The sequence below is a fragment of the Mesoplodon bidens genome, assembly GCF_964165515.1.
Source record: "Mesoplodon bidens genome assembly, chromosome: 14".
NCBI classification, from domain to species: domain Eukaryota; kingdom Metazoa; phylum Chordata; class Mammalia; order Artiodactyla; family Ziphiidae; genus Mesoplodon; species Mesoplodon bidens.
This window is the reverse complement of record NC_138170.1, coordinates 65,307,570-66,429,598: the sequence shown is the minus strand read 5'-3', so window position 1 is coordinate 66,429,598 and position 1,122,029 is coordinate 65,307,570. Positions and strand designations below refer to the sequence as shown.

Genomic DNA, 1,122,029 nt, shown 5'->3' with positions numbered 1-1,122,029 from the left:
CAATTCATGAACATGGAATGTCTTTCCATTTACTTAGGTTTCCCTTAATTTCTATCAACAATGTTTTTACTTTTCAGAGTACCAGTCTTGAACTTCTTTTGCTAAATTTATTCCCAAGTATTTTACTCTTTCTGGTGCTATTTCAAATGGAATAGTTTTCTTAATTTAATTTTCAGATTGTCCATTGATAGTATGTAGAAATACAATTGATTTTTTTGTATATTGATTTAGTATCTGATGACCTTGCTACATTCATTTATTGGTTTTAGAATTTTTTTGTGAATCCCCTGAGATTTTCTCTATGTCATCTGTGAATAGATACTTTTACTCCTTCCTTTCCAATTTGCATGCCATCATTATTATTATTATTAACATCTTTATTGCACTAGCTAGAACCTCCAGTAAAATATTGAGTAGAATTGATGAGAATGGACAGTATTGATTTGTTCTCAATCTCAGGAGAAAAGCATTCAGTCTTTCATTATTAAGTAGGAAGTGAGTTGTGGGTTTTTTTTGTAGTTTTCCTGTATGAAGTTGAGGATGTTCCTTTCTATGCCTAGTTTAAAAAAATTTTTTTTTAAAATCATGAGTGGGTGTTGGATTTTGCTAAATTATTTTTCTGTATCTTTTGAGATTATCATGTGTTTTTAATCCTTCATTCTAGTAATATGGGATATTAGATTTATTCATTTTTGAATGCTAAGCCTAGTATTCCTGGGATAAATTCCATGTGATCATGGTATATAATCTTTTTTATATATTACTGGACTTGATTTGCTAATCTTTTGTTAAGGATAGATAGGATCTTTAATAATTCCTATTATCTTTAGGACTAATAGGAATTAGCTAAGTTAAATTGTTAGTTAGCAGGTTGGATGAAGGGTTGGCATTGGGGCCTAAGAGAGGATTGGAAGAGCATAAATTATGGGCATGAGTAAGAGAGCAGAAGCCAGAACAAAGGTGGTAGGGCAGGAAACCAGGATCAGATCAGAGCCTGGGGTGTGATGTTTGAGGCAGTCTACAGTGAGTGAGTGATGATGCTGGGGAGATTGACAGAGACCAGGTTATAGATTGTTCTGTAGTCCATATATATTGAGCAGCATAGAATTTCTTCCATAATTGTCAGCAAGCTTGTGAAGATTTTTGTTTTTGTTTTGTAAAGTAATCAAGTTTTTTTAAAATATTTATTTTTATTTATTTGGTTGCACCAGGTCTTAGTTGTGGCAGGCGGGCTCCTTAGTTGCAGCTCGCCAGCTCCTTAGTTGTGGCATGCATGTGGGATCTAGTTCCCTGACCAGGGATCAAACCTGGGCCCCCTGCAGTGGGAGCACGGAGTCTTAACCACTGTGCCACCAGGGAAGTCCCTGAAGGGTTTTAAGTAGAGAGGTAGAATGGTCAGATTTATGATTTGCAAAGATCATAAAAATGTAGCAGCCTGGAGAAAGGGAGTCCAAATAAAGCAGTGGTGGCAGTTCGGGTGAGAGATATAAGGCTCAAACAGGAACAGAGGTGGTAGAATTGGATGGAAATGAGGAAATTGAATGTGGAATTACTTCAGAGATAAAAAAGACTGCTGATTGATCAGATGTGGGTATGGTTTGGGTGGAAGTAAGATGTGGGGTTGGGTAATAATCAGGGTTGATTCCTTGCTTTTTACAGTGGCTAACTGGGTGGCTGGTGGTATCACCAACTGAGGCAAAGGATAGAAAAGAATCAGCACAATTAGATTCAGCTGCACGTGCCATAACCCAAAATGTAGTAGTTTAAACAAGAGGGAAGTTTGTTTTCTGTTGTATAAAAGAAGTCCTGAGGATTTGGTCCAGGACATATATAATGCTTCAGGGTCCCTAGGTTCTGCTATCTTTCTGCTCTGCCATTCTTAGCATGTTATTTTCTCCTCAAAGTCCAACACGGATGCTTCAGCTTTGGCCATTTCAGTTCCAGGGTTTAAGAAGAAAGAAGCAATGGAGAATAGCATACCCTCTCACTTTAAGAATATTTTGTTCTGGCCCATAGTCATATGGCCTACCATTGTTGCAAAGAAGGCTGGAGAATGCAGTCTTTATTCTGGAAAGACATATGCACAGATAAAGAAGTAGTGCTGTAAGGAACCCTGATGTTAGAGAGTGGGACGTGAGGAAGATCCATGAGAAATGAATAAGAAGAGCAGCCAGAGAAGAGAAAGCCAGGAGGGTGTGACGTCATGGAAGACAAGCATGCTAATGACAAGTCAAGTAAGATGTAGACTTAGAATGGACACATATGGTAGCAATGTGGTGCTTGCTTGTGGCCTTGAGAAGAGTTTTGGTGTAGTGGTGGGTGGGGCTGAAAGTCCCATTGCAGGAGAGAAATTGAGAAAATTAGACTACTCTTTTTTCTTTTAGTTTTTTAAAGGAAAGAAAAGATTGGGACAGTAATTGGAGGGGGAAGAGGGGTCAAGGGAATTCTGTTTTTTAAGAAGAGAAAAATAACTATGTTTATACGTTGAGGAGAAGGATTAAGTTGAGAAGTACAAATTGACACAGACTTTCTGGAATAATATCCTTGAATAATATCCTTGAGAAGGATTAAGTTGAGAAGTAAAAATTGACACTGATAGAGGAAAGACTTTTTGGAATAATATCCTTGAACGGGCAAGAGAAGCTGGGATCTAGAACTTATGTGGAAGGGTGGCCTTTGCTAAGATCACGGAAAGTTCATCCATAGTACCTGGAGAGATGGAGCACAAGTGGGTAGATTCTGTGGTATTGGGAGCTTGTGAAAGTGCTCTATTTTCTCATGAAATCATAAGCAAAATCATCCACTGAGAGTGAGGATGGAGGAGGAGGAGGTTTGGGGTAATAGGACAGTCTGTCGTAATGTCTAGGACAGTGGAAGAGTGAATGGATTAGGGAACAACTGTTCGATAATCTGTTAGCATCGACTTGCCATGTGAAGTTTGTGATCACGAATTCAAAGTAGATGAGAGTCCTAATAAAGTGGCTGTGGCTATCTCTAATCATGTTCAGCTGCTTGTGGGTGGAGAGTTAGATTTTACCAGGCTTGTGTTTTGTTTTGTTTTTCTGGCAGTGCTGCGTGGCTTGCAGGATCTTAGTTCCCTGACCAGGGGTCAAACCTGGGCCCCCTTCAGTGGAAGCTCGGACCCCTAACCACTGGACCACCAGGGAGTTCCCCAGGCTTGTGGTTTTACCAAGACTATTTTGTGGGAAGGAGGCAAGGGAGTTGAGGGTTGTAATGACAGAGTTTAGGATAAATTAAGAGGGAAGTGCAGCCATTGGGGAGTAGGGATGAAGGCTGGTGAAAAGACTGTAGGATCAAATGAATTGATGGTCCGGTAGGGTAGAAGGGCTGGCTGGATGCTGAGAGCTAGAGGGAGTGAGCTGGAAAGATAGGAGTTGGCGGTTACAGAGTGGTGTGTAGAAATTGAGATTATGGAAGAGGTGCAGTTATTGGATGGCAAGGTCTGCAACATGACCATGGGAGTGAGTGGCTGGTGTAGCATAGAGGTTACTGAACGGGAGGAGGTCAAGGAATTGATATGCTTGGGTATTGGAGGGTCATCTATATAAACCCTACATACTCTCATTGGATCAGGTTGCCGTGCTCAGAGATGACTTGGGTTAGAAATCAAGCTCTTCCTCCATTGCCTGGCTCTATATGTCAATTTTCTTTTTGGAAAGATGTAGATGTTGTTAGTTTCTATATCCTAGGGCTGTTGTGAGGACTAAATGAATTAATACACATAAAGCACCTAGAACAGTGCCTGACATATAGTAAGTGCAAAATAAGCTTTTATTTTTATTTGTATATTTATGACTAACAAATCCATAACTCTAGGTCAGATCTATCTTCACACAGACTCATGCGTGTTTTTTTTTTTTAATATTGAGTTGTTTATTTACTTTTGGCTGTGTTGGGTCTTTGTTGAGACTCTGTGTTTGTGGCACGCAGGCTTAGTTATCCTGTGGCACACGGGATCTTAGCTCCCTGACCAGGGATCGAACCCACGTCCCCTGTGTTGAAAGGTGGATTCTTAACCGCTGGACCATCAGGGAAGTCCCTCATGCATGTTCTTTTATAACAAAAATCCTAGAAATAGTTGTTTATACTTTTCTGCCCTTTCTCACCTCCATTTTCCCCTCTACTCTCTAAAATGAGTTTTTCCCCCTACCTCTCTGCTAAAAATGCTTTTGAAAAGTCACCAATGATGTTGATCTTGCCAAGTTCACTGATTAATTCTCAGTCTTCATCTTACAGCATTTGACATGGCTTTGATTATGTCTTGCTTCTGAAATCGTTATAAAAATTTTGGTTTTCCAGTGCATCTCATTCTCCTGGGCTTTCATCACTATTATCCCTTCTTAATCTCCTTTGCTGGGTCCTCTTCCTATTCCTGATAGATTGGCACATTTTTGAGGCTAAGTTTTTTTATCTATTTATACTTACACCCAAGCTGATCTAACCATACAGTTTCAAATAGCATCTGTGTGCTAATGCATACAAAATTTATATCTGTGATCTACTCATATATCTGACTTCCTACTGAACAACTCTATTTGGATGTCTACTGAACATCTCAAACTTAACTGTCCAAAACAGAACAGTTGGTTTCCACTCCACCCAGACCCGTTTCCCCAATTCAGCTAATGGTATCACCGTTCACTTATTCTCTCGGGCCTTAGAGTCATCCTTCACTCATGTCTTTTCCTCATCCTTCACAATCAATCCATTTAGCAAGTCCTGTTGGCTCCAACTTCAGATTAAATCTGGATTTGGACCACTTCTCACCACCTCTGCCACGTCATTCGAGTCCAACCCACCATCCTCCTTCTCTCTTGTGTCTTTGCTTTCATTCTTGCCCCTCTACAGTCTCCATCCAGCATCCAGGAGGCCTTTAAAAATGTAGATCAGTTTATGTCTTTCCAAATAACATAAACTGCAAATTTTACCATGGCTTTCCCTACTTGTGAAAGACTCAAGAGTCTCCCATGGCCCTGAGTGTAGTGTTTTTTGGCTTTCCTGCTGGTCAGTAAGCTGTGTGGGGGCTGAACAGTACCTGGCATTTCTTGAATCAGAATGCATAGATTTGGTGAAATGTTACGGAGACCTTAAAACAACTGTCTATTTGGTGCAGTAACGTGGGATAAATCTTGACGAAAGAAGAGGGAATAGCCTCTCCCACTGTTACTTTAACACTGTTATGATTGAATAAATTGTTGTTATGTGAACACATGATTACAGCCTGTAAGTGGATAAGGAAAAATGGAAACAGTTGTCACAATCACGGAATTATAAGTGAACATTTCTTTCAAACATTTAGTTCAATCATGTTACTTAAATTAAAAAAAAAAACCCAAACCTTTTTCTTTCTTTCTTTCTTTCTTTTTTAAAGGAAGGAGTCTTGTCAAGCCCCTCCACACGTCCCCAGAACAAGTTAGTACTGAGCCCACCGGGCCACCGTCCACAGGTAGGCCGTCCAACGCTCGCTTGCGTCGCGAAGAGCCACTCCCTCTGCTCCTTGCACTCCCTCCGCCCCACTTCCTCCCTCCAGGCCCCGCCCCGTACCGGTGCGCCTGCGCACGGGCGAACACGTGGCTGCCGCGGAGCCAGAGCAGCAATGGCGGCGGGTGGCGGAGGTGTTGCGGACTCCTTTTCCCCCGCGGGGGTCCCCTGCGCCTTCTCCCCGCAAAGCCAGGCCTATTTCGCTTTAGCGTCTACCGACGGTCACCTGAGAGTGTGGGAGACAGCCAACAACCGGCTGCACCAGGAGTACGTGCCTTCCGCGCACCTTAGCGGTACCTGCACCTGCCTGGCCTGGGCGCCAGCGCGGCTGCAGGCCAAGGTAAAGCGAGCTGGATGGCGCGGGGCGGGTGGCCGCTCAGGCTCAGCCTCAGCGCTTCGCGGCCCGGCGGCGCGCGGTCCGGCATCGCGCGTGGCCCTCCGAGGCCCGGGGCGAGGAGGCACAGCGCGATGGAGGCGCGCGCTGGGCCCACACCGTCAGCCCCGTGCGTGGCCTGTCCTGAGGGCAACGAGGGAGGGTGCGGCCGGATCCGACGGGCAGCGGACCGGAGCCCTCCTGGCGGGCTCCATGCGGTCTGGGCCCAGCCGTCGCGGGGGCCGCCATGTTCGCCGAGGCCCCGGGTCCCCCAGGGGCGGCTTCCTGCTACCAGGCCTGGCTCTCCTGCTTGCGCTTTTCAGAGCTCTGGCTTTTGACAGAGCACCCACCTTGGGGCTGTATTGTTCTTCTCCGACCCCTACCCAGCTCATCGGCCTTGCGCTGGGCAGTTAGAATGAACAAGTCTATTTCTTTGCTTCCGGACACCCCCCTCCACCCCCCACCCTTGGGGGCCGGCTCACCACGTGTTCTCTTCCACGTTCAGGATGTGACTATTCGAAAGTGTTGACTTTTCCCAGGCTCGTTTCCATTCTAAGCCATCTGAACCTTCTTGCTTTTAAAGTTTTAACATCTGCTCGGCTCCCCCTTTATACATCCTCTTTTCCCCAAGTCTGAAGTCTGCATTAGGATATGGAGGTAAAGTGAAGTTGTAGTTTAACTTAACGAACAGTCCAGGTGGAGTTTCTCTTACACGGGGCAGTGCTGAGTTAGGGAAGGCTTTTCACTCTTAGGGACTCAATGAAAGATGTCATTCACTGTGGAGTCACTTGGCTACATCTGCACTAATTCACACGCACGTGGGAACTGTGTTTATAAGGTAGCCAACCCGAATCAGTGCATTGTGATTTGGAAGCATCAGGTATTGAGTTGTGTTGTATTTAGCTGACACTGTGTGTAAACCTTAAAAAGTTAGTGTTTAAACACATACACACAAAAGAAGAAAAAAGTGTTTAGTATAGATCTTAACTCCACCTGACTATCCTAGGGAACTTTCTGCTAACTTTTTAGGTTGAAAGTAGGGATACATCTAACTTGTTATACTTTGGATGAGTATGTTTAGGTGTTTTTCAGATCTTAAGCTAGATTTTCATAGTTTCTGGATGAAGTGACTCCTGTTGATCATTAAAGAGACCATATCAGGGCCCTTAAGTCAAGCACAAAACTAGGACTTGAAAAAAAATCAGTTGTCATTAAGATGACGGCACTTTGCATATTTCTCCTTTTCAAATTTCTGTGTTTGTATTTTAACAGTCTTGTAAAGTGTTAATAATTCTAATGGTGAGAGGAAATGTGGAGCAGTGGTTAGATGCATGGACCCAAACTATACTTCCTAGCTTTGAACCCAGGCTTGACTTCATCATAGAATTGTGCCTCTAAATGGGAATAATAGTACTCACCTCATAGAGTGGTTGTGAAGGTTAACATACTTAATGATGCATAAAGCATTTAGAGTAGTTCTTGGTATGTAAGTGCTGCAAGTGTTAATTGTTGTTATTACCTCTTATTTGCATGGTTAGTCCTGCAAGGTAGATAAAGACTAACTTTTTGCTTTGTTCGTGAAGAAGAAACTGAGGCTTTGGAAAACTAAGCAACTTGCAAAAAAAAAAAAAAATGGAAGCAGGACTAGAATGCAGGTATTTAGAGCCCAACTCTCTATTATCTGGAACAAATCATTCCTATTAGGCTGGCAGATATTTGTCACCCACTTGATTTTCTCTTGACTTACAATCATATTGTATGTGTCAGGAGTAAAACTTTTGCCTGGTCTTAAATTTCCTGTTAAAAGTCAGTTTTGGATTATTTATAGCAGCCTGATACAATAGAAAAAGACCTAGATTTGGTTTCATACCCAGGACTCAAACTTGTTTTGTCACATTGAGCAAGTCACTTTACTTTTGGAGGCCTCCTTGAAAAAGAGTTGGGCTACACTTAAAAAAAAAGTTCTTACAGGTTTCAGTGTCCTTTTACTTGTATGCTCTCACTTTAGTCACCTGACTCTGTGAAATGCCCTATAATTGTTAGATTTTTAAAAACTGAGAATCAGAACTAAGAACGTTTAAATGACTTCACCAAAGCCTTATTAACCAATGAAGTAACTGTGGCCACTAGAGTCAAAGTACTTTGACTCCTGGTCCAGTGCTCTTACTGTAACCTTAGATCTTGAGTCACAGAATTGAGAGTTGGGAAGATGTGATTTTTAAAGATAGCGGTTGCTACAAATCACTCTTCATTTTCTACCTTTGCTGCCAGGTCCCTGGGTTATGATCCTTGCCACTTAAGTTTTAAGATGCTCTCTTAAGCCCTTATTTTACATGTAAATCAGTTTGTAGGAGTATTCTGCATCTGGTTCAGTAACTGGCAGTTTGCCACCCAAGGACAAAGTTTGGTGACATTACTCTTATCAGTGGAGAAAAATGAGTTGGTGCTGGGTTTCTTGGGTAACAGGAGCTAAAGCAGTGGTTCATAAATTTTTAGAAAAATTAGATTGCTCCTTGTTCTTGGTCACAAAATGATTATAATTCTTTGCATTTATGTCACAATAGTTTTTAGAAGGTTTTTGTATATATTAATAGCTGAGCATTTTATTTGGGTGATGGAGCCTGGGGGGAAGAGGACCTCAGATGATGAGAAAAGTGCAAGGAGATGGATTGATGGACTATGTATGCACGGATGCTGTTTTTAGAGTTCCTCAGGTTTATGTGTGTAAACTGAAGCTGACATGTTAAATGATATGCCAGAGGCACACAGTAAGTGGCTGAGCTACCCAGGAACTGACCCTGCTATTTCATTGCTTCTTTAAGATCCAAACTTTTCAATTTTTCCTTCTCTAACTGCTGTGGAGCCCTGAAGAAACAGACTGGCTACCACAATAAATGCATTTATGTTACTTTGCTGTCACTGCAGTTAAAATGACCCCATATAGCTTAGTGCTTATTAAAGGAAGCACATGGCATTTCAGGCATTGGACAGGGCAAGCACAGTAGCATTAAGGATGTTTCTAGGAAAAATCTGAGCATCCCCAGTCCTAACCCTTAGGGACGCAGCACAATCCAGTTGTGTTCCTGTATAATGCTCTGTCTTAAGATCTCTCCAGTGTTTAAACTTCAGAAGGCTATGGTTTGCCTAATAAATCTTATTGGCAGAAATAGAAGTTCCTGTGTATTAGAATTTGTTTTTGATGTAAATACTGTATGTAATTATATGTAAAATGCACACATTTTGTTCATTGTTACCCATGAAACTTAGACATTTGCCAGAGTAAGTGACAGTAAGATAGGCCGAGAAATGGCATAGGAGACTAATTGCAGAGTGAAACTTGAAACTTTGCCATAATTTTCAGTGACTAGAGGTCAGTATTTTTCAAAAATAGGTTTTGAACCTAGTGGATTGTGAAATATATTCAGTGGGTTGTGACAGCAATACAAAGATGAAGTAGACAATATTAGAGTGTATTTTGCATGGTAAAGGGTAAGTTTTTTGGTGAAATTTGTTTCGGCTACATACACATGTTTTTATGAGTGTGTGTATTGGCTTTCCACGTAAACTCTTTTCTTACTCTGGGATCTTAGTCTAAAGAGTCAGGGCTTAATTGATCAAAATCAGACTTCTCATCACCTGGATGTGCTTTTTCTCTCTGTCTTCACTTCATTTGTACTATGCCTTGCTTTTATAAATCATGCACATTTAGACTCACTCAGCCTTCTGATTGCCTTCTAGATCAAATACTGCTTTCTTGAGACTGCTCTTGGCATTTATTGCTTAGCTTGGTCAGCCCTTCACATTGGAAAAGACTCTTTAGTCTACGTAATAGACCAAATCCTTTTGGTCTTCGTTCCAGGTATTTTCTGGAACTCAGATTTTCTTTTTTTCTTTCTTTTTTTCGGTCACGCCACAAGGCTTGTGGGATTTTTGTCCCCTGACCAGGGATTGAACCTGGGCCCCTGCAGTGAAAGTGCCAGGGTCCTAACCACTTGACCTCCAGGGAATTCCCTGGAACTCAGATTTTCTGATCACAGATATATGAACTAAATTTTTAGCCTACCCTTTCCATTACTTTATATATTTACACATGTAATTAATGTGCACATGACATGAAACAAAGCAGTATGACTAAGACATTAAAGAAGAAATACAGACAGTTCAGATATACCGTGTCTGTAATGCAGAGCAGAGCATGACTTATGTCATAGAGAAAGAAGAGGTGTTTGTGGAGAGATCATATTTGAGGTGGACCTTGAAGCAAGGATCGATTTTTAACCAAATTGATAATTGAGACGGATAGAAAAAGGCCCCTCCCAAAAGAGGAAAAAGCAAATGGGAACGTATTCGTGATTAGGGAGTGCAGTGTAAGGATGGAATTGGAAATAAGACTGGAAAAGGTGGTTTGGAGGCAAATTGTGGATGCTTTTGAATGCCAAACAGGTTGTGTGTGTGTGTGTGTGTGTGTGTGTGTGTGTGTGTGTGTGTGTGTGTGTGTGTGTGTGTGTGTGTGTGTGTGTGTGTGTGTGTGTGTGTGTGTGTGTGTGTGTGTGTGTGTGTGTGTGTGTGAGAGAGAGAGAGAGAGAGAGAGAGAGAGAGAGAGAGAGAGAGAGAGAGAGAGAGAGAGAGAGAGAGAGAGAGAGAGACGCGGGCCTCCCACTGCTGTGGCCTCTCCCGTTGCGGAGCACAGGCTCCGGACGCGCAGGCCCAGCGGCCATGGCTCACGGGCCCAACCGCTCCGCGGCATGTGGGATCCTCCGGGACTGGGGCACGAACCCTCGTCCCCGGCATTGGCAGGCGGACTCTCAACCACTACACCACCAGGGAAGCCCTACCAAACAGTTTTTTTGATGTACTCTTCTCTGGGGAGTCATTGAAATTTTTGATCACAGAAATAACAGGTTCTGATAGAAAATGCCAACAAAAGTCTGTCATAATCTATAATCATCAGTACCACTAAACTCTTGGTTTCAGAAATATTTAGTAATGGGGTAATAGTTAAAATACTAGATTTCACTAAAATGCACATTGGTTATATAAACTTCTTATCTGGTTGATGTCTTACTTTTTTGGACATGCACATCCTGCTGAATGGGAAGTTATTTTTAAAAGGATCATCCAACTCGGAGAAAACATACATGAGTCATTAGTTCTTTGAGGTTAATTAATTGGATTATTTAGGTTTAGACCAGTGATCCTCAAAATTGGGCATAGATTCTGTGATACTCCTACCACTAGCCTCTGCTTGCTTCTCCTAAAAATAGAGGTTTTGCTGATAGGGAAATCAGGGCTTTGAATATGTTAACGTTTAATTTCTAAAATTTCTTTGTGCTTTTTAATGCAAATTCACATCTGCAGAAAAACATACATATTTGGACCAGCCTATGTTTCATACGTTAGAAACCTCATTGTAGATATAATTTTAATTTGATTTGGGGAAAACCAAGAATAGAAGAAATACTCTCTAGAATCTTTCAGAGGAGAGTTTTCTGATGAGGTAGTAGTAGGTTGGTATAATTTCCTCTGTTGTCCTTGTCTGAAATAGGTGTTTGTGTCCATAAGCTTATGCAGAAACCACATTTGCCCTCTGGAATCATTCAGAGGTGGCTTTAGAAATTCATGTAACTGAAGGTGGGGCCTAGGACACTTCCTGACTAAGAATGTTACTGAGGGGACCATCAGACGTTTTTATACTTCGGCTATTAATTGTGACTTCTCTTTTGAGTTTATTAATGTAGATACATTTCTCAGGACTTGCAAAATGTTCACTTTTTCTGTATTTAAAGTTATCTTATTTTTTGTTAAATCTTTTAACTTTTTGTTGACTTAGAGCGTCCAATGAATCAAATTCTTCAAAAGTAACATCTCTAGAGGATAACTAAGAGAAAATAAAAGGAAAATGCCTTATAAATCTGCTCCTTGATTTTCTTTATGCCCTGGTAACATCGTAGTTTTCATTAGTGGTTTTCTGGGTTGGGCAGATTTTATGTATCCTGGGCTGCTTTTTTGTGCTGTGGAGCAAAGATCTTCCACTATGGAGAAAATGTTCTCTTTTCTGTAATATTGGTCTCTTTTACACTAAAAGAATGGATTTCTCAGAACTTCTTTATGCTAAAACATAGGCTAGCAAGCTTTAATTTTAAAAAATTATAAACATATGGAAGAAAAGTTCCAAAATTATAAATTATTATTCAGCATTATAAACTCTAAAGTAGTACTCTATAGTTGTGATCAATTGGTTGTCTTTCTGACGGATAGACAGGAGCTGTTCGTTTCATTTTTTGAATTAAATCAAAGAAGTCTTGGTCTGTTTGACACTAGATTGAAACTTGTGCCTCTTAAGTCATTAGAATCACGAAGACAACATGGAACTTTCATACTGACCCTTAAAGAGTCATTGGAGCAACTTCTCTAGTGTGTGCTTTGCACTGCTGTACGAGTTACAACCATTTTTTGACTCTTAAGTGAGGTAATTGTATGTTTATAACTATAAAAACATTTGAGTCCCTTTTCCTGAAAATGAAGCCAGAATGCAAGGGAAGCTTTTGGGGGAGGGGGAAAGCATTGGCTGCTTGTGTATGGATCTGTAATCTCTTTGCGTTGGAGTGGAGGCTTCACTTTGACCTGTTGGGAATGGTTGGTTTCCGAGAAGTGGAAGCAGCATTGAGGCTGTTTGGACCTGTTAAGAGTAGAATACTACCAAGAGCATACTCAGTTATCCTATTTGCCTTCCTTTCAGAGAGGTAGGAGATGGGGACAGAGTATTATGAGTTCTTTCCATTGGAGTAATTATTTTCCAAGTAGTGAGAAAGAAATAATCTGAGAGCAAATCACATCTCCACTTTAAAAAAAAAATATTTCTTAGAAGCAGTCACATTCATTTGTGGGCTAGTGGGCATTTGCATTTATGCATTAATGATGTTTCAGTGTTTGAAATAATAAAGTAAAAAATTGTTTTTTCTCTTTTTTCCAGGAAGGTCCACAGAGGAAAAAAAGGAAATCAGAAGCTATAGGGACAAGTAACCAGGTTGATTTGTTGGCTCTTGGTACAGCAGTTGGTAGTATTTTATTATACAGTACAGTAAAAGGAGAATTACACAGTAAATTGATAGTAAGTATGTGTGTGTGTGTGTGTGTGTGTGTGTGTATTTTATATAAAAGAGAGATGACGGGAAACTGATTAGAGATTTATTAAAAACTAAGCAGCTTAGGATATGCTATAGGATCTGCAGTATGGGAGCATTTTTCTGCCCTTTCCATATTTAAAATTTTGAACCGTAATATTTGTTAAAGCTGTGATAGGTAACTTAGTCATTATTATAAGTCAGGATATGAAGAGTGTGAAGAACTATTGACTAGGCTTAAAATAAGAAAGGGTAGAAAGAATTCTGAGTATCACAGACAGCAGCTGCAGAAGGAGCGCACCACCTCCAGGGCTAGGGAACGAGGGAGGTGGTGGAATTGTTGCTGAAACTCAGACCTTTGAGAAGCAGGTATTGCTCTCTGTGCTGATGTCTTTTGCGGGAGAGTGGCCCCATAGACTTGCGGTCCAGACCTCTGAGGAGGGGGTTTTAGCTGACGGCTGGTGTCTCTCAAGGCAACTGATGAGACTGTCTCTCCAGGTGTTGAAAAAACTGCATATTGGGTTCAGCTGCTGCCAAAAGGATTGCCGCTGCTGGGGTGAAGAAATGTTGGGGTGATGCAAACTGGGAGACAGGAAGGAACACCTCCATTGTTCCTCCTCCAGACTTGTCTCCCTCCTGCACCCTTATTGGGGGAGCCTACTAACGATCCAGCTGGCAAAGCAGAAATGGGATTTGCAGAGTCCCAGCCCCAGCATCCAGAGCAGAGAAGTGAGGGCTTGGTGCTGCAAGACAGTAACTTAACTGGCATAATGTATTTCAGACAGTGTCTACTACAGTATGTTTTTGGTGTTCACTTAACTCCTATCTGTATATAGGAATGCTTTCTGTATATATGAATAAAGAATGTTTTTTCTTTTAAGTAACATCTATCCATAGACAATTTGGAACTACCTGAAGTTGAAAAGGGAAAACAATTATACCTAAGTTTATCACCGAGAGATCCTCTTTTGATAGATTGCATATTTCTTTGCTTTATGCATATGTTCAAAAAATACAGTTGGGTTCTGTCTGTTCATCTATTTTGTATTCTGATATTTTCCATTAAATTACAACATGAGTAGTTTTCATATTTGTCGAGAACTAGTTAAACATTTTTAGTGACTGCATAAAATCCTGTAAATGGGGTAGTCCATTGGTGGTTTAACTGTTACTGACCATTTAGATGGTTTCCGATTTTTTTGTGATAAAACTCTTTTCTTCTTACACGGGTTCCCAGAATTACTAACCTGTAATTAATGAGTCAAAGGTATGAGTGTTAAGCCTTTTTATACATAGTATAACAATTTTCTGAAAGTTTTCCTGATTTGTACTTGTGTCAGCAGTGGAAGGACGGTACGTGTATTTCAGTAGTGTTTTTGCCATCATTGATTATTCCATTAAAACAGCAGTAAGGCTAACAAAAAACCCCAGCTAATTTGATAGGTGAAAATTTTTATCTGATTTTTAAATCTGCATTTAAAAATATATCACTTGTTGGGACTTACGTGGTGGGGCAGTGGTTAAGAATCCACCTGCCAATGCAGGGGACACGGCTTCGAGCCCTGGTCCAGGAAGATCCCATGTGCCGCAGAGCAACTAAGCCTGTGCACCGCAACTACTGAGCCTGCGCTCTGGAGCCTGTGAGCCACAACTACTGAGCCCGCATGCCACAACTACTGAAGCCCACGTGCCTAGAGCCCGTGCTCTGCAACAAGAGAAGCCACCGCAATGAGAAGCCCGCACACAGCAACGAAGAGTAGCCCCCGCTCGCTGCAACTAGAGAAAGCCCGCGCACAGCAATGAAGACCTAACGCAGCCAAAAATAAATAAATAAATAAATTTAAAAATAAAAATAAAAGGGCTTCCCTGGTGGCGCAGTGGTTGAGAGTCCGCCTGCCGATGCAGGGGACACGGGTTCGTGCCCCGGTCCGGGAAGATCCCACATGCCGCGGAGCGGCTGGGCCCGTGAGCCATGGCCGCTGAGCCTGTGCGTCTGGAGCCTGTGCTCCGTAACGGGAGAGGCCACAACAGTGAGAGGCCCGTGTACCACAAAAAAATAAAAAAATAAAAATAAAAATACATCACTTGTTTTTATATTAAAGATTATAAAAATAATATACAACTGAAAAAAATTTAAAGCATTCAGAGGTATATGTAAAGGAAATCTCCCTTTATTCCTCCTTCCTCCGAGTTGAGTGGGGTCCTCATGTGGGCTTTTACCCCACTATAGTTTGGGTCTCATCCTTTGATTTGGTCAGTTTTCTGTGGTCAGTAGGTACCTAGTATCTGGTGCACTGTGATAGCTACTTTACTCAGTTACTCTGGCTGCAGACATGATGCTGATGGAGCCTAGAACTCCTTTTTAGATCAGTTTGATACCTCCCAGGATTATATATAAATCTTTAACAGGGAATGAGTTTATTAGAAAGGAACCAAGAGGGTCAGGGCAAGGAGTGTTGGGATGATGTGGTGAGGTAGAAAGGGCCCAGGCTTTGGAACTAGTGTATCCTGAGGTTGAATCCTGCTAGTTATATGATCAAGGATAAGTAGTATAACTTCTCATCTCTTCAGTATTATATAACCTACGTTGCATGACTTTGAGATTTAGACATAATTATATATTGAAAGTGCCTAGTATAGTGCCTGGCGTGTAATTGGTATTGGGTAAATGTTTGTTGAATGAGTAACTAATGGATGAGTGGACACTTGCTAGATGGCTTTCCAAAAAGGTACGCTAGCCCCTAGCAACGTATGATAGTGCCCTGTAATCTTACCAGGGTGGATATAATCTAAACAAATTGGTAGATGAACAGACTGAAAATGTTACTTTGTTTTGCTTAGTATCTCCTGAATTACTATTAAAAATTTTCTTACTGAATTCTTTCTATGGAATTTATCTGTTCATACCCTTTGTTCAGTTCTTTGTGTGTGTGGCTATAATGTAGGACTTAGTTCTTTGAGTAGATAGCTGATAGGAAGGAGGGAAGTAACTGAACTTAGTAGTTAAAAATATTTTTCTCTTGGATTTCCCTGGTGGCGCAGTGGTTAAGAATCCGCCTGCCAATGCAGGGGACACGGGTTCGAGCGCTAGTCCGCGAAGATCCCACGTGCCACGGAGCAGCTAAGCCCGTGTGCCACAACTACGGAAACTGTGTTCTAGAGCCTGCGAGCCACAACTACTGAAAGCCCACTCTCCTAGATCCCATGCTCCGCAACAAGAGAAGCTACCGCAATGAGAAGCCCGCGCTCCGCAACGGAGAGCAGACCCTGCTCACCGCAACTAGAGAAAGCCTGCGCACGGCAACAAAGACCCAACGCAGCTAAAAAATAAATAAATTTATTTTTAAAAATTTTTCTTTTGAGGTGGGAGCAATCTGTATGATAGAGGTAGTGATTTTGAGTTTTAACTTTTATGCTTAGATATGTACACAGTGGTGACTCATTGTATGTATATTTAATGTGAATTCAGATGGAAAGAATGAAAACAATAATTGCTCACAGTGTAGGTGATTTAGCACCTTAATTCTGCTGAATGAGCTTGTCCTGGAATGTGTGTGAGACGGGAGACTTGAATTTGCTCTTTCCCAGTTGATGTCTCCATTCCTGTGTGCCTCTGAGTGAGCGAGCATCTTGCTGTGCTGAGTATGTTTAAAGTTTCATTCATATGGTATGAGCTGCAACACAAGGAAACATTTAGTGTTTCCCTGAAGGAACATTGATTTTTAAAGTTGAGAGATTTGGTATAAAGGGATTTTCAAGGATAGTTTTAACTAGACATGATTTTAAACCCTTTAAGATTTGACTTTATTAGTTCACTCAAGTGTCCCAAACTTTTTGCCACTGTACATGAAGCATTTTATCATGCTTAGTGCTGGCATTCCTGTCAAAAGCAGGTGGCATTTAGGACTAGTGTCCTTTGACTTATGATGTAGAAGTATGTTTTTCCAGCAGAGGAGAAGGGAAAGTTAACATTTGATAAAGTTATAGAAGATTTATCTCATTTTTGATATTGGAAATGGATAGATGCATTTTAGTTAGGTTAATGGGTAGGCTTTTTTAGTTAGGTTAAGGCCTAACATTTTAGTTAAGTGTTTAGTAATGATTCTAGGGTGCATATTGTCATATCAGATGAGCTTTATTTTTATTTTAATTTTTTTTAAATCTGCAGAGTGGTGGACATGACAACAAAGTCAATTGCATACAGTGGCATCAAGACAATGGCTGTTTGTATAGTTGTTCAGATGATAAACATATTGTGGAATGGAACACACAGACGTGCAAAGTAAAGTGGTGAGTAACATTGATGGTTCTGGGGTAACTTGGTTACTGTTTGGGAATGCATTAGAGTTTGACAAATCTTGATGTAAGTAAAGTTTGATATTGGACACAGTGGGGAATGTAGACACTAGTAAGGTTATAGACTGTTCTCAAGGAACATTTAATCAAATTGGACATGGAAGATGTTAACACATAAAAGTTAGATAATGGTACAAGAGTAAAATAACTGCACAAGAGATGCCATGAGGTAGCAAGTAATTACTGGTCAGATGATTAGGATAGTGTTGGGAAGGCCTGGTGGAAGAGAAGGGTTTTCACCTGGGTCTTCTAGGAGAGGTAAGATTTGGAAAGAAGAGGGTGGGAGGATCCTCTTGAGGGTGGGGAAAGGAAGGTGGGGTGGGGATGTGGTAGGAACAAAGGCTAGGAGAAAGGGAAGTTAAAGATTTGCTTGGAACCCAGTAGAGGAATTTAGAGGAGGCCCATATTAGGGAATAATGGTTGGTGGAGGATATGAGCCAAAGTATCTTATAAGAGAGTCTGGCCTTAAGTGTCATAGATAAAAATCTCAGACAACTCTTCTAGTTCAAGCACCTAATCCTGTGATTGACTGCATAGTAGATGCTCAGTGAATGTGGGCAGTTGAATGCGGTTGAACTTACGTGGATGAGGACCCTAAGGAGGATAATGATGCCCATGGTCTTACAGCTAATAAGTGGCAGGGGAGTTCTAATCTTGCTGTCTTGAGTTCTGGCACAGTGGTTTTCTACTGTAGTCAGACTTCTTTTGTGGAGTTTTAGATTCTGTTTGGTAAGCATGAGACACTGAAGGTCAATGTCTTGGGAACAGAGTAACCAAAATAATGCTTTAGGAAGAAAATTTGCCAGCACTGTGTAAAATATATGGGAAGGAGCTAGTGCAGAGGCAGAGGAGCTAGATCCTGGGTGGTGGTTTTAATAGTCCGGGCGTAGGATGGTAAGAGTGGGAAGAATGGAAAAGGTACCAACCAAGAAGAATCTTGGGTAGGATTGGGGGAGGGGGTGCTATTGAGTGAAGAAAGGAGTTAAATAAAATGTAACTAAGTTTTCAGCTTTCTGAACTTACTAGGTGTCTAGTGGTGCAGTTAATAGAAACTCAGAAGAGGGAAGTGGTTTTAGAGTTTTTAAGCAAATTGAGTTTGAAATAACACATGAAAGGCAAGACCCAGCAGAAGGGGTGGTGATAGAGGCTTAGAATTTTAAGGAGGGTTTGGGGCTGGAGGTGCAGAGAATAATCATTTGCCTAGAGGTTCAGTAAGTGCATTCCATTTACCTGCGGTGGTAGTTTCCATACTCACAGTTGTAAAGAGACGCCTGTGGAGATTCTCATCCACTAGGTCAAGGGTGGGGCCCATGCAGCTGTACTTTCTAAATGCTGTCTGGATGAGAGTTCACCAAGCCACATCCTTCACATACGGACTAATAATGTTCAAGGCACCGTTCAACATATACACAGTATTGTATTTGTAACACTGCGAGGTGGTCTCCATCCCTGTTTTATAGTTAAGAAATAGGTTGAATCACAGCATGAGCTTTCATCCAAACTGTGCTGTCTCATATAATATTTTGTTTCCACTTTCATTCTTGGCATTCTTACGCTATAGGTAACTGATTTTATTTTCCATTTTAGGTATTATCTGTTGATTTCCTACTATGGAAGATGAGGATTTAGCTCTTAGCCTCTACCTTTTTCTGTCCCCATTTTCCCGATGTTGTAATGTCACACTTTGATTAAGTAGTATTCTTTGTTCACATTATGCCTACTTAAATATTGTTACAGATGAGACTTGGACTGTACTGTTTATATTATCTTTTGGCACAAAATTTTGCTTTTCTTGGGGTTTATAATTGCTTTATTGTTCATTTGCTTAGTTTTGTATATACCTCATTAGTTCAGTCTCATTCCTGCAGTAGTGTAAATCTCATTTATTTTCAGACACATCAGTTAATCAATCAGTTATTTAATCTTTGGAGGCGTCCCTCCAGTTTCATTTATTTCTTGGAGGACTTCTCTGCCTTCTTCCAGTGATAATCCTGAGATTTCCTTTCATCATCTTGAAAATTCTCTTGTCAGATGGAGCCTCTGTTTCCTGGATCCCATTTTTCTCTTTGTTGGTTTATTCCTTTTTTTTGGTGACACACAAATTGGTAGCTTCCTGGAAGACAAGCAAAATCTCAATAAATTTACCATCCATGTCTTCCAGTGTCTTTATTCTATCCTCACAGTTGATTGATAATTTGAAGATACAGACTTTTGGGTTGGAAATAATTCCCCTCAGGATTTTTTTTAAATTAATTATTTATTTATTTTTGGCTGCGTTGGGTCTTTGTTGCCACGTGCAGACTTTCTCTAGTTGGCAGCGAGCAGGGGGTTACTCTTCGTTGCGGTGCACAGGCTTCTCATTGCAGTGGCTTCTCTTGTTGTGGAGCACGGGCTTCAGGCGCTTGGGCTTCAGTAGTTGTGGCTCGCAGGCTCTAGAGCACAGGCTCAGTAGTTGTGGCGCATGGGCTTAGTTGCTGCTCTGCATGTGGGATCTTCCCGGACCAGAGCTCGAACCCATGTCCCCTGCATCGGCAGGGGGATTCTTAACCACTGCGCCACCAGGGCAGCCCTCCCCTCAGGATTTTGAAGCATTGGTTCGTTGGTTTTTTGGCTTTGTTCATTATTTTTATAATTTAAAATATCCTGTGCTTTTCTTTCTTCGGTCAGTGAATTATGTTGGCACTTGAGGGACCATTTAGCCTGGGAATTCATGTTCTGCCTTCTTCTCATACTGTGTATTTGATAATTCCTTCTCTTTTCTTTGATTTTTCTCTTATACTACATACTGTTATTTAGGTGTTATATCTCCTGGACTAATCCTTTTGGTTTCTTACCTTATTTTCATTTTCTCTTTTGTCTTTTTCTTCTGTTATCTGGGAAATTGCTTCAATTTCACCTTCTAAATCTTGTATTGAATTTTTAAGTTTCTCTAATTAAATTTTTAACTTCTGGGAGCTATTTTTCATTCTTTGAGTATTTCTTTTTTGTTGCCTCATGCTTCTGTCATGTGTATAATATTTTCTAACTCTCTGAAGATATTATAGGATTTAAACTTTTTTACTTTTCGTCATCTCCCTCTTGAGAATGTGTTTTGATTTTTGTTTGATTTTGGTTTCTTTCATGTTAAAGGCATTCTTCAAGTGACTGGAGATCCTTGGCTGCCTGTTGGTTTTCGAAAATGAAACATTGAAAAGCTGATTGGAAAGCCATTGTGGATGTGTGGCTCTGTTGCTGGGCTTCATTTGTAGAGTGATTGGGAGGCCTTCAGTATCAGGATGTGTAGGTCATTCCTCTGGAACCTGTCACATTTCCCAGAGAGGAATCTTCTGATCTAGTGCTTTTCAAGCTTTAATGTGCACATATGTTATGTGTGTTTACAGATCTGATTTAGTAGGTCTAGGTTGGGGCTTGGGAATTCTAACAAGTTCCCAGTTTCTGCTGATGGAGGAGGGTTACACAAGTAACAGGGGACAGGGGTGTGGTGGTGTTGGCTCTGTGCTGGCCTTTTCAGTGCTCAGTGGTGAAATAGATTGAGGAAGCTTGTCAGGATGGTGATCATGTCTTTTTTTTAAAAGTGTGTCAATTCAGTGAGTAGATGCTGAATAAGGAATACAGGTGAGTGTTGAAGCTTGGGGAATTGGTGAGAAATTGTCAAGAATGTTAGGAACCAATGAGGGTAAAGGAAAAGTTCTCATACATTATTGTTGCATTTCCTTGATTATTGGTGAGGTTGGGTGTTTTCATGTTTATTGACCAGTTGTATTTCTTCTATGAATTGCTTATTTATATATCCTTTGTCTATTTTTTTTTTTTTTCTTTTTTTTTTTTTTTGCGGTATGCGGGCCTCTCACTCTTGTGGCCTCTCCCGTTGCGGAGCACAGGCTCCGGACGCGCAGGCCCAGCGGCCATGGCTCACGGGCCCAGCCGCTCCGCGGCATATGGGATCCTCCCAGACCGGGGCACGAACCCGTATCCCCTGCATCGGCAGGCGGACTCTCAACCACTGCGCCACCAGGGAGGCCCCCTTTGTCTATTTTTATTTTGAGTTTTTTTTTAAACTCAAGGAGTTTCTTGAATATAAAGAGCTATTTATGTATTCTGAGTATTAATTCTTTGCCTATATATTTTTTTCTTTTTTTTAATAGATCTTTATTGGAGTATAATTACTTCACAATACTGTGTTAGCTTCTGTTGCACAACAAAGTGAATCAGCCGTATACGTACACACGTCCCCATATCCCCTCCCTCTTGAGCCTCCCTCCCATCCTCCCTATCTCACTCCTCTAGGTCATCACAAAGCACCTAGCCGATCTCCCTGTGCTATGCGGCTGCTTCCCACCAGCCAACTCTTTTACATTCGGTCGTGTATGTGTGTCGATGCTACTCTCACTTCGCCCCGGCTTCCCCCTCCCCCCACCCCATGTCCTCAAGTCCATTTTCTGTGTCTATCTATCTATTCCTTCCCTGCAACTAGGTTCATCAGTACAACTTTTTTTTAGATTCCATATATATGCATTAGCATACGGTATTTGTTTTTCTCTTTCTGACTTACTTCACTCTGTATGAGAGACTCTAGGTCCATCCACCTCACTACAGATAACTCAATTTGGTTTCTTTTTATGGCTGAGTCTTTACCCATTCATCTGTCGATGGACATTTAGGTTGGTTCCATGTCCTGGCTATGGTAAATAGTGCTGCAGTGAACATTGTGGTACACGTCTCTTTTTGAATTTGGTTTTCTCAGGGTATATGCCCAGTAGTGGGATTGCTGGGTCATATGGTAGTTCTATTTTTAGTTTTTTAAGAAACCTCCATAGTGTTTTCCATAATGGTTGTATCAGTTTACATCCCCACCAACAGTGCAGGAGGGTTCCCTTTTCACCACACCCTTTCCAGCATTTATTGTTTCTAGATTTTTTGATAATGTCCATTCTGGCTAGCATGAGGTGATACCTCATTGTAGTTTTGATTTGCACTTCTCTAATAATTAGTGATGTTGAGAATCTTTTCATGTGCCTCTTGGCCATCTGTATGTCTTCCTTGGTGAAATGTCTATTTAGGTCTTCTGCCCATTTTTTAACTGGACTGTTTGTTTTTTTGATTTTGAGCTCCATGAGCTGTTTGTATATTTTGGATATTAATCCCTTGTCCGTTGTTTCATTTGCAAATATTTTCTCCATTCTGAGCGTTGTCTTTTTGTCTTGTTCATGGTTTCCTTTGCTGTGCAAAAGCTTTTAAGTTTAATTTAAAGTCCCATTTGTTTATTTTTGTTTTTATTTCCATTACCCTAGGAGATTGGTCAAAAAAGAACTTGCTGTGGCTCACTTCAGCGTGTTTTTCCTATGTTTTCCTCTAATAGTTTTATAGTGTCTGGTATTACATTTAAGTCTTTAATCCATTTGGAGTTTATTTTTGTGTATTGTGTTAGGTAGTGTTCTAATTTCATTCTTTTACATGAAGCTGTCTAGTTTTCCCAGCACCGCTTATTGAAGAGGCTGTCTTTTCTCCATTGTGTGTTCTTACCTCCTTCGTTGTAAATTAGGTGCCCATATGTGCATGGTTTTATCTCTAGGCATTCCGTCTTGTACCATTGATCTATATTTCTGTTTTTGTGTCAGTACCATACTGTTTTGATTACTGTAGCTTTGTGGTGTAGTTTGAAGTTGGGTAGGCTCATTCCTCCAACTCCATTTTTCTTTCTCAAGATTGCTTTGGCTATTCATTGTCTTTTGTGTTTCCATACAAATTGTAAAATTTTTTGTTTTAATTCTGTGAAGAATGCCATTGGTAGTTTGATAGGGATTTGCACTGAATCTGTAGATTGCTTTAGGTAGTATAGTCATTTTCACAGTATTGATTCTTCAAATCCAAGGACATGGTATATTTCTCCATCTGTTTATGTCATCTTTGATTTCTTTCGTCAGTGTTTTATAGTTTTCTGAGTACAAGTTTTTCGCCTCCTTAGGCAGGTTTATTCCTCAGTATTTTATTATTTTTGTTGCAGTGGTAAATGGGAGTGTTACCTTACTTTCTCTTCCTGGTATTTTGTTGTTGGTTTAGAGGAATGCAAGAGATTTCTGTGCATTTATTTTGTATCCTGCCACCTTACCAAATTCATTGATTAGTTATAGTTCTAGTAGTTTTCTGGTGCCATCTTTAGGACTTTCTATGTATAGTATCATGTCATTGGCAAACAGTGACAGTTTTACTTCTTTTCCAATTTGTATTCCTTTTATTTCTTTTTCTTCTCTGATTGCCATGGCTAGGCAATGGCATGCCAAAACTATGTTGAATAAGAGTGGCGAGAGTGGACATCCTTGTCTTGTTCCTGATCTTAGTGGTCGCTTTCAGTTTTTCACCATTGACTGTGATGCTTTCTGTGGGTTTGTCTTATGTGGCCTTTATTATATTGAGGTAGGTTCCTCTATGCCCATTTTCTGGAGAGTTTATCATAAATCGGTGTTGAATTTTGTCAGAAGCTTTTTCTGCATCTATTGAGATGACCATATGGTTTTTATTCTTTAATTTGTTAATGTGGTGTATCACATTGATTGATTTGCGTGTATTGACGAATCCTTTCATCCCTGGGATAAATCCCACTTGATCATGGTGTATGATCCTTTTTTAATGTGCTGTTGGATTCTCTTTGCTAGTATTGTGTTCAGGATTTTTGCATCTATGTTCATCGGTGATACTGGTCTGTAGTTTTCTTTTTTTGTAGTATCTTTGTCTGGTTTTGGTATCAGGATGATGGTGGCCTCATAGAATGAGTTTGGGAGTGTTGCTTCCTCTGCAGTTTTTTGGAAGTGTTTGAGAAGGATGGGTGTTAGCTCTTCTGTAAATGTTTGATAGAATTCACCTGTGAAGCCATTTGATCCTGGACTTTTGTTTGTTGGAAGATTTTTAATTACGCTTCAATTTCATTACTTGTGATAGGTCTGTGTAGATGTTCTAATTCTTCCTGGTTCAGTCTTGGAAAATTGCACCTTTCCAAGAATTTGTCCATTTCTTCATGGTTGTCCGTTTTATTGGCATATAGTTGTTTGTAGTAGTCTCTTATAATCCTTTGTATTTCTGCAGTACAGTTGTGATTTTTCCTTTTTCATTTCTAATTTTATTGATTTGCATCTTCTCCCTTTTTTTCTTGATGAGTCTGGCTAAGGGTTTGTCAATTTTGTTTATCTTCTCATAGAACCAGGTTTTAGTTTTATTGATCTTTGCTATTGTTTTCTTTGATTCTATTTCATTTATTTCTGCCCTGATCTTTATGATTTCTTTCCTTCTACTGACTTTAGGTTTTCTTTGTTTTTCTTTCTCTAGTTGTTTTAAGTGTGGGGTTAGATTATTTGAGATTTTTCTTGTTTCTTGAGGTGAGATTGTATTGCTATAACCTTCCCTCTTAGAACTGCTTTTGCTGTGCCCCATAGGTTTTGCGTCGTCGTGTTTTCGTTGTTATTTGTTTCCATGTTTTTTTTTTTTATTTCTGATTTGATTTCTTCAGTGATCTCTTGGTTATTTAGTAGCGCACTGTTTAGCCTCCATGTATTTGTGTTGTTTACAGTTATTTTCCTGTAATTGATTTCCAGTCTCATAGCATTGTGGTCAGAAAAGATACTGTATATGATTTCAATTTTCTTAAATTTTCTGAGGCTTGATTTGTGACCCAAGATGTGATCTATCCTGGAGAATGTTCCATGTGCACATGAGAAGAAAGTGTATTCTGCCACTTTTGGGTGGAATGTTTTATAAATATCAATTGGATCTATCTGGTTCATTGTGTCATTTAAAGCATGTGTTTCCTTATGTATTTTCTGTTTGGATGATCTGTCCATTGGTGTAAGTGGGGTGTTAAAGTCCCCTACTGTTACTTGTTACTGTCAGTTTCTCCTTTCATGGTTGTTAGCATTTGCCTTATATACTGAGGTGCCCCTATATGTTGGGTGCATAAACATTTATAACTGTTATATCTTCTTCTTGGATTGATCCTTTGATCATTATGTAGTGTCCCTTCTTATCTTTTTAACAGTCTTTATTTTAGAGTCTATTTTATCTGATATGAGTATTGCTACTCCAGCTTTCTTTTGATTTCCATTTGCATGGAATATCTTTTTTCATCCCTTCACTTTCAGTCTGTATGTGTCCCTTGGTCTGAAGTGGGTCTCTTGTAGACAGCATATATATGGGTCTTGTTTTGTATCCATTCAGCCAGTCTGTGTCTTTTGGTTGGGGCATTTAATCCATTTACATTCAAGGTTATTATCGATACGTATGTTCCTATTACCATTTTCTTAATTGTTTTGCATTTGTTTTTGTGGGTCTTCTTCTCCTGTGTTTCCTGCTTAGAGAACTTTCTTTAGCGTTTGTTGTAAAGCTGCTTTGGTGGTGCTGAATTCTTTTACCTTTTGCTTGTCTGAAAAGCTCTTGACTTCTCCATTGAATCTGAATGAGATCCTTGCTGGGTAGAGTAATCTTAGCTGTAGGATTTTCTCTTTCATCACTTTAAGTATTTCCTGCCACTCCTTTGTGGCCTGCAGCGATTCCACTGAAAAATCAGCTGATAACCTTATGGGGATTCCTTTGTATGTTATTTTTTGTTTTTCCCTTGGTGCTTTTAATATTTTATTCTTTGAATTTAATTTTGTTAGTTTGATTACTGTGTGTCTTGGTTTGTTTTTCCTAGGGTTTATCCTGTATGGGACTCCCTGTGCTTCCTGGACTTGGGTGACTATTTCCTTTCCCATGCTAGGGAAGTTTTCCACTATAATCTCTTCAAATAATTTCTCAGACCCTTTCTTTTTCTCTTCTTCTTCTGGGACCCCTATAATTCGAATGTTGGTGAGTTTAGTGTTGTCCCAGAGGTCTCTGAAATTGTCTTCAGTTCTTTCATTCTCTTTTCTTTATTCTGCTCCTCGACAGTTATTTCTACCATTTTGTCTTCCAGCTCACTTATTCGTTCTTCTGCCTCGGTTATTCTGTTATTGATTCCTTCTAGTGTAGTCTTCATTTCAGCTATTATATTGTTCATCTCTGTTTGTTTGTGTTTTAGTTTTCTAGATCTTTGTTATAAACATTTCTTGTATTTTCTCTGTCTGTGCCTCCATTCTGTTTCTGAGATTCCAGGTCATCTTTACTATCATTACTCTGAACGCTTTCCCAGGTAGCTTGCTTATTTCCTCTTCATTTATTTGGTCTTGTAGGTTTTTACTTGCTCCTTCATCTGTGACTTTTTTTTTTTTTTTTTTTTTATGAGTGGGATTGTGTTCCTGTCTTACTGGTTGTTGGGCCTGAGGTTTCCAACTCTGGGGTTTGTAGGCTATTGGGTAGAGCTGGGTCTTGATGTTGAGATGAGGAGCTCTATGAGACTTCACTCCAATGAATATTCCCTGGGGTCTGAGGTTCTCTGTTAGTCCAGTGGTTAAGATTTGGAGCTCCCACCGCAGGAACTTCGGCCTGACCCCAGGCTCGTGAACGAAGATTCTGCAAGCTGCCTGGGGTGGCAAAAAGCAAAAAAAGGGAACAATAACAAAGTTAAAAATAAAATTAGACTAGGAAACTAACAGTTATGTTAGAAAGAATATAAAAGATGAATCAACAACCAGAAGGGACATCAATACCATGGTAGTAAAAAGAAGGAGGAGGGAAAAAGAAAGGGGTGGGAGGAAGGCCTTGGCTGTGGAGGGCGGGGCCTAAGCAAGGGCAGGGTTTGGGTGCTGGGTGGGGCCAATACTCAGGTCCCACTGGGCTGAAAAAGGCCCTGGGAGCTATGGGGGTTGGGGCTTGGCCTCAGAGGGCAGGGGACCTCATCTGCCAGCCCAGCAGGCCTCCTGGGCTCAAGTGGGCAGGACACACGCCCTCCTCTCCTCTCCTGCTCTTCTGGTCTGGGAAGGCCCCTCCCACCTGCCTCTCCTGTTCTCCCCTCAGCCTCCTTCCTATGCCCCCAAGGACCCAGGAGACCTAGAGGGGGCTTTGGAGGTGGGAGTACCAGCCTGGGAGCTCAGCAGATTCCTCTGCCCGAGTGGGCCAGGCGATCGCCTTCCGCTCCTCTCTGGCTCTTCCCCGAGAGTCCCTCCCCCCTGCCTCTTGCTCCCCCCGGCCTCAGGGGTGCCGATCCTCTCTGGCCTCCACTTCTCCCCCACCCAGTCCCACTGCGTCCTACCGGTTCACCTTGGGGTTCCTCCCTTCTCCTTGGGTGTTAGAGTCCCCCACCAGCGGCCAGCAGGCACCCTAGTTGTGGGGAGAAGCTAACTCCATGTCTTCCCACACAGCCATCTTGACTCCTCCTCCACACTTAACTCTTTGCCTGTATATTTTTGATTTTTTTCTCCTAGCCTTTTGCTTTTAATTTTATGACTTATTTTGTGGTACAGAGTTTTATTTAATTAAACTTGATTATTTTTTTCCTATGTGACTCTTTGTTTGTAATTGCTTTGGAAGGCTTTTCCTAACCCCATGATTATAAAAACTTTCTCGTAAGTATTTTTTTAATACTTATTTTTAATCAGTTAGTTTTGGTTTAATTTATTAAGTTTAGTGTGTATGTAATATAAGACAGGAATCTAATTTTGTTTTTCCAAATGAGTAATTTGACATATTCCAGTGTGACTGGCAGAGCAATATGTTTTCTTCCACTTTAGAAGTAACTTTTTTTCGTAAGAAGATTGCTCCTGTTACTTCTGTTTGTTGTTTCTTTTTTTAAAATTAATTTATTTTTGGCTACATTGGTTCTTTGTTGCTGCACATGGGCTTTCTCTAGTTGCAGCGAGCAGGGGATAGTCTTCGTTGCGGTGCCTGGCTTCTCACTGTGGTGGCTTCTCGTTGTATAGCATGGGCTCTAGGCACATGGGCTTCAGTAGTTGTGGCTCAGAGGCTCTAGAGCGCAGGCTCAGTAGTTGTGGTGCACAGGCTTAGTTGCTTCATGGCATGTGGGATCTTCCTGGACCAGGGCTTGAACCCGTGTCCCCTGAATTGGTAGGCGGATTCTTAACCACTGTGCCACCAGGGAAGCCCTGCTACTGTTACTTCTTGATTTTATAAGTGAGTAGCCAAGCCAGGCTACTTGTTGCTTATAAATAGCATTAACGTATGCAACAGTCTGCAAAGACTCTTGCTGTTAATCATATTTGTGGTATTAGAAAGGGATCATTATACCTAATTTACTTTATCAGCTAGGGGCATGTATTTGTGGATTTGGGGTAGAAATAATCTTTTTGTACTGTAGGTTGAGAGATCGTTTGTGTTACTAAGTAAATTAAATTCTCAACCTTCCAGAGAATGCAGGAACTATGGAGGGGATAGGATGGGTTTGTAGAGGTCCAGCCAGCATGGTAGTTTCCTGGGCATTAACAGGATCACCTCATGGATCACTGGAAACACAACTACCCATTTTACATTCTTATAACTCTTATTAACCCATTTCTTGGAACCTCTTAAGATTCTCTGTCCTATTGGGGCGGCATTACCTTGGTGATATGTGCAAGGTTGGTTACCTGAGTCAAGATGTTAGGGAATGCAGTTTGGCATAGAACCTTGAGTGGTATTTTTTTTTTTTTCTCTCCAGTTGTGGAAAGCTGGGGCTACTCTTTGTTGTGGTGCATGGGCTTGTCATTGCGGTGGCTTCTCTTATTGTAGAGCATGGGCTCTAGGCGCGCGGGCTTCAGTAGTTGTGGCGCATGGGCTTAGTTGCTCCGTGGCATGTGGGATCTTCCTGGACCAGGGCTCGAACCCATGTCCCTCGCATTGGCACGCGGATTCGTAACCACTGCGCCACCAGGGAAGCCCCTTTAGTGGTATTTTTAATGCCTAGTTTGCCTTTTGTTTTCTTTTTGCTTTGAGTAAAGTTTCCTCCCCATTCATTGAGATGTTTTTATTTCTCTTCACATTACAGCAAATGGAAAGGTGATAATAGCAGCGTCAGTTCCCTGTGTATCAGCCCAGATGGAAAGATGTTGCTTTCAGCTGGTCGAACAATCAAACTATGGGTTTTGGAGACCAAAGAAGTCTACAGAGTGAGTGAATCAAATTAGTTGTAAGCATAACAGTTGTCTAGAGTAAGTATGGAGAAAGGCAGAAGTCTGAGCCAAAGAATATTGTTTTAAGAATACAGATGTGTTATTTTCAAGCATATGAAATAGTACAATTAATAGACAAAAGTAGTCCTCCAAATCTGTTAAATAGATGAGACATGTCCTTTTTGCATGCATTGGAAGAATGAATGTGAATGGAAAATGAAATGAGTGGAATTTGAATTAAGTATCTTACTCTCTTCAATAATAATATAATTATATAATAACGATAGTAATTTTTTATTTCTAGCTTGCATCCAGCATTTGGTATATTACTGTATTTAGCTGTGGAGATTTAGAATCACATTTTGCGTGTGCTCAGGGGTTACTGAACTTTTGGTGCTGTGATGATGCCTCAAAATTGTGGTTTCGACTCACTGAGAGTAACATGAAGACCTACAATTCCTTGGCTGTGTCTGAGCACCCAGGCACCCCTTTTAAAATGGATAGAATGAAGTGAATCTTTAACACACATATGGAAGAAGTAAAGATTGTGGGGTAGGCTCACGGGAGTTGGAAGGGACAGCTTTAATGTTCAGGTTTTTTTGGATGGAGTTTTTTAAAGTGAGAGGAATATAGCACAAATAACCTTAGTAGTCTGGAGCTCTGATTTCAGATATGTATCATGTATATTGTTTATGATACATATGAACTCTTAATTTTTGTTACTGCTTTACATCCTCTCCTAAATGAGATTTAACTTTCTCTAGCACTTCACGGGACATGCAACGCCGGTTTCATCACTTATGTTCACTACTATCAGACCTCCTAATGAGAGCCAACCCTTTGATGGAATTACAGGTCTTTATTTCTTATCTGGAGCAGTACATGACCGGTTACTTAATGTCTGGTATGTAGTCTTTTGGATTTTGGGAGGTAACATTGCCTTGAAAGAATCGGTCATAGCTTATATGGTTAATGTAAATGATGAATATGAGATTTGCTTTATTGTATTTAATGTTAGATTTATTTTATATTGACTTGTAATGAGGAATTGAGCCTGTCTAAAAATCAGATCTTTATGAGAAAAATTTAAGAGCATTACATAATAGAACTTCCTCCATGCTTGTTTAGAGATACAATGGGCTGAATATTTTTGTGACTGGGCAATTTAAAAACCTTTAAAAAAATTTTTTTAGGAAAATCTCTGATTTTGTTGAAAGACATGACTATCTGGGTTAGTGCAGTAATGCCTATTTGATGGTTTACTGAGGACATTAAATTCCTTGGTTGTGTCTGAGAATTCCCAGTAGCCTTTCCTTGCAGTGGTTGCTGTCACTAATTCCCTTTGAAGCTACTTTTGAAAGTAAAAATCAATTTGGTATTGAAGAGCCATCAAAAAGTTTTTAAATTTAAGAAATAATAAGAAATTTCTTGGATTTTATAACGTCATCTAATGGTGAAATTAACTTTTTTTCTTTTACCTGATGTTCATGGACAGAATACAGAGAGATTTTAAAAATAGAAGTAGTTTCTTATCCTAATGATCAGTTAGTTGAGCATGCTCTTGACCATATAAAGTTACTGTAAATTTATACCAAATAATACTCAGAAATGAGACTCATCAAATATGTATTTCTTAAAGTAGTCGTGTGGGGAAGGGTTCATGTCAGTCTGGAGGTGGACCTCTGTTCACCTTATTTTGGTTCTAGAGGGTTTATCCCTAACATAAGAAATTAGTACTCTTAATTTTCTTCTAGACACAAAAATACTGAAAGACTGTTTACTGGTAAATGTATAAAGTCTCACTAGTTAATAAAAAGAAACTGATCTTGAATCATGTTTGTAAGTCACGCTTGTTACTCTGTTACTCAGTCTTTATTTTAATTTTTTAAATTTGTGCCCAGATTTTTTAAACAGCTTCACTGAGGTATAATTGACATAATAAATGGTACGTACTTAAAGCAAAAGCATAATTAAGTTTTTACATATGTATACGAATGTGAGATTATTACCACAGTCAAAACAGTGGCCACCTGCATTGCTCCCAAGAGTTTCCTCGTATCCCTTTGTAATCCCCCTCCCCACCTCAGTCTACAGGCTTGTTGACATGTTTGGGATATTACAGATAAAGTTGTTAAGGACACTTGTGTACAAGTCTTTGTACAGACTTATGATTCATTTCTCTTGGGTAACTACCTAGGAGTATAATGGCTGCATCTTACGATAGGTGTATATCTAACTTTTTTAAAAACTGCCAAATTTTTTCCAGAGTGGTTGTACCATTTTACATTCCCACCAGCTATGCGTAAGAGTGCTGATTCCTTCACATCTTCACCAACACTTTATGGTCATTTAATTTCAGCCATTCTGATAAGTGTGTAGTGGTATCTCAGTGTGGTTTTAAGTTGCATTTTCCTAATGACTGTTGATGTTGAGAATCTTTTAAGTACTTATTTGCTATCTGGATATGTTCCTTGACAAAGTGTGTGTTCAAATATTTTGACCTGGACTTCCCTGGTGGCGTGGCGGTTGGGAGTCCGACTGCTGATGCAGGGGACGTGGGTTCGTGCCCCGGTCCGGGAGGATCTCACATGCCGCAGAGTGGCTGGGCCCGTGAGCCATGGCCGCTGAGCCTGCGCGTCTGGAGCCTGTGCTCCGCAACAGGAGAGGCCACAGCGGGGAGAGGCCCGTGTACCGCCAAAAAAAAAAAAAAAAAAATTGGCCTATTTTCTGCTGGGTTGTTTGTATTCTCACTGAGTTTTGAGAGTTCTTTGTATATTCTGAATATAAATCAATTATTAGGTATATGCTTTACAAATATTTTCTCCTAGTCTGTGGCTTGTCTTTTTTTGAAACGAAGCAGTTTTTAATTTTGATGAAGTACAGATCATGTTTTGAAGTCTTTGTTTAACGCAAGGTCACAAAAGTGTTCTGGAAGTTTTTTAGTTTTAGGTCTTGTGTTTATTTGGTTCTGTGATCTGTTTTGAGTTAATTTGTGTATATGGTTCAAGGAACGGATTGGGGTTCTTGGGTTTGTTTTTTTGTTTTTTGGATATCCAGTGGTCCCAGTACTATCTCCAGTGAATTGGTGCCGCATATATACACGTTGAGTCAGTTGCCTGGTATTTGCAGTAGTCATGTTGTATGAAGTCCTCAGGAGCACTGATTCAGCGATACTGAACTCTTACTCCTTGGAGAAACACCAGGGTTTGGTTTCTGCAAGCCTCTGGTTACAACATTTTTGTCATCTAATTAATACATAACCTTGTTTTATGTGTATTTCTGTTTAAAGATACCATAGTTTATTTATATACATACACACACACACACATAGCTGATTAACTTACGTCAGAACAGAGTTTATCGAACTTAAACATTTTCTCCATAAGCATATCACAGCCTTTTTACTCTTAGGGACACTAGACCGCACTTCAGAATTATACTTGGGGGCCATTTTAAATAGTGAAATCACCAACCAAAAGCATAAAAGCAAAAATGTGGCACTAAATAGGCTGTAAAAAGAATACTTAGTATGAAAGCTGAAATAAAAAGGCAGAGCATAGCCTTGTTAAACCTCATGAGCATTGGGCTGCTCATATGCTTCACTGCTCTATGTATACCTGTTAAAGACCATGAAATCACCACAAATAGTGATTTTGGGGTCTACAAATAAATTTTAGCAAGTAGGCAAATTCTCAAAGAATCAACCAGTAGTGAGGATCATTTATCTATCTATCTATTTATCTGTATTTCTGGGCTCTGTTTTCTCAGTATTGCTATGATGTTAATTCTCCTCAAATTAATCTATAGATTCAATGTGAATCCAGTCAAAATCCCAGCAATCTGATTTTAAAATTCAAGTGGAAATGCAAAGCACATAGAATAGCTAAAATGACTTTGAAAAAGAAGTTGGGAAACTCACTTCAAAACTTGGAAAGCTGCAGTGATCAAGACAGTTGGCATTGCCATCAAGATAGACAAATAGGTTAATGGAAAAGAACGTTGCTCATTGCTTAAATCTGCCACAAATGCATTAATGCTTTCTCTTTTGCCATGTAACCATGTCACATGGTAGTGACACAAATGCTTCCCTTATTTTGATCTTTAATTACCTTATTGAGCTTTCAAAAGATGGAAATGCTGTTGGGAGCTGATTGCTGTAACTCCCTTTAGGTGTTTGCTTTTTTTTTTTTTAATGTCTTATTATCTAATCATTGGTTTTGTTATCTAGGCAGGTCCGGTCAGAAAACAAAGAGAAGAATGCAGTGATGTCTTTTACAGTTACAGACGAACCTGTCTATATTGACTTGACTTTGTCAGAAAATAAAGAAGAGGTAAGTGGCTTGTTTCTTTGAGAATTTGTTTTTGGACTTCACAAATACTATTTTTTAAAATCAGGGTTTTGATGATTGGATGATTCAGGAAAGAGAGAGAACAAAATAAAAATCTTAGACTATTCAAAGTAATCATTGGATTCTGTATTGAGTGCTCATGAGGGGAGAGGACAGGGTGCAGTGGCGTTTTCATGTGGGCCTGCCGGTTTGTTCCCTGTTGTCAGTCAATGCACTTGGTTGTTGACTTAGCTCCTCTGACTTCCATGGTGCGTTCTCATGGACTGTGCTGTCTTCTTAGCCTAAACTTTTATTTATAGGCTTGACCAACAACTACTTGAATTGTTATTTTGGTGGCAGTGATTATTTTTAAATTCAAGAGTTGAACATCCTTACTGTTTTGATTTATCTCTTGTTATTTGAAGGGTGGAGAGGGTAGTTGAATTTTCGTAAGTAATTATTAGAGTAGACTGAAGTATATTACCTGTTAATGTTACATTTTTCTTTTAGCCTGTCAAGTTAGCTGTTGTTTGCAGAGATGGTCAAGTTCATCTTTTTGAACACATATTAAATGGGTAAGTAAGAAGTTTCTCAAGTCAGAAATTTATTTTCCTTCCCTGACTTGCTACATATTTATACTCCCACCTGAATATTCTTTGCTTTATATTACTTTTCATTTAGATTGTTCTGAAAGCCTTCTTAATTCTTTGTCCGTATGACTACATACATTCCCAGTGAGAACTCAAGTTTTATTTTAAAAGAAATTGGTTCAGTAGGAAAGCTTTGCTTGTGAACTTCGGTGAAGCCTTAATTTCTAACTTTGATAGTGTCACACATTTGTGGACCAGTGAATGCTTGTGTTTTGTTGGACAGAGGGGAGTTGCTGATATGATGTGTAGTAGTCATAGACCAGGGGTCGGTAAATTATGGCCTGCAGGCCACATCCAGTAGAGACCATATGTGCCCCACCCTGCCCCCCAAACAAAAATATTTACTATCTGGCCCTTTATAGAAAAGTTTGCCAACTCTTGCGTGTGCTATAAACATGGTCTGAGACTCAGTCATGTGCATAATTATGTTAAACTTTAAAATGGTTTCAGCTTTTTATTGTCAGTTGGTACCCTTCCTTTTACAATTCTAGTATAGGGATTATGAAAGTAATATACACTTATTTTAAAACACTCAGAATGCATAGACAATTGATTATAAAACTCAAGTCTCCCTCCATTGAGTTCTACTCCCTAGAGGTAACTTAACATTTTGATGTGTAGCACTTGAGGCCTTTATTTATATAGTCATATGTATGCATGGAATGTATAATTGAGGGCCCAGAAGTGGTGGGCCATGCTAAGGGCTTGGGCATTTCTCCTTGGGCAGTAGTAAGCTGTTGAAGGATTTTAAACTGAGGGTTGATGGGGTTTGACCTAAGTTTTAAGACATTAAGTTTTAAGTCGTTCTATCTGATGTGAAGAGAATAGACCACAGAAGGGTAAAGGCCAAAGCAGAGGCCAAAAATCCTGGATAGAGATGGTTTTGGAGTTGGGAAACTAGGAAGAGTGAGTTGGAAAGATAGTGGGGTGCTTACAGTTGGGATTATGGAGGGTGTGTACTTAGTGGTGATAAGATGTCTGTGGTGTGAGGAGCGTGTGGCTGTGGTACAGGGAAGGACAAGGTTGCTGGAGGTAGAAGGCTAAAGGAACTGAGAGGGCAGGGTGTCAGAAGGATCATCAGACTGCGTGCTGTATATGGGAATCACTAAGGAAGGAATTCCTCAGCGGAATTGTTGGACAGAGTGACAGCCACTCACATCTTGAAGAAATGCCGAGTGACCCAGAGGCCATTGGATGACGGCAGGAGGGGAATGTAGCTGGTAGCTGGTGATGGCAATTTCAAAGGTTTTAGAGGTGGTGGAGGGAGAGACTACTTGTCTTGAAGTGTTAGTGAAGAACAGGAAGCGTACATGAATCACTGCCGAGGGTCTTGGCACTGAGGGTGTGGGGAGGGCTGCCGAGGCGAGCAAGGTGAGGAGAGCTCTTAGAGGAGGAGTTGAGCATCTAATTTTGTTTATATTTTGCTGATCATTTTGCTCCTGGAACTGTGATGCAGAGGTCATGGTGAGGATTCAGGGGTTCGAAGCAATTAGAGATGGGGCTGATCAGGGTAGGGCAAGAACAGAGCCATTTGGGGCTGAAGCTCAGGGTGGTGAGAGAGCCCTTGGGAGCCTGGGGCCTTTTGTAGGGGTTGACACAGTGGGATAGAAGAGCAGGTGTGCAGGGCAGGTTTTGGTGGTGAGGTCTTGAGTGTTGGCAGGGTGGGGATAAATGAAGTCTTGATAGGAACACTAGTGCTCTGGGACACTGGTCACTCCCGATGATGTGGAGGCTGGGGGAGGGTCACATTTCATGACAACAACTTCAAAGAATTAGTGTGAGATGCTATTTCACATTTCTAATCTCATTTTTTTCCATTTCCAGATACTGCAAAAAGCCTTTGACTTCAAACTGCACAATTCAGATAGCAACGCCTGGGAAAGGCAAGAAATCAACACCAAAACCCGTCCCTATTCTAGCAGCTGGTTTTTGCTCCGACAAAATGTCATTGTTGCTTGTATATGGCACTTGGTTTCAGCCCACCATTGAGCGAGTGGTACGTAGCTGCCCCTCTGGAGTAAAGCAGTGCAGCATCAACATGTCTGTGGAGGAGAATGATTTTAAAATGATATATTGGTCTGCTTATCGGAATACTTAAGAAGATGTCATATGTTTCCCCTTAACTGGAGGACTTTTCAGTGGATGGTTTATTTTAACTTGGGAGAACTCTGTATATAGTTGGTCCTTGAACAACACAGTTTTGAACTGTGTGGGTCCACTTATGCATGGATTTTTTCCGATAGTAAATACTACAGTATTTCACCACCCAAGGCTGTTGAATCCACAGATGCGGAACTATGGATACGTTATAACTATGAACAAGTTATAAGTGGATTTTTGACTACACAGAGGGTCGGCGCCCCTAACCCCTGCATCGTTCAAGGGTCAACTATGTAATTTTACTTAACCCAGTATATCCAAAATACCGTTTTAATGTTTAGTATAAAACATTATTTGAGATATTTTACCCCCCTTCTTCCTTTATTTGGTATTACATCTTTAAAATCTGGTGTATATTGTTCACTTACAAGCCCATCTCAGTTTGGACTAGCCACATTTCAAGTGCTCAGGAGCCACAGGTATGGGTGAAGTTTGTCCAGTTACCCAAAAGATAAATCTTAATAAGAGATCCCGTAGTAATAGCACACATTGAATATTCTAAGTGGAAATGTAATGGGTGGGGCAGTGGTTTAGGTTTTTTGATTACAGAAGTTTCTTTGGAGACTTTTGGTGAGTTATTATGAGCATGTCCAATAGGTGAGACTATGAGAGGAATATCTCTTGCTTAAGCAATCTCTTGTTGAGTCTATTTAAAAATACTTCTTACTTTAAAAAAATGTAATACATGGTTATGGTGTGATAAAAAAGGGAGAGAAGTGTTAAACTGTAAACATACGTCTCCTTACCATACGTGGATCCCATAACCTCACTCTCCAGATGCAGCCTGTTTCCTGTGTGCTTTGTGTCTTTCCAGATATTGATTAGGTGGGTATAGAGAATTACCTATAACTTTAAAGCCTTGTAGGTTCATATGTACTTTGCTGCATCTCACTTCCCCTCCTGTTAAATACCATATCAGGACATAGAGATTCTCCTTAGAGCATTTTATTAATCAGCATTGCTTGTCTTTGACTAGCTTATGGAAGGATAGCAGTAGGAAACTTAGGGTAGGACCAATCTTTTTTAGGATAGATTATAAGGTGATGAGCTAATAATGTTTTCTTTAAAATCTGTTACATTTTAAATGCCAGTCTTTTAGAGCTGTGTATGTGAAAGATTGGAGCAGTACATAACTGAAGAAAGTAAACATATGCCTGGTATGTTCAGAGTTTACCCATTTTCCTCATATGGCATCAATCTGAATGGTGATCAGTCTGAGTTACCAGGAGTTTTCTGTGGAAGCCTTCTATACTTTTTTGTATTTTTATAAAAATGCATTTCTTTTTCACTTTATTCTTATTCCCAATTACTTTGTTTGACACTTTTTTTTTTCCCTTCCACCCCCTTTCCCTCTTTAAAATTCTATTCCCAGGCTTTAAATTCCAAAGAACCTCATATGTGTTTAGTAAGAGATACTTCAATCTGCTGGGCCCCAAAAGTAGAAACAGCTATAACAAAGGTGAGTGCATTGCATATTAGAAGTAAAGAAAGAAGATATTTGAGTGAATTGAATTGTTACGTAATACTATGTTTAAACTCTTAATATCCTCTTTATGATCTTGTCTTAACAAATTTTGTGGGATTAAGTTGTAGATATTAAGACTGTAAAACTTTTTTCATTTCTGTGCTCTTGATTTGTTGAACGAATGAGTGAATAGGTGACTAGAAGTTGAAGACCTTGGTTTTATTTAATTCTTCCTCCTCCACCCCACCCCCAGTGCAGGATCACTGAGTAAATATCAATATCAAATTTATCAAATTATTTCATCAATTTCTATACTTAAAGGGGCAAAACTTTGTTGAGAGGAATGCTGTATTTCAGGGTGGAATAAAACCTAAATCCATGATGGGGCTGGAATTAAATACCAGATATAAGAACATTATTGTCATGCTTTATTTTAAATATAATGTGGCATCTACATGGAGACATCATGTGTTTGGCAGTCTAATGAAAAAAAGGAAAGCCAAGACATGCTATGATGACATTCATATGGTTTCGCTTCTGGCTGAGTTTCAGAGATGACACCTTTCTCTTGGCTGTCTGAGCATTTCTGGCAAAGATCAATTATTGGAGGTAGTCATAAAATGTATAGCTTCACTCTTTAACGTTTTATTTATTTATTTATTTATGGTTGCTTTGGGTTTTTGTTGCTGCGCGTGGGCTTTCTCTAGTTACGTCGAGCGGGGGCTACTCTTCGTTGCGGTGCACGGGCTTCTCATTGCGGTGGCTTCCCTTGTTGCGGAGCACGGGCTTCAGTAGTTGTGGCACGTGGGCTCAGTAGTTGTGGCTTGTGGGCTCTAGAGCTCAGGCTCAGTAGTTGTGGCACATGGGCTTAGTTTCTCTGCAGCATGTGGGATCTTCCCGGACCAGGGATCGAACCCCTATCCCCTGAATTTTTAAGTCAGTGTGTCATTGTGTGATCTGTAGATTTTGTTTTTCTTGGTTCTTACTCTTACATGTTGCAGGCTTTAAAACCATGAATGTTCAGATTATACTTAAATGCCAGTATTCAATTAAAATATATCTTTAATTCATATCCTCTTGAGTTAGCTACATTAAGTTTTTCAGTAGGAAAACCTTTTAAAAGCTGTTAATTTTCTCATTGGGGATAAATCTTGCAAGGAGTAAGACAATTTCCTTTGTCACACCCCTACTATTCCTGTTTAACAGGTGAGAACACCACTGATGAATTCTGAAGCAAAAGTTCTGGTGCCTGGGATACCTGGTCATCATGCAGCTATCAAGCCGGCTCCTCCACAGACTGAGGAAATAGAGAGCAAGAGGAAATTAGGGGAAAAAGAGGTAATACATTCATTCTGACCATTTTTGAGTTTGAAATTCAAGATTACTTGGGAGATTCTAAGAATTATATTGGATGGAGCCAAAGTTGAAACTTCAGAAAATGGAGAGGACAAAACTCTTATTAACTAAAGAGGGTGCTCTTCTGGCCATTTGTTCACTGTTAGCTGGATAAGGTAGATCAAGCCAGGACTTGCTGTGATGATTTTCATTGGGTTTCGCATGTTGCTGAGTTCCAGTGATGCCTTGTCTCTTGGCTGTCTGAGCATTCCTGGCTGGTTTAACGCTAGTTAGTCTTTAAAAGTGATCATCAGTATAACCTCTTACAGTGCTTATAAATTTCATTTTTTCTCAACTCTTAAAACCCTCTTGTGATTACTGTACTTGTCTGTGAAAAATCCTCTTTTTTGTCTTCCATTCACTTGTCACTCTTGTCTAAATAATCTAGAAGTTTAACTGTTTTATCATTAGAGAAAGAGTGTTTCTTTACCTGATTTTAAACGTCTTGCTTTATTGGGGGTGGGGGGTTGGGGAATAACATTGCTGTTCTTAAAAATTGTTTCTCAATAACATGATATCTGATTTAAAAATAAGGTGCCAACTTCCTCTAGTTTGGCCTAGATCCTACCCTTTAATTTTTTCCTACCTTTTTAATGTTTTTCATAAAATATAACCCAAACAGGAGGCTTTACCAAAGCCTCTGTTTGCTTTGGTAGTAATAGAACATTCTTTTTTTTTTTTTTTTTTTTGCGGTACGCAGGCCTCTCACTGTTGTGGCCTCTCCCGTTGCGGAGCACAGGCTCCGGAAGCGCAGGCTCAGCGGCCATGGCTCACGGGCCCAGCTGCTCCACGGCATGTGGGATCTTCCCGGTCTGGGGCACGAACCCGTGTCCCCTGCATCGGCAGGTGGACTCTCAACCACTGCGCCACCAGGGAAGCCCAGAACATTCATATTTTGATTGAGCTACCAAGGGGCTGGTAGAACGTAGTTGTTAGATTTACTTTCATAAGGGATTATTTATGTACAAGTGAGTTTTTATATAGCAAACAGAGAAAAATAGGAAGACATCTTATAAATTTTGGGGGGAACATAACTGTCTTTATGCTCTCTGGATAATATTTGTTAGCAAAAGATCTGAGGTTGATGGCAAGGAATAATTACAGAAGGGAAGGCTTTTGTGATTATAGGTCTTATCTTGTGCTTTAGTAATCAGTTGCCAGGTCCTTGTCTTTTTTGAATCTTCATATAAAGGAGATTTTATGAATTACATTTTCAAATCACGGTTTTCAGTTGTTTTTTTCACTAGAGTCTGGAAACTTGGATTGCAGATACTACACTTGTCTACGACATTGGCTTTATGGTAATGAGATTCTGCTGGAATGAGGAAGAGCGTATTTGTGTTTTTCAGTGTTGAGGTGTGAATCAGTCAGTGGTTTTTGTCTTCTGAGACATAAGCACAAAGTAATTTGACCAAACTGCCTTAGGTGTTGTTGTCTCATATAACATTAACTGGTCATTTCTGTTCTGTAGGTTAGCATTGAAGAACGCCTGGGAGCACTGGATATAGATGCGAAAAAAGAAAAGGACACCCTTCCACAGACAAACAGTTTTCCAGTTCTTCTCACACAGGGTTTAGAAAGTAATGATTTTGAAATGCTAAATGTAAGTATTACAGCAGTTTTTAAATGAATTAAGGTGGTTAATTTTTCTTAGAAAGTGATTGACAGCACATTTACAGAGTGAATAGTCATGTTATGTAGCTGTCTTGAATTTAATGTTTGTGAGTTTCGTCAAATATATAGCACTTGGTGGCACTATACAGACAGTCACCAACCTACAAAGGGATTGTATTAAATTATTTTGAACCTGGAATGCATTTTCTCATAGAAATATTGTTGTGAATTGTTACTAGGTTCTTAGGCTTTAGTTCACAAAAGCCTTTATAAACACTGTGTAGCTGAATTATAATACTCAGCATTCTAGATCACAATTTATATTTTTTTCTGTAGGAAAATGCGTTCCTGAGTTTTTACTCTGGATTCCAGAAACTTATTTCCCCCTGGCCGTGAGAGGGGGCGGTGAGGTGGAACCTTGGCAATGGATAGGAGGTTTGGGGGAAAAATTCAAGAGGGTTGGGGGTATGTAAAAGGGAGGCACTTAGGATTTCTGTGTTTGTAAGTTGGTGACTGCTTGTATGATGTTGCTTCATTTAGTCCTCTTAAATTCCAGAATTTGAAAGTGGTCTGTAGAGAAAATTTAAGTGTAAAAAATTGGACTTAAGCACTGCCTGATCAGATTAAAGCAGTTTGTATTTGCTAAGTGCATTTATTCCTAGTGACTCTTAGTGATATTATGGTGCCGCTTAGTATAGATGTGACTTTAATATGCAACCTATGGATAAAGTCTCTCTGACTTGTATTTTGATCTAAATGGGAATATCTTATATTTGTGTTTAAGGGGATTTTGCAAAACAGGAGGGGGGAAACCAGGCATATCTAAAAACCTAAACTTACTTTTAAAATAGTTTGTGAGTGTATGTATTTTGGGAGGTCAATTTTAGTTTAACATGGCATAGAAACCTAGGTGAGGATTTGGTGAGAAATAAGCTATAGAAAACAATTGACAATGTTTTTAAAATATAACTTACCTGCCATCATTGCTTACTTAACTGTGCTTTGAAAACTTCTTCAGTAGTACAAGTGAATCAGTTATTGTTTTGTTTCTAAGAAACATTTCAAAACATTTAATAGTACAGTGGGCCACGGTGAACCCATCACCCAGTTTCAAAAATTATCAGCACTAGCCAATCTATCTATTATTGTTTTATCTATTTGCTCACCCCCTACCCAGGTTATAGTGAAGCAAATTTCAGACCTATTATTTATTTCATCCACAAATATATCCCTGTCTAACTGTAACAATAGCAATTCCTTTAAAAAACGTAACCACAATTCATTATCACACCTAAAAAGGTGAACAGTGATTCCTTAAAATCATCAAATATCCAGTTAGTATTTATCTCTCGCTGATTGTCTTGTAAAGTTTTTTTTCTTTGCTTTCTTCAAAACTGGATCCCAACGAGGTCCACACTATTTGGTGGATTTGCCTTTTCTGTCTTTTGAAATTTGGGGAAGTTAGGTTATTTGCTCTAAAGAGATTTCACATTCTGGATTTTGCCTCCTGCAAATCCATTTTACTGGGTCATTTAACCCAACAAGTATCATTTAATAGAATTCTCGTCTATCATATTCCTGTACAATGGTAGTTGGATCTAGAAGCTTGAAGAGATTCAGATTAGAATCATCTGGCACTTCAGATGTCACAGTGTGTACTTTTGTCAGGTGTCATAGAGTTGTTGGGAGAGTAAAGGAAATGATGTTTGTGAAAGCACTTCTTAAATTGTAAAGAATTGTACGTGTAAGACCTTTCCATTATTAAGGATTTTGAGGTGATACGTTGTACTGTTTAAGTAGAAGTCAATAACCTTTAAAAAAAAAAAGAAAGAAAGAAAAACTGGAATATAGGAGTATTCCCATACTGTATTACCTGGGATATCATGCATTCTAAAGAGAAAGAGGCAAGTAAAAAAAAAAATCAAATATTTTTTCCCTTGGAAAGTGTGTTCCTCATTTCCAAAGGTACCTTCTGAGGATATGTGAAATATAGTAGGAGGTCGTTAAAAATAGGAATGAAAGGGGACTTCCCTAGTGGTCCAGTGGGTAAGACTCCGCACTCCCAATACAGGGGACCCGGATTCGATCCTTGGTCAGGGAACTAGATCCCACGTGCATGCTACAACTAAGGAGTCCGCATGCCGCAACTAAAAGATCCCGCAACTAAGACCCAGCGCAGCCAAAATAAATATTAAAAAAAAAAAAGAAAGAAGAAAGTGAGCAGTGTCAGGTATGCAACGTAGGACCAAAGGTGAGGTTAAAAATCCCTACTGTAGAACACTTGACATTAAAGTTTATGGCTTTTTAGGAAAGTGGCAATTTGACCTAAAAAAATAGTCTATAGCTTATGCAAAAAAGATATGCTTAGTCATTTGTGTAATTCATGGCACCCATAGGAGTTAGATATTTTAAAATATTTTTAAATTTTTATTTAAATTAAGTATTTCTTAAAAGTTCCCGTTTACAGTAGTACTAAAAAATGCCTAGGATAAATCTACAAAAGATGTTTCTACCTCTACGTTGAAAATTACAAAAATTGGGAGAAATTAACCAAGACCTATGTTCATGGTTGGAAGATTCAATATTGTTAAGATGAGCAGTTCCCCCCAAATTATTGTATGTATCCAATACATTCCCAATTAAATTCCAGCAGCTACCTTTTAGAAATTCAAAGGACATGAAATAACCAAAGTAATTATAAAATGAAGAGCAAAACTGGAGAACTTACCCTACCTGATTTCAAGAAAAAGCTGTAGTAATCAAGATAGTTTGGTATTAGTGAAAACATAAATATAGATTAAGGAACCAAAATAGTCCAGAAATAGACCACACGCAATTGGTTTTCAGTAAAGGTACTTCTAAGTTGAGTCAATTGGAAAAGCAAAGTCTTTTCAGCAGTTGCAGTTGAATCAGTTGAATATCTATATGGAAAAAAATGCATCTCAACTCTTTGCTCACATCTTACACAAGTCTACACAAAAATAGGTCACAGACATAAATGTATAAACCAACCCTCAAAACTTCTAGAAGAAAATAGGAGAAAATGTTACGCAGATTTGCACAGAAAAAGCCTTCTTAGGTTCATCACAAAAAGCATGAAACACTTAAAGAAAAATTGGTCATTTGGATTTAATAAAAATTAAAAACTTTTATCTTGAAATGACACTGTTAGGAGAATGAAAAGGCAGGCCACAGGCTGGGGAAAAAAAACCAACTTATATATCAAAGGATTTATATCCAGAATTGATAAAGAACTCTTAACTCAGTAGTGAGACTCAACTCAAATAAAAAACAATTGGTAAATGCGTGAACACATATTTCATAAAAGAATTCCAGTGGCCAGTGAATGCATGTAAAGGTATTATACATCATCAATCATCACAAATGCAAATTAAAACCACAGTGAGATAACACTACCTACCCATTATAGATTGATTAAGACAGTAACATCTATTGGGGAGGATGTGGAGTAACTGGAACTCTCATATCTTGCTGGGGGGAATGTAAAATGGTACGCCTACTTTGGAGAACAGTTTGGCCATTTCTTAAAAGTGAAGGACACATCTACCATAAGATCCTGCTATTCTACTCTTAGGTGTTTACCAAGAGAATTGAAAACAAATGTTCATACAAAGACTTGTACACTAATGGTCATGGCAGCCTTATTTTTAATAGCCCCAAACTGGAAAGAACCCTGAACACGTGAAGGGATAAATTGTTATCTAGCAATGTAAAGAATGTATATTGCTTCATCAACAACATGAATGAATCTCAAACTTATGCTGTGAGAAAGAAGCCAGACAAAAAAGTACATACAGTTTGATTTCATTTATAGAAAAATTCTAGAAAATGCAAACCAACATGTAGTTCAGTGGTTGCCTGAGGACAGTGGGGTGGAAGGGAAGGATAGAATGTAAAGGGTCCAAGGAGACTTGAGGGTGATAGAATGTTTATTATAGTGTTTGTTTGTTTTGGGTTTTTTTGTTTTGTTTTTGCGGTACACGGGCCTCTCACTGTTGTGGCCTCTCCCGTTGCGGAGCACAGGCTCCGGACGCTCAGGCTCAGTGGCCATGGCTCACGGGCCTAGCCGCTCCGCGGCCCGTGGGATCTTCCCAGACCGGGGCACGAACCTGTGTCCCCTGCATCGGCAGGCGGACTCTCAACCACTGCGCCACCAGGGAAGCCCTATAGTGTTTGTTTCGTGGGTAAATATGTATGTCAAACTGATCAAATAGTACACTTTAAATGTGCACTGTTATGTTTCAGTTATAATACAGTAAATTTTTTTTAAAAAAATCCCATCTTCAGTATCATCATCTTGCTACTTATAGCTGTGGTTTATAGTCTTGGCAGAAGTTAATAATGCTAACTCCTCTATTCATTATCATTTTGCTTGGTTTGGGATAACTTATTTTTTTTGCGTATTTTTAATTTGAAAATTGTTATCATAGAACCTCTATCTTTAGTGAGCATAAGGATTATCTGAGAGCTTGTTAAATTTTTCTGTCCTGCAGTTTGGAATAACTTCTAAATAGCTAGGCCATACATAACCATTATTTGCCTATGACAGTTCTGGTTTACACCTCTTAACTTGGTGTAATTACTAATAGTGACTTCTTTCATTCACAGAAGTGTCCCAGTTTGGACAACAAATTATCTGACCACTTAACATTTAGAGCACTAGAGGATTTCACAAACCACGTATTTTTCAAATCTTCAGCCCTACATTATGTTTCTTAAACAAGCTTTTGGTATAAATAATGTGCAGCAGCAAGTTCAAGACTGTATTCCTTGACCTAAAGTGCTACTATTCTACTTGGCCATTTAAGACAGTGAAGCCTGGTAGTTTGGTGAACATGCTGTGAAAACTGAGTACCTTAACAAAAAGAGATGCAGACATAGAAAACGGACGTGTGGACACGGGGGGAAGGGGGAGTGGGATGAATTGGGAGATTGGGATTGACATATACCCACTACCATGTGTAAAATTGATAGTGGGAACCTGCTGTATAGCACAGGGAGCTCAGCTCAGTGCTCTGTGATGACCTAGAGGGGTGGGAGGGAGGTCAAAGACGGAGGGAATATATGTATACCTATAGCTGATTCACTTCCCTTGTACAGCAGAAACTAACACAACACTATAAAGCAACTGTACTTCACTTTAAAAAAAAATATTTGTAGACTAGTTCAGACAATGTTCCCTGTAACTTTTACATCGTTGGAACTTTGTGATAACTGATTTATAACAAAGACTTATCGAGGGATGTTTAGTATCATCAGACACCTTGTGAATTATTGTTTAAGTCCTCAACATACTTTGCTTTGAATCTTGTGTTCTGATTATTTGAAAATGACAATATTAGGACAGTCCATCCGTCAGTTCCCCAGTGATTATGTATAAAAATACATAATCTTTCTTTTGCATAATAAACTTTGTAATTATGTCAGTGATAGTTTTTAAATAGTACTTGATGATAGATTTAAGAAGGGTTTGGTGTAAAGATATTTTTACAAGCAAATAAAATCCATAGGGAATTTGGAAAGGGTATGTTAAGACCATTTAAAGTAGGTTGAAAATGAACTTTCCATGTTTTTGCCCTGTAATACCTCTACTGTTCATATCCTGAACACGATCTTTATAGCAACAACAGCCAAAACATAGCATGTACCAACCATTAGGGAAGTTCCTCTCGTAGTAAACCCTTTTGAAAGATAAATATTTAAAAGTATTAAAGAGGAAGGGGGTATCTGGATTTGGAAACCTGAAAGGACTCATTTCCCACCCTCTCCTATAGATGAAGCATCTGGGTGGGGTTTTGAGAAATAGAAAGGCCTGCCAGAATTTGGACTAATCTGCTCTATCTCCTTTTCTATCCATACAATGTGGGGTGGAGACTGTGTTTCACCCTTAAGGTTTTTGACTCAAGCACTCATTATATGATCTTTTTTTTTTTTTTTTTTTTTTTTTTCTTTTTGCGGTATGCGGGCCTCTCACTGTCGTGGCCTCTCCCGTTGCGGAGCACAGGCTCCGGACGCGCAGGCCCAGCGGCCATGGCTCACGGGCCCAGCCGCTCCGCGGCATATGGGATCCTCCCAGACCGGGGCACGAACCCGTATCCCCTGCATCCGCAGGCGGACTCTCAACCACTGCGCCACCAGGGAGGCCCTATATGATCTTTTGATTGGCTTAAAATTTTGTCAAAAACATTCAAAAGGTATGTTTCCTAGTAAGTGATTTTAGTGTGTTTCGCTCACTCTTGTGTTGATATGACAAGAGTCATAAAACAGAGGTTTGAGAACTTCTCTAAAGTGGTGTATATACCTGTATTTAAATGTCTAGAGGTGTTCTTTTCTGTTTTATATCAAAAATTAGCTTATAAGAATTTAGAATTTGTGGAGCAGAAACTGGTTTAATAGAGTAAATGTCCTGATACTTGAACACTGTACTTGTCTGATAGCCAGAAGACATAATATAACATTCTCCATTTAGTCCCAACCTTTATTTGCTACAGTTCAGTATTGCTTGGTTTTTAAGATGATCTTTAGTGACAGTATTCCCTGTAGTGTCCTTAGTTTCTGAGTATGCTTATTTACATTTGTTTTTTCTCTCACAGAAAGTACTTCAAACTAGGAACTTAAACCTAATAAAGAGAACTGTGCTAAGGATGCCCCTGCATGCTGTCATTCCGTTGTTGCAAGAGGTAACTGAGTACGCTTCTCATGTTAAGGTCCTAATGCTATGACTCAAAGACAAAATCCAGTATTCAGAGAAATGGACTTGCAGTATGTAAGCAACCAGGGTATTTAGAGTCGATGATAGATGATCACTAGATCTACTCAGACAAAATTGGCCTAACCTAGATTTTTCTCTATGTATTTAAAAAATTGAGATATAATTTACATACCTTTAAGGTGTACAGTTCAGTGTTTTATAATATATTACAGATTGTGCAATTGCCACATCAAAAAGAAATCCTGTACCCATTAATCACTCCCCCTTTGTCCTTACCCCCCAGTTTCTGGCAACCACTAATCTCTTTTCTGTCTTTGTGTCTGTTCTGGACATTCATTCATATAAATCCTAGCCTAGATTTTTATCAGATAATTATTTTTATTTTGGGAATGTACTCCTAGATTATGTTAAATTGGTTGAACATTTAGGAGTTAGGAAATTTAAGAATAATGATTTCCTAATACAGTCATTCTTTTCCTTTGTTCTTATGGATGTGTTATCATGGGAATTCATGGAGATTGGCTGCCTCTGAAGTACTGTTGCTAATACTGTTTTTCTCCTCAGCTTACAAAGAGATTACAAGGACATCCTAATAGGTAAGATGTTTAGGCGACTTAAATTGCTTTGATTTTATAAATATTTTAAATGTGATTGTTTAAAAACTGCAGTGTCTGGCAGCATGAGATTACATAGTAGGTAGCCTCCAATTCTAACTAGTAAAACTCAAAGTGTCAGATATTGCTCTCTGCACTTGTTTTAAATTGAATGATTCTTATTTCTCAGATTGTATTATAGTTTTTCCCTTCCTTCAGAAAATTTGAGGTTTTTCAGCTTTATTATATCAGGTCATTTAATGGATTGGTCTTATTTAATAATTTAGGCCTAATCACGATGTGTAAAACTGGTCATTTGTAGAACTTGCTCAGCCTCTGGTAGTTGCTTAAGATACTACAAGGAAAGATTTTATATAACTAAATTTTGTGGGTCTTTTTTGCTAATTTGATGATTAAATATTTATATAGGGTGTTGATATCTCAAAGATCTCAGTTTGTACTATAGTATTATCAGAGTCTATAATACAGTTTTTCTTTTCTAAATATTTTTTCGTGATAGGCTCCATTAGCCTTTGGAGCTCACAGAGGAAATCTAAAGATTTCATTAATCAGGCCCGGCTTACATTTTTGGTCTATATTTGTCTTTTAATGTTGGTGTGGAAATCTTTTGCTGTTTGTACCTGATGATGAGCAGATGATGGGCTCAGATATGAGTATACAATGCAAAGTCAGCTGAGCTAAAACGCAAAGTCAGCTGAGCCCAGTTTACTGCCTTGGTATCAGCTAATTACAAAGTAAAGCATAGGTTTCATATCTGGAATTGAATTATTTTAGAGGAAGGGATTTTTGTCCTGTTATCTACTCCATCCTACTACCCCCTCCCTTCCTCAAAAGATGAGTATATTACACAGACCTCAAATAGACCCAGTGAAAGAATGAACGACTGTCATATTCACAGTGGTTTATTTATTAGAGTCATTTTCTAGATCTTTATAACTCTGTTGTATTTAATTTTGAATTTGTGAATATTAGTTGATTTGTTTTTTTTTTTCCAGTGCTGTTATAATGGTTCAGTGGCTAAAATGTGTGTTAACGATCCATGCATCCTACTTATCCACAGTAAGTCTTTTCAGCTGTAGTTGCTGAACAGTTTGGCTTTGGTAAGGATTATCAACTGATGGCTTAAAACCATTTTCTCTCCATCTACCCTTTAAGCATCAGCTGCTGCTTTTAAAGAATTTGTTTTTTCCCCAGGTGCAATGTCATGTTGTCATCATTGTTACCTTTTATAAACTGGCCCTTTTTTGGCCCAGATTTTTAAAGTAATTATATATTCTGTAGAGAAGCTTGAAAAATACAGAAGGGAGAAAAGTTACATACTAGCCTTCAGGTGTTTTTCTATCTACATAACCTGTTTAGCAAAATTACCTTTACATTGTATGTATCTCTCCCGTCCTCTTCTAAAAGCTTAGTAGCTTTTTGAAGTTTATATCTATGCTAACATGTCTGTATCACCTTGTGATAAAAATGAAGTGAGTATCTTAATACCTGACGTTTTGCTGGGGCTACTGTCAGCCCCTGATTACCTATACAGAGGGAAGGGAGGGAGCATAGAATCATAAAGCAACACCAAAAAAACACCAGTTTTATATGTCACAATATGAGCTGGGTTATTGCACATCATCAATTTAATTACAGTTTAAGCTAGAAATAAAATTATGCAGTTGACTCGTTCTTTTATTTGGTTATCTAGGACCTTACAATAGGTTTTCTTGAAAGATTTTAGTGGATAGTTGAACATTTTTAATTACTCCTTAAACTATAGCTGTTCCCTTCTTAACAGTTTCATCCAGTTCTTGCCTGATCACTGTCCCTGTTCTGTGTCTCAGGGTCCTTTTCCTTCAGTAGTTTGAGATAGGAAAAACCATTGGTTAACCTGTTTTGAGTTCGGCAGTTCGTTCTTTGTATGTCTGTGGAGATCTCTGTCAGGATGTTAAAATGCGGGGAAGAGATAGGAAACAGGAAGAATGCATATTGGGTTTCCCTGCTTACAGAAATCTTGGGAGTTGGATTGGGGGCAGTGTCTGAGTGGCGTGGTGATGGGCATGGAAAGATTACCACAAGCATAGGACGACGCTCATTTTGTGACCTCAGTGAATTGCTTAGAAGCAAAAAGAGCCCTAGGAGGACTTGTAGTGAAATCCCTTCTGGAACCAACCCCTAAGTTATAACTACTGGAGCAGTAGTCGTATAACATTCTAGGTCAGGGCAAAATAGACCATGGAAGTATGGTACAGGGTGGACTCCAGCCTAAAACAGTTTTCTCTCCTCAGGAAACAGTGCTTTCCCCCCACCTTTCCTTCATTTCTTCCTTCCTTATCAGATATCTTTAAGTACCTTCTCTAAGTCAAGGACTGTGCTAGGCATGGGGGCTTTAGTAATGTACAGACACTCTCATTTTTACTGTTTAAAGTTTAACATTTGAATGAAACACTCTTATTTACTCTCGTGTCAGAGATAGGAGGGCAAGTAAAGGCTAACTAAAGGGCAAAGAGTGGGGTCCCTTTTTCTGAAGCTCTGGAGGGACAAAGAAAATAATTTCCTGCTTTAATTTCTGAAGTATAACTCAGAGGGTTAATTAACAGGAAGTATGTTTGAAATACCATAAGGTCAGCTTTGTATTCTGTCACTTTGTCCTGCTGGTCTCTGGAAGCTGTGAAAAGCTTCCTCTAGCTGCTGGGACCTAATGGAGGTAGATAGTGTGATATCATCAGAGAGGAAGTTTCAGAGTGAAGCCCCTTTTCCCCCAGAGGTATGTGCTTGGGGTTACTCTTTAGTTAGTGTCTCCTTTATATTGATGTTCTCTGAAATAATATGATCAACACAAAGAAGTCCCACCCTGCAGTTTGTCTCTCCTTGCAGTTTCTCCTTCTGACCTTGCATGATTATTTTTTTTTAATGTATTATTTTTTTGCTGTTAGGACAGTAAAGGCCTCTGAAAATTTGAGATGTTGCTAGGCTGTGTAACAAGCAGCCACTGCCACTGGAAGTGCAAGCATTTGCTGGGGGCTGAATACTCAGGCATATCTGAGCATGATTTATATATTTGTTATCCATGTTTTATTATAATAGTATCAAAGTATCAGTTTTTTTGTTGCTGTTGTTCCTTAGTTGCCTGACCTAGTACCCCAGCTGGGGACACTGTACCAGTTAATGGAAAGCAGAGTAAAAACTTTTCAGAAACTCTCCCACCTTCACGGAAAGCTCATCCTTCTAATCACACAGGTGAGTAAATCAGATTGTTTTGTGCTAAACTTTTGAATGTGATAAGAATGGAGAGAGGAATAAGGGTTGTTTACCTGAATGTTGAAAGCACCCTGTTTCAGCAGAAAATTGGTGAATCAGGACCTAGGCTTTGACTAGGAAATGTTATGTATTTGACAGTAAGTAAACTTAGTTCTGCCAGTGGCAGCTTTAACTCGGAGGTTCTCACCGTCATATTTCAGGTGTTAATACAGTTAGAGTGGTTGTGGTGCTATGAACGAGTCACGGTATTTCTACAGCTTTTTGTCGCAGAAAGAAATTGGATTACCTTAGAAGCATTTTCAGCTTTTACGGAGTAATTCTTTCTTGTATTGGACGAATATGCCTTTTGCCCTGTATTTGATCTACATCGTATTAAGGTCATCCATTATAGTGGTTGAGGATGAGTTTACTGTTGGGGAAGGTTGTGATACTTGAGATAAACTTACACTCTACTTCACAATAGCACTTGATTATCTTTCAGGTTACAGCATCAGAAAAAACGAAGGGACCGACTTGTCCTGCACAGAAGGCAAAGTTGGTGTATGAAGAAGGTAAAGCCTGGGGCATAGGCTAAACATTTAGTTTTTCACATTGACTCAGTTCTGTGACTTTGTAAAAACGTCAGTGTGAGAAGATCATGCTTTGACACACACCTTCCCTAATAAAACGGGCAAGCTTGTGGCAAAACTGGCAAAAATGTGATCAAATAAAAAAAAGTGAAGGCACAAATATAATACAGAAACAAAAAAGGGCATTAGGTATGGAAGAGATTTGAAGAACACTATGAACAAACTATGCCAATACAAAAAACCTAGATTGGTGTAAGGTAATTTCTTGGGAAACTTTAATGACCAAAATTGACTTAAAAATAAAAAGAAATAGAAACCTAGAACAAGCTAATAGCTTTAAGTTGATTTAATCTAAACCTTTCCCCGTAGGGTACCAGACACAGGTTTTGTAAGTGACTTTTATCAATCTTTAGGGAACAAGTCATTTTTGTCACGTACAATTTAGACATTTTATGAGTCAAAACCGGACAAGTATAGTCAAGAAAATAACATCTCAGGCCATCCTCAAATATCCTAAGTAGCAGATTGATTACAGAAGTGCTTAAGTAAAATAATATGTCATTACCAAGTAGAATTTATTTAAAGATCGTAAGATGATTTAGCATCAAGAAGTCTGTTAATGTAGTTATTACCATGTTAACAGGTTATCATGAACACTGTCTTTTATTTTAATAGATATAGAAAAATAATTCAATGAAATTCCATCTTTGTACATCTCATTATTTGGTAATCTAGTCACACCATTGAAATATTCAGATAGCAAGTTTACTGTATACCAAGATCTAGCAAAAAGGAATCGGTAGCATTATTATGTCCCAATAATGTATTGTATGTCCATAAAGTCCCGGTTAGAAATGTCTTAGGAAAAAAGATCTCATTCACAGCAGCAACCCAAACTATGAAGTACCTAGAAATACCTCTAAAAAATGAAACAAAACCTTTATAGAGAAAGCTATAAAATATAACTGAAGAACATAAAAGCATTCCTGAATTAATTATACTTTTTGTGATTGTTTTCCCCCTGGTTTTATTGAGATATAATTGACATATAACATTGTGCTCGTTTTAGGGGGGTACAACATAATGATCCTATGTGTATATATTGTGAAATGATCATCACAATGTTTAGTTAACATCCATCACCACATGGTTATAAATCTTTTGTTCCTGTGATGAGAGCTTTTAAGATTGACTCTCTTAGCAGCTCTCAAATAAACGTTACAGTATTGGTAACTGTGGTCACCATGGTGTGCATTATCTACCCAGGGCTGACTTACCTTATAATTGGAAGTTTGTGTCTTTTGACCTTCACCCATTTCCTCCACCCCTATCTGACACCTCTGGCAACCACCAGTCTGTTCCCTGTATTCTATATGTGAGTGAGATCATACAGTATTAACCTTTTTCTATCTGACTTATTTCACTTAGCACAAGGCCATCAAGGTCCATCCATGTTGTTGCAAAGGACAGGAGTTCCTATTATTGCATGGCTGAATAATAATCCATTTTGTGTGTGTGTGTGTGTGTGTATCACATTTTCTTTATCCATTCTTCCATCAGTGGACATTTGGGTGGTTTCCCTGTCCTGACTATTGTAAATAATGCTGCCGCGAACATGGGAGTGCAGTTATATCTGAGATCCTGATTTCGTTTCCTTTGGTATATATTTAGAAGTGGACTTGGTGGATCATATGGCAGTTCTATTTTTAATTTCTTGGGGAGTCTTCATACTGTTTTCCATGGTGGCTGAACCAGTTTACATTCCCATCAGCAGTGCACAGGGGTTCCTTTTCTCCACATCCTCAGCTTAGTTTTTTTTTTTTAATTATTTTTTTAATTGAAGTATAGTTAATGTACAGTGACTTAGTGTTTTAGATGGGATTTTGTTAGGGTTTTGATACTTTGTCCTGCTCAATGAGATCTTGATGGAGAAGTATAATACATGTACTTTTATGCAGATAAGAATATAAACAATGTTCCTTCTTAGATGGATGATAGCTGAATATATTTCTAAAAATAAATTCAGGAATCTGATTCTGTTTAGCTTTCTGAGCTATGTCCTCTGCTTTGATCACAAAATTAAAGCTTGTTTCCCCCTCCTTACAGAATCTTCTGAAGAGGAGTCTGATGATGAAATAGCAGAGAAGGATTCTGATGTGAGTAATTTGTTTCCTGGTACATAAATCTGCCTTATATCTTTGTACCCTGTAAGAACGAGGCCTTCATTCATGCTTTCCTTGCTTAATATTTCTACCAGGATAATTGGGATGAAGATGAGGAAGAGAAAGGAGGTGAAAAAGATGAGGATGTTGATGAAGAGGAAGAAGAGGATGCTGAAGAAAAAGATGAAGAAAATGGTGAGGACAGAGATGTGGCGAGTGAAAAGGAATTAAATGGAGATTCTGATTTAGATCCTGAAAATGAAAGTGAAGAAGAATGAACAGAGAAGAACAAGTCAAATGAACTATGTAAACTGGCTCACCTTACCCACTGCTGCCGAGTTCTCCTATGGAGGGTTGTCTCTGTGACAGATGCCAAGGACCGCTGCACATTTCCAAATTCCTGATGGTGGCTCCCATGCCACTTTGCTGTCTTGAGCACCCCAGACTTAACTGTGTAAATAAGAGTTTCATTCAAATGTTAATAAACTTTACACAGCAAATAGATACATTTTCTGCAGTGTACTGACATGAGTGTCCAATATATGGTATATTTTTATAATGTAATATCCCGATATGATTGATTATGCCAAGAATTGATGTAAGTGAAGATAAAGACATTTCCCATGTAAGGGTTCAAGAACTGGACTTTTGTGAAGGAGTCAGCTCTTATCTCAGGTTGGTATCTTTCATCACATCCTGGTATGAAGCAGCACTAGTGAAAAAATTTTAATTTGGTACATTTTCATAAAATATGAAGGGATAAACTAAAAACTGGAGTAAAAATGATTGTGACTAAAAAAAATAAAATCACCAGTATCCCTAGCTTCTCTATTGACTGTGGTAATCTGATTTGAGTCAGATTGAATATTTGGAGTGCTTCCCCAAAAACAACCACTTATTTTTTAAGCTGTCATGTGAAGTATTTTTTTAAAACACAGAAAAATTATGATAATTAAAAAACTAAAGAATTAGCCATATTAAGGATTTTTCTTGACTGCAAGTTGCCTGTAAAGAATCATCAGTGTATAGATTTAGAAGTGCTCATTACCTGCAACTTTTTAAAAGATTCAGTTACAGCTGCTTTTGAAGAGGTTTTCATTTTTATTTAAATTACTAATGGATCAAAGAACAGTTGTTTATTTTTCCTCTTTGGTTTTAGATATTAATGATAACCTTGGAATTTTTTTCCAAAGAAAATATTTTTATAATTCCGTAATTTAATGTGTTCCTTTTCATTACCCACTCTTGGCAGTGTTAGGGTATGTTTACCTTAAAATAAATCTGACTCAAGATTTTTTATGTATGTATAAAGAAGTATTTTGGTGTGCTACAAAAGCCTTTTCAAATTATCAGTAATTTTTTGTTTTGTTTTTAAAGAATGAGCCAGTATTTGCTTAGTGCTCTCTAGGGAACATGCAGATGGAAGCTCAACTGTAAGAAAGGGCTGGGGAGATGGGTTTATTTTTCCCACCTGTGAATATGTAAAACATAAAACCATTATCTCCGAGGGACTTACGATATCGGTGGCAGACAGATTTCTGTGCTCAACTAATAGAGCTGGAGCCATATAGAGCATCTTGGGAAAGTTAGGGTCAGCTACTGGTGTAATGTATAGTTATATTTGTCTATAAATGGAGCTGTTTATGGCAATTTAATACCATTCTCTTTGTAAAGTGAATAAATATTCATCTTTACCCAGTGCTTGTCTTGTGGTATATGTAGGGGAACACAGCCACAGGTTTGTGCTTGTGGTGTGAAGGTTTTAAAAAAATCATCTTACTCCACTAGCATTAATGGGTAAATGTTTTCAAGGCCTTTTGGATAATCTAGCATTTGTAACAAAGTGAAGGAACCAAGAACTTTGTTAGGAGCTAGTGGTTGTTTCTTGACCCGCCTGGCAGGGCCGCGCTCCCACCACCTGAGGTTGCGGTGGCAGTCACAAGGGTGCATGTGCCCATGGCTCAGGCCGTGTCCTGTGGCCTGGGTCAGAATTACCCTGCACCTGGCTCTACCTAGAGAACGGTAGTATTTGCTTACTGTTTCTTGTTTTAGACAAATCCAGAGTTAAATTACAAACTTGTTACAAAGACTTTTCTAGTTTCAGGGTATTCAACTCCTAATCCAGACAACAAAGTTTTGAGTATGTGGTGGTGTCTTTTTTTGAGGTTAATTTTTCTTCCTAGTTTTTTTATTTTTAATAATTAACCCTCTGTTCATGATCAAATCAAGGATCACATATTATATTTGGTTGTCATTGCTTTGTTAATCCAGAATATTCCCCATTCCCCCTTGTATGTGTGTTTCATGATTTTGATATTTAAGTAAGCCAACATAAATTAAGCTGTGTTACAGAATGTCCTACAGTCCAGGTTTGTTGGATTGCTTCCTTATGATTAGATTCTCATTTTAATGTTTTTGGCAAGAATACTAAATAGGTGGTGATATTTGAGGTTAATTTGTAAAAGTAAATTCTTTTTGGGCATAGATGAGTATATTAGTATGTTTTGATGTAAGTAGATATTGAGGCTTCAGGTTTGGGATTTTTGAAGTCTTAGTGCAGAGGTATGTTTGAGGGTCAGAAATGGGATCTAGGGACTTCCCTGGTGGTACAGTGGTAAAGAATCCACCTTCCAATGCAGAGGACCCAAGTTTGATCCCGTGTCCGGGAACTAGGTTCCCATAAGCTGTGGGGCCACTGAGCCAATGTGTCACAACTACTGAGCTTGTGCTCCTCAACGAGAGAGCCTGCATGCTTCAAACTACAGAGCCCACGCACCCTGGAGCCTGTGCGCCACAACTAGAAAAGAGAAAACCTGCACACAGCAATGAAGAGCCTGCATGACGCAACGAAAGATCCTGCATGCTGCAACCAAGACCCCATGCAGCCAAAATAAATAAATAAAAAGAAAGAATAGAAATGAAAAAAAAGGGATCTAGGTAGTGAGATAATTTGGGTACATTGATGTTATATATGTAAGGCTGTTAAAATTTTTGTGGAGGTAAATTCTCAATGTCCATTGATGTAACATTTATTGATTGCCTACTCTCTCAGGGATTAGTCAGTTGCTTGGTACATATACATCACTGAGTAACAGTGAATGACAGTGAATAACTGATTAATAAGGAGCTGACATTCTATCAGAAGTAGGTAATAAGCTGTACAAGGTATATGGAGTAAATGAATTCTGTATAGTATGTTAGAAGATGGTGACTTCCGGGGGTAAAAGAGTAAGGGTGTTGGGATTAGGGAGTGCAGTTGCAGAATTAAATATGTGATCAGGGTAGGGCTTATTGAGAAGATGAGATTTGAGCATAGACTAGGTGGAGGTGAAGAAGTTAGCTAAGTGGGTATCTGTGGAAGAGTGTTCTAGGCAGAGGAAATGGCATGAGCAGAGGCCAGCACATGTGTGATGTGTTGAAACCATGAGAGGAGACCAGTGTGACTGGAACGGAGTGAGAGGTAATGGGGACTTAGGCCCGGGTGGTAGTAATGGACTCGGTGATAGTTGGTTAGTTTCGGGGATTGTTTCTAGTTTAGAGCAAGCTGGGTTTCCGAGAGGTGTGAGGAAAAGGGGGGAGTCGGGTATGACTTGCTGGAGCACCAGGATGAAGCTGTGGGTGGAGCAGCTTTGGGGAGGGAGATCAGGAATTGGATTGTGGACATACTAAGTTACAGATATCTGTTAGGAATGCAAGTCCATACCCAGTTGATTGGAGGGGTGAGTTTGGATGGAGGGTCAGTAAAGCCACAAGACTGGGTGAGCTTCTCCAGGGAGTGACTGTGCATAGGAAGAGCACCCAGCGTCGGAGGAGAGGAGAAACCCCAACGGACACGAAGGGGGAAGGTGAGGTAGGGGAAATGGAGGTTTACTTACTCTACCATCTTCTTTTTTTTTTTCTTTTTTTGCGTTACACGGGCTTCTCACTGTTGTGGCCTCTCCCATCACGGAGCACAGGCTCCGGACGCACAGGCTCAGCGGCCATGGCTCACGGGCCCAGCCGCTCCGCGGCATGTGGGATCTTCCCGGACCGGGGCACGAGCCTGTGTCCCCCGCACCGGCAGGCGGACTCCCAACCACTGCGCCACCAGGGAAGCCCTACCATTTTCTTTTAATTCTCGACATCCTTCAGCTGTAGTTTCTTTCAGCTGTAATTGGTATTACTGGTGGATCCTTCCAGGCAGCAGTGGCTTTTGTGATGCCCTTCATGTGACTGCTTGTTGGTCCTTTCTTGGAAGGCTACTCAGGCATAAAATTTGTTCTCTTAATGCAGTAGTGTTGTGGTGCCTTTGTGGCACCTAGGCACTGTCCCTCATCATGTGTCCAAGCTGTACACTGGATCACAAAGCCGGCGCAGCGAGAGACCACAGCGGTGTAAACGGACGAGCAGGCAACATTCGAACAGGAACACCGTAAGGAAGAAAGCAGAGGGTAGGTGGCGCTCTCTCTTTTGTACAGTGCTGGCTGACTTGGTGTGAGAAAATGGAATTGTACTTGTCAGCACTATAATGGATATTCATATACGTGTGGGTAATTTTATGAAAATAGTTCTGAGAACAGGGTGTTTATAAATCGCACTTTAGCAGGTGACGGGTGTCAAATGGAAAATCCAAAAGTTGAAAGTTACCACTTAAAAATTACCTGGCATATTCTTTCCAGGTAATAGTGGCTTAAAGACCAAGGAAATATTATTCTTTTTGGACGCTAAAGTTTAAAAAGTATTTCCTAATGGAAATAAGTATGTAGGAAAACATGTTGTTACAGCCTTGGCTTTGTCCTTGTACTTTATTTTGTTCTAGTTTGAAAGAGGGGAAGGGATGTGGTTGTCTGGCAGTGTAGTCGCTGAAATCCGAGACAACTTGGCTGCCTCAGCTGACCCTGTGCGGGCATGAGGGTCCAGAACTGGGCCACTACTTCCACAGGTTCAGAAACGTAATTTTGTCCTTGTCCCTAGACTTGATGTATCAATAGTTTCATACAGTCAGAACATCAGCCAGGCTTCCAAGAGAAATTGGTATTTAAATGGTGCATTTATTAATAGAAATACACTACACCTCTCCAGTGGAGCAGTGTTCATGTTGGGTGGTGACATGTCTCCTTTTGCACAGGAAAGTCACACAGTAAAAACCAGTTTTATAACTGGAAGATTATCTTTGCACCAGAGTGTGGAATTGGAATAGAGACATGAATTGGATGGTTAGTGGACAGTGTGTAGTCGGTACTAAAGGGGTTGGAATTCTTGGCTTCCTTGCGTGTTGCTCTGACCCTTCTCCTTTTATTTTATTTTTATTTATTTATATTTATTCATTTTTTGTGGCACATGGAATCTTTTAGTTGCGGCACGCATGTGGGATCTAGTTCCCCGACCAGGGATAGAACCCGGGCCCCCTGCATTGGGAGCGCGGAGTCTTACCCACTGGACCACCAAGGAAGTCCCCTGACCCTTCTTTTAACAGGACCGTTACTGTGGGTGGAATGTCGGTGTTTGGGTCTCCTCAGGCACCCACTTAGGACTGCCAGTTAGGGTGCATTCTAATGATTCAGGGACCATGAGTACCACCAAATATGGTTACACCTAAGAAACAAACTTGCTATTTTCTGCCAAACTTTGACTTCGTTAATTATCCCCAACCTGGCAAAATCTGCACTCCCCAACCCCCAATTTTTTTTTATTATTATGGTAAAATATACATATCATTTTAACCATTTTTAAGTGCATAGGTCTTTGGCACTAAGTACATTTCCATGGTTGTTCAACTGGCAAAATCTCTTAATTGGTGATTTTGGTGGAAGGATCAGGTTCAGGAAATGAAAGAGCGAATATGAATACAATCAGTCTGTTGTGGAGACACCAAAGTTAGGGCCGAAAGCTCCAATTCTGGGTCCAAACTAAAACATGGCAGGGATAAATCTGCTTAATTTCTTTCTTTGGTGTGTGACAGGAGAGTAACGACAATGCTGTTTGTGGCAAGGATGCTGTGAGAACCGAATGGAGCAGTGTCTGTGGGACACTGAACACGAAAGCTCAGTTCGTGTTAGGCATTTTCCAGTATGGGAGAGGGGGAGGGGCGCAAGTTCTAAGGGAAATTCCTTTCTTTTTTTTTTTTTTTTTTTTTTTTTTGCGGTACGCGGGCCTCTCACTGTTGCGGCCTCTCCCGTTGTGGAGCACAGGCTCCGGATACGCAGGCTCAGCGGCCATGGCTCACGGGCCCAGCCGCTCCGCGGCACGTGGGATCTTCCCGGACCGGGGCACGAACCCGTGTCCCCTGCATCGGCAGGCGGACTCTCAACCACTGCGCCACCAGGGAAGCCCGGGAAATTCCTTTCTGTCTCTGACATTTTTTAGAAATTCAGACAGAGCCTTATGGGTAAGCACAGTCCCCCTTTTCCACAGGTGAAAAAGTGAACTGAAGTCTTTTTTCTGTAACGCATTTTAAAAATCTGTTGTTTTACAAGCAATGACATTCATTGAGTATATTTTGGAACATATCAAAAAGCATAAAGGAGGAGAATAAAACGTTAAGAGAGGTTAACCATTTGTAACGTTATGGTGTATCTCCTTTTAATATTTTTCTCTTTGCATGAGTGCATACACATTTTTCTTATGAAATTGGAATCATATATTAATATATTAATATTATTCTTTGTCACATAAAATATTGTTAAATATCCCTTGAAATAAGGATGCTTGTGGTTCTTAGTATTCTACCTTATTGAACTTACTCTCCTATTATAATTTGTTATAAGGAGTGCTACGGTGAAATTCTTACCTTTTGTATTTTTCTTTAAATGTATCCTTATGAGATATTCCCATGAGTAGTGTTACTTAATTAAATACATGAATATTCTCTTCAGACTAAAGAAATTTGCCAAAACCCTTTTCCAGAAAGGTTGTGTTGATTTTCAACCCTACAAAATAGTGCTTTTCCACCTCATCGTGAACCTCAGGTCACCTGCATTTTTTGTTGCCACTTGTATTTCTTAAGAGTATTGTGGGTTCAGGTTCTTGTCCATGCTTAAAGGGATTGTCTTATTTACCTGTAAGGGCTTTTTATATATTAAAGATACTCACCTCTTGCCAAAGAGATGGCACAAATATTTTTTCCCAATTTGCCTTTTATCATACTATTTTCCTTTATAGTTTTCTTATTTTTAAGCTTAAAAAATTTCCCCCTAGGAAGACAATTCTTGTATAATATTTTGTTCTAGTCATTTTATGTTGTTATTTTTCTTATATTTACCTCTATAGTAACTGGTTGTGATGTATCAGTGCATTGTGAAATAAAGTAGGTTGCAACCACCATTTTTCAAAGTAGAAAAGGTAATTATAGAAAAGATTGGTGCATTGCATGTAGTTAAGGGTAACTGTTTTAGAGGTTGCAATGTAACATGTGTTTCTGTGGGTAAGACATTTGAAAGCTGCTGCTCTCATCCATATGGAATTATTTTTGGTATAGCTGTGAGATGAGGCTCTAATCTAGAATTCCCCTGCACACACCAGTTTTTTCCACACTGTTGAATACTGTTTACTGTGGACTGAATTTGTGTCTCCCTAAAATTCGTATGTTGAAACCCTAATCCCCAATGTGATGTTATTGGAGATGGTGCTTTCGGGAAGTAATTAAGTCATGAGAGGGGAGCCTTCATGATGGGATTGGTGCCCTCATAAGTAGAGGACAAGAGAGCTTGCTTCCTTTCTGCCGTATGAGGATATGGTGAGAGGACTGCCATTCGCAAACAGGAAGCAGGTTCTCACCAGGTACCTTGGTCTTGGACTTCTCAGCCTTTAGAACTGAGAAATGAATGTTTGTTGTCTAAGCCACCCAGCCTATGGTAGTTTGTTATAGCAGCCTGAACAGACTAAGACCCTCTTTTCCTATCCCATAGACTTGTGCTTTCTTTGTCATATGGTAGGTCTGTTTCAGTGATGTCCATTCTATTCTATTGATCTCTCTTCTTGTGCTTTGTAAGTCATTTTGTTGTTGTTGGTAACTTTATACCTCTTGGAAATATTTTCCTAAATATTTTTTGCCTTTTCATTCTTCCATATTATTGAAATAGTAAAGATTCTTTGGTTGTAAGAAACAAAAACTTACTAGATGCAGCTTAAGCAAAACAAATGTAGTATTACAGTTTCAGAGAATCTGTGTACACAAGCGGAAACAGCTGGGGAAGAACTCTAGGGCCTTTGTGTGGTCCCTTAGTTGCTGCCCTCTGCTGCCCTCTATTGCCTCAAAGTTCTCTCTGTCTGCCTTACAGTCCAAGTCTAGGATGTTATAATCCAGCCACTTGCTGATTCTCAGGAGAGCTGGATATTCTCTGCCTCCCCAGATCCCCTCTCCACCTTTCTCTGTCTGCTCTTCGTCCTAGGTGGTTGAGTTTTACAAACCGCATCAGCCCAGCTCCCTTTCCTGGCTTCTGGGAGGCATCAGCCAAGTGGGTGGTACTGGCAAGTGATGGGAGGGTGGGAGGAGAGGAGGTCTGAGTATTTATTCCCCCGGGTGAGCCCTTTGCCCACCACCTCTGATCCCTTTCTCTCCCCACTTGCAATGGTTTATATGCAGAGGTAACCACTGTTATTTTAGATTCTGGATCTCTCCAAACCTTTCTCTATGCATTTGCATACCTACAGATGTGCTCTTAGGAAATAAGTAGTTTCTTTGTTCCCACATAAATGGTATCTGTATGTAGCATTCTGCAACTTGAATTTTGCTTTTTATTACTCAATATATCTTAGAGGGCTTTCCAAGTTAGTAATATAGAACTATTTCATTCTTTTAAACTGCATCAGGATCAGCTGGCAGGCTGGTGAAAGCACAGATTGCTAGGTCCCACCCTGGAGTTTTTAAGTCAGTGGGGTGGGGAGGGGCAGGGAATGTGCATTTCTAACAAATTCCCAGGTGACATTGATGCTGCTGTTCTGTGAACCTACTCCCTTTTGAGAACCCCTGCAGTGGTTTTAGGCTGTTGAGCCATGCCCTGATAGACACTGAGGTTGTTTCCAATTTCTCAGAAAAATAAAGAAGGTGGCAGTGACCTTGTCTGTACTTCTGGTGCACGTGTACCAGGATCTTCCTAGGGTGGGTATCGAGAAGGGGAATTCTAGGTCACAGGGTATGTGTACTTTAAATTTTAGTAATTACTGTCAAATTGCCTATCAGTGGGCTATAGCAGGTTACAGATGAACTTCTAAATAATTTTCTCCCAAGTTAAAAATAAATCTGATGGGAATTTTGACTGGGCTTGAGATAAACCAACAGATTAAGAGAATTGTTTTCATCATGGAATATTATAACATTAAAATTTGCTTTGCTCATTTGAAAAGTAAAAAATTTACTTTTCTCATTGGATAGGCGTATAATATGATTATTATTTTTTAAGAATTGGGAAATGGTGGCTCCTGCTTCGACCTCCTTAGGTTGGGATAATTACCTTGGGAGTAATGATCTAGTTGCTCCTTTAAGAGTCTGTGAGCATCCCAGCCTCGGCAAAGTACATAAGATTCTTATACATCATATTTACCGGGCTGTTACCTCATGAATGAATGGTTTTGTGTGTTAATTCAGCAGGATAGGGGAAGCACTGGGGTCTGTATCGGTGGGAATCTTTTCATGGGGAAGGAATTTTTTCCCCTCTCTTCTCCCACACCTGGATTCTCAGTGTTTTGCATACAGTTGATTGCATTTGACACACAGCATTGGGATGTCCCTGGGATTAGGGCTGTGACAAGTATAATGCAGGAATGGGGATGAGTAGGAGGATACAGTTAAGCAACTAATTAGAATACAAGGTAGAATGAAGTGTCATTTACTTTCGCAGGTGAAGTGCCGTGGAAGCCAGGAGAAAGGAGAGACTGATCTACTCGTAGCCAGGGATCAGAATTGAGGACTTGAGGACAGTGACCCAAGCCTTGAGCGAGGGCCTTCTAGGAAGCGAGAACGATTACAGTGAGTGCAAATAGATGTGTAACAGGCGTGTTCTAAAAACCTGTAACTCAAACACGTACAGGGGAGGTCCTTGATTCAGTGAAGTGGCAAGTTTTTCTCAGGTGTCCCCAGACGGCCCTTTCTCCCTCACTAGACATGCTGTGTCTGGAGCTCAGAGCACATGTGTGTTGCTTCTCGTTCTTACTCGAATTTGCTGAGTTTAGCGGGTACACTTAGCACCGGGGCACTGTCGTCACATTTTTCTCCCATCCTCACCAGATTGCCTTGTTTACTTTCTCAGGTTAGAAGGACGACGTCAATGTGAAAAACGACCATTAGATGCCAGCCTTGCTTTGTGCAAATTTTTTCTTATCGCGGACAAGGCATTTTGAGGAAAAGCTGCTAGTTGTGACCTCTTCCTGTGTAAATTCCCATGATGGGTGGGGGGTTTGTTTTCTGAACCCCACCCCTGGGCTTGGCCCAGAGAAACCTTGAGATGCTTCCAGCTCTCTTTCTTTTCTGGTGACCAGGTCCCAAAAGAGAACCTTGAATGTCTCTAGCCCAGCAACATGCATCATGAGAGGGACAGAAAATGAATCCCAGTTTAGAGGAGATCGGGTCTCTAGGCTGTGGGCTGGCACCTCCAGAGACACTGTTTTGGGCAGTACCCATGAAGCAGGCAACTGGTCTATCTCCATCCCTCCTGGACCCACCACACCCCACACTGGACTACAAGCACCAGTCTGACAAAATGCCTGGCCGACAGGGAAGCAGCAGCAGCAGCTCTTAGTCTCTTAAGAGTCCCTGAGTATAGGAAGCTAGAACCCACGTTTCCCTGCATTTCAAAAGTGAAGTAAATAACAATAAGGCCAGAATCAGAGAAAAATCATAGTACTGTTCACCAACTACATTAATTTTCCCAGTAGACTTTGTCCATGAAAACCATGGTTTTACATTATGTCAATGACAGTGTGGAGGCAGAATTTTTTTTTCACTTAACTTCTTTTCCCACCTTATGAAGATTTCCAGTATACAGAAGTTAAAAGTAGTATGATTATCTCTATGCACACCACTTAGGTTAAGCCGTTGTTAATATTTTGCTTCATCTACATTTGTGTGCATGTTTTTTCTTGCTGATCTTTTAGAAAGTAAATTGGAGATGTCATGACAACTTTACTCCTAAATACTTCAGTGTGAATTTTCTAAAAATTATGACCTCTAACACAATCACAATACCATATTACACCAAAAAATTCAAACAGTAATTCCCTAATATCATCTAATATCTAGTTCATATTCAATTTTTCCCAATTGTCCCCCAAATATCTTATTTTTAAAATTAATTAATTTGGGGCTGTATTGGGTCTTCGTTGCTGCTCGTGGGTTTTCTCTACTTGCGGTGAACGGGGGCTACTCTTCGTTGCGGTGCACGGGCTTCTCATTGCGGTGGCTTCTCTTGTTGCGGAGCACGGGCTCTAGGCACATGGGCTTCAGTAGTTGTGGCATGCGGGCTCAGTAGTTGTGGCTCGCAGGCTCTAGAGTGCAGGCTCAGTAGTTGTGGCGCACAGGCTTAGTTGCTCCACAGCATGTGGGATCTTCCCGGACCAGGTACTGAACCTGTGTCCCCTGCATTGGCAGGCAGATTCTTAACCACTGCGCCACCAGAGAAGTCTCTCCCCAAATGTGTTTTATAGTTGGCTTTTCTCAAACCAGGATACAGTCAGGGTGCACCCATTGGATTTGGTTGTTGAGTCTTCTTTAGTTATTCTTGCTCTAAGACCCCCTCTTCCCCTCTCCCACCCTTAGTTTTTTCTACGGCATTGATATATTGAAGAGACCAGGCTAGTTGTCTTGTAGAATGAGCCACATGTTGGATTTGATTGTTTCCCTATTGTGGGTTTAACTCATTTCTTTCTCCCTGTATTTTCTATAATCTGGATGTTAAATCTCAGTATTATCCAATAGAACTTTCTGTGATGATGGAAATGTTCTCTGTAATGTCCAGTATGGTAGTCACTAGCCACATGTGGTCACTGAGCACTTGAAATATAGCCAGTGTGTCTGAGTAATTGAATTTTACATTTTATTTAATTTTCATTTGTTAACTTATATTTAAATAGCCACACGTGGCTGGTGGCTGTGGCATGGAAAAGAATGGATCTTAAGGCTTGATTAGATTTAGGTTTAATAGTTTTGATAAGATACCAAAGGTGATGCTGTATATTTCATATTGCAACCCATCAGGAGGAGAGATCGTAACACACTGTCCTGCTACTAGTGAGAGTAGTTTAAAAAAAAACTTTATCAAGGTATAATTTACAATCAAAAACATTTTAAGTGTATAGGTCAATGGGTTTCAACAAAAGTTTACACCTGTATAACCATGACACAATCCAGATATAGGAAATTTCCATCACTGCAAACAGTTTCCTTGTGCATCTTCCCAGTTAATCCCAATGTGCCCCTCCTCACAAGTCTGGGGCAACCATTGATATGCCTTCTGACACTATGGAATAGCTATCTTTCCAACAGCTTCATATAAATAAAATCAATACATGTACTCTTTTGATTTTTAGTTTCCAGTGAAAGATACTCAACACGATGTTTTTGAGATTCACCGATGTTGTAGCACGTATCCATAGTTTGTTTCTTTTATTGCCAGGTGGTATTCCATTGTCTGGATATGCCACAATTTGTTTATCCCTTCTGTTGATGGAGATTTCATTTGTTTCGTGTTCATCACTGAAAGCTAAACTTTCCCTCTAAGTGCTGCTTTAGCTGTATCCAACAAATTTTGATAGGCTGTGTTTTCATTTTCATTCAATACAAAACATTCTCTAATTTCTCTTTTAAGTTCTCCTTTTTAAAAATTATAGTTGATTTACAATATTGTATTAGTTTCATGTGTATAACAGCATGATTCAATATTTTTATAGACTATACTCCATTTGAAGTTGTTATAAAATATTGGCTATATATGTGAGTTCTCCTTTGACTCATGGATTATTTAGAAGTGTGATCTTTAATTTCTGAATATTTGGGGACTTTCCAAAGATCTTTATGTTAATTTCTAACTTAATTCTGTTGTGGTAAGAGAACTTCCTCTCTATAAATTATTTTTAAATACTTATTAAGACTTGTTTTATGGCTCAGTTATATGATCTATCTTGGCGAATATTTCTTATGCACTTCAAAAGAATGTGTATCTGCTCTTGTTGGGTGGAATGTTCTATAAATATCAATTAGGTCAAATTGTTTGATAGTGTTGTTCAGGTTTTCTACTTTTTGTACCTACTTATCCTATCATTTATCAAAAGAGGTCTATTGAAGTATTAACTATAAATGTGGATTTGATGTTTTTCTTCAGTTCTGCCAATTTTCTCTGCATGTTTGTTGAGCTTTGTTATTTGTTACACACACATTTAAGGTTGTTATGTCTTCTTGATGAATTGACCTCTGTCATTGTGAAATGTCCTTCTTTAAACTGGGTAATATCTCTTATCCTCATGTCTACTTCATCTGATATTAATGTAGCCACTCCAGTTTTCTTATGCTTATTGTTTGCACAAACATCTTTTCCTGTCTTTTTTTTTTTTTTTGCGGTATGAGGGCCCCTCACTGTTGTGGCCTCTCCTGTTGCGGAGCACAGGCTCCGGATGCGCAGGCGCAGCGGCCATGGCTCACGGGCCCAGCCACTCCACGGCATGTGGGATCTTCCCGGACTGGGGCACAAACCTGTGTCCCCTGCAACGGCAGGCAGACTCTCAACCACTGCGCCACCAGGGAAGCCCCTTTTCCTGTCTTTTTACTTTTAATCTGTGTTTTAAATTTTAAAGTGTATCTCTTGTAAGCAGCATATAATTGGGTCTGGCTTTTACCCAGTTTGACTCTCTCCTCCTTTTTTTTGAATGTTTAGACTATTTACATTTAATGTATTTATCAGTATGATTGGGATTAACTGTACCATTTTGCTGTTTTTTTCTATTTGTCTCATCTGTTCTTTGTTCCCCCTTTCCTCCTCTTTTTGTGACTTTTGGTTGAATATTTTTAAAATTCCTCTTTATCTTCATTACTGGCTTATTTGCTCTACATCTCTGTTTTATGTCTTTAGTGATGGCTCTGGGGTTTGCCATATGCATCAAAATAGGCATGGCCCTACTGAGTTCCCTAGTGAATCCCTGAGTTACCAAGAAGAACTCTCCTTTCTGGTTAGTTGGAACTTAAGTGCTATGTAATCTCTGGGAGCTGTTCAGCTCACTGTTTCTTGGTAGCTCTTTGTCTGACCTCCCGGAATTTCATTCTGTGTATGAGCATCTTGTATTCAGTAAAGACTCAAGGGCACTTCCTGTCAGGTTTTTATTTTTGGAGCTGTTTTTCTCCCTCCCTCTCTCTATCAGAACTCTGTCCTTCAATTTCCAGGTGTCTCAGCTTCTCTGAACCCCCACCTCTGTCTCCTCAACACAGCTGGATTGGGGTTCTCCATTCCTACTCTGTGGTCTGGAATGTGCCTCCAGGCAGAAAGCTAGGATTCCTGCCAGCCTCACTACATCTGTTTCCTTTCTCTCAGGAATCACAGTGCTACCTGTTGTCCATTGTCTGAAAATAATTGTTTCATATATTTTATCTGGTTTTCTAATTGTTTATTGTGGGAGAGTAAATCCGGTCTATGTTATTACATCATGTCAGAAGGAGAAGTCTCACTTAACTTTTGATTATTGATCTTTTTTTTTTTTTTTTTTTTTTTTTGCGGTACGCAGGCCTCTCACTGTTGTGGCCTCTCCCATTGTGGAGCACAGGCTCTGGACACGCAGGCCCAGTGGCCATGGCTCATGGGCCCAGCCGCTCTGCAGCATGTGGGATTTTCCCAGACCAGGGCACGAACCCGTGTCCCCTGCATCGGCAGGTGGACTCTCAACCACTGCGCCACCAGGGAAGCCCCCGATTATTGATCTTTTTTATGTGACTACACGGTCTTTATTATAGTAATTTAAAAATGCATATAAATAATCTATGTTCATAGCAGAAAACCTTGAAATACGAACTGAAGTAAAAATCATCCATAATCCCCTCCATCCTGAAGCAAGCAGAAATAATGTTTTAACATACATCTTTCCAGATTTTTTTATGTGCATGTGTATCTATAAATACAAAAATAAGACTATACTATCCCCATCACAATGATGGTTTATAATGGCTGCCTAGTTCCCAAGAACACAGGAGAAATGGCTCCTATTTTTCGTCCACATTATGACAGCTCATGAGTTTTACAGGAGAGCCTCCTACATTTCGCAGACATTTGCAAGACTCTGGATTTGAAAATTTTCATGTGTAAAAGAAACCCATATATATATATACATATATGTGTGTGTGTGTATGTATATATATATATATATTGCAAGTCTGCAAGTCTGCAAATGTAAAATTTTGAAAGAGAAAGAATTTTATTTAACCAAAAAAAGAGAGAGGGAGAGAGAGAGAGAGAGAGAGAGAGAGAGAGAGAGAGAGAAGAGAGAAAGAAGGAAAGAGAAAGAAAAGTGGCAGATTCAACATTGCATTTTTAGGCCCCAGAAGGGCTTGTCATCAAATGTACTGTTTGAGTGAGCAAAGACAAAACACTTTTTTTATGGATTGTCAGATTTCAAGAATTTTGTCCAAGTCTGGACTGTTTAATAATTTGGATCTTCTAAAGTTGAAAAGAAAAAGCCAAATAGGCCACTCTGCTAAAAAAATAAAAAGTACAAATTAAAGATCTGTAGCTCTTTTCATGAAATGCCCTACACTAGCCCTGTCAGAGGTGGCCACTGATCAGCATAGAGTGTCTTTTCCTATAAGGAAACTGAGCATGGCAAAAGCTTTGGAGTTAGAGTGGTGAGGACCCCTACCCCCTACTCTGTGACCTTTGGCAGTTTCCTCATTCACAAAATGAAGATAAGTGCAACTCCGAGGGTGGTTGTGAAGATGAAATAAAATAAAATTTGTAATGTGGCCAGTGACCAAAACCACACAGGTGTTCAGTAAAAAAAACCTCGGAGGTGTTACAAAGCCAGCTCCAGACCATAGAGCCAGCAGAGCACAAGTACAGTCACCTTCTCCAGCCCTCAGTACATTTATTCCCACTATCTTCATACATTTTCCAGCTAAAGTCTCTCTTTTTTAATAGTTTAGTTGTCATTTTTTCCCATAACACTGCAAATTCTCTCTGTGACCCCCTTGGCTTCTACACTCAGATGTGCTCAGCTGTCATAGATGTTCTCTCTCTGTCTCTCTCCCTTCCCTCCCCTCCCTGAGTCTGCACTTTTCCTCTGTGTGTCTCTTTGGTGGAGGTGAGGCCATCTGGGTCCTTTACACCTTTGTCCCCCTCCTCCAACAACAGGCACCCTAAGAAAAGCGTGCACACTGGATGTGCCTCTGGGGGAAGCACCCCCATGTCTCCCACACGGTCCTTAGAACGCCACTGCGTCCGCCGTGGTCCAATCGGCCTTTCAGAGGGCCTCCCCCTGCAGGCTCACCCTGCCTCTGGGATGGATGAGGCCGCCTCCTGGCAGCCCTGTGAGCTCCAGGAAGGTCAGCATGAGAGGAATGCAGGATATTTGCTCCCTGATCTCACCAGAAGGATGTCCCATCACTCTTTGGGCAAGACTGATGAAGCGTCAGGATACTCTGGGCACAGATGGTTCTGTGGGGATCTAGCTGGGCTACGGGAACTTCGCAAGGTCTGTGGTGCAGGCCACCTCCAGGGGTTGAGGTTGACCGCGCGAACTTCAGTTGTGGTTTAGTGCCATTGAAAGGTGAGAATATTGGGTCTGTAACTGCCTGGCAGTGGGGAGGAGCCATGGGTACCTCAGAGGACTCAGAGGCAAGGTGTCTTGGCCTAGGGCGGCCACCTTCCTGAGTGCTAAAGTCAGAAGCTGCAGCCTTTCTGTGGACAGTGAGGCTGGACATGCCCACACCAGTGGGGCAGAGATTAGAAGATTAGAGTCCCAAGGAGACCTGGGTTATTAATGCTGATGGGTTCTTTCTGTACCCATGGCATCTTGGTGTACAAAAACAAACAAACAGTAAAACGTAAAAACCACAAGTTTTGGAACCAGATAGACCTCTGTTCAAATCTAGAGTCTTGGGCTTCCTGTCTGTGAGGTCTTTGACATGTGGCTTTCCCCTGAGGTTCCTTGTCTTTCTTGCAGAATTAGAGATTAGCCATTGTAAGTAAAAATGTAACTGCATGGCACGTAGTAGATGATCACTGAAAGTTAATTTCCTTTCTTTTTTTCTTTCCTAAATTTGGATTACCTTTGACATTATTCTTATAACAGTCCTAGGACATAAGCAGGGAGAATATTTTTATTCCTATTTTAGAAATGAGAAGATGGGATTTGCATGAGGCCACAGGGACAAGCCTGGGTCTGGATCCCAGAAATTGACGCTACAGTAGAACTGCTATAGAACTAGACAAGCTGGGCTTTCATCCTGGTCCTACCACTGCTAGCTGGGTGACCTCTCTGAGCCTCAGTTTCCTCATCTGTAGAGTGGGGATAATAAGAGTGTCTACCTCCAAATGTTGTTGTGAGGATAAGTGAGCTAATATTTATAAACTGCTTAGACTGGCCAGTAATAAATGGTAGCTCTGATTATTAAATGAGCCTTACAAGGCCCTTTCTCAGGGGCTTATTTTTGGATATTTTCTTGGGGCATTCCGGGAAAGTGTCCTTTAGAGTTCTGGGTGTCCTGAATGGTAATGAAGGGTAAAGGGAGTTAATCAGTATCCATCTATGTCCAGTTACTTCTCCCTGACAGGAGCACATGTTGCATGGGCCCGTGAGTGTGTGTCATGTTAGAAACCAGGGTGGGCTCCCCAGAGCGGGCGTCTGCTGGTGCCCACTCGGGCAGCAGACCTGAGCTCACCGTCAGTCGCCATCTCCCTTGTGTGTCTCTGCGTGACAGTGGTTCAGGGAAAGCTCACTCTTTATATTCAACTGGCAACTGACAGGCACCAAAAATTGATTTATATCCATGGTAACTGTCACCGGGAGGAAGAGTGATCTTATAAAATGTATCAAATACTTTTTCCTTGTTAGTTTCTGACTTATTCACTCACCTATTGACTCTTTCCCTCCCTCTGCCCTTCATCTCTTTTTCTGTACATTCATTCTTTTATTTATTTATTTACTCATTCATTCACATATCAGTTTCCCACCCTCCTCCCTCTCCTCTGCCCACTTATCCACCCATCCATCCATCCATCCATCCATCTGTTGTTGAAGGAACAGATCCTCCCTCATGCCCCTTCCTGTGGCAGCATAATCAGAAGGCCTTGATCCGTGTCCTGTCATTACCACTGATTTCTGTGCGACCCTCTGGCCTCAGTTTCCCTCATCTGCAATAGGAAGGGCTTGGCTTGGTCCTCTCTCCGACCCTGTGGCTTGGGTTGCATATATTATTTTTGGAGTTTCCCAGGAACTTCCCAGAAAACAAGCCAGCCCAGAAGGGGATGCCAATTGGGTGGGACCTGTTCTGTGCCCTCGGCAGTGTCTGACCACCCCCACCCAGGCTGTGGTGGTCAGGGCCTCCCAGGTTCTCTCAGGCTGGGCCCTGAGGGGTGGGCTGGGGTAAGATGGAACAAAAGTGATAGTTTGGGAGGATGAGTCAGCCCAAGTGTCAGTCTAGAAACAGTGCCAACTTGCCTCTGCTGTTCTCTTCCTCTGTGTGGGAGCGTGTGGCCTGTGGAAGGGAGGGAGCCTCCAGCCCTTCTCCTCAACCTGGGGCGGGACCCAGAATACAGGGTGTCAGAGAGGGAGAGACCTGGAGGTCATCCAGCGTCTGATCCCCTTGTTTCACACCTGATAGTTTGGAAGCCTGGGGAGGACAGGAGTCACACAGGAAAGGTGATGACACGGTCAGGACTGGGACTAACTCCCTGGTCTCCTTATCTGGAACACTTGGCTCAGTCACATGCTAGTCATTGTTGGTCTGGACTCACTTTATCCTGAGAGGTGGGAACCTGAAGCAGGGACAAGGGGAGGCCCTTGTCTCTACAGAGCCCAGCTATGCATTTAGATGCCTATTTGTATATTTGAACCAGGACGTCCAGATACTTTGCAATGGGAAGTGTATTCAGGGCATCTAGTCCTTTTTATTGCTGGAAATAGAAGAAGTTTAATTCATTTTACAAATCGAGCCTAGGCATTCTCCTCCCAGGGTCCCCACCAGGAGGGCCTTGTCCCACATGCTCCATGTGACCTAACCTCCTGTGTGGCTAGGACAGTGCTGGTTTTTAATGGGACAGTGCCAGCCAAGAGGTTAGAATCCCCCCGCCCCCATCCACCCTCCAGTGTGTGGTGCCCAGACTGGTCTGTAGCCTGGAGAGAACAGTCCCAGTGTCTGCTCCAGGGAAGAGCAGTGAACGTTGCAGGGAAAGGGAGCTCTGTGGCCCTAACCATCGCTTCTCCTTCATACTGTTACTCCCACGATGTGTACTGAGTGTCTGCTGTGCACTCTGGCTGGAGCTGGTTCTAGGGTATCTAAAGACCTGGACCCTTGGGCTTCCCTGGTGGCGCAGTAGTTGAGAGTCCGCCTGCATATGCAGGGGACACGGGTTCGTGCCCCGGTCTGGGAAGATCCCACATGCCGCGGAGTGGCTGGGCCCATGGAGCCATGGCCGCTGAGCCTGCGCGTCCGGAGCCTGTGCTCCGCAATGGGAGAGGCCACAACAGTGAGAGGCCCGCGTACCACACACACACACAAAAAAAGTCCTGGAGCCTGCCCTCAAGGAGCTCACAGCCTAGAGTGTGTGTGTGTGTGTGTGTGTGTGTGTGTGTGTGTGTGCACGCATGCTGGGGGCCGGGCTGGGGTGGACAATTATGGCTCAGTGTGCTGAGTGGAGCTATGATGGGGCTAGAGAAGCAGAGGAGACCCTGGAGGGTCAGGGAGGGTTCCCCAAAGGAGAGCAGGACCTGCCAGGGGCAACATGTGTCTGTAAAGGGGTGGGAAGGGGTGTGGGAATGACTTTCCAGGTGGAAGGAACAGCATGAGCAAAGGCCAAGAGTGAGGAAGAGTGTGGGCAGCTGCACCCCTCAGTGAAGCCCCTACAAGGAGTCCAGCTATGTATTTAGAAGCCTCTTTGTATATTTAAACCGGGATATCCAGATACTTTACAATGGAAAGTGTGTTCAGGACATATAGTCCTTGACATTGCTGGACATAGCAGCAGTTTAATTCATGCTACAAATCAACAAGGGCCAAGAGGAACCTCAGTGAAATTTTTATTGGGACAATAGGGTCAACATGTAATTGTCTTCCACTGGCCAAATTTATCAGCAGGGAAAATTCCAGAATATCAATTTTTGAGATCTTCTTGAGCTGCTTTCTGGGTAGACAAGGGCAGTCCTCTGTGGATGTGGTGGGGACGACGTATCTGGTGTTTTCAAGAGCTCTCCTCCTGGCTTGTGATTCTGCACAGCCGGTTACTCCATTTAATTCATTCATGTCAAGTATTCATTCAGTGCCTTCTGGGCGGGCTAAGCCTTGTGCCCCGTGCTGGATGTGTGTAAATAATCACTCATAGTCCTTGTTTTCAGGGAGCTCGCAGAATGTGGAGGGACACAGACACAGAGCCATCAAGCTCAGCAGAGAGTCAGTGTGATGACAGGAACATGGGGACTGGCCGGAGACAGAAGCATCCTCGTATTGGGGGTGATTAGAGGAAAGCATCATGAAGGCAGGAGGTGGAGGAACCACGGGGGCAGTGCAGCAGCCGGCTGGTCATGCTGGGCACCTCTATCACCCGTAGGCTTGAAAGGAGTAGTTATAGGTCCTCAGAAACAAAGAGGGCTGCCTGTCTGGAGCCATGACCTTCCTGTGAAGAGCTGTGACCTTCAGGTGAGGGGTGCAGCCAGCCCAGCAGGACTGTGTGGAGGAAGTGGGGGGAATAAAACCCCAGCCTCTCTTCTCTCGCCTCTATTGGCCAAACCCAAGGGAGCCAGAGGGCAGGAGGGTCTGTTGATGTAGCCCAGAGAGGTGGGCCTCCGTCCGCTGATCAGCACAGAGCCGGGTGGTGGGAGGGAGAGCGGTCCTGGAGGGGAGCGGGAGACAGGCTGCACTCAAACCTTTGCAGGGAGCGTAGGGGAGGCTTCCTTTAGGAGAGGAGGTTCGAGCTCTGTGTTAGTTCCCTGGGCCTGCTGTCATAAAGCACCACACGCTGGGCGGCTCAGAACAACAGAAATGGATTGTGTCTCAGTGCTGGAGGCCGTAAGTCCAAAATCATACTGCTGGCAGGGCCATGCTCCCTCTGAAGGCGCTAGGGAAAAGGACATCTCAGGCCTCGCTCCTGGATTCCGGTAGTTGCTTGGTTGTGGCAGCATAACTCCAATCTTCACATGGCAGTTTCCCTATGTGTGTGTGTGTGTGTCCACATTTCCCCCTTTTATAAGGACACCAGTCATACTGGATAGGGGTACACCTCTTAGTTTAGCTAATTACATCTGTAATAACCTTATTCCCAAATAAGGTTTCATTCTGAGTTCCTGGGGGCTAGGACTTCAACATATGAATTTTTCGGAGATTCAGTTCATCCCATCACAAGCTGTGTCTTGAAAGATGATTAGTGATCTACCAGGCAGACAAGCATATGTGTGTGTGTTTTGGGGGGCCGGTGCTATCCAGGTGCAGCTATTTCTTAGGTACCCAGAAGCCTAAGGGCCACATGTCTGGGAGCTGTGAGCGCGCACACTTTAAGGTGGCTTCAAAGGCCCCGTGATCTGGTCTCTCCTCCCTCCAGCCCTTCCCTGCAGGCTCCCACCCCCTGGAATTCCTCCAGAGCCTCTTGCCTTGCTAGCAGGCCTCTCTGGAGAGTCTGCCTGCTTTTGTGAGGCTTGAAGCTTGAACAATTTGGGGGCTTCTTTAAGAAAGAAGCTAAAATTAGATACGAAAGTGAGTGTTTAAACTGATATAGGAAATCACAACAAATCCCTGGGGCCAGGAGAGTAGAGTCCGTTTCTTCTGTGTTCTCTTCAGCTGAGTCACCAGAAAGCTTCCAGATGGCACTTCTGCGTCCCCCACCTCCCAACTCCCCGGGCTCACAGGGGCCCCAGGCTTGGAGATCGGGCCCTTTCATACCCCTGCTGTCACCCGGCCAGCTCCTTACCCGTCAGGCTGTCAGGCTTCAGGCTGACACCATACCTCATGGCCCCAGCTCACTCTCATCATCACGTGTCACAGCGATGGTGAGCACGTGACCCGGTCGAGTGCCTGCTGTATGCCAGGTGGGGCGTGGAGAGCTTCCCGCGGTCGCTCACACACCCCAGGAAGCGAGAGGAGCTGCCTTCCTCCCTGCTTGGCACATGGGGATCTGGGGGCTCTGAGAGCATGTTCCTCACCAGCAGTCACACGGTAGCTGCCTTGGATCCAGTGTGGCCTCAGAGCTATGGTTTCCAAGGGCTGTGCAAAGGGCGCCTCCCTTATTACAGGTAATGCAGGGGTGCAGAGGTGGTCACCTGTTGGGTCTCTGTCACTCAGCCCCTGAGGGCAGACTGGTCTCTCCCGTGTTTCCAGCAGGGGTCACGGTGGCGACCGAAGGGAGGAAGAGACGCTTCTGAAGGACAGAGCAGGGGCCAGGTTGGAGGGGCTTGTTGGCTGTGGTATTGAGTGTGGCCTTTACCCCAAGGACACTGGGAGCCGTGAGGGGTGTCCAGCTGGGCACGACCATCGGGTCTGTATTTCAGAAGCTCTTACTCTCGCTGTGATGTGAGGATGGGTTTAGGGGGAGGTACAGCCCCTCCCCCTGCCCCGGGTGGAGCTGAGGGACACAGAGGCTGTCCTTGTCCTGCCCCGGTCCTGTCTGGCATTCCCACTGATGACTTGCTCTCACTTACAAGCTGCAGGACTTGGGCCGGGCCTCAGTTTCCCCATCTGTAAGCCCAGGTTTCTTCATACCTGAGTTTCTTCGTACCTTCCAACCTCACAGGGGGAATCCAAAGCAAAGCACCAGGAAGCCTCTCCCAGCCCCCTGCAGCCAAGGGCCCTGGTTTGGAGGGAGTGTCTCCTTTCGGGGGCCTCTGTTGGAGGGAGTTCAGGAGTTCGCTTCAACTTGCCAGCTCGCCTCCTGAGGGGCTGTGGTGAAGGCAGCCTCCCCGCGGGGCCCGGTGGGCTTCTGGCTCGGGGGCCAGTGCCTGCCGTGGAGGGTCTTGTTCCCCGTGCTCACTGCCTGGCCCTCCTCGGCCCCTCCTGGAGCTCAGTTAATGCCAACTGCTCCTCAGGGGAGATCCCCCCTGGCCCGGCCGCAGTGGTGTCTCAGAGAAGAGGAGAGAACCCTAGGCAGGTGCTGGGGAGGCTGGCAGTGGGCTCAGCCGGCAAGCCCTGGGCATGTGTCATTCAGCCGGCCAGGCCTCCTGGATGTGTGAACAGCCTCGGGCTGGCTCTCCCTGCTCTGTATTTCATCGCCTGCCTATTCCTCTGTAAAGAACGTGAAGGGATCTGCCTGCAAAGATTCTTAGTGTCTTTGGGCAAGTGGCTCTTCACAGAGCTGCGTAAAATCAGTGAGGCCCGGCTCCCCCTGTGCCCCTCGGATGGTGAAAGTGAGAAGGGAGTAGGGTGAGAGGTGGGAGATGCCAGCCTGAGATTTCTGTCCAAGCGCCTGGGCTCAGTGAGGAAACACACATGGGCTGCTAGGGTTCACAGTTTCAAAAGTTGGGGCCATGGAACCTGGTTTGGGAGGAGGCCATATAGGCTTCCTGCTAGGCAAGTATTTCTGGGGAAGGACATGAACAGTGATGGAGGGCCTATGATGGGCTAGATAGAATCACAAGGTGTTACAGGCACCTATTTAATTCTTACAGCAACCCTATCAAGTCAGTACTATTACTATCCCCATTTTATAGATGAGGAAACTGAGGCTAAGATGGGTTACGTACTGGCCAGAGGTCACACAGCTGGAAGATGCAGGATCAGGATTCAAACCCAGCTCTGCCTGCTGCCAAGGCCTGGATGTTTATACTACCTGCCCTTCAGCCTCTAGAAGCAGCTTGAGAGCTGAACCAGAATCGGACCCAGAGGCCAACTGCGGCAAAACCAGGAGTTACATGCCAATGGCATCCCTGCCCAAGCCTGCTGCACTGGCCTTTGCTTTGGTTGCCAGGCGTTCTCTCTCTCTGGCAGCCCACAGGACAGGCTGGCCACTTGGGAGGGCCCAGCCCTGGGTGAGCCCTGGAGGAAACGAGACCGTGGGGAAACGTCTCCTGGCTCCCTCTCTCCCTCACACAGGGAGCGGTGGTTGCTATGCAGCCTCATTTGTTCAAGGATAGCCTGGCGGTGAGCAGGAAAGTGCCAGCAGCAGGGCCAGTGGCCGCCCCCAGCACCCGCCCAGACAGGACGCCTGCAGCCCAGGGCTGCGAGGCTGGGCCGGGGCCAGGGCAGGCCAGGAGTGGGGCCGCCCCGTCTTTGCTTCCCTGGACCCACAGGCAGCATCGTCTGTGGAGAGACCATGGAATCTGGATTCCTCCAGTGACAGGGCTTTGGCCTCTGGACGGAGAGGTGAGAGGTGATGTGTCCACAAGGCTGTTGGCGTGTGGATGGGATGGGAAGGTGAGTCAGGATGCCTGAAGCCCTTGGAGGGGTGTCCAGGAGCTGGTCTGGAGCAAGGACCGAGGTGCGGTGAGGGCAGGGACGTCAAGCCATGATGGAGGCTGAGTCACTGCCGGGAGGCCCCTTCCTCTCTCTGGGCCTTGCTGTGCCAGCTCTGGAAGGGGCGGTTGGACTGCTGCTCTCTGAGCGGAGAGCCGCGGAAGGAGGGGCTGTCCTGGGCTGTCCCCTCCCCGGCCACGGCCTCTGTCAGAGCTCTCTGTTTGGGGTAATGCCACATGGCTCAGGTGCCCACCCAGCCGAGGCTCCCTGGTGGGGGACATGGGTGGACGTGCGGGCCGTGGGGAAGGCTGAGGGGTGCGGGGAACTCGTGTGAAATGCAAGCCTTGGAGGGGCTCTGCTCTGGGTTTGAATTCCGGCTCCACCTCTTCCCTGCTGTGTGGACTTGAGCTCTTTCCTCCCTGAGCCTGTGTCCTCACTTGTGAAGTGGGAGGTTAAATAATGCCTCCCTTGGGGCTGCGTGTGAGGAGTGGAGCACACAGAGCGCCGGACCCAGCTGGGTGGGCAGAGGCGAGTAATCGGGCTGGCCCTGAGCCCGGCAAGCCCCTCCCTGCCCTCCACCACGTCCTGGCAGGACGGGGCCTGCAGCCTTTCCCACCTCAGGCTGACTGCTTCCCAGGACTGGCTGTTTCAGCCCCTGGAGCCTTGGTCTAGCAGATCTGAAGAAAGAGGATGCAGTGGAAGCAAGGGATGGGGAGACGTCAAGCTGAGCTGCAGAGAGTCCTACGTCTGAAGGCCTCCCTTTGCCCCCAGGGTCGCCTCAGAGGCACCAGACTCTGTTCACCAGTATGCATACTTGGAAATTGATGATCTGATGCTCAACTTCTTGCAAACAGAAGACTATATAAACTCAAAAACAGTTTAAAGAAGAGCGAATGTCTGTGTAGCAGCCACCACCAGGTCAAGAAATAGACACCCTGGCAGCATCCCAGCACCAACCCCATCGTGGGCCCCTTCCTTAGCACAGCTGTCTCCCTCCCCCCAGGGCCAATCGCATCCTCATTTTTCCTTGCTTTTCAATAAGGCTTTCCCACCCATGTATGTGTTTCTAAATGCTCTGTTTAATTTTGTCTTCCCTTGAACTTTCTATACACAGAGTCACACTCCACAGAGTCCTCTGTGTTTAAGCTTCTTTCACTAAACATTACGCTGTGGAGTCATCCGTGGTGTTGAGTAGGACACTGGTTTGTTCATTTCCATTGCCGTGGAATATTCCATGGCACGAATACACCATAACTTATGTCTCCATTTTCCTGTTGGGCATTGGGATTATTTCCACATTTTGTCCATATCAACAGAACTGCTATGAACATTCTCCTACTTCTTCCTGAGTTCACACATACAAGATTTTCTCTAGGGTAGATACCTAGGGGTAGAATTGCTGGGCCTAGGGTCTCTCCCAAGTGGTCGGCCCATCTACACCTCACCAGCCACACGTACTCTGCATCTTACCAACACTTGGTAGTCTATACTCTTCATTTTTGCCAACCTCTGCAGACTGGTGGTAGCCTCTCATTCTGACTTTAATTTGCATTTCCGGGATGATTAGGAAATGAGCACCTACCCTTGCCTTTCTTCCTCCCACTTCCCTTCCTTTTTGGTGCCCCTTTTCCCCTGGTCCCTTTCTTAGCCCCCTCACTCTGCTCAGTTTACTGACCTCCATTTTCCTCTCTGTCCTCCTGCCCCTCTATCCCTACCCTCCCACTCCCCTTCTTGGGGGACCGATCACTCATCCACAACATTTCTCTGTCATTGATCTCTGAGTTGCAGACCTGGGCTCCAGAGCAGCTGTCTGGAGGTCTGAGATTTCCACTTTGTCTCTGCTTCAGAACCTCTTGTTCTTGGCCCAACTCATATCCCTTCCTGGGCGTTGGATTTCCCTTCACTTAAACAAGGACAGAAAAACCAACAGCTTCCACAGAAGCCATTTCAATTTCTCAGGCAAAACCCGGCCTATGCCCTGGAGAGGCAAGTGTAAGATTCTAGCTCTTGGTCAAGGAGCATTGGCCTTCTTCTCCTGGGGCCACTGAGAGAAGCACAGAGCTGGTGCTGTGAAGTCTTCTGAGCTTCTTACAGGGAAGTTGTTTTTTTGGAGAAGGAAGCTTTCTTCCTAGCCCTGTTCAGGGCCTTGCCAGCTGGTGGCTAGTATGATGCCTGCAGGGATGCGGGGCCCTGGTAGGCACTGGCTCTTGACATTCCTGGGTTTGTCATGCAGCCTCTCATGAGTCCCTCTTCTACCAGCCAGGAGGCTAGCTGACCTCCAAGATCCCTTGCACCTTGAAATTTAGTGGCAGGAGAAGCAGGTAAAGGCACATCCTGTTCCCACAATGTGAAACTTCTTTAAATGACTAGCACAGTTTCTGATCTCTAATTTATATCTGCATCAACATATGTACAAGAGTGGGGGAAGGCTCAGAAGATTTTGGGCTTTGTAAATTTATGGATATGTTACATACCCATTGTCACTAGGGCTGCCGCTTTCTCATATGGTGCTTTTGTGTGAGTTAGAAAAAGATGGGCTTCCCTCGTGGCGCAGTGGTTGAGAGTCCGCCTGCCGATTCAGGGGACACGGGTTCATGCCCTGATCCGGGAAGATCCCACATGCCGCGAAGCGGCTGGACCCGTGAGCCATGGCTGCTGAGCCTGCGTGTCTGGAGCCTGTGCTCCGCAACGGGAGAGGCCACAACAGAGAGAGGCCCACGTAACGCAAAAAAAAAAAAAAAAGAAAAAGATGCCTCGGGCTTCCTTGGTGGCGCAGTGGTAGAGAGTCTGCCTGCCAATGCAGGGGACACGGGTTCGTGCCCCGGTCCGGGAAGATCCCACATGCCGTGGAGCAGCTGGGCCCGTGAGCCATGGCCGCTGAGCCTGCGCGTCCGGAGCCTGTGCTCTGCAATGGGAGAGGCCACAACAGTGAGAGGCCCGCGTACCGCAAAAAAAAAAAAAAAAAAAGAAAGAAAAAGATGCCTCTCTCTCAAGACATTTTACTTTTATTCATCAGAGAAGAGCTATACTAAATGTACAAATCTGCAGTGTGAGTGGTGTCCCCTTAATTATGATGCCCTTGTGCAGTGCCCAACCTGAACAATCAAACAGGGCAGCTCTGCTTCTCTCCTACCTTCGTTAGTTTTCAAACACAGTTTAAAGAAAACTTCCTCTCATACGTAGGTTTCTCGTATCTTTGAAACCAGTGATTCTCATATCAGAATTCCTGGGGAGGATGTGGGCGGCTGTCCCACATGTCACAGGCCTAGACATTATGAAGCTGTCCCCTTCCTCTCTAGTCCACCCAGTCCTCCAGAACACACACTGAGATTTTACAAACTGAAGACCACATCCCTCAGCTGTGCAGGGCATGAAAATGGTTGAGAAGCACTGCTTTGGGCTCTTGACCGTGAGATCCACCCTGTCCCGGGAGGTCCCTGAGGTGCAGGCCTGTCCTGCCCCGGCGTGCCTGCTGCCTCCTGCTCACCCAGGAGCAGGACATGCAACGGAAGGACACCTTTGCCACCCAGCCTTAGCCAGGCCTCTGAACTTCTCACCTCAGAGACTTTCAAAAAGGACATTTCCCTCTCCTTGAACATCTGAACACGTGCAGTAAAATTGCTATTAAACAAACAATATTATTAATAGCCGCTGTTTATCGAGTACTTGCTAGGGGCCAGACACAGTATTAAGTGCTTGTCATATTTTACTGAATACTCTCAATAAGTTTGTGTGGCAGACAGTGTTACTTTCATTACAGTTAAATGGAGGCTCAGAGAAAGTTTAGTCATGTGCTGCGTGCTCAGAGAAGTTTAGCTGTGTGAAGTCACACAGCTAGCGGGGGGTGGAATTTAATCCAAGTCTGTCGACTCCTAAGTGTCCGCTCTGGAGTACCGTGTTCCAGTACCTCCGAGAGCAGAGGGCATCAGCCCTGATGTTTCCACTCAGTCGCTCTGTGGCCTTGATCTAGTTACTTAACCTCTCTGAGCCTCAGTCTTCTTATCTGGAAAATGAGGACAATAATATCTGCCTTGTTACTTGATTCAAAATTGAAGCGGCATAATATTTAGCACCACGTAGCCCAGTTCCTGGTACACAGCAGCACGGAAATAAGAAATGTTACTTTCCTTCAGTTAGTTTCTTCTCAATAAGACTGTGTGTCAAGATATGCCTTAATTTTGCTTTCTTCATTCATTCATTCATGCTGCAAGCAGTTATTGAGAGTTATTACCATGTGTCAGGTACTGTGTTCAGCCTTCGTCTGCATTTCTTTCTTTTTTTTTTTTTTTTCTGCGGTACGCGGGCCTCTCACTGTTGTGGCCTCTCCCGTTGCGGAGCACAGGCTCCGGACGCTCAGGCTCCAGACGCTCAGGCTCAGCGGCCATGGCTCACGGGCCCAGCCGCTCCGCGGCATGTGGGATCTTCCCAGACCAGGGCATGAACCCGTGTCCCCTGCATCGGCAGGTGGACTCTCAACCACTGCGCCACCAGGGAAGCCCTTCCTTGCCCATCTTGATCCTGCTTCCTTCCCGGCCCCGCGAGGCTGCAGCTTTTCCACGGAGGGCCTCCAGGTACCTAGTGAGACAGCACCGCAGAACACAGGCCGTGTTCTCTGGGCATTGCAGCGAGCATTCCCTGCATGGCAGAGAATTGCCGTGAGGACAGCTGGAGACCCATCTAGCCTGAGCCTCTTAACTCTATAGACACATCTGTCTCCTCCTCGTGAGGGGCGCCTGCGTCACCTGGGTCTGTCTTGTAGGACTGGAGGGCTGGCCCCTGGTAACTTTAAAGGCAGTGTGGGTTTGCACGTTTGTACATGTGTGTGAATGCGTGCGCGTGTGTGTGCATGTAGGGTGGGAGAGGAGGGGAAAGGGCTCAGACCTGACATTCGTGATTATCTACCAGCAATGGTACTGAATTATTTTTGTACATGACTTCATTTAATCCTAACAAAGCCCTTTGTTAGGATGCTTTTTCAGATGAAGAAACCAAAGCTCAGAGGAATTAAATAAGCTTCCCAAGTGAATTCCAGAGGGGCAGGGCAGGGGACTTCCCTGGTGGTGCAGTGGTTAAGACTCCGTGCTCCCAGTGCAGGGAACTAGATCCCACCTGCATGCCGCAACTAAGGAGCACACGTGCCACAACTAAGGAGCCCGCCTGCCGCAACTAAGACCCAGTGAAACCAGATAAATAAATATATATATAAAAAAAAAAGAGGGACAGGGCAGGGTTCCAACCTAGCTGTGTCAACCTCAAAGCAGAGTTCCAGGTGTCCCGAGGTGGGCGTTCAGGGGCAGGCTGGGGCAGGGCTGTGGGGTGGGAGGGCTGCCTACACCCGGGGCCCCTCTTCAGAGAGTATTTCAGTGGGGCACATATTTTGGGTTCAAACACTAGGTGTGGTAACTCAGCCATTTTGCCTTCCTCTCTCTCTCTCCTCGCCTGGACACGGCACTATTGTTCCCACCAAACACATCTGAGCAGATGCACTCTCTGACTTAATGGAACCCACATCCCAGGATTGGGAGCCGACCCCCTCCCCAGTCCCCTTGCTCTGATCTCTCCTCCCTACTCAGATGCTGGCCCTCCTGCTGAGGGCTGTTCATGTGAGGACCAGACTCTGCCCAGCTCCCTTGGGAGCAAGGTGGACCCGGAGCGGGGCACTGGCTCCCTGCGGGCTGTGCAAGGCACAGGGCGGTTGGGATTTTATCTTTGGGGCAGACATTCCTTCCTGGGAGAGTCCATGTTTGTTTCCTTTCCACCTGAAACCTGAGTCCCTTCTGTCGCCTTTCTTCATTCCTGTGGTGTTGGTCACCATGGAACCTCTTTAGCCATTGCTTTAGTGGAAGGAGTAGACAATGGTCAGTTACCTCGGGCCACCCCTCTCCCTGAGTGCGGACACCAAGGCCGAGGTGGAGGAGCCAGCCATCTTGGGCGATCCAGAACTTTGGGGGTGAGGACGGAACCCTGGTCCCCAGAACCCCCTGGCTGTTAGCCCTTTAGGTCAGGGGCTGGCTCTTCCAACAGGGGACACACTCCTTGGTGCCCCGGACAGTGCCAGGTCAAATGGGGGTTCAGTGAACTGTGCCTCAGGGGTCAGCACTGTCCATGCCAAACCCGAAAGCTTTGTCCACATTTGGAATGGAATTTCTGATCCTGGTTTTTATAGTCTGGACATAGATCTTTAAGTTCCCACCGGGTCCTGGGGAGGTGGCACCCACTGCTCTCACATAAGACATGGTTGTCCGTCCACAGCTGTGGGCACCTCCCCGTGGGCAGGCACTGAGGAGGCCCTGCATGTAGACCCCGAGGGCCCGAGGGGTCAAAGGTGTGGATGCAAGCAGCGGGCAGGCCTAAAAGGGGCTCTGCCGACTGGGTTGCCGGGGCAAGCTATGGAGTGGACCCAGGTTTCCCTTCTGTACTGCAGGTGTCCCTCGGGGAATGGAGAAACCTGGGCCAGGGAGTTTGTGGGGAGTCGGGTGGAGGGCAGGCTTGCTCAGAAGGGGCCGCTGAACCTTACGTATCTGCACTCTAAGGCAGCTCCAGGTCTTCTCTTTAGCCTCCTAGACATGATTGCTCTGGGGAGACTGAGCAGCAATATCCACTTTGGCAGCCTAAGGTCAGAAACAGGGCTGGTATCTTAATATAAAGGGAATGTGAACTATAGCCTAGTGGTTCTCAATCCTGTTTGAACATCGGAGTCACTCAGAAGTTAAGAAAAAAACAAAACAAAAAACCCCAAACAGATTCCTGTGGCTGCTCCCTAGAGAACTCTACCTCAGTTGGGGCCTGGGGTGAGGCCTTGGAATCTGTCACTTTAATCAGTTCCAGAAGAATCTGATCTGCGGCTGAGGTTGAGAACAAGGGCTGTAGCTAAATATCGCTTTTCCACATGTAATTCGCACAGAAAGTCTGCGCTCTGGTTAGGAATGGGTAGCAGGTGTCTGTGTGGCCTGCACCCCTCACTGCCCCCAAAGACTGGACTCCAGCTTGTTTGCTTTATTTCAGCCGTGGAAGGTCTGTCCCCCCAGGAATGTTCCTTCTGGGCTTTGCCCAAAGCAGCCACCTTGCCAGTGTCTTGAGTCTCTCGCTCAGTGGGGTGAGGGGTGGGGTGTTGGGAGCTGTGGAGCAGAATCTCCCTCCACATTGCTCGGGAGAAGTGCCGTGTCCCTCAGCTATTCCTGGCAGCTTGTCACTACCATGTGGCCAAAGCCCTATCCCAGTTGTCAGCAGACAGGGGGTTGCCTTCTCCCCTGATCATGAGGAAAATTCTCCTCGGACAGAGAACCCGTGTGGCTTGAGGCTGTAATCAGTGAGACCAGGCAAAGGCTGGGCCGGGGCCGTGCTGGCTGGGCCGGGCTGGAGCCACTGTTTGGCCAGGAGGGTTGCTAGGAGCTGCTCGGCCTTCTGGGGCCTGCGTGGGGACGTGGCGGGCTGGCTTCCAGACAGAAGGCAGGTTTTCTCAGTCCCTGTGTTGGGATTTGTTGCTCAGCAAAAGGAAGTTGACATTGCATCCTGCCCTGTCCCCAGATGATATCTCGAGGGGCCTACTCTCGAGTAGAAATTGGGAGATTTGGGAGATGTGGGCTTTGCCCTTGATTTTATCACTGATCAGCTCTGGCCGTTCACCTCCCTGCCTGTCAGGGTGAAAATGGGTCACTATTATCTCAGCAGAGAATTTAGAAAATTGTGTGAAGTCACAGTGTCTGCTGGTAGACCCTTATCACATGGGAAAAGAGTGAAGTCAGGTCAAGGGCAGGAGCAGATGACTGACCCCAGAGGACTAAGGGAGGCTGGGAAGAGGCTTGGCGTGCTCAAGCGGTCAGTACAGGACAGTGAAATGGCTGAGAGGGTCTGAGGTTGGCCTGGTCAACAAAGTGAGAACAAGGGCCAGGAGCTTCGTACAGATGGAGACTGGTGCTCCTGAGAGAAAACTGGACAGCTGGCCTCCGGGGAGGCCCTACCACATACCTGCCCGTGATAAGAGGGGTCACAAAGCTTGACACTCAGTGTGAGCTTCCAGGGCAGCTGGCACAGTGATGAGGAAAGTAGCAACTGATGGGGAAACAAAGTGGCAGACTCGCCCTTGATAAACTCCACCTTCCCCAAGACCCTGAGTTGTCCACGAGCAAAGGGGGTTCATGGGTTTCACTGACACTCTTCACAATGAACTCGGCCTACAGTCATGCAGCCTGGGGACTTGGAAATTTTGAGGCATGCAAGAGAGTCCAAATGTTAAAAAAGAAGCGTCCTTTGGTTTAGTGGCAGATTTCTTCACTATAAGAATGCTTTAACTCCTGGTGGGCTTCTCGCGAAGTGGTTTAAAAAGTGTTTGTGATTTGTACTGACTTCTTTCTGTCTCTCCTCATCATAGGTCCCTGGATGTTACAGGTTGGGGCCCTCTGGATGCCTGAGGATCGTACTCACGGCCCAGAAAGTAGCTGCCCCCTGCAGACTATCTCCCAGATGCCTTCTCCACCCAGGGCACAGGCACCCGTGACGCTGTCCCCCCAGGTAAGGGGCACCTAGGGAAGTCATGAGGGGGTGGGGATCTTCCTCGGGTACTCCCAGGGGCTCCGCCTGGGGGATGTAGCTGGGCTGCCGGGCTTTTCCATCGGGGCCAGGCTGTCTGTGGGCCCTCCCTGCTCAGCCGTCCATCAGGGGCCTCCCTGGCCTGGCTCTGGCCTCCTCAGCCTGAGCTTTGATCCACTCTCTGAGCTGGTGGGCTGGCCAAGGGGCTGAGTGTGGTCTTCTGTGGTGAGAAGATGGAGATGGGGAGAGGATACAGGAGTGGGGCCTCCAGGAGCACCGGCTGGCCCCGTTTCCTCAGCTGTCAGGGCAGGAGAGTGGGAACAGTGGGGCCAGCTCTGTGGTGGGAGTCTGGGTCCCAGGCCTGGCTCTGCCGCTGGGAGCCAGCTGTGTGGGCCTCAGTCTCCTCTGCAGAGTGAGGGGATCAGAGGTCCTGCCCTGGAGAGAATGGGTGCTTGGGAGGTGGAGGGCCACTTCTCCCTGGAGGGCTTGGAGCAGGGGCCCGGCGACCCCTTGGGAGGAGTGTGGAGAATCGGGGATGCCTGAGCAGTTCAGGAAGCAGGCTGCGGTGCTCAGGGCAGAGCACCTGGGGAGCCCATGAAGGAGGCTGAGAAGGTGTAATGGGGGGAGGGGTCTGGAGCCAAGCTTGGGGGAGAAGTCAGGCCGAGAGGGCGGGGAAGAGTGGGCTCTGGTGGGGATCACGGTGCCCTGGCTGCTGGAGTTGGGATGGCAAGCCCCCATCTGAGGGCCAGGCTCTGCTTTGGGGGACGGGCTGCAGAGAGCCCGGGGCAGTCTGTCCTCAGTCCTGGCCTCAGTGGACTCTAAGGTGCCGCTCTCCCTGTGCTTCTGTCCCCAAGCAAGGTTCGGGCTCTGGTGGCCGTGTACTGTGAGAGCATCCCTTGGACCAGTGCTGGGCCCCGTACACTCCCAGGGGAAGCAGTGACTCCAGCCCAAAGACTTTTGGAAAAGGTAAGACTGGGGGACTGGGCCTGGTGACTTGGTCACATCAAATGGCCTTCGAGTGCCCAGGGCAGCCTCTCTGGGGCCTTTGGGCAGAGATGGGGGATTCCACCTGACAGCTGCCCAGTCAGGGCCAGTGACCACGGAGCAGAGCTTGGGCCTCGTCCTGGAGGGAGGAGATGGGTGTGTTTAGATGCCTGGCTGTGTCCTCAAGCTACCGGCAGGTATTATTTTTACTTTGGTCCCTACGGAAGATGGCCTTTGGTTTTAGGTGGGTCCTTTCAATCCTGTGCCTCAGGGGATGGAGTTGTATGGAGGGGACCCGCAGGAACTGGGAAGTGGGGCTCTCCTAGGAACCCCGGGAAGGCAGGGCTGTGGTCTCTGGCTTCAGGACCTGGGCTCCTCTAACACCACAGCTCTGGTCTCTGCTTCCCTCAGCCTCCCCCTGGCCAGCGCTGAGCGTCCTGCTAGAGAAGCCGTCGCAGCTCTTGAGTGGACGTGGGGACACTGGCAGCCTCAAGCTGGATGCTTCCCTGAAGGGCTGGCAGGCCAGGAATGGCCATCCCAGGAAGCTCGGGGCCCTGTCGCTGGGCCCCCAGGCCCTGGTGCCACTTCCCTCGCTGGAGTCGGTGGCCCGGGGCACCACTCAGATTAAGGACAAGCTCAAGACAAGGAGACTCTTGGAGGGCTTGGCAGCATCTCCCCGAGGTGAGCCCTGGGCCTGTCCACCTGCCACCTGGGCTGTGAGGCTGTGAGCCCCAGCTGGCAGCTGGGCTAGTCAGGGGTCACCTGCCAAGCACCCTCTCTCTACACCCTCCACCTCCTCCCTGGAACGCCGTCTCCCACCAGGGCCTCTGCAGTAGCTCCCAACCTGCCTCCCCATTCTCACCCTCGCTGCAGAGGAATTCTAGTCTTCTAGTCTTCGCTGCAGAGGAATTCTAGTCTTCTAGTCTTCGCTGCAGGGGAATTCTAGTCTTCTAGCCCTAGCTGCAGGGGAATTCTAGTCTTCTAGTCTTCACTGCAGGGGAATTCTAGTCTTCTAGTCTTCGCTGCAGAAGAATTCTAGTCTTCTAGTCTTCGCTGCAGAGGAATTCGAGTCTTCTAGTCTTCGCTGCAGGGGAATTCTAGTCTTCTAGTCCTCGCTGCAGGGGAATTCTAGTCTTCTAGCCCTCGCTGCAGAGGAATTCTAGTCTTCTAGTCCTCGCTGCAGGGGAATTCTAGTCTTCGAGTCTTCGCTGCAGAGGAAATTAAATTCTAGTCTTCTAGTCTTCGCTGCAGAGGAAATTAAATTCTAGTCTTCTAGTCTTCGCTGCAGAGGAATTCTAGTCTTCTAGTCTTCGCTGCAGAGGAATTCTTGTCTTCGAGTCTTCGCTGCAGAGGAATTCTTTTTGAACACAAATCTGACTATATTCTTCTTCCCACTCCCACTGGCTATGCTTAACGCCACCCAGTGGTTTTCAGATGGACGCAAGGACTAGAACCTGCCGTCCTCACTCCTAACTCAGTACTGATTTCGTTTCCCTTTCTACCCAACCTGCCTCTGAATTTTAAATAGGTAACTTTGATTGACACTTTCTACCAAATTTTACCGGAGTGGGAAAGGACACTCAGCAGAGTCTCGTGGTGCAGGTAGAGCTGGGGGCGGATCTGGGCCCTCATCTCTCCGTCTCAGCTGCCCCAGGACATAAAGCCCTGTTGCCAGCATCTCAATTAACCCCACTCCCTGCACTCCTGGGACTAACCTACTCCTCATCCCCACCCCATACAGCCTCTCTGGATCCTGGGGGAGCCCCCAAAGGAGTTCCCCTGAGGACCGCCATCCCCCGGGCTGCCTCTCAGAGGCTGCTGAGGGTGCCCAGGCCGATGCCTCCCATCCAGAGCATCCCCACCACCCCGGAGGCCAGCGAAGCCAAGGACAAAGGCCTGGACCCACCCAGGAGCCATCAGGGACCCCAGGAACTGAGACCCGGTGCCCAGGAGGTAAGGCGGTTGGGCTGCTCTGAGTCCTGCTTCCCTGCCCTTCTGTTTTTCTTTCTATCCGTTAGCAAGCCCTGTTCCCAAGCCCTGAGCTTCTCTGGAGGTGTCTTCTCTGGCTTGGGAGTTGCCCCAGAGGTACCGAGCCCAATCCTCCTGAGCAGAGGCTGTGTGACCACCTGTCTTACACTTGGTGGTTCCCAAGCCATCTCTGATCTAAATGTTCCAGAATTCCTCGTGCTTCTGGCCCTCCCCATTTCTGGCAAGGAACAGTGGCAGAGGGGAAGGAATGCTGGGCTGGGACTCCGGGGATTTGGGTTCTGGTTTTCACTCTGCCCCTCACCGGTTGTGTGACCTTGGGCAAGTCACTCCCCTCTCTGGGCCCCAGTTTGCACTAAAAAGAGGGAATTGGACCAGATGTTTTTGAGGATCCCTTTCGGCGCTGACGTTCTAGGATTTTCTGAAATGAGACCAGAAAAACAAATAATAATAATAACAAAAGGGGTTGGAGTAGGAATGAGGGGATTCCTTTCTTGCCTAAAATGGTAAGGAAACAATGAAGCTGGGGGCCCCAGGGTTGTGTGGCTGGAAAGAGAAACAGAGGATACTTGCCAGCACTTCTGCCCAGGTGGCTGCTGATAGAAGGGACCACTCTGGGTGAAGTGCCTGCGAGGTGAGCATCCAGAGTGGAATGTTTCATGGACCAGACCCCTCCTTCACCTCCGCTCCCAGGTGCAGGTCTCCCAGCAGTACCTGCACTGCAGTGACGAGAAGATGCACAAGTCCCTGGGGGGCATTGTGATCCTGCCCATCCCAAAGGACAGGGTGCCCGCCGGGACCTCCTCCTGCATGCCTGGCTCCCTTCCCAGTCTCTTGCCTCCAGTCCAGGACATCCTCACGGGCCTGAGGCCTGCCAGCACACGGTAAGCAGCGCTAAGTCAAAAGTACCTTGCAGTCCTCTCTCGTCTAGCCCCCAAGATCCGCTTGGGCTCCCTATGGCTAAGCTTCCACGCCAGGGCAGAACTCTGGAGGCTGGGCGTGTGAGGGACAAGGTCCTCCACTGTGAGCCTCAGACCTGGGGTGGTCACAGCTCTGACCCTTGACTCCAGCAGGAGGGGTGTATGGGCTTAATTAACAATGTCTTGGCCTCTGTCCTGATGTGTGTGGTTGCTGCAGTGATGAATAAAATACAAATTATTTTAAAGCTCTATTGAATTCATGGTAGCTCTTTGTGACGACGTATTGATATTTTCTTAATTAATGGACACTAAAAATACAAGTATTATCATGTCTGTGTATATGGGGGGGAGTCCACAAAACTTTTGGACTTAAAAAGGGGTCTTCATACCCCCAAAAGGCTGGGAATCAACGGGTAGAGGATCTCTGTGTTGTAATGAATCTGGACTTATGGCTTGTAAGTGGGACGGGGGTGCTCTCCACATGGCCAAAGACATCCCTGTGATCAGGCCAGACTGCTGGAGTGACTGTGTGTGTATGTGAGAGAGAGAGAGAGAGAGAGAGAGCGCTTTATTTGGGGTCAGCTGTACCTATTTCTCTCAAGCTTCTTCTCTCCCTCTGTCTCCCACGCTGTCTTCCCTTCTGACTGTAGGCGTGTCCACATCTTTCCCACCCCTGGTGCAGTGTGGGAACCCATTGTGGATCTGCTCCTGGGTTTGAGTTCTCTGCCTGATTTCGCAGTTGACCTCCCTCCTCCCCATCGACACTGCCTCCTCCTTTCCTGCTCAGACACCCTCCTCTCCCTCCCCTCTGAGAGTTCTTGGTGGCTCTCATGACTCTCTGGCCCCAGATAAGTGACCCTCCCTCCCACCCCACTGCTCTTGGCTTTTTTGCACCATCTGAGCTGTTGATGCCCTTGGACTCTTCTTCCTCACCTTCCTGACTTTAAACCTGCTTCTCGACCTTCCAGGCAGCCTCCTGTGCACCTTCTTTCATCATTTCTTAAATTTGTTCCAGAGCCTTTTGCCCCCCACCTCCTTGTCCTCCCCTGGGATCTTATCTGTGCAGTGGCATCCAAGATCATGGGGGATGGGTGACTTCCGTGTCCCCTGCTCTTACCCTGAGGTCTCCCCAGAGTCAAGCTCTGTGTTTCCATCCTCCTGTTGAGCAGCCTCAGGGTCCTCATGGCTGATGCAGATCCAGCATCAGAGGCAGGGAGGGAGGATGTGCCACCGTCACGGCATCACGGACGGAGCACCTCATGTTTCCCCGAACTGCCTCCCTCCTACAACCTCCCGATTTCCACCAAGATGCAGGTGTTCCCTTTGATCTTCCAATTTCAGCATCATCTTTGACTTTTGCTCCATCCCACTGAGGCTGGCCTGGCTTGGCCTGCCGGTCAGCCTGCCCTCAAGTTTGCGGAAGGGACTGCATCTCCTGCGGCTTTGAAGCCCTGGCCAGGAGCCTCTTTACAGGGCCACCCATGGCTCCCTCAGCTGTGTTCTCCCCTCGGCCCTTGCCCCCTCCTGGAGCTAGCCTGGGTTCCTCACAGCAGGAGCTCTTGCCTGCCATGTCTCATGGGTGCTTTTTTCTCCCCCATTCTTTTAAGATTGGTTCGGGAGAGTGGGCCTCGGGAGAAGACCCCCAGATCTCTGGGTATGTACTCGCCGTGCACACCCCCATGTGTTTTTTGACTCTCTGGTTCCTGGGCTGGATCATGGGATCAGAATTAGGGCCAGAGGAGACCTGGGTGCTGTCAGACTCAAGCCCCTCATTTCACAGACGGGAAAGCAGAAGTCACCCTGGTGCCACGGACGGTGGCCCCTGCTCTGTGCCGCCCTCCACCAGCGCAAGTCGCTTCATGAACACCCAGCTGAGAGAGACGGCGCTGTCCCCATTTGACAGGGGGTTGAACTGAAGCTGGACCTTCTCCCTGGCCTCAGGGCACAGAAAGCAGCCTTGATACATTTGCACGCAGGTCCTCACGGCTCCAAAGCTGGCGCTACTGACCCATCGTGTGTCTGCTGCCCCTGAGCGGTTCTAAGTGTATAGAGGATTCCTCTGCAGACAGAGAGAGAAATTAAACCACACCCCACAATGCCTTAGTCAGCCCATCCCGGAAGGTTTCAGCATCAGGGGAATAGAGCGAACCAGGCTGGCAGTGAGGCAGGTGGCCGAGGCCTGGGGAGGCTCTCCAGCCTGATGACGTAGTTTGTGGAGAGGATGGAAGGTTGGGGGAGGGGACCTGGGCGGAGCACCCTGAGCCTAGGCCTCAGGCGTTGGCGGGCTAGAGGCAGCTGCTGTGCTGACCGGCAGGAGGGAGTGGACTCTTGTCTAGCTTCCCAGCAGTTTACTCTGTAATCAGCTCAGCAGGTGGGTCAGTTGGCCAGGGGGAGGCTGCTGCCCAAGAGGCCCCAGGGTTAAGATGCTCAGCTGGGCCCGAGAGGCAGGCCTGGCACAGAAATCTCTGTGGTGGCTGCACCTCCCCCTCTCCCCGGCTGGGCTGCTGCGGGGTAGCTGGGGCAGTCTGGTGTGGTGCACACTGGCACCCAGTGTCCCTTAAGGGCTACCCTGAGAGCACTGGAATGGGGCTTTGAGCCAGGGGACACGAGCCTGTAGCTACTCCCTTGTCTGCCTCACCAGCTTGCTGCTTGAGAACCAGGTCCCCAGGGGGCAGGGGCCAGGCTGCTTGGACAAGGCTTTCTAGGGTGTCTCTTGGAGGCATAGGTGAGAAGGGGCTACAAAGTGGCAAAGTCCTTAAGGGGCTCTCTGACCCTCCAGCTGTCGGCTGGGAACAATTTGGGGACCACGTCTGGCACGTAGTAGGGGCTCACGTGGTATTGTCTGAAGCTGAGGGCTTCCCCCAATCTTGTGGCTTTTCTGCAGTCCCTGCCCTGGTCAGCTGGCACATGGACACCTGTACCCTCAGTCCTACCTTACTTCTGGGCAGATAGAGGCTTCGCCCCACCTCTCCCTCGGCCCTGGATCCTTCTCCCAGGAGGGATCTTTGGCAGAAGGTGTGGGCTGGGCAGAGATCTGGGGTGACCTGGGAGCCCTGCCGGACCCCCAGGCTCAACACATCCTTTCTGGGACTTCCCTGGTGGTCCAGTGGTTAAGAATCTGCCTTCCAATGCAGGGGACATGGGCTTGATCCTTGGTCAGGGAACTAAGATCCCACATGTTGCAGGGCAACTAAGCCCACGAGCCACAACTACTGAGCCCATGTGCTCTGAAGCCCACGTGCCACAACTAGAGAGCCCTTGCGTCGCAACTACTGAGCCCACGCACCACAACTACAGAGAAGCCTGCGTGCCACAAGGAAGATCCCGTGTGCCGCAACTAAGACCAGATGCGGCCAAATAAATATTAAAAAAGAAAAGAAAAAAAAACCCTTTTCAGCCTCAGGCAGCCCCAGATGGTGACCCCCATTCCAGAGGACCCCTGATTTGCAAGTTCACTCAAGGACAGTGAATTCCAAACTTTGTGAGCAGGAGAACCTGGTTAACATTTCTTTCATTAAAAGAAAACGAGTGGGGGCTTCCCTGGTGGCGCAGTGGTTGAGAGTCCGCCTGCCAGTGCAGGGGACACAGGTTCGAGCCCTGGGCCGGGAATATACCACATGCTGCAGAGCAACTAAGCCCATGTGCCATGACTACTGAGCCTGCGCTCTAGAGCCCGAGAGCCACAACTACTGAGCCTGCGCATCTGGATCCCATGCTCCACAACGGGAGAGGCTGCGACAGTGAGAGGCCTGCGCACTGTGACGGAGAGTGGTCCCCGCTCGCCCGCCGCAACTGGAGAAAGCCCTCGCACGGAAACGAAGACCCAACACAGCCAAAAATAAATAAATAAATTAATTAATTAAAAAAGAAAACGAATGAATCTACCCGAACACTGCCTCTATTACCAGAAATGTGCTGTTTGAAGCCATTAATTGGGAAAATATAGAATGACAAAGAGATACTATGGATTTGATGTCATTTGGAAATGAATTTGTATTTTATCAATCGTAAGAGCGCCTGAAGGTCACTGGGTCTCAGCTTTCCTGTCTGTAAAATGAGAGCCCTGGGCTGACATTAGTCCTCTGGGCCCTTCATGCTGTGTCATAGTCTGAGATAGGAGCATGGTGGTATGTAACAGTCAGTGGGCGCATTTCATTTTTCCTCTTTCTGAAGTACACACCTCCCAATTAAGACAGACTTACTTACATTCTCAGGAAATATCTTAAAACCCTTAGATAACCGATGTGTCCCTATTTCCTGCCCAGCCTCCTCCCTCCTCCCTCCCCGCATCCCCCCACCCCCAGTCTTGGAATAAGGTGTGCAGTACTAGTGGAATGAGTGGATAGAGGGATGAAAGGAGGAGGGTGTTGGTCCTCGGGCAGCCTGTTCTATACGTGCCAGAGCCGCCCTGTACAGTAAATTGAACCTGTGTCTTTCTCCAGCAAGGAAGCATTGGGCAGAAGAACCGAGGGTGAGGGGCTTAGGCAGGAAAATGTCACACCAACCACAGGGTCATAGAGCCTCAGCCCCAAAGGGATGGCTGCTGCTCCTGGGTGCTGGGCGTCCTCAGCTCCATTCTTGTTCTCTACTCTTCAGAGCCAAAACCTTTGGTCGTGCCCGTCAGAGACAGGTCTGCTGCCCCTGAGAAGCCTGCCCTGCCTTCATCTCAGTCTGTTCCTATGCTGACAGCCTTCTCCTCCAGCCATGCCAGAGAAACCCAACCCTTGCTAAAAGAAGAGGACCAGAAGGAGAGTGGCACCAAGGTACCTGGAAAGCGAGGGGAAGAGGAAGCTGGGGTCAGAGTGGACCACTGGCTGAACACACACATGTTTCTGAAATATGTAAGTGTGGGACCAGCTTGAGGAAGGCAAGGAAGAGCCCCGAGGCAGCTGCCCCTGGTACTTGAGGCCAGAACCTATAGATGGGTTTGGGGTGAAGGCTGGAGAAAAGAAGAGAAAGAAGAGAGGAGAAGAAGGATGGAGGTGAGGGAGACTAGGTGAAGGGAAGGGTACAGTGGGGAGCTGAGGGGTGCGGATGAGGGAAGAAGGGAGAGCAGAAGGAGGTCACACATGGTTCAGAAGCAAGTGGGATGTGGGGGAGAGTGCAGAGGGGCTTAGGTGAACCAAGCCTAGTAATCTGAACCAACACCCAAGATAGCAACCCAGAGGCAGCTGACGCAGCGGCAGATCAGCCAAAGGCCTGTGCTTGACAGGCTGACAAATACCTTGGACTTCTAAGGTGACCTTGATCCAGATGATTCATCCAGATTCTCGTCTGGATGAATTTAGTGAAACGTGGAGAGTCACTGTTATGGTCATTATTTGAAACAGAGATATAAGAGTGCAATAAACATATCTTGAAAGCCTGCTATATGCATATACTATGGGATCCAGTGATGCTGATAAGGTCCAGGCACCACATCCTCCCAGTCCAGCGAGGGTGACGGACCATGAGACAAAGGGGGAACAACTCAGGGCCATGAAATGATCTCATCCTCCACCCCACCTTAGCCACTCACTCCCATGGTCATACTGTAGACGTTGGCACTGCAAACAACTTCACCACCGTCATTTCTCAACCTCAAGCACCCCATTCACTCACCACCTTCTCCTGCTGTTCTAGCTCAATCCATCTAATATTCCAGCTCCAGCACTTGTCCTTCTCCTGCATCAACAATGTTCTCCTTGAAACGGGATCATTCCCACCAGCATCCTAGCTCTCTGTTGCCTCTCTCATCTTAAAACCACACCAAACCAAAGAAAAATATTGCCTTGTCTCTCTACTCGTCCTCTCCTGAGTGCAGGCCAGCTGGGCTTAGTCCCCGCCAGCCCCATTGAAACTGCCCCCATTGAGGCATCAATGAGACCATCTTCCCACGTGCAACACATCTCAGTGCTCTTCCAGCTTGACCCATCGCCAGCTTTTGTGGCTCATCCTTCTTGAATTCCCCGCTGAGGGACGGAGGTGAGGGATGGCTTCTTCCTTGCTTCTCTGACTACATCAAAGTTAGCTCCTTCCTGGTCCTTCTTTGCTGCCGCCTTCTCGTCTTCCTGACCTCTACGTACTGGAGCCCCCAGGGCTCAGACCTCTAGCGTCTTATCTATTTATACTGACCCCTGTGACTTGATCCAGCCCATGGCATTAGGTACCACCTCTATGCTGAGGACTCCTAAATCTCCCTCTCCAGCCCAGACTTACCCCAATCTCCAGTAGCTGTTAAATTATATGACTATGTTTATATAGAACTGATACTCAACATCTCCATTTAGGTCTCTAATTATATCTCAAGCTTACCTCGTCCAAGGCTTAACTGTTGAACTCTTACCCCCGCAAAACCTCCTTTTCCCAGTGTCCCCTCTCCATGAATGGCAGTAAAAGGCAACTCCAGCCTTCCAGCTGCTCTGGCCCCAAATCTTGGGCCCATCCCTGCCTTCTGTTTTTCTCGCTCATCCCACACCTCATATACCAGCCAAAGCTGTGGGCTCTACTTTTGAAACATGTCCAGAATCTAGCCATTCTACCATCTGTATTCCTGCTATCCTAGTCCAAGTCCCACCTCATGGGAACCCCTTGTTCTATTTTTGTAACTTCTCGTGAGTCTTAAATTATTCCAAAATAAAAAGTCATTAAAAACAACACTTAGAGAATACCCCCCATCCACCCAAAAAAAGAAAAAGAAAAAAAAGAATCAGATCACGTCACTCTTCTGCTCAAAACCTCCAGTGGCTTGCTGTGTCCTCCAGAGGAAAAGCCCGAGTCCCCACCATGGACCACAGGGCCCAGTGCGCTGTGGCTCCGACCTGTGTCCTGCCACCTCCGACCTGTGTCCTGCCTCTCCTCTGACTCAGGGTGCTCCTGCCTGTGTCCTCCTCAGGACTCCCAGCCACGCCCAGTGCACTTCAGCCTCAGGGCCTGCTCCCCGCTTCACTTATGTCTCTGCTTCAGTTTCACTGCCTCTGGGAGTCCCTCTGGGTCTCCATACCTGAAACAGAAGCCCCGTCACCCTGTGTCCCTTACTTGCCTTCCGGTACATGTTGCCTGATAGTAGAGGCTGTCTGTTTGCTGTCATCTTCCCACTCCATGTGGCTCATGGGGAGCAAGGCCTTTGACCTTTTGTTCATTCTCAGAACAGCAATCAGCACACAGGAGCCACTCACATTCCTGATGGTGGAATGAGTGAAGAAGGTATAGAAAGCACACTTGGGTCCCCAAGGTGATGGAGTTTGTCTTGATCTTGTACCGGATCCAGGTCACTGTTGCCAGGTCTGCCCAGGAGAAGATGCGGCTGAAGCAGATGAAGGAGATGGAGTTGGTCCGGAGAGTGAAGGAGCCAGAGAAGGAGAGGGGGAGGGAACTCGCTTCCCAGAGCCTGGGCTCCCGGAGGACCTTGATGAAGGAAGGTACTGGGTGCTTGGGAAGGCCCCCTCAGGCTGGGGAGACTTCTTGGCCAACACCTGGGCCGAAAGAGAGGCTGTCCACACCTCCCACCCTCTCCGTCCTGAGACTGGACAGGGAGCCACGTCTGCTGTCTTGTAGCTCACTGATGGGCCCATTTCCAAAGGGGGACTCTGGGGCCGGGGGACAGGCAGGACCAGCTCTGTCCTCGGACTTTCTCTGCCTCCACAGGCCTCCTTTCCCTCCAGGGCAGTGGGACCCTCTCTGTGCCCACTGGGATGAGCAGCCCCTGCAGAAACAACATCGGCGTCATCCTGAAGAAGCAGGCCAACCGGGCCCCACTGCCCAGCATCCCTGTCAGCAAGCAGGGGCTCAGCTTCGCCCGCCATGCTTCAGGTGGGACCTAGACCAACTGGTTGGGGGGCACGTGTCCCCCTCGCTATGCTGTCTTGGGGTGCTTTGGGGGGTGGCAAGGGTGACTCCTGCTGCTCTGCCTCTGCCAGTTGCCCGTGTCGGAGGAGGGGGCAGCCTGGGGTGGTCACCTTGCCAGAGACAGGAACAGTGTCTGGAAGTCTGGAAGTATCTGTGGGCCAGGCTGTTGTAACGGGAATTGTGGATGGCTGGACAGGTGTGCCCAGCCTGCGTGACATGTCCTAGAGGACTCACCAGTGCACCAGGACCACAGAGTCTGGGAAGCAGCCTCCATGGAAGTAGCTGGAAACACCAGGAAGAGGAAAAAAGGGTTCTGGGAAGACCCTGGGTTCTTGCTTGTTGCCTCATAAAATGTCAGGGCTGGACAGGGCTGGTGACAGACTGGGATCTGAGGACCTGAAGGTTCTATGGGACACTCAGGGAGGTGCCAAGGGACAAGGGGAGGCCCTGTCCCCATTCTACCAGAGGAGTGTCTATTTTGCCTCCCCTTTTTGAATACTGGGGCTCCACGTGGGATTTCATTTGAAAAGATTTTGCTAGTAAAGAACATTTGAAAACAACCAACCTGGTTCAGAGTTTCTTTAAATGTGGACATTGTTGGTAGAATAGAGCATCATTTTTGTGCTAGAAATAATATTGACTGACCTCCCTTTTCTTGTCTCTTTCTAACCTTTTGATTCCACCAAGTAGAAAGTCTTAATCTGGTGCTAGTTTTTAGCACCTCTCTAAGACTTGTGAATCTCCTTTTTAAGCAAAGAGATCCTTCTCCCAGCTTGAGACATCAGAAGCTGACTGTCCTTTTATAGCTTGAGTTTATAATGTTCTTTTACTGTACATATTTATCATATACCATGACAAATAATCATTTACCAATTATGGTAGTGACATAAATTTCCCTTTAAAATAAACTTATTTAGGATTTGAAAAGTGGGTTGATTTGAAGAAAAGTACCATGTAAATAAAGTAAAAGTAATTTAGAGATATAGCAAAAAAATCATGAAATTGGTAACTGAATGGTTGACACTTGGGAAATATTGAGCTATCTAACCTAAGCCACTCATTTTATAGACAACAGAGACTCAAGCTCACCCAAGGTCTCTCAAGGTGATGGTGGCCCATAGGGACTAAGACTTTGGCTAATGAATCTTGATCCAATGGCAAAGCTGAGAGGAGAATCCAGGACTGAGTTCTTTTTTTTCTTGGTTTTAAATAAAGGACTGCCCCGATTCAGATTTACCCAGGACCTCCTAGATAGGCCATAGTGAAAGTCATGTAAAGATGAACCTCTGAAGAAAACTAGGCAGGAAGTGAGAGCTCTGGATTCCAGTTCAGGCTTTGTTGATGGAGGAACTGAGGCACCGTGGGCGTCCCCAGCCTCTGTGGGCCTCTGGTGCCTCAGCTCTGTGATTTGAGCATTGGACCGGATGGAAAGCTCCAAACGTCCTTCCTGTTCTAGAATTTTATGATTCTGGCATCTGCCCCCAAGGAAGGAGAGGCTAGAAAACGTGATCTGATTTTTTTTTTTTTTTTTTTTGCGGTACGCGGGCCTCTCACTCTTGTGGCCTCTCCCATTGCGGAGCACAGGCGCCGGACACGCAGGCTCAGCGGCCGTGGCTCACGGGCCTAGCCACTCCGTGGCATGTGGGATCTTCCCGGACTGGGGCACGAACCCGTGTCCCCTGCATCGGCAGGCAGACTCTCAACCACTGCACCACCAGGGAAGGCCACGTGATCTGATTTTTAAACAACATCCCTGCTTATTGTCAGTCCCTGCAAGTGTGGCCACATCTTGACCACTCAAGTGTCAGCTAATTGTCTCATCGGTGCCTTCACTGTCCCCTGCTTCCTCCCGCCGGCTGCCTTTGGGCCACTTCCCTCTCTTGGGTGGCTTCACAAAAGGATTGAGAATCGGAGGGAAGGAGGAGAAGCCGTAACACAGGCTCCTGGGTGGGGATGAGGTGAGAGCAGGGGAGTCGTTCCTTGACAGACTTGCTAGCCTCACCTCGCGCCACGGACAGGGCAGGATTGTGGGTGTGTCACCACTGCGGCGGGCTTGGTCACGTGACATCAAGAGCCTATCACAGGCCACTTTGTTTATAATAATCAGATTGGTGATGGGAGGGGTAGAAACTGTCAACCAGGGGTAGGAGTTAGGTGGTCTCTGTGGCTCCCCAGGGAGTGCAGCCCAGGCCCTGGCTTCTCACCCTTGCGGCTCCCTTCTCCCTGCGTGTGCCCCTGAGGTGGGCTCGGCGCTGCGCAGGTCGCGGGTCCTCTGGGTAACACCCGCCTGCTCCTTTCCTTCTCTGTGAGTGCAGCTCACTCCTTACCTGCGGTGCTTACTTTGGGGTCTCCTGAGTGGGAAGAAGAGGAGGAGGAGACGGATCTTCGGGCTTTTAAGGAGCTAAGGCCTTTCTCGAACGCGGAGCTGGGGCTGGTGGATGCTCTGCAGTGCCTGGACCGCAGCGACTGGTGAGGAAACACTCCCTGTGCTCTGGCCGCCGCCCCCTGCCTCCCCCACTGCAGGCCCTGGCCCCCTGGACGAGGCGTGATGGGGGAGTGCCTGTGGGTCTGGCTGCCTGCGCCTGCCCCGTGCATTGCTCTATGGTGCACCAGAGCCGGCCCTAGAAACTACGATCTGACTCCGGGGCGCTTTCATGGGGGCCTGAGGAAGGTCACAGCCCTTCATTTTTCTAAGTCAAGTTCATTCTGCTCCCATGTTCCTCTCCCACACAGTCTTAGCTGTGAGCAGAGCGGTGACTTGGGGCCCAGAACGTTTGCAGGGAGGCCTCCTTGTCTTCAGTTCTCACGTGCAAATGCCTTCCCCTGAAGATGCTGGCTTTGTGTCTGGCGTAGGCCCGGGCTCTGGGGTGGGCTTCCATCCTGGGTGGGGATGGGTCATGGGCCCCGTAGAATGGCTTGCACGGGACGGTTAGGATTTCAGCCTGGGTGTTACACCAGGACACCCTGCCGCCGAGGCCATTGAATCTCTCCACACTGCGGTGGAGGTGCTGGTGACGTGGATGCCCTGGTCTGCAGAGGGAGGGGCTCCTCCCATCCCCACTGCCTGTGACAGGGCCTGGACTTGCTTCTCAGGCAGATGAAGGAGAAGGGCCTGGTGAGCATCCAGCGCCTGGCGGCCTGTCACTCGGAGGTCCTCGCTGGGAGGCTGCACGATGTGTGCTTGGCCGTGACTGGAGAGGTGAGGCCTCCTGTGTCCTGTGTCCTCTGCTTGACCCCCAGCCAGTCCCCCTTCCCTGGTGCTGTTGCTCAGGGTGGGTCACACAGCAGCCATGGAGGGGCCCATGGCTCCCTGCAACATGGGCATCCCTGCCTATTTCTCAGCCCTCAGCCACTGAAGCAGGAGCTAGCCACCCATTTCTCAGATTGGAGAGCTGAGGCCTGGGGTTTCCTTATTTCTAATCTCTGGGTATTGAAACAATCAGAATCTTATGTGCTCAGTTGTCACAGCCCTGCATTGTCCTCTGTACTTAGGACGCCTCAGGAGGGATGGAGTGTTCTGGGCCAGATCTCTAACTTCTGGGCAGTTGTAACATTTCCCAAATTCTTTCTTCTGTGGGGCTAGAGCTTGGCCTAGGCTGGGCTCAGAGGGGCAGTAAGATGTATCTTATCACAAGTGGAGGCCATGACCCATGCCCTTGAGAATAGACTGTTCCAGTGGGGGGCCTTGTGAAGGTCCAATTAAATAATTGTGTTTTCAAGACTAAATGTTGCACAAATTTCAGATGATAATGATAATAATAGAATTGATAATTATGATGATAGCAACAGTAATAGTGTTTCTTTAAAACGGGACTGTTTTGCCCAGAGCAGCTGCAGGGTTTCCGTTTCTAGCCTGGCAAGGCCTAGGCCCGGGTGAGGGTGAGGTCTGCGGGAGGGTGGTGCAAGGCTCCTTCTTTGTATGTGCTGGAGCCCTTGGCAGGGCCCAGCAGTCTGGCAGGGTCCCCCTCCCATCTCTCTCCAAGGTCACCAACCTCCGCTCCAAGGTGTCCCGCCTGGCCATCAGTACCCTGGGAGAACTCTTCCGGGCCTTGAAGAAGAATATGGACCAGGAGGCTGAAGAGATCGCCCGCTGCCTGCTCCAGAAGATGGGAAACACCAGCAAGTTCATCCAGAGGGCGGCCAGCCGGTCCCTGGGGGCCATGGTGGAGCACGTGACCCCCACCCGCTCCCTGGTGGCCCTCACCTCGGCGGGCATCTAGTATGCGGGGGCCTGTTGTCTGGGGGGGTGGTGGCCTGGGAAGGTGATGCAAAGGGGAGAGGCGCCGGGGTGGGGGAGGAGTAGGGAGATGGCGCAGGTGCCTCACGTATTTTCCTGGGCGAGGAAGACCCCTGTTCCCTGGTGGGCTTCTCTCCCACCTCTCCTGGACCAGCCTGTGGGTAATGAGGGGAGCTCAGGGCAGCCCCGGGTCCCAGCTGGGAAGGGACAGGTGCTATTGTCTGCTCAACACTGGGGAGCCCCTAGTGGCTGTGGTAATGTCCCCAGAGACAGGGCGGCAGAGGCAGCCCTTGGCCTGTGCCTGAGGAGCCCCTGCCACTCTCTCAGGGGAGAGGTACTTCCTTCTGATGAAATCTGGGCCACGAGGAGAGCAAGGCACAAGATCTCCTCCAGCTGGCACCGCTTGGCCTTCTGGGGAGGAGGAGGGGGCTGGCAGCTATTGGAGCCTTTCTGCAGCCAGATCTGCTTTCTCTTTATGTAAAAAACCAAACCCAGCAGCAAAACCAGAAGCATTTCCCAAGCCCTTTCTCCCACAGGGTGAAACAACTCTCAACCCTAGCAAGCCAGTCACGACACCGACCCTTACGCGGGGTGGCCTATCAGGTAGAACCCAGGGTGTGTTGGAGCAGCCAAGAGGCCTTTGCCTACAGGCTCCTGAGCCATGTTGCCTGGTTTCACATCCTGGATTGTTACTAAACTTCCCCATGCCTTGGTTTCCTCATCTGTAAAAGGGGGATAATATTGGGTTGGCCAAAAAGTTCGTTCGGGTTTTTCATAGCATCTTATGGCAAAACCCGAACGAACTTTTTGGCCAACCCAATGATAATACTGTAAAGGAATTGATTCAGGAAAGAGCACTTAGAGCAGCGGCTGCTTCTACCTAACATTTATTGAATGCCCTCCATGGCTACTCTTAACTCGTGAGAAACGAATTGTACTTATCTCTGGATTCCTCCCCATGCCTCCGCTTCCTCACCTGCAAGATGATGACAGTGGTAGCTTACAGAGTTGAGGTGACGTTGGTTTGAAGGTGCTTAGTATGGTGCCTGGCAGGGAGGCTGTGCTCACAGCAAATTGAGACAGTTTACTGTTGTCCGCAAGAACCAGGGGAGCCTGGTACAGGGCTGTGCATTTGAATTCCTGGGGATCTGGCTAAAATGCTGATTCTGATTCAGGTGCTAATTAATGGTGCTGGTCCCTGGACCAGACTGAGTAGAGAGAGCCCAGAAGCCTCCCTTTGTGTTCCACTGGGACGGACCCCAGGGCCAGTGTCACCTAATGGACTGTGGGCACATTGAATCCACATTGAATAGGGTGAGAAATAAAGAGGTGACATCCTGATGGGTTCCTCCTGTAAGATTTCAGGTTCTCCCTGAAATCATCCATCAATCTCCTATTCCCCCCACCCCGTCTCAGTTCAGCTCAATGAATGTGCAGTAAACTCCCACAAAGTGCTGAAGGGTCGGCATGTGCCTAGCACCAGTGGGGCATGGGGGATTCGACTGAGAGGAAGACTTGGTGCCCCTTGGAAGCCATGTGGGTACCCCTGTACTTCCCAGGGGACAAGGACACTGCCACCCCCAGGGAGCACTACTTCTGCCTGGAGGGCTCAGAAGGCCGAAGTAGGTTATTCTAAGTGGAGAAAATGTGGGGAAGCGCATCATTTAGGCAAAGGCAGGACAGGAGCTCAGGAAGGAGCGGGGATGGTAGGCACACAGTGCGTCTGGTGATGTCACGTGACTTCACGTGCGCAGTCCACCCTGTCATCATCCTCAGATCCAGTGTCAGGAAGGTCTGCTCTTTCCATGAAGATTCCCTTTAGTCTGCTCGGGACCAAATCTGGAGCCCACTGAGGCATGAAACATGGATGCACAACTGTAGGTCCATGTGTGCCAGGCTGGGGACCCACCCACCACATTCCTTGGCTGAGCCCTTGTCCATGATTGTGTTTCCTTTCAGCCACCGAAACCCCTTAGTCCGGAAGTGCACTGCCGAGCACCTCTCGGTCGTCCTGGAGCAGATAGGCGCTGAGAAGCTTCTCTCAGGCACCAGAGAGAACACAGACATGCTGGTGTACAACCTGGTGAGGCTGGCCCAGGACTCCAACCAGGACACCAGGTAATGCAGGGCCAGGGTCCTGGGGATGGCTGACCTGGCCAGCCCAGGGCAGACAAGGCAACCAGCCAGCCTCGAGGGCCCAGGCCCAAGTAGCTCAGCTTCCCCGGGGCCACTCGGAAGGACAGTCGCTGGACGAAGCTGTGTCCTTTCCCTGCAGCTGTCGTCCCACCTCTCCACACCGCCACAGCCGGGCCACTCAGGGAATGGCCACCGCCCCCCGCCCCTGGATCCCCTTCCTCACCGTCCACGCCCTCTCTAGCCATTGCAATCTTGCTCTAGTTCCTGTCCCAGCCCAGCTCCATTCTCTATAAAGCCATCCATTCATTCAATTTTTCAAGAGATATTTGATAAGCATTCTTTTCATTACTATGAATATGACTGTGAATAAGAAAACTTAGGCCCCTGCTGTCTTGGAGATTACCTCCTAGTTGGGTAATAAGCAAGTAAATAATTACGACAATTTTAGACACAGATAAGGGGTAAAACAAGATGTAGTAGAGAACGGGGTCAGGGCTACTTTAGATTGAGAGGCAGGGGAAATCTTTCTAAGGAGTGACATTTGAGTGGAGAACTGATTGGCTAGTAGGACCCAGCTCTTGGAGGGTCTGGGGTACAAGAGTCACAGCAAAGGAAGATAGTACAGAGGCTCCCGGGTGGGATAAGCTTGCTGTTTAATGAAGAGAAAGGTGAAGCTGCGTGGAGCACAGTGAGTGAGGGGAGTGGCAGGTGCTGAGGCCGAGAGGGCAAGGCCAGGCCTGGGGGGCCTCACAGGCCCTGGTCAGGAGCTGGGGTTCCGGTTTGGGTGTGACCAGAAGCACTGGAGGATGTTTTCAGTAGGAGTGTGAGGCAGTGTTAGATGGTTTTAAGCAGGAGAGTGATAGGATCTGATTAACTGTCTTTAAAACCTGGCGTTGGGGTGCAGTTAATCACACTCCCCGGTTCATGGCGTGTTATCACCATGTCTAGGGCCCCCAGCACACTCGGTACATCTCCAGAGGGCATGTCCACACTGCGTTCTGTGTTGTGTCTGAGGCAGTGCCTTCGTGTGGGGTGTCCGTGCAGTGCAACCCTGGAGGGATGCGATGCACGGGATGCCTCCCACCCCGCCCAGTGCACTCCACGGTGCTGAACCTCAGTCCTTGTAAGTGGCCCCTGACAGAGCCCAGGAGGATGTTTTTGGGAATTTGCCCCAAGCGCGAGTAAGGTCAAGGCCGTGTTCACTCAGGCCACCCAGGCATCACCGGGAGCCCTCACGCACGCGGGGCCCCTCCCGCCTCCCTCCTGAGTGCCGAGGCGAATACATCCTTACAACATTGCAGTTTCTGGATTTCACATTTTTATCCATCTGATGGGGAAAAGTTCTAGCTCATGGCTGTTTCAGAATACTTTTTTTCCCCTCCTTGATTACTAACAAGTTTGAGTGCTTCTTTATATGTTTGCTAGCCTTTTGATTCAAAAAAACATCTCTTTATTCTGTTACTCCTACAACATAATGTTAGGCTATGGGAAATTCGATGGAGAGGAAGAAGGCCTAGACAAAACAGAGCTTTTTTATGCTCGGAACTTGCTGTCTCTGTAGGATTCTGTTTGGGGATTTTCTTTCTCTCCATTCTACCTCTCCGGGAATCAGCCCATGAAGATAGCACAGAGATTCTCTCTATCGGACCCACTACTGTTGAACTATCCTCTACCTGTCCTCTTTCTTAGAGGGGGTAGCAAGACAATTTTGGTCTTACTACAGTATTCTCCAAAATAATCTGTATATGCCTCAAACCCTTCCTATATCATTAAGGATCCAGGCTTTTGAAAATCAGGTCAGGAAGAGACAACCCCTCAACCCTAGTATCTGTTGTTAAATCCCTTCCTTGACTCACTGACCAGTGAAAGGGCTGGATGACTAAAGTTAGAAAAAAACAGTTGGACATTTCAGGGGAGACTAATCATGAAAATATTACCCTACACACCAAATTTAATGATCCCCAAGCTTTCCTCCTGGTTTTCCATCTGATGGGTGTTCTGATCTGGGGAAAGAATGATTAACAATTTTGGCAGCTTTCTCTTTTTGTTTTATCATTTTTTAGAAAATATTCCCTTTTGTTACCTCATAAACAAAAATTATTTATAAAAAAACAACAAACAAATAACATCTCTGACTACTTACTGGAGGATTGATAGTGGGGGAGAGGGGCCAGGATGGAGAAGGGATGCCAGGCAGATGGCTACCCTGGAGTCCTGGCAAGGGGTGCTGGAGGCTGCAGCAGGGGGAGGAGGGCTGGAGTGGGGTATATTTGGAAGGCATAGCTGATAGCAGTTGGGTGCTGAGGATTTCAAAGAGGAATCAAAGATGATGCTTAGGTTTTTAAACTGAACAACTGGGTGAATGATAGTGCCATTTACTGACAGGAACAATACTGTCAGGGAAGTAGAATGTTTTGGTTGGTTGGTTCTTCATTGTTGGTGGGGGGGTGGGCGTTAAGATCCAACATCTCTGCAGATCTAAACCCCTCTCTGTTCCGACCCTCTCTCTCACACTGCATGGCGTTGGCGGCACTTCGTTTTCCTTCTCGGAAGCCTATGCTTCTGGCTTGCATGGTACCACATTCCCTGGTTTTTCTGGTTCCTCTGTGCCTTTCTCCCCCGCCTGCCCACACCCCGATGCCCATGGCTGCAGGAGTGTCTTCGTCCTCGTCCCCCCTCTTGCAGCCTTCTCTGAGCGGTGCCATCACTTCCTGTGACTCCAGCCACAGCAAACTCTGATGCTTCCCCGTGTCTCCCTCCAGGCCAGCCCTTCTCTGAGCATCTGTCCCATTTCTCTGATGCCCCCAAGGACCCATCACCGGGATGTCCCACTGCCATCGTCAGTGCAAACTGTCCCTAAATGAACTCATTGCCTTCTCTTGAAGCCTGCTTCTCTGGCTGTGTTCCCTCTCTTATTAAAGTCACTATTATTTACCAAGTCATCTAGATGCAGAATGGGGAATTTCATACTTCATTTTCCCCCTCCACATTCTAATATCTTAGAATCCTAGGCATCTCACAGCTGCTGTTGGCCAGGCAGCAGTTATGACTTGGGTTTTACTATCTATACAGTTGCAAACTTGATCGTTGTTGCTCATCGTATAAATGTTTGAATTACAGTTTGCATTGTAGGAACTACATTATGAGCCTTTCTTTGCTGGTTAGCCTTTTATATTTATTTAAGGAGTCACTGTGGAGAATTGTTGAGTTTAATCATGTTTAAAATGTCTTAGAAATATTACACTATTATTTGGCATTGAAATGAAGCGTTATCGTATATGAGAAAAGGCATGGAAATAGAGCGATGGGGCATAAATTCGATATTAACGCAAATATTCATCACTGAAAGAATGACCCAAATTCCACAGTTTCTTACAAAGCAACCAACAAGTACTTTATCCAACCTAAGGAAGGAAGGACACTTCCCACAAAAGTGTTACTTCTGTGTCTGAGATAGAAAGGATGTAAAAGGATGGCCTTCACACACGGGGCTGTGTCACTGAAGGCAGTGGAAGTCACCAGTGTCTTTTTCTCTTTTTCCTTAGTGGAAAATAAATTAATGGTGCCTTTTACAATCCGTGGAGTTTTCGGTTGAGTGAAGTATGATAATTCTAGATGCTTTGGGCTCCCCCTCCAATCACCTACCAAGTCCTGCAATTTCATCTTCTTTAGCAGCTCTTGAATCTGATCGTCCCTACTTGCCCCTACCCTCCTGCCTATGTCAGCTCTTCATCATCTTTTGCCTGGGCTATTATAGTGGCCTCCTAACAGGTCTCCCGGCCCCGACCCTTGTCCCCAAAGATCCATCCTCCACAGTGCTGCCTGAGACGTTTTGACTTCAGTGCAAATCTGATCATTTCTCAGCTTCCCATTGCCGGCAGACTAAAGCTCAACTCCTCCACGTCTCCCTAAATTGAGTCCTATCTTCTTCTCCAGCCTATTCTCTCCCTGAGTCCAGTCCCTGCCGGCTATTCTCCAACCACACACCTGCAGACCTATCAGACTGTCTTATGGACGCTGGGATGTCTCCCTCCTCCACTTACTCCTTAATCCCATCCCACTTGTGAACTCCTACTCATCTTTTGAGTCCCAACCCAAGGTCACCTCTTCAGTGAAGCCCTCCTTGATGCCCCCCCTTGCCCACCACTGTATATCAGATAGAGTTGACCACTCCCCGCTAGACTGCCCCACTGCACACTTCCTCAGACTTCTAAATGTCTCATGCTAGAAAAATGTTAATACACTTTGGTATAATCATCTAACAGAATATTATTTAGCCATTGAAGAGGATGACGTGGGAAGATGATTAATGGTAAAGTGAAAAAAGCTGGGTAAATATTGTGTATATATTCTGATATCAACGAAAATGTATATATGCTTGGAAAAAAGACTATAAGAAAATATGTACAAATTTAAGTGGTTTTCTCTTGGTAATGAGATTATGGTTGTTTATTCTTTCATGAATCTAGTTCTTAACTGTGTGGGGATTACTGTCATAATTAGAAAAAGTATTAAAAATTCTCTTACTGTAATTAGAAAAATTATGTAAAGCAAATTTATATTCCATTTCTGTGGTTGTTTTTCATCCTGCTCTTTCTCCAATGGCAGGTTTTATGGCCGGAAGATGGTGAATATCTTAATGTCAAACACAAGGTTTGATGCATTTCTGAAGCAGTCCCTCCCATCCCACGACTTGCAGAAGGTCATGATAGCTATTAAACAGTGGGTGAGTCAACAAGCAGTGAGGTGTGAGCTAGTCTGGGGTGGGAATCAGAGCTGAGCCTAGCAGCCCGCAGCCCTCACACTGGTCAGGGGAGGGGGGCACGCACTCCAGAGGCTTTAATTTCATCCACGACTCCTGACGGGTGGAATTTCCTTCCTGGTGCTCAGACCTGCTTCTGCCTCTCACTGCCTGTGTCTCTTGAGCCTCCCTGGGCCTCTTTGCCTTCATCTTTTAAGTGGGGATCTTGATCCCTGACCTGATTACCAGTGCTCTGGAAGACTCCCCTGTGCCCTCCCAGGTGGAACAGGTTATCCCTCTTGTTTTGGTCTAGACTGGAGTGTCTGGCCATTCCCCACAGGGCCACCCCTTTTAGCTCATGTTCTGTGTGTATTTTTCAAGGGAATAGAAGATGGTCATGAACTTCCATCTGCCAAAGGCCGCAAGGTGTCGAGGAGTCTGGTGGTGTGTGAGAATGGGCTGCCCTGCGAGGATGGGTACAGTAGCTCTTGTCTCCCTGGGGCTCCCCATCCAAGACTGCTGATGGAGACGTTCTGCTTGGCCCGGGCCCGCCGCGGTGGCCCTGGGGGGAGGGGTGTGCATCTGGGCTGTGACTGAGACCTAGTTGGGTCAGCAGGACTCATGGGTAAATTTATGGGAAGGGTTCCCTCACCCACATCTTGGGGAGAGCAAATGCTGGGCTCAGGAGCATCTGCTGGTAGAGATGGGTTCCTGCAGTCTTGGCCGTGTAGGTGCAGTTTAAGTGGGATGGATTGTTGGTCAGCCTTTTTGTGTGAGCTCAGAGTTTCTCCATTCACTTAGAGCAGCAGGGCCTTTCCCCATCAGAGTGGCCAGCCTGGGACTAATTTAGAGGCAGAGGTGGAATCAAGGCGGATGAGAAGGAATGGGCCAAGGGGCTAGAGGGTGGGCATTAGGAGGGGTTAGAAATCCAACAGGAATCTGACAGTCACTCCTGTGCCTAAAACTTAAGACCCTTCTGTGATGTCCCGGGAGGAACACGTGTGGACTCCTAAGCTGGACCCCCAGGGAAGCCCCCTGCCCACCTCTTCTAGAGTAACTTCCTGCTCTCTCTCCCACGCATGCCGTCTCAGCTCATGTTCCCTGCGTTCTCTCTCACTCCTGTGCCTTTCCCTATGCTGTGCCATCTGTACTGGAACATGCCTATTTATCCTACAAGATGTGGCTCACCTGTCACCTTCTCCCAGAAGCTCTCTTTGACTCTCTGCCCTCATGTCCTCCAGTTGGGCCGGTTGCCCCCTCCTTCAGTCCTCTGTCTCCCATTGGTCTGTGAGCTCCTGAGGGCAAAGTCCACATCTCTCATCCCATTATTCTCAGTGTCCGGCACTTCTCTTGGAACTCAGTAGGCAAAGAGTGTGGAATGTAGGGATGAATGTCAGAATGATGTTGGGCTCTATTGGGTGGGACCCGGGTGTAGGGCATGAGCTCAGTGACCCAGGTCTGAGTTGGCGGTGGGCAGTTGGAGTTCTGTGTGAAGCAGCTCCCATGCTGGCTGAAACAGGCCACGGGAAATGATGGGCATGTGATCCCAACATAAGACAACAGGGCTTCTTAACATTTCCCTAGTTCCGGAGTAGCGTGAGCAGAGCCTAGGCAGCCAGGGCTCAGGATACAGGCTCCTGGGAAGACCTTCCCCCACTCTTAGTTTAAACTGTGCCAGTCATACTTCCGTGGATTTCCACCCCCTCAGTCCAAGCTCCCTCATCCCATTCTTTTTTTCTTTTTTAAAATTTATTTATTTATTCACTTATTTAATTTTTGCTGCATTGGGTCTTCGCTGCTGCACGTGGGCTTTCTCTAGTTGCAGTGAGTGGGGGCTACTCTTTGTTGCGGGGCACAGGCTTCTCATTGTGGTAGCTCCTCTTGTTTCAGAGCACAGGCTCTAGGCACACGGGCTTCAGTAGTTGTGGCTCATGGGATCTTGAGCGCAGGCTCAGTAGTTGTGGTGCACGGGCTTGGTTGCTCTGCGGCACGTGGGATCTTCCCAGACCAGGGCTCCAACCCGTGTCCCCTGCATTGGCAGGTGGATTCTTAACCACTGTGCCACCAGGGAAGTCCCCCTCACCCCATTCTTAACATAGCTTCTGAAAAGAGGAAAAAAAGTCAGGAAGAGAGAGCCCTGCCATCTGATAAGGGGATAGAGCTCTAGGCAACCGAACTGTTGCCCCCTGAGGAAAAAGCATTTCCAGAGTTCCCAAGGCCTGTGTCCCCAAGCGGCAGGTGTAGGGAAAGCTGGGGTGCACTATGCTGCAAGTGAAACTCTTGTTTCAGCCCCACGTGTCTTTGGGGCTTGTGCATGGGACAGGAGATGTGTCCATCCCCTGGGGCTGCCCAGGTCAGACGTGCCTTTCATGTAGGCTCAGCTCCAGTGGCCCACGGCTGGCAGGGCTGCGCTCCTCCACACGGGGTGGCTTGGAGATGGCGGAGCAGCTGCGGGAGCTGACGCGGCTGCTGGAGGCCGCGAAGTACCAGTCTCGGATGGAAGGCGTGGGGCGGCTCCTTGAGCACTGCAAGGCCAAGCCAGAGCTCATCACCGCCAACCTGGTCCGGGTGAGTGCTGCCCCGTCTCCGCCCTGTCTTTCCCTGGTGGGTGCAACTTTGGAAAACTCGGGACAGGGTCGGACATTGCGCCAGACATCGCTTCAGGGTAAAGGGAGCCTGACAAGAACTTGCTATCCAATTGCCACGGTAATGCCGTAAGACTATCTGGAAGTGGCCAATTGGGCAAGGGCATCGCCTCCTGCTGGGTGCGCTGGGACCCCTCAGAGATGTCCTGGGTGTCTTTCATCCTCCCAGCAGTTTTACAGGGAGGAGGGCAGAGGTGGAGGATGCTGCGGCTAAGGGCTACTCCTGATCCAGCTACGCACCTGAGGTTTTGGGGGCAGAACATGTGGTTCGGAGTAGGCACAGGCTTTCACAGGCTGGAAATGAGGGCAGATGCCTGCTACTGCCGAAAGTGAGGCTGCTGACACTCTACATAGAGGAGTAGTTAAGACACAGGCTTCAAGTTTCTTACTAGCTGTGTGATCTCGGAAAGTCATTTAACCTTTGTCAGACTCGGTTTTTGTTTTGGTGTTTTTTTTTTTTTTTAATGGTAAACTGAGGACGAGAACACGTGTCTCATGGGTCATTAAGATCACTCCATGAGCGAGTGCAGAGTACCTAACAAGAGGCTCTACACCCTACACCCTTTGCACTCATCGAGTACTCAGTATACAGTCGTTTCCCCTCTTGTCCTCCTCCCCTTTGAGAGGTGAGCTCTTCTTCATCACTGGGAATGTTCTGGCATAGGCTGGATGGCCCCTGTCAAGGAGGCAGGAGGAGTACCCTCCGAGGGCAGTTAGTTGGGCTGTGGGACTCCCGCCCAACCTGGGTTCCCATGGGCTCTTGGTTTCTGTTCCCTCAACAGGTCTTTGATGCTTTCACCCCAAGGCTTCAGGATTCCAACAAGAAGGTGAACCAGTGGGCGCTGGAGTCCCTCTCCAAGATGATGCCCCTCCTGAGAGAGAGCTTACAGCCCGTGCTGCCCTCCGTCATCATTGCTGTAGCAGACAACCTCAACTCCAAGAATGCAGGAATTTACACTGCTGCGGCCACGGCGCTGGATGTAATGATTGAGAGTCTGGGTGAGCCTGCCCACAGCCCCTGCTTGGCTCTGGTAGGCAGCTGGCTCCCTCCCTTGTCCCTCCGTAGGGTTAGGGTTGGACATTCCCACCTTCCCTGCTTGGGAATCAGCAGAGCAGTGAAAGGCATTGATTGGCTCTCAGGTCAAATATTTCCCCAGAGGTTGTGTAGGGCAGGGGTGGGCAGCCCAGGGCCTCCCAGGTTCTTGGTTGGCAGGCTTTTCCATAGGACGTCCACCTGTTAGAAGTGGAGGAGATGTGGAGAATATCTAGTCTTGCCTCCTTGTGGTACAGGTGATGGAAATGACTCACCCAGGTCACACAGCACCACAGTGAGTGAGCCAACAGGGCACTGATGGGAAAACAGATCACGATTGCCAAGAAGGAGTTAGGAGGAGTTGTCAAATATTTTTAGTTGTAGAGATGGTAGCAGGGGATGGGCTTGTATGGGGACCAGGCAGGATGCTGGTGAGACAGTGGGGCAAGCCTGTTGGAGAGGACAAAGGTGGCCACCTTCTCTGACATGGGAGTCAAGCTGGGACCCGTTGGCTTTTTGAGCATGAATGAATGAGGGTTGCCTTTTAGGAAGACTGGGGCCAGGGCTTGGGGTGGGAGGGATTTGGGGTGAGGGGTGGAGAGTGAGGGTGGAGTGGAGGCTGGGGGGAGGAAAGAAAAGAACAAAAAGGCGGGAGCCATGGGAGAGACATCAGGAGAGGCAGGAGCTCCTCTGTGCCTTAGGTGCTTTGCAGTAGCACATCTTGGTTCTTGAACGTTAGGTGGAAATCTTGGTGCATCTATTGATACTTCTGTTATCCATTCCTTTCGTAGATGATTAGACGGTGATATTTAGTGTATCTAGTACACAGACTGAAGTGCAAGTTCGAAACCTCCGGTGTGTGAGAACGTAGTACAGGATAGACGTATGTCCAGACCAGTAGAACCACGAGTTTTCACAACCTGTTCTTGCCGTGCTGTGAGGAAATGTATGATCTGAGAACCGCTGTTGGCGTTGTTGCCATATGTCCCGATGAACACAGAGCAAAGTCCTGCCTCTAGCACGCGCCGAGCATCCCCGTGGTGCGGCTGGAAACACGGCCTGGCGCACCCACCCCTCCTCCCCATACTGCACCCTGGCCTGAGTGCAGCTCCCTGGGGCTGGGACAGCAGCTGTGTCCTTGGCTGGAGCCTCCAGGAGACGTTTCAGTTACAAATCAAAGGTCTGGTCAGGCCCTTCTCCGCCTCTCCAGATCATAAATATTGTCAGTTTCCTCTCTTCATCTCAGAGGGAATTTATGATTTGCTGAGTGTGTTGCTGTAGAACAAACAAAATAAATCCAGTTCTAAATTACGGCTTGTTCTCAGCGCTGCTCTGGGTAAGTGAGATTGCTGTTGCCAACAACCAAGGCTCTTGGTAAATCACCACGGGCCCTATATTTATTGGGAAAACCTGCACCAAGCAAAATAGGCTTTAGCTATTTGAAGAGGCTAAGCACCCTTGTCTGGCGAGAGGAGCTTTTAACCCTTCCGCCTCCAGGTGTTTTAGTTTCCCCTTTTTGCCTTTGAGTCGGCCTCCTTCTGCACGCTGGAGCCTTGGAACTTGGGGCTGCAGAATCTGGTGTCTCACACTGTCGCAGTACTCAGATCCCCTCTACATGGGGCCCTGCTGTTTCCGTTTGGGCTGGACACCCTGGAAAGGGGGGCCTGGGGATGGCCTGCTTCTGTGATTTGACCACACCTTGAGGCAGGTTGCAGCAACCAGGAAGATGCCTATACTTCTCCTCTCCTCCTGGGACAGGGTCTCCTTGGGGATGGCTGACGATGCTTCTGGCCCATCAGCCGGAGGATTTGGTGCGAGGAGAATGGAGGCAAGTGAGAGGGGCACGGCCCTTCTCTCTAATCCTTAGGTCAGCGCTAGGCTGGAGTGGACTGGGGTCAAAGGGATGGATGGAGCCCACTAACCCTCTGGCACAAGGCTCCAAAGTGTCAAGTCCAGGGTGTTGGCTCCAGGTCATTTGAGCAGGCGTGGTCAAGGGCTTTGCTGTGAGCCATACTCTCTCAACCCAATCAGCAGCATTGCTTTTGGAAGTGTTCTTAACTGTGACGTAATGAGCCAGCTTCTAAATCCGTGAAGGTTAGAACTGGAGGGGTTAGGTTGCCAATGAGAATTCATCACTGCCAGGGAGTACCAGGGGTGGAATCAAGCTCTCCCAGGGAATGGTTCTCTCCTGCCTGGAATGGTCTAGGCCTGGCCTGCAGAGGGAAAAATGGATGCAAGTAAGGAAATTTCCCACTGTCCCAGGGGATTAGGTGGTGGACACAGAGGCTGGGGCAGGCGTGGCAGGAGAGAAGGGTGTACATCTTCCTTCCCGTATCACCCAGGCTGAGCCCGGGCAGCTCTAGTTGACCTTTAGCATCCAGAGGCCCCTCCTGGAAGTGGCATGGAGCCCTTCGAGCAGAGGGAGCTTTCTCCCAAGCGACATTCTTTGTGCCCCAGGAGGGATTCTGGGCTCCAGGCTGGAGAGGAGCTGTGAAGTGCTGTGGAATAAATGTGTGGAAAGTCACAGCATGTTACTGTGTGTTTCCTGCTCCACGGGGGCCAAGGAGGTCAAGAACACAGGTGAGGCAGGCTGTCTTCTGGCACAAAGTCCAGATAGCACAGCCAAACTGGGAGGTTGGTCTTCTTAGGTGACCTCTTGATTCTGGAATTGGGGGACAAAATCCACGCATCAGCCACCACATCTCTCCCAGTCCCTTCCTTTTCCCTAGGGTGGGTGGGGCGGTGATGTACTGGTTGACCGAGCAGGTGGGATTTCTGCCCCTGTCCCCTTTGGGGGGACAGTAAAAAAGGAGACGTTGGGAGCCTTGTTCCCTGACCTCTGCCCTTTGTCACTGCCTGCCTTAAGGCCTCTCTGGGGCTGAGCCTGGAGTGGCACCCTTTCTACTCCTCACCAAGACCCTCTGATTTCAGCGGAGTTGTTCCAGGGATGAAGGCAGTTCCTCAGCAGACTGGCTGGTTCTGTCTTTGCGCTCTGTTACTGGGTTAGTTACAGAAGAAACTTCACTAATTAAAGCATCAGGCTGCTGACAGCTCACCGCACTCCTGGTTAGACCGAATGCCAGAAAAAGTTCTCTTAATGTAGCGCAGCCCCTGGCCAGTGCTGGAGGGAGCAGATAAACTCAGGAATGGGCAGCTTCAGATCTACAATACTTCTGCTCTTTTGCTCTGACTTTATTTAGTTTTTTATTATTATTATTTTTTAATAATTTTACTTATTTATGTATTTTTGGCTGCGTTGGGTCTTCGTTGCTGCACGTGGGCTTCCTCTAGTTGTGGTGAGGAGGGGGCTACTCTTCGTTGCGGTGCGTGGGCTTCTCATTGCGGTGGCTGGTCTTTGTTGCGGAGCATGGGTTCTAGGTGCATGGGCTTCAGTAGTTGTGGCACGCGGGCTCAGTAGTTATGCCTCATGGGCTCTAGAGCGCAAGCTCAGTAGTTGTGGCGCACGGGCTTAGTTGCTCCGTGGCATGTGGGATCTTCCTGGACCAGGGCTCGAAGCCGTGTCCCCTGCATTGGCAGGCAGATTCTTAACCACTGTGCCACCAAGGAAGACCCTGTAAACACGATTTTGACTTTGCTCCTTTCATTTAATACCACCCAGTTTCCCATGCTGTTATGTAGTCTTTCTAGTTAACTTAAATATATTAATATAAACTTTATTTTCCTCCACTGTAAAAGTCGTACTTATTAATTATTGAGAAAGTGAAAAATATGAAGCCTTTGGAAGGAAAAAAACTTACAGTCTCAACTCCTAAAAGAAACCATTATTAACATTTAGCCTTTTTTATGTTAGGTATTTTTTTCTGTGTATCTTTGTGTATAGTATCATGATAATATTACACATTTAAATTTGCATCCTTCTTTAGAAAAAGCAGAGCATGAGCATTATATATAATTACACACTTGAGTCACTTTTAACAGTTCCATCATGTGCTACGGCATAGCTTGTATTTTTCTGTTTCAGTGGATCTTTCCCAGTTTTCCTGCAATGAACAGACCTAGTTTTCCGGGCCATGGAGAATTTGGCTGTGTGACATATTATAACTTACTGAGTCTTGTGCTTATTGTTGGGAGCCTGGTTTGACTGCAGTGTCTTTGTTGCCACTGTCCATGTAGCGTGCTTCTTATGTTTTCTTAAAAGCTCTTCTCTGGCTTCCCGGTGGCCTGGGGATGACGTGGCTCAGTGACCTTGGGGTTTGGCTGAATAGAACAGGTGAGAGGCCCGCTAGACCTCAGCCCCACTGTGGGGAGGGGAGGCTAGGTCCAGGGAGGCCAAGGTGTCTGGCTTGCCATTCTGGGGCTATTTTCTCTATACTGAAGAGCTTTGCTTGCCCCTTTGTGTGGGCAGCACCAAAGCCAGTGTGGCTTCCTTGTGGTGTGGAAGAGAAGCCTATGAAAACCCTGGGCTAGGCTAACAGAGCAGGATTTTTAAGTTTTTGAAAGTTAGAGTCCAGCCTCTTAATTGGACGCCCTACCGTGAAGGTTGCTGGGCTTTCAGAGTATTTTAGGTAATAATAGTAATAGTAGCCACAATAACTGATACTTGCATAGTAATTATCTGCTCAAGGCGCTATCCTAAGCAGTTCTATGAGGAAGGTACTAGTATTATCCCTGTTTTACAGACGGGTAAACTGTGGTTTAGAGAGGGTAAGTGACTTGTCCAGTGTCACACAGTAAAACATGGAAGATCCAGGCGATCTGGACCCAGAGTCCACTCCCTTAGCCACTGTCTCATTAAATGTGGGTGTGACCTGAAAGGTGAGCCATCACTATGGAAGTAGTCAGAAGCAGAGAGGCAGCTACTCGGGGTGGTGTCTGGGGTTTATAGACCAGTTTGGGCCAACTTAGTGTCTCTGCTTCAACATTGCCTTGTTCACCATAAGCATTTATTTGGGCACCTGTTGTGTGCCAGGCACCATGGGCTGGCACAGATGTCTGCTGGATGTGCATTTTCAAGTATTCCCCAGGTTCTTCACTTCTCTCAGGCTCTGGGAGGCCATGCCGGTGGCCAGGAGAGGGGAGGTCTAGCGGTGCCCAGAGAGTGTCCTGGACTGAGTGTGGATGGGGGAGAGCAAGGAGGGAGAAGTCCTTGTTCTCAGAGGTGAGCTCATGGCTGATGATGGGGGTGGGACAAATAGAAGCACCTGGAAACAATAATGCACGTGATGTTGATATAGGAATCTCTTCTTACACATTTACAGGTTTACCAGGACACCCTGAGACCGCTTCTCACTAACTGAAATATTCTAGAGTCTGGCCTCTCTTTTATCTCCCAGAACAAATTATTTTAAAGACTCTGGACTTATGGATGGAGCTTTTGCAAGCTGCAGAGATGTACATGATGTACATGTGTACATTTTCTGCCCTATATTTCTTACGGGTCTCAGCAGTAGAGCAAGGGAAGTAGGAGTTAGCTCTTAACTAGAATGGTTTCCTGATGGGAAAAGCAAAGCTTTGGTTGCACATCTCTGGGGATGCTGGGGCTCTATGCTGAGGTATGGAAGGAGCTCAGAGAAGGTGGAACCTGCCTGGAAAGACTTCCTTAGGCAGGTTGCTAATCTCTCTCCCCTGCAAAGATAAATCTGGCCTTGAGATGGTCAGCGGCTGGAAGTCCAGGACACACTTGCTGGGGCTGCTGTGGTAACGCACCTCGCCTCCCAGACAGGCGCAGGAAGGCCCACAGCCACATCCCTGAGGAATGCATTTTGCTGCTTGCCCACCTCCCATGGGATTCTGCTGCGCCTGCTGTGGTTGCAGATGTTGGGAGCTGGGGATGCTGGGTGCCTCCAGGGGTCATGGAGAGGAAATCCAGGGGTAAAAGGAGATGGGTCCTGCCTTGTTGATTTTCTAGGTTAGCATCCCCTTCTTAGGTGCTTTCCTCACCTTGCTCATCTTTTGTGAGGGATGCAGGACTTCAAGCTTAATAGTTTGGGAAACCAGGAGACGTCAGCTGGAACGGGGAAGAAGGAGCAGCTTCTAAATTCAGTAGCCATGGGATCCGGCTGGAGTTGACTTTAGAAATACAATCAAAGAACATCAGAGAGCCTCTTTATCCCCGAACATCCCCCAGCCCATTTGCTGGGGTTTCACCATTAGTGGTTCATCTCTAATAAACACTCCTTTAAGATCCCAGTGGAGAAGAGCTCGGGCCCCAGCCTTCACCCATGGGTGTGGCTGGGTAGCAGGAGAGCTGGGCTCCTGGGGCAGTGAGGCTGGAGTGCTCACTATAGGGGTGCTGGGAGGTTATAAATAAACTATTGAGAGATCATATGCGCCCCCCCCCACCCCTAACCTGCACATTCCCTCCTCTGACCCTACCAGAGCCAGCCAGGGGCTTCCGCTCCTGACAGGGTGACCAACCATCCGGGTTTACCAGGGATGTGGGGCTTTCAGTGCTAAAATGGGGAAGGTCCTGGGCACACTGAGATGTGTTGGTCACCCTAGCTCCAGAACCCCGGGCTCTTGCTTCCATGAGCATGGAGCCTCCCACCGTGTTAGAGTTCACGTTCAAGTGTCTGCCTCCTCCGCCAAGGAGTCTCTTGAGGGGGAAGAGGAGCAGGAAGACCAGGTCCTATTTAGTTCTTAGCTCCATGCCTGTGATTCAGAGGGTGTCGGTAAGTGTTCAGTGTGGAAATAACCGACCATCTGGTAGTGGGTACATTCTATTGGTTAGAGCCCAAGTTCGGGCTTTGAGGAGAGCCGTGATTTCTGAATTCCGATCCTAGCCCTTTACTGACCTTTGGTATAATTGTGGCTCAGTGCCTCAGTTTCCCCTAAAACTGTATCTCTATATCCACATCTGTATCTATTCATCCATCTATCTATATATCTTTCACCTATCTGTTATCTATCATCTACAGCTATCATATATAATACTTCATCTATCATCTACCTATTATCTACATCTGTCACCTACTTGTCTACCTACCTCTCGATTATTTAGCTATTTCTATCTCATCTATCAGTCGTGCACCTGTCATCAATCGTCTATATCTACCTATTGATCGATCTATCGATCTACCTACCTCTTTTGCCCCAAAGCTCACAGCACTTTTGAGGAAGCACAGACAATATGAACCGGATCTATGGGAGTAAATGGGGCCTGTGATAGTGTAACTATCACTGTTCCCCAAGCACCCCATGTACATTCACTTTTTAAAGTGGCCCCATTATAACCTGGAAAAATTAATTCAACTTCCCAAAGCGGCTCTTCCCTATGTAGGTGCTGCGGGTACCTAGCCCTGAACAGTTGGTGCCTTCACTCGGGCCACAGCATCATGGCCACTGACATTCTCTGTCTCTTCCAGACAACCTTGGCCTCCTACAAGTGTTTGCCGGGCGGGTGCGTTTCCTGAGTGGCCGCGCAGTGCTTGATGTCACAGACCGTCTGTCCGGTGAGCATCCAGCCTTCCAGCCCGTCTCTGTTCTTCTCTCCTAGCATGTAGTTGAACCACCTACTTGTCTTAGACCAAAAATCATCAAGTAATCCCCACAGACCATTTTGAAAATTTGATAATCTGCTTTAGAAAATAATTCCCACATTGCCAGAGACAATCTTTGTTTTTGGTCAAAATGAGGCAGGTCTGTACATAGCGAAAATAGTTTTAAAGAAACTGTTATGCATTTCTTCCTCTTTGCAAATGGGGCTTCCACTAGCCCCACAGGGTACCTTTGTGTGAATCAGAAAAATCCACCTCTCTGGGTCAACACCACCTCATGGGTGCCTGGCTGGGTCAGTAGCAGCACTGTTGCTCTGACCTTGGGCAGGTTACTTAACAGGTTACTGAACTTGCCAAAGGCCACCTCCCCCATACTAGGAGGGTCCCATCTAGGAAGGAGGCAGAGGGATCCAATCTGTTCTCTAGACTCCCAAGGACCCCCCTAAGATTCACATGGATCATGCCACCCCCCAGCTTACATCCTTGCGTGGCTCCTGAGCAGTCTCCAGGATGGTGTCCAGGGTCCCCGGAGTGGCCCACAGGTCGCTGCCTGGCCTTCTAGGCTCTGCCCCTTTTATTCACCCCCAATGATATGCACTGGGTCATTTACTCCTCATAACAACCCCACAAGGAGGGTGTGGGTTCCATGGTTGTCCCTTTCGTAGAAATAAGAAACATGGAGCTAAGGAAGGTTAAGCGCCTAAGGTCCCTTGACTAGTAATCCAGGATTTGTCTCCAGGAGCTGGACTGCAGAGCCAAGCCCTCAACCTCTGTACGGTCTGCCGCTCCTGGGGTGGCCCCTGCCTTGGCCTCCTGGGCGCCAGCACGTGGCAGGGGCAGACCTCCCATCCTCTCCCCGTTGCCCGCCCACGGGCAAAGCCCTTCTCACTCTCCTTCCTCCACCGGGGCGGTGCCCGCTTGGTCTGGCATCGCCTCCTCTGTCTCCCTTCTCCCTGGCCCTCCGGCCTGAGTTTCGCGTGCCAGCCTCAGTCGCTGGCCCAGCCAGGGCCTCCCAGCATTGAGCTCTCCGGGGGTGCTCGGTGCATGTTGCCTGCCCAAGGGCGTCATTCCCGCTCCTCCGCCGCCCCATCTCTTGCTCTTGGCCTTGCCTCTGCGCCCTGGTTCAGTCCTCCCCGTGTCCCTGGAGTGGCCCCTTACTTCCGGTCCAGGTGCCAGGCCTGCTCCAAGCAGATGGCGCGAGTGAGGCCAGGATGGGGGCTACGATGCAGCTGCGGTGCCAGGCTGTGCGTGCCTTGGGGTGAGAATGGGGTCACGTAACTGAGACCACCTTGGGTATCAGACAAGGAACTCTTTTCTGGTACTCAAAATCAGCATTCTCTGATTACCTGTCCTTGTACAGGTAATTTATGGGCCCCAGAGGCGAGTGGGTATCCATTTACTGTAAATATTACCCTTCTATTTCCAAGAGACCTCAAAAACAAGAGTTTCTACATAGTTCTATTAATTCTGTGTCAGCCAGGAACAGGGAAGAAAATTTCAGTTGACACAAGGCGTGGACTCATAATAGCACAGCTTAACACAGGAGTAAATCTTTTGCTAATTACTTCAGCTGCCTTTTAAGCTCGATTTTAATGGGGTTTTCCTCCTGATGCCCCCCTACCAGCTCCCAGGCCACCCGCTCCCCGCAGGCAGGTGAATGTGGTCTAAGGGTGGACGTGAGCTTCCTGGGGCCGGGGTGTAGGTGCCTCACTGCGGGAGGAGAGAGTCCAGGGGTGAGGCGCCAGGCAGGAGGAGTGGGGGAGGTGTGGCAGGTTAGGGGCAGGTGAGCCCCTCACCATTCGGTGGGGTCAGGGGAGCCCTGCCTGGGCCTGGCTCCTGGGATAGTTTTCACCTCCGTTTGCAGGAGAGATTCAGTGGCGGTTTAGGAAACCTTTGAGTTAGAGTTGTTCAGTACAGGTGGCTAATCGGCTGATTCGTTTTCTTTCTGTTCCCTCTGGCTGCCCCCCTTCCACCTCCCCTTGCCCCTCCCACCCTCCCACCACCCTTGGGGCTGACCAGGTGGCTTTAGGGTTAACTGTGCCCTCCCTTCTTAGCCTGTTTCCAGCACAGGTAACATAACTCTCACCTCTCGGCCCCATTTTATGAAGTTGGCGCAGCTGGCTTGTCTCACTGGGTGCCGTCCTGCCTTCCCAGGAATGAGGACCGCCTTGACTTTGGAGGGCTCTGTGTCCCTGGGGAGCCCCCGGGGAGGCCCCCAGTGTGGGGTGCAGGAATCTTGAGAATATGGCCAGAGAGTCAAGGTACACATTGAATGGGAAATGGCACAGTGTGAGAGTCAGGCTGAGCTGAGGGGGGCCCGGGCCATCCTCTCCGGTTCCCCACTGTCCCAGGCTGGCTCTGAAATCAGAGGGACCCTACAGGGCTCCCGCTGCAAAATATCCTGGCGGGTTGGATGAAGTTAAGTTGATGAAGGAAGAACAAATTGGGGGTTTCTCTAAAAATAAAACAAAACTCCAGACCAGCCTCTAAAACGTGGAACTCCGGTTTGGGGCAGCAAGAGGTGGGAAGAGCGTGGGCTTTAGAGTCAAGGAAGGCTTGGCCTGTGTCCTCTGCTCTTGTTAGCTGTGGGATCTGGGACCAGCTCCTCCACCCCTGAGTGTTGGTTTCCTCCTCTGTGAAACAAACGAGTGTCCTGCCTCTTGGGTGAGAGCGAAACGGAGTCACGATGCGTAGCTCTGAGCCCTGGACTCAGGCTCCGGCCATGTTAGTTTCCCGGGTGTGTCTCAGCTCAGGGACCTTTCCAATTTCTTTGTCCCATAAATAAATCAAGTGCTTCTCTAAGCATTGTTTGCCTTCAGGACATATCCTTTGGCAGGATGACAGGCAATGTGCTGATTGTCAAGCAAGTATTTGCACGAATGCACTTAGGGTGATGTGGCCAAGGCTGAGGGCCAGAGCAGCCCCTCCGAAACGGCTTGGGGTACCTCTTGATGAGGCCTTGACATGGGAGGCAGCCCTGCAATTACTGTGTGATGGAGAGCTTGCTGGCAGGTTTTAGCCTGACTCTGGGTTTTCTGGGGTCTAGAGAAGGCAGGGGGCCTGGGGTAACCAGATTTGGGGCGTTCTTCACTGGAATGAAGGGCCTGTGCAGAGCTTGATGGTTTACAAAGCACGTTCATGCCTCCTGCATCGTTGCTGGGCTTATCGTGAGGTATGGCATCGAAACTGGGGAGGCCACGCTGGTCTTATCTCCCACTAGCTGTTCTATTTTCCAGAATGCTTCATTTGAGAGTCTTGACCTTTCTTCCTAGTACAGGTTTTCGCTGTGTGAACTCTCCTAGGTGGTAATGCAGATTAAAGCACTACTAGGACCAGCTACTCTTTGTCACATGCCTACTTGCATAGGCACTTCGCCTACATTTATTATCTAACCTCTAACAGTCTTAAGAGTTTGGTTCAGAATTATTATCCTTACTTTACAGATCAGGCAACAGGCTCAGAAAGGTTGGGTGGCTTTCTCAAGCTCACACAGCTAGTAAATAACAGAGGCAGGAGAGCAATCCAGATGTGTCTGCCTCTTTCTTTTGCCCTGGGCCTCAGGGACCAGTTATACTGTCATGTGCCCTGGGCACTTTCACCTTTGCTTACCCCTTCCTCTGTAAAAAAAAAATGTTTGGGCTTCCCTGGTGGCGCAGTGGTTGAGAGTCCGCCTGCCGATGCAGGGGACACGGGTTCGTGCCCCGGTCTGGGAAGATCCCACATGCGGCGGAGCGGCTGGGCCCGTGAGCCATGGCCGTTGAGCCTGCGCGTCCGGAGCCTGTGCTCCGCAACGGGAGAGGCCACAACAGTGAGAGGCCCACGTACAGCAAAAAAAAAAAAAAAAAAAAAAAAAAAAAAAAAAAATGTTTAAAGTGTACTTTATGACTGGTTGGTATGAACACAAATACAAATCAGGCTGGATAGCTTCAGACTTTTTTCTTCTGATTTTAAAAGAATTTAAAACATTTCCATGGGCCCCTAAGTGTGTTATGAGCCCTAGGTAGTGTGTCTAACGGATTAGTGGGCCCTGCTGGGTTGCCGGCCTTTTGGGGGACAGAGTTGGTGTCCCCAGAGAAGGCAGTGAGAGAGAGAGAGAGTGCTTGACTCAAGTAACTCTCCCTCTTTTCTGCCTGACAGTGTTGGTGGCCTCAGTTTACCCCCGAAAGCCCCAGGCCGTGGAGCGCCACGTACTTCCGGTCCTCTGGTACTTCCTGAACAACATGATCGGGACCGGCATCCTGCCCGGGCGCGGCGGGAACGTCCGCACGGCCGTCTGCCGGCTGTGCAGGAGCCTCCAGGGGCAGATGGGCTCCCGGCTGCAGGACTTGGCCGCCAGCCAGCCAAAGCAAGTCCTCAAAACGCTCCAGGAGCTCTTAGACCCGGAATCCCTGTGAGACAGCCCCAAGGTCACTGACGGGGGGAAGGCACCTGACAGCAAGACGACTGGCAGCTCACACCCCTTTCATCTGGATGAAAGACAGATCTAGAATGAGCAGTCGTTATTTGTATCTTATTTTAGTTTTATGATGGAATAATCTCCTGGTCTACTTTCCCATAGAGTTCCAGATGTACATAGTATATTTTGAAGTAGAAATAAAATAATTACTTATTTTTCTAAGGTTTTATTATCTTGTACGTTTTTAACCCCACAGCATTTTCTAGTAGCTAGGTTTGCGACAAAGAAAACAAAACATGATATGGAAACAACCTATGTGCCCGTTTTTGGATGAATGGATAAAGATGATGCAGCGAATGTGCGTGCGCGCGTGCACACACACACACACAGAGGAATACTATAAGCCATAAAGAAGATGAAATCTTGTGACAACATGGATGAAACTTGAGGGTATTATGCTAAGTGAAGTAAATCAAATGGAGAAAGACAGATACCATAAGATTTCACTCATATGTGGAATATAAAAGAACAAAAGCAAAAAACAAAGATAAAGAACAAACCAAACAGATGCAAACAAATACAGAGAACAGAGTAGCAGCTGCCACAGAGGAAGGGTCATGGTGGGGGGAGAGCAAATAGGGTAAAGGGAATTAACTGTATAGTGATGAATAGAAACTAAACCTTTGGTGGTAAGCTCACTGCAATGTATACAGAAGTCAAAATATAATATTGTACACATAAAAATTTTAAAAAAGAAAACAAAACACAACAACAGCAAAACCAGCTGCTGATGCTACTGAGACAAAGAATGAGGGAGAAAAGTATAGCACAGACCCCCATGTTGCAGACCATTTTGGGGCATAGCTCCTATCTGTGCGCAGCTGGAAAAGCCCTCCTGAGCCCAGAGACCCTGAGTTGGTCATTCAAATCTAGCCCATTTTTCATAAGCCTGATTTGGGGTGAACATAAGCATCTCTGGGGGACATCCTGCTTCTGCTTTACAAAATCTTCAGTGCAGCATCCTATGTCCTATGTCCTATGGGAACATTCTAACAGGATCTAAAGGCAAGGAGAGTTTGACATTGGCATTACTGACAGCCTTCTCTGGAAGGTGGCTTCCTGGCTAGTTCTGAAGAGGACTGGATGATGATTCACATTTGAAATACCGTAAACAAAAGGACTGGGTGAAGCACAAAGCGCCATGGTGTGCAGATTCATGTGGGAGCTCTGAAACCCCACAGGTTACTCCAGCTGGGCCGGATGGGATCGTGGACCTGGAGAGGTGTGTTGGACGCAGGCTGGACCAGAACACGAAGAAGGTGGAGCCACTGATGGAGCAACAAGAGGAATGGGAAATGGGGTCCTGGCAGTGAGAGGGGGATGGATGCCAAGGGCTGGGGCTCTGGACACAGTAGGAGTGTCTCTGCCTTGCCTGGGGGCAGTGGCCGGCTGACAACAGTGTGACCAGAAAGAACTAGAGCTCAGATCATGACCTCAAACACATGGGTAAGGTGAGGGCGGAAGGGGCAGCATCCCAGCCCCAGCCAAGGAGCCAGACCCACAGCAGCAGAGTCTGGGGCAGATCCAGATGGCCAGGCCCTGAGGCCCAGCTTCATGCCAGCAAGTTTTGTGGCAGGCCCACCAGGGGACCCCTCTCCACTGTCACCCACCCCCAGGTACAACATCGGTCCACTGCTCTGTTCTGAGCCCCTCCTGAGAGTAGGGGCAGAGCAGGCTGGGAATCTTCAGATCAGCTCATGCAACGTTGCCAGGTGTAACTAGGCTGCCCCCCTCACCCCCCTTGCCACGAATGCCCTGGGGTGAGCCTGGGCGTGGCACAGTCATCCTGGGACTTGAGCTTTTAATAGGCAGCTTAAGTGTGCTGGGTAATTTCAGCACACAGCCACAGCCTTAGCGGCTTCTCACCTCTTTGTGACCTTAGCAGGGACTTCCCCGGCACCACCGTGCCCTTTGTTGATTCTGACTGGCCTCCTAGACGGGGAACCTTCAAAGATGCCCAAGAGGCTGAATTTACACAATTTTACACAATTTAATTAATTGAGTTTGCTTGGAGTCTGAGCAGACTTTTTCAGTTTGAGACTGACATTATCTGCTGGTCAAGATCCTAGAGCCTATCAGAATATTTCAGGATTTTTTAGAACTGTAGGAGACCAAGGATTTTGAAGGCAGAAATTAAGCTCAAAGACATTGCCCTGTCTTCCTGCATTCGGGTCCTGCCTTCCGTCTTCAAACCGGAAGCTTCCCATCTCCTGTGCTCTGTACCCATCCTCACAGGTGGGTGTTTAAAATAACTGAAAACAGCTGAAAAGCAAAGAATAAATCTTTGCATGGTTCTTTTTCCTTCACCATTTCAGGTTTTAATCTAGTCTCTGGGCAGCTGGGCTCTGAGGGCGACACCCCTGGCACAATCCCAGTGGGGAGGCTGGGTGGAAACTTTTGTCTCAAAAGTTTCCCACATCATTACTTTTAAAACAAAGGGAAAACAGCTTATTAGTAACCTGGGCCTGTTGGGAGTGCCTGCAGGACTGAGACCTAATGGGAAATGAAGATTGTCCTGAGAGCCACGGCGGGTTTGAGCAGAGCCCACCTCATTCTTTGCTTGGCTGGCTGTGCGTGCAGCCAGGAGCTCTACTTACTCAAGGTGCTCTTGGGGTGGGAATATAGCATCGAGCTATGGAAGAGCTTTTTCTCTCTCTCTCTCTCTTTCGCTCTCTCCATTGTGAGAATCAAGAACCACAGTCTTGTCTGAGAACATGGAACTGCTTAGGAATTCCTTGCTTGGGAATTTTTGAGATTTTAGGAAAATTTTTTTACAGGCCCCACTTCTTATATTATTCTCTCTTCCCTGCTTCATTTCTTGCCCCCTGAGTGGAGAAATGTTTCTCCATTCTCATTGTACTTGGGAATCGTCCAATGAGATTTTAAAAAATGCTGACACCTGGGCCCATCCCTGGGGATTTTGGTTCCATGGGTATGGGGTAGAGCCCAGACAGCTGTCTTTTCTTTCTTTTCTTCTTTTCTTTTCTTTCTTTCCTTTCCTTTTCTTTTTTTCCTTCAGGCTTTATTGAGGTATAATTGACATATAACATTGTGTAAGTTTAAGGTGTGCAGTTGTTACCAAACCAGATTCATTTGCTTGTTGCACAGCAAGCTAAACGCTGAGATGCTGAGGTTTGCAACAGAGAAAGGGTTTATAAGGCAGCCAAGCAAAGAGCTGGAAGAACATTTCAGATCTGCTTCCCCAGAAGGTGAGGGGCTGGGATATTTGTAAGATAAAGAAGCAGGGGGTTCTGAGGCGTGGGGAGTGTGGGGAAAGGTGATTGGAGATAAGAAAAAGGTGAGGTAAGAAAAAGGTTGCGTTCTGTGCAGGTGCAACTAAGCTACATGCTTCTTCATGGGACACATGTTCAGAAAATGGTGGCCTTAGCCTGTTCTGAGGGTGAAGTTTTTGGCCCTTTGACTTCAGAAGGTCATGACACTTAACGCGTGCACAGTGGGAGGGTCAGTTGTCCCAACCAGTCTTAACTGGCTTGAGCTGGGCAACAGCTGACTCCAAGCTCCTGGAAAACAACTTGGGCAAACATGTTATTGTTTAGGCTATGTAATGCTAGGAGGATATGCAAGTTTTTGTGAACACAATTAAAGCGAGCTTGATCAGTGTAGGCAGCTTATAGTTATTATTTATTAAGCAAGTTATAGGTTAATGGATGTAACTGATGACTAGCCTCGGCTTCACAATGTACTGTTTGATACACTTACATATTGCAAAACGATGGCCACCACAGCCTTAGCTTAAGCCTCCATCCGGTCACATAATTGCGATTTCTTTTCTGTGTTGAGAATATCTCAGATTTACTCTCTTGGCCACATTCACGTGTATAATACAAAACTATTAGCTATAATCACCCTGCTGTACAGTAGATTCCCAGAATTTATCAGCCTTTTGACTGGAAGTTTGTACACTTTGATCCATGTCCCCCCATAGTCCCCACCCCTGGCCCCCACCTCCCCAACCCCTGGTAACCACCACTCTACTGTCTGTTTCTCCGAATTCAGGTTTTCTAGATTCCACGTATAAGTGAAATCATACAGTATTTGTCTCTCTCTGTCTGACTTATTTCACTTTGCAAAATGACCTTGTTTCATCCAAGTTGTTACAAATGGCAGGGTTTCCTTCTTTCTTATGACTAAATAGTATTCTGGGGTGTGTGTGTGTATGTGTGTGTGTGTGTGTGTATCTCACATCTTCTTGATCCATTTCTTTTCTCTCTTCTCTTTTTTCTTTTCTCTACAAGTGATTCTAATGGGTGGCCAAATTCTGAAACCACAGTAAATCAAAGGTGTAGAAAGTGGCAGTGGCTTTGGCCCTGTGGGTGCCTGGCCTGCCAGCTCTCCCCAGCTGGCAGCACTGGGGTGTCCTGGGTTGGGGACAGAGACTGACTGAGGCCAGGCACTGGAGTCAGAGAGGCTGGACTCGAGTCCAGGCACTGTTACTCATGGTGTGTGGCCTTGGAGCCACTTGTCAACCTCTCTGATCTTCCCTTATCAATCCAGTGTGTGTGTGTGTGTGTGTGTGTGTGTGTGTGTGTTGTATATGTGGTAAGTGGGTGGGAGGAGGATGACAATATTGCCCACCTTAACTGGGCTATTGTGATGATTAATGAGATAATTCTTGTAGATACTTAACACGAGGCCATGAGCACAGGAAACGCTTGGTGAATATTGGCCATTATGTTTCTGGAGACACTGATTTAGGATCGGGTCTAGGATCAGCTAGGACCAGGGTCTTGCGGGCTCTGCAGCCCTTGGAGTTGGAGGAGTGGATGTACCTTGGAGATCTGCGGAGCCTGAGACCCACTGTTAACTTGTGCTAGGCTTGTTTCAGAGGATGGAGCATGGTCTGCCCTCCTGCTGGAAAGCTAGGGCTGCTCTTGCCACTGGGGCCTGTCACCTCTCCAGTTGCCTTCCCCCTTCTCCTTACTTGACACGTCCCTCACAGCTACCCTCAGCATCCCCACCCCCTACCCCAGGAGAAATCTGGAAGCTCTTCTCCCTGCAGGCTTGCTCCTTCCCCTCCAAGCCTCTTCTGACTCTCAGCTCGGGGCAGAATGGCTGGGAGGATCTCCGAGCACTTTCTTGCTGAAAGCATTTTCCTTACATTATAATTTGGTCCTGCCAATAGGAAAAGAAAGGAGAAATGCTGATGGAAAGGGGGACCGTCTTCTGTCTCCTGGTAATGGAGGGAGGAAAAGGCGCCCCGAGGAGGGAAGACCGGAGGAGGGGTCAGCCTCTCAACGGAGTGTCTGCCGCGTTCCTGGTCCGTCATTCTTCTCAACATCTCGTAAGAAAGATATTATTTCTCCCACTTCCCGGTGAGGAAACTGAGCCTCAGAGATGCTTAATAAGCTACCTCAGCCAGCATGTGGGAATCACTGGGACTCTTGTTCAAGTGCAGACTCTGATTCAGAGGGTCTGGGTGGGGCCCGAGATCCTTTGTTTCCAATAAGCCCCCAGGGGATGTCCATGCCACTGGTCTGGCAGGGACCACAATTTGGGGTCCAGGCCTTGGGACACAGCTAAGGAGTGGCTGAGCTTGGATCTGCACTCAGGGCTGTTTGACTCCAAAGCGCCTGGCATGCTCCAGGGTACTCTACGGCTCCCAGATATTGACTTCCCCTTGGGTCAGTCTGAGCCCCTTGAGAAGACCAGTTAAAATCCCATGGTCTCTTGGAGTTAGTCTGGCCCCAGAGTTCTGCCCTAAAACCTTCAGGGCAGAGAGGGTCTGCTGCATCTGCTCTTATCACCAGAGCTTGCTGCAGACACCTGGCCACCCAACCGTGGCCTTTGGTGGGATAGGATTTGTGCAAATAAATGAAGACCAACCAAATGAGAAATGCAAAGACTCTCTGTTCTTTATAGAGCTTGCTATAGCCAGGGAGTCAGCCACAATCACTCGTGTTCTGGCAGAGACCCAAGGGCAGGTAGAGGAACAGAAAGAGGGGGAGGTTTCAGGTATGCCATGATTAGTGGAGCTGTTGGCCTGGAGAAAGGTGTAGATGCAGAGTGGATCGTGGCCTGCTGGCAACAGCAGCACCTGTGGTGCTTGTTAAAGCGCAGACCCCTAAGTCATACTCCAGACCTACTGAATGAGAACTCTCAGCCATCCTTATACACCCTCAAGGTCAAGAGCCAGGGGCATAGTCCCAGTGCTTTTAGTGGCTGTTAGGGTTCCAGGCTAGCCCACACTTGAGAGTCAGCATCCCTAAGCCAGTATTTCCCAAATGTGTTTGATGGAAACATTTGCTTGGGGAGGAGGGACGGAGACTGGAGGAGGGAGGGAGACAGGCAACGGGGTCCTTGAGGCCTGGGAGTCTGATCTGCTCGAGATCAGGCAGGTTGCAGAAGCAGTGTCCTAACTGCCTGTTCCCAGCTGGGCTTCAGGAGTCCCCTGGGCAGGCAGGCAGGGCAGCATCACTGTGCATACAGGTTGCTCACCAGGTGGGCGTTTCTGAGTCAGGGACCATTCGGGGGGTCCAGTTTTGTCCGTATCATTACTGGGGCTTACTCAGGGAGGCATTATGGCGTCTCTGTATCCTACGACCTGGTGTTTCAGTGAAGAAGGCTCTAACATTTGAAGGTTTTGTTTTGTTTTAATCACAGCTTTATAATTACCTCTCTGTGGGTTGACAGCTGTTAATTAGCATCACTTTGGGTTCTCCTTGAGAATTTTTACATCCAGAAAGTGATCCAGCATCTCTGTGGCTGATGTCAGAAGCTGTTATCTAAACAAAAGCTTTAGAATGTCACCAGGTTTTGTAAACACAGCCGATCCTGTCCCCTTCCAAAGGAGAAAGAAAAGCTAGATAAATAATTTCCATGAAGGCAATCTGTTTCCCAGGGTCTGTATTTCCTTTCTGTCTCATCCACTGGTTTTTACCGCTTTGGGACATCGATAATAAAGTGTAAGAGGTGTCTCCAGAATGAGGCTTTGTCTGCTCCTGCCAGGTTTCTGGAAGCCCACTTCGGGGGGTCATGGCAATGAGGGACAAACAGTTTTTTGACAAGACTTTTTCTTAATGCCAGGGGCAGTTTTACCTGTGTGTGTGGAGCGGGGCGGTAGATGAAGAGTGGTAAGGTGCGTTGAGGGGATTATTATTTTTTTTAATTCTCTTGGAAATTTTGAGCTTCCATCCAAGCTAGTTTAAGAGGAATGGCTAAAACTAGAGCTAGACTTTGGCCGGATATGAAAAATTTCCTTTTTGTAAAAACTGGAGAAAACTGAGAATTTCTTCCAGAGAAGTTTGTTGTATCTTTTTCTAGGCTGCCCCCCTGGAATAATCTAAATATTGTTGCAGCAGGTGTTAGAAGCAAGGCTGGCCGGGGGCTAGGCGACTTGTTCTGCCACTAGCCGGCAATGTGTCTTTGGAGGAAAACATCTGACATCTCTCAGCCTCCCTTTTTTTTTCATCTGTAAAAGACACTGAAAAAATACTTGCTTTGTTCATCTCCTAGGACTTTTTCCCCCAAAGATCTAATGAAACAATGTAGATAATTCTATTTTGAAAAAGTAGAGTGTTAAACACAAAGAAAAAATATAATTATGATTAACTCCAGTCTTATCCCAGTAAAACCTGCTCTTCTGAAGGCATGCCAGTCATTCCTACCAGCTGACTGACAGATCACTTACGACTCAACGTGGGAATAACTAGGAGATTCAGCAACTTAATTTGCTTTTTTTCCCGTTTGGTATGTTTGACATACGTAGTTGTGATTGCCAGCTAAATGTTTTAGTCTTTTCACTTTGAAAGACATGGAATTCTTCAAAGACGGAAGTCAATTCTAGCTGAGTTTGACAGCTGTTTTTAACTTTCTCCAAGGATCAAAGCTCAGCTCTAGAAGCAGGGGGAAATGGTCCTGAGTTCTTTTCTTAATCAGAACTTAGCGTGCAGAGATGGCAGAGATGAACATTCAAAGCAAAGATGGCAGAGGGATTATGAATTCAGTCCCCCCAAGTGGCTCCATAAGATGGTTTAGAAAAGGCAGGTTTGCTCACATCTTGCAGATGGTAGGATAAGTAGATTGGCATTGCTGTCACTGCCAGGTAGATGAAGAAATGAGCCCATGTAAGCCAGGTCACAGGGCGGGTTGATGGAAGTGTCAGGCCTCCGGCCCAGCCATCAGGAGTGGGAGAAAGTCTGGCTCGCAGGGTGACGATCACATTTACCACACCCTTCCTTCTACCTCCTTCTGCTTCTGTTTCATTCTTCCTTCAATTCAGGCCTATCAGGTTTGTCTAGGGGCCTTACCTCAGTCCTCAGCCATTCCAGCCAGATTGTTGCCTTGGGTGCTTGACTCCAAGGGTGTCTGAAATTACAGCATTCGGAACCCAGGCTACCAGGTCGGTTGAATTCTATAGTCACCTGATGCAGGGCCTTCAGACTATCATAAAGTTACTTTCTGAAGTCCATGAGTGTAATCAAGCCAGCAGCGCCCAGGGTCCTCCATAAAATTGAATTAGAGTCCTGAGTGAATGAGCTGTTTGCTCCCCTGCTTGTGCAATGCATCTTTAATTACATTTCATAAAACCACCTGGATGGATTGATGGAACTTTATTTAAACCTCAGGGAGGTACAGGGAGGAAACCATAGTGCAGTCTAACATGCTCTGTTAATATAGGCTCAGAACACATTTACTTTATGGCAGTTCAGCAGACTTTGATGTGGGGCTACTTAAAAATATATTACCTCTGAAAAACTTTGCTTTGGCAGATAGAGTGGGTGTTGGCAGCCTGTACGCAGTCAACCAGACGATCCATTGACAAACATGTTGACACAATAATTCATGGCACCAGCTCCCCTGATACATGCAAAACACCGGTTTATTTCAGAAAAAAAGAATATATTTCTCAAAATCCCTTTCATTCACGTTGCAGGGTTTATGAAGCGAGTCTTGCCAAACGTAAGCGCCTCACGATGAAGGAAAAGTCTCTCTGGCTTGTCTGCCCTTCGTTTTCTATCAACAGGGATTATTTTAGGTTCTGAACTGGGTATACGACGTGAGGAAGGAAAATAGATGCTGCTTAGAGTAAACAACCGCCCAGAACCAAGCTGCGGAAGGAAGATATATTTCATCTTGAAGATTGTATTTATATTTGCAAAAAGCTATCACTGTTCCACTAGAATATTATGTTTGCTTTTTTACTCCATGAATCCTTTTGATGGAACTAGAAAATTGTGTTTTTCCCCTGGGGCAGCACTCTTTGCTATGTTACTAATGTGTTGGATAAAGAGGGGGCTGGACACCTCCCTCTCCACAGCTCTGGGGTCCCTGTGTGCCTGGAGGATGGCTGTAAACCCCCAGAAAGGAGTCGGCCCCAATGAGAGTATGGGTATAATAGGCACTTCTTAAATCAATCTCCTATGTGGACTCCCTTTTTTCTTTATACCTAACATTCCTTCTTGGTTTCTAACTGTGAAGAAAAAGAACAGACACATGAGTCTTTAATGGGTTGGGTCCATTGGCTTAATTAAACAAGACAAAACAAAACAAAAGCACCCTGCTTTCCCTTCTCCCTTGAGCACAAGAAGTGGCTTGGGCCCAGCAAGGACGAGGTTCTTGGGTGGAGGGGGAGGGTGGGTAAGAGTGACCCATCTGAGAAGCTGTGGAGTGGGGCTTGCCCCTCATGGCCACCGGGAGTGTGCTCTCCCAGGCAGAGCCAAAGACACAGATTTGAGGAAACGCCTGGTCTCGGGAGGGGTGAAACCGTGGATGCCACATAAATGGTCTATTGGGGTGGATGTAATTTCTTTTCTACAGAGTCTAATTCACTCGTAATTTGGGCTGAGTGTGGTAGTTGGGATTGTGGCCCAAGAAACATATCTTTGACTTGTCTGTTCCAGGGTCAGCTTGGCACCGCTTCACCTTAGACCTTTACTGCCTTCCAGCCCCTTGGCCTTAGCAACCCCTCCCCTTTCCCCTCTGGGAAGATGACTTGGGATTCTTGAAGCCTCTGGGTCCTTGGGCATCACGATGGCTACAGCAGCTCATTGTCCCTGCTGCCTGGGCCTAGAGGTTCTGGGTCTCTCATTACATCACATATGAGGATATATGGCAGCAGCCTGGCCCTGTCCTGGCACAAGTAGGTGCTCAGTGAATGTAGAGGGATGAGGAGTATGAACGGCTCCATGGCTGATGGCAGGAATCCTGTGCACCCTGGATCCCTCTGCTGCTGCCTGCAGGACAGGAGGGGTGGGTGTTGGCTGCTGTTTACCAGCCTAGCTTGGGGTGGTGGTCGGGGGAGCCTCTCCTCTCAGAGAACCTCCTGCCAGGCACCCTCATGAAGGCAGCAGTGGTTCATTCCAGACCATTCCAGGGCATTTGCTCTGATGCTGACCCCCTCCGTGACATAATATGCTGCCTGGCTCCCAGCTGCCCACTTCTACCTCATGTCACTGCAGCTGGGTACCCTCAGCCACACCCACACACTCAAAGCAGCTGCAAACCTCTAAGACCCTGTAAGGGGAGACCCAGAACTTCCCGTTCTTGTGGATCTGGCCCCCACTTCTTATCCAGTCACTTAGACTTTTTATCATCCCTGGGGTTACATCCCCACGTTGCATCCCAGTTTCATCACCTGGGTCCCTGTCCAGTCTCCCGGCAGCTGGGGTTCTGCTTTGTTTCTTCAGACCTCCAGGAAGCCGGCCTCAAAACCCTAGCACGGGGCAGGTCCCCTTTCTGACTAATTCTCTTACCTCTAAGCTGGATTGCTCCACACTGCTTGCTTCCTGAAAGCCAGCCTACGGGGCCCAGCCCTCGTTACCCACGCTTCCGGCCTAACCATGCAGGGAGACAGTCTGCTCTCTCTCAAGCAAGTTACCTGAAGCTGGCTGTTCTCACACACTTACCTGGGCCTGGGTGGCTGAATTTCCTCCTGTGTCCTGCAGCCCAGGCAGTTCCCAGGGCCCAGCCTCCAGCCCCTGGGTGTGGCTCTGCCCTGCTGTGGCCTGAGCTCCGCTCTGAGGATTAGTGTAGCTACACAGCAAACGTGAGCACCCAACTAGGTGTGTACAGACATTTCCCAATAGAGGGGTGGGTTGTGGTCCCTCTTGGTAGTTTAATCAACTGTTCCTTGAGTGCCTTGGAAGAGATTGTTCCTGTCACCCCTGTCTGAATAACTGGACAAGTCAAGGTGGGGATCATTTACTTGAAGCCACAGCCTATCCCTGGGGGGAGGGAGCTTAGTCCTCAGGACCCAGTTTAACATGTTCTTGAGTCATGATCTACTTCAACAAGAAAGGACTTGAAGTCTATAATTTTTCCAAACTTAAAAAATCAGCTTTGAAGCAGATGTGGAGGATTGGCCCTTAGCTGTACTCTGTGGGTGAGAATTCTTGTCTTTTGACAACCCACTGAGCTGGCATTGAATCACCCAATTACTGCAAATTCTTTCCTAAATAGAAAGCACTCCACAGCCTCCAGTGGAAAAATTCCAAATTCTGCAGCAAATATCTAGCTCATTGGCAGAAGCAGGTTTGGGGCGTGAACAATGGTTCTTCACTTCAGTTTCAATCCAGCAGAAGTTCTGCAGATGACCTGGGAATAAAGTTGGCAGAGAAGCCCCTGGGGGAGACTGGTGTGTGTGTGTGTGTGTGTGTGTGTGTGCCTGCCTTACCCACACGTCCTTCTGAGCTTCAGCCCCCATGGGGTGCAGAGAATAGGCTGCTTTGTTTGGGAGGCTTGGTTGTACCCACGCAGTCTGAGAGGCATGTGGGTGCACGGGGTAGAGCATCTGAGATATGCCTCTGAGACAGGCTTAGCCGGAGAGCCAGCAGGGCTGCGCTGATGGGCTGGAAGCTTTGCTTTTAGGGCTTTGGAGCTGAGCTTGAGAAGGAGGGTGGGTGGAGCTGTGTGTCTTAATGCCACCTCAGGCCTCTTATCTCTGGAGCAGTCAGCTTCTAAACAGAGCTCACAATGGGCACATAAAAGCTGTGCCACTATTTAACCTTAAAAAAAAAGAAGAAGCTTTCCACATGTACAAGTACATATGTATGCTTGCAGATGGAGTGATGGAACAGTCAAGGGCAATGAAAGGTTCAAAAAAATAAAAAGGAAGGAAAGACAATAGATTCTAGTGCCAGGCACACCTGTTCACGGTTTACTCTGTTCTCTTCCTAGCTGTGTAACCTCAGGCAAGGCACTGGGTGGGGGGGTGGTGGTGAATGGATGAGAGGTGCTTTGGTTTTCTCATCTGCAAAAACCAGGAGAATGCTATGTGTGTCATTCATTGTTGAAAGAATTAAATGGTTTCACAGAGCTAACCCAAGTAAAACACCTGGCTCATCAAGCACGTGGTAAACATCATTTCCTTCTGAATTAAGACCAGCACCTGAAGGATAAAAGAGTGTCATTGTGGGGCCCAAAGTTATAGTTACTCGTTGAACCCAAGGCAAACCAGGATCTAGGACTGCAAACAGTGATTGTTTAGAATTTAGGAGAGCCTCTGGGCAGTGCCTCTCCAGGCCTTTCCTACCACTCAGGAGGAGTTTGGTTGGCCCACCCTCTCTGGGATTGTCTGATGCTTGGCTGTCACCCTTGCCTTGTGGGGTGACTGGCATCAGTGTGACTCAGTCGGCCAGCCCGTCAGGCCACTTCCTTCTGCTGGCGCTTGTCCTGGGCATGGCTGGCACTGGCCTCCCGCTGCAGCCCGTGGCCCAGCACGTAGAGCTCTGGAGGCGGTGCGCCCCTGCTGCCGCCCTTTGGTTCTGGGGCACAGGGACTGTTCCATGGCTCCGTGTCCTTGGGGCTCTCCTCGCTGCTGCTGCAGAGAGAAAGCACAGGTGCTGATCGAACCCTCCTTGTTCCTTCTGGGCCCGCCCCATCTCCATTCTGTCTCTCTCAAGCCCTCCTGTCTGTGTCACCCACAGACCTGGTGGACTCTTGGTGCCAGGCCTCTGCCTTTCCATATCAGCTTTGCCTGCTGGTGCTGTCCTTGTGGGTGTCCGCTGTGTCTGGGCACCGTGAGAGCCAAGCTCCTGGCATTTCAGAGGACAGGCTGAGTCCTATTCTCTCTTGGGATGCCCAGATCCTGCTGCTGTGAACAAAGCATCTCCCTCAGGAGCTCGGGAGCCAGGCCTTTATTTTGTTTTTGTTTTAAAAGCACTTCTTATTTAATAAAGAGCTAGGCTTAGCTAGTTGAATCAAAAATAACACCAACAATAACAGCAAAAAAAACCCTGCTTTGCTCAGCCGCCACCCTTTTCCTGAATGGAATAAAATGAAAACTGCTTGGCTCAGACCTGGCATTTGGCTAGAATAGAGCTTCCCAGCTGCTGAGTGCCACAGTGAGAGGGGCTCTGAACAGAGAGGGACACCCAGTGTGCTCTGGGAGCACAGAATGGAGGGTGCTCACAAGCACGGATCAAGCCTAGGCCAGATGGGGGACCAGCTCGGAAAGCCACACTGGCTACGGGCAGCCAGGCTAGCCTCACAAAGACCGTGTGGAGGGTGGAGTCGGCTGTCTGGGTTCGAGTCCTGGCCCTTCCACTTACTAGCTGTGTGACCTATAGCATGTTGATTGATCTCTCTGATTCTCAGTTTCCTGCTTTATGAAAGGGAGATAGTAATAATACCCATCTCATAGGACACTCAAAGTTATCAATATTGGATGACACATGGAAAACTCTCCACACACTAACCAGCATATGATAGGTGCTCACTAAATTGTCGGCTGTCACTGGGGCTGTTTTGTAGTAGGACTAGGAAGTCGCACCTGCTAGGGACCTGAGGGACCACCCTGTCATATGACAGGTGGGCACCTGAGGCTCGGAGCCTCTCCATCAGTCACCTGAGGACCAGGACTGGCCCCAGCTCCCCACACGCACAGACCAGAAGCCCTTCTCTCTGCCCGTGATGGCACCTTCTTGACTGTATTACGAGTGTGCTCGGTTCTGCGTGCTTAGGCTTACGTGGGACGTCCAACCAGTGGAGGACAAGTTTGAGTTTGGATCCTAACAAGATCAGGGTGGCAGGAATGGTGGGGTGGGCACTGACACTGGCCGTCATACGCGATTTTCAGGCAGTGAGGAACCCACCCTGTTCCTTAGAGCCGGTCTCATCTATGTCAGCCTCTGGCCCCATCATAAGTCCCTGTAGGACCCAGTGGTTTGTGGGCCACGGCTCCCACCTTATTTTTTCTTCTCCTGTGCCCCTTTTGAACAGGGTGGGGCATGACCCTTTGCTGCTCCCAGACTGGAGCAGGGGACAGGCTGTGGCATGCAGTGTCAGTGGAGGCTGATGCCGAGGTGTGACGCAGGATTTGGTTCTTGAACTGTGTCTTCCCCACCCTCAACCAGTTCCCACATATGCGTGAGGCTCAGGCCAGGAGGTCGACTGTTTTGGTTGCCATATGGCCATGGTTCCACCTGTTCCCAGACCTGCTGGGGAGCCAGGCGGCCCAGGTCTCCAGGAAACGGGGTCAGGGGGCTGCAGAGAGACCCTGACTGGCTGGTCCAGTCCTGGCAGAGATTAAAAGCACCGCATTTAGCAGAGCAAGTCTGGGCACACTGAGACCTGGATAGAGACAGGTGCCTTCACTTGGGGATTCAACACATAAATAACAGTTGAAGCTCAGTAACAGAGCTTCCTGGGGAAGCCTGCAAGGACTGCGCCCAATCCCCGGGCCCCAAGGTGGGGAAGATATCAACACCATCATTTTTTCTAAAACAGGGGCACGGGATGACCTGCAGGGGATCAACACCAGACACAGGCCAGTGCATCCTGCAAGCCTGCCTTGGCTGTGAGATACAATGGGTGGGGCTATCCCTGCAAGTCCCTGCTTGGGTAAACAGCCTGTAGGAGTTTCTGGCTCTCGGGCACTGGCTTGTTGTCTTGTTGCATGATCTTGGGGGAATCATGCTCAGTTCCCTGGCATTGTTTCCCATACGCAGGAGGGCAGAAAAAAATGCTTGTCATCTCCAGAGCCTCAAAAGCCCTCCTCTTACAGCAGGTGCACTTCTGCTCCCAGACGCCAATTTACAGGGCTGAGTGGGGAGTGGGGTGTGTTTCTGGGGAATAAGCATTTTCCCATCACATTCATCACGTGCTCACAGTTTCACAGTCTAGAACAGCTTAGACCTGTGGTCTGACCAGGAGATAGGGGAATGGCTGTGAGTCATTCTATGACCTTCCACGTGACCTTGGGAAGGCTCCTCTTTATGAATCCTCCTCCCTCTTTCAAGCTACAATTACTCCCCACCCCACCTCATCTCTCTGAATATTAAGATTCAGGACATAAAACAACCCTTAAGGCCGCCCTATTCGGAGGAGAAACCTGAAAGAATGGCAATATTTTCTCCTTGAGCAATTTTATGTTGCTTTATTATTGCTCCTGCTGTTTTAAAATGTTAGTGTTTTTAATTAATGCCATTTTATTGTCCTTGTTCTCTCAGGCTCTTCTCCTGAAGGGTACAGTTTTAGAAATCTAATAACTGAATAAGTGGCTAGTGTGAGGAATAATGCAATAACATTTATAGAGGTTCTCAGATGAAAGGCACCGTGCTGTGGGAAGCTCATTTTAGATTTAAGAAAAGAGCAATGTTACATTAAGATTCTTGCAAAAATAATCATTATTTCATTTCTTTCAAGTGGCTGGGGAAGTTTCTATAACTATAATCATGCACAACTTTCCCGAGATAATATCTTGATTTAAAATTGACTGCCTAGTACTTTGTGAAAAGCTACCATTTATGCCAGGACAGACTGTGATGTCTGTAACACATATCGCTCTGGCAGAAATTAACTTCTGATTTACACAACTGTGGGCAATGCAAAGATAGCAAGGACTGCTGTGGGTTGAGCTTTGTCTGATATGATATCAAGACACATTGATAAGAGTTCCTCTTTAACCGACCTCAGATTTACATTTTTCTCCCCGTGCCACAATCTGGGAAAAGACGCGTGTCCCCGTAAACTCTGTAAAATAATCACACCACCATTCGAGTCCTTTCAACTCCCAGGCAATGGCTATACTTTGAGTCATGCCCCCTTGTAGCTGCATGCCCAGACCTGTCTGCAGGGCTGGGCCAAGGACATGCAAGTCAGCTGCCCCACATGAGAAAGGCACACCTAGAACTCAGCCGGCCCAGGGCAGGCATGGCAGCCCTTCCACCTGGGTTCTGGTGCTCAGTGCTCATGGAAATTCTTGTTCTTGCTCTACACTCCTCTGAAAGGGGAGATGGAGATGAGGCTGGATTGGAGGAGAAGTGGGGGCAGGTCCTCAGGAGTATGGGGAAGCCAGACTTTTATATTCAATACCTCCAGGCCCTGCTGTTTGTTAAGGTGTGTCCCCTGGGTACCTCCCAGATCCTTTCAGGGGCGGGGGGCGGGGGGGTTGTGTCCACGTGGTCAAAACTATTTTCATAATAATACTGAGATGTTATGTGCCTTTTTCACTTATTTCTTCAGGAATGTAGAGTGGAGTTTTCCAGACTACATGATGTGTGATATCACAACAGATTGACTGTGGACAAAGGTCTGAGAATCCAACTGTCTGTCTGTGAAGCCCACACCCTAAAGAGGCGTAAAACTATAAGACAGTGCCACTCCTTCCGCTCAATTTTTTTGTTCTTGTGGAAAATATAGTTACTTTTCATTAGGATATAGTTTATGTTAACATAGAATGGGGTCGTTTTTGTTTTTTCAATTAATAAATATTTTAAACCTCTCTCAAAGAAGTCCTGGGACCAAAAACTTTGAGCACCTCCCACTAAGATGCTGGTCTATTGCCGTAAACCAGGAAAGACAGAGATCAGGCTGCTGTCTCCAGACAGGGGACAATGACTCAACTTTGGGGGACAAGTCACTTCACCTCAGTTTCCCCAAGTGTAAAATAAGGGGCACATGTGGTTGCACCAACCTGATTGTTTTAAACTTTTTTTTTTAATTTTTAATTTTTTTTTAAACTTTATCTTTAGTACAGCAGAGCTCCTTGCAATTAAATCTTTCTCAGGAACCTGAAGTGGGTAACAGATGAAAGACAGTTGCTTAAGCATGGGGGACTGGGAGACAGGACATTCCTAGACCCCTCTCCCAGCTGCTCTTCTCTGGGAACTCCGTCTGAAAACTACTGACCCAGATGAGCCTAAGGGCACATCAGCTCTATCCCAATAACTGCAGGGCTGTGGCCCAAGGACCCTCCTTACCTGCTCTGGCCAAGCTGGGATTCACAAGCGTCGCTGGTGGTGCCCGGGACAGGCAGGTGAAGGCGGATGCCCGGCCGGCAGTCAGAAGCTGTCCTTCTGATGAAAGGCTGAGGGTTGAGGGCACACAGAGCTGTCCCTCGCTGTGAGTCCGCCCTCAGTCGTGGCCCTGAGCTGCTCCTCCAGCATCCTGTCGGCGTCCCACAAGGACCCCCAGCTTCAGGTGGCAGCGATGGTGGGGTGAGTTGGGGTACTGTTGAGAATGGTGACTTAGCTTCAAACAGAGAGGAGGTGGCTGGACAGAAAATGGAACATGTGTTCCCAGATGCTTTGGCCGTGGCTGCCCGACTGTCTTCAGAATCTCTTGTTTCCTTGGGCCCCTGACTGGGAGACGCTGGGGGAGATGGGGAGGGGCCAGAGGCAGGGGAACTGGCTTCTGTGCACTGGGCAGGGGGGCTGGAGACCTTGTGCTGAGCGGGTGGGCTTGCCGAGGGAGGAGTGGACAGTTTGTGCTGGGGGGGAGGGGAAGCTCGTTTCTTCACTGTTGGGGGGCTTAGCACCCTGGGGCTCGCTGGAGGGCTGAGCGGTGGGCTGGGGGATCTGTGCACACAGGGCACACTTGGCTGGGCAGGTCTGTGAGTGGAGGGCAGGCTTGAGTGCCTCTTGTCCACTCTGGGCGTCCAGTGTGCCCTTGTGGGAGAGGCCTTCCTGACCAGTGCAGGGCTTCTATCTTGGTTCTGCCTTGGGGCCTCGGGAGAATGTGGCCCTCGCATTGGCCTGGCCAGGCTGGGTTCCGAGGTCCTGTTCTGCCCGGACGTGTGGCTGGAGTGGTTCCAGCGGATGACCTTCGGGGGATGCTTGGAGAGGCCTGTGGCCCTGTCCGCTCGTGCCTGACTCTGAGCCCTGCTGCCCTGCACCTCTGGCTTTCCGCTGGCTGCTGGCGGGTGGCTGAGGTCCAAGGCGAGCTTTCCGGGATTGCAGCCGCTCTTGCTGCTCCCTGGTTCTGCGCTGCGGGCCCTGGCGAGGGTGGCCGTGGTCTTGCTGGGCAGCAGGTCAGAGGGGCTCATGGCGGCTCTTAGCTTTGGGGAAGCCCACGTTCTCCGGGCGGGGCCAGCCCCTCCCAGCCCTGGCACGTGGGTCCCTTCAAGGGAGCTCTCTGCTAGATTGCTGCTTTCTGTGGGCTCCAGGGAAGTGAATGATTTGTCCATCAGGATTTCCAGAGGCGGTGGAGGGAGATGCTCTGGGTTCTCCTCTGTTTCACAGTTGAGGTCCTCACTCTTGGATGCTTCTGCTGTGAGCAGAGGGGGAAAGGTGGGAGCAAAGGGCCTCCAGCCTGGGCCCATCCTGAGAGATTCTCCACCTGCTGCTGGAGAAATTCGAGGCTTTGGATACAAAGGGGCAAGTCCCCTGTAAATGGGGAATCTGGGAGGCATGGTGGGGACCCCCCACTTCCTGGGGCAGGGGCTCGGCCCAGAGTCCTTGGAATCCCCCAATGTCCTTAGACCCTCGGTGGGACTGAAAGTTTCAATGAGTTTCTTGACCGATGTTCTGGTAGGACAGCTCTTGATGTTCCAGTCCTGGGCCCTGGGAGCCTCACTGGCCCTCTCACCTGATGGCATGACATTTGGAAGCCCCTCAGCTTTTCCCTGCCAGGGCTGTTCTCCCTCAGGGCGGGGACAGCATTTCTGCAAGGTGCTCTGACTTGGCAAAATGCTGAAGTTCTTGGTGAGGGATGCTTTCAGCTTGCTGATGGTGCTGCTTGGGGTGACGTTGCAGCAGTGGTCGGGCCTCAGCGCTGTTGCCCTGGGTTGCAGAACCTGCTTCTGGCTGTGCCCCTGCTGTTGGGTGTCCCGGGTGCAAAGTACCTCCAGCCTCTGGCTGAGGTCTCTCTGGACCCTCTGCAGCTCCTGGAGGGTGGGGTCCTCCACGTGGCTCTTCAGACACCCCTCAGATTGGGACCTCCTCTGCCTTGAGGGGGCCTTCCTGCTGTCACGGGCTGTGTTCGGTCTTGGGGGCACCATGGTTCTCTCCTCTTCCTCGACCCATTCCTGGTGCTCAGAGGGCACGGGGACAAACTTGATCCTTTCACTGATTGCTTCCTTCATCTTCAGAATCATTTCCTGGTCCTGGGGGCTCCTAAGCCTCCGGGAGTGTAGCTGAAATGGGCTTTCGGCACCGGCAGGTGAAGACCGAGGCCTTGCATGGGAAGCGTTTCCCTGCCACACACGTGGACTCAGGCAACTCTCTTGGTCTTCCTCCTCCTCTGGGCTGCTGTCCTCACCTTCACTGAGGGGCGGAGTGTCCATCAACCTGGAGCCTTTAGGAAAGTGTGCTTCCCTGGAGATCCTGATCCCAGGGGAATCACCCGGGGCACTTTGGCCCAGCCCCCAAGGCCTTGAGGCAGTATTTTCTGGGCCTGTGCTGGAGGGCTGGGGGCTCCCTGATCCACCCCGCACTGCTGGCTGAACCTTTGCTGTAAGAGGCCTTGAGAGCGGGCAGTCCTGGGGTCTGGCTGAACCCATCCAGAATGGACTTTGTTGCCAGGTATGTCTTGACAGCTTGGCCTCCACTGTGGGTGAAATCGTTGGCCTCCACTCTGCAGGCTCCAGCACAAAGTCCCAGCTGGCTTGCTTGCCCAGCTTGTCTGCCAGCTGCACAGACTCATTGTCAGCACCAATGCCACTGTCCTCAGAGCACAAGGGTAGGCCCTGCACTTCAGGGTCACTGTGGCCACTCGCTAAGCTCTCCAGGTGCCCCAGAACCCTTAGGAGGCTTTCATCTGCACCCCTCTTCTTGCTCAGCTTGTTTCCCAGGTGGCCCGTGGCGCCGTGGAAGTAGCGGCCGGAGCCCTCCAGGAGGCTGTCAGAGAGCGAGACCACCGTGCCGCTGAGCACCTGCAGCTTGCTAACTGTGTACTGCAGAAGCTGCTGCAAGAGATCTGGCTGCTTCTGGGGCTCTCTTTTCTTCAAAGGCCAAGCCAGATCCTCCTTAACTTCCTGAAGGAGCTCTTCTCCATCCTTGGAGATTTCCCCGAAGAGCTGGTTGACCTCATCAAAACACAGCAACAGGAAGCTGACCATGGGCTGCAGCAGCTCCTGGGTCTGTGTGGCGCAATGGGTGATGCTCAGAACTGCTTCGTATTTGGAGAGGCAGGTGTGCAGATAGGTGTAAGCACGCTGGTGGGCCTTCACCAGGGGCTCAGGGAAGTCTACTTTGTCTTCAGACTCGTGGGCAGGAAGGATGCTTTGGCAGTAATGGCCCTGTTTGCTCGACCCGTGACATTTTGGCCTCTTTCCCCATTTGGAAGTCTCCTGGGTATTACTTTCTTCACTCTCTTCCCCAGAAAAGGCCGCCCCTTGTGATCCATGGGAACTCTGCCTCTTGAACGGAATGTGTGTAGCCACGTAGCTTTGTGATTTGTTCAGCTGGGATGGGGAGGTTTTGGTTTCTGGGATCAGTCCTTCCATGTCTTTCCTTTTGCCTGATGTGGGATCTCTGGTGAGCTGACAAAGACTTTCTGCCACGGATTGGATCCACCTGGGACTTTGCTGCTCTTCTGCTGGCCTCTGTGCCTGGGACAAGCCCCCTCCAGAGTCATGGCAGGTGGAGTTTTGAACCAGCAAAGGGATGGAGCATCTTTCACTGGGCCCCTGACATCCTGGCGGAATTGCTTTGGGCTTTTTAAACAACTGGATGCCACCCTTAGCAATGCTGTTAACAATATCACTGTGGGAAGGTGTACATCCCATGATGTCAGCTTGCAGTCATCTCCCATCTGCAACCCTCACAATTTTCAGACAATTGTATTCAAAACAGGAACAAAAGGCAGTCTTACTAGTCCATCCAGGCAATTTCCAAGCCAGAATCCTTTGAAGTCCAAGGTGCCATGTCCTAAACTTGGAACTGGCTTTCTTTCCTTCCTTGGCCCCGTTGTGTGGAGGTAGTGATGCTACCGCCGGCCTGGTGTTGTTCTAAGTTTTGAACCCTCTGCTGCTGCTGAGCAACAGGGCAGTTCTAGAGGACTTCAGTCCCGTGGATTACAGGATTGCATTTTGCTCGTGTCCTGACAGATGTGCATGGCAAGTGGAACTTTAAGCCTATTAGGTTAATCATGCCCTAGCCAGTCAGCACTCACAGCATGTTCTAATATAGAACTCAGCATTTACTATCTTGGGAAGCAGATTATTTTTGCACGTGCTTATGCTTTTAATTCTGTTCAGATGCCTGCCATATGAAACCTAGAGAAATGAGCCATAATTGCAGAAGGCTCTGGAAGAGACACATTTGTGGAAGGGAAGCGGGGGCTCACCGTTTATGAATCCTGGCAGAGAAGTGACCTTCACAGTTTAGAAAGGGCAAACTAGCCGAGTGTGCTCCAACCTGCCGCCATCCAGAAGACCCCAAAACTGCACAGTAGCTGGGAATTGAGGTGATACATTGTTGTTTGTGTGGCTTATAAAAATACTACGACTTTCTAGTGCTGGAGGACATCTCTAAATAAGACAGGGAGTAAAGAAGGCTTTCCTCTACACTAGAAAAGGAAGGTAGATCGCAGGGAGCCTTGGAGGGGAAAGCAGGAAAAACTCTCCATCATATAAAGCTCAAGGCTGGTCCCTGTGGACTATAGGGACTCAGGGAGACAATGCTCTCACAGGAAAAAGTTTTTTCTTAAACCTTCCTCATAGGAAAATAAGCTAAACCTGGAGAGCCATTAGGAGTAGAACTTAAGGGAAAAATGTATTTTCCTTTTCAAGCCCAGCTTCTATGCTCAGTCTGAGCCTGGTGCTCTTGCCCATGGCTAAGGTAGCAGCTGCCCATTTAAAACCTCCTTTAAGACTTTCTTTGCTGTCAGTAAAGTCTATAGCAGGGGTTTGAAGTTGGGAGACTTGAGTTTAAATACTGAGTTCTTCTCCTTTTAGTTGGGGGAATATCCACAAGTGATTTAACTTCCCTGGGGCAGAACTCATCTTTGAAATGGGGATAGTGATATCTACTTCGTGGAGCTGTTGGGGGGATTAAGTCAATTGTCAGCTAATGCTAGGCAAGTTCTTGGCGCAGTGCTTGGTAAGAGGTAGGTACTCAAGAGAGAAAAAAAAAAGGAATTCCTTATTCCTTTCCCCCTGGCATCTAAGTCACTTGTAATAAAAGTCATGAGAAAATTCATTCGTTTGTCCAGGACCAAGCCCCAGTCCTTTCCTGAATTGTCTGGAAATAACTGCCTACTGATGGCTTAGAGCCCCAGATCCGGTTTTTGCCATTCTACATCTGTGCAGATGGCTCTCTGCTTGGCACACTGATGCCTCAGGACTTTTCTAAGGCCTCATTGTATCATTTCTCTGTTCTTAAACACACAATAATTCCCACCAACTGCAGGAGGACGAGAGGCTTTGATTTAACCATTTCATATTTTTGGTTATTTAGCTCGTTGACAATGTTTAGTTTTCCTAATAGAAAAAAGATTGCATCGAGCATCTCCTGAAGTTACTGAGAATGGAGTTATATTCTGGCTTTACAGTTTTCATTTTCTCTCACTGAGCCCCATACAACCAACGAAAATAACACTGTGGGTTTTAGGACTTAGGGATCCCTCTTCTGCCCGGAGCAAGCTGCAGACTGCCTACCAGCCTGTGTGCAGAGCCTGGGGCCTATCACAGTCCTGTGCCCCAGAGCGCTTAATTAATCAAGTTCTCCGATCTGTTTATTTGAAGCAGGACTCATGGGAAACACAAAGCTGACTCAGTGCCTGGGGGCGAACTGCGTTAGGCATCAAAAAGTTGTGACCGCCTGGAGGGGTGGGATAGGGAGGGTGGGAGGGAGGGAGACGCAAGAGGGAAGAGATATGGGAACATATGTATATGTATAACTGATTCACTTTGTTATAAAGCAGAAACTAACACACCGTTGTAAAGCAAGTATACTCCAATAAAGATGTAAAAAAAAAAAACAATTGTTTCATTTGTCACAGCCTGGGCTGGCCCAGTAAACAAGCACGCCAGGTGGGAAGATTCTTCTCTCTTCCATTTAACACAGTGCAAAGCTCATCTGAAGGGTTCTTTATGTAAGTTCTTCTCCTCTTGGGATTTGGGCCCCTGCTTGAATCATCTTTGTGAAAACTTTTGATCTAAGTGACTAAAATTATTTCCAAACCAATAATCAAAATAAAAGTATTTGCCCGGAGGGTCAGCTGTCTGATAGCTCTGTGCCTTATAGACTGGTCTTGACTATTCCAAATAATTTAGGAAGCTCTTTATTCACTGCCTCTCATTTTTCATTAAGACTTGCTTTTGTTTTTCTTTCTTTTCAAACTGGTGTTTCTTCAAATTAAAAAAAAGAAGCATTACTTTCAGTGGGAATGTAAAAGTGACCAACTACTTTGGAAAACTGTTTAACAGTTAAACATACACCCACCTTCTGACCCATCAATTCTACTCCTAAGGATTTACCCAAGACTATTGAATGCCTAGGTCCACAAAACGGACTGGTACAAGAATATTCATATTAGCTTTATTCATAATAGCCTCAAATTGGAAACAATCCAAACGTTTGTCAATAGGGAAATAAATAAATTTGTCAGTGGAATACTTCCTAGCAATAAAAGGAACAAACTATTGAAATACGTAACAACATAAACTTAAAAATTATTATGCTGAGTGAAAGAAACCAGACATAAAAGAGTTTATATGGAATAATTCCATTTATAGGAAGTTCGATAAGTACGGTTCACACTCAAGGAGGGAAAAACTAGGCTCCACATTGAAAAGGTCACTAAATATTTTTTTTAAGATCTGGACATATTATAGGTCAAACCATGACATCCAAAACATAACTATGTACAGTAAACCTTCGTTTACTAAGGACTCGTCATTGCCCTTCAACATGTCAAATAAGTTCCACCCCATTTTTTTTCATGTGGCCCTGAACTAATTGGTCAGCAAAAGATGGTTCTCCTGTGGCACTGATTCTGAGCCAAGACTGAAGTTCGTTTAAACAACTTAAAAAATGCCTTATTTCTCAAATTCTGTCAGCATCACCAGTGAGCTCTCCTGAGCCTTCAAACAATTTTCCACTAGCCAAGCCTAGGGCATAGTTTGTCCTTCAGATCTGAAAGAATGTTCTTTGCAACACAATTTCCTGCTCCAGATGGGAGATGAGGCAATAAGCAAGCAACTACTGTGGTGAGCTAGCAGGGAAAGGGAGCTAGCGGTTGGTTCCAGACACCGTGTTAGGCACTTTACGTATATCATTTCACTAGCTTGCCTCGCCTGCTTTGCTGAGGAGAACCAGTAACCATCATTAAAAAATTAATCTGGGGCTTCCCTGGTGGCGCAGTGGTTGAGAATCTGCCTGCTAATGAAGGGGACACGGGTTTGAGCCCTGGTCTGGGAAGATCCCACATGCCGCGGAGCAACTAGGCCCGTGAGCCACAACTACTGAGCCTGCGCGTCTGGAACCTGTGCTCCGCAACAAGAGAGGCCACGAAAGTGAGAGGCCCGCGCACTGCAATGAAGAGTGGCCCCCGCTTGCCACAACTAGAGAAAGCCCTTGCACAGAAACGAAGACCCAACACAGCAAAAATAAATTAAAAATAAATAAAAGAAGGCTCAACATTGAAAAAAAAATTTAATCTGGCTACTGTTACGCACCTTAGAGTAATCCATCCAGAGTTGCTCACGTGATAGGCAATTCTGTGGAAACCAGCACGTGACATTCAGGTGTCTGCTCTAAGTGGCTTCTGATTTGGTGATCATATTAGAAACCCCCGTTTCTTTTCATCAGTTCTTATTCTGTATGTCTTATTGTCTGAATCAGGAGTTACACAGGCCTCTCATTGTACTTCTGGGGGTTGACTGTTTAACTCTTTGAGTTGCTGCTGAGAAGCCACCAAAATAAGTGTCATCTATACTATGTAGCCTATATTTGGCATCAAAGTATCTTAAATGTACTCTCCAAATTTGGCAAAATTTTATCCAGTTTTGTTTTGTTTTTTGGTGTTTTTTTTTTTTTTGGTATGATAAGGTAACTTGTTTTATTGAAATCGATTAAATTCTTCCCTAAAAATTAGATATTTACCGTAGGGTATGCTAACTACTGTAACAAGCGACCCCCAAATCTCAGTGACTTAACACATGAAGAGTTATTATTGTTTACCCAATGCCAAGGTAGAAGTTCTTAGTTGGGTTGCTGTCTTAAACAGCTCTCCTCCAAGTGGTGATTTGAGGATCTAGGCCCTTCCATTTTGAAACACTGACAGCTTTAATACATGACTTCCAAGGCAGAAGGGGAAGAGAGTATGGGGAAGTCATACTGGATTCTCAACTTCCTTGACACACCCATAATTTCTGCTCACATTTTCATGTCCAGGTCTTGTAACATAGCCCCACTTAGATGGAAATGTGCTGGGAAATGAAATCAGTCCCTGGCAGGACAGCTACTTTCCAGCAACATCTCTATACCATGGAAGGGAGCCCCAATTTTAGAGGCCCAGTAGTCTCTTCTGCCACACCCGTGTTTCCAGATAAGGAAACTGAGGCTGAAAAATTTAGATAATTTGCTCAAATCACATAACTAGCATGTAGCTGATCTGGGATTTGAACCCTTGTCTCTCTGACTCCAAAGCCTGTGTTGTACTTACTACATTTTGGGGGATAAGACAGCTGTTATTTCAATCTTCTCTTGGGCTTAGCAGTTCAACACATGTTGGACTTTTCAGTCACCTGCTCAGATCCAGCCCCACCACAGAGAAGGCTGCAGGAATCTGTGAGAAGCAACTTTGGATTTGCTCTGCAGCCCAAAGAAGTCCTCTAGGTTGCCCTTCCAAACTGTCTCTGTCTCTGACAAGGACCTTTGGATTGATGACTTGGCCGAATGGTCATTGGTTTAAATTATGTCTCTAGGTGGCGACTTTCAGACAGTCCTTAGCCCTGAATTCTGGATCCCATAGGAAGTCCCAAACTTTGACACCCCTGCGCTCAGCCCAGGCTCCTGGGTCTCTGGCCCTCAGCTGGCTCACAGCCAGAGTGGTGCTTGGGACCAGGGAACTTAATATGTTAAATGGCTTTATGTTAACTACCAATTAATTCAAGTCTCTACTTGGTAAAGTAGACTTCTATTTCCAGCGATATTTTAAAGTAAGAGATGTGGATTTCAGCAAAAATGTTTGCATTTCATAAATATGTTTGCATTTTACATACATTGTAATTTTTATTATTACTTTCCACTCTTTTCTTCTATTTGTACATATATTTTGCATAGCTGCTAATCATCCTGCCATTGTATTAGCCTCATTAACTTAAACATATTAGAGACGTTTTCCATGTTACAGCATTCACCACACATTTTTTTTGAATTTTATTTTATTTATTTTTTTATATAGCAGGTTCTTATTAGTTATCCATTTTATACATATTAGTGTATGTATGTCAATCCCAATCCGTTCACCACACTTAAGGAAAAAAACAGTGCTGTGTACAATCGAGGCAACAACCTCTTACTTTAACAAAAAGATAAATAGCAACGAGTCTATACATATAAAGCAAAGCACAGTTCGTGAATTTGCTAACTCTTCTTTCCTGAGACAGATGTTTCTCAGGATGAAGTCCTTCACAGAAATGCATATAGACATATCCCTACACAGCCATCCCATGGCGTAGATGGATGGAGAAATACAGGATTTATTTGAGAAGCCAGTGTCTGTGTCAGAGACAAACATCTTAATGAAGTGGCGAAGCTGGACTTAAACCTCAGGTCTGGCTGATTCTCAGGCTCCCGATCTTTCCACTGTCTCAGGCTGTCTGCTGTGATGGGTCAAAATGAGGGGGTTGAGGTGTGTTGATGATTTTAAAACTCTTCTCTCAAGAGCCTGTGAGGGGTCTCAGGGACACCTCAGCTTTAACTGAACACTTCCATTTTCCTCTGTTTAATACACTGGGCTTTCCTGTAAAATACCTTGTGAAGGGATTTAGTAGAGATCTGTTGGGACTTCGCCAGTGCCCAACTCCGGGCTGTCACAATCCCTGTGCCACATCATAGATGGTTTCCAGGGTCCCTTCTGACTCTAACACCCTTGTCGTTAGGATTGTGGTTCTGTAACAGTCTGGCCTTAACAGCAAACAGGGCATTTTCCTTCAGAGCAATAATGTAGAAGTCTGATTGCCATCCCTTCCTTACGAATGATCATTAGGGGGACCCAAATCTCAAACCCTGTACCGTGGAATTCTCCCACTGCCACTGTTCCAGATATATTGATCTGATTTCAGCTCAAATAGTACAGACATCAATCAGATTATACAATACCTTCATGCCCTTCCAACTTTCTTAATGCAGTAGTTATAGTATTTTTAAAACCGAAAAAAAGATTTTTACTGTTTCTTCTTAATGTGAAGGCAATTCATGCCCATAAATAAAACTAAACTGAAATGTGAATAATCCTACTAACTTAGGGATGGTGATGATGATGGTGGTGGTGATGTTTATCGGCGTGAGGGTGCTAGTCTCCGTTGCAAACACTTTACATACCTTCATTAATTACGCCACATGCAGCTCATGCTGCCGGAGGAGGAGGTTGTGAAGCTGAACATGCACAAACGGAATTTAATGTTATTATTAGGCAAGACCCCACACCAGGAAGACAGGAGAGATTAAATTAAGCCTAGTTTTTCTGGGAGCTTGTCACTGAGGTGCTTGTAAAGAAGGCTGTGCCCTGAAGAGTCCTTGATTCACTGTCTGAATGGAGTCCCTCCTTTCTTCACTGCTGCCTTTTCTTCCACTCCCCAAGCCCAAGAAAAATCCTTAGCTCGTTGCTGTTGACCTCCAGGTCTCAGTCTCTGCACCCTTAACACAGGGAAGATAAGATGGTGCAGGGGAAGGGCTCCTGGCCTTGGAGTCAGAACACAGCACACAGGGGAGGAATTAATCAAGAATTCTTCCCCAGCTGTTAGATCACTGCTCACATGTTATCAGAAAGACCCATGGAAAAATTGTTTTAACAGCCATATAAACTGAGGGACCACTTGCTAATTCCCAGTACGGAAATAACAGCAGAATCTAATTTCTTGACTTCTGTATATTTACTTTTAAACAGATGTACCCTGGGCCTTGGAAAGATCTTGGTTGTTAGTTGTACCAACTTCTCAAAACAGACTCTTTACTCTTGTTGTTATTTTTGGTTTTGCGTATGTGTCACATTTGGGGAAAGACATCAGGTGATGATGTGAATTCCTGGTGGAAGGCGGGTGAGAATTGAGCCTCAGGATTTCCCAGGGTTTGCAAAGCATGAAGAGAGAGACTAGCTAAAGAGCCTTTGTAACGTCATAGCCAACACTACGCATTTTTCCTTATATTTAAATACTATAACATTTTCTGAGCATTCCGCAAAATTGCCCTTGGATTGAAGGATAGCAGATTCAGTTCTTTTGTTAACATTTACATCCATAAGAATGGCTTGTCTGGGCTGACTAGGGGATGGAACACCAACCACCGCTTATAACCTTACCTGGGAAATTTCATTCCTGCTCACTCCCAACTTTTTTGAATGCATTCTTTGTATAAATTTGGGATTACTAAGACAAAAATAGCCTTCCCCCAAACTGCCAAGTATTTATAATCATGTTTAAGAGAGATTAATTATCCAAGGCTGACCCTGAAGAAAAACTAAGGCAGGTGATGATTAAAATACTTGAACTCAATCAGCTGGAACTTTGATCTTCTAGTCTCCAGAAATGTGAGAAAATAAATTTCTGTTGTTAAAGCCAACCAAGTCTATGGTATATTGTTATGGCAGCCTGACAAGACTAAAAGAGATATTATTTTTTTAAGAATGGTCTATTTTTATTTACTATAGAAGCAATATGTTTAAACAGAAGCTTGTGTATGAATGTTCATAGCAGCACTATTCACTGTTCATTATAGCACTATATCACTATAGATAAATGTGGAAACAACTCAAATGTCCATCAACTGATGAAGGGATAGACAAAATGTGATATATCCATACAGTGGAATATTAGCCATAAAAAGAGTGAAGTATTGATAATGCTATAACATGGTTGAACCTTAAAAACATGCTAAGTGAAAGGAGCTAGATACAAAAGGTCATATATGATTCCATTTATATGAAATATCCAAAATAGGCAAATCCACAGAAACAGAAAGCAGATTAATGGTTGTCAGGGACTGAGGAGTTGGGAGAATGGGAGTGACTGTTTTTCTTATGGTTAGATCGGGGCTGTGGGGTTTTGAGAGGAAGATCACAGAGGTAATATGCCATTTTTATTACATCATATCAAGAATATGTACTGTCAACATGATTTATGACTCTTGATGTAGACCTTGATGTCGATGATTATGATGTTGGTGTTGACCTGGCTGATGCAGTGTGTGTCAGGCTGTTCAACTGTAAAGTTATTCCCCCCAACTTTCTCTACTCTTTGGAAGTACTCTGGGCAGCCACGCAGGGAGAAGAGAGTTATACTCCCCCTGAATATAAATATTTTTAAGGCTTTTGGTACAAATTGTGAAATTATTCTCCAGAAATATTTTACCGGTTTACATTTTCAGCAGCAGTGTGAATACATGTCTACTTTACTGCAAATTTGCCGACATTGGTATTACGCTTTTAAAAAAAATCTGCTGATCTTAAAGAGGAAAAATGGCATCTCATTTTAATTTGCATTTATGAGTTTATTAGAAAGTTGGTATATTTTTAAAATTATATACTTTGTTGGTAATTTGCATATTTTCTTTCAGGGATTACTTGTACATCCTTTGTTCATTTTTTAAAAATGAGGTGTTTACCTTTGTTTTATTAATTTTTAAGATATTAACATTTTGACTGGTCTTATAAGTTGTCATATTGCCATTGGTTTTTTTTTTTAAGTTTTCTTTTTGCCTTTTAATTTTGTTTATGGTATTTTTGGGGGTACAGAAGTTTTCATTTTACATGATCAACTCTATCAGTCTTTTTCTTTGTAATTTCTATCTTTGTCGTCATGTTTAGAAATGCTAAATTTATACTTTGTAAAATACCTAGACAAATTTATATTCAGGAAATTATTATTATTGTTATTTTTTTTATTTAACACATTTAATCAGTTATACATATACATATGTTCCCATATCCCCTCCCTTTTGCGTCTCCCTCCCACCCTCCCTATCCCACCCCTCCAGGCGGTCACAAAGCACCGAGCTGATCTCCCTGTGCTATGCGGCCGCTTCCCACTAGCTATCTACCTTACGTTTGGTAGTGTATATATGTCCATGCCGCTCTTTCGCTTTGTCACAGCTTACCCTTCCCCCTCCCCATATCCTCAAGTCCATTCTCTAGTAGATTTGTGCCTTTATTCCTGTCTTACCCCTATATTCTTCATGACTTTTTTTTTCTTAAATTCCATATATATGTGTCAGCATACAGTATTTGTCTTTCTCTTTCTGACTTACTTCACTCTGTATGACAGTCTCTAGGTCCATCCACCTCATTACAAATAGCTCAATTTCGTTTCTTTTTATGGCTGAGCAATATTCCATTGTATACATGTGCCACATCTTCTTTATCCATTCATCTGATGATGGACACTTAGGTTGTTTCCATCTCCGGGCTATTGTATATAGGGCTGCTATGAACATTTTGGTACATGACTCTTTTTGAATTATGGTTTTCTCAGGGTATATGCCCAGTAGTGGGATTGCTGGGTCATATGGTAGTTCTATTTGTAGTTTTTTAAGGAACCTCCATACCATTCTCCATAGTGGCTGTACCAATTCACATTCCCACCAGCAGTGCAAGAGTGTTCCCTTTTTTCCACACCCTCTCCAGCATTTATTGTTTCTAGATTTTTTGATGATGGCCATTCTGACTGGTGTGAGATGATATCTCATTGTAGTTTTGATTTGCATTTCTCTAATGAGTAAATATGTTGAGCATCCTTTCATGTGTTCGTTGGCACTCTGCACATCTTCTGTGGAGAAATGTCTATTTAGGTCTTCTGCCCATTTTTGGATTGGGTTGTTTGTTTTTTTGTTATTGAGCTGCATGAGCTGCTTATAAATTTTGGAGATTAATCCTTTGTCAGTTGCTTCATTTGCAAATATTTTCTCCCATTCTGAGGGTTGTCTTTTGGTCTTGTTTATGGTTTCCTTTGCTGTGCAAAAGCTTTTAAGTTTCATTAGGTCCCATGTGTTTATTTTTGTCTTTATTTCCATTACTCTAGGAGGTGGGTCAAAAAGGATCTTGCTGTGATTTATGTCAGAGAGTGTTCTGCCTATGTTTTCCTCTAAGAGTTTGATAGTGTCTGGCCTTACATTTAGGTCTTTAATCCATTTTGAGCTTATTTTTGTGTATGGTGTTAGGGAGTGATCTAATCTCATACTTTTACATGTCCCTGTCCAGTTTTCCCACCACCACTTATTGAAGAGACTGTCCTTTCTCCACTGTACATTCCTGCCTCCTTTATCAAAGATAAGGTGACCATATGTGCGTGAGTTTATCTCTGGGCTTTCTATCCTGTTCCATTGATCTATCTTTCTGTTTTTGTGCCAGTACCATACTGTCTTGATTACTGTAGCTTTGTAGTATAGTCTGAAGTCAGGGAGCCTGATTCCTCCAGCTCCATTTTTCGTTCTCAAGATTGCTTTGGCTATTCGGGGTCTTTTGTGTTTCCATACAAATTGTGAAATTTTTTGTTCTAGTTCTGTGAAAAATGCCAGTGGTAGTTTGATAGGGATTGCATTGAATCTGTAGATTGCTTTGGGTAGTAGAGTCATTTTCACAATGTTGATTCTTCCAATCCAAGAACATGGTACATCTCTCCATCTATTTGTATCATCTTTAATTTCTTTCATCAGTGTCTTATAATTTTCTGCATACAGGTCTTTTGTCTCCTTAGGTAGGTTTATTCCTAGATATTTTATTCTTTTTGTTGCAATGGTAAATGGGAGTGTCTCCTTGATTTCACTTTCAGACTTTTCATCATTAGTATATAGGAATGCCAGAGATTTCTGTGCATTAATTTTGTATCCTGCTACTTTACCAAATTCATTGATTAGCTCTAGTAGTTTTCTGGTAGCATCTTTAGGATTCTCTATGTATAGTATCATGTCATCTGCAAACAGTGACAGCTTTACTTCTTCTTTTCCGATGTGGATTCCTTTTATTTCCTTTTCTTCTCTGATTGCTGTGGCTAAAACTTCCAAAACTATGTTGATTAAGAGTGGTGAGAGTGGGCAACCTTGTCTTGTTCCTGATCTTAGTGGAAATGGTTTCAGTTTTTCACCATTGAGGACGATGCTGGCTGTGGGTTTGTCATATATGGCCTTTATTATGTTGAGGAAAGTTCCCTCTATGCTTACTTTCTGCAGGGTTTTTATCATAAATGGGTGTTGAATTTTGTCAAAAGCTTTCTCTCTGCATGTATTGAGATGATCATATGGTTTTTCTCCTTCAATTTGTTAATATGGTGTATCACGTTGATTGATTTGCATATATTGAAGAATCCTTGCATTCCTGGAATAAACCCCACTTGATCATGGTGTATGATCCTTTTAATGTGTTGTTGGATTCTGTTTGCTAGTATTTTGTTGAGGATTTTTGCATCTATGTTCATCAGTGATATTGGCCTGTAGTTTTCTTTCTTTGTGACATCCTTGTCTGGTTTTGGTATCAAGGTGATGGTGGCCTCGTAGAATGAGTTTGGGAGTGTTCCTCCCTCTGCTATATTTTGGAAGAGTTTGAGAAGGATAGGTGTTAGCTCTTCTCTAAATGTTTGATAGAATTCGCCTGTGAAGCCATCTGGTCCTGGGCTTTTGTTTGTTGGAAGATTTTTTATCACAGTTTCAATTTCAGTGCTTGTGATTGGTCTGTTCATATTTTCTATTTCTTCCTGATTCAGTCTTGGCAGGTTGTGCATTTCTAAGAATTTGTCCATTTCTTCCAGGTTGTCCATTTTATTGGCATAGAGTTGCTTGTAGTAATCTCTCATGATCTTTTGTATTTCTTCAGTGTCAGTTGTTACTTCTCCTTTTTCATTTCTAATTCTATTGATTTGAGTCTTCTCCCTTTTTTCTTGATGAGTCTGCCTAATGGTTTATCAATTTTGTTTATCTTCTCAAAGAACCAGCTTTTAGTTTTATTGATCTTTGCTATCGTTTCCTTCATTTCTTTTTCATTTATTTCCGATCTGATTTTTATAATCTCTTTCCTTCTGCTAACTTTGGGATGTTTTTGTTCTTCTTTCTCTAATTGCTTTAGGTGCAAGGTTAGGTTGTTTATTCGAGATGTTTCCTGTTTCTTAAGTTAGGATTGTATTGCTATAAACTTCCCTCTTAGAACTGCTTTTGCTGCATCCCATAGGTTTTTGGTCGTCATGTCTCCATTGTCATTTGTTTCTAGGTACTTTTAAATTTCCTCTTTGATTTCTTCAGTGATCACTTCATTATTAAGTAGTGTATTGTTTAGCCTCCATGTGTTTCTATTTTTTATATCTCTTTTCCTGTAATTGATATCTAGTCTCATAGCATTGTGGTCAGAAAAGATACTTGATACAATTTCAATTTTCTTAAATTTACCAAGGCTTGATTTGTGACCCAAGATATGATCTATCCTGGAGAATGTTCCATGAGCACTTGAGAAAAATGTGTATTCTGTTGTTTTTGGATGGAATGTCCTATAAATATCCATTAAGTCCATCTTGTTTAATGTATCATTTAAAGCTTGTGTTTCCTTATTTATTTTCATTTTGGATGATCTGTCCATTGGTGAAAGTGGGGTGTTAAAGTCCCCTACTATGAGTGTGTTACTGTCGATTTCTCTTTTTATGGCTGTTAGTATTTGCCTTATGTATTGAGGTGCTCCTACGTTGGGTGCATAAATATTTACAATTGTTATATCTTCTTCTTGGATCAATCCCTTGATCATTATGTAGTGTCCTTCTTTGTCTCTTCTAATAGTCTTTATTTTAAAGTCTATTTTGTCTGATATGAGAATTGCTACTCCAGCTTTCTTTTGGTTTCCATTTGCATGGAATATCTTTTTCCATCCCCTTACTTTCAGTCTGTATGTGTCTCTAGGTCTGAAGTGGGTCTCTTGTAGACAGCATATATATGGGTCTTGTTTTTGTATCCATTCAGCCAATCTGTGTCTTTTGGAGGGAGCATTTAGTCCATTTACATTTAAGGTAATTATCGATATGTATGTTCCTATTCCCATTTTCTTAATTGTTTTGGGTTCGTTATTGTAGGTCTTTTCCTTCGTTGTGTTTCCTGCCTAGAGAAGTTCCTTTAGCATTTGTTGTAAAGCTGGTTTGGTGGTGCTGAACTCTCTCAGCTTTTGCTTGTCTGTAAACATTTTAATTTCTCCATCAAATCTGAATGAGATCCTTGCTGGGTAGAGTAATCTTGGTTGCAGGTTTTTCTCCTTCATCAGTTTAATTATGTCCTGCCACTCCCTTCTGGCTTGTAGAGTTTCTGCAGAGAGATCAGCTGTTATCCTGATGGGGATTCCCTTGTGTGTTATTTGTTGTTTTTCCCTTGCTGCTTTTAATATGATTTCTTTGTGTTTAATCTTTGACAGTTTGATTAATACGTGTCTTGGTGTATTTCTCCTTGGATTTATTCTGTATGGGACTCTCTGTGCCTCCTGGACTTGACTATTTCCTTTCCCATATTAGGGAAGTTTTCAACTATAATCTCTTCAAATATTTTCTCAGTCCCTTTCTTTTTCTCTTCTTCTTCTGGAACCCCTATAATTTGAATGTTGGTGTGTTTAATGTTGTCCCAGAGGTCTCTGAGACTGTCCTCTGTTCTTTTCATTCTTTTTTCTTTATTTTGCTCTGCATCAGTTATTTCCACTATTTTATCTTCCACCTCACTTCTCCGTTCTTCTGCCTCAGTTATTCTGCTATTGATCCCATCTAGAGTATTTTTTATTTCATTTATTGTGTTTTTAATCAATGCTTGATTCATCTTTAGTTCTTCTAGGTCCTTGTTAACTGTTTCTTGCATTTTGTCTATTCTATTTCCAAGATTTTGGATCTGGGAAATAGAATCTTGGATCATCTTTACCATCATTATTCTGAATTCTTTTTCAGGTAGACTGCCTATTACCTCTTCATTTGTTAAGTCTGGTGGGTTTTTATCTTGTTCCTTCTCCTGCTGTGTGTTTTTCTGTCTTCTCATTTTGCTTATGTTACTGTGTTTGGGGTCTCCTTTTTGCAGGCTGCAGGTTCGTAGTTCCCGTTGTTTTTGGTGTCTGTCCCTAGTGGCTAAGGTTGGTTTAGTGGGTTGTGTAGGCTTCCTGGTGGAGGGGACTAGTGCCTGTGTTCTGGTGGATGAGGCTGGATCTTGTCTTTCTGGTGGGCAGGTCCACGTCTGGTGGTGTGTTTTGGGGTGTCTGCGGACTTTTTATGATTTTAGGCAGCCTCTCTGCTAATGGGTGGCGTTGTGTTCCTGTCTTGCTAGTTGTTTGGCATAGGGTGTCCAGCACTGTAGCTTGCTGGTCGTTGAGTGAAGCTGGGTGCTGGTGTTGAGATGGAGATCTCTGGAAATTTTCGCCGTTTGATATTATGTGGAGCTGGGAGGTCTCTTGTGGACCAGTGTCATGAAGTTGGCTCTCCCACCTCAGAGGCACAGCACTGACTCCTGGCTCCTCAATTTGGGATGATTTATTGTCTATTCATGTATTCCACAGATGCAGGGTACATCAAGTTGATTGTGGAGCTTTAATCCGCTGCTTCTGAGGCTGCTGGGAGAGATTTCCCTTTCTCTTCTTTGTTCCCACAGCTCCTGGGTCTCAGCTTTGGATTTGGCCCCGCCTCTGCGTGTAGGTCGCCGGAGGGCGTCTGTTCTTCGCTCAGACAGGACAGGGTTAAAGGAGCAGCTGCTTCGGGGGCTCTGGCTCACTCAGGCCGTGGGGGAGGGAGGGGCACGGAGTGCGGGTTGAGCCTGCAGCGGCAGAGGCCGGCGTGACGTTGCACCAGCCCGAGGCGCGCCGTGCGTTCTCCCAGGGAAGCCGTCTCTGGATCCCGGGACCCTGGCAGTGACGGGTTGTACAGGCTCCCGGAAGTGCGGCGTGGACAGTGACCTGCGCTCACACACAGGCCTCTTGGCGGCGGCAGCAGCAGCCCCAGCGTCCCACGCCCGTCTCTGGGCTCCGCGCTTTCAGCCGCGGCTTGCGCCCGTCTGTGAGGCTCCTTTAAGCAGCGCTCTTAATCCCCTCTCCTCGCGCACCAGGAAACCAAGAGGGAAGAAATAGTCTCTTGCCTCTTCGGCAGCTCCAGAGTTTTCCCGGACTCCCTCCCGGCTAGCTGTGGCACATTAGCCCCCTTCAGGCTGAGTTCTCGCCGCCAGCCCCAGTCCTCTCCCTGCGCTCTGACCGAAGCCCGAGCCTCAGCTTCCAGCGCCGCCTGCCCCGGCGGGCGAGCAGACAAGCCTCTCGGGCTGGTGAGTGCCGGTCGGCACCGATCCTCTGTGCGGGAATCTCTCCGCTTTGCCCTTCCCAGGTACGTGGGGAGTTTCTTGCCTTTTGGGAGGTCTGAGGTCTTCTGCCAGCGGTCAGTAGGTGTTCTGTAGGAGTTGTTCCACGTGTAGCTATATTTCTGGTGTATCTGTGGGGAGGAAGGTGATCTCCGCGTCTTACTCTTCCGCCATCTTCCCCGGAAGTCTGGAAATTGTTCTATTGTTGTTATTATTAGGAAGTTATTATTTTTAAAGTTGAGACCCGGTGAAATGGGAGGACATGGCTTGACTAGATTGAGCTTTGTCTCAGAAACAGCTAACAATGGACACATTTCAAGATGGATGACTGTAACTTATAGCCTCTGGGAGGGATTTCTGGGACTGGTTTTAATGTTTTAAAGAACTCTCAAAATGGAAGTGAACTGGCTGACGTATGATACTAAGTTCTTTGAGGTCACAAAATGACAAACCAGTGGGATGACTTGAAAATGTGTAAGTAAGCACTTAGTGAGAGATGAGCTTTGAAGTTTATGAGGATAACAAGTGTGATTATTGGGTAAGGAGACTGATTTGATCACCATCCTTCAGTAATTTACATGTCTAAGTAAGTCATCAGAAGTGGGGGAATGGGGAACTTGGGGTCGTAGAGTGCTGGGGTAGCCATAAACATATATTCTAACAAGTAGCTACTTCCCCAAAATATTTTTGAAACAATCTTGTTTAGAAATTTCTTCTGGTCAATTTCAGTTATGAAATAAAATTAACCTAATGACCGTTAGTATTACCTTACAAGGTAAAATAGTAAATGGAAATAAACCAGACAATACTGCGGCAGACTGGGATGTGACAGGTCAATGGATGTGCTTTTCTCTTTCTTTATATGCATCAGATTTCTTCAGTGCATCTCAAGGCCTTATCTGGAGGGTCCTGACAGAAGAGGTACTTGTGCCCCCTCCCTGGACCACAGCCTGAGGCTGGGGAGAGAGCAAGCCAGCAAGCCTTGGGGAGAAGTGCCTCAGGTCATCTTGACGTGGCGAGTAGGAATGGTGGTGTGGCATGTCTAGGTACAAGAGGATAGAAGACTTGCCAGACCCAGTGTCCCACAGGTCAGAGTGGCATAAGAGGACACCCACAATGTCCTGAAGGTTTCTGTGCAGAGAAAATTTAGCCGAGAAAGAGAGAGAGCCAGGGGGTTGGCCCAGGATGAAGTATGAAAACCAGGTGAGGACGGAGCTGCCCTCTCAATGGAGAGAATTAATGGGAACCCCCTTGTGTCCTGCAGACCCCCCAAGGGAGCATGTGTCATCTGCTACACCCAGAACCAGACAGCACAGATTAAGACCAAGAAGTGGGCTCCTAGGATAAGCCCTTGAGAGCTGAGATCAGTTCCAGGGAAGAGGAGAGGGCAGGGAGGATAAAAGAGAAGACGTTTTCAACCTAATTGTGACTGAATTATAAACTTGAATTGACTAACAAATGACTGAATTGAAATGAATTTATCTGAGAGTGACTAGATTAAATTTTCTCAATTATAACTTGAAATTACACTCAATTATTGGAGAATAGAGAAAATTACATTTTTGTACACTTGAGTCAGTAACTGTGAAATTTGTACTGGCTCCAATACTTACAGGCAGGCAGGTATCAGTAAATTCTCAAGAACAGACCATGGGATCATTATGGGCTGCTCTTCCAAGTTATTGCTTATCTGTGGCTGCAGTGCAAAAAGTCAACACAATGTCTTATCATCAGAAATCAGGACAAAATATATTCAAATTTCTGTTCAAAATGTTCTCTTTATATTAGAAAGCACAGCTAATGCTTGTTGGTGGAACAAGAACATTTTTTGAAGCTCTGAAGCGGTTCAGTCCAGATTATAACCCTATGATTCTAAAAGGGGGAAATATGAAATTGCAGGTTGTTCTGAATATCTTCTGTTTGCCCCTTCTAGGCCCACTGCCAAGCCTTGGTACCCTGGGGGGTGGGCAGGGCCCTAGGGCTCCCACCTTTGAGAAGCATTGGCAGGAACTTGGAGGGAAGGAGAAGAATGAGTTGGGGTATTGGTTCCCCCATCTCTCTTTGGGAGAGTATCTTCGGCTTCCCAGGCTTCTTCCTTGCCATGAAGTGAAGGGCCAGGCCCCACTAATGATTCCTCCTCCTCTGCCATTGCTGCTGGAGCGTAAGAGGTAGGTTAAGGGTCATAGCTAATGGCCTCTGGCCCTTTAAATCTGGTATCCGTAGCACCACAGGCAATGTCATTATTGTGTATTTGCTGCCTGTTGAGATGCAGGCTAGTACACTTAAAGGAGGACTCCACCCCAGGGAGGCAAGTCAAATCCTGCCACCGCCACCCAGGATTTCTCTAGCTGGAATCTGCATATGGGCCCAAGGGAGCCCATTATGAATACACCTATTTCCATACACTCCCAGCCAACACTCTAAACAATTTGTCCTGTTGCTGAGGAAGACCCAGGAGAAATTGTAAAACATTTTTTCTGGATGACATTAAGAAGACCGTGACATGATTTGGGTAGGTTTCATCATAAAATGAATCTTGTGCCCGCCTAGGCCTCTGGTGAAGTCTCATTTCTGCTAAGGCACAGGTGAGCATGCTGGACAAAGCATACTATTATTTTGGACAGATTAACATGGGTTTCAGTAACTGGACATATACTGTGAGGCAATTTAGGTATGTTTTACATAAATGCATCCTTTCCTACCTAATAGCATCAAAAAGTCAGAAAGTCAGTTCAGCGCTTAAAAACCTGAATAGAGCATTAAAAATGCTTCACAATCCACCTTTTATTTTTTTTCTTTTTACAATTGATAAGCCAGTATTGATACATTATTTTTAACTAAAGTCCATAGTTTACATTAGAGTTCATTTTTTGTGTTGTACAGTCTATGAGTTTTGACAAGTTCATAATGTTGTGTATTCACCATTATAATATCATAAAAAATAATTCCACTGCCCTTAAAAATCCCGATGCTGCATATATTTGTCCTTTCCTCCCTCCCTCCCCAGCCCCTGGCAACCAATGATCTTTTTACTCTCTCCAGTTTTGCCTTTTCCAGAATGTCATATGGTTGGAATCATATAGTATTGTAGATTTTTCAGACTGGCTTCTTCCACTTAACAATATATATTTAAGATTCCCCCAAGTCTTTTCATGGCTTGATAGCTCATTACATTTTATTGCTGAACAATATTCCATTGTATAGATACACCACAATTTGTTTATCCATTCGCTTATTGAAGGATGTCTTAGTTGTGTCCAATTTTTTATCATTATGAATAAAGCTGCTATACACATTTATGTGCATGTTTTGTATGGACATAATGTTTTCAAATCACTTGGGTAAGCACCTAGGAATGAGACTGCTGGGTCATGTGGTAAGACTATACTTAGCTTTGTAAGAAACTGCTAAACTGTGTTTCAAAGTGGCTGTACAATTTTTCAATCCTACCAGCAATGAATGAATGAGGGTTCCGGTTGTTCCAAATTCTTGCCAGAATTTGGTACTGTCATTGTTTAGGGTTTTAGCATTCTAATAGGTTTGTAGTGATATCTCATTTTAATTTACACTTCCTTAATAGATTACAATGTTGAGCATCTTTTCATGTGCTTGCTTGCCATCTGTATATATATTTTCTGTGGTCAAGGCTATTCAGATATTTTGCCCATTTTTCTAGTTGGGTTGATTTCTTATTGGTGTGTTTTAGGAGTTCTTGTATACTTTGGGTACAAGTCCTTTATCAGATATGTGTTTTGCAAAAATTTTCTTCCTGTCTATGGGTGCCTTTTCATTCTCTTAATGGGGTCTTTTGCATAGCAGAAGGCTTTAATTCTAATAAGGTCCAAGTTGTTAATTTTTTCTTCCATGAATTGTGTATTTGATGTTGTATATAAAAAATTATGACTAAATGCAAGGTCACCTAGATTTTCTCCTATGTTATTATCTTCTAGAAGTTTTACAGTTTTGCATTTTACATTTATGTCTATGATCTATATGGAGTTAATTTTTGTTTAAGGTGTAAGATCTGTGTCTAGATTAATTTCTTTGCATGTGGATGTCCAGTTGTTCCAGCACAATTTGTTGAAAACACTATCCTTTTTACATTGAATTGCCTTTGTTCCTTTTTCAATGATTGGTTGACTCTGTTTGTGCAGGTATATTTTTGGGCTCTCTATTCTGTTTCATTTATCTATTTGTCTTTTCTTTTGCCAATACCACATTGTCTTGATTACTATAGTGTTATGGTTAAGTCTTTATGTTGAGTCTTGTCAGTCCTGTGACTTTGTTCTTCTTCAATATTGGGTTGATTATTCTGGGCCTTTTGCCTTTCAATATAAGCTTTAGAATCAGTTTATTCTTATCCACAAGATAATTTACTGGGATTTTGATTGGAAATGCATTGAATGTATAGATCAAGTTGGGAAGAACTGACATCTTAATAATATTGAGTCTTCCTATCCATGCACATGGAATACCTCTCTATTTATTTAGATCTTCTTTCATCAGAATTTTCTGGTTTTCCTCATATAGATTTTTTTTTTGGTACTAGTGTTTATGGTGTTGTGTTTTTAATTTTGACGCCATTTGTTCATTGTTAATATATAGGAAAGCAATTGACTTTTATATGTAGGTCTATCTTTTTTTTTTTTTTTTTTGCGGTACACGGGCCTCTCACTGTTGTGGCCTCTCCCGTTGTGGAGCACAGGCTCCGGATGCGCAGGCTCAGCGGCCATGGCTCACGGGCCCAGCCGCTCCGCGGCATATGGGATCCTCCCAGACCGGGGCACGAACCTGTATCCCCTGCATCCGCAGGCGGACTCTCAACCACTGCGCCACCAGGGAGGCCCTGTAGGTCTATCTTTTAAATGTCTTCTTTGCCCCTTTCTGTCTTTGCTTCTTTCTGTCTCTTTAAAGAGAGGACAGAACTCAGGATTTGGAGAAAGATATTAAATTAAACATTTCTAAATTAGTAGACATAAATTTTGAAGAGCAGTTTTAACTTCATAGAAAATTGAGCATACAGTATAGAGAATTCCTATAAGCCTCTCAAGCCCCTCACAGTTTCTGCTCACCTCTTGCATTAGTGTGATACATTTGTTATGACTTTAATTTTTAAAATTTAATAGAGAAAGTAGGTATTAAGTGCTTTTAGGCAAAAAGAAATAATTCCTGCCCTCATGGAATCTACAAACCTCACTGGGAAGGCTGAACAAAATGCCTCCATATGAGCAACTAATACAAAATAGTTTACAGGTTTACAGTTTTTTTTTTTTTTTTTTTTTGCGGTACGCAGGCCTCTCACTGTTGTGGCCTCTCCTGTTGCGGAGCACAGCGGAGCACAGGCTATGGACGCGCAGGCTCAGCGGCCATGGCTCACGGGCCTAGCCGCACCGTGGCATGTGGGATCTTCCCAGACTGGGGCATGAACCCATGTCCCCTGCATCGGCAGGCGGACTCTCAACCACTTCGCCACCAGGGAAGCCCGCAGTTGGGCAGTCTGGAAGGGGTGGGCTTTATCACGCTTGGCAGGGGTGGGAAATGACCTTGAAGAATGTCAGCTGGGTTTTAATATGTGTCCTTCCTTAAGTGAAAGGGAGAAATTAGGAGTAATAGTTTGGAGTAGATAGGGAGCCAGCTCTCCACGGAAGAGGTGAGATGTAGGAAGGCTCTGGAAGGGTAGCAGGATTTGGAAAGATAGAGATTGACTGGATGCAAAGTGTAAGCAGAAGAAATGGCATGCACAAGGATGCAGAGGGCAGTCTGGAAGGGGTGGGCTTTATCACGCTTGGCAGAGGTGGGAAATGACCTTGAAGAATGTCAGTGTGTATGGACACCAAGGGGAGAAAGTGGTGGTGGGGGTGGTGGTGGGATGAATTGGGAGATTGGGATTGACATATATACACTAATATGTATAAAATAGATAACTAATAAGAACCTGCTGTATAAAAAATAAATAAAATTCAAAAATTCAAAAAAAAAAAGAATGTCAGTGTGAGCAATCAGAACCTGATAAAATGCTTAGAGTTGAGTTTCTAAGCAGATCTTTGGGGTCTGGTTCTTTTAGGATCATTGGGTTTTGGTTTCACATATACCTCAAGGCAGATATTCTGAACCCTTTGCTTCTTTGAATCAGAGTTACAGGCTCATGCCAGGGAGTGTTTCTAAGGAGAAGCATTGCCCTTCTGGGGAAAAGCTACCACATGGGTCTGTACCTTTTTCATTTGCTACAAGAGTAGAATTTCATGTACACATATCAGAAAAAAGTAACTTGCTTGGGAGGTCCAAAATAGTGACACAGACCCCAAGGGAAGTTGCCCTGAGTTTCCCAGTCCCCTCACTGCCTGGCTGCATTGAACTCACTCTCTTTGAAGGGCTCTGTCATTTCTGGCGGGCAGGAGAACCCTGTGGAGTCTTTGAGGAGGGAGGAAAGCAAGGAGGGAAATGTATGAATCCCATAGCTTTAATCTCTTCTTACTACTAAGGGAAGAGCAAAGAGGGCATTAAACGTCCTATTTTTTTTTTCTTGGTCTGAATTAACTTATCTCAAGATGCCTCTCTAGAGTTATACGTAATTGTTTATTTAGGTCACCAATAATGACCCTGCAGGGATTCAAAAAAGTTTTTATAGAGAAAGTACACATTCACATTAGAATTTTAATTACTGCCTTCTCCATATAGCCTTCCTTCATAATATCTCTCTGCATCCAACTCATTTTTCCCCCCATTCCTGCTGCCACCAGGAGTGAGGTGGCTGAATTCAGGCCACTTACCTAACTATAATGATAGCCACATGCTTGATCTCCTTGGCTACAAAGTCCCTCTCAAAGTGACTTGGTTTCAAAATATGGAATCCACTCTTTTCCTTCATAATGTCTCATTCATTCTTTCTGTGAAGCATCTCTTCCTTTTGATTCTCACCTTATCCCAGGACCCAACACCTTACTTCTAACTCTCTCATATATTCTGTATTAAATCTAGGCTCTTTAGCCTGGATCTCAGAGTGTTTGCTCTAAAAACTTACAAGGCCATCCCATGCATTGCTCCTGTCTTTGGTCCACTGCTGCTCATGTGTATCCTTCTGCCTGGCATTTCTTTCTTCCCTCTTCCTCTAAAGGACAAATTAAGTTCTACCTCCTCTATGTAGGGTTGTCATTTTAAGCAAATAAAATACCTAGATAGCCAGTTAAATTTGAATTTCAGATAACTAACAAATAACTTTTAAAAGTACAGTACATACTTATACTTAAAAAATTACTTGTTGTTTATCTGAAATTCAAATTGCATTGGGCAATCTATATTTTATCTGTTGATTCTACCACTATGGAACTTTTTCTTAATGATCCAATTATCCCTTATACCATTGTTTTTAGTTCCACAAACATCTAATTCAGTTTTTCATTATAAGCTATCTTGTATTATTGATTGTATATACAGAATTAACACTTATTGATCAACTATTCAATATTAGGCACTGTGCTTAGTTCTCTTTATACAATAGCTTATTGAATTCTTAGAAGAAATATGTGGTACAGTAGTACTACTCTGATACCCATTTTATAAATGAGGAATCCGAGTCTTTGAGAAGTTATTTTATTTGTTAAGGTCCCAAAGGTAATTAAACTTGAACTTTCATCTGTCTGTAGGGTGACCAACTTATTCTGGTATCCCTGGCACTGTTCTTGTTTTAAAATTGAAAGTGCCATAACCCGGGAACACTCTCAGTTCCAGGCAAACCCTCTATGTCTGACTTCAAAGCCCGGGATTCTATCCTGCTTCCCATTTTTTGGAGAATTTTAATCTTTTTCCTCTCATTTAGGCTATAAGCTCCCTGAGGACAGGGCAGTATCTAATGGCATTTATGATACTTAGAATTATTTAGTACATGCTTGACAAATGAGAACCGGGAGCTCCCCTCACAGGTCACACCTCTTTTCTTGAGCCTCTTTGGATGGCAGGAGCTGAGGACTGTGTGGCCCAGTGTGCTAGGAGGTGCCCGATCTCAGATGCATCAGAGATCTGAGCGTGGCCAGTAGTCTTTGCAACAGAGACACACAGTGTCCATGATGTCTCTGGCCACTGCTTGCAAAGATGCTAGGCTATTGTTACTTGCAACGATTCCTCTAAATTGGTGAAATGCAGCTCCTTAGTAGGCGTGTGCTGCCTCACTTGACAAGCTGAACCTTGAGAGGCTCCCTGCTTTGAATTCTGAGTTAGGGCATGGGTGAAGCTGGAGAAACATCAGCACCTTGTTGGATGGACAGCACCCAAGAAAGCTGAGTGGCTGGGTTTTTTTCTTTTGCTGGGACTATGCTTTTGTGCAATGGGCGCATATCCAAAAAATTAATATATTCTTACATTACTACGTAATAGCCAAGTGGTTAAAAAGATGATATGCGCGTTACTGTTATGCCGCAAAGTGGTTGATGAAGTGTGATGTGAAACGCAGAAAGAGTAGGTTTCCATCCCCTAAGGGCATCTGTAAAACTTGTCTCGGCTCCATTTTGAATGCAGGTCATTAGTGAGCACATATTAAATATAAAACCTATGCTGTCTGTGGAGAAATCATTTATAAAAATCATTTGCTATTTTAAAAAATCTATAGAAATTGAATTGATAAAGGCTAAGACTCTCAAGGTAACTATTCTTAGGTGCTTAATTTTACTTTAAAATGCTTGAATTTTAAAATATGCTTTTGTTTCAGGCTTTTCTTAAGAGAGTATATCAGATATGGGACATAAAGGTTAGGCGGGGTTTCCGTTTTGAAGAGTGCTGACAGATTCCTTCGTTTTTCCCTCGTTAGAAACTCAGGTGGCTTTTCCTCATCCCAACAGGATAGTCTCTCAGCCTATTATTATGACATTCGAAACCACTCCTTGTCTAGCCCCAACCTACCTTCCCAGCTCATCTCCAACCAGTAGGCACCATAGAGTCTACTCCATCTAGACTCCTTACTCTCCTCCAAACGTGCATTTAGCCTCCAAGGCTTTCTCTTGCAAAGCATCATGGTTAAATATTTACTCTCTTGCTCTAGACTGCCTGGGTTCAAATCCTGGCTCTGCTAATGATCCAATTATCTCTTATCCCATTGTTTTTAGTTCCACAAACATCTAATTCAGTCTTTCATTATATGATCTTGGGCAAGTCACCTAACTACTCTATGCCTTGATTTCTCCAACTAGCGAATGAAACTAAAATATTTCTCCTTCAGGGGTACAATAATTCATGATAGTGCTTAGAACAACGCTCAGCATATACTAAGCACTCGGTAGATGCAAGCTCCTCCTTTATATCACTGGATCTCATTATCCTCCCCACTTAGCTCAAAATATATCTCCTTCTTTGTGAAGTAAGTCAGACAAAGACAAATATCATATGATATCATTTTTATGTGGAATCTAAAAAAAAGGGTACAAGTGAACTTATCTACAAAACAGAAACAGAATTACTGATGTAGAAGACAAACTTATGGTTACCAGGGGGTAAGCGGTGGGGAGGGATAAATTGGGAGATTGGAATTGACATATACACATTACTATATATAAAATAGATAACTAACTAGGACCTACTGTATAGCACAGGGAACTCTACTCAATACTCTGTAATGGCCTATATGGGAAAAGAATCTAAAAAAGAGTGGATATATGTATATGTATAAGTGATTCACTTTGCTGAAACAAACACAACATTGTAAATCAACTATACTCCAATAAAAATTTAAAAAATATATAGATATATCTCTTCCTTGAAGCTTTTCCAGATCACCTCATCCTGCACTGGGCTCTTTGTCTTGGGAAATCCCTAGTCTACTGACACTGTTTCTTTGGCAGGCAGTTGATGTTCTTTTCTCCTGCTTGTGTCTTATGACCACACACTAGAGTTTTCAACCAGCTATTTTTGAGCACTCACTCTGCATCAGGTCTTGTGCTCATGGCATCACATGGAGGCAAGCATTCTTTATCTCATTTTACAAAGGAGAAACCTAAGGCTCAGAGAGGTTAAGTGATTTGGTAGGGTTCCACAGGTAGGGACTGATGATTCTGGGCTTCCAATCCAGGCTGCTCATTCTCCCTCCTTTACTAGAAAACAAGGAGTGAATCTTACACTATGGTAGCCTCCGTATTGCCCTTTAGGTAGGAGGCACTCAGTGTATTTTTCTGGTGATTTAATGGACCAATATGCTGTTTGGTTGCCTTTCTACCTGTCATTCAGTAGTGCATTAGGGTTGTGATTACCTTGATGATGATAGAGATATTGCCTGATATATTTTGATGGGCCTTGAAAAGATAGACTATAACTTCTTCTTGGGTTGAACCCTGTGTGAATCTAAAAAAGCAATTCACACTTATTTTTACTTTAACTGTTCCCTGCTGTTGCAAATATCATTAGGTATGGAATGTCAGAACCGATCTTATTATCAATGCTGTTTTTGTCACAAAGGAGACTTTCTCATGACTCAGTAGCAGCTAATTGGTCTGTCAATGGCTTTCTTTTTTAGGTGAGTCATTTGATCCATTGTTGACAAGGTGCAAGCCGCTCTCTACCCACTCTCAGGAAGCTCCAGTGGGTCTGACATTCTCTCAACCCCTAATCAAGATGTTATTAAAGCAGCTGACGATTTACAGTGAACAGGGATGAAGCTGTATTGGTTTTGTAAACAGCTGCTGGAAAGACAACTTGACGTAGCTTTAGTGATGTATGAATGCCTCCCACTTTAGAGTGTGTGCATGCATGTGATACAAAGACAACTTCTGTGATTTCTAAATTCCTTGGACATAATAATCTACCTTTACTGAGACTGAAATCTTAAAGAACCAGGCCCATTCAATCAACAAATATTTATTAACTTTTTACCATGGGCCCGATACTAGATATGTTCTAGTTACTGAGGATACAGCAGTGACGGAAATAGATGAAAACTTCTGTCTTCCTGGAGCTTCTTCTTTTAAAACTTTTAATTGGGAAAAAAATTTCAAATTTACACAGAAGGAGAAAATAATTTTCCTATTATTCAGCTGTAGTAATTATCAATATTTTGTCATTCTCTTTTCATTTATCCCTACCACCACACACTTTTTTTTTTTAATAATGGAGCATATTAAAGCAAATTCCATTATTAAAGTTGTTTTTTTTTTTTTTTTCTCAGTACATGGGCCTCTCACTGTTGCGGCCTCTCCCGTTGCGGAGCACAGGCTCCGGACGCGCAGGCTCAGCGGCCATGGCTTACGGGCCTAGCCGCTCCGCAGCATGTGAGATCTTCCCGGGCCGGTGCACGAACCCGTGTCCCCTGCATCGGCAGGCGGACCCCCAACCACTGTGCCACCAGGGAAGCCCCAGATATTAAACATTTTATCATAAATTCTTTAGTATGAATCTCTAACAGATAACAGTTTTTAAAAACAAAAACAAAATCATGTCATTATCATACATAACAAAAAATTCTTGGTGTCATTTGGTATCCAATTAGGACTAAATTTCCCCCAATTGTCTCAAGAGGTTTTTTACATTTCTTTGTTTGAATCCAGATCCAAACAAGGTATGCATATTACAGGTTGTGGAGACAGCTCTTATGTCTCTTTTGATTTAGACCAGTTCCCCTTAGCTATTTTTTGGAATTGGTTATTTGCCCTGTAGAAGTTCCCCCATTTTGGATTTGGCTGATGGCATCCTCCTGGTGTTGTTTGTGATATTCCTTTAGGACTCACAATTTCTATAGAATGATAGTTATATCTAGAGGCTTGATTAGAGTCAGTTTCAATGCGGGGTGGGGGCAGTACTGGAATGAACATTCTAGTGGAAACTGGCCTGATGCTGTCTTTGTGTGCTAGAGATGTTTCTGGAGTTGTCTTGGTGGCCCCCAAACTGGAGTGACCAGCATGAAAAACTGAGCTCTTGTACAACAGCGGCAGTTTTGATCCTGACGCCATGAAAAATTCCCTTTGTTCCTTCTTCTTTTATGTCGGACTGTAAAGAAGACTCTTAAAAGTGGTTATGTCACGAGATGTTTGTGAGTAGCGCCAACTGGAGGGCCCCGCACAGGAACAGGTGGTTCTGAAAAATTCATTTGTTATTGTCTTCTTCGGAAGCAGGCTAATGAAAGAGAGAATAAACTTATAGAATAGCCTGAATCTAAATGAGATCAGTTGAATTAGAATACCTGAGGGAATCTTTAGGGTTTACGTATTTTGTGAAAGATATCCAGGTGATGTGAATGTGCAAGAAGGAATGAGAACCACAGATTCAGATGATAAGGCTTGTGAGGTCTTCAGTTTGCAGTCCGTTTCAGCAGGCAGTCCCTATTTGAAGTCCTGAGAAAGAAAAGGAGATAGGTCAGGGGAAGGCAAGCCCAAGTAGCATCAGTAGGAAGTTCCTGGGATCTCTGGTGACTATTGATTTGTAAGGATTTCAGTGGTATTGATGAAATTTCTTCATTAATAAATTATGTCATGAACTTTTTTTTTTTTAAGAATGAGGAAGGGACATCGGTTTGTGGAATTCAGAAATATGAAAGAAGGAAAGAATGATTCTATGAGCCAACAGAAGAGTAGAGTTGCCATTTATTGATATGGGAAGGTTATGGGTAAGGGTTCTATTTTGAACATGTTATATTTGAGATGCCTATTAATTAACAGATGTCTATTAATCTAGAGCATACTCTAGATTAGATGTTGAGTAGACAAATGAATATATGTCTGGAGTTCAGGGCTGGAGACAGACATTTTGGAATCATGAAAATAGAGATGGTATTTAAAGCCAGGGACTGGAAGAGATCACCTAGTAAATGAGAAACTGGCTTCCTGGAAGCCACATGAAGAAGATTCCTATAGGAACCTTGTAATGGTTCCTTTGAGGCATATCTATGAAGGTGATTGCTGAGTTATAAAGAATGCTGATAATTTTTTGTTTGTTTGTTTTACTAAATGTTACCAAATTGCTCTACAGAATGTATTTAGCAGTTTAAATTCTCATCAGCAGTGCATGAGGATTCCCATTTCCCCATATCTTTGCCAGTACTGGGGATTATCTTTCTGACTTTTGCCAGGCTGATGGGTAAAGTAGTGGTGTGTTGGAGTTGACTCATGAGAGCTGATTGAGCACATTTCTTCCCAATTTCTTGTTCAGTGACTTCACACTGGTAGCTTGAAATCAGCAGGGGTGAGAGTATCTGTACCGTGGAAATTGGCAAACACTACAAATTAGGACTCTCCCTCAACTCCCAGCTGTTTTTAAGATATATACCAGCAAACCAGTGGCTATGGGCAGTATCACACTGTCTGTCTTTCCATTCTCTCATTACTAGTGAGTTTGAGCATCTCTTCTGTGTGCTTGCTATCCTGGCTTTCCCTTCTGTGAATCACCTATTCCTATCCTTTTCTCACTTTTTTTTTTTAAATCCTGACACTTTTAGGTTGTTATATTAATAGGAGACAATCTATCTATCTATTTATTTATTTATGTTGTGTTGGGTCTTCGTTTCTGTGCGAGGGCTTTCTCTAGTTGTGGCAAGCGGAGCCCACTCTTCATCGCAGTGCACGGGCCTCTCACTATCGCGGCCTCTCTTGTTGCGGAGCACAGGCTCCAGATGCGCAGGCTCAGTAATTGTGGCTCACGGGCCCAGTTGCTCCGCAGCATGTGGGATCTTCCCAGACCAGGGCTTGAACCCGTGTCCCCTGCATTGGCAGGCAGATTCTCAACCACTGCGCCACCAGGGAAGCCCCTTTTCTCACTTTTATATTGGATTCTCTGACTTCTTTTTGTTGATTTGCAAAAGTTACTTACGTATTTTAGAAATGAATCCCTAGCAGGTTTTGAATATCCATCTTCTCCCAATTTGTCAGATGCCTGTTAACTTTTTCCATGGTATTTTTCACTGAAGAGAAACCTTCACTGTGATATAGGTAAATCACCTAGTCTTTTAAGGTTTGCACTTTTGCAGTCTTGTTTTATGAAGTAAATCCCTACCCCTTATTCATACAGATTTTCTCCTACATTCTACCTACTTTTCAAATGTAGGTCTTTAATCAATCTGGAGTTCACTTTGAATATGGTAGACATGGGGCATCCGACTCTATTTTTTCTTCTTAAACTAATCTAGTTTCCCCCAAACCATCTTCTAAATAACTTATATTTTTCTCATTGATTTGCAGCCCCATATTTACATATATTGAGGTCCCAGGGGTCTGCTTCTGAGTGTTCTATTCTGTGTGGCTATTCCATTTGTTTCTGTACTAGTAGCATACTATTTTTATCACTATGTAGTAATGACGTAATATCTGGCAGGGTAGGCTTCCTCTCTCTGCTCTTGTTTTTCAAAATTGATTTAACTATTTAAAATTTTATTTTTCCATATCTATTTTGTAACTTGATTGAAGTTCCTTAAAATTTGGGTTCCTGATGGAATTTTGGTTGGTATAACATTGAATTTAGAGATTAAATGGATATTTTTTACACTGTAAAGTCATCCTATCCATAGTATATCTTCTTTTTATTCCATCTTCTTTTATGTCATTAAATAGAACTTTAAACTTTTCTCCATAAATTTCTTGCAAGTTGCTAGGTTAATTCTTGAATATTGTGCTTTAGAGTTTTATTGATATTGTGAATGGTCTCTTACAATCTATTATATTTCCTGGGTGCTTACTGATGAAGTAGAGGAAACGACTGATTTTTATTTATTTATTTATTTTTTTCTTTTTTTTTGTGGTACGCGGGCCTCTCACTGTTGTGGCCTCTCCCGCTGCGGAGCACAGGCTCCGGATGCGCAGGCCCAGCGGCCATGGCTCACGGGCCCAGCCGCTCCGCGGCATGTGGGATCCTCCCAGACCGGGGCACGAACCCGCGTCCCCTGCATCGGCAGGCGGACTCTCAACCACTGCGCCACCAGGGAGGCCCGAAACGACTGATTTTTAGAAATTGATCTTGTGTTTGATTCTGCTGGGTTTTTTATGGTGATGACTATGTCATCTGCAAACATGATAGGAAGAGTTTAGGAGTCCTACCCAGTACTCTGATAGTCTATATGTCACTACCTCTGCTCGTTGGTCCCAATTCTAACAGCTGGATGTCTCCTGTGCACTCACATTCTGGAAACAGGCCCTTGTCTTCCTCCCCCACGAATCATCTCCTGCCCAGTACCTCAGTCCATGTACCAGCAGTGACACTGTCTTCGTTTGATTTTTTTCCCCTAACCATTTTCTCATGGACTGTGGTCCTGTTAGCCGCTGACAGACCTTCCTGATGCTGATATTCTGATTGGCTATCTGAATGTCTCAATGATCCCTGCTGCTCAACTCAGCATTTCTGTGTCCTGAATGGGCCCAAGTACACCCTGTGTAGATAATACAAAATTGTGGATCAACACAGGCCTTCATGATAGACAGACTTGGGTTTGAATCCTATTTCTGTCCCAGGGTACAGTGAGCAAGTTCCACAGCCTCCTAGAGTCTGATTCTTCATTGGTAAAGTGAAGGCAAGTAAGATCCCATAGGTAGGAATCAAACTGTGGTCAGTCAGTAATGTCCCCTTCTCCACATGGATGCTGACCACTGAGGCTGGTCACCTCCTGGGACTGTGGTTTATTGCTACATTGTCCAGGAACCTTGTTGTGCCTTCAGATATAACTGAATCTCAGCAGCTGCAGCTGGACCATTTCCCCATGTGCCTTCCCATCCCAGTGGACGGTTCATGTTCCAAGTTCTGGCCCCATATCATTACCCAGTCCAACTCCTGGTCTGAGGATTGTATAACCCATGAGGTGTTCCAAGAAGCATGACCCCAAGGAGTGCTTGCATTCGTGATGATGGTCTAGGGAGTAACTTCAGTTTTTTCAGCAAAGGTAAGCAGGTGAGTGGGAGATTCTCTCTCTAATGGTTTGGTATCCTGGGAATTTGCCAAGGTACTGTATAGTGTTTGGGTGTAGCAGAAAAAGCTAGTGGCCTGGCTGGTTCTCACAGACACCGTCATTATAGTGAAAAGCAACTCAGCCAGCCACAGCCTGTCAACCACTAACAGTGGTTTCTCAGAGGGATAATTTAAATCAGCAATAAAGTGAACTGTATATGTGGAAAGTTTGCCAACAGCACCTTCTGTTACACATAGATCTTTATGAATTTCTGTGGCTTATTGACAATAGGGCTTATTTACAGTTGCTTCAAGACAACCAAGGGCAGATTACTTTCCTTCTTTTAACTAGTTAAAGAGGTGGGTGGGGTCAGACGAGAACTGGGTGTGATGAGAGCAGAGAGAGGGAGGCGGACCCCGAAGGGAGGAGGAAGCCTCTGTGTCACATCATCATCCCTGAGAGTGCATAAGGTGCTGAACCTGCAGGGACAGAGAAACTGGCAGCTGACCAGGGACTGTGGGATGGTCATGGTGTTTAAACGTTGCATAAGCGCCGTGAATTTTAGTTGACAGTATGTTCCACCCGATTCCACAATGGGATGTGACTGTCGCAAATGAGTATTTCGATATTGTGAGCTATGCTAATAGAAGCACAGAACCAAGAAACAGGTGGCAGTCTCTCTCCTCTCTGCACTCAACAGGACACCCCATTCGTTCCTGAGCATCACATTTAAGAGAGCTCTAGACAAGCTGGGATGCACCATAGAGAGACCCTTAAAATGCTGGTGAGTGGAATCTTAAGCATGTCTTATAAGGAGCAGCCTAAAGGACTGAGAATGCTTTCCCCGGATTCCTTGGAGTTGGACATGATCTGGAGTCTTCAGGGTAGAAATAGAACCCAATAAGGAGGAGATGCAGGGAACTGTATTTTAGCTTCCAAGGTAGGAAGAACTTTTCAACAAGGCTGGTCAAAGATGAAATGGCTGCTTTCAAAGGAAGTGAATTCCTGGTTACTGGAGGTGCTCAACTATGGCTACTTGGTGGGAGGATATCGTAAGGGGGACTCAAGCAAATGGAGGGGGGTCTTTTCCAGGGTCTGGAATCAATTATTCTAACAGGAAAAGATGCTCTAGAGTTCCCGAGCACTTACCTCTGCTCTTGAAGGGTCGTGGTAGACATTAATTCATTCAACATTTGCTCTTGCCAGGCACTGCATTTGGTGAACGTGGAAGTACAGTGTAGTAGTTGGTATATCAGAGCCAGAACAACAAGGCCTCAGAGAAAAGTTGTTACGGCGGAACACTACTGGCTCCGTGTTACAAACTTCAGTCATGGGGAAACAATGGACTCATTAAGTCCCTTCATTAAATGTCAAGTAACACCTTTCCTTCCACAGACCAGGATGTCAGCATTCATCACCACTTTCTGATTCTTGGGGGATGGAGAAGGGGACCAGGAGAGAAGGGGGCGAGAAGGGAGCAAAGCATCAGGGGAAATAAACTTCTGGGACGACTACTCATGCATCCTCTTCTGCCTCTACACTGACACCCTTGGGTGTAATCATTCAACTTGGCTATAGCCTTGACTAGGCCTTTTACAGCAAGACCTGCAAATAGGTAATTGACTGATGGCCCTATTCTGGACCATGCACGGGGCCAGATACTGGGGAGCCTAAAAAGGGTAAGACGTGGTGCCTGCCCCTAAGAAGGTGTTGGAGTGCTTCTAGCCCAGGGATGTGAGACTGGGAGGCCAATCAGACTGGTCTAGCTAAGGGCTTTGACGGAGGAGCGTCTGTTCAGTGTGCCATAGGCTGTTTCCCCAAGCATGGCCTAAGGCCAGGCGGGGTTCCGCCGAGAGCCTGCCTCGGCTACGGTGGAAATACCACAGTGGCGCCCCATCCTCGCAGGGTTGACGCCCGAAGCCCACCAGACCTTCCTAACCACGAGCCTCAACCTTCGCTCTGCGAACGGGCTCCGGGGCCGAAGGCAGGAGGCGCGAGCTCAGGCGCGCGCTCCCCGCCTGTCTCCCCTCCCCGGCGCGTGCGCGGGCCTGGGCCGGAGCCTGCGCGCCGCCGGGGTGCCTGCACTGCGCGCGCGCGCGCCGACCCCGCGTGGGGCCCGGCTCCGGCGCGCGCGGCGCGGAGGCGGCAGGCGGGAGGGGCCGGACGAGGTCGCGGAGCTGCGCTGCGCAGCGTGGCGCGGCTGGAGGCCTCGCGGCCGGCTACCGGAGACCGGTGTGGGGCGGAGAAGCGCGCCTCTTAGCCTTCTCTCCGCGCCCCTGCGTTCCCCGTCGGCCGCCCGGAGAGGACCGGAGGAGGCAGGTGGGGCGGGAGGGCGCGGGGGCTCCGGGCCCGGCGGGGGGGGGGCGCGGGTGCTCGAGGGCCGGTTGGCGGTTCGGGGAGGGCGGCGCGGAGGCGCTGGGAGCCCCGCGGTTGCCTGCAGTGGGCGCCGGAGTCGCCGGCTTCTGGAGGCCTCCCTGGGGCGAGGGCGGGGTTGGAACGGCCCACAGGCGGGGAGCCGGGTTTCTGGTTTCCGTTCCTCACCGCCGGTTTAACTTTAGGATGAGATGCTGCCAGGTGTGTGGGACGGGCTGGACCCCACGGCGGAACTGAGTTCCGGCCCCCGCTCCGCAGCTCCAGCTTTGACCGCCCCGACGCCCTTGGGAGAGCCTCTCGCGCGCAGCGATGGGCAGCGTGTTGTACCCAGCCCTTCGTGGTTTTCCTGAAAGGGGCCTCTTCACATCTCTCATGCCTCCCCTTGCTTATTAAGCTGTTTGAGAAACCTTTTGCCGGTGAGAATTCAAAGCTAAGACAAATGACTCTGCTTCCAGTCGTTTGCCACCCCGAGATTCCTTAATTCTAAATCATGGGAAGGGAAGTTAGGGAAAACACCTGCGCTGAGACTGCTAAACAGAGACGCCTCATCCTTGTGGGTTAAATTGATGGGTTTATGATGTCAGCTTTCTTTTGAATTAGATGTCAGGTTCATTAATCTAGAGACTATGTAGGCAATTTGGATTTAAACTCTGAGACAATGTTTTGATATGTATCAGAGGAGGATATTCTCATGGGATGATAACTTGCTGTAAGTTCCCAGCTAGACTGTGCTTGACATTGTAGCAATGTCATAGTATAAATTGGTGCCCTTTAAATATTTCAATGAAGAAACACCCGCCTTTGAAACATCCGCCAAATACTTTAATTGTACTTCACTTTCACATTGACGTTTGTCATTTATGTTATCTTCTGCGCGCATTAAAGTCATCTAAATGACAGAAGATCACGTGGTGCGGGACATGTAGCAACTGTGCAGAGAAAGCAGATAATTGAAATTGGCAGGAGTCTAGCTTTCTGCATTTTTATGAGGCAAAGCCATCCTGGTTCCATCCTATTTTGCTAACATAAATATGCATTTTGAAATACTGTCGTTTGATATGGACTACCTGGGCTGTAAGATTGAATCTTGAAATAGAATGAATATGTTTATTTGTTTTATAGAAGATTTGGCACATGGTATAGTATTTTGCAGGATTTATTTCAGACGTTTCAGATTTACTAGAAACAGCCCTATCAGCAAGTCTTTTAGAAAAATATTTATATGATGTCTTTTGTGGCTTATAACAACTCCAGTTTTGAAACATACTAGTGATCTTCATGTTACAGAATCAACTTAACACTTTATCCCAGTGTAAATCTGCGAACATCTGGTTACTTTTAGGCTTACTGTTCTCTTGTTAATTTATGTATAATTAAGTATGCTACCATGGGCTTGCTTAGGTTGTTAGCCTTTGTTCCTTGTTGTTTCAGGCATTTGTATATTGTTTTCTTGTCTAGAGTTTGATTCAGTAGAACTTTCTGTGATGAGGGGAGTGTTCTTTCTTCAGTGTTCAGTATGGTAGCCACTAGACACATGTGGCTTTTGAGCACTTACGTTTTTAGCACTTATGTTAATGTTAGGGCATTGACCAGGTATCTCTGAAAAAAAAAATACAAAATATTAGAGCCATGTTACAAGTTGCATTTACTCAGAGCTGATTCGGGGTGATGGGATTCATATGTAAATCAAACTTTGGGGAAGTTGATTCTTGTTATTGCATCTGTTATGTACACAGTTAATTGGGGCCAACTTTTTATCTTGGATTACTTTAAATAATCCATTCTCACCAATTAACCATAGTAGGATTTGAAATGAAAGTATATACTCAGTCCAGCTAAGCACATCTCTAGGTTTGACCAAGATTCCCAGATCCTTAGATCCAGAAATCGCTTTTAGGAAAGGATTCTAAACTAAAACTATACAGAAGTTTGTGGAGGTGTATAGCTTTCTTAAGTGGGACAAAAGGTAGAATGTTGGGCTTTTCATGTGAAAGAAAGGGAATGGGACCAGGGGAAAATGCAATGCAGACACAAAATATGAAGAATATTCACTGCATTGTTCAGGTAATATAGTAGCTTCTATGGGTTTGAAATATCTAATATGTAAAGTGAAGTTGATTACATCTTGTTGAATGAATCATCTTTCCACGTCAAATCTAGGATTTGAATATTTATTAAATGTGTATAAAACACTAATCTAGCTCCTGTGGCAAGTGATAGTTGTATAAGATACAGTTCCTATCTTTAAGGATCTCAAGTCTACAAAAAAATGAAAGGTACACTCTGAAGATCACTTTAAAAAATAGTTTTGAATGGGAAGCCCCACTCTTTGAAAGGGAGGTTTTGAAAGGTGGCTTCCTCTTAACCAGCTCAGAAAGAAAACCACTTAGTCATTTTGCTGGAGAATTAAAAACATGGCTGAGTCCCAAAGTGTGATTGTAGTCAGATTAACCTTCCTAAAACAGCTTGAATCAGGACAGTCTCCTTTTAAAAAATCAACCATTTCCAGTGCTCATGGAATTAAGTGGTTTGGTGTTTGATCAGGTATATAAAGCATTACTGAGGAGAGTCTTAAAAAACCACGACAGCCTTACCTCTTACTAGATGTGCCCAAGTTCCAGCCTGCTGTTCCTTTAATGGGCTCCTCTTTTAAATTTATGCCCCTATTTCTGCCTACTCATCTTTCAAGACTCATCTCAGGGATGCTTTTTTTCACTGCACCATTTCTGATTCTCAGGAACTCCCGTAACAAATGTTCCTTGTACTTAGGTTATGGAACATATTTCACTCAGTTTTATCGTCTATAGTTATTAGTACTATTTTATTCACCCTAGTAGATTGTAAGCTACCTAACAAGCATGGACTATCTGTTACTCATTTTTGTAGTCTCTGAAACATCTAGAATAGTGTAGTGCCTTGTACATATTAATATTTATTAAATTTTATTTCTGGTCCTTGACTTTAAAGGATGCTTCATACCCGGCATAGGCTATTTTGCTCAAATTTACTGCCAGGTACGTAATTTGTAGAAGCCAACAAGTAGAAATCCTGACTGACTTTGAATACTGAGAAGCTATAGTATTGAAGGAGGGCTGTCTTTGTGGTAGGCGCTACTTTTTTGAAATTGTTAGTATTTGAGGAAGTTCACCATGCTGTATGGCAACAATTTTTCCTATTTATGTGGCCAGGTTAATGTCAAAATGATTCAAAGTATTGGGTGGCGAGTAATTTTAGCATCCAAGAAACCTTGAATACCTTTAACATAGTAACACTGGATTAAGTTATTTGATATATAATATCCATGTCCATGTAAACATGTACCTTATGAGAAAAAAGAAATTGCCTTACTCTTTGCCAGTTTCTGCTGGTATTCAGAAAACATATGAATCTAATTGGAAACAAACCTCTTAGCTCAGAAAGGTGACTGTTTCTTTGGAGCAGGGTGGTGATGGTAGGTAAGCATGATAGGTAAAGGTGATAGACATAGAGTTGGTTTACCAAGTATAATAGAGCACACGTTGAGTAATATCTAGCATGGCATTATCTGCTAGAGTTAGCTATCTGTTAACCATCTTTACTTATTCTATTCTTTCTACTGAAATAATCTAAAATCACCTTTATTTAGTTTTGTAATGTAGTTTTCTGCTTATATTTTGAACAGATATAGAGATTCATAATATTTCAGACTTCAAAGATTTGGTGCAAAAGAAACTGGAAGGTTTTTAGCTTCGTAGTTCAGTTTTACTAAAATTTTCTCTGCATTCTGTGTCATCTCTGATATGTGTGCTGGGGTGCAGCAGCTGTCTAATTTAGAGCATATTTATTCTGAGTGCTCATGCTTCCTGGAAAAGAGAGGTAGTATAAGTGATGTGGTTTAAAAGGCATGGCCTTCCATCTTCTGCTGGGATGAACTAAACAGATCCTCTACATTGTTAAGTGAAACCATGTCGGTAAGCTCCTAGATTTAGATTTGTACAAGTAATATGGTCAATTTTCAGTAAAGTTTTCTGGGATGTTGGAAAATAATGAGAACGTTTTAAACTAGATTTTTTTCATGTGATGAGCACATGGCATGAGCTACTGGATGACAGATGATAGAACCTGTGTCAGAGCCTATGAGAAGTTAGAGATGCACCTGCCAGGGATACCATCTCGTTTGTTACTGCGAGTAAAGAGAACATCACCCACTTAGAGTAGCTCAGTGTTTAAAAAATGTTTTCACCTATTATTAGGAAATACATAGTAGTAGTTTTTTATTACTCCCGAGCTTTGCCTAAAAAGATTACGTATGCTGTTGACCCTGAGAGACAGTGTTAAGCAATGTATATTCTTTAACAACAGTTCGCTAAAAGGAAGTTTTTTCCCCTTTTTCTCTAAAATAGACTTTTGAAGGTTGAAGTTAAAAATGTCAATAGATTAGATATTTAAAAAATAGGCTTTTTGTGACTGAAGGCAATTATTCTAAGTTGCATACAAATATAATAGATATGCTTCCCCCCCCCCCTTTCATTAAAGGTGGCTTTCTAGAAGATGACCATAGAGGACCTTCCGGATTTTCCATTAGAAGGAAGTTCGTTGATTGGAAGATACCCACTTTTATTTCAAGGTTCTGATACACCGGTTATCTTTTCCATTTCTGCAGCACCAATGCCTTCAGACTGTGGTACGTTAAGTTGCTGTGTTTATTTTCTGTGAACTGGTGACTTGACTTGTGTCTTACACCATTTTTGTACTCCTAATTTTTCCTGAAACCATTTGTTGTGGTTTTCATAAAATTGCTAAATTTTCCTTTTTCAAAAATAACAATTGCGTATTGCTTTTTCTGCCTCTTAAGCTAAACGCTTTATTTCTGCTGTCAGTATTTTTATTATGTAAAAACGTTCATATTAAGCACCAGGGTGGATTCAGAGGATTTTATTTTTAGAATACAGTGGTGCTTAGACATCTAGCATTCTTCTGCTGTTGATGTATTTATTTTGGTTAAATATATTGACTTGCTTAAAAAGCCATGTACCGCAAAAGAAAAAAAAGACGTAAAAGCACTGTACACTAGCCATCTTTAAGGGTCCTGTTGTCTCTGCAATACTGGGATTCTAATTAACAAACCCAATCATCACTTCTGAAGTGATGCAAACTTGGGTGACAATGTAACAACAAGTGATGTGTTTTAATACACAAGCAAGCCTAATTTGGATCCTGTTTCAGTTGTCTCCCATTGTAATTATCAGTGTATACACAAATAAAGTATAGTAAAACAAAACAATAAAAGCCCTGTACTTAGAGAGGGTGAGACCTTTCCCTGGAATGTGGCCGTGAGATTGATTCATATTTAAATTGGTTCATTTAAATGTTCTTTGTAAAATGTAAATTTAGGAGTATTCTAGTTTTTAATCTATTTAGACTTATTTCCCCAGGACCCTATTTTATCAGGTAGTTGATAAAGGAATAAAAGAAAACCAGGAGGTAAGCTTGATGGATATGTTACATTTCTAATTTAGTTAGAGTTTTTCAAGTAAAATATTGGGCCACCATTTCAAATTGCTTTGGAGGTAGAGATAATGCAATTTTAAATATTAGTGAATATAAAATGATTGGATTGTGAATTTGTCTTTTTAGTCATATCCATTCTAATAACTGCTCATCTCCAGGTATGCTGTTTTATGTGCTCAGATTCTATAGCAGCTTGCCTTTCAGTCATCAAAGGTGTTACATAAAACTTGTGCCTAGTAGATCTTGGGAGTTATTTGCAGTTTTTACAAAAATTGACTGGATATTGATTTTCAGATATAACAAAATCAGTTATGCAGGAAAAACCTTGAAAAGCACTTTGTACCTTGCTTAGGGCACTTACCTCATTCTGTCTTGAGTCATAACTGTCTTATTTCCTTTCCCAGACTATAGCTCTTTGGATGGAGTAGAATCATGTTTTTTTTTTTGTTTATCTCATTGGGCTAATGTAGTCATTTGTTGATATTAGTTGTGCAGTGTTTGTTGAATAAATACATTGAATGAAAGGTGATAATGGATATTGTTCCCTTTGTATAAGTGAAATTAAAAATTGCCTGTATTCTTAGAACGATAGATTCTTAGAATCTGAATGGACCTATAGTTCAGCTTTCCCTACTCATTTCCCAGTATAGAAATTATGTTTTCAGGTTCTCTGATAGATAACCATTCAGCTACTTGCATATTGTCAATAGTGGGAAACTAATGAAATAGTCCATTTCATTGTTAAAATTTTAGTTGTGATAAAATTGTTTTTGTATATGGACTCAAAGTATGTCTCCTTGAAACTTTGGCTAACTGGTTTGATATGTAGAACAAACACTTCTTTATATGATGACCTTCAAATATTTGAAGATAATTTGGACATTTAAATTAGTCTGTACTTCTTTAGACTACACATTTCTGTTTCCTTCACCAGTCTCTCATTGTCAGGATTTCTAGACCCTTTTCACTCTAGTTGTTTTCTTCTTAGTATGCTGTAGTCAGTGTCTCCTTAAAATGTAGCATCCAGGGTTGTATTTATTGAGTAAGTATTTGTTGAAGGCCTGTTATGTGCTAGGTACTGTCCTAGATGCTGGGGACAGCACAGTGACCAAGACTGACATTCTAGGAGGGAAAACAGACAATAAGCAAACAAATGAAGAAACAAATCATAAATATTATAGATTATAATGAATTCTGTGGAGAAAAGAAACAGGGTGCTGTGGTAGAGGATAATGGAGCAGAGAGGCTGTTTTAGATGGGCTGGTCATCTGGAGAATCAGAAGCAGCTGGTTGAGAGAAGAGCCTGGAGAGAAGTGTTCCAGGCAGAAGGATAGAAAATCAAAGGCACAGAGTTGGGGAAAAAACTTTGGTGTATCCTAAGAAATAATGGAAGGCCTTAGTGGCTGAGAAGCAAAGTGGTTGAAGGGCAGGATGGCAGGAGATGAAGTTGGAGAGGAAGGCAGGGGCCAGACCAGGCAGGATCATTTAGGCCTTGGTAGGGAATTTGTATTTTATCCTAAATGTAATGGGAGCCATTGAATGTGAGACTGAGACTGAGATTAAAATCAAGAAACAAAGAAAAAGAAACCAACCCACACAAACCAGAGCTTAGGCATTCAGCTCAGTGTTGACCCTCAGGTGGTTACCCTGCAAGACTACAAAGATTTTTGGACTCTTTAGCTTTGAACAAAGCCTTCAGAGTCAGTTTACACAGAACACACATTACATGTATTAAAAATCCCCAAGTGTATTGTTATTATTTTTACATAAACAGTGACGTTATCTCTTAAAGAGATTTAAGCAATAATAATAATAATAATAAATCTTATTTACCCACATAGTTACCATTTCTAGTGTTATTCATTCCTTTGTGCAGACCAGATTTTCATGTGATACCACATTCCTTCTGCCTGAAGGGCTTCCTTTAACTTTCGTTTCTTGTAGTGCAGATCTGCTGGTGAGGGATCCTTTCAGCTTTTATATGTCTGAAAACATTTTTATGTCATCGTCTCTTTTGAAAAATATATTTGTTAGGTATAGAATTCTAGGTTGATAGTTTTTTCTTTCAGTGCTTAAAGGTGTTGCTTCACTGTGTTCCCCCTTGTCTTGATGGGAAACCTGCTGTCATTTTTGTTTCTCTGTATGTAATGATCTTTTTTCCTGGCTGCTTTTAAGATTTTCTGTTTATCATAGGTTTTGAGTAATTTTACTGTGATGTGTCCTGGTGTAATTTTCTTTATGTTCTTATGCTTGGGGACTGTTAAGCTTCTTGGGTCTGTAGGTTTCAATTTTCATCAAGTTTGGATAATTATTTCTTCAAATACTTTTTCTGCCCCTCCTCCTTTTCAGACACTCCAGTTACACAAATATTAGACCACTTGAAGTTTTCCCACAGCTCACTGATGCCTTTTTTTCATATTTTAAAAACTCTTTTTCTCTTTGTATTTCATTTTGGGTAGTTTCTATTGCTATGTCTTCAGGTTCATTAATCATTTCTTCTGCAATGTCTAATCCGCTGATGATCTCATCCAGTGTAGTTTCATCTCAGATGTAGTTTTCATCACTAAAGTTTGATGGGTCTGTTTAACCGTTTGAACATTTGGAATACAGTTATAATGGCTGTTTTAATGTCCTTTTCTGTTAATTATAATATTTGTGTCAACTCTAGATCTGTTTTGATCGACTATTCCCCTGATGATGGGTCATGTTTTTCCCTTTGCAGGCCTGGTAGTCTTTGATTGGATGCCAGACATTGTGAATTTTACCTGTTGGGTGATGGATATTTTTCTGTTTCTGTAAATATTCTTGAACTTTGTTCGGGGATGCAGTTAAATTACTTGGAAATTGTTTGACCTTTTCAGATCTTGCCTTTATGATTTGTTAGGTGGTTCTGGAGCAATGCTAATCTGGGGCTAATTACTCCTCACTACTGAGTACTCTACCCAAAGCCAATGAATTTTTTTCTCACTCTTTTTAGTGGGAACAAGCACAGTTCTAGTCTCCGTATAATCACTGGGCACTAATCCCTCTAATTCTTTTGGATGGTCCTTTCCCTTACCTCAGGTTTTTCCTCAGAAGCATATATTAATACTCAAGGGAGACTCTCTTCAGATCTTTGGGGTTCTCTTGCTTTGCATCTCTCTCCTGTCTGATACACTGCCCTGTGAACTCTAGCTGCCTTATTTCCTTGGGCTCTCAGCTTTGTCTCCGCAACTCAGGGAGTCTGCTGGGCTTTTTCTTGGTTTCCCTCTCTCCATGCTGAAATCTGGAAAGTCCCAGGGCAGAGACATGGGGGCAGTTGTAAGACTCACTTGTTTGTATCCTGTCTCTTAAGGATTGTGTCTTTCATTAACCGATGTCCAGTGTCTTGGAAACCTCATTTCATCTCTTTCCTTTGTTGTTGTTGTTTTTTGGTTGTTTCAGAAATAAGAACAAATATAGTCCCTGTTATTATATCTCGACTTGGTGGGGTATCCTCCCCATCTACCCTTCACCTCCTTTCTTTTGATTAAAACTTTTTTTTTTTTTTCTGTGTGGAAGCTTAAAATTTGGGTGTAGTTAGACTTGTTAAAATGTAGTATAGCATAGAGTTTAAGATTATAGGTGAGTTTGGATTATAGGTCAATCCTGACTCAACCACTTAACAGTTGTGTGATCTTGGGCAAATGGCTTACTTTCTCTATTCCTTTGTTTCTTCTTTGATAAAATGAGAACAATAATAGTACCTACCTCAAAAAAAAAAAAGTACCTACCTCATATGGCTGTCATGAAGATTAAATTAGGTAATATATATAAAGTGCATAGAACAGTCCCTGGCACCTATTAGACACTTTATAACATCTTATCATTAGTATTTAAGTGAGCTGTCTGCTGTTTGTCATTATCTCAGTATATAATTACAGAAGCATTATTATATGCTTTAGTATTTATTGGGCTAGTGTCCCCTACCCCCTACTCTGATCATTATTCTTCTTAGTTAAAATGTTCTTGCTTATTTCTCTTACATTTACTCTCTAGATATTTGCTTCTCATCACCTGGTACTTAGTCTAGTAGCATTGGCATCACTGGGAGCTTGTTAGAATGCAGTCCCTGCCCCAACCTGAGACTTACTGGATTGGAATCTACATCGTAACAAGATCCCTAGGTGATTCCTATCTATGTTAATGTTTGAGAAGCTCTGGCACAGATGAGCAGTAGAATAATTTTGTCTGTCTCCTCCCACAAATAAATCTTGGTGAAATTTTGATTGATTAGAATTGAAATTATTTTAAATAATTGTTGTTGGGAAAATTGACAGCCTTAAGTATTTTATCTTCCAGTCCAGGAACATGATGTGTCTCTCCATTTAAGTCACCCACCACTTCAATTTTCTTTAAATAAGCCTTACACATTTATTGGCACTTTTATTGTTATTATGTTCTTTTTCCATTGTGTTTCATTTTTTAAAAATGGGAAGTCATTTAAAAATGCAGAAAATATAGTGATAGCAAACATGTGTCACACATATCCACCATCAGAAAGAATAATTATTAGCATAGTATCTTATTTCCTTTAGCTCCTGTTTCTCAATTATAAGAATTAAAACCTTAAAGTTGAAATTCCCTCCATTTTCCTTTCTGGTTCCATTTTCCTTGCTCCCCAGAGGCAACCACCATCTTATATTTAGTGTGAATATTGCAGACCATTTAATTATACATTTCCTACATATATGAGCATCCATAAACAGTATATAGGATTATTTTGTGTATTTGTAATTTTATGGAAATGATAGATGTTGTATATTATTCTTCAACTTATTTTATTGATCAGTATGTTTTTTGAGACCTATCCTTATCAATTCATAATGTAGATATCGAATTCATTTATTTAGTTGTAAGAAAGCATCGAATCCATCCTATGGATATACCACTTTCTATACATCCTCTATGGAGAGATGTTTCAGTTTCCCAGTTATTTTGCTATTATAACCAATGCTAGAATAAGCATTCCTGTACGTGTCTCCTGTAGACACATGCAGAAGAGTCTGTTTAGGTATATATTTAGGAATTTCTCTACTAGAAATGCCCAATGCCTAGAAAAGTCACTGATCCATAAATATTTATTGAATGGCTGAATCAATTAGACCAAAAAAAATTCCAGTAAACTGCTATTTATAGGAAATACACCCAAATCTTTGAGAAATTGGTGTCTGTGTTGCATACTGATTCTCTCTGACTCTTCTGTTTGTAGAGGACCATTTTGTTCTCTGAGATTTTGAATAGCATATGCTCTTAGTTTTAGTCTTTCTGATCCTCTTCTGATGGACTGCTCTACTTTTATACACGTCCTTGGTTTTGTGCTTCTCCTTCCATCGTTCAGTTACCCTGATTCTAAAAGTAAGAGCTGTGTGTACATAGTATAATTTTGGAAAATAAATAAAAACACAAAGAAGAAAATAAAAACCCCACACAAATCCTGCTACTCACGTATGCTGTTAAAATCTGAGTTCAATAGTGAATTCTCTTGGGGAGACAGCATAATAGAGGAAAGAAGATAGACTTTGGAGGCAGACCTGATTTTCTACCCCACATCTGCCACTTACTAGCTGTGTGAGTTTGAGCAAGTATTATTTAGTCTGAGCTTTGGTTTCCTTATCTGCAAAATGAGAATAATAATACCTGTCAGGTCAGGTGCCTGGGAAGATTTGTAAGGTGTTTGGTAAATCGTAAGCACTCAGCAAATATTGCTTCTCTTCTTTAGATGCTTCTGGTTTTTTAGATTCCCTACCTTCTTATAGATTGTTCAAGATAGTAGAATCTGATTTTCTTCTATTCTCTTTTATTCTCTAGCCATAGGATGATCTGTTCTCTCTGAATCTTAAGGAAGTTTTAAAAGATTTTAAAATCATGTTCAATTGTGTCTAGTATTCCATGTCTTTACTAATACATACTCCAAAATAACCCAATCACTCTGTCGCAAGGCTTCAAAGTAATGCCTGCTTATTATAGAAAATAAGGAAAACAGAGAAGTAAAAAGAATACTTAAAATTACACATTGTTCTAGTACACTGTTGAGATTTTGGCGTATTTCTATTATGTATGTTTTAATCATGGACGTGGATCTACTGTTCATGACATGTTTATGTTTTTTTGGTTTTTTTTTCTTTTTTTTTGCGGTATGCGGGCCTCTCACTGTTGTGGCCTCTCCCGTTGCGGAGCACAGGCTCCGGATGCGCAGGCCCAGCGGCCATGGCTCACGGGCCCAGCCGCTCCGCGGCATATGGGATCCTCCCAGACCGGGGCACGAACCTGTATCCCCTGCATCGGCAGGCGGACTCTCAACCACTGCGCCACCAGGGAGGCCCATGTTTATGTTTTGAGACGTGAAAATACCTATAAAATTTGACAGATTTTCTGTGCTTTAGAAGAAGTTCTTGGAAAGTTCAGCATTTAAAATCAGTACGCTCAGATTTTTGTTTCATTTGTGATAAGATGTAGTATGATGCATGGAAATCTCATTCTCATAGTAGTTCAGAAATGCCTCATAATTTTTGTTGATCCTGACTTTGGTTTTGAGAATTGCTTAAGGTAAATCTACTTTTTCTGCACCTAAAAATATTTGTATCATTTGAGTCCTGGTCTTGTTTATTATTTTCAATATATTTATTTTGAAATTTTAATAAATTTAACTTACACCTTTTAAATTTCAGAGTTTTCTTTCTTTGATCCTAATGATACATCATGCCAGGAAATTCTCTTCGATCCCAAAACTTCTGTATCAGAATTATTTGCCATTTTAAGACAGTGGGTTCCTCAGGTCCAGCAAAACATTGATGTTATTGGAAATGAGGTAAGGCATTCTTACGTTGTTAAGTCTTGTATTGTTAGGATTGTTAATTGTATAGATTTTTCCCCCCATCTGAATGGAAAGGTGGTGATAAAGGGGAGACCTTTTAAAGATGCTGATGCTTGTTCTTCATAGGTTTTCATGGAGCAGTGAGTTAGCACTGTACGTTCTTTCCGTTATTCCCTCATGCTCCTCACTCCCTTGCATCTGGAGTTCTGACATCTGACTCCTGGTGGGAGCAGAGGGAGCCTTCTTTCTTTGTACAAGTTGATTTTGTAAATTTAAAAATATATTTTCATGAGGAGATTTGATTACTCTCACATTTATCTATACTTTGGGGTGGCTTGGTAAAGATCGAGCCTTAAATATAATTTTTAAAAATATTTGATTTTTTGGAAGAGGGTTAAAAGAATAATGCTGGGTTCCTTGACCAGCATACTGTCATGTTGTAAGAAGAGGGAGCTTATACTTTTTAAAATACCATTACTCCCATTAGAAAGGAAATTTGCTTGTCCTTTGAGAGGTTAAGGAACATATTTGGGGTGCCAAATTACTTTGGAATACTCTTTAAGAATTTCCTTCCGTCTGGTGACAAGTTCAGTTTTCATTATTGTTGTAGGGTACAGACTTAAAATTTATCCTTAAGAGAAGCCAGTTCTGTCTACTCATTTTATTGAGAACTAATTTAATAAGATAGACTAACTTGGTTTCCCAGCATTGGTTTGAAATCAGTAGACTTTATGTTGTAATAATATCTTCCTTGGTTTCCTTAGATTCTTAAGAGAGGTTGCAACGTGAATGACAGAGATGGATTGACAGATATGACTCTTTTACATTATACTTGCAAATCTGGAGCTCATGGTATTGGTAAGTGTGTGGTGAATCTGTTAATGGCTTAAGACATCTGTATTTGTGCTTGTATAACTATGTTTATGCCAACCAGAGTCCCTGGGAGGGCACCTGGCTGATGATAATAATATTCCCTGAATAGGCGAGGATTCAGTTAGGTCTTCCACACACCTTGTTGCCTTTCCTCCCTTTTCTCAAGGGAGTCTTTATAATCTCCTGGTACCTCCCAACTTTTCTGGAACAGGCTTCATGCCAGCCTGTTTGCTAGGTGAGAGTAACTGGTAACACCTGGAACCTTCTTGAGAGTTTATGTCAAGGTTTGACAATCCATGCTCTGTTTTCCAGGCAATCCCAATCCTACAGACCTGGTTTTTAGGTCTGTCTAAGGTCTGTTCCTACATACATAACATATGTGCATAGTTTCCAAAATTGGTATTCGCCTGTTCTTTACTATTTTTTACACCTGCCTCTTACTTAATTACATATTGTGAACATCTCTCCCTGTTTCAATAGTCTGATACAGTGCTTCTTAAACTTGATAGTGAAGGACTCTTTTTTTTTTCTTTCTGCAATCCATCATGGACTGATACTTTTGTAAAATAAAATAAAAATGAGTTTGTAATAGAAAAATGAGATAAAGAAATAAAATACAAGCCCAAGTATTTTTCAAAAGCATAAAATTACATTTAAGTTAATTTATTCAGAAGAAATGATTACATAGGGAAAAAGAAAAGAGTTATAAAAAGTATGAATTACAGTTTGGGACTGGCAGTGGTCCACAGAGTGCACTCTGAGTAGCCCTGGTTTTAATGGCTCTGTAGTATTGCATTATATGGATGTCTCATAATTTATTTAACCAGTGTCTTATTATTGTACTTTTAGGTTGTTTCAAAATTTTATTCATAATAAAAAGTGCTGTGATGAACATCTTTACAGCCGAGTGTTTATCTATACCCTTGGGTTTGATTATTTTCCTAGAATAAATTCCTTGTTACATTTTTTGAGTTGTAAGTGTATATTCAGTACGCTGTTTGCATTGGCTTTTTAGATGAGGTAGTAGATGGCCATCCACTGGAATTTGTACTGAAGAAAAATAATTTAGAAAACCTTCTCTAGGTGATGTTGATACAGCTGTAAAATTTGCAACTCAACTTATTGATCTGGGAGCAGATGTTAGTTTGCGGAGTCGCTGGACAAATATGAATGCTTTGCATTATGCTGCTTATTTTGATGTCCCTGAACTTATAAGAGTGATTTTGAAGACATCTAAACCAAAAGGCAAGTACTGTAAGATCACCATTAGATGTTATTAATTGAATACTTTATTAGTGGCATAAAAATTATAATTCAAAGATACTTTTACTTCTAATCTATCTTGTTCCATGTGTCCTCCAATCCCATTTTATTTTTCAGAAACAGTTTAACTTTTCTCTATTGAAGATTAGTTACTATCCTTTCACAGAAGACTTAGTACAAAGAGAAACAAAATAAAGTGTTCTCTGGCCTTTTATATCTCTGCAAGTCCCCTAGTATAACATGGATTTTGTAAAGTGTAATTGAATCTATGTATACTTCTTTTGTCTTACTTGTGTAGCCAGAAATAGAGCAATAAAACCTTCAGAGCTAAACATTGAAATCATGAAGAATATTTGTTTTAGGTGGCATTCAGTTCTGAAATTCTGTGATTCCATTAAGGGATAGATTTTCATTTTTTTTCTTGTTCCTGTCTTGATGATGCTATCCTAAAATTGAACATCATAATGTCTAAATCACATTCCTGTATTTAGACATTCTCTCTGGGTCCTCACAGGGGGGCAGTTTTCTTTTGAGAAAAAAATGAGGGCAAGTGCAGTAGTATTACTTTAAGTTAAAAGTTGTATGCGGTGTTTTCTCCATTTGTAGAAGACTTGTTTTAGGGATGGCATAGATAAATTTCCCAGAGTGTCTGTTTCTAATCTCTGCTTTGTATAATTGTCCATCTCCTCTTTACCTTTTTACTTTTTCACTTTTTGAATGATGTTAGGAAGAAAGCCTCTCTTGATGGTACAGTGTCTTTAATAGCTCAGGAGAGTGTCCTGAGCATGTCTTAGTTTGTTTACAATTGTAGGTAGGGTGTGGGATGGTGGAGCTGTAGTTAGATTAAGGTAGGATTGGCAGAACCAGAGGTATATTAAACCCATGTTATAAAAAACAGTCAAAATGGGATCCCCAAATCTGGAGTATTTCCTGTATAGCATCGTGATGATTTGTTGAAAGTTATTAAAATGTTTTTAGAATTGCAAGATTCCCATTCTTATTGTGAAGTCCAAATTCATTTGTTGAATAAAGGATTGTGAATGAATACAGTATGTAAGCATGATGCATATGTTTAATTACTCTTTAATTTATTCCTGTCTTGAGAATTCTCCATTCTTTTACCTACTATTTTTTTCCATGAAGAGGCAGATAGTAAATATTTTAGGTTTTGTGGACCACATGGTCTCTGTTGCAACTACTTGATTCTGCAGTTGTGGTGTGAAAGTAGCCACAGAGACTATGTGGCTGTGTTCTAATAAAACTTTATTTACAAAAACACATGGTGAGTTGGTTTTGGCCATGGCCATAGTTTGCTAGTCCCTGACCTAAACCCTACTACATTATAGTTGTCATGGCAAATATGCAAGAGGTTTAATGAGAGAGTGTGTTAAGATAGTTACTTTTACAAATATGAATTATTGCCATTAATTGCTTTAAAATATAGTTTAGTTTGTGATGGTTGGAAAACCCATGATAATATCAGTCCATTTGATAGTGAAATTTTATTGTACTAAGAAAAGAATTAGTTAAGTAGATTGTAATATGAAGATTTTGTTCCATTGTGAGAATCGTCCTTTTAGTGGGTTGGTTTAAGTCTCATAAATAGCTAATACCCCTCCTCCCCCAAATAAACCCAACCTGTCTCCTTTTACATTATACTAGCTTAATTTGAAAATTTTGTTAATACACTTGCGATGTTTAATTGCAGATGTGGATGCCACTTGCAGTGACTTTAATTTTGGAACAGCTCTGCATATTGCTGCATATAACTTGTGTGCAGGTACTGTGAAGTGCTTATTGGAGCATGGAGCAAATCCTGCATTTAGGGTAAGAGGTTAAATTAAAAGTGAAAAATATTAAAAGAATAAAAACATCTAACATTATCTCCCAGGAAAGAGTTGAATCTGGATGTGGTTGTAGAACTCTTATATAGGTAAATAATTTATATTTTTGTGCTGCATGTAAAGAGTAATGGTGATAAACTTTTATCGCAAATAAATTTAAGGCATAGCAGTGAATTTCAGTCCTTTTATATTGATAAGCTCTATAAACCTTACTTTCATTCAGATAAGTAAAATGCTCTTTAATGTATCATCTTTGAGTTTAAAAGTATCTCTCATTTAAGCTTTTGGTATATTTATAAAACCTTAGCTGTTAAATAAAAATGCATATATTAAAGTTATATTTCTGTATTAAATCATATTTTAAATTCTTTTGGAAAGAAGTTTTATTTCAGACAATGTAAAAAATGCATATTTAACAGTGCAGTAAACCTTTAAAATCGACTTAAAGGAAAAATTTATTTTTTCAGGATAATGTTATACATTTACAAAGTTAACACACAGGATTGAATTTCATAATCTTCAAATCATTTGGTATTTTGTTGTCTTCACAAAAGTGGCTCTCAATGTTCTTTTCTGTTACATTGATAGCAGTGACTTGCTCTGGCAGGGATTCTTAATTGGGTCCGTGCCTTCTCTTGAAGGGGCAGGGGTGGGCAATGTTAGAAAAAGCCTCTTCCCTTCCTCTTTTCCTCGCTCCCTCTCTGCCTTCCTGTTTTCCCTTCCCTCCCTACTTCTTTGCCACTTTTCTTTCTGTTTAATCCCATTAATTATTTAATCAACCCCTTTCTTCCTCCTTCCCTCCCTCCTTCCTTCAGGTCCTCTTGTTTATTGGGCGCGGGGAGAACACAACAATAAATACGTCTCTGTCCTCAGAGAGAATATCGTCTAGAGGGGAGGACAAACGAGAGAGCAGTCACTTTTACTGTGGTGTGTCCTGGCCAAAGTGACGTTGAGTGCTTAAACGTAGTGAAGAATTAACCAGGTACAGGAGGAAGCTGAGAAAGGCATGTTAGGCAGAGCGGGTAGCGTGCACAAAGGCTAGGAGATGGTGATTCAGTTTGGCTGGAGTGTGAAGGTGATACGTGTTTGCTTTTGCTAGTACAACTGTTGACAAGACCCTGTTAGTGGAGAGAATATTTTGAATCCAGTAAGATGCAGTGAAGTGTGTCATTGAGGTAAATTACCAATTCAGGCCCCAAACAATTAATAGATTACCGAATTTTGGAGGTTAATACTTAAAAAAAAAAAGCGGTCAACACGTGGGTCAGCAGTAGCCCTTGGATCAGACCCTAACAGCCACTACTTTAGAAGAAAATGGAATTCTGTAACTAATCATGAACAAGCCTTCTTATGTTAACATGATATCATTGTTACTTTATTATTATTTAGTATTTTTTAAACAGAAGTTTTATTTTATATAGGAATTGATAGAAGTGTGTGACTTACTCTAGAAAGGTGAGGACTTAAAAATCTGAAGTAAATATTCATTGTAAATATAGCTTATTTACAACTTATCATGACAGGTTTGTTGATTAAAAAAAAGTTTTTTTCCCTCTGTCTTTTTCTCAAGAGTACGATTAGCACTATAGGTATTTTCATTACATTTTGTACTTTTTCTTTGAAATCGGGGATCAAAATAGTTCATCACTGTCCCAGAAATTTGATAATATGTCTTCCTACCATGGTTTTACTTAGGACCAAACTGACTTGAATTTTAAAATAAAACATGTGAGGCACTTGCAAACTAAATGTGTTCTAAAAGCCTCATTCTTTTATCCATATGGATCATTTGAAGATAATTATTAGAGGAGAAGGAAAGGGAAAAAGGTTTCTGAGCAAAAGAATCTCGGTTCATCTTATTAAGAAAAGATTACAGTCTGGAATCTTTCTGATGAAGTCTGAGTTTTTGATTAGGGAACGTAGAAGAAAGGGAACTTGTGTGAGGGTAGGACAGCACAGAGCAGCAGAAGGGCTGAGAGTCCAGCGGGTACTGGACATGGACTGCAGTGTCATCTCTGCAGTAATTATGGATATGATGCTGAGCGAGTCGTTCATCTCTCCTTTCCTAATTTTCCTAATTGGCAAACTGGAAATGGTAGTGATATCTTACTTGTTTAGTTGGTTCTTCTGCTACAGTCCAAACTCTTAACAGGTAGGAATTTTTATCTGTTTTATTCACAAGCTTTTTCTTGCTGTGATAGCCAAATGAGATAATTTATATTATAGGATTTTGCTTATATAAACACTGTGCAAATGTTAGTGGGCCTGTGACTGCCCATTTTTGCTTGCTGCAGGATAAATCCCAGCCCTGATTTTAGAAGTATTAAACCTATAGGTTCTGTTCTTAAAATCTGAATCACTCCATGAGTGGGCAGGATGGGTCGAGGTCACAGAGCCAAGGTGGCAGCTCTGGGGGAGTGGAGGGAGTCTCGGGTCTGGGGTTGGGAAGCCAGGCAGTCCCGTGACTTCTGTCTCCAGATGTGCCTTCTCCAGCCTGTGCGGCCAGGCTCGCTTCCCACTGACTGCCTGAGTTCCTGCTCTTCCCTGAGCCTGGACCTCGGTCCCCACCAGCTGAGCTTCCGTGTGTTCCCTCACCTCCCTGGGCCTCTGCACCAGTGCCTCTCAGCAGTGAGGCCCTCCCTGACCCCTGTGTGTGAATAGCCATCTCTGTCCACGTGTTCCCTCTCCCCCTTACCTGCTTTGTTCTCTCTGCCACTTTTTACCCTTTGATACACCATACGTTTTATGTGTGTGATTATAGTCTGCCTCTCACCAGGCTGTGTGTTTTTTGAGGGAGGGGCTTTTGTTTTCTTCACTGTGTGCCTTTAGCACTTAGAATGGTGTCTGGCAGGTGGTAGGAGTTTAGTAAATATTTTTGAATAAATAAATGATAGATGAATTTAACTTACTTTTTCCAAAAATACTTTTATATGACCGTGTAGAGCTCTGAGCAGATATGAACTGAAAAATTTCTCTTCTCTTTATTTGTAGAATGACAAAGGACAGATCCCCGCTGATGTTGTCCCAGACCCAGTCGAAATGCCCTTAGAAATGGCCGATGCCGCGGCAACTGCTAAAGAAATCAAGCAGATGCTGCTCGATGCGGTGCCTCTGTCATGTGATCTCTCAAAGCCCTTGCTTCCAAGTTACGATCGTGTTACTAGCAAGGTGATGCTGACGTCACTTGGCCTGAAGCTGGGGGATCGTGTCGTTATTGCAAGACAGAAGGTAGAGTCAATAGCTGCAGTCTCTAAAGCGATGTCCAAGGTCATTATGTGGCCTATGTGCCAAGGGTGCAGTGTGGTTTGGAGTTTTTCTTTTTTTAAGTTCCATATGTAGGTAGAAGGATACTTAAAGGAAAATGTGAAACTTAGATGCATGGTTACTATAAAGCATAATTTAAGAATATAAACTATTCAAACTGAATAACGAAGACATCTTTATTTGAATGGGAGAAAAGTGGAGCATAGTGGAGCTGCTGAGTGAATTTAGAGGCATCCAGCCTGCAGGTTTTCCCTTGCAGCTCCCCGCTCGCACCCCTCCTCAGTAGTGATTCTCCCACAACTACTGCTGCCCAGAAATGGAGCAAAGGTGACCCTCACTGTTCCTGGGTGTTTGGCTTTTTGATCCCACAAATAGGGAAATCTTAGATATGATTTCAACCTGGTAATGAAAATGTATGTGGGAAAGAGGACTCCCAACTCCACCCGACTGAAGATTCTCTGGACACCTCTTTCTCCAGAGCCTCAGTTTCCAGGTGGCTTTCACTTGTTGACCTTCTCTCTTTTTAAAAACCTTATATGGGGGAGCTGTTTTTCTCTTTTTGGGGCCAACTGGGAATTGTGGAATTTCTAACATAGCTACGGCTAAATACCTGGGTGGGTTTGTGGGGAGTGTTATGCACTTTTCTCAGAAAACACTGAAATTTGAACATTTGATTTACTAAGAAAGTTGCTTCAAAAAGGAAGGTAAACTACAAACCATTACACTGAGAATGACATTTACCAACTTCCACAAGAATACATTCATGGACATTTGTTAGTTTTCCGTTGTCCTATCTGTGGAGCTAAAATACCAAGAAATTATGAACACATAGCATTTTTCCCCCTTTGGATTAATATTCAGCTTCTTTAGTATTCCTGTCTTACATCTGAGAATGGACTTTTAGAAGAGTTATTCTGTGTTTTATTTTACTACTTTTTATTTTGAGTAATTTAAAGCTATACAAAAGTAGAAACATATAACGAACATGCATATATCAGTCGGCAGCGTTTACCTTTGTCACCTCACCGCCAGTCTTTGTTTCATTTATATTTACCCTCAGTCTATTGCTTGTCTTTTCATTCTCTTAGGACTGTCTTTCAAAGAGCAGGTGTTTTAAATTCTCATGAAGTTCATTTTTTCAAAATTTTATTTTATGGATTTTGTGTTTAGAATATCAGAAATTTTCTACTATGTTTTCTTCTAGATGTTTACAGTTTTAGGTTTTATATTTAGTTTTACATTTAATCCTGAGTTAATTTTTGGATAGAGTGCTAGGTATAGATAGAGTTTGTGTGTTTAGTTCTCTTTGTTTCTCTTTTTTTTTAAATAAATTTATTTATTTTATTTATTTATTTTTGGCTGCATTGGGTCTTTGTTGTTGTGCATGGGCTTTCTCTAGTTGCGGCGAGCAGGGGCTACTCTTCGTTGTGGTGTGCAGCCTTCTCATTGCAGTGGCTTCTCTTGTTGTGGAGCATGGGCTCTAGGCGCGTGGGCTTCAGTAGTTGTGGCACACGGGCTCAGTAGTTGTGGCTCGTGGGCTCTAGAGCGCAGGCTCAGTAGTTGTGGTGCACGGGCTTAGTTGCTCTGCAGCATGTGGGATCTTCCTGGACCAGGGCTTGAACCCATGTCCCCTGCATTGGCAGGCAGATTCTCAACCACTGCGCCACCAGGGAAGTCCTGTATTGCTGTTTTGGATGGAATATTTTATAAATGTCAGGTCAAACTGGCTTATAGCTGGTTTCAGTTTTCAGTTTTTCTGTATCCTTACTGGTTTTCTGCCTTCTTGGCCTGTTGATTATGGAGAGAGGTGTGTTGAAGTCTCACTGTGATTGTAGATTTGTCTATTTCTCTTTTTAGTTCTATCAGTTTTCACTTCATATGTCTCAGAGCTCAGTTGTTAGGTACATATACATTTAGGATTCGTATGCCTTATTGGTCCATTGACTCTTTTATCATTATTTAATGTCTCTTTTTATCCCTGGTAATATTTTCCTTCTTCTGAAGTCTACTTTGAGAGAATGTTTTTGGTTTTGTTTTTGTTTATTGCGGTACGCAGGCCTCTTACTGTTGTGGCCTTTCCCGTTGCGGAGCACAGGCTCTGGACGCGTGGGCTCAGCGGCCATGGCTCACGGGCCCAGCCGCTCCACGGCATGTGGGATCTTCCCGGACCGGGGCACGAACCCGTGTCCCCTGCACCGGCAGGCGGACTCTCAACCACTGCGCCACCAGGGAAGCCCTGAGAGTATGTTTTTGAAAGACTTCCATGATAAAGTTGCAAGAGTGGGAAACTTAGAATTACTGGTAGTACTCAAAAGTTACTCTGATTTATATTTTCTTTAGGTTGGAACATTAAGATTTTGTGGAACAACTGAATTTGCAAGTGGGCAGTGGGCTGGCATTGAGTTGGATGAACCAGAAGGAAAAAACAATGGAAGTGTTGGGAAAGTCCAGTACTTTAAATGTGCCCCCAAATATGGTAAGTTAGATACTATCTAATTTAATGAGAATTAATTTAAAATAATAAAATTTTACTCTTTTATTATTTTTAAATAAAACTTTCTCTCTGGTTACTTATGTAATAAATGAAGCAACTGCCCTTCTCTTACTGTGAGCAATATTGTGCTTGGGAGAGGGTGTCTTACTAGGAGGGCACCTAGCTCTGGAGACCTTCCTAAATCCTGCTCATGGTGGTGTCATGACTGAAGGAGGGACTTTATTCTTTATTACCAAGGAAATACAGAGCTCTAGAGGTTGAAAACCTTGAAAAATTGAAAAGCAAGTGAGGCCAACTTTATTACTGTGCTCCTGAGCTGGGATGATTCTTTCTTTTTCAGACAAATGTTTGTTTTATTTTATATTCTCTGTTTCTCTTGTACACACACACACACACACACACACACACAAACACACACACACACCCTGACACATTGATTTCAGTTTGCTTTTGTCACTTACTGTGTTGTGAATATTTTTCCTTGTTGTGAAGTACTTTCCCAGAACATTAATTTCCCTGGTTGCGCAGTATTTCATCTTGTAGCTCGACAGGGAAGGCAGTATGGTACAGTGTTGAAGAGTATGGGCTTTGGAGCCTGACTGCTTGGGTGTGAATCAGCTGCTCTACCTACCAGCTGTGGGATCTTCCTTCTCTTCTTGTGCCTCAGTTTTCTTCTGTAGAATGAGGATAGCAATACCGCAAGAGTTCATGTGGGAATTAAATGTGTTGATAAATATATGAAGCACCTAGAATAGTGCTTGGTTCCCAGTAAGCACCCCCAAAATGTTAACTATTTGCTAGCTGTTATGAATTTATCAAAATCACCAGTTTCCTTTTGTCATACACTTAAGATGGAGCCTCATTTTGGGGTATATTATTAAAATGTTTGTTTATAAAAAATGTCCATTACATTAGATTTAAAAAACATAAAAAAGGAGAAAAAAATAAAATCACCTGTATATATTTCCTGTTTATTTTTTCCACAAAATTTGGTTTATGTATAGTTAAATAGTCTGCATTTTTATCTGACATCCTATTATAATTTCCTCAAATCTTTAAATATTGTTTGAAAATGATTTTTTTATGGCTCAATTTCCTTTAATTTTTCCAATTTGATGGGTAAAAATTTCTGTTTAAATTCATGTTATTCTGACTGTGGTGAAATAAAATACCTAAAATGTTCTATTGTAGCACATGTATTTTTTGTGTTATCTTGGCAATTGCCAAGAAATAATTATTCATATTATTTGCCAATTAAAAATTAGGATATTAGCTTTTTAAAAAACTGATAAGAGTTTTTAAAAAATAAATGCATCTTTAGGATATTAAGCCTTTATATTTATAATTCAGATATTTCGCCCAGTTTGTCATTTGCCTTTGAACTTCATTTGCAGTGTTTTTGGACATGTAGTTTTATGCAGTTAAAAGACTTTTCCTTTATAATTTCTTATAACTGCTTTTATGCTAAGATAGATAGTTCTTCCTAATCCAGAATTCATTATAGGTTATATATTTTATTCTATTGAATGTTTTAATTTTTAAATACCACATTACTTAATTTGGAGTTTATTTGGTTAGTTGTATAAGGATAAGAATTTAAGTTTAGTTTTACTCTATTAGCTAATTTTGGCAACTGTCAAGCAGACTAAGGGCAAGATCAAAACCATTAGCAACACAGAGAGCAGATGTAAATCAGAGCCATGAGAAATGCTTAGATTGTAACAGAATGCACGTAGCTTCCCAAATCCCATCATTCCAAGGAGAGGCATGCTTGATTAGGACAGAGATGGATACGCAAGGACCCTGTCTCCATCCCCTTTTACATACTTTACGGCAAGTTGTGGGGCAAGGGTCATGTGTTGGATTATGTAAAAATGGGAATAGCCCTTCCTGCTGAGCCAGCTCAGTGTCTGAGCCAGGTCTTTGCTAAACTGTCAGTACTTGAGGTGTGGGGAGCAGGAGAGGCAGAGAACCCCCTGACTAAGCAGAAGCCAAAACATTTGTCTCTTTTCAGCAACAGTTTTTTTGGGTTTTTTCCTCTCTCTAAATCTGTCGTTTTCCCTTTGGCTTGTTGTGCTTCCTTTAATATAAATTAAGTTCTTATAAATGCTATAGTCTGTTTTGGGATTGCTTTGTCCCATTGATCTATTAATTCTAGCACATATTAGATTGTTTTGATTGTAAAAATTTTATAATAATTTTTTAAAGATCTTTTTAAAAGCAGCTTTTGGTTCATAGCAAAATTGAGAGGAAAGTACAGAGATTTCCTGTGTACCTCCTGCCCACACGTGCACAGTTTCCCCTTTTATCAACATCCCTTCACCAGAGGGTACATTTCTTACAATGGATGAACCTACACGGACACATCATAATCATAGTTTGCCTTAGGGGTCACTCTTTGTGTTGTATTTTCTGTGGGTTTGGACAAGTGTATAAGGGCATGTATCCATCATTGCTATATTATAGAGTGTTTTCACTGCCCTGAAAATCCTCTGTGCTCCACCTGTTCATCCCTTCCCACCTCAGCCCCTGGCAACCATTGACCATTTTACTGTCTCCATAGTTTTGCCTTTTCCAGAATGTCAGATGGCTGGAATCATACAGTATATAGCCTTTTAATAATGCCTTCTTTCACTTAGTAATTTGCATTTAAGTTTCTTCCATGTCTTTTCATGGCTTGATAGCTCATGTCTTTTTAGCACTGAATAATACTCCATTGTCTGGAGGTATCACAGACCTCCATTATTTCTCCATTCACCTACTAAATGATATCTTGGTTGCTTCTAGTTTTGGCAGTTATGAAAATTTTTTTATAATTTTTAATATTTGGTAATACTATTTGTATGTCTTTTAATAATCACCAAAGTGAACACATGTACCTAGTTTAATAAGTCACGTTGTATTATAAGGTTTATTAAAACAACAACTAAACCCTCCCCTGGCTTGCCCTTCCTTACTCTGAGACCTCTTCTTTAGAGGCAAGAACTTTTTTGACTTCTTTAGCTGTATCTTCTGATGTTCATATTCATATTTTAAATAATATATGAATCTTTCCAATTTTAGACATCTATGACTTCATACTATGAAGAGAAAGATTTGGTGTTCATACTAAGTCATTTTTTTTTCTTGGTTTACTTATTTGTTTCGGTGGAGCACATCCTTCAGTAGCTTTTTGACAGAGGACTCATGGGGAGTACATTTTTTGAGACTTTACATTCCAGAAATATGTTTATTTCTACCCTTACACTTCATATGATAGTTTAGTGGGATAAGGAGTGTTAGGTTGAAATTCATATTTTTTCAGTATTTTGAAGGTGATACTCTGTTGTCTAACGCAATTTGGCAAACTTTTTCTGTAAAGGGCCATGTAGTAAATATTTTGGTTTTATGGGCCATACAGTCCCTTGTTGCAACTATTCAGCTCTCCTGTTGTAGTGAATAAGTAGTCGTAGACAATGTGTAAACAAATGGGTGTGGCTGCGTTCCAACAGAATGGTACAAAAATAGGCTGCGGGAGGATGTGGCTCTCAGGCCATAGTTTGCCAGCTATCATCTTGAGCTTCCACTGCTGCTATTTAGAAGTTTCAGAGTTATCCTTTCTTCTGTTTTTGTCCTTTTCCCTGTTTTTGGAAACTTCTTTGGAAGCTTTAGCTTTTTTTCTCTTTTTTATCATTTTCTTTTTTCTTTAGAGTTTATACCATTTTTATTTCTTACTAAAATTTTAGTGGAGTTTTGGGAGAAATTGTGGTTAAACAAAATGGATCATGTTTATCTAGAAATTCATTACTCTTCTGTTTAAAAATAATTCTTCCTTATGTGTTTATTTTTAGTTAAGCCTTATCATTGTATGTCAAGATCTGAGGAGAGTCCCATCAGTACTTTGAGTAGCATGAGATTCTGAACAGGAAGGTTCACCCATACACAGTGTACACTTTGGGCTTTGATTATATCCAGTCATTGCTTTAAATTTAGTTTTGGTTTTCCCAAATGATTTAGTTAATTAAAAAAAAAAAACAAGGAGAATGAGCTATATAGTTCATTCATTGAACGATATTATTGTGACACTAATGACACAGATTTGAAAAATAATTCATAGTCTGCACTCATAAATATGTTTTGGTTTTCTATTTTTTACAGTCCTTCCTATATCCACACATACAACTTTTCACAGATATAATCATAATGTAATCAAACATACAACTCAATTTTTGTTTTCTTGATTTACTTCTCATATATTTTTATATTTCTACATAATCTTTATTGTTTTACTTATTAACAGTGATGTAATAGTTCATAAACATAGTTGATTCATTTATTCTATTGCCAAATAATTGTTTTCTCCTACTTATAGTATTGCAGTGATGATATACTCAGGTATGCAGTCTTTTCCTCCTATTTGGATTACTTTCTCATAAATTAATTTCCAAAAGTATGATTGGGTTATAGTAGTAAACTAGAAATTGTTTTGGCTCTTGAAGTCTATCTTCTTCTTACAATATACAAACATAAGTTTGTAAACTTGTTCACACTTCTTAAGTATAAGAATTTCCTTATAATTAATGCCGTAAAGTAAATGAGGTCAGAATTTTTGTCTTCAAGTAAAAATAATTTATTTCTTCAAACCCTTGGCAACACTGGATGTAATCATCATCAAGCTTGAGTGCATGGTTTGTGTGTGCATGTGTGTGTATTTGGCAAGGAAAATAATTTAGAGGAAAAAATAGAAAGAAAATCTGATAGGCGGAAGACAGAAGAGAGAAAACATTGTGGAGAAGTCAAAACAGCTAGGAAAATAAGGAGGAAGGATTGTAGAATCTGATGGAGGAAAGAATTTCAAGATTAGAAGAAAAGTAGTATAGTTTGCACTTGTTAGCTACAAACAAAGAACTCACTTTTTGTAATCTTGAACATTTCATCAAGCCTATTTTAAAACAAGTTGTTTTAATGTATTACATTTTAGTCATAATGTATCTTTGCTAGATTAGGCGTAAACACTGAATGGTAGTGTATAATGTACATATTTTGACTTTATTTTTTCTTCTTAAATGTCTTAGCCAAATAATCTTGGTATTTATAGTCCATATTCACTATTTCTAATGTCTGTGCATATTTATATATACTGTAATTTTATGCCTGGATAAATTTCTTTTTTAATGGAATTTTATACTCCTAGCTGCAGCAAACAGGCAGCCCCCTCCCCCTGTCCCCCACATACCTTCCCACACAACACACACTGTATTGTTTCTGTTGTCAGTTGTCAGAAGCTGAGGGCTAAGCCTTTTGGGAAATTATGTTTTATACTCAAAAAGATTTTTTATGTCCCTACTATGTGTAAGGCACTATAGATAGGTACATTGTGGGAATGCAGAGATGAGTATTGGATTTGTCTTCTAAAGTCTGGAAGAGAGATAAAACATGAACATAAAAAGCTATAATATGGGAGAAGATATGTTCTAAGGAGCTATAGATAAAGTGACATGAGGAATAGTTTTTGTATTATATAGTGCACTGTTATTTGCCAGTACTTAGAGATAATTATAATTCTCTTTTCCCTGAGTTTCACTTAGTGCCTCGTTATGTTATGTGCTTCTTGAATTATTGTGTATGTTGTGAGTCTTGACAACTAGATTGTAAACTCTCTGAGGGCAAGTACTGAGTGAGACGTACTTTTTCTCTGTCTCTCACTGCAGGGCACCTAGTAGACACTAAAAAAGAACTTAAAGATTTATATTACTAAATGGCTGTACTTGTCCTTTTATTTGAAGTGCTTTTAATTGTTTAACACTAAAATTCTCCATTCTCTCTTAGGTATTTTTGCACCCCTTTCAAAGATAAGTAAAGCAAAAGATCGAAGGAAGAATACAGCACACACTCCTTCTACAAAAGCTGTACCTCTCACCAGGTCCCAGAAAATTGATGTAGCTCATGTAACGTCAAAAGTAAATACTGGTAGGTCAAACCAGAAAGTTTGATATCTTGTTCGTGTTTTAATTTTATCTGTGGAATGCCTTATATTTAAATTGCTTGGCACTTTTTGGTTAGCTGCCAGTGAAACCTGAATTTAATAAAACCTGCAAAGTTCTTGGTTTATGATTTTAATCCCTGACAAGCGTTTTTCAGATTTGTTCCTTCCTTTTTTTCCCTTCTATTTCCATACTTTTATCACCCCCGATCTAACCTCAAAGCTAGACTTTATACCTCTGATAAGTATTTATGCAACACAACTAGCTTTATGTTTCTCACCTATTCAAGAATTTTAGTGACTTTTTTTTATCAGAAAAAGTCTCAACTCTTGAAACTGGCCGTCAGAGACCTTTCTCTGATGGAGTCTCTTACTGCTTCGCAGTTGAGCTGTGGTTTGTCACGTCTCACTGTCTTTCGTGTACATGGTTCTCACTCTTCCCGTCATACTTTCCCTATCTCTCTGGGCAGTATTTGACTTCTGCCTGAGGTTTGAGTCAGTCTTTACCTCCTTACTCACATCCTGTTTCTCCATGAAAACCTCCCTGATGACCCAGCTCACTTCGATCTCTTCATTCTCTAATTTCATATACACTCTAATCCATACCAGCCTGTTGCTATTTGTTATCTTGGGTTTTGTCCTCTGATTGCTTTATTTGGGCAGATCTTTTATTCTGTTAGAAAAATCTTCAGCTTTAAATGGACTGTGAGAGTGCTTTGTACTTTCGTATTCACTGTAGCACATAGCACAGAATAGGTGCTTAATAAATACTTGCTAACTCATCAATAACTGAAGCAGAAAGGCACTCTACCACGACTAAAGGATTTTATCTACAAATTTGGTTGGCCTTTCTGCTCTGTTCTACTGGCCTATTTGAATATGCCTGTGTTAGTACTGCACTTCATAATTACTATAGTTTTTTAAAAAAATAAATCTTGATATCTAGTATAGGAAAGCCTCCTATCTTTTTCTTGAACAGTGTCCTGCCTGTTTGGCCCTTATACATCAAACTTCCTTATAAATTTTAGAATAAGTTGTTAAGTTTCTTTAAAAAAATTCTGTTGAGAGAGGGATGGGGGGCTGGGTGAAATAGGTGAAGGGGATTAAGAGGCACAAACTTGTAGTTAAGAAATGAGTCACGGGGATGGAACCTACAGCATAGGGAATGTGGTCAGTAATGTTGTAATAACTTTGTAGTGACAGAGGTAACTAGACTTATTGTGGTGATCAATTCATAATGTATATAAATGTCGAATCACTATGTTGTACACCTGAAGCTAATATAATATTTATGTCAACTACACTTCAATTAGAAAAATAAAAAGGAAAAATAAAAAGGTGATAAATATATCTCCAGGGCAAGAAAATATTATTTTGCAAGTACAAACTGGAATTATATCTCAAAAAAAGTACTTGTCACAAAACTAAAGTTTTTTTTGCTCCTTAATAGAAAGTTAACTTCTAGACAGATAAATCAACAAATTATGTTAATGTTATTTTTAGTGTCAAAAAATAAAAATATCCATTGAAGTTTTAGTTGGTGTTACATTTAAACCTTAAATCAATTTGAGAACTGACATCTTTACAATATTCAGTCTTTTAATTGTAAGCTTGGGATATTGCTTTATTTAATTGGGTCCTTTAAAAATATCTCAATACAATTTTATGATTTTCTCTACAGATATTCTGTACTTGTTTTGTTAGGTCTATTCCTACGTACTTTATACTTTTTGATGCTCTTGTAAATGGCATCCTTTTAACTTGAAACCCAGAAGTGCACAGCAGATATGGAAAGAAAGCTCAAAGAGAAGCCCTCTATTTCTGGTCTGAGGAGCAGGAAAGGGGTCTCCTGGTAGACAGGAAGTGGAGGAAGTCCCTGTTTTCTTTTTTGATTGCTCTTTTTTATGTCTTTGGTTCTTTCCCACCTCAGTCCCTAGGCAGTCCTGCATGTTGTAATAGCAGCAGGGGATGGCCACGCACCTAAAACCCCAAGGGAGGGGAACCCTTGTTTCTGGCCAGAGAAACTGTGGTCCCAAGAACAGGGATGGAATCCCCATTAGTTTTTCTTCTTTTTTTCTTACTGCTTGGCCCCATAGGCAGAGTCAATCTCAAAAGATTATATGACAGGGTCTTCCCTGGTGGCGCAGTGGTTAAGAATCTGCCTGCCGATGCAGGAGACACGGGTTTGAGCCCTGGTCGGGGAAGATCCCACATGCCACGGAGCAACTAAGCAACTAAGCCACAACTACTGAAGCCCGTGTGCCTAGAGCCCGTGCTCCACAACGAGAGAAACCACCACAGTGAGAAGCCTGCACACTGCAACGAAGAGTAGCCCCCGCTCGCCGCAACTAGAGAAAGCCCACGTGCAGCAACAAAGACCCAACGCAGCCAAAAATAAAAATAAATAAAACAAACAAACAAACAAAAAGGTTATATGACAGAGCAGGGAAATTAAAGCCTAGGCATTCTACCCAGAGTATCAGGAAGGGGTGCCTCTGGGAGCAGGAAAGTGTCAAGGAGACCGTGGTGAGGAAGGAGCTCAAGAAACTGATCTCAGAATGGTGGGCTTACTGCCAGGTTGTGTGTGCATGCGTCTGACCACGGTATTTGGTCTCCTGCGCAGACCACTGCCCAGGTCTCAGACTGACTACTGGGTGGCACAGCACACGAGACAGATCCCAAATAGGCTTTGGCAACTGAACTGACATTGGAGCCACAGTCACAGAAGATGGGTAGGAACTGCCAGCCTGAAACTAACTGCCTGCTAAAACAGAACAGAACAAAACAATCAGCACTCTCCATAGAATTTAAACAAGACCCAAAGTCCTATAAAATATTGTCATACTGTACAGGATACAGTCCAAAATTGCTCAAAATATGACAAACCAGGAAAATCTCACCAACTCTCAAGGAAAAAGACGATCAAAAGATGCCAACCCTGAGATTATACAGACATTTATCAGATAAAGATTTTAAAGAATATATTATAACCCTCTAAGAATTAAGGGTGAACCCTCTTGAGACAAATGGAAAATTTCAGCAGAGACATGAAGGTATAAAAAAAGAACCAAATAATTCATGTACACATGCACACACACACGAGTACAAGTAAAACTGAGGTAATCTAACATTGGTGGGTTGTAGCAATGTCAGTATCCTGGTTGTGGTTTTATGCTATAGTTTTGTATAATGTCACCTTTGGGGGAAACTGGGCAAAGTGTACAAGACATCTCCCGATACTGTTTTTTTACAACTGCATATGAATTTCCAGTTACCTCAGAATTTTCAAATAAAAGGAAGGACTCAAACGGATACTTTAGGACTGAAAAATATAACTGAAAATAAGAAATTTCTCTGTGGGTTGACTTCACAAAGTCTCTCTCCCCCACCCCCCAACCCAGTTTCTGCTGTTGTGGTTCTGGCCCTCACTCCTGGCCTCTGCTTCTGGTCTCTCCTCCTCTGGTTCCTTCTAAACTTCGCTGTCGGGGTGATGTTATTCACCTGTGACTGTTCATGCCAGTTCTTCTCTCCAAAGGCCATCAGAGGCTCATTCCTTACTGAAGAGCTCCGGTTCCTTTGCTGGCACTGTTACCCTCTAAGATTTTACTGTGGCCCATCTATCCAGGTTACTTCTCCCGTGTCCCCTCAAAATCCATTTTATTCCAGCCAAGCTACTCATCCTTCTCTGACCCTGTCTTTCTTTAAGTTTTTTTTTTCTTTTTGTCCATCCATAATGGCTACCTTCAGTTATTTCTGATCATACCTCCAGTATTCACTGGAAGAAATCTGATGTATCTCTCAAGGCCCATATTGGAATGTGATCTTCTTGATGAGGCATTAATTTATCTTTATAACCATGATTATTGTCTCCTCCTTCTATGCTAGGGCTTATATCACACATGTCCTCATATTATGGTTATTCATGTCTTTCGGCCACACCAAATTGAAAAGGTCTTCCTCTAGGGCTGGGACCATGGCTTGTTTTGTTTGCGACGCACAGAGTGCCAAGCTCATTTCTTCACCCAGAAACGCTTTGTAAGTGAGTAGAATTGGAATGGATGCTTGATGGAATTCGAAACTGGGTGTAGTCCGTTAGGTTTCTTATTTAAATAGTTTGGTTCTTTAGAATTGAAACAGAAGTCTTAATATTAAGTAAAGTATTATTCATGAGCTCTCTTTTAAAATCAGCTTTGTGGGGGAGTTGGGTGTAGTGAGAATCGGGTAGTCATTTTCAGAATACCAGTGGCAGAGAGTACAGGGTTTCTTACTATCTGACTCTGACTTAAATGAATAATTGCTATAATGATTTGCAGAAATTTTTACTGCAAATTTACTATCTAAATAGACAGTCTGCTACAATGAATTTGCCTGCACACACCAGTGAAACCATGAGTTGTTTGCAGGTCTTAGTAAGTGTGCAGCCGTCATAGCTGTATCAGGTTTGCTTTACATGCTAGCATTGTGCAAACACACTAAGGAGCGCATTAAGTATCAGACAGTTAGATAGCTGTGTTTTAAATGCTTTATATTATTTAGAATTCCTTAGTGGATTTTTAAATAGGTGGAAAAAATACTTTAGTGATATTTGGGGAAATTGATTGGGGTTTTCAGATGGGCTTAGGAATACATTCTTTTCTTTCCCCTTTAAATAATGAAATATTGGCCCCTGCCGTCTGTGAATTTATCATCCAGCGTGCTCTCAGAAGAGGATAAGATTTAGATAATGAGGGATGTCTGTACTTTAAAAAGCAAATACAGGGCTTCCGTGGTGGCGCAGTGGTTAAGAATCCGCCTGCCAATGCAGGGGACATGGGTTCGAGCCCTGGTCTGGGAAGATCCCACATGCTGCGGAGCAACTAAGACCGTGCGCCACAACTACTGAGCTCATGTAAACCACAACTACTGAAGCCGGTGTGCCTAGAACCCATGCTCCGCAACATGAGAAGCCCGCACGCTGCATCGAAGGGTAGCCCCCGCTTGCCACAACTAGAGAAAGCCTGTGTGCAGCAACAAAGACCCAGTGCAGCCCCAAATAAATAAATAAATAAATTTAAAAAAAGCAAATACATATTTTTGTTTAACGTTAAACAAAATTCTTTCTTGCTGAAAGTGTTTTGTTTGTGTTCTAGGATTAATGACATCAAAAAAAGATAGTGCTTCAGAATCAACACTTTCATTGCCTCCTGGTGAAGAATTGAAAACTGGAGCAGAGAAAGATGGTAATATAATTTATAACTTCTATTTTCAAAACTTAATTTACTGATTGAACTTTAAAATAATACAGTGATTTAGCTTATATGAGGCTAAAGTTTAAAGTTTGTAAGGGAAGAATCATTACAGTAAAAATTTATCCTTAAAAATCCCCTAAGCAGCTCATAATAAAGTGTATATATGTACACACACACATTTTTTTTTGTATAAAATCCTGTGTTGTGATTCTTATGTACACTTAAATTAGAGAATTACTGGACTAGATTAAGAGAATAAAAGGAAATTCCATAGCGTAGATGTCTCGATAAAAGCAGTTAAAGTTGCCTTCAGCTGTCAAATCATTGGGTGAATAGAGCACAAATAGAAAATTCAAACGTATTCCTGCTTGCCTTCCGGTTAACTCAGAACATTTTAATATTAAGCTTTTGTTACCTTAAAAACACATGAGTATGTTTTTTACATAAATAAGATGTGATTCTACTAACTCACCTTAAGTGCAAGGTGAGAGACAGTGGTGGTTGGAATCGGTAGTTGGTCTAAGTCCGTGACATAACAGTGCTCTCCTATATAAAATTGTCATCATATAGTGCGGATCCTTTGGATCCGTAAAACTGCTTGGGCTATAAAATCTTGTATGTATGAACTACAGTATATTTCGATGAAATCAGGCATTTAATTCAACACTAGTTAATCCACAACTGAGGAAGCTAAGTGGAGAGTTTCAGAAGGATTTACCTGGAAAAGCATCTCATTGGTTCACTTCTGATTTCCCACCCTCTGATGTATTCTTTTCCTGTACCGTTCTAGTTACCCTGCTTGCATCCATCAGCAGCTCCTCCTCCACATCTTCTTTGGAGCACAAACAGAGTCACTCCAGGAAACTGAATGCAAGTGGCAGTAACAAGAAGACAGTGAGCAAAAGCCCTTCCGTCTCATCTAGAGCCAGTGCCGGTATCTATGGCTTTTTCAACCAGGCTTTCTTGGTGTTTTTTATCTTGGTTTGTTTGTAAGTAGCTTTGCTCTTTTTAAATGTGTAGAAGGAACCCTTGACTTCAGTCAGATTGAACTACTTGTCCCTTCCCTGTCTCCCCCCAGCCCCCTACCTCCTTCCCCTTCGTCAGCATACTCTGGATCTCTCTGCCTTTCCCTCATGCTCCTACCATTTTTCCTTGTCTGGATTGACTTCTTCTCTTCCTCATGTATCTATGGACTCTAGCCCCTGTAAGGTTCATATTAGAGCTTTATGATAGATCTTCAGATACTTGGAAACTATACGGTCTGTTCTCTTTCTTTACTTATCTCTTTTCTAATCTAAACCTAATAATAATAACTAACATGTCAATACATGTTGTTTACTATTTCAGGTACTATTAAAGGAATTTTACATACCTTATTTCATTTAATTCTCAAAATAAACCTATGGAGTAGGTACTATTATGATCATCTTCAATTTATGAATGAGGAAACCGAGGCTTAGGGAGGTTAGGCATTGGTGCACTGTGGCAGCTTCTAAGTGCACACCTGGGCTTCACCCGCAGGTCCAGGTCCATCTGACACTTTGCTGCTACCAGCCTCTGTCTCAAGTACCTTCAGCTCTTCTTCATGCTGTAGGGTCCCCAGACCCTTTCCAGCCTGCTGGTAGAGAGCTGAACCACTGCCTCTCAGTACAAGTCCAGTCTGAGGCTACTCATGCAGTTTTGGTGACCACACTATGTCATTGGCTCAAACAGAGCCTTATGCTAAGTCTCTTCGTTTTGTGGCTTGACATAGGACTTTACATTTATTTTCATTTAATTTAATGTTTGAATTTTTATCCCTCTAAATTTTGTTTTTTACATCTTGTGTATAGCTTTTTCACACACTTTTGTGTTATCTTCTTATTTAAAAAGCATGCTTTCTCTATTTTTAGCCAAGTCATTGTTTAAAACTGTGTAGGAGAGGTTGACAGTGATAACCTTTTTAACTTGCTGTGAAGCCTGTATGATCCCATTCAGTCCACATTTCTTCAGTTATGTGTAAGGATATATAAAACACGTTTTCTTGTTGAAATCAACATATATGTTGAATTTACTGCAGTTCAGTTATTTACCTGCATAGAAAGAAAATGAAGCCACTTTGGCATAACTTATTTTTTATTTATTTATTTTTAAAAATTGTTTTATTTATTTATTTTTGGCTGTGTTGGGTCTTCGTTGCCGCGCGTGGGCTTTCTCTAGTTGCGGCGAGCGGGGGCTGCTCTTCATGTGGTGTGCGGGCTTCTCATTGCGGTGGCTTCTTGTTGAGGAGCATGGGCTCTAGGCGCGGGGGCTTCAGTAGTTGTGGCGCGCAGGCTTAGTAGTTGTGGCTCGCAGGCTCAGTAGCTGTGGCACATGGGCTTAGCTGCTCTGCGGCATGTGGGATCCTCCTGGACCGGGGCCCAAACCCATGTCCCCTTCATTGGCAGACGGACTCTTAACCACTGTACCACCAGGGAAGCCCATAACTTATTTTTAATGAGCCTCATAGTAATTACTAGATTCTTTTTCTAATACTTTTAATACTTGTGCTGAACCAGTATTTTATTGTAGAAAATGTTCATGACAGGATTTTTTTTTTTCTTTAAGATACTTTATGGTATGGGGGAAAAAAACCCAAACAAACCCTCGGTAGTAACACTGATGTAATAAAGTTAAAAGTTGAGGCCCTAAAAGTGGAGAATCTGGAAATTTTGCTTGACTATTTATTTTCTGAATAGATTCCTCTTCCCTTGAAACCCGTTTCTCTTTAATGCTGTGAGGAACAGAGGTGAAAAGATGTAGTGATGTAGCAATCCTGTCTGTCCTCATTTTATTTACATTTTAAGGCCCTCTTCATTTGGAATTTGGGCTTTTGACATTGACTTGATTTTAAAATTTATGTGTGGGTATGGAATTATCTTTTTTACCCTTTATTTAAGGTAGTTCTAGTTCTAGTATGTAGGTAAGCCTACATACTTAACCTTTTTTTCTTTTTATAAATTTGAGGGGTTTGTGGACCTAAATAATAGTAGAGGTGAAGAGAGTTATCAATTAGAGTGAGAAAGAGGTCCTTTTAAAGGGGGAGGGAGATGTGTGAGAGAAAGTTCCGAACCCCAGAGATGTTTCCTTAAGAAAGTATTGCTAGAGTGAGTAGATATTCCACTTTCTCTGTCGGTTTGCATTTGGGGTAGATGTGGACTGCAGAGGGTGGACATTTTGGGGAAGCTAAGGACAGAGGATTAAGGAGAAAGAAGAGCAGAAAGAAGGGATTGGGAGATGGGAGAGGTTGGGGAGGACGTCTGTGAGCTCAGCCCCACTGCAGTCCACGTTGAACTCTCTGTCCTTGGTCCGTCGTCTGCAGGCAGCGTGGGGACAGACGTGAGAGTTTCTGGTCACAGGGTCAGGGTTTTAAGTCAGGTGTGCCACCGACTCCTATGAACACCATGTCTTCATTAATTCCTGAGTTTGTTTCTTATCTATGATTATAATTCTCATGAAAAGCGCTTTGTAAACCGTGAAGTGCTTGGGAAATGTTAGTTCTTTTGAGGGCCAAGGACGTTTTAGTGTACACTTGATCCAGACCTTCCTTCTCCCTGAGTTTGTGTTCCTCATTTGTTACCATGTTCTTAGTTGCTCCCTGTTAACAGTCTGACTTACCCTCTATCCCACACCCTCACGCAGGGTTCCCTAGGCTTTCTCAGATGACAGCCACTCAAATCTGTTCATGGACTGATGGGACAAGCCTCAGGGGCCCACCTCTTCTCTGTTGTAATTGAACAGCTTTCAAGACAGTGTTTCTCCAGGACTTCTGACGTTCAGTAGTGGGAGTTGCAGGCTTTAGGTTTGAATCAAGGTCTGGGCAGGGAGTGCTTTTGTTTCTAATAAGGAAATCAATTTGGGGTAATTGGAATCTTATAGCAATTTCACTTCTAAATTACGTTTGTGTATGTATCATTTACACTGAGTCCCACTGAACTACTATGATTCTAGCATTTTACTAGAATAGGGATTGGTGGACTGTAGCCCATGGGGCAAGTCCAACCTACCACCTATTTTTGTGAATAAAGTTGTATTGGAACATGTTGTGCCCATTTTGTCTGTCTGCTGTTGTGCTATGTCAGCAGGGTTGAGTAGTTGTGCAGAGTAGTTTGGCTTGCAAAGCCTGAAGTATTCACTGTGTGGCCCTTTACAGAACAGGTGTGCTGACCTCTGTTCCAGTAGAGAGTGCCACCAGGAAGTCAGGGTAAAGTTGATACTTCACCAGGAATCCTGTGTAAGTTCCTGTGGCAATGATTGTCTCAGGAAACCCTTCAGATTTCTTTTGAGTAGCTTTACTTCACATGTGAGAAACACAACTTAGATGCTGTGTGTAAGGAAAGGCAGCATATGTTGAAATCTCCAACTAACTAGACTGGTTAGAATAAATAGTAGTTTTTCGGCTTATGTGCTTTTTTGAGTTTCCCTTTGTTTTTTCTCTTTTCCTGCCCCATCCCCTTCCCCAACCAACCCCAAAACAGGTTTGAATTCCTCAGCAACATCTGTAGCAAATAATGCACGCTGTGAAGGAGAACTCCGCCTTGGAGATAGGGTGTTGGTGGTAGGCCAGAGAATTGGTACCATTAAGTTCTTTGGGACAACAAACTTTGCTCCAGGTAACTCATCTGTATAGTCTTTGCTCAACTTGAATTCTTTAGATAACAAAAGGTTTAAAATTTTACATGTGAATAAAACTTACAGAGAATTCTTGATTAATAGTTCTTGTGGGTGGTAGCTATGGTGCAGAAAATGGAAAACATTGATTCAAATGCAGACTGTTTTTACTCAGGTTGATTGTTACTTATGAATTTTTCTTGCCATTTGTGTTTTAAATTGTCTAAAGTTAAAATTAGTTGTTACTCTCCAGTTTTACTCTCACTGATTGCCAAGTGTGCTAAATAACAGAGAAAACATTTTAGGATTAGATTTGTGCTAAACATAATCTTGAAAATGAGTGGATAATGAGTTTACTGCAAACAGCTTTTAACAGAGTGGCTTGGAGAGAAAAGTAAACAAAGTGGTTCAAAGGAAAATGAAAAACGTTTGCATACTCTGGGATCTTAAAAATGCATGTTTGTGTATTTATATATTCATTCCAATCTAGGCTTAACAGTGTGTTTCCAAAAGTAAAGATTATCTTTCTTTTATATTTTCAGTGATTGTAATTTCAAACAGAAGCCAGTTGAATAAAACCATGTTTGTATTTTTAAATAGCAATATGCTGTTTTGACACATGGTGGCATTGCAGCATTTTAGGAAACGGTTACCTAGAACACTGATTTTTTTTTAAAAGTTTGTAGCCTTCTGTCAAGAACTCTGAAGGATCTGAGATTTTACTCTATTTGCAAGTTAACAAGTTGGATTGCCATGGTTTCATAGATGCTGGCAGAAGATGCTGGCTCCTGGGTCAGCGATAGAGGACCTCAGTGCTCTCTGCAATAGTGGTAGCCAAAGTGGCAGCATTTTCTTCTGTTTCCTGAGCCCCAGTTCCCAGAGGATGAGATAGGGAGGGCCAGGTGACACCTGTACACCCAGTGGTTTATGCTATAGGAGAGGAGCCCCGAGCTTAAGGAATCTGAACCTTTGTACTAGACAGTAAGCATGCCTGTCTTTTGTGCCGGGGGAGACTCTGTCTCCATCCCCCAAGGCCATCTTCTCTACAAACATCCATGAAAAGACAGTCAGTGCCTCTGTCCATAAGGCCTGTAGAAACATGGAGAATTGTCTCCCAACACATTTTTGTTTCATTAGTACCATTTATAATTGCAGTCCAACTACTAATGGATTGGAGATGGGCTATATGTTTTATAATTCATGTCTCTCTTAGGGCACCAGCTAGTAATTGAGATTAGTTAGAATGTTCTTAATATGGTCCTCAAATAAAAACCTAGGAATCCCAAAGGTAGGTTATTTTTCCACAATCACCATGTCTTCTGAGTTTCCTTTCTCTGGTTTTATTAAACAAGGCTTGAACGGTTTGTTTTGTTTGGATGCAGTTGTTTTAGGTTGACTTTTAATTTTTAAACTCCTAGTGTAGAGCATTTAGAAATTTGAGAAGTAATAAGCAAATATAAAAGTTGGAAACTTTTCATTAAAGTCCTTCTTCTCTTTCAGAAAGAAGTAGCGTATATTTTTTGTGGCATCAAAATTTAGATCAATCGGTTCTGTAGGACAGTGGTAACATCTAGGCTTTTTATAGATGATAAGATCTAGACCTGACAGAGGGCATGTTTAGCCCCTTCAGCATGTTTATCAGTGCCACCTCTGAAAGAAAGTTGCCATTTACATGGGAAGATGTCCATTCCTCACCACTACCAGACAGTGTGCAGTCACTATTGTTAACACTTGCCATAATGCCTTCCGGCTGTGTGCTACACACTTTCAGGAGTTACATGGTAAACATGTAGCAGTGATACGGTGTATTAAAATGGGAAAATGCAAAAATTATATAGGAAAGCATCAAAGGCAGAAGGAAGTAAAACTGGGAAAATTATAACCGTGGCACTCAGAAATAACAATGGCAGCCAGAGTAACCCAGTTAGCGACATTCAGAAATGCGATGACTGAGCATTAGTATGGCTGAGCAGTGGGTTTGTATACCTCACTCTGTACCTGTGCAGGGTAGGACTGTTTAAGTATAAAAGACAATTACATGCATTACGTTAGTCTTTTCAACTCAAACTCCAATATCGGGAATGGACTGAGGTATCATCTAAGTAAGAGGAAAACGTAAGAGGAAAAAAATTAAGAACTTCCAGATTGTCATTTTAGAGGTTATATAATTGACTCTTTGAACTATTAATCTGAAGGGAACACTATTTTTGTATTTTGTCATTTGTAATAAGTTTCTCAATATCTATATCCTTATTTTTTTTATTTGATACTGATTCTAAGAGACCACATACAATTACTATTGTATTCTACTTTTAAATTAAAAAATGAGTGGACTGTCAGGTACTTTTAACTGAACTGGAGGTACCCTCATCCAGAGCCATTACTCTAGGAGTATATGTCCATTTATCTAATATTTGCCACACTAAAAGCAACCTCACTATTTTAATTTTATGCTCTCTAGAAAAGGAAATCCTATTACTCTCCTCAGAGTGGGCCCTTTTAAATACTTAAAAGCCTTTTAGAAAATTATTCCTATTAACTAACCTAAATCTTTTCATTTAGGTTAAAAATGATTTTTTTTTTCTTTCCTGGGTAGGGAAAAAATGAAAGAAAAAGAAGAGTCACCATGAAGTCTAGTCATATTTTCCATATTATTTTTGTCCCCCTTTAATTATTTCAGAACTGTTTGTGGTATTCTAATACTGGAAGAGTAAAATGAAAAGATTGCATATTCATTTTATGATTTATACATCTCAGTATCATGCTACACTGCTCTCAACTTAAACAGACCATACTACCGAGTTAAGGACAGTTTCTTATTGTAGCTTTTAGATATATTTTGGTCATACACTACTTGTATAATAGCTAATCCTTGCCAAATTTGTGTTTGTGCATTTTATCTTTCTCCCCTAATGTACAACTCTGTAATTATGTTTGTAAAATGTTTTTCTAGTTCATTTTTCAAATTTTGTTTTACAATTTTGTCATTTGAAAGCTTAATGATCGTGAGGATTTTGGTCATTTATGAAAATGTTAAACCATCTAGACTTTGGGTTTGTGTAATAGCATAACAATTTTGGATACAGTGCAGATGCTTTTAAAATCCCATGTTCTTGTTCTAGGATATTGGTACGGGATAGAGCTTGATAAACCCCACGGCAAGAATGACGGGTCCGTTGGAGGTGTGCAGTATTTTAGTTGTTCCCCGAGATATGGAATATTTGCTCCCCCGTCCAGGGTACAAAGGTGAGAAACAATGGAATGTACACTCTTCACAAGAACTTTTCGTAATGTGCAGTGGGTTACAGTTAGAGTCCGTAATTTTATAGTAAAGACATGCCCTGACTATAGCCCACGTCTTCTTTCAAGGGGTTAACCAACCACCTTCTCCAGAGGCAAGGCTCGTGGAAGCTAAATTTGCTTTGCTGAGAATTTGCAATTTTAAAAACCTCCTTTATTCCTCATTTGCAAACCCTGTGAGTACATGTAGGCTATTAGGAGTGGTGTTTGCCGCTCTGAACAGTGAGCGCAGCAAGCTTCATCTGTCACGCAGACAAAAGTAAAAATGCTCCTTGATTGCTTCAGTCACATCCTAACCACGTTAAATTTCCTGCCAGCAGGCACCCCATTCATTCTCCTTTAAACCTAATGGAACCAAAATGGCTTTTTCCTCTGATTTCTTTAGTTTTCAAAAATAGATAAGCAGTAGATCTTTGGGGGAAGTGAAGCTTCAAGGATTTATATATAATATACCTCCCCGGTGTTTCTTCTTAAGATAGTACACTTTTGTACCAGCTCACTCTGTTTTTAAAAAAAAAAGTTGAGCAGAAGTGAGTCCTCATGAAATTCCAGGTACTGTTGTGTAAAATGACTTAATGTGCTGAAAGAAGTTGGCTTGGTATGCTTTTCAGTGGATGGGAAATGGGATACTCATCTTTAAATAGGAAATAACATGTATGGTATAGTCACATTCATGAGAATAGATCTATGATCTCAACCTGGGAGTCCCATCTTGTTCCCTTCCAACTAGACTGTGTGACTGCCTCCTGGCAAATTTAACAGTTTTTATATCCATTTTCTTTCTCACTTTGTTTTTCTTATTGAATAATTACATGTAATTTTTGTATTCTTTTCCTTCTTCTATGATGTACTTAGTATAATTCTTTTCTTATTATTTATGATTTTATAACATTTAATGTATAATGCTTTTCAGTTTATAAAGTACCTTCAATTAAATGTTGTTTCATTTGATCCTAATAAGTATTTGGTCAGGTGAGCTGGAAAAGAATGACTACAGATGGTCCCTGACTTACAGTGGTTCAGCTTATGATTTTTTGACTTTATGGTGGTGCAAAAGTGATAAGAATTCAGTAGAAACTGTATTTCACATTTTAAATTTTGATCATTCCCTGAGCTAGCGACGTGCAGTACAGTATTCCCTCGAGACGCTGCACAGGGCAGCAGCAGCTCCCAGTCAGCCGCGTGGTCACGAGGGTGAACAGCCAATACATTTACGACCCTTCTGTACCAATACAAGCATTCTGTTTTTCACTTGAAGTGCAGCATTCAATAAATTACATTTTTCAGCTTAAGATGGGTTTATTGGGACGTAACCCCACTGTAAGTTGAGGAGGATCTGTACAAATAGTTACTGAGCATTTAGTAAGAGGTGGGCTCCGTACCATGTACTTCATAAATCTCCCCCAGGCCCAGTGAGGTATAAGGTAATATGATTATTCCTATTTTGCAGGTGAAGAAAAGTTACAAGAGATACAGTAGCTTTGCTAAAGCCCTATAGCTACTGTAGGGAACGAAAAACTTGTCCTGTCTATGAATTACACTGACAACAGATAGATGAACAGGAGAAAAATCACGCACACTTATTAAATGTTAATTTTACATGCATGGGGGCATCACAGAAAGCAGTGAACGCCCAAAGTAGTGGTGAGATTGGAGAGTTTATAGACCATCTCAATAGGGGAAAGGCAGGGGGAGAAGGGCCACTTGTGGGGGAGCAGATGATGTTAGAAAGATTAGTGAGCCCTTAGGAAAGTGGATGGGGATATGATAGTCTGCGACAGTGTCTGTCTGGGTGTGGTGTTAACTCCTCACGTTCTCTCCTGTGATGAGAGTCAGTCTTCTCCGCTTGATGAAACTCCTGGGAAGCGGATTTATGACAATTCAGTTCTTTTTTGGGAAGATCTGTTTTAGGCAGATAAGGGGAGTTCAGAGAAAGCCTCTTCCTGCATTTGTTGATTCTCAAATATCTTTAGCTCAAAATAATCCTTGCACCAGAGTGGCATGTTTCGGGTGGGGTATTTTGATCTCGCACAGTAGTTAATGGTGGAGCTGGACTCAGCCCAGGTTTGTTATTTTGCTGTTGTTTTTTTCCTAAGCCCTTGCTTTTAGGCAGTTTGCTGGGTTTTTTTGGTAGTCATTTTATAATGAAGAAAAAGAGGTAGTAGCTAGTGGCACTTACACGTGCTGGCACTGTTTTAAGTACTCTGTATGTATTGTTTACTGCTCTGCAGCAACCCTGTGTGTCAGGTACTGCACTTATCCCTATTTTACAGGTGGGGAGAGTAAGGCACAGAGAGGTTAAGTGAGTTGTGCAGTTGTACACAGCTCCCAAGTGGAGATTTGAGCCCAGATAGTCTAGTATCAGAATGTGTACTCTTAACCATCACCCTATAATGGTTAAAAGAGGCCCAGTGACTTTCTTTAGCACCTGTATCTTATAAATGATTGATTGGGGAATAAGATCCATACTGAGTCACCCACCAGTCAGTCTTCTGGGTTCTCATATTACTTTGAACAAATCTTCATTAACACATTGCTACAGTCTCTCATAAGTTTTATTTGTCTCCTAGTCATGAGGACTGGGGTTCTCCGTTTCATGTTTGCTTACCCAAGGAACACAGTTTGGCATGTTGTATGCACAGTAAATATTGATCAAATTTTGTTCAGTGTTTTTTATGCTGTAACAGCTTTCTTCTCTGTTATATTGTGAAGCCTCTTTCTCCTGGTTTTATCTTCTTTTTCTTGCTTTGTTTATGGAACACACATTTTTTACTTTTTTTTTGCCATCTATTTGGTCTTCTTTAAGGTGATTCCTTTAAAAGCAGCCCCTCGTCTTAGAAGAAGCAGGGCTCTCTCTCTAAAGGAACTGCTGTCTCTATCCAGCTGTCTTCCTGTCATCTTCTGATTGTCTCATTCATCATCATCAAATACTATTAAGTGTCTTTTAGCACTTTGTGCTGTGCTAGGCGTTCTATAAGTAAATAAAACAGACATGGTGCCTGATTTTGAGGAGTTTCTAATTTAAACCAGCTTTGGAGCTCTTTAAAGATAACACTGATATTCAAGAAGGAAGAATTTTAAACTAGGGACTCCTGAGAGAACAGTCAGTCACATAGTGACCAATCACAACCTCACCTTGCATTGCACTCCTGCCCAGATTGTAGCTGGCCTTTAAAAAATTTTTTTTTTTTAATAGTTCCATTAAAAAATGTGCCTCCTGGGCTTCCCTGGTGGTGCAGTGGTTGGGAGTCTGCCTGCCGATGCAGGGGACGCGGCTTCGTGCCCTGGTCCGGGAGGATCCCGCGTGCCGCGGAGCGGCTGGGCCCGTGAGCCATGGCCGCTGGGCCTGTGCGTCCGGAGCCTGTGCTCCGCAGCGGGAGAGGCCACGACAATGAGAGGGCCGTGTACCGCAAAAAAAAAAAAAAAATGTGCCTCCTGTCCCAGAATGCACATGGTACTTTGCTCTGCTTGAATGGCTTTCTACTATCACCCAAGTATCATCTAGTTAATGCTTTGTCTTCTATTAACTTATATATCAACCAATATTACTTTAGAGAAATTCTAAGACACTGACTGGATCTAATCTTTCTCTCTCTCTCTCTGTCTATTTTTTGCTCAAGTGGTTTTTATCGGCATAGCATTAATTTTCTTATTCTCAGTTCATACCATTCCATACTTATTACTAATGAACTGATCACTTTTAGAATTAAGTTCTCAGCTCTCCATCACAGCTTAATTCAAGTATCTGTCCTCTTCATCATATTCTTTGCATTCATTAGTCTCTCATTGATTGCTGTGTATTGTATATCTTGTGAAAATGATGCATGTGAATTGCAAGATGAAATTGCAAATATTGTAAGAGGTGCAGGATTTCTTTATGGTAACAAAGTGTGCTGATGCAAGTGATTGATAGAATAAAGACTGCAGATTTAGGTCAGTAAACAATTGGAAGAAAATAAGACTGTTATAGGATTGGCTTTTTAAAAATAAGAATGATTTGTGTATCAAAGAAATAGACCTATCGGGAACGTGACCTTTATGATTGTGCTTAGAGTCAAGTATAAAATAAAACATGTTGAATCATATTAGTCAGTTTTATCAGAAAAATCACATATATACACAAACTCAGCTGATGTTTTTTCAATGTAAAAATGTGGTATTTTTACAGTTATAACCTAACATTTGTTAAATTCAACATAAAATAAATTTTTCACATTTTTTTAGTTTCATCTTTGAAAATAAAGCTCCAAAGAAGCAAAGTCAGGCCCCTATTTGAAATGAATTCACCTGAAGTTGACTTTCTATGTACTTACTATGCTTATGTAACAAGGACCTCTTCTGTCTGATTATTGCCTGTCTGTGGTGCTAGATTGAAGTTCATCCCTGGCTCGTGATAGATGCTTAGTAAATTCTTGTCGAAACGAGTGAAATAAGAAATAACCATTGGTGTGAAACCCTCAGTTAAGCACCAGTCTTAAATCTGAAGACCAGCTACTTCTAATGAGGTTTGCATTACTTGTTTTATTCACAGAGTAACAGAGTCCCTGGATACTCTTTCAGAAATTTCTTCAAATAAACAGAATCATTCTTATCCTGGTAAGATTACACTGTTTTATGTTCTTAATAATTATTTCGTTGCTTTTATTCATTGAAAAAAATTTTTGTAAAGTATATATGTATACAAAACAGTATATGAAATATATTTGTATAGTTCCTGTAATCATAAACAACATCTATTACCCACCCCATAGCCAAAGATGATGATTACCTGTATGTCCTATAGAAACCCCTGAGTATCCCCTGAGTCTCATCTGCCTCCCTTTTCATATACTCTGTCTTCAGGTTATGCATCTTGAGTTTTATGTTAATTATTCCCTTGATTTTCTTTATGTCTATCCCCCATAGATAGATATGTCAATAAATAATATATGTTTAGTTTTTTTTAACATCTTTATTGGAGTATAATTGCTTTACATTGTTGTGATAGTTGCTGCTGTATAACAAAATGAATCAGTTATACATATACATATATCCCCATATCTCTTCCCTCTTGCGTCTCCCTCCCTCCCACCCTCCCTACCCCACCTCTCTAGGTGGTCACAAAGCACAGAGCTGATCTCCCTCTGCTATGCGGCTGGCTGCTTCCCACTAGCTATCTGTTTTACATTTGGTAGTGTATGTATGTCAATGCCACTCTCTCACTTCGTCCCAGCTTACCCTTCCCCCTCCCCGTGTCCTCAAGTTTAGTTTTGATTGTTGTTTGCTATGCTATTTAGTGTTCCATTAAAATACATTATTCATTCTATATTTGATGGATATTTGGGTTATATCCTGTTTTTAACTATTAGAAACTATGCCATTGTGCACAGTTGCAAAAGTTTCTCCAGGATTGCCAGGCATGGGATATCCATATCTTCAGTCTTCCTGGGTATGCCAAACTGTTCACATGGGCAGTGGATGAGAGTCTCTGTCACTCCTCACCTCACCAACAGTAGTCTTGTTTGCCCATCTGATGGGTGTAAATGGTAATCTCCTTGTGGTTTTAATTTGCATTTTTCAGATTACAGATGAGGTTGGGCCTGTTTCCATGTTTATGGACCACATACATTTCCTCTTCTATGATGTGCCTATTCACGTCTACTGCCCATTTTTCTTTTGGTTGGTTTGTTTTTATCTTATTAATTTGTAGGTTTCTTTATACATTTTGGACACTAATATTTCGTCAGTTTTGTTTGTTGCAAATATCTTTCCCAGTTTTTGACTTGTCTTTTGCCACCCCCTCCCCTTCCTTTTTTGGCATCTTTTGATGAGCAGAAGTTTTTAATTTTTAAGCAGTCAAAATAGCAAACCATTATGCTTTTGCATGTTTTGTGACTTGTCTTTTCATTGTCTTAACAGTGTCTGTCACAGAGTGGAAGTTTTTAATTTTAATGAAGTCCAAGTTATCAATTTTTTCTTTCATGACTTGTGCTTTTGGTGTTGTATCAAAAATGTCACCACCAAACCCAAGGGTACCGTGATTTTCTCCTATGTTATCTCCTAGAAGTTCTGTAGTTTTGTGTTTTACATTTATATCTATGATTCATTGAGTTATTTCTTGTGAAAGGTGTAAGTTGATGTCTAGATTCATTATTTTGCATGTGAATGTTTAGTCGTTCCACCATATTTGTTGAAAAGGCTATCCTTTCTCCATTGAATTGCCTTTGCTCTTTTGTCAAAGATCAGTTGACTGTGTTAGTGTGGGTCTATTTCTGGGCTCTCTATTCTGTTCTGTTGATCTATTTGTCTTTTTCTTTTGCTAATACCACACTGTCTTGATTACTGCAGCCGTGTAGAAATTCTTCAAGTTTAGTAGTGGACTTTGATCTTCTCCCTCAATGTAGTGCTGGTTATTCTGGGCTTTTTGCCTTTCTATATAAACTTTACAATGTGTTTATTGATGTCTACAAAATAATTTGCTGTATTTTGATTGGGATTACATTGAATGTATAGATGAAATTAGGAAGAACTGATGTCTTAACAGTATTGAATTTTCCTATCCATGGGCATGGAATGCTTGTCCATTTATTTAGATCTTTGATTTCTTCCATCAGAGCTTTATAATTTTCCTAATATAGATTCTATACATGTTTTATTAGATTTATACCTACCTGTTTCTTTTTTTTTTTTTGGTGTTAATGTAAGTGTTATTGCTTTATAGTAATTCTTTTTACCTTGTATCAGCCTTCCTGTGGTTAAGTACTTGCCTAAAAAATCTTTTTCTAGCCATTGCCTTAATCTTTCTATGTTCTCATGTTTTTGGAATATCTTTTTTTTTTTTTTTTTGTGGTATGCGGGCCTCTCGCTGTTGTGGCCTCTCCTGTTGCTGAGCAGAGGCTTCGGACGCGCAGGCTCAGCGGCCATGGCTCATGGACCTAGCCACTCCGCGGCATGTGGGATCTTCCTAGACCGGGACATGAACCCGTGTCCCCTGCATCGGCAGGCGGACTCTTAACCACTGTGCCACCAGGGAAGCCCCTGGAATATCTTCTAAATAGAATATAACTGGATTTTACTTTTTTTAGAAAAAGACAACCTTTGTCTTTTAATCTGAGTTTCACCTATTTGCGTTCATTGTAATTAGTAATATATTTGTATTTATTTATGTTATTTATTTGTTTTCTAATTTTTCAACTTTTTTGTACTTAAATGTTTTTCTTTTTTGACTTCATTCTGGTTATATTGCTACCCCCTCTTTTTTCCATTTAACTTTTTACTTGTATAAAAATTACATTCTATGAATATGCTTCTTAGTAATTACTCTAGGTACTTTGACATACATACTTAACAAAGCCTAAAGTTAATCATTATGTTTACTCTCTCTCAAATAATAGGAAATCCTTAGAAACTGAGTTTCTATTTTGTTGCCCTCACAAATTTCACATTATTATAATAGTTTTTATATAATTGATATTTATTTAATTTGCTCATGCATATCAATATTTACCGATATCTTTAGTCATTAATCCTCAGAACTTACACTTGAAATCATTTTGTTTCTACCTCATCTATATTCTTAAATTTTTTTTAGAAAGGGTCTATTGGTAGGAAACTCAGTTTTTGTCTGTCTTTTCTAATGATAATTTTACTGAGTAAAAGTAAAAATTGATGCAATTTTTATTATAGTTTGAAAGCTGTTTTCTCCCTGTACATTGACAATATAATTCTTCTGCTTTCTGTCTTCTGTCAAATTTTTGAGAAATCACCTATCAGTCTGTCTAATCCATACCATTGTAGGTGGTTTATCTTTGCTTTTTGACTGCTTTTAAAGGTCTTCTCTAGTTCCTTTATGTTGTACAGTTTTGCTATGATTATGTCTAGGTGGAGGTTTCCCTTTGTTTATTCTGTTTGGCATCTTGGGTCTTCCTGGATCTCGGAATTAGTATCTTTGATTAATTCTGTAAAATTCTTGCCCACATACTGAAAATATTTGTTCCTTCATGCTCTTTATTATTTCCTTCCAAAACTCTGATGAGTAGTATAGTCCACTTTTTCACTTTCCCATGCCTCGTTCATATTTTTCACAACTTTGTCTCTCCGGACTGCATTCTGGATATCTTCAGAGTTATCTTTCTGTTTCTTGATTCTTTCTTCTGCTATGTTTATTCTACTGCCTAATTCAGCTGCAAAGTTTTTTAATTATAAATTTTTCATTTTTTTTCTTTTTGCAAGTCTGTTTGGTTGTTACTTATTGTCACTTATTCTTTCCCTACATTCTCAAGTTTTTCTTTTATGCTATTAAACATTTTAAATATTGTTACTTTTTATGTTTAATAATTCAGTATCTGAAGTCTTTGTGAGTCTGATTCTGCCATCTGTTTCTGTTGAGCCTAACTTGTGGCACCTTCTTTCCTTGTGAATTTTGTAATTTATTGTTGTGAAATGCTTATTTTACTTAGAATTTAATGTATGGGAATTCTTTTAAGCCTGGGTTGATGCCTCTTGAGAAGATTATACAGGCATATCTTGTTTTATTGTGCTTTGCTTTTTTTTGCTTCTCAAATACTACATTTTTTACAAATTGAAGGTTTGTGGCAACCCTTCATTGAGCAAGTCTGTTGGCGCCATTTTTCCAACAGCATTTGCTCACTTTATGTCTCTGGGTCACATTTCGGTAATTCTCACAATATTTCAAACTTTTCCGTTATTATTATATTTGTTATGGTGTATCTGTGATCGGTAATCTTTGATGTTAGTATTGTAATTGTTTTGGGGCGCTATGAACTGCATCCATATAAAATGACAGAGTTAATCGATAAATGTGTATGTTCTGACTGCTCCACCAACTGGCTATTACTCCATCTCTTTCCCTCTCCTCCTCCCTGAAACTCAAAAATATTGAAAGTAGGCCAATTAATAACCCTACAGTGGCCTCTGAGTGGAAGGAAAAGTTGCATGTCTCTCACTTTAAATCAAAAGCTAGAAATGATTAAGCTTAGTGAGGAAGGTATGTCAAAAGCAGAGATAGGTCCAAAGCTAGCCTCTTGTACCAAACAGTTAGCCATGTGTGACTACAAAGGAAAAGTTCTTGAAGGAAATCAAAAGTGCCACTCTGGTGAATGCACAAATGGTAAGAAACAGCCTTATTGCTGATACAGAGAGAGTTTTAATGGTCTGGACAGAAGATCAAACCAGCCACATAATTCCCTGAAGCCAAAGCCTAATCCAGAGCAAGGCCCTAACTTTCTTCAATGCTGTGAAGGCTGAGAGAGGTGAGAAAGCTGCAGAAGAAAAGGGTTGAAGCTAGCAGAGGTTTGTTTATGATATATAAGGAAAGAAGCCATCTCCATAGCCTCAAAGTGCAGGGTGAAGTAGCAAGTGCTGATGTAGAAACTGCAGCATGTTATCCAGAAGATCTAGCTAAGATCATTAATGAAGGTGGCACCACTACACAATGGGTTTTCAGTGTAGATGATACAGCCTTCTACTAGAAGAAGATGCCTTCTAGGACTCTCATTGCTAGAGAAGGGAAGTCAGTGTGAGGCTTCAAAGGAGAAGCTGACCTTCTTGTTAGTGGCTAATGCAGCTGGTAACTTTAAGTTGAAGCCAGTGCTCATTTACCATTCTGAAAATCCTAGGGCCCTTAATAATTATGTTACATTGGGACTTCTCTGGTGGTGCAGTGGTTGAGAATCCACCTGCCAATGCAGGGGACACGGGTTCTAGCCCTGGTCCGGGAAGATCCCACATGCCGCGGAGCTACTAAGCCCATGGGCCACAACTACTGAGCCTGCGCTCTAGAGCCCGAGAACCACAAGTACTGAGCCCACGTGCCACAACTACTGAAGCCCGTGTGCCTAGAGCCCGTGCTGCGCAAAAAGAGAAGCCACCGCAATGAGAAGCTCGCACGCCGCAACTAGAGACAAACCACATGCAGCAACAAAGACCCAACAGCCGAAAATAAATTTAAAAAATAATAAATAAATTTATTTAAAAAAAGAATTATGTTATATCTACTCTGCCAGTGCTCTGTAAATGGAACAATAAAGCCTAGAGGACAGCACATATATTTACAACATGGCTTACCGAATAGTTTAAGCTCACTGTTGAGACCTACTGCTCAGAAAAAAAAAAAGATTCCTATCAAAATATTACCATTGACAATGCACCTGGTCACCCAAGATCTCTGATGGAGATGTACAATGAGATTAATGTTGTTTACATGCCTGCTAACACAACATCCATTCTGCAGCCTATGGGTCAAGCAGTAATTTTGAAACTTCCAACTCTTAGTATTTAAGAAATACTTTTCGTAAGGCTATGGCTGCTATAGACAATGATTGATTCTTCTGATGGATCTGGGCAAGGTTCATTGAAAACTTTCTGAAAAGGATTCACCATTCTAGGTGCCGTTAAGAATATTCGTGATTCATGGGAAGAGGTCAAAATATCAACGTTAATGGGAGTTTGGAAGACGTTGATTCCAACCCTCATGGACGACTCTGAGGGGTTCACGACTTCGGTGGAGGAAGTACCTGCAGATGTGGTAGAAATAGCAGGACAGCTAGAAATGGAGCCTGAAGGGGTGACTGAATTGCTGCAATCTCATCATAAAACTTGAACAGATATTGCTTCTCATGGATGAACGAGGAAAGTGGTTTCTTGAGATGAAATCTACTCCTGGTGAAGATGCTGTGAAGATTGTTGAAATGACGATAAAGGATTTAGAGCATTACATAAACTTAGTTGATAAAGCAGCAGCAGGCTTTGAGAGGATTGACTCCAATTTTGAAAGAAGTTCTACCGTGGGTAAAATGCTATCAAACAGCATCGCATGCTACATCGAGAAATTATTTGTGAAAGAAAGAGTCAGTTGATGTGGCACACTTCACTGTTGTCATGTTTTAAGAAATTGCCACAGACACCCCAGTTTTTAGCAAGCACCACCCTGATCAGTCAGGACCCTCACAAGCAAAAAGATTGTGACACCGAAAGCTCAGATGATGGATAGCAGTTTTTAGCAATAACGTATTTTAAAATTAAGGTATGTGCATTTTTTTTGTACATAATGCTACTGCACAGTTAATAGACTACAGTATAGTGTAAACAACTTCTAGATGCACTGGGAAACCAAAAAATTTGTGACTCGTTTTGTTGAGATATTTGCTTCATTGTGGTGGTCTGGAACCGACCCTGCGGTCTCTCTGAGGTGTGCCTGTGTTTACTTCTGCCAGTTGCCTAGAGGTGCTGCCAACTTTAGTTTATGTTCTCTGCAATGTTGTTGTTGTTGTTGTTATATTACACAGATAAAATGAATTTGGCTAACGATCATAAATTTTGAGGGGAGAAAATTTTGCTTTCTGCACAGTGGAGTTGACACAAGCTGCTTTCCTTTGTGTTCACCTGAGTGGTGCTTCATTTTGTTTCTCATTTAACTTTACACTGAAGATGAGCTGCTTGGCACCCTCACTTTTGTTAGGACCCCATCTTGGCAGGCCCCAGCTTCTCTGGAGGGCAGTGTAGTCCTGGGGTACAAGGTGGTTAGATTGCTTTGGGGGAAACCGGCCATGGTTTCTCTTTTTGGTTTTTGGCCTCTTTGGAATTGTGCCACTTGTATGAGGTCAACAGTATTTTTTTTTTTAATTATAGTTGTTTTAAATTATAGTTGCTTCATTCAAGAAATTCACTCAGCACATCTGGTGTGCCATAACTGCCAGAACTGGAAATCCCATTCTTTTTTAAAAACATCTTTTAAAAAATTTACCTTTAGTGAAGTCTTCTTCTTTTTTTTTAATAACTCTGTCATTTGGGGATGCCAACAATCATAAGCTCTGAAATTCATTGTTCAGAATTTTATAAATGGGGTCTATTTAGTGATAGTGTTTTTTTAAACCATTTTTATCCTTTTATTTTTTTAATACGATTTATCAAGATTATAATATTTGAGAGTAAAAAGACTAAGCTTTATCAATGTATAATTCGATTTCATTTGGTTTTCAGGAAAGTTTATAATAAAAACCTCCAAAAGTAATGTCATGATCTTAACTTATTCATGTAGTGCATAGTTTGATGAGCAAGGTAAGGTAACAATCATCAAGAAATCTAAACTCCTGTTACAATCTATATGCACTTATTTTCTTTGCTTTCTGTTTCCAAAGAAACACTTGGCAAAATAGAACATCTGTAGAAGAAATGATAAAAGATAACTTTTAACAAGGACTGTGAATTTGTGATTTATTTTTCCTCATCTGACCTTAACTTTCATATTTAGGTTTTAGGAGAAGTTTCAGTACAACTTCTGCTTCTTCCCAGAAAGAGATTAACAGAAGAAATGCTTTTGCCAAGTGAGTATTAAGAATATTTAGAAAAACACCTTTCAAGATGAACATGACAGGATTCTGTGAAGAAATAAAAGTGGGATTTTGTATCTTTTACATTGCGTGGTAGAATTTTAACACTTAGGAGAAAAGGTGTGATGAGTGTGTTAGTGAGAAGAGTTCTTCCTCCCTCCTCTGCAAGCTCAATTAAAAATGTCACCAGTGACTAAAAGTAGTATACGGGATATATTTTCAAAGAGGTTTAGTACTGTTAATAAAAGTTGGAGGAATTTACATTCTGTGTTATCATTGAATAGAGTGGACTGATTTTAAACTCTGTTTACTTGATTAGTCAGAGAATTGATTTAATATTTTGGGAAGTCCATAAAAGAAATGTCAGGCCTATTTGCATAAGGTAATCTTATTATTATTTTAACAAATACTCCTACTTCCTCTTGTAGAATATACTGCTCCCTTTTTCGTTGTTGTTGTTCCTTTGTAGAGAGAGTCTCCTTTTCTCTTTTTCATTTATATTGCTATTTATAGACCTCAGACCCAGTTTACTCCCCCTAATAGTTTTCTGAGACGTTTAGGAACTTTTTAACTTTTTGAGGAATATGAGGCTCTTCTAGGCTGATTAGGTTAAGGAGGTGTTTTTTGTTTGTTTTTTAAATTTTAAATCCTTCCAATTAATCTATGAACAATGCCCTGGGGGAAAAACGTCTAGCTCAGTAGGGAAGTGCACTAGTTGTGGGGCCCTAGAAGCCACTAGGAGTCATAGCCCATGCAAGAGAACTTGACGATCACATGAGCAACAGGCAGGTAGTTTATATAATAATCTGGCATGAAGTTATTGGAAGGCCTCGCAAAGATCTGAGGTTTCACTTGAGAACCCTGACGGGTCCTGAGGCACTGTTAGGTACTGTTTAGCAGAGTTGGGTGGGTTTTGTTTTGTTTTTCCCCTTCCTCAAAACCTCTATCAATTCTGAGATTTTAAAATTGGTCTCCTCACTTGAGTAGCTGAAAGAGTTTAAGGGCAATAACTTTATGCTCCAGTTTATTGAAGATATTCAAGAGTTCTTAGGCAGAATGGAGGAAATTGCTAAGAAGAGGCAAGCAGGATATAAAGGATTTTGAAGGGGGAAAGGTATCAAAATCAGTGTCAAGATGTTGGTGAGTGGAAGAACATGATACAAAGAAGCAAGGGAAGGAGAGAAATCTGAACCGTGGGAATCATACAGCAGGTATGGATATGTACAAGATGATCTGTTGACATGAGAAAATATCAGTACTTCTGTTGGTTTGCTTTGAAAATAAAAATAAATGAAGCTTTACTGATACTTCTACAGATTGACTCTAATACCTGTTTAAAAATATATATTCTTATTGAGGATATATAATCAATTTAAAACTTACTTAGCTTTTACTTAAACAACATGTGACCAGATGTTTGGTGATCAGTGTTATAAGAAACAAAAGAAAGACATTAGGTGTTTAGACTTTATGTCCTAGGAAACCTGTCCCTGATCTCAGGGGTAAGAAACATTGTAGTGATTGGATGACCTTCTGCTGAAGCGACAAAGTTGATTGTATATTGTGCTGTTTTTAATCTGGAAGCATGATGTATTCTGAAGAATGTAGGTTAAAAAATGAGTTTATTGACATTTATCAAGCCCTGTGCCACTTTCTTGTCTATTCATATGGAAATAAAAGATACTTCCAGAAGAAACCTGGAAAATATAGTCAGAGATGACGAAAATCCCTGCATAAGAAACTGGAAGGAATTGGGGCAAAGGGCATGTTTGCAAAAGAGGGCTGAGGAAAGGGAAGCAGCAGCCGGCTGCGCCGTTTTTGAGAAAGAGCAGATGTGCTTCTCCAGTTGGCTTATTGAGGTGGTGGTGATGAACACCTTCATTCAGAGGAAAAAATGATGGAGGGGGTGTTGGAAGCAATTCTTCTGTCTTCAGAATTCTTAGTATATCTAATACCAAGCATGGGAGTAATAAACACAGGGAGCTTGAGATGTTAGCATAGGTGTCACTGCCACCTGGTAGGCACAGGCATCCTGTCTCCCACCATCTGCATGCAGCCTGGGATCTGTAGCTCACCTGTCGCTACATCTCATCTCCATCATTACCAACTTAGCTTCTCCCCGCGTTTTCAGAGTGCATCTCCTGAGAGTCTCCATTGGGTCTTCTCTGTGGAACCCAGCCTGTCCACATGATGTATTTGGCCAGCTCAAATCTGTATGTCTTTGGGTAGAACTCATATAACCCAGTTGGCTGAAGGTTCCATCATTTCACGTCACATGTTCTCATTTTCTGCCTGTCCCTTAAAGCTTTTGAATTCTCAGGTGCGGAATGAAGTCCAGATTCATTGGCATAGCATGTACAGGCCTGCCTGTTTCTCTGGACTTATGTCTCATGGTAAAATCCTCACAAGTGACAATTTGCTAAACTCTCTGCGCTGTTCAAAAAAAATTTTTTTAAGTTATACGTAATATATTTTGCTCCCATGACTATGTCTGCTTCCCTTTTCTGTCTGCTCACCTGTCACATTTGTTCGGGTGTCACTTCCTCACTGAAGTGTCTTCCCTGGGACCTTGAGTGAGGATAGAGTTCTCCCTCTTTTGTGCCCCTTCTGCTTTGTACACGTCTTTATTGCAGCATCTGTAACGTTTTACAGATTACTGTGCACAAGTTCCTGGAACCTAACTCTGGACCTGCCATTTCATAGGTGATCCGTTAATGTTTTTGAATGAGTAAGCAACGCTCTCAAGTGTAGTGTAATTTATAAATTTCTCACTTCCCTGGGCTTTTAGAGCTTTGACGTAACTTGAATCAAATCATTCTTATTGGAATGTTAAATCTTTACCCAAACTATTAAGTTTTGGCTTGGATATCGAGTTCATTTATTACTTATTTCTTTAAAAATTTTTTGATTATGAAAGTAGATTGGACAAAATTTGAAAAAATTACAATAAATTAAATGCAAATAAAGATCATCTAATTTTATCACCTAGATGAGATTATCACTGTTAGCATTTTGTCATATACTTCTCCAACTTTTTTCTAATGCATATATCTGAATTTTTTTGTGTGTGTGTCTGTGTGGTACGCAGGCCTCTCCCTGTTGTGGCCTCTCTCGTTGCGGAGCACAGGCTCCGGACGCGCAGGCTCAGCGGCCATGGCTCACGGGCCCAGCCGCTCCGCGGCATGTGGGATCTTCCCGGACCGGGGCACGAACCTGTGTCCCCTGCATCGGCAGGCGGACTCTCAACCACGGCGCCACCAGGGAAGCCCATATATCTGAATTTTTAAGCAAAGTTGGACAAATCATACTCTATATACTCTTTGAAAGATTTTCCCTTTAATATATCCCATAATAATAATAATTTTATTATTTAATAATTTTACTCAGTGTGACTTTTGCAGTGTTTTTAAAGACTGTGCTGTGCTGTGATATGAAACATTGTTATGGCATGATAATATGTGAAAAAAACATATTAACTAATAGTAGGTGCCATACTTTTTAAATGCATGTCCGTCTCCCTCCCTCCCCACCCATGTATGTCTGTGTGTGTTCAGATGAATAGCTTTATTTTTTCCAAGTTCTTTCTTTTTTTTAAATTTTGCATTTAACTCTTTAATCTCTTGGGGATTTTTAAAATATGTAGTGTGTGGTAAGAATCATATTCTTTTCCAAATAAATGACCAGGTTTTACAGCATTACTAATTAGAATGTTCACTCCTTTCCCACTGATTTGAAGTTTTACTTATCACATATGAAATAATTGCATGTATTTTTCTAAAATACCTTCTCTGTGTCATTTAAAAGTACATTCTTATGCCAGGGCCACATTGTTGTTTTTTTTTTTTAATTTATTTCTTGGCTGTGTTGGGTCTTTGTTGCTGCATGCAGGCTTTCTCTAGTTATGGCGAGCGGAGGCTACTCTTCGTTGTGGGGGACGGGCTTCTCTTTGCGGTGGCTTCTCTTGTTGAGGAGCATGAGCTCTAGGCATACGGGCTTCAGTAGTTGTGGCACATAGGTTCAGTAGTTGTGGCTCACGGGTTCTAGAGCGCAGGCTCAGTAGTTGTGGTGCACGGGCTTAGTTGCTCCATGGCATGTGGGATCTTCCCGGACCAAGGATCAAACCTGTGTCCCCTGCATTGACAGGCAGATTCTTAACCACTGCACCACCAGGGAAGTCCCCACATTGTTTTAATTATTGTAATTTTATAATTTAACATAATGGCAATGTAAATTTTGCCATATTATTATTTTTCAACTTTTTCTTAATTATTAATACCCATTGTGGTTGTGAGCAAGAGCCTGGCCTTTGTGCTTGACAACCTTGGATCTGAATCCCAAGTCTCCTCTTTACCATCTCTCTGACCTTAGGCAAATAGCTTGATTTTTCTTAGCCTCAAATTCCTCACTGGTTTGGGTGAGGTTGGATGAGATAATATATGTGAAGTGTTTGGCACATAGTAAGTGCTCAGGAGATGATAGATACTGTCATTATGTGAAATACGAGTAATTTCGTCAGGTTGCAAAAAAAAATATCATTTTGGGGAGGATTCATATATATATCTATGTTTGTGTCCAGGAACAAAGCTTTTTCATTTTTCTTTTGTATATTCTTCAGTAAAGATTTATACTTTTCTTACAGCTATTATGTATTTCTTTGTTAACTTTGTATTTGTGCATTTGACGTGGTAAATAATATTTTTTCCATTACATTTTATAACTAGGATTTATCAGATGTGGCACAGGACAGGCTTTGGGCCTCAGTTTTCCTACCCATAAAATTAGAGCGCTCGTCCTTTCTCCAGGGCTGTTAATAGGAAGAAATGAGACATGGTGTGTGAGAGTGTATTTAAAAATACGGAGAGTGGAATAAAATAGAAACCAAGCAGGACCCAGACTCTGCTCGCAGTCAGGCTCCGTGCAGTTTTGGTAACAGGTTCCGAGTTGTCTCTGCTGTGGGGCTGGGAGAAGGGTTTCTCCTGGAGGAGAGGTGGCGTGGATGGCGGGTTGAAGGCTCCACTGGTGATGGTTTCTGGATGACTGTCTTGGGAGGTCTCAGGTCATAGGACAAGCTCCTGGGCATGCTTCTGTTTTGGGCAGAGTTGGCTACTTCCCAGGGACAGTGGAGGAAGCCCTGGGCAGTATTGGCATGAGGCCTTGGACGGGTTCCACGTGTGGGTGCCCAGTAGTTGTGTCATCAGGTCAGGCTGGTGGCGGGTGCTGGGAGGCAGTGCCTTGTAAGTAATGTTTTGTTGTAGAGAAAAGGCGGGGGTGGGGATCTTGATCCAGGCAACTAAGATCCTTCCTAACGTAAGTGACAGGAAGAGTGGCAAACCCTTAAATGTAACTGGAGTTCATTCATAGAAGGTGTGTGTGTGTGCGTGTGTGTGTAGTTTCTAAAGTTGTGGATTAACAGTTTTTAAAAATGGTTTTCATGTAAAGGAATATTTGAAAGGTGAGCAAAATGTAATTTTATTTACCACAGCCAAAACACTAGGTTCTTTTCTTTTTGCTTTGTTAAACAGGTATAGGTGTATTTTTTCTAATTGCTATTTTACCGAGGGCATGCACATATATAAATTGCTAGTGAAATCTTAAATCCAGATTAGGGTAGTATTAAAATAGCCAGAAGAGAAAAATGTTTTAATGTTAAAGAAAAGTATATCCTAATATTGCTATTTAGAATAAAAAAGATCAAGTTGTGAACATAAAGTATGCCCTTTTGTGAATGACTCGTGAACCTAGCTATGGAAACGAATATGGTGAATTGCATCAGGTGGCTTTCGTGCTTAAGAGTTTCTCTCACGTTCCCTCTGCACAGGCCGAAGCCCGCTCTGCGCCGCAGCTGGAGCAGCAGCACCACGGCCGGCGGCCTGGAGGGGAGCGTGAGGCTGCACGAGGGCTCCCAGGTCCTCCTCACCAGCTCCAACGAGATGGGCACCGTTAGGTACCTGGGCCCTACTGACTTTGCCTCAGGGATCTGGCTTGGACTGGAGCTTCGAAGCGCCAAGGGCAAGAATGACGGGGCAGTGGGAGACAAACGCTACTTCACCTGCAGGCCAAACCACGGGGTCCTAGTGAGGCCCAGCAGAGTGACCTACCGGGGAATAAACGGGTCAAAGCTTGTGGATGAGAACTGTTGAGTTAAACTTCTACAGTATTAAATGAGCTCATACACACACACACACACACACACACACACACAATGTAAAATAAAGAGTCCATGGCAAATGGTTTACTTTATTTAAAATTTGAAAATAGAGCTATCTTCATGAAAATCATTATAACAATTCAGAGAGACTCCTTTAAAAAGCTAGAAATACGAACTGTGGGAATCATGGTTCTCTTAAAACAATCTCAAAATAAGCCTTTTTTCTTTTTCTTTTTTTTTAAAGATTTAAAGCTTTAGACCCAAGAGAATTCTGAGACTTGGGGAAAAATGTGCCATTAAGTGACTGACTGATGTTGCTTACTCCGTCTCATTTTTGCACAGAATAGTGGGTTTTCCATATGCCATAACTGTGAAGGTTTTCACTAGCTTTGGTTAACATAAGACGTTCACATGACCTTTTTCTGTCAAGTATTTCCGGAGTTTTTGTTTCTTTCTGTACTAATAAGGATAGTAAGAGAATAATAGCTGTGTGACTAGGTATTTTTCCTGTCTTTGGGTCAAGTTACTTGCCCTTCCAGGAATGCCTCACCTACAGGTACATTAGGACTGTAGGTAAGGCATTCCTGGAAGGGGCTCTGGAGCTCAGCCTTTTGCCCGCTGCCAGGTTCTAAAGCCGCTCTTCCTCACGCGGGGTCACAAGCTAGCTGGTTACCAGAGCTACAACTAGAACCTGGGTCTCCTGACCTGTGGCTCGGGCTCTTTCCGCTGTACAAAGCCTGTCATCTCAGATCTTCTGTGTTAGTGACTGCCTCATCTGGAGGAACCACAGAAACCCATGATAAGGTTTATAAATTCAAGTCACAATTAGAATTTTTTGCACATGCTTAATTAACTTCCTTATGGGACATATCTATAAAACATACACATATGAAGCACTTTTAAAATAAAACATGATGCACTTTCCTCTTTGTGGAGAATTGGCCATCATTTCCTCCAGGGATATGAAAAACATCAAAAAAATTATATTTATGACAAGAGAGCAAATTAAGATGTGTTAAGAATGTAGTAGCTATTCATTTAAATGTTTATGGTTTCTTGATTTTTTGTGTTATTATTCATAAAACTGGTGTTGCGTTTGCTGTTGTTGCTCTTTTTATATTTTCAATTGTTGCAGAATTCAGCCTGTTATAAAGCTGCAGAACTATATCAAGTTTTTATTTTCCTTTTGAGCACATGTTAACAAACTAAGCTTCATAATAGAGTGATGTAATAATGCAGAACATTTGTGTTGTGGATATGTATTGAAGCTTGTCCTGTATGTATAAAGATATATCTTTTATTGTAGATATTTAGACTCTAAACTACCACAGAAATACTGAAACAGTTTGCTTTATAAGATAAAAAGCATTCTTCAAAATGGAGCTTGCTTTGTGTTTTAGAAATAATACATTGAACTATTTTGCAATATACTATTTAAAATCTAAATTCTCTTGCTTTGCTGCCTTTTTAAAAAGGTGTGAAATTTCAAATATTGCTAGAGCTATTTTCCTGAAATACATTTGCAAAATAAGGCTGCTTTGTAATCAAGGAATATTTTTGATTGAAGAAAGTGACTGTACTGTGATTCAAAAGTAAACTTATTTTATTATATAGTTTATTTCTTAAAAACTCTATTTATACCTTACCTTGAAGTCCATGACTACACTGAACTTGGTTGTCCATAATTCTTCCTGTTAAATATAAAACCCTGTAAGTTAGTAACAGTAATGCCAACACTGAATTTATTTTGAGGTCAGAGAACCAATTGTTCTCATATTTAGATTAGGATTATTAAATCCATGTAATGTGTATGTTTACATATACTATACATAAAACTTAGGTGTTTTCATTTGTGTTTTGCTTATGTCATTCACAGTTCATGTCTTGAGCATTAATAAAAAGGGAAGCTGTTTTGGTTTGGAGTGGCATGTTGTCACTGACCCTGCCTGCAACTCTCCTCTTCTCAGGTACTCAGAGTATATATGCTTTGTAGTTCACTTTTTTTCTTCTTACAGTAATGACTTGGATTTGTCCCATCCTTACCCTATAGCAGTGGTCTCCAACCTTTTTGGCACCAGGGACCGGTTTCATGGAAGACCATTTTTCCACGGACCGGTGTGGGGGGATGGTTTCAGGATGATTCAAGCCCATTACATTTATCGTGCACTTTATTTCTATTATTATTACATTGTAATATATAATGAAATAATTATACAACTCACTGTAACGTAGAATCAGTGGGAGCCCTGAGCTTGTTTTCACTTGCCACTCACTGATAGGGTTTCGATATGAGTCTGCAAGGAATTGACTTACTGTGGTCTCTGTGCAGTCAAACCTCTCTGCTAATGATACTCTGTATTTGCAGCCGCTCCCCAGCACTTGCATCACAGCCTCAGCTCCACCTCAGATCATCAGGCATTAGATTCGCATAAGGAGCGCGCAACCTAGATCCCTTGCATGTGCTGTTCACAGTAGGGTTCGCGCTCCTATGAGACTCTAATGCCACCGCTGATCTGACAGGAGGCTGAGCTCAGGCGGTAATGTGAGCGATGGGGAGCGGCTGTAAATACAGATGAAGCTTTGCTCGCTGGCCTGCCGCTCACCTCCTGCTATGTGGCCCAGGGGTTGGGGACCCTTGTCCTATAGAGAGTCTTAAAAAGTACCATGCTTCTACTGATCAAATGAAGTTATGTTTTTAGCTACTCTCCGATTATATTGTTTTGATGGACAGAGAGCCATTTAAGAAAAGAATGTATTTCTGTGGTTTTCTAAAATTGCTTAATTATCTTTTATACCAGTGGGATTTCATTTGTTTATTTAGGGTTGGATAGAAAACCTCGAGTTTATAGATTTTAAAATATATATAAATAAGTATCTACATTCTACTAAAAGGCTTTGTTTCTATATTTCAAGGTAATTTGATGGGAGTATTTTTTAAGTGCTTAGAAGTGTTGAGATACAGACATTTGTGGAATCTGAGCTGAGGCATTGTAATCTTGGTGAGTCCCTTGCACTGTCCTCTCCCGAACTCCTTATCCCCTCTCATGTGTTATTTTTCTCCTTAGCATTTACCACCCTTGGTCATGCTACAACTTTTTGCTCATTACTTGTCCTGTCCCTCACTGGATTGAGGGATGGGTTTTGACTGTTTTGTTCATCATTTCATCCCTAACACCTGGAATAACACTTGGCACCTACTACATGCTCGGGAAACATTTGTTAAATGAACAGAGGCAGTGGAGGCTGTTGATGGTTTAAAGTAGAGGTGTTGTCTCGCCAGCTTCAGCCAGGTGGGCTTGAGAGACCAGGCCATGGGACGGGTAAATTTTGCTGGGTAGGGGAGGACAAAGGACAAGAAAGGTTTGAGTCATGGTAGCCCCACTTTACCCCAAAATAGTGACATGAAGGAGATAGAAGGATGTTGGGTGTCAGGGGTAGAAAAGGGGGCAGGAAAGACACAGTGGGGTCACCTAACTGCCTATCTGTTGTCCCTGGGGCTGGTTTTGAATTTCTGTTGTGATATGATGATAATTTAGGGAACACAGTAACATGTGTGGTCTAACACAGAGAGGATGAACTGGATCTCAGCCAGGTGTGCACAGCATTGGTTTCCGGTGCCAAGCATTTTTGTTTCAGAGTTTTATTTTGGACCTGCCTATTTAGGCTATGTGATAATATTATTTAAGCCACATTGACTGAGGCTAGAGACCTAATGTGTTAGGAATCATTCTTAGTTAAGAAATAGATGTAGTAATTTTAACTGTTCACTGGATATTTGTTATCTAAATGATTGACTCAGAGACATATAATATGTATCACCACATGGCAAGCAAGTAGGAGAATTTTTTATTTTTCTTCATGCCCTTTGCTTCACTACACTTATTTGTAATACAAACACAGTAGTTAATACAAAACTCACATCACATATACTTTAAGTAATTGTCTAGTAATATCCCTTGGTACATAGGCCCTTATTTACAAACAGTGTCACATAAGCTGCTTGAATATACAACAGACATTCTTAGTGGAGCTTGTGTGTGGGCTGAACAAGTTAAGTAGGTCGTGTTAAGATTTTCTTACCAGCAGAATATGATGCCTTTGCACAGGCAAAACGAATTTTTTCTAGCAGAATTTTTGCCAATGCTCCTTTTTAAAGAAGGGACAAAGAAGTTTATGGGGAGGAATTCGAGTAGATGGGCACATGTTACTGACAAGAATATATTTTCATTATGCGTGGTAGAAATGAAACTTCTTTTCTGCTTGTAGCCTTTTCCCTTGACGAGAAAGGCAGCAAGCGGTGTGGGAACCTTTTTCCTCTCGTCCCTTTAGAATATCTTATAACGAATAGAATTTTCACGATAAAGCAGCCGCAGGTCTCATCATTTTTCAGTTCAAATAGGGAAGTGTGGTCGTGGTGCTGCAGCAGGGCAGTAAGTTCTGAGTTATGTTAGTAAAGGTACTCTAGGTGTTTAAATTGAGACTATTAGCTTAAAACATAACCTGTCCCTAGTGATCACTGCTGTCATTTGACAAATGATCATAAATCTGGTTTTAATTTCAGCTCTAAAACCCTAAATGAACGCAGATGTCAAGTCTGTTGCTCCTGTAGAGACGCAGGTCCTTACACTCAGGCACACCTTGTATGCCTCTTTGTTCTCTGAGGAACTGGTCTTAGGATTGGATGTTTAGTCGGAGTTGTTTGAATTGGATAAATGAAATGAAATAGGGAGTATCAGGAAGCTACTTGTGCTGAACTGAATTTGAATTTTAAGCATTCCTAAAGTTTAGGAAGTTTAAATATCCAGATGCTTTGTTCTCCTTGACCTGTGTTGATCTCATAGAGGTTAAGTTCTTTCAACTCCAGCCTGATAGCGGTGTTACTCAAAGTACCCTTACCTTCTTGAAGACTGGACTGTTTTTCACATAACAAATCAAATCAGACTGACATGGAAATGAATCATGTTAAAATTACGTGCACAGCTTCAAGCCATTCTTTTTATTCTTTCTCTAATACGACTTCCGAGATTCAGCTTAAATCTCAGTCAGCAGTGTTGATGACTTTGGCTGTCCCTGACAGTTCTTGTTATGAAGGATAGGTGTTACTACGCAATATCTTTGGGAAAAGCATCCTAAAATGGATTTTAAAATGAATTTTAATAGTCATAAAAGTCCCAATTGATGACAGAGGAAAGTGGATTTTGTATTATACACAAGAGAGAAGAGGATTAAAGTGAAATTTTTCAATCTCCTTTATTGAACCTGCCAGTAAAAAATGGATTTCTAATAAGAATTCCAGTAGATTATATGTATCAGTTAAAAATGTTGTGATTTTTCTCAAGCGATCTTTTCTCTTTCTTGAAGGGACTAGGGCTTAGGGAAGTAAGAAATAGCATGAGATTTCTTGAGGTCTCACTTCACACTCCTTGGGGTGTGACAGAGGAAAATTCAGTGTCATGTTCTGCTTTAGTTTCTTTTATAAAACATCACCGGCTGCTAACTGGTACATACATGAGGAAAAAGAATTTGTCTTTAATCTTACTTTACTTCTTACTGAGAACTGTGAACTACCACGTAAATATTATTTTGAAACAATGCAAAAATATTTAAACTGGTTTTTCTCCCCTCAACTGTTAGATGCACTAAAATGTAGACAGTTGCCTGCAGTTGTCACAATCTTCTCTTTTGGTCTTTTGGTGGGGCATTTGAGTTGGCTATCTTTTGGGGATTCCCTACTACTAGATCCACTATAACACTATACAATTCGGAACAGGTTTCCAAAAATTGCCCTCCAGTGGCAGTGGGTGTCTCCACAAACCCGAAAAGAGGGATTCTCTCCAATCCAGTGGTGACTGGGAGAGAAGACTCCTGTTATTAGTGAATTCCTCATCATAATGGTTCCATGATGCTTGTTCAGAGATGCCTGACTCCACAGACACTGCCTGGTCTTGAACGTGTGGCTTATCCTGGGCTTTGTTACTCTGGGAATGAGCACTGACAGCAAGTGCATCAGATCTGTCATAGAGTATTAGGTGTGGTAAAAGATAAGCTTCAAGTGATAAGTTGCATGATTTTACTTTGCTAATAAGGTTGCCACTGTAGCAAATGTAATAAAAGAGAAGTAAGTGGTGCCATGGTGACCGTGAAGGTCATTAAACAGACATGATTCTCATAGTCCTGTGTCAGCTTTGCTTCTTTCAGGAAACCACCCTGGATAGCAACTTCATTTTGCTATGTTAATGATTTTGTGATTTGTTAAAGAGATCTTTGAATAGAACAATAAACAGAGAACTGATGCTGAACTTCCTTCTGGGCTGCTTTTGTGTAAAGATTAAATATAATTTGGCTCACTGGGATTGTGCACTGAATTAATTGGCTTTGGCTCTGAATGAATTCAGGGTCTCCCCCCCACACACACACACGCACCAGTCATGTCCTACCAACTGTGGGCCAGATGTTGGGATTTACCTTACACAGAGGTGAAGTCTTACAGAATCATAGACTTCAGAATCAAAGGAAGGGGGCCTCTGAGACCAAACTGCTCATGTTTTTAAATGAGAAAGTGAGAGTTTAACTTGCTCGGGTCATGTAGGTAGGTAATTGCTGTCTAATACCTATGCCCATAACTCCTGCTCAGTCTGCCTGCTGTTTCTCAAATACTTGATGAGTGCTAAACCATGCAAAATATTATAACCATCTGAGGTTTTAACAGTTTGATAGTCATCTATACTGGCAAATAACCTCTCAAGATGTAAACGCTCTAGGGAGCGTTAATATACTAGTTGCTAAGGCTTAGTGAGTTCATTTAGTAAGACTGCCTTTCAGCTAACATCGGCTGAAAAGCACCTACCCAACGAGCCTTTTAGTGATGGCGGGCTAACTAATTGTGAGCAATTGCTTTCAAGGAGTCAGTAGGCCTTAGCAGATGAACGGAGTCGGGCAACCGCTGGAGCATGTGTCAAGCAGAAGGATCTGAGGAATGGACAGCGGACGGCGCTACAGGCAGACCCGGTACCTGCGGTTCTCCTACCCTGGTCGTGCCATCTTTACATGGAAGGGTTACACACTTGTTTACATTTACTGAACAGCCGAAGAGGGGGGAGTCATCGCTCTAGTGCTGTGGTTAGAGTCCGTGTTCCTCCCTGCCCCCCAACTCCATGCCATATTCTTTTGTTGCACTGAGCTTTTCAAATGTTTTAAAGCTGTTAAGCTAGGGCTAAAAATAGCTTTGTACTTGAGTGGTGCATTAAAACTTAAACACACCGACTCAGGATACCAAATCAAAACAGAATCTTAATAGAAGCCTTACCAGTTGTTCTTGATAATTATCTTTTATTCTAGGGCATCTTGTGGAGGATTATGGGAATGCTAGGTTTTGTTTTGTATGTTCACACAACAGCATAGGGAACCATCTGCTGCAATGAAATTAGCAAAGTCAAGTTGTATGTTCTTTGGGGATCCATTTAAAAAGTCATTAGCTAAAGACAGATTGACAACACACTTCATACATTTTATGAATCTTGTCATAGGAAGTCTGTTATTCAGAGTAGTCTAAATTCATAAGCATCATGTTTTAGGTCTACAAAGCTCATGTGAATTTTAATCCTACTATTACTGGAGAAAAATCTAGCAAAATAGCCTGATCCCTTAGAATTTCTTAGTGGTGTGCCATGTGAATTTGGATATAAAAGCCTCATATTTTATGGACTAAAGTTAATCTGTGGTTACATAATATCTTAACAGCTGTAGTGTTTACCAAGCACTATATGGAGAGGCCAGAAATTTTTTAAGAAGAATTCATCAAATGGGTTAAATATCTTCCTTTGATGCTTATTTTTTAACACTAAGTGTGGTAGAGAGTCTTTACATTCTTCTTTTGCCCTGAAAGGACTTGGTTCTGGTAGGGTTCTTGCTACTGTCATTAAACCAGTGACAGGCAAAGCCAACGTGGCACAGAAGGGGAGCCGGGAGGGCCAGACGGGAGTGGTGGGGAGGGCAGGTGTGCAGAGACACACGCTGACTGTTGAGATTCTCCCCACACCCAACCCAAATCACGTGGGAATTCAAGAGGTATGCGAGGGAGTGCTTGTGCTTTCACACAATTTATAATCTTCCTGAGGGCAGTGAGAAAGGGAAGTTATTATCCTCATTTTGTACAATATATGGAGACATTGAGGTATAGACAGGTCTGATAACCCATGAAGAGCCAGGACTCACATCCTAACGGGCTAGAGAATCTGGTCTTTCAACTGCTAAGTATACCTTACTCTTTCTAAAACATACAGTTCATTCCTGCTATGTTGATTTGCTATAATTTTGAGGTGCCACATATTGATAAACTGGTCATTCCTCACAAATTGCTGATTTCCCAATGGAATGATTGTGAACTTCTGATGAGCTTCTTTATAGACACAGAATAAGAATAATTATACTAGCTTATGGTTTAATTAACATAACATCTACAGACTTTTAATTGTGCCTGTTCATGTTCTAGGTGGGACTTTGCATCATAATTAATAAATATGTGAGTCCACAGCATCTGTACAAATTGCTGGAGCCATATGGCTGGAGCAATCTTGAGTGTACAACAGTCCAGATTAACACCGTGCCAATACATGGGCCTACAGTGAGTTAAATGAAACATCTTGAGGGCGTCATATCTCAGTGTGGAGTTGTTTATTTTCCACGTATACAAGCTTTTAAGATTGGACTATTATTTACACGAAAACTGATACCAATAAAGATGATTAGAATCAACAAATCAATCTCAGTGGTAGTAAGGCACAACCTGAAAATGTAATGGATCTGTAGTTTTTAAGAAGAGAAAGGGATAAGATGTTTTCCTTGTTAATGAAAGAGTTGGCTATTTAACCACGTAACATGCTCCCTGTTTCACTGGTTACTGGTGTTACAAATACAAAATGAAATTGTTCTTCTCAGTTTCGACAGCTCCTCTGTCATCCTTTGAGGAGAGTGTTTTTCAAAGTGTGATTCTTGCACCCCTTCAGGTGGTTTACAAATTAGACTAATGTTTACATAATTAGACTTTACTTTGCACCGGGCATGAGCTAAAACTAATGATACAGGTATTTAGAGATGAGTTGGTTGATGTTTCATCTTCATGTGTGTCTGATGAAAATATTTTTGGCAGTTAAAGGAAATGTGGTGTCCAGGGTATCAGTGCTTCTAGAGATGTGCAGAACTACTGACTAGGGCAAGGCTCTGCCATAGGAGGAATCAACACTCACTGGTCTAGTGTTGGCTTAGAACAGAATGGCTTTCCCACAGCCAGAGTGAGACTTTTTTTTTTTTTTGCAGTATGCGGGCCTCTCACTGTTGTGGCCTCTCCCGTTGTGGAGCACAGGCTCCGGACGCGCAGGCTCAGCGGCCATGGCTCACGGGCCCAGCCGCTCCACGGCACGCGGGATTCTCCCGGACAGGGGCACGAACCCACATCCCCTGCATCGGCAGGCAGACTCTGCGCCACCAGGGAAGCCCCAGAGTGAGACTTTTGATGTAGGTGAAATTAAGAAGGTAGGAGAAAAGGTAGATAAACACTGTCCTTTCGCTTGGGAATGCTTAGTGCCTAACAAGTGATAAAAGATGCTTTCTTCCCAAAGTGATGTATTGGCACAGCTGCCACCAGAAAAGAAACTGGGCAAGAGAACGAAGGGGAGCAGAAAGAAAGAATGAGATGAAAACTTACTGATAAAGCATCACTGCATATGTACATGTGTAAGGTTTAACAGATTCCCAACTCCTTTGCTTGGAGATGAATTTCATCCGTGAAAACCAAGTACAGAACTCCCATCCTAAATGTCACTGCCAACCTCAGCACTCCAAGTGTTCCTTAGTTCCTTTACTCATTGCCACCCAGAGAAAAAAATCTGTTTTATCCTGTATTTGACAGGTATACAGATTATGCTATGTGTATTTCAGCAAATTTGTGTTTCCATGTATGCTAGGATCACATGATTAAGGAGCGAAAACTCAGGTGAAGCCCGAGGAAGGAAAGATAGATACCGCATTAGTACCGCTTCTTAGGACCGCCGGAGGGCCTGCTACTCCAATGATCCACCACTAGTAGTAGAAACTTCAACTTGGGAAGCTTCATGATTGAAACTGTTGGAAGGTTTGACACTAATGCCCATGAATGGATATGTTTCTATGCTTCCATGTATCACTGCTGCTTAAATTTTTTCTTTTTAAATCATCGGAGTTTTAGTGGAAAGTCTTAAAATAAGTAATTAATAATTTAAATCTTCAGTTTTCAACCCAGTAGGAAACCTCACACTCAGTTGTTCACTTTTAGTAGGAGGCTTCTCTTAAGGCATGAGGTATATTAATTGGATGTTGGAATCTCTCGATCTGTACCCGTGTTTTGTCATCTCAAAGCACTCTGAGTATTTGCATTTCATTTAGATGAGTGTGTACACATTTTCTCTCTACTACCATAACTATTTACCACATTTTTATGATCGTCGATGAATCACCACAACTGAAAACATCCAAACATCATCCACAGTGACGTTTCAGCGAGTTGTCTGTGATTTTTCTTTTCCAACTAAAGAATGTCTTACCCAGCGCTGACTCACTGCGGAGGACTCCCTTATTTCTGTTCCCTCTGCCCTCAAGTGGTCCAGGCCCACATCAACAAGGTAAGGGAACATCCATGACTCCAACTAGGAAACACATGAGCGCTAGTTCTGCGTGCGTGGAGGCGGAGTTCACAGGATTGGAAAGAAACGGGGAGGTGGACACCAGCCGTGCGTCAAAACCCTGCGCAGCCCCATTCGGGCCTCGTGTTTATCACTCGTCTTTATGAGATTTTCTCCTCTCGAAAGAATAGGATGAACCCGTGCTCAAAACCTCTTGAAGCAATTTGAAAATACAGCTTTTGATGTGGCACTTCAAAACAAGTTGGCACAGAATGAAAAGTGACGTTTGGTCTGGGGCTTGCAGAGGGCCCGTTACCTGGCGCGCCGCCCTCGGGCTGGGGCTCGGGCTCAGGGCGCAGGCTGGCTCTTGGCCGCGGGGTCCTCGTAGCTGCCCGGGCTCGGGGCGGCGGCCTCCAGGGGGAAGCCCTGCTGCTGGTAGCCGTAGTGGACGGTGCCGCACGGGAAGTGGCGCAGCCTGAACAGAGGCACGTCCCTCAGGCTGGCGGTCAGCGAGGACGGCTCGAGGAGCAGAGAGGTGCCCGGACGGTGGCCGGCGGCCGCGGGGGGCAGGATGGCACGGCCGCCCTCGCCGCCCGGGTTCCCCCTCTCGTGCTGTTCCTTCTTCGCCGGAGGATTGCTCTTTTTGGTGGGTTTCTCTGTAAACCAGGAGCCGTAAGTTGGGTTCCATAGGCTGGTGGGCTTGTTTCTGGACCCCTGGACTTGGTGCAGCTCCGAGGGCGGGTTGGACTGAGAGAATGCCATGTTAACGTGTCCTCCCTTCACAGCCGGCGCCCTGGCACCTCGGGCAGAGGCCTCTGCGGCCACGGGCTTCTTGCCGGCTTTGCCCGAGGAGGCGGAAGGCAGAGCCGTGCGGGCGGCTGGCTCGCGGCCCTCCTCCCGCTTGGCCTGGGGAGCGGAGACCAGCAGAGGAGGGATTCCCTCAGGGTCCTTGGGCCTCATGGGCACCTTCTCTTCCTCTTCCATGAGGGGCCCGTATTCTATGGGCAAAGCAGTGTTGATCACATCTGGGTCCTACAGGTGGGAGAAATGGACGGACGGAAACGTTGAACCACAGACCAAACATGTTGGATCTGGAAGCTCCCTTAGCACGGATGTTATCGAACTTACTTTACAGATGAAGAGACTATTCAGTGGTTATTGGGAATCTGTTAATTTATAAGCACGGGGGAATAAGAAACGGGAAATCATCCTCATCTTTGGAGAGCTTGGTGGATAAGTAGTATTACGGAGGTGCCTGCAGGGTGCTGGGAGAGGGTGCCAGGAAGTGGCCCACTGCCAGGGCAGGGGAGAGGGGTCAGGAAGACTTTGCAGAGACCACCTTTGGGCAAATCTTACAGATCAATGGATTTAAAAGATGGTAAATTACTTTAAAAAATGATTCCAGTTGAAATCCTTTCAACTAAAAAGTCTATGTGTTTGACTTCAAGTGTGTGTGTGTTTGTGTGTGTGTTGGGGGCAAGGGGAGGGTAGGAGAGGAGGGACACACGTGGTTAACCTAACAGGTTAACCTCTAGTTCTCTCCTTTCCATTTCCATCATGTTTGGAGGGGCTACACTTGATTATAACATTTCTGGGTGTTGTCATCGTATCGTTACATGTGCCAATATCACAATGCTGTGGTTCTTTAACTAGTGTGTATCTGATGAAACCCAGGAAATACTGAAGTGCTAAGAGGAAAACCGTTTACAAAATCAGCTCTGTGCTAGATCATTTTTACAGCAACAGACTAATATAGAAAAGCAGAAGGCAGTTGCCAGATATTTGAGGAAAATTTGTGGTAGAAAGCTTAAAGTTGCAGAAACTTGATTCTGTAATATTTTATGCAAATTGGAAAAACCATTACTTCAGTTTAACAGAAAAACATATAGGTCCAGTATTAATCAGTAAAGAGTTTAAGAATAAAAAACAACTACCTTCTAATTCTCTCTGTTTTAGTCTTAATTCCTTCCCTATTAATCATTAATCTCTATAGTGAGTCATTCAAAATATGCTTGTACAGAGTTCCTTGCTTTTAAGGGGATCTTAAGTACTTTGGAGAAGAAAATTACTCCAAAGTATATATACTTAAGTGGATGTATTCCATTAATATTACAGCATAATAACCTAAAAGCCACTGAACATAAAGTTCTCTGAGAGAACCCCGAATAACTTGAAGTCTGTGTAGATAAATGCCTTCCAAGCCCAAAGGACCCGAAAAGATGGAATCATGAGGACAGGAAATGACTACAGTGTGAAAATGAGTATGTCTGTTGTCACAACTAAGATGAGAGGGAGTTTAGAGAGGTAGTGGTTTATTGTCTGACTTCTAAAATGTTCTCCAGAATTAGACATCCTGACGGAATGAGAGGCAAGAGAGGGAAAGAAAGCACATACAGCGGAGAGGAGGTAAGTGTTGGCCTGAAAGTGGTGCGAGTGGTGCAGAAGGAGGGGCCGCCCTGAAGGAGAGGAGGACACGGCTCCACTGAAGACAGTGCAGATGCAGAGACGAAGGAAACAGAGGGGGCGGGGGTTCTCACTTGGTGGCCTCCACTCTTGAGGAGGTAGGAGGCATAGTCGTCTGCGGAAAATGTATCCCATTTCTATCAAAAGAGGAAAAACTTAGTCCTTACTGACGGAAATGGGAGCGGGATTTGCATAGGGACCAGCGGGATGGCAGGGAAGCTGTGTGGCTTGGACAAAACCTCTCCAAGCCCCAACTCCTTTTAAGTGGCAGCGACTAGTATTTGTCTACAAAACAGGCAAACAGATACTACTCATTTTACTTTATAGATAACTAACATTCGTCCTCATGATCGTAACTCATATTTCCTGGCTGGTGTAACTGTTATTTCCCATTTTGGTATTTGCCATCTTCAAGACTTTTCCATATAAATGCTGGCCAAAGGGGGGAGGAAATGTTTATACCTGGGTGCAGTATTCAATCCTCTCCAAAATTATGGCAAAGTTGGGCCTGTCTTCAGGCTGATGTTGCCAGCACTGGGTCATTATCCGGTATCTAAAATAAGAACAAGCACATTAATTAAAATCAAGAGAAACAGGATGAAAAATACATTTTTTCCCCAGCACTTTTCTAAATGGGACTGGAATGGCACTGTCTTCGAGGGTGGGGACTCATCTTGTCCCGTGTTGGCACATGTTGCCCTCTGCTGATGGGCAGAGAGTGAAGCTGTATATAACATAGGGCTCGTGAACATGGACATCCTGGTGTTTACGTTACATATGGCTCCTCTCATCCCATTCCTGAATTAAAGTCACCTCTGGGACAGAATATTCTATTTCCCATCTGCCTTGTTTGTGGGAAGGAGGGATGCCAGACAGGACAGCAGAAAACGCAGGGAACAGAAACACTTAAAGGAGACTCAAGACCCATGGTGCAGGGCAGCAGGGGCGGAGTCTGGGACGCAGATTCCTAGGAGGTGCTTGAGGCGTGTGAGCCTGGTGAGTCCACAGCCTCCATCCAGACGATGGATACCTTTTCAGGTGTGACATTATTGCTTTCAAGGGGCTGGAAGATAACCCATTGAAGCCACAGACATATTCTTCTCTTGGGGCATATTAAATGAGGTCAGGCATCTGTTCCTTCATTTTAAAACAAAAAAGCCTATGTGGCTGCAGATATTCTTTGAAAAGGAAAACTGTGCTTAGTAACTTGTAGAAATTCCTAGAAGAGTCGTACACAGGCCCGGGGCAGTTCTTAGGTGGGTCCATCCGTCCTCCACTGGTGACAAACTCCAGAACCTCCTGGTTGCTTTTGCTAGGGTATGGCATGTATCCAAGAGAGAAGATTTCCCACAGAAGCACTCCGAAGGACCTGCGCACAGGACGGGAGATGTGGATACGGGTACACACACAGACACAGGCACTGACACACACATGTGTACACATACACACTCGGACACACACATAAATACACAGACACACATATCAGACACAGGGACATAAACACATACACAGACACACATACATAGACACACACAGACATACACACGTAAAATTTTAATTTTTTAAATTTCACATTTTTTCCACAATAAAGAACTCTTCATATGGAGAAAAAGAAAAGAATGAGAAAGTAGTCACATGTGAAGCTCCATAAAAACATAACCAGCATGTTATTTTTTTTGTTCAAGTTTCTGTGCTTAGATTTTTTTTTATATAATTGCTGTGATTTTTTTTGCAAATTCCATTATAGCATAAACATTTTGCATGCTAATACCAACATTTTTGTAAATAGAATTTGACATGGCTGCAAAGTGTTCCACTGAGTAGTTGTGCCATAATTTGCTATATCATTTCCATATTGTTTTCAATTTTTAAAATATTTAAAAAATACTGTGCTGAACATCTTTATACATTTTTAGAAGGACAATTTCCTTAGGATAAATTTCCTGAATTTAGAATTAGGATAATCTAGTAAAATCTAGGATAACTTTAAAGGAATTACTAGGTCAAAATAATATGAACACTGAAACATTCTTTACCCATATTGTCCATTTGACTTCCCAAGGGGTCACTCTGATCATCAACCAGCATCAGGCACTCCCACCAACACTGAGAACTTTCGCTGATTTTTAAGGTAAAAAATAGTAGAATATTTTAAATTATGTTTATTGACTTGATAATTAACATGGTTGAGTGTGTGTGTTAATTCATTCATTTCTCCTATGAATGGTTCATATTTAACCACATATTGTCCATTTTAAACCACATATTGTTTTGGTATCTATCAGTTTTTTGATTTATAGACATACTTTATATATCAAAGATGTTAACCTTTTATCCAAAATTCAAATAACTTCTATTAGTTGCTTTCTAATTCTCCTTTTTAGCATGCCAAAGATTTTTATTTTTAGGTAGTCAAATCTATTTAAATTTTTTGTGTGTGATTTCCTCCATCTGTTTTATAGATTCTACAGTCCTCTCTTTACCAGCAATTAGATGAATATTTGCTATTTTCTTCCAGTTGTATTTGTTTTTTTCTCTCTTCCCAAATCCAGTCGGAATTGAGTTTGGTGTATAGTGTGAGGTAAGGATGTCACTTTATTAGCTCTTCTAAAACCACTTTTCGAACAATACATATTCCTAAAATAATTTTCTCTTCAACTATTGACTTGTGAGTAAAACAGGTCTGTTCCAGGCTATCTATTCACTTCATCGATTTGTCTGCTTCTTGCATTGATACTACTCTGTTTTACTTTTTGTGTATTTATGTTTTAATATCTGGTAGGGCATTTTCCCCTTATTTCTCTCTTTTTAAAGAAATGTATTTGATTTCTCATTTATTTGCTTTAAATGAACTTTATAATGATTTTTATCATGTTCCAAAATCATCTGCTTTGATACTTTGACTAAAACTTTTATTTTAAAACTTTAATTTCATAATTAGCTTTTTGACCAAAAAAAGCACCTATTTTTATTTTTGTGTCTGGTTGTAGTTTTCTGATGTTAATAAATATTACCTCAAAAATTGTAAAGAACTGTAGTTCCTCCATCTCCTAAGGAACACAAAGTACTTTTTATTGACATAATTAGGTGAAATTTCAAAGGTTTTTGTGAGGAGAATTGGGCAAAGATATTTTCCGTATATTTTAGGTGAGAAGGCTGAAGCAGAGGTTATTATACAGCTAATTCAAGACAGACTGGAATACATTATTAGATCTATTAATTCTACTACCTACAAATTGCCTGGTGCATATATTACTCCTCTCTGGTGGTCTGCCCCCAAGGCAAAACAAAATAAGCAAAATCATGGATGAAACTGGCAGCAGGGCTTAAAGAGTTCCAGCGATATGTTTTCTGCTTGTCTAGATAGACAGCTAGGGAGATAGATTGCAGTGTCCTCTGAGAGAACCACTATATAGACTGAAAATAGGTGTTTATTTTCTTACTTTAGAGTTCAAGGGAGCAAGAAGTCATGCTGATTATAGAACGTGGATAATTTCAAGTAAGTAGTGTTGTCAGATTTAGCAGATAACCAGACAGGACACTCAGTAACATTTGAATTCCAGTTAAACAAGAAATACTTTATAGTATTAGTGTATCCCAAACACTGCATGGGACATACTTATACCAAAACATTATTCACTGTTCATCTGAAATTCCATTTTAACTGGCCATTTTGTATTTTATCTAGCAATCCTACAGGTAAGGTAAATCTATATTTTGTATGCCAAATGGTTCTTTAATCACCTATAAGCTAAACCTGTCCTAAATCGGAAATACAAGGTCCAAAGCTTTGCACCAAAGCATTCAAAATCAAACAGAAACAAATATAAGAAAAAAATCCCACTCTGTTTCTCCTGGTATTGAACTTGCTCTGCCTGAAATTATAGAAATAGCTTAAGTGATTGCTGATGAAATTATTTTAAAAATTTGAATCAATGAATATAATCTGATAAAAAAGTTTTAAAGTCACAACTGTGCTATGTTTATCACCTTTTAAAGCTAAACTTTATTTTCCTTTATTCATAATTTGAAGGTGGAAGATAGTCTCCATTTATGTCTCCGTGTTCATACTTTGCCTGCCCCTTTCATCTGAACCACCACTGGCCCCAATTATGGTAGAGGGTGGGGCACACTTTTAGGAAAAATGGGAACCCAAAAGTTACTGTATCGTATTTAAATCTCCAGCTGATTCCATCCACAGTTCGCTGCAATTCTCTGAGCTTCAAATTCATGTACCGCCATCTCCACCGGCCTATTTTAATAGACAGCTCAGACTTGACATGTTCCAATGAGCTCTTTCTGCACCCAAACCATCTCTTCCTCCAGTCTTTCCAGCTCGGCAGTACCACTGTTCAGCTGTCTGCTCAAGCAGCAAACCTAGGAATCGTCCTGATCTCACTCTTCCCCACACCTCCCACTCCACATCCAACTTACCGCGGTCTTGTTGACTACTCTCAAGACAGAGCTTGAAACTGACCACGGCCAATGGCTTCCACTGCCGCCACTAGGTCTAGCCCCTCTCATCTCTTATCTAGAAATGAGCAGTGTTCTCCTAACTGGCTTCTCATCTTCCCCTGCCCCACTCCAGTCTATTTTCCATGGAAGCCAGAGTGATTTTTTTTTTAAAGATTGTGTCACACTCCTGCTTCCAACCGATCAGCGGCACCCCATTGGCTCTGAATAAAACTCGTATTCCCTAACGTGGGTCCCAAGGGCCTGTGTTCGCCCCCTGCCTGCCCCTTGCATCTGACCCACCACGGGTCCCTGTGTGCACCAGCTCCCCATGAAGACTTGTTCTCATTCCTCAAACAAGCGAGTCTTGTTCCTGCCACTGGCTTTTTCTGCTCGACTTTGCCTGGGCCTGGAAAGCTCCCAGGTGTTTCCATAGTGTGTCCTCTGTCATTCAGGTATTGGATCATTGCCTCCTCATGGAGCCTTCCCCTACCTGCTGTGCTAAACCAGCTTCCTTCCTCTGTTCCCTCCATCCCCACACTCTTTAGTCTCTGCTTTTCTGCTCCATGGCACTTAGTATCTGAAGTTATGAAATTTGTTCCTTTAAGCATTTTACTTATGAAATAACCTACACTTTAAAAAGGAAAATAATATAATGGATACCTGTATGTCTAGATGTTGATAATGTGCCTTGTTTGTGTCAGTTCTTCCTCTCTTTTTTAAAGAAATAACATACATACAAGTAAGCGCCACCCTCCATCCTCTCCTCCCCCTCCCCTCCACTGAAGTTAGAATGTAGCCTTCCCATGTATGTTTTCACATATTTTACAATGTGTGAAATCATAAACAATAAAGAACCTATATTATAGACCTAATTTTTTTTTTTTTTTTTTTTTTTGCGGTACATGGGTCTCTCACTGTTGTGGCCTCTCCCACTGCGAAGCACAGGCTCCGGACGTGCAGGCTCAGCGGCCATGGCTCACGGGCCCAGCTGCTCTGCAGCATGTGGGATCTTCCCAGACCAGGGCACAAACCTGTGTCCCCTGCATCGGCAGGCGGACCCTCAACCATTGTGCCACCAGGGAAGCACTGGATTCCCTATCTTTCATCTCTGATCTTTTTTTTTTTTGCTGCGCCGGGTCTCAGTTGTGGCACATGGACTCTTAGTTGCTGTATGTGGGATCTTTTTAGTTGTGGCATAGGGGCTTCTTAGTTGTGGCATGCATGCGGAATCTAGTTCCCTGACCAGGGATCAAACCCGGGCCCCCTGCATTGGGAGCATGGAGTCTTACCCACTGGACCACCAGGGAAGTCCCTTCTGATCATTTTTTACTATGATTTTATTTGTCTCCTTGGAAGCTTGCAGCATCTTGATCACCATTGGTCTGAAATTTCATGATGATGTGCTCTTGTGTTACTCTTTTTATTCACAGTGCTTGGCACTTGCTAGATGCTTTCATTCTGGAAACATATGTCCTTCTGGGAAATCTTGAATTATTTCTTTGATATTTTTATTCCTTTCATTTCCTCTATTCATTCTTTCTGGGACTCCTAGTTGTCAGCTAATTGGGTCTAGTGGTCTAATCCCTTTAATTTTCTTTTCTTTTCTATCTATCCCATCTATTTATAGTTGTTTTATTTTCTAGAAGATTTATTCAACTCTGTCTTCCAACCTTTCCATTACTTTCACACATCTATCATCATCTTTAAAAAAAAACCTTTATTTTCTTAAGAACAGTTTTAGATTGTAAAGAAATTATGAATATAATACAGAAAGTTCCCACATATCTCACACTCAGTTCCCTCTATTTTTAGCATCTTACATTAATGTGATACATTCCTTACAATTAACGAGCCAATATTAAGGCATTATTATTAACTAAAGCCCATAGTTTATTGAGATTTCCTTAATTTTTGCTGAATTTCCTTTTTTTGTTCCAGGACCCCATTAGAACATCATGTTATATTTAGTTGTCATGTTTCCTTAGGCAACTCTTGACTTTGGCAACTTCTCAGATTTTCCTCGTTTTTGATGACCTTGACAGTTTCGAGGAGTACCAGTCAGGAATTTTGTAGAATGTCAAATTAGGATTTGTCTGTTTTTCTTAGGATTAGACTGGAGTTATTGGGTTTGGGGAGAAAGACCACAGAGGTTAATTGCCATTTCATCATATCAGGTGAAGGTACTTGCTATCAACATGATCTATCACTGTTGATGTTGACCTTGATCACCTGGCTGAGGTAGTGTTTGCCAAGTTTCTTTCTTCTCCCTGCTTTTCCCTTCCTGTGCTCTTTGAAAGTATGCTGCTGTGTGCTGCCCACATGGGCTCCAGGAAACTAATGCTCCATCTCCTTGGAGGGCTCTCTCATCATATTTTTATATCCAGGAATTTTTTTCCCCTAAAAACATTGTTTTAAATAATCTTTTGTCTTTAGATTATGGTTGCAATAATATAACTTTCCGAGGATATTGTTTTTAGAAGTTTTCCTAAGCTTTCTGCATTCTTCCTCCAAGTTCCTTTTTATATGTTTTGTTTTGTTTTTTTTCGGTACGTGGGCTTCTCACTGCTGTGGCCTCTCCCATTGCGGAGCACAGGCTCCGGACGCGCAGGCCCAGCGGCCATGGCTCACGGGCCCAGCCGCTCCGCGGCATGTGGGATCCTCCCGGACCGGGGCACGAACCCGTGTTCCCTGCATCGGCAGGTGGACTCTCAACCACTGCGCCACCTGGGAAGCCCTCCTTTTTATATGTTTGTTTCCTTCAGATTAGAATCTTTTCTCAAGTGTTTGTTGATTCTTGGCTGTCTGTTCATGTATTAAGACTGGGACATGACAAAGCTGATGGGAAGCTCTATGTAGATGAGGCTTGTCAACTGGTGGGCAAACTGGCTCGCTTGTTTCACAAGGTGCATTAGTTTCCTGCTTAAAACTTTCCAAGTTTTAAGCCGAACTTGGTGGCTTAAAACAACACAAGTTTATTCTCTCACAGTTCTAAAGGGTGGATGTCTGAAACCAGTCTCGTGGGCTGAAAGCAAGGTGACTGCGGGGCCACGCTCCCTCCAGAGGCTCTAGGGGAGAACTGTTCCTTGCCTCTTCTGGCTTCTGGTGGATGCTGGAATTCCTTGGCTTGTGGTCACATCTCTTCAACCTCTGCCTCTGTCCTGTGTGTGTGTATGAAACTTCCCTCTGCCTCTTATGCCACTTGTGATGGCATTTAGGGCCCACTGGATAATCCAGGATAACTGTCTCACTTCAAGATCCTCAACTTAATCACATCTGCAGACTCTTCTTTTCTTATAAGGGAACAACAGCATGTTTCTGGGATGAGGGCCTGGTACCTCTGGATGGGCATTATTCAGCCCACCAGCACTTGTGGTGTCTGAAGTTTTTCACTTCATTGGTCAGTTCCTCCTTCAAGAATTTCCTCATCTCCTTCTGCCTAGCTGCCATGTTCTTGGCACTGAGGGGATGGAGGGGGCATACACCTTTAAGTAGGTAGACTTAAAATATAAATATATATGTATATGTATATATATATATAGTGTATATGTGTGTATATATATATATATATATATATATATATATACACACATATATATAGTGTATATATATATATATACACACACACACATGCTTATAGTAGAGAGTTGCTGATGTCTGATGTCCCTAAGGCCGGAAAGGCTTCAGTTCAACCTCTTCAGAGAGGGAACCCCAGCCCTGTGTGATGGTAGAGGAGGGATGGGGTGAGGGAATGATCTAGTTACTTTTTAAACAGATCTGTAACTCATTTTCCTCTCTGCTGCACCTCTACTTTCAGAGGTGCTGGCACCTTCCATTCCTGGGCCTTTCTGGGGCTCCTGATCAGGCAGAGTGAATCAGGCTGCTTCTGGATGGCCCTAGATATCAACTTTCTAGTTTTCTAAGTAAGAGACCACTTGTCTGTAAACTTTCCAGTTTCCAAAATTTTGTCATTGTTGTTGTCTTTGTCCTTGTGGATTTTTATGCAACTAAAAAGACTCCCTTGTATGTGTGTGTGTGTGTGTGTGTGTGTGTGTGTGTGTGTGTCTATTTTGGGAGGGAGCACAGGTTCAATTTGCCATTTAAAAAATTATGTGTTGCTCTTACAGGAATTATGTAAAACAGTATGGAGATTCCTCAAGAAATTAAAAATAGAACTAAAGATCTAGCAATCCCACTTCTGGATATACATCCAAAAGAAATAAAATCAGTATCTTGAAGAGGTATCTGCACTCCCATGTTTGTTGAAGCATTATTCACAATAGCCAAGATATGGAAACAACCTAAATATTGATTGATGGATAAATGGATAAAGAAAATGTGGCATGTATATAAACCATGGAATATTATTCAGCCATAAACAAGAAGGAAATTTGCCATTTGCAACAACATGGATGAACCTGGAGGACAGTATGCTAAATGAAATAAGTCAGACACAGAAAGACAAACACTCATAAGTGGAACCATGGAAGCAGAGAGTAGAATGGTGGTTGCCGGGGGCTGAGGGGAGGGGAAGGGGAAGATGTTGGTCAAGGAGCACAAGGTCTCAGTTATGCGGGATGAATAAGTTCTGGAGATTTAATGTGCAGACAGTGTTTTCCAAACTGATTTTTAGCTGTAGAAGGGGTCTCACCACCACCATCACCTGCAGCACTTTTGTGCTGATAAGTATTTCCTTTTCTCCGTGATTCTGTCAATATGGAGAATTTCATTGATCAATTTTTCTAGTCTTAATGTTGCATTCCTGGAATAAATCTAACTTCATTATTATGTGTGGCTCTCAGTGTGTGGTCCCCCAGCCTGCAGCATCAGCATTGCCTGGGAACTTGTTAGAAATGCAACTTCTCAGCGACCTCAGACCTTCTGAATCCTAAGCTCTCAGGGTGGGGTCCAGTGTTTACCTGTGTTTTACCAAAGCCTTTCTGGTGGTTCCGATGCTCTGTTGATGTACGCCAACCTCTGAGAGCCCCCGTTGGAGAGGTATGTTGATTCCTCTTACCCTTCCCCACGAGAGTGTGGGATCATTTGGCTCACGAGCTCTCCCTTAAGGCCCACGGTGAGACCTGGAGGAGGGCAGCAGAAAGACTCACCACGTGTCCGTTTTAGAAGTAAATATTCCTTCCATGAAGGCCTCCGGGGGCATCCATTTGACCGGCAGCATCGCACAGCCTCCCTTTCGGTAGTAGCTCGCTCTGCAGGGAGAAGAGAAAAGCGGACTTGGCTCTGGAAATGGCTCTGAGCCAGGTACCTTAAGAGAGTGGCAACAACAAGGTCTACTGGTTAACGGACTGAAACTAACAAGGGGCGCTTGTGGTTCAGGAGGGGAGCAGGGGACACAGATCACCTAGTTAACAACCTTAGTGTCATCTCATAGGAGACAAAACAGCCACTGCAGGTGTGAAAGGAAAGATCTATGCAATGACTAAAAATCCCCGCTGGCAGATAGTTAGATTTCCCTGATGGGTTTTGTTTATTACAACTCACAATGCATAACATTACTCAACCTTATAAGTACTGTTCCTGATGATCCACGGTAATGCGAGATCCAAAATGGGAGAATTGAGGGCAGGGCTGGTGTCCTACTCTGGATCCTCCTCGGCACTCACACAGCATCTAATTCAATACAGGTGCTCGACATGGAACCCTCTAGGCAGCGGGCGGGAAGCTGCATGCCATAGCAGAGCCCCCAGGAGAGCACCTGGCTTCCATGGTATGAGGTGACTCACTAGTTTTTGTCACTGATGTCATTAATGCAAATGACTGATAAAAACTAATAACTGGGGCTTCCCTGGTGGCACAGCGGTTGAGAGCCCACCTGCCGATGCAGGGGACACGGGTTCGTGCCCCGGTCCGGGAAGATCCCACATGCCACGGAGCAGCTGGGCCCGTGAGCCATGGCCGCTGAGGCTGCGCGTCCGGAGGCTGTGCTCCGCAACGGGAGAGGCCACAACAGTGAGAGGCCCGCGTACCGCAAAAAACAAAACAAAACAAAACTAATAACTGAATTCATACCACTGTGCTCCCATGCCTGGTGTGTTATGGGAGGTGGCTGCCCACCAGCTGCCTAGATTAATTAATTACTCCAATAAACAGGAACTGAGTACTTAGTATGTGTCAGGTGTTCTGCCACATGCTGAGGACATAAATAAGTCATAGTCTCTCTCTTCCAAGGTATGGTTTAGTGGAAGAAACAGACAGAATCAACTGCAGTAAGAACAACACATGCGATGATGTAGGTATGTACGAAGCTCGACCAATGAAGAATGCATTTGTTCCACCCAAAGTGGGGGTAGAGTATAGGAGAAGTTTCTTGGGGGCGCTGTTGGAGCTGGAACAGCAAAGCAGCTCTTGAGGAAGACCATTCCTGACATGTGGTGTTGCGCGGTGCCTGTGGGAAGCCGGAGCTGTACGGAAGTTGGGAGGTGAAGCCTAGAGCTGGGGAACTGTCGGTGCTGAGGATGGAGAGGAAGGGCCAGATCATGTGACTCACTAAGTCTCACTGCAACATTTGTGTCTTAGAGCACAGGCTCTCCCGGGGTGCTCTGAGACAGGAGCGGAAGGAACGCTGAGACTCTGGGTGATAGAAGAGGGTGAAGTGGAGCATTACCAGGGTATGTGGTGGATACCAGTGGTAGATGACCATAGCTGAAAACATTGCTAACTCCTAATTTCCTATGTACTGCTGTCCTGTGGTAACAGGAGGCCATCAGCATTCTTACCCCACAGAGATTGTTTACCAGTTCCGTGGGAGGCCTTCAAGGTCTCCCTTATTCTCCAAAGACTGAAAGGTCTACATGACCATCCCTCCTCACTCTACCTCCAGATTAGGGAAGGTGTAATTAGTGACCATGCAAGGGAGTGACTTGCTCAGCTAATGGAGTGAGTCACTGTTGTAAATAATTAGACAAAGAAGAAACGGGAATTCCCTGGCAGTTCAGTGGTTAGGACTCTGTGCTTCCACTGCAGGGCAGGGGGCACGGGTTCAATCCCTGGCTGGGGAACTAAGATCCCCCATGCAGTGTGTCATGAACCAAAAAAAAAAAAAAAAAAAGAAGAAACTAGGGGTTGGGAAGAGAAGAGTGGGATAAAGTATAATAGAGTTTTTTTAATTAAAATTTATTTTATTTTTTAATGTAGCTTTAAGAATATGACAGGGAAAACGAAATGAAGCTGAGCTAAGTACCTATGGGCTTTGAAGTACACTCCTGTGTCTCCTGGTGTGAGAAAGGAAGAGCGATGAGCTGGGCCCAGTTTCCTGTCAGTTCTAAGGTGCTCTGGCCTGGGGTGACGGAAGCTAAGCCTGTTTAGAATTCCTGAGTATTGAGGAAAGGTGTTAAGTAAGTTAAAGTTTACTTAGGAACTTTTTCCATATCAAGTATCCAGGTTATTCCGTGTCTCAGAACATCCTAGGACTATAGAGTTGGAACCAGAAAGACAATCTAATTAACAGCTTAGTGTTAATTATTGCAGGCAGTGTGATCCTTGAATTAGCCCTTCAGGCATGAGCAATGATTAAGGCTTCCCATGTCCTGAAAAGGAACTTAATGACATTTTAGGTGGCAAGCTGACAAGGCACCAGGGATGCTTTAGGGCACAAGCAGCCTTGTCACACTCTCTTGAGGGGGTTAAGCTGAGGAGGTGAGCTCTGATGGGTGATGGCAGTCTTTACTCACCTGTAGATGTCTCGAGCCATTCCGAAGTCTCCAATCTTGGCCACTCTTCCAGGGCCTGGACAGGTCAAGAGGCAGTTCCTGGCAGCAATGTCCCTGGGAAGAAAAAAAAAGAGAAAATGCATTTTCCTTGAAAAGATAAATGTATAATATTCAGCACAAGGATTTTCACCTCCAATCTGAAGGTTCAGATAGTTCTCTTTTCTTCCCTGTAGTTCCTTTCTACATTATACTTCAGTATGAAAGAAATAGCTAAGCGATTTTAGGTCTCAGAACTAACAGGGAAATGGAAAAGGATTTGGGGAGATGATTGAAATGTTTAATGGGATAATAATAATGAAAATAACTATAATAGGAACTAGAAAATTGATTGGCCTTTTACTGTGTACTTAAGCATTGTTCTATGTGCTTCATATCTAATTCTCACAACTCTGTAAGACACAAGGTGCTATTATTATCCTTATTTTATCAAAAAAACTTAAGCTAAAAGAAGATAATAGAGGGACATAAGAAATGCGTTTGGCTTTAGGCTATTGTTCTGTACAGATTGCTGATTGGATTTTGCCGGTTGGATGAAGGAGTATTCTGGAACAGCATAATTTCCATGACCAGAATCAAGTAGGTCAAAGTATTCCTAAATATTTCTAGTTTTATTTTTTAATAAGCCATTATGATTTTTACATCCATGATTTTATCTAAAGACTTTGCTAAGCTCTATGCATCATAGCTATGTGGCCGAAGAATTGCTTCTTTCAAGTTAGAAAGTTATCTTGTCTTCTTAGTTGTTATGCTCCAGATGACCTATTCTCTTACAGGTAGCACACCTGTAAGCCTTGATCAGAAGCTTTCCAAGATTCATCAACTTCTACTCACTGACTGATAACCCATTCTTTTTTTTTTTTTTTCAGTACGCGGGCCTCCCACTGTTGTGGCCTCTCCCGTTGCGGAGCACAGGCTCCAGACGCGCAGGATCAGCAGCCATGGCTCACGGGCCCAGCCGCTCCACGGCATGTGGGATCTTCCCAGACCGGGGCATGAACCCGTGTCCCCTGCATCGGCAGGCAGACTCTCAACCACTGTGCCACCCATTCTTGACATGCATGTGGGGATTAAGGATGCAGCCAGAAGAAGTCTGGAATGGGTTTCTAATAACATTAAAGTCCTGGATGGGAAAAAAAAAAGTAATCCTTGGGGGGAACAGGTGGTGTTTTCACATTTTCAGTTGGTTTCATGAAGGTTCTGACCTTTGGCAGAGAAAGAAGGACATGGAGAATAAACAACTGGATAGTATTAAAAATAGGGTCTGGATAGGGCCTCATGGCTTAGGAGATCAGAACAATGGGTCAGGGTGGTAGATGGATGTCATTAATGCCACTGCCCTGATCCAGAAGGTTTAAGTTGAATTTCAAGGAGCAATGGTGCATAAAATGCCCTAAGGAAACCATAAAAGCATAACATATATGACATCAAGAAGAAGAAAAAAATAGTAAGAGATATAGCCACTGCTTCTCAAGAGAAATATAGTGAAATAGACCAGGAACAATATTTATGGATCCGGAAAGGTCTTTCCAATGATGTGCAGGGAATGGTTACTTAAAAAATTGACCTTGAATCTAATGGCAGGAAAGTAAATGTAACATCATAGAACACACCAAGAATTGGTAGAATGACACATATTTCTTGAAATGGCAATAAGGCATGTCCAAAGGAAAGAGATCTAATAGAAAAATGGGAGCATGTGGATCTGGTGAGGGAGTTCCACTCTGAATTCAGCAGGTGTGGGTGCATGGGAGTCTGCGAATCTTAAGGCAGACACTGGGTGGAGGAAAGAGAATTAAGGTAAACCTATTGGGGGAGTGTGCCACAGACCTCAAGCCAGTTAGAAGATGTAAAAGATGCTTTCTTCAAACCAATTACCTCAGAAGACAGCTTTGATCGAGATGGACAATTTCTGCTAATAGTCACCCTTTGCTTGTAAAGCAGATCATCTGATACATTATTGATTCAATCTTTGACAATTTCATTTCTCAAAAAAGATAAAAGGAGCAACAAACTATTACTCTGGGATCTAATTCTGACCTTCAGTAACTATTTACAGATATGGAAGCCTTAAGAGAATATGATCCTGTTATCTTATTATCTGTAATTACAGCACTGGATATAGTCAACATGTTATCATGCCTCTAGGAAAGCAGATTTCAAAACGTCAGAGGAAAGACGGATATGATCCCTCAGTCAGAGAATCTGGATGCTTGGTGACTAATGTGGGAGTGGAGATAAAAAGGCAGAAATGGGGACTTCCCTGGTGGTCCAGTGGTAAAGAATCCACCTTCCAATGCAGGAGATGCGGGTTTGATCCCTGGTCAGGGAACTAAGATCCCACGTGCTGTGGGGCAACTGGACCCATGCGCCACAACTAGTGAGCTCGCGTGCCTCAACTAGAGAGCCTGCATGCCACAAACTACAGAGCCCACGTGCTCTGGAACCCGTGCGACACAACTAGAGAGAGAAAAAACCTGCACGCCACAACGAGAGAGAAGCCCGTGCGCAGCAACGAAGAGCCCGCATGCCTCAACGAAGATCCCACATGTCGCAACTGAGACCCGAAGCGGCCAAAAATAAATAAAATAATAAATAAATCTTTTTTTTTTTTTTTTTTTTTTTTTAAGGCAGAAACGACCTCAGGGAGAAGTGAAGGGAGAGATCTGAAGTCACCAAGGTGACGGCACATGTTGCTCTCGGATGAGCCCAGATTTAGAGGACGTGGACAAAAGATGGAAAGATGGCTCTAGCCAAGGACTAATTCCAGAAAGAGTACAACCTTGTCATGTCTGAACAACAATAAAGCCCAGAGCTGAGATTTATGGAAAGTTGTGTACACACTAACCAGGGCAAGAAAAACAATGGCGGGGTTGGATGAGAACGGAAAGAACTGAGCCCGGCTTCTCCTTCACTTCTGTTATTTCTATCAAGCACAGTGATCTGCAAGCTGGAAAGGCTGAAAATCAAGAGGAAGATCTGAAGATCAAAATGATGACGCGACAGTCAAAGGATGAGCTGGTGTGAGCTTCTCGCCTTGTTTCAGGAATGGTTTGGGGAAGCGAGGCCAGTGTATTTCTCGATCTTCAACCGCCCCCCGTTTTTATTCGGGCAGGAGGCACAGCTTGTTATCTACCTACACGCTTCTCTATTTCTAAACTCATACACATTCTCTCATTTTCTACGTTGTATTACATATTCTAATTATTAGGAACATGTCTTATACTCTTTGATGGGTTAATGAATGTTTATTAGTTCACCAGGTTGTTATTTACTGAATTAGAAGCCAGTGGTTAGGAAGAGCTTTGCAAAGAGCCTAACAACCTACTTGACTTTTCAGGTTTCAGAATCAAAGCTGTCTGCTGAGAAAGCCATCAATGGCCACATGGAAAGAAATACGTGTCATCTCTCATGTCTATAGCATTACACATGGACTTGATGTACCAATGCAAACACCATTTAAACACAAGGATCATATAGAGTAGAAGAAATGAAGTACAGAGGTGGAGAAAATAATCATTATTTTTCATTTCAGAGGATTTTAGAAAAAAAATAATTTATCCAATAAACATTTATTGTGCCCCACTATGTGCCAGCGATACGAAGGTGAATAAAACAGGGTCCTTGCCTTCGAGTTACCCATAGTCAAATATGTGAAAATATAAACTCCTTAGACTTCCCTTAAGGAGCCCAGTTTTCTAGATATGGAAACGTTCACATGATCTAGGACTTGACACAGGCAGGAGTCGCTGCAGGGGGTCAGGTATAGCTCCTGTGGGTCTCCAGTGCTGGTATGGATGTTTTATGATCCCACTTTACATATGGGCCAAATGAAGCCCTGGTAGGGTAATAACCATCTTAAAGACAAACAAAGCTGAACCATCCAAACAGCTTTGGAGAGAGAACTATTGCTCTGCTCTGAAGGCGCGATCTGGGCCCCTGAGACATGTAGGGAGGCGTACAGAAGGAGAGGGGAGAGCAAGGTCACTTAGCCTCACCGGTGGATGAAGTGATTTTCCTCCAGGTACTGGCAGCCACAGGCGATGTCCCGAGCCACGTGCAGGAGGTCCAGCATGGCCAGGGAGGAGGGCTGATTCTGTGGAAGACGGAAGTGACCAGCTGATGAGAAGCTCTTGGGGGAGAGAAGATCTGAAACACTCGCTTCCCATGCTTGCTAGGAGGCCAAACAGGTGCACCACCCCCAGGGTCTCAGCCCTGGCTGCACATTCGAAATCACCTGGTGGCTTAAAAAATGCAGATGCCTGGGCCTCAGCCCAGACCAAAGACTCCATCTCTGCAGGTGGGCGCAACATTTACAGGGTCGCAGCTCCCAGATGAGTGGGGCTGGAGCCCTAAACCACAGGAACGGGGACGGGCAGACGTCCCGCCCCTTTGCATTTTTTCTGCCCATTCTTCCACCTCAATCTTCATAAACATTTGGATCCCCCAAACGTACAAACAGGCCTGTGAGGAAATCAAGGGGGCTAATGTTGTTTTAGAAATGCTCTAGTTAAATGCTTAAAAATATTTTTAAAAAATTGATTTTCTTCCTGAAGACCTAGACCTGAAGTGGATTGAAAAAGGAAAGCTTCCAGAAAATGATGGGCAGCTGAAGAGCCATCTCCGGCTTTTCTGCATGAATTCTCTTTTGTGCAAAAGTTGCTGCCACCCCCTCACCCCCGCTGCCCGCGAGATGCACCCCGTCTTTGCCTCCCCGCAGCCTGGTGGAGCCCCAGGAAGTCTTTTCTGAGGGCTGTGCCCTCCTTGGTGTCTTTTAAATTCCTAAACCCCCAAGTCTGCAGCAACACGTCGTCATGCAGTGTCACATTCACTGTGCTCTTCTGTGCCTATTTTACCAGGTCCCCAAGGAAACTTCGAGGCACCGGAGGCAGGGCCTTCAGCGTCCACTTCCGTGGTCTCCAACACGACCCTTAGCTCGCTGCCATGGTTCAGTGAACAAGGGGGTTCGTTGGTTGATTACAGCGGAACTAGGGTTTACCCAGATGCCGGCCACAGATCAGGGCCTCCCCGGGACTCCTTGGAGAGATAGCAGGGGTCTGAAGGAGGCAGAGAGGAGTTTGTCTAGGGCATGCTTCAATTCTGGGGGTGACGACTCAGGGAGGGGAATAGTCTCTGCCCATGGACCATTGGGCAGTGCCTTACATGCAACAGAGCAAGTCCCAGGACATGATCTCCTTTGATGCAACATCCCGCATGGTCGGTAGGGAAGAGAGGTTACCTCTGTATTAAAGATGAGAGGGCCGAGGGCTCAGAGAGGCTCAGGTCACACAGTCAACAGGGTGGAGCCGAAACTGCCCTGAACTGGGCTTTAAGGATCTGGGTTGGGGGAAGTAGGATTCTAGGAGTTAAAACTGAGTTTCTCGGGAGAGCGTGTCCGAGAAGGGCCGGAGTACCCATGGGCACAGCGCACGGTACCCAAGTGAATACAGATGCAGCACACAGATGCCATGAGGGCACATTTCGGTGCTCGGTTGAGCTGAGCTGGGCTTCATCCTGCTCGTCCCTTATTGGCTGTGTGACCTGGGGCGGACGGCTTTGCCTCTGTCCAAGCCACCGTGTCCTGGTCTGTGAAATCAGCATGACAGGCCTCACTGGATTGTTAGGAGCACCTACAGTCAGAGGCACAGAGTGAGTGCTTCATAGAGGAATCTGCAGTTATGGAGGGGGCTACTCCTGGAGGGTGCTGTGGGGTCTTGGGAAATGGCTCTTGTGTTAGGCTTCTCCCGGGACCTTGTCAGGCTGAGAAGTATTGGGCAGTGTGAGAGACAGTCCCCTTTTCCTGGGGAAAAGGAAAGTAATATACTTCCAAGGGGAATATGCAGCCATCTTGCTATAGCATTAGAACAATCTTTTCTCTCTCTTTCTTTCAAATTGCTTTCTGTTCCTGCTAAAGAGGACCCAGTCCTAGCCCCCCCGGGGTCTCTTTGTGTCTTAGCCCCCTTCACTCAGGATGCAAGGACCACTGTCGTCTCAAATGCTCCATGAGTCTGGTGTGCTGCAGGGACTAAACCTTCCCACGCATTAACCCACGGGCCGGGATTATCTGGGCTCCCTGTCTTTGGCTGCTCAGAGCAAATTAACTACACAGCTAATCAGTCTGCACAGAAGCAGATAGTCAGTAACCCGTGTGTGTGTGTGTGTGTGTGTGTGTGTGTGTGCGGTGGGGGAGGTGTGGATGCTGTGGCAAAATCGATCCTTAAAACTAGCAGTGCAGAGCATAGCCAGTGTGCTCAGTGTCATTTATATCCATCCTGCGCAAAGAAGGACTTGGAACCAGGGTTTTTCCCCCTATTTGCCACTGAATGCGGCACTTCCTTTGGCAACTCGGGCAGTCATGGTTATGGGTGTATCCTGCCCAGTACTCAGAGAGGATTTTGTCCAGTATTTCCCAAAGCAGGCTGTGGGATGGAATTCAATCAAACAGGCATGGGAATTCCTGGGTTAAATAGGTTTCTTTATCACAGGAATTATCAGAGTCTTTACTATACGCTAATGTGTGTTGAGAATCAATAAGAGAGGAGTCTGCGTGGCTCTGAAATTTGCTTGACCAAGGAATTCTTTTGAGCATGTGTGTGTGAGTGTGTAGCACCTCAGGGTAGCGGAGTTCCCTTCAGGGACACTATTTTGACCAATATCCTACTTTTACATGGGAGAAAAGAGGCCCACTGAAGTGGAATAATTTCTTTGCTCACAGTTTCTGAGGGGCTATTTCCAAAGGCTAATGTATACACTAATAAAAGACAGAATGATATTGATATCTATCCCTTCCTTAAGTAGCTTCTTCATTTAGAGATGAAGGGTCACAGGACATGGGGGAGGAACTGTTTCACCAAGTGAAAAACAGACTAGGGATATATTTTAAAATGGACACATGTGAGGGTAAGAGGGAAAGATGAAAGGAAGAAGCAAAGAATGCAGGCAGGGGACACAAAATATTTAAAGTGGCAAAAATCCATTTTGAAAAGTGATGAGATGTGAATGGTGCTGGGCCCTCATATTCCTGGCTCCTGACATGGCTGAGAAAATACCCCTCCACGCATTTTGGAGGCAGCATCGGTATTTGGCAAAGTTGAAGCCAAAGATGAAAACCTAAGCATTAGTTGCAATCAGAGGTTCTCACCTCTGTGCTGTTCACCTCTGACATCCAAGAAGCCGTCTTGTACTGAGCCTCTTCTCTACAGCCATTACCTACAGTATTACCATGTTCTAAACAGCTATAGACACTATGGCGGTCAATGACCGCCACCTTGAATAAAGAGATTACTGACTCCTTAATGGTCTTTGTCATTATTGATAGAATCAACTGATATTAAAAGACAGCTACTAGCCTACAGCTGGCATATATGAAACCCTCAATAAAAATTTGTTCAATAAAGAGAGCATCTGCAAAATTATTTTGACATTAAAAGGGTCCTTCCTTCTTGAGGAGGTGGGGTCCTGGGACCAAACGATGCTTTCCTCTGTACCCATGAACTTCACTTCCATGACAGACATGGTTGGCCCAGGTACCCATTCTGTCCTCTGAGTCTGTATGTCCATCATCACTTCCTGTCCTTCTATCCTGATGGCCCATGGAGCCACTGAGCCCCAGGGATGGCAGGAAGTGAGCACAGAGTGCTCGTCTGATTCTGAGTGCCCAGCCGGGTGCCTGCACGCAGCAGGTCATCATCAGGTAAGCCCGGAGAGACTCAAGGACTTCAAACAAGTGAATCAGGTGGACTTCAGGCCTTTGAATCCAGTGAGTTCCACAGCCTGGAGGCACAACTCTGCCCACCCTCTCCTCAGGGTGTGTATCTCTCCAGCCCTGATGTCCATCAGCCAGTCCCTCCCTTCTTCATCACGTGTAGGATTTGCTGATATTAGCCCCCTCGGTCCACTTCTAAATCGCACTCCTTTCTCACAGTCAACCTGACCCCCACTCCACTAAGCTGGATTTTGTGGTTCTGAGAATCATGCAGGACACCCAGCAACCTCCTCCCCACCTCCCTACCCCTTCCACCCACAGCCGGAAGTTGCTGCGACAAACACATTTGCACGGGGTCACTCTGGAGGCTGTGATCCGACATTTTAAATCACCCACCATGGGCAGTACCTCGGGAACGACCAGCTCACCTGAGACGAGTGGGTGTGTAAAGGGGTAAGGAGGAAGACAGGGGTGCTACCAAGACCTGGGGGCACGGTTGGCAGGGAGAGCCACACAGAAGAGCAGGGTCAAGGGTTAACGGGCAGATTTGGTTGGGGGGATCCTGACCCTTAGAAGTGTCTCTCCCAAGTGGAGCCGACCTTCTGCTGGCTGTGGGCATCCCTCGGGCCGTGCCTGCAGCTAGAGGTCAGAACTTGGCAGCACGCTCCTGCTCTGAGCCTCCTTGGGGTGGCACTGGGGCTAGAGGTGGTGGGAGATATCAGTGATCTGCCTTTCCTTGCTGGTGCTTCGTTCTTTGAGATGACATTCAAATCCTCTTTCATCATCAAGGGAGAGAGATACCTTTGCCTGCAAGTCCTCGGACTTGCCAAGTGAAGGGTTCCCAGATTCCCTTTACAAGGAGGTCACAATACTTTCTTGTCCTCAAGCCCCAGGAATCTCCAGTGGGAAAGCCAGAGCTATGCCTCTGCCCAAAGTGTGATACCATGTGTTCCCTGTTTGACGTCTGCCAGAGGCACTGCTTCCCAGCACTCCTCGGCCTTGCTGGGTGCTGGTGGGAAAGCCAAGGCTGGTGCCCAGACCTGGCAGAGATGCCTGCATAGCTGGCGGCATTTGCTCTGAACAACTCACCCTCCCCTTGGCACTCAGGGCTTCTCAAAGGGGACCATCAGGATAAACAGCACAGCAGGCTGGAGAGAGCATGGAATCAGGAGCCACCAGACCTGAGCTCTAGTCCCAGCTCTCTCACTTCCTGTGTGCCTCGGCAAGTCACAGGACCACCCTGAGCCACTGTTTTCCCATCTCCAGAATGGGGTGAGATCTGTACCATCTACTTCATAGGGTGGTTGTGAGAAACGTGAAAACTCTGGGGAGGAGGGCGATAATGCAGATGAGGATTATCATGAGGTGGGGTTAGTTCTCTCTCCCCCTCCCCCAGCCCCCTTCTTCCTGCCAGGTGTGCTCAGGTGCATACACACTCATCTTCTCAAGGAGTTAGAGCGGATTCCTCTTAGATGCTGAGAGAGGTCACCCAGAGGAACAGTGTGGAGGCTCCTAAGGATGCGGTTTCTAAACTGAGCCTGAGTGAAGGCGTGGACTGGAGTAGGCCTGACCTTCCGAGGTTTCCGCCGCCACTTGGGGTCCTCGTGAGGGGAGTGTTCCGTCCTGGTCTTGCTGTGGCAGAGCGGTTGTCAGTCTTTCTCTGTTTTCCTGGGGGTGGGGAGGGTACAGGTCTTCCCCGTGGTCCTCACAGTCCAGTGGCAACTACAGGAAGGCAGGTCCTAACTCAGGGGTCTGCTCTGCGCCAGTTTCCAGGGTCCAGGCCTCTTGAAGACCCCAGCAGTGACAGGAATGGACAGCTGGACTCCGGGCTCGCCCAGTGTGCTGTGTTTTATAAATTTTCTCTGTCCGAGATGTTCTAGCCTAGCCTGAGGAGTTCATGTTGCAGATGCTGAGGTTAGAGGGGGTTGGCTGCCCTAAGCAGGTTGTCTAATGGCCAATCAGGGCTGGGCGTGGGTGGGTCCACTTAGGTTTCTTCACTCCCCCTAGCTCTAGCCCTTTAACCATAACATGTATGCAGCACCTTCCTAAACACCCCAGCACTCTACTTTGATAGTAAAACTACAAGGTCAGGATGTCCGCATTTGAGAGATGAGGACAGTGGGGTTCAGAACGGGTGGATGCAGAGTGACCTGCCCCAAGTCAGTGGGTTGAGTGAGTGACACAGCCGGCATGAAAGTCCCCCCCCGTGCTTGTCCCTAGTTTTGGTTTTCCACAATCAGCAGGCCATAAAAATAGGTACAGCCTGGAGAAGCTGTTGCACAAGCCTTGCACGGCTCCCTGGGGCTGGGCGCAGCCGTCAGCCGCCTTCTGTCCCCTCTCTCCCGCCTTTCCCCCAGATCCCAGCCATGGGCCGACTCCCTCGGTCCCGCTGAGTATGTTGCTTCCCAGGCTGCCCACCCTAGCTCCTTCCTCCCCCTGCTCCGTCCCCCGGCACAGCTACTGAGAAAGGCTGGTTCTCACTCACCGGGCGAGGGCGCGTCTCTCGGAGGAAGGACTTGAGGTCTCCTCCCGCCATGAGCTCCAGCAGGATAAACCGGGGCAGGGCTTGCAGGCTGACCCCGATACAGCGCACGATGTTCTGGTGGTTGAACTTGCTGCAGAGCAGAGGGGAGTAACCGAATTTAACTGAGCTGAGCCTGGGAAAATCTTAAGTGGGCAAAGCCGGGCACAGACTTCTGCTTTCAGAAGCCACATTTTGTAAATGCTTTCTGTAAATGCGGGAAGCAGGGGTCCCCGGCTGGGCCTAAGCAGAGGATAATCCGGTGGCTGAGCAGCTGGAAGAACCAGAGGGCGGGTCTGGCGGGAGTTCAGTCTGCTTGAAAGAACTTGCTTGGGGGTGAGGGGGTGGCGGAGGAACTTGGGTGAGAAGGTGGGGCGGGGGGAGAGGAGGGCTTCGAGGCTGGGGCGTGGACGGCTGGCCAGGATTCACGTTTGGGGTTTGGGTTTTCAGAGGAAGGCCTCAGGCGGAAGCTGCAGGAACTGCTTCCCCAAGGGACTGCACGAGACCTGCCAGGTGACCGTGTGTGGAAGAGAACAAGGAAGAGGGCCACGGATCCCACTGTGGGCTCCTCGTGGGGGCTGTGAGATTCAGGTTTTCTTGTTAACGTGATCCTAGCGGGACACGTGAGGCAGCGGGGCCAGGGAACTCCACGTGGGCGCACGCGTGCAGAGGTGACACACGGGGGGACTGTACACCCAAATATAATGCTGCTTAGTTACTGCCAAGTAGGGAGATGGAGTGACTTGGGTCTCCTTCCGTCTACTCTTCTACTTTCCAGGTTTTATTCAATAATCACATATTACATGCTCAATCAGAAAATGCGTCATTTTTAAAGCAGGAGCTGAGCCTGCTGCTATCCTCCTATGGACCCAGCGCACCACACACACTGCTCTGGACTCGTTCCCTCTGCCACTTCTGTCAGGGGCAGACCTCGGGCCGCCCCCGCCTCCAGGATGTTTGAGGTTCCCCAGGGCACCAGGAGGCCATGAGCCTGGCCAGACCTCAAGGTCCACCATCTGCTGTCAGAGCCCCGGACACTGAGACTCCCAGCGGGGGGCCCCAGATCCACCAACTGAAGGGTCAGGCCAGCTGGGTGGACCAGGGCGGGCGCCTTCCATCACTTGGGGGGCCATTTCCTTTACATGAGAGCTGAGAGCTGGGGTTGGCAAAGCACCTGGATTGTATCTTCTACTGTCAACAACCAGCATGCTCTGTTTCTTAAGAAAAGGGGGAAAAGAACCAGTTGGTGACACAGGGATGCTGATTGAAGGCGGAGTGATATCGATTGGATTCTTTTTCTAAGACAGCCATCTGGGGGCTGGTTCCACTCTGGTAAGGCGTGCTAAGAATTTACGGAGTCTCCTGTTGGAGAGGGAGGGGTACGCTGCAGGACAACCCTGTTTCCCTCAGAGATGTGCCTGTTAGAAACATCTCGTGTCCCTTACAGGCTTGGGGCAGTGGTGTGGGGTGTCTCCCTGTGTCATTACCTGATGATCAGGGCTTCCATGAGGAAATCCAGTTCGTCCTGTTCGGAACACACCTCAGGCAGCGTCTGGGCACAGAAGGGAGGGTGGGAAGGAGAAGGAGGCTGTGAGCCGCAGAGGTCAGAGGCTGTCAGCAGAGCCACACTTACAGAGACCCCTGGCCAAGGTCAGGCCCACAGGGGAGCCGCCTCTTACCTTTACAGCCACTTGCAGGGGGCTCGGGTCGCTGGGCATTCCAGACACCTGACCTTCATACACCTCCCCAAACGCGCCGTGGCCCAGACCCCTGTTCAGAGAGAAGGCGGATGAGACAGGGGCACATTTAGTGGACGCACACGGGAGCCAGGGGGTCACGCACACCCTCAAGGGTAATGCCCTCAGTCTGGCTTTGCTCGTCGGTCCTGGGCCTCCATTGCTTTACCCGACAAGAAAGTTTCCAAGCCAGGATTCAGGACACTGGCTGGACATTCCTTCTGTGAACACTTACTGAGCCTCTAATATTTGCCAGGGACCTAGAGGGGACTAAGACTAAGTCCCCTAGAGGGGACTAAGGCTAAGCCTGCCAGGGAGGCTTGTGCTCCCTGGGGCCGGGGGTGAGGGGCATAGACAGCTGGCGGACACCCCCTGGAGTGTGCTTGGTGAATGACAGACACGTGCACAGGGTGCTCTGGGAGCAGGGCCTGGGGAGGGGCACTTGGGTGGATTTTGAGGGGCGCCCCATTCCTCCCATCTAATCCTCCTCTCATTGTACCAACCCCATGTGTATATGGGGTGTTGAACAAGCAAACACCCCCCACAATGGCCCGGAACACTGAACCTTCTCCCCCTGCGGGGGGCTGGGGGTGCCCCGAGGGGTGGCTCTACTGGCTTCTTGCTGCCGGAAGAATTCGTGGTGCAGGGATGACATCCGGCCCCCTGGAGCTCTCCCTTCCCTGCCTCCCCCACACCCCCCGCTGCCCCCCAGGACAGTGATGGGCACTCACCGGATGAGGGTGATGTTTTTCCTGGGCACCTCTTTCAGGTCACTGATGGAGGAGGTCTTGCCGGCAAAACAGTAGTTGGGGTTGTAGTCGGTCATGATGGTGGAGGTGCGGAGTTTGCTCAGCTTGTACTCGGGGCTCTGCAGTTCCATCTGCATGGCTTGCAGCTCCTGGTGCTTCCGGCGGTACACTGCAGACACATGGAGGTCAGCGCAAGGTGGCCCGGGCCAGGCAGCCAGGCCACCTCCTCCAGGAAGCCTTCCTGGATCTCCAGCTCCTCCACAGGGATCTAAATCTTTCCACCACACTTAGTCATACCAACAAAATGATTACAGATGTGAAAGCGCACCTTTAATTGAAAGATGAAAGTAAATGTAAAGCTTAAAATCATATGAATGGAAAACATTTAATTGTATCATGCAGGGGCAGAGGCACATTAGCTTGGGTCCTCTGAGAAGCAGACCCAAGACAGGATTAAACATGCAAGGATTTTATTAGCGGAAATGCCTGTGAGAGATAATTGGGAGGGAACCCAGGAAGGCTGGGAAGCCACCATATGGTGCTGAAAGTCTGACCCCATGTGAAGGACAGGGTGAGGGAAGGTTGAGCAAAGACCCTAGACGGCCATTCAGTCTAAAGAAGTTCCAGCAAGGCTCTTGCTAGGTTCTGGATCCCAAGTCGGCTATTAGAGGAGTCCCGTGTCTCCAGGAGGGGGCCTGCCTTAGCAGCTCTGCTCTGCCCAGGCGCTGGGTGGGGCAAGCATGGCAATGGATTTGGGAGTACAGCTGGGGTTCTTGGTCACCTGTGTTTCCTACAGTTGAAGAACCGCCAAGCCACATAGCTGGAGACCGTCACAGAGTGAAAGGTCTCTAAACTGGGTCTAAGCTGGTGCCTGAGGACCTGAGTTCTAATTCTGCCTTTTGTTACTTACAAGCTGTGACACTGACAAGTGACACGTGACCTCTTTGGATCTCAGTCTCCTTCTCTGTAAGCAGGGACCATAACTCCTGCCCTGTCTCCTAAAGCCCCACTCCCCATCCCCTAGGTTTGTGACAATGAAATGAATTCACCAACATAAAATGGTTTTGGAGGGAATTTCCTGGCGGTCCAGTGGTTAGGACATGGTGCACTCACTGCCGGGGTGTGGGTTCAATCCCTGGTCAGGGAACTAAAATCCCACAAGCTGTGCAGTGCCACGAAAAAAAATAAAGAAAGAAAGGAAGGAAGGAGGGAAGAAAGAAAGAAGGAGGAAAGAAAGAAAGGAGGAAAGAAATGGTTTTGGAAAGTTCTAAACAGCTCTCCCAGTACAAGTGACCACTGTCACTGTTACTGCTACGTGTGAGAACATTCTATATATAAGGCAGACAGGGCCATGGGAGGTGATTCACAGGGCAGGGCCAGGCCAAGTGAGTCAACTCCTGTGCGCTCAGTTCCTCCACTGTGAAATACGCCAACCGTGATCCTAGGGTTCTTTGAGGGTTTGGTGAACTAAAATGTGTCAGTCACTCATCGTGTGGTAGGTGTGCAACCAGTTAGCTCTCATCATCCTGCTCTTTGCAGGATGGCATCGTGGGGATCACATTAGCTGCCACCTCCCTGTCCACCCCAGATTCCCTGCCTTCGAGGGGCTGGCCTGCAAGTGCTGCCCGGAGCTGAGCCTTTCCTTCTGCTTCCCCTCAGGTCCCTGCCCACCTGTCCCGGGCATTTCCAGCAGGGAGAGCCTGGCTGGACCACGCAGAGCCCTCTGCGACCTGCAGGTCATCACCCCTTGGCTCATGGGCCTAATGGGAAACACTCAGAAACCAGCTCTGCATTCTCTGTGTGGGGTGGGGAAGGGCGGGCTGGAGGCGTGACACAGGAAGCGTGCCAGACTAGAAGAGCCCGCTGAAGCCCAGGTCTGATGAGAGCTGAAAGGGAGGTCTGGGGTGGGGCTGACATTTAGCGTTCTGAAGGGTGCCCCCTCCTTGAGCAACCAGGAGGCTATGCCCAGGGCTGAGGTTCAGAGTCGGGGGCTCCTAGGAACCAGGGATGTGCAGGGGGGTGGAGTGAGGGGGCCTTCTGTTTTGGCTTGGCTTGGGCTGCACTCATCACTACCCACCCAGAGTGAAACCTCAGCATCCATGGCACAGCCTGAGATGCTATTCTGTTCTGCCAGATCTGCCTTCCCTGCCCCGCTTTGAAAGTGCTGGGGCTCTGGGACACTCACCGATCATGATGCCAGAGAAAGCCAGGACGAGGGCGGCCACGAGGGCAGAGGTCACGACGGAGAGGATCAGCGAGAGTGGCAGGTGGGGCTCCGGGGTGGGCGACACTGGAAGACAGGTCCCCACGGGGCACCGATGACCACACGGATTCTCCTCTGAGCTGGCCCCAAGTCAGAAAGACCCTCCCCAGCCTTGGACACCTGGACCACAATCCTTTTCAGAGGACCAGGGCATGAAGCAGGTTTGTCCTGGTTTTACAACTTTCAACAGTAGCTTTTGTGGGGAGGGAATATGTAAAAGGGATAAATATCAAAATCTGGACATTGACCCAAAACATCAAATGTGCATGACAGGATGAGGATGAAAGGTGAGCCAACAGTGGCTGGAGAAGAGATTCAGGCACCTTAGATGACTACAAACTCAGTACGACCCAGCGACAGAGTGTCCCGGTCAGTTAGACTCTAGAGGCTGAATTGATTCTCTGTCCGCGAGTGCTCCGGACCCGGCGCATGGGAGGGAGGGCCTGGGTGCACACTGGCATCAACCACACTGAGGCACCGTGCCTGGGCCCGGACACTGCATTTCACAAGGGACGTTGACAACTGGAACACCAGGATGGGAAGGAGGCATAAACCTGTGTCCCATATGAATGGATGGAAATAGATGGGCAGTGCTGTGTTCAGACGCTGCGCCTGAAGGGCCACTGTGAGCAGGGAGCCCGGGAGTGGAAGCTGGAAGGAACAGGTCTGGCTCTGTGACGCCCCGATGGGACACTGTGCCTTAGGAGTACTGAGGTCCCTGGTGCTGGGGTGGCCAGTGGAGATGGGCCGGTCCCCTGGTGGGGATGTTGGGGTCGCATCCGGGATTAGGGGTGGGACTAGGTGACTTGCGACTCCTTCCCGAGCCGTGACCCACCTTTCACACACAGGTCCCTCTACCCATCAGCAGAGCACTGGTGCTGGGGGCAGACAGGGGTGTCAGGAAGTTTACAAAACTGCATCTGAGGTGTCCCAGAACCAAAGAAACCAGCTGTGGCTCAAGCTCTGGGCTCCCTCCCCCACCCCCTTACCTATGCAGGAGACACCATCCTCGGCCAGCACTGTCCCGTGGTCGCAGAAGCAGATGACCCTGTGGCTCTCGGGGTCCATGTGGCACTCATCTACCTCACAGTGGCTGCAGTTCAGGTAATGCTTAATATTCACTTCCCCATGGCCCTCCATCACTGGTGAGAAGGAGGGAGGGTCAGCCTCGGGCGGAGGCCGCCCTGCACCCCACCCCCAGGCTCTGCACTCTGTCTGCAGCTGGTCAGGGAGGGTTCTCTGGTCCCTGCTCCTACGTCCCATTGCCACTGGGAGTGCTGCCTGTGCAGGAAAGTCCACAGTGCATCTGGTGAGGGGAACTCAGACAGAGGACAGGCAGGCAAGTGGGAGGGTCCACACGAGGGTCACTTAGGTTGGCTGCTACAGGTACCGGGCCTATTACTGTTGCATTTTCTAGGGCTGGCCAGTCTTCTCCTTCTGTGTCCAAATCAGATCACGCATCCTGATTTCCAGAAAACTTGGTGAGATGACCACTAAGAAGGCTTGCCCGCAAGGGACCCACAATCACACCTTTGTGTCCTGGACTCACATCAGTAGCCCTGGAGTTTTAGCTGGGAGGGTGAACTGGCTTAAGGAAGCTGGTTCTGCCACCTGGCAGAGGGGGTACCTTTTAAAGCCGGGGTGTACAGGATGCCTAGTGGATTGATGAAGGAAACCCCATCCTCCCCGTCCATCTCGGGGTCATTGTTGGAGGCTGCATTGCCACCTGTGGCAAACCAGAGGAGAGTTTAACGCAGAGAGGTGGGTGCCCAAGTCTGGACACACGTGCGCATCAGCAGGGCAAGCAGCGGGGTCAGGGAGGGGCCTCGAGGGTGGGGTGGTGGGGAGGGAAGGGAGGCTCAGGGCACAGGGGCTGCACTTGGGGCTCGGCTCAGTAGAAGCCTGGTGTGTGGGCCACTTTCTCCTCCAGGTCCGGGCCAGCTCCTGCTGGGGGGTCTCCACCACTCTGCTGGCCCCCTACCAGGAAGCAGTCCATGTTAGCAAGAGTTGGAAGAGTTCTAGTCTCCCCAGACTGGGTTGGCCCCTTGGCCCCTCTTCAGGACTGGCCGGGCAGTAGCACCGAGGAGTGGCTGTCCTGTCCCATCCGGTCAGGGTTGGGGCAGGGGGGATGGGCCCCTGTGCCTTTAGGCTCCTGTCCCTCCTTTCAGTGGGGGTTGGGTAATCTTTGGGCTCCTCCCCTTGGGCTCCTCCCACCCACCCCCCGCTTGGAAAAGAAGAGCATCTGGTCAACACAAGCATCTCACACACAGCGTAAAGCAAAACACGGACAGCACATCACAGCGCGTGCATGCATTGTGTCCTAGTCTGTGGGGATGCTTCTCAGCTTCAGAAGGCTCTTCTGCTCTGCTCTGAAGCCCAGAGGAGAGCTGGGGCCAGGGGCCAGCTGCTTGCTGAAGGGCTGGGCTGGGACTGCCCGCAGCTGCCCTCAGGACAAGCACCCATCAGCAGGGGGAATGGCGCCCTTCTGGAAGCTGGCGGGCTGGGGCAGGAAAGAGAGTGTGGGGAGTCCATGAGGCCAGAAGCTGCACACCAGGTCCTCAGGGAGCGGGCTTGGCAAGGACTCGGGCCAGGCCATCCGAAGGGAGGCACAGGGTAGAGGAGTCTGGCCTCCAAGGCTCTCAGGCCAGTGCGTCCTTGGGGGAGGCCCAGAGAAGAGGCTGGGGAGCCAAAGCCCCTTTATCATTGGCTTTGGGGGAGATCAAGAATCATACGGGATCTTGACGCTGTCCTATCGAAACCTCGAGGCAGGATGCTGGCTCGAAAGCCAACACCCTGCCTCTGGCTCGTCTGGTGGGGCTGGGAGGAAGGCGTGCACGGTCACATCACAGTCCACACTGGGGGTGGGCCAGGGGCGTGCAGGCAGGGGCCGGGGAGAGGACAGGGAGGTGAGGTGCCTAGGACTAAGTGGGGAGGGCAGTGACACCTTGAACGCAAATCATCTTTACCTATATATCCTCCGCCTCCTCCACCTGAGGAGCACCCCCCTCCACCCCCTCCGAAACCCCCTCTGGTCTCCCACCCCCACTTCTTCACGGCCTGGGGGCAGGAATGTCCTCCGGTGGCACCTTCCAGCAAAGATTTTCCAGACCAGAGCAAGGAAGTGTTATCATTCCAGCCACCTCCGCCACCTGTGGGAAGAGACGGAGAAATGCCTAGGTGAGGGTGCTGGCTGGGTTTGGGCAGCTGCTGGGCCTTGTGAAGGAAGCAGGGCTCAGTGTCTTTGAGGGGTGCTTGCCCCTGTCCAGTGCTCAGGGGGCCTGTCCTCAGTGGGGCCTGGGGCCTTCAGAGTCCACGGCCGAGTGTGCCCTTTGCCCTAGGGATAGCTGCTCTGGCCACAGTCGTGCATGTCCCGATGGGAGCACCTCGTACCCCAGCTTCTTGTCAGGCCTCTGGCTCAAAAGCCCGGCAGTGTGCTCGGTGAGGGACGGGGGAAGTGGAGGGGACAGGCAGCACGACTACTAAACTTGTGCCTCTGCCTTCCCTCTATGCCTGCCAAGTCCTGAAGCGCCCGGCCTGCGTTTCATTAACTGCTTCCCATCTCAAAGAACCAGGACCAACTGTTAAAACCCTGCCGAGGTCACGGCAGTGAAATTCCTAGCAGGAATCCTGGATTAAGGCACCAAATAACCCAAAGTGCTTTAACTGTCTACTAGGCAAGAACTTCCCCAGTCTGAGACTTGGTTTCCTCACCTGTCACTTGGAGATAATGAGACACCTCGTGGGGTGGATGTTAGGATCAAAGAAGACAGGGAGTGTATGAAATATTTTACAAACCGCCAAGTGGAGGGGTCGTTGGGCGTTTGTGAGGCAGGTCACACACAGGCAGAAGGCCTCACACTCTGATGCTCAGGCAGTGTCTTGCCTGCCTGCTTCTAAGGAACTGCTCCAAGGTCAAGAGCAAAGAGAGCTGTGGGTGGAGGTGGTGATGCTCTGGCTACAGTGGCAGCAGCTGGAGCTGTGCTTCCCAACGCCTGGGCCTGCTCTGAACTCTTGCAAACGAAATGTTCTTTACAGAGCTAGGTTGAACGTAACTGTATCTTAAGGCCACAGGCAGACCACAATACATCTCTCCCGCGGCCCTGGAAATTCCAGGACGCCCACCTTGTCTCCCCATATTGTTTTGTGTCACATTTCAAGAGGCAGTTTACTCCAGAAGACCCCAAAGCCCTTTCTGCTCCAGCAGATGATGGGAGGTGGGAACCGGGAGAAACAGCTGTGCGTGTATCTGCTGGAACCGTAAGGGTTAACCTGCCCGGAAGGGTCAACCTGCCCGGAAGGGTCCTCTGGGAGAACTTGTGGCCACGGTTCTTCTGGACCCAGAGGGGGCAGCAGAGGGACATCTAGGTGGGGAAAGCTGCAGACAGGGATGACTATGGTGCTAGAAAGAGGGAGACAGGTTTCAGGAAATGAGGTCGAGGTCAGGAAGAAGCTTGGGTCTGGGACAGAGACAAGCAGAGCTGAAATGAGGTCCTGGACAAGTCGCGAGGACCTTCTGTCAGGTTCGGAAGCTACAGGACTCCAAGTGTTTGGCCTCCCTTTGCCAGCCAGAGGGTGGGTATGGGGCCAGTCAAGGTGGTTGATGTCACATGGTGCAAGGAAGGCCCTGCCCTTCCGCCGTTAGCCGAAGTGGGCTCTGCTGGCTATTCGGGGCCGCGAGCTTAGTGAATAAGTTAGGATGAGATGGGCCTGATACCAGGTGTGCCTTCCTTCCCCTACCTGGGGCACCCTACCCTTGAGTCCTGCACAGTCCCCAGCTAAGTTGGTTTCCGACCCCCACTCTATCTTGCAGCCTTCAAGCAAATGTGTGGAAAAGAAAACAATGGGCGTAAAAATAAAAACAGCAACAACAGTGTTTTAAAAAACGGATTAAGTACGAAACAGTTTGGCCATCTTGAGAAAAAAAATCCACCAACTTTCAGTGAGCTTGTTGACCCTTCTGTAAAATGAAATGATATGTTTGGAAAACCCTACAGGACTGTTTTGAATAGCACATGTATAATAGATGTGGAAGTGCTTTGTAATTCATTACATGCTGGACGGATGTAAGGGGCACTGTAAGTATCACTGCGGTAATTCCTCGCTGTGACCGCTTCTCCTCTTTCTTCTATCTCTATCTCTCTCTCAACTGAAGAGAAAGTCTGAGTATTTATTTTAATTCATCTCAAATCTTAAACGCCTTCAAAGATCCTCCCTCGATCTGATTGTGGAAAAAAGAAAATACAAAGATGAATGGCTGACTTCGGAGGAATCAGAGAATTCACATCCCTTTGGTGTCTGCCCCCTATTTGTGTTGCTGGCTCTCATTAAGGAGATTCCAGAAAGAGATTTTCCAGCAAGGAGATGTGTGCACTGGCAGCCCGGGGCCCGGAAGTATGAACAAACCACAGGGGCCCGGGGGCCTGACTCTGCCCAGATTCCTTCCACCTGCTCACATCCTGTTGCATTTGGTAAAACCCGGGGACGGTTGGGTTGGCGGTCAGACTGCTGCCGCCGGCCTCATTTTCTCAGTGACCTTCTGCAAGTCCAAACCCCGTGTTGGCAAGGGGGCCTCTGGGTCCCCAGCATGTGGCCTGCCCTTCCTCTCTGGATCCCGGTACCAATATCCAGAGCTCCCAGCATCTCAAGGGGCCAGCGACTAAGATGCCCACAGGTGTGTGATGGCGCCCGGCCGAGCTGAAGCTCACACAGTCCCGGGAGAATGTTCTGGGAGAGGGTGGGCTTGCAGCGGTTTACCTGCGGCTCCGGAATTGCCATTCAGCCCTAGAACTGAGGAGTTATTCTCCAGTCTCTCTGGGTGGAACGTGTCTGTCTTGGCTCCGTAGGCCCTGCCGCCACCGCCGGCCGCAATGATCAGGGGCACCGGCAGTCCATCCTTCATCTGCCCAGGGGAGACATTCAGAGATTGAGAAACCGAGTGGGGCTCCCTCTCTGGAGACCCCTGAGCAATTTAAATGTTTAAATGTGGCCGAGTGTTTGCTGGGCAGTGGGTGACATCTCAGTGGTCTGAGGGCCCTGATCTCATGTTACAACAACCCATCAGCTCTTCCATCCCCACCAACCCCGGGCTTGTGTATTAGTCCAGGTTCAGTACGTGAAGCAAAAGCACTAGGAGATAGAAATGTATCTGAATATCAGGAGGCTGTTTCTACAGCCCCTTTCCTGAAGTTCTTCTCTAGCCTCAGGGGTCTGGCAGCTGGTGTGCAGAAGCAGGTCTCTCTCCTCTCCTTCCTCTCTCCTTCCTTTGCACGCTCAGGGGTCTCTGCTCTGATCCCCACAACTTCAAGATTAAGCCCTCAGCATCACTGTCCCTGCAGGAAGACCCAGCAGGAAACCTTTGCTTATTTTCGATGACATCAGAAAAGTCCACCTTAGGACAGAGGAGGGCACAGTGGGACCCTCTGGGACTCTGAAGCAGGATGGCAAAGGTCTTCGTGGTGAAATCCAGCTGGCATATCAACATGAGAAGGGCCTGTCCTTTCCTGGACAGACAGGGAACCTTATATTCCCTCTGGGCCTCGGTTTCCTCAACTTTAAATGGGGTAAGAGCACCCGAGGTGCTTCATTCCCAGGTCTGTCCTGAGGATCCAACACCAGGACACAGAGAAGGCGCTGCCCTGGGGAAGCTGGCACCCAGACCTCACCTTAAATACGTAGGTGGCTCCACCACCTCCGCCGCCCCCTCCTGCCCACTCGTGCACACTTTTGTTCACGCGGATTTCTTCTTCTATCACGTTGTTCTCTCCAATGCAGACTTTCTGGATTAGTTGGTTTGTCTGGAGAAACAAAAAGCACCTCAGGTTTGTGCCCAGGGTTCTCTACCTCCCAGCACACAGACCTTCTATGTTTAAAGATAGGGTCTGATGATCTCTCAAATAGCTTGCCATTGAATTGAGGAGACAAAAACTACACACAGATAACTGTCACTCTAGGCAGTATTGGAGAAGGACCACAGGGACAGCTTAGAAGAAAATGCATGGGAATTTGAGGAGGGAGAGTGAGGCTTTGTTGCTGGACTGGTGAGCAGGGAGGACTGCCTGGGGGAGGTGGCATTCACTTGGGCCTTGAAGGATGGGGAGATTTTTAAACACTGAGAATGGGAGAAAATTAGGACATTACAGGGGAGGAGGTCAGCATGAGCCCAGAGGGAAGGAGGTGAGTGGGGTATTTGGGGGGAAAAGTATAAGGAGTCTCTCTGGCTCAGAAAAGTCCATCTGAGGACAGAGAGGTGGTCCAGGAGGAGCTGTTAGGATCCTTTGGATTCTGAAGAGGGGGTGATAAAGGCCCCATGCGGTAAGACAGTGCTGGCGGGAGTGTAAATGGGAGTGGGTAGAGAGAACCTAACTGGACAGTCAGATCCTGGACAGAGGCCTTGAATACAAACAGAGAAGGAGCTGGACTTCATTCTCTAAGCAGCGAGGAGCCACTGGGGTTTTTTGAGAAGTTGCAGTCTGAAGTATCTTTTGTAAAGAGAAGAAAACAGTGGGAGGACAAACTCGGATTTTATTCCACCTGGTGTGGGCCCAGGCATCTGGGAGTCTCTGGGGACATGCTGGAAATTCCTGTAACCCAGAAGGCTGGAATCCCTGAATAAAGAGGGCAGCGTTTCAAGAATAGGCACCCTGCTTGTCGGTCACAGCAGCTGAGACGAACTCTCCACGCATTGCCCTGACCTTGGAGGAAAATGACTTTTCTTTTGCTTAATAGAAAAAAGGCCAACAAAACATCACATTTTCATCGAATGTTGCTGTGTAACCAGCCAGTGGACATGGCAATTCTTCTTGAGCCACTCCTTATGCTAAAGCACTCAGGGGTGCCGGGAATGAGTACTAGAGAAATTTCCAGATAAATAGCTGAGATGCAATTTGTTTTATGGTATTTTGGATTTAATGATGGAAATAATTTGATATGTTTTAGAGTGGATTTAGTGTGGGTCTGAATTGCTACTGTGGACAGCTGACATTTCTCCTGTGTATATGCAGTGCCATCCAGGGCTGGGGCGGGGGCCGAGGGGCATGGAGTCTACTGGAAGGAAACCCTGCTAACCGCTACCTGGGGAGGGCCTGAGATGCAAGGGGCATGCTCTGAGGGCAGAGCCAGGGACAGGGCGTGGAAATGTGTGCTGCCAACTAGGCAGAGCAGAGCACAGAAGACGGTGTCTGGTCTCACTTCCTGACTGGAGATTTGCTGGGCCATCTGGCTGGATCTGCCCTCCTATATTAACTGGAGAGCTGCGGGACTGCCCCGGTGGTCCAGTGGTTAAGAATCCGCCTTCCAATGCAGGGGATGTGGGTTCGAGACCTGGTTGGGGAACTAAGATCCCACATGGCACAGGGCAACTAAGCCCGCGCGCCACAACTAGAGAGAAGCCCACGCGTCGCCATGAAAGATCCCACATGCTGCAACTAAGACCCGATGCAGCCAAAAAGTCTAAATAAATAACTAAAAAAAATTGGGGAGCTGCCCAGTGCGAACCAGTGGTGCTAAGAAGGTCCATCCCCTCCGACCATGCTCCCTTTCCTCCTCTCCTCTGCCTGGCAGCAGTGGGGCCCCCACCCCTTGGGGATGTGCTCTTCCCTTGAATGGAACTTGCCGATGGCTGGAGATTGCTGGAGGGGGCAGTTGGGCTGCAGGATGGCCTTTGTCTAACTAGAGCCCAGAGTCAGCGCGTTCCCCACTGCCCCCGCGGCTCAGGTGTCTCCTTTGCATGGGGTGGCGGGAGGGGAACAGTTGATTCGCTTCTCAGTCTGCATCTTGCTGGGTCTACAGCTGCATTTGGAGGAGCTGATCACTTTTCCATGATTCGCTTTTTTTTTTCTTTTGCGGTACGCGGGCCTCTCACTGCTGTGGCCTCTCCCGTTGCGGAGCACAGGCTCCAGACGTGCAGGCTCAGTGGCCATGGCTCACGGGCCCAGCCGCTCCACAGCATGTGGGATCTTCCCAGACCAGGCACGAACCCGTGTCCCCTGCATCGGCAGGCGGACTCTCAACCACTGCGCCACCAGGGAAGCCCTGGAGGCATTTTTGATTGTCATTTCTGAGAGGTGGTTCCAGCAGCTGGAGCCCATTCCAGGCTTGGGTTGGCCAGGCACACGGGAAGAGCCACTCCACACAGAAATGCAATAGAACCAGCAGAGCTGCCAAAGCCTGCAGTTTAATTCTTGGGGTCCACTTCATTCTCTAGAAGATCCTCTCTAGACACCATTTTCGGCCTAGGGAGGACAGGAGATTGAGGTAGTGCCTGTAAAAGGTCTTTCTCCCTTTCTCAAATGACTCCTGAGGGGCGGAGATGTGGAGCAACTGGGAAGACCAATTATTTTCCCCATGCCCATGCTATGCGTGACCTGACCAGCAGAGGGGGCTGCCCTATGTCCCTGGCTTCTTTGGAACTTCCCTGGAACATCCAAGGTTTGAGAGCAAGCAGGTTGATTAATAAAATGATAAAATGCAGCAGTTCAGAGGAACAAGTAGATTACAATTGAATTAAAAAAGGACTCAGTCCTGTGAAAAGACGTAATTGATGACAATCCAATCAAGTAAAAGTTCCTTGCGGAAGTCAATGCAATCTTTCTGCTTAGATGAAAGAATTACATTAGCACTCAATAAATTCCTGTGAAAATTACAGCGGCTTGTGATGTAATGACTTAACACATTATATCAGGTTGGAAAGTCCTGATTATAGTTGCTAAATAAGAGTCCAGACATTTCTCACGCACAAGGTTGCACCTGCGCAGCTTACTCCTGTTGCTTTGTTTTCAGCCTCTAAGGTGGGGTTGGGGGTAGGGCACATACTTTACTCCTGGCTCCCAGCCTGGGGCCTGGCTCTTAGGAGCCTTGAGGTTATTCTGTGGAATTGAACTGCTTTCTCATAGCTCTTGTTCCCACACCTGTCTTCCAACTCTACTCTTGAATAAGTTTCTGGGGAAGGAGCCCTGGGTCCTGAGACCTAGAACCCAGATCCCTGTCCCGGTCCCACTCAGTGCAGAAGTTCACCCTCAGGTGAGGGTGTGGCCCGGCCCAATGCGGAGAACCCCCTGCAGAGTGCTGAGTTCCCATCAAGACAGCCAGCACCACCAGGGTCCTGCGTCCCCCAGCACAGGCAAGAGGCATGGCTGCTGCTTTATTAGTCTCCACTGTCTCCCCTTCCTGGTCATTTTAGACCACTACTGGCTTTCTTAAGTTCTGCTGTTGGAGCTCTCCCTGTTTGACAGCTGGACACCCCAGTGGGGTCAGGAACCAGAATGAAGGGTTGTCTCTGGGGCTGCAGAGGATGACAGTCTGGCTTGTCAAGTGATGCGTTATAAGTGGAAAAGGGAAAAAGGTTGTAGAAACTGAGCCCCAAGCAAGTTTGGGGCAGCAAAAATAGGAGCCAGAGTCTCTGTGCTGCATTATGAGTGACTCTGGACAAGTCCCTTCACTTCTGTGGTCTCCATGTTCTCATCTGTGAAATGGGGGTAGTGGATTACATGGTCTTTCAGCTCTGAGTCTGTGCTTAAAACACTTAAAAAAATTTAATCACACAAATAATAAATAATATGTGAATGCATTATTTTTGTAACAATATCAGACATTACTGACAAAGCATCCTCAACTCCAGTCCCCTCTCCAGAAACAACCACTGTTATCTGTATCTTTTAGAACTTTTTCTATGGTTTAATATGCATATATGTGGCTATGAGTCTGTGATTTTGAGCTGAACAAGATACGTTTAGTCTGGTATTTTCCTGTTTACGATAATATGGCTAAAGACAATGGTGGCCTTGCGAGAAAGCTTAGGCAGTGGGCTTCAACTTGCACTTGTGTTAAGAGGAACAACCATTTGCCCATTTTAGCAGAATTCAGCTCTTCAGTTTTAAAGATTGCTCATGAAACCCATGCCTCAGCCTCGGTGCCTGTAGGGATGTGCGACCCCCAAAGCCACACCACCCACCTTCTCATGCACCCAAATGGCCCTGGAAAGGGAGGAGCATTTGCAGGCAGAACAAAGGGTGAGTCCTGCCATCTTTGAACGTGAGGTCTCTGAAGGCGTGTGTCCAGTGTTTGTGTCCTCTGAGGGATCTGCCTGGGTCCTGGTGAGTGTGGAGGAGAAACCCCCGCTCTGGGCACTTACACTGGGGCAGGCATCTTCCCCCTGCTGCCCGACCAGGATGTACAGCACATCGTCCTTCTCCAGGTTGAAGATGCCCAGCACAGACACGCCGTGGGATCGCATCATGGTGTTCTTCCCGCCTTTCCCGCCAGCGGCTCCGTAGCCTGATATGCTGCAACAGGACAGAGTGCATGGGCTCCTGTCATGATATGAAGACTGACTCCCCTCCTGCCAACCCAGCGGCTCCTAACAGGCCGAGCGCACCACCCTCGTGCTGGAGGTCTCTCCCCTGCATCAGCCCATGAGGTCAGCAAGGAGGGTCCTCTCTCCACTGTCAGGAGAGGGCGGTCAAGTTCAGAAAGGGGCAGGGAAATGCTTCATTCACAGAGCTAGGAAGGTAAAGAACTCGTAAGGGGTAGAAGAGAGGAAGAGAGGGAGAAGGGGGGCAGGGAGAGACAGAAGAGATGAAGACAGGGGGAGTCTGTATTAATGTGGGCTGTTGGGGTGATGGTGTCCTGAATACCTGGGCTTTCCTGTTATGGACTTCTCTCCCTGTCCAAGAGCAAAGGACTCATGTGGTCAACCTTAGACAAGTAACTGAACTTTCCTTTTCCTCATCTGTAAAATGGGGATAAGAAAAACCTACCTTCTAGCCCAGGTGTGTGGTGAAGATTAAAGAAATGAAGTCTCTCCAGTCTCAGAATTGTGGCTGGCACGTAAGAAGCACTCACTAAGTAGTTATTATTATTCTTACTGGTAGAAGGAGCAGTAATTGACTTGGTACAATGTTTTAAAGTCTCCCCACGGGGTCTAGACACAAGGAGTCCCACGTGGAATGACTGAGGAAAGTGGTGTTTACGAGCACAGACTGTTTATTCGCATCCCACCAGTAACTCCTTCTGGAGCAATGTGTGTGCGGACAACAAACAACCAATCATGGTGAAAATAAAACCAGAGAGTGGGGATGCGGGAGTATTTCTGCTGCCTCTTAGGTTGTTGGGTTGAAGTCAGGCAAGGACGGGGGAGGAAGGACCCAACTGATGAACCGTATGAGAAGAGCGGCGCGCCATGAAGACAGCTCGCGTGCCCGATATACAGGCCTCCCCAGAGACCGGCTGCCAGGGAGAGGAACTTGGGGGACTTTCAAGTCCCTGCATATTCAGATCCAAGGTCCTTGAAGAAAAGCTTCTGGGGAGAGCTGCAAGATAGTTTTGCACACGTGCGCACACGGCAGCTTCTCCACCTATACTTCTAGGAAATGTCCTGTGTTCCAAGCATGGGAGGGGCCTCCTGGAGGCTTTCCTAAGGCAGAGCCCGGACCTGTTCTGCAGAGACAAGCCTGGAGGGCCAGCTGATGGCTAATGTGGCAGGTAGAGACCGAGGGAGAATTGAGCCCACTGTCCTGTCTCCGGGGCCCGGCACCGATGGGAGATCGTTGCAAACTGGCGTAAGGCCAGGTGCCTAAGAGGAGGAGGGGGAGACGGGCTCCAGGCCCTCGGGGGGCTTCCAGAGAAATTGGGGAGACAGAGTTATGACATCTCCCTGTGGGGGTGGTTATATTGGGGAGGCAAAGCAGAGGGACCAAAGGGCTCTGGGGCTCCATGTGACGAGTGGGCCACCTCCTCGCTGTGTGTCCTCTCAGTCCCAGATCCTTCCCTCGTCAAAGAGGGACCATTCTTTCCTTTCCGAACTCACAGGGGCACGGGAAGGTTCAACATCTGAAGGAGATAATGGGTGAAAGCTCTGAGAAAGTGGCAGGTCTCGGCACAAATCAGGGCCATCAGGTGCTCGCGGCCCGGGAAAGAGGTGGAGGACTGCGACAGACATTGAGGCAGCGGTGCTGGAGGCCTTAGCGGGTTTGGGGCGTGTGGGGTGTGGGTCTGAAGTCGGCTTCATGGTGGAGATGATGGTTGGGTAGGACCCAGACAAGCAGAAGGAGGTGGAGGGTACGAGTCAGGCTTGTGTGAATGTGAATGAAGAGGCAGGAAACCTAGGTGCTGGGGTGGGGAAGGGGGCGTTGTAGCTCTGCAGAGGGAAGTAGGGTCAATTCCTGAGCATCCTGCAATGTGCCAGGTGTGAGTGCATACGGCATCCCCCCAGTAGCCGTAAACAGTAGTTGTTAGCAATCTCATTTGGTAGATGAGGAAACCGAGGCCCAGAGGGATTCATTTGGACCGGGCAAACCCTGGTCCAGAGCTCTACATTTCCCCTCATGGAGCCCATTTCCCCTCCGACATGCTGCTGTGAGGTTATATGGATGCATGAGGGTGGTCTGAGAAGCTACTGGCCCATCCTAATTCACTCAGACCCTCAGCCAAACCCTCACTCCTGACCCATTGGAAAAGGAGAGGTGATAAGGACAATTAAAAGGCTGAGAAAGAAGGAAGGCTCATTGGTGAAAGGAAAGCAACAGAATTATTTAGCTCAGAGAAGGCAAGCCTGGGGCCGGGGTGGTGCTGGGCATTCCAGAGACTCTGTGGAGTATAGAGACAGCAACGTGGCCCCTCCAAGGTTCTGGGGCTTTCGCAGGTTACCTAAGAAAGTCGTGCCAATCTGAAGGTGTTGTTGGCTTGGAAAACTGCTGCTCGAGAGGGAGTCCTCACCCTGCCCACTCCTGCTGTGTCTGAGAGGTAAGCTGTACCCATCTCATCCTTTCTGCATCATTTGCATAGTCATTTGCATGCATTATGAATCATTCTGAACTCTTTCACATGTTTGAATTTAGCCAAAGCATTATATTTTAGAAGTTGTTTGTTCCTGACATGCTTTTTCCCCCTCTCTAAGCCTTCTTTCCTATTTCTCCTGCCCCCAACCGAGTCTGAACTCCAGCCCCATTTGGGTCTTGACCTAGTTCTTGGCAGTGAGGTGGATGGAAAGAGCCCTGAGTTCTGAGTCATACCCTGGGCGCTCTGCTGGCTGTGTGACTTGGGACAACTTGCTTAACCTCTCAGAGCCTCAGCTTCCCCTACCAAGGAAAAAAATGAGGACAAGGACCCCCACCCTCATGAGGGTAAGTAGTGGGTTTGAAAAGATTACAAACTGCTGCCAAGTGCAAGGGGGACTCTGGGCTGGGGTCAGATCTACAGACCCCAAAGGAGACAGTAGAGATTGGCACCCAGGTGTCAGCAGCTGGAGTTTGCTTTCCTGCTTGATGGCCTCAGCCCCACGTTTCCACCTGGACTATCACTGGCTTAAAGACACGGGACTGGCAGCTGCCCACCTGGGCTACTGGTAGGGGAGGTAGTGCCTCCCTCATTAGCCCTGTGAGGCCTGAAGTCCCACCACAGAACTCCACTCCTTTGGAAACTTCTAGCTGCTAGTAGAAGGCCCATCTCTTCCTGGGTGGGCTGTGCCACAGTGAAAAAAGCACAGGCTGGATGCAGACAGACCTGGATCCAAATCCAACTCTGTCACTCAGGGCCAGGAACTGGGTTAGACAGCTCCTTCCCAGGTGTTGGCTTTGCACTTGGTCAACCTTGAGAGCCAGAGCCTCCTGAACTTTTGTGTCCAAGGCACCCTGCTTACCTCTCCTGGTTCTGGCCCTGTTACTTGTCAGCTGTGTGACCTTGGGTAGTTTATGTGCCCTCTCTGAGCTCCAGTTTCCTCATCTATAAAAGGGGGATAAGAATATTTACCTTAAAAGGTTGTTGTGAGAGTTATATGAGATAATGCCCCTTATAAGGGGCCTAGTTCAGCCCCTGGAGGGTAGCTGGTGAGTAACAAATAGTAACCGCTGTGCTAATGTACCCCTGGGGAAGCCTGTCTGCTCCTCTCCTGGGGTGACTTCTGAGAGGCAGAAGGTCGGGCAGGGCAGTGAATAAGGCCCTGGTTTCTAGAGAGCAGGGCAATAGGTGGAGCAGGGTGTGGCCAAGGAGCCAGGGTCAAGGGTGTTCAGTTTCACCCAGCACCTACTTCCACAGGGAGCCAGTGGGAGCGTAAGGCCAGCCCTGGCACTTCTGAAGACCCCTGAAATGTACGAATCATGTTACACAAACCTGTGCCAGAATAATAACCTCAGCCTGAATCTCTGAAGCCTTTTCCCATCCCTTGTAAACAACTTATTTTGATGATTGACAAATGACAACAAATTAATATACATGCCACTCAGGTGGGGAAAATGACTCGCAGGGATTCCAATTTCCTGGAAGTTACAATATCCTGTTCTCAACGAGCTGTAATTTGTTTGTCTTCATCTAAATCCATGTCCCCTAGTCAGAATGGATGTTTATTGGGTTTGCGTTTTGTATTATTGACTGTGAGCTATTGTTACCTGATGTAATTGAGTTGTGAATCTTTTTATAATAAAGAATTAGCTGCAAATCAAAGTGGCTGCCTGCTGGACCCTGAAAGGAGAGCACAGCTGGTGTGCAGCGTGATGGCGGTGTCGCCGGCACACTTGGGGGGCTGCCGGGGGCGGTGGAGGGGGGAAGGAGTGAGAGGACCCCACCCGGGGAAGCAGGAAGCACCTCATTTCTCTTCCACACCTGCTCTGGGCTCTGCCTCTAACACCCGGTGGGACCTTGAGTGACCTCTGTGTCTTGGTTTCCTCTGTGAAATCAGAACAGTTAGGTCCGCCCTGCGTATCCATCCTGCCTCCAGGGCTGCTGTGAGAGCCCAGGAGATGTTGGGTACGTGCAGGGCTTGGTCAGAGCGAGAGCTCTGTGCAGGTACATAGTCATATGATCCAGGTGGGTCATGCGAGCCATCAGGCGACACCCCCGGGGGTCAGCGGTGGAGGCGTGTGCTCCTTGCTGCCCCAGTTCCATTCCAGTTTTGCACCAATGAGCAAGACTCATCGTCCACTCGTTCCCTACCACCTTCCTGACCCAGAAATATCAGAGCTGGAAGGGATGTCAGTGACCTCTCTCTCCAATCCCTTCTTCGACAGATGAGGCCCTTGCAGAGGAGGGGCAGCACACTTTCAAGGTCATACAGTGTGTCAGAAGCTGAACCCAAACTCCATTCTGCCTGCGGCTCATGGATCTTTGCTCAATGCTGCCCCGCTCCCTCGACTTTCCCTGCTCTGTGCTCTTCATGGCTATGGTTATCTGCACAATTACTCTGGCAATGAATCATGACTTGTGACTCTCTTCTACAATTGTTTAGAACTTTACTGGCATTGTGGACTGTTATTGAACTTTTCTGCCCTGTGGTCTTTGCAAAGACTGCAAGGCTCCAGAGGCTCAGTCCTCTCTACAAGTTCTGCAGCATCTGTTCAGTGCCTGGCAGACAACCGGAGGCCCCTTGCCCCGCACCACCCTGGCTCAGAGCCGGGCAGGCAGTAGGTGCTCCATGGCTGCTTGTGGATTTGAATGATGGTGTCATCCAGCGGCACGTGCTGGTCCGTGGAGCCAGGTGAGGAAACTAGTGTCAGTGATGGAGGCCGTCAGGAACAGCTGTGGCCCAGGCTGACTGGTGGGCTTTGCTGGCTCCAGCTGGGACCTGAGACCTCTTGTACGTGATGTCTGAGGAACAAGGGAACGCTGTGGGAACTGTCATCAGGAGCTGTGGGCTGTGCCTGATGAAAGTTTTATAGACGATCTGTGTGCATGTGTGCACATGCGCATGCGTGTGTGTATTTGTGTGTGTGTACGTGGGAAGCTGGGGGAGGAGGAGGACAGGGAAGGATACGGAAGCCTGGAGAGGCAGGAGAACAGGCAGGTGGGCTGGGAGGAGGGAGAGAAGGATGAAGAGGGGAAGAAGTCAGGAGAGCGAGAGGCTGGCGGGCTGACATCTGCACGCGACCGCCCCTGCGCGGGGTGTCACACACCGAATGGCACTAAATCCCCCCGGGCCTTGGAGCTGGACTCAGTCAGTATGTCTCCATTTTAGGCGGAGGCTGAGGCTCCTGCCCCAGCACACACCCCACGATCCACGCTCCTGTTCTGATCCACCTTAGCCGCCCACCTCCATGGGCGCTCAGAACCAAGACTTGGAAATCCCCCAGATCAGGTGTCCCTCTCGCTGTTACCCTAATCCTTGCCTGTCCCTCTCAATCAGGCTCATTGTCCTGGCTTCCTCAGCCCCCCACGCAGGCTAGCCTCCTGGGTATTGCCTGCTCCCCCTCGCTTCCATCCCACCCACTCAGCCCTCCAGTCATGCCGATTCTACCTCCCAAACATTTCAGCCTCTCCCGCCATGTTTCCCCTGCCCTGGTTTAGCCCCATTGGACTCTTGCCTGCACGACCTCACCAGCCTTCACTCTGTTCTCCCTGCCTCCCCACTTGCTTCTCTCACCACCACCATCACACTGGCACCAGAAGGAGCTAAACATGTTTGGGAGGTGAGGCTCCAGCCTCAGGGCCAGGTCCTGCTTCAGCTCCTGCAGGCCCTGGTTTGCCGCAGGGGCTCCTTCCACCGGGAAGGCCCTCCCCTCGTCTTCGTAGACAACTCTATCACCTTCAAGACTTAACTCAGGCTTCTGTCTCCCTGTGGAAGTCATCCATGAACTCAGGCCCTTCCCCTGACCTCTGACACAAGGCTGTGTGTAAACCTCCACTGCAGTACTTTCTACATCGCACTGAAATGCTTTGTTCCTACATCTACCACTGACTGGGGCTCCTCTTGGGCAGAAACTGGATCTTGTACCTCTTTATATAGGCATAGTGTCCTAATAGGTGCTTAATATGGTCTGCTGAGATGTGCAAAGCAGGAGGGGCGCAGGTATGGACACCTCTCCTGTTCTGACAGAGGAAGTGGCAAATCCAGGGGAAGGGGGAGCCCAGGGCAGGAAAGCAGTGTGTGCGTGTGTGTGTGGGGAGGAGATGGAGATTTAGGTTTTGCCCCTAAAGCCCCACCTTAGCCTGGCACATCCCACCTGTCTCCTTCCTGGCCTGTCCTTCCTCTCCCTCTTCGTGGTAGTAGACAAAGGTGTAGAAGATGGGAGAGAAACACCAGGTAAATGACCAGTTAATTAAGAGTGGAGGTGTTTTCATTGCTATATATAAAATAGATAACTAATAAGAACTTACTGTATAGCACAGGGAACTCTACTCAGTAGTCCGTAATGACCTATATGGGAAAAGAATCTAACAAAGAGCAGATATGTATACGTACAACGGATTCACTTTGCTGTACAGCAGAAACTAACACAACAATGTAAATCAACTATACTCCAATAAAAATTAATTTTAAAAAATATATATTTTTTACCTGTATGCATCCCTGAGCAAGCCCCAGGCAATGACGTCTCACTGTGGCACACAATGGGTGCTTGATAAGTATAGCTCGCTTCCCTTCACCTCTCTGATCAGTAGGTAGAGACCTTGACTGTAGCAATAATCATGCCAGGCCTCAAGCTGCAGCCAGGCAGCACTAGCTGAGCGCCACACTCTTCCAGGAATAGATGGACTCCCTAAGGAATGATTCCAACCTTTCTGTTCTCAAGAACCTTTTACATCCATCCTCCTGTGTGTCCTACGTTTGTCTCACTAGACGAACTGCACTTACTAAATAAGAATTAGTTAATATGAAGAAAATATCTTCCAGAAAAAGGGCACCTGACTTCTCAACCTGGATATTCTGACTTGGGGACATTTCGATGTGGTCTGTATAGCAAATCATTAAATGGTCTGCTTCTTTGATGCGACGTTATGTGACCAGTAGACATTATTGTCAGAGTCCCAAGCCTCATCCAGGGTCAAGGATGAGGTGAGGGTCAGGAATATCTGTAACAGTCTTTGTTGGGTTAAAAAACAAGGAGTCAACAGCAACAACAAAAACCCAAACCCATCCTTTTTTGGTTTTGATTCTTCCATCTTGATATGGTGCTTCTCAAGCCAGTTCGAAAAGGTCCTGATCAGAAGTCCCCTTTACAAATGTGGGCACTTCGAAGCATCCTGCTTCAACAGAAAAACGGCTCCTGCATGTGTTTCTAATGAGTGTTCAGTGGGCAGTGCTGGGGGCTGGGAGCTAGTCTCAGTATTCCAAAGAGAGAAATGGAAACAGTTCTCTGATTTGGGCTGGGCTTGTAGCAACACAGGTGGTTATACCGTGGCAATTTACACAGATCAGAAACCTAGCTAGACTTAGATATGGCTGTGATTAATAAAAAATAGGAAAATGAATTATTACTTAATAAGTGTAGTTTGGCAGGCAAAATCTTTCAAAAGGCAGGGCCCATCTGAAGAAGTCAGAAAAAAGTCCTTGGAAGCAGAGAAGTCAGGAACTACTGCTGTTCCTGGAAATGCTGTCTGGTCACTGCCTGCCACCACTCCAGGGGATTTCGCTGCAGTCAGCTGGGCTGGGGAGCACCTGCCACGTGCAGGGCATGTGCGAGGCACTTGTACGTGATCTTTGCAACCAATGGGGCAGGTGTTAGCAACCCCCAACCTTCGCCTTTTACAGGTGGGGAAACAGAGTCTCAAGAGATTAAATAACCCGCCCGAGTGTGGAACTGGGTCTGATTCACCTTATCTCAGGAGGAACGCAGCTGAAGAGGACCTCCATAAGTCGCAGAGGCCTTCGAGCCAGTCTAGCCTGGGAGTCGCCCCGGGCAGGGACGGGACAGTGGGTTTTGCTGGGCTAAGTGTTGAGGTCTCTGTCTGCCTTACAGCTCCTCTGCTTTCTTCTTCACGTTGCTTTTTGTATGTGGGGATCTGCACCAAGGGCTGGGCTGGCCACTACCCCTTCAGGCGGTGGGGCCTCCCCTCCCAGGCTCTCATTTCTGGAGGCTTCCTGGAGGTGGGTGCTGCATGATTCCTATGCCCCCTTCCATTTCCTGTTTCCTGAGTGGGAGTTTTAATGGAAAGAACCAACAGACTTTGAGACTGAGGGTCCTGGGTTCAAATTCCAGCTTTGTCACTGATTGAGTGGCCTTAGATCTATTGCTAAGCTTCCTGACACGTTTCTTCATATGGAAACAAGGGAATATAGATAAAAAACAATAGTGGTAACATCTACCTCATTGTGAAAAGGAGGAGGACTACCTAGTGGGTCCTCAATAGACATGCATCCCCTTCTCTCTAGGACAGTGGATGACGCCTGGAAATTCAGCCAGGTCGGAAGGGGAGGCCCGGCCTGCTCCGTATGGCGTGGCCAAGGGTAGCTGGAGGTCTTTGGCCATTTACTAGGGATGTGTGGGACCTGGAGCAGTTAATCTTATTGCAGCCAAGCCTTGTTATTGCATTCCCGCCCAGAATGTCATTTAAAAAGCACTTACGGCTTTCCCCGGAACGCATTTACACTGAAGTCCCAGGGGTGGGAATGTGCGGAAAACAGGGCAACCTGAGAAGCCCCTTTCCTTCCCAGGGGGCTGAGGATGTGCCGGGGGTTGGGGGCTGCGGGAGAGGAAGCAGCTCACTTCCCACTGTGTTCAGCCTCTAGGGGGCATCTGCACAAATGACAGCAAAATTACGATGCTTCCTGTTTACACAGCCCAGCCGTGTGCGGTGGGAGGAACCTCTGCAGAGATGCGCCTCCAAAGTCTGGGCTTGGAGGCCATTTCTTGACCATGTGGCCGTGGGAAGCTCCTGACGCTCTGAGCCTCCGTTTTCTCAACTGTAAAATGAGGGTTGCGGCACTGGCCTTGCCCACGGCATCGAGCCGAGCGAGGACGACAGCATGGGCGGTGGTTAACCCAGTGGCTGCATCGGCGTCATCTGGGAACTTGCTAGAAAGTCAGATTCTCGGTGAATGAATGAATATGGATGGATACCATGAGTACAGTGAGTACCACTGGTGCCTCCCTCCTCAACCTGCATCCAATAAATGTCAGTGTTTTTTTCATATTTGCTTCATTAATGTAAAAATGTTTAGCATGAAAAAAAGAAATTCATATTCTTGGACCCCACTCCAGACCTATAAAATCATACACTCTGTGAGTGGAACCAGCAACCTCTGTTTTAACTGGCCTTCCTGTCATTCCGATGCCCGCTCAAGGTTAGGAGCCACTGGTCTAGGCCTTGCCATTAGCTTCGCTTAGCTGAGTGCCCATTGGAGTTGGGCCTCCCTCCAGCCTGGCCTGGCTCTGGTGGAACACTGTGGGGTTGGGCCTGGGATAAGAGTTCCAGAATAGTTTCTTTACTTGCAAACAATGAAGGCCCAGGAAAGGAGGCTCAAGCATAAGAAATCATCTTCCATGTGGATCATACTTCTGTCTCCCAAACATTTTGACATTCATTGCCTCATTTGAACAGCATGAAGTTCGAAGAACAGCCCACTATAATTATAGTTATTAGTAAAGCTAAAGAATGTTCTGAGGCGGGTGCATGCATGCATATCATCTCCACAAATGAGTCTGTGGGCTCCTTGAGGACAGAGGACACAGCTTCTTTTCTTGCCATACTCCATTATCCCAGATCTCCCCATCTCCAGCCCTTACACTCCAATGTGGGCCAGAGTCTGTGGCCTCAGAGCCTTGGCCTGCCCGGGCACACCAGGAGAGCAGGCATGCACCCAACAGCAGGACCCCAGTCCTCTTCGGGAGGGTGGATCTGCCCCTTGCCCTCCCCCTCCCCCATACCCACCTGTAGGTGTCGGTGGCTGGCACCTTCCAGGTCTGGATGCCCTTCAGGGGGCCCTCGCTCCCCACCACCACGCTCAGGTTGGAGTTCCGGTAGGCGTTGTTGCACTGGGCCTGCGTCGGGCCGTGGGGCCCACTGGCCCCGCATGTGGTGAACAGCCAGTGAACTGCACAAAAAAGGAAAGGTGATCACTCACTTGGCCTGGCCCTCCCTCCTCCGTGGGCCTCCCTCTGCTGCCTCTGAGCTGTCTGCTCCATGAGGCCAAACCAAGATGGCACCCATGTCGGGGCAAGGAACACTCATCAGTCATTTGAACTGGAAACTTCTGTTGAGGATCTACTGTGTGCCAGGCCCTGGACCAGATAGATACTAAGGGAGAGACACAAATGGAGCAGACTTGGACCCTGGCCTAAAGAAGTTTACAGCCTACTAAAGGGAGACCCAAAGGGATGCAACAAGACAGGACAGTAACAGAAAAAGAGCCTCAGGAGGGTCTGGCTAACACTGTACTGTGAAGGTTCTAAGGAGGGAGAGAAGACCCCTCTCAGGTGAGACAGGCGGGTGGTGGCCAGGTCCTCTCCTGGTTTCTCATTGAGTCCAGCACAGTGCTGGGCAAAGAACAGGTGCTCAATCTGTGCTATTGTGACTGGATCTAACCCGCTTCCGAAAGTTTGATATCTGCATATAGGATCATCTTAGCTTGGAGAAGATCAAAAGAGTAAAGTGGACACAGAGTCGGCTCCATGCCTTCCTCCTCCACATTGGTTGGGTTTGGAATTGCATTAGAAGCAGCCCTCAGGCTCTCTATGTAACAGAGAGTGTAATAAATGGGAAACAGGTCACATCTGCCTTTGGTGCACGTCCTTTTCCAAGCCCCTCACTGCTCCCTGGTGCTCTGTCCTCACCCGGAGCACCCCATGCTCTTAGCTGGCCTTCTGGGGGTGCCTCAGGAACACTCAGCACATCCCCACGCCTCCACTGCCACTGGGCCATTCCTTCCAAACTTTCTATCTTTGAGTCTGGCTGGACCTTGGGGAACTGTCAGATTTCATCCTGGCAGGAATTTTAACATGTTTACAACCTATAAAAACTTCCAAAAAAATGTGTTCTTGATAAATCACTTTTACTTAAAATACAAAAATCTCATTATAAACTTGAAGAAATTATTTCCCTTTAAATTGATTAAGTCGAATTCTACCTACAGAAAATTATGAAAAAATGAATTTGTGTGTATATAGTTTCGTTTGCTAAAGCACAAAATTCTTTTGATGACTTTCAGCTAACTTGATGCAAAAATGAAAGGTTAATTTGGGTTGCTAATTATTAGCAATCAGATTGAGATTATACTGGGCAGTCTTGATAATCTGGAAACCGGGCTGGCTGTGGTGGGCTTTTGTGACACTGCCCCAGAGCTGAGGTCGGGATACCGAAGCTGTAGTTGGGGTTCTCATGCATACAGCTACTCAATACTGAGCACTCAACACCTTTCTTGGCTTCATTTTTTCGAATGAAGATGTTGGTTTCTATTTGGTTTCTGAAGGTTGTTTCAAGGGCAAGAAGGTGATGAATCCATTCATCTTTGGTGTGAATGGTTGATTGTTAATTTTCTCATCTATTTGTATTCTAAGGGGTAACCTGTTAATTCAAAGGACTAACTCTTTACTGGAGGCATTTCAGCAGAGCTGTCTTGGCCAGATGTCCTTTCAACCCTCTCCAGTGTTCAAATCATATTTGTGGGCTGTGCCAGAGGGGAGAAGTGGAAAGGATTCAGGCTTTGAAATCAGCACGAACATCTGAGTTTGGGAGCAGCCTCATCATTGTTGATTATGGGACCTTGATGTGTGTTCCATTGTCTGTGAAAGGGGCTGGGTTGCCATGAGGATTAAAGAAAGCGAGGGGTATGAAAGGTCACTGCAAAGTCCAAAACTCTAAAAATGTGAGCTGTGTCGCTGACACCTGCCTGCACCCAAGGCTGGTGCTGTTCCTGACAATGGGAAATGCAGACAGGGTTTCTGTGTATATGGATCCCTCCGCCAACAGCACCTAGGAATTTAAACTCAGTGAGTTGGGGATGACGATAGGAGTGGGGAAAAAAGAACGGCTCAGAAAAGAGTTAAAAAATACACTCCTCCCCGTGGTCTCTCGCTCCTTGAAGCCTATTCTGCAGGTTCAGTCTGTGCCTATAGCGAGCAGCCTGGGTTTGGGGGCAGCCTTATCAATCTGGGGCAGAAGCATGATGGTTCACTTAGTTAATTCAGTCCTGGAAATTAAAGAATTTAGACATAAATATAAATATGTATTTTTTTCCCCCTGAAGAGTGTGCTGAGGAAGACAGTTCAAGGAAGGCATGGGCTCAGCACCCTACTGGAGCGTGTCCTTCAGCAGGACCCTCTTCTAACTTCAGTCTCGCTTAACATTTTTCTGAAGGTTCTGAGATGTTCCCAGAGAGGGTGGGCTTCTACTTCTTGGCCAAGTTGGGCATCTGACAGGGTAGGAAGAGGGGAATGGGCTTTGGATCCAGATGGGCCAAATTTTCTCATTGGATTTTACCTCTGATGAGGTATGAGAACTGGGGTAAACTCTACAGCCTCTCTGAGCCTCAATTTCTTAATCTGAACAAGAGGAGACAATAACACCTAGTACTTAGACATGCTGTGAGTATTAAATGATGACCTAAGCAAAGTGCTTAGAACAACATTATGCATTAGAGACGCATACTGAATATAAGTTAAAAAGTGTGTAACTTCCTGCTCAGTTTTTGACTGTAAGGAAGCAGAGACACCCAATCTCAAGATTTATGTTCCCCAGTCCATAAAGAAGGGACTCTAGGGCTGTTTCTCAATAAAGGGACCAGTATTTTCCCAACTCAGTGGACATATATTAGTCTCAGGTGGTTTCTATGCACAAAATTCTGTTTTCATTTTCAGCAGCTGCTGATGGAAAGGTCCAGAGCGGAAATTCTTTCTAAAGTGGATTCCATGGGAATAGAGGATTTGCCATCCCAGGTCAAACCCATGATTCATCCAGCCGGAATTCTGTTGCTCCCACAGCCTTCGAGGCATGGTGGTCCTCCCTGCTCCCTTAGATAGCTCTGACTCTCATAATTCTGCCCAAAGTTGTTTGGAATTAATTTCTGTGACCCACCAGCACTTCTTGGGGGTATGGGTTCTCTGAGTTTATTGCCCATTGTGAAGGGCTGTCCTGCTTCTGATGTGTGTGGGCTTGTCTTACTAAAGCTTCATCCTGTTGGTTCTCTTTGCTCATTCTGTTTGGAATCTCATAGACATCACAGAATGCCACAGCAAGATGGGACCTTGGAGATATCTGAATTCAGTGGTTCCCAAACCACCTAAGGACCTTTAAAAATACAGATTTCAGGGCCCTGAAGATTCAGATTAGTAGATACTAGGCTGGGGCCATGGGGAGAGAGGACAATATTTGCATTATATGACAACTTTTCCAGGAGAGCCAGCCTGCTGTAAACAGAGTGGATAATCAGTCAAGCTAGGAGTTAAACATAGATCTTCTGAGTTTAAGTACAAGACTTGAAAAGGTGCTACAATCACCATGAAATCCTCGTGGAACCTTTCTGCAAGTCTGTTTCCCACCCCCCCCACCTTTTAAAATCTATGAGCCCAGAGCTCAGTTAAACCCGACCAAGTTTGCTCAGGACCAGAGAGTAGGTAGGCCACAATGAGGGGAAAGGAGTCTGGTCAGGGTATGTGGTAGGTAGACCCTCAGCCTCAGAAAGTCCCACAGTAGCTTAGCCTAGCAGAGTGTGCACTTTAGGGGGTCATGGGCACAAACCAGAGAAAACAGGTGCTTAGTGTCAGGACTCTGGTCCCCTGAGAGGCCATGGGGAGCCAGGGGGTGTCAAAAGGGAAATCTGGTAACTGGAATGTTTACAAGATCAGCAAGCAGACATATGAGAGGGACTGGGTAATAAGCAACAAGGGAAAATCTTGGTTTTTAAAGAGAAGATCAAGGTCACAGTGAGACCAGCAGTGAGGTGAGCTTGACACCAAGTTGCCAGTCTGAGAGTTCAAGGGTCCTCACATTTCCCCAGCTGAGAGTCTACATTGATCCCTGAGGCTCTGTGGAGCTGTAGGAGGATTAAGTGGCCCCCAGGGAGGAGCCTGGATTGGGAGCAGGGGAGGGAGGAAACCCGGCTCTTTCCTCTTCTCTTACTTAAAAAACAAACTATTGTATTAAAATTCATTTATGAGAGAGAAAAGACAAGAACTGCTTTATCTTGTTCTTAATTATACCACCCACTGGAAACCTAGTTTAATACTCACAGCTATATTGTATAAAGAACCCACAAACATCAAAATACTGATTGGTTATAGACAGCTGAGTAAAGAAAAATCCATTAAGCCCTGGGTTTCATTTTAAGTATATTGCAACACCCTCCAAGAAGAAACAAATCAATTAGTAATACACAGCACAATGTTAGAAAAATTGGCTAAGTAGTGATCGTGCTGGTTTTATTACTGTTGCTAAGCCACCTCATCTGCTCAATTGAATGCAAAGAAATAAAACGTGATACAAAGGAAAGTAAGTTCTCAACTATCATTATTAATCACAATAGTAAGGATCTGCCTCACATCAAAGGCCTATATGGTTGTGCCACAGAAGAGTGCTCAGTGGCTCTTGTGGATCTTATACACCATTTTTATTCTGATCCATGGAACTCAATTTTATCCATATCTGTTGACTGAGCTGAACTTCATGGGAGCTGTGGCATATTGAACCATTTTGATGGCCACTGTAGATCTTGTTAAGCAAAATAATGACCAAAAATCCAAGTAAATATAATCATTCACCATCCATAAATGTATATGACACTATTCTTTAATATAAATTGGAGAAAGTAACCCTTCTTGTGAGTACATGATGAAAATTAATAAGTTGTTCTCCTTATTAGGGCAAAATGAAAGCAATATACATATTGTTGCCATTGTGAGGTTAAAACAGTTCAGCTCTTTAAACAATGGAGTAGCATCCCCTTCTAGATACAAGATCAATGTCTGATTATTGCTGTCTTCTTTTGATGTTAACAGTTGTTGAAGCTTAATGCTTAGGTTCGTTTATTTATTGGGAGTTGCAAAATAATGATATTCAAATTATATACTTTTTTCCTTATTTATTAGTTGACATATATTTATAAAAAGATGCTTCCTCTCACCTACTATGTTGTTACCCAGTGGTATAGTTCATATAAGAAAGGCAGGATAAATGCTCAATTCTTTCTCCTTATTTGCAGTGTTCAAGGTAATGAATTGGTCCTCTATCATCCTCTGAAGTTGACTAATTAGTTGTTTGTATATCATGAATACATGAATTTAAACATACTTTCAGTTTTAATTAATCATAATTATTATTCCTTAGAAGCTCAAATTGTCACATTTTTGGTCAGTGGTAGCTTCCTGAGTTCTTTTGCTTCCTTGCTATCTGGTATGATGAAATGTTCCTTCCCTAGACCTGGGCTCAGCCATTTTTTCAAAAGCTTTGGTTTCTTCTAGTGAAAAAAGGTATTTTAAGTATAAAATCTGGGTGCTATAGACACTTATTGCTACTGGGTTGGTGATTGTTTCTAGGCTTCTTTAGTGGACAGAGCTAGGAAATATACATGTTGTATACATATGTATATCAGTATAAATACACACACACACACACACACACATTTATATGACAAAATACCCATGAGTTCACACTGACAGTTCCCAATAAAATTCAGGACTACAGGGTTTTTAATTTAACCTCTTCTATATTACATCTGTATTTCTTTTTCCACACTGAGAGTCTTGGTTTTCAAGAACAAAGGTGATAATGGAATTAGAATATTCTATAATTACTCAGTCACTTTATCCTCCATTATACACACAATAGTATCAGAGTAACAATACTACTACTATACCATAATCAATAGAAAAACTGAGATCGGTAAAAACATTTTTTTTTGGTATATGTGCTCTCCATTCTCCTAAAATTTCTTGAAGCTGAACACTATCTACATTGGGCACATTGCCATTACATATACTACTCTTTCCTCTTTAACCTTTAGTTAGTCTGTAAGTAGTGTATGTTTAACGCCCATATCAATCATGTTGATATATCTCTAGTCATTTTGGTTGTTTGAAGTTTGTTTTCAAGTAGATTCCTTAGGAGGGGCTCATGGAAGCAATATTCCTTGAGTTCCTGAATGTTGATAATAATTTTTCCTTTTGAGTATATTAAATATATGACTCCATTTTCTTCTGGTATAAAGTATTGCTGTCAAAAACTCTGATGATTGGGCTTCCCTGGTGGCGCAGTGGTTGAGAGTCCGCCTGCTGATGCAGGGGATTTGGGTTCGTGCCCCGGTCCAGGAAGATCCCACATGCCGTGGAGTGGCTGGGCCCGTGAGCCATGGCCGCTGAGCCTGTGCGTCCGGAGCCTGTGCTCCGCAACGGGAGAGGCCACAACAGTGAGAGGCCTGCATACCACCCCCCAAAAAAAACCAAAACAAAAAACTCTGTTGATAACCCAAATTTCATTCTCTAATAAATCATTAGCTGTTTTTGCTTAGGTGCCCACAGTATTTTTTTTTCCTTAAGGTACAGCAATTCTACTATAATATATTGATACTTTGGTATTGCTCAGTATGAGTCAGTATTCTCAGATATACAGATATGCTCTTTTAATAAGTAGTTTCAATACAAACATTTTTCTTGAATTATAGTTTTAAACATTTGTTTTGTCTGCCTTCTTTGGTTTTCTTTTTCAGGCACTCTCGTTATCTGTGTGTTCGATCTTCCTTGCCTCTCTTTGATGTGTATCATCTTTTTGCTTTTAAAAAAGTTTCTCTTTTCATCTTCTATTTCTCATAAGGCATTAACTGTTATATTTATTTGCTTTTGCATGCCTTCTAATTTAGTCTTCATTTCTGAAATTATTTTCTCCTTTTATTTCAAATTCTTCAGAGAGTTCTACCATCTAGTTTCTGATTTTATAATAATGATTTATGTTACTTTCATTGTTTTCTTGTCTGTTAACTCATTTTGAAATAGTTTACCATTGTCATCTCCTCTGTGGGCCTTTCTGGTATGTTTTCATTTCTCTGTAGGGATGTTAGTCTGTCCTCTCTGCTCTTTTAAAATTCTTATTGTAACTTGGATGGGGTTCGATCTTGATACTTATGCATTTTAACATAAAATTAATTTGCTAGAACTTTTAGGATTCAGGAGAGTTTCTAACTTTACACAGCTCCCTTTACTCTTTTTTAATTTTCATATAATGTTAAAAAATATGGCAGTTTGCTTTCCGATGTTTCTGGCTCTATTTCTTTCCCCCACTTGAATCTGGATATCTTCTCTTTTTGTGGTCTCTATTATCCCTATCCTAGTCAATATTGATTTCAGTCCTAGAAAGTTCTTCTCAGTGTGGGTCGTTTCCTGGAAAGGATGCTCAGTGGCCAGACTCTTCTAGCTCCTTCAGATCTTACCAAAGGCCCCTTGCTCTCACACACCACTGGGTTGGGGAAGAACTCTCCTAGTTTCAGTAGCTATTTGCAGATTGTCTGTCATTTCCAGCAAATACCTGTCAGCTATTTGGGGGTTCTCCTGTTCTCAGGTTTGTAAGATAGCCTGTTGCTTTTCTTCTCTTTCCCTTGTTCAGATGCTGATACTATGCAGGTCTTATGGTTGTTGGTGCTTTGTCTTCACTCACTTGTATTTTGGGGTTGGAGGGGAATATATTTTCAAAAAATTGTTTGTTGTAAATATACATGGGTTTTCAGTTTTGATACACGTTTCTTTGATTTTTGCATAGGGATTCAGAGAGATTAAAAAAAAACTATGCTGTTACTGGCATCACTGCCGTTTTTCCAGAATCCTTCAAATTTTTTTAAATTTAGGAATCACTTGACATCATCTGCTATGATTAGCTCCTTTATACCATCTCTCTGGTCAGGCTCCTCACCTGTATTTCTATGCCTGAGACTGCAGGGTTTTTCAGATTTCACCTCAGGGACATCCCCACTGACCATGGCCTAGAACTTGCTGTTACATCATATTCTGCCTTTTTTTTGGATACAGCCCACTAAGTATAATTTAACTTCCTCTTGATAGTGCCACTTGAACTTAAGTTGTTTAGGGCTATTTGACCCTTTACTAAATGGCTGCAGATATAAATATTTTATATTAACTCACTGTCCTCTATCTCTACTGTTGGGTATGCTTTCTCAGTGGTTCAGAATGTTCTCTGATTAATCTTATTTGGTACCTAATGTTGGGTGAGGGCATGAGAAGGGCCCTATACCTCTCTGTGCATCAGACTGAGGGGCAGCTAGCTACAAAAAACCTTTATTTCAGAGTTTTGGAATGTATTTATATTTTGGTACTTATATTTGGTGGATGGTGGAAGGTACTAGAAGCATCTTCTATCCTCAGATAAAAGGATGCTGCTGTGATTCTAAACCAACAGGACTGGGAATCTGTAGTCCCTCAATTTCAATGTACTTAATTACAGTACATTGATGGTACCTCTCCATCCTCCAGTTAGTTTAGCTTCTTAAAACCATGTTAGGTCAGTAGATAGGGAACGGGGAAGAACTGTTACGTTTATCTCATAAGATAGGCAACCATGTAGAAAAGTTAAAGAAATGGCCTATGGTTACAGAGACTAAGTGAGGAGGGGAACATCACATTTACTCTTTTTACAACACAGTTTTCAGTTGATGAATTTTCCTTGTTGCTCTACTTTGTTTCTCAGACTGAATTTGTTTGCATCTACACACACACACACACACACACACACACACACACCTCGTTTACTCATGCGTAGCTTTCTGGTCATTTCTCTCTTGTTCTATTTTGATGATGAGAAGTTAGGAGGGGGTAACAACAATAATTATAATACCAGCTCTGTCTTTTGTGCTAGACGTGCTCACACATCTAATCTCTTCTTCACTTTTACATCTTTGTCTCCCTAGACCCTCACGCAGTTCCTCTAGACGGGCAGGATGCCTGCAAAAGCTGAGGTCTCCTGGGGAACAAAGACCAGAGGCCCACATCCCTCTCTGCTGGGAAGCAGACATCCCTTCGTGAAGAGGAACCTCTGAACAAGCCGGATCCCCATCAATAGGGCAGCAAATCTGGGCTGTTGAGATAAAAGCTGCTTTCAGGACTGAATTACCCTAAACAGCTCTGATGCCTGGCAATCTGAGCCAGTTTTTAATGGCTCCTGTGATGGCGTCTGTGTTGTGTTCTCAGCCACCCCCTGCTCCCTGAGGGAAAGTGAGTAACACGTGAGAGGGGAAAGGTCACAGGAAAGACACTATCCTGAAAGCAGAGCTGTAAAAATTAAGTTAAGGGAGGCCTCAGGGCTAATTTGGTTATTCCCAAGTTGGCTTCAGGCCAGAGTTGTGTTAATAAAGTATTTGACATTGAGATGGGTGCTGCGTACTCACCCATCTGGGGGTCACATGTAATGGATTTGGTTCTGAGGCTTAAGTGGGAAGTAGCAGTGCTTCAAATACCAGCTTTGCCACACTCAGGCCTGAAGAGTCATTGATTTCTGCCCTCATCTGCTCTTGTCCACAGACCTGGGAGAGAAAACCCTGGTCTGGTACCTCCTGTTGTAAGGTCCACTGGCTCCTGGGAGAGAGGCAACAGTGTGGGAGGCCAGCACCCCTCACTGCTTTATTCTTACTAGTTCTTGCTTATTGTTTGGTTCTAAATCATGAAGGGTGAAATCCTTACAAGGCCTTGGGACTGTAACACCTCTGACAGATGGGCAGATGGAGGTGCAGGCAGCCCGAGTGGCCAAGTGCTTAGGAGCTAGAAGAACAAATGTCCTGACTCCTGGGTCCGGGTCCTGGACCTTCTAAGATGAATTGGAGAACAGGGACACGTGAAAAGGGGGGAATCCAAATGTCCAGGGCAGAAAGGGAAGTCGTGGGGGAGCAAGTAGGACCAAATGGTGGACTGAAGACAGAAGACAAACTATGTAGGACTAGAGAAGAAAAGGGAAGAGGCAAGTCTCACTTATTCCTGCTTGAGGGCAGTCATGGTGCCTGGAGATGCAGTGGCCATGAGGCAAGAAGCATGAGGAAAAGGCCAAAAAGATCACAGAGATGTGAGTCTTGGCATCATCAGGCATTGAACTAATGAGACTAGTCATGTATGGGGCCACCGAACCAACATCATCAGTCATCTATATAGTAATTTTTGTTATTGGACTGGACACTTCCTTGGGCTGCTGGACATTGGCTGGATCAGACTTAATGTGGATGGAGCCTTCCTAGAATACAGATCTCCTCCCAAATGGCAAAGAAAACACCACTGACCAGAGAGTCCTGCTGCTCTCGCTCCAACAGCAATGCCAGACTGGATTGGGACCGGGTTTCCAATGCTTCTTTAGAAACTGTGTGTGGCCTTCAGCCTGCCTTCCTTGGAGGAGAGCAGGTGTCTGGGTCACTCCCCTGGCCCAGCCTGTTCAGCCCAGGTGTGCTCCCCCTTCTCTACCACACTCTGCTCTGTGTCCGCACACTTCATGGTCAAGGCCTCTAGAGTTTATGAGAGCTGTAGTTACGTTGTAGAGGGGCCTCAGAGGTTCCCCAGGCCACGCCAGCCCAGGAGTAAAAAGTGGGGTCTTAACAATAGTAACAAAGTTCTGCTCTGAGGCACACCTGACGAAACCTCGAGTTTTCTCCCTTAACACCCATCGTTACAGCACACATGCTCTGCCACTGTCATCTCTGTCCCCTTAACTTGCTTTATTTTCCTCATGACACATCACCATCTAAGCTATATCATCTGTACACTTGTTTGTTTCCTGTTTTTCCCTCTAGTGTGCAAACTTTACAAGAGTGAAGCTTAGCCAATTTTGTTCACTGTTTGTCTCCAGGACCTAAAACAGTGCCAGTCACACAGAAGATAGTTAATAAACCTTTGCTAAGTGAAAAACAAAAACAAAACCAAGAAAAAAAAATAGAAAAAAGAGAGTAGGCCAAAGGCCAGCGGCCAAACCCACCTGAGGGGTTAGAAGAGGGAGCTCACACATGCTGCGGGTACCGTGCATGCTTCAAAGGAAGCATCTTTGACCCTTTGGAGTTCTTGTATTAGGGTTAGAACATCATAGGATGGAGTGGACCAGAGGCGTTCTGGTGGTACAAATGGGTGTGTTGAAAGGCAAATTTTGTCTTACTCATGACTGCACAGCAGAGAGGGGGTAGGCTCCCAAGGAGCCGGCACACACCTTCACACACTCGCACACACACCAGCACACACTCACACTCACACACCCACACCCACATAACTGAGAGGCAGGGAGCCCTGCAGTGTCTCTAAGGAAACACTCGAGTCCTGCTCCTTAGCAGTGTGGACGCACCACTGGCCCCATGGTTGAGGGAGCCGATCAGCTGATAGGCTGAATGGACTAGTTAGTAGGCCCCAACTCATAAATCTGGGTGAAGGAAAAGAAATACTCCTCTTTTCCAGGGAGCTCTTCTGAGGCCCAGGAGTTTTTCTGACTTTCAGTTGGGTTGCTGAACAAGCCCAAGCTGTACCTTATTTTCCTTACTTGTGAACATTAATCCCAGAACTGGATCATTCAGTCTGTCAGCCACTTAATAAAAAATAACAATTAAAAGAATAAAATACACTCTCACATTATTATGAAGTCACTGTCAATACTCACTATAAAAACCAAATCAGGCCTCTCAGATCCAACCACCTGGGATCTGTTTGAAAAGCTGTCCCTGGAGAAAGTTCTGGAGTCCCCATTATTTCTGAGATCTTGACAAGCTTTAGAAGACTAGAAACCCTCTTTCAATTTATATTGATGAGTGGATCTTTTGGGGGGCAATCTTCTATGTCCTTACTCAAGTCACATATTTCCCCCAAGTGGAGTTTGAGGGTTTCACCTACAAATTGATGATCAGCTGGGTTGGGGGAATTGACTGAACAAAAGGACCCAACATGCAAAATACTGCCCCCTTTTTTCTTAAGATGGTTAGCTTTAAGAGGGCAAAAACTAGAATGTGCTTGAAACTTTCACAAAAAATTAAGGAAAAATATGCCCAGAACACATACTTATATACAAATAAAAGAGTGCACAGCTCATAGGTGGAGGAGGAGGAGGATTATAAATACACTGAAAATGTATAGAAGGCAACATATGAGGGAGAAGTGAATTGGCTCTATCTTTTCTGTTATGTAGTTTAATAATGTTAATAATAATATCACACATTTTATATTAGCATATTCTTTTGTACCTTTCAAAGCAAATGATCTCATTTGCTCACTACAATAGCCAGCTCTGAAAAAGAACTGTGGCAGGTAATTATTATCACTACTTTATGAATAAAGAAAAAACTGGGGCTCAGAATGTTTGACTCTCCTCAAGTCCCACAGCTGGAACCATGGTCTCTAGAATTCTTTGTTGATCCATTTTCCATTCTGCTATGGACTGGCACTCGGTAGGTACTTAGTGAATATTTAAGTGTCTGTGGAATGTTGAACAGAGAGGCTTGAGATTGCTGCCAGGAATTCTGCCCATCAGAATCCACAATGAGCTCTCAAAGCTTCCTGGTGATTGGTTGATCTCTGACACACAAAAGCCACTGCAGGTAGGCTGTCAGGTGGCCCCAGTGATCTCTACCTCCTGGTAGCCACACCCTTGCATAATCCCTTCCCTTTGAGTGTAGGCGAGACCTGTGAGTTGCTTCTAACCAACAGAATATGACAAAGGTGACAGGATGTTATATTCATGACTATGTTACAAAAGATTGTAACTTCCATCTTGCTAGTAGTCTCCCTATTTCTCTGTCTCTGTCTCTCTTTCTCTTTCTCATCATCAGCTTCTCCAGGAATTGCCAACAACCATGTGAGCTTGGGAGTAATTCGTTCCCCAACTGAGCTTTCAGATGAGACCCAGCCCTGGCTAACATCTTATGCAAGCTTATGAGAAACTATGAAGCAGAGGACCCAGCTAAGCTGTGCCTGGTTTCTTGACCCACAGAAACTGATACAACAAATGTGTGTTGTTTTAAGCCACTATATTTTTATGGTAGTTCATTACAAAGTAATAGATACCTATCTGTATACCCCAAAGCCCTCCCCAGAAGCCAATGCTTTCTTTGGCCTCATCTTTTTGGTAAGCACCCAGTGTGGAGGGCGCTGGTGGGCCCATTTATTCCCTGTGCCCTCTCTCTTCTCCCTGACTCAGTGATGGCTAAGGTGATTCCACCTCTTGTTCCTTTTCCTCTTGGCAATGTAGGGGCAGGCAGGGAGGAACTGCCTTTTGGCAGACCTAGAGTTAGCATTTCAGCCTTTCTCCCCCTAGTTCCACTGTCTAGCTCTGGGTCCAGATAAATTCTAAAAAACCTCTCTGTCCAGGATCACTGAAGCTTTGCTCTAACAAGCAAAGAGCTGAATAGGCTCCGAGGGGATGCAGGGTTATCTTGCAGGCAGAACAAGCAAGTCTGAGAGAAGGATGATAATTAAAAATGGACTTCCCAAATAACAAGTGCTTAATGCACCTGCACTGATGGAGGGGACTTTGCATCCTGCTAGTCTTGGAGCTAAATGATCTTAATCAAGGCGTGCTGAGCTCAGAGTTCCCAGGTCATTTATTGTCTCTCACTTATGTAAACTTTCACTAAAACAAATGGGAAAAACAACACGTTTTCTCAGGCCAGCCAGGAGAGAGAGAGGCAATGGGTCCTCTCTGCTACTAAAAGGAACCACGGCATGGTGTGAAGGCATTTTGTCTGCAGCTTCGCCATAATACCAACCAGCATGTTGTATTAGACTGGAGGTTCGTGAAGCGTTTTGGAGCCTGCCAGAGCTGGATGCTGCTGCACTATTTTTCCAGTGGAGCCCAGAATTGGGCAGTTATGAAGTACACTGTTGATTCCTTGCTTTCTCAAAGGACACTGGATTTCTTTTCAAAAATGATGATAAGTTCAGCATAATTTGCAAAGCACCAGTCTTGGTTGGAGACCCTTTCACCATCCAGGGCAGGATAAAGGCAGAGCCGGGGAGTGGGGGCACCTGTACTAATGCCAGCTGTGATCAGAACTGGACACCTGAAAAGGGGTGCAGAGACTCCCTTGTACTGGGGTAACAGTGGCTTCATGTCAGGCTTATGTGGGCCCCGCTCTGGGTGGTACACTTTCCATGAGGGGCACTTTGGCTTGTTCCCAGCTGCAGGCCCCAAGGCACCCAGCACAGGACAGGGCACGGATCAGGCACCAGCACAGGCCTGTTAAATTAAACTCGGCTCATTGTGATTTTTTTTTTTTTTCTAGGAGAGAGATTCAGGGAATTGTGAACACAACGCTGAGCTGAATCTCCTCATGGAAAGAGAAGATGGATGTAGCCAGTCTGGATGTAGCAAGAGCTTCTCCCTAACCGCGGTCAGCAGCTGGGTGGTATCTGGGATTGTTCCTGGTGGGCATGGGGCTAGAGCGGGAAGACTTTGGGGTGAGCCGGCTTGAGTGGGAACCCTGGCTCTGCAGCTGATTGGTGAGGTAAGCCGCATAACCTTTCTGATTCTGTCTCCCCAATTCTAAAATGGGGAAAACAACGACAGCTCATGTTGCTTACTTTGGGTCAAGCGCCTCTCTAAGCCCTTGAAACCGATTCACTTATGTGATCCTTTCCTCACACCTATGAGATGGAAGCCCTAACAATATAAGCGCCATTTTTTGGATGTGAGGAAACAAAGGCACAGAAAGGAGAAGTGAGTGACTTTAAGTAGGTGGCAGGGCTGGGAGCTGGACCGTGATGTCTCTCTTGGGGGACTGGTGGGGAGAGTCTGGAAGGATCACATAAGAGACACCGAGTGTGCTTAATAGCTGGAGACGGGCGTGCGGAGGGAAGGGGGCCGTCTGCAAACCCATGAAGCTCTGCTGCCAGTGTGTGCTCTGCTCAGGGAGCGTGGCTTCTTATCCAGCCTTCAGTTCCTCCCTGTCACCATCACCAGGTCCCTGCAGAAGTGCTGTTTCTCCCTCGGCCACCAAGCGGCCCCTGGGCCTTGGTGTTGGCCACCTCCTGGGGATGCTGACTGGCTCCACAGCTTGCAAAGCCTCTTGCTCTGGGAGGGACTTGTTAACATGAGTAACGGGGACTGTGAGTCACGAATTAGTTCCAAGCTACCTCTCTCCCTGGAGCACAGCCGCGCTAGCTCCTGGGGAAGGGAGCTGCACCCAAATGCAGAGTGACATCCTAATTGGAGGGCGCCGAGCCTGCCACAGTGACTGGGGGCCCACGAGCCTTGTTAGAGCTGGTGCTTCATGCGTTATCACTAGTACTCTGGCTATAAATAGGTGATAATCTAAAATCAGTGGATAAGAGAGAACGCGCAGCACATGGTTAAACAGCAGGCCAGCTGAGCAGGGAAACGGCCAGTGCCCGAACGGGTGCCAAGGATTATATCTACAGCCCCATGCCGGCCCAGATCTCAAAGGGGTGCTCCCCGCAGTTGAACGGGTGCCGACAGAAGTGCCTCTCACGTGCACCCATGGAGGCTGGGGGGCACGGAGAGACGCAAATTAGCTGCAATGATCAGCTTTCTTACATGTGCGGAGGTGCATTGTACGCCTGGTGTGCTGTTTTGAATATGAGTGAAGATGCCTACGTGCTCTGTTTAAGCAAAAACTGACATTTTCAGTTCAGGGTTTTTCAAAGAGAGATTCCTCTAGAAGACCCATTCAACAGTGGGATTCCTTTAAGGTTTCTTGAAGGAAACTTTGCCCTTCCCAATGTTATTTGGCTTAGAAAACTTTACTTTGCATGTGATTTTAACCTTTTACACAACTTGTATAACTTAGAGCAAGTTACTTCTTCTCTGTGGGCCTCAAGTTCCTCATCTGAAAATGGGGGGTAATATTATAGTACGAGCAAATGAGATAATGCATGTGAAAGAGTCTAGAACACGGCGGTGCTCAGTGATAGTGGTTATTATTGCTGTGTAAAGAGGAGACGCATGAGGCGAGGCCTTTACTGTCTGAGAGCTGAACCCTCGGAGGATGCTGTGTGGCCCCGAGCCCACCTTCTCTCCATCCCAAGGTCCACACCCACCTGCATCGAGGAGGTCGGGCTGCAGCCTGGGGTTCCTAAACTCTGTTTCAAACCAGGTTTTCCTTGTGAGTTCGTTAAAAAGGCAGAGCTTGACCTCTCATTCTCAGACATTAAGATTCCACAGGTCCGTGGGGCCCAGGAATCAGCATTTTAACCAGGAGCGCTTGTGGGTCCTCCCTCCCTGAGCCAGGTAACCAGAAGCAGATGACATGAGGACACAGAGAAACCCTGGGCCAGATCTAGGTCCCCAGCAGCCGACCTGCTCACTGCTGCATTCATGCAGTCCCAATTCGTCACTGGTTATTTCTGGAAGAAGCTGTTAATGATACAATGAACTTAGGAGTCTATTCTGAGGTCCCCCTGGAGTGAGTGGGGCTTCTACCTTTACTTGTTGCCTGTCCTCCCAATGCCTTGGGGGCCTCCTGCCTTCAAAACTGGCACACAGTAAAGAGCCACGGCTAAAGCAGGGATGCCAGCCCCCTCTGTACCTCCAACCTGGCATGAGGTTGTCTGCAATGCCAACAGGTGATAAGATGACAGGAGTTTCTGGAACTGGATGAGATACATGTATTTCTTTAGGAACTGGGTAAATCTTCACTACTGGGTTATGCCGCTGAAAGGAGCTTGGCTGGGCCTGCAGGTGCGAAAGGCTCCGATGGAAACAAAGACCCCCAGTGAGTGAGAAGACAGCTCTGAGTGAGTGAGGCCAGGCCCTGTGAAGCCTGCCTTCCAATAATGCTGTCATCCCCAGAAGGGTGTGCTTGGAGCATAATGGCTCTAGCTACAAATTCTATTAACTCTAATAGTTGTTCTGTGGTGAATGGATAATGCATTTAGCAGAAATAGACCCAATCAATTTATATGAAACACATAAAACTTTCTCATTGGAATTGGCATCTGTTCTTGAATCAGAGGAGTGTGTGTGGAAATGGACAGTGTGTCACCCTCACTTCTGGGCACATTAGCAGTGGGCCAAGGGGAGTTCTGGCTCCCTTATGCCAAATCCCCTCAGCTCTTAGAACCATGGAGCTGGGGATGGCAAGGGACCTGGAGACTGTCTACTTCAACCTTGATTTTCAAAAGTAGCAGTTTTCTCTCCTTTGTCTGTGTTTGTGTTAGTCCCTCAAACACGAGCTGTTACCTGAGGGTTTGCTGACATGCCCCAGACATCAGATGAGGGGATGGAAGGCTGGACAGAGGTGAGACCTGTCTTAGGACCACAGCTTGCTAGTGTAGGCCAGCCGGGAGTTCTGACTCCTGGTCCAGTGCTCTTTTCCACACATTTCTAATTGTCTCCCCACCAACCTTTGGCAAAGACGTGTATTCAGAATACAGTAAACCAACTGTCACCAACGAACTCAAAGGCAAGACTGTGGCTTGATGCCAGCGTTCTGCGAGTTATGGACCCCTGTGGGCTGGGCTTGTTTGCATGTAAACTGAGCTGATTCCATCCTGCCCTCCTACACAATATGTAAGCTCGAAAGAGAAGGAGAGATGGGCTAGGAAGCCGAGGCCAAGTCATCTGGCCCGGGGTCAGGGTCGGGTCCTGCCTGTCCTTACCTGGGCTTTTAGAGAGAGAGAAGGTGACAGAGCCTGCATGCACCTCCTCACCCCTCGTGGTCATTACTGCTGGGGGGCAGGGTGGGGGGAGGGAGAGAGAGAGAGAGAGAGAGAGAGAGAGAGAGAGAGAGAGAGAGAGAGAGCTCTGCAGCCTGTGATTGCATTATCCCAACCATATGGTTAGTGTGACTGTATGTGCAAAGCTGACAAATGTAATTTCTCAGCCTTAATACTTGCCCCATTTCTCTCTCAGTTTCTTCATCTGATTAGCTAAAGTGACTCAGAGGCTTCCGAGAATGTTCCGTGAAGCACCTGGACAGGGTATTCCCTGCCTGGATGCTACAGTGGCTCAGCTCTGCCCCGTGAGCTGGGGGCAAGGAAATCCCCAGACCCAGAGGGTCAGGCCCTCATCAGAGGGAAGGGCTGGCTTGGGGGACGTGAGGCGTGTTTAGAAATTTGGAAGCTTTGTGAGTGACGGTTTTCAGAAGACCCAACTGGCGTTTGCATTTCTAGGAGTTGCTCGAAAGCCTGCCGGGAGGAGAGTGGAAATGCCACCAGCCACCCTTGTTCCAGCCCAGCAGAAACGGACAGTGCTGAACTTTGGGGAGAAAATCTTATTATCCAGCCTCTTCTGTCCTTTGTTGGGATGGCTGGGAGCAGATTTGTCTACTGATCATGCAGGGGCTCTCATCTGGGACACACTCCCAGCTCTTTTCCATTTATAGCACTGATCTCTGAGAGGAGAATTAGATACTCGAAGTAGCTCAGTTGGCTGAAGAGTGCAGACTTCAGGGCTACATCCTGGCCCCGTTTCCTACCAGCTGTGGGATGCTTACATTCTTCCCCATCATCTCTCTCATCCCTGCAGTTCTAATAACAGCAGCGGGCCCTGGGCCAGAGTGAGGACTAGAGGAGTAGATGTGTGAGACCCCACCCCCTCCCACCACCCCGAGCCCAGGGTCAGGTGTGCTCACTGACTGTTCTTTCCTTTCCTTTCCCTCTGCCCCCAGCCCTCCCTTCCTCTCCAAGGGGCTCTCCCGGGTAGAAGCTCTGAGTTAGGTTAAGTTTGTCAACTACAAATTGGCACTTGGCATCTACCTCTACAAGGATCAAACCATAAGCTGCTGTGACCGCTGACCTTCAACAGTCACCCTGAAAGGAGTTCAGCGGGTAGATCAGGAATGAGACACTCTGTGCTCTAAAAAACCTGGCAGAACAGGCCTTCAAATAGTTAGATATTTTCAGGAGAATATATATATATATATATACATATATATATATATATATATATTTTTTTTTTTTCTTGGTACGCAGGCCTCTCACTGTTGTGGCCTCTCCCGTTGCGGAGCACAGGCTCCGGACGCGCAGGCTCAGCGGCCATGGCTCACGGGCCCAGCCGCTCCGCAGCATGTGGGATCTTCCCGGACCGGGGCACGAACCCGTGTCCCCTGCATCGGCAGGCGGACTTTCAACCAATGCGCCACCAGGGAAGCCCCAGGAGAATATTTTATGAGTCCAATCCTTGCATCTCCTTACATCTAGAGAAAGCACTAAAATCTTTCGTGGTGACGTCTGCTCCTTGTGGCTGGCTGTAACCTTCACGAGACTAGCAGCAACCTTCTGCGAAAATGTGTGCTGCACTGCACGTGCTCCCCCTTCACCAGAATCACATGTACACTGACTGTCCCCCCTGCCTCTTCGGAGCAGTCTCTCAGGGCTGTGTGAAATGCTGTCTCCTGGGCTATTGTCCTCATTTTTCCCCAAATAAAACTTAATTCACAACTATCCCATTGTGCATTTTTTTCAGTCGACAAGCTTCACGTTGCAGACCATGACCTGCAGGTTCACAGGCTGCCCACTTCCTGTGGGCCAGAAGCTCCAGAACAGGGGGTACTGGCTCCCCTCTTCCCTGTCATAGCTGCACAGCCCCAGGTGTGTGGGAAGTGCCAGGCAAACGTTTGCCAGGTGACTATTTCTGAGTGGCTGTGGCCCTGACCGTGGCCTCTCCATGAGCTACCTGCACTTTTCCCCCTCCAGGTCCCTCCTCCGATGGCACTTCTCTCGCTGCAGGCACCTTGCCCTCCCTTAATCGTCCAAGTATCTGTCTCCTTGTGCCCTCCTCTTCTAGACTCGGAGCTCTGTGAGCTCCTGACCTGGGTCTGGACTGTCGGCAGAGGCAGACGAAGTGTGCAAGAAGTAGGGGGGGAGCTCTAGATTAAAGCCAAGAGGGTGGGCCTGGGCTTGGACCCAGGGTGTGGCCTGTTCTCCCGGACCATGAGGCTGGGTCCTGGCTAAGTGCCACTCCAGGGGGCTCAGTGGACACTGTCCTTTGGCTGGTGGGGAAAGGAGGCCCTGCTCCACACCGCCCCCCACCCAAGGCTGCTTGGGGAGGTATTTGTCTCAGCGACCTCTTCCTCTTGAGCTGGGGTCACTCTGGAAGGGGTCTGGAGACAGAACACTGACCCATAGCCACTTGCTGTCACTCCTGCCGTGAGGCTGCCCAGAGGAAGCTTATGTTCCTGCCACTGTCATCTCCAGCCTCTCAGGCACCCGCTTGCTTCTAATTTTATTTGGAGGCGGTAGGGGAGCACTGCCACTTTTGAGCCTCAGCGAGATTTCATTAGTCTGAGTGGCCACCGGGCAGACCCTTATTGATCAGCCTTTTAGGGGCAGTGGGAGTTATAGGGCAATAAACCGGGGAGTCAGGCAGGGCGCGTGGCTGCTCCCTAAAGGCTGGCTGCAGGGTCCCGCTGCCGACATCTGAGTATTGAGCTCAAGCATCAAACATCCACCAGTCAATTGATAAAGTGTTTCTGGAGCTCCTGCTACGTAATCGGTGCTGGTGGTGAGGAGGGGCGGGGCTTGCCGCGATGTTTGCTCCACAAGTCCCGCATTCATCTCATTTATAGCAGGGAGGCAGTGGTTGACCAAGGGCTAGGAAGTGATGGAGGTGAGTCACTGGGGTGGGGGCGGGGACAGGTGCTGAACGATTAGCAGAAGGCTGCCTCTATCATGTTAGATGTTTTTGCAAACCACGAGGCAGGGGGTGAAATAGAGATCATGGTTGACGAGACCAGGTTCCTCTTCGTGTGAAAAAAATGAAAAAAAAATTTGAGGTTCTAGTTCAAGGTGATAGGAGAAAAGGAGAGAGGTGATGGGAAAAGCAACGAACGCTTTCCTCTGGTTTGGCAGCTGGATTAGATCAGGCAGGAACTGGAAGGAATGAGAGTCCTGGGACAGCTTTTTAGGGGAAGGAAAGGAAAGGATTTCTTCAAAGACAAAGCAAAGCTAGTACTTATTTAATAAGTTGAGGGTCAATTAATTTAAGTGCAAAGGTATAGCCTCAACTATTTTGTTTTTGTACTTTGCACTAAACAAAAATTTTACATTAAAAGTAGAAATGAGAGAGGTATCATTTACTTATTGTTATTTTAATATAGAATTACCTTTTAGAGGAAAAGAGTGTGGGTGGACCGTGGCCATACACTTGCCTTTCTGAGTTACTCATGTTGGATGAAGCCTGACACCCCAGGCACCAGCACCCGCCTGGGGGGAACCCCTTGACCTGCTGGTGTCAGGCCCGGTGGCCTTCATTAGCTTCTCTGGGGCTGGGCTCACAGATTTAATAACCATCGACAAACCTCATACTGCATTTGGAGACTGATTCCAAGAGATTTCCTTCTGGTACAGAGCAGCTGAGAAGTCACACCCACAGTTTAGGGCCAGAGGCTGAAGAGGCCTGTGTTTGTAGCAGCAAGGGCCCCATGAGAAGTCCTTCAGCCCAGGGGATGCTGAATTAAACAGCTTCAGAAGGGAGCCAAGCTTTGGGGAAATGCAGTGAACCTGAAGCTTTGGGGGGTTTTACCATGGATGAGCTAGTCTGCCTTTGAGCAACGGATAACCTTGGCCTTGGGCCCAGCCCTCTTTATGAGGAGAAGAAATGGATGGAAGGTTTGCTTTGTTCAGTAAATGGGGAGTGGTTTCGAAGGACTGAGTTGAGAGAAGGGTACCAGCTTGGTTCCCCTGTTTGTGCCGGGGCCTGGGTACTTCCCAGGCATGGAGGACATTTGCTCCTTTGCACAACTTTCAGACGCTCTGTTTCCCCAGGGAATAGGACAACCAAACAGCTTCCTCTTGGAGCCCATTAGCCAGGGTATAGGTGATGTTCTTTCTAAAGGTTGACTATTTTATTCTATAAACACCTTTCCCCACCCCAATCACAGCACATATCTTTCTTCTACCTTTTGCAACAAAAAATTACTTTGCTCAGATATGTAAGTTGAACCCTTACCTGTAGGGTCAAAGATGGGGTTCTCTTTTGGTGTGTTTTCCCAGGGTTTTGGCTCCTTGTTTGGGTTTCCCTCAAACAGATTTCTTGACTTGGGTGCTGTATTCTGCGGCATCTTGTCCACCCCACCAACTAGAATAGAGAAGACCCCATGGGCTGAGTTAATTGAGGTTCGGTTTAAGGGAGAGAGATGAGTGCGCCCCGGGGAAGGTGGCAGAGACCATGGGCTTGGGTCTAGGAGGGATTGTGAGGCTCAGGGTAGTCTGGGTTGGGGGCCAAGTGCTGGGGACAGGGTGCACTCACTGGTGAGGTAGCAGTCCAGGCTGATGGAGATGTTGTTGAAAGCCACAGTGGCTCTGGATCCTTGTCCCCACCACGCAACAATCTGCAGCCAGAACCTGTAAGCGTGTCAAGAGGAGTGGGTGTGAGAAACTACACGGGTGGGTCATGTCTTGGATTCAACGTCCAGCACGATCCAAATGTGCACTGATGACCCGGCTCGCAACCGTAGCTGTTATCAGCCTCATCTAATCTCAGGGAGGCGGCAAAGGGGGAGCAGTCAACATCTTCCTACTTCTCCAGCACAGGGCACTTCCCTTTCTGAGGGACTGCTCTGTAGGTTAATGGAATTTGGAGCTTGGGGCCTGAGACCAGGACTCCTGGATACTCTGAGGAGACCTCTTGTGCCTTCTGGGTGTGCAGGGTGGGCAGAAGGGCTAGGCTTCATATCAGCTGGTGCTCACAGGTGGGGCTGAAGACATTATTAAACTATTGAGACACTTCTGTGCCAACTGATAAAGCGCCTCTGTCCCCCATGTGTCCTCTGCTTGTTGATTGCCTCAGGCAGCATGGCTCTGTCCCTGGAACCCCCTGGATTCCTCATTATCCAGCAACTGAAAGGTTAACTCCTCACACAGAGGGGGATGTTGAGGAACCCATGTCTTGTTCAGTATCAGTTCTGACTGGGGTTGGTCTCTGCAGTGTCCGACTGATTGTTAAATATTAAATGCTTTGAGTATGATCCCTGGGAGTGTTTGTAAGCAACACAGAGTGGGCCATAAGTGTTAACAGTAAACCCATGACATATTGTTTCCTTCTATCTCTTTCACAGCCTTGGAGGATCAGGTCCTGGGACTGTGGCCAGGGAAGGCTTTAGAGTGGGATAAATAGAAAATACATTTGGTTCCTCTGTTTCCTGGGAAGTCATCCTCCTGGAAGACTTCAGTTAGCCAGCCCTGTCCTGCTGTAAAGTGACTTTCCTGAGAACTTAAAAACCCTCTCCCACCTTTCAGAAAGTCAGTCCAGCATGACCTTGGATTGCACAGAAGCATGCACAGTCTCTGGTGTGGATGTTAAAGTATCAAGAGAGACAACCCATGCCCACCACTTGGTGACTGGATAAACCACATATGCGGTGGCCATACAATGGAATGCTACTCCCCAATATAAAAGAATGGGCATGGTTATAGGCTATAAAATGGATAGACCTCAAAAACATTATGCTAAGTTAAAGAAGCCAGACAGTAATTAAAGACCTCACAACACTATTCATCTACATTTTTCCATTTATATGAAACGTATAGAAGAGGCAAATCTATAGAGATTGAAAGCAGATTAGCGGTTGCCTGGGAATGGGAACAGTATTGACTTTAGACCAACACAAGGGTTCTTTCTGGGGGGACGAAAATATTCTGCAGCTGGATTGTGGTGTTCTTTGCACAACTCTGTACATTTGCTAAAAGTCATTGATGTGCACACTTAAAACAGGTGAATTGATGGTATGTAAATTATAGTTCAAAAACACTGGTAAAACAAAAGGGGAGAGGGAACTCAGACAATAGATTTGGCCGTGTGGGGTAGCAAGAGCAGAACACAGAAGTGCTGGCAGGAGTGGGAGATTGACAGCATGCAGAAGGCGGGGCAAAGAGGGCAGAGCAAACACAGGAAATGGCCTTAGCATAGGGAGGAAGGGCGCAAAGGAAAGAAACCTGAGGAGAAAGAATGTCTGCTTCTGATTTGCAGTGAGGGCAGCAAAGCTTTTTTTTTTTTTGTGGTACGCGGGCCTCTCACTGCTGTGGCCTCTCCCGTTGCGGAGCACAGGCTCCGGATGCGCAGGCTCAGAGGCCATGGCTCATGGGCCTAGCCGCTCCGCGGCATGTGGGATCTTCCCGGACCAGGGCACGAACCCGTGTGCCCTGCATCGGCAGGCGGACTCTCAACCACAGCGCCACCAGGGAGCCCGGCAGCAAAGCTTTATAGTCAGTGAGCGAACTGCCACAGAGGCCGGAAGCCCCCATCGTGCCCATGAGCGGATGACCTCTGATCCACGCGTAGAAGGGTTCAACGCTGGGACCAGAGAAGAATTCCTGCCTCTTGTGGGGGAAAGACTTGAAAACAAAATCAAACTTTTATCTAAATAGTGTGTTTGTGGTCAATCATTCTTAATCAAGCTACTCAGTAAATCCGTCTATGCCTCTACCTGTCTTATGAAATCTGGTCGATCACAAATAATCCTTCTTATTTGAAAGTCACGATTAGGGGGCCCAAACCTGGTTTGATTCTGAAGAGGAAATGCCTGAACCTGCTGTACTCATGCCAACCTCACTAGTGCCTTCAGATTCCCATGATGGGGCCCACGCGCCTCCATTAGGATAGACCGGTAAAGAGGGCCGGTGGTTGGTTGGGCTTGGAAAGAAGAGTGCCCAGTGGAGAATCCCCAGATCCTGTTCTGGGCTGGATGACTGTGCATGAGGGGTCGAACCCACCCAATTTGTCCAGCCAGCTGTTGGCACCTGGCACATGCCTCTGAGAGGCGTCTTTCATGATGACCTTGATAAGCACCCACTGAAAGGATTTTCGTTTCACGTACACCTCTCATATATGTGTATTGGGTCCTACTTCAGACCTATAAGGGATTCTAAAAGAAATAAGACAAGATGCTGCATTCAAGTTGCTTGCTGACCACTAGAGAGACGAAGAGTGTCTATGTCAGTGTAGAATCAGTTAGAAGGAGGTGGATACCACATGAGAGGTGCCGGTAAGATGCTCTGAGAGCTCAGAGGAAGGAAGAATTCCACCAGGCTGCGGAGGTGGGGAGCACACCTGCACTGGGTTTCTCCACGAGCCTTGGCGAGGTCAGAGGTGTGGTTTTCCTGGATCTCCACAGGGGACATGGTCTACAGATGAACTCCTAGCTGGAGCCTGTGTAACCCCCAGACACAGCCAGACCTGGGATTCTCAAGGGGCAAACAAGCACCCTAATATTGCTGTCTCATTCTCTTTACAGCAGTTGCCAGGGTTAGGGAGAGACTGCTCCCAGGCAGCAAGAAAACAGGTACTTAGAGCTACTTGAAGAGGGTGACTAGAAAGAATCACGTTCCCTGGTGGAACATCAGGGTGGCAAATCTGCCCGGTGCTCCTGCACAGCAGTGGGTAAGGGGCCCTCTGTCCACCTTTTCAGTTCTCCACTCAGGCTCATCATCTCCTAGACTGTCCTCCATAGGCCAAGGGGCCAGGCCAGGCACTGATTTCGGTGCTGAGCTGCATCATGGGAGTACTTTCCGGGAGGGCCTGGGGAACATGAGCAAGTAAGTTACACCTGTGTGCCTATCGAGCATGGGGGAGAGGCCGAAACCCCTGTTTCCCCTAATAGATCTCTTCCTCTAAATGGATGTCTCCCCTTCCCTCTCTGCTCTCCCTGCCCCCCTCTTGCCTTCCTTCTTATTACTGAGAGATTAGAGCTGCAAAGTTCTCAACCAGCCACCGGGCCTCTTAGCATGGATGGCATGATGCAAGCTGGTGCCGGAATGGTTTCTAAATAGAAGAGTTTCTAAAGTGCTCTGCAAGGCAATGGCAGTGGCAGCTGCTGTTTCAAAGAGTTTGACTGACACTGGGAATTGCACATAGTTTGAGTCAGGAATGCTCATAACAATCAGGGAAGACTCAGTCAGATGCCAAATCAGATGTAAACATGTGACGCTGCCTCTGTCCACCCAGGAGGCCACGCTGCCAACCCTCCCCCAAATGCTCCAGACTCCAGAGGCTGCAGGGAGGGGACAGGTGGGACAAAGGTGGGTCAGGCTGGGAAGTGGTGGGGGGCAGGGGTGAAGCAGAGGCAGTTGGGGAGTGGACTCTGGGGATGGTGGGGCAGGGACGGAACAGAAGACCCAACCTAGGAGCTTCTTTTCTGTGGGAGCGCTAGCCAAGAGACCAGGCGGCGATCAGGGCCACCCAGATCCAGCCTCCTCTACTTTGGATGGTACCTCGTAGAGTATCTTTGCCTGAACCTCAGGTGAAGAAGAGTTTGCTCCTGGCTCTGCTTGCCCTCTCCTAGCTGGAGACGGGTGAGACTTCCTCAAGGCTCTCAGAGTCTTTCTGATCTAAGTGCAGACACCAAGTCACTCCCCAGAGTCAGCCGCAGCTTCAGGTCTTGGGTCTTAGCACATACCAGGAGGACTGCTCTGGGTCTGAGAGAAAACAAGGTCCATGCCATGCTACCTCCAGGATGGCAGGGGCCAGGTGGTTGTAACAAGTGCACAGGTTACTCTGCTGCCCCAAAGCCTCAGCTCTGTATGGGGAAAGGAAGCAGAGCCTCAGGGCTGGCAGAGCCTCCCTCTCCCTCTCCGTGGGCAGCCTGGTCAGGGACAAGGAAAAGCCAGCTCTCTGGGCCTTGTCCAGCTCCCTTACTGAGCTGTGTCACTTCAGAGCGTGGCAGCTGAGACCCCTCCGTCTGGCCCTCAGCCGTGGGGATTTCACTCCCTGCCCCTCCACAGTTCACACCTGCTCAGGGCTTTCTCTTTCTCCAAAGAAGACACTTTTGATTGCCTGGGTGGTTGTTGCCTTTTCCCTCTTTTCCAGCCAGTGGGGTTTGGAGCTTGCTGCTAACACAGACTTGGCTAGAGATCTTGGCTGGAGCCTGGCTTTGCATAAGGAACAGCCTCCTGACTCTGTCTTGTTTAGCTTTACAGAGAGGCCTGTTGAGAGCTGACCCAGGGGGGTTCTGTGAGCTGGCCGTTGGGGCAGAGGGCCAGGGTAGAGGGGCGGCCTTGGCATCAGGTGCCGCCCAGACCCATGGGGCAGATGTCTGAATGGGAGGTGTGGAGGCAGCTCACGTAGAGCTCAGAAACGCACCTCATTCAGGCCACAGACTGTCAATGGACAGTGGATATAATGCCTTACTTGCCACCTTGCCAGCCTTAGGGATTGACAAACCTAATTAAGTTCACTTAGTGATTTTAAATAGCTGACAAAAAGGTGTGCGTCTGAATGTGGACTGAGGGAACAGGAAGGCTTTGGAGAGAGAGAAGAAAGAATGGCTGGGCTGGGTGACAGGCATTTAATGGATAGGCACCATGTCTTGGATTCCTCTGTCGACCATTCAGTGGGCTTGGAAGGTGGGAGTGTTCCACGTCCCTTTCTGCAGCTGGGGCTCTCTGGGCTCTGGTGCTTAGGATAGGGCTGGCAGATACTGCTGAGGAAACATGCTTTCTTCAAGTTCTCACGGTGCAGTTGATTTGCTCCGCAAAAGCCTTCTAAAATGGACTGTCACAAAGCTCGGGTCGCTGTATGCATTTCTATTAGAATAATGCATGTGATGACAAAGTCCTGCTGCATCCATCCTATTATCTGTGTAATTGACTTCAGTTAGCAGTGGAAGAAGAGGGGCTGATGGCCAGCCTTGGGTGCCTGGGACCAGCCTGGGCTGGGATCAATGTGGCCAGGGCCAGGCACGTGTGCCCTGATGCTAGGAGCCTTTGGCTCCGGCATGGTAGAGTAGGGGTGGGCTGGACATTCTAGGCCACACTCAGCAGTCGGGAGCCCCCCGCTTCCCCGGCAGTCCCCCTCACAGAGTAATTTACCATCTCCTGACGTGGTCTCCCCTCTGGGCATGATGGCATCAAGCACAGAGAGGGGAAGTCAATGCAGAACGATTCCAGGGCTGCCAAGGGCCACAGAGATCTTTCACAGTGAATCTGGCTTCTGTGAGGGGGCGCTTTGGGGTGAAATAGGGGAGAAGATGAATCTTCAGTCCGGTTGAGCAAGCATGGAGGACTCTTCAACTTTCTCTGTCCCAGCCTTCCAGGCACTGGCTGTCTCTGCCCCTTTTGGAGGCTGACCCTTAAGGATCTGGTGCCCACATTTGCTCTGGCATGCCTCCTATCGGAAAGGCCCACCACAAGGATGTTCTGCCAGACTGCAGAACGGGGAGAAGCCCCTCTCTAGCAAGTTCCCATTTTGCTCTTTCATTCTTTCATTCTGTGTCCCATATATTGAGCTATCCCAGGGCCCCAGGCCCTCAGGGGAAAGGTGAAAGGGAAATCTTGCTTCCTGGAGCCCTGGCCCATCGGGAGGTATCTGTGCACAAAAAAACCTGCCCCACAGGCTCGAGTGTGTCAAGTGCCCCAAGGGAGGAGAATTAATGCACTTTCCCCAGGGAGAGGTGGAGAGAGAGAGAGAGAGAGAGAGAGAGAGAGAGATCGGGCACATGAGAGCGAGCTTCTTGGGCTGGATGTCCCCTTCTGAGTTACTGAGGCTAGATTATCTCTGGGGGCACCCGCGTAAGAAGAGAGCTGGAGAAGGAAGGGCAGGGACCTCCTGGGAGCATCACCTGACTTGCCAGGTCACACAGGGAGACAGTAGCAGAGGGAAGATGGGAACTCGGGCCTCTTGCTTCCCAGGCCACTTTTTTCGCCATCCCTTGCAGAACCATCCAAATTCCTTAATCTCGCTTAGCCTCTTATGTCCTCCATACTACTGGAGAAGTACACCCAGCCCCTCAGAGCCAGAAAGCGCCTATATCCACTCATCTCAGAAAGACTGGGACACCTGCTCCGCCTTTCTCAGGACACACGGACATTTCCAACACTAGCCTCATCCTCTACCCACTGCTGCTGTGCTAGCCTGTGGCTTGGAGGGCTCAGGTGGTGCCAGAGATGGCGGTCCTCCCCATGGAGAGGAATCCAGGGAAAGGGTGGCTGCTGGTTCCCTTCTCCATGACACAAATATCTTTATGAGGGTGAATTAGCAGCCTTCTCTGCGTGGTGGAAGCAGAGTCTCAAAAGGTAAAGTGGGGTGAAGAATGGGCTGTATACTTGGTGGGACCCTGGGCAAGTCACTGAAACTTGTCAGTTATGGTTTTTTAAAATCTATGTAATATGAGTATTTTCATATTGGAAGCCTTTCTTCAGTATGGGAGATTCTAGTTTGTTGTTCCTGTTTTATATTATTTTTTATTAGAAATCTGTACTTCCTTGGGCAGTATTACAAATTATATATCTCCTCCTCTGCCTTCAAGCAAAGATTATCTGAGCACCTTCTATGAGTCAGGCACTGTGTCTGTAGCTGGGAGTATAGAGATGTTTAAGACATGGAACTTGACCTTGAGGAATACGGACAGACTTGTAATTCATATTATTCTCTGACCATGAGATTTCTAAAGTCCCTATTGGTTCTGCCCCCATAGAGCTAGAGTCTACACAGCTTGAGAAAACATTGAATCTGGGCAGTGAGAGAAGTCAAAGAAGACTCTGAAGAACTGAATGCCTAGAAAAGGATGGTAGTGTTGTGGACAGGAGAATCACTCCAGAGTGAGGGGTGGGGTTGGGAGCCAGGTCGAAGGTGTGGGTGGGAAGTCAGTCAGGCAGCTGGAAATCCAGTTGCTTTGCTTCAAATATCAGCAGCCCAGGTATCTCCTCAATTCCAGACTTTGTGCCTGGGAAGAGAAGGGGCTGAGAACACAGGGCTACACTTTCAGAGGCACTAAGAGTTAAGAAAAATGTATGCATCTGTTGACTTGTAAACTGAGCTGTGGATATGACCAAGAATATCTCGAGCAGATCTGAACATCCTGTTATTCTTTTTCTTTTTTTCTTTCTTTCTTTTTTTTTTTTTTTTTGCGGTACGTGGGCCTCTCACTGCCGTGGCCCCTCCCGTTGCGGAGCACAGGCTCCGGACACACAGGCTCAGCGGCCATGGCTCACGGGCCCAGCTGCTCCGCGGCACGTGGGATCTTCCCGGACCGGGGCACCCCGTGTCCCCTGCATTGGCAGGCGGACTCTCAACCACTGCGCCACCAGGGAAGCCCCATGAACATCCTGTTATTCTAAAGGGCTTCACTTATTGCTGTTTTGAGCAACTACTTCTTAAACCAGCCTCACAGGCCAGATCTGTCTCACTGTTCTGCACTCTTGATTGTGGAAATGTAGCAATCAAAAGCAACAACTTGTTCCAAACATCACAGTAAATCAGTGTCAGAAATAGGATTTAAAGCTCAGAGCTGCTAATCTACTCCTTGCTCCAATGGTCTGGGATGTTTTCTGAGAAAGAAACAAGGCCAGATCCTTCCAGAGTTATGAAGGTTTGATTTGTATATGTCAATGCCCGGTTGCACACTGCATTGCTAAGACCCCAGCGACTCCCTCCCTCTTCTCGGATGCCTGACCCAGCCTGCCCCAGGCTGATGGTGCCCGTTGGTAGGCAGCTCCTCCTGCAGCTCCTCTTCCCCCTTTCCGAGCTCCGCTCTGAGGCTCAGATAATGTTTGGTCCCTCACAAGAGCCTCCAACAGTCTTCAATCTCAGTCTCCCATCCTCCATCCCATCGTTTTGCTCATGGCTCTCTATTCCCCACGGCCCAGGGTCCAAAATACTTGACCTAATATCCACAGCCACCCTCTCCAAGGAGACTGCTCAGGATTCTCTGACATAGCCTACTTGGCTATACTTGAACGCACATAAAACATTCCTGTCTCGAAGCCTCTGCTTATCCCGATGGTCTTCTCTGGAATGCCTTTGTCCCTTTCCCATTTCCCTAAGACCTAAATTTTCCTCAAGGCCCAGCTTATAATAAGCGCATTTTCTCCACGCAGGCTGCCCTGACACATGGGGGTCACTGCACCGTCTGAACACTGGCCACGCTCTGTCGGACCCAGCACAACGCTCTGTGTGTTGCTGTTTGCCTCTCAGTGTGGATGCTCTATGTCTCCCACAGCATGCAGGTCCTGTGACCCGGCAAGAAGCTGAGTCACACACCCCTTTCCATCCTCTGTGCTCGATGGGGGCTTAATATGGGTTCGCTAACAATGTGACAGCCAGTGACACTTCTCCAGGCACTTGATTCCCTGTCCTGTCCACAAGACATCTGGATCTGACACTTTATGCCAGTGACTTCCAAGTGTGGTCGACCCTCACAGTCACTTAGGAAACTTAAAAAAAAATTTATTCTTCGGCCCAGTATGTGATGTACTAAGTCAGAATCTCTGTGTATCTCTGTGTAATGCAGGGCCTAGGACTCTGCATGAAAGCAAGTTTTCTAGGTAATCATAATGTCCATCCAGGTTTGTAAACCATTGTCCTATGCTGTCCTGCTAGTTTAAAGTCTTTTCAAAATACCTTTTCCTGTTTATTTGTTTAATTTTTGGTTTGTTTTTAGAAAGGAAAAATTTAGTGAGAGAAATTCTCACTAAAAGTGAGAAAGTGAGGTTTCGCTCCATCATAAAATTTGGGGGCTGAAACATTCATACCTTAGAATAGATCCTGGAATTGATTTCAGCCTTGAATTATGAAGGTTCTTGGAGAAAACTGATCAATGCTCAGAGTAGCTACATAAGGAATCAGTATTCTCAAGTGACACTCTAATGGATGCCAGAGATGGGAGCCGTATTCCTTGGCTTATCCCATCACACAACATGTATATATATATATTTTTTCATCAAACCTATTTCCCTTTTTTCTGGGCACAGAGCTAGGCTACATTCCCCAGCATCTGTTGCAGTTAGTTATGGCTAGGTGACTGAGTCGTAGCCAATGGAAAGTGAGCTGAAGTGATGACTCATAAAAATCTTCCTATGCAAGAATCCTCCAGTGCTCTTTCCTCATTGGTTGCCTGAAGGCAAAGGATTTCAAAACTGGAGAAAAGGGTGAAGCCACAGAGAGAAGGAGCCAGAATCTCTGAATGACCACATGGAAGGCTACTTGCCAATTGGCACGTTCATTTTGAATTTCACATGAGTAAGAAATACATTTCTTTTTGTACAGCCTGAGGATTGGAGGTTTAATGTTACTCTGGGTAGCGTTACCAAAACTACCATATCATGTAGCACAAGCCTAGTTACTCAGGTGTGTTCGATGCACCTGGCGTGGTTGCGTTGACAACTAACCCACTCCTGGAGGTGGGGTGATGGGTAAAGTCAGCCCTCGGCTGGCTGCAGGTCTCTGAGCACAGCTTCTCTCACAGCTGCAGGACCAGGGACAGGCCTGGGGGAGGCAGGATGGGTCTTAAGGAGGGAGGTCTAGAGCGCTGGGACACTAGTTCCTATCTCCCTCTGGGAAGGTAAGGACAGCAAGGCCAAGTTGCTTGTGAAAATCCTTGAGCTGGATGGGTTTCGTCAGTGCAATTCACCCTCCTTGGCCTAACGCTGCGCTGGAGCCCGTCATTCATCTTCTCTCAGTTCAGCCCGATGTTGATAAGCATGCTGAGGTCCTCAGCCCCCGTGGCTTCAGGAAGGGACACATGTGCTGCCACAGCTGGCTAGGGGCGGGGAGCACCTTCTGTTTTCTCCACCGCCCGTGAGGAGGGACCTGGAAGGGCTGGGTTTTCCCTGTGGATATGGACTCAGGGCAGCTGCCGTTCTGGGCCAGCAGAGGCTTGAGGTCTTCCCCGCCCTTCTGCCCCCACCTCTGGTGTGGGAGCCTGTGGGGCTGCTCCTGAGTCTCCATGGTTAGGAATGAACGAACAAATGCAGGCCCACACCGGGCGACAGTCATCGCTCTCTGCTTCTGTTGGCAACGGCTTAATTGTTTGGGGTTGTTTTGGTTTTTTTTGTTTTGTTTTTGGTACACAGGCCTCTCACTGTCGCGGCCTCTCCCGTTGCGGAGCACAGGCTCCGGACGCGCAGGCTCAGCGGCCATGGCTCACGGGCCCAGCCGCTCCGCAGCATGTGGGATCTTCCCGGACCGGGGCACGAACCCGTGTCCCCTGCATCGACAGGCGGACTCTCAACCACTGCACCACCAGGGAAGCCCTGGGTTTGTTTTTGTAGGTCCTTTTCTTCTCTTGTGTTTCCCACTTAGAGAAGTTCCTTTAGCATTTGTTGTAGAGCTGGTTTGGTGGTGCTGAACTCTCTTAGCTTTTGGTTGTCTGTAAAGCATTTGATTTCTCCATCGAATGTGAATGAGATCCTTGCTGGGTAGAGTAATCTTGGTTGTAGGTTCTCCCCTTTCATCACTTTAAGTATATCATGCCACTCCCTTCTGGCTTGTAGAGTTTCTGCTGAGAAATCAGCTCTGTTAACCTTATGGGAGTTCCCTTGTATGTTATTTGTCGTTTTTCCCTTGCTGCTTTCAATAATTTTTCTTTGTCTTTAATTTTTGCTAATTTGATTACTATGTGTCTCTATGTTTTTCTCCTTGGATTTATCCTGTATGGGACCCTCTGTGCTTCCTGGACTTGGGTGGCTATTTCCTATCCCATGTTAGGGAAGTTTTTGACTATAATCTCTTCAAATATTTTCTCGGGCCCTTTCTCTCTTCTCCTTCTGGGACCCCTATAATACGAATGTTGTTGCATTTAATGTTGTCCCAGAGGTCTCTTAGGCTGTCTTCATTTCTTTTCATTCTTTTTTCTTTATTCTGTTCTGCAGCAGTGAATTCAGCCATTCTGTCTTCCAGGTCACTTATCCGTTCTTCTGCCTCAGTTATTCTGCTACTGATTCCTTCTAGTGTAGTTTTCATTTCAGTTACTGTATTGTTCATCTCTGTTTGTTTGTTCTTTAATTCTTCTAGGTCTTTGTTAAACATTTCTTGCATCTTCTCGATCTTTGCCTCCATTCTTTTTCCGAGGTCCTGGATCATCTTCACTATCATTATTCTGAATTCTTTTTCTGGAAGGTTGCCTATCTCCACTTCATTTAGTTGTTTTTCTGGGGTTTTATCTTGTTCCTTCATCTGGTACATAGCCCACTGCCTTTTCATGTTGTCTATCTTTCTGTGAATGTGGTTTTTGTTCCACAGGCTGCAGGATTATAGTCTCTCAAGGTAATTTTGAAGGACAGCACCAGTTCAAATACTGGCTTGATGTGTGCTTAAAAGTTATCTCATTACTTTATATCTCCCTTGTATAACTGGTTTTCTTCATTCTCTCCCAACTTCATCAGCTTCCCCCCTCCCCCCGCCATTCAACTGCCACTCCTTCTGCTGGAATTAATTCTACCTTTTCTCAAAATGGAAGAAACACAAGTTCTCTCCCTTTATTCTAACTGTCAGTCTCTTACAGGGACATACCCTAGTTTTCCTCTTTATAATTATATATCCTAGAAAATTAAGCACAATCCTCCCACACCATCCTAAGCTTTGACATGCTTACAGTGCAGAAACAGATGCTAAGTTCAACTCATTATGAAATGGATTTGGAAACACCATGAATCAAGCCATGCCCTACAAATCACTGCAATCATACAGCCAAATAGAACGTACATAACTTATCACTCGTATGTAGTCTTTATCCCTCAGGATTATCACTATAGAGGCTTTTAGCCACACAGTCTAACAAGAAGAAAATGTTCCCTCTGGAGATATTTAGATTTCTGTTCCCTTTGCATCCTTGGTCCTAATGACAAGTGGTGTGTTTCACAAAGGCATCTTTCAAATGGGATTAATTACACTGAGAGCTATGGCTTCATGTATTTAGACCAAAAACTCCTCAGAGTCAAGATTTTTCTCCTAGTCCATTCTTGTTTCTCATTCACAGAATCCCTGTTTTATATACACAATACTTTCTCTTTGTGTAGCATCTTCTGTGTTGAGAAGGGCATTAGAGGGACATTTTCATTACTTATTCTCACCTGAGTAGAGAAGTACTCTACTCAGTGAGTGAAAATCCAAAGTGGAGATGCAGAGATTTCCAATGAACCTTAGTTTGCAGGTCTAGTTATGCCCCTGAAAGAGTTGTGTTTGATTCCTATTTTCGTAAGTTGCATCACAGCTTCCTCATAGAGCCATGGAAGTTAAAAATGATGATGATTACAGCTAGCATTTGTTGAATCCTCACTGCATGGCTGTCACTATAACAAGTACTTAAAATGCATTATCTCATTTCATCCTTAAAACAGTCCCTTGGGGGTAGATACTATAATTAATCCCTTTTTATAAGAGGAAACTGAGGTCTAAAGAGGTGAAATAATTTTCCCTTGGTCCTGAGGCTAGTCCGCTTCCTATGTACATGTGTGAAGAAACGAAAGCACAGTACTTGGCATACAGTTGAAAACTTGGTATATAGTAGCCATTACATTAACAAAATATTTTGGTTTGGGTATTTTTTTAGGCCACACCTCTTACTCATTTTGAGTTAGTTTCCTTTGCTTCATCCACCCCCTGAGATCCATTGTCTTAATTCCCCACCACCGGCTCCTGCTAGAGACCCCCCCCCCGACCCAGCCCCACCCTGCCTACCTTCCTTCTCTCACACCTCCAGCGGGGCAGCATCACAAGCCCAGGGAGAGTCTCCCCTCTTCCTTCCAGACCATTGTGCCCCCTCCCCGTGTGCCTTTTCAAGTCACCACTCTAGTATGCCTTTGACTATCCCTACTCCAAAACTAGAGCATGCATTCCAATAGGCATCTTTTATTTGCAGGTGTATTAATGTTCCATGTCTAACAAAAGCATAAAAAATAAATACATCTGGTTATACATTTAACGAATCACCTGTAATAGAGAATAAAGTTCACTTCCATAAGGACTGACACAGAAAACTCAGGCCACCCAGTCCCCATGAGAAACCAGCAGAGGGTCAGGCCCTGCATGCTTTCTTCACCACTGCCTGCCTCCCCTTCTCCAAAAATTTCCATTTGTAACTGCTTTGCCTCCACCCCTCCTTCTCCAGGGAGGAAGATGCCTATGGGAGGATGTCACACCCTGGAACCACCCCCCCCAAATTCAGCCAGTGCCTGCTGCCCTTCTGCTGGGCATGCTGCTCCGACTGTCACAGCAGCTGCTGAACCTCCCCTGAGATTCTCTCTGCACCCACAGCAGCCATGTACCTCCCTTCCCCAGTGCTTCACTCCTTCACAATGTGAGGTGCCCGCTCTGTCCCACACCTCTCTCAGTAACTAAGGGGTTAAATCAAGGGCCTACAGGCAGTTAAACTAGAGGCTCCTCCTTAGAGGTCCTGCTTCCATCTCCTTCCACTTCACCAGAGAGCACCCTGTGAAGATGCTCCGGTGTGAAATGGTACTAACCGCCAAAGTCATCCAGCTATTATGTATCTATTTATATTTATAGGAACATACATATCGATAATTACCTTAAACAGGAATGGATTAAATGCTCCCACCAAAAGACACAGACTGGCTGAACGGATACGAAAATAAGACCCATATATATGCTGTCTACAAGAGACCCACTTCAGACCTAGGGACACATACAGACTGAAAGTGAGGGGATGGAAAAAGACATTCCATGCAAATGGAAATCAAAAGAAAGCTGGAGTAGCAATACTCATATCAGATAAAATAGACTTTAAAATAAAGAATATTACAAGAAATAAGGAAGGACACTACATAATGATCAAGGGATCAATCCAAGAAGAAGATATAACAATTATAAATGCATATGCACCCAACATAGGAGCACCCCAGTACATAAGGCAACTGCTAACAGCTATAAAAGAGGAAATTGACAGTAACACAATAATAGTGGGGGACTTTAACACCTCACTTAACACCAATGGACAGATCATCCCAACAGAAAATTAATAAGGAAACACAAGCTTTAAATGACACAATAGACCAGATAGATTTAATTGATATTTATAGGACATTCCATCCAAAAACAGCAGATTACACTTTCTTCTCAAGTGTGCATGGGACATTCTCCAGGATAGATCACATCTTGGGTCACAAATCAAGCCTCAGTAAATTTAAGAAAACTGAAATCATATCAAGCATCTTTTCTGACCATAACGCTATGAGATTAGAAATCAATTACAGGGAAAAGACCATAAAAAACACAAACACACGGAGGCTAAACAATATGTTACTAAATAACCAAGAGATCACTGAAGAAATCAAAGAGGAAATCAAAAAATACCTAGAGACAAATGACAATGAAAACACGACAATGCAAAACCTATGGGATGCAGGAAAAGCAGTTCTAAGAGGGAAGGTTATAGCTACACAAGCCTACCTTAAGAAACAAGAGATCTCAAATAAAGAATCTAACCTTACACCTAAAGGAACTAGAGAAAGAAGAACAAAGAAAACCCAAAGTTAGAAGAAGGAAAGAAATCATAAAGGTCAGAGCAGAAATAAATGAAATAGAAACAAAGAAAACTATAGCAAAGATCAATAAACTAAAAGCTGGTTCTTTGAGAAGATAAACAAAATTGATAAACCATTAGCCAGACTCATCAAAAAAAGAGGGAGGTGACTCAAGTCAATAAAATTAGAAATGAAAAAGGAGAAGTTACAACAGACACCACAGAAACACAAAGCATCCTAAGAGACTACTACAAGCAACTCTATGCCAATAAAATGGACAACCTGGAAGAAATGGGCAAATTCTTAGAAAGGTATAACCTTCCAAGACTGAACCAGGAAGAAATAGAAAATATGAACAGACCAATCACAAGGAATGAAATTGAAACTGTGATTAAAATTCTTCCAACAAACAAAAGTCCAGGACCAGATGGCTTCACAGGTGAATTCTATCAAACATTTAGAGAAGAGCTAACACCCATCCTTCTGAAACTCTTCCAAAAAATTGCAGAGGAAGGAACACTCCCAAACTCACTCTATGAGGCCACCATCACCCTGATACCAAAGCCAGACAAAGATACTACAAAAAAAGAAAATTACAGACCAATATCACTGATGAATATAGATGCAAAAATCCTCAACAAAATACTAGCAAACAGAATACAACAACATATTAAAAGGATCATACACCACGATCAAGTGGGATTTATCCCAGGGATGCAAGAATTCTTCAATGTATGCAAATCAATCAATGTGATACACCATATTAACAAACTGAAGAATAAAAACCATGTGATCATCTCAATAGATGCAGAAAAAGCTTTTGACAAAATTCAACATTCATTTATGATAAAAAACTTTCCAGAAAGTGGGCACAGAGGGAATCTACCTCAACATAATAAAGGCCATCTATGACAAACCCACAGCAAACATCATTCTCAATGGTGAAAAACTGAAACCATTTCCACCAAGATCAGGAACAAGACAAGGATGTCCACTCTCACAACTTTTATTCGACATAGTTTTGGAAATCCTAGCCACAGCCATCAGAGAAGAAAAAGAAATAAAAGGACTACAAATTGGAAAAGAAGAAATAAAACTGTCACTGTTTGCAGATGACATGATATTATACATAAAGAATCCTAAAGATGCCAACAGAAAACTATTAGAGCTAATTACTAAATTTGGTAAAGTTGCAGGATACAAAATTAATGCACAGAAATCTCTTGCATTCCTATATACTAATGATGAAAAATCTGAAAGAAAAATTAAGGAAACACTCCCATTTATTGTTGCAACAAAAAGAATAAAATACCTAGGAATAAACCTACCTAGGGAGACAAAAGACCTGTATGCAGAAAACTATAGGACACTGATGAAAGAAATTAAAGATAATACCAATGGATGGAGAGATATACCATGTTCTTGGATTGGAAGAATCAATATTGTGAAAATGACTATACTATCCAAAGAAATCTACAGATTCAATGCAATCCCTATCAAATTACCAATGGCATTTTTTACAGAACTAGAACAAAAAATCTTAAAATTTGTGTGGAGACACAAAAGACCCTGAATAGCCAAAGCAATCTTGAGGGAAAAAAACAGAGCTGGAGGAATCAGACTCCCTGACTTCAGACTATACTACAAAGCTACAGTCATCAAGACAATATGGTACTGGCACAAAAACAGAAATATAGATCAATGGAACAAGATAGAAAGTCCAGAGATAAACCCACACACCTATGGTCAACTAGGCTATGGCAAAGGAGGCAAGGATATACAGTGGAGAAAAGACAGTCTCTTCAATAAGTGGTGCTGGGAAAACTGGACAGCTACATGTAAAACAATGAAATTAGGACACTCCCTAACACCATACACAAAAATAAACTCAAAATGGCTTAGAGACCTAAATGTAAGATGGGACACTATAAAACTCTTAGAGGAAAACATAGGAAGCACACTCTTTGACATAAATCACAGCAAGATCTTTTTTGATCTACCTCCTAGAGTAATGGAAATAAAAACAAAAATAAACAAATGGGACCTAATTTTGCACAGCAAAGGAAACCATAAACAAGATGAAAAGAAAACCCTCAGAATGGGAGAAAATATTTGCAAATCAATCAATGGACAAAGGCTTAATCTCCAAAATATATAAACAGCTCATGCAGCTCAATATTAAAAAAACAAATAACCCAATCCAAAAATGGGCAGAAGACCTAAATAGACATTTCTCCAAAGAAGACATACAGATGACCAAGAAGCACATGAAAAGCTGCTCACCATCACTAATTATTAGGGAAATGCAAATCAAAACTACAATGAGGTATCACCTCACACCAGTTAGAATGGGCATCATCAGAAAATCTACAAACAACAAATGCTGGAGAGGGTGTGGAGAAAAGGGAACCCTCTTGCACTGTTGGTGGGAATGTAAATTGATACAGCTACTATGGAGAACAGTATGGAGGTTCCTTAAAAAACTAAAAATAGAACTACTATACAACCCAGCAATCCCACCAGTGGGCATATACTCAGAGAGAACCATAATTCAAAAAGACACATGCACCCCAATGTTCATTGCAGCACTATTTACGATAGCCAAGTCATGGAAGCAACTTAAATGCCCATCGACAGACGCCTGGATAAAGAAGATGTGGTACATATATACAAGGGAATATTACTCAGCCATACAAAGGAACGAAATTGGGTCATTTGTAGAGACGTGGATGGATCTAGAGACTGTCATACGGAGTGAAGTAAGTCAGAAAGAGAAAAACAAATATCGTATATTAACGCATATATGTGGAACCTAGAAAAATGGTACAGATGAACCGGTTTCCAGGGCAGAAATAGAGACACAGATGTAGAGAACAAACATATGGACACCAAGGGGGTAAAGCAGCAGGGGGTGGGGGTGGTGGGATGATGAATTGGGAGGTTGGGATTGACATGTATACACTGATGTGTATAAAATGGATGAGTAATAAGAACCTGCTGTATAAAAAAGTAAATAAAATTAAATTAAAAAAAAGAAAGGTTAAAATAAAAAAAAATAGAAAAAGAAATTGCCTAGAGAGCACACGTCTCTACTCCAGGGACGTTGCCACTGCTCAAAACATCTTGGGCACGGCTTTTGGAGCTTTTTCTTGCTACTATTTCTAGTAGGTTGCAAAGTTCCTATCATTTCATGATGAAGACAGACTATGGCATTGTTTCTATCACTTTGCCGGTTTGTAAATGGACAGAAGAAATATCCTTCCATGGATCAATGCCTCCCTGTCAGCAGCCTGTATACACCTATGGCACATTCTCTGAGTCTTGACAGAAGGACTGCTGTGAGGTGGGAGCAATCTGAATATAGCTCTTTCCTCTCAAGTGCCCAGTTCTGGGTCTCCCTACTCACAAGGACCAGGGCACACAATTACGATCAAAGTCTTTCTTACAATGTGATTGTGGCAGGACAGTGCCCAGAGACAAAGAGAGCGCAGGTACCAGGCAAGTCTCTAAAGAGAACTCCCTGTCCCAAGAGTAACAAATGCTGTTTGGGTTCATCTGATGGGACACAGGTATTGCTCTGATATACAGAACACTGTGTAGTAGTATTTCTTAAAATGTGATTCTATCTGTTTTGTTAGATGCAGTTTGAACCGAGGAAGAATATTAGATGGATTCCAATAAGTGAAATTCCCAGTTAATTCAGCTGGAATTTGAAAATACGTGCAATTTCCCTCAATACTTCATTCTGTCAACATGCATTTATTGTGGGCACACTATGTGTTAGGTATGGTACTAGACAATCAGGAAACTGCAATATAAGACAGACCTGATTCCTGCCTTGTTGGCGTGTATATTTAGATAATAAGAACAGAGAGCAAAGAGTGATAAATCATTACAAGGTGTTTCAAGAGTCATGAGACTGTATTGTATGTTTACTATACAGTCTAGGGGTCTGGGGATGCTTCTTTAAAAAGTTAAGGAAGAGTAGTAATCAGGGAGATGGAAGGTAGAAGAACATTGCGTGTAGAGAGAATGGCAGGTGCAAAAGCCTGGAAGTAAGAACTTATCACGATGCAACTGAGTTGAAAGAAGTTTAGTGAGGTTACCAGGTAGAGTAATAGAAGAATGTATAAAAAGGGGCTGGTGAAGTTATGGTTGGATAGAGCACATGTGGGCCTAAATGAAGGTCTCTTTAAAGGAAACTGAAAGGCACTCTAAAAACCACAGAAGCCATGGAAGGATGTAAAAAATGAGGAATAATTAGATTTACGTTTCAGAAAGTTTATCCCAGTTTCCTTGTGTAGACTGGATTGGGTGGGGATAAAAAATGGAGGCAAGGAGACAAGACAGGAGGTCACTGCCATATCTAAGTGGAGGCCACTTTCATGTAATGCCCAGGGGCTATGACAAGTTTCTAGAGCCTGGGAGCTCTTTAGGGCTAATCCATAAGCCCTAATAAAGTTGCTTTTAAAACTTTGTAATGTCTGGAGGTTGGGGAACCTGGGAGCAGAGGTGATTTGGGACAGCATAGGGAATGAAGTCCTTGCCCTCTCAAGGTCCATGGCTGGGGAGCTGTCCAAGAGGCAGGTGCTGAATAGCTGAAGCCAGGACCTGCCTAATGACACGCCATGGGATGTGGGCAGATGGTAAGGTGCCAATGTCTATCTCAGGGTTGGGAGGAAGGGAGTTGATCTTTGCCTTTTATCCATTTTCTTTGTCTCTTTCCTTATTTATTTTCTTCCTCTACCTTCTCCAGCCTCCCATTTTCATTTTCTGGCAATCTGGGCAGCTATAGCTCACTCTCCCTGAAAGTAAGAGGGAGAATGTGTTTCCCCTTTATAAGAAGTCTACAGAGCACTGATGACCACAAATTCACATGAACACGTACCCCCATCTTAGGGTTGCATGACTGGTTATTATTGCTAAACTGGCCATCTTAGCCTTTTCTGAGGCATTAGATGGGGGGATATTATTATTATTATTATTATATCATAGTTATTATTAGTAGTTACTACTGACTAAGCATTTACTGTAAGCCAGGCAGTTCACCAAGCACTTTACTTCTCCAAGCCTAAGAGGTAGACTTTATTATCTTTGTTTAATAGAATATGGCTTGGGACTTCCCTGGTGGTGCAGTGGTTAAGAATCTGCCTGCTGATGCAGGGGACATGGGTTCAATCCCTGGTCCTGGAAGATCCCACAAGCCACGGAGCATCTAAGCCCGTGAGCCACAACTACTGAGTCTGCGCGCCACAACTACTGAGGCCCACACGTCTAGAGCCTGTGCTCCACAACAACGGAAGCCACTGCAATAAGCCCACGCAACGCAAAGAAGACCCAATGCAGCCAAAAATAAATAAATAAAATAAAAACATTTGAAAAATAATAGAATATGACTTGACTTGGAAGATCAGCGGTTGTGATTTGTGCCACGTATTCAATAAATTATCTGAGGCCACAAAACTAAGGGATGATGATGCAGGGTGTGGGAAATAAACTTCACTGACATGTACTACACATAGATGCTTTTGACAGTTACTTTACTTAGTTTTGTAATAATCCTGTAAAATTGTACTGATATTATACTCATTTTTCAGATGTAGGTGCCAAGGCCCAAAGAGGTTCAGCAATTGGTCGAGGTCACACAACTAGTAAGCGGCTGAGCCAGTGTTTAAACTTGGGACTCTCTGACTCTAAAGCCTGTGCTCTGTCGTCCACAGTTCTACTTTAGTTTTATGGGGCAGTCACATCTACAGTCTAGTTGGATTTTAGCAAGTGAAAGCTGCTCCGCCTCATTCTCTTGCAGTTCCATTTGCCTCTGGGTCTTGATGCCTCCTGTATCATCTCTAGTTCCAGGGAGTGGGGAGGGCGGCATCCCACATCAGAGCATGTCAGTGGTGGGCAGGCACCTGGTGAATGGGGCCACTTGTGTAACTGCACGTTTATTAGGTCACGAGGCATCATTCAACCAAGCTGGCCTTTGTCTGAATCCCCACAGGACGGTTTGGTCTCAGTATCAATATTGGAAATGTCAGTCTGGTAAACAGCCTTTAACAGGAAGGAGGGAGGCTGAGAACAAAGTCTCCTTCAAACAAAACTCTAGCCGATGGGAGTGAACAAAATCAACGTCTTACTTGCCTCAAATCCCCTGGAGTGGCTATGAAAGAGAGAGGACTTGCTGGATTGAGGAGAAAAAAACCTTTTGATTCATCTGAATTAATTTAGCATTTCCCAGGAGGGAGGACTCTGGCATTACCCGCCTGTTCCCCATCCCCTGCACACAGGCCCCTGCAATCCCGAAGGACAGAAGACTAGTCTGTGGTGAGGGCGCCCACACTACCCCTTCCTCCATTTTAATTAAATCCATTTGTCCTGGGGGCAGCACTGAGCCCTGGGATGTCCAAGTGCTTTGATCTTTAACCCACACACACCTGAAGGAGCGGGAAGCTGCTGCTCAGAGGTTGATGGCATCATCTTATGATAGCACAGCTTGAGTTATGAGCTCTTGGAAATAGCAGACTCTGAAATCTGGGTGAAGAGTTTGAGACCCAGCTATATATTTACAAAGCTGTGTGTCAACGGGCATCACCCTCCACTTTGCCTTAAGCTCTTTGCCCTCATTTTTCAAAGGATCCACTAGAACAGCAATTTGAATGTATTGGGGAGTCAAAAGCAGAGGCTGCTCTGGATCGTAGGGTTTGACATTTAGCCTATTAAAGACGGCTTAAAGATCCCTTCCAGATCCATTTTTCTGTCCCATTTATATAAATGAGTCCCTCCCTCCCCGTCACTTTTTGGTCTGGAACAGACCAGCACCAACGGTCGAGAGTTCAGTGTGACACAGCGGAGCATCACATTAGCAACTGTGCTGGTCAGGCACTGCTTGCTCCAGGCCGACTGCAGGTGGCAGACTGGTGCCATCCTGGGGAGACAAGTGGCAGCTGAGCAGAGAAGTTACTGCTCCATTTCTGAGCCACGCGGAGTTAATGATCCTCTAGTCCAACCCTCTCAGTTTAAAGATGAGGAAACTGAGGTCCAGAGAAGTTTAAGGTTACAGAGGACATTAGTCCTAGAATCTAACTAGGAATCAGGGCCTTTGGTAGAAGCACTCCCCTGTTTACTGAAGAATTTCTCATCCACCTGCTTTGGGGACCAGGCTCCACAGAGCACTGGACTGGGATTGGTCAGAGCACCAGTCCTCACTCCAATGCCAACTTGCTGGTGCTTCACCTCTTTGGTTCTCAGGGAAGGAGAACCCTGTAAAAGGGCAGAAATGAGGATACATAAGGTCTGTCCTACCTATGTCACAGGTTTTCTTATTGTTAATAAGGAATAAATAGCATGTCAGATGGAAAAGTACGGCAAAATCCATTAATTAAGAGAAAATGCCATGTACATATAAAACCTGATTATTCTTTGGGGGGTCATATGAGTTGTTCGGTTTTACTTTTTCCTACAGATACTGGAGGCAGCCAATCAGGCCAGGCCAGAGGTGTGAGAGATACTCATCTCATTAGCATGGAAATCCCTCAGAGAAACTCAGTGCTTCCTGTAAGCCTGCAGGAAGTGTGTGTGTGCACGTTTGTGTGTGCACGTGTCTGTGCATATCTGGATATGTGTCTTGGGTAGAAGGAATAGGGGGAGGGAAGACAAGGCCCCCCTCTGCATTTTGGCTGATAGAGGAAAAGGGATTGATGGGGCTGGGTAAAGGCCTACCTGTCGGCCACATCAAGGAGAGGCAGCGCCGTCCACTGCCACAAGCTCAAGCCTTCCGTGGTGGCAACATGCCAGATCATTCTGCTTTGTTCCTTCCCGGTTTTGTTCTCCACCAGCACCAAGGAGACGTTTCCCTGCAACACTCCACGGATGAGCCAGGACATTCGGAGCTGCGAGGGAGAGAAGAGCCAGAAGGACTAGGTGTTACTGTTGAAAGGAGACGGTAGCTCACCTCCCTGGAATTCTCAGGGATTTTGCTGGAGACTCAGCCAAGGTCTTCCCCGTGAGGAGAGCTGGTCACCCACAGCCTGATCTCGCTCGCTGTCTCCCAAAGTGGCTTTCACCAAGCTTCAAGGAGCTGGGAGGGCGAAACTGATGGGCAATTTTGGAACTTCGTTCAGGTTGATGTCATCATCCTAAACTTCACAAGATTCTGCCTCTAAGGGTATATCGAGATCAATAGGGTATTAAATGAACTTCCTAAAGAGGACCCAAAGATGATTGTCTGTGGCCCCAATTCACTTTGTGACCTTGGGCAAGTGATTCTGTGATTCAATTTCTTTTAGAGATTTAGGTATCATTGATTTTTATTCCTTCCCCAAAGAGTGTAATTATTTTATTTGAATGGTACCATGTCATGTCTTAGCTAACTGGAGACCCTATGACTTGATACCTGTGGCCTCTGGTGGGCAAAAGTGAGATAAGAATCTACCTATAAAGATCTTTTAATGTGGTATCTTTTTTTTTTTTTTTTTTTTTTTTTTTTTGCGGTATGCGGGCCTCTCACCGTTGTGGCCTCTCCCATTGAGGAGCACAGGCTCCGGGTGCACAGGCTCAGTGGCCATGGTTCACTGGCCTAGCTGCTCCGCAGCATGTGGGATCTTCCCGGACCGGGGCACGAACCCATGTCCCCTGCATCGGCTGGCGGACTCTCAACCCCTGCGCCACCAGGGAAGCCCTAATGTGGTATCTTTCAGAATGAGGGTGCACACTTTGCCTAAAGCAAGATATAATTATATGTTTTCATTGTGTCTTTATTAAAGGTTTCTATGGCATTGTACCCTAAGACATGTGAAAGGGAGCTGTAACTAATCTATCTCAGAAAGTTTAAGTACAGTCATGCCCAGAGGCAGTATATACTATAAACAAGGTCTCTGGTCTTTGTATTTAAAATAATAGAGGTTGTATGTTTGACAGACAATCTATAAAAAACATTTAAAACTTAGGACAACTACAGCATATCATTGTCCTAAATATTCCTGTTCAGATCCTGTAATAAAAATGGCTATTATGGAAAGGAAGATAAATTATGTCCTGTGGCAACCTGGAGTTTTCATCAGCTATGGTCCCTCCTTTTCTCTGATTCCCATTGTTTGAAGACATGCTTCTCTGTAAATCACTACTGCTTTTCTCCTAGCCTCTCAACTCATGGTTGACTCACGATTTGATCAAAGAGGTTACGTACCATGAGGCACTGAAGCAGAAGACTCCCGGCCCTGTTGCATACCAGCCCTTCACTAAGAAGACCACCCCTGAGCCTGGTAAGCCTGGTCTATATAACCATATAACCTCTTCGCTTATACCTTTCCCATTTTCCCAAATCCAGTGTAGCAAATACTTGTCTCCATGGCATATCCCAGGATAATCTCACAAATCTGTTAAATTTTTTCACTGGTCCCACTTGGCTTTCTTGAGCACTCTGGATGCCATGGCTGGAAATTTTAATCCTACGCTTGCTAACTAAACCCTCTCAGCCCTCAGCTCATTATCCTGCAGCGACCAGCTTGGGACAATGCTTGCTACATGCTTTTTCTCCTTTTGCTCCCTGGCCACAGAATATTGCTGATTTGGACTGTTGGACCTTAATGTCCTGGATGGTTCACGTTCATGGTACTTATTCGTCCACTGGTGATTCCCACAGTTGATTGCTTACCACACATAGCACAACGGGTGTTTCAAACTCTTCCTCGATTACTGACGCTGTTACCTCCTGGTCCCCAATTCCCGATCCATTATTTTGATTCCTACTTCACTGATAAAGAGTTACTGTATCAGGTGCAATCTCCTTCAACCTCGTTTTCTTCCCACAGCATAATTATCTATTTATCCACCTACTCTCTTCCTTTCCTGTCTTATAGGAAGATGTGTCCTTCACTTTCTTCTAACCCCTTCTCTTTCCACCCTGCTACCCTCGTCCTTGCTCTCAATAACAGCTCTTCCTTTCTTCAGCACCTTCGGAGTCTCTGTACTTTCTGGCTCCTCTATTTACAAACAAGACCAGGTTTCACCTATCCTGGAAAAATATTTTTTATTTGATCCTGCTAGCTCCTGTGGCTTGCAACCTATTTCTGTACCTCCATTCAGATGTTAACGTTTTGGATAACTGGTACGTAACCACTGCTTCTATTTCCTTGTCGCCCATTCTCTCTTTAAGTTCCTTCGATCTGGCTTCTATCCTCATTACGCTAAAGTAACATTCACCATGTCCTCTGTAACTTGCTCTTTGTACTCTCTCCATAGCCTCCAAAAGTGCCTCTCCCTATCCATTCTCTCTCCCTTCTAAGTTCTTCTGTATATCTCTGTCACATTTTCCTGTTTATCACTGCCATCTGTGACTCTGCAATGGTTTCTCACTCCCCATCAATTAATATCAAGCCATTCACATTCCTCTAAAATCTAGACAAATCAACTTTCTAGTCATTCAATGGATATTTATCAAGTACTTTTGCTGAGCCACATGTATCCTCCTAGGATGGTCTAAGCGCTCTAAAGTGTGAGAGATCTGGATTCAAAACTTGTTCTTGCCACTTTGGTAAATTTGAAGCTCAGTTCTCTATTCTCTAGGAAGGGAATTGTTTTATCTACCTTACAAGGTCATAGGGACAATTAGATGAGATAATACATAGTGCAACAAAATATTAAAAAGGAATTTTCGCTCAAGCCCTGAGGCAATAGATACTACATTTCAATGGGAAGTCTGACAGCATAGCGATATACAGGGCTTTCAAGAGATGTGGATGAAAACAGGGTACACATTTCTTAATCCCTCAACCAGACTGTGGATATCAAGAAGTTGGTGGTTGACTACTAGGAGAGAGTTTTGGGAAGGTGCTTCTGGTGTATCCTGAGCTCCAGCTCACTTCACCTGCCTGTGAAGACGGCTCCCTTTTCCGTCCAACTCAGGAGAGGGTGGTTTTAGTGCTACTATATCAAGCGCTCAACATTTACCCCTGTAAATTGGGAGCACAGCGGATTAGTGTCAAGCTCTCACCTGGAAAATCTAAAGTCTGAACAAGAGGGTGCTTAGATGCTTTGATGGCAGAACAAGGGAGAAGTGACAATTTTGGGTGGCCTGCACTCCCAGAGTTTGCTGGGGCAAAAAAAAATGCATGAGGGCTGCACATAAACTACACTAGAGGGGGCCGTGTACAAAGGAGCCCATGTCAGTCATGTTAGATCTTGCCTGCAAGGGCTGCTTGGAGGGGTAAATAGAACTCAGCAGAAGGAAGCTGCAGGTATCCTGAGATGCCCAAAGGCAGAGTAAGCAGTAAGTGACCAACCGGATGGGAGACACATATGCCCTAGTCAAGTCAAAAGATTCCCAGCCATAGTGGAGGGACTGGGGGAAAAGGTAGACCTCCAAACCAACCGCAAAAGTGCCCCCTGTGAGAAATAGTAAGCCTTAAATACTTGTCACATCTGGAGAATACCAACGCAGGACACGACAACAGTCTGGGCCAAGTAAGAGCTTCCCTGTTCTCCTTACCTCTTCTCCTCCCCTGCACTGAAGATCTTGACGGGTCAGAAGTTAGCAAGAAGAGGAGGAGAGTTGGATGAAGAAGGAAGAGGTCAATGATCACCCTCTCCCCGATTCCAGACTTTTAATCTGCAATAGGGCTAAGAGTGGTAGGGGGAGGGGAAAGGAGGACGCCCTGACTTTAAGCAAGACGAAGTTTTGACGGGATGGGAATTTTGATTTCTCAATACGCCTGTGTTTTGGGTTTTGAAGAGACTTTAGGTCTGTATTACCTTAGAGTGACCAGATAAGCTGTGGGAACTGCCAGAGTTTTCACCCAGGAGTCCACAGGCTGCGGCTAAATGAGTGTGGGTTCCTAGATTCCCCCCACAGGTCTACATGCCAGATTTGCACCTGCCGTGCGTTTTTCTGCTTCTGTGCTTTTGATCCCTCCATTTCTCTACCTCCTCTTTCCTTCTTGTCACTTAAAAAATAAATTGTTTTTCTTTGTTCATGGAGCCATTTCTTATAATCTGTCTTAGAAATGACATCCCCCTTGTTTGAACTCTTATAACGGAGGCTGGGGGGACCGTCATGGGGTGTAGCTCTGCTGCCTTGTCTTCCCTCCTACCCTCATCCCCCTTGGGCCACAAGTTGCTTTAAGGCAGAGACTGTCTTATTCACCTTGAATTCACAGTAGTTGTCAAGTGTAGGCACATGGTAGGAGCTGATCAATGTAAGAAGGAATGAAAATGTATACATATACAAGAAGACCCTCCTCTTTACCAGGTTCCCCTCTCAGGGACAGAAACCAGCTCTGTATCCTGTGAAGCTCCTTAGCATTTGCCTGCATTCCAGGGGTCAGGTTTCAAGAAAGTGAGGAGGGTCTACCCACTTCGCAGCCAACTGGCTGTAGGCAAACTGTATAGTTCTCAGTTGCTCTTAGGAAACTACATTTGAAGTAGATTCTGCTAGTGGCATGAGCATGTCGGTGAGATACAGTCCTGTCTTATACAATAGACACGGGGCCATAGACCAGTGACTGCTGAGCTTTCTCCATCTTCCTGCACTATATTTTATGACAATAAGCCTGGGCAAGAGAGAACTGGGATGGCTGCCGAGGGATGGTGCTTAGGATGGCATCCTTAGCTCCTGAAGAGGTCTACCGGGCTCCCTCTTGGTATCAGTCCTTGAGAGACATGACCATCCATTCATTCAACAAATATTTATTGCATACCTTCTCTGTGCTGTACATTATGCATATCTTCCCTGCCCTCAAAGAGCTTATCGTCTAGTCAGGAAGTCTGAATTTAAATGAGTAACTGCAATTGTGCTGAGTACAGCAAAAGGGAAAGTAATCAGAGCCACTTGACAGTGAAGACATAAGACAGTCAAGTCAAGACACTTGACATAAGATAGTCAGGATTTGGGTCAAGATGGCCACTTAATCCAGTTTAGTGCTATGAATAAATCGAAGAATTAAAAATTAACTTTCATCTTACAATATTACCACCTATTTAGAAAACATATATCTATAGCCAAACTCAAGCCAAGGTGTGCACTCTCTGAGTTTCAGCAAAGTCTAGTTCTAGAAATGGATGCAAAAGGTTTGGAATAAGATTGCCTGCTGGCAGCCAGTGAGAAGCTAGCAAAGCATGCTTTTTGGCCATTTATTTTTTTCATCCACTGAGTGTTTGGTAAGATGAGGTAACCAGGCAGATGCTGTTCTTTCTCAAGATACAGGCAGTGCAGAACCTAAAGCCTTTCACTTAACCATTTCTCACCTGTACTTACTCCCAGTGATTCCAGATTCTGCCTCTAAGAGTCAGTCAGTGCTTTGCTACTCAAAAAGTGCTCTTCAGGCTGGTGTCATCCATGTTGCCTGGGAACTCGTTAGAGATTCAGAATCTCTGGCCTGACCCCAGACCTACTGCATCAAAATCTGCAGAGAAGCATGGAACTAGAGAGCAGCCTCTAGGGCCTTGCCCCTCTGCTTCTATCACTCGTCCCACTGCCTTTCCAGAACACACCAGAAGCAACTGCTCTTTGTATCAACATTCATTCTCAGGTGGCTTGTCACTCTATCCTTGTTTCCTTGCCTGTTGACAATGGGATAACTTGGAGTTTGTTCTCCAAGGCCAGAAAGAATTAACTGTATGAGTTTAAGCCAACCACTTACTCCTTCTGAACCTCTATTTTCTCATAGACAAACTTGTGATAATAACCATACCATCCCTGCTGGCCTTAAAAGGTGCTTATAAAGATTGAGTGGAGCTTCCCTGGTGGCGCAGTGGTTGAGAGTCCGCCTGCCGATGCGGGGGACACGGGTTCGTGCCCCGGTCCGGGAAGATCCCACATGCCGTGGAGTGGCTGGGCCCATGAGCGATGGCCGCTGAGCCTGTGCGTCCAGAGCCTGTGCTCCATAATGGGAGAGGCCACAGCAGTGAGAGGCCCACATACCGCAAAAAAAAAAAAAAAAAAAAAAAAGATTGAGTGAACTAAAGAATGTAAAAGTAGAGTTCACATGTAGTGAATGAAATGGTTAAACCTGTGGTTTTCAACATGCTTTGCAGATTAGGATCACCTGGGGAGCTTTCAGGACAACCCACATCTGGGCTCCACCCCCAGAGATTCTGATTTAATTGGCCTTGGGTAGGTCCTGGGCACTGACAGTTTTTCAAATCTCTCCAGGTGATTCTAAAGTGCAGCCTAGGCTGAGACCACTGGGAAGATGGGGCTACTTAGTGCAGGAAGCAGCCTGGCCTTCTCGATGAGGGGTCCATTTTCATCTTGGACTTTGAGTAAAAGGCAATTATTAAATAGCTAAAAAGTGGCTTATGATGTGCTCACCATCACCAAGGTATAGAAGGAGTGTTTTTCCTGCAGTGTGGGAGGACACAGTCCTCAGCAGAGGGTCTTCATGTGGCTGCCACACAATCCTTGGGCAAAGACCAAGAATGACCTTGAGAGTGAGAGAGCCGTGGGCTGAGGGTGAGCAGGGATGATCTGAGGATGCAAACAGTACCAGAACTATCATCTTGGACCTACAGGATAAGGTCCTCAACAGTTTCTTAAATAGAAGAACTGGAGGACGGATATCAATTCTTACAGAATATCCCTTATTAATTACTTGTATCTAAGTGTATAGAGCAACTATATGTGAACAGATTGAAGGCTGAAGTCCTTTTTGAAATCTTCCATTTTCTTTACATAGCCCTAGGTTAAATAACCCTTTTGATATCATTATATATGGATACTCAAATCAGGTAGACCTGGTTTGATCTTGACAGTCAAGTTCAGGTACCTAGAGTAGGCAAAAAACACTCTTGGAATTTGATCTTAATGAGACCAGTTTCTATCTGGTGGCCTACAGGATAAAGCGCTTCATTAATTGGCTTTTTTTTTAACATCTTTATTGGGTATAATTGCTTTACAATGGTGTGTTAGTTTCTGCTATATAACAAAGTCAATCAGCTATACGTATACATATATCCCCATATCTCTTCCCTCTTGCATCTCCCTCCCTCCCACCCTCCCTATCCCACCCCTCTAGGTGGTCACAAAGCACCAAGCTGATCTCCCTGTGCGATGCAGCAGCTTCCCACTAGCTATCTATTTTACACTTGGTAGTGTATATATGTCCATGCTGCTCTCTCACTTCGTCCCAGCTTACGCTTCCTCTCCCCGTGTCCTCAAGTCCATTCCCTACGTCTGCAATTTATTCCTGCATTAACTGACTTTTTATTGAATATTAGAAAGCTATACTAGGCACTCGTACATATGCTGTCTCATTTTACACTCACAACATCCCTTCCTGTACATATTATCATACCCATTTTTCGGATGTGGAATCTAAGGCTTAGAGAGGTTAAGTATGTCATGCATGGTCACTAAGCCCATATGCTGCAGACCTGGATTCCATACTAGGTGCTATGTTCCTTCTACCGTATCTATAGAGCTATACACCTGTAACATATTACAGTAATACATAAATCTTTTGGGTGTGTATGGTGAAGGTTTTCTAGATACTCGTTGCTCAAAGTGTGGTCTGTGGACCAGCAGTGTTGGCATGACTGGGAGTTTGTTAGAAATGCAGGGTCTCAGGCCCTATCCTTGACCTGCTGAATCAGAATTTATATTTTAATAAGATCTTATCATAGAAGCATCTTCATATTGGGGGAATTACCGAGATAGTGCATTTTAAACCATTTACAACCTTTGTTTCTGCCTCTGCCAGACAATTAATAGTCACAAATGTGTGTGTGTGTGTGTGTGTGTGTGTGTGGTGTATCTCAAATGTATTCACACAAATATGGGAAATCTTATACAAATCCTACATAATATTTATGGGAAGTAACACTTGTCAGAACCTGTAACGATAAAATTTTTGATCCTTTCTAGACCCATTCTAATAGATATAGGTTATAAGTGACAGCTTTTGACTAATAAACCCTTTTACATGCAGACAACAAATGAGACAAGTGAAAAGAAACAACGCCAGGAGCACACCACCAGCAATTGTATTTTCTGGCTCCAGCCCGTCCTTTGTGGGCCATTTTTCCCTCCCTCTTGGTGGGGCCCAATAGACTTTCCAATTATGTGCTACCAGTGTTTGTTATTTTATTAATTAAAGTTCGTATGTAAAGCAGGAGCAGCCTTGTGGCTAGGCCTAATGCTATTATTTCTCTCATGGCCCTTTCCTCCTCCAGAGGTAATGACTGCAATTTTATGTCTAGAATATGCCCCCTGTTTGTTATGCATACCTCGTGGCAACTTCACAAGTTTCTCTTGAACCAATTAAAAATATATATCAGTATGGAATTTAGGCTGAAGTTGGACAAAAGAGACTCAATGGTATCAAATGTCTATTAGCATGCAGCACCCCCAAATATAGGAAATGCTATGAGGGGGAGGTGCTACGTTTCTTTGAATTTCTGAAGGACTGCATGTATTCTAGCAGTAGAGACAAAACCAAGAATGGATGTTCTAGTGGGTATTTCACTTAAACAGAAGAAAACACTCTTTAACAGACTGAGATGCTCAGAAATGAGCTTGTTTGTGGTTGTGGGGTTGGTTGGTACTCCTTCGATATTCCCCACACTATGGGTCACCCAGCACTCACTGGATGGCCAGGATTGGGGATGTCATCAAGGACATCCAAGCTTTGAATGGAGGTTAAAGCTTCTTCTCAATCTAAGATGCAACAGGGCTGTTAATTCTGGGTGTGAACTTGTAATTTTATTTTTTAAATTAATTTTTTGGGAGTATAGCTGCTTTACAATGTTGTGTTAGTTTCTACTGTACAGCAAAATGAATCAGCTATACATATATGTATATCCCCTCTTTTTTTGGATTTCCTTCCCATTTAGGTCACCACAGTGCATTAAGTAGAGTTCCCTGTGCTATACAGTATGTTCTCATTAGTTATCTATTTTATACATAGTATCAATAGTGTATATATGTCAATCCCAATCTCCCAATTCCTCCCACCACCCCCCTTTCTCCCTTGGTTGGATTTGTAATTTTAAGAGGTCCTTGGTTTCAGTGTGGTCTTATTAATTTTAACTGAGAGTACTGATTCACTGCAAAACCCAGTGTTTCGTACACCATCTTCTAATTCACCCAGAAAAAATAAACACCAACTCTCTAGCTATAAATAGCCTAATGAAAAATCAACCCAACTCAGCAAGAAGCAGGCCAGATGCGGATTTCTGATAACAAGCAAATAAAATATGCTGGGAAATACTTGCAATTACGGAGGCTTAAGGATTCCTGGCCATGTAAGAGACTTAAAAGATTGAGATCCTTTCTGAAAACAGCACCCCATGTCTTTCCTTCTTTCTCAGGCATCACACTGAAGCCACAGAACACCAGCCAGGGACATCCACATGCCCCCTTTTTAAAAACACAGCAAGAAAAGCAATGAAGATTATATACAAAAATACTAACCATGGGATCCCTGGCTGGTGAAGTTACGAAGTTATGGGTATTTTTTTCCTTCTTTGGTATTTTCTTTCTTTTCTAAATTTTTTACAATGAACATCTATTACTTTTGATAACTAGAACAAAATGAATAAATTTAGGGTAAAATCATATTTATGAAGAATGATATTGATCTAGGAAAATACAATATTAAGTAATGAAGAAGACACAAAATGCTTATATGGTATGATACCAAATTTGTATAAACCCTTTATCTATCTCTCTGCTCAAATCTACATTTATCTGCCTGGAAAGAAATTTACAAACATGGTAACAGGGGTTATCTTTGGAGGGTAAGACTGTGGGCAATTTCAATTTTCTTCTTTAGTTTTTCCTAATGTTCTACAATGAATGCAGAGCATTTTTGTAAATGAAAAAACAATAAACGCTGCATTAAAAAAGGCATCAAGGGAGGATTCTGATATCATTGGAAAGTGGGAGAAGAGAGTGCCATCTTTTCACCACTTTGGGGAGGACCAGGTTCTCTGGCCTGAACTGTGGGCTTTGCAAGGAAGACCAAGGGAAGGTGGGAGCTTCTGGGGGAATGAGGTGGGGTCATATTGTGGCTCTGGAATCAGAAAGAACATTTCTGTCTTTATTTATGACATAATATCTCAGGGCCTCAGTCTTCATCTGTGAAATGGGGCCAACCGTACTCTCCTTATAGAGTCACTAGGAGACTTTAATAGGATTATGTGAACCCAGCGCCCAGCTTATCAAATACATTTATCAATGTTAGTTCCTTCTTCCTGTATTGGAAAAAGCAGGCAGGGAACAACGTCAGAGATAAACAGCTCACAAAAAGCAGAATAGGACAGGATGAAGGATGCTGTATTAAAAATTTCAGTCCAGTGTTTTATATTCCAGGTTCCCTATAGAATTATCTTTCCAGTCTTGTGGGAAGAAAACAATATTTTCTTTTGAGTTACATTGTGATGAGGTGATCTTGGGCAAACAACCTCCTCTGTGGCTCAGTTTCTCTGTAGGTGATAGAGATGATGCTGAGAAATAGCTTTGAAATCCTTTAGCTGGGGAACAGGATTGACTGACTCTGTGAAATGAAATTCCTACAACCTTCATGAACAGCCATCAGAAAGAGAATGGACTCCAGGCACGAGAGTATCTGCAAGTCACAAGCTACCTGGGGAGTGTTTATTCGCTGACAGCTGGGGAGAGTGTGCTTTCAACAGGTTGGCCCGTGCATGTGGACCACATGAATGTGTTATAATGATCAACACTAGGGGGACTAGTGGGAGCCACAACGGTGTATGATGAACAGGTGGACATGGAATCGGACCCAAATCTCTGCCAAGTGCCCAGGAGGACTTTATTCACACCCATGAGCCTTGACAGTAACTCTTCTATGCCTCAGTTTCATCATGTAATGGCTGAGGTATTAAGTTTGAATGACTCAAAGGTATTAAATTAATTATGTCTGACTGTAATTACAATGGCTGTTGATTACTTTAGCCCATTAGCATGTGTCCTGGAAGCATCAACCACATTACAGTAAGTGGTGACAGAATGCTAGGTTCCAGTGGCTTCCCAGCTCCAGGTACTGAGGTAAGAATTATTTTGACTCCAAATCTCAGTAGGGCCATATTTGTTGGACCCTTGAGAATCGATGAGGAGTCTCCTTGTTTGAGCTTATCCTGGATCAAGGTTATACTCATGATTGAGAAGCTGCACAATTAATTAATTAATTATGATGAAGCAGGTTCGTTGGGCACATCCCCCTGGTGCTAATACTAGGAACTGTGCAGAATAATGCTCCCAAGCTGTCTGCATGTTGCTAATTGGCCCAGAGGAGAAATAAGAACATATCACATCTGAATTTATGTCAGCAGTGGCTTCTTCATGTCTATGCAGAGTAAGAAGAGGGATAATAATAATTTCTGCATTCATAAAACATTGTAGAGATTACAGAAAGTTTTCCTATTTTCATCTGATCCTCGAGCAAGTAACACAGGCATTTTTATTCCCAATTAGGGAGACTGACTGACTTGAGTGACCTAAGTCTAGTCCAGTGACCTTAGAGTGTTTGCAGGATTGGCTTTGGAGTTGGACAGACCTGTTTTGAATCCTGGTTCTGCCTTTCACTAGCAAGGGTGACTAGTAAGTTACTTAAGCTTTTGAAGCCCCAGATTCTGCATCAGTAAATGGGGGTAACAATTCCTCACAAGTCTGTTTTGTTAATAAGATAATGCAAGTGAGATGCTTAGCACAGGGCCAGACACACAGGAGGGGATCACTATTTTAAAAATATAGTAGACCCCCTTAATCAGTGGTTTCCCTTTCTGTAGTTTCAGTTACCTAAGGTCAACTGCAGTCCAAAAATATTAAACGGAAAATTCCAGAAGTAAACAATTCATAACTTTTAAATTCTGCACCGTTCTGAGTAGCAGAACAAAATGATGAAATCTCCTGCTGACCTGCTGTGTCTCTCCTGGGACGTGAATCATCCTTTTGGCCAGTGTATCCATGCTGTATACACTACCCACCTGTCAGTATAGGATAAAACATAGTATATATGGGCTTTGGTACTATCGGTGGTTTCAGGCATCCACTGGGGGTCTTGGAACATATCCTCCATTGGTAAGGGGGGGCTACTGTACTCCTTTAGCCCAGTAATAACTTTACAGTTATTAAGGGTCCCTCCCTTAGCCCCAGACTAAGGGAAGGTTTCTTTCTCCTAGGAGTACAAAGATTTAGGGTGTTTGAGGGCTCTAGTTAAGAATTTTGGCTTGCTTTTTTTTTTTTTGCGGTACGCGGGCCTCTCACTGTTGTGGCCTCTCCCATTGCAGAGCACAGGCTCCGGACGTGCAGGCTCAGCGGCCATGGCTCACGGGCCCAGCCGCTCCGCGGCATGTGGAGTCTTCCCGGGCCGGGGCACAAACCCACGTCCCCTGCATCAGCGGGCGGACTCTCAACCACTGCGCCACCAGGGAAGCCCTGGCTTGCTTTTTAATGTAACATAACCAAGTGATTCATAAGTAACTTGGAGACCAGGACCTGTCCTACTGAAAGTAAGTGTTCTTAACTTTTCTGCTGAATAAACACTAAAAAGATCCCAGATTCCTGCGGTCTGTCTCCTGCACGGCCAGTCACCTGGTGTGTTTGAAACGAATACTTGCTGGCTCATCACCTGAGTGAGGACCTTCTGTGCCCCTCCCTTCCTCAGTCCTCCCACCAGGCATCTGTGTGCCCATCCAACCCAGCCAAGTTCAACACTGCCTTTCTGGTCCCATTTTGGCAGCTGCCATGTATCTCGTCCTGAGGGTGCCACCCCTGACCAAATTCTCCAGATTCATGATAGGGCAGGCTCTGGCGTTTGATCTTGGACTCATCACAAAAGTAATAATAGTAGGGCTTCCCTGGTGGCGCAGTGGTTGAGAGTCCGCCTGCCGATGCAGGGGACACGGGTTCGTGCCCCGGTCTGGGAGGATCCCACATGCCGTGGAGTGGCTGGGCCCGTGAGCCGTGGTCACTGAGCCTGCGCGTCTGGAGCCTGTGCCTCGCAAGGGGAGAGGCCACAGCAGTGAGAGGCCTGCGCACCGCAAAAAAAAAAAAAAAAAAAAAAAAGTAATAATAGTAATAGCAGCAGTGGAGGAGCAGAAACCATACTTATTAAGCATCTACTATGTGTCCAGATCCGGGCCGGGCACTCTTTTACCTTGGCTACTTGTTTCTCCCAACAGCCCTGCAGAGGATACTGAAGCTGAGAAGAGTGAGGTGATTTGCACAAGGTCACCCTGCTAGAAAGTGGCAGCATTCCATCAAGGTCGGCATGACCTCAAGGTGCTGCTTCTCCTATCACGTCACACTGCCTTGGTGATGCTCCTTTTGTCCTGACCCCGAATGACCAGCTGGATTCCTCTGGACATGGGAGATGTCACAACTCTCGGGCCATGGGGCGGGGGGAGGCAGCTGTCTGGGGCCACCGCGCTGCTCTGACTTGCTTCAGATGTCAGCATCACCGCATGGGAGCCAGAGGGGCCCTGTGCTTCCTGCTGGGCCCACCATGACGTCCTGGACAGAGATGGACAACCCAGCTGGATGTCGCACAGGAAGCATGGAGTTCTATCCCTGCTTCTTCAAGGCTCCTCGAAGCAGGAAGAGGAGGGGTGCAGAGAGTAGAGGGTGCAAAAACAAGCCCTGGCAAGTCTAGCTGGATTTGCTCTTGATTTAAGCAGAGACTGAAGCCTGGAGCTGTCCGAAGATGAGTGGGACTTGCCCGTGAGTCGGTGAGCATTCTGTCACTGCAGTGGATGTCACAGCATTAGATGAGATGGGAGTTGGATATCCAGACCTCAAACACCGTGCAAAGGTGCTCAGGCTCGTGGGAGGGGAGCTAGGGATGGTGTTGCCCCAGAATCCCCCCTAGCTTGGCATTGAGCCCTAACTGTTTACAAAGAGGGTTTCTGCAGCCACCACAAAGTGTTTGTGCACCATTGCTTGGCCACACAAGGCAGAGGCTGTCCTAGGTGGACTCTGGAAGAAACTGCTTGCTCTTCTACCAGTCAGCACTCAGCTGAGACACAGGGGAGGACGCTAAGTAGGGAGAAGGGAAGGCTGAAGTTTCCTTTTCCCCAGGTGGGCCCATGTTCTAGGCAGAATGTGGAATGAATCCAGGAAATGGCAGGCTTAATCAGGATCAAGCTCATGAGGCCTCCTGGGGTAGCTTCTCCTTCCTGATTTGCTAAAATAAGTGAGAGCACGTGGGGCTGAGAACAAGGCACCTACAAGGCACAAATAACATTTGAGTCCCACAGGTGAGTGGCAGTGTCCCCTCGGTTGCTCAGGAATTAGACCCAGCAACTAGTCCCAGCTTGAGGACAGGCAAAGTGGGTAACTAGTCTGCTACAAAATGGTATGAATTCCCTTCCTGCCTCTGGAGATGAGGAATCTATGGTGAGGTAGGGTGAGGGCTCTGGGTTAGGTGAGAGCCATGCCAGTCCTCAGGGATGCTTCTGAGGCCCACATCAACTCCCCAGAAACTGAGAAGGTACCACCATTGCAGGGGGCAGGGCGATGTGACAGAAGGAGCGCGAGGCTCGAAGTCATAAGGCCCGAGTTTGATCCTGATTTTGTACGCACCGGCTGTGCATCTCGGGGTACATTTCTTTCCTGTCCTGAACAGATGGAATGCCCCATCCCCTGGGCAGCCCTGCATGAACCCTGACCCAGACCACGGGTGGGGCAGCCCCTGACACCTAGGATCTACTCCAGAAAGTGAGCTGCATAGAATATTCTTAGCGTCTTTAGCTCCTGCTTGTTGAGGGTTTGGTGGGGCTGACAAAGGAAGAGCCATTCAGGTGTTGCATTTTTTTCTACCTCAAGCCATCCTAGAGGAATTATTATTACTCTTATTCTCCTTTTTTTGCCTTTCCAAGGGGGATTTTGCTATTGAATTTAATAAACTGTTAAAACACAGGAGTCACGAAGCTCCTGTCTTCTTCCTATCTGGAAGTCCTGTTTGTCTGCCCATGGGGAGGCAGTGAGGCCAGCCTGACCAAGCCCCATCAACACAGCCATGACACTCACTGTGGGTTACACCGAGATGCTGGAGAATGCCCCACCAGCCAAATCCCTGGGAAAGGATGGGCCCTGTCCAGTAATGGTCACCAGCAGCCTGGAAAGCCTTACAAAATCAACCAGAGTGCAATTCGCTGAAAAACTCCCTCGTCTCCAGCCTTAGGGGCCCTGCCTGCGTAGCGGGCTCCTTCTCAGCGGGCCTTTGAGCAGAACTTAACAGGTGGCAGAAGGCAATTCCAGATGCCAGCCCCCTCTCCCAGGTTCCTCTGGCCACAGTTGCTGGTTTTAATGACACGGAGCCGAGGTCTCCTTCCCTGCAGGCCAGATAGCCTATGCTGACATAGAGGAGGCCCTCTGGTCACCTTCTGCTCCCATCTCAGCAGCTCCTAGCCGCTAATGAAAGCTTTTATCACTACAGGGCTGATGCCAGGAGTAGAAAGGACCGGCTGTGCGCCAGCCCTAGCGTGCGTGTGCCTGCGTGTTCACACACGTGTGCAGGGAGAGCTCAGAGGCGGTTGCAGCTTTGGCAAGATCAGAAGACCAGTGGCCAGGAACTGGCCTGCCGTAGTCCGTCACCACAAATTAAGTGGCTCACGTGCCGCTTCCTGTGTCCCTTTCATTCCTGCAGCTCATAGATGAAAAACTACTTCCATGTTTTGGAGCGGGGAGGAGATTGAGGGAAGCCCATCCCCCCACCCCAGCCTCGTTCTGTCCTGAGAACATGGTATAAACTATTCTAGTCACAGGCAGGCTATTCAAATAAAATAGAACTTCAAGCCACACCGGGCTTGTTGAGACATTCAGGCTTCTAGGATGTGTGAAAGGTAGGGGAGGGGCGGAGACGGCCCCTGCCACTCTCCGGTCCTTTTTATTACCAGCAGCTGCAACGCTAGACACATCCCAGTGTGTCTCCCAGCCACAGCGGAGGCGAGCAGTTCTGACAGCAACGAGCGCAGGAAAGCCACCGCGAGGCTCCCCTCCCCAGTGGCAACTTTAATTATTTGAACTGGAGCTCAGCAAAATAAAAATAAAAATAAAATTAAATTGGAATATATCGTAAGTGGCGCCTCACTTTCCCGCAGGGAAGAGCTGGTGGTAGGTGGGCGGGGCAGGGCTGGGCGGAAGTCTTTAAATATTCAAGCCCCTCGTGCAAGCATGCAAGCCGGGGTGGATGCAGCGTGTGCACCTAGAGCAGACGGTGGAGAGAGGCGGCTGGCTGCAGTGCTGCAGGGGTCTGGAGGGAGGAGGCCAGGGCTGGAAGGCTTCTGAGTGCTCTGGAAGCTGGTTGGCACAAAGACACACCCTGGCTCTGTCTCCGTCGTCGGTGGGCACCTGACCCGGCTCCACGCGGGCTCTGAGAGGTGCTCTCCCAGCCCCTTCTGTCTCCACCACGTCTGTCCCCCGCCCCGTCATTTCTGCCCCGTTCTCTGACTCATCTTTCTAAAAGGCAAATTACGGGCTTCCCTGGTGGCGCAGTGGTTGAGAGTCCGCCTGCCGATGCAGGGGATATGGGTTCGTGCCCCGGTCCGGGAAGATCCCACATGCCGCGGAGCGGCTGGGCCCGTGAGCCATGGCCACTGAGCCTGCGTGTCCGGAGACTGTGCTCCGCAACGGGAGAGGCCACAACAGTGAGAGGCCCGCGTACCACAAAAAAATAATAATAATAATAAATAAATAAATAAATAAAAATAAAAGGCAAATTACACCACACTCTTTGGAGTCCCAGGTAATGGAGGATAACTCTCAGCACGGGCTCAGAATGAATTTCGGTCACAACTGGCAAGGGCGCCTATGGCCAGTCACTCTTAAGTTTCAGGGTGCATCCAAATCACCAAGTGTGGGGTTTGAAAATGCAGATCCCCGGGCCCCTGTCACTTATGTCATTCAGGAAGTCTGGGGTGGGCCCCAAGAATCTGCATTTGTCATGTTTTCCAAGTGACTGCAGCTGGAGAAACCTAGGCCTACTAGTTTGCTTACAGCTAGATTTTCAAGGAAAGGCATAGAAGGCGACACCAATTCCCCTATGGAATCCACTGATGATTGTGGGGGTTTCTTGGAGTATTTTGAGCTATTCTGCAATTACTTCAACTCCCTGGAGGCCATGGACCAGGACTGTTAGGGTTTAGAGAAGATGCTCAGTGGTGGGTGTCAGCCTGGAGCTCAGCTCAGCCAGCCGCCTGTTCCCGTGGGCCTGCCCCTCATCAGAGACCTTCACCCCGGCTCTATCCGGTGTCCACCTTCCTGCACTAGGGCCCCACAGCCATCGGAGGCCTCTTTAGGGCTGGGGGGTTAACCTCACACAGTCTCATACAGCAATGCAACATCCGTTTCCCTGTCGCTGACATTCAGCCTGCCTGAGAGATGGAAATCAACTTCCTGCCTTCTGCATTTAGGATTCGAGTGAAATAGATGGCAGGGCTTACGAACCTGGAAATGCATATTTCTATTTTGGTCATTTATTTTTCTGATGAAAACATTTCCCCCAATGTTGGGAATTCAAAGACCCATCAGCCTGAGATGAATAGTCTGAAACCTGAATGCGAAATAACTGAGCTGATTGCGGACTGGACTCATTGCCTTCCCTTCACTCCTTGTGCTGAGCCAAGTTCTGGAAAAGGGCAGGAAATAGCAGAAACCGCCCAGAGCGAATGTGACTGGAGGAATAATAGAAAAGGCCAGTAAAACAAAACACCTGTTTAAGCTATTGATCAACCCAAAGGTCATTAGAGAAATGATGAAGTATTAGAAAAATATCAGTTTTACCTTGACATTTCTTTTTCTGAAATCAGGCTCATATTAAATCCAGTGAAGAATAAATTTAAAGATGAAATGCTTTTAAGGATCCCCCTCACCTCTCAGATGGGCCAACCAACTCTCCTCATTTAGATTTCCTCTTAAGAAGCCTCCCTTTCTAGGTGCTGCTCTGTGGCACCCGAGAAATATCAATGATGACTGAGTAATTCCATCATCTGCACCGGAGAGTGTGGTTTCTCAAATACAATTTAACATAATGACTATTTATTTGTGCCCTGACTTCTTCAAGAAAGGATTTAAGGTGGCTCACAGAGATACACAAAACCTAGTCAGATAACATACACTAGGAGAGGGTAAGGAAGATGGGGCAAACGTAGAGTTATAAAATTGAACCAGGAGTAAGGCTGCTACAAACTACACATCATGAACCCCTATTTGCTTACTGGGTAAAGCCTCAGATTTAATCTGACCATTCTTCTGATTAAAAAAAAGATCACTGATACATCTTTTCCATTCTCCTTTCTTTTTTTTTATGTTTGTGGGTTTTTATTTCACAAAAAGCCTGGAGGGCTTGAATTTGCCTGTACCTCTAAGCAGGGGAAGGCTCTTTCCTGCATCTCTGCTGGTCAAAGCCCCACCTGCCTGGGATTGCTAGCAGCCCCTCAGAGGGGAAGCGAATCTGGTCCGTTTCACAATGCCCACTATTTCAAAGGGAACAAATGGCTCCAAGGGCACAGAGCTATTCCTGAAATGAAGCCAGAAAGGAGTTTCACCTGTGAGTTTCCAGAAAGAGAGGACAGACCAAATCTAGACTCTGTGCTGGCTTTCTACTGTGTGTAAGGTGATGACGCAGTGCTTGGTGGGAGTGCAAAGAAGCACAGGCAGGGCCCGGCTCTCCAAGAGCGTGGAGGCAGGTTTTGGGCTAAGTCCTCTTCCTCCTCCCCCTTTCTCCTTTGCATAATTATACAGGGTACCAGAGACTGTTGGTTAACTATTGTAGTACCTACGTTGTGCCAGACCTTGTGATAAGCCCTTTACATATATTAACCTATTTAAGCCTCACCTCCTTGGGGTAGGCACTCTTATTGTCTCTACTTTCCAGGTGGGGAAACTGAGGCCCTGAGAGGTTATTAGCTGATCAAACAAATTGTACAGCCAGTCAGTGATGGAACCTGACTTGGACTTAGGTAGTTGATTCCAGAGTCCACAAGCTTAATCACTGGGCCCTGTTGGGGTCTAAGCACATCTCCTGGTCCCTAGAGAATGTGACCTTGTGTTAAGAATCATGGTACCTTCAGTCTTCACATTAAAGAGGTAACAGCTACACGAACCATTTGGTTAAGTGGCTCTGGAGGTACCTCACCGAATGCCATTGATGCCTTAGAGAAATTTATGTAAGTCAAAGTTTTGATGTTCTATAATATTTAAAATGTATTATAAGAGACTGACATTTAAAAAAAGGATTCTGTAGAAAGTCGCTGTTACCCTCCCCTGCTGTGCCTTGGAAATATTTTTTGGTTTTGTTTAAATCAAGGTCCTACTGCAAATAGCTCAGTGAAGCTGAGGATGGTGTTTAAGGTAAGATTCTCTGCAGATGGGACTTTACCACGTTGGTGGGTACTGTCTGCCTAGAAGTTGGCTCAAATGGCCCTCTTGTCCTCCTTCAAGAGAACAAGCAGCCCGACCATCAGGCTACTTTGCTCATCTGTGTGGGTTCATGTGGAAGTGCCCAGAGGTGGGAGAAGGCAGAAAACTAGAGGAACACTGAGACTTGCCTCGCATGGAGAGTTCTTCATCGGTGCAGGAAACGTAGCGCTGGTCACCGTAGCACTGTCAGAGGTGGGGGCATCAGTGGTGCTGAGCAACAGGGCGTGGCCTGGGCAGAGAGGAAAAGAGTCAAAGACGCACCATCCTCGCTCACTGAAGGGCCTCGGGGTGCAGGGTTAATGGGCCCTGCGCCGTGCTTCTCTAGCCTCAGGACATCTCTAAGGATACAGGTTTCCTACTGCCTCTAATGGATAAGACAGCCTGCTGATCACCGTCTACAGAACTTGGCTCAGGCAAAGGTCTTCATTCCAAATGGCCTGCAATGTCCCAGCACCATACATCTGGGTTACTGCATCCTTGCTCTCCCAAGGTCACCAGCTTTAGCCCCTAGCCTGGGAGCAGCCTGAAGTATGCTGGACTCCCCCAGGCCCACCCCTGTCCCCGTTTCCAGTCATGCCAGTGCTTTGCCCTCCAATGGTCTCTAAACCTTCACTGTCTTCCCTCTCCGGAGCCCAGGTCATCCTGTGCCCCATGCCCTGGCCAGAAAGACTCATTTATTGTTTTCTAAGCATTGACCTGCCTGAAAACCTGGTAGAACATGAGCCCCAGCCCCACATGGTGGTGGGAAGAAGCATCTGCAAACCTCCAGGAGTATTTTGTAGATGGTAGGTGCTATGGAGATGGGGCCAGAGTGAGCTCACGACTTTTTAGGGGCCTCAGAGAACCCCAAGTAGGACTTCAGTCCTTCATTTCTATTTTTCTCTCTTAGCAAAGTCTTTATAGAGTTACTACCAAGTAACAAATTCAGGTGGGTCCAGAGCAGAGTAACTAGGCCAGGCCAGAAATCTTAGAAAGCACCCTGCCCATCCTTGAGGAAAAATCAAGTGGCTGGGGTTATGTGACCCTGGAGAGAAAAGGCCTTTCGTGGTCGGTAGGTCATGATGGTTGTCTTCAAATATCTGAAGGGCTGCCTCTGTGGGAGAGGGCATAGTTCAGTTCTGTGGGGTTCCAGGAGACAGAAATCAGGGCCAATGAGTGGAATTTACAGAGGGGTGGGGCTCGACGAAGAAAAGCGGTGTATGATTCTGACCTGTTAAACAATGGAAAGGGCTACTTTTGGAGGCAGTGAGAGCCCTGTCACTAGAGGTATTCAACAGGGCCGGACATTTCTTTGTTACGGGTGCTGTCAGCGACTATCAGAGCAGAGATGTGAAGGTCACGTCTAGCTTTGAGCTGTTTGTCTTCTCTGCTCCTACAGACAGGGCGCTGAGGATGAGGCAGAGTGGTGAGAAGGCCGAGAGGAGAAGCAGGCGCTCTTGGCCTCCACCTCTGGGGAGGGCCCTGCAGCACTCCCCCGTGGTGCAATGACTCAGCCTCCGTTTTAATGGGGCCCAAAGCCAACTCACTAGATGCAGCCAGCTCCGGGGACCGAGGACAGAACCGCACGGGCTCTGAGATCCTCAGTGGTTGACCTGGACATTGTCTTCTCTCACATTTATCATTATTATGAATTCTTAAAGGAATCTGTAGGATGTATGATCTTTGCTTGGAAAGAGAAATTTTGGTACAAGGGACTCTAGCTCCACAAAGAGCAGGTAAATACAGGGGAGGGGAAGGGAGAGGAGGGGAAGTGAGAGAGACCCCCCTGCCCGCCATCCTGCAGAGAAGTGGGCCCCAGGGCCTGCTCAGGCCTAGCCACTGTGTACAGACCTAGGATAGGCCCATGGCTGGATGGTCTGGCCTCTCCAGTAGCTCAGCTCTTGGAGATATGCTGGCCTCACAGACCTCCTCTGATCCCAAGGCCAGGCCAGTTCCTCTGATCCCCAGGCCAGTTCCTCCAGGCGTGGAGTCAGCCCAGCCCAGTGTGGGTGGCATCTCTTGGGTGTGTGGAGGCCCTCTGCCCCTCTGGCAGTCAAGCAGGGGCCGTGAGAGGATGGACTCTAATGAGGGGAGGGTGGGAGTTGCCAGCTTCAGCTGGATGCGGGGTTGGGGGGGTATGACTGAGGAAGGTGGGCCGCAGGCAATGGTCTAGATATGGGGCAAGGTTCCCAGGGCACAGTTCTGGGGCAAATGACACAAGGGCCTCCCTGAGCCTCAGCCTCCCCAGTCATAAAGAGGGCTACAGTTTTCCTTATCTCTCAAGGAGTTCTGTGCCTGATGCATAGTAGGTTTCAACAAACACTTGTTAAATGAATGGATTATTATTATTGTTGCTTTTATTCTTATCTTTCAGCTAATCCTTGATCAAAGTTCTCATTTTAAGGATCAAAAGGTGACATTAGCCTTGGCTTGATTTAATCATTCTAATGCTCAGGAGAGTGTGAAGACGGAATTGTGTAGGTGTACCCCAGGGCAGGTCCTCGGGGGAGGTCCAGTGCCTCTGGGGTGGTGCCCCAAGTCTATTGTCTGGCCAGGTGGGCACCAGGGGAAGGGAAGAGAGGGTGGTACCTTGGTGGTCCTGGAACCGGGCATCCTTTAAGGTCCTGACTTGCCACTGGGGCGTGTGGGGTGACGGTGAGCTTTGGGTCCAGCCACAGAATCCATCCTCGAAGTTGCAGTAAAAACCAGCAGGGAGTTTACCTTCAGGGAGAGCACAGGGGTACAGTCATTTCCAGGACTGCTAAAGGCAAAATATGCCAACAGCAAGTAAAGTTAGCCAGGCATGCCCATCCTCGTTAATGAGAGCTCCCCAGCCAGACCCTCAATGTCTAATCACGCTCATAGTGAAGAGAAGCCCAATCCCTAACTTGTACATGTGCTGGTTTATACTTTTCTGATCTTCAGAAAATAATAATATGGGGTATTGCTAACCCAGTTTTATATATGAAAAAGCAGAGGCTCAGAGATGTTAAGCAACCTGACCAAGGTCACACAGCCAACAGGTAACCCAGCTGGGATTTGAACCCAGCTCTTCTAGTTTTAAATTCTGTGCTCTTTACACAGATCCACCATGAACATGATCCTAGAAAACCCAGTGTGTAACTCACTGAAATACATTTCTAATGGCACAATGATAAGAATGTGGTGGTGGCAGTGGTAGTGTTGGCTGAGGGTTGGTTGGTTTGGGTCCCTCCAATCACCCCTGTGTGCAGAGACACATATTGCTCAAAACTATCTATTTGTTCCCCTTTATTTCCCAACCCCCTTGCAGTTAAGTGAAGCCACATGGCTAGTTCTGGCCAATGACATGTGAGTGGAAGTGTTGTGCATCTCCTGTGAATTGAGGCTGTGAAAAGCCCTGGTGTAATTTTCAGACTCTCTCTTCTGCTAAAGCAGCCAAGGAGAGTTCTCATTCCTGGGGGTGCTGCTGCATGATGGTGGCGCTTCTGCTAGCAGGAGAGATCCCAAGGGGTAGAGGCCCCTCCCACCCCAACCCTTAGTGGACAGGTACCGTAAATGTTATGTTAAGCCACGGAAATCTGGGGATGGTTTATTACTGCCGCATAACCTAGCCTATCCTGACTAAGCAATCCCAGTCCCTGGGGCCTCTTTATATCATCTGTTGGCTCAGCATAAAGGGCCCTGTTACGCTTTTCTCTACATCAGCCCGCCCTCGGGTCCCATTAAAGAGGCCACAGTCAGTTCTATAGACCATATATTTCCCCACTGCCCACAGAAGGAGGAGGACAGGAGGAGAGGGGTAGAGAGAGCTCCCTTGCTCCAGTTTGCTTGGAGAATGGCTGCAGGGAAGGCTCTCAGCCCCGAGGAGCTAGTGGGCCATTCCAGGCTACCCTGATAGTATCCAACAGCCCCGGCCAGGCCTGTCTCCACACAGCAGCTCTCGAGCCGGACCCACTGCTCTCAGTGTCCTTCCTCTGTCTCAGCCTTCTTGGCAGCAGCAGGCTGACAAAGACGGCCCTACTACTTCCTGGCTGTGTCAGCACCTTAGTGAATTATTACTCATGTCTCCCTGATTCTCTGTGCATTTCACACAGAGGCAGAATTATAAATTAAAACAGGCTGTCACTGACTTTGAGCATCTCTTCCCATTTATGCCCCCCTGAAGAAATCATCCCCTCCGCAAGCACCGCATGTTCCCCTGATTAAAAATCCAAAAGCTAAGGAGATCTTTCTATTTTATTTTTTATGCCCCCCTCAAGGGATCTCATGTTCACTTCTTTAGCAAAAACTAACTGGTAGCTGGAAGTGACCTTCCACAAAGCGTCCTTCACACATGTGCTTTAAACTGAAGACCGTGATGGAAGATTCCAGCAGGCAATGGGCCCCGGGTAGAAGGAAGAGGCAGGGCTGAGCTGGGACCCGCACTGCGTATCATTCCCTCCTTACCCTTTTAGGAGGTAGAGGCAGAGAACTTAGCCTGACTTATGGGTGTTGGTACCTCATCAGCACCGGACACCTGGGCTCTGGTCCTGGCCTCACCACTTTCCGCTCTGTGACCTCAGGTAAGTCACTTCCTTCCTCAGAGCCTCAGCTCCCTCATCTATACAGTGGGGTAAGATTATTGTGTATTTCACAGGGTTGTTTTGAGGACAAAGTAAGGGAGAGAGTGTGGAAACATTCTGCAAACAGAGTTGAGCAAACATAGAGCAGCGGTGACATTATTAATGATCATTCATACCCGGGACAGGGAAACTTATCAGCAGGGGGGAGGCTGAAACTGCCAACACTGCCCTAGAGGGCAGAGACAGGTCCCTCAGCTGCCTCTCTGGAAATGCCTATGCCTCCCGCTGGGACAGGAATGAGGAAAGTGGCTGGCACTCTCCACCTTCTGGAGGCCCATCCTTGTCCCAGCTTGACATAGGGTCCAGGGTGAGCTGGGACTGGAAGCCCCTTTCTTTTTTGGCTGACTGAATAAAAGGAGATGAGGTAGGCAAAAATAGTTAGGTCAACGGGCAATTTATGTGCCAATTAAAACCTTGAAGGGTGGGCAGGAGTGCTGAGAGGATTTCCAACACGGTAAGCACATCAGGGCATGTGCTCAGCAAGACCAGTCCTGAGGATGATGGTGGGGTGGGTACCAGCACCAAGCCCTTGGCAGATCAGGCCGGGATGGGGAAACTGCTGTGAAGTCCACTGCTGGGCAGTGTTGGCGCCCAGTGTCGCGTCTAAGGTGTCACCACCTTTGATCACCTGCTCAGTGCTTGGCACATTGTAGGACCTAAATACTTATTTGCTGAATGACATGGGAGTGGGCTCAGTCCCCTAACCCTTTGTCACTCAAAATGTGGTCCAGGGACCAGTCACATTTGCAACACCTGTGAGACTGTTAGACATGCAGAATTTCAGGTCTCTCCTCCCTACTTCCCGACCTACTGAATCAGAATCTGCATTTTTAATGCTCTCCAGGTGACTCCTTTGCACCTTAATGTCTGAGAAGCGCTGCTCTAACCCACCCCCTTCTTGGACTGTAGCCAGTTATTTTGTTGGCTGGATGGCCAAATGGGCTGTGTGTGGGTCAATCAATGCCAGAACATTTGGCACTTATGACACCTGATTCCACTCTAAGAAACACAAATTGAGAGTCATAGAGATGTGACCTTAGCAGCAGCTGCCAGGAGTTGCCAAGTATAAACTCCAGGCCAAATGACACTACTTCTTTTCCTTCCTGTGTGACAATGCTGTTAACATTTTTGATAAATATGTGTTATACATTTCCTTGAAAATATAGAGTCATGGGAAAAGTGCTAGAAGAAATACATCAAAATATTATGGTTATCTCTGGATGTCTGAGAGGGAGGATTATGGGCAATAATTATTTTCTCCTGTGTATTTTTTTGATTTTCCAAATGTTTTACAACCAACATGTTTCATTTTACAATAAAGAAATAAACTTTAAAAAAAACCTGTTTTTGCCTGATAGGAAGAGTATCCCCACCAAACCGATGAGATTATTGAGTACGTGGAGGGGGATTGAGCCGCCTGCAATACCGAGTGAGTCAATGACCCATCCAAGGGATGAAGCGGGGCCACCTGACCCTTTTCTGGGGCACTGCATGCCGTCGAGGCCATTGCTCAGGACACATAGGGAACCTTGAAGACACCCTTCAGGGGGTTACAGCATCCTGGGATGTAAACATGGATCGGCAATGTTTAATTAGAAAGAGAAGGTGTACGGTGTAGGGTGTGTGGGCTTGGAGGACAGGGTGTGAACGGATCGGATGGAGAAGGGCAAGGGCGGTACCACCTCCATTTCAGGTCCCCTACTTATCCCAGCCAGACATGTCCCACAAGGTTGCATCTGATAATCTGAATGAAGCTCTAGTGTGTGCATGTAATTCCTTCTAGGGAAAATGTGGGGAGCTGAGGCTGGGAGTTGACAGGATACAACCTACTTTTCCCCTCCAAATTCTAGCCATGGCAGTTTTTGGTTGAAAACTCTCTCTCAAGATTACTGACCCTCATGGGGGTTCCTTAGAAGACCTGGACATCCCCAACAGGCTTAAAGTGACCACCGCTCAGAGAAAATGTTCTAACAGGTTCCAGACCACCTGGGAAGGACCAAGTGAGGTCAAGAGACTTGTCCTTAATGCATCATGGGCATCAGCACGTCAGCGGGCATCATGTTCCAATTCATATTAGAAACGAGGAAAGTGAGGCCTAGAGGGTGGAGACGAATGATCTGAGTATCCCCCAGAAGAGCCCTGGACCTCCCCTGCCTTTTCCTGGTCCCTTCGTCCTGGGTAGATATGTAGCGAAGGCTGTGCTAGAAACTGCTGGAAACTCACGAAACAGTGAATCTGGCTGGCAGTGATTAAGAGCATGGGCTTTGGAATTAGACTGGGTCTGAATCACTGCTCAGCCACTGGCTAACAGGCTGATCATGAACTATTCCTCATCTGTAAGATGGGCATAATAGCATCACATAGGATTGCTGTGAGGGTGAAATAAGTTAACGCAGGAAGAGTGTTTGGAGCAACTCCTGGCGTATAGAAAATACTCAATAATGTTAGCTGTTACTATTATTATTGTTGTTGTTATTTTCGTGGGGATGGTTTCCAGAATCAACATCAGCCAGTGTGGTAGGGAAAACAGCAAAAATGCCAGAGAGAGTGGGGTGCCCCAAAAAAGGAAAAGGATATTTACTAAGAGTACTGCCAAGATCAGAGTGGCAAAAAGATTGGAATAATCCTCCTTCTAACTGAACTTCCCTTCTATCAACCCATTTCTGTAGCAAAGAGCTCCATGGGGATGTTCTTCAGGGCGGAGTGGTCATTCTGACAACTGGTCAGAACAGCTTTTCAAGTGTGGCTGAAAAGCCTTCTGGGCTCCAGGCGCCTGCCTTCCTTACTGGAACCAGGCTGCCCTCAAGCTTGGAGTTGGCTCTGAAAACGCATTAATGGCAAGCCCTGAAATGGTGGGAAAGTGCCCTAAGTTCACAATAATGGGCTGGATCCTGCAGGCTCCAAGCTCTAATCATGGCTCTGTTCCTGACATGCTGTGTGACCCTGAACAAATCAATTACCTTCTCTGTGCTTTCATTTTCCCAGTTGTAAATCAGGACATGGACTCCCTGACCTGTGTCTCAGCAGGGAAGTGGGTATCAAAAACTTTAAAAAGGCCAAAGCAAAGTCATACAGCTCAGAGGCACTGCTGGAAATACTATAGAGACAAATAACTAGAGAGACACACAGACAGGTCCCTGTCCAGGGCCACATGGGCAGGCCTAGCTTCCTCTTGGTCCATGCATGTAGTGAGAGCTCCGAGAGGAAGCCAGGAGCAGAACAGTGTGGAACAAGCAAAGGGCTTACCTGCAACTCTTTACTGAGTTTTATCTGAACAACCACTATTCCACGATTATTAGAAAACTTCATTGGAAAGTTTTGTATGAAAAGGACGATTTTCAAATTGAAAAATGGATTTCTTTATAGCTTCATTTAAAAGGGAATAAATAAAACCTTTCTTTCCCTAAGGGAAGATCTGTCCTCCAAATGACCTGGGGGACACTGTTACCTTCTTAAAAGCTATTTGGCAGGTCACAGCGTCCTGGGGCCGGTGTATCTGAGGGGAGGGGCATTTGTGGGGTGTCCGAGCTCCACGGCACCCCAGGCTGCTGCATCCTTTCCCAACCACAAGACCCTTGTTTCACTCCCTGCCCCTGTGCTGGATTTACAGCACTACAAGGACAGATGCCGTGTTACTCGTCCCTGCTCCAGGATCTAGTTTACTTTTTAGCTCATTATATATGTGTTCTAGAAGTGTCCGTGGTTTCCCTGGAAAAAACTTCTAGAGTGTTTACTCCGTGCCAGGGAGCAGCTGAAAACACTGTCTTCAAGTGGAGGTAGCACTGGGCTGGGAGTCTAACTCTGCCCCTAACTACCAGTGCGACCTCAGCAACCTGTTTCCTCTAGGGAACCCAGGCTTCCCAACCCATTTATTCATTTTAATCAACAAAGAGTCAATGAGCACCTATGCTGTGCCAGAAATCGTCTGAGATCTTGGTATGGGGAAGAGCACCAGGCCCATCTGTCCACAGTGAGGGTGACAGACATGGAAGCCACCTCCATGAAATGTGATGGATGCACACCCACTAGGACAGCTAACATAAAAAGGCAGATAAATAGCAAGATTTGCTGAGGATATGGAGACATGGGAATCCTTACACAATACTGGTGGGACTGTCAGATGGTATAGCCATTCTGGAAAACAGCTTGGAAGTTCCTCAAAAGGTTAAATATAGAGTTACCATCTGACCCAGCAATTCTACTCCTAGGTAGGAAATTTCATTTCCAAGAGAAATGAAGACATCTGTCTACACAAAAACTCGTACATGAATGTTCACAGCAGCATTTTTCATAATAGCCGAAAAGTGGAAACAACCCAGATGCCCATCCATTGATGAATGGATAAACAAGATGTGGTACAGCCACACAATGAAATAGTTTTTGGCGATAAAAAGGAATGAAGTACTGATGTATGCTACAGCACGGATGGGCCTCAAAACCATTACACCAAGTGAAAGAAGTTAATCACAGAAGACCACATGTTATATGATTCCATTTGTATGAAATGCCCATCTGTAGAAGCAGTAAGTAGATTGGTGGTTACTTAGGGCTAGGCAGTGGGTGAGGGGGTCGGGGCCGGGGGGAGGGAATGGAGGTAAATGAGGAGAGATTGCGAGGGGTTTCTTTTTGGAGTGATAAAAATGTTCGAAAATTAGTTTGTGGTGATGGTTGCACAGTTGTGACTACACTAAATCGTACACTTTAAATGAGTGAATTGTATGGTATGTAAATTATATCTTTAAAAAGCTGTTAAAAAGTAATGAATGTTACAGTGCATGGATTCGGGGGCGGCGGGTTCCAGAGGGAGAAGAACCAACTGTACTTGTGGGAAATGGTCAGAAGAGGCTTCCCAGAAGGATTGACTCTTGAGGTGAGTCTTGAAGGAGCAGATGTGACTTAAGATGGGAAAGGGCATTCTGGGGAAGGGATAGGACACAAGCAAAGCCAGGGAGGTGTGAGGGAGCTGAGAGGTGGTTTGATATGGCTGGAGCTGGGGTACATGGAAGGTTGGGGGGAGGATGGAGGCAGATGGGTGATCAAAGAAAGGCTTAAAACGTGACGGCGGTCCTGGCGTAGAGGGCTTCTCATGTCATGTTAGAGTTGGGCTTTAGTCTGCACCTTTTCTCTATGCATGAGGATGTTGAGAGCAAAACTTATAAGATCTTGCTTGGTTCTTAATTATAGGCTGTTTCTAGACCATGGGTCTTAGCCCTGTCTTTTGAAGACTGTGTAGCTTTTGAAAGTTGCCACCAGAAGGACACAAGTGGCCCTGGCTGTAAGGGAGGTCGTTCAAGCCTCGGATGGTGGGGGAAGGAGGGCATGTGGGCATGGGTGGGGCGGGGCGGGTGAAGCAGCCCCATCTACTCACTGCACAGCTGGCCCTCGTCTTCTCCCTGGGCACAGTCCCGGTGGAAGTCACAGGCCTGCCCGAGCTGGAGGACTGTCCCGTTCCAGCAAGTGAAGGAACTCTGCAAGGCCATCTTGGAGCCTGGGGATGTCCCTGGAGAGAACACAGAGACACACGACACTGGTCAGCTTGGGTGGCCCCGTGGGAAGGCTGCGGGGAGAGCATCCCTCCCACACTGTTCACATCTCAAGGTCTGAGACAACCCCATTTTAATCTGGCCGAAACCAGGGTCAACACCAGGAGGCTAAGAGGAAGTCAAAGCCCTAACCCCCCAACCCCCTGGCTGTGATGTGAGTAGTAGAGTGGCCCGAGGTTTCAGCCATGTTCCCCAACACTTTGGGGCCCTCCAACCCACGGCTTTAGTGTGCCAGGTGGACAGCTACAGGTGGAGTCTCACCTGCACACAGACAGCTTTCCCCTCAAGGTCAAATTTGGGGTACCAACAGGCATATCTGGTCCAGTATATCGTCCCCATGCTCTTGACCCCAGATTCCACCACTGGAGTGACTATAACACACAGCACTTCCTGTTTTGAAATGAAAAGAACGCCAGCGTAAGAGCAGGGCTCTGGCCCCTGGATCGGCTCCTCCATGAATGGCTGTGTGATGCTGACCCTGTTCCTTCTCTTTCTGGCCCCCTGTCTCCCCATCTACAAAAGGAGGGGTTTTGATGGTATTTCCAAGGTCTTGTCCAGTTCTGAAATTCTTAGTAAGTCATATTATCCAGTGGAGGAAGGGAGAGGGGGCAGTTTATAGCAGACATATTAGTAGATATTTGCTTTTTTATCAAGAATGATGAGTTATGATAATTTATTAACCTGTGACCTCAGAGAGCCAAGCTTCAGCCGGCCTGGCCCAGCCTGCCTACTGAATGGGTCCCTTGCCTGGGGACCGCCTAGCAAGGGCCTGGCTGGTGTTTCTGACTGTGCCTCCTGATACCAGCCTCGGTTGGTATGGGATGGGGGAGCCTCTAGCCCCTGTGGAGATGAGCAGGCAGGGCCCACCTGGGTTGACCTCCTATCCCCACCCCCCAGGCCTGGCTGCCTTGCTCTCTGTCCTATTTCCTAGCTCTATCCCGATGGTAGCTGGTGCCTCAACAGTCTACCCACCCCCACTACCTACCTCAATGCTCGGCTGGGTGGTGGAGAGGATGAGCCAGGACCCTCCCTTGGCCAAGCCCCCCAGCTTCTCTGGGCCTCACGTGAGGGGTGGGCTTCTTTAACCCTGGCTGTGAAATCAGACTCTTCTTCACTAAATTTTATTTTAATAAAACCTTACAGCTGATCGTGATGTGGGACTCTCCAGGTTAGATGATCTTTAAAATTCCATGATTTTCTGGTTCCCAACAGCACTGAAACTAACATCAAGTCCAGCCTCTTTACTTCTAGAATCCCTCTGTATACCTCAGCCCATCTGGTTCTGTAAAGAAGCCAGGCAAGTCTTAATAGTGTCCATTTCCTAAGTGGGGAAATGGAGTCAGAGTGGTTAAGTGACTTGCCTAAGGTCACACAGCTGATAAGTGGGATTTAGACCCAGCTTGTCAGACTGCAAAGCTGGCCTCTCCATCTCATGGAAGGGGGGTGTTGGAGGTGGCCCTGGGCCCTCTTTCACAGGCTAGTCCAGATAAGGCTCCATTTGTCAGCTGATGGCGGATGGCTACCTGGCATTGTCAGACCAGCCTCCAGCCTGGCTGGGCGTTCTCAGTAGCTCCTGGGCATGGGAAACACAGGCCCTTCTTCCTTCAGGGAATCACATCCAAACCCTTTAACCTGTTCTTAAAGGTCCTCTGTGATGTGGGCCCAAATTTCCTTTCCTGTCTCACCTCTCTTTGTCTCTCCCCATGAACGCTGTGCTCTAGACCCATCTAGCATTGGTTCGTTGCAACCTGGCACTAGAACACATGTGTATGCTCCCATCTTCTCCACTAAGCTGCTTGAGTCTCTGTGTGTTCCCAGCCCTAGCCAGTGCCTGGCCCCTGGGAGTGTTCACAAAAACCCTGCACATTAGGTTATGCTTCTGTGGCTGGCTGAATAATGCTGTGCCCACCCCCCACCCCAATACCCATATCCTAATCTCCCAAACCTGTGAATATGTTACTTTATGTGGTGAAAGAGACTACTGGTGTGATGAAGTCAAGGATCATGAGGTGGTAGATTATCCTGATTATCCAGGCGGGCCCAATGTAATCACAGGGTTCTGATAAGAGGGTGACAAGAAAGTCAAAGTACGAAGTAGATCTGGTGATAGCAGCAAGAGTTTGGAGTAATGTGAGGAAGAGGTCAACGTATTTAGGATAAGAAAAATTCTCCTTCACTTTTTTTTTTTTTTTGTGGTACACGGGCCTCTCACTGTTGTGGCCTCTCCCGTTGCGGAGCACAGGCTCCGGATGCGCAGGCTCAGAGGCCATGGCTCACGGGCCCAGCCGCTCCACGGCATGTGGGATCTTTCTGGACCGGGGCACAAACCCGTGTCCCCTGCATCGGCAGGCGGACTCTCAACCACTGCGCCACCAGGGAAGCCCTCTCCTTCACTTTTGCTTGGTGATTTCTAGTTTCCAAAGTATTTTTTCTTATGCCTTATACATGATCATGAAATACAGTTAGGACCTTATGGCCCTCATTCCCAGCCCGACCGAAGAAAACATGAGCCAAATAAAACACCTGTAAAGACTTCCTCAACTTGGAAACAAATGTAAGCTGTGTCCTGTTTTATTCACACCTTATGATTAGGCCTTGTTTCTTATCGTGTGTTTTCACGAACACATGCACGTTTCATATACCAATTACTTACTTGTCATTCCCCGAAGAGCTTTTACTTTTACAGTTTCTTTTACTTTCCTTCACTTGAAAAATATATGCCTATTGTCTAAAGTTCAAAACCAGGGTAAAAATCAACAAAACAATGCCCAGAGTCCCACTATCTAGAAGCCGTCATTTTTTACATCTCAGTAGATTTCTCTTTCGATTTTTTTGGCCTATGCTTTAAAAGTGTGTATAGTTGTGTCATATATGTATGTTGCTTAAATTAATTAAGATTATATCACAAGCTTTTCCAAGGGCTTAAAAAGTCCTCATAAGAATATATATATATATATATTTTGCAGTACACGGGCCTCTCACTATTGTGGCCTCTCCCGTTGCGGAGCACAGGCTCCGGACGCGCAGGCTCAGCGGCCATGGCTCACGGGCCCAGCCGCTCCGCAGCATGTGGGATCTTCCCGGACCAGGGCACGAACCCATGTCCCCTGCATCGGCAGGCAGACTCTCAACCACTGCGCCACCAGGGAAGCCCAAGAATACTCTTTAATGGCTATAATACTACGTGACATGTACCATAATTTATTTCAACATCAGTCAATGACTGGATTGTTAGATTGTTTATAATAACACTTTGAAGAGTATCTTTGAGCATAAACTTGCGCCCGCTTTTCAGATTATTTTCATAGGATAGATTCCCAGAAGTGGAATTACTGAATCAAAGGGTATAAACACTTTAAAGGCCCTTGATACATATTGCCAAATTGCTTTCTAGAAGTTAATCCAATTTACAGTCTCACCAGCTGTGTTCATACATGCATGTTCCTCTTACTACATCCTGGTCAACCCTGAATATTATCATTATTTTTAACTAAAAGTATCTCCCTGCTGTTTTATTTGTATTTCTTTGATTGCGAGGGTGAATATTTTTTTCCACGTGTTATTAGCTTTATTTTACTCTGATTTTTAGGGAATTGCCCACTTCCTTTTGCCAATTTATCTGATAGGGTATTCAGGTTTTCCTATTGAATTGTACGAGATTATTAATAAGGATGTGAAACTATTTATTACATGCTTCACATTTTCCCCCAGTATTTTATGTGTATTTTCATTCTGTTTATAACGATACCTAGGAGTTTAAAATTTGTACGTAATCCAAACCTATCCATATTTTCCTTGGTGATTTCTTCTTCTTCTTTTGCGCCTTACAGAATTTGTTCCATGTGGGGCTGGTAGGTAATGTGTGGGTCACCTTTCGTAGTCTTTGGTTTGCTCTCTCATTGCTAAGGTTGCCCTCTCATCAGGGAACGTCTTCCACCAACTCCTCCTCTCTCAGCAGTGGGGATACAGATCTCACCCCCTCATCTGTGACATTTTTATGGATTCTCCCATTCTTTCCCCATCCATGGACCGTCCTTTCCCCTGGGCTACCATAGCACATTCCTTCTTCTTGCATTTAACTTGGCAGACATTCTGCTGTTACATTATAACCAGCCGTTTGGATGCCTGTCTTCTTCACCAAACTCTAAGTGACTTGAAGGGAGGGATCAAGTCTTATCTTCATGAATCTATAACAGTACCTTGTATAGAGGTCTCCCCACCCCAATATTTGGGACTTGAACTTCACTATGTATTATCCATTGAAGCTATCATCATGCCCATTTTATAGTTGAGAATACAAAGGCTCAGAGTGGTTACATGGATTGCTGGAGAGATTGGTGGAAACCCACATTTTCACATCTTGTTCTCTATCCTTTGTACCGTGTCTGTCTATGGGGTCCCCCCTCCCCAGGTGATGAGAGTCCTCAGGAGTGGTGATAATGGGTATGAAACGGCAGGGAGTCAGTATCCCTGCCCTTTACTCCCAAACCTGGACAAAGAAGGGGTCCAGTCGTGGGAGGGGCATGCCGCTTCCACTCTCTGGATGCCCCAGTGTTTATCCCCAGGACCTCTCTGTTGCACAGCCACAGCCCAGGGAAGCCAGCCCCTTAGGCCCTGCTTCTACCTGCCCCTCCCCACCTCCTCTCCCTGGCTGGAGACGTACAGCCTCCTCCATACCACAGGGAACTTTATGCTTGTGAGAGACTCAATTAGATGGATGCCTAGTACTCTGATCTCTTCTACCAGCCCAAACTCAAAACTAATGAAGCACAACAAAAAACAACTGCTCTGTCTTCTCCAGTTCTTTTTTTTATGGGGCCCATAAATTCCAAGGAGGAAAGTACCCTTGGTGAATGGTTTTAATCAAGGGCCTGAGTTTCTGAAACAGCATCCTTTCCGTGGTTGTGAAATGATTGTTCTGCCTTGTGGAATAGGGTAACCTGAGGCCCTGGATGGTCACAGCCTGCTCCAATGGAGCAAGGAAGGGGCGGAGCTTAGACAAGAAGATCCAGCACCCACTTTCTGCTGGCACATCCTGACGCCTTCCAGCCACGAGTGCCTGTGATTCCTGGAAACCACTGAAACACCAAATGCCCTAATCACAGCAAGATTAGGGAGAGCTAAGATCAAGCCACTCTGGAGAGAACTCGTGCCTGGGGATCTTTTGTTAGCAAGGGTCTTCTGTATGGAAATTTATTACCTTTAAAAAGGTAGTTCTTCCCAGAATAACAGTATAAGTCACTGGGGTAGTAAACTGTCACCATTCCTTACCTCTGAGTAGCATTGTAAGGGCTTACAATGTGCTTTCCTAATCCTTCTCTCTTTGAACCTCATAAAAACCTGGTAGAATAGTTATTATTACTCCCATTTGATTAATCAGAAGACTGAGGATTCAAGAGATTAAGTAATGGAGAGAGAAATGCTTTCTAAACAGTAAGGCACTACAGAATGCAACCAATTACTTGCTAGTGCTTTGCCTGAGGTCTCACATCTAGTAAACCACAGGGAAGGCCCAGAACCTGGTCATGATCCCAGGTGGGGTTCTTCTCCCATCACTTGGATTAGATCGCCTTCTGGAGCAGCACTCTGACGGCCCAGTGAGTCACTTCGGAAGTTAGAAATACTGTTGATGTTCAGGGCCCACCTGGACCAGTGAAACCAGTATCTTTGGAGGACGGGCCCTTGGCACTGGTGGTTTTAAAAGCTCCGGGATGATTTTCATGAGCATAGGGCTGAGAACCACTTCCTTGGAGGGTTGGTGGATTTGCCCCTGAGCACCTATGTGTCTTAGATGGGTCTTCTACCTCTTGGGTTCTCCACTGCCCCCTGGTACAATGAGGGGGTGGCCTCAAACCCAACCTCCAAGACCCCTTCCATCTTCAACATCCTGATTCTGGGGTTCTGAGCAATGGCTGTTGGTGGCTCTCTGTTTACAGGGTTGACCTGATAGAGTTTGTGTCGTCTTTATTAATGCTGACCATTTAATGGCTTCCTTGGAGGCCGCTGCCAAGTCACTCACCCAGCAAGCTTCCCCTGGTTTCCTCATATTGGCTTTTCCTGTCTCAGTCATCTATCATTTGCATCCTGGAACATCTCTCCTGAAACAGCATGCCACTTGCTTGCCCATTTATCTCCTCTGGGTGCAGTAGAAATCAGTTCAGATTTGCACCTGAGACACGTATGGCCCGGGTCAGGTTACATGAACCGCTATTTGACACCATGGGTGACTCACTGGGTTCACTCGCTGGGAGTGATTGCTTCTCCCCAATTGCGCATTCAAAACAGAAACCCACACATACTCCCCTCCTTCAGTCATGTCTTGGAGATTTGATGCTACAAAATCTACACAACTCTCCTAACTCAAATTTCTTTTTTTAAACAAATGTCAAATTTTAGGGCACTTAATTAATTTTTAATTATGGTGATTTATGTGGCATTAAAAAAGGCACATTTGAATCAGCTTTCAGGCCATCTCCCACCTGCTTGCTCTTGCCTAACTGATGACACTCATTAAAGGGGGAACAATGGAGTGTTGCATTAGTAAGAAGGGGGTCTTGCTCTTAAATGAAAGAGAAGGGGAGATGACGTGTGGGAGGAGGCTGACTTCCATGGCATGGGTAGGTCAGGAGTGGGGCTGGAGCCCAGAGGCTGGGCCAGGCTCCCAGTGGAAACTTACTGCTTCGCGGGACAAGGAGAATCAGGTGCTCAAGGGTAAACAAGCTCAGAGACATGAGAATGGATGGTGACATGATGAGGACGTAGCCACAGTGCTCACAGGCTAATGGCCGCTCCTCTGCGCTGACGTTAATGGGGATGTTGGAAGGTCTGAGAACTGTGTAAATTAAGCCTGGCAAAGACCAGTCCTGCTGAGGGCTTTGGCTTCATAAATTGTAGTGCGGACAAACTCATTAAAGAACTGGCATCTTGGGTTCCTACTCAAAATATAAATTGGTGAGGAGAGGGCCTGGCTACAGAGGGCCTAGCGAGCTGGGTGAGGAAGTGCTGTGCTGGAAGTCTGGAGAGCTGGTTTGAGGCCTCGCCTTTTGCCACGAGGCCTCTGGGGCCATGAGCAGGTCACTCCTCTGGGCCTCAGTTGCCTTGTTTGTAGACTCTCCGCAGCCAGCCACTCACACTGACCACGGGCTTAGGCTACTGCCTTGATGGTGTGTCTGTAGACTCTCTGCATCAGTCACATGGAGCTTGGAAATCAGGCTGCTTCCGGGGCCCCACTGCAGACCTACAGAGTCAGAACATCTCGGGGGGACTCTGGATCCAGCATGTTCCACAAGCTTCCTGGGTGAAAACTGGGTGCACCAAAATCTGAGGACCTCTAGTGTTAGGGAACTTAACGGATCTTCAGTTCCTTCTCCTGGAAGAATCCCAAGCCTTCCAGCACCACCCTCTCTCTCACCGTGACAATTCCTTCCTTGGTCCAGAGTTGTCAGAGTTCCTTTCATGCCTAGATTCCATTTCTGTTATGACTCCAGCAGGCCCAAGGCACCACTTTGTTAGTTTGTGTTGAAGAGACCCCTAAGGTGCAGAGAAACTAACACTAGCTTCCAGTCTTCTCTTCTGCTAGCTAGTGGTGTGAACCCTGACACAGCTCACAGGCTTCTCTCTTCTGTAAGTTGGAAAGGCTATCTAATTTACAGGATTTTTGTGAGCATCAAATGACATTGGGTACATAAAACAGTATGTGGGGTTCTTATGAGCTAATTTTAGAGAGTGTCCCAAGGAGTTTGGAAGAATTGGCCATGGAGGTTGGGTGGGAAGTGGTCAATGGAGGGGCTGGACAGGCCAAATCTTGGGGACAGAGAGCACCTTTGGGGATCCCTCACATCGCACAGTAGAGGTGACGATCTACAGGGCCAGACCTTTTCAGCAAAGCAGTGGCAGAAACAAACCCAATAGTAATTTGCAACATAAATAATAGCTATGAAGAATAATTGCAATGATGAATTTTCAAGATCATTTGTCTCTGGAGTCACCCCTACCACCAGAGTTAGCTTTCGGAGCCCAGCTCCTTTCGGGTCCGAATCCAAACCTTTGCTGGTTTCCATGGGATTCAGTCCAAATTGATGCTTAGCACACCCGGAACAGCCCACTTTCCCAGATCACTGTGTTCCTTTGCATCTTCAGCTCAAGACCATGACTTGCAGTTTTTTGAACATGCAGCCACGGCTTCAGCCTTTGTGTAAGCCGATTGGGTGGGCTAGAATCATTCTCTCTGAGCAACTGAGCAACCCCTCCTAACTCAGATGTAACTTTCCCCAGCTGCTTTTTCTTCTCTCTTGAAGGAAGATGTGTACCTCCCTCTGGGGTGCTCTGGCAATTGCTATACACCTGTAACTGTGAACTCATCTCTCCCATTGGGCAATTATGTCTGCATTGCTAGCTTCTCCCACTAAATTCTAAATTCTTTGAGGCAGGGGGTCCGTCATACTTATTTTATCTCCTGGAGAGTGCCTGGCACATGGCAATCACTAATGAATGTATGTTGAAGAAGTACAAAATAGATCACCAAGTTTAAGTAGAAGAACAGGGTGAGGTAGAATTTCCTTGCATTCTGGAAACTGCTAATTCCTTTAGGTTATACTGTAGCAATTCCACACACACATCCGCCCTCAGCCAAATCCCATTCAAGCTTACAATTATTGAACGACTATGTTCAGAGCTTCTACTAAGAGCCTGGGGTTAGAGGAGTGAACAGAGGGTGACGTGGGTGACCTAGTTTGATAGGTGGGCCATGGGAGCCCTCTCTGGGGAGGAGATATTTGAGCTGATACTGAAGAATAAGAGAAGTCAGCCGTGTGCAAAGGCTGTGGAGGAGTAGGGAGTGCATTGCCGGCGGTGGGAAATGACGCTAATGATCTAGGAACAGAGCAAAGGCCAGTGTGGCTCAAAAAGTCACAAAGGGTTGGGTCATGAAGAGTCACTGGGGAGGAAGGCAGAGGCCAGTTGGGCAGGATCTTGCAGGCTGTGAGGAGGGGTGTGAATTTTGCTTAAGGGGTTCAGGCAAGAGACTGAAAATAATGTCATTGATTTTTTTTTTCTTTTTTTTTTGCAGTACGCGGGCCTCTCACTGTTGTGGCCTCTCCCGTTGCGGAGCACAGGCTCTGGATGCGCAGGCTCAGCGGCCATGGCTTATGGGCCCAGCCGCTCTGCGGCATGTGGGATCTTCCCGGACTGGGGCACGAACCTGTGTCCCCTGCATCGGCAGGCAGACTCTCAACCACTGCGCCACCAGGGAAGCCCTGTCACTGATTTTTAAAGAGGTCATTCTGAGTGATTTAGGGAGAATGGATTAGAGAGGGCAATAGAAGTGGGAAAACCAGTTCATAGACCATTGTAAGCGACCAAGCAGGTGATGAAGGCAACTTGCCTGAGCCTGCTGATGGTGGAGCTGGTAAGAAGTGAGTGATGTGAGCTTCGTGTTGGAGGTGACCCTGACAGGACAGGCTGATGGCCTGGAGGTGAGGCTGAGGGAGAGGGGACATCAAGGATAGTGCTAGGGTGAAAGCATGGCTGCCAGCTGACATGACAGAGCTGGTTTCAAAATCCCAGTTCCTCAGCGTCAGTCCCCATATTAACTTATGAAGAACCACAAGGATTCCTGCAGGCCATCAGTAGGAAAGCAGTATGTGTTTCATTTCTGCGGTTGAGCTCTCCTAAAAAATTAAAAATTTTCTCTCTGTAGCCTCAATACCCCTTGATTTTGTTTCATGGTCCTTTTCCCAAGGTTTCTCTATGCGACATTTATCTTCATTGCTTTGCTGAAAAGACAAAGCAATAATTTTATTTTTAATGTTATAAAGGACCTCAGTGCACATTTACCATTAATCTCCCTAAAAAGCGATGACATTTAACCATTCTGTACCACAGCTCCACATATACTATGTCCTTTTCTCCTCCTGTTTGTTCAGTAAACAATGAACAATTCCAGTTGCACCCTGGAGATTTAATACTAATCACAAACAAATTACATCTACAACTGAGACCACTGGAGGGACTATGCAGATTACACAGTGGAGACGGCTGCTTGGGATGGAGAGCGAGGGGGAGCAGGGATCATTCAGACTGGAGGAGTAGAGACAGGAATGCTGATTAGGGGGAGTGGTCCCGTGAGGCACCTCCACAGAAGGGAGTCAGGTAGATTCGACTTCTTGAAGACAGATGGGAGGTCATCTTGCCTCCGTTCCATCCATGGAAGCCATGGTGGAAGGAACGGCTGCTTGATGAAGAGACAAGATAGCCATTGGGTGCTGATGCAGGTATCGATCACGATGAGAATAACTACCACCCTCACCATTCGCTGAGTGCTTATCATCTTCTAGGGACTGTATTAAAGGCTTTCTACGCATTATTTTATTTAGACCTACAGCAACTCTATGAAGTAGTTATTATCTCCAATTTACTGAGAAGGAAACTGGGACCCAAGGTCCTAGAGACAAATTTTATGTCTACCTGACTCTGAAGCCCATGATCTTAATCAATATGCTAGACCTACCAGGTGGAAAAGACCATGTTAGAAGCCCCAGAAATAAACAAGAGGGAGGCTGGAGGACTGCAAGCAAGTGGAGTGCCCGAGAGAAGATGAGCAGTAGGCTGGAGACAGAGGCCCCATAGTCTTGGGAATGTGGAGGGGTGGAGGGTGAGGCTGGCTCAGATTCTGGACTGGCTTCTGGCCCCTCAAGTGCTGGTCAAATGTTTTTAGGGGAGTGATGTTCCAGGTGGGTGCTAAGGCAGGGTCCAAGCATAGGGGAATAAGATAGGACTTGAATATCAGAATTCATAGTTTATCCCCTGGGCTGGACAAAAATCTCATCTCTATCAGAGGCTTTGGGGTTAAAGGAGATAGCTATGGAAAAGTACTCTGTAAACCAGTGAGTGTAGCAAATGATTAAGATTTTATTTTTATTATTAACCACCTGACATTCCCATAGGATCTCACCGAAGCCACAAGAGGCTCACTCCTCACCTCCTTTGTCTTTACTGAAATGTTACCTTCTCAGTGAGGCTTTCCCTGGTGACCTGATCTAAAATCTCTCCCTTGACCCCACCCTAGACATTTCCTGTCTCCCTTCCCTGCTGTAGTATTTCTCCTTGCTAATTACAATTGGGCAATATACAATATCTTTATTAGTTTTGTTGGTAGTCTTTCTCCTCCACTAGCATTAAGAGGATGGAGAGCTTAGTCTGTGTTTCCACTGCTGAATTCCCAGTTCCTAGAAGAGTGCCTGGCATATAGTGGGCTCTCAATAAAAGTTTGTTAAAAGAATAGGTTATATACGCTCTTCAGTAAATAACTTTGAAGCAGGACTTATGTTTTACTCAATTTAGAATTTGTATTTTTGAGAAAAGGCATTTCACTGAGGAGGACTTCATGTAGTCCCTACTCCCATGGCTCCATGTGTACATAGCTGGGATTCGTCTATATAAAAACCAAATCATGTAAGAGGCTCACTGCAGTGATTGTGACCTGCTCTGTCTAAAGACCTCACTCAGTGCTGCCAACCCAGTTCAGGACGATGGCTGCACACTCACATGTACAGTGAAGCACTAACTGGGGAAGGCGGGCTGTTGAGGAAGCTGCGGCAGGCATGGGCTGCTGGGACCTTGCCGCACGGGGTGGGAGGAAAGAAGTGACGTCTGATTCTCAGTAAGTAGCGAGAGGCTGAGACACTGTCAGAAAGTACTTTCCATCCCAGGCTCAAAACTAAGAGGGAGGCTGGGACCAGGCCCCAAGCTATGAATGTTCAGTGTTCCAGTCAGAGTCAAGATGAAGAAAAGCTTTCCTTGGAGGAAATGTGAAGAGCTTCTGTGTTATTCATTTAGATGGGCAAAGAAATCTGGAAAGGGGGTAGAGTCTCCGATGAAAAGATCAAGGTCACTTGCTTTGTCTAGGACTCAAGAATCTCTCTACATTTTTTGGTTTTTAGTTGTCTTCTAAGATTCTCTTGTTGGGGTCTGACCTTCTCAGAACCACAAAATTGGGAGAAATCTAATGAAGAAGAAAAGCTGGAAGACAGGCAGGGAAGAAGGTTAAAAAAATAACAAGAAGAAATAATATTCAATGGGTACCTACTATGTACCAGCCATTTTTTGTGTGTATTATCTTTCACTTGATTCTTTGAATGGACATAACTGAAATATATAAGAAGATGCGTGATTTAGAATGGTTACCATAAAAATGTGGAAAATAGCAAGTGTTGGCAGGATGTGGAGAAGAAACTGGAGCCCTGTACACTGTTGGTAGGAATGTAAAATGTGCAGTCAATATGAAAAACCATATGGTGGTTCCTCAAAAAGTTAAAAATATAATTACCATGTGATTCAGGTATTCACTTCTGGGTATATATCCAAAATAACTGAAAGCAAGGTTTAGAAGAGATATTTGTATATTCATGTTCATAGCAGCATTATTCACAATAGCCAAAAGATGAAAGCAGCCCAAATGTCCATCAACAGATGAATGGATAAATAAAATGTGGTATATACATGCAATAGAATATTATTCAACCTTAAAAAGGAAGGAAATTCTGACACATTCTACAATATGATGAACCCTAAGGACATTATGCTATGTGAAACAAGCCAGTCACAAAAAGATAAATACTGTGTGATTCCAGTTATATGAGGTACCTAGAGTAGCCAAATTCATAGAAATTCAAATTCCACAGATAGTGGAATGCTGGTTTCCAGGGAATGGGGAGAGGGGAGAATGGGGAATCGTTGTTTCATGGGTACAGAGTTTCAGTTTTGCAAGATGAAAAAGTTCTGGTAATTTGTTACATAACATGAATATTTTTAACACTACTGAACTGTACACTTAAAAAGGGTTTCATGTGGGCTTCCCTGGTGGCACAGTGGTTGCGAGTCCTTCTGCTGATGCAGGGGACACCGGTTCGTGCCCCGGTCCGGGAAGATCCCACATGCCGCGGAGCGGCTGGGCCCATGAGCCGTGGCTGCTGAGCCTGCGCGTCCAGAGCCTGTGCTCCGCAATGGGAGAGACCACAACAGTGAGAGGCCCGCATACCGCAAAAAAAAAGGGCTTCATGTTATATGTATTTTACCACAATTTAAAAAAACCCAAGAAGATGATTATGCTGGCTTTCTTAAGTATGATTATCAGCCTATTGATTTATGCTGGCCTTGAAAATAAGCCCTAATTAAGACGGCAGGGCAAGAAGACATCAGCACAGCCTAATGAGAAAAGCCCGTTGCAGTGGCTTTCCGAGAAGTTCAGGTTCTTCTTCTTCTTCTTTTAAATCCCCCTTCTGTTTGGCTTCCAGTGGAATATGCTGGTGTGTGAGGCACTGGATGCAGCAAGAACACACTGGCCTGGCGGTGAGGTGGCCTCAGATCTGCCCTGACACTGCCATGCACTAGCCGAGTGATGTTGGACCAGGCCTGTGCCCTCTTGGCCTCAGTCTGCTTATCTGTGAAGTGATGGGGTTGGACCAGATAAGCTGTAAGGGGCTCCCTCCCCACTGCCATGGGTCAAAGACTCAGCCAACCACAGGGAATAGTGGAGAAGAGTTCCATTTGTAGGAGGAGGGTGCCAGGTGGGCTGGGGGGAGTAATGGTGATAAATATGAATGACAATTTGGAAAGCTTATGGGGAGACTCCCAGCTCAGCTAGAGTCCTCTCAGCCTCTACTCTTGCTATTAAATGTAGGGCACATCATGCTGAGGGCTGCTTCAGGCCCAGCAGATCCCCAGGCACACAGGGCTCCATTTCCACTTCTATGAGTATTTCCTGAACACCCAGGGGGTTTCCTGCCCGGTACTATATGTTTGAGAGCAAAGTGCTACCGAACAGAGTTTACAATTTCTTTTAGAGAAAACAGGTGAGAAAAGAGACAAGATTTGATGGAACAGATATTTGAGGACACCTACAGGACTGTTCATGCCCACAGGTCTTAGGCAGACCTACAAAGTCACAGGGGCACGGACACATATCCGCTCTCAGTTCAGGGAGGGTCCAGAGAGGAGAGCAGTTCTGCTAGGGAACTTCTGGGAGTACGAGGATGACCCATTTTAGATGGACCTGATGGAAAGTTTTTTAATTGTATTGCTGTCCCAAATCTCCACTGGTCTTTGTAATCTGCCAGACTGTGCAGAGGCTAAGCAAAGAGGATTGGTTTTGGAGGCAGATGGACCAAATTTGAATTCTGACTTCACCACTTGGTCTTGTACAAAGTACTCAATTGCCTTGAGCTTCAACATCCATCTTGCAGGGTTGTTTTAAGGTTTAGATATATTACAGATGAACCTCAGTGCCCGGTACATAATAGGTGTTCAATAAATGGTAGATGATGAAGAAGACATAGTCTACCCTCTTGAGGCCATCCTGTATGTTGGGGCAAATATGTGGACAAATAGTTATCATCATGGTAATCATCATCTGATAAGTGTTAAAATAGGTAAAAGAGGTGTACTGTGACAGTTTTAAAACTAATCTATGAATTCTTTAATAATCCTCTTGAGAGGGTTATTGGGAGGTGGAGATCTATGTCTCCTTCTCTTGAATCCAGGCAGGCTTGTGACTGTTTGGACTAATTGCATATGGTAGAAGCCACCATGTGACTTTTGAGGCTAGAGCACTTGTTTATGGATATATTTGGCCCTGGAGCCTGGAGCTTCTATGTAAGAAGACTGACTCCTCCAAGGCTACCATGCTGTAGAGGTCATGTGTAGGCACCCAGGGGACAGTCCCAGCTGAGCCCAGCCTCCCTGCCATCTTTGCCAATTCATCAGACATGCAGAAAAGCCATCCTGGACCCTGCCCATCAGTCGATCTGCCAGCTGAATACCATTGTGTGACCTCTATCAGTGCCACGTGGTACCAAAAAAATTACCTAGTTGAGGCCTGCCTGAATTCTTGTCCCACAAAATTGTGAGGTATAATAGTTGTTTTAAGCAGCTGCACTCTGGAGTATTTGCTACTCAGAAATAAGAAACTGGACCGTATGAATGACAGGCACACAGAGGACAGGTGTCTGATTATGGGGTAAAGGAAGACTCTAGAAAAGAGGCAACACTTGAGTTGTGCTCAGAGAATGGGCAGGAGTTCACCAAATAAGGAGAAAGGACAAGGGAGCCCCAGGAAGAGGACAGCATGCTCAGGGAACAGCAGTTGTCTGGGTGACCCCAAGTATGAGCTGGGGTCGGGGCAAGCTGGAAAAAGAAGCCAGAAGCAATTCGTGAAAAGCCAATATGCATTATCTTATTCAGACCATATAGCACCTACATGAAGTTGTTGTTATTATCTACATTTTACTGAGGAGGAAGCTGGGATCCAATGATCTGTAGAGTCCTTTGCAAGGTCACAGAAGATTGGCAGAGCCAGAATTTTAACAGGCCCGCCTGACTCTGAAGTCCATGCTCTTAACCAATATGGTAGACTCACCAGGGTGGAAAAGGTCATTTTAGAAATTTCAGGAATAGACAAGAGGGAATGCAAGCCCACAGATGACAAAGAATATCTAACATACTTTCAGAAGGGACAGGACCAGAGCAGGAGACAGGACTAGGACCATGTCCTTCCTCCTCACCACCCGTACCGTGTGCCAGCAGTTTGTGGAGCCCAGCCCTAGCATGGCCGTGTCATGGTGTGTGGGGAGGGGTGGGCAGACGCGTCACAGCTTTGGCCTTGCTCCCTGTGATGGAGATCACACAGGGCTTCTCCCCGTGGGTCTCAGCCTTCCCAGCCACAGCCCCCGCCGCCTCCCTCTGAGTACAGTGAGTGGAGGGACTGAAGCCTCTGCAGGTAGCAGACCACATTCAAGCCCAGCTCAGCCGCTTAATATCTGTGGGACTCTGGATGAGTCCAACCTCTCTGAGCCTCAGCTGCCTCTTCTTGAAAATGAGAAAAATGTCTTTTTCTTTTGCAAGGTAATTGTAAGGGTTAAGCAGCATTTAGGAGAGCAGTCAGAGAGAGGCTGGCCCAGAACACTTCCCTCTCCAGTCCTCACACCTGGGACTCCACCTTACCAATGAGGAGAATGGACAGGGAGCTCTGCTCTGAGCTTGGACTGGCAGTCACTGGCCCACCTTGTCAGCGGAGCAGTTCTGGGTAGACGAGACCCCCCTTCCTGTTTGGCACACACCTGCCTCTTGGTGGACGATGGCAGGCCCTGGCTTCAGTGGGGGCTGCTCTGTGCTGGCTTCCCCTCGTGGCTCTTGGTTGAAGCGCTCAGCACCTCCGAGGGGAGAGGGCAGGCGCCAGGTGGGAGGAGGATGCTGGCTCAGACCCCAGGTTTGGGCAGCTCTGCAGTCTGATCCTGGCATTCGGAGCAGCAGCAGAGCCACTTCCGGACCTCCTTGCAGCATCGCCAGCATGCTGGCAGGGCAGCCTCTTTGCCTATTGCAGACTCCAGGCCAAGGACCAGCACCACCAGTGTTGATGACTGGGACTCATCCAAGTTATCGACAGGGCCAGATCTTCTGGTTTGGGATGTCTTATGTCTAAAGTAGGCTCAAGCAAAGAAAAGACTCTCAGAAAGATGCTTAAGCACAGACATCTTTGAGCTAAGCAGCCTACTTCCTGCAACGGTCATGTCAAACTTCTGAGGCCTCCCGCCAATGGAAGGCAGAAGCGGGGGAGGGGATGGGGAGGGGTCGGTGTGGTGGGGTGGAACTTGATCAGCACATTTAAATTGTACCAAGACTCTGGTGCTGGAGACCTCTGTGTGCATCACTCTGAGTTTAAGTTTCAGAAAGGAAATGAAGGTGAGGACCACTAGTCAGAACTTCTTATAAAGTACACTTTACTGAAAGCAAAGTTACTCTCTTCAGTGAGAATAAGCAAGCTCAAGCCCTTGAAGATAACAGATGAAAAACTCAACTGTTGCTATGTTGTTCAAAAAAGGATTTGAGGTTACCTGCAATTACATGTAATAAAAGATATAAATAAACCAGGGTGATCTAAGGGTAATATTTTAGTACAAATGTGCCATAGAATTTCTACATGATAACTAAAATTTGGCTAAAGTACATTTCTGTGCTTCCTAGTAGCCAAAGCAAAAAAGGAAACAGGATCCATTATAAGGTTCAAAGTGTTCTTAGGAGAATGTTTTTCTGACATTGAGCTGTAAGAGAAAAGGTTTCCCAGGTCCCCATCAGTGCTACAGTTAACACCTTCACCTGCATCTGTAAAGCCAATAAAACAGCAAGTTCATTTAGCCATTTTTTATAGTGCTATCTCTGAAGCACATAAGTCAACTGAGGGTTAGATTTTTGAAAGTTGGGCTGCATTAAATTAGCAACGATTTTCAAATAATATTCATTACTAGCAAGGATGTAGTGGGTTAGGGACTTTTACATACTGCTGGTGAGAATATGAACTGATAGAGCTTTTCTAGAAATGTTTGGAAATTGGTTACAAGAACCTTTACAATTTATCTCAGACTCTAAAACCCCAAAGTTCCCCTTCTAGGAAACATCCTTGAGGAAATAGAGAGCTATACAGATATTTAGACCCAAAGACATTCACAGCAGATTATAATATCATAAAAGTAAAAACAAAGAAGGAAGAAATTCAGTGATAGGGGAATGGTAATAACAGTTGGCACAGCTGTGTCACACAAAGAGATGTTTCTAAACACTTTTACTAACATGAGAACATTTTCATGATAAATTAACTAAAAAAAAAAAAAAAAGACAAACCCTCCTGTTTCTAAGAATGTTGGAACAGCATGGCAAAACCCATGAGAAAAAACAAAGAGAAAAACTAGAAGGAATATATCAAATTGTTAGCCAAAGTTACCTCTGAGCTGGAGGATTTTGAATGCTTTGAATGCTTTGAGTTTTCTTTATTCTACCTTTTCTGAATTTATGTGATCTATAACGGGCGTATATAACTTTTATAATCAGAAAAAAGGAAGTAAAGTTACCCTAAAAGAAGCACGAGAGAGTCGATCCTCCCCCTCTTCCTAGACCAAGGCTTACATTCTAAGGAGACCAATTCGTCCTGCGTTTCTATTCATGAAACCCTTCAAACACTTTCACATCCATTATCTCATTAGTTTTTCACAGTCACTCCAGGAGTCAGGCAGAGCAGGGATTCCATACGTTTTTAGAGAGGAAAACATGATGCTTAGCAAGGTACCATTTGAATGGAGTCTCTGCTTTATTTTCAGGAATCCATATCTCAACCACACCCCTGACCCACACCCGAGAACCTCCTGCTGGTACAGCGAGCCCAGCGGTAGGTAGGGATGGGGAGACGGACCTTACCCACGCTGGACCACCAAGCTGTTGGCACTTCTCAGGGCTACTGCATCCCCGAGATGTCCACAGTGCTCTGGCAAGGCTTCTAAGTCACCGTTTAGACCCACACTTCTGACAGAGGCACAAATTGCTACTTTGCACTGCTGATCTCGACATCTGATTTCCTTTGACAGCTAAATTAACAAATCAACTAAACTCTGATACATCTTCTGTTCTGTCTTATGTCAGATTGAATGTGTTCCAGGCCCAAAACAGTGCAGAGGAGTTTGGATTTACTGGCTCAGGGGTAAACTGTAAACTATTCACCGCATCCATTTCACTCCCTGAACTAGGAAGCAATTCCTGCGTCCATCTGTCAGTCTCTCAACTGGGAGGAGATGAATGAATCAGAGGCAGCTGACCTGGCCAGGCAGTCCCTAAGAGCTGGTCATTCACTCTGCAACACACTTCCATTACAATCAGTGGGATAATTCCACTCCTAATTTCTGCCCTGATGGTCAGACTTGGTCTACACCTGCTCCACTGACCTCACTCGTCTCTCTTGTAGAGCAGTGACTCAGAATAATAAAAGCCTTCATTTGCACAGCACTCTTCATTTTTTGAAGCTCAATAACATAACTTATTTCATTTGATCTTGACTATAATTCTATAACATATTACTGTCCACCTCCATTTTACAGATGAGAAAGCTGGTTCAAGGTCAGATAGGTTGTAAGGGGTAGAGCAAGACTAGAATCATGATCTCTTGGTTGCCAGTCCAGTACATCTTCTAGAACATCCTAGAGCCTTCTAAGAGTGAGATCTCTTACCCTGCCTGAACAAAAGGGCCCTGACCATTGCTCTGAAGCTCTGGTACTCTGCCTCTGCTGGAATCTGATTTTCCAGGTGGGCTTCTGTGCTGGTAGAGGGCACACTGACCAGGCAGCATGACTACTAGCCAGCTAGCTGGTGTCCCCTCCCTTTTTCATATTTAAAATTTTTTAAAATAGTGGTAAAATACACATAAAATTTACCATCTTAACCATTTTTAAGTGTACAGCTCGGTGACATTATGTACATTCACATTGTTGTGTCACCATCACCACCATCCATCTCCAGAACTTTTTTTGTCTTGCGAAACTGAAATTCTGTATCCATTAAACACTGACTCCCCATTGCCCCCTCCCTAAGCCTCTGGAAACTACTCTTCTACTTTCTGTCTTGACGAATTTGAATACTCTGTGTACTCCATATAAGTGGAATCACAATGGTCCTTTTGTGACTGACTTATTTCACATAGCATAATGTCCTCAGGGTTCATCCATGTTGTAGCATGTGTCAGAATTTCATTTCTTTTTAAGGTATTCAGCCTCATTATTCAAATAATTCATTGTATGCATATACAATTTGTTTATCTACTGATGGACACAGATTGTTTCTACATTTTCGGCTGTCACGAATAATGCTGCTATGAACACTGGTGTATGAATACCTGTTCAAGTCCTGACTGTTCTTTTTTACACTGGCAGAATAAGCATGTAGCCTACATTTGCTGAATCATTCTCGCAATAATTTTCAGGAGCTGAGACATCTTCCCTTCTTTTTTTTTTTTCTGTCAACTTTATTGACAAATATTTTATGTATAATAAGCCACATTCATTTGAAGTGTACAAATTGATGAAGTATGACAGTGATATACACCCATGACACCATTACCATAATTAAAATAGAGTATCTCTCCATCACCCCCCAAGAAATTCCTCATGCTCCTTTTCAGTCCATCCTTTCCCTCTAGCCCTGGGTCCTGGTACTGGTCTGCATTTCGTCACTCTAGATTTGGTTGCATTTTAGATACATGGAATCCTGTGGTACAGAGTCTTTCTCCTTCTCCATTCTTGATAATGCCACCCACTGAGCTCAGAGCCTACACCCTGGAGGGTGGCGGGGGGGCACTGCAATGGGGAGGCTTCTGTTTGGGGTCAGTGTCTACATGTGGAGGGACCCATGACAAGCTTCTGAGAAGCCACTCCAATCAGCCAGTGGCCAACACCAACTCCAAGTATTGGTGTGGCCAGACCATTCCATTATTTCACTTTACAAGCCATTATGCAACTAATTTGGAACCTGTTATACTCAAATTTTAGGAAATTTGAGTAAAATCCTATATCCTTACCTCAAAGTATTGAGTTCCCAGAAGGGCTGGGGAGAAGAGAAAGTGACCCTATGTGATAAGGTGCTTTGTATACGATAGCTCACTTGATTCTCACAGCAACCCTGCAACATATGTTTTGCTCTCTCCCTAATCCAGATAGTAAAGAATTTTCAGGGGTCTAGTAACTTGCCAAAGACCACTCAATTGTTTAGTTTTCGGGTCATTTTTCAGGCTCTGAAACCTAAGCCCCTCCCCTTGTCCCTTGCCTCTTCATGGGTGGAGAGGTCCCTGATGATGCAGACAGGGGATGGCAATGGGTTCTCTGCCACTGTCAGTGCTAACATCTTTGGTAGCAATTCTTGCTTGCCTCAGGCCAGTCTCAAGCTTCCCCTGACCTGCATCATGAGTCAGATCCACATCCTTGCAGGCACTGACCTAGGCAAACCCCAAGCCTCCCGGGACTACTGCCCGCCAGCTACAGGGCTGCAGCTCGGCGCTGAACTCTGTGTTCCTTCAATCCAGGCTCTGCTGATAACACTCTGGTGAACCCAGGGCAGATTCCCCCCAATCAAAACAGCTGCAGAGCAGCCTCTACATGCCATGTGGGACTGCAGAGATAAATGACACAGCGTGGCCTTTGGCCCTGAGGTTCCCAAGTCAGATAAGACAGTGTTGCTGGGGGATGCCAGGCTAAACAGCTTCTGATCACATCCTGGTTACTAATTAACCTGGGGCTACCTGTCAGAGCAGACGTCCCTGCTTAGCAATGAGAGGTGGGAGCAGTTCCATTAACACTTGGAAGAAATACCGAACAAGACCACTAAAGCTAATCATTTGGTTTGGATGGGGTGGGGTGGGTGGGGAAGGAGTGACATGCCTGATGCTCTGAGCTGCTGGGGTCTGCCTGCAGCTAAGACCTTGGCGCCTTTCTTAGAAGGCAGAGAGGAGATTTAGGTCCACATCCTGGGCTCCTAAGCAAAAGAATTTGGGAAGCCTGTCTCCTCTTACATCTAATAAGATTATAAAAGAATTAATTATAAAAGAACTGGATTACTGTCCCATCCACTCCTAAGATGCAGGGCTACTTGGGCAACAAGGGGGAAGGAACAGGCAGTAATGGGGTTGTGAGGGGGAGACTTTAACTTCCGTCGCCTCTCAGGCTCCAGCCCTGGGAATAACGACTACTCAGGAACTGGGCTGCCATAGAGCTAACCCTCCACATCTGCGTAATGCCTTCCATGAGTCACAGAGGAGCTTTGCACCTGAAACTGCGAATTACTCCAAGAAAGTGGTTCTCAAACTTTGGCATGTATCACAATCTGTCTTCTTAAAACCCCCCTGGCCATCATCAAAAAATCTAGAAACAATAAATTCTGGAGAGGGTGTGGAGAAAAGGGAACCCTCTTGCACTGCTGGTGGGAATGTGAATTGGTACAGCCACTATGGAGAACAGTATGGAGGTTCCTTAAAAAACTACAAATAGAACTACCATATGACCCAGCAATCCCACTACTGGGCCTATACCCTGAGAAAACCATAATTCAAAAACAGTCATGTACCAAAATGTTCATTGCCGCTCTATTTACAATAGCCAGGACATGGAAACAACCTAAGTGTCCATCAACAGATGAATGAATAGCAAAGAAGTGGCACATATATACAATGGAATATTACTCAGCCATAAAAAGAAACGAAATAGAGTTATTTGTAGTGAGGTGGATGGACCTAGAGTCTGTCATACAGAGTGAAGTAAGTCAGAAAGAGAAAGACAAATACCGTATGCTAACACATATATATGGAATCTAAGAAAAAAATATGTCATGAAGAACCTAGGGCTAAGATAGGAATAAAGACACAGACCTACTAGAGAATGGACTTGAGGATTTGGGGAGGGGGAAGGGTAAGCTGTGACAAAGTGAGAGAGTGGCATGGACATATATACACTACAAAACGTAAAATAGATAGCTAGTGGGAAGTAGCCGCATAGCACAGGGAGATCAGCTTGGTGCTTTGTGACCACCTAGAGGGGTGGGATAGGGAGGGTGGGAGGGAGGGAGACGCAAGAGGGAAGAGATATGGGGACATATGTATACGTATAACTGATTCACTTTGTTATAAAGCAGAAACTAACACACCATTGTAAAGCAATTATACACCAATAAAGATGTAAAAAAAAAACCCAAAACCAAAACCCCCAGAATCTTTCATTCAATAGGTCTAGGATAGAAACTGATAACTTGCATTTCTAATTATGCAAATTATGACAGTGCTGTGGTCCTGTAAACACATCTTGAGAACCTCTGCTGTAAGGGTTTGGCTAAAAGGAACAGCTATGGGGCTTTGCTGTGTCACCTTGATGGCCTATTAACATGACAAACTGGTCCCTAAGGACTGGGGAAATCTGGGAGCCAGGGAGTCTACTCCCTTCTCTCAGAGACAACACAGTCTGTGCCAGGTTGGGCGTGGGTTGACAGCGTGAGTTATGGGATTCTGCCCCCACCCCAGTGAGGCAGTCTCCTCATCTCTCCCAGGCTGACTTGGCATATCTACCCAGCCAGATGGTCCCCAGGATGGTCCCCATGGGTCTGCTTAGGAGAATGAATGAACTGTGTCTGTGAAGAGCTGGCAGCTCTCTGGAGAGGGCACCTCAGCCCAATCACCGTCATAATAATCGCTTTTCATTCATATGGTGCACTGTGGGTCCTCAGGGCACCCATGGGCCTCAGGTCGCTGGGGCTTTACAACAACTTGGACAATCAGGTTGGCAGGAAACAAGGTGAGAAGGTGGCCATGTATCAGTAGTATCATTCTATGGTTGAAAAGCTGAAGTTCAGAGGCCCCAATTCACAAAGCCAGTTAGTAACAGGACTGGAGTGCTTCACACACTGGGTCTTCATACAACAGCAAGTGCAAATCACTCATATGGTCAACGTCATGGTTTCTGAAGCACTTTGACACATATTATGAGATTTCATCTTTGTTATAATTCTATGAAGTCGTTATAAAGCCACGAAGAGGTTTGGTTCTTGTCCAGATCACGTGGAAGGAATGAGGCAGAATGGGTCCTGAACTGGGCTCTGAATTCGGGCTGCTGAGTTTGACTCTTGTCTCCACCATGTACTGGCTCTGTAAGCTTGGGCAAGTGGCTTATCGTCTCCCAGATTCAGTTTCTCATGTGTATAATGGGGATAGTGAGAGAACATTTTGCATCGGGTCTCTGTGAAGAGCAAGTGAACCAGTGTCCATGAGGTTCTCAGCGGTGCCTGACCTGGAGTAAACTTGATGAGCACTGGCTGTATTACTATCACTCCCCGCTGATGAAATGGGTTGCAGGGCTGTCATCTCCATAGGCTTGGAGAAGACAATGCAGTGTGCCGTCTTCTGTGGGCCTTGCTGGCTCTTGATAACTGGGAAGCAGTGGCTTCCCTGGCCCACAACACAGCCTGCCCCTTTATTCTTGACCCTACTCTGACAGGTGTTTTGACAACATATGTCAGCCTGAGTTTTGGCCTGTTTGTGGCCTCATCCAGGGAAAGTCATTTCAAACTGCTTGCTTGTGATTGCTGCCTAGGCTGAGATTCATGGGGCCACACTGGCTTAACAGTCCATTATGAATCACGGTGGGGAAATCAGAGTGCACTGACGTGGTGTCTACCGGGGTTGGGGGCAGTGGCTGAAGAGAGGTTCATTTATACATAAAACAACTCCACATCCACAAAGCAGGGTTCTACCACACTGGGGCTGTTTTTAATCCTCCAATGCAAAAATGGGTGGCAGTCTGTTCCCTGGCTGGTGGGATCTCCTTTCATTATTTCCAGCTCCTGAGGAAGGCCTTGCAGGTGGCATGAAGGATGTGTAGATGTTGGCCAGGTGACAGCACGTGGAGAGGGACCAGGTGATCAGAGGAGGACGGATGGAGACATGGTTTATATATTCAGCACCTGGGGATATGGTGAAGCCTGTGGGTGGATGAGGCTCTAGCTAGACAAAGAGAACCAGTGTCTGCAGGGTCCTTGTCACCATGGCTACTTGAGAGGGTGGGTCAGGAGGGAGCTGGCTAGGCAGTTAGGCCCACTGAGACAGGAGCATCCCACATTCAAGGTGGAGGTAGGCAGGCCCCCGGGCCCTGGAGGATGATTGAGAATCAGTAAGAGCCTGTCATCAGTAAGAGCAGGCAAGGCTGATGGACATCTTAGGGCAAAGACTTGGGCAACTGGCTTACTCCTTCCAAGCTTGCCTTTCATATCTGTAAAATAAATAATTCCTGTACTGAATATCCTACAGGGTTGCTGGGATCAGAATTGTCCTGTTACACAATTCCAGGGCATTGTGAGGACCTGGTGGAAGTGATGAGACAGAAGCCATAAAGGAACTCTTCGTGAACCTGAAGGAACTGTGCAAATGCAAGTGACTTCATTATTTTATTCAGTGCGCTGGATGAGAGTGGCCAAGGGCCAGTGGGCATTTGTTGTGTCCAGAAAGAAGTTAGTAGTCCATCGGTGATCTCTGGTTCTGGTAAGGGGATGGGCAGGGGGCGGATCGTGGGAAGACCCTGCACTGAGATGTGTGTCTGAGTCAGCTCATCCCACAGGGGTGGCTGCCACCAGCTCTGGCCTTGATTAGTTTCTGTTGGGTATGAGGAACTTCCAGACTTCTCCGTGGTGCTGTGCTTGTGAGTGGGCACCTCCTGAGTGCGTGCTCTAGGGTAAACTCAGCACGGAGGGGTATCGAGAAACCAACAGTGACCATGTATCAGGCATCCGCTCGGGGTCAGTCGTGGAGCCAGTCACTTTGCATGCACTCTGTGTCATTTCATCCTCCCAACGCGTATGAGTAGGTATTATTATCTTTGTTGACTAGATGAAGAAACCCAGGCCCAGAGAAGTTAAGTGACTTGTCCAAGGTCATAGAGCCAAATTTGAACTATGACTTGTCCACACCTGAGTCGAAACAACTTCTGCTACGTGGGTGTCTCCCAAACTGTTTTCTGCAGAAAACACTGGTTCTGGGAGCTACTTTTGTTGTTTCATGAAAAGGTAATTTTGTGGCAATAAGTACAGGAAGGCTACATATTCTGTTTTCCTCTTGGAGATTTACATTGCACGTTAGCAAATTAAAGGCTCCGAGAGGCCCAATACTAGAGAAATTTGGGCAACGTTTTAAAACTCAACATTCATTACATGTATTTGAACAGGGGGCACTTTTCCACCCCAACAGTGGTAGGAGATACTGTGTTATATCATGGCTTTTTTTTGGAATTAATATATAGAATTATTAAAGATCGATGAAACATACTTTTATTCTTTTGGGACCTTATATTCTTGTGGGGGTTAAGACATATGGGAAAACTGAGGGGAGACATATTAGAGTTTAGAGGTAGGACTGACTCATGCTCACTGAAGGCTTCTCAAAGGAGACAGCACTTGGGCTGGGCCATGGCAGATCAGTAGGGACCACCTGACAAGGACAGAAGGGAGGGTGTCCCAGGCAAAGGCAGGGGCACAAATAACATGCCCGCATGGGATGTGTCAGTCCTGCTGCCTTCACTGCCCCGAGTTCCTGTATCCTGGGAGGTCACCAGCTCCGCCTCATCTGACAAGCCAGGGACAACCAATCCCTAGGCTGGCCATAACCTGTGACGTAGTGGTCCAGCTCAAAGAAGTAAGCTAGAGCAATCAGATTCTCAACTTGGGAAATCCACGCAAATACATGGAGAGACTCAATGATTTGTGGCAACTACTGCCGCTGAAAATTCTTGAGGTGGAGTCAGGCTGGAGAGGACCGGATGGGCCAGGTGCTGTTCAGTTACCTCAGCGGGGGGCCGGGGGGGTGCCGCGGGGGAGGCGCGTGCTTATTCCTTAAGCAGAGGGCTCTGGCTGGAAGAAGATGAGAGGAACCGACACTCGGTTGGGGCTGATCCACGTGAAGAGCAGATGTTGGCTGTAGAAGCCAAGAACTCTCCCGCTGGGGACCCCGCAGCCCTGGGAATTCAGAACCTCCTGAGGCCTGGCCCCAGCGAAGCCAGCCCTTGTCACCACCCCAACGTTTGCAGCCACCATCTCTTCTTCTAGCCTCTATCGGTGGAAGGAGTTGGATGACGACCTTCTAAGAGCAAGGTGGTGCAGTATTATGGAGACGGCAGGGGGCTAGAAGTCAGCCGTCTGTGTTCCAGTGGGCCGACCGGTAGCCATTCCACTTCACGTCTATCTGCGCCCTCACCTCCGCCGCTGGAAACCCGGACACAATGAGGAGTGCGGGGAAGAGCAAAGGTGGTGCCGTGTGGGAAAGCCCTTGGTCAGCCTCCCGAGGGGCATAGGTTTATTACTGTTATCAGTTGTGGAATGTAGGTAAGGAGGAAAGGCAGAGATGCTTTAAAAGCCACGTGGGGGCCGGCGATGCCTCGGGGAATGCCGTGAACCAGTCTCCAGCTGTAGTGGACCACGAGGTCCCGAAGGGAGTACAGTGTGAGGGCCGCGGCTCACGGCCGCCCCAGCCCTGCTCTCCCATATCGCCCCCCAAAGTCACATGTATGCCCGGTGCCAAGCGAAGGCACAGAAAACAGCATGTCAAGTGTGAAAACTGAGGCCCAGAAGGGTTATGTGAGACCGTGATGCTGACGAATTAATCAGCGATGAGCAAGTCGGGCACTTCAGATCCATCTGTAGAGTAGTGACCCCAAGTCACCGAGACGGTGATGGGCAAGAGGAGGGAGAAGAGAGGTCAGAAGGTGTTGTCTGGGGGACAGTGAGGAATAGGGGGTGTGGGGAGGGCGCAGAGCTCAGAGGTGCCTGAGGGGAGGGGTCTCTGGGAAGGGAGAAGGGTGAGAGGGGTCAGGGAGTGGGGGTGGATGGGCAGGGACCACTCATTCAGCATCACAGTTGGCACAGGGGTCACCTGGCTGCCCCTCTCATTCCAGGGTATCTGACCATGGGCACCCCTGTCTCAGACATCACTGATGCTGAACTGGAGTGAGAGTACACCTGACTGACTGATCATCTTGCAGATGAGGAATCTGAGGGAAGGGGCTAGTCCTGAGTCCCCTGATGTTAGCGGTTGACTTGGCCCCCAGGCCGGCATCTTCCGGGTTCTGCCTCAGTGACCTCCCATTCCTCCGTGGCCCACCTCCTTCACCAGGCCCGGCTGGGCCACAGGGGCTGAGAAGAGCTACTGGGCTGGCAGAGGGCTGCTCCAAGGGAGGGTAACGAGTTGGGTGCATTGTTCTTCCCTATCAATCAACCGTTAAATTTTCACCTTTTTTTCTATTTACATTTGCAATTACTCCAATTTCCAGGAAAGAGAGGAGAAACAAAACAAAACGTGATTGAAGACTCATCTCTGGAATTTTCCAACCTGAGAGCACAGAGCTCTTGTGCTGCCGAGTCTGGGTCCGGCACCACGCACAGCCAGTCCCCATCTCTAGAGGGCAGAGCGCAGGGGATTTACAAGACGCTGTCTGAGCTGAAGCCGCCTGTCTGCACACCAGGGAGAGGTGTTGTGCTCACCCTTGTGTTGAGCTGTAAGGGACCCGAAGGCAGAGTGCTGAGGTTTCCGTATTTTCGGGTGGAGAAGGCCATGGTGAAGTGAGGGGCTCAAGGGAAAATATTTATTGAAAGCTTCCTATTAGGTTGAAATTGCCTACAATGGACCATTTTGGACCCACGAACACCACAATTTCATATGATTCAACCTAATGCATACAGACGCTGCGGAATTCTTCATAACCACTCCACAAGGAAAACATCTTCACTGCTTTTTGCCTGATTAGGATACTGAGACTCAAAGTGAAGGAGAGAAATGGACAAATGCTGAAACTTTGAAGGACAACCATTTGGTCCCTATTTACAGGAGAGCCTTAACCCTGAGACAGAGGTGCTTCTTTCACTTTCAGCTCAAAGGTCCCACATTATCCTCCCACTAACACCTGCACCTTTTGTGTGACCTTCCGGTGGTCTCATGTGCCAGCCACAAGGTCTTTCAGAATTTTATCTGAGTATGTAGGGGCCACAAAAGACTGGAAACGTGTCCAAGGAAGGCAGGAGGTTGCAGAGAGGCTGCTACCGGCACTGGCTCTAAAGGAGTCTGTCGTGCCTTAAGTGGCTGCGTTCTCTCCATGCTGTGTGACCTCTTCCTGGCCAGAATTGAAGCGCAGCCCCACCACAGGCTGGCTGAGCACGCACTGTTTAGGTGCCCTTGCTTGAAAGGCCTATCTGGGCCAGTCGGATGCCTTTCTTCAGAATTTGAGACTGAGGCAGTGCTGGTTGCCTGTGAGGGCTCAGCTGAAGGGTCCTGGGGTGGATTCGGGGCCAAGGCAGCCATCTGGGCCACGTTCCAGCTGAGGTTAAGCGGCCGCTCTTTAGCAGAGCAAGGCGACAGCAGCATCCCACCAGGTGTGCACGGGACCCGGGCCGACTCTTGATCTTCCTCTGTATCCTTTCTCCTCCTTATCGCAATGTTAGACGTAGCAGAACTGAAACTCAGAGGCTTGAATTATCCCTGCCTCGTGGGGCAGAGGGGAGGCGCTCTCACATCTCCTGCGAGGGGTAAGGTGAAGAGTTGCTTTCTTGGTGCCTTGCCTGTAGCGTTCTGGTTCCAGTTCCAGGCAGTGAATGTCCTTGCGATGCTCCCACTTGTCTTGGCGGTGACATGAATGGGTGTCTGATACCCGCCCTTGCAGCTGACTGGTTTTGGAGGCCTTTGCCCAATGCATGAGTATTTTGCCACTTCTGTGATGAATAAGGCCTAATCCTTTCAATCTGTATGGAGCTTTCACAGATATCATTTCACTGGATCCTACAACATTCCCATGAAGGAGGCATGGTGGGCATAATGAGTCACATTCTCAGAAGGGGAACAAAGTCACCCAGTGCTGGGCCCAAAACCCAGGCCCCTGGATTCCCAGTCCAGTGCTTTTCAACATGATCTCTCCGGTTCTCAGGTTACCCTCTACCAGGGTAAGTCCTGCGTTTGTAAGTCCAAGGCTCTCAGCCCATCCTGGCCTGTGCTCCCCCCACCCCCACACACATCCTTCCAGGTCTCTGCAATGCATACCATTATGCCGTGCTCTCATCCCTCAGCTGAGGCTTGTTGCCCAATGGGCCCTGGCAGGAATTGAATGGCTGCACTCGAAGGGAAATCCTTTAAGCCACAGAAGCAGTTCTGCTGATTCAATCTCATCTAATTAAGAATCACTGAACTGTCAGACACATTGCCTTTTGGGTTAGGCATAAAACTAAGACCCTGAACTCTCCAAGCCTTTTTCTTCTTGCTCCATACTCTGCCTATTCCTGATGTTTGTCCAACATTAGGGGAAGCTTAGCTCCAAAGTTTGGGTTACCCTGAGGTGGGATACACAAAGCCAGAGCCAGGAGGGAGTAAGACTCCCTGGGCTCTGCACCAGGCTCCTCAGAGCCCTAGGTTCAGTGGTGTGCCGGAGCCAATCGTGTGCCTGCATCTCTTCCCAAGTCCATGTTCAGTCACCTCAGGGTGGTATTTTAAAATTGGCCATGAGAATGTCTGTACTGAAGAAACTGACAAATGCTAAAATCAGGGCCCCCTCTCTCCTACCCCTCTGGAGAGGCAGTTGTTAAACATGTGCTGGCTCACCACTGCCCAGGGCCCCCGAGGGACCACGAGAGCCTGCATGGAGAGTGTGGGTGGAGGCTGAAGGGGCAGAACTGCAGGCCCCTCAGTCCCCATGCAGCCCCGGCAGCCCCGCTTTTGTCCATTCCACGGTCTAATAGCAGCTGACCTTTACTGAGCACTATACATGTGCCAGCCTCTGTGCTGAGGTTTTACAAGTATTGACCCACTTTATCTCCTTATGACCCTAAGAGTAGGTAGCATTATTAACTGCCTTTTTGCAGATGAAAAAATGAGGCTCAGAGAGGTCAAGTAACTCACTGCAGATCACACAGCTAGTAAAGATGGAACCAGGATTTGAATTCAGGCAGTCTGACTTTTAACTCTCAATCTTTTTTTCTTAATTTATTTTTTATTTTTCTAACATCTTTATTGGAGTATAATTGCTTTACATTGTTGTGTTTTTTCCTGCTGTATAACAAAGTGAATCAGCTATGTGTATACATATATCCCCACATCCCCTCCCTACCCCACCCCTCTAGGTGGTCACAAAGCACCTAGCTAATCTCCCTGTGCTGTGCAGTCTCTTCCCACTAGCTATCTATTTTACATTTGGTAGTGTGCATATGTCATTGCTACTCTCTCACTTCATCCCAGCTTACCCTTCCCCCTCCCCGTGTCCTCAAGTCCATTCTCTACGTCTGTGTTTTATTCTGTTCTGCTCCTAGGTTCTTCAGAACCATTTTTTTCCTTAGATTCCATATATATATGTGTTAGCATACAGTATTTGTTTTTCTCTTTCTGACTTCACTCGGTATGACAGACTCTAGGTCCATCCACCTCACTACAAATAACTCAGTTTTGTTTCTTTTTATGGCTGAGTAATATTCCATTGTATCTATGTGCCACATCTTCTTTATCCATTCATCTTTAACTCTCACTCTTTTGCTTCTTTACATTAGACTTAACTTGGGGGAAAAAAACCCCAGGTAAAAAAATGTTAGAAAATTAACATTTTCACTAAAGTATTAATCGAGGGACCTGAGTATTCCCTTCTACCCTCCTGCATTTTGCTACCCCTGGTTCTAAACTTAGTAGAAACTGTTGGCTCAGTCAATAAATGGTAAGTATACTTCAGAAACCCCAAGCTTGCTCCACTCCTCCTGTCTGATTTTGGGACAGGAGACTGAGCAGGCCCACTGGGGTGGTGGAATCACTCAATCATGCCGAAAATGACACCTAAATAAATAAAGAAAATCAAGCACACCATCTGGGCTCTGCACACAGCATGGGCTCCTGTGCAGCTGCTGGGTGCTGTTTATTCTGGGCTGCCTTGGACAGGGAAGGAGAGACCTGAGTTCAGCTGAGGGTAAAGAATCTTCCAGGTTCCTGGATAGGAACTGAAACCTATTAGTGCCTGAAGCCTTCCCCACCATTTGTAATACTCCCTGGACTTCCCCAAGTCTAACTTTCCTCAAAAACTCCCAACCCCACCCTCAGGACCTTCAGCCACCCCCACTAGTCACAGTTTCCTAAGCAAGCCCCAGGCTTTTTCCCCATCGAATTGAATGAAAAGGTTTAGTCAGGCCCGTGGCTGTCACTTTGTTCTTATATATTAGCTCTAAAGAAAGCCTCAGCCTCTCCAGTTCTCTGTATTAAAATTGGGATAGGACTTCCCTGGTGGCGCAGTGGTTAAGAATCCACCTGCCAGTGCAGGGGACACAGGTTCGTGCCCTAGTCCGGGAAGATCCCACATGTCGTGGAGCAACTAAGCCCATGCGCCACAACTATGGAGCCTGCTCTCTAGAGCCCACGAGCCAAACTACTGAGCCTGCATGCCACAACTACTGAAGCCCATGAGCCTAAAGCCCGTGCTCTGCAACAAGAGAAGCCACCCAATGAGAAGCCTGCAAACCACAATGAAGAGTAGCCCCCGCTTGCCACAACTAGAGAACGCCCGCGCACAGCAACAAAGACCTAAGGCAGCCAAAAATAAAAATAAATAAATTAAAAATATATATATTGGGATAATGAGCTACCATGTGGGTTAGGGTGAGGATAATAAGATAACCCATCTAAAGGCCTAGCACAAGGTTTGGTACCTGGCCAGGACTAAATATGGGTCGGCACTGATTAACGGTGATGAGGTGGATGATAGTGCTTTGCCCTCATTCCCTCCTCAACACTGTTCTCACTGTCCCCTCACCTGCATCACCCTCCACATCTCCCTGTCCAAGTTCTACCCCCCTGGCAACGCCCAGCTCATATGGTTCTACTTTTGAAGACTTGGGTGGCTCTTCCAGGGAGGTCACTGCTTTTAGCTTCTAGAAAGATCAGTTATATTATTTCTGAAGTCTCAGCAATCTTGGCAAACTTTCATGGCAGGTGCCTTTGCTATTTAGGGTCATGCCATGGTCAGATTCAAATCTCATTCTGTCCTCCTGGTCATAGGTAAGTGCTGTGCCAACCCTCCAGTTCTCCCTGTCCTCTGGAATATTCAAGGTACCCCATGTGTTCTAGTAAACATTTAGAGAAGAGCTAAGACCCATCCTTCTCAAACTCTTCCAAAAAAATTGCAGAGGAAGGAACACTCCCAAACGCATTCTACAAGGCCACCATCACCCTGGTACCAAAACCAGACAAAGATACTACAAAAAAAGAAAATTACGGACCAATATCACTGATGAATATAGATGCAAAAATCATCAACAAAATACTAGCAAACCGAATCCAACAGCACATTAAAAGGATCATACACCGTGACCAAGTGGGATTTATCCCAGGCATTCACGGATTTTTCAATATATGCAAATCAATCAATGTGACACACCATAATAACAAATTGAAGAATAAAAACCATATGATCGGGCTTCCCTGGTGGCGCAGTGGTTGACAGTCCGCCTGCCGATGCAGGGGACACGGGTTCGTGCCCTGGTCCGGGAAGATCTCACATGCTGCAGAGCAGCTGGGCCCGTGAGCCATGGCCACTGAGCCTGCGCGTCTGGAGCCTGTGCCCCACAACGGGAGAGGCCACAACAGTGAGAGTCCCACGTAACACAAAGAAAACAAACAAACAAACAAACCATATGATCATCTCAATAGATGCAGAAAAAGCTTTTGACAAAATTCAACACCCATTTATGATAAAAACTCTCCAGAAAGTGGGCATAGAGGGAACCTACCTCAACATAATAAAGGTCATATATGACAAACCCACAGCAAACATCATTCTCAATGGTGAAAAACTGAAACCATTTCCTCTAAGATCAGGAACAAGACAAAGATGTCCACTCTCGCCACTATTGTTCAACATAGTTTTGGAAGTCCTAGCCACGGCAATCACAGAAGAAAAAGAAATAAAAGGAATCCAAACTGGAAAAGAAGAAGTAAAACTGTCACTGTTTGCAGATGACATGACAATCTATATAGAGAATCCTAAAGATGCTACCAGAAAACTACTAGAGCTAATCAATGAATTTGGTAAAGTTGCAGGATGCAAAATCAAGGCACAGAAATCTCCTGCATTCCTATACACTAACAACAAAAGATCAGAAAGAGAAATTAAGGAAACACTCCCATTCACCATTGCAACAAAAAGAATAAAATACCTAGGAATAAACCTGCCTAAGGAGGTAAAAGACCTGTACTCAGAAAGCTATAAGACACTGATGAAAGAAATCAAAGATGGAACAAACAGATGGAGAGATATACCATGTTCTTGGATTGGAAGAATCAATATTGTGAAAATGACTATGCTACCCAAAGCAATCTATAGATTCAATGCAACCCTTATCAAATTACCAATGGCATTTTTTACAGAACTAGAACAAAAGATCTTAAAATTTGTGTGGAGACACAAAAGACCCCGAATAGCCAAAGCAATCCTGAGGGAACAAATGGAGCTGGAGGAATCAGACTCCCTGACTTCAAACTATATTACAAAGCTACAGTAATCAAGAAAATATGGTACTGGCACAAAAACAGAAATATAGATCAATGGAACAGGATAGAAAGTCCAGAGATAAACCCATGCACCCATGGTCAACTAATCTATGATAAAGGGGGCAAGGATATACAATGGAGAAAGATAATCTCTTCAATAAGTGGTGCTGGGAAAACTGGACAGCTACATGTAAAACAATGAAATTAGAACACTCCCTAACACCATACACAGAAATAAACTCAAAATGGTTTAAAGACCCGAATGTAAGACCAGATACTATAAAACTCTTAGAGGAAAACATAGGAAGAACACTCTTTGACATAAATCACAGCAAGGTCTTTCTTGACCCACCTCCTAGAGTAATGAAAATAAAAACAAAAATAAACAAATGGGACATAATGAAACTTAAAAGCTTTTGCACAGCAAAGGAAACCATAAATAAGATGAAAAGACAACCCTCAGAATGGGAGAAAATATTTGCAAATGAATCAATGGACAAAAGCTTAATCTCCAAAATATATAAACAGCTCATGCAGCTCAATATTAAAAAAACAAATAACCCAATCCAAAAATGGGCACAAAACCTAAACAGACATTTCTCCAGAGAAGACATACAGATGGCCAAGAGGCACAAGAAAAGCTGCTCAACATCACTAATGATTAGAGAAATGCAAATCGAAACTACAATGAGGTATCACCTCACACCAGTTAGAATGGGCATCATCAGAAGATCTACAAACAACAAATGCTGGAGAGGGTGTGGAGAAAAGGGAACTCTCTTGCACTGTTGGCGGGAATGTAAATTGATACAGCCACTATGAAGAACAGTATGGAGGTTCCTTAAAAAACTAAAAATAGAATTACCATATGACCCAGCAATCCCACTACTGGGCATATACCCAGAGAAAACCACAATTCAAAAAGACACATGCACCCCAATGTTCATTGCAGCACTATTTACAATAGCCAGGTCATGGAAGCAACCTAAATGCCCATCGACAGACGAATGGATAAAGAAGATGTGGTATGTATATACAGTGGAATATTACTCAGCCACAGAAAGGAATGAAATTGGGCACCCACGAGTAGAGTAAATCTGCATTCAAGTAGAACTGGTGAACAAGCGACTTTCCCGATGCTTAAGAAATGGAGCATTGACGTGGATGGACCTAGAGACTGTCATACAGAGTGAAGTAAGTCAGAAAGAGAAAAACAAGTATCATATATTAATACTTATATGTGGAATCTAGAAAAATGGTACAGATGAACCAGTTTGCAAGGTAGAAATAGAGACACAGATGTAGAGAACAAACGTATGGACACCAAGGGGGGAAAGCGGGGGGGAGGGGGTGGTGGTGGTGGGATGAATGGAGAGATTGGGACTGACATATGTACACCAATACGTATAAAATGGATAACTCATAAGAAGTTGCTATATAAAAATAAATAAATAAAATTAAATGAAAAAAAATTAAAAAGTACCCCATGTGAAGTGCCAAGCTCTGGCTGGGATTCTACCTGGCATGTTGTTTTTTGTTAACAATTCCCCTTTGCAGAACCTGCAGGCTGACTTAGCAGGGTCTCCTGGAAGGGTGGGCAGAAAGAGTGCTCTTCTTACATGTGGTGGTCGACGGTATATCTCAGGAACTATCCCCTTGATTTCTGAGATGCTTAATGATATCTCATTGGCTTGGTCACTTCATGGGTCTTTTCAATCCAATACTTACTAGTTATCGAACCTCCTGATGTACTAATCACTGTGCTAAAGCCAGAATATACAATTTCTTATTTACTCCACTCATTATCTCTATGAGATAAGTACTATTATTATCAGTATTTTACAGATGGATAAGTTGAGACTAAGAGAAGAAAAGGAGCTGACCAAGTTCACACTGCCAGTAAATAGCAGGATGGAGACTCGAGCCCAGAATGTCAGACTGCAGAGCCAGAGTTCTTAATCGATATGATACTGAGTTTGTCAAGGTATCTCTGAAGTTGTGTGTGTGTGTGTGTGTGTGTGTGTGTGTGTCATGAACAACTTACACAAATGTAGGAAAAAATCCAATGATAGGCTTTGTTCTTTGAATTAAGCAATGTTGTATTCAGAAGATATTTTATCTTATTTATTTGGAACTTTAATTCTCTGAATGAAGACTGATAGGACTAACCAAATTCTATAATTTTTAATAAATGTTTTAGTCTAAGGTGAAAAGTAAAGATGAAGATCCCTTACTCAGATAAATATTTGAGCCTAAGGAGGAACGTTAGGGAATCAGCCTACCGTGTAGGGCTCTCCGTCTTGTTTGTCTCCAGATAAGAACAAAAGTCTCCCGGCATTTGGCCCCCAGGAAGCAGGCTGGCTGAAAGCAAATTCTTCTAAGGGCTCCGGAGGAACCATTTCAATCTTAATTTTGCTCAAGCATCGGGAAAGTCGATTGTTCACCAGTTCTACTTGAATGCGGATTTACTCTACTCGTGGGTGCCCACCTCTCTGTACAGCTTCTCATCTGCATCTCCATCAGTGCCTGCCTCTCTCTGTGGTCTCAGAGAGAGGCAGGCACTGATGTCACCTCTCCCGTTTGGAGTCACCTGCTCTTCTCTGTTTCCACAGCTTCCCCCATGGTGGCATTTCATTCTGTTATAACTGGTTGTCATATATCTTTCTTCTTGACGACGGCACAAGCTCTGTGAGGATCAGCAATTCCCTACTATGCACATTCCTAGGTGATTAATATGTATTTGGGGAATTAATAAATAAATGGTTCCAGCATAGGACTTTTTCAACTAAGGGATGAACAATTAGAAATATTCTAAGTATATCTAGAAGGATGGCCCAAAGCAGAATTTAAAAGGAGCCTTTCAACTTGCACTGTAGCATCGGCAGTCATGCAAACTGGGACTGGTGTCTTCCCTGGATCATCAAATCAGGGTTTGCCCTGCAGACAGTCCCCCATGCCTTGACAGGGGGGTAATTGAGGCTGACCCAGTGCTGCTCTGCACCGAGATCCTAACCTCCATCCCCTTCAAGCTCCACTGAAGCTGTGCTATGTGGCTTTCAGACTGTCCCCACCCCCCTACCCCCCGCAGCAGAGTTCCTGGCAGGGTTGGTGTCCCAGCCTTCTCAGCGGGGAGCTTAGTCAATTAGTCTAGAAATCCTGTTCCCTCTTCATTGGGTGCTTTCTTGGGGTTGGGCCAAGTCATGGTATTTCATTAGGATAATCAAAGGGAGAAAGGCAAACTCTCAGGATGTGTGAAAGTCTCTCACATAATAAAAGCTGACTGGTAATTTATGGCTGTTCCACCTGAGGATGACTTTGGGATCAATACACTCTCTAGTTGGACTTCCAGAAACTCAGTTGATACAGGCTCTCAGTATCATTAGTGGGCTGCCCCGGCCAGCTCACCTCCCAGAAGGGGGCCAGCGCCACCCAGCTCATCCCCAGACTGCACATCTCCCGAGCAGGCGGCCTGGTTGGGTGGTCTCACCACGGTCTCTCCTCTCTCTGTCTTGTATTCTACCTGATACAGAGTTGATGCAACTCGGCCCTTTGGTGGTGCCTACGTCTTTGCAGACTTTGTCCAAATGTTTCCACATTGCTGTGGGGAAGAAGATGTGCATTTCAATTCCCTTCTCATGTCCAGGGCAGTGGGTGTCCACAGTCCGAAAGCCTGATCAGATTTACAAGCCATGAGTTGTGGCTTTTCCGCCTTAGCTCAAGTGTCCCTGGCCTTCTGCCGTCCACTGACTCTGCTCGGGAAGGCAGAGACACATGGCCATGAGGGAGCCTTCTGAGTCTCAGTCTCCATTTGAGCCTGAGTGGGTTCCGTTTCCTTTCTTTCTGCATAGTGAGCTGCTGCAGAGTCTGTACGCTGTCCTGAGCTGGCCAGACAACCCTCCCCCATCTCAGGTCTAGCCTCTGGGAGGCCTACTGGCCTCTGCAGAGTAGGAAGTACAAAGGACACACATTGCCCAGAGCTTCTTACACAAGGCTCAGCCCTGCACACAGTGGGTTCTTTGCTCTAACGCCATGTATTAAACCTGTTTTTGTTAGTGACTTCATGTTAAGGTTTCATTCATTGGGCATCTTCCTTGTGTACGGCTCTGTGGTAGGTGTCCAGTGCTGCGGAAATACAGAGATGATTCATGGACTCTTATCCTCTAAGAGTAGCAATGTTAGGGCAGATATGATAGGAGCACAAATAACAAGGAATTGTGGTAAAACTTAAGTACCATAATGGTGGTAAAAATAAAAGCCTGCAGACATTTAGAGGAGGAGAAGTTATTTCTAGGTTGACGAGATGAATTGATTATGCTTAATTTTTGTGCTTTATAGTTGAGATGCTTGTGTATGAGGTTTGTTGAAAGAGGGGTGGTAGGAAGCCCACTTGTTCTCGGTTCTTCCAAGGATAGAGGGTTTCTCTGAATCCCCGCTCTCCACTCACCCTGTCACTGGGGCCTGGAACCAAAGAGGCTGCCGGGGGCTCAGTGAGAGGCCAGGAGAAGTGGAGAAGAACGGCCACATCTGAGGGAGGCTTCCGGAGGCTACGCCGTCAGAAGCTGAGCAGCAAAGTTTCCCGGATCCTCCTTGTTGGAAAGACTCTCTCAGGAGCCCTCAGGAAACTGATGCACCTCAAATCCACACCCCGGATTGGCAAAATAGGTCCCTGTACTGTTAGCGGTGGTGACAGCTTTCAGACGGGGCATAAACCAATTGTTAAAGACCCATCAGCATTATTCACCAGGGCAGGAGAATTGGTTTTGGTATCTGGGAAAAACAGCCGTTTGGGGAATTACATTCTGTTTCCCCGAGTCTCCTCTAATATATTAGTGGGAGATAATATTCCACATTCTAAGTCCAGAACCATCCCACAGAGTTGCTATTAAACAGCTGTCACTTTCCTCCCCATAACTGGATGCATTTCTCTGCAGGAAGAATGACGTGTGTGTGTGTGTGTGTGTGTGTGCGCGCGCTGCATCAATCCTGCCATGCAGGAAATGTATGCCAGAGGCAGAGGCAATGCACTGTAGTGGGAAAAACACTGCACTAGTTGTCTGGAGACCAGATTCTGGTTTTGGCTCAGTCATGACTTGCTGTGAGACCTTGAGTCAGTCACTTGATTTCTCTGGTGCCTGGGTTTCCTAAGCTGTGAAATGAGGAGGCTGGGATGGGTGATTCCCATGAGATCTACAGCTTGGGCTCACTGGGTGGGCTCTCTTTCAGCAGAGCAGGGGCTCTGCATGACTCTTGCTTTGGGCTGGAAACTTTCAAAATGGATTGGCCATGTGATCCTTGGATACTGTGGTCTACCCACTGCCAGCAACCCAGAGAGTGAAGGCTGTGGAGGCACTGGGCCAGGGTTCTCCTTTGCTCCTCACTGACCTAAGGCGTCAGAAGGTTGGAAACAAATTACACTGGGCTCATCCTTTCCCTCACTTCATTGCTTTTCATGATCCGTATCAGACCTCTGACCCCATTAAAGTAATGGGACATTAGGGAGGGAAGGATGGGGAAAGGACACAAAGGCTTGGGGGGTAAGATGGGAAGTGGGAAGGGGCTGGAAAAGGAGAAACAGAGAAAGGGAGAGTGTGGATGGAAGGGGGGTGTGCAGGCATGGATGAGCGAGAATTAGCAGTGTGTGTGGGAAAGAGGGACAATCGTGGAGACAATCATGGAGAAGGCGGTACTGGAAGGAGACCAAATACAGGAGATGGCAGAAGTTCTGGAGGTAAGTGCTGGAAGTTTAAGAAGTTCAGTTCCTCTTTCCCTCCCTCCCTCTTTCCCTCCTTCCTTCCTTCTTTCCTTCCAGCAAACACTTATTAGCAATCCACGACCTGACACAGAATATTCTACACCAATGGCCTAGGTGCTAAAGGTGCAAACATGAGCACAACATGGTCCTTGCATGCAAAGGAGCTCACAGTATATTAGGAGGAGGCAGAGTGTTTACTGTGTGACAAGATGCGGAAAGACTCTCACAGGAGGGGTGTGTACGCAGCAAGGGGAGCGGATCAATCGTACGGGACGGGGGAGGGAAGGGGGGTCAGGGAGGCTTCATGGAGCTGGATGGATCCCTCTAGAGGAAGAGAAGAATTTCTGTGCTTTTCTATATGCAGCTTCCCCTCTAAAGCTTTGTTGAATTATCTTCACACAAGCCCCGAGTTAGTCACTCCATTCTCCATATTTCCACAGAGCTGTGAAACAATTTTATCCGCATTCACCTCACCGTATGGTAATCACTTCCTTCAGTGCCTGCCTTATTCACTAGGCTGAGCTCTTTAAGGCCAGGAAACTTGGTTTAATTGCTTTTATATTTATATTGCCAAGGATCTAGCATGGAGCCAGCAAACAGCAGATGCCAAAAGAAACCACAACCCCCCAAACTCCAGCCCCCCCCAGAACAATAACAAAAACCACATTGAATGAAAGTATTAGGCATATATAATTTCTCTTCTACTGGTTCCCATTTACATGGGTTACCACCACAACTAACTTTCCAGCCAGCATTTCCATCACATTGCTGATATTTTGTGGGGAAAAGGGAAAGATGTTTCTCTGAATGCTTTTATCAACCTCCATGCCTTGCCTTCCCTCTTTTCCCCGCCTCTCCCTTCCCTTCCCTTTCTTTTGCACCTGCCTCTTCCCCTCTCCAGGGATCCTGAGTGCAAGGGGGTGAGCCCCAGTTTCCCTTTCATCCTGGCTGTCTAGAGCCTTTTCCTACGAGTGTGGGGTTTCAGGGATCTCTTCTCAGGCACAGCCTGGGGTGTGGACTAACATAATGAATCAATGGCTTTGGGAATGTCTGTTTCCTGGGAGCACAGACCCCACTTTGGCTTCCTTATTCCTGAGGCCTTCATCCATTGCCGCTGAGCTATTTTCTGGAAAACAGCATATCCAGGGAATTGGAGGCAGGGCCTTTTTCATGGAGTGGTGCCTCTCTGAGCTCACAGCACTCAGCCCCAGAGAGGGTGGTCTCTTGACTGGGAAGTCAAGGGTAGGCGGAACTCAGCTGACCTCCTCCCGCACAACCTCAGGAAAGCTTCACTTCTACTGGGACATGCCCACTAGGTCTATGAGCTCCCTGGACCACTGTCGCCTCTGGATCTAAGGGGCAGGTTTGATGATCGTCTAGACTGGAGTCGGCTTGGCCTACATATAGTTTACTCAGTCTATTTTTCTGAGGGAATTGTGTTTTTTAATCTTTGTACACAAGCCCAGGGACCTCAGTGATGGACACGTTTTAAAAACAGAAATAAACAACTCTTCAAATCATTATTCCCACTGTGAAAGCAGGATACTTGGAAAGCTGTAGAATTTGTCAACAATTCAGACTCAGTCATCTCTTCAGAAAAGTTATTAAGAAATGTGTAGAAGAAACCAGATTGCAATCTGTTTGTGAAAAGCACTGGGAGAATCGAATACCGTAGCTGGAAACTGGGGTACCACTGCTGTGGACTGACACAGCTTTCCCTACGAGACCTCCTTCTTCCTCCCATCTTGGGACTGAGATTAAGAAATTCTAATGGTCTCTCGGAAATACATCTAAGCCCTTAAAAATGTCACCCAACCTCACAGTCCCTCATTATTATGGGCCATAAACACATATTCAAAATGGGAAAAAACTAAATATGATTGAGTTAATGTTCTAATTGAATTGCAGTCTTTCATGATGAGAGATTAATTAGAAAGGAGGCTTTTCATCCAGATTCCTATGTCTAAGACAGCTACCCCAACTCCACGGCAAGACATCTGGTGTTCTCAGACCTGGAACAGAAGTGCCCAGCTTGGGTAATGATCACATTGCCTTATGGCTCCTGGAAAGGGGAACGGAACAGCGTAAGGAGATGTGGCGATTTCTCTGAGACACAGGGCAGGTATTGACCTGGGGAAGGTTCCAGCTAATGAGGTTGGCTTGCCGTGGCCCTCATGTCACTGCTTAGGAAAGCTGGAAGCCCCTAGTACGTTTGTGCTAAAACGGAATCAGTTCTGATAGAAATCCTGCCAGTTCTTTCTGAAGGACACATTGTCCTTGAGGAAAGAGTCAACTATCATTCCTCGCAAGTGCCCTGGTTTTCACTGTCAAGGAAACCGAAGCCTGCTCAGGGATCCTTGTCAAGCTCTTCCTTAGCAAAACGAATGAAGGAGAGCTGGACCTCAGGGCAGTGGTCAGGAGGCCTCCCAGAGGCTGGGTGAAGCTGTCTTCGTGGAGACTGAATGTGGAATAGAGAGCAAATGTGGGAATGGAGTGATCCTAACATGCTGTTTGTTCTCATTAATTCATTCATCTATTTATCTTTCATCCATCAAGCACATCTTTATTGAGGACTTATTATGTTTCAGGCATTGGGCCATTGTGTGAGCTGGTAGGACCCATTTTGGTGAGTGCGGACAGGAAGGAGGAAGAAATATAGAACTCTAAAGAGAAAGAAGGAAGAGAATTTTTTGAAAATTTCCTGTGCTTATTTGTTACACAGGTTGTCTCACTGAGTCTAAGCCCACTGCTCCAAAGTTGGCATTATAATGACTCTCATTTTACAATAAGAAATAGCCAATGCTTAGAGAGGCTGAGTTAGGTGATTTTGGTGTGTGGCTCCAAAATCTGTTTCACTGTGGTGCATGGTCCTCAGAGAGTGTACCATCTAGACGGGCAGGGACACATTCTCATGGGTGTTGGATGAATCAAGAGTTGGTAGACTCTACATAACACATAGACTAGTACTAAAAGTGAAATCACTTTCTATGAGAAGCCATGAGCAGTGGATGCTTTAAGGCTAGTTAGTGCCAAATGAGTGGTTTAAACGACAATACTGTGGGAAGTGCTCATGGATGCCACTGGGGGATGAGTTGAGAGTTGTGATGGTCCCTGATGAACAGAGGGGGCTGGGACCAGTGGAATGACCATCGCTGGCCTGTTCTGGTGGGTTGGAGTGTGGGATTTAGTCAGAGGCCAAGATGGAGAAGTCTGGGCTGGCAGGTTGGGGCAGAGAAGGGAGGATTCAAGGTCTTTGAACTTGACTCCACAGGTTATAGGGATCTTGAGGAGGAAACAGATGAAGAGGCGCTTTCAAAAAATGTATCTGGCCATCGCAGAACCCAGGCTGGGTTTGCCTTAGGTCATGATCTTTTGCGAGGGGAGACCATGGGGTGAACCACAGAGATGCGCACACAGATCTGTGGGGCTCTGAGCTTGACTCAGGACGACAATCCACACCCAGAAGGAGTGGGTGTTGGCTGGAACATCTTAGAACTCTAAAATATTTAGAGTCCTTTGTCTCCCATCAAAATTGTTGTGGGAATGCTTCCCATGAAGGTCATTAAAAAGGGGCACTGAAAACCCTCTCTGGGGATTGTTTAGCTGGAGGCACAGCTGACAACTGGAGTCAGGGGGTGTGATAATATGATGATATTTATGATAATTATGATTCAAAATATGATAATATTTTGGAGCATCATCTGAAGTTTCTTTTTCCTAAGCTTTGTAGACCCACTCCCTCATTTGCCTCCATTTAGAGAGTTGCTGTTGCTTTCTCCAGGCACTGCCTTGGATGGGGGAGGGCAGATACACTTGAAAAACAGATTTTCAATGGCAAAATCTGGACTTTTGGAGAGTGAACCAGATCTTGAAGTTAAAAAAATTGAGTCTGGAGTATCTGGAACCAAGAATTGATAAGGCCCCAAAACATAGGCCTGAAACTGCCTAGATAAAAAACATCGAGTGGGGCAGAACATACAATGGTGTGGGATAGACCCCGCAGACAATTAGAAAAGGGGAGCAAATGAGTGGCCCTGCTAGGGCAACGAGGTCTGTGCATTTCCTACCTGGGACATGGCCTGGCGAGGGTGTGGGAAAGAGACAAAGACCAGAGGTTGAGGGGAGTTGCAAGTAAGAAGACCTGTGTGCCCTGGGTTAGCACTGGGCTGTGTCAGTAGGGTCAGGAGAGTAGAATGGGGTGGCTGGGAGGCTGAGGGTAGAAAGTGCCCCTGAACCCAGAGCAGCATGGGAGGGTGTCAAGGGCCTCAGAGTCTCCCCAAGAGGAGCCCAGAGGTGGCTGAGTGGGTGTGGGCAGAGCTGTAGAGGCTTGTGGACAGAGCTGGAGCGATCCATGTGGACCTGCAAGCAAGACTCCCTCCTTCAGTCACACTCACGGGCCTGGTCCGATGACCAAAGACCAACAGAGATTGAATGAATGTCTTAAGGGAGCCCAGAGTGGATGGCTCTTTCATTACCACATGGCACAGAAACCTTCCCATTTTTACTTGCTCCCCAGAGGAATGGGAAGGGCAAAGGGGAGAATTCTGAACTACTCAAAAGGGACAAAGAAAATTCCCATTCAGAGCTGACTTTGGATTAACTGTTTGCCATCCATGGAAATGGGGGGTTCTCCGAAGAGCCAACTTTAGTTTAATTTCTTTTAAAAATAAATTTATTTTATTTTTGGCTGCGTTGTGTCTTTGCTGCTGCACGCAGGCTTTCTCTAGTTGTGGCAAGCAGGGGCTACTCTTCGTTGTGATGTGAGGGCTTCTTATTGTGGTGGCTTCTCTTGTTGAGGAGCACGGACTCTAGGGAGTGCAGGCTTCACTAGCTGTGGCACGCAGGCTCAGTAGTTGTGGCTCGCGGGCTCTAGAGCACAGGCTCAGTAGTTGTGGCACACGGGCTTAGTTGCTCCGTGGCATGTGGGATCTTCCCAGACCAGGGCTCGAACCCATGTCCCCTGCATTGGCAGGCAGATTCTTAACCACTGTGCCACCAGGGAAGTCCTAATAATAATAATTATTATTATTATTTTGGCAGGGGAGAATCTGGAATTTAAGCTTATGCTATAGGGTGTGTTTGTCTTTGCCTATACTTACAAAGTAGAATGTCCACCTAAATGATTAAGTTAATATCTGAAATCATCTGAAACATTGATACATTTGCCTTGTTTACAATTTCCAGCTGTTGATCTCAATTTTCCACTCTGCTTGGCATTCACAGACACTTTCCACACCGTTCCCTCTTAACTCATTTTTTCGTTCACTCATTCAACACTCTATAAAAACTCATAGAGCCCCTATCATGTGCCAGGCTTTGAGCCAAGAGCTAGGGATACAGAGATGAGGTGGAAGGCTTGCAACTTAGCAGGAGGGGAAAATAACAGGAGCAGAAGTCAAGCAGGCTTTGGTACTTGGATGATCCACCCGAGTCCTGTAAAGCCTTGCTGGAGCTCTGCAGACAGAGCCCTGGGCTACCTCTCATACCACACTTACTGGAGTTGTCTGCGTGGGAACTAAGGGCTGGGGTGGAGGTGGGGTCGAGGAGTTCTGCACCTGACAAAAGAGCCCATTTGTAGTGACTGTGTGACTCCTTTTCTAGTTTTTGTCTCTGAAAAGCAATAACCAACAACTAGAGATGGGGGAACCTCATATGTCGGTGGGGCCTCTGATGAAGTTGTACCAGGTTATATAATAACATGGAAGTGCAAAGAAAGATTTTTAAATCTAGAAAAGTCTCAAGAGATTGGATTCTTTAGTAAGGTCTCCAGCCTTGGTTCTGGAAGCCTGGATTTCTGTTGTGGAGTCCAGTTAGTAGATGGTGGGAAAATGGGAAGCCCAATTTATACATCTGGACATATACCAGGTAGGGAGATTCCACCTTCCTTAATCAATGCAAGATCAGAACCTCCAAGTTTGGCCCAGAAGGAGAACTGCATGGTTGGGGGGGAGGGGCTAGACTTCAAGCTTTTGCTCCCTCTCTTCCGCTTTTCTTCCCTCCCTTCCTCCTTCTTTTTCTAAGATTTGCCATTTCCTTGGAGAATCCTATGGATCACTACTTCCATCTTCAATCTGGTCTCAGGAGTGACATTTAAATCCTTTAAAACCCTGGACAGTATCCAGACAAAACTCTTGGAGTACAACCAAGGTAAGCTGGAATGTTCAATACGACTCTACTAAAGACTGGGAAAGACAAGGGAGAAAACTTCAGGTGTGCACCACGAGCTTAGACTCTGTGCTTTGCTGACTGCAGAAGAGAAGAAAGTTTTCCCAAGCCCAGCTAGTTTTCCTACCTAGCTTCTAGTGTCTTCCCATGCAGTGAGCACAACCTCAGCTCCAGTACCCAAGAGCTCACTCCAATTCCATTTCTTGACCCCCAAGAGGAAAACACCAGACCCTCTTATCTACCCAGACCCTTGCCTTTGCCATGTGATTGACACCAGGAAAGACTTCCATCTTAGGTAAGACCTCACTCTCAACTAAAGACGGTGGTCTTGTCCCTAAGGCCCTCTTCAGGGTCACCGTATCCAAATGTCCCTCAAAATTCCTCACTGTTCATGAGTATGTACGTGCTTCTCTCTCTCTGTGTGTGTGTGTGTGTGAGAGAGAGAGAGAGAGAGAGAGAGGGAGTGTGTGTGTTTTGGGGCAGTGGTGAGGTTGCTGAATGAGAGAGTGACAGGTACATGAAGGGAAAGGAGGAAACATGGGGGAAGGGGAAAAGGAGGAGAGGAGAAAATCTCTGCTTAGAATAAGGAAGAAAAGAGAGGAAGACTCCATGTGCACACACCTCAGATCCACCCTGGTGTAGCCAACCTGCCTGTCTGAGCTGTTGTCTGTGGGTGCAGAGCCTCAGGCCTGTGCCTGGAGTGAAAGCAGAGCAGGGCTCACTGATAATGGAGGTGGCCACAGCCATCCCAAGGCTATTCCACAGCCCACTTTTCTTTTCCTCACAAGGAGAGGAAGAAAGATGAGAAGGGAATGAGTTAACAGGCAAACAAAAAGACAAAGATATCCAGAGTCTGGGAGAAATAGAGGGAAGAGAGGCTGAGGGCAGGGAGATGTAGCAAGAGGCTGTCGACGGGATGCCCAAAGAAACAACTGAGAAGGAAAATGATCTGTCTGCCTTTACTTATTTATTATCACAGAGTAAACAAATGATAGGACTCTGAATGGAGTGGAAGCTTTGGCATTACACATAGCCACAGGTAAGAGATGAGAGAAAGGAATGGGGAAAAGGGCCACACCAGGGGAAGAATGGCAGAGAATGGCCGAGATGAAAGGCCTGTAACATTAGTGTACACACATGCTCTGTAGATAAAATGAGAGAGAGAGAGAGAGAGAGAGCACGTGAGAGCCAGTGAGCAAGAGTCTGTGTCTGCGCACCAACAAGAAAGAAAGATATCATTCCTGAGATGGTAAGATAGGAAGGAAAACAGACACCATCTTTCCTTGTAATTTTCTGCTTTCTGTTCTAACCCACATAATGTAATTCTGGGCATTTCTCACTCCAGCTATATACACTCATGGGCCCAAGTCCATAGGCTCTCCTCAGCCTCTGGGGACTGGGGTGCAGGGAGCTTGCTCCATTCCCCACCCTCCTAGAGACCCAAGTGACCTTCTCCAGGGTCCCTTCTACTGCTGTTCCCAGCTGTGACAGCTCGTTCACCTGCACTGCTCTGTGTTCCTGAGCCATAAACCTACAGATAGGCTGCCTCCTGACCCTAGACTTGGGCTGCCTGTCCCCCCTAGCACTGGGGAGCTCATCAGAGCCAATGTTTTCATTATATTTTCATTTCACAAATGAGTGAAAGGATCAGTTTATAAAAGCAAAAGAAAGTTGATGCATTTAATCTCCTTGGGCCTTTTAAGACAACAGACTTATTATGTTCATGTGAATTTCCAGGAAGAAGCCTCTAATTAAAGCTTATTGCCTCTCAGCTGCCATTGGCTGGCGCTGTGGCTTATCCTTCCTGTTCATTAGAGCGGAAGGGCATCCTAGTGTGGCTGTAGCCTCACAGAGCCTGTGCCCACCTTCTGGCCCACTCCCCCACCGAGCTCTGGAGGATCCCAGTGCTGCCATGATGACCCCATCGCCCCGCTGAGTGTGACTTGGGATCCAGACAGGATATTACACCCGTGTTCTTGAAGGAGGTAAAATGTCTCCCAGATCTTCAAAGGTTTGGTACCCCTCCCTGTGTCCCCCTTCAAACAAAAACCAAACCAAACCAACTAATTCTGTCCTTGGGGAAATTTAAGAAGCGTTAGGCCAATGCGCAGCGGACTTTGCAATCTCATATTTGTTAGTCTGTCCCTGATCTGGTACCTAAATTTTAGGAACGGAGCCCTTCTCTGCTTCATTTGGTAGATTAGGGCCCCACTGCTGGTGTCTGGTGTCACCTGGGTTCTGCCTGCCATTCTGCCCATCCATGGCTTGCATTGAGAGGATACCTTCCCTTTGGCACCAGCTTTCCAGTGGGTCACCCCAGGCCTGGCTGTACCTCCTCTTACCCATGTCCCTCTGTCCCCCTGGAATGGTGCTTCACCGACATACCCTCTGATGTACCCGCAATGGCAGAGAAGGGTGAAGTCACCTCCCAGAATCTGGGGAATCACTACGAGCAGAAAAGGTCTTTTATCTTAAATTTGGGCACAGTTTTCATTGGAGCCCAATATATAGCCCTGAAAATTTTAATAGAAAATGTCCCTCCACTCCAATCTGGAAAGATGTACCATGTTGATTCTGTGGGTTTGGAAACTCCCAGAACGTCACTATATATTCTTGAGGTACACGCATCCCAGTGTGAGAGGTGCTGGCCACACTTCACCTCAAGCCACTTGGTGGATCCTGCCCCCTCCCCATTTGCCCACAGCCAAATGCCTTTAGCCATCCCCTGTGTGGATGAGGCTCTGGAGGCAGTGCAGTGAGCCTGATCTTAGACCTATGGGTCAGAGCACTGACAGCGGAGTTATCCCACCCCTCCTCCAGGGGACGTCCTGTCCTTAGACTTCACCGAGTCCCTGAGCTGTACAACTCACTGTTGGCCCGGTTTTTCTTGATGACTCATACCAACTGTTTGTACCAGGTTAATTAAGAGTTGCCAAGGCCATTGGATCAATACCACCATGACACGCTCTTTGGACTTAGAGAAGAGTAGAACTGATTTCCCACTAGGTTCCAGGCATATAGGCACACAGACTAACATATTTAATCCCCACACGGACCCTGGGGCAGGTACCATTGTCTTCATTTCACACATGAATGATCTAGTACTGCAGGATGTAATGGATGCGTAGCACCCAAACAACTCAGGACCCAAATCCATGTTTTCCTCATCCAAATCCTATCCTCCTTCCACTATTCATTATGTGGTGTCCCTTGTTCTTTCTGTTGCATCTTTTTGCCTGTTTCATCTGTTATGGCCTCTATCAAAGAATGAAAGAAACAGAAGGTGTGAGGTTGGAATATACGAATTTTTCTCTCAGCTGTTCCAGGAAGATGAAACGGGGCTGGGAGCGGTGGTGGATTGAAAGAGAAGTGTCAGTTTAGACACGGGTTATCATCCCCGGAATTAAATTATCTGGTCCGCCCTGTTTGCCTCACGGCCCCAGGTTTTAAGGAATGGCTACAGAAGGGCCTTAGAGACCCAAAGAAGGAACACAGCTTCAGCAAGCCCCTCATTCATCACCAGCTGGAGTGACAGTCTCATTAATAACCAGGGCTTAATCCTCTGCATTCAAAGAGACTCCCATTACCCAAAACAATAATTTTTTTAATTACCCAGGCAGAGTGGCAATCACATATTGAATACTAAGAATGATTTAAAGCTAATAAATACTTTTGGAAATTTCTTGAACATTTTAGTGAATTAAAAGTTATGAAATATTTATAAGCAGTAACAACACCATTTAGTACCATTAATAAAATAAATACTTTGGTCAGAGAATGAAATTCATTACTATTTTACTACTAGACATTGATGTCAATGATGGAATATTGCTCCAAATTACTTGTCAGATAGACCAATTATTTTAGTGTGATTAATTTTTTCAATTATTTCTTTTATGTAGTTGTAATGTGGAAGTAATTTTCTTTTGGGAGTACAATGACCTCAGCACACTGGTTCCTTATTTATTTATATTTTAAGACCCTTTGTGTCTGCCCCCATTTCCAGGTGATTTCCAATGGTCGAATATTTAAAATAGTCACCCAAGCAGTCATTATTGTTCCTAAGCACTTCGTGGGGCATTTCTAATTGGTTTTATTAGTGATTATGAATAAGCCATTCTAGAGTACAGAAGTCTGCCAACAGCAGCTATGCATCAGTAGGGAAAGGAGGGGCGGACAAAGTTCTTTTCTGGTTCCTCAAGCTGGGGGCCTGGTTGTTTTAGACCCCATGTTTAGTCTGCTTGAGGAGACAGTGTGATAAGCAGGTCAAAGGACTTTTAGGCTCTTCCCTTGTCTCCAATCATCTCCACAGGATTAAACGGTCTTTCTCCTTTGGGGACACAGTGGATTCTGTGCACTGAGTCACAAAGGAAAAAATGACTCTATTAGAGATAAAAGCATACAGAAGCAGCTTCCTTCAAAATCAGAATGTAGATCTGGGCTGTCAGGGTCTTTGTTGGACATGGGATAACCTCTCCTTCGGCCCAACGGTTCAGACAAGGCCCAGAGTGAGAGTGAAAGGTAGATTCAATTTACATGCCAATTAGAGAAGTATTAGGGAATATTAAGGAATTATTATTAAAATTGTTACGTGTGATAATGATATTATGGTTCTTTCTTTTTTTTCTTAAAGTATCTTTATCTTTTAGAGGTGTATGCTGAAATGTTTATGAATAAGATGATATAATGTCTGGGGTTTAGAAAAAGCAGTCTGGGAGGGAAAGAGTGCAGTGGTGGGTTACAGCCAGCTCGTACTCATTGGCAAGGGCTGATTATTAAATTTTCAGAAATTTTATGAGCTAGCTGATAAACAATTACTATTGAAAATTAAACTCTATAAACTAACAATTAAATAAAATATATTATTAAAAAGGTAATATATTAAAGAAAAAACAACAAAAAATAAAGTGAAATGTGGGTGTGACCCTGCAAATATATAACATACCCTGGGCTAGTCGTGCAGAATTATTCAGCCCTGGTTCCAGAATGAGGACATTTAGCTCAGTCAGGGGACATGGGAGAGAGAGGAAGATGGTATTTACTGTGCCAAGCACTGTCCTAGGGGCTCTTCACACAATATCAGTTTTAATTTCCCAGCAAACCCATAATTATATATTATTAGCCCCATTTACTTATGAGAAAACCCAAACTCATAGATAAAAACAAACAAACAAACACACAAAAAACCTCTTCTGAGCTCAAAAGGGTGGTAAGTGATGGAGCTGGAATTCTACACTCATTCTGTCTGTTTCCAAAGCCTGTAGTCTCTCTCCTACATTGTAACAGCAAAACCTTTATTCACTGCTTACCATGGGAAAAACACTGTTAGTTGCTAACTGGGATATAGGAGATTAAAAAAAATAGACACAGTCTTTTTGAAAATAGAAACTAGCATCCATCTATTGAGTAAGACATAAATAACTCTGGAAGGAAGTAGACTGTTCTAAAACAGAAATATATGGAAACACAGTTCTGGGCTGAGACTTCTTGGAGAAGACAGTATTTGAGCTGAGATTTTAAAAGACATGTAGGACTGGGACAGGCAGATATTGGGAATGGGGGAGGGGGGCAGAGCTGGAGCGAAAGCTTGAAGTGGGGAGGCATTTGGGGAAATGTGAGTAGATCTTAGTGGCTAGATGAAATCATCATTTTAAACAGTATAGTCCACAGATAAATTATGGGCAAGAAGTTTTAGAAATTGGGAATTAAGAAGGGGAGTGTTTGGTAAACGGGGTTCACCCTCCACCTGGAAGACACAGTGAGAACTAAGTGAGAACTAAGCCACACCAGGCTTTCACTTCCAAGCAATAGCTCCCACCACTGCACAGTTGATTCAGTCCCTTAAAGAGACCAACCCAGGTTGTGGCCACCTGGGTGCCAGCGTCAGGTTGGCAATGCTGCAGCTCCCATCGCCCACTTGGCATTTGGTTATCATTATCATGAAACGTTTGCAGGAGGCGTCAGAAGAGCCAATTTATTTCTGTGAATAGTAGTTTCTCCATGAGAAACCGAGCAGCAGAAAGGGAGCAGCTTCATTTTTAAAGGCCTCAGGCCAGGTGAGGGCAGAGAAGTCAGGTAGCTCAGGGCAATATCTACAAACACACCTCCACAGCCATCTTCTCTTTTGACCCTCATGATTAAGGTCAATTTCAGGACAGCCATTGACATATTGTTATTCTTATTTTAAACTAAATAACGATCAGTGTGCCAATTCTGGGGGACACCTTTAATGTCCCTTCTGATCCACAGAGTTGGCTAGTCTATGGCAAATAAGAGGTGGAAAGGGGACTTAAATCCCCTGATTGCTGGTTCAGTGCTTGTTCTGTGGTCTTTCTGAGAAAGGCGCATTGCAACTAGTTTGGAGGAAGACATCTCTACAAATGGAGCACGTATTCAATACCTCTGGTGCACACTAAATATAAGCCAGGGAGGTCTTTTGGAAAGCAGTGTTTGTGCCGAGTAGAATGGAGATCTTAAAGCCACCACACCAAAGCTCAGTCCTAAGACAGAAACAAGTTTATATGAGTGTCACTATATACATATTGTGTTTAGTTTAGTACTGCTCAGTAAGTATCTGTCGAATGCATGGATGGATAGATGGATGGATGAGTCTGCTACATAGAGAGTTTTCTGCTAGCAGCCCCAAGACAGTGTGCCATAGTAATCTTCATTTTACAAGCACAGACTGAGGATTCTGCAGGGCACTGCTTGCTTTTGGAACCGAAAATGCCCAGTTTGGGCCAAGCTGTCAGGAGCCCATGAGGTAATCCTTCATTTTACCCAGCTGGATTTTGGAGCTTACTCTAGAGGCTAATTGGTTCCACATGGCTGGCCAAAGATTAGAATCTGTTTGTTTAGCTTCTCTCATTTCCTCTTGTCCACTCTTGGTCTAAGGAGGACATCCTCCACTGCCCGTCACTGTCTTTAGTGAAGTAGGAAGAGAGAGAGGAGACAAGGCCAGGAGGTGCCACACATGTTTTACTGGAAACATTCATACCAGCTCCATACCTAGCATCTCAAAGCCAGGACCCACAGTGACAAAAATTTGTCTTGTGGAAATGGCCCATATTCAAAGTACAACAGCTTTGGGCTTAGTCTTAATCATTTAAAGAAGGTATGGTTAATGTAACTACTTTTGTCTATCACATTTTAAATAAGTAAACTATGATAGCATCAAAAAGCTGGAGTTAATACGAGAGCCGAAAATCAGACTGTCCAGGGGTTCTCAAACTGTATTTCATGAAAACCCATTTGGAGGGTGTGTCAAGGGCTGTGGAAGGGGTGGGTTTCCCACACTCACTTCCTCAAGGGCAGCTCTGCTTGTGTAATTTTATATACTGGACTTCTATACAAGACTTTATTTGAATTAAGAGTTCAGCCTCTAAAAAGTGTTTAAGGACTGTGGATCTAGTTCAAATGTGCTCATTTTAGGTCCAGAGAGGTTAAGATATCTGTGCATCTCCAACTCTTCTGGGACACGTGTTTTAAGGTATCCATGGTGGTTGGACTGCATTTGACACCTTGGATTTCTTCCCTTTCCTGAACTACAGAAGTTAGCGAAATACCCACCCTGCCCCCCACCATGGGTAATGTGAAGATTCTGACACCCTCTCTGAATGGATCAGAAGAGGTAATGTGTATGAAGATGTCTTGATAGGGTAAGGGATCAAGAGCACTTCTTGTTGAGAAATCTGTTAGTGAGCTGAATGTGGCTCTGACTTGGGAAATCTCAGCTGTGAGATTCTTGCAGGTTCATTAGAGAGAAGTGGAACTATGGTGATCTGCAATAAAATATGTTTAAGCTTACACTGCAGCCATTTTTAGTTCCTTGATTTGCCCACTGTTGATCAGGGGGGTTGGTCCTCCTAAACTGCCTTTGACCAATCTGGGCAGGGAGAGGGAAATTCTGAATTGGTTTCTTAGAAAAAGTGAGAACTTGACAACCATGAGATAGAGGTAGGAAGCACATTGGGCTAATCAGTAATTTAGTGTGTCAAAGTTCAAGGTAAATCTTTGGGTGTTTGTGCATTCAATTTCCACATGGTGAGGGAGGCAGATTAGATGCTTTCTGAGGTCCTTTCCAGCAGGGACCTTCTACAGGTAGCAGCAATGTGTGGTAGATAAGAGTATAGATGCTGGAGCCAGTTGGAGCCAAAGCTGTGAGACTTTGGGTAAATTACTTAGGTCTCTGTGCCTCGATCTCCCCATCCATATAATGGGAGTGATGATAGTAATAATGTATACCTCACAGCAATAAGGATTTAATGAGTTAATATAAGCAATGTGCTTAGAACAGGACCTGGCACATAGAAGGTGCTAGATGGGTGTTTGTAATATGTATTTTTATGAGCTGGTCAGAGGCACACTGATAGTTTTCAAATCCTTTTCAGTATGCTAGTCCTGCCATTCTGACATATGTCTTTCTGTAGCTTTCTCTGAACATGAGGGGTCCCGATGAGTGTCCTTCACAATCCTATTGCTCTGAGTTGTCTGCTGAAGAAAGGTCGTTGTGAAAGGGTTAAGGGTTCCCCGGGAGCCAGGGCATGGGTGTCTCTAGGAGCTGAGATCCACCCCCTTCAGTGCTGAATATACACACTGCTCTTTCAAGATGGGGAAAACCTCTCCCAAGTAATTTCCACTCACTGCTACTTTCTTTTGGGAGTAGTAGCCCAAAGCTATAAAAGCAGGAGTAGCATTTATCAACTGATTGATTAGCCAATCAGTCAACAAGTATCTACATTGTGTTTCTTATGTATTTAGCAGGGTGTTAACTGCCCCCTGGAGAAATAAAAGAAATAGAAGACAAGGTTCTGAACCTCAAGTTAGGGTCCTAAAATGACTAGTTGAGAAATAATTATAAAACAGCTACTAAATTTAGATGCAAAGAGAAAAGTCTTCCGAGAAGAATTTCTTTAGCTGAGAATGATGTTCTGGAGGGTTTGGGCTCCAAGCTAGATCATAAATGATCAACCAGTGTTCAAAATGAAAGGCCTGGGACCAAGTAGGCCACTCCTGGCATAGTGTACAGAACACCAGTCTGACTAGAGGACAGGAAGTGTAGAGAACAGAGGGCATAATGTTGAACAGATACAGGGGGGCCAGATGGTAAGAACCTTGGAAATCTGGCAGAGACACTGGGGCTTTCCAGGCAAGACTGAGCAGTGGTGAAAATACCAAGGTCAGAGTCAAGATGGTCCAGCTCTACCATCAACTGCCTGGGTGATCCCCAGACCATCATTTTCCTGGCCCCAGGAAATGAGTGAGGTGGTCCATTCTAGCCCTCATATTTCTGATGTGGTAGACAATAAGAAGTTACTGAAATTCTCATGAAAGTGCCACAAGAAAAAGGAATTTGGGGGAGATGTTCCCGGTAATGTGCGAAGGATGGATAATGGTATCAGGGAGATCAGCTGGCTATCGCCAAGGTCCCAGTATGCATATGTGAAGGCCTGGATCAGGCACATGGCTGAGGAAATGAAGTCAGAAGGATAAACTTGAGAAGCAGTAACAGTAGCATCTAGATAGCAACAGATAGAATGTGAGGCAGCCACAAGCCTAGAGCTCAAGACTTGACCATCTGGATGTAGGGATAAGAGGAAGAGTCAAGGACAATTTTAAGGTTTCCAGTAATACATAAAACTCCAGCCTTTACACATTCCATTAAGGCAGCAGAATGTCATGGACAGAAATACTGGCTTGGTGATCCAATTGACTTGGGCTTGAGTTTCGCTCTACTTTTCCCTAACTGAATGACTATGGCAACTTTAGAAACTTCTGTGAACTTCAGTTTCCCCATACGTAAAATGAGGATAATAGTACCTATTTTTTAGTATTATTGTAAAGCTCGCAGGAGATAACTAACACATGTAAAGGGGTCAGCACTTTGCCTGTGCACATGGTAAGTGCTCCATAGATGTGAGCTTTTATTGCTTATTAACTGAGCGGCTATTAACTGTTACATACTGTGATAGGTGTCAGGATTCAGAGAGGAAACAGGCACGACCTCTGCCCTGATGACACCCACAGATAGATATCATCTCCCATGCGAGGAAAATTGTCCGACTTCCCCTTTCTCCTGTTTAATTAAAATGGCACCTCTTTTCATGTGGGACAAGGAAGGGTTGTAGAGTTCTACAGAAAGTAGACCAGACAACCTGCAAACCTATTAACAACCTGGCTAGCATGTCATCAGCATCACCCCCTCAAAGATATTACTTCTCTCCTCTTAGCTCCTCCTCTTCATGACCTAACTAAAGCAATGACCTCAGAAAACACAGACATTTGTCTACATCAAATAGGCCTTGAGTATGCCTCCAAAACAACTCTTTCCCTTTAAATATATGAGGGTAGCTTTAGGGTGCTTCTTATGTTTGCAACTTGTCCACACCAACTGATATGCACCTGAATTTGTTCCATAACAGGAGGAAGAGTTAGAAGTTCTCAGGACACACTGGGATCACTTTGTTCTTCTCTGCCTTACACAGATCCACAGTGATCCCTTCACACCCCTTGGTGGTCACAGGATTCTAAGCCTGAGAAGGAGCATAAAGGACACCTGCTTCCCTATGGAAACCATCTGTCCTTGGACTTGGAGCCTCTGAAGGAAGGCAGCTGGGCCATGAGAATCTCCCTAGGTTTCCTGGCCAGTCCACTTCCCCTAGAGAATCAGACGAAGACTTCTTTTCTCCCTCCTTAAGAGAGTGTCCTGCCAGAAGAAACACTTTCTGGATCATTAGAGAAAGTTAGAGAGGTCATCTCTCTTGGCTTCATAAGGGTAGAGAAGCAGAAAAGAAACATGTCTTTTAAACTGTGCAACAGGTCGCTGCAAATGCAACGTAAGCTACAGAGGGAAACTTTTGTAGCTGAAAGGAAGTACTAAGAGATGAAAATTGTGCACAACTGGCTGAAATCCTTCAAAGGTACAAAGAATTTTTGCAGGACTATTTGTACTGGGTGGTGGGAACTAATGCCTTCTCCTTGACACATTCTTGTTAACCGGCTCCATTTCAACACATGGCCTCTTTTGGACAGCACGTAGGCAGACCCTTGACATCTGTGAGGACTGGTGATGTCCAGAGAGGTTCACAAATCCCTAAGCTTGTGAGTGTGGAAACATTTGTTCAAGCTCCTGGCTTTCTCTCAAACCACATGTTTCTGGTACAGTGCCTCACATCACAGGCTAAGCAACTTTTCAACTTGAACTGAAGTTCAATCTATCATGTTATGGTGACTTCTCTTTTTCCCACACATAAACCAGTTTTGATTAAAGAAAAAAAGAAACAAATACACTTTTTCAAAGTTCTTGTAAGGCCAGCAATGAATGAAGAGCTACAGGAACGTAAGGAACTGGGTGGTCAGTGGGCTCCCTACCTAAGGGAGTCCGTTTTGTATACCAGCTCCAGATTCAAAACGGGGCCTCTACCTGTAACAGATGGCTGTGTGTTATGGGCCTTCATGGTTGCTCATGAACAGTCTAAATGGAGAGGTTAGGTCTGGGAGTGCCACAGGCTTCCTTCCTGTCAACACTTCATTCTTGGGGCTCCAGACCACAGGTTCCACGGCACAGGTGAGAGCTCCCTTCCCAGTGAGCCACTGGGAAGAGGCAGGCACAGCAGGAGAACAGTGACAATGAAAGCAATTTTTTTCCTGAAGATTTGTATAATTCAATCCCATCTTGTATACCCTCTACATGTGGGAAATAATAAAGGATGTTTATAATTATGACCCTAGGTCTTCTGAAGAATCAAGGAAATATCGACCTCATATATGTATTGATGGTCTATCTTATCCTGCATACCAATCAGACTTGAGGCAACGTCTAATGAAAGATACATATAAAATATAATCTTGAAACTAAGAACAGAAGATCAAAAACTCAGTAGAGGAAGGGGGAAATAAGCTCAACAAAAAACTACACAGATATAATTATTGTGATTAAGTACTGCATTTAGTTCAGAGTTTCCTGGCAACAAAGGCAAAAAGAAAAAAAATCAACAAATTATTCTTCAGAAGAGAGATGCCCTCTCTTGGTAATAAATCTTGAAATAAACTCACAATGTAGGGCTTATGCCTACAAAAGAAATTCAATGACACAGTGGACCATGCCCTAATGATTTTTACAAAATAAGCAAAAAAATTCACATATAACCATTTCCCACATTGTCCCTTAATGACAGCTTAAATCAAATCACTAAAAATACAGAGTTGTAAATTTTACCTCAGGAAAAAAAGTAAAATATTAATCATTATCAAGTTAGCGGAGTGGTGATATAGGTGAAACAAAAATGGCAGAATGTTGATAATTGTTGAAACTGGGTTGAGGGTACATGGCGGTTCACTGCACTATTCTATTCATTTGTAAACATTTGAAAATTTCCACAAAACAAAACAAAACCATAGCTGAAAGCATTTGACAGCCAGGGGAGTTAAGCTAATGTGTTATCTAACAAAGACTATATTCTATTTGATAAAGTTTTAAGTTAAGCAGATATAATACTATACTCAAACTTTGAAAATTGATCAGCTGAGCTATGGAGCACTTGGCAATACTCAGAATCAGACCCAAAGCACTGTAGACATTTCTATATAAGTGTGCACATTCCCAGCTAATCATGGCGGCAGGTTATTGACCCACTTAAGACAACAAGCTACCAAGGAGTGGAGGGGAAAGCCAGATTCAGATACCTTCGCTGCAGTTTTTCAGGGCAAAGAAGTCCACTGCAGACAAGCTTCGGTTTCCACTCGAGATGTATTCCAGGGCCACTCGGAACGGGTTCTCTGGGCGCCCAATTCTTCCCTGCAGCACAGTCCAACTGGTTGCATTGGAAAGCAGAAGGGAAAAGCATAAAAAAACAGTGATGAGAAGCAGACCTAACCTGCAGAGAGGTCCTACCCCTGCACTGGCCCACATTCTTCATGCTGCACCAAGAGGTGGAACCCTTTTTCCTCTTTCTGATTGTGGGGAGGCTAACCCTGTGTGCTTACGTAAATACTGCCTTAGGACAAATTCTTAGAACCTGGGTCAAAGCGTATGTACATTTAAAACTCTGAGGATGGTGACTCTGACGGCAACACACACACATTTGTTTCTTTCTTGTCCAGCTAACTCAGAGACCCAATTCTTAAACCCACTCTAGCCACTGGTGTTCCTTTTGTCATACTTTTTAGGCAACTGCAGACCTTTGGACTACTTCAGTAGCTAGTCTTACAGGAAAAGAATATATATGCCTGAGAAAATCTGCCAGCAGAGTGAAGGAATCATCTTCAAAGCATTTATCAGTGTATTCATAATTATCTCTGGAAAGAATGCTTGGGTTTTGTAATTTTATCGGATTCCAAAGTCTCAGAACCCTCAGGTTTGCTATATAGCTACTTAAGGGAAGCTAGCAAGTGCTATTTATTTACTGAAGGAAAATTAAAGTGCACTGAAGCAAGTGTTTTGGGGCAAAAGTTACCTAAGATTGACGTGGACTCTGCAAAAAAGGTTCAAACAGAAGAAGACGGAAGCTGGTCAAACACTGAGCACTGCATCTATCTATAATCAAGGACACTGACACCGCTGGAGAATGGAGAATAAGCTAAATGAACATTTTTACACCTCACTCAGGCTATTAACCTCTTGGAGTAGCCTCCTGTCCCTGATTGGAACATCAAATTTACTTTCCAAAATTGATTCAGGGTTTTTTTTATGTATATAGTTATTTTGTCAATTTTGTGTGGAGAATGGAAATTACCTGGACTATTTTGTATTTTCTTTCCTTTTAAAGAAAAACAATTTTATTGAGGTGTAATTGATGTACAATAAATAAATCACATGTACAAAAGTGTACAATTTGATGAATTTTGACATTTGGATACACCCATGGACCCATCACAATGTTTCATAGTGTCTTACCACTAGGTTGGGCTTAGGTATGGCAGTACAAGTACTAAGGAACTTAGGGAAAGACTAGCTTTCTGTCTGAAAAACTTTTAAGCACCCTCCCAAACCCCAAGTATAAAAAAATATTAAAAATCCAGAAAAGTTGGTCAAGAAAAGTAAAAGTCACCCAGAAGCTCATCCAGAGACTACCATGGTGAACACCTCTGTGAACAGCCTTTTAGCTACAGTTTTACACAGATAAGGTCATACACACATAAGCTTGCTGTGACTGCACTTTGCCACTCAATAGTATGTCACAAGACAATAAATATAAATTACATGATCAGTTCAATGATTGCATTTTTAATGATTTGTGCATTTTTCCTGATTTTTCCTCTCATGCTGAGGCTAACCCTGTGTGCTTATGTAAATACTAACTTAGGACAAATTCTTAGAACCTGGGTCAAAGTGTACGTACATTTAAAACTCTGAGGATATTGTCAGTCCTCCAACAGTAAATCAGAAGGCCCATTTCTCCATTTGCTTATTTGCTTGTTAATACTGGATCCCATCAAATCTTTTTTTTTGGTCGCACTGCACAGCTTGCGGGATCTTAGTTCCCCCACCAGGGAGTGAACTGGGCCCTCGGCAGTGAAAGCAGAGTCCTAACCACTGGACAGCAAGGGAATTCCCAAGATCCTATTAAATCTTTTCCATCTGCTAACTTTTGGTAATGAAGGCGTCGCCTAAGGCAATCTATGGTCTTTCAGGTGGGTGCTCCTGGATGGGAGTCTTTTGTCTCCGGTCCCTGCCATGTTGCTGGGCATGCAGTGCACTCTGCTGAAGGCAGAAGGCATTTCTGTTCCCTTTCTGTGCTCTTCTGTAGTTGATTCAGATCACTGGAGCCAGTGCCTCAGCCATTTAATAAAAGTGTATTAAATGTATAGCTGATTCACTTTGTTATACAGCAGAAACTAACACACCATTGTAAAGCAATTATACTCCAATAAAGATGTTAAAAAAAAGTGTATTAAGTTTCCCCACAATAGATGCTGTAGAAGGGATTATTACTGTTGTAGTTTGTTCTCTGTGACTGTACCCAACAGGATTTCTATCCAAAATAAAACCGGTGCAATTGAATAAGGAAAAGGAGGCCTTCTGTTTAAATGTGTGACTGTCAAAGAAAAGAATTTTGAAAAGAAAATGGAAATGAGGGGTCCTTAAGGCAAAAAAACAAAGAGAGCAGAATTTTTCTTGCTCTTTTGAAAAATAAAGGACTCTTATTTTCGAGGAAATATGGTGATAAAAGGCATGACTATTCATATTCTTCCAAAATCGCAGCTCTCTGCTCTGAGGAATGATGGATTTTAATTCCAGGTACACAGTGGCCCTTGACAACAATTTCCATTTCTGTATTGGCACTAGCCCTCTGGAAAAATGTGTCAATTGTTTTAGGGATTAGTTTCTGAGTTCCCGATGCAATAACTTTTGTCTGAAATTCTCTGGCCTCCCATAGTTTCCTGCTGCAACTTTAATAACTTTCAGAGTAGTTGCCAAACATGATTTTATAACCAGGGAAGTTGGGACTGAAAAAGGGCAAGCTTAGACCTAGGCTCAGATTTATGTAAGAGACAGCAAAGCCCTGTAAAAAAAACCCAAGCTCTCTTTTCTCTCTGCCTCCATTTTCTTTGTTGACATCCCAGTGGTCATGAAACTTGCTCATTAGGGTCCTGTTTTCCTCTTTGGCTGGTGGCAACTCTACTTCTGCTTGCAAAGGGGAAGGTTATGTTCTAACCTAGAGCCTCCTAGAGACAAAAGCGCAGCTGTATCCATGTGCTGGGGATTTGTGGCCATCTCAGCACTGGTGCTTCAGTCAATCAATATGACAGTGAGGGGAGGCCATCTGGGCTTTGGGAAGCCAAAAGCACAGTATGGATGGCCTGTCACCATCCATTATCTTCCAGTTGTCTCTCTGGAGCTCTCCACTTCCAGTTCTGGCTCTGCCCACCATTTGCCTGATGACTTTGAACAAGGTAGTTTACTCTGAATGCCTGAAAGTTGGGATGTTTTCTGATCAAATTGTATTCTCAACCAGAGAAAGTGGCTCCAACTTTGTGTGAGTTTGCTGAGAAAAAAACTGACTACACATTTTTGCTGAGTGGTTACATCATAATGAATAAATCAGCGTCCACTGAAAAAGGCAGGAGGATTGGTCTGTGAATATCAAGGTCCATTTCTGATCTGGAGGCTGGAAGTAATATATTCAAAGGCCACCAAGTTGGGAGCTGAGTCCCAGATTCTGGTCCCGGATTTGCATGGGGTAAGGTAAGTATGGGACCTCCTTGGGTTATAGTTTCTTTATTAGCAAAATGCAGCTGTTGAATTAAAAGTTCTCCAAGGTGTCATACTGATCTTATGCCTATACTTTTCTAGCAAATTGCCTGAATTCTAGAGACAAAACACTTTACCAAAACCCTGAAAGCTTCAGTGGACCAATAATATTCTATAGAAGGTGGAAGAAGAATGATTAGGCAAAGAACCACAGACTTATTTCTCCAAAGAGACTCAGTTCCACCCCCTCAGAGAAATGGTGAGAGCTGCTCAGGGTCACACATTGGTTACCTACAGACCTAAGATTAAAATCAAATATATTATTTCTCCACAACTGCAAGAACAGGAGACAATGCGACCGATGGATCAGTCTGTATATTCAGTCACATTTCATATCACTAGAATCACAGAGATAAAGAAGGATATGTTGACATAGCATTGCTAGAGGAAATCACCAGTCTGGGTTTTGAGGATAGACAGGTCAGACAGTGAAATACATTGTCAGAAAATGCACACACAAAACAAAACAAAAAATCATAAGAAGATCTGACGTGAAAACAAAAAGAATCTAAGGTTCCCACTGCTCCATACCAGGTTAGTCTCTACACGTTTAAAGGAAACTGTCTGGCACTTCTGATGTGAGGCAAGCTGCTGATGAGATTGAAGGGTTGGCAGCGTGTCTCAAAAGGACGAAGGCACCAAGTTATTGTAAGTCCAGAATGCAGGGTCACTTTTTGACAGCACTTGAGGGCCATGGATGTCAGTTGACAAAACAGAGGAATGTGTATTACTTCCCTGCTATGTGATATTCCAATAGGCATGATGTTGACGTAGGGCTGGCTTACAAAAGTGAGCCCTCAAACACACATGCCAGTCAATGAAATGCCTTTCTGAGATAGTTTTAGCTGCTACAGTATCAGGATGCCTACATTCAGTTCTCAGCTCCGCCGTCTACTAAGTGACCTTAGGCAAATGATGTAATTTCTCTGATCTCCTGTTTCCTTATTTTTAAGGTGGAAGTCATAATGATTAGCTTGCTGGATTGCTGTGTGGATTTGTGAGAAGGATATACACAAAGGAATACCCTTATTGGGGCCTCAATAAGCAGGAGCTCTTCTTACAGAAGACCAGAGTTTTTTTCTTGGAAGGGCACTGGTCCATGAAATTATCTGCATCTCAATTAATTTACAAGATTCAAGTGGGAGAGGAATGTAAGTAAAAGAAGGTAAGAAAGGCAAGAGCAATTTATGAATAGCAGCCACCTTTTGTTTAAATCAGGAAAAATTTTTAGTTAAAAGAAATTATGTTGAAACACTCCTACAACAAAATATATTAGCATTGGACTATGACAGCAGATCAACCTTCTGCCCAGAACTCTCTAAAGGCCCCCATCTCACTTTGGAGTAAAATCCTCTTATTTATCTTTGCATCTTTCTGTAGCATGTGAAAAGATGCCTTGTGTCTAGATCTTGGTTTGAATTTGTTGAATTGAATTCCATTTCTCAGGTATTTACTGGTGCATCATTGCACACTAGATAACGTATTAAATGCTCTGGGGATCCTTAGAGTTTAGGATTTAGCTGTGTACTCAAGGAGCTTACAGACTAGTGAGAAAGAGTAAAAGTATGTACCGAATTTTAGAGTGAATGGCAGTATAGAGGAGCTGAATGAGTGGAATAAGCACTACATACTATTGAATCACAGAGGGCAAAATGATGTCTCACGTCCAGTGATCAGGAGAGGTGTAACTTGAGGACGGGTTATGAGGAAGGGGCAGGTGTTTGGGAAAAGGGCAATGCAGGAAGAGGGGCTGGTATGAGCACATGAGCAGAGCCCATACAGACTGTGTATTCAGAAAACAGGGTGGTCCTGTCTGGTGGGAGTCAATGTTTTTCACTTTTATAGGAAGGAGGTCCTCTGTGTCTTGCCATGCTCCCCGACTCCCTGCCCCCCCCAACTCCACCTGCTTAAAGCCAGGGTGATGGATCATTCATCATTGTGTCTCCAGTGCCTGATACGTTGTAGACACTCGACAAATATTTGTTGAACAAGAGAACAAACGCATGAACAGATTTCTGTTAAATCAGACAAGATTCTGACGTTCTGGGCCAAAATTTTATGGCAGTGGAGTTGAGTTAATCTGAAAGTTCAAGTCAATTCATTATGGTTCGCTGTCATCCATTCAAGTGATAATGATGCCTTCCCTGTTAGGAGGAACCTAGGGACTGGGGAGTTTGCGGGGGTTGAAGGAAGTTTTGGGATTGATTCATTGTATAGCTCTTGACTCCTCATTTGCCCACAGGCTCCATCTTTAAAGGGGCAGGGCCATGGGAAACCATCAAACTAGCTCCTGTCCAAGGACTTAGAACCCAAATAAGGAATCAGAGAGTTATAGTAATTGAGACATGGAGGGGACCTGAGTGCTCAACTAGGAGAGGTCCCACCTCATGCGTGATCATTCTCTACAACACAGGTCAGCCTTGAACGCAGCAATATGAATGTTTTTTAAATAGATCTTTATTGGAGTATAATTGCTTCAAAATACCATGTTAGTTTCTGTTGCACAACAAAGCGAATCAGTCATATGCATACACATGTCCCCATATCTCCCTCCCATCCTCCCTAATCCACCCCTCTGGTCATTGCAAAGCACCGAGCCGATCTCCCTGTGCTACGCTGCTGCTTCCCACCAGCTATAACTGTTTTACATTCGGTCGTGTATATATGTCGATGACACTCTCACTTCGCCCCAGCTTCCCCCTCCCACCCCGTGTCCTCAAGTCCATTCTCTATGTCTACGCCTTTATTCCTGCCCTGTAACTAAGTTCATCAGTACCATTTTTTTTTTAAGATTCGATATGCATATGTTAACATACAGTATTTGTTTTCCTCTTTCTGACTTACTTCACTCTGTATGACAGGCTCTGGGTGCATCCACCTCACTACAAATAACTCAATTTCGTTTCTTTATATGGCTGAGTAATATTCCACTGTATATATGTGCCACATCTTCTTTATCCATTCATCTGTCGATGGACATTTAGGTTGGTTCCATGTCCTGGCTATTGTAAATAGTGCTGCAGTGAACATTGTGGTAACATGTCTCTTGATGAATTATGGTTTTCTCAGGGTATATGACCAGTAGTGGGATTGCTGGGTCATATGGTAGTTCTATTTTCAGTTTTTTAAGGAACCTCCATACTATTTTCCATAGTGGTTGTATCAATTTACATTCCCACCAACACTGTAGCGGGGTTCTCTTTTCACCACACCCTTTCCAGCATTTACTGTTTCTAGCTTTTTTGATAATGGCCATTCTGAACAGCGTGAGGTGATATCTCACTGTAGTTTTTTAAATAAATAAATTTATTTATTTATTTATTTATTTTGGGGTGTGTTGGGTCTTCGTTTCTGTGTGAGGGCTTTCTCTAGTTGTGGCGAGCGGCGGCCACTCTTCATCGTGGTGTGCGTGCCTCTCACTGTTGTGGCCTCTCCTGTTGCGGAGCACAGGCTCCGGATGTGCAGGCTCAGCGGCCATGGCTCATGGGCCTAGCCACTCTGCGGCATGTGGGATCTTCCTGGATTGGGGTACGAACCCGTGTCCCCTGCATTGGCAGGCGGACTCTCAACCACTGTGCCGCCAGGGAACCCCTCTCTAGGTGTTTTAAATGAGGGTTAGATTGTTTATTTGAGATTTTTCTTGTTTCCTGAGGTGAGATTGAATCGCTATAAATTTCCCTCTTAGAACTGCTTTTGCTGCATCCCATAGGTTTTGGGTCATTGTGTTTTCATTGTCATTTGTTTCTGGTATTTTTTAATTATTTCTTTGATTTCTTCAGTGATCTCTTGGTTATTTAGTAGCGCACTGTTTAGCCTCCATGTATTTGTGTTTTTTACAGTTTTTTTCCTGTAATTGATTTCCAATCTCATAGCTTTGTGGTCAGAAAATATGCTTGATACGATTTCAATTTACTTAAATTTTCTGAGGCTTGATTCATGATCCAAGACGTGATCTATCCTGGAGAATGTTCCATGTGCACTTGAGAAGAAAGTGTATTCTGCCACTTTTGGGTGGAATGTTCTATAAATATCAGTTAGATCTATCTGGTCTATTGTGTCATTTAAAGCTTGTGCTTCCTCATTTATTTTCTGTTTAGATGATCTGTCCATTGGTGTAAGTGGGATGTTAACGTCCCCTACTATTATTGTGTTACTGTCGATTTCTCCTTTCATGGTTGTCAGCATTTGCTTTATGTATCGAGGTGCTCCATGTTGGGTGCGTAAACATTTATAATTGTTATATCTTCTTCTTGGATGAGCCTTTGATCATTATGTAGTGTCCCTCCTTATCTCTTGTAACAGTCTTTATTTTAGTCTATTTTATCTGATATGACTATTGCTACTTCCGCTTTCTTTTGATTTCCATTTGTATGGAATATCTTTTTCCATCCCTTCACTTTCAGTCTGTATGTGTCCCTAGTCTGAAGTGGGTCTCTTGTAGACAGCATATATATGGGTCTTGTTTTTTTTTTTTTTTACATCTTTATTGGAGTATAATTGCTTTACAACAGTGTGTTAGTTTCTGCTTTATAACAAAGTGAATCAGTTATACATATACATAGGTTCCCATATCTCTTCCCTCTTGCATCTCCCTCCCTCCCACCCTCCCTATCCCACCCCTCTAGGTGGTCACAAAGCACCGAGCTGATCTCCCTGTGCTATGTGGCTGCTTCCCACTAGCTATCTATTTTACTTTTGGTAGTGTATATATGTCCATGCCACTCTCTCGCTTTGTCACAGCTTACCCTTCCCCCTCCCCATATCCTCAAGTCCATTCTCTTGTATCCATTCAGCCAGTCTGTCTTTTGGTTGTGGCATTTCATCCATTTACATTCAAGGTTATTATCGATATGTATGTTCCTATTACCATTTTCTTAATTGTTTTGGGTTTGTTTTTGTGGGTGTTTTTCTTTTCTTGTATTTCCTGCCCTGAGAAGTTTCTTTAGCATTTGTTGTAAAGCTGATTTGGTGGTGCTGAATTCTCTTAGCTTTTGCTTGTTTGAAAAGCTTTTGACTTCTCCACCAAATCTGAATGAGGTCCTTGCTGGGTAGAGTAATCTTGGTTGTAGGTTTTTCTCTTTCATCACTTTAAGTATATCCTGCCACTCCCTTCTGGCCTGCAGCCTGTCTGCTGAAAAATCAGCTGATAACCTTATGGGGATTCCTTTGTATGTTACTTTTTGTTTTTCCCTTGCTGCTTTTAATATTTTTTCTTTGAATTTAATTTTTGTTAGTTTGATTAATGTGTCTTGGTGTGTTTTTCCTACGTTTGATCCTGTATGGGACTCTCTGTGTTTCCTGGACTTCGGTGACTATTTCCTTTCCCATGTTAGGGAATTTTTTGACTATAAACTCTTCAAATATTTTCTCAGACTCTTTCTTTTTTTCTTCTTCTTCTGGGATCCTTATAATTTGAATGTTGGTGCATTTAGTGTCCCAGAGGTCTCTGAGATTGTCTTCAATTCTTTTCATTCTTTTTGCTTTATTCTGCTCCTCGGCAGTTATTTCTACCATTTTGTCTTACAGCTCACTTATTCGTTCTTCTGCCTCAGTTATTCTGCTGTTGATTCCTTCTAGTGTATTTTTCATTTCAGTTATTGTGCTGTTCATCTCTGTTTGTTTGTTCTTTAGTTCTTCTAGATCTTTGTTAAACATTTCTTGTATTTTCTCAATCTGTGCTTCCATTCTATTTCTGAGATTCTGGATCATGTTTACTATCATTACTCTGAATTCTTTTTCAGGTAGATTGCCTAGTTCCTCTTCATTTATTTGGTCTTGTAGGTTTTTACCTTGCTCCTTCATCTGTGACATAGTTTTTTGCCACCTCATTTCTTTCTTTCTTTTTTTTTTTTTAAATGAGTGGGATTTTGTTCCTGTTTTACTGGTTGTTTGGCCTAAGGCTTCCAACACTGGAGTTTGTAGGCTATTGGGTAGAGAGAGCTGGGTCTTGGTGCTGAGATGAGGACCTCTGTGAGACCTCACTCTAATGAATATTCCCTCGGGTCTGAGATTCTCTGTTAGTCCAGTGGTTCAGACTCGGAGCTTCCACCACAGGAGCTTCTGCCTGACCCTGGGCTCGTGAACCAAGATCCCGCAAGCCACATGGGGTGGCAAAAAAAAAAAAAAAAAGAACAATAACGAAGTAAAAAATAAAATTAGACTAGGGAAATTACAGATATGTTAGAAAGAATGTAAAAATAAAAATATAGATGAATCAACAGCCAGAAGGTACATTAGTACCACAATAGTAAAAAAGAGGAGGAGGGGAAAAAAAAGTGAGGGGGAATGCCTTGGCTGTGGAGGGTGGGGCCTAAGCAAGGGTGAGGTTTGGGCAGTGGGTGGGGCCAATGCTCAGGACCCACAGGGCTGGAAAAGGCCCTGGGAGCTGTGGGGGGTGGAGCTTAGGCTCAAGGAACAGAAGGGGCCCATGTGTGCCCCCCAACCCTCGTCTCAGAGGGCAGGGGACCTGACCTGGGATCCCAGCAGGCTTCCTGGGCTTGAGTGGGTGGGGCAAATGCCCTCCTCTTCTCTCCTGCTCCTCAGATCTGGGGTCCGGGAGGGCCCTTCCTGCCTGCCTCTCCTGTTCTCCCCTCGGCCTCCTTCCTATGCCCGCAAAGACCCACGTGGCCTGGAGGGGGGTTTGTAGGGCAGGGTACTGGCCTGGGAGCTCAGCAGGCTCCCAGGGCCCCAGTGGGCCAGGCGATCGCCCTCCGCTCCTCTCCCACTCTTCCTGGAGAGTCCCTCCCGCCTGCCTCTCCTGATCTCTCCAGCCTCAGGGGCGCAGATCCTGTCTGGCCTCCACTTCTCCTCCCCCCTCAGTCCCCCTACATCCTACTGGTTCACTCTGAGGTTCCTCCCATCTCCTTGGGTGTCAGGGTTCCTGACCAGCGGCCGCAAGTGCCCTAGTTGTGGGGAGACGCTAACTCCACATATTCCCACACTGCCATCTTTAGCAATATGAATATTAACAAGAGCAACAATTCCAGTGATAATAATAACAGCACTAATAATGTGATCAACAGCAACAGGTAACATTGATGGCCTACTGTATGCTCTGCTCTTCCTGTTGAATTTTAAACCCAGCATCATGTGACTCCGTAGTCCCTATGAACACCCCCTTAAACTGTCTCTTTTAAGCTTCTTGAGGTTAGAAACCATGTCCTCCTGAGCCTTTGTTTCAACTTCTGGCCCTGGCGAACACGGTTGCGGATCTGAAGCTAAAAGATGTGGTCACTCTCACGTCTGTAGTGGCTATAGTGGACAAGTCATTCAGGTGGCGACTAACCCCACGCTGAGATAGCCAAGCTCATGGGTTAAGTTGAGGATGATGGAAACCACACAAATTAGACAGCCAGCAACGTCTTTTTCACATGGAGCTCAGTCATATGATTATTATTATTACCAAGCATAACACTGTCAAGACTCAGGCCTCATAGCTGACATTACTCCACATGTCCCTTTGCTAAGACTCTCTCTTGACAAGAGGCTGTACGTGGGTGTGAAGAGTCATTAGAAATAAGGAACAGAGCCTGTGGGAGCTTGTCTAGATCAATTAAAAAAAAAAGTTAATTGCACTTCGCTCCCTAATCGTATCCTAAAGGAAAAAAACACACATAACTTTCAAGGTTTTTTAAAAATAGACCTTGTAGTAATTCTGCAGCAAATATAAACCATTCAGCACTACTTTTTATTGTTTCCATTAAATCAGCCTGCTTTTAAAGCATTTTTATGGGGGAGAGCAGGAGTAAAAAATGCCAGATCAATGTAAATTTTACTGTAGAGTCCTTTGTTGCTAGTTAATTTTCTGCAATAATAATAACACTTGGCATGTGGTGTGGGGTCTTTTACCCAAGTAGCCCTGGCTTTGTTATTCCTTGTCCTTCAAAATTTCCCAGAAGTTAGATGCATGTGTCCTGGAGAGGACTGGATCTGGATGGAAACTAGGTTTCAGGTTGATTCAGGATGTGGTTCCCACGAGCCTGTGGTGGAAAAGAGTTGCCCTGAGGCTGAGGGTGGCCTCTGGCTCTGCTGGAGGGGAGCTGTGGGAGCAGAGGGGTGCTGAGACAAGGTTGGGCTCCCTGGGGCCACAGTGGACTCTACTGCGACCTTAGCACTGGCAGCTGGAAAGCAGTTTTGATTTCTATCAGAGATACTGTATGGGTGACAGGCATCCAGAAGGTGGCCCAGCTTTCCTGAAGTGGGGGCCAAGAAAATGTTCCCAAACTGTGTTTCCCCTAATTCTTCTGTTATGCTTTTGAGCAAAGAAAAAAACTGAATGGTTTTGGGCTCTTTTTGCTGGCCTCTCTTTAGCGTCTTCTAATTTTACCTCCTCCCTCCTTCCCTCCTCCCTTCCTTCTTTCCCTCCTTCCTTCCTTCCCTCCTTCCTTCCTTCCCTCCTTTCGTCCTTCCCTCCTTCCTTCCCTCCTTCCTTCCTTCCCTCCTTCCTTCCCTCCTTCCTTCCCTCCTTCCTTCCTTCCCTTCCTTCCTTCCCTCCTTCCTTCCTTCCCCCCCTCCTTCCTTCCCTCCTTCCTTCCTTCCTTCCTTCCTTCCTCCTTCACTCCCTCCCTTCCCTTTTTCTTTCCTTCCTTCAGGAGAAATATATTAATTAAGAGTGGAAACTTTGGAGGCAGACTTCCAGTTTTATAATCTCAATTCTGCCTCTTACTGGCTGTGACCTCTGGCCAGCTACCTACCTAACCTCTCTGTGCCCAGTTCCATCATTAAGAAGTGGGGATAATAATAGAGCCTTATAGGGGTGTGGTGAAGACCATGTGGGTTAAAACATGTACAGTACTTAGCTGACACTCAGTAAGCATTAGCTAATACTGTTATTATTATGTTAGTGTTTCTTTTCTCTGCTACACCCACTACAGCTGATAACCTTACAAGGAATGACTTTACAAGAAGGTGAAACAGGAGACTGACCATGTGTGACAGGATTTCAGGGATTCGGGGAGAGCCTCCCACTCCAGAACACCAAAACTTTTGGGATTCCTTCCAGTCTCCCATGTGGAGCTGAAGAGACAAATGCACAAATGCAGATACCCCAGGGAACATTGTGCCAGGCACTCGATATACATTTCATTTATTTGTGTGTGTGTGTGTTTATTCATTCCAGAAAGGATTTAAGGCAGCTATTTTACTTTATCTCATTTAATTTTCACAATAGATGCATGAAACAGGTATTGTCATCCCTATTTTATAAGAGAGAAAATTGAGGCTCAGAGAACTTATAAACTTGCCCATGTAGTAAATGGTAAGAGACAATATGAACCGAAGACGATTTATCTTCAAAAGTGTTGCACTTTCTACTATATTGCACATGCGTGTAAATTTATGTTAAATGTAAATAGCTAGTTTTATAGAAGAGCTTTTTAGTGGGTTGGGGGTGGCTAGTATTTGAAGAATAGCAGTGCTCAGAAAAGGCATTCTCCAAGAAATATTTTGGCTTCTCCCAGTGCTGCCCCAGGCTGTCTTATTCCTTCTCTCCTCTAGTTCCACATTGTCATAACCAGGCTGGAATACATGGGTTTGTGGGAGGGAGGCAGATATCCACCCTGGTCCCTGGCTGAGAGTTTTTTCCTACATTCTATATAGCAGGCCACGAAGAGGAGACTGAGAGTCGACCTCTGCAGACCTCGCCCCTAAACCACTGGGGGTGGGGTGGAGGGGAGTAGACTGATTATAGCCACAGTTATAAGAAAAAATGTTAGTAGAAGAAATGTTCTTAAATGACCTCCTGGTGACCAATTTGCTTGCTGGATTAGCATAATCTCTACGTTCTATTTTCAGTGGAACACCCTTGCTCTGAATGTTTAAGGTTACTCTGTAGTACTTTCCACCCCTATCACTTGAGCTACTTTAGCTATTCCCAATTCTGTTTATGCCAATTGTACTCATTTAGTTGATACAACATGAGCAAGAAAAATTGGAATTACTTTGTGAAGACTAGTAGAGGTAAGTCACTAAAAATAATTGCTGTTTAACTAGATGTGAATGGGGCAACAGAAAAGATCAAGAGAAAAAAACCTTAAGAATCCTAAAACCTTCAGATTGTTTCACGAGTGTTCTAAAATTATTTCCATCTTAGAGAAATTGAAACTGAAAATCGTGGCTGTGGTGTCATGGTGTCATGAATGTGACTTACATGGAAAGACAGTGCAAAACTCCCAATCAACAGGGCCACACTGGAAGCAAAGGTCTTGGCCCTACAGCAAGAGACTGGTGAATTAGCATATGCTTAGAAATTGCAAATTAAAATAAAATGTTTAAGGGTGTAAGTTGATTCTCAAGCAACTATTGGTTTTCAGCTTATTGTCCAAGAACACTTCTTTGCTCTAGTTTGTATTTAAAAATACCTAGAGGGCTTCCCTGGTGGCTCAGTGGTTAAGAATCCGCCTGACAATGCAGGGGACATGGGTTCGAGCCCTGGTGTGGAAAGATCCCACATGCTGCGGAGCAACTAAGCCCGTGCGCCACAACTACTGAGCCTGTGCTCTAGAGCCTGTGAGCCACAACTACTGAAGCCTGCATGCCTAGAGCCTGTGCTCTGAAACAAGAGAAGCCACCACAGTGAGAAGCCCACACGCCGCAACAAGTAGCCCCCGCTCACCACAACTAGAGAAAGCCCGCGTGCAGCAACAAAGACCCAATGCAGCTAAAATAAATAAATAAATAAAATAAAAAAAAAAATACACAGAGGATTCACTAGTGGTTTTCTTTTTTTTAAAGAAGGGAGCACTGGTTACGTAGGCAAAAAATCAAGTGAGAGAAAACTTCTTCAAGTCAGAAGTAGTGAGCCTGAGAGTCCTGAGGCCCCCTTCCATTTCTCTGAATTTTGGATTAGGTCCCATGCCAGTCACTATCTCCTCCAGCATCCCATAAGCCTCCCCCACTGGGGGCTGTGTGGAGGGACCAGCTGGATTCTGGGCCGGGGAAGTGAGAAGGGAGAGGGTTTGGTTGGTACCAGCATTCCAGGAATCATTTAAAATTATGGAAGAGAGCCCAGGAGGGGATCCCAGCAGGGTTCCCCATTCCACAGACTTATCAGACAGTCTCTCTGGCAGGGTGGGTGGTGGATTTTCTCTGAGTAGAGGCTCAGGTGATCATTTTGCCCATGGAACTTTTTCTGTATGGAGATTTGGGCACATCACCCACCAGCAGCCAGTGCGAGTCTGAAATCTGTTTTCCTAACTTTCTCTTCCTTCCAATAAAATTTTAGCACCATCTGTTCTTTTCAAATACAATCATTTCTTTCAAGCCAACTCAATGCAGTTAGTTCTTTTGTTTTTGTTTTTTTAAAATACATCCTCCCCAGAGCCAGGTAAAGAAAATAAAGAAAACATTGAAACCTGAAATGTGGTCATTTTCTGGAGGATCCCTCCTTTGGCCCAGTCTGCCTCCAGCTTGAACCCTGAGTCCTGAGTGGGGCAGGGGTTGGAGCTTTAAACCTGTGTCCCCGCCTCAAGGCCCAGGAATTGAGCGCAGGCAAGCTGTCCTCCTTGCCTGTGCTCAAATGAGAGCCAGTCTCCCACCTCGCTCCCTAGAGAACCAGCCTAAATGCCATTTAACGCATTAATGTATTGATTCATTCAGTGTGAACTCAAGCCTCTGTGCCAAGAAAAATGCTGATGCCCAATCCCAGAGAAGGCTCCATTTCAGTCATAAATCTCTGGCCAGGTCAGGCCACTGTGCTGAAACCATATACGGTAGAGTAGACCTGGCCATAAACTGTGGCCCTGTAAGCAAATTCTGGGGCTGGGATAGTGGTCAGCTGGAACAGGATGGAGGGCCCTGGCCAGGTGGGGTCAGGACAGCCCACAGGTGTGTCCCCACTAAAGATGATCCCCCATTTCACACTCTGCTCCTGTATTGCCCCTTTGCTGGGTGGCCATCCAGGGGCATGGAGGCAATTGCCAGAGGCATTGATGGACCATATCCCGAGCCCCCTGGCACAGAGAGGCTCAGTGGCCCTGCTAGAGCCTAAACTGTACTGTGGCATGTATAGTAGATGACGTTATTGTGGGGTTGAAAGATGTAAATCTGGCATGAATCTTGGAAACCTTGGAAATCACCATGTTCAATCTTGTCACGTGGCAGAGAAGGACTGAGGCCTGAACTATCCTCCTCTACTCTGTAGACACAGGAGGGTTCTATTCTATACACTGTGTCTGGAATAATTTCTTTAAAACTCAAGCATGACCATGCTCTCCATTGCCCTCAAGACTGGCCTCTGGTTCCCCGGATATGGCAGGGCTCTTTCCTGCCCCTGTGTGTGTGCTCAGGGGGTTCCCTGTACCCAGCATCCCTTTTCTATGTTTTCTCTACTGGGCTGTTCTTCATTGATTAAGGAATCCATCTTCCAGGTTGGACCGAATGACTGGTACAGGGGAGCAAGGGCAAGACGTGCCTGACTCTCCCTGAGGCATTTGTAGAAAAGCTTCTTGAAGGAAGTGACATTTGTTATTTTTGGCTGGTCTACTCTGGTCCTAGAAGGGATGTTTAGAAATGGTGGTGTTTTGTGTTGAATTGTGTCGCTCCAAAAAGCTATGTTGAAGTCCTAACCCCCAGTGCCTCAGAATGTGACCTTATTTGGAAATAGAGTCTTTAGAAAGGTAATCAATTTCAAATGAGGTCATCAGGGTGGGCCCTAATCCAATATGACCATGTTCTTATAATAAGGGGATTATGATAAGGGGAAATTTGGACACAGAGACAGACACACACACACGGAGAATGCCACATGAAGATGAAGGCAGAGGTTTGGGGTGATGCATCTACAAGTCAAGGAATTCCAAAGATTGCCAACAAACCACCAGAAACTAGGAGAGGGGTGTGGAGCAGATTCTCCCTCACAGCCCTCAGAAGGAAGCAACCCTGGTGCCACCCTGAGCTTGGACTTCCGAAACTATGAGACAATTAAGGTTTGTTGTTTAAGCCACCCAGTTTGTTATAGTTTGTTCTTCCTTATGGTAGCCCTAGCAAACCAATATAGGTGGATAGTTCAAAATCATCCCCACCAGAATGTAAGCTGATAACAGCCACTATGGAAAACAGTATGGAGGTTCCTCAAAAAACTAAGAATAGGGGCTTCCCTGGTGGCACAGTGGTTGAGAGTCCGCCTGCCGATGCAGGGGACGCAGGTTCGTGCCCCGGTCTGGGAAGATCCCACATGCCACGGAGCGGCTAGGCTGGTGAGCCATGGCCGCTGAGCCTGCGCGTCCGGAGTCTGTGCTCCGCAACGGGAGAGGCCACAACAGTGAGAGGCCCACGTACCGCAAAACAAAAAAACAAAAAAAACTAAGAATAGAATTACCATATGATCCAGCAATCCCACACCTGGGCATATATCCAGACAAAATTATAATCCAGAAAGATATATGCAACCCTGTGTTCATAGCAGCACTACTGACAATAGTCAAGACATGGAAGCAACTTAAATGTCCATTGACAGATGAATGGATAAAGAAGATGTGGTACATATATACAATGGAATATTACTCAGCCATAAAAAAAGAAATAATGCCATTTGCAGCAATACAGATGGACCTAGAGATTATCCTACTAAGTGAAGTAAGTCAGAAAGAGAAAAACAAATACCATATGATATCACTTATATGTGGAATCTAGAGTATGACACAAATGAACCTATCTACGAAACAGAAACAGACTCACGGACATAGAGGACAGACTTGTGGTTGCCAAGGGGGAGGAGGTTGGGGGAGGGATGGACTGGGAGGTTGGGGTTAGCAGATGTAAGCTATTATATATGGAATGGATAAACAACAAGGTCCTACTGTATAGCACAGGGAACTATACTCAGTATCTTATGATAAACCATAACGGAAAAGAAAAAAAAAATCCCCCCCCCGCAAGTGGAGAAACAAACTTTACAATATTTTTACCAACGGTGGATGATGAGTGGCATCATCCCTCTATCTGACAACCCGTGCCATGGACAGGCAGCCCACAGGCTACTGGGAAAAGAGTTCATTTCTCACAGAGGAGCCCCATTTTCCTCGGGGCCAGAAAGAACGCCAGGCACTTTCCTACACATTGACCTCAGGCTCCCAGATGAACAGTATCGCCTTCGCCTCGGGGAGGCCCCACTTTAGAATGATACTAGAAAGTGCTGGCTAATAACCCAGGAGCCACGGGCCCATTAGATTCGCCTGGGTAATGCTCATACCTTTAAGCCATGCTTGAAGAAACGAATGGAATTTGAACTTCAGGATTCTACTGTGTTAGCCATGTGGGAGCTCTCTAGAACGTGGCAGATGGAACCACTTGAGGGGCCCTGAGATTGTGCCCATGGTACGTTTATCCGGGAGCCAATTTCTGGGCTGAACTTTCCACCACCAGGTCTCACACGCCAGGAAAGGGTCAGCTCAAAAGAGTGACCTGGGACTTGGCAAGGATGCGCTAGAAGCAGGGCACTTGCGAAGCAGAGCCAGCAAGACGTGGGCTGGGGTTGGGGGTTGGCAGGAGTCCCTGGGCGCAGGTTACGCTTTCCTCCCCCGCCCTCAAGTCATCTCGGACTGTGAATATTTATAATAAGAAAGCCTTGAACACTCAGAATCTTTTGACATTGGCCCTGGCCCTATATACTGGAAACTGCAATGTTCTGGAAAGGGCAGGCTCCCTGTTCCCCCTTCAGTGGTCTATTTAATCAACAAGGGCTTGGGGAACACTCACCTATAAGACAGGAATAGCCCATCTTCCTTTACCTGCCTCCCAAGAGATGTATGCCTCTCAGAGTGCCTTAGGAAGGACTGCCTGGGTGTCTACTGCATTACAAAGGTCACCATAGCCACTGGTTAGGCTGAAATGCAGTTTTGTTAAAACCAAGGCAAGGAGAGACCTCCAAAGAGTCAAAACAACTGACTCCTGGGGGTGAGGTTGTAAGACCCACCTTTTTGCTCAGGCCTTTTACTGATAGATCATGGAAGCTGGAGCCTATCCAATGGCTTGGCATGTTTCTCGTGAAGCCCAGAGGGCAAGCAGAGTCCTCTTCCCCTCCCCAGTAAGGCATCCTCAAAGGACAGAGGACTGCAGGAGCACACGGTGACAAAGGCTGGGCAAAGTCCAGCACAGGAGCTCCTGGCTAGTGTGAGCGCTGTGGGTGTTTCCAAAGCTCTGCTGACGGCTTGCAGCAGGTTCAGAGACATCATTCAAAACAGCCCTGAGCCTCTGGTTCAAGGGGCTGGTTGCCTCTGCACCGAGCAGGTGGCAGACACTCATCTCTGGCTCTTCATGCTCACAGAGCAGGGGCTGGGTAGCAGGCGCTACCCTGAAGGATGTGGAAGGGATCTGTGTCCTGCTAGCATCTCTGCCTTTGGAAACCCGCCAGTGGTGTCATCCAGCAATGATGGTAATACTTGCTATATTGTTATTAGATTATTATAACGGTTATAATGCCGACCACTCTTGGACAAAAAGGAACTCTACACAGCCATCTCATTGAATACTCTTAGGGGCTGTGAGAGGTAGGATTTGGTGCCCCATTGTACAGATGAGAAAACTGAGATTCCAGCAGGCAAATTATCTTGCTCTCGATTTAGGAAGCAACATTTCATAAGCTGAGGTTCAAACTCTGGCCTGTCAAACTTGAAGTCCGTGGATGTCTCTCTGTGCCTTGGCTTCCCACAGAAACAGGATGTAGCCTGGGCTGCTGTAGGAGATGGGGAGGCTGGCCTCAGACACTCAGAGATCCCACATCTTCAGAGCTGAGAGGTATCCCAGAGATGGCTGAGATAGTTTCTTGAGGGCCCACTGCATGCAGAGCACAGAACTTACTGCATGTATCAGATCTAGACCAGAGATGGGCTCAGGGTAAAGATGGACCCCCAGTCCAGAATCCTCAGGTTCACAGGGTGAGTGCTTCTTGGGACAGCCGTGGGACCACTGCCTCAGCACACTGGCTCCCATCTGAGTGGCTCCATGTTTCCACACACACCTTCTCACCTGATACTTACAGCCCCCCTGGGGGACAAGAACACAGGTGCTCTTATCCGCTGTCCCACAGCCAGGTAGAGTGGAATAAAGGGTTACAGGGCTTGCTCAAAGGACTACATAGAAGTGCCAGAGCTTGGTCTCGTGATTGCCAGGCTGGTGCTGTCTTCTCCAGCCCCTGAAGATTCCAGAAACAGGAGGGCCTCGGCATGTGGGGATTGGCTACCATGATGTCTGCCTGACATTGGAACGTGTGGAGCCTCGCTAATGATGTTCTGTTTCTAGAGCCATCCCTTGGCGGGGGCATGAAAAGCATGTGGGTAGGGAGTGGCCTGGGAAAAATCTGAGTTGGGAGCCTCTTCTTTCCCTGGCATTTTTACATGGATGAAAATAAATATCAGTTCTTATGGGACAGGGATAATATACAACTCTTCCCACTTTACAGATGAGAAAACTGAGGCATGAAAAGCAGAAGGAAATGGAACCCAGTTTTTTAAATAGAAAAAGATCACAGACGCTAGAAACTTAGGGCCAGTATCTGACACCTAATCCTCGTTGCCTCTTACTGAACTGAGTAAAGGTAACTGGGGCCCTTTAGTCCTCACCTATGACTTGGCTCTGTTTGTGGTTTGTGGGCAGGTGCCTTGGGTGGACCAGGGGCTAAAGTCCCGTATTGAATTAAAGTATATGTCACTGTATCCTTTAGTATCAAGTACATCATCTAATTTAAAAGATCTTATTACTTATTTTCCTTTATTATAAAAGTCTTTAGAGCATGCACACATACTCCTGTCAATCTGATATCAAATATTAGTAGAATTTAATATCTTATTTTTAGATGAGTAATACATATAAGTTGCTACGTTAATAGTACCCCCAATGAATCATTTTGCCCATGGGGTGACTACACTCTGTATGGAGATGCCCCTTAGTCCATTGCCTTGTTAGATCAATACTCTTGAGTGATGAAGGCTCTTCGTGCTTTGGTCCAGTCCACTAATTGTCTTCTCACAGGTTGTGCCAGCCAGTGCAGAAAATCCCTCTGCAGCCTGTAAAGGGCTGCTGACAGAGGGCCTGGGGTACCTCCTCGCCAAGGTCGGGGAATCTCATTCCCTCTTGGCTGCCTTCACCCAAGGTCAGGACTTGGAGCATCAGTGTATGAGGCCCTGAGTCCTGGGTTTTCTCTTTTCCTCCCAAGCCTCTTTGGTGAATTCCCCTTTTCCCAGTCTGAGCTCTGTCCCCCACCCAGCCCACTGTCAAACAGAAGCAAATGTTTTTGGCCCCACAATTAAACCTTCTTTCAGCAACTGGTGACTCTGGATACAGAGCGGTGCATTCCTCCCATACATATTGCTGTCACCAGATATAAAGCACTGGTGACACCTCAGAGGTAGCTCCTTTAGCTACTCCTGCCCCCAGCGTTCTGTCTCGGCCCCTTCACTACACCCTGGTCCAGCTGGAGGTTTGGGAAGAGGGTAAGAGCTTGCTGTCACTCCAGCTCTTCTCTCTTCTCTGTGACATGGCTGTCCTTCACAGGCTGTTGCTGCTCCTGTATCCTCTTTCTGTCCTTGGTGATGGGGGTCCCTTTCCAATACTGCACAACCCCTCAGATAACACCTGCTTTTACTTTCCCCCAAATATCACAGGGCTCCCTAGGGCTCAGTTAAAGGATCTCTCCCCTCCCTGACCCTCCCACCTGAATCCTCAAATCATATTCCTTTAAGCTACTTCCTATGGAAAAATTCCCAATATCATTTGCATGTTTCCAGAATTGTACAGCTTTCACAACAAGCATGGTGGAACATATACATCCTAACACATTAATTTCTTGCTTCCTATTGGGGAGTGGAGGGGGAGGGGTAGATGGAGGTACGATCCCTGAATTTCCAACTCCCTGTGAGGGGAGATTCCTAAGAACCCTCCCAGGTTCCTCGGTGGGACTGCTTGTTAGACCTGGTATCTTCAAACTGGGCCCATGGCTAAAGCCTCAGAAGATATACAGATTGCCAACAAACACATGAAAGAATGCTCAACATCATTAATCATTAGAGAAATGCAAATCAAAACTACAATGAGATATCATCTCACACCAGTCAGAATGGCCATCATCAAAAAATCTAGAAACAATAAATGCTGGAGAGGGTGTGGAGAAAAGGAACACTCTTGCACTGCTGGTGGGAATGTGAATTGGTACAGTCACTATGGAGAACAGTATGGAGGTTCCTTAAAAAATTACAAATAGAACTACCATATGACCCAGCAATCCCACTACTGGGCCTATACCCTGAGAAAACCATAATTCAAAAAGAGTCATGTACCAAAATGTTCACTGCAGCTCTATTTACAATAACCAGGACATGGAAACAACCTAAGTGTCCATCAACAGATGAATGGATAAAGAAGATGTGGCACATACATACAATGGAATATTACTCAGCCATAAAAAGAAACGAAATTGAATTATTTGTAGTGAGGTGGATGGACCTAGAGTCTGTCATACAGAGTGAAGTAAGTCAGAAAGAGAAAAATACCGTATGCTAACACATATATATGGAATATAAGGAAAAAAATGTCATGAAGAACCTAGGGGTAAGACAGGAATAAAGACACAGACCTACTAGAGAATGGACTTGAGGACACGGGGAGGGGGAAGGGTAAGCTGTGACAAAGTGAGAGAGTGGCATGGACATATATACACTACCAAAAGTAAAACAGATAGCTAGTGGGAAGCAGCCTCATAGCACAGGGAGATCAGCTCGGTGCTTTGTGACCACCTGGAGGGGTGGGATAGGGAGGGTGGGAGGGAGACGCAAGAGGGAGGAGATATGGGGATATATGTATATGTATAACTGATTCACTTTGTTATAAAGCAGAAACTAACACACCATTGTAAAGCAATTATACTCCAATAAAGATGTAAAAATAAAACCCAAAAAACCAAAAGGGGGTGACACAAATTGAGTATTCAGATTGGCCCAGTCCCGGGGGCCACTGTGTGGAAATAACTGAAGTCTTTTAACAGAGGTATCTAAGAGAGTGATTAAAAGGGAATTGCAATTATTGAGCCCAGAGGTAACATTTCAGAACTGGCCCATAAATTCTGATTTGACATGAAATTTAAAACTCCCCAGTGGTCTCCAATGCCATATTAAAAGAGCTTTAATACTAAGAAGTAGAAATAATGAATGATAATCAGGGTGTTGTTTCTAGGAGTAGGGGCAGCTCTGAGGGCCAGGCTGGCAGGGAACCACAGGTTTGCATTTGGTTGTGTTTTACATCCCTCACTTCACAAAAGAGCAGTGCAGGCAGGGAGGGCGGGTTTGGCAGAAGGGTGTTGAGTGAAAACCTGGCAGAGCCATTCCCCAGTGTATTCCAGCTCCAGCTCTGCTGAAAGCCACCGGTGCAGTTGGCTGTTGTCTGTTAATGCAGCTGCTCTGCGCCAGGCCCTGCAGAGAGCAGCTGCTGGGTGAGGGCTGGCCTGGAAGCTGACTTGGACAGGCAGCATGGCTCCTAGGAAGAGCACTGGGCTGAGAGTCCAGAGATCCTGGCTTGAGATCCGGCTTTCTCACTGGCTGGGGTGTTGGCCAAGTCACCTCACCTCTCTGCTCACCGTTCCTCTATTTCACTGACTTCCTCACAGGACTGTTGGAAGGACTACATGGTAGAATGAATAGGAGAGTGCTTTGAAAATATACGTTATACTAGATTTCTATTGTTTTGATATCTGGTACTCGCCTAGATGTGGTCGTTCTCCTCTGGACGTCTTTTAAGTTTGTTCCTTTACAATTCGTCGAAAAAAATACACCTAGATGACTCTTGAAGCTGCTTTCAGCTCCTGGATACTAGGACGGTGGCAGTGCCCTGCACTGGACTGGCTGATGCAGGGAATGCTGGTCAACCCTCCCTAGGATTTGGTTCTACACCTGCAGCCCCTTAGGGCGCTGTCTTCTCAAGCAGCTGCAGGACACCAGGGCTTTATGTTAACTTGTAATCAATCGGAATCTCTCCACCTTCCCACCCCTCTCTAATCCTCTTCCCACAAACTGTTTCCAAGCCAGATTTTCCAGCTCTTATAGGTTGTGGCTCAAAGCAGCAGATTGTTTTGAACCTGAGTGCAGGACCATCACATTTCCTGCAGCAAAATTTAACTGGTTTGGTTTCCAGAATTTAAAATCTGTAGTATTAGCCTTCCTACCAAGCTTGGTGTCATCAGTAGATCAGCACCCCCCTATGAAATGAGATAATGAACATGTAGCTTCTAGAATGTCATAGGTCTGAACAGATGTTGATTCCCTCTCTGCCACCATTTCAGTCATGCATTAAAAACATGGAAGAGTCGTCAAAGGTCAAGGCAGAGCCCTTTCTCATTTCTCTTAGAGACACCTTTCAGATGGACAGAGCTCACTCACCATGCCTCTTTGGATACAAGTGTTCAGTTTGCTGCAGATTCATCTACCAGAATATTAAGGGAAACACTGTCAAATGGGTGCTTAAATCAAGATGCTCTGTCTGTCACTTTCCCTTATCCTCCTAGTCTCACACCCCTTCTGAAGAAAGTGTTTTCCAGGACTGGCTTTAGGTGAGTCTGTGTTGACTCTTGGAATCACTGCATTCTTTTCTAAAAGTTCCAAAAGTACTTCTTCTTCAGCAACTTGTTTAGAATTTAACTGGGGTTAATATTTTTAAATTCAAAAAATTTTCTGACTGACTCCTGATGCAAATAGTATCCTAAAAATATAGCATTGAGATCCTTGCATTTAAACCTAAAACTAAAATTGTCTATAAAAGAAATCTAGTCAGATGAGCCTGCTTTCATCTTATATAGAGAGCATATAACTATGCACTCCAACAGGACACTTTATAGTTTATGCTGGGTTGGTATAAAAATCTGACTTTGAACAACAATTAATGTCGCCACACAACATGTGGAGGTCCTGTTCATAAATCTGCAGCAAGGGTTTTAGCAGCAGGGCAAAGGGAGAATAACACAGGAATCCTACCCTCAAGGAATGTTTTAGTTGTGAAGGTTAAAGAGATAGCATGGAATAAGAAATAGATAAGCCCAAGATGCATACAAGCAATTTCACTGAATTCAATAAACACTTACTGAGCATATTGTGTACCAGGCACGTGGTAGGTCCTGGATATAGATGAGACATAGTTCCTGCCCTAAAGGGACTTATATTCACATGTTGAGACTGCTTAAGAAAATTCAAAGTCAGGGAGAGTCTAGCTCAGCATGGGACAAGATTAATTAGGAGGAAATCTGAAGGAAATAGAGGCAGGGAAAAGACAGTCCAAGTAGGCATCATGACACAAGGAAAAGCACGTTAGTCCTTCAGTTTCCATCACCTGATTGCTCCAGAGTTTTAAAGTTCAAATCCCCAAGACGGAGACAATGGTAAAAATGTCGAGAGAGAAGCACAATTCAAGTTTACCAAGAAATAGATAATGTTACAGGTCAGGGAATCCGTTTCAAAATACAACTTTCTTTTTGACAGTGTCCCTTTAAATGATGTGACTCTGGGGACTCTTCCTCTCTCAGCATCTGCCACCCTACACAATAATTAGCCAGCGACACATTTTTCTTTGTTGCTCATTAAAGATTAATAAGGGGCAGAGCTTCAGGCCTAGTTAGATGGAGAAACCCTGAAGGGTTCATTTGAACATCTCATATCTGTTCCTTTTGGAAATCCTGATGAACAGGTTTTCAGTACAACAATGCCGTCTACCTTCTAACCTATAATAGGTGTTTGGTGGAAACTCAGACATTTCTGGCAGGTTGTCTCCCACCATCAGCTTAAAAGCACGTGCATGAAAGGAGGCAGAACAGATGTTTGGAGCTCTGCAGTGGGTTGAGCACATTTCATGCCAGGGTGATGGGCATTTTCAGCAAAGTGTGTCTCCTCACTCTGTGCTAAGTTCCTAAGGTGCCATCAGGTAGAAATGCCAGGTAGCAAGAAACCACTGTGCAAACACAGCACGCTCTGGCTCATTTGGAGGCAAGTCCTCCTTTATCTATTTATTTTGTTCTAACTGTTAGATTTCTGCTTAGTTCTCCTGCAGACAGCCTCACCAGGAGAGACTGAGAGGTGATAAAGGAAAGTTTATTTAACAAAAGGGATAAAAGAAAACTAACAGAAGTTTAAATACTTCTAGTTAAAAGTAAGCAGTTGAAAATAGTGGAGAGAGGAATGATACAGAAGACTCTGGAATAATTAATGCCTTTCTGAAATTTAGAAGGCCCTGGCCCTTTAAGATTAGCACACACGAATGGATTCAGGCTGATTTAAATCTTGCTACACAGAATGATGCCTGATTTGGTCCACTTTCTGCTCTTTTCTGTCTTTCACTTTCTGAATTTGGCACTGTTTAGGATCTTGTACAATGCCCTGTACCCAGAGCAGCTCAAAATCCATTAATAGATGATGTTGATGATGCCAATAATCAGAGTTGAGAGCTGTGATTGTATTATAAGCAAAGCATTTGACTAATTGCAGAGCCAGCAAGGCCCAGAGTGACATTTCTCCATCCCTATCACTGATGAGCATGACCTTGGGACAAGTCACCCCCTACTGTTCCCTGGGGATGCAATTCAGGGAAGGCCATGGCACCTTCTATAGAAAAGGTCAAAGGAACGAGCACATCATTCAACCAAACATGCCTGTGTCTTCCCTAGGCTTCTCTGGGACTCTGGCCTCCTGAAGCCCCTCTCCCACACCTCTTCACTCTCCATTCCTTCTGCCCAGAACCCCTTTGCACTGAGAGTCCTTAGGATTTGAGGTGGAATGAAAATCTATGAGGCTATGAGCTGAACTGTTCCCAGCCCATTCTCAAGATTGCCTTCAGTAAATATGAGGTCCCCCTTAGGCTCAGGGGCCTCAGTCCGACAGATGACTAACACTTCTGAAGTCAGGTCCAACCATCACTAATGGTTTCTCTACTCATCTGCAGAGTCTGTGTGGAGCTGAGATGGCTGCCCAATTCATGGACTTTCTGTATTATGAAATTCAAACAGAATTTTCAGGAAAGAACAGGCCTGAATATTGATGGGGAGGCAGAATTTCCTGCTCCCCCATCCGTGGCAGACTCTGATCTTGTCCGTGTGTCAGCCGTCCCCATTAGCAGCACATCTGATTCTGTGCATGGAGTCCACATGCATCACCTGTGCTCCTTATTCAATCCTGGGCAGGCAGAACTGTCCCTCAGCTCTCTAGGCAACACTTCCAGCTGCCTAGAATTCATAACTTTCTGATCTGAGGCAGTTCTTTATCTTCTTAGCAGACCATATTTTCCACCCAGGCTCAACCATAAGTAAATCTATGAATTTATCCCCTATGGGTGAGATGTGGAACATCCCAGATAAGGGCTTCAGGAAACCTGGCTTCTAATTCCACCTTTGTTGCTGTTCATAGTCAACATTTACTTTGTTCTAATTAGGTTCTGGATGTTGTGTTAAGCACTTCTATCCATTTTATTCATTCAACCTTCACCATATGAGGTAGGTCTATCATGATGAGGAAACAGAAATTGAAGAAAGTTAGGTGATTTGCCCAAGGTCACCCAGCTAGTAATAGATGTAGAGTGTGAACCGAGGACTCAGGTCTGCCCAACTTCAAAACTACTGCTCTTAACCACCACCTGTACTGCCTCCTGATCCAAGCGGGACCAGGCAAGCTCCTTTGGGTCTCTGGGACTTGGTTTCTTCTTTATTTGCAAAATAGGGGTGTAGGTCTAGGCCTTCCCGAGGGACCTCCAGTTCCCACATGCTATAGATGAAGTCCTCACAGCACCCCCTTTGACCAGCAGCCTTTTCTACCCACATTCCATTCAGAGCTTCCTGGGCTTGTGCCCTCTTCCTATGGGGCCGCTGACTTTTCTCTCCCCCACGTGCCATGTCATGGCGGCCCAGCCATCACATCGCCTGGCAACTCCTCCATCTTCCTCTGCCTCACCTTGGATGAGTGTAGATTTTAGAGAGAAGGTGAGTCAAATAAAGGCCAATACCTCATGGTGTGCCTTGGAAACCAAACAGTGACAGAGACCCTTAGGACTGGAGGCACTGAAAGATGTATCACCATAGTCAAAGGAGGAAGAGTGAGCAGGCTCCGGGAAGATTCCTAGAGGCAAAAGTATTCAGGAAAAGACCTTTTTTATAGAACGTGCCAGGAGCTCCGGATGGGCATGAGCCATACAGGGCAATGAGCCAACGGGAGCTCAGGATGCCAGTGAGAGAGGAGCACACAAAATGTCTTAGCCTGGCTCTTTGGGAGACAAGTCCCTACCACCAGTCACCTTGAACTAATCTTTGCACTCTTAACCTGGAGTCTGGGGTTGCCTGGAGGAATAAGCATGTGTTACAGGGACCCATAAAGTATCCTTTTTTTACTTTAAAAAGGGCTCATACAATACTCTGATTTGAGAAATATTATCTAACCATTATATGTACTAATGACCTTGAGCAAGCCATTTCATCTCTCCTGGACTGGTCCTTCATGTTAAAAAAAAATAGGAGGATGACTGGATGAGATAATTTTTAGTTCTAGGAATTTCAGGCTGAGAAGACAAGCATTTAGGAGGCAGGCAGATCTTTCTGAGATTGCTGCCCCAGCCAACTGCCTCAAGATCACCAGTTTTGAGCATGAAGATGCTCAGTTAGAAAACTGAATCAAATAAAATGCAGGACTGGGCTTCCCTGGTGGCGCAGTGGTTGAGAGTCTGCCTGCTGATGCAGGGGACATGGGTTCGTGCCCCGGTCCAGGAAGATCCAACATGCCGCAGAGCGGCTGGGCCCGTGAGCCATGGCTGCTGAGCCCGTGCGTCCAGAGCCTGTGCTCTGCAACGGGAGAGGCCACAACAGTGAGAGGCCCGTGTACCGCAAAAAAAAAACCCAAAAAACAAAACAAACGCAGGACTTCCTGATATTTTCTTTGGAATAGAATTGCCCAGGGAGAAGGAAATACACAACCACATCGAGAGGCTGATTTATTTCTGTGTCTTCCACATCTCAACCCATATTCTCTAAAGGAAAAGAAAACCAGGGACTCATTTAGTTGTTGTTTGCATTCTGGAGACAATGGAGATGCCATCTCATCGGTGAACAGTAATGCAAGTGGAGGAGAGGCACAGACAGGTGGACCTGATAATATGCAACTCAAGGAAGAAAGCCCATATTTATTCTTGTGTCCTCTAAAATGTCACTTGCCTTTTCTCCACTTGTCCACTATTAGCCTCAAGTAAGGTAAGAGGATAGGTCACCTTTCAATTTGTTTATCCAGCCAGAATAAAAGTGTTCTCTGAGATCGTCTTTGACCTTTTTCTTTCTCTCTCTGCTCTCTGCTCTCTGCAGAGAGCTTGCCCATTCTCACAGGCTCAGTGCTGCTTTCTGTGCAGATGACTTTCAGATCTTCAGCTCCAGCTCTGATCTGATGGGTCACCTGGGCCACCAGCACTGCATTTCCTGCTGCTTTGAATCATTTCTTCCCGGCTGTCCCCCACCACATGGTGCTCCCTTCAATCAGCCAGTCCTCCCATCCATTATTCTACATATCTCCAGAGGGTAGGAAACAATTCACAAGCCCAGGGCTTCCTTGAATTGCTTTAATCAGAGAAAAGACCTTTTGGACCTCCAGCCTTGTAATTACCACGACTGGCAGGGCCAATGGCTCTCCATCAGGCCTCATCCTCTTCTTTGGTACTTTGGGGCTGTGGCCTAATATTTTTGTTGAGTTTTGCTTTTCGTTGCTAAGGCTCTTCTCTGGGTTCTTGATTCCTAAGGGGCTTCCCACCTGCCTGCCTGCTCTTTTGGTGACCTATTTTGCTTGTTGAACCCTAGATTCTCCTGCCCACTTCTCTACCCCATTGCCCCTTTCTGGCTTCTCTGGCTGCCCATTCTCCATGCGCCCTGTTGGCTGCTCATCTGTTCTCTGCTTGGAACTTGATTCAAGTCAAGTTCTTCCAGTCCCACTCTCTTGCCTGAGCCTTTATCTCAGTCATGTGTATCATTAAAAATATATTCAATCTTCATAATTTGTAGCTCAGGAACCTTCAGAAAATCATAGTATGAGAAGAACTCCTTACTATCTTCACAAGGAAATCAAGGGGTTGAATCAGATGATCTCTAGATCTCTTCAAGCCCTGAAATGCTATGATTTAACAGCACTGAGAAGCCATTGCAGTAAACTCATTCACTTGAGAGATGAGAAACTGAGACCCAGAGAGATAAAGTAACTTGACCGGTTGGGGACTGAGCTGGGATTGGCATTTAGGTCTTTTGAGTCCTAACGCTTGCCAAAACTCTCCAGCTTTGCTGTTGTTGTCTCCCTCTCTCCCTGTAAATAGCCCTAGTTCAATCCCCTTGGCCATCTGTTAGGTTGTTGTTTACTTGGAAATAAGAAGGAAAATAAAAGACCCTTGCTCCCAGGTCACCCCTTACATTAGCAGCTTCAAGACGGCAGCGGGAATGTGCAACCCACTTACGAGAACAAAGCGTTTTTAAGGACTAAGCACATTGATTGTTTGTGTGTGAGTGGCACCACTAATTACAAATAAGTCCTGTCTATTTATTAAAGCAAGCCCCTTTCAGACATTTCCCGCATGAAAACAATCCTTCCCCACAATTAGGGTAAATTAGTAAGGTTTCACTGAACTAATGAGACAATATTTGTGAGGCTTGTCTTTATTTTTTCTAGGCTGTTTTGAGACAAGAGTCTATAATTGGGATTCTCAAACTGCCACATTCAAGGCAGGCTGCATGAAAAGGGAGGTTATCAAAACCCCCAGTCACTTCAAAGAATGCCACATGGAGGTGTGGCTCCAGGCCCAGGGACACGCACACACCTGCATGTCTGCACAGGATATGGGCACACTCACATGCGCACATATATGCACCTCACACATATATACATACTTGTACAACAAAATCACATGTTTCTGTTCACAGTTAAGCTTCCCCTTCCCTCACTAACAAGTGACTATCCAGAATGCTACGGTGCTGACATGCTGGGTCTGAAATCTTGCCTGATTCATGAAGGATGATACAATACAAATACAGCAAAATAATAGCAGGAAACTTATTGCAAACTCGACTTTTGTTAGCAACTATCTTCACAACCTTCCACAGGAAGTGTTATCTCCATTCAACTGGCACAGACACTGATGCCTAGTAACCCAAAGCACATGGTTAGTACACTGAGCTGGCATTCAAACCCATAATCTTTCCACTCTGCCCCCAAAGCACATCCTTTATCCCTAGTCTAGTTCCTTCTGCTATAGCTCTTTTTGGTCACCTAACCTGGCATGCTTTTCTCAGAAACTCTTTTTATCCTCTTAGCATAAGATGGGAGTCTAAACTCAGGTCATTACCCTTTCCCCAGTCCCACTCTGATCCCTTAGATCCTTCAGATCTCTACAAGAGACTGTGAGCAAGAAGTGGCCTTAGGGTGGTGCATTACTTCTTCAATCCATTGGTTTGTAATGAGCAGGCTCCCCAATCAGATTCACTGTTCTGAGACCCGAAGGCTGCAGGTCAGAAGTGGGAGGGTGGGATGGGTACAGAACCCGCTCTTCACAATCTCTGCCAGGTGCCTGAATGCCTATATGCCAATCCAACAAGAAGCCAGGGGCTTTGGGGAATGGGATTAGGGAATCGAACTCCAATTTGCAGGAGAGCCATCTTTTTAGCTATTTCTTCCAGTACCTGATTTGTGATGTGAAATAGGACTAAGTCCCCTTTTAGCTTCTAGAAATATCAAATATGGCACCCAAGGCCCAGGCTTCAGAAGTTTAGTTTTGAGTTTTCCAGAAGCAGTTTTCCAAGGGATAAGCATGAGTTAACAGAAGATGGTTCAACAATAATTATTACGGGAAACAAGGGATTTTCCGAGGCTATCAGACTTTGGGGATAGTGTCAGGAAGCGTGAAGGACTCACTTTAGTGGAGCCACGAGGAAGAATATCAAGACCTCAGATCCAGTCTCAGGTTCCAAACATTGCTCCTTTTGGTCCTTTTGTCTCGATTCCCAGGATGCAATGTGATATACTACAGCAGTCAGAAGGATGAGGGTTCAAATTCAGATTTCACCCACCAGTAGCTACCTGACCTTGTGCCCATTACTTAAGCCCTCTAAAAGTCAGCTTTTCCACGTGTAAAATGGCATTAGACTATAAGCTCCACGTTGCACCTCCAATACCTGACTCAACACCTGCCTTGTAGTATGCAGTCAATAAATATTTGTTCATGAGACAAGAATTACTCCTGTTTTATAGATTCTCTCAGGTCAATCAATGTTAGCATCCTTCCTTTGCTTTGTGAATCAACTTCTGAAACCCATTCTCCTTCCTTTCCTCAAAATTCCTGAATCTGTTCAAGAGGCAAACTTATACTTCAAAGTGATAGTCCTATAGATGCTACAAAGAACAAATATTCACAGACTCATAGAATTTCATCCACAAGAGAGAGCCCTAGGGTTGAAAGGAGAGACCCTCTGTTCTAATCCCTTAGTTCACCAGATAAAGAGACTGATGGGGAAGGACCTGATTTACCCAAGACCACACAGCTAGTGACAGAGTATATTCATTCCAAGGCAAGGCTCTTTCTTCTGATTAAGCAGCCTCTAGCCTACATCCTGTGATCACCAACTAGACAATTTCCAACCCAAATAAAAAGCCCAGATATGACACCAGGAAGAGACTCTTCCCCAATGCTGTCCCAATCCCTTGTGCTTTACATGCATAAGGAATGGAACTGCTGTGTTCTAGTCTTGCAGCTGCTAAGCATCATGGTCCCATGTACTGGAATTCAGCCGAATACCATGCTTAACATTGAGAGTGCACTTACCCTAGTGGCTGGGCTTTTAATTAGTATGCTTCAGGACATGTTTATTTTATGTATTTCTTTGCCGCAAGTTCAGTTGTAATTCTATTTGCGAAAATCAACAGAAGAGACCTCTAAGCTTCACAGTCCTGGGGCACAGAACCCCTGTAAGTTCTTGCTCCCTGGTTTTCTTCTCTTACCCTATAATCACAACCCACAAGAAGTGGTTTGCTTTTACTGGCTGGATTCGATTAGTCCTTAATTTGAGTAAAACCACAGAGAGCTAGTTTCCCAGTTCATGACCTCTGAGGCCTGAATCAACTCTGCAATTAAAAGATATTCACCTAGACCAGAAAGCAGTCAGCCTCTATGTGCTCTGGTTGGTCTAATTCCTGATGTTTTCCGACCTCTACACCTCAGTGCTCCTTGGGGATTCCTGGGACCAGAAAACCCAGCCTTTAGTTCCAAGCTTTTATACTCTACTCGCTTATAGTATTTTTTCAACCAAGGAGTTCAGAGGAAAAAAAAGCATAATTAGTAACAGGTATTTTATTACCTTGCTTTTCAAATCATATTACTAAGAGGTGAGTTTCTTTGCTTTGGGTGGCATAGGAAAATAGAGATTAGAGGTTAAGGGGGAGTTTGTCTAGTATTAACTAACTTGTTGATCACTCATTCATTTTATATTCATTCATCATTTTAAAAATTATGTATTAAGAGTATGCAACATGCAAAGCAGTGGGCTAGAATAGGTGAGGGAGCAGGGTAGAAATACAAAAATACATGGCCCCTGCTCTCCATAAGCTTATATTCCAGTGGGGAAGACAAGATATTTACTCATGTTTATAATACAAGGAGTTCAGTAACAGGAGTCACTAGGGCATGAGTTGGGATTTGATAGGCAGAGATGGGAGGTGAGGGCCTTCCAGGTGGAGGAACAATCATAAGTAAAGGTTGCAGGGTGAAAGGTTTTAGATGCTGCTTAGAATTGATCAGAAAAATACCTGAGTGCCCAGGCACTCAATTTCCCCCTGATGGAGTTGCTCCCAGGTTCATTACCATATTCATTCGGTGGTTATTCTCATTTGAGGAACACATTCCGAACAAGGACTGCTTTTTTCCCTTCCAGCCATCTACTCTAGTCCTGTGAAACCAGAGCTTCCTAACATACCTGGTTCAAAGGAGGGAAAAATCCTTTCCTGCTTAACATTCTGCAAAAGGCACAGGCAAATCTCTGAAGTCAATCATCATGCAGGAAGCCATTTAAGAGTGAGGTCCACGACTCTGTTCGGATGAATAGCCAGGTGGAGTGAGTCGCCAGCAGAGGAGACTGCGGGTGACCCCCTTTCTGCTTTGTCACCCTTTATGACCTGCCTTATGGTCTCAGCGCCCTTCACGGGAATGTATTGCTTTGCAAAAAGAAACTAGATAATAACTACAGAAGGGAGAAATGCTAGCCCTTCAGCCTGTTGTTTAAAAAGTATGCGGAAATGGAATGCTGGCGAGAACTTACTTTTACACCCACAAACTTGCCCCCTCTGCTATGCAATTACATGCCCAGAACGGCAGCAGAAGCAATCTTGAGGCTGCATGCCCTCCTCCATCATGGAACTTGTCGGGGAAAACAACGGCCATGGGGGCTGCTGATGGCTCAAGACCCCTTTTGTCTCCACACTGTTTGTCCATGTTCAGCCCAGGATGGCTCTGGTGGAACAGTGCTGTTGGTTCCATTCAGCCTGGTATCCAAAGGGGAAACTGGCTCCAATCCATTCCCTGAGTCAATGAATATCCTCTGCTGGTACTGCAAGCTGCAGCCCCTCAATCCAGAAGTCAACTGAGCAATGAGAGGAAAAGCTGTCCAGATTGAGTGCAAGCAGGAGGCCACCTTCTGTGAGTCTGCCTCTGGCTCCAAACGACTGTGCTTGAACGTGCTGAGTAAGTAGTGCTAAGTGTTGACTTAATGAGTGATGGGGTAGGAAAGAGAGTTTTGTGTGCTAATTTCAGCTCTGCCACTGAGTCACCACCACAATGTACATTCGTTCATTCAACATTCGTTGAGCACATGTCATATGTCTGCAAGCGGCTGAGAATATTAAGATAAATGAGATTTTTGAGGGGCATTCTGGGAGAGGAGGCATTTGGAAGGCTATTTGATGTCTCCGGGTCTGTTTCCTTTAAACGCAAAGGTGTTGGACATTATTTCTAAGGCCTCTTCCTACTCCAACAGTATGTGAGTGGGAGACTGGGCTCTCTGAGCCCACCAGGATAAGCAATGGGTTAAAGATGTGGTTCCTGACTCCGAGTTCACTGTTTCACGCTCAGCTTGGCTGCTGCGTATGTCTCAGAAAGCCAGAACATCTGAGTCAGGCAGGAGAACCCTAAGTGCCAGGCTTTGGTCAGGCATCTTGAGCCACCTCTGTCCAGATCACAGCCACAGTAGGGGTAAAGAAGAGCCCTTATCTTTGAACTTCCCTGCAAAGCCCCATTCTGCAAATCGTAACCTCTATGGAACACCTCACTGTCAAGTCTTGAAGAAGAGCCTTTGTTTGCTAGAAATCCTAGAAAAGCAACTCATTTTATAGTCAACTTCTTTTTTTCTTAACTTCTAAGAATGATTAGGATCAACTGTTAGAGGAACCCCATTCTGGAATTTTCCTGGACAACTTCATTCCACACTGAGGCTCCTTGGGCTTTGTCTATAAGGAGAGGCCAAGTGATGTGAGTCTGAGACTGAAACCAGGTGGTCTCTTAAGAGCCTGGAGGTAAGGTAGGTGTGGCTCAGTCCCTCTAGGCCAGGATCGCTGAAGTAAAAGGCTGACTTTAATGATAGTCCAGTCCTTTTCAGAAGAACCTAAAGGTACCCAGCAAAATCGGGTGAGATCCAGGAGGGTTACTTTCTCACTAACAGAAAACACAGTCCCCCTTTGCACAGGGACAGCCTTAGGAATGACTAACTGCAGGCCGTACCTTGGTGGGATCTACTCACTCAGAAAAACCTCATCCCTGCTCCTATGGGAGGCCTCTCTGGTCCCAGGCTTCTTACCACCTAGAGCAGCACCTCGGCCTTAGTAGGTCTGAGTGTTTCCTGAGGTGCCAGTCGAATGTGACACTCACCTTTCTCTCTTCCAGCTGCCCTAACACTTACTTTCTGAGGAAATGTTTGATGAAAGCAACATGCTGCTCAAGAAGCTTTTATTTAGTTTGTTTTCTTTTTGAGACTTGTTGGATATCCTTTACACCAAGCTTATCAAATGGAACTAAGAAATGCCAGTAACATCTCCTGCCAGCTGCTGTTTCTTCATGAGAGTCCCCATAGAAAGGATGGAAGCACTCAGCATGGCCTGGGCTTATTGTTCCTCAAGGATCCCAAGTCTTACTCTTTCTATAGACATTGGAAGTCTTTCATCTTAAAAGTTTTTTCAGGAACTGCTTTAGAAGTGGTGCCTGAGTCTATGACAACTCCAAACCTCAATCAGAATAGCATTTGGTACTTTATTTTTTTTCTGCATCAAATCTCTGTTTAGTCTAAGGGATCTTACCTGTAAGTGTGTCACCAACAATGCCAGGGGAGATGGGCATGGGTGAGGACTACTCTTTATATTTTTAGGAGGAGAAATGGAGGGCACATTAGTGTGAGAAGGAGAAAGAGAAGAGGTTTCTTTGTTTGTTTGTCTTAGCCCAGGGAAAGGAATCTGGCAGTCAATCACAGACTATCTCTATGTGCCCCAGCATTCCTGAAACTACATTCTTTCGCATGTCATTTCACTTAATTCTAAAAGGAGGAGGAGAAGGAGGAGGAGGAAGGGGAGGAAAGAAACTAAAACTGACTTAAAAAAGACTGTTACTTGCCTATGAACCCTTCAGCTAGAGATGAAACTAGGATTTGTATCAGGATCAAAACCCTAAAGTCCTGGCTCTTCCACCACGTTGCATTGACCTAACCAACAATCTGCATCCTTTTGTGACTAACTACATGGGATCAATTAGCATCAATTGGGAAGATGGTCAGAGTCAATGCCTAGGTTATGCTACATCTCAATCTGTCTTCTCCAGGCTGCCTCAGCTTGAAGCTGCAAGTAAGTCAGCGGCTTGCTACTGGTAACAGAATATGCCTTTAGAAGTACCTCTTCAATTCTCCCTGCTTCTTCATGATCCAGCTGGTGTTTACAGTTAAGCAATAAAACTGCCATCAACTGCAGCAGAACAAGCTAATAGAAAATGTACATTGTAGATGAAAAAGGCACAGGCAAGAATAATGATACCCCATTTCTCCGACTCAATGGAGAACAATTAAGAGGGGGTGAATGATTCCTCTGGCCATTGGGGAGGTTCACTCGGAGGTTCTGGCTGAACTTACCTCACGTACGTGTAGGGATTTACACATTCTCACATGTTTGCACTAAGAATGACAGAGAACAAAGGGAACAAAGAGGAAGAGGAAACCTTCTCCTTGTAAAATATTAAAACATTACAGAGAAGCCTAGTGTCCTCTTCCACCAGCAGGCTCCCTTCTTCCCCTTGCCACCCCCTTCCCTAGGGGTAATCACTATATTAAGTTTGGATATGTATCTTCAGTTCTTTTTTCTTGTGTCTTACAAACACACACACAAATATGTATCCATAGAAATTTCCACAAGAAGAATACATTCATGTATTACTTGGGTAATGAAAATTTAATTCAAAAAACGAAAGGAGACGAGAAAGAAAAAGTGAAACTTAGAAAAAATAAAGCTCACTTTAGGAATGAAGCTACTGATTTAACTTTTAGGGTGTCCAACAGACCATTGTATTTGTCAGAAATAGACTCAGGTACAATCATACTGTTAATGACATACCTGATCTGAGTTTCTGAACAATACAGCATTAAAGATCACTAACCTAAAAGGTGCCAAACTGATGAATTATGCAAAAATCAGATAGCACAAAATAATACTACTATGATCTGTTGCTGAAATAAACTCAAAGGAAGACCTTTTGCAAATTCCAGAGAGCTTAGTACTATACTTCCTGAACATTGTGACTATATAGTACCCATTGATTTAATTTAATAAATTTAGGATTAAAGTTGGTCTTACATATTATGATTGCCATTAAGGCAAAGGAACTAATTAGCAAAGTCAGAGAAGTTGCTGTGAAGATGTACTAATCAGCCTGAAAGCAAAATGTGAAAGGAGAGAGAAGAGCTGTGTGCTGATAGATATTCTTGGGCTTGTTATGCCTAAGAGTTCAATTATTAATCCATTCATTTGTAATTGTTTTTCTTTCATTCAGCCAGTACCTGTATTCCAAGCACTATGCCAGACACTAGAGCACAATGGCAGCATGGTGAAGTAGGAAGACCACAGACTTTAGAGAGAGTGACTTGGTTTGGGTTCTTGGCTCCAATACTTACTATAGCGAGATTTCAGGCAAGTCACTTGCTGTCTTTAGCTTCAGTTTCCTCACCTATGGAGGGATGATAATAACCGACTTGCTATTGAGGGGATTAGAAATAATATTCACAGAGCACCAAGCATAGTTCAGAGTAAATGTAGGCAGCAATTATTATTTGGATACAGCCCCTATTCCAAAGGAGCTCCCCATCTGGTCTGAGAGAGAGAGAAAGATAAAGAATTGCAGAGGGGTTCCACTTTTGGAATGGTGACATGAGGAGCTCTGAAGACCTGTTCCCCAGTGAAAGATGCATAACTGGTGAAAATTGTTTTAAAAAACCTAATCATTTAATGCCTCTGGAAATTGTCTGAGGACATACAGCAAATGAAAAAACATTTATTCAAGAAAATCTACTAAAACTCAGTAAGAACAGTGAGAATATGTGACATTTGAACCCTCCTTCCCTCTCCCTGCTCAACATGATGGAAACTCCACTCTAGGCAGTTTCAGCAAAGAACACAGGGCTCCCTCTGTCCCCAGCTTCTGATCTAGGGTTCTGGAACCTCTCCAGGAGAGGCAGGCCAATAACAGTTCTCATCTTCCCCAGCCATGTATAGTAGAGGCTAAACTCCAGGCAAGTCTGGCCAAGAGGTCAAGGTTCTCTTACCACACCCAACCCTACTCATAGAGCAGAGGCTCTACTTGAAACATGGGACACTGAGAATGTTGGGGTCTTGATCACCCTGACCACAGCTCATGTGTAGGATGGAGGTGCCAAGCTGGAATAGGTAAGTTGAGAAGAAGAGAAGCTACTAACCCTGCCCAGCACCCTGCCCATAAAGCAGGGTGTCACTCCAAGAGAAGCAGTCCACTATATCCTGTCCCCAGCCCCAGGGAGAGGCAGGCTATAAGAACAGATATCTCCAAAGTTCTCTTGAAAGGAACTGACTTTATTTGAAACAGTGTGGAAGAGTTCAGGCCTAAAGATGCTCTTGAAAACAATGGTGATTTTGGTGGTAAATAACTGAGAGACTGGTAGGTTCATGACAGCAGAAGGTAAACAGTAGGACAGCTATTTTACCAGAGAGAACCAGGGAAAGAGACAGCTAAGAAGAGCCCAACTGAGTTCAAAAGAAACTTCAAAGAATGCAAAGGGACCCACATTTAATTGGATCAGACTGGAGGAATGTATGTCCACAGAACTTTGCCAAAAACAATAGAGCTATCAGAAAATAATTTGTGGCAGCCAACAGCTGGATGTGATGCTAGAAGCAGACAATTTAACAGAGTCAGGGAAAGAGACAGTTCAAGAGAGCCCTGTTAATACCACTGACATTGCAGGATGTCATCCTAGCATAACCAAGACTGAAGAGTGACTTCAGATGCTTCACCCTGCAAGGGAAATAGACCTCACTGAAGCCAAATAAAGTTACATCACAGGCACTGAGGGTTAGGACTTCAACATATCTTTTTTGGGGACACAATTCAACCCATAATATCCACACACAGACTTATTGCAGTAAAAATGCTCAATGTCAAAGACAAAGAGAAAAAATTTAAAGCAGCAAGAGAAAAGTGACTTATTACTTACAAAGGAACCCCAATAAGATCAACAGCTGTCTTCTCATCAGAAACAATAGAGGCCAGAAGGCAGTGGGATGATATATACAAAGTACTGAAAGGTTAGGGGGTAACCTAAATCCATCTACATGCTGTCTTTAGGAGATACACGTTATTTTAAAAATACAAACAGGCTGAAAGTGAAAAGCTGGAAAAATATGTCATGTAAACAGCAACCATAAGAAAGCTGGAGTGGATATGCTAATATCAGACAAAAGTGATATTAAAACAAAAAATGTTATTATACATAAAAATAATATTTCATAATTATGAGGATCAATATATTAGGAAGATATAAAAATTATAAACATAAACATATGTAACAACAGAGTCCTAAAATACATGAAACAAAAACTGATAGAATTGGAGGGAGAAATAGACAATTCACAATAATAGAAACTTCAGTATCCTCTTTCAATAATGGATAGTAATTAGGCAGAAGATGAACAAGGAAATAGAAAAATAGAACAGCATTATAAACCAGCTAGACCTAATAGAAGGATATAGAACATCTAATCCAACAATAGCATAATATAAATGCTTCTCAAGTGTACATGGAACATTCTCTGGGATAGACCGCATACTAGGCCATAAAACAAGCCTCATTAAATTTAAAAGGATCGAAATCACACAAATTATTTTCTCTGAACATAATAGAATAAAATTAGAAAACAACAGCAGAAACATATTTGGTAAATTCATGGAAATTAAACAATACACTTCTAAATAGCAGGGTCAAAGAAGAATTAGGTGAATTAAAATGAAGAAATAATATACCAAAACTTGTGGGATGCAGCTAATGCAGTGCTTAGATGGACATTTATAGCTGTAAATGTCTGCATTAAAAAAGAAGAAAGGTCTCAAATCAATAACCTAACCACCCACCTTAAGACCCTAGAAACGAAGGGCAGACTAAGCCTAAATCAACCAGAGGAAAGAAATAATAAAGATTAGAGCAGAAATTAATGAAATAGAGAACAGGAAAAAATAGGGAAAATCAAAGTTGGTTGTTTGCAAACATCAATAAAATTGGTAAATCTTTATCTAGGTTGACCAAGAATAAAAGAGAGAAGATGAAAATCACTAAAATCAGGAATGAAAGAAGGCACATTACTATAATACCAACCTTACAAAATAAAAAGGATTGTAATGGAATACTATTTTTTAAATGTGCCAGTAAATTAGATGGCTTAGATGAAGTAGACAAAGTCCTAGGTAGACACCAACTAGGTTATATGTGAGAGTTTATTAAATTAGTAATAAAGAAAAAAACCTGTCCACAAAGAAAATCTCAGGCCCAGATGACTTCACTGCTTAATTCTACCAAACATTTAAAGAAATAATACAAATTCTTCACAAACTCTTCCAAAAAATAGAAGAGGAGGGAACTCCTCAATTTATTCTATGAGGCCAGTATTACCTTGATACCAAAAACAAGGACGTGATGAGAAAAGAAAACTACAGAGCAGTATCTCTCATGGATATAGACAAATATCCTCAACAAAATACTAGCAAAGTGAATCCAGCAACATATGAAAGGGATTTTACACCATGACAAAGTGGGATGCATGTAAGATTGGTTTAATATTTCAAAATCAATTAATGTTATATAGCATACCAGTAGAATACAAAGCAAAACCACAGGATCATCTCAATAGATACAGAAAAAACATTTGACAAAATCCAACACCCTTTCATGATAAAATAATCAACAACTAGGAATATAAGGCAACTAATAAAGAGCATCTATCAAAAAATCCACAGCTAACATCATACTTAATTACGGAAGACTGAATGGTTTCCTCTAAGATCAGGAAGAAGAGAAAGATATCAGGTCATGCCACTTCCATTCAACACTGTACTGGGCGTTCTAGCCAAGGCATTAGGCACGAAAAATAAGGAAAGGAAGGATTGGAAAGGAAGAAGTAAAACTATCTCTATTTGCAAATGACATGATCTTGTATACAGAAAATCCTAAGGGATTCATTAACAAATATTAGAATTAGTAAACAAGTTCAGCAAGTTTGCAGGATACAAAAATCAATTGTATTTCAATACACTTGCAATGTACCATCCAAAAAAGGAAATTAAGGAAACAATCCCATTATAATAGTATCAAAAATATATTTAGAAATAAATTTAATAAAAGAAGTGCAACACTTATACTCTTAAAAACTACAAAATATTGTTGAAAGAAATAAAAAATATCTAAATAAATTTTAAAAATCCATGTTCATCATCACTGTTGATATGATGGCAATAGTCCCCAAATTGATCTACAGATTAAGTGTAATCCCTATCAGAATCTCAGGTGACTTTTTGGTAGAAATTGAGAAGCTGATCCTGAAATTCATATAAAATTGTAAGTGACCCAGATAGCCAAAACAGTTTTTACTAAGAACAAAATAGGATGATTTATACTTCCTGATTTCAAACTTACTATAATGTGACAGTATTCAAGACAATGTGATACTGGCATAAGTATAAATACATAGATCAATGGAATAGAATTGAAATAAACTCTCACATTTATGGCTAATTGATCTTTGAGAGGATACCCAGACAATTTAATGGGGGAAAAATAGTCTTTTCAAAAAATGTTGCTGAGACAACTGGATATTGAATGCAAAAGAATAAAGTTAGAGCCCTACCTCATACCATAGAAAAGTTAACTCAAGAGAGTCAAAGGCTTAAATGTAAGTGCTAAAACTATAAAATTCTTAGAAGGAAACATAGGAGTAAAACTTCATGACCTTATATTTGGCAGTGGAATCTTAGATATAACACAAAAAATATAAGCAACAAAAGAAAAAAATGGAGAAATTGGAATTCACCCAAATTAAAAACTTTTGCATTTTAAAGGGTATCATCAGGAAAGTGAAAAGATAACTCACAGAATGAGAGAAAATATTTGCAAATTATATATCTGATAAGGGACATGTATCCAGAATATACAAAAAGCTCTTAGAACTCATCAACAAAAAACCAAATAAACCAATTTTAAAATGTGCAAAGTATGCTGTAAACCAACTGTAGGGGAACTTTTTCTGTAAAAGGCCATATGGTAAATATATTAGGTTTGAGGGTCACACAGTCTTTTTACAACTACTCAACTTTGCTATTGTAGCACAAAAGCAGCAACAGAACATATATAACAGATAAACATGGCTGTATTCTAATAAAGTTTTATTTATAAAAACAGGTAGCTGCCCTGAGGATCACAGTTTGCCAATCCCTGCACAACAGCAACTCCTAAAAAATAAAAAAAGCAAAGAGGTAAAGCTAATAAGTCAACTGTGGAGATAAAATGGACCCTATGGGCATACCCAGACTGTGACAGGTGCTCATTCCCTGACATAAAGAGAACAACTAATGAATAGTGTTTAATGAATGAACAAAGAAATGAATGTGCAAGGCATAGGCCACATATTGTATATGATCTCCCATGTATTCTGATGCTAGATTCCACACAAATCTCCTGTGTTTGGGGGCATCTTGATTGAGAGCCCAGTCAGGGCAGTGCTGGTACACTCTGTCAGCCTTCCAGATGAAGTGCAGCTGGGCTGCAATGCAAGGTGAGGTCAAGGAGCTACATTGCAAAGGGATAGCTTTTTTCTATAACTAGGGGGTAAAAGTAAGAGTTCTTGGAAACATAATCACTTCCACAAAAAATAAATTTGGAGATGCCAGAGACAAGAGAACTATTATAAGGAACAAACCAGAAAGGACAACACTAAAATAGCTGAAGACACAAAGGGACCTAGGAGTTTGGAAAATCAAACCAAATGATAAATATGAGAAGATAACATGCTCTCAAGTTGTGTCCCCCAAGAGTCATTACTTTGTATTTAAGGCTATGTCTACAAGACAGAAAACAGTGTAAAAAGCGGAACATTCAGGCTAATGGATTAACTAGGAGGTAAGAATCAATCCTCTTGACTCCCGTAAGCAACTAACTCTGAATTTTAGCCAAAACTAAATCACAAATAAAAACCACTGAAGTGGGGCTTCCCTGGTGGCGCAGTGGTTGAGAGTCCACCTGCCGATGTAGGGGACACGGGTTCGTGCCCTGGTCCGGGAAGATCCCACATGTCGTGGCGGCGCTGGGCCCGTGAGCCATGGCCACTGAGCCTGCACGTCCAGAGCATGTGCTCCACAACAGGAGAGGCCACAACAGTGAGAGGCCCGCGTACCGCAAAAAAAAAAAAAAAACACTGAAGTGATTTGTTTTCTCCATTCATAATGGTCTATTCTAGGCACATGAGGACTGACAAATCAATCTGGTTAAACCTTTCTTCTTGCTCAGGATTACGTGCAAATTGTCTCCTTGCCCCTTGACTCAGCTGACTGACAGAGACCCCCTCAATCCCTGAAGCCTAGGTTACAGGTACGTAGGCCTCTCTCTGACACAGTTATTTCCTGGGTTTGTACTGGGACAAATAACTTTAGATTTTATGATAACTAGGTCATTTATTTGATGATTAAACTTGGTCAGTATCAATTTTGTCCTTACTCATGCCATGGCATTAATTACAGTACAAATGACTGTGTTATTATGATTCCATTTTTTCCCCTTGAGAATTCGACTCTAAGCAGTGGATTACCTAATGGTAAATTAGATGTTGTCATTTTTTGCCCATCTGATCCATCGACCAGCAACTGATTTGTAAGTGATTCATCCAGACATGCCCTTGGGCCTCTGTCCTCATTTCTCAGTGAAGTGGAGGTGAATAAGCACTAGACAGTGAGTTAGAAACCTCAGTTCTAGCCCCAGCTCTCCCACTTCCTAGCCATGAGCCATTGATCGTTTCCCTGCTCTGGGCTTCCTTATCTCTATCAGGAGGGAATCTGTAGTCAGTAAGATCCTACCCAGCTGGACCATCTATGATTTCACATAATCAACAAAAATGTCCTCTTTATCAGATTTGTAGAGAAAATCTCTGTCTCCCAAGTGACCAGGCAATGTTTAACAACTACTGATATAAAAGTCTGTTATGACAATATTGGATGCCTGGTAGGGACTTCAGGACGCCCCCTGTAAGTACCCTTTGCTTAGCTAAGTGGTTTCTCAGACTCCTCTGGTCTCAGCAGTGCTTCTTAAACTTTAACGTGCATGTAAGTCACAGGAGGATTTTGTTAAAATGTAGATTCTGATTCAGTAGGTCTAGAGTGGGGCTGAAGATCCTGTATTTCTAACAAGCTCCCAGGTAATGCGGACCTGGGACCACACTTTGAGTAGCAAGGTTCTGGAGGGTTTTGATGAGAAGACAAGAGACCAGTATTAGGAGGCCTGATACTATATCTGAGAGAATACCAAATTTCTGCTAACTTGTACTCTCCCCAAGTGCTTACTCCAAGGCTTTGCTCAAAGCAGGTGCCTAGTAAGTGCTTGCTCACTGATTGATGGATTTTACTCTTTTGTTAAAAGTTACAAAAAATGTATCCCTTTCCTTCTTCACTACCTTGGCCAATTTAGCCCAAATGGCTTTTCCTACCTGGTGTACACACCCCATCCTGCTGGTAATTCCTATTAAGGCTTTCTGGATCTCTTAGGCCAAATTTAATGGAATATCTACAAGATGTTTCAAAACTCAGAGCTCCTTTGACCCCAAACTCCCAATATGTGGATCAGTCAATGGGTGTTTGTAAAGTAAAGGAAAGTGTGTAGAAGTAGTGGGCATAGGGATGCATACTTTTGCCTGCAGTTTTATAAAGGATGTTTTCCATATCACGTCACCACTTGCACCTGTACGAGAATCCCTAATGTGTTATCCTTGGTTACATTTCCAAAGGGAATGCATGCAGTTTTTAACTGAATATTTAAAAAACTCCTGTATCAATCTTATATAGCTATCCATATGATACACTCTAAGTAGGCACATTGTCCTTTAAAAAAGAGGATGGGGGGCATAATGGACTAATGGAAATAGGGTTGGGGCTACAATGGGATACTGGGGATAGTTTATTCCTTTTCTGAAAGTTGACAAGCAGAATCAGTCCCAAGGCTCACTCTCACCCCGGCTTTGCCTCTTAGGAATATCAAATTCATATGGATTGCTCTCTGATGAACAATTTGCATGGCTAAAATGGAAACATGTTCATCAATTTAAGGCCTGGATTGTCATAATGTGGTTTTTCCTGAATATGGTGTGCATTACTTGGAAGCAACTCTAGTTGCATCATAAATATTTCAGCTGTTAATGTTTGGGATTTGTTCTTTTGACCTGGTTCTAAATCAGTCAATGAGTAATAACAATAGTTTGGTCTTTAAGAGTTTGAGGAGTGCTGACAATCCACATGATTAAAATTCATGATAGGCGTTTATCAAAATAACACCTCGCCCACAAAGGAAAGGCATTGATCACTCCCCAACACATATAATATCCACTTACAATGGAGAGTCACCTTCTAATTCTAATGGACATTGCTGGGCTCATGGTTGAGAGATAAGGCAATTGTGTGTTTCCCATTAGGTCAGTAGGAAATCCATTTGCAATGAAACAATTTCAGATCACAGATCATTAGAACTGGAAGGAATAATAGAAATCTTCCAGCCCGAAGCTGTCATTTAGTAGATAAGGAAACTAAGACTAGAGAACTGAACTGATTTGCCCAAGGTCGTACAACTATTTAAAGAACCCAGTACAGTTCAAGAAAGTACTGGCTTTGTATTAAGCAGTGTCCTTGGAAGCTCCCAATTTAGTGGGCCATTACCATTTCTACCAACAGATTTTTGTGGCTTTGACCCAAAACACAGGGGAAATGAACTAATTAATTAAAGGAAACAGTTTCTACCACTTGACATTCATTCATTACACAAAATATATATTGAGCCTACTATATGCCTGGCACTCAAATGATTAAATGCCAAATAGTCATCAAACTCTCTCACCTGGAATGTCAAAGCTCATTTCTCAACATGAAGACTCATAGGAGTGTTCAGCCCACCAAAACCACTCTGCTGAATCTACTTCAAGCAAGAGTAATCCCTTTATACATCTGTCAGAGGTGGCCCTGCTGGGTGCTGTAAACAAGAAGATAACTGAGAACAACATAACATCTCAAAGTTTTTGAACCTCCAAGTGCAATGCTAGGTGCTTTTATATCCATGATCTCACCTGGTTCTGGCAATTACACAGTCAAGTATTGCCCTCTCCCCCCCATATATACATATATATATATAAACATAAGAATAGAGAAGTTTGTACAAGTTTTATGAAGTCTATCCAAGGTCACAGAGGTAATAAAATCTGAAGCTAAGATTTGAATACAGGTAAAGTTGACTCCAAAGGCAATACAAGCTTCACCCTTTTGCCAATTTTATTGAGGAACTGTGTCAAGAGCAGTCAGCTAGACAGATTTTGGCAACTTTAACCCTTAAAGTAGTGCTATAGACTGTTTGTGTCCACTCTTCCCCCCAAATTAATATTTTGAAGACTAAATCCCCAATGTGATGGGAGGCAGGGCCTTTGGGAGGTGATTAGGCCATAAGAGTAGAGCTGTCATGATGGAATTAGTGGTCTTATAAGGGGATGAAGAGACCAGAGCTTCCTCTCTTCATCGTGTCAAGATATAGCAAGAAAGTGGCTGTCTGCAAACCAGGAAGTGGGTTCTCTCTAGATGCCGAATCTCCTGATACCTTGATCTTGGCCTTCCCAATCTCCAGAACTTTGAGAAAACGTTTGTTATTTAGGCTACATAGTCTGTAGTATTCTTATTATAGCAGCCTGAGCATACTACCACAAGTAGCAAAGGTAGGATCCATTTGGTCATTAAGATTCTTTCCTCCCACTTGTTGACCATTTAATTTTCCACATTTGCCTTTGGTATTTTTATTTTTCTGTAAAAGACATGGCCTTAATAATGCTAAGATTTGACTTGGAGTATAACTTTGGTCCACAAAAAAAAAAAAAAAAAAGATAGCTAGAGGCCAAGAAGGCATAGCAAGTACAGCCAGAGAACATTTTTAGTAATGCAAGAAAAGTGTAAAATCCATTTATTACAAATCCATCAGTAAGACTTGAACTCCTTAGAAATCTGATAGTCATTAAAAAAATTACTGATAAATGTCAACCAATTTTGCCACATCTTCCTGAGAAGACATGGTGAACTGACAGAAATGAGGCCGGGACCCTTTGCTCCCTTCTAACTTCTATCACTTGTACCTATTCCCAAGGGGACTGGTTTCATAATGTCATCATCTTTCAGCTGATATTGCCACATCAAATTATAACCTCCAAACTCTTCTCTTACATCATTTTCATTAGTCCCTTTAAATTAATCTGATTCAACTGATGCTATCAACTGAGACATAGCAGGTATCAAGAGTTCATCTTCTACCGGGTATCATGAGGTCTTTGAGAAGAGCCCCTTTCAACAGAGGCCAGTTTTGTTGCTATCATACTGATGTTTGCTCATCAGCTGATAACTCTCTATTAGCCCATCAAGTTCAGCTTTTAATGGACAAAATGTATCTGTGATGGCAGTTCAATTTCCACTCAGCACTCGTGGTTCCTTGATACCTTGAAATTCTTTAAACCTGCTTGATTAGCCACCTGAGGTAAATGGCTTAGTCATTTTAAGTTTTATGAAACATCTGTGCATTGTGATCATAGACCAGAGGAGAAAATGGCTCTGGAATCCTCCTCAAACCATTAGGAAACACAGACCCCAAGAGCTAGGTGACACAGAATTCAAGGGGAGTGGGAGAGGTAACAGGGCCAAATCCATAGGATCTGGTTAAACGGGAGCCACTTATGGGAGTTGAATAGCATTGGTGTTTTCTAGGCTGACCCTTTGATGCGGCCTACAATGGTGACCAATTACGAAGTGGAATCAACTCAAGTTATTTAAGTTTTTCCTCTCTTCCTAGGGCCTCTTGGGGTGGATATGCAGACACACAACAGCCTCATAACTTCTTTTCCCTCTAAGTGTCTCATTCCCTCCTCCTTATTCTTTTCCCTCCCTTCTTCCTTCTCTCACCTACTCTAGGTGCATCTATTTTTGAAACTACATTTAGGCCCATGGTTCTACAGGGAAACTGTTGGTTTGAACATGTGTGATGTGAGAAAGAAGAGTGGCCCCTGATATGCAGAAGCTGGCCTGGCTCTCACAGCTTGGCCATGTTATTCTCCTATCAGAAACGAACACAGAATACTAAGCTCGGACAGGGGTACTCTGAGATCACGATAAAATGAGACAAAGCATGGGCACTACTAAGCACAGATGAAAATAAGATCACTGTGCTGCATACAAAATATCAGACACCTCTCTCCTGCAACAGAGATGAGTTACTACTTCTTCTTTACCAATTACAATTGCAGCATGATCCTCATTCTAGTCTTTCCTCTCTGAGAAGATTTATTGAGATACCCAATCATAGAATTGTCCCTACTTTTGTACAGAATCCAATTTAGAGCAACCCCCTTCTTCCCTAAACCTCCCTCAAATCATCCAACCAAAGTCCAAATCCTATGGTAGGTTCCCTCTAACACCCTCTTACTGAGACACCCCATGTTTCTCATGGTGTCTTTTCTGTACTGCAACTAGTAATAAACCCAGCTTGTTTAGCTACAGGTGTGTTACTGGTGGCCTTTGCCTGAAGGACATTGACAAGTGATAAAAATAGCTCACATTTAAATAGCAATTTACCTTTTAAAAAACTTTCACAAGCATTATTTTATTCAATCTTCATGACTATAAGAAAGGTGAGAGGTATTATTGTACCCATTTTCCAGATTAGGGATTGAGGCCCCATGTAGTTAAATGGGTTGTGTAAATTCAAATATCTATTAAGTATTGGAATCAGCGATTGAGCCAAGTCTGCTTGTTCCATACTCAGTGTTTTCTCCCCTTGGCTGGTCCTAGAAGAAAGAAGTCCCTCAACTATTTGTTAATTAATGCTTCACCAACTGGAGATTGCAGGTGAGAAGGGAATGAGGTTGGTGGTAGGCACAATGTTATGGAATAAACCTGAAATATCTTTTAGAAGCATTGATTTTAATATAAGATTTTTGAGGAAATAAGTTAGTTTAATATTTTTTAAAAGAATGAGGTTTAAATGTTTTGGAAAACTCAAGAAAAAGTTAAAGATAAAAAGAGATCAAAGAAATTTGTTATTTGCTGCAAGTGACTTAAGGCTACTCTCCCAGATATCATCCCCACCCTCCAGGGGTCTGCATTTAGGGATACTTAAGTGGAGCTGAGAACTCCATCTAATGTCCATCAATCCATCTCTGGATCAAAAAGCATAAAGCAAACACCTTGGACTGGCTCTCTTGTTTCACTGCTGAGGGCAAATTTGTCCTCGGGGCTATTAGGGTCAATGGAGTAGGGTTTCGTGTCCCCTGGGGCTCCTATTGATTCTGGGGGAGGGGAGCTGTGGACTTGTCCTGGAAGCCAGTTCTTCTTTAGAATTCTAGGGTTCAGCCAGCTTTCTGGAGCTTGGCAATCTCCAGGCCAGACCTCCCTGTGGGACTCAAGCCAGAATCTGGCCCCTCTTTGGACCAGATATTACTGCTGAGAAGCATGGGTGCGGTGGGAGAGGACCCTAAGGGAACTGGCCTTGCTTCCAGGCCATGTCAAAGCCCAACATTTACCCTGGGGCATACGCTGGTCCTAAGAGGTACACAAGCCTGCAGGGAATTTGAAATCTGAACACGTGCCCAGGCAAGCTGCTTTTAACAGATTTACTCACACATACAAGGTTTAGAAAGCCACCATCTCCTCTCACATCTCACATCTGGCATTCACCTAGACCCCAGGGGCTACAGTACTGAAACAACGTGCAGGTACTTTAAATAGAACAAGTGAATATTGTCAAGGACTACCTGAACAGACAAATTGTTCGTATTATAATGTTATTTTAAAATATATAACGTAAAAGTGGGTATAAACTCCTTATGTTTATAACCTTTGCATGACTATTAAAACCAAACAAAATAATTCAACAATTATTTGTGAAGTAAATACAAACAAATGTACAAAATCATGGAATTCAAATTAACAGACAATTCAATGTGATGCAGGTGCTGTTTACTGAAACATGTCCCTGCTCACAGGACACATAGGGCACAGACTGCTTCTACTCAGGTTCTATTTGGCGTTGAATTGTACCCTCCAAAAAGATACGTTGAAGTCCTAGCCCTGGGTAGCTGTGAATGTGACCTTATATGAAGTTTCTGTAGATGTAATCAAGTTAAGATGAGGTCATTAGGGTGAGTCCTAATCCAATATGATTGATGTCCTAACAAGGAGAAAAAGGGAAAGCCACACAGAGGGAAGGGCCTGTGATGATAGAGGCAGAGATTGGAGTGATGCAGCTGCAAGCCAAGGAATGCCAAGCATCAATGGCCACCACCAAAAGCTAGGAAGAGGCAAAGAAGGATTCTACTCAGACTCTCAGAGGGAGCAAGGCCCAGCTGACACCTTGCTTGCAGGCTTCTGGCCATCAATATGGTGAGAGAATAAGCCATCCAGTCTGTAGTCCTTCATTACAGCCGACCCAGAAAACTAACCCAGGTCTTTTCAGGTTGACATGCCCTTACTCCCAATTCTGTGTGATGAATCAATTCTACCAAGAGTTTTGCTATGCCAGCTGCTGCAAACCTTTCTCTTATCAGGGTCCTCTGTGGTCTTTCGGCCATCAGGAACCTGAACCCACACCATGTTTGCCTCACTTCTTTTTTCATGTGTCATGACAATGAAAGGACCACTCTTTGGTACCAAAGTGATTGAAACACAAGATTAGTAGGTGCCAGGGCAGCCCCTTATTGGTGCTCACCTGGGCTCCTGACTCTGGAGCAGCTGGAGAAGTGATGGGAAACTTGTAGGGCTCAGAGAACTGGCTATTTTCCAGCTGGTCTGGAAATATGTCAATGTTTTTATAACCAGCATAATCACATTGGTGTGTACCACCTGAACATCAGTACTGGCTTAAGAACCACAGAAGAGCCAACTCCATGCTTCCATGAAGTGCTTTGGAAGGGGCTGGATGTTCTCTTAAGACCTTGATTTGGGTATTATGATTATACTGAGATTAAGGTATAACAAGGTCTTTTCAAACATTGGCAGGAACAGGAATATACATTGTTCCTCTGAAGCCCATCAAGTCCCCTCTGCTGCGTCCATCTGGCCATTGTGAGAAAAGTAAAAATTATGGTCATAGGAAAGAAAACAACTTTCGGTTATGCCGTCTTGTAGAGGCACAAATCATTTCCAAACAAGCTAAATTAGCACTAATTTAGAAGCAGATGTCCAACTCCTCTGGTCTTGCTGGTTTCATCATTCAAATCTTTGCAGGAAGCAGGCTCATAGGTACACCAAAGTGTACCTAAGATCACTAATGACAAACCCAAATCATGCCTACCCTCCACTCTCCTCTGGCAGGCATCTTTCCCCTCCTTTATAATCCTCCTGATAATGCCACTTGACCAGTAAAAAGAGCATCTGTGGAGAAAATGCACTGAATCAAAAAACCTTATAGTACAGGGAGCTTTGGGGCGTTAACTACACAAATTACCCATCAACTCCATTGTTACTCTCTTTCCTCTGATAAATTAAAAAAATGTTGAGACTTCTAAGCATGCATGCAGTTGAGCCAAAAGTTTTCCTATAAATATGGATGGGAATCCTGGCTCCTTCATAACAGCCATAGCCAGGAGCTCTGGACAGTTGGCTGGGAGGCAGTGTGGGGCGGTGGGAAGTGTGCTATCTTGGGGTCAGGAGATTGGGTTTTTTTTTTATTTTTTTTTTTTTTATTTTTTTTTATTTTTGGCTGTGTTGGGTCTTCGTTTCTGTGCAAGGACTTTCTCTAGTTGTGGCAAGTGGGGGCCACTCTTCATCATGGTGCGCGGGCCTCTCACTGTCGTGGCCTCTCTTGTTGCGGAGCACAGGCTCCAGACGCGCAGGCTCAGTAGTTGTGGCTCACGGGCCCAGTTGCTCCGTGGCATGTGGGATCTTCCCAGACCAGGGCTCGAACCCGTGCCCCCCGCATTGGCAGGCAGATTCTCAACCACTGCGCCACCAGGGAAGCCCAGGAGATTGGGTTTTATATCAGCTTTTCTACAACTTGGGTGATCTTGAATACTCTCCTTTAACCTGTTTGAGATTCAGATTCATCATTGGTAAAAATGGGGCTATGTTACTCATTTTCCAGGCCTGGTTGCTGTAATTATGAATAAAATAATGAAAGCACGCCTAGACTCCCAAGCATGTGGAAATGTGTGTGTGGGTGTATGTATGTGTGCGTATGTGTGTAGCCACACACATACACCCACATACCTAAAAACCCTATGCACTACAGTGAAATGGACACTGGACTGGACATCAGAACACTGGGTTTTAGTCCTGGCTTCTTTGCTATGTGAACTTGGACAAGTACCTTAGGCTTCTGGGCTTCAATTTCCTCATCTGTAAAAGGACAATTTTGGACAAAAAAATGATTCCCAGTGTCCTTCCCGGGTCAAAGGCCTCTGATCCTAACTCAGAATTTGAAAGGGCAAAGTCACAACTCGACGAGGATGCAGGGGTCAGGGAGCACTTCCTGACTGTTCTGCTCAAGGGATGACTGTGGGATGGAGAACGAGGGCCCAGGCCTGGAGTGACATGCTGGCAGCTGAGGGTGGCCTTTCCCTTCCCTGTGACCTCCTCCTCTTCCTTTTCTCTTCTCGCTCTCCCCTTCCTGCTGTTGTTTCCTCACACTTCGACCTCAGCTCTGCCAGGAGATGGTCCAAGGACTTCAGAAGCGGTTGGGAAGGGGCACGGCTAAGTCTCTAAGCTGAACAAACTGCTGGTTCACTCAGCCCCTTTCACAGGTCATGGGGTGGACTGAAAGTGATAAAAAAAATCAGGGCCCTCTCACTAGTGATGAAATCCATGGATGGCAATTCAGGAAAGGAGCGGAGGAGACTGTTTAGTCCTATAAACACAGGAAGTCCTTATGCCCGGGCAACTCTGAGAGGCTTGAGCTCACTGATAATCGGCTAATAATAACTCCTAGTTCAGGCAGAATGTTCCTTCTGAAGGTTCTGCACCTTTCTAGCTATAATTTCCTTCCCTTTTCCAGGGCTCCTACAAAGCTGCTCTTATTATCCCCAATTTGCATATGGAGAAACTGAGGCACAGAAAGGAGAAAGTCACATCATGATTGGCATTGGTTCTCCTACGTTCACAGAAGTTTATATCAAGCTACCATAAAGAACAATGTAATTGCTAATGAACTATTTATGTATCCTGTTTGAGCAATCCCTGAATAAAGAGCACAGAAGGTGTGCCGTGGGACAGGGGCCAGGAGCTGCCGGTTCTGCACCCTCTCCTTTCTGTCCTCTGTCCCTTTTCTTGCTTGGCTTGAGGCAGCTGGGGGGCTGTGGGCAGGAACATGAGGAAAACTGAGGAGTGTGGGAAAACACTGGCTGGGGCTTCCCTGATGGCGCAGTGGTTGAGAGTCCGCCTGCCAATGCAGGGGACACGGGTTCGTGCCCCGGTCCAGGAGGATCCCATATGGCGCGGAGCGGCTGGGCCCGTGAGCCATGGCCGCTGAGCCTGCGCGTCCGGAGCCTGTGCTCCACAGCGGGAGGGGCCCCAGCAGTGAGAGGCCCCCGTACCGCAAAAAAAAAAACCAAAACACTGGCTGATGCAAGCCACAGGGCAAGCAAGTAGCCAAGTCTGGACAAACCAACGGTGATTTTGATATAAATGACCTTCTCAGAAAGGTCAGTTCTCACTGGGCATCTTGAAATATTGGGGGCTAGGTAACCGAAGGCCCACAGTTTGGATGCTCTTTTGTAAATGAAAAGGTGGAGATTGAATGGATGAAGACTGGGTGCCCAGGGGACAACAGAGGGCTGGGCTGTAGCATCCAGGGCTGCATTATGACTTCCAAGGGCCTGGGCACTTCTGCCATCATGGGACCCTTCCTCCACAAAACACATTAAAAATTCGATTTTACAATTGCATTGGTGTACAAATATTGGATTGGCCAAAAAGTTCGTTCGGGTTTTTCATGTTACGGCAAAACCTGAACGAAATTTTTGGCCAAACCAACATATTAATATTATATGTTAAAACACTTTATTCCACCTAAAAGCTCACTTTCCTCCCTCTGATTTTCAAAGAAATTAAAATGTTTTCATGGGGCGTTAAAAGTATTTGTGAGCCATAGGCACTGTGTCTGCTGTGCCTCAGGGATTAGTCAGCCAGCGTGGGAACATTCCTTGCCTCCTAGGATGGCCCTTCAGGTCTGCTCAAGCCCATCCAGGCCAGGCTCACCCAAATGCATAGGATCAGCCTCAAAGCATCAGTTTGAGCTTCTAGGAGGTGCAGATGCCCCATTGTCTTTACAGATGAAGATACTGAAGCTCAAAGAGGCCAAGATCAAGTTATCAAAGATGGACGGGCCAGGTTTTGAACTTTGTTCTGTCTGGCCCCAAAGCCCGTGACTTGACTCCCACTTCCCATTGTGTGTATCTGTGTGTATCTGGTGCTCCTGAACACTACTCCCTAGACCAGAGGTCTTCCTGTCTGGGACCTACATCAGGAACATCTATCTATCTATCTATCTATCATCTATCTATCTATATGATAGATGTTTCTATATAACTATAGCTATATCTTAGCAAATATGAAAATGAGTAATTAAGCAAGGGTGGATAGGTGATAGTATGTCAGAAGAAGAAAAGTCTAAAAATAAATTCTACCTAATGCAATGGAAAACGTCCCACAGAGATGCTCAGAGGGAAAAAGAAATCAGAGGGAAAAAAGAAAGGATTGATGTTCTGGTAACCTGTAAGCTGCTTATAGTTTCACCCCATTACCATAACTTTCATATAACTGTCTCAAATGATAAAAAGGCAATTACTTAGGGCCAGATGCATCACAGGCTAGGCAACACTGTCTTTGAGCCATCAGGGGTTCCCTTGTACAGTTTCCCAATGGCAGTGTGGAGGCTGAAGAGGAGACACTGGATTAGCAGTAAATGGGGACATTCTGCTTCTTCTCAACGGAACCCTGGATCAATTCTCAGTGCATAAAGTCTCCAAGGACCAAGAGGCCTAGATTTGGAATAAAGTCTAGGCATGACCATTTACTACCATGACACGAGCAAGTCACTTCACCTCTGTAATCTCCTTGCTAATGAAAAATTCATAACAACCCCAGCCTTACCAAGCACACAGGTTTTTGTGAGGCTTAAATGAAATAAGGGATGTACATTGGGTTTGTGAACTACAGAGCGCTGTCCAGATGCTTGAAACTTGACCCTGCCCGAGAGTCCCCTGTTCTCAGACTTCAGTGTGTCTGTTTCCCCTGGATACACTAAGCCAGGGGTGGTCACAGCTTCCTAAAAGCTGGCCCCATCACCACCAGGATCCCCAACCTGGGCCGACATACAATGGCAGTAGATTACACTAATCTGTTTTATTTTATTTGACATACTTGGAATTAAGCCTTTTTGAAAGCGCTATGCAAATATATGTAAATGACTACATTTCATGCAAAATTATGTGCAAATAGTGTCCCTGTGTTGGCTTAGAAAGATCTGGTGGCCAAAGGCTATTTATATCCTCGGAAGAATCAGGAAGAATATTTTAAACGTCAGTCACCCTTCCAGGTGTTTAAGAAAATATGGATGTTAGGGAACCTAGAGTTTACTGCGTGGTTTACCAGCTGGTTATGATTCTTTTTCAGTACTCATCAGGATATCGGACATCAGTTAAGCAGTCCTTCGTTCATTAATCATTGAACAATGATGGTGCCAGGCACTTAGCGATGGAAGAAGAGTAAGGTACGAGTCCTCCCTTAAGGACTCCCTGGCAATGTGGATGCCAGAGTTGGCTGTTACAACACAGCTGGACATCAGTTTCCTGACATACATTCATGATTGGTGCCCGATTCTGTTCTGAATAAAGTCCAAATACTTGATCAAGGCACTCAAGACTGTTCACAACCTCGACCCAACTGACATTTCCACGGGAATCTCTCCCCCTACCCCTCTGCTTTCCCCATGTGTTTAGTATGTAATATTAAGTATTCTTCAAACATGTTTATCCCTCCCTGGATCTGTGCCTCTGATATTGCTTATTTTCCAAATACCAAAGAGCATTATTAAATCATTGCTCCTAGCCTGAGTCTCCTGTTAGTAGACAAACAGGAGTGCTTTGCTAACTTATGCTTCTAAAGCCAAAGACAGAGCAGGTGAGTCTTTAGTGATCAAATAATCCAACACCCTTGTTCTACAAATGGGTAAATTGAGGCTAAGAGAAGGGAAGGGACTTGATCAAGGTGGTAGAGCTTGAACAAGAACCCATGTGTCCTAACCCAACTCCAGGATGCTTCATAACAATTGCATCATGGTCATGGCTCACAGCTACAAGCACAAAAGAAATCAAGTTGAACTGCTTCCTAGGGGTCACCTTAACAAATCAGGCTATGTTTACTGAACATCTCCCCGGGTGGAAACTAGTGAGTGGACACTAATTCTGGGACTAGGTCAGCCCCTCCAGGGGATTACAGTCCAGATGCTCCTAGGATGTGCAACCAGCCTTTGGCTTAACAGTAGTAATGTGAGTGAGAATAGCTCACATGTCCTGTCCATTAACTCTGTGTCGGGCGCTCTGCAACCTTCTTCTGCCTCTCCGAAGTCTGGACAAGAGGTTTTCAGCCCTGGCTGCACACTAACATCACCTGGGGAGATTTGAAACCTATCAGTGCTCAGCCTCCTTCCTGAACAATTAAACGGAAGCTCAGCAGTGAGGCCCAGGTGTCAACACTTTTAATATACCTAGAGGAGCCAGGCTGCAGAGAGAGGAAATGATGCGGCTCCCTCCCTGTGCCTAGAGACCCTCTCTATGTCCTCTGATTCTGTCACCCACTTGGTTCATTCCCCACGGTGATAGTACAGCTGCGCTAACCCTGATATGTCATCTGGCCTCCTCCTGCCTCCATCCATCCCGGGATGACAGAGGAAGCAGGGAACAGACCTCCCTTGACCCTGACTCTCTAGGGGCCAAGCCCTATTACTTGTCCAGAGGTCATTTTCTGTTGTTTTTTTAAGAGCAGCCCGCTATGATTTCTTGCAGAAACCACTCTAGTAGGTACACTCGCCTCTGGGCTGGAGGCATTCAGATTAAGCCACCACAATATCTGGGTAGGATGGGGACCGAGAGTGCACACAGAACAGGTCTGCTGACATGTGGTGCTTTTGTCAGATGGGGAAATTATTTTGGGCAGCACAGCAAGCGGTGGTTTCAGGAGGGGGAAAAAAATCCTATGTGTTCATCATAATGCAGTCCAAGATGATTGCCCTGAATGAATGAAATAGAATAGAATTGGTCCTGGTTTGCTGAGCACACATAAAAGAAGAGAAAATGGAGTCAGGCCCCATCCTTCTCTTCAGTCCGTTTCTATTAGGAGATGACACGATTCAATGGCAACTTTGGTAAGAAAAGAGGGTGGCTGGGGGAGAAATGCATGGATTTCACCTTGAACACAGATGTCGCTTTACATCTCAGGGTCAATGGCACTGGTCTTCCGGGTAAGTTCCTGCCTTTACTTCCTAATCAAAAACCCACCCACACCTCTCGTCTTTGGGGTGGAGGGCCTTACCACTCTCAACTTTTCCCCATCTCTCTGCTGCTTGAATTAGTGTGGATTTTTCCTCACAAGTGTATTGTCTAAGGGAGGGGTGGGGAGAAAGCAATGTTGCTTTTGATGCAGTTCAACAATTGGTGAAGGAAAAGGGTGAACAAAAAGTGATGAAGAGTCGGAAGCTATTTTTTTAAATGACAAAGGAGAGTAACATTTTTAGTTTCTGGTATTATTGTTTTCTTTGTAAATTTAGGGCCAGATGCAGCAATTTATAGTTTATTATTCTCTCCCGTGGCGCTTGCTAAAAATTTCAAAGTTATACCATACTGACTTTCTTTCCCTTTGTATTTCACTGCTAGCAGACACAGATTGAATCAAATCTCTAACAAGGAGAGAAGGCTCAGAGTCTGCTTGTTTGCTGAAACTGCTGGAAACCTTTCTGATTTTTCAAGAAGCCACAGAGGACGCAGGGGTTTCTGCAGTCCACAGACTTAATATACAAAGTAATTCAGGGGAGAGGCTGGCTTGGTTTTTCTGGTAATGTGAGTTCATTTGCAATTCTCTTCCCTTCTTACCCGGCTTGAAAATGAGTACTGAAATTCAGAAGAGGGTGTGTGTGCCTCTTGGGCGTGTTAAGCCAGAGGGTGTGTGCTCTCTGTCTACACTCTAGGGAAGGGATGGCTGGCCATGCATCATTTTTTTACAGCTGTATTTGCACAGGTGGGAAATAACAGTGTCATCTTGGAACAGCAGACACAATGATACACATGTTTGGGGGCATCTATAGAGCACAGTGAATCACGCAACATGCGAGTCAGCCCCACTATAAGTCAATCCATGCTGCCCACCAAAAGCTCCTTAGGTAAGTGGAGAGGCTGCCTCCGGATTACTCTGGAAGATGAAAAATATCCCCATATATATTCAGGCCAATAAAGTAGCCATGCAGGTAAATAAAAACAAATCCTGAAATCAGAGTCTCAAGGTTGGAAGACACTTTAAAGATGACTAGACCAGCCGCCCATCCAGACACCCATGCTTGTGTCCCCTTAACATCTTTGCATCTCCTCCTCCAGTTACTGGTTTGAACCCCTATGATGGGGCTCTCACTGCCTCCTCCACAGCAGTTAACCCATCTCAACTTCCCATTGTCCAGGCGGTTAAAAAACAAAATGAAGCAAACCCGTCTACTTTATGTTGTTAAAATCATAGCGTCTACTGCTTGATCCTAGTTCTATCCACTACTGCACAAAGGGCAGAAATAATCCCTCTTGGCATGACAGTCTTCCAAGAGCGGCAGACAGCTGTCACACCCTGTAATTTATTTATTTGTTCATTCATTAGCTGAACCTGTATTGAGCATCTACTACATGCCAGAAAGCAGGGTCCAGAGCTAGGAGTTGGAGAACACAGAACCTGACCTCACAGTACCGTAGGGAACTATATACCTTATCAACTAAGTTGAATTTTTTGTGGTAAGTGAAGGTCTAAACAATGTCCACGGGGGCCTATAGGAAAGCATATTTATTTGCCTGGTGGGAGGTAGGTGAGTGGAAGCAGAGAAGGTCTCCCAAGGTGGTAGCTGTGGTCTTGCACTCTGAGGGCTACATGTTTCCTACCTTCTCTTCAAGCTGCTGGGCAAATTTCTCAAGAGGATATTTGCACATCAGGGTCCGCCCAGTCACTGTGTTGGGGTCTCCATTAATGTAGGTTCTGACAGTCTTGACTCTTAGGTATTTTTCTGCTCACAGTTCAGACCCAACTTGCTTCACTTGTGTTAGTACCTGGAGGCACTGCATCTGGAGCAGGGAAGCCCTCTGAGGGGACAATGCTCCTGAGGATCTGGCTGCAGGACCCAAGGGCTCCTGGATGCTAGTTCCCTCCCCAGTCACTTCCCTACAGGAACTGTCTGTGCATATGAGGCTCTTGTGTCAAAACCCCCATCTGTTTCACAGAGGCATGGATTGCCAAGGGAAATCTTGAAGCTCCTTTCGCAAGCAGTTTGTCTGCAATGTGACATATTTGGAAGAAAGGGGCCATGTTAAATATGAAAGCTCCTTACTTGTGTGGATTTGGAGGAAAGGTCTGTAATTATCACCCTTTGGACTCCCCAGGTGCCTGGGAATTGGGAACACTCCTCTTGAAGATGGGCTAATGGAACAGCTGCCTGTTAGTGCAGATTGTGCCTGGACATGTGGCACTGGAGAAATAGGAAGAGAAAGTGCTAGAGCTGGAACTGAATGACAGCAAGCAAAACCCCGAGGGCAAAGGGGAAGATGCTGTCACCCTCTTGCTGCCCCCTTGACAACAGAGCTCCTGTGATCCCAGGGAAAAAACATCAGCATCACCAAACACCTATCTTCTCTGGGGCCATGTGGTGAAGAGCAAAACTTACACGGGGGCTTCCCTGGTGGCGCAGTGGTTGAGAGTCCGCCTGCCGATGCAGGGGACATGGGTTCGTGCCCCAGTCCGGGAGGATCCCACATGCCACGGAGCGGCTGGGCCCGTGAGCCATGGCCGCTGGGCCTGCGCGTCCGGAGCCTGTGCTCCGCAACGGGAGAGGCCACAACAGTGAGAGGCCCATGTACAGCAAAAAAACAAAAAACAAACAAACAAAAAACCTATATGGGACGCTGGGTTCAGAGACCTATGTTCAAAATCACTCAGATAATTACTGTGTGCCCCTAAGGATGCCAGTTAAGCCCGCTGAGATTGGGTAATCTCATCTGTGAAATGGCTTTGGTAGCAACTCTAGTTCTGCAGGGTTATTAGAACACTCATGGTACCAGTTGGGCCAGAGCTCTGAGGGTCCTACAAGTGCTAGATGTGGTAATCCCAGGGCACTGGCAGAGCCCTGAAAGGTTCATGGAAGTGACTTCATCAAGGTCATTGTGCTCACAGGAGTTCTAGCTGTGCAGGGCAGACGGGGCAATGCAAAACTAATGTCTCTGTAAGGGAAACATGGGAGAAGGGTGGACAGATCAAGCTCTGGAAATCAGCACTTGGGAGAAAAAGAGGAAAATGAAGGGCTACTTCTTTAAGCCTATTTAAAGTGGATAAAATAAAAAGAAATTATAAGTGGAAGAATATGTTATAGTCCTCTTAAGTCTACTACTTCATGGAGGTGGGAGAAAAAGGCATAATGAAAGGGGAACATTTCTTTTTTTATATCTGCAGGGCTATAGCCTATAAATAATGAAAAGGGGAATCTGTTAACTTGAAGACAGAGAGCTCATAAGGAACTAGGACTGGGCAGTGTTTCTTGGGTGACTTTCTTCAGATAACTGCTTCTTTTGTTAAAATCCATGTCACCAGGCCCCATCCCATACCTAAAAAATCAGAACCCCTGGGGTGGGACCCACACTCTGCGCTGCTGCATGTTGCCCGGGTCATTTTTATGAAGACTAATGTCTAAAAAACCCTGATTTTGGTGAATAAACATTCACAAAGAACACCTGTTTATACCCAAATCATATCCTGTGGGCTTTATATGTTAATATCAATTTCATGGTTTCAGTATTTATACTATAGTTATGTAACATACCTGTTTGTTATATGGAGTAAATAGTATATTTTCAAGTCTCAACGTTTATTTCAAAATGTTACATTTCAAGCAGCCTAACTTTATGTACTTGAGAATGTTTTTAGGTTTTAGAAAAATATATGGTGGAATAGGAATGACCTCACGCTTGCTCTACTGCACATGGATTTCCAACCTTCTCCCTGCAGTCTGTCTCTCTCCCCAACCACAGTCCACCTCATATACCATGGTTCTGGTAAGGTTACTCCTTTCACCAAAAAACCCACCAGTGGCTCCTCACTGCCTATGGGATAAGGATAAAACTCCTTGGCCTGGCTTCCAGGCCTTTCACACGATATGGCCCACCTGCCAGCTAATCTTCCCCTTACATTCTCCTACACACATACCCAAACGCCAGCCAATCTAGACTACTCGTCATCCTCATCTGGAACTTTACATCTCCAGAATTTCAGCTCACACCAAACTTCTTCATCTCAACCCATCAGAATCTTACCATCCTTCTAGTTCTTTTCAGACATCTAAGCACTGCTTCTTCGGAAGCCTCTTCTGATCATCCAGTTACAAGTGCTTCATCCAAACCCTACAGTATTTTTTTCTGTGCTATGCCATGGTCTTAATACATGCTACCTAGTATTGTGCTTATTTGCATATTTGTCTACTAGCCTTAAAGTTACTGGAGAGCCAGGCCCGTAACTCACTCAACTCTGTATCACCCATAGAAACACACCTAATGAATGACCTCCAGAAGGCATACGTAAGTGGGCTATCCAATAGAACTTTCTGCCATGATGGAAATTTACATATCTGCATCATCCAATAGGGTAGTCATTAGCCACAGTGGAACTCTTGAGCACTTAAAATGTGGCTAGTGTGACTGAGGAACTAAATTTTCAATTTTATTTTATTTTAGCAAATCGAAATTTAAATTTAAGTTGTAGATGTGGCTAACGAATATACTATGGGACAGCACAGAGAGAACATATTTAATGAAGGAAGATGCACTGCACTTAGAAAACTTTTAAGCTTGCTGCCCTACCTTCAAGGTTCACCTGATCTGGTTCTCCCTACTTCCGCATCCTTAGCTCCCACCACTTTACCCCTTACTCACCCCACTCCAGCCAGGCCTGGCTGGTTTCCTTTTCCTAAGCAGGCCTTGCTCATGCTGGTCTCCAGGCTCTTGCTCTTGCCCTGTGCCTTGCCTGGAGTGCTTTTCTCTCAGATCTCATTCAGCTGGGTTTTTGTTACTCAGGTCTCAGCTCAAACGTCACCTACATAGAGAGGATGTCCCTGATGTGCCATCTAAAATAGACCTCTCTTTTTGTCACCCCACCTTCTTATATTTTCTTTACAACCCTTTCACTATCTAAAATCATCTAATTTATTTCACTTCTTCTTTATTGTCTAACTCTTCCTAATAAAAGATGGGCTTTTAAAGTAAGAAAGCACTCAAATACCAACGTGTAATAAAATCCGTGGGTGAAAGCATGATGAGAAAGAAGATATTTGCATAGTTTCAAACTATCTCCCAACAAGATACTAATTAATTATAAAGGAGAAAAGGGTAACTTTATTACAGAGGAGAAAACTATCAGACACCACCCTCACCAAGTATTAACTTTCCAAATGTAAACCAGGGTTAACAGCACCAGTGACAAAACATTTTGACATCATGTACGTCACTTCTGTGGTATCCTCCCAATAACGCAGAACCACAATCTAAGCATGAGACATTAGACAATCTCAAATTGAGTGACATTCCACAGAATATCTGACCAGTTCTACTCAGAAGTGTCAAGGTCATGACTGAAGGACTGTCAGACTGGAGAAAAATAAGGAGACAGGATGACTAAACATGATACAGGAACCTATATTGGTTCCTGAACCAGAAAAAGGGAGTAGGAAAACTGGAAAAAAATCCTAATAATATCTGTAGGACTGTTCATTTCCTGGTTTCAGTATTTATACTATGGTTATATAAGATGTTGGTGGAAGGGGAAGTTAGGTGAAGGGTATATAGGAACTCTGTACTATTTTTATAACTTTTACATAAGTCTAAAATTATCTTAAAAGATTTTTCTAAAAAAATATAAGCTTTTGAGAGCAAGGACTTATCTGTCTTGTTCTAGAACAGTACCTTTTACATAGTAGGAATTAGCTAATTATTTGTGAATGGGAGGAAGGTGAGAAGGAAGAAAGAAGGATGGAATGGAGTAAGGGAGAAAGTGGTTGAGGGCAAGAGGCAGGGGAGGGAGGAAGAAGAGCTGGAGGAAGTGTGGGAAGAAGGGAGTGCACGCCTTTGGGAAGACTCGAGGTATCCCTTGAAGAAGAGGCGAAACATAACAGCCCTGTTAAGGTCCTCAAGGAAAAGCCTCACCCACAGCATCTGTCACATGGCCTAGATACACAAGGGCTTGGGGATACGCCCCAAGCAGGGGCTATGGCTATTTATCTTTGTGTTCCTGGAACCCAGCACCCATGCCACATTCTAGACGTTCAATACACATTTATTGAATTCGATTTAAAGTAGTTAATGACTTGGATTAAATGCAGTGGTTGGATTAACACAGGCAATGCCTTCCTAAGAGAATTCTCCAGCTTTTGGTGGGCAGGTTAATAACTTCGGCTGCGGAATTGAACTGGCACAGTCTAAGGCCTGGGTCCTGAGGGCTTGGGTAAGTGAGTCTCTGTAGACTGTTGGAAATTGGAGCAAAATTAATTCAGTGAAACAGCCCATCCTAGGATGGCCTACAGAAATGAATTTATTTTCAAGTGAAGGATGTAAAAACTCATGTGCTGCGCTGTCCTCCAAATTTAAGGACATAAGAAGGGCTCAAAATTTGAGATGTCTTTCCAGTACAAGGAATGAAATTTCACTGATGAACATTATTTCAATTCTATTTATAAATGACTCATTGTGTGCCTAGCATCTAGTTATATACTTCCTTAGCTGTTCACAATAAAAACCCTTTGAAATTACGTTAATATTTCTGCTTCACAGATGAGGAAGATAAAGCTCAGAGAGTGAGATGACCGATCCTAATTTACACAGCACTAAAGTCATGAAGCCAGAACTCAAGCCCAGCTCCCACTCATCCAAAGCTCTTGAAAGGGTCTTAGACATCATCTATTCTGACTCCACACTGCTCTGCCCCACCTTTCATGCTGCTAATAATAGGAATTAGCAGGTGGGATAGACTAGACTTTAATAGAAAGGGGCCCTTGGTCACCCTCTTTCACAAAGTGTTGAAGCAGGAGGCCAGTGGAACAGTGCAGAAGCCCAGGGGAACTGTCAGCAGACTGGGGGCCTTTCTTGCCTCTCATATTATTAGCTGTGGGATCTCAGTCAAGGCATTTGACCTGTCCAAGCGTTGGCTGGTGCCATTTGTCAGATGACAAAGATATGGAAGCCTCTCCTATCCCAGGAAAGCTGCAAGGTGGGGCCTTATGTCTGGTCTCCAGTTGGAGACTCCTGTCGTCCTGCATGCCAGGGACAGACACGGAAGTTGTTTAACTTGCTGAAATGCTGTGCCATGTTAATTACACCAACCTCAGAATCTATTTTCTTTTTCTCTCCCTCACTGCTTCTATTTCATTGTCTTTCTGTCTCTCTCTCACTCTGAGTTTTCAAACAAGAACTGTTTGTTAGCTCCACAATCAGAACAATCTAATTGGCTGCAGAAAGGAACATGCATGATGTCCTCAGCAGGAAACTTAGTTAGAACAAGGTCAAAAACCACTTGACTGTCCAAGAGAAGTGAGAGAAATGGGAATTCAAAAGCCTCTATTTATAACTGTGGAAACTGAAATTATGACTTGTGCTCTGGACCAGGTAATTACATCATGGAAACAGTCTGTCCATCCTTGGGTGGCTTTTCAAGATAAAAACAGACTCAGTGGAGCTCTTCTCAATGGACTCTCTCCTCTATGGTTTTCCCAAGGGCCCTGAGTTCTGAGCATTGTGCTGGTGCAAGGAATACAGCAAAAAGTTTGAGGCCTAGGAGCTCTAGATTAGAACTGAGCCTCTTTTGCTTACTAATAGCCTGCTGTTGAATAAGTTAACCTAGATTTTTGACCCTCAGCTTCCTCACCTATAATATGGGAATGCCACTTCACATCCATTAGGATGGCTATAATCAAAACCAAGAACAACCAGAAAATAACAAGTGTTGGTGAGGATATAGAGAAATTGGAACCCTCCTGCACTGTTGGTAGGAATATAAAATGATGTAGCCACTGTGGAAACATTTTAGCAGTTCCCCAAAAAGTTAATCATGGAATTACCACATGATCCAGCAATTCCACTCCTAGGTATATACCCAAGAAAACTGAAAGCAGGGACTCAGATACTTGTACACTAATGTTCATAGCAACATTTTCACAATAATCCAAAAGTGGAAACAACCCAGGTGCCCTTTGACAGGTGAATGGATAAACAAAATATGGTATGTACATATAGTGGAATATTTTTAACCTTAAAAAGGAAGGAAATTCTGACATACACTACAACATAGATGAACATTGAAAACATTATACTAAGTGAAATAAGCCAGACACAAGAGAACAAATGCTGTATGATTGCATTTACATGAGGTACCTAGAGTAGTCAAATTCACTGAGACAGAAAATAGAATGGTGGTTGCCAGGGGCTGGGAGGAGAGGGAAATGGGGAGTTTGTGTTTAATGGGTACAGAATTTCAATTTGCGAAGATGCAAAAGGTTCTGGAGATGAATTGTGGTGATAGCTGCAGAAAAATGTGAGTGCCATCTGAACTTTACATTTAAAATGGTCAATTTCATTTTATGTATATTTTACCATAGTAAAAAAAATGGGAATATTACCATCTAACTTACTGGGTTATTTTAAAGATTAAAGTAGATATCATATGTGAAATATCTAGAATGATGCCTGTCACACTGTAGTTGTTCAACACATACTGGTTTCCTTCCCCACAGAGCATATTTAATTTTCACAAAGCCTCTCCTTGCCTTACAAGATTATAACTGAAAAGTGGCCACACAGCTGGAGATGGCACAGAATAACATTTCTGCACAAAGATGATCATACTCAAAGAAGGAACACAATTATAAGTGAGTCTGGAGAACTTGCTTCCTTCCATTTTATGCCTTAAGAATAATTTATTCCTTAAAGCAAAGTGAAGGCAGAAAGGCACACCTTAGGAACCAATGCAAATCTCTCTTGAGTTTAAAACAGGAAGAGAGAAATACTTTTCTAGGTCTCAAAAGTGAAGGAAAGCATCCTAACCTACCTAGTTCATTGGGCCAACAAACATTTTAGCACCAGCTTAATTCAGGCGTGGGAACCAGAATCTCATCCACCTTGCTGAATGGTGTTTCTGGGTGGGGATCACCACACCTGCCCACCTATGCTCAGGTGACCAGAAACAGGATGAGGAGGTAAACTGGAGGGCAGTCCCTGCTTGAGGCAGGAGTGGGGAGGGGTTCTGCAACTGGCTGGACCTGGACTTCTAAAGGATGATGCCAAAGAGTGTTTCTCTAAGCCTTCTTCCAAATCCAACTTTTGGTACATCTGTGGCTCCCTGTTGGAGAACAGGTTGCAGCCTGCAGGCTTCAGGGAGAACTCTTCCAACAGGAGCCCAGGCCAGGCCCTGGGCCCCCAGCATACCTGGCCAGGTCAGGCCGGGACTGTCCCTCTTTTTCTCAGGTGGTACCTTTGAACACTATGAATCAGGGAGCTTAGGCTCAAATCACTTCTTCAAACCTATCACATCTAAGTATAGAGGGTATAAAAGTAAAAATAACAGTGGTTTATCAAGGGCTCACTATGTACTGGCGACTGTACTAGGTGCTTTACACATTATTCCATTTGATCCCTAGAACAGCCGTGTTGTATTATTATTACCATCTCATGAACGGAAAAATGGAAGTTGAGCGGGGCTAGGTGTCTTGTCCAAGGTAAAAAAAAAATCCTCCTTATTTCCATATACTTCTCCCCCTGCTCTTCCTAACTTTTCAGCACCTTGAAGGCACCATTAACATGTTAGAAAGTTTAGGAAGTTCTCAGGTGCTATGCTTACAAATAGCCTTTGTGCAAGCTCTAGAGGTGTGCTTAGCTTCTAGGAAAAAGGCTCAAAGAATGACAAATGAACATTTGCAATCTGCTTTTTTTAAACCAATAACCATATTGACCATGTGACTCTCACAGTATTTTTACAACGTGTGTATATATGTATATCTATATAAATGTAAACATATATGTATATATGTGTATATGTGCCTCCATACACACACACACACACATCTATCTATCTATCTATCTATCTATCTATCTATCTATCTATCTATCTATATACACAAATATTTTTCAGCTCCAGTTATACAACTTGGGACACACAGCCTAGAATGATCACCTATAACTTGATTAATTTGTTTCAAAATTAACCAGGAAAGGATCTGCTTAATCATACCCAGATACTTAGCTTCAGACATGCTATGTCATTATATTATGTAGACCATTTCAGTATTTCTGTCAAGGATTTTGTAGTAATTTATCATCTGCCCTTCCCAACACCCTGGGCTAAGGAGATGCCACTAATCATTACAGCTTGAATTTGTTTTACACTCTCTTTCTTTTGAGGGAGTCTATACCCTTTAAAGATACTACATAAGTCTTGCAAATAACTTCGAAACAGTCTTGAGGCTTGAGATTTCTTATTGACCTATGGAATGCATTGGAAAACTTCCTATTGTTCCCTGTGGATTGAATTAGGAGACTTCAATGGTGTCTACCGCTAGCAAGCTTGGGCGATAGTGACTTCATTTCACAGATGGTGACTGAACAACTGAACCATAGCTGAAGTTTCCATTAAGATCTAGGTCTCCTGGTGCTGGAGAAAACTGTCAATCATAATAAAAGTTGCCAACATTATTGAGTGCTTACACTGTGTTTCAGGTTTAAGAGAAGGTATGGTTGCTATTCAGCAGTCTGCTCCTTTGTTTGGTGTTCCCCTCCGTCGTTCCTCAAAAAACCCACTGCATGTGCACATCTATGCAAGAACACCTGGTTCTACCTCACTGGGTTGTCCCCAGTCATGCAGGGCCATGGTTCATAAGGATTACTTGGGAAATGTATTAAAATATAGGTTTCTGGGACCCACCTAACATTTTAGTAGGTCTGAACTTATATTTTTAATTATCAATCTTTCTGATGCCTTCTAATATAGGCATCGGGGGGTATACTTTGATAATCACTGATTCAGGACTTGCAATGCCATTCTTATTCTCTACTGAAATTTTCGCCTTCATTCACTTCTCAAACATTCACCAAGAAGTTAACATAATAAAGACTCCCATGTGGATGGTGCTTTTACAGTTTGAAAATCACTTTCATGTATGCCCTCATTTGAAGCTCACAGCAGCCATCTAAACTCCACCAGGTACGTACGGGGGCAGACGTGGCAGACACCAGAGAGCTCTCTTCTTCTCTGCCAGCAGGATCCTGATGCATTTATCTCTTGGGCTGGAGATCCCATGAAACCTGGAAACATGGGTCCCGTATCCTATCCAGGGAAAATTTTTTGACGTCCAAACAAACTACCTTAGGCAACTGATTGGCAAAGAATGGGCATGTTCTAGCTAATGAGATATGAAAAGAAGTATACTGGGGACAATTTCCCTTCCTGAACTAAAAAATAACTTCCTGAGGTGAATGCCTGCCCCTTCTTTCGTTCAGAAACTCATAAATGAATAGTCATCTCGTGACTGTAAAGCAACAAGCATAAGGATGAAAGCCCAGATGCTAAATATGGTGGAGCAGAAAGATAAAAAGATCTGGGGTCTTCAACAATATCACTTAAATTGTGAAAAAAAAACCTCAGCAACTGAATACATCTGAACTTGTTCTTAATTACAAAAAAGGAACCTCTGGGTTTTTATTTTTTTTTTGAGGGCACACTTTAAATTAGATTTTCTCTGTCACCTTTAGCTAAAAGCATCCCTAACTGATCCAGAGGTGTTATAATTATTAAAATCCTTCTTTTATAGAAAACAGCCACAGAGAAGGTTAAGTTACTTACTTAAAATCTCTTAGCAAGTAAATAGTGGGTCCTGGACTTGAACTCAGATGGACTGACTCTAAATCCTGAACCTCCAACCCTGGAGCCTCACTGTACAACAAAGGTGTTCCAGTGACTACCTTGCAATAGAAGTGAGTGGGGGTCTGGGCTCCTTATCCCACTTCCACTAGAATAATTCTTTTTTTTTTTTTTTCTGTGGTACGCAGGCCTCTCACTGTTGTGGCCTCTCCCGTTGTGGAGCACAGGCTCCGGACACGCAGGCTCAGCGGCCATGGCTCACAGGCCCAGCCGCTCTGCGGCATGTGGGATCTTCCCGGACCGGGGCACAAACCCGCGTCCCGTGCATCGGCAGGCGGACTCTCAACCACTGCGCCACCAGGGAAGCCCTAGAATAATTCTTATTAATTTATTTTATAAATTGGACTGTCAAATATAAAACATAATTTGAAGAAAGGGTGCTGCTGATTTAAAATATAGTTTAAAATAAAATAGCATTATACCATGCTGTTTTCCCCTTATATGTAAGGAATTGTAGATACAAAGACTACAATACTTGATGTTTGTTTTTAGCACATTGTTACCTAGTTCAGGAGATAAGACATATACACATACTGTGTTGAGGAGCAATGCAAGAGTTAAACTAAAGCTGTTTAAAGCAAAGGCTACTTTTGCCACAATATGTCCCTGAAAACAGTGTTATAAAGCAAATAATTATAAAATGATTCTTATTTCCCCCATAGGAATTATGCCATAAAAAGGGTTGTGCTCCTAACCAAAGATGTAGGATCCAATTAATTATAAATATAGCCAATAACAAGGCTCAAGAGCAAAGTGTAACATCATTTGAAATAATAAAATTAAGTTCCAACTCCTATAAAATGGGAATGAATATATTGAACATATTATAGCATATTTGGGATTACTGTATAATCAAAGTAGTCATATAATATAAACATAAAAATCTATACCATAAATCTGACCTAAAACTAACATGTTATCAATAATAAACCAAAAATATGTGAGTGATAATTTTATTTGCTTCTTTGAGACTTCAGATGGAATTTTACAGGATAATTTAGATGATCACTTCTCTTATAAATGTGAAATATCCAAGGAAATTAGTACTTATGCACTCTCTCGTTTTGGATTGACTCCTGCAGCAAGCAGATATATTCCAAATATTCATTTGAAATACCATGGAAAATGATGACTGTTGTTCAGAGTTCCACAATGGCAGGTTAAATACTGAAAAAATCTTTTAAATATAAAAGTCTGCTGCTGCTTTGGTTTATTCAAAGCTCCTTACGGGACTTCCGCTTCTGCCCATGTACATTAACTGCTATAGGGATTGGTCTCCTGTCATAAACAACCAGAAATTCATATAAAGTGGTGGGTTTCAGGTATTGAACAACAGGCAGCACAAGACCGTGGTACATGAGAGAAGGGAAAGAAATGAGATGAGCCTTATAATTTTCCCAGGTTATTGCCTGGAAGAAGCTTCCAGGTTGCAATTAAGGGCAAGCAAACCCAAACAGAGTGTGTTGACTTTGCTGGGTTGAGGCCGAGATGGAAGTTTGGAAAGAAAACCAAAGTAGCTATCTATGGTTTCCAGGCAAGATACCAGAGAGGAAGCTGGAGAGAGAGAGAGAGAGAGAGAGAGAGAGAGAAAGAACATGAACACCCTGGAAATCTGCAGAGGAATCCCCTTTGGTTGAGTATGAATTCATGGATGTATGTGAGAAAACCACCACAGGACAAGAAAAGAAGCACCAGAAAACAATAGGCTAAACAATTCCTGGAGCCAAGGCTATGAATAGTCTGTGTCCCAACCAGCCAGAGTGGACAGATCTAGTAATACCATTCAGTAAAGTACTCAGAAGAACCACACTTTAGTAGTAATAGGGTTAAGTTATGTTCAATGTTCAATGAACCTCAACCTGAAAAAAACAAAAAGTCCTATCAAGACCTATCATAATCAAATTGCTTAAAAACAGTGATTAAAAAAAATGTTTAAAGCATCCAGAGAAGAAGGATACATTATGTACAGGGGAGCAAACATAAGAATGGCAGCCAACTCATTGTTAGAAGTCATGCCAGAAGACAACAGAGCAACATCTTTAAAGCGCTGAAAGAAAACACTGTCAACTTTGACATTTTTTTAAGCAAAAACATTTTTAAAAAATGAAAGCAAAATAAAAGTTTTGCAAAAAAAAGCTGATAGAAACTTTCACTATAAGACATGTTAAAGGAAGTTCTTCAGGCTGTAGGTAAACATAAGAGACACTTTGTCTCATTTTTCAATTCCTTTAAAGGACTTGACAGCTTAAAGCAAAAATAATAAGGTATTGTGGGATTTATAACATATGTAGAATTAAAATGTATAACAACAACAGTACAAAGGCTGGGGGGTGGGGACTGGACATACACCAATATATCTTATACTACACATGAAGTAATATTATTTAAAGGTAGGTTTTGATAACTTTAAGATGAATACTAAAAACTCTAAAAAAACCACTAAGATATAAAAACAAAGAAATATAGCTAATAAATGGAGCTAAAATTGAATTTTAAAAACTCAACTAATTACTCAACTTTTCTCGGTCCCAGGGCACCACATGAGTGGTTTCTTCCATGAAAATATTAGTAAAGACCTTAGAAAAGAATATCCAAATCTCTCTAACGTGTTGATATCTTAGTTCTCAGTATCTGTTGTCATTCTATGTCCAGAGAGACATGAAAACCACACACACACACGCACACACACACACACACACACCAAACTTTATTTGGAGACTGACTGTCAAATATGCCACACAAAATATGCATAACAATATTCAAATACATGTTGATGCTCTAATGGTGCAAATTTTAAAGCGTTATTAAATTGATAAGACTACTATCATTTTTTTAATCAATTAATGTTTATGACTAAACAACTTCTACTACATGGGAGTCATTAAAAGGGCTCCTCGGGCTTCCCTGGTGGTGCAGTAGTTGAGAGTCCGCCTGCCGATGAAGGGGACAAGGGTTTGTGCCCCAGTCCGGGAGGATCCCACATGCCGCGGAGCGGCTGGGCCCGTGAGCCATGGCTGCTGAGCCTGCGCGTCTGGAGCCTGTGCTCCGCAACGAGAGAGGCCACAACAGTGAGAGGCCCGCGTACCGCAAAAAAAAAGAAAAATTAAAATTAAAAAAAAAGGGCTCCTCAATTTTGAAAAGGCCAGGAACCATGGAACCACTGTGTTGGATGAAAGGACTTGGCCTTGAGAGTTTGAGATTCTTTCTTATATGTAACAAGCAATCACTGATGTTTTCTAAATGGTGTGACACAGGACAGCAATGCTCTCACATATTTTAGATTTGATGAAGTGAGGTAGAAAAACGTCAAATAGTTTGTTCTGAAGCTCAGTGACTAAAACTAAATTGAGTAATCACAAATCAATCACCCAGTTGTTAACTTGGGTGGCATACAGTTTTCTGAATCACTGAGTGAGCAGACCACATATTATACATCTGATAATTTGAGTTATGTGATTAGATAAGATATTTGTTGATAGGTTATTATCTATGATATCTTTAGCGGACATCCATAATTTTGTGTGATGTATGCTTAGTGTTCCTTCATTTGGGGAACTGCCACATTTTCACTTGATTTGATTCTGGCAGGGTTGTTAATAATCCCCTCCCCTTCTCCTTCTAAGCTGGTGATACCCATTTCCCTCACATACAATAATTGATTCAGCTTGGGCACATGGCCCAAGAAAGGGCAATGATTTTCCTTTCTTGGGAATTATATGGATGCTGTGTGAAGGAAACAATGATGTCTTCTCTAGGATTCTGAGCACTGAGAACCAAGTTTGACTAGAGCTTCTAGGGAAACTTGATAATAGAAATAAGAGGCAAGCAGAGTTGAGGAATGGAAACAGAATCCTGCTAACAGTACTTAATCTATTGTTTAATTAATTAGCAAGCCTATATAGAGTACTTATTATGTGTTTAGCACTGTTCTTGGCCTTGAGGGTGTGGCAGTGAACAAGTCCTCTAAATGCTTACATTCTAGGGAATTCTTGAGCCCCTTGACAGGGTGGAATCTGAAGCCCAGTCCTAGTATTTTAGACTTTCCAGTTACATGAGCCAATTAATCTTCCTTTTTCACTTAGTTTACCTTTAGTCTCTGTCACTTGAAAGAGTTCAAACACACTCTTAATTCTGATTTTAAAAGCTGAGAGGATCATTTAAAAAGAAGAGCTTGACTGAAGACCAGAACTTGGAATCCTCTCACTCTTTCCAGTATAAAAGCTTATCAGCTAGACTGGTGCTTCTCCAAGTGTGGCTCAGAGATCCCTGGGGGTTCCTGAGTGTTTTTCAGTGGATCCATAAGGGCAAAACTATTTTCATAATCATATTTAGATGTTCTTTGTCTTTTCTGCTCTCATTCTCCATGAGAATATGGTAGAGTTTTCCAGAAACTACATGATTTCTACTAAGGCAGACATTAAAGAGATTTGCAAAAAATGTGTAACAATGCCACTCTTCTCACTAAATTTGTTTTAGTTTTGGTAAAAATGTTTTCTTTTTCTTAAAATATGTTATGTTTCCGTGTAATGAATTTACTATTATTTGCAAATGTATTAATAGAAAAATATTTTTTAAATTTCTGAGGTTAATAATAATATAAAATCAATATATTTAACCCACACAAATGAAAATTTGGGGGGCCCTCAATACTTTTTAAGACTGTCAAGTGATTCTGGGACAAAAAAGTTTGAGTCCTGCTAATCTAGACCAGTGCTGAACAGTTGGTGAGCCAATAGATATATTTTGTGGTGAAACTGAGGAGCCATGGACATACAGACTAGAAGAATGTCAGCATACTGGAGGTGTGAGTGCAATATAAGTTCACGAGCATACATTTCTCCCTTCTATCCTCATAGATGAAAAGTTCAGGTTCAAACTGAATTGGCACAAAACAAACTGCAGTAATTGCCTCACCATTAATGGTACAGACTGACGTGTCTTGGAAGTAGCCAGCCCTAGTGAGGCCTGAGAAGGTAAAGATGGTGCTAAGAAGCTTTCCTAAGGAAGCTATTCTCACTGCCAATCTGAATGAAGGAGCAGGCATCCTGTCAACAAGATAATGAAAAGATAAATGTTCAATCTATTCACATCTGTGGATATGTTGGACCAACATAAGGAATTATCCAAATCAGTGAACATTAGCTATTATCTTGTGGCAAATTGACTTCTCAATACCAGAACCTTTGGTTTGACAGGGACTGAGAAGAGCCGGTGATGTCAACAAGAATATCAAATAAGAAAGCAGCAGGTGGTCTTTGGATATTGCAGCTTTTATTAGCCTAAGTATTTTGATAAGGTCCCTCTGACTCTAAGTTTTAACTTGTATTTCAAGGGCTTCTCTCCAAAAAGCTGAAATCACTGTCTATTCAGCCCCAACATCCTTTCACAGGTATGCTCCAACTCCATGGCAATCAATTCACTCCCTATTCTTTTCCAATTTTGATCCTCCTTGCAGCTCTCCTAATGGCATCGTTCTCCTTGTCACTGAGGTTCTCAGCCTAGAGTGTTTGACTTCTCTCTCTCTCTTGCCAATACTAATCTACCTCCTTTCCTCCAGCCGGCCCCTCCACTGTCTTTCAGTAAGTTGCTGATTTCTGCCAATTCTACCCAGTCTTTCACTGAGACTCCACAGCTCTGAATCATCTACTGCTTGATTGAATCAACGTGACCTGCCTGCCAAAGAAAATGAAACTTTTCTGAAGAAGAAGAACACCATCTAAAGCTTCTGGAATTCAATAAAATATTACCAGGAATGATAGGAAACAGAGCCAAATGACCCAAAGCCAAGATAAAAAACAAAGAGAAAAACAGACATTGAAGTCTGGTACTGGAGTTATCAAATACATACTTTAAAATAATTATCTGCAAAATATGTTCAAGAAAATCAGTGATATATAAAGAATTTCATCAGAGAATATGAATCTATGAAATAAGGATCAAATGGAAATTCTAGAAGTGAAAAATACAATAACTGAAATCAGTAATTCAATAGATGGGTTTAATAGCAGATTGGACACAGCAGAAGAGAGAATTAGTAAACTAAAAGAGAGGTCAGTAGAAAATAGCCAGATTGAATCACAGGGAGAAAAAAAAAAAAAGAATGGAAAACACAGAAAAGAGTCAGAGAGACATATGAGACACAATGAAAAGGTGTAAAATAGATGTAATCTGAAGTCCTAGAAAGAGAGTAGAAAGAGGAAAGGACAGAGGCAATATCTGAAGAAAAAAAAAATTTTTTTTTTTGAAATTAACAAAACATTGTTTTTTTATAAGCTCCAAACAGAATAAACATAAATAGTCATATCATAATAAAGCTGCTTAAAATCAAAGATGAAAATAAAATCTTTAAAATAGCTAGAGGGGAAAAACATATTACCTCTAAGGAAGCATCAATAAAGCTGAACACTGACTTTTCAACAGAAGCAATGAAGGCCAGAAGAGAACAGAGCGATATACGTAAAGTACAGAAAGAAAATGACAGTCAGCCAAGAATTATTTACCCAGTGAAAATTGTCTTCAAAGATGAAGGTAAAATAAAGACATTTTCAGTCAAAATAGCTGAGCAGTTTTTCCCCAGCAGACCTTCATTAAAAGGGATATTAAGAAGAGTTCTTGAGGCAATAGGAAAATGGTTCCAGATAGAAGCACAGTAATATAAGGAATTCAAGAGCACTGGAAAGGAAAAATATGGGAGAATATTTAAATAAATTTTGACTATTTATTTTGACACAGTAATACTGTGTCTCTCAACTTTAAATTGAGAGATTTAAAGTATGTGTATCAATAAAATATATAACAACAAAAGGACAAAAGACAGGGTGGGAGTAAATGGAATTTAAGTAATCTAAGGTCCTTGCCTTGTGCAGGAATGGTAAACATACTAATTTAATATATACTTTAGTGATCTCTAGGGTAACAATTAACAGCATAGTAATATGGTACATAATTAAGTACTTTTCCATAAAGGTTATTCTATGCTTTACCAGTGATTTCTTCCAAATATTTAAAGATGCAGTACAACCAATTTCATACAAACTCAGCAGCAAATAAAAAAAATAAGGGAGACTTCCCATTTTGTTTTACAAGGTTACCATACCTTTGATAACAAAAGCCAAGAAGGCTTACTAGAAGGAAAAATTACAGGCCAATCTCTCTCATGAATGTAGATGCAAAAGTTCTAAACAAAATATGAGCAAATCAATATGAGTCACATATAAAGTAGATAATCCATCACAACAAGTTGAGCTTATTCTGAGATATAAGGTTGGTTTAAGTCTCAAAATTGAATCAGTGTAATTCACTACTTTAACAGAAAAAAGAATAAATATTATATAAATGACTTGCTAGATATGGAAAAAGAATTTGACACAATTCATCACCCATTAATGATTAAAACCCTCAGCCCATTAGGTATAGAAGTTGTGGCAGACTATATTTTCCAAAAATGGCCACAGCAATATTCTGTCCCCCCATGCTCTGCCAGAGCTTGCAGGACTCTGTGAGTATCTTGCTGAATAGAACACAATAAATGTTGCCATGTGACTTTTGAGGCTAGACCATAAAAGGTAATGCAGCTTCCACCCTGACCTCTTGCAGGATACTTGCTATTAGAACCTATTCCCCATGCTATGAGAAAGCTCAAGTTAGCCTGTATGGAGAAGCCCAAGTAGAGAGGCCCCTAGCCAACAGCCAGCATCAACCACCAGATGTGAATGAACAAGCTTTCAAATGATTCCATCCCCTCAACTTCAAGTCTTCCAACTGAGGCCCCAGATATTGTGAGGCAGAGATAAGCCTTCCTTACTAGCCTCTGTATAAATTCTTGACTCTCAGAATCTTCAAGCATAATAAATGGTAATTTTTTGCCGCTAAGTTTTGTGACGCAACCATAGGAACTGGAACAGAAGGAAACTTCCTCAACCTGATAAAGACATCTTTGAAAACCCTACAGCTAACATCATATATAATGATGAGATACTGAAAGCTTTCCTCTGAGTTAAGGAATGAAACAATGATATCCACTATCACCACTTTTAATATATATTTTACTGGCTCTCTTAGCCAATACAACAAGGCAAGAAAAAGAAATAAAAGGAATAATATTTAGGAAAAAAATAAAACTGTCAACTTTGGCAGATAACAGGATAGAAAATCCAAAATAATCTATAAACTTTTAGAATCAATATGTAAATTTAGCATAGTCTTTGGATACAGCATCAATATACAACAAAAATTATATTAAAAAAACCTAGTAACAAAAGAAAAATAAAATTTTTAAAACAACTTTTACAAAAGCACTTAAAGATCACAAACGAATGAATCTAAAGAAATATTGGCAAGAACACAAGGAAACCTATAAAATATTACTGAGAGAAATTAAGGAAGACCTAAGTAAATGGAAGGCTCTATTACACTAATGGATTGGAAGACTCAGTACTGTAAGAATATCATCTCTCCTCAAATTAATCTAGAGATTCAATGCAATTCCAATCAGATTTGTGTGTGTGTGTGTGTGATGATTCTAAAATGTATATGGAAATGTAAAGGGCTAAGCATGGCAAAGACAATCTTGAAGAAGAACAAAGTTGGAGCATTTAGAGTACCAGATATCAAGATAAATCATAAAGCTACATTAATGAAACAGAGTGGTACTGACACAAAGACAGACACATAGAGACCAACTGAATAGAATAGAGTTCAGAAACAAACTTATAATCACCTGATTTATAACAAAGATGCCATTGAAATGCAATGGGAAAAAGATAATCTTTTCAACAAATAGTGCTGGATTAATGGGCTACCTATTTGAAAAAGTGAGTCTGCATCTCCACTTCACGCTATATATAAAAATCCACATTAAATAAATTATAATCCTAAATATGAAAGGCAAAATAATACAGCTTCTAGAAGATAACATAGGAGCATATGTTTATGACATTGGTGTAGGTAAGTATTTCCTGAACAGGACATAAACAAGACTAACCATAACCCCAAATTAGTAGGTGGGGGTTCATAAAAATTTTAAAGTTCTTCTCATTAGAAGATACTGTTAAGGAATTGGAAAGGCAGACCATGAACTGGCAAAAAAGATGTGCAATATTCATAATGCATACATCTGATAAAGGACTTTTGTTCAAAATACATAAGGGACTCCTAAAATAAATAGTAAAAAAGTACAGTACAATAACATCAAAAAAGAGCAAAAGATTTGCACAGGTCCAATAAGCACATGAAAAGATGTTCAACATCATTATTCATCAAAGAAATAAAAAGTTAAACAACAATGAAATACCACTTCGAACCCTGTAGAATGGCTAAACACAAACAGAATAGAACAAAATAAACAAAAACCCGACCCTACCAAGTTGAGAATATGGAGCAGCTAGAAGTCTCATATATTGCTGGAGGGAGTGTAAATTGGTACAACTACTTTGTCAAAACGCTTAGCAATATCTTCTAAGGCTGAAAAAACACACACTTTTTTTTGGTGGTGGGGGGGTGGGTACGTGGGCCTCTCACTGCTGTGGCCTCTCCCGTTGTGGAGCACAGGCTCCGGACGCGCAGGCTCAGCGGCCATGGCTCACGGGCCCAGCCGCTCCACGGCATGTGGGATCCTCCCGGACCGGGTCACGAACCCGCGTCCCCTGCATCGGCAGGTGGACTCTCAACCACTGCGCCACCAGGGAAGCCCAACACACACTTCTGACCCTCCTAAGTAAATATCTGAAAGAAATGCATACATATGTGCACTGAAAGCCATGTACATGAACAACCTAATTCACTGGATAAACTGGGTACATCTATAAAATGGAACATTACACAATGAAAATGGAGTTGCCAGTACATACAACTAAATGGAAATAGCTCACAGACAAAAAACAGTTAATATTATTCATATGCTCATTCATATAAAATTATATACATTTTAAAAGCAGGAAAGCCTAGTCTATAGGGAAAGAAGTCCAAATAATGATTATTTTTAAAGAATCTGTAATGACCGGAAGGGGCATAGGGAGGCTTCTCACGCGCTGGGAAATGTTTCATGTCTCGGTCTGTGTGGTAGTTTTATGAATAATTTCATTTTGTAAGAATTTATGCACTGATGTGTGGTTTTTAGTGTATGTATTATATTTCATTTAAAATATTCAAAGAAGAAAAGACATGAGTGGTGGCTGGGGATGCTGACGGTAGCAGTGATGATTTTCTGTTCCTCAGCAGAACTGTGTTTCTTTTCCCAAACACCCAAGGAGTGGGCTCCGTGCAACTGTCACAAACAGAGTTCCAGTTACCACTGTGTAACTAACTCTGGAGCAATACTACCTATTTTGCCTCTGGGAAAAAGTTTTGAATTCAGGAATTAGCTCTCTTTCACAAGATGGCATTGCAGTATAGAAACTTACTCCTGAATTCATTTCTTATTCTGTTGGACTTGGGGAAGTTAAGTTCAGATTGGTCTTCTAGAGGAATAAAAGTCAGTCGGGGCCAGAAGAGAAAGATGGGTGTGGGGAGGGTTGATTCATCAGATCAAGTTGAAAGGCAAAGACAGAGGAGCACAAAAACCTGAACTAACTATCTACTCAAAGTGCTTTGCCTGTCGGGCCTGTCTGCCACTCCTGCCACTTGCAAGGCCCAGGCTTTGGTGTCACTTTGAAGGGAGACCTTAGAGGACCCTTGAAGTTTCTGCAGAAGAAGCTGCCTCAGGGCTTCTCTGTCTAATCTGAGGTCCCCTCCTATCTCCCCCACTCAGCGTCAACTCTGCCTCTGATTCTGCAGCTCACCTCCTGGAGCAGCAGTGAGGGAGGAGAGTGGAGAGGAGACAGTGAGTAAGGCAGCAGGCAGGTCAGCAGGCAGCCCTGGAGAACCGCCCCCCAGTGCCCGGCCCCCCAGCTGAACCAGAGGCGCAACTCAGTGCCACGGGCGCAGGGAGCCCAAAGGCAACATTCAAACAGGAGGTCTTTCCTTTCCGAATGTCTCTTAGTGTTCCACATTAGCTCAGCTCACACCATTGCCATTTGGCTAATGAGGAAATAGGCTCAGGGAGGGGAAATGCCCTGCCCAAGGCCACATACTTTGTAGGTGGCAGAATCTGCCTCTCCTTCCGTCTTATCCCCTAGGCACCCCCTACCCTGCGGGGCTTCCTCCCTTCTCCAAGCCCTCACACTGGTGAACACTCTGAGCCGCTTGGGTTAGCTGCATGAGATGACATCTCCAGGCCTTCCCAGAGGGCACCAGAGGGAGGCAGGTGTCACCATCCTCACTCCTTCCCCTTTAGTGTGTGGCCGAATCCCTGCTCACTCTGTGGAGATATCGGCAAACCCCTGGGGCCAGTCTCCATTCGGCCCTGGCCTCTCAGTCAAAGGTTTGAAAATTCTGGCTGAAAATTTAAGACAGCTGAGAGCACAGCTGGCTCCCACTGAGTAAAGAGCACTGAGGTCCCGATAAAGGCTCATTCATCTCCAGGAGCCTCATGCTTGAAAGGCTCTGAGTTCCTGAAGAGAAACTGTGCAAACTGACATCACAATAAACAGAGAAAGCATGTCTATAAAATCCCAGACAGGCAGCAACGCGACTGGTGACATCGAGTTCCACAGCTGCAATGAAAGGAGAGTCTCAGTTGTGCCATGTAGGGCTAACTTCAGACAGATAGGGTGGGGACAGTGGGCCAGAGATCCCAGGGAGCTGCAAGCCCCACCAGCACTTGCTATGGGAGGGAATGGTCACGAGACTCCCTGGGAATGATCTATTAATTTATGATGCTGAGACCGATAGGATTTGTTATTCACTTTCCTGATGATAAACTGAGGCTCAGATTCATGTCTTTAGTTGTCAACTCAATTGCTGCCCTCTTCTCCCCATTCATCCATCCATCCATCCATCCATCCATCCATCCGTCCATCTGACATACAATGAGCACACAATAGGTTCTAAGTTTGAAGATGAAACAAAAAAGACCGTGTTTCTGGCCCTGATGTCCCCAGAGTATTGCGGAAGTGACAGACATACAATAACCACAATCTTTTTTAAACACCAGCAGTTTTTCCCTCCATTTATAAAGATAATTGTAGGAAAGATACATTGTAGGAAAAAAATGGAAAATTTCTGAAAGTATCCAGAAGGAAATAAAAACCACACATAATCCCACTATACAGAAACAACTACTGTATGTATTTAGGGATATGGATATAGCTCATGATCAGGGCCATGGTGGAAGAGGCAGAGAGTGGGCAGGAGCACAGAAGAGAGAGGGAGTTGGCAGCCCAGGCAGTCAGGAGGGCTTTCCAGTGGAGGAGGGCTGTGCTTCCAGGTGGGAGGGAGTACAGGAAAGGGCAGGAAAGCATGGCGTGTGGGCTGGGACTCAGGGTGTGTGAGGGCACCCAGGGAAAAGAGATGAGAGGAGGGAAAAGACAGGTCAGGCAGGTTGCAAAGCAACCCCTCGGGCAGAAAGAACTAGGATTCCATCCTGTAGCCTCTCTCGCTGTAATGTCACATGCAGAAATTTGTTGTGAGATGCATTGCTAGTAATTTGTTAACAATGATTCTTCAGGTACTGACTGACTTGCCTTTTTATAGTGGTTTTTCTTTAGAGCGGTCACTGTGCACCTCACTCTCACTCGCATTCTAGTCAGTTTCAAGAGTGGATGGGAAAGGGGTAGAGTAGAGCAAGGATGGTGCCCCCCACCCCATTCCCCTGGAAATCAGCATCAGCATCATTACTCCTGCCCCATTGATAACTGTCTGCTTTGCCTCCCCTTTCTGTCCTGATTAGGTTCTGTGAGGGTGGACTCCATATCATCTTATTGTTAGCTATATCTCCAGTCCCTAGCACATTTTGTTCATTCATTTATTCATTTAATAAGTATTTATTGAATATCTACTATGCGTTGGACAAACAACTCACTTCACTATGTCGAACAAACTTCCCAGCCTCGTGGAGTTTACGGCTTAGTTGGGGTGGGAGGGGCAGACTTTAAGCGAATAAAGACACCAATAAATGTTTCATTACAAATGGTGACAAATACTATGGAAGAATAGCACAGGGGTTCTGCATGGGAGGACTAATTAGACTGGGAGCAATGAAGAAATCACTGAGGAAATTACATTTCACTTGGTTCCTAAAGGGGCTGAAACATATTAGGCACTAAATAATTATGTACTGAATGGAAGGAAAGTCAGAATCTGCATATGCTAATGGATGTGTGTCCTGCATGAGGTTTGTCTCCATCTAAGCCTGGCTGCTGTGGCCAACAGTTGAATAGCTTGTAGTGTGGGATTGGCACAGTCAGATTTGTGTTTTGAAAATGACTGATGGCTACCTCTGTTGAACCTTAGCTTCTTTTTTTGTAATTTCTGGGAAAAGGCCTAGATGATCCCTAAGAATTCTTCTACTTCTCCCATTCCAGAATCCTTGACCAATCAGTCAACAACTATCTGGCCCTTAGGCAAAGTTAGCATGCAGGTGAGGTCAACCTTGTCCTCTGTCACCCCTCTCCCACTCAATCTTCTTCTCAACTGCTATTCTTCTTTTAATTGTCCTTGAGTAACTCCAATAGACTTCATACTAGTCTTCTTCTTATCAAAACTACTTTCATAAAGTGAAATCAAAAAATGATGTAAATGCCCAGTAAGGCTTAGTGCATTATTACCTTCCCTATTAGCAAAGACAAATTCTTGAACCAAATAATGGAATGCTAACAATGGCATTCCAGCCACATGGAGGGCCACAGATGGCTGTCCTGGGCCCTGCAGTATGCCTTCAGGGACGTGACTGGGTGATGCGGAGGTGGGATTCCCATTTACCACTTGGTGGGCGGAGGATCAGTAGAGTGGGGACGCCAGACTAGAAAGGCTGTGGATCTACAGGAAGAGGTGATCCATCAGAGAGAGCTGAGCTGAGCAGTGCAGGTTGGGTTAGGTTTGGGTAAGTGAAGAGGAACAGGGAGATGATGCCTGGCACAGAAGGTCTGAGTGGGTCATAGAGACTGGAATGAGCCAGGGGCCTGCAAATTATAAACCCGTATCAACATGCTTAGTACCACCTTATCCCACAGGCCAGAGGCACAGCATGCAGCACAGAAAGCTGCTCTATCACTTACCAGCTGTGTGGTCTGAGACACAATGCTTACCTTTCTGAGATTCCATATCATAAAATAAACTACAACACTTGTCTCTCTAGTTGTGGTGAGGATTTAGGAAGATGGAAGCTATGAAATTGCCTAGGAGAGTGCCTGGCACACAATGTGTGTTCAATTGATGTTTGATTTTCTTTCCTTCCCAGCTAAGCAAGTCAGTTAAGACCCCACCCTCAGGTTCAGGCTGCTTCATCAGAGACATTGCGTGGTTCTTAACAACCTGGAGTGGTTCCCAGATTTTGAAGGTCATAGACTAAAGGGGTAACATTTCAAAATTTCCAGCTCTTCTGCTCTGGGAGACAGCAGTTCTGAGGGTGATAGATCCTAACCAGCTGCCAGTTTTAGAGGTGCAGGGATGGCAAGCATCGGGCATGTGGAAAGATGCAAAGGAAAGTGGGGTCTCAGTGTGGTGAGGGGCAATGAGAAAGGTGGGGACTTCAGATGGGCCTGGATGGCTTAGGGCCTGCTGGCTTACCCGGCCAGCACGAGGTCAGCGGTCAGGAAATGTGAGCTGTAGCTGAATGTGATTTAGAATCAAGACAGCTCAGGTTCTACATGGAGGTGCTGTGCGGGAGCATACAGGCAAGGCAAGTCGAGATCTTTTGCCAGCAGATAACACATTGATCTCAAACAAAAAAGAAAAAGACTATTTTCCCAAGTCTGAGTTCAATATTGATAAGCTGTGCAAAGCACTGCCCCACTTGGTGTATGCTTCTCCATCCATAAGAATTGAAGAGACTGCCTCACTTTCAGCTTCTCAGAGCTCTCTAGGTTCCCTGCTTTTGGCTCCAGACCGAATAGATAGAAATATGAATATCAATATAATCAAAAATATGAATATGAATACAAACAAACACACAGGTGAACATAAACATGTTCATACATATAAAACATAAACCTATAAATGAATGTGGTATACATCTCCCTCCTGTAATCTCTTTTTAGAGTCAATCAACAAACCGTCTTGTACTGTGCACGTGACTATAATGATCCTTATCTTGTATAAAGGGCATTGCAGCCTCAAGACAGCCCTCACATCCATTGTCTGCCATGAGTCACTCAAGCTCCTTCCAAGAAAGGTAGGGCAGGTGCTGTCATCCGTGTGTGCATGTGGAAACAGCCATGGGCACATGGAGGACTCGTCTCCCTGGTGGCTGCTGCTTTCTCTTCACTACTCCTTACTCTGTGCTTTTTCAGGAGAGCTTTGAAGTAGAGGACTTATTTTGTGCTCTCCAGGCTCCTGCAGACCAACTAGGAATGAGTCATTTGCATATGCAAATCAAGTCACATCACCAGCTTACTTAGGGGAAAGGTTCCACCCTGAGCTTTCTAGGCTCCAGGCCTGCGTGAGAGAGCTGTAGGATTTGAGCTCTTAAGCACAGGTTTCTCAGAGCACAGCTCTGTTAACAAGACCTAGGAGGGAGCTAATAAGCAGGCCAGGGGATGCTTGAACACATTGGTCTGAAACTCACTTTTTATCCACATGGTGATTTTAGAATTAATTAAATATCCCATTTCACCAAAGCTTTGGGGTGTTTTTGCTCTAGATAGCTTCTTTTCTCTTAACTAAATTGAGGCCCATAAATGAGAAATACAGTGCATGAAATCTCTGGATGTCACACCATAAATCTCAGGCATGCGGCTTTGCAAATCTCCTTTAGGATAAATTGTTAGCGTTAAAGTATTTGCATTTTCTCCCTGTATTGTTGGATGCAGGGAGTTGAGCCTTTTCCAATCATGGTCACTTTGATTGCAGACTATGGGGTAAGACAGGGGACCACGAGGCAGCTTTACTGTAGGCCCTAAGGGTTGCTGGTCCTCTGCCCTTCTGCCACCACCGAGAGACGTGAGTGCTTCCATCTGGCAGTGACCTTGGGAGAAGTTAGTAAAATGTGGAGGAGAGCATTCATCTCAGGGGTGGAAGCCACAGGTTTAGACCAGGAAAAGGGGTAATGGGATTCTTGGAATCTGTTACAGAAATCTTTGACCTAAAATATACTAGACAAAGAACTAAAATTTGTTAGTCTTTTTTTCATTCCCTTCAACCTGTGACTCACTGTTGTATTCACTCAATTAAATGATAAAAAGCCGTTTAAAAAGAATGGATAAACTATATATCAACACAGAAAAATCCCCCAATGTGGAGTGAAGAAATACAAGTTCTAAAAGACATATATAGTATGATCAAAACAAGAATATGCATTGACTGTGGACACATTCATATGTAGGAAAAGTACCAAGTCTCACATGGAATAATACCCAGCAACTTCAGGAGAGTGATGGGGGAGATAAAGGGGGAATGGAGCCAAGCTTTAGCTTTATCAACTAAAAAAGGGGTAAAAAAGAAAAAAGCAAATAGGGCAAAATGTTAATATCTACTCTAAGCAGTGGGTACCTGGGTGTTTGTTATATTATTTTCTGTATGTCTGCAAATATTTCACAATTAAAAGTAAAATATTATTTTAAAAAAGAATAAAAGATATATTTTTTGCCATTTGGAGAGATGTTGAAATGGTTATCTCGTTGCTTTAATTTTAATTACCTGAGGTTGAACATCTTTTCATGGATTTATTGACCATTCTACTTATCTTTTGTGAACTGCCTGTTTATATTCTTATTTTTCTTTTATTTATTTGTCTTTTTTGTTTTTTATTCTTGACCTAGAAAAACTTGTCTAATGACTCCTTACATAGACATAACTTATATTGTAAGTATTTTCAGAGCTGATTGAGTTGTATGGGACTGTTTATCTCTGAACTAATTCCAGGTTGTCTGTTTATATGTCTTGTCTCTGCTTTTTTGTTGTCCCCCTGCCCCAGGGACATGTTTACCTTTCTTGCTCTTGTCTGTCAACCTACCCAATTACTTTACACACCAGCCTAGAGGAGAGGTCAGTCAGACACAGGAAGGGAAGCAGAACTGGGGCTGGCTGGGTCAGCTAGAGCCTGACAGGCACTATCAACACACAGATGGATGTGAAAACGGGCAGTGAGGAAGCTCCAAGAAAAGCTACCTATCATCTGGGAAGCTGGACAAGGTGTCCTAAGCCAATGCTTCTCAATGCGCATATGAATCCCCTAGAGACCTTGCTAAAATGCAGATTTGGCAGTTTGGCAGGTCTGAGTGAGACCTGAGATTTCACGTTTCTAATGAGCTCCCAGGTGATAATGCTGCTGATGAGCAAGGATCACACTCTGGCGAGGTCCTGAACAAGGAAAAAGAGATTGAGTGTGGTCCTTTGAGTCACTGCATATAGCACCTGAGTGTATTCCTCTACTGGGGGCCTGTGTTCCTGTGTCTGAGGATCAGTAACAGATTTAGGGAAGGGGAGGCCTTAGAGATTATTCTAAAACAGCTGGTGAGGAAATAGCTGCCTATGGAGGTTCAGTGACTCATCCAAGCCCACATAACTGGTTAGTGGTATTGTAGATCTGAACTAGAACTTGGATTCCTAACCTGTAGTTTATTGCTTTAACTATTTTACCATTTCATCATTTTCATCTTAGTAAGAAAACAAACTCAGCAGTAAGAAAGAACTCATTAACTTGCCAACATATTTGGCTTCAAGCAACTCCCCGTGGACAAACCCAGATTAAGCATTGGGGAAGGGAAATTTGTTTTTCAGTCTTTGTCAGAGGATTCCTGTAAACTGCAAGCTCCTATAATAGACTTCACTTATAATTTGATTTTATCAAAAATCAATTTATGTGTACTATTTTATCAGCACACATTGCATAAATAAAGGCCCACCTTAACTGATTATTCTGTGCCTGCCAGACCCTAGGTCCCTGTCTTTCTTTAGCTTTCTAGAGTCTCTGACTTTGGCAAAGCTACTTCTTTAGGCTTCAATTTCTTCAATGGTGTTAGACTCATTGTCTCTAAGTTCTTTTCATTTCTGATGATTTTTGAGTCTGAAGTTTTCTTCTTTGTATACCTTAAATATGATTTTCTGGGACTCCTCTGCAGCTCTCATTTTTCTCTTTACATGGTTCACAGCTTTCCTGCCCTGAAAAATGATAAGTAAAAACGAAGGACTATTGATACAGTAGTTACTTTGTATTCAGGAAAGAGGGTCAAGGTACTATTTAAAACCCAGCAACAGAATGACTTGTGGATTGATTTTCTTAAACCTCAGTTCTTCTTACAAAAAAAGGAAAGTAATTAATTGCCCCACATCCTACCTGCCTTAGAAGAAAGAATATGGCCCGTTCAGTGGGCTTGTTAGAAATCCTAATTAAGTCAATTGTGCCTTTCCCTTTTTACCTGTGACCACAGATCCCAAATGGACAAAGTATAAACCTTTAGTGTAACCCCTGGGTGAATCCTAACCAGTCATTGCCTATTTCCCCTGAGACAGTCCTGGTATGAGACCAGTATTAGAAATGAAAACCCCAGTAGTGTTTGAACCATAAAGACTCTATCTGGGCTTGGAAAGGTATTGCTAGGGGTAGGATTCAGCTGGTCAGTATGAGATATACCACTGGAAAACATGCCATGAGTAGGGGTAAATTATGCCACCGCTGTGGTTTTACAAAAGGGAAGGTTGATTTGCAAGATTTTCTAGTCTCTAAACTCTTAAAGTCTGTAGTTCCAGAATTCTGTATCTGAAGGTGGACTTGAAGTTCAGGCATAAATCCTACTTGTTCAAGGTCAAGGAGAACTAAGGGTGAAAGATGTCTATGCCTACATCTGAGGGAGGATTATCGAATCAGTATGGATTAGTAAGGAAAAACAGAGATCAAGGCTAGAAGAATGAAAGCTGGGAACACCTGGGAAAAGTTTACCTAATGTTTTAAACCTGTGTGCTTCTTGTAAGGAGTAGGTAGCTAGATTATGTTAATCTTTTTAATTCATTGTGAAAATCTGTCTTTTTAATAGGTGACTTTAGTTAATTTACCTTTTTGTGTGATTACTGATATATTTAACCTATTTCAACCAACAACTATCATTATCTTTTTGATATTTTACAATTTTCTTTCTTTTATTTTTTCCCCTTACCTTCTATTAGATAGATACTATACTATATCATATATAGTATAGATACCATATATACTATAGCATATATAGTATATGCTATGCATATTATATTAACTTTATCCTCACCTCAATTAGAAGCTATAGATTATCTTTCTATTCTTTGAAACAGTCTTAAAATTTTACATACATACTTAACTATAATTTATTTTTAAGAAAAACTAAATTGAATTTTTTTCTGTGTATCTATCCTTCTCCCCAAAACAACATGGAACTTATTATCCTTAAAGTACCCATTGAACACCACTTCCAATTTTGTTTTACTTTTTATAGAGTTTTAGTTTTACCTTTTAAAATATCCTAAATTATTTCTTGTAATCAATGATTAATTATAATATTTTAAAATTTACCAACATATTTTAATCATTTCTGTGCTACTGTTTCTTCTATCCCATACCTTGCCTCTAGATTTATTTTCCTTTTTGATGAAATATATCCTTTAATATTCTTTTCATGAGTCTACGGATTGTAAAGTCTCTTAGTCCTAATAATTCTGAAAATGTCTTAATTTTGACCCTATTCCTTAATGATAATTTAGATGACTTTAAAGTTCTAGGTTGACTGAATATCCAACACAATCCTGAGAAAGAAGAACAGAGTTGGAGGAATCACTCTCCCTGATTTCAGACTACTAAGCTAAAGTCATCTAAACAGTATGGTACTGCCACAAAAACAGACACATAGATCAATGGAACAGGACAGAGAGCCCAGAAATAAACCCATGCACTTATGATCAATTAATCTATGACAAAGAAGGCAAGAATATACAATGGAGAAATGATTGGTGCTGGGAAAACTGCACAGTTACATGTAAAAGAAAGAAATTAGAACATTCTTCTAAACCCATATACAAAAATGAATTAAAGACCTAAATGTAAGGCCAGACACTATAAAACTCTTAGAGGAAAACATAGGCAGAACACTCTATGATGTAAATCACAGCAAGATCCTTTTGGACCCACCTCCTAGAGAAATGGAAGTAAAAACAAAAATAAACAAATGGGACCTAATGAAACTTAAAAGCTTTTGCACAGCAAGGGAAACCATAAACAATACAAAAAGACAACCCTCAGAATGGGAGAAAATATTTGCAAATGAAGCAACTGACAAAGGATTAATCTCCAAAATTTACAAGCAGCTCAATACCAAAAAACCAAATAACCCAATCCAAAAATGGGCAGAAGACTTAAATAGACATTTCTCCAAAGAAGATATACAGATTGCCAACAAACACATGAAAGGATGCTCAGCATCATTAATCATTAGAGAAATGCAAATCAAAACTACAATGAGGTATCACCTCACACTGGACAGAATGGCCATTATCAGAAAATCTACAAACAATAAATGCTGGAGAGGGTGTGGAGAAAAGGGAACCCTCTTGTACTGGTGGTGGGAATATAAATTGATACAGCCACTCTGGAGAACAGTATGGAGGTTCCTTAAAAAACTAAAAATAGGGGCTTCCCTGGTGGCACAGTGGTTGAGAGTCTGCCTGCCGATGCAGGGGACACGGGTTCGTGCCCCAGTCCGGGAAGATCCCACGTGCCGCGGAGCGGCTGGGCCCGTGAGCCATGGCCGCTGAGCCTGTGCGTCCGGAGCCTGTGCTCCACAATGGGAGAGGCCACAACAGTGAGAGGCCCGCATACAGCAAAAAAAAAAAACAAAAAAAAACTAACTAAAAATAGAACTACCATATGACCCTGCAATCCCACTACTGGGCATATACCCTGAGAAAACCATAATTCAAAAAAGTCATGTACAACAATGTTCATTGCAGCACTATTTACAATAGCCAGGACATGGAAGCAACCTAAGTGTCCATCGACAGATGAATGGATAAAGAAGATGTGGCACATATATACAATGGAATATTACTCAGCCATAAAAAGAAACGAAATTGAGTTATTTGTAGTGAGGTGGATGGACCTAGAGTCTGTCATACAGAGTGAAGTAAGTAAGAAAGAGAAAAACAAATACCATATGTTAACACATATATATGGAATCTTAAAAAAAATGGTTCTGAAGAACCTAGGGGCAGGACAGGAATAAAGACTCAGATGTAGAGAATGGACTTGAGGACACGGGGAGGAGGAAGGGTGAGCTGGGACGAAGTGAGAGAGTGGCATGGACTTATATACACTACCAAATGTAAAACAGCTAGTGGGAAGCAGCCGCATAGCACAGGGAGATCAGTTTGGTGCTTTGTGACCAACTAGAGGGGTGGGATAGGGAGGGTGGGAGGGAGATGCAAGAGGGAGGGGATATGGGGATATATGTATATGTATAGCTGATTCACTTTGTTATAAAGCAGAAACTAACACACCACTGTAAAGCAATTACACTCCATTAAAGATGTAAAAAAAAAATAAACCCAAATTGGATTAAAGACCTAAATGTAAGACCAGATACTATAAAACTCCTAGAGGAAAACGTAGGCAGAACACTCCTTGACATAAATTGCAGGAATATTTTTTTGGATCCATCTCCTAAAGTAAAAGAAACAAAAGCAAAAATAAACAAATGGAACCTAATTAAACTTAAAAGCTTTTGTACAGCAAAGGAAACCATCAACAAAACAAAAAGACAACCTACTCAATGGGAGAAAATATTTAGAAATGATATGACTATAAGTAGAAACAACAATTGCTTTCAAGCTTATTGCAATTTGTTAAAAAAAAGAAATGACATGACTGATGAGAGATTAATATCCAACATATCTAAACAGCTTATACAACTCAACATCAAAGAAACAAACAGCCCAATTAAAAAAATGGACAGAAGAACTGAATAGACATTTTTCAAATGATGAAATGCACATGGCCAACAGGCACATGAAAAGATGCTTGCCATTGCTATTCATCAGGGAGATTCAATTCACAACCACAGTGAGATATCACCTCACACCTGTCAGAATGGTTATCATCAAAAAACACAAATAACAAATGTTAGAGAGGATGTGGAGAAAAGGAAACCCCCATACACCATTGGTACGAATGTAAGTTGGTGCAGCCACTATAGAAAATAGTATGGAGGTTTCTCAAAAAAAAAATAAAAAAAAATAGAACTACCATATGATCCAGCAATTCCACTCCCAGGCATATATCTGAAGAAAACAAAAACACTATTTCAAAAACATACATGCACCCCAATGTTCCTAGCAGCATTATTTACAATTGCCAATATATAGAAGCAACCTAAGTGTCCATCAACAGATGAATGGATAAAGAAGATGTAGTATATACACACAATGGAATACAACTCAGCCATAAAAGAGGACAAAATTTTGCCATTTGCAGCAACGTGGATGGACCTGGAGGGCATTATGCTAAATGAAATAAGTCAGACAGACAAAGACAAATATTGTATGATATCACTTATATGTAGAATCTAAAAAATACAACAAACTAGTGCATATAACAAAAAATAAGCATATTCACAGATAGAGAGAACAAACTAGTGGTTACCAGTTGGGGGGAGGGGCAATATAGGGGTGGGGAAGTAGAAGGCACAACCTATTGGGTATAAGATAGGCTCAAGGATGTATTGTACAACACAGGGAATATAGCCAACATTTTGTAATAACTGTAAATGGAAAGCAACCTTTTAAACTTGTATAAAAAATTTAAAAAAATTTTTTAAAGAAAAAAAAATTCTAGGTTGACAGCTTTCCTTCAGCAATTTGAAGATATTATCAGACTACTGTTTTCTGGTATCTTTTGTTGCTAATGAGAAGTTTGACATTCTGATTATAGCTAATCCCTTTAAAAAATATTCTACTTGGGCAATGTATACAAATACCAAATCATTATGTTAGATACCCGAAACTAATATATCAATTATACCTCAAATAAAAATATTCTACTAGCTTTTTAAGGTTTTTATCTTTATTATCCTTGATATATACATATAATTAAGCAACATATGTATATATATTCCTTAATTCTGCTGCATACTTGGAGTGAAGTTTTTATCTAAATAATTCTGCCTTTCATCACATCTGGAAAATTCTCACATTATTTCCCCAAGTATTGATTCTCCTCTATCCCTTCTACTCTCTCCTGACACCTGACTATGTAATACCCTCTCTATCTTCCACGTCTTCAACTGCTTTTTTAAAAACTGAGAAAGTCTCTTTCTCTCTCTCTGCTGCATTCTGGGTGAATCCTTGAGTATAATCATAAACTCCACTAATTTTCCATTTGAACAAGACCATTCCAGAGTTCATCTCATCAAGTAAGCTGTTAAATTTTACTTAAAATTTTATTTTTAAAGACTATCTTTTTATTTCTAATATTTATAATTAGTTCCTTTTCATATCTCCCTGTTCTGATTTCATGTCAGCCTGCTTTTGTTTCATAACTTTTGTTTCCTAACTTTTTAAACAGAAGTTTCCTTTATGTATCTATTTGAGTATACACTAAATGTACTTGTTTTAAAACCAATTCAGACTGGTACATAAGTTTCTTTTAATCTGAAGAGCATTCATATCCTGATCATTGATTTTAGCCTTTCTTCTTGACATGTTTTTACATTTTCAGATTTTGTACTTGAAGGCTAGGCTCATTTTGAGTGATTTGTTTGTTTACATGTCCTCCTCTTCCCAGCCAGGCTCACCCCTCCTTGTGCAGTTGTTTGCATGGCACTTGCAACTCTCTCAAGGCCAGAATCAGATCCAATCATTGGCAATTTGCTTCAGTTCCAGGTCACAAGACATTCCCCATAGGACTACGGCTTGCTAAAAACACTAGCCTAGGCTCCCTGTATGACTGGGGGAGCTTATCCCATTGTCAACCCTGGCTAAAGCACTGACCACTAAGCTCTCATCTTGGTGGTCACCCTTAGAACTACTTACAAGTAGGGGCCAAATTCCTAGCTGACTGGACTGCTTTTCTACCCAGAGCCCTGGAGGCCTGCAGCTTGATCTACCCACTATTTTCCACTTCTGTTCTGGATTTGAGAGATGGTGTCTGTACTTTTGAGCTCAGTTATGTTATTCCATACCTATCATGATATATTTAGAGGAAACGAGTGCAAAATACATGATCTTCCTCAAAGTCTAGACTTGCAGAGAAAGGCCCAGGCATTGCCAGCAGGTTAACGGGGGTCTTGTTTTCTTGGAGGGTTGGACTCAGTATATATTAGGTTATCTCCTACCTTTTAGAATACAAGTACCAGAAGGACAAGGTCCATGGTCCTCTATCATTCCATGCATTTCCAGGACCCAGGAGACTGGCATGAAATGAGTGCTTCACAAATGCTATAGGAAAAAACTAAATAAGCTTCTCTGGACATTTTTCTGAAGCTTTCTGATAATGTTGTTAGACTTAAATTCAAACATCTACCCCCTGGACCATAACTTCAGTGTTTCACATAAAGTCAGCACATTTTTAAGATCAATGATGTCTTGAAGTCATCCATTAACTACAAAAGTCAGAGCTGCTTAAGAGAGATATGAGCATGCCATGTTTTATCACAAATGAACAACATGGAAAAATATTCCCTGATAAATATTCTACCAGTAAATTAAAAACAATAAGCAAATACCTTCAAATTGTTTTCACAGTGTGTTCTGTATGTTTTTCTCTTTGTATATTATTTATGCGAGATAATTTACTGATATTGTTGTTACTCGAAATTATATACCAAACAAAATTAAAAGTACTACACGGGAGGAAATAATGAATAGTAGCATTTAATTAAAACCAAAGTGAGTACAATCAATGCCTGTCGAATACAATAATGAGCTTAATTTAATTTTCATTTAATGGAAAAAAATGAAGCTTAAATCAACTGCCTATGGAATTAAAGGACAGCAATTTCAAAAATGCAAATTTTTCTAAAGTAGAGTCTTAAGAGAAAAATAATGACCCAAAACAATGCCAACTAACAGGTCCATACACATTTTCCAGAAGAGTTAGAGGGGACCACTGTTAGCAGGACTAGGCATTTCCAGCTTCTGGAAAAGGTAGAATTAATTAAAAAGCAACTCTAACTTTCTGAACTCTGTAGTCATCAAAAAAGTAGACAAAAATTGGATTTCTGAGGATTGCCAGTTTGGGATCATGGCCCAAAAGGGACTGAAATAAACAGAGTAGCATGTGGGGGAGCTTGAACAGAGGCTTCCCATCAGCTCTCTGCTGCATGTGGAACAGCAGCCGAGCATGGGGTGGGAGAGCTGTGTGAGAGGGAACTGCTGAGCCCCCAGACACTTGTCTGTGGCTCTGACTGAATCTGAAGCTGAGGGAATAGGATTCAGGTTAGATGATAAGGTGGCACTGTTCTTCCAAGTCCCAGAGTGGATTTTGAGGAAAGGTGGTTGCATCTGATTAGAATTGTGCTACTTATGAACTCCAACATCAGCTGAAGAAAGGACTCTACTTGTGATGGTTAATCCATGAAAATGTGAAATGGGAGGCAACATGGTACAGTGTTCAGAGCACCAGATGCAAGGTTGGAAGTCCTGTCTCTGTAGTTAACAGTCCTGTGACCTTGGGCAGCTCACTTAACCTCTCTGAAGCTGTTTCCTAATCTGTAAAATGGGGTTAATGGTAGATGATTCAGGAGATGGGGAGACATTGACTCCACGCATACAATGTCCCAGTCACCTTACTAGGTATTAAACATTATTTCATTGAATTTCCTGCTCATTTACTGATCTGTCATTTTATGAGACAGAATCAGAGTCATAGATTGTGTGTCTGAGCCCCTCCCCACAGGCCTCATGTTATCCTGTGCTTATTCCTGGATCTCAGTCCACATTCAAAGGCAAGAGGGACCCAGTGTGGCTGGAGTTATTTTGGTCTTCTCTGCTCAGCATATTTTCTTAGATTGTTATTTATGTTTCTGTTGGACTCTTCCATAATAGTTATGCACACATGCGTGCATACATAGACACACCAACAGCCTTTGACATTCTGCCTGCCCTACTTAGACTCTGGCTTCATAGCAGCAGGGATCAACTCATATGCAGGTCTAGGTGATCCTAGGACCAGTTTCTGCACAAAACAGGTGCTATTAATATACGCCTATGTAAATGATTAAACTTTTTGCATTCTTTTAGTTTTGTAGGCTGCTTTTTGGGCAACTGACAAGTTCCTGTTATTTACTCCTTGATAATCTGTCACCGTGCTCTACCAGGTGCCTACTTCTTATTATATAAGTTGTGTTTCATCACGCTGTTATATTCAGCAGAATGCTGGGGTCACTTCCTAAACTGATGCTCAAACACTAGTGACTCACCACCTCTCCTAAACATCTAATTAATCTCAGCAGCTCTGGAGCAGAGCAGCACTAGTTCAGGGGATGTCAAGCAGTTCCCCCAGCATGACTGATCGCATTGGAGCTGTAGGGTTGGTTTAGGTCAGATAATGTTGCTAAGAGTCCTGATAGTCTTCATGGTCATGTTTCATAAATTACACTGAGGTTGGTTGAAAAAGCAAAGAATGGGAAAAAATGACATCTAACATTCTTTTCCTTATAATTTACTCATGATCTCTACTTCTCACTTAGGAATGATGGTCTATGGGGAGAACATCAGATCCAGTGGAGATCCAGTGGAGCCCTGTAACCATGGTGTATCTTTAAAGGGAGATGAGAGCATTAGAGGTGTGAATATCAGATAGACTTAGCAGGAAAGTGAAGTTAGTTGAGCACTTTTGATCAAGCCTGGTCTTCCTCCACCTGGGAAAGCCGTGGTCTTTGTCCAAGCCCATGACTTTGGTTTCATGGAGCAAAGGAGAGGGATATCACTTTATTAGCCCCAGCTCAACACCCATGATCACTGGGATCACTGGAGTAGTGAATGGGGCTACAAGCTCTGAGAAGAAAGCAAAGGACTAAAAGCTTGCCAAAGGAGAATTCACAACCAGTCATCTTCAGGATAAAAAAAAAAAAAAAAACTCCACTTAAAGAAGAATTAGAGATGAACTATAAACTAGAGCAGAACTATGCAAATGAATATGCAAAGGAGAGGAAAAGAGACCACAATTATTTATCTGTATGTTTACATCTCATATTAGTCTGTACATTTCTCAAAACAAGGTCAGAATCTTAGTTTTTTCCCTTTTATATCCCTGAGGTTTGGCATAATACACAGCACTGAATAGATGCTCAATAAATGATTAATTGAGCTAAATACTTCCAAGCATAAGTACTTCCAAAGATGTTATATTAATCTTTGGGGCTTGATCCTGCCCCAAATCACAAAGCATGACAAATGTGCTATCTGGGGCATAATAGGGTGTGTGAACTCCAGAAGGATAGGTTAACTGAAGCAGGCAGAACCTGGGCCCTAGAAGCTTATTCCAAAATGAGGAGTTGTCTCAGGTGCTGAGCCTGGCAAAGGCCCAGGATCTGAAATCTGAAGGACATGGCAATAGGTATTCCTGGTTATGCAGGTGTTCTGAAGAGGATGTAGCCCCATAGAAGGGAGAAACATGTTAAAAAGAAGACCAATAGCAGGCAATGCTCATAAAATGCAGGAAGGTTGGAATTCCAGGAGGCAACAGGGACTCAGTCATTGCACTATCCAGACTAGGACTCCAAACCCTAGCATGAGGGCAGGCACTTGTCTAACAGGGGCTAAGGCATGAGTCAAGGATTCAGGTACCATGGAACAAAGCAGAAGCCATGTATCATTCCTGGGGAAAAGGGACAAGGGGGTAGAGCTGGCCAGGCTGTGAGTATGACTTGATGTTGAATCCCAGAACATTCAGTGCTTCTTAAAGTGCCCCTGCCTAAATCAGAATTGGAGCTAGAAGCAAGGGAAGGGCTGAGCTTACAATCAGTAGGGTCATGAGACCTTGGCCGTGGGCAGAGGAGGGGCTAGAGCTCAGCATGGCCTGGCTAACAGAGTCAGATGGTGTATTCCTGTGTTGCTCTGAACCATTTGCTAGCACTCCAGTGCCCTGAAATTGTTCATGTATCGGGTCAATATGGGGAAGAAACATTTAATACCTATCATGTACTAGGCCGGGGTTCTCACAGTGTGGCCCATGGCAGCATCAGCCTTACCTGAGGCCTTACCCGAGGCCTACTGAGTCAGAAACTTGGGGGTAGGAGACAACAGTTTGTGTTTTAACAAGGCCTTCAGGTGATTTCAACACAGTTCAGGTTGGAGAAACACTGTAGTAGACAACATCTAAGTCAATGTTCTTCCCTTTTCATGTGTGTCACAGACACCTTTGGCAGTGTGGTGAAGCCTGTGGACCCCTTCTTAGAGTAATGTTTCCAATACATAAAATAAAATACATAGAACTGCAAAGGAAACCAATTAAAGTGATATATAGTTATCAATATATAAAAAAGTTATGATATAGTAATCTGTATGCTGCTTTATTAACACATTTAATAACAGTATCTCATGGCAGATCTAATAACGTCTGTCCATTTGAAGTAGTGATGAGCTTAAACAGTATTTCATGATGTCTGCAACAGCTGTAATGAGATTTGTACTTGTGAGAAAATCACATATACTACTACAGTAGTAGATTTATTTCCTACATTCACAAGTGCAGAAATGCTAAATTTCTGTCACAAGTCCTAAACATAAAGACGTAATATTTTTTCCCCTCCAAGTTCATAGGTCTTTCAATTCTATCCACAGTCCTCTAAGGATCCATGTGCCCAGGATTACAACTTCTGTTTATTAAGTACTTAATAGATATCATCTTATTTTATTCTTTGAACAATCTTATTCTTAATATTCCCATTTTATGGGTGAGGAAATTGAGGCTCAGAGAATTGAAGAAATATATCCAATGTCTTACACAGCTAGTAAGATACGGAGTGCAGGTTCAAAGCCCCTGTGGAATGTGGTTTTCTTTGCTTCTCCCCAATGCCCAGAATGGGGTGGGTCCACAGTATGTGCTCAATAAGTATTCACCGAATGAATGAATGAATGAATGAACAAATGAACTGAACTGGACTGACTGAAAGCCAAGCCTGCCTACCTTAAAAGTCCAAAAAAAAAAAAAGTCCATGCTCTTTCTACTCCCCATCCACCCTATGCTATGCATCCACTATTAAAAGGGGACATTTCTGGGCTTCCCTGGTGGCGCAGTGGTTGAGAGTCCACCTGCCGATGCAGGGGACACGGGTTCGTGCCCCGGTCTGGGAAGATCCCACATGCCGCGGAGCGGCTGGGCCCGTGAGCCATGGTTGCTGAGCCTGCGTGTCCGGAGCCTGTGCTCCGCAATGGGAGAGGCCACAGCAGTGAGAGGCCCGCGTACCGCAAAAAAAAAAGGGGGGGGCATTTCTTCATATTTACCCAGGAGTCAGGAAAAGGTAAGTTCAGTTCTCTAATCTGCTAGACCCAACAGCTGAGCTTTGATTCTAAAATGCATGTTAAATACACAGTTCGTGCGTGAGCAACATTACACCATCAAAACTGGAATACAATACAACAAATTGAGGAGAAGAGCATCTCAGCAAGGAACATGAGTCCCTCTGGTTTCTCTTGGAAGCAGCTGAGCTTGTTTATGAAACAGGTTGTTACTTTTACTCAACATGTGTCCTTTTTTAACTGACAAATTAGTTGGAGCCAGTAGGAGAGGAGACTGGGAGGCGATGTGGAGGACCCAGGACCTGGGAGAAACAGGAACGAAGGAAAAGAAACAGAGAAGGCCACCTTCTCATCTGAGCAAACGAAATTTTTCTCAGGCACTTTTCATAGATGCCTAATGTTCTTAACTAATCACACTTAATTTAATTACCTTAAAGGTGAACTGGATGCTGAAAATTCATTTACATAACAGCAACTAAACCCTTAAGAACAAATGTATAGGCTGTAGGATTAATCTAGCAGGATTAATCAAAAGCTAATAATGAAAAATATCACCCTTGGCTGGAAGAATATGTCATGGTTTCCATTCCAAATTACAGTATTGCAGGATCTGTTTTAATACTCAATCATATTAATCGGCAACACTATAGTTGATGTATTTTGTAATCCCTTCCTTCTAAATCAGAAATTAATTTATCTTTAGGCTGTGTCTTCTTTCCCCAACCCATCAGCAACACTGTTACCCTTGCTACAAGTGTGTATTGAGTGTTTTTTCCATGGAAGACTTGGGGCTCTCTACTGGGCAGGCATGGAGAAATAAAACAGTCCCTGCCCTTGAAGAGAGAAGAGACAACGGTGTGAGTCCTTGGTAGTTCAGGTCAGAGTGGCTTAAAAAGAATGGGAGAAGGCATTAGGGATGGGAAGAAAGAATCAGGACCTTAGGGTGAGACTCTGAATTGGCCTGGACTGGGCCCTATTCAGTTCTGGCTTCTCCAGGGCCTGGCTCAGTGTCTGGCACAAAGTGGGGCTTAGCAAAAACCTGTTGACTTCATTTTGGTTCAGTGGTTCTGCTAACAAGAATGAAACCAAGAGAAATGTCTTGTGTTCATAAAGGTTCTTAAAGGTGAGTTCTGAGGCTGGATGTGATATCAAGGGTGTGGTTGTCTAAGTCATGCAGGTAACTCAAGGCTGTCTTGGTTACACAGACGCCTGTTGCAGATTAGATGCAGGTAAGTGTTCTGAATTTAAAAAATCAATTTCATAGTGGGAATACTGGCATAGATCCTTGGCCAAATTTTAATCTAACCAGATGGTTTGGGAGCATTTAGAAAAGAATGCAGGGATCACTGAAAAGCTACTATGGGTAAATTCAGAATCAGGCATGCAAACCAATCTCGTTTTCTCTGCTGTTAGGCTTGGCACGGGTGGGGGGGGGTAATGCAGTAGAGAACATGCATCTCATTTCAGTTTTTGATGAAATCTCTCCTGCTATCCTTTCAAGTAATAAGATAGATGTGGATTAGTTGATAACAGTATTAAGTGGATTTACAGTTACTTGAGCTTCAACAGCAAAGGAGTGTGGATTAATGTCTCTCTGCCCTCTGCCCTGTCCTATTAGAGGCTTTTATCCAACACTGGGATGAAGACTGGAAGGCTGGCTGATCATATTTTCATATGGTTCTACCTGGGTAGCTCACTCCTGTGATTCTGGCATTTCCAGTTGCCTCAGGGAGTCCTCTGGTCCAGGTCCTGGTCTCCCCTCATTCTTAAATTCTGTCCCCCAACCCAGCCAAGGCCGAAGTCATATTATATCAGAGAATGTTTTCTCCAGTCGTCCCATAACAGAATGAGCTGTCCTTCTAGGAGGTCCCTGCATCAGTGACAGGTTGACCAAGATGATCTCTGAAGCTTTCCTGTCTTCCCTTTTTTCTTTCATTATCTGAGGGAGCAGTGTGTAGTGAAAAGAATATTTGCTTTCAAAACAGAACTGACTTCACTTTTTACTCTTTTGGCAAATCTCAGTTTCCTCATCTGTACCATGGGAATTATAATTCCTACTTTACAGGGTTGTGGGAGGATTAAGTCACATGGACTATCTGAAGCACAAAGCACAGAATGGGCCCTCGATAATGTTAGCTACCCCCTGTCTTCCAGCACCCAGGTCTAGGACTTGCATGAGGTGAAGAGGCTGAACAAGGCTCCCTGAGAAGTGCCCTGCAGAGCCCTTGGGGCTTGGTTAGTGATACAGTCCACAGAATCCCTTTGCAAGGCCATCACTACCAGGATAACATGTCTCCGAACACGGTGAAGTAGCAGGTTCTTCCTACCCTTGAAGGTCTTTGCAGAGCACAGGGGAGACACTGGGGTGAGTGCAGAGAAATACGTTGAGTCTCCCGCTAACTTGGCAGGCAGGCAGGCTGCTCAGTGTCTGGGGCAATTGCCCCAGTGCCCTCAAATGAGCAACAAGAAGCAGAATCCCCAACTCGATGGGTCTGGGGAGGGTTAGTTGAGATAAGGAATGTGAGATTGTCTGGATCAGAGCCTTACATCCAGAAAGTGCTGAATAAATGGCAGGTTTTATAATTACTTGTAATATTAGTATCAAGAACAGCCCAAGCCTTTAGGTCTTCAGACCTGGTATTATTCAACTTCAGGGGCTCTGTTAATGGCGAGGGAGAGTGCAGTTAAGACAACTTTGGCAGAAGCTGTGGGAAAATCGTGATGAGAGGTGAATGCAAAGATTGCAGAAAGCTTGGCAAAACAAAGGATATTTAGAAGGCCCACGAAGTTTGGGGCTCTGAGATCTTTTAAGATCTGAAAGGTTGTTTTTTTTTTTTTTTGCGGTATGCGGGCCTCTCACTGTTGTGGCCTCTCCCGTTGTGGAGCACAGGCTCCGGACGCACAGGCTCAGCGGCCATGGCACACGGGCCTAGCTGCTCCGCGGCATGTGGGATCTTCCCGGACTGGGGCACGAACCCGTGTCCCCTGCATCGGCAGGCGGACTCCCAACCACCGCGCCACCAGGGAAGCCCGATCTGAAAGTTTTTAACCAGCAACCTTTCCCACACTCACGAGAACTGCCACACTGGAGTGAGGCATTGAGTCCTAAAGGGGGCTGGTGGGGAAGCAGGGGTTGGGCATGGCTCCCACACAGGCTCTGCCCCGTCCAGGTGGGTATCTGACAGGCCCTTCTGCAGCTCATGGAACCCACCCTGCAATAGAAAGGGGCAGGTTGAACTAGCTGCTTCCTCAAGTCCTTCCCAGACTTAAAATCATGGGATTCCAGGTCTGCCCAGCCTTGTGACACAGCATAACAATGGACCTTTTGGGTGCCTCAATGATTCTGCCTCAAGGCTGGAATCTCAGAATTGACTCACTGCCTAGTAAATTCCATGTTACTGTGAGAAGCTTAAAGTTTACTTTACAGATGGTCTGTGCACGTGCACGTGTGTGTGTATGTGTAGCGAGTCATAGTTCTTTGCTGTTAGACCTCAGTTGGGGCTCTTTCCTTTCTTTCATGTATTTGTTCATTCTGTAAATGTATTCTGCTCACCTACTGTGGCAGACTCCATGCTTTATGCCACGTTCCCCTAAGTTGCCAGCACATTCTCTACTAAAAAAAAAAAAAAGTACTAACATGTTTCCATTTGGTATGCTTTAAGAGGATAGGGTGTTTGATGTGCACTGAGTATGTTCATATTGGGTGGACTCAGGGAATGTGCTGGGCATCTCCTGCCCACCCCCCGATTCCCTCTCTGCCCTTCTCCTCCCTGCTTTTTGCTGCAGGAGGCTGAGCTGCATGGAGTACATCCCCAGCTCCTTTGCTTTCTGTCTTCTAGTTGGGTTTGGCCAATGGGGAGCACCACTGGAGATTAGAGGGAGGAAGGAGAGTAGCACTGGGGAATCCACTTCTCTATTTCCTATGCTGTGGCATGCCAGTCTGTCCCTCAGTAAAGGTCACTGCCCTTCTCAAGGCAGCCTTCTCTCCACAGTTCTCTCCCTCTGGATTCTGGTAATTGTGCTCCACTTTCCCTTCAGGACTGGGGCAGCAACGGCCTGTGGTTACTGGCCCTGGGCTACTGCTCGATCCCTGGTGGTTCCCTTACCCCGCCCACAGTTTTATAAAGAATCTTCTCTCTTAAATGCACCTCAAATTATCTAATTGAATATATCACCTCTTTCCCTCCTGTGACCTTGAATGATAATCTATTCCCACTTTCTCATTTTTATAGGAGAGGAAACTCAGGAGGTGACTTGCTCAAGGTCACTCAATTACAGAAAGCCAGGACTCAAATGGAAGAAGCCCAGGATGAATATATAGACAGCTGACCCAGATTTTCCTGTTTTCTTATGTTTAGTCTTTTTTTTTCCCCCCCTCAGTCCCTGGAAAATGCTGTCAGGAGGATTCACAGTGTAATTAATTATTCTGGCACATCCCGTGACTGGAGCTATGATTTAGCAAGTCTACTCGAGATGCTGATGAATCAAATAATGAAATGCACATTTCAGTTTCAGTTAAGAGAATCTAAACCTAGCTGAGGAAAGGAGTACAACCTCACATGCCTTTTTTAAGAGGGAAGCTTTTATATAACTTCTGCTCTGAGATCCACGCCGCAGTTCCCCCACAACTGATGATGATTCCTTGTTCAGGAATCTACTGTAGTTTCACATGTAGGGATCAAACGAAATAACTTACCTGAAGTATTTTAAAAAGTGTAACATGCTTCGCAAAATGCGAAACTTTATAGGTACTCAACCGATAAACATCTGATTTATGGAGAGCATATGCATATAAACAGCCCTTTTCACCTTACCTATTACATCAGACCCAAGCTCTTTAGGCAAAATTTTAAGGCCCTCTAAAACCTTACTGCCTTTCCTCTACAACTGCCTCACGTTTTCATTAAGGCAGTGTCGGGTAGTGGAACCACTATAGATCATCTCGATTCAAATCCTGGTTCAGGGTCATCAGTGTATAGCTGTGCAGGCTGTGTCCTGCACAAGGATGCCACATCTAAGGCATTCACATCACAGATACTATAGATCTTTATTTCTTTTTAAGGACAGCTTTCCAGGAGGCGGTAGTAGAGTGGCTTGCTCTGTTAAAGTTGTTATATTATGACAATTTTACAACAGATGAAAGGAAAATGTCTTGAAAAAGGGATTCCTTTTCCTAATATTACCCTTCCCTAGCTTCACAAAAAGCAACTATATGAGTTTATGAACGTTCTTTAACTTAACCCTGGTTTCCTAATCCAATCCGTGGGCATCTCTTAGAATAGAGGTGGCAAATACATTTGTGGGGACCACATCACTCTCTGCCCATGGCAGATCCCACAGCCCATCAGGACTCCCTTTCTCACCAAGCCCGGATGCCACCCACATGATGCCTCAAGCAACTACTAACAGCCAGTTGGGGCTGGTGTGTTGGCTGACGCCCATTTGCCATCACTGCATGAGAGGGTAGCTGTAAGGATCTCAGGATGATGAACCTACAGGGCCTGGAATACGATGACGACTGCTGGTAGAGGAGACCACAGAACGTCCACCAGAGCTCTGGGGATGTTGTCTACAGCCTGGCCTACCATTCCCTCTACTGGCAATACCTGGTGCCCGCCTCTCCACCAACATATGCTCTGCCTCAAACACTGACTGGATATGAACACAGCCTTGGTCTGTGTCAGACACTGTGCTTGTAACCCAGAGTGACCTGGTCTCCCAGTGCTATGCATGTCCTCACCAACCTCAGCTCATTCAGGGCCCTTTTCTCCTGTCAGCTCCGCACAGACCCACGCTCTGCTGCTCACTACCAATCAGCACTTGGTGGTGACTTGCAAGTCTTTGTAAAACTAATTATAACTCTTTTATGTGTCTAGGCCCTATATTCCCACCAAGAAGGCAAATCCCTTGAAGACAGAACCTTTTTCTTCCATTTAGGTTCAATACTCTGCTCTCATGGGAACTCCATAAACCATATTGTTTTGGTCTTGTAGGGTGCCCTGACAAATAAAGCATGAACATTTCTTATAACTAGTCCCTGGTCACCTTTTTCATCTGAGGCTAAGAAAATGAATATACATAGTCATAAAATGATTATTACTCTCCTGGTCCAGAAAGTAAGTTTAAATTTTTTCTCTCTTCTTAAGTCCAAAAAACACTGAACTAATTGACAGCGCCTGAGATCTTTATAATAGTATCACTTATAATAAGTAATAATAGTATAAGTCAAAATACAATTTCTTTATGCCATTACTATTAATTTCTTTAGCATTCATTTCTCTTTCCCCCTTCTCATTTGGCCAAATGCATTTCAGTAAGTGCATACAGTAGCTAAGAGGATGACAAAGTGTTATGGGTTTCAGTATTTATTCTCTGCTCTCCTAATATTGCAACTGTATTCCTTCCAGATTGGAAGGCATTTGGACCGTGGGTGATGGGATTAATGTCCAAATATGGTTTGGAAAGTGGAATGGGAGGCATGGTGACTGGGTTGAGGGGGGTGTGGAGGAGGAGATATCCACGAAGTGTTAAGCTATTTAGGCAAGGAAATACTCATTGATATAAAATACGCAAAAATACAGAGGAGCTTTGAAATGTGACACTTTTCAGGAATACAAAGCAGGTAGAATTGGAGTATGTGTATGGAGGGCATACAAGATGTAGGGGAAATTACTGAAGCTTTCTGGTTTCTGATTTCTTCGTCTGTAAAATGGGAGTGTTCACTTGCCCTCAATGACACTTCTGTTGTCACAAGAATCAAGATCAGTTGGAGTTGTGCAGGTTGGGGCCTGTGCTGAAGCATCCTGCTGAGGAGAGGAGGGGTCCCCAATCCAGTCTGGCTCCACGTGCCAAGCCTCAGCCTTTTGCTCATTTGTCTCCCAAGAGCTGGAGGGCTGTATCTAATTTGGAAGAAGGAGATGTTTGTGCTCACAGCTGCCCGGATTAAGTATGTAATGACATTCTTACTCAGCCAAGGGCTTCTACTTTTTTCTAATGAGCGTCTATCCTTCCCACCAATGGAGACAGTGTGGACTTGGATCATCACAACTGAACACAGGCAGAAGTGGTGGCATGAAGAGAGGACCAAGGAACAGATTCACAGCATCACAGCATTTTGAAGCTGAAAGATCACCTATTCTAAACACTCCCATTTTGCAGAAAAGGAGTCCAAGACTCAGAGTAGCTCCCCTCACCCTCAAAAAAAAAAAAGAAAAGCCTTATTACTTAGGTTCATAAAGCTGGCTGGTGGCAGCTGGAATGAGAACCGTGGTGTCCTGACTGGCAGGCTTGCACATAGGAGTCCTCCAGTCCCAAGACACATGCTTGTCAGCCCAGTTTTGTGGCACTTGAGAATCCACCCACTGAGTACTGCTCTGGACCTCCTTCCCAGGGCTCCTCTCCATCAGGCTGAGGGCTCACTAGTTTCACGGGCACTTGAGAATCCACCCACTGAGTACTGCTCTGGACCTCCTTCCCAGGGCTCCTCTCCATCAGGCTGAGGGCTCACTAGTTTCACGGACACTTGGAGTGTGAACGCTTTCTCACCACATCTCCCTGAGGCCTCCCTCTGGAATCCCCTCCCATCCCTCTAGTCCCTCTAGCCTGACTCCTCATCCAGCTTGTTCACAATTATTGCTCAAGCTATAAATTCCAAACTCCAGCACCTTCTCCTTTCAGCCCTCCTTTCTTCATGGGTGGCCTCAGCTTTTCCCACAGTGAACCTTCTTCAGTGGAAGTTGATTCCTGCCCCCAGCCCGTTTCTTCCTGACTGACTGACTGGGTCTTGTGGTGCCCTCAGCTCCCATCCCCCCACAGTGGTGCCTCTGTCTTTCAACAAGCTCTTCCCCTTCTTGTCCTAGCCAGCCAAGTAAACTTTCTTCTTCACACCATCTTCCTTCTCTGGTGGTTGGTTTCCTCATTCATCTAACATTTGTTCCCACCTCATCACCCTGTCACCATCTCTGGGGACATTTCAACATCCCACAAATATGTGGACCTCACAGTTCCTGTACTTGGATGGTGTCCACTCCCTGTCAGCATCACTCACCTGGACGCTGCCATCCCACACAGCTGCTCGACTAGGACTTCAGGCTCCAAAGTTCCTTCTCTTTCTTCCAGAACCATCTCCTCACCCTCATCATGAACTCTAGTCCCTGACTTCACACCTTCATAGCTCCTTTGGATCCTGATTTCTTTGCCATCCAGCCCAGACCTCGTGGAGGTCAGATTTATCCATGCTCTTGCCCATCCTGGGAAGCAAGTCTCTCTGGGAAATGTTCCATGTGCTCTCTTCCTTCAGGCCACCAGCAGCTGAGCATTGTTGGGCTCCCCACACCCACAGGGGCTCTGATCTCAGCTGAATCCATGCCGGTCCACATTCCCTGCAACTCCCTACAACAATCTCCAAACTCTCAACTCTTCTCTGGCACATTAGCGTCTTCTCACTGTCAGCACTCGGTCTTGCTTCCCACTTCCCTGAGGAGACAGGAGCCTTTCAGCTCCCTGTTCTCTGCCTTATTTCTTCCTGATACCTCCTCCATCTCCTTATCCTGCCTTCTTGTATCAAAGGGAGAAGGAATCCCCCAAAGCATCCTTCCCAACCATTCCAGATCCTTCTAGAACATCTCTCCTTTCCTTTCAACCCCTGTGTCCCTTGCTAAATCTTCCTTCTCCCCGTCCACTGATTCCTTCAAGTTTCTGCCATCATTCTCCTTCCTTTACTATCAAACTTCAATGTCTTATTCTCCATTCACTTGGTATTTAACCTTTTGCAGCCTCACTGCCAACACAATTCTCTGAAGAAGCTCTCCTAGGGGTTGCCTGTTACCTCTTACTTGTCAAATGCAAAGGCTTTGGTCAACGTCTGTCATGCTCTAAAAGGATCTCCTTGGAACTCTCTGATCCTTCATTTCCATGTCCCTAACTGGCCCACTGCTCCTGCAAGTTCTGACCACACTTCCCTTGGCCTCCTTTCCTTGACCCGCTGGAGTGTGTCCTCAGCACAATTCTACGCCCTCTTCTTCCTGCCTCCCTGGGAAAGCCCATATCCTCCCAGTGATCCCTTCTCTGTGGAACACTGCATTGCATCTCTGGCCTCAAGCTCTCTCTAGACATCCTGATAGACCTTTAAAATTTGTTGTGGTGGTGGTTAAACTATACACAACATAAAATTTAGCATCTTAACCATTTTTTAGTGTACAGTTCACTGGCATTAAGTACATTCACTTTGGTCTACAACCATCACCACCATCTGTCTCCAGAACATTTTTCATCTTGTAAAACCAAAACTCTGCACCCATTAAACAATAACTCGCCATTCCCTCCTACCTCCAGCCTCTGGCAACCATCATTCTACTTTCTGTCTCCATGAACTTGACCTCCCTAGGGTTCTCATATAAGTGGACTCATATAGTATTTGTACTTTTGTGACTGGCTTATTTCACTGGGCATAATGTCCTCAAGGTTTGTCTAGGTTGTAGCATGTGTCAGAATTTCCTTCCTTTTTAAGGCTGAATAATATTCCGTTGTACATATGTACCACATTTTATCCATTCATCTGTTGATGGGCAATTGTCATTAACAGATTTTTTTTTTTTTGCGGTATGCGGGCCTCTCACTGTCGTGGCCCCTCCCATTGTGGAGCACAGGCTCCGGACGCGCAGGCCCAGCGGCCATGGCTCACGGGCCCAGCCGCTCCGTGGCATGTGGAATCCTCCCGGACCGGGACACGAACCCGTGTCCCCTGCATCGGCAGGCAGACTCCCAACCACTGCGCCACCAGGGAAGCCCCATTAACAGATTTTTAATGAGCTTTTCTGTGCCAGGCTCTGTGACAGGCACTGGTGTACACTGGAGCTTGCAGTCCATGTGGCGCCCTCATTATTGTGTAAGAGTTGCATATCCCCAAATGTGGGTCCCTCTAGGGTACAGACCATATCTGGTTTCTTTGGCAGCTTCAAACCCCTAACAGAGCCTCTTGCAAGAGTCAGTGCCCAGTGAAAATTTGTTCAGTGAGTGAATGAATGAACCCAATAGGCACTTGTGAATAGATCAGTTTTATAAATACCTATCTTGAAATCCTTCTCTTGAAGTTTCATCCCCAGAGAGTGTTTGCAGTAGAAGTTACATCCAAACACAGCATGGATCACTCAAGTTTTTATTACTGAGAGGTTCTTGTTACTCCATAAATCTGTGCTCCCCCAACGTAAATTGCCATTGAGCAAGCAGAACAACGGTATGGGCATTCTTTTTATCAAGGGCCTGGTATTAAGACAGATTAACTTGAAGGGAATCGCACCAGCCTGGGTATCTGTCCCATCCCTCATTCTTATTGTGAGTAATGAGATGAGGCACATATTTTTTTCTATTCTGCCTGAAAACATATTGAGTTTATGCCTCATCCCACAATGTTAAATATTGTCTTAGAATTACATTATCTCTTACACAGATGGATGGGCCTGGTGCTGTGTGTACTGCTGACAGTTTTCCTGAAGTGGAACCAGGATTGGTAAGGGAATTTTTCAGCCATGGTTATAGCTGAAAAGCATGCAGAGACCTTCAGTAAAACTAGACTATACAGGTATGCAGTGAATCTAGAACCAAAGGGTTCATGCAAAGATGCAAAGATGCAGCAGACCAAGAACCAAGTCAGTAGGAGGTAGATATGTCTTTATGGTGGGTGGCTAATGCCATCTTGAAGAAGTAGAACCCTTTAAAAGATCATGTCTCCATATTTGTAACTTGAGTGCCTTAGCACGAAGGAAGGACTCAAATATTTTTGAAATGAATGAGTTAATATTTTTCAAACTGTTTTTATATTTACTATTTTATTTTATTCTTAAACTAACCTTAGATAGGTAATGATTTATTATTCCCAATTTACAGGTGAAGAAACTGAGACACAAAGTGGCATTATGAGTTACCCAATTACCAGGGGACTGAGATTAGTAACGTGGCCTATTGAATTTACATGCAGGGACTGCTCTTCCACTTCATTCAGTCATCTTTTCAACAAATGTTTGTTGAGCAACTAATATGTTCCAGGTTCTGGACTTGATTGTACATGAAGGTTGGGGAGATGGAGACATGCTCTATTTCCTCAGGGATATCAGAGTTTACAGAGGATAGAGATAGGAAAATGAATTATTATAACCAAGTTGCCAAGAGCAAGAATAGAGCCATGGGCACCATACTGTGGCCATGGAGGTCTGGGGGACTAACTTTGCTTTGTGAGGCTGGAAAGGCTTTGGAGAAGAGATGATATTTCAATCAGAGGAGTTTTATAGTTAGACACAGTAGATCAAGAATCCCAGCCCAGGGGCATGTGCAAAGGCACAGAGATGGAAAGCAGTGTGCATCTTCAGGGAATTCCAATCAGCATGGCTGGAATGTGGGTGTCACGGTGAGGAGTGGCAGAGAAGAAAGATTGAAGAAGCAGCAGGGGCTGGATTCATTTAGCATCCAGTGGACAAAATTTATAGAGGACCTACCACATGCTATGAACTGTGTTTGATGTGGTTGATCCAGTGGATATAATGAAAGAGAGAGGTCCTTGCCCCCATGGACCTTTCTTTCTATTGAGGGAGTTAGACAATAAACAAGGAGTCAAGTACACTAATTAGTTACAGATTGTGAGTAGTGTTAAAATGAACTAAACAAGGTGGTGCAATAGAGAAAAACAGGTCACAGCAAGCATTCCACATGTGGTGATATTTCAGCTGAGACCTAAAGGATGAGCAGCAGATTATAGAGCCAAGGAAAGGGTGTTCCATGCTGGGGGAGCAGGAAGCGCAAAGGGCCTGTGGTTGGTAGAGACAGATGCACAATGACTGTAGAGAATAGTATGAGAGGTGGTCAGATATGTGGGCAAAGCAAGGCCATACAGGGCTTTGGTCAAAATTTTATTCTAAGACCAATAAGAAGCCATTCAAATGTTTACAGTGAAATGACATAATTTGAATTATACTTTTAAAGTTGATTTTCACTGCTATGTAGAGAATGAATTAGAAGGGAGCAAAAGTGGAAGTAGGAAAGCCAGTTAGGAGACTTCTGCTATCACCCAGGTGAGAGATGATGGTGGCTTGGACCAGGGAGGTGGGAGAGTGGGGGTAAGTGGCTAAATATATATTTTGTAGGTAGAATGGGTGGGACTTGCTCTCAGAGTGGATATGGGTGAGGGGTGAAGGAGGAGATGAGGAAGAATCACAGCCTTGGATAATGCCGGGATGGTGGGCTCCTTCCCGAGATGGAGTCGGGGAAGCAGCCAGGGGTGGACTAACCTGGAGAACCAGAGAGATCCCGAGGCTCGGCAGTAAGACTGGGCTTGATTTCAAAGAAGATGGATGCCCTGATGCTGAGCATAATATCATTGTCAGATTGGCACTTTAGAAGGTTGTTTTGACAACTGCATGGAGAGAGGAGGCAAGGAGCCTAGAGGCAGAGAGGTGAGTCCAGGGTGACTGTAATGGTCAAGACAAGAGGTGATGAGGGCTTGAAGTAGGGCAGAGACCCTGGGCTGTTTATGGTCTGCTGACACCCCAGGTGTCCAGCTGTTAGGATTACGAGGGAAATGTGGTTCTCACTGGGGAGGGGAGTAGGTAGTAATTGGACCACGGTAAGGGGAGCCAGCTGGGCAGAGAGTAACTCCAAAACCTTTGGGGACTCTTGATGAGGCATAACTTGGGAACAGACGGGATGCTCTGTGGTTCTCAGGGCAGGAAGGCGAATTCTTACCCCAGAGCAAGGGAGGGGGCTTCTCCCTACGTATATGCCAGTTCCTTCTCAGTAGACTCTTTGGGCCATCAACAGCTCCAGAACAAAAGTGCTGTCTAGAGATGAATGAAGTGCCTTGGGGGCAGTGAGTTCCCTGTCACAGAAGTTCAAATAGGCTGACAACCACTTGGCAGGGCTTCAAATACCAGCTAGAAGTTGTTTTAAATGTCCTAAAAGTCTCCTTCCTGCCAGAGCTTCTAGTTCCCCTCCGGTTCTGATGAGCTTGGGAGATCTGTGTTGGGTCAGACACTCCTGACATGATTAAAATTCCATTCTGGGTGGAAGAGCTTAAAGGGACATTGGAACTGAGCCCTCTGCTGCCTATGTCATTAGTGGTGGCTGGGGCCTCAGGGAGTTGCTTCATGCTGATAACTGGGTGCAGGGCAAGCCATGGAGAGCAGAGGCCATGTCACACATCAGAGCATTCATGTGATGGCAGAGAAATCATCATTCCAAGAGGCAAACGCCAGCACTGATAGGCTTTTTCTATAACATAAGACAGCCAAGGGTTTCTATAGCATCCCTAAAGAGAACACCATGAAGGGTTGGGAAGAGTTCAAACTCAAAAGGGGACAGATTAATTGGGAAAAAAATAACGTCTGTTTGGTTTGGTAGCCAGCAGCAGCCCCACTGGGATTATTTGCTGGCATCCACCATGGGGTGAATGGATATGGAAGAAAACCTGGCCCTTGTGTAATGTAAATGGCTTCAGATGTTGTAATAAAACTCACACAGACTTCTACAGCAGTCCCCTGAACTAATGAATTCTGGTTTGCTACAATTTGTGGTTAGCACTCCCAGAGCCAGTTCTCCTCTGAGAAGCATCTCTCCTCAACTGATGATGTTTAGGGTCAGTGCTCTCCAGGGTGACTGTGGCTGGGGGAAGGACGTCCGACTAGACGGTGCAGAGACTCTTAGTAAGCCTCCACCAGAGACAGTGTTCTGGGGCAATAGGACTCGGTCTCTTTTCTCCATGTACAGAGTTCTTAGATGAGGAATCAAGCTTTGGGCATTTGATCCCTTTTTGTCTGCACACTTCTTGCTTTTCTTATTCTATCAAGCACGTTACAATAAATGCCAATTGCTTTCACTGCTGGGTAAAAAGCAATGAGCATAGAACATGACTTGGAGTAACAGGAGGTGATTAGAGAATGAGATACTCATCATCAAGGGAAAACAGGAGTGGTCTCAGATAAAGATGAGATGAGTTCATCATAGGCTAATGACCTTGGACTTTTAGAAAACATGGGACTTAGCTTTAGAGATTGAGCAGAATTTGGAGGGGGCAGGGAAGACTGAGAGAGTATATTTTGGGTGGGACATTGGGGCAACGGCCCAGATTATAACTAAGGAAGTTGCTTGAAGTAAGAGGCAGAAGTATTGGCAAGGATATTGGAATCCTTGTGCACTGTTGATGGGAATGTAAAATGATGTGACCACCATGGCAATAGAATGGTGGTTCCTCAAAAAATTAAAAATAGAACTACCACATGATCCAACAATTCCACTTCTGGGTATATATTTAAAAGAATTGAAAGCAGGCCTCAAAGATATATGTATGTACGTGTTCATAGCAGCATTATTCACAAGCCAAAATGTAGAAGCAACTTAAATGTCCATTGACAGTTGAATGGATTAATAAAATGTGGTATAAAGATGGAATGGAATATCATTCAGCCTTTAAAATGAAGGAAATTCTGAAGCATACTACATCATGGATGAATCTCAAGGACATTACGCTAAGTGAAATAAGTCAGTCACGAAAGTACAAATACTGTATGATTCCACTTATATAGCAGTACCTAGAGTAGTAAAATTCATAGAGACAGAAAATAGAATAGTGGTTGCCAGGGACTGGGGGTAGGGGGAATAGGGAGCTGTTGTTAAATGGATACAGAGTTTCAGTTTGGGGATGAAAAATTCTGGAAATGGATAGTTAGTAATGGTTGTACAACACCTTAAATGTACTTAACACAATTGAACTGTACACTTAAAAATGCTTAAGATGGTAGGTAATTCCTTGGTCGTCCAGTGGGTAAGACTCCGTGCTCCCAATGCAGGGGGCCCAGGTTCAATCCCTGGTTGGGGAACTAGATCCCACACGCATGCCTCAACTAAGAGTCTGCATGCTGCAACTAAAAGATCTGCATGCAACGACTAAGACTCGGCACAGCCAAATAAATAAATAAATAAATAAATAAATAAATAAATATTTAAAAAAATGCTTAAGATGGTAAATTTTACGTGTATTTTACCATTATTAAATTTTTAAATTAAAAATTATTCTTTAACAAGTAAGAGATAGAGTAGCTTCCAGATGCAAATCAGGAAGAGTAGGGTTCAATTTTCACTAATATTTCTGTGACTCAGTGCCCAGCCCAGTGCCTGGGGCTTAGAAGGGTTTTGTGTTTGAGCAACGAAGGAATGAGTGGAACTCAAACACTTCAGGAGAAGCAAGAATAGGAGCAGGAAAGGCAGGCCAGGCTGACTGAGACATGACTTAAAGTGTGTCCCCACAGCAGCGTGAGAGGCCACTGAACTCACTCAGCTGATGCTTTTGAAGGTCTGCTCACCAAGCCACCTGCTGATTGTGATCTGAGTTTTAGCTGCCTACGTGGATCTGCTTGTAGGCAGAGAACACATATGTTGGCCAAAGAGAGGATTCTAACCAATCATTATATGTCTTATCAGGCATTTAAAAATTAGCATATATGACTTACATATGTTCTTTGGGAGTGTGGTTTGCCTGAGTCTTGAGTATCACTGGTCCTGCAAAACTGAAGGTCTGGTCTAGAACTCAGTGAGTCTACTGAGGCATTACCACCCTGGAGTGCTTTGCTGGCTTTCTCAAGAATCGAGAATCGTTTCTACCATCACTCATCAGATGAGCAAGAAGAGCAGAAAGTCTGCTCGGTCCCTCTCTGATTATTCTCGCCTCTAGCCCCAGTCAACACCTGCTTGTGGACATTCACTGCCTTTCCTTTAGAGCCTTGCTAAGCAAAGTGGTTGGAGCAGCATCAGCATCACCTGGGGAGCTTGTTACAAATGCAGATTTCAGCTCCATCCCGGACCCACTTAAACAGAATCTGGATTTAACTAGATCTCTGGGTGGTTCATAAGCACAATAAACCATCTAATTCCTGTTCCCCATGCTTGCCCAGTCATGGGAGTCATCTGGCATGCATTATTAAAGAGTCCCAGGCTCCTCCTCCCTTGGAGATTCTGATTCAGTAGCGGAAATGGCATGTGAGTAGTGTGTGCAGGTACGGCAATGTGCGAAGAGTCAGGAAAGAGGGATATTTAAGCCATGCTATAAAAAGATGCTTGTTTCTGGGACACACACACACACACACACACACACACACACAGAGGCTAAGGTGCTAATGTCATGTGCAGGAGGCTTCCTTATAATGAAAGCTTCTAGAGGAAATGGACACTGACTTCTGTGAATGTTTATAAGCAACTTGTAGCAAATTTGGGGTATTCAATATTTAAATAACAATTCTGGCTCTGACCTTTTCCAGCATTACTGATTTCAGCCTCCTCTCTCACTGAAGCACCTCAATCACATCCCTGGTTTCCCCCGATACATTAAAAGAAGCTTATTTTTTTTAAAAAAAATGTAGCCAAGATACAAAGGCTTTAAAGAGAACAGGGAATCCTTCAACCATGGAGAAGGCTGTTTTAAGAGTAAATTAGGGGGTGGAGTCAAGATGGCGGTGTGGGAAGACTCCGAGTTACTGTCTCCCCACAACTAGGGTGCCTGCCCACTGCTCGTGGGGGACCCTGCCGCCCAAGGAGACAGGAGGAACACCCAAGTGAACCAGTACGATGTGGGGGGACTGAGGCGGGAGGGGAAGTGGAGGCCAGACAGGATCCGCGCCCCTGAGGCCGGGGAGATCAGGAAAGGCAGGTGGGAGGGGCCCTCCGGGAGGAGCGGGAGAGAAGCAGAGGGCGATTACCCAACCCACTCAGGCCCAGGGAGCCTGCTGAGCTCCCAGGCCTGTCCCCTGCCCTCCAAGGGTGCCCCTCCCACCAGCCGCATTGGTCCTGGGGGCATAGGAGGGAGGCCGGGGAGATAAGGAGAGGCAGGCGGGTGGGGCTCTCCCTGTCCCCGGAGGAGCAGGAGAAGAGAGGAGGGCGTTTGTCCCGCCCACACGAGCCCAGGAAGCCTGCTGAGCTCCCAGGTGAGGTCCCCTGCCGGCTGAGACCAGGGGTGGGGGGGCACGCCTGGGCCCCTTCTGTTCCTTGAGCCTAAGCCCCACCCTCCACAGCTCCCAGGGCCTTTTCCATCCCTGTGGGTCCTGAGCATTGGCCCCACCCACTGCCCAAACCTCGCCCTTGCTTAGGCCCCGCCCTCCACAGCTAAGGCCTCCCCCCTCCTTTTTTTCTTTCTTTCTTTTTTTTTCTTTTCCCTCCTCCTCTTTTTAACTATTGTGGTACTGATGTACCTTCCAGTTGTTGATTCATCTATATATTTATTTTTATATTCTTTCTAACATATCCGTTAGTCTCCTAGTCTAAATTTTTTTTTTACTTTGTTCTTTTTTTTTTTTTTTTTTTGCCACCCCACATAGCGGTATCTTGGTTCACGAGCCAGGGGTCGAGCCAAAGCTCCTGTGGTGGGAGCTCCGAGTCTGAACCACTAGACTAACAGAGAACCTCAGACCCCAGGGAATATTCATTGGAGTGAGGTCTCACAGAGGTCCTCATCTCAGCACCAAGACCCAGCTTTACCCAAAAGCCTACAAACTCCAGTGTTGGAAGCCTCAGGCCAAACAACCAGTAAGATAGGAACACAATCCCACTCATAAAAAAAAAAAATGAGATGGCAAAAAAATATATCACAGATGAAGGAGCAAGGTAAAAACCTACAAGACCAAATAAATGAAGAGGAAAGAGGAAATCTACCTGAAAAAGAATTCAGAGTAATGATAGTAAACATGATCCAGAATCTCCGAAATAGAATGGAGGCATGGATTGAGAAAATACAAGAAATGTTTAACAAACATCTGGAAGAACTAAAGAACAAACAAACAGAGATGAACAACACAATAACTGAAATGAAAAATACACTAGAAGGAATCAATAACTGAATAACTGAGGCAGAAGAATGAATAAGTGAGCTGGAAGACAAAATGGTGGAAATAACTGCTGAGGAGCAGAATAAAGAAAATAGAATGAAAAGAATTGAAGACAATCTCAGAGACCTCTGGGACAACATTAAATGCACCAATATTCGAATTATAGGGGTCCCAGAAGAAGAAGAGGAAAAGAAAGCATCTGAGAAATTATTTGAAGAGATTGTAGTGGAAAACTTCCCTAACATAGGAAAGTAAATAGCCACCCGAGTCCAGGAAGCACAGAGAGTCCCATACAGGATCAACCCTGGGAAAAACACACAAAGACACATATTAATCAAACTAACAAAAATTAAATTCAAAGAAAAAATATTAAAAGCAGTGAGGGAAATACAAAAAATAACACACAAAGGAATCCCCATAAGTTTATCAACTGATATTTCAGCAGAAACTGCAGGCCAGAAGGGAGTGGCAGGATATACTTAAAGTGATGAAAGAGAAAAACCTACAACGAAGATTACTCTACCCAGCAAGGATCTCATTCAGATTCAACATAGAAATCAAAAGCTTTTCAGACAAGCAAAAGCTAAGAGAATTCAGCACCACCAAATCAGCTTTACAACAAATGCTAAAGAAACTTCTCTAGGCGGGAAACACAAGAGAAGAAAAAGACTCACAAAATCAAACCCAAAACAATTAAGAAAATGGTAATAGGAACATACATATCAATAATAACCTTGAATGTAAATGGATTAAATGCCGCAACCAAAAGAGAGACTGGATGAATGGATACAAAAACAAGACCCACATATATGCTGTCTACAAGAGACCCACTTCAGACCTAGGGACACATACAGACTGAAAGTGAAGGGATGGAGAGAGATATTCCATGCAAATGGAAATCAAAAGAAAGCTGGAGTAGCAATACTCATATCAGATAAAAAAGACTTTAAAATAAAGACTGTTACAACAGATAAGGAGGGACACTACATAATGATCAAAGGATCAATCCAAAGGGCTTCCCTGGTGGCGCAGTGGTTGAGAGTCCGCCTGCCAATGCAGGGGACACGGGTTGGTGCCCCGGTCTGGGAAGATCCCACATGCCGCGGAGTGGCTGGGCCCGTGAGCCATGGCCGCTGAGCCTGCGCGTCCGGAGCCTGTGCCCCGCAATGGGAGAGGCCACAACAGTGAGAGGCCCGCGTACCTCAAAAAAAAAAAAAAAAAAGGATCAATCCAAGAAGAATATATAACAATTATAAATGTTTATGCACCCAACATAGGAGGACCTCAACACATAAGGCAAATGCTACAACCATGAAAGGAGAAATCAACAGTAACACAATAATAGTAGGGGACTTTAACACCCCACCTACACCAATGGACAGATAATCCAAACAGAAAATGAATAAGGAAACACAAGCTTTAAATGACACAATAGACCAGATAGATTTAATTGATATTTATAGAACATTCTACCCAAAAGTGGCAGAATACACTTTCTTCTCACATGCACACGGAACATCCTCCAGGATAGATCACACCTTGGGTCACAAATCGAGCTTTGGAAAATTGAAGAAAATTGAAATCATATCAAGCATCTTTTTGAACCACAGCACTATGAGATTGGAAATCAATTACAGGGAAAAAACTGTAAAAAGCACAAATACATGGAGGCTAAACAGTGCGCTACTAAAAAACCAAGAAATCAAAGAAGAAATAAAAAACACATAGAAACAAATGACAACGAAAACACGATGACCCAAAACCTATGGGAGTCGGCAAAAGCAGTTCTAAGAGGGAAGTTTATAGCAATTCATTCTCACCTCAAGAAACAAGAAAAATCTCAAATAAACAATCTAACCCTATACCTAAAACAACTAGAGAAAGAAGAACAAAGGAAACCCAAAGTCACTAGAAGGAAAGAAATCATAAAGATAAGAGCAGAAATAAACAGAAATGAAGAAAACAATAGCAAAAGTCAGTAAAACTAAAAGCTGGTTCTTTGAGAAGATAAACAAAATTGATAAACCATTAGCCAGACTCATCAAGAAAAAAAGGGAGAGGACACAAATCAATAAAATTAGAAATGAAAAAGGAGAACTCACAACTGATACTGCAGAAATACAAAGGATTGTAAGAGACAACTACAAACAACTGTATGCCAATAAAATGGGCAACCATGAAGAAATGGACAAATTATTGGAAAGGTACAATTTTCCAAGACTGAACCAGGAAGAATTAGAAAATATAAACAGACCTATCACAAGTAATGAAATTGAAACAGTAATTAAACTTTTTCCAATAAACAAAAGTCTAGGACTAGATGGCGAATTCTATGAATTTAGAGAAGAGCTACCACCAATCCTTCTCAAATGCTTCCAAAAAATTGCAGAGGGAGAAACACTCCCAAATTCATTCTACAAAGCCACCATCACCCTGATACCCAAACCAAAAAAGTTATCATAAAAAAAGAAAATTATGGACCAATATCACTGATGAACATAGATACAAAAATCCTGAACAAAATACTAGCAAACAGAATCCAACAGCACATTAAAAGGATCGTATACCATGATCGAGTGGGATTTATCCCAGGGATGCAAGGATTCTTCAATATATGCAAATCAATCAATGTGATACACCACATTAACAAATTAAGGAATAAAAATCATATGACCATCTCAATAGATGCAGAAAAAGCTTTTGACAAAATTCAACACCAATTTATGATAAAAACTCTCCAGAAAGTGGGCATAGAGGGAACATACCTCAACATAATAAAGGCCATATATGACAGACCCACAGCAAGCATCATTCTCAATGGTGAAAAACTGAAAGCATTTCCTCTAAGATCAGGAAAAAGACAAGGATGTCCACTCTCACCACTATTATTCATCATAGGTTTGGAGGTCCTAGCTACAGCAATTAGAGAAGAAAAAGAAAAGGAATCCTAATTGGAAAAGAAGAAGTAAAACTGTCACTGTTTGCAGATGACATGATACTATACATAGAGAATCCTAAAGATGTCACCAGAAAACTAGAGCTCAACAATGAATTTGGTAAAGTTGCAGGATACAAAATTAATACACAGAAATCTCTTGCATTCCTATACTCTAACAACAAAAGATCAGAATGAGAAATTAAGGAAACACTCCCATTTACCACTGCAACAAAAAGAATAAAATACCTAGGAATAAACCTGCCTAAGGAGAAGGACTTGTACTCAGAAAACTATAAAACACTGATGAAAGAAATCAAAGATGACATAAACAAATGGAGAAATATACCATGTCCTTGGATTAGAAGAATCAAAATTGTGAAAATGACTACACTACCCAAAGCAATCTACAGATTCAGTGCAATCCCTATGAAACTACCAATGGCATTCTTCAGAGAATTAGAACACAAAATCTTACAATTTGTATGAAAACACAAAAGACCCTGAATAGCCAAAGCAATCTTGAGAAAGAAAAACGGAGTTGGAGGAATCAGGCTACCTGACTTCAAACTATACCATAAAGCTACAGTAATGAAGATAGTACAGTACTGGCACAAAAACAGAAATATAGATCAATGGTACAGGATAGAATGCCCAGAGGTAAACCCATGCACATATGGGGACCTAATTTACAACAAAGGAGGCAAGAACATAAAATGGAGGAAAGACAGCCTCTTCAATAAGTGGTGCTGGGAACACTGGACAGCTACATGTAAAAGAATGAAATTAGAACACTACATAACACCATACACAAAAATAAACTCCAAATGGATTAAAGATTAAATGTAAGACCAGACACTATAAAAGTTTTAGGGGAAAATATAGGAAAAACACTCTTTGACATAAACCACATCAAGATCTTTTTTGACCCACCTCCTAGAATAAGGGAAATAAAAGCAAAAATAAACAAATGGGACTTAATTAAACTTAAAAGCCTTTGCACAGCAAAGGAAACCATAAAGAAGACAAAAAGACAACCCTCAGAATGGGAGAAAATATTTGCAAATGAAACAACAGACAAAGGATTAATCTCCAAAATATACAAACAGCTCATGGAGCTCAATATCAAAAAAACAAACAATCCAATTAAAAAATGGGCAGAAGACCTAAATAGACATTTCACCAAGGAAGACATACAGATGGCCAAGTAGCACATAAAAAAATGCTCAACATCACTAATTATTAGAGAAATGCAAATCAAAACTACAGTGAGGTATCACCTCACGCCGGTCAGAATGGCCGTTATCAAAAAAGCTAGAAACAATAAATGCTGGAAAGGGTGTGGTGAAAAGGGAACCCTCCTACACTGTTGGTGGGAATGTAAATTGATACAACCACTATGGAAAACAGTATGGAGTTTCCTTAAAAAACTAAAAATAGAACTACCATATGACCCAGCAATCCCACTACTGGGCATATACCCTGAGAAAACCATAGTTCAACAAGAGATATGCACCACAATGTTCACTGTAGCACTATTTACCATAGCCAGGACATGGAAGCAACCTAAGTGTCCATCAACAGATGAATGGATACAGAAGATGTGGCACACGTATACAATGGAGTATTACTCAGCCTTAAAAAGAAATGAATTTGAGTTATTTGTAGTGAGGTGGATGGACCTAGAGTCTGTCATACAGAGTGAAGTAAGCCAGAAAGAAAAAGACAAATACCGTATGCTAACACATATATATGGAATCTAAAAAGAAAAAGAAAAAAATGGTACTGATGAACCTAGTTGCAGGGCAGGAGTAAAGAGGTAGACATAGAGAATGGACTTGAGGACACGGGGTGGGAGGGGGAAGCTGGGGTGAAGTGAGAGTAGCATCGACATACATACACGACCGAATGTAAAACAGTTATAGCTGGTGGGAAGCAGCTGCGTAGCACAGGGAGATTGGCTCGGTGCTTTGCGATGACCTAGAGGGGTGGGATAGGGAGGATGGGAGGGAGGCTCAAGAGGGAGGGGTTATGGGGACATATGCATGCATATGGCTGATTCACTTTGCTGTACAACAGAAACTAACACAGTATTGTGAAGCAGTTATACTCCAATAAAGACCTATTAAAAACAATAAATAAAATAAAATATAAAAACAGAAATTAAGGAACAGGAAACATTTAGTGGCTCTAAAACTTAAATGCCCCTAAGTGTCTGAATTTTACAATATCTTAAATATATTCATAAATACACTATTTGTATGTAATACATAAAATGTTTTTACAGGCACACACACAAAAAGAGTAAATTAGATCAGCAAAAGCTTTCTGTACTCACTTGTACAATCCCTTTGGTCCCGCCTACTCTTGTGCTTTTCGCTGAATGTAAAGTCTGAAATATGGAAGAAAAGAGCCTTTCTACCTTCTAGGCAAGTATCTCACGCTGGATCCTCATGAATCCTTGGCAACCTTAATTCATGAATGAATTCTTATCTCTGAACTGATTCATCAAAGAACAGTGATTCGCCCTAAATTATGCAAAAATCAAGGCTACAGTAACTGTAATCTATTCCAGTATATTTCCGATAGAATGCCTTTTACAACAACTAAGAAAACCTTTTAGGTAAGCAATTGTAATGGAGATTTGTTTGGCCTTTAGAGTGCCAGGAAGAAAGAAAGAAGGTAGCATTAGAGAGAGAGAGAGACAGAGAGAGACAGAGAGAGAGAGGGAGAGAGAGATTAGGTGATTACGTGTGAGGGAGGTTTATTTGCAAGATACTTGTTATCTGTTTGTGTTCACATTTGGGATTTGTCACTTTGCAATCAGAAGAAGAAAGACCAAGCAGTGGCTTTACTCACCACTCCCTGCTCTAGAATTCCTTATGGGGGTCATAGGTGTAACACAAGTTACTACGCTGGATCTGGGTCAAGGTGACCAGTCAATCTCCTGACATTCATGTGGCTTCTCTGGAAGAAGGAAAGAGAAGTCTCAGAAGAGGTGGAAAGGCAGCTGGGATGAGCAGAGAGTAGGAAGCTGCTCTGCCTTTCTCTTCTCAAACCAAGGCGGTGACAAAATGCCTGGAGCTCCTTTAATTAATTTCTTCATCTGCTCTGGCAAGGATGACGTGTGCCCAATAATTGACATTCTTAAAGCCCCTTAAGAGTCCCTCATGGCAGGTGGTTGCTATTTCAAAGCATAAAAATATTAGTTGAGGGAATCAGTGAACAAATCAATATTTGTTTAGCATCTGCCATGTGCTGAGCACCATACCAATCACAAAGGTGTGCAAAATAAGTATAAAACATGGCCCCAACTGGAAGGAGACCACGTCTCCAGTGCTTACGAGTAGGCTTTAGAACTCAGAACCCACAAAAACCAAAGTTCAAATCCTGTTCTAATGCTTTGGGAAGTTATTTGATTTCCCTTAGCCTTAGTGTCTTCCCTGTAAACTGAAGTTAGTAATATTTACTTCATAGGCTTTTACAAGTATTCAATACCTACAATATTTGTAAAGTGCCTAACTTATACAAAAAAATTCAATAACTAATAGCAAAAGAACAGTAAGAACAGTCCCGTTGGGGAAACCAGAAACATCTATACAAAACAATTTGTGAACAAAGAGAGCACTGGATGTTGATAGACTAAGTAAACAAAGAATTTAGTATAGCAACCTATAGGCATTCTCTGGGGGGATGGGACACTGGAGTGTCATTTAGTTTAGATAGTTATATGGAACTGAGAAATAAAGAGAACAGAGTGGGCTGAAGTCTCCCAGGAAGGCTTCATGAGGGAGGTGATTCATGAATCAGGGGCTCCATTCTGACTAGCTGTATTCTAGCCATGTAAGTCAGACTAAGGGACAAGTGGGGCACAAATAAGTGACCTTGATTCCTCTGCCCCTCCAGCTGCCACCTCTCACCAGCTCCAAGCTAACCACCTGCACCCCCACTTCCACACCTCTTAATGGCATTTCTATATCCTCTTTTGTGTAGTGTCCATTAAAGTCTTTTGACCATTTCTTAATTAGGTGGGTGCAAGCCATTTGTCAGATGTATAGGTATAGATATAGGCATAGATAAAATCTCAAATATTTTCTCCTATTCTGTTTTTTCATTTTTTAAATGGAATCCTTTGAAGAGCAAAAGTATTTAATTTTGATAAATTCCAATTGATCAATATTTTGTTGTACAGTTTATACATTTCGTGTGCTAAGAAACCTTTGCTTACACAACTTTGCTGATATTTTCTCTATCTTTTCTTCCAGAAATTTCATAGTTTTATATTTTACATTTAGGTCAATGATCTATTACCAGTTAATTTCCTAAGCATTTTAATACGTTCCCATTGGCTTCAAAGTCATGCCAACATGCTAACAACTCCCAAATTTATTTTTATTCAGCCCAGATCTTTTCTCTGAGCTCCAGAGCCCCATGTCCACCTGCATATCCACTGGGATGTTTATATAAGATTCTAAAAACTCTATCTCCAAACTAAAATGTCTACTTTCCTCTCCACACATGTGCCTCCTTCACTTTTGCCTGTTTTAATGAATCGCTCCATCTACCCAATTGGTCAAGGCAAAAATACCTTCCTTTCTCTCTCACCTGTATCCAATCCAGCACTAATCTTGTCCATTGTACCTTGTACATAGATATGTACAAGCCTGTTCATGTCTCTCTACACCTCACTTTCTGACTACAGGACTATGCTCCCCGTCCTCTGGACCACTGAAAAGGTCTGGAGTCTCCAGACACTTTTACTCTACCTCCAATTCACTCACGGTTCTATCCTTAAAACTCTACATCAGCTTTCCCTGGCTCTTAAGATAAAGGCTGTGATCCTAAATGTGTCTGATCCCTCCACTGCCTTTCTCCCCATCCTTTTCCCCAGTAAGCCCTCTCTTTACTTTCAGACCCAGATGCATCAGTTTTCTTTTATTTCCTCAAAAATATCTCACCTTCAGGGCCTTCATATGCTGTTCTACTCCCAGAATCTTCCCACTAGTCATAATACTACTCTTTCTTCAGACTTCAGTTCAAAGGCCACTTCCTCTGGAAGGCTCATCTGATCCCCTGGCCGGGGTCAGGTTCCCTCTTTTAAGAGCTCATAGAAGCCTATACTCCTTCATCATGTATCATTATGGTAACTGCGTGATTATACATGTAATTAGTAATGTAATACTCATTTCATCCTCTAGAATGCAAGCTTCCTGAGGACAGCAATTTTTTCTGCTTGTTCTCAGCTTTTTTCCCCACCATCCCATACATTTCCCTGCATGCAGTAGAGGAATACTCATTGAGATAAGTATTTAGTGAATGAATGAATGAGTGAATGAATGAATGAAGGCAAAGAGAAAGGCAACCCTGGACAGAAAGAGAGGGGGAGGTGGGCCATGGTGCAAGATCTAACCAAGATGGGGGTCAGAATGGAATTATGTGGTTGTGGGAAACACGCTTGTGGATTTTCTTTTAGAAGTAAGAATCACTAAATAATTTTCTCTCCCCAGTCATGTAAGCAGGCAACTAATTATAGTAAGACCGGTGAGACCTACATTGCTCTCATCAAAGTCAACCTGTAACCAGCTTTAAAAGCGTATGGTAAAATAGTTTCAGCACAAAAGATGCAGATGTAACTCTGAATTCTCTGATCACAACAGCTTCCTGTTTAAAAGCAATTAAGTGCACGCATCAAAAGGCATTAGCAAGAGGGGAAAGTTCAATTAGAGGAAGATATTTTCAGAGCCAATTGGAAAAGAGACAGATTTTTTGCACTTTTCCTCTAGAGCTTTTGGAAATCCTATTCACACAGATGTGAATGGTCAGTTCAAGCCTGACTGAGCAGGGCTGAGGAGGGCAGGGTCCAGTGATTTGGGGGTTGGGGCTCGGGCAGTGGGAGAGCAGGAGTCTGGGTCCTAGCTCAGCGGGGGTTCCCACACAGCAGCAGAATGCATGCAGACTTCCTTATCTCCATCCTGCCTCAGTTTATCCAGCAAAATGTTATGTTTGTGTCCCTCCCCTTAGTGGTTTGTTATTCAATTTTGCCTATAAATAAAAGGAACTAAGTGCACTACTGGGGACTTGGTTGGAGCGCAGATCTGATCCTCCTTCCCCTCCCCTTCCCTGGGCTCTGGAGTGAGACCCTGTGGGTTCAAATCCCAGCTCTGATCAGTACTAGTGGGACTGTGGGCAAACTCAGTGTCTTCATCCATAAAATGGGGATAATAACAGTGTTACCTCACAGAACTATGGTGAAGATTAAATAGGTAAATATAGGTAAAGGCTCTTAGAATGATGCCCCCCATATAGTGAGTGCTATGCAAGTGGCAGCAGTGGTCTTTATGCATTGTGTTCTATCTCTGGTCAGAGATTCTACAGCTTTCTGCCTGCCTAGCACAGAGGCAGATACCCTTACCTATCATATACTTCAATTCAGAAATAAGCATGACAATATTTTTGAGCTCTATTAGGAAATATTTCTCAGTCAACAAATATTTATTGAATATGTACTGTGTGCCAGGCACTGTTTTGGACTCTGTAGACACCAAAATGAAAGCCTGCATGAAGTTGGGGCTCCACTGAGAGAAATGGGCAGAAATGCACATAGTTGGTGACTTTCCATGAGACTGGAGCCATTACTCACAAAGAGCCTTAGGGGCTAAGAGAGAAGGGACACACAGGGACAGAGATGTCCGGCAGATCTCCCTGAGAAGGTGCCATCCTTACAATCCTCATAGTCGTACATCTCAGGCTTTGAGATCTTAATTATGGCATTATACAATTGATATTTTATTTCTCTTGTGTAATCTAATGCACCATCATATCTCTGAATATAAAATTAAAATAGACTGAATGGATTCAACCCCCTTTTACTGAGGAACTGCGCTAAGGGCTTTCACACACATTATATCATTTAGTCAATTCTCTACGAGGACGTCCAGATTTCTTCAGAAACCAGGATGCCAGATGGGATAATTTTTTGATGGATGGAGTCCATTACCAGTTTAGGCCATGAGCTCAGGTGATTGAGAAAGCATAAATCAGACAATTGTCCTGGTGTTGCCACTCTCTCCAATTTTTAAGCCTTCTGCTACTAATGGAGATATTACCTGACTTTCCTGATGGTAAAAGAATGAGCTCATTGAATCACCACCTGATCATCCGGATGGCAGCTTTTCTTTTTCACTGGTTTCCAGAGCATTGTTTAATTTTTACACTAGAGAGGGTGGCTGGTGTGTTTTGTTTCTTTGTGTGTGCTATGTTTTACTGCCAAGGACTCTGGCTGTCTGGTTTGCGCTTAAACCTAGATGTCATGCGTGTGTCTGATGGATCATGGGAGAGGAAGAGATGCTGCCACCAACACCCACCCCGTCGTCTCCTACTTCCAGCTGTGTTTCACTCAGAGATCACCAAGTCAAACTCAGTTTGTCAATCAAGTTCCCAAATCTGAGCTCTTAAAAGATCTCACCTAGTTCAGCCTTCCCTAGAGGGATGGAGAAATAAACAGGGCTGGTGATCGGTTACAGGGTTCCCCAGTTCCCTTCTGTGAAGTTCAGCCACAGAGAGTGAGTCAGAATAGTCATGAGGCTGTCTCCCTGGCACTAACCCCAGACCTGTTTTAAATAACACATCTAAATGTTAATGCACACTTAAGACAACAGTGCAGCTCATACTCTTTCCAAATTGATTCATTTTGCAGTGAGCCTGATGCAATATACTCAGTATAAAAATGTCTCTGGCAATTAGGGGAACAAAGGGGCAAAACTGGCAGACCACAAGGATGACAGACAAAGCAAGATGACGTGAAAGCTGGGGCCGGAATTAAATTTCTTTTTGAATCAGACATTTTGGGGAATGTCAGTAGTAAACAAAAGCATTCTTTGCAAGAGAAACATGAGGATTCTCCATCGGCGAAAACCGATGGGAACAGTCTGAGACATGACTTTGATGGAATGCTCTGGCAGCCTCCCTGGTTCCTAATGGTGTCAACTTTCGGGTGTCTGGGTTTCAAACAGTAGATACAGCTAGTGGAAGAAAGAGTCAAGTTTACCCTATATTGGTGGGTGGGGTTTTCCAGATCACTGAAGAATAAGTCCCTTACCCCTTCGCTAGTAAGATCACATTGGAAGAATGTGGCTCTGGAAAATATGCTATAGAAGAAATAAAATTGTTTAGCCTGGGGAAAAAAGTTAAGAAGAGACATGAAAACTATTCTCAAATGAAAAACTGCCTTGTTAGGAGAAAGTAGGCTTGTTCTGTGTGATTTCAGAGGAGAAATAGAGGATCAAGATAATGGTGAAATGGGAAAGGGACTAACATATATTGTCTACTCAAATGATCCTAGGTGCCTTGTACACATTATCATAGTACTACTTCATAGGGAAATTGTGGTATTAAATGCAATCATATGCCTTGGTGCTATGACCATGGTAAGCACTCAATATATATTACCTATCATTGTTCAAAGCAATAATCCTCACAAAGATCCTATAAGGTAGGTATTACTGTTCCCATTTTGTGGATGAGACACCAGAGGCTTGAAGAAATTAAATAACTTTTTAGAGACGTTCAATAACTTTCCAAGGGAACAAAGCCAATGAGGGGGCCATTAGCAAGTTTTTCCTAGCAGCTTTAGCTGCCCCGTGATGGGGTGGTCTGCTGTGCAAGATGGTGAGTGTTCTACTGGTTGGAGCCAGGTGAGCTAAAGTCAGAGGAGCTTAGGAAGAGGATCTTGCATTGGTTAGGGGTGGCAAAGGGGCTGAATTCAATAACTTTTTTTTTAACATCTTTATTGGAGTATAATTGCTTTACGATGGTGTGTTAGTTTCTGCTGTATAACAAAGTGAATCAGCTATACATATACATATATCTCCATATCTCCTCCCTCTTGCATCTCCCTCTCACCCTCCCTATCCCACCCCTCTAGGTGGTCACAAAGCACCGAGCTGATCTCCCTGTGCTATGTGGCTGTTTCCCACTAGATATCTATTTTACATTTGGTAGTGTATATATGTCCATGCCACTCTCTCACTTCGTCCCAGCTTACCCTTCCCCCTCCCCGTGTCTTCAAGTCCATTCTCTACATCTGAGTCTTTATTCCTGTCCTGCCCCTAGGTTCTTCAGAACCATTGTCTTTTGTATTTTTTTTTTTTTAGATTCCATATATATGTGGTAGCATATGGTATTTGTTTTTCCTTTCTGACTTACTTCACTCTGTATGACAGTCTCTAGGTCCATCCATCTCACTACAAATAACTCAATTTCATTTCTTTTTATGGCTAAGTAATATTCCACTGTATATATGTGCCACATCTTCTTTATCCATTCATCTGTTGATGGACACTTAGGTTGCTTCCATGTCCTGGCTATTGTAAATAGAGCTGCAATAAACATTGTGGTACATGACTCTTTTTGAATTATGGTTTTCTCAGGGTACATGCCCAGTAATGGGATTGCTGAGTCGTATGGTAGTTCTACTTTTAGTTTTTTAAGGAAACTCCATTGTTCTCCATAGTGGCTGTATCATGAATTCAATAACTTTTAAGGTTCTTTAATGCTTGATAATTCTATGACTGAAATATTTTCCAAGTTCTGCTAGCTAGACTATGCCTTTAACCCATCTTAGCATAAATGGTTAAGTGGGAATGTGAACTTGGAGAGGCAGCCACAGAAGAAGGCCAAGGACCCAAGGACCATGGACATACAGTGAAATGCAAGTGTTTTTGTTTTTATCTGACTTCTGGCTTTGTCAACCACCAAACTCATCTGGCTCACATTCCATACACAATGAATCTGCTGTCACTGGCTCCCCACACCCCAGAGGCCAGTTAGACAACTTAGACAAGGTAACAGAAGGTTAATCAAGAAAGATGACAGACAAATGGGGATTTTTAGAAATGGAAATCATCTAGGTCTATTGAGACGATGACCCAATGGGCACCAAGAGGCTTCCTATGGAGAGTGACCAGGCTGCAAAACTCCAGACAGAGGAGTCTCTCTCAGGCCTGCAGGAAAACATCCGATAGAGATAGAATAATGAATAAAATTCCATGCAGTCAGGGAGGAATGGTAGTCCTGGGAGAGAAAAACAAGATAATGGAGGGGATATTCAAGGAACAGTGGAGAGAATGCAACTAGAATTCATCCTAGCTTGTGTGAAATGATAAAAAACTCAACAGGAGCCAGTGTGCTTAAAGTGGGGATGTAAAGACTAGTAGTAAACTAAGGAAAGGGAGAAATTGGGGGAAAAGTACCAAGTAGAAGTCTCTTGTGGAAGATTAGGACACATAGAAAAAATATATAGGAAATTACTTAGAAAATTGGGAAGGATAAAAGGATCACAGGGGGGTAATCAGAAAACACTGGAACCACTTATTTCTGAGGCTAATGTATGCCGGCATTTGCTTAGCAGTGTGGGATGGTTAGGCTACAAATGAAGATGACACAGGCTGAGGATAGTCAATATATTTGGGGTTGGGTAGAAGGAAGTAAGTTGTTGTGGAAGATAGAGGTAAAATTTTGGTCAAGAGCTTTCTAGGTGCATTTTTTTCCCCTTAAAACTATATCTTAAGTTCTTGAAGAGTTCTTGGCCCAATTAATTTGAGAGTTTGTTCATTTAGTTAGCATTTCTTTTTCTTTCTTTTTTTCTGGCTGTGCCATGCGGCATCTTAGTTCCCCAACCAGGGATCGAACCTGCGTCCCCCTGCAGTGGAAGCGTGGAGTATTCACCCCTGGACTGCCAGGGAAGTCCCTAGATAGCATTTCTTGAACATACACCATGAGTCAGGCACTGTGCTAGGCACTGGAGATACAATGACAAAAAATGCCCATCCTTATTCTTAGGGAGCCTACTTGGTGAGAAAGACATGTAAAGAAACAGATGTGGTACAGTGCTGAGAGCTCTAATAGAGATGTGGAACAGGCAACAAAAGTTGGTGCAAAGGACAGTGTAATTAACATGACTTGGGGTGGGTGTAGAGTCTCAGGAAAGGCTTGATGGAAGAGGAACTAAGAGATTCATTCTTGAAAGAGGAGAAAGACTGTATGTGGTGGTCAGGGAGGTGTGTGTGTGTGTGGAGGGGGACAAGAGGGCTTGAAACAACTTGCTCTACTTGGGAGCAACTGTAAGTAGTTGATGTAAATGAAGTACGGGCCTAAGGGAATGGGGTGAGGCAGGCTCAAGAGAGGCGGGGCCAGGTCAGGGTTGGTGCCATGCCAATGACCTCAGACTTGAGCCTGGGTTGGACAGGGTTTTACTGAAGGGTTTGAAGCAAAGGATGAACAACAGCCTGCAATATTCACCTGCCAGTTCTCTCCTTAAGGTCTTGATTTGCTCCGTTGGGACTTCCTAATACCCAGGAAGAGTCACTGAGGTTATCATCCTCAAAGGCTTCAAGGAACATTCCACAGAATTAACAGTACAACACAGAGTAACAATTTGGCTCTGGCTTCTCCCTCACACTCCTTCAAATGGACTGAAAATCTGAGTCAAGCAGCAGGGCCACAGAGGAAACAGACTCTCTCCTCAGAGGCCCACTGCTCACCAGTCATTTGAGCAAAGTTACCCTGTGGGTGGAGGAAGGCCCCAGACACTCAGGTAACCTGGTGCCTTTGGGTGAATGGCCTCAAGAAATATCCAAGCCACTGGCAATGGTAGTTCTCACGCCTGGGCTCAGCCTGCTCTATTCGAAAGCTGTGGCCTTCCTTTCAAGCCCTCCCCTTTCTTGCCACCACAAGACTTACCCACTGGCAGAGGGAAAGCTATCAGTAATCTGAAAGCAGTGGGAACTCTCCTCTTGGAGTTGAGTGATGTAAGATTCTCTCAGGAAGAGACATTGCACCAAATCTGTGTGTAGATTTTTGTAAAGCCTTTTAAATGTGAAATCCCTTGGTTGATCAGCTCTTAACTAAGGCTTTGAACCTTAGTTAAGTTAACCTTAGTGCTGAAGAATGAATAAGGATCTCTGGAAGAGAATGAGATGGAGGGCAATCCATGAGGAATAACCTGCCTTAGCTACTCTTCCTGCAAAGGAGAAGGAGGGGAGGAAGGAAAGATGACAGGAGAGTCCTGGGGTCTGAGCCAACAGTAGCCAAAAAGCATAAAGAGCTTGTATGCTGAAATCCACTTGTGCTGGAGCAGAAAATAGTTGCATACATGGACTGTCTCCAGGGAGGTAGGTCCTATCAGAGGGAAAGAGAAAGTATGAAAAGTGCCTGGACCCAGGGTGAAATCTTTTGAGCACTTGTAGCAGGATGTTTGTTACAAGAAGAGGTGGGCTAGGGGTGGGGGTCAAGAGACGCTTCTGTCTGGAGACTGCCTCGGTGGGGAATGGATGGGTTCTGTTGCCACACAAGCCAGTGGGACATACACCTGAGAGTCTGGGCACGCTGAGAGACTGGATGGGGCAGGGTGGCGGAGCGATCACGCGGCCCCAGCACACCACCTCCTTTCTCAGGCTGCCAGGCCTTGGCGTATGTGTCCCCTTTGTATGGGGTGCCTTCCTCTCACTGTCCGCCTGACCACTTCCCTTCTCCCATCAGAGCCAGCTCAGTTGTCTTCTCCATGCCAGCTTGTCACCAGCACCTCCGTGGCACCTGGGCACACACCCACCACAGCATTGCAACTGTCTCTGATGTCGTCCAACACCAAACCTCATTCTGAGCCCCTTGAAGGCAGGATGAACCATCAGAGTCCAACCAGTGCCTGGGACAGAGTAAGACTCATAAACGTTTGTTGACAGAACACATGATAGAATGAATGGGTGAATTCCTTGACACCAGTGGTGTATCACCTAATTCCTCCACCTATTCTTAATATCTCCCTCCCCACTGGGCAACAGTGAAGCTCAGTAAGCACTCCTGAGATGAGAAGTGATTGTTTTTATGCATTTTGACTTCTCTTTGGATATAACATATATTTATCATTATGGAATTTGCCAGAATGCCATTTTGACAAGCTGAGGGGTTTACAGGTATTCACAATTCTCTCATCTTCCTAGTGTTCAATCCATCAAATATCCAGGGCACAGTGGGAAAATGAAAGCAATCAGCTCAAAAGAGCCCCACTACAAGCCTTGGGCTGTCAAATCTCGAAGGTCAAAACTGGCAGAAGCCGATGGTCTTTTCATTTATTTTTCTTGACGCCCATCAATGAAAGCAATCGTGAGTAAAAGTTGTACCTGCCAGGAAAGGAATTGTCCTTTGTACTTAGTGGCAACCTTCACAGTTGAAGTATACTCTGACAGCTGCTTCCTGAGCCCCAGGGAGAATCACACATCTATCCCTGGGCATGGGCAGAGGGTGGGGAGAAGTACTTTTTTTCTTTTGACTGACTGGAGACTCTTCTCTGATCTCAGACTGAACTTTTAATTTTCAGAGCTTAGGTTTAAGAAGACTTGCATCACAGAACTATTGTAAACTGATCTGGTGTCCGTTCACCTAACACAGAACACCCTCTATGTGCTAGATGCCGTGCCAGGCACTGCGAAGAATAAGAAGATGTACAAACCAAGGACTCTAGCTTCAAGGCGCGTGGCCCAGAACTAGATGACCAAATCAGATGAGCTTTTCCTGACTGGTTGAGAACAGGTCTTAATTTCCTCAGAGCCAGGTGCGCTACAAGGGTTCAACTACAAGGCTTCCTCGGGGAAATAACATGAGATTTAAAAAAGACACAGAAGATCTGTGTTCCCCTGTGTGTTACCCATGACTATGGACAAATCACTGAACCTCTTTTCAGTGATTCAGTTTACTCATCACTCAGATTCAGTTTACTCATCTGTAAAATGAGGATAATAATATATACGACACAGATTGCAGTGAAGATGAAATGAGTCGATGGATGTTGATGTACCTGGTACCCTGAACATGCACTGTGCAGATATTTACCGTGAATATTGACAACATAGTGTCTACCTCCTAAGAACAAAAAGAGTGCCATGGCTCTGCTGTTAACCTGGGAACTAGATGAGAGACAATATATGGCATTCTGAAGAACAAGATGCATGGTAGATGGTGGGTGAATAGTGGATGGATGGATGGATGGATGGATGGGTGGATAAATGCATGGATGGATAGATGGGATGGAGACTCCCTCTGACTCTAAAAGGTCAGGCTCTCTCTAGTCCACTATGTATTCTTCTCAGTCTCCATGGTGTTGAAAGCCACAGTCCTTTTGAAGAAAGAATAACAGATGTGTTCTGAGAAGACCAACCAGTGGAGATCAGTCCCATCCATGACCTGGGATACACCCAGCTACCCCAGCTTGGGGGCTGCACAGCAGGCAGGATCAGGCCAGGCTTGGATAACCTTGTCACTAGGATGTCTACCCATAAGGGAGAGAGAAATGACTCTCCACCCTGCACACAAGTCCATCTCTCCTCTCCAAGCTTTCTTTTTAACTTTTCTCCTTCGTGTTTAGTAAATAGTTATAGAAAGCCACCCGCTTATGTGACCAAGCAAGTCAAACTGAGATATTAGCCGTCATTCTTAATTTTTGATGCACATCAGAATCCCGGTGGCGCTTTCTAAAAATTCTTATGCTCATGCCCCTTCCCAAGACTAATAAAATCAGAATCAACTGGGAGGGAATTCAGCTGTATGGATTTTGTAAACTGTGTGGCTCTGATTTGTACCCCAAAGACTTGAGACCTACTATCTCGATGGCTTAAAATCCACGTGCTAGAGAAGACTAGCATTTAATCACTGTTTCAATATTACTACTCAAAGGGGTGAGAAATACGATACATCCAGGCACAGTCAGTGGGACTGGTACTTTGGGGTGCAACCTAGATCTTTCCGAGGGGCATGAAATTGCTAACCTTGGCCCTTCTTACACCCACTCCCCTACAACCCTGAGCAGCCTGGAGGAAGGCTGGCTCGGGAGCCCTGAGAGGGGCAGCTGGGAGGGGGTGAGGGGAACACCCACCCTGCATTATCTAATTTAACTTCACAACCGCCCTATGAGGTGGTTCGGTTATTACCATTATACAGATAGGAAAGCTGAGGCTCCCAGAGACTCAGAGACTTGCCCAAGCCCACACTGTGTGTGGGGCCTACCTCTCCGCACACTTAGGACTGGAATCTCACGACCACCTCTGCTCAGAGAGCTTCCGGCTGCACGACTGTTCCCGTGACAGGGTGTCCGGGAAATATGTCCCTGACAAGCCTAGGTGTGAGTTTTAAGGCTTTTAAAAATCATCTTTAAAGCCTGTGAATGGCTCTCTCTTTTTAGTGTAAATCACCCAGACATTAAAGCCCTTATTGTATATTTATTAGTGTGTTATTCAGACCAAGGGGAAAAGGGAGAAGCTGACACTATGAGTGACTTTGAAAGTGAGAAGAAGCTGGGTCTGAAATTAAAGCATTGTGACACTGCCACTCAAGGGCATCAATTTCAATAAATGATCACCTTTTTAAATTCCTGATCGCGTTTATCCTGTTATCAGTATCTGAGGAGAACTTTGGCCGGGGATGCTGAATGCCACAGGCCTCTGGTTTCCCCACGCTGGCCGGACCTGCCACAGTGCCCTGGGCTGACAGAAGTTAAACCTAGCACAGCCTGGCAAAGGCAGTCAGGCATCTTTTCAGAAGCAAATGCCCTGCGTCATCTTTCCACGTTGCCCTACCCTGAGCCTGTGCCTCACTCAGCCTGCTGAGACCAACCGGTCTGTTTACAGGAAAATCCAGGGTTCTGTACATTAGCGGTGGAAGGTCTCTGTGGGTCAGTAGTGGGTAACTGTCCTGTGTGCCAGACTGGGGGGCCCGTACGTAGAGTCTAGCATTTCCTGCTCTTCCATCCTGAGTGGCAACCTGAGGCGGCGTGTTGGCGTTGCAGGATGGAGGAAGGGGCGGGGGCACTGGAATCTCCACTTCAGGAGGTAAGAAGCTGAGGCAGGGAAGAGCTGTGGTTGTTCTATTACCACACTGCAAATTAGCGGCGGAGCCCCGACTGACAGCACACTTCCTGACGCCCACGAATCAATATCGCTTTGGGTTAAATTACTTCGGCAGGTCTCCCATTAGGATTGTTTCTGGTTTTAAAGCTCGGATCTTTGGTCAGAACTGACTGGTTTAAATAAACAAGGCAGCTGTGTGGGTACACAGCACGGACATGGGTTTTTCTTCACCTGGGCAGGGGGCTGCAGTTTTTAATCTAAGGGCAATGAATTTGAGAATTTCTTGATGCATCTATTCAGCTAGGAGACAGACAAACGAGAGCACAGGAGGACTGGGCTCTGGGGTCCAACATGGGTGTGAGTCCTGGCTTTGTCAGGAGCCTGCACTTTGACCTTCATCGTAACTCATCAGGCCTCTAGGCCTGGCTTCCCACATCAGGAAATCAATGGGACAGATGGAATTCAAGTCTCCTTTGAGTGTAGGGGTTAAGCTCCCACAGAAAGGTGAAGCTTCATGCCATGAAGAATCTTGTTTCTCTGCTACCCACTGGAATGAGCCTTGTTTGTGCTGTGAAAAGGCCCTGACCGCTTATCTTGGCTCGAGCCCGGCTATCACCAAATCCTTTAGGTTTAAAACATCTTTTCAAGAATTAGTAATTCAAAAGATTGGCAACTTCTATCCCCTCAGTGTCCAATTCTTTCCTCTACACACTGTGTAGTTCTGGTCACACATAATAAAGTCCCCAGACACCCGAGGCTGCAGGAGAAACTGTGTGCGTGAAGAGGAAGGAAGACTCGTGACGACGTCCTGGAAGGAGGCCTGGAGAGTCGCTCTTACAGCCTGAGACACCGCCAACCCTTGTGCTTGTGTTCTTGGGTCCAGGAAGGCGCCGATTTCACACTGCCCATTGCTGCTGACTGCTTTCTAGAACAGCTTTCAGCTGAAAGGCAGGGACGTGCTGGAGGCAGAAGCAGGAGCTGGGCTGCCTGTGCTGGCTTTGCTGGCCAGTGATCTTAGCTCAGCCTGTTAAAATTTCTGGGCCCTAATTTAAAAACATCTGCCTAAGCAGATGTTTTAACTTGTTTATCCCTTACTGGACTGGATGCTCCTTGAAAGCCGTGCCTGTGTCATCTCCGGCTGTGTACTCCTAGCACCTATTACACGGTGGCGCTCCATCCACGGGAGTTAAATGAATTATGAGTGAGAAGGATCTAGCACGTATTAAGTATCTACCACAGTTGGGCACAAGGTGAGCCATCTTCCTCATGCCGTTTCACGACTCATCATATTAAATAGGTATTATTATATTCATTCAATTCATGGAACTTCGTGGCCTCTAATTCAGAGTTAAGATGTCCTCTGCCTGCTGGATTCTGTGGCCAGCGGGGCTGGCTGTCTGACAGCCCATTTCTCTGCTTCCTTGCTTCTGTGGCCATTCTGGCCGGGCAGATGAGCAGGCCAGGCACGCGTCATCGGCTGTCCCCTGGGAGGCCCTGGGCCGAGCCAGGCCACCTTGGCAGACTCAGGCGCTCGCGCTCTGAATCATTTAGATGTCACGCACGCTGCTGTGGCCTTCCAGGCGATGAGGAGGGGGGCAGCTGCTGGGGTTCCCCAGCAGCCTCCCCCAGCCTCCCGTGCCTCCACGCAGGCTGCTGCACCGAGTGCTCACGACTTAGTGGTTTCCTGGGGACTTGGTGGCCTCTGACTTGGCTTTCCTCTGAGTCAGGCTCTCCCCAGCCGACTTTGCTGTGACATCTCCCTTCCTCGTCACTACAAATGCCGAATGTTGTTCTTCCAGTAGCGGTCCCCGAACCACCATGTTCTGCTCTGAGAGGAAGCCCTCTGTAGTCATCACTCTCATCACCGCCAAGATTTCACCACACTGATCACTGGGCTGCTGGGGTCATCTCTGATATTAAAGGGAATGAGCTTCCAGCGGGGCAAACTGCCAAGAACCTCAAAACCAACAGATTCTTGAGTCTGACACTGGCTCCATAATCAGAGAGCAGACGAGTCTCAGTCCTCTGCGATCCCCAATTGTAAGCAGAGCAGGGCACAGCAGGTGAGGGTATTAAGTAATGGCCTCCTACATTTGCATCCTGCTCAGAGTGTGCAAAGCCCTTCACATCCTTAATTGCACTGACCCCACATGACCCCACATGACTCCACATGACCCCACGTGACCATGTGAGCTGGGCCAGCATCATCAACCCCACTTTACAGTTGGGGAAACCAAGGCTTAGGTGGGGATGGAACTTGCCTCAGGTCATAGAGCTCATTCATGGAATATCCTTTCATAAACCATCAAAGGCTGGCCTCTGTATCCCTATCACCTCTATGGTCCTAACAAATACAAAATACCCAATAAATGATTGTTCATTGAACTGACGATTGAATAGTGAAATAGGACTTAAATTTAGGGTTTTGATTCAAGGGCATAATAATTTTTCTGCTGCACTACTGTGGTCCAACTGAGCTCTTCCAGCAACGGGTAAAAATAGTCTGAAGTTAGGCTGGTTAGGTTCAGACCCCCTCCTCCCTGTCTAGCCAGTGACCCTGGGCAAGTTATTTGGCTTCACTGAATTTCTTCATCTGTGAAATGGAAGATAATAACAGTATCTGCTTCATTGTGTTGTTGAGTATCAAATAAGAAAAGGCATGTATAGTGCACAGCAGTGATTGGCTAGCACATCTAGGAAGTGTGTAATTAGTGTTAACAATAGTTATTACTATTGTAATAGTAATAACAATTACTATAGTTATAGGGTATTATTGTTATAGGGTAGGGATGGGCCTTATGTGTCTGTGAAACCCAGTACCTGGTACAGTGGCTGGCACATACACATGAGTCTAGGGCTCAAGACACTTGCCTCCCAACACTGACACTCATCATGTGACAGGGAGCAAGTCCCTTACCTCTCCTGGCCTTAGTTCCCACACCTGTGAACTGACATGGTTGAACTGGGTAAATCCCAGGGCTCCTCCCTGTTCTAAAATGCTTTATTTATTTCAGTGGTCTCAGTGGGGAAATTTTGCTCCCCAGGAAACATTTGGCAATGTCTGGAAACATTTTTCTTGTCACAACCAGGGGAGGTGCTACTGGCATCTAGTGGGTAGAGGCCTGGGAAGCCGAGGACCATGCTCAGTACAGTGCCCACAAAAAGAATTATCTGGCCCTAGACGTCCATAGTACCAAGGCTGAGCAACTCAGATCCAAGCCAACATGAATAGCCAGAGCTCTCTGAGTTGCTGGACAAGTGCCTGTGACCTGCAGCTTGCCAGGCCCGGGCAGCAGAGCTCCTCCACGCAGCAAAGCAGTCTACGGGTCGCCCCTTCAGCTGCCCCCTTGTGCCCTCACCACGCTGATCTTGTTAGTGGGGAGGCTAGCTCAGGCATCTTTAATTTAAACTGGAATCACTCTTGCTCATCACCAGACTCCACGATGGCCCTGCCAGGGAGAGGGGAGAACATCTCGGCACAAGACGCACGGAGCTTGGCCTGAGGCAAAGCCCCTGAAGATGTAGGGGCAGCCCTAGCAAAGCCATCAGGTCAATGGGCTTGCCCAGCACCCCTGCTCCCTTTCTCCTGCCTCAGCTCCCACCCTCCAGGGGGCAGACCAATCTTGGTGATGGAAGAGTCACGCTGGGAAGAAAATGCATTGGCCAGCAGGGTGGGCACGGAGCCTGGCAGCCAGGGCAGCCTCAGGGGAAGCTCACAGCCTCCAGCACCGTGCAGTCTTGGTCTCCTTGTTCTCACCACATGTGGAGGAAAGGCTGCCATCACATGCTCCCTGGCTCTCCAAAGAATCTAGATCAGCTCTTTTTGCAAGGTTCCTTCATCTTCCATTTCCTCTTTCCCAACCCCATCCTTTACCCCCTGAATTCCTGCTGAGGGGCTATGGGTTTCCCAAAAGCAGCCCGAATGAGGAAAGGGGAGACCTAGGGTCCAGTTAAGGCAATTATAAATAGGCTGCCTACCTCCTCTCTCTGCCTCAGTTTTCCTGTTTGTTAATGGGAACTCGGTAGTTATGAGCACAGGAAGATAAAGAGGGGAAAGCTCTTAGCAAGCCCCCGTGGCTCGTCACACCGAGGCGCTATCGTTTTCCTGAGGATGCTAGACAGGGACCAGGCCCTGCTACTTAGGAAGTGCTGAAATCCTGCAGCACTTGTCCTCTCACACACATGCTCATTCAGCCTGCATTTCAGGGAGACCCCAAACTCCATGTCCACCTGTGACATCAGTGTCTCCCTACCCGCTACCTAGCACCTCAACAGATTGATTGCCTGAAGTCCCAGCAGCCCCAGGCAGCACTCTCTGGTCTCTGTCAGGCTTGGTGGGGCAGGAATGTTGAGCAGAAGTCAAAACAAACAGCTCATGGGGCTGGGCAAACACATACAGGATGGCACTGCAGCCGAGGCCACCGCCATCCCCACCCATGGATGGGAGACCATGCCATCTAGGGCTTCTCACAAGAAAAGGAGGCTATGCTGGAGGGAGGCTTGGCCATCAGAAGACGGCTCATCCCTAACAGTGGGCAGCTCACACACCTGACATTCCTGGTTTCTGGTGAACAGACACAATTGGTGGTTGGGCCCCTCCCAGCCAGTCCAATGAGACATTTCAGAGGCAAGAAGATAGACACGAGCTTAGGTATGAGGAGAACACCTTTCTTGAAGCCAAGATTTCATTCCTGCTGGGATTGTAGCAGCTTGTAGTTCTTTGAAACACAAATAAATACAGATGGGCCAGTAGCAGGGGAGTGGGGTGGAGACTTTCAAGAAATGAACAAGGAGGCCATATAGCTTTATGGGAATTGCAGTGGGAAGGATGTCCCCACTGACCCAGCACACCATGGAGATGGGTAGTATCATTGTTCACATGGAGCCTTTCTGAAACGTATTTTCTTAGAGGGAAAAATGTGAGGTCTTTCTCTAGCAAACGCGCCACAAAGAAGGATCTCTCACTCTTGTTGATTATCGGAGCAGGGACCCCTCAAAACTGAAGTCTTATGGAATGAGAAAAAAGGCAGGCACAGAGATTCCCTTGTTCAGGTTTGCTTTCCAGTGTCACTACTTCTAGAGGCCTGATGGGTCACTGAGGAAGCATGTTGAGTGTGTCCAGGAGGCTTAAGTTCATGGACATGGGTATTGGGTATGACTTCAATGTTGTGTAAGCCTTAGAGGTTCTAGAGCAAGTCATGTTCCTCTCCTGAACTGATGCCGTGTGGCATCCCTGACCTATTCTGCTGTGGCGTCCCACACTGCTGTAGGACCTGCCTGGGCAGCCACAACTGTGTGCTCTCTCCCTTCCTGCCAAATTTCTTCTGGTACAACCCAGTTTCCAGCATAATAAATTACTTTCGTATTGGCCTTTTAACACTCCCCTTGGCTGTTTTCTTCTTGGCTCCATCTAGACTTTGGGAAACGAATATCTTTAATACCCACTCATTAAATGTCCACTCTGCCAGCTGGTCCTCTGGCCTCTGGAAGGACCGTCAGCCTGGGCAGCCAGAGGATCCCACAGATCAGTGCCCAAGACACCATGCAGGGAATATTAGCAGTAATGGCTCAATCTGGACCCTACCCATTAAAGGAAGATTGTGAGTTTTAAATAGATGTCAATTAAGTATGTGTCAAATTTCCACGGTGTTCTGGGAATTTGTAGCCAAAAGCCAAATCTCCATTTACATAATGGATCTTGAACATGGGGAAGGACTTACCCATGCTTTCCTGGAGTGGGTACCAAGGGGATCTCTCTTCCAGCCTCATTGTGGGGCAGCAGCTGGGCGACGTACCTCCCGGAGGGCTGCAGGTGCCTGTGCACCGAGACGGCCAGCCTGCAGTGCTCGCTGCTGCTCCTCATCCATGGACTCAAGATGGTGTGCTTGGAGTTCATCGAGGTGTTGAGGAGGAGGAAGGCGCCTGCCAAGAGACAGGGAAAGTGACTCTGCAGTGTGTCCAGAAGGGAGGACCAGCACAAGCTCGGTGGCGGGATTTAGAGACCAAGGGCGTCAGAGTCAGCGATGCTGGAGGCCTTTCTCACCTTCCTTACACACACCTGGCCCTCTTCCCCCTCTCTTAGGTCGTCTTTGTAAAAAGCAAAGCCTGAGGCAAGAGGATGGTGACCTGGGACTTGGGCTTTATCATCAGGCAGATCAAGGTTCTCACCTTAGCTCCCCTACTTACTAGCTCTATGTTCTTGAGACTCAGGTCCCTCATCTGTAAAATGGGAATGAAAACATCTACTTCAGTGGTTGTGAGGATTATGTGAGGTAAGCATGGAGAGCACATTACCCAGTTTTAGGTAGAGAGGAGGCACCCTTATAAAATAATCAATTATTTGATTTCGACTGTCTTCTAAGTTAGAGATGACAACTCACAGATTCTTTCCCAGCCAGTAGGCACAATTAACAAAGTCCCATAAGAAGCAGAAGGCTAGGACAGATTATTTAATCCCCAAAGAGTGATGAGAATCAGAAACTCAACCCAAGTGCTAAGATGTTCTTGGTGGAGGAGGACAGCCTAAAGAGAGTCCCTCCCTACGTACACGTTCCCAGAGTAGAGCCAGGACAACAGTTCCTTCTTATAAACATCCATGTAGCCTATCTCCACACCTCACAAACCAGGACACTCTGGGGTATCTCAGGCCACGCTATGGGTCACAGTTTAAATCAGAGCTGACCTGAGTTCACCATATCACACTCAAGCCAACTTCGGACTCAACTGACATCTGTTGGACAATTCAGAGTTTCCCAGGAATGTATGGGTTGGCTCTAGGCTTCCCAAATAGTTATGACCAGTTCAAGGTTTTCTCTGAGAGGTGGGTGGCTTATTTGGTTCACTTATTATGTAGCTAAGATCATGGCTCCCACTCCTTTGCTTTCTAGCTAAGTGATCTTGGGTAAAGCATTAACTTTCTCTGGTTTCAGTTTCCTCATTAATAAAATGGGGTGGGAAGGGTTGGCTGAAGTCAATAATCTCTTAAGATTCATTTCAGCTCCTGAGTCTATGCATCATATGTATTTGCAACTGGTCTCCACAAAGACAGCCCTACAAATCCCTCCTGGTGCCATGCCTGTAGAGTTTCCCTCTGGGGCAAGCCAACCCTAACTCCAGTAGCACAGTCCAAGAGACCTAAAAGAACCTTGTATTCATGGGGATTACTGTCAGCATAAAAGCATGGCACCATTTTATTGTTCCCAGTGTTCCTTCTGATGCATTAATTTTACTTGCTACACTCTGCATTGAAGTTTTGGACCTTTAGATGCTGCTCCTTTTGCAGTGAAAGCCTAGTCCCACAAGATCCCCAACTCCTGTCAAAACCAGCTAACAAGTGCTCAGCCTTCTTTAATCACCCCCCAGCGCTTTGAATTAGTCTCCTTCTGCAGATAACCCAATTTACCGAGTAGGCAAAGGAACTAGCAGCCTACAATAAAGAACGATGCAGATGAAAGAAGGGGATTCTTAACCAGAAGCAAAGCATTTCCAAGGACACATATTGTGTCAGGAATTTGGAGAGCTGCAATATTCTAGAAGTAGATAAATGTGACTTCTAGTTACAATCAGGATGAGGTCAGCACAAGACTGTTTCTGAGTTGAATCAGGGACTTGGGTCAGTACTGGAAGCTGAACCCTCTGTAATTACTGGGAAGTTTCGGCATGGCCTATGGGCCTTTGAAAAGTGCTTTACAACCCTCAGTAAATAATCTATATTATTATCCTGTTTTACCATGGGGGAGACATTCTTGTCACAGGCACAGAGGTAAAAGAAAGGAATTAGAATTAAAGACTCAGAATTAGAAAGGACTTTAAATATTGAAAGCTATGTGGGATTATTAATAGATGAAAATAGGAAATGGGACCAGAAGGAATTGGAGGTACTTTTAAATGTTTTCCTCCTCCTCTATCCCAGTTTTGCCTTGAAAACATAGAAGTTATATAAACATATTCAAACAAAGTAAATTAAACAAATGCATATTAACAAATTCAGTGTTTTAGGTAGGAATATGACTCATTTAAACTTAGGGGCCTTTCCAAAATTTGTCTCTAATAAGGTAAACTATTGCTTCTGATACTGTTTAGATTGGGGTTGCCTTTAGTTACTTTTTGAAAAGTGCTTCTAAATAATTCTATCCCCACAGGGATCATCCTTTGATGTGAAACTGTTTTTATAAATAAGAGGCTACACCAATGCTGCTGATGTTCTTGGTTATCCACTCCTCATCCAATTCATTATTCTTTCTTGCCAGGTGGGGTACTATAAGTCTGATTAAATGTTCATGTCTCAAGCCTTCATTTCAGTTAAGAGTGAACTTGGCTTTGAACACGGAGTTTTGTAAGCAGAGATCCACTGGCCGTGTCTTGGGAAGAGTTTCCTTTCTTTACAGAAGGAATGGTGTCACTCCCACCACTATTTCCTTCTTGCTGCCTTGAACGAGGTTGTGACAGCTAATATGTAGCAACCACCTTGTGACTATATGGAAAAAGTTAATACATTTACAAAGCCTGACAATGTACAACTGCTGAGCCCATGCTAGAAACTGTCTTTTTCTATGATTTATTACAAACTAAAATAGCAACTTTCTACTTGTTTTAACTATCACGTCAAGTCTTGCTGCTATCAGCCAATTCTAACTACTTTATATGAGTTTATATAAAGTTCTCATTTGTGGATATTAAAGTTATAATTTAAAAAAAAAGGACTTTACGATGATCTAATGTAATGTCCTCGCTTTTCTAGAGAAGCAGACTGGAGATCAGAATGAGGAAATGACTTGCCCAGTTTTAATTTGAAAGTCCAGAGACCGACCAGACTCCAGGTCTCTGGACTCCTAACCAGTGCTCTTTCCCTTGTATCTTTCTCATTGTCCCACTGTATTCTTTATCCTAAAATATGGCCAGGGTGCCTTGCGGGCAAGTTGTATATCTCAGGAGCCCAGACAGATGGGAAGGGAGAAAGGCGGGCAGATGGGTACTGCACCAAATCCATTTGTTCACTGGCTTCCTTACTCCTTTCTGCCCTCAAATTTCATTTATTGGATGCCTGCTTTGAGCAAACATCCAACCACTGGCTCTGCCCTGGGGACACAGACATGAGCCAGACACAGTTCTGGCTTTCAAGGAACTCGAGGTCCCATAAGGGTGATGAGATGTCTGCACTAACTTTACTCAAAAGTAGAGGTTATAGAGTCATAAGACACATAAGAGATAAAGCACTTTGGGAGGCTCCACGAAAGAGACATTAGGTTCAGTTGGGAAAACTCATAAAGAAGATGACCTTTGAACTAGGTCTTAAAGGGAGAGAAAAACAAGGATATTGGCAGAAACAGCTGTGTAAGAGTTGAGAGGAAGAGGAGTCAAGGCAGAAATGTAGAAAATGTGTAGTGGCGTTTGGCTGCAGAGTGACACGTGTGACGAGAAGGCTAGGAAATAAGGAAGGGCAGTGAGTGGGGACCAGACCACAGAGAACATTTCATTCCCAGCTAAAGATGTCCAGCTTTACTTTGTGGATAACAGGGAGCCAGAAACGGTTTTTGAGCAGGACAGGGACATCATCAGGGTGGTGCTTCCGGAAGACTAATTTGGTATGGTGGGGGGCAGGAGGGATCAAAACTGACCCAACCTCATCCTCTACCACCAGTTCACACTAGGCAAGGATGAGACTAAATGCAAATGTGATGTGTTTACTATGTTACCTTTGTAAGCAAAGGTGCTATGTTAGGGACAGACTTTGGGACTCTACCGGGGCTTCTAACATTAAGCTAGTGTATATCTTTTCAGAGCAAGTGAGAGCCCTGGAAGCATCTCTGGGGGCACAGTCTTGCTGCAGACACATTGGGGGTGCATTCTGGGGTTAGGATGAAGCCACACATGCCACGTATTAGGGAGCAACAATTGTGTCTCGGTCTGAGACCCTACTCTGTTATTTTATTTTATTTTATTTTTTTACTCTGTTATTTTTAATTGGTGGAAAGTTGGATTGAAACCAGTTTTCTGAGCTACTAAAAGAAAGAATGTGGGCAAAATAAAGGAGGTGCTTCCCTTTTTCTCAGAAAGATTACATGCAAGTGTGCTTGTGCGTGTGCGTGTGCACGAACGCGCACACACACACGCACCCCTGCGAAACTCAAGTTCCCAGCAGGAGCAAATCAAGCTGAAGTTGCTGGGGCTTTGGGGCTCATCCTGTACCTCCCTCCTGGGTGTGGAAACACATTTAAATTCTTTCCTGTGATTCAGTACCTCAATAATGAGACTCTCAAAGTTGACTGGAAGATGGATTACTTTTCCAGTTCTAATATGTGAGATAATGTTTATATGAATTTTATTTTTTGCAACTGGACTATCAATAAGGGACTGAGCTTAAAGTATTTTCACTCTCAATGAAACTCCATAGTTAAGAGCTCTCTCTTCATCAGCAGCTTTCCTCTACCTCCAAAAAATAAAATAAAAGGAAAAAATACATTTCATAAGCTCCTTGGGATATTGTCAGTATAAATCTTTTAAAGTCAGTGAGAATTTCTCTCTCCTCTCCCTCTTTCCCTGCTTCCTGTTTAGTTTGTTCAGAATAGCTTGGGGCTATGGGAAGGCTCCTGGGGTGCCTTCTAACTAAGAAGGATGGCCTGGCATCTCACAGACCTTCCCCCAGTGTGGGCCGAGGAGGGGTGGAGAGGCAGATCAAAGAGCCCTGCTTACACGGTGCCATGATCATGGTTTCCTTATTATTGGATTGTGTTGATGTGTTCAATGATTAAATATGAAGTGGTTATTATTTTTATCTCTGGTCCCTGGCATAGGGATGTGTTGCTCTTATCCCAGCCAGCAGGGCTCAAAGTATGAGCCAGAAACCAAGGTGCATGAATATTGAGACCAGACAGACTCTTTCATATTCAGGCTCTATCTCTATCCAGTTCTAGGCTTTAGACAAATTATTTAAACTCTTTAAGCCTTAGTTTGCTCAGATTTAATATGGGTATAGCCTCCCTCATATGGCTGTCGTGGAGATTAAATTAAACTACATGCATGGAGTGGCCAGTACAGTGCCTGGCCCTTAGTAGGTATGTGAGGAATGTTGATTTCCAGCTTTGAGGGGTGTCTCAGTCTGGAGCTCCTTTTATCTATCACTAAACTTGGAATCAGAAGGACTGAATTTGAGCCCTGGCTCTGCCACTACCAAGGTTCCTTTGTTTGTAAAATGAAAAGGTTGGATAGTCTCTCTGAAGACGCTTAGAGCTCCAAATTGTCAGTAATTCTATCTGCCTGCCTAGAATATTATTAATCTAAAGGAAACGTGTCAAATCTCCAAGCCCCTGAAGACTTCTTCTCCTAATTCACCTCTCTGAGGCTTCTATGCCCAGTTTCAATCAATTGGCCAAATATTCTGTAAACTGGGGTTCCCTGCCCTGCTTCCTCTCTTCCAATTCACATGAATGCATCCCTGGGAAGGGCTCCTGTCCTAGCATCATTTGTTTCTGTAGATGCCGATGCTATAAGGCTGGTACCACCTCTAAATGTCTCGTATTTAACACAATGCTTGCCATATGGCAGGCACTCAATGACTTTAAAAATGAAAGTAATTTATACATATGGTGAGGGGTCAAATAGTTCAGAGTAGCTCATAATAATAATTAAAAAAAAACACACTATCCCCAAATCCTGCTCCTCTCACCAAATCCCAAAAATATTTTTAAGGATTTCTAATTTCTTTTGGCAGCTGCCTTCATGATTCTAGATATTATGATCACAGAGTTATTTGTTGGTGCAACAATTTTGGCTCCTTAACATTGATGGTACAGTAAAAAAAAAATGATACTATCCCCCTTCTAATTCTTTATTTTTTTAATCCTGTTTTACTTTTTTATTACTTTCCTTTTCATGGCAACTCTTCATGGCAAATTTATCACTTGTGCCATCAGCTTTAGACAGTATCACCTGACTCTCCTCCCTGGAAGATGATGCTATTAGTCTTCCTGCTCTTCTGCATTTTTCCACGTCCACCTCCCAAGGCAGCTATGTTTTCCTCTATATTGTCAAGGTTGTGTAAGAATGATTAATTCTTGGGTTTTGTTTATAGGTTGATGCTACATGTTGAAAATCAATAAACAGAGCTTTTATACTGAAAACTATATATATATATTTTTTTCACTTCAGTGAACAGTGGTTATATTTATAAACGTCTTTATAGGTCCAGTAATGCATCCCACTCCACAGAGAATGTTTCTAACATCAAGAGTAAATGAATAGTCATTCTCTCTCTCTCTCTCTCTCTGTCTTATATCATCACTTGTCAAAATTGTGGCACATTATAATTTGCCTTATATTTATTTGAATCAGGAGTCTCTTGTGCACTTTGTTTTTTCAGAAATTTCTAATTGCTTTTCTCTTTTATTTATTTTCTATTTGCCTGTTGCACCATATCGCTAGCACTTCTACACATTCCTTGAAAAATCTCTCCCTTCTTCTTGAAGACGCTGACACCCTGTTTTTAATTTGTACCAGTTGCTTTCTGGGCCTCCAGTACAGCTATTATTCTGGAATTCATTTTCACTGGAGCTCTTCCATTAGTCCCACCATCCTCAGGAAATTTCCTCAGGGGAAAGCTTCTTGGCGAATCTTTGAATATCTGCAGTATTTTTATTTTGTTTTCATACTTGGTTAATAGATTTTCTGGCTATAGTTTATAGATCAGAAATTTTGCTTCAGAAACTTGAAGGCCTAGCTTTAGTGTTGTCTAGCATCTGTGTGACTGAGGTAAAGTCTGAGGCTGGTTTTACTGTTAATTTCTTTGTAGTCAACCTGCTTTTTTTTTCCCCCTTTGGAAGCCTTCAGGATCTTTCTTTAACACGGAGGTGCTGAAATTTCAATACAATGGATCTAGGAATGGATCTCTATAAAAATTCTGCGGTAGCATTTGGTGGGCTCTTTCAATCAGAGAACACATTTCTTTCATCTCTGGTAAATTTGTTTTATTATTTCTCTGATATTTTCATTCCCCTCTTCTCAGTCTTAAATCTTTCTGAAGAGATTTATCTCTCAAGTTAACTTCTATTACCTAATTTATCTTTGTTTTCTCTGGAGTCAATTTTTTTTGCTGCTATTTCTTTTTCATGTTTCTGGGCTATCATATGTAGGGTGGTCCTGGATCAGCCCCTCATATAGAAACAGGAGAAACTAGGAGCACAGATAGAAACTTCTCTGCACATAGTCAGTGCTTGCTCTCCATGTCAGAATTGGCCTGATGGCTGGTGGGGGGCCGGCCACGCTGCAGTGCCTGGTCCCCAACTCCAGCCTCATGGACTACTCACGCTCTGCATGAACCATGAACACGCCCACTAGCAGCCCTAGTTCTCCCAGTCCACTTGAATTTTTAGAGAAGAGCCCCCCGTTTCTCTCCCTCATGGTTAGGCACCCTGCTATGTTTTCATCTGGGAAAATGGGGTTAAAAGGCGGCAGAGACAATATGGGTTAACCACACCACAGAGGAATCTCATTCTTCCTCCTGACTCTCATCTTTACTTCAGAGGATCCCTTATCAGTACTTGTGGTGCCTCCCAGCAGATGGGCTCCCTCGCCTGCTCTAAAGGGAGCATTTTCTCAGCTTTGGTCACTTTATTTCCTCCATCAACAGCTTCCAACTCCTCTTTGTGCTCTAGAATTCACTCATGGTTCCCTTCCTGTTCTGTTTGCTATTCAGGATTTATTCCTCTGTTGAATCCCTTATTATTGCTTTAGTGGGACTGCAGGAGAGAAGAAGACAAATGTGTGCTCAGCCCACCATCCTGAACCATAAGGCTCTTAATCATATTCTTTGCATGAGAACACAAATAAACAAATGCATGAATGGACAGATTTCCATCTCAATAAATCACACACAGTTCTGGCACCTCTGGCTAATTGTCTATATTGCAATTAAACTACTAAATCATTATTACAAGCTATTGCTTGATAATGATGCCATTCATATTATGTGGGGCTTAAAGAACAACAGAAGTTTATTTGGCTGGAATATGGACAGAAGAAGTGCAATGTGCAGACACATGTCACTAGGTGCAGCATCAGGGAATAATGCCGTGCCATCCCTCAGAGTATGTTCCACAGAACACCAGCCCCACAAGGTGTTAATAGGTAGTACGAGAAAGCTCTGGGATCAAGTAAGTTTGAGGATTACTGAGTTAAACAAAAGTAAACAGGTTCTTTCCTTGCAGGATGCCTTAGAACCTTAATATGCCATTAAGATTTGTGACTCTTCAAAACATAAAATGAAATTTCCCAAACTCCTTTGGGCACAGAACTCTTTTGCTATTGTGTATCATGTACCATGGAATATGCTTTGAAAACTCTACTCTATTCTATTTCTGCTCTAGAGACCATTTGCAGAAAGTGAGAAAGGAAAAAACCATCATGATAAGAATGAAGGTAGTGTAGAAGTGAATAATATATCTATATCTACATCTATGTCATCTCTTAAATCTTAAATCTTCTCTCTTTGTATGACTTTCAAACTGTCCTCTCATCAAAAACCAAGAGTCTTATAGCAGAATCATGCTTTTGGAAAGCCTCCTCTGGGTTACTATGTTCGTCTCTCTACCTGAGGATACTTAAAGATGCTACATTCCATATCTGACTTTCAGAATGTCAGAGCTAGAAACAAACATGGTGGTCACATAGCTTAATCCCTTGCTGTACTGGGGAGAAAACCAAGAAGCAAAGAAGTTAAACACTTGCCTAAGGTCACGCTGCAGATTAGTGGTAGATCTGGAACCAGGAGCAAGGTTTTCAGACACCCTGTCCACTGGAACACCCAGTATCTGCCTGCCCATAATAGAGTTTTATGATGATATTTTTGGTCAAATGTTCTATGGCTTGGTCTCCAGTTGCCCCAGACATCACTTTCTTTCTTTGCACTTTCACAGCTCTAAGGATCGGGCTCCAGTAGACTGCATCAAGCCCATTTATCTGACTGCCCCATATCTAAAGTCACAGACTAAACCCTGAGCAGGTTGGGAACAAGATGGATGAGTTATCCTCTGGAAATCACTCATAGGGGCTTAGGGTAGTTCCCCCAATCTGGGAAGTATTTGAGGGTCTCCTCTGTTCACGTGGTCTTATGAAGTGCCAAACCAAATTGGGACCACTGAAAGAGTTCCTTTATTGTTTATTTTTCAAATTCGAATTCTGCTACCCCATGTAATCTCAACCCCGGCTTTAGGTTTTAGTTCAAAGTTTTGAAATTTAGAGGAAGGAATAGGTGGGATTGTCCTCATTGCCATGCCTTGCCTAAAAGTGGGATAACTTAGGAATCCAGACTTAGAGCCCTAGGGAGTTATTTAGTCCAAACTTTTCACCTGGCAGGTGAGGACGTTCAGTCTAGGGGGTTGAAGGGATATGCCTGGGTTCCATAGCAGGCAGCTGAGCTGTGTTAGGACACAGCTCCTACAGTCCCAGCCCTGTGCACTTTTACTGTCTCACTCTGCTATGATGTCACACACTTGGAATTAGCTCTGCTACCCTCCACCGCCAGAACTTAAATGTATTGCTTTACTGCACCTTCATCAGGAAGTACTTTGAAGAGAAATGGTATGGGTTTTTGAGATCTTATGATTGGAAAAACCAAGTGTGTTCATTAAGGGAGGAAAGGGAGGTAGAAGGAGTTGATTTTTCTTAACAGTATTATTAATCTTAACACTATGAGTTCAGTTGTAGTGTAAAGTGGTAGTACATTTGCCTATTTGGTGGATTTCTGTAAACTATCTCTCAGGTCTAAGTTAACTGAGGCAAAATGTTCCCTAGAAATGGTAACATATATTTATACTTGTGTGTGTATACAGTGAATATATGTATATTTGTGTGTGTGCATGTGTATACATACTCTATATGTGTGTATATATATATAGATAGATACATACATACATACATACATATATTTACATGTATATATCCATGTGTATGTTTATGTAGATCTCATTTTAGATCTCTGACCCTGTTAAAAAGGACAAACCTTTTTTTGGGAGGCATATATTTTTTTGTGTTTGTTTTTTTTAAACCAACAGGTTTCATTTAGGAAAAAAGGAAAAGGCCAAAAATCTCTACATACTCTGTGTGGTTCTGTGTCCTGGAGACTCAGCAAAAAAAAAAAAAAGATAATAGAAGACAAAGCAAATAACTAGAAGGAAACAAGTTGAAGTGCTGAGAAACCTCTTTTCCCTAAGAGCTTATTGCGATAATCCTCAAGCAAAATGGAACAGCACTTGATTTGATGAGACAGAGAAAGGAGAAGCCAAAGGAAAACTAAACATTTGATTTAATTCAAAGAGAAGGAGGAAGAAGAGATAAAAGTATTTGCCTGAGGCGGGGTAGGGAAGAGAGGAGTTAGGGGACTAAAGTGCCTTCGGTGTAACAAAATCCACTTTGGAAGGAGAGAAGCACGAAATGTAGTTTTCTTTTTTTTTTTTTTTAACATCTTTATTGGAGTATAATTGCTTTACAATGTTGTGTTAGTTTCTGCTGTATAACAAAGTGAATCAGCTATATGTATACATATATCCCCATATCTCCTCCCTCTTGCATCTCCTTCCCTATCCCACCCCTCTAGGTGGTCACAAAGCACCGAGCTGATCTCCCTGTGCTATGGGGCTGCTTCCCACTAGCTATCTGTCTTACATTTGGTAGTGTATATATGTCCACGACACTCTCTCACATCGTACCAGCTTACCCATCCCCCTCCCCACGTCCTCAAGTCCATTTTCTACATCTGCGTCTTTATTCCTGTCCTGCCCCTAGGTTCTTTTTTGTTTTTTTTTTAGATTCCTTATATATGCGTTAGCATATGGTATTTCTTTTTCTCTTTCTGACTTACTTCACTCTGTATGACAGACTCTACGTCCATCCACCTCACTACAAATAACTCAATTTCGTTTCTTTTTATGGCCGAGTAATATTCCATTGTATATATGTGCCACATCTTCCTCATCCATTCATCTGTCAATGGACACTTAGGTTGCTTCCATGTCCTGGCTATTTTAAATAGAGCTGCAATGAACACTTTTGAATTATGGTTTTCTCAGGGTATATGCCCAGTAGTGGGATTCCTGGGTTGTATGGTAGTTCTATTTTTAGTTTCTTAAGGAACCTCCATACTATTCTCCATAATGGCTGTATCAATTTACATTCCCACCAACAGTGCAGGAGGGTTCCCTTTTCTCCACACCCTCTCCAGCATTTATTGTTTGTAGATTTTGTGATGATGGCCATTCTGACTGGTGTGAGGTGATACCTCATGGTAGTTTTGATTTGCATTTCTCTAATGAGTAAAGATGTTGAGCATCCTTTCATGTGTTCGTTGGCACTCTGCAGATCTTCTGTGGAGAAATGTCTATTTAGGTCTTCTGCCCATTTTTGGATTGGGTTGTTTGTTTTTTTGTTATTGAGCTGCATGAGCTGCTTATAAATTTTGGAGATTAATCCTTTGTCAGTTGCTTCATTTGCAAATATTTTCTCCCATTCTGAGGGTTGTCTTTTGGTCTTGTTTATGGTTTCCTTTGCTGTGCAAAAGCTTTTAAGTTTCATTAGGTCCCATGTGTTTATTTTTGTCTTTATTTCCATTACTCTAGGAGGTGGGTCAAAAAGGATCTTGCTGTGATTTATGTCAGAGAGTGTTCTGCCTATGTTTTCCTCTAAGAGTTTGATAGTGTCTGGCCTTACATTTAGGTCTTTAATCCATTTTGAGCTTATTTTTGTGTATGGTGTTAGGGAGTGATCTAATCTCATACTTTTACATGTCCCTGTCCAGTTTTCCCACCACCACTTATTGAAGAGACTGTCCTTTCTCCACTGTACATTCCTGCCTCCTTTATCAAAGATAAGGTGACCATATGTGCGTGAGTTTATCTCTGGGCTTTCTATCCTGTTCCATTGATCTATCTTTCTGTTTTTGTGCCAGTACCATACTGTCTTGATTACTGTAGCTTTGTAGTATAGTCTGAAGTCAGGGAGCCTGATTCCTCCAGCTCCATTTTTCGTTCTCAAGATTGCTTTGGCTATTCGGGGTCTTTTGTGTTTCCATACAAATTGTGAAATTTTTTGTTCTAGTTCTGTGAAAAATGCCAGTGGTAGTTTGATAAGGATTGCATTGAATCTGTAGATTGCTTTGGGTAGTAGAGTCATTTTCACAATGTTGATTCTTCCAATCCAAGAACATGGTACATCTCTCCATCTATTTGTATCATCTTTAATTTCTTTCATCAGTGTCTTATAATTTTCTGCATACAGGTCTTTTGTCTCCTTAGGTAGGTTTATTCCTAGATATTTTATTTTTTTTGTTGCAATGGTAAATGGGAGTGTCTCCTTGATTTCACTTTCAGATTTTTCATCATTAGTATATAGGAATGCCAGAGATTTCTGTGCATTAATTTTGTATCCTGCTACTTTACCAAATTCATTGATTAGCTCTAGTAGTTTTCTGGTAGCATCTTTAGGATTCTCTATGTATAGTATCATGTCATCTGCAAACAGTGACAGCTTTACTTCTTCTTTTCCGATTTGGATTCCTTTTATTTCCTTTTCTTCTCTGATTGCTGTGGCTAAAACTTCCAAAACTATGTTGAATAATAGTAGTGAGAGTGGGCATCCTTGTCTTTTTCCTGATCCTAGAGGAAATGGTTTCAGTTTTTCACCATTGAGGATGATGTTGGCTGCGGGTTTGTCATATATGGCCTTTATTATGTTGAGGTAAGTTCCCTCTATGCCTACTTTCTGAAGGGTTTTTCTCATAAATGGGTGCTGAATTTTGTCAAAAGCTTTTTCTTCATGTATTGAGATGGTCATATGGTTTTTAACTTTCAGTTTGTTAATATGGTGTATCACATTGATTGATTTGCATATATTGAAGAAACCTTGCATTCCTAGGATAAACCCCACTTAATCATGGTGTATCATCCTTTTAATGTGCTGCTGGATTCTATTTGCTAGTATTTTGTTGAGGATTTTTGAATCTATGTTCATCAGTGATATCGGCCTGTAGTTTTCTTTCTGTGTGACATATTTGTCTGGTTTTGCTATCAGGGTGATGGTGGCCTCGTAGAATGAGTTTTGGAGTGTTCATTCCTCTGCTATAGTTTGGAAGAGTTTGAGGAGGATAGGTGTTAGCTCTTCTGTAAATGTTTGATAGAATTTGCCTGTGAAGCCATCTGTTCCTGGGCTTTTGTTTGTTGGAAGATTTTTAATCACAGTCTCAATTCAGTGCTTGTGATTGGTCTGTTTATATTTTCTATTTCTTCCTGGTTCAGTCTTGGAAGGTTGTGCTTTTCTAAGAATTTGTCCATTTCTTCCTGGTTGTCCATTTTATTGGCATAGAGTTGCTTGTAGTAATCTCTCATGATCCTTTGTATTTCTGCAGTGTCAGTTGTTACTTCTATTTCATTTCTAATTCTATTGATTTGAGTCTTCTCCCTTTTTTTCTTGATGAGTCTGGCTAATGGTTTATCAATTTTGTTTGCCTTCTCAAAGAACTAGCTTTTAGTGTTATTGATCTTTGCTATTGTTTCCTCTATTTCTTTTTCATGTATTTCTGATGTGATCTTTATGATTTCTTTCCTTTTACTAACTTTGGTGTTTTTTGTCCTTCTTTGCCTAATTGCTTTAGGTGTAAGTTTAGGTTGTTTATTTGAGATGTTTCTTATTTCTGGAGGTAGGATTCTATTGCTGTAAATTTTCCTCTTAGAACTGCTTTTGGTGCATCCCATAGGTTTTGGGTTGTCGTGTTTTCATTGTCATTTGTTTCTAGGTATTTTTCTGATTTCTTCTTTGAATTCTTCAGTGATCTCTTGGTTATTTAGTAGTGTACTGTTTAGCCTCCATGTGTTTGTATTTTTTAAAGATTTTTTTCCTGTAATTGATATCTAGTCTCATAGCGTTGTGGTCAGAGAAGATACTTGACATGATTTCAATTTTCTGAAATTTACCAAGGCTTGATTGGTGACCCAATATATGATCTATCCTAGAGAATGTTCCATGAGCACTTGAGAAGAAAGTGTGTCCTATTATTTTCGGATGGAATGTCCTATAAATAACAATTAAGAACATCTTGTTTAATGTATCATTTAAGGATTGTGTTTCCTTATTTATTTTCATTTTGGACGATGTGTCCATTGGTGAAAGTGGAGTGTTAAAAGTCCCCTACTATGATTGTGTTACTGTTGATTTCCCCTTTTATGGCTGTTAGCATTTGCCTTATGTACTGAGGTGTAACTATGTTGGGTGCATAAATATTTACAATTGTTATATCGTCTTCTTAGATTGATCCCTTGATCATTATGTAGTGTCCTTCTTTGTCTCTTATAATAGTGTTTATCTTAAAGTCTATTTTGTCTGATATGAGAATTGCTACTCCAGCTTTCTTTTGATTTCCATTTGCATGGAATATCTTTTTCCATTCCCTCACTTTCAGTCTGTATGTGTCCCTAGGTCTGAAGTGGGTCTCTTGGAGAGAGCATATATATGGATCTTGTTTTTGTATCCATTCAGCCATTTAATCCATTTACATTTAAGGTAATTATCGATATGTATGTTCCTATTACCATTTTCTTAATTGTTTTGGGTTTGTTTTTGTAGGTCTTTTCCTTCTCTTGTGTTTCCTGCCTAGAGAAGTTCCTTTAGCATATGTTGTAAAGCTGGTTTGGTGGTGCTGAATTCTCTTAGCTTTTGCTTGTCTGTCAAATTTAGATTAATATCTCCATCGAATCTGAATGAGATCCTTGCTGGGTAGAGTAATCTTGGTTGTAGGTTTTTCCCTTTCATTACTTTAAATATGTCCTGACACTCCCCTTTGCCTTGCAGAGTTTCTACTGAAAGATCAGCTGTTAACCTTATGGGGATTCCCTTGTACGTATTTGTTGTTTTTCCCTTGCTGCTTTTAATATTTTTTCTTTGTATTTAATTTTTGATAGTTTGATTAATATGTGTCTTGTGGTGTTTCTCATTGGATTTATCCTGTATGGGACTCTCCGTGCTTCCTGGACTTCATTGACTATTTCCTTTCCCATATTAGGGAAGTTTTCCACTATAATCTCTTAAAATATTTTCTCAGTCCGTTTCTTTTTCTCTTCTACTTCTGGGACCCCTATAATTCGAATACTGGTGTGTTTAATATTGTCCCAGAGGTCTCTGAAACTGTCCTCAATTCTTTTCATCCTTTTTTCTTTATTCTGCTCTGCGGTAGTTATTTCTGCTATTTTATCTTCCAGGTCACTTATCCATTCTTCTGCCGCAGTTATTCTGCTACTGTTTCCTTCTAGCGAATTTTTAATTTCAGTTATTGTGTTGTTCATCATTGTTTGTTTGCTCTTTAGTTCTTTTAGGTCCTTGTTAAACATTTCTTGTATTTTCTGTATTCTATTTCCAAGATTTTGGATCATCTTTACTATCATTAGTCTGAATTCTTTTTCTGGTAGACTGCCTATTTCCTCTTCATTTGTTTGGTCTGGTGGGTTTTTACCTTGCTCCTTCATCTGTTGTGTGTTTCTCTGTCTTCTCATTTTGCTTAACTTACTATGTTTGGGGTCTCCTTTTCACAGGCTGCAAGTTCGTAGTTCCCGTTTTTTTGGTGTCTGCCCCCAGTGGCTAAGGTTTGTTCAGTGTGTTGTGTAGGCTTCCTGGTGGAGGGGACTAGTGCCTGTGTTCTGGTGGATGAGGCTGGATCTTGTCTTTCTGGTGGGCAGGACTGTGTCCCGTGGTGTGTTTTGGGGTGTCTGTGACCTTATTATGATTTTAGGCAGCCTCTCTGCTAATGGGTGGGGTTGTGTTCCTGTCTTTCTATTTGTTTTGCATAGGGTGTCCTGCACTATAGCTTGCTGGTCGTTGAGTGGAGCTGGGTCTTAGCATTGAGATGGTTATCTCTGGGAGAGCTTTCGCTGTTTGATATTACGTGGAGCTGGGAGGTCTCTGGTGGACCAATGTCCTGAACTCGGCTCTGCCACCTTAGAGGCACAGGCCTGACACTCGTCTGGAGCACCAAGACCCTGGCAGCCACATGGCTCAGAAGAAAAGGGAGAAAAAAAGAAAGAAAGAAAGAAAAAAAGAAAAGAAAAGAAAGTATTTAAAATAAAAAATTTTAAAACATTAAAAAAAATTAAAAGTAATAAAAAAAAGAAAGAAAGAAAGAAAGAAAGAAGAGTGCAACCAAACCAAAAAACAAATCCACCAATGATGACAAGCACTAAAATCTATACTTAATAAAAAAAGAAAGAAAAAGGACAGACAGAACCCTAGGACAAATGGTAAAAGCAAAGCTATAGAGACAAAATTACACAAGGAAGCATACACATACACACTCATAAAAAAAGGAAAAAAAATATCTTTTGGGAAGTCTGAGGTCTTCTGCCAGCATTCAGTAGGTGTTCTGTAGGAGTTGTTCCACATGTAGTGTATTTCTGATGTATTTGTGGGGAGAAAGGTGATTTCTATGTCTTACTCCTCCACCATTTTGAAGGTCTCCCACAAGTTTTCCCTTTGTTATATAGGTTCTTAACTCTGGAATCAGATTGTTCAATTTTTGCTTTAAGTCCCAGATGTCAGAGTATAAGAATCTTCCATGTTACTTTTGAAATTGTGCTAAGAGGTATCAGATTGTATTACTTTATTTGTGCTGTTCTTTGCATTATTTTAAATTAAAAATTTGAAAAAGCAATTTTTGACCCATATCCTTGTGGAAATCTCACAGGATCTCAGCCTCATAGTAATAAGCTCTGACATTCCATGTGCTGTGGCTTTCAGTCACCCCACTGTTGAAGAAGGAGCACGAAGCCTGGACAAACATTGACAACCATACCACAAAGCCACAAAGCAGGGGAAGGCTACCACGTCACCACATGGTACTCTGGAAATGATCCATGGAGCACCAAGAGACCTTCCCCCCCAACTCTTTGTTCTTCAGAAGAGGAAACTCACATGCAGGAAGGTAATGGACCTGCCTGAGGAGGATTGGGTAGAGGAAAAGGTCTAGGCTGAGCTCTCAAATGTTCTAGAATGATCCAGCTTCTTCTAACTGGTCTTCCCACGTCCCACTCACCCTCCCCCCGTACCTTCTGCAGACAGTAGCCAGAGCCATCTTCTTAAATATAATTTAGTCAGTCACACTCCCTTGTTTTAAAGTCTTCAACGGTTTCCTACTGACAATAGATTAAAATCCAAATTCCTTACTATGATCTACAAGGAAGGCGAGAGGGGAACAGACTGGTAGCAGATACCTTACGTTGGCTCACTCAACACCCAGACCAACTTCCTTCTCTCTTGCCTTTCTCTTTTATTGAGACTGGAAGTTTAAAAATGACTTGATTTAACAGGCCTTCCTTACAGATAGTGACACAGTTCTGGCCAACGAAATATAAGCAGAATTGTGTTCATAGAGTGGCCAGAGTTAGCAAATATGAACACAGGACACTCAGTTAAATGTGAATTTCAGATAAATAATGAATAATTATTTCAGGATAAATATGTCCCAAATATTGCATGGGGCATACTTATATTAAAAACATTATTTATTGTTTATCTGAAAATCACATTTAACTGGACAGCCTATGTTTTATCTGGCAAGCTCATGTTCTGGAGAATTTTGGGAACCCCTCTCTGTTTCTTTCTTTTTCTTCTTGCTTGGAACATGGACATAATGCCTGGAGGTGTGGTGGCTGTCTTGCAACCATGAAGTGACAAGCATGAGCACACAGAATGGAAAGGTAATAAGAGTTGTCACTAATGGTGTTTTTGGACATCTGCACATTGCCTGTCCAAGATCCTTATTTGGCTAAGCCACTGTAGTGAGGACTTCTGTTGTTTATAGCTGATGCTCTGTGATCAGGGATCTTGTCTGTCTTGGGCCAGCTGTCTAGTGCCTAACACAATGACAGGGACAGTGCTCCCTCAACAAACATTTTCTAAATGGATAAAGACATTACACTTAACACAAAAGCGGGTAATTCACTTATTTTCTCGTATCTTATCTAAAATAGTGTCATTCTTCTTGTTTATATTGGGGAGAACAGTTTTCTCTTTTCAACTGCCTAGTGGCTATAGAAGGAGTATTATTTGCAACACAAAACAAATAATTTTTTAAATGCCTGGAAGTTTGGACTCTTTAAGATCAGTGTTTTTCAAATAGTGGTTTGTAACCCATTAGTGGGCCATGAAATCAACTTAGTGGGTCATGACCAGCATTAAATAAAAAGGATGAGAAGGAAGAAGAGAAGGAGATCAGGAAGATGAAAAAAATGAAATTTAAAAATATCCATATTGCAATTTTCCCTTGGGAAGTAATGGCTGCTGATCTATATGTATACACACACACACGCACACACTCACACGTTTCTGTGTACCATGTTGTTATGTAAAATATATTTCTTACTGTGGGTCATGGTTAAAAAAAATTGAAAAGCTCAAGATGAGTATTGTTCACATTTCAAATATTCATAAATGGAAATTATACTGGCTGGGTTCTGTTCCCTGGGCCACCTCTCATTAGGTGGGTGATTTGGGGAGGAGAAGAAATCTATTTGGACAGAATTTTATGATTTATAAAACTCTCCCACACAAACAATCCTATAACACCTCAGTGAAATAGATGCTTTCCCCAGTCGTAGCTGTGTCTACCACGGCAGCCACTAGCCACACATGGATACTGAGTACTTGAAATGAAGCTGATGAAACTAAGAAACTGAATTCTTCATTTTATTTAATTTTAAAAACTTTAACTTTAATTTAAAAATTAAATTTAAAAACTGATACTTGATTTAGTTAATAAAAAATATGTTTGGAACAACTTGGGTATGCAAATCTAATTTTTCAACCATAAATTTTATGAAATACAGATCAACCATTTCAGATGAATATTTAGCCTCAAATTGATATGTACTGTGGGTATAAAATGTATAATGGATTTCAAAGATTTAGTACAGAAAAAAATATACAATATTTCATGAATAATTTTTATATTGATAACATGTTGAAATGATAATATTGGATATATTGAGTTAAATATATTATTAAAATAAAGTTCACCTGTTTCTTTTTACTTTTTGTAATGTGGTTTCTAGAAAATCTAAAATTACATTTTTGCTCATATTATATTTCTATTGGGCATCCTTGCTCTGAGGATCAAGTGTCTTGCCCTAGGCCACTGGATGAGTAAGTGCTTCAAGCACTGTTACAGTCCAGATCATGTGACTCCAAATTCATGGCTCTTTCTGCTAAACTACAAGTCACATCTCCCTAGGCCTCACTGTTATCTGTAAAAACAGCAAGTGAACTATAGGATGATAATAATATAATGATAATGATAGCTAACATTTAATGAGTGCCTAACATGTCCTGGGCACTAGGTGAACATTTTACAAGGTTTACTGCATTTGATTTTAAACAGCTTAGTAAGGTAAGTATGTGATTATTATACCCACTTTTTAGATGAGGAAACTAAGGTTCAGAGATATCAGTTAACCTGCCTATCAGCTCAAGGTGGTGCAGATGGAGGGGCCCAGAGCCTAGGAGGTCCATACAAATGACTGAACACTTACAGCCTTTCCCTGGACGATGGCCCTTGCAAAAGCAGCTGGGCTGTGTCTGGGCAACGTAGCTGTATCTCCCAGAATCCTGTTAGCTTAATTTCCTTTGGGAATGATGTCTGCTGATCTTGCTGCTGATTCCAATACCATACAGTAGAAATCTCCAAGTGCCACAATCTTTGAAAATATAGATAAGGCTCAAGAAGGTGACTTTGTATCTGAAAAATTTTCATCCAGAAAATTGAAATATGGGCTTCATTACCATGGGTGCTTATTTAAAGATCTACTTGCAATTTGAAACTAAATTTAATAACAGCCTTCAAATATAGGGACAAATCATACCTTCCCAGTGAAATTATTTTCCTTTTCTGTATGCTCATTAAAAACAATTTAGGAAAAAAAAGTAAGAGAAAAAATTTATCTCTAGTTCTACTACTCGAACTTTCTATTTTGTTTGTTTTTTTGTTCTTCCATATGCATAGAATTTTTAAAATTTATAATCCCACTAAGTATACTTTTTCCCTTGTTCTTTCACTTAACATTATGTCATAAGCACTTTCTATGCTCTTATGTAGGCTTTACAAACATATTTATAAATACTTGTATAATATTCCAATTAAGTGGACATAACATTCAAGCTATTTCCTTAGTTTAGACAATTCGGTTGTTTCCAATTTTTTGCGATTATAGAAAAAGTTGTTCTCTTGCTCCCTGGAATAGTACAGTCTTTCTGGAGGGGTAGTCCACCAACATGTATCAAAAACCTTAAACTGTGCACATTCTTTGACACAACAGTTTCCTTTCTAGGAATTTGCTTTGGAAAAAAAACAGAGTTATCCAAAAATACTTCTTTGTAAAGTTGCTCTGCACTATTTATGTGAGCAAAATATTTAGAAACGGTCAATGTTGGACATAGGAGATTAGTTAAGTAATGTATGGTGTATCCATGTGATGAAGTACTTCATGAAGCCACTAAAAATACTGTCCTAAAAATAAGTGAGAAAAAAATTAAAAAAAAAAATAAGTGAGGATGGACAGGGACATGTAAAAGTATGAGATTAGATCATTCCCTAACACCATACACAAAAATAAGCTCAAAATGGATTAAAGACCTAAATGTAAGGCCAGACACTATCAAACTCTTAGAGGAAAACATACGCAGAACACTCTATGACATAAATCACAGCAAGATCCTTTTGGACCCACCTCCTAGAGAAATGGAAATAAAAACAAAGATAAACAAATGGGACCTAATGAAACTTCAAAGCTTTTGCACAGCAAAGGAAACCATAAAGAAGACCAAAAGACAACCCTCAGAATGGGAGAAAATATTTGCAAATGAAGCAACTGACAAAGGATTAATCTCCAAAATTTATAAGCAGCTCAATAGCAAAAAAACAAACAACCCAATCCAAAAATGGGCAGAAGACTTAAATAGGCATTTCTCCAAAGAAGATATACAGACTGCCAACAAACACATGAAAGAATGCTCAACATTAATCATTAGAGAAATGCAAATCAAAACTACAATGAGATATCATCTCACACCAGTCAGAATGGCCATCATCAAGAAATCTAGAAGGGCTTCCCTGGTGGCGCAGTGGCTGAGAGTCCACCTGCCGATGCAGGGGACATGGGTTCGTGCCCCAGTCCCGGAGGATCCCACATGCCATGGAGCGGCTGGGCCCGTGAGCCATGGCCACTGAGCCTGCCTGTCCAGAGCCTGTGCTCTGCAACGGGAGAGGCCACAACAGTGAGAGGCCCGCGTACCGCAAAAAAAAAAGAAAAAAGAAAAAAAAAAGAAATCTAGAAACAATAAATGCTGGAGAGGGTGTGGAGAAAAGGGAACACTCTTGCACTGCTGGTGGGAATGTGAATTGGTACAGCCACTATGGAGAACAGTATGGAGGTTCCTTAAAAAACTAAAAATAGAACTACCATATGATCCAGCAATCCCACTACTAGGCATATACCCTGAGAAAACCATAATTCTAAAAGAGACATGTACCAAAATGTTCATTGCAGCTCTATTCACAATAGCCCGGAGCTGGAAACAACCTAAGTGTCCATCATCGGATGAATGGATAAAGAAGATGTGGCACATATATACAATGGAATATTATTCAGCCATAAAAAGAAACGAAACTGAGCTATTTGTAATGAGGTGGATAGACCTAGAGTCTGTCATACAGAGTGAAGTAAGTCAGAAAGAGAAAGACAAATACCGTATGCTAACACATATATATGGAATTTAAAAAGGAATGTCATGAAGAACCTAGGGGTAAAACGGGAATGGAGACACAGACCTACTTGAGAATGGACTTGAGGATGTGGGGAGGGGGAAGGGTAAGCCATGACAAAACGAGAGAGAGGCATGGACGTATATATACTACCAAACGTAGGGTAGATGGATAGTGGGTAGCAGCCGCAGAGCACAGGGAGATCAGCTCGGTGCTTTGTGACCGCCTGGAGGGGTGGGATGGGGAGGGTGGGAGGGAGGGAGATGCATGAGGGAAGGGATGTGGGAACAGATGTATAGGTATGACTGATTCACTTTGTTATAAAGCAGAAACTAATAAAAAAAATCATGACAAAAAAAATAAGTGAGGATTATTAAATACTGCTACTACTACTAATAATAGCTTTCCTTTACTGACTACCAAGCACTGTGCTTATACATATTTAGGATCTAATTTAATCTCAACAACCATGTGTTTAGTACTATTATTATCATCTTCTTTGTAAAGATGCAGAAACAAGCTTAGAGTGTTCGGTGACCTCTCAGAGCCACACAGCTGGTAGCCAAGTAACCAACAGAACCAAGACACAGAACTGTTGGTCTGTCTCCAGGGCTTACTACCCCCTTAACCGCCATGCTGTATAAACACCTAGGATGTTCACCCTTGATCATTAGATGGAAAAGGCAGTTACAAAATAGCATGGATAGCAATGACCTGATATGCTAAGATACTTATAATAAATACATGAATATATATATAGAAAAAGAAAATACCTGAGACTATTCACCAAAAAGTTAAATGGGTAACTCTGGATGGTAGAATATTTTTCTTTATACTTTTTTTGAATTTTCCAAAACACCTGTTACTTTTCCGGTATTTTTTATTATAGTAAAATGTACACAACATGAAATTTACCATTTTAACCATTTTAAGTGTACAAATCAGCGGCATTAAGTACACTTACAACGCTGTTCAATTATCACAACTACCCAATTCCAGAACTCTTTTATCATCCCAAACAGAAGCTCCCAGTTACCCACTTCCTGCAGCCCCTGGTAGCCTCTATTCTACTTTCTGTCTCTGTGAATTTGACTACTCTGGGTACCTCATATAAGTGCAATCATACAGTAGTTGCCTTTTTTATGACTGCCCTTTTTAATTTAGCATAATTTCTTCAAGGTTTATCCATGTTGTACCATTTGTCAGAATTTCGTTTCTTTTTACAGCTGAATAATATACATAGTGTATATATACCCCATTTTGTTTATCCATTCTTCTGTTGCTGGACATTTGGGTTGCTGTAAATAATGTTGCCTATTGTAAATAATGTTGCTATAAACACTGGTGTACAAGTATCTTTCTGAGTCCTTGCTTTCAATTCTTTTGGGTATATACCTAGGAATGGAATTGCTGGGTCATATGGTAATTCTATGTTTAAGGAATACCACTTTTTGAGGAACTGCCAAACTGTTTATATTCCCATCAGCATTTTGCAACAATTTCAATTTCTCTACATTCTCACCATTTTTTTTTTTTTTACTTAAAAAAAAATAGCCATCCTAATGGGTATGAAATGGTATCCACTGTGGTTTTGATTTGCATTTCCTTAATGGCTAGGGATGTTGAACATCTTTTCACGTGCTTATTAGTCATTTGTATATCTTCTTTGGAGAAATGTCTATTTAAGTCCTTTGCCAATTTCTAATTGGGTTGTTTGTTTTCATCTCTTACTTTTTAAATTAGAAAAGTAAACCACAGTCACTTTTATGAGGGACTTTAAAAATGCATATCTAATTGTGTCCTTTCCCTGCTTCTATACCTTGCGCTGCTTTGGGTTGAAGTTCATGCTACCAAAGCATGGGCCACCTGGGCTCCCTCTGCAGCCTCCTGCTCCACACTGGATGCTGCAGCAGTTCCAAACTTCCTGCAGACACCAGGTCTCTTTGCCCATGCTCTACCTTTTGCTGAGGTTGCCTCCCATCCTTTTTTTTCCTTCTCATTGCCCTTCGTCATCCAGCTACATTCTAATCACCCTTTAAGACTCAGCTCAGGGTCATTTCTTCAAATAATCCTTCCGAACTCTCCAGGTTGAGTGATGGTCTTACTCCTGCATTTCCCACATACTGTGGATGCCTCTGCCATTTACCTCTTAATGATGGAGTTACCTTACCTGTGTCTTTCTCTCATACAGAACACACTCACTCATTGAGAATAAGGGTAGGCCTTTGTCATCTGCATACACCAATGCCTAGCACACAGAAGGAGCTCATTACTTAACAGAACTGAACTCTTGCTTTATAGTAACTAATTGCTTGTCGACAAGGCTTTCTATTTTGTCCATCAGCAATGCATAGAGGTACCTGTTTCATTGCACTCTTGCCTGCAATTATGACGTTTGTTGCTTCAATTTGCATTTTTTTAATTACTAGTGAGGTTGAATCATTTCCCCATATGTTCTTTAATTAGTTATTTCTCCTATTTTGTGAATTGTCTGTTCATTTCTTTTGTTCAGTTATCTATAGGAAATGTAGTGTTTTCCTCATTGATTTTGTAAGAATTCTTTAAAGCAAGGCTATTAACCCTTTGTCTATTATATTTGCTGAAAGAAATTATTCCCATTTGTCCTTTGTCATTTAATTTTGTTTTTAATGTAAACAATGTGAACAATTTTACACTATCAAATCTATGTATAAAGTTTACCAATTTGCCATTTTATATTGATGAACTTGAGTGTTCTTAATGCTTTCCTTAGTATTAACTTCAATAATATTTGATAAGAATAATTACTATATTTAAAGGTACACCAATTGCTTTATGGGTATTGGATGGAACTTCTAAGCATAATTATATTCATAGAAATCATTAAGTGAAAAAACAAAGAAAATCTAAGTGAAGTCACTGAATTTATATTGTAAACTAAGCTTTCTTTAGGACCTCCTTAGCTATTACAGCTAGGGAGAGAGAAAAGCCCTAAATTTCAAGTGACATCTAAACTGTGAAACAATAGTCAGGCCTGGAGAAGAAGGTTTAGGAAAGAGTTGGCAAATCATCAGTCCTCAGAAGCCATTGTCCATGGGTGGGCTTTCCTTTGGCCCAAGTCTTGGTCAGCACTGGCTTTTAAATTTGGATTGGTAGTCAATGTTTAAAAGTCAGGAAACATCAATCACGTTAATATCTGCATATCCGGCTGCTCTGGGGGAAAAAAAAAAGAAGGTCTGGCAAGAATGGGCCTGGTTTTTTGGTGGCAGTAATTGGCCAGAGTTGAATATCTGCTACCCGCTCAGTGCTCTCAGTGTGCTCTTACTTCCCCATAGTCCCCACCACTCCCTAGTGTCCCATCACTGAGGACGAGGGTCAGTGGCCATTTATCATCTTACTCTTGGCCCACTTCATTGATTACTTGGTCTGCCAGGCTGCTGTAGGCATTTGAGTTTTAGTTTATGACATCAAATCAGACTCCTGGAATCTGTGTGGTAATCTCAACCATGGAGCTACGAGGATTAATTTTAAATCCAGTGCTTCTGAACTGGGAAGAGTCAATCCGAGTATTTGATCTGCCCATTTCTATAAGTGGAATTTGCTGCCTACTTCCTACCCCTACCCAACACTTCGCTCTCCTCTTTGTTCCCTTGGTTTGGACCTAATGAATATAATTTATGTTGCCTTCAATTCAGAAATTCTATAACTAAAGTCCAGCTAAAGAAGCAGATGGTTAAATGACACTCATTGTAAGAGTCTGAAGATGCAGTTGGTATCTTGTATCTTACATCCTAATACAGGTAATCATGGTAAATAAATAAGGGCAGACTCTCAATTTCTTTGGAAAATAAGAATGCTTTGAGTTTCAAAAATCAGAAAAAAAAAGATCAGTCAGTTGTTTAGGACTAAATAAAAAGAAAAGGATAATTGTCAAATATTTACAAAAACATTTTAGAAAAAACACTTGGTTATGGAAGAAATAACAGCTTTTCAGGCTATTTTAGGTGTAAGTTTGTGCAGAAGGAAACTGCCTTAAGAGCCAAGCTAAAGGATCATAACTAGGAGAAAAGGATTGAAATCCTGAGCAGCTGCATCCCTACCGAGTGAGGAGATGGGCAAAATTGGCCCCAAGGGGAACTTCGCATCAGAGCTCTGTACCTGTAACGGTCCAACTGGTATCTGGGAGCCTACCTGAGAGATGCTGCAGACTGGAGTAGTCACGGCCCCAGCATTTGGAGCTTTGGCCCCAGCACTTGAGGCTTTGACCACCTGGGCCAAATCCTGGCTCTATTATATGAGGTGTGATCTTACTGTACAATGAGGTAAATAGCCTCTCTAAGGCATCTGTAAGATAGGGACAGTGATAGGACACTCTTATAGTGTTGTGGTGAGGATTCATAGAGGGAACCCATGTAAAAGCACTTAGTAGCCTCTCTGGTGTTCATCAAAGGCCCATTAACTATTCATTCTCATTATTACTGTCATCACAATCATTACTATCATTAATAAGACTGTCCAGGGCACTTAAGTTGCTGTTGACAGTTTTCAGTGATGAAGGATACAAGAAATGCAGCAGGGACACATTCTCAGGGTCATAGTCACTGTACAGTGACCTGAATGGCAGTGGGCCAGGGAGGGACATAAGAAAGGCGGCCACTGTGATTTCATGGGTTCACTCTCCTTTAAATAAAAGTTATTATCAAGAAGTCTTAGGTTTTCCTAGTAATTTTAGTGGGGCCTATGAGAACTATCCATGTTTCATTTAAACCTGGAAGTGACATCCAGCTTAGGGTTTTCTGATCAATATTCTACCTGAACAGGTTTATACTGATGATATTTCCTAGGTTTCTGGAAGCTTGTTACTAGGCCTCAACAGACCAGAGCTAGCCTGCATTCGTAGTGTATATACTTACATGGTTTAGCCTGTTACACATTATATATATCTCTCTTCCAGAGAACTTGTATTAAACTACGTTTCCATATTTTGATTTCTTCCTTCTTTTAATACTATCTGGTTAAATCAGAAATATCTTTACAAATGTTTCAGTTTTATTATCTGACTCCAGTCTACAATATTTCATACAACATGTGGTCTATTCCATGGATAAGAACATTTATCCTACAAATGTATAATAAAATCAAATATACTTTGTTCTCTAAGTACTGTGCAAGTCTTAGACAGCTAGATATTCACTGACTGATTGATGACTGAAAAAAAGCAAACACAACTTTTTTAATGGAAAAAAAGAAAAGAATAAGGGCACTAAGCATAACCTTGAAATTGAGACATATCCTCTAAATTCTGCTTATAAGTAGCCTAGAGCAGGTCATCAAATAGCCTATTTGGAAACACTAAGACATATTGAAAGTGCTTGGTTTTCAGGAACCAAATGGTCTTGAGAAATGTAGGTATTTCCTATCCAGCCAAGGATGCTGACACTCTCTTAGGGAACTACTTTTGAAATAATTCCAATCAGACCGTCAGGGCTCAGGCCTCAGAGCTCCCTGGTCTCAGAACCTGGGGCATTTGGCAAGAGGGATGTTTCAGCAGGTTGGCAGACTGGGAACAGGTAGTAGAGACAGGTCAGCATCTTTTACTTTAACCCTTTAACTAACAGATGCGTGCTAGACAAAACTGACCAAGGGCCCCCGAATGAAAGCATTCTCCTTCATCTGAAACACCCACTGATAGGTTACAAAGCAGATTTTAGATCTACTACATATAGCATTATATTGAGTGGGGGTGGGGGAAGACTCTAAAGGGGTATATGTACCCTCTTTGTCCTCAAGGAACATATAATGGAAAGAAAAGTAAGAGCAAAACAAAAGGCACAGGTAGGCCATGGGTGCCAAAGAGCTGTAAAATAATGGATGCTGGGATTTTAGGTTGTGAGTTAAGATGGACATTTGCATATGTGCTGTCTCCTGTGCCCTCTCCTCCAAGCTGACTCAGGGAGTCTAGGCTTGCATGTGTGTGCTCTTCTGAAGCCCTGGCAAAGGGGTCCTCTGGGCTAAGAGTCCATAGTGCCTTTAAAGACGTGAAAGGCTGTCTCTTTCCTCCTCCCACGTCTGGCTAATGATGTCTGCACTGCATTCCTCCTTTGAGTCCTTGTGTTTCAAAAATTCTCTGGTTGGTGGAAAACACTGATGCCAACAAAATCTGATCTGAAAAGTTCTTCCTTCTTTCTGGCTTCTAGAAATACTATATGATCATTCTTAATCAAGGGCCTATCTCTTCTTCATTTTCAACCATGTTTATCTGTTTACGGCATGTGTTATAATGCTTTAGGTCATTCACAGAATCAGAGAATTCGAGACTCGGAAGGACTCCTAGATTTGAAAATTTTTGATTCCACACTGACACACTTTTGCCATCTCAGAGTTAATCCTTGGCTAAATGGATTCTGCCTCTCCCAGGAGTCCTTTTTACTGTTAGTTTTGCCTGTAGAATGAAGCCCAAACTCCTTAGCCTGACTCAACATCACCCTTACATCTCCCTGCCCCCAGGTCCTTCAGTTCACTCTGTGACCCAGCCCCCAATCCACAGAGCTGGTCACTGCTATCCTGGATTGTTCTCCTCCATGCCACCAAGCCTTTGCACAGACCATCCCTTCTGTCCTTCCTCCCCTTCTCCACCTAGAAATCTCCTACTCACCCTTTAAGGCATAGTCAAAGGCTGCCCTTCTGATATGCCTTTTCTAACTTCCTCAAGCAAAGTTAGTCTTATTTTCCTTTCCTACATCCATAACATTGTGTATAACATTTTCCAAAACTTAGTGCCTTATTATGACTTGTGCCCATGTTTCCAGCTAGTCTATGTTCTCCCCAAGGGTGCACATCGTGATTCATTCATTCAGAATTCAACCATTCATTTATTTATTCATTCTCCCCAGCATTTCTCCCAGTCCCTGCACATAGTAGATACCCATAAGTGACTCCTGAATTAAACTGACAGGGATTTTAGGTTTAGAAATGTGAAATAACCCATTAATTGCTATAACAGATCAAACTTGAAAAGTTTGAGAGGGTAGCCTATAATTTTCTGTTCATAAACACTACCATAAACATGCACAGGTGGGAAAGCTACGTTTCTAGTCAATATACATCCAGTATCTGATACACTTTGAAAGATTCTGACAGGTCTACCCAGATCTGAAAGCAAAGAGAGTTCCTGAAAAGTTGGATGGATGTTAGCTTAGCTGCCTTAAGTGGTATAGATAACCCTAAATAGAACTTCAACAGCCTTTCCAGGAATTTGTGTATTGAAGGGGGACCCATCTGATGGTCTTGACAGCCTTACTCTGTAGGTGGTTTTGAAGACTCAGAATTACATCCGAGGCTATTTGGTAGAGATTCAGAGAGCCAAGAGACCAAACATCTCGGGATCTTTGATAACTGGGTCAGAGTGATGGAGTAAGAGGTGTAGCCCCAGACTCCTGCCAGAAGAAGCACTGGCTAATCACTCATCGCCACTGACAAGAAATAGAGATTTCCAGAACTATGACACAATTTTTAACATGTTCAGCTTTCTAATCTTCATTGTCTGGCCATATTCTGAATATTTGCCATCAACCCTTAATGAGGTTCTATATCTTCATTTAGGGGGATATACTTCTGTTAATTTATCACCTTTGGTCCCATGAGAAATGTATTTCAGCAAGCCATGGATAAATTATTGTAAAGCATATTTATTTAGTACAATCTAATTATTGCAACATTCAGTAAAGGCAAATGAATAAATCATAAAGGAAGAGTAATAAGAGTGGAACTGCTGTGCATGAGTTTATGGTGAGCATATATGTGTGTGTTTAGAGATGCATGGACGTGTGTGTGTTTTTGTGTGTGTTCTTCTGACCTGGCTTGGGATTCGAATAGGATGTCTATCTGGGCAGAGACACTTTTGATCTGTACTATCCAATACAGTAGCCCCAAGCCCCATGTGGCTACTGAGCTTTTGAAATGTGTCTAGTCCAAACTGAATGTTTTATAAAGTATAAAACACACAGCAGATTTTGAATACATTTTTAAAAATGTAAAGTATCTCATTATTTGGAAAGCAGTTTTGAAGTTTCTTAAAATGTTAAACATAAAGTTAACGTATACTTAGCAATTCCATTCTTAGGTACCTACCTGAGAGAAATGAAAACATTTCTGTATTTGTCTACACAAAATTTGTATGTGAATGTTCAAAGCAGTTTATTCATATGTAATAGCCAAAGACTTGAAACAACTCAAGTGTCCATTAACTGGTGAGTGGATAAACAAATTGTGGCATATCCTTAAAATGGAATATTATTCAGTAATGAAAAGGAACAAAGTACTGATACACGCTACAACACGAATGGATGTCAAAAACATTATGTTAAATGAAAGAAGCTAAACACAGAAGACACATATTTTACAATTACCTTTAAAGCTATAGAGACAGGAACTAGATTAGTAGTTGCCTGGGGCTGGGGATGGGAACTGAGAATGATTACAAATAGGCTGAATGCTTTTTGGGGGCATGATGGACCTGTTTTAAAATTAGATTGTAGTGGTAGCTGCACACCACAGTCTAACTCTATAAAATTACTAAAAATCATTGAATCTTACACCTAAAATGAGAAAATTTTGTACTAGGTAAAGTATACTCAATATCTTATTAATATATAATAACTTCCAATGTGATTTTTAATGTAATAATTTTTACATCATTTACATGTTGAAATTATAATGATTTGGCTATACTGGGTTAAATAAAATGTATTCAGATTAGTTTCACCTGTTTATTTTTACTTTTTAATGTGGCTACTAGAAAATTTCAAGTTGCCTATGTTGTTTGTATTACATTTCTATTGAACAGCACAACTTTAGAAGGTCCCATGATACCAGCTAAGCATAGCTCCACAGCTACTTACAATTTCAGAGAATGGCTTCCCTTCTTTCTGGTTCACAACAAGCCCCATAAGAGAACAGAATGCTTGCACCCTTCAAAAGACTTTAAAATAAGGGGGCACTGCCCGGATAACAGTTATTTAGGTGACTGACTATACAACAGCAGCCTGGCGACTGGAAGAGGAGTGTTGGGCTGAGCATGGAGGAAGGTATGGCCCTTTGTCAGGTGAGGCACAGAAGCTTAAGGGGAAACAAAGTTCAGTGTCAGTAGAGCATCCACCGTGTCTGAAAATGGATCATGTTCATTTATATCCACATGTCCACACACCCTTTATCTCTCTTGATGCCAGTGTTACCTGATAAAATAATATAAGAATATAAGCTACTAAAACCACTTATGAGGATCTAAACTTAAATGCTACTAATATATTGAGACAAAACTAAACTTTATTAAAAAAAATAATATCACACAGCATGTTAAATGGGTAAAGGTCAGTGGCCTGGGGTGGGCAGGGGGTGGAGCAGGGTTATTGTCACATTCTCTCCTTGTCTGGGCCAGTGGTTCCCAGCTCAGGCTTCCCATTAAAATTACCTGTGGGACTATAAACATATGTGGATGCCTGGGTTTCATCCCCAGATATTTTTATTTAACTAGTCTGGGGCGGGGTCTTGGTAATGCTATTTGAAAGGTTTTCAAAGTGACTCTAGTATAGGCCAGCATGAGCATCACCCATCCCCGGCCTTGCTCAGCAAGGACTTAATAATGGACTTAGGATTAAGAGAAAGAGGAAGAGGAAGAGATGGACAAGGAGGAAGAACAGACTCCCACAGGCCACACAAATTTTGCAATCCTCTGACCAGCCAGGGCAGGAATCCCCCTCTGCTCTCCCTGGCAGCCATCCAACTTCTGCTGGAGCACCTTGAGGAGGATGCTGCCTGCAGCCTATGAGACAGCACCTTCTGTAATGGATGAGCTTTCATTGTGAGCTGTGTCTGACCTAGTCCAAGCTCAAACCTGCTGCTCTCTAATGTCCATTTACGGGTCCTATCCTGCCATCTAGACGGGACTGAGGAAGTCTATCCTCTCCCCACACAATGTTCTTTCCACTATTTGAAAACAGTTATCAGGACCTCTAGGTTCTCTCTTTTCTACACTGTATATCCCCAGTTCTTTGATCAGGCGTGCCCCCTCTCTAGGCCTATAACCTTCTCTCAGCATGTATTTGTCAATTTCCTCTTTAAAAAGTGGAGACTCCAAATGTTCATTCTCCTGATGGTGTCTGCTCAGGGCCAAGTACAGCAGGACAATTTCATTCCTTGATAAGGCCATTACTCTCCTCATAATTGGCTCAATAGCAGAACAACTGGAAAGGGGAGAGGGAAGAAGAAAAAAAAAGGGAAAGCTAGATTCCCGAAATTTTTCATCTGCAAAATTTTAACATTTGCATATGGCATTTCACAAAATACTCACTGGAGTGAATGTGGACCCAATTTACAAGAATGGAGGGCTTGGGGGCAGAGAAAAGATTTCTCTTTGTTCTAACATTTCTTAACTGTTAGCCTTCTATCAAGTGCTCCAGTGACCAGAGGTTGGGATCCTTGGCAAAATGACATTACTCAGCAAAGGGCTTAGCAGATCTGAAAGGGCTAGTCCATCCTGGGTAGGGTACCTTCTATTTAGAGACGTGACTTGGTTCCCAAAGGTAAGATCAAATGAAGATTACATCCCCTGCCTGGACAGGCCATTTAAACTGCATGCTGTGAATTGAAGCTGGTCCTTATATTGCTTTGCTCACAAAAACGTGGCCTAGAACATGGTAGAAAGTATTAGCTGTTTAACAATTAATTACCCATATCTCTCTCCAAAGACAATTCATTTCAAGTTCAGTTTACTTACATGGAACACTCACTCTGTGCTAGATACCTTGGTAGGATGCCTTTACATATTTTTATTATATAAATATTTTCAATTTTTGCAAGGGGGTAACTTGGATTGAAGAATGAAAGGGAGACACTGATTACCATTCAGAAAAGATCACTCGACTCCAGGGGGAGGGAGGGTTGATGTTAGAGTTGGGAGAAGATCCAGGGAAGCACCAGAAAAACTCAGGAATATCTAATCTTCCTGCTTGATCTTGAGACTATCCATAGACTAGGATGACTTTCAAAGCCTAATGCATCCTCATCCACAGTGGTGTTGCTCACATGGATCATGGATCCTTCCCCCCTGAAACTAGCAAAATTCTACAGACAGACATGGCAGAGGCTGAATGACATACCAGGGGGAGGTAGGGCAATTGATGATTTTGTAACATACAAACCAATAGTCTATTTCTGACGTGGGGAGTTGCCTCCCCCATCCCCGGGGATAATATACCCTCCTCTCAGGGGATACTCCTTCTGAACCTTGGGAACAGACCATTCTAACTTGGACTCTCAAAGGCCAGCCTCAAGTGGGTGACAGACATTTTCTCTTACCTGTATTATCTTTTTAACTATCAAAATTGAAACAAAATCAAATCAACAGAGGAGTAGACACTGTCAAATGGGTGTTCACAAACACCCAGTCCTGTGCCTGGCATGGAGGATGCCAGGCACAGCCTCCTCCACCACTTCCCCTCCTTATAAAAGGAAAGACCACTGTTTCCTACCTCTATTGAGACCATGTGGCAAAATGCCCATCTCCTCCAAGATTTCTTGTCACTACCAAGGTCATCTGTGGGGATGCCTCACCCTGGGTTGCTCAGTCTATCCTTCCATTTATTTCTATTTTTTCCTCCATTTCCCTCCTAAGAAATAAATGATAATAATAAAAAGCACTCATATTTACAGAGTCCTGGAATGGAAGAGCTCAGTTTATCCACTGAGATCATCATGAGTGAGGAATCAGAGGCCTTAAGAAGGGTGGTGATATCTAAAGCTCTGCTCTGAGTCAGTGACAAGTTGTTATCTTTGGGTTGTTGCTTTACGTTTTGGTGTGCTTGTGTTGCAATAACTTGGTTTTCCCATAGTTCTTCCAGGGTTTGATCTGAGAGGACCCCTGGGCCTCTTGCTTTATTACAGAGAGACTAGGGAATGGGGCCCTGCTTGCTGAGGGCAAAGTGATTGAAAACTTCTACTCTGGTTTACTTTCCCTTAAGGCTCTCACTATGGTATCTGCAAAGCCTCCTCTGAGTTCTTCTCAGGAAAATAGAGACTAGATGCTATGCCTCTGACGCATGTGGCAAGGAGGCCTTAGAAAGAGACATAACAGCATCACAATCAATGGAACAGAACGCGGCCCATAGCAAATTTCCCAGCAACCTTCCTGGGGGCAGGCAGCACTATGGTGGACCGGATAATGGCAGGCACGGACCATGCTGCGCTCTGAGGAACTGCACCGTCTTCACCTTCTTTCCACCTCTGGCTAAATCAAGTGCTTCTCAAACTGGTCTGCCATGGGAATCACCTGGTGCCTTGAAAAAAACACTGGTATCTGTATCTCACCCCCAAGATTGTGACTAACTGGTCTGAGTGGGCCCTGGGCTTTGACAATTTTTTTAAATTTCCAGGAAATTCTAATGTGCAGATAAATTTGAGGACCACCAGGATGAAGTGATGGAAAGCATTGTTTCTAGAAGAGATCCAGGAATTGCATAGTTTGATAGTTAGATCAGTTCCAAACTCTCACCAGGGGAATGTCAGCAGTCTGCTGGGGATTTTAGGGCAGCTCAGGTAAGGCAACCAGTTTCATTCTCACAGGTATAGAGGACATTTCTATGAGACTGCTCTGCCTAGACAATGGATATGTGATGTGCCCTCCTAGGCACTCTGCTTCCTTCCCTGGGAAGGAGGAGACTTTGTCTGCTCTCAGATCCACCATTCACAGACCTTTCCAGAGAGGAGGACAGCTGACCTCTCACTGGGACCCCAGACTTGCAGGCCATGTACAACTGGGGATAACAGTACAGCCTACTGACCTGAGGCTGTTTTCAGAAGGAAGTAGAAAGTCATCAGCAGCAGCAGCAGCTTCCATTTACTGATCACCTCACTGTGCCAGGCATGGAGCTGGAGAAAATGACTGCACAGCACAACTCCAGCTGACAATGTGAACTGTGGGGCTGTTGTGGCTCTGCATGGCAGGATGACTTAATGTAGTCTCATTTCATCCTTACACAAATCCCTGGGAGAGAGGATTATTATACCTATTTTTGCAGATGACAAAACTGAGGCAAAGAAGATTCAAATTTAAGAATGAGAAAGACCCCAAACAGTGAAACGGAGATTTAAACTTAGGTTTTACTAGCATGTAGCTTCCTAATGGTGAGCATGAAGGGCACTGAAGTGCAGGAAGATAGCTAGATAGCTAGATAGATGGATATAGATAGATATCCCAGGACCCTGTTCGGCAAGCCTAAGAGAAGCTTACAATTAGTGAGGGAAGGGCAGCAAGAGCAAAGAGAGGAGAAAACCAATCAAGTGTTAGAAACCAGGCATCAAGCAAGTGGATTATGGAAAAATAATATTTGTTAGCGCCTGAATAAACAACAACAGAGCCCAGACAAATGAGAGGAACCCTAGGGATCTCCTTCTCAGTCAGATTATTCAGTGGAGAATCCCCAAGGCAGTGGCCCAGCTCTCTTAATTGCCAGCAGCCACCTCTCCCCGGGCTTGGTTTATCACATGGAAAAGCAGAGTGGCAAGACAAAAGCAGCCAGCCTCCCCTCACCCAGTCCCTATTGCACAGCAGCAACTTCACAGCATCTTGCAAAATACAGAGATTGTTTTTCTGAACATAAACTCTGTTTTTCTCATAGAAGGATTTTATTACCTTTTGCATATGAGTTCAATACTTGGTGGGATTAAATTAGAGCAGTTAAAAGAGAAGAAGAAGAAGAGGAGGAACAGGAAGAGGAAGGAGGAGAAAGGGAAAGGGAACAGGAAAAGGAAGAAGAAAAAAGGAAGGAAAGAGAAGAGAAAAGAAAGAGAAAAATCTATGGGCATGTGTGGGGACCACTACTAACACTCAGAATTTTGTGTATCAGCACCGAATTAGCTTTTACTGCCTTGAGAGACTTTTCCAGTGTGGCTAGTTATACAGGGTCTACTGGAGCTGCCCTTTATGGCACGTTGAGCCTAGTGTCCCATGCTTGAGCTACAAGCTTGCAGGGAGGAAAGCGAGGTCAGGAAAACAGGCAAGGCCCAGCCAGAGCCACCCTGCCTGGATCACTTTATGAGCTGTTCAATTTATCCTGGCCTATTGATGATGGCACTCACCACGGCTGAATCTTAATCAGTTATTAGGCTCCTGGGGATTCAAGTGGCCACATCATGCTTGGTCGGGACATCTTGGGTTTACACAGAACTCACTAGAGCATCGAGGAAGCACCACTAGCTTGTCTCATTATATTTAAGAAGCCAGTAATAGTAGCAGAATTGACTTGCTGTCTCCCAATACAAGAAATAAGATGTTCTGGGTGTATCCCCAAAGCACTCACATGTTGTTAAGAAGTTAACCCTTGTAAGAAACCAAGGCAAGAATGCTGAGAAACAAGTTGTCACACATGTTGCTGGCAGGAACGTAAATTGGTTGAAGATTTCTGGTGGGAAATTTGGCAATAACCTTAAAATGTGGCAAAAACCTTAGCCTCAGCAATTCAAAACTGAAAATTTGTTTAATAGAAATGATATGGAGGTGAGTAAAATTTAGTTTCCAGAACATTATGATGTACTGATAATAGTAAGAAAAGAAAGAAACAGCCTAAAAAGGAGAATGGTTAAGTGAAGTAATTCATGCATACAATGTGAAAAGGAGATAAAGCTGGAGGAGAACAACTGACCTGGAAGATGATTACGATATATTTCTATGTAATAAAAAAGTCACAAAACAGAATTGTAGTATGATCTATGAACTATGTAACATAAATATATGCATAGAAAGAAACTGGGGGGATATGCACCAAAATGTTAAATGTGGTCATCTTGAAGTCATACAGTTATGAGTAATTTTTCTGCCTTTTTGGCTTTGGTTTCTCAAATTTTCACAATGAATATGTTATTTTAATCAAAATAAATTATAAAAGTTTTTTTTTTAAAGATGTAAGGAACTCTGGGTGGTGATTTCTGTAAATGAAGAAATCCTAGTGAGGAGGGGCCTTTAAGGAAAGCCAGCTTCTCTGTGACCAAAGGCTACAGAAGCTAGATCACACTATTTGGTTGTCTCACTGCCTTTGGTATTCTCACACATTAAAAACTCACTAGATACTCAAGGCATCCCAGCTGACAAACTGATTACCTATGGCTTAGGTAATTGATTCCCTACGGATACAGTGGGATCATGTGACCAGGGCCCAGAAATACTGGCCTTGCTAAGAGCCAACAGGCAGGCCCTGCTGACATTTTTCATCTCAGTTCATTCTCTCATAAGCTCATGGGGACCAAGCTCACATTCTTCTCCACACGCCCAGAACCTGTCCTGAGCCTGGTACATAGTAGCCACTCAGGTGTCTTCTTGTAATCGACAAAGATTTTATCTGCTCTCTGTTTTGGCAGAATGACATTTCAAAGACTCTGATCCCAAAAGATGTCTTCAGACAGAAATGTCACAATCACACAATATCATCCATTCATTGCTACGCTTGAAAACGTTCTGAAAACTTCGTACGCCTCTACCTCATGGAGAGCTGCCGCACAGACTCCCTGAAACAAGTCACTCGCTGTTCCCTAGGCAAGTGTCGCCAGGTTTCTACTTTCTGAGCGAAGTGGAAAAGATGAAGCAATTATCTGGAGAGTTCAGGTAAAATATCAGCTTTCTTCCGAATCCCCTTCCTAGTCTAAATCTCATTCCATTTCCAAGATAGCATTTTCCTGATTCATTCTGCTACATTTTCTCAATTCCTAGTTTAGTTTCAGAGAGAAAGCTCAGCCTATTAGTGTTAAATACTAGACTCGGGGACGTGTGCACCTTGTGTCATATCTTGGAGGGACATTTTACCATGATAAATGGGCTTTAATAACGGAACGCTGAGAAAGATGACACAGAGATGATTTACCCACGTATATATTATGACATACTAAATTGCAGACAGTTTGGGTGAGACTCTGAGTCTTAAATGAAACATCCAATATCTGCACCAGCACACAGCCAAAGAAACTGCAGAAAACAAAAACATGAAAACATCCATATGTCGCTGGGAGCAGCAGGGCCAAAGCCAAGCTCCCCCCCAGCCCTCTTCCAAAACAGCTCTGCCGTGGGTTTTTGCCTAGCTGCAGAGCACTGAACTGAAAAAGTGGTTAATTAATGAAAAACTTGAAATTCAGCAATGAAATTACCTTTCCCAGTGACTGATAAAGGCAGTATAAATAATTCTGTCTCTCCCACAGTTGATTGAACAGAGTGCCTTTTCTCTTTTGTCAACCGCATAGAGACATTTTTCTTTCCCCCCACGGCTACATTTTATAGCAACGACAAGTGTCAATGCTTAAGTTTAAGCAGGAAAATGAGAAGGGGCAGAGAAAATCGAATTGGGAACCGGTTTCAGTCAGTAGCTCTGAATGAGTGTGTGCTTTCCAGGCGGGTGACTCAAACCCTTCAAATCCAGGTTCCTAGTGGTCTCTGGGCGCAGCAAAGCCTCGGGAACCTGGGCGCCAAGGGGTCCCCCTTCCCTGCCCCGTTCCACCTTCTCACTGATCCCTCAGCCTCTGAAGTGAAGAAAGAAAGAGGAAATGTGAGCTGGGCCCCTGGTCGGCGGAGATGGTAAAAACAGGGGAAAGAACGAACTTGAATTGGGGAGAAAACGCTTCTTTCCTTCTGGATCCTGCTTTCTTGTTTGTAAAATTGGTGTGTGTTGCCAGTGTATTCTCAGTGGGGCTGGGTGGGAAAAGCAGTTGCTTGGCACTGGAGTGGTCATGGGCGATGGCATTTCATCAGCCTGACTCCTGGGTGTAGTCTGCAGGAGTGACTGACAGAACACGCTCCAAAATTATGCTGCGTCTCTCCACTTCTTGCCTTGGGAAAAATTAGTCTTTTTTTTTAAAGACTGTAGCCTGGGCCCTCTGTAGTAGCCTTCTTTTCACCCAGGGAAGGAGATTGGACTGGAAGAAGGAGGCCAGAGACCCAAGGAGGGAGGCTTCCACCTGTACAGCCCCACTGGCAAACCCTTTCCACATTGGCTGTTAACTTGTTTACATGTGGTGTAAACTACGTGAATTTCACCCAATGTACAAGGCTCCTCATCCTACCTCAGTGAATTCTGCATGTTTCCTCTCATTCACCCTTACAGCATGAGCTTGGAAATCCAATAGCTTGGGTTTGTGACTACGGCAGTGATAGTAACAGTGATCAACATCTACTGACCCCTTACCACCGCTATTCTAGGTCCTTACCCAGAAGTCACTTAGTCCCATTTCTAACACTTAACTGCATTACTTGGTAAATCACTTAGCCTTACTGAGCCTGAGTTCCTACTAAAATATGCCTCATAGAAATCAGGGGTAATAGCAGATGGGAAAGCACAGGATGTCACTCATGCTCAATAAATGTGACTTTCTTTCCCTTTTCTTCCCCTAAATGAGGTCCAGAGAGAGTGTCTCCTTTTACAGATGAGGACATGAAGGCAAGAAGAAAACTGATAGAGTTCCTTAACCATTGCTTAAACAATCGGAGGGCACAGAAGCACTCCTGGGGACAGACTGGAATCCTTCCTCTGCCTGGGCCCTGTGTTAATAAGGACTTAAGGGAACACCCTCAGAGGATAAGAAAGGATTCCAGCCCTGAAGGAATCTCCTACCTAATTGGGGAGTAGCCTATCACTGTTGAAACAATTAGCAAATCTCCTTAACAAGAGCCTCTGGGTAAAGAGTATATTCCTCATCCCTAAGGGAGGCTGCTTAGGATTATTTATTCCTCATTAGACTCTCTAGGGCATGCTAAGAGCTGCACAATTAAACTCCTTATATCAAGGATGCAACTATTAAAACCTAGGATTCTAATAAATTTCTAAAAAGAAAGAGAAGATAAACACAACTAAGATTGATTCTCAAGATATTACAGGGACACTAGACCTGGAAGATGATTTAAGGAAAAGAGTTGCTATATGCATACGTAGTTGTCTCAGTATCATACTGGCTTATTTTCAAGACCTCTTCCCTAAGGGAGCTTGGCAAGTTTGCCTAGGTAGGAATGATGGTGCTCAAGAATGTGAAAATTCTGGGAGTGCTGTGTGTGAAGAGGGAAGCGTTTGAACAGAAGAAAGTGTGTCTGTGAGAGTGCTCTGGGTTGGAAGGGCCCATAGAGTCCTACCATCCAGTCCAGACCACAGGGTCTCACACAGAGATGCAAACAGTCTCAGGGGGAGCGGGATTTAAGGCTGAGCCCGTGGAGAAATTTCTTCCTCAGAACTTGGGTGACTTCAGCTCCAGAGGAGGGATCCCTGGAGCTTATCTCTCTTAGAGTTTTCACTCTCCCCACAGTAAAGCTGGCTGCTCTAGCAAGAGTGATTTTGATGAGAACGGAGTTCCCCGGCATAGGGCACCCTTGTGTAGAAAGCAGATGGAGAACGCTGTAGCCAATGAGGGCTCATCCACAAAGAAAACCTTTTATTTACCGGTTTCTGAGAGGAATGTAATACTGTTCTCTCATCAGCCTTTTAAATGAAAAGCAGGAAGCATAAAATCTTTTCAAATAATTATAACAAAATAATACAACCTTCTGTCTATATTATGGATAATTATGGAGCAGAGAGGCAGGGAGAGGGGAAGGGGGACAAAAGAGGGGAAAGAGAAAGTTGGAGGAGAGAAAAATGGAAACAGAGGACCATAGAAGGAGCCTACAGGCCCAGAGGGAGTGGGGGAGGCATGGCATCACAGGTTTCCTTTCCCCCGTCAGGGTGAAGGATGAAAACGAATACTCTACAGAGGGACCAAGGAGATCTATGCTGAGCCACACAGAGCCACATACTCAGAGGCATCCAGAGACCCACAGGAGCTCAGCCATGCAAAGGGGTGGTTTACAAACAAGAACCCCTGCAAACACAAAGAAAACCCAGCTGAAGAATGTGTCAGAATGAGTGACAAAAGGTTAAGAACCGATGTGAGGGAAATCATCTTATCCTCACTTTCACTGCAGACAACTCTGAACTTTTCATCCTGCAAAATGGGTAGAATCACATCCCATTTTAAAGAAAAACAGGTCTGTGTTCAGAGTATCATTTCCAAATTGTGATACTTTGTTTAGAATATCTCGGCTGACATCACAGAGCTGTCTGGGGTTTGTTCAACCCTAAGTATAGATGGCAATTTCTTTTCTTGGAAATTCTCCTGTGAGGCAGATCTGATGAGAGGTCTTAAGCCCCTGATGGAGAACTCAAGATTTTAGACCGTCCAGAGAGATGGTTGGCCACCATTCAAATGAAAAATTTCAGACTTTACGATTGAACCCAAACTCCTCAGCACCATACACAAGACCCTGGGGTAGCTGGGCACCCCCTCAGGGGGAGTCCTTACCCCCTCTCTCCAGCACACATCTCACACTGCCGCCATAATGATGGTTCCTTCGTGCCACTGAGCCTTTGCACAGGCCTGGCACGCCCCTTCCCACTTTGTCTGCCAGACAAACCCATACCCTCCTTGGCACCTAGCCTGGGTGCCTATTATATTCTCATGACACCTTCTATTTCTTCTCCATAGCACCTACCACCAATTTAATGAAATAATAGTTAACTATGAACCTCTTGCAATTGTTGAGTTCTTCAAAGCAAAGCCCACGCCTGTCTTTATCTTCAGTTCCTACCCCAGTGCCTCTCAACACTTGGTAGTTGAATGTATGAATGAAGGTTTCTCTCAGCTGTTTCCTCTGAGAAATGCCTCTGATCCACCTTGCTTCTCCAGACTGTGGGAGGGGCCTCTCCCCCTGCCGTCCCACAGTGTCCAGTGCATTCCTTCCCCAGTCCCAGACGCACAGCAATGTAGTTGTCTGTGTGTCTCTAGGGACAAGCGTTCTGCAGTGTTTCTTTAGAGAATCAGGCCTCCAAGACAACACTGCCCCCCTCAGGCTGTGGCTACTGAGCTCTTTTTTTTTTTTTTTAAAGTATTTTATTATTTATTTATTTATTGAAGTATAGTTGATTTACAATATTACGTTAGTTTCAGGTGTACTGCATAGTGATTTAGTATTTTTACAGATTATATTCCACTAAAAGTTATTACAAGATAATGGCTGTATCTTTGTTGCGTATCTATTTTATACATAGTAGTTTGTACCTCTGGATCTCATACCCCTAATTTGCCTCTCCCCCTTCCCTCTCCCCTTTGGTAACCACTAGTTTGTTCTCTAAATCTGTGAGTCTCTTCCATCATCCTGTCCAAAGAGGTTTTTATTAAGGGGACCAGTCTCTGGGTAAGCTTCAGGGAAGATGGGGTCATTCCCTGGCTTCCTCTTGTTTTGATGAAAAGCTCCTACAGCTCCCGCCTTGCCTTCCTCCCCTTACATGCACAACAAGACTGAGGGCTCCCTGCACACAGGGCCAAGTCTGACTTCCAGAGCCCCCTTCACGGCACCTGCCTCTTAAACAACACCGGATGGCTGATTGCCTGTTGCTTGATGCAACTGCATGATATGGTTAAGGCAAGTATTTGTTTAGTCACTCATTCAACAATTATTTACAGTATGCCTATTCTGTGCCAGCCACTGATCTAGACGAGGAGGTCAGCAATCTATGGCCTGAAGGCAAATTGAGCCCAACATGTCTTGTACGGCCCATACAAAAGGTAAGAATGTTTTTTATCTTTTGAAATGGCTGGGTGGGGGGGGGAGTGGGGAGAATATTTTATGACATATAAAAATTATATAAAATTCAAATTTCAGTGTCCATAAATAAAGTTTTACTGGGACACAGTCATGCCCATTCATATACGCAGTGTCTATGGCTGCTTTCACGCTACAGTGACAGAGCTGAATGGTGGCAACAGAGAATGTACAGCTCCCAAAGCCTAAACTATTTACTATGTGGCCCTTTACAGAAACAGCCAACTCCTAATCTAGACACAGTGATAGAGCAACAAGACTGACAAAGCCTCAGCTCTCATGGCTGGACTCAGAGGAAGGAGACGGGTCACTGACAAATAAACAGTGAGAATGCTGTGGAGAAAACTAAGAAGGTAAGGAGGGTAACTTTGATGGGCATGGGTAGGTAGCAAGAAGAGACCCCCTGGTGAGCTGGCATGTGAGCAGAGACCTGAGGGACGTACAGGAGGGGACCTGGATGAGTGGGAGAGAGGATTTCAGGCAGTGAGAACCCCAGGTATTAAGGCTTCAAGTGAGGAGAGTCCTTGACCAGAACCTTCCATCTGAAAACTTTCCTTGCAGTCATCACTGATACTGGAGCAGAGGCAGCAAGCTTCTCTGTTTCTAACCCTGTATGGAGAGGGAGTGTGGTGCAGTGGTCAGAATGTGGCTGCACATCAGGAGAGCTGTGTCTGGATTCCAGCTGTGCTCAGAGATTTGTTCTTGTCATTCCATCTCCCTGAGCCTTGCCCTGCCTCCTTACCTGTAAAGCAGGGCCATGACACCTCCGACCCCAGGATGTTGAATAAGAAGAATTTGAAGGTTCTTTCTAAACTGAAACACACATGAGGGGGTTAAGTAGCATTACGATGGGTTTCTACCTGCCTGCCTTTTTGGTGTCCCCTGCTTTTGACTGTAAGCCCCCATCGGTTGGCTACCATTTATCTTGAATTTTCTGGGACAGCTTTGACTTCATGTGTTTGGTCCCACTGGCTCTATAAACCATTAAAATGTCCCAGAAAGTCACATATTTTAGCCTCTGAACTACCTCTCCTGACTACTTCTCACATGAAGTGCCTGCCCCTTTGCAGACCCTCGTTAATGAAGATTTGGTGCGAAAAGCCTGACCTCTGGGCGGGAACAGGGAAAAAAGTTCCCTAGAATTGCTCTGCGGTCAGTGCTTCCACCATTTTGCTGGCGAGGAGTGGGGCGGCACTGCATTCCTCTCTCGGGTACTGCTCAGGTACTCAGGAGGTTTTTATGGGCCTGTGTTTTCTGCTCTGGAAAATGGGATGACTCACCCCCTTTCCTAAAAGGATGCCTTAGGGACAAAAGTGAGCTGCTGCAGTGCCCTTTGATGCCTGGGAGATACCAGTGAGAAAAGGATCATGCGTAAACAATGTATTAAATTATTAATACCTGTTCTTTGGCAACTTCAGAGAATTCAGGCGGGCACAACCAGTGGCATTCCAGCTGGAAACGCAATTCCATTTCCTACTGCTATTCTCCTCTCAGAGCCTCTTAAAATCAAACTCCAATTCTCATCCTGTGAACTTTGTCTGCTCATGAACTTTGATTCACTAAGTAGCCACTCTAGGTGAAAATTTTTATAGGACTGAATTAAGCCAAACTGATTGTGGTTGGTTATAAGAGTGAATGGGGGGGGGAATCCACGACAGGATACCAGTAACGTAAAAATAACTTAAGAAAACTGCCAAAACGAGAGCTTTTTGCTTCTCGCAAGATTCCATCAACACCGTCTTCTACAGACTCTCATTTTATGGCAAGTGGTGAGTGTTTAACCAGGTTTTGATCAGTGTTCATTCTTTGTTATCTAAGTGATGGCTGAGGTGTGAAAGCAGATGATAGTCCCCGGCCTCCACTGCACCACTCCCATCTGACCGGGTCTCCTAAATAATCCTGGAACTTTGTGACATTTTAATTTGCTGGAATGAAACAGAATATAAGCAGGAAGGCTCAGGTCTGTGCATTTATCTTGCTTGGGGGAAATTAGTGCTGGCGCTAGAGTACACCCACTGCATACACGAATGAAAATATACAATTCAATTTGTGTTGGAAGCTTTAGGAGAGCAGGGCAACCATTTGTTAAGTGTGGGGGTAATTCAGCTCCTGTTTTGTAGAGAAGCAGCGCTGAATCCCCCAGTTGGCAATTTTGCCAGCAGATAAGTGAGTTCCCAGCCTTCTGGAAAGTTTCTGGGCAGAAGATTGCTCTTCTGCAGTGCTGTGGCCCTGGAGCGGTGTTTCTGTCGGCCAAGTCTGCCTAGCGCCAGGCTCACCAAACACACGGCCAGAATGGAGTGCAGGGGCTTCATGTCAGGGACACGTTGATATGCTCCTGAAAGGCATATCCTGAGAGGTATAGAGTGCCGCAGGGGAAATGTTTTTATTTGAGAACACACTGTTCCCTTATCAACCTCCCCACTCAAGACTGCCTGCAGGTTCCTGCTGGTCTCACTGCTGAAGAAACAATGAGGAGGAGCTCCAGGGAAGAGCCTGCAGTGACCCCTTTGCTGTGAAATGGCAGATGCACAGGGGTGTGGCTGACTGATTCGCCAAAGTACATTTTGGAGAAATTAATGAATTTCATTTCATTTGAAATGAATGAAACAGAGAAATATGTTGTATTGATAAAAAGCAGGGGTTGCCTATATATTCCAAATGGCCCAGTTTACAAGTGTGCTTTGCCCCAAACTCACCTGATCTTTAAGCTCTCAGAGACCAGGAGCAAAACTCCAAGTCCCCCTTTCCTGCCTGTCTAGGGCCATGGCTGCAGGTCCCAGCCTGGGTAGTGCTCTTTATCTTCCTGCATCGGTTTCCTTCTTAGCACCCTGCACGCTCCCCTGGGACCGCAGGCTAGCTTGGCAGTCCCACGCCCCCAGCGGCCAATGCCAACATGGTGAGGGAGCGGCTCGCACCCTCAGCAGGTGCTCTGTCAGGTTTGCTCAGGAAATGGACACGGCCCTTACTCCCTCCTGGTTCCGATCTCTTTTCTGTCCACTCAGTGCCCTCAGGAAATCTACCTGCTGATTGCAGATGCCCCTGGCAGTCCCTTCTCGGGTCCTTAGCAGAATTTCCTAGCTACCTGTCAGCCCTCTCATGCTCCTCGGGAGCCCCAGACTTCATGCCCTTGCGTGAAGTGGCACTGAAGTTCATAAGATACCCTCTGGTGTGTCTGGGTTCAAATATTGGGCCTGCTCTTTATTCTTTTTGAGTCATTTTACCCCTCTGAGCCTCAGTTTCCTCACTTGAAAATAAAGATATACACTTCAGATGAGCTTAAGACAGATAACTTTTTGTAACAGTCTGCATACGACCTGTGCTGGCACCCAGCAGTCACTGAATAAATTGCACTTCCTTTCCTGAGGTGCGAAAAAATGCAAGAAGGGATTTGGTGAGCAGTCCAGTGCTCACAGTGTGTCTAATTGCCTTATATAACACAGATAATAATATATGGGTGCAGGGGGCGGGTTGGTAAGTCCACACGGAGGGGATTTGGGGCTGAGACAGTGAAGGATTAGTAAAGGCAGAGAGAGGAGATGAGGGTCCTATCTGAGGGGATGCTGCTGCAGCTCCATGCCCATCACGGGACCATCATTTTAGCATGTGTAATCCATCCCCAGCTTTGAAAATACAGGAACATGTCTCACAACTTCCTTGTTTCCCAGAAGGCTTAAAACACTGACCCAGGACTTCCCTGGTGGTTCAGTAGCTAGACTCCACGCTCCCAGCACAGTGGACCTGGGTTCCATCCCTGGTCAGGGAACTAGATCCCACATACCTCAACTAAGAGTTCACATGCCGCAACTAAACATCCCTCATGCCACAACTAAGGATCCCACGTGCTGCAACAAAGATCCCACGTGTCACAACTAAGACCGGGCACAGCCAAATAAATAAATAAACATAAAACAACAACAACAAAAAAGCCCCACTGATCTGAGAGCGATGCATGTGCTTGGTGCATCTCTGCCCCAGTTCTCATGTGAGTTGGCAGGTGATGAGTCTTTTCCAGCAACCTAAACGGACAGCCTAATCCAATTCTCAAGACACCTAAGGTCTTTCTTCTTGCAGGATAGGGTATTCAATCCTTGAAGCTATGCTGCTTCCTGGATCAGGGGAAAGCAGAGAGAGGCACTGGGCACCAGGGAGGTGGGCAGGCCCAGGGCAGCAGCCCCTGGCTGCACTGGGCTCTCTCCCTTGGTCAAAGAAGAGCCAGAGAGGATCTTGATCTGCAATAGCTCCGGGAGGGGTCACAGGGTATAGTGCCCTGTATTAATATGGTCTCTGTTCAGACACCTGAGTCCAGGCTATTAACAGAATCATAAAATGCTGAAGCTGAAAGGGCCTTTGAGACAGCTTATTCCAGTGCTTTTCTAACCATGCTCTGCAGAGTCCTGAGCTTGAGAGGCGATCTCAGGGTCTGCTAGGAGTGTGCAGCGGGGAGAAAGAACGCACATGTTCCTCTCCACCTTTGACCAGAACCACTCCACTCCATCTCTTTCTTAATGCTGGAGGGTGTAGCCAATGAAGGGTTCACCTGGTATAAAAGGGTTCCACTGCAGCAAAACAAAAACTGCCACGAAAGCCCCAGAGTTGTTTATCCCATGTCCACATTTTAGAGTCAAAGGAGCCTGACTTCTCCAAGGTCTCCCAGCTGGTTAGTACAAATCCCGGCTGGTTAGTCAAGCTCTTCCCCCCGAGGCTGCCCTTCAAGCAATCTGATTGCTATCTCCATGCTGTCCCAGCTGGTGGTGCCAGGAGCTGTAGTCATGGACAGTGGAATGTGGGAAGTGGAAGGGGGTCTAAGCAACGTCGACAGGGGAGTGCACAGTCTGGAAGAAGCAGCAGCTATCTACTGTGAGATATTTAAAGGAGTTCCTGGTTTGCCAGGCCCTTTCTACAGCATCTGTAGGGTAGCCCTGCTGAATGGGTCTGGGACTCCATAGGACATGGAGCAGCACCAAAGACCTCAGAGCCTGGGGTTCTAGCCCTGCCTCTGCAGCCAATTTGTTGTGTGACCTTGGGCAAGTAATTATGTCTTTAAGCCTCCTTATCTACAGATGGATCATTTCTAAGAGCATTCCAGCTTTAGCATCCTAGGCTCTCCCTGATCTTTAATGATGATGTCATCCTCGTACAAATGTCTATATTTAAAATCAACTTACCATGAAAAATAAGTCTCTGCTCCCCATCTGTATTCTTACAAGCTTCAGGTGCCTTAAAGATGCGCAGACTTATTTAATCTGACCTTCAAAAAGGTGACATTCTGGTCCACTTGGGGGGTGACATGACAGAAAATGTTCAGCCCAGCTTTGATGATAACCTGTATTGTTATATGCAAAGAAACTCCAATGGCCTCCTGTACATCCTCATCGATGTCCTCAGTGCTCTTTGCTGAAATTTTGCCCTTTTCTTCTATGCCCTGCAAACTGACTCGGCATACATGAGCCATCCCAAGGCTTGTCCAAGAGCACCTACTATGCGCCAGACTTGAAAAACTGTGCATACAGCCAACTAGTTGGACTATGAAACAACTGCTCCGAGGCATGGGGGTGCCCCTGTGGAGCTCTTAGGACAGCGGAGATGGTGCGCGTGGCAGACTGAAGGCTCTGGGTGAGTAGCCACAGCATCCACGTGCTCTGGACACTGGGCATATAGAGGAAAGGTGAACAGACCCCTTAGCGAAGACTCCAGTCTTGACCAAGCAAGGCACGTGGGTATACGGCCCCCAAAGAGGGCATAATTCTAGGAGTCAACAGCCTCAAGTTCTTCACCCACCAGAGCCCAGCCTCATTGTAGGAAAAGCACTGATTCACTCTGAGGCTTCAGGATGCTATTAAATTACTTTTCCATTATTATGTGATTTATGCTGGGATCAGGCTGAGAGGTCCCTGCATTGCTTTCCCCTCCTCACCTCACCCACCCCCGTCTCAACCACTGCCCAAACATGCACAGAATTTATAACACTGAAATTGGCTCTGAGACCCGGCGCTGTGGCATTTTTCTTTCTGTGAGGGGTTTTTGCTACTGTGTGGGTTTTATGCATATGTCCAGATGATTCTTACATTAAGTTGCAGGAAAAGAAATTCAATTTGTTTTTTATTAAAGTCCAACCGCTGCCCTGCCAGTCAAATCCATTTATTTCACTGAGCGTGGATTGCTCATGTCAACCCATGATTACCGTGCGCTACCTCGATAACAGCCTGCTGATTATCCCAACATCTGAAAAGCTGCCTTTTGTAAATTACATTGCAACTAACGAAGCCCAGATGCACTCACTTCCGTGTACTCTCTCGCTCTCCCTCTCTCTGTCACGCACAGGAGCCAACCGCAAGGCCACCACTGGCATCTGAACGTCATTATAACCTAAACCTGGGATTTCAGGCCCAGCCACAGTGGAGGTCTCCTTTGCTGTGGCCACTCGGAAATCAGGTTTACATAACTCCCCTCCGCTTCAATGTGCCGTCTCCCAAAGTTTGATTGGGAGTCAGATTAGAGCTCCATTATTACGGTCAATGCAGAAAATCCAGACACCAGGCAGCGCTTTAATTTAGGATAATAAGGAAGATGAACCACACGTGGTGCTGATAGTGTAGGTGCAAGGGCTGTGATTTTTAAATTATGCTAAACAGATGTGGAGGGGAAAGTTGCCATCCATATGACAGTTTAATTCAGCTTGAACAAAGACAGGCCCTGATGTGGTTTGGGGCTATTTATGCCATCCTGTTGCCCAGAGGCAGCAATTCAAAGAGGCTGAACGGCAGGCTCGCCCACGGGTTCCGCAGTGGTCAGCCCTGTCGGGTTCTGCTGAGTGATAGCTTAAAGGCCTTTTCTATCTTAGTTTCCTCGTGTCTCAGGCGGAGAGAAAGAAAAGGCCAGGACTCAGGGGTGAATTAGTAATGGTGAATATATGGTGCCTCTTTTCCCAAGGTTGAGGTTTTCTACGCAGCTCTAAGTCCTTACCAAGAACTGCTTGGGACAGAGCCTGTGCACAGCAACAGCTCAGAAGAAGGGTCTTCCCTCGTGGAGTTCACCCAGAGCCCCAGAGCCCAGGGAACACCCACAAGGACCACTTTGCTGTGCCCACTTCCCACCAGGCTCTGCTCACCACTCCCTGCAGTCAGAGCACTAGAGGAGGAGACGCTGGGAAGGTGGGGCATCTTGAGGTCTAGAGATTGCAGGTCAAGGCTAGAGGTGGGAGTCACTTGGACCAATAGCCAGAGTTCCAGGAAATGCTGACCATCAGAGATGACCAGGGCAGTGAAGGTAAAGCAGGGACCCCAGCTTCTGGACTCATGAATTAGGAAGGAGTCTCTTTATTCTCTCTTCCTACTTCTTTTCAAGTGAGAATAATTTTTGAGAAGATTGGCATCTGGCTCTAAGTTTTTGCCCAGTGATCGCTTATATGTCCCTCCTGCCTCACTTCCTCATCTCTTAAGCAGAGAGAAAGGTGAGAAAAGCCAGGATAAGGGTAGCGTGGGCCTGGGTGAATATGTGGCACCTCTGCAGAGTGGGCTGCAAGGTGATGGTCATGGTGCAATTCTCTCTTCCCTGTCCTTGAGTGTAGACTCAAGCCAAACATTGACTCAACAAGCATTTATTAGGCCCTGTCTGTTTGAAAGGCCTGACCTCGTGTTGTTTGCACTGTTTATATAGGAGAAGATCTGCATGGACAAAAATGTATCTGGAGAAGAGAATGAGACTAGAGCCTAAAAGTGTAAGAAACAAAACACCATGCAGGTGCAGCAGAAGGGAATGGCCTTCTAGCTGAGGCAATCTTGAAGGGCTCAAGGAGGAGGGAGCTTTGAGTAGAGCTTAGAAACTCCATCCCAAATCCTGGAAGAATGGGAATCTCACTCACTTCTATGTGTTTTTATTTTGTTTTTTTCTAAATGCAGAATGGACTTTTTCCTGTATTCTAGCAATAAGGCTCAGAGAGGGAATTTGAGGCAGGAGCTCATAGGACCAGTCTGATAGTTAGGACCTAAAATTGAGGCCTTGGGTTTGGGGAGGAACCATGAACATGTCAGATTGTTCAGAAACCCCATCCTATACATTCTCACCTGTCCTGTAACTGCCAGCTTTTCCAGGGCTAGAGAGGCTCACGAATTAAAGGGACACTGCAATGCCATCTCATTTTGTTAGTTCCTATGTCGATGCTCGAAAGAATGTTCACCTGCACAGTAATTCTAGGGAACAGGATTCTCCGAAGTCTGGCATCAAGATTCCCTTTCAAGAAGTGGTCATGTTTGTTTCATAGACAGAACTAGAGAAATAAAGAGTACAAGAATGGATACACAGAAAGACAGGCTGAATCAGAAAGAGGCAGAATTTTTTCCAGTGTCATCTTCACACAGGGAAAAGAATGAAAAGTCAGAATTCAAGGCCAGCACTCTTCTTAATCCAGAGAAATTGTTTTTTATACTACACTTTGCTTCCTGCTGTTATTTACATAATGTTACAATAAAACAAAACATTTGCATCATGCCTTACAATTTGTAAAGAGTTCCAAATCTCACAAACATTCGGTGATCCTTCCACCATTATCAGTCTCTGTTTAGAGATGAAGAAATTAAGTCACACAGACATGGAGTGATATGCTTAAGGCCACACCACTGGCCAGCAGGAAATCCCACAGCCTGCTTCTCTAATTCAAGGAAGCTTCTCCCATGCAACCAAACATCCTGGCTCTCTGCTAGACCTCTAGTCACAGCAGAGCCCTGAGCAGAAAACACGTCTTGATTCTAATTCTCTTGACCTCAGTTTCCTGATTTTTACACTGAGATATAAATGCTCCACCTGTTCTGTTCCTTTACCATGACAAACCTGCTTCCTTCTTCCCTAAAAAGAAAACCCTTTCTTGGGTGCTATTCTCTGATTTCTTCTGTGGCCATAAATGGAAGGACAGACTCCTGTATGTACCAGCATGTATCTTGCTTGCTGTCACTTGTCCCTTCTCCTACAGACACAACCACTTGATGAGCCAGATAAGCCCTTTACAGAAAACGTGGAATGTTAACAGGGTGATAGCTGGCATATGCCTCTGGGGCATTGTACGGCCTCTAGTAGAAATCTCATTATATGCCTAAATTTGTTTACCAAATAAATGAGACAACCTATTTATTTATCATGTAAATTTAATTAGAGGCCTGATTTATTTACTCTGTGTCTATCAAGGTCTCACCACCTTTTCCAGCTCTGCATTCTGGCCACTCTAGCCATGGCACGTAACAAGGAAAATGAGCTCTGTCTTTCCTGGATCTTGGCTCTGGAGCAGCAGGAAGCAGAGTGCTAACGGCAAGGCTGAGTTGTGGTGAGGGGGGTGGAAACTCAAAAGACACAGCCCACTCCCCCCAAAACCTCCAAAGTCACCAAATCTGAATGGGATTTCTGTGAGAATGAGTCCCTAGGAAGCATCCTGGAGTCAAATCTAGTAGGATTTAATGTAAGGTCACGGAGGTAGTAAATCCATAAAATACCACACTTACAGTCACTCCATCATACAGGGAGCTTCTGCTTTTATTATTTGTTAAATGTTGTTCCTCTACTTTTAAAAGCAATAAATGTTCCTTGGGAATTTTTCCAAAGCAAAATCTGAGGACTAATGGCTGGTTCATCAGGACCTCAACAGGAATTTTGCAAAGATATTAGTCAAATAAATTTGGGCAAACCTGAATTTAACAAAGTTTGATATTGTAATCATGCACTGGGACTCTCGGAAAGGCACACAGAGTACACATGTGACTTTATACTCCTGTGATCGTGGAAATGATTCCTTTTCTCACAGAGAAACTTGGTAATCAAGGATCTGCAGAAATCCATAAACACGGTATATCTTTTCATCTGTTTGTGTCTTCTTCAATTTCTTTCATAGTGTCTTATCCTTTTCTTAGTACCAATCTTTTACCTCCTTAGGTAGGTTTATTCCTAGGTATTTTATTCATTTTGATGTGTTTATAAATGGGGTTGTTTCCTTAATTTCTCTTTCTGAAAGTCTGCTGTTAGTGTATAGAAATGTAACAGATTTCTATACATTAATTTTGTATCCTGCAACTTTATCGAATTCATTGATGACCTTTAGTGGTTTTTTTGGTGACATCTATAGGATTTTCTATGTTTAGTGTCATGTTATCTGCAAACAGTGATAATTTTACTTCTTCCTTCCCAAATCAGATTCCTTTTATTTCTTTTTCTTGTCCAATTGCTATGTCTAAGACTTCCAATACTATGTTGAATAGAAGTGGTGGGAGTAGGCATCCTTGTCTTATTCTTGATCTCAGAGGAAATGTTTTCAGCTTTTCACCATTGAGTATGTTAGCTGTGGATTTATCATATATGGGCTTCATTATGTTGAGGTATGTCCCCTCCTAGGGCACTTTGTTGAGAGTTTTTATCATAAATGGATGTTGAATTTTGCCAAAAGGTTTTTCTGCAACTATTGAGATGATCATTAAAACCATACGGTTTTTATTCTTCAATTTGTTACTGTGGTGTATCACATTGATAGATTTGTGGATTTTGAACCATCCTTACATCCCTAGGGTAAATCCCATTTGATCATGCCATATGATCATCATAATGTATTGTTGGATTCGGTTTGCTAATATTTTGTTGAGGATTTTTGCAACTATGTTCATCAGTGATACTGGCCTGTAATTTTCTTTTCTTGGATATCTTTGTCTGGTTTTGGTATCAAGGTGATGCTGGTCACAGAGAATGAGTTTGGAAGAGTTCCTTCCTCTGTAATTTTTTGGAATAGTTTGAGAAAGATAGGTGTTAAGTCTTCTCTAAGTGTTTGGAAGAATTCACTTGTGAAACTATCTGGTCCTGGATTTTTGTTTGTTGGGAGGTTTTTTTTTTTTTTTTTTTTAATTACTGATTCAATTTCATTACTGGTAATTGGTCTGTTCACATTTTCTATTTCTTCCTGGTTTAGTCTTGGAAGATTGAAGGTTTCTATGAATTTATCCATTTCTTCTAGATTTTCCATTATATTGGCATATAGTTATTCTTAGTAATCTCTTATGATCCTTTGGATTTCTGTGGTGTTGGTTTTAACTTCTTCATTTTCATTTCTGATTTTATTAATTTGGGCCCTCTCTCTTTTTTTCTTGATGAGTCTGGCTAAAGGTTTATCAATTCTGTTTAGCTTTTTAAAGAAGCAGCTTTCAGTTTCATTGATCTTTTCAATTTTTTTTTGAGTCCCTATTTCACTTATTTCTGCTCTGATCTTTATGATTTCTTTCCTTCTACTAACTGTGGGTTTTGTTTGTTCTTCTTTTTCTAGTTCCTTTAGGTATAAGGTTAGGAAGAATTAATATTGTTAAAACGACCTTACTACCCAAAGCAATATACAGATTCAATGCAATCCCTATCAAAATACCAATGGCATTTTTCACAGAACTACAACAGATAATTTTAAAATTTGTATGGAAACACTACAGACCCCAAATACCCAAAACAACCTTGAGAAAGAAGAACAGAGCTGGAGGTATCATGCTCCCTGACTTCAGACTGTACTACAAAGCTACAGTCATCAAAACAGTATGGTACTGGCACAAAAACTGACACACAGATCAGTGGAACAGAATAGAGAGCCCAGAAACAAACCCACACTTAATGGGCAATTAATCTACAACAAAGGAGGCAAGAATATACAATGGAGAAAAGACAGGCTCTTCAATAATTGGTGCCGGGAAAGTTGGACAGCTACATGTAAAAGAATGAAATTACAACATTTTCTCATACCATATACAAAAATAGACTCAAAATGGATTAAAGACCTAAATGTAAAACTGGAAATCATAAAACTCTCAGAAGAGAACATAGGCAGAACACTCTTTGACATAAATTGTAACAATATTTTATTTTTGGATCTGTCTTCTAAGGCAAAGGAAACAAAAGCAAAAATAAACAAATGGGACCTAATTAAACAAACACTTTTGTACAGCAAAGGAAACCATCAACAAAACAAAAAGACAACCTACTGAGTGGGAGAAAATATTTACAAATAATATGAATGATAAGGAGTTAATAGCCAGAACATAGCTCATCAACTCAAAGTCAAAACGGGTCATACAACTCAATATCAAAAGAAACCAAACAACCCAATTAAAAAATGAGCAGAAAACCTGAATAGACATTTTCCCAAAGACATACAGATGGCCAATAGGCATATGAAAATATACTCAACATTGCTAATCATCAGAGAAATGCAAATCACAACCACAGTGAGATATCACCTCACACTTATCATAATGGCTATCATCAAAAAGATGACAAATAACAAATGTTGGAGAGGAGGTGGAAAAAAGGGAACCATTGTACACTGTTGGTGGGAATGTAAATTTGTGAAGTCACTGTGGGTACATTATGGAAGCTCCTCATAAAACTAAAAATAGAACTACCATATGATCCATCCAGCAATTCCACTCCTGAGTATAATCTGAAGAAAATAAAAACACCAATTTGAAAAGATACATGCACCCACATGTTCAGAGTAGTATTATTTATAATAGCTGAGATATGAAAGCAACCTAAGTGTCCATAAATAGATGAATGGATAAAGAAGATGTGGTAGATATAGGTAGGTAGGTAAGTAGATAGATAGATAGCTAGAAAGATAGTGGAATACTACTCAGCCATGAAAAAGAATGAAATTTTGCCATTTGCAACAACATGGATGGACCTGGAGGGTATTATGCTTAGTGAAATAAGTCAGGCAGAGAAAGACAAATACTGTATGTTATCACTTATATGTGGAATCTAAAACATAAAACAAACTAGTGAATATAACAAAAAAGAAACATTCAAAGGTATAGAGAACAAACTAGTGGATACCAGTGGGGGTAGGGAGTGGGCGAGGGGTAAGATAAGGCTAAGAGATTAAGAGGTACAAACTACTATGTATAAAATAAATAAGCTACAAAGATATATTGTATAGCACAGGGAATATTATCAATATTTTAGAATAAGTTAAATGGAGTGTAATCTATAAAAACTTTGACTTGCTATGGTGTACATCTGAAACCAAAATAATATTGTAAATCAACTGTCTCTCAATTAAAAAACCAAAGAACCTGCAAAACTCATTCTAGAATGGCTGGTTTAGATGCCCTGGAGTCTACCTATGGATTTAGCTAAGTGATCAGAATTGCTTTTCTGATTTACACCTTGGTATGGTGACATTAGCCCATATTTAATAAAGGTCAGTGTAAGCAACACTGCATAAAATGCATTGCTCTGATAATTATTCAGATGATGTTGAGTGTTAGTCTCTCTATAAGAACCCATGTAAAACATTTCTCCCTAGTCATAGTTTAGCAATTGGTTTGATTTTACTTTAGACACACTGTGAATCTTGTAATTAAAAGCATTTCATGCTTCATATGGGCTGCTAGGAAGCCTACAGCCAAATCTGTGGTTTTCTCTAACAGTATATTATAATATAGGGAACAGTTTTTTGTACTGAGAATATTCTGAGATCCATGGTAACTTTCTTATCCACATTTTCTCCTTCATCCTAATTTCTTAATTATTTTTAATGTACTCTATCTGGCTCAATTATTCATATTTTAAGACCTAAGTTCTTTTTGGAATAAGGCAAGGTATAAATGCATCATTAAAAATTTTAAATGCTCATTTTAAGTGATGATGAAAAGAAGAAAGTGTAAATCAACTGTAATCCTAACACCTAGAGAAAGTTATGCACTGTTAATATTTTGATGTACTTCCTGTCAATCACTTTTACAAAATTAGAATCATATACCATATACAAATTTGTAGCTTGCTTTTTCCACTTATAGTATCATGAGCATTTTTCTGTTACTTTAATTAATTAATTTTATTTATTTTATTTTTGGCTGCGTTGGGTCTTGCTGCGTGCGGGCTTTCTCTAGTTGTGGCGAGTGGGGGCTACTTTTTGTGGTGCTGCGCAGGCTTCTCACTGCAGTGGCTTCTCTTGTTGTGGAGCATGGGCTCTAGGTGTGCAGGCTTCAGTAGTTGTGGCTCGAGGGCTCTAGAGCACAGGCTCAGTAGTTGTGGCGCATGGGCTTAGTTGCTCCATGGCATGTGGGATCTTCTGGAACCAGGGCTCGAACCCGTATCCCCTGCATTGGCAGGCAGATTTTTAACCACTGCGCCACCAGGGAAGCCCTCTGTTACTTTAAATATTCTCTATGTATTTAATGCTTTCCTATTTGTGGGCATTTAGCATGTTTTTAGGGTTTTATTTTGTTTTTTGATGTTATAAATATAACTGTGTAAAGATCTTCCGAGAATATATTTTTGTTCAAGTTTTAAATTATTATTTTAGGATAAATTCCTAAGAGAATTAGGAGTTTAAAGGATGGATATAAACTTTTTATATTGATGTATAGTTGATTTATAATATTATGTTAGTTTGAGGTGTACAACATAGTGGTTCAAAATTTTTATAGATTATACTCCATTTAAAGTTATTATAAAATATTGGCTATATTCCCTGTGCTGTACAATAAATCCTTGTAGCTTATTTATTTTATACATAGTGGTTTGAGTCGTTTAATCTCCTGCCCGTATCTTGCCCCTTCCCCCCTTCCCTCTCCCAGCTGGTAACCACTAGTTTGTCCTCTATAAGGATATAAACATTTTTAATGTTTTTGGTAAATACTGTACAACTACTTTCCAAAAATATTGCATCAGTCTACATTCCTGCTAGCAGCATAGGAAGCATGCCTATTTCATACTGGCTTCACTGGCAGTATTATGTTTTTATCATTTAAAAAAGTTGCTAAGTTTGTAGTTGAAAACAATTTATTTTTTAATTTATATTTTTTCATTGTTTAACATCCATCACCATACATTGCTACAAAATTTAAGTTGCATCTTTGATTACTAGAATCTCAATCATTTTTCATCTCTTTATTAATCTTTTCCACATATTTTTCTTTGAATTTTTGCTTCATATGTTGCCCATGTTTCTTTTTAGGGTATTAATGCTTTTCATTTTTACTTGTATGAGGCTTTTTACACATATTTAATACATCAACTATCTTCGTATGCATTTTTGAAAAATATGTTTGTATTTCCATTTTGTTTATAATTTTTTTAAATTAATTTATTTTATTTATTTATTTTTGGCTGTGTTGGGTCTTCGTTGCTGTGCGCGGGCTTTTTCCAGTTGTGGCAAGCGGGGGCTACTCTGTTGCGTGTGCAGCCTTCTCATCGCGGTGGCTTCTCTTGTTGTGGAGTATGGGCTCTAGGTGCACAGGCTTCAGTAGTTATGGCTCGTGGGCTCAGTATTTGTGGCTCACAAGCTCTAGAGCACAGGCTCAGTAGTTGTGGCACACAGGCTTAGTTGCTCCATGGCATGTGGGATCTTCCCGGACTAGGGCTCGAACCCATGTCACCAGCATTGGGTGGCAGATTCTTAACCACTGTGCCACCAGGGAAGCCCTGTTTATAATTTTTTTGATTGCTGTTTTTTATTTCTTATATAATTATCTCAACAGATTTGTTCAATTTATTTTAATTCTTACCTACATTTGAGGACAAAGTAACTATCCACACATCTTTTAAGTTTCAAAAAATGCTTTGCTCTTTTAAATTTAACTAAATTTAGCTAAAATACAGAATTTATTTTAGTATATTTTGGGCTTCTGTTGAAGACTCAAGCCCTGAGCCCATGGCAATGCATCAGTCATCGCTAAGATCCTTTCAGCTAGTGGTTTTGCTATCTAACTGGGACATAGGAACACCTTTAGTGTTCATTTAACCTGGCCTCTTTGAAGAAAGTAACGTAGGTAACAACTTATGCACTGTGATTAGAATTGAATCAGGAGGATTCCCCCACCCCAACCCACTGCCACATACCAAAAAATATATAGTACATTTAGCACCCAGGGGCAAGACCCCAAATTTTCCATTATACACATTTTCCTTTTCTTTCTACTAGGTTACAACAAACAAACAAAAACCCAAGCCAGGGAAGTAAAATCCTTGAGATGGATCCCAGAGTTAGGGGTGATTATTTTCCAGGACCTTATAGCTAAGAGTCCCAGATTCAACAGGACAAAATCCAGGATGAAGGAACATTGGGATGGGGGATCCATGAGGCTGAGGTGGGCATGGCCTTACCTGCCTGTGAGGGCGAGGCCTAAAGCACAGCTTTGCACTTGCATCCTCCTGCTCCCCCCTCCCCCCTCCCCTTAGCCTGAGAGTTAGCTCTGCTCCCACAGTGGGCCTTTCTCCACTGATGAGTTAGGAGACACCCCAGGGCAATTGGAGGGAGAGTAATCTAATTCCCCTGCATGTGGAAGAGGGACAGTATATTCCCAAGTTTCAGACCCAGGCACAGACACAAAGCCCCTGGTCTCCTGTACAGCAGACACATGACCCCTGGCTGTTAGTTGATGTGTTATATCTGTCTTTCGTAACTGGCTTAGGCTGTGAGCTTATTTTTAAGCACAACTCAAAGCATCGATTTCACAATGACATATAAAGCCCAAGGTGATACGGCCCTGACTTTTTTGAGAGATCACTTCTCCTTGTGCCTCTACCAGAGTCAGTCAGGTTTCTTTTTTCCCTGAGATGAACTAGTTGGAGGAACCAAAGGCCTCGGCACCCGAAACCACGTCCCTTTTCAGTTCAACCACGTGCTACTGTCAGTTCTCTGGCCTGGGGCAGACACTTAGCATTTTGCTGTCGGTTTTCCTGAAAATGCCAGTCAGCAGCTTCACATTTCCTTCTTTAGCTTCTTTCATTCCAGATCTCCCAAACAAATGACTAGAGGTTGGGTGACATCTTTTAGTAAATTTCAAAAAAAAAAAAAAAAAAAAAAAACGAATAAAGGTGAGAGACTGTGTTTATGTTGTGTTCAATATTCTCTTATGTACTAAAAAAAAAATTTAAGTAGCTTATCCCTCCAAAAGCAAGAATGTATAGGAATATTGAAATATTACCTAAACAGTGAGGGTGTGGGGCAGGAAAGAGGTGGGCGGGCAGAGTGAGGGGAGGTCATCCCTCCCAGATCCAGCCCTCCTCTCCAATCTGGTGCAGAGATGCTTCTTCTAGTTCAAGAAGCCAGAGAACGAATCCCTTAGAGTTTGGGTCAACAGGGCCTTCTGTCCCCCTACCTCTCCGCCCCACACCCCCACCAGGACAAACTTACTCTAGTTTGTTCACACCAAGGATTTTAAGTAGGGTGACCATGTGTCCCAGCTTTCCCAGTTCTGTCTCAGTTTACACCATTGTCCCTTTCACTCTCTGCTGCGGTCTGAATGTGTGTTGAAATTCTAATGCCCCGTGTAATGGTATTAGGAGGTGGCCCTTTGGGATGTGCTTAAATCATGAGGGTGGAGCCCTCACCTGACCATACTGGTATCCTGATTGCAGACTTCCAGCCTCTAGAACTGTGAGAAATAAATTTCTGTTGTTTATAAGCTACCCAGTCTGTGGTATTTTGTTACAGCAGCCTGAATAGACTAAGGCACTCTCACAAAGGTCTCAGTTTGGACAATAAATTATACAGTTACCCTAATTATTTGTAGAGAAAGAGATGAAGTAGAAATTAAACTCTCATTTTCTCTCTAGATTTGGGGATTGAGGTAAGATGAGTCACACGCTATTCCAGGAGTTGGCGAACATTTTCTGTAAAGGATCAGATAGTAAATATTTTTGGCCTTGTGGGCCAGACAGTTTCTATTACAACTAACTCAACTTGGCTGGTGCAGAGAAAGTGGTAATAGATAATATGTAAACAAATGTGCTTGGTTTTATTCCAAAAATACTTTATTTATGGACACAGAGGTTTTAATTTCACATAATTTTCATGTGTTACAAAATAGTTTTCTTCTTTTGATATATTTTTTAACCATTTGAAATGTAAAAGCCATTCTTAACTCAAGGGCCAGATTTGGCCTGCAGGTCATAGCTGACCCCTGTGCTATTCTCTCACCTCTGTGAACAAACTTGGGTACTTGTGGACGAGCCCCTTGTCCTCTTCTGGGAGGTGCTCTGTTGGTTCTGTTCTCTGTATACATTTGGTATCATCGTAGTCAACAATTACATTTATACAGCCTGAACACACGACTGAGGTTTGAGATTTCGAGAGGTGGAAGAAATTTTATTATCTCTGCAGTTTGCAACCATGGAGCGGTGACAGGTGAGGTGTATTGTAAGTGATTTGCTACCAATAATAAACTACCAAAGCTTGCGAGGGATTAATGCCTATTCAAAAATTAGAGCAGATTTGACATTTTCATTATAAGAGTGCTGTTCTCTCTCACTTCATTCTGATCTGCTCTCTTAGGGTAGTAAGAGGGGGTCTCCCAAGACATGAATGACAGGTGAAGTTCACAGGCAAGACTGACTGTCAGGGATGCCCCAGAGCTGTGTGACAGGTGAAGGTGGAGAAGCTCTGACCTGGTCCAAGCTCATTCTTTTTCAGATGGGTAAAGGTCTTCACAACAGCCCTGCATAAGGAAGGGCCCAGGAAAAATGTGGTGAGCCCGAGTCTGCACACAGAGCAAACTGAGGGGCAGAGACCAAGCAACATGCTCAAGGTCACACAGCTTACAAGCAGTAGAGTTGGAACTCTAATGCAGGTCTCTAGGGTCCTGAACTTTGTGGGCTTTGCTATACCACACAGCGTTCAGTATCACAAGGGCCAGAGAAACCTCAAAAACTCAGTCTGCTGTTTTCAGGCTGTGACTACGACAACAATAACCTAAAGCATTGGGTCACTCCACCATTATTGTACAGTCGGGGCCTTCTCATCCATGGTACTAGCATGGGAAGTTGCACTATCCCCATTTTACGGATGAGTAAACATTTTCAGCTAATGACCTAGAGGATCCAATCAATATTCACAGAACTGGCATAAAGTACTTCTATAAAGACAGAATCGGTGACCAAAGAGTGGCTATCTGTGTATGAGGTGGAAGCTCTTTGGCAGAATGGAAAGTAAACAGTAAAGTACCCTGTAGCAGGCTTGTCTAACTGCCAGTGTGGAAGGACTTTGGGGTCATCAAGTCAAACTTTCTACGTGCCAGGGAATAGGACATTGTTGAGCACATTAGGGAAGAGCCTCCCCCAAATGCCATCCAGCCAAAGCTGGCTTGTCTGGCTTGTCATCAGAAGGACTTCTTGTTAGCCAACCTGTGCACAGGTCTACAGGGCAGTGATGACCGTGTGCGTAATTATGACTAGGGCACTCTAAGGACACATGCAACCTCAACCATGAAACAATTTAATTCTTCTAAACATAATGCTATTGGTAATTTTATTATGCTTTAATTCCTTGAAAATTGGTCACTAATTTGTATTGCATGAATTAGTCTACAGTGAAATACCCAAATCATGTGCATGCATGGTTCCAGAGTTTGTTTTCAGTTGGTTACTTTTAAAGGTTGAATTTTTTACATCCAAACTCATGTTCATGTTCAGTAGCCTCCATATTAAAACAAAACACTCATGATGCCACCTAAACCAGTTTCACTTCTCAGGTCCTTTGGAGTGCCTCATTCTGACACGAAATGCTCCTCTCATTCCTTCTAGTTACTAGAAAGAAGTTCAAAGAGTTAAAGCTCCTCTTAAATTTGGGACCTCCAGCAATATCAGGCTTACCAAAGCATCCAGCCAGCCACAGCTAGGACAGTAAACAAAGGGAAGCATAGAAAACAAGACAGAGAAGCACGAAGGAGGGCTGGACTTAGGTGAGTGGGAATGGCTGCCTCTTTCATTACACCACAAAGCCCTGAAACATTAATGTTGATGGCTAGAAAGACAGGAGAGTATAAAATACTGGAGGAGCACAGGCAGAGGCTAGACTCTGCCAGAATTTAAAGAGACAGAAATAAACGCAGAGCGCTAAAGCAACCCCTTGGAGACTGTGCTTTGGATTTTTCTTACTAAAGGTCAGATAGAAAAGGGAGGCAAGGAAGGAAAGCAGCAAAGACAGAGAGAGAAATGGGAGGAGAGGAAGGAGGGGGGCTGGCAGGAGAAGGGAGAAAAAAAGAAGGCTTTTCAATGCCCAGAACCTTAGTTATGTATATTACTTTGTCTTCCCCCAGCTGTGGCCTGTGCCCTCTCTTTTTCACTGTTATCAGAGCTAAAACAAACCTTTGGGGCCGTCACTAGCATTTTCAGGGCCTGAATTCATTCTGGGTTTTAGTCTTTCTGCTGCCTTTCTCACGGGTCCATCTTTAGCCTTTTTGGCTTAAGATCTCTTTTTGCCAGTGTTTCATCTTTCCCACACCTGGAGAGAGGGATCACTGGCATTCGCGACTTCCTTCTCCTCACTTCCTGGCTAGGGTCAGTGTTGGGTGAAGCAGAAGAAATGACCCTCATTCCCAGTTCCCCTGCAGTGGGTTGAATAGTGTCCCTCAAAAAGATGTGTCCTAGTCCTCGAGTCCAGCACCTGTCAAGGTGACCTTATTTGGAAACAGGGTCTTTGCAGATGATTTTAGTTCAGAAGGAGCCTGAATCCAGTGTCTGGCATCTTTATAAGAGACAGGAGAGGGAAATTTGAGACACAGAGGCACAGGGAAGAAAGACGTGTGAAGATGCAGGCAGAGATTAGAGTACTAATGTAGGTCAAGGAATACCAGGAGCCACCAGAAGCTGGAAGAGACAAGGAAGGATCCTCCCCTAGAGACTTCAGAAGGAACTTGGCCCTATCGACACCTTGACATCAGACTTTGGAACCAACAGACTTATAAGAGAATAAATTCCTGTTGTCTTAAGCCACCTGGTGTGTGGTAATTTGCTGCGGCAGCCCTTGGACACTAATATATCCCGCTAAGCAAACTCTACCAATATTGGAACATTTCTTTGACACAGAAAGGACAGTGGGTCACAAATTGGTCCTCACAAGTTGGGACAAATTAACCCACAGGTTATGCTACCCCTGTGCCTGGTTGGCATGTGCAGTAGAAGCTTTGGGTGAAGCCAAAGGTAACTTTGGTCTGTGAAGGGCCATTGCGCATTTGGTTAGAGCAAAAGGTGAGGGCATCAGGAGGTCAGGAAAGGCCCAGAAAGGGAGATGGTTGGAAATGACCTCAAATAGCTACAAAGGCTAACCTTATTGCCTATAGATGAGACAGGAAGGGCCCCCCAACCCCATGGCTTGACAGAACTCTCAGTTCACACTTTCACATTCCAGCTCCCCTTCCCCTAGAGTGGAGAGATGGGGACAGACTACAGTTTCTTATTCCAGGACATAGTCTCTCCCAAGACTGGGATAGTTGGCCCTTCTTCACCTAGATCACTGCCTATCACTGCCTTAGCAGCCCCTTCTCCCTTCATTTTCTGCCTGCTTCTTACCTCCCACTCCAAAGCTGGCTTCCTTGTAAAGCACATAAGGATCTAGGAGAGGTTCTTAAGTCTGGCTGAGCAGAAAATCACATTCACTTAGAAGGAACTCTAGGGCTGTGCACAAAGCTAAGTCCACTTTGGAAGAAAATTAGGCAGTCGGCCAAGACATTCTTTCCTGTTTTTTTTTTTTTTTCTTTTTTTTTTGCGGTACGCAGGCCTCTCACTGTTGTGGCCTCTCCCGTTGCAGAGCACAGGCTCCAGACGCGCAGGCTCAGCGACCATGGCTCACGGGCCCAGCCGCTCCGCAGCATGTGGGATCTTCCTGGACTGGGGCACGAAACCGTGTCCCCTGCATCGGCAGGCGGACTCTCAACCACTGCGCCACCAGGGAAGCCCCCAAGACACTCTTTAATTCATAGAAATGAAAGAAAGATGTTGCAATGCTTATTTGGTGGGGACAAGCCCAGTGGTTAAATGCAGAAACCAGAAAGGTCAGAAAGTGAACGCTCCTCTTTTTATTTTCTCTGATACACTATGTGACCATGGCAAAGCAGTATATTCTCTGGACAAGCTTCTCTATGGGAGATACAGTGGTGAGCGAGTGAGAGCTGATTGTTAAATTTTCAGGAATTTTGAGAGAAGGCTGTTAAGCACAGCTATTATTAAAGTTAAAGTATACAAACTTACAATTAAAATCAGTGCTTGGGGCTTCCCTGGTGGTGCAGTGGTTGAGAGTCTGCCTGCCGATGCAGGGGACACGGGTTCGTTCCCCTGTCCGGGTGGATACCACATGCCGCAGAGCGGCTGGGCCCGTGAGCCATGGCCGCTGAGCCTGTGCATCTGGAGCCTGTGCTCCGCAACAGGAGAGGCCACAACAGTGAGAGGCCCGCATACCGCAAAAAAAAAAAAAAAAAAAATCAGTGCTTGTCACCAGGGGGTGATTTTGCACCCCAGGAGACATTTGGCAATGTCTCGAGAGGTTTTTGGTTGTAACAACTTAGGAGTGCTACTGGTCTCTTGTGGGTGGAGGCTAAGGGATGCTGCTGAACATCCTATAATCACAGGCCAGACCCCTAACAAAAAATTACCCAGCCCCAAATGTCAACAGTACCAAGGGTGAGAAATCCTGAATTAAATAAATTAAATTAAAAACAAAGGTAATCAATACATCAAATTCATCACTTCCTAATTATTTACTAGTGTCTATGTTTTTGAGGCTATAGATTTCTGCACATATTGTATCTGCATGGTGGAAATACTATATAATGGTGTGACCTGTGCATCTCTTCCCAACATCACATTCAGTAAAATCATGTCAGTAACTTAAAACTAGCCATGATGGGCAGATTTACACCATGGAAATAGGCAAACACTATATATAAGGTCTCCCCTCTTTTGTGGAGATCTAATTGTTAAATATTCAATAGCACACCACTTCAGGTACACATAGGCATAGGGTATCGGAAGGGCAGTGGGATTTTCTCTTTCACTGTTTACTTCTCTCAGAAGAACACAGTGAAATGGAGATCTCCCTTTTTTCTAAACAAAAACTGGGAGGGGGGACAAAGGAGGCTAGAAAAATGAAGTCCCATATAAAAATGCAAAAGGAAGAAATAGAACAATTGGGTGTTTACAAGAAATAATTTTAAATGGAAAGGAAGTCATGCATCCAAATCTATCTTTTTACACTATTAAAACGTCTGGAAGAAAACTGAACAATCAATCTTTCACTCAGATGTCTCTCTGAGTGATGCCAAGTAGATGAATACTCAAACATTTAGATTACATGAAGCATAATACCTCAATATTAGGAAATATTAAGATGATTTTCCACTTTTTTCTTGCTGTTCAGATATGTGAAAGCAATTTCAATTTTGCTAAAGTAGAACTTGGTTTCAGAATGATCCACATTGGAAACCAGGGTGGGCACTAGACAGTGGCTGCCTCACCCAGATTTGCCTACTTGCTGTGTGTAGAATTGAGATTACTCTGTGTGGTAACGGATTTAAAACAGCCTCCCTCAATAAGAAAATGTGGTGGGGGTGGCGAGAGGAAAACAAAGAGAAAAAACAGAACATTTTCAAGTAAAGGAAAATTTTATGAATTTTAAAACCAAGTACGCGAATGAAAGAAGTCTGATGAGATAAAGTGGTGGCTTTGAGAGCGAAGCCCAGGGGAAACGTTCTCTGAAGCTGAGAGAATTCTGAACTGAGGGGAGAGCACAGGAGAGCCCCGGACAACGACAGGAGTGAACCGTGGTCAGAGATGAGGCATCTTGCACTTCAGGAGATGCGAGCTGGCTGGACAATGAGGAAATGGGGCTAGGACTGTGTTTGAGGAGTTGTGGGTAAAGGAGAGTGTCCACTCAGACCCTGGAAACCCAGACAACTGAGCCCCGTCCTCGCTCTCCAGAAGGTGGAGGTGGGTGTGGAGAGCGCACCAGTTAACTGCTGGGCCTCCCAAATGTCAGTCTACCAATAGCCAAGTTAGCCTCAGCTTGAGGGGCTACATGAAAAATTAGTATCCTAGAAAAAAGACAGGAGGGAGCATTCCAAATATAAAACAGGGCATCACTACTAGCTAGGGTTATGGGTTGTTTCTATTTTCTTCTTTCTACAGTTCTGCATTTCCAAAATGTTCTGTCATAAACGGGCTAATATATAACCAGAAAAAAAAAAGTTGGTTCTAAAAAGAGAAGGTGAACACAGTAAGTATATTTAAAAGGTCCGTGTCTTCCCAAGTTATAGTATAATCCAAATGGTCAGCCCACAACACAGCACTGAATTGTCCTTGTTGCAGTTTGGGTTTGTTTTCCGCAATTTCATGAACACTGTCTGAATAATGATATTTCAGCTATATAGTAAAGACTCAGATTGACTTACATCTTTCTGATTTTAATAGCTCAAAGGCAGAGCAATTTAGACCAGTGATTCTCAAACTTCTTGGCCCATCTCTCAATTTCAACTCTAATTCCCACTATTTTCTAACTAGAAAGAAAATATATTTTAATATTCACTTTATTTCAGAATGATCAGTAATTTTTACCTGTTATTCTTGAATTTTTATATACTGTCCTAACTATCCAAGTTCTGCATGTGATAATGCCTATATTTTTTCTTTAGATTAATAAAAGATATATGTAACTGATAAATATTTACTGTCTATTATGTTCCAGGTACTGTTTTAGGTTCTGTGGACACAATAGTGAAAAAAGTCGGCAATGTTTCTGCCTCACATAGCAGTATGTCGGATATGTACATTTCCTGAAAAATTCACCTGGTTAGGATTATGGATTCCAGAAAGAGCTGGAGGACCAAATCCTTTAATAATATATCCCATTTCACAGTTGTGGAAAACAAAGTCAAATGCATTGGTGACTTAGTTAATTGAAGAGTTAAGAATAGATCCTCTGTATTTCTAGTCCAGTGCTTCTTTTATTATACCCCATAGATGATAAATACTAATAAAAACTACACCTCATTTCAACAGTGTCTCATCTGTTGTTAATTATCAGTGATTTCCTTAGCTTGATTTAATGATTGTTCTCAACCTTCATCCTACTGACCTCTGTAATATTTGTCACTGGAATCATCTCTGGGGTGAACCTGAACTTTAGGTTTGAGTTTCAGCTACATGTGTATAAATTACCCAATACAGAGTTGGCACTGACTAGACACTAAACAAGTGTTAGCTCTCCTCTCTTGCTTCCAATAACACACTATTATTTTCTTCTTACCTCTGATCTCCCCACTCGATCCTGTTTCTACCTCACCCTTTTGCTAGATTTTTCTTTCCCCAAACCCCACTAGAAGCTCTGTTCTGGGACCTATGCACTTCTCCTTTTATTCCCACTGATGGGAATCACCCTCTCTCTGAAAATGACTCTTAGATCCACAGCTTGAGTCTCAGTCTCTTGCATTCTCCATGTCCTATATTTTTAGTAGCCTATAGGTATTCAGAATATTTTGCTGTCAGCTTCACTCGACATGTCCTAAACAACTCACCTTCTCTTTCCCCAAGCCATCTTTCCCTACCTGAAAGTGTTCTATGCAAAGGGAGAAATATGTCTGAAGACTGAAGGCAAGAGAAGAGTATGGACCTCTAAAGAAATGACAGAAATTCAGGATGACTGGGAGATGGAGAGGGGAAAGCAGAGCCTGGAGGGGTGATCAGGGCCAGATTCTGAGAGCCTTGAGCCTTGATTTATGAGTTGCTCATGAAACCCAGTGGGGAACACTAACAGTAAGGGGCTGGCTGTAGACAAAACAGTCCTTGAGAAAATAGACTCCAGAAGAGTGTTGACGCGGCGGCAAGGACTCCAGCCACCTGAGAATTTCCCGGGCTCGCTGGGGCAGGTCTGACACCTAATAAGGAGCATTGAGAGCAGGTGTGCAGTTTCCCAGGAATACTTTTGGAGTGCATACTGACTTCTACACCTTGAATGAGGTCAGACCTCATAAAGTGGTCCATGAGGTCTTTCATCATTACTCTTTGTGGTGAGGGTCAAAGGGGCCTTTCTGGTACTGAATTCCTCCCCAGAGGGAGCATTCCAGTCTGGGCCGTTGGGTTTTTAGTTTGTGTAACTATGGGCCAGTCAGTACCTATATCTCCTAGCACCTCCAGACTTCAAAATGGACATGAAGATACCACCCACTCCAACACTGGGAGTAAGATAAAATCAATGAAATTCTTGAAGGTCACAGAAAAGTACCTGGGAAATATGAGACTATTAATAAAAGTTAGGTGAAGGAACTTGGAAGAAAAGAGACAGTCTTTTGGAAATCCAATCCCCTGACTGGCGGTGACAGAGGTAGTGGACAGTGAGCCTGGCCAGCCTCACAAATCAGACTCTACTTAAGTAGCTACTGTCAACACGGTGTTGAGGGAGAGGAGATTTAGTGCTCATTCCCAGAGCCATCATATCTGTTGTGCTTCAGAGCATGTGAAAGATGATAAATCATATAGGAATATGAATTGATGCTGCTAATTTGGTACCAAGTCCTTCCATTTGCCATGGAGTTGTCAGAAATTCCTCAACAAAGCCAGGTGCCCTTTTCTTAAAGTTACATAACCAATCAAATAATAAATTTATTAATACCTAACATGAGAGTGACTCATACAGATTTTTGCATTAGGGAAAAAAAATCTGACAGCCAAGAGGTCTCACTGGTTTTAATGATCTAATCAGTAATTCTGTCCATTAAGGGAAGATGTGGCTTCCTGATTAACGTGGAACCTTAGCAGTGTTTTTAATAAAAGTTTTAATACGTACTGATACTCAGCTGATGTCATGTTTAATAAAACCTTGAAAGCTCCTAGAGAGCTCTCTTTTCTTTTCACCAGATGAGGAGATGCAGAATGCCTCTGGGGTAGGAAGAGGACAGCAAGGCAGGTAGGGGATGCAGGGCCGAGGAGGGTGGAGAGGAGAGGGGCTAAGCACTGCTCACACGAGGATTGTGCTGATGCCAAGGCCAGTTTCCGCCAAAGGACGCTGGGCCAAAATTTGACCACCTGCTCTATCTCCTCATTTTAAGGGAGGAAAAAACTGAGGATCAGAGAGTACTTTTAAAAAACATGCACTGTGTGTTTTTTTTTGTTTTCTTTGCACATGGACTAGTGTAATAGGACTCAGTATAGAAAAATAGGGGTGACACTAAGGCAGTGCATGACCCTAAAGCAAACTGCTCTCACCCTAATACCTTTTATTAGGGACACTGTGAAAGTGCATGGCCTCATCACTTTATAAAGAAGGAAGGGAGATGCAACAGATATAGAAAGCAAAGGGCAGCTGGCTCTCGATTTAAAATTACATGATACTAAGTGAAAATAATGGGCTATAAAAATTATATATATATATGCATAGTATATATATATATATATATATATACACATGTACTGATTTCAATTATGGAATATATAATATATATGTACACTCACATACATTGAAAAAAGACTGGAAGGAAATGCTCCCAAATATTAATAGTGATTAAAAGGCTCTAGTTGATAGGAGTATGAATAATTTTTATTTTCTTATTTTATACATTTGAATACTTAATGAATATTCTACAATGGGCATGAATTGTTTTTATAATAGAAAAACTATTATAAACATATCATTTATATTATTCAAATAACTATTATGTTTTAAATTATAAGGCACCTTAAGCCATACTTCTGTTCCCTATTATAAAATATATGAACACCTAAAACTACAAGTAAAAGGACACATAGAAAATCACAAGCCAAAAAAAAAAAAAAATCTCTACTTTAAAATAACCATGTCCAGGCACTTAAGTTGTACGGTGTAGAACACTGTAAAAAGATATAGCTGTGTCATCAACAGAGAAGTTACCTGCAAAGGTAACTTAAGAAACAGTGTCTGGCTTTAAAATGACTACAAAGAAAATCTGACAATAAAATTCACTTAAATATCTGACTCTGCAAAAAAATATTACACTCTGTCCTAGAGGAGTGCTATGTAATTGAAAAGCCTATGGTGTAACAAGAACATCCTTAGAATAAGGGACAATCCCAAATGTGATAAAATACAAATGTGAGCTCTTAAGTACTTTTTAATGTTTGAAAGTCAATGAGGGGCTGACCGCCAGGAATAGGATGGTGGCTCTTTTACTTGATAATATGTTTTTAAGCTGAAAAATCCCTTAGCAGGGGATGAGAAGTTGCCATTAAGAAAGCTGGGGGCTCGAATCATGAGGTACCAAGGGGGCTTTTAGATTAAGTTGTTGAATCAGCCTGGTCTTGGGGTATAAGAATGTGACCAGGGCTTTGTTGGCAGGGCCTGCAGGAAAATGCAGGCTCTCAGGGATCTGCCTGGACCAGAAGGGTATTATTTGAACTTGTACTTTCTGTTCAAGATGGGAAAATGAGCATAAGCTATACCTCACTTTTGCACACCAAACACAGGAAAGGATAGAACAATATTTGAATAATAAGAGTTAACTAATATATATCTCATACTGAAAACAAGAAAGAGACTTCTCACTAGACAAATAGTGATTCCTTAAACCTCAAAAGAGATAAAGAAAAAATGGAACCTTTAATGGGCAACAGGGCCAATGCTTTTTGCCTACAGTGAAGCCAAGACCACCCTCAGGAGGGTGGGAGCTGGGTCACGATGCTCATTGGTGTTGCAGAACTAAGCTATGTCATCTCCCACTCCTGCCATCATACCAAGGTTGGGGTGCGGGTGGTGTTGAGCTGCTCACCTGTGTCTAGGTTAGGAAAGCTCCAGTCATATGAGACCAGGACCCAGAGCTGCCTTGCACCAGTGAGGATGTGCTGGGAACCACACCACCCATCCAGGAAGGGGTCAAACCAGTGACCAGCACAGGCCTGACCAGGAGCCACTTCCCTTCAAGCCTGGAGCTGAGTCCCTGAAAGATTGTTTTCCTGGGGTAGCACCTAGAATATTCAGAGGTAAAACCTCTGGTGGAAGATGAGCTCACAAACCAGAAATCCTCCAGCCTGTGTGGGAGAATAACACCCTGAAAGGCAGACAACAAACAGAAGAACTTGTCTGAGGTGAATAAAGATACTAGAATAACCTTAAGTGAGCTTCTGAGTGAGTATCTTTAAGAAACTCAAAGAGATAAGGGAGGCAATAACACTCATGGAAAGGAATATAAGATATGGAATAACAAGAGGGGGTTCCAAGAAAGAAAATCCATAGGAATTTTGGAAATGAAGGCTGTAAAAGAAGAAATTAAATCATTGTTTATGTGGAAAACGAAATGTTGAGGCTGAAGACATAGCTCCTGGCATCAGAGGAGAAGCAATCCAGAAGACAGGGATGAGGGAAGCAGACTCTGAAAGGTGCTGGGAGACAAGGCAAGATGTCCCACTGAGACCATGTTGCTGCCTAGGTGCAAGGCGCTGCTTGTACACCATGTTGGTTGCACAGTGTGGTGGCCCTGGGAGCTCAGAGGATTCAGGTAGGGCTGAACTTTTTGGGAGCTGGATGGTAGGATGAGATGACTCAAAGGGAGGGGCTGGGCACTTCAACAGCTGGGCTAGTGAATAAGCTATAAAATAGAAATTAGAGCACAGAGGCATGGTGGTGGGTTGGTGGGGGGTTAGGAAGGAACTCAGGTCATATACTTGGAAATAGGCAGCTTAGCTTGGAGAATTAAGAGAGGGCTAAGTGTCTCTACTGAAGCTTAATGGCAAATTCCTTAACAGGCAAGCCCAGGGGATATCCATCTACGTGGAAATGGAGAGGGCTGTTTGGGTCACCGACTATACTTGGATAATGGTTTCAGAATAGGGTTTGTAACCTACTTATAATTCCTCAGAAATCATTCAGTTCTGGAGTTCAAATTCACTGTGAAATAGTTAAAAATAACCAAAATTACATTTGTACACAGCTCTGCCTATACGCAGAGAAATTTATTCTGTCTGATGCCCCTTCTAAAAGTAGTTTCAGGGCTTCCCTGGTGGCGCAGTGGTTGAGAGTCTGCCTGCCGATGCAGGGGACACAGGTTCGTGCCCCGGCCCGGGAAGATCCCACATGCCACGGAGCGGCTGGGCCCATGAGCCATGGCCGCTGAGCCTGCGCGTCCAGAGCCTGTGCTCCGCAACGGGAGAGGCCACAACAGTGAGAGGCCCGCATACTGCAAAAAAAAAAAAAAAAGTAGTTTCAAACTAGCCAATTCAGAGCTTGGCAAATGGTCTCTGTGAACAGTACAGAAATATCAGAGGGGACTAGGGAGTGGGAGTTTGGTGTTGAAACAAGCCCGCAGACTGGTTCTGAGTACTTTACAAATATTAATTTCATACTTAATCAAGATCTTGGGTACCAGTTATAGCTCCATCCTGATTTAATGACTTGATCCTGGAGCCTCAGCTTCCCCATGTGTCCCAGTGGATAATCATAACTCCTCCACCTACCTGTGAGGATATCTGGAGTATCCATTGCAAAGATATGAATGAAAAGACTTTATCAACTGTGATGTGAAATCAGGGTAGTGACTTAGGGGGATATTCCCAGGGGAAGTAGGTACAACCCAAGGCCTGGATTCTAAAGACTCCATTCTTCCCAGTGGGAGTGTCAAGAGTACCTGTGGTTTGTGTGATGACTGCACAAAGAGAACAGGACAGAACGATGGTGCTCACTCAGCTCCTCTGAGTGTTCTGTAGAGTCAGGAGAGCCATGGGAAGACATTCCCAGAAGAGGAAGAAAAAAGGCAGGCAGGAACATCACACAAATAGGCCTGAAGAACATGTCCAGGGGAGCAGTGCTGGCTTCAGGTGACTCAGAACACAGTTTGGGCAGATTTCAATAAAACGGGTCCAGAACCTTGTCGTGGCATTTGTGGTCTGGATGCCCCTTAGCAGACTCAGACGCAAAGCTTACTGGATCATCAGACCTGAGGTGGAGACAGAAGCTCTGAGGCAAGCAGCTTCAAGGTGGCACAGAAGGAAGCTAGATAGAGCTGGCCAGAAGCCCTGAGGCTGCCTCCTATGACACCTGAAGGTGTGAGGGGACAGGAACTTGGCCTGGCTCAGCATTCTCTGGGGTGTGAGCCTCTCATGGTAGGATGCTGATTTACTGGGAAGTTAAATGCCTGCCACCTAGTTTATGTCACTAATTACCTGTGTTGCCACTGAAGTAATAGAAATCTGAACAACCTTGATATGAATCATATATTTTTGTTTTTTCCTGATAGTTTGCCAACAGGATAGAGGTTATCATTTTCCTGAAGAAAGTGGCTTGATTTTTCCCTGATTCTTGTTGCAGAGGGCTTGGGCAGGTACTACCACATTCCATTTACCCAGGGAGTAGCCAGATCTGGGTTCCCTCCTAGCTTGGGATCCAACATGGACAGGCTTGGAGAAAAGACTCTTTTCACAGAATCACAGAGAGCCAGGCCTGGGGAGGACCCAGCAGTCACCAAGTCCAATGGCCTTTCATGGAACTCTATTTTTGAATGAACTCCTGCTCTGAAGGGCCCTGGAGTCCCTCCACTCGGTCATTCTTAGGTCACCTGCCTGGAGACTCTTGATGTATAAAAGTCCTTTATTTTTCAGTTTAGGGAAGGGTAAGCAATGTGCCCAGGACCACATGACAAGGTATGGCAGCACTGAATCCAGAATGCAGCGCACCTGACTCTCAGTTGTAGAGTTCCTGTTCTGCTTCACAATGTTACTACTTCTCACCTGCCTCCCAGGTGAGCAAAAAAGAGCAGGATGAAGAGGCCACAACCTCCGTGAAAATAAAGGAAGACAGTAAGGAAGGCACAGGGAACTCCCTCTCCTGTGTCACATCTGGAGACGAGGTCATTCCCTCACACTGCCCCCAGCACACTGGGGTACCACGTTCTCTCTGAAAACTTCCTGGAGCATTTACTTACCTGATAAGACTGTGAAGGATTAAAACTCACCAGTCAGTTTATCAGTTTGACCTTATAATTCCTCTCTGCCTAGAAGACTTCCTTTTTTAGCCACTCTTTCCTGGCTAGATGTCACTCATCTTTAGGTCTCTGTTATCATTTCATTTTCTGATTCCCCAATTTAAATGATATTTCACTGTTATAATTCCTAATTAACTCTTTATTTTCCTTCCTATGACATTAGTAATTACATAAAAACTATTTAAATTATTTGTTCAATATCCATCTCTCCCATCAACAGTAAGTGCCATGAGGCTAGGATGACATCTGTCATTGTATACCCAAGGTCAAACACAGAGGTTGGCAAACTACTGCTTGTGGGCCAAATCTGGCCTGCTGCCTGCTTTTGTATGAAGCAAGAACTGAAAATAATTTTTCCACTTTTAAATTGTTGGGGAAAAATCAGAAGTATAATATTCTGTGACATGTGAAAATTATTTGAAATTCAAATTTCAATGTTCATAAATAAAGTTTTATTGGAACACAGCCATGCTCCTTCATTTAAGTATCGACTCTGGCTGCTTTTGTATTACAATGGCAGAGCTGAGTAGTTACAAAAGAGAAGAAAAGCAGAGAAGGGCCATGCTGAAGTTCAGACTTGTGTCGGGGATTAAACTCAGACCTTTCAAACTCCTGCAGCGTTTCCACTTATTGAATTTCTCCAAACTGACAAGGACTGCAAAAACCACGGCCCAGAATCTAACCTGGCCCTCACAGCAGGTTTTCTAGATATCCATGATAGGTAAATATCCCCAAGGACCTGGGATAAAAGGTGCTTTGTTAAAAGCCACTTTGAACACCTCCCTGAGAAAAGACACTTACAGGGATAAAAGCATTTCTGGTGAAAAGAGGCCTGATGTGTTCTCTTTGTGCTGAAGTTGAGGTTTCTTTCCATTCTACTACAAAATGCAACAACCGCAGGAGTTTCATGCTCTGACGCCACATCCCTCTGCTTTATCTTGCTTTTGTTCCTGCTCACATTTCTGACATGGGAACAAAGCCACAGGCCTGTGCAAACAAATGCCCCTGGATTAGAGTGCCCTGTTCAAACCAGATGCATTAAGGTGGCAATACTGGGGTTAATTCAAGTCTCAAAAGTCAGTGAATCCTCCCTTCAGTCACTGCCATTGGAATATTCAGGCATATTTTATGCCAACTAATAAAAATAGGTGATGTTTAATGACACTGGGGGCTAGGGTAGTTGCTGGAGGAAGCTATGGGGAAGGCAATAATCTAAAGCTCAGAAGAAACCATGTTTGAGTTGATAGCTTCAATCTCATAAACTCTCAGGATTGGAAGAGGTCTTAAAAGGTCATCTAGCTGTGAAAGACTGAATATTTATGTCCTCGTAAAATTCATGTGTTGCAGCCCTAAACCCCAATGTGATGATAAAGGTGGGGCCTTTGGGAGGTAATTAGGCTTAGATGAGGTCTGAGGGTGGGACCCCCATGATGGGATTAGTGTCCTTATAAGAAGAGGAAGAGAGACCCGAGTGCTCTCTCTCTCCAACATGTGATGACATAGCTAGACAGCAGCTATGCAGGATTAGGCATCTACAGGTCAGAAGGAGAGCTCTCACCTGGAGATGAATCTGCCAGGACCTTGATCTTGGACTTCTCAGCCTCCAGACTGAGAGAAATAAATATTTATTGTTAAAGCCTCCAAGGCTCGATATTTTGTTATAGCAGCCCAAGGTGACTAAACAGCCCGCCCATCCACACACCTGAATTTTGAGTGTCCTCTCCATAGCTTCTGCTTGAATTCTTTTTTTTTTTTTTTTGCAGTATGCGGGCCTTTCACTGTTGTGGCCTCTCCCCTTGCGGAGCACAGGCTCCGGACGCGCAGGCTCAGCGGCCATGGCTCACGGGCCCAGCCGCTCCGCGGCATGTGCGATCTTCCCGGACTGGGGCACGAACCCCTGTCCCCTGCATCGGCAGGCGGACTCCCAACCACTGCGCCACCAGGGAAGCCCCTGCTTGAATTCTTATGTGATGCTGCCTCCCCACCCGTCTAACAGAATCAAAATGACTACTGATCATCAATGGAAATTTGTTCCCTATAAGTCTGACTTCATATTCTTGGTTCCATTCTTTGGATGCCATTTCCCTTCCATGAAAGAGGCCCATGACTATGCCATGTATCCCCACCTCTCACCCCCGTTGCCACATCCCCATAACCTTACCAACCATCTTTTTCTACGCCCAACAAGCTAACATTTCCTAACCATTCTTTATATGATATGCTTCCAAGTCTCATATTTCCAATAAAGTTTTCAATAGAGAAAATAAGCAGCCAATGTGGTAGATGCTCACTTCATTTCCCTTCCCTGACTCCCTCCCAGGAATGAGGAAATGAGTTGCAAGTAAGTGAAAGCCTTACTGGATAAGCCACAATGTGGATCATTAAGAGTTGCTTTCAGTTTGGACCCAAACAGGTGTCTTGTGAAAATGGCATAAAGAGTAGATATTCCTGGTATCAACCATAGAGAAAAGGGGCAGGACCCCAGGAAGGAAATGGGAATCTAAATGGGCCATTACAGGTCTTGGGCCTCTGTGGTGAACTTCAAAGAATTTAAGTGTATTTGAGAGTTCTCCTAAGTGTAAGGGAAAGAAACAATAGCCCCTGCCACATAGAAGTAGCTAGAAACTGGGCATCCCTGTGGGCAGTTGCACTGAAGAAGAATGAGTTCACCTCTTGATGCAGATTATCTGGTTCAATGGTTGGCCAAATCCGGCTTGTTGCCTGTTTTTGTAAATAAAGTTTTATCAAAACAGAGCCACACCTACGATTTACCTATTAACTATGGTTGCCTTTGTGCTATAATAGCAGAGTTGAGTAGTTTGTGACAGAGACTGAGCCTCAGTAGGCCTAAAACATTTACTAGCCCTTTACAGAAAAAGTCTGCCACCCCCAACCTACTTCACCATTTCTGGTATTATATCCTTACATTAGTCTTGAGTGATATGCTCCCAAATTTACTGGGGGGACATTCTTCACATCCGATGCCCCTCTTGGAAATTCATGGTGCTGCTAGCCTAGGAAAGGCTCCAAGAAGTCCTGCAGCACACATGTCTGTTTAACTTTGTTTAACTCAGCACTCCTCAGACTCGCTTGACCCTATCAACATTCCATGCAACATAAGGAGCACACTCGGCAAAACACCAATCTTGCTGCTTATTACTGTTCTTTGAATTGATTTTCTTTCTATTTTTTTTCCTAAGCCTGTGGACATGCCTTGCTTAGATTTTCCAGTCTAGTGACAGTTATGCTAATGAGATCTGAGGGGAGTGCTGTGGTATTCCCCCTTAGGCCAGAGTGGTACAGGGAGCAGTGCCTCTCTCCTCGAGGAGGTGGCAGCATTAGAAATTGGGGAGAACCCTCAGTGGGCCGGAGGACTCCCTCTCCAATATCATCATATTTTTCCTCTTTATTGGATTATTCCTATGAGCAAAGAACATAGTATCTTTCATCTCAAAAAGCAAACCAACACTCTCTTGAACCCCATCCCCATTCCTCTGCTGACATTTATAACAGACCTCCCCTAAAACATTGTCTGTACTCATCTTCCCCAGTTCCCTCTTCCTACTCTCTCTCGAACCCACTCTACTGAGGCTTTTTCCCCTACCACTCCCCTGAAACGGCTCTTGTCAAGGTCACCACAACCTCCGTGTGGCTAAACCCAAGGTCAAGGTTCAGTCATTGTACTCAGAATATCTGCAGTATTCTACACAGATAATGAGGCTTCTCCCCAAACACTTCCCTCTCTTGGCTTCTGGGATCCTACTCTCCTTTGGCTCTCCTCCTACCTCACCGGCCCCTCCTTCTCAGTATTCCATGGGTCGCCATAATCCCCCTGACCTCCAAATGCTGGAATTCCCTAAGGCACCTCACTAGAATGCCTCTCTCCATCTACATGTTCTCTAGGTGATCTCATCCTGTCTCATGGCTTTAAATGCCAGTGACTCCCACATTTCTATCTCTATTCTCAGTCTGGAATGTTCTTTCCCCAGAAATTTGCTTGGCTCCCTTCTTTCCATGTTTTTGCTAAAATACCACATTATCAGTAAGGTCCTCCCTGATCACTCTCTGTAAATATATGTATAAATATCACCCTCACCCCTCACTCCTGCCTGTCAGTGCTCCCTTAGCATGCTTTATTTTTTTTCTTCTTAGCACTTATTACCATCTGAAATCCTCTCTAAATATAGTTAGTTATTTCTTGGTTGGTTGTTTTCCCTCATTAGAACATAAGCTTTATGAATGCAGGTACTTTTTTGTTCTCTGATATAATCCAAGGGCCTAAAATCCTGGAAGACGCACAGTAGGCACTCAGTAAATGTTTTAGGATGGATGAATAAAGGTGTGAGTTGCCTGCCTTGGGATTCTAGGAGTCAACATGATTTCATAGCTGAGGAAGCTAAGTTTAGGTCTTTTTGCCTCAAATCACATGGCTTGTAAGTGGCAAAACTGATATATGAATTCTGGTTATGTGATCGATAAGGGGGGCGGGGGTGTGGACACAGGTTCCATTTCTGCTTTCGTGTAGTTTTTTGCTTTTGTTTTTGCTCTCACTGTTGTGGCCTCTCCCGTTGCGGAGCACAGGCTCCGGACGCGCAGGCTCAGCGGCCATGGCTCACAGGCCCAGCCACTCCGCGGCACGTGGGATCTTCCCGGACTGGGGCACGAACCCATGTCCCCTGCATCGGCAGGCAGACTCCCAACCACTGCGCCACCAGGGAAGCCCTCTCATGTAGTTTTTCAGTGAAGGCCGACTTTGAACAGATAATGGCAACTTAACCCTTGACCTCTAGGCCAGGTTTTTCCTGAGGCTCCTTGTTACCACCAAAATGACCCTTTGAGACCAAGGTTTTTATTCTTAAACAGCCATTACTCCTTCTTGTGGCATAAGTCTTAGAGGATTCTGGAGCGTGAAATGAATTTTTACCTCACATTTAAGATAACCTTCTCAGCTTTCTAAACTATGACTGTTATTAAATGGTGAGCATCTTGTGTTGTTTGTCACGTGTCCCTGTATCTCCTGGTTGGTCTCCCATATTTGCACTTCTAATTTTTAATGTCCATACCTTAGCAAGGTGAATGGTTTTAATTTTGTTACCCTCACCAGAGTCTAGTCCAAAGCACTGTGATTCTGCCCTTCCATTTTGAGAAGATTCTGCCAGGAGTTCTGTGAGATCTTTAGCCCATCCTTGTGGCCCACATAAGAAAAATGTTAAGAACCATTGTTACAGAGGTCTTCCCTCACTCATCTCTCCATTCAAAGTGAATAACATCTTAGAACCCAGAATCTTAGATTTGCATGGAATCTCCAATGTCATATTGTCCCACCATTTTGCATCAGTCCAGTGACCCCTGAAACATCTGTGACATGAGGGTCATCTCCACTTGAGCCTCTTTATCAACAAAATATTTTTACTCTCATATAACTTTCCTTAGGTTGAGTCAAAAACAGCCTCACCTAAAGCCTCTGCACATTGGTCTTGGCTTTGTCCTTGAGACCTAGTCCCATGTAAATCTCACCTTTCACTTTTTTGCCAGGTCTTCAAATAGGCCTGTGAGCATAGAAAAAAGCACTAGATCCATTTGTGCTGGACCTAGATACCAATATAACTCTTTTGGCTATTAAAATGAATATTGGCTAATAAATCTTTCTATTTACCCCCAGGCAGCAATGGAGTTAAAAGTACTGCCATTATTACCATGGTGTGGATGGAGAAACCAAGGCATATGGATGGCAGATGACTCACTGTTGGCTCAGTGGACAAAAGATTTGGGACTACTTGTCCTTTGCTCTGACTTGGATTCCCTAATGTAGTACATACTCCAGAGAAAGCTATTATAATAACAACTCTAAGAACATTAGAATTGCTATTATTGAGAAAGATGCAGTTTCATTTAAAGGGTTTCATTCTTCTTAGATGAGTTCTACTTTCTGCTTTCCCTTCATTCAACTTCCATGTTTATTATTTCCACTCTACTCTTGGCCTGTTAAAGCTAAAATTCCACTCACACCATCCAGCAAACTAGACTCCAGGCAGCAGCCGACAGGGGCATTTGGTCTGCTGGAGATAATGGTTTCTCTCCAGTTTGGTCAGCAAGCCGGATTTAAACTGACAAGATCATAGCTCTACAAAAATAAGATCTATTAATTGTCCTGAGGAAGGAAAAGGTCATTGGGCAAATGTTACCCTGTATCTCATTTTTCAACTAGAGTCTGGGCATCAGCATCAAATCATTTCTCTATAACTAGATCCTGCCTCTCAACAGTAATTAAAAAAATGACTCAATAAAATCATGCTCTATGTCTGCTTGTGAATTTTGTTACTTGAATACATTTCACTTATACCGAAATCAGTCTGGAGTTGCTGGCACTGTACTTTCTTCAGGACCCCACTGAAAAATGTATTGAAGGTATCTGGGACCGTTAATTGATTCTCCCGGATTCCTGTTGTAGCCCGTTTCTCAGGGTTCAGCTCTTAAGGAAGAACAGATGTTTCCTTCACATGACCTGGGTCACTAATAAAGGCAGGGTATGGGAGGGGGCAGGCGGGGAAATGTTACCCATCAGACCAAATGCGATTTATCTGATAGACTCCAGGGATGGTGGGCTGCAGGGGAATGGCAGCAAGAGCACCATCAAAAGTATAGGCCTTATGGACATATGTACACTACCAAATGTAAAATAGATAGCTAGTGGGAAGCAGCCACATAGCACAGGGAGATCAGCTCGGTGCTTTGTGACCACCTAGAGGGGTGGGATAGGGAGGGTGCGAGGGAGATGCAAGAGGGAGGAGATATGGGGATGTATGTATATGTATAGCTGATTCACTTTGTTATAAAGCAAAAACTAACACACCATTGTAAAGCAATTATACTCCAATAAAGATGTTTTAAAAAAAGTATAGCTTTGAGGGGATGGAAGATGTGAGACGCTGTATAGGGAAAGGAGGCTGCAGAGGATATTTTCTCTAGCTCTCCTTGGCGCTTTGTGGGCAAAACCCATAATGCTTTGCCTCCTTGGGCTATGGAAGCATATTTTCAGATTCAACAAATGTTTACTAAGTATCTACTATGTGCCCATTAAAAGAGTAAACATTCTCATAAATAGTACTTCATTTAAACCTCATTATAACCCTGTGAATTAGGTGGAGTTGTAATGTGGGTTTGGGGGATTTTTTGCTTGCTTGTTTGCTGTTAGCAGTTTGATTAAATGGTTATGTCAACCATCTTAAATCTTACTGAGAGACTGGATAAATAAATGAACAAACAGCAGACAGACACATAAGTTCTTCCTCTACAATATTAATGCCAGTACCTCTTTACCAGAGCAGATCCAGGCAGGATGACTTGCCCAATATCATGTGGCCCGGAAGTGGCTGAATTGAGACTTGATGCCAGGGTGGGCACCAGAACCCATGTTTCCTTCTCCCCCAGCCCCACCCCACTGCCTGCCATGCTAATGGTCTGTTTAATGCATTTGTACTCAGGAGATACCTTGTCCTCCCATCTCGGTAGTGTTCTAGCGGTGTCTCTGATTTTAAATGTGAGGAAATAAAAAAATTAAGCCTTTTCAAATATAATTTGCATCTGTTCCCTTCACTTTTAGCTTCAAGTTTGCTGGCGTTTTTTGGTTTTTGGTTTTTGTTTTGGCTGTGCCACGAAGATTGTGGTATCTCAGTTCTCTGACCAGGGACTGAACCCTGGTTACGGCAGTGAAAGCCCAGAATCCTAACCACTAAGCCACCAGGGACCTCCCTCAAGTTTGCTTTTTTAATTTTTATCCGGGTGATCATTAAAGTCCCTGATAAGTTTCATTTCATTCTGCTTTCTTGGTCTCACTCATTCCTGGCAGTCATGTCCACATGTCAGGGTTTCAAGCTGAAGACAAATGTAGGAATTCTACTTCCAACATGGATAACTTCTCTTCTGTTCCCGAAGTTATCATGAGATCAACAAGTGCTGAGCCAGCTGAGGAGGAATCACCCTTGTCCAGAGGAAAGTTCTCTCTTGTGGTCATTCTCTTTCCAGCCACTGCTCTTCTGACCTCTTCCTTCTTTTCCCTTGGCCTCAAGCCCTGAAGCCTGGCCTGCTGTGGAGGAATCCACAGTGGCAACTTCTCCAGATACTTCGGCTCACAAAGTGGATGGCGGTGGGAGTGGGAGGGCTACACAGTGCTTACTGAGGGCTTGGGCTGTTAACGTTGAGGAGGAGGGGAATCTGGGAACAGGCAGTTTTGCTGTCTCCCTTCCTGTCTTCTGACAGACTCTCTCCTTGACCTAACTCTCACCAGGCTCCTCAAAGCCCTCTGCACCTTGACCTTCAGTGTCCCTCCTTGTCCGGCCTGTATAGCCCAAATGCAGTAAGAATCCTGTCAAGTCAGTCTATCCAGATCCCCACCCCTGATAGCTGATCAAATCACTCATGCGGCACAGCCCCCAGGTGATTCTGATCACCCAGTCCTGCCTTCAGCAAGAATCCTGTTAGGTCAGCATAACAAGAATTAACCTACTTTCCGAGCAGTTTTCCATCACCAACTGCTCTTTGGCTATAAATGCCCACTTTTCCTTGTTGTATTCAGAACTGAGCCCCATTCTGTACTGAGGTCTCTTTTCTCCTATTCCAATTCTTCCTGAGTCAAATCTGTTTTTACTGCTGTAACCACTGTCCAGCTCTGGTTCTCTTTGACGTGTCAACAATCAAAGAACAACGCCAGACCAGTTTGGGAAGAAAGGAATCAAAGCAAACATAAAACTTAGGGAGCGTGACGTCCTCTCACTCTGGATGTGCTCACACAAGGGGTGGTCGGAGTGAGCATACATGTTAAAGTACAACAGCAAACATGAACGGAGAGCAAGTTCATGAATTCTAGTCCTGTTTACGTTTCAATCCCCAAATTAATTGTTTAGTCATAAGTGCTGTGCCACAATTGTGGTCATATCAGTAGCTTTCTGTCAATGAACCTAAAAAACTTTATTAACCCAAATTATTTTTTGAATGCTTATGCCAAAAGGAAGCCTGGAGCTAAATTTAATGCTCAACTGCAATCATAAATTTATCCCAGATGCCTGGAATTTCTCATTCTCCTCTCCTTTTGATTAGTTTTGGCTTCCTTTCCATTTTTAATTGTCAAGTTTTTTTTGAGATTTAACATAATAAATCATCTCAATCCTTTTTGCATTTCTACTCAGGAAGTCAAATTAGCTAATATTTTCAGATGTTGACATTCCTGTCAGGAATAAGCCCTTACTGTAAAAAATCAGCTTTGGAAACACAAGTGTAAATGGAAACACAATCCACTGGCTTGCACACTGCTCTTCCCTGTTGTGGACGCCAACAGACATTTGGTCCCCAGCTGGGCATGTATCACTTAGGTACACAAGCACCTTACACATCTATGTCTCCTACACCAAGGAAGTAAAACCCTCTTCTCTATGGAACAGAGATTTTGAACACCAGGTAGTGGGCCTGACTTCAGTGTTTTTCCCTAACAAATAAACAGCATTTTGTACCATTAAGTGAATTTGCACTGTCCAAGCAAAATGGCTTCGAATACTGCCAAATGTGATTATCAAGACTGATTTACTCCTGCCCTGTGGTAGCCTGGCTACTTAGCTTTGTGCAAATTCAGCTGGACTTGCTTTTCCTCTGGCTAAGCAGAGACAGGGCCACTTCTAGTGAGTCAGGGAAAAGGTGAGCTGCACAGCACAGGGAGTAATGGACAATAAAGCAGAGCCATGGTTTGCTGCCGTGGTTTGTTTCCATCATCTTGCTTCCAACCAGTGTTGATCTGGCCCAGGCAGCTCAGGCTGTAGGAGACTCACCAGGGATGTCAGGGAACCAAAAAAGTGAGGAGGAGCCAGAGGCAGGGTTACTTTTGCTCCACTATTCCTGTCATTCCTTCCCTAAACCAGTGCCCTGCTTTTCTTGGACCCCTGGGTCCTTGGACACCCACTGACCAGCACCACCTGCCTCTTCACCCCCTCCCTTGACAGCAACCCCTGCAGCAGGTTCCAGGGGGCTCTGGCACCAGTGGGACCTGGTTGGTTACTCCAGCTCTGCCAATTGTAGCTCTGTATCACCTGACTTCTTGGAAATTCTATTTGCTCAACAGGAAGAATAATCCCCACCTCATGATTAAATTTTAACGTATTTCAAAATGTAAACAGAATATCAAAAAAAAAAAAGATATCTGCACTCCCATGTTTTTTGCAGCATTATTCACAATAGCCAAGATGTGGAAACTCAAGTGTTTGTCAATGGATAAATGGACAAAGAAGATGTGGTATGTATGTATGCATGTATGTACATATGTACATACATACAATGGAATATTATTCAGCCATGAGAAAGAAGAAAATCCTGCCATTTTGTGACAATATGGATGGGCCTTGAGGGCCTTACGCTAAGTGAAATAAATCCATCTGAGAAAGACAAATACAGTATGATAACTTACATGTGGAATCTAAAATAGGCAAACTCAAGACAAACAGGGAGTAGAATGGTGGTTGCCAGGGGTTAGGGGGTGGAGGAAATGGGGAGATGTTGCTCAAAGGGTACAAACTTCCACTTACTAGATTAAGAAATTTGGGAATCTAATGTACAATGGTGATTGATTTTAGCTAATAATACTGTATTATGTACTTGAGTGTTTCTAAGAGAGTAGATCTCGAATGTTTTCACCACAAAAAAGAAACGGTAACTCTGTGACAGGATGGAGGTTGTAACTAATGCTATAGCGGTAATCATTCTGCAGTATATAAGTGTATCAAATCACCACTGTTGTACACCTTAAACTTATACAATATTATGTGTCAATTATATCTCAATAAAGCTGGAAAGTATATATATTTTTAATTTTAACCTATTTCAAGTGACTGGCATGATGTTAGGGTACCAGTAAAGGCTCAGTTATGGTTAGTTCCCTTCCCTCTCTATCCTCCAGCCCTCGCCCCCTGCAGACTCACCTAGCTTGTCTCTTTTCTTCAAGGTTCTCCCCTCTAGACTGATAGCACATTCCATCCACTCCAAATGATTCAGAGATTGACACGTATTCTCTCCTTGACCAAATGTTATTCAGGCTCGCTGAGCCCAATGAGGCTCCATCCTCCAAGAGTCCAATTTAGCAAGAATCCTGTCAAGATGGTTTAGCCAGAATCTTTCATCCTCAGTATCTGATCACCCTGGCCTGCTTTCAGCAAGACTCTTGTTATGCCCATTTATCCAGAATTCCCCATTATTCCTGATATTTCCTCTTTCTAATTTTCTGCCTTCACCCCTTCAATCCTTGGCTATAAATTCCCACTTTTCCTTGTATTCAGGCTGAGTGCAATCTGTCTCCCATACTATAAAATCTCTATTGCAATAGTCTTGAATAAAGTCTGCACTACCATTCTTTAACAAGTGTCACGAATAATTTTTTTCTTTAACAAGACCTCAAGCATCTGTGCTCTTGCTTGTGACTTTCAGAAATTTCTGTTCCCTGTTCTTGTCTTTCCAACTTGGTTAAATGATATTCACTTCTATAATGTCAATTCCTTTGCACAATTTTCATGGGCAACCCTCACCGCCACTTCCAAGGCCTGTCTAGTACAGGGCTCGGCACCAGACAGCCAGGAGTCAAACCCCAATTCCACTTTTCTTTAACTTTTGACCTTGGGAAAGTTATTTAACCTGTCTGTACCTCAGTTCCCTCATCAATAAATGAGAAGAATAATTCTACCCACCACATTGGACTGTTGTTGCATTAATTCTATTGAGCACTTGGATATAATGTCTGGCTCACAGTAAGTGCTTAGTACCATTGTTATTATCTTTTCTCACATTTTATAATTATCTTTGTTATTAATAATATCTGCCCTGTCCCTACCCCCAATCCTAGACCAGGAAGCTCCTCAATAGCAGGAGTGGGTCTCACTCATCTTTGCATTTTCCCTCCAGCTTCACATCACCATGGCTCACAGTATGCACTCAGTCCCTGTGCTGATAACAATTGATCTGATAAAGAATTCATGGCAGGTGTTGATGGGTGCCACATGATCTCTCTGGCAGTTTACTTATACTTTTTTCAATTGCTTCATTGAGATATCTTCAATATACAAAATCTATATATATTTAAGGTGTACAACTTGATGTTTTGATATATGTACACATTGTGAAAAGATCACCACAATCAAGCAAATTAACATACCTATCACCTCTACAAAATTACCATTGTGTGTGTGTGTGTGTGTGAGTGTGTGGTGAGGAGTTTAAGATTTATCCTCTTCACAAATCTCAATTATACAATACAGTATTGTTAACTATTATCATCATGCTGTACGTTAGATCTCTAGAACTTAGTCATCTTACATAACTGAAATATCCTTTGGCCATTTCCCTCTCCTCCTAGCCCCTGGCAACCACCATTCTACTCTCTGTTTCTACGAGTTTGACTGTTTTAGATTCCACTTATAAGTGAGATGATACAGTATTTGTCTTTCTGTGTCTAGCTTATTTCACTTAGCATAATGTCTTCCAGTTCCATCCATGTTGCTGCAAATGGCAGGATTTCCCTCTTTTTTAAAGTTGAAAATATTCCACTGAGTGTGTATGAATGTGTGTGTGTATATATACATTTTTTCTCTATTTCTGTATCACATTTTCTTTATCAATTCATCTGCCAAAGTATATTTAGGTTGCTTTCATATCTTGGCTACTGTAAATAATGCTGCAATGAACCTGGGAGTGCAAATATGTCTTCATGATCCTGATTTCAGCTCTTTTGGATATATACCCAGAAGAGGGATTGTTGGCTCATATCGGTCTTGGCAATAATCTTTTGGATGTGACACCAAAATCACAGGAAACAAAGGCAAACACAGACAAATGGGATTACATTACTGCCGGGGAGGGGATGGACCAGTTCTTTAGAAATGTTCCTAGTCTTTGACCCACATTCAGCCTAGTTCATAGCAATCAAACCAGCTTTTTTTCAGGGAAAGGCCTCATCTTAGGAAACCAATGTTTCTGATCAAAGGTCAACTTCAAAATCCAATCCAGAAGCAATTACAGCAATGTTTTAAGAACCACAGTTGAGGGTCAAAGTTCAACTTTTTTTTTTTTTCCCTGAAACAAGTTGCCTCTGCCCGTTGACAAACAAGGTTGAGTCTCAGGGGACTATAATACAATTCTAATTTAAAATCTAAAGCTCCATGCTCCTTTCAAGTTGTCATCAGTTTGCCATACTGCTTTGTTGAAAAAAAACCAAGGTCAGTGGGCATGAGCTCTGTCATTTTCTTTCACCTCCATTTCAATGATGCTCTGCCCCTGAATCCACTTGCCCTCATTTTGGGAAAAGAAGTTCCCTCCTCTCCAGAGATAAACCCACCCTCTGTGCTACCAACTTGTCCACTCTCTCTCCCTCAAGGAATTGAAGACACTGACCCTGCCCCTAGTTCTCCTCTCTCCATCACCTGCCACCACCTGGTGCACAGTTGCCCAAACTTTGGAACAGGTGGTTACTAATGGTGATGTGCAAGATGATTAAAAATAAATACTTTAAAATAGTTATGCATTTCATTTGAATATGTATTAAGAAACAAATTATATAACTAGAACATCAAACCCATAATTTTGCAGATATTACTACTTTAGGAGAAGCTAAATATATTTAAGTTTTTTAAAAAGCTAATTGACTTATAATAATACCAAGTAAATGATAGCAGGAAGGATATGCGGCTTTGGAAGCAATGGACTGAAGTTTGGATGGTCTGCACAGTAGAGAGCCCTGGGCTGGCAGCCAGGAGTCCCTGCTCTGCCACTCACTCTCCATGTGGCCTCAAACATACGCCTTAACCTCTCTAGGCCTCCACTGGGATTGTTTGTCATTTCACAGGGCTGGCTCCTTTCCTGATTTTCAAATTCACTCAGCTTTTCCCAGTGTGTTTAAAAACAACCTCTCCGAAGTATTCCTTGGGTGTGCTGAACCCTCAAGTTTTAGCTCTCTGGGTTCTCTCCATCCCTTTTTACTGTGTGAATTCTGAGGTGTTGCATTCTTAATCCCCTCCCTCTCTTAAAAGCCCCACAATCTGCCTGCAAGCCTGATGGCTCCCCTGAAAGAGCCCTTCAATGTTACCGTGACTTCGCAAACAGCAAGAAGGGCTGCTAGTATGCAGCTTCTGGAATAATACAACTTAAGTGGGCTTTGTGGACAGGCCTAGGAACCCACCTGATGCACAGTGTGCTCTATCCTAGGAGAATGGATCCTGAGCTGCCAGCGTCTCATTCACAAGAAGACTTTTGGAACCTATCTCCATTCATTTATAGTTGAAGACCCCTCCTGGATTGTCGAACAACATGCAGCGAGGGTCCCTGGGCTGCTGCCCTCATTTGCCTTGCTGCTGCCTTCTGATGATGTGAAGGATGTTGGAGGAATGCCAGGAAGCAGTTCCTGGGGCACTGGCTTAGTATTATGGGCTGAATCAGGTGCCTATACCCACAGTGAGGGCTTCCAAGGGACATCAAGCAAGGGCAGCCGCCCAACTGCAGCCCCAAGAGAAGCCTGGGGTGAATAAGGACAAGCAGCTGGGCTTCTGGGTTCAATGGGGCCAAATGATTCCCTTTCTTCCTGTCTTAATCTCTTAATGTGCTAAATGGCAATAATTAGTATTCAGAATAGGAAAGACTTTGTGTTAGTTTGCTAGCACTGCTGTAAAGAAGTACCACAACAGAAAAGTATCATCTCACAATTCTGGAGGCCAGAAGTCCAAGATCAAGGTGTTGACAAGTTTAGTTTCTTCTGAAGCCTGTGAGGTAAAGGATCCCTTCCAGGCCTCTCTCCTTGGTTTAGAGATGGCTGTCTTCACACTCACATGGTGTTCTCCCTCTACATGGCTTGTGTCCAAATTTCTCCCTTTTATAAGGACATCAGTCAATTGGATTAGGGGCCCACCCTCGTCCAGAATGACCTCATCTTAACTGATAACAACTGCAACAACCTTACTTCTAAATCAAATCATATTCTAAGGTACTGGGGAGTGAGGGCTTCAATATATGAATTTTTGGAGGGGCACAATTCATTCCACAACAGACTTGAAGAACCGAACAAGGAGCCAGGGCAGCTGGATTCTAGAACCAACTCTACTCTAAGCAGCTGTGTGGTACAGGGTACACTGAGTAGGTTCTCTAGGCCTCAGGCTTTTCCTGGGCCCCTCAGTCTGAAGATTTAAGACTAGACCGTCTCAAAAGCCCCTCTAGCTCTAACAGCCAAGAGCTTCATCATCTAATTGAAACGCATCCAAATGTTAACAAAGCATTTAAAACTTCTTACATGGAAGATACAGTATAAACACTAAGAAATAATAACCCCCGAGCCTCCATAGAAAAAAATGCATACAAATTCAAAGTGGTTTTCAAATATTATCTCATTAATCCTTACAAATCCCCTGTGAAGTAGTATTTTTAAAGAGCAAACGGACAATTGTGCTATACTCTGGTCAAGTAAAAGAACAATATCTCAGACAAGATGATAGCAGACTCATCTTCCACAGGGAGGGCTTAATATTCAAAGGCCATGCAAGTCGGAAACAAATAGGAAATTGCATCTCAGGTGGCTTCGAAATAGGCGTTGGAAATGAGGTCTTGGCTGCCATCCTGGGGGACTTTCCAAAGGAGACAGGGGAGATTTACGAGCAGAGTTTCTAGAACACATGCATCATTTATGGCCTCTAATTTTTCATGCATAAATATTTGAGCTGATATTTAAGATCTAGGAAATCTTCTGGGAGGGAATTACAATGTTTTCCTGAAGAGTGAAAAAAAAACACTGCCCTAGATGATTTTCTTTTTCTTTTCTTTTCTTTTCTTTTTTTTAATACCAGGGCTAAAAAGGTAGGTGAGGTTGAGACTATGGAGATGTGGCCATTTCACAGAAGCCCTCCCCTTTCCAGCCACTGGCCATCATCCTGATTCTGACCAGCTTTCAGAGACAGCTGACCACACACTCTATCCCAGGACACTGATCCCACATTCCATCTAGAAGGCAAGATGAAGTGGGTAATTGAATGAAGGAAGCCGACCCCTGGGCATGGGACAAAAGGTTATATCCAGGTTTGGACTTGCACAAAGACCCTCTGCTATGCTGGATGATGGAGAGGCCAGGAAGACACTGGTTGATCAGCCCAAGCTTAAATAGTTCCTTCACTGGCCAGCCTTCTGGCCTGAAATTCCAACATTGGATATTTTTTGGGGGTTGCAAGAATTTCTGTCTCCAAGTGACTCCCTTTAAAATCCAAATTCTTCTAGACATGTGAGGGGCTGGACCTCTTAACTAATCACCAGCATCCTAGTGTAAAAGTTTGTCCTAACAATCCTACTCTGTGGTGTTGAGAGATTACTTAGAGAGGAACTGGCTATGGCAGGTTCCCAAGCCTGTGGTGGGAACTAGGAAGGAGGAGAGGAACAAAAAAGAGGTGTCATAGGGGTGGCTGGACGACTCTGAAGATCATTTCTGCCTGTTTCATTACTCTGTCAGATGGGCTACAGTACAGGTTAACCTCATTTTAGTGAAGCAGCAATACTAGTAGTTTACATGTTAACTTTATTTAGTGAAGCATCAATACAGCTAAACTACTGTAACATTTAATACTGTGACCCAATTGGCAAATCTAATCTTATGCAGTCAGAAACTCTATTGCAGGGTCCTACTGAGATTGTTTTTATTATAAAAAACAAAGAACAACAACCTTTAAAGACTGTAACTTTAAAAGAATCCAGCTTCTCTGCATGACCTAGACCCAGCCTCACATCTCAACACTCCTTCAAACATACCTATATCCAATCTCTTATAGCTCCTCAAATGAGCCAGCTCCCTCACACCTCCTCTGTACATGCTGTTCCCTTGGTATGGAATGCCTTTCATGGCCCCCTCCACCTGGCTAACCACTATTCTTCATTCAAGACTAAACTCAAGCCCACACCTTCCAGAAAGCCTTCCCCGACTTCCTAGGCTAGGTGAGGGTCCCTCCCCTGCATCTGGCAGCAATTGCGACTCTGGTCATAATTGTTAGTTTAGTTTCCAGTTTCTTCCTCTAGAGCATAGGCAGAACCAGTGGTCTCCATCTCAGCATCCCCACTGTGAGACCCAGTTCCCAGCACCTAGGAAATGCTGAAAAATATTTTTTGTGAATGAGCCATTTTCTTACCTGTTAAATTTGATGATTTAAAAAAAGACAGAACTCGACTCTGCTGAGGGTGCATTGAAGCGCTCAACTTCTACTTTGTGGTGGAAATATAAATTGTCTCAAGGCCCTTGGAAAGCCATTTGGCGAGACACATCACACACAATAGTAACATCATAGCCTTTGACCTTGACACTCCTGAGACTCTCTCTTCAGAAAATAATATAAGCTATGACAAAGTGATCACCATGATGATATTCAGGGCAGCATTACTTAAAATAGAAAATACCTGGAATGAACTTAAATGTCCAATAACAGAGAAGTAGTTAAATTGCAATCCAATGCAATGTTTCAGGACCATTAAAAATCATGGTTATGACCCAAACAAAAAATGGGTAGAAGACCTAAACAGACATTTCTCCAAGAAGACATACAGATGGCCAATAGGCACATGAAAAGATGCTCAACATCACTAATTATTAGAGAAATGAAAATCAAAACTACAATAAGGTAACACCTCACACTGGTCAGAATGGCCATCAGTAAAAAGTCTAAAAGATCTACAAACAATAAATGCTAGAGAGGGTGTGGAGAAAAGGGAACCCTCTTGCACTGCTGGTGGGAATGTAAATTGATACAGTCACTATGGAGAACAGTATGGAGGTTCCTTAAAAAACTAAAGCTAGAACTACCATACAACCCAGCAATCCCACTACTGGGCATATACCCTGAGAAAACCATAATTCAAAAAGAGTCATGTACCACAATGTTCACTGCAGCTCTATTTACAATAGCCAGGACATCGAAGCAACCTAAGTGTCCACCGACAGATGAATGGATAAAGATGTGGCACATATATCCAATGGAATATTACTCAGCCATAAAAAGAAACGAAATTGAGGTATTTGTAGTGAGGTGGATGGACCTAGAGTCTGTCATACAGAGTGAAGTAAGTCAGAAAGAGAAAAACAAATACCGTATGCTAACACATATACATGGAATCTAAGAAAACAAAAAAAAAAGGTTCTGAAGAACCTAGGGGCAGGACAGGAATAAAGACGCAGACATAGAGAATGGACTAGAGGACATGGGGAGGGGGAAGGGTAAGCTGGGACGAAGTGAGAGAGTGGCATGGACATATATACACTACCAAATGTAAAATAGATAGCTAGTGGGAAGCAGCTGCATAGCACAGAGAGATCAGCTCAGTGCCTTGTGTCCACCTAGAGGGGTGGGATAGGGAGGGTGGGAGGGAGACACAAGAGGGAGGAGATATGGGGATATATGTATATGTACAGCTGATTCACTGTTATAAAACAGAAACTAACGCACCATTGTAAAGCAATTATACTCCAATAAAGATGTTAAAAAGATAAAAATAAATAAAAATTAAAAAAATTTAAAAGTGTACAAATAACAACTACTGGAGAGGGTGTGGAGAAAAGAGAACCCTCTTACACTGTTGGTGGGAATGTAAGTTGGTGCAGCCACTATGGAAAACAGTGTGGAGGTTCCTCAGAAAACTAAAAACAGAATTACCATATGATCCAGCAATCCCACTCCTGGGTATATATCCAGACAAAACTCTAGTCCAAAAAGATATATGTACCCCTATGTTCATAGCAGCACTATTTACAATAGTCAAGACACGGAAGCAACTTAAACGTCCATTGATAGATGAATGGATAAAAAAGATGCAGTACATATATACAATGGAATACTACTCAGCATTAAAAAAGAAAGAAAGAATGCCATTTGCAGCAACATGGAGAGCCATTTGATGCGACTGGAGATTATCATACTAACTGAAGTCAGTCAGAAAGAGAAAGACAAATACTGTATGATATCACTTATATGTGGAATCTAAAATATGGCACAAATGAACCTATCTACAAAACAGAAACAGACTCACAGACATAGAGAACAGACTTGTGGTTACCAAAGGGAAGGGAGGGTGGGAGAGGGATGGACTGGGAGTTTGGGGTTAGTGGATGCAAACCATTACACATAGAATGGAAAAACAACAAGGTCCTACTGTATAGCACAGAGAACTATATTCAACATCCCGGGATAAACCATAATGGAAAAGAATATAAAAAAGAATGTATATATGTGTATAACTGAGTCACTTTGCTATACAACAGCAATTAACTCAACATTGTAAATCAACTATACTTCAATAAAAAAATAAATTTAAAAGACTCGTGGTTATAAAAAACTATCAAATGTGGAAAAGAATGGTGATAAAACATTAAATGAAAAAGATATAAAATGCTTGTATAAGATAATTATGACTATGTAAAATAAAAATAATAGCTAACACACATATGGTGCCTCACTTTAATATTTTACATGTATTAACTCTTTTAATTCCTACAATAACACTATGTGGTAGGTACTGACAAAGATCCTCTCCTTGACCAAATTCTAGGCAGGATCTTCTGAGCTCTCTTTCTAACTAGGCCCATGTCCTTTTTTGTAGAATCCAGTTTCTAGAAAGAATCTCACTAAGTCAGTTTAGCCTGAACCCCTCATCATCTGATCCCTGCCAATATTTGGTTGGGTTCCTCATCCTCCACCATCTCCCAGGTGATGTCTGATCACCCTAAACTGCCTTCAGCAAGAATCCTGTTAGGTCAGTTTAGCCAGAACCCTCCCTTACTCCTGTTATTTCATCTCAGTAATTTTCCATCCACTGCCCCTCACCCTGCTACTTGGCTGCAGATTCTCATTTTTCATTGTATTCAGAGTTGAGCCCAATCTCTCTGCTCTACTACAAACTCACTGTAGTAGGACCCCCTTGAATAAAGTCTGTCTTACTGTTCTTTAACAAGTGCCATGAATAATTTAACAGTGTTATTAATATCCCCATTTTATAGATGATGGGGGCAGAAGCACAGAGATGTTAAGCAACCTGCCCTAAATCGTTTAGCTGGTAAGTGACAGAGCCTGAATTTAAACCCAGTCTGTGTCCAAAGACTGTGCTTTTCACCACTATGATATAAACTTCACCGAGTTTGGAAGAAAATAAGCAAAATGCTACCGCTTTTTTTTTTGAAATTTATTTATTATTTATACAGCAGGTTCTTATTAGTTATCTATTTTATACATCTTAGTGTACATATGTCAATCCCAATCTCCCAATTCATGCCACCGCCACCATCACCCCTGCCCCCCGCTTTCTCCCCTAGGTGTCCATATATTTGTTCTCTACATCTGTGTCTCTATTTCTGCCTTGCAAACCGGTTCATCTGTACCATTTTTCTAGATTCCACATCTATGCTTTAATATATGATATTTGTCTTTCTCTTTTAGACTTACTTCACTCTGTATAACAGTCTCTAGGTCCATCCACGTTTCTACAAATGACCCAATTTTGTTCCTTTTTATGGCTCAGTATATTCCATTGTATACATGTACCACGTCTTCTTTATCCATTTGTCTGTCGATGGGCATTTAGGTTGCTTCCATGACCTGGCTATTGTAAATAGTGCTTCAATGAACATTGGGGTGCATGTGTCTTTCTGAATTACGGTTTTCTCTGGGTATATGCCCAGTAGTGGGATTGCTGGGTCATATGGTAATTCTATTTTTAATTTTTTCAGGAACCTCCACCCTGTTCTCCGTAGTGGCTGTAACAATTTACATTCCCACCAGCAGTGCAAGAAGGTTCCCTTTTCTCCACACCCTCTCCAGCATTTGTTGTTTGTAGATATTCTGAGGGATGCCCATTCTAACTGGTATGAGGTGATACCTCACTGTAGTTTTGATTTGCATTTCTCTAATAATTGGTGATGTTGAGCAGCTTTTCATGTGCTTCTTGGCCATCTGTATGTCTTTGGAGAAATATTTATTTAGGTATTCTGCCAATTTTTGGATTGGGCTTTTTGTTTTTTTAATATTGAGCTGCATTAGCTGTTTATATATTTTGGAGATTAATCCTTTGTCCACTGATTTGTTTGCAAATATTTTCTCCCATTCTGAGGGTTGTCTTTTCGTCTTGTTTATGGTTTCCTTTGCTGTGAAAAAGCTTTTAAGTTTCATTAGGTACCATTTATTTATTTTTGTTTTTATTTCCATTACTCTAGGAGGTGGCTAAAAAAGATCTCGCTATGATTTATGTCAAAGAGTATTCTTCCTATGTTTTCCTCTAAGAGTTTTATAGTGTCTGCTCTTACAATTGGATCTTTAATCCATTTTGAGTTTATTTTTGTGTATGGTGTTAGGGAGTGTTCTAATTTCATTCTTTTACATGGAGCTGTCCAGTTTTCACAGCACCACTTATTGAAGAGACTGTCTTTTCGTCATTGTAATATCCTTGCCTCCTTTGTCATAGATTAGTTGACCACAGGTGCGTGGGTTTATCTCTGGGCTTTCTATCCTGTTCCATTGATCTATATTTCTGTTTTTGTGCCAGTACCATACTGTCTTGATTACTGTAGCTTTGTAGTATAGTCTGAAGTCAGGGAGTCTGACCCCTCTAGCTCCGTTTTTTTCCCTCAGGATTGCTTTGGCTATTCAGAGTCTTTTGTGTCTCCATATAAATTTTAAGATTTTTTTGTTTTAATTCTGTAAAAAATGCCATTGGTAATTTGATAGGGATTGCATTGAATCTGTAGACTGCTTTGGGTAGTATAGTCATTTTCACAATATTGATTCTTCCAATCCAAGAATATGGTATATTTCTCCATCTGTTTGTGTCATCCTGGATTTGTTTCATCAGTGTCTTATAGTTTTCTGAGTACAGGTCTTTTACCTCCTTAGGCAGGTTTATTCCTAGGTATTTTATTCTTTTTGTTGCAATGGTAAATGGGAGTGTTTCCTTAATTTCTCTTTCTGATCTTTCCTTGTTAGTGTATAGGAATGCAAGAGATTTCTGTGCATTAATTTTGTATCCTGCAATTTTACCAAATAGATGAACTTTAGTAGTTTTCTGGTGGCATCTTTAGGATTATCTAGGTATAGTATCATGTCATCGGCTAACAGTGACAGCTTTACTTCTTCTTTTCTGATTTGAATTCCTTTATTTCTTTTTCTTCTCTGATTACTGTGGCTAGGACCTCCAAAACTATGCTGAATAACAGTGGCAAGAGTGGACATCCTTGTATTGTTCCTGATCTTAGAGGAATTGATTTCAGTTTTTCACCATTGAGAACGATGTTTGCTGTGGGTTTGTCGTATATGGCCTTTATTATGTTGAGGTAGGTTCCCTCTATGCCCACTTTCTGGAGAGTTTTTATCATAAATGGGTGTTGAATTTTGTCAAATGCTTTTTCTACATCTATTCAGATGATCATATGGTTTTTCTTCTTCAATTTGTTAATATGGTCAATCACATTGACTGATTTGCATATATTGAAGAATCCTTCCATCTCTGGGTTAAATCCCACTTGATCATGAGGTGTGATCCTTTTAGTGTGTTGCTGGACTCTGTTTGTTAGTATTTTGTTGAGGATTTTTGCATCTATATTCATCAGAGATATTGGTCTGTAATTTTATTTTTTTGTAGTATCTTTGCCTGGTTTTGGTATCAGGGTGATGGTGACCTTGTAGAATGAGTTTGGGAGTGTTCCTTCCTCTGCAATTGTTTGGAAGAGCTTGAGAAGGATGGGTGTTAGCTCTTCTCTAAATGTTTGATAGAATTCACCTGTGAAGCCATTCAGTCCTGGACTTTTGTTTGTTGGAAGGTTTTTAATCACAGTTTCAATTTTATTACTTGTGATTGGTCTGTTCATATTTTCTGTTTCTTCCTGGTTCAGTCTTGGAAGGTTATACCTTTCTAAGAATTTGTCCTTTTCTTCCCGGTTGTCCATTTTATTGGCATAGACTTGCTTGTTTTAGTCTCTTACAAAGCCTTGTATTCCTGCAGTGTCTCTTGTAACTTCTCCTTTTTCATTTCTAATCCTATTGATTTGAGTCCTCTCCCTCTTTTTCTTGATGAGTCTGGCTAAACATTTATCAATTTTGCTTATCTTCTCAAAGAACCAGCTCTTAGTTTTATTGATCTTTGCTATTTTTTTCTTTGTTTCTATTTCATTTGTTTCTGCTCTGATCTTTATGATTTCCTTCCTTCTACTAACTTTGGGTTTTGTTTGTTCTTCTTTCTCTAGTTCCTTTAGGTGTGAGGTTAGATTGTTTATTGGAGATGTTTCTTATTTCTTGAGGTAGGATTGTATTGCTATAAACTTCCCTCTTAGAACTGCTTTTGCTGCATCCCATAGGTTTTGGATCGTCATGTTTTCATTGTCATTTGTCCTTAGGTATTTTTTGATTTCCTCTTTGATTTCTTCAGTGATCTCTTGGTTATTTAGTAACGTGTTGTTTAGCCTCCATGTGTTTGTGTTTTTTATTTTTATTTTCCCTGTAACTGACTTCATAGCATTGTGGTCGGAAAACATGCTTGATATGATTTCAATTTTCTTAAATTTACATTGGCTTGATTTGTGATCCAAGATGTGATCCTGGAGAATGTTCCATGTGCACTTGAGAAAAAGTGTAATCTGCTGTTTTCAGATGGAATGTCTTATAAATATCAGTTAAATCTATCTGGTCTATTCTGTCATCTAAAGCTTGTGTTTCCTTATTAATTTTCTGTCTGGATGATCTGTCCAGTTGTGTAAGTAAGATGTTAAAGTCCCCCACTATTACTGTGTTACTGTCTATTTCCTCTTTCATGGCTGTTAGCATTTGCCTTACGTATTGAGGTGCTCCTCTGTTGGGTGCATATATATTTATAATTGTTATATCTTCTTCTCAGATTGATCCCTTGATCATTATGTAGTGTCCTTCCTTGTCTCTTGCAATAATCTTTATTTTAAAGTCTATTTTATCTGATATGAGTACTGCTACTCCAGCTTTCTCTTGATTTCCATTTGCATGGAATATCTTTTGCCTTCCCCACATTTTCAGCCTGTATGTGTCCCTAGGTCTGAAGTGGGTCTCTTGTAGACAGCATATATATGGGTCTTGCTTTTGCATCCATTCAGCGAGCCTGTGTCTTTTGGTTGGAGCATTTAATCCATTCACATTTAAGGTAATTATCAATATGTATGTTCCTATTACCATTTTCTTAATTGTTTGGGGTTTGTTTTTGTAGGTCCTTTTCTTCTCCTGTGTTTTCCACTTAGAGCAGTTCCTTTAGCATTTGTTGGAGAGCTGGTTTGGTAGTGCTGAGTTCTCTTAGCTTTTGTTTGTCTGTAAAGCTTTTACTTCCTCTGTCGAGGCTGAATGAGATCCTTGCTGGGTAGAGTAATCTTGGTTGTAGGTTCTTCCCTTTCATCACTTTAAATATATCGTGCCACTCCCTTCTGGCTTGTAGAGTTTCTGCTTAGAAATCAGCTGTTAACCTTATGGGAGTTCCCTTGTATGTTATTTGTCATTTTTCCCTTGCTGCTTTCAATAATTTTTATTTGTCTTTAATTTTTGTCAATTTGATTACTGTGTGTCTCGGCATGTTTCTCCTTGGATTTATCTTGTATGGGACTCTCTGTGCTTCCTGGCCTTGGGTGGCTATTTCCTTTCCCATGTTGGGGAAGTTTTTGACTATAATCTCTTCAAATATTTTCTCGGGTTCTTTATTTTTCTCTTCTCCTTTTGGGACCCCTATACTGTGAATGTTGGTGCAGTTAATGTCCCAGAGCTCTCTTAGGCTGTCGTCATTTCTTTTCTTTCTTTTTTCGTTATTCTGTTCTGCAGCAGTGAATTCCACCCATTCTGTCTTCCAGGTCACTTATCCGTTCTTCTGCCTCAGTTATTCTGCTATCGATTCCTTCTAGTTTATTTTTCATTTCAATTATTGTATTGTTCATCTCTGTGTGTTCTTTAATTCTTCTAGGTGTTTGTTCTTTAACTTTTCTAGGTCTTTATTAACAAGTTCTTGCATCTTTTTTTTTGCAGTTCGTGGGTCTCTCACTGTTGTGGCCTCTCCCGTTGCAGAGCACAGGCTCTGGATGCACAGGCTCAGCGGCCATGGCTCACAGGCCCCCCTGCTCTGCGGCATGTGGGATCTTCCCAGACCGGGGCACGAACCCGTGTCCCCTGCATCGGCAGGCGGACTCTCAACCACTGCGCCATGAGGGAAGCCCAAGTTCTTGCATCTTCTCAATCTCTTCTTCCATTCTTTTTTGGAGGTCCTGGATCATCTTCACTATCACTATTCTGAATTCTTTTTCTGGAAGGTTGTCTATCTCCACTTCATTTAGTTGTTTTTCTGTGCTTTTATCTTGTTCCTCCATGTGGTACGTAGTCCTCTGCCTTTTCATTTTGTCTATCTTTCTGTGAATGTGGTTTTTGTTCCATATGCTGCAGGACTGTAGTTCTTCTTGCTTCTGCTGTCTGCCCTCTGGTGGGTTAGGCTATCTAAGAGGCTCGTGCAAGCTTCCTGATGGGAGAGACTGGTGGTGGGTAGAGCTGGGTGTTACTTCGGTGGGCAGAGCTCAGTAAAACTTTAATCCACTTGTCTGCTGATGGGTGGGGCTGAGTTACCTCCCTGTTGGTTGTTTGGCCTGAGGTGACCCAGGTCTGGAGCCTATGGGCTCTTTGTGGGGCTAATGGCGGACTCCTGGAGGGTTCACACCAAGGAGTACTTCCCAGAACTTCTGCTGCCAGTGTCCTTGTCCCTGTGGTGAGCCACAGCTTCCTCCTGCCTCTGCAGGAGACCCTCCAACACTAGCAGGTAGGTCTGGTTCAGTCTCCTATGGGGTCATTGTTCCTTCCTCCAGGTTCTCATGAGCACACTACTTTGTGTGTGCCCTCCAAGAGTGGAGTCTCTGTTTCCCCCAGTCCTGTCGAAGTTCTGCAATAAAATCCTGCTAGACTTCAAAGTCTGATTCTCTGGGAATTCTTCCTCCTGTTGCCGGACCCCAGGTTAGGAAGCCTGATGTGGGGCTCAGAACCTTCAGTCCAGTGGGTGGACTTATGTGGTATAATTGTTCTCCAGTTTGTGCGTCAGCCACCCAGCAGTTATGGGATTGGATTTTATTTTGATTGCTCCCCTCCTACCATCTCATTGTGGCTTCTCCTTTGTCTTTGAATGTGGGGTATGTTGTTTGGTGTGTTCCAGTGTCTTCCTGTTGATGATTCACTACTGCTTTTTAAGGTTGTGAAAATATAAATGAATTTCCTTTTTTCCCTCTAATTAAAATTTTCTATAACATGCTTTTACTGGGTTGGCCAAAAATTTCCCTTGGGTTTTTCTGTAAGATGATACGGAAAAACCCAAATTAACTTTCTGACCAACCCACTATTATCTTTACAATGTAACAATATTTTTAATAACAAACTTAAAAAATCAATCATAATGAAGAATCTTCAAATGTCTACTTGCAAAGCATGTTTACAATAGTTGTTTAGCTTTTGGGTTAGACATTCTGGAGCTATATTTAATTAAAATCCTTAAATACTAAGTTACCTGATGTGCACACAGATACACATAAAGATAAAATTTTATTTCTGCTCACGTATTTTTCCCCTTTTCAATAAAGTGTATTTGCTGTAATGTGTAACATATGGGATTAATATATGTTTATACCCCAGTAAGACTCTTCATAGAAAGAACTCAATTCACTAGTCAGGAAAAAAAGTCCTTTGTCAAACCATGGGTTCTGCTTTCAGTTTGCAAAATGTGTTCACTGTGGGGGCGGGGACAGCGTGTGAAGGGGAAAGGGTTCCCTCTCTGCTCCAGCACCAGCCCTGCTGCAGCTGGCAGCAGGAAACCCAGACCAAGTTCTGGGGGGACTGCTCAGGTGGAGCTTTGTGAGGTGAGACCAGTGTTATGCCTGTTTCTGGGGCACAAGGAAGGGTACCCTTAACTTCCTTCCAGGTTCATCTGATTTGAGGTCTTTTATAAAAGCAGAACCAACCCTGCAGACTTCCTTGAGGCCTTGCACAAAAATATTTCTGTGTTACAAAGAGAGGTTTAATGACTGTAGATGAGTGTGAGCAATTCTAAGGAGAGCGAGGGCTGTGAAGAGAGGGGAAACGCTGCGGATGAGGTGTAGGGAAGGAAGGCATGCCTTCCACTCTGGTGTTCACACCTGCAAGAAGGGGGTGGACCCTGGTTTGGTGGAACTTTTCCTATGGAGTAGCCTGAGGAGGAATATCAAAGGCACCATCACCATCACTCAACACCTAAGATTCACTGCTCCCATGTTCTACCCCAGCCCCCACTCCCAGGCACTATAAATAAGGACATTCATTTAGCTGATATTTAGGGGGAGGTGCTCACTGTGGGCAGAGCCTCGTGCTAGGTGAGTTGGGTGCCTCATCTCCAGAAGCCTACACCCTCATTGGGGAGGTAAGATTAAGACCCAGGGAAAAGGTAACTGGTAGTCCCATACTGTGCGGGATTCACAGTTGTCAGCACAAGTAGTGCAGCATAAGGAGTGCTAGGTCACTCCTTATGGAGCGTGAGTGGGATACAGGATGGGCATCGAGAGACAGTTTGCAGGTACAATACTATGTTGGGCAATTTCACTTTTTTATAGTGTGTCATCCTCACTAACATCCTATTTTTATTTTCTTGATTTTACAAATGAGAAAATTATTAAAGATTACATAGCTAGAAAGGGACTAGAGGTTGACTTCAGAATTAACTGTTTGACTTCAAAATCCATAGGTGGAAGGAAGGAAGAATACCCACACATATATGTGTGTATGTATATATGTATGTATGTATTCCCAAAAAGCCTTCCAAAGGTTTTGAATCAAAAAATATTTTACCATTTACAGAGATCTTCTCCTCTAGGTGTTTAATTTGATCCTCTCAATACCCCAGAAAAGTAGCAATTCTAATTACCTCAATGTAACAGATAAGAAAACTGATAACCAGAGAGTATGAGAGATAATTTAGTAAGTGGCAAAGTAAATGTGTGAACCCACTTTTTCTGACTGTCAATCCCATGCTTTCTACACTCACTCATTCATCCAGCAAGCCTTCTCTGACTGCTGCAGCTAGGCCAGGGCAGGGCCCGGACCTGGAGACACAGAGAGGAATCTGACTCTGTCCCCCCACTGACCCCACCCCTGGTGAGAAGGAGGCCCTTGCACTTTATGTTCTGTGGGGGAAGCTGGGCCGTGTGTTGGGTTGGGGCATGTACTGGGGCTTTTATGGTCCACCTGGGGAGCTAAGATAAGGCTGGGGAGGGCTTCGAGGACCCCTCAATCTGCATCTTAAACATGGGTTTGCCAAGAAAGGCAAGATAGATGAAGGTATTCCCATCAGAGGAAACAACCTGTAGAAATGCAAAGAAGTGAGAAGCAGCACAGGGCTCTGGAAAACTGTTCACGATATGTATGAGAGACTGAATGTTTGTGTCCCCTCAATGTGTTGAAGCCCTAACCCACAATGTGATGGTATTAGGAAGTGAGGCCTTTAGGAAGGAATTAGGTTTAGATGAGGTCATGAGGGTGGGGCCCCCAGTATGAGATTAGTGTCCTTACAAGAAATGGGAGCTTTCTTTCCAACATGTGAAGACACAGCAAGAAGGAAACCATCTGTAAGCCAGGAAGACAGTCCTCACCAAAAACCTGACCATGCTGGCACCCTGATCATGAACTTCCCAGGCTCCAAAACTGTGAGAAATAAATGTCTGTTGTTTAGCCACCCTGTCTATGGTATTTTGTTATAGCAGCCCGAGAAGACCATGACAGTGTGATTTTTTCACTCTACTTTTCTGCTTCAAACATGATTGCCTTCTAGCAAGACAGGTCTCCATCTTTGCAGAGATGATCGTGGAGGTTCAAGGAGTAGGAGAGACTTGCAGTGAAAAGAATGCTCATCTTATTACTTCCCCAGCTGTCAAACATCACTGCACCCAGGGGCTCCTCCAAAACCACCTGCAATCTACCCACTGCAGTTATTAGACCTGCTTCTAGGAGTCTGGGTGCAGTTTCCAAAAGAGAAAGATACCAGTGTCAGGTAATCATGCTCATCATTCCCTAATGATGCTTAATGCCAGGCACCGCAGTGGCTCTGAGGCCTGGCTGACGCAAAGAGGCTTGGCTGGGCAAGACGCACTCCAGAAGGCAAACAGCACCCTTTTCCAGACCACCATGGCTCTGTTTCATAAAATATTTCTCTCTAGCCCAATTATAACAGAAAATTCTCCTCTGTTCTCTGGCCCCAGCCACCCTCTACACAGAACCCAGAGAGGATAACATTTTTTCATGCATTCTAAAGCAGGACTGTTTGCAAGGAAGAACACTTGCCTGCTCTCCACTCCCTCTCTCCCAAAACACTGCTCACTGTTGATGCTGCAAATTTCTGCATCAGATGGCTGGTAGTCCATTTCCGTTCCCTAATTTAGCAAATGAAGATGATTATTATATTTACATTGTGTGAACTACAGTGGGCCAGGGAATTGTGAAGCACTTGATCCATCCAACTTAAGTCTTGTTTCTTGCAAACGTGTCTCTGGCTGGTTTACTGCTAAGACCCCAGCAGGAGAGAGGAATGAGAAGGCATGAGTCACGTCTTGTTTGTTACAACATGAAGATGTCCCAGGACTTTTCAAAGCGGGAAAGAGGGTGGAATGATGAATACTTCAAGTTCTATGAATCAAATATGAATTGAACTGTAATCAGGGCTTAAAGTAGATGGCTGCATAATAAGTGCTAAACAATTCATCTTTCTGTCAGGTGGCAGAAAGTAATTTATTCATTACCATTTAAGCAAGAAGACAGTGTGTTTAAAGACAGAAAAGTTTAGCGTGTTCCATTTTTGATGGCACTGCAAAGGGCCCAAGTTTAAAGAAACTGCTGAAAAAGGGAAAAGGAGTGAAGTAATCTTTAGAGCATCAAACCTTGATTTGGTTTGGGAAATTTCATTAATTCTCTTTCAGAATTCAGTGGAGAAATCAACAGGGCTTAGTTGAAGAATTCTTCAGATGAAGAATTAGTAAATTCAGTGAAGCTTCATCTTACTTTATGCATCTCAGGCAGTCCCCAAACAGCTATGTGTAAAGCTAAAAAGTATGTATTAAGCTATATTCTTTTCCCTTTGACTTCCATTATGATTTCAGATATATGTTTCCTTGAGACCCCCAAATACAATAAAAGCACCATTTAGTCCTCTTATGATTCACTGAAAGCATTCTACCTTTGTCAACATGCAATCTATGAGCATTAAATCGTCCCACAAAACCATAAGAAAAATTTATGCTTTTCTGTATAATCTTGGCACATTCAGGATGAATCACATGTATTCTCCATTAAAACAGGTTATATACCAAATTTTCACTTTACTGCAATTTTTCGTGACTCCATGGGGCTTAAATGTATAAGCAGCCATAGTTACCAGGAGAATGCTTTAGGATTTCAGCCAAACTTATGAGCAGGAGGAACCACATGGCAGAATTTTCTTGGACAGAATTCAGTTTTACCACTTCACAAGTATTATACTCTATTCATTTGTTATTGCATAGCAAATGCTTACTATGTTGTTACAAAGAGCATCGTGTACCGTTCTGTTTTAAAACTTAATAGAATTCTGTTTAAAATGCTTGAGTCAGAAAAATATGTCTAGTTAACTTAATAACTAAAACCATATCCTTGGTAGAAATCAGACTGCAGAACCTGTTTGCTAAAATAGTTCCTATGTAATCCCAAGCAATTCAATGCAAATGACTTTTAAATTAATGAAGCTTTAAAGAAGAGGCTATCCAAATACCAAAAAATCTTTAAAAAAAATAAAAAATGACCATAATAAAAGAGCTACATAATACAGATTAAGTATGTTCAAAACTCTGTGATTTGTCTCTCCACAGAAGCTGGAGCACACCGCCAAACATACACAGGGCTGTCATTCTTTCTTATGTAGAGAAGATGCAAGGAACTAAAATAAAAATGGAGCCTAAGCCTGATATGAGAGGGTTTAGAAGGCAAAATTACATGCTTTCTATGATAAGTTGCAAGTTGTTATTTAAAGAAGGCACACAGAGCTCTGTCTAGTTATATGTGTGCTATAGCAATGAAGTCAGATCTAGACCTGGGCACCCTGGGAGAATTTCCCCCTCACACATATTTCTGGGTGCTTAAGAAGCCCCACACTCAAAGTCAATCCACAGGACTACTGCCTATTAACTATGGTTAAAATAATTTGTCATATCAAATATTTTAAACCTAATTATATTTAACAAAGTAACTATATACAAGTGCTAGAAAGTTCGAGATTCTAAGGAAGGAATGGAGCAAGTGGAAAACTGCTTTCTAAGCACAGGTGTTTTATCCAGCAGACATCTATGGTAGTGAACAGGTACATAATGGCCTAAAATAGGAGTTTGTTTGAACCTTTCTTGAAATGGAATATTGAACTTCCCTACGTAGTAGTCAGAGTCTTCATTTAGGATTTTTTTGTGTGTGTGTGGTACGTGGGCCTCTCACTGTTGTGGCCTCTCCCGTTGCAGAGCACAGGCTCTGGATGTGCAGGCTCAGCGGCCATGGCTCATGGGCCCAGCCGCTCCGCGGCATGTGGGATCTTCCCGGACCAGGTCACGAACCCGTCTCCCCTGCTTCGGCAGGCAGACTCTCAACCACTGTGCCACCAGGGAAGCCCTTCTTTTAGGATTTTTAAAGCTAAGGTATATAGGAGAATCTTAAATTGTTCTTGTAGTTATTTCTGTTACATCAAGCACAGATTCCAAAAAACCACAATCCAAGGCATTGCTGTCCACTTAGTAATCACTATCTATCTTTCAACAACAACATTCAATATTATTGAGTTGCCAGGCTCTGTGCAGTCCTTTACATACATGATCTCCGTTAATCCTGATAGCAACACTCTGAGGTGAGTACTGTTATTATTCCCATTTTATACATGGAGTCTTAGAGCAGTAAGTCACACTGCAGCAGGTGAGGGACAGGAACTGAATGCAGGTCAGCCTGACTCCACACTCACGGTCTTAACCATTAAGCTAACTGAAAACAAGCTGACCCTGAGAGGTTGCCTCACATTTCTAGACCTATAAAATGATGGGCATACCCTAGAGGCAGTAGTGTACCCAACAAATGCAGCTCCCATTCTATGTTCCACCATTGCCTATAAAAGTTCTTTAATAATAAATAGTAAAACATTATTTTTTAGGTAGTTTATGTTAGTTGTCTTCCTGAGGCACCATAGCTACAATTCAGAGTCTAGACAGAAATCTGACTGAGCGTTAATAGCCACATGTACCTTAAAGTGCTGGCAATGGCATGAAAGAGGGTGAGGTGGAAGGCACCTGGTAGGAGTACAGTAGTTGTGGATGCACAGGAAGGTACCCTAAGTGGATTGTAGATATTCCTCCTCTTCTGGCTTTTTCCAAGGTCAGTGGGGAGAAAATGAAAGTCTCTCCTTGCAAAGAAGGAGGAAAGTAAAACAGTAGCTAAAAGGCAACCTTAGGGACTTTCTGGAATTAATGGAAGCCATCAGAGATAAGGAATTTTATTTCACTTTTTTGAAAGTGATATTAAGCCTAAGTACAAGGTCTCTAATTCCAAGCACTGGGGAGTTATATGGTAGCTCAGGGACTTTTGACACTCAAACTAACATAAATGAGAAGAAAACGTTTTTATTGAAAGCAGAGAAGAAAAAGAGAGATGGAATCAAGATTGGCAATCATTGAGTACCTGAGTGCACTAGGTATTTACAATTTTAATATAATTTTTAAAATGCTATTCTTAAGCGTATCACAATAAATGTTATAGCAATCCTCCTAGATTAATGCTTTGCTAACTTAGTAAACACATATAGGAGGAAATATATACTACAGTCATCATAGGTGATCTTTTGAAATTTGGTTATCTATGTCTTTGAGAAACTTTGGTATTCACCCTGCATGACTCATAGCCTAGTTACCTACTGATGTCTATTTTTTCTTGTGGGCTAACTTTTCAAGCCCCAGCATCACATTGGCCAAGGATCCGTTATTACTAATCCCTCTTTAGACAGATGTATTTAGGTGTGATTTGGGTAGTACATGGTACTTTAGGTTCTTTGTGAAAGTTCGGGATATAAAAATGTACATTTTCAAGATATTCAAATAAGAAAGTCAATTCAGTGGGTCTATAGATAAAATGACCAAAGTGAAACTGTACTAAATATATACAAACTACATAAAAATATGTGAATATTAAGCTCTTACAGTTATATAGACAGCTTTAAGATTTATAAAGCATTGCTGCATTCTCTATATCATACATGTTGTTCATTAAGATTCATTTAAGAAAATTTTTCATTAATAGATATCATTGAATAAGTGATGCTTTTGGCCCCTGGGACATATCTCATGATGAGGATGATGAAGCCTAAGTCTAAAACTAACTCTAAAACAAATCCAAGGAAACTTAGCCTTTATAATCATTCCAGGTAGGAGTCTAAGCTGTTCATAAATTCAAGAGAATTGAGATCAATCAGGGAAATCTGGGTAACATGGATGAGCCTCTACTTCTGGCTCTGCTAATATGTGGGAATCTGTGAGAATGGAAATGTGCTTTAATTCTAGATCCCATCGAGGGATTGGTTGTGCCTTTCTACAACAGCTGGCAGGACAGTAGACAAAGGACTAGAACAGGAGTTAGAAATTCCAGCTCTACAAGTTATTAGCTCTGTGACCTTGGCAAATTAGTTAACCTCTCTGAGTTTCTTCTTTTTTTTTAATGGCTAAAACTGAGAAAGTAATATCTGCCCTGAGCAATTCAAAGAACTATTTGTTCGTCAAATGAAAATGGATGTCAAGGTCTTCTGAAAGCTGAAAAATAAGCATTGAACTCCACAGTTAACCTGCTTAAGAATGAAATTTAGATCTTGCAACACAGCCTTCCATGCTCTACACCAGGGGTCCCCAAGCCACCCCTGGCTTGGACCGGTACTGGTCCGTGGCCTGTTAGGAACCAGGCTGCACAGCAGGAGGTGAACAGTGGGCAAGCGAGAAAAGCTTCATCTGCTACTCTCCATCTTTCCCATCGCTTGCATTACCACCTGAACCATTCCCCCCAGACCCACCATCCGTGGAAAAATTGTCTTCCACGAAACCAGTCCCTGGTGCCAAAAATGTTGGGGACCGCTGCTCTACACCCTTTTGTCCCGTCCCATGTACCCTGCTTCAGTATCCTCTCCATTGACCTATGTATCCTCTGCTCCCACAATGTGACTCAAATCCCCATTTTCTCCCATGTGGCAACTTTGCAAAGCACTTCATTGTGTTTCCGGTGCATACCTCATTTGATCATCCTAACCCTTTGAGGCAGACAGAATAGGGATTGTCTCTAATTAGCATATAAGGGTGAAAATAAGTGAACTGCACAGGTCTCACATGACTAGTAAGTGGTGGAGTCATGAGGTGAGTCCAGATCTGTCTCTTAGAGCTGCCTCCTGCAGAGAGTTTCTGCAAGTCTCTACCTAGAGTAGGTGGTAAACTCCTAAAGGCTGAGACTTCTCCCTCTCCACTTCCATGCTGTCTGGTGCATAACTTTGCATGAAGTATGAAGTCAATAAAAGTGAGTGATGCTGAACTGAGCCTGTGAGAGCCGAGAGAGCCAGGTTCTCCTCTCAGGGTGTGGGGCTGGTGGGAATGTAGCTGCTATGGACTGAATTGTGTCACTCCCCGACAAATTCATCTGTTGAAGTCCTAACCCCCATGGTGACTGTATTTGGAGATACAGCTTTAAGGAGGTAATTAAGGTTAAATTTAGGTAATTTAGGAGGTAAATAAGGTTAAATTTAGAAAGCGATTAAGGTCAAATTTACATGATTGAGGAGGTAATCAATGTTAAATAATTAAGGTTCAATTAAGGTTGAACAGGGTTAAGATAAAGTTAAATAAAGTTTAAATAAATAAGGTTAAAAAAGGTAATGAAGGGTACAGCCCTAATCCAATAGGATTGGTGGCCTTTTTAAGAGGAAGAGATCTCTCTCACTCTCATATATATGAGGACACAGTGAAAAGGTGACCATTGGCAAACCTGGAAGAGGGCTCTCACTAGAAACCAACCATGCTGGCACTCTGATATTGTACTTCTAGCCTGAAGAACTACGGGAAAATGAATTTCCACTGTTCAGGCCCCCCAGTCTATGGTATTTTGTTATGACATCCCCAGCAGACTAGACAGCAGGGGTACATACTGCACCTTGGGTTGGGGGTGAACTGAGTCCATGATGACCTACTTCATGAGGTGAATGGGCTTCATTTCTCACTTCTTTCTCTGGTAGAAACTGTTTCATCATAGTCATAACAATGATCATGTCAAAAATTTTCTTTAGAACATGAAGAGGCTCCACTTTGGGTATGTGCTCAGGTGTGGGATAGTTTTATCATGTTAAAAACTACCTGTGGGTCAAAAAGTATTCTCAAAGGAAATCTTAAAATACATTGAACTGAATGAAAATGAAAAACAACATATCATAATTTGTGGGACACAGATAAAGCCAATATCCCTGAAAGGGAATTATATATCGCCAAATGCTTACATTAGAAAAGAATAAAATTCTCAAATCAATAACATATACTCCCAACTCAAGAAACCAAAAAAAGAAGAAAAACCCCCCAAATGAACCCAAAACAAGCAGAAGGAAGGGCATAATAAATCTAAGAGCAGAAATAAATAAAACTGGAAACAGAATAAGCAATAGAATAATCAATAATGCAAAGAGTTGGTTCTTTGAAAAGATCAATAAAATTGACAGACTTCCAGCAAGAATAACAAAGGAAAAAAAAAGGCAAGATGCAAATTATCAATATGAAGACCAAATCAAGGGATCCTATAGATCCCACAGACATCAAAAGTATAATATGATTATATTACAAACAATTCCACATATATCAGTTTAATAATGTAAATAAAATAGACTGATACTCAAAACCACAAACTATCACAATTTACCCAATATGAAATAGATAATTAACTTGAACAGCCCTACAACTATTAAGGAAATTGAATTCATCATTTAAAAACTCTCCCCAAAGAAATCTCCAGGCCCAGATGGTTTCATTGGAGAATCCCACCAAACATTTAAAGAAGAGTTAACGCCAATTCTACATAATCTCTTCCAGAAAATAGAAGAGGTACACTTCCCAATTCATCTTATAAAGCCAAAACTACCCTGATACCAAAACTAGACAGAGTACAAAAAAAGAAACTATGGGCCAATATCCTCTCTGCATATATATGCAAAAATACTTAACAAAATATTGACCAAAAAAATCAGCAATATATAAAAGTAACTATGCACCATGACCAAGTGGGAATTATTCTAGGGATGCAAAGCTGATTCCACACTCAAAAATCAATCAATATAACCCACCATATTGCCAAGCTAAAGAAGAAAAATCACATAATCATATCAACTGATGTAGAAAAAGCAACAGACTAATTCAACATCCATTCATGATAAAAACTCTAAAGAAACTAAGAACAGAGGGGGGTACTTTTTAACTTGATAAAAGAAGTCTACAAAAAACCTATAGTTAACATCATACTTAATGGTAAAAGACAGAATGCTTTACAAGGTGAGAACAGACAAGATGTCCACCCTAACGACTGCTATCCAATATAGTACTGAAAGTTATAGCAAGGACAATAAGGCAAAAACAAAGGGGGGGTGTTGAATAAGAAGCATATGTATCAAAAAGGAAGAAATAAAATAGTCCTCATTTTTATTTTTTATGCAAATGGAATTTTTTATTGAAGTATAGTTGAATTACAATATTATATTAGTTTCAGGTATATATCATAGTGATTCAGTATTTTTGCAGATTATACTCCATTATAAGTTATTATAAGATAATGACTTTAATTCCCTATGCTATGCAGTATATCCTTGTTGCTTATCTATTTTATACATAGTAGTTTGTAACTGTTAATCCCATACCCCTAATTTCTCCCTCTCCCCTTACCTCTCCTCTTTGGTAGCCACTAGTTTGTTTTCTGTACCTGTGAGTCTGTTTCTATTTTGCATATACATTCACTTGTATTATTTTTTTTTATTCCACATATAAGTGATATCATGCAGTATTTATCTTTCTCTGTCTGACTTATTTCACTAAGTATAATATTCTCTAGGTCCATCCACATTGCTGCAAATGGCAGAATTTCATTATTTTTTATGGCTGAGTAATATATATATATATGCAACATATCTTCTTAATCCAATTGCCTGTTGATAGGCACTTGAGTTGCTTCCATGTCTTGGCTATTGTAAATAGTGCTGCTATGAACATTGGGGTGCATGTATCTTTTTGAATTAATGTTTTCATTTTTTCCAGCTATATACCCAGGAGTGGAATTGCTGGATCATATGGTAGTTCTATTTTTAGTTTTTTTGAGGAACCACAAAAGACCCTGAATTGCCAAAGCAATCTTGAGGAAAAAAAACAAAGTCTGAACAAAGTCCTGATTTTTAGATGATTTGAGTGTCTACACAGAAAATCTCATACTATTTTCCAAACTGGCTGCACCAATTTACATTCCCACCAACAGTGTAGGACAGTTCCCTTTTCTCCACATCCTTTTGTCATTTGTTATTTGTAGACTTTTTGATGACAGCCATTCTGACAGGTATGAGGTGATATCTCATTGTGGTTTTGATTTGCATCTCTCTAATAATTAGTGATGTTGAGCATCTTTTCATGTGCCTATTAGCCATTGGTATCTCTTCTTTGGAGAAATGTCTATTCAAGTCTTCTGCCCATTTTTTGATTGGGTTGTTTGGTTTTTTTTTTTATCTTGAGTTGTACGGGCTGTTTATATATTTTGGATATTAACCCCTTGTTGGTCACATCATTTGCAAATATTTTCTCCCATTCAGTAAGTTGTCTTTTCATTTTGTCAATGATTTCCTTTGCTGTGTAAAAGCTTTTAAGTTTAGGTAAGTTCCATTTGTTTATTTTTGCTTTTATTTCTTTTGCCTTAGGAGAATGATTCAAAAAATATTGCTACAATTCATGTTAGAGTATTCTGCCTATGTTCTCTTCTAGGAGTTTTATGGTTTGGGCCTTTAAACCATTTTGAGTTTATTTTTGTAAATGGTGTGAGGGAATGTTCTAATCTCATTGTTTTACATGTAGCTGTCCAGTTGTCCCATCACCATTTGGATGGGAAGAAGAGACTGTCTTTTCTTTATTGTATAATCATCTCCTTTTGTCATAGATTATTTGACCATAGGTGTGTGGGTTTATTTCTGGGCTCTCTATTCTGTTCCATTGATCTGTGTGTCTGTTTTTGTGCCAGCACCACATTTTGATTACTGTAGTTTTGTAGTATAGTCTGAAGTCTGAGAGGGTTATATTTCCAGCTTTGTTCTTTTTCCTCAAGATGCTTTGGCAATTCAGGGTCTTTTGTGGTTCCACATGAATTTTAGGATTATTTGTTCTACTTCTGTGAAAAATGTCATGGGTATTTTGATAGGGGTTGCATTAATCCTGTAAATTGCTTTGAGTAGTCTGGACTTTTAAACAATATTAGTTCTTCTAATCCAAGAGCATGGGATATCTTTCCATTTCTTTGTATCATCTTTAATTTCCTTCATCAATGTTTTATAGTTTTCAGAATATAGGTCTTTCACCTCCTTGGTTACGTTTATTCGTAGGTATTTTATTGTTTTTGATGTGATTTTAAACCTGTTGCAATTTTAAATGGCATTTTTTACTTTCTTTTTATGATATTTCATTATTATTACTGTATAGCAACAAATTTCTGTATACTAATCTTGTATCCTGTAACTCTGCAGAATTCATTTATTAGTTCTGATAGGTTTGTGGTGAAGACTTTAGGGTTTTCTATATAAAGTATCATGTCATCTGCAAATAGTGACAGTTTTACCTCTTCCCTTCCAATTTGAAAACCTTTTATTTATTTTTTTTCCTTGCTTGATTGCTGTGGCTAGGACTTCTAATACTATGTTAAATACAACGCATCCTTGTCTTGTTCCTGAATTTAGTGGTAAGGCTTTCAGCTTTTCACCACTGAGTATGATGCTGGCTGTGGGTTTGTCATAAATGGCCTTTATTATGTTGAGCTATGTTCTTTCTGTACCTATTTTGATGATAGTTTTTATCATGAATGGTTGCTGAATTTGCCCTGATTTTTAGATGACATGAGTGTCTACATAGAAAATCCCAAGGAATCAATTTAAAAACTCACATAACTAATAAGTGAATTTAGCAAGGTTGCAGGATACAAGATCAACATACAAAAATCAATTGTATTTCTGTTTATCTGCAATGGACATATGGGCATCAAAATTTTAAATGCAATATCATTTATAATTGCTCAAAAAATTGAATACTTATGTATAAATCTGACAAAACCTGTATATAACTTGTGTGCTGAAAACTACAAAAAGCTGATGAAAGAAATGAAAAAAGGTCCAAATGAATGGAGACACATACCAAATTCATGGATTAGAAGACTCAACATAGTAAAGATCTCAATTTTCCCCAATTGACATGTATATAGGTTTACAGTAGGAACAAAAAATACCAGGTCCTAATCCTTGGAATCTGTAAATTAACTATTACCTTATAAGGAAAAAGGGTCTTTGCAGATGTGATTAAGTTAAGGATCTTGGCATGGGGAGATCATTATGGATTATCCAAGTGTTGGATAAATCCAACCAGAAGTGTCCTTATGGTAGAGGGCAATTATACAAATACAGGAGAAGGTGATGTGATGACAGAAGCAGAGAGCAGAGTGGTGTGGCCAAGGAATTCTGGAAGTCACCAGAGCTAGAGGCAAGAAAAGGATTCTCCTCTTAGAGCCTCCTGGGGGCGACTGGCTCTACTGACAGATCAGTTTTAGATTTTTGGCTCTAGAACTCTGAGAGAACATATTTCTGTCATTTTAAGCCACCAAGTTTGTGGTAATTTGTTATAGCATCCACAGGAAACTAATAATAAGGTCTAATACAATTCCTATAAAAATCCTAGGAAGATTTTGGTAGACATAGACAAGATTATTCTTAAATTTATATAGAAAGAAAAGGGGTCTAGAATAGCTAAAACACTTCTGAAAAATAAGAATAAAGTGGGAAGAATCACTCTATTGATTCCAAGATACTACATAGCTACAGTAATCAAGACTGTGTGCTTTTGGTGGAGGGACAGACACATAGATCCATGGAATAGAGTGAGAACACAGAAATAGACTCAACACAAAGCATGCTCATATTCTTGACAAAGGTGCTAAAGCAATTCAATGGAAGAAGGATAGGCTTTGCAAATGGTCTTGGAGCAATTGCACATTAACTAAAAATGGATCATGGACTTATGGAAGATGTAATAATATAACACTTTCAGAAAAAATATAGGAGAAAATTTTGAATATATAAGGCAAGGCAAAGAACCTTAGACCTGACATCAAAAACACTATCCATTAAAGGAAAAATTGATAATTTGGATTTCACCAAATTTAAAAACTTTTGCTCTGCAAAAGACCCTGTTAAGAGGATGGAAGGACAGGGCTTCCCTGGTGGTGCAGTGGTTAAGAATCTGCCTGCCAATGCAGAGAACACAGGTTCGAGCCCTGGTCCGGGAAGATCCCACATGCCACAGAGCAACTAAGCCTGTGCGCCACAACTACTGAGCCTGCGCTCTAGAGCCTTTGAGCCACAGCTACTATAGCCCGTGTGCCTAGAGCCTGTGCTCCACAATAAGAGAAGCCACTGCAATGAGAAGCCCACGCACCGCAACAAAGAGTAGCCACCGTTCGCCGCAACTAGAGAAAGCCTGCGCACAGCAACGAAGACCTAAGGCAGCCATAAATTAATTAATTAATTAATTAATTTTTAAAAAAAGAACATGAAAAGACAAGCTATAGATTGGGAGAAAATATTTGCAGACCATGTATCTAAGAAAAGACTGGTAACTAGAGTATATAAAGAAACTCAAAACTCAATAGTAAAAGACAAACAGTCCAATCAGAAAATAGGCAGAAGACATGAACAGACGTTTCACCAAAGATGACATATAGATAGCAAATAAGCACAGGAAAGAGGTTAAACATCACTATTAGGGAAATGCAAATTAAAACTACAATAACACGTTACATGCCTATCAGAATGGCTAAAATCTTAAAAAGTGACAACACTAAATACTAAAAAGGATGCAGAGAAACTACAGCACTCCTACCTTGCTGGTGGGAATATAAAATGGTACAGCCACTCTGGAAGACAATTTGGCAATTTCATATAAAACTAAACGTGATTATCATAGCACCTAGCAACTGAACTCCTAGGAATTTATCCCAGAGAAATGAAGACATTTTCACACAAAAACCTGTACTTGAATGTTTAGAGCAGCTTTATTTCTAGCCCCAAACTAGAAACCCCAATGCTGTTCAATGGGTAACTGGTTAAACAAATTATGGTACTTGTATACTATGGAATACTACTAAGCAAGAAAAAGGAATGAACTACTGATATATGCAACAATTTGGGTGAGTCTCCAAAGAATTCATGGTGAGTGAAAAAAGCCAATCCCAAAAGGTTATGTACTGTATGATTCCATTTATCCAGTATTCTTGAAATTATAAAATTATAGAAATAGAGAACAGAACAGTGGTTGCCAGGGTAAAGGAAGAGATGGGGATGGAAGGGAAGTGCTGTGGCTATAGAGGGCAATATGAGGCATCCTTGTGGTATTGAAACTGTTCTATATCTTAACTCTATCAATCTCAACATCCTGGATGTGATATTACACTTCAGTTTTACAAGATATTACCATTGGTAGAAACTGGGTAAAGGGCAAATGGAATCTTCTACATTATTTCTTACAATTGCATGTGAATCTATAATTACCTCAAAATTAAAAATTTAATTAAAATATATAGTTGCTATTAAAACTCAATATGCATGTCAATGAAGTGAGTGGAGAGAACTAATGTTCAAATCAGAGTTTTATGAATGTCTGTGAAATTCATTCCTCTTTATTGACTCCATTCTCCCTAAAGGGGCACCTCAAACTTAATACTTAGAGAATTCTCCTGACCATGGCTAGCATCTCAGCAATGATAGAAAATGGAGGCAGGAAACTGGGGCATCAGTACTTGCTTACAGCATGACCATGGACGACCTCTGCAACCCTCAGCTTTCTCACCTGCAATGCAGAGATAATAATGTCTACCATGTTAGGCTTTTGTGAAGCTTAAATGAGATAAGACCTCTAAAGGATCCAGAACATGACAATACCGCAATATATAGCAACTTTTGCCAATATCAATAGTCAGTGATTGGTATTCACCTTCAAGAAGCATCTCCCACCCAGAAGAATGTTGTGGATATATCTATGTCTATGTCTGTGTCTATATTTATAGCTATATCTATATCTATCTGTATCTAATTTCCAAGCGGCAAGAATGCTGACAGCCAGGATAGCCTAGAGTGTCAGGAAACTTGTTTGTGGCAACAATAGTATACCAAAGATGACAGGATGGAGGAAGGAGATGGAAGTGGGCTGGGGCATCTTCATGAGGCCAGGGACTCAGTAAGGTTTCTTCTTTTCTCTTCTGCCTGCCTCTGAGTCCTTTCCCAGCTCCACCTGTGACTGCTCTTTATGTTACCCATTGAGCAGACTGGTTTTTGCCCTAAGCTTATCCTGTTTTCATGTGATCTTCCTAGTAGACTGTAGAAGATCAGCCTTCTTGGGCTCAGAAGGTCTAAATATAATCTTGGCACCACCTCCCATTATCCAGGTGATGTTGGGCAAATCTCTCTCTGAGCCTTATTTTATCTATATATAAAATGAAGATAATGAGCCTAGTGCACAGGGTGGATACAGGAGTTAAATCAGCTCTGAGGTACATACATAATATCCAGCATACAGTACATGTGGAACATATGCTCATTCCTGTTTCCTTTAGAGACAGAAATGAATTTTTAAAGTAAATAGGGTTTCCACTGCAATGTTGGACACTTAAGTAGAATTGGAAAGTAGGTAAAATTACAGTCTTGCCTACAAAAGCACTCTAATTCTGACCTTATAATAGAAGACTTATGCCAATGGAAATGTAGCTTTCACATGGAATTCCAGGACAGATTACAAAGCTTACTCTATTTAGCCACTCCCCAGAAAAGGATTCAAGGGGAGGACAGAGACACTAACACTTCTGGGTCACTTGAGGATAGCTTTTGGCAAGAATCAGAAACAAAATCACCTCAATAAGCTGTTCCAAAAGGGTTCCCTCTCCCAGAAGCTCTGCCATGACTTTGCATGGCAAGGAACACCCTTGCCAGCCAGACTCTCTCTATTCATGGCTCCTGCCAGTACCACCTGTGAAAGGAACCCTCTAGACTTTAAAGGGAATGTATCTCAGAGCCTCATGAATTTCTTTCTTTTGTATATCTCCCTGCTTCATGCCACTAAGGATTTGAGGAAGCTTTTAAGACTTTGTACTCTAAAATAGAAAGCTATAAATAATTTAATAAATCAAGAGTAGAGAAAATACATTTAGAATAGAAAATCAAGACCAGGGCAAATTTATATTGCAAGTACACAAGCCATAAGCTTCCACAGTTACAAAAGTTGAGCTGAGAATATGGCTTTGAGCTTCCTGGCAACAAAAGCTAAGAGAGAAAAATGTGGTACAGAAATTCAGTGGGCATAAGGAAAACACTCACCAGTTCCCCAAGGAAGCAAAGCTCTTCCTGACATTAAATCTAAAAGAGCCATTTCTTGGGTGGGCCTTTCCACAGGGGACATGGAGTGCTGTAGCAAATGGCATCCACAACAGTATCTCCACAGAAGTATAGTTCTGGGCTCTGTGTAGCTTCACCCACATATCCTCCAAGAGTAATACTGAAACAGCAGTTCTAGGAAACGTAGATCTAATACGCTGGGACTAGATGTTCAGTTTAGGGGTGAAATATTTTAATCACTTAGAGTTTTTAAAAATGTATCTGGGGGGAGATGTGGATACTGGGAAAAGGAGGGAAGCCCTTAACTCAGAGAATTAGACAGGAGGAGGCTCAGTGCCTTTGTTTCCCCTTAGATCTCTGGGATTCTGTATGGTCAGTTCAAGTGCCTGGTGACTCTTACACTCATTCCTCCAACAACTATTAAGCCAGGTATGTGTTGGACAATGAGAAATTAGCTTTGAAAGGACAGTTGTGTCCATTTGAGGCTTACCATGAGTGAAGGAAGAAAGATATTGAGCAAGTAATTACTGGTGTAGTCACTGTTACCAATGGAGAAGCACCAGGTCTTACGGAAGAGATCGACTGGGGGTGTTAATTTAGTCTGGCGGTCAGGGAAGGCTCCCTGAGCAACAGAAATTTAAGCTAAGAGCTGAAGGATGAGGATGATGTAGCTGGGTAAAATCTTATAAATGGAGAGAAGAGCATATATAAAGTCCCTAGGTGAGAGATGTTAAAACATTCCAGAAACTGGAGATGTTAGAATATTCCAGAAGCCCAAATCAGTATGGCAAGAGGGAGAGGAAGAATGTCTGGTAATGAGGCTGCTGAAAGGAAGTGGAACAGTTTATTAAGGGTCTGGGAAGACTTGCCAAGGATTTTTATTTTATCCTAAAAGAAACAGGCAGCCACTGGCAAGTTTTAAGTAGGGGGATTATAATGTCAGTTCATAATTCTGATGATCACTAGTTGCTGTGTGAAAGAAAGGATGGGAAAACAACAAGGGTGGATACAGGGAGAATATAGGCTTCCTAAGGTTAGGTTATTTGGGTGAGGGGGAAGCAAGAATCTTAAATGAACAATAGGTCAGCACCAGCAAAGAAAAGATGACCACACTGGATTCTGAAAACTAATCCAACAGCTTACAAGTTGAGCACTACAAGTACGGTACATGGTGAATCATCTCTGCTGAATGCAGTAGCCCCTGGGAAAGGCAGGGGCCCTGAGACAGACACTAATAACAATGCAAAGTCATTCACACTTTTATTGTTCGATTATAATGAGTCCACTCATCACGGTCATAATAATAATGATGTGTTTGAATAACATAATTGCTTAATAGCCATTCCTTACCACCACCTACCACCACCCCCTACATTAGGATGAAACTAAAGTAACCTAGAGTATTTAGCACTCTAAAAGAGACTGAAAACATTGTTTTTCTCTGTTAGTAGCTTTTAAGAAATAAATTTTATACAGGACCCAGTTATTTCCGTGGCTTTAGAGGGGAACTTTCACTTACAGTAACGAAATGTATAGGGGTAATTTTTTCAGGAAAACCCCTTTCAAATGAACAAGATCTTTCTTCGTGGAATTCAGGTAGTCTCTGGGCCTCGGTTTTGCCATCCCTAGTTGGGGGTGGCGGCCAGACAATATTTGTGGTTCTCAAACCTGGCTGTGCATCAGAATGAGCTGGGGAGCTTATTAAAACCTCACTTATCTAGGCCCCAACCAAGCCTCTGGGTGTGGAGCCTGGGTATCTGTAATCTTAGATGCTCCCCAGGTGACCCTAAGGATTAGTTGGGGCTGTGAACCACTAGCTTGGCTGATCTCTAAGGTTCCTCCTGTATTCAAAAGGACCCTGCTATTCAATGTGGGTCCATCTGGGAGCTTGTTAGACGTGCCGAATCTCAGGCTCCAGCCTAGACTTACTGAAACATAATCAACTTTTTTTTTTTTTACTTATTTATTTATTTTTGGCTGCATTGGGTCTTCGTTGCTGCATGTGGGCTTTCTCTAGTTGCAGCGAGCGGGGACTACTCTTCGTTGTGGTGCGCGGCTTCTCATAATGGTGGCTTCTCTTGCTGCGGAGCACCGGCTCTAGGTGCAAGGGCTCCTGTAGTTATGGCACACGGGCTCAGTAGTTGTGGCTTGCAGGCTCTAGAGCACAGGCTCAGTAGTTGTGGCGCACGGGCTTAGTAGTTGCTCCGCGGCACGTGGGATCTTCCCGGACCAGGGCTCAAACTCGTATCCCCTGCCTTGGCAGGTGGATTCTTAACCAGTGCACCACCAGGGAAGCCCCATAATCAACTTTTTTTAACAAGTGTCCCAGGAGACTGAATGCACTTTAAATTTTGAGATGCTCCAGTCTAGGACTCTACCTTTCACACGTGGTCCTCATTTCCTATAGTTCAGGAAAACTTGGCAGCTGAGTAAGAAAGCAACTTTCTACGAGTCGTACAGCAACTCGGCGACTGAGCCTAGAATACAGTTCAGTTGTCCTTTATCAGCAAGGACACAATGTCTCTCTCACAGCCATAAATAAGCTCAGAGAAAAGAAGCCGGATCAGCAAAGGTAAATCAAGTCCTGGATTGTTCTGGCACATGCATATATTGGGTGGGAGACAAACAAAAAAAGGAAGCACTAAAATCTGGTGCATGTTTCTTTAAAATATATAAATAGTAGATAATCAGAGGTTGGCTTCAAATCTGGGTCTGTATAAATTTCTTTTTAGGGGTATTGTATTCCTTTTCCCTTTCAGCTTCCTTTTTCACTGGGCCCTTCTCATCCTGGGTTATGTTCTGCAGTTTCCCTGACTCAGACCTGGATCTCGCCTTTTCACCTAATCTTAAAAAAAAAAAAAAAAAAAGCAACAACAACCATAAAAACCTGTGTAATTTCCACCATCAGTAGAATATGAATAAATTCCAAATCTCTTTCCGTTCCTACCTCTCTACTTCATTCAAAACCGACTTGCCTACTGTCTTCAGGAATTTATTCATTAACATTCACTCAGTCATTCACTTAATTAACATTTATTGAGCACCTACTTAGCATGATACCCAAGTATCATACTAGGTGGGATTAAATCAAACCCATCTCTACCCTCTGGGGGCTCATAGTTTATTGGGGATTTAAACTTCAGAAATAATACCTAACAGAAAGTGAAAAGTGAAGATTTCTAAAGAGAAAGAGATAAAACAGTTTGGGAGAAAGTTAAAGGAGAGAATCCTTTTGTCTGGGGAAGAATAATAAAAGTTTTTTAAGGGTTACAGTGGGTTTGACATGCACCGAAGAGTGAGAATAAAAATAATAATATGGGTAGATGTTTAATCTTCCAGGGCTGGCAATGGAAATAAAGACATCACCAGCAAAGAGAACAGCATATGGCAAAGGCCTGGTGCTTACCACATATATAGGGTTAGTAGACAGCTGAATCTAGCAAAGTTGACTTCAGTGGCCCCTGTATGAAGGTAAAGTAATGGAAAAATATGTTGGAACAATTATGGAGGTTTTAAATTTTAGGCTAAGAAAATTGAACTTAATTCTATTAGCAATAGAAGACACTGAAGGCTTTCTCAATAGAGGAGTGACACAGCCAAGTCTGAGATTTTGGAGGAAAATCCTAATAAAAGAGTATTGGACATTGAAAGCCCAAAGGAAGGGTATGATAAAAGGCTTCATACAGGGCAATGAAGGCATGAGCTAAGAGCAGGCAGAGAAGAGGGGGCAGGGACAAGAGATGCAGTGATGATGGCATCTAACTGGATTGCAATTCATCAGGGATTTGCAAGAAAGAGAAAGAAGTAAAAATAATGCTAAAAGTTTGGATCTGGATGTCTGGGAGGATGATGGTACTAATCAGGGAACTAAGACAGTTATTTTGAAGGAAAGGCAATAAATTCAGATTGGGCATCTTCAGCCTAAGACTCCAGTGGGAATCCAGGAGGAAATGTCCAGCAGGCAATTGGAAATATAGAACTGGAGACTGGAAGAGATTGAAGGAAGTGATTTGGGGATCATTTATCTTAGAGATGAGAGTTGAGGCCATGGGATTGAATGAGACAGGAGAAAGAGGAAGAAGAGGAAGGCACCAAGGGTGTTTAGTTGGATGTTCTAAAATCAATATAATAGCAGAGCTGAAGATCCCTTCTTATCTACCTACCCTACCCCCACCCATCTGTCCTTCACAGCAGCTTTCCCTGCCCATCTCCACCAAAGTTCCTCATTTAGACATGTCCCTTAAGGTTTAAGCTTCACAGAGGACTTAAAGATGTCATTGAAGCATTGGGAAAGCACTAGCCTGGGAAACACAGATTCTAGTCTTGATTCTGCACTAATTCCCTTGATACTTGGGTAGGTAATCCTACTTCTCTGGCCTTGAGTTTGCATCTAAAGTGTAGAGGAGTAGACCAGAAGATCCACAGTCTAACTCTCTGAGTCTTTCCACTGTGACATGAAGGAGCTATGAAGACCACCTGTTTCACTCTCTATGACATCACTCAAATATGCCACATTCTCTCCTTTCCAATGCCAAATCACTGATCATTTGACACTTCTACTAAATTTACTTGGCCTGCCTGCTGCTCCAACTAAGATCATTTCAGGCTTTCAATGACTTCTTATTTCTTCCTATATCAAATTAAAAATTTGGATCATAGTATGTAGTAGGTCTCTATCATTAGTTGGGTCCTCCCTGTTTCCCCTCATTTTCTGCCATTATTGGCAAAACTGCCACTCAATATCAAGTAGTACAATTTAAAAATGTTATACATTTATGCAGAACTATTTCACTAAACAAACATCCAGGTAAAGTTATCCTTTAAAGTGATCTTAAATTCATGTGATATTTAATCGCTTCCTTTATTAAGAGAAACTCCAATATTTTTATCTCACTCATTCGATCTGGTGTTGAATCCTAGGGTTGTTCGGGAACAGTATAGACTTCTTTGGGGAAAATCTCCCTTCTCCTCAGTGTCACAACTCTGGCTCGCTCTGTCTTGTGACTCAGACCCTCTTCTCTGAGCTGGCTCAGAAAAATCAGGGGAGGAGAGGGAATGGGGTTCTATAGTGATAGAAATCTAGCAGTTTCCTGTCATCTTTTATTATTCCTTGCTTAGAGTTGCTTCCAGCTTTCCCTGAAGTCTCATAAACACAGAGATTATAGTCATGTTGGTGTGTCTTTGCATTAGCAAATTAAATGCCAGTGACTATTTTTTTCAAATTAAAGGGGTTTTTTTTTTGTTTTGCTTTGTTTTTTACTCTCCAGAGATAGCAGAATCTTCTCCATTCATGTAGGAATCCAGTTGTTAGCTATCATGTTTGCTGACAATTTAAAGAAGTTTATATCCCTTATAAGCAACTTATAAGCAACCAGGTATGCTCAGTTTGTCTATGATATGAATGGAAGACCTTAAAAATACAAAACTCAACCTCTACTAAAAACAGTTTTCTAAGAATACTTCTTCAAAAAGGTAATTTTTAAAACAATGCTTGCATAGATAATTCCTTAAGTAGAGAGTTAAAGTGGTTTCAGAAAACCAAGATTAATTTTAATGACCCTCACTTACTTGGTTCATTCCCCCAGGAATACTCAGTGAATATTCTGCATGTCTGGATTTCATTGGCTTTGAATGTAAGGAAGCCATGCCAAGCTCCAGGTGTCAGACCTCCATGGGGTCATGCAGATTCCCACAGACTTGAAGGCCTTGGAGACATCACAAAGTCAGTATTACCTGGAAAGACCTAGGACCAATCCTTGGGAGCAGTGAACTAAGAAAGTGTCTTTGCTTTTCTCTTTTCCTCTATTTTGTAATATTTTTGCTTCCACCAGGTGGTAGTAAGTAGGTGTATCCATGGCAAAGGTGGAGCTATCAAAGTGTATAGGCTCACTTTCAGGAAATTACCAAAACAAACTCTGTTTAATGAGAGACTGGAAATCTTAATTAAATGGGATCAATATTACACACAAAATAAAAACAAAAATACAAATGTAAATGAGGTGTCATTCCTTGTGGAAAAAGTCAGAAAATGTGTCTGTGCATGTGTGTTCCATTATCTTGAAACAAACTATGAACTAACTTGGCTTCTTTCACATTAGACTCAGTGGTCAGTTTGCTGAATGTCTTGCATCTCCACCCACATTTTCTTCACTCAGAGAAAAGAGAAGCCCCACATGCAAGTTTCAGATTCCAAATACTTTTGGGGTATCAGTTTCATGAAAAGAAAAACCCACTTTATTAGAATCATCACAAAATCTTATAATTTTAGTGCTAGAAGAGGCTTTAAAGATCTTCTGCTTTGAACCCCCTCATTTGACAAATGAGGAAACGGACCCCAGAGAAGTTGCATGATTTATCCAAAGTCACCCAGCTTGTTAGTGGTATGGATCAGAGCCGAGCAACTATGATTCCAATCAGGCTTTTGTCCCACCTTCCACCAATATGCTCCTGACAAGGTCACCAGTCACCTCCATGTTATTAAATCCAGTGGTCAATCCTCAGCCTCAGATGTTCTTCCTGGACCATCAGCAGCATTTATCCATAACTGATCACTCCCACTCTCCCACTCCCATAGTTTCTTCATGTGACTTCCAGCACACAGGACCTTCTTGGGTTTCCTCCTACCCACCGTCCTCTCTTCAATCCCTTTTGCTGGTTGTTCCTCATCTCCCCAACTTGTTGGAGGTCGCCAGTGCTCAGCCTTTGGACCTCTGCTCTCCTCTAGCTACACTCATTCCTTGGCTTATCTCATCTCCTTAGTAAAGACCCTGAGTTGTATCTTCAGCCCAAACCATTTCCCTGACTTCCAGGACCATTTATCTCTGTGCCTTCTTAAGATCTCCACTTGGACATCTAATAGATGTTTTTTTGTGTGTTACGTGGGCCTCTCACTGTTGTGGCCTCTCCCGTTGTGGAGCACAGGCTCCGGATGTGCAGGCTCAGCGGCCATGGCTCACGGGCCCAGCCGCTCCGCGGCATGTGGGATCTTCCCGGACCGGGGCACGAACCCGTGTCCCCTTCATCGGCAGGCGGACTCTCAACCACTGCGCCACCAGGGAAGCCCCTCTAATAGATGTTTCAAATTTTTCATGTCAAAACTGAATTCATGATCGACCCATACAAACTTGATCTATCCAAGGTCATTCCTAACCCCAATTATTGTGACTCCATCCTTCCAGGCCCAAACTTTCCAAATCATTGGCAGGCAATACCTCCAAAATACACCTCAAATCTGACCACTCCTTACTACTTGTCCTGCTAGCATCTGGCTCATACCTTTTTTTCTTGCCTAGATTCTTGCAAATGCCTTCTACACATCTAACTGCCTCAGCTCTTGTAGTCTAGTCTCAACATACCAGCTAAAGTGATCCTTTTAAAACTTAAGGTAGAGCATGTCACCCCTTGCCTCCAAACCTTCCAAAGACCTTCCTTTTCTCAAAGAGTAAAAGCTAAAGTCCTTACAATGGTCTACAAGACCATACATCTTGCCCCCCAACTCCCTCAAACCTCCCTGACCTCATCTCCTGCTACTCATCCCCTGACTTACTCTGCTCCAGTCACCTTGGCCTCCTGGCTATTCCTGAACCTTCTAGTCGTTCTCCTGCCTCAGAGCCTTTGTGCTTGCTACTCCCTCATCCTGAATGCTCTTCCCCAAGATGTCTGCATGGCTCATTATCTTACCTCCTTCAAGTCTTTGCTCAAATGTCAACCCTCACACAAGGCTTTAACTGACCACCCTTTAAAAAATGTTACCCTATCATTCCCACCTTCTCGGCTTTATTATTCTTTATAGAATTTATTCTCTTCTAACACATTGTATATTTTACTAACTTATTTTTTGTTTCTTTCTATAAGAATATAAGCATCAGGAAAGCAGGAATTGATGTCAGTTCTGTTCACTGATGGGTCTCCAGTACATAGAACAGTTCCTTACACATATGTGTTGAATAAATAGTTGTGGTATGAATGGATGGATAGAGTGAACGAATGAGTGAAGGAGGGAATGAATGATGGCTCCAAGTCCAGTCTCCTACTATAACATACGGTTCCTCTGTTACTTTCATACTTTCCTGGGCTTGGAAAAATCAGTTTCTAATACAACTGTTCCTAATAGTGTAACTAATGTTGGAAAATTCGATATGGCAATAAACTTCTGACATCACTTCTTTATTTGGGCAGATAAGGCTTGCTCTCTAAGAGCTGTGTATTTCTTTATAAGTGTATACTTGCAGTTCAGATGGGCTGCCACCAGGTAGAACACTATGCCTGCAGTCAGGAGCTCTACCTCTCTAATCTTTCTCCCCCTCTCCCTACATACTGTCCCAGGCCAGGCCATAGTCTCCTCCTAGGTCACTTTCAGAAGCTGCTCTGTTGGTCTTCCTGTTCCTCAGCCTTTCTCCCTTAATTCTCCACCCCGTCCCCCCCAACCAGAATGATCTATTTTAGTGGTCTTCAATCTTTTATTTTTTAATGGCCACTTCTTTTTACTTGTAGGCAGACTTACAGAACAGAGAGTCGCTATTTGAAGCTCTAGCCCCACCTCAAGACTGCCTCTGAAGATGTCTCCAGGTCTCAGAGTTGTAGAAGGCAGTTCATATTCCCTGGATTGATATGGGACTCAAACTCGGCCTGGACACTCTGTCTCATATAAACCAGCAAGGGCTCCCTATCACCTAGAAAAGTGTTTCCTCTACCTTAATCATCCATGCACCACCTTCACGATTTTTTGCCACAGTTGTGTGCATCTCGTATTATTATTAACTTAATGTTTTTCTTAAAACCAACTCACATTTATAAACTTAGTTTAAGGAATTTGTATCACTATTATGACCACCATAAACTAAAAATCAGTGTCATTTGTTATGAATAGAAGGTACTTTAAAATTAAATATATAACTATTCAAATGACAAAGATCATCAGGTACATCTGTAAGTGCACACCACAATGTGGGAAACACTGGCCTAGAGAATAAAGCCCCAGCTCCTTCCCATGGCTTGTTCAACACCCTCCAGGAGTCTGGACTTTCCTATGGTTCTCCTCATGCTGTTTCATGCCTTCCTGAGTTTGTTCATGCAGTTGTTCCCTTTGCCTAGAATGCCTATCGCATTAACATTTAGTTTTAGTTGAAAAAAAATTTTATTAAAGTATTACACATACATAATTTAAGAAGTCAACTAGTACTCTAGGCTTATAACAGAAAGCAGTTTTCTCTTCTCCCTAATTCCCACTCTCCAGAACAAACACTTTAGATTATTTTTTTTAATTGTGGTAAAGTACACACAACATAAAATTTACCACCTTAACCACTTTTAAGTGTAGAGTTCAGTGGCACATTATTGTGCAACCATCACTACTGTCCATCTCCTGAACTATTTTCTTCTTTACAAACTGGAACTCCATACCCACTAAACAATAATTCCCCATTTCCCATCTTCCTAGCTCCTGGAGGGTGCCACTCTACTTTCTGTCTCTATGAATTTGACTAATTTAGGTACCTCATATGAGTGCAATCATACAGTATTTGTCTTTTTGTGACTAGGTTATTTCACTTAGCATAATGATTTTGAGGTTCATTCATGGTGTAGCATGCAACAGTTTTAATTCACTTCAGGAATTCCTTTCACCATTATATTGGGAATTCTCTTTGCTTCTCTTCTGGGATGGATCTTTTGTTTCAGTTTCATGGTTCCCATGTTTTCCTATTCCATGTTTTATTCTCTTATTTCCATGTGGCACATCCTCCCGTATCTTTTTAAGAAAGGGTGCATAAAGGGTAAATTTTTTAGACCTTAAATTTATGAAAGTATCTTTATTTTAACTTCATATTTAATGGAAGTTTCACTGGATATGAAATTTTGGGTTGGAAATTATTTCCCTTTGGGATTTTGATTACATTTATCAATTGACTTCTAGATTCCCAAGTTGCAGATGTTAAGGCAGATATTATTCTGATTACTTATTATTTGTATGTGATCTATATTTTTTCTTCTGAAAGATGTACGATCTTTCCTTATTCTCTATTTTTTTTAAATTTCACAATTATGTGCTATTATGTTTACCTTTTATATTTTGATTGTGCTGAGCACTTTCTGTGGTTGTCATTTGTGTGCGTGTGTGTGTGTGTGTGGTTAAGTTTTATTCCTGCTCCCAACACTGACTCTGAGAATCCTCTCCCTTTCTTTGTTCTGCTTCTTGGTTTTGGTTTTGATCTCTGTTTTTCTTTTTCTTTTTTTTATACAGCAGGTTCTTATTAGTCATACATTTTATCCACATCAGTGTATACAAGTCAATCCCAATCTCTCAACTCATCACACCACCACCACCCCGCCCCGCACGGCTTTCCCCCCTTGGTATCCATTCATTTGTTCTCTACATCTGTGTCTCTATTTCTGCCCTGCACACTGGTTCATCTGTACCATTTTACAGGTTCCACAAATATGCAACAAAAAGAATAAAATATCTAGGAATAAACCTACCTAAGGAGGTAAAAGACCTGTATTCAGAAAACTGTAAGACACTGATGAAAGAAATTAAAGATGATACAAACAGATGGAGAGATATACCATGTTCTGGGATTGGAAGAATCAACATTGTGAAAATAACTATACTACCCAAAGCAATATACAGATTCAATGCAACCCCTATCAAACGACCAACGGCATTTTTCACAGAACTAGAACAAAAAATTGCACAATTTGTATGGAAATACAAAAGACCCCGAATAGCCAAAGCAATCTTGAGAAAGAAAAATAGAGTTGGAGGAATCAGGCTCCCTGACTTCAGACTATACTGCAAAGCTACAGTAATCAAGACAGTATGGTACTGGCACAAAAACAGAAAGATAGATCATTGGAACAGGATAGAAAGCCCAGAGATAAACCCACACGCCTATGGTCACCTTATCTTTGATAAAGGATGCAAGAGTATACAATGGAGAAAAGACAGCCTCTTCAATAAGTGGTGCTGGGAAAACTGGACAGCTACATGTAAAAGAATGAAATTAGAACACTCCCTAACACCATACACAAATATAAACTCAAAATGGATTAAAGACCTAAGAGTAAGGCCAGACACTATAAAACTCTTAGAGGAAAACATAGGCAGAACACTCTATGACATAAATCACAGCAAGGTCCTTTTTGACCCACCTCCTAGAGAAATGGAAATAAAAACAAAAATAAACAAATGAACCTAATGAAACTTAAAAGCTTTTGCACAGCAAAGGACAACATAAACAAGACGAAAAGACAACCCTCAGAATGGGAGAAAATATTTGCTAATGAAGCAGCTGACAAAGGATTAATATCCAAAATTTACAAGCAGCTCATGCAGCTCAATATCAAAAAAACAAAAAACCCAAACCAAAAATGGGCAGAAGACCTAAATAGACATTCTCCAAAGAAGATTTACTGATTGCCAACAAACACATGAACGGATTCTCAACATCACTAATCGTTAGAGAAATGAAAATCAAAACTACAATGAGGTATCACCTCACACCAGTCAGAATGGCCATCATCAAAAAATCTACAGATAATAAATGCTGGAGAGGGTATGGAGAAAAGGAACCCTCTTGCACTGGTGGTGGGAATGTAAATTGATACAGCCACTATGGAGAACAGTATGGAGGTTCCTTAAAAAACTAAAAGTAGAACTACCATATGATCCAGCAATCCCACTACTGGGCATATACCCTAAGAAAACCATAATTCAAAAAGAGTCATGTACCACAATGTTCACTGCAGCTCTATTTACAATAGCCAGGACATGGAAGCAACCTAAGTGTCCATTGACAGACGAATGGATAAAGAAGATATGGCACATATATACAATGGAATATTACTCAGCCATAAAAAGAAATGAAATTGAGTTATTTGTAGTAAGGTGGATGGACCTAGAGTTTGTCTACACAGTGAAGTAAGTCAGAAAGAGAAAAACAAATACCATATGCTAACATATATATATGGAAACAAACAAAAACAAAATGGTTCTGAAGAACCTAGGGGCAGGACATGTATAAAGATGCAGATGTAGAGAATGAACTTGAGGACACGGGGAGGGGGAAGGGTAAGCTGGGTGAAGTGAGAAAGTGGCATGGACATACATACACTACGAAATGTAAAATAGATAGCTACAAGGAAGCTGCCACATAGCACAGGGAGATCAGCTCAGTGCTTTGTGACCACATAGAGGGGTGGGATAGGGAGGGTGGCAGGGAGACACAAGTGGGAGGGGATATGGGGATATATGTATATGTATAGCTGATTCACTTTGTTATAAAGCAGAAACTAACACATCATTGTAAAGCAATTATACTCCAATAAAGATGTTAAGAAAAAAAAAAAGCCAGTTGGAATCTCTGTGTGCATGGATGGGGGCAATTGCTTTGTAAACTTCACAGGTGGATGATTGGGCCAGGACTTAACCATTGTGTAAAGGGTCCCCCCTCCCTGTCAATATGAATAGATTTTTCTCTTGGGCTTGTCAATCTCTTAATGGAGGCTCCTTCTGCTTTCCTGCCTGGATAGGAAGGCAGAAGCCTGACTGCCACTCTTCTAAAGTCTTGGGTTGGGGAGGAATAGGCCTGGGAATCTCATCATTTAGGATACAGACTCTCCCTTAATCCCCTAATAGTTAGTATGGTGTAAACCCATGACCTCACTTCTGCCTGTTTCCTGGACTCTCCTTAGATTCCATTTTGGATCCCTCTATTCTTCCCCCAGTTGACACATTTCCACCTTCAGCCTTTACATATGGCTCCCCCAAGGCCTGCTTTTCTCCCATGCCAGCCTTCAGTTCAGACAGAACATCCCTGATATCTTTTAATGAGCCCATAATTTTTATCTTTCAAGTAAAAATAGAACCTATGAGTAGAGCCCTAAATCTAGGCAGAGGATGAAGATTCTTTGGAAGTCAAACTCTAAGTACTTGGAACCACAGGGAAGGGAAGGAGGAAAGGGAAATACCCAATTCATGCTTTTCAGAGTTTCAGATCCCTGACTTTAAGATACCAAATAACAAGAGATTGAAGATGAATATCAGAAAATATTTAGATTGAAGCAAGCCTTCAAATGACTATACACATAGTTGATGCTCTATGGAAACATAATAAGGTGAATTTAACATATGGGTAGTGTGGTAGACATATGGTAACTTCTTACTAGAACTAAGATTTGGGGGTCTTCAGATGTCTTGGTGCCTCATCAACAATTGGCTTCCTTTTTCGATGATGCACTGTCTCCCCTTTAACAGAGCCTTTAATTTCTAACCTAATCTTATTTGTCATGATTCTCTGAGACATGCCAAATAAAGCTTTCAGGTCTCTATGTATTTTGGTATCTGGATATGTCTGACTCACTTAAGGGCTTTCATCCAGTGACAGTAACCATACCCGATGAGGTCTCCATGTTAACAGGGCTTAAATGTTTTCTACCCCTCAGGCTCTTTGGGTGATGATTCAACCAAAGAGAAAATGGGAAATGAAAGTTTGCACCCCCTCCCTTTCTGACTGCAGTGCACTGCAATAGGGCTACTTTTAATGTGCTTAGCAACAATTAGCTCTTGAAGCTGCAACAGCTGCACAGTGCTGATGCTCTCCAGATGCAGCCAACGAATTAAATCATGCGATAATTCAATTGGAAAACTGGGTGTAATTATGAAGAATGCAGAGTCTGCTAGTGACTTCGAGCTCTTGGAACAACAGTGGTGTGGGCTATTCTGAGAGCATGTGGTCCGCACAGAAACTGATATGGGTGTTTGTAGGAATCTAGGTCCCCTCTCTGACAATGACAGCATTACCTAGCCCTGTGCTCAGTTAAGAGCTAGCTGAGTGCCACCCAAACAAATCTTTTTAACTTCCAAACTTTTCACAGACCACCCTTCATGACATGATCATGGCTATCCTTTGAGTGTCTGCTTGTTGAAAACACGTAAACAAATAAAGGCTAGAGTTCCCAGGACTAGCAGTTCATGTATTAATCCAAAAAGCCAGTTAAGACAGAGAATTATAAAATAGGATACTTAAACATTCTATTTTAACTAGAAGACAGGTACATATATTCACATACCCATCTTGATGTAGGGCCAAGGCCAAGGTCTTGGGTCCTCTGTGAGTCATCTTTCTTACAGTCTCCATATTCAAAACGCATTGCCTATAATTTCCCATTTGGGTTTATATAAAGAAGAACAGGAACCTAAAAGGATTTGCAGAGAATTTTGAATAGACTTCTTAAAGATATTCATGCTTTTCTTTCCAAACTTTTATAGTCATCTTACTCCCAACGCAAATGCTCTGTGCACTGCCTTGCAGTTGTGCACTATACAATTCGAGGGGGTGTCATCCAGAGTGTTCCTCAGAACTGTTCTGTGACAACCCACAGAGCCTTTCTCAGTGGCCCTGCATCATTCAACAGCAACTTCTTTTTTAGTGGCTTGCCTTTATTGAATCTTTCCAAAGCATTCAACTGAATTTTCATAGAAACAATGGCTCTGTTCTTGCATTGTAATTGAATTTTGTAATTACCATAAATATCTTTGCGAACAAATAAAACAAGGGACTCTTGGGAAGCTAACATCTTAACTGATGGCAGCAGAAGAATGCAGGTATGCTAGAGAATAGCCTGTTGACCTCGAGTGTTCAGGCTGCTGTTAGCATCAATCAGGATGCTTTACAGAGGGAGCAGTTAATACAGTGGGTTGGTGAAAGTGGAGGTTAATGAAGACAGCTTCTACTGTCCTGTGAATTTAGTGATGCTCTTAAATGAATTTGTATTTTGTTCTTCACTATTGCTTCTATATGTTTTTTTAAACCTCTTTATTGGAGTATAATTGCTTTACAATAGTGTCTTAGTTTCTGCTTTATAACAAAGTGAATCAGCTATACATATACATATATCCCCATATCTCCTCCCTCTTGCGTCTTCCTCCCACCCTCCCTATCCCACCCCTCTAGGTGGTCACAAAGCACTGAGCTGATCTCCCTGTGCTATGTGGCTGCTTCCCACTAGCTATCTATTTTACATTTGGTAGTGTATATAAGTCCATGCCACTCTCTCACTTCGTCCCAGCTTACCCTTCCCCCACCCCATGTCCTCAAGTCCATTCTCTACGTCTGTGTCTTTATTCCTGTCCTGCCCCCAGGTTCTTCAGGAGCTTTTTTTTTTTTTTTTGATTCCATATATATGTGTTAGCATATGGTATTTGTTTTTCTCTTTCTGACTTACTTCACTGTGTAGACAAACTCTAGGTCCATCCACCTTACTACAAATAACTCAATTTCATTTCTTTTTATAGCCAAGTAATATTCCATTGTATATATGTGCCACATCTTCCTCATCCATTCATCTGTTGATGGACACTTAGGTTGCTTCCATGTCCTGGCTATTGTAAATAGAGCTGCAATGAACATTGTGGTACATGACTCTTTTTGAATTATGGTTTTCTCTGGGTATATGCCCAGTAGTGGGATTGCTGGGTCATATGGTAGTTCCATTTTTAGTTTTTTAAGGAACCTCCACACTGTTCTCCACAGTGGCTGTATCAATTCAATTCCCACCGACAGTGCAAAAGGGTCCCCCCTTCTCCACACCCTCTCCAGCATTATTGTTTGTAGATTTTTTGATGATGGCTATTCTGACTGGTGTTAGGTGATACCTCATTGCAGCTTTGATCTGCATCTCTCCAATGATTAGTGATGTTGAGCATTGAAAAATAGCACCTAGATAGCATTTTACCTTTTCATCTATGAACAGATTTTGGGATTCCTTATCATAGATCCCCAAGCATAAGAGTTCTCACGTTGGGGCCTCCTTCCCTGGCTTAGAGTTTCCTGCCCATAGTAGAGTAAAAAATGAATGAGGCTGGTTAATGAAGTGGTAAGAAATTCTCTTTGTATAACAGTGATTTGAAATCATGAGGAGATTGACAAAGGTATTCTACTGAGAGCCACTCTCTCCCATAATGACAGTTTCCTGCACAGATTGAAGGCCACAAGAAATATCGATTTCTAAAGAGGAAGAAAGTCATCAATTTATCCATTTGGGACTTTCTCCAATTCCTGTTCTTTTGGCTGTGCCTTTGAGGACAACATGTCTTTTAATTAGGTCAGGCCAGGAAATAGCAACCTCTTCAGATCTGAGAAACACTCTGTTGAGGAACAGTTCCCTAGAATCAGATAGTCGTCAGTTCAAATCATGACTCTACCACTTTCTTACCTAAGTTAACTTAAGTTGAACATCAGTCTCTTGTCTGTAAAAGGTCATGGAAATAAGTATTCCACAGAGGTAATGTGAGTATTAAATGCTTCAACGTATCCCAAAGGACCAGAAATGTGTAGATGCTCAATAACTATTAGGCAGGAGCAAAGGGTAATCAAAGTTACTGGAAAGTAAAGGAACTGGGAAAGTTGTAAGGCATAGAAACAGAAGATGCAAAATAGAGAGGGAAAGAATACGAGAAGTAATAAAAATAATATACAGAATTTTATAGTTACAAAGCAAAAATTTATACACGTTGTATCACTGGCATATCCCAACAATGCTGTGAGACAGGACAGGCATTAAATTCATTTTACAGACGAGGAAGCTGAAGCCCCAAAGAGTAAGAACTGGCAAAGATGATGGAACAGAGTTGGAACTAGACCCAATGTCTCCTTATTCCCAGCCTAGTACTTTGCTCATGAGGCCTTATGGTCTCCAAATTTCTGTCTTTACCATACCACCTTGGGGACTCCGTGATGAATCCCATACTCCAGATGGTCAACTTTTGGTCTAGAGAGAACACATACAAGCAGAGTCAGGACTCTAGGAAGCTGCTTTGGGTCTTCCAAATCTAGCACGGCTTCAAATAATTATTTCAACAGACACAGGATGGAGAGAATCTATTAAAAAGAAAGCTTTGGCCATGAGCTTGTATGCAGGGGAACACTGAGTATGAAAATTGCAACTGGAGATCACTTGAAATTAAGGTCTGGAGAAAAGTGATGTTATAAGTCCTGAGTTGTTTTATTAGTGGATAGAAAATTACAGGAAGTGATATGTTTTGAGGAAGAAAAATTTAAAGGTCTAATGTAACTCTCCAGGCATATTAAAAGATGTTATTTCCATATCCTTCTTGGATAATCAATCATGCCACAGCAAATTAAGAGTTCTTATTTTTAGCCCTATTAGCCACACAATGATAATGAAAATTGATTACAGTCACATTCTATTCCTTAAGACGTTGTCAGTAAATGAACTGAAATGCCCCAGAATCAGTCCATTTAAAAAATACACCAGAGGTTGAAAAAAAAAGGTCCTCATCAATTACTCTAATGTCCGTTAATAAAGAAAAGATGATAAACTGGCTGTTTCTGTCATTGGTAGCTTACTGTAGGCCAATAAAACAAGTCCTTTTGTTCTACCAACTAGAGACATCATCGAGAAGCTTAATGGATCAGAACAGCTGAAGACCAGATATTGGTTCCCAGAAATAGAATTCAGAGAAACATTCAAAAATACTATTAGGAATATGCAAAAACCAAAGAGGACACGTCATGTTTATCTCTGATTTATCAACCCTCAAAGTCTAAGAAGGTTGTGTATGTCTGGATTAGAGAAAAGTGATCTCGAGATGCTCCTGTAGGTGGAAAAATGGCAACTTCGGAATATTGTAGAAATGTTGGTAGGTACTAAATATAATAGGACTAATAAACTAGAGATTTGGAGAATTGGGAACTGTAACATTTTGTGGACCTAATTAAATGGTTTGAGGTTCATGATTTTAGAAAGATATAAAGATGTCCAATGGAATAGTAAATTATAATATACCAGTTCCCTATGGTGTTTCTCCAAGACAGTCTTCTGGTTGCTTGGAAAGACACTGAAAATAGTATCTTAAGAGATGTACAATAACATTGAAATCTTACTAACAACAGATTCCATGAGGAACTCATCAAGTCCTCCCTTTGATTATTCTGAGCATGTTCAGTGGGGCCTAGAACGGCTCAGTAATGACCACATTGGGCAAGAAGATAGTCCCTTAGTTTCTAGGCTCATGATCTCTGGACTCTACCATCCTCACCTCATTTGTAAAGTCTCAATTAGTTCCATTTAGAGATCAAGTTTCTTAAAACAAACTCACAAACATGTATCATATAATTGCTTTGAAAAATTATAAACTAATCTAGACACTCTGTAGAAAAAAACTGAAAAAATTGAGATGCATTTCTCTTTTCTGAGTGACTGAGTTTAAACAGCTTGGGAAAATGCTGGATTAAATCTCAAGTTTCTCAATACTTATGCGTTTCTCTATTGATTGGCATGTGATCATACAATAGGCGAAGACTGGGTCAAGGGAGTTGAGTCTCCATTCTGCTAAATGCCTATATATCTCTATCTCTATCTCTATCTCTATCTCTACATCCATAGACTTCTTCCTCTAAGAATATATAATTCTGTCTGAGGGTCAAAAGCTTACGTGTACATACAAATTCAAATGCACAGAGGAGACATGACAGAAATTTTTGAGGTGACAGAATTTTTTTCTTGATTGTGGTAGTGGTTTCACAGCTGTGTATGTTTTTTTCAAAACTCATGGGACTGTATGCTACAAAGGGTAAATTTTACAAATGTCCCTTCCAACTCAAATATTATATGAATATATTTAAACCACCCCAAATCAAACACTTTAAATTTCTATCCTGCAGAACACTAATAGGAGAACTAATGACCGTAAGCATGTTTTGGAACCTGGCTAACATATATACACACATTTCTTCCCATACCCAGAGGAACATATTGAAAGAAAAAAGTGTTAAATTTCAATTCTTAGCTAATGTAATAGAACTACCAAATATTTATTAAGTATTAACTGTGTCAAGCATTTCTATGTGACATGGACATATTAATTTATTTAATAAACAGCCCTATGAAGTTGAGATTATTACTGTCTCAACCTTACACATGGGGAATCTGAAACACAGAGAGGTTAAGTGACCTATTCAAAGTCAAACAGCAAGTCAGTAGTAAAGCCAGGATTTAAGCCGGGCAGTCTGACCCTGAGTCTGGAGTCTCTGTGGGGAGACTCAGTATCCAATGAGGGAGGAGGTAGATCTGGAGTTTTGGAGCCTGTGAGTCCCCATCACAGACTTCATTGTCCTAGGTCCTCATTCTCCATTTCTCTTTGCATGGAATAAAACTGGTCAAGGAAGAAGTCTTAGAAACTTTTTCCTATTTAGTGCACAGTGTCTCCCTGGTCTGCCTTCTCATTTTCTCCTCCTCACTAAGCACTCACTCAAAGTATCCATCAAGCACTAGGGCATTGGTTTGGGTAAGCTGCCAGCTAGAAGCAAGATTTCTGAAGTTACAAGGAGGATGAGCCACCCAGGGCGATCTTTTGCAATCCAGTGCCCCTGCCCTGCTACCTACTTATGGTGGTTTTAAGACAATTAGTTAGGCCCAAAAGTCTTAAAGAAAGGAGCAACAGGGCTAAGGTGAAAGAGGGTGTGCGCTGGGGGGGAATGCAAAGTCTGGACTGCAAAGATAACATGAGAAAACAAGGAACCAAGAGACAGCTTTGATGTGTTAGAAAGAACACTTAACTTGGGGTCAAAAGTCTTGGTCCCTATACCAGTTGCATCGTTCAATAGAAGCATAATTCTGGATATTTTACCTCTGTGAACCTCAATGACTTCATCCATAAAATGGGGATAGCACATAGGGTTGTTGTGAAGACAAAAGATGTCTTTGAAACTGATGTGCACCTTGTAAAGCACACAGCAAATCTGAATTAAAATGGCAGAGTACCAACCCAAGGTGGCTAGACAAAGGGGCCAGGGGAGTTGGGAGTATGAACATAGATCAACCAGAATCACTGTCTTTCCAACAAATGCCTGAGTCAACAAACACAAAATAGCTCTGCTGTCAAGAAAAAACACGAACACCAAAAAAACTAACTGTAAGTAGGTATATTTGAAAGTCACTTTGGAAGGAGACCTTGAAGAAAGGATGGAGGATGTTGGGGGTGGAGAGAAACTCCTCCCAGCAAGACAATAAAAGATGACAAGTTAGGTCACGGTGGCTGAGGAGGAGACGGTGATTTGTTGTCTAACTCTCCAGCCATGATGGAACTGTAACTAATGAGGTTATTCTGGTTACAAAGGAAGCATTCAGTCCCTAATGAAAAACTCTTTGGTGACTGGTGTTAGGGAAAGAGAAAACAAACCAGCAGCTTATTATTAGTTCCACAGCAAGTTAATTAATTTTTGCCAGTCACTTCAGGTCACTTGCCGGCCAGAGCATCTGTCTCACTCATCTGAACAGCTGGAGGGATGGCAGGCGTGTCTCCAGGACATGCATTTGTCCCCGGTTCTGGGAGTAGGAGGTGTGGCCAACCACAAAGCTGACAAAAACAGGAGCTTCTGGGGTTCTTCCTGTTCCCCCCAACCCCCGCCCACTGCTCCATGATCCACTCAAGGCGAGTCAAAAGATTGTAGTAATTCCACGAGATACAAAGGAAACAAAAATACTTAGAATAAGGTTATTCCTGCCTCTACACATCATTTAAGTAACCTCATTTACTTAGAATGAGGTTATTCCTGCCTCTATACATCATTTAAAAGTCCACTATAGAGCAGACTATAGGCCCACCTCTCCCACTGAAGAGCTTTAGAGCCATGATAAGGTTGCTTAACTTCTCCAGGCTTCCCTTAGCTCACCTGAACTGCCCACCTGCATGGAAAGATGTACATTTGGCATCTCGTTTAGCATTAGGAAATTTGAGTTAATACATATATCCTTTCTCAAAGAAATGTCAAGCATTTGGCAGATACTACTGAATATCCTTTCAGAAAGACGTCACTGGTCTGGTAGAGCCCCTCTTCGGAGATGGGAGAGCCAGGGCTAAGAAAGTGTTCAATCAAAACACCCACGTATTTGTACAGAGGTTGACCTGGCCTCAAAAAATACTAGCAATTTTTCTGAAGACATGTAACATGCAAGGGCATTGAATGACATTTTGTTGAGCATGCATATTCGTGTTAGTATATTTACTTTCTAGGGCAGATTAAGTGATACAAATTTTCTTAATTATATGTTTTGCATAATATATAATATTTATTACATACTCACCCCTAGAATAGACCAAGATGAAGAGACATATAAACTACACTGAAGCAGGGACCATAAGTTTAGTCCCCTCTTTGAGCTAGTTTAAGCTACTGTTCAGCTGCTGTGGGTTTTAAATCTCTTGTATTTTATTTAAGATTATAAAGTTTTCAGCAAAAAGAAAAAATCAGCTGCGGAGGGGCTCATTTTCTCAAGTCACCACATACATCTTACCAGGCTTTCACAGTAGCCTTCCCTCCACCTCCTTTTAAATAAAAGACTGTGAAGTTAAAGCCCAAGTTTGTTTTTTTTTGTTTTTGTTTTTTTTTGTGGTACACGGGCCTCTCACTGTTGTGGCCTCTCCCATTGCGGAGCCCAGGCTCCGGACACGTAGGCTCAGCGGCCATGGCTCACGGGCCCAGCCGCTCCGCGGCATGTGGGATCTTCCCGGACCGGGGCATGAACCTGTGTCCCCTGCATCGGCAGGCGGACTCTCAACCACTGCACCACCAGGGAAGCCTGAAGCCCAAGTTTTAATGTCTATCCAGGTGCTCAAGAACTGTGGTCCCTCTCCTGCCACCTCCTAGCATGCACATTCACTGCCAAGCCCACTGCAGGTAGTTAACAGAAATGATTGGGATCCTCTAAACCCATTCAAACAAAACAATTAGTGGCTGATAGGGAGGTTTGCAGTCTTACCAGGAACAATGCTACTTAATGAACTAAGCATTGCATTTACCGACAGCAGTTCATGTCCCATGGCAAATCAGTTGGTGAGGGTCCCAGGTAGGCAAGTGTGTATGATTAACGTCACTGCAACTAGGAGTGGGCTCCTCTGCCTTGGGAAAGTGAGCTGAGGAGATGGGATGGAGTCTCTACTATGGGTTGCCGCTGTCGTCTACTGTGACTCAGCACTGCGTAAGGACCTGTACTGCTCACAAAAGCTTCCCAGACACTTTAAATGAGCAGGAAAGTGAGACATTCAAATTGCTGTGTTCTACATCAGGAGACTGAAAGTTCAGGGAAATGAAGCAAATTACGTAGTCTCTCAGGGTCGAGACTAGACCTCATATATTAAAAGAGCAAGCAAACAAACTGCATCAACCTATCAGGTAAACAGACTCCAAAATAAAAGCCAACTCATTTTCACACTTATAATATATGTCATCAGGGACCAGGCATTTCTGACAATTCACTCTAACTCAATATTCACTTGGAAAGTGAGTATGGATGTTAGTTTTTTTAAATTTAATTTATGTATTATGTATGTATGTGTGTATCTATTTTTATTTTCGGGTCTTGATCTTCATAAAAAATTTAATATAAGCAATTTAACCAGTCTCTTAGAGATACCCTTTCTCCTTCCATTCTCTTCCTATCTGCACTCTTTATATTCTTTTCCATCTTCTCACTTTGTCTCATCTCTCCTCACTTCTTCCCTTTTCTGTGCCCTAATATTGCCCTTTCTTACATATCCTTATTTTCTGTATTATTAGCTGGAATATATCTTTTGAAAAGATCAACACTCCCATCCCAAGACATCATAAAATAAACAGCTGTTTAATATGTACAATTTTGGAAGGAAGCCTTGACCTTAGCAAGCAAGTCCCTGATGTAAAGTGGAAAATGGATGTGAGATGGGTCTCTCTGGGGCCCAGGCCCAACCAGGGCTCTGCACTCCCAGACTCCCAGACACTCTGGCTGACTGGTTGTGTGATTAAACTCTGGTCCAGGGGATGCTGTACCAGCTGAAAAAGGAAAGCACGTGGACTAACTGTGAATACAGACTGAAGAACACTTTAGAGCCTGAGTCATCTGCGTCCAATTTGTTCAGAGGAGTAAGGAACAGAAGAGTGGCAGGTCTCAGCTGCTCTCCTGAAGGCCATTCTCATCCAGAGGTCACCTGTGGGGCTGGGGCCACTCCCTGGATGCCAGCTCTGTCAGCCCTCAGACCAATGCTTAATTCTGTCCCCTCTTTCTTTCCAACAGATGAGGTGTGATGAGGAAGGAAAGATATATAGGAGGAACTAAGGGCAAAAGGGGGATAAAGAAAATCAGGTGAAAACTGGGAAGAAGAAAAAGAGGAGAAATAGAGATATGGCCAAGGGAGAAGGGAGAAGGAGGGCTAAGAGAGGTGGTAAAAAGCATGGACAGAGGCATCAGGCAGGAAGCCAGTAAGGCTGGAACTTTCCTTCTAGTCAGAAGTGTGCACAGCTGCACCAAGTGCACTGATCTTCTCTTTGGGATCTTCTTCGTTTCCACTATTTTCTGTATTTCTTGTCTCCTCCTGAATGTGATTACACAGCCCTCCCCCACCCCCACCTGGAAGTACTGCTTTGGCCATAAGGGCAGAAGAATTAGGTTGCCCGGACTGAAACCGTGGTGCTCACCCTACTTCTTCTCATTTGGTTGACTTCTCCCATGAAGCCCTCATGGTGGGCCTCTTCCTATGTGGTCAAAAGCACTCACTGCCCCTCTGTTCATCTCTAGCTCCTGGTAACATAGTTATGGAAAGAAAGGGAAGATATCAATATTTATTGAGTATTAATCACTGGTCTAGGGATTTTATATATGTTGCCTCATAGAAATCTCATCATAGTCCTACAAGTAGGTAGTATTATTAGTCCTATTTTACAGATGATAAATTAATTTTGCACTGCTTCTGTGATTTGGGATGTATCCCCAAGACCGACCACACTGTCTGGCTCATTATAGTTTCATTTAATGAACAAACAAATGTTTCCATTTCTATGATTGAGATGAGAATAGTTCATGGCAATGTTGTGAGGACACATGAATGTGAAATGCCTTTGAACTCTAACAACAGAAAGAACAATGATTGTTTAGGACTTATAGGTGTTGTTTTAAGGCCTTGCCATGTACTAATCATTTAATCCTCACTATAACCCTGCAAGGTAGGACTCTTTATTTGGATTGTACATATGAGAAATAAAGTAACTTTCCCAAGGTCATACAGCTAATAAATATGGAGCCAAGACTCGAACTCAAGCAGGTTGACTCCATGGTCCTTGTAACCACTCTATACTCTACTTACACACTTACTGAAATGGCTGTTCTACATCATTTAGAATCTGCATAGCAGGAAACTTTGGTCTAACAGAGGCCAGTGTAAGAAAAGCCCTTATCTGCTAAAGTCTCACTTATGTAGCAGGTTTCATACTATGTCTTTTATAGCTGTCTTTTCAATGCATATGCCATCTAAAAGTCAACTAGGGCCTGCTTCCCTGCCCTCTGAGGTTTAGAGAAGATGAGCTTAAACCTCTAATTCCATACTTTGTGGAAGTTTAAAATTTTCAAATTCAAATTAAGATTTCCAAAATTCCCAGGTGCTCATGGCCATTTCCGGCTTCAAACTTGTAAACTGTCTCATTTGTGCCAATGTCATGTTTGTCTTATAATAAAGCTGGCCCCAAGGTGAAACTTGACCCCTTCCCTGAGTTCCATCAAAAAGGCCACTTATACAAGGCAATTTGTGTGTTACTAGAAAACAATAGTTTTGTAGTCAGGCACAACAATAAATTCAGAGAAGGAATTTACATCAGAGGAATACAAACGACCTCAAAATGAACATTAGTCATGCCAGCTCCTACAGTCCTTCAACAACTCCTCCAGTAGGAAACTATCAACGATGGCTTCACCGGTCCTCTCTCCCATTTCTCTTCTTTCAGGAAATGTCCTCTCATTATTTTCACCACAATACGTGTACATCCATGACTATAGATCTGCTATCTACCCCTCAAGCAATTTATATGAAGATATTTTTCCAAATAAGACAGTTTCTCCCCCAGAGGAAACAGTGCCAACTTTTACAATACAGTTAAACCCTTGCCACAAGCTTGTGACATCACTTTCATGAAAGTATAAGCTTGTTGGAAAAAGTAACATATCTTCACACTGCTATGTATTTCCCACTAGGCCTAGAAAAGTGTCTAGTAGATACTAAGTGCTTAAGAGCTGTTAGAAGATGGACAAGAAACCAGATATTTGCATATTTGTATGTCAACTCATAGAAAGTTTGGCTGTTGGACTAATATTCCCTTCACTGTACACATTCTCTGAACAACACTGACTTTCCATAACTCCATGTTCGACTACCACTATATTTCCTTAAAGGGCAATTCATAAATCAGAGCAGACTAAACTGTGGGCCTAATTTCCCCCCATTGAAACTCATAATATTCATCTTTCCAAGCAACCATAAAACATGATTCCAAAATGACCTAGTGATTATGTCTTGGGGACACTGAAATAAGTTTAAGTAAAAATGTCTTGATTGCTCTGACACAAAATTCTTTCACAAAGCCATGCTCTTATTAATCACTTCAGGTGAGTCAAAGTAAACATACTCAATCAAACTTTAAGAGAAGAAATTGAAAGAAAATTCTTGGTCCAAAAATGATTGCTTTCCTTCTCTTTTTCCTTCTCATCATCTTCCTTCACTCCCTCCCCCATTCTCTCAGCAACTTTTACCCAAGGAGAACCACAGGCAGTGATGACAGATGTGCTGGAGCAATTTCCCTCTATTGAGTTTAACCTCACGAGGACCATTTCAAGAGGACTGGATTGTATTTTGGGTGACTCACAGATGTGTTGTGTATATAAGACATACTGAATATGTTCTCACAACAGGGTTCAATGAGTCAGTCAATCTCTTCAGTTATTTTTCATTCTCTTTTGTTTAATGTTTAAAGGAAAGCATAGGACAAAATCTAACATTGGACATCGGGGGTTGTGAGAGTTTAGACTTGGTTCCACATGTAGCAATGCAGGGAAATCACAACAAATAGGTCTAGTCTATAACCTGATATGTTTCAGGTCAGGATATTTATAATACTTCTCTCTTGTGCTTGCCTATGTGTCAAATAGAAAAATAATGAAATGTTTGGCTCTGTACTGAAAACACCCTGAGAGAGACTTTTTTTTTTTTTTTTTTTTTTGCGGTACGCGGGCCTCTCACTGTTGTGGCCTCTCCCGTTGCGGAGCACAGGCTCTGGATGCGCAGGCTCAGCAGCCATGGCTCACGGACCCAGCCGCTCCGCGGCATATGGGATCCTCCCGGACCGGGGCACGAACCCGTATCCCCTGCATCGGCAGGCGGACTCTCAACCACTGCGCCACCAGCGAGGCCCCTGAGAGAGACTTTTGAATGTTTCTTTGTTTGTTGAAACGAAAAAAAATAAGAGGGAAAAAAGAGACAAGTGTAATATCTCTGGGATCTCCCTTGTTTCCTTGGTTCCTCATTTACTTCCTCCTGATTAGTATAATTTTTCAATTCTTCCCCAGGTAAAACCTCCAAAGATGATTTTCCTACAACACTGCTCCTATTGTCAATGTCTCTGAGAGCTGGGAGAGACAGCTCAGTGTCAGCCTATTAAAATCTCACTTCTACAAGCAAAGGTAGTAATGATGGAAGGGCATTCTCACCACAGTTCAGAGCCACGATTTGCATAAGTCCACAGAAACTTTCCATGGGATGATAGAAAATCAAACTCGTGATCTGCTTTCTGTTTCTGAGCTCCATTTTTCAGATAATGGCATTACAAAATATCTAGTTGCTGAAACCATGCAATCAAGTTAATATTGATTCTCTTTCCTTCAGTTATCAAGACAGACCACAGATTCACAGCCTTTTTCCTACTCCCAGTGGGACTGCCCCAGTTTGGGTCTTCATTTGTACTTGAGTAGCCTCTTACCTGGCCTTGTTTTGGCCACTCTTTCTTTATATTCTTCCTCCATCACTATCAGACTGATCTTGGTAAAACAAGATCTGGCCAAGTTACCTCCTCTGTTTATAAGCCCATTAACATCCTCCTATTGTCTGCGTTATAAAGTCTGGATTCCTTAATGTGATTTTTAAGGTCCTTCTTTACAAGTTGGTTCTAAACATGTCTTTCCATCCTTGGGTCCCACCACAACCCCATCCCACGTTGCCCCTTGTCCCAACCATCAGCAGCAGCATAATGGCTTCCAACTGTTGAACCTCTCTCTGTGCTCTGCACAGGGCTATGTTCTATACAGATAACACTTCACTTTATCCTCCCAACAATACTCACAGCTGATATGATTACTGTTAAAACTTTACAGATCAATTACAGAGGCTGAGTAACTTGTCTCCATCCCCTGGGTGAATTGCCCTTTCCTTCCCCATCTTACATAATATTTTTTTTAGCCCCTGGTCAAATAGCACCTCCTCTTTGAAGCTGGCCTCAGCAACCTTTGGCTCTCCCAAATTCCCCTTCTCTCCCCTCTACTGTTACTCTCAGCCGCCTCTATTTTTCCATAGAATGTTCCTTAAACTTGATTACAGCAGTGATCACTATCAGTTTAATGTGTCTGTCACTTAACTATCCTTTGTGTCTTACGCATTAATGACATTCTTCATCCTTTATGTCCACCATGGGCCTGGCACATAGTAGGTACTAAGAGTTGATTTTAGGGTTGAGTGCTGGGCTCCAAGATGTTGGAGGGCTCCCAGGTATTAGGGGTTGAGAGGGAGCCTAGGCAGGATAAGGGCATGGTGACAAGGATAGGTAGGCTCTTGGCTAAGGCCACTATATTTAACTTATTCAGAATTAGAGCTGAAGTTCATTATAGGATCACATGATATTGTTTGAATCCATACGGCTTCTTCTGGGACCCAGACCAAGGCTACAACTGGGACTGGAAACCAAGTAGACTTGCTAGCTTTTAAAGGATTTTTTCATTAAAGCACACATATAAGATATAATATAAATTTCACTCACGTAAGAGCTGCCTCCTCTTCTTCCTGAGAAGTAATGAAATAATTAAACAGAACTGACCCCTAACCTGAACCTTCCCACCCCACATCTCCCCACTATGATACATTGCTGTTTCTCATTCCCTTCTGCTGTCCTGCCACCACACTGAAGTTCACACCACAGTGCTCATCTCTAGGCCATTTTCAATTAATTTCCTGAGTAAAATTTCACGAGACACTATCAAACCTTTTGCTAAAATCAAGATATATTACGACTACTCTATCCCCTTAGTCTACTAATCAAAAAAGCAATCAACTTTGTCTGGCATGATTTGTTCTTTTAAAACCCATAATGCTTATTGCTCATAATTCCATTATCTTAGATAGTATTTTTTTCCTCTTAATATTTGTTCCACTGTTTTAACAGGGATTGAATTACTAGATGGTCGTTTCTAGGATCCCTTTTTCCCTTGCTGCTTTGAAAGTTTGCTACCTAATTTGATACTATCAACATAATGGTATTTCCTTATTCTGTTGCATCACAAAAGAATAAGAAAGGGGCTTCTAGGAGTCACTTGGTCAATGCCCTTGTTTCTTCACAAGACTCTCATCACCTTCCTGAAACATTCTAGACCACTATCCGTTTTTCAGGATTTCCCAAACAGGAGAATCTGAGACCTCTTTTGATAAATGAATCAGTGATTCACAACCTATTTTTAGGAAGCACTTCCTAATTTCTCATCCAGGTTCCTTCTAAAGGAGGATGGTATGGTGAAGAAGGCATATATCTGATCCCAAGTTCAAATCCTGAGTGTGCCATTTACTAGCTGTGTGACTTTAAGTAACTTTATTTCTTTTTTTAATGAGACAAAAATAAGAATTTTTAAATAAAAACATTTTAAAATGTTATACTTCTTTCATTTTTAATTACAAAAGAAATATATGAAAAAATCTAGCGACACAAAAGTGTATTATCCCCTTGGCTCTCCAACCAAGACCCTACTCTCCAAAAGTAACTGGTGATAACGATTTGATATACATGCTTCCAGGATATTTTCCATACATAAATAAACACATATAAACCAAAATGAGGTAATAATATTCACAGTACTTTACAACCTACGTTTTTCATTTAACTATGTATCAATATATTTCCATGTCAGTACATATACCTATCCAAATTTTTTTCACAATAAGTGTGTAATAATTTTGTAATTAATTATGTAATTAAATTAAATTTTGTAATTAGATTTGTTATTAAATCCTAGTTAATTTGGCCAGTTTTTATTAATAGACATTTAAAGTAGCTTCCAAGTTTTCTCTATTCCAAATACTAATGACAATGAACTGTAATAATGTTTAAACAATTAATGAAAATCAAGTGAGGGAAACAGTGAGAGCTGTGAGACCACGAGAGTTGCCCACTAAAGGCAGGCTGCTCCTTCCTCTCCCTCTCCCCACAACCTCCCCTAATAGCAGAACTTGATGGGACAGGGATACTGGAGGTGGCCCCATCCTTGGTCACCTTGAATGATGGGATGGCACAAAGGAGCACCTTTCACTCACCCAGTCTGAAGTTCACTGTGCAATTCTCTAAATCCTCCTTGGGCACTACAAGCTGGAGTCTGATTCATGCTGCTGCTTATACCCTGAGTGCCTAGGGCAAGTTCTTTACCTTTTCTGGAGCTCAAATTGTTTATTTATAAAATAGTGATAACTTTTCTGATCATAACTCTCACTACCATTTATTATTTACCATATGCCAAACACTGCCAAAAGAGAGCTTTAGTGTGTTATCTTGTTTAATTTTCACTAAATCCCTTTGAAGTGGATGATATGACTCTCATTTTTAATTGGATTTTTAAGCTTATTAGTAAATTGCAAGAGTTATACACATCTTTTACATAATATATAATTTCCAAATATTTTCCACCAGGCTGTGGCTTATTTCATTTTCTTATGGTGTCTTTTAAGCACAAAAGTTTTAAATTTTGATGAGGTACAATTTATCAATTTTTCTTTTATTGATTGTGATTGTAGTGTCATATTGAAGAACTATTTTCCCAACTCAAGGTAAAAGATTTTATCCTTTTTTTTTTTTTTCCTAGAAACTGTACAGTTTCAGCTCTCACATTTAGGTCTATATTCGTTTTGAGTTAATTTTTGTATATGGTGTGAAATAGGGGTCTAAGTTTGTTTTTTTGTATATGGATATCCAATTATCCCAGCACTGTCTGTTGAAAAGACTACCTTTCCCGCATTGAATTGCCTAGGCACCTTTGTCAAAAATCAATTGATCATAAATGTTAGGATTTATTTCTGCACTCTCAAATCTGTCCCATTGATATATATGCCTCTCTTTGCCCCAATATTACACTGTCTTTACTACTTTGGCTTTATAGTAAGTTTTGAAAGAAGATAATGTAGATCTTCCAAATTTTTCTTCTTCTTTTAAAAAATGGTCTTATAGGACTTCTCTGGTGGCACAGTGGTTAAGAATCCACCTACCAATGCAGGGGACACGGGTTCGAGCCCCGGTCCGGGAAGATCCCACATGCCGCAGAGCAACTAAGCCCGTGCACCACAACTACTGAGCCTATGTGCCGCAACTACTGAAGCCCACACACCTAGAGCCCATGATCCACAACAAGAGAAACCACAGCAATGAGGCCTGGACACCGCAACAAAGAGCAGCCCCTGCTTGCCGCAACTAGAGAAAGCCCACGTGCAGCAACAAAAACCCAATGCAGCCAAAAATAAATAAATAAATAAATTTACCAAAAAAAATGTGTCTTATATATTCTAGGTCCTTTGCATCTTCATATAGATCTTAGGGTAAAGGAAGGAAGGAAGTAGAGGGGAGGGGAGGGGAGGGGAGGGGAGGGGAGGGGAGGGGAGAAAAAAAACCTGCTGGGATTTTGGTAGGGATTGCATTGAATTTACAGGCCAATTTGGTGAGTAATGCCATCTTACACTATTGAGTTTTCCAATCAATGAAAATATAATGGCTCTCTTTTTATTTATATTATCCCTTAATTTCTCTCAGCAATGCTCTGTAATTTTCAGTGTGCAAGGCTTACACTTTTGTTAAATCTATTCCTAAGTACTTTGTTCTTTTTGATGCTTTTATCATTTGAATTGATTTCTTAATTCCCTTTGGGAATTGTCTGTTGTTAGAACACAGAAATATAATTAATTTTTGTATATCAATTTGTATCTTGTAATGTTCCTAAATTCATTTTTTTGTTCTATTAGTTTTCGCTTTCTTATGTAAATTCTTTTGGATTTTCTAAATAAAGGATCATGTTACCTGGTAACACAGAAAATTTTCTTTTTCCCTTTTCAATCTGTTTACCTTTAATTTCTCCCTTCTTCCCTCCCTCTCATCCTTCCTTCCCCCCTTCTCTCATCTTTCTTTCTTTCCTGTCCTTATTGCACTGGTAAGTTTCAATGTTGAACAGAAGTGATGAAAGCAGACATTCTTGCCTTGCCCACAATCTTGGGAGAAAGCTTTCAGTCTTTCATCAAGTATGTTGTTAGTTATGGGTTTTTCATAGATGCTGTTCAGCAGGTTTAGGAAATTCCCTTCTATTACCAGTCTGTAGAGAGATTTTATCACAAATGGATGTTGGATTTTCTCAAATGCCTTTTCTGTTTCTATTGAGATGGTCATATTGTTTATGTCCTTTATCCTATTAATATAGTGTATTATATTAATTTTTTTGTGAATGTTAAACCAATCTTGTATTCTTGGATAATTTCCAGTTGATCACAGTATCATCCTTTTCATATGTTGCTAAATTTTATTTGCTTATTTTCATAAGGCTTTTTGTATCTATGTTCAAGACGGATATTGGTGGTTTTTTTCCTTGTGATGTCTTTTTCTACCTTTAGTATCTGGGAAAAGTGAGTGGTCTTATAGTGTGAGTTGGGGTGTTAATTCCTCTATTTTCTGAAAGAGTATATGAAAAGTTACCAATATTTGTTCTTTAAATATTTGCTAGAATTCACCAGTGAAGACATTTAGGTTTGGGCTTTTCTCTGTGGGAAGGTTTTTAATTACTAATTCATGTTATTTACCTGTTATAGGTCTCTTCAAATTTTTCTATTTTTTTTCTTGAATTAGTTCTGATAATTTGTGCCCTTCTAGGAATTTGTCCATTTCATCCAAGTTGTTTAATTTATTTACAACTTATTGTAATATTGTAAACAATATTTACCACATGTCCTTATATTCATTTAATTTCTTTAGGGTCTGTAGTGATGTTCCCTTTTGCATTGCTGATTTTGGTTATTTGCTTTATCTTCTCTTTTTCCCCATGGTTAATCCAGTTAAAGTTCTGTCAATTTTATTGCTCATTCCAAGAACCAACTTTTGGTTTCATTGATTCTCACTATTGTTTTCTGTTTTCTATTTTATTGATTTCTGTTCTAATCTATATTTCTTGTCTTCTGCATGCCTGGGTTTACTTTCCTTTCTTTTTGAGACTTTTCTTCTTTTCTAACATAGGCATGTAAACCTATTCACTTCTCTCCAAGCAATTTTTTTAGTTTTATCTCCTAATTTTTATGTTTTATTTTAATTTCCATTTAGTTAAACTTTTCTAATTTCCCTTGTTATTTCTTATTTTATGCATGAATTATGTGTTTAATTTCCTAATATTTGTGTATTTCCCAGATTTATTTCTGTTGTCAACTTCTAATTCATTCCATTGTGGTTGGAGTATATACTTTGTATGGATTCCATTACTGAGACTGTTTTATGGCCTCACATATGGTCTATCCTGGAGAAAGTCTTCTGTGCACTTGAAAGGAATGTGCATTCTATAGTTCTCGAGTAGAGTGTTCTATATTTGTCAGTTAGGTTGAGTTGGTTGTTAGTATTGTTAAAGTCTTCTATATCCTTTTCTGTTTATTGTTCTATTCATTATTGGGAGGGGGTTATTGAGCTCTCCAACTAGAATTGTTAAATTATCTGTTTCTCCTCTCAATTGTGAGAGTTTTGTTTCATGTATTTTGAGTTCTGCTGTTAGATGCATATACATTTATAACTGTTATATCTTCCTGGTAAATTGACTCTTTTATCATTGTAAAATTTCTATCTTTTCCTTAGTAATGTTTCTTGTCTTAAAATCTTAAATTTTTCTGATATTAATATAGCTACTTCAGTTCTCTTATGGCTACTGTTTGCAAATATTTCTTTTTCTACCCTTTTACTTTCAACCTATTTTTGTCTTTGAATCTATGATTTACCTCTTGTAGAAAGCACATAGTTGGATCTTGCTTTTTTATCTAGTCTATCAATCTCTGTCTTTTGATTGAATGTTTGGGCTATTTACATTTAATATAACTAGTGATTTGGTTGTATTTACACTTGTCTTTTTGCTATTTGTTTTTTATATGTCTCCTGTCTTTTTAGTTCCTCTATTCCTTCTTGACTGCCAAGTATTTTGCAATGTACCATTTAAAAACTTCTGCTGATTTTTAAAAAATGTTTTTGGAGCTATTTTCTTAGTGGTTGCTCTATGCTATATGCATCTGAACTTATCACAGTCTACTTCAGATTAATACTAACCTAATTCCAGTAAAATATAGAAACTTTGTTCAAATATAGCTCCTTTCCATTTCCTACCCTTTGTTCTATTATTGTCTTATATACTATATCTATATATGCATAAAGTCAACAATATAGTTTTGTAATTGTGCATTTATATAATCTTATATCTTTCAAAAATGTTAAGAAAAAAATATTTATTGAGTCTTTTGTATTAACTCACATATTTACTATTTCTGGTGTTCTTCATTTCTTCCCATGGATCCAAGTTATCTCCTACTATAATTTCATTTCACTCTGAAGGTCTTACTTTAATATTTATGGTAAGGCAGGTCTGCTAGCAACTGTGTATTCTAATTTCCTTCCCTGAATATTGTTGATGGTCCTTTTGTTGTTGCTGTTTTGTTTTGTTTTCTTTCTTAAGTTAGTTAGTTTCTTTGTTTAATCACTTGGCTGAGGTACATCTGTGAAATCCATCTTCCCTATAATGTGTGGCTGCTGATGTCTCTGTTCAGTTTTTCTTTTTTTTAACGTTTTCATTTTACTTTTTATCCTGACTTCCTATGGGTCACTCATGTGTAGCTTAGTGGTCTGCAGATTTTTGGGCAGAGGATGTGCTCAAACACCTTGAAGCAGTAAAACTTCTGTCTTTTGCCAGTAGGTCTGTTTGTGGGTAAAAAAGTGCATTCAGTGCTTGGGCTGCTGATCTCTTTCATGTCTCCTCTGCATATATTCCCAGTCTTAGGGTTGACTAGAAAGTTGTGGCTGGCTTGGACTCTTTCCCATCTCCACTGGGAATATACACAGTCTCAATCATGAATGTGCCTGACCCAACCATGACAGAGTCGCAGGCCAGTTGAGTCATAGGTTTTCACTTTCACCTACAACACTGCCAGGCAAGTACTTTACCTCCTTCTCCAAATCAAGTGAGCCCCCTTCAAGTGTGGCACAGAAGCTGTTGGTCCTCATGGTGTACCCTACTTTGGCAGGACCTCTGTGTAGACTAAGTGAGGTAGACAGGAGAAGCACCAGGTTAGAATGCCACAGACTCCCACGGTTCTTACCTGGGTCTTATCTGCAACCACACACTGAAGGAAAGATGGAAGTTCAACAGTTTCTTAAGCACAAATGCTTCTCAGATTGTTAGATTCATTTGGCCAATATTCAGAGCACTTATATGGTTGTTTTTGTCAATTTAGTCCAGCTTTGGAGTTTCCTTTCAGGGAGAGAATTTGCCAGTCCCTTCACTTGGCCATAGCTGGAAATCCTGCCTCACCTTACTTCTCTGAATCTTATTTTATTAGTCTGAAACATGGATATTCATTTTTCTGAAACTATTTTATAGGCTTATTGTGAGAATCATATAAGGCATAGTATGATAAGTGCTTGGCATAACGTAAGCCCTTGGTAATCATTGACAGGGTCATTGTATACAGTTGGGTGGATTGTGCCCTGCACAAATGTGTTAAGTGAGTGGGCGAGTGGGGCTGAGATTCAGCTCATGTTCTGCTTGTCAAGTTATGAGTTTTAGCACTGGCTGCACCCAACCAGAAGAGGCATCTTCTCCTAATTCCTTCACCCAGTGGAGGCAACTTCTTCAAATTCACAGAGGTGCCATATAGCCTAGCTTGCCCCAGGGTTGCCTTACCTCCCCTTGACCTTAGCCCTTCTTGAGCAGGCTAAATCCTTTTTCTTGATCTGGTCCAACATGTTTACAGGAAAGCTCCTTATCAATATTATGCCTTTTGGTTGTTTCTCCTCTATTTTCACTTTATTTTTTCTTTTCCTTTTCCAGGGTAAGTGGACTCAATGACTTTATTCATGCATTTGTGAAAACAAGGATTTTTTAAAAGTTGTGGGCTGCCACTGCCGCTGATAGAGGTGTTGGGAAAAGTATGGCTAATTACATTTCCTGCAGAAACTCAATATCTAAATCCCTTTGAAAGATATGACTCACTAGGGATCCTTCTTCCACACCATCCTAGCACCTGGTTCCCTTCTGAAGAACATTGACTCTCCACCTTGACTGTGACCTCAGGGACAAAGAAGCCAATTGACTCAGCTTATTTTTCTCTTAAATGAGGTTTTAATTTTAAGTATTTCCTCTTGAAACACAAGACTTCCAGAATTTTCCCAATTTTCTTGTTTCTCTAGCAAGCAATGTTTCTCAAATTTATCCTTGTACACGTATCACACAAAAGGCATCAGGTCTGAATTTGTCTTTATCGGTAGGAGAAGGCTACTTCCAGTCTGTGTGTCAGCTAATCCTGCTGATCCTGCCTATTCTGCCTCCAGAGTTGTATATGTGAAGGATGCATTCGCTTTTGAGGAGAAATAGAAGTTGAGGAGGGAAGAGGGCCACAGGACACAAGGATAGAAGACAGACGGAAAAGGAAAGACAGAAAAAATAAGAGAAAGGAATGAAGCACTCATGTGAAGGCTAGACAATTGTCGTTGATCTCTGGAGGGTAGCCAAGCCCAAAGAACTGAGACTATTACCTTCTCCAAATTCTTCATTTTGAAACACTGATTATTTTGATTGCTCTATATTTTAATATGCTCAATGTTTTTGATGTAATTTATATTTAAAGACTAAATAGGGAAGAATCTGTATTAAGAGTTTGGACATGGGAGGGATAGCAGCAATGCACTGAATCCCCCCACACTCGGCAGCTCCCTGAGTACATACCGTTGTTGGAATGGATACCTTTGAGGTATAAATGCAGTCTCTTAATAAATGAAGAAAAATAATTCTTAGGAGAGGCAGAGTATATAGTCTCAGGAATGATCCTGAATAATATTTTGTACTTGTGTTAGTGCAAGCAATATTGAAGGGGAAGATATTGAATAGGAGCATCTTATGCCTTTGCTGCAGAAGTGAATTTAATTCTACTTCAGAATGAGAAGACCATTCTCATTTGAAGCATTCGCATTTTAGACCATTCTAATTTTATTTACAAGGAGTAAATAATTCTTTATTGCCAGCATAATACTTCAAATACCTCTTCCATTGCTTCTCAGTGCAGAGAATGCCAATCACATCAGACAGAAGACAGGTGCCAAAGAGAAAACAAGTGCAGGTCGGGGTACTCCATAACAGAGACATAGGGAGCTGCCACACCATGCATGCAGCCAGTTTCATTAACAAGTAAGTCTAGTAAATCCAGCATACTTCCAAATAATATCAGCTTCCACAAAAATGAGCTAAGAAAGAACTGATACGAAATAAATATGTTTCAATTAAGTGTGACTAGCAATTAGTACTAAAAATTCTAAAGCAAGAAGTGGAGACAATCAAGATAGATCATAATGCTTTAGATAAGAAAAACCTAGACCCTTACGATAGCAACCAGGTAAAAGGTCCTTACCAATCCTTCAATGGGAAAACTGGACACTAGATTTGAAAATGTGCACAGTCCTTCTCAGCAAATTCTTTTGTCACGTCAAAAAGTCTTAAATATGTTATACATGGACACCTGGGCCAAATAAGGCTTTTAGGGTCAAGATTCTTCTATCAAGACAGAGCAGTACCCCTTGCTTCAGACTGCTGTGGCTGGGATGACTGTTATTAGGCTGGGCTATGGGTTACTCTGCTATGCCATTTTCCTGTTTACAGAGTGGTCTCTTGTGCATTACTTCCATTCATTTTTATAACAAGTCAGGAAAGAGAGCCACAGAGATAAAATGACCCCCAGGTCTCTCTTCAACTTACATTAGACCAGTCTTTCTCTATCTTGAATGAGTAAAGATTATCTTTCCACTCTAAGTAGAATTACACTGTAGTTATCCCCATTCAAGAGAATCTTATTTTATTCCTCTTTGCTAGGTCTTGGCTTTTCCTCAATTCTCTTTAAGCATAAATTCCAAGCGGTTCATAGCTTTTCTTAAACAGAGCCCATATTTCTTTAAGATGTGTCTTATCTGAACCATTTGGTATATAGAAATCAGTGAGGCTAAAAATCCAGAAAACACTAATAAAAAGCCTTAATAAGAGGAAGTAGAAAACCAGAAAGACAACTCCACATGCTCTTAGAGCCTATCTAGTCCCTACACACTCAATTTACCAACTGAAAAACTGAGGCCTGAGTTCGCATGTTAGCCGAGGGCAGCCCACCACTCCCAACTCTCAGCACAATGCTCCCTATGTTTCTGAAAGGGCAGTTCTGGTTGCAGTAACCGGATTCCATCTTCTCATACTGATTGAATCGCTATGTAGCCCAGATGGCAAGCTTCATGCTGTGGCTGCCTGAGGCAGCACTCCTTGCCCTGGCCGTCTGCAGAGAAGACATGGGTGAGAGTAGCCTTCCCCAGATCCTTCTGAAGACACTGCCCTTACCAGATACCACAGTGGATAGGTTGTGTCATGGAACAGAGGGAGTCTCCCCAGCATCACTGGTGTGTGCACGATGCCCTGAAATTCTGAATACTGTTAGACATCTAATGAGAGTAAGTCTTATGTAGGAGTAGCCTGGGAAGCATGGTGTTTTATGAAGAGTTTCATATAATGGAAAAAATATGAAATTCGGTATTCAAAAACTGGAATTCAAGACGTGGCTCTGCCACATTCCAGCTTTGTAGACTTTGTAGATGAGCAACTTACTTCATCTCTCTAAGCTTCCATCTGTGGGTCAAGAAATATGCAGTGGTTAAGAATCTGCCTGCCAATGCAGAGGACACAGGTTTGAGCCCTGGTCCAGGAAGATCCCATATGCTGCGGAGCAACTAAGCCCGTGTGCCACAACTACTGAGCCTGCACTCTAGAGCCCATGAACCACAACTACTGAGCCCGCGTGCTGCAACTACCGAAGCCCATGTGCCTAGAGCCCGTGCTCCGCAACAAGAGAAGCCACTGCAATGAGAAGCCCACACACCGCAACAAAGAGTAGTCCCCACTCGCCGCAACTAGAGAAAGCCTGCATACAGCAACGAAGACCCAACACAGCCAAAAATAAAATAAAAATAAATTTTAAAAAGAAAGAAATATTTAGTGAATGTCTATTTTATTCTGGGCACTGGGCCAGGCTCCTGGGACATCACAATAAATGAGAAAGACCCAGTTTCTTCTGAGTAAACGTGGGACATCATAATGAATGAAAAAGACCGAGTTTCCTCTCTTTGAAGGCTACTATTTAGCCTTAGTTTACCAACCTATACATTAGGGACACTAACACTACCTGTCTCGTTGTTTTATGAGAATCAAAGGTGATCATGGATGGAAAATCACTTTGCAGACTATAGCTCTTTCCAGTTTCTCTTGAGACAGAGCCCAGGGCCTGACTGGCAGCCACTCACCACAGGCCCTGCATGTGTACTTGCACTGCATCTTCCACGTACCTCTCACTGGAGCTTCATAGCAACTGTCTTGGGCAGCATCACAGCTTCCTTCCACGGGTGAGGTAGCCTCACCCCAGCTCCTCCATTTTGAGCAACGAGCCTCTCCAGGTACTAGCCTGGGGTGTCTTCAGTCCTTCTTACCCACAGGAGCCAGACTCCCAGAAGCAGCTGCATACTTCTAGCCTCAGCTCCTGCTGCTGCTCTTTCTGTTCCATTTCTGGTCCACAGAGATGTTTGCCTTGTTCCCTGTACAGGGGAAAGTCTACAGACTGCCTCCCCAGCAATAACTCAAAGGACATCTTCTACAGTAACTACAAGGAAATGTGTCTCTAAGGCCCAGTCAGTCCTCTGAGCCCTGCTCTTTCCAGAATGGTGCCTCAAAAGCATATGACTTTTCCTCCAAACTTCCTCAAGACCAGCAGTATTAGTTTCCTATGGCTGCTATTACAAATTATCAGAAACTTAGTGGCTTAAAAAAACACAAATTTATTATCTTACAGTTCAGGAGGTCAGAAGTCTAAAATGAGTTGGTGGGCTATGTTCCTTCCGGATGAGATTCAAGGGCAAATCTATTTTCTTACTTTTTCTGGCTTCTAGAAGTCGCCTGCATTCCTTCTCTCATGGCCTCTTCCTCCATCTTCAACAACAGCAGCTGCTGTGCTGCCACTTTACATGGAATGGTTTCCCCCCCTTGATTTTAGGTGTCTCTTGACTTAGATTTTAACCTACAGTGTCCTGCATTCAGTAGGGGATTACCAATTGTTGATTTAGGGAAGAAATATACAATTCAAAGAATAAATGGAATTTAAAAATTGATACAAATAGCACATAATTAAATGATTTCAAATCTCTGTCTCTCTCTGACCTCTGATTCCATCATCACATCTTCTCTGACGCTGGCTCTCCTGCCTCCCTCTTTCACTTATCAGGACACTTGTGATTCCATTGGGCTCATTTGGAAAATCCAGGATAATCTCACCTGCAAAGTCCCTTTTGCCATGTAAGGCAACATATTCATAGGTTCTGAGGATTAGGGCTTCTTTGGGTGGCCCTAATTTTATCTGCCACACCAGCCCACGGCACTATGCTGTGAACACTCCTCAGGCTTGCTAGCCTCTCGAGGAGCTCCTCTTTTTTCCCTCCAGAGTGCCATATAGGTTTCCAGAGGCAATGCCCCATCTTGATGCTGTCGTCTGAAGAGTGACTTGAGCCATGAGGGTGTCCAGTTTCCAGAACCCATGGCTAAATGTTGGGGAATAGGTATATCTCTTGAGGCTGGTGGGGATTTCTGTGGCTCACAAATTTTGCCAGGTATATGGCTATCCTTTGTATTGGATATGCCTACACCCAGTCTTATATCAGAGCAGGAAATAGCCTTAGTGACAATCTAGTCTAAGACCTTTACCTTACAGGTGAGGAACCTACAGCCCAGAGAGGTAAAGTGACATCCCTTATGGCAAAGTTGGGACAAGAGTCCAGGTCCCTTTTCCCTCCAACTCTTGTCTTCCTCTCTTACTCCACATGCCTTGTGGGCAGGGTTGTTAGATTCAGCTAAGGAAGGGCACAATCTTTACCAGACAACCATAATCCATCCCTTCCCACTGAAGGCTTCCTGTAGAAGGCAGAGGCAACACCCTGGAAGAGGCCCATTCTGATGGGGAGGCAGGAAATACTTCACTAGACACCCTGAAAACATGCCAACGCATTAAGGCAAATCCCTCTCTGGAGCTCAAGGTCCAGCTGCCAGGTTGGCACCAGAATCTCATTAGTATGAAAGAATCACAAGTCACAGCTTGTTGAGGGGTCAAGATCTAAGTCCCAGTGACCTGATTGCTCAGGAGATGACGGACACATTTCTGTAAGCAGAACCAGGGAACTAATATGGCCTCTCATGGTGAGTTCCAGAAGAGGGACAGGGATAAGAGGCTACAAATAGCCCCAGTGACCTTAGTATGATGAGAAGTTGTGTTCATATGAAATGCATGACTACCCAGAACCCTTCTGATACATCTGAAGGGACAAAGATTGAATAGAAATAGGACACGCTGATGTCACTCCTGCTTACATGCTGCACTTGGCCCCTGGGTACATTCCTGAGCCTTATGCACAAGTGGTCACCCTTTGTAACCCTTCAAGGATAAGCGGAGCAGAAAGAGGGTGGGGTGGGGGTACTCTGGATTTGTGAGCCGATGTGAACTGCTGGTGCCCTGTAACCTACTCAGGCAGGCAGGAATGCAACCTGCTTATCCATCTGCTTGTCTATCTCACCCAAGCCAGTACAGCTGGATTTTTTGGTCGTTGTTGTGGCAGAAAATAGTTAACATGTTTTAACGTTTTTTTCCCCAAAGGAGTCTAAAATAATTCAATAAGACATAGCCTCAAATGAGAATTTTTTATCTCCTTATATTAAAAAATAATGACATATTTTATCTTATTATAAAAGTAGTACATGCTTATGGGCTCAAATTTGGAAAATACCAAGAGCACATAGGAGAGAATAAAAATCACTGATAATTGAGTCATCTAGAAATAACTTCTGCTACTATGTTAGTATATTTCCTTATAAGAATTTTTTTCTGATATACATATAGTTTTCTCTTTTACAAAACAAGTTATATAACACACATTGTTTAACCTTTTAAAAAAAATCTAATAATAGGCCTTGACTACTTTCCCATATTATTAAATATTTTTATATAGAATAAATATAATGGCTGCATAATATTTAGTATACTATATTTTATTTAACTAAATCCTTATTGTTTGAGCATTTAAATGATTTCTAGTTTTTCACCATCATAAACAACACCCCCAAGATACCTTTTTAGATAAGCCAATAGAAAATATTTGGTTGCAGCCCTGTTCCTCAGGTCTGTCAGGTAGTCTATAGAGGAAAATATCTTTTGATTCTTGATGGTGAGTTAGTACATTAATAGCACTTAGACAAGAAGTGATTATTTTCCTTTTCAAACCATATAGATTCTGAAAAAAGAGACTAAATGGTCTCTGAGACTCAGAGAGACCACAAGAGCTAAACTTGTCTGCAAGGCCTTCTTGATGGAGAGTGCCCAGCCAGTGCAGCTCAGGACATGATAGGTGAATAGACAGGGGGAAGTCTGCCCAGAAGGCTTTTTAAAGGACTGGAAAGGTACAGAGATATCAATGACTCTAGGGCTGGGTGACATGCCTTAGCAAACCCTGAAGTCCAATCCCATTTATAGAGGACAGATGTCCTGAGGTGGTCTCCAAAATGTGTGCATGATTATATTTATTTTAATTTAAAGAAGAAACAAAATAAGCTTTACCAATAGTATTATACAGATAGAAACAAATATATGCATATAATTGATGAATACATACATAGCAGGGGTGCTCAGAAATATTTTACTAATGGGGCATACAATAAAATAAAGTTTAGAGACCACTGACTTAAACCAGAAACTTCATAGTAGACAAGGTGAGCAGAATAGGAAGGGAGCTTCAGGGGAACACTCAACATAGATAGACAGTCCCAGTTTGGATCACCCCATTTGATGTAAGTGAAAAGAAAGGAACATTGTACTGTCCTGGAGTGTGTGTGTGTGTGTGTGTGTGTGTGTGTGTGTGTGTGTGTGTGTGTGTGTGTGTGTGTGTGTGTGTGTGTGTGTGTGTGTGTGTGTGTGTGTGTGTGTGTGTGTGTGTGTGTGTGTGTGTGTGTGTGTGTGTGTGTGTGTGTGTGTGTATTTCCAATTACATGTTTCTTCTATTCTAGTTTGCCTATCTCTCCTGACTGCTCTCCCAGCTTCAATATCCTGCTAAAACCAGAGGTCTTTGCTAAAGACTGATTATACAGACAAAGTGAGGGGAGCAATTATTGACCACCAGAAGCTAGGGAAGAGGTATGGAATGGATCCTCCTGTAGAACCTCCAGAAGGTACCAAACATACCAACACTTTGATTTCAGACTGCTGGCTTCCAGAACTGGAAAACATTAATTTCTGCTGATTTTTAAAAAAATAAATTTATTTATTTTATTTTATTTATTTTATTTTTGGCTGTGTTGGGTCTTTGTTGCTGCACGTGGGCTTTTCTCTGGTTGTGGCAAGTGGGGGCTACTCTTTGTTGTGGTATGCAGGCTACTCATTGCCGTGGTTAATCTTGTGGAGTACGGGCTCTAGGCATGTGGGCTTCAGTAGTTGTGGCACACAGGCTCAGTAGTTGTGCCTCACGGGCTCTAAAGTGCAGGCTCAGTAGTTGTGGCGCACGGGCTTAGTTGCTCCGCGGCATGTGGGATCTTCCTGGACCAGGTATCAAACCCGTGTCCCCTGCATTGGCAGATGGATTCTTAACCACTGTGCCACCAGGAAAGCCCAATTTCTGTTGTTTTAAGCCACCCAGTTTGTGTTCATTTGTTGCAGCAACTACTAGAATCTAACACAGAAGGGTACAACAGGAGTGGACCAAAAGGCTAAATGACCCCACTCTGGCATTGCAGTACCTTGTCATCTGTGGCAGCTTTGTTAGTCATTTCAGAGGTCCAGAACAGTATTTCTCAACTTTTTGAAAACTAAGCTACTTAGATAAACAGGAAAATCTCAGTAGCAGAGTTCCATCCAGGCCCTCCACCAAAAACAAAACACAGGGAGATCAGTTTGGTGCTTTGTGACCAACTAGAGGGGTGGGATAGGGAGGGTGGGAGAGAGGTGCAAGAAGGAGGAGATATGGGGATATATGTATATGTATAGCTGATTCACTTTGTTATAAAGCAGAAACTAACACACCATTGTAAAGCAATTATACTCTAATAAAGATGTTAAAAAAAATAGCTAGAGCTTAGCTAGAGATCAAAATCTTATCTCGTTAATACCAGTAGTAGACATTAAACATTCCCCTGACACTTCTTAAAAAGTCACAGAATGCCTCAACCTGATGATTCCTCAAGATTTTATTAATCTATAATATTGTGTTCTATCAAGATCATCACTTTTTATTATCTTGCTGCTCTGAATTGTTTCTCCCTTATTATTCTCAGCTACAGGGGCCATAAATTAAATTCATTCAGAATTTATACTCCTACAGTTTATTATCTGTGATTGGTATTGTCTCACTGCCTTTCTCTGGCCCTTCTATATCCCCTGACAAGAAATATTGTAATAGAGTCTAAATACCATCCAACCAATAAATGTTGAGTTTAAAAAACAAACAAGCAAAAAAAAAAAAAAACCTCTATTGACTACAGAGCCCTAAAGGGCACTCCATCACTCCTTTTTATCTCCACCAATGGTATTATTTCTACCGAAATGACAGAGAAAGTGAGATTCTAAAGAGTTAAGAGTTAGGTCCTTGCTTTGCTGCTGTCTGGATTGGGCATGTCATTTTCTCTCCCCTCACCTTCACCTCTTTCCCTGAAGGTCAAGGGACATTACAATACATCAGCCTGCTTCATGAGGAGCAACCCTACTTCAGGGAACACAGATAGCGATGTAATCAGTTGACTCAAAAATCAATGAGTGGTCCATTACTGGAAATTCTGAACACCTCTCAGTGGCCTTCCAGAAGCGGCACTACAAAAGCTGGGAGGATAGTCTCTTGTTTCTAAGACTGACCAAGGCTGTGGAATATAGATCCCTCCATTAGACCCCAAGAAAAATAAACACAAGTATCTGACAGTGGTGAGATTCCCCCAAGTTATGTTTGGATGTGTTTGTTCACTAAAGAACTTGATAAAATGAACTGGTATATCCACAGCGGCTTTGTCATAGTTGTTCCCATCATCTTCTTCAGTGATGTGAGATTCTACCACGCTAGGAAGAGCAGTGATTTTTCAGAGAGATGGAAGTTGGCAATACTTACTAAAAAGTGGAGATTCGAATACTGGCTGATTCATCTAATGGGAAATGGTTCACATTCAATGCATGCTCTGGCCCTTGGGACTCAGCTTTGTGGAAACATAAAGGCCTCAATATATTTCCACAGTCAGGACCACCGAGAAGGGAGTATTTCTTTCTTCCCTCCTCTCCTTCCTTTTTTTTTTTTTTTCTCACAATACAGGGAGTAACATGCAGATGCCAAAGATCATAAGATCGAGGATCTGATCTTCAAAGTTATAAAGTCTGACACCACAACATCTGTGGACAATTGCCACTTGTCCCTCTCTCCTGATCTCACTGAACTGCAATAGTTATCAGATAAAAAAACCGTACAATGACCAAAAATGCATGTACTGCCAGGACTGTTTCTAGAGGTTAGGAATTGGGATCCAGAGACACCCCTAGGGGTGGCTGAATGGGAGTACACCTGAAAAAGCGTCCACACCAATAGTACAGTAAAGCTCAGAATCACCTGAGAAACTTACACAACCATAAAATAAAACAGAGTCCCATAGAAATCAAAGCTGCAATGACATACTGTATTCCATCCACCAGATGAACAAAAATGACAAAGTCTGGCAATACTGGGTACTGGTGAGGATGTAGAATCCCGGATGTACTAATACATCACTAGAGGGAGTATAACTTGGTGCCACCACTTTGGAAAATACATTGGATTATCTATTGAAATGGAATCTGTACCTTGGGACCCAGAAATTCCACTCCAAATTCTACGCTCTAGAGAAACTCTTGGACGTGCATACGCACCAAGAGGCATGCACAAAAATGCTGACAGTAGTGTTGTTGGTAATAGCAAAAACCTGGAAACAACCCAAATATCTAATGACAGTGGAAGAAATAAATTGTGGTATTTTTCTGCAATGGATTCAAAACCAAATGAACCACAGCTACATGTATCAAAATGAGCAAATCACAAAACAACAACATTATTCCATTTATATAACAGGTTGCAAACCTAATCTATATGTTGTTTGAGGCTATATACATAAGTGGTAAGGCCACAAAGAAAGCAAATGAATGATTAAGACAAAGTGCAGGATAGTATTTACCTCTGGGGAAAGGGAGAGATTTTTGATCTAGGTGGGGGACAGAAGAGACTGTAAAGGAAATGACAACATTCAAATTCTTACACTTGGTGATGAGAATACAAGTACTGATTTTATTGTAATCTTTAATCCTTGCATATATGTTATATCTACTTTTTGCACATGCTAGCTTTTATAATAAAAATTTTAAATCTACAGATTTCTAGGCTCTATCTCAGATCTACTGAATCAGAATTAGGCTATAGCGCTTAGGAAGTATTTTTTTATAAGTTCTCCAGAATATTCGAATGCATTATTGGGTTAAGAGCACACACCTACACACATACACACCACACGTTACACAACAGTATCCAGATGAAAGCAGCTTAAAATATGTATCAAAGTCAAGAAATTTCAAGAGAGTCATAAAAATAGAAAAGGTCAGCCTGGGAGAGTGTGTAGAAAAGAAAGGTGCCTCATAGTTCAGGGCTCAAGGCTGATGTAGAAGCCTGGGAGCGTTAGTTACTAGTTATTAGTCTCCCATGAGCATACTTGAGCCCTGTCCCTGTTAGTTTCCCAAGAGCATCTGCCTGAGATAATCACCCCTAAGAACTGGGCCCACAGCAGGCTGTCACCACAGCTTTCACTACAAAGACAGAAACATGATATGGTGAAAAGTATTCTGGTCTATGACTCATCACGACAGACATCTAGACCTGGACCCACACGTATAAGCTGATCTTCAGCAAGTCGCTTCCCCTCTCTGAGCCCTAGCTTTCCCATCTGTCCTGATTCCCTCACAAAATTGGAATCCAATGAGACAGTGCAGTTGGAAGGGCTTTGCAAACTGAAAATACTACTCTGAATGTACAGTAAGTCCAGTACTATGTCAGTTATCATTTCTTCCTGAAAGTTAGAAATATAGGCGGTCTATTCTGGGTCAGTAAAGTTTCCTGGGTCCAAGGAATTGGGAGCTCTAAGATTTGCCTTAAAGAGACCTGAGGCAGTGCTAGGGCTTAGTGCCTCCACATCTCTCTCTAAAAACTCAGCAAATATTTAACAAGCACCCACTACTTATCCTCAGCCTACCTTTTCCAGTCCTGATAATTTAGAAGAATAATTTAGAAGAGGATGTTCATAAACAGCAAAGGACTACTGGAAGCACCTTGCAGAACTAATATGCAGTCTAAATATTCATTAATGGCTTTGAAACTAACATTTAACTCAGTTATACAACATCTTCCAAATTAGGATTGCCAGATTTAGCAAATAAAAATGCACAACACTCAATTACATTTGAATTTTTTAGTATAATTTGAATAATTTTTAAGTACAAGTATGTCCCAAGTATTGCATGAGACATACTTATACTAAAAAATCATTTGTTATTCACTGGAAGCTCAAAGTTAACTGGGTGTCCTGTGTTTTAAATGGCAACCCCATTCCAAATGAACAAACAGATTAACATTTTCATCTATATCTTACATTGGGAAATCTGCATGAAAGAGAGCTATGAAATCCTATTTTCTTTCATTGATAAGAGAGTAAAGGGTTGGATTGATCCTGAAATTGGACTTGCAACCTCCTCTTCTTGGTATAGCCCAAGAAGACATGGAGAGGCACAGATATTACAAACAGGTTTCAAAGGAAACAGGACAGAACAGCGGTGGAGAAGCCTCAAAATTTCAAACAGAAATAGACATCCCAGCCCCATCCTGGCCCATCTGGGACACTTTGCAGTGGCCTCTATACTTACCTCTGGGCATCTCCTTGGTGTGCTCCTCTTCGGGCCCATCCAACAGGTCCATCTGGGAGGCCTCCTCAGAAGGGACATGGCGCCAGGACCAGCTCTGGTTCCCAAGGTTGTTCAGTGGAGGGGAATACTCCAGCTCACAGGGGAAGTCAAAGCTGCACTCCAGACCTGCAAGGACAGCCAATGGTCAGTGGAGCAAACTGTCTCCCAAATGTGACCTTCCAGCCCCACTCCTCCTCTCCAGGAAGTTGGTCTCCATCTCACCCACAAATTTCACCCTAATGAGGTATGGCAGGCTGTCAATTCCACAGGTGGCTGAGCTCCATATGGATGAAAAGGAGACTAAAAGTGAAAAAAAGTGTTCTTTATATAACTCAGATTATGGGAGGTATCTTCACAGAAGGCAGGTAAAAAAAGAGCTAAACAAGTCGGACCATGAAAAGTTTTGCATCTTGTAAGGTTACCTGGTGATGTGGAGAGGGCCTGAGGTCAAGTGGGCAGAGCCTGGCTTTGCAGCCAGATGGGTCTGAATCTAAGTCAGGCAAGAAAATTAACCTCTCTGGCCTGAAATTTCCTCACTTGTACACTGGGGATGATAATTTCTACCTCTGGAGATTGCTGTAAGAACTAGTAGTATAATTCATTATCTGTACACATGAGTCTGGTCCACAGCTGATGCTCAGGAAAAATCCTCATCAGGATCCTAACTGAGAAGAGAAGGCCAAAGGGAACTTAAGCTACTCACAACCCTGTTTGACAGCCTTATCATCTATTCTTCAACCACCCTCCAGAGAGGAGTGCCAAGGCTGTGATAGCTAATCTGAGTTTATTCTCTCTTGGGGAGGGAATGGGGAAGGTCACTGGGTAAGGAGAGAGAGAGGAGGCAGAAAGAGGCTGTGTCCTGGGACTCTGTGTGATCACTTTCTGGGCTTCTTTGCATGAATCATCCTTGTGTCCAATCATTCCACGTCTGCCCTACTTTTAGGATACACTCACCTTCTCTTTCCCTTGCCTTGCTCATTGTTTATTACCCAAAGTGGCTGAAGTACTTTGTACCTAGAAGGTTCTCAATGCTCACTGATGGATCAATAGAATATGTGCCCAAAACCAAATTAGTCATCCACCCTTTACTTCATCATCTCCCTTTAGCCCTGGGGATGTGAAGAAAGGGAAAATTTGATATAAAGACCATTGGATGGGAATATGGGGAATTTGATTGGTATCCAGGCTTGGCCAGTCTCTTCTCACATATGGAACTTGGTGCCCTCCTCCGTAAATAAGAGGTTTAGACTTGATGATTCTAGAAACAAGTACCCAGTGAAACCTGGGTTCCAGCTCCAACTCTGCCACTGATTTGCTGGTTACCTTGAATAAGCCACTTAACCTCTCTGGGCCTTAAATTCATCAAATACAGAATGAGACCCACACTAGATGTCTTCTAAAGCTCCTTCCTGATTCGACTTTTTTTTTTTTAACATCTTTATTGGAGTATAATTACTTTACAATGTTGTGTTAGTTTCTGCTGTATAACAAAGTGAATCAGCTATATGTATATCCCCACATCCCCTCCCTATCCCACCCCTCTAGGTAGTCACAAAGCACCGAGCTGATCTCCCTGTGCTATGTGGCTGCTTCCCACTAGCTATCTATTTTACATTTGGTAGTGTGTATATGTCCATGCCACTCTCTCACTTCGTCCCAGCTTACCCTTCCCCCTCCCCGTGTCCTCAAGTCCATTCTCTACCTCTGCGTCTTTATTCCTGCTGATTTGACTGTTTTAAGATTCCAAAGTCCTTGCTCTCAGAAGGGTTATAACTAATTTGATAAATCAATCTGTGCAGTGGTGCTAATGACTACTAACTCCCAATTATCATTGTGCATTTTAACAGCTGCTTCTGGAGCTACTGTTACCTTGATCTCCAAGATGAGTCTCCTGTTGAGAATTTCAGAAGGCAGAGGAGAAGTAGGGCCAAGACTAGTGGAGGTAGCCAGTCACTGGAATGTCCTTTAGTTACACCATAGAAGATGGCCCTGCCCTGGAGTGGGAGCAAAACAATTCCCACTGACATTGGCCAAATGATCTAAGTTTAGCTGGGGGGGAGAAAAAAATCCTTCAAATACCCTTCCATTAAGTATCTTTCTACTTCTCAACCAGCAGAGATTTATGTACCAGCCGCTCTCCAGAAGCTGCCATCCTTCTGGTCCTAAGGTTAATACCACTCGCCCTTTCACGATTCAGACAATTCACCTTTATAATGTCAAGCTGAAACAGGCAGAGCTAGCCTTGTTTGAGTTGACAGGCCACTTGCTGCCTACATATTTTATCAGCCTTGAAGAATTTCTACCTGCCTCTGGGGGCTGAGCTGCTGCTATGAGTTTGTGTCCATGAATTGTAGGCTGTCTTAATCTTCAAGACTTGCTTGCCAGGAACCTGGTTTGATAGCAGAATGCAAGGAGAAGAAAACCGATCCAACATTTTGTACTTTGTAGCACAAAAATTATTCTTATAACAAAAGGTGTAGCCATTAAACCTGGCTCCTCTGGGGATGATTAACAAGACCCATCCACATTAGTGAATGATCAAGTCAGAAGGTGGGAGAGAGAAAGCTACTGGCCATCTCCATCCCACATCAACAATTACTGGTACCTTTCCCAAAGCTTCAACTTCGGAGGCCCATCCTCCATCTTGACTTTTCTTCTCCAATTAAAGTCATCCTATTTCTATTTGGGACAGAAGTGTGGCATGCCAGCTCAGACACTGCCTGGCAAATGTGTTTTGTGTGCATATTAGACAAACAGACAACAGAATATACAATCCCAGTCTCAAGTGCCAGCAATCTTTGGATCTTTGAACTCTGGAGAGTCTGATAATCAGCTGTGTTTGGGTCAGACCGTGCCTAGTAAAACAAGCTAGGCAGATACTCCTGTTATCAAATGGGTTCATTTTGAAATTCTTGCCCTGAGGCAGCTTCTCTTTAGCTGTCAAAGATGTACTCTTTGGCTTTAAATAGGAATGGAGTTAACATTATTGCTCATTTTGGGTGAAATGAGATTGGGCTTTTCTATATTCTGATTTAATTTCTTATAAAATTTCTACACAGGTTTCTCTCTCCTGAGCTAGCCTCTGTGCCTTTCGAGCAATAATACCTGGGATTTGTCTTCTCTAAAAACACCAGGTTAAGCCTCATTTTCCTTAGGCCTTTTCTAAGTTTCTAGACCTAGGGTGCTTCTTGGATCTCTCTCTTTAGCCCTCCTCTGACTCCGCCCCTTTGTGGTGGGTGCTGTAGAGTCTCTCCTACAGGCAGGACTCAGAGGGGCTAAGGGTTTCCGTGAGGTGTTCAGCCTTAAGCAACCCAATGGTTGAATAGGTCCATGCCCAAGGAGAGGGGCGGGAAATCACATTCACTGACCCCAACTGTCTGCCAGGGACTGTGCTAAGGAGTTTTTTATATCACTGTATTTAATCTGCTGAACAAAATTGAGAAGGGAATTGTGTCTTCTCTTTAAAGCTGAGGAAACTGAGGCTCAGAAAGTTTACTCTACTTGTACAAAGACCAAAGGACTACCCTAAGGCAGAGCCAGAATGTGACCCAGGGCTGGTTAATGCTGAAGATCTAGATGTTATTCTCACACCTCCACAGCTTCAGAATTTTAATTCCAGGGCCAACAGATTAAATTAAATAATATATGAGAAACCTATGAAGTGCTATATTTTGGTTATTATTAGATACTAAGTCTGCAACATTTTCATATCTGTAAAGGCTTCTGTACTACCCTAAAGAGATAGATCTATATTTCCTCTGTGTCAGGTCCATTTTACAAAGTGACTGACCTTCAGAAGAATCCAGAGATTTCGACCTTTCTTTTTACATACCTGTTTGGAACCAGGAGAATCTAACTTTCCAGAACCTGCTAAACACATAGTTGAAATCACTGCTCCCCACTTTCTAGTCACTTCCATCATGGAAGAAAGATAAAGTAATGGAATCTTCTGGAAATAGTTGGCCTGCTGAGAGGAGTGTCAAGTGTTGTGAAGGGAAAGGTCTTGGTAGAGCAGTGAGGATAGTTCCAGGCTCGGTCTTGCACACAGCAGCTGAGGGGCCTCAGCACATCCATCCCTCTTTCTGTGCCTGGCTTTCTGCATTTGAAAATGAGAGAGATGGAGCATACCTCCTCTATGGTGCCCTCCATCTCTGAAGGTCAGTGATTCTATAGAGCTCATCTTTGGCCAACACAACCAAACCTACAGACCGTTGGTCCCCTCACCCTGCCTGCCTCTAAACGAGGGCCTGCTGTCATCCCTAAAGCACGGTCCCCAGGGAAGGAAGTGGAATGTGCATCACACTCCATGGGGTCTCAGTTTGCCTCAAGGTTGTCAAAGAATTAAGAAGGAGGGTTCAGGCAAGTTTTACAGCTGACTGTGCAAGGGTGAATGTGTGTGTGTGTGTGTGTGTGTGTGTATTCATGCATTTTTATCAGTCTGTACCCATATTCTGAAATCTTCCAGGATATGAATCATATTTAAAACACTGAATTAACAGTTAGCTTCAAGGAACTGTTCTAGTATAAAACACAGCCATTCAGAAGAATGGCACAGTAACCCATCAGAAGAACCCTGTGGTGGCCCTGCCCGGAGTGATGCAGTTCCCTTGGCTGTAGTGAGTTGGCAGTGACCAAGCACTTTGACACTGAATCTGAAGGTGGAAATCTAGCCTCTGGGAATGTGTGAAACTACCAAAGCAATCATGCCCAACACCTGTGCCTAGGAAGCCAGCCTTGGCCACTTGGGCAGAGATGGGGATCTTCCCAGCCTGCGCTACAAGAAGGAGATTGCATGGACGTTTCAGGCACCGTCCATAACACCACAGAAGGGTAACAGGGAGACGTGGTGTACTTTGGACCCTCGGGTCTTCCCTTGGGTGGACTTAGAAAATCGAACAGTCCTCCTATGTATCCAGATTGACCTCAGGCTCCCCCAAAATCCCTTAGATCAAGGTCCTTTGTACCTCCTTCCTCCTAACCCTGTAAACCTAGAGACCTCTCGCTAGTTTCCTACGTCTCCTTAAGACAATTCAAGTTAGGGGACCAGCAGCCTCCTTTAGACTTCAAGACATGCCTTCCAAGGCTGGCTGGTTTCCAGATGACCACAGGTGGCAGATGCCAGCCTGGGCGGGTCCATAGGAGCCCATTGGTTGATGTCGCCCAGCCTCAGCCCAGCTCAAGGATTGGAAGCAAGTAACACAGAGTGACGAGCAGGGTCATAAACAAAGAGAAGAACGCCACGTTTATCAATCCCATGATACTTCACCCTTCATTTTGTCCCTTATTACACGTGCCCCAGGAGTCAAGCTGGGGTTGGACTTGCGCTGTCGACTCTGGTAGCACGGGGCATATATTTACACAGGAGCCCGACAGGGGGCGCTCCAGGAAGGCCTGTGGGAAGTACTTTCTTAACTGGTAACATTTACTGAGGGCTTACCATGGTCAGACAGTATGCCAGGCACCCTACATCATTACCTTATTGAATCCCTATGAAGTAGGCAGGACTCTTATCCCCATTTGACAGAGGACGACACTGGGGCTTAGAGAAATGAAGTCACATCTGAAGTTACTCAGACAGGAAGTGACTGTTTGGGTTTCCACTGATCTGCTTCCTCCATGGGACCACAAGGCCTTGATGTCAGTATCTCACAAACAGTGAATTATGAATTGGAAAGGTGGCAGAAAGACCTCCCCTCACTTAGAGCCACAGACACCAACAGGAGTCAAGACCTGCAGTGAGGGAGGACAGGAACTGGGCCCATGCAGGGACAGGCAGGGCCACGCTGGAGGCAGGACAGAAGCCAAAGCATCTGAGCTGTCCTTAAAGGCCCTGATCCCACCTTCACAAAGTCGGACTTGGGATACCCCAGATGAGGACTGAGTCACTGTATACATCCTTAAGATCCAAGTCTTAATCCCCGTAGGCATGACTCAGGAAGCCAAGCCTACAGGTGCATTAAAGTCTGGGGCTCAATGTTCGTGTCTATGTTTCCTGACATCTTCTGCGGTATCCTCTGTGTTTCTTGGGTAGGGCTGAGGGTTACAGTTAAGGGAACTGAGAGTGGGATGGGCAAGTTTTCTTTGGCCATCAGGGGCCCATGAGAGAGGTTATTCAACTGTATACTCGACCCTGGGATCTGCATCTGAAAACAGAGAATTATCAGGTTTGCTACTAGTTTAAATATGGCAACATGATTGTGATTTTGTCTTGGGGTTACTTTTCTGTCTCTAGTTATCTTGACCAGTGTTTAACTACTGGGATGCTGATAGCCTGACACGGGGCCTGATGCCCCTCATTTGCTGAATGGTGGTCTCTCTGGTCCTACCCAGCTCTGCAGTCTTTTCCTATGTGTCTCTGCCCATATGTCTTATTCATTAAGCAACCTTAACACCATCATGGTTGTTTCTCAGGGATAGGGAACAAGACCTGAGATTTGACTCCAGTCCTGCCAATTGTCAGCTGTGCAGTGCAGGGCACTCTCTCCCTCTCTCTGAGTCTCAGTCATCTTAGTGATAAGACTAACTTCCCAGAACTGCTAGGAGGACTCAGTGAGATGATGCATGTGCTTGGAATGGAGAATTTCCAATGCACATTAGCTGATTCAGAATTTACATAGCCATGCCCTTTTGAACACAGCTTTCTGTTTACCAGGAGAAACAGTATTTATGTGGGGCAGTCAACTGATGGCACATGGCCATTTCCTTAGCATTCTGCTATACCGTGGGAAAGTCGGTGTTTCTGTCTGAAGGTGATATTCGCAGAGTCAGCTGTTAGAACTTGAAGTGACATTTGAGGTTGTTTCTTCCATTGGACAGGTGAAAACACCAAGACCCAGGCAAGGGAAAAGACTTATCCAGGGTCATGTGGCTGGTCAGGGAGTCCTTCACACACAGTACGGAGGGCATTTCTCCTGGCTGTGGAGGCCTTTCCGAATGCCATCCTCTCCAGTAAGCACCAGGCCTGGGCCGGGCTGAAAATCAGAGTTACTGAATCACCAGCTCTCCCCTCCTCAGGCTTGGCTTATTGGCACGTTTAAGCTGAGGCTGGATTGATTCATGGGTGGCATATACAAATGCCAATGTACTCCTGACAAAGCTGATTTGTGTATTCAGTAAAGAACCATGTGAAGCTTCATACACATGTAGCAATCTTCTTATAGGTGGCCTTTAGAGGTCGTAAAATAGAGCTCTATATTTGAAACTACAGTTCATTACATAGAGCTGCAGGAACCAGCACTCTCGAAACACTGTCAGTCCTTAAGAATTGTATCCAGATCAGGGGAACTCCCTCGGCTGCCACCAATCCTGAGGCACAAAGTGGGGGCTCCTTTTCTCAAGGGATTCCCCAAAATGTTCCAATTGTTGACCTCAAGGTCATGAAGGACCTTGAGGACCATCTTAGAGGAAGAAACTGAGGCCCAGACACATGATGGGGCTTGCCAAAGGATGCATGGTGGGTGAGTTGCAGGATTGATACTAAAATCCAGTTCCTGACCTTGCAATTTTTACTATTTTCATTCAAAGCTATGGGTAAAAAACAAACAAAACAATACCTTAAATAATTCTTAAAATTCTAAAAAACCTATACTGTGTTTTTCTGGAATAAGCTGGCAAAAACATACATGGCTAGGTTTCAACCATTTCTCAATGATTTGATGGCTCAGATAATCTCCAATAAGGCTTTCTGTCTTCTTTCATCCTAAATGTCCTCTTCTGCCAACAAGCTGCTTTTTTTTTTTTTTTTTTTTTTTTTTTTTTCCTTTTTGCGGTACGCGGGCCTCTCACTGTTGTGGCCTCTCCCGTTGCGGAGCACAGGCTCCGGACGCGCAGGCCCAGCGGCCATGGCTCACGGGCCCAGCCGCTCCGCGGCATATGGGATCCTCCCAGACCGGGGCACGAACCCGTATCCCCTGCATCGGCAGGCGGACTCTCAACCACTGCGCCACCAGGGAGGCCCAACAAGCTGCTTTTTGATGGTTGCTAGAATCTCCTGCTGGAGAGCAAGTCTGTGCACAGGCCAGAAGCTATGGTGAGAACAAAGGGAGGAAAAAGGGTGGCCTAGGAGTGAAATGGGAAGATCACTAGAGTATTCTTGGAAACTCTTCAGGCTCTGGGCCAATCAGCCTTGTGCTTTTGGGCAATTCATTTAACCACTTGAGTCTGGATTTCCTCGTGGATAAACCAGAGAGAATTATCACAATAATGATGCTGATAAAAATAATAATATCTGCTGTGACAATCAAATAAGGTAACGAATGTGGAAGTGCTCTCTTACCAATGAGATACTATACGTGGATATTCTTACCACCTAGGGCCTGACACTAGCCCTGGGCAGATCACTGACTTCTCTGTGCCTAGTTTCCTCAGCTGTAAGATGAGGCTGTTTGGCCAGATTGTTGTGGGCCCTGACAGCTCACAATCTCTATGAATTTCTCACAGACCAAATTATTCGAGGCATCTACTCAAATAGGTGGGTTAAAGTCTTGTTAATCTGAGGGCTCTTCTGACATGAAGTTTTGCACCTGAGATTGTTCTTGACAAAACATTTCATTTTAAGAGGATTTCCTCTCATTTTTCTCCCTCTTGATCAGTCATTTTCCTGCATATGTTTTGGACACATGTCTTTCTAGACTGGTTAGAAATGCTCTGTATACAATATCTCAGATGTCCCAAAGCTGTCAAAACAAAAATTTCCCAGCTCACTCATGTCTGCTAAATATGCTTTTTTAGATTGAGGGGAAAAAAACAAACAACAACAACAAGAAAACCCCAACCTACCCAAAGTAGTTAAAGACACAGCTTTGACTTCTAAATGAAAATATGCCCAGGCCAGGAACTGTTCTCCCCTTACACACACCTTTCCTGAAACCAATTAATATGACTTTAGGAATAAGAGGATTTATGGGAACATCCATACCTTTTACTAAAATAGAGATCCTCAGGGGCAGAAAAGCTCCAGATTGGGAATTGAGAGACTCGAGTATACTCCTAGTTTGCCCCTGGACTGTTCAGCAAATGTTGCAATTTCATCTAGTGTATGTTTATTAAGAACCCAACCAAGTACAAAATACTGGCATAAGTTCTGGGGATGCAAAGGAAACAAGATGCAGATTACTTGACCTCTAAGAGCTTATAGTCTAGGAATCATGATGATTCAGGGCCACACATAACTAAGATATGAAGAAAAGTGTGACATCAGACATGCAAAGTGCTGTGGAAAGACATTATATAACCTTCCTTGGGGAGAAAAATGGGAACAGTGAGGTCTACAACCTTGCAGGTTGTTCTAATTTGGGGTTAATTTTGTCACCAGCTGTGGGGTGTGAATGCTCACTATATGGTTTCCAAAAAGAAGCTCTACTAAATATAACAGGCAGACTATCTCTCTTTTTTTTAAGAATGAATAAGGATTTTATTTTATTTTTTTAACATTTGATTGTTTATTTATTTTGAAATTTACATACGGTAAAATGTCCTCATTTTGGCATACATTTCTAGAAGTCTTGACAAATGCCACAAGCTTAAAAGCCTTATTTCCCAAGTAAACCTTCCTATTAGGTTTGATGGTTCATCAGACCCAGGGGTATTGCACATATATGCAAAACAATCATACAAGAAATTAAGCAGCACCATTCAGATGGACATTTAGGACCATCTTAGGCCTATGATAAAAGTGAACTAGCTAGAATCTCTATGAGGGGCAGGAGCAAAGAGCTTGGCAAACTGTAGACACCCATTGGATGACTGGATGTACAACAGATAGATGGTAGATTAGATAGATAAGATAGATAGATAGATAGATAAAAGTGACATTTATCATCTTCTCTACCTTGGGTTGGATAAATTAGACTCATCCATGATTGCTTTATTATGTGACCTAGTTTACACTTGGGCCATAAAAAGAATGAAATACAAACTCGGAAAGTAATTTGAGTCATAAGAAATATCTGGGGAGTCCAGGGTTTTGTGGAGTTGGTGTCACACAGTGGGATTCTTGGAGAATTTGGGGTGTTCAGGAAACAGTCAGAATGTTCTCAGATTTCAAGGGGGGGATGATACCACCCTAGTGGTATTCCATCAACTTTTTCCATAAGAAAAATTCCAAGGCGAAAGAGACTCAGGGTAGCCTGGATACTCAGGAAAAGCTCTGAGATAGAAGCAGGGACTGAGCTGGGCCTTGCAAGCTAGAGCAGGTAGAATCTAGGGAGACAGGTTCAAGGGAAGGAAAAACAAATTAACTGTGGACAAAATGGAATGAGAAAGAAGGAAACATGGGGGAAGGAGGACGTATGTAAAACAGAAAGGGTATTTACCAGAGTGAGGAAAGGCCTTCTCACAGTCCTTGTTCTTTGGGTGGCTTCGACACTGTTGGTGACTCCCAAACGTAAAATTCTTTACCCGTTTGGTTTCTGTGGCTATTCCACCTTCTGGTTCTCCTCCTATCTTTCCTATTTCTTCATCTCTGACTGTTTGTCATGCTCCTATTCTTCTGTTTACTTCTTAAATGCAACTTTCTGGATCCCTCCTGGGTCTTCATCCTCCAGTCACAGCCTCAACCATAGCCTATGCTAATAATTCTCTATCACACCTCTCTCCTCAAAGCCAAGACATGGATTTACAACTCTCTACTGGCCTTCTTCACTTGCATGTCCTGGAAGCACTTCAAATTTAACTTGTTCAACAAAGATCTCACCATCTTCTCCTCTCCCTCTAGACGTCGCGGTCACCATCTCTCCTTGCCAAATGTTTATCCTCCTCCCTACTCTGATAATGGGATCTCCATCTACTCAATTACTCAGGCTGGACTCTCCCACATGGGCAACCAAGTCATTCTCACCTTATAGCCAGAATCTCTCCCCGGTTCCCCTCCTGCCCTTCCTTTTCCGACCTATGCTTCACATGTAAGATCATATCTAAACCCTTAGTACACCCAGAAGTAACTGTTTCTCCAGGCTCATCTCTCCCAGACCATCTTTACCCTGTGTCACTGGGCTTGACCTGTTCCTGGACACCCCTTTGCACATGCATTCCCTCTGCCTGGAAAGCCCTTCTCACTGATCTCAGTGGTGCCTGGGGTCCAAGGCCCAGCTCAGCAGTCTCTGTCTCCAGAACATCTGCCTTCCTAAGTCCTCCGCAGAACTGTCTTTCCCTCCCTGTGTTTCAGGGAGCTTTGGCCACGCCTCTGTTACTGCACCTGTCATACAGCAGGCATGTCTGCCTCTTCCTCAAGAGCTCCTTGACTATTTGTATTTATCATGGCCATGTCTAGAGCAGAGCCAGGCATACAGTTGGTGCTCAAAGAATGTTTATATACATTATCCCATTCTCTGGGACACTAAGGGGGAAATGATGCAGGCAGATAGGTAGGGATACAGAAACAACCCTCAGGAGGAGGTTGCTCAAGATTGGAGCAAGCTTTAGGGAGCCACCTGCCCAGGTGTGAGAGCTGAGACCATGTTAACAGGAGAAAGAATACAAGGCCAGGACACCACACAACCCTGAGTGATTCTTTCCACATTGTCTATCTGTTGGTCTGTCTCTGTCTCTGTTCCCCCCTTCATCTCTCTCTTTCCCTTTTGTCAATTCCTTTCCCTGTCTGTGACAGTCATTTTAAATGGATCTCTTTTGACTTGTTTTTCCTGCTTTTGTGTCAGTTAGTTAATCATTCTTTTATTATCTTTTAATCTGACTTGTTTCCTTTCCGTTTCTCCTCACTCAGTCTGCCATTAACACAGAGATAAATTGTTATTTGAGTGGGTCTATATGTCTTTATTTTAAAGGCAAGGAAAGTGATCAAGTGGAGCATTTTAAACAAGTATCTCCTTGAAACACCTGAGCCAACTGCTTTTCACTTGATTTCCACAGACTGAGTTCATTGGTTCCCAGCAGGTCACTGGTCCTCAGGGTAACAGATGTTCCCTGCTCTCGGTCTGTATGATTGCTGGCACTGCTGTCCCCTTTGGGACTTAGCCTTTTTGGTGAATACGTGCAGAGCCTTGTGCTTACCATGTTGTAGATAAAAATACAGAGGCAAGGGCTAGGAATGAACTTGACTTCCCAGCTCAGTGGAGCAGGGCTGGGAAGAGAACACAAAAAGGCCTGGCCTATCAGGGCAGAGGAATTGGTAAGAAAGCTTTCAGCCCTGACAATGGTCCACAAGGGATGCTCCCTTGTGGAGCTGCTTTTCACTGACACCAGGCTTTTGAGGGCAGAACGGCAGATCACGGCCAGCCACATTAAATATGTAATTTCAGAAATGTGATCAAACTGACTTCCTGCCAGAGCTATGAAGCAAATCCCACGGCGGGGCTGGAGGACCTATTTGTTTTCCATTTTTGATTCTGTGGTAGGTTGATTTGTTTTTTTGTTTTCTTGTTTTTTTTTTGAGAGAGATTTATTTTACCCAGTCTTTTCAATCAAAGAAATTGATACATTAACAAGACTGGTGTTGGTGGTAGCAGCAGCAAGGGAAGTAATTAAAAAGTCTAATATTTCTTTGTTTCCAAAAGCACCAGTCCCCAAATTGGATAGGTCCCAATGGGCTTGAAAGCAGACAAAATTTTAATAGAACTTTTATTGAAAGTCCAACAATGGCTTTGTTGTGCCCTGATGCTGAGATTTTGGGAGGAATCTTTCTTTTCCAGGATTCAATGTTCTGGACACTGGAGGACTGGAGGGATGAAGGATTACATTAGTTTACTAGGGTTGTCATAACAAAACATTACAAAATGGGTGGCTTCAAATAGCAGAAATTTATTCTCTCACAGTTTTGGAGGCCAGAAGTCTGAGATCAAGATGTTAACAGGACCATGCTCTGATGGCTCTAGGAGAATCTGTCCCATGCCTTTCCCTAGCTTTTGGTGGTTGCTGGCAATCCTTGGCATTCCTTGGTTTGAAGATGCATCATTCTAATCTCTGCCTCCATTTTTACATGGTGTTCATCCTGTGTGTCATGTCTGTATCTCTGTTTTCTCTTCTTATAAGGACATCAGTTATATTGGATTAGGGCCCACTCTAATCCAGTATGGACTCAACTTAATTGCATCTACAAAGACCCTATTTTAAAATAAGGCCACATTCATGGACACTAGGGGTACATTGAACCCATAGCAGGGACCAGAGTCTATGGTAGGGAAGGCAAGACTGCCCATGGTGCCTGGGGGGCCCTACATCCATGTCTAGGAAGAGGTGAATTACCTGGCCTACCTGGGATAGTCTCAATTTGGGGACATCAAGCCTTGGTCCTACAGCTGCCCACATCTTGGATATCAGATTGGTCATTCAGTCCAAAGACCAGGTTGTCCAGGGAATGAGAGCCCTCTCCACAGAGTGGGGACTTAATCTCTGAATTAACTTTTTTTTTTTTTTTTTTCCTGCGGCACGCAGGCCTCTCACTGTTGTGGCCTCTCCCATTGCAGAGCACAGGCTCCAGACGCGCAGGCTCAGCGGCCATGGCTCACAGGCCCAGCCACTCCGCGGCATGCCGGATCCTCCTGGACCGGGGCACAAACCCGTGTCCCCTGCATCGGCAGGCGGACTCTCAACCACTGCGCCACCAGGGAAACCCTGAATTAACTTTTTGATGTGGTAGAAAGAGCATTAGACTTGAAGTCAGAAAATCTGGGTTCAGTCTTCTCTAATGCTCACCAGCTCCATAACTTGGGAGCACGGTTAATAAATGTCTTCAGCCCTCAATTTACATTTCTATAAAAGTGGGATATAAAATAATTTTCACCCACCACAATTTTATGACAAGCTTAAGTGGGAAAGGGGGGTGTGGAAGAGTTTTGCAAAGTATCAAACTTTTTTTTTTTCAATAAATGAAAATCCTCTTTCTCTGCCTCATCTGGGTAGAAACTTTGGTTATTCTGCTTTAAAAGGTGATCTGATTCTTCATACACCCAGAATAGGCAAACATGAATTAAAGGTGGGCAGGATATCATCTGCTTCTGTGGCTCTAGAACTCAATGTGATTAAAACCCCCAGTGGCCTCAATCTCTTAGCTACCTGCAGTAACCAAATAAAACAGGTTTTTATCTGGGTAGGGAGTTGAGAGGAGTCCAATCCTTTAGCCAAGCCTATAAATAAGTCTTAAGGCATCAGAGCTGGATGATAAAAGGAAACAAATTCTTTCTTTAGATGTCCTCCCCCCCACCTTCTTCAAAGCCTTGGGGGAAGAATGTGCAGCTCTGCTTGTTGATGATGAAATTAGCAGGCTCCCATCATTCAAGACAAGAGACAAGAAAGAGCTGGAATCTGATACCAAATGCCATTGAAGAAAGTATATTTTACACAACATAAAAGGCCCCAACGTAAATTAGAAGAAATATGGGGAGACTTCAAAAAGGTAGGTCAAACTTTTTCCTCAAGCAGATAATTACAGACTGGGGTGAGTAAATCTTATTACCCTCTCTCCACCTCGTCTCTTCTCATAAAACACCCATGAAAAGAAAGCCATACTCAATTCAGGACTGGACAAGCTTGCCTGAGAGGGATGGCCCGCCACTGTCTATCATGATGCCTGTGGTCGGGTTGTTGATGCCTACCCTTTCCTCCATCTCCTATCTCCCCCTCCAGACGTCCCCTCCCACCTCCAGCCCAGAATGCAGGTGAAGACAGCCAGCCAGGCACCAAGCTCCACCACTCAGGGCCCGCATCGACTTGCTGAGTCTTGGTTGCTTCTCACTGTCTGAAGAACTATCCCTTCAGGCGGCAATTTTCCAGTCAAATTTCTCTGCCCAAGTTTGAGGTCTTAAAATTAATGAAGTTGTTAACATTTCTTAAAATGTCTTTTGTGGCAGTTGAAAGGTGTGGATTTATCACCAGTGAGCCTGCTGGTCTCTTTGGTTCATAGAGAGATATGGGTTGAGCCCCGCAAACATCTTTAAGAGAACAGGAGTCTCAGTCTTCAGTTTGCTCTGCTGTGCATCTCAGGACTAGTCTTCAACCTCAGTGCCCCAGAGGTGCTCTTTGTGGCAATGGGCTGAGCTCCCTACAGGATTGTTTCTCTGGACAAAAAGCTCTGAGAGAGCAGGAGCAAGTCTCACTTATGTTTGTTTTTGTATCACCTCTAACATTTGGCAATGAACCAGGCACACACCAGTGGTGGTGGGGACAGGTGGGTCCTTATGAGTCTCAGCTGAATTAAATATAGGAAGAGATGAAAAGGCTCTGAGATTACCACTGCACTCAGTCAAGGAGCCACCAACCAAGCATCATCTATTCTAACCCTGTGAATCGGTAGCAATGATGGTGCTGACTCTGGCACCTTCACTGAGCATTTCAGCAAGGCCTGACCAATGGTTTGGGTTCCCTCCTCTGCCAAGAAGGGGAATCATGAGGCTTCTAGGCTAAAAGGAGCATTTGAAAGGAATCCTAGGAGTCTTGCATATCTATTCCTTTGCCCAAGGAGTATGCCACCCCACCCTCATTTTATACATGAGATAGGTGAGGCCCAGGGAGAGGAAACAGGTGTATCAGAGCCAAGCAGTGGGCATGTGGCAGTTTAAATAAGCTCTGGTGGTTTTCTCCTTTCAACCTGAAATCTCTTTCTAGATGTTTCAGAGAGAACAAATGCAATGTCCTCTGTGTCACGCAGGAGGCAGACCGGCCTGTTTTGGACATTCTGCATTTTATAGAAGTTGTGTAGATACTGAATGACTTTGAGAGCAAATTCAAAAAATGTTATCCAAAGACTGGTTCTATCACAAATCTGGTTTTATAAAGCAATAACAGTATAAAGGACCAGATATTTATAAACACCTGCCCTTATCCTGAGATGATACTCAGTGTCTGGCTTAAATAAAATCAAGAAGTAATTCTTATCTGGAATCTCCTGACAACTACTGATCTTCCCCTGCAACCGGGGAGGCTTAGTAGTATAGCAGGAAACATCCCAGCAGATTACAATTCTAAACTGCCCTAGAGTTTTTCATGCATTTATTTTTTTAAGTTTGAAATGAAGGTACAATTAATATGAACCAAGACTCACTGCTCTACGAATGAGGGACACTAGCAGGTGGAAGGTCTGTTAGGTGCACTTTAAACATCTCAGGCCCAGGGACAGAGACTGAGTGGTGGGAATAGGTAAATATGCCCAGATAGGAATCTAGAACTCAGTGTATAACAGGTTCATAAATACTTAGTTGAATCAGGCCTGATGAGTGAGTTCCGTCCCTGAAGGCCTCTGCATTCATTTATCATGCACAAGCCTCTGAGTTTCTTCTGTGTGATGGGATAAAGTGGGGAGCAAACACAGATTTGTGCCTGCCCTCATGGGGTTCACCCTAGAGGAGTTCAAGAGAAGAAAAAAATGTCCAAGTTGAAATACATCAGCTCTCCTCCAAACCTGCCCTTTCCTCTGCAGAGGCCCAGCTCCTGTGAGCTATTTGGATGAACATGGAAGATGAGGAATGTTACACCACGTAAATATGGCCTCACCCTAGCAGTCTGCGTAGGTAGCTCCCTGGGAGAAAAAGTGAAGGGAAGAATTCTGCTTTTGTAGTTAGAAAATCCACTTTGTATGATCTTATTATGCTCAATTTCTACATCTTTAAAAATGGAATGGGACTTGGCCTCCTTACCTCTGAGGTTGTTGCAGAATCAAATGAACTGAAAATAATACCGAGGAACACGTCTGGGTACTTTTAAGGAGGTACCTAAACATAAGGAAATCACTTGAGGGGCCCCAGAAGACCCTCATAATAATAATCCTCTCTTCAAGAGATCACTATTAGAAACACTCATGGGTTAGAACCCTGTATCTAGAAAGCTACAGTCAAAAGGCAAATTAGCATTACATCTAATGATTGGTAAGGGGATGTCAGGAATACCACACACATAAAGGCTGGGGGGATGAGATATGGCAGCAACAAAGCCCTTGGCTTCCTCCAGGATACATAAGGCAGCTGTCAGTCTGGAGAAGCCAGTCCTGGGGGGAATGGTCTTAAATTGGGTGTCAATGGAGACTAAGGGTACAGAAAGACTTCCTCCCCGACAAGCCATATATCACAAGCTGAAACTCACAGCTTCTTTAATTATGAGATGGTGACTGTACATCACAAATAACTATCAAAATATACTTACCATATCGGCTGCGATGAGACAGGAAAGGGAAGGAATCTTTCATTATCCAGGTCAGATTCCAGGCAAAATTATCAGGAGGAAGAGAAGGCAGGTTTGCTGGTGACTCCAAGGAGCTCTGATGGGAACCTGAAAAGACAAAGAGAACACTGATTTTTGCCCTTGGGATGTGTCTTTTAGCTGTCACTCACATTGCTTATAAAAGAAAATTCATAAAAGGCTTTCATGACATCAGTTGGAAAATGAGGGGAAAAAAGACTGAGTCACAAGTAGGTTGAATTGACCTCTGGACCTCACTGCACATTTTCTACCAAGGGCAGCCAGATCGAGGAAGTCCAAATCTTGTGACCTAGGCCATGCCAAAGATCTATGGGAGATGAACTAGAAGCCAGGCTACTTAATGGCTTGGTCTAATAGCTCTATCTAAAGTCTATTCTGTTTATAAGAATTTGTGCAACTTTACAGAGAACTTTAACTCATCTCATTTAAACAATGCCTCCACTCTACTTTATGTTCCGACTTGTAATTTCATCTAATGTTGTTTGCTTGGGTTATTGCCTTATCAATGAGAGTGTTGAAACTGCACTCAGAAGTTATGAGTTTTGACAATTGTGTTATTTTCAGGAAAAAAAAAAAGGCTAGGTGATGAGTTTTCCCATAACTAAGAGTCCAGGGAGCCACAAAGGATTAATGTTTCTGATATGCATGAGAGAAAGAAGGGTTGAGAGAAAGGGAGCAAAAGCAGCATTATTCCTTTGCTTAACAGTACCTCAAGTGGGTTTTGTGGGGTGAAAAGTAATTATAATATATCTACAAATCAAATGAACACAGGCTGCATGCTCTCATGCAGCTCTTCCCAGAAATCCCCAACTCAATCACTATTTGCTAACATTTTAAGGCAGGCAAAGCTTTTTCTGCTAAAAAAATAGAATCAGTTTGATAATCAGTTCTGTTTAGGAGACAGACACGTAGCAAGACTGAGTGTGGGGAGGAGGCAAGGAAGGGAACTAGAATTTCTTCTGCAGCTTCCACGGGCGAGGCACCATGCTGGGCTCTTAACCCTCATAATTTCGCAGTGACTCTCTGAGATAAGCATTACCATCCCTGTTTCACGTATGCAACAACTGAGGCTCAGAGGGGCAAATGATGGAATCTGAAACTGAAGCCAGTTTTGCCTGGCCTCAGGAGGCCATGCTATACCATGGGTGGGCTGGTTTGCTACTCAGACAGCAATTGTTAAACCACCTGGACTGATTTCACAAAGAGGAAGATGAGGAAGAAGAGAAAGAATAAAAGGAAGCAACAGTAGTAGAAGCATTTTTTTAGCCTATTTGCTTTGTAGATTCTTCCACATCACCTCCAGCACACAACCCTCCTTCAACCCTCTTTTAGTATCAATCCCTCTTCACACACTTTAAGGAAATAACTGCCCTGAGTGGCCACAGCAGACTTTTGTTTCCAGACTGATCCACTGTTTTATCTACAGGTGCTGCCTTTGGGTAAAGCCCACTTGTTCCTGCCACTAGAACAGAATGGGCATTCTATGTTCTCCTTCCTAAAAGAAACACTCTTCTTTCTGCCTTCCAAAGATTTGAGTTGGAAGTGCTGGCTTCTGAGTACCTAGAAAAGAGTTTTTGACTTTTCTCCCACATCTGATCTAAAGAGATAAGAATTGAATTGGTTAGTACCCAGATACATCTTTTGCAGCATTTCTCCAAAATGGCTTAGAGGAATGCACTGAAAGGGGTCAGAAATTATGTTAGTAAGTTTCAGAGAGCAGCCATCTCATTTCACCCTCACATCAACTCTGTTTTATAGATGGGCAATGGGGCTGAGAGAAGTGAGGTCCAAGACCACACACATCTACTTAGGAGCAGGCTTGAATTTATTAGACTTTTAAAGAATTAATAATATCAATTGAGCACACATGGACCATGCATTGTGCTAGGTGCTTTAAGTGTGTGATTACATTCACTTCTTAAAACAACATCGTGAATAAGTATCAATACTATTATTGGGCCTTATTTTGAGCCCAGGGAAACTGAGGCTGAGAGAGCTTGGATGCCCTAACTGTGGCCACACGTCCAGGCAGGAGACCAGAGTCAACAGACCAGATTGGCCTGATGCTATCGCCCATGCTCCTTCCACCACCCTTCATGGACCCCCAAAAACTACTGCATGGTGCTTCTCAGTTCTCTACAGGGCCCTTCAGCATCCCCACAAGTCAATGGCTAAGGTCAGAGATCAGAGTACGCTCCAGAATGGGGCAACAGTGTGAGGGGTGTGAGAAGGCTCTGACAACCAACTCCTTGCAATAACCCCCATGTGATTAAAAATTGGCATCTCTATGTCTGCGTCATCAACATAGTTCAAATTTTAAGTAATTTTGAAGCAACAGGAAGACCAAGTCTAGGCAATATTTCCCTGTTTCAGAATGATGTCATTTTTTCTTAGCCATACAGTTTGGGAATGGTATTAGCTTCTTCCTGGATGTGAAGCACCAAGTGGATGGGGCTAGACTTCAGGAAGCACTTATGAATCTGTGAGTGGGCACAGAGTGGCAGATGACTTTTAATATGGATAAGGGCCAGGTTATATATTCAGGGGAAAAAAAATATCTGAAATCATTCAAAAGGAAGGGCTCTGAGGGCTGAGTCATGGCCCAGCAAGGAGCCATGGGCATCACTGTGGGTCATTCCTAAAGACATAAGTTTAAACCATTTTATATCCAAAAATGCCAATAAATAGTTGGGCACCTTCAAAGTTAAATACTGAAGAGAAAGCAAGCATTTTCATCCCGCCCGTATGGGAACTCCCAGAATTTCTGCTAGTAGGTTGGGTTCACATGGTCCTCAGAGGTAAGTGGATAGTGATTTGCCGGATCAGGCTGGGCGAGCTAATGGAGGCGTCAACCAAGAGGATGAGCCTCCTCACCTGAGAAGGTGAGGACCGAGAAAGACACAGTCTACATGAATGAGGTTGTTTGCCCACATCAGAAGCACTGACACAGAAATGTGCTCTAATTAAAGTTAATAGAATATGCATACATTTAGAAGAGAAAAAAGAAAGTACTGCATTTAAGTACAGGGAAGAGGCTCTCTGCTCCCTTCACACCCCATCTCCACTACCTACCCCCCATCCTCAGCCCTGGTGGGAATGGGGGTTTCCAGCATGGAGGAAAACTATGCCATAAGAAGCAATACATTTAAGCAAGAAAAAATGTTGGCTCTTAGGGACTTCCCTGATGGTCCAGTGGTTAAGAATCTGTCTTGCAATGCAGGGGACACTGGTTCGATCCCTGGTGAGGGAACTAAGATCCCACATGCCACGGGGCAACTAAGTCTGCGTGCCGCAACTACTGAGCCTGCGTGCCACAAGTAGAGAGAAGCCCACACACTGCAATGAAGAGCCCACTCACCACAAGGAAAGATCCTGTCTGCTGCAACTAAGACCCGATGCAGCCAAAAAAAATAAATATTAAAAAAAAAAGGGCTTCCCTGGTGGCGCAGTAATTGAGAGCCCACCTGCCAATGCAGGGGACACGGGTTCGTGCCCCGGTCCGGGAAGATCCCACATGCTGCGGAGCAGCTGGGCCCGTGAGCCATGGCCGCTGAGCCTGCGCATCCGGAGCCTGTGCTCCGCAATGGGAGAGGCCAGAACAGTGAGAGGCCCGGGTACTGCAAAAAAAAACAATAACAGAAAAAAACAAAAAAAACACTTGGCTCTTTGGTGCTTCCCTCTGTGAACGTGAGGATTAGAGTAAAATGGGTCTCACCAGACTTGTGGGGTGAAGGTGTGAATTAAGACCTGCTGGCTCAAGTAGAGTGTATCTTGGAATCTGGGGGAGAGAGGCAGAAAGTAAAGGAGAGGGGAAAGTAGGAGCAAGAGCTTCCAGGTGCCCAAGTTATGGCCAAGACCACCTGAGGAGAAAAGTAAGGAATGGACTGAGGGCATTACTGATTGGTTACAGATAAGATTGTTTTATGTTTTTCCTTTGGGGTGGGGGAGATGAAGATGATATCCTGAGCCCTTTTCCAGGCACCACAGGGTGTCTAGGCAGAATGAAACCCCCAACCTCTTAACACAGCTCTTTCCACAGTGCACCACCCCCCTTGCATCCTCAGCTTAGATTCATTCCAGTGTTCATCACTATCATAATTCCACTGTAATAATTCCCTTGCAAACAACTGCAACTCACTTCCTTCTTTTGTCCTTCACAATTGTCCTGAGCAGCTGAATGTGGTGGTAGGAGAGGAGGGGAGCAAAAGGGGAGGAGGGGTACACCAGATGCTGACAAGTCTCACTTTAAACTCATGACAACAAACCTCAAGAGGACCCTCAGGCAGGACTGCCCAGGAATCCTTCTGAATTTGCTAATGGGCTCAGTTCACCCTCCCTCTCTCTAGACCCACTCCTTCCAAGTTTCTCTTACCCTTCAAGTTTCCAATCCTCCACCCCCACTCCTCTACTTTCTCAGCTAGTGAACTTGTTTCTTGTTTCATTGAAAAAAGAGAAACAAGTCTACCAACTTACAGGTATCAGTACCTATACATGCTACCTTCTGTCCTGTTGTAACAGATATGCTGTCTACATTCCTAAGCAGTGGCAGCCTCTCCACTTTGGTGCTAATCTCATCACTTCCCAAGAAATCAGCTGTTGCAATAGTCTGCCCTTTCTCCTGCATCAACAATTTCCCCCCTCTTCCAAGTCAATCTCATCTGCAGCAAACATACACCATCTTAAAAAAAGAAAAGAAAAAACTTCCTTGACCTTCACACTCTTCTTCAGCCATCATCCAATTACTTGCTCTCCTTCACAGCTAAATACCTTAAAAAGATTTGCCTATGCTTCTGTCTCTAGTTTTTCCCCCTCTCATTTCCTCTTTTCTTTTAATGTTTTTTTAAAATTTTTTATTTTATTTATTTATTTTTGGCTGCATTGGGTCTTCGTTGCTGCACGCGGGCTTTCTCTAGTTGCAGTGAGCGGGGGCTACTCTTCGTTGCGGTGCACGTGCTTCTCATTGTGGTGGCTTCTCTTGTTGCAGAGCACGGGCTCTAGTCATGTGGGCTTCAGTAGTGTGGCACGCAGGCTCAGTAGTTGTGGCTCACAGGCTCTAGAGCGCGGGCTCAGTAGTTGTGGCGCACGGGGTTATTTGCTCTGCGGCATGTGGGATCTTCCCGGACCAGGTATCGAACCTGTGTCCCCAGCATCGGCAGGCAGATTCTTATCCACTGTGCCACCAGGGAAGCCCATCCCCTCTCATTTTCTTTTAAACTCAATTAAATCAGGATTGTCTCCACTTCTCCAGGTCAAGGTCACCAAAGACCCCAAGTTGCATACACAATGAATGAGCCTTGGTCCTTCTCTTACTAGACCTCTCAGCAGCACTGGACCTCACTGATCCTCCCTGCTTCTTGGATTCTTAACATCTCAGTGACCACCTTGGTTGCCATAGTTCTTGCCTCCTAGTTCGGTGGCAGGTCCTCTCTACTCTTCTTTGCCAGATCCTCCTCATTTTCCGGGCTGTACAAAAGGAACATTCTCCACTTCCCAGCAGTAACTGCCCAGGAGATTTCATGGCTGAATATTGTATTTCATCACAGTGGTTTTAACCAGCTGACAATGATCAATGACCATGAATTTCAAGTGACCCCAGGACACCAGACCCTTCCTGAACTTCACTAAAGTCTCTTAACCAATGAACAAGGGACTTGTTTAACCAAGCATGTTCAGACTTATGAATTCATTCTCTCCTATGCTAAGTGCTGATTTTCAATTTTGAATTAGTATGACCACCATGTAACCCTCTTCCTAAGGCTTTAAAAACTCTTTTATTCCTTAGAGAACTACTCAGTGAATTTCTTGCCTGACATGTAAATAAGCTCAGCTTTTTTTTTTTCTTTTTAAAAAACTTGATGGGGGAGGGAATCTCTGTTTTATTATTTGACAGTTGTTAAAAGTTGGGTAACTTGGGACATTTCTCTTCTCCATCTAAACTCACTCCCAAAAATGATCTCATACAGTTTCAAAGCTTTAAATACCATCTATATATTAATACTACTAAATTTATATCTCCAGGCCCAACCTCTCCCCTGAACAGCAGAATGTATGTCCAACTGCCAGTTTGAAATCTCCATTTTATTCCTGGGTAAGTATCACAAACTTAACACATGGAAAAATAAAAACTTGATGTCCCTCCACCAAAACCCCAGGTGTTCCCTATTTCAGATAGCGATGACAAAACTCTCCTGGTTACTTGGGCCAAAACCAAGGAGGAATCCTTGACTTCTTTTTCCCACACCCCACATCAGTTCATCAAACAATTTTGATGACTCTACCTGCATTTTGTCCCTCTCTTCTCTCCCCACATCACCTCTTACCCTGACAACTGCTATAAGCTCCCAGCTGGTTCCCTGCTTCTACTATTGCTCACCTTCAGTGTGCTCTCCACACAGCAGTCAGATTGACACTCCAGCCCTAAAATAGCATTCACGTTTCTTGCCATAGCCTAGCCCTTTAAGGCCCCACATGATCTGGCCCCTGGTTCTCTCTCTGACTTCATTTCCAAACATTCTTCCCTTGATCATGGAGCTCCAGCCCCACAGGCCTCCTTGTTATTCCTAAACTCGCCAAGCACACTCCCATCTCAGGGCCTTTGCATTGGTGGGTCTCTCAGCCTAAAAAGCTCCTCTCCCCTAGAGGCACAAGGTCATTTCCTCTCTCGATCCAGGTCTCTGCCCAAATGTCACCTCCTCAGAGAGAGCTTCCTGATCATCCTATAGGAAAATAGCACACCCCATTAACCACTCTATCACCTTAACCTGCATTTATTATTGCTTATATTTATATTCATCTGTTTATTGTGTCTCTCCTGCATTAGTCACTGCTATGTCCCCATGCCTGGCACATAGTAGGCACTCAATAAATATTTGTCAAATAATGAAACCGGAGCCTTTGAGAAAATTATTAGCTCTGGTACTTATTAGCTGTTTAACTCAGGCTAATCACATACTCTGTGAAAACTCAATGTCCTAAAAATGATGATTAAAAACAAGAATAATGGATGCTTTAACAATTCTCAGGGTTTTGTACGGGCCAGATGAAATAATGCACACTTGATGTACTCTTTAAATATCAGTCATGCAATTCTTGAAATTTTATGCTTCTATTTCTGTTTCAGGATCCTAAATGAATGGGAGTCTTGGTTCCTTCCCTATCTGAGGATCTAGGATAAAATGTCCAAAAATCAGAAGTGCTCCAGAAGAGCTGCTTCTCTATTATTCACTAGTTAATTAACTCTGCCAACTGTCCACAATCTCTGCTACCCCAATTTCAGCCAACTGGCAATGTCTCTATTTCCAGTGTTTATTTTTATATGTCTCACTGTGTGTCTGTTTATTTCAAAGTCAATGTACATATATAGTGAATATATCATACTTGCATCGGCATAAATAATAAAGAGCTATGCGTGTGTGATGGTTATTTACATGAATGCCCTGGGTTCACTAGCAAGCATGTTTTACAAACCTCCATCAATAAAATGTAAAAATGCTTCTCTTCTAAACTCTCCTTGGAACTGCTCCTGCCTTGCCTTGTACACATTTTACTTATTTATTTTCCTCTCAACAATAAAACAATCAGTGACAGCCTGCTAGTTTTTCCCCCTTATTTGAAAACACACGTAATAATGCATTCTTTTACAATGATTTTGTGTCATACGAAGCAAAGCTTAATGTGATCAAATAAATAGCTGTCCAGATGTCAAACAGCAGTGAGCGGGCACAGCAAGGCCTGGTGCACAGGAGAGGCCTCCTGCCTGGGATTGGCAGCCCAGGGAAACAGTTTCAGTATTCACGGGGCTGATCCCACACCTGTGCAGCCAAAGAAACCTTCTCAGTGAATTTACATGACTACTAGAGTCAGCGGTGATGTTGGAGTTGTGACAGGCAGTTCATTTAGTCTGAACAACAGAGATGTGATTTTCAGACATAAGAGGGAGAATTAGCAGATGTGTCCTTTGTCCTAAACACAAAGACCTCCCCACACCTTCTCCAGGCCTGGAAATTGAGGGGGCTGAACTAGAGGTTCACTAAGCTCTTCTCCAGTTCACACAGTCAATTCTCGCGGAGTTTGCTTTCACAGTTCCTTCCAGCTGGCTCATTCAGAGAGGAGCTATTAGTGTCAGGGAGGAATTTGAATGGGAACTAAAAGGCCCCCACTCCACCTCACTTCTCACTAAACCCCACTCCCCCCTGCCAGGAAGGTTCGTGCTCTTTCTTGGTAGCTCAAGTCCTGAAGCAAAAATTATTATTTCTCATAATGTTCTCTTGTACCATTGAAAGGCATAGTTTCAACACATGTTCCCTGCCTCTCCCCAATCCCAAAAGGACCTGTGTATAACTACTGAGTTCATTCAGCGGTGAACCCCATCTGTCAGTCAATAAAAGCAGGCATTCCTTCCCAAGGCATGGCATTAAGGAATATTGACGCAACACAAAGTAAATTGTCAGCATGGTTCTAGCTCTTGGGGATTGGTTACCTGCAGGGTATATTAGACCCAAACGGAGAAAGGGAATCACAAAGAGGCTGCTACAGAAATGGCTAAAATGTGTACATTTGAAGCCATCACACTTTGGCCACTACTTGCTTTTTCGTCCTTATTTCCCACTCAGAATCCTTTCACATTCTATGGTCTCCGTTACACGAAGTCTCCAATCTTTTGCCCAAGCTGATCTCTGCCTAGAACGTCCTTCTTGACCTGCTGCTTTCCTAAATTCTACCCTTTCTTAGAGGCTGAAACCAGATCCCTCCTTCTCCAAAGTTTCCCATCTTTCCTGAGCTGGAGCCCCATCAAAGCAGTTGAGCTGGGATCTGGAGTGGCCCAGAACAAAACCTGACTGGCCTTCCTCCTCCTTAACCATTACAGCTTATTGCCACCTAGGAAGGTGCCAGTAGACCATTTATCAAACAGGCTGTTCAAACTACCTTGGTTGTTTATGACAATGAAGTATAATAGTTTATTAATTTCATTCACAAGTCTCAAGCTCATAGATTTAAAAGAAATTAGCAAAAACATTTCATGGAGGCTGTTGTTCTGTCTCATGTAGTATATGCTTCCCAAGGTCAAGGTCAGGGCCAGATCAGGGGCATAGATCCCAGGTAACCCCTGATACCATGCCTGTGTAGGCCATCAGTGATTCATAATTCGTGGTCAAAGCCAGACAGTGAAGGTAACATGACATTCAATGCTGCCCCTTTAGAGTTTGTGTCCCAAGTCACTACATTCTGACCTGTCTAGAGATGACCTCAGTGTCCCAAGAAAGAGCTCCTGACTGGCCTGTGAGCCTGCAATGTCTCCTCTTGCCGTGGAATTCCTGCTCCAGGTGTGCTTGGTCACTAGTCCTACCTACCTAGGCCAGGTAGACTCACTGGCTTTTGGTAGTAGAGGAAGACTAATTGGCATTTGTACTAAGCCAAGAGTGCAACAAAGAAGGTATCACTCTCCAGGTAGCCTGATGCTTCACACACACACACACATATACACACACACATACTCCTCCCAGGCCGGAGTGCTTCCATTAGCAGGGCAATGTGACCCTGTGTTCTGGGTCCATTTCTGTGGCTTGTTCATACTCTCTTTATGAAATTTCCTCCACTGTGATCTCGAGCCTATCTTCTCCCCCCAAAATACACTGACTAGAATAATAATCAAAAGGAAGCGGGCCTCCCTGGTGGCGCAGTGGTTGAGAGTCCGCCTGCCGATGCAGGGGATACAGGTTCGTGCCCCGGTCCGGGAGGATCCCATATGCTGCGGAGCGGCTGGGCCCGTGAGCCATGGCCGCTGGGCCTGCGCATCCGGAGCCTGTGCTCCGCAGCGGGAGAGGCCACAGTGGTGAGAGGCCCGCGTACCGCAAAAAAAAAAAAAAAGGAAGACTTTGAACTGCCACCAGGCCTTTCATTTTGTGATCTCAGAGAGCTTTACCAGGCACTAAATAACTAATGTACCACAAGCGACATAAAGCCCAGGCAGCCTAGGGAACTAGTCCCTCAATGAAGGACCCTTCTCTTTCCAGGTGAGGGAGTGCCTGTGGGGACAACTGCCCACCAGCAGGCCCAGTAGTCTCTGGCTGAGTTGGACAAGAAACTACAAACTATCCATAAACAACTAATCTTCTCTTGACCTGATATTTCTAGTTAGGAAGTGACAATAACAAGGGTGACCCCTGGGGAGGGCATGGCCCATTTACACTAGAAGACGTGACCTCCAGCGTAGAGGAGTGGATCCTAACTACTTACACAATCACTGTGGTTTATGACTTACTGATGCCTTTCAGAGCCTTTCACTCTCATAATCCTTACAATAGTCTGATTAGTTAACCCCTTTTACAGATGAGAAGATTGAAACTCAGAAAGCACAACTGCCCTACCCAAGGTCACATAGTGAGAATCATGATAGGACATTGGACTGAAGACCCTGATATATGGACCAACCAGAAATGCCACTCTTCAACACAGACCTCTTGGAGATGATATTGATTGCCCTAGCGAACAGTGACAGTGTGTTAAACACAGAAGAAACACCGATCAGATTGCAGGTGCCTGAAGCATTCTCCTAACTGAGAACGACAGAATCCCTTCAGGTCAACCAAGAAGGTGACCTAGAAACACACACCTTCAGTCAGGGCAGCTGGCTCTCCAGGGCCTCAAGCTCAGCCAGCACTGTTTCCATGACAACCACCAGGTCTGATGCTTGGCCTTGAAATGGGGCCTTGGCTGGTCCAGGGAAATGACGTTCGGGATGGGGAGATGAAGAGGGGCAGAATACTTTCTAGTAACTTCCAGCCCTTTCAATCCTTCTTTACCTACTTATCACTCCTCTCATTCCAGAAAAAAAAGAGTCTATCCTCCAGGAAACCACACTTTAAATACTACTTTGCTCAGAACAAAGACCTCTCACCCATGGCTGGACACATTTCTAGAAACCGGAAGCAGAATGGTCAACAGGCTGCTGTGTTAGATAGAGACCTGGGTTCCTGGGAGCAGTGATGTTACCGTGAGACCTTGGGTTAGCTACTTAAACATTTTTGAAGCGTTGTTTCTCTACCTTTAAAACTGAGCTCATCGTGCTTTCCCATCCCACTTTAGGGATGCTCTGAGAATTAATGAGACAGTACATACAAAGCCCTCAGGCTCTTTTGAAGAAAGATACACCAGAAATCCTTGTGCTGTTACCAAAGGGCACTGTCATGATGATACATTTTAAAACATTCTTCACCTGTATTACTAAAATAAACTCAGCTTAAATTAAAACAGATAAGCCAATAACCTAATTTGCTTCTCCCTGTTCTGGTGCTGCATTTCCCTCTTGCTTCCATTCATCTTGCACTGTGAACAGCAGTGGTCAATGTTACCCTTGACTCCTATGCGGAGACCCAGGGCGAGAGAGTTGGGAAGGATTGTAAATACTGTTTATGTATGTCTTCCCATCATATATACGAGGAAGCTGAAACACAGGAAGGGCCAGTGCTTTACCCAAAGTCATCTCATTAGTGAAAACTCGGGAAACTGATCTTCTGACCCTTCATTCTGTGCCTTGCCTAACCATGGAAGAAGGGAATAAAGAAAGAAGGAGGGGAAAGAAATAGGGTGACATATATTTTGTTCCTTAAACCTTTAAACTACTGCTCTGTGCAATACTCTGGGATGAAAAAGAAAGTAAGGGAAAAGCCAATACTTCATGTGTGCCAATTATGCATACAGGCCCCATATTGGGTATTTTATAACCACTGTCCCATGTCAATCTCACAGTTTTCTCAAAGGGGGATTATTATCCCCATTTCTAATGAGACCTAAGGCTCAGAGAGATTAAGTAACTTGCCCAAGGCCCTGGAGCCAAAAGGGATGGAGCTAAGATTAATTCACTTGATGAGTATTTATTGAGCATCTCCTATGTGCCAAGCTCTGCCCTTAACAGTTAGGATGTATTAGTGAATAGAATTAAACATCTCTCTCTTAAAGCTTACAGGCTGAGGAGCTTAGAGTGTGGTGGGGCAGCAGTAGACAGCAGTCCAACAACCTCACAAATCCTTGCAACATCTCAGGGTTGGTGCGTGTTATAAAGGAGAGATAGATGGGGCTTCCCTGGTGGTGCAGTGGTTAAGAATCCTCCTGCCAATGCAGGTGACATGGGTTCAAGCCCTGGTCTGGGAAGATCCCACATGCCGCGGAGCAACAAAGCCCGTGCGCCATAACTACTGAGCCTGCGCTCTAGAGCTCGCGAGCCACAACTACTGAGCCCATGTGCCACAACTACTGGAGCCTGCACCTAGAGCCCGTGCTCCACAACAAGAGAAGCCACCGCAATGAGAAGCCCGCGCACTGCAACGAAGAGTAGGCCCCCACTTGCTGCAACTAGAAAAAGCTCACGTGCAGCAATGAAGACCCAATGCAGCCAAAAATAAGTAAACTTATAAAATTAAAAAAAGGGAGAGATAAATGGCCCTATGAGAATGTACAGAAGAGAGACTTGACTCATCCTTAAAGCCAGGGGAGGACTTCCTGAGAAACTGATGCTTGAGCTAAGGCTCTAAAGTAGATGAGTAGAGTTAACTAGTTAAAGAGGGTGGGATGGGGAGGGAAGCCAAAGAGGGTCTCCTAACCTCTTCACTGTCTCTCCTTTCAGGTCAACTAGGAAGGTCACCTAGAAACATACACCTGTAGTCAGGTATATGTTATGTCAGGCCTCTCCAAGGCCTCAAGCTCAGCTAGCACTGTTTCCATGGAAACCAATACCAGGCCTGATGCCTGCCCCTTGAGACAGGGTCTTGGCTGATCCAGGGGAAGCATGCTTAGGGTGAAATGTGTCAGAGGCCTGGCAGTCTGATGGAGGATGTGCTGAGAAGGAAGCACAGGGGATTAGACCCCTCACAACTCAAACACACAGCCATACACCAAAGGGAAGGGCTAGGACCTCGTGTCTGGATTCCAGGCTCCCTCCCTACAGGAAGGTTGGCTAACAGGTTGAGCACCAGATAAAAGACAGGGGAATGACTAACAGCACAGGGTAGTCCTGCCAATGGGATGAAGCCATTCTAGGCGCCAGTTCTAGGTGACCTCCCTGGTTGGCTTGGAGGAAGTCTTGTCCTCAGTTAGGAGAATGATGCAGGTGTCTGTGATCTGATCAGTCTTTCTGCTGTATGTAATTCAATGTCCGTGTTTTCCAGGATAATCAGCACCATGTCCAGGGGGTTCTGAGTGGGACTGTAGAATCGCTGGTTGGTCCGTACAGCAGGGGTCCTCAGTGACACCTCACCTTTCTTGGTGGCAAATAAGGAGCAGGTGCTCTGGACTGAGGCAGGCTTGTGCCTGAATAGACCCCTGCCCTCTCTGGCCTCCCATCCCATCCCACTCTCTTTAACTAGTTAACTCTACTCAATCACTTTAGGGCCTCAACTGAAGCATCAATTTCTCAGGCAATCTTCCCCTGACCTTAAGGATAAAATCAAATTAAGGTGTTATCATTTGTTACAGGTCTGAAAACTGAAAAGTAAAGGGATGAAACTGCTCCCTTTAATTTACAAGAACCACTCTTGCATCCATCTACCCCCTAACGATAAACCCATATTTGCTTTCCCCTCACCATAGCCTGGGCAACAGCATCCTCTCTTTCCCACCACCATGCTTTATTTTGCTTTAAATATTAGGTGAAGAGAGATGAAGCACGGGGAGGGGGCTGGTGCAGCAGGAAGAGAGAGAAAAGAAGAGGGAGGAGGTGAAGGCAGAGACAGTGAAGAGACTCGCAATAAGGAATGTGCAGAAACAAGAAGAGAAGAAAGTGGAGAGGGAGACAGAGAAATCACCTGATATCTTTCACTATTTGGAAGTTACCGAGAGAAAGTTATTCAAAGTACCTCTGTAAAAAAGCCATAAAACACCTTGGGGAAAACATGAAAGTCATGCTGCCACCATACAGATGAGCATCCTGGAATTAGCTGCCAGAGCAATGTCTGAAAAGAGAAAATTCAGTGGCCCACATCGCTGCCTCCTGGCTTGCACCGCCTCCAAATCGCCTGACTCTGAAAGCAGAGGCAGTAGTTTGGAGCCAGCAAGTGTGAAGGAATGTCGGAGCTGTTATTTGCCTTCATGCAGCAGATCCTGAGTGCATCTTTTAGAAAGATAATTTAAAATACTCTTTCAGTTTCACTATAGAAAATCCGAAAAAAAATCAGGAAGGTCTAAAGAAGAAAATAAATATGACCTATACCTCTACATCCAGAAAGCCAGTGTTAACCTTTTATAGTATATTGTTTTGTGACTTGGTTTTCACTTATTTATCAAGATAGCATTTGGCTTAAGGTCTGTTGAGGAGATGGAGTTCCTCTCCACCCATGAGATCTGTGTCTGCAGGACTGAGAGACGTCATCTCCAGACCTGTGGGCCAGCACCAGCCAGCTCACACCTTGGAGCACAGATGCTAAAACCATGGAAACTTGAGATGCTCTCCACCCACAGCATGGGCCTGCAGTCAAAGGCAACACAGGACAGTCTTTAGTGGGAAGGCGGGACCCTGGCCTGGGTAGAGTTGAGAGCAGCTGGGATGTGAATACAGATAAGTCAGGGGATGCTGTGTACCCTCAGCATCACTGCACTTCACTGGGCAGAGGGGCAAAGAACTTCTGCTCCAGTAGATGCCTTAAAGAAGGCACAAGATTGTAGGAAATGTATTTCAGTGCTTGAACCTCAAGGATTGAAGTACTCTGATTTCATAACTTAGGAAAGATTGTTTTAAAAAGTGAAATTCCATCTTATTCTCAAAGGGACAGTCAAGGAGGGTAAACTAAAGACAGAGTTCTATCTCTCTGTGGCCAGTGATATACCCAACAAACATATGGCAGCTCTTAAAGCCCCTTCATATGCATTCAAGCCTTTGATCCTTACAATGATCGTGTAAGATATTTTTTAAAATCCCAACTTAGAGGGGAAAAAAATGAAAATCAAAAAGATTAAGTCAGTGCTTCCTAACCTTTTTCTATATCATGACACACAGAGAAAATGATAATATTTGTATGGCCCACTGGGGTAAGCAGAAGGCAACTGGCTTGGGGTGAAGGTGGGACTTCAGCCACACCTGGTCCACCTCAGACTCCCAGAGTTGCTGAGGGCCTCAATAGTTTGGTATCTCTGCCTGCCAGCTGGCCATCTACAACACACCCATGACATGGCACACTGTTGGGGAAGAAAGCTCTGGGCCAAGAGGTATGGCCACAGTCACAATTATGAGAAGTGACAGAGAGCGCCATCACCCTGCATCTTGCCCTGGGGACACTTTGAAACAAAAACAGAGGTGTTAGCCACAGAGGAATCCGGGACTTACTCCATGCGCAGAGTCAGGAAAAGAGCAGGTGTGTCCAACACTGTGTCATCACCCACACAAAGCAGGTGATTTTGGTAAATAAGGGTCTTAAAGTTGGATCTGATAATGCCTTAGAAAATTCCCTGCAAGCATTTATATCTGCCGAGATGCTTCACCAAGAAAAGGGGTGAAACTCAGTTCTTTTCTCTACTCTGGGAATTTCAGAAAATAATTTCACAGGATGGTTACTGAATGGCTCAAAAGTAATGATTACAAATGACTGAGTTAACTGCTATACGTGGCCTCATCTGTCATCATAGCAGAGTCTTATCAGAAGTCTCATCAGAATTAGTGACTCATCATGACTGATGACATCTGCTGACCAAGCCGGCTTGGCTCCCTCCCTTGCCCCTTCAATCATAGTGGCAGGAGGAGCCTTCTAAGGTTTGAGCATAAACTCTGAGGAATTGCCTCTGGCAATAATTCCAGGAGTAGCTTCCAAGATAATGGACACTCTTTCTCCCCAAGACTTCCTAGGTCTTACTGTCATTGGAGATTCTGGGCAGCACTGGGACATGATGGCTACCAGCACATGTGTATAAGAATCTAAACCCTCTGAATAAAACCCTGCTGAGGGCTTCCCTGGTGGCGCAGTGGTTGAGAGTCCACCTGCCGATGCAGGGGACACAGGTTTGTGCCCCAGTCCAGGAAGATCCCACATGCCACGGGGCGGCTGGGCCCGTGAGCCATGGCCGCTGAGCCTGCACGTCCGGAGCCTGTGCTCTGCAACGGGAGAGGCCACAACAGTGAGAGGCCCACATACTTAAAAAAAAAAAAAAAACCCTGCTGAATAAAAGGTTATATTCAATACGAGTAGTTTACACTCAAGCAGCATCTATACAACATTAAACTTCTGGATGGGAAATGAAAATATTTCCTCAGTTCCCTATCTCCAAATGCAAACCAAAGGTTTCCATTCTCATCAGGATAGCATGCCCTGTATTGATCCAGCCCAAGAGAAGCAGCTAGGATTGAGAATTAAAAATATTTGGAGCAGATGAATGAAACACAAGCTAATTGGATACTCTATTTATATTACTTATAATTGTGTATAAGAAGGCACCTGATCTCTAGGGAGGTTCTGTCCATGACCTGGAAAGGCATTGTAGGAAGGTGAAGTCAATTCCCTACTAAATGCTCACACTCAGCAACAGATTAGCAGTGGGAGGGGAGGAGGGATCACTTTGCCCCGGACCTTGCACACAGGGTAAATAAACTCTAGGTTTTTTTGTGCGGGACACATCCAGAGACTTCTGGAATCCCGACACAGGTGAATAAGTAGCATATCATTTCCTCCATAAAATGCATTGCCACAATAGATAGAAAAATCAAATTACCCACTAAGTGACTTGTGACCCAGCCTAAGGGTATGAGGCTTTCAAATTCTTACCTAAACAAAATGAAGATTTGTTACATATAGTGGAATTTGGAGACACTTGCAAATAGTAGAAACTATGACTGTTAAATCTGCCACCACTAAGAAGTTGCTGTAGTCAGAATGTGAAAGTTACGGGAATAAAGCCAGATCCAAAAGCTACTTTTCCAGGTACACTGGGGTTCACTGGGGGTATGTTGGGGTTCCAGACTTTGAAACAAGCAGAGAGGAGGCAAGAATTGTTAGCACACACCCTAGAAGTTCTATCTGTGGCTTCCTCACTCTCCAGATTTGTAGATCTGTGCAGTTTTCTTGTCCAAGATAAGTAGCAATTATATTCACAATAGGGTTAACTCACCCATGAGGTGAAAAAACTGAAGGAAGGTATGTTTGTGGGTTGCTAATTGTTTGGGAGACCCCAAAAGTAAAGACATTGAGCTCCTGACCTTCCAGAGTGGATATAAGTGGAATGGATATTAGACCAACAGAGAGAAGCTCCAGAATGAGAAGCAGCCTGCTGGTGAGAGCAAGAAAAAAGCTAGGAAGTGAGTAGAAGAAAATCCACTCACAGAGCCAATAGGAGAGCATGACAGCAAAGAGAGGGACATACAGCTGGCTAGTGGGGCCCTCACCCTGCTAGTGCAAGGGGGAACTGAAGAAGAGTTACCCAGCCGGGCTCCCCAGAAGTCATGTAGAAATTAGCAAGCATGGTCAGGGAGGACAAAACCTGATGTCACCCCAGCAGAATGAAATGGCAGCCAGGGCCCCTTTCAGTTTTGAATTGTCATTTTTTATAGAGATATGTGATAGGAGGTGCAGGTTTATAAAAGGAGCCGTAAACTAGATTAGGAAGAGGATGCCAGATGGGGAGTCCCAGATGGTACCATATCATCTTGGAGTTTAGATCATGGGCTTAGACATGAGACTGACCTGAAATCAACTCACAGCTCCAACACTTACTACCACCAGGGTGACCTCAGGCAAGCTATTCAACTTCCCTAAGCTTCGCTTTCCTCATCTGTGACGCGGGAACAATAATAGGCTCAACCTTATATGCCTGCCTTGAAGATTCCATGAGAAAGTGCCTATGAACCACTTAGCACAATGCCTTGCGTAGAGTAAGCATGCAGTAAATGCTATTTATATCACCATAAACAATAATGTATTATTATTACAGTAAATAAAGGAAATGCTCGACAAAATTTGAGCACATCCATTAAGAAGTCTGAGTTCTAAAATTTCAGGGAGAGTCTACATGGTGCCTAAGAGGGAGAACATGAGTTTTGTGGGCAGCAGGCAAAGACCTGGAATCCATACACAGCCACATAGATGGGGCAGGTTTTCAGAACTGTGTAGACAGCGACAGGGGGGGTTGAAGGGATGGTCTCCAGAAAAGGTGGCAATGAGAGCTTGGGCCTGCAGATCCTGGCAGACTACTGGCCTGTGTCAGAGAGGCCAATAGTCAATGGCCTGAATGTAGAGTTCTGATGCTTACAAAGGGTGGAGAGGGCCAGATACATTGTCAGTCTGAGAGGTTACCAAGGTGAAAACTCAGGCATGGAAAAACAAGTTAGGTATCCAATTAGGAGGGAGACTTGGAGAACAAGCAGAGGGACAGGGCATAGAACCAACACCCGACCCAGGTGTCAGCCTCTTTCTGACCCTGTTTCCTGGATTCGTTGACTGCAACCGAGTCATCTGTGCTCTTTATATTCATTCCCCTCACCCACAGTCAAGCCCAGACATACAGTGCTGCTGCAGACAATCTCCATCACCGTCTGGAAGCTCTGAGCAATCATGGAGATTTCAAGTTGTGCCAGAGAATAGGAGACTGGCTAATGTTTTCAGATTTTTTTTTTTTTTTTTTTTAATGAGAAAAAAGAATGGAGTTAAAGAGACCATAGACTTAAAGGCTTAACAATGCTCTCTGGCAAAATTCTAAAATGGATAATTAACCAGAGGGCTTGGAAAACTTTAGAAACATATACTGATCATAGGGAAACAAAACTAGTTCAGTAGGAATAAAACACGGTCAGACTAAGGATAACATTCTTACTAACCAAAGAGCAACAGATCTCCTCCCCGCAAAAAGAAAAAGTACAAAATCAAGACCCCTATAAAATAAATAGATCCTGATCTCCTTCCCTCCCTTACTCCCTCCCTGTGTCTGTCCATCTGTCTATCTCTCTCTCCCTCCCTCCCCTTCCTACACTCATATACAGTAATACAAATGGCTAATAAATATTTGACAAAAGTTCCACTCCAACAGTAATGAAAGGAAAGCAAATTAAAACACTGAAATGTTACCTTTTACTTACTGAATCAGAAACTATTTTAAAATAATTAATACTTTAAATAGCTTGAATTGATTTAAACTAAATTTAAAATAAATTTTAAAATAATTATGCTGAACACTGATGAGGGGCAATGAGACAGACAATTTTATACTTCCCTGGTAGGAGTATAAATTATAAATTTAATGTCATTTGTAATAATAAAGTAATGATGGCTAACACTGAGTGCTTACTATGTATAAAGCCCTATACACATGCATCATTTTATTTATTTATTACAACAACCCTATGAAATAGATATCGGATAACCTCATTTTGCATCTGAAGAAATTAAAAGGATAAGAATGTCCAAATGCCCCAGAGATTCTGATTATCCCATGTCATCTGGGAGAGGGAGGATGAGGGTGAGTGGGGAGAGGATGAGAGGAGAGGTTAAAAAGTCCCACAGGTGATCCCGATTTGGACGTAACTATCAATATCTCTCTGATGAGAATAACAGTACTGCATTATACTGTACATAAGCAATTTTGGCAATATTTAGAATCTTAAGTGTTCATATCACTGAATTTGATTCTATCTTATGAAAAACATTCTAAGGTTATAAAAATGCTTGTGAAGAATTATACTCTACAGTAATTTTATAATAGTAAATGTTATCTCAGTAACATTGAGATAACTTAAATATCTAGCAGTAGGTAGAATGATTAAGTAGTAATAGGAAAAATAATAATAACTTTTATTGTATGCTCATTATGTGCCAGGTACCAGTTTAAGCTTTATTTGAATTGTCTTATGTATTCCTTACAGAAACTTTAAAAGATAGAGGTTATAATTATCCCTATTTTGCATATAAGGAAACTGAGCCGCAGAAAAGTAACTTCTCAAGATCAGAAGATAACCATGGCAGCATCAGGACTAGAACCCATGCAATTTTACTCCAGCATTTTTACTATTAACCGTCAAATTCTATATGTTTAATTTATTTCCATGATGAAATATTATGAAGCCATTAGAGATAATGTTTTCAGAGAGTTTTTCATAATGAGGAAATATTTACATTATACTCTTGAAAAATTGCCTATATAGTATGATCTCAGCTATGTAAAAAATATACAAAGAAAATGCCTGGAAGGAAATACACCAATTAACAGTAATTGTCTTTGAATGGTTTTGTTAGGAGTCATTTATTTTCTCTTTATACTTTTCTGAATGTTTCTAATTTACTAAAGTAAGCATGTACTCTTTATATTTTTAATTTTTTTTAAATCCAGGGTGAAAAACAAGGAAGTCATACTCATGCCAAATTACCCTTATTTCCATTTTGACAATGTATTTTAAAATTTGAGGAACTTCCCTTGTGGCGCAGTAGTTAAGAATCGGCCTGCCAATGCAGGGGACATGGGTTCGAGTCCTGGTCCAGCAAGATCCCACATGCTGCGGAGCAACTAAGCCCATGTGCCACAACTACTGAAGCCCGTGGGCCTAGAGCCCATGCTCTGCAACAAAGGGAAGCCACCACAATGAGAAGCCCGCACTGCAACGAAGAGTAGCCACTACTCGCCACAACTAGAGAAAAGCCAGCTGGCAGCAACGAAGAACCAATGCAGCCAAAAATAAATCAATTAATTAATAAAATAAATAAAATAAAATAAAATTTGACAAAGTAACATATTTAGTGCATTAAGAAAGGGGGGGCTTCCCTGGTGGCGCAGTGGTTGAGAATCTGCCTGCTAATGCAGGGGACACGGGTTCGAGCCCTGGTCTGGGAAGATCCCACATGCCGCGGAGCAACTAGGCCCGTGAACCACAACTACTGAGCCTGCGCGTCTGGAGCCTGTGCTCCACAACAAGAGAGGCTGTGATAATGAGAGGCCCACGCACCGCGATGAAGAGTGGCCCCTGCTTGCCACAACTAGAGAAAGCCCTCGCACAAAAACGAAGACCCAACACAGCAAAAATAAATAAATAAATTTAAAAAAAGGGAACAAATTTAACAGAAAATATCTTGAATTATTTATTAATGGAACAATGCTTCCTGTATTAAGTAAATTAAAGAGGATCAAGATTAAGGCTTATATACTCTTGAATTTCTACTCTCTTTATCACAGTATCTAATAGAGTGCCTTATACAGTGTTAACTTTTGGCAAATATCTGCCAAATGAGTGACCTTGTCTTGTTTAATATTTTTTTAAAAATCAGTGACAAGGCATGGAAGAAATGTTTATGGAATTTGTAGTGACAACTGATACAACAGAAAACAGAGTCAAGATTTGAAATTATCTAAGCCAAATACAGGATGAAATATAATACTCATTAAAGTTTTCAAAGTATCAATTGTTTACATATCAAAAGCCTTAAAATGATTTATCCATTGCTTTGCTTCTAATTCTAGAAACATCCCAAGGAAATAATGAAGAATATGCACAAAGACTTAGCCTGAATGATGTCCCTTGTAATACTTGGTAACACTTAAAGATTAGAAACAGGTAGATATATAACAGTGATGATAGGTTACATATACTATGGGTATCCTTAAAATACAACATTACTCAGTAAAAGGATATTGTTGAAATTTATTTATTGATTTAGAAATATTATAATATGTTAAGTAAAAAAGGCAAGTTATAAAACAATACAAACAGTGTGATCCTAATTTAGTTAAAATACATACGTGATAGATAGCTAGAGATAAATGTATGGAATACACATTGGAAGGCTAGATATTAAAATGTTAGCAGAAGATATTGTTGAATGGTATAATTATGGGTAGTTTTGTATATTTGTATTTTTTTCATTATACCCTGTTGAATGTGAATTACTTTAAAAAAATGTAAAAATGTCCTCTATACAACTATAGAATGTGTTTTAGGGTGTTGTAGTTGGTGCTGATTTTACAATATTTCATGTAAAAAAAAAGTCTGGATGTATGATTGCCCTAAGCTCTTATATAGCTAGCAATGCAGCATGGCAGCTAAAAAGACATTAATTCCAATCTTAAGTGACACCACTAGCAGCAAAACCTCCAAACTATAGGCAGCATTGACTCCCCTGGGCTCTGCAGTGGGCAAACAACATTGATAATAACTGCATTCAGTTCTTACAATGTTTTAGGAAAAGAACCAACAAACCAGGGAGTCCAGAGCAAAACAAGCGGGTAGCAGGGACATCTGCTATGAGCAAGGTTTGCCCAGGAAAGAAGAGTCTACTGAGAGGCATTACCTCTACCATCCTTCCCAGCTTGGTATCTGCTGTATTTTACATAATCCTCCCTGTTTCTACCACTAGGAAACATCCTGGGCTGGCTCCCCAGAATAACACAGTACATTTGTCTGCATAGAGGATGGGAAATGGTTGGAGTTGAACTTTAGACCCTGGACTTTAAAGCCAGGAGGAACAGAATGATCCTGTTGAGAGTATCTGAGCTAAGCTGAGAAGGAGAAAGACAGGCACAAGAGGGGACGAGCAAAACTGAAAGGCTGGTGGGCCTAATGAGAGCCTAGAAACCCAAAGCCTGGCATGGGAGGAGTTGAGAAGCAGAGAGATCATCAGCAACAGCAAGACAGAAAGACAGCTTGGGCAGTCTCAGATCTGGGAGGAGCTCATGTTATATTACACTCATTCATTTATTCACCAAATACTACCTGAGGACTTGGGTGCTGTAGACATAAAACTGAGTTTCATACCCAAGTGGCCCTGGCCCTCAAGGAGTTTGAAGCCTGTGTCAATAGAAAAAGAACAACCAAATGGACTTTGTTGAAAAGTAAATGACACATTCCAAATTTACATGTTCTTTTTGGAGAAGAATCATGCTCAAATTCTACGTATCATTACTTTTTATCAGAAAATAGGCTTCCATGTTTATGTCCTGACAGCATAATTTAGCATAGGAGCCCACTGGGCAAATTCTTTAACTTGCACAGTCATCTACTATTTTATTGTCACCCCAGATTTACAGGGTGGTGATAACGCAGCTCATGAAGCAGTCCCTGCTCATATTTAGAGGAGGTTGCCCAGGTTTTTAAGACCAAGAAAATTTTGAGGCATGTTTTAGGTATGTATATATATATATATCTTAGGACTTTCAACATGGGTAAAGGGTGTCAAGTGAAAAACTGAAATGATCATACAAGGACTGTTGGAGATAGACTCATTTATTCCCTATTGAAACTGAATTCATTAAAGACTGGCCTGGGGCTTCCCTGGTGGCGCAGTGGTTGAGAGTCCACCTGCCGATGCAGGGGACACGGGTTCATGCCCCGGTCCAGGGAGATCCCACATGCCGCGGAGCGGCTGGGCCCGTGAGCCATGGCCTCTGAGCCTGCGCATCCGGAGCCTGTGCTCCGCAACGGGAGAGGCCACAACAGTGAGAGGCCCATGTACCGCAAAAAAAAAAAAAAGAATAAAGACTGGCCTGAACTTAAGTACATAATTTGCCCTATCTGACATTTTGAAGCTTTATGCTTAAAGTTTCATGAGACTCAAAATGAAATGTTTGTAAGTTAGAACATGGAAGAATAGTTGTTATTGATAACTCAAATCTCAAAATAGCAAAAAATAATTTCTGTGACATGTGATTTGAAGGATGCACAGAAAAGAGTAGAAAAAACATGGTTAAATATTTTCCAAAGTTTGATAAACCTGGATTTACATTTCCATCCTGCCACTTATTAGGTATGTGACAGAGGCAGATTAATGAATGTATCTGAGTCTCAATTTTGTCATCTGTTAAAAAATGGAATGGGGATATAAATTCCACTTTATGTAATTACTAAAAGATTTCAAGAGATGTGTATTGTGAATACCCAGCATATATCAATGACTGCTTTAATGTGAGTCTCCTCCCCGCCCCACATTAGAATCAAATTGTTGGAGGCCAGCATGGGTTTTGACTCTGCAGCCACTGATTCACAACATGGCACTGCAAGGAACTCTATCATCATACGTGCCAGGCACTCTGGATGTAACTAGGAATGTAGATAAAATGTCAAAAACATCTTTCAGGGCATGTAATGAAGTTTTAAAAAATGTGTTTAGAATGTCTCTTTTATCATTTTTATTGCATTCAATTCAGCAAACATTTATTGAATGCCTACACCATCCATATTCATTCTCTAGTTTAGTGGAACTTCAAAGAGCTATTGCATTTCTCTGTGAGATCAGAGACTGGTGTTTCACATCTCTCACTCTGACACTGAGAAGTTTTCTGGCCCCAACTCTGCAGGGCCAATTTACTTGACCTTTAAGCTTCACTCTGGTACTAAGGAGTTCTATCAGCTTCATGAATTAACAAAAAATAATGCTTCCCACATAGTAGGAAATCAAACCCTTATTCAATAAAAAAGGGAAGAAAGGAAGGGATGAAAAAAGGGAGGACATTGTGAAAGAAGGAAGGAGAGGCACCCCTAGTCAGTCACACACAGATAGATAGACAGAGGGCTGTCAGAAGTACAAAGGACAGTCAGACAGAGGGACAGTTGGTTAGACACACAGAGGGATAATCAACAGACTCTTACTTATCCTCTTGTTCTCTTATCTTTTGACCATGACAGTTCTTACCTATTTCATGGGCTACTGAAACAAACATTTTAAAAACGAAAGCATTAGGTTCTAAATGGTAATGAAGAGTGTCAATATTAAGTGTCAAATAAAACAGACAAATCACACTAACATAAGAATACTTGATTTTTTTAAATTCCTATAATCTGCCTACTGAAGCCAATCAATTTCAAAAAAAAAAGTCTGAAAAAGAGGTCAGATTCATTCTGAACTTTTCGGTTGAGCTACTCGGTTAAAAAATCTAGCCAGCTCACGTTTCCCCCAGTGACATTCGTCTAGTCATTGGGAAGCTCACAGGGACCAAGCTCTACCCACCCCCCTGTTTTTTGTTGTTTTCTTTTTTTGCGGTACGTGGGCTTCTCACTGTTGTGGCCTCTCCTGTTGCGGAGCACAGGCTCCGGACGCGCAGGTTCAGCGGCCATGGCTCACGGGCCCAGCCGCTCCGCGGCATGTGGGATCTTCCCGGACTGGGGCACGAACCCGTGTCCCCTGCATCGGCAGGCGGACTCTCAACCACTGCGCCACCAGGGAAGCCCCCCCTTTCTTAAAATTAGAGTCGTCCTGATGATTCTTCCAAAACAAAAGTCTCTTTGGCCCTCATCCCCTTATAAAGTTCCCGGGGCAAGCTGAAGGCGCCATATATAGAGACTGAATGGGACTTAAGCTGCATAGCTCCTACATAGCTATGAGGGACCCTAGTTGGTAAGGCCTGGCAGTTACATGACTGAGGTCCAAAGGGGATTTGGAGGATGAGCTGAGGTGGGGAGGAGAATCACTCAGCCGAAGTGCTGGGACTCAAGGTTTCAGTCACTCATGAAAAACAAGCTCAATATTTTTGTAGTAAAACCTGAAATCTGCTTCCCCTATCAGTGAGAACACTGGCCTCCTGCATGCCAACAACTTCACAGCCACAGGGCTCCCCTGGGACTTGGAGACAATCTCTATCACTTGACAGGGCCTGGGTTTCCATTCAGCCTCACCTCAGGTAGGACCTGTATGACTATGGATGAACTGGGGAGGGAGGTTATTTTGCCCAGGGCCCTATTACTAGAGGAGACTGCAAGGCCAGGTTCATTATGTAAGGTACCACCTTTAACCCTAAGGTGGCACTGCTGACCAATCCCTGTAGGGAAAGCACTCTAAATTGCTTTTCCCATAGTAGGCATGGGCTACTAGTGCTAACACCCTTCTCCGGTCACCCTTGTGATCAACAGCCTCCGTTTACAGGCTGCCGGACTTGGACAGAGACCTGGGCTGGAGCTGAGAGAAGAGATGGGCAGCCCTGCCTCTGTTACAGGTTGTGGGTAAATTACTCTCTGGCTGTGGGTCTCAGCTTCTGCATTCATAAGATAAAGGGGCTCGGGCTTCCCTGGTGGTGCAGTGGTTGAGAGTCTGCCTGCCGATGCAGGGGACACGGGTTCATGCCCCGGTCCAGGAAGATCCCACATGCTGTGGAGCAGCTGGACCCATGAGCCATGGCTGCTGAGCCTGCGTGTCCGGAGCCTGTGCTCTGCAACGGGAGAGGTCACAATGGTGAGAGGGCCCCATACCGCCAAAAAAAAAAAAAAAAAAAAGAAAAAGATAAAGGGGCTCAACTAACTGATTGCCAAGGTCCCTCCTGGCTCTCATTTTACCTACAGCCTTTATATCCACATCTTAGATCCTCCACCCAGCTAGGGATCCAACACTGGATGTTGACCCCTTAGTTTAGTGCTCTAACCAACTGAAGCCAACGACCACAGCTCAGGGCCAGAGAACCTCAGGCAGGAGACCACTGGCATGTCAAACCTGACCTACTCTCCCATTCTAGCCAGGTGATCAAAGATGCCTTGGGTTGCAATCTCAATTGAGGTTCCAGTACCAAACCTCTTATTCCCTCCTTTTCCTTTGCTCTAAGACTGACAGAGCATCCCAGAGTGAGAGGCAACCTTACACACAGCTGCAGTCAGGACAACAGCTGCAAAACCCAGCTGAGGAACAGGGTCCTTCATGTGCCAGCCATCCTTCAGTTAAGGACTCATAACACCAAGCACCTTTTGTACTTTGGCAACATCTCTGACAATATCACAATAATGGCCAAGTTCTAGGCAGTAGAAGGACAGAAAACGCAATATCCCAGGGATATAATCCAATCTCAGCAGCCTTAAACAGACTAGAAAAACAAGTTGTGTTCCGGCTGGGCTCTCAGTATGAATGTTTTCTGACATTGAGTTTCATGATCTGCCTATCCATGGTTGGAGGTGAGGGGGTAGATAAACAAATCCATTTTTCCACATTGACGTTCTATAAGCTCACTGAGATCTCTAAAGCCTCTACAATCTTTTTTTTTTTTTTCTCTCCAAAGCTTGCCCAGAAGTACTCTTTAATTAGAAGAGTTTCTCCTGTTTCTATTAGAGGTATGATGTTTGATTTGGAGACCTGGCTTTCAAAGCAACCCTTTCAGGCAGGCTAGCTTTTGTCCATCAGAGAAGCCTAGCCCATGACAGTTTTGTACACAAGACAGAGCAGGACTCACCTCAGTGGTATGAAATTAAAGAATAATTGAAGGAGGCAATAGACTTGGAAAGAAAAGCCAACCACTTGGCACAGGAAGGGGATGAGAACAAGGATACAGGGAACAGCCCAGATCACTTTCACTTTATCATCAGAGAGCCCCTGAGAACCGATTCCTGTTTGAGCTGGAGCCTGTAGTTCTGACAAAGTCCCCGAACATGATCCCTAAATTGATTTTAAATCCTTCTTCAGAAGAAACTGAAATGATAAAACAAACAGCACCCTTTAGAGACCATCTGTCAGAAACCACTCAACAGATGGGGGCTTAAAACTCTATTAGCCTGCTGCCTGCCAGTCTTTGTTTAAACTTTAAGAGAATTTACAGGTGTTAAGTGGGCCCCCAGGAATTGTAGGCCTCTTCAGGGCACAGGTTCTAATGAGGACTCTGTGAGAATTACTAGAAAATTGGATCAAGGCGGGCCTGCGAGGCTCCAACCAAGCCCATTCGTAGTTCACCTGGAGGTCTTGAGACGTAAAATCTCCCTCTCAAATCAAAAGTGCTTAGGCTATGTTTTCTTTAATTGAAAATTCACAAAGAAGGCTCTCAGAGAACATTGGATTTCTACACTACAGTATGCAAAACTTAGACGTACAATCCAAAATGCCTAAAGCTCGCAACTTTTTCTATTTCCATATTGGTTTCCTACATGACCTTGGGACTAGCAAATGCATGACAGAGTATCTAGTCCAAAGCCAGCACACAGAGGAGGAAACTAAAGCCCACAGAGAAGAAGCTACTTACCCAAAACTTTGCAGGGTGTTGGAAGAAACAAGATCCCACTACAATACAATGTCCTTCCTAATATCTCTGCTACTCTGGACCCAGAGTGGATGGAAGGAAAGACACTATGGTAGGGGGTGGAATGGACCAAGGCAGGGAAGGGTGCTATTCCCGTTACCTATTGCTGTGTATCAAACCACTGCAATACTTAGGGCTTAAAACAATGACAACATTTATTTTGCTCACAAATATGCAGTTTGAGCAGGGCTTGGCAGGTGCAGCTCATCCCTGCTCCACTGAGGGTCAGCGGGGGTACCTGAGGTCTGGGGGCTGGAATTATCCAAAGGCTTGCTCACTCACATGTCTGGGGGTTGATGCTGGCTCTTGGCGGGGACCTCACCCAGGGCAGTGGCTGGAATATCTATAAGTGGCCTTTCCATGTGGCTGCCTATCTTCATCACAGCCTGGTGGCTGAGCACCAAGGGTGGTGGTGGGGAAACACCCCAAGAGGGAGAGAGCAAGACGGAAGCTGTTACCTTTTCCAATGCAGTCTCAGAAGTCACTCAGTGTCCCTTCTGCTACTCTCAGTTAGGTATAAGTCACTAGGCAAGTCCACTTTTAAGAAGGGAATTGCACCCCACCTTTTGACAGAAGGAGTGTCAATGAGTTGGCAGACATGTTTCAAGGCCACCACATATGCCAAAGACTTTTTTTAACCACATGGGGTAGAAAATAGGGGTGGTTTACACTATTTTAAACAATCCCACAGGAAAATTTGTTTTACTCTGTGAATACTATATATAAGGTACTATATTGAACACTTTATTTATTTATTTGTTTGTTTGTTTTTGGCTGTGTTGGGTCTTCGTTGCTGTGTGTGGGCTTTATCTAGTTGCATGACATTCTTTGGGGGTGTGGGGCTGGTGGTATGTCTTTTTAAACAGCTCCTCAAGTTCTAAGCACACTAATCTTGAACAGACAACAGAATTAAATAAATATCCTCAGGGCACCAGAAGGACCTGTGGGACTGCTTGCTAACTAGGGTCAGGGGTCCCAGATGCGCTGCGCCTTCTATCCCCAAAGGAAGTCCTTAGGACCAAGCCCAAGGAAAGACCTAATCCTTGCTGAGTAGGAGGGAAGCTCCTACACAGGGTGGTGGGACCCCATTCTCCCTTTCAGTCCCCAAAGAAAAAGAGGTCATAACTTCCTCCAACTCAGACACCTCCAACCAGATGAGCTCAATCATTTATTGGCCCACATGAGGGTAGCTTTGCTTTAGTCCAACAGCTTGTCTATATGGAAAGTAGGGTGACACTTTCTAGTTCATCGAGTTCTTCCCCAGATTCCCACAAGACAGGGAGAGGAGAAATGAGTTCTCTTATTTCACGGAATGGTAACACATTCTCCCTGGGACCTGTGATAATTAGAGGTGTGGCCCCTTCCCTAAAACAGCCCCAGACCCTTGAAATCAGGTTCATGTCAACATCTCAAGGGCAGCCTTGAGAAGTATCTCAGGGAAGAGGCAGCAGCCAAAGAAGTCGTCCCAGACAGACAGCACCTCAGCTGCGCATGTGAGTACTTGGAGCTGGGACTGGAGACGTAGTGTTATTGGGTTTGGCCTGTCCTGTGGTCTCGGTGCTGGTGAGGGCATTGGGTCGCATGCTTATTGGGTATGAGCATCTCAGTTTCTTTTTCTCTTCCTAGGCAACGACTGCATTTTCTGCTCCTCTTGCCTTCTGCTGCTCTGAGTTAATGAATGACACCAGACAACTGGTTTCTAAGGCAGCACAGGATCCCAATGGTCAGAACCCTACCTGTATAAAGCTCCAACCTGCCAAAGCTTAGGGACAATTCTGAGGCAGAAGCTGCCTTCCATGGGGTGACATGTAGCTGGGTAAGGTAGAGGCAGAGGGAGTGCTGATCGTGTTCTCATGTTCTGGATTTCGGGGACACTTTCCAGTTCAGATATTCTGTCTTCTTGTTTGACCACAAGCCCCAGTCTTTGGTGATGAAAGTATATATAAACCCTAGAAACACTATTAATAATAACCTCAAAAGAACAATGATGGTAATTTTAATTAACATGTTTGAGTCTCATGGTATAGGTAATGTCGGTCCCATTTTAGAGATAAGGAAACAGAGACTCAAAAAGCTAAGGTAATTACACAAAGCTACCACTGTCTAACCCAGGTCTGTCTGTCACCAAAGACCTTCCCTGTCCTCCATACCCTGCTGCTTCTCCCCTCAGAAAGGACACCAACTTGGCAGAATGGCCCTGGAAGGTAGGAAGAAGGAAAAATAGTCTTGTCATCTGACCATCAGAGTGACCTCAAATAGTTATTTAGCCTGATCTTGAGCCCCAGGTTATTTAATTTCTCTTGTGGGGACCATGCTGAGGATTACACACAATGGAATTTATAAAGGCATCTGTACCCTACACTTAAGGAAGGGGGAGCAGTTATTTTATTTTCAAAGGTGGGGAAATGGTTCAAATCTTTGTCCATGGACAATGTAGAGTTTCTGTTTATCATAATTCATATCACAGATTACATACATGGGCACAGAGTTCCTAAATTGAGGTTACTGTGTTTCTCAAGAAAACCCAATTACATGCAGTTAATAAACACGTTTCATAAACAAAAACAAACAAAAACATACCAACACTGTAGAATGGCCCTTAAAGGTAGGAAGAAGGAAAAACCTTGCTCCCCAAGAATTTGAAGGACACACCCAAGAGTGAGCGAGAGGATTCAGAGGTGGAACAGGGACTGGCGCTCAGCTGGCTGGATGCCCACCCCCAGCAGCAGCTAGCTGGGTGTCTGCCATGGTCTGCAAGTGAAGCCAAAGTAGATGTCCTGTGCATTGTCCATGTCCAGCTGCCACCAGCTGTTTGAGGCCAGTGGGGCTGTGTGCGTTCCAACCCTTGTGCTCATACCAAGCCCAGGATAAGTGCCTGTCTCCTCTGCTAGGCCTATCAGTCTCATTTCTACTTTTGTCGACATCCTGCCAACAGTCTGCCAACTCAGAAAAGGCCTTTGAAGCTAACATGGCTCTGCCCATGGCAGAAACACACAAAGCGTAGAGAAACAGGTTGAGAACTTCAGAATGTGCAATAAAATGGAAACCCTTCCAATGTTCCCAGCACTGAGGCATTAAAATAAAATCATTTGACAATTATTTGCCTGGATCGAGAAAGTGAAGTCATTTTCGGATCAGCCACTAATCTTAAAAAAAAATGAGTGTGATTTGATCTGAGCAAGGAACCAGAGCACTTGAAGATTTTGCTGCACATTCATGAGGTATGGACAAAGACTGCAAGGTGAGTTATGGGGCGGGGGAGCATTTGCAGAAGTGGTAGTAGCTGACTAAGTTAAGATCAATGATTTCCTTGATTACCTTGCTTCCTCCTCTTGCAATCCTGGTCTCTGTCTCAATTTCTATTCCTATCGGCCAGAAAAATAAAGATTGTTTACAGAGCTGAAATAACACCTGCTTGGTTTATCTTATTTTAGAAACAATAAAAGCTATGGAGTTGGAGAGATTAAGGAGGAAAAAAATCAATTGTATTCTTTCATGTTGGAAACATTAAAAAATAAGTCACCCTGCTCTCTGCTGTAAGGCCCACTTTGGCTCTCCATTACCCAGGGCGATTTCCAATTTCAGCCTGCAACTTCCCACGGTTTAAACTCGCCTGCACTATAACAGGGTGCCCTTGAAAGACTCTAAGAAACGTTTCCTGGTCAGTTTTTGATAATTCCAGGCCATGAATTTGAGGCTAAACATGCCAAAAGAAAACATTTACTTTTGGCACTAACATCTAAACACAATCAGCAGCCTGAATCTGGCTAAACTACTTTAAATGTTTTCAAAATGTTTTAAATCTTGTTACTTTGTAGCATCTTTGTAAGGAAGGCAAAGGAGAATTTTCCCCCCTTATACAGATGTGAGTGTTGAAACCAAAAAGAAAAAGAAAGGATGAACTGACTGACCCCAAACCACAAGGATAATAAATGGTTAAGCTGGATTAGAATCCAGGTTTTCTGACTTCCAATGCAGTTCTCTTTCTGCTCTGCCATACGCCTTTGCAGGATGCCGCCAGCCCAAGCATGGGAGTGGGCTTATCAGATAAAACAGCCAGGCCATCTAGGGTAATCATGAGCAAGAATGGCAGAAGGAAGGATACAGCATTCTTTCTCCCCCAGATCTGGAGCAGGACAGGGCAGTTTGAAGGGTGACCCATCACACACACACACACACACACACACACACACACACACGTGCACGCGCGCACACACACACACACACACACACACACACACCCTCCCCTGCCCACCCTTACTGACTGTAGGCAGGATACCAGCCGCTCCCTGACTCAGTGTCTTCATCTCTGATGAGGGAATACCACATATTCTAAAGCAGTGTTCCAAAACTATATGGCACCGAAGATCTATTTTCAGGCTAAACATTTTTGCCAACCTATGCATGTTGTTAGTTGTACCTGAGTAGCCACTGATATTGTTATTTATCAACAAGAAAAACAATTCTGAGTGAGTTTATATTTTTCTAACCACAATAGCTTCTAAATTCATTTGAAGAAAAGTAGTATAGAATGTGCAGGACAAAATAGCTCCTCAGTCTAAGGAGCTGCTGGGAGCCAGTATGGATATGAGATGGGCTCTTCTATCAGACCCAGCCCCAGAGCTGGTATGAAGCATGTATGAGTGGGTGACTTTGAGCTTGGTTGCCTACAAAGGAATGTTTACGAAGTTCCTCCTCCAGCAGCTTCTCTAACAGCACTAACTTTGGGATACGGAGGCGAGGGGATCGGTGGGGAGTGGCAGTGAGGGACCCTCTAGCAGTTTCCCACAATGAAGTGATTTCATTAGGAAGCTGGCAGCCAACACCACTGTCTGTGGACTGTTGGCTTCTTAGCTCCAGCTCCCCTCAAGGGACCAGACTGCTTCAACCTCAACCCCGCACTCAGGGTCCCTGACCCTCCACAGGGGCACTATATGAGGGTCCAGGCTGCATCACAAAATGCTTTGGCCAGGAAGCCCCAACGTCTCAAACACCCAAACATCCTCAGCTCTGTTCTGAGACAAAGTCATTGGTTGGTGCTTTGAGGAAAAAACCCTGAGGTCTGGGGGAGGTGTTCTCCAGGGACCTATTTTACCACGACACCTGTCTGCAGACCATCTCAAGGGACCGAGATTCAAAGGGCACATGGTGGAAAATGCTAACCTGACATCTTCCTTCTCCTCAGACTGGATCCTGCCTGTAGAAGAGGGCTGGGTTTCAGAAGGCGGAAGTGGGAGACAGGAGCTGTCCATTCCTGGGTGCCTTGACTCTGCCGGGCAACAAACTGAGCACGCGACATCCCTTCTCATGTAATTCTCTTATTAACTTTGTGAGGCACATATTAATACCCACCTCCCCATTTTGTACATGGGGAAATTGAGGCTCTGAAAGGGTAGCTAACTTGCACAAGGTCGCAGCTGGTCGGCAGAAGAACACTGAGGCATGGCTGGAAGCCTGTGCTCTTCCTAATGGATGTCCCCACAGAGAAGAAAATGGCAATGAAGAAGGTTTGGGACCCTCATGGTATCTATGACATATCGTCGACCTATGGATTACTCTTCAGACCTGCCAGTTCCTCCCTTTCCACCAGTACTAAAATGACTCAAAAAGAATAATACGTATACGTTTTGAAAAGTACATGCAAGGAGGCTGCTGTTAGCCCAGATCCATCTCAGTAGCACTGACATAGCATGGAGCCAGAACGCTAATGACCAAACCTAAATGACACACACAGGACGGATAGGCTGCTGAATCTGAGACACCTGGCCCACATCCTCAGCCTCCAGCGCTCTCCCCGCTTTACCTGGCTAACTGCTGGTCTCGCTTCAGGACTCAGCTCAGAGGCCCCCTCCTGGAAGAGGCCTCCCCTGACCTCCCAAATGCTCTCAAGGGCCCCAAGACTTTTCCTTGACGGCCCTTTTCAGATTTCCTACTTCATCATTCCTAAGTGCTTGTGTAATATCTGCCTTCCCAGCCAGGCTGTGAACTCAAGAGAGTGAGGACCCATCTGTTTATTCCCCACCACATAGTAGACCCTTGTAAACATATGTTGACTGCTTTAGAACTGCCTTGGGACTTTAAGAGAACAGAACTAAGCCCTGTATGGAAGTACAGTCCATCACTTATTCATTCATTCATTTATTCTTCAAATAAGTGCCAGATACCGTACTGGGATAACAGTGAATAAGAACAGCAAGATGAACCGGTTTGCAGGGCAGAAATAGAGACACAGATGTAGAGAACAAACGTATGGACACCAAGGGAGGAAAGCCACGGGGGAGTGGGGTGGTGGTGGGATGAATTGGGGGATTGGGATTGACATGTATACACTGATGTGTATAAAATTGATGACTAATAAGAATCTGCTGTATAAAAAAATAAATTAAATAAAATTCAAAAATTAAAGAAAAAAAAAAGAACAGCAAGATCCTGCCCCCCAGGAAACAGCAAGATCCTGGTCCCCAGGAAACTGACATTCTAAGTGGGAGAGCAGACCAGGAACAAGTAGGATAGATATATAACGTCAGGGAGAGGTAAAAGCTATGATGACAAAGTAAAGCAGAATGGGGGGCTAGAGAGTGTCAGAGTGGCCAGGGAAGGCCCCTAAGAAGATGGCAGTTGATCAGAATCTTGTATGTATGGAGGTCAAGGACAGCAGGTGACACTGAAAGAAAGAAGAGAGTTCTGGATCGAGGATAGTATGGGTGCAAAGACTTTAAGGCAGGAGTCTGTGTGGGAGGGTCCAGAAAGGGTCAGGAGGCCATTGTGGCTGGAGTGAAGACTGGGAGGGGAGAGAAGCAGGAGGTGAAGTCAGAGGGGTGGCCTGGAGCACGATGGTATAGTAACAGTGGCTGGTGCCAGGCACTGTTTCAGGTGCCCTAGGAGAGCCCATCATCCCCATTTTACAGATAACAAGGCAGAGGCATAGAAAGGCCAAGTGCCTGCCCAGTGATATAAGCGGGAGAGTTGGGATTTGAACCCAGGTGGTCTGATTCCAGAAGCCAGGGTCTTGTTATACCACCCCTTTATGCCCTGTACACAAGTTGCCAGATAAAATAAGGAAATAAGGATGCCTAGTTACATCTGAATTTCAGATAAACAACAAGTAGTTTTTTAGTTTAAGTGTATCTCAAATATTGTGTGGGCATCCTGTGTTTGTTGCTGTTGCCATTGTTTTTTTTTATTTTTTTGGTCAGGTCTGTCAACATCACCTGGATTTTTTCCTAAATGTCCTGAAATCCTTTAGAGCAGAGGTCAGCAAATTTTTTCTACAAATGATCATATAATAAATATTTTGGGCTTTGAAAGCCACATACTGCCTCTGTCTCACATTTTTCACTAGCTTTTTTTTTTCTTTTTTCTTTTTGTTTGCTGTTGTTTGTTTTTAACAATGCTTTGAAAACCATTCTTAGCACACAGGGCATGCCATCTGCAGTTTCTGATCCTTGATCTAGAAGGTTCTGAGTACCAGACAGACATGGTCTTACTTAGGTCTTGGTTGTTTGCACTCGAGAAAACTCTTGCACAGTCCTAAGAGACAGTGTTCACACCTTACCCACAGTACTCTTATTTGGGGAGCATGAAAGGGTTGGCTGATTTTTGGTTCAACATTGGCTGGAGGAATGGTTGCCTGCTGGACTCAGGGTTGGCACTCACTTTGGCATACCGTGCAGCCATGGTTCCTGATTAAAGAAGCACTGGACAAGCCTTTTCTGAGGATCAGGTTTGTCCTAGTTGTGTCTGGGATGGTGATTTGACTGCAGGGCTTCCCTGTCCATGGGATGTTTCAGAGATGAGCGAGAGCTGCACCTTGTGGACCAAGCCTCCTTGGGCTCCTTTCTGCTCTCCAACCCTGTGTGTGCGTGCACGTGGAACCCTGCGCTCTCCTCAGCTTCTTCTTCTCTCCCCAGGCTTTGCTCCTGCCTTATTCATCACCTGTCCCCATGGGTGACCCCCTCCAGGCCTCTATTGCTTCTTTCTTTCTCCTCCTCCTAATTAAAAAGGCTTCAGTCAAAATACATTTCCTACTCCATCAGACCTTCAAGTCTCCCATTTCCTGGACATTTCAGATTTGCCTGGAAGAGTCTCAAAGGTAACGTCTTGTTTTCCTTTTGTTCTCACCATGTCTTACCAAGTCCCTTTGTATGCGTGGAGATCACTTCCTCTTTATATGCTTGGTGTACACTGTCATAGAATTTAACTTTTCTGAGAATTAAAAGCCGTCTCTCTCTCTCTCTCTGCAATCCACACTTCACTTTGCACATAATGAAGGCACTAGATTATTTTCCAAGTGCAGTTCTTTCATGTCCCATCCCCTTTCTCTGTGTTTCTAAGCTGTCTCCTCACTGCTTGCCAGCCTCATCTCTTTTCTAAAGTTAACCAATTTAAATGCAAGTCTGCAGGATCCTCACACAAGACCTTTTTCTTCATTATTGTACCTTCTTGTTCCTTGAAAACATTCATCATCCTTCACCTAACTTAGGTTTTCTGTCTGCCTTTCCATTTTTCCAATTTAGTGGCTGATTTAGCTGGTATATAAGAAATAGTAAGTAATAATAAAACAACCAAGCAATAATATTGACTGAGCCCTCCACCAGGGACTTAGGAAGTTCTAGAGAAATAAAAGATCCATGTATATGCACGTGTGTGCATGTATGTGTGTGTGCATGCACATGTGTGGGGTGGAAGGAGAGGGATGTCATTTTGATTTAGTCTTTTAGGGACAGGATATAGCACAGGAGGTCTTCCTCTTGATATCCTCTCTGGGGAGTTTCCAATGTCTGGCTATGACCAATCTGACTGTTTTAAATCAGAAACACTCTATGGCTTTTGGACAGGATTTAAAAATCATAATAAGAAAGATGTCCCTAGATTCTATCTCTCTTTTCTATAATTTGGTCCTCTGGGTTACATGATCCTGTGGAATTTGTAGCTGGAGAAACCCATTAGTGATAGGTACCATGTTTAGAGATCTGAATATTTATTTAACAACAGTGCAGATGAAAGTATTAATAAGTCACTGCTTCCAAAGTCAAAAGCCATCGTCACATTAATTCATTTGTGCACACAAGATGTCCACTGCTCCTAAGAGTGCAAATAAGAGCTTTGCCAATATGAATGTAAGACATAATTACTCAACAATAAACACACTGTACACTAGTAACAGCTGTTATCAACAGCATGTTTGAAACCAAAACAAAGGCGGTACTACAGGATTTTTTAAAACCTCTGCCTATCATTCTCATGGAGGTAAAGTCAGAGGAAGTGTGACTAAGCTAGAAGTAATTTACTCAGCCACCATTCTACTCCTGCTTTCAGACCGGGCAAGATGTTTGGCCTCATGCTGTCTAGCCAGAAAGTAGGAAGATGAATTCTAAAGGAGAGTTACTTAGAAGATCTTCAGGACAGGACTATTCATTGGTTATATATCAATTTTATGTTTTTTTCTTGTTAATATTAGAGAACTAGCTTTGATAATTGCTTTACTCTGGCTGTGAATTTTATATTGGCCTTCCAGGTAAATAGAGGTCCATATAGCAATGGCTGATCACCATTTATACTGAGAATCTTGTATGAGAGCCGAGAAAGTGATAGTAAATGTAGTTCATTTTGTGAATTTCTGTAGAGTATATATATATATATATATATATATATATATATATGGTATTTTCCATATATTCACAAGGGTGCCAGCACAGTTCAAGACAAATGTGAAGTAGGCAAAATCTTCCCCCCCTAGTTAATCACTGTCCCCCCACCCGTCCTGTACACACACACACACACGCACACGTACACGCGCACACACACACACACACACACATATATGTTCAGCCTGTCTCAGAAGTCTAAGTGACTAACTTGCGTGAGACTCTTGGTTCCCGTACTTAGTATCTGAGTGACCTCAGGCAAGCTATTTTCCCCTCTAAGTCTCAGTTTCTGCATTTGACTATGGGGTGGTAATAATAGTATTTGCATCCTTATTAGGTAAGGATGAAGTGAAAAAATGCATGTCATTCTCTTGGCTGCCACACCTGGCACATAGTAAGGGCTTACTAAATGTCAGCAAGTATTATTATTGCTGGCCAAGCTACCCCAGTGCAGAATGCACCGAGGCCCACCCTTCCTGGAGATGCTCCAAACACTAGACTTCAAAAATGAACCCATCAGATTCCATAAAGCCCTCCCCTGTGATCTTTGCTAACTAGTCTGACCTCTGACCTGGTCCAGATGAGTGCCATGGATTCATGAGTTGCCCTGTTTGACTGGCATTTCTCTCTCCTGCAACAGGCATTATAGACACAAATGCTGGGATCCCTGCTCAGTTTTGTTTAGAGTGGAAAGAGTGCTTGGTACCCTGGAATGCAGACAACTCACTAACCTTCAGTAAGATCAGGTGAGCTGTCTTCAACATGCCTCATCATGCCTTCGTCTCCATCCTGGAACTCTGAACGCATCTCTGACTGTTTTCATGCCTACACCTCTCCAAAGCCTCACAGTGCCCCCTCCTTCCCTTCTGCTCTAAGGAAAGAAACAACTGCTTGTGGCTGCAGGTTTCCCAGAAAGTTCTGGTGAATTATCTCTGCAGCTCTAATCTGCCTTCCAGGGACACAGGGCCCACCTTCCCAGAAAGAGTATATCCCTTCTCGTAGGAACTGTTGTTACATTGTAGAATCCAGCAGCTGCAGGGTGACTGGGCCTTAGGGGCCCCTTCCCACTAAAAAAGAATGAGCTCAGGGGACAGACACTGGGCTTCATTGCTGGAGAACCAAGAGAACAGGCCCCATTTATAAATGTGGGAGGTAGCTTGGCAGAGAGGAAGAGCAGGCAGACATTTAAGGCAGACAGATGGGAGTAGAACTCCTAGTTTCCCCGGCCACGTCAGCCTTCCTGTGCCAAACGGTGGCAATAATAAGGATGAAGACTCTCCACCGGAAAAGCAGGCACTCCTGAGGAGTATCTCCCTCCTTCTCTGCTGAACCTGGAGGGCAGCCTTACTCGGGGGGATGCAGAGTTACACTCTTCCTGGAGAAGTAAATCCTTTAAAGGAACAAGGAAGAGCCAGCACTGTCAAGCAAAACAGAAATAGATCGGAAAGGATTTCCAGTGGAATTGAAGCAAAAACTACAGAGCTGCCTTCTCCTGCAGCTGTCTGCTGGGAACTCACTGGGGAGTCCCTTGGTGCCCCCATTAAAGAGACCGCTGGGCTTGTCCTCAGGTTCCACACACCCCAGGGAGAGCGGCACGTTTGCGAAACAGCTCGCCCTCTGTGGATGAGAGGAACCCCCCCAGAGAAAAATAGACTTCTGGATGGGTGAGCAGTCTCTTCCCTTGGGTTCCAGTAATGAGTCCAGAAGTTTAGAAGGCCTTTAAACAGGAGGCAAGGAGAATACAATGCATATTTAGTACCTAATTTAGACAGTTCACTTAAAAATCAAAAAGCATTCACCTCTACTTAAAAATAGCCCGTTCTAGGTTAAATTCTTAATTATTCTGGAAAATACCAATGAGAAGCTGTAAATATAGAGTCGGGGAATAATCACGGTCTACACAGTGTAAATTCAAGTCAATCGGTAAAGGGGGAAAGAAAATCAGTTGCCTTTGACATTAAATTCATCTGTCCTTTAAAGTCGTTTTTCCCTAGCCGAGGATTTTACATTTGCTATGACCAAACCAGCTCCAAAACCTTCTGAGTTTAGACAATACTAAACTGAACGTCTAATAGTTCATTCTTCTCTAACATCAGTGAACACTTTCATTAAACCAAAGTTATTATTATCAACATTATGAGGCCCGACAGAAGCAAGCCCATTGTTCAAATGAATTGACCTCTACTACAATTGACCTTAACATTGCTCAACTGCTCGACAGTCAATTCTCTCATGATCTCCCTTCAAATGGGCCTCATTGCTGAAATAACTAATCCATTACAGAGGGAAGGTTATTTTAATAGCTGAGTGGAGGGCTGCATTTTGCAGTTGCCCCATGAGTATATACTGTGGAGCAACTTATAGACCTCGATCTACCTGACAAGAGAAAGCATTGTGCCAAATCCATGTTGCAGGAGAGAGAGAGAGTAAAGGATTGGTTAGGACTCCTTTGTGACTGAGATGATGTCAGTGCCTAAAATATAGCAGTTCTTGGAGATGCACCCCACTGTGTCTCTGAACTGTGAAGCAGAAGAGGAAATGGGAATACAAGGAGGCTTAAGCAACTAGCAGAAGGCACCCAGCCACACAAGGAGGCTGGGGTAGGGGGAGCTCTAAGGCCCTTCTTAGATCCAGAAATCTATGGCAGTGCCTCAACAATGGTTCTGGAGTCAGGTAACCTAGGTATAGGTCGTGTACCACCACTATCTGGCTGTATGACATTGAGCAAGTTGTATACTTTTGCTAAACCTCGATTTCTTCATCTGTATAATGGGGGTAATGATATCCACTATATAGGGGTGTGTTGAGGATTAGATGACATATAAGGTACCTGTCTCGGATCAGATGCATAGTAGGCACCCAACTAGTATTATTACAACGATATAAATAACATTATCTCTTTCTAGTCACTTTGAGAGTCAGCTTTTCCCCCAGAGATGTGACCCTTGAGCTTCTCTCTGCTTGGATGGAGATCTTGGCATTGGGAGCTTCAAGGATAGGTATTTTCCCAGGCCATGAATGAGGTCTAATAAAATAGGACAGTTAATAAAAATGAGTGCTTCATAAACCAGGAAATTAGGTGTTTCCCCATCAAACCAAGCTCAGCCCCCATGTTTATCGGATACTGGAGACCCAGCTGCCTCTGGAGGAGCTCATAGCACCTCTGCTGCAGGAAACCAGTTGGCCCTGCCTGACAGGTCACAGCGGGTAGCAGAAGGGTGGAGGGTGCTGCCCTGTTGTCACTTCGTATCATTGTGAAGGCTGCACTCCATATTGATGATTTATCTCAGTCCTCTGAGACCCCTGAAATCTTAACGCATGTCCCCTAGCCCCAGGACACCAAGAGGGAGTCTTGGCTCCTATTCCCATGTAATAAGGCCAGGGCCAGTTTTCTGGGCTGGGGCCAGAGGGGAAGAGGGGTGGGAGCTGTAAATGGGCGAAAAAGAAAGAAAGGGGAGACCACTTACAAGAATCCTTAGAGCTCCCTCCAGTACCAACTTATTTATTTTGCCCTCACAGCCACTCTGGGAGATGGAGATCACTAATCTCTAAGGGACAAGTGAGAGAACAGGGACCCGAGACATCCTGTTACCTCTGTGTGGTCAGTAATGAACAGAACACAGCTTTCCCTCAACCCTAATCCAATGTGTCCAATTGATTCCCTATTCGAGGTTAATCCCTTGATTTCTCCATGCCAGTGAATATACATCACCAATATAATTTTTTAATATTTATTTATTTAGTTGGCTGTGCCAGGTCCTAGTTGCAGGATGCAGGCTCTTGGTTGCGGCACGCGGGCTCTTAGTTGCAGCATGCGGGCTCTTAGTTGTGGCACGTGGGCTCTTAGTTGCGGCACGAGAGCTCTTAGTTGTGGCACGTGGGCTCTAGTTCCCTGACCAGGGATCGAACCCACACCCCCCACATTGGGAGCGTGGAGTCTTAACCAAAGTCCCCACCAATATAATTTTAAATAGCCATATGATATTCTATTGTATCAATTCATTATTGACTCAGTGGAATCCATAACAACTCTAAGGTTTGCTACTATAAACAGTGCCATGGGGAACAGAACCGAAGATAAATCTGTGTAGACAAAGCAAGCTCAAATCCAGAAATCTGACCTTCTCTCTCTCTTCATTGAACACCTAGGATGGACCCCCTTGGATCTCCCACAGAGCCCACCTCCTTCAGAGTGTGTTCAGTGCCCTTCAGGCTACTCTGGACCTCTCAGACCTGCAAGCTGGGCATTTAAACTTACACAGTGTAGGTTCCATTCTCTTCCTCAGCCACCAAGAATCACTCCACATACTCCATACAGGCTGTGCCTGTATATTTGTGCATAGTCTCTCCACTTTCTGAAACTTTCTTCTCATCCTCTGCTCATTCTTCAAGACATATCCCAGGAAGTCGGTGCTTTCCCTGGGCTTCCCAGCACTGCATACACATCTCTGTTATGGCACCTAAACAAATGTCTATGATCTAAAGTTACATATATCTGTCTCCAAAACAGGACTGTGAGTGCTTGAGGATCTGATTGGAACTGAGTCTTCCTCATATTTATATGCAGAACAACAAGCTTCAGGCTTAGAGAAGAGCTGGAGCTTAATAAATGATTGTTAAATAAAATCCTTTATATAACTCACCTGCAACACCTCACCTCAACCTTACTTTTGAATAAGAAGCATATGACTGTCCTTGACAGAATTGGAATACATGTCCAGGGGAAGAGGAAGAGATCTTTACTGCCAGGTTCTGGGTGTGGCTCCTAACTAGCCCAGAGCCCAGCCTCCAAAAGGCTCTTCTGGAAGCCACTGTACACCCTGGACTTCTGAGACTCCTGGCTCTTGGATGAAGGCGATCCAACACAAAGAGGGCAGAGGTGACTTCCCTAAATTCAAGGGTTCTTCCAGTAATGATGACATCAGTATAGTTTACTTTTGACAGTGGTCTACATACATTAATAATGAGAACCATGGCTAACATATAATAGGGTCTACTATGTGCCAGGCACTGTGATCAGGAATTTTCATATAATTCTCATTTTTCATTTGATTCTCATAGTAACCTGATGAGGTATCCACTAGTATTACCCTCATTGTAGACAACGAAGTAAGATCTAGTTTAAACATGTTAGGTAACCTGATCAAGGTCACCCAAGTTATAAATTGCTCTGCTTCCTAATACCTTGGTGATTCTTACTTCAACTTTTTAAAGGCAGAGCAGGGATAGATGTCAGGAGACAGTCACTCAGCAGGGTAAACAACACGGTCAAGGCCACATAGCTAGATTAGGAGACCAACCATTCCAGTTTGCCCAGGACTACTGTAGTTTTAAAATGAAGCATCCTATGTCCTGGGCAAACCATCAGTCCCAGGCAAACCAGCACGGTTTGTCCCCCTACGAGGAAGTAGAACCCAGGACCTCTGACTCCTGGCACAGCACTTTCCACCACAAACTGTACTTTCTCTCTTCATAATGGAAGATGAAGTCATTACGATGCACGTATTCATTTTTCCTGGGCCCTTAGTGAAACAGGCATTTCAGAATCTGTTTATAACATCAATCAGTTGGGCTCTCAAGAAGAGACAGACCCCAGCTGGAACTGTTCTTTCTAGTACACGCCAGTGATGAAATACCCAGTCTCTCTCCTGCCTCCTTCCCCTGCTCAGCACACCTGGACTCCTGCCACTCATCTGTATAATGTTCCTAGCACCATCTGGCCCAGAATCTCGTGTCCTGTCAACAGGGATGTCAAGCAGGCAAGATGAAAGGACATAACTCCAAGCAACATTGCTCATCTTCTAGCCCCAGTCTGGGGGAAGTTCTGACGATTACTCATTAGGTAGCTACAAGGAGAGAAAAATGACTTGTTACCATCCGGCTGTCAGCTGGTGCCTGAAGCAGCCTTTGCTATTCTTGTTTAAGCAAGTCTTCTGGAGAGGGTCCTAGGACTTTCAAATTAAGGTGGATTATAGGCTGGAGTATCTCAAGGGGATACCAGGGAATTTTCGTGATTTAGAGATCTGATGACAGCTGTGGCAATGTCTGTGGTTCTGCCAGCAGCCAGCACATCCTCTCTGTGTAAGTGGCAGAGGGGACAATGGACACATTTAGCAAAGGGAGCCAGAGCTCTAAAGAGCCTAATCTTCACATCCAGTATCGGAGCCAGCCTTCAGATTCTGAGTACATGTGGGCCTAATAAATGGTAATTGAGCCACTCCAGGAAAGTCTGATGGCTTTTTGAGAAATAAACTTCTTCATGTCCTTGTTAGGACATCTACTCGGTATACTTTCCTAGTATAAAGCAAGAACAAACTGCATAGAGAGAAAAACAGCTTTGATAACATAAAAATCTACTAATTTGTATGTCAGAAGATGTCAAAAGTAAAAAAAGAAAGAAGAAATCAAAGGAAAAAACACAACAAAAGTTTGATTACATTGATATATAAAGTTCTTGATAATCAATTAAAAATTATAAACCTGAGAATATTAAAATGGGCAAAACTGAACAAGACAGTGATTTTAAAAATAGTTACCCAATAGCTAAAAAAAATAATAAGGGGATAGTTTAATCAAATATGGAGATGCAAACAATGAAATTTGCTTGTGAAATACACACAAACACATGCAAACACACACACATGAGTGCAAGGGACTAGAGAAATAGTCTCTTTTATCATCAGCTGGTGGTACTAAGTATGAGTCCAACTTTTGTGTTTGGCAGCTTGATAATAGGCATTATGATCTTTTAAAAAGTCCTTTTTCCATAACCCAGTAAACCATTTGCATAAATTCTAAAGAAATAATTAGAAATGGGTTAAAATGATATTGTAGATGATTATTAATTAAGCATTATTTATAATAATGAAAAAATTTTAAGAGTCAAATAGTTTAAAATACAAAATGCATCTACACAGTAGAATTTTACAATTATTAAGAATCATGCTTTCAAAGGAAATTCAGTGGTGTAAGAAAAGCTCACAATGTAATATTGAGCATAAAAGCAGTATATATATAAATTGTATTCAGTATGATTCTAAATTATGTTTGTGTGTGTATTTGTATATATACACACAACAGAATATGTTAAGGTGGTGGGATTATCAGCAACTTGAAGTCTTTTATTTAACTTCTCTCTAGTTCTCAAATACAGAATGACCTTGTATTACTGCATAATCAGAAAACAATCTTTCATATAAAAGAAGGCAAAGAAGAGTATGGAAAGGGGCTTGGGCCTCTTCACTTTCATCCTCACCCCAGCCTTTCCTTTTTTTACCATCTACAGACATTGTGTCTCTTTGTTTCTAGGCTGTCTTCACCTCCCTCCATGTCTCTTTTCTCATAAAGAGAGAGCAAGGAAAGCTTGTGATTAGAACCATCACTTCTTTCTTTAGCCACTGAAAGGCCAATAGTCAGAACCAGACCCCCTATGGTTGGAAGGAGGAAAACAGCACCCAACCATAAGCTCCTTGAGGGCAGAGACTGGGCCCCCAGTCTCTGAGCCTCAGCACCTAGCCCTGTGCCAGCCAGGCCACAGAACTGACTTCAGCGTAGGTGCATTTCAGCACACGTTGTCTCTCACTGCTAAGTACCAAGGGCTATTGAATATGTGGGATGCATCTCTTCCTTCAGAGGAGCTCCCTCTTCAGAGGAGACATTAGACAGATTTACAGTGAACTATAACACACAAAAAGAGGTACCATGAAACAAATGTGTGCTGAAATGCTATGGGAGGAAAGGGGAGTATAAACTCACAAGGACAAAGAGAATGAGAAAGCAGACAAGAGCAACAACAGTTTGGAAATTGGACAGCAAATGGATGAGTAGACTAATATTCAATTGATTTAACAGATCTGAGAAAGCCGTATCCTCAGCTGACATTGTGGAGGCCTAGAAGCAGCCCCATTTTCCCAGCAGAGCTTGCCCCATTTTCCCAGCAGAACCCCTCAAAAGGAGGAGGAATTGACTCTACTACCTCTGCAAATGTGGGACAGGAGGGGAGCTAAGTAAAGAAGCTTGATCAAATTCCACTTGAGAAGCAGTGGAATCCACAGCAGGAATGAAATATGCATTTGCTATCTGGACTGGGAGAGATGGAGACCCACTGGTCCAGGGGACACCAGGCACAACTAGAGGAAGAGAGAAGAGTGCTGGACACAGGGGAAAGAGTGGGCATTTACATCTTAAATGCCGAGACCTCCAACCTTCCTCCCCACTGGGTTTCCACAAATGTAGCCACCAGACCTGTACCTGTAAGCAGGAGACTGGGAGGGCTTTCCTAGGGGGATATGAACATGGTAAGCAGAAAGACCTAAAGACACTATCGAAGTTCTCCAGCAAAATAGCCCAGCCACAGCATACAGTGGAGCCCACAGGTAACAAGCCTCAATGGCAAGCTCAGAGCTTCCAGACGGCATGGAGGGCTCTGCTCTTACTAAGAGCAGAAACCAGAGCTCACAGGCACATGAGAAAAGGCTCTAATGTGAAATATGGAAATCAAATCGCACAGGACAAAAGCAGCCTAACAGGAATCATTCAAACAAAACAGTTTATGTTCAAAATATATTTAATATCCTGAAGACACAAAACAAGATATACTGCATTTATGCAAACAAGGACTGGATAATATAGAAAAAGAACACTAAGAGAATAAAAAAGTGGGGCTGATGAAATTTATAATATTATGGTAAAAATGGAAAAGTCAACAGAGGGTTATAAGATAATGAGATAGAAAATAGGACAGAAAAGAGGAGAAAAGTAAATGACAAGTCCAGGATATCCAACATGCAAATGATAAGAGTTCCAGAAAGAGAGAACAACACACACACACACACACACACACACATGCAAGGGAAAGAAATTAACCACAAAATAACTCAAGTCAAGGAAATGTCTCTCAACTGAAAGACTCGAATTTCCAGATTAAAGGGGGTCCATACAGCAATATAAAAATAAACTCAAAAGGCATAGTGTCATGAAATTTTAAAACACAAAGGGCAAAGATATAATCAAATAAACTTCCAGAAAGAGAAAAGCAAAACAGATCCCATTCCAAAGATTGTGAATTTGAAAGGCTTTGAACTTCTTGAAAGTTCAAAGCTAGAAAACAATACCGGAAGCTAGAAAACAATGGAGTGATGCCTTCAAAAATCTGAAGATAAGTGACTTTCAACCTAGAATTCTAAACTAAGAGAAACTACCAATCAAATGTGAAGGTAAATTAATGGCTTTGTCAAATATACAAGGTCTCAAATATTTTATCTCCCTGTATTCTTTCTCAGGACACTACATGGGGATATGTTACACCTGAATCAGCAGGACACTGGCAGAGAGGGGTTTAACACAGGACAGGCAAAGGAAGTTCTTAGGATGAGGCAGAAGGGAGGGCCCCAGATGCCAGGGTGTAACCCATCCAGTTCAGAGCAGGGCAGAGGGTTCCAGGAGAGATTTCTTAAAGAAGATGAGATTGGCAGGTGAATGAACACATGTGATATGTAGAGAAGACATTTAGAAAACTGGCAGAGAGTTTGGGGTTGAAACAGTGATAAATTCAGAGGAAACTAAGCAAATATAAAAGGATATAATGTAATCTAAATGTAAATGTAAAACAAAACAAAACCCCTAGGGAAAATAAAAGATTGTGCATGAAAGGAAAAGTAAAGGCTTAGCCATGAATCTAATTTGCATTGCCAAATAATATAAACACTGAATATTGACTTGAACAAAATTAAAAGGCAACACTATAGGGAGAGTGGGGGGAAAAGAAAGGCATGGCTTGGTATGTCTAGTAAACAAACGATCAGGAGCAGAGAACTGCTGTGTTCATTGACAAGTCTTGCTCACCATTTGCCTTCTTAAACTACAGGTAGGCACAAAGTTTGATAAAATAATAGAATGTAAAAAAAGAGTGACTCTCATTTCTTCGAGTGTCCTTTCTTCTCCCAGATCATAATAGTGTTTTCCTATCTGTTTTTGTGTTCAAAGCAGAGGACTGGCTTAACATGCAACATAAGGGATTTGAATTAGACATGGAGGAAAAACTTCTTTCTCTTCAGAGCTCCAGGAAAATGGGACTCACGTAACAGCGTGCTGGAGTTCCACCCTATATCTTTGTTGTCTCTTGTGTGTCTTACCTGGTAACATAAATAAAGATATCAACCACCATTGATGTTGGAACTCTCCTCCTTTGTTAATTACAACCATATGTTGCCTACAAATTTTTTAAATTGGCAAAAATCAACAGAAGCATTCTGTGAGAATCAAGTTAAATTTATAAAGAACAAATATTTATTATTATCTGTAAATTGTGCACTACATATCTTTTATATCAGTAAAATATACATTAAATGTGTTTGTGTATCTATGTGTGTGTGTCTATACACACACACATTTTTCTTTTCAGAGTACCAACTGTTAAACACTTACAGGCACACCACTGGACCTACAGCTATTGCTCAGGAATGAGTAAGGAATAAGGAAGTCTGACTAGAGAAATTTAGCCAAAATGATCCCTCAGGAGCCTGCATTCTTAGAGTGACGTCTACCCTCCTCTCTGTTCTTTATGACTTCGGAGAGGAAGCCTCTGCCCTTTGGGAGGGTTTAACTCTGACTTCATCGGTTAGTACCTTGGTAGATTTCCCCAAAATGCATTGTCATTGATGCCCATAGAAGGCAAAACTCACTACATAAGGATGGGTTTCTCTGGTATAAAATTAAGAATTATTGATAACTGAAAGACTCATTATTTTTCAAAGAAATACAAGTAACACATTTATCCATTGGGATGGATGATGGAAATGACAGCTGAACTATTTATTGCATTAAGCACTATGTGGGTTTTGGGCTGAATTTTGTTTCATGGATTTCCTCATAAAATTATATTATTTTCAAAAAGCATCATAAAAAATAAGAATTTAAAGAAGAAAGAAATTAATTTAGAATCTCAAAAGGAACAGGAGAAGGAAGAGGATCTGTGAAGACCTCTTTAATGTGAAGACTTCTTTAAAGAGAAGGTCTTAGAACTAGGATGGCACTGGAGTTACAAAAATCTTGGGAAAAATACAATTTGGTAGGAGAATATCCAACTGAGAGCTAATCCTGTTGATGAAAATGTCAGAAAAATATAAATCAGGTGCCTGACAATGCTCAGAGCCATTGAAAGCAATGCACAGTGGTGGCCAGAACAACACACCTCTGGTTAATGCCACCTCCTGAAATGGCCAGGTAAGGTTTATGTTATACTATCTTCAGTACTATTTACAAACAGGATACTTAATTAGTGTTCATTAAATTGGTACAAGTGACTGTGAACTCATTCTCTCTATGCTGCTTTGAAATGCCCTGACGGACACATTTCTCACGGAAAGGAATCCTCAGCTCTGAGGCAACTTAATCTCAACCCCTCCCTGACATCTGCAGACACATGCTCCAGATAGATAAGAATCAACTGTCAAGTTGAGAGTTTGGGGTTCTCATGCTCTCTGGCTCCCCAGCTCCATATTTATCCACTTCATAACCATTCTGTGAACCCAGGGCTTTGGCCTTGTATCTTCCATCCTGTATTACAGTTTACTGAGTGCTCTTACATACATTCCCTACTTCAAGCCTCTCAACAATCCTATGACAAGGGCAGAGCTGGCAGAATGCCCATTTTCCTGAGGATGAAACCAGGATTTCCAGAGGTTAATGCCTTGACCAAGGTCCCAGGGCAGAATCCAACCTAGGATTCACTCGGTTGTTTTGGCTTCTAGCCCAGTGCTTTTTCCAAAAATGCTGACATTTGGACTCTGAGGTGAGCCTAAGAGATAAAAATAGAATGCCACGTGTCTGATAAATTTCTTCCAATAAAATACAAAAGGTCCAGCTCTTCAGGCCAAAAGAGAAATAGAAAAACTGGAGACAACAATTAAATGACTTCGGTTGTGTATATATGGTCTCTCTTTGAAAATGGACGGTATTAATTGTACTCCCAAGAAAAATCAGTAGATGAAACAAGCTTCACCAAAGAGTTGCCAAAAAGATGATTTCAAAATTCTGACTTGGTGATGGATTAATTTAAATTTACACAGTTAATCATTCTATAATTGAAAGAAGGGATTTATTTCTGGATGTAATTAACTTGGATGTTCATGTCAAACAGACAAATAGGTTCTAAGAAGAGAAAAGATGGAGACAAGAAAAGAAAGCCAGATTGAAGATCTGAACAAGGCAAGGGAAAAGATTTTTTATTTTAATCATTGGAAGTGTCAATAAGCACAAGGCCACCTTTGACTGATTAGAAGATAAACCAAAATACAACATGATGCTTGGTGGAAAGTTATAAAGGGGAGTCATAAATTAGATAGGAATTTGGACAAAAGGGCTTTTAAAATCCTTTCTAACCTTCAGGTCTTGACGAAATCTGTGAGCAAAACCATTGTCTAACTTGGAAGTCAGGGTAATGTTTCACTGAAGCTGACTATTTCTGTTACCAAAACACTTGACCTAAATGAAAGTGACATAGTCTGTTATTTTGCTAACCAAAGAAACTGGAGATAGTCATGCCACTAGGAGAGAAGGAAACCTCTCCCAAGTAGCTGAATACCACATGGAAGAATGAGATGGAGGACTGAGATGTTATATCCCAAACCTCTTACTCATAGTTGGAAACCAGTTCCACCATGCAGGATATGAGTAGTCTCCCTCCCCTGCAAAAAAAGCCAAAGCAGAGGTGAAAAAAGAGAGAGAGAGAGAGAGAGAGAGAGAGAGAAGGGCTCCATATACCTTTAATGGATGATAACACAGTGGTTAATAGCTTAGGCTCATCTGGATAGATTTCTTTGTGTTCAAATCGTTGCTTCCCCACTTACTAACTGAGTGACCTTGAGACAGTTACTTAATCTGTAAAATGGGGATAATAATAGTGCTGACCCATAGGCTATTGTAGGATTAAATTAATTAAGTAGAGCTGCTTAGCCTCCTGGCTGGAATATAGTAACAATCCAATGAATATGAGAATGAGCAATTGCTGTAATTCAAAGTTTTAGTGAGAAAGTGTTGCCTTGAAGGAGAACCATAAAGATTATGACAAGAAAAGTGTTGGCCTCATAGGGTGTTTCACAAATTCTTGATCATTTTGAAAAAGTCACATGATTTTCAAAGACTAGAGAGCTCCCAGACACCAAGATGTGGATAAACTCAAAACAGGTCCTAGTTTGTGTCAAGCCCTGGAAGCCAACATTATTTTCAGGATTCCTTCAGGGCGCCGGCTGTGCCGAGGTGGACCTAGGATTACTGGTGACCTGAATAGAAACGTCTCAACAAGTGGAACCCAGAAACCAGGTTCTGGTCCCCAATCTACTGGTAAGTGGCTCTGTCACTGGGAGGGAGCCACAGAGCTGGGACCTTAGTCTGCTCATCTAGTGTCAGGAATGAGTCTCCTCAAACCACTGCAAGGGCAGGATGAGGGTGCATTGGGCAGGGTCTGACTCCCCAGTGATGTGCCCAGGGTACCAGCAAAGCTGGGGCTCACACATGAAACTCACATTTGCTATTTTAAAGCAAAGATCAAAGTATTCATTGATGGGAGAACCAGAATTTCATTAGACTTTTCATACCTGTTTTACAGCTTACTGTTATTTTACTTTTCTTTTTTTGGCAGGAGTGGACAAATGAGCACACCATAAACCTCTTAGAGACCAAGGTCTCTTGACATCATCACCCAGCCTAGAAGTGGGCACCCACGAGGTTAGTGGCAGCGGCTTTATGGGGAAGGAGAAGAGGAGAAAGGGATGTCAAGGAAGTCTGTGTCCACTCAGACCTTCCCTCTGTGCCCTCTCATGACACTGTCTATCTCTTTGCCTATCTCTGGGCTCCTTGGTCCTTCTGCCACCCAGAGACCCCAGAGTCAGAGTTCCACACTGCAAATTTCTGCTGTCTTGCTTCCTTTCCGTTCCCCAATGTAGACATTTTCTCAGTACAATATATCTCAGAGGGACAGTTATTAGAATAGCCTATGAGATGAGGGAGCTGACTGGCCGTTTTCTTTTACATGCCTGCAGATCACTGGGGGCTCTTGTTAAAATGCAGATTCTGATTCGGCACGCCTAGGCTGGGGGCTGCGATACTGCAGGCTACCAAGCTCCTGGATGATGTTCATTTCTCTGGTCCTCAGGCCACACTTTGAGTAGGGAGGGACTAGAGACCTTTCCAGCTCTGACTGCCCTAAGCTTGTGAGCTCACCCAGAACCATCTCAGCCAGAAGTTCCTAGAACATTCCTACGGGCCCCTTGCTTTCCGTGCCATCCCTGCACACCAGCCCAGTCTTCCACCTTGTGAAAACAGTGAACTCAGATGCAGAAGGGCTCCAGTAGCAGGAGGACACCTCAACTCCAGGCACAGAGGTGTCACAGAGGAAGCTTACAAACGTGCCAGAATGACTACACTGGGTCTTCAATAGTTCCAGTTATCCTCCCCGGGGGAGTCCTCAGCAAAGGATAAAAAGTCTAGAAAAAACCTTAAATCATTTGCATTCACAGTACAGGGAATACAAATATGTGAAGATGTGCCCCCACAGTCCTTGGTGTCAGGTGGCAGAGCTAATCACCTCATGGTGAATCAGATCGGCTTGGTGGCAGTAATTTAGCCTCCCTTAAGCATCACCGTGGACTCATGTGAGGATAAAAGACTGAAAACACTCTCAAACAAATAAAGAACGCCTTTTGTGGTTGGACGAGGTCCCCAGGAAGGGCTACTGTCACTGAATAAACTTTGGCACAAATGCTAGGCTTGGAGAAGACGTCCTCCCACCAGAGTGAGAGCAGGCCAGAATGACAGTGCGTGTGCATTTCCAGACAGCTCAGATTCACTGGCTTTGAAGATGCAAGGTTGTATGTATGTGCATGTGTGCCTGCATGTATGTGTGTGCATGTGCTTACATTTGTGTGTGAGTGCACCTGTGTGTGTGTCTGTTGGGAGGGCAGCAGGAGCAAGGCAGGGAGGAAGCGGTAAACGTACTGATCCTTTCTCTATAAAATGGCTGCCATCTCCTTAACAGCCTCCTCTCTGTGAAGATGACACTAACACTCTGTCCTTCAACAACCTAACAAATAAGACTAGGAAGAAGAGTCCACTCTTGTGAGGTGAGGGGAGAGGTTTTGATTACGACATTGGCTCCCCTCCACTCCCTGCATGTCCTGTCACAGGTCTTCCTGTCTGAGAGGACTTGCCATAAAGGCAAGCGCCTTGTGCTGGTCTGACTGGCTCTCAGGAAGGACCAAGTGGAGATGATCTGCCAGCACCCTCCCATCGGGCACTCTGCACACCAAGGAGGCTTAGCTCAGGGCTGGGCTGGCGGGCTAAGCTCCCTCTACGATGGTGGGGTCAGGCCAGCTGCCCTAGCAACACCTGCCCTGCTTCTCTGGCTATGACTCGTAGACATGGATAAAGCACACCTTCGAAGACCGTGAGGGAGCTCTAGAAAAGTGGCCTCCTTGGGGATTAAATCAGGTCTCCCCATTCTAATTCAAGTCAAGGATCTCCCCACCCCTGCTCCATGGACTCCTGAGCTGAATCCACACAATTCTGTCTACAGATTCCTCAGTGGGTGTTCCTAGTGGCCACCCAAGCGTTAAATTCTGCAAGAGAAGCTCTCCAAGGAAGCCAGTTCTTGGTTTAGCAGATAATACATCATGTGCTCAATCACTCAGGAAAGTGCCACCCAGTTGTTAGAATAAAGAAGGTTTAATTGCTAAATATTGGGCTTTAAAAACCAATCAAGTGTAGAAGGTAACTTTAATTAGACAGAAGAATCAGATAAACAGAGTGTAAAAAGCGTAGTGTTTGAATAGCATGTATCTCACCTGTGCCTTTATTCTCCAAGGGCGTGGAGTCAAACAGAGATCAGGCCTCTGCTACCCACTCTGACACAACTATAAGTAAAGGGGACAAGTATATCACTTCACTCACACCCAGAAACAGTCTTTCATTTATGGGGCTTTTGGATAAGACTCCTTGATCTTGGGAACGCTGAGAAACAAATAACCAGCATCAATTGTGGATCAAGAATCCCAGCCCTGAAGACAATGGGTATCGACTCCTGATTTCCACATGCACACTCAAAAACACAGACTGAAGATTATCAGTTGACTTGCAGTCAATACTGTCTAAACACTGCATCTATCTTGGAAAAAAAAGTTCAAGACATGTCACAGCCCTTTTCGACTCAGGCATTTCAACAACTTTCAGGATCTTGTTCTGTGCCCTCCTGTCTTCCATTGAGTTGAGAATGCCAGGTGAAGGAATGCTCACCTTCTTACTTTGTCTTTCACAAAGCTCATTTCCTGAAGCTGTGAAGGTGATGGATTCACCTCAGTGAGTTCATTGTGAAGCCCTTGTGACCCTCACCTACTGGAACAGCTTTGAACTGCATGGCTTGGGCCTCCCACTCACTTGGGTATTTTTAGAACTAAGCATAGAACAAAAATGAACTTTTCAAACAGGAAAGGAATGCAAAGTGCTTAGGGCTGGTTTTCAAAGGGCAAAGCTCATTTTAAAAGACTATTGATTGGGACTAACTGCAACATGACAGGTTCATGTAGGGTCAGGAGCACGCAGGAGGGAGCCAGCTGTGGAAAGCTAATCCTTGGACACCCAGGGGAGACCTGAGCACCAACCTCGGCTGAAGTGAATGGTTCACGTTAGCACAACCGGAGGATTGTAGCAGGAACAGATGCCACAAGGAAGAGCCCATGTTGCTTGAGGAAGGTGAGGATGGCGAGAGATTCTTCAAATACATCCAACATCCTTTCCATTGACTAAGCGTTAACCTTATCATCACATGGAAGCCTAAGTTCTAATTTTTAAGATCTGTTTCTTGCGTACTCAGCAAAATGTTTTTTTGATGACTTTCTAGAGGCTTAAGTGTAGTTTGAAGAGCAGGCCAGGTAGGAACTGACTAAAAATATGCCAAGGCAGCCAAGCATCATCTTCAGAAAAGATAGAACTACCCCACGCTCTGTTCTCCCCCTTTACTCACTCTGAACAAAAGTAATTCCTGTGTATCTACTATGTGTCTGGCAGCCACCAGGGATGAAGGAAACAGAGATGATTCTGATACTACCCCCAGGGAGTTCAAGGTGTAATGAAGGACAAACATACATACAAATACTTAAAACACATCCACCTCCTTCTGGGACTGAGCACAAATGTAGCACCTTGTTCTGGAGAACACTACCCTTGTTTTCCGTCCCACCTTCTGCCTTGGCAGGGCCAGTCCCTCAAAGAAATGTACCCCATCATGTAAGCTTTTGCACAAATCCTGTGTTCCAGAGACAGGTGGAAACCACTCTCTAGGCTTCTTCCAAGCTTACCAATAGCTGTAGCACACCAGCCTCCCCACTCTCCCATGGGCCTTCCAGGTCAGAAACCGGGCTCCCACCTCCAGGGAGGAGAGAGAATGTGCCCAAGATCACGCAGTTGACACGCTAGGCACACTTTTTAGAAACAGACTGTCTGCAAAGTGACATGAAATCATCACAATATGCAAAGCAAACAAATAAACTTTCTCATGTATACAGAAATGACACTGCCTACTTATTACGATGGGTGATGAGCTGTATTGAGTTTTCTCCCTCATCTCCTATCCTGTGACCAAAAGGTTGTAAGCCATAGAATATTAGACCCAGCCAGGTTTCACATGGGCTCTTTCCTCTGTTCCTTATTTCACTCTACAAAATAGACCTTTGCAAGGCTTTTTGGATTTGTGAATTGCCCACAGGGAGAATTTCTCCTTGACAAGCAGCCGATGGACCCATAGGCGGGTCCACCGATTGACCTGGGTGCAGGCTTCAAAGGCTCAGGAATAGGGTGATTCTTGAAAGAAACACATATAATGAGGTAGAGCAGGACGACAGTTCGAGATGATAACTGGCGTGCTTTGTATTCCATATGTCTCCTCTTACCCATTGACACCCGCCCTTCCCCATTCACTGCATCAGGAGAGGGGTGACAGCAGTAGAGAAACCAAGAAAAGCAGTGGGAATCTAAGAGCCAAAACTTCTGCTTTGCAAGAGCCTAATACGTGAACGACTGGAGGTTTAAACAAGGGATTCGGAAGCTAGCTCACAAGTTACACTCTCGTGCCCTGCAATTAGATTCGGACTATCTGGAATTGTGCTAGAGGTGAACTAGAGAGAGACAAAGAGTCCTGTGGGTCAGACATGAGTTTCTTCATGGGACTCAGTCCAACTCTCTGTCCAATGTCCCCAAGCTGGTCTGCCTACAGCCTGGACTCAGGATCCCAGCAACGCTTGCATTTTCAGGGACCAGAGGAGAAAAGCATTTTCCTCCCTCCACTGCACTGCCTTTCCTCTCTGTGCCCGCCCAGCATGTATTCCCCTCCCCATCCCAGCAGAACCCCCTCCTGGCCTCAGAACAGTTCTGTGCCTGTCACCCTTCCCAGGCTTCGGCAGTCTTCTAGGAAAGGAGACCAATTACAGGGACTACGTTTAGGAAGCCGAATGAAAGCCACGACCTGATTTCCCATCAGCCATCAAGTCGTAACAATTCCAGCAGTTTGGGTTTGAACTGAACCGGTGACCTGCACCAGAGTGAAAGGCTCCAAACACAATTATCGCTCCCCAGAGCAGCCTTCCATGTGCCTTTGCCTCTCACCTCGCGTGTTTGAAAACACAGACAAATGAGCTTTCTTGACGTGTTTATGCCAGTTCTGATCCCCCAGTCCTTACTCACAGACCCTTTTGCAGAGTGCCCTCCAACCACATGCTAGATGGATGTCCTGTGTAAGCCATCCTCCTCAACATTAACGTTACTCAAAACAGCTCTAACATCATCACTCCTGCTTCTTTGATGGTAGAGGTGTTGGGCTCCATTTCCAGGCTGATTCAAAGAAATCTGAGCCAATGCAAGACATCTGTCATTACTCAAGGGCACTGACTTAAAGATAGCTGCTACATTCTAGGCTCCCCATTTTTTCCTGCTTTTTTCTCGGGGATGTGCTTTTCTCTTTACAGCATCATAATCAATAGTTCGTATCAGGCACCACTATGCTAAACTGTCACCTGACATTTAGTTTTGATGTTATTCTCCTGGATGGAACACAATTTTCTCTCTCTTCAATGCCTGGAATATTGAAAGAGCCTAAGCAACAATGTCCAATTAGGTGTCAAGTCACAGTCTTGCTATAGGACTAAGAAAAGAGAACACAGCCTCAGCTGCTCCCAACTCACCACAGACCAATGAAAAGCAAACTCAATAAGTGTCAACTTGTCTCATAACAAAAGCCCATTTATTATTGAGAAAGCAGACACACACAAAATTAGATCAAAGGCCCACTACTTTTCATTCATGATGTACTATCCCTGCTGAGTAACTGTAGATTTTTTTAATGACTAAAAATTTTTTTAAATACCCCCAGTTCAACAACAAGAAAGTTTCAGGAGAAATCTCATCTGAGTTTTCCTGCCCCAGGAGATGAGCTGGTTTATAGCTGTTTTATCAAAGAACTTTGAAATATAAAATGCTCCTGAGAGGTTAGAAAGGAAAGAAGAAAAACACTGTCCTTTAGGGAGACTGAGCACTGTAACATCCCTGTCCTCACTAGGCTGCCTGGGGATAGTCATCCCTCACGTGTTCACCCCCAGAGACAGAGTCATAAAGGAGCAGGTAGGCTGAGCATCCACCTGAGTTCTCCAGGGTTCCACTACCTGGTGACCTTGTATAAATGTCAATTTCCTTGGGCTTCAGTTGTCTCATCTGACACACAGGAGCTGGATCCAAGAATATCCAAGAGCTGTTTTAGATTTGAAATTTTATGACCCTTTGATGGAAGAGAGAATGGGAATACCATAACGTTAGATGTGAGAGGGAGCAAGAGAGAGAGGAAGAAATTAGGGAGTGAGGAGAGAGAAAACAGAAAACAGAAAACCAGAAGAGCAGTATAACAGGAAACAGAAGGGTCGACAAAGTGGGGAGGTAAGGACAAAACAAAGATGAGGTCAAAACAACTTTAGTTCTAGTAAACACTAAGGATAATGATGATTTCTATTTATTTAGCACCTACCATGCTGTATACACATTTTCTCTAATATTCACAACTTTCTGAGGTTGTATTAATATATCCATCTTACAGATGAGGAAACTGAGGTTCAGAGAGGTTTAGAAACTGGTCTAAGTTCACACTGATAATAATTAATTAGACCATGATTGAACCCAAGAACCCAAGCCAGCCATCCCACTATGTTATACTGTCTCCTAAACCACTCTCCCAATTGTTTAGCAAGAGATCCAGTGCTCCCTTCTGCTTTAGTTTATAAAGTGTAGTTCAAGTAGAGGATCTATGAAGAATCCAAGAAGGCAGCATCTTCAACCAACAGCAGTTGTGAATGTGCCTCTGATGGAGAAAGGAGAGATCAAGGTGAACATGCTCTAAATCACTGACAACACGTATCACATTGTAGGGTGAATCCTACTATAGGGAGACGGTGTAGCAAAGAGAGGGACAAGCACTTGCTTAGAAATCAGGAAAACAGGGTCTAGATTCTTGCCACAAATTTCTTGAATGGCTGTGCATGAGCCCAACCTGCCCTACCTCCCTCCAAGAACTGCAGAATACCTGGGTGCACATGTGCTGTTAGGTAAAAAGTGTTGGATACAAGCAAGGGTAGTACGTGAGGGGAGTGGGGAGATCAGAGCTCTTTCAGCAGAGTATACCAAGGTCCTACAAACTGCAGACACCTGTTCAGTGCTTCAGGAAAGTCAGACAGAGCTTTAAGAAAATTCATGATTAAAAAAAAAAAAAACCTTTCAGTGAAGACAAACTGGTATGTGAGTGAGATTGCTAAAGTCTTTTTCATTTTGTGCAAGACTCAAGCCTGACTCCTGTTAAATAGAAAGCTCCTGAGTACATTTGAAAGATGATTAGATTTACAAAAATTTCATTTCTCCACAACCTTTCACACAGCCTTGCATTAACAAAGAAGAGTTACACGGGTATGAGTCCATGTGATATGGGAAAACGTGTAAAAGAAGAAGCAAAGCAAACGAATTTTGTGCAGGCCACAAGGCTAAGACCCAGAAAGAAAGCAGATGAGACTAAAAATGAATCCTGCAGCAGAAAAAGGAATTTAGTATGAACGGCAGCCATGAACCACCACTGGCCCCTACTCTGGTCTCCCCATCGCCACGTCCCTATGGGTTCTGACTACTCCTTATCTTCCATTCCCTTGATATTAGGATGCACAGGAAAAGTTCAGAGGAATTTTATCCACCCAGGGAACATTTTAGAGTTGATAGATTTCTTTTTTACCATATGCTGAAAAGGTGTCTGGGACTACATAACCAACTCTGCCCTACACCAAAGAATGGAATCAAAGTCACCAAGTATCCTCTTTGGTACTCTTCTGTAAACATTAATCTCACTAAAGTGAGACTAAAGTCCATGCCTTTATTGAAAGTGTTGGTATATGAAAATATTGGTTAGGCATGGCTTGTAAGCATAGTTGTAGACATGGAAACACATCATCATTTGCTGCAGATATTAAGGATTTCTATGAAGGTAAGAGAGTTTCTTGAAAGCAAGCAGTGATTACAGTCAATAAGAGACATGCTCCAGAGCCTCTGCCTGGTCTTTAGGCTGTGACCTGTCTTTAAGGACTGCAAATTCAGTTGTCTCAGTTCATCCAACCATCTGACGGTGAAACAGCTGTTTAGATTAAGAAGCCTAGTGATAACCTGTCAAGTGCCTCGGGGACATGGCTCACGACCTGGCACGTGCCACAGCACCTGTCATGATGGGTTTCGAGACAAGAAGGGCTAGAGTGTGTGAGAGGCAGGCAGTGAGGGGATGTTCCTGTGGACGAGTGAATGTAACAGACTTCATCAGGGAAGGAAGGAAGAGGTCTAGCTGCTGAAACCAGAGAGGTCTAGACAGATCCCCAGCAGCCTGCCTTGGGAACTGGGAGCATTTTTGTTGCTTGTGTGATGCAGAGGCTGGGGAGAACCGAGGTTGTACAGCGACTTGGGGACTCAGGTGAGACTGAGTGAGCCTCAGGTCACAGGCAGGACTGGACAAGACTTCAATCAGACTGGCTTAGTGTTAGAAATAATAAAACTGAAAAGGACATGCAGAACTACAGAGCTGATGGACAACAGTGATCCCAGGTTCCAGGGTCAAGGGGCTTTGGCTTCAGGAGCCAGCGGGCTAAGGAGCTGGAGCCAAGGGACCCACAAGAGCTGTACCTCACAGGCTAAAAAGTAAGAGGAACTGCACTGTCTGATTCAGACACAGCTTTATGTTGTTTGTGTTTCCAGTTCCCCCATCAGTGTCACTTTCTGTAGAGCTGCTTTTTTCCTGGAGGTGAAATTATGAACAGATTGTTGTTTCTTCCTCCCACCTTCAACTTTAGCCAAGTTTGCAAATAGCTAAATCTAAAAATATGCTCCATACTGGTATACTGTGTGTGTGTGTGTGTGTGTGTGTGCGCGTGCGTGCGTGACGCTCACATGCACGTGTGCCTGTCTGGAACTGGGTCTAGGTCGCTACAATATCCCAGGGCAATGTGAGCATAAAAATTGCTACCATTTATCGAGCACTTACTATGGTCACAGTGAGGCACTCTTGAATCTCTAATCCCTATAATGCCAGAGGATAGGATTTCATTTATTCCTTTACAAGGCTAATGCTGAGCCTCTCCAGTGCTCCCCAGAACACAGCTTACAATAGAAAATAATATAACACATGAATATAATATCAACACACCTTCCTGTAAAAGGCAAGGTCTAGAAAAGTAAGGTCTACACTTAGACAACTAGCCAGACCATTCTACCTGAAATGGCTAAGTCAGACAACCAACTGATCTGACTGATTTTGTCCAGTGAACTGACTTTTTGATTGACTGGCTTGGTGGAATAACACAGTTACTTCAGCATCATGTTGCCACAGCTTTGCAATGTGTCTCTGCTGATGAAATGAAGTGAAAAGTGATGAAATTATTACAGATACTTCCCGTTTCAAAGATGCCAGCCTGGATTGTTAAAACCTCAAGAACTTTTGCCATAAGCCAAACTGTATGACATAGAATGAAAAAGGGATGCCATGGACAGATCCCTAACTGGGTTTGCTTTTGTCCCTGGTTTTGCTTTTTTTTGGGTTTTGGTTTTGCTTTTTTTGTCCCTGGGTTTGCTTTTGTCCACCTAAATCTCAACTCTGGCTACTCGTTAGAATCATCTACGAAGCTTTTAAAACCATTCATGAAGGGAGGTCCCAAAGACACTGATTAAACTGGTCTGGATGGGAACCTGGACAAGGGTACATATTTTTAAAGCTTCCCAGGTGATGATAACAAATAGCCATGATTGAGAATCAATCCTGTTTCCTGTTTATTTAACAAGAATTTTGGACCAGGTGATATAGTCTAGGACCCTGTACATTCTAAGATTCCTTGTTAATTTTGATCCCATCCTCAGCTGACAGGCAGCTCTGAAAAGACCACTTTCTCTTTGCATAATTCAATTCCCGAATGCCGCCAAGACGGTTGACCTACCACAGAGGGCTGGCGTGTAGGTTAATGAGAGTGTATTTGCAAAGTGTTTGGGGCTCTGGGGAAGGAATCTCTAATACACGCAGCTAAAGAATGATTACAGCAACATTAATGTCATTTTTTTTTTAGGAAGAGTAAACCACAGTTCATAATTCTGCATATGTCATAATTAGACCATCTTGCCTGGATGGAGAGCAGCAGAGTGGAAAGTAGATAAAAGAAGGTCTGCTCTTGTTAAGACTAGATGCCAGGTCAAGCCTTCATGTCTATGCAATCACAATTGATATGGACTGGACTTTAATCTATGCAAAGTCCTCTGGTCCCCAAGCACACCCCTGGTAGACTTGTGACCCACGTCTTTGTGGATCTACTTCCATGTAATAGGGACAAAAGATTAATCTTTGGGTCTTTTCCAAGAATAAATAATCATTAGTGGGACTCTATTTCTAAGAGGTTACTTCCTTTGCTGTTTTTGACACATTAAAATTAGAAGAGATGAAATAACCTTCTTTAAGAACTGATTCATTTGACCTGCCCATGCATAGGCTATAGGAACAGAAACAGACTGCAAAGACTCTACAGACCAAGAAATGTGAATTTGTGTCTGGCTCTACCTCTTACAAACTCCATGACTTCTGGCAAGTCTCTTACTTTCTTCTACCATTTTTTCTTCTGTTAGATAACACACGAAAAGCTCCTAACAAAATGCCTAGTATAGATCAATAAATATTTAGTTTCTGATCTCTGTATCATACATGGGGAACCACTGGTAGATACTATCAGACTTGAAGCCAGGGATTTCCAAGTAACAGTCACTCTGCCCAGATGGCACTGAAGGCCTCTGGTAAGCCAGATCTTTAGTTTTTCATGGCCCATCTGCAATCTCATTCATTCATCCATTGACTTACATTCAACCAGTTTCTACGTTTTGTCTAATATAGACCCAGAGACAGACTTTGTCATTAATGATCAATTAATAATTGAAATTCTAGGGAACTTGAAACACTCCATTTTAGAGTTCTTTCCAAACAATTGGGATGCACCAAGTGATCTGAAAATTTGTATTACTGTTTAATTTATGAATCAGTAGTTCTGATCATAACATGAACTGATGAAATAAAAATTTACTTGGAATCTTGAAGAAGGCTGCATTCATGTATAGGTTTAACCATTTCAACAAAAACACCAATAGGTTTTCTTTGGAACTCGAAAAAATTATTCTAAAATTCCTCTGTTACAACAAATAGTTTTAAAAGGTTTTCAGCTTTTTCGAAAAAGAAAATTAAAAAGTGTGATGCTGACAACAAAAAGAGACCAGCAGAACTGAACAGAGACTCAGGAACAGACCCAGGTCTATGTAAGAATTTAATACATGATAAAAACAGTATCTCAGTTTAGTTGGGAGGGCAGGATTAGTCAATAAATATTGCTGGAGCCATTGGTTAACTATGTGGCAAAAAGTTCATTTGGCATCTCAATCCAAATCTTTCACCACATTAAAAGGTAGATAGAATGAAATATGTTTAAAAAAATCCATAACAAAACTCAGTGGAAATACAAAGTAGTATCTCATGCATCTCTAGAAAAGAAAGGACTTTCTAAGATTAAAAGCAATTTAAAAATTAAAAGAAAAAGGAAGAAAATTTGACAACATGAAATTTTAAAACTGCATAAAAATTGTGTAAAAGGCTTTTGAACTGGAAAAATTTACAACAAACAGTGGTTATTCCTGATATCATCCAAATAATTTAGAAAAAGACTGAGACTAGTAGGTTAAAAGTTTGTGGACATTAACAAAAAATACACACAAACCTAGGGGCAGGACAGGAATAAAGACGCAGATGTGGAGAATGGACTTGAGGACACAGGGAGGGGGAAGGATAAGCTGGGACGAAGTGAGAGAGTGGCATGGACATATATACACTACCAAATGTAAGACAGATAGCTAGTGGGAAGCAGCCACATAGCACAGGGAGATCAGCTCGGTGCTTTGTGACCACCTAGAGGGGTGGGGTAGGGAGGGTGGGAGGGAGAGGCAAGAAGGAGGGGATATGGGGATATATGTATACCTATAGCTGATTGTGATACAGTAGAAACCAACACACCATTTTAAAGCAATTATACTCCAATAAAGATGTTAAAAAAAATACACACACACACACAAATTGTTAACAAACATGGAAAATTGTTCAAACTCACTAGTAAGCAAAGAATTGCAATTTAAAATAAGATTGCATTTTTTCTTTACCTATTAAATTAAAAAATATTTTTAAAGTAATATTCAGTTCTGGCAAGTGTTCAGTGAGATAAGCAGTCTTATATACTGCTACTGGGAGTATAAACTGTTCTGGTAGAGCATTTCTTAAAACTCTCTGAAGGCAAACATAGATAGCCTTTACAATGTTCCTACCTTTTTTTTTTTTTTTTTTTTTTTTTTTGCGGTACGCGGGCCTCTCACTGTTGTGGCTTCTCCCGTTGCGGAGCACAGGCTCTGGACGCGCAGGCTCAGCGGCCGTGGCTCACGGGCCCAGGCGCTCTGCAGCATGTGGGATCTTCCCGGACTGGGGCACGAACCCGTGTCCCCTGCATCGGCAGGCGGACTCTCAACCACTGCGCCACCAGGGAAGCCCTTGTTCCTACCTTTTGACCCAGTAATTTAACTTATTGAAATCCATCCCAAGAAAATGATCTGATAAAAGCTTTTTGCATAAGAATACTCATTGCTGCAATCTTTATAGGAAACACAAAACAAACCAGAACAACGAGGAAGCAAACTAGCTGCCTGAAATAAGAAATGACAAAGTAAGTTACAGACATCCATAAGATATTATGTAACCTCTAAAAAAGATGTTTATTAAGAGTTTATGTAATATTAAGTGAAAATATGATCTTAAAAATGTTAAATGTAATATATTTTCACTTCTATGTTTAAAATTCACAAAGTAGAGACTGACAGGAAATATTAAGTTGTTAAAAATAATTATTTTTCAGAAAGAGAAAAACAAATACCATATGCTAACACATATATATGGAATCTAAGAAGAAAAAAAAAGGTCCTGAAGAACCTAGGGGTAAGACAGGAATAAAGACACAGACCTACTAGAGAATGGACTTGAGGATATGGGGAGGGGGAAGGGTAAGCTGTGACAAAGTGAGAGAGTGGCATGGACATATATATACTACCAAACATAAAACAGATAGCGAGTGGGAAGCAGCCGCATAGCACAAGGAGATCAGCTTGGTGGTTTGTGACCACCTAGAGAGGTGGGATAGGGAGGGTGGGAGGGAGGGAGACGCAAGAGGGAAGAGATATGGGAACATATCTATATGTATAACTGATTCACTTTGTTATAAAGCAGAAACTAACACACCATTGTAAAGCAATTATACTCCAATAAAGATGTTAAAAAAATAATAATTTGTAGTTGGTAGAATTATGGACTATTATTTTATTCTGTATTTTCCATCATTTAAAAAATAATGTATATTATTTTACAATGAAGTTTTATAAACAGAATATAGATGCACATTCCAATTATTACTTTGCAACACTTGAAAAATGGGATTTGGTCTTCAAACTCAGTCATTTTTTCTTTCTACCATTCTCTTGCTTCTTAATCTTTATGAAACCCATACACATGGCCTTGAAGGAGGAATAAAAGGATCGCTTATTGCAGGCCTGATTTTTCTCTTTTATCCCAGAAGCCAAATGGGAAGACTGCCTCTAAACAGGAGATCTAAGGCGTTGTGCAGGAAGAAAAATAGATAAATGCTTGACAAAGGCTCTCTCTGCTGGGGAAGAGCTCCTGGAATGACCAGAAGTTTTGTGATAAAGTGTCCAGTCTCCACAGCTGTCTTCCTAATAAACCAGAAGCACATTTACTGTAGCCTGGTGGGTGACGATCAGCAAAACTTACCAAAAAATACAGCATGGATTTCCTTCAAGTCTTAGCAGCCAATTTCACTCTGGGAGGTAAAATTACTGAAACTGATAAGCCAATATTAAGGGACCAAAAAAGCTCCTTAAATATTCCAAAGACCAATCTGAGCCATCAGACTCACATCTGAACAAACGGGAAGATGGCAATCTGGAAATTATAATAAGAATGCATTGATTTTGTACCTTTCTTCAGTTTCATTATGCTCTCTGAGAGTGGACTGGATTAATTTTATGTCATTTTCTCCTAAGCCTCAGAATACTTTCTTTCGGGTCCTGAGATATGAGCAGGAAGCACAGATGGCCCTGTCTGCTCCAAGCCAGCGGAGACTGCAAACGACTTTGGAGTTGTTTAAATTTGTTCCTTTTCTCCAAGCAACCTGGCTACTCGGCAGCTGTTCATTTCAAGGCTCAGAAAAATGCAGGTGGAGATGAAACTACCCTAAAGGAAACTTGAGGCTGGAGGGAGTGGGGTGTGAAAATGTGCATGATGAATGTCATGTGGTAGGGGGCAGTTGAGCTATCTTTTAATAAGTTATTTTTGATAATGTAAAAGAGTAAGTACAAATAAAATCCTATTTGTTTGGTTTTAGGAGATAGACACAGGGTCATGGTATCTACAACTTACTGTCAAATGGTTCAGTGACAACAACAATAACAAAAAATTATATATAGATGTACATAAATATGTATTGGTCTCTGCCCCCAGTTCCTGGCACAGAGTTCCTAAAACCCTTGTAATTTCCTAAATGATAAGAACACTAGGAGCATCTTTTGTTCGAAGGAGGTGACCCTGGCTGGGCTCCTGGATGGGGGCTGGTCAACAGAAAGACCAAGCCATAATTAGAAGTTTGGAATTTATAGCTTCACCCCACGCCCCTGGCAATCCTCCAGAGAGAAGAGAGGGGCTGGAGATGAGAGTTAACAATTGATTGTGCCTATGTGAGGAAGCCTCTACAAAATTCTAATGGTAGTGGGTTTGGGGAACCTGTGGGTTGGTGAACACATGGAGGTGCTAGGAGAGCAGCACACTCAGAGAGAGTATGGAAGTTCCACGTCCCTTCATACATACCTCGCCCTATGCATCTCTTCCATGTGGATGTTCATCTATATCCTTTACCATATCCTTTTATAATAAACTGGCAAATGTAAGCAAGTGTTTTCCTGAGTTCTGTGAGTCGCTCTAGCAAATTAATTGAACCCAAGGAAGGGGTCACTGGAACCTCCGACCTACAGCCGGTGGATCAGAAGCTCAGGTGATAACCCGGGCCTGTGACTGGTGTCTCAAGTGTGTGTGGGGGCTAAGGGGACTCAGTCTTGTGGGACTGAGCCCTTAACCTGTGGGATCTGATGCTGCCTTCGGGTAGATGGTATCAGAATCGAGTTAAATTATGTTGCAGAGAATTGCTTGGTACGAGGAAAATCCTCCACATATTTGGTGAGAAGTGAAGTGTTCTCTATGAAGGTAAAAGAGACACACAGGATAAAGAAAGACACAGTAGGTAAGAACTGTGTTTTTCCTTACATAGAAAGGGAAAAAGCTGAGTTTTTCCTTTACAAATATATAAGCATATACATACATGTATGTGTGTATACACAGAAAGAGAGAGAGAATGTAGCAAAATATTGAGAATTGATAAATCTAACAGAAGTGTATATGGAGATTTATAATAGTATTCTAGCCACCTTTCTTTAGATTTGACTCATTTTTAAAGATTTTTGACATAAATTTAAAAACCATTTGTTCTGTAACTCTGTTAACAGTGCTGGCTCCACAACTGAGTGTACCCACTGTATTCTAACCAGTCCAGATAACTCTGTATTTGTTGAACACATTCTCTGCTTTCCCATCTCCATGTGTTGCTCATGCTATCCCCTCCACTAAAAATGCTCTCCTCCTGCTATGATTCATCAATCTTTCATAGATTTTTTTCAAATACTCCTTGAAGCATCCTCTGATCTCTGCCCCTCCATCCCCAATCATATCTGGTTTCTTTCCTTTGAATCTCACTTAACACCCAGTTGATTAAAGTAGCCTCCTTGGCTTGGAGGTCCCAGAGCACCCCATCCTCCCCACCTCCATCAAATCACTTATTACTCCTTACTGTCACTGTTTGTTTAATTATCTCTCTCCCTTTCTGGATTACAGGCTCCCTGAATGCAGGGACCTTGTCTGTCTCATCCATCAATATATCCCAAATGCTGAGACAAGGCCTGGCATAGAAATACTCACCAAATATTTGTTGAATGAATGAACTACTTATGCACTGGTTCATTATTTGTCCACTCTTATATTTTAAATCTCCTTAAGATCAGGGACTCTTTCTTACTCATGTCCATAACTATACACAAAGTAGGTGTTCAATAAATACTTGTTGAATTGAAGTTTTTTGTTTGTTTGTTTGTTTGTTTGTTTTTGCGGTACGCGGGCCTCTCACTGTTGTGGCCTCTCCCATTGCGGAGCACAGGCTCCGGACGCGCAGGCTCAGCGGCCATGGCTCACGGGCCCAGCCGCTCCGCGGCATGTGGGATCCTCCCAGACCGGGGCACGAACCCGTGTCCCCTGCATCAGCAGGCGGACTCTCAACCACTGCACCACCAGGGAAGCCCCTGAATTGAAGATTTTAAAAGAGAGGGAAATGTGAGGAGTTTTTCACTTTTACCAAAGGACTAGACTTGTATATTCATGTAGTCATTGACCCAAGAGCTTGAGTCAAATAAGGCTTTAGCCCTGGCCATCCAAGGGACACAAAGGGAAGACATACATGAGTGGGTGGGACCATGTGCAGAAGAGAGTGGGTGGTGAGCTTTGGATCTCCCTGGTCAGTAAGCAAGTCTTACAGCTGGGGTAGGGAGGACTGCCTGAGGGTTAAAGACCAAGGAGAGCACTGCACTGGAACTGTCATCAAGCACTGATTCAGGAAGGAGAGGGTGAGCACACCTGCCAGTATCATTTACTACATTAGATAATCAGGAAACAAGCTCAGAAATCTAAGTTCAAAAGAGGAATAACTGCCATCATTTTGGTAATTATAACGCAGCCAAATCCTCTTTTTCTGTGTGCATGTATAAAAGTATTTTGAGTGCTTTATTACAAAATCAGTACCTTCACCAGCTACCCTCCATTTTGAAATAGCCAAGTACTCTCAGCCATAGGTTCATTCACAGGTACAAATTATCCACATGCATCCCATTGAAAGGAAATCTAAGAAATTAAGAATTAATTTTTATTGCAGCTGGAAAATTATGATTTCATATATTTCTGGAATGAGAATCATTGGTTGGAAATTAGAAATAATACATAACATAGATTTTGTGTGGGATAGAAAATATGTAGAATTTGGTTTTCCCATCACAAACTACAAATTCCCTGCTCCTAGTGTCCAGATTCTTCTAGCAAAGGTACTTTCATGTGCATTTAAGGAATGGCGAAGCTCTCGAGAAGTAGGGGATGATCCTTGACCATGTTCTATAAATTGCCACCACATCTAGAACCTGCCGTGCCTCCACAGACATCCAAAGGTAGGATGACAGTAACCCAAACAACTCCACTCATCCTTCAAATCCCATTTAGGTAAAGAAGCTTTTATCCAGCCCCTAAGGACAATATGCACAGAAAGTTTATTCCTAGAGGGGGAGGGATACTGACTTTTCTGCAGAATTTTCCTGAAAAACAAAAGAGAAGGAATGAGAGCATGGCGAGTGTAGTGGCTGGAACACTGTGTTCCATCAGGGGTCCTGACTCTAGTCCTGCCTCTGAGCTTATCTGTGAGAACTTGAGTAAGACATTAAGCATTTCTGAGTTTCTGTTTTACCGCCTTGAAAATGGGAATATCAAGATTTGCTCTCCTCTGTCACAGAGCTACGGTAAGGAATCAGTGAGATGTGGGGATGTAAAAATATCTGAAATCTAAACCTAGCTAGCTGCACCAGCTAGCTCTTTTTGGTGTGGCATTTCTCACCAGCAAGATTACAACAGAACCAATAAAGCTTCCAGAGATCTTCATTCTATGTTTTTTCACTTCATTTCTCTTTGACTAAAAAAGAAACATTTTCAGAAACTTCTAATTTTAAAAACAAACAAACAGAAAAACCTCCTGAGTGATCCACTGAGATCCAGCCAGGGCAGCAAAGAGGATGCTGAAGTGGTTCTGAAAAGGGCTATAGGGAAGAAATGGGTTGGAAAGAATGACCAAGCATCACTTTAAGAACCTTAGAATTTCAGGGTTTTTTTAAAAGTTAGAGAATAGTTGGCCAAAAAGAGAAATGGATAAAAAATCATGATTAAAAAAAGATCTCAGAATGAGAGACATACTACTGTACTATAATCGCATTTGACTGAACAAGGAGTGCAAAAGTGGATTCCCAAAAGGCATGATGCCAGTGGTCATATATTCATCTATTCATTTATTCACTCAGTGTACCTGCATTCAGAATTTTCTCTGTGCCAGGCACTGTGCAGCCTTTGGGTGCAGAAGAGGGCAAAGGCCCTACCTCCAAATAGGGGAGGCAAATATGCAAAGTAACAACTGTAATTCACTGTGGTACATTCAATCCTCTAAGAATGATGGTGGCCCAGAAAAGGGACACCCACACTGCTTAGAAGTGAGTGATGGGGAGGAACATGGGAGAGGGAGGAAATCCCTCAGAGGAGGTGATGCCCTGACTGAGGCTAAAAAGGGTGAAAGGTGGGGCAGGGAGTTCATGGCCAAGAGACAGCAGGATCAGTCTCTCAGAGAATAAAGACCTAAGGTAGGTCCAGCCACCACCATGCTGGCCAAAGGAAAGGCCCCAGGTTGAGTCAGTCCTTAACATTCCTCTGGGCAGACCAATAAATCCTTACATGTATCTTCATCATTCTAGCAATCCCTGAACCATTAATTCATTTAATTTATTTGTTATTTATACCCTGCCTTGTTTTAAAAGCAATCTTAAGATGGTTATATAAAAGCGAGTTGGAAGGAGGAGTTTAGGTCTACACAGAGAATAAGTTGCTGTGGAACAGGATCCCTGTTAGAAGCAGCTGTTCACTGGGGACAGACTGCTCACAGGCCCTTGTAACAACCCCCCCCCAAAAAAAAACAACACTGGGGTTAAGGGCCCTAGAGCTTCCAGCTGACAACCGGAGAGCTTTCAGAGGGGCCAGGCTCTGAGGCATTCAGATTTCCCTCACATTGGACCAAATAGCCGATTTTTCTCTTTGAGATCCAAGAAGAGTCCTTTGGCTCAAATCTATCCCATCCACACCCACCACCAAGAAATGCAGGCAGAAGGGAAGAACTACAGCTTCCCCAAGGCTTGGGGCCTCCAGGTCCTGAGCAAGACAATTTGGGGGGCTAACTCACAGCTTAGTCATTTTACAACTCTGATACATGGTAACGGAACAGAGCCTTGCAGCTGAGAGTAGGCATGTTGTTAGTTCCCACAGGCTCCCTCTCCCTCTCTCTGTCTCTGTCTCTCTCATCTAGATTCAGATGGGTCCTACAGAACAACCCTAACGGCATGAACAGCCTTCTCCTTCCCCAGGGAGGGTCAGGTGTTGAAGCAGCCACCCCAGGCTCCCAGGAATCCACAGATAGCAAGAGAGGTACATCCTTTAACCCAGAAAAGATCACGGAGCGGAAGGAGACCCCTCTCCCACCTACTTAACGGAGGAAAAGAAAAACTATATGTAATAACCAGTGGGTGGTGTGAGAAATGTCTCCTACCAAGAGTAAGAGAAGAAAACAAGAAACATAGGAAACAATAACCCATTTGCTTTCCCAATTTGCAGTTCCCCTTCATTGCACCTAATTTGAAAAATGCACAGAATTGTTTAAGCTCAATGACTAGTCATCTATCGCTCCATCCCAGAGACTCTTTTGTTAAAAAAAAAAAGAGAGAGTGAGAGCATTCTAGTTGCCACCTGTACTGAGCAATGCTTCAGTTTTCTCATGTTTTTAATGATTGTGAATTCAGCACCAAGACATATAGGTTTTGCCTGCATTGTGCATTGTGTATGCTGTTGCTGTGCTACCTTCAGCCTCCTTCAAGGATCAGAAGACAACACAGCCACTTCAATAGAAACTGGTCTCTATTCCTTGTTTTTGTTTCATTTTCTTCCTTTAACATTTTCATTTTTGCTTTCTTTCTTTCTGCTGAATCCCTGTCTGACTTCTTTCTTTTTCCAGGAGGAAAGAAATGTACCTCTCTATTTGCCAGGAGAACACAGACCATTAAAGTTAAAAGAGGCTCCAGAAATCTTCCAGGAACCCATCATTTCATATTGAGGAAACTGAGGCTGAGAAATCACAGCCTGAAGTCACAGTTGTTGATTGAAGAGTCAGCTCTAGGATCCCAGGTCACTTAACTCCTATGTTAGGATTCTTTCTACCACTGCACTGCAATGTAGTTTCAGGGTAAAACTGTTTGGGACATCACAGAATTAACAACTTCTTAACCCCTGGGTCTAGAAGGGCATAAATAATAATGATGACAATAATAATATATTCCAAATCAAAACCTACCTCTAGTTCTATAAGGTAAACTGTACTATCAAAGAAAATAGTTCTGTTTCAAATGTTGATTTGGTTTAAACATCAAAACAAAACAAAATAAAATCTCCCAGACCAAATTAAGTACAAATATGTTTTGCTCAGTCACATAAGAAACCCATTCATGCCTCCCAAAATAGTCACGCACTTAAGCTCAGTCAAGTATGGAGAGTGAATGAGAGGAGAAGAAAGCTGAATAGTTGATCGTAGTGGGCAACTCCATGGTCTTGCCTGTCACTAAAGGGAAATGGGGAGGATCTTCCATAGCCAATTCTGTATTCAGGGGCTGATTAAGTTGGCAGATTATGCGGATCTTTGCTTTTCCCATCTCCCTCTGCCAACATGAGTTTTAAACCATTGTTCTATTCCCTTGTACCTACACTGGAAAGGGGAAAAGAAACAAAACCCTGAAACTAATTTGGTTATCAGTTGGGTTTATAACAACAATGACAAAAGAGGAGGAGGTTGAAAATCAAAAAGAAAGTCTAGGACATATTTTAGACAATTATAGCCATTCTCTCTATACCAAACCCCAAACCATGCATTCTGGTTTAGTCCAGTTTCTCTGTTTCCTTTTGAATGTGCAAATAACCTAAATGGGGTTTTTAAAAAATAAGAGAACTTTAAAAAATAGTTAAGATGTATTCAAAGGAATTCTTTAATTATCTAAGTGGCTTGAACTATAATGCAAGTAAGGAACTGCTTTTATTAAATGCCAAGTCTTTTTTTTAAAGCATCCTCAGGGAGATACTCGCTCTCAACAAGCTGTGTCGTTGCGAGCAAAACAAAGTGGCAATTTGGGCAATTGTCCATGTAATTCAGACCAAATTCAGACCATTGCCACAACTCCATTAATGTGAGGTTCTGAACAACTTAGCTCATTAGGCAGCAGACTTGGGCAGGGAGTGGGCCAGAAGAGATCCAGCTCCCGCAAGCTAGTATTGAAAAGCTGAATATGGACAAGCAAATCCTTGTTTGTTGACTTCAACTGGTTGTTGAAGCACAGGCTCCGGATGTGCAGGCTCAGTGGCCATGGCTCACGGGCCCAGCCGCTCCGCGGCATGTGGGATCTTCCTGGACCGGGGCACGAACCCATGTCCCCTGCATCAGCCAGCGGACTCTCAACCAATGTGCCACCAGGGAAGCCCAACTGGTTGTTTAATCATAATTAAATGACCAGCAACTTGTCATTAACTTCTTAAAATAGTAATTGGTCATTTGCACGAGTCTGCCACCCCACTATCATGTTTGGGGTATTTGTCATAGTCAAGGTGTGGAAAATTGAATAGAGAGTTTCAACGGTCTCTGGCTCTGCTTAGAGATAAAAATAACATTGGGCTGTCAGGGTGCTGGTCTTCACCTTCTTAACCATTAATTCAGGTTGCTGCATGTTTGTTCAGATCCATGATGTGGAAATTGTCTTTTTATCCTACTACGAGAAATAAATTGGCTGCACCAGGGTTGATTCATTCATATAGAATAAACATTGTTTTGGGTTGTGTACAGTGAAATGTAGATTTAAGACAGTTATGCAGCTAGATAACAGGATCCCAAGCTTGGAGATGGAGGGTTGGGGGAGGGGACCCAAACCATTCTGCGGATCTGTGTCTCAGTAAACCACACCGCTCTCCATTTCCCTGCTCATCTCCATGGGCTCGGCCTCAGTGTCCCTTAAAGGCAGCATTTTCAGGGAACAAACAACTTAGACTGAGGAAATTAACCTTCCCCAAGCAACAATGGTAAATAGATAAGTAAGCTGGGAGACATAATATATGTATGCTGAGTATTAGAAGCTGGGTAAGAAACACCAAGTCAATTGTTTTTGAAGACAATTAGACAATACTCAGAGGCAAACCAGGAAAATGAAATCTCTTTTTTTTTCTCATTACTGTATTGCAAATGTAAAAGACTGCCTATCTGTGACGCCAGCAGTTACAATATTTTCAGAACAATTATCTCCTCCTCCAAAAGCTAACTACTGTATTTACAGATGAATTTCTAGGTGCACATTAAGGCTGCCTGCCTGCTGCCTCTGGCCCCAAGGACGGGTGAGCGGGGCTCACAGGCAGCCAGTGCTCTGCCCTGCTTGACGCCATGTCAGTCCACCTTGAACTAAGGAGATCCTAGGAACTGAAGAGGGGCTGGGTGTAGGGTATGAATTGGTCCCTAAGCCTTATATTTCGCCCAGCATTCTTTAGGTCACAAAGGACTTTCATACCATCACCTCACATGCAGCTTGTGACCACGACCATGACTATGAGGTGAAGGAAGTAAAGCCTGGAGGACTGTCCATATTTGTCAGATAAGGCAACAGAAGGTCAGAGAGGTTCTCAAGCTAATACAAACTTCCTTACTGGAGGTAGGGCCCATGGCTCCCACCATACCTCTGGTGCTTTCCATTTGCTGGAGGAAGGCCAGCATTTGGTTTAGGGTGCTCACCAGGTGTGAGGGTGCCACCCATTAGTCCCACTTCTGACCTTTCAGAATATGCCTACCCTCTCTGTTCCTGAGATCCATCACCTATAAACTGAGGCAGGAATAGGGCCAAAATGACTGATTCATGACAACTTTCCCACCACACAAGGAACATCCAGGCCTGGATAGCGAGCTATTTCTGGATGTCTAAGAGAAAGGAAGCAAAAAGAGGGAGCCGCAGAGGAAGGTCTCAAGTTAGATGGTGGTAAAAAGGACAAGCAGGGGTCTTGAAGGAAAAGATCTTAGGTCTATGTTAGATAACTGTCAGGGAAAACATAGACGTACAAGCACACACACACACCTCTTCATTAAAGAGATCTCAGACAATTCAGTCACCTAAAGCACTTTCAAACCTCATTTGGGAGTGATCCTCAGCAAGGATTACAATCTGTGCAGACCGAAGATGACAATTAAAACATTATTTTAAAAAAAAAAACCACAAATAGCACTTTGGGTCTTTATGGTGAGTTGTCAGGTGCTACAAAGAGCTCATCTTTCTCATCTCTCCCTTGACAACCTAGAAATATCTGTCACTCTCGTCCCTGTGGCTATAACAGTGATACAATAAGAAACAAGGGAGGAGATGAATCTCTCCCCATACTCTCATCTAGGGGAAGCCAAGGGAGGCTGAACGAAAAAGAATGGAAGATAACTGGAGCAGTGTGAGTCTAGTGCTATCGATTTTGCATCTGTCTCAAAGCATTACTCATCGGAATGGCAGCAGCCCTTAGGGAGGGCGCAGAGGCTTCCTTCCGCTAGGGAGGGCTCTGCACTCAAGGGCCCAAGGCATGCCAGGGGCAGGAGCACCGGGCAGAGGGATTCTCAGGGGCCCCTTCCTTGGTCTGCTTCCAGGTTCCAGTAATTTGCTATTTAAGTGTCAGTAGTTTTTAATTAGCATGTGGGAGCTTTTTGAAGGTGCAAAGTGCTGGGTGGGTGGTTCAAGCAAATATCAGCTTAATACAGCCAGTAAGCAAGTAGAAGTGAAAGTGGAAATAGAAACAGTTAATTACGGGATCATTAGGGATAATAGATGGAAGTAATAAAAATCTAGAGTTGAAAGGGAACTAAAGGTTCCTAGTACAGTTTCCCCCAAAGTATAGGATTCATACCACTGTTAGTATGTTAGGATTGTAGATGGGCCAGGGAACGCTGCAGGTGACACAAGGACAAGATACTAAATATCATTAAATTACATTGTGAGAAAGCTACTCCTGTTTCAATTCTCTTTTATCCCTTCTGAGTACCTCAAAAACAAAGTCTCAATTGGGTGCTACTATGTCTTTAACACTTCTCTAACACTTGTCAAGCTCCCTTTTTAACAGAAAGAGAGCAAGCTTCAGGTGTAGAAACTTTGATTTAGCCAAAGCATCTAGTAAGAATTTAATCTCATTGCTCGGTATTCATTTTAAATATTCTTTCAAGTATCTTCTATATCCATTTACTATAATGACATGAGGTTTCTTCTTTAAACATAAATTTATTGAAGTAAAAAATTAGTCCATTTAAAAATATATTAAGTACATGTTACACAAATAGGACATGGATGATGCGGCACTAATGTGACTGGAGCTCAGAGAACAAGGATGTTGGGCCCAGAGCAGGAAGTGGCTTGCCCAAAGTGGCACATTTGGTTGGTGTCTTCCACTCCTGTTGCTGGGCCGCTATGAAGGAGGAGAGAAGGTGAAAGTCAGCCTTGTCCAAAAAGCATGTGGAGCTCAGAGAAGCCACATGACTTCTCTAAAACTCTGGGATCCAGGAGCCTCGGCAGGAGTCAGTCCCTCCTTACCAGGCCAAGAAACGTACAAAGAACAGTCAACTGACCCCCACTGGGTACATCACATGGTGGTGACAAAATTAGTCTCTTTGCCTCATTTTCTTTTCCTTTTCCATCAATTTCCTAGGTCCCTGGAGATAACAAGTGAGCTCAAGCCAGGATGCCTCTCAGATGGAAAAACAGACACGCCCTTATCCTACACTCCCTGGTCCATTCTCCAACACCCCTGTTGGCCTGAATGCACCACCACAGGAGGTAGTGGCTGCAAATAATGGTGTTAAGTACAGGATTCTGGGCCTCCAGAGGGCTGATCGCTGCCTTTCCACATGGCAGCCCAGTGTGGCCAGAATACAAAGTGGAAAGCAAAATCCAGCCTCATGCTGCCTGCCATGCATCACATCCATACACATCTGCATCTTGATGGATGCAGAAGACACAACTTTATATGTCTGCCACAGCCCCAGTGACCTTTCAGATCCCTGAGTTAAAGGATCCATTATTCATCTTTATATACAGCTTCCTATGACAGGTCTGCATGATAAAGCCCAGAGACACTTTGATGAAGTAAATAATTTAGCCCCACCCATAATCACCTGCTGTTCTCAAATCCTAAGGCCTTTCCAGGGGTTGCTTCATCAAACCAATGAGCCCCTTACTGATGATGCCAGGGCATCATAAACTTTATGCAGAAGCTAAACTGCATCCACTAGCATATGAGTTTTAAAGAAGAATATGGATGAGGGACATTTTCTTATACAAGGCTTTGCAAACACAAGCACACACATCCATTTTTTAAATAACAGATACTGTTTTCTGGGCACCCACTATGTGCCACGTGTTATACTTGGAACTTTCACACATTATTTTGTTTAATTCTCCAAATAGCCTTGCAAAGTGGCTCTTAGAATCTCCATTATACCGAAAGTCAGAAATCAGTTAAGTGTCTTACAAATGTCACCCCAATGGCAAGTAACAAGGCAGCAAGGCTTTTTAAAATCTTGCTGGAACAAGGGAGGATATTAAAGAATGACTGGCTACATGGCAGAGTTGGAATGTGAAATATACTTGGTCTGACTCCATCCATACTCATTCTACTAGACTTCATTACTTCCCGTTCAGTGAGGAAGCTTGGTTTAAGGGCAGGAGAGGGCTGCTTCTTGATGTATTTGCCTAGCACCTTGCTTCCTCAAGGCCTTTATCCTGATGGTAGGGGTGGGTGTGCAGGACATTTGGAAGAGTATATGAAATCCCAATGACACCCACTTACCATGTTGAGATACAGTCAAAGCATAGGCCTCATGGGGCTCTCGATGTATCTTCTGCTGCCTTGTCCTGAATTCAAATGATTACTTCCCAGAGATATACATAAAGCCAGAAAATTCCTGAGAGCAACTAGTATTGGCCAGTTGGTTTATGAAGAGAGCAACAAAGTAACTGCTGGATAGTCCAGCCTCATGGAAAAGGACCAGTCTATCTGCAACCAGTTTGTACTGCTTGGGCTTGTATCTGCCCATAGCTTTGGAATCCTCCCAAGTCATTGACTGGAAGAGCTTGACAAGCCCATGGATTTCCTGCTCCAATTTACTCATTACAACTGAGTCTAATGAATACAAATGGACAAAACTTGAAATGTAACACAGACAAAGCAGAAGAGCTATGGTGTCAAGATGATGGTGTTCTGGGTACAGTTTCTCCTTTATGATTTAAATTAATTAAGATGTCATCATTAAAAAAATAATGGGTATGTAGTCATATTGTTAAATGTCAAGAAGATGAAGACTGAGAAAAAAACTGTTGTATTTTGTAGTTGGGGGTGACTTGTGTTGAGGGACCTCAGAGAACAATGGGAAGAGGTCAGGAGCAGAGTCAGAAAACAGGTTCTCTCCTCAGTTTCAACACTGACCAGCCTGGCAAACTATACAAGTCACTTGACAACACTGTCAACTTTCTGAGCCTCAGACCCTAGGCTGATAAAAAGGCAATCACAACACCTGTCCTACTATCTCCTGGGCTTTATATTAAGGGTCTGTTATGGACTGAATTGTGTTCCCCCAGAATGTATAGATTGAAGCCCTAATAGGAGATAATGGAGATAGGGCCTTTAGGAAGGTAATCAGGCTAAATGAGGGGCCCTACTTTGGTAGGATGGGTTTCCTTATAAGAAAATGAAGAGACACCAGAGAGAGCTTTCTCCACACACCCACAGAGGAAAGGCCATGTGAGGACACAGTGAGAAGGTGGTCATCCATAAGCCAGAAAGAGAAGCCTTACCAGAAACCAATCCTGAAGGCACCTTGACTGATTTTGGACTTCCAATTTCCAGAACTGTGAGAAAATACATTCCTATTGTTTAAATCACCCAGTCTGTGATATTTGTTACAGCAGCTGAACAGACTCATACAGGGTCCAAAGAGATGAAGTCTTAAAAGAGTTGTAAAATGACACAAAAATGAGGAGCAAGGGCTTCCCTGGTGGCGCAGTGGTTGAGAATCCGCCTGCCGATGCAGGGGAACACGGGTTCATGCTCCGGTCCGGGAAGATTCCACATGCCGTGGAGCGGCTGGGCCCGTGAGCCATGGCCGCTGAGCCTGCATGTCCGGAGCCTGTGCTCTGCAACAGGAGAGGGCGCAGCAGTGAGAGGCCCGCGTATCGAAAAAAAAAAAAAAAAATGAGGAGCATACACATAGTCTAAGGCCAGGCTGTGAGGGAGCAAGGGAAAGGTGAAACGGTAGAAAGGGCACATCTTAACTCCTCCTTTGGAATTTAAGAGCATGATACAGGGGAGTAGCTTGAGGAGGTAGCACAATGGAGAGAGGTTTGGTAGGATGGGGTCAAAGTCTTTTCCATAAGTACCTAAAAGAGATGTGGAGATTGCCAACCCATGAGATATTAAAAAATAGTAGTAGTTACATGCATCATCATGAGGTCGAACCATTTCTTAAGAGAAGAGGATTAGACCAAATTTAATAGTCCTTCCAAACTGGATGTTCTCTGGTTCCAAAGGCTATGCATAGGTAGAGCTTTCAAATTATCAAGCATATAACTCACTGACAGGGGGTGATATGGGACTAATTGTTTGCCTCAAACAAGAAATATCCTGTTCTTCTCTTAACACAAGCTAATTTCACACAAGGAGGTAACTCTGAAACACAAAAGCAACAAAACCAAGGAGAGGACGGTAGATTGTGTTGTAAGATTTGTAATATCTCTGCTTCTCCATTCCTAGTTCTGATCTGGATTTAAAACTCATGTTATTGGTGATTTCCTTCTCCTCCATCAAGGCTGAAATCTCATTGCAGAAATGAAATCCAAGGTGAGGCATTGAAAAAGAAATTGGGTTTGAATCCCAGGTTACCCACTTACAAGCTATGTGACCCTGGCAACCCATTTAACTCTTCTGATCCTCAGTTTTCTTACCTATTTCATGAGATGGATTGAACTTAGGATCTTCAACTACATGACATGTGCAAAGCCAGACCTGCTTCCAACAGGAAGAAATAGAAAATATGAACAGATGAATCACAAGTGATGAAATTGAAACTGTGATTAAAAATCTTAAAACAAACAAAAGTCCAGGACCAGATGGCTTCACAGGTGAATTCTATCAAACATTTAGAGAAGAGCTAACACCCATCCTTCTCAAACTCTTCCAAAAAATTGCAGAGGAAGGAACATTCCCGAACTCATTCTACAAGGCCACCATCACCCTGATACCAAAACCAGACAAAGACACTATAAAAAAACAAATTTACAGACCAATATCACTGATGAATATAGATGTAAAAATCCTCAACAAAATACTATCAAACAGAATCCAACAACACATTAAAAGGATCATACACCATGATCAAGTGGGACTTATCCCAGGAATGCAAGGATTCTTCAATATACGGAATTCAATCAATGTGATACACCATATTAACAAATTGAAGAATAAAAACCATATGATCATCTCAATAGATGCAGAAAAAGCTTCTGACAAAATTTAACACCCATTTATGATAAAAAAAAACTCTCCAGAAAGTGTGCATAGGGGAAAACTACCTCAATATAATAAAGGCCATAGACGAAAAACCCACAGCAAACATCATTCTCAATGGTTAAAAAATGAAAGCATTTCCTCTAGATCAGGAACAAGACAAGGATGTCCACTCTTGCCACTATTATTCAATATAGTTTTGGAAGTCCTAGCCACAGCAATCAGAGAAGAAAAAGAAATAAAAGGAATTCAAATTGGAAAAGAAGAAGTAAAACTGTCACTGTTTGCAGATGACATGATACTCTACATAGGTAATCCTAAAGATGCCACCAGAAAAATACTAGAGCTCATCAATGAATTTGGTAAAGTTTCAGGATGCAAAATCAATGCACAGAAATCTCCTGCATTCCTATACACTAACAACAAAAGATCAGAAAGAGAAATTAAGGAAACAATCCCATTCACCACTGCAACAAAAAGAATAAAATATCTAGGAATAAACCTACCTAAGGAGGTAAAATACCTGTACTCAGAAAACTATAAGACACTGAGGAAAGAAATCAAAGATGATACCAAGACAAGGAGAGATATACCATGTTCTTGGATTGGAAGAATCAATATTGTGAAAATGAGTACACTACCCAAAGCAGTCTACAGATTCAATGCAATCCCTATCAAATTACCAATGGCATTTTTTACAGAACTAGAGCAAAAAATCTTAAAATTTGTACGGAGACACAAAAGAACCCGAATAGCCAAAGCAATCTTGAGGGAAAAAACAGAGCTGGAGAAATCAGACTCCCTCACTTCAGACTATACTACAAAGCTACAGTAATCAAGACAATGTGGTACTGGCACAAGAACAGAAATATAGATCAATGGAATAGGATAGAAAGCCCAGAGATAAACCCATGCACCTATGGTCAACCAATCTATGACAAAGGAGGCAAGGATAGACAATGGAGAAAAGACAGTCTCTTCAATAAGTGGTGTTGGGAAAACTGGACAGCTACCTATAAAAGAATGAAATCAGAACACTCCCTAACACCATACACAAAAATAAACTCAAAATGGATTAAACAACTAAATGTAAGATGGGACACTATAAAACTCTTAGAGGAAAACAGAGGAAGAACACTCTTTGACACAGATCACAGCAAGATCTTCTTTGACCCACCTCCTAGAGTAAAGGAAATAAAAACAAAAATAAACAAATGGGACCTAATGAAACTTAAAAGCTTTTGCACAGGAACTTCCCTGGTGGCACTGTGGTTAAGAATCTGCCTGCCAATGCAGGGGACACGGGTTCGAGCCCTGGTCTGGGAACATCCCACATGCCACGGAGCAACTAAGCCTGTGTGCCACAATTACTGAGTCTGCGCTCTAGAGCCCATGAGCCACAACTACTGAGCCCTTGTGCCACAACTACTGAAGCCCATGTGCCTAGACCCCACACTCTGCAATAAGAGAAGCCACTGCAATGAGAAGCCTGCGCACTGCAATGAAGAGTAGCCCCTGCTCAAGGCAACTAGAGAAAGCTTGCATGCAACAATGAAGACCCAATGCAGCCAAAAAAAAAAAAAAAACGCTTTTGAACAGCAAAGGAAACTATAAATAAGACGAAAAACAACCCTCAGAATGGGAGAAAATATTTGCAAACGAATCAACAGACAAAGGAGTAATCTCCAAAATATATAAACTGCTCATGCAGCTCAATATTAATAAAACAAACAACCCAATCCAAAAATAGGCAGAAGACCTAAATAGACATTTCTTCAAAGAAGACATACAGATGGCCAAGAGGCACCTGAAATGCTGCTCAACATCACTAATTATCAGAGAAATGCAAATCAAAACTACAATGAGGTATCACCACACACCAGTTAGAATAAGCATCCCTCAGAAAATCTACAAACAGCAAATGCTGGAGAGGGTGTGGAGAAAAGGGAACCCTCTTGCACTGTTGGTAGGGATGTAAATTGATACAGCCACTGTGGAGAACAGGATGGAGGTTCCTTAAGAAACTAAAATAGAATTACCATATGACCCAGCAATCCCACTACTGGGCATATACCCAGAGAAAGCCATAATTCAGAAAGACACATGCACCCCAATGTTCATGGCAGCACTATTTACAATAGCCAGGCCATGGAAGCAACCTAAATGCCCATCGACAGACAAATGGATAAAGAAGATGTGGCACGTATGTACAATGGAATAGTAGCCATAAAAAGGAATGAAATTGGGTCATTTGTAGAGACGTGGATGGATCTAGAGACTGTCATAGAGAGTGAAGTAAGTCAGAAAGAGAAAAACAAATATTGTATATTAACTCATACATGTGGAACCTAGAAAAATGGTACAGATGAACTGGTTTGCAAGGCAGAAATAGAGACACAGATGTAGAGGACAAATGTATGGGCACCAAGGGGGGAAAGTGATGGGGGGGGTGGGGGGGGTGTGATGAATTGGGAGATTGGGATTGACATACATACACTGATATGTATAAAATGGATAACTAATAAGAACCTGCTGTATAAAAAATTAAATTAAATTTAAAAAAGAAATAAAAGGCATACATATCAAAATAAACAAATTAATTAATTAATTAATTAATTTAATTTAATTAAAAAAAAAAGAAATAGGTGCACAGGGGAGTCTGGTCTCCTTTCCCAGAGTCCATCTTCTATTCAGAAAGTATAAAGTATTAATTGTATGTTATTTATTCAACAATCTCTTTGCCCGGCTACTATAAGCCAGGCTCTCTATTAGGTATAGTGATGGCACAAATAAAGGAGAAATCATCTCTTCTCAGTGCATCTTCTTCTGGTGGGCGTGAAGTAATTGAGCAGGGTCTTGAAAGTAAGTAGAAATGTGCATCTCTGGCAAAGAGATGACAAATACAGTCACATAGGGGAATATACACATGGCTGTGTGAGGAGCATGAGGTTCTGCCATGGGCTAGTGAGGCAAAAATGTGTAGGACACAATCTCTGGCCTGGAGAAGCTCACAATTTGGTGAGAGAGACAGACTTAGAGTTGCAGTGCGGACTACCCTCACAGAAAAAGTGCTGTTCAAGTTCACACACACACATACATATACACATGTGCACACTTCTCACTAATGGGCTCATGCTAGTACCATACAAATAATAAACATGGGGTCAAACTGGTCCTGACTTGAAGATGTGTGCAGTCCTGACAGGGAACCAAGACTTACATACGACAAAAGTGAAGTGTGGTGCTCTCTTAAGAGGTAATAAACTTCATGGGATTTTAGATTGGAAGACATTGTTTCTGGATGAAGATGCAACCAGGAAAGACTTCACAGAGGATGTGATGGAGGACTGAGAAGCATGCCAGTAAATCTGGCTGATTCTGAGCACAGCATGCTCATGCCTTCCTCCAGCCAGCATTTGCTGAGCACCTACTAAGTGCCGGATGTCAAAGGAGACACGAGGATGTCTTTTCTGGGGTTCCCCTCCCTCTAGTCAGCATTCTCTTTCTTGTATTTAGGTGAAGGTGCCAATCATCCCTTTCAATCTGGCCAGCAAGCTTCAAAGAAGGGCAGAGCAGAGGTGTCACAAGCTAGAATCTCTGGCGCTAAGGATGGAGGTGTAAGAAGAATTAGGGAGTGGATTGAGGAGGAGGGAAGCAAGCTAAGGAAATAAACCTATCGAAGGCTGCAAGGTTGAATACACATTCTTGTTACATCACAAACAGGGGTGCAATGTCTCCCTCAAGACAGTCTATTGAATTCATTACTTAGATGAAAATAGAAGCATAAAAATCAACCTCCTAGAACTTGGTTGTATGTTTCCTCAAAAAACGGAAGGCCCCCTCCCCCTGCACAAATAATGCTCCATTGTAGTTTGACAACTTGTTACCTGGACCAGTGCTGAACTCAGCAACACACCCTTGCAGCATCCACACCTGCCCTGCCTGCCCTGAGTCCCTCATCTAAACTATCTAAGTGTGTTCTCTTTGTGGAATCCTTTAATCCATAATTATGTGGCAAATAGCTATTATACTGCCAGTCCCATAAGCAGCTGCCTGGGAAACCTCCTTCTATAACTCATATCCAGAACTAACAGAACTTTAGTGAACTGAATTTTATTAAGTCCACGGCTGTCATGGCTGAAAGACACTTAAGGAGAGGAAGAAAGGATAAGTTAATGTTTCCATAACATCTTTTAAGCCTCTCTCCAGAAGTCTGGGCCAAATCTCCCCCACAGTGGTACAAGGGAGGAACAGATGTGCAGCTGACCTCCTAGGGAGTGAGAGCACAGGTTCTGGGCAATGGAAAAAGAAAATGAAACAACATGGAACACTTCAGTATGTGTCAGGCATGGCTCCAAGCACTCAACACAGGTGAACTCAACAACAACCCCAGGAGGGAGGTCTGCTACTATTACCTCATTTTAAAGAAGAGGCACTAGTGAGGCTAAGTGACTTGCTCATGTCACACTGTACTTAATGTACGTGGTGGAGCTGTGATTCAGTAGTGCTCTTTTAGGGCCCTTGGGAAGACAGACCACGCCTGTTCTCCAAACCTGCACCTCACCTTTGCTCAGGGGTTAAGAGTCAGACCTACCTGAGCCCCAATCCTGGGACTGCCTTATTAACTGCATGAACTTGAGCAAGTTATTTAACTTCCCTCAGCCTCAGTTTCCTCCTCTGTGAAATGGGACTAATACCTATGTCATAGGGTTGGTGTGAGAATTACATGTAATTAAATGAGCTTGGCAACTAGTAAGCTGTTGACACAGGGAAATGTTAGTAGCAGTAGTAGTTGTGTTTGTGCCCCAGAACCACAGAATGTCAAGTCTTAGAGACCCTCTAATCCAATCTGGAATGAATAAAAGGATAATACATGAGCAGATCCAGCCTTAGTGTTATATGCCTTCTGGTATGTTGCAGGCTACAAGCAGAGAGCCATAAAAATATAGAGTGCTTTGTGACTGTGTCTGGAACCTCAGATATTCCTAGCACAGCAGTCCAAATTAGGGTTAAACCCTACTTCTGTCACTTAACAACTGTGTGACTTTGGGTAAGTTACTTAGGCTTCCTTAGCCTTTGTTTTCTTCTCTGTCAAATGGGGATGATAATAGCCAAACTGCAAGGCTGTGAGGATGAGTCAAAGTTTGTACAGTATTTAACACAGTACCTGCATTTCTTTATAGAATCACCACTAAACACCACTTAGGGGCATACTTTAAAAAAGGAAGTGCGTAGCAAAAACTTTCTGACCTCCAGAACATGTTCAAAAGCTTCTCTCCCACCCAAGGCTAGGGCCTTTGGTGTCAGCCACATGAAGGCGGTCACCCCATCCCATATCTGAGATTGGTATCCAAGGTTGCATCCTGCCCCACAGTCTTGTTTGTCCCACAGTTTTTTTGTGTGTGTCATTTTAATTTGTTTTTATTTAAATCAGTTGCCAATACTTAAAAATAGCAAGCCTTCATTTATGGTCCCACATTCCCATAAGGCAAGAGTCCACTTAAGCCTTACCTATTTCATTGAAGCCAGCTTGTACCATTTTATCAGACTGGGTTTTTTTCATTCTTTCGTTTCATTACATAAATTGCCTATACCTATAGGCATTTAAATTTGTAACCCCTTTGGATTCAATTTAAATTTTCTATGTTTCTACAGCTTTTCCTAATTTATTTAAAAATAAAACGGAGGGGGTAGGGACTGTTCATTCAAGTCTTTGAGTGACTCCAGTGTTCCTGGTCCACCATCTGTTTAAACAGATCTCTTTGGTGGGACCTAGAAGGCAAGGGAGGCACCTGGATGCTGCACCAGCCCCCTTCTTGCACTGGTCCCTCTCTGAGAGAGGAGGTTTGCTCTTGGAAGCCTCTGCTGTTAGATTGTGGAGAGGTCTCTCTGTGGGATTCAGAGAGGAGGCCATGCAGAGTTGCATGGAATCAACTGCTTTAATGAATACTATTAAGGCAGCGGTGTCATCATTAATTCATGAAATAAGGATGAAATTAAAGATTGAGGGAACAGTGTGTTGGAGTGGGTTAGCCATGTGCCTCCCTCCCACCTCCTGACCATGCCCCACCCCCCCGCCAACTTTTGCTTCCTGATACAATCCTGAAAGACTCTGTCCCAAGACTGACCCTCTGAAGCTCCCATACACACTCTTTCTCCCGGGGTTATGCTGAAACAGCTTGAGGAGACCACAAAAGTTTAGTTACCAGCCTGATCTCAAAGCATCATCAACAATTTGAAAGGAGGCAAATAGCTTTAACCACATTGTACAGAAGAAGAGAGAGAAACACAGCCTGGGAAGTAAGTGGATTAAGGCTACACAGCCAACGATATGTGTGTATCTGGACAGACCCTACCTCTTTAGGGTTGAAGGCAGCAGTGAAAACTGTTACTTATTTCTTCAACAAACACATATTGTGAGCCTGCTGTGATTACTGTAGACCCTTTGAGAATATAAATAATTCTTAACACACGGCCCAGGCCTCCTAGTGAAGGAAACAAGACAAATCCACATGAAATGTTAAGTAATAGATTCATTCATTCGGGCAAGCAAGGAAGAGCACACATTTGCAGACAGACAAGTTCCCCTCTGTGTTGGCTGGGTGGCTCTGAGCAATTCTCTTCCTTTCTCTAACCCTGTTTCCTCTTCTCTAGAGAAGATAAAAATAATCCCTGCCTCTTGACATTTTTGCATCAATGAGATAGCAACATATCAGGAAGTACTTTGTAAATAACGATGTCCTGATCCAATATAGCTCATTATTATTAGTAGTGAATACCTACTATGGACAAAAACAACCTGCTTAACAAATGGGGATGTAAGATTAATCAAGAAAGTCTATTCTAAAAGTGATTACTAACCACATCCTACTGAAAAGACTTCATAAGAGAGCAAGCACCAGAAGGAAAGACGCCAACAAGAAGAGCTCTGAGTTCCAAAGAGGGAGGCTACCCAGTGTCAGAAGGAAAACCCTGGCTGTAGGGTTGGTCCCCTAGGTTTGGAGCTAGTGCTACACTAGCTGACTCTGCTACCTTGAGCAGTTGGCTGAGACTCCCTGTGCCTCCGACTTCTCATCTGTAAAATGAGGTTATTTGGATTTAATTATCTGCACGGCTCCTCCCAGCTTGACAGGCTGTGATCTATGGTCTATGAGGGGCTGGGCCTTGAAAGCTGAATCAGATTTCAGTAGAGGAGTGGGAGCTCATGAATAAAGACAAAGGGGCAGAGACAGGAATATACAAGAGAATGGGAATAATAAAAAAACCCTGGGCTTCCCTGGTGGCGCAGTGGTTGAGAATCTGCCTGCTAATGCAGGGGACACAGGTTCGAGCCCTGGTGCGGAGCAACCAGTCCCGTGAGCCACAACTACTGAGCCTACGCGTCTGGAGCCTGTGCTCCGCAACAAGAGAGGCTGCAATAGTGAGAGGCCCGTGCACTGCGATGAAGAGTGGCCCCCGCTTGCCACAACTAGAGAAAGCCCTCACACAGAAACGAAGACCCAACACAGCCAAAAATAAATAAATAAATTAATAAACTCCTACCAAAAAAAAAAAAAACCTGACGTTTATTGAGTGCCTACTTTGGGCCCTGTTTTAAGTGCTTTATGTGTATTAACTCATTAAATCCTCATAACAACCTTAAAAAGTAGAAAAATTATCCTTCCTGTTTTACAAGGGGCAAGATGGAGGCACTGGGAGGGAAAGTAGTAATTTGCCCAAGGTCACACAGTTTAGTAAAGCCTGGGATTTGAGCCAGGGTAAGACCCCAGAGCCTACACACACAACACCAAACCACTAGAATAAATTATAGGTCACACAGCACGAATGTGTTGAGGGGATGAGGTGTGAGATGAATACACAATGTGACTGCAAGATGGTATCTTTTCTAGTGATCTTTTCTGCTCCTAAGTCTTAGTAACAAGGCTGGGGACATGCATTCCACCACTGGTGTGCCCAGCCAACCACTCTGTCCCTCAAGAGTGGACTGCTAGGCCAGAAAAAGTAAAGCCTTCTTAATGGAGACTCAGAAGAGAAAGGGTGCTTTGAGGTCACCTGCCCAAACTCCTCTCTATCAATATTTTACTGACTTGAACAAGGAGGCCCAGGGAACTTAAATGTCTTTCCCAAGACTTCATACATTCATTCATTCATTCATACTAAGCATCTAATAAGTGTCTTGTATTGTAAAAGGCCATGGAGGTGTATGGCTGAGCTAAACACAGATTAAACAAAAGTAATAAAGAGAAGCAAGCCCCCTAATGGGGAAACAGAAGTGGTGTTGGGAGCTTGGAGCTGGAGAACTTAACTTAGGCCAGGGGACTAGAGGGTGCTTTCTACAGGCAGTTAAATTTAAGCTGAGCTCTTAAGGGTGGGTTATCTAATTACAGAGAAAGCAAGGAATGAAACTAGAAACCAAGTGTCCATAGCCAGTCCTCCTCAGGTTTTGTGTTAGAAAGTTAAGGACATGTTTCTTCCCACCATCCAGTATTTCTCTGCAGAGAACAAAAGTCCATTACAGACACCCTCTTGGCACACCAAGCTCCACTGTGCGAGAAGCAGGGAGTAAGACTTGTTATTCCTCTTATTATTTCCTATTACTGTCTGCTTCCATTTTTCCAGGGCTTTGAACTTGTAAAGCAGATAGGAGTTTGATGTGACCTGGATTATACAAACACCTGTGTGGATGTCACTGCTGTCTTCTCTCTCTAAGAGAAATTACTGCAAGTGTGTGTGTTTGAACCAACTTGGTCATTTGAGTTCTTCCCTTTTCCGTGGCCTATTTTTAGATTCCTTCCCTCATTTTCTGAGCCCAGTTAGAATAAGGTTTTCATTTTAATCACGCTCTCTGGGCAGGCCAAATTTAGGCATAATGAAAACAAAAAGTGTCATGCAAAATGCGATGCCAGAGGAAGCCCAGCCAGGCGCGTGTACTGCATCCCCAGCGCATGCTGGCCAGAACAGCAAGCAGGCTTTCCAGTCTGGGACCTGCTGTTCTCCCCCAAAGCCAGGCAGCCCATTAGCGCTCTGCTCCGAGAATACTCTGTTGCATACGGAATGTAGCTCTGAGCTACTCTGTCCCCAGTCCCTTCAGCAGCTCCACAGCAGATAAAGAGTTTGATAATGCCTGGCCCAGCATGGGGTGGCCCTCACCTTGGGGACCCAATGCCACAGCTTCTGCCAAAAGAAATAAAACTAGTCTTGTCCTGGACTGCAGACTTATCCCTAGGGTATTGGTTCTACACCCTAGCTGCACATGAGAATCACCTGGAGTGCTTCTAAAAATACTGCTTCCCCAGGAAGACCCCCCAGACCAAGTGAATCAGAAGTTTTCAGGGTGGAGCTTGGGCAGAAGGGTTGTTCTCATTTTTGTTTTCTTTAACATCTCCCCCCTCCACTCTACCCCCATGATTCTAAAGTCCAGACTGGGTGGAGAACCTCTGTCCCAAAAGAATTGGGAAAGGGGAGGCACATCTTGTCACTCAGAATGTTCCCACCCTCTCCCTGCCCCCATTAGCATCACCTGGGAACCTGTTAAAAATGTAGACTCAGCCCGCAACTGACCTACTGAATCAGAACCTGCATCTTAACAGATTTCCCTGGACTCTGGGAGATGTATACTCACATTACAAATAGAGAAACATTGCCTTATTCCCCTGTTTTGGGGGGAGTTTTTTTTGTTTGTTTTTGTTTTTCATTCAAGGCTATGTGTAAAGACACCAGGACTTATGTCTAAGAGCCCAGATTCAGCAGCCAGACGCTGCTGGGCTCAAGACCATTCTGCTGCTTATTTGACTTTGGATATGTTATATACCCTCTTTGTGTTTCAGTTTCCTCATCTGTAAATGAATTACAGCATTTATTTCCCAGAATTGTTGAGTGAAGAAAATTAGTTAACACTGCTTACAACAGTGCTTGGCTCCTTTTAAGTGTTCTCTGAGTGTTATCAATTATTACCGTGAGAGGGATAACTGGGTGAAGCCCTAGACTCCCACCCAGCCTGATGTCTTCACATCCCCCTATTGTGTACAGAAAAATTCACTGCCATACCAAACTGACGTTACCAATTGTATGGTAGCACTTATGTCAGGGTATTAGGTAAGGGTTAAAACAAATACATGGAGCATGAGGATGTATGTACCTTTGTTCTCTTTTTAAAATTATTTTTATTATCATTTTTTATTAAAGTATAGTTGATTTACAGTGTTGTACACCTTTGTTCTCTTTTGCTAAAAGGACTTCACTTGGAGAGCACGCCTCCCCACAGTCAGCAGGGCACTGAAAGATGTTACCAGAAGTGACTGCTTGCCATCCACACTCCCTGACGCAGGATGCTACCTCAGTGGGCCAGGATGCAATGTGTCTTTCTTGGGGTTGGGTCCCACTGCAGGTGAGGAACGGAAAATTCCAGTGCCCACATTCACTTGGCATGAAGATGGAAAACATATGTCCCTAAGATTGGGATGCCTTGGGTAACAGGCTGTCCACAAGTTCTCTAATACTCCTTTTTTTTTTTCTTTAGCAACTCACTTGTAATAAATAGAATGTAGTGGGGGTGATAGCATATACCTCACAAATTTAGGTAACAGATCAATTCCTCTGGGGAAGGCAGCTACCATGTCATGAGCTCAGTCAAGAAGCCCTACAGAGAGGTACATATAGTGAGTGACTGAGGCCAAGAATGAGCCATCACAGAAGCAGATCCTCCAGCCCCAGTCAAGCTTTCAGATGACTGCAGCCTTGACCAACAACTTGACTGCAACCTGAGGAGAGACCCTGAGGCTGAACCATACAGCTAAGCCATTTCTGGACACCCGACCCACCAAAACTGTGAGATACAATAAAATTTGTGGCACTAAGTAGAACCCACCTTGTGCTCTTCCACCCACTGGTGCCAGATCAAGAAGAAGAAGGTTGTGCGAGTCATGGAGAGAGCTCTCCCTAGCCCCACCTTCTGCCATCTCCCACCCTGCTTGGTTTTCATTTTCTCTGTTATTGCATCCCATCCCCAAGAATCTACCTCTTGGGAAGACTGCGGGAGGACTAGCAGTAATCTGCGTAAATTTATCTTGCATAGGAGATGAAAGTGAAGAAGCCCTGAACTTCAGGACCCTGGGGGCTTCTCAGTAAGAAATTCTGATCCCTGAATTTCCTCAATCCTCCTTCCCTGAAAGGGCCAAGACCAGCCTCCATAAATGAGAATGAAAAGGAAGCCATCACCACCCACAGCCTTGGCCACCCACCCATGATAAAGTACATCTGGAGTGATCCTGGGGAGCTCAGTTACTCCAGACCACTCAGGTCCCGACATCTTCCTGGCACTAATGGGAAGACCTCTGGAATGCATTTCACAAACTGAATTGTCCTGACCTCTCTCTGTTGTACTCATTCCTCAGACCTCGGGGAATAGAGAGAAACTCAATCTCCTGCTGCCGGTCAGGATTAAGTTTTAGCAAAGGAAAATCAATCTTGTCTAAACCACTCCTCCCCACAGTCACCCTCCTAAAGATTAGCACAGAACAGGGGATTTGAGGGCTGATGGGCCACTCCAAGGTGACTATCCTCCATGTTCTCCTGACATTCCTCATGGCCTGTTAGTAAGCAAAATGATCTCAGAAAGCTTCTCAGTTTCTATTTGCTTAGCTTCTAAGCCTCAAACCAGGTCTTCTTCTACAGAAAGAAATAACAAAGATGTCTGGAATTTACACTGTCCTTTTCCCTAAGGAGCCCAAAGGATTTTATGTACATTTTCACAGTAATACAGTAAAGTCATCTCCCAGGCCCTAGATGCCTCCTGATTCAGCCAAGGCAGGAACCAAAGCACAGAAAGGTGAGTGGTTCCATGGCTCCCCACTGCCCAAGCGGTAGATCTGGAATTCCACCTGGTTGGTCTAGAATCTGTTGGCAGTTTACAGGACCTGCCTCGGGTTCTAAAGTGCCAGAGCAATTAGGCAAAGGGAAGACAAAGGCTGAACCAGCTCTCAGCTGGGTGAAGGCAGAGGAAATGTGAAACTGGCATAGCTGAATCGGAATTCTGACCATTTGCTAGGGGCACCATCCTGGCCTCACGCATAGTCAAAAGTCATGTGCTGTTGGCTCAAGAGTTGCCTCACTTCAGCTTGGCAGTGGCTCCAACTGAAGGGCTGGTGCCCATCCTGTTCTCTAGGACTTGGGCAATTTGCAAAAACTGACCTGGAGGAAGTCCCTCTACCTCTCTGACCCTCAGCAATGTTCCTCACTCATAAAATGACAAAGAAATTCCTCCCAGCTCTAAAGTTCTAAGAGCTGACAAATATGAAATCTTTGGAGATATGGCAAGGGATACAGGATTAATAGAATAGGCAGTAGAAGACCTTGATTCTAGTCTTGGCCCACTAGCAGCTGTATGATGTTGGGTGAATCACTTGACTTGGTTTCCTCACCTATAAAATGAGGTGGCTGGTCATATTCTCCCTAAGGTCCCTCCCTGTTGGGCCTCTATCTCTAAATTCAATGATTGTACAATATGTGGAAGGAGCTATAGTACAAAAAGTCTGTTCCAGACATTGACTCTTCTTTGCTTCATCTCTTCATCTGTCCATCCATTCATTCATCACATATGTACTGAATGCCTATCACAAGGCCAGGTTCTCTGTTAGTCACTGGGGCACAGCAATGAGAAAGATGAACATGGTTCAGTCCATGTCCTAATTACAGTCAAGGAGGAGAAGGAGAGAACTAAATAAATATCACAAAGTGTGTGTGAAAAGCCAGAGGAACAAGGGAACTTGGTACTTCAAGGAATGTAAAGCAACAGGATTGAACAATGAGGTACAAGGCAGGGAATGGTGGCAGTTGAAGCTGGAGACTAGGCAGGAGGCAGATCTAAAGGACCAGATACTCCAGCTTAAAGATCATTTCTATCTAAAGGCATTCTAGAAGAAATCACTGAGTGATTTTAAGCATGGTTGTAATGGAAATAGGTTTTTATCTTGAAAAGCTTATTTTATGTTTTATTTTTTAAAAATCACTATTGTGTACCAGGGATTGACTAGATGAAAATAAAGGAATCTATCTAGGATGCCAGTGCAGTGATTCAGACAGGAGATGATTTGAACTTGGACTAGGAAAGAGATGAAGAAACATGGAAGCATCTAAGGAATAGTTACAAGCTAGAAACCAAAACAACAAAAAAAGGTAGTTAGATGTGGAGGTGGTGGAGCTTGAAGGAGATGGATTACAAGAAAGACGTTCAGGAGGCTGGGGAATCATTACTAAGGATGCCTGGTGATCCATGGCTTGCTCTTCTGACTCAACGGATGTTAAACCAAACAAAATAAGTTTTCCTTACACAGCTGCCCTCCCTGAGGCCCTTTCAGGTGACAGATACCCACCTGGGACTGGCCTGCCCTGTGCTGCCCTACCACACCCTCTCCAGAAGCTCTGTCATGGTTGTCTGTTCTGTAGGAAAGACAAAATCACAATAGTTCTACAATCTATATGAACCCTGCTCCATCTGGGATAGTAGAAATCCAAGTGCAAAACCCAAACTCTTGGGGGGAAAGGAAGAGAGACTGGCTGTGATTTTATAAGACTTTTCTGCGTGTGAAAAATCAAGCAAAAACAGAAAATATCCCTGTAGTTTGTGGCATTTGGGGCTTGATTTATCATCGGCTTCTGTATATCACCATAACAAAATTCTACAATGAGAATCATCAAAACATTCTGAATTACTAGACAGTCTCCCCAGTTGATAAAAATCTCTCTCTTTCTTTTATTTCCTCTCTCTCTCTGTCTCTTTATGTGTAAGCGTTTAGCATTCACATATTCAGTCAATCTTATACAAGCCTCATGCAATATTAAAATGTTTATGCAACCCTTTCTGTGCTTGAAGCAGCAGCAAATGTTCCTGGTGTGCAAGGAATGAGGAGAATAATGTTCTCACACTCTCAGGAGAAAAGCCCAACACCAGACCAATGCCGGTCTTGCCCTTCATGATTAATCGGCACAATAAAACAGATCTCGTTCTCCCTGGCTACCTGCCACCTCTTTGGGACCCCAAGCACTGACTGAGCACTGAGGAGAGGGCATCTCCTGGTTTCTTTGCCGTAAGGAACAGAGAACTGGACTGACACTCAGAATGCTTATAGCTAAGCTCATGGCTGCAAGTCTACAGTCACATGCTATGCTGATATTAGTCCGGGGTCAAACTTTAAAGCATTTAAGGGGGCATGTTAATGGCGCGACATTCCAGAAAGGTTTGCCTTCAGCTGCTGTACTCTTACAGGAGATTGATTTCCAAATATATGAACTCAAATCCAAGTGTTAGAGATTAACAGAGAAACTGGTCTTAATCCAGTATCTTTCAACCATGATCATGAGATTTGTGATGGAGCAAATATTGCTAGAAGGAAAAGAGAGGCTTAGAGATATCAAGTAATGGTCTCAGAACAGCACACAGTTCAGAAGCATCTCTCGTTGTATAGCTTTTGTCCAGCACAGGAAAATTAAAGTATCAGAGCTGAAAGCGTAGGCTTCTAAGATTATTTTATACGGAAGGAGTCAAGGTCCATAGAGGCTAAGGAATGTGTTCAAAATCCCTAATTAGTGGTTCACTGTCTAACGCAAAACCCCACTGACCACCTAAGAAGGGGCAAGTCAGACATTTCCAACAGGAAACACACTTGCTCCGTGTGGCTCGCTGTAATGATGTGATGTTCTCTAATGTACAGGTCTTCTCTGCTTATGAATTGCTATCAAGTAATGAGTGCTTTGCAGAGTTTACCTATTAGAGATGATTTCTGGTTATTATTTCCAGTCCTATTTGTTTCGTGAGCTCTCTTGTCTGAGGGCAGGGTCAGGGACTTAATCGGCAGTCTCAAACTCCATCTGAGGTGATTCATGTCCCTTCTGAGAAGCTGGTTCCACAGCCTGAGAAAGCTCCCACCACTGGCTTTGCAAAGGGCCCTGGGATGAAGGGTGGATGGGGCTAAACTAACCCAGCTCTACCCTTAGGGCCTACTGGAGTTGAGCTTGTAAATTCTGGTGTCCCTCCCAAGACCAGAGAGCTGGGTGAGAAGCAGTCCAAATGTCCATTTGTAAGATCAGAGAGCAAGAACATCCCTTACCCTCAGTCCTACTGCATGGAGCCTAAGGTCATTACCAAGCAAGGCTGTACATGCTTTAGGCTCTTCACAGTTGTTCTGACTACAGTTTATCTAGAGTCAGATTATAGGTCTGCATTTACATGAAGGAGGTGGGTCCACTACTAAGATCATTTCCATTTACAGAAGGAAATACATTATTCATTAGATTAATTCTCAGTGAATTGTGAACTCATCCTAATACTACTGAGTTCTCATGTTAGAAAAATCCCAGGGTACCAGTGCAAAGCTGACCCAGATTCTCTGAAGCCTGTTGCTGCAAGCTATGAGCGTATACACTCACTCCTCAGCCTGGTATGGCCCTGGTCTGTGAGGCTCTTTCTCCCTCTTGGACTTTGATCTCTCTTCCAGTAGCTACAAGTCTCAGCAAATACTCTGGGTTGATAGGGGCACAGGAGCTGTCAGCCTCTGGGTGAAGATTTGATATTTCCATTAAGTTGATGCCATAATTTGCTGTCTCTCCCAAGGTTTTGCTTTCCAATCTGGGCATCCTTCATCACTCCCTTGGCAAACTGAAGTGGCACGGAGCCACTGGCTGCTGAGACGTTTAACACTGACTTGGCTTGGATTTGCTGAGACAGAGTGTTTGTGTAACCTATCACCCCCTCTATTCAATGTGTAGTGGATGTTTTAGTGAGGCTCTTGGCTGTAAATACCTTCAGGAAAACGTTTTTCAGTCATTTCTTTTAACTCTGTGAACAAATACATACTTTGTCCTTCACAAAGACACTGACTGCAAAGACTTCTCTCTCCTTTCAACTGAATTAATCATGCAGGGGGAAAAATCCCCAACCTTTAAAGAGTAGGGTTGCTGCTAATGCAACCTAAGAGAAAAATCACTGGTCAATTTCCAGGATGTGGGCATAACCCAATATGCCCCATTGACAATCATTACCTCCCCAATCCTAGAAACAGATCTGGGGCTTTCAAAAGAGACTTCAGCTAAGAGAAGTCCTACTGGTGCAAGGTCTTCTCCAGTCCCCAGCCCAGGACTCCTGAGACCTGGCTATTCAAGGTGATCCAGTAACAGACAGTATCAATATCACCTGGGAGCTTGTTATAAATGCAGAGTCCCAGGACTCACCACTGACTTCCTGAATCAGAATCTGCATTTTAACAAGATCCTCAGGAGATCAGTATGTATATTAAACTTTGAGAAGCACAGTTTAGCTCTTCTTTCCCCTGTGCCCTTAGGTATGACAACTCCACTATAGGCCGAACTCCTAGCTCCTAATCAGCTCCTCTTCTGTTTCTACTGTTTGCACTGTGACCCATGCTGACCCGTCCCAACACTGTTGACCCAAGTCAGTTTATATTTTTGGCTTCTCATCCCACCCTCATTCTAATTTACAGCTTTTATGGCACGAGTCTACCAAATACAATGTCTTCCCAAGGTTCAACACCTAATAGTTAGCCTTGGTTATTGATAAAAATCATTTAACCTGTCTAGGCTACATTTCCCAAGATGCTAAATGGCCATATACATATGTGTCACTCTCTATGGGACACACATGCCAGGAGGACAAATGAGGCCATTCATATTTAATAGCACTCATTATTATACAGCAAGTGCAAGGTATTATTTGTGAGCAAATACACAGCAAGTGCAAGGTATTATCTGTCTAAGTTAATGGCTGCTATCTCCTGAACTGGCTAACCATTTTCATTGCATGCTTAATTCTGAGACTGCTAGCAAAGTTGCAGTTCCACAGTGCTCTTCAGCTGGGTAAGGTCTTATCATACAAATATCTCAGTGTACTTAACAGGCTATTTGAAGTAACTCTAGCAACAGGAAAGGAATCTTGAGTTAAGGGTGAATTTTCACTATTATACTGGGAGGTGAGGTCCCCTGCCTGCTTTGTCATCTCTATGGAGATAGACAAGCAAGGGACTGTAATGTGAGACATCTCACTCAACATCATGAAAAGACTGGATTGGAATTCTGGATTCTCAGAAGTTAGTTCCACAAGACTCTGGACAAATGACAGGACTGGAGAGGGTAAAGCAAGATTATGGGACAAGCAGGCGGTAATTTCAGAAAGCTAAGTGTAGAGAGTCCCATCACATCAGTTTCTGGCAGGGGGTCTCACAAGCAGGAGTATGTCCAAGAAGCAGAGACAGAGCTCAATGTGTCAGAATCAGGAAACTGAGGTGAAGAGAAAGGGGTGGATCTCTCAAGGGGGAATACAACAGAGCAACAACCAATAAACCCAAAATTGGTTGTCTATGGCGGGGTGGAATACATAGAATGAACATGAGAGAGAGGCATGTGCACACAGGGCCTACACAAATGCCCTAGCCCAATTAAAAGGACTTTGTAAACCGCAAAGGGCCATGCAAATGTTTGATATATTACTAGAATTGTCCTAAGATACACATCAGGAATGTGAAACTCCAAAATGCTAGTGAAATTAGATAACGTGTCCAGTAAGGTCACAAATCTGGTAAGGTCAAAACCACTGACTTCTCAGCTAATGCTGTTTGGGGACAAGGTGAGAAGAATGCTTCTTACTGACTGAGAGTTCTAATTACATGGTATGTCTACTGTCTACATGGTACCCACCCAGTTAGTAATAAAAAGTGAAAAATTCAGCTGAGTTAGCCAGGTTTTGTGGGCTTGACACAATGCCAAATAGCCAGTCTCATCAATTCTCTCAACTGATTTGACAGGTTATCTTGGGAAATGGGTTGACAGAGCTGGAGGCGGAAAATTCTAGGGGAAGGATCAACTCTAAACAATTAGGGCAAAGCTAATATGTAGAAACTAGATAGAGTGGGAGGGGACAGTAAAGATTTGCCAAAGTTAATAGTGAAGTTGGTTTACACATCAGCTATAATGCCAATATAATGGACATTCTGTCAGGTTAAAAATCAAGATGAAGAACTGAGATTGCAAAAGGAAATACTCTGTCCAGAAATGTCAACAAATACAAGGGGCGTGAGTGTGGGAAGGGGAGATCACAAAAAAAGGAGGGAAAGAAAAAGAGGGGTATGATTCTATACTCCCGAATTGGCAATTGGTCCCAAACCACTTTACCGCACCAAATTTAGAAGTCTTTCCACATCACTCACACCAAAGCCACAAAGACCAGAGTTCCCCGATCCGCCTTCAGCACTAACTATACCATCAACTACAGCAAGAAAAGCACACACTTTCACTTCAAATCATGGCAGGCAAAATTCCATTTGCTTTACCTTTCAAAAGAGCAGAAAGACAATGCAACTTATTCGGCTCTCTTAGTTAAGAAAAATTTCCCCTTAAGACAAGCTCCCCCAAACCTTGTGCTCTAAGCCAAATAAAGAGGCAGCCATCACTCAGGCTGGGAAGTGAGGGGGTAAATCAAGTGGTGACAAGGAAACATGCAATTGTGACCATGTCTTTTTGTATAGCATGGTAGCCAGCAAATAATAAATAACAACATGAGCTGAAGGCAGATCTTGAAGCTCTGTTTTGCTCTAAGTTGATTCAGAAGCTGAGAAAGTAGGAGAAATTAGAAATATTTGGGAGGAACATTCAGTGGCTCTACTATGGAGTATATATCAACAGTCAAAACATACTGACATAAGGAAGAAATGGCCTTTCCATCTGAGACTTCAGCAACCACTAGCATTTCTATCCTCAAATAATATTACAGTGCATTTATTCCATGCCATTTTCATAAAAAATAAATTTATGAGTCCTCTTGTTATAGATAACTGAAAATGAAGGCACAGAACCTTTTCTTCCTCCCTTGTGATCACAGTAGTGGACCACACCACTGCTTCACCCAGATGCCCTTGTACAGCCTTCTACTGACTCTGCATGGACCAACCTCCTCTCCCCAACCCTGGCTATGTGTAGGCATAAGAAAGCCTAACGCCTTTGCTTTGAGTTGGGAAAACACCAAGGCATAATTTAAGCTGCAGAATTCCCCTGTAAAATCAGGTTGCAGCACACCAGCTGAGGGAATTTTGCCTGAGATCACACTTTAATTTAGCTTCTTCCCTTCCCTATCATGCTTCCCCCACTCCCTTAGAATTCTCCCCTGGGAGCACTTCTTTAGTAAGTCACTTGCATGCTAATTTTTATCTCAGGTTCTGTTTCTGGAGAACCAACCCAAGACAATCAAGTTTTATCAAAGTTCTCTCTGACATTCAGGATAGGCTAAGTTATACCATGAAAACATGTAACACCCCAAATTTCAATAGCTTAAAACAAGGGTTACTTCTTGTCCATGCTACCTGTCCACTGAGAGTTAAGAAGCTGTCTCTGCTCAACTTAATCACTCAAAGACACAGGTTTACAGAGCCATCATCTTGAACATTGCCAGTTACCATGACATAATGAAAAGAGAAACTGAAAGACTCAGCCAGCAATATGTGTTCCCTCGGAATTAACACACATCACTGCTGCTAACAACTCATTGTCCAAAACTAGTTCCATGGCCCCACCCGACCAAAAGCATCCACGGGTGAACTTTACTAATGACTTCTATAGTAAATCAGAGCTTAGAACCCTGATATCTGTTGCCTCTCTATGAAATAGGGTTTGCTTTCCATGAGTAGCAATTTATCCTCATAATCTGCTTACAGATACTTTCTCCAAAAGACTCTGTGGTGGGTTTAGAGAAACCAAGAGCTGAAAAATACTGCTACTATTCCAGCTTTCCCATGGGTTGGTAATATAGATATATTAGACAATCCATGGTGAGTGCATTAGTTTCTCCATATTCAAAATGAACTAACAAGAATTACTTTGTGTGGTCTTTTACTTGGTCAGGATACATATGGCCTAATGAAAACATATGAAATTACTATTTCAGAAATTGGATAGCAAGCAGCAAAAGACTGTGACCTCTGAGAAAAGGGCAGCAGATAAGATGAGCCATATAACTGACTCAGTTTTCTATCTGGAGGCACTTGTTGTACTGTGGTACAACACAGGGGAGCCCAAACATGAGCCCAGGAGACAGGCATTGAGGTTCAGCGGTACTGAGGTGGTTGGAAATTATGTGATATGGTACCAGAAACAAGGGAGCTATACAAAGAAGGTGATCCACAAATCTGCAGAGAAGTCTCCTTTAGTCTTTGGCTGAACACTACACTGTACATATGCAGGGCAGACTTCACAGGGCCAGGAAAATAACATCTACCAAAGAAACAAAAATTACCAGAGGATAACTCTTCCCTTGTATCCTAGAAATTGTATTTCAATCTAATGAAAATTGCACAGGACTGGGAGACATTAGAGTCCTCACCAACACAGTGGAAAATCCTCAATTAATTCAGTATAGACCTCAGAAAGTCCAGTCCTTAATGGTGGGCCTAAGCTAGCCTTAGGTTAAATGTCTTACCTAGGAAAATTTAAAAATAAGCCTCGAAAGGATTGAACCGATTCAAAAGTAAATTGATTGCCTACCAGAACAAAATTAAACTATCTATCAAGGAAGACAACAAAATCCAGGCAGTCAATGATGTAGCATCAATAATGTCCAGAATACACTAAAAGAATTAGCAGATGGGCAAAAAAAAAGCAAGAAAATGTGATCTATCACCAGGAGAAAAGTCTAGTAGAAACACCTTGGAAATGACAGAGAAGAATAAATTAGCAGTCAATGACTTTAAAATAGGTATTATAAATTTGTTCAAAGATTAAAAGGAAAATATAAATTTAATGAGAAAACAAAGAAGAAATAACAATAGAGAAATGGTAAGTGAAAAAAAAAAACCAAATGGCAATTCTAGAAGAGAAAAATACAATGTCCAAAATGAAAATTTCACTGGATGGGCTTAACAACAGATGACACTGCAAAAGAAAAGATCAGTGAATTTGAAACCAGGCAATAGGAACTATCCAAACTAAAAGTAGAGAGAAATAGAGAAAAAAGGATGACAAGAACAAAATGAACATAGTCTCAGTGATCTATGGGAAAATATTAAGTAGTGTAACATACAGGTAATAGGCCTAACAGAAAGAAAGCCTGGATCAGAAAAAAATGTTTGAAGAAATAATATTTCTTCAATATTGTAAAGAAATAATAATAAAGAAGAAATAAAATTTTTTGCAAAAACAAATTTTCCAAGTTTGATGGAAAATACAGACTTATAGATCTAAGAAGTTCAATGAATTCTAAGCAAGATAAATACAAAGAAGGCTACACCAGGGTACATCATCATCAAATTGCTAAAAATTAATGATAGAGAGATGAAAGATTTGTATATAGATGTGCATAGGAACTTTATCTATAATAGCTCCAAACTGTAAATAACCCAAATGTCTGTCAACAGAAGAATTTATAAAGAGTTTTTAATATAATTATACAATGGAATACTATTAATCAATAAAAAGGAATAAACTGATACACAACATTTATGGATTTCACAGATATTATGCTAAATGAAAGAAGCCAGACACAAACTTCATTTATATGAAGTTCTGGAACAGGCAAAATGAATCTATGTGAAAGAAATATGACTGGTTGCCTATGCAGGAGGGGTTACAGGTAAGGGGAATGAGGGGTCTTTCTGTGGTGATGGTAATGTACATCTTGATAAGGATAAGGGTTATACAGGTACATGCAACTGTCAAAACTAATCTGTAGGGCTTCCCTGGTGGTGCAGTGGTTGAGAGTCCGCCTGCCGATGCAGGGGATGCGGGTTCGTGCCCCGGTCGGGAAAGACCCCACATGCCATGGAGCGGCTAGGCCCGTGAGCTATGGCCACTGAGCCTGCGCGTCCGGAGCCTGTGTTCCGCAACGGGAGAGGCCACAACAGTGAGGGGCCCGCGTACCACAAAAAAAAAAAAAAAAACAACTAATCGGTACACTAAAGAAATGTGCATTTCTTGGAATATATATTATTTTTCAATAAAATAATTTAAAAAGTAAAAATAAAATCAACATCTATATATAAGTGGTCAATAATGTACTTTTATTTTTAAAGTACAAAATACTTCAAAAAAATCATTGTACCACCCAAAATGACGTCCATATGTGCCTATGGATGCTGAAATTCCAAGTAATTTACCTTGAAGCTCTATGCCTCTTCAAAAATCAAATGGCCTTTAAATGGGGCCACATTGAAAACCATTTGCACCTTATTATATATTAGTTTCTCAGCTTTTCTAAGAATGTGTTTTGTGGGGATGGCTGAGTCAAATACCACGGGGGTCACAAGAGATAGTTTTTCTTATGTGTTCTAATTTCCCCTCAATAAACATATATTACATATGTATTAAGAAAAATGAATGAAGTTTTTTTAAGTAAATGAAGATCCTGGTTGACTGGGCAGGGTGGGTGGCACCAGCAAGATGGAAAATTGGCAGAGAAAAAGTAGCCCAGAATTCCAGAAGACAAATTTCATCATCTTCAAGATTTCAAGTAACTGCCTTCTAATTCAGACCAGCAAAACATTAGGATAATCGAGGCAATTTCCTACATAGAGAGACATGACAAGATATCTTTAAGGAAATTTCAAACTCAGAATGAATACATTAAAAGTAGATCACAACATGAGCTTTTTGTTCATGGCAAAATGAATGTCTCGCCATTCAAAGCACTCGTCACATTCTCTCCTGCTTCCCTACTTTGCCCATATCCCTCCCAGAGGGGTGGGTCTTTCACTCCTCTGGAATGACTTTTTCCTTATATCTGCCAATGGAAAATCCTCTTATCCTTTAAGTGTCCCAAGGGTCATTCCCCAAAAGGCCTTCGCTGAGTGCTCCCTTCTCTGGACTTCCATGGCTCCCAGTGTCTGTCTTATGAAAACTAGCATAGCTTGGTATTGTGGCTCTCTACAACAATAATGATTCCAATAATAACTACCAGGTATTGTCGGTTTACTATATGCTACTAAAATAGTAGCATACTAATTAATAATCAGGTCATGTAATTCCTTCAGCCACTCTTCAAGGTAGATAGCATTAACCTGATTTACACAAGAGGAAACCAAGGCTTAGAAAAGCCAAATAACTTGCTCAAGGACAAAGGCAGTCTACTTAGCAGATCTAGGATTAGAACCAGGGCTGTCTGACTCCATAGCCTTTGTTCTTAACCACTATACTACCTCCTTGACATCCATGTCTCATTTATCCTAAAACAACAAAAACAAAATTTATCTCTATTTCTATATCACTTACAAATGACAGGCAGAGTGCTACGCTTTTCTTGAAAGGAGGGATCAAGGTTTGCACATCTTTGTATTGCTTCCTGCATCTAACATGGTGTCTGGCAAATAGGTACATCCCAACATATGCTTGAAGGGATGGATAGGTAGACAAGCCCATTGCAAGACTCTAGTTCTCTCCCTAATTCCAAAAATTGTTTTCCTAGAGCATCAAGCAACTGAAATGAATGATTAAATGAATAAATAAATGGAAACAAAAGAATCTTAGTTCCTACTTCAAATATAGTCTCAGTATTGGGTACAAATCATGTGGTTTTGCTTAGTCTTTTTTTTTTAAACATCTTTCTTGGAATATAATTGCTTTACAATGGTGTGTTAGTTTCTGCTTTATAACAAAGTGAATCAGATATACATATACATATATCCCCATATCTCCTCCCTCTGCGTCTCCCTCCCACCCTCCCTATCCCACCCCTCTAGATGGTCACAAAGCACAGAGCTGATCTCCCTGTGCTACGCGGCTACTCCCCACTAGCTATCTATTTTACATTTGGTAGTATATATAAGTCCATGCCACTCTCTCACTTCCTCCCAGCTTAACCTTCCCCCTCCCCGAGTCTCAAGTCCATTCTCTATGTCTGCATCTTTATTCCTGTCCTGCCCCTAGGTTCTTCAGAACCATTTCTTTGGGTTTTTTTTTAGATTCCATATATATGTGTTAGCATACAGTATTTGTTTTTCTCTTTCTGACTTACTTCGCTCTGTATGACAGTCTCTAGGTCCATCCACCTCACTACAAATAACTCAATTTTGTTTTTTTTTATGGCTGAGTAATATCCCATTGTATATATGTGCCACATCGTCTTTATCCATTCATCTGTTGATGGACACTTAGGTTGCTTCCATGTCCTGGCTATTGTAAATAGACCTGCAGTGAACATTGTGGTACACGACCCTTTTTGAATTACGGTTTTCTCAGGGTATAGGCCCAGTAGTGGGATTGCTGAGTCGTGTGGTAGTTTTATTTTTAGTTTTTTAAGGAACCTCCATACTGTTCTCCATAGCGGCTGTATCAATTTACCTTCCCACCAACAGTGCAAGAGGGTTCCCTTTTCTCCACACCCTCTCCAGCATTTATTGTCTCTAGATTTTTTGATGATGGCCATTCTGACTGGTGTGAGGTGATACCTCATTGTAGTTTTGATTTGCATTTCTCTAATGATTAGTGATGTTGAGCATCCTGTCATGTGTTTGTTGACAATCTGTATATCTTCTTTGCAGAAATGTCTATTTAGGTCTTCTGCCCATTTTTGGATTGGGTTGTTTGTTTTTTGATATTGAGCTGCATGAGTTGCTTGTAAATTTTGGAGAGTAATCCTTTGTCAGTTGCTTCATTTTTGCTTAGTCTCTTGAATTCTCTTCCAGTTTTAAGAGCTGCAAATCTAGCTCCTGTTCCTCTGCATTTCAGAACTATTACTTTTCTAATTTATTTTCTGTTGAAAGAAGATTACAATGAAAAACTATGGCTATCATGTTGTTTGCATGAGATCTTAAGTTCAGGAAAGAAAGGACTCAAGGCATTCACACATACTATGTCACTAAGTTAGGACCATGTAAGTTAGTGCATCTATTAATAGATGAACATTTCTGTGACACACTGCAATAGGCAAAGTACTTCTGTTACACTATCTTAGCTGACCTTCACACTTTGGAGTAGGCAAGGAAATTTGTATTACCCCAACTTTACAGATGAAGGAACTGAGACTCAAAGAGGTAAAGTGATTAGCTAGTAAATAAAGTCAAGATCTCAATCTAAGTCTTTTGGCTATAGTTAATGTTATCTTTCACTCTCACCACACTGTGTCTAGCTCATTAATCATCAAAGACAGCATCCCTATTCAAACTATTATTCTACGTGGATAATAGGACCATTTTGTTAGGCCTGCGTTGGGGGACAGAATTAACCCTCTTCCTTTTGAGTAAGCCATGTTTTGTCGGATTGGTCCTCAACATAGTTTTAAGTTATAGTAATATAAGGTTATGCCTTAAAAAGTCTCATAAATACAGACTATCTCATTATCACCCCATTATTTTCTTTAAGTAGGCAAACTGAGGTCTAGAGAAATTAAGTGATTTTTTTTCCAAGACAACAGTTCACAGAATCAAGTCTTAATATACCCAGCATACTATATACATACTGTATACAAGCTAATCTAATCTGAGCTCCCTCCTATGTAGCAACTTATTCTATTGCATTCATGGCAGGTACTCCTCCACTTGTACCTTTACCATCTGAATCCAGTTCTATCCATTTGTGTGTTAGGTAAGCATAATAATCACTGCCATTAAGAGTTGAACCTCTCTGGGTGGTGACTTCCGCCCAATTTTGCTCAGTATTCTTGAGAGCCCTCTATTGGCCTTCTGGGGAATAGCAGGCAGCCTCTGTTGGCTGTGCTCAGTGATCAGAGTCTCAGGGAGCTTTAGTGAACAACCAGCCCAGTCAGTACAGCCCAGGCAGCACTGCTCATTTCAGCGCCACCTGAAACACAAAACAGGGTGAAGAAATCTGTGTTTGCCAAATTGAAACAGGCAGACTTGGCAGTGAAACAGACTTCCATCTTCTCAACTTCCAAAAATATCCATCAAAACTAATTTCTCCAAAAACTAAACTCTGCTCTGAATCAAGGGCTTGTCTGGCCTTTCTTCTGCCACTAACATTCATTCACCGTCATCCCACCTCCTCCCCACTCTTAACCAGCCATGGTGTACAGTGTGATGACATGCAGGTTGTACAGGTCACATACCTCCTAAAATTACTTTCCCTGCCCCTCCTCCCTCCATCCTTCTATTTTTTCCTCCTTTCTTCTTACTCTTCTTCCTTCCTTCTTCCCTTTTTCCCTCCATCCCTTTCTCTCTTTATTCTAACAAATTTGTATCGGAAGCTAGAAAGATGACTATGAATTGAAACCTGCCTCAAGGAGTCTATAATTTGAAAGGGAAAACGTGACAGGTATATTTATGACAACTTTAAAAATATATGAAGAACCCTAGGAGAGGTTCTATCTAGGCAGACTCTTGTGGTTGCAACGAGCTACCTCAAGTAACAAGGAATTTATTGGAAGTATACCTGAGCATGGGAACTCAAAAAGAGCCCTGCCATCGCATCTCAGAAAAAGCAGAAACTGGAGGGTGAATTTGAACTGGTTGGGGGTTGTTTTAGGAGCTCACTGATCATCACTCTAGTGCTCCACCGGGGTGCACAGCTACATCCTGTGTGTCAGTTTTTGTTTTTTGTTTTTTTTCTCACTTAACAATGGACTTTCTCACCCACTACACAGTCACCACTCAACTCTCCAAGGATAAACAATCACACTTCTGGGTTAGGGGCAGCTGTAGTTAAGGGGCAGTAAGGGCTCTGGACATTTCCAATGGCAATAGGGCAGGAGCTGATTACCACCATCCTCCAGGCCTCCAGAGCATGGATCAAACACTGGGGAGAGAAGGTGAGGCAGTATTGAGCAGGCAGGGCTCATTTCCATGACAGCAGCTCTGCCAAGTGCTATATTTGTCTGTGTAGTCTCAACAACAAGAGCAGTGTGCCCTGAGCACCTGGGGCTGTGGAAACATCCATTTCCACACCTAGTTCCATCCAAACTCCTCTCTTACAAGTGGGGAAGTAAGTTGTATCTGGGGAACTACGGGCTCAAAGTCCATAGATATCTGGACTTTGGTGGTAGGATGCTGAGGGGAAGGGAAATTTTTAGCAAATGTTCTAGCATAAAGGGCAGAGGAAATGATAAAGGGGAAGTCCTCTGGCTTCTCACCTCTTGTGAGGCTAGGTTCACAATCTCTCCTCCCCACTGTGAGAAGTCCCCAGGACATGGCTTGACCAAATGTCCAGGGAAGGGTGAACAGGTAAGGATGACTGGGTGGGACTTGAGTAATACTGATATTATGAGGTCCTGTTGGTAGAGAGAAGGGGAATGGGACTGAGGGTGGAAGGCAAGGGCCTTGTCCACTAGAAGGGATCTTAGTGCCCCACCACTACAGAGAGTTAGTTTCAACTATGAAATGGAATTACTGGTAGTGAAATTGTGCCGTACTTTGCACCCACTCCCACTCAACAGGTACACGCCTACACAGACAATTTCCTCCAAGAGTTGTGTGGGTGTGTATACAACTTCTCAACTCCTGAAGGTGGCTATGCAAGTGCTAGAAGAAAGGAGAGGAGATAGAAAAGAAAGAAGGAAAGAAAAAAGGAAGGAAGGAAGGAACAAACTGCAAATGTGATTGTGTGGATGGCTACTGATGGATATGGTTATCATACACTCCTACAGCGTAAGGATAGGCAGAGTGAAGTCCAAGTTCTAGGAGCAGATTTAATCACTGAGGGAAATTTACATTGTAGACACCTGGCCAACAGCTTTGTAAAGACTAAAGTGTTCATTCATTTACTTGGAGAAGGACAAAACTTCTCACCATTTGTCAGTATAATGGACACGCAATAAATAGTTACTTATCAAAACCAGAAGCCAACAGAAGCCCTGGGACCATGGAATGTGTTGCCTTGAGATATAGTACACACTGGTGACCAAAGAGCATCCTCTCATCCCACACACAGTTACCACCAAGCACCTACTGTGTGTCAAGCACATCATTAGGCACCAAAGACCCAGTCCCTGCCCTCATGAAGCTTACTGTCTAGTGGGCAGTCAGACATCAACCAGTTAATCTCACAAAGAGAGGTAAAACTCAGCTATGACAGGTACTTTTGAAAGAAACATCCACAAGTGTTATGAGAACACAGAATGGATAATCTGATATATAGGACCTGGTAAAGGTCAAGGAAACCTTCTTGAGGAAGTAACCCCTGAACTGCTATCTGAAGGATAAGAAGGATTAATCTGAGCAACAAGGGACGAAAGAACATGTTAGGTAGTGGGAACAGCATATGCAAAGGCCCTGTGGAAAGGAGAAGCATGGTGAGCACAAGAACCCTCGGCAGGGCAACAGTGTGACTAGATGGGCAGCAAACGGAAGCATAGAGAATGAGTAGTGCCAGATGAGGGCAGTGGGGAGCAAGGACAGATCATGCAGGGCCACGTGTGCCATTTTAAAAAATGTTTTTACTTTATCCCAAGACCAAAGGGACTCAATTATGGATATTTAAATGGGTACTCAAGAAAAGGTTACTGAATATATTATAGATAAGCAATGTAAAAATGCTTGTAAACCTCTGATGTTGTAGGTGAAATGTTATTTGAATACATCCCTGTGCTTTTTCCCCAGGATTAAGGTCCATAGCTGTCATTAGATTCCCAAAGGGGTCCACAACCCTCCAAAGGTTAGAACCATTGTCCTGATTCTTACTGGGAGAGTGGACTGGATGATTTCTTATTAGGGTCCCTTACGTCTCTAAGATTCATGAGCGTAAAACCAACCCTGAGTCATCTAAGAGACTAACTAAGGTTCACTGTCACCAGCAGAGAAATTAGAGCTCGAAGTTAGAAAATATGGTTTTGCTGTCACTAGCATCAGTGTATAGCAAAGAATACACTCATCTTCACCCCGATTCCTGCCTCCATGTCTGTATCTCTCTCTCCCCCACAAACACACACACACACACACACACACACACACACACACACGCTGCCCATCCCAAGGAAAGGCCCCTCATAGGCTGTGGATATCGACCCCTTCAGAACATTGACACTGGAGGTTCCCAGGGCTGTCGTCTAAGGCCCAAGAACATTTACATAACCAGCTCAGTCACAGCTAGGCTGCGGGGGAGGGGGGGATTATGAATACATGTCTACTCACTTCCTCTCTCCAGGCCTTCCCTTGTTCTGCTAGCAAAGTGAAAATATGGCAAGTGGATCAGAGCCAACAAAGGCACAGTTGAAACTCAATGATTTGAGTCACTGGAGAGGATCATCAGCGTGAGCAATCGTGGGCACAAGTGGTGAATCATCCACCCTGGGATCCCAGGGCTGAAGCTACTGATCCCTCAGGCCCATGCAAACCCCAGTTTTTATTTCAGCAGTGATTCCCAAAGGGTGCTCTTTTATACCTTAATTCTAGGGGATGTTAATAGGAGTTCTGAAAATAAATAAAATTCTATGGTCAGGTAAATTTGGGATACTTTGGATTATAAAAGATGAAAGAGGTGTCTTTGCTGCAAGACTTCCCCAATCCCTTATGGTTTCTTTTCAACCCTAGAGAAGGAAATCTAGTTTATAATTTCCCAAAACTGTTAAAAGACTTTCCCAGAAGACTTTGGTTAAGGAGCGTCTCACAACATCTGTGCTCCAAGGCAGATTTGGGGAAATCTGGCTCTCCAAATTCTCTTAAAAAAGGCCTTGTGCCCTGGTTCATGACAGGGTGCTCTTTAACACAATGTATAGCCCCTACTTCCCATTCAAGGCTCATATTAAATCCTACCTCATGAAGGAAGACTTTGCCAGTGGTCTATTCTATATTTAGTGCTTGCATACTGGGTCATACATTTTGAGGCCATGATTGTAAGAAATTTAATTTAGGACTTGGGAATGTGATGTGTTATATTCCATAGTCTGGCCCTGCTAGTCTCATGTTTTATTTTCTCCACAATATTTATCATTATGTAAAATTGCCTTGTTTTTATATATATATTATATATATATATATATATATATGCTTATTTATTGTCTGTCTTCCTCTCTAGAATATAAGCTCCATGAAAACAAGAACTTGTCTCTTGTGTTCATCCATCACCTAGAACCTGCCACATAGTAGGGATATAAATATTTGTTGAATGAATGATTGCTCTCAATGATGTGTTGCTTATAACTTTTGTTCCATAAGAAGTACTGCAATCTGCTTGAAAGCAGAGACTATATGTCAGTGCACTACAGTAGAAAGGGATCCAAGATAAGCGAGAGGAAGCCTGCCACTGTGTCCCCTTAGGGAAGGCTCCTGACTTCCCTGTGCCTCAGTTCCTCCTTCTGTACAGCAACTCCCATTGTACACCTATACCCAACTCAGAGTAAGCATACAAAAGGTCACTGAGTGATTGAATAAATATTTATCATGTCTACTAGACACACAGTGAGTGCCCAATAAATACTTTTTGAAATAAAATAGTAATACATTTTTTTGTTTATATGGTAAGGGGGATATAATCCTTTGCAAAAGAAAAAGGCATTTACTTTAAGTATTAGTGAATTTTACTGGCACATATGTTGAGGTCCCAATATTGATGTTGCTCCATATTTAGACCTTCTCAGTCTCCACAGCCTATTCAGTCTATCCTGGTGAATGGCTTCCTTTCTCCACCCATAGTCTTCTGAGTGGTCCAATGCCCACCTCCTCTCCCTGGCATTAAAGGACATTCAACATTGCAATAAAGGGATGTCATGTTCCTCTGGAGACTGCCAAAAGTTGGGCAATCTCCTTACTGGGTAGAAGTACTATGTCTACTGGTGGTGGTGGTGGTGGTAGTAGTAGTAGTCATTATCATGATGGTCGTAGACACCACTTACTGAGAGTATATTACATGCCAGCAACTATGTGAAGCTCTTTATATATATCATTTAATCATCACAAGAATTCCAAGAGATAGGTTCTATTATTATGTCCATTTTACAGATGAGGAAATGAAGTTCAGAAAATAATCATTTGCTCCAGGATTTATAAGCAGGTCACCCTGCCTCTAGAACCAGACTCTTGCTGAGCTATAGAATCTGTAAATACACGTGAAGGGAACAGGAGTAGAAACAGCTCTGACACCCTTGCCATCTCCTCTGCATGGAAACATGGGGAGAGAAGCCAGGTGGGCCCACCAGCTAAGGCACAGGGAAGAATCTCAGGTTGAATGTGGTTTACGAATCTCCAAGAGAAGCTCTGGTTGCAGGGGTTCCCGTCCCTCTCTCTGGGGCCTCAGCACTCCCTTATGAATAGCTATCCCCCTTCTGGAGCTGCTTACCACACAGCTGGCAAAATAGTACTGGGAAAGCTGGGGAGGATGTTGACCAGGACCTCTGGAAGTCTGCTCCTATCCCCCCTGGAGCTGAAACTTTGCCAGCGGCCCAAGGAGCTGAATGAATGCTCCAGGAGCCCTGAGGTGCTAGGAAACCAACAGGGAATTTTAATTGAAAGCAGCTTGCTAATCAGGTACATACTTAATGTTATAATTACCCAGTGATGACAGCACCATGAAGTACAAGCAAACAGGAAGTACTGACCAAGCAATTTTAAAAGGTTGGTCTAATGCTCTTCATTTTTCACTATAACCTAAATTGCGTTTGTGCTTTCAGGGAATAATGAAAAAGACGGAAAGGTGAACAACAATCCAGTTCCAAGCATCCCAGACTGAAAAATAAAAAGAGTGAATTTTCCTCTGAAGCCAAATAATGACATTCATTCATTCATCAGACTTTACAGAAGAGCTGTTTTGTGCCAGGCACTGTGTTCAATGGTGGAAATATGGATTGGGGGGTGGGGGGAGAAAGGGGGGATGAGGAGGAGAAAAGGAGGGAGGAAGAGGGAAGACAGCAAGACAGGAGGAGGGGCTAGGAGGAAGAAAGAAAGAAGAGGAAGAGGGGGAGGGAGAAAAGGAGCGGAAAAGAAGAAGCAGTCTTGCCTTTAGATGAGCTCTTGTCTAGTGGGGGAGACAGGCTCCTGCCTCCAAAACTATAGGCTCAGCTTAGGAGCCAACTGGATTTAAATACCTCCATATGGTGGCAGAGATTTCCAAGTCTCCAAGAAGTGTCCTCTTGGCTGCTGGCAAGACTGGGTATGCAGCTGCCAGGGTCCCTGGGGTATCAGAGGCAGAGGGGGTGAGTGTGCCTTAGTCCCCCAGGGATGGGGCAGGAGGAAGATTTTCTTCCCAGCCAGCTCAGCAACACAGTGGGACTTCAATTCCGAAGTCAGCGCAAAAGGTGAAAATTGCATAGAGTCAAAACTATACTTGAAAATCCCTTGAATTGTCTATAAAGTGCAGCATACATGCTCTGCTTCATGTTTACCACCTGGTTCAGAAAGGCTTTTTCACAAGCTGGTTTAAAAACCACTGAGCTAGACTTACAGGGAGGAAGGAAAGGAACATCTCTATGCAGATGATGGGCTTTCAAACCATATGGTCTTCAAGATAATTATCAAATTTCTAGTGGTGAAAGGGGGATGAGTAGAGAATTCTAAACTGTCTCTGCTAGCCTGCAGGGCTTTCTGCATAGCGGTTTAATACCCAGCCTTTAAAACCTTAATAAGTGTTAATGGATTTGTCTGTTGTCCAGAGGGTTCCCTGGGATGGGGAGTGAAGGTTAAGCTCTCAGCTCTGTGGGGAGGGGAGGGAAAGGTTCAGGCAGGTCTGGGCTCTGAACTCCCTGTAGCTGTGATCCCACAACAGGTGCAGGAGGACAAGATGGGGGAGCCTTTCCAAAGGGAGGCCGGTCGTGGGGGCGGTGGGCAGCAGTGGACGCAGGAAGGGAAGCTGAGCTCACAGGAAGTGCAGAAGTAAGGGCCACAGAGATTCGACCGCCAGAGAGCCAAGCAGCGGCCAAGTGGTAGAGACCCTGGAGTGGGCAATATCAACTCAGGCAGCACTTGGTGGATTGACCTGCCACAATATCCTCCTAAAGTTTGTATTCTAAGTACAACCAGGATATGCCTACTCTCCCCGTGGTCTCACCTCCTCTGGCAGCCTCCCTGGGCCCCCAGCATTCCCCTCGCCCACCCTAGCAGGGTGCTCAGATTGGTCCCCCATCTCCCAGGACCTGCCTGTTCTTTTCCGCCTGCATAAGTATCACTCCTTCTTTGAGGTCCCACCCAAACTCCACCTCCCCTGAGAAGCAGGGGCTCCCACGGCCCTGCCTGGGCGTGGTGCCGTCTGCCCTTCCTCCCATGGCCCTTCTTGCTGGCTGCACCCATTTGACACCAGCCCTGTGGCAGTGAAGAGCACAGATTAGAGCCCGACCTCCTGGCTTTCAACGTTACCCATGACATACTCGTGAGTATGGGCCTGGCATGGGACTTGGGCCAGGCACACCTCAGCTTCCCATCCACACATGGGGGCAAGAAGAGAAACTACCTCACAGGGCTGTGTAAGAATTACAGGAGGCAAGGGATATAAAACACCTAGTAGGTGCGTGGCACAAGACGAAGTGCTCGACAGACGTTTTCCTTTTTCCTTTTTTCTAAATTGAAGTATTGCTGATACCTCTGGTGTGAGGTATTATTTTGTTGCATTTTAACCTCACACTGGAAACTACCTACACGCCCATCAACAGTAGAATGAATGAATAAATGGCCATGCATTCACACGACAGACTAGCATACAGCAATGAGAAGGAATAATCTATGACTACAGGCAATGGTATGGATGGACCTCACACGTGTAACGTTGGGAAGCCAGAAACAAAGAGCACGTAAGGTACAAAAAAAGGACAGTGATTCTCTAGGGGAGGGATGCAGCTGGAAGGGGAATGGAGGGGACAGGGAATTTCAGGGTGCTGCCATGTCCTGCTTCTTGATCATGGTGAGGGTAACAAAGATGTGTTCATTTGGTAAAATTCTTTATACTGTTAGTTTAAGATCTGTGACTTTTTCCTATGATTAATATAGTTCAATAAAAGGATTTAAAAACAAGTGTGAAGCAGTCAACTATCAGGGATGCCCAAGAGCCTGGGAAAGAGACAGAAAAAACATTCCCAGAGGTGACTGCAGAAAATTCCCTGCTTGAGGCCTCCCAGCAGGGCCCTTGCCCACACCCCCAAGGATGGCTTCATCTGGGGTCAGGATAGTCCAGGGGCTTCCCCTCCCTGGGCCTGGTAGCACAATCTGGTCTCAGCCCGCTCCTCCCAGCATATTTTCCAGTACTTCCCAATGTGAACTGTAAAATCCTGTCAAGGCTGCTCTCTCAGGACACAGGAAGAGTCCTAGCTAATGCTGTCCCTACAACTTCTCCCAGGCCTCCTTCTCTGCCATGCCAGGCTTGTGCCCACCTCCTCCAGGAAGCCTTGTCTTACTGCCCCCGCACTTCGTTCACTACTTAGTCTCTGGAATCCTACCACGGTCAACCCAGGCCATTAGAGATTTAACGTGAAGATGTCTGGGGTGCTTCACTGGGAGCTGTGTGTGTACTTTCACCTGTTTTCTCACCCAGGTTCTCAATCCTTTGAAAGGAGACATCTTCTTCTGCATCCTTTTTATCATGCCTAGCACAGTGCCAAACACACAATTAGAGGCAAATATATTTCCATGGGTTGGCCCAATAGTTATATTGTCTTTTCCTGAATTAGTGCAAGTTCTAATTAAGACAATTAACTGCCTTATTGGATTGTAAGGAAATGTTCTAAAAGTACAATAGCACGTTATTGACCAGAAAAAGCCCTTCCCTGCTCAAAACCCTTTAATGGCTCCCCACTGACCTGAGCATGAACTGCAAAAATCTCTCCCAAGGTTTACAAGGCCCCTTCCACTGGCTGCTCCGTTCACACCCTTCTCCACTTGCTCTTCCTTTGCTTCTACCACACTGGACTGACTTCAGTTTCTCAAAAGGACCAAGTTCTCTCTTGTGCCTGGACCTTCCTCTGGAACAGTGTTCTTAACCTCACACTTCCCTCCCCTATGTCTTGACCAAATTCTAATTCTTTCTCAGGTTCCACTGAGCTCATTTTCTCAAGAATGCCTTCCCTGAATGCCTAGACCAGTGGTTCTCAATCTTGGGCAGGGGTCAGAATCTCCTGGAGGGCTTGTTAAAACACAAGCCCTTAGTCTTTCTGATTCCTTGGGTTTGGGGTGGGACCTGGAAATTTGCATTTTTAACCAGTTCCCAGGTGATTCTGGTCCGCGGACCATACTTTGAGAACCACTGGTCAAGACTAAGTGCCCCACCCCCCTTGTTACAGTCTCCAAGGACACCCCTTCTTGTCCCCTTTACGTCCGTGCTTGCCACTGTCTGTTCAGTGTTTAGCCTCCTCACCAACTATGACTTCCACGAGGGCAAGGGAGTGCCTGAATAAATGAAAATAGAAATCTCATATTTCTATGGCACTTTAATGTTACCAAAGCACCTTCACCTATTGCCTTGTTTGATCTTTAAGATGGTTCTGGGAGAAGGGCAGAGCAGGTAGGGATTGCTCCTGTTCCTCAGATAGACTGGCTGAGATTCGGGATGCTCAGGGGACATGCAGAAAAAGGGCAGAGAGGCAGTAAGCAGGAGAATAAGAGCTGAAACCAGCATTGTCTTACGTTTCAGCCCAAGAGAACTTTTTCATTTTATTGCTCTGTTCTGGCCATATCTGCCTGTGGGGGAAGATAGAGAACAGAGCAAAAATTGTTATTGATTTTTCTCTTCTGTTCCCCTAGGTGCTTCTACAGGTATAAGAACTCCAGTCCATTATGTAGTGTTTATCCCATGACCTGTGGCACAAAGTTTGATTCCTTGGAGGGGCATATGCTAAGGTAGCTAAAGTAGCAATGCATTAATAATTCATATACCTTCTTACCTTTCTATGGGCATCACAGCCTTCCACCCAGGTGACAATAAGACAGGCAGATGGGGTGTGTCAGTGCCAAGGCTGTGCAGTGAAATCTATGTGACTGCAGTGAAATCTATGTGGCTCTTCTGCAGTGAAATCTGTGTGGCTCCCTAACCTCCCCAGACTCAAAAATCAGGTTGGCCGCCTCACCCACCATCACCCAGGCTCACCAAGACGGGCCACCCCAGGTGGTCCAAGGAGTCTGACAGTGGCTGTTGATGCATTCTGAAATGTGGAGAAGGTCTCTCACACCATGGGACAGATCTCTCAAATCCTAGTTGTAGGAGTCAGAACTGGAGAAGCGGATTTCCCAGCAGAGACTTCCAACAGTTCTGGAATCTTCCTCCACAAATACTCGCCCTGTCCTAAGTCACTCAGTTACAACTCCTGATAGTACACAACCTAATGGGTGTGTTTGACAGCTAAACTGAGAACAACATAGAGAAAACTCATAAACTAGTGGTTGCTATTATTAAATGGGAATATAAAACCACCTCTACTGATGTAGGCTTTCAAAACCACCAGTATGGTTGAGGACTTCAAAACTTATACCTCCAATCCTAACTCCTCCACAGCCTGTCTGATCTCCCCACTTGGATATTTCACACACATCTCAAATCCAGCATGTTCAGAGCTGAACTTTTTGTTTCTCCTCGCAAACCAGTCTTCCCCATCTTAGTAAATGACAGCTTGATCTTCCTGTTATTTAAACCAAAAACCCAGGCTTCATCCTTAATTCTTTACCTTCTCTCACTGGAGGCCCAGTCTGTCACAGGTCCTACTTGTCTGACTCCAAACAGTCTCTCAGAGCCATCTTGCTCTCCCCACTTGGACCATGCCAGGCCCGCTGCCATCACCTCTTACCTAGGCTGGTCCGGCAGCTTCTTGACTGGCTTCCCAGCTTCTACCTCTGCCCTTCTCCCCGTGCATCCTCCATGCAGCCATCTGAGCAGTTTTCTTAACATGTAAATCAGATTGTGCCATCCTCCCACTTTAAAGCTTTTCAAAGGCTTCCGGTCCATTGTACTTGGAATAAAATTTAAACTCATTCCTACAGCCTGGAGATCAGGCAGGATCAGACCCTGCCTGGCTCCCCAGCTTCTCGGAGTCTCCTTCTTCCTTCCTTTTTCTCCTTGTTTGGGGCTCATCTTTCAGACTTGCCAGGCTTCTCCCCACCTCCCAGCCTTTCTATTTACTGTTCCCTCCACCAGGAATGTTCTCTTCTTACCTCCACCCTCCACCCACCCTGAACAGGATGGGTCTTTCTCATCCTTCACATATCAGTTTTCACATCCTCAGACCCTTCACTATCTGCACGATCTATATTAACACTCCCTGGGTTCTCTTTTATTTTTATGGATTAATATGATTTACTTAGTCAGTCATCCATTGTTTGACATTTAGGTTGTTTCTAACTTTAGATTAACAACCCTGGGTTAAACATCCTTGCAATTAAATCTTTGCACGTCTCATGATTATTTTCTTAGAATAAAGCCCTAATATCTGTACGTATTTATTTTATTCAACACACACTGATATACCACATCCTCTGTACCAGGCAATATCCTAAATGTTTTACTAATATGAGTGCCTTGATGTGTGTTCACACTTTTTTATTGTTAAATACACTAGTTTTATTTTTATATATTTTTATTTTACGGTGCTAAGAACATTTAACATAAGCTGTACTCTCTTAATGAAAATTTAAGTGCACAATACAGGATTGTTAGCTACAGGCACACTGTCGTCCAGCAGAACTCTAGAACTTATTTAGCTTGCATAATTGAAAAATTTATACCTATTAAACAGCAATTTCCCATTTCCTTCCCCCCCCACCAGCCCTTGGCATATTCTCTTTTATAGCCCTGTTTCTTTCCCATGTCCTTTATCATATTTTGTAATTACATATTTTATCTGTGACTTTTTTTTTGGTCTGTCTTTTTTTAAATTTATTTATTTGTTTGTTTGTTTGTTTATTTTTGGCTGCATTGGGTCTTCGTTGCTGCACACAGGCTTCCTCAAGTTGTGGCAAGTGGAGGCTACTCTTTGTTGCGGTCCACGGGCTTCTCATTGCAGGGGCTTCTCTTGTTGCAGAGCATGGGCTCTAGGTGCGCAGGCTTCACTAGCTGTGGCACGTGGGCTCAGTAGTTGTGGCTCACGGGCTCTAGAGTGCAGGCTCAGTAGTTGTGGCACATGGGCTAAGTTGCTCCATGGAATGTGGAATCTTCCCAGACCAGGGCTCGAACCCATGTTTCCTGCATTGGCAGGCAGGTTCTTAACCACTGTGGCCACCAGGGAAGTCCTGGTCTGTCTTCTTGATTGGACTGTGAGGTCTTTGAGGACAGGAACAACCTACCTTATTTTCCACTGTAAACAATGTAATCCACTGTAATCCTGGTGCATGGCACAGGCCTGGCACACAGGGGGACTCAATAAATATTTATTAAATGAACCAATGAAGGAGGAGGCACTGTGGTTTCCAGTGTATTGGAAACCCTTAACATACATTATGCCACTTAATCTTCACAGTCACCCTGTAGTAAGGTTATCATTATTTCCTTTCTACACTTGGACATACCAAGGCTCACAGGTTAAGAGACTTACACCTACACCTGAATCAGTCTGAGTCTTGAGCTCATGCTGCACGGTGCTGAGCCTAAATGGCCAAGTGACCCATCTCTTTATGCAGTGCCACCCTCATTTCTTGAGAATGACACTGGAAGAGCTACTCCTTTCTTCCTGCTATCAAGAGATTGCTGCCTCATACAGCTGGGAAAATGGAAATGTAAAGGTAAGAATCTTGATTAATAGGCTCATATATAACCTTTAATTAATTGGTCAATATTTAAGGATTACATCCTTGAACTTTAGGAAAAATTAACAGAACAGCTCCTAAAAATTAATTAGTAGGAATCAACACACTGACAGAAGTCTCCCTGCTTCCCTTAAATAAGTGGTTACAGGTATTTACAAGTCCTGATTCTCACTTTAGAGCCACCAGGTCAGAGAGGATTGGAGAGATAGAGGCCCCGTCAATTTTGCAGCTGGTTTTACAGCTCCTAGGCCAATCCTGATGAAAACTACCCTCTGCTTAGTCTTCCCAACTCTTCAATTATTTCATTGTTTATTTCCCTGTAATTTTCTATGTGTATAGAATCATCACATTTTAACACCAGAAAGTACCCTAAAGATCATGTTTTGTTTCTTTAATGTGTGACCCCATTAATTCAGATGACATTAATTTGAAATTCATGATAATTACATTAACATCGAGTGAGAGGTACTGTGGCTCCTTCCAGTTAAAATATGCATATGCTCTTTACTGATACGCCGTCTCGTCCCAAGAAAAGATGTGACGAGACTGCCTGATTAATGTATTGAGCTTCTCTGATGGAGGAAGGGGAAAAACAAGACGACATGGAGCTGTTAGGTTAGGACTCTTTCCTCTGGTGTCAGGAAAACCTGAGGTTGAATTTTGTTTCCACCATCTGCCAGCTATGTGCCCTTGGGCAAGTGACTTAACCCAGCCCCAGCTCTCTCATCTGTAAAGCAGGAAATATCAGTATTAATAATGTCATTATCATAGGGTTGTTATGAGGAATAAAATAAATGTTGCATGTGGAGTGCTTGGTACATACAGTATAGATCTAGCTCATAGTAAGTGTTTAGTAAATTACTACAGCTACTACTAGTAACATAAGTTGTCATGGTGAAAGCACCTACTATGTGCCCGGCATTTTACATACGGGACTTCACTTCCTTCTCCCCTCACCTCTTGAGATAGGTTTTACATGTGAAGAAGCAGTCTGAGGATGAGTTAGTAATTCGCTCAAGGTCACCAGTTAGTAGGTACAGGAACAGATATCTGAAACCAGATGGTTGTAAATCCACCATCAGGCTGCTTTCACCAAATCACACCTCCCATCTAAGTGGGTAAAGGAGGACTGGTGGTGTCGTCTGTCTATCCTTGATGTGCACAAAAGGCTGAAGGTGTGTGCGGGTGTTACACGGAGGGGACAGGGGTTTCAATTTGTGGAGAAGCATCGTAGGTGGAAGGACCTGTGTCCCTCCTGAGGGTACATAGCTAAGAACTCAACATAAGAAAGAATGTCTAACAAATGAAGTTCTTGAGTTAGGAGGAGTGCTGAATTAGAAATAAGGTGACCTCCCAGTCTTTTCTGCCTCTAGGATTCTGTAGTAAGTTAGACCATGGTTCTTAGTTTTACTTTTTAGCTAGGTCATCTTAGCTGTCCTTGTGTAACTGCATGTGCGTGCTGGGCAAAGAACTGTGGGGATGGGATCTGGCAAATACAGGACTCTGACCTAGAGGTAGGAAACATCTAGAAGGGGTGAATGTGCATCTTTGTGGAATTTAGAACTGGACTCAAAATTATTTACCTTATTTATAAATTACCCAGAGTATGGATGTGCAATGCACTTTCAGAATTTGCAGATGACAGTAAATTTTGGGGGGGTATTAAATCGGCAAATTGATGAGAAGAAGCCACAAGATCCTCTGAGATTATGTGATTAGGTGGGGAAAGGCAGCAGGGGAGTTTTCTCCAACTTAAAGAATTCAGAGTTCTCAGTTCCCAAATAAGACCTAGGGAATTCACCTGAGAGTATTTCCACGATTGGACCCCAAAGGTCTATTTAATGTGTTTCTATAGCCAAAAACATAGGAAAGAAAAAGGAAGAGGAAAAATAAAAAACAAACAGAAGATCCCATTCTGACTATACTGAATCATGGTGCAGTCACCATTGGGCTGTAGCTGAGTGTGGTCTGATCCCTGTTGCTTTAGAAAACAAAAAATTCACAGGTGGGGAACCAGAGAAGAGCAGTTTCAACTATCAAAGGAACACTGAGGTTACTCTAAAATTTTTGGGATTCTTCAGTCCATATGCAAGAGCACCAAGGGAGGTATGAGTGATGTCTACAAAATCATGAATTATAAGAATAAGAACACTGGAGAAGCTGAAGGCAGAGGTACACTTTGGAAAGGAAGTAGAAACATTCTCTAATTAAGTGAAGGAAAGCCCCATGAAATCTATTGCTCCCAAGAGGCAGAACTGACTGAAAGAATAAATGGTTCAGTTCAACAAAAACCACTAAGTATAGAACTAGGAGTGCTAACATTTTTTTTAATTAAACTTTTTATCTTGAGGTAAATGTAGATTCACATGTAGTTGTAAGAAATAATAAGGAAAGATCCTGTTGTGTACCTTTTACCCTGTTTCCCTCAAGGTAATATCCTGCATAACTAACAGTAGCACAACCAAGATACTGACAATGATATAATCCAGCAGTCTTAGTCAGATTTCCCCAGTTTTAATTGTACTCGTGTGTGTGTGTGTGTGTGTGTGTGTGTGTGTGTTTAGTTCTGTGCAATTTTATCACACGTTAGGTCTTGGATCCACCACCACCAGTCAAGGTACAGAACATTTCCATCACCACAAGGATCTCTCATGTTGCCCTTTTATAACCACACCCACCTCTCTTTCGCCCCCATCCTCAACACCCAGTAACCACTAATTTGTTCTCCAGCTCTGTAATTCTGTCATTTCAATAATGTTACATAAGTGGAATCATAGGAGCTCTAACATTTTATGGATAACAGCATATAATTAAGGATGAGGAACATCCCTTGAGGTAATAATTCAGACCCAAAGTTGAACTACCCCTTTTCACAAAGTATCTCCTATGCGCTAACAGTGGGCTACACAGACAATGGGTCTTATGGAGTTGAACTTTCTGACATTCACAGGAGATAGCCACTTTGTTTTATTTAACAACTTGAGTGGATGGGGCAGAATACAGAGGGGCCATGTCCCACTAGAGAGGCCATGCACTGGGACAGGACCCTCCATAGATGATAAGAGGAGTGACAAGAAGATGCAGGGTCTGGAGGGTCCAATGTAGACAGCGGTTGTTCAGCAAGTGGTCAGTTCGGGATAGCAGCCAGGCTGGGCCAAAAAGACCTTGGAGATGAAGTTGGCCTCTGCTCACTCAAGAGACAGACCTATGCATTAGTGACGTGTGTAAAGAAGGCAGCAAGCAGCTTAAGTTGTTGAAAACAAGCCATTTTCAAGAACTGTAAAAACACCGGCTTCACCCATATGTATTAAATAATCAACAGATGGTTCCAAATAAATGGAGGAATCAGGGGCAGGCAGCAAAAAGACAGGGGAGGAGGCCACAGCAGGAAGGACAGAGACTTTGAAATCTTGCCCTTGGGAGCTGTGGTCTGAGGCTTATCCAAAGGAAGAAATTCTTAATGATGGAACTTCTGGTAATGTGACAGTTTTTTGGTTTTTTTTAAGAAAAGGTAATTTTATTGGTATCTCTCAAATCCCACCATATGGCAACTGCTTGCTCACTCTTGTTAGGAACTCCCTTGCTCAACCATGAGGATGGGTAATGTCCGGAGGTTCTACCAGCTGGCTAGGGGACAGCCAAGGCAAAGAAGAAAAAGAGAAAAAGAATCAAGAAAACAAGGGTAAGATAACAACAGTGATTATTAAGATTTCTTAGAAATAATAATTTATTAACAAAAACTACACTTAAATTGAACACCTTTTATGTACCAGAAGAGTCTGCTAAGGTGTATACTGTCAGCAGCCACGAAAATGCACAGCTCAGATGTCCTGCTACAGGAACGCGGTTGACCAGCAGCCTCAGCAGCCACCCCTCTGACTCCGAGAGTCCACAGCAAGGCCTCGCTTCTGCCTTGGCAGTTCCCAGCCAATGACTGAGCACAGCAGTGATACCACTATCAGATTCTGCCAACAAGCAGCTTTGGCTCAAGGGCTCCCCTCTGGCCTGGTCAAATCTTTCTCGGAATGCTTTCCTTCCCCTCTCCTTTGTAGGTGTCAGACCTGCGTCAACATCTGAAGACCCACCACCTTTTCTGGCTTCCTTAACTTTTTCTTTCAAGGTATTTCTCTCAATAAATCTGTTGCACACCTAATCTTGTCTTGGCATCTGGTTCTCAGAAGACTTGGACAGAAACAATGCTTTACCCCATTTCATAATTATGATAACCCAAGATATAAATACTATTGTCCCCATTTTCCAGATAAGAAAACTGAGACACAGAGTGGTTAAGTGCTTGCCCAAGATCATTCAGCTAGTTCATGGGCAGAGCTGAGATCCAAACCCATGTGTGTCTCACTCCAGAGTCTGTGTTCTTCCCCCTAGCTACCCACACATGACAGTCCTCCCTTCATCTGCCACACTGCAGTTATACTGGCCGTATTCCATGTATTGAACACAACTGGTTCTTCTGCCTTGGGCCTTGACCCACATTGTTTCTTCTATTTGAAATACTCTTCTCTGGAAGGGCAGGTTCCTTCTCCTCTTTTGGGTCTTGGCAAAGGAGTACTACCTGGCTTCCCGAACTAAGTAGATCCTTTCTGTCTTTCTCTACCTCTGCCCCTGGTTTATTTCCTCTACAACATTCACTTCAATATAAGATTACTTCCATTGCTTTTCTGCATAGTGTTTTCCTCTGTTCCTGCCCCTAGAATTCAAGTCCCATGATATCATGTCTTTCTCTTTCCAGTGCATTGATAAATCCTACTATAGTGCTTGGCACACAGTCAATCAATACATACATATGTGCTGAATAAATGAATGTATCTGCATGGCACTTCCCCATATATATATATTCTCTCATTTAATGACCAGGGGAAGAGAACACAAAGAAAAGAGGTTAAATCCACTGGATGGGAGAAAAAGATCATGCCACATCTCTATAACAGTCTCAGATACCAGGGTGTCTCTAACGATGGAAGAGTCTGCAGCTTGAGAGGACACATCCGTCTTGGGAGAAATGACAGTGTTTTTCCTAGAAGACATGTGTATAGAGCCAGCAGTTCATGTGAGTCACACTGTGATGACAAACACCTACCATCCTCAACCCTGAAGGACACTGGAGATCAAGCAGGGCTGATATCCATCAAAGGTGTCAGAGATGTCAGCCAGGTTCTCTCAGCCACACTCTGGCCTGATGCTACTAAGTTGAATGGGTTTGCCCCTGTCAATCCAGGGCAGAACTTACCTGCAGGCAATTAAATTAGCAGAGCTGGTGGCTGACTCAATGACATCTTCCCAACATGGCCATGACCTCTCTGACACCCTAAAATGACCTTCTCAGGGCACGTTCACTCAATGGGACTGCTACTTAGCCCCCACTTTTACTGAGAAGCTGGCCAGAACTATTTCAAAATAGTGGGATTAGAGTTAGGATTTCCAGGAGCAGAAGGAGGAAACAAACCCTTTCTTGGGTGAGGGGGAGACCCTTTCTGGCAAATCTAGGACAATACTTCCTGAGACTCTTTCAAGAGGGAATGCAGCTGCTCCCCTGATGCAAGCTTCATCCTCACTGCACTCAAACTTCTAGATCACCTCCTAAATCATCCTGGAAGCCACTGGGTTCAGCACCAAATCCTGGTCTATTCCACCCAACATCTAGTTATATCATCATCATTTGATCTCTCTTGGAAAATTCTCCTCATCTTACATGTTATAGAGAACAATCATTGTTTGATGCTAATCATCATCATCCTCATCTTGTCATCATCATGGTCATCCTCATCATCCAATAATCCCATGTATTATAAATATATCCTTACAGATTATAAAGTATCTTCAGACACATGATCTCATTTAATTTTTTTTTTTTTTTTTTTTTTTTGTGGTGTGCGGGCCTCTCATTGTTGTGGCATCTCCCATTGCGGACTCTCCCGTTGCGGAGCACAGGCTCCGGACGCACAGGCTCAGCGGCCATGGCTCACGGGCCCAGCCACTCCGCGGCATGTGGGATCCTCCCGGACCAGGGCACGAACCCATGTCCCCTGCATCGGCAGGCAGACTCTCAACCACTGCGCCACCAGGGAAGCCCAATCTCATTTAATTTTGACAACAATTCTCCTTGCATAAAAGAAATGCATTATTTAGGACCTTTTGTTACAATGGCTAGAGAGACAATTCATACTAGCTCCAGCCAAGAAGGGAAGATTTTGCTAGGACTCAGGCTGTCTCAGAGAGCCCAAGAACAAGCAAATAGTTGGGCATCCAGAGCACACTGGTACCTGGGCCTGGGAAACTCCCACGACCCTTCTCAGCTTCTTTTGTCTCCACCTTTCTGCCCATTTGTTTTATTTGTTTTTCATGTGTGAATTGACTTCCCCTGCTCCTCAGTTTGATGTGTAACAATCCACATACCCAGACACTCACAGATTCACATTCTACTCTCTCTCTTGACACAACTCACTCCTATCCCCAAATTCCAGGATAAGAAACTGTTGGCCCATCTTTGCTCAGATATCCATCCCTAGATCACATGACCATGGTCATGGGGGCATGAGGGTAGGGACTGTGGTGAAGGAAAACCTAGGCTGGCAAAAAGTCTGTCTGGTACAAAGAAACTGAAAGTTGAAAAGGCAAATTTATTTAAATAGATAATGTGTGTGAAATCACCTAACATTCTGTCTGGCACACAGTTAGCATTCCAAAATAGAAGTTATTATTGTTATTGATATTGTTTTTATTGCCCAAAGTCATATTACCAGTAAGAGAGGACTCAGAACTTGAAACCAGGTCTCTGGATGCCCAAGGTCTCTCTCCCCAGGGCCCAAAGTTCTCTGGGGGCAGGGACCAATCTATTCAGCATCATATCCTTTGGCATCTAGCCCAGTGCTTGGCAGGAACTTAGTTCTTTACGTTTTGAAAAATAAACAGTTGTTTCCACTGTTTCTAAAGCCACAGCAACATCAATGTCTTTCTCAGGGCAGAGAAAGACAAGGCTATGGGGAAAATGTAGGCTGACCCTGACCAGCCTAGAGGCTGAAGAAGGGTCTCCTCCCACTCCTCAGGAAGTAGAATGAGGCCACCTCGATCCTCAGATCATCTCCTCCACATCACTTCCTATCTCCAGCTCAGTTCCAGGAACTGAACTCACTCCCCCGACTCTCTAGTAACTGGAGTGAAAAGAAGGGCAATGAAACCCCTTCATGTCTACAGAGCCACAGCTGACAGTGTGATGAGCAATACACAGGGGGCCTCGAGCAGGGGGAGCTGGCAGCATCTGCCGCCTTTCAGGAGAGGTGCCAGCTCAGCGTGCGGCATGCTCAAGGCTCTCACAGCCCACTAGGAGTTGGCGGGTTTAGCGGACCTTGTCTGAGGACCAAACCTACATGGTAGTGGAAGAATTTTTAATTTCTATGGTAATAAGGAGCTTAAACTGCAGTTCTATTTACAGATTAAATTTATGAGCTACATCCCTACGCTGAAGGCTGATCACTATGATATGCAGATTTGCCAGGGACTAGCGAGGACTAAAGAGAACCTACATGAGGAGGAATTAGAGTTTGCAGATGAAAAGAACTTCATGATTAAAGGGGTCGAGAGAGACTGAAACAGAGAAGGGACTTTAGGAAAAAGTCCTTAAAGACCTATTGAAAATGTGCCACATGGAGAACAAGTCACCTGTTTGAAAATCCAAAACTCTTGCAACAGTCGTGTGGGCAAGACAAGTGCACCAAGCACCCTGGTGAGGCTCCTGGGGGCTCTCTGTTCCTGCTCTCTCTGATCTGTGGTTCATAGGCGGCAGTGTGCAACGGAAACCCAGGGTGCCTGTCACAACTGTGCATTCCTAGGCATTTTTGCCACTTGCAAACAAGTCAGTTTCTACCTTTTGGCAAAAATATATACACTGGCTCAATATCTGAAGGGTGAAATTCATTATCTGGCTGGCACTGGATGACAGTTTCCAGGGCGAAAGAAGGATTAATATATTTAACATAAAGAAAGCCTGCAGCCCACTCCACATTCCACAGGATAGATACTTCATTGAACAACAGCAGAATGATAGGTTGAAGGGGAAACTTCTAGAAAATAGTCTTCATTTTATCAAGGCCCAGAACTCAAATGAGCATGTCAAAGAAGGCAAAATAAAGTTATTTTCTTGTGTCCTTACATCCCTTCAAAGAAGTCTGGTCCTTAAAAAAAATCAGGAGATTGTCATAATGTCCTCCAGAGTGAAGGGAGCTGGAGTAGAAGTACCATAAACCAAAACCATCATTTGCTCAGTATGTAACTTCTGTATTAAGAACAGTCAAAATGGTATTTCTGGAAGGTAATTTGATCAAATTACAAGGTTCACTTGTCCTAAAGAGATATTCAACCATTTTGTTGCTCTGCTCATGCTACTCAACTGATTCATGAATTGCTGTTTTGTCCCTGACAACTTGAGGGCTTACAATTGCCTTATGACTTAGGATGTTTTGTAATTCCCTTTCGGGAAAACTGAAACACAAAGAGACTGAGAAGCGGCCCAGAGCCACAAAATAAGACTGTCACCACATCAAAAGGAAATTGAGGCCTATAAGTGGAGATGCAAGGACTCCAAGTCATGGCACCTTAGCTTGACCTATTGTTCTTCGTAACCTCGGCAAACTCTTTTACTACACTGGCTCTTCAATTTCCTCATTTCCTCCATATTTGGCCTTCCTGCCTCCCAGGGTTGTCCTGAAGACAAAGTGTCCTTGCACTGCTTGAGTGAGGAGTGTGGTGGAAGGAGATGACACAGCCACAGTTGGTGAGGATGGAGGAATGGGCAGCTGCCCAGGCAGCAGTGCCATCAGTTCCCATTGTGGGTGAGGACAGAGAAGACATGGGCCCTGCAGGAGCAGGTGGACAGCAAGGGTGGCAGGAGCAGGTATGATGGACCTGGGAGGCCCAGAGCCTGAAGAGTACGTCTCATGCTTCAGCTGAAACAGACTGAGGACTACCCGTTAAGGAGGGAGTGGTGAGTAGAAAGGCTATAGAGTTAAAGCAGGAAGGTGGGAGTATGTATTCCAGAAGCCAAGAAAAGGAAAAAGAAGGAAAGCAGATGGGCTGATTGTCTCTTCTGGCTTTAAAAGAAGCCCCAAGAAGGAAGGTGGCCAGGAGAAAGAAAAGGATGAGGGGCCCCTGCCCTTGATTCATCTATTTACTCATCCAATAACTTTGAGCACCTACTATGTACCAGTCACTGTTCTGGGCACTTATAAGACATCCATGAACATCAATAGACAAAGATTCTGCCTTTGTGAAGTTTATATTCTACAGAGGAGAAATAAACAATAAATAATAACATAAAATTAGTTAATTAGATTGCGTGTTAAATGCTAAGTGTTATTGAAGAAAAAATAAAGCAAGGAAGGGTAATGAGAGTTCCAGGGTGTGGGTGAAGTCACATTTAAATAGGGTGGTAAGGAGAGAATTCACTAAGAAGGTGGATTTGAGCAAATATATGAAGTTATTGAGGCAGCGAACCATGTGTGTATCTGAGGGAAGAGAAAACATCAAGCAGGAGAAATATTCTAAGCCTCATGCTCTAGGCCAGCTTGTCAAAGTTTCCTGCCCTGATAATGTACCTCACCCAAATATGGCAACAACAATATCTCGCATCCCACATGTTCAACTTTTTTTTTTACATTCAACAAATATTTATTAGTTACTTTTACACATGCCCCCTCATGCCTTGAAACTTGCTTTCTAATCCAACTCCCTATTCCCAGCTCAATGGATTTGTGGTATAAACAAATAACAAAACTCACAGTGTTTGTCCTGGGAGGCACTGTGGTATATTTACTTATTTTTTTATACAGCAGGTTCTTATTGTTATCTGTTTTATACATATTAGTGTATACACGTCAATCCCAATCTCCCAATTCATCACACCACCACCACTCCTCACTTTCCCCCCCTTGGTGTCCATACGTTTGTCCTCTACATTTTTCTCTCTATTTCTGCCTTGCAAACCGGTTCATCTATACCACTTTTCTAGATTCCACACATAAGCGTTAATACACAATATTTTCTCCTTCTGACTTAACTTCACTCTGTATGAGTCTCTAGGTCCATCCACATCTCTACAAATGACCCAACTGCATTCCTTTTTATGGCTAATATTCCATTGTATATATGTACCACATCTTCTTTATCCATTCATCTGATGATGGGCATTTAGGTTGCTTCCATGATCTGGCTATTGTAAATAGTGCTGCAATGAACACTGGGGTTCATGTGCCTTTCTGAATTATGGTTATCTCTGGATGTATGCCCAGTAGTGGGATTGCTGGGGTCACATGTTAATTCTATTTTTAGTTTTTTAAGGAATCTCCAGACTGTTCTCCATCGTGGCTGTATCAATTTACATTCCCACCAACAGTTCAAGAGGGTTGCCTTTTTGCCACACCCTATCCAGCATTTGTTGTTGGTAGATTTTCTGAGGGATGCCCATTCTAACTGGTGTGAGGTGATACTTCATTGCAGTTTGATTTCCATTTCTCTAATAATTAATGATGTTGAGCAGCTTTTCAGGTGCCTCTTGGCCATCTGTATGTCTTCTTTGAAGAAACGTCTATTTGGGTCTTCTGCCCATTTTTTGATTGGGTTGTTTCTCTAATATTGAGCTCCATGAGCTGTTTATATATTTTGGAGATTAATCCTTTGTCCGTTGATTCTCTTGCAAATATTTTCTCCCATTCTGAGGGCTGCCTTTTCGTCTTGTTTACAGTTTCCTTTGCTGTGAAAAAGATTTTAAATTTCATTAGGTCCCATTTGTTTTTTATTTTCATTACTCTAGGAGGTGGGTCAAAAAAATCTTGCTGTGATTTATGTCAGAGAGTGTTCTTCCTATGTTTTCCTCTAAGAGACTTATAGTGTCCAGTCTTACATTTAGGACTTTAATCCATTTTGAGTTTATTTTTGTGTATGGTGTTAGGGAGTGTTCTCACTTCATTCTTTTACATGTAGCTGTACAGTTTTACAGGCACCCCTTATTAAAGAGACTATCTTTTCTCCGTTGTATATCCTTGCCTCCTTTGTCATAGATTAGTTGACCATAGGTGCGTGGGTTTATCTCTGGACTTTCCATCCTGTTCCATTGATCTATATTTCTGTTTTTGTGCCAGTACCATATTGTCTTGATTACTGTAGCTTTGTAGTATAGTCTGAAGTCAGGGAGTCTGATTCCTCCAGCTCTGTTTTTTTCCCTCAAGGTTGCTTTGGCTATTTGCGGTCTTTTATGCGGTCCATACAAATTTTAAGATTTTTTGTTCTAGTTCTGTAAAAAATGCCATTGGTAATTTGATAGGGATTGCATTGAATCTGTAGATTGCTTTGGGTAGTACAGTCATTTTCACAATGTTGATTCTTCCAATCCAGGAACATGGTATATCTCACCATCTGTTTGTGTTATCTTTGATTTCTTTCCTCAGTGTCTTACAGTTTTCTGAATACAGGTCTTTTACCTCCTTAGGTAGGTTTATTCCTAGGTATTTTATTCTTTTTGTTGAAGTGGTGAATGGGATTGTTTCCTTAATTTCTCTTTCTGATCTTTTGCTGTTAGTGTATAGGAATGCAGGAGATTTCTGTGCATTGATTTTGCATCCTGAAACTTTACCAAATTCATTGATGAGCTCTAGTAGTTTTCTGGTGGCATCTTTAGGATTATCTATGTAGAGTATCATGTCATCTGCAAACAGTGACAGTTTTACTTCTTCTTTTCCAATTTGGATTCCTTTTATTTCTTTTTCTTCTCTGATTGCTGTGGCTAGGACTTCCAAAACTATGTTGAAAAATATTGGCGAGAGTGGACATCCTTGTCTTGTTCCTGATCTAGAGGAAAGGGTTTCAGTTTTTCACCACTGAGAATGATGTTTACTGTCGGTTTGTCATCTATGGCCTTTATTATGTTGAGGTAGGTTCCCTCTATGCCCACTTTCTGGAGAGTTTTTAACATAAATGGGTGTTGAATTTTGTCAAAAGCTTTTTCTGCATCTATTGAGATGATCATATGGTTCTTATTCTTCAATTTGTTAATATGGTGTATCACACTGACTGATATGCATATATTGAAGAATTCTTGCATCCCTGGGATAAATTCCACTGGATCACGGTGTATGATCCTTTTAATGTGCTGTTGGATTCTGTTTGTTAGTGTTTTGTTGAGGATTTTTACATCTATATTCATCAGTGATATCGGTCTGTAAATTTGTTTTTTTGTAGTATCTTTGTCTGGTTTTGGTATCAGGGTGATGGTGGCCTTGTAGAATGAGTTTGGGAATGTTCCTTCCTCAGCAATTTTTTGGAAGAGTTTGAGAAGGATGGGTATTAGCTCTTCTCTAAATGTTTGATAGAATTCACCTGTGAAGACATCTGGTCCTGGATTTTTGTTTGTTGAAAGATTTTTAATCACAGTTTCAATTTCATCACTTGTGATTGGTCTGTTCATATTTTCTATTTCTTCCTGGCTCAGGCTTGGAAGTTTATACCTTTCTAAAAATTTGTCCATTTCTTCCAGGTTGCCCATTTTATTGGCATAGAGTTGCTTGTAGTAGTCTCTTAGGATGCTTTGTATTTCTGTGGTGTCTGTTGTCACTTCTCCTTTTTCATTTCTAATTTTATTCATTTGAGTCCTCTCCCTCTTTTTCTTGATGAGTCTCTGGCTAAACGTTGGTCAATTTTTTTATCTTCTCAAAGAACCAGCTTTTAGTTTTATTGAACTTTGGTATTGTTTTCCTTGTTTCTATTTCATTTATTTCTGCTCTGATCTTTATGATTTCTTTCCTTCTAGTAACTTTGGGTTTTGTTTGTTCTCTTTTCTCTAGCTCCTTTAGGTGTAAGGTTAGATTGTTTAATTGAGATTTTTCTTGTTTCTTGAAGTAGGGTTGTATTGCTATAAACTTCCCTCTTAGAACTGCTTTTGCTGCATCCCATAGATTTTGGATTATCGTGTTTTCATTGCCATTTGTCTCTAGGTATTTTTTGATTTCCTCTTTGATTTCTTCAGTAATCTCTTGGTTATTTAGTAATGTATTGTTTAGCCTCCATGTGTTTGTGTTTTTTATTTTTATTTTCCCTGTAACTGATTTCTAATCACATAGCTTGTGGTCAGAAAAGATGCTTGATATGATTTCATATTTCTTAAATTTACCGAGGCTTAATTTGTGACCCAATATGTGATCTATCCTGGAGAATGGTCCATGTGCACTTGAGAAGAAAGTGTATTCTGCAACCTTTGGGTGGAATGCCCTATAAATATCAATTAAATCTATCTGGTCTCTTCTGTCATTTAAAGCTTGTGTTTCCTTATTAATTTTCTGTCTGGATGATCTGTCCATTGGTGTAAGTGACGTGTTAAAGTCCCCCACTATTACTGTGTTACTGTCGATTTCCTCTTTCATAGCTGTTAGCATTTGCCTTATGTATTGAGGTGTTCCTCTGTTGGATGCATATATATTTATAATTGTTGTATCTTTTTCTTGGATTGATCCCTTGATCATTATGTAGTGTCCTTTCTTGTCTCTTGTAACATTCTTTATTTTAAAGTCTATTTTATCTGATATGAGTATTGTTACTCGAGCTTTCTTTTGATTTCCATTTGCATGGAATATCTTTTTCCATCCCCTCACTTTCAGTCTGTATGTGTCCCTAGGTCTGAAGTGGGTCTCTTGTAGACAGCATATATATGAGTCTTGTTTTTGTATCCATTCAGCGAGCCTGTGTCTTTTGGTTGGAGCATTTAATCCGTTCACATTTAAGGTAATTATCGATATGTATGTTCCTATTACCATCTTTTTAATTGTTTGGGGTTTGTTTTTGTAGGTCCTTTACTTCTCTTGTGTTTCCCACTTAGAGAAATTCCTTTAGCATTTGTCATAGAGCTGGTTTGGTAGTGCAGAATTCTCTTAGCTTTTGCTTGTCTGTAAAGCTTTTGATTTCTCCATCAAATCTGAATGAGATCCTTGCCGGGTAGAGTAATCTTGGTTGTAGTTTCTTCCTTTTCATCACTTTAAATATGTCATGCCACTCCCCTCTGGCCTGTAGAGTTTCTGCTGAGAAATCAGCTGTTAACCTTATGGGAGCTCCCTTGTATGCTATTTGTTGTTTTTCCTTTGCTGCTTTCAATTATTTTTCTTTGTCTTTTTTTTTTTTTTTTTGTCAGTTTGATTACTCTGTGTCTCAGCATGTTTCTCCTTGGGTTTATCCAGCCTAGACTCTCTGCACTTCCTGGACTTGGATGGCTATTTCCTTTCTCATGTTGGGGAAGTTTTTGACTATAATCTCTTCAAATATTTTCTCGGGTCTTTTCTTTTTCTCTTCTCCTTCTGGGACACCTATAATGCGAATGTTGGTGCGTTTAATGTTTTCTCAGAGGTCTCTTAGGCTGTCGTCATTTCTTTTCATTCTTTTTTTCTTTATTCTGTTCCATGGAAGTGAATTCCACCATTCCATGTTCCAGGTCACTTATCTGTTCTTCTGCCTCAGTTATTCTGCTATTGATTCCTTCCAGTGTATTTTTCATTTCAGTATTGTATTGTTCATCTCTGTTTGTTTGTTCTTTAATTCTTCTAGGTCTTTGTAAAAAATTTCTTGCATCTTCTCAATCTTTGCCTCCATTCTTTTTCTGAGGTCCTGGATCATCTTCACTATCATTATTCTGAATTCTTTTTCTGGAAGGTTGTCTATCTCCACTTCATTTAGTTGTTTTTCTGGGCTTTTATCTTGTTCCTTCATCCAGTACATAGTCCTCTGCCTTTTCATTTTGTCTATCTTTCTGTGAATGTGGGTTTTGCTCCACAGGCTGCAGGATTGTAGTTCTTGCTTCTGCTGTCTGCCCTCTGGTGGATGAGGCTCTCTAAGAGGCTTGTGCAAGCTTCTGATGGGAGGGAATGGTGGTGGGTAGAGCTGGGTGTTGCTCTGGTGGCCAGAGCTCAGTTAAACTTTAATTGCTTTTCTGCTGATGGGTGGGGCTGAGTTCCCTCCCTGTTGGTTGTTTGGCCTGAAGCGACCCAGCACTGGAGCCTGTGGGCTCTTTGCTGAGGCTAATGGCAGACTCTGGGAGGGCTCACGCCAAGGAGTACTTCCCAGAACTTCTTCGGACTATGTCCTTGTCCCTGTGGTGAGCCACAGCTGCCCCCTGCCTCTGCAGGAGACCGTCCAACACTAGCAGATAGGTCTGGTTCAGTCTCCTATGGGGTCACTGCTCCTTTCCTCTGGGTCCTGATGCACACACTACTTTGTGCCCTTCAAGAGTGGAGTCTCTGTTTCCCCCAGTCCTGTCGAAGTCTTGCAATCAAATCCTGCTAGCCTTCAAAGTCTGATTCTATGGAATTCCTCCTCCCATTGCTGGACCCCCAGGTTGGGAAGCCTGACGTGGGGCTCAGAACCTTTACTCCAGTGGGTGGACTTCCGTGGTATAGCTGTTCTCCAGTTTGTGAGTCACCCACCCAGCAGTTATGGGATTTGATTTTATTGTGATTGAACCCCACCTACCATCTCACTGTGGCTTCTCCTTTGTCTTTGGATGTGGGGTATCTTTTTTGGTGAGTTCTATGTCTCCCTGTCAATGATTGTTCAGCAGTTAGTTGTGATTCTAGTGCTTTAGCAAGAGGGAGTGAGGACACATCCTTCTACTCCGCCATCTTGCGAAGTTGTCTCCCACATGCTGTCCTTATAATGTGACTTTGACACTCCTTCTATCACCTTAAGTCTTGAGACTGGCAGAAAAATGATCGTACATAACTTCTGAGCCATAAAAGGTAGTAAAGCATCTGTCTGGCTCTGTTGGGACACTCACTCTTGGAACCCAGCCACCACACAGTGAGGAAGCCCATATAGCCACCTGGGGTGACCACAAGTAGGTACTCTGGCTGGCAGTCCCAGCTGAGATCTCAGCTGACAGCCACCCTAAGTCAGTAGGCAGGTGACTGAACAAATCTTCAGATGATTCCAGCCCCTAGCCATCAGTCTCTCCCAGACTTTGAGTGTTCTGAGCTGAAGCCTCAGATATCGTGGAGCAGAAGCAAGACATCCTTGTGATGCTCTTTCCAATTCCTCACTCATATAATCCATGGGCATAATAAAGTAGCTGTTTTATACCTCTAAGTTTGAGTGGTTTGTTATGCAGTGAGAGCAGACTGGAGCATCCATATTAGAGTGCAGAGCCTTACCCCAGCTAACAATAAAATACTAATTTGCTTGTCCTTTGTGCCTATACCTTCCTTAGGTACCTCTCAGGGAGGAAAGTTGTTTGGCTAAGGTAAGACTAATGTGTTTCTTTGTCCCTTTAACTAGTAACTGCCTAATATTCCCAACATTACCGCTAACAGAGATCAACAAAAAGGAACAAATAGGCCATAAACAAACCTTATTAAAAAGTTAAAAGGAGTATAACAAATCAGTAAAAAAGAGAAGATTATTTAAAACTTGATACTGGAAGAATTGGTTAACTACTCAGTAGAAAATCAATTTGGATCCTACACTTAAATAAATTCAGTATGATCAAAGAGCTTAATATAAAAAATCAAATAATAAAAAAGAAGAAAATATGGATAAAGGAATACTTTATTTCTTGGGGGAAAGACTTTCTAAATTTAAAAGCAAAGGATTACAAAGGAAAATACTGTCAGACTGAGCTGCATGCCAAAAAATTATAAGCAATTTTAAAAGACAATGAATAAGGAATAATATCTGCAAGAAAGATTATAAGCAAAGAGCAAATACCAAAAAACAAACAAACGAAACAAAAACACTAAGATTCCCATTGATTAATGGGCAAAGATGCAAACAGAAAAATTCGAAATGGGAAAATCCAAATGGTAAATACCCAACCTGCTCAGTTATCAAAGAATTTTGAATTAAAATAATAATAAGGTAATAATGATCTTCATCTATAACAATAGAAAAATGATAATAATGCTGTATTGTGAGCTGAGTATTCTCATACATTGCTGGTGGAAGTATACATTTAAACAATCTTTGCTGAAGTAAGTTGGCAAAATACATAATAGCAAGTAAAACAAAAGAAAAAATCACTTGAAAACAATTTAGGGTAAATTTCCACCATTAGAGAAATAGTTAAGCAAATTATGATATATCTATTACAGAAAATAGTATGAATTTATTAAAATCATGTTTACAAAGATATTTTAAATCAGCAAGCTACAATGCTGGACACCCTATGCCAAACAACTAGCAAGACAGGAATACAACCCCATCCATTAGCATAGAGGCCACCTAAAATCATAATAAGGCCACAGACACCCCAAAACACAACACCAGACGTGGACCTGCCCACCAGAAAGACAAAATCCAGCCTCATCCACCAGAACACAGGCACTAGTCCCCTCCACCAGGAAGCCTACAAAACCCACTGAACCAACCTTAGCCACTGCGGACAGACATCAAAAACAACGGAAGCTACGAACATGCAGCCTGTGAAAAGGAGACCCTAAAACAGTAAGTTAAGCAAAATGAGAAGATAGAGAAACACACAGCAGATGAAGGAGCAAGGAAAAAACCCACCAGACCTAACAAATGAAGAGGAAACAGGCAGTCTACCTGAAAAAGAATTCAGAATAATCATATTAAAGATGATCCAAAATCTTGGAAATAGAATGGAGAAAACACAAGAAACGTTTAACAAGGACCTAGAAGAACTAAACAGCAAACAAACAGAGATAAACAACATAATAAATGAAATTTAAAATTCTCTAGAAGGGATCAATAGCAGAATAACTGAGGCAGAAGAACGGACAAGTGATCTGGAAGATAAAATAGTGGAAATAACTACTGCAGAGCAGAATGAAGAAAAAAGAATGAAAAGAATAGGGGACAGTCTCAGAGACCTCTGGGACAACATTAAATGCACCAACATTCGAATTATAGGGGTCCCAGAAGAAGAAGAGAAAAAGCAAGGCACTGAGAAAATACTGGAAGAGATTATAGTTGGAAACTTCCCTAATATGGGAAAGGAAGTAGTTGGTCAAGTCCAGGAAGCACAGAGAGTCCGACACAGGACAAATTCAAGAAGAAACACTCCAAGACACATATTAATCAAACCATCAAAAATTAAATACAAAGAATAGGGCTTCCCTGGTGGCGCAGTGGTTGAGAGTCCGCCTCCTAATGCAGGGGACACGGGTTCGTGCCCCGGTCTGGGAAGATCCCACATGCCACGGAGCGGCTAGGCCCGTGAGCCATGGCCACTGAGCCTGCGCATCCAGAGCCTGTGCTCCGCAACGGGAGAGGCCACAACAGTGAGAGGCCCGCATACCGAAAAAAAAAATAATAATACAAAGAATAAATATTAAAAGCAGCAAAGGACAAACAACAAGGATCATATAAGGGAATCCCCATAAGGTTAACAGCTGATTTCTCAGCAGAAACTCTGCAAGCCAGAAGGGAGTGCCAGGATATATTTAAAGTGATGAAAGAGAAAAACTTACAACCAAGATTACTCTTCCCAGCAAGGATCTCATTCAGATTTGACAGAAAAATTAAAAGCTTTACAGACAAGCAAAAGCTAAGACAATTCAGTACCATCAAACCAGCTTTACAACAAATGCTAAAGGAACTTCTCTAGGCAGGAAACACAAGAGAAGGAAAAGACCTACAATAACAAACCTAAAACAATTAAGAAAATGGTAAAAGGAGCATACATATTGATAATTACTTTAAAAGGAAATGGATTAAATGCTCCAACCAAAAGACATACACTGGCTGAATAGATATAAAAATGAGACTCGTATATATGCTGTCTATGAGAGACCCATTTCAGACCTAGGGACACTTACAAACTGAAAGTCAGGGGTTGGAAAAAGATATGCCATGCAAATGGAAACCAAAAGAAAGCTGGAGTAGCAATTCTCATATCAGACAAAATAGACATTAAAATAAAGACTATTACAAGAGACAAAGAAGGACACTACATAATGATCAAGGGATCGATCCAAGAAGAAGATATAACAATTGTAAATATTTATGCACCCAACGTAGGAGCACCTCAGTACATAAGGCAAATACTAACAGCCATAAAAGGGGAAATCGACAGTAACACAATCATAGTAGGGGACTTTAACACCCCACTTTCACCAATGGACAGATCATCCAAAATGAAAATAAATAAGGAAACACAAGCTTTAAATGATACATTAAACAAGATGGACTTAATTGATATTTATAGGACATTCCATACAAAAACAACAGAATACACATTTTTCTCAAGTGCTCATGGAACGTTCTCCAGGATAGATCATATCTTGGGTCACAAGTCAAGCCGTGGTAAATTTAAGAAAATTGAAATCATATCAAGTATCTTTTCCAACCACAACGCTATGAGACTAGATATCAATTACAGGAAAAGATCTGTAAAAAATATAAACACAGGGAGGCTAAACAATACAGTACTTAATAACCAAGTGATCACTGAAGAAATCAAAGAGGAAATCAAAAAATACCTAGAAACAAATGACAATGGAGACACGAGGACCCAAAACCTATGGAATGCAGCAAAAGCAGTTCTAAGAGGGAAGTTTATAGCAATACAATCCTACCTTAAGAAACAGGAAACATCTCAAATAAACAACCTAACCTTGCACCTAAAGCAATTAGAGAAAGAAGAACAAAAAATACCCCAAAAGTGAGCAGAAGGAAAGAAATCATAAAGATCAGATCAGAAATAAATGAAAAAGAAATGAAAGAAATGATAGCAAAGATCAATAAAACTAAAAGCTGGTTCTTTGAGAAGATAAACAAAATTGATAAACCATTAGCCAGACTCATCAAGAAAAAAAGGGAGAAGACTAAAATCAATAGAATTAGAAATGAAAAAAAGAGAAGTAACAACTGACACGGCAGAAATACAAAAGATCATGAGAGATTACTACAAGCAACTCTGTGCCAATAAAATGGACAACCTGGAAGAAATGGACACATTCTTAAAAATGCACAACCTTCCGAGACTGAACCAGGAAGAAATAGAAAATATGAACAGACCAATCACAAGCACTGAAATTGAAACTGTGATTAAAAATCTTCCAACAAACAAAAGCCCAGGACCAGATGGCTTCACAGGCGAATTCTATCAAACATTTAGAGAAGAGCTAACACCTACCCTTCTCAAACTCTTCCTAAATATAGCAGAGGGAGGAACACTCCGAGACTCATTCTACGAAGCCACCATCACCCTGATACCAAAACCAGACAAAGATGTCACAAAGAAAGAAAACTACAGGCCAATATCACTGATGAACATAGATGCAAAAATCCTCAACAAAATACTAGCAAACAGAATCCAACAGCACATTAAAAGAATCATAAACCATGATCAAGTGGGGTTTTTCCCAGGAATGCAAGGATTCTTCAATATACCAAATCAATCAATGTGATACACCATATTAACAAATTGAAGGAGAAAAACCATATGATCATCTCAATAGATGCAGAGAAAGCTTTCAACAAAATTGAACACCCATTTATGATAAAAACCCTCCAGAAAGTAGGCATAGAGGGAACTTTCCTCTACATAATAAAGGCCATATATGACAAACACACAGCCAACATCGTCCTCAATGGTGAAAAACTGAAAGCATTTCCACTAAGATCAGGAACAAGACAAGGTTACTCACTTTCACCACTCTTATTCAACATAGTTCTGGAAGTTTTAGCCACAGCAATCAGAGAAGAAAAAGAAATAAAAGGAATCCAAATTTGAAAAGAAGAAATAAAGCTGTCACTGTTTGCAGATGACATGATACTACACATAGAGAATCCTAAAGATGCTACCAGAAAACTACTAGAGCTAATCAATGAATTTGGTAAAGTAGCAGGATACAAAATTAATGCACAGAAATCTCTGGTATTCTTATACACTAATGATGAAAAATATGAAAGTGATATTAAGAAAACACTCCCTTTTACCACTGCAACAAAAACAATAAAATATCTAGGAATAAACCTACCTAAGGAGACAAAAGACCTGTATGCAGAAAATTATAAGACACTGATGAAAGAAAGTAAAGATGATACAAGTAGATGGAGAGGTTTACCATGTTCTTGGATTGGAAGGATCAACACTGTGAAGATGACTATACTACCCAAAGCCATCTACAGATTCAATGCAATCCCTATCAAACTACCACTGGCATTTTTCACAGAACTAGAACAAAAAATTTCACAATTTGTATGGAAACACAAAAGGCCCCGAATAGCCAAAGCAATCTTGAGAACGAAAAATGGTGGTGGAGGAATTCAGACTATACTACAAAGCTACAGTAATCAAGACAGTACATTACTGGCACAAAAACAGAAATATAGATCAATGGAACAGGATAGAAAGCCCAGAGATATACCCACACACAGATCGTCACCTTATCTTTGATAAAGGAGGCAAGAACATACAGTGGAGAAAAGACAGCCTCTTCAATAAGTGGTGCTGGGAAAACTGGACAGGTACATGTAAAAGTATGAAATTAGAACACTCCCTAACACCATACACAAAAATAAACTCAAAATGGAATAAAGACCTAAATGTAAGGCCAGACACTATCAAACTCTTAGAGGAAAACATACGCAGAACACTCTATGACATAAATCACAGCAAGATCCTTTTTGACCCACCTCCTAGAGAAATGGAAATAAAAACAAAAATAAACAAATGGGATGTAATGAAACTTAAAAGCTTTTGCACAGCAAAGTAAACCATAAACAAGACCAAAGGACAACCCTCAGAATGGGAGAAAATATTTGCAAATGAAGCAACTGACAAAGGATTTATCTCCATAATTTACAAGCAGCTCATGCAGCTCAATAACAAAAAAAAACAACCCAATCCAAAAATGGGCAGAAGATCTAAATAGACATTTCTCCAAAGAAGATAATACAGATTGCCAGCAAACACATGAAAGGACGCTCAACATCACTAATCATCAAAGAAATGCAAATCAAAACTACAATGAGATATCATCTCACACCAGTCAGAATGGCCATCATCAAAAAATCTACAAACAATAAATGCTGGAGAGGGTGTGGAGGAAAGGGAACACTCTTGCACTGTTGGTGGGAATGTAAATTGATACAGCCACTATGGAGAAGAGTATGGAGTTTCCTTTAAAAACTACAAAGTGAACTACTATAGGACCCAGCAATCCCACTACTGGGCATAGACCCTGAGAAAACTATAATTCAAAAAGAGTCATGTACCACAATATTCACTGTAGCTCTATTTACAATAGCCAGGACATGGAAGCAACCTAAGTGTCCATCAACAGATGAATGGATAAAGAAGATGTGTCACATATATACAATGGAATATTACTCAGCCATAAAAAGAAATGAAATTGAGTTATTTGTCGTGAGGTGGATGGACCTAGAGTCTGTCATACAGAGTGAAGTAAGTCAGAAAGAGAAAAACAAATACCATATGCTAACACATATATATGGAATGTAAGAATAAAAAAAAGGTCATGAAGTACCTAGGGGTAAGATGGGAGTAAAGACACAGACCTACTAGAGCATGGACTTGAGGATATGGCGAGGGGGAAGGGTAAGCTGTGACAAAGTGAGAGAGTGGCATGGACATATATACACTACCAAACATAAAATATCTAGCTAGTAGGAAGCAGCCACATAGCACAGGGAGATCAGCTAGGTGGTCTGTGACCACCTAGAGGGGTGGGAAAGGAGGGTGGGAGGGAGGGAGACACAAGAGGGAAGAGATATGGGAACATATGTATATGTATAACTGATTCATTTTGTTATAAAGCAGAAACTAACACACCATTGTAAAGCAATTATACTCCAATAAAGGTGTTAAAAATATATAAATGAAAAAATAAAAAATAAAAAAGATGTGGCAAATGTAATCAAATTTTAAATAAATAAAAATATGCAAATATATGTATTTTTCTTCAAAGAAAAAATTCTAAGATGCGCCTCAAACTAATAGTGCTGGTTATGTCTAGAGATTACTAGTGAATTTCCTTATTTACTTTATAAATTTGTTTTTTGGTAGACTTTTTTAGGGAAATAAAATCAGGGCAAGACAGATTAAGATTTGTTTCCCAATTCCCCTGTAAGAGAAGTTAAGTGCTATAGGTCTCTGATGAAGAGTAATCCTCATTGCCCAGAAGAACCACAGGCCATGCCATATCATAGGGCAGTTCAGATAACCACTGTTGGAGGAAAGGGGGCCAAATGTAATGACTCCAGGACTGTCTTGCACCTCAGCCTTCAGTTTGTGGATAGGTATATTTCATGTTCCTTTTCCAGTCCATTGTGGGAACAGAAAGGTACAGCTGTTCAACACACATGAACCTTGGCATAGACCTCACTGGCTTCAGTAAAGTTGGTAGAAGCCAAGAGTGGAGGAGGAGGATGCCTGACTGCAGAAGAGAGATCCCAGTGAAACCAAGCCGACGGCCAACCGCCACTGCAGGCCTCCTCTGGCCTAGGAGAAGTTTGTATCTAGACTAATCCAGGCTCCCCTAGGGTTATCTCCAATTAGAATGAAGGCCATAATATATCCACACAACTCTCCTGCACTGAGCCCTTAAATCCTCCTGGATGGAATGTCTTGGACAGGATTCATGGGATCAGCCACTACATTCCCTCATGGGGGTCCTCCCACCCCTGCTCAGCTAGTGCTCCATAGATAGAAGCCCAAGGCTGGTTTTTGTCTAACCACACAGCAGTGAGAAGCTTAGGTCCATTAGACACAAGCAACAAGAAAAGGGAAAAATCAAATCAGAGTAGGACACAGCATCTAACAGCAACAAAACCTTTGATTCTGGAATCAACTCTCAACCAATGGTCCCAATTATATTCCTGACCATAAAAAGCCTGTGAGAAATGTAGAAATTGAAGATGTGCTTAAAAAGAGGCTTGGGATCACTCTACAGTAAATGCTGTTGATAGCACATGGATCATAGAATCATGGACCCCTAAAAATCGGGCATTAGCAATTCCCCTTGTTTTACAGAGGAGAAAAACTGAAGCTTAAAGAGGGAAAGTGACTTGTCCAAGGCCACACAGCTGGTTCACAGCATATGCTAGACCATCTCTGACAGAAGCTTGGCATTAGTTTTAAAGAAGCAATCACAATTTGAGAACAACGATAGTATCTGCCTCAACGGAATGGAGAAAAACCACGCATATCTGGTAGAGAGGCCTGCCTTCTGACACCCCCTCCTTGCCAAAGAAACCATGCAACCTGTTGCCCTCCAAGCCACAGATTGTGTATCATTACATACAGGGCTGATAACAATCTCATGGGCCTGCTGGACACACTGACCCTTAGACCCAAACTTCAGGAAACCTCACACTCTCTACCTACCTCACTTTTTTATAAAGTTCTAGATACTTTCAAAGAAGAGACCCTAGAATATTTAAATAATGATAGGAGGTTGACTGAACTGGTCTCCAGAACATTCTTTTTTTTCTTTTTTTTTTTTTTTTTTTTTGCGGTATGTGGGCCTCTCACTGTTGTGGCCTCTCCCGTTGCAGAGCACAGGCTCCAGACGCGCAGGCTCAGCGGCGATGGCTCACGGGCCTAGCCACTCCGCGGCATGTGGGATCTTCCCGGACCGGGGCACGAACCCGTATCCCCTGCATCGGCAAGCGGACTCTCAACCACAGCGCCACCAGGGAAGCCCCAGAACATTCTTAATGCAGAAGAACTGAGGGACTTATAAATCTAAAAAATTTAAGAACAGAGCTAGTCAGGGGATACAGCTGACTGGTGAAAAGCTGTACGACATTAAGGACATCCTATGATCTTTCTAGGCCTCAGTTTTCTCATCTGGTCAGGAGACAAAACACGTGGACAAACTAGATAATCAGTAAGGTCTCTCATAACTATATATTTCTTTAAATTTCTTCTTACTCATTTCTGCTATAGATTTGTTCAAAACCAGCACTCCTCCCCACTTTCAAGTTGGCTAGGGCATTTACCAATCAAAAAGTAAGCAGTTTAAAAGAGGTATAGGGGGCTTCCCTGGTGGCACCGTGGTTGAGAGTCTGCCTACCGATGCAGGGGACACGGGTTCGTGCCCTGGTCCGGGAAGATCCCACATGCCGCGGAGCGGCTGGGCCCGTGAGCCATGGCTGCTGAGCCTGCGAGTCTGGAGCCTGTGCTCCGCAACGGGAGAGGCCACAACAGTGAGAGGCCCGCGTACCACAAAAGAAAAAAAAAAAAAAAAAGATGTATAACGTCTCTCCTTGGAAGAGCCCCAGGGGATTTCCAAAGTCTACTTTGGAAGTAACTTAGACTGGGTGGGTTCCTCAGCTTGCTGTGTCCGCATCCACACTCCCTTCAGGAATCTGGGGCACTGCTGGTGTCCACTCCAGGCTGCAGCTCTTGCCACTGACTCTGATGTTTTATCAAAGTAACAGGCCAGCATATGCCAAGGGAGTGACAGAAGCTGAGGTGCGACCAGAACTCTGGCATTTGACACATACAGGCCCTCAGAAAGGGAAACCTAGTGGTGATGATGGGGAGACAGTAATAACAACTGTGCTCAAGTGTTGGTTTCAGCTCAGACAGAGAGGTAGAGGGGCAACTAAAATCAGTGGAACAAACCAAGATGCTAGAAATCTGCCCAGAGACAGAATCCAGAAGATGCCTAGAGCCAAACTCTAGGAAGAGAATTCAGCAATTGAAGTCAAGCTGTATCTCAATGGAAGCCAGACAGGAAGAATCAGATGCCTCCCAGTGGCTGTATCTTGAGCAGAGCAGCAGCCAACTGAGCTGGAGTCACCCTTCTCGGGTGCCTGTGATATGGAAACACCACCAGAACAATCAGAAGCCCCACCATTTCCTCACCACCCAGATCAGAGTTGCATGAGAAGCACTTCCACTCTGCACTGGGCCTCAAAAACCTGACCCTTTTAATGCCGTCAATAAAGTAGCTATTTCCTCATGTGTCATGGGAACTTGGTTTGTTCTGGAAGCTCTTTTTTTCTGCATGGCCCAAATTTAGCAGTAGATAAATAGAGGTTCCAAAAAGGGCCATTCTTACAATGACCTCCCCAAGTGCAGATAGAAATTGCTCTGCTCTCAAAGCATGAACTAACTACTAACCAAATCTACCGATGCAAAGAAATGGATGTACAAATCCTCCTGGCCCACTGGCCCAGGATTTGTGCATCCCAAAATACCTGGTGTGATTGCTTTCATGGCTTTAAAAAATTGTAAGATTATTTCCTCATCTATGGCTTCCTTCACTGGTCCCCATCCCTACCACCCAGAACCAAGCAACACTTGACATCTGTCAACTGAAGCCCAGTACAAAAAAAAGTGCTCTGTTGGTATGACAAAGGCTGGCATACTTGAAAGAAACCTTGGCAATGACAAGCTGTATCGGATACATCATTACAGACATTTCCCTCCCTCTTGAAAGGAACTCAAAAATTGATGAGAAAATTCAGACATGCACAGTAAGGGACACTGCTGGAGCCCTTACCTAAAGCAGTTACCATATCATGGACAGGACCTCTCGGCCCACACACATCCAGAGAAAGCACTGTTTATACTGCTCAAGCACGCTTCAGAGATTTTATCTCCACATTACCAATGTCATTTCTCAAAATGCCAGGAAGAGAGAAGGAAAGCAGGCATGATATGGGTTTTCACATGGGGAAACTGAGATACATGTAGGGAAATCATTTCTGAAAGTCTTACAGGAAGCCATTGGGGGAGGTCAAGAGTGGATTCTGCACTTGCATACAGTTATTCTCATATCAGAGGGGACTTCATGAATGATATTGGAGGTGAGTTTACACAGAAACAAACACCGTGGACTTAACTACCAAGATCTGCCTTGACTCCTAGTTCTGTCCTTCCCCTCCCATCAGATGAACCTCCTTAGAAGTCCTCACATATTATCAGTCTTTATCACTCTGGCTGCACATCAGAATTTCCTGAGGAGCTTTTAAAAACATACAGCCGTTTCTCAAAAAGTTAAACATGGAATTATATGATCCAGCAATTCTACTTCTGGGTTTATATCCCCCAAAAATTGAAAGCAGGGGCTCAAACAGATACTTGCACACCAATGTGCACAGCACCATCATTCACAATGGCCAAAAGGTGGAAACAAGCCAAATGTCTATCAACAGATTAATGGATAAACAAAATGTGGTATATACATACAATGTAATATTATTCAGCCTTAAAAGGATTGAAATTCTAACACATGCTATAATGAACTTTGAAAACATTTGCTAAGTGAAATAAGCTAGACACAAAATGATAATTATTACATGATTCCACTGATATGAAGCACCCAGATAAAGTGAATTCATAGAGAAATAAAGTAGACTAGATGTTACCAGGGGCTGAGGCAGGGAAAAATGAGGAGTTATTGTTAAATGGGTACAGAGTTTCCGTTTGGGGTAATGAACAAGTTCTAGAAACGGATACTGGTGTTGGTTACACAACACTGTAAATACATTTAATGTCAATGTACACTTAAAACTGGTTAAAATGTTAAATTTTGTTATTTATAATTTACCACAATAAGAAATAATACATAAAAAGTTTAGTAAGCACAAAACATTTTTTTTTAAATCGTGTCTGGGACTTCCCCAGTGGCATAGTGGTTAAGAATTCTCCTGCCAATGCAGGGGACACGGGTTCAAGCCCTGGTCCGGGAAGATCCCACGTCACGGAGCAACTAAGCCCGTATGCCACAACTACTGAGCCTGTGCTCTAGAGCCCATGAGCCACAACTACTGAAGCCCATGCGCCTAGAGTCCGTGCTCCGCAACAAGAGAAGCCACTGCAATGAGAAGCCCGCGCACCGCAATGAAGAGTAGCCCCCACTTGCCGCAACTAGAGAAAGCCCGCGCGCAGCAACGAAGACCCAACTCAGACAAAATAAATAAATAAAATAAATAAATTTATTCTTTAAAAGTCATATCTGTGCTCAAATCTCACCTAAAACCAACTGAATTATAATCTCTTGGGTGTGACCCATGTGTTTTTAAATATCTGACCACCCACTTAGCCTTTTGTCCACCCATTCTTGCCTTTTCCCCTGGACAAACAAATGAACATTAATCAAATGCCTTGCATAATTTAAGCACTATGCTAAGAGCTAGAAATGAGCATCTGAGGATGGAAAGTAATTGATAAGGCTCCCATGGCTAAAAAGTGAATGTAGTGATTTTTGAAAGTCCACAAATTCCTACATACTCCTTCCTTAGAGTATGAGCTGGACCTAAATACTGGCCTCCAACTAATAGAATAAAGTTCTGCTGCCTCCAGCTTGCTCCCTCCCTCTTGAGTCACTCACAGTGGGGGAAGCTAGCTGCCACTATGAAGCGCAGAGCCAGAACTTGCCTCATCCTAGTCCCTGGTCCTGGTTCTGGTCCTGGTGTGAGTGAGGACACTCCAGCAGCTCTGTGCAGGGGTTCTGGTCCTGGTGTGGAGGACCCTCAGGATGAGCAGCTGAAGCCTCCACCAATAGCCCCATGAGTGATCCGTCTGGGAAGCAGGTCTTCCAGCCCTGCTCCAAGTATGAGGTGACTTCAGCCCTGACCAACAGTGGACTGCAACCTCAGGAGAGAATCTGAGCCCCAGCTAAGTCATTCCTGAATTCCTGACCCTTAGAAACTCTGTGAGATAATACATGTTTGCTGTTTTAAGCTGCTACTAAATGTTGAGATAATTTGATATGTAGCAAAACCTGTATTCAAAAAAAAAACACCTGTATTCAAACAAACCCTGGAGTTTAACTAGATTCTCAGGACTGAAAGTGACCTGAAAGGTCATCAAATCTAACCACCCAGCCCCTTCATTCCCAAGTGTCTGCTGCATCTCTGAATAACTTCTCCTGGCCCTCATCTGTCTGCCTGACTTCTAGGTCATTCATTCAGCAAATATTTATTGAGTGTCCCTTTACCACATATGAACATTAAAGGGTTGAAGCAAACACAGATACCACACCTATGTATGATGCCTTGATCCCGGATTGTCTCTGCTTTCATAGCCTCCCAGTACCCATAACAAAAATCAGTCTCCAAACCCTATCCTACAGAAGGGAACTGAGAGCAAACCTAATCCAGCACATCATAAGTGAGTAAACTGAGGTCCAATGAAGTAATTTGCTCAAAGATCAGGGTCTCCTTTGACTCCATGGGGTCATACTTAGATATTAGAAATAAATATGTAACTTTTTCTCCCCTTGTTTTTAAGCTAAAGTTGGAGGCTGCTGTGGACCAAAATAGACATCCACCTCAGAGCTCCGCTCGCTCTTCCCTCTGCCTGGAGATCTTTCCTCCAGGCACGCTCATGGCTCCGTCTCTCACATCATTCCCACTCCTACTCTAACATCACTTGGCACAGAGCCTGCCCTGCCCATCCTATGTAAAAAAGCATCACCATCACTGTCCACCCCCTTAGCGGGCTTCACTTTCTCCCTAATCTTTATCGCCCCTTGATATGCTATGTATTTCTTGGTTTATTGCCTGCTCTCCCCTCCAGAATATAAACACCATGAGAGCAGGAACTTTTCCCCATTTTGTTCACTACTGTATTCCTAGTGCCTAGAATGGTGTCTCGCACGCAGGAGATTTTAAATAAATAATAGCTCATTTGTTCATTCGTTCATTCATTCATTCAGTGAGTAAGTTAGTCAGTTGTTTCCGGAGGCCCTAGTCCACCATCGATTTAATTGGTTCAGAATACACACAGAATGCAGAGGCAAATTATGGGCAAGACCCCCACTTCACCAGTCCTTCCACACAGAGGCTCTGCCCAGACCTTCAGGGCAGGTGGGCTTCAGGGGCTGCTCCTTGTGGCTGCCCCTGGCTCAGTGGTAGAAGAATGTGGCAGACTGCCCAGGAGGCTGCTGTTCCCCCAGGCATGACCAGCTGCCACGTGGCTCCCAGTGAAGCAGAGGCAAGAAAGCCCCTCTTCCCTCTACCCAGCACCAGGACACTGGACTCCTTCCAAGGCCCAGAGGAGAGACGGGTCCACCAGATCAGAGGGCAGGGGTTGGGGGGCACCTGCTTACTGCAGTCTGTAGGGGTGATTATTCCATCCACCCCAACTTGGGAGACAAATTGAAGAGAGTATTGTTTGGTAAGAATGGCTCTTCTGCTATTGTACAGAATAAAAGGCTGTCTCTTTCATTTTGTTGGATTGCAGGATAAATCAAGTACACAGCTTTTTGTTTACCAAGAAACCACCTGTTTACCATTTGCAAAGGGACTTGATTGCCTCTGAGAAATATTAGTGTGGCGCTGCAGTATTCTACCCACTGAGAAGTAGAAACTGGAGAGAAAAAAACAGAGAAGAAAGTCATGGGTCTTTAGGGAAATTAGGTCTCCGGGTAGTTGAGTGACAGTACTGAAAACTGTCATAAGCCAAGCCTTGTGTTAAGTGTGTGTCTACTGCATCTACTGTCCTCACACATCCCTGTGATTGTCCATAGTTTACAGACTGAGAAACTGAAGCTTGGTAGTCACGTGACTTGCCTCAGCTCCAAAAGCTGGTAAACCATCAACCTCAGATTTAATACCAAGCCTCAGTTTTGTTCTCTGACAAATATGCTGCACTGTCCTGCTGGGGCATTTTCTAACACAACTTTACCCAGCTCAGGTCTGGATGTTACCAGCAGGCCCAGGTCACTACTGAGATCTTGGAATTTCCAATCTACTCTGGAGAATGAAGCAGTTGCTAATAATCATGATGAAGGCACTCCCTTGCCATAAGATTTGGGAGCAAAGAGAATTTCAAAGGAGGGTAGCTAGGCCAGCACAGGGTACCAAGCCCAGCAGACAGCTGGGCTGAGGGACTGGGAAGCATTACAGTTGGCAAATGTGTGGGGTACAGGGTCACTGGGTCTATGAGGAAAGTGGCATCAGGAGACAACATCAGCCAGGAATTCAGAGTCAAAAAGGCAAGGCTAGTAGATGGAGCTGGAAGAGAGGCGGAGCTGCACGAGAACACAGCAGGCTGCCTGGGCAGAGTCTAGGCAGAGGCGCTAAGCAGAGAACAGGCAAGAAATAGGACTGATGCTAGGTAGTGCCACCCTGGTGGGCCCCAGTGCCCCCAGAGAAGGTAATTCTACTCAGCATCCTTTGCCAACAATGACTCTCGGACCATGACTTTGCACTCAATGACTAGGGCACTCAGCTTTCCCGTGTATGGTCCTGAGGGGCTACTATTCACAGGTAGCCCACGCCTGCATGGCAGCACCAGGACACACAGACCTGACCCAGTTGACAAGAAGCCCTCCTCCAATCAATTCTCCTGGATTCTGAGAGCATCTGGCCTGGAAAACTTCCAACCTTTAGACAAAGCTGTTGGAGGAAATATTTTCATTTTCAACCAGTGCTTCTCAAAGTGCCAGTCCACAATGAAATAAGGAGTATACACCAAGCAAGCAGCAACACACTGCATCCTCCTTCAAGAAGGTCTTGCAATGAAAAAAATGTCGGCTGAACTAACCTGCAAACTCAGTGATGAAGATGATTTACACTCTGGTGCAAGATCCTTACCTCATCAATGACTGGTAATGGTGTGTGACCAGACAGCCTGTTTTAAACTCTCCTGCTCCAGCTCCTTGGTCTAATGCCTTCCCCTCCCAAACCATGTCCCAGGAGACTGACATAGAAAGTTGGGGTGTTGAGGACAACAGTCTACTCATCTTGACTCAAAAGATGGGGTGGGGCTTCCCTGGTGGCGCAGTGGTTGGGAGTCCGCCTGCCGATGCAGGGGAGACGGGTTCGTGCCCCGGTCCAGGAGGATCCCACGTGCCGCGGAGCGGCTAGGCCCGTGAGCCATGGCCGTTGAGTCTGCGCGTCCAGAGCCTGTGCTCCGCAATGAGAGAGGCCACAACAGTGAGAGGCCCGCGTACGGCAAAAAAAAAAAAAAAAAAAAAAAAAAGATGGGGTGCTGTAATACACCAGCTTATTCTGTCCTTTTGCTCTCAAAAGCAACAGAGTTATTGTTCCTTGGAAACAAACACATGCCCACTTATGAATCAGAAGAGGAAGGAAGATTGCCAGGACAAGTCTTTTAGGGAGAAATTTCTCTTCCCTTCAGTAAGAAGCAGCCAGTAAGTTTCCTGTGAATCTGGTAACTAACAAGGCCAAAACTTCATGGGTTGAATTTCTCAGAGAAGAAAGGCCACCTGAATTATTTCAAAAGAACAAATTATTCCTTCATAGTCATCTGATACTAATACAACTCTTTTATCATCTGTGATAATTTCCTCTGACTGCCAATGTGCTGTGGCAGATTTAAAGCAGATCCAAGAAACCCCATCCTACAGATTTCTTCTGCATCTGTTAAAGTCTGGGTCTTGTCAGAAGAGATTGGGGAAGTGCTGTCTTTTCTGCAGACGAATCCTTGGAGAGATATCTGCCTCATTAATGACAAGGCCACTTTGTCATCTCTCAGAGCCAGTCTCCCCCTGGCTGCCTTGGGGAAGAACCTGCTCCTCCCCATTCTGCTCCATGCCTTTGCTGCCTGTCAGGTTCTATCTCCATTGGGTTGTGGTCACTTGGAATTAGTTGTGAAGTAGAAAGAACCAGCCGGGAAGGCTGATGTGCCCCAGAGCAGGAGGGTGTGCTGATATGATCTGGAAAGGAAGCAGCAGCTTGGGTTTTGTTCTTAAATATTTGGGATCATGAATCTCACTGAAATCTAATGAAAACTATAGACCCTCTTCTCTACAGAGAAAAAAGGGTGCCCATAAGTGTCGCACATAAACACAGAAAACAGTTCTCCGATCCACTTGTGGCACACAGCTTAAAAGCCACTGACTTAGGGGCTCTCTCCACCTCAAGACCTACCTAGGCTCCTCCTTTCCTCTATTATAGGTCCTTGGGGATCTATGGATACATGGACTTGGGTTTTCAGCACTGAAAGAGAAGCTTAGGTGGGTTTATCATAAGGGCACATGCCTGAGAGAGAGGAGATCCAGGTTTTAATTCTTCCCGTATCTAATTGCTTAGATGTAAGAAAGTTGTATTTCCTCTAGTCCCCCAATTTTAAAAATGAGAGTGATGAACAACTTCTTCAAGAAGTCTTAAGGGTTCCATGGAGCAACCAAGGAGCTATAACAAGAGGCAAGATAGAGGCGGGTTGAGCAGGGTTTTGTGGCATTCTCACCCCTCCCCTTCAAGTAGAGCAGCTCTTCTGGCCTTAAGAAGTTTGAAATTCTCTGGATTAGAGGTTCTCTAAGATCCCTTCCAGGGCTACCTTTCTAGGATTAGCAGTCTGGCCAGGACAGAGAACTGAGCCAAGAATGGATGGTTCAAAAGGGGGCTCACTGGTGTCTACACACACAGCTCTTGCCTCTACCCCAACAGAATGTGGGTCTGTCTTCAACCTTGCAGCCCCAGAGACCACTGACTCAAGCTAGATGCACCTGGCATGAGATGCAAATTGTCTGGAAGACAGTAAGGAAGAAAGACTTCTCTGGGTTAAAGGGAGCTGCAGACTGCTTAGTCCTCACTTGCATCCCTCCAGTTACAGGGAGCTGAGCCTTGCAAAGTTCCAGGGGCACCACATGAATGCTGAGAGAAAGAGCAGGCTGCTCCCGACCCATTCAGGGTCGAGCTGTGTTACTGGTATTGTTCTGCTAACTTGCTAAGTAGTTATGATTAAAACAGGGCTATTATCATTCATTATGATCCTCCCTCTTCTGATTGAAAGGTTGGTGCCTTTACCAAGTTTCAAAGAACAGCATTTCTGTATGTTACAGGAAGCAAGGGAGATACATGGGGCTGAACTGTTCTGACTCTGGACATGGTGGCACTGTTGGGCACAGCAAACTTTCGTGCCCATGGGCTGGGCTCCCCTGCCAGCTCATCCAGACACAGCAGGCTGCTGGCTGTCTCCCTGACTCCTCCGCCTGCTGTTACAAGGTGGGCCACTGTAGTCTTTACAAAGTAAAGTAATGGGACTGGGAGAGTGGATGAGATTCCACAGGCACAAATGGGGTAAAAATTCTGCCTGACTTTTTAATGCTCAGCTGAAATGCCACCTCCTCCATGAAACTTTTCCTAATTCCTCACCTTCCCACTTCTTCTTCAACTTCTCTAGGTCAAAATGAATCACTCTCATCATTATCTTCATTGCATGTCCTCCTCCCTTCCCTGGTCTCAGAACTCAAATTCTCTATAATTTCTACTGCCATCAAATTGGAGGGAGAAACTAGAGGCTCCTCAGTCCAGTGAGTCCCAGGGGTGGGGCATGTCCTTTTGTGCTTCCTGATCCTGAGCCTGGTGAAGACCCCCCAACCACACCACAGCCTCCACCCAATTTGTCCATCTGCAAGCAGAGACACTTTCTTGAGGCTGTCTAAATACACAAACATTTCCAAATTTGCTGTGAAACACAAAAGGTAACGAAGGATTATCAATATGAGAGCCTTGGTGTCACCTCATAGCAAACCTTAGCTTGAGGCAGAACACCTTCCAGAACTGGCTGTCAGATTTGGAAGTGTTAAAATCAAGAGAATAAAGGCAGACAGGAAGAAACCAGTGACAGACTGCAAATAGGTCATCTTAAAAAAAGAAACAAAAAATAATGTATAAACAAAACACGATGTGTTGACATAAACTATTACACTAGGTTAATTAGAAACTTCTTTATTTATAAAAATTAGACAATACCAAGTAGGTTTTACTTCATCTGTGGAATAGACATGAGACGTCCAAGGGGCTGTTTATGTTTTCCTAATACTAAAGTTGCCTCATACAGGATACTCAGTTACATTTGAATTTCAGATAAATTTTTAGCACATGTGTATCCCAAATATTGTATGGAACATGTTTATCCGAAATTCAAATGTAACTGGGCATCCTATGTTTTTATTTGCTGAATCTGGCAGTTCCAGCTAATATCCAAACATTTTTCCTTGGTAATAAACAGAAAAACAAGTAAACTTACTGTTGATACTGACAGGGAATTTTGCTAAAAATAAGAATCCCTTATTTTCCTGTCAGGAAGGTCAACAAGATGGGGGTTCCCCATCCTAGCCTCTCCCTATCCACACACACAATGCAAAGCCTGAAACTAACTCTAGCCACTGAGGTCTCTTTGCCATTCCCCAAACCCTCTGGGCTTTTCCTTATTTGAGGCCTTTGCTCTAAGTATGCCCCTCCTTGGATGCTCTTAACCCCATCTCTCTATGGTAAATCTGCAAAGGCCTATCTTGGGCCAACTAGCCGCTGGCCTCTGCCCAGTGATACTCATTAGTACATGATAAGGAAGTCCTGAGGGGAGTGCTGAGTCTCTTTCTCCACCGTAACGGCACCTCCAACAGTGCCAGCATTGCACCAAGCACACACTGGCACTCAGTAGAAGATGTCGAATTGAAATACATTTCTCTCCCAAGAGATATATACAGAGAAGCTCCAACTCAATGGGGTTAAAAACTAGGCTCTGATCTACTTATTCATTGAAGATTGAGACAGGATTTTCTCTTAGGCCAATTAATTACATTTGAACCTGTTGCCTAAGAACAATTCAACACATATGTGCAGCACCCTGGTCCTGTATCTCTCTAGTTACCTGCATCTTGGTCTTTGTAAGCCCTTCCATCAGAGACTGGATATAAAAAAAGATGAAACTCAAAACTCAGGCTATGGTACCAGCCATGTTCATTTCCTCCCAGGAGGAAAGAGGAGGAAGTAAGAGTGCTCTTAGCTGACAGTGCCTTGTCTGGCCTGAGGGCAAATGCATCTCAACCATGTTCCATGAACAGAAAACCGTGTGCCATCAAGGGAAATTCAAATCATAGAGACCTACATTTAACTTCCTGGTGGTTTACCTTGAGCAAGTTATATAACCTCTTTTGCTTCAGTTCCATCATTGATAACATAGGAATAATTAGACCTCACTCATAGGGTCACATGAAGAGTAGCTTATATAACATAGTAAAGCACTTAGCTCAATGCTTGGCAGTGTAGACACTTAATAGATGTCAGTTTTCAAAGTCTTATTTTAAGACTCGCTGTGGTTTACACAGTAAAGACAAGAAGAGAAAGGCTGAAAGAACAGCATTCCCACTTGAAATCAGAAACATCTTAAACCACCCTAGCATTTGATATTTCTCTCAATGCCTCCCTGAGTGAGTTATTGTTGTCATTTTGTCTAGTGCTTCTCAAATTTTTATTGGGCATACAGTTCATCTGGTACTGATACATTTTAGGTAACAAATTACCACAAAAATGTAGTGGCTTAAAACAACAACTATTTTATTATATCTCATGAATTCTGTGGTTCAGAAATTCAGGCAGGGCTTGGCTTAGCTGACTCTTCCACTCCCTATGGCACCAACTAGAGTCACTTGGTGGTATTCAGCTGGTGGATGGGCTGGTCTGGAGTTCCACGGTGGCCTCACTCATATGTCCAGCATTTTGGCAAGGGTGGCTGGAAGACTAGGCTTAGGGGAGACAGATTAGCACCGTGCCTTCATGACTATCTCAGGGTGCTCAGATTTCTTACATGACAGCTAGTTTCTCCCACAGTGAGCATCTCAGGAGAAAACGACAGGGCCATTTCTGACCTACTCTCAGAAGGTCATACAGGATCACTTCTGCAATAACTAACTATTAGTGAAAACAGTCACAAGCCTCCCCAGATTCAAGGACAGGAAACATAGACTCCCCACCTCTCAATGAAAGAATCAAAGATTTGGGGCCCAGTTTTTAAACTGGCACCCTAGAAATCTTATAAAAATGCAGATTCTAGTTCAGCAGGGGTGGAGTGGGGCCTAGGATTCTGCATTTTTAACAAATTCCCAAGTTATGCAGATACTACCCTTTCATATAACACTATACACAAAAATAAACTCAAAATGGATTAAAGACCTAATTGTAAGGCCAGACACTATCAAACTCTTAGAGGAAAACATAGGCAGAACACTCTATGACATAAGTCACAGCAAGATCCTTTGACCCACCTCCTAGAGAAATGGAAATAAAAACAAAATAAACAAATGGGACCTAATGAAACTTCAAAGCTTTTGCACAGCAAAGGAAACCATAAACAAGACAAAAAGACAACCCTCAGAATGGGAGAAATTATTGCAAATGAAGCAACTGACAAAGGATTAATCTCCAAAACTTACAAGCAGCACATGCAGCTCAATATCAAAAAAACAAACAACCCAATCCAGAAATGGGCAGAAGAGAGGAGCTTCAAGATGGCAGAAGAGTAAAAGGTGGAGATCCACCTTCCTCCCTACAAATACATCAGAAATACAACTACATGTGGAACAACTCCTACAGAACACCTACTGAATGCTGGCAGAAGACCTCAGACCTCCCAAAAGGCAAGAAACTCCCCACGTACCTGGGGAGGGCAAAAGAAAACAGAAAAATCAGAGACAAAGAATAGGGACAGGACCAGCACCAGTGGGAGGGAGCTGTGAAGGAGGAAAAGTTTCCGCACAGTAGGAAGGCCCTTCACTGGTGGGGACAAATGATACAATTCAAAGCAGGATTCAAAGAAATACAAACCTCTAGATACAATATGGCAACTTCTGGGCTAATTATCAACTGTTACAAATTACCATCTCTGTAGCACCTATTTTTTAATGGACTTTGCCCTTTGTTCAATCAAAATAAGCACAGGTTTTATCCTATGTAGAACTTTCAGGGGTTGTGCTGCTCCAGTCACTGAACCTAGTTCAGAACTCAGAGGCACATGGGCACCAGTGGTCTTGAAACATGCTGTAATTTACCCAAAAGAAATCAGTATGCTTCTTTCAGTATGTTGTAGTAGCTCTGGAGCACTCTAATTTCACAGAAGTCAAGCTCAAGACATGTACAGTGACTTCCTATTAATTTCCCAAAAAGGATTTCTTCTTACTATACCCACAATCTTTGCATCTTTTATACTTTCATTGGAAAATCACTTGGAAAAAATACCAAGTTACATGTCAATTTCTAAGATGGTTTCATTACCATTAGAAAAAATTTACCCTAACATCCTACCCTAGCATTTCCTACTGACTCCTCCTATGGAACTCTGTGAGTTCACTGTTGGTATAAAAAAGGGATTTGCATGCTGTTTGTCTGTTGATACACATTTTGTCAAGTGAAGTCTTAAGAGAACAACAGGGTGCTTTACAAACATACTATAGAGCAGTGTTTCCAAAAACATATACATCCTGAGGTTTTCAGTCCTCTAAACAAGTACTTCTAGGCCATTACACTTTTAGGTGGAACACAGGGCACCTGCCTACAGTAGGAGAGAAGCAAGCTTCACCCTCTGTCTTAACGAGGCATTCACCTTGGTGATAGACCCAATACCCCATACCATACTGCACTGTGATTTAGCTGTTCTGTGTAAGTGTGCCTTTTCCCTGCCCCAGTCAGACTGTATGTCACTAGAGTGAAGGGACCATGTCATTTTTGGTAACCTCTGTTAGTTCCTAGCCTAATTAGTGTTTTAGTATGAAAAAGTGGGAGTTTCCAAGTCAAACAAGCCTAAGCCTGAATCCCCGAATGCCTTTGGTAGAAATCTGGATTTCTGTGTACTGAGTTTTCTACAAGTGAGTTTGAAATTCTGTCTTTTGTTCTCTCTGTAGCTACAAAGTAGCTACAGACTTGATACTCCTTCTCTTGCATCCTGGAACCCTCAAAACAAACATTTTGTGGGGTAGGATTTCCTTTCCAGGCAGAGCCTCTCTTTAAGAAGGGAAGTGGCAGTCAGCTTTGTTCCCATTTCCTTCTAAGGAGAACCACCACCAGTGTCTATATTTGAATAATATTAAACAGTTTACAACAGTTTTCACATTTATTATGTCCTCAGACTGCCCCAGAATCTCAGTGGGGTGGGCAGGGCTGGTATCATAAGTTCTGTCATATAAATGTAACTAATCTAAAGTCATCAAATTAATAAACTGTGAACTGGATTTGAAAACAAAGGTCTCCTAGTAGCTAAATGGTCCCTTGCCTCAATTCCACATTGTCAGAGCCTTGCCTCAGGCCACTCAGGCCAGAAGCAGGCTCAAGTCTTGGACAGAGGCCCCCAGCTCTTAGCTCAGTGCACATCTCATCAAAATGTAATAAAAGGGGAACAGAAACTGCAGGCAAATAGACCTAAGTTTGTAGCCTAGATCTGCCCTTCCTGGCTGTATGACTACAGGTAAGTTCATTTCTTTGGAACTAGGTTTTCTCATCTGTAAATTGGGGATATTGACTTCCTTCAGGGGGGTTTTGTGAGGATTAAGTAAGTCAATATAAATGAAAGCATGGGGATTGGTTCTCTATAAATATTTATCAAATTGGGAAAAAGCAAGAAGAGGGGCCTTCCTGCCCAAAGTGTCTTCCTCTTCACACTTGCCACATCATGGTATTTGAAAGTCATTCCCTTGGAAGTAAAGACTCATCTCCTCCAAAAATGGCAATAATGATCAGTCATGCACACCTTAGTGACACCCTTCAGCCTTTAAGCAGATTTTAAAGAGGATGTAGGAGAAACAAGAACCCCAGGGTAACAGGAGACCTGGAGAGGATGCCGCTTGACAATTACCCTTTTATAGTAATGTGGGTAATGCAATGCAGCTTTAATGAGTATAACGTTGCCATTAACACATCTACCTTAGGAAGTTTCATATCAAGTATTTCATACATGCCTCCTAAACACTTGTCAAATCATCATGGTCAAAGACCATAGAAACCGGAAATGGCCTTAGAGATCACTCCACCACATCTCATCTAAAAATGACAAGTCTGAGGCCCATAAAGAGGGACACTTTATGATTCTGGGGAGAACTATAAGAAACCACTGAATTCTGATGCTGCCTGGGAACAAGTGTTAACACTGACATCCAACTGCTTAGGGAGACCCTGACTCACCATCAGCTCACACAGACCTGGAACTGCCACCCGAAAGCTGAGAGCTGAAGGGGTTGGTTAGGGAAGTCATTGCCATGTCACAGGTGGAGCCACAGATGCAGCAAGACCTGAGGGCAACAGTGGTGGGGAGAACCCAGCCACTGCCCTCCTGACATCCAGCCTTTCTCCACACAATGCCAGAGCCAAGAGCAAGATTCGACAAAAGCCCATTCTCTGACCTCATGTCCACTGTTTACCTAACAGTGGCTCGACTGAGTTCAATCTCCTCCTGACCCAGTCAGATGACTTTGCACACACAGCCATGATCCCAAGCACACCCACTGAGGTGGACTCTATTATTGTCCTGCAAATATTTAGTCTCCCCTCTCCATCTACCATGGGAGAATACACTTCCCTGCCCCACTGATGTTGGCCTAGCCTAGTATTTCCTTTGGCAACTGGAATGTATGTAGAAGTGGCAAGGTGCCAGCTCCAAGCAGAGGCTCTCAGAGCTCTCTTGCACTTGTTTCCTCTGCCATGGGAATATGGAGGCTCAGATAAGAGGTGTCCCTTCATCCTGCATCCCAGAATGAGAAGATGCGTGGTGCAGATCTGAACCTACTGACAGCCTGGAACAGACAGTAGCAGCCACCCATGGCACCAACAGGCAGCATGAATGAGAAACACATAAATATTGTAAAGCAACAAGAGTTTGAGGTTATTTATGCAGCATAATTCAGAGAAAGATTTCTATTACACTCATTTGCTGATTGTGATTCCTGAATGAAGAGATATGCCTATTTCCCTCTCCAATAATAGCTTCTGATAATGTACTCTGCACTAGACCCTATGTCAAGTGCTTTACAATCATTAGTTCATTTGATCCTCACAATGATCTATAATTGGGATATTGTCCCCATTCTATAGATGATAATTTGAGGCTGAGGAAACCTGAGGGCTGAGAGCTGAAGGGATTGCTCACATAACTGATAGGTAAGTGGCCTGTCTGGGACTTGGAACCAAGACCACCCCTTCCACCACCAACACTCCAGACTGCTTCTATGGGCACTGATGGAATTCAAACATATAGAAGCCTATATATCCAGAACCTCTCCCCTCCTCCCACAAACACATTACTTCCCAACAGAATATAATCTTTTATTTTAAATACACTCTTGAGAGAGAGAAAAAATGACTTGCAGATCTTCAAGATAATCTAAGCAAACCCTCAGGCCCATTTTTAAAAGCAATTTGAATTTTGAGCCTTCCCAAGGTTGACACGGTCAACTCCATCATGCCCAGAGCCAGGTAGACCCAGCTGTCATAAAGTCTTCCAGTCCATTCCCCAGTAAGGCACAGCAGTGCCTTGTGATGGCCATAATGCTCCTCCCCTTGATTTACAGCCCCATCTATTCTGGGCCACTCCTGATGGGCTCTTCTCATCCCCTGCTGCCTGACAGCTTTAGAGATTCTTCTCAGGTCATAATTTCTGAATATTTCCACCCCTCCCCTTCCCTGGCTCTGGAATTTCAGCTATTTTCCATTCTGAAAAAGGTTGCTCCATTTATTCGCAGCTTCATGGTTTTATAACATTTATTTACTGCTCAGCCACCATCCTGATCAGGTATTTAAAGATAAGCCTGTCTGCTTCTGACAAGTGACCCAGCTCCTTTTTCTCACTGCTCTGAGTTTCTCTTTGACAGACTCAATAATATCATTTTATATATTTGCAGGCTTCCAACTCATTCCATTATTCTTTTCCTCTATCAAATGAGACAATGGATGCAGAAAGGCCTGGGAACTTATAAAGGGGTGTATAAATATTAGTCCTTTGCTATTGTTTTTTTTTTTTTTTTTTTTTGCGGTACGCAGGCCTCTCACTGCTGTGGCCTCTCCCGTTGCAGAGCACAGGCTCCGGACGCGCAGGCTCAGCGGCCATGGCTCACGGGCCTAGCCGCTCCGCGGCATGTGGGATCTTCCCAGACCGGGGCACGAACCCATGTCCCCTGCATCGGCAGGCGGATTCTCAACCACTGCGCCACCAGGGAAGCCCTGTTGTTGTTTTTATAACTAACAACTTCCCAAGTTCAATTCACTGTGGTGAAATGTTAACTTTCACTGCTGTGAAGGTTTCCAGAGTCATCCTCAGCTTCAAACAAACCAAACACCAGGTTTGAGGCTGTCCAGGTCTGAATTCTCTGGTGTACTATGCTGCCTATAATAAGCAGGCTGCTGCCCAGGCTTCAAGCTTGCTCAGTTACCTAGAATTCTGTTTTCATGATATCTGTAGTAATAGGAATTAGCTCATTTAAATGAATGGAGCTTATTAAATTTCAACAGAAGTAGCTCAAGAAGTTGTTTACATGGGGGAGATCATGGAGCTAAAAGAGCTAGGTTCAAATTCTGCTCTGCCATTTATAAACGAAATGACCTTGGCCAAGGTAACTTCTCTGAGCTTCCATTTCCTCATCTGCAGTCTTTCCCTAGACTGGTATGAGGACTAAATTCAATAATCCTATAAAAACCCTTAGTGGAGCACCTGGCACATGACAGCCATCCAATGAAAGCGTATGACTAATAATATTAATAAAGAAATGGAAGAGTAGAAGTCATTGCAAATAGTTTAAATGCTCATAAGCTTTCAGGCTGGAAGGAATATCAATGACCTGAACTCTTTTCTTATAGTAGAAGATCAAGCAGCCCAGAGAGAATTTAATTGTCCTGATCTGCAAGCTCTGAGAACAGGGGCCACTTCTGTCTCTGTCCCCTTCCCCGTGCGTGGCTCACAGTAGGCTCTCACTGAGTATTTGCATTGTGAAAGGTATTGTCGGACTCAAGACAGCAGCACAGCATGGTAGTTGATGGTGGGTGTTGGGGTCCAAGAGCCCTGTGGGCAACAGCCCTGCTCTACCACTTGGGTAAGTGGCTTAACCTCTCTAAGCCTCTGTGAAATGGGAAAAGTGTCTGTACTTCCCTCATAGGGCTGCTTAGGAGGATTATATGAGAAATGGAGGCAAAACCTAACTCAAAACAAAACAAAACACAACAAAAAAATAACCAACAAAGCGTTAGGTCTTAAACTCTCAATAACTTATCTAAGATCATCTAGTTAATTAGTAAGAGACTTGAGAGCCCAAGTAGCATGCCTTCTAGCCAGGATATTTTCTTCTAAAATTAAAAAAAAAAATCAGGGTGCACTAATGTTATCTAATGCTTCATTCTTATTCCTAAGCACTTTTTTTTAACGTTTTTATTGGAGTAATATTGCTTTACAATGGTGTGTTAGTTTCTGCTTTATAACAAAGTGAATCAGCTATACATATACATATATCCACATATCTGTTCCCTCTTGTGTCTCCCTCCCTCCCACCATCCCTATCCCACCCTTCTAGCTAGTCACAAAGCACAGAGCTGTTCACCCTGTGCTATGCAACTGCTTCCCACTATCTATTTTACATTTGGTAGTGTATATACGTCCATATATATGCTACCACTCTCTCAATTTGTCCCAGCTTACCCTTCCCCCACCCCGTGTCCTCAAGTCCATTTTCTAGTAGGTCTGTGTCTTTATTCTCGCCTTGCCCCTAGGTTCCTCATGATTTTTTTTTTTTAGATTCCATATATATGTGTTAGCATACAGTATTTGTTTTTCTCTTTCTGACTTACTTCACTCTGTAAGACAGACTCTAGGTCCATCCACCTCACTACAAATAACTCAATTTCGTTCCTTTTTATGGCTGAGTAATATTCCATTGTATATATGTGCCACATCTTCCTTATCCATTCATCTATCGATGGACACTTAGGCTGCTTCCATGTCCAGGCTATTGTAAATAGAGCTGCAATGAACATTGTGGTACATGACTCTTTTTGAATTATGGTTTTCTCAGGGTATATGCCCAGTAGTGGGATTGCTGGGGTGTATGGTAGTTCTATTTTTAGTTTTTTAAGGAACCTCCATACTGTTCTTCATAGTGGCTGTATCAATTTACATTCCCACCAACAGTGTACGAGGGTTCCCTTTTCTCCACACCATCTCCAGCATTTTTTGTTTGTCCATTTTGTGATGATGGCCATTCTGACCAGTGTGAGATGATATCTCATTGTAGTTTTGATTTGCATTTCTCTAATGATTAAGGATGTTGAGTATTCTTTCATGTGTTTGTTGGCAATCTGTATATCTTCTTTGGAGAAATGTCTATTTAGGTCTTCTGCCCATTTTTGGATTGCATAGTTGTTTTTTTGATACTGAGCTGCATGAACTGCTTCTAAATTTTGGAGATTAATCCTTTGTCAGTTGCTACATTTGCAAATATTTTCTCCCATTCTGAGGGTTGTCTTTTTATCTTGTTTATGGTTTCCTTTGCTATGCAAAAGCTTTGAAGTTTCATTAGGTCCCATTTGTTTATATTTGTTGTTATTTCCATTTCTCTAGGTGGGTCAAAAAGGATCTTGTGATTTATGTCATAGAGTGTTCTGCCTATGTTTTCCTCTAAGAGTTTGATAGTGTGTGGCCTGACAATTAGGTCTTTAATCCATTTTGAGTTTATTTTTGTGTATGGTGTTAGGGAGTGTTCTAAATTTCATTCTTTTACATGTAGCTGTCCAGTTTTCCCAGCACCACTTATTGAAGAGGCTGTCTTTTCTCCACTGTGTGTTCTTGCCTCCTTTATCAAAGATAAGGTGACCATATGGGCGTGGGTTTATCTCTGGGCTTTGTATGCTGTTCCATTGATCTATATTTCTGTTTTCATGCCAGTACCATACTGTCTTGATTACTGTAGCTTTGTAGTATAGTCTGAAGTCCAGGAGACTGATTCCTCCAGCTCCATTTTTCTTTCTCAAGATTGTTTTGGCTATTCGGAGTCTTTTGTGTTTCCTTATAAATTGTGAAATTTTTTGTTCCAGTTCTGTGAAAAATGCCATTGGTAGTTTGATAGGGATTGCATGGACTCTGTAGATGGCTTTGGGTAGTAGAGTCATGTTCACAGTGTTGATCCTTCCAATCCAAGAACATGGTAAACCTCTCCATCTACTTGTATCATCTTTACTTTCTTTCATCAGTGTCTTATAATTTTCTGGATACAGGTCTTTTGTCTCCTTAGGTAGGTTTATTCTTAGGTATTTTATTCTTTTTGTTGCAATGGTAAATGAGAGTGTTTTCTTAATTTCACTTTCAGAGTTTTCATCATTAGTGTATAAGAATGCAAGAGATTTCTGTGCATTAATTTTGTATCCTGCTACTTTACCAAATTCATTGATTAGCTCTACTAGTTTTCTAGTAGCATCTTTAGGATTCTCTATGTATAGTATCATGTCATCTGCAAACAGTGACAGCTTTACTTCTGCTTTTTCTATTTGGATTCCTTTATTTCTTTTTCTTCTCTGATTGCTGTGGCTAAAACTTCCACAACTGTGTTGAATAAAAGTGGTGAGAGTGGGCAACCTTGTCTTGTTCCTGATCTTAGTGGAAATGCTTTCAGTTTTTCACCATTGAGGACGATGTTGGCTGTGTGTTTGTCATATATGGCCTTTATTGTGTTGAGGAAAGTTCCCTCTATGCCTACTTTCTAGAGGGTTTTTATCATAAATGGGTGTTCAATTTTGTCAAAAGCTTTCTCTGCATCTATTCAGATAATCATATAGTTTTTCTCCTTCAATTTGTTAATATGGTGTATCACATTGATTGATTTGGTATATTGAAGAATCCTTACATTCTTGGAATAAACCCCACTTGATCATGGTTTATGATTCTTTTAATGTGCTGTTGGATTCTGTTTGCTAGTATTTTGTTGAGGATTTTTGCATCTATGTTCATCAGTGATATTGGCCTGTAGTTTTCTTTCTTTGTGACATCTTTGTCTGGTTTTGGTATCAGGGTGATGGTGGCTTCGTAGAATGAGTCTCGGAGTGTTCCTCCCTCTGCTATAGTTTGGAAGAGTTTGAGAAGGATAGGTGTTAGCTCTTCTCTAAATGTTTGATAGAATTCGCCTGTGAAGCCATCTGGTCCTGGGCTTTTGTTTGTTGGAAGATTTTTAATCACAGTTTCAATTTCAGTGCTTGTGATTGGTCTCTTCATATTTTCTATTTCTTCCTGGTTCAGTCTCGGAAGGTTGTGCATTTCTAAGAATGTGTCCATTTCTTCCAGGTTGTCCATTTTATTGGCATAGAGTTGCCTGTAGTAATCTCTCATGATCCTTTGTATTTCTGCAATGTCAGGTGTAACTTCCCCTTTTTCATTTCTAATTTTATTGATTTTAGTCTTCTCCCTTTTTTTCTTGATGAGTCTGGCTAATGGTTTATCAATTTTGTTGATCTTCTCAAAGAACCAGCTCTTAGTTTTATTGTTCTTTGCTATCATTTCCTTCATTTCTTTTTCATTTATTTCTGATCTGATCTTCATCACTTCTTTCCTTCTGCTAACTCTGGGGTTTTTTTGTTCTTCTTTCTCTAATTGCTTTAGGTGTAAGGTTAGGTTGTTTATTTGAGATGATTCTTGTTTCTTAAGGTAGCATTGTGTTGCTATAAACTTCCCTCTTAGAACTGCTCTTGCTGCACCCCATACGATTTGGGTCATCATGTTTTCATTGTCATTTGTTTCTAGGTATTTTTTGATTTCCTCTTTGATTCCTTCAGTGATCTCTTGGTTATTAAGTAGTGTATTGTTTAGCCTCCATGTGTTTGTATTTCTTACAGACATTTTTTCCTATAATTGATATCAGGTCTCATAGTGTTGTGGTCAAAAAAGATACTTGATATGATTTCAATTTTCTTAAATTTACCACGGCTTGACTTGTGACCCAAGATATGATCTATCCTGGAGAATGTTCCATCAGCACTTGAGAAGAAAGTGTATTCTGTTGTTTTTGGATGGAATGTCCTATAAGTATCAATTAAGCCCATCATGTTTAATGTATCATTTAAAGCTTGTGTTTCCTTATTTATTTTCATCTTGGATGATCTGTCCATTGGTGAAAGTGGGGTGTTAAAGTCCCCTAGTATGACTGTGTTACTGTTGATTTCCCCTTTTATGGCTGTTAGTATTTGCCTTATGTACTGAGGTGCTCCTACATTGGGTGCATAAATATTTATAATTGTTATATCTTCCTCTTGGAATGATCCCTTGATCATTATGTAGTGTCCTTCTTTGTCCCTTGTAATAGCCTTTATTTTAAAGTCTATTTTGTCTGATATGAGAATTGCTACTCCAGCTTTCTTTTGGTTTACATTTGCATGGAATATCTTTTTCCGTCCCCTGACTTTCAGTCTGTATGTGTCCCTAGGTCTGAAGTGGGTCTCTTGTAGACAGCATATATATGGGTCTTGTTTTTGTATCTAGTCAGCCAGCGTATATCTTTTGGTTGGAGCATTTAATCCATTTACATTTAAAGTAATTATCAATATGTATGTTCCTATTACCATTTTCTTAACTGTTTTGGGTTTGTTATTGGAGGTCTTTTTCTCATCTTGTGTTTCCTGCCTAGGGAAGTTCCTTTAGCATTTGTTGTAAAGCTGATTTGGTGGTGGTGCTGAATTCTCTTAGCTTTTGCTTGTCTGTGAAGCTTTTAATTTCTCTGTCAAATCTGAATGAGGTCCTTGCTGGATAATTTTGGTTGTAGGTTTTTCTCTTTCATCACTTTAAATATGTCCTGCCACTCACTTCTGGCTTACAGAGTTTCTGCTGAAAGATCAGCTGTTAACCTTATGGGGATTCCCTTGTATGTTATTTGTTGTTTTTCCCTTGCTGCTTTTAATATTTTTTCTTTGCATTTAATTTTTGATAGTTTGATTAATATGTGTCTTGGGGTGTTTCTCCTTGGATTTATGCTGTATGGGACTCTCTGTGCTTCCTGAACTTGACCAACTATTTCCTTACACTTATTAGGGAAGTTTTCAACTATAATCTCCTCAAATATTTTCTCAGTCCCTTTCTTTTTCTGGGACCCCTATAATTCGAATGTTGGTGCGTTTAATATTGTCCCAGAGGTCTCTGAGACTGTCCTCAATTCTTTTCATTCTTTTTTCTTTATTCTGCTCTGCAGTAGCTATTTCCACTATTTTATCTTCCAGGTCATTTATCCATTCTTCTGCCTCATTTATTCTGCTATTGATTCCTTGAAGAGAATATGTAATCTCATTTATTGTGTTGTTCATGATTGTTTGCTCTTTAGTTCTTCTAGGTCCTTGTTAAACATTTCTTGTATTTTCTCCATTCTATTTCCAAGATTTTGGATCATCTTTACTATCATCATTCTGAATTCTTTTTCAGGTAGACTGCCTATTTCCTCTTCATTTGTTAGGTCTGGTGGGTTTTTACCTTGGTCCTTCATCTGCTGTGTTTCTTTGTCTTGTCATTTTGCTTAACTTACTGTGTTTGGGGTCTCCTTTCCACAGGCTTCAGGGTCATAGTTCCCGTTGTTTTTGGTGTCTGCCCCTAGTGGCTAAGGTTGGTTCACTGGGTTGTGTAGGCTTCCTGGTGGATGGGACTAGTGCCTGTGTTCTGGTGGATGGGGCTGGATCTTGTCTTTCTGGTGGGCAGGTCCACAACTAGTTGTGTGTTTTGGAGTGTCTGTGGCCTTATTATGATTTTAGGCGGCCTCTCTGCTAATGGGTGGTGTTGTGTTCCTATCTTGCTAGTTGTTTGGCACAGGGTGTCCAGCACTGTAGCTTACTGGTCATTGAGTGGAGCTGGGTCTTGGCGTTGAGATGGAGTCTCTGGGAGATTTTCACCGTTTGATATTACATGGAGCTGGGATGTCTCTGGTGGACCAATTGTCCTGAACTTGGCTCTCCCACCTGAGAGGCACAGCCCTGACGCCTGGCTGGAGCACCAAGAGCCTGTCCTCCACACGGCCTAGTCCTCGTCGCTTCAGGGCTCCCTGCATCGGCCACGGTCCTGGCAGCTGCGGCGCTGCCAGACTGCACTAAGCACTTTTTTTAATGAAGGATATTCTTTGACTTTCAACTCCCTTTATATTCTCAAGTGTTTTGCTTTTCCATTTAGAGAAAGACAGGGAAATATCTAAGTATGGCAATGTGTTAAACACACACATATAAACACACACTCTGCTTACACATACTCCTCTTAAATTGCACTTTTGGGTTAGTATTTTCCATAGAAAGATATAGTATTTGCTTAACAATCAGTGGAAGTCATAAAACTCTAACATTTCTATCAGTGGTAAAACCTAAATATATCAAGTCATATGCCCAGGCTCCTTCTGAAGACTTAATATCAAGATGTCATCATTATCCATAATACGTTATTGAGTCAGGTCTTAAAACTTAATGTGGCTTTTATGCCTGGAGATAGGCAGGATTTGGGGTTGGCAAGTTACAGTGGCACACACAAGGACTGCTGGCTGAGCCTAATTCTCTAGGATGATTTAAAACCTTAATTAGTCCTGAAATTTATTATTCAGGATAGCCTCCTCCTCGTCATTTTGTACTGTGAATGAGTGACAACCTAGGAAGGCAGACAACACTGGAGTGAATCAGGGTTCCATTAAGAGATCTTTTTTTTCATTCTGAAAGACACAGTGTGAATAAGGGTTAAAAGACAAAGCTTTGCTCTAAAAGAGAATGGGCTGTGAGTTGAAAGTTATATGACTGGAAGTCTTGGCAGAGAGACAAAAACTGAGAATGGAAGCTGCAGCTCCAAGAATCCCTATGCTGTGGCTGTCAGTCTGGCTAAACTGTGGTCCAGCTCCTGTACCATTCCTTCAGAAAACTACTGGGTGACTGGTTAAATAATGTGGAAAAGAAATCATGGTCTTTGTAAATGAGTATTGCATGATTGGTCATGGTTTCTTATTTTTACTCCTTCTAAATAATATTTGCATTTTAATAGTACTTCCAGAGGCTTAATTCAGGAGGTCCCTCACCATGTTAATTGTGAGCCTCAATCCGGTTAATTACTGGTTTATCAGCAGGTTATTGGCTATTGGCTCTCCTAGGATTTTCTTTATGGCCCATGGGCATTTGAAAGGAGGACCACAGGAGTAAGCCAGTGGCTTTCCAGTATTGCCAATGGCAGGAGTGAAAAGCGGGGGCTGGCTACAGGTTATGGGTCTATGGCTTTCCCCGGCCTTCTATGCATTTCACAGGCATTGTGTTTGGTGCCAGAAGATTCTGCCATATATCTCTCCATTGTAAGGGGCATAAACTAAATGTCCCATGGGGGTCCACAAACTGTTCCCTGCAATGGTATTATGGGAGTGGCAGAGGGGATGCAAGAAGACACAGACACTGCCGTAGAAACAGCCATGCAAGGCATGCAGTCACAGCTCTGAGGTAGTAAATCTCTCTTGAAGGAGGTAGGGTGGGGGCTGTGTCTTGGAAGAGTTGACATTTAAGCAGAGACTTGAGATATGAAGAGCACTGCCACAGTTGGAGAGGAATGGAAAGGGCACCCAAAAGAAGAAATAGCTTGACAAAAGCACAGAGCTGTGATGGTGAATTGGGTGTCAACATGAATCAAAATGTGTTGCCCCCAAACTCTTATGTTGAATGCTTAAACCCCATGTAAAAAGATGTGAAAAAAGAGGGAAGAAAAGTAAAGGGAAAGAATACAGAAGACCTAGTTTCTATGTTGTTGATTCCCAGCAGTAGATGCACAGAAAATCTCTCTCCCACACCTTCCCCTGGCTCCAGGTACACCCAGAGTTGTCCAACTCCTGCTGCCACCAGTAGCAGAACCGGTCCATTTTACTCAGTGAGCCCATTTTGATTCCTTCTTCCAGGTTTTAGGTTTAAAAGCACAGGGAAAGACCACATTTCTAACCAAAGATGGAAGAGAAAAGTGTTTCTTTGAAACTGATCAAATGCAATTAAGGCAGAATATCCAATTCACATACCTTTGATTAACCTTTACCTAGAGAGAAATGATTGGTGATTAAGAATTAGATGAGGTGAATAATTATATCAGGAATCTGCCTTCGAAGAAATCTCTTTCAGCACTAGAGAAAAAGTTGATAAAAAACAACCATGGCTGTAATAGTGCCTTTTAAGGAGAATAATTAACTTGTAATAAGAATTTTGGCCTCGACTTAAGCCCTGTAAAATAACCCTTTTTCATTAACTTCAAGTTCAATTAGCATCAATAATGACTGTTCATTTAGAATTAACCACAGCATCAAGCTCCCTGATGACTGAGCCTGTGACTCCTCAGATTCCAGGTATAAGGCCCTCAGCCTTTGCTGCCAAAGGAGCTGCACAGCCCCAAAGTGGGAAGCTTGGAGTGGACACATTGCAGGACAAGGGAGAATTTGGTTATCTGAAATATGGAAGTTTCATATGATGTTGAAGTTTGTAGGGACAAAAAAAGAAGGAAGAAGAGAGAGGGGGAGGGAGCAGCCACTGCCATCTCCAGTGGTCTACTAAACTTAATATTTGATGTCCAAGAGCCTATGTAACAGCATGACAGTGAAATTTCTCCTGTCTTCAGCTGAGTTGAATTGGTAATCCAGAGGTTCTCTGGGATTATCCTAAGTGAAAGGAAAGCACCCCTACAAGATATGACCCAGAGGGAATCAAGAGCCTAATATGAAACCTTCTGCCCTGTCTATAACTCCAAAAATTAAAAATGATGATGTGACTAACCAGCAGGCATTTTCCCCCTTCCTTCTTGCTAACAGAGCCTCAACTCTGATCAGGTATGGGATACCTGTGTACTTCAAGAGCATTGCTCTAGACCTGGGAGATGACTACTGAGCAGTTTAAGCCAATGGTTATTAAAGTGTGGCTCCTAAACTAACAGAGTACTCGTTAGTAATGCAAATTCTCAGGCCCTACCCTAGACCTACTGACTCAGAATCTCTGGGGATGCAGCCCAGCAATGTCTGTTTTAATAAGCCCTCCCAGTGATTCTGATGCAAGGTCAAGTTTGAGACTATGTGAATTGTGTTATTTCCTCTTGATTTAGGCATAGTCATGTGAGGTAGCCCTAACAAATGGGACACAAGGGGAGAACCACTAGCAGCCTTTGTAAAAGTTTTCCTTTCTCTTATGAAGGAACAAAGGACAAACTCTTGCCCTTTTTCAGCTTCATGTGAAGGTGCCTGGAGCTTCTGCAGCCACCCACCCTAAGGAACGCGGAGTGGAAAGACAGAAAGGACCTGGGTGCTCCTGTGCTCCTGCCTTTCCATGTGCTCCTGAATTAACCAACCCTAGAGACACACCAACTCTTGACTTCTCATTATATAAGATCGTTCAGCTACTTTTAGTTGGGTCTTTGTTACTTGCAGACAAAAGCATTTTCATTGATTTCAATGCAAATAAGCATAATCATGGTACAAATAACATCTAGAGATGAATTTACCATGTGCCAAGTGCTGTGATGACTGCCTCATGTGCAGCATCTCAGTTCATCTTCACAGCTGGCCTTGCCTCCTCATTGACCTAAAATCCTCACTATTAGCAACACTTTGCTGGAAGGCTGTAGTCAACATGCACTGACTGACCTGGGAGTGCTTTGAGGGGCCTGGCCCACTCCAATTTCCCTGTCTTGCCCAGATAATGGGTCTTTCCCAGATATATCTACCCTAAGGGTAGGCCAACTCATCCATTCATTCATGTATTACATTTCAGAGGAGGAGAAAAAGGTAAGGGCAGGAGAGCATCTGCATGGAGTGCCACCCAAGGGATGTCACTGAAAATGGGCTGCCTAATAGAGAGCCCTGGACGCCTGATGGCTGTGGGCCAGAGAGTGACTGTGTAGTGGACCAGGGCAGGTGGCCAGGGCCACACATCAAGCCGTCCTTGCCTTTTATCCCCAGGAACTTGTTAGGTTCTAAGGACTGCAGCCTGCTCCTCTCTCTTCCACACTCCTTTATCCTTGGCCCATAGTTCTTAAATATCCAATATTTAAACACATTTTTTTTTAATTTTAAGGAAATTTCAATTTATTTACTTCAAAGTAATTTTTCTAGCACCCACTATGGTACCTTGTATGTAGTTGGTACTTCTATCAATGTCTGTCCACAGTCAACATGAAAATCAGAAGCTGTAATGCAGCCAAACTGTAGTATCCACATACCCTTGACCAAGCTCCACAGAAGGTCAACGAAAAGTATACACAGGATGCCCTGAAAAATGAAGGACCTGGTGCTGTATTTCCTTACCACTCTGCCTCATCCTTCAACCTGTCCACCTCGAGAGAGAATTGTAAGGAGAGAAGAGGGCATCCCACTATGATAGGTAAAGGGAAAACAAAAGAGAAAGCAGGAAGGAGAGAGGGATGGGAAATGAGTGACCTAGCTGAGGAATATATGGATCTGAGTACTACTGGATTCTCATCCTACCCCACAGGCCTCTGTAAAATTACAATCAAGTGTCTTTTTTAAAAAATAATTTTGCTTATAATAGGGATGGAAAGGAAGCACAAGCTTGAAACAAGAAAGAAACATTCAGGCTTAGAAACCTAACCCCAATTAGGGGATCCCAATCCCAGTTCAGTCACTTACTAATTGCATGATCTGGGCAAGTTACATAACCCCTCAGAGCCTCATTTGTGAAACAGATTAAAATATCCATCTTTTGCAGCTGTGAAGATTAAATGAGAGAATGATTATAAAGTGCCTGGCATATAATAGATGTTCAATAAATGTTAGCACCATGTGTCTTATTTCTCCAACTTCCTCTTCCTCGTTATTACCTTATGTAAAGTCAAGTCGATACTCTCTGTACCAGGTAATGCTTGAGAACATCTAAGCAAATTGCTGGGAAATGTTTCTCTTTGAAGGGGAGGAAGAAGAAGATAAACTAAAGAAAATTCAACTTTGAGTGCTGTATCTGCTATTTGTGCAAACTCAGTTCAAGCCACAAATGAAAACTGAGTGCCAGGAGAGGCGTCCCAACTTCAGGTCCGCCCACCAGGCCTGAAAACCCTACTTCATCTGATTACATTATCTGCCAAGCAGCTCTGTCTCTTGCTGAGAATCACTGCTTTACTTAATAAAAGCTGCAAAACAAACAGTGAGGCTGTCCAGGGAACTGAGAATTTAGCTCTTTAATATTTCCTTCCATAAATATAAATGGCTGCTTTCTCTAGAGAAAGTTTGTATCCCTCTGATCTCTGAAGGATTGGAGAAGGTGCCAAGAGGATCGTCATATTTTCTGGTAAACATTCCCAATCACCTTAATCTCTTCACTGACAATCTTCTGATCTGACAGAAATAGAGGTTATTGTGTCCCTCAGTTTATAAAGTATTAGGGGAAGGGTGAGTGGATCAGAGAGAAGAACAGAACACAAAAATCATCAAGGAGACAGAGGGGAGGGGGAAAGGGAGAATTACTTTTAATACAGTTGCATAATCCATAATTCAGCAAGCTTTTCATTTCTCTTATCTTCTAAAAAACATGAAATTAAGCCTAAGCAAAGTGCATAATTTATGAGTCTCTGTGCTGATGATTCCCAAATCCCCATGCCTAACCGTGACTTCTTATATGAGTTCTAGTCCCACATTTCCAATTGCCTACAGAATGTTGCTGCCCGGAATTGGTTACCATCTCAACTCCCCATGCGCCAACGGAACTCAACTCTTCCTCCCAAATTTCTTTCTTCCCTAATTCTTCTTTCCTATCAAATGAACCACTGTTATTCTAATCTTACTGGTAAAAAGTTTTAGAAAAACTTGGATTCCTCCCTCTTTTGCCTCTGACACCAGAGTCTGTTAAGTTTTTCTGGAGTCATCCTTTTCTCCACCATCCCACTTTCCAAATCTTCCCCCACCCTCCACCCCAGATTACAGACTCCAGTCTCTACATACTTACTAATCCAGACTGCACACCATTACCAATTTCATTTTCCTAAAATGCTATTCACGTCAGACCTATTGATGGCTGCCTATTTCTTGCCATGAGGAGGTTAAACATTCTTACTTGCTCTCCAAGGCCCTCCTGTCATGTCCTGATCCCGTCTTGTCCATCCAACTGTACTTTCCAACACAACATTTCTTCTCCAAACAGAGAAGTCCCAGTAGAGCATGAGGTTCATATTAGGTAATCCAGGAGGACTGGTTGAGTTAATCAAACTGAATTGGGCAACCTTCACTCCACACTCCATGTCCCATGCTCCCCACTTGGAGTGGTCTCCTTCTTTCATCCTGACTATCCAAACCCTACTCATCTCCAGGACCCATCAAGCCTCAGCTCCATCAGGAAGTCTCTACTCACTAAGCCCTACTCACTGTTCTTTGCTCTAAGACACTTAACCTTTACATCTACACCCTCTTGTACCATTTCTAATTAAATAGCTGGTGTAATGCTTAATAGGGCTTTCAATTTTACAGAACACTATTCTACATATATAATCTTATTTGAGGCTGTCAACAACCCTGTGAGATTGGAATCATCCCCTGCACTTCCCTAGGACTCAAAAGAGCTTAAATGAAGATGAAGTTAATTGATGCTGGTGTCAAGTCTTGAATCTCCAACTTTTGACTCCAAATCCCATATTTTTGGTCTTCCTTATTGAACTATAAGTTCTTTAAAGTCAGGGACCACATTTTACGATTATTTTCTTTTACCCTATAGGACTTTACAAAGTTCTAAACACACAAGGGGTCTCTATGATTATCTGCTGAATGGAGAACGATGTTAAAGAAATAGTCAATAAGCTATTAAGAAGTATATATGCATGCATATATTCTTCATGCATTGGAAGAATTAGTATTGATAAAATGACCATGCTACCCAAGGCAAAATATAGATTCAAGGAAATCCTTATCAAAATACCAATGGCATTTTTCACAGAACTAGAACAAATAATTTTAAAATATGTATGGCAACACAAAAGAACTCCAATCACCAAAATGATCTTGAGAAAGATCAGAGCTGGAGGCATCACGCTCTCTGACTTCAGATTATGCTACAAAGCTACAGTAATCAAAACACTATGGTACTGGCACAAAAACAGACACATAGATCAAAAGAACAGAATAGAGAGCCCAGAAATAAACCCATGCACTTACGGTCAACTAATCTATGTCAAAGGAGGCAAAAATATACAATAAAGAAAAGACAGTCTCTTTAATGAGTAGAGCTGTGAAAATTGGATAGCCACATGTAAAACAATGAGATTAGAACATTTTCTCACACCATATACAAAAATAAACTCAAAATGAATTAAAGATGTAAATGTAAACCAGAAACCACAAAGCTCCTAGAAGAAAACATAGGCAGAACACTCTGACATAAATCATAGCAATAGTTTTTGGATCTGTCTCGTAAGGCAAAGAAAACAAAAGCAAAAATAAACAAATAGAGCTAATTAAACTTAAAAGCTTTTGTACAGCAAAGGAAACCACTGACAAAATGAAAAGACAACCTACTGAATGGGAGAAAATATTTCAAATGATATGAATAATAAGGGGTTAATACCCAAAATATATAAGCAGCTCATACAACTCAATATCAAAAAAACAAATGACTCAATTAATAAATGGGCAGAAGACCTGAACAGACATTTTTCCAAAGAAGACATACACATGGCCAACAGGGACATGAAAAGATGCTCAACATCACTAGTCTTCAGGGAAATGCAAATCAAAACCACAATGAGGTATCACTTCACACTTGTCAAAATGGTTATCATCAAAAAGACCAAAAATAACAAATGCTGGTGTGGATGTGGAGAAAAGGTATATTAGTTAGAGGTAAACAATTCTTATCATAATCTGCTAGTTATCAAACATATAAGAATCAGAGAAGGTTATCATTTCCTATCACTGCTCTGTGAAATTCTAATTAACCCTGCAACTGTTTATAGAAATAGGATCTTCCCAGTAATGCTTCAAAACCAGCCCTGGAAATAGGTTTGAATCACAGAATTTAATAGGAAAGGGATAGTAGAGATTAGAACTCACTTATTTCACATGACAGAAACTACAACTGAGAAAGTTTAGGTGATTTGCCTAGGTTCAAATAGGACAAATCAGCATATCCTAAAATGAAAACCTAATCCCATGACCCTGGTCCAAAACTCTCTTGCCTCCTTCCACTGCCTCAACTTACATAGGTTTTCAAACTTCATAGTTAATTATAGAAATAAGGACTTTTTCTGCTATGAAAGTAAAAGATCCTATAGTGAATATCTTAAGAGTTTAGAAATAATCTTCATGACTTAATTAAAATTATTTGACATTAAAAAAGAAACAAAGAAAAGATTTGCTGGATCCATATGGAACTCTTAGGAATGCACAATGTGATGGCACTGATTTTCTGATGACTTTAGCTCTTTGAGCAAATAGGCTGCTTTAGTCTACAACATTTAAAGCTTTCTTTTGGGTTCTTTGCTTAATTGTATTTTATAAAGGATAAACTCTAATTTTGAATATAGCTAAATTTCAGCAAAGATGATATAAAAAAGAAGGAACAAAAAAATAGTTAGGGGAACCCTTTTATTAATAAGACAACAATAATACTAAAATAGAAGATAATAAATAATATTTTCAGTCCTTTAACCATGTGGCAGGTGCTGTACTAAACTCTTCTTTTAATTATCTCATTTACTCCTCATAAGGACCCTATAAAGCAAGTGCTATAATGATCTCTATTATTACATAATCTCTATCTTACAGATGAGACTTCCAGGAGCAGAAAAACGTTATTGTCTCAGTACTTTATGAACTTCTAAGTTCTGGAGTTGAGTACCAGAACCAGAACTAACTTCAGATTCTATTTTCTTAACACAATGCAATGATGTGTCATTTCAGAAGTAAATGGGTTAACTAATGTTCATAGTTATTTAAAACAAAAACAAAAAACACCTTTCAGAGCCTCTACTCTAAAAGGGACGCTGCTGCTTCTAATGATAATTGAGTATGAGGTAGAGTAAAGAATGACACCCTCCACAGGCTGAAGGATTATATACTTCTATCAGGATTTACACAGCTGGAGCAAGATAATTCTCCCTCCTTCTGTTTTAACAGTAAAACGTCTTTAGTAAAATGGGGATAAGTGATTCAAGTAAAAATGCATATATATAATATTTTGTATTTAATCAAAGGACAGGACATGTGGATTGTGGGTCTTTCTCTGGAATGCTACCAAACCACACCACGCAGATATAAAAAACCCAAACACAATTTTGTGCCACAAAATACTTTTTTGATATTATCAAGTGTTCTCATTACTTATCAGCAATCACTTACCACTTCATTCTATTCTGATTTTTCAGAATGCTTTTCAAAACATTTTCTGTTTACTGAAATGTAAACATCACTGCTTATGCTGGTCCCTTAAAAGTGTTTATGATTCTCATTGGTCAGAATCTTCTTGTAAATTAGACTTAAGTCTAAACTATGTTTCTAAATATTTAAGGACATAAATAATCTCTAGCCATCCTGGCTGTCATTTTAAGCTATTTGACATTTATTGTTCTGAAGAGAAGAAAGATCAGATGTATCAAATCTGCATTTGTACTTCTTGACATTTTTCTCCAACCAGGGTCTTCCAAACTATGGTATTAAGACTAATACTATGAAAGGAAGGAAGGAAGGAAGGAAGGAAGGAAGGAAGGAAGGGAGGGAGGAAGGAAGGAAGGAAGGGAGGGAGGGAGGGGAGGGGTGAGCGGATCCCACTAGAAGGGAAGGAAGGAAAGAGGGGAGGGAGAAAGGGGAGAAACCTTTCCCTGTAGCACATTTCTGACCTTAGCTGCCCATTGTGACACATGCGTATTCAGTGCTTTCCTCCTCAGCTGCATTTGTAAAGCAGATGTGTGGGTACAGAGGGGCTGGAGCATGAAGGGAAAGGCAGGATCTGTGGAATGGAAGGGGATGCATGGCTTCGTGATCTATTTAGCACGACCTTTGCTCATACTTCATGGAATGGATTGAAACCATCTGTCCCCACTCCTGGGCTCTCCATCCTTCATCTCTGCATGGCCCTCTGCACATCTGTCCTCTCTCCAGTCACCCTGCCTGTGGTTCTGCCCATTCCTACCTCTAAGCCGCAGTTTCACAAGGATTCCCAGTTAAGAGCCTCAACATGCTCCACAATGATCAGATCACAGCAGCAGATACTGTCCTCATTTGAAGGACACCCCTTAAGAGGAGAAGGCGTCAGGAGGAAAGAAGCATAGTGAGCCCTCTGAAACCCAGAGTTTATGAGGAAAACTGATAAGGGAGGCTAGAATGTCTGTTTTCTTCACAGCACTCATTATCTTTTCTTATTATATATGTATTTGTTAATTTGCACACTCAATATGCTTCCCTCCACAGTCTATAAACCCCATGAGGGCAAAGCCTTGGTCTGTTTTATTCATTGCTATCTGTGCATCACCTACCACAGTGTCTGATATTCTTAAGGTGCTCAATAATTATTTGTTGAATTAACAATTTAAAAAAAAGAAAAGAAAAAGGTGAGAAAAAGGAAGAGAAAGAAAAGAAGGAGGAGACAAAGGAAATTATCCAGCATATGTAGGATAACTGACTTCAAACATTTAAAGGGCCCTCATATTGGAGAAAGGACACTACTTGGGGAACGAATAACAGTCACAAGTAGAAGCAATAAGACATAGCGATTATAGGAGTAGAGTTAAACTGGCTGGGATTCAAATACCAGGTCCTTCTCTCCTTAGCTATGTGACCTTGGCCAGTGACTTAACCTCTCTGAGACTTAGTTATCTGGGAATAACTAATAAAATGGGAATAATAATAAAATCAACCTTACTGTGCTATAGTGAGGACTAAATACAGTAATCTGTAAAACTGTTCAGTGGTAGCTGTTACCATTAGTATTAAGTTACGGAGGAGTAGGATTCAGCTAGTATTAAATATTTTTCCAACAAATCTGTCCAGCAAGCACAGGGCAGCCTCATAAAACAGTGATTCCCCATCTCCCAGACATATTTTAAAAGATGAAATGGCAGGAACACTATTAAAGAAGAGACTGCAGAAGCAGACAGAGCCTGGATGGAATGGCATCTGAGCCCTGTATAAGAGTCAGCAATGCCTAGATTGAGTGGTCTTGCTACACAATTATCCCCTTTCCTTCTGGTACCTGAAGCTTCCTTTCTCTTTAGCTTTTCCCCTCCTGATTTTCAACAGTAAGAAGTTTCATCTATCCTTAATACACCCTTTCTTCATTCTGCTGAACCCTCTAACATCACTGACATCTCAGTCTCTTTCTCTTCTCTTCTTCCTTTCACAGATAGATTCCTTGAACTACTACGTAAGCACATTTTGCTCCAATTTCTCAGCACTGCTTCTAAACTTCCTTGTGCCTATGACTGCTCTCCAGAAGGCTCTTAGTCAAACACAATGACCTTTCTACTCCATCTATGGAACATCTGTCTCCCTCAGTTTCCATGACACCACACAATCCAGCGGCCTCTCTTCCTTCTTGTAAGAAAGTTCTTTCTGATAACATCATTGACTCCATTCCACTGCCTAATTCTGAACTTTCTTAAATCTTAGGTGTGACCTTCCTTCCATGTAAATAGCTCCCACATCCATATCTTCTGTCTGGACCTCTCACTTGTTCCTGTTTCCACTCCATATGTCCATGTGCACACCAGATAACCTGATCCTCAGATGGATGCCCACTACAACTGTTATCATGCTAGCCACTCTCCCCCAGACCAGATCCTCATTCTGACTGTCTGCTTTATCAGTAACACTACCAGTCTACAGCGTCCCCGGCCCAAAACCTTCGACCTTTGACTTCTTCCATTTTGTTCCCCTCACATCTCGGTGTCTCTGAGTCCCTCATTCCTGAGCCAGTGGGACAGCCTCTCAGGGCTCAGATCCAACTACCAGCCCTCCCTGTGGTCCAGGCCTGAAACCCATGACCAAACTACATTTCCTAAAGAATCTTCAGTCAATGTGCAATCAACATGCATCACCCCTTCTCAAGAACTAAACACTTTCTGATTTCTTCAGCATCAAATGTAAATTCTTGACTCAATAAGGCAGTCCCACATCTAATTCAGAGTATCTGACTCAGTACCCATCCCCTCAACCCCCAATACTCCTTAGACCTTTCTGTTCTGGCTAGCCCTACTTTCTTACACACACACACACACCACAGAGTCAGTCTGTCTCTCTTTCTCTCTAACCAGTTGTTCTTCCTCTGGGCATTATTTTCTGTTATTGCCCCAACTTGAAAGGTCCTTTGCCCTTCTCTTTTTCAAGCCTAATTATGTACTCACTCCAAGACCTCTCAAATCACCTCCTTCTGGACGTTTTTTCTAACTCACTTCTATCATAATCCCAAAAGAAAACCATCATTCTCAGTAGATATCCTTTGACTTGGCTCCCTGCCAAAAGGTAATAAGTTTATTCTTTCTAAAATTTCAGAGGTATAATTTCCTGTCTCAGAGGAACTTCACCCTTCCTATCATGCACTGAACAAGTGGAGCTCATCAGACTGTAAAGCAATGGTTTTGGGGATCTGGAGGTACAGATTGAACCTGTCCCTCATCACCCCAGCAGGAACTGACCTCTCCAAGCCTCCACTGAACCACTATAACCACTAGTATCATTTGTCCACCATTCAAGTGCTGCCTTTCACTGGAGTTATTTATTAGCATGCCTTGTCTGCCTTTTCTCCCCAGCTAGTTGTGAACTCCTCCTGAGAGAAAGAGATTTTATTTCATTCAACTTGGTAAGTGCTCAGTAAAAAAACAAACCAATAAATAGCATTTCCTCAGGCAAAAGTCCAAACTTATAGGTATCCATAAAAAGAATTCCTTTGTCTGATTTCTCTTTGGTGAGCCCTCTCATCTATATATATATAGATATATATATATCTATATGTTTTTTATCAACTTTTTCTCTAGTGCTGAAAGAGATTTCTTCGAAGGCAGATTCCTGATATAATTATTCACCTCATCTAATTCTTAATCACCAATCATTTCTCTCTAGGTAAAGGTTAATCAAAGGTATGTGAATTGGATATTCTGCCTTAATTGCATTTGATCAGTTTCAAAGAAAACCTTTTCTCTTCCATCCTTGGTTAGAAATGTGGTCTTTCCCTGTGCTTTTAAACCTAAAACCTGGAAGAAGGAATCAAAATGGGCTCACTGAGTAAAATGGACCGGTTCTGCTACTGGTGGCAGCAGGAGATGGACAACCCTGGGTGTGCCTGGAGCCAGGGGAAGGTGTAGGAGAGAGATTCTCTGTGGATCTACTGCTGGGAATCAACAACATAGAAACTAGGTCTTCTGTATTCTTTCCCTTCACTTTTCTTCCCTCTTTTTTCACATCTTTTTACATGGGGTTTGTTTCTCTGGAAACAAACCAATATGACTCTGATCTCCAAATTCATCATACAGATGCCCAGCCATGATGGAGTACTCAACAAGCACTGGATTAGCCCTTCTGTCATAAAAAGCTGTAAAATTATAAAAAGCTGACAAAATATATGAAAAAACTGTTTTTATTGGATAATCAGTAGCACAGGATTATAATCCTTGAGAGAGGGAAAATAAAATGTGGTAGGCCTTAGCACTGCCCTGATTTTCTGCCTGGAGGCATTTACCATACCCTGATACAGGAAGGAGAGATCCAAATAGAGCGTCGTGGTCTCACAGGCCTGAGGTAATAGACAGCAGAGTTTGGGAAGGCTGAGGCAGCTTGAATTATCAGGGAGCAAACCAGAGAAGGAACATACAGATGGAGAGAGATAAAACATTCCATAAAACTGCACAGGGGTCCCCCTGAGTCTTTGGCTGAGTATTAAGTTGCATTCATAGGATGAGATTACACAAGGCTGGGTAAAGAATAGTCACCAGGAAAAGAACACCTTTGAGGGAAGTGCAAGCTGAAAAACTTCTGCAGCTCACATAGAACTGGGAAATGTTTAAGTGCTTAATAACCAGAGTAGAAAACCTCATTGAACACTTAAGGCTTTCAATGGAGACCGTAGAAAGGCCAAATCTTAAGACGACACCTAAATTAACCATAGAATAAAGGCTCCTCTAAACTCCTTTAGTAAAACTTGACAATAATCCTTGAAAGTATCAAATTGATGGGCAAGTAAATTAACTGCCTGGCAAACAAAAGTTAACAGTCTTTAAATGAAGACAACAAAATCCACATACTCAACAATGTAATATTTGTAATATGCAACATCCAACAAAAAATTACTAGGTATACAAAGAAGCAGAAAAATGTGACATTTAACCAAGAGAAAAACTGGTCAATAGAAACAGACACAGAAATGACAGAAATAATTTAATTAGCAGAAAGGAACTTAAAAAATTATAACAGTCAATGTTTATTGAGTTCTTATTATATGCAAGGCACTATTGTTTTAATAGCTTTAGGTATTATCTCATTTATTCTCACAATAGCCCTCCAAGAGAGATAATCTCTTTGTACCATTTTGAGGAAACTGAAGCCCAGAAAGGTTAATAAGTAACTTGCCTACGATCAGCCCAGCTTCTAGGCATTAAGGCTAAGATCTGAACCCAGGAAGTCTGATTCTAATGGCTGTGCTCTTTCCCATGGTACCAGACTGCCTCAGAAAGAACTTTAAAGCAGCTATTATAAATATGTTCAGGACTTTTAAAAAAACATAAACATAATGAGGAGAGAAACATAAATGGAAGTAGATATTCTAGAGCTAAAAAAATATATAATATCAAAACTGAAAATATATTAGATGGGCTGGTTTACCAGCAGATTAGACACTGTAGAAGAAAAGGGAATGAACTTTGGGCTTCCCTGGTAGTGCAGTGGTTAAGAATCCACCTGCCAATGCAGGGGACACAGGTTTGAGCCCTGGTCCGGGAATATCCCACATGCCATGGAGCAATTAAGCCCGTGCACCACAACTACTGAGCCTGTGCTCTGGAGCCCATGAGCCACAGCTACTGAGTCCACGTGCCACAACTACTGAAGCCTGTGTACCTAGAGCCTGTGCTCCGCAACGAGAAGCCACCGCAATGAGAAGTCCTCGCACTGCAATGAAGAGTAGCATCCACTCGCTGCAACTAGAGAAAGCCTGTGCGCAGTAATGAAGACTCAACGCAGCAAAAATAAATAAATAAATAAATAAATAAATAAATTTTTTTAAAAGGGAATGAACTTTAAAACAAGCAAAAAAATCTATCCAGACAAAAGTGGAGAGAGAAAGAGGGCTGAAAAAAATTAATAGACCCTTAATGAAATGTGGGAATACATTAATTGTATAACATAATTGTAATTAGATTCTTAGAAATAGGGAGCAGAAAAAATGTTTGAAAATTTTCCAAATATGATGAAAAATATAAACCTACAGAACCAAGAGTTGCTCAGCAAATCCCAAGCAAGAAAAACATAAAGAAAACCACAATACACATAATAATCAAATTGCTGAAATCCCATGATAAACACAAAATCCTAAAGCAACCATGGGATGGTAGGGAGGGAAACAGAAGGGGAAATATAGATTAAAATTTCTCTGATTTCTGATCAGAAACAATGCAAACCATGTAACAACAGGACAACACTAAAGTGCTATCAACCTAAAAGTATATCCAGTGAAAATCTTCAGAAATAAAAGCAAAATAAAGACACTTTCAGCAAACAGAATCTGAGCAAATTTAAATACAGAAGAATGGTACAACACTAAATATTAATGGAAGAAAGAAAAATATTGTAGATGGAAAGTGATTCAAAAAGGAACAAGGAACTTCTACTACAGCCAAGATGGAGTAAGCCCACTAAATCCTATTATCCTGCAGCTGACAAACAAAAACTCTGGACAAAATACAGAAACAACTATCAAGGGACTCTGAAAAGTAAATAAAACCAGGAATATTGAGGATGAAAGTCAAAACTTGGAAAAGCAACTCATAAGGAGAAATCCCTTCTTTCTGGCCAAAAGGCCAGGAAAAGGGCCCTGTGATCCAGAGAGTATGGAGGGAGATCTCCATTTCTTTGCTTGTTCTTCTCTTTTTTTCTCATTTCACGATAAGCCCTCAAGAGAGTTAGCTTAGCTGGTGGTGTCAGCAGCCAAAATTCTAATAGAAACCCTGTAAAAAACACATCTTTCAGGCCAGAAGACTGGGTAAAAGGGACCCCTGCAGGCCAAAGAGTATGGAGAGAATCCCTGTTTTGTTTCTCTTTATCTCTGTTTTGCCTGAAGGCAACCCTAGTTGCAGGAGTTGTGCCACAGTAGTACAAGTGGGTAAAACTGTGAGTTTAAGGAAAATCTAGAAGAGGAGAGAGATGGAGAAGGAAATATGTTAATTCTGTAAAGAAAATGACCCAAGGTTCCAGCTCACCTGTGAGCGGCACTTGTGTGGACAGACTCAAAGCAACAAAACAAAGGCTTTAAGAACAAAACTAAGGTTTAAACCATACTCAAGTGTCAGACCAAACAAGATAATGTTCAAATTTTCCAGGATGCAACCTAAAACTACTCAAAATGTAAAGAAGAACAAAAAAAGTGACCAATTCTTAAGGAGGAAGATAATCAACAGATGCTAAAAACAAGATGATCAGTTGCTGAAATTATCAAAGACTTTAAAGAAGCTGTTTTAACTATGTTCCATGAGGTAAACATAAACATTCTGGAAAAGAGATGGAAAGGTGGTTCTCAGTAGGTAAATAGAATTTTTTTTTTTTTTTTTAATTGCAGTACGCAGGCCTCTCACTGTTGTGGCCTCTCCCGTTGCGGAGCACAGGCTCTGGATGCACAGGCTCAGCGGCCATGGCTCATGGGCCCAGCCGCTCCACGGCATGTGGGATCTTCCCGGACCGGGGCACAAACCCGTGTCCCCTGCATTGGCAGGCGGACTCTCAACCACTGCGCCACCAGGGAAGCCCAGAACTTTTTTTAATGAAAAATTTAAACTGAAAAATATATCTAAAATAAAAAAAAATTATCACAAAATGGAGATGACAGAGTAAAGATTCAGTAAACTTGAAGACAGATCATAGATACTGACCAATCTGCAGAACTGAAAGAAAAAATTTTTGAAAAAATAAATTAGCAGAGCCTCAAGAGCACGTGAGACAATATCAAAAGGTCTAATAGTCGTACAATTAGAGTACTATAGGGGAATAGAAAGATATTGGTGCAGGGGAAAAAAAAAGGAAATAATGGCTGAAAAACTCCCCAAATATCATGGAAGACCTAAATTTACAGATCAAGAATCTCAACAAATTGCAAAGAGGAGAGAATCAAATAAAATTTCATGCACAGATTCATCATAATAAAACTTCTGAAAAGCAATGACAAAGGAAAAATGTTGAAAATAGCTACATATAGGGAAGAACAATTTAATGACAGAATGCTCACCAGAAACTATGAAAGAGAGGAACAACATTCCTAAAGAGCAAAAAGAAAAGAACTGTCAACCCAGAACCCTGTGCCCAGTAAAAATATTCTTCATAAATGAAGGGGGAATAAGGACATTCAGATAAGGGAAAAACTAAGAGAATGTGTTACCAGAAGGCCTGTTCTAAAAGAAATTCAAAAGGGAATTCTTTAGATTGATGGAAAATGATAAAATAGGGAAATTTGGAGCTTTAAGAAAGAAGGAAAAACAAAAGAAATGGTATGTATCTGAGTAAATATAAAGGACAAGTTTTCTCCTCTTGAGTTATTTAAAATACGAATAACCGCTAAAAGAAAAAAGTGTAAATATTGTCTAGCAGGATTTTAAGTTATGTAGATATAACACATATGACAACTATAATATTAAGGGGGTGGATAAAGGGACATATATAGTTGTAAGCCTTCCATATTTTACTTGAAGTACTAAACTGTCAACTCAAAATAAACTGTGAAAGTCTATACATATATAAAATCCCAAGAGCAAATACTAAAATAACAATACACAGAGATGTAGCAAAAAAATAGATAAATTAAAACTGAAAAATATTCAACTAACTCAAAAGGTGCCAGGAAAGGGACAAGAGAAAAACAAAAAACAGAGAGACAGAATAATAATGATAATAATAATAATAATAATCGTAGATCTAAATCCAACCATATCAAATATAACATTAAATACAAGTGGTCTAACACACCAAGTAAAAGATAGACATTATGAGACTGAATTTTAAAAAAACACATAAAATCCAACCATATGTTTTCAATAAGAAATATACTTTAAATAAATGCATAGATTAAAAGTAAAGGATAGAACAGATAAACCACGTTAGCACTAATCAAAAGAAAGCTGAATGGCTATATTAATATCAAAGAAATTTCAAAATATGAAAATCATTAGAGATAAAAAGACATATTGCATAAAATCAAAGAGGCAAATTATGAAGAATACATACCAATCCTAAATGTATAGGCACATAATAACAGAGCTTCAAAATAACAGAGCTTCAAAATAGAGAAGCAAAACATGATAGAATTGAAAGGAGAAAGAGGCAAACAAAAACCTAGAGACTTTAGCACTCCTCTATTGGTGACACATATAACAAACAGACAGAAAACCAAGGATATAAAAGACCTGAACAACACTATTAATCAAATTGACCTAATTGATATTGATTGAACAATAACAGAAAACATGTTCTTTTCAAGTATACATGGAAATTCAGCAAGATAAGGGCCATAAAATAAACCTTAACAAATTTTAAATTATTGAAAGCAAAGCAAATATATTCTCAGACCATATCAGAATTGAACTAGCAATCAGTGAAAGAAAGATATCTGGAAGATCCTCCAAATATTAAGAAATAAAGCATACTTATACATAAAACCATGGGTCAAAGAGAAAGCCAAATGGAAAATTAGAAAATACTTCAATTGAATATAAATGAAATTTCATTACAACATAATGAAATTTGTACGATGCAGCTAAAGCAGTTATTAGGGGGAAATTTTAGCATTACATGATTATATTTGAAATAGAGGGAAAAAATCTCACATCAATGATCTTAAGAAACTAGAAACAATTAGAGCAAATTAAACCCCAGGCAAACAAAATGAAGGAAAGATAATAAAACCAGAGCAGAAATTGATGAAATTTGAATAAGAAAAATAATATAGAAGAAATCAATATCACAATAGTTTTTCTTTTTAATTCAATAAAATTGGTAAATTGGTCATTCTCTAGCCAGAATGATGACAAAGAAAAGAGAGAGATGATGCAAGTTACCAGCATCAAGAGTAAAAGAAGGGACGTCGCTACTGACCCTATAGACATAAAAAAATAAGGGAATATTATGAACAACCTAACTTGCATTAATTCAACAAATAAGATGAAATGAACCAGTTTCTTTAAGGATACAAACAAACTGCTAAAATTCACTCAAAAATAAACAGATAATCTGAATAATCCTATAATTATTAAATAAATCTACTTAGTAATTAAAAACACTCCAGCAGGGGCTTCCCTGGTGGCGCAGTGGTTGAGAGTCTGCCTGCCGATGCAGGGACACGGGTTCGTGCCCTGGTCCGGGAATATTCCACATGCCGCGGAGCGGCTGGGCCTGTGAGCCATGGCCGCTAAGCCTGCGCATCCGGAGCCTGTGCTCCACAACGGGAGAGGCCACAACAGTGAGAGGCCCGCGTACCGCCAAAAAAAAAAAAAAAAAAAAAAAAACACTCCAGCAAAGACTACACCAAGCCAAGATGGCTTCAGTAACAAATTCTACTAAAAATATTTGAAGAAAAAAAAAACTACAATTCTCTTCCAGGAAAAAGAAGAGGGAGCACTTCCCAACTCATTTTATGATCCCAGCATTACCTAGACCCTAAAGCTTGTCAAAGACACGAAAAGAAATCTATAGACCAGTAATCTTCATGAACATGCAGAAATCCTCAACAAGGTATTAGTGAGCTGATCCAACAATATGTAAAAAGGAGAATAAGTCATGCCCATGTGGGGTTTATCCAGGGAATTTAAAGCTAATTTAACATTTGAACATTAAATACTGTAGTTCATCATATTTATCAAAAAAATAAAGTAGAAGTAGAAATACCATATGATCACCTCAATAGAAGCTCAGTCTGAGGCAAGCCAGACACCAGGTCACAAGGATGTTCCAACAGTCCTGTGGAGAGGACCACCTGGTGAAGAACTGAGACCTCATCAGTAGCCAGCATCAGATGGCCAGCCATGTGAGCAAAGCACCTTGTAAGTAAATCCTGCAGCCACAGTCAAGCTTTAAGATGACTGCAGTTTTGGCTGATATCTGCCCACAATGAGAGACTCAACGCAAAAAGCACCAAGTCAGGCTTTTCCCAAATTCCTAACTCACAGGAACTATAAAAGATAATAAATTATTTATTATTATTTTGAGCCACTAACTTTGGGGGTGATTTCCAATGCAATGTTGGATAACCAATACATAGAAATACAAATTAAAACCACAATGAAATGCCACCACACACTGACAATACCAAGTATTTTCAAGGATGTGGATGGAACAAGTAGAACTCTCATACATCACTGATGAGAGTATAATATGGTACAGCTACCTTGGAAAAATAGTTTTTCAATTTCTAATAATGTTAAACATGCATTTACCATACAATCCAACAATTCCATAATTGATTTAAGAGAATTGACAACATATGTCCACAAAATGAATTATACACAAAATGTTCATAACAGCTTTAGTCATGAGAGCCCCAAACTTGAAACAATTTAATGGTCCATCAACAGATGGATGGATGAATAAATTGTAATACAGTTGACCCTTAAACAATGCAGAAATTAGGGGCACCTACCCTCCTTACAGTTGAAAATCTGCATATAATTTATATTTGGCCCTCCCAATACAGGGTTCAGTTCCTCCATATCTGCCGTTCCACATCAGTGGATTCAAACCACTGCGGACTGTGTAGTATTTACTGTTGAAAAAAATCCACATATAAGTGGACCCTCGCACTTCAAACCCGTGTTGTTCAAGGATCAACTTGTATGTTCATACAATGAGATACTATTGAGCAATAAAAAGAAACAAACTACTAATACACACAACTACACAACAAAATCTTAAAAGCACTGGAATCTTAAGTGAAAGAAGCCAGACACAAAAGAGAATATACTGTATGACTCCATTTATATGAACCTCCAGAACAGACAAAAGTAATCTACTGCGATAGAAATAAAATCAGACATTGCCTAGGGCAGGACGTACAGGGGGTTCACTGCAAAAGGTCAAGAAAGACCTTTTAGGGGTTGACAGAAATGTTCTATATACTGTAATAATTAAGACGGTGGTTACACAGATGTATACATTTATCAAACAAATCAAACAGGTGCACTTTATTATATGTGAATTATACTTCAATAAAATTGAAAATAACCATTATATAATGTTGGTCATAAGTTCAGACACCAGGGCAAAAATAATCCTTCCAGACCAAAAATAATCAAGTGTTCCTCCCCTTCTCCTTCCCTCTCCCTCTCTCCTTTCTCTTTCTGTCACTCTTTTGGTCTCATTTTCTATATCTATGCATCTCAGTGTCCAGAAGATAATTCCTGCCCTCTGTTTTCCTGGGTTGCCTCTTCTTATACATTCCTCTCTCAGTTTCTCCACTTATATCTCTGTCATTCTCATTTTTCTCTCTCTCTTTATATAAATATTGTTGTGTTTCTGCCCACCTTTTTCTGTCCCCTCTACATTTTTTTCTATTCTTTGACCTGAATATAAGACCAAAGAGTTTTGAAATTTTTGATTTATTTATTGAATATTTTATTTGTTAATTTTGACTGAGTGCAAGAAATATTTGTTTTATTTAAAATATTTTACTTATTTAAAATAGAGTTATTACATGTAACTTACATGGTCCTTGGTTGTTACTTTTCCCTCTGTGAGTTAATGACCTCATTTGTAACAAGGCCCCCCCTTCCCTGCTTTAGGAAGCTTTTGAAGAATCCATTCTGGCCACCAATGGAAGAAATATAATCAAGAACTGGGGAAAAAACTAACACTTGTTGAATACCAACTGTGTGTCAGGGCTTACTACATGCCTTATCCTATTTAATTATCACAGTAACCCTGGGAGGTGGGTATTATTTTTCTCACTTTACAAATAAGAAAAACTGAAGTTCAAAGAAGAAAATAAGTAGCCTTGGGCTTCAACCCCAAATCTCTAAATTATTATTTTACCCATTATTTAGAATAGAACCTTTTACTTTTGATTTTGCACAAGTCCAATTCCTTGATAGGAAAATGTATAAATAAATGGTGTTACATTCATATAAAGGAATACAATGCAGCAATTTAAGAAAAAGAAAGAAAGAATGCTGGTACACACAACGACATTGATGAACCCCACAGAAATCATGTTGAGTAAAAAAAGCCAGACACGGGCTTCCCTGGTGGCGCAGTGGTTGAGAGTCCGCCTGCCGATGCAGGGGACACGGGTTCGTGCCCCTATCCCGGAAGATCCCACATGCCGCGCAGCGGCTGGGCCCGCGAGCCATGGCCGCGGAGCCTGTGTGTCCGGAGCCTGTGCTCCGCAACGGGAGAGGCCACAGCAGTGAGAGGCCCGCGTACAGCAAAAAAAAAAAAAAAAAAAAAAAGCCAGACACAAAATAGTACATATGATATGATTCCATCTACATAAAATTCAAAAATAGACAAAACTAATGGAGGATAAGGATGGTTACCTTAGTTAGGGGGTGGATACAGACTGCAAAAGGACAGGAGCAAGCTTTCTGGGGATGCTAGAAATGTTCTGCAACTTCATCTGGACGGTGATTATATGGGTGTTGTATATGTGAATTATCATCAAGCTGTACACAAGACCAATGCACTCAATCCACTTTATTGTATTTATTGTCCCTTAATTAAAAAACAAATCATTTTCTGATGCTAAAATACAGGTTCCTATGTCCCACTACCAGAGATCCATTTCCAGAAAATTCTGGAAATTCAATGGAATTCAATGAAAGAACCTCACTTTAGGAACCTTGGGGAAGGGCTACACAACCCCTTCTCAGTTCTTCTGAGCTGTTAACTGAAACTTAAGGCCTGCCTCAAAGTCTGGGACCTTGTACAGCTGCTCCTAACACCAACGGTGGCTGAAACCATGGATGGATAAAGCAGAAACTCAGTACCTTTCATGATCTTGTATATTCATTTTTTCTACTGCCCTATATATTTATTTCTGAATAATCCAGACTGAAGCCTTCCACATAGGTTATCTCATACAATGCTCATAGCGAATCCATGAGGTAGTCAAGACAAGATCTGTATTATCTCCTTTAGCAACAAACACCCAGAGGCCCAAGGAGTTTAAGGGAGTTGCACACTATTTCAAATCCAATAAAGGAAAATATCATAAAAGGATCTAGGCCTCCTCGCTCCTAATCTAGTGTTCTGTTCACCAAAGAATATTTATTTGAATTATCTGGGCTGAGAATGTAAAAAGGGTCTATAGAGGAGTTCTGCTCATGCCCACCCTCATGAATCTATATTCCAGTGAAAACTGAATAAAACATAAGAGAAAATGAAAAATATAGCCAATGGTTTAGATTTTCCCTTTGATTTCTTTTGGCTAGTTGCCTGATTTCCTTTAAGCTTGCTTAGATTTCCCTTTTTTACTTTCATACTTTTTTTTCTTACCTACCCTTTATCATTTTCCTTACTCCAGGGAATTCTGACTGCCTACCTCTTCATGCACCTGTTGTTACTTAGCCAGAAAGGGACGATTCAAGGAAAAAAGACTCTTAATTAACAATTTGGTTAGGTGAATCTGCCCCAAGGGAGCTCTCCTCCTGCCCTGTTCTGGGGCCTCCCACTTTCTGGAATGCCTAGGTTATATCACCAAATGAATCTGACAGAATTTCCCTGGGAAAGGACCCAAGCTCAGAACAGTCCAGCTGGAAAATTCATCACAAGATTTACTGAAGGAAAAAAAAAGTTGTTCTGAGAAATGTGGCTCACCCAAAAAGGCAGTGGGGTACCCCCCCCGTCCACTACCTCACCACCAGGCCAACACTCACTTTTAACTGCTCCTATCTCACACCTTTACTGTGTGAAAGAGCCCAGGTCATCACTAGGTTAAGAAACACTGGCCACACCCTAGATGGGAGGACAAGGCAATGGTCCTAAGGAAGAAGGCATCCACAGGGCTCCTTGCTAGTTCTATTTGCAGCTCTCCCCACATGACCCCTGGACCTATAACCATCCTCACCAACACCTATCTTCTTCTACTCCCAAGAACAGATGATGTCCATGTGCATCTTTTGGAGGCAATGGCTCATCTCTGGCTCACAAAAAAAACCTCACCACCTATAAAATCCAGTGTAGATGCTTAACAGCTTATTTTAGGTTGAGGTACTTTCCTAAGTCAGCTTCCCATTCAAGTCCTTGGGCTATGTGTCTCCATGGAATTTCAAAGATTTAATTGCTTTTCATGGGCTCATGTCCATTACCATTTAGGACTTTCCATCTCTCCATTTGACAATGAAGAGTGAGGCTAGAAATGTAGAGGAAGGGCACAGCTCCAGCTAATTACAATAAAGGAGTTATCAGAGGCCAGTGGTCCAGCAGGTCTGTGGACATGGTGGGGCCTGGACTGCACAGATCACTCTCAGGGAAGATCCACCATCTAAAAACCACTGTTCTGTAATGCCTCTATCTTTTTCTTCCTTGGCATTAGTTTTCATACTTTCACAAAGTTAAGGCTTGGTTTATTTCTACAGAAGAACAAAGAATTGGATTGTAAATATGCTACTTGAATCTCTGGACTGAATCCAAGGTCAAAAGACCTATAAGAGGATAATAGTTGATAGGAATAAAGTAAATACCACACCTCAACGCCCCTTCTCTTCTATATTTCTGGTAAAATCAGGACTACCATGATTGGACAATAGAAACTACCACCCTGGCCACTCCCCATTTCCACTGGATCTCAACTCTCATCTCTTAGGAGTTAGAAGTTAGTTGCATGGGGAACACACAGTATCACAATTTCTGCCAGGGTTGCCAAATATTGCTACACATGAGGACTGCACAACTCCAGATGGCCCCATTCAAATAGGCTAAAATGTACATAGAACCCTTGGAATTGTAAAGCGCACAACCTACACAACCAGATGCTGGGGTGTTGCTGCTTCTAGGAAAAATTAGAATTGTTCATATTGATGGAGCAGTTTATGATGTGGCAGGCATTGGGTTAAGGATATACATGCATCATCTAATTTAATATTCATGATGACATCTTGAGATAGGAACTATTACTATACCCATTTTTCAAATGATGAAACTGGGCCTTAAAGATTTTAAGAAATGTGGTACTTTCCTGGTGGTCCAGTGGTTAAGATTCTGCATTCCCAATGCAGGGGGCCCAGGTTTGATCCCTGGTCGGAGAACTAGATCCCGTGTGCCACAGTGAAGACCTGGCACAGCCAAATAAATAAATAAATAAATATTTTTTAAAAAATTCACCTCCTCAATTAAAAACCAAACAAAACAACTTTCAAAAAAAAAGATTTTAAGAAAAATTTCCAAGTCATGGCTATTGCCCAACAAATATTTATTGTATGGCCTTCTGACAAAGATAATGTAAAGCTTTTCCTCTATTTATATGTCTTGGTTGTTTATAACATGAACCTTGAGGTGATTCCTGTCATGGAAAGAGCTCTGATTTGAAGGCAGGATCTGTGGGCCTAGTCAGTACCTACCACAGCCTCTAGCAACTCATAACCTCTCAACACATAAATGAAAATTTCCAGTTCTAAAACTTTCTATCTGAATGTCCTTGAAAAAGTGTTATCAAACTTCTGGATTCCAGTTACTCCATTTATAAAATAAAGCAAATACTTGCTCTTCCTACTGTAGGATTGGTAACAATAATAAATATTAAAGTGATTTATAAATTATAAAGTTCCATACAACTGTAACAGGACATCAAGAATGGCTATTTAAAAAAGCAAAATGTCCTTTATAAATCAGGCTGGGCAAATTTCTATGAAGTGAAGTTGTCAGGCAGTAATGTTAAGAGTGGCAGTAGGCTGCAGCTTTTGCTCACACAACTCTCCTTCTCTTCTCCTACCCGCAGGCCCATCCCTCTTCACTTTCAGCAGACAAACTGCCTTATAAAAGCACTCATTTATATTAACGATAACACTCTCCTCCAACATCCCACACACAAACCCCTTATGAATCTTATTTCTCTTCTGTAAATTTGTGAAAGGGTCAACTGGATTTAGAAGAATCCTATCTTTCAAACAGCTGTATATATTCTCAGCATTTCAAAGGGTTTTCAGTAGCCAGTAGGAGTTCACCAAACCTAGAACTGATCTCATCTTCTCAAGACCCGGGTACCTTTTGTCTTGCCCAAGGACTTGATGCCTCACACACCTATAAATGCATCTTAGATGCATAGTCCTAGGTGAGTGTGCCTCCCCCTACTGAATATACCAAAACCCCAGAGAAAAACTCTGTTTAATCTAGGGACAGAGAAGAATAAACTCAGTAATTTCAAAATATTTTTTCCAAGATACTAACAATCTTCTTGTGAGCACTTCCCACAAACTTCAGAGTTACATATGCAGTTATTTTCTTTTCCCCCTGGAAACATCAGTACCCAAAGAATCTCGAGAGTTGTAACCCAAAATATCCTGATTCCTGCCGCTGGTCCCCATCCTGGCTGTCCTGCCTGTTGCGGCTTCTCAACATTTGAAAATATAGAACTGATTAATTATGAATGCTGTGGCTTGTCTGACCCACATCTCATCTTACACTTTTGCTCCCTTGGAATTCCATTCCATAGCCAGAGGAATATCAATTTCAGAAAATAAGGTTTCCCTGATATCCAACCTGAAGTTTCCTTCTGAGAGTCTCATCCTATTACTTCTGTGGGCCACACTAAATAACTCTCCTTCTTCACTGCCACTTTCCCTCCTCAGAGATTTGTAGATTGTTACCATGGCTTTCCCTTCATCGCCACTTAGCCCAGCCATATATATTTAATTCTTTTCATCTTTCATCATAAATCAGTCCCTTCCACTCTTAAATCAGCTCTCTGCTCTTCTCTGGACTAATTCCAACCCTCCCAATTCACCTCCAATAACTGATATCCCTTCTGGGAGCTCCAGTTTCCTCGCTATCTTCCTTCTCTCTCTTTGCCCTTTCCAGAAATGAAATGGGAAGGGACTGACAGTTATGTGAGGTCAAGGGTCAAGGGGTGTTGCATTGCATACACCTACTCTAAATTGCTTAGGCCTCTCCGTGGCACATATAAACTCCCAAATCATATATCCCCTTTCTTGGAGTGGGAAGGAGGGTATTAACAGGGAGACAGGCCCTCTTACCCCACAGGTCATTATCCTCTAGGCCTCTGCATGGAGGACGGCAGAAGCAAGATGTCAAAACATCTACAAAACAGGTTACAAAGTGGAGCTATGGGCAATGTGGTAGCCTCCAGGCAGACAACGTTTTTGTGGTTTGGGCTGTCCCAAGATAGTGCACACCATTTTGTACAGTCCCAGCAGCTGTCTCTCTACCTCTTTTCCATGAATGGGTGCTCTGGGGAACTACTTCAGACTTCAAAACGTCGATCCCATTTATGAATTCAAAACAACCCACAAAGAAAAGACATTAGTATGTCATGCATTATAAGGCCTCTTAGACATTCTTTTGTTCTGTCAGAGAGCCCAAACTGCAAATGATATGAAGGTATTGCTTTGTCCTGACTAGGTGCTTTCCAGTTTTTACCACATTCCTAGCCATGGTCCTGCTCAGGTTTGGTACCCTGTCTTTAGTCTGAGACAAATGGCCCCTCAACACAAGGGGTGGAAGAAGACCCATCCTCTCCGCTTCCCTCCCCACAGATAGTCCCATCAGCAAGATCACGCCCCTCTAGACCAGACCACTAGTTACTTGGGCAGAAGCAGGGAGAAATTTACTGAGTTGTGCCTATTTTCCTTTGCTTAATTGAAGATCCTATGTCACTGAACAGGTAAATGCCTTTTCTATAAATCAGAGCCTATATAAAAAGAAGAAACCCATTTCCTCAAACATGATAAATAGCAAAATCAATCCAAGTGTGAGAACCTAAGCTTCAATTTTCACACAAGAAAATGAATGAAACCACAATAGTATATGCTGCCCCAAACATGAAACATGATATGGAAGGGTGTGTCCACTCCCTCCACAGGGAGTCTGAAGTGGAGATTGTATCTAAATGAGGTTGGGGAGGCAGTGGTAAAGCGAGAAGCTAGGCCTCTAGTCCTGCATGGCCGGCTGCCTAACTGCAGACAGCATATGTCTCAGAGCAGGCGAGTCCAGCCTGTTCCAAGTGTGGTCACCACAAGGCCTGAAGTGCTTTTCAGTTAAGCTGTCTGTCTCTCTGGAGGTCATGGGGAGCTCATCCAGTTACACTTAGTGTCTTATTTGATCCCACCAATAATCATTTGATCCCAATCCTGATGAAAAATGCTTGGCCAAAATTTCTAGCCTTTTAATAGCAGAATCCTGGCTCTTTCTAAAACCAGCATTGCTAGATGTATCGAATGATGCATAAGGGCTAGATCCAGCTGCCAAACGGACTGTGTTGCTGACGGAGGACTTGGGATGCTCATTGTGCTTCCCTACTGCCAGTAGCAGAGCAGCTCCTGGAGCACACTAATCTCTACATGAAACTCCCTCACTTGGCAGCTTCAACTCCCTATCTAACGCTTGACTGGAGTATATTCTTCAAAAGCATTAAGCGTGTGACTCTTCACAGGCAACACTGATAACTTCAAGCAACCTGCCTGTTTATAGTAGGTAAGTTCAGGGCTGTAGAAAGGGCCCCTTTTGCCTATCAGCAACATCTAGACTGCTAGAGCCTATGGTCATTTAACAAGAAGTGATGGGAAGGTTCCAGAGATGCTCGGAGGCATGAGAGTGGAAGAAAATCTGCATTCCCAGAGAAATAATTTTTATATCCATTACAAAAACATTAAGCACTAAAAGAGAACGTAGCATGTATAAACCACAGAAGCCAAGACAACATTAAAGCACAGCTGTTCTTTACAAAAGTATCTGTAGTGTATGGAGGTTCCTTAAAAAACTAAAAATAGAACTACCATATGACCCAGCAATCCCACTACTGGGCATATACCCTGAGAAAACCATAATTCAAAAAGAGTCATGTACCAAAATGTTCATTGCAGCTCTATTTACAATAGCCAGGACATGCAAGCAACCTAAGTGTCCATTGATAGATGAATGGTAAAGAAGATATGACACATATATACAATGAAATATTACTCAGCCATAAAAAGAAATGAAATTGAGTTACTTGTAGTGAGGTGGACAGACCTAGAGACTGTCATACAGAGTGTAGTAAGCCAAAAAGAGAAAAACAAATATCGTATGCTAACACATATATATGGAATCTAAAAAATATATATATATATGTATATATATGGTTCTGAAGAACCTAGGGGCAGGACAGGAATAAAGATGCAGTTGTAGAGAATGGACTTGAGGACATGGGGAGGGGGAAGGGTAAGCTGGGATGAAGTGAGAGAGTGGCATGGACATATATACACCACCAAATGTAAAATAGATAGCTAGTGGGAAGCAGCCGCATAGCACAGGGAGATCAGCTTGGTGGTTTGTGACCACCCACCTAGAGGGGTGGGATAGGGAGAGTGGGAGGGAGACGCAAGAGGGAGGAGATATGGGGATATATGTATATGTATAGCTGATTCACTTTGTTATAAAACAGAAACTAACATGCCATTGTAAAGTAGTTATACTCCAATAAAGACGTTTAAAATATATATAAATAAATAAATTAGTTCCAAATAAATAAAAGTATCTATAGTGAGACAACAGTATTGGCCTCCTATCTCAGTTCACAGAAGGCACTGTCAAATTCATCAGACCCCGTCTCTTACCATGAGCTAGTGTAAATTCCAACACTGAGCACAAAGGGGTCATTTTAGGTGCCAATGCCACTAATGCTAATGCTGAAATATGCATCCAGACTCTGTTTTCCATGGGGACCACATACCAGTATGCTTTCTCTGCAATGACTGAGAAACCTCAGCTTCTGAATATCCCTGCTGCATTAGACTATTCGGTATATGTGGGAGCACGTGTGTGTGTTGGGACAAGCATGGGAGATACTTGTAGCTCTACAATGGGCTTTTTTTCAATGCTTTCCATCCAATGAATACAAGACATTAGTAACCAGTGGAGCATAAGAATTTCATTTATTTCTGACAACAAGAATGATAGAAAAGATGCTGGGTTTTGCCCAATGAAATTAGTGTAGGCTTTTAAAAGTCATGCTTTCTTTTCTGTGCTTTCTCATTCACTTACATTGTGTATTTTATTGACAAGCCTTTCCCCAGTGGTCTTACAAGAGAAACATCCATTCAAAGCCACCTGGTTTTCCCAGTCAAAGGATATTATGGGAAGAGTTAGAAGTAAGTGCCTGAATACACACCCCCAACTCAGTGAATATGGGAAGAAAATGAGAGTAAATGAAACAGAAACCCCATTTCAGGAGTCCCCAGCAGAGAGATCTGCAGCGAAACAGGCCTGCCAGAGACTGTCATCCAGATCTGTTGCTGCAGATATTCAAGCTAAGAATTGGAGAGAAGGAACTGGGGACAGGGAAAGAAAGGGAAATCAACTATTGTCTCTTCCTGGCTTCAGAGTGACTCCCCAAAGGAAACAATCTTGGCAACTTTGCTCCCTCTCTCCACAGCTCCCTCCTGTCCCCTGTCCCTTAGTTCCTCTGGGGCTCTCCCAACACATCTGAGAGGAAGAACAAGAGTCTGTGAGTGGATAGCAGCCTGGGGTTAGGTGGAGAGCAGAATGAATTAATGAAGAAGAGGCAATTTCTAGGTAAGCCCACATTTGGATGGGATAGCTGGGTGGGATTCAGTAATATGAAAAGGAGTTCTATACTCCCTGAGAAAGTGTATCACATTTCCAAAATCTGTGGAGGCCAGGAAGAGGAACAAAGCGAAAAGAAGAAGGGCAACAGTTTTGAGATCTAGAACCAAGCTCTCAGAACACAGACTAGAGGGATTTCAACTGTCCCAGGAGCCCCAGAAGAAGGGCATCCAATCTTGGCTGAGACCCTGTGTAAAGTCAGTAGAAAGAGTCATTCTTCCAAGAACAGGAAACTTTTTTCCCAACTTGGTTGCTGGGGAGGAAAGGAGAGTCCCGTGGGGAGTGAGTGCGTTCAGGGAGAAAATAAGAAAATACAGTCTAACTGGGGAAGGAGGTTTGTGGAAGGAGGAAAGAAAGCTAAGAACCGCGGGCTGAGGTTTTGGAAACGAGGGTTAGTTGATAGTGGTTGCAAATTGATGCCTGTAAGAAACCAAATCCCGAAACGCTCGGGCGGGAGCTGCTCACCGGTCCCAGTCGCGAAGATCTGGAAGAGAAGGCGGGGCTGGGAGGCGCGGATCGCAGCGGACAGCCTTCCCTCTCTGCCCACTTCCGACGCCTTCTTCTCGGGCATCAGGCGGATCCTCAGCCGTCCTTCGCCGTGGCGAATCCACCAGCTGAACAGCTCAGTGAGGTTGAACTGGAGCAGCCCCGCAGTCGCCTCCTCTGGGGGCCCTACACAGCCTTCAAGGATCGCCTCCTCTCCCAGCTCCAGCACCAGCTGCTTGGCGCGCCGGAGCTTGCGAACCGAGCCTCCCTTCAGCACCCTGGACAGCGTCTGTGCCCCGGCCGGGGTGGGAGAGCTGGCGCCGGGTGGTGGCCCCACCAGCCTAAGCAGTGGGGCGCAGTCAAGAGCCAGCGAGCCGCGCGCCTCCAGCCGGCCGGCCCTCGGCTCCGACGGGGACGGCGGCGGCAGCAGCAGGTCCCGAGCATAGACGCGAAAGAGAGAGGGTACCACAAAGTCCACCGCCAGGCTCTTCCTCTGCAGGCGCGAGTAGCTGAGCGGCTCCCGGGGCTGCAGCGCCGACCCCATGGCTGGTGAGCCCACGCGCTGGCCGGTCTCGGTCCCGGTCCCGGAGCCTGAGGCTGCCAGTGAAAGCAGCAGCAGCAGCCACAGAAGCCGTATGGCTCCCATCCCGCCAAAGGGGGGTTGTTTATACTAGTCTCCTGAGTCTCCGGGATCCAGCCTCGCCCTCCGCTCCCGCCACCCCCCCAAATGGGAAGGGGCTCAGAACAGTCGTTGGTCCTGAAGGGCTCCTTCCACCTGATCTCAGGGGGATTGTGCGTGCACTCGATTCCCTTTCCTCCAACTGCAAGGAGGCGAGCAAGAATCTCAACAAAACGCTGCTGGAGGCTCAGGGGCGTGTCAAGAGACCCTGAAGCGCGAAGGTCTCGGCAGCTGGGACCCTGTGCCTCTCGCGCGGCCGCGCCCCCGTCCGTAGCTCCCCGCGCTCTGGAACGAGAGAGACTGCTATGGTTGAAGGGAGATGGCAATTGGGTACCGTCCTCTCCTGCCCCCCGCGGCCTGAGCTGTGGTGTGTCCGCTCTCGAGCGGCCTCCAATCCTCTGCAACTTTCCTGCTGGGAACGGTGGCTTCGAGCTGGTGTCTGCTGTCCTGGCCGCCTCCTGAGCTGCTTTCGGCTCCTCTGAGCTCCTTTTCCTCGTCTGGGGGGGGGGGGAAGGGGTGGGGGGACCGAGGGCACCGGCTTCCTTCTCTCGCACCCTCCTTCGACCCTCCGCAGCGGGAGGTCTTCGGACTGCACTTCTCGCTGAACTTCTGGACCTGAATCGAGCCACCGCCGCGCAAGTTTTCAGCGTCCTTGCTCTCCTCCGGCGTCTCAAGAGTTCCCAGGCACCAAAGCGGCCCTGGCGGCTGCAGCTGAGTGAAAGCATTCAGGGCCCGAGAGCCCGAAATCTTGCTGCCCCCTCCTCACTCATCGGCAGCTCCCGCGTCTTTTGTGGCTGGCCAGAGGGCGGCCGGAAGTCGCCTCTGTGCTCCGCGACCCTCCGGACCGCGGCAGCGGGGGTGCCAGCTGCTACCACCGCTGCCACCCCCGGAGCCGCTCTATCGCAGCTGCCTGGGCGTCCGCCACTTACAGCTGGAGGAGCAAAGAGCGCGAGCCGGGAGCCGGCCGGGCCGAGGCGGGGGCGGGGCTCGAATGCCAACTCCTCTCCGCAGCTGGGCCCACGCAGCCCCGCCCCGCCCCGCTCGCATCCGCCAGCCAATGGCGCGGCGAGGTCGGCTTCCTATGCAAATCTACAGAGGCCTCGGCTTTCATTGAGAAAAGCACAGAGCCCGCCCCGCCCTCCATCCATCCCTCTTCCCTCTCTCCCTCCTTCCCCTCCTCCAGATTCCCTGCCCTATTTCGCTGCTGTGTGAACAGGGACGTGTTTTGGACGAATGGTAGGACTGGAAGAGGCCTTTGTAATCAAGCATTCTCTCTAATTTTGCATTTAAGAGAGTAAACGGGTCCGACTTCGGAAAAGCAGTTCTGGAATAAAACTGGAGGCATGGGGAAGGGAGGGGGGAGGGGCAGCGCGATACTGCCAACTAGGAGCTTGGATTAGAGCTCTGAGACAGAATCTTCTCTGACCCTTCCATTATTTGAACGCATTCCTGGGAACCTAACGATCCCACCATCCACACAGGAAAAAAATGGCGGGGGGGAGGGTGGGAAGCGGCTGGCAATCTCGCAGAGTTGCGATTCAGCTACAACAAATATTTCAGACCTCAGTCACCCCGCGTTTTCTCAGAACCGTGCTTAAATATGTGTCACCTCCTTTACTCTGCAAGGTAAATGTTTTAAACTCTAGTTTTAGAGATAAGGAAACTGAGTCGCAGAGATCTTAACTGATTTTCCTAGGGTCACATAGTCCTACTTGCCTCCCAAGCTCTTACTCGGGTGCTCTTAACCACTACTCTCCCATACCCTTCCATGAGTAACAGGCTAAGAACATCTAGGAATGACTTAGCTAGAAGGAATAATGATCTGACATTCCTGTTCACAGCCTTGGGAGTGAGAGTTCAGAACTGCATGCCATTTTAATTCACCTGTGAAGTCAGGCTCTGTCTCCAGTCTCTCCCTTCATCTCTCCTGAGCTGCTATCACAGAACCTGGATAATGGCTGTGTTTATAACAAGTGGTTCACTAGAATCGTAAACAAAACTACAATCTTTGGAGCACAGAGTGGAGTTGAATCTCCCTCACTGAGCAACAAAGCAAGACCTGATCCAGAGAAGAAATGATGCTCCTACCTTGGTGGCAGAAGGGAAGGAGGGAGAAAAAGGAAGAGGAAGGAAAAGGTATGGAGGTTAATAATTTCCTAGTATGTGAGCACATGTTTGGATTTTCATCATATTTCACGGGCATGCATACTAGTGAAAGAATAATTTTCTATTTGAAATATTAAAAAGATTAAAACACAGGTCCTTTCACTCCCCACTCCAGCCCTTTTTTCTCTATATAATTCTTGTCCAAAGTCAAACTGACTCCAGATATTTGTCAATAACTATGAATCAGCTACAATCAATGGCCAGTAGGGGGCTGCAGAGACTTTCAACTTAAGACACCCGCCAGGGTTTAACATTTTCCCAGATATCACCAGGACCACTGCCTTCACACCTAGTGAACACAAGGGTCTCAACTCTCATGCTTTTATAAATTTTCTCAAATTTCCCTATAGAGAGAAGTGCCTCTCTCTATAGATTAAATCACACTGAATCTCAAAAATGTTCTTTTTGTTAGATAATTTAGAAAAAGAGTAAGAAATGAATACTGATAGAGGCTATTGGTCACTATACATATGCATCTGTAAGAGTGTGTGTATGTGTGTGTGTGTGTGTGTGTGTTTGTGTATCACATCACATAGTTGCCTTTTGGGGAAAAGTATATATTATTGTTTCCGTTATAGAGACAAAACACCTAAGGCTCAGAGACACAAAATAATTTGCCCAAGGTCAAACAGCAAGTAAATAAGAGTTGGAATTCAAACCAGTGATTCTTTTCCTCCAAAATTTATACATCTCACTGAGACAAATTTGGCCTCTTCCTCATGCCTACAGCTATAATTTTGACACTTCTATCCTATATCATTGCCATCTAAGCATGGGAGATGGAAAAGAGCAGTTAAGAGCAAGTGGAGAAGATAGAGACAGAAAGATTAAAAGTGTGAGCAGAAGTGATAACTAACATGTCTTGTGCACATATTATGGACCAGCATATTTCAAAATAATTTTCATGTATTATCTGATTTAAGAGTCGCACTAACACTATGAGGGGAAGTAACCGTATCTCTATTTTACAGATCACAAATGGAAGCTCAGAGAGGATAACTTCTCAACAATAGACTACACAGGTAACAGGATTTATTACAGAATTGGAACCTGGATACCTGACTAAGAAGTCCATGGTCTCAAATCCTGGGTGACCTCACAAGACAGAAAGTGGAGTGTGGGAGAACAGACTGAAATGGGTAGAGGTGAACAAGGAAGAAACTGAAAGCCCAACTCAAAAAAGAGAGATATAGGGAGTGGGAGTAGCAGGGAGAGCAGACAGGAGATACTGGAAGCCATGAAGACACAGTTAATGAGGTGGGCTGCTCTGGGTCACCTTGTTGATAACTTGGGAAAGGAAAGGGCCAAGAAGGACACTGAAAGCACCAAGACCCTCCTCAGGAAATTCCCAGTTTCTGGTTATAGCCAAGTGGACAACTCAGATAAGGAGGCATTTGAATTCTCTATAAGAAGAGCAGTAGTAAAAACAGCATTTCAAACCCAGACAGTGTGATTTAAGGCAAAACACACATCAGAACTGTAAAATCTGACTGAGACCTACAGGGTTAAGTCAGGCATTCAGTTGGTCAAAAAGAAGGAGGAGGAGGACAAAGGAGAAAGGGAGAGAGAGGAAAAGAGGAGGAGGAGCAAGAGAAGGAAAAGAAGGTAGGAAAAAAATCAGTAAGATGAGCTGAAGCGAGACATTAGAAGATACTTACTGCTAAGACATTTGGAAACTCACAACCAGAGTAGCTTACCCTGGAACAAGAGCAGGAAATGTGACCTAGAAGAAACATTCAAATGAACTGTGGATTTGTGTTCAGGAAACCAGATTTTAACCACAACCTTCCTTCTCAGAGGCTCTATGGATCTTGGGAAAATCCTTGATTTCTCTTGGCTCATACATCAAATTAGAAGAAGAACCAGGTATAGTTTTAAGACACTGTCCACTCTGAATTCTGTGTGAGATTCTCCAAGTGGCCAAAAGGTCTTATCCAAGACAAAGGACCACAGCTGACAGGTACTAGAAGGAGACTATGAACTTCCAAGGGAACCAGAAAAAGAGTTTGAACCTAATGCTGAAAAGAGGAAAAATAAAACAAAGATTTCTTTTTAAAAATGTGTCTGTACTAGTAGACAGACTTGAGCTCTGAATCTATAACCTGCAATTGCTGGCCAGTCATACATAAGATACCTTCTAATAATCATCATGCTAAGAGGAAAGTAGCTAGAGTTATTAATTCAACCATTATTTATTAAGCACCTACTATTTGCTTGGCTTTACATGAGGTGCCAAGGAGAGATACTGTGATGAATCTGAAAACAGACAAAGTTCCTACTAGCATGAGGTCTTGATAAAATTAAATGAGGAAATCTGGAATACAAAACTGAATTCATGTCTATGCTATAACTAAGCAAAAATTACAAATACAAAAACAAAAAACTGGAGGAAAACATTGATAAACAGACTTACTAGGGGTGGCAAATTATGGGTGATTTTTTTCCTTTTACAAATAACTTTTAATAGTTTTGTATAATAAATAATAATAGAATTTGATTCCCATGATGAAAGTATATCAGTCAGGATAGCTAGGTTATGCTGTAATAACAACAAAAAAACAAATCTCACTAACAATGAAATATATTCTCATAACCCATATCCATTTCAGGTCAGCAGAGAGCTCTGATCATCATAATCATTTAGGGATCCAGGCTATGGAGCAGCTAACCTCTATTATGAACTTAGAGGGTCTGGCATCAAAAAACTAAAAGTTCCAACCTGGAAATGACACATCCTTTCTACTCACAACTCTGGCTGGAAATATGCATATGATGACCTATCCTATCATGACAGAACCAACAAGGTGGAGAAATATCCAACAAACAGCCCCAGTGATTCCCAAGGAAAAGTGTTGACTTAGATGACTTAGACCAGGTAGGGTCTAGAAGACTGGTGTTACCCAGAGAAAAAAATGATCTTAACTCTCCTGGGATCCACAGCCAACAGGCGAGCCCAGCCACATCAGACAGCACAGCCTCTCAGTGTTTGCACATGTCATTGTGGAAAAACAGAAAAGCTTGGTCTGCTCTCATCCCTCACAAGGCATGATATAAGAGGCCGCACAGACACAGAAAAAACCCTTCTCAAACACCAAAGAGTGACAGCTCTTTCCCGGAAACTATAAAAAATCTCACATTTACTGAAGAGAGAAGAAACAACAAGAGAGATCAAAGCAAACAGTTCACCACTATGTACTTCACAGCAATCCGCGTGTTTGCTGAAGCACAGTACATTAGGGAAGAAGGCCATGAGCTGCAACTAGCACGTGTTGGTCTTATCACCTGCTGCTATCCTAATATTTTCTTGTATTTTTAAATATCCTTTTTGGTCAGGGGAGATGAAAGTAAAACTTTTTGGGTAATTTGATTATCAATGTAGTCCTTTTGAAAAATCTTTTAAGGGCTCCAAACCAACACAGTGTCCATTCCATTTAGTTCTTTCTGACTTTCAGCCAACACAGGTTAGTGCCCTGGTCTGTGACTTTTAGTGGCATCAAGGAGAAGGCTTTGGTATCTTAGAGCCTAATCATGTCTGTGTGATAGATCAGATACATCGTAGACAGGTCAATCTCTGAGCAATAGATTACACCTAATTTACATGCTCCAGTTGTCCTAATGATCAAAATAACAGGTAATTCCCACTGGCCAGTCCTATCTGATCCATCATTTCACATCTGCATTGTCCTGCCTGGTCTTCTGTCCCTGACTTTCTTTCTTATTCAGACCCAGGGGTTACTGAACCCCTTTGACTGAGCCCTACCCAGATGCAGAGACGAATCTCAGTTCTACTTAGGAGGAATTAAGATCAGATGGCTTAGCATCAATTGCCTTTCAAGCTAATCACTGAATCCTATTTCGAATAACTGCTATTTTTGTCTTGTTCCTGTGATCAAGCCACACCTTATCCCTAATTTCTTAACGGGTTGAGCTTAGCCTTGTTCTTACAGGACCCTCCCCCCTGTCAATACCCTTCCTCTGAAATCTGCTCTCCACTGAGTGGTTTCTATGAGCCAATCTCTTGTTGGCCCAGGTGTGTGTATACTAGTTCCCAGTCTTCTCTCCCATGGATGCCCATCTTCCTCCCCTTCCCCCTTCTTCTGATTGGGCCCACAACCAAGAGTAAGCATTGCTTATTATCATGGGACACAGGCCATGGCCATGGTTGATTAGACCAGAAGTGAACACCTGACTCTAGAGAGGCCCATCCCCAGGCTAGGTTGAGCCAATCAGCTTCCCTCTCCAACTAGGAAGCAGAGACTGTGTGGAATTGACATGTGAGTCATGAGTAGTGGGGCACCAGAATGCCCCCTTTCCTAAAAACTGATGGTCTCCATCAGGCCTTGCAATAAACACCTCACTTTTTGAGAAAATTTGGGATGGACTTTGCTCCTGGCAAATCAAACTAAGACAAGGTGGGACACTTGCCCTTTCCCTCTCACTAGTCCTTCCTGGCACTAACTCCTTACAAAGATCCTACCTAGACACTGCTCTCCAAGCATAGGGGTATCTGACCCCAACACTACTCACCCTGCTATCCAGAACTGACCTGGGTTATCCCATTAAGAATGAGCCCCAAAGTCCTCTGATTTCTCTTCTTTGCTGTGAACTGGGTACGCAGGTGAATTTGGCCAGTACTGGGAAACCTAAATGCAAAAAGACCGTATTTTCAAATCCACAAATCTGGACATGTGGTCTGATGCGACCTCTGTGCAGAGCAGGTTTCCACATATGAGGCAATTTGGATGCTGCACTGTTCATATGTAGCAGATATTTCAAGGCTTCATATAAAATAAAGCTACATCATGCTCATCCGAAGTATCCAGGATGCAAGGCTGTAATACCAGTGACTAATACTTGGGCCCCGAGCACATGACAGCAGCCTGTAAACAGGGAGAGCTATCTAGTTTCAGGAGGAAAGGGCCTCGTTTGTACCTCCTTCCCCTTTCCAAGTTCCAAACTCTGCCAGATGGTTCCTGGTGGCTTAGCAGCCTCAGTATGGCCATGCTAGTCAGTCCCCACTCTGCAGTAACAACCCTCAAACCTCCCACCAGTCTAGGATGCTTGGCCACGGAACACTAGCCACGTTAGCCAAGCTAGCCAAGCTCTGAGGCCTTGCCTATTACTGTGAACAGCAAGTGTCCACTAGTGGTAACCAGCCTCAAAGATGGCCCCATCTCCTTATATTTGCACCCTTGTGCATTGCCCTCAGACACTGAATAGGGCTCACCAGTGTCACCAACAGAATATGTGGAAATGATAGTGTGCAGCTTCTGGGTCTGGTCATAAAAGACACTGTGGCTTTCTTGGACCACTCGCTCCAGGGGAAGCCAGCTGCTGTGTCATATGGATACTCAAGAAGCCCTATGGAGAAGTCTGTGTGGCAAGGAACAAAGGGCTCCTGCCAATAGTCAACCTTAATTTGCCAGACATGTGAATAATAGTATTGATCTGCCTTAGAAGCAGATCTTCCAGCCTGGGTCAAGCCTTCAGATGCCTACAGCCTCAGCTGACATCTTGGCTGTAACCTCATAAGAGGCCTTGAGCCAGAGCACTTATTTAAGTCAAATTCTTGACTCACATAACCTGTGAGTTGATAATGTTTACTGTTATTTTAGGTTGGATTAATTTGTTATGAAGTAATGGATAACAAGTATACTACTCCTTCCATTTCACTAGGTTCCTCTCTCTCCCCTTCTACCTGCTTCCCCAGCCAAGCCATGCCATTGTTGACCAATCCATCACAGCTGGTGCGCCTGTCCCCAAACATCCACCAAGGTGGATCATCAACCAAGGTAAGGCTCCTCTAGCAACCAGAGGCAGGATACCCCTCAAAAACACTTCACTGATCCATCAGCACCTATAACAGAAGCTACACATCCCCTCACAGCCCTGGGAATTAATACTTTCCATTTCTTCCCTTTCTTTTATAGCATTTTATTTCTGATTATAAAAGTGATACATATTAATTATAGGAAATTTGGAAAATTCAAAAATATATTAAAAGGAAGTTTAAATAACCCATAGTCTCACCACCCAAAAATAATGACTCAAAATTTGTTATATTTCCTTCCAGTATTGTTTTAAATTACTACAATTTGGTTCATGCAAAGTCATATCCTACACAATTTTTTTAACTTAACATTATATTGTGAGCATTTTGCCACATCACAGAACATTCTAGGGATTTATGATTTTTAATGACTGCAGAGAATTACAATGTATAGATGTACCATAATTTGTTTAACCAGTCTTTATTTTTGGACATGGTGCTATAAATAATCCTGTGACAAATATTCCTGCACACTGATCTTAGTCCATGACTCTGATTAATTCTATAGTTCATAAATCTCTGTTTTCATTTCAGTTCATTTCTTTAGACCCTTAAGTTTTTTTATAAAAAATGTAACCACTAACACATGCATAGAATTGAAAAGTTGCAAAAGGTTATGCAGTGAAAGTACATCTTTCTCCCACCAGGGTTCCCTGGTCTTCCCAGTGTCCTTTTCCAGAGACAACAGTTTTTACCTTTTCTGGGGTATTCATGCAGAACTCCTCTGTGCATATACAATCACATATGTGTAGATCAGTGGTTCTCAAAGTGTGGTCCAACACCCTGGGGTTCAAGACTCTTTCAGGGAGTCCATAAGGTCAAAAATATTCTCATAATTCCAAGGCATTATTTACCTGCTTCACTTTTTTTAAAATTTATTTTATTGAAGTACAGCTGATTTACAATGTTGTATTAATTTCTATTGTACAGCCAAGTGATTTGGTTATACATATATACATTCTTTTTCATATTCTTTTCCATTATGGTTTATCACAGGATATTGAATATAGCTCCCTGGGCTATACAGTAAGACCTTGTTGTTTATCCATTCCATATATAATAGTTTGCATCTGCTAATCCTAAACTCCCAAGTAATTCCTCCCCCACCCAGCCTCCCCCTCGGCAACCACAAGTCTGCAGATGTAGAAAACAAACTTATGGTTACCAGGGGGTAAGCGGTGGGGAGGGATAAATTGGGAGATTGGAATTGACATATACACATTACTATATATAAAATAGATAACTAACTAGGACCTACTGTATAGCACAGGGAACTCTACTCAATACTCTGTAATGGCCTATATGGGAAAAGAATCTAAAAAAGAGTGGATATATGTACATGTATATGTAACTGATTCACTTTGCTGTACACCTGAAACAAACACATTGTAAATCAACTATACTCCAATAAAATTTTTTTAAATAAATAAAATAAAGAAGATGTATATATACACAATGGCATACTAGTTAGCCATAAAAAAGCATGCAGTAATGCCTTTTGCAGCAACATGGATGGACCTAGAGATTATCATATTAAGTGAAGTCAGTCAAAAAGAAAAAGATAAATAGCATATAATACCACTTATATGTGGGATCTAAAATATGACACAAATGAACTTATCTACAAAACAGAGACAACTGCTTCACTTTTATTTTCTCACAAGTGTACAGTGGAGTTTTCCAGCAGCTTCATGATATGTGATCATGTCATCACTTTGGCAGCTAATGGAGTGTGTGCTTGTGTATTCTTGGGATTTCTAGAATTTTCTAAGACAATTGAGGACCCTTGAGTGGGGTCCTCAGTAATTTTTAAGATTGTAAAGGCGTCTGGAGACCAAAATGTTTGAGATCTGTTGATATAGATCCTAACAGAGACACACAGACACACAGACACAGACACACACACACACACACAAACTGGTAGGATGCTATACATATACTCCATAGCTCTTTTCTTATTATGAAAATATGTATTTGGGATTATTTCATCACAGCACCTATAAAACAGCCTTGGTGTTTTTGAGTGGCTATATTTCCTTCTATTTTATGGTTGTTCCACATGTATTCAGCCAGCTCCTACTGATGGAATTTAGTTTATTTTAAATCTTTGTTTCCATTATTACTATTATATAACAATACATATTGCACAGAATAACTCTGTATGCTCTTAATTTTCTACAAATGCAAGTATATCTCTATAATAAATTCATAGGGGTAAAATAGCTCAAAGGGTATGCACATTTAAAATAAGTACTGCCAATTGTCTTCCACAGAGAATATATCACTTTTTATACCCAAAATAGTTGAGAGTGATTGTTTCCTCGCAGCTTCATCATCACACTGCTATCACACTTTTGATCACTAAAATCTGATGGTTAAAAATATGGTATCCCAGTGTACTTTTAAATTCCATTTCTTCCATTATGAGTAGATCAAAGTATATTTTTCTTTTTGAAAAGTCTTTCATATCCTCTTCTTTGTAAAGTCCCTCCATATATACTTTGCCCATTTGTCTTTTGATTTGTTGGTTCCTTCTTATTGATTAACAGGGTTTCTTTAAGTATTAAGGAAACTAACACATCTCTGTCTATTGCCTTTTGATTGTTTTATCTTACCACACAAAACAAATTTTGCAACTATCAAATTAATAATCTCTTTTATGGCTTCTGGATTACAACCTCCCCCTGACCCAACACACATATGATATTTTTAATTTTACACTATATTTTCTTCTAGTATTTTTATGTTTTAATTTTGCATTGAAGTACAATTGATTTAAAATGTGTTAGTTTCAGGTGTACAGCAAAATGATTCAGTTATACATATTTTTTTCAGATTATTTCCCATTATAGATTATCACAAGATATTGAATATAGTTCCCTATGCTATACAGTAAATCCCTGTTGCTCATCTATTTTATGTATAGTAGTTTGTATCTATCAATCCCATACTCCTCATTTATCCCTCCTCCCTCCCTTTGCATTTTAGTAACCATAAGTTTTCTATGTCTGTAAGTCTGTTTCTGTTTTGTATATAGATTTGTTTGTATTATTTTTTAGATTCCACATATAAGTGATATCATATAATACTTGTCTTTCTCTGACTTAGTATGATATAATTTAGGTTCATCCATATTGTTGCAAATGGCAATATTTCATTTTTTTATGGCTGAGTAATATTCATATGTGTGCGTACGTGCATGTGTGTGTGTATATATATCACATCTTTTTAAACCAATTGTCTGCTGATGGGCACTTGGGTTGTTTCCATGTCTTGGCTATTATAAACAGTGATGCTATGAAATTGGGGCGCATGTATCTTTTTGAATTATAGTTTTCATCTTTTCCAGATATAGGCCCAGGAGTGGGATTGCCGGATCATATAGTAGCTCAATTTTCAGTTTTTAAAGGAAACTCCACAATGTTTTCCATAGTAAATTGACTGCACCAATTTACATTCCCACCAACAGTGCAGGAGAGTTTCCTTTTCTCCACACCCTCTCTAGCATTTCTTCCTTGTAAACTTTTTGGTGATGGTCATTCTGAACCGTGTGAAGTGATGCCTCATTGTGGTTTTGATTTGCATTTTTCTAATAATTAGCGATGTTGAGCATCTTCTAATGGGCCTGTTGGCCATCTATATGTCTTCTTTGGAGAAAAGTCTATTTAGGTTTTCTGCCCATTTTTTGATTGGGTGATTTATTTTTTTTGATATTGAGTTATATGAGCTGTTTATTTATTTTGGATATTAACTCCTTATCAGTCACATCATTTGCAAGTATTTTCTCCCATTCTGCAGGTTGTCTTTCCATTTTGTTGATGGTTTCCTTTGCTGTGCAAAAGCTCTTAAGTTTGATTAGGTCACATTTATTTTTGCTTTTATTTCTTTTGCCTTAGGAGACTGATTTAAGAAAATGTTGCTACAATTTATGTCCAACAATGTTTTACTTATGTTCTTGTCTAGGAGTTTTATGGTGTCATGTCTTATATTTAGGCCTTTAAACCATTTTGAGTTTATTTTTGTATATGGTGTGAGGGAGTGTTTTAATTTCACTGATTTACATGTAGCTGTCTAGCTTTCCCAACACCACTTGTTGAAGAGCCTGTCTTTTCTCCATTGCTTATTCTTGCTTCCTTTGTTATAGATTAGTTGACCATAGGTGTGTGGGGTTATTTCTGGGCTCTCTATTCTGCTCCATTAATCTGTATGTCTGTTTTTGTGCCAATACCATGCTGTTTGGTTACTGTAGCTTTGTAGTATTGTCTGAAGTCTGGAAGGGTCATGTCTGCAGCTTTGTTCTTTTTCCTCAGGATTGCTTTGGCAATTCGGGGTATTTGTAGTTCCATATAAATTTTAGGGTTATTTGTTCTAGTTCTGTGAAAAATGTCATGGGTATTTTGATAGGGGTCACATTAAATCTGTAGACTGCTTTGGACAGTACGGCCATTTTAACAATACTAATTCTTCCAATCCAAGAGCATGGGATATCTTTCCATTTCTTTGAATCATCTTCAACTTCCTTTATCAATGTTTTACAGTTTTCAGTGTGTAGATCTTTCAACACCTTGGTTAAGTTTATTTGTTTGTATTTTTTTTTGACATGATTTTAAATGGGATTGGTTTTTTTTTTTTTTTTTTTTTTTTTGTGGTACGCGGGCCTCTCACTGCTGCGGCCTCTCCCGCTGTGGAGCACAGGCTCCGGACGCGCAGGCCCAGCAGCCATGGCTCACGGGCCCAGCTGCTCCGCGGCATGTGGGATCCTCCTGGACCATGGCACGAACCCGTGTCCCCTGCATTGGCAGGCGGACTCTCAACCACTGCGCCACCAGGGAAGCCCAATGGGATTGTTTTTTATGCTTCAATTTTTTAATCCATTTGGACTTTTTTGGTAAAGAATTAGAGTCAAACTTTATTTTTTAATTTGCTTCCTACATGGGACTCACTGAATTAACTCAATATTTATTTCATAAAAAACGTTTTCCCCACTGGTAAGAAATGCCACTTTATTATAAAATAATTTTTTGCCTACATTTGGATCTCCTCCTGGTTCCCCCATTCTGTTCATGGATCCATCTGTCTACCCCTCCCCAGGAATATAATATGTAGAAAGCTGTCCCCTCCTCCCAATTATTCTTCCTTTACAGAATTTACCTATCCTTGCTCCTTTATTTTGCCATATGAATTGTAGAACTCAACTAGTTTTTTAAAAACCCTGTTATTTTATCTACAGAGATCACTTAAAATTTACAGGTTAACATAGGGAGATCTGCTTCCTCATAATGTTGAGTCTTTCTATCAAGAACACAGGAGGTCTTTTTTTTTAAAACTAGGTTCTTAGTAACATTTAACAATTTCTTAATATAGTTTTTGCATATTCCTTGTAATGTTCATTCCTACTGTTCCTTTTGCTATTGTAAACAGATTTTTTTTCTTTCAGATATAGTTTCTAACTGGTTATTGGTATTATATATTGGGTTGCTACTGATTTTTCTATACTCATTTTGTATATCTAACTTTCTTACCAAATACGCTTGTTGCTTGTAATGGTTTTTCAGTTGATCCTCTTGGACTTTCCAAGTACACAACTATATCACCTGCCAACAATGATAATTTTGCTTCTTTCTGATTGTTATACCATCTTTCCTTCTCTTACCAAGTTTTATTGGCTATCTCCTCCAAAAATAAAATTAAATCATAATGACAGTAGTGTAGAGCTTTGCGTTGCTCCTAACTTTATGAGAATGATTCTAATATCTCACCATTAAGTCTGATCTGAGATGTGCCTTGAGAAATACAACTTTTTTATTGAATTACAACTCTTACATTTCCAAACTCCATGCTCCCATCAAAATTTCAGATCCCCCCAATTAATCATTGTGGTCCCCATCCTGCACCTGCCAGATAATGTGTGTGTGCATCGCAAACTGGAGGAATGAGTTTGTTGTCCAGAATCAGGTGGTGAACCTTGACCTGAGGACCAGGATATTTTTAAATGTTCTCCTCTAAAGGGGATTACCATAAAGGAGGTAATACACAAGTTTCAGCTTAGAGTGCTGAGTGAGAAGTTAATATTGAGGCCTAACTAATGTTCAAGGAATATTTAAGAAAAGGAGATCATGCCTACAAAATCTTCAAAACCAAAACTATTCATACACCACTGATCTCTTTCTTGAACCCCCTAAGTCCCTGCCTGTCTCTGACTCACAAAGCATATTTCAGCCCTAGCCTCCGAGTCATTTCAGACACACTTTTTTATCCTGACCCCAAACCAACTAATTATCGTCCCTGTGCAGGCTGTAAAACCTAACTTCACAGCAGTAATTCCTAAAGAACATAAGAATAGCCTGGGACGCCTGCTTAAAACTTTAGAATCTTGGGCTCCACTCAAGACCTGCTGATTCTTATGCACGCCAACATTTGAAGAGAAGCACTGCCTTACAGTTCCATCACTGTTATAAGAGCTGATGAAATTCCCTCCAGGGCCTAGGAAGTCCAGCCCTTCTTCCTCAACTCTTCCAGGTCCAAGTTAAATCATCAGGCTGTTCTTAGAATTCTCTCTGTTTGCTCTGACCACCCTAGGGGAAACAAACATTATTTCTAAACCATCTTGACCCAGAGTCTCCAAGGGTTCCCATGCATTTATTGGAAGATGGAGACATGCAAATCACTCCTGGGTAGATTCTAATGGACATTCTGAAGGAAGTGGGTAAGACATGTCCATTAAACCCAGGACTAGATGAGGTAACTTGGAACCTTCTTTAGAGAAGTCAGCCTTTGCTGTGATGGCCATGAGAAACTATGACAATGAGATCTTTCCAGCCATAAAGGGCATGTGCCCAAGGCTCTGTATGCCATATTCATGAAGCAAGCTTGCCTCTAACTCTGCAGTGTCTCAGAACCCAGGCCTGCTCCTGAACTGCCTCAGATATTAAGGCTAACAGGAGCAAACTGGCATCTGCTGCATCCCCTTGTTGCCCCATCACTGATCTGCTGGCTCCCATTTTTGTAGGAGAGAATTGGTTGCCCTGTAACTACCTCTGCCCCCTTCCTGCTTCCTCTTTTCCCCCAAAGCCTGCTGAAGCTGAGCAGGTCTCATCTGCAGCCTGCCCGAGTTTATGGTCACAGGTAAGGACAAGAAGCCCTTCAGATGAACAGCCATATCTACAAACTGTCTATGCTCACTTTGAAAAATGGTTTTTGAACACTGAGGAGTCCCCCAGGCAGCTCCTGTGGTTGGAGTCAAATGTGGTGAGAAGTGGCAGAACTACTGAACTGCTTTTAAATTGGTCTTTAAGCAAAAGAGTAAAGGCCAGCCCATTAAGGAACACTCACTCAGAAGCTGTCCCACTGACATGCCTCCTAGGGCCTTCAAGGACTCCGCTAATGAACCTCCAGCAGTGACACCAGTTGCTTCCCTGCAAATCACACCACATCAAGGCGAGTTTGCAGGGACATGAATGCATGCCTGGCCCACTGAGGGAGCCCATCTGGTGAGTTTAGCTTCTATCTCCAGCAGCATGACATAATGAAGGAAGCCCCTTTGAGGGAAGCAAAGCATTTTTCCAACCTCTCTCTCCACTTCTTTACAGCAGTGATTTTCAAGGTCTGGTGAATACAAGAGGTCTCCCTTCCTTCAGGGAATGATGAGCGTTCTGTAGACTTTCATCATGACATGGGACTCTGGGCTACTTAGTAACGACTTAAATTGAGTTATCAAGGTTATTAAATGTTGGCGTTCATAAATAAAAATGTACTCACTATTTGAGTTTGCAGAGGAGTTTAATTCAGTACCCACTAAAAAGTGAGGACAACTTGAAAAGCCTGGCCGCCTTTCCCAGCTCCTGCTAACTGTGAGTGCAATGCCTTAGAGGTAGTTGTACTCCAACCATCTTCAGGAAGTCGGCTTTCTTATCACCAGGTATTCAGTGCCACTATGAGTTGCACTCAATGCAAATAATACTCCAAGTGATTCTACTACCAACAAGATTACCACACTATTATGAGCTGGTGAGGTTTTCAAGAGCTGCTACTTTTAATTTTTCAAAATATAAATTGCTGTTCATTTTGCTTCATTAATATTAATTTAGAGTATTATCAGTTATTTGGTTAACCCTATGGTGTGTAGTGATATATGGTTGCATTAACAGTACTTTGGGCCTACAATTTTTCCAATTATTAAAGTTTAATATTAGTCATCTATATCCCTGTGCTAATTTGCTTTTATAAGAACACTTAATGTGTTACGTGCTGCCTGTGAATTTGTGCCACTGGAATAACTTGAACCGCTGTCAAAGAAAGTGTGATAAAACCAGAGACACATGCAGGTGTCTACTGAAATGTAATGAAAATGTTCCGTTTTTAAAACAACTTGTGGTGGGCGATGAAAAGTGCTGTACAACAATGTGGAATGGAAGAGATTGTGGGGCAAGCGAAATGAACTACCACCAACCACACCAAAGGCCAGTCTTCTTCCGAAGAAGGTGATGTTGTGTATATGGTGGGATTGGAAGGAGTCCTCTATTATGAGCTCCTTCCGGAAGACCAAATGATTAATTCCAACAAGTACTGCTCCCAGTTAGACCAATTGAAAGTGGCATTTGACAAAAAGCATCCAGAATTAGTCAACAGAAAATGCATAATCTTCCATCAGGATAATGCAAGACCGCATGTTTCTTTGATGACAAAAACTGTTACAGCTTCACTGGAAAGTTCTGATTCATCCGCCGTATTCACCAGACACTGCACCTTCGGATTTCCATTTATTTCAGTCTTTACAAAATTCTCTTAAAGGAAAAAAGTTCCATTCCCTGGAAGACTGTAAAAGGCACCTGGAACAGTTCTTTGCTCAAAAAGATAAAAAGTTTTGGGAAGATGGAGTTATAAGTTGTCTGAAAAATGGCAGAAGGTAGTGGAACAAAAGGGTGAATATGTTGTTCAATAAAGTTCTTGGTGAAAATGAAAAATGTGTCTCTTATTTTTACTTGAAAACTGAAGGAACTTTTTGGCCAAACAATATTTCTCACTAGCAACAAATTTATCATGATTTGTTTTTCTCCAATTCTTTTTTATCCTCTCCAATTCCTATCCATCACCAAAAGAGGGGATGGGTGGGCCATGGAGTCTTTTGTCTCACCCAAGTGTACTATGGTCAAAAACACTTAAGGACGATGGGGGTTCAAAGGGGAACTGCAGGGGAGGCCCATGGCTGGGGGTCCTGGCCTCCACCACTTCACTAAAGCACAGCAGCTTGCCTCAAATCTGAGCATACACTAAGTTTCTATGTTTGCAGAAAGAATCCTGCTGCCAAAAACGGTTTGAAATCTCTGCACTCCATTTTTCTATTTATGCAATACCATAGTCATTTAAAACAATGCTAGAAAAATCCAGAAAGAAAAAGTTGTGGGAGTTGCTGTGTTTTAAGAAAAGGTACACAGAAATGAATAGTCAAAGCAATGAAAAAAAAAGGTGGAACTAGGAATAGAAGGTTTCATTCAGCTCAATTTAACCTAGCAAAGCACTCAGCTGGCTGTTGAGAGAGAATGGGGTGGGAATGATGCCAAGATGAATGAGAAAAAGATCCTAGATTTTTTGGTCCAAGAGAACAATGAGAGAAGTTCCAAACTGACTGTGATACAGAAAAGAGAGATGCAAAGGGCATGGGGGAGGGGAGCGGTCTAAAGGAGAGAGGATCACTTTAATTGTGAGGGATGAGGGAGGAAGCTTCTCCTCCAACCCTGGGTTGGCATGACTTAGTCATTCCACAGAAAGTTACCACTGAGAAGGCACTTAGCATTTACCACTGAGAAGGCACTTCGCAAGGCCAAGGAAAGGATACCGAGAGCCAGGGATGCCCTTGTTCATCTCAACACCAAGGAAAGTGATTTAAGACAAGGTTTCTCAAACTTAATTGTGCATACAAACTACCTGGTTGGTGGGAGGAGTCTTGGTAAAAAAGCAGATTCTGGGGAATTCCCTGGCAGTCCAGTGGTTAAGACTCCACGCTTCCACTGCAGGGGGCATGAGTTCCATCCCTGGTCGGGGAACTAAGATCCTGCATGCCGCATGACACAGCCACGGGGTGGGGGTGGGGGGTGGCGAGCAGATCCTGATTCAGCAGGTGAAGGGTTGGCCTGATATCCTGCATTTCTAACAATCTCCCACGCGACTCCAATGCTGCTTATCAGATACTTCGAGCAGCGGGGTCTAAAAAACCGTGCCACAGTCAGTTGTTAATAATATATCATAAGGCATTAACTTCTGTGACAAATACTGCTACTTGCCTGCCCAACATCCATTCTCCTTTTATTATACAATGAGAGTCCCAGTTTTGTTCGTCAGGGTATGCTCAGTTAAAACAGTTTGCTTCCCCAGTATCCACTGCAGTGGTGTTGCAGGAAGGGGGTTACCCCTTCCAGGGGCCAAGACCGGGCTCTTGTCTAACACTCAGAAATGAATTGTCTAAGGAGACACACATGCTGACAAAGCAAGAGACTATATTGGGAAGGGGGAGAGCAGCAGGGTAAGGGCACCCAGGAGAACTGCTCTGCCACATGGCTGGCAGTCTCAGGTTTATGGTAATGGAATTAGTTCCTGGGCTGTCTCTGGCCAATCATTCTGACTCAGGGTCCTTCCTGGTGGCACTCGCATCACTCAGCCAAGATGGATTCCAGCGAGAAGGATTCTGGGAGGTTGGTAGGACATATGGACTGGCATCTCCTCTCTCCTTCTGACCTTTCCCGAGTTGTTCCAGTGGGTGGTAGCTTGTTAGTTCCGCGTTCCTTACCAGGACCTCGTGTTCTAAGATAACTCATGCAAGTGGCTACTATCTTGCCTGGCCAGGGCTGGAAGTTTCAGTCAGTGTTTCCCTTAACAGTGGGAGTGGGGGTGACACAATTCAGACAAAAAAGGTGCAGGCAGAACTTTCTGGAGAAGGTATGACCTTTCCTGTTTAAAATGGCAAAACCTCTGACGGAGGAGGTCTTGGTCTCTATCTTGGCTTTCGGTGTCTTCTTTTTCCTGACTGAAATATGGACCTAATGCCTGGAGAGGCAGCAGCTCTCTTGCCATCATGACATTGAAAACCACAGACTCAAGATGGGAGAGCTGGAAGAAGCAGCCTGGATCCTTCATGCTTTGTGGACTCTGCCTTCCTACTGTTTCTTGGTGACTAGGTTTGGGTTTCCACAGAAGCAGCCCTCAGACAGGAATTCAACTGTCGTTCATTTGGGAAGTAATCCCAGGAAATGGTGACACAGGGAAGGGAAGGAGGCCAAAAATGGTGTGTCATCTATTCAGTTACCCCGGTGGGAAACTGGAGCTTAGTCCCACTAGGAAGTCCAAGAGCCATGTAGCACACATACCAGAATTATCCCACCAAGGGGAGAGGGGGTTGGAGCATGCACCCATGAAATCCTATCCATCCTTGGGGGAGGGCTGCTTTTGCAGGGCATTAATTCTCCAGCACACTGGCTTGCCATACACACAGACCAGACATACTTCCGCAGCCTGAAAAAACCCTCGGACCAAGATTGAGGATATTTTCAGTAGCAGTGAGAAGCATATAGACAGGCATCTGCTGTACCTGGTAAAACTCAATCCAGACTCTGTTACCGAGTCAAACACAATTCTAGCTGAAAATCACCTTAGGAGTATTCTGATTTTGAAAGAAGTTCTCACCCCTATCACAAGAACATAGAAGGCAAAATTATTTAACACTAAATTATATATCTGTAATGGCAGAGTGCAAGGCAACATATTTAGAGGCAGGAAGCCTTTTCTAGCAAACTTTACAACACACTATATAGGCAACCACATATTCTGCCAGTGGGAGCAGGCAGCAGGCTTCTCCACAATGTGGGGATTTTGATATAACACCCAGAGCTTATAAATATGTTATTCACACAGAATATTTTCCCACTTAGTCTAGATTTTATTTTCTTGCTTCTTGGGCAAATCAAAGAGACTTTCCATGAGTTCAGGAAAAAGCATTCTCCAGGTAGGGAAAGCTTCCATCTTTCTAAATGATTAGCATCCTTATGAATGACTCAGAAGATGAAGTAAGAAGAAAGTTACTCAGAAAAGCACATGGTAGCAAGCTGAGACAAGGCAGAAATGTGAAGAAAGATGAAAAGAACGAGTTCATAAAGTTCTTGAATGTAGAAACTGGAAGTGAGGACACTGAGATCATCTTTTATTCTTGTCTGAGCCCTCTGGCTGACCTTGAGGAGAATGAAAGCAGCGTGGGGAGGAGAAGGGCCCCAGCCTCAACTCCACTCCACTGCCCATCACCCCACTCTGCACAGCACCTAGGTTAAGGGTTGGCCACAGCCAAGGCAACACAGACTGGAAATTAAGCAGGCCTAAAAATTCAAAGTTCAATGATTTCAAAGAAAAAGCAGCCATCACTGAGGGGCAGAGAGCAGCAGTAGCTGCAATGATACTGTAACCCCCGCTCCACTGACCCAAGGAATGAGCTTTGGGCAGGCAGGGCCAGAGTCCCACCAGGACAAAAAACAATAATAAAAGCAAAAACAAAAAACAAAGAAAAAGCAATAAGCCCAAGCTCATGGAGGAGAAGGGGAACCGCTTTCTTTTTAAAGAATTGTAAGAACTTTTCATGGTCTCAGATATTTCCAAATCAGGTTTCAACACAGCCAAAGGGCATGCAGTTAAGCAAATGCTTTTGCTACATAAGAGTAAACGCTTTACTTTCTTTCTTATTGTATAAATCACAACGATGGAACTGTCCTTCTTGAATGCAGGCCCCAAAGTGATCTTCATCATTTCTTTCTTAGGAGTTTGTTGGCCTGGTCTCTTAGGAGTTAAGACCTTTGCAAATCTCAGCTTACAAGCTTATCCATAACATGAGATACATCCACCTTTTCCATGTCTTAGAGTTGTTGTCAAAGTCAAAACAGAAAATGTATCATCTATGAGAAATGGCTTATAAACTGAGAATAAATGTAAAAGACTGTTATTACTAACATTACGGTTGTCCCCTAAGCAGATCTGGGTTTGCTGTTTATACAATATTAGTGTGACCTTGGATAATACAACGTGACTCTGAGGATTAAATGAGATAGTATGTATTCAGACCTAGCACGGGCCCTAGCACATTATATGCTCTGTATATTCTGGCTATTGTTATCATTATCATCATCATCATCACCACCACCACCACCAACAACACCACCCTCATCATTGTCAACATGTCACATTTATTTTAAATTATAAATGCCCCCAATTAGTGAACATTCTCTTGCTTTGATTCATGAGCATTTGCTGCTTGTGTTTCCTTTTTGAGCCAATCTCTAAGCCACCAACAGCATCAGAAAAGTGAGAAATAAGACTTTTACTGATACCCTGACAGGTTTTTCTCTTCCAGAAGATAAGTAATGAATGAATGTGAGGTTACTTTGAAAACCAAATAATGTACCCTCCATATTGTTATTACTTTTGCCCAGTTTTTATTTTTGTCAACAGCATTCACACAGGTGTTGTCACCATAAAGCCTGGGAAACGCAGAAAAGGAGGCTGGACCTTTTCAACCAAACAGTCATAGAGCAGATTTTTCATTAGCCCTGGAGCTAGTCAAAGGTAGTTTAGCCACCTGTGGACAACTCAGGTCCATCCTATCCATCACCCTTCCAAAAACTCATAGCATCACAGAATGTGAATGCTGGAAAAGCCCTCAGCAATCTAGTCAATCCTTTCATTTTATAGATGGGGAAACTGGGATAAAGAAAAATAAAGGACTTGAACAATACCCAGATAACGAGAGGTGGGAACAGGGCCAGAACCCACATCTACTTAACTCTCAACCCAGTGTTCTTTCACTACCTGGTGCCACCTCTTCTTGCAGTCAGGTGGCACAGTCAGAGCCTTGGCAGGAAGGGTGGCAGGAAGGCAGCTCATGCAGGTGGGAGAAGCCAGAAGCAGCTGGAAATTATCTGGCTGCAGTGAAGATGAAACATACATGGAAACAAGCCCCAGGAACAGATAGAGGCAGGCATGAAACAAGGCAAGAATGGAGCAGAACTGTCCAAAGGGTAGGAAGAACAGATGGGAGACTAAACCCAGCTGGCAGGGACATCTAGCCAAGCTGTCAGAGACAATTACCTGGGATCCAGACTCATGGGACTCACTGTGTTACTGGTTCTACATCTCTAGGAAGTCCAGCTCTGACCTGGAGTGACCAGGACTGAGGGATGGACTATCATTCTGAGATATAAAGGGTTGACTCTGGTTTCTGATGTTATTTTGATTATGGGTGTTCCAACCTTACCATTCCAAAGGGTCTCATGTAATGAAAGCTTAGGTCAAGGGTGGAAACCACAGGCTGACAGTAAGAGTTTCACAAATCTTGAGTACAAAAGCCTGGAAAAATGAAGCAGGAATTTCCTCCCAACGCCGGATACTGAGAGCATTCACCAGGACTGAGTTTCTGCAAGTGCTGACGATTAGGAGAATCAGAAGAAACTGGTCCTTAATGAAAGGAAATTTTCATGTTTGTCCCATGACTTACATGCGACTTAAAAAATAAATCTTAAAAATCAAATCCTTTTATTCTGAGGCAAATATATAGAATGTGTGAAAGACCACATTTTCTACCTATTAGCATTCCCTGAGTAGAATAATAGCTTAGCTTTGTGGAGATAAAGAGGGCACCTGAGGCAGAAAATAGTGTGTACAATGGCACAGAAGTAAGAAACAGCACTCCTTGACCAAAGAACAGCAAGGATGACTGGAGAAGGGGGTGTGTGTCAGACAGCAACCACAGAAAGGGTTGGAAAAGCAGGCAGAAGTTAGAACTTGGAGGGCTTTGCATACTAGATGGGGTCCTTTGGTCTTTATCACAATAGATCCTCATGATGAGTCTCAAGTACAGTCGGTCCTCATTATTCATACATTTGATATTTGTAAATTCTCCTACTCACTAAAATTTATTTGTAGCAATACTTGCAGTGCTTTCTCGGTCACTCACAGACATGTGCAGAGCAGCAAACATTTTTGTACACATTCCCAATGAGGAGAAACAAGGTGGTATTCTTTTGGTCTCAGTTCTCATACTATAAACCAGGGCCCTTTCTGCCGTCTATTTAGTGCCACATTTTTCACATTTTGTGCTCTGTATTAGTGATTCCACTGTTTACGGTAGTCCCCGACTGCACTGCTGGAGTGCTGCACAGCAAGAAGGCAGAGAAGATGCGTGTGTTAGACAGGCTGCACTCTGACGTGAGCCACAGTGCTGTTGGCCGGGCGTTTAATGTTAATGAATCAGTGACAGATATTAAATGTTTTTAAATAGAAACACACATAAAACAGTGTTATGTATTGATAGATTAATTAAACTTTTGTGACAGAGGCTCACAGGAACCTAACTCTGCATTTCCCCCTAGGAGCACTGATTCAGTATTTACTAATTCAGAGTTCTCATCGCCTTTACAGAAAATAACTACCACGAATAAAGAGAATCCACTGGACTTAGCACAGCTTTGTTTTATTTTACTTTTAAATTTTCATTTCACAAATGGTGAATCTAAATCTCACAAGGCTGAGACTTGCCCAAGGCCCCATATCTACTAAATGATGGAGCCAGAACTTGAACCCAAATAGTGTGACCCCCAACTCCCATCATATTTCTACTCTGAAACACTGAAGATGCTAAAATAACAGAAATGCCAGTGTCCGGCAGGCCAGGTCTTAGAAATCTGCAGTCAGCTACACCACGAAACAGAAAGATAATTCACTGCAAGTCTGCAAGGATGCCTAGCCATCTCCTGGTTGAAGGGAATGGCCAGGTAAAGCACTAGAATCCTGCATGGCTCCACCTGAGCTGGGCTTTACAAAGATTAGACTTATCAGTGGCTTGTTACAGGATCCACAGTTAGCTGTTGGCAGTCCCTGGAGGAGCCCAGTGTCTTAACATTCCACATGCAGCAGAGCCTGGTGGCCTGGAGTCAGATAATAGCAGCCTAGTGTATGTACACTTAATGATCCCTCCAGCAACTCCAAAGCCCTCCTTCTGCTTCCAAGTCCTGATATATTTTTAAGGAAGACTGAACAGATTATGAAGGAAATCAATAAAGGGTATGGTATTGTGAGGGAGTAAAGTATGAAAAAGAGGCCATGGGGTGAAGTAGAATGACAGCTTTCTGCTCAGGCTGTGCTCCTTTGGGGTTCTTAGATGCCTGTTCTATATCCAGCTGGTCTGCATGAAAATGTAAACACAACTCGTGAGTGGTGAAGCGTGTGTGTGTGTGTGTGTGTGTGCATGTTGGGCAAATGGGGTGAGGGGAGCCAAAATATCAGAAGAAAAAAGAAAGAAAAATTTTCCCATCTGCTATATTAGTAATTGACCATCTCTACAAGATCCCCTTCAAATATGCCCAAATTTGTTCCTTCAAAGAGAAAAAAATCAAAATTGAAAAGCATCAAACTAGACAGCAGCAGCTCCAGGTTAATCGTGGAGTTTGTCTTATCAGCCCCAGCTTCTCCTTCCAAGATTTTCTGCCCCCTCTCAGACACTCAGGACCCCATGGTCTCACCCTATGTCCACCCTCTAAGAAGCATGGGATTTATTGTTTAAAGGCACCCTGCAGGCCAGCAAATCAGAACACGTACCCAAGGCAGGGATATACACTTTGGCACTATTAAGAGGGTCTTTCGACCTCCACTGGAACACTGTCCTCCCTGTGAAGTTGTGGGGGAGGGTTTCTCTAATGACAGGGTCAGCAAACTACGGCCCACAGGCCAAATCTGGCCTGCCATCTGCTTTTGTAAATAATATTTTATTGTCACACAGCCATGCTTATTATGTATGCCTATGGCTACTTTCATACTACAGTGGCAGAGTTGAGTAAATATGACAAAGACTGTATGGCCTATAAAGTCTAGGATGTCTACTATCTGTCCCTTTAGTGAAAAAGTTTTCCAGATCCTGCTTTAAATGAAATGGAAAGGTTTTCTTATATTACGCTGAAATCTGCAATCTGCCCTGTTGGCCATCATTCTCCCCTGGAGTGCCATGGGAGGCTATGTCCTCTCCCATCAGACAGCTCACCCCTGTTCACCATCAGACAACCCTTTGGTTATGTATAATCAATCACTGTGGTTTGCTCTTGGTTCTCTCTTCCCTGAGATGGAAACCCCTGCCATATTCAGTCACTGCTTGTATTTTAGAAGGGGACCAATGCACACCCATGCCTGATCATGCTCTGCATTCTAAGGAAGCTCTGTATTTCTCATGCCCACTCCCTCCCCTCCCCTCTGCCCCAGAAATCTTTGGGTTCTTAAACTTAAGTACTTAAACATATAGTGCTAGATATAACTTGTACTTATTCAGCATCAATTCCCTTTACAAAGAGCTTGTCTGGTGAGATGTGCTTTGCCTATTAATCAATTTGCAGACCCTAGCCAAATGGGTAGGGTAATAAGCAATTGTAGACAAGAAGGAAAAAATGTTTGAATTCCGTTTGGCTGGATATTAGAATCAATGATTGCTGTAGAAAAAAAATGACCTTACAGAACAATTCTTTTATTTGCAGAGGAGTGAGCAGAGACCCAGAGAGCTTATAGAACTTGCCCAAGGTCACGAAACTGAGCAGTGGTGAGGTTTAGACCAGAACTCAGGTGTTCTGACTCCAGGATCATTCTTTCCACTGTTGTTTTTATTTTCATCTCTCCATATGACTAATTCCCTTAGAACCATAGTAAAAAAATGTTTTGGGCATCTCAATGAACATAACTGGGATAAGAGAAGATCTGTTCTAGGCCATATTACCCTATATACAAAGATTCCTCTTCATCCCACTTTCCCCCAACTCTCTGAGGCTTTGGAGTTAGGTCTGCGACAGTCAGAAAAAATCAACATTTATATAATTGATATAATTTACTGAGCACTTACTATGTACCAAGCAGTCTGACAACTGCTTTTACACTGATCATCTCATTTAATCCTCACAACAACAAGAAGATATTATTATTATCCACATTGTATGACTCAGAAAACCAGGTTTTAAAAGAGCTAGCTGAGTGGCCATTTGGTGGAACTGGGATCCCACAACCAGACAATCTGACTCCAGAGCTGGAGCCCCATGGCCCCCATACTCTCCTCCTCCTGTTGTTGAAATCTCACTGGAGCTTATTTACTGCATGACACAGAGCCAAGTCTTTTCACAGAGGCATTGTTTGGTTGTCCTTTCCCTAATACTCTTCATCTCTTTCTCTTCTTCCATTTTCATGTGCAATAAAGCAATGATTTTTTTGTTCAATCAGCAAAGATCTATAATGGACCCATTACAAATCTATATTTCCTTTTCCTGTTTCTCCTCTTATTTTTCTCTCCTTTCATTTTTTTCTTCTCCCTTTAATAGCTTACATCTGCCTAAAATGCCCACAGGTATTCCCAGCTCAGACAAGGCATGCAGGAATAAGAGTCTGCTCTGCTTTGGATCCTGTTCTGTTAAAGGCACAGTCCATGCTATTGATCCTACCTCCTCCACAGCAGGCACCTGAGTCTGGCCTTAGAAAGGGACAAATTTGGACCCTGAATCCAGTTCTGCTCATATTGGATCTTCCTACACCACACACTATAAGTGATGCTGGAATACAAAAAGAAAATACAGTCCCTACCTTCCTGGAGTTTACTGCCTGGTGGGGGTCAGGGAAACTTCCAGGCAAAGAAAAATGCTTAATCTGAGTACTTTAGGATCAGTAAGACCCAGCCAAACCCAGAAAGAGAAAGAAGGTGTGGGTTCATGTAGAGGATCTAACATGCATGGATCGTCAGTCTAGGGTCCACTGAAGATGGAGGAATCCCTTGAGCCTATTCACGGGGTAAAACTAAGAGTCCTTTACTCATATAACAGCCATGATTCAGCAAGCATTTGCACTGACTGTATCTTATGCCTTTTAAATGTTATCTCATTAATTCTTTACAACGAACTACTGGGTAGGTAGCATTAGCCCCACTGTATAGATCTTATGGGCTTAGAGAAACTAAGTTTCTTGCCCAGTTTAGGAAGATAAGAAGCGACTCAGGTGAAACTGGAAAAGTGCTTATTCTGATTTTCAAGTCCATGCTCCTTACCTCTACATACATTTCTGTCCTCCCTTGAGCAGTGTGAGCTTCTCTTTTCCAACCTGAGATATACTGACCCATTATTCACTGGGAGCTTTTATAAGAGGTGAAGTTGGGGGTTGAATATGCTCAAAAGGGTTACATGAACCCTGAGGGCAAACTGTCAGTAAGAGCATGGGCAGTGTGCCCTCCCAGCAGCATCCCTCCTCCAGAGGTGCTCGATGGCACAGCAAGAAAAGCACATGGTGTTCAAGGGCAATGTACCGTGTTTGTGTCCTCTCTCTCTGCCACACTTTGCAAAGCTGGCATTTTTGCAGGGCCCCTTAGACTGGCTCTTGGGGCCTGTGTCTCCCTCCCCACCATTACTAGGCCCCTGCCTTATGCCTGGATATCTGGATGCTTGCTGATGTACAACAGGTGGCTCTGCAGTCCCTCAGGGCCCCCAGCACCCCTGGACTCCAAGCTGAGCTCCTGACTGCTGGCTCCAGCACAATCTTGGCCTGGAAATTACCAACTGCTTTTGGTAATGACATGGCCAATGATGGATAAATGTTTTACTCCTTCTTCCAGATCCCTTACTAAACTTAAGTATCCAGTACTTAAAAAACAAACAAACAAAAACCCTGCAAAACACAAAGTCAGCAGGTTTACAATCATTAAACAAAGCCCTGCAGGCAGAGCTGATGCAAAGCCCATGTCCAGAGCAGTGAGGGAAGCTGCAGGTTGGAGCTTGTGTTTGCACCTCCCTTTGGGCCCAGCAGCTGGGGCCTGGCCATGTGGGTTTGAGGACCAGCTGCAAGATGGGGAAACCAGGACTCCTTAGAACAGAAGCTAGGTGCTGAGACTAAAAGAGTTGTGTGAGGCCAATAAACACTGGGCTTGTTTTCCCCTAAACACCCCCAGGGTATTAGTTATAGTCAGAACAATCTTCTTAAATCCAACTCTATGTTTTCTGTCTTTCAGTCTTATGTCTGAGCAGGGTTAAGTTCTGGGAGACAGTTACCTGTGGCCGGCACCCGACACTTGAGAGAGCAGAAGGGTTTAAAGTCGGAAGAACTGGATGAAGCGATGTCTCAGTCACTTGCTGGTTGTGGAACCCAGGCACAGCCCAAATCTCCCTGAGCCTGTTTCTCACCTATAAGATGAACAAAAGATGTATTATACAGACACGAAAACTCTACTGTGAGAATCAATTGAGTTAATCTATGCAGAAGGCAGACACGTAGGAGCTTAATCCCCTTTGGTGAAGACTTACTTGTTTATATGTCAGTTTTACATTCAGAAAACTATCAGAACATAACATTTATTGTATTGTAATTATTACTTTATAACTCCCTTTTCCTATTTGATTTAGAACCCCTTAAGAAGAGTTATTCACCAAATGTTTGCTGAATCAGTGAATGAAAAGATGGAATGACAAGAAAAGGAGAGAGCAGTGGAAAGAAAGATTTTAATAAATACATATGGGAATTTCCTTCTAGCAATTATGTATTCCCCTCAGCACATGGATGCATGAATCCATTTAATGAACATATGAGGGGGGGCACATTTGCTGTGTATTAAGTGTTAGATATACAAAGAAAGATAAAAAAGACACTCCAAGAAAAATGAAAAGCTCTCAGAAAATTATGGTCCAAATATGAGCAGCTGGCTTGACAAAGAACAGGAGATCACTGTCCTTAAAGAAGAAATGAACTGGATTTTGAACAAGAGACAGACTGAGTGGTAAAAGGAACAGGGAGAAAAGTCTTCCCTTAACAAGAAAAATGTACAATTCATAACTTTAGGATAGGGGTTGAGGAGAGGCAAGCACAAGAAAGGCAAAATCCAAATATGAAATCAGCTTAAATACGACATGATTTTGAGCAAGTGGTGGAATGTAATAAAGAAATCCATTTGAGGATTTTCCCCTTAAGATGTACAAGAGGAAAGATATTGCAACTACAGAGAAAGACTGGTAATTGGAGCATAGTATTGTACTTGGCTCTGCAATGAACAGTCAGCACCTCCTCATAAATAACCTCAAAGTTTTGTGTTGGCTTCCACTTTTGGAATCAACTTAGAGTTAAGGCAAAGAAAACTTAATTATAATTCCAAAACATCATGTAGATACTCTCAACTTTAGCAATGTATGATTCAGCTCACAGAAATTGAGAGGTGAAGGAACAGGATGTAAAGGGAGGTGTAATGAATACCCCAGAAGATATGTATTCTTTATTGTCAGAGGTATATTTCAAGGGATATCTGGATCAAAGGTAAATACATATGTAATTTTGTTAGATATTACCAAATTCCGTCTATAGGAGTTGTACCATTTCACATTCCTACCAGCAATGAATGCGAGTTCCTGTTTTCCAGCCCTAATTCTGAAGGATAAAAAATGGTATCTCAGTATAATCTTAATTTTAATTTCTCTTATTATGAGTCAAGTTGCGTGAATTTTTTATCATTGAAAAGTTTATTTTGATGTAGTCAAATTTATCAATCTTTTCTGTTATTTAATCTGGATTTCACAGTCAAAGTTCAAAGCAGAATTAATAAGAATATACACAAGTCATAGCAGATTTTGCCCATGTTTTATTCTAGCACTTGTGTGGTTTTGTTTTTCATATTCAAGTCTCTGATCCATTTGGATTCCTGAAATAAATCCCATGTGGTCACTGAGCATAATCCTTCCTATGTTGCTGGATTTAGTTTAAGAATTTTTGCATTTATTTTCATGAAGACTAATGCTCTGTAGTTTTCTTTCCTTGTGATATCATTGTCTGGCTTTGGTGTCAAGATAATACTGGCCCCAAAGAATGAGTTGAGAAGAGCTCTTTTGTCTATTTTCTGAAAGTGTTTGTGTAAGATTGGCATATATTTGATTCATATATATGAATTCATTCAACTAGGCCTGGGCTTTTCTTTGTGGGATGATTTTTAATTACTAATCAGAATTTTTTACTCATTGTATGCCTATTCAAATTTTCTATTTATTCTTGAGTCAGTTTTGATATTTTTGTGTCTGTCTAGGAATTTGCTCATTTTATAGAAATTGTTGAATTTGTTAGCATAAAGTGATTTATAATATTCTCTTATAATTCCATTAATTCTTGTAGCATTTCTAGCGATGTCCCTTTTTCATTCCTGATATTGGGCAATTTGTGTTTTCCCTCTTTTACTATGTCAGTATAGCTAAAGGTCTTTTAAAAAATCTTTTCAAGGAACTGGCTTTTCTGGTTTTATTGATTTTCTCAATTGCTGTTCTCTTTTCTATTTCATTGAAAATATATTATTTATTTCTTCTACTTACTTTGATTTGTTCTTGTTTCTAACATCTTGAATTAGAAACTTAGATTATTGAATTTAGATCTTTCTTCCTTTCTAATATAAGCATTTTAAAGCTATAAATTTTCCTCTGAGCACTGCTTTATCTTCAGCCTAAAAGTTCTTAAATGTTGTGTAGTTATTTTCATTTTCTTTAAGATATCTTCTTATTTCTCCTATGATTTCTTTTTTGACAAATGGGTTTTATAGAAGTAGGTTTAATTTTCAATATTGGGAATTTTTAAGATTTCTTTCTGTTGTCAATTTCTAATTTATTACTTTTGTGGTTGGAGAACATATTTTATATGATTTGAATGCATGTAAATTGATTAGTATTTGTTTAATGTCCTAATATAAATTCTATCCTAAAGAATATTCTATTTGCACTTTAAAAAATGGGTATTCTGCTATTGTTGGGTGGCATGCTTTATAAATAGCTGGTTAAGTCTTCTATATCCTAATTTATTCTCTAATTATATTTATTATTAATGGTGAAATATTGAAATATCTAACTATTATAATTAAATTGTCTATTTTGTTAACATCTTTATTGGAGTATAACTGCTCTATAATAGTGTGTTAGTTTCTGCTTTATAACAAAGTGAATCAGCCATACATATAGATATATCTCCATATGTCCTCCCTCTTGCATCTCCCTCCCACTCTCCTTTTCCCACCCCTCTAGGTGGTCACAAAGCACCCAGTTGATCTCCCTGTGCTATCTGGCTGATTCCCACTACCTATTGATTTTACATTTGATAGTGTATATAGGTCCATGCCACTCTCTCACTTTGTCCCAGCTTACACTTCTACCTCCCCGTGTCCTCAAGTCTATTATCTACGTCTGCGTCTTTATTCCCATTACGCCCCTAGGTTCTTCAGAACCATTTTCTTTTTTTTAGATTCCATACAAATGTGTTAGCACATGGTATTTGTTTTTCTCTTACTGACTTACTTCACTCTGCATGACAGACTGTAGGTGCATGAACCTCACTACAAATAACTCAATTTCGTTTCTTTTTATGGCTGAGTAATATTCCATTGTATATATGTACCACATCTTCTTTCTCCATTCATCTGTTGAAGGATGCTTAGGTTGCTTCCATGTCCTGGCTATTGTAAATAGAGCTAAAATGAACATTTTGGTACATGACTCTTTTTGAATTTTGGTTTTCTCATGGTATATGCCCAGGTGTCGGATTGCTAAGTCTTATGGTAGTTCTATTTTTAGTTTTCTAAGGAACCTCCATACTGTTCTCCATAGTGGCTGTATCAATTTACATTCGCACCAACAGTGTAAGAGGGCTCCCATTTCAACACACCCTCTCCAGCTTTTATTGTTTGTAGACTTTTTGATGAAGGCCATTCTGACCTGTGTGAGGTGATACCTCACTGTAGTTTTGATTTGCAATTCTCTAATGATTAGTGATGTTGAGCATCCTTTCATGTGTTTGTTGGCATTCTATTTATCTTCTTTGGAGAAATGTCTATTTAGGTCTTCTGCCTATTTTTGAATTGCGTTGTTTGTTTTTTTGATATTGAGCTGCATGAGCTGCTTGTAAATTTTGGAGGTTAATCCTCTGTCAGCTGCTTCGTTTGCAAATATTTTCCCCCACTCTGAGGGTTGTCTTTTCATCCTGTTTACGGCTTATTTTGCTATGCAAAAGCTATTAAGTTTTATTAGGTCCCATTTGTTAATTTTCGTTTTTATTTCCAGTTCTCTAGGAAGTGGGTCAAAAAGGATCTTGCTGTGATTTATGTCATAGAGCGTTCTGCCTATGTTCTGCTCTAAGAGATTTATAGTGTCTGGCCTTACATTTAGGTCTTTAATCCATTTTCAGTTTATTTTTCAGTGTGGTGTCAAGGAGTGTTCTAATTTCATTATTTTACATGTAGCTGTCCAGTTTTCCCAGCACCACTTATTGACGAGGCTGTCTTTTCTGCATTGTATATTCTTGCCTCCTTTATCAAAAATAAGGTGACCAACACTAGAAGCCCCTTCGCGGGCGGTGACTGCGGGTGGCAGAGGGGGGTGCTTCGGAGCCATGGAGGAGAACGCAGCAACAGGGGTGCAGAGGGCAAAGCGGAGAGATTCCCGCACAGAGGATTGGTGCCGACCAGCACTCACCAACCCGAGAGGCTTGTCTGCTCACCCGCCGGGGTGGGCGGGGCTGGGAGCTGAGGCTCGGGCTTCGGTTGGAGCGCAGGGAGAGGACTGGTGGCGTGAACACAGCCTGAAGGGGCTAGTGCGCCACGGCTAGCCGGGAGGGAGTCCGGGAAAAAGTCTGGAGCTGGCGAAGAGGCAAGAGACTTTTTCTTCCCTCTTTGTTTCCTGGTGTGCGAGGAGAGGGGATTAAGAGCGCTGCTTAAAGGAGCTCCAGAGACGGGGCGCGAGCTGTGGCTATCAGCGCGGACCCCAGAGACAGGCATGAGACGCTAAGGCTGCTGCTGCCGCCACCAAGAAGCCTGTGTGTGAGCATAGGTCACTCTCCACACCTCCCTTCCAGGGAGCCTGTGCAGCCCGCCACTGCCAGGGTCCCATGGTCCAAGGACAACTTCCCCAGGAGGACGCACTGCGCGCCTCAGGCTGGTGCAACGTCATGCCGGCCTCTGCCGCCGCAGGCTCGCCCCGCACTCCGTACCCCTCCCTCCCCCCTGCCTGAGTGAGCCAGAGCCCCCAAATCAGCGGCTCCTTTAAGCCCATCCTGTCTGAGCGAAGAACAGACGCCCTCAGGCGACCTACACACAGAGGCAGGGCCAAATCCAAAGCTGAACCCCGGGAGCTGTGCGAACAGGGAACAGAAAGGGAAATCTCTCCCAGAAGCCAGGAGCAGCAGATTAAATCTCCTCAATCAACTTGATGTACACTGCACCTGTGGAATACCTGAATAGACACCAAATCATCCCAAATTGAGGAGGTGGACTTTGAGAGCAAGATTTATTATTTTTTCCCCTTTTCCTCTTTTTGTGAGTATGTATGTGTATGTTTCTGAGTGAGACTTTGTCTGTATAGCTTTGCTTTCACCACTTGTCCTAGGGTTCTATCCATCCATTTTGGGGGGATTTTTTTGGGTTTTTTTTCCTAAATACTTATTTTTTTATTTTAGTAACTTTATTTTATTTTACCTTACTTTATTTTATTTTCTTTTATCCTCTTTCTTTCTTTCTTTTCTCGCTTCCTTCCTCTCTCTCTCTCTTTCTTTCTTTCTACTTTTTCTCCCTTTTATTCTGAGCCATGTGGATGAAAGGCTCTTGGTGCTCCAGCCAGGAGTCAGTGCTGTGCCTCTGAGATGGGAGAGCCAAGTTCAGGACACTGGTTCACAAGAGACCTCCCAGCTCCATGTACTATCAAACGGCGAAAATCTCCCAGAGATCTCCATCTCAACGCCAAGACCCAGCTTCACTCAACGACCAGCAAGCTACAGTGCTGGACACCCTATGCCAAACAACTAGCAAGACAGGAACACAGCCCCATCCATGAGCACAGAGGCTGCCTAAAATCATAATAAGGCCACAGACACCCCAAAACACAACACCAGACGTGGACCTGCCCAACAGAAAGACAAGATCCAGCCCCATCCACCAGAACACAGGCACTAGTCCCCTCCACCAGGAAGCCTACACAACCTATTGAACCAACTTTAGCCACTGGGGACAGACACCAAAAACAGCAGGAACTACGAACCTGGAGCCTGCAAAAAGGAGACCCCAAACACAGTAAGATAAGCAAAATAAGAAGACAAAAAAATATACAGCAGATGAAGGAGCAAGGTAAAAACCCACCAGACCTAACAAATGAAGAGTAAATAGGCAGTCTACCTGAAAAAGAATTCAGAATAATGATAGTAAAGATGATCTAAAAACTTGGAAACAGAATACAGAAAATGCAAGAAACATTTAACAAGGACTAGAAGAACTAAAGGTGAAACAAGCATCGATTAAAAACACAATAAATGAAATGAAAAATACTCTAGATGGGATCAATAGCAGAATAACTGAGGCAGAAGAACGGATAAGTGACCTGGAAGATACAATAGTGGAAATAACTACTGCAGAGCAGAATAAAGAAAAAAGGATGAAAAGAACTGAGGACAGTCTCAGAGACCTCTGGGACAACATTAAACACACCAACATTCGAATTATAGGGGTTCCAGAAGAAGAAGAGAAAAAGAAACGGACTGAGAAAAATATTTGAAGAGATTATAGTTGAAAACTTCCCTGATACGGGAAAGGAAATAGTTAATCAAGTCCAGGAAGCACAGAGAGTCCCATACAGGATAAATCCAAGGAGAAACACACCAAGACACATATTAATCAAACTATCAAAAATTAAATACAAAGAAAGCATATTAAAAGCAGCAAGAGAAAAACAACAAGTAACACACAAGGGAATCCCCATAAGGATAACAGCTGATCTCTCAGCAGAAACTCTGCAAGCCAGAAGGGACTGACAGGACATATTTAAAGTGATGAAAGAGAAAAACCTACAACCAAGATTACTCTACCCAGCAAGGATCTCATTCAGATTTGATGGAGAAATTAAAACCTTTACAGACAAGCAAAAGCTGAGACAGTTCAGCACCACCAAACCAGCTTTCCAAAAAATGCTAAAGGAACTTCTCTAGGCAAGAAACACAACAGAAGGAAAAGACCTACAATAACAAACCCAAAACAATTAAGAAAATGGGAATAGGAACATACATATCGACAATTACCTTAAATGTAAATGGATTAAATGCTCCCAGCAAAAGACACAGATTGGCTGAATGGATACAAAAACAAGACCCATATATATGCTGTCTACAAGAGACCCACTTCAGACCTAGAGACACATACAGACTGAAAGTAAGGGGATGTAAAAAGATATTCCATGCAAATGGAAACCAAAAGGAAGATGGAGTAGCAATTCTCATATCAGAAAAAATAGACTTTAAAATAAAGACTAGGGCTTCCCTGGTGGCGCAGTGGTTGAGAGTCCGCCTGCCGATGCAGGGGACACGGGTTCGTGCCCCGGTCTGGGAAGATCCCACATGCCGCGGAGCGGTTGGGCCCGTGAGCCATGGCCGTTGGGCCTGCGCGTCCGGAGCCTGTGCTCCGCAACGGGAGAGGCCACAACAGTGAGAGGCCCGCATACAGCAAAAAAATAAAAAATAAAAAAATAAAATAAAATAAAATAAAATAAAGACTACTAGAAGCGAAAAAGAAGGACACTACATAATGATCAAGGGATCGATCCAAGAAGATATAACAATTATAAATATTTATGCACCCAACATAGGAGCACCTCAATACAAGCAAATACTAACAGCCATAAAAGAGGAAATCGACAGTAACACCATCATAGTAGGGGACTTTAACACCCCACTTTCACCAAGGGAAAAATGAAAATAAATAAGGAAACACAAGCTTTAACTGACACATTAAACAAGGTGGACTTAATTGATATTTATAGGACATTCCATCCAAAAACAACAGAATACACATTTTTCTCAAGTGCCCATGGAACATTCTCCAGGATAGATCATATCTTGGGTCACAAATCAAGTCTTGGTAAATTTAAGAAAATTGAAATCGTATCAAGTATCTTTTCCGACAACAACACTATGAGACTAGATATCAATTTCAGGAAAAGATCTGTAAAAAATACAAACACATGGAGGCTAAACAATACACGACTTAATAACGAAGTGATCACTGAAGAAATCAAATAGGAAATCAAAAAATATCTAGAAACAAATGACAATGGAGACACGACGACCCAAAACCTATGGGACGCAGCAAAAGCAGTTCTAAGGGGGAAGTTTATAGAAACACAATCCTACATTAAGAAACAGGAAACATCTCAAATAAACAACCTACACTTGCACCTAAAGCAATTAGAGAAAGAAGAACAAAAAACCCTAATGTTAGCAGAAGGAAAGAAATCATAAAGATCAGATCACAAATAAACGAAAAAGAAATGAAGGAAACAATAGCAAAGATCAATAAAACTAAAAGCTGGATCTTTGAGAAGATAAACAAAATTGATAAACCATTAGGCAGACTCATCAAGAAAAAGAGGTAGACAACTCAAATCAATAGAATTAGAAATGAAAAAGGAGAAGTAACAACTGACACTGCAGAAATACAAAAGATCATGAGAGATTACTCAAGCAACTCTATGCCAATAAAATGGACAACCTGGAAGAAATGGACACATTCTTAGAAATGCACAACCTGCCAAGACTGAATCAGGAAGAAGTAGAAAATATGAACAGACCAATCACAAGCACTGAAATTGAAACTGTGATAAAAAATCTTCCAACAAACAAAAGCCCAGGATCAGATGGCTTCACAGGCAAATCTATCAAACATTTAGAGAAGAGCTAACACCTATCCTTCTCAAACTCTTCCAAAATATAGCGGAGGGAGGAACACTCCCAAATTCATTCTACAAGGCCATCATCACCCTGATACCAAAACCAGACAAAGATGTCACAAAGAAAGAAAACTACAGGCCAATATCACTGATGAACATAGATGCAAAAATCCTCAACAAAATACTAGCAAACAATCCAACAGCACATTGAAAGGATCATACACCATGATCGAGTGGGGTTTATTCCAGGAATGCAAGGATTCTTCAATATATGCAAATCAATCAATGTGATACACCATATTAACAAATTGAAGGAGAAAAACCATATGGTCATCTCAATAGATGCAGAGAAAGCTTTCGACAAAATTCAACACCCATTTATGATAAAAACCCTCCAGAAAGTAGGCATAGAGGGAACATTCCTCAACATAATAAAGGCCATATATGACAAACCCACAGCCAGCATCGTCCTCAATGGTGAAAAACTGAAAGCATTTCTACTAAGATCAGGAACAAGACAAGGTTGCCCACTCTCACCACTCTTATCCAACATAGTTTTGGAAGTTTTAGGCACAGCAATCAGAGAAGAAAAGGAAATAAAAGGAATCCAAATCGGAAAAGAAGAAGTAAATCTGTCACTGTTAGCAGATGACATGATACTATACATAGAGAATCCCAAAGATGCTACCAGAAAACTACTAGAGCTAATCAATGAATTTGGTAAAGTAGCAGGATACAAAATTAATGCACAGAAATATCTGGCATTCCTATACACTAATGATGAAAAATCTGAAAGTGAAATCAAGAAAACACTCCCATTTACCAGTGCAACAAAAAGAATAAAATATCTAGGAATAAACCTACCTAAGGAGACAAAAGACCTGTATGCAGAAAATTATGATACTGATGAAAGAAATTAAAGATGATACAGATAGATTGAGAGATATACCATGTTCTTGGATTGGAAGAATCAACATTGTGAAAATGACTCTACTACCCAAAGCAATCTACAGATTCAATGCAATCCCTATCAAACTACCACTGGCATTTTTCACAGAACTAGAACAAAAAATTTCATAATTTGTAAGGAAAGACAAAATACCCATAATAGCCAAAGCAATCTTGAGAACAAAAAATGGAGCTGGAGGAATCAGGCTCCCTGACTTCAGACTATACTACAAAGCTACAGTAATCAAGACAGTATGGTACTGGTACAAAAACAGAAATATAGATCAATGGAACAGGATAGAAAGCCCAGAGATAAACCCATGCACATATGGTCACCTTATCTTTGACAAAGGAGGCAGGAATGTACAGTGGAGAAAGGACAGCCTCTTCAATAAGTGGTGCTGGGAAAACTGGGCAGCTACATGTAAAAGTATGAGATTAGATCACTCCCTAACACCATACACAAAAATAAGCTCAAAATGGATTAAAGACCTAAATGTAAGGCCAGACACTATCAAACTCTTAGAGGAAAACATAGGCAGAACACTCTATGACATAAATCACAGCAAGATCCTTTTTGACCCACCTCCTAGAGAAATGGAAATAAAAACAAAAATAAACAAATGGGACCTAATGAAACTTCAAAGCTTTTGCACAACAAAGGAAACCATAAACAAGACCAAAAGACAACCTTCAGAATGGGAGAAAATATTTGCAAATGAAGCAAAGGACAAAGGATTAATCTCCAAAATTTACAAGCAGCTCATGCAGCTCAATAACAGAAAAACAAACAACCCAATCCAAACATGGGCAGAAGATCTAAACAGACATTTGTCCAAAGAAGATATACAGACTGTCAACAAACACATGAAAGAATGCTCAACATCATTAATCATTAGAGAAATACAAATCAAAACTACAATGAGATATCATCTCACACCCGTCAGAATGGCCGTCATCAAAAAATCTAGAAACAATAAATGCTGGAGAGGGTGTGGAGAAAAGGGAACACTCTTGCACTGCTGGTGGGAATGTGAATTGGTACAGCCACTATGGAGAACAGTATGCAGGTTGCTTAAAAAACTAAAAATAGAACTACCATATGACCCAGCAATCCCACTACTGGGCATATACCCTGAGAAAACCATAATTCAAAAAGAGTCATGTACCAAAATGTTCATTGCAGCTCTATTTACAACAGCCCGGAGATGGAAACAACCTAAGTGTCCATCATTGGATGAATGGATAAAGAAGATGTGGCACATATATACAATGGAATATTACTCAGCCATAAAAAGGAATGAAATGAGCTATTTGTAATGAGGTGGATGGACCTAGAGTCTGTCATACAGAGTGAAGTAAGTCAGAAAGAGAAAGACAAATACCATATGCTAACACATATATATGGAATTTAAGAAAAAAATGTCATGAAGAACCTAGTGGTAAGACAGGAATAAAGACACAGACCTACTAGAGAATGGACTTGAGGATATGGGGAGGGGGAAGGGTAAGCTGTGAGATAGTGAGAGAGTGGCATGGACATACATACACTACCAAACGTAAAATAGATAGCTAGTGGGAAGCAACCACATAGCACAGGTAGATCAGCTTGGTGGTTTGTGACCACCTAGAGGGGTGGGATAGGGAGGGTGGGAGGGAGGGAGAAGAAAGAGGGAAGAGATATGGGAACATATCTATATGTATAACTGATTCACTTTATTATAAAGCAGAAACTAACACACCATTGTAAAGCAATTATACTCCAATAAAGATGTAAAAAAAAAAAAAAAAAGAAATAGCCCTAAGAAACCCACTACTGCATCTATTGTAAGAACGTTGTCAAGGACATTGTTTACTCTTTATGGAAATCCTTGGGAGATGTTTCTCTCCGGATTCAATAATAGCAATTGTGCTTCTCAATTGACTCTATTGTTTTAACCTCAGGACACTGTGACCCTATGATAGTTCCAACTGTAGGGTCTTGCAAGAAAGCAAGGCGCAAATAAATGACCTGCCCTTACAAGTGTATAGAATCACAGTGTACATTTCTGCACTAACATTTTTTCAGCTTACATTTTTTCTTTGCCTCTTTTATTTATTAACTTATTTTTCTTTGTAATCTACCTTGAATTCTTCTTAGAAAGAAGTTGGGCAGAAATAATAAGGAACAGTTATTAAACTTCCACTCTGTGCAGTGTTGCATGGATGGGGGTCCCCTGGTCTTTCACACACCTGGACGAGGCACATGGAAGAGCCCCCCTGTTGTATGTGGTGTTCCATTAGACACACAGCCCCTCCAGGCAAAAGGAAGAACTCACTCAGCAGGGTCATTGCTCTTCTGCAGGAGAACAACCTTGTAAATGCTTAAGAACTGGTTGTACTTGCTTTAGGGACTTTAAGAGAATCAGGTTTGAAAAAAAGATCTGCAAAAGATAAGTGATTGACAGCTTTAGGTTTCCTAGAAGCAGAGCTCACAAATGAGTAAACATTGCCAGCTCATTGATTACCTTAAGGCAGAGGGAGGGAGGGGCTGAGTGGATATAGGAGGAAAAAAACCCCAAGTGGCATCAACTTGCATGCAATGGGCACAATGTACACTTCAATGTAACCTTTACCATCATCAAAAAGGACCAGAATTCATGAAGGTCCCACTAAGTAGAGAGTCTGAGGATACAGAGAGTAAAAGAGATGATCTTTACCCTCAAAGACCTCACATTCTCTTGGGCTTCCCTGGTGGCGCAGTTGTTGAGAGTCTGCCTGCTGATGCAGGGGACACAGGTTCGTTCCCCAGTCTGGGAAGATCCCACATGCCGCGAAGCAGCTGGGCCCGTGAGCCATGGCCGCTGAGCCTGTGCTCCGCAAGGGGAGAGGCCACAACAGTGAGAGGCCCACATACCAAAAAAAAAAAAAAAAAAAAAAAAGACCTCACATTCTCAATGAATAAAGAAGTCAGAGAGATAAAAAATTACATGGTACAAAGTTGTCTGTACTGAGCGTTCAGCTGGCAGGGTATCATATAGGCTTTAATCAAGGAAGTTTTAGGAGCTTCATCTGACTCTAATGCAGAGAATGGATGGAAGCGTGCAGGAGGCCAGCTATCCAGGACCATAACAGCAAACCAGCAGCTCAGAGCAGAGTGGTGACAGAGGTGGCAGAAAAGAAATGATAAGTGCCAACATAACCAGAGACAAAATAGAAGGCAGTCTCATTGTACATGCATTTATCTATATAAATTCAACTATGGGAGTGTGTATGTGCATGCATGAGAAAGAGGGAGGAACAATGAAAAATGTCATGTTCATCTGCCTGCTACTCCTCTCAGTGGTCATGTTTCAGGGAATGAGCATGAACCAGAATCTATTAATCTGATTCCTTCACTAGGTCTCAGCTCCCATGTGCCTCTCATAGTATAAGCGTCTCACAGAAGGGCTCTGTAAGTCTAATACGTAAAGGTCCTTTTTTACATGAACCCCTCTTGGTGTCTTCATAAAATTATATATATTGTTCTTGATGGGTGATCTAAGGAATTTTCAGAGGTTAACTATGGACTCCAAGTAATTTCCTACTTTCTCCACTTCAGACTTTTGAGCTCCAACCTGGATAAGATGCGACTCTGTAAAAATATCTAACAGGTGCTTATATGCTTTTGATGAATGAGTAAATGAACAAACGAATGAATGAACCAATGAACGAACAGATAAAGAGGAGAAGGCAGAGATGAGAATAAGCCTCAAGTTATAATCTGGGGTGATTAATAAAGGGGTCGTTGAGAGTCACCCTGGATGGTGTGTCATGGCCCAGATCTATCTTTGTGTCTCAGAGTGAACCATGTGTCTTGATTTTACCATAAGCTGAGTCATAGCAGCCCAGAGTTGGAGCTGGTTTTGAAGAAATGTCAGCAGGTTTCACTCTTTGTCACCTTCATGTCATTACACATGTCATTTCCTCAGTCGAAAGCTCCTATCCTTCTTTCCCTACCTGAACTACTTCTACCATCCTTTAAGACTTGGCCTAAACATCACATCCTTAGTTAAATCTTTTCTGAACCCAATGTGAATATTTAGTTACTGTGCTACCTTAGCACAAAGTATGTACTTCTATCAAAGGACCTATTTATAAGTGCTTTATGATCATTTATTGCAGTGTGTCCAAGCTCTACTCATCTGGGAACATCTTATTCATTGTTTATATTGATTCCTCTAAACAGCTTGGAACAAAATGCAAATTAAGAGAGTGAGTTCAGTTAAACACAAGCTGAGATTGATAAGACACCCATCCTGGTAGGTTGAATTACTGGTCCCATTCTTCATCCCCCTTGTAGTAGCAGCCTTGTACTATGACCTCAGGGAGGGAAAAGTATACTTCCTTTCCACTTGATTTTGATCTTGTCCAGCAGTTTTCAAGCTGTGAGATGCAAACATCTGTAAGGGGGCAGGGTGGTACCTGGGATACTTTGGGGAGCTTTGAGTTCAAAACTACTTTCATAATAATACTAAGACATTACTTGCTCTTTTCACTGAGTTGGTATTTTCACTGATGGTGCAGAGGCAACATTAGGTAAGACTGCTGGCACCGTAGCATGAACCAAGGCCACGCCACCAACTGTACCAGTAGTCATGATGTTCTTGACAGCCATGCACTCATGTGAAGAGAAAATTGCAGTTTCTCTACAAATTTCCTTAATGAAGCAGTAAAGCAGTAAACAGGATTAATTTCATTAAATCTTGATACCTAAGTAAATGTCTCTTTAATAGTCTGTGTAAGAAAATGGGAAGTAAACATAAAGCACTTCTGTTGTATGCCCAAGTTCTGTGGTTGTCTTGAGTAAAAGCACTTGTGTGATTGAGTTGCAGGCTGCATTAACTACACTTTCCATGGAACACTTTTATTTGAAAGAATGACTAACAAACTATGATTATTCAGACTTGTGTATTTAGCACATACTTTGTCAAAAGCAAAGTGAGACTGTCACTTCTTAGAAAACACCTGACAAAACTTGTTGCTAATGATACAATTTGAGTTTTTAAGCCAAAATCAGAATTTTGTAAAACATTTTGTATCAGTGTATTAAAGAGTCTGATTCCATTTTTTCTATCTGACAGGCTCCACCCCATCTCTTTCCCTCTTGCCCCACATTTGGCAAGCTGGTAAGAAAGCCCTGGTGCTCTCTCCTTGGGCATCAGCAGAGAACTCCAAACCACACAAACCCTGGATACACATGGGAATACTCACTCTGCCCCTGCCCTCCTGACCACAGTAAAAACCAAAGCCGCTATCCCCTTGTTTCACTCAAGCCATTTCAGAATGGCTTGGATGCATGACCTGCTCTCTCCAGAAAGCCCCAATATATGAGAAATGAATTTTTTTTCATGCTTTCTTGGTGCATGTGTGCCATCATCAGTCTTGACATCCAAGCAAATTTGGGGTGAGGGATTGATCCCAACCTCCAACGGCAACCACAAGACAACAGGCATCGTAAGCATGATGGTCTAGGCAATGACCACGACCACCTGGGGGTGTTTATTCTCTTATTTTTGGATTACTAACCAGCTCTGCTGCCTGTTGGGAAGTATGCATTTGGAGCTGCTGCCTGCTGGCCTGTATGCCCTTTGAGCTGTGCTGCGGCCTGCTGATGAGCTTACACTCTGAGCTGAGCTAGTTTGTGCTGCATGGGCTGAGTCCTACTGAGACTCTGTTATAGATCTAACTGACCTAAATCAAAAACTTTGATAATTGGCAGTTAGGTACAGGAGTCCCTAAATGGGATTGGTGCCTTCCTTAAACTCACCCTGGGTGGTGTGTCATGGCTCAGATCTATCTTTGTGTCTCAGAGTGAACCATGTCTTGATTTTACCATAAGCTGAGCCTGACCAACTCCAGGCTCAGAGGATGACTCTCTAGAGAACACTCAGGGACAAACATACAACTGTGCCATTGGTGGTTGCTCAGATGAGAAAGAACAACTAAGTATGGGGCACGCTAAGGTACAAGCTCCACAGGGCACTCGGCTCACCAGGTCTCTGTGCAGCTGAAACTGCTTCTCTGTTGTTGCTGCTTTGCTTCTGTCACAAAAAAGATCGTGATCCTCAGCACTGGAGAGGGGAAATCTGTGATGTTCCAAGGCACAGATACTAATGAAAATGTACCAGTAAGTGTCATCCCAATTCCCCAAAGGGGCCAGAGGAAACTATAAATTCACTGGAAAATTGAAAAAGTGATCACCGAAGACTCTGTGGGCTACCACCTATCAGCATGCTCAGCGGCCATTCCAACTCCACTGTGGAGCACAGGAACCACAGTCAACAAAACAGATGGTATTTGTGGGTGAGGTTATGTGGGGGGTGAAATCCCTGACCCTTATAACACTGACTGGAATTCCCCAAATGGAGAAACTTAAAGGTAGGACAGGGCAAGACCTCCCCCGAAGTGTTCCTTATAACTACTCAAAACTCTTTTATTCAGGTGGAGGAAAGAGAAACTAAAACAGAGGTCTGTGATTTGCCCTACTGGAAATTCAAAACTGACTATAAGAATTTATTCAATGGGAAGATGAAAAGGGAACCAGGTGGCTACTTCACCTCTATAACACAGTTCAGAATTAATGTTAACATCTGTTGAGATTTGTTAGTTGGCAGGCATACCACATGATCCCAAAATTAATAATTTATTGAGCAACCCATTTGATCTATTGAAATGGGACCATAATATGCACCCTCCCACAGCATTCTAGAGCTCATCTCCCTGTCTTTCCTCTCATCTACTGGGTGTTCACAACATGGAAATGAACCCATCCCACTGCCACCACTGTAAATGTTCATGCCTTCAATAGTTGGAAAAACTTGAAGGAAGAATAATAGTTATTGGGGAAAACTGGCATGACGCAATGTATTTATTATTATTTTGTGAAACATCCCAATCAATCAGAAGCGCTTACTACCCCAAAACAGGGCCTTTTGATGCTGTACCAGACAATTTTTTTTAAAGAAGGTCATCCCCAAAGGATCAAAAAGACTTGCTTCCACCTTTTAGCCAGGCTGCCTTATTAAGAAAGCATTAGATGGCCTAGAGTTATTTGTTGCCTCACAAAGGACCTCCAGGCAATCAGCCTCCCCAAAACCAACAACCTCATCAAAAGGCCTAATATTGGAGACTCTGAAATCTGGGTCTCCCAATCATTTAATCTTGGGCACAACCCCTGAAGAGTTACAAGCTTTATTACAGCAAACTATGCAGAAGCTACAAGGCACCCAATGCCAGGCCACACCAGATATATAGCAAGTTGCCTCCAGACTTTCATGACTCTCATGCGCCTGACACCCCAAGGGCCCACTACCCAATATCCTGATTTTAGGCAGTGGCAACTGCCACAAACCTGCTACTAGGTACTTAGCATCTCCCAGAGGTACAAGCCACCACCCAGGGACAATTTGCCCTTATATCTCTCTAGTGGTTCATTGGTCTCCCCACAACTGGCAAAGCTTCATGGCCTTAGTCAATATTGGGGTCAAGTTACAATTATACCTGGGGTCCCACAAAATTTAAACAAGGTCCTACCTATGCTCTTAGGGGAGTTATGGGACATTAAAATATAGGGCAAACAGCAATGCCTCATCTTAACCATTAGCATTATATGTCTTACCTAAATTCCCCAAGGTCATAGCACTAATTTCCCTAAAACATCCCATAGTGGGCATGGATACCCCGACTCAATAAGCAATAAGTCTGAATAAAACAACGTCTTTGGCACTTATAGTTGGTTTCACAAAATGGGATCCCATAGGCCTTCTCCACACCTCCCTTTAACCTGCTTAAGGCAGTTATAGCTCAATATATTTTAAAACACGACCCATAGGAATTAAAAGCCATGATGCAAGACTTACTGAAGGAAGGGGTCATTGTTTCTACTGTCTTCCTCTTTAATAACCCAGTTTGTTCAGTGCCCAAACTTGATGGAAATAAATGATACCTAACAGTGGTTTACCCTAACCTTAATACCATAATTCCCTCAATTAAGGTTCCCATATCTAATATCATTGATGTTACTGACTCCACTCAATCAGCAACTGCAAAGTATTATGCTGTTATAGATTTGGCTAACATGTTCTCTTCACTGCTCATCTTGACAGCCTTTCAACTGAAATATGCCTTCCCCTTTGAAGGAACACAATATACTTTCACTTGCCTCCCCAGGAGGTGTTTCAACAGCCCTGCCATCACACTCATTCTTTGCAGGCAAGATCTTAACTGCATTGCATTTTCTCCAGGAACACAAGTATGACATCACACTGACTACATCCTCCTTTGAGGAGATTCAAAGGATACATTCACACAGGAGATATAAACATTTGTCATAGACTTTTTCAGTTAGGGCTGAGTCATTGTTCCCCATAAGATTCAAGGCTCTACAATTTCAATAACATTTCTGAGCATTATTTGGTAAAGGAATCAACTCCTCACCTTATTTGCACCCACTGATTTAAGGCAGGCCCAACACTTGCTGGATCTGTTCAAATTTAGAGGCAATATATTCCTCACTTACAAATTTTACTAAATTCCATTTATGTTGTTACTCACAAATTGCCCACTTTGAATGGGGCTCCCTACAACAAAAGTCTCTACAATCTGCCCAAATTGCAATGCAACAGGCAACCCCATTAGTGCCCTCTGAAGACTCCTTCACTGTACAGGCATTAGCAACCCCCTCCTGAAGTTTTTGGACCACCCATGATGGCCATAAGTTGTTCATGGGCTTTCAGTGCAAGAAACTCTTCAGCTTCATACTATACAATATTAAAGCAGCAAGTGCTGGCCACATATTGGGTTCCTCTAGAGATGCATAGAAGCTCTCACAGGCCCTGAGCCCAGACTTTACTCAGCTTTACCAGACCAATCTTTACCCAGCTGCCCATTATGTCTTGAGTCACAAAAGCAGCATCCTACAGGCTCAACACGGTCACAGAGGCCTCCTTATTGAAATGGAAATAGTACTTAAAGGTTAGGGCCAAATCTGGGCCCGCTGGAATACCTGGACCTACAAGAGGAGACAGCTTCCCCTGTCCTCAATACCTAGCTAGATGCAATGGCACCAGAGGTGATCATCCCTCTCCCAGACCTGCTGGCTACCTGGAGAGCCCCTCGGAACCAACTGAGTGACCAGAAAAGGAAGTCTATATACTTATGGGTGGTAGTGGCAGCACCATACATGATAGAGCCCACTGGAGAGCTGCTGTACCCCTAACCAGTACATCCCTAATCAAGGGTAGGACCCAAGGTCAGCACAACTGGCCAAACCTCATGTGGTCACCTTAGCACTAGAGGATGCCCTGGCCAACAATCTGTCCCCTCTGCACATTTTTACAGCATCTTGGGCCAATGCCAATGGTATGATCATCTGGTACAAAAGATGGTAACAATTCCTCATCCAAGGTTATCTCCTTTGCAGTAAAAAACTCAGGAAATTTCATGCCTCACAGACATCCAAAATATAAATCAATGTCATACATGTCTCTGTACAAAGTAAAGCCACAATACAAGGCCTCACCAAAACACTCCTCATCACCTTCAAAGTTCCAGACATCACTGATAGTTACCAAGGCACTCACTTCACTTTTAAAAATACACAATGCTGAGTTTATAATCATGTTGTACATATATTACTAATTCATTTCTTCTTCAGTTATTCACTGAACACCTTCTAGGAGCCAGATACTAGGTTCTGGAAATACAATAAATAAGGTAGGCATGACTTTTGCCTACCATGAGCTCATAATTCCAAAGGGTAATGGTCAGTTCAACAGTAAATGAACACACTGATAAAAGTGAGCATAGAGTACTAAGGGAACCTCTGGGGAGGTACCTATACTGAGAACTGAAAAATAAATAGAAGTTAGTCATGTTTGGGAGGGAAAAGAGAAAACTGTTTCAGACATGCAAGAAAGAACATGGCTTATCCCAAGAACTGAAAGATATTCACTGTGGCTGAGAACAGAATGCTGGAAAACAGAATCCTCTCTAGGTATTTCAAATACAGTAAATTTAATAGAGGGAATTTTTTTTACAACTGTGATAGAAGAGTTGAGAAAATAAAGAGAGGATGAGGAAGCAGCTCAGTGATCAGTGACAACAGGAAGCCAGAGGAGGGTTACCAGAGCCCAGAGCTGGAGCTAGCTGGCAGAGGCCACAGCACAATGGTGACTGCCTGTCAGGAGTAGGGCTACAGAGGTCACAACAGCCTGGTGGGAACTGGAGTCAGAAGGAGAAAGAGAAAATGCAGCCATTTCTGGAGACACCACCTGACATGGAGCAGCGGTTGGGGAGTAGAAATACCCTCCCCACCCTCATCCCCCACCAGTGCCTTTGGTAGGCCAAACCTAGGTGGAATCCAGCCGAAATGAGAGCCCCGGAATGCATTCTTTCAGCCCCATTGTAACGTAGAGGAGGGAAAGGAACAGATCTGAGGGCAAACAGGCAAAAGACTAACACAGTAAAGGTAAAACTGAAAAAGAGGCTGAGGTCAGATCACCTACAGTCTTGCAAGTGCTTTACCCTAAACACAATAGGGGCCTTTGAAGGGTTTTAAGCAGAAAGTATATGATTGATTTTGCCTTAAAAGATTACTAAATCTTTTAATAATTTTTTTAGCTTCAATACCTGAGCATAAAAAATAGGTTTCATTGTAGTAGATGTGATCATAAAACATCTGAAAGTATGATCTCCCCATTTAAAAGCTACAATGGTAAGTTACAGTGTATCTAGAGACTGGAAACAAGAATAATGAGGCATCTGGGACCCACGTCATTAAAGAACCAGTTTGAGGGTATCAGTTACATTTCTCCTGGAGAACAAAGCTCTGAGGGAAGACATGACACCTGTCATACTATATGAAGAGCAGCCATGTAGAAGGAGGTGTAGGTTTCTCCACTGATATTCCAGAGGAAAGAGTGAGGAGCCAGGGGGGATGATGGGAAAGCAGATTCCATTTCAATTTTGATGGAAGCACTTCCCAACACTTAGAACTTCTAGCAGTGGAATGGACTCTCTCTGAGATGCTAAGTTGCTCCACAAGAGAGTAAGCTCCCAGTGAGGAAAGGTGATCAGACGAAACCTTTTATTAGTTGTGGCCAGGTTAGGGGGCAGTTATAACACCACAAAATTCAGCAGCTTAATATGACAAAAGTTTAATTTCTTGTTCACACCACAGATCCAGTGTGGGGCAGGAGGGATCTTTGTTCACTATGGTTTCTCAGTGATGGGCACACAAGCATCCTGATCACCACAAAAGTGGGAAGGGAAAGGTCCCCTAAGAACCTCTGTCCATTGGTGACATGATATCCTCATATTTCACTGGCCACAGCATGTCACACCGACACAACTACTTAAAAGGGTTGTGCTCAGAAAACAGAAAGCCAGAAATATTTAGAGAATAGCACTAAGGACAATCAAAAACTTCCATATCTTGATTATACTTGTTCTGCCTACTTTGCAGGATGGCTGAGAGGTTAAAATCATGCATGAAAGTTCTTCATAAGGATAAAGTGGTATGAAAACGAACGGCGCGCTGATGTCCTGCTCCTTGTTCACTGCTTCCTCCTTAGTGCCTAGTGCATAACAGAGGCTCTATAACTGTCTGCTGAAAGACTATATGGGTTAACAAATATTTTCAGCTGATTTTTCTTCCTGTGAAAATGTGAGTTGAGTCTAGATATATTTAGGAAAAGGTGACTAGTCCACTATCATTTATTAGGCTGTTGAAAAAGGGACTCCTTTATTTAGATAGAAGATGAATTAAAAGACCTCAAAAGTCCTTTTTAACAACATCAACAATAATAACAAATGCTAACTGCAGTTTCCCTCTGGAGACAAAATACAGTGGTTATCCTGAAATAAGGGCCTGGTTTTCATGACTTGTGAAAGAGATTTTATTCTCTCTAGTAAACCCCTTCTCCACCTGCTCTTTACTTTGTGGCTTGGCTTTATACCTTGATAGCATGAAACACTTTCTGAACTTTATTTACTGTGTCCCCATCATGCGTAGTAGCAGGTGAAATAGGAACATAGTTTTGCTCTCACTGGGAACCCCCAAGGTCAAAAGAGTGCTGGCCACATAGTAGATATCCAGTATTTGTTGAATGGGTGCTGTGAAATAGAGGCCCCAACCTCCAAATGCCAAGGCAAGTTGTCCTAGGCAACGGAGCTTCCCTCTCAAGCTTAGCCATTTCAGTTACCAAGGGGAAGAGGAACCCCAATGGTAAACACAACCCTTTTGGGGAAAGAACCTTGGCCCACACAATAGCAGTTTTCTGCTGAGGTGGCATTTTCCCCAACACATTATGCTAAAGCCAGTTGGAGAAGATGCTGAGGACTGTTATTTCCTAATTTGATTCTGCCATTTCCAGTAATGGAAAGCTGCCCTCCAGCCATCCATCTTAATAAGTGACAGATGCATTTCATTAAAACTTCCTTAAATAATTTCTTGTGGTTTTATGAGGGAAAAACAAGAAAGAGTGCTGTTTTGTACCCCCATGTATGTCAACATTTTAAGAGCCATTAAACGAAGCAAGAGCTTGTCTTCAGTTGAGAATTAAGTGGTCAACTGATGCCAACCCAAGTGTGTTTCTCAAATGCATCTGTCCACTGAACAAAGGCAAGAAAGCCTGCTAGGGTGTGTCGGCAAAAGAGTAATAATAGTAATTACACATGATTTGACACTTCGTATAGCACTGTCTGTCCCTAAACAGACTGTATAATGGAGATAGGTAATTCTGTAAATGGACTCTTCTCAACTTTGCAGCTCTCTGTGGGTAAACAGGTATATAAAAATCCAGTATAGTGAAAACAGCATTACACTGGTTTCAGGAGATTTCAATTCTAGTCTTGTTTCTACTGCTTAGGAGCTCTGTGACCTTGGCCGAGTCAACAAAATAATCTGTGTCTCTATCTCCTCCTTTGTACAGTGAAGTTACAATACTTGTCAAAACAACCTCACAGGATTATTATGAGGATTAAATGAGACAATAAAGAGAAAGAACTTACTAAAGTATGAAGAAACTTTCATAAAAAACACCTTCATGAGAATAGGGATTTCCTTCCTTTCTTTCTCCATTTCTCCTTTTCTCCCTCCCTTCTCTCCTTCCTTCCTTCCCTCCTTCCTCTCTCTCTTCTCTTTGCTTCTCTTCTCTCTCCTTCTTCCCTTCCTCCCTCCCTCCCTTCCTTCCTTCCTTCTTTCCTCTCTCCCTCCCTCTCTCTCTCTCTCTCTTTCTCACCCTTATACTCCCATATCCCCAGTGCCTAGAACAACACCTAGCATACAGGAGGTATTCAATAAACAATTTTGGATTACTGACTATCATCGTTACTTTTACGTATAACTTGACTATACCACAAGGTACCCACATATTTGGTCATACACTATTCTGGGTGTGTCTGTGAGGGAGTTTCTGGATGAGACTAATATTTGAAATAATATGCTGAGTAAAACAGGTTGCCCTCCCTAATGTGGGTGGACCTCATCCAGTCAGTTGAAGGTCTGAATAGAACAAAGAGGCTGAGTAAGAGGGAACTTCAGCCTCCTGCTGGCTTGAGTTGGACATCAGTTTTCTCCCGCCCTTGGACTGGAACTTATATCACCAGCTTTCCTGGGACTCCAGCTTGCTGACTACAGATCTTAGGGCTTTTAAGCCTCCATAATTGTGCTATCCAAGTCCTTATAATAGATAAATAGATAAATAAACAAATAAATAGATAGATAGATAAATAGAGCAACACTGAGCGAGAGAGAGAGAGAGAGAGAGAGAGAGAGAGAGAGAGAGAGAGATCCATATATCTCTATCTCTCATCCCATTCACTAGTTCTGTTTCTCTGGAGAACCCTAACTAAAATACAATGAATAAAGCACAATAAAATGGACAGGTTGTTAATAATTAACCATTTGAGTTGACTTGAACTTCTAGGAAGTAGACACAAAGAACTTTAGGTGTGTGAGCTTAAGTAAGTGAAATGTGACAAGGAAGTTCAATTATAACTCAGGACATGTCATTTTATACTCAAAATCCCAGGTAGGACTGTTCAAAGTTGTGTAGTTTATGTCAGTACTGTTGTGCTACTTTCCTCTGAATTCTCATACGCTCAGCAGTGTATATGCGTTACCTCATTTAATCCTCACAAGCCTATTATCCTTACTGTATTCTACATATGAGAAATACTGAGTCTCAGAAAGTGCAAATAACTTGTCCAGTGTCAGAGGTGGTGATGGAGTGGTGGAGCCAGACCTGAATTCCTAACCACCTCTGCCACTGCCTCTCAGATTCCAACTTTGATGGAAGAATTACAGGTGCAGCACTTAGTATGCATTATGTTATGAATATTACTAAAAATCCAAGTCAAATTGACTTAAACATGAAGGAAATGTATTGATTCATACAGAGAAGCACAATGTCGAGCTGTCTTCAGGTCCATTTGATTCAGAATTGTGTTCCATTTCTCAGGTTTCACCCTTATTCATGTACTTGCTTCATCTCTGACTGAAGCAAAGTGATTACAGTTATTCCAACACAATATTCATGTTCTACATCATCCAGAAGGAAGAGAGAGACATGAAACTTTTCTCCAAAACTTGGAGCAGACTAATAATCTTCACTTTGATTTGGACCAACCTGAAAGAATCAGAGTGGCCAAGGTATGCCCATGCACTGATTATTAGCTTAGGCCTGGGTTATCATCTGGCCTTAGACCAACACCCAGTCAAGGAAGATGAGATTACACTAATCGGCTGAAGGTGAGGTAATCCCCACCTCAGCACAGAAGGAAACTCTGTGCTATTAGAAAGATGGGGGAGGCAGCAGCATATGCTAGGTGAGCAACTAACAGATGCCCACTGCAGCATTTAAACAAATATCCTTACCACTAATGTGTCAGGACACTTTTTTGAGTAGTGACAAAAAACCGTTCTTTCTCATTCCTCTGAGCAAGCTGTGGCCTCGCCACTCTACATCCATCCTCCCTTCTAATAACTCAATAGTCCAATAAATATGAGGTAGGCATCTTACTCTGTACAAGCACCAGTGGATTGACATTCAAAGACAAACATGATTCTTGTCCTCAGAGGACTTGCAGTGTGGTAAAACTTGAAATTGATCACAACAAGGGCAGAGGGGAAGAGAGGGAAATCATTGAGAGTTGGATGGATGTGCATGTGTACAATGGATAGCTGGAGTCTAATAAACCTGAAACTTTTCTTCTGTAGGGGAATCAACCCAGAGCATTTAATCATCCTTCAAAGCTTGTTTTATCATTTTCACTGTTTTCTTTTGGACCAGTTCCCCCATCTTTTTTCTCAGACTTTGAGTTCCATGGCATATGCAGTGTTCAAGCGGTATCCTGATTCACCCTAGTCTAATCCCACACCCCCTCTCCCCTTAGTACATTTCTCATTTATGCATGCTTGGCTTGTTTTTTGATATCCTTTAATTGTAGATCTGGGCTGTGTTTAAATATTCTTATTTGTAGCCTGACTAGAGCATAGTTGTTTTTTAATACGTGTCTATTAATGATAGTAACTACATTGATAAAGGATTTCAATCCCTGGGGCTATTAATCAAATGCTTTTTGACCAATTATAAATTTGTTTTGGACCAAAATATTTACAGTTCTCAATCACTGGCAAGTTGCTCTGGTTGCTTATTTTCTACACACTGGCATAGTGATATTAGAAGCCGAGCTTTTTTTTTTTATTAAATCATTCTACAGATTTTTCAGTCCTAGGAGCTCAGCACATTTACCACACCTCATGAGGTTACTAGGAGGAGTAGGCTTGACTACCCACATTTTTATGGATGTTAAAAATGTACAGACCCCGGAGGAAGATGGCGGAAGAGTAAGACGCGGAGATCACCTTCCTCCCCACAGATACATCAGAAATTCATCTACACGTGGAACAACTCCTACAGAACACCTACTGAACGCTGACAGAAGACCTCAGACCCCCCAAAAGGCAAGAAGCTCCCCACATACCTGGGTAGGGCAAAAGAAAAAAAGAATAAACAGAGACAATAGGATAGGGACGGGACCTGCACCAGTGGGAGGGAGCCGTGAAGGGGGGAAGGTTTCTACACACTACAAGCCCCTTCGCGGGCGGAGACTGCAGGTGGCGGAGGGGGAAAGCTTCGGAGTAGCGGAGGAGAGCACAGCAACAGGGGTGCGGAGGGCAAAGCGGAGAGATTCTGGCACAGAGGACCGGTGCCCTCAGGCACACACCAGCCCGAGAGGCTTGTCTGCTCGGCCGCCGTGGCGGGCGGGGCTGGGAGCTGAGGCTCGGGTATCGGCTTTCAGTCGGAGCGCAGGGGGAGGACTGGGGCTGGCGGCAGGAAGAGAGCCTGAAGGAGTTAGTGCACCACGGCTAGCCCGGAGGGAGTCCGGGGAAAGGGTCTGGAGCTGCTGAAGAGGCAAGAGACTTTTTTCCCTTTTGTTTCCTGGTGCGCGAGGAGAGGGCATTAAGAGGGCTGCTTGGGGAAGCGCCGGTGACAGGCACGAGCCGCGGGTAAGGCACGGACCTCGGAGACGGGCGTGGGCCGCCGCCGCCGCCGCCGCCCGCCCGCCGCGGCCCGCCGCCGCCGCCGCCGCCGCGGCCCGCCGCCGCCGCCGCCGCCGCCGCCGCCGCGGGGCCTGTGTGCGAGCGCGGGTCACTGTCCGCCCCGCCTTCCGGGGGGCCTGTGCACCCCGCCACTGCTGGGGTCCCCGAGACCCGGGGACGGCTTTCCCGGGAAAGCGCACGGAGCGCCACGGGCTGCTGCAACGTCACGCCGGCCTCTGCCGCCGCAGGCCCGCCCCACACTGCGCGCCCCTCCCTCCCCTCTGCCTGAGTGAGCCAGAGCCCCCGAATCAGCGGCTCCTTTAAACCCGTCCTGTCTGAGCGAAGAACGGACGCCCTCCGGCGACCTACGCGCAGAGGCGGGGCCAGGTCCAAGGCTGAGACCCGGGAGCTGTGAGAGCAGAGGCAGGGAAATCTCTCTGTGCAGCCTCGGAGGCAGCGGATTAAAGCTCCACGGTCCATTTGATGTGCCCTGCGTCTGTGGAGTGCATGAATGGACAGCGAATCATCCCAAATTGAGGAAGTGGACTTTGAGGACAAGATTTAAGACTTTCCCCCCTTTTCCTCTTTTTACAACGAATTATTCCAAATTAAGGAGGTGGACTTAGAGAGCAAGATTTCAGACTTCTCGCCCTTTTCCTCTTTTTACAACGAATTATCCCAAATTGAGGAGGTGGACTTGGAGAGCAAGATTTTTGATTTTTCCCCCTGCTCTCTTTTTGTGAATGTGTATGTGTAATCTTCTGTGTAAGATTCTCTCTGTATAGCTTTGCTTCCACCATATGTCTCAGGGTTCTATCGGTCCGTTTTTTTTTTTTTTTTTTCAATAATTACTTTCTAATTTTAATAACGCTACTATATTTCATACTTTATTCTATTTTACTTTACCTGCTCTTTCTTTTTTTCCTACTCTCCCTTCCTCCCTCCCTCCCTCCGCTCCTCCTTTCCTTCTTTCTTTTTCTTTCCTCCCTCCCACCCTTCTTCTTTCCACTTTCTTTTTCTTTCCTTCCTCCCTCCCTCCTGTCTTTCTTCCTTTCCTTTCTCCCTCCCTCCCTCCTTTCTTTCCTTCTTTCTTTCCATCCTTCCTCCCTCCCTCCCTCCCTCCTTTCTTTCTTCCTTCCTTTCTTCCCTTCTTCCTTTCTTTCCCTCTCTCTTTCTTTCTTCTACTAATTCTTTCTTTCTACTTTTTCTCCCTGTTACTCTGAGCCGGGTGGATGAAAGGCTCTTGGTGCTGCAGCCAGGAGCCAGTGCTGTGCCTCTGAAGTGGGAGAGCCAACTTCAGGACACGGGTCCACAACAGACCTCCCAGCTCCACATAATATCAAGCAGCAAAAATCTCCCAGAGATCTCCATCCCAACACCAGCACCCAGCTTCAGTCAACGACCAGCAAGCTACAGTGCAGGTCACCCTATGCCAAGCAACTAGCAAGGCAGGAACACAACCCCACCCATTAGCAGAGAGGCTACCTAAAAACATAATAAGGCCATAGGCACCCCAAAACACACCACCAGACGTGGACCTGTCCACCAGAAAGACAAGATCGAGCCTCAACCACCAGAGCACAGGAATTAGTCCCCCCCACCAGGAAGCCTACACAACCTACTGAAACAACCTTAGCCACTGGGGTCAGACACCAAAAACAACGGGAACTACGAATCTGCAGCCGGCAAAAAGGAGACCCCAAACACAGTAACATAAGCAAAATGAGAAGGCAGAAAAACACACAGCAGGTGAAGGAGCAAGATAAACACCTACCAGACCTAACAAATGAAGAGGTAATAGGCAGTCTACCTGAAAAAGAATTCAGAATAATGATAGTAAAGCTGATCCAAGATTCTATTTCCATGATCCATAATCTTGGAAATAGAATAGACAACATGCAAGAAACAGTTAACAAGGACCTAGAAGAACTAAAGATGAATCAAGCATCGATTAAAAACACAATAAATGAAATGAAAAATACTCTAGATGGGATCAATAGCAGAATAACTGAGGCAGAAGAACGGATAAGTGAGGTGGAAGATAAAATAGTGGAAATAACTGATGCAGAGCAAAATAAAGAAAAAAGAATGAAAAGAACAGAGGAGAGTCTCAGAGATCTCTGGGACAACATTAAACGCACCAACATTCGAATTATAGGGGTTCCAGAAGAAGAAGAGAAAAAGAAAGGGACTGAGAAAATATTTGAAGAGATTATAGTTGAAAACTTCCCTAATTTGGGAAAGGAAATAGTTAATCAAGTCCAGGAGGCACAGAGAGTCCCATACAGAATAAATCCAAGGAGAAATACACCAAGACACATATTAATCAAACTGTCAAAAATTAAACACAAAGAAATCATATTAAAAGCAGCAAGGCAAAAACAACAAATAACACACAAGGGAATCCCCATAAGGTTAACAGCTGATCTCTCAGCAGAAACCCTACAAGCCAGAAGGGAGTGGCAGGACATAATTAAAGTGATGAAGGAGAGAAACCTGCAACCTAGATTACTCTACCCAGCAAGGATCTCATTCAGATTTGATGGAGAAATTAAAACCTTTACAGACAAGCAAAAGCTGAGAGAGTTCAGCACCACCAAACCAGCTTTACAACAAATGCTAAAGGAACTTCTCTAGGCAAGAAACACAACAGAAGGAATATACCTACAATAACGAACCCAAAGCAATTAAGGAAATGGGAATAGGAACATACATATCAATAATTACCTTAAATGTAAATGGACTAAATGCTCCCACCAAAAGACACAGAGTGGCTGAATGGATACAAAAACAAGACCCATATATATGCTGTCTACAAGAGACCCACTTCAGACCTAGAGACACATACAGATTGAAAGTAAAGGGATGGAAAAAGATATTCCATGCAAATGGAAATCAAAAGAAAGCTGGAGTAGCAATTCTTATATCAGACAAAATAGACTTTAAAATAAAGACTATTAGAAGAGACAAGGAAGGACACTACATAACGATAAAGGGATCGATCCAAGAAGAAGATATAACAATTGTAAATATTTATGCACCCAACATAGGAGCACCTCAATACATAAGGCAAATACTAACAGCCATAAAAGGGGAAATCGACAGTAACACACTCATAGTAGGGGACTTTAACACCCCACTTTCACCAATGGACAGATCATCCAAAATGAAAATAAATAAGGAAACACAAGCTTTAAATGATACATTAAACGAGATGGACTTAGTTGATATTTATAGGACATTCCATCCAAAAACAACAGAATACACATTTTTCTCAAGTGCTCATGGAACATTCTCCAGGATAGATCATATCTTGGGTCACAAATCAAGCCTCGGTAATTTTAAGAAAATTGAAGTTGTATCAAGTATCTTCTCCGACCACAATGCTATGAGACTAGACATCAATTACAGGAAAAGATGTGTAAAAAATACAAACACATGGAGGCTAAACAATACACTACTCAATAACGAAGTGATCACTGAAGAAATCAAAGAGGAAATTAAAAAATACCTAGAAACAAATGACAATGGAGACACGACGACCCAAAACCTATGGGACGCAGCAAAAGCAGTTCTAAGGGGGAAGTTTATAGCAATACAATCCCACCTTAAGAAACAGGAAGCATTTCGAGTAAACAACCTGACCCTGCACCTAAAGCAATTAGAGAAAGAAGAACAAAAATACCCCAAAGCTAGCAGAAGGAAAGAAATCATAAAGATCAGATCAGAAATAAATGAAAAAGAAATGAAGGAAACGATAGCAAAGATCAACCAAACTAAAAGCTGGTTCTTTGAGAAGATAAACAAAATTGACAAACCATTAGCCAGACTCATCAAGAAAAAAAGGGAGAAGACTCAAATCAATAGAATTAGAAATGAAAAAGGAGAAGTAACAACTGACACTGCAGAAATACAAAAGATTATGAGAGATTACTATAAGCAACTCTATTCCAATAAAATGGACAACCTGGAAGAAATGGACACATTCTTAGAAATGCACAACCTGCCAAGACTGACTCAGGAAGAAATAGAAAATATGAATAGACCAATCACAAGCACTGAAATTGAAACTGTGATTAAAAATCTTCCATCAAACAAAAGCCCAGGACCAGATGGCTTCACAGGTGAATTCTATCAAACATTTAGAGAAGAGCTAACACCTATCCTTCTCAAACTCTTCCAAAATATAGCAGAGGGAGGAACACTCCCAAACTCATTCTACGAGGCCGACATCACCTTGATACCAAAACCAGGCAAGGATGTCACAAAGAAAGAAAACTACAGGCCAATATCACTGATGAACATAGATGCAAAAATCCTCAACAAAATACTAGCAAACAGAATCCAACAGCACATTAAAAGGATCATACACCATGATCAAGTGGGGTTTATCCCAGGAATGCAAGGATTCTTCAATATACGCAAATCAATCAATGTAATACACCATATTAACAAGTTGAAGGAGAAAAACCATATGATCATCTCAATAGATGCAGAGAAAGCTTTCGACAAAATTCAACACCCATTTATGATAAAAACCCTGCAGAAAGTAGGTATAGAGGGATCTTTCCTCAACATAATAAAGGCCATATATGACAAACCCACAGCCAACATTGTCCTCAATGGTGAAAAACTGAAACCATTTCCACTAAGATCAGGAACAAGACAAGGCTGCCCACTCTCACCACTCTTATTCAACATAGTTTTGGAAGTTTTAGCCACAGCAATCAGAGAAGAAAAGGAAATAAAAGGAATCCAAATTGGAAAAGAAGAAGTAAAGCTGTCACTGTTTGCAGATGACATGATACTATACATAGAGAATCCTAAAGATGCTACCGAAAAACTACTAGAGCTAATCAATGAATTTGGTAAAGTAGCAGGATATAAAATTAATGTACAGAAATCTCTGGCATTCCTATACACTAATGATGAAAAATCTGAAAATGAAATCAAGAAAACACTCCCATTTACCATCGCAACAAAAAGAATAAAATATCTAGGAATAAACCTACCTAAGGAGACAAAAGACCTGTATGCAGAAAACTATAAGACACTGATGAAAGAAATTAAAGATGATACAAATAGATGGAGAGATATACCATGCTCCTGGATTGGAAGAATCAATATTGTGAAAATGACTCTACTACCGAAAGCAATCTACAGATTCAATGCAATCCCTATCAAACTACCAATGGCATTTTTCACAGAACTAGAACAAAAAATTTCAAAATTTGTTTGGAAAAACAAAAGGCCCCGAATAGCTAAAGCAATCTTGAGAACGAAAAACGGAGCTGGAGGAATCAGGCTCCCTGACTTCAGACTATACTACAAAGCTACAGTAATTAAGACAGTCTGGTACTGGCATAAAAACAGAAAGATAGATCAGTGGATCAGGATAGAAAGCCCAGAGATAAACCCACGCACATATGGCCAACTTATCTTTGATAAAGGAGGCAGGAATGTACAGTGGAGAAAGGACAGCCTCTTCAATAAGTGGTGCTGGGAAAACTGGACAGGGACATGTAAAAGTTTGAGATTAGATCATTCCCTAGCACCATACACAAAAATAAGCTCAAAATGGATTAAAGACTTAAATGTAAGGCCAGAAACTATCAAACTCTTAGAGGAAAACATAGGTAGAACACTCTATGACATAAATCACAGCAAGATCCTTTTGGACCCACCTCCTAGAGAAATGGAAATAAAAACAAAGATAAACAAATGGGACCTAATGAAACTTCAAAGCTTTTGCACAGCAAAGGAAACCATAAAGAAGACCAAAAGACAACCCTCAGAATGGGAGAAAATATTTGCAAATGAAGCAACTGACAAAGGATTAATCTCCAAAATTTATAAACAGCTCATGCAGCTCAATAGCAAAAAAACAGACAACCCAATCCAAAAATGGGCAGAAGACTTAAATAGGCATTTCTCCAAAGAAGATATACAGACTGCCAACAAACACATGAAAGAATGCTCAACATCATTAATCATTAGAGAAATGCAAATCAAAACTACAATGAGATATCATCTCACACCAGTCAGAATGGCCATCATCAAGGAATCTAGAAACAATAAATGCTGGAGAGGGTGTGGAGAAAAGGGAACACTCTTGCACTGCTGGTGGGAATGTGAATTGGTACAGCCACTATGGAGAACGGTATGGAGGTTCCTTAAAAAACTACAAATAGAACTACCATATGACCCAGCAATCCCACTACTGGGCATATACCCTGAGAAAACCATAATTCAAAAAGAGACATGTACCAAAATGTTCATTGCAGCTCTATTCACAATAGCCCGGAGCTGGAAACAACCTAAGTGTCCATCATCGGATGAATGGATAAAGAAGATGTGGCACATATATACAATGGAATATTACTCAGCCATAAAAAGAAACGAAACTGAGCTATTTGTAATGAGGTGGATAGACCTAGAGTCTGTCATACAGAGTGAAGTTAGTCAGAAAGAGAAAGACAAATACCGTATGCTAACACATATATACGGAATTTAAAAAAAAATGTCATGAAGAACCTAGGGGCAAAACGAGAATAAAGACACAGACCTACTTGAGAATGGACTTGAGGATATAGGGAGGGGGAAGGGTAAGCTGTGACAAAGCGAAAGAGAGGCATGGACATATATACACTACCAAACGTAAGGTAGATAGATAGTGGGAAGCAGCCGCAGAGCACAGGGAGATCAGCTCGGTGCTTTGTGACCGCCTGGAGGGGTGGGATGGGGAGGGTGGGAGGGAGGGAGATGCATGAGGGAAGGGATGTGGGAACAGATGTATATGTATGACTGATTCACTTTGTTATAAAGCAGAAACTAATTAAAAAAAAAAAAAAAAAAAAAATGTACAGAATTAGGCTGCATCTTAATCCAGGGCAACAGCAGAACCAAGACTACAATTTCAGTTACCAGGTATGCCTGACCTACCCTCAGTGTCTTCTTCCTCAGGGACAGAGCTGAGGAGCTGCTGAATGCACTGCAGACAGTTAGAAGGGAGGAACCAGGTATTTACTGAGCATTTGCTATGTGTCACATACTTTCATAGGTTTTCATGTGAACCATATCATTTATTCCTCACAAATGTCTTAGAAAGATAGTTATCTTATTCTCATTAGACAAAGAAGAGAGTAATATTCAGAATTATTTAACTTACTTGCACACAACTAATATCTGGTAGAGCTGGGATACAAACCCCAATCTTACCCCAAGCTTTGTCTTTTGCTCTGTACATTGATATCTTCCAATGTCAACAAATCCCTGAATTTGAAAATGTTTAGAAAATGGCATCTGAGGACTGAATTTGAAAATGTTTAGAAAATGGCATCTGAGGACTGATGGAGATGAGCAGTCCTCACAACCTGACCACACCATCTTGCCATGACATTCTATTAATGGTTTGGTGATGGTGATGAGTGTAGCTGGGGAAGTTGACTGCGTTCTAATTCCACCTCTTTTTTTTTTTTCTCCTAATTCCACCTCTGCTGCTAAGTGGCTGAGTAATCTTGAACAATTCCACTTCTCCAAATATGTCCAATAAATATTTTTTGTTTTTTTTGTTTGTTTGTTTGTTTTTTTTGCAGTACGCGGGCCTCTCACTGCTGTGGCCTTTCCCGCTGTGGAGCACAGGCTCCGGACGCGCAGGCTCAGCGGCCATGGCTCACGGGCCCAGCCGCTCCGCAGCATGTGGGATCCTCCCGGACCGGGGCACGACCCCGTGTCCCCTGCATCGGCAGGCGGACTCTCAACCACTGCACCACCAGGGAAGCCCCCCAATAAATATTTTTAAATAGCTAGATGGATGGTTATGTTAGTGAATGCTCAAATGAGGGGGCTGTTGGTGACTTTGGCTCTCTCTGCCCCTTGACAATCCTAAAAGACACTTGGAAGTTTGATCATCACTTAAGAATAAGTTCAGACTTCATCAGCTGTTGCCAGTCCAAACACAATGGTATAAAAGCATAAAATTTAGATCGTCTACAAGTAATAGAGGAGAGAAAGATAAAAAGCTCACACAGCTGCTCTGTGCTGGCTTTTCTTGGCTGGTCCCTGACAATGCCCCAAAATATCAAGTTCCATATGAAGAACAGGCTGGAAATGAAATCATAGAACAGAGTAGGGAAAATAGAAATCCCTTAGGCCAGGAAAGGATGGAAAGGGGAAAACAAAAGCAAATGTAAGATTTTGACACATGCAGGAAATCCACCTTTACAGGAAGAGACCAAGGGGATTCTTGGGCATCAGAGTGTACAAGAGAAAAGCATTAGATTTGGAAATATGAGACAGAGTTCAAGGATGTCTCTATAATGATCCCTGGGTGACTGTAGAGAGGTCATGCACCTTCCCTACAACTTCCTTTCCCATCTGTAAAATATGGAAAACAGATCCATCCCACCTACTTTACAAAGTTACTCTAAGAGTTCACCGAGATAAACAAGAACAAGAAGGGCAGGTTTCTGCATCCCATATGGGTTTCAGATTGCTCTGCATGTCATTTTAATTATTCTTTCTCCACAGGGCAATATAATTTGTATGTGAATATGCTTACTTTCCCTACTTGTACTTTTTGGGGGTGGGGAGGGGGGTCAATCAATCAACATTTATTGAGAACCTACCACATGCAAAGTTTGTAGATGAATAAAAACGTGTGTGAAAACATACTCTCAACCACCTTAAGGAATGGAAATATTGGTTTGGCAAAAAACTTCCTTCAGTTTTTAAGTAAAAATAAAAGTCACAATTTTCACTTTCACCAAGAACTTCATTGAACAACATATTCACCCTTTTGTTCCACTACCTTCTGTCACTTTTCAGGTAACTTCATAATTCCATCTTCCCAAAACTTTTTACGTTTTTGAGCAAAGAACCGTTCCAGGTGACTTTTACAGTCTTCCAGGGAATAGAAATTTTTTCCTTTAAAGAATTTTGTAAAAACCAAAATAAACAGAAATCCGAAGGTAAATGTCTGACGAATACAGCAGATGAATCAGAACTTCCCAGCCAAGCTGTAACAGTTTTTGCCTAGTCATCAAAGAAACATGCGGTCTTGCATTATCCTGATGGAAGATTATGCATTTTCTGTTGACTAACTCTGGACACTTTTCATCGAGTGCTGCTTTCAGTTAGTCTAATTGGGAGCAGTACTTGTTGCAATTAATCGTTTGGTTTTCTGTAAGGAGCTCATAATAGAGGACTCCCTTCCAATCCCACCATATACACAACATCAACACCGGCCTTTGGTGTGGTTGGTGGTGGTACCTCACGATCTCTTCCGTTCCACATTATTGTACGGTATCCACTTTTCATCGCCCATCATAATTTGTTTTAAAAATGGAATGTTTTTGTTACATTTAAATAGAGAATCAATACCTACCCATCCACTGATTGTAAAGCTAGTTTGAAACTTTGGTAGGCAGAATTGGCCCCCAAAGATATCTAAGTCTTAATCCCCAGAATCTGTGATATGTAAAGACATAGAGCAAAGGAGAATTAAGTTTGCAGATGGAATTAAGTTTGCTAATTAGCTGACCTTGAAATGGGAAGATTATCCTGGATTTTGTGGTTGGCTCCAATTAAATCACAAGAGCCCTTATAAGTGGAGGAGGGAAGTATACAAGGGAGACTCAGAGACAGCAGCATGAGGACTTGGCCCAATGTTGCTGGCTATGAAGAAGGAAGAATGTATCCATGCCAAGGAATGTGGACTGCCTTGGGAAGCTAGAAAAACACAATAAAATAGTTTCTCCTCTAGAGCCTTCAGAAGGAATGTAGACTTGCTGAGACTTTGATGTTGGCCTACTGAGACCCATTTTGGACTTCTGACCCCAGAACTCAAGATAATACATTGACATTGTTTTAAGCCACTAAGTTTTTGATAATTTAGGAAACTAACAAAGAAATTCAGTTTGTTAGTTTTTTTATAATTTGGAGAGACAGTCCTTCTCACTATCTTGAACTTCTTTGCAGGTAAACCTCTTTTCTAAATATTTTTATTTCTGAGTCTTCCTTGACAAGCACCATGTAAGAATTAATTTTCTACCATTGAAATGGTGGCCAAAATATGAGATATAATGTTCCAGTCATTCATTACAGATTATCCCACCATTTAGTGGCACAAAACAGGCATTTATTATGCTCATGGATTCTGTGGGTCAGGATTTCAGACAAAGGCAATGTGGGGATGGTTTGCCTCTGCTCATACCTGTGTCCTCAGCTATAAGATTAGAAGGCTGAGGGTGTCTTGACATCAGGGGGTTAAAATCACCTTAAGAACTACTCATATGTCTAGTAGTTGATGCTGTCATCTGGGACATTAGCTGGGAGTACTGTCTGGAACACCATCATATAACGTCTCCATGTAGCTGGGACTGCCTTACAACATGGTGACTTTTCCAGGATGTCAGATTGTAGGAATCATACAGCATGTAGCTATTTCATGCATATTGATTCTGTCACTAAGCAAAATGCATTTAAGTTTCCTCCATGTCTTTTCGTGGTCTGCCTGATAGCTCATTTCTTTTTATCACCAAATAATATTTCGTTGTACAAATGTAAAACAATTTGTTTATCCATTCACCTTTTGAAGGACATCTTGGTTGCTTCCAGTTTGGAGTAATTATGAATAAAGCTGCTATAAATATTCACTTGTAGGTTTTCATGTGAACATAAGATTTCAACTCATTTGGGTCAATATCTAGGAGTGCAACTGCTGAACCACATGGTAAGACTATGTTTAGCTTTGTAAGAAACTGCCAAACTGTCTTCCAAAGTGGCTGTACCATTTTGTCTTTTCATCAGCAATAAATGAGAGTTCCTACTGTTCCACATCCTCATTAGCATTCAGTGCTGTCAGTTTTTTGGATTTCATCCATTCTGACAGGTGTGTAGTGATACCACATTATTGTTTTAATTTTTAATCCCCTGATGACATCTGACATTGAGCATCTTTTCACATATTTGCTATATGTATATCTTCTTTAGTGAGGTGTCTGTTCAGACCTTTTACCCAGTTATCTGTTTTCTTACTGTTGAGTTTAAAGACTTCTTTGTTTACTTTGGGTTCAAGTTGCTATTAGATATGTGTGCTATTAGATATGTGTGCAGATATTTTTTCAATCTTTATTTTTTATTCTCCTAACAGTGTCTTCCACAGAGAAGGAGTTTTAAATTTTAGTAAACTTCAGTTTATCAATTTTTTTATTTCATGGATTATACTTTTGGTATTGTATTAAAAACTTATCACCAAACCCAAGGCCACCTAGATGTGTCCTATGTTATCTTCTAGAAGTTTTAGATTTTTGCATTTTACACTTAGGCCTATGATTGGTTAAAAAAAATTTTATTGAAATATAGTTGATTTACAATGTTGTGTTAATTTCTGCTATACAGCAAAGTTACTCAGTTATAAATACATATACATTCTTTTTTAATTATTATATTCTTTTCCATTATGGGTTATCTCAGGATATTGAATATAGTCCCCTGTGCTACACAGTAGGACCTTGTTGTTTATCCATTCTATATGTAATAATTTGCATACACTAACCCCAAACTCCCAGTCCATCCCTTTCCCAACCCCCTCCCCCTTCCACAAGTCTGTTCTCTATGTCTGTGAGTCTGTTTCTGTTTCATAAAAGTTCATTTGTGTCATATTTTAGATTCCACATATAAGTGATATCATATGATATTTGTCATTCTCTTTCTGACTTACTTCACTTAGTATGATAATCTCTAGTTCCATCTATGTTGCTGCAAATGGCATTATTTCGTTCTTTTTATGGCTGAGTAGTATTCCATTGTATGTATGTACCACATCTTATTTATCCATTCATCTATCAATGGACATTTAGGTTGTTTCCATGTCTTGGCTGTTGTGAACAGTGCTGCTATGAACATAGGGTTCCATGTACCTTTTCGAATTATAGTTTTGTCCAGATATATGCCCAGGACTGGGATTGCTAGATCATACGGTAACTCTATTTTTAGTTTTTTGAGGAATTCCATACTGTTTTCCATAGTGGTTGCACCAATTTACATTCCCACCAACAGTGTAGGAGGTTTCCCTTTTCTCCACACCCTCTCCAGCATTTGTTATTTGTAGACTTTTTGATGATGGCCATTCTGACCAGTGTGAGGTGGTACCTCATTTGGTTTTGATTTGCATCTCTCTAATAATTAATGATGTTGAGCATCTTTTCATGTCCCTGTTGGCCATCTGTATGTCTTCTTTGGAGAAATGCCTATTTAATACTTCTGCCCATTTTTTGATTGGGTTGTTTGTTTTTTTGTTGTTGAGTTGCATGCCTATGATCCATTTCTAACAAACTTAGGTGTAAGGTATAAGGTCAGTGTCTACATTCAATTTTTTTTTATTTTTTGCTTTATAACAAATTAAATCAGTTATACATATACATATGTTCCCATATTCCTTCCCTTTTGCGTCTCCCTCCCACCCTCCCTATCCCACCCCTCCAGGCGGTCACAAAGCACCGAGCTGATCTCCCTGTGCTATGCGGCTGCTTCCCACTAGCTATCTACCTTACGTTTGGTAGTGTATATATGTCCATGCCGCTCTTTCACTTTGTCACAGCTTACCCTTCCCCCTCCCCATATCCTCAAGTCCATTCTCTAGTAGGTCTGTGTCTTTATTCCTGTCTTACCCCTATGTTCTTCATGACATTTTTTTTTCTTAAATTCCATATATATGTGTCAGCATACAGTATTTGTCTTTCTCTTTCTGACTTACTTCACTCTGTATGACAGACTCTAGGTCCATCCACCTCATTACAAATAGCTCAATTTCATTTCTTTTCATGGCTGCGTAATATTCCATTGTATATATGTGCCACATCTTCTTTACCCATTCATCCGATGATGGACACTTAGGTTGTTTCCATCTCCGGGCTGTTGTAAATAGGGCTGCTATGAACATTTTGGTACATGTCTCTTTTTGAATTATGGTTTTCTCAGGGTATATGCCCAGTAGTGGGATTGCTGGGTCATATGGTAGTTCTATTTGTAGTTTTTTAAGCAACCTGCATACTGTTCTCCATAGTGGCTGTACCAATTCACATTCCCACCAGCAGTGCAAGAGTGTTCCCTTTTTTCCACACCCTCTCCAGCATTTATTGTTTCTAGATTTTTTTTTTTTTTTTTTTTTTGCTGTACGCGGGCCTCTCACTGCTGTGGCCTCTCCCGTTGCGGAGCACAGGCTCCGGACACACAGGCTCCGCGGCCATGGCTCGCGGGCCCAGCCGCTGCGCGGCATGTGGGATCTTCCGGGATAGGGGCACGAACCCGTGTCCCCTGCATCGGCAGGCGGACTCTCAACCACTGCGCCACCAGGGAAGCCCTGTTTCTAGATTTTTTGATGATGGCCATTCTGACTGGTGTGAGATGATATCTCATTGTAGTTTTGATTTGCATTTCTCTAATGAGTAAAGATGTTGAGCATCCTCTCATGTGTTTGTTGGCAGTCTGTATATCTTCTGTGGAGAAATGTCTATTTAGGTCTTCTGCCCATTTTTGGATTGGGTTGTTTGTTTTTTTGTTATTGAGCTGCCTGAGCTGCTTCTAAATTTTGGAGATTAATCCTTTGTCAGTTGCTTCATTTGCAAATATTTTCTCCCATTCTGAGGGTTGTCTTTTGGTCTTGTTTATGGTTTCCTTTGCTGTGCAAAAGCTTTTAAGTTTCATTAGGTCCCATGTGTTTGTTTTTGTTTTTATTTCCATTTCTCTAGGAGGTGGGTCAAAAAGGATCTTGCTGTGATTTATGTCATAGAGTGTTCTGCCTATGTTTTCCTCTAAGAGTTTGATAGTTTCTGGCCTTACATTTAGGTCTTTAATCCATTTTGAGCTTATTTTTGTGTATGGTGTTAGGGAGTGATCTAATCTCATACTTTTACATGTCCCTGTCCAGTTTTCTCAGCACCACTTATTGAAGAGACTGTCCTTTCTCCACTGTACATTCCTGCCTCCTTTATCAAAGATAAGGTGACCATATGTCCGTGGGTTTATCTCTGGGCTTTCTATCCTGTTCCATTGATCTATCTTTCTGTTTTTGTGCCAGTACCATACTGTCTTGATTACTGTAGCTTTGTAGTATAGTCTGAAGTCAGGGAGCCTGATTCCTCCAGCTCCATTTTTCGTTCTCAAGATTGCTTTGGCTATTCGGGGTCTTTTGTGTTTCCATACAAATTGTGAAATTTTTTGCTCTACTTCTGTGAAAAATGCCAGTGGTAGTTTGATAGGGATTGCATTGAATCTGTAGATTGCTTTGGGTAGTAGAGTCATTTTCACAATGTTGATTCTTCCAATCCAAGAACATGGTACATCTCTCCATCTATTTGCATCATCTTTAATTTCTTTCATCAGTGTCTTATAATTTTCTGCATACAGGTCTTTTGTCTCCTTAGGTAGGTTTATTCCTAGATATTTTATTCTTTTTGTTGCAATGGTAAATGGGAGTGTTTCCTTGATTTCACTTTCAGATTTTTCATCATTAGTATATAGGAATGCCAGAGATTTCTGTGCATTAATTTTGTATCCTGCTACTTTACCAAATTCATTGATTAGCTCTAGTAGTTTTTTGGTAGCATCTTTAGGATTCTCTATGTATAGTATCATGTCATCTGCAAACAGTGACAGCTTTACTTCTTCTTTTCCGATTTGGATTCCTTTTATTTCCTTTCCTTCTCTGATTGCTGTGGCTAAAACTTCCAAAACTATGTTGAATAAGAGTGGTGAGAGTGGGCAACCTTGTCTTGTTCCTTATCTTAGTGGAAATGGTTTCAGTTTTTCACCATTGAAGACGATGCTGGCTGTGGGTTTGTCATATATGGCCTTTATTATGTTGAGGAAAGTTCCCTCTATGCCTACTTTCTGCAGGGTTTTTATCATAAATGGGTGTTGAATTTTGTCGAAAGCTTTCTCTGCATCTCTTGAGATGATCATATGGTTTTTCTCCTTCAATTTGTTAATATGGTGTATCACGTTGATTGATTTGCGTATATTGAAGAATCCTTGCTTTCCTGGAATAAACCCCACTTGATCATGGTGTATGATCCTTTTAATGTGCTGTTGGATTCTGTTTGCTAGTATTTTGTTGAGGATTTTTGCATCTATGTTCATCAGTGATATTGGCCTGTAGTTTTCTTTCTTTGTGACATCCTTGTCTGGTTTTGGTATCAAGGTGATGGTGGTCTCATAGAATGAGTTTGGGAGTGTTCCCCCCTCTGCTATATTTTGGAAGAGTTTGAGAAGGATAGGTGTTAGCTCTTCTCTAAATACTTGATAGAATTCACCTGTGAAGCCATCTGGTCCTGGGTTTTTGTTTGTTGGAAGATTTTTAATCACAGTTTCAATTTCAGTGCTTGTGATTGGTCTGTTCATATTTTCTACTTCTTCCTGATTCAGTCTTGGCAGGTTGTGCATTTCTAAGAATTTGTCCATTTCTTCCAGGTTGTCCATTTTATTGGCATAGAGTTGCTTGTAGTAATCTCTCATGATCTTTTGTATTTCTGCAGTGTCAGTTGTTACTTCTCCTTTTTCATTTCTAATTCTATTGATTTGAGTCTTCTCCCTTTTTTTCTTGATGAGTCTGGCTAATGGATTATCAATTTTGTTTATCTTCTCAAAGAACCAGCTTTTAGTTTTATTGATCTTTGCTATCGTTTCCTTCATTTCTTTTTCATTTATTTCTGATCTGATTTTTATGATTTCTTTCCTTCTGCTAACTTTGGGATGTTTTTGTTCTTCTTTCTCTAATTGCTTTAGGTGCAAGGTTAGGTTGTTTATTCGAGATGTTTCCTGTTTCTTAAGGTGGGATTGTATTGCTATAAACTTCCCTCTTAGAACTGCTTTTGCTGCATCCCATAGGTTTTGGGTCGTCGTGTCTCCATTGTCATTTGTTTCTAGGTATTTTTTGATTTCCTCTTTGATTTCTTCAGTGATCACTTCGTTATTAAGTAGTGTATTGTTTAGCCTCCATGTGTTTGCATTTTTTACACATCTTTTCCTGTAATTGATATCTAGTCTCATAGCATTGTGGTCAGAAAAGATACTTGATACAATTTCAATTTTCTTAAATTTACCAAGGCTTGATTTGTGACCCAAGATATGATCTATCCTGGAGAATGTTCCATGAGCACTTGAGAAAAATGTGTATTGTGTTGTTTTTGGATGGAATGTCCTATAAATATCCATTAAGTCCATCTTGTTTAATGTATCATTTAAAGCTTGTGTTTCCTTATTTATTTTCATTTTGGATGATCTGTCCATTGGTGAAAGTGGGGTGTTAAAGTCCCCTACTATGAGTGTGTTACTGTCGATTTCTCCTTTTATGGCTGTTAGTATTTGCCTTATGTATTGAGGTGCTCCTATGTTGGGTGCATAAATATTTACAATTGTTATATCTTCTTCTTGGATCGATCCCTTGATCATTATGTAGTGTCCTTCTTTGTCTCTTCTAGTAGTCTTTATTTTACAGTCTATTTTGTCTGATATGAGAATTGCTACTCCAGCTTTCTTTTGGTTTCCATTTGCATGGCATATCTTTTTCCAACCCCTTACTTTCAGTCTGTATGTGTCTCTAGGTCTGAAGTGGGTCTCTTGTAGACAGCATATATATGGGTCTTGTTTTTGTATCCATTCAGCCAATCTGTGTCTTTTGGTGGGAGCATTTAGTCCATTTACATTTAAGGTAATTATTGATTTTCTTAACTGTTTTGGGTTCGTTATTGTAGGTCTTTTCCTTCTGTTGTGTTTCTTGCCTAGAGAAGTTCCTTTAGCATTTGTTGTAAAGCTGGTTTGGTGGTGCTGAACTCTCTCAGCTTTTGCTTGTCTGTAAAGGTTTTAATTTCTCCATCAAATCTGAATGAGATCCTTGCTGGGTAGAGTAATCTTGGTTGCAGGTTTTTCTCTTTCATCACTTTAATTATGTCCTGCCACTCCCTTCTGGCTTGTAGAGTTTCTGCTGAGAGATCAGCTGTTATCCTGATGGGGATTCCCTTGTGTGTTATTTGTTGTTTTTGCCTTGCTGCTTTTAATATGATTTCTTTGTGTTTAATTTTTGACAGTTTGATTAATATGTGTCTTGGCGTATTTCTCCTTGGATTTATTCTGTATGGGACTCTCTGTGCCTCCTGGACTTGATTAACTATTTCCTTTCCCATATTAGGGAAGTTTTCAACTATAATCTCTTCAAATATTTTCTCAGTCCCTTTCTTTTTCTCTTCTTCTTCTGGAACCCCTATAATTCGAATGTTGGTGCGTTTAATGTTGTCCCAGAGGTCTCTGAGACAGTCCTCTGTTCTTTTCATTCTTTTTTCTTTATTTTGCTCTGCAGCAGTTATTTCCACTATTTTATCTTCCACCTCACTTATCCGTTCTTCTGCCTCAGTTATTCTGCTATTGATCCCATCTAGAGTATTTTTTATTTCATGTATTGTGTTTTTAATCGATGCTTGATTCATCTTTAGTTCTTCTAGGTCCTTGTTAACTGTTTCTTGCATTTTGTCTATTCTATTTCCAAGATTTTGGATCTGGGACATAGAATCTTGGATCATCTTTACCATCATTATTCTGAATTCTTTTTCAGGTAGACTGCCTATTACCTCTTCATTTGTTAGGTCTGGTGGGTTTTTATCTTGCTCCTTCTCCTGCTGTGTGTTTTTCTGTCTTCTCATTTTGCTTATGTTACTGTGTTTGGGGTCTCCTTTTTGCAGGCTGCAGGTTCGTAGTTCCCGTTGTTTCTGGTGTCTGTCCCCAGTGGCTAAGGTTGGTTTAGTGGGTTGTGTAGGCTTCCTGGTGGAGGGGACTAGTGCCTGTGTTCTGTTGGATGAGGCTGGATCTTGTCTTTCTGGTGGGCAGGTCCACGTGTGGTGGTGTGTTTTGGGGTGTCTGCGGACTTTTTATGATTTTAGGCCACCTCTCTGCTAATGGGTGGCGTTGTGTTCCTGTCTTGCTAGTTGTTTGGCATAGGGTGTCCAGCACTGTAGCTTGCTGGTCGTTGAGTGAAGCTGGGTGCTGCTGTTGAGATGGAGATCTCTGGAAGATTTTCGCCGTTTGATATTATGTGGAGCTGGGAGGTCTCTTGTGGACCAGTGTCCTGAAGTTGGCTCTCCCACCTCAGAGGCACAGCACTGACTCCTGGCTCCTCAATTTGGGATGATTTGTTGTCTATTCATGTATTCCACAGATGCAGGGTACATCAAGTTGATTGTGGAGCTTTAAACCGCTGCTTCTGAGGCTGCTGGGAGAGGTTTCCTTTTCTCTTCTTTGTTCTCACAGCTCCTGGGTCTCAGCTTTGGATTTGGCCCCGCCTCTGCGTGTAGGTCGCCGGAGGGCATCTGTTCTTCGCTCAGACAGGACAGGGTTAAAGGAGCAGCCTCTTCGGGGACTCTGGCTCACTCAGGCCGGGCGGGAGGGAGGGGCACGGAGTGCGGGGCGAGCCTGCAGCGGCAGAGTTCGGCGTGACGTTGCACCAGCCCGAGGCGCGCCGTGCGTTCTCCCAGGGAAGCCGCCCCTGGATCCCGGGACCCCGGCAGTGGCAGGCTGCACAGGCTCCCGGAAGGGCGGTGTGGACAGTGACCTGCGCTCGCACACAGGCTTCTTGGCGGCGGCAGCAGCAGCCCCAGCGTCCCACGCCCGTCACTGGGCTCCGCGCTTTCAGTCGTGACTTGCGCCCGTCTGTGGAGCCCCTTTAAGCAGCGCTCTTAATCCCCTCTCCTCGCGCACCAGGAAACCAAGAGGGAAGAAAAAGTCTCTTGCCTCTTCGGCAGCTCCAGAGTTTTCCCGGACTCCCTGCCGGCTAGCTGTGGCACATTAGCCCCCTTCAGGCTGAGTTCTCGCCGCCAGCCCCAGTCCTCTCCCTGCGCTCTGACCGAAGCCCGAGCCTCAGCTTCCAGCGCCGCCCGCCCTGGCGGGCGAGCAGACAAGCCTCTCGGGCTGGTGAGTGCCGCTCGGCACCGATCCTCTGTGCAGGAATCTCTCCGCTTTGCCCTACCCAGGTATGTGGGGAGTTTCTTGCCTTTTGGGAGGTCTGGGGTCTTCTGCCAGCATTCAGTAGGTGTTCTGTAGGAGTTGTTCCACGTGTAGCTGTATTTCTGGTGTATCCGTGGGGAGGAAGGTGATCTCCGCGTCTTACTCTTCCGCCATCTTACCCGGAAGTCTCAATTTTTTGTATGTGAATGTTTAGTTGTTCCAGCACCATTTGTTGAAAAGACAACTCTTTCTCCATTGAACTGCCTTTGCTCTTTTGTCAAAGATCAGTTAACTGTACTTCTGTGGGTCTACATCTGGGCTCTCGATTTTTTTGATTGAGCTCTTTGTCTATTTTTTCATGAATACCTCACTGTCTTGATTACTAACAGCTGAAGTCGTAGAACCAGTTCTCTGACTTTGTTCTTCTTCTTCTTCAGTACTGTGTTGTCTATTCTGAGTCTTTTGCCTTTCCATATAAACTTGAGAATCAGTTTGTCAATATCCATAAAATAACTTGTTGGGATTTTAATTGGGATTGCATTGAATCTACAGATCAAGCTGGGGAGAACTGCTATCTTGACAATATTGAGTCATTTTTGGAAAATACGATTTGCCACACTTCTTGAGGGCAGGAACATTTTTGCCTCTTTTGCACTGTTATAGCCCCCAAATCTAGATGAGCATTTAACAGGATATAGGTGCTCAATAAATATTTTTATTACATGAATAAGTAAGTCTTTCCAATAGAATGTCCAACCATGCATTCTACATCTTTTAAATCATCACCCTGTCCTAGGCTCTGGGCCAAACCTGGGGGTGGTGATCCCATACTCATTTGGACTTCTCTGGACCCAGCTGATGGAACTTGGAGCCTGAGGCTATAACCTCTTCCATTAAAGAGCATAGCATGGGGTAGCTGTCATATGCATACTCAGCCCACCTCTTGTTAGCGGCCTCATCAAATAAGGTGCAGGCCTCTTCCTCTCTCTGGCAGTCTATCTTCTAAGACCACAAGTGCCCTGGCTGGAAAGACTGCCAGTAAAATCATCCCTGGACATCTGTTCTCTACCCATCATAATCCTTGGGAAATAGTTTTTTTACTGGGGACTCTGGTGATATCAGTCTCTGATGCCTTTCTATCCTAGAAAGAGATTAAATTTTGTTTGTTTTTAAAAAATAAAAGCAGAGATAGGGCCTTAAATTTCTCCTTCTGTCTCAAATGTCTCTGTATCCTCTTGGGAATTTCAGAGAAATTAATATTGTCAGTGTAATCTAACAAAGCTACACTTGTATTATCTTCCTTCCAAACACTGTATAAGCCACCCTGTATCAACCCAAAGTTTAAAGCATTCTACAGTACTCTTTCAAACTCAGTTTCATCACTAGTGCATGGTGTTCTCCAAATCAGCAGTGACTTCTAAGAGTTCACACTCATCTCTGCCCACCAGTTTCCCAATAGAGAAACAGCCACTTCCTCAAAACTCATCAGTCCCAGTGCTATGGCAGTCATCAATCAATCTTTGGTACAGATGTGTGCTATACTGGGATTCTCAGTAGTCCTAGATGAGGTACCCATGTGTAGCAGGTATGAATTTATTCCACAAAATGGAACATAAGAAATTTTACATTACTTTTTTTTTTGTGTGTGTGGTAGGCGGGCCTCTCACCGCTGTGGCCCCTCCCCCTGCGGAGCACAGGCTCCGGACGCGCAGGCTCCAGACGCGCAGGCTCCGGACGCGCAGGCTCAGCAGCCATGGCCCACGGGCCCAGCCGCTCCGCGGCATGTGGGATCCTCCCAGACCGGGGCACGAACCCGTGTCCCCTGCATCGGCAGGCGGACTCCCAACCACTGCGCCACCAGGGAAGCCCTTACATTACTTTTATCTCCTGAAATAAAACTGAATCTTTTCTGAGACCCCATCTCATTGGGTTGGTAGGAAATTCAACTATAGTCACTATTGTGGCATAGTTTCCTCACCCAGAGTTGGCAAAGTTCCCAGGGACCTGGCATAGTGTGTGTGCATCATTCAGGAATGGCTCTATGGTCCATGGTCTATCGCTAATATGATCATTGTCCAAGCCCATGAAATCTCACAAAGGTGAGCATCTCCTCTTTCCTGGGCTCATGGCCAAGGCTGAGTGTCCACAGTACCAGGTCCAGCCTATTTTGGTACCCCAAGGAGTCATTCTTCTGAGGTCCTCCCTCCTCCCTGCAGTACCTTCCAGGGCCACACACTGGTGCCTACTACCATGAACCTAAGAACTTTTCTTTCTCTCCTGGTCTTCAGGGATGTTCTAAAATCCTCTTTCTCCTCCGACAGTTTCAAAATCCTGAGGCTCTTGGATGCCACGCACTTGCCTCCACCTTCTTCCCTTCTCTTGAAGCTCAGCACATTCCCCTCTGAAGCACAGACTTTGACAAAACAAAAGCCAGGAGAATCACTGTCTCCTGGGGGGGAGGAGGAAGCTCCTGGGATGAGGGAGGCCTCAGTGGGGTACAGAAAATGCACACTGTATAGCTTTAAAAACAAAGCCCCAGCCTTGCTTCAAGATTGGGGAGGAGTAAGACATGGAGATTACCTTCCTCCCACAAATACATCAGAAATACATCTACATGTGGAACAACTCCTAAAGAACACCTATAGGCAGAAGACCTCAGACTTCCCAAAAGGCAAGAAACTCCCCATGTACCTGGATATGGCAAAAGAAAAAAGAAAAAACAGAGAGAAAACAATAGAGATGGGACCTGCACCTCTGAGAGGGAGCTGTGAAGGAGGAAAAGTTTCCACACTCTAGGAAGCCCCTTCACTGGTGGAGACAGGGGAGTGGGCAGTCGGGGGTGGGGGAGCTTCAGAGCTACGGAGGAGAGCGCAGCAACAGGGGTGCAGAGAGCAAAGTGGAGAGACTCCTGCACAGAGGATCAGTGCTGACGAGCACTCACCAGCCTGAGAGGCTTGTCTGCTCATCCGCCGGGGTGGGTGGTAGCTGAGAGCTGAGGCTCGGGCTTCAGAGGTCAGATCCCAGGGAGAGGACTGGGGTTGGCTGCATGAACACAGCCTGAAGGCAGCTAGTGTGCCACAGCTAGCCAGGAGTGAGTCCAGGAAAAAGTCTGGAACTGCCTAAGAGGGAAGAGACCATTTTCTCGGGGTGCGTGAGGAGAAAGGATTCAGAGCACCACCTAAACGAGCTTCAGAGATGGGCACGAGCCTCGATTATCACCGCGGACACCAGAGACAGTCATGAAACGCTAAGGCTGCTGGTGCAGCCACCAAGAAGCCTGTGTGCAAGCACAGGTCACTATCCACACTTCCCCTCCCAGGAGCCTGTGCAGCCCGCCACTGCCAGGGACCCATGATCCAGGGACAACTTCCCCGGGAGAACACATGTCATGCCTCAAGCTGTTGCAATGTCATGCTGGCCTCTGCCACCACAGGCTTGCCCCGCATTCCGTACCCCTCCCTCCCCCCGGCCTGAGTGAGCCAGAGCCCCTTAATCAGCTGCTCCTTCAACCCTGTCCTGTCTGCACGAAGAACAGATGCCCTCAGGCGACCTACACACAGAGGCGGGGCCAAATCCAAAGCTGAAAACCAGGAGTTGTGCAAACAAAGAAGAGAAAGGGAAATCTCTCCCAGCAGCCTCAGGAGCAGCAGATTAAATCTCCACAATCAACTTGATGTACCCTGCATCTGTGGAATACCTGGATAGACAATGAAACATCCCAAAATTGAGGCAGTGGACTTTGGTTGCAACTGTAAGCATGGGGTTTCCTTTCTGCATCCAATTTGTTTCTGGTTTTACGTTTATCTTAGTTCACTATTTAGACTTTATTATCATTGGTATATTTGTTTATTGATTTGGTTGTTCTCTTCCTTTTTATATTTTTATATCTAGATAAATTATTTTTTTTTCCTTTTTCTCTTTTTGTGAATGGGTATGTGTATGCTTCTTTGTGTGAGTTTGCTTATATAGCTTTCCTTTTACCATTTGTCCTAGGGTTCTCTCTGTCTGTTTTTATGGTTTTTTTGTTTTGTTTTGCTTTGTTTTTTTAGTATAGTTTTTAGCACTTCTTATCATTGGTGGATTTGTTTTTTGGTTTGGTTGCTCTGTTCTTTCTTCCTTTTTTTTCTTTTCTAATTTTTTTATTTTTAATAATTTACAATTCTTTTATCTTAATAACTTTATTTTATTATATTATATTTTATTTTTCTTTCTTTTTTTCTCACTTTACTTCTGAGCTGTGTGGCTGATAGGGTCTTCATGCTCCAGCCGGGTGTCAGGCCTGTGCATCTGAGGTGGCAGAACCAAATTCAGGACTTTGGCCCACCAGGGACCTCCTGGCTACAAGTAATTTCAAAAAGGCGAAAGCTCTCCCAGAGATCTCCATCTCATTGCTAAGACCCAGCTCCACTCAACGACCAGGAAGCTACAGTGCTGGACACCCTATGCCAAACAACTAGCAAGACAGGAACACAACACCACCCATTAGCAGAGAGGCTGCCGAAAATCATAATAAAGTCACAAATAACCCAAAACACACCACCAGATGTGGTCCTGCCCAACAAAAAGACAAGATCCAGCATCATCCACCAGAACACAGGCACCAGTCCCCTCCACCAGGAAGCCTACACAACACACTGAATCAACATTAGCCACCAGGGGAAGACACCAAAAACAACGGGAACTATGAACCTGCAGCCTGCAAAAAGGAGACCCCAAACACAGTAAGTTAAGCAAAATGAGAAGACAGAGAAACAGCAGAAGAAGCAGCAAGGTAAAAACCCACCAGACCAAACAAATGAAGAGGAAATAGGCAGTCTACCTGAAAAAGAATTCAGAATAATGATAGTAAAGATTATCCAAAATCTTGGAAATAGAATAGAGAAAATGCAAGAAACATTTAACAAGGACCTAGAAGAACTAAAGAGCAAACAAATAATGATGAACAACACAATAAATGAAATTACAAATTCTCTAGAAGGAATCAATAGTAGAATAACTGAGGGAGACAAACGGATAAGTGACCTGTAAGATAAAATAGTGAAAATAACTACTTCAGAGCAGAATAAAGAAAAAAGAATGAAAAGAATTGAGGACAGTCTCAGAGATCTCTGGGACAACATTAATCGCACCAACATTTGAATTATAGGGATCCCAGAAGAGAAAAAGAAAGGGACTGGGAAAATATTTGAATCCATTACAGTTGAAAACTTCCCTAATATGGGAAAGGAAACAGTCAATGAAGTCCAGGAAGCACAGAGAGCCCCATACAGGATAACTCCAAGGAGAAACACGCCAAGACACATATTAATCAAACAATCAAATATTAAATATAAAGAAAAAATATTAAAAGCTGCAACGGAAAAAAAACAGAAAACATCCCAGGGAATCCCCATAAGGTTAACAGCTGATCTTTCACCAGAAACTCTGCAAGACCGAAGGGAGTGGCACAATATATTTAAAGTGATGAAAGGGAAAAACCTAAAACCAAGGTTACTCTACCCAGCAAGGAACTCATTCAGACTTGATGGAGAAATTAAAACCTTTACAGACAAGCAAAAGCTAACAGAATTCAGCACCACCAAACCAGCTTTACAACAAATGCTAAAGAACTTCTCTAGGCAGGAAACGCAAAAGAAGGAAAACACATACAATAAAAAACCCAAAAGATTAAGAAAATGGTAATAGGATCATACATATTGATAACTACCTTAAATGTAAATGGATTAAATGCTCCAACCAAAATACATAGACTGGCTGAAAGGATACAAAAACAAGATGCATATATACGCTGTCTACAAGAGACCCGCTTCAGACCTAGGGACACATACAGACTGAAAGTGAGGGGATGGAAGAAGATATTCCATGCAAATGGAAATCAAAAGAAAGATGGAGTAGCAATTCTCATATCAGACAAAATAGACTTTAAAATAAAGACTACTAGAAGAGACAAAGAAGGACACTAAATAATGATCAAGGAATCAATCCAAGAAGAAGATAAAACAATTGTAAATATTTATGCACCCAACATAGGAGCACATCAATACATAAAGCAAATGCTAACAGTCTTAAAAGGGGAAATTGACAGTAACACAATCATAGTAGAGGATTTTAACACCCCACTTTCATCAATGGACAGATCATCCAAAATGAAAATAAATAAGGAAACACAAGCTTCAAATGATACATTAAACAAGATGAACTTAATTGATATTTATAAGACATTCCATTCAAAAACAACAGGATACCTTTCTTCTCAAGTGCTCATGGAACATTCTCCAGGATAGATCATATCTTGGGTCACAAATCAAGCTTTGATAAATTTATGAAAATTGAAATCTTATCAAGTATCTTGTCCGACCACAGAGCTATGAGACTAGATATGAATTACAGGAAAAAAATCTGTAAAAAATACAAACACATGGATGCTAAACAATACACTACTAATTAACCAAGAGATCACTGAAGAATTCAAAGAAGAAATCAAAAAATACCTAGAAACATATGACAATGAAAACACGATGACCCAAAACCTATGGGATGCAGCAAAAGCAGTTCTAAGGGGGAAGTTTATAGAAACACAATCCTACCTCAAGAAACAAGAAACACCTCAAATAAACAACCTAACCTTAGACCTAAAGCAATTAGAGAAAGAAGAACAAAAAAACCCCAACGTTAGCAGAAGGAAAGAAATCACAGAGCTCAGATCAGAAATAAATGAAAATGAAATGAAGGAAACAATAGCAAAGATCAATAAAACTAAAAGCTGGTTCTTTGAGAAGATAAACAAAATTGATAAACCATTAGGCAGACTCATCAAGAAAAAGAGGTAGACAACTCAAATCAATAGAATTAGAAATGAAAAAGGAGAAGTAACAACTGACACTGCAGAAATACAAAGGATCATGAGAGATTACTACAAGCAACTATACGCCAATAAAGGACAACCTGGAAGAAATGGAAAAATTCTTAGAAAAGCACAACATTCCGAGACTGAACCAGGAAGAAATAGAAAATATGAACAGACCAATCACAAGCACTGAAATTGAAACTGTGATTCAAATTCTTCAAGCAAACAAAGGCCCCGGACCAGATGGCTTCACATCAAACATTTAGAGAAGAGCTAACACCTATCCTTCTCAAACTCTTCCAAAATATAGCGGAGGGAGGAACATTCCCAAATTCATTCTATGAGGCCACCATCACCCTGATACCAAAACCAGACAAAGATGTCACAGAGAAAGAAAACTACAGGCCAATATCACTGATGAACATAGATGCAAAAATCCCCAACAAAGTACTAGCAAACAGAATCCAAAAGCACCTTAAAAGGATCACACACCATGATCAAGTGGGGTGTATCCCAGGAATGCAAGGATTCAACAATATATACAGATCAATCAATGTGATACACCATATTAACAAATTGAAGAAAAAAAAACGTTTGATCATCTCAATAGATGCAGAAAAAGGTTTTGACAAAATTCAACACCCATTTATGATAAAAACCCTTCAGAAAGTAGGCATAGAGGGAACTTACCTCAACATAATAAAGGCCATATATGACAAAATCCCAGCCAACATCATTCTCAATAGTGAAAAACTGAAGCCATTTCCTCTAACATCAGGAACAAGACAAGGATGTCTACTCTCGCCACCATTATTCAACATAGTTTTGGAAGTTTTAGCAACAGCAATCAGAGAAGAAAAAGAAATAAAAGGAACCCAAAACAGAAAAGAAGTAAAGCTGTCACTGTTTGCAGATGACATGAGACTATACATAGAGAATCCTAAAGATGCTACCCGAAAACTACTAGAGCTAATCAATGAATCTGGTAAAGTAGCAGGATACAAAATTAATGCACAGAAATCTCTTGCATTTCTCTACACTAATGATGAAAAATATGAAAGAGAAATTGAGGAAACACTCCCATTTACCACCACAACAAAAAGAATAAAATACCTAGGAATAAACTTGCCTAAGGAGACGAAAGACTTGTACTAAGAAAACTATAAAACACTATGAAAAAAATCAAAGATGACATAAACAAATGGAGAAATATACCATGTTCTTGGATTGGAAGAATCAATATTGTGAAAATGACTATACTACCCAAAGCAATCTACAGATTCAGTGCAATCCCTATCAAACTACCAATGGCATTCTTCACAGAATCAGAACACAAAATCTTACAATTCGTATAGAAACACCAAAGACCCCAAATAGCCAAAGCAATCTTGAGAAAGAAAAACGAAGCTAGAGGAATCAGGCTCCCAGACTTCAGACTATACTAAAAAGCTAGAGTAATCAAGACAGTATGGTACTGGCACAAAAACAGAAATATAGATCAATGGAACAGGATAGAAAGCCCAGAGATAAACCCACACACATATGGTCACCTTATTTTTGATAAAGGAGGCAAGAATATACAGTGCAGAAAAGACAGCCTCTTCAATAAGTGGTGCTGGGAAAACTGGACAGCTACGTGTAAAATAATGAAATTAGAACACTCCATAACACCATACACAAAAATAAACTCAAAATGGATTAAACACCTAAATATAAGGCCAGAAACTATAAAACTCTTAAGAAGAAAACAGGCAGAACACTCTATGACATAAATTACACCAAGATTCTTTTTGACCCACCTCCTAGAGAAATGGAAATATAAACAAAAATAAATAAATGGGACCCAATGAAACTTAAAAGCTTTTGCAGAGCAAAGGAAACCATAAATAAGATGAAAAGACAATCAGATTGGGAGAAAATATTTGCAAATGAAACAACTGACAAAGGATTAATCTCCAAAATTTACAAGCAGCTCATGCAGCCCCATATTAAACAAACAACCCAATCCAAAAATGGGCAGAAGACCTAAACAGACATTTCTCAAAAGAAAATATAAAGATTGCCAAGAAACACATGAAAGGATGCTCAAGATCACTAATCGTTAGAGAAATGCAAATCAAAACTACAATGAGGTATCACCTCACACCAGTCAGAATGGCCATCATCAAAAAATCTAGAAACAATAAATGCTGGAGAGGGTGTGGAGAAAAGGGAACCCTCTTGCACTGGTGGTGGGAAAGTAAATTGATACAGCCACTATGGAGAACAGTATGGAGGTTCCTTAAAAAACTAAAAATAGAAGTACCATACAACCTCGCAATCCCACTACTGGGCATATACCCTGAGAAAACCATAATTCAAAAAGAGCCATGGGGGCCTCCCTGGTGGCGCAGTGGTTGAGAGTCTGCCTGCCGATGCAGGGGACACGGGTTCGTGCCCCGGTCCGGGAGGATCCCATATGCCGTGGAGCAGCTGGGCCCGTGAGCCATGGCCGCTGAGCCTGCGCATCTGGAGCCTGTGCTCCGCAACGGGAGAGGCCACAACAGTGAGAAGCCCGCGTACAGCAAAAAAAAAAAAAAAAGAGCCATGTACCACAATATTCATTGCAGCTCTATTTACAATAGCCAGGGCATGGAAGAAACCTAAGTGTCCATCAACAGATGAATGGTAAAGAAGATGTGGCACATGTATACAATGGAATATTAGCCATAAAAAGAAACAAAACTGAGTTATTCGTAGTGAGGTGGATGGACCTAAAGTCTGTCAAACAGAGTGAAGTAAGTCAGAAAAAGAAAAACAAATACCATATGCTAACACATATATATGGGATCTTAAAAAAAAAAAAAAGGTTCTGAAGAACCTAGGGGCAGGACAGGAATAAAGACTCAGACATAGAGAATGGACTTGAGGACACGGGGAGGGGGAATGGTAAGCTGGGATGAAGTGAGAGAGAGGCATGGACATATATACACTACCAAATGTAAAATAGATAGCTAGTGGGAAGCAGCTGCATAGCACAGGGAGATCAGCTCGGTGCTTTGTGACCACCTAGAGGGGTGGGATAGGGAGGATGGGAGGGAGACGCAAGATGGAGGAGATATGGGGATGTATGTATATGTATGTCTAATTCACTTTGTTATACAGCAGAAACTAACACACCATTGTAAAGTAATTATACTCTAATAATGATGTTAAAAACAACAACAACAAAAAGAAAGCCCCAATTACTATTTCAGTAAATCACACTGCCACAATTAAATTAGTGTAATTATAGGTAATAATCTCTTCTGTAACAGTTTTTATCACCTCTATATTCCAAAGTAAATTTGAAAAGGCCCTCTAGCTACCTATAATCTGAATCATCACACCTTCGTCAGTCCATCAGCATGCTGTCTTCAGTTTTTCTTTAAGAATGGTCTTGGACTTCCCTGGTGGTGCAGTGGTTAAGAATCCTCCTGCCAATGCAGGGGACACGAGTCCGAGCCCTGATCTGGGAAGACCCCACATGCCACGGAGCAACTAAGCCCATGTGCCAGAACTACTGAGCCTGTGCCCTAGAGCACGCGAGCCACAACTACTGAGCACGTGTGCTGCAACTACTGAAGCCCGTGCACCTTGAGCCTGTTCTCCTCAACAAGAGAAGCCACCACAATGAGAGGCCTGTGCACCGCAACGAAGAGTAGCCCCTGCTCACCGCAACTAGAGAAAGCCTGCACACAGCAACGAAGACCCAACACAGCCAAAAATAAATAAATAAATAAAATTTAAAATAAATAAATAACAACAACAAAAAAAAAGAATGGTCTTGTCTGGAACTCTCTCTCCTACTAGACTGTTAGTTTCTTAAGGGCAGGGTCTGAGTTTTTGTAACAGGTCTCAGTAGAAAAGAGATGGCATGTTGAAATTGGATAATTCAAAGAGGGTTTATTTACCAAGATGTGAGAAAGACACAGGGAACCTAAAGGTCAGTGTGGGAATCCAGAGCTAGCAGAAATCCAAGGGAATGAGAGAGGCTCAGGTAAATGGACCCCTGAAGGAAAGAACAGGAAAGAGTTAGTAGCTGGGCCAAGGTGACCACAGGGAGGGAGCCATGGAATGCCAATATCCTGGCCTCACTCTCCTCACACCAACTGGGTTCTTCATTGGTCAAAACCAACCAGAAACCAGAGGGCATCAGCACCGTTAATGTAATTCATACTGCTCAGCCTTGGGGCAAAGAATGAGGTAGCTCCTGTGGGCTCTAAATATTGTGAGTAGTTCTCTCAGGATCACCTCTAGTCTGTGCTCTCAAAATCTTAGAGTCTAGTGATAGAAAAGGAACCCAAACTGAGGTCTCTTCACCACAAGTCCAGAGCTTGCTCCATTCCCCTTTGCTATACTGAATCCCCCTGATGATTCTGAACCCTACAAATACTTAATACTTAGTCTGAGATGTGCAATCCAACTCTTGATTGTAAGGTGTTTTGTAATTCACATGGGTTATGTTATTACCCCTAACTTGACTGTAAGGTCTGTGAGAACAAGACTTGTATATTGTACCTTGCTTGTATATCTTATACCTCTAAACATAGTGTATTACCCACAGTGGGTGCTTGATACTTGTCAAATGAGTAAGCTATTGAAGGGATCTTAGAGTTTCCCTACAGATTTAAGCTATGAGAGTCAGGAGTGCACACTTTTTAATGAGAGCCATGCACCACTCCTATAGAAATTCTCAGGAAGAGAAGTACCTATATTCAGGTATAGCTTCCAATCTCTCTCCTCCCTTACCCCTTGTAACTAAAGCCCTAGAGGTAGTCCCAGACACGCCTCAAGAACAGAAAGCTGATGCAGAGGCATGGAGTCATCCATTCATTTAATTATTCAATTAACACATAACTATTGAGGATCTCCCAGGTTCCAGGCACTGAGCTAAGTATTGGGTATACGGTAGCAAATAAGACAGATATTAGACATATGAACTTACAAATTAATATAAAATTGAAAAGTGTGACAAGTATAATAAATATTTTTAAATGAAAGAAACAGTGGATTAAGAGATTATCAAAGACAGGGGATATGGGGACATGTGTATGCATATGGTTGATTCGCTTTGTTGTGCAACAGAAACTAACAAAGTATTGTGAAGCAATTATACTCCAATAAAGATCTATTTTTAAAAAAGAGAGAGAGAGATTAGCAAAGACATGGCTTAGGTGGTCAGTGCCTTGCCCACACCCCCAGCTTACCCCAGAGGTCACCACACAGTTTTTTCCACGTGGAAGGCTTTCTGCATTGTCTCTCTGCTTCAAAGCATTTTCTGGCCTCCAGGCTGCTCTGGGAGTTGGTGCCACAGGAGCAACCTTTACCTAGAGAGGCCTGAGAGCTGGTGGATAAATATGCTGACTTCCTCAGCCTTCAGGGACAACTCTGAGGCACGCTGCACATAGTGCCTGGTAACAGAGCCCCAGGTTCCACAGCAGTGACTTACTCATTACCCCACACTTGGCTGGCTTGGTTCCCTTCTCTCTACTGCTTTCTCACTCCCTTACTGGTCTTCCTGATGCTGCCCCCCAAATAAATAACTTGAATCCATATTTTTCTCTCAGGGTTTCTTTTTGGGGGAGCCAAAAGTAAGACCACAGAAAACTCACTTATATTAAGGTCAACACCCACTTATACTGAGACCCCTCCAAAATGAGGGGTCTGTGACATCAGTTAAACGTAGTCTGAGAAAGAGACAAGTCACTAAAATTTTGGGAGAGAGGTGAGTCAAAGGCTGGTAGTCCTTCTTTATGGGGTGCAGGGTGGGGGAGATGGAGAAGAGATGCTTTATACTGGGAGGGGAGGGGTAGCGGGAAGGGACAGGGCAGGTGAATGGCGTGACAGCGTAACGGGACCAGCTGGCAGCCATAGGGAAGAGGGAAACAATCGTTCCACTCTTACCACAGAAGGACAGAACTCAGTCCCCACCTCACAGCGACTTGGATTGTGCAAAGCTGAGATAAGGGCCTTATAATAGCAAGTGGTGCCCCATGTGGATTTCTTCACCAAACTCAAAGGACGGAAAAAAGGCACTGTGTGAACTACTGATTGAGTTGCTTAGAATTTATGTTTAATAACCCCTCCTCTCCTAATGTTAAACTTCAAGGAAAATACTATTTATTACTAAATAATGACTTCTCTAGTAGCCAAGATAACATCATTAAATCCTTGCCACCTAGCACAGAGAAAGAGAAGGTGCTCAAAAATAGTTTGACAAATGAATGAGTATAGAACGTGAGTTTTGGGGGAGTATTTCTTCCCTTCTTCTGGTGTTTCCTCCTTATTCCCATTAACATAGCACTCCTGGTTCCTCCTGTCCTGTCACTCACTGTGCCCTGGGAGGTACTGAGTGGCCCATCCAAATGCTGCATTTGGAAGACAATCTGGGGAAGGCAGCCTAGCCCTTTTCGAGATCTCCTCTTTCTCTTCAAAGTAAGCCATTCACAGGTGCATGCATTGTCTCAGCTCCAGTACCTCTAGGACAGGGTGCACAGCTCAGCCTAGTCCTGGAGTTCAACCTCCACCTAAGGACAGTCATATTCTCTAATATCAGTTATGTGATTAATAGCAATACTGTGGTCCCTATCAATTTTTTCATCTGACGTCTTAAAATTCAGTTGGTTTAACACCCAACATTATAGAAAGAGAATCACATGACTTTAATGGAACAGAATAATAGAGTGAAGAAAAGAGGCCTGAGTTCAGTTGGTCTTCCACTTACCAGCTGTTGTAAACTTGGGGTTTTACTTTACTTCTCTGGGTGGGGGAGGTACTCAATTTCTTCATTGTTGCAAGAATTGGACAAGATGAATTCTGAAGTCCCTTTCATGAATCCATGAATATAGGATTCGTAGGGTCTTCTGCCTCTGGGAAGGTTTCCCTGTGCTACATGCTCTGGGTGAGATGTCCCTTCTCTGTGCAGCCCTGGCACCCTGTTCTGTCCCTAATGATAGCACTTACCACACTGCAACTGCTTGCATCCTCAGCTAGTGGTGAGCACCAGGGCAGGCTTCATGCTTACCTTTTTCCCTGCAGTACCCCCAGCACCTGGTACACCTCATTGAAGGTGCTTAATAAATATTCACTGAAGTCATAAATGTGATATAATCTAAGGGATAGTCTGTGGTATAGTCAGCCACTCTCCCCTGGGTGACAGGAGAAGAAAAGCATCACAGTGGTGGATCTAGCCACATCTCTCATGCCACACCACCTCCCCAAGGAATCTGGGAAGTAGATCAAACACTGGAGAGCAAGCCTGGATTTTGTATCTATTCGGAAGAAAAAAAAAACTTCCTATATTGTTTTGCAGATAAATCTACTAATGCTGGGGAAATAGCAAGCCATCTTTAGGGGAGAGGTGACCATCTCTCCCATCAATTCATCCATATTTATAGGCATCTGGGCTGGGGCTATTGCTGTGTGTGTGCTCAGATTCTCAGTGAGGCTTTCAGCAGTTGGAAAGCACAATAAACTCCTCTCCATTCCCATCTGCACAAGCCCAGGCTGCAATCCTTCCCCCCTGCAAGTCCTACCTGCTGTCATGAGACTTCTCTCTGGAACTGGAGTAAATGAGCAAATCAACCCTGAGCACGCTTCAGGTGGCTCTGTGACCTTGCATTCCTCCTGTGACCTTTTCCATGTTGCTCTTTGCATGGGCAACTTCAGCCATTACATTAGCAACACACAATTACACCTTCAAGGTAGATTCAAGTTCAGGCTCTGCCATGACATAAATACCTTAATGAGGTGACAGCCATGCAGACTTCTGAGTGGTATCAATCAGGGCTCTGAGAGATTGCAAAGATATGTTGGCAGGTTCATGCCCCAGCACAAAAAAAGGAAAAGAGAGGGAGGAAAGGAGGGAGGGAGGGAGGGAGGGAAGGAAACAGGAGGCAAAGGAGGAAGAGAGCAAAAAGAAGGAAGGAGGAAAGGACCTTTCTATGATAATGCCGGTGGTAGTATGCAGCACAGTGTTTTTAAAAGTGATTTATAATGTTTTTAATCCAACACTTGCACCCTCATCCCTACTGCTTTGATTCTTCTGCTGGTTAAAATTCCTGCTGGCACACTCAGGGTTCAGCACTCCTGTAGAGCACGCACTCCCAGATGACAGAACACACTTCAGCTCTAGGTTTTCCTTGCCTCTCTTGGTATCCTCCCAATACCCCTTGGCCCATGGGGTACGGAGCAGGGTGGAGTCTACCGCACAGACTCCTAACTTCTGTCAGGGGTCTAAGGGAATAAATCTCTCATCCAGAGTCAGAGTGCTTGGGGGCCACTATCCAGTCTCCAACGCCAGCCAGGAAAGGGGACTCCAGTGGTGGTACTCTGGCTATGAGGTGATAGAAGGACCCTCTCATCCCTGAACCTACTCATCCACACTCAGTGTTTGGCTCAGTTCTATGTTGATTGCAGAAAAAAAGGCTATTATTCAAAATGGCCCTGGCAACTCCCTCAAGTCCAAATATGTGCCAGATCCTGAGAGAGTAATGAGAAGTAGAACCCAGGGTCAGAGGTCAAAATAAAAGGAAATAACAATGGATCTGTGAGAGGCAGTCAGCCTGCAGTCATCCCCTGAGACTGCATTTCCTTTAACGGTTCAGTGGCCACTCTTCAGGCATATATTTGCCTGTCTTAAAGGCATAACTGCCTGAAGTGATGTGACATTTCTAGTCCCGGCTATTTCCCTCACACCAGTCCCATCATCTCCCATGCGCTTCAGAGTAAATGTCCTCATGATAATGAGAATAGAATGAGCAATCATCTTTTCCCAATTTACCCTGGGAATGGGAGGGACCCAGTGCAGTGCTGTTCAGTAGAAATCTGTCACCTAAATATGCAATTTTAAATTTTCTAGTAGCTACATTTTTAAAATGTAAAAACAGGTAAATTATTTTAATAATACATCTTATTTAAGCCAATATATCCAAAATATCATTTCAACATGTAAGCAATATAAAAATTGAGATATTTAACACTATTTTTCACAGCAAGGGCTTTGAAATCTTACATGCATTACAGCACCTTTCAATTTGGACTAGCCACATTTCAATTGCTGAACAGTCATATACACCTACCTAGTGGCTACCATATTGAATAGCATAGTCCTGGTGGGATTCCCAGAAAGTTGCATTCTTTGGTGTTCCCCAATCATTCTAGAGATAACTGCTTCAGGTGTCTGAGCAAGTAAGGAAGGACCTCTGGGGAAACCAGAAGCACTAAGCATGGCTCACCAAAGGAGCCAGGAACAGCAAGTAAGGACATGTCAGTCTGACCCCAGATAGGAGGAACGATTCCCAGTCCAGCACAGGTGCTATTATGCTCCCCAAGGGATAAAGGTATCACAGGTTCCTATATGCTTTATTTTTGTGTGTTTTGTTTGTTTGTTTGTTTTGTTTTTTTTGCGGTACGCGGGCCTCTCACTGTCGTGGCCTCTCCCGTTGTGGAGCACAGGCTCCGGACGCACAGGCTCAGTGGCCATGGCTCACGGGCCCAGCCACTCCACGGCATGTGGGATCTTCCCGGACCGGGGCACAAACCCGCGTCCCCTGCATCGGCAGGCGGACTCTCAACCACTGCGCCACCAGGGAAGCCCTCCTATATGCTTTAAACGCTGGTCCCCAAAGCCAAAAATGCTGGGTCCTGGCTGCAAACTGATTTCATGAAGGTTGCAACTAGTGGCTTGCAGATGTATCGTGTTTGGCCTGAAGATTAATAGCCCACCTAGTCTTAAAAAAAATTGCCTACACTTAAAAATTGCCTATGCTTTAAAAGCTGGTCCCCAAAGCCAAAAATGCTGGGTCCTGGCTGCAAACTGATTTGGTGAGGGCTGTAACTAGTGACTTGCAGATGTATCGTGTTTGGCCTGAAGATTAATAGCCCACCTAGTCTTTAAAAAAATTGGCTACACTTAAAAATTGAATGATTTTATCAAAAATCTAACTTTCCAAATTCTCTTGAAAAATCAGTAGACCTGGGAAAACTAGGCCCACATTTCCACATGTCAACACACCGCCTGAGCCAATATTCCTGCTGACTTCAGTTGGGTCGCCTGCTCTCCCATCACCACAGACTCCACCTCAACCTACTGTCTTCCCTATACAACAACCAGGAGTCAATTGCTATTTATCATTGCAATTCCTCTCTTATTTATTTATAGAGAAGAGAGTAAAGCAACTCTTGCCCAAAGTGGGAAAACCCAGATTGACCAAATGGCCCACATGCTTTCTAAATCTTGCCTACCTTTTTCATTGTGACCTGCCCACAATACCACACAGAAGACAGATCCAACAGGTCCTTTTGCCACCTTAGTCCCTTCATATTTCTGAAAGTCTTTCTCTTTTTTGTCTAAATGCACCAGCCCTTCCTTCCAGCAATGAAACTCCGTGGTGCTCTGTGTCAAGCCCCTGAAACAGACAGGAAATTGAGCCCAAGATGCTCTTCCCTCTTCCCAAACCAAAATGAAGGAAGAAGCTATGACCTCACAGAAAGGAGAAGGGAGTATTTACATCAAAAACACACAGACACAATGGTCACTCGGCCCCTCTGGCATCCTATTTACCTGGTAAAACTCAGATCCTATTGATAGCACTTAAAATAGAGTAAGTTTTCCCGTTTCATAGGCAGCACCCCTCACCCTCACCTCTGCACCACAACTATCCCAGTAGAGGCATCTAGATCTGCACCTGTACTACTCTATCTCATTTATTTGCATATTTCTTTCCCTCAACTAATGTGTTAGCTCCTTGAGACCAAAGTCCAGGGCTTATTTATCTTAGCATCCTTTACATCCCTGGCACCTGACATAAAGTCACTCTTTGAAGACAAAGTGTAAAAAAAAAAAAAGCAATAGGGAACAAATACAACAAACTTTGAGTCATTCAGTCCCCAAATTACAACCTTGCTATATTGTTTCTTATTAGCTATGTGACCTTGAGCAAATAAAGACTTTCTAAGCTCAGTTTCCCAGTTTCTTGAAAAACCCAGATATTGTGCCTATTAGACCAAAACTTCAAATATAAAATTTATAGCTTTAAAATCTTTATTAAAAAAGAAGGAATCTCAAGTCAGTAACCTAATTTCCACCTGTGTTCATGGATTGGAAGACTACTATTAAGATGGCAGTACTTCCCAAATTGATCTACAAATTTAACACAATCCCTATCAAAATCCTAGCTGGCTTTTTTGCAGAAACTGAAAATCTGATCCTAAAATTAATATAGATATGTAGGGAACCCAAAATAACCAAAAAAAATCTTGATAAAAATAGTGACTCACTTCTCAATTTCAAAACTTAATACAAAGCTACAGCAATCAAGATATTGTGGTACTGGGGACTCCCCTAGTGGTGCAATGGTTAAGAATCCACCTACCAATGCAGGGGACATGGGTTTGATCCCTGGTCCAGGAAGATCCCACATGCCACGGAGCAACTAAGCCCATGCGCCACAACTACTGAGCCCATGTACCACAACTACTGAAGCCCGTGCGCCTAGAGCCTGTGCTCCACAAGAGAAAGCCACTGCAATGAGAAGCACGCGCACCACAACGAAGAGTAGCCCCAACTCGCCGCAACAAGAGAAAGCTCATGCACAGTAACGAACACCCAACGCAGCCAAAAATAAATTATTTTAAGAAAAAGATACTGTAGTACTGTCAGAAGAACAGAAACAGATATATAGATTAATGGAATAGAATTGAGAATCCAGAAATAAACCATTTATGGTTAATTCATTTTTGACAAGGGGGCCAAGACAATTTAAAAGGGGGAAAGAATAGTCTTTTTCAACATATGTGCTGGGACAATTAGATATCAACATGCAAACAAATGAATTTGCACCTCTATCCCATACCATATACAAAAATTAACTTAAAATGAATTAAAAATCTAAATGTAATAGTCAAAATTATAAAGCTCTTAGAAGAAAACATACGTGTAAATCTTCATGACCTTGGATTAGGCAATAGTTTCTTAGATATGACACCAAAAGCACAAGCAATCAAATTAAAAAATAGAGAAACTGGACTACATTAGAGTTTAAAACATCTGTGCTTCTAATGATACTGTACTATCAATAAAGTGAAAAGACAACAATCCACAGAATTGTAGAAAATATTTACAAATCATATCTACTAAGGATCTAGTATTCAGAATACATAAAGAACATTTACAGTTCAACAGTATAAAGACAAATTACCTAATTTTAAAAGGTGAAAAGAATTTGCATAGTTATTTCTACTAAGAATATATATATATGCCAATAAGCACATGAAAAGATGCTCAGCATCATTAGCCATCAGGGAAATTCAAATAAAAACCACGAGATACCACTTCACATCCACTAAGATAATTATTTGAAAAAGTAATAATAGCAAGTGTTGGTGAAGATATGGAAAATTTGGAACTCTATACTGCTGGTAGGAAAATAAAATGGTACGGCTACTTTGGAAAACAGTTTGACATTTTCTCAAAAAGTTAAACATAAATATCAGGTGACAAAGCAATTCCATTCCTAGATACATGTCCACACAAAAACTTGTATAGGAATATTCCTAAGAGTATTATTCATAATACCCCCAAAATGAAACAAATTAGATATCCATCACTGACGAATGGATATACAAAATGTGGAGTATCTGTCAATGGATGATTATTCAGCAATAAAAGGAAAAGTACTGATGCATGCTACAACATGGATGAGCCTTGAATACATTATGCTAAGTGAAAGAAGTCGGTAACAAAGAGGACCACATATTGTATGATTCCATTTATATGAAATGTTCACAACAGGCAAATCTATAGAAACAGAGAATAGATTAGCAGTTGCCCAGAGATTGGAGAATGGGGGGAATAGGTAGTGACTTCTAGTTGGGTTTATTTTGGGGGTCATTAAAATGTTCTGGAATTAGACAGTGGTGATAGGTATACAACTGTGAATGTACTGATACTAAAAACCACTTTTAAAAGGTACATTTTATGACAAGTAAATTATATCTTAAGAAAAGAAAAAGACAAGGCCTTTGGGCCATGTGCCATTCAGCTACTTATCTTTTTTGTCATAGTCTATTCCTGGCCAACTAGAAACAACTGGTCACATGAGGAAAAACAGTTATCTGGTATTATGTCCTCAACTTTCCAACCTTCCCCCCGCCATTTCCTACGTCTATGAAACTGAGCCATAATGTGTGTTCTTCCCAAAGATTTCCCCAATCCAATCATTAAAACCTATACCCATCCTAAAAAATTTCCTCCCATTATCATAACATGTCCTCCTTTCCAAGGCCAAACTATCCACGGTGCCCTTGACCACACCCACTCCAGGCTCTAAAGTCTTGCTACATCCCCAAACCTTCTCATTTTACATGTCCCACTTCCCCCTTTCTGGTATCTCTCTCTTTCCTGTTATCCTGGAAATATGCTCAATGGCTCCAGTCCTTAAGAGGAAACCTTCCCTGATACTGGGTCCATTTCCATTTACTATACCATCTTTTCCCTCTCTTTTTAGGTAAACTTCTCAAAGAGCGGTCATAGTTATTCTGTCACCTTCAACTTACTCCACTCTAGTTCCCACTCCCATCCTTCCTCTACTGAACCAACTCTATAATCACTAGATGACTTCCTGACCCAAATACCATAGGTAGTTTGGAATAACTTTTTTTTTTCCTATACTCTACTACTGCATGTGGTATGGATGATTCTCTCCATCTTGAAGCTCTATTCCTTGATTTCTAGGAGACCACACACTCCTGGTTCTTCTCCTGTCTTTCTAATGATTCTTTCAGGGCCTCCTTTCAGGGCTCTGTTTACTCCAGTGCAATGCTTCAGTATTGGTGTACTCAGGGTTCTTCCCAAATGCTCTACTCTTTATACCCCACTTTTCTCCTTAGATAATATCATCTTAACTACATGTTGATGACTGCTAAATGTCTCTCTCCAACCCAGACCTCTCTATCAAGCCACAAATTTATATATCCAACTGCCTGATGGATGGGTCTGTATGTCCAGTCATCCCTCATGTACCTTAAATTTACCATGCCCCCCAAAAAACTCACCATTTTAGTTGGTCATCTACCTTCACTAGTCACACAAGCCAAAAAAATTTAGACTCTTTTATCGTTTTCCCCCCCACAACCAGGCACCAACACTACAAATTTTACCTGCAAAATATTTCTTTAATCTATATTTGTCTCTTCAAACTTAGGCTTCTCATCAAGAGCCTCTTAACTGGTTTCCTTCCCTCCAAGTGTCTTTCTCAAACCCATTCTCTATATAGCTGCTAGTATATCTTTCAAAACATTCTCCTGCTTTATACATTTCATGGATGACTTACAGGATGAAGTCAAAAACCCAAGAGAAGTCCATAGCTAAAAGGACTCCTCCCATCATCCAGATTCCTTCCAGTATCTTATCACTTTCCAATGAGATTTTTCATTTTCATTCTAGAATCCTGAACCTGCTTGTAATTCATCTCTAGTCCCCAACCCTCAACAAACACACACAAACACATACATACCTACCTACACACACACACACACACACACACACACACCATTCTCTATATCTCAGAGGTAAAAACAAGCATATATTTCCTTTCCTCCCCATCACTTCCTGGATAATACCTACTCATCCAGTAGGTAGCCTCTCAGCGTTTATTTCCTCAAGGTAAAAGACCCTTCCAGATCCTCCACACCTGACATACTCTTAGATGAGTTAAGGACTTCCACTTTATGCGCTTTAATGCCTTATACATATATCACTCATTATATTTACTATATTGTATTTTAATATTCTGTGTCTCTCCTACTAGTTTGCAAACTCCATGAAGGGAGAGCCCATGTCTTTGTCATCAAAACTCCCTGCACAGGGCCTGACACAAGGAAGTACCCAATAAGTAGTGTGTAGACTGAAGGAATGAACACTGCTATAACTAGTTATATAGCTATGCACAGCCTTGAATAGACGAAACAAATGAACAAGCAAACAAAAGGAATTCATTGGTTGGGGTAATAAGCTTCAAAGTCCAATGTAAGCTTCAAAGTCCAATGTAAGCTTCAAAGTCCAATGTAAGCTTCAGGTCCAGCTAGATCCAGGTGCTCAGAAATAATACCAGGAAGCTGTCTCTAGTACTCTTGAGGCTCAGAAAGACTTTTTTCTCAATATTTGAGCAAGAACTCTGGACCTGACATTTAATGGGTCAAACTGACTTGCCCTTCCTAGAACCAATGATCAAGGCTCTCTCTGTTTAGAAGGCCTGGGTTGTATCCCCACTTCTAGAACAAGGGGTTAAGGTCAGTCTCTCCCAAAAGTAACACTGGCAAGAATGGAGGAAGGATGGTTAACAAAAGGAAAATTGATGTTTTCTTACCAGAAGAGGGTAAAAGAAGGCTGGACAGTCAGAAACAGTAGTCATTCATGACAGGAGCTCTTAGCTTGTCAGCTCGTAAGGACAATGTTTGTCCTTCCTCTGTAGTTGCCTGCAGGTCCTGCAAGCTGCTGCATGCACAGTGGCAACCTATGCCAGGCTGTTGACTGACTGAGGGGTGAGTCATTATGGACAGCACCAGCAGCAAATGAGTCTGTCTGCACATGTGCAAGGCAAGCATCACAGAGCAGGTGGAGGCTCTGGCTGGGAAACATTCTGCTTTGCAGAGTGCCGAGTATTTATTTGGATTAATGGCTTTCTGGGTTGCCAAATTTCAAATGTAAATCAAATATTTATTAGTGATAGATGGCAAAGAGAAAAAGTATACTTTGAGGGTAATCATTCATGTATTCCCACTCATCTGTCATTGGAGTAGCTGACTTTCAATCCCATAAACTGGGGACCCAAGTGATAATAATAATTCCTCACACTTGTACAGTGCTTTAGCATTTGCAAAGTCTTCCCATATGTTATTCATTTTGGCTTTAAGTCACACACCTGTGCAAGTGAGATTTGTTATCCCCATTTTACAGATGGGGAATATGAGACTCCAGGTTTTAAGTGATTTATCTATAGGTGACAGGTCAGGGATTAGAATCCACACTGCCTGATACCAAAGCCATAGCTCTCACCAAAATACCACACTGCCTTCTCACCCCCTTTATTGCTGTCCCCGTAAAGCACAGCAATAATGTTAGTTGAGGATTTTTCAAGCAGCCATGCCCTTTCATACACATACATATTTCATACACATTTTTACAACAACCTGTGAGATGAATATTACCCATATTTTTTGATAAGGGCTTCCAGATCAAGAATTGTGACTATAAGTAGACTAGAGAGATGAGTCAGAGATAGAAGGAACTACTTGACCAGATACTGTTTTCCTCAAAAATCCTTTACTGTGTCCAGCTTCCCTTGAGAGATCCAGATGAATGACAAGTCCTGACTATTTCTGATCATTAATCAAATGCACAGCATGATCATTACAGAAACTTTCCTCCTTCAGCATTCTCTCAAAATGAATCTGTTCTTTCTTCTCAGTTCAAGTCCTCAACCACCATTCTTACAGATAATTGTCTATTTGTACAAACCAAATTTCTGGCCTTTTAAAATTTTCATCAGTCTTGCAGATGATGGGCCCCCACTTCACACGTGTATCTGACCTTCCTGAATCCTTCAGTGTCAGCCAACAGCTCTTTTTCTTGACCCACTTAAGCTTCCTTTTACATGTGAAGTGTCTTATCTGAAGATTTGTTTAACCTCACAGAGAATTCGGTATGAGTTCTTTGCTCGTGATAATGGCCAGTCATCTTCCACAATCATGAAATGAAGCACTTCTTTTCACTGTGGCTGCAGGGCCAGGCTAACTCGATGACCTTAGATACACTACAGCTATAAGATTAGCCTTGTTGCTACATGGCTCTACCATTCCTGAGTCAACATGTGACAAGGAAGTCATTCTCCATTCATATCATGTGTTATGTTAGCTTTTTATATCACAGAATGCTGGGGTTGGAAAGGCACAATCATAATCCAAACTTTCCTATCTTTAGATAAATAAACTAAGATCCTTGAAGTAGCCAATATAAAATTCGGCTGAAGAGTAAGAACAAGTCCTCCTACGCCAAGCTAACAGACAGGATCCTTCTTCCTTAGGTTTTCTTGGAAAATATAGTGATATCTTGATCTATTCTGAACTCTAGATCCCCCGTCTTGTACATTCTCACACTAATTTCTTCTTTACTGGCATCGTAATCTGTTTTAACAAGATATATACTCAGTGATGTTCTCTTCCATTTTAATGTGGTAGAAAGAGCTCTAGGCCTGGACTCAACAGGTCTGAGTTCTAGTCCTGGCTCCACCACATCTGACCTTGGGGGTACCAGAAAGCCTCTATGAGTCTCCTCCTTCTGATATATAAAACAGGGTAATACACCAGTCATCATGGGAGTGATGGTCCTTGCCACCACTTCTGGATGAGTGCTACAGACTGAGGGAGGAAGACACCACATCTAAGAATTTGTTCCGGCCAAATGATTATTTTAAAGGATTATTAAATGATTATTACATCATTATTAAATTATTAATATTATAATTTAATATTATTATTAATAAAGAAAATGTCCAGGGTCTTGGACCATCTTTCTCTTTAGAGCAATGGGCCTGGGACATACGGGAGGATGAATAAAGAACAACTGATGAAGCACTCTCTCTGCTCCTGGCAGCACAATCTATGCAGATGATATTGCAGAAATGATGAGGTTTCTTTTCCCTTTATACCACTGTCTCAGAGAAATACTGTGTGTCTTTGTGAGATGTCTGTGTGTGTGCATGCACGCGCATAGGTTTGAAGACAAAGAATAAAGAAGGGGCCTACCGTCACCGTGATGGAGGGATTTCCAGTGGGCATCAGACCTTGGAGTGCCAAAGCCAACCCTGGCCTACCCCATCCAAGTATCTCCTCTCCATCCCATTTATGCTGTTACAGATCAAGTCCCTGGTTTGAGGTATAGTGAAAAGAGTAGATTCTGGGATGAGATCAACCTCTGTGATAGTTATGAGTTTTAAGTTTTCAAAAGGTGGAGGTTTTATATGTTGGATAACGGAAAAAGTCTCTCAGAAAGGGAGTGAAAAAGAAACCTCAAGCACAGGAGGCGAGACTAGGTATCAGGGTGTACCCAAGGTGGGGTCCCAGTGAAGAGTTTAATTATTTGGTTAGGTTTTTTTTCCTTTGGACTATGGAAAAAGTCAAAGCAAGCATTGGTTCATCACCTTTTTTCCTCTAATACTGTAATTACCTTAATTTATCGCCACCAGCCATTCAGCTCTGTATGGAGGTGAGATGGAGGATGGAAGATGCACGGCAGTGTAGAGCTGTGTGGCCTTCCCCAAGTCTCCCCTCTGCTGAGGTCCACAGAGCTGTCCCATCATCACTCTGTGTGGGATGGCAGTCCCTGCATTCCAGGTGGTAACAGCAGTGAGGTGAGGAGGACTCATGATGGAGCTCTGAGGCATGAAGGCACTTGTATCACAGAGAAGTGGATGCCAATGTGCACTTTAGTAGCGGCTACGACCCTTGAATGGGTAGACCCTGACAGGTGACAGACATGTGACAATGGTCTCTGGACTACTAAGACCACGCTGGTAAGAAAGATGATCAGCGTTGCAAGACTGCCCTCTCTGTGGCTCCTACTCTTCCTCAGGCCTCCTGTGGTATAATCTAATTGTCAGAGAGCAACCACCTGCTCCCAGCACCTATCCACAGTCACTGCGCCCAAAGGTTCCAAAGGATGCTCTCCTGGTCCCCAGCAGGAAGGAAGAAACTTGATAATGTAGGTCACTTCCAAATTTTCCCATACCAGTCACTGGGCATGGCCAGAGAACTTCTGGGCACTCAGCTATTCCTATCTCAGGTGACCTTGCTATTTCCCACTGCTTGGAACAACAAACATGAATTATAGTAAAGTAGCCCCTGTTCCTTGGCTCCCCAGTGCCACAAGGCCCTCTTGGGAGCAAAAAACTGTGTGCTGATCTGAGACAATCACTGTACTCCCTCTTAATTAACCTCTTTAAAAACTAAGCCACTATTCCCCAGAGTAGGAAGCCCCTCCTCAGAGTACAGTCATAAGCTGTCTCCAGTGCCTCCCTGTGGTAACATTTTCAGCTTCACAGACCTGAATAAGGCCTCCACATTGCCTAAGCAGCCAAACTTGGGGAATTTCCCATCTTGCAGAGGCACCACCCCTGGGATTTAGCTGAAATCATAGAGCTGGGGCAAAGGCTCTCATCCCTAGACCATAACAGGGGAGGTACATCCTTATCTTTCAAAGCAGGGCCCAACAGATTATTTCTGGAGCTCACAAATCAAGTAATGGTGAAACACATATTATTAAGAGGTATGGAAATAACCTCCAGGAGAACTAAAACCAGAGACAGTCATGCGTGGTTATCTTCAGGGAGTAATATTTGGGAGGAGAAGAGGTGGAAAGCCAGACACTGTTTTTTTCATTTTAAGCACTTGTATATTATTCAAAAATTTAACGTATTAATTTAATTTTTAGACCAATTCATACAAAAAAATAAAGGGGGGTTAAAACATGTCAAAACACAATGAAATATTTAAAAAATGAGTATGTATGAATTATAGATTCAAAGAATCCTTAGAGCTAGAGAAGAAAAAAATCTAAAAATTCCCTCTTCCATTTCACTCTCAATCCACTACTTGTTTACAGATGGAAAAAACAGGCTCAAAGGAGGAAAAATTACTTTTCTAAGTCCTCACAGGGAATTGACGCCTACAATAACCTTATTTCGACAACACAATCCTAGAACAGGGTTTGAAGCAGAGAGGCAGAGCAGGGAAGAACAAGGTCCAAAATCCAACCTGTCATTGTGCCCGGAGGGTCCTGTGGGTTACATCAGCAGAACTAATTGCTGCTCCTGCAATTCCAGCCTCTGTGGTTACAGGGTTTAAGTGAGTGGTAGGATGTTACCTTGGGGCAACCCGGCTACAGAAGCTGCTGGGCCCACTTCTCAGCCCACTGGCTGAGAAGGAGAGAAGTGCAAGAGGAAGATTTGTATCTGATTTAAAAGACCTGAGTTTGGCAATACTCTGGTTCTGTGATCTTGGGGAAGCCACTTAATATCTCTGTGCCTCATTCTCCTGATCTATAAAATGTAGATAAAGAATACCCACTTCATAGAAATGTTGCCAGGAATAAATAAGTTAACATATGTTAAGCACTTAGTGCATAGCATACATTAAGTGTCATGTACCCAAAACCCCTAAAATTTTATTTTAATAAATACATGTAAGTAGAGAAAATTTGGTGTGTCTGAAGTTGAGCAGCATACTGGGGAAAAAAAGTAGATAGGAAGGCATGTTATAAGCTAAGATTCCACAGGGTATTCCTGACACTCCCTGGGAAGACAATGCAAGACTTACATGGGAAACTGATCAGTCACCATGACCGGAAGCACAGGAGGCTGTCTCACCTGCCATGCCAAGAAACACCTGATGACACCAGCTGAAAGGGCATCTAGCTAACTGGAAAGAAACCAGCATGTCCCAGGGTCACAGGGGAGAAGGCTGTCACTAAAAATGAATGTAGAACCAATAATTATTAAGTATCAGATGAAGGTGAACATAAGAGGTAACTCTCCAACAATGTAAAGAAGTTCCATGTGGGGAAATAGTAATAGAAAAAAATTTAAAGGGCTTTTCAAAGATGCAGTTAAAATCCTCCTAAAAATTAATTACACATTTTATCAATAAAATAGGAAAAAGAGGTTTTCAAATAGGTAATTCCTTCAAAGAACCAATTAGAGATTTTGAAATTAAAAATACAATAAATGTTTAGTAGTAAAGTAGACATAACTGAAGAGAAAATTAGAGAACTGGAAGATAAATCTGTAATAATTTACCCATAATTCAAAATAGATAAAGAGAAGAAAATATAAGAGTATGGTAGGTGAAAAAGTATGAGAAGCAGGACAGTATCTCCCCACAAGATTGTTATTAATTACAAATTAAATAAGTTAATTCTTATTAATTATGAGGGGAAAAGAGTGACTTTTATGTTGGATAAACCTGACAGGCAGCATCCTAATCATGTGGGTGAAGTTAACATGACCAGTAATAGGACAAATCAACACTATGTCCCCCAGATATGATATGCACTAAGAAGGGCACATCACCTCTGTGGTATTCTTGACAAAGATGCTTAGCTTCAATCTACTCAAGAGAAAACATCAGACAAGCCTAAACTGAGAGACACTTTACAGAATAATTGGCATGGATGTTTCAAAAGTGCCAAGTTCATGAAAGGCAAAGAAAATCCAAGGAACTGTCAGACTAAAGGAATCAGGGAGATATGCCAATTCAGTGTGAAATCCTGGATTAGATCCTGGATCAGAAAGAGGACATTAGTGGGAAAACTGATGAAATTCAAATAAGGTCTGTAGATTAGTTAATAGTCTTGCATCAGTGTCAATTTTCTGGTTTTGAGAATTGTACTATGGTTATGGTTAAGATGTTAACATTTACAGAAAGCTGGATAAAGAGTATACTAATATTCTATGCAAGATTTTTTGCAACTTTTCTATATATCTAAAATTATATCAAAATTAAAAGTTTTTTTTAAATCACTTAAAACAGTGCCTAATATAGAATAAGCACTCACTGTATGATTGTTGCTATTATGGTTATTTTTGGAAGTCACATCTGAGAACATTTCCTACATCCATTTCCTACATTTCCTAACCTGTGAGCTAATTTTCTGAAAATCCATTTCAAATACTGTCTTTAAATAGAATATGTCTTCTACATTTATGTAATAATATTTTTCAAAAGTATATAAAGTGCATTTGTGGACTAATAAAAAGCACACTGATTTAAAAAACAGCAGTTAATACAAGTTAACAGATGTTTATTATTCTGAAAACTTGTTGCAAATGAGAAACAGATGCTTAATTAGGTGAAGACACCTATCAATATCATGCAAGAAAAGAATGTTTATTATCACTGATATTATTCAACATAGTGCCAAAGAAAGAAAAACTGCAAGAGAAAGAAATTAAAGTTATTTAAAAATTGGAAAGAAAATAAAACTTTTATTACCCACAGATGAGATTATATACCTAGAAAGTTGAAGAAAATAAACTGAAAAATAATTGGAATTCATTAGAGAGTTTAGCAAAGTATCCAGATCACTACACAAAAATCAATTATTTTTCAATAAACTAGGATTTATCAATTTAAAATATTTTCAAAAAGAGATCATATTCATGACAGAAACAAAAGCTACCTAAAAATAAACCTAGTAAAAATATGCAAAGCGTTTTTGATTTAAAAAAACATAAAACCTTACTGAAAGTTTTTTAAAGGCATGAATAGAGAGCAATTATGTTTATGGATATAGAGATTTAATACTCTATTTCACCTCTCCCCAAAACAATCTATATATTAAATTCAATCCCAGTCAGAATCTCAGTGTGACTGTATCATTCAGGGTCTCAGAAAGAGACTAAGAGCACACTCAGATTAGGATGATTCCAGGAGTTTTGATAAAGGGGCTATTTACACACCTGCTATTTACACGATATAGATCTAGGGTCTAGGGAAATCAGAAGGAAGAGTGCCATCCCTACCCCAGAATATGCAAAATGGGGCTATTACCCCACAGAAAGATAATCTGGAATCCAAAATCTAGAAGGAAGGAGTTGAGAAGATATGTGACCTTCCATAGCAGGACACAGCCAGCCCAAAGCAACCCTGCAGGAAGAAAGCCAGGAGAATAAATACCCCAACCCCATCCTGGTCACTCCCTCCATCTGTTACTGGAGATCCCCCATTGGCCAAACCCACCTGGAAGCCCAAGTGTAGGAGTGCCTCTTGATGTAGTCTATATATTCCATACAGCCTCCCAGGGCAGCGGGAAGAGTAAAAAAGGATAGAGAATGGATCTGGAGAAGTAAATATAGCCCATCTGTCATTGTAAGGAATAGATCAATGGAACACACAGAGAATCAGAAACAGACCTTTTGTATATATGGGAATTTGATATATGATAGAGAGAGCATTTCTAATAAGAGGAAAGATAGATTATTCAAAAACTGATATTAGAGCAGGAGGCTGTCTCTTTGAAGAGGGAGAACAGTTAGATGATGAAACAAAAACCTAAATGTAAAATAGAAAGCTATAAAAGAAGTAGAAGAAAATATAAGATAATATTTTGATGTCCTTGGATATAAGGATGTCAAAAGTAAAAATCATAGAGATAAATAAATCTGACTTTTCCTAATGCTATATATTAAAATACAGCATTAAATAATTATTAAAAAACTAAGTTAGGGCTTCCCTGGTGGCGCAGTGGTTAAGAATCTGCCTGCCAATGCAGGGGACACGGGTTTGAGCCCTGGTCTGGGAGGATCCCACATGCCGCGGAGCAACTAGGCCCGTGAGCCACAGCTACTGAGTCTGCGCGTCTGGAGCCTGTGCTCCGCAACGAAAGGCCGCGACAGTGAGAGGCCCACGCACCGCGATGAAGAGTGGCCCCTGCTCTCCGCAACTAGAGAAAGCCCTCACACAGAAACGAAGACCCAACACAGCCAAAAATAAATAAATAAATTTATTAAAAAAAAAAAAAAACTAAGTTAAAATATTTGTAAATATAAAGAAAGGACGAGTATCCAGAATATGCAAAGACTCTGAGGAATCAACAAGAAAAGGACAGCCTAGTTAAAAAATATTGTCTGGGGATATGAACAAACAGTTCATAGAAGACTTACAACTGAGAAATAAATAAACAAATGTACAATCTTGCTAATAGACATGAAAATATAAACTTAAATACTATTTTTCACTCATCAGATGATCCAAATGTTAAGTAGTATAATACCATGTGAGAGAAGAATATGGGAAAACAGCTATTCTCTTGCATCACCAGTAGGAGTAAAAATCAATACAACCACACTGAAGGTCAATTGACAGTATTTGTTAAAACTGAAAACATGCCTACCTGCTGACCCTTCTTTATTCCATTATTTGCCCCAGACATTATTTGTTAGATTTGTTTTTGTAAGAAACATTTACAAAACTCTTACAAAAAAAGAAGCAAGTACAAAGATGCCCCTCATGGCATGGTTGTATAAGCAAAACCTGGAAACAAACAAATGTAACCATATGTACATCTATCAATGGCAGAGTGATCAGATAACCTGTAATACATTCATATTGGAATGCTATGCACCAGTTAAAAGGAATGATGTAGGTCTGTATGTGGCAACTTGGATAGATTCTAAGATATACTGTTGAGTTAAAAAAGAGCAAGTTACAGAATAACAAAAATTATATATCATAAAATATGCACACAAGGAAAATCTTTGTGGAGAATACAAACCAAACCTAAAATGACAAACAGTAATGTTCTATCCAATGAGTGACAAGCTGAAGTCTGCTGGAGAATTCAGGAAAAGTTTGCATTATCATATCATTGGCACCATCGCTTCCTCTTGACTCTTCCCCTTTCCTTAGCTGCAAGGGAAGCTGGACAATGTAGTTTTTAGCTGGGTACACTGCTGTTGTTAGGAATTTCACTGTTTCTCAGGCACCTGCAACCCAAAATGGCCAAAAAATACTCCTCATTTGCCTCCCTTAAAACGCTCCTCTCCTATGCTCTCCATCAACACCACCCACCTAATCCCTAACTCTGGGCCTCATCATTGACTCCTTCTCCTCAAATTTCACATAAGAAGTTGCCATGACTTTCTAAACATACTTCACACTTATCCACTTCCCTCTGTTCGCTCAGGCCCATCATCCTTTTCCTGGAATTCTACCAGACTTCTCTATGTCTCCTTGCACCTCTAACCTAGTGTTTGCAATGATTTTCTAAAATGTAAAAGCAGATCATGAAATGGTCTTCCATTATCTTTAGAAGAAAGTGCTAATTTCTTATCATGGCTTACAAAGCCCTTCATGATATGGCCCCAACTCTCTCTCCAGCTGCACTTATTTCCACTCTCCCTTTCTCATTATTCAGCCATTCTCAACTTTTTTTCATTCCTCTAATGAGCAACACTTTCTTCTGAATTCAGGAATCTTTATAGGATTTTTCCCCTTCACCTGGAATACTCCCCACCACATCCACTATGTCAAAATAGTATTTAGAACATCTTCAGGGCTCAACCTAGAAATACTTTTCTCCAAAGAATCTTCCTTAATTCTCTCTCCTACGAGAGGATGATAATATTATTAGTTATCTTTGCTGCAATAACAAACAACTGCAAAATCTCAGTGGCTTACAACTAGCTCTTAACTTTCTTCCCATGTTACATGACAGTGGCTTCACATCAGCTCTCTTCCCTGGGTCTTCTCATTTTAGGACCCAGGCTGATGGAGCAGTCCCAATCTATAACATGACATTCTTTTGGAAACATGGGACGTCTCTAAACACTTCTCCTCAGGCATGGTACACATGACATCCTCTTACATCTGTTGACCAAAGTATGTCACATGGCCAAGTTCACCATCATTGGACTGAGGTGTATACTCCTCCCACAGGGAGACACTGTAAGTCACATGGAAAAGGGAAAGGATGTTGAATCCTCTTACTGGTAAGGGAGGAAAAAATACTGAAGTTAATTATATAATTTACTGCAATGATAATGATGATAGTTATAACAGTTATCATTTATTGGGTGTTTACTATGTTGGCTTCATACTAAATGTATTAATATAAATTTTTCATTGTAGCCTCACAACCATAGTAGATGTTTATCACTGCCCCCACTGTATAGATGAGAAACCAGAGGTGAAGGGACTTTGGGCAACTTGCTCATGTCACACATAGTGAGTGGTGAGAGCCTACATTTAAAACCAATTCCAGTTCTGTCTGATCAGAATCCATGCTTTAAATCAATATACCATGCTTCTCCCATAGCTCCCTGCTCCCCACCAAGCTTAGTACTTCACTCAATTGTTTCCTGGGTAGCCTCCAAAAGAAGATAAATAACTATCACAGTGCCTGGTACAGAGTAGGGTTCAATCAACAATTACAGAGTGAATAAATAAATTTCTGCACCTCCTTCCCCTATCCTCCATTTAGCTAACTTCTGCTCAAAGTTTCAGTTTCAGTTTAGGTGTTAATTCCTTCCAGAAGCTTCCTCTGACTATACAGGCTGAGTTAGGACTCCTCTTCTGTGCTCCCATAGGGACTTATGCATAGAGCTATGTTTGTTCTTATCATAATGACTGTAACGAACTTTGTGACTTTTAAGAGCAGGGATTGTATTCCATTCATCTTTATCTCCATAGTGCCTAGAAAAGCACCAATCACAAGTGGTCAATAAATGTTTGATGAATGAATGAATGAATACAGGAATATAGGAATGAATAAATGATAAGCAGACACCAAGACCACCTTGTGGTGCTCATACCCAGGACCAAGCCTAGCTAAGAGGATGACAAGTCATTTTCAAAGCAGAACTCTGTATCCTCTACCTTCTCTTACTCGCTCACACTCAGAACCTACTGCTTCCTATTCATCCTCAAGTACACAATACTACCTTCCATATCTCTTGCCCTCTCTGGCTGTTGAGGTATGGGGCTTTTTCTTGGCTGAGTATTCCAAGCATAAGAGAGAGGGAGGAGAGATGGGAACTTCTCGATGGCTGCCCTACTCTGCATGAGCACTTCTCCACCATAAGCAAGGTCTTCCTTCCCTCAAACTCATTCCAAAAGGCACAGATCTGAGGATGCACTAAAATACTGCCACCCTCATGCCCCAAGAGAGGCTACTGAGATGCTCAGGGGAGAATAAGACCCACAGGAAGAAGGTCTGTGAAACAGGCTCATGACTTGTGCTCCAGGCAAGTTGGGAAACCTGCAGTCAGGCCAGTCTAAAGCAAAATTCGGAGGCCACGTTATTTGTTGGCAATGCTCATGGCTCCTCGTGTCTGAACCTTCTATCTCTTCCTCCGTTCTTCTTTCCTTCTTTCCCATGGTTGCTACCCCTGAACAGGGTTATACGCTCCAGATGGAATCTGATACATTCACTCACTCTCTTAAGGGCCTGCTCTGTGCACCAGGCAGTGAAGTCAGCTTCTTTCCCACCATCAACTCCCTGCCCTTATAGAGCCCACAGCCCAATGGGGGAGCAAGACAAGACACAAGTAATCAGACGAGAAGCATAAAATAAGTACAGATTGTAAGGTCAAAGACAGATGTAAACAAAAGGCTGGAACAGAAAATTATAAGTCATGGAGCACCTGCTTACGATGGGATGGTCAGAGAAGAATGTTTGAAGATCATGATGTTTAAGCTGAAACCTGCAGGATGAGGAGCCAGCCACACCAATACAGTGAAAGAACATACATTCAAATACAGAGAACACCACATACAAAGGTGTGACAAAGTTTGTTGTGCTCCAGAAACCAAAAGAAAGCATATAGCTGGAGCATGTGGGCTGCAGAGAAACATGGTATGAGATGAGGCTAGAGGGGTGGCACAGCCAGCTCCTACAGGCCCTTGTGGGCCATGGTGAGGAATGTGGATGGGGAGTCTCTAAAAGGTTTTCAGTATGGGAAAGATTGCCTGCTTTCCATTTTAAGAGCATCATCTGGTTGCTGTGGAATAAAGCAGAAGGAGACCATTGTATTTCTCAGAAGACAGATGATGGTAGTAGTCTAGATTAGAGAAGGGGCTATGGAGATAGAGAAATAGATTTTATATATAATATGGCTTTAGACAAGTTTCATATGTGGTGTCTAAAGACATCCAAGTAAAGTTGTCAGGTAGACAGCTGGAGCTTAGAAGAGAGGTCCACGTTGAAGGTATAATTTGGAGTAACGAGCATATTGATGGGGTTTTGCTAAGGGGACAGATGATATTCCCCAGGGAGAGAGAGCCTAGGACCAAGCCTTGAGCACACCAATATTAAGAAGTCAGGAAGAGGAGGAGCTAGTGAAGGGGGTTGAGAAGGACGGCCAGGGAGGTAACAGGAAGGCAATCAGGAGACTCTTGCACCACAGACACCAAGATTAAGAGGTTTTAAGTACAAATGACTGATAAGGCTTAATATTTCTGTTCTTGTGATAGCTGAAACAAAAGGTTCTGAATAAATATTAGTATTCTTTCTTCCCCTAGTCTTAGATATTTATATGTTAATGATATTTCTATGCTAAACCTTTACATCAAAAGAATTGTTCTCTATTTGTGAGATTTTAAATATAAGCCTATACACAGGGATGCTTAGGGAAAGTGGGAACACTGATAATGAAAGTACATCACATGTAAAGACACATATTCTTTATTTATAAGTAAAAATTTCTGTTGCTGTGAGACTCCTTAGAAATCATCTGGTGCCCTGCCTTATACATTTAGGCCAACCTGGTGACATCAATAATGAGTATCACATGATAAAGTCACTCAGACGCTAATAATGTACCAGTCACCAGTCGCACAGGCATCTGCACTTTAACAAGCCCTCCAGGTGAGTCTGCCACATGCTCCAGTCTGAAAACCACTGTATCACAAGAGTCTTCTGGCCTGTTACTCCATTCCTACCTAATTGGTAATGCAGTAGGCACTCTGGAATAAGTAAATCAAAACTGTTGTTGATAATCAGGCACAGCCTAGCAAGTCTTGTCAGCCAATGGTGAGAGAACAAAGGGAGCAATGCTAGGATTTATCCCAGGTCCTCTGGCGGGACCCTGGAGGCAGCAGAGCAGCCAAGGACCCTGACTCAACTGGATCATACCCCTGGGTATAAATCCCTTCTCAAGGATTCTCCATCTCAGTAATGCTGCTATCCCAGGGATTATGGTCAAATGGAAATGCATTAAATTGTAAATCACCTTACCCACCTGTGCCAAGAGAAGCCCTGGAAGAATTCATTAAAGTCTGATGGCACCTGTACCTGTCATTGTTGCACACTTCACTCTAGTTAGGCCATAGAATACAGATAATAATACAGATTATTCACCCCAAATATGGCCACTGTGTAATAATGAGCTCCTCCAGGGTTAGCTCCTAGCAGAAAGTAGGAAAGAGTGAGTCAGCAACTTACAGCAAAGTGTTTCCAAGAAGGGCCAGATGCTGGCCTGGAGGCCTTGTCCTATCTCTTCCACTAACTCACTGCATGTCCATGAGCAAACTGCTTCCATTCTGGCCCCCATCGCCTCAACTGGGAAACACTGTTTCCAGTGCCACTCCAACTTTACCAGGCACAAAAGTCACCTCATAAAGGGACCAACCATCCCTGTGTTCCCATGACTGAGGGAGGCCCTGGGACATTGGAGTTCTAGTGCTAAAACCAGGAAAGTCCTAGGCAAACCAGGATGAGTTGGTCACCCCTATACCTGGAGAGCTTGTTAAAATAGTGCTGGGCTTCACACTTAGATTTGTTTCTATTAAGCTCCCTGAATGCACTGTTACAGACTAGATGGTATGGTGGCTCTTAAATGCCTTTCTACAGACCAGCCACATTAGACATACTTGAGGAGCTTGTTAAAAATACAGATTCCATGGTTCCAGCACCAGAGATTCTTATTCAGTGGGGCTGGAGCTGACTATCTAAAAAGCTTCCTGGGTGATGCCCTGCACAGACTAAGAACCACTGAACTAGATAATCTCGCAGGTTCCTTACAATTCAAACATCCCATTGCATTTTCAGTGTCTATATCAATCCCCATGTATTAGTAAAAGCTCCCCACAAGTTGAGGGACAGCCCCCAAGTCACTTTCTCTGTGCTTCAATCAGTCATGCCACGCATCACGCATTTCCATTTTTGCTGTGAGCAAATGCATCTGTTACAAACAGCAGAGGGGTCCCTGGGAGACAGGAGTGCACATTCAGAGTGGGCGAACACAGGCACTTACTCATGGACGCGTCTCTCACCTGCCCTGGAGGTCTGCGTCAAGGAGCTCCAGAGAGCTGCCCGGATATGAGCCAGTCACAAGGGCCTCATTGGGGATGAGCGTGCCCTGGTCTGTGTGTGTCATGCCAGGTGAAGTCAGACGCAGGCAAAGAGGGAGCAATCAGTGTTTCCTGTACTCAGGGCTTGGCAGTCATGACCCAGGAAACTACAAACAACCTGCAGTGGGACATAACTGAAGAGTCCAACCACGGGTGCAGCATGATGTCCACCTCAGCTCTACAGCAGTGACGGCCCAGAACCTGCGGCTGCAGCTGAGGCTATGGGCTCTGAACAGGGCAGGTGCTGCCACCTCCTGGCCCTGGCTCAGGCTGAGCCATGGCAGTCTTTTCTTGGATCTGGAATCTCAAATCATAAATTCTGAAGAGTCTGATCTAGAAAAGACCACAGAGATGATCCAATCCCTTCTCCTACTGTGCAGAAGAGGAAACTGAGCCCCTTAGATGTTGGCGGGTTCCCCCCTACACCCCAGTGTGTGGCAAAGCCAGACTCAAGTCCAACCTGGTGTTTCCCTAGCACCTTGCCGGCTTCCTGCTTCTTTAAGCCAAACCACTATATCCAGTAACCTTGACTGCAGAGGGAGGTGGGGTTTGTAGAATGATCTTGGTAAGAAGAGCGGCTTGGCCGCCATTCAGTGCTGTACCCATCTGCCTCCTCCATGCTTAACCCTCTACTGGAGGTAAGCAGAGACACTGGCCAGGAAAGAGTACTTGTTGTTTCCCAGAGGAGAGAAGAGAATGCTCCACAAACGCATATTTTCAAATGTACTCTCCAAAGCAAACAAGCATCATATAGAGAAAGGTCCCTATCTTCCTCATACCAAACCATTCTGACTTTACAGTTTCTTTGTTATTCTTCTTCTTCTTTAAAATTTGTTTCAAGTGTGGACAAGATGGCAGAGTAGGGAGACCCTGAGCTCACCTCCTCCCATGGGCACACCAAAATTACAACTATTTACAGAACAACTATTAATGAGAATGGACCTAGAGACTAGTAGAAAAGATTTCCACAACTAAAGGTATAAAGAAGGAACCACAATGAGATGGGTAGGAGGGGCAGAGACATGGTATAGTCAAGACCCACACTCCCAGGTAAGCAACCCACAAACAGGAAAAGAATCACAATTGCAGAGGTTCTCCCTAGTCTGGGGTCCTGCACTGGGAAGACAACTCCCCAGAACATGTGGCTCTGAAGGCCAGCAGGGCTTGAATACAGGAGAGCCAGAGGGCTGTAGGAAACAGAGACTCCACCCTTAAAGGGTGCACACAAAATCTCACATACTCCAAGACCCAGCACAGAGGCAGTGATTTGAAAGAAGCCTAGCTAAAACCCACTTGCTGATCTTGCAGAGCCTCCCAGAGAGGCAGAAAGCAACTGGGACTCCCCCAGGAGACATAAATCAGGTGCCAGCCACTTGGAGAAGACCATTCTAACACAAGGAAACTGGTGCTCACAAGCATCATTTTGGAGTCCTACCTGTAGCCTATTAGCACCAAGGGCTTACCTGCCTACCTGCCAGTAAGCATCAGTCCCAAGATGCCCCAAGCTGATTAGCCAGCCACTTGGGGACCCAACCCCACCTACCAGCAGGGCTGCACCAGCCCCAGGGCCCCATAAAGAGTCCTGTAGACAGCTAACCCAGAACAGGGCCTCACCCACCAGCATGCCCAGGACCTGATCTGCCCACCAGTGGGCCTTCACCAGCCCCAGGCCCCTCTAACCTCCATATCCAGCCATACAAGAACCTGGCCCTGCCCATCAGTGGCCCAGCAACATCCACATGAGGCAAGGCCTGTCAGCCAACTGGGCCAGGGGCCAGCCCCACCTGTCAGTGCACCCACAATAGCCCCTGCCACAACAGAAGGGCCCATGCAGCCTACATGCAGGGCACCCCTAGAGCATATAGGTCTGGTGACCAAAGGGGAGTATACTGCTGGGCCCCAAAGGACATCTGCTACATAAGGCCATTTCTCCAAGATGGGGAAACATAACTGACCTACCGAGTACACAGAAATAAAAACAGCAAATTAGGCAAAATGAGGCAACAGGGGAATATATTTCAAACAAAGGAAAAAGTTAAAACCCCAGAAGAATTAAGTGGAGATAAGCAACCTACCCATTAAAGAGTTCTAGGTGATGATCATAAAGATGCTCAACAAACTCAGGAAAAGAATAGATGAACACAGTGAAAACTTTAACAAAGAGTTAAAAAATATAAAAAGGAACCACATGAAGCTGAAGAATACAATAACTGAAATAAATAAATACACTTGAAGGAATCAAGAGGAGATTTGAGGATACAGAGGAATGGATCAGCCAACTGGAAGAAAGAGTAGTGAAAATCACCCAAGCTGAAAAGAAAAAGAAAAAGGAATTTTTTAAATGAGGATAGTTTAAGAGACCTGGGACAATATCAAGCATACTGACATTCACACTATAGGTGTTCCTGAAAGAGAAGAGAAAGAGAAAGGGGCAGAGAACTTATTTGAAGAAATAATAGATGAAAACTTCCCTAAACTGGGAAAGGAAACAAACTTCCAGATCCAGGAATCATAGAGAGTCCCAAACAAGATGAACCAAAAGAAATCCACGCAAAGAAACACTGCAATTACGATGGCAAAAATTAAAGATAGAGAGAAAATCTTAAAAGCAGCAAAGCAAAAGCAACTAGTTATGTACAAGGCAACTCTCATAAGACCATCAGCTCACATTTTAACAGAAACTTTGCAGGCCTGAAGGGAGTGGCACAATATATTTAAAGGGATGAAAGGAAAAAAAACTATAACCAAGAATACTCCGTTGAACAAGAATGTCATTCAGATTTGAAGGAGAGATAAAGAGTTTTAAGACAAGCAAAAGCTAAAAGAGTTCAGTAGCACTAAACTGTCTTTAAAAGAAATATGAAAGGGATTTCTCTGTATGGAAAAGAAAAGACCAAAACTACAAACATAAAAATTATGAAGGGAAAAATCTCATTGGTTAATGCAAACATACCGTAAAGGTGACAGATCAACCACTTATAAAGCCAGTAGAGAGGTTAAAAGACAAAAGTAGTAAAATCATCTATATCCATAATAAGTAGTTAAGGGATACACAAAACAAAAAGATGTAAAATATGATTTCAAAAATATTAAACATCACTTGAGGGGGAGTAAAAATGCAGAGTTGTTAGAATGTGTTCGTACTTAAGAGATCATTAACTTAAAATAATCATACAGACAAAATAGACTTTACAACGAAGACTATAACAAGAGACAAAGAGGACATTACATAATGATATGTGGGTCAATCCAACAAGAAGATATAACAATAGTAAATATATATGCACATTCAACAAAGGAGTACCTAAATACATAAAGCAAACACTAACAAACATAAAGGGAGAAACTTACATATCACAATAATAGGAAGGGACTTTAACACCCCTTTACATCAATGGACAGATCATCCACACATATCAATAAGGAAACATGGCCTTTAAAAAAACACATTAGGGCCTCCCTGGTGGCGCAGTGGTTGAGAGTCCGCCTGCCGATGCAGGGGATACGGGTTCGTGCCCCGGTCTGGGAGGATCCCATATGCCGCGGAGCGGCTGGGCCCGTGAGCCATGGCCGCTGGGCCTGCGCATCCGGAGCCTGTGCTCCGCAACGGGAGAGGCCACAAGAGTGAGAGGCCCGCATACCGCAAAAAGAAAAAAAAAAAATAAAATAAAAAAAAAAAATAAATAAAAAAAATAAAAAAACACATTAGACTAGATGGAGTTTAGATAGATAGATAGATAGATAGAACATTCCATTCAAAAGCAGCAGAATACACATTCTTTTCAAGTGCACGTGGAACAGTCTCCAGGATAGATCACAAGCAAGTCTCAATAAATTTAAGAAGACTGAAATCATATCAAGCATATCATATCATATCAAGCATATCATATCGTATCAAGCATCCTTTCTGACCACGACAGAATGAGACTAGAAATCAACTACAAGAAAAAAATTGTAAAAACACAAACATATGGAGACTAAAAAATATGTTACTAAAAAAACCAATGGGTCACTGAAAAAAATCAGATGAAATTTTTTAAAACCTGGAGACAAATGGAAATGGAAACAACAATACAAAAATCTCTGTGACACAGGAAAAGCAGTGCTAAAATGGAAGTTTATAGCAATACAAGCCTACCTCATGAAACAAGAAAAACCTTAAATAAACCATCTAATCTTACACCTAAAGAAACTAGAAAAAGAAGAACAAACAAAACCAAAAGTTACTAAAAGGAAAGAAATAATAAAGATCAGAGAAGAAATAAAGACTGAAAAAATAGAAAGGTGAATGAAACTAAGAGCTGGTTCTTTGAAAAGATAAACAAAATTGATAAAAATTTGGCCAGAAAAATTTAAAAGGAGAGACAGGGACCAAATAAAATCAGAAATGAAAGAGGAGAAATTACAACTGACACAGAACTGCAAAGCATTAAAGAGATTACTACAAAAAAACTATATGCCAATTAAATAGACAGCCAAGAGGAAACAGATAAATTCCTAGAAACATACAATCTCCCAAGACTGAATCAGGAAGAAAAAAAAAGAAAATATGAACAGACTACCAGTAACAAAACTGAATCCATAAAAAAAAGAAAAGAAAATCCTCCCATCAAACCAAAGTCCAGAACCAGATGATAGCTTCACAGGTGAATTCCACAAATATTTAAAGAAGAGTTAACACCTATCCTTCTCAAACTATGCCAAAAACTTTCAGAGGAAAGATATGCTTCTGAACTCATTCTATGAAGCCAGCATCACCCTGATACCAAAACCAGACAAATACACCACAAAAAAAGAAAATTGCACGCCAGTATCACTTATGAACACAGATGCAAAACTTCTCAAAAAATAGTAGCAAATTGAACTTCCCTGGTGGCGCAGTGGTTAAGAATCCGCCTGCCAATGCAGGGAACACAGGTTCAAGCCCTGGTCTGGGAAGATCCCACATGCCACAGAGCAACTAAGCCCACGTGCCACAACTACTGAGCCTGCGCTCTAGAGCCCGTAAGCCACAACTACTGAGCCCTTGTGCCACAACTACTGAAGCCCACGTGCCTAGAGCTCGTGCTCTGCAACAAGAGAAGCCACCACAATGAGAAGCCCGCGCACCGCAACGAAGAGTAGCCCCCGCTTGCTGCAACTAGAGAAAGCCTACTCGCAGCAACTAAGACCCAACACAGCCAAAAAATAAATAAATTTATTTAAAAAAAATAGTAGCAAACTGAATTTAACAACTCATTAAAAGGATCATACACCATGATCAAGTAGGACTTATCCCAGGGATGCAAGAATAGTTCAAGATCCACAAATTGATCAATATGATACACCACATTAACAAATTGAGAAATAAAAATCACATGATCATCTCAATAGATGTAGAAAAAGCTTCTGACAAAATTCAACATCCATTTATGCTAAAAGCTCTCCACAAAGTGGGTATTAAAGGAACATACCTCAACATAATAAAGGACATATACGATAAACCTGCAGTCAACATCATACAAGGATGCCCACCCTCACCACTTTTATTTAACATAGTATTGAAGTCCTAGACACAGCAATCAGACAAGAAAAAGAAATAAAAGGAATCCAAATTGGAAAGGAAGAAGTAAAACTGCCACTGTTTGCAGATGACATGATACTATACATAGAAAATCCTAAGAACACCACCAAAAACTACTAGAACTCATCAATGAATTCTGTAAAGTTGCAAGATACAAAATTAATATATAGAAATCTGCTGTATTTCTACACTACAGTGAACTACCAGAAAGAGAAATTAAGGAAACAATCCTATTTACAATTTCATCAAAAAATTACCTAGGAATAAATCTAAATAAGGATACAAAAGACTTGTACTCAGAAAACTGTAAGACACTGATGAAAGAAATTGAAGATGACACAAAAAGATGGAAATATATACTGTGCTCATGGATTGAAAGAATAAACATTGTTAAAATGACCATACTACTCAAGGCAATCTACAGATTCAATGCAATCCCTATCAAAACACCACTGGCACTTTTCACAGAACTAGAACAAATAATTCTAAAATTTGTATGGAAACACATAAGAACCAAAACAACCTTGAGAAAGAACAAACCTGGAGATATCATGCTCCCTGATTTCAAACTATACTACAAAGCCACAATAATCAAAACAGTATGGTACAGGCACAAAAACAGACACACAGATTAATAGAATCAAATAGAGAGGCCAGAAATAAACCTACACTTATGTGGTCAATCAACCTATGACAAAGGAGGCAAGAATATACAATGGGGAAAAGATAGCCTCTTCAATAAATGGGGTTGGGAAAACTGGACAGCTACATGCAAAAGAATCATACTGAACTACTTTCTCATGCCATATACACAAATAAACTCAAAATGAATTAAAGACTTAAATGTAAGACCTGAAACTATAAAAACTGTAGAAGAGGGCTTCCCTAGTGGCGCAGTGGTTGAGAGTCCGCCTGCCGATGCAGGGGACACGGGTTCGTGCCCCAGTCCAGGAAGATCCCATATGCCGCGGAGCAGCTAGGCCCCTGAGCCATGGCTGCTGAGCCTGCGCGTCTGGAGCCTGTGCTCCACAATGGGAGAGGCCACAACAGTGAGAGGCCCACGTACCACACACAAAAAAAAAAAATTGTAGAAGAAAATATAGGCAGTATGCTCTTTGACATCAGTCTTGGCAATATTTTTTTGGCTCTATCTCCTCAGATAAGGGAAATAAAAACAAAAACAAATGAGGACATTAAACTAAAAAACTTCTGCACAGCAAAGGACACTGTCAACAAAACAAAATGGCATCCTACAGAATGGGAGAAGATATTTGCAAATGATATATCTGATAATGATATACAGAGAACACATAAAACTCAACATCAAAAAAAACGCAAACAACATGATTTTAAAATGGGCAAGAACAGGGAGATAAGCTCGGTGCTTTGTGACCACCTAGAGGGGTGAGATAGGGAGGGTGGGAGGGAGACACAAGAGGGAGGAGATATGGGGATATATGTATATGTATAGCTGATTCACTTTGTTATAAAGCAGAAACTAACACACCACTGTAAAGCAATTATACTCCAATAAAGATGTTTAAAAAAAAAAGAAATATAAACAGGAGGCCAGTTGTAAAAAAAAAAAAAAAAAAAAACGGGCAAGAACCTCAATAGGCATTTTTCCAAAGACATACAGATAGACAACAGAAGCATAAAAAGATGCTCAATATCATTAATCATCCAGGAAATGCTACTCAAAACCACAATATTACCTCACATCTGTCAGAATGGCTATTATCAAAAAGAGCACATATGAGATATGTATTTGATTATCACTGTGTAAAGAGAGGTAATCACTTGTGGAACAGAAAAATATAGTAAAACATCCAAAAATAATAATGAGAAGTAATAACAAATAATATATTTTATTGAATTAAACACACTACCAGTTGTCAGAAACTCTTATTTTTTTATTGGAGTATAGTTGATTTACAGTGTTGTGTTAATTTCTGTTGTACAGCAAAGTAATTGAGATACATATATATACACATACATTGTTTTTTATATTCTGTTCCATTATGGTTTATCTCAGGATATTGAATACAGTTTCCTGTGCTATACAGTTGGACCTTGTTGTTTATCCATTCTATATTTAATAGTTTGCATATACTAACCCCAAACTCACAGTCTATCCCTCCTCCACCTCTTTCTCCCCCTTGGCAACCACAAGTCTGTTCTTTATGTCTGTGAGTCTGTCTCTGTTTTATAAAAGTTCCTTTGTGTCATATTTTAGATTCCACATATAAGTGATATCATATGGTATTTGTCTTTCTCCTTCTGACTTACTTCACTTAGTATGATAATCTATAGTTCCATCCATGTTGCTACAAATGGCATTATTTCATTCTTTTTATGGCTGAGTAGTATTCCATTGTATATATGTACCACATCTTCTTTATTATTCATCTGTTCATGGACATTTAGGTTGTTTCCATGTCTTGGCTATTGTGAATAGTGCTGCTATGGACATAGGTGTGCATCTACCTTTCTGAATTATAGTTTTATCTGGATATATGCCCAGGAGTGGGATTGCTGGATCATATGGTAATTCTATTTTTAGTTTTCTGAGGAACCTCCATACTGTTCTCCACAGTGCCTGCACCAACTTACACCCCCACCAACAGTGTAGGAGGGTTCCCTTTCTCCACACCCTCTCCAGCATTTGTTATTTGTAGACTTTTTGATGATGGCCATTCTGATTGGTGTGAGGTGGTACCTCATTGTAGAGAATCACTCATTTTATGTACCACTAAGAAAGAAAACATCAGTTCCATAATCAGTTTATGGAACACTATCCCAACTTCAGAGATGCTGCAACAAATGCAAAGGAAAAAAAAGTATGTTTTAAAGTGGTGAAGTTTAGTAATAAAAATGATGACTAAATGTATGGAGCCCTAACTACATGATAAGTCCTATTCTAAATGTTTCAAGTATATTAACTCATTTAATACTATCAATCTGATGAGGTAGTATGACGTATCAACACAACTGTTAACCTCCATAGTGAGCCGAACAGATGGCTTAGGCTTAATGTAAATTCAAAGTGGAGTTACTGAAGGTTTTATCTGAACTGACAATTTCATGTTTTAATCAAAGCAACAATTAAAATTATGTGAGAAAGTACTGCTCTGATGTTTTCTTTGATGAGATGAATTTCTAAAATATAACCTTGTCTCATGCTCAAAAATTCATCCTTAGTTTTGTTTCAATCCTTACCACTAAAAAAAAAAACCCATAGTTTCTCATCTTTGTTCTATAAACCTTAGAAGGTCCTTGGGCCAAAAGCAGTAAATATTTTGATTCCATTTAAAAAAGGACCACAAACAATAAGTGTTGGCGAGGATTTGGAGAAAAGGAAACACTTGTGCATTGTTGGTGGGAATGTAAGTTGGTACACCCACTAGGGAAAACAGTATGGAGGTTCCTCAAAAAAATTAAAGATAGAACTACCATATAATCCAGCAATTCCACTTGTGGGCATTTTTCTGAAAAAATAAAAACACTAATTCTGAAAGATATATGCACTCCTATGTTCCCTGCAACATTATGTACAATAGCCAAGATATGGAAGCAACCTAAGTGTTCATCGATAGATGAATGGATAAAGAAAATGTGTATATACATACATATATATACATATTTATATATTACTTATTATTTATATATATATATATATATATATAATGGAGTATTACTAAGTCATAAAAAAGAATGAAACCTTGCCATTCGTGACAACATAAATGAACCTAGGGGGGTACTAAGCTAAGTGAAACAAGTCAGAAGGAGAAAGACAAACACCGTATGATTTCACTTACATGTGGAATCTAAAAAACAAAACAAATGAACACACATAAACAGAAACAGACTCACAGATACAGGGAAAAAACAAGTGGCTGCCAGAGGGGAGGATGGTGGGGGAAATGAGTAAAATAAGTGAGGGAGATTAAGAGGTACAAACTTCCAGGTACAAAATAAATGTCACAGGGACGGAATGTACATGGGGAATATATCCAATAATATTTTAATAACTTTGTATGGTGGCAGATGGTAACTAGATTTATGATGGTGATCATTTTGTAATGTACAGAAATACTGAATCAGTATGTTATGCCCCAGGAACTAACAAAGTGTTTTAGGTCAATTATACTTCAATTTTTTTAAATCCAAAAATAAATTGTTGGGACTATGGAAAACTCCCTGTATCGCAGGAATCAGCACTTGGAGAGATCAGGTGTGCCCAGCAGAGCTATTCAGAGACCAAGGCTTGGGGGCAGGTGAAACAAAAAAAAAAAAAAAAAAGAAGAAGAAAAAGACAAGGCAAAGAGAGAAGAGGGAAAAGTAAAAGAGGAAAACAGAGAAGGAAGGAAAGGATGGACAGAAGCAAGCATTGGGTGCCAACCTGGGTCAAAGACTGCTAACCTTTGCCTCAGTAAACCTCTCATTCATTCATTCACTCGTTCATCAAACATTTCAGGATGCCCACTCTGCTCAAGACATCCTGCCTGACCCCAGGATAGACACAATAAGGAATCACCTACCCCTGCCTTCAAAGAACATATGAGGTAAAGACATGCAGAAAAGAAACCCTACCAAGCAACTATCATACAAAGTGGAAGGTGATGGGTACTTTGGTAAGAAAGACACAGTACTGTGGAAGCCCAGAGGAGGAAGAAGGGGTGTCTAGTTGGAGGAGAGGAATTAAAGAAGGAAGTATCATTTCACTAGTGCTCTAAAATCATGGGGAAAATGGCTGCATGCAAAGATGAGCTTTAGGGCATTTGGGGAAGAAAAGAAAGGAAAGGCATGAACTGAAAAAGCAGGGAAAGCAGGTATGGGGAACACAGTGGCTGAAACGCAGAGTGCAAAAAGGGAAGCATGGATGACATGTGGAAAAGGTGGGAGCAGACAAATCAAGGAGAGGATGGTAAAGCAAACTTGAGTGCCAAATTCACTCTATTCTGTAGACAAGAGGGAGCCCCTTCAGGTTCTTAAACCAAGAGAGGGACATGATCAGAATTGCACCTGAAGAAAATTAATCAGTAGCGGAGTAATAGAGAAACCTGTTGTGAACACAGCAGCTTGAGGGAGGAGAGGGCATGAGTTCATGGGAAGAGGGGTCTTCTGTCCACCGGGATTTTATTTTGCAATTCAACTACAAGCGCTGAACAATATGTCCCAGTGTTCATATTGCCAGAATTATATCTGCCAGTCACTGCTTCCTCGTCTATGAGCTGCCCTAGAGAACAATAATAATATCCACAGCTTCCTGTGGCCTCCATTCTGTTCTGCTGTCTCAACGAAGCATTCATCTTTGCTCCCAGCTGAATAAGGGCTGTGTTTCTGATGGATACTCACCATCACAGTCAAAAGCAAATGTGCTGGCGCATTTGGGTGCTACTTGGAAGGTGGTCTAATGGTCATTCCTGGTGACAGACACTTAGGGCTCCCTTGTTCAGATGACAAGCCTTGTTCAAACCTATAGGTTAGACATGTTGGGCCTCTCTGACTCCATCCCTACCCTGGCCCTTGAGAAAAGTGACATCAAATAATTAGAGCAATTAAGCACCTCAGAATGTACAGAGAGAAGATGAAAGAAGGCTGACCATCCTGGGGCTCCTCCCAGAACAAATGATTCATCAAACAAACTCGCCAAATATCTAATCTTTAGTTTTAAATGACTAGATCCCCTTGTTCACAGCCAGATAATCAAATCTGTATATTGGAAACATGTTTCCGTCTTTTCTGAGTTGGGTTTTTTTTTCAATTTTAAATAAATAAGAGTTCTTTCCATGGCAGTTTTTTAAATTTCCTCTGCTTCACAGCCTGATGAATCACAGGCTCAGCTCCACAAAAAGCCAAGGGAAGGGAATAAATAAATGTGAAGGCCCAGCCATTTCAGGTCTCCTCTGGCCTTCCTAGGGTTTAATACCCACCAGCTACTCCTGGAGATGACACAGCTTCAAACATGAGCTGAGCCCTGGGGACAGGTGTAGGTAAACCCACATGTGTGGCTGAGCCAATTATCCTTTCTGTCCTAGGCTAAACATTATCTTGAAAAACCAAGTGGAAATCAGTAGGATTCTACAAACTTCTGATCTTTCACTTTGATTTTGTGTCAAGTGACAGTATAACAAGCAATGGACTTGAAGGGAGAGGCCTGGGTTTTAGACTCGGGTATGCTCTTTACCAGTGGTGGGACTTTAGCCAAGTCACTTCCCTCCCCAACTTCAGCTTCCTCTTCTTTAAAAAGGGCTTACTTACAGGTGAGGGGTTACTCACAGGTGTTACTCGCAGGCTTTCATAAAATAAAGTGAGTGAAAGCACTGTGCAACAATGTGGTATGAAGGCTGACAAAGTGCACCCACTTCCTACCTGACCACAGGAGAGGTCATGTAGGTAAAAGGCTTTGCAATGCTTATAAGGAGCCCTTAAAAGCAGCATGGAGTAGTGGCAACAGCATAGGATTTGGGGTCAAGCAACCTCATTTAGGATACTGGGCCTGTTGTGTTAACTTAAGCAATTCACGAACTCATTCCAGGCCTCAGTCTCCTCAAGTGTAAAAAGGGGATAATGATGCCCACTTCAAAGTGTTTAAAAGGGGCTGGTACCAAATCTCTTAGGAAGAGACTCCTTTGTAGGAAAACTTCCCTGAGAAGCTCACCCAAGATATATACAACCTGTAAAGCATGGATATCACTGGTACCAAGAGCTCAGAGAAGGTAGCAAAACTTCTCTGCATGTGACAAGAAAAAGGATTTCTAAAAGAAAAGGTAGAGAAAAACATGAGGGAGTAGCAAGAGGAAAGCTAGGGAGATAGCTAGTGGCTTTGACAGGCAGAATATAACCTCCTGTACCCTCTTCCCACCCCAGCCCACCACGCCTCAAATCTGTAGCAAAATTACTAACTAATAAAAAACCTTGGTACAAGTGGGTGGGGGGTGAGTGTATGATGAGGCTGCATTTTACATCTGGCCAGTCCCGTGCAACTTAGGACCATGAATCTGCATAAACTGTGAGGACTGGCTTAGGCCTTTCTTGGGCTATGGAGGCCCCAGGTGACATCATTATTGTATTATTGTTGTTGCAGTAAGAAATGGGTATGGCACATCAGGAACATTTCATTCAAATAGTTAAAACTTCTGAAGAACGGGCTTAAACCAGGCAGAATTTTGATCATCGCCATTCCATTCTGCACATTTCCTAGGGAACACAGAATGGCTGGGACACCTGAACCAGACATGAAAGAATCAGGAGCCTCCTTTCCATCCTCAACCTACTATTAAAATTTGGGGGGCTTCCCTGGTGGTGCAGTGGTTAAGAATCCAACTGTCAATGCAAGGGACACGGGTTCGAGCCCTGGTCCAGGAAGATCCCACATGCCATGGAGGCAACTAAGCCCGTGCACCACAACTACTGAAGCCCGTGCGCCTAGAGCCCATGCTCTGCAACAAGAGAAGCCACTGCAATGAGAAGCCCACGCACCACAACAAAGATCCAACGCAGACAAAAATAAAAATAAATAAATAATAAATTTACTTAAAAATAAATTAATTAAAATTCAGGTGGGGAGCGTATGAGGAGTATCTGTCCTTGGGTCTTAAACGGTAAAGAGGACAGAGCTTCCACAGTAGGAGAAAAAAAAGATTAAACCCATTTCAGGAGGTTTTACAGGCCTCCTTACTTTTGCCTCCATGGCATTTTGCATATTTTATCCACGGTGCCTTCCAATAGTTTAGCTTTCAATAGGTTGCTTTTTGCCATTTCTCCTAACCTAATTAAGTGTCTGCCTAAGCCAAGGGAGTGACACTTTTTCTGGCTGAAGTTCTTCCCAGGATCATGAGCACACCCAGCACATCCAAGTCCAACACTTACAGTGGACATCACTTATGTAGCCTGGGGCAAGGAAGGCCCCAATCTTTCATCTTTGCCTGATGTCTATAGTCTAGTTGACTTCATTTGAAGAACATTATCCATGGTATATTGCCTGGCAAATTATTTATCCTTTGGGTTATTGTAGTAAACTTGTAAGCAGGTGAGATTTAGATTTTCCATCCTGTCTCAAAGAAAAATGAACACGGAATGCGGGACACCTAAAATCCCTCATCCATCGTTGCCCACTGGCAGGTGATCTGCTTCAGCTCTTCATGCTGCACACAACTCCTGCATTTCTCTCTTCTATTCTGATACCAGGGAGAGATGTGAATCAACAGCAACTCTTGATGTCAGTGATACCCAGATTTGGGGCCCGCTCCTCATCCTGTGTAGGCCACATGTTCTGGCCTCTCCTGGTTCCTTACTGACATTTATACATAAACCCTAGCTCTGGCTTCCATTCACCTTTCGCCTCACGTCCCCAATCCTGGCCTCATCTTTAAAGCTGCTTAGTGGTCTGCTCTGACAGACCAAAATTCCCTTCTTTCCATCAGGGTCTGTCTATAGTGGGGCACTAGTTAACCTCTGGCTCTCCAAGTTACACAGCTCATTTGCTGACTCACAAGAGACTACCAAAGGAAGCCCTTCATTAGCATTCCTGAGCTGCTCATTAGCCACTGGCAGAATCGCACCATCCAAACTGTCAAACTCACCAGACTGCAGAAGGAAAAATGACTGACTCTACTTGGATTAATGGCCCTTTACTGCCACAAGAACTCAATGGGCACCTCCTAAGGGCTCAGCACTATTGGGGGAGGGCTATCAAATCTGTTCAAGGCAAACCCCTGTTCTCAAAGCAATGGGGGGCAAGACCCACATTTATGCAACAACTAAAATACAATATACAAGAAGAATATAAGGCATCAAGACCAAGGCAGTTTTATTCCAAAAAGTAAAACTGATTTAACATTTTAAAAATCTATCAATGTAATTTTCTAATTTAATAGAAAAATAATTTTCAAAAATTAGTTTAATAAATAGGGGAAAATCATCTGATGAAAATCAACACATGATTTGAAAGAAAAAACTAACTTAGCCAACACGGAGGAGAAGGGAACTTTCTTCATCCAATAAACGATGGCTACCAAAAATCCTACAGCAAACACTGCGTTTCACTGAATCACTGAATGCTTTTCCTCTGAGACTGGGAGCAAAACCATGATGATTACTTTCATCACTTTACAATTACTGAGTAAATTGGATATTCACATAGGAAAAAAATTGACCCCTCTCTCACAATATACATAAAAATCAATTCCAGGTGGATTACAGATCTAAATATAAAATGCAAAACAATAAAGCTTCTAGACAGTAACATAAGAGAATTAACCTTAGTAGCAGGCAAAGATTTCTTAAACAAGATACAATAGCACTAACCATAATTTAAAAATTGATAAACTGATCTACTGATATATTAAAATTAAAAACTGCTGTGCTTCAAAACACAACATTGATAGAGGAAAAGACATTATATATAACTGAAAAAAATGAGCTTATCCAGACTATATAAATAACTTTTGCAAATCAATTATACAGACAATTCAATCAGAACTGGAGCAAAAGACTTGAACAGGCAGTTCACAAAGGAAGTATCCAAATGGCCAGTAAACATAAAAGTTTCTTAAACTCATTAGAGATCAAAGAAGTGCACATTAAGACCACATACAATACCACTACGCTTCTTCCAGAATGGTTAAAATTTGGGGAGTTGACTACACAAAGTGTTGGTGAGCATGCGGAACACCTGAACCTCTTATGCATTGCTGGTGGGGGTATAAATAAGCATAATCATTTTTAAAAAGTGATAATATCTACTAAAGTTGAACAACTGTATACTCTGTACATAAGCAATTCCACTTCTCAGTATATGCCCAATAGAAATGCCTACATATGTGCATCAAAAGACACACACAGGGCTTCCCTGGTGGCGCAGTGGTTAAGAATACACCTGCCAATGCAGGGGACACAGGTTCGAGCCCTGGGCCGGGAAGATCCCACATGCCACAGAGCAACTAAGCCCATGCACCACAACTACTGAACCTGCACTCTAGAGCCCGTGTGCCACAACTATTGAGCCCGCATGCCACAACTACTGAAGCCCGTGCACCTAGAGCCCGTGCTCTGCAACAAAAGAAGCCATCGCAATGAGAAGCCTGTGCACCACAACAAAGAGTAGTCCCCGCTCGCCTCAACTAGAGAAAGACCTCACTCAGCAACGAAGACCGAACGCAGCCAAAAAAAAAAAAAAAAAAAAAAAAAAAGACACACAATAACATTCAGAGCAGCAGCATCCAGAATAGCTCAAAAACAGAATCAACCCAAATGTTAATCAACTGAAGAATGGATAAATACACTTTTGTATAGTCATACAATGAAATATTACACAACAACATAAATGAATAAATTACTGCAACACACAATATGCGTGAATCTCACAAACATGATACTGGGCAAAAGAAGCCAAACTTCAAAGAGTAGATACTGTATTATTCCATTTATATAAGATTAAAATATAGGCAAAACAAATCTGTGATAGTATAGGTGAGTCTTCTAGGGTGCTGGGAGATTCCATTACTAGATGTGGGTAGTAGTTCATGGATGTGTTCACCCTGTGATATTTATCAACCTGAAGAGGTGTCCCAAGGTAGGGGGACCATGAGAGTGGTCTACCACAGCAATGGCCAATGTACAATGATACTAAAAAGCAGATTGGGGCTTCCCTGGTGGCGCAGTTGTTGAGAGTCTGCCTGCCGATGCAGGGGACACGGGTTCGTGTCCCGGTCCAGGAAGATCCCACATGCCGCGGAGAGCCTGGACCCGTGGGCCATGGCTGCTGAGCCTGTGCGTCCGGAGCCTGTGCTCCGCAACGGGAGAGGCCACAACAGTGAGAGGCCCGCGTACAGCAAAAAAAAAAAAAAAAAAAAAAAGCAGTCTGGTTGCTTTTCTCTTGTTTTTAAATTCTCTGCAGTGAACGCCACCCCCTCCCCGCCACAGTTCATTGCCTAAAGCTGCAATGAACTGCTCCCACCACCCCCTCCTTATTACTACTACACCTAGAATTTGTACAACTTCTGAATGTATGCTACATTTCAATAAAAACTTTTATTTAAAAATTTTAAAGGCAACAATTAAAAGAACATAAATATGATCCATCACTTCTAAACCAGAAAACATTCATATAAAATATAAGCCCAAATTCATTTCATGACAGTGGCTGACTTTAAGAAGGGAAGAAAATGGAACTTCAACTTTATCTGTACATGTGTGTGTATAACAAAAAAAGGGCCACTTTAGGAAAGTCATTTCTTTGGGAGGGTAAGTGAAGGCAAACACTAAACATCATGCTGTATAGGCACAAAGGAAAGGATTCATCCTAAAAACATACAAGAAAAGAGGGTCAATAAAAAACGCCCGTGAGGCCCCATTCCGTAATCCTCCCTCAATCCCGAGGGCCAGGGCACATGCAGAGGATGAGCTCAGGCACAGGAATGTGATGAAGAGGAGGGACTGGTGCCTGCTGCCCCAGTGTAGCAGGGTCTGAGCTCATGTTGCAGGCAAAAAGACCTTGGGGCCTGGAGCTGTGCAAGGTGCTTCTGGAAATCCCTTAGGACACTGGTGGAATAACTAATGCTGAAATCAGGACAGCCCAAGGGAAAGGGCAACCTGAGGGGTAGGTTGTACCACAGGAGAAGTGAAACAGAGCATCAGGGTCTCTGCCAACCTCCAGTATAGGCATACCTCATTTTATTGCGCTTCACTTTTTTGCACTATAAAAATACTGCAGTTTTTACAAATCGAAGGTTTGTGGTGGGACTTTCCTGGTGGTCCAATGGTTAAGACTCCGTGCTTCCAAGGCAGGGGTTGTGGGTTCAATCCCTGGTCAGGGAACTAAGATCCCACATGCCACATGGTGCAGCCATAAAAAGAAAAAAAGAGAAAAGAAACTCTTGCCAAATTGAAGGTTTGTGGCAACCCTGCGTCAAGCAAGTCTATCAATGCTCTATTTCCAACAGCATTTGCTCACTTTGTGTCTCTGTGTCACATTTGGTAATTCTCACAACATTTCAAACTTTTTCATTATTATTGTATTTGTTATGGTGATCTGTGATCAGAGATTTTTGATGTTACTACGATAACTGTTTTGGGGTACCACAAACCACGCCCATATAAGGTGACGAACTTAATCAGTAAATGTATAAATGTTGTGTGTGTTCTGACTGCTCCACTGACTGGCTGCTCACTCCCCTCTTCAGGCCTCTCTATTCCCTGAGACACAACAGCATGAAATTAAGCCAGTCAATACCCCCTACAATGGCCTCTAAGTGTTCAAGTGAAAGGAAGAGTCACATGTCTCTCACTTTAAATCAAAAGTTAGAAATGGTTAAGTTTAGTGAGGAAGGCAAATCAAAAGCTGAGATAGGTCAAAAACTAGGCAAAAAGCTAGGCCTCTTACACCAAACAGTTAGCCATGTTGTGAATGCAAAGGAAAAGTTCTTGAAGGAAATTAAAAGTGCTACTCCAGTGAACACACACAAATGATAAGAAACAGCTTTACTGCTGATATGGAGAAAGTTTTAGTGGTCTGAATAGATCAAACCAGCCATAATCCCGAGCAAGGCCCTAACTCTCCAATTATATGAAGCCTGAGAGAGGTAAGGAAGCTGCAGGAGAAAAGTTTGAAGCTAGCAGAGGTTGGTTCATGAAGTTTAAGAAGCCATTTCCATAACATAAATGTACAAGGTAAAGCAGCAAGTGCTGATGTAGAAGCTACAGCAAGTTACCCAGAAGATCTAGCTAAGGTCATTAATGAAGGTGGCTACACTAAACAACAGATTTTCAGTGTAGATGAAACAGTCTTATATTGTAGAAGTTGTCATCTAGGACTTTCATAGCTAGAGAGAAGTCAATGCCAGGCTTCAAAGGAGAGGCTGATTTTCCTGTTAGTGGCTAATGCAGCTGGTGACATTAAGTTGAAGCCAATACTCATTTACCATTCTGAAAATCCTAGGGCCCTTAAGAATTATGCTAAATCTACTTTACCTGTGCTCTATAAATGGCACAACAAAGACCGGATGACAGCACATCTGTTGACAATATGGTTTACCAAATATTTTAAGCCCACTGTTGAGACCTACTGCTCAGAAAAAAAGATTACTTTCAAAATATTACTGCTATTGACAACACAACTGGTCACCCAAGAGCTCTGATGGAGGTATACAATAAGATTAATGTTGTTTTCATGCCTGCTAACACAACATCCATCCTGCAGCCCATGGATCAAGGAGTAATTTTGACTTACAGGTCTTCTTATGTAAGAAATAAATTTTGTAAAGCTATAGATGCCATACATAGTGATTCCTCTGATGGATCTGGTCAAAGTCAACTTTAAACCTTCTAGAATGTATTTACCATTCTAGATGCCATTAAGAACATTTATGATTCATGGGAAGAGGTCAAAATACCAACATTAATGGAAGTTTGGAAGAAGTTAACTCCAATTCTCATGGATGACTTTGAAGGGTTCAAGACTTCAGTGGAGGAAGTACCTGCAAATGTGGCAGAGAACAGCAAAAGAACTATAATTAGAAGTGGAGCCTGAAGATATGACTGAAGTGCTGCAATGTCATGACAAAACTTTCACAGATGAGGAGCTGCTTATTATGGATGAACAAAGAAAGTGGTTTCTTGAGATGGAATCTACTCCTGGTGAATAAGTTGTGAAGACTGTGGAAATGTCAACAAAGGATTTAGGATATTACATAAACTTAGTTGAAAAAGCAGGGCAGGATTTGAGAGGATTGACTCCAATTTTGAAAGAAGTTCTTGAATAAAATGCTATCAAATGGCATTGCATGCTACAGAAAAATCATTTGTGAAAGAGTCTATTTGATGTGGCAAACTTTATTATTGTCTTATTTTGAGAAATAAGCCACACCAACCTTCAACAACCACCACCCTGATCAGTCAGCCAGCCATTAACATCCAGGCAAGACCCTCCACCAGCAAAAAACGACTACTTGCTAAAGTCTCAGATGATGGTTAGCATTTTTTAGCAATAAAGTACTTTTTAATTAAGCTATGGTTTTTTAGACATAATGCTACTTCACACTTAATAGACTATAGTACAGTGTAAACATAACTTTTATACATGCTGAGAATCCAAAAACTTCATGTGATTTGCTTTACGGCAATATTCGCTTTATTACAATATTCACTTTATTACAGTGATCTGAAACCAAACCCACAATATCTCCGAGGTATGCCTGTAATATCTCCTTGAGCTTTGAGGACCCAAGAGTAAAGGGCCTGGCAAAAGGAGTCCCCTCTGGACAAGCAAAGGGTCACCTACTGAATCACAGTGTTTCAAACCCACAGGGTAAATTAAGCACGGTAATTCTAATTCTCATGGCACTTTACAGTTTTCAAAGTGCATGTGAATACAACATATACAACATTTCGTTTCATTTACTGAGCCACTTTGTAGAGTTGACAGAGACTATACTTTTTTCTTTCTTTCTAAACAAAAATAGTAAACACTTATGAAATTTGGAAAATACAGGAAGAGAAAAAAACTACCTGTAGATTTTCATGCTTAACATTTTTTCAATAGTATATCACATTCTAAGAATTCGTTTTGTTGAGTTTTTCCTTTTCATTAAGTTGTAATCATACTAAATATACAAATTTGCATAGCAGGGATTATTAGGTCCATTTTAAGGATAAGCAGTCTGAGGCTCAAAGAAGTTAAATAACTTGTCTAAAGAGACAGGGCTACTGAGTGAAAAGTCTGGGTCTAGAACTGAAAAATTCAGACACTCTGTTCTAGTTTCTGATGAATTTGAGAAATAAGTAGAATCTCTCATTTCTTTGTCAACCTACCACCTCAGGCAATTCATTTTCTCTTTTATCTGCCCTTGTTGGCAGGAAAAGTAGAGAAAACACAAAGTCTTAACCAAAAAAAAAAAAAAGCTCTGAAGCTGCTACAGGAGAGTTGGGAGCACCTGCAGTTAAGGATGAGGAATGAGAGAGGCTGTAGTTGGCTCCCACTATGTGTTTCTCCCTTTGGACAGTACATGAGTCAGGGACCTGGCAGAAAACAGACGGCCCCTTCTAAAGATGGTAAGAAAAGCAAGTTTAATGAAGGCACTGTTTACAAAAGTGTGAAAAGAGCTAAGAGAACGCACCAAAAACAAAACAAACAAACAAACAAAAAAAAAAGATGAAGTCCTGGAGCAAGAAACAGTGGAATTGGAAGCTGCAAAGAGCTGAGGCTATAGGAAAGGAACTCAGTCTCCCCAATCCACTGCAGCAGGGAGGGAGCTGAGGAATAAGCACTCTAATCCCCCTCCCGTCCCATGCTCTGAATACCTGCCAGTGCCTCTAAGGCACTGAAATCAACCAGAAGCAAGAGGGCAAAGGATAAAGCCACCTAGGGTCAGCCCCCTAGTACAGGGGCAGCAGGGAGAAGCAAGGAGAGTGCATCTGGAGGGCAAAGAGAAAATATCAAAGATGGGCTTTCCCTCTTTCCTACCAAAGGAAGCCAAATGGGGCTGCTTCTAAATTAATGAATTACAGGAATGACGTCAGGGGACTTCCCTGGTGGTGCAGTGGTTAAGACTCCATGCTCCCAATGCAGGCGGCCCGATCAGGGAACTAGATGCCACATGCATGCCGCAACTAAGAGTTCGCATGCCGCAACTAAGGAGCCCTCCTGCCACAACTAAGACCCAGTGCAAATAAATAAATAAATAAATGGAATGACATCAGAATTCAGAACCACCCAATGTGTCTATAGCAGGGACAGGCAAACTATAACCTACAGACCAAATCCAGCTCAAGTCCTGTTTTTTTGCAAATGAAATTTTATAGGAACACAGCCACACTCAACTGCTTATGTACTGTCTATGGGGCTGCTTTCAGGCTATACAACCAAGTTGACTCTTTAGGAGAGAGACTGTACTGCCTGCAAAGCTTAAAATATTTACTATCTGGCCCTTTGCAGAAAAAGCCTGATAAATTTTCTTTTTCTTTTCTACAAGAATCACATTCATTTAATATTCGTTCTACAAGTATTTATGGAATGCTTATGTTTTGGGCATTGGGGATACAGCAGGTGAGCAGAACAAACAAAAAAATTCTATCCCTGTGGAGCTAGTGGGAGGAGACAGATACTAAACAAAATAAGTAAATGATATAGAATCTAAAAATTGATGAATGCTATGAAAAAAATAGAGGTGAATAAGGGGACAGGATGTGCTGGGGAGTTGAGGAGAGGTTGCAATATAATGCATATCATGCTTTATCTAAATCACTTCACTGAACTCCAACATAATGCAATAAGATACTCTTTCCCCACTTCTCAGATGAAAAGGAAAATGAGACTTAGAAACTGATCCAAGACCACATGGCTAATCAATGCTTCTGTTGGGATTTGAACCCACATCTGGCTGTTCCAAAGCTCGTTTGTATAACAACTCCTCAAAATGAGAGTACTGGCTCAGAAAAGTAAAGTGACTTCCAATAAGTTTTCTCTTTTGATGCTAACAGAGCCAGGACTATTTATCTTCATCCTCCTCAGGGTGACTTGTCCAAGCTCACTCTGAGTTACCAACCAAGCAAGGCTTAGAATCCTTATCTTCTGAAGCGAAACTCAGACATTTAATCTACAGTAATCCAACAGAATTCTTAGCAGAAAATGTTTCGAGGAGTTGATCAGAATTGGGAAAAGTTAAAAACGAATGTGGAACAGACTCAAAGAAAGCAAAAAAGCACTTTTGACACCATAAACTGGGTTGCATAGAGATACAATTAAGAAAGCAAACATAGAATAACAATGCTACTAAACACATACTTCCCCAAAGACAGAGTGATGAGTCTAATAACATCATAGCTACTAGCTTGCTAAGGTCAGACATTCCCAAACATCTGTAATCAATTGTTTCCCCATCTTCCAAAGGCCAGATTACAATCACCTTGATATATAGGATATAGGTCTGAGTTGTAAAGAAGAGGAATAAATATCTGGGATATAAAACAACAAAAAAGAAATTTTTCTCTCTCAAATGTCCATTCAAAGGTAGCACAGTTCCTGTTCTTGGATGGGATGGCCTAGGGAGTGCTAAGTAGAAGCCCTGGGTCATAAAGAGCCTGTCATTGATTCTCCCTCCAGTCAATGAAGTCCCTAGGCTAGTACAGCTACTAAATTTCAGTGCCAAGTATTAGTACCTTTTCCTGATAGTAGTGATTCAACAGCCCCCAGTGAGGGTGACTCACAGGAAGAGTTAGAGGGCTGAATGTGGCCCTGGAGCCCACACAGTTGTCATGTTCATGGACATCACCTGGCATTTACATCAGCCAAGCAGCTGGGCCTCTGAAACAAATATCATCAGCATTATCCCATCTGGTCACCATCATTCCAGCCATGGCTGTTTGGTCCTTGCCCTCAAAGCCAGGACACACTGAGGTTAGGGTTGCTCTTAGAACAAATGAAGAAAGGGAAGGTTCCAAGGACCATGTGGAGTCATAAAATGTATGTCCCTAAAGGCCCTCCAGATAGTCTAATCCAAGAAGAGACAAAAGCATCAATGAGAAAAAGCTGAAGGGTGAAAGAGCTGAATTAAAGATTAAGTGACAAAGGAAATGACATAAAAGGTCTCTGGATAACAGGGTTCATAGAGAATAGGAAGGAAGAGAATGGGATCTTTATAATATGGTGTGTCTTGCCAGGGCAGAGGCACTTTCTTAAAAGAGCTGCACAAAACCAGGTGACAGCCACCCTTGCTTGGCACTTATAATAGCAGTCTCCATAATGGACTTCTTAAAGACTGCCCCATCCACAGGGCGAGAGTGGACACCTGATCCCAAATGCCTCAATTCCACCCCCCACCCCCCACCAAAGGCCAACAATATCAAATAAGGACAATCAGAGACTGAGCCAATCAACCATGAGGAGTCAAGCTGGGAGGTATTTAGGTTCAGAGGCTCTACCAGGTAGAGGCCAGGATGGGCTCTGGGCAAACAGAGGTAGAAATAAATGCTCAGAAGGGCAGAGAAAGCAGCCCATGCAGCCCTGGGGGCAGAGAACAGAGTAGGCTAACAACATTAGGTTCCTCTGACTCCACAGAGAAGCCAAGTTCTAAAATCAGGAACTCCCCTACCACTTTAGTTTGTTTGAATCAGTTTCTCTTCTATGAAATGGAACAACTGTGGACTAACAGGTTTCATCCTGTTATGGTAGCCAGACTAGGCCCAAGATGAAGTCCCTCATGCTAAACCCAAGTCAGCAAACCAAAACTTAACCAAGTTTCTATGTTTGGCTCTCCCAGGAAAGGTAGGCCTAGCCAACCAATCAGAGCTTGCCTGCTCATACAAGTTACCTGCCCCGTAGAGAACAGATGTCCAGGGATGACTTTACTGGCAGTCTTTCCAGCCGGGACTCTTGGGGTCTTAAAACAGGAGGCAGACTGCCAGAGAGAGGAAGAGGCCTTCACCTTATTGATGAGGCCGCTAACAAGAGGTGGGCTGAGGAGCTTCAAGATGGCAGAAGAGTAAAACACGGAGATCACCTTCCTCCCCACAGATACGTCAGAAATACATCTACATGTGGAACAACTCCTACAGAACACCTACTGAACGCTGGCAGAAGATCTCAGACCTCCCAAAAGGCAAGAAACATCCCACGTACCTGGGGAGGGCAAAAGGAAAAAGAAAAAACAGAGACAAAGAATAGGGACGGGACCTGCACCAGTGGGAGGGAGCCGTGAAGGAGGAAAGGTTTCCACACACTAGGAAGCCCCCTCGCGGGCGGAGACTGCAGGTGCTGGAGGGGGGAAGCTTCAGAGCCACGGAGGAGAGCACAGCAACAGGGGTGCGGAGGGCAAAGTGGAGAGATGCCCGCACAGAGGATCGGTGTCGACCAGTACTCACCAGCCCGAGAGGCTTGTCTGCTCACCCAACGGGGCGGACGGGGTCCGAGAGCTGAGGCTCAGGCTTCAGAGGTCAGATCCAAGGGAGAGGATTGGGGTTGGCGGCATGAACACAGCCTGAAGGGACTAGTGCGCTAGAGCTAGCCGGGAGGGAGTCCGGGAAAAAGTCTGGAGCTGCCAAAGAGGCAAGAGACTTTTTCTTCCCTCTTTGTTTCCTGGTGCGCGAGGAGAGGGGATTAAGAGCGCTGCTTAAAGGAGCTCCGGAGACGGGCACGAGCCGCAGCTATCAGCGCAGACCCCAGAGACGGGCATGAGATGCTAAGGCCGCTGCGGCCGCCACCAAGAAGCCTGTGTGCGAGCCCAGGTCACTCTCCACACCTCCCCTCCCGGGAGCCTGTGCAGCCCGCCACTGCCAGGGTCCCATGGTCCAGGGACAACTTCCGCGGGAGAATGCATGGCGTGCCTCAGGCTGGTGCAACGGCATGCCGGCCTCTGCCGCCGCAAGCTCGCCCCGCCTCCGTGCCCCTCCCTTCCCCCCTCCCCGGCCTGAGTGAACCAGAGCCCCGAATCAGCAGCTCCTTTAACCCCGTCCTGTCTGAGCAAAGAGCAGACGCCCTCAGGCGACCTACACGCAGAGGCGGGGCCAAATTCAAAGCTGAAACCCGGGAGCTGTGCGAACAAAGAAGAGAAAGGAAAATCTCTCCCAGCATCAGGAGCAGCGGATTAAAGCTCCACAGCCAAATTGATGTACGCTGCATCTGTGGAATACCTGAATACACAATGAATCATCCCAAATTGAGGAGGTGGACTTTGGGAGCAAAGATATATTATTTTTCCCCTTTTTCTCTTTTTCTGAGTGTGTATGTGTATGCTTCTCTGTGTGATTTTGTCTCTATAGCTTTGCTTTCACCATTTGTCCTAGGGGTCTGTCTGTCCGTTTTTTTGGGTTTTTTTTTTTTTTTTTTACTTATTAAAAATTTGTTTCTTAATAATTATTTTTTATTTTAATAACAAGTTTATTTTCTTTTACTCTACGTTATTTTATTTTATCCTCTTTCTTTCTTTCTTTCTATTTTTTCTCCCTTTTATTCTGAGCCATGTGGATGAAAGGCTCTTGGTGCTCCAGCCAGGAGTCAGTGCTGTGCCTCTGAGGTGGGAAAGCCAACTTCAGGACACTGGTCCACAAGGGACCTCCCAGCTCCACGTAATATCAAATGGCAAAAATCTCCCAGAGATCTCCATCTCAACGCCAAGACCCAGCTTCACTCAACGACCAGCAAGCTACAGTGCTGGACACCCTATGCCAAACAACTAGCAAGACAGGAACGCAGCCCCATCCATGAGCACAGAGGCTGCCTAAAATCATAATAAGGCCACAGACACCCCAAAACACACCACCAGACGTGGACCTGCCTACCAGAAAGACAAGATCCACCCTCATCCACCAGAACACAGGCACTAGTCCCCTCCACCAGGAAGCCTACACAATCCACTGAACCAACCATAGCCACTGGGCACAGACACCAAAAACAACGGGAACTACGAACCTGCAGCCTGCGAAAAGGAGACCCCAAACACAGTAAGTTAAGCAAAATGAGAAGACCGAAAAACACAGAGCAGATGAAGGAGCAAGGTAAAAACCCAGCAGACCTAATAAATGAAGAGGAAATAGGCAGTCTACCTGAAAAAGAATTCAGAATAATGATAGTAAAGATGATCCAAAATCTTGGAAATAGAATAGAGAAAATACAAGAAACGTATAACAAGGACCTAGAAAAACTAAAGAGCAAACAAACAATGATGAACAACACAATAAATGAAATTAAAAATTCTCCAGAAGGGATCAATAGCAGAATAACTGAGGCAGAAGAATGGATAAGTGACCTGGAAGATAAAATAGTGGGAATAACTACTTCAGAGCAGAATAAAGAAAAAAGAATGAAAAAAACTGAGGACAGACTCACAGACCTCTGGGACAACATTAAACGCACCAACATTCGAATTATAGGGGTCCCAGAAGAAGAAGAGAAAAAGAAAGGGACTGAGAAAATATCTGAAGAGATTATAGTTGAAAACTTCTCTAATATGGGAGAGGAAATAGTTAATCAAGTCCAGGAAGCACAGAGAGTCCCATACAGGACAAATCCAAGGAGAAACATGGCAAGACACATATTAATCAAACTATCAAAAATTAAAAACAAAGAAAGCATATTAAAAGCAGCAAGGGAAAAACAACAAATAACATACAAGGGAATCCCCATAAGGTTAACAGCTGATCTTTCAGCAGAAGCTCTGCAAGCCAGAAGGGACTGACAGGACATATTTAAAGTGATGAAGGAGAAAAACCTACAAGCAAGATTACTCTACCCAGCAAGGATCTCATTCAGATTTGATGGAGAAATTAAAACCTTTACAGACAAGCAAAAGCTGAGAGAGTTCAGCACCACCAAACCAGCTTTACAACAAATGCTAAAGGAACTTCTCTAGGCAAGAAACACAACAGAAGGAATATACCTACAATAACGAACCCAAAACAATTAAGAAAATGGGGATAGGAACATACATATCAATAATAACCTTAAATGTAAATGGATTAAATGCTCTCACCAAAAGACACAGACTCGCTGAATGGATACATAAACAAGACCCTTATATATGCTGTCTACAAGAGATCTACTTCAGACCTAGGGACACTTACAGACTGAAAGTCGGGGATGGAAAAAGATATGCCATGGAATGGAAATCATGGAATGGAATGGAAAATGGAAATCAAAAGAAAGCTGGAGTAGTAATTCTCATACCAGACAAAATAGACTTTAAAATAAAGACTCTCACAAGAGACAAAGAGGGACACTACATACTCAAGGGATCAATCCAAGAAGAAGATATAACAATTGTAAATATTTATGCACCCAACATAGGAGCACCTCAATACATAAGGCAAATGCTAACAGCCATAAAAGGGGAAATCGACAGTAGCACAGTCACAGTAGGGAACTTTAACACCCCACTTTCACCAATGGACAGATCATCCAAAATGAAAATAAGTACGGAAACACAAGCTTTAAATGATACATTAAACAAGATGGACTTAATTAATATTTATACACCATTCCATCGAAAAACACCAGAATACAATTTCTTCTCAACTGCTCATGGAACATTCTCCACGATAGATCATATCTTGGGGCACAAATCAAGCCTTGGTAAATTTATGGAAGTTGAAATCGTATCAAGTATCTTTTCTGAACACAACACCATTAGACCAGATATCAATTATACGAAGAAATTGGTAAAAATTACAAACACATGGAGGCTAAACAATACACTACTTAATAACCAAGTGATCACTGAAGAAATCAAAAAATACCTAGAAACAAATGACAATGGAGACATGACGACTCAAAACCTACAGGATGCAGCAAAAGCAGTTCTAAGAGGGAAGTTTATAGCAATACAATCCTACCTTAAGAAACAGGAAACATCTCAAATAAACAACCTAACCTTGCACCTAAAGCAATTAGAGAAAGAACCAAAAACCCCCAAAGTTAGCAGAAGGAAAGAAATCATAAAGATCAGATCAGAAATAAATGAAAAAGAAAGGAAGGAAATGATAGCAAAGATCAATATAACTAAAAGCTGGTTCTTTGAGAAGATAAACAAAATTGATAAGCCATTAGCCAGACTCATCAAAAAAAAAAAAGGAGAAGACTCAAATCAATAGAATTAGAAATCAAAAAGGAGAAATAACAACTGACACTGTAGAAATACAAAGGATCATGAGAGCTTACTACAAGCAACTCTATGCCAATAAAATGGACAACCTGGAAGAAATGGACATATTCTTAGAAATGCACAACCTGCCGAGACTGAACCAGGAAGAAGTAGAAAATATGAACAGACCAATCACAAGCACTGAAATTGAAACCGTGATTAAAAATCTTCCAACAAACAAAAGCCCAGGACCAGATGGTTTCACAGGCGAATTCTATCAAACATTTAGAGAAGAGCTAACACCTATCCTTCTCAAACTCTTCCAAAATATAGCAGAGGGAGGAACACTCCCAAATTCATTCTACAAGGCCACCATCACCCTGATACCAAAACCAGACAAAGATGTCACAAAGAAAGAAAACTACAGGCCAATATCACTGATGAGCATAGATGCAAAAATCCTCAACAGACTACTAGCAAACAGAATCCAACAGCATATTAAAAGGATCATACACCATGATCGAGTGGGGTTTATTCCAGGAATGCAAGGATTCTTCAATATATGCAAATCAATCAATGTGATACACCATATTAACAAACTGAAGGAGAAAAACCACATGATCATCTCAATAGATGCAGAGAAAGCTTTCGTCAAAATTCAACACCCATTTATGATAAAAACCTTGCAGAAAGTAGGCATAGAGGGAACTTTCCTCAACATAATAAAGGCCATATATGACAAACCCACAGCCAACATCATCCTCAATGGTGAAAAACTGAAACCATTTCCACTAAGATCAGGAACAAGACAAGGTTGCCCACTCTCACCTCTATCATTCAACATAGTTTTGGAAGTTTTAGCCACAGCAATCAGGGAAGAAAAAGAAATAAAAGGAATCCAAATTGGAAAAGAAGTAAGGTGTCACTGTTAGCAGATGACATGATACTATACATAGAGAATCCTAAAGATGCGACCAGAAAACTATTAGAGCTAATCAATGAATTTGGTAAAGTAGCAGGATACAAAATTAATGCACAGAAATCTCTGGCATTTCTATACACTAATGATGAAAAATCTGAAAGTGAAATTAAGAAAACACTCCCATTTACCACTGTAACAAAAAGAATAAAATATACAGGAATAAACCTACCTAAGGAGACAAAAGACCTGTATGCAGAAAATTATAAGACACTGATGAAAGAAATTAAAGATGATACAAATAGATGGAGAGATATACCATGTTCTTGGATTGGAAGAATCAACATTGAGAAAATGACTCTACTACCCAAAGCAATCTACAGATTTAATGCAATCCCTATCAAACTACCACTGGCATTTTTCACAGAACTAGAACAAAATATTTCACAATTTGTATGGAAACACAAAAGACCCTGAATGGCCAAAGCAATCTTGAGAATGAAAAATGGAGGTGGAAGAATCAAGCTCCCTGACTTCAGACTATACTACAAAGCTACAGTAATCAAGACAGTATGGTACTGGCACAAAAACAGAAATATAGATCAACGGAACAGGATAGAAAGCCCAGAGATAAACGCACACACATATGGTCACCTTATCTTTGATAAAGGAGGCAAGAATATAAAGTGGAGAAAAGACATCCTCTTCAATAAGTGGTGCTGGGAAAATTGGACATGTACATGTAAAGGTATGAAATTAGAACACTCCCTAACACCATACACAAAAATAAACTCAAAATGGATTAAAGACCTAAATGTAAGGCCAGAAACTATCACTCTACCATGATGGTTTTAAGATTCATCCATGTTTTGTGTATCAGTAGTTCTTTCCTTTTTACTGCTGAGTGATATTCCATTGTATGGATATTCCATATTTTATTTACACATTCACCAGTTGGTTGATATTGGGTTGTTTCTAATTTGAGACTACTATGAATAATGTCTCCATATGTGATCATGTGTGTTTTCTTTTTCTTGTATAGATAGCAAGCAGAATTGCTGGGTCATGTGGCATGTATATGTTTAGCTTTATTTTTTTAAAAAAACACCTACCAAACTTGTTTTTAAGAAGGCTGTATTATTTTTCATTTCCTCTAGCAATATGAGAATTTCAGCTGTTCCATGTTATTTTCAACACTTTACTATTGTCAATCTCTTTAGCCACTCTTGGGAATATGAACAATAGCTTACAGAGGTTTCATTTGCATTTCCCTAATAACTAATAACGTTGAGCATCTTTTCATGTGCTTGCTGGGCATTTCGATATTTTCTTTTGTAAAATGTCCGTTTGAATCTTTTACCCATTATTTAAATTATTTGTCTTACATTACTACTGAGTTGTAGAAAAGTTCCTTGCACTTTTGTATGTACTTTATCAGATATATATTTTGCAAATATTTTTCCCCATTCATGGCTTTTCATTCCTTTTCTTAATAGTTTTTATATGAGCAAAAGTTTTTCATTTTGATGAAATCCAATTTATAATTTCTTTCTTTTATGGTTTAAGCTTTTTTGTCCTATCAAAGAAATCTTTGCCTAACGCAGGTTTTAAAAGATCTTTTCTTTTTTGTTTTTTTGTTTTTTTGAACTTATCTTTTATTGAAGTATAGTTGAATTACAAGGTTCTATTAATTACTGCTATACAGCAAAGGGACTCAGTTATACATATATACATTCTTTTTCAAATTCTTTTCCATTATGGTTTATCACAGGATACTGAATATAATTCCCTGTGCTACACAGCAGGACCTTGTTATTTATCCATTCTATATATACCAGTTTGTATCTGCTAATCCCAAACTCCCACTCCTACCCTCTCCCACCTCCCTCCCCCTTGGCAACCAGTCTATTCTCTATGTCCTTGATTTTGTTTCTGTTTCACAGAAAGTTTCATTTGTGTCATTTGTTTTTTATTTTTAACATTTTTATTGGAGTATAATTGCTTTACAATGGTGTGTTAGTTTCTGCTTTATAACAAAATGAATTCACTATACATATACATATATACCCATATCTCCTCCCTCTTGCATCTCCCTCCCTCCCACCCTCCCTATCCCACCCCTCTAGGTGGTCACAAATCACCAAGCTCATCTCCCTGTGCTATGTGGATGCTTCCCACTAGCTATCTATTTTACATTTGTTAGTGTATATATGTCCATGCCACTCTCTCACTTTGTCCCAGCTTACCCTTCCCCCTCCTCCCCATGTCCTCAAGTCCATTCTCTAGTAGGTCTGCATCTTTATTCCCGTCCTGTCCCTAGGTTCTTCATAACCTTTTTTTTTTTTAGATTCCATATATGTATGTGTTAGCATATGGTATTTGTTTTTCTGACTTTTAGATTCCACATGTAAGTGACATCATATGGTATTCATCTTTGTCTTTCTGACTTACTTCACTTAGTATGATAATCTCTAGTTGCATGCATGTTGCTTAAAAGATTCTTTTATGTTTGCTTACAAATTTGTTATGATTTTAACACTTTTTAATTCATTTTTAATTAATTTCGTGTATGGCATGAATTAAGGGCCAAAGTCCACTTTTCCACATAAACAACCATTTGTTCCAGCACCACCCAATGAAAAAATTATTCTTTCACCACTGAATTATCTTGACACCTTTACTGAATATCATTGACCACGTAAGAGTGATCTGCACCAGGACTCTCAATCCTGTGCCAATGATCTACAAGTCTATCCTTATGCCAATACCATACTGGCTTGATCACTATAACTAGAGTATTCTCTGTAATCAGAAATGTAAACCCTTCAACTTATTTTTAACTATTTTGATTTTTCTGGGTCCTCTGAATTTCGACATAAATTTTAGAATCAGCTTGTCAATTTCATTTTTTTTAAAAAAAAAGCTGACTGGAATATTAAATTAGAATACATTGAAATTATAGATCTATTTGGGGAGAGTAGTCATCTTTACAATATTGGGTATTCCAATCAGTGAACCTGGCATAGCTCTCTACTTATTTAGGTATTCTCTAACTTCTCTCAACAATGTTGTATATTTTTCTGTGTAGAAGTCTTACAAAGCTTTTGTTAAATTTATTTCTGAGTATTTTGTGCTATTGTGTACAAAATTTCTGAAATTTTATTTCTGGCTTGTTATTTGCTAGTATACAGAAATACAGCTAATTTTGGTTTTCTGATCTTGTATCATGCAATCTTACTAAATTCACTTAGTTCTAGTTCCTTTTTTTTTTGGAAATTCCTTAGAACAGTCTACGTACATGCTAACATTATTTTCAAATAAAGTTTTATTTCTTCTTTTCAAATCTCTATGCCTTTTGTTTCTTTTTCTTGCCTTATTGCACTGGCCAAGACCTCCATTACTATTTTGAATAGAAGTGATGAGAGCAGATTCTTCTTTTATTCCTGATCTTTGATGGAACACAGTCACCATTAAGTGTGAGGTTAGCTGTAGGTTTTTCATAGATGTCCTTTCTCAAATTAAGGATGTTCCCTTCTAGGCCTAGTTTGCTGAGAGTTTTTATTTTGTTGAATTTTCCCAAAGGCATTTTCTGCATTTATTTAGATGATTAAATAACTAATTTTTACCTTTTATCTTATTAACATGGTGTATACATTGATTGATTTGATAAAGTTAAACCAACCTTAAATACTAGGATAAACTCCACTTGGTCGTGGTATACTGCCATTTTTACATATTGCTGGATTCAGTTTGTTTAAACTTTGCGAAGATTTTTAAATCTGTGTCCATGATGGATATTAGTCTGTGGTCTTCTATTCTTGGGATATCTCATCTGGGTTTCCTAATAGTGGCCTCATAAAATGAATTATGTAGTGGTCCTTCCTCCTCAATTTTCTGCAAGAGTTTGCATAGGATTGCTATTATTTACTCATTAAATGCTTGATGAAATTCTCTAATAAAGCTATCTGGGCTTGGAAGGTTTGTGTTTTTTAATTAAGAATTCAATGTATTCAATAGATTTGATACAATTCATTTCTTTATGAGTGAGCTTTGGTAATTTATGTCTTCCAAGAAATTTATCCATTTTATCTAAGTTGTCAAGTTCATTAGCATAAAATTTTTCATACCATTACTTCATTACCCTTCAATGTTTGTAAAATCTATTGTGATGTCCCTGTTTCATTTCTGATACTGAGAATTTGACTCTCTTGTTCTCTCTCTTTCAATCTCTCAATCAATCTCTCTCTCCCTCTCCCTCTCTCTTTCTCTCTCTCTCTCTCTCTCTGCTATCAGTCTAACAAAAGTTTTATCAACTTTACTGGTTCTCACAGATGAGCTTCTGATTTCATTGATTTTCACTAATATTTGCCTGTTAAAATTTCATTGATTCCTTCTCTGATCTTTATTCTTTTCTTCCTTCTATTTCCTTTGGGTTTAATTTGCCCTTTATTTGTTAATGTAGAAGATTAGATAATTGATTTTAATATTTTCTACTTCTCTAGTGGAAGCATTTAAAGTTATCAATTTTCCTCTAATCATTTCTTTAGATGCATTTTGCAAATTTTTATGCACTGTATTTTCATTTTTCATTTAGTTCATAATACTCCCTAATTTCCATGTAATTTCTTTTTGATCCACATATTATTTAGAAGTATATTGTTTAAATGTTCATATATTTGGGAGTTTTCCAAATATCCTAGGTGTTGATTTCTAATTTAATTCCATTGTGGTCCAGAAATTTTAAGTTTCTAAGTAGAGAGTCATTTCTCTTATGGAAATCACGAATAGCTTTATTATATGCAATGAGAAAAAGGAAGAGTGCCAGCAAGAATAACCAACTGTTCCCACACCACAGATTGAAAAGGCTCTCCTTTCACACTGAATTACCTTGACACCTTTACTGAAAATCAATTAACCATATAAGGATGATCTGTTCCAGGATTGTCAATTCTATGCCAATGATCGACAAGTCTATCTTAATTCCAATACCATACTGACTTGATCTCTGTAGCTTTACAATCCAGTGAGTCTAAGTTTCCAAGTAGAGAGTCATTCCTTACATGGAAATCAAGAATATCTTTACGTATAATGAGGAACATGAAGAGTACCAGCAAGTCTTTTACCTCCTACAATCATATATTCCTTCTAAAACTCACAGAGGCTTGAGAGTAGACACTGCCCATGTGAGCAGTGATGTATTATCCAGCTTAGACGTCCTTTTCTTGTTAAAGCTTTTCCCAAACATCCCAGGCAGAATGCCACCCTCTGACCTCTCAGTTTTGTTCAAAAGCACTTGGCTCCTGTGTTTAGCGTGATGGCTGAAACCAAGATGGAACTACAGAGGTCCAAATTCTGGCCTTGACTCTCCTCTACTCTGGGTTTTTTGGTGTGTTACTACAGCTGATATTACTGCCTTTAGGCCTTTCACTCTTGGACTCAAGACAACTGCAGCAGATGAAGGCAAACTACTTTTCATGCCTTACTGAAACCTTTAACTTTACTCTGTTTAGTAATTTTGGAATATCATTCAGTCATTCCGTAGTTAGTAAGTGGTTAGAGTCCAATAGACATCATCATACAAAATACTGTTTTTCATTGCAAGGCCTGATCAATTTTTGTTCAAAGTGAGTAAAAATCTTTTTTAACATTCCCAAAGCCATTTTAGGCTGGCATAAAATAACCTAAAAGACTTTTTCCTCAGAACTTTGAGCAATTCAAAATGGGAATGAAATAATGGAAACTTTAATCCTAACCACAATCTCATCCCCTGGTATAGTGTAATTTTTGAACAACAACGACTGCAGATGACTAACTTGTCTGAAGTGTCCTTGTATTAATCATGAGTAGTTTAATTTTTTAAAAAATATATATGTACATATATATATATGTGTGTATGTATATTATGTATATATTTTAAAGTGTGTGCCATGAGAAGTAAAATCCTCTCTTTCCCCTCTACATGAATTGTCATTTCCCACAGGAAATGACTGATTAAAATTTGATTGTTACTGGTAACGTTTAAAAATTGTTATTTAGTAGCCTCTCAAAGGCTATTGACAAGTTATAGATGTGATTTTTCCAGGTAGATGGACTCCTAGCATTTATTTCTGGTTCCATCTCAAACCTCACTAAAATGACAGTAAAGGAATAAATAGGACAGTGGCCCAAAAAGACAAAGAAAACAGTATCAACAAAGTTCTTTGAAGATGAAAAGCAAGTCAACAAGTGTCTTAAAATCCCAACCTGGGTTTCAGATTTGTCTACTTTCCTTGCTTGGGAGGTAAATCCAATCTGCTTTCTAGGACCTCATTCAATATAAATGATTGTCCCAAAATCACCAGTCATTTGAGGAAATGGAAGTCAACAGATAATATATAAAACTGAAAACTCATTATCAGCCATAAATTGTATGTTAATAGAAACAGGAAATAAATAGAAAACAACCAAATTAAAGAGTTGGAAGTCTTTACCAATGGTGAGTGGAACTCTAAGGTGAATGGGGTAAACAGGGACCTACAGTTTTTTAACATAAACTTTGTAGTATTAGTTGATTGTTTTAATTATATGTATGTATTAATTTGAAAAAAAGTAAAATTATGTTTCTAAGAAGCCACTAAGTTATTTTTTCATTTAACAGAACTTTTAATTTCTATTTCACCCAATGTTTTTGCTCTTACTTTAGGAAGACAGCTTCAAATGTAGTTTTACATGTTTGTAACATTCTTTGTGCACCTATGCATCACTTGGAGAGTTCCCAACTTCATGATGTCATAAAGAAACATATTTAAATCAGGAGATGAATACCCTGTTGCAGTCACACATGAATATTTATCTATTATAACCTCCCATCCAGCTACAGACATAATAGTACTTATTTTATCGGTCAGTAAAGCAAATGCTCTAGGCTATCTTCAGATCTTCAGTAGGACCTGTGTTTAAGTGTTTACAATACACCACGTCCTGAGCTAAAGCCCTTTCTATGCGTTATTACAACAACTCTATGAGGTAAGTGCAGTTATTATCCTCCATTTTAAAGCTAAGGAAACTCAGGCCTTGAAAGATTAAATACGGCAAAATCATCCAACTAGTAAATGACAGAGCCAGTTTTGTCAGACTTCAAAATTTATACTGCTGTCCACTACACTATTCTGCTTCTTTTGTGTTTCATAGCAAAACAGTTCTGTTGTGTATCTGGTTCCTGTTTCACTGCTGCTGCACAACACTGGATGAGGTGTCGTTACCAAAGCAATGATTCCTTTCCTCACATATTGTCCATCTATGTGTGTAAGTGCTATAAGATAAAAGCACCATTGCTTCTCCTTTGCTCCAATGCCATTTCCCACTCAGTAAGACTATGAAGAGAGTCACTCAAAAAGAAGAGCCTGCAGGAAAAATGAGATGGTCTTCATAATTTAAACATTCCCTCTAAGGATGATTTTAAGGCTATTCAGGGTGGCATCCAAGAATACAGAACTCTTGGAAGAGCATGGCCAAGGTATTCACTAATATACAGGTGTCATCCTGTCTACAATAATGATAGACAGAGGTGTAAGAATTTCGCTGCCTGGAATATTTAATGTGTTGAAGATTTCAAGATGACAATGCCGGGATCATAAAAGCACTGTAGAAAAACATCTGGGTGGAGAACACGGGTGAAGTTCCTGGCATACACATCACCACGGTCCTCTCATTCACAGCCATGCAGAGCCACAAGACAACCCTCACCCACTGGTACGTGCTCTGTTCTGCTTACAGCCTTTGGAAAGAAACATTTCCTTGACAGCATTTGCAAATCATGTTTTGTTTTTCTCCTCCAGAATAATTTGCACTGCAGAAATTCTTCCATATGTCAAAGTTGGTCTCATCATTTTGCTTGGAAGAAGGAGGCAGGGAAGAAGACTATAGTTAAGGAGCTACTTTAAACCACAGCATGTATAAATATTGTAATGGCATCCTCTTGGCATAATGCTGAAGAACTTCCTGTTCCTGCAGGCTTCACCTCATTTCTAAAGTGTAGGTGATTTTGCACTCAGCATCAGGTTCTTACATGAAAAGTATGGCAATACAGCTGAAATATAGCTTAAGATTCTGAATTTTGATAATACTAATACCTTAACTGTTATTGCACATTATACTTATGTTAGCTAACTGATTCTCATAACACAGTGAGGATGCAGGCGGAAGTATTACACCACTGTTTAAACCTGCACTCTCCTAGAGATGGTTGTGTGCATTATCTGTCCACTTTACCTGATTGTGGGCTCCTTGAGGGGAGGGACTGGAGTCCATTAAGGGACGTCCATTGAGCTATGGTGATACGGTGATGGGAGATAGGACCACATCATGAAATGACAATGGGCCCTGCCTTAGCCTCTTTGGGCCCCAGATCTGGAAGTTTCCAAGCCCAGCAAGTAACTGAATGACCAGTCTCCATCCATACGCAGAACGCAGAATGGGCTGAGCCACATCTCTGCATTCCGTTCCAGCTCCTTTGCAACTGCTTGAATAAGCAGGATTCCGCAAGACACAGGTCTAGATTCAGAGATGGAGGCTTTTTTCCCTCCTGTTTTCCCTCTAGGAGTCTCCAAACTTTTGCCTTCTTGTAGGCTTAAATTCTGGACTAGTTACAATGCATTGTTATTCTTGCTGGGGGTGGGGATGGGGTGAGAGGGTCAGACAGGGAGTTGCACATAAATTAATTATGAAGACCATGCAAACAAACACTTTGAATATAACATCCTCTACAATGTCCTCACTTCACTATCACTGTATAAACTTGCAGATGCACAGTTTTAAATGTTCCTAAGAGATGCTTTTCTAAGGTAGGTCATGTCACAAACTTCAAAAAGGAAGCATCCAACAGGGATTCTGGTAGGACAGAAATCTTTACAGCTGTCTGACTGGACTGGAAACCTATGAGGCCTGGACTTCCTGATCCCTCCTAGCTCCGTGTCCACTGTTTTTGGCCTGGGGCTGCTGCCATTGCCCTATATGTCTTCAAGGCCTATAATCTTGCTCAATAAGGCTGCCATAATTCCAGCAGTTTTTACACCCTTATGTACCTGCACCCCTACACCCCAAACCTTCACACAACAATACACCAATGCCACCACCTGGCTGGAACTATAGCTAGCTGACCCCATCTCCTGCATAGTCATAGCCAGTTATTCCACCAGAGTTCAAAGCTGCTGTAGCAATGTCTGCCAGACAATCAGCTTATCCCTCACTCTCTACCATTCCCCTATCTAGCTTCCACAAAGCTATCACTGTGGGCAACTCCACTACCACCACCGAGACCTCTTCCCAGCTAGTCAACTGACTGCACACTAATGCTCAAATTCCCACCTGTATCATAGTTTACTTAGGACACGGTTTATTAACATAGTCTCACAGCTGACTTAGCTTTCCTCCAGTGGTTCTCAGCCCCACATACATTAGAATCACCTGGAGAGCTTTGACAACATACTGATGCTTGGACCTCACACCCAGAGAGGCTGCTTTAATTGGTCTAAGGTAGGGCCCGGGTATTGCTAGGCTTTATAAGTGACTCTAATGTGCATCCAGGATTGAAAACTACTGCTTTGTTACCTTTATGTCTCTATCTATATGAGAGGCATGAGTGGCACTTATCAATTTAACAGGCCACATCAAACACATACAAGTTAATAGGATACTGATTCATTTTAATGGAGTATATGTGTAACACCTTAACGTTTATAGCATTGAAGAATTCCTCTTATGGTGCTCATAGTCTGAGTATCCAGGAGATGCCAGGGTACATCTTTTAACACTAGTTCCAGGGTCTCTTCAGAGACCTACAGAACTCTGAGGTCTAAGCAGCTATAATTAAAAATCTATTCACACAGTTTGGGTCAACATGAAGCAATAGGTGTGCAAGCACCTATTGTTCAATAAGGTAGTGAACTGTCTTCCTTCTATCATGATGATGAAGTGCTGCTTGCATCTTTCTCTTACATTTAAGAATTGTCTTCTACCACCTGTTCTCAGTGAATGGGTCATGTCATACGGGGTAGTATAAATAGTCAGAAATGAACTTGCTGCACCTCTGTGGGGTTGCCTGGCTCTGATCACTGTGGTAGCCCCACAATAAGACCTTGGCTAGAATGAGGAGGTTCCACTATACCTTGAAGCCAGGCCCTCAGAGCAAGCTCCCTGATTAGGTATGTCTTCACGCTCAGTGAGCTGGGAAGTGGTGCTGCTTTATGGTGAAGTGCATAGGCCCTGAAGTTTCAGGTGATACACCTCTGTTTGAATTCCAGCTTCAACACTTCCTGGCTATGTAAATTGGAGGCAGATATAATAACCTAATTCTTAGAGTTCCTTAGAGGATTAAATAAAGTAACCCATGTAAAGCTACTTAGCACAGTGCCATGTAAGTAAGTCATTACTGTTTGCTAATAGTGCACATAAAAATTTTCACTTTGCATAACTTTAGAAATCATTTAGGGGAACAAAAAACAGACAGGGCCATGTGAAGACATCCTAAACATGATATTTCACTGTTAATTATTTAAACAATTTGGAAGTGGAAATGGGGAGAGTCCTTGAGAAAGAAAAAATTGAGAGAAAAAAATGTTTTCCTGTTCCTCACCCAACACCTCCTTCTTGTAAACTAGCGAGAAAAGCTCCTTCTCCTGGATTCAACAGAGATAAACTCTTCTCATTCTCCCTCCTGATAAAAGACTGGAGGCCAAGGAGAAAAGGAAGATTCTTAATCAGACAATTCCCAAAGAATCTCAGCCAAGAGAATGGCCTTTGCTGTCCCATGCTATGCTCTCGAGGGCTTGATGAGGCTCTGAGTCTGCTGAGCACTGCTTACACAGGCCATTGAGCTCATCCAATGGCCACTTCAGCCAGGGCCATAAAGAAAAGTTGACTTTGCCCTTTAGACAGTAGAGTGAAGTTGCTCTTTCGCTCCACAATGCACTTTCCTGAGTGTTTATGTGCTAGGGCAGCGAAGTCAGGCTGTAACTGTTCCAAAACGACTCTACCCAAACCTCCTAATGGCCTTCGCTATACTCACAGCTGAGCAACACTCAGGGAAAAGAAATCACTCTCACCTTTGGTAAATAAAAAAGAAAAAAAATCAATAAAATAATTTCCAATCTGTTCCTTACAACTCGATGCCCCAGAATGAGTCAGGAACAAATGTATTAGCTCTGAAAAAAAAGACAGCTTTTAGAAATATGATTTGATCTATTTGGATGAGCAATCATTATGCTTGAAATTCTCTGTGTCATATTTGCCAGTCAATAAAGCACACAAGGATAAAGACCACAGGGACAGCTCCTTTCATCTGGCACCAGCTTCCAGACTGCATCTATAATTGCTATGAAGATCATCAAACCATCCAGTGACTTCAGGGAAAAGCTTAATTCTCACCAAAATGAAGCAACAACTAGTTTGTAACAAAATAGTACAGTTCCCCTTGGGACCCAGCTCCTCATTTCAGCTTCTTAAATTGGAAATATTTTATTTTACTAAAGATTTGAATCAAAGTATAATTCCTGTTAGCCCTGGCCTTACCCAGCCCTGTTCAACAAAGTCTTTGAGGACCAGCCCCACACAGTCCCCAAGCCAACCCTGACTAAGACAAGGGTATATCAGAAGTCCCATCACCCTCAGTGGATAGGATCTAGATAAATTACATTGAGACAAGCTTGGGGGGATGCTTGGGCCCTTTGTGTCCTATTCCAGAATTACTCTGTTACCCACCTGACTGTAAGAATACCATTTTATAGAGACCCCAATGTTGTGTCCAACTCACTGGATTAGAGTCTTTTGAATATTACAGGCTACCCTCCTCACTAGACTGTGCTGTAACTAGTCAGTTCCAGCAGGGCCAGACCAGTCCCAGCGTGCCTCACCACCAAGCCTGCCTGAATTATCAGAAATGTTTGGGGGTTTTTGTTGTTGTTGTTGCTCCACCCCAAGAAACTTAATCTCAAATGAAGCATTTTAACTATAGCTACATGGTCTTGGGAAAATCACCAAATAGCATATAAGTTAGGCTAAACTTTAAGGGATGCAGGCTGTATCTGCAAAGCACTAGATGTGTGCTCCTAGACAAGTCAATTTACCAGCTGTCAGCATCAAATTTGCATTTTAAGTTTACCTAGTGTCATGTGTACAGCTGCTGCCCAGCCCAGATCACCTTTTCCAGCACAGCACCCATCCCCCACTGTTGTGAGTACTGGCTGCTGATGCTTACAGCTGCCACGCTTCTTTGAAGAACTGCCCTTGGCCCACTCTCCACTAGCCAAAGAGTAGTTAACATGGGTTACAAAGGGTTGGCCCCTTTGCCTCAAGGTGGGGCCACCTGTGTGGTGCCATTTCTACTCCAGAGCATCCCATGGGATCAGGCTGAAGCAGAGCTCTAGCTGAGAGCACATCCTTTCATTTTTTTCCTCCTTCTATGTCCTGCTTCCCTCATTCTCCTTCTCAAGAGAGCACTCTCTCAATAAACTCTTAAACTAGCATCCCCAAACCCCAGCTCAGGCTTTGTTTCTAGGGAACGTGACACAAGGCAACTATGATCTGTGTGGAAAATGAACTGCAGCAGATGAAGACTGATGACAGGGAAACAAGTTAGGAGGCTGCTGCGACAATCCAGTTACTCAATGTTGGTTCTTTTCTGTTCTGTTCAGAAATTCCATGACTCTCTGGGTAGGATCCTGCTGGTACTCGTAACAAACTCATTAACTCTGTTCCATATGTTAGAACTAACATAGGTCAAACTGGCACAGTGAGTTGTTTAATCCATTGGGTCTGGTGGTCAGAGAAAGAACAAACAGCAAAAACCGAAGCATCTGATTTAACAAGTAACCAGACTGGAAAAACAGATCATCTCCCAGTTCTTCAATGGGAATTTAAAATAAAAGCTGCTGGGGATCCAATGACAGGTCTCTTGACCTAGTTTGCTATTGATTTCTCATAGATTATCCAGGAATAATTTGCAACTGAGTCATCCACCCTCTGCAGTCAACAGTTTCCCCTGGAGTGAACAAGTGTTACTGCATAGCAAAGGGAACTCTACTCAATATTCTGTAATAACCTATACGGGTAACAAATATGAAAAAGAATGAGTATATGTATATGTATAACTGAATCACTTTGCTGTACACCTGAAACTAACACAATATTGTAAATCAACTATGCTCCAATAAAATTTAAAAAAAAAACAACAACACAGGTTACAAGAATGGAACCTAAACATACCTAGAAAGTAGATCTACTTTGAAGATATCAAGATGCATACAAAAGCAGACTGGTCATGGGTTTATCTATAATTCCAATCAACATGGAAGTTCATGCGTTTTCTTTGACAAAGTATATCAGTGTTTCTCAAACTGGGGGCTGTAGAGATAGCCTCAGGAATTCAAAGCTCTCTGTAAAAAATTTTTTCTATTTCCGTTTTTCATGATAACCTTTACAAATTAATCTAAGTTTATTCTGTACCTCACGGATGACCACTGATAAATGAATACTGTCATGAGATTTCAATGTTAGTGTTATAATTGGGTGTTGACATACTGACACCAAGTGATTACCCAGAACTACAAGCGCTTAACTTTTAGTGAAGGATCTCTCAAGCTGGAGATATGTACATGTATTCTCAGGAGCCTATGAATTTTCAAATTTGAGAAACACTGGACAATAAATTTAAATCTGAAGGTGAACAATACCACAAATTCCAATTGCCAACATGATAGCAAGTGGTCAAAATGAGGAGCTGGTATTCTGATTGCCCTGCCACCCATCATAGAACAGAGAAGGACAACCTAGCCAGGAGGGTAGAGGCATACCTGTGAAAAGTCAAATGGCATCAAGTGTTCACATCCCAGAGCTGTTATGAGTCACTGTTGCTGTTGTTACTGTTGTTGTTTCTAATTAAAAATCTTTAATATGCCAATTATTAAAGCAATGACAGTAAAGTTGTTCCAGCCTGAAGACAGGGCCTATTTTTATTTCTAGCTCCTCAGAACCCAGCTGCTGGGCTCTTGGGAGATACTCACGAAACATTTAACAAAAGAATAATTATGCATTAAGCCACAGAAGTGGTCCCTCAATTATAGGCTAATGAAAAATGCCCAGATTATAAATGATTACTTAATTGATCAAAAAACAAGTCTGCATTCATAGGTGCTATAACTAGAAAGAAAAGCAATGAAGTGAGTACCGTACCAATCAGGAAAGTGATTACCTCTGGAGGGAGAAGGGGGTTGAGACCAGAGTGGAAGACATAAAGACCTTCTGGGATAGCTGGTAATGTTTCTATTGCTAGGTGACAGTTACATGGGTGTTTTAGTATAAAACTATTGAGTATACTATGAATTTATGTTTCTGCAACAACAGTGAAGCACTATGCTCTACAGAGAAATGCAAATCAGTGTGACCACTGTTACGTGAGAGAAAGAGTACTGGTCCTAAAGTCCAAAGTCCTAGTTTGAATCTCAAGTTTGCAAGTTGAGTAAACTTCGCAAACCCCATAACCTCTCTAAGCCTCAGTTTTCCTATATGTAAAATGTGGATATTACCAACCTCACAAGGTACAGTGATTCTTAAATGAAATAATACATATGAAAATGCTTTGTTGCTTTGTAGAATGGAAAGCATTATAAACATGTAAACTTGGTTGATATTATTTGGAATTGCTATTGCAACTGAGACACCGTGGCTAAGAAAATGAGGGTCTGGGGCCCACGTGCCACTAAAATGAGTTCATCGGTTTTGTGTCCCGTGAGCACATCTTCCACATTCTCACTAGTCCTAGGCCTGCCTCCTCTCTGGCTTCCTCTCTCTGACACAGACCTTGAGCTCATGCCCTACTGTGCCCTTACACTCCCCCCAATTGTGTGTCATGCGTTCTCTGAACCCAGTGCTTTCCTATACACTGCTTCTTCTATCTGGAATTCTTTACTCCCTGGCCCACTCTTCCAGCTTATCACTCATCCATTCATTCAACAAATATTTATTGAGCACCTACTATGGGGCAGGTACCGTTCTAGGTACCAAAAATAAGTTCCTGCCCTTACAATGCTTACATTCTGATGATGGCTAACTCATACTCTCCCCACTGTGGCTCAACTCAAGGATCATTACCTGCTCCAGGATAATTTCCTAAATGTCCTCTACACACTAACTTCCCACAACCACCAGTCACCAATCCCCACTGAGTTGTGACTGTCCCTCTTGGCCCTCATAGCATCCTCTGCACTCAAATACTAGTCTGTCTTGCCTGTTCATGCAGATGGTGAGCTCCTGAGTATGATGATTACATCTTTCAAATTCATTTGTAGAGAAAAGCACATAAAAATAACAGCTGTGCACTGACTGAGTGCTTAATATGTGGCTAGCACAGTTCTAAGTACTTTTACATACTAATATATTTAATTCTCACAAAAACAATATGAGGTGGGCATTATTACTGATCCAGTTTGAAGATGAAGAAACAGGCACAAGGAGGTAAAGTGACTTGCCCGAAGTCACAGAGCTGGTAAGGGGTGGAAGCATAATTAGAATTGCTGGCATTCCCACACCTGATCACTGTACTCCCCAGCCTCACAGTTAGGAAACACTATAGATATTTGGGGGTAGAGGAAAGGCAAGGAGGGGGTAGGAAGGAGAGCCATTTGCTCAGCAAGTAACAGGATAAGACCTTTTTTTATCAGGTACTGGGAGTTGGGACAAGCCTGAGAGAAGAAGAAAGAGAATTTTCTCTCTAAATTTCTGCATCTATTCCTATTTCCTTTACCCCTTTACTTCCTTAAACTTAAGCTACCTTGGGATTATCCAATCAGTTCAAATATGCTTTAATTAATGGCACTGTTCAAGCTGGTCTCTGTTCTTTCAAGCCCCAAAAGACAACTTCATGAACAGGGGGACTGAGGACTCCAGGACTGTGGTCTCCTTCCTGTCAGTCAACACCAGATCCTCATGGCGTGAAACACAGCTGGGATGCAATGTGAAGACACGCTTTAAAGGCTGAACTGGACCCCCAAATATCACCTGGTAAAGCAGCAACAAACTCAAAGGCCTGTGAGGGAAAGCAACTAAGAGAACTGCGGAAGCAGGCGGGGTATGGGACAGCAGGTGTGAGATGGCTTGTACAGGAATCAAGTACAACAGACACGCAAAGTGGGCTTCCCTGGTGGTACAGTGGTTAAGAATCCGCCTGCCAATGCAGGGGACATGGGTTCGAGCCTTGCTCCAGGAAGATTCCACATGCCACAGAGCAACGAAGCCCATGTGCCACAACTACTGAGCCTGTGCACTAGACCCCGCGAACCACAACTACTGAGCCCATGTGCCACAACTACTGAAGCCCGAGCACCTAGAGCCTGTGCTTCACAACAAGAGAAGCCACCGCAGTGAGAAGCCTGCACACCAAAACAAAGAATAGCCCTCGCTCACCACAACCAGAGAAGAGCCCGTGTGCAGCAATGAAGACCCAACACAGCCAAAAATTAAAAATAAATAAATTTAAAAAAAATAATAAAGTGAATGTTGAAAAAAAAACACTCAAAGTGACTTTGCTTTTTATAACTTCGTGGGGAACTTCTGGTTAAGCATGGCAGATTGAACCCATGCATTTATCTCTGCTTCCTCCTCCAATCCTAGTTAAATGACAATAAAAGAATTTTTTTTAAGTGTGAATCTGTAAGGACAAAGAGGAAAAAGAGGATGACAGCAGACAAAAGATATCAACAAGGCTTTGGAAAATGGAAGTGATAGCCAACTATATAACACAGAGAAAGCTGAAATGAAGCAAAACTGAAAACTAAGCATGAAGAGAAGGAAGTCATCAACAAGCAAACCAATTTGTACACCAGAACCATAGAAAAGCTCTGAACTTTCAGGAACCAGAAAACTCAAATGGCTGAGGCAAGGGATGGGGCTGAAAACAAGAAGATTAAAAGCAGTGAAGAGGCCCACTCTCAAGTACCCAAGTGACTACATCTCTCTATTTTGGTAGAAGACTAGAGGTTTCGCCATTAGTTTAACAGAACTAAAAAGGCTCTCTCAAATGCAAATCAAAACTACAATGAGATATCATCTCACGCCAGTCAGAATGGCCATCATCAGAAAATCTACAAACAATAAATGCTGGAGAGGGTGTGGAGAAAAGGGAACCCCCTTGCACTGTTGGTGGGAATGTAAATTGATACAGCCACTATGGAGAATAGTATGGAGGTTCCTTAAAAAACTAAAAATAGAACTACCATACGAGCCAGCATCCTACTACTGGGCATATACCCTGAGAAAACCAAAATTCAAAAAGAGTCATGTACCACAATGTTCACTGCAGCTCTATTTACAATAGCCGAGACACGGAAGCAACGCAAGCGTCCATCGACAGATGAATGGATACAGAAGATGTGGCACATGTATACAATGGAATATTACTCTGCCATAAAAAGAAATGAAATTGAGTTATTTGCAGTGAGGTGGATAGACCTAGAGTCTGTCACACAGAGTGAAGTAAGTCAGAAAGAGAAAAACAAATACTGTATGCTAACACATATATATGGAATCTAAAAAAAAAAATGGTCATGAAGAACCTAGGGGCAGGATGAGAATAAAGACGCAGACCTACTAGAGAATGGACTTGAGGACATGCGGAGGGGGAAGGGTAAGCTGGAACAAAGTGAGAGAGTGGCATGGACATATATACACTGCCAAATGTAAAATAGATAGCTAGTGGGAAGCAGCTGCACAGCACAGGGAGATAAGCTCGGTGCTTTGTGACCACCTAGAGGGGTGGGACAGGGAGGGTGGGAGGGAGGGATACGCAAGAGGGAAGAGATATGAGAACATATGTATATGTATAACTGATTCACTTTGTTATAAAGCAGAAACTAACACACCATTGTAAAGCAATTATACTCCAATAAAGATGTTTTAAAAAAAGGCACATCTTGAGCACATCAGATTTATCAGAAAATAAGGATCAGGTACCTCAGTGAAAACAGTAGAATTAAGTGAAATTCTATATATTGAAGAAGGAGACCCAACACAGAAGTTTTACATATCTTTCTTTAAACTTATTCCTAATACATGATGTTTTTGACATTATTGAAAACAGTATATTTTTTATTTCCATTTTCTAATTGTTAGTTGCTACTGACCACTGACCTTGTATCCAGTGACCTTACCAATTTCATCTAATAATTCAAATCCCACATCTGTGGAATCTTCTAAACTTTGTGTACACAATCTGCAAATAATGAGAGTTTTATTTCTTTCCTTCTCATTCATTTTGCCTTTTTTTTTTCTTGACTTATTTCCCTGGCTAGGACTTTCAGTACAATGTAGGAGAGAAGTGGTGTTGGGGGCATCATTGTCTCCTTCCTGATCTTTCAGGAAAACTTTTTAAATTTCACCATTAATTATGCTTACTGTAGATTTTTATTATTTTTTGGCAAATTCTTATCTTAATAAGGAAGCTTCCTTTTACTCCTAGTTAGCTAAGAGTTTTGGAGGTTTTTTATCATGAATGGGTATTGAGCTTTATCAAATGTTGTACTTCAGGGACTTCCCTGGTGGCACAGTGGTTAAGAATCCGTCTGCCAATGCAGGGGACATGGGTTCGATCCCTGGTTCAGGAAGATCCCACATGCTGCAGGGCAACTAAGCCCTCACTAAGGGCTGCACCACAGTTGTGGTGGTGCACCACACTAAGTAAGTAGCATAGCACAGCTACTGAGCCTGTGCTGTAGAGCCTGCGCTCCACAACTACTGAAGCCCAAGGGCCTAGAGCCCGTGCTCTGCAACAAGAGAAGCCCGCGCACCACGATGAAGAGCAGCCCCTGCTCACCGCAACTAGAGAAAGCCCGTGTGCAGCAACAAAGACCCAAAACAGCCAAAAATAAATAAATTAAATTAATTAAAAAATAATAATAATAAAAATTTTAAAAAAGAAAAAAGAAAAAGTTCCAGCTAGTGCTGTGGCATGAGTAAGTCAGCCAGACTCTCTAAGCCTCCCATTCTGCATTAGTCAATGGGATTCATCCTATCAACTCTACCTACTTCCCGGGGTTGGTGTGCAGATACGATGAGACCATGCTTACAAGAGTACTGCGAAACTGCAGGACACTGTTCACAGTAAGAATGACATCTGTGACCCATCCAGTTGAATGATGTTGTCAAAAAAAGCACTGTCTGGGACTTAGTAGCCTTGCTTTCTCACCCAGAAATCTAAGAATGTATATTTCTCTCATTTTTATTGCTTTTGCCATAGTTTAGGCTCTCTTTCCCTCTTGACTTTCCCTCACTTAAAATCTTTTTTAACTTTTTGCTAAAACGCAATGAAGCTATTCCCTTTCTTCCTTCACACACTTTCACTGCTAGAATGAGAGACCAGACATTTGAACATGCCTTCCCATACTTCATTCCTCTTTGTGGATTCTCCCCAATGATTCCTACCCTTACTCTTCTTCTTTCACAACAGGTAAACTTACCTATGACCAAGGCCAGTTAAAATGAGAATTTGTTTTCCACGTCAGCTCTTCCTGACGCTCCCCTTTGCCTCTTCTCCCCCTTGTCTCTTCATTGTGTTCTAGATCTCTCCCTCCATTCTACCTTAGTTATTCAGAAGACATTCACTGGAGCCACCTATTGTGCCTGGCCCTATACTAAGAACAGAGGATACAAAGTCAAACAGAACACAAACTCCTCAAGGAACTTAAGAGCCTCGTGGGAGACACAGATAACTAACCCAACAAATAGACTGATATAATCTGATATGAGTAATGATAAATGCGATGATGGAGAAACACTTAACCCAGTATGGGGCTGTGGCTAGAGAAGGCATGGCAGAGGAGGAATTACATAAGTTGGCTCTTAAAGAATGAATTGGAGATGGCTAGATGAAGGAGAAGGAAAAGGGCATCCCACATCAAGGGAACAGCATGTGCAAAGGCATGAGCGAGCGCAGCCTTTGCAAGAAAATCACAAGAAATGGCTGAGCACTGGCTGTATTTGAGGAAGTTCTGAAAAATAAGATATTGAGATTTAGGCAGAAAAGAATCAAATCATGGTGGAGGGTGGCATTTGCTAAGCTAAGAAGCCATGGGGAGGGCTTCCCTGGTGGCACAGTGAGAATCCGCCTGCCAATGCAGGGGACACGGGTTTGATCCACGGCCCGAGAAGATCCCACATGCCGTGGAGCAGCTAAACCCGCGTGCCTCAACTACTGAGCCGGCGCACCTAGAGCTCGTGCTCTGCAACAAGAGAAGCCACAACAATGAGAAGCCGCGCACCACAACGAAGAGTAGCCCCTGCTCGCCTGAACTAGAGAAAGCCCACACACAGCAAAGAAGACCCAACGCAGCCAAAATAAAAACAAACAAATTATTAATTAAAAAAAAAAAGAAGCCATGGGGAGCCGCTGAAGAGGGAAGTGGTAGAATAAGATTTGTGTTTTAGAACTTCACGCTGGTGGTTGTGAGAAGGGGCAGATTGAAGAGGTCCTAGATGGAGGCATGAAGACCAATTAGGAGAGGTAAGAAGTAAACGGAAATTCAATTAAGTCAGTGACCTTGGGAATGAAGAGAAGGGTAGACTCAGAGATAAAGAGGAGAAAGAAGCTCTAGGACTTCCTGACTAAACTGCACATGGCAGGGTGTTGGGCACAGTGAATGAGAGGAAGGGGCCTTGGTAGAATGACACCCAGGTTTCTGACTTCAGTATCAGGGTGAACAGAGGCACCATCCCAAAAGAAGCTTCGCACAAGAGATAAGCTTGTTTCTCACACATTTCAAAAGTGATGATTAGGTGACGTGAAAAACGTCAAACACAAAAGCCTATGTACCTTATGTTCTTTCCTGGCTGAGACCAAGCATAATGTACCTCTGCCATAAATAGCCAAAAGGCAAGGAACCCAGACAGCAGCTTCTCTTCCCCAGGCCCACACTGCAGCTGGAGTGGGAGAGGAGCAAGAAAGGGCTGCGTACCGTGAGACATAGCCAGTCTGCAGCTGTAAGCTACAGAGGCAAAGACAACTTTGCTTAACTTTCTAGTTTACAGAGATTTTGAAGAACTTCTAAATATCAGTTGTGTAAATTCACATATGTATATTTTGAAATTAGTTCTTGTGAACAGCTAGATCCTGTTTTAGCTAAATGTGTAGTCTCTGGGTAGTATGTTACATTTGAATTTTAGTATTTGAAGAAAATTTCTGGCTTTGTATATGTCCAAATACTGCATTTTTTTAAACTGTAAAGAAATAAATTTTTCTTTTTTAAAAGCTGGAAAAAAAAAAGCCTATGTATCATTTGACTCTATTTTCATTAACTTCTAGAGAAGGTAAAACAACATAGTGACAGAAAGCAGATTAGCGGTTGCCAGGGGCTAACGGTCAGGGCAGGGGACCAACTGCAAAGGACCACAAAGAAACTTTTCAGGGTGAGGGAATACTGAGAACCAAGACTAAGATGTGAAAAAAAAATTTACGGAGTGAGAGATAGTACATTTTTCTAAAGCCTATATTTTCACTGAGGTGGTGGTTACCTACATTCATAAAACTATACACCTAAAATGAATGAACCTCAATAAAACTACTTTTTAAAGCAATGTCCTTCAGGACACCCAGGCAGAGATGGAAATAGGCAGAGCTCTGGATATAAAATACAGATTTGGAGAGGAGATTGTATAGAGTAGAACGGAGGCCAAGGACAGCCCCCCTAGGAAACAGGGAGAGACCATGGGTACAGAGGAGCCCAAGACGCCAGCTAAGAAGAAACAACTAGAGAACTAGAAAGTACACCAGGAGAAGGTTGAACTGAAGTTGAGGGAGTGTATCTAAAATGGGTGAGTAAACCAATAAGGACCTCCTGTATAGCACAGGGAACTCTACTCAGTACTCTGTAATGACCTATATGGGAAAAGCATCTAAAAAAGAGTGGATATATGTATATGTATAACTGATTCACTTTGCTGTACACCTGAAACTAACACAACATTGTAAATCAACTATACTCCAATAAAGATTTTTTAAAAATATAAAAATAAAAATTTTTTAAAAGGGGTGAGTAATCAACAGAGTAAATGCCCCCGGACAGCTCAAGGAAGATAAAAACTAAACTGGAGTATCACTGGTTTCGTCCATCTGGAAGACTTTGGTGGAGGTAAAGCCAGAGATTTCCCTTCCTTGTCCTGCTATTCTCAATACAAACGCAAGGTAGCCTGAGGCAGTGGTTTGAAAAACATATTTAACAACAAAAAACTTGAGAAGGAAGGTGGTAGAGAACTTGCCATGACCAATCCCAAATGTAATGACTTCCAAAACTTTACTCACTTTTGGCTATGAAATCCAGTTGATGAACATTTTGGCCACAGGTATACCATTCTGGTCATGCGTTGGTTAAGTGAAAATTAAAATCAATTACAATAGAATTGCACAAGTACCCTCTACCTGAAAGCAAAGGCCTAAATGGATGCTGGGTGATGGCTCCAAGTGCTGCTGCCAAGAATTTAAAAACTATAAGAACACATACTGGAAATATACAGGATATATAAGACCTGCCATGCTTAATACCCTGAACCAAGGCTGACAGAAAAGGAAAATTTACAGGGTGGGGGATAATACATTATTTTAAGGCCAAGAGTGACACCCAGTGGTCATGGCAATTACTCCAGGCTCTCAACACTTCCCTTTTTGTTCAGCGCACAAGAGACAGGCCTACTCCCAGACATCACCCAGCCAGGGCTGCCCTCCAGCTTCCCAGGCATGTCAGGCTAGGTGGTGAGAATTAGGTGACAGTGGGTAAATTAGCTAAACTCGGTGAAACACACAGATCCTTTCCCATGATGAGAGCTGAAAAGAGAGCTTCACAGCCTCTAAAGTACTTTCACATTTATGGCCTCATTTGATCCTCACTACAACCTCACAAGGCAGGCAGCAAGCTGTCACAGCCCCATTTTAAGGAAAGATTAAGCCACAGAGAAGTTAACTTATTTATCTACAAACCCAGGTCTCCTGGTCCTAAGGCAAGTGGTCATTCCTTAACATCACATCATCAGGACTTAGCCGGGGAGATGCCTTAGATGTGGGGGTGGGTATCTACAGTCCCACATCTGGCACCCCAAGGACTAAGACACAGCCTCTGAGTGAACCCAAAGTCATTTAGTAAACAAATACTTCTGGTGCACACACTATGTGCCAGGCACTATACGTACAAGAACAAAAGACAATCCTGTCCTGAAGATATTTTTAATCTAGCCAAAAAAGCATGCAAGCACGATGGGATGGGATGGGATGAAATGGGATGGGTCTGTGACACATAGGTTGAGAGTGCAGGAGCACAGCTTTCCTGAGGAGGACTAAGGACCAGAAGGAGGAACACCTGTTCCACAGACGCATGAGGCCTTAGCCATCAGCAGCTCAACAAATGCTCTCTCCACTGTATCAAACCACCTTTTTCCAAAAAGGATGGAAAATAGAGAAGATAATTCACCTTCAGCAAAACTAGGAAACAGCCAAAACCCCAAAGCCCAGGGGATGGGGAGTAACTGCCATTTGTGCCAAGTCAAGGGAGGCAGCAGAGAATGGCCTTGGGTGGTGCACACTTCTGGTGAAGTCTGCAAACACCACAAAAGGCCAAACCAGCAACCGTTAACTTGAGTAAAGAAGGAGGGGCATCTCAGAACTCTGCTCAGCACCACCAAGGGAAAGGGGAAGCAGGAAACTGGCCCAATTCAAAATCTTTACAAAAACTATCCCTCTTGTGGCCAGGTAGCAAACAGCTCTGCTACTTCTGATTGAAGACAGCTGAAAAGAAATAAGTGCTAAAATGCTATCCAAAAAATCCTGTGACAATGCAGGATTTTATGATGAGTAAGCAGGCTTGCTGCTCATGCTAAAAACTGGAAATGGAAAACATGAAGCAGAGATAACACTCTGGGGCAGGGAATAGGCAATAGGGGACAGGAGCTCCGGCTATAAATATTTAAAAGTATGGGATAGGTATAACAAACGTCTTTTGAATGCATAGCTAAGCTCGTAGTAAAGTAAGGGAAATTCACAAGGTCTAAAAATAGAAGTCTAACTGAAAGGAGATTGAGGAGAGAAACCTAGGCTGCCCTGGCTTCTCTGCACAGAACCCAGAAGCCCTGTTTTAGCAGTCCCATGGAAGATACAAGATCAGGCGCTGAGAGACCCAAGGTGGAAGCTGGAAGTGAGACTTCTGTATGCATCCAGGGTCTCTGAAGAGCACACCCTTGCAGAGGGGTGAGCTGGGGGAAAATGTTAATGTGGGAGCTGTCTCAGGCCACAACACAGAGTTGGAAAAAAAGGCTCCCTGGGAATTTATTAGCACAAGCCTTCCCTCCCACATGAGGGATTTGAAAATACACTATCTATATGCAGGGAACCCC

At 43.0% G+C, this 1,122,029-nt stretch overlaps 5 protein-coding genes across 9 annotated transcripts; 3 read left to right on the top strand and 2 right to left on the bottom strand.

Annotated features, from left to right (window-relative positions):
• The first annotated feature begins 5,589 nt into the window (after positions 1-5,589).
• Positions 5,590-55,993, top strand: WDR43 (WD repeat domain 43). Its single transcript, XM_081253803.1, has 18 exons — positions 5,590-5,842; positions 12,849-12,986; positions 17,168-17,289; positions 29,240-29,360; positions 30,128-30,267; positions 33,592-33,694; positions 34,202-34,266; positions 36,166-36,337; positions 37,874-37,960; positions 39,173-39,304; positions 40,833-40,964; positions 47,590-47,676; positions 48,273-48,304; positions 49,318-49,381; positions 51,434-51,547; positions 52,050-52,119; positions 54,244-54,293; positions 54,395-55,993. Exons 1-18 carry the CDS (start codon positions 5,618-5,620, stop codon positions 54,575-54,577), a joined length of 2,037 nt encoding a protein of 678 aa, XP_081109929.1. The 5' UTR covers positions 5,590-5,617; the 3' UTR covers positions 54,578-55,993.
• Positions 55,994-78,672: 22,679 nt separating this feature from the next.
• On the top strand, positions 78,673-125,946 carry TOGARAM2 (TOG array regulator of axonemal microtubules 2). The gene is given in 24 exon segments (XM_081253901.1): positions 78,673-78,798; positions 87,209-87,313; positions 87,316-87,348; positions 87,485-87,555; positions 87,778-87,887; positions 88,221-88,288; positions 88,291-88,332; positions 88,762-89,031; positions 90,092-90,303; positions 91,030-91,220; positions 92,864-92,910; positions 95,853-96,097; positions 98,506-98,656; positions 98,883-99,047; positions 101,399-101,552; positions 102,177-102,282; positions 103,067-103,302; positions 105,280-105,438; positions 110,065-110,182; positions 110,579-110,673; positions 112,573-112,765; positions 113,625-113,841; positions 121,201-121,287; positions 125,470-125,946. Coding segments are annotated over 24 exon segments (3,345 nt in total). The 5' UTR covers positions 78,673-78,785; the 3' UTR covers positions 125,727-125,946.
• Positions 125,947-138,388: 12,442 nt separating this feature from the next.
• PCARE (photoreceptor cilium actin regulator) lies at positions 138,389-146,693 on the bottom strand (the record flags this gene model as incomplete). Its single annotated transcript, XM_081254437.1, has 2 exons — positions 138,389-138,566; positions 142,948-146,693. The coding sequence occupies 2 exons, from the start codon at positions 146,691-146,693 to the stop codon at positions 138,389-138,391; spliced, it is 3,924 nt and encodes a 1,307-aa protein (XP_081110563.1).
• A 33,687-nt stretch (positions 146,694-180,380) lies between these two features.
• On the top strand, positions 180,381-243,069 carry CLIP4 (CAP-Gly domain containing linker protein family member 4; the record flags this gene model as incomplete). 5 transcript variants are annotated; one of them, XM_081254844.1, is made up of 17 exons in its annotated part: positions 180,381-180,558; positions 180,802-181,032; positions 185,132-185,279; positions 192,796-192,935; positions 193,706-193,799; positions 194,898-195,059; positions 196,786-196,904; positions 199,913-200,149; positions 202,526-202,661; positions 208,488-208,628; positions 213,771-213,860; positions 214,660-214,803; positions 218,366-218,500; positions 221,621-221,744; positions 226,330-226,394; positions 234,049-234,121; positions 239,946-243,069. In XM_081254844.1, exons 3-17 carry the CDS (start codon positions 185,147-185,149, stop codon positions 240,265-240,267), a joined length of 2,115 nt encoding a protein of 704 aa, XP_081110970.1. In that variant the 5' UTR covers positions 180,381-180,558; positions 180,802-181,032; positions 185,132-185,146. The 5 variants fall into 5 exon arrangements, with proteins under 5 accessions (XP_081110970.1, XP_081110972.1, XP_081110971.1 ...); XM_081254846.1 differs by having other exon boundaries at positions 180,381-180,562; XM_081254845.1 differs by lacking the exon at positions 180,802-181,032.
• A 7,434-nt stretch (positions 243,070-250,503) lies between these two features.
• Positions 250,504-958,520, bottom strand: ALK (ALK receptor tyrosine kinase; the record flags this gene model as incomplete). The annotated part of the gene is made up of 29 exons (XM_081254750.1): positions 250,504-251,962; positions 253,856-253,946; positions 254,628-254,762; positions 262,954-263,055; positions 265,537-265,629; positions 269,571-269,668; positions 275,763-275,892; positions 277,286-277,350; positions 277,478-277,568; positions 278,266-278,452; positions 280,469-280,573; positions 281,536-281,688; positions 282,174-282,272; positions 283,513-283,695; positions 286,301-286,445; positions 287,209-287,340; positions 291,675-291,825; positions 302,120-302,282; positions 324,038-324,166; positions 324,338-324,432; positions 346,999-347,168; positions 366,781-366,881; positions 369,221-369,352; positions 376,604-376,735; positions 435,266-435,393; positions 576,694-576,895; positions 742,231-742,395; positions 759,355-759,480; positions 957,854-958,520. The coding sequence occupies 29 exons, from the start codon at positions 958,518-958,520 to the stop codon at positions 251,279-251,281; spliced, it is 4,854 nt and encodes a 1,617-aa protein (XP_081110876.1). The 3' UTR covers positions 250,504-251,278.
• Between the last annotated feature and the right edge of the window lie 163,509 nt (positions 958,521-1,122,029).

What these genes read in the sequence shown, in the direction of transcription:
- WDR43 (XM_081253803.1), top strand. Translation starts at nt 5,618, where the DNA reads ATGGCGGCGGGTGGCGGAGGTGTTGCGGACTCCTTTTCCCCCGCGGGG. An exon ending in CAGCGCGGCTGCAGGCCAAG is followed by an intron (nt 5,843 to 12,848) that starts GTAAAGCGAGCT and finishes TCTTTTTTCCAG; the next exon opens with GAAGGTCCACAGAGGAAAAA. An exon ending in ATGATTTTGAAATGCTAAAT is followed by an intron (nt 40,965 to 47,589) that starts GTAAGTATTACA and finishes TTTCTCTCACAG; the next exon opens with AAAGTACTTCAAACTAGGAA.